Raw genomic sequence first — 904,972 nt, forward strand, 5'->3', positions numbered from 1 at the left:
GATTCAAGTGATATCAGCCTAATCTTTCACTTCAACTGAAAGCACTTAAAACCCAAGCTACATTAGAAGGTGCTCATGATGCAGCAGTTTTGCATATAACAGTAATGGAAATATTACAGCTTAGAAAGAGCGCATCAGTTATTTGTATCCTGTATGGAATAGCACATCCTGAGATTCTTGATTTTGCACATGTTACTGATCTCAATCAAATGAGAGGAACAAAAATCAATGTAAATTATGCACAGAAATTTTAAATTTATCAATTCCTATTTGTCTATTAAAGGGAAGTATATGCAACTGAATTCCCCATTATTCTTGTAATTTTTGATATTTTATGCTTTAGAGCTATTAATTAGAGGCAGAATGGGAGCAGGTATTTTGTGCAGAACTCCCACATATGGGCAGCATGGTGGCTAGTGCTGCTGCCACACAGCTCCAGGAGCCCAGGCTCAATTCCGGCCTTGGGTCACTATCTATGTGGAGTTTGCACAGTCTCCCCGTGTCTATGTTTGTTTCCTCCGGGTGCTCCGGTTTCTTCCCACAGTCTAAGGATGTACGGGTTAGGTGGACTGGCCATGTCAAAGTGGCCATTGTCAGTGGGATTAGCAGGGTAAAGACTTGGGATTATGGGGGATAGGGCTTGGGTGGGATTGTTGTCAGTGCAGGCTCAATGGGTCAAATGGCCTCCTTCTGCGCTGTTGGGATTCTATGAAGTTCCATGCACTGTTAGCACAATTAGGTGGAATGATTGGCCCACACCACATATCAGTAAGGACAGTTTCATGTGTCAGAACATTTAGTTATGGGCCAAGATTGGAATGTACTCCTCACAATATTTGGGCAGACACTTGGTCATGCAATTCCACAGTTAGGTATAACATGTAGCTTTATTGACAGGAGATTCTGATGGCAACAACAGCAAATGTTGATACCTTTGCCATTACTGCACATCAACGGGAAGTCCTGCACACGTGCAATATAACCTGGAAGTTTAAACTTCTGATAGGTTAAATTGCACTGCCCAAGCCACTATGAGAAGGGCTCCAACAATTACCATACTTTAGGAGACAAGAACTTGTTGACCTAGATTTAGGTAGAAATTTACCCAAACCTGATCCTGCTGTTACTCTCAGGTGTAGGACAGTGTTTAAAAAAATGGGAGTTGTATATGAAAACGATATAAAATCCCACACTTCTGACAATGCTCACCCTTCCCCCACACCCCAATGGGGCAGCACACTAGCACAGTGGTTAGCACTGCTGCCTCACAGCGCCAGGGACTTGGATTTGATTCCCGGCGAGGGTCACTGTCTATGTGGAGTTTGCACATTCTTCCCGTGTCTGTGTGGGTTTCCTCTGGATGCTCCGGTTTCCTCCCACAGTCCAAAAACGTGCAAGTTAGGTGGATTGGCCATGTTAAATTGCCTTAGTGTCAGGGTAATTAGCTAGGATAAATGCATGGGGTTATGGGGTAAGACATGGATGGGATTGTGGTTGGTGCAGACTTGATGGGCCAAATGGCCTCCTTCTGCACTGTATGATTCTATGATAATACTCACCCCTGACACCCCCAATTAAACTCTGTGTTCCAGAATTTGAGAACAGTCTGATGTAAATGAGGTCCAGTAGAGGGTGGAGCTTGAGAACAGCAATCTTTCTTTCATCTACAATGAGGAAATTAATGGGTTTAATGACTTGAAATATGCTTAAATGTGTCAGCTGTGACTCAACGATGGCCCTCTCGCCTCTGTCACACTTATGCTCCATGTTCAAATCTCCAGAACTTGAGCACAACAATCAAGGTTGGCATTCCAGTGCAGTACTGAGGGAGCACTACACAGAGGTGCTGTATTACAGCCAGGACATTAACCAAGGCCCCATCTGCCTGCTGTGTTGGGGATAAAAGATCCCATGACTCTACTAAAAGCATGTCCATGGTGTCTGGGCTAATATTTCTTCATTCACCGATCAAGATTACAAAAACAGGTTATCTGATTATCATCACACTTCGGTTGTGGGAGTTTGCTATTTACTAATTTGCTGTCATGTTTCTTGCATTGAAACAGTGCTGACATTTCAAAAGTATTTCATTGACAGTAGAGCACTTTGATACTTTGGCTGTTGTTACAATCCCAGCTGATATTCAGGTCCCCTCCCTGGATAAGTCAGATCCCAGAATGGAACCCGGCTTGATAGATCCTAAATTTTATTTTTTGTTTAGAAACGAGGAGAGCAGTGATTAAATAGAGTTACAGAGACTGCTGATGTACATTTAATGATGGAATGAAACATCTACTAAACAGCGGAAGATGAACTATAATACACAGTAAAACAAATTGGCTTTAGCTTCTGGAATTGAATGTATTAAAATATATTTGTGACATTAAACCCAAATGGACAAGGAGAAGGTTAGGGAGAGCTTCAGTAAGCCTGGAAAACACAGCAGTTAGAAATAGTAATGTCTTTGAAGAAAGACTGCTAAGAAGACAAGTGTTAAGAGTAAATCTTTAAGGTTAAGAAGTCTAATCAGATATAGGTAGACATTTCAAAGTTTGTCATATGTTGTAGAATAATTTAAATTCCCTGAGCACAGGGACTAGCCCTAGTTGAAAGGTATAATGTTGGAGAGACAGACAACCTAGGAGGGGAGTTGATCTAAGGATGCACATTTGTCATACACACATATCCCCAGAAGGAACACACATGATCAAAAGAAGAATCTAGTAGGGAGAAGGTGGCATGAGTCCAGGAGTCATATGGTTATGAGTTTATCAGCATTAATCAGAGCTAAAGTTTAAGTATATTTGGTAAGATAGACAGCTGTACAAGGACTCTATGTGTAAGTTGACGTTGAGAACTTGGACATTGAGTGTAATTCCCCAGCTGATAGTTAAGTTATTGTGATACACTTAAACCACTTCTGTGCCCCCAGGATTACTAATTCTGTGAGTAACATATTCTGAAGTACTTTATGTGCTCTTTTAGAGTTCGGTATTGAGATAGTGTTACTGATATTTTTATAATTGTGCTATTAGGATATTTTTGTTCATAACTTTGCTGTCAGATTTATTTGATCCTTGAGAGTTTAAGTTATTCACTCAGTAGTTAATTGTGTTAAAATGGGTGGTTAGTTTGTGCAACTGTTAACACAAAATGGATCATTTAATGTAAGATGGTTCAAGAAAGCTAAATGTTAGCATCTAATAAAACTCACACATTGAGATGAGTCTCCAGGCTGTTTTTTAGAAAGGAGCTGAATAAAAGTGTTATACATTTACTTGGCGTCCTTTAATTAAAATCCCTTACAGGGATTCTGGTTTTATCAATTATGTAACCTTTGCAACAACAGAAACTGAGTTGCTCCCCCAAATTACATCCTTTTTTTTGGTATGGTAAATGTTATTCATATCCCAAGAATCAATAAAAATTATCCTTAATTCGCTATCTCTGGTTTGATCCTTTTTTAACACTTTTTGGAGGAGAGATACAAGCACCATCCAGATCCCACCATCAATCTTGCACTGGGGTAATTCTGCCTCTCATTGAGCAATAGAATGGGAGATCTACTAGTATATATAAAACAGTTTATTCTCTGCTTTCCAAATTTATGTTCATTCATTGGATTTGAAAGCATTTCCTGATTACACAAATGTAATCTTACTGAATTAAACAGACTACTGAATGTTTCCTGATACTTTGACAATAACCAGTTCCACGATATCCAACTTTATAAAAATGGCTTTTTATATGGGATGAGTATAAGTATTGAAATATCTGTTGTCAGATTAAACCATTAAGTAGGTTTGATCTCCTTCCCTTTCTGTTTTTTGCTTTCTTGACAGATTCTGACTTATCCATGTTAGTCCTATACAAAATATTCCTCCAATCAGGAGGTGACTGTTGTGAGAGAGGCTCACAATCAAACATCTAACTTTACTTTCAGATGATAAACTGTTAATTCCCAGAATCTTTTCATTTTACTTCCAATTTCTAGAATTTATATTTCCTTACTAACTTGTTGATGGCTATGACTTTGATGCACTTATAGTTAAAAAGCACCTATACAACATTCAATTGGGCATTTAGTAGAACTCATTCAAATTCTATTTTTTCCTCTTTTGAGTTAAGTGCTTCAAGTCCGTAATACATATCTAAAGAGTACAGTCTTCTTCAATACCAAATTTATTTTCTGTTCATCTATTTATAACTGTAAGAAGTCATGGCATTTTGTACCAAGGCCAAAAATAAGTGATACGGCAGCTTTTAATAAGAAGGAATAAAAAAATTCCTTGGCAGTTTATATCCTCTTAGGTAACCTGAGGTACAGAAACAGTGCCAATTTTCTGCAGAATGTTTATGAACTTGCTTTCAGTTCCAGTGGTTTAATGTTATGTGATTCAGTCACACTACACAGCTCCTGTTGTGCTCTTAACTGTCAAATTATATTAAATACTCCACAAACTAATATAAGCAAGAGCAGTGCTGATATTATCAAGCATGATCTAAATATATCATTATAGTCATTGTGCAGGAAGGAGGACAGACAACAAAGGAAACTTTTCTTAAAAAAAACAGGAGGTATTACACTCAAAATCCAAACAAAAACTAATTGTGCTGAAAACCACAGACCATCCTACATCAGTCACAAAAATAGGCACTTCATGTCACTGTGACATTAGAAACATGAGTAATTGGACTGGAATGGTAAACTAAATCAAGGTGTGATTATATAGAGCTCCTGTTTTAAGAAAATCAGAATGAGATCAGGAAGGAAAGAAAAATGAAAGATGTATTTGCATTCATATAGTGTTCTTTGTGATCTGAGTGCATCATAAAGCACTTTACAGCTCAGAATTATTTTTGAAGTGTGCATACATTGTTGTCATGTGCAACAGCAAACTTGCATACAGATAGCTCCCACAACCACCAGGAGATAAATGACCAGGTCACCTATTTTAGGCATTGTTTGAGAGATAAATGTTGGCCACAACACCAAGAGAACTCCATGTTCTCCTTTGAATAGTGCCGTGAGATGTCTTACGTCAATCTGAGAGATTAGACAGGGCATCGGTTTAATGTCTCATTCAAAAGATAGTGTTAATATGATCCAAGCTGGTTGGTGAAGTTGAAACCAAGACACTGAGCTTTTCTTTATCAAGAGAGTTTATTGACTTTGTTCAATCTCAACAGTCCTCTCTCCCTAGTGACCCAGATGTCCCCTGTAAAGAATTTAATAGTGTCCTTCACCTTATATCTTAGAACATAGAACACTACAGCACAAACAGGCCCTTCGGCCCACAAGTTGTGCCGATCATATCCATACCTACCAGGCCTATATATAACTCTCAATCCCATTAAATCCCACGTACTCATCCAGAAGTCTCTTAAAAGATCCCAGCGAGTTCGCCTCTACCACCATCGACGCAGCCGATTCCACTCACTCACCACCCTCTGAGTGAAAAACTTACCCCTGACATCTCCTCTGTACCTGCTCCCCAGCACCTTAAACCTGTGTCCTCTCATAGCGACCATTTCAGCCCTGGGAAATAGCTTCCGAGAATCCACCCTCTCTATACTTCTCAACATTTTATAAACCTCTATTAGGTCGCCTCTCAATCTTTGTCTCTCCAGGGACAAGAGACCTAGCTCCCTCGACCTATCCTCATAAGGCATGCCTCCAAATCCAGGCAACATCCTTGTAAATCTCCTCTGCACCCTTTCAATAGCTTCCACATCCTTCTTGTAGTGAGGCGACCAGAGCTGCGCACAGTACTCCAAGTGGGGTCTGACAAGGGTCTTTATAAAGTTGCAGCATTACCTTCCAACTCCTAAACTCAATCCCTCAATTAATGAAGGCTAGCATACCATACGCCTTCTTGACCACATCCTCCACCTGCGAGGCCGATTTAAGAGTCCTGTGGACCTGGACCCTAAGGTCCTTCTGCTCCTCAACACTGCTAAGAGTCCTACCCTTGATATTGTACTGCTTCATCCAATTGGATCTGCCAAAATGGGCCACTACACATTTAACCACATTGAAGTCCATCTGCCACTTCTCCGCCCAGTCTTGCATCCTATCTATGTCTCACTGCAACTTCTGACATCCCGCCAGACTATCCACAACACCACCAACCTTCGTATCATTAGCAAACTTATTATCACATCCCTCCACTTCCTCATCCAGGTCATTTATGAAAATGACAAACAGCAAGGGTCCTAGAACAGATCCCTGGGGCACTCCACTGGTGACCGACCTCCATGCAGAAAAATCTTAGCAATATAATTAAAATAATATTAATAGATAACACCTCCAGTAGTGAAGGACTCTTGTCCTGCATGTAAGTATCAATCTAGACTGTGTGCTCAAGATTTTGGAGTGGAGCTCAAACTCACAACCTTTTGACAAAACCTGCATTCATATAGACTTTAATATCGTAAACACCACAGGGCATTTCACTGGAGGTTTATAAGACAAATGTGATATCAAGTCACATAAAGAAATACTAGGGGTCCAAAAATTTAGTGAAAATAGTTTAGTTTTAAGGAGTGACGCGAGAGATTTAGAGAAAGATTTAGTGGAGGGATTCTAGAGCTCAGAGCTTGAGCTGCTGACAGCATAGCTGCCAATGATGGAATGTTGAAAAACTGGGAATCCAGAATTGGCTGAAGGCAAGGGTGCTAGCAATGAGCCAAGGCAGACACCCTGGTTGAGAAATAAAATTGGCAGTAGCAATTAACAAATATTTAAAACACAATCTAGCAACTGAAGACTTTGATCATAGCAATTCTTACTGGTTAGTCTTTTGTAGCTAAGTTGAACTCATATGCATGAATTGAAATATGACCAAAATGTCAGGAAAATTTTCCCATTTGGATTCAATTTTAGACGCATTGAAGTCCTTGGAAAATTGTTGTGCTGGAGTGTGTCCTACATCACCATGTTTCATCTCATATTTTTCACTTCCTCGTCATCAAACACAACAATAATTCTGACCTTTCTATTCTCCTGCCACCATTACAGACTTGAATCTTTCTGTGTGTCTCTCTTGACATCCTCCAAAGGGCCCATTGAGACCTTCATCACTGCCCCTTTACAAGCAGCACCCATCACTATTCCATCCTACTCTCTTGCTCAGCTTCCTGTGTCATGTGCTCACTGGGGAATAATCTTTGAAAATAAGGATGAGAATTTTAAAATCAAACATTGCTTGGCCAGGAGCCAATGTCAGTCAACGAACATAGAGGTGATAAATGGATGAAACTTGGCACAAGTTAACATACCGGCAACGGAGCTCTGGAGGACCTCCTGTTTATGGAGGATTGTTATTGGTATTGTTTTATATTATCCAACTAGTGGGGCAGAATAGAACATAGAATTTTACAAATGTCTATATTTGTCATCACTTGCTCTCCTAAAGGCAGATTGATAACTTAATAGTGGATTATGAATTGATGTACTTGACATTATACTATACAACTGTCATAAAGAAAAATTAGAATGCCATTTGCATCTGCATCTGCCATCCTTAGGCAGATGACAGATGATTTAAATGCAGAATGGATAGTTGCTTAGCACAGATCCAAAAAAAAGATCAATTCCCAACCAAACTCTGGCCATTCAAGAAAACATTTAATGCTATTTTGTGACAAACATGGGAGAAAGGATGTAAAAAAAAAGAGCACCAGCAAGTCAGTCAGACAGTAATTGTCTGCAATCTGGGAACCTCATGGAAAGTTTGAGGTTTTACTTCAAAGGCCATTGAAGTGGGCTAGCATGCTTGCTCTTTCTTTTTGTAATGGCGTGCAAACAGAAATTGAGCTCATTACGCCAAGTGGCTTTTATCATACTAAGCGCTCAACATTTCTCATCAACTGCGAAACATAGCAACTAACAAATTTAACCAAGTAAATTTAGTCTCCCTTCAGAGAGATTTCAGTATCACACTTGCTTAAGACACAAAAATCTATCCAATTCACAATCCAATTTATTTGCTTTTCTTCCTTCATGGGATGTGGGTGTCGTTGGCTAGGCCAACATTTTATTGCTCATTCCTAATTGCCCGTGAGATGGTGGTGGTGTGCTGAATTCTTGAACCAATGCAGTCCATGTAGCGTAGGTACACCCACTGTGCTGGTAGGAAGGGCGTTCCAGGATTTTGACAAGAATGGCATTATATTTCCAAGTAAGGATAGTGAGTGACTGGGAGGGGAACTTTTAGGTGGTGGTGTTCCAATGCATTTGCTATACTTTTCCCTCAAGGTGGTAGAGGTTGTGGGTTTGGAAGGTGCTGTCAAGAGAGCTTTGGTGAGTCGCTGCAGTGAATCTTGCAGATGATGCACAATTATTATTTTGGTTCTGTCTATCAAATACAAAGTAAGCTACTTCTGTAAAAACAAAAGCAGGCAGCCAGCTCACTTTAGGGAATGAACTCAAATAGATTTTTTTTTAGCAGACTTGAATGTATAGAAGGTATAACTTACTTATTTCACACTTCTGGCAGTGGTTCCATGGAAACTCCGGCATGCGCTTCGCATGTTTTTTTACTTATTTAAAATGCATGACACCAGTAACTGCTTCTGGTGATGAGAAGTTCCCTGCTCAGAGCACAAAATCAGTTAATTCCCCAATTGTGTATTCTTTTGGATAAGGTGAAAAAAGCATTTCTTGGAATTGTTAATGTAGTGTAACACTTAAAAGGGCAATATTATATTGAGCTTAAAAAAGCCCAAAAGTCATGTACAGAGAGAGGTCTTTTGGGGCATTAGAATTCATTTTAACCTAACCCATCAGATGAGAAATGCAAAAGCGTGAGTGGAACTTCAGTTTTACACCATGTATTACTTGCCTTTTGCCTTCGTGAGAGACCAAATCGAGTGCTGTTTAAAAGCAGTGGTACACCCAATTCCTCAGCTTCCCAACAAGTGGGTTAGATTAAAACTGTCTCTCAGTGCATCTGTTATTAATTCATAAACTGGACTTATCTAAACTAATCTGTACATCCTCTGATATTTTTCCTTTCTAAAATAATGTTATAATCTCTGCCTCAGTAAGTGTTCTAATCAGTTCCTGAACAAATTTCTAAACTTCTCCGTCCATTCTTTTTGTGCAGTCTTCACCCTTTGCCATTTTATTTATGAATTAATGGGAATTTGTTTTGCCATTTACTCTCTGCAGAACTTTGAAACCATCTGCTGGATCCTCTAAACTTCTCTTTTCAGAGTAAAACCCTCAACTTTGTGAGCCTTTCTTCATAATTCTAATCTCTTCTGATATTATGATGAATCTTCATCGTAGTTCTCCCAGGGCCTTAGCTATTTTCTAGAATGAGATGCCCCCCTCCTCCCCAAACTGTACAGAGCCAAACCAATGCCTTGGACAGTAAAATCTCAGTAAGTTGAATCCTGGAGATCCGCCCACAAATTCATGTTAAACTGAGCTTTGTTCAGCCGAGGAGGCACCATTCACACCCATCTCTATGTCACTTAATAGGCCCACAAACACCATCTATGTCAAGATCAACAGATTCAAATGCCAAGTGAAAAAAATAAAGCAGTAAATTTGTGAAGAAGTCTTTATTTACTTTATTCACAACTTACAATGTCCTGACCTTGTGAAAGGCTGGAGCTTTGCATAGACAGAGGTCAGGAGTTGGCACCACATCGTCAGTGCAGTCAAACATGTGTGAAATCCCAAGCCTTTCTACAGCCTTTGTGACATTGGCTAGGGAGAAAGGCAGAAAAACGGGTGGACATTCATCAGATTCTTCAGGGTCATTGGCTTCCTTAGGCTCCTTTGTGAAGCACATACCGCATCTGCAATGGCGTCATCTGTCAGTTCCATTGTGTGGCATATGGCTTCTTCCACCTCCACATGGTTGTCTCTGCTGGTCTCTTGCAGATGAGCAAAAAGTGCCTCATCATTGGCTTGGTTGGCCTCACCCTGCTCCTCCTGGTTCTCAATGTCATGTGCATTCATAACCTGTTTGAAACCCGCAAGGTGGAAGTAGTTGGCAATTGTGGCTTTTGCCGCCATCTCCAACACTGCCTTCATCATGAACAAGACCTCTGTAATAGTTGGATTGTACTCTTCCTTCTTGTCAATGGCCTCAACAACCTAGGAAAAGTATTTCAAGATGCTCTCCTTGTGCTTCATAATGGCAGACAAACTCAAAGGTGAGATCTCCCACTCCTTTCCAAATATGGTTTTCCACTTGCTGTATTAATGTCACTTTTTATTGGAGGAGAAGGTATCATGATACCTATCAAAGGAAATCATGTTTAACCAATATACTGGAGTCCTTTGAAGAAGTCAAATGTGTTGTGGATGAAGGGGAACTGGTGGATGTACTGAATTTGGATTTCCAGAAAACATTTAAGAAGGGACCACATCAAAGGTTATTGCAGAAAATAAAAGCACATGGTGTGAGGGGTAACATATTAGCATGGATAGAAGACTGGCTAGCTAATAGGAAGCAGAGAGTTGGCATTAATGGGTCTTTTTCTGGTTGGCATGATGTGACGAGTGGTGTGTCACAGGGATCAGCAGTGGGGGCTCAACTTTTTACAATTTCTATAAATGACTTGGAAGAAGGGACTGAAGGTATGGTTGCTAAATTTTTTGATGATACAAAGACAGGTAGGAAAGTAAATTGTGAAGGGGGTGTAAGTAGGCACAAAGGATCATAGATAGGTTAAATGAGTGGACAAAACTCTGGCAAATTAAGTACAATGTGGATAAATGTGAAGTTGTCCATTTTAGCAAGAAGAATAAGAAAAATATCTATTATCTAAATGGTAAGAGATTACAGAGATCGGAAATGGAACATAGGAATTAGGAGCAGAAGTAGGCAAATTCAATCCTTCGGCTTACTCTGCCATTCAATCAGATCATGACTGATCTCTTTCTTTGGTCTCAAATCCACCTCCCCACCTGTTCCCCAGATGCCACTTTCCCTCTTTTTATCAGAAATATATCTATCTCCTTCTTGAAACTATTCAGAGGGATCTGGGTGTCCTAGTGTATGTATCACAAAAGACTAGTGTACAGCTACAAAAAGCAGTTAGAAAAGCTAATAGAACGTTTTCATTTAGTGTGAGGGCAGCTGATTACAAAAGTAGGGAGGTTATTCTTCAGTTGTACAGGGCATTGGTGAGACCACATCTGGAGTATTGTGTATTGTATTGATCTCTTTATTTAAGGAAGGATGTAAATGTGTTAAAGCAGTTCAGAGAAGGCTTGCTAGCCTAATACCAGGAATGGGTGCATTATCACCGTAACTTCATTGCAAAATTAATGCAAACCTTACTTGTGACTAATAAATAAACTTTTGAATGTTATGAGGAAAGTTGGAGAGGTTAGGTTTGTATCCACTAGAGTGTAGAAGGATAAGAAACAACTTGATCAAAACCTTTATGAGCCTGAGTGATATTGGCAGGGTGTACGTGGAGAGGATATTTCCTCTTGTGGGAAAAACTAGAACTATGGATCACTGTTTAAAAATAAGGGGTCACCCATTTAAGACAGAGATGAGGAAAATGTTTTTTTCTCAGGTGGTAATGAATTTCTGGAACCCTTTTCCTCAAAAGGCAATGAAAACAGAGCCTTTGAATATTTTTAGGGCAGAGCTGGATGGATTCTTGGTGAACAAGGGGTGAAAGGTTATTGGGGTAGGCAGGAATGTGGGTTGACGTTACATTCAGATCAGCCATGATCTGATTGAATGGCAGTGCAGGCTCGAGAGGCTGAGTAGCCTAGTCCAGCTCCAAATTTGTATAGTTCTTCACAATTAAATATGTCCATTAATTTATCATTGGCAATTTCAATATCACTTCTCTTGCACCTCTGATTTCTCTTTTTCAGTCATATTTTAATACCATCCTAATTAGAAAATGGTGACCAATTTTTAAGTCTTCTCTGGTCTTCAGATCAATTTAACATCCTGATTTCTTAGCAAAGTGCTGTTTAATGAAACAATGTGTACGCATTCTAGAAATCTCTACTCATTTAACCAAAAACATTGGTCTTTTTACAATTAAAAAAATCCCCTATTTTACAACTTTGTTATTACTTAAAGCCGATCCATCTTGTCACAATGGTCTATGTTCAGAAGAAAAAAACTGGTGCAAGTCAGAAAGAATCCTTTTAACATTCAGATTTCTTTAAGTCAGGAAAAGTAGATTTCCTGATGCAGAGAGTAACAACATATGTCACTTACTCAGGAGTATTTAAAAAAATCAGCAAAATGTTTCATGCTATTCATAAAATTCCTGAATTATGCTTTAAGTCATGCAGAACCCACAAAGGGCACAGCGAACATACCTCTGAGACTTTTATGGAAATAGAAGCAGCCAAATATACCACGGTTGTATAGTGAGATATTAAAAACATTTCAAACATAATTTAAGCAGGTATTAAGGTTTATTTACTTATATTTGAATGTTTACGTTAATACTATTTAGAGTAGTAACAAAAAGACTTCCAAAAATATATTCCCAGGTACAAAAATAATTCATACTTGTAGAGTGAACAGACTGGTCTCTCTATATTTGAACCTTAGTTTGGTGAGATGGTGAGAGTTCTTATAGAATGCAAAAAAATGTAGAAAGAGGAAAGACCAATAAGAGACTAATTGATCATTCATTTTATTTGGAGTTTGCAGAACCCGCAGACAAAAAAAAAACTAGTTGTTTTGTTTGCCTGTGTGACACAATTTGTGGGGGTGATGGGGGTTTCAAAATGTCTCCCATTTGGAGGAGAAAGACAAGAAAGGCTGGTGTGACTGTGTGCCCCTGCATACATGTAGGTTTTAGCCTGGGATCTGCATTTACTGATCCTTTTGTTGGCATATCAGAGCGGTTCTGGCTCCTCTGCTTAAGGAGATTGTTACACATCCATTACATTTCTTGAAGGGGTGTGATTAGTAGTGAATTTTCACCTAAGGCATCTCTTTTCTCACGAATATGTATTAAAATATTCGTACTATCTGATCCTTTCGAGGTGCCACTGATGATGTACCAAATTAGTCAGTCAGCTGCCCAGAGCTGCATCAAACCAACGATAACAGATTTGTTAGTGTGGAGCAGACTCCAGGATTGGTCTGTCATACTGAGTGCAAGGAGAGTGGAATTGGGCACGTAGACTGAGCACAGATACTAGAAAAAGATTTTTCACGTCTTTGAAGTCTTGCTGCAAGTACAAATAGGCATCATTACAATCCTGAAATTCTTTTTCCTTAATCCCTTATTCGAGTTCCTTGGCCAGATTTTTATGCTCCCTGCTCAGCAGGTTCTGAGGGGGAGAGTGGCAAGGGGGTGGTGGGTGGGCAGGAGGAGCATGAAACTGCATGGCTGGGATTACCTCTGGGATGCCCCCCCAACCCCTCCCTCCCTGAAGTTATCATGATTTTACAGCGGGGTGGGAAGGACCACAGATGGGAAGCCTGGCATTTCCCCAATCGAGGCCCTTAAGCTGCCACGAAAGGGCCTTTCGCATCCAACCTCAAATTTTGGGCTGGCGGATGGATGATGGGGAGAAATCTCAAACTTGGGCAGGAAGGTGGGGTCGGGGGAGGGTGCACATCCAATGGAAGTCCCCTTCTGACTAGGATCCCCTTCCCAAGACCTCTGGACCAACATTCCCCCCACCCCAACCTCTCCACTCGTAACCCCCCAGCTTTCTCTACCCTTCAGTACCCTTTAATCCATGCCACTGATCTTTCTTCCAGTTCCTGCCACATGACTGCTCACTGCAGGTCCTCTTCTGCCCACTGCAGTGCAGTTCCTGCAATGACAAAAGAGCCACCAGCCAATCTGATTGGTCAGCAGCTCTCCAAGGCAGGATTTCCGACTGATAGAGTCTCTGCCTTCTGCCAATTGTGAAGAGGGTTAAACTGTTTTGGATCTGCCATCTTCAGATGGTAGGGGCTTGGCCCCCTCCTTCAGATAGGCACCTCTGGGCTTCCATGCTATCCACTGCAGAATGCCCATTCCACAAGCTGGATATGATCTATTCTGTTGCTGCTTTGTTTCAACTTGATACTCTGTTCCTGCCTCACAAACTTTCCTTTCTGATGGTGATTTTTTTTTAACACAACAGAATATTTATTGTGCTCTGGGTTCTATTCACAATTTTGGTGTTCCCATCAGTTGTTACTCAGTTAAAATCACACTACTCTGCATACAAATTCCATTGGGATCTGATGGTATTGTGAATTTGAAGGATGAGAAATTCAGGAGTAAAGGCAAGTGTTTGGTCGCCAATTGGATTTGGCCACAAACTACATTTTCACATCTTGGCACAGCCACTTGGCTCTACCTGAGAAAATCTGTCTTCACCGTTGCTGTTTTTTGACACAACACATGGTACACTTACTGTCATTGTTGAACTATAAGAAAAAGTCTTGCACAGCCACTGGTTTGCTCATTGCTGCTAAAATTAGACTGTTGACTGTCCAATGCAACATATAGAAGCCTTATTTGATAATTTTGTTAATTATTTCATCAATTTTCCCATGGAAAGTGTGAAGAGGCACAGTACATGGCAGACAAACATGCAATCTCCTGGCAATGGTATCTATCTGCCTCTAGAGTCAGCAGACTATGCAGATGACTCTGGATCTTTCTTCCTCTTGCTGCTGTTCAACTCACTTGTTCCTCTGAAGGGGTGCTAGGTGTCTCGATAGGTGCTCGTGACTTTTGGTATCTGAATGCATAAAGTTGGAGTTCCTGTGCTGGTGTCTATGTGTTGAGAAATGCTTAATTAATTAGTGTTCATGTGTTCAACTACCTCCATGCATGTCTCTAGCGTGACCTATACATAGAGAAAAAGGGAACATATATGTTAGCATAGGACATTTGTCATAGTCACAGACATCTACAGCAAAAAGGCCATTCAGCTCATTGTGTCTGCCATAGTCTAATATCAATCACCCAATTATTTTAATCTATTTTTCCACCACTTGGTCCAGAGCCTTGTATGCCTTGACATTGCAAGTGTACATCTAAATAATTCTTACTGCCTGAAAGGGTAATGGAGGCAGAGACCCTGATAATATTTGAGTTCTAGACTCCCACCACCCTTTGGATGGAAAAGTTTTTCTTCACATCCCCACTAAATCTCCTGTCCCTTATCTTAAACCTTTGCCCCTGATCATTGATCCCTCCAGCAAGAGAAAAAGTTTATTTCTGTCTGCCCTATCAATGCCCCTCATAATATTACACATCTCAATCATGTCCGCCCATCAGCCTCCTCTGCTCTAAGGAAAATAACACCAGTCTATCCAACCTCTCTTCATAACTAAAACTTTCCAGCCCAGGCAACTTGGTAAATCTCCTCTGCATCCTTTCCAGTGCTATCACATCCCTCCTATAATGTGGATTCCAGATAGGTACTTTATCTGTGGCCCAACCAACATTTAGTAGTTGCATAACCTCCCTACTCTTAAACCTTACACCTTGGCTAATAGAGGCAAGTATACCACATGCTTTCTTCACCACTTTAGCCACCTGTCCTGCTATCTTAAGGTGTACATGCACACCAAGGTCCCTTTTGATCTTCGGTTTCATTCATTAAGTATTCCCTTGTCATGTTTGTCCTGCCCAAGTGAATCGCCTTGCACTTATCTGGACCTAATTCCATTTGCCACTGATCAGTCCATCTGACCAGCCCAACTATATCCTCCTGAACTTTAAGGCTATCCTCCTCACTAATTACCTCCCCAGCTATTTTCGTATCATCTGCAAACTTACTGATCAACCCTCTTACATTCAGGTCTGAATCATTTATATAAACCACAAACAGCAAGGGCCCCAACACCAGCCCCTGCAGGTCCCCACTGGTCACAGTCTTCCAGTCTGAAAAACAGCCTTTGACCATCACCATCTGCCTCCTGCCACTCAGCTAATCCTGGATTCAATTTGCCAAATTTCTTTGGATGCCATGGGCTCTTACCTTTGCTATCAACCTTCCAATGTGGGACCTTGTCAAAGCCTTGCTGATGTCCAAGAAGATTACATTAAATGCATTGATCTTATCTACATACACCTGGTCACCGCTTCAAAAAATTCAATCAAATTGGTTAGATATGATCTCCCTTTAACAAAACTATGCTGACTGTTCTTGATTAATCTCTGTCTCTGCAAGTGGCAGGGATTAATTTTGTCACACAGAATTGCTTTCAACAGTTTCTCCAGCACTGAGGACAGGCCGACTGCCCTGAAGTTTCCTGCTTTATCCCTTCCTCCCTTTCTGAATAATGGTACTACATCAGTTATCCTCTAGTCCTCTGGCACCTTCCTGTGGCCAGTGAGGAATTGCTGTATAAGGAATAGCAAAATAAAGATCACAATACATAATTGATGGGCAGGAGTGTCCAAATTTTGCTCACTGAGTAAAACTATGGGGCAAGCAGGAAAATTACGACAAAAACATTGACCTTCTTGGGCTACTATGAAACCACTAAGCTCTTTCTCAGGGCTCAACGGCAAATTGTGCAGAGGGTGTGGAGAGTCTGCAGAAGGATCTAGATAGGCTGGGCGAATGGGCCAGGAACTGGCAAATGGAATTTAATATTGGCAAGTGCGAGGTGGTCCACTTTGGTAGGAATAATGGTAGGAAGGGCTATTATTTACGTGGAGAAAAACTGCAGCAGGCGACGGTGCAGAGGGTCCTCGGGGTCCTTGTGCATGAGTCACAAAAACCCAGCTTGCAGGTGCAGCAGGTGGTCAGGAAGGCGAATGGGATGCTGGCCTTCATAGCGAGGGGGATTGAATATAAAAGTAGGGAGGTCTTGCTGCAGCTGTATAGGGCATTGGTGAGGCCGCAGCTGGAGTAGTGTGTGCAGTTTTGGTCGCCGCACTCACGCAAGGATGTTTTGGCCTTGGAGGGAGTGCAGAGGAGGTTTACTAGGCTGATACCGGAGTTGAGGGGGTTGAGCTATGAGGAGAGGCTGAATAAACTAGGCTTGTACTCAGAGTTTAGAAGAATGAGGGGAGATCTCATTGAGACATATAAGATGATGAATGGGATGGATAGGATAGAGGTGGAGAGACTCTTCCCGCTCAGAAAGGATAGTAGGACTAGGGGGCACAGCCTCAAGATAAAGGGGGGGACGGTTTAGAATGGAGTTGAGGAAGAACTTCTTCACTCAAAGGGTGGTGAATCTCTGGAATTCTCTGCCAGTTGAAGTGGTGGAGGCTACCTCGCTAAATATTTTTAAGACGCGGGTTGATGGGTTTTTGATAAGCGAGGGGATTAAGGGTTATGGGGAGAGGGCGGGAATGTGGAACTGAGCCACGACAGATCAGCCATGATCTTATTGAATGGCGGGGCAGGCTCGAAGGGCTAGATGGCCTACTCCTGCTCCTATTTCTTATGTTCTTATGGCTCCTTTCTGGGTCCCACCCTAATAATTTGAAAGGGATTATCTGAAAGTGAGAATGACAAAGTATAGCTATTGTAAAAGATTACAGATCTGTCCTGTGTTCTCTCAGAGACTCCTCTGGCCAGTCCAAGTTCTTATATACAGGAATCTACCCAATGTATATTGTATGATAATGTAATGTAGGGATGTTATCTTTTATAATCCGAATTAGATATCGTGTTGTTTACACATGCTCTTTGCATTTCTCCGATCTTCTTACGAGAGAGTCAAATCCAACTCAATGAAAATTCCATTTTCATCTTCACTGTTCTGCTCAAAAAGTAGCTATTGATCACTGGTGCTGTTTATGTAACACAAGAATCTTAGTGAATTTCTTTAGCAGTTTCCACTGAATCATTCTGACATTCCTGTCTGATAAAGTGTGCCACAGGAAATACACAGGATCTTCCAAAGAGTGTGCTACTCCTAAATCATGCACACTTCATTCCAGTAGCATAATGTACAGGAAATGGCATTGTTTTACTGGCATTATATTATCCATATATGTCTCACAGACAAACTGCTATGCACAGCCAAGTTTGCCCGATGAAATTAGCTGATAATTGCAAATATTTGCAAAGCACTTCAGTTTATAAACTGGCTGTTCAGGAAGCTCAGACAGATCTCTGAATTATTTTTATTAGTCAGTCATATAGCCAGATTTTTTTTCAGATTGGTTATCATTCATTGCTTTCTACGGTCAGGTCAATTTTAGATTTGGCTAATTAAGTTTCTATCTCTTTACCACTCCCATTGGTAACTGCAAACACAATAGAAATGCCCAGAGACTGAGCAAGTCATGCAAAAGGAGTCATTCAGTAAGCGACTGCATTGCAGTGAGCTGAATGGAAATGGTTGAAACTTGTATCGTGCAATCCAGCATTAGTGACGTGGGGTGGGGGGGGCGGAGGTTGGTGGGGAAGCAGGAGTGGATAGGCACAAGAATGGCAGCTTGATTTTATATTGCTTGTCAACTTAATGCAATACCAGTTAGCTTCTTAATATCTAGCTGGTAAATAGGTCCTTTCTAGTTTTTTTGTTTCTATTACACAAACAGTAGGTGGAAACTATTGGTCTCACCATAAAAGTTGTATTGTGTCCACTCATTATTTTAAGTAATATAAAACAACTATGTTGGAGGGTGATTTTCAGTTTATCTTCTTTTGAAGACACGAGAATGCACTTGGTTAAAATGGAGAGATTACTGGAACCAATTCACGCAACAAGAGTTGCTTGTTTGAATCCCAGAACTAGGCTATAACTAAACATTGCGTCGTACTTTCAATTGCATGGGTCATGGGTTATGCTCTGAATATCGATGTCAATACGAAGAGTGTATCAAGTGCAAAAACTGAACAGTTGCAATTCATACCTTTCTCTACTTTCTCTCCTATTTCTTATGTTCTTATGGAGATGTAGTATTCCTCAGTGTCGGGTGGCAAAATTTGCTGATAACACGAAGATGAGTGGTAAAGCAAATTGCGTGGAGGGTGTAGAAAGTCTGCAGAGGGATCTGGATAGGCTGAGCGAGTGGGCGAGGACCTGGCAGATGGAGTATAACGTTGGCAAATGTGAGGTTATCCACTTTGGCAGAAATAATAGGAGGGATTACTATTTAAAGGGTGAAAAGCTGCAGCATGCTATGGTGCAGAGGGACCTGGGGGTCCTTGTGCATGAGTCGCAAAAACCCAGTCTGCAGGTACAGCAGGTGATCAAGAAGGCGAATGGGATGCTGGCCTTTATAGCGAGGGGGATAGAATATAAAAGCAGGGAGGTCTTGCTGCAACTGTACAGGGCACTGGTGAGGCTGCAGCTGGAGTACTGTGTGCAGTTTTGGTCGCCGCACTTGTGCGCAGATATATTGGCCTTGGAGGGAGTGCAGAGGAGGTTCACTAGGCTGATACCGCAGATGAGGGGGTTGGACTATGAAGAGAGACTAAATAGACTGGGTTTGTACTCATTGGAGTTTAGAAGGATGAGGGGGGATCTTATAGAGACGTATAAGATAACGAAAGGGATGGATAGGGTAGATGTTGAGAGATTTTTCCTGCTTAGAAAGGATAGCAAGACTAGAGGGCACAGCCTCAAGATAAGGGGGCGGGGGGGTGCAGTTTAGAACGGAGTTGAGGAGGAACTTCTTCACTCTAAGGGTGGTGAATCTCTGGAATTCTCTGCCCGTTGAAGTGGTGGAGGCTACCTCGCTAAATATATTTAAGTCACGGGTAGATAGGTTTTTGACAGACAGGGGAATTAAGTGTTATGGGGAGAAAGTGGGAAAGTGGAACTGATCCACTTCAGATCAGCCATGATCTTATTGAATGATGGAGCAGGCTCGAAGGGCTAGATGGCCTACTCCTGCTCCTATTTCTTATGTTCTTACGTTCTACTCTTTCTGAGCTTATTTTGTTTAAAAGACCCACCTCCTGCTCCCTCAGCACTATTCCCACTAAACTGCTGATCAGCTAACTCCCCTTCTGGTTCCCATGTAAGCTGATGTTGGAAATGGTTTTCTTTCTTTAGGTGTTGTTCTGCTCATTTAAATCTGCCGTTATCATCCCTTCTGTCACCAGCAAATTCTTGATTCCATCGTCTGTGTATACTACATCTCCATAAGAATATAAGAAATAGGAGCAGGAGTAGGCCATCTAGCCCTTCGAGCCTGCCCCGCCATTCAATAAGATCATGGCTGATCTGTCGTGGCTCAGTTCCACATTCCCACCCTCTCCCCATAACCCTTAATCCCCTCGCTTATCAAAAACCCATCAACCCTTCCCTTTTCTCTCTAACTTTCTAGAATGCGTTGCTGCCTCCCAAATACATGTGTAGCATTCTTTCTGGAGCTCTATATTTGAATCTCCATTCAGTTTTCTACCCATCGCGGTATCAAAATGACTTTTACCAAATTCACAAAAGATATCCCATTTCACTGTGACAAAGATAAACCATTCTTCCTCATCCTTCTCAGTCTATCTGCTGCCTTTGACATGGTTGATCACACAATCCACCTCCAATGCCTCTGCACCGCAATCCATTTGGGTGGGACTATTGTCATGGAGTTGGCAATCATGCTGGAAAATGGGCTCCAAGCTCTGCACAAAGCCCAAGTTGGTGCCCCACTCCTCTATCTTCCTCGATATTGATCGCAAACCATCTGGCAGGCTTTCCAATGCACCAAGCATTTCATTGTGCTTTTCCACAAGCCTTACGCTGCAGCCCCAATGAAGTGCTCATCTGAGCCCTCTGCAGCAAATTCTATCTGTGATCTTATCCTTCAGCATGCCAGTGACTGCGCACTACCCTTTCCTCCTGCCCTGATACAGTCAATTTGTGTTTGATATCTTACCACAGGCAGATTCTACTTCTAAGATGTGCAGAATATTAATATCTGAACTGTTGACTGTGCGTGAGCTTGCGTGATGATATTTCTTCATCGTGTTTCTCCTTTTCCCAATGCAGCCTGTCCAGATTTCTGTCTTTGGATTCCTCAAAGGAGGATAGCACAAGGTTGGTCCGCATGAGGAAATCAGTGGAATGTGAGCGATGAATTTTATGCTAACTGCAGTTTGTAATTCACAAGAGCATGTAGCTGTGCTGGCCCCTGTCAAATAGGTGTTTCTGTTACTAATTGTGTAATCTTGTTCTACAAAAGAGGGACAAGCACTTAAGTGAGTGCAGTGCAATGTGTTTGTATACATGGTTGAACAACTGTAGTCTGTGCAAGTTGCACAGGGTTTACATAGCTATCATGCAAATTAGCAGGGAGAATGGCTTTGGGTGGCACAATGGTTAGCACTGCTGCCTCATAGTTGCAGGGACCCAGGTTCAATTCCTCCCTTAGGTGACTGTCTTGTGTGAGTTTGCACATTTTCCTCATGTCTGTATGGGTTTCTTCTGGGTTCTCCCACAGTCCAAAGATGTGCAAGTTAGGTTGATTGGCTATGCTAAATTGTCCCTTAGTATCTCAAGATGTGTACGATTGGGATTAGCCAATCCCAATTGGGATTGAGGGGGGGGGGGGAGGGGGAGGCGGTTACCAGGATAGGGTCTGGGTAAGATGCTCTATCGGAGAGTGGGTGCAGACTTGATGGGTTGAATGGCCTGCTTCTGCACTGTAAAGATTTTATGATTCTTCTCTACGATGCTTATGAGACTTAAAACAGTGCTAAACATATGAGGATGAGGTGAAATTATGAATTTGAGGAATGAGTCATGATTGAGATAGATTGTTGCTAAGTTAGTGATGGGGCACTGAGCAATGTGTGAGGCTACTGGTAGAATATGGCATTTGAAGATGCATTCACTAATTTTGACTATTTGTATAAGATCATTGAACTTCTTACAGCACTGCATCAGGTCCTTGGGACTAAATGCCTGGCATTGTTATTCTTGCTCACAATCTCTTCAGCAACCAGTTCCACATCTCCTCTTCCTCTGTCAGGATATACCTCACCTTTAAGAGGTGCAGGCTGGCTTGGAGTGCTGCAGGATAGTTTAAATGGTGGGTGCCACTGTTTCATGAAGTTGGGCTGCCAGCTGAAACATGAAGCCATTCGGCAGTATATTTAATATTGGATTCACATAGCTATCATACAAGTCAGCAGGGAGAATGTTTTTGGGCCATGTCCATTTTATAGTTCCAATGTCCCCCTCCAGAAATTGCATTAGTAGCTCCTTATTCTCAATAATGAAGCAAAGTACATGTCCAACACCTCAATCAAATATTGGCTATGCACACTCCAGTCCCAGAACATCATTTATCAGATGGATATATGATCAAATTAGTCTATAATGTAACTCTGTAACGCTAGGGTCTATAGTCTTACTTATGGTTTGTTCCAATAAAACTGTTTTTGGAAATTTTTGTTTTCCTTAGTGTAGAACACTATATGCACATCAAGTAAATAATCTGGATAAAATTTCAACATGAGCCTTGGGCAAACCCACACACTCTTCCTCTTTTTCCTTCATGCCTAGCAAACCTCAACAATCAATTTATATGGGTGAGAAAAGGCAATGAGCAACACCTGAAAATGTGCTACATTGTATATGCCAGTTTTCTTTCACTTAATTTCAAATGAGACAAAACAGGTGGATGTTTCCAGAACATGCAGACCAATTAGAGAGAAGGCAAAAATTTTGAGTTTTTTGGGAGACTGTTCCCTTAGTGTATGTTACAAAGACTAACCATGTGACACAGTTCATTTAAGACACTGAACACTTAAATAGAACCTCATTAGCGTGAGCAGGGATCCATTACATGTGGGTGAGTTTGGCTTGTCACTGCATCGAAGTGGTAAGGTTTGGCTTGTCACCGCATCATTGCTGGTGTTTTAGTTTAGACTGAATACTTCCCCAAGAAATGTACTTTGCTCCCACAAAAGGATTAAATCAGTAGGTGATGTATTGAAATTACTTAATTTTTGATATATTTGCAGTAGTAGGCTGTTAAATACTGCATTTTCTGCCAGGCCATTTCTAGCACATCATATATACCCAATAAAGTTGAAACTTTACACTCAATGAGTAGCTGAATGGATAGTAGCAGGGGGAAAAAAAAAGCTAACTTTGTTCCCAAGTTGGCGGCGGACTTTAGTTCTAGAAAATGGTTTTTGAATTTCATGTTCATCGATTTCTGGGCAGTCATGCTATGAAATAAAAAGTTTGTTCACTTTAAAATCCACTGCTGGCATTGCAAAATCTCACGTTATGTACATTCTTGATGGAAGAGTGTAAGCTTTCACTATCCTGACCCAACAAAGATTTAGTAATGTGTAACAATTCCACTTGCTGAGACTGTAGAATATTCTCATCCAAAGACAAGAAATCAAATTATTTGTTATTTCTTCATTACTAAAGTTAAAGGTGATATATTGAAGATTATGAGAAGGATTCCTATAGTTGATGCAGGTGGCTATTGGCAAAGGTTGAAATGCTGCAAGTTCTAAGTTAAAAGTTAGCAACGGGAGTAGATCAGACAAAGCATTTTACGAAATGGACCAATGTTCCACACGAGCTTTAATAACATTAAGTAGGTTAAGAACACAACTAACGAGTTTATGGATTGAGGTGACATGAAAGAAGATTTGACATCAGCCAGAAAATGTCTTTTAGGCTAAATAGTCTTTTCCTGGTACTTATTGAAAAAAAAGTATTAAACATAGAACATTACAGCGCAATGCCTATATTCTTCTATAGGCATGCTTGAAATTGCTTTATCTGGAACGATTTTCTCAGGAATGTTTATATACAAGCCTCTTAGTACAAATCTAACAGGAAACCATAGGAAGTTTATGAAATCTCCATATGTTGGTTGCACTGTTTTAGCAGAAACCGTAACATAAACATAAAGCAGTCTCTGAACAATTTATTTTAGTTTCACCTTCAACGTTTCTCCCAGGTTTAATATGGTCGGTAGAACTTTGCCCAAAGACAAACACAACAAAAATTAGGGTGCCCACTGAGAAGCTGCATTGGTAGAATTTATCTTCAAAAATTAGTTGAGTTTGAATATATCAAGCAGCTTCTTAAGCCTGGCAGAAGATCATGATCATGGCTAGTGAAAAATACAAATTTGCAAATACACTGTGCTCTTGAATTGTCTGTTAATTTTTCTTTCCTTTTAGGCACAAATGATTACATACCCTTTTATTCTTCAGTCTTTGTAACAACATGGTCAGATTTGGAGCTTTGTGTTTCCTATGTTTATTATGTATCACTGTAGAGGTCTCCCAGTTTGGTGAAAAGCATCAATCTCTGGTACATTACTAGGGAAGAGGATATTTGGTGTTGTACTGGTTAAGTGAATGCTGAAATGGAAGAATTTGGACTTTAAGAGCTGAGCTTCAATGGCCTTGACTGAATGGCGTTTTCCTATCCTTGACTTCTTTCAAGTATCCACTTGGAATCTATTTGTTCATGCTACATGTTGGAGTGCATATGAAATTAAAAGCTGCAGTTACTGAAAATGGCTTAGCTGGTTTTGATACAGTAACTATGAAGTTAGAAAGATTATAAACAGTTGTTGAAGCTACACTGCAACATAAGTACATTTGGACAGGAAACCCAGTATTAACCTCTGTGATAGAGTGTGGACAATCACTAACAAACTATCGTTTCTTGATGGATTTGTATGGACCACTCAACTTCAACAAGGCTTGGCTGAGAAATACTTAGTAAAAAATGAATAGGACCATGTTTACTTTTGACAAAGATATGGAAATAAGCACCTCAAGTAAAAATCTTTTATTTCTCAAAGGAAATAAACTGTCAGTTTGGCATGTTTAGCAAGATCAACCCTGAACTGTTTTTCTAAAAACTTTTCAAGACAATCTAAATATTCTTCTTGGGATCCTTAACAGAAATGTAATAATTTCCAAAAATTATTATATATTGCTACATAATTTTGTATTCCTTTTCAGTTAAAGCTACTACATCAGCCTGAAATAAAATAAACAAATCAGTTTCTTTAAGGCATATTTTTATTTACCACGTTTGCACACCAGCTTTTAATAATGGATCTTAGAAAAATCATATAGTTGCAAAATTTAAAAAAGCACCGGGTGACAATGAGACATTTAATTTCTCTTCAACACTCTGCCTAGGTGCCTCAATTTCGAGTTAGCATTCCTGACTTTGGCAGTTCTACAATGATACCAATATCTGCCTAGCTGAAATTCACAATAAACATTTTGATGTAAATGATGAAAACGAGACATGTTCAGACCAAAAGTTTTTAAACATCAATGCAAATCTGCCTAACCTTTAACTACCAGATAACGGTCAGATAAATGCTTTCAGCATTTATTGCTAATGCTGTTCAAGAAAGTGAATATATTGTAACTCGATTAAATCAATAAACCACAACATTTACATTTTGTTGCTTATGATGGCACGAGATTAACACTGAAATCATCATTATGGAAAAGTTGTTTCATTACCCCTATAATGTAATTGCTTCAATCATGCCATTTATCGAGGTTTATGACATTTTTTTCCCCTTGCTTATTGGAAATGAAAGAAGGCAGTACCTTATCACGATTCAAACAGTATAATTTTGACTATAACTGTTTCATATTATAATGACCCTGTCGTAACTCAAATTTTGACTATTTGAGTCAGAGTAGAAATGCACTTGCCTGCTTACAAATGTAGTCCAAGAAAAGATTAAAGAAATATGCAGTTTTAAAGCTTTTCTAATACTTTCCAGTTCATTTAAATTACACATTAAGTGATTCTAGGAGTAATTTTCTGACTTCACACCCCTATTGGGGTGCTTCACCTTTTGGTAGCATACTGCTATACTTCAGGAGATCAAATTAGTTAAACGGCATGAAAAATCACATGCGGCGCACATCCAAATTCCCTCCTGCTGGGTGAGGCTTCACACCACAAGCACAGACTCAGAAAATTACCCCTTACACATACTTGGTTAGAAAAAGATTTCACTCTGTTGAAGCACTATGACACAAATAGTCATGGATGTGAGCTGGCAGCTGGTGATCTGCGTTCCTATCCACCTACATGCAGGCCAAACATCCTGCCTTTAATTAACTAAAATATTCCACCAAGTAAACAGGATTGATGGTAGGGTGCAGGTCAGTGACTTGTCACAAATGCTCACCCAACACACACAAACACATGTACACAGTGTACTGACACAGCCTTGTTTTCTTGGAGCAACTTCACCTTTCAGTAACAACAGCCTTCTTGTTCCTTCCGCCCTCAGCAGGCTAGAAACGTCACTCCAGTTCTGCGGTAAGCACTCTATTAAGGAGAAAAAAAATAGCCTGTATTCAATGTAAGTTACATTAGCTTCATGGAGGCTGTGAATACTTTCTAATCTCTGAGGAATATGGGCAAGAACTTACCACTTCGCTTATGCGGTGGATTTCAGGAAAGGTCTAAGTTTATTAATTTATTGTTCCGCAACAGTCATAAACACCATAAAAAAACAGGTTTTTACACGTATAGCTCAGCCATCTCTAATTGCACACAAAACCAAGAAGATACATAAGGTGTAAATAAACTGAGTGCACCAGATCATTTCAGTTCTTACACTTGCTTACCTTTTCATTTCTAGCAATTCACACAATCTAAAACCCAACGCAAACCATGAAGAACAAAAACCTCCAAAATATGCATCTGTTCAGCACAAATTAAAACATACCATATACAATGCTAAGTAAACACTACAACTGGATACCGGTATTTGCTTTGAATCATTTACCATTTGCTGAAGTTTGCAACAGAATCCAAAAAGGCAGGCTTAGTATTTCCATATATCCATCACAATTAACCACTTCAGCCAAGTACAGTGTACCTATTATACCTCAGTGGAACAAACTTGTAATTTTACTTTCAACTGTTATCTGATACTACAGTGCAATCATCAACAATTTTACATTTGCGTCACATGTTTACATGAAAAGCTTATAAAACAAGTGATTAAAAACACATTGAAGTCTAACAGGAATGTGTAATTGAGGAGATCCGTCCAAATGTTATGATGTCACTTCTACTCTTTTTTTCAATTCTGATGTCTAATGGATCAGTTGTTGATTCTTCAAAAGTTTCCTAATCCCATTTATGCAATTTAAACTTGGCCAAATTACATTGGTCTCTTCTTCTTGTATGAGTTATACCACAGAAAGATGTTCCGAGTTGAATCAGATACGTGACTTGGCTGTTAAAGGTGACATTACAGGACTAGTCTATTCAAAACAGGGCGAATCCCAAAAGTTAGGTATACTTTTGGAATTTTAAGGGTTTGATTATATAATTTTAACAAGATGTCTGTTACACACCAAAATTGAAAGAAAAAGACCTGTCAATGGTACTTCAATTGGCGATTTCCTTTTAAATTGACAGCTGATTATTACTGGATTTAGAAGATTTTCAAAGCTGTCCAATTGCAGATTCACATAGATCATAGGGGGTGACACTACTTGGTTGGAGTAAAGGAGTAAACGATGAAAACTGTGGCCAGAATTGTTTGCCAGCTGGATACCCATCACCTCCTGGAATCCTAGCACTGAAAAATACATATACCCATATGAAAATCTTATAGAGAGAGCAGAATATTGCCTCTTGCCTGACGTACAATGAAATCTGGCAATGCAACAACAAATAAAGCCTTCCATTCCAGCTCAAAGGAAGTTAATTTGAACATCCTTAGTACGATATCTGTTGGGAAAATTGCCCAAATATGCAGATTGGCACAGTGCTCAGCTTACTAAACTATTATTCTAATTACACATAGATATATTTTAAATAACAATCTGTCAAAGGCATTTCCAAATGAAACAAAGATATACAACTTGCCCAACTGATTGTGGGTGCTATTTTTCAGATTGCAAGCCAAAATTTGTCTTTTCAACCTACTTTGTAACAACACCCAACATGTAAAGTAAAAAACAGACAGTTTTGACAGGGATAATAGTGTAATGTCCAAATAAAATGAAAAATGTAAATTGATCTGCTTACTCGATATCGTGTTTTATACGATCACCTAAAGTGTGTGGTTGCTATACCCCATTGCAACTGCGATTGTAGGTGACATTATCAGCATAAAACATATAAGTTTTTGTTGTATGATAACCTTCCATGGTCAGGCACCACCGTACCAAAAACATCTAGAAAATACAACAATGGTTGGAATACCAGCAGCAAGTGAACATGGGATTAATACAAATGAAACACCAAAAAAAAAGGAAAACTAAAACGAAACAGAAGTCTGATACCCAACCCGAGTTTGCACTGAACGGCAACTTCTACCCCACTGAACAGTATTTACCCACCCTGTTACAGAGTGGATGTCTTTATCTCTCACCTCCAGTGAACAGAGGTATACCCCTTCTCAGTTCCCAGATACTGAACAAACTTGCTGTGAGTGGTGTCACATTGCTCAACTCACCATATCCACAGGAGCAAAATTAGCCATCATTGCAAAAATCTCAAAACTTTCATCACCATTTCTGCTGCAAACTGACAAACCTGGTACTGGCAAAGTTTATTTTCTGTGGAACAAAAACTTTCCATTGAGTAAACTCCTCAGTGAAGCAAACCACCCTATTTCTCCTTCCACTCCTTTTGTTTCTTCCTCATTCTCCCTATCCAATCCACTCGCCATCCACCCAACTCTTGGTCTACCCTTTTCTTGATTTCCCTTCTTTTCTTCTGCACTGTCCATCCTATGTCCTAACTCTTTTCTCTCTTTTACCCACTTATCCCATCCTTTCACCACATCTCCATTTCCCCTTTCTCTGCTCTTACCCTTTCCTCCTCCCCCTCCATGTGCAATCATTCCTTTCTTTCTCCTCACTCTCTTTGTCCTCCACTTCTCTGGTTCACTGTTCCCCTCTTCCATCTGCCTTCAAACATGCTGCACCTGAAAAGTAATCTTGATTCCCTGTATCCAATGAAGTGGAAGACTGACTGGTATCATAGAAAACTGAAACACATATAATGGATGGCTACAAATTAGTTACAAGTTGGTCAGACAATAAAATTATTCTGTTATCACTGACAATGAGTTATTTTTTCTTTTCATACTCAGGTTTTCAGGTTCTGTAACATTTTTAAAAGGATAAAGAATGGGCTGAAAGTTGCAAGATAGATTATAAATTCAGTTTTGCTCTACCTTCAAACTGTTTCAAAGTTTTGCATCAAAGATATTCCTGTTCTTTTTATGTCAAGATACTCACTAGCAGCACCAGGAAGTTAACATTCAAAATAATTAAAAATGAACTGTGTCACTAATAGAGCACATACAATAATTCTTTACTCTTTACATAGTAACTTCCCAGCCTAAGTGATCTTTGAGGGAGGTACACAACTGAAGTGAGGTATACCAATGCTGAAAAATACTGGATTGCAAGTGCATGTAGAGATGGTTACTATAATTGACTGATGCCTTGTTTCTCTGGTCTTTTCAATGCTTGGAAATAATTCGGTGATTTTTTTAAAACTTAGATTAAGTGACTTTAAGTGCAAGTGCCAAAGGTGATCACAATGTTTAACTACTGGAGTCAGGTAGAGATTGTTGACATTTGGGGTCAATGCATGAAAGCCGATGAGGTATGGAAAAGAAATATACTAAATCAAAGGAAATGTATGTGTGAAAACAATCACAAGTGGCGTAATGACTTGTACAAGAATAACGCTACATTTAATTTGGACTACCATTATTAAAATAAGTTTGTAATTGATAATAAATTACAGGCTGTGAATAACCTTGCTGATTACCTCATTCATTAACTAGTTATTGAGTGAAAAAAAATTAAACAGCATAATACATGTTGAACATCTAATAAAAAGTAGTCAACCAATTTTTAATTAACTTAAAATGTGATTTCAAATACAGCAAATTAGATTCATGATGAAATGAACTTCCGCCTTCCCATGTTCGCTTGTGTGGGTCAAGGTAATAAAGAATATGATTCTGCCAGTGATAGTGCAACTGTTTGTCTATCCATTGTGGCATGTATTGTCATCGACCACCAACGCGATCTATGATTGATGAGGTGAATGGTCAAGTCACCTTCTCCTTCTGGATACGATCAGGTCATCCTATACTTAGCAGAACTTAAACTAACAGAATGCATCCATTAAGAACCCCATGGACAGTTTGTGTATTTAAGCTGTCTATGATGCGACATTTAAGGACATTTTTTTCAATAATGCACAGTATAATATTAACTGAAAAAAGAGCAAAACTAAAACATTGAACTGCCGTTAACATCATAAAATATCTTAAGGCATTTTACAAGAGGCTTCTAAAGCAAGATTTGACACTGAGCCAATTAAAGTAATATTAGAGCAGACTGCCAAAATCAAGTAGGTTTGAAAGAAGTCGGAGAAGAGAGAGATTTGTGACCTAGGCAACTGAAATCTCGGCCACCAGTGGTGGAGCAATCAAAATCAGGACTGTTTAAAAAGCCATAATTAGCCCCTTGGGGTTCAGTATAACATTACAATGGCGAAAAACCTGGCTCGTGTCCAACAGTTGTCAAAGAGGCTGAAGGAGTTGGTCGCTAGTGTCTGGAGTTTGTAATGAAGACTAAAGATGATGGCTTTAGTATACCCAATGTCTAACTGTAGGAAATTTTTGTTAATCCAGTACTGGATGTCAGATAAGCAATCTTATAATTTAGCAACAATGGAGAAGACAGGAGAAGTAGTGGTGAGAAGGGCTGGAAACCATCAGCATTCATGTGAAAGCTAAGATGTTATTTTTGGATGCTGGTGCTGAGAAGCAACATGTAGATGAAAAATGGGAAGGGGAGGGACAGCAGAAGGTACGGGAATGGGAAAAGGACCTATGGCAAGTAATTCTCTGGCTAGTGCATTATGGTAATTATTGGGTCTACATTGATTTTGTTTTAAAACTAAAGGTATAGGTAGCAGAAAGGTTTGGATGGAAATTTTATCTTTTGTTCACTAACTGAAACTAAAACCAATGAAACTAGATGAGTTCTACCTAGCTGATACCAAACGGAGAGGAGTTGGAGGTAGATGGCATGGTCAGCTGTGTCAAACTGTGACAGGCTGAAAAGGATGAAGAGGGACAGTTTGCCGTTTGTCACAGTCACATAAGATGCCATTCGTCTTTGACAAGTAGCAGCACGGTGGCACAATGCGGGACAGCACAGTGGCTAGCACTGCTACCTCACAGCACCAGGGACCCAGATTCAATTCCTGGCTTGGGTCATTGTCTATGTGGAGTTTGCACATTCTCCCCGTGTCTGTGTGGGCTTTGTCCAGGTGCTCCGGTTTCCTCCCACAGTCCAAAGATGTGCAGGTTAGGTTGCTTGGCCATGATAAATTGACTTTAGTGTCAGGGGGATTAGCAGGGTAAATGTATGGGGTTGCAGGAATGGGGTCTGGGTGGGATTGTGGCAGTACAGACATGATGGGCCAAATGGTCTCCTGTACATAGAACATAGAACATTACAGCGCAGAACAGGCCCTTCGGCCCACGATGTTGCACCGACCAGCTTTTAAAAAAAACAACACTAACCCACTAATCTAAACCAATCCCATTTCGTCCATAAACCTATCCACAGATCTCTTAAACGCCCCCAAACTAGGCGCATTTACAACTGCAGCTGGCAGGGCATTCCAGTCCCTCACCACCCTCTGGGTAAAGAACCTACCCCTGACATCAGTCCTATAACTACCCCCCCTTAATTTAAAGCCGTGCCCCCTCGTGCTAGCTTTCTCCATCCTAGGAAAAAGGCTATCACTATCCACCCTGTCTAAACCTCTAATCATCTTATATGTTTCAATAAGGTCCCCTCTTAGCCGCCTTCTTTCCAGCGAAAACAATCCCAAATCTCTCAGTCTCTCCTCATAGGATCTCCCCTCCATACCAGGCAACATCCTGGTAAACCTCCTCTGCACCCTCTCCAAAGCCTCTACATCCTTCCTGTAATGTGGGGACCAGAACTGCACACAATACTCCAAGTGCGGCCGCACCAGAGTTGTGTACAGTTGCATCATGACGCTGCGACTCCTAAATTCAATCCCCCTACCAATAAACGCCAAGACACCGTATGCCTTCTTAACAACCTTATCTACTTGATTCCCAACTTTCAGGGATCTATGTACACATATACCTAGATCCCTCTGCTCCTCCACACTATTCAAAGTCCTCCCGTTAGCCCTATACTCAACACATCTGTTATTCCTACCGAAATGAATTACCTCACACTTCTCCACATTAAACTCCATCTGCCACCTCGCAGCCCAGCTCTGCAACCTTTCTAAGTCACCCTGCAAACTATGACACCCTTCCTCACAATCTACCACACCTCCGACTTTGGTGTCATCAGCAAACTTACTAATCCACCCAACTATACCCTCATCCAGATCATTAATAAAAATTACAAACAGCAGTGGCCCCAAAACAGATCCCTGAGGCACACTACTCGTAACCGAACTCCATGACGAATATTTACCATCAACCACCACCCTCTGTCTCCTATCTGCTAGCCAATTCCTGATCCAATTACCTAGATCACCCCCAATCCCATACATCTGCATTTTCTGCAGAAGCCTACCATGGTGAACCTTATCAAACGCCTTACTAAAATCCATATACACCACGTCAACTGCCTTACCCCTATCCACCTCTTTGGTCACTTTCTCAAAGAACTCGATAAGGTTAGTAAGGCACGACCTACTCGCTACAAAACCATGCTGACTGTCTCTAATCAATTCATTACTCTCCAAATAACTATAAATCCTGTCTCTAATAATCCTTTCCAAAACCTTACCCACCACAGAAGTAAGACTCACCGGTCTATAATTCCCAGGGAAGTCTCTGCTCCCCTTCTTAAACAATGGGACAACATTTGCTGTCCTCCAATCTTCCGGTACTATACCAGAGACCAACGACGACCTGAAGATCAGAGCCAGAGGCTCCGCAATCACCTCTCTTGCCTCCCAGAGAATCCTAGGGTAAATCCCATCCGGACCAGGGGACTTATCTATTTTCAAACCCTCTAGAATATCCAGCACATCCCCCGTATCAATTGCAATACTATCTATTTTACACCCCTGCACCCCAGTGTCCTCCTCAGCTACATTCATGTCCCCTTGCGTGAACACCGAAGAGAAATATTGGTTCAACGCCTCTCCAATCTCCTCCGGTTCCACACACAACTTCCCTCTACTGTCTGTAACTGGCCCTAATCTTGCCCTAACCAACCTTCTGTTCTTGACATACCTGTAAAACGCCTTAGGGTTCTCCTTAATCCTATCAGCCAAAGTCATCTCATGTCCTCTTTTAGCCCTTCTTAACTCCCTCTTCAACTCCCTCCTAGCCAATCTAAAACTTTCTAATGCACTACCTGAGCCCTCAAGCCTCATCCGAACATAAGCCTCCTTTTTCTTCCTAACCAACGAATCAACTTTTTTAGTGCACCACGGTTCCCTGGGCCAACCAAATCCTCCTTGCCTGACAGGGATATACCTATCACAGACCCGCAGTAGCTGCTCCTTGAAAAATCTCCACATCTCGGACGTTCCCAGTCCCTGTAATCTCCTAGTCCAACCAATACTTCCTAATTCTCTCCTAATAGCCTCATAATTACCCTTCCCCCAGCTGAAACTACTGACCCGAGGTTCATGCCTATCCCTTTCCATCACTAAGGTGAACGTAATCGAATTGTGGTCACTATCCCCAAAATGCACACCAACTTCCAAGTCTAGCACCTGGTCTGGCTCATTACCCAGCACCAAATCCAATATAGCCTCACCTCTAGTCGGCCTATCTACATACTGAGTCAAAAAACCTTCCTGCACACTTTGAACAAAAACTGACCCCTCTAACGAGCTAGAGCTATAGCAATTGTACTGTAGGGATTCTATGAAAGTACGTTTCCAGTACTGTTCTGTGCAGCAAAACTGGTAGATTAGATTCAAATATGCTCTGGGAAAGAGGAGTGTGGATTTGGGAAGCAGCAACACGTTCAAGGTCTTTAGACAGGAAAAAGATCGAGAGATGGGGTAGAAGTATACACAGGTCAGAGCGGGGAAGGGGAGGTGTATGAGGAAAGGGATAATGCGATAGATTTATAGTAGAGAGGGACAGACCTTGAAAAATGAGGAACTGTTTACAATATCAGTTGAAAGGGGCCCATGAGAGAAGATGGGAGAGAAACTAGAATAAAATGTGAGTTCAGGATTAAGGCAGGGGGATTTTTAATGGAAGTTTGGCAAAGCAGCCTCAATTCAGAATAGATAAATTATCTAACTTAGCAGGAGTAATAAGGAAAGTATGATTCTTCTGTGGGGAAATTTTTATCCTGCACCGCATGACTTTCCCCCACTAATGCTCTCGAGTAATTATAGGGTCTACCCTGATTTTGTTTTTTGAACTAATAATATAGGTTAATGATGAAGGTTCTGGTGGAATTTTTGCCTTTTGTTCTCGTTTTAAAGCTAAAATCAAATGATTTTTAAAAGGACGTGGGCAACCACTGTGAAATGTCACCAAATGGTTAAAACATATTCACTTTCATTAGAAATATTTGTAGATTTAGTTTCCACTCCCCATTGAGACCTATATTTTGCTTCTCCCTGTCAGTGGGGAGCACTCAGTTGGCTGTAGTGAGCAGCTCCACAAAAACACCCACACACACTGGTGTTCTTTCCAGCCCGGGATGATGATGGGGAGGCATTTGAGATGGGAAAATACATGACCAGCCAAGTACAGAGGAGCAATTGGCGAATACTGAATTTTCCTACTCAGGTCCTTCGGGTTGGCATCCAGAGCCAGTAAGGATGTGAATTAACTTTATTTCCACTGGCGTTGCTCACCGATTGCTCCATACCTGATGCTTGGACAGCAATTCTCACGCTTACTGGAAATACTGAAAATAGTGAGAACAGAATGCTGCAGCAATTTGTACATATGCCTGGTTAGACAGAAGTTTTTATTAAAGTAACGCACCTAGTTTAGGGAAGTACAGACTTTGAAGTTGCACGCACACTCCTACATCTTTTTTCTTCTAAAACAACAAAATTAAAATGAATTATTGAATTTTGTTATTGGTGTAGATTTTGCACTATAACGATGGCGAGGCTATTGACATATTATTACAGGGTAGAAGTGAGAGAGTCATAAAATCATAAAGATTTACAGCACGGAAACAGGCCCTTCAGCCCAACTTGTCCATGCTGCCCATTTTTTTTAAACCCCTAAGCTAGCCCCAATTCCCCACATTTGGCCCATATTTCTCTATATCCATCTTGCCAATTTAACTTTCTAAATGCTTTTTGAAAGACAAAATTGTACCCACCTCTACTACTGCCTCTGGCAGTTTGTTCCAGACACTCACCACCCTCTGTGTGAAAAAATTGCCCCTCTGGACATTTCTGTATCTCTCTCCTCACACCTTAAACCTATACCCTCTAATTTTAGGCTCCCCTACCTTTGGGAAAAGATATTGACTATCTAGCTGATCTATGCCCCTCATTATTTTATAGACCTCTATAAGGTCACCTCTCAGCCTTCTACACTTCAGAGAAAAATAACCCAGTTTATCCAGCCTCAAACCATCAAGTCCCAGTAGCACCCTAGTAAATCTTTTCTGCAGTCTTTCTAGTTTAATAATATCCTTTCTATAATAGGGTGACCAGAATTGTACACAAGAGTGGCCTTACCAATGTCTTGTACAGCTTCAACAAGACGTCCCAACTCCTGTATTCAATGTTCTGACCAATGAAACCAAGCATGCTGAATGCCTTTTTCACCACTCTGTCCACCTGTGACTCCACTTCCAAGCAGCAATGAACCTGTACCCCTTGATCTCTTTGTTCTCTAACTCTCCCCAACGCCTGACCATTAACTGAGTAAGTCCTGCCCTGGTTCAATCTACCAAAATACCTTACATTTATCTAAATTAAACTCCATCTGCTATTCGTTAGTCCAATGGCCCAATTGATCAAGATCCCGTTGCAACCCTCTTCATTGTCCACAATGCCACCAATCTTACTAACCATGCCTCCTATATTCTCATCCAAATCATTAATATAAATAACAAATAACTTTCCCAATACTGACTGGGACAGCCATAATATTAGAGGGTTGGATGGAGAGAAATTTGTTGAGTGTATTCAGGAGGAATTTCTCATTCAGTACGTGGATGGTCCAACTGGAGAGGGGGCAAAACTTGACCTCCCCTTGGGCAATAATATATAAAAAGGAGGCTGGCTAGGGTGAATGTTGGACCCTTAGAGGATGATAGGGGGGATTTAGTGGTGGGGGATGAGGAAATGGCTGAGGCCTTGAATAACTTTTTTGTTTCAGTCTTCATGGAGAAGGACGCGAATAGTTTGCCGGGTGTTAACGATGGAAAGATGGTAGGAGTGGAGGACCTGAATGACATTATTGTTACTAGAGAGGCAGTGCTCGACAGACGAGAGGGACTGATGGTGGACAAGTCCCCAGGACCAGATGGAATGCATCCAAGGGTACTGAAGGAAATGGCAGAGGTGATAGTGGATGCCTTGGTGATTATTTTCCAAACCTCGCTGGATTGTGGGGAAGTGCCGGAAGATTGGAAAACGGCTAATGTTACACCGCTGTTTAAAAAGGGTAGCAGGCAAAAGGCAGGGAATTATAGGCCGGTTAGTTTAATGTCTGTTGTAGGAAAAATGCTTGAATCTGTAATCAAAGAGGAAATAGCGAGGCATCTTGAGGAGAATTGTTTAATAGAGCAGACGCAGCACGGATTCGTTAAGGGGAAGTCGCGTCTGACGAATTTATTGGAATTCTATGAGGATGTGTCTAGTGCAGTGGATAGAGGGGAACCGGTGGATGTGGTGTTTCTCGATTTTCAGAAGGCCTTTGATAAGGTGCCGCACAAAAGGTTGTTACAGAAGGTTAGGGGGCATGGAGTTGGGGGTAAGGTGTTAGCATGGATAGGGGATTGGCTGTCAAATAGGAGGCAGAGAGTGGGTGTCAATGGGTGCTATTCGGATTGGCGGTTGGTGACTAGTGGAGTGCCCCAGGGATCGGTGCTGGGCCTCAGCTATTTACCATTTATATAGATGATCTGGAGGAGGGAGCCGAGTGTAAGATGTCGAAATTTGCTGATGACACAAAGATAAGTAGAACAGCAAATTGTGCGGAGGGTGTGGAAAGTCTGCAGAGGGATCTAGATAGGCTGAGCGAGTGGGCAAGGACCTGGCAGATGGAATACAATGTTGGCAAGTGTGAGGTAATCCACTTTGGTAGGAATAATAGTAGGAAGGACTACTACTCACAGGGTGACAAAGCTGTAGCATGCTACGGTGCAGAGGGACCTCGGGGGTCCTTGTGCACGAGTCGCAAAAACCCAGCCTACAGGTGCAGCAGGTGGTCAGGAAGGCAAATGGGATGCTGGCCGTCATAGCGAGGGGGATTGAATATAAAAGTATGGAGGTCTTGCTGCAACTGTACAGGGCACTGGTGAGGCCACAGCTGGTGTGCAGGTTTGGTCGCCACACTTGCGCAAGAATATTTTGGCCTTGGAGGGAGTGCAGAGGAGGTTCACTAGGCTGATACCGGAGTTGAGGGGGTTGAGCTATGAGGAGAGGCTAAATAGACTGGGCTTGTACTCGTTAGAGTTTAGAAGGATGAGGGGGGATCTTATTGAGACGTATATGATGATGAAAGGGATGGATAGGGTAGAGGTTCTTCCCGCTCAGAAAGGACAGCAGGACTAGAGGACACAGCCTCAAGATAAGTGGGGGGGGCAGTTTAGAACAGTGTTGAGGAGGAACGTCTTCACTCAAAGGGTGGTGAATCTCTGGAATTCTCTGCCCGTTGAAGTGGTGGAGGCTACCTCGCTAAATATATTTAAGACGCGGGTAGATAGGTTTTTGGTAGGCAAGGGGATTAAGGGTTATGGGGAGAAAGTGGGAAAGTGGAACTGAGCCACTTCAGATCAGCCATGATCTGATTGAATGGTGGGGCAGGCTCGAAGGGCTAGATGGCCTACTCCTGCTCCTATTTCTTATGTTCTTATGGCAGGTGACAAAAATATTAGTGAGAGATCACTTTTGGACCAGTGACCATAATTCTGTTAGTTTTAAGACAGCTATGGAGAAACATAGGTCTGGCCCAAAAGTTAAAATTCTAAATTGGGGCAAGGCCAATTTTGATGGTATCAGGCAGGAACTTTCAAAAGTTAATTGGGGGAGGCTGTGGGAAGGCAAAGGGACTTCTGATAAGTGGGAGACTTTCAGAAGTGTGTTAACCAGGGTTCAGGATAAGCACATTCCTCTTAGAGTCAAGAGCAGGGCTGGTAGAAGTAGGGAACCCTGGATGACCCAGGATAGTGAGACCCTGGTCAAGAAGAAGGAGGCACATGACATGCATAGGCAGCTGGGAGCAAGTGAACCCCTTGAAGAGTTTAGGGGGTGTAGGAGTAGGGTTAAAAGAGAAATCAGGAAGGCAAAAAGGGGACACAAGATTGTTTTGGCAGATAAGGCAAGGGAGAATCCAGAGAGCTTCTACAAATACATAAAGGGCAAACAGTAACTAGGAAGACAGTAGGGCCTCTTAAGGATCAACAAGGTCATCTATGTGCAGATCCGCGAGAGATGGGTGAGATTCATCAGAATTTACTGTTGAGGAAAGCATGGACGTTAGGGAACTTGGGGAAATAAATAGTGATGTCCTGAGGAGTGTACGTATTACCGAGGAGGAGGTGCTGGAAATTTAAAGCGCATCAAGGTAGATAAATCCCCGGGACCTGGTGAAGTGTATCCCAGGACACTGTGGGAAGCTAGGGAGGAAATTGTGGGTCCCCTAGCAGAGATATTTGACTCATTGATAGTCACAGGTGAGATGCCTGAAAATTGGAGGATGGCAAATGTTGTGCCTTTGCTTAAAAAGGGCTGCAGGGAAAAGCCTGGGAACTACAGGCCAGCGAACCTCACATTTGTGATGGTTAAGTTGTTGGGAGGTATTTTGAGAGACAGGATCTACAGGCATTTAGAGATGTAAGGACTGATTAGGTATAGTCAGCATGGCTTTAAGAATGGAAAAATCATGTCTCACAAATTTGAGTTTTTTGAAGGGGTAACCAGAAGGTAGACGAGGGCAGTGCAGTCGATGTTGCCTACATGGAATTCAACATGCCTTTGACAAGGTAACACATGGTAGGTTGTTGCGTTAGGTTAAATCTCATGGGATCCAGGGTGAAGTAGCCAACGGGATACAAAATTGGCTTGATGACAGAAGACAGAAGGTGATTATAGAGGATTATTTTTCAAACTGGAGGCTTATGACCAGCAGTGTGCCTCAGGGATCGGTGCTAGGTCCACTGTTATTTGTTATTTATATTAATGATTTTGATGAGAATTTATGGTTAGTAAGTTCTCAGATGATACCATGATTGGTGGCACAGTGGACAGTGAGGAAGGTTATCTAGGATTGCAATGGGATCTTGATCAGTTGAGCCAGTGGCAGATGGAGTTTAGTTTAGATAAATGTTAAGGTGATGCATTCTGGTAGATCGAATTGGGGCAGAACCTACTCAGTTAATGACAGGCTGTTGGGGAGAGTATAGAACAAAGAGATCTAGGAGTACAGGTTTATAGCTCCTTGAAAGTGGAGCCACAGATGGACAGCGTGGTGAAGAAGGCATTCGGTATGCTTCGTTTCATTTGTCAGCGCATTGAATACAGGAATTGGGATGTCTTGTTGAAGTTGTACAAGACATTAATAAGACCACACTTGAAATACTGTGTACAGTTCTGGTCACCCTATAAGAAAAGAATATTATTAAACTAGAAACAGCGCAGAAAAGATTTACTTGGATGCTACCCAGATTTGATGGTTTGAGTTATAGGGAGAGGCTGTACAGACTAGGACTTTTTTCTCTGAAGCATAGGAAGTTTATGGGTGATCTTGTAGCAATCTATAAAATAATGAGGAACATAGATAAGGTAGATAGTCACATCTTTTCCCAAAGGTAGAGGTGTCTAAAACTGCAGGGCGTCAATTTAAGATGAGAGGGGAGAGATACAAAAGGTTCTAGAGGGGCAATTCTTTACACACAGAGGGTGGTGATTGTCTGGGACAAGCTGCCAGAGGCAGTAGGGGTACAATTTTAAAAATCTTTTACAATCTTTTAAAAGCATTTAGACAATTACATGTGTAAGATGGATATATAGGGATATGGGCCAAAGGACTTGTTTCCATGCTGTGAACCTCTGTGACCTCTATGACTTAACAGAAACAATTTAAAAATATGGAAATGTTATTATTTTCTGGTTGGATGAAATTAAGTTGACTTTCCTTTCACAGATTGTGGCTTTGACAGACAAACCACTATCCATCCCATCAGGCAGACCCAAAGAGAATGGAAGGAAATATTGTTAAAAAATGTATTCTTTCATTACCGAAACAGGTGAAGAATGTCAGAGAAATAGATCACTGTTTTTGTTAGAAACCAGTGGAGGGCTAAGGCCCTCAGCCTCAAAAAAGTAAGAAAAGGATAAGCTAAATTTGGAAATTTTGCTTCAATTATGCCAAGTTTAGATTTTAAAATGCATGCATTGTACTTACCTACCAATATCAATCAGATTTGAAGAGGTACGCCCCCCCCCCCACACTATTGAAAAGCTAGCTTTGCTTTCAATTTGACATGAGTCTATTGTCAGAAACATTAAGTTGAATATTAAATATTTTAAAAATTGCAAATCAAATTGATCCAAATTGGGCTATGTATTTACTTTGAGTTGAGATTAATCCAGATTTGTACATCACTGCTGTTTCTGTGCTTCACTCGTTATTCATTTATTCCAGGATTCTGTCTACTCACTTATTTACACAGCTGTGTCAGTATTTGAAGCTTTTGGTGACTAATTTAGTTATTCCGTATCTGTTTATTATTTATATTTGTTAAGTGGTTACCACTTAGGTTGTGTATAATTTCACAATGTCAGTGCCCTAGTCTTCTACTTATACAGTGTGTTTATGTGTGTATATGGTTATGTCCTTTTGATATTTATGCAGTATCAATATCCATCATCATTAGGACTTGATGGTATATGAGAGTCTCTGAGAACAATGTACAAGTGAAAGAAAAATGATGTTTCTCTGATAGTGCCCTTGTATTTTGATTGAGATCAAATTATTTTGTTTTTCAGCTGATTTTGCAAATTAGCTTCAACACTGCCATAAGATTGAGAGAGGTTTACTGTATAAGTTAGGATCAGTCACAATGTCCCAATATTAGTTTTGATCAGTACTGTAGTTATTCACATGCTGCTTAAATTATGAAGGATTATGACGGCCATCTTCATTACCAACTGTGCCTCTTTTTCAAAGCAACATAGTCACAAGGTCATATACAAATTCCACTCTGAACGTTGTAACATCCAAGATAACGTCTTCATTTAGGGAGTTACGGAGTTAGAATCCTAGAATTAATAGCACATAACTAGAGCTGTCTGCTCTAATCAAATTATCAACCGTTTGCCTGTGTGTTTTCAGGTGTACAGGTGAAAAGGGCTCTCTGCTACTTTGTGAAAATCTCTCGTCATTTTTTTTACTTCATTCTTTGTTACAATGCTCAGAGTGGACCAGGCAGACCCAAATTCATCTCCTAGTTTGCTCCAAAAACCAAATTCCAATTGAATCCAATTCATGGTCCCCACTAGAGAGACAAACAAGATCCAAGCTCACAAGATAAGGCATCGCATCCCATCTTAGGCTTGATCTGATGCTTAATCTTAGCCAAAAGGAATCACTCTTATCGGTTTCAATAAAATCCAAATTCTTTGTAAGGTAAATAGTCTTTTGCAAATATATTTATACTTTTTTCTTCAATTCCAGTTTGTCAATTGTGATGACACGATTATTACATCACTCATGAAATGTTAGATATTGTTTGGATGAATGCTTTATAGGTTTCTCTGCTTGAAAAGAAGAGTTTTGAGGCAATTTATCTATTGTCAGTTGAGTGTTATTTAGTGAAAATTCTGAAACACAACAGAACCTAATTCCAGTGGTTGATTTGGTGAACAGTTCAGCTGGCTGATCAGTTTAGGAAATGTGGATAAAATATCAATACTTTTCTCACTGAATTTATCAGCACTTTAATTGCTCTTTTAATTATACAATTTCAAATGCTCAGAAACGTTTTATAGTACTCTGCTCAGGTATCAGTTTGTGCCAACAAACCGAACAAATACTAAAAGTTAAATACCGTGGATGCTGGAAATTTGAAATAAAAACAGAAAGTCCCTGAAATACTCAGCTGAGGGGACATGGCAGCACAGTGGCTAGCACTGCTGTCTCACAGTGCCAGGGACCTGGGTTTGAGTCCTAACTTGGGTCACTGTCTGTTTGGAGTTTGCATATTCTCCCTGTGTCTGTGTGGGTTTCCTCTGGGTGCTCTGGTTTCCTCCCACCATGCTAAATTGACCCTAGTGTTAGGTGGACTAGCTAGGGTAAATGCATGGGGCTATGGGGAAACCATTTGGGTGGAACTGTGCTCTGCGCAGACTAGATGGACTGAATGGCCTCCTTCTGCACCCTAGGATGCTATGATCTGGCAGCATCTGTGGAAAAAGATACAGGGTTAACATTTTGAGTTGAATACAACTTTTCTTCCGAACCGGAGAAGAGTCATATTCGACTCAATAAAATTAACTCCTTATTTCTCTCTTCACAGAAGCTGCCAGATCTATTTCCAACAATTTCTGTTCTTAACCAAAAGAACCCCTGCTATTTTTCAATATTGGGTGCTCACAATCAATCTAAAGATAGAGGCCAAGTACAAATTACTCAGGTATTGAAAAGCCAGTTAAATGTTAAAACACATAGAACTGAGGTAAAATTATACTCACACTTGGATTTCAAACACCAAATTGATGAGTTCAATTTAGGGAAATGTACAAACATTTTACAAACAGGTTTTGACCAGTTCAATTTAAACGTGATGGGCTGAAGAGGTAGCAAAGCTGGATTACAGAGAGGCAAGTCAATGATGCAGCAGGATATGCTAAGTGACAGAAGTCAAGACATGTCTGTGCTACTTTTCTGAATTATGTATCGACCACCATGCCTTGCAGAGGATTGCTACAGCTCCTTTGACAGTGCCTCCCAAATCCGTGATCTCTACCACCTTTAAAGACAAGGGCATCAGGCCAAAGGATGCACCACCACCTGCTAGTATCCCTCCAAGTCACACGCTAATCTAACTTGGAATAGTATCGCCTTCCTACTTCACTGTTGGGCCAAAATGCTCAAACTCCCTTCTTAACAACACTGACAGCATACCTATCCTACACAGGCTCCAGTAGTTTAAGGCAGCAGCTTACCATCATCTTCTTAAGGGCAATTTGGGTCAGGCAATAAATGCTGGTCTTGTCAGTGATGCCGATATCCAGTGAATGAATAGAAAAGGAATGATAAGGGACTCCACATGATATTCCCACACGCCGATCAACTTTTGCTGGGGTGCGACGGTGGCATCGTCATAACTTTCTACCGAAATCAGAAACACCAGCATAGACCAATGACTGAACCTGAAACCTTTCTGCCAGTGAACATCCCCACTTCTAACCCTAGTTATGGAAAAAAGGTTATTAATGAAGATGCCTGAGGGTAAACCTTTCTGTCTATGTGCTTCACTAAATGGTGTGTATTTTTAAAAATAGAAGTATTTAATCAAGATTTACATGTAACCCAATGTCACAACATTTAACTTTAATGTACAATAAAGGTAGTGTTCTGATTGAGGGTTCAGGTAGAGTCTATCTGACACAAAGAAAGATGGTTGTTGTTGCCAGAGGTCAATGATCTCAATTCCAGGACGTCACAGCAGGAGTTCCTCAGGATCGTGTCCTAGGCCCAACTATGGTTGTCTAACCTTTACTTAAGGATGGAACGGTGGCATGATTTCCTCCCACAATCCGAAAGACATGCTGGTTAGGTGCATTGGCCATGCTAAATTCTCCCTCAGGGTGCCTTAAAAGATGCTGGAGTGTGGCGACTAGGGGATTTTCACAGTAACTTCATTGCAGTGTAATTGTAAGCCTACTTGTCATCCTAATACATAAACTTCAAACTTAAACCTTGACAATTCAAGAAATCACCAAGAGTTTCACCTCTACCTAAATGGCAGCCACATCAAACACCCACTTGGTGTCATTTTGAACTGCACTCTGACCTTCAAGCCACACCTCCAGAAAGTCTCAGTTAAACTGAAGACTCTCATCAGCAAACTAGCAGGAACCTCTTGGGAGCAAACACCAGAACTTTAAGAACTTCCTCTTTGCTTTTCTGCTACTCAGTAGCTGAGCACTGCACTTGTGTCTGCAAGAACTCTGCACACTGCCAAACCGGTAGGTGTCCAGCTGAACAAGACCACGAAGGACATCTGAGGAGTAATCAGTCAACGAACACAAATTAGCTACCTGTGCTCTGTAACAATGCACCATCACAAACCCATTATGAAGCTATTTTGTGTGTGCTTTTTAGAGCACGCATACAAAAATCCAGACCTGCCGCAAGTGGAAGACATCCCACCCAACAAATGTCTCATCGCAAGGCAGTCAATCTAGACCAACCTGCCCGCGCTGGACAGTTCTACTGCTGACCTGTGTACAATACCAACAACACAGACACAATCAGCACCTGGCTGATGATCCCAGATTGGAAATCCCAGGTTTTGACTGTCCGCATGGCAAATGGGGCAAACTGAACAGGTTTTGCATTGGAGTCGGACCCTGCCACAACAACCTTTCCATTGGAGGCACTGTGACTCACCCCTGTGCCACTGTAGCGGAGTGCAAATCATGATGCATATAATCAAAAGGTACCTTACCTGAGCTCCAATGGTGGTCTCACTGCCCGACACCAGGCTGATGAGGGGGGCTGCAAATTGGCTGAAGAATTTCAAATTTGACATCTAACTGTTCACCAATGCATATGAGAGTAGTAGTAGTGCTGCCTAACCTGCTGTGGTTCAAGATGGCAGCTCACCACCAAGTTCTCAAGGGCAATAGGGATGGGCAGAAAATACTGGCCTAGCTAGCGACGCCAACATCTCATAAATTGATTTTAAAAAAGTGATGTCAGAAAATGCTCATGTACCAATCAGAACATGTGATCTGAATGATGTTAAATTACAGACTTGTAATCAGTTCTGTTTATCTGTTATTGTTTCTGCTATATGCAAGATATTTTTGCTCAAGTCATTAGCTGGTTTGTTTTCCTGTTTTTGCCCGTGTTCCTTTGCCTGGAAGTTAAGTGAGGCAATGAATCCAGGGGCATGGTTCATGTTGGCAGTTAGTAAACTATTTGTTTAATATTACCAGCATTCTCCTGTTGCTAAATAAAATACATCTCTTTTCTTGCTGGCAGCAGCTAGTTTCATGTTGCATACTTTGAGGTTATTGTCCTCTTTAAAGCTTCCTTATAATTATGTGAGATATAGTATGATGCAATATTATTACTGCAGATATATATCACAATAATCTCCTGTATCTCTGAGAGGATGCAAAACATTTTGAACGGAGAAAGGGAACAACAAGAACTCAGAGTTCATGTGGGGATAAAGAACATTGGAAGGAAAAGGTTTGCGGTCCTGCAATCAGAGTTTCAAGAGTTAGGCAGAAATAAAAACAGAAGCAGGAGTAGGCCATTCAGCCCTTCAAGCCTGCTCCACCATTCATTCTGATCATGCCTAACATTAAATTCAATATTCTGATCCCCCTTCCCCCCCCAATATCCCTTGATCCTTTAGCCTCAAAAAAGAAGGGTCTCATAGCTCAATCTGTGCATTACTTCCAGCGTGTTATACGAGTGAACGTAATAATAGCAGCATCGGCCAGATTAACGCATTACTGGAAGGATGGTACAGGAGGGAGGGCTTCTTGTCGCTGACTAAATCCAGAACAGGAGGGACTTTTCATGATGAACAAACTGCACTGCAACACAGTGCGACGATTTCCCTTTTGGGGAATGTAATTAGTGTAATGGGGAGAATTTCAACCAAACTGGCAGAAGATGGCACCACGTTGAAACATTACAGCAGAGAAACAAAGCTCGCAGAGCAGCAGGACAGACAAACAGCACAGAGTAAAGAATTGCTCAGAAATAGTAGGAATCAGACAACGGGCAAATGGAAGGCAGTCTAGTTATTTTGCATGTAAATAGCATGGCAAATAAGGATGATGAGTGCAGGCACAAGTTTCCATATAGGACTATGAAATAATGGCAATGAAAAGACCTAGCTCAAAGAAGAGTATTGAAATCTTACTATTCTCAGCTACAGGGTGTCCAGGAAAGATAGGGTAAGTAAAGAAATTGATCAAAGAAATTACTTTTGGACTGGGAAGGGATAATGCAGTTGAGCGTTCAAAGGCAAAATTTGTTCGGTTAGAATAGTAGGGGAGCTTCTTTCAAATTCATTCACGGGATGTAGATGTTGCTGCCTATAATTTATTGCCCATTCCTAATTGCCCTTTAGAAGGTGGTGGTGAGCTGTCTTCTCGAACTGCTGTAGTCCATGTGGTGTAGGTACACCCACAGCGCTGATAGGAAGACAGTACAAATAAAACAGGCGCATAAACAGGTCAAAAATAATAGCAAGGAGATAAAGCAGCAAATTTGGAGGCAAATTACAAAAGATACACTAACTATACAGTGATCAAGGGGATCAATTATTCTAGATCAGGTAATAATAAATGTGAAAGGGCAAAGAGGAGACGCATTTCTGAAATGCATACAACAGAACTTCCTTGATTGGCTTGTCTCCAGCTCAACGAGGATGGAAGCAGTGCTAAGTGAAAAGAGCAAGTGGAACAAGTTTCTGTGGAAGAGCACTTGGGAGAGCTGGTCATAATATTATTCCAAAGATGTGTCGGTTAGGTTGATTGGCCATGCTAAGTTGTTCCTTAGTGCCAGGGGGATTAATACATGGGGTTACGGGGATAGTGTTTGAGCCTTTCACTTGCAGTCCATTAAAGGAAATACAAGTCCTGCCTCTTCATAAACTCTCTTTATTTTCTGATTCAATGCCACACACACCTCCCAAAGCCCAGCTCCAACCGTAATCTCTTTATATATCCCAGTGACTTCTATTAAATATTTAACTTCCAATTTAGAATGTAAGTGGCAGGTAACTGTTAACCTATTCCTAACAATAGGGCCTGGGTGGGATGGCTGTTGGTGCAGGTTAGATGGGCTGAATGGCTGCCTTCTGTACTGTAAGGATTCTATGATTCTAGGTTACAATAATTATAGAAATGGATGAAGAATAATCAAGTGTCTGAATATTTTACTGGAGGAAGGCTAAATTCAGTGAGCTAATAAGGTGGATTGGAATCAAAAATTGGCATTGAAAAGAGTAATTGAACAATAAGAAGGCTTCTAAGAGATCATGGTTCATGTTCAGAGTTGACGCAAGGGAGAAAAGGAATAACAACCCAAGCTAGGGTGCCCTAAATGACTACGGATAGAGATTAAAATGTAACAAAATAGGCTAATGACAAATGTAAGTCTCACAATATAGTAGAGAGCTAAGCTGAATACAGAAGTATAGAAAAAAAATGAAAAGGGAGTAAGAAGATAAAGAGAGAGTTTGAGAATAGATTAGTAGCTAACATAAAAGAAAACACAAATGTCTTTTGTGAATTTAAATAGAGTAAAAAGGAAGTTGAAAGAAAGGTCAGCTTAATTAAGGAAATATTCTAGTGGAGGAAGATGCAGAGACATGGCAGAGGTAATAAATGAGAACTTTGTCATCACTAAATAACAGGGTACCGCAATAAAGAAGGAGGTGGCAGCATGGGTATATGCCATGACGAGTAAAGAGGAGGCACTTAAAAGGTTGGCAGTCCTCAGGGAGAAGTTACGCATTCAAACTGGGATTCATCCTTGGTGACTGATAGAAATATGGGTGAAAATTATAACAGCTCTGTCCATAATCTCTCAATCTTTCTTAGATACATGGTTAGTGCCAGAGGGCTGGAAAATTGCAAATGTTACAGTTCTGTTTCAAAAGGGTGAGAGGAATAATCCCAGCAATTACGGGTGAGTCAACCTAATACCTTTGGTGGGGAAACAATAATCTGGGGGAATGTTAATTGGTTTTTTGAGAAGTATAGAACATAGAACTTTACAGCGCAGTACAGGCCCTTCGGCCCTCGGTGTTGCGCCAACCAGTGGAACCAATCTAATGACCCTCTAACCTAAACTATTCCATATGTCTATCCAATGACCATTTGAATGCCCTTAAAGTTGGCGAGTACACCACTGCTGCAGGCAGGGCATTCCATGCCCTTACTACCCAATGAATAAAGAACTTACCTCTGACATCTGTCCTATATTTATCACCCCTCAATTTAAAGCTAGGTCCCCTCGTGTTAGCCATCACCATCCGAGGAAGAAGGCTCTCACTGTCCACCCTATCTAATCCTCTGATGATCCTGTATGCCTCAATTAAGTCACCTCTTAACCTCCTTCTCTCTAATGAAAACAACCTCAAGTCCTACAGCCTTTCCTCGTAAGACCTTCCCACCATACCAGGCAACATCCTGGTAAATCTCCTCTCCACCCTTTCCAATGCTTCCACGTCTTTCTTATAATGCGGCAACCAGAACAGCATGCAATACTCCAAGTGCGGCTGCACCAGAGTTTTGTACAGCTGCAACATGATCTCATGGCTCCGAAACTCAATCCCTCTACCAATAAAAGCTTACACACCATATGCCTTCTTAACAACCCTATCAACCTGGGTGCCAACTTTCAGGGATCTATGCACATGTATACCGAGATCTCTCTGCTCATCCACACTACCAAGAGTCTTTCCATTAGCCCAATACTCTGTAATCCTGTTACTCCTTCCAAAGTGTATCACCTCACACTTTTCCACATTAAAGTCCATTTGCCATCTCAGCCCAGCTCTGCAGCTTATCTATGTCCCTCTGCAAACTGTAACATCCATCTGCACTGTCTACAACTCCTCTGACTTTAGTATCATCCGCAAATTTACTAACCCATCCTTCTACACCCTCATCTAAGTCATTTATAAAAATGACAAACAACAGTGGCCCCAAAACAGATCCCTGCGGTACACCACTAGTAACTGGTTGAATATTTCCCATCAACCACCACCCTCTGTCTTCTATCAGCTAGCCAATTCCTGATCCAAACCGCTAAATCATCCTCAATCCCATGCATCTGTATTTTTTGCAGTAGCTTACCATGGGGAACCTTATCAAGTGCTTTACTGAAATCCATATATGCCACATCAACTGTTTTACCCTTATCCACCTCTTTGGTCACTTTCTCAAAGAACTCAATAAGGTTTGTGAGGCATGATCTACTCTTCACAAAACCATGTCGACTATCCCTAATCAAATTATTTCTCTCTAGATGATTATAAATCCTATCTCTTATAAGTATGGGCTAATAAATAAAAGCCAGCACAATTTGTTGAAAGAAAAAAATGCATAACTAAATTGATTACTTTCTTTGATAAAGTATAGGGGAAGGTCAATGGGGATAGTACATTGGATCTTGTCTGTATGGACTTTCAAAAGGCATTGATAAAGGACTATATAATAAATGTTATAGATATGCAGAAATAGAGCTCTGGAGGGTTTATGTCCACAGATCTCTGAAGGCAGGAGGACAGATTGACATGGTAGTTAAAAAAGCAGCTGGAATCTTTAGCATTATTTATAAAATGCTAATTAGGTACTAGGTGGTTACTGTGGTTTCATTTTGGACATTACACTTTATGAAGGATGTCAAGACTTTAGGGAGGCTGCAGAAACTGGGTTAGTCTTCTCAGGGCAGAAAAGGTTGAGAGGCAATTTGGCGAAAATCATGTAGGGGTTTTGAAAATCATGTAGGGGTTTTGATAGAGTAAATAAGAAACTGCTTCCAGTGACAAAGTTCAACAACTAGAGGACGCAAGTTTAAGGTGATGTGCAGTAAGAAAACAATTTGTAGGGGTTTTGATAGAGTAAATAAGAAACTGCTTCCAGTGACAAAGTTCAACAACTAGAGGACGCAAGTTTAAGGTGATGTGCAGTAAGAAAACAATTTTTGTATGAATGTGCAGCCTGAAAAGGTGGTGCACGCAGATTTAAAGAGAATTCAATAAACTCACTGACAGTAAAAGAATCACTGAACTATATGGGAAGAGCAGGGAAGGAGGGCCAATTGGATAGCTCTGCCGGAAAAGCTTTGATGGACCAAATGGCCACCTTCTGTGGTGTATCATTCTATGATCTATTATAAAATTGAAAAATACTAAAAAGCGCAAAATATAGGTTTTACATGAGTTATTTTAATGCTGTTAAAATGTTCTGTGAAGTTTATTTTACAATTGTTTACTACCACAATATTAAGTAATCATCAATGTATCTTGCTGCAGCTACCCTGAAAACTGTTCGTGTGATATACCACACAACAGCTTTCGTACTATTTGTTCCACTGATCATTCTTTTTTTTTCTCCAACTCTGAGATATCAGCTTAGTTATACATATACGTGCTTACACATCCACCCACTTAAGAAGTTTTTCTAGTCACTTCCTCTTACACTTCCAATTTTTTTCAAATATTTATGACATAAAATGAAGGCACAATATTATGCTGAGACACTCAAAGCCTTTATTTAGGAGCGGTGGAGGGAGCCCTGCCCCTGTGAAGGGAAATTTCTGGCTTGGCTGCTTGCTGGCAGACTACAAAAGGAAAAGCAGGATGTACCATTAGCTTTCATTCTATTCCAAATAACCTGGAACCCATAAACAAGATATTATATGTAAATGTGTATACATTTATATGTATCTATTTATGTTAAAAAGAATCAATCTCCATCTGCACAAGTAGGGTATCACTTGCAGAGAAGTTTTTTTTTAATTTACCAGACAAAGTGCACTGAATTAACTGCCACATCAGTTTAGAGGAAGAAAATTAACGTCTTGTTTTGGTTTGCTCAGCACTGAGTTTATCTTTGATCTTGTAAGTCTAGCACTGAGAGGAAGTTGTATTGAACACTGCAATGCAAATGAAATTGTTTTTAAAGCATTAAGAAATGACTAATATTTCCTATGGCAGTTTGGGAGCAATATATACACAACTGAAATGATACTTTACCTAATTAGAAAAGGGTTGGGAGTCCAAAATCTGTCTCGGTAAGTTTATAATATGCGGATGTTGCAGGGGAAGTAATAGAGGCATATCGCAACAAAAATTTCCTTCCTGGGCAGAAGAAAGAAAGTACTTTGGTTCAGACTATAGTAGCTCCAACAGCTCAGAGACTGTGAGGGCTTTGGGCATTAACACATCAATTTTTCCAGAATTAACTGTTTACTTTTGCAGAATAGAAAAGAAAATAAATTATAAGCAGATGTGGCAACCAGCTATAAAAAAAAGAAACAAATTGCGAGTCATGTTTTTGGAGTTGTCATCTACACTGGGGTTATTTTATGATAGTTTCAATATAATTTCTCTTCTGATTGCATCAGCTGTGCTTGATAACGATTAAAGATGTTTTCCTCATTCTTAGCTGTTAAAAAAAAGCCCAGTAAAATGTATTTTTCAATTTATGTTCTCCTGGCTATTAAGATAAATTAACATTAGCCAAATTTACACAGCTAACATTTACCAGCAAATATTTTATTCTGTTATATGAAATACCTGAAAATAGTGTTTTCAGCAATCACCTGAAGACATATTTGTGTGCTCCATCGCTAACTAAATGGGTCAACAAATATTGTAAGAATAGCTACTTTAATAAAGTTGTATATATTAATAATGTCATGTTAATAGCATATCAGTGAAGAAAAAGTTTAAAGTCTACAGAGCTATGAAATAGATTAAAAAGTTGCCTGAATTCAGACTATGACAATAGTAATGAATATATTGATGAATCCAAATAAAATTCAGTTTCAAGTTACTTTAACACCCATCCTAACACTTTATTTTAAGTGACTCAACACCTTTGTTAAAATAGCACCAGTGGAATGTCAGCTGAATGTGTTAATGCATTCATTAGTAATTCAAGGCTCAATTTCAACCCATAATTGATCTGAAATATATTATTTAAAGGTCACAATGAAAATCAATGGAAGTGATATTACGGTTTTAAACTTTCTTTTTCTATAATTGGAATAAAAATGATAACACAGGACAGTACTTGCTGATTCAATCTAACTTACCTAGGTTGTTACATAATCATTTTCAGCAAGAGTTTTTTTTTCGAATAAATATATGTAAGAATTCAAAGGAAACAATATTCCATTAACTTGACTTAAGAGCAGAACATGGTATATCCCAAAGGAAAGCAATCCAACTATATTAGCTGTTTTATTAGCAAGACAGGAAGTACAAACTCCTTTGACTGCCTTCATAATATTGTCCGAAAGGCCCAGCCATGTCAAAGAAAGTTATTCATGACAGGAAGCCAAGAACTTTTTCCAGATTCGGCAGCAAGGAAGGAAGAAAATTGTTTGCCTCAGCTGTCCTCTGTTTCTTGAGTTCCATTTAGAGCCAACAAAGCAGGAAAGGAGGTGGGGAAAGAATAAATGAAAAGGAACAATGTTTATCTTTAAACAAATTTGTGATGTGCACTGCAAGAGCAATTTTCACTTCATTCAAAAGATAAACAATCTTTTTCAATTATGGATGACAATCCAAATGATGGACTATCTGCCAGTGGATCTTGTAAATGCATTGAAACAAAATGTAGATTACTGTATGGTTTTGACAAATTAAGACCCTGTGGTGAATATAGCCTGCTTTTAAGCTATTACAATCACTTCTTAAAATGGCCAAAATCTCCCAAGTCTTGGAGATTTCACTGGGTTAATTTTACATGTATGGGTTATTTGTGGATCAAGGAGTTTATACCATGTAATAAAATTAAGTCCAGATTATCTCCCACAGCAAAATCACGAGAAAATGTTGGATCAAATGATTCACTTTCAAAAATTTATGCACTCTGCTGTTCACCATATTGCTCACAGAAGTTTCAATTTGTGACAGAACTGCCACTTTGCTGTTTTGCTTATAAGACTTGAGAAATGGACACTATAAGCTAAACTACAATCTGAGGACAGCACAAAGCGTCACGTAACCTCAAGCTGGAAAGGATATCAATGTCATTTTTACTTTAATATGCCTTTAAGTGTCACATCACTAGAAGGGAAATGTGTCAATGTGATGAAGTCTAAGTTTCACCTTTGCTTTGAGCAGAACACATACACACAACTCTGACGTCTTGAAGCATTATATCTTTGTATAACTGTTCTTCCACAACCTGTTTCCAGATACTGTAAGTGTGATTGGTGTCTCATGTCTTGTATAGTAAATATGCCCAAGGTATTCTACTATTATAATGACATGCTAATTTTGTCTAAATGAGAATGCAGCAGATGCTTTGAAAATAATGGTTCGGATTTATTTCTCAGTCTTTGTTAGTTGTTTTCAGCTGGAGTGGTGCTTTACAATTTTGGATATCAATGGTAGACCATAAAGTTTACGTTTACATATTAGTGTCACAAGTAGGCTTACATTAATATTGCAATGAAGGCACGGTGAGAATCCACAGGGATGCAGCATGGCCAATGCGCCTTTCCTGCATGTCTTTCAGACTGTGGAAAGAAACCGCAGCACCCAAGGAAAATCATGCAGACACAGGGAGAACAAGCAGACTCTGCATAGTGATCCAAGCCAGGAATCAAACCGGGGTCCCTGGTGCTGTGAGACAGCAGTGCTAACCACTGTGCCACCATTTTGTGAATATGTGTATGTAAGTGACATTAAAATCGCACTTAGTTGTGACATCCTTCATTGTTGAGCAGCTTAGTATAAGGCTAAGGTCATTATGCTCTGGCCATTCATGCCCCACCATCGCTGAAATGAACAAAGAATTTGGTGCTCAGCCAAATCTCCATTCAATGCAAGGAGTGGGAGAACATCAGCTGCGGGCAAGGTCAGAGAATCCAGACCTAAATGTAAGACTGAAAAAGCAGGAGAAAGTTTTTTTTTATATTTTTAAGGCTTTGGAACATGCTTCAAGAGTTGAAGAAAAGTCCAAGACAACATTTACGAATAGGTCAGATAGTTCATTGAAGAAGAGAGAGATAATGAGAGCATGGGATTAGGATGACTGTTCATAACATAAGAACATAACATAACATAAGAAATAGGAGCAGGAGTAGGCCATCTAGCCCTTCGAGCCTGCCCCGCCATTCAATAAGATCATGGCTGATCTGTCGTGGCTCAGTTCCACATTCCCGCCTTCTCCCCATAACCCTTAATCCCCTCGCTTATCAAAAACCCATCAACCCGCGTCTTAAAATATTTAGTGAGGCAGCCTCCACCACCTCAACGGGCAGAGAATTCCAGAGATTCACCACCCTTTGAGTGAAGAAGTTCCTCCTCAACTCCATTCTAAACCGCCCCCCTTTTATCTTGAGGCTGTGCCCCCTAGTCCTACTGTCCTTTCTGAGCGGGAAGAGTCTCTCCACCTCGATCCTATCCATCCCATTCATCATCTTATACGTCTCAATGAGATCTCCCCTCATTCTTCTAAACTCTAACGAGTACAAGCCTAGTTTATTCAGCCTCTCCTCATAGCTCAACCCCCTCAACTCCGGTATCAGCCTAGTAAACCTCCTCTGCACTCCCTCCAAGGCCAAAATATCCTTGCGTAAGTGCGGCGCCCAAAACTGCACACAGTACTCCAGCTGCGGCCTCACCAATGCCCTATACAGCCGCAGCAAGACCTCCCTACTTTTATATTCAATCCCCCTCGCTATGAAGGCCAGCATCCCATTCGCCTTCCTGACCACCTGCTGCACCTGCAGGCTGGGTTTTTGCGACTCATGCACAAGGACCCCGAGGTCCCTCTGCACCGTCGCCTGCTGCAGTTTTTCGCCACGTAAGTAATAGTCCTTCCTACCATTCTTCCTACCAAAGTGGACCACCTCGCACTTGCCAACATTAAATTCCATTTGCCAGTTCCTGGCCCATTCGCCCAGCCTATCTAGATCCTTCTGCAGACTCTCCACACCCTCCACGCAATTTGCCATTCCCCCAATCTTGGTGTCACCAGCAAATTTCGACACCATGCACTCGGTTCCCTCCTCCAGATCATCTATATAAATGGTAAATAGCTGAGGCCCCAGCACCGACCCCTGGGGCACTCCACTAGTCACCATGTAGAGGATGTTCATATAGAGGACAAACACCAGCATAAATCTGTTGTGCCATATAGCCTGTTTTTGTGTGGTAATTTTTATGCAGAAAGAAAATATGACTTGCATTCATAAAGTGGCTTTTACATTCTTAGTAAACTGCAGAGTATTTTATAGCTAAAAGTAAATTATTACAGATGCTGGAATCCAAAACAAAAACAGGAAGTGCTGGAAAATCTCAGCAGGTCTGACAGCATCTGTGGAGAGAGAACAGAGCCAATGTTTTGAGTTGGATGACCCTTCGTTAGAGCAGAAGACAAAGAAAATAGGATGAGATTTATACTGTTAGGGTGAGAGCGGGTATAATTGACTAAAGGACAAAGGGAATGCAAATGGTAATAGTGATCATGGGTGCTGATAGTCATCCTAATCCCATATTATTAAGAGATTGGAAGTACTTTACAGCCAATGAATTACTTCCCATTTCTGTTATTTGATATCCTGACAAAAAGGCCCCTTCTGTGCCATAAATGACTCTATGACAATGACTTAGTAAGTGAAAAGAAAACCACGCACACTCTATTTTCTTCAGGTGAAATTATGAGCTGGATGGTGTGCTGGATCTCACAATTATACATCCCTGGGACCTCGGCTCAAATCAACTATGGCAGGTTTTGGACAATCTTAGTCTAATTTCTTATTCTTAGGGACTGATTTTTGTCCTCTATTACCAACTCTACATCCCATCAGGCAGGAATGGGGTAGTTGAGTGGTAAAAACAGCTGCAAAGCACTTAACAGCCTGTTCCCGCCAACATCCAGTTTTATCATCATTTTAATTTGCATTCCAGAAGGAAGGTCCAGGCACAAATCTCAATAGTCCATTCAAATTAGTATCTGTGGTGTTAATGATACCTCAAATACAATTTTGAAGCACCAATGAGCATTTTAAAATTACTGTCACTTCACTCATTGGTACCTGGTACAGAATAACCAGCAATCCTTAAAAGGATAGTTCAAAAAGGTAGAAAAATATATTTTTAAATGATTTTTGGTGCAGCATTAATGCACGTCATTTGCAATCATCTCCTTTCCCTTTAAGCTACAGATACGTTCAGTAGAGGAGCAACTGGATTTACAAATCTTGACTGGCAAGCTGCTCTATATGTGAAACCTGCTGGCTGATGGAATTTAAATGTGGGATGATCGTGAAAATCGTTCAAACCTTTGTCTGCTTCTCAACCAATCATAGAATCCCTATAGTGCAGAAAGAGGCCATTTGTTCCATTGAGTCTGCATTGTCTTTTTACATTCCACCCAGGCCCTCAACTTGTAACCCATTCATTTAACCTGCATATCTTTGGATACAATAGAGCAATTTAGCATGGCCAATCCATCTAGCCTGCACATCTTTGGACTGTCGTAGGAAGTGCGCACAGAAATGGAGAGAACACTCAAACTCCACACAAGTAGTCACCAAATGCCAGAATTGAACCTGGATTCCTGGTGCTGTGAAGCAGCTGTGCCACCCCCAATGTAAGTGGTGACTTCAATATTGATTTGCTCAAGCTCACAGTACAAAATTATTCACGAGTTTGATCTAATTGGCCATCTTCTACTTCAGTTGAAACTAAGTACATCATGTAGGCTGACATCAATGAAATATTAAGTGTCATTTACCAGCTTATTTGTGTGGGATGTAAAATGTCCCCTGGCACTATTAAAAGAACAGCAGGGAGTTCTCCCAGAGCCCTATGAAACATTTCTCTATCAACATCACCAAACAGCGTAACTGGCCATCCACCACACTTGCTGTTTGCATGGCCTTTCTGGACACCTCTTGTCTGCCAATATAATGCCTAAATAATGGGATTGCATTTAAAAATGATTTGTGCTGAGATTGGGCTATGGCAACACAAATGCAATTTATTTCTTTTCTTCCACAGATACATCAAATGTCCATGCTGATAACTTCCAAAGTGTTCCACTTTTTCTGGCTCTTAATTTTCCAGCATTTTTATAATGGGAGTCACACCCAGCCAGACAATAAGCCCGCTTTGATCAGTATTTGCCTCTATTTCATGGTATTTTTAGATGGGTTACATTTGACTCAGCCCCCATCTCACCGTATCTTGGCGTTGGGATCCTACAGATGTAGATCCTAATTGTAATGAAATAAAATTGAAATGAAAGCTTTGTCATTGTCTTTCATGAGATTGAATTTGACCAGCCATAGAATCAGAGGAAAAACACCGTCCTGAAAGTACAAGCTTTATCTTGGGCCAGGTGCTGACCACTCTATTCCACAATTAACTCTCTATAGGTGGAAAATTGCACGCTTGGCAGAAGAGCAGGCACTTGCAAATGAGAGTGTTGGTGATGGCCAGCTGAAACAGCAGCATGATATGGTGTACAGCATTTCACAGCAGCAGAAACCTGGGTTTCCAGATAATGATGTTGCTGGCATACTGCAAAGCTCCTCAGTGGGAACCTCTTCAGGACCACATGGGATCCAGTTAGAATTGCACTTCTATGAGCATGAGGACAGTGATACGGATTGGGTGCACAAAGTCTCAGATACATCATCCATAGATCTCATAAGGTTTAAACTTGTGACACCAGGAATGCTATTGAACTTGGAAGCTCTGTAGCCATTGTAAGTTCCCATGCTAATTGTTCTCTTTGATTGGAACCTGCAGCCACATTACTGAGATGCTGTTGACTATCATGAGGCTTTGGAAGGGTCAGTTATGGAGGATCCAGGTATGTATTCCACTTCAATTATGATTTAATCTCAAAACTGAATTGCCCTGGTAGAAGCTTCACACTACTCTGAACGGTTAATATCACCTCTTGGACCAGTTTCCAAGAAAAATAGGAAGACATGATTCTGCAACATATGATAGCCAAAAGCCTTCACTAGAACATGCAGCAACAACTACTTTATTTCCTTCTGTAACCATCAAATGAAATGTTGTTTCAACATATTTTTATTTCGCTTGCAGAATTTGCACAGGACTGCATAGCTGCAGAAAATGAAGTGGCCAGGGACTGTGAAGGGCCGGCAAAGCATTCATTCCACGAATCATTCAATTAACTACCATTTCCAGGAAGTCAGTATACAAAGACAGAAGCAATCCTTCTGATTCTGACATTCACCATGAGACACTGGTTATTATCTGCTACAGTGGTACATCTCAAACTTGTAAATACGTTATGTGGGAGGTTCTTTTTAACTCCACAATGTCAATGCTCAAAACAATCTTCTCCAATAATGCTGTGAATTCAAAATTCCCCTATTATAGTCTTCATTGCTGTAGTTATTTCAGCTCTTTCAGAGATCTTGAAGAAAAGGAGGTTCCATGTCCTAACTGGGAGCAGCCCTACATATCAAGAACCTAGTAAGAAGTCTCATAACATCAGGTTAAAGTCCAACATGTTTATTTGGTAGCAAACACCACTAGCTTTCGGTGCTCTGCCCCTTCATCAGGTGAGTGGGGAGTTCTGATCACAAACAGAGCATATAAAGACACACTGAGATTACAGAATATTGATTAGAATACGAGTCTTTACAGCTAATCAAATCTTAAAAGTGCAGACAATGTGAGTGGAGATAGCATTAAGCATAAGTTAAAGAGTTGTGTATTGTCTCCAGACAGGACAGTAAGTGAGATTTTGCAAGCCCAACCAAGTCATGGGGGTTACACATACTGTGACATGAACCCAAGATCCTGGTTGAGGCCGTCCTCATGTGTATGGAACTTGGCTATCAGTCTCTGCTCAGCAACCCTGCGCTGTCGTGGGGATTGAATATAAAAGTAGGGAGGTCTTGCTGCAGCTGTATAGGGCATTGGTGAGGCCGCAGCTGGAGTACTGTGTGCAGTTTTGGGCGCCGCACCTGCGCAAGGATATTTTGGCCCTGGAGGGAGTGCAGAGGAGGTTTACTAGGCTGATACCGGAGTTGAGGGGGTTGAGCTATGAGGAGAGGCTGAATAAACTAGGCTTGTACTCGTTAGAGTTTAGAAGAATGAGGGGAGATCTCATTGAGATGTATAAGATGATGAATGGGATGGATAGGATAGAGGTGGAAAGACTCTTCCCGCTCAAAAAAGACAGTAGGACTAGGGGGCACAGCCTCAAGATAAAGGGGGGGCGGTTCAGAACGGAGTTGAGGAGGAACTTCTTCACTCAAAGGGTGGTGAATCTCTGGAATTCTCTGCCCGTTGAAGTGGTGGAGGCTGCCTCGCTAAATATTTTTAAGAAGCGGGTTGATGGGTTTTTGATAAGAGAGGGGATTAAGGGTTATGGGGAGAGGGCGGGAAAGTGGAACTGAGCCACGACAGATCAGCCATGATCTTATTGAATGGCGGGGCAGGCTCGAAGGGCCAGATGGCCTACTCCTGCTCCTATTTCTTATGTTCTTATGTTCTTATGAAGGCTGCCTTGGAGAACACTTACCTGAAGATCAGAGGCTGAGTGCCCGTGACCGCTGAAGTGTTCGCCAACAGGTGCCTGATGACTGTCGAGCGGTGCTCATTCATCCGTTGTCGTAGGTCTGCATGGTCTCCCCAGTGTACTATGCCTCGGGACATCCTTTCCTGCAGTGTATCAGGTAGACAACGTTGGCCGAGTTGCAAGAGTATGTGTAACTGGTGGATGGTGTTTTCACGTGAGATGACGGCATCTGTGTCGATGATCTGGCATGTCTTGCAGAGGTTGCTGTGGCAGGGTTGTGTGGTGTCGTGGTCACTGTTCTCCTGAAGGCTGGGTAGTTTGCTGCAGACGTTGGTCTGTTTGAGGTTGTGCAGTTATTTGAAGGCAAGAAGTGGGGGTGTGGGGATGGCCTTGGCGAGGTGTTCATCTTCATCAATGACATGTTGAAGACTCCGGAAAAGATGTCGTACATTCTCCGCTCTGGGGAAGTACTGGACGACAAAGGGTACTCTGTCCACCGTGTCCCGTGTTTGTCTTCAGAGGAGATCGGTGCGGTTTTTCATTGTGGCGTGTTGGAACTGTCAATCGATGAGTCGAGCATCATTTTCTGTTCTTATGAGGGCATCTTTCAGCGTCTGGAGGTGTCTTAGCAGATCCTATGTATACAGAGGGCTTATCTATAGGGGATGGCTTCTTTAACGTGTTTAGGGTGGAAGCTGGAGAAGTGGAGCAACGTGAGGTTATCCATGGGCTTGTGGTACAGTGACGTGCTGAGGTGAGCATTCTTAATGGAGATGCGTGTGTCCAAGAACGCAACTGATTCCAGAGAATAGTCCATGGTGAGTCTGATGGTGGGATGGAACTTGTTGATGTCATAGTTGTTTCAGTGATTATTCACCATGAGTTCAAAGGAAGAAAATGTCATCTATGTATCTAGTATATGGTATTGGTTGAAGGTCCTGTGCAGTGAAGAAGTCTTGTTCGAACCTGCGCATGAAGATGTTGGCATATTGAGGTATGAATTTGGTCCCCATGGCTGTTCTGTGCATCTGAATGAAGAACTGGTTGTTGAAGGTGAAGACGTTGTGATCCAGGATGAAGCGGATGAGTTGCAAAATTGCATCTGGAAACTGGCAGTTGTCGGCGTTGAGTACTGAGGCAGTTGCAACAATGCCATCGTCGTGGGGGATGCTGATGTAGAGTGCCTAGACATCCATTATGACAAGGAGTGCTCCTGGTTCAACTGCTCCATGTGCGCTGAGTTTCTGTAGGAAGTCTGTAGAATTGCAACAAAAGCTGGGGGTTCTTTGTACAATGGGTTTCAGGATGTCCTCGACATAGACAGAGAGGTTCTTGCACAGGGTCCCATTGCCCGATATGATGGGATGGCGGGGTGTGTTTGCCTTGTGTATCTTTGGGAGGCAGTAGAGACCTCCAACGTGGGGAGGGTGCTCTGAAGGTCCAGATCAAAGGTCTTATCAGAGTGTTGAGTTGACGGGTGTGTTCTTTGATCGGATCTGCGGGTAACTGACTGTAGTGTTCCTCATTGTTCAGTTGTCAGGACACTTCTTTGCAGTAATCCGTTCTGTTCAGTATGACAATGGCCCCTTCTTTGTCCGCTGGTTTGATGATAATGTTGCGGTTGGTCTTGAGAGCATGGATGGCATTGTGTTGTGCTCGGGTGATGTTCGGGGCTGTCTTGTGAGTGCGGTCGATGAACCCATTGTAAAAAGAACCCCCAGCTTTTGTTGCAACACTACGGGCTTCCTATAGAAGTTGGTGGTCTTCATCTCACCAAGGCCATCCCCACACCCCCACTTCTTGCCTTCAAACAACCACACAACCTCAAACAGACCACTGTCCGCAGCAAACTACATGCAGACGGTACAACAACGGAGGAATGAACACCACTTGGCAATCACCAGGCAAGACTGTTCTCTTTCTGTTGGCGAACACTTCAGCGGTCACGAGCATTTGGCCTCTGATCTTCAGGTAAGCATTCTCCAAGGCGGCCTTCATGACACACGACAGCGCAGAGTTGCTGAGCAGAGACTGACAGCCAAGTTCCACACACGAGGATGGCCTCAACCGAGATCTTGGGTTCACGTCACACTATTTGTTATCCCCATGACTTGCCTGGGCTTGCAAAATCTCACTTACTGTCCTGTCTGGAGACATACACAACTCTTTAACTTACGCTTAATGCTATCTCCACTCACATTGTCTGCACTTTTAAGACTTGATTAGCTGTAAAGACTCGCATTCTAATCAGTATTCTGTAATCTGAGTGTGTATCTTTGTATGCCCTGTTTGTGATCAGAACTCCCCATTCACCTGACGAAGGGGCAGAGCCCCGAAAGCTAGTGGCGTTTGCTACCAAATAAACATGTTGGACCTTAACCCGGTGTTGTGAGACTTCTTACTGCGTTTACCCCAGTCCAATGCCGGCATCTCCAGATCATGTCAAAAACCTAGACAATGGCAATTTTTTTATCGCTTCAGATCTCAAGTCACAAGTGCAGACGCTGTTCTGGAGAGATGAGATGAAAGAGAATCGGAAGTAGAGAAAACTGGAGAAATTTGATGATGGGAAATATTAAGGACATACATGACGGATCTGTTACAGGAAAATGTCTCAGGAAGGCCAGCCACTTGGTGATAGAAATAACTTCTCATACATCATTGGATTGGCTCCCAGTACTTAAGTCTTCTCACTAGGGCCTGTGTATTTAATCTTACTCTAGCCAGCTTATGGTTTGGAATAATTTCCAACATTCTTTTTGCAACAAAAAAAAATCCAATCAATATACACTTTGACTGGAATTGCATTAAGAAAATATGCCAATGACAAGGCAATATGAAGCTCCTGGTGGGAGCAGTGAGGGTCAAGACCAGGGAGGGATGAGTGAAGAATTGAGAGGGACGGCGCTGGGAGCAGCCGGAGCGAAGGGATAAGCAGGGATGAGTTCCCATGCTACATTTTGAGGGCGGGGGTGCGGGGGTCGGCGGGGAGGTGAAGGGGGATGGCTATGTGGAGAGTTTGGGGTGGTTGGAGCTTTTTGTACACTGGGGAGCAAGGTATTTTCTGCATGCAAATCAAAGGAAATTAAGTCAGCTAGTGGGCACAGTAATAAATCAAAACCTGAAGATTAGTGTAATTAAAATTAATGACAAAGTCAGTGATGGAGATAATTACATAAAGACTGGCAAGGGAGGCATTCTGTACTGTGTTCAGTTCAGTAAAACTGGCAGGAGAATAGGTACTGGTTGAACTCTGGTGACTGTACTGGTGCCCACTTGCTAAAATAAAGTCCCTGCTGGATTTCTGGATACTCCAGTTTATTAGCCATTTCCAAAAGAGTTCAGTGGAGACCGCTAAGGCACCTATTCAGACCAATTGATACCAGTTCAAACTTCAACTGGTCCAAACTGTTTTTAACTTCGAGGAATACAGAACTTCAGTGTAATGTGGTGCATTGTACAGGGAAAAACAGCTGCTGCTGAATGGTTTCATTAATGGAGAAAAGGTCCCCAAGACAGTTCAAATTGATTAAAAAAAGCTACTTTTAGTTTGGCTTTATCTGAGAGAGATCATGTCAAGAAATTAAAGAAAAACAGATGAAATAACAGAACACATCTTTTCATTGTGTGATGTGATATTTAATATTGTGCTGCCACCGGAAAGAATGGAAGATTTTCTTCCTTAGATATCTAGGGCTGGATTTTTGCTAACAAAGTGATTAGCTCCTTTACGTGTTATCTTTGCTCTGGGTGGAATAGTCAGGCTTGCCATTCCTGGGATCAGGTGGCCACAGGGGCAGGTGAGTGATGAGATGGGTTGGTTAAAAAAGCCCATCTATCCACTCTCCATGCCGTCATGCCAATCCATGCTCCACACCCACCCCAGGGCCCCTTATAGCCTTTTGATTTGATTTATTGTCAAATGTAAAAGCATACAGTGAAAGATATTGTTTCTTGTACAGACAAAGTATACCAGAAAAGAAACGAGAGAGTGCAGAATGTAGTGTTACAGTCATACCTAGAGTGTAGAGAAAGAGCAACTTAACGTGAAGTAGGTCCATTCAACAATCTGATGGCAGCAGGGAAGAAGCTATTCTTGAGTCAGTTGGTACATGACCTCAGACTTCTGTATCTTTTTCCCAACGGAAGAAAGTGGAAGAGAGAATGTCTGGGGTGCATGGGATCCTTAATTATGCTGGCTGCTTTGTCGAGTCAGCAGGAAGTGTAGACAGAGTCAAACGAACGGGAGGCTGGTTTGGGTGACGGATTGGGCTACGTTCACCAATCGGGTTGTGGTTTGGAATAATTTCCAATATTCTTTTTGCCAAAAAATGTTTTAAAAAATCCAATCAATATACACCATGGCTGGAACTGCATTAAGAAAATACGCCAGTGACAAGGCAATATAAAGCTCCTGGTGGGAGCAGTAAAGGTCAAGACCTTTTGTCGTTTTTTGCGGTCTTGGGCAGAGTAGGAGCTATACCAAGCTGTGATACAACCAGAAAGAATGCTTTCTATGTAAAAAGTTGATGACAGTCGTAGCTAACATGCCAAATTTCCTTAGACTTCTGAGAAAGCAGAGGTATTGATGGGTTCTCTTAACTATAGTGTCGGCATGGGGGGGAACCAGGACAAGTTGTTGGTGATCTGGACACCTAAACATTTGAAGCTTTCGACCATTTCTACTTCATTGATGTACTTCAAGGCTATGTTCTCCACGATGCTTCCTGAAGTCGATGACAATCTCCTTTCATTTTGTTGACAGTGAGGGAGAGATTATTGTCATCATATCAGTTTACCAGATTCTCTATTTCATTCCTGTTCTCTGTCCCATCATTGGTTGATGGTGGTGTTGTCAGCAAATTTGAAAATTGATTTGGAGGGGAGTTTGGCCACACAGTCAGAGGAGTGTAAGGAATACAGTAAGGGGCTGAGAACACAGCTTTGTGGGGCACCAGTGTTGAGGATGATCGTGGAGGAGATGTTGTTGCCTATCCTCACTGATTGTGGTCTGTGGGTTAGGAAGTTCAGGATTCAATTGCAGTGGGAGGATTCGAGGCCCAGGCCATGGAGTTTGGAAATAAGCTTCATAGAAATAATGGTGTTGAAGGCTGAGCTTCAGTAAATAAATAGGGGTCTGACGTGTCTTTGTTATCTAGGTGTTCCAGGCTTGAGTGCAGGACCAGGGAGATGGCTTCTGCTGTGGGCCTGTTGCCAACTTCCATTCCCATACGCCCAGTGCCACACAACACGATTATAAGTATCCTCAATGTGAACACTGGATTTCATCTCCACAGCGGTCACTCCTACTAATGCTGTCATGGTCAGATGCATCTTTGACAAGTGGATTGGTGAGCATGAAGTCCAGGATGTTTTTCCCTTTTGTTGATTCCCTCACCCCTTGCAGCAGACCCAGTCTAGCAGCTTTGTTCTTTAGGATTGTTCCTTTGTTAGATTTGACTGTCTTGGTCTGTATTGATGCTACCAAGGCACTCTTGATGATGGACATTGAAGTTCCCCAACCATCAGCCTTCTCTAATCATCAGTAAAGTGATGGAAGGGGCATTAAAAGTACTACTGAATGGCACTTCTTTAGCAATAACCTGCTCACTGGCTCTCAGTTTGGGTTTCCTCAGTGTCACACAGCTCCTGACCTTGGTTCAAACATGGACAAAAAGGTCCAGAAGTGAGGTGAGAGTGCCCTTGAAATCAAGACAGCATTTGACCAACTGTGGTATCAAGAAACCCCTGAAAAACTGGAGTTAATGAGAATCAGGGGGAAACTATTTACTGGTTAGAGTCATACTTGATATAAAGGAAGAAGGCTGTGGTAGCTGGAGGTGTATCATTCCCTTAGGAAAGAAAATTGGAGATTCAACAAAAATAAGAAATACATCTTTTAGAAGAGGTTTTCCTGTCTCTTTATCTCTCCCTTATACCCAACTTCATTTCCCTTCTACCTCATGATTTCAACATCATTTGTATCACCTCTTTTAACCTCCTGATTTAGACTAGATGTGGCTCACTGAGGGCTTTAAATCTGATTGGTTGATGAGCCATACTGTTGCTTGCCCTGTTTACAGATGCCAAAGGGTGCTGCATTGAAACAGATGGTGGATGGCTGGAAGGTTGTCCTCTGGGAAATTGTACCAAGCTAAATGCTATAAAATGCTCCTTGTTGCCCACAGGATAATCCAGGCCAACAGATTTATGTTTGCCACTTTCCAATGCTCAGAAGTCTATACCAAAACCATTGGTTTTTAAAGCCATGCTAATTTCTGCATATATTTCTTTTAAAATCTGGGAATGAGGCTTAGAAGAATCTGCACGAGGAACATACACAATGACAGAGAAATAAGTTGGGCCAACTGATCTGTGCTGTAAATTCTACATAATTTTATCTAGATCTGTGTCTCCATGCGTTTTACTGTTGCAAAAGCAATACCCCATTTAAATATTGGAGCATTTCTGGTGAGTATCAAATCCTTTGTTGCCACAACCTCTGACTTGAATTGATGTTATGTCAGAAATGTTAATGCTAAGCCAAATAAACTTCAATTCTGACCTATAAATTTATGAATAACAAAAAAAAACCCAAAAAGGACATTAAGAACTACTTCTTTTAAAAGTGACTTGTCCTGATCAGAAATGCACCATCCAAAGAGGTGATAGAAGCAGTCTGAATAATAACATTCAAAGAGTGTTGATTAAATACTCAGACTAAAATAATTTACAGAGCCACAGAGAAAGAGCAAAGGAATAGGATTAATGAATTATTTGAGGAAGGGCCAATAGGTTTAATGGACTGAGCGATCTCCATCTATGCTGAATCATTCTGGGATTCTCATAGAATAAAATATCATAGAATCCCTACAGTACAGAAGGAGGCCATTCGGTCCATCAAATCTGCACCAACCACAATCCCACCCAGGCCCTACCCCCATAACCCTATATATTTACCCATTAATCCCTCTAACCTATGAATCTCAGGACACTAAGGGGCAATTTTAGCATGGCCAATCAACCTAACCCGCACATCTTTGGACTGTGGGAGGAAACCGGAGCACCCAGAGGAAACCCACGCAGACATGAGGAGAATGTGCAAACTCCACACAGACAGTGACCCAAGCCAGGAATCGAACCCAGGTCCCTGGAGCTGTGAAGCAGCAGAGCTAACCACTGTGCTACCGTACTGCCCACCTATTCTATTAAGACCTCATGTCGATTAAAAAATATATTAACTTTAGGTGAGTGTAGAACTGACCATTTATACACGTTATATAATACCTGCAGGAGTACTGAGCATGTCAGTGGTTAGTTGTTAGATGGGGTAGTTAAAAGTTACCATATAAATTTCTAATTGAATGGTGGTTCCATCAGTTATTCAACAGTAGCTGCTTTGCCTTTCTGCACTCCAATATAACAAGAATCAAACCTAGAGTCCAAGGATAAATGTTGGAAACAATTATTAAGGAAGTAACAGCAGCACATTTGGAAAATCATAATCTAATCAAGCAGAGTCAGCATGGCTTCATGAAAGGGAAAAAGTGCCTAACTAATTTATTGGAGTTTTTAGGTGAAGTCTTAACCAGAGTTGATAGAGAACCAGAAGATGTGTTGTATTTTGAACTTCCAGGGAGGTATTCAACGAAGTCTCTCACAAAAGGTTAGGTCATAAGAGTCAATAATGTTCGAGGTAGCATAATGGCATGGATAGAGAATTGGGTAACGGGCAAGAAACAGTGAGTGGAGATAAGGCATAATTAGGAAGGGTAACGGAGTGTTGGCCCTTATTTCAAGTGGGTTGGAGTATAAGAGTAGGGTGAGACCACATCTGAAGTACTGGGAACACTTTTGTTCCCCTTATTTAAGGAAAAATATTATTTCATTGGAGGCAGTTCCGAGAAGGTTCACTCAGATGATCTCTGGTATGGAAAAATTACCTTATGAGGAAAGCTTAAACAGATTAGGACTTTACTCATTGGAATTTAGAAGAATGAGAGGTGGTCTCATTGAAACATAGGATTCTTAAGGGGACTTGACATGGTAAATGCTAAGAGGTTTTTTCCCCCATGGGAGAATCTAGGACCAGAGGACATAGACTTAGAATAAAGGGGCAGCAATTCAAGACCGAGATGAGGAAGAATTTCCTCTCTCAGAGGGTTGAATGTCTTTGGAACACCTTGCCACAGAGCTATGGCAGCAATGCTCATGGCTGGAGTTTTACCGCCCCACCTGCCAGGGGAATTGGATTGGGCGAGGGGTGGAGCATGGAAAGGTTCGTTGACGTCGAGCGGGATTTCACTGTTTCAGGACAAGTGAGGCCATAAAATCCCTGTCTCTTTTGTCTACTTAAGGCTGAGACAAATAGATTTTTGAATCAAAGGTTATAGGGAAAGGGCTTGAAAGTGGACATGAGGAATGTCGGATCAGCCATGGCACAGCAAACTTGAGAGCTCCTACTCCTGTTCTTATTTTTTATGTCTTAAGTTGGGCCCAAGTGTCAGCAACAAGAGGATTATCTACAATGGTTAGGTGATCTTGGAGGCAAGCCCACTATTAGGAAAGTGCAAATTTAAAGTAGCTGATTAATTCACCTGTGAATTCTAAACCAGCCTCTGCGGGCCTCATTTCCATTGTACAGAAGTGCAGTCCGTGCAGTTTAGCAGCAAATATTGGATATTCATGAAGCAGAAGCATTGGGAAGTCTGAGGGGTGATATCATCATGCTAATTCTATCTTTGTTCAAGGCAAACCTCCAAGGGCAGATCAAATATCACCCATCCCCAAGGCAATTTCCACTTGTACAACTTGACTTGGAGGACTACGTTTTTGAGGACAGCGCCAGCTCTCAAGAAAATTCAGAACCCATATAGTTTGCAGGCGAAGTAGTTCTCCAAATTATGCATATATTCAAAAATGCATACAAACCACTTCATAACTATCAGCATTAGGGAACAGGATGATGTATCTCGAGTCTCTAAAACTTCAATAATTCAATGGGTAACTAATAGCATGATTAAAAGGTAAAAATATTTTTGGTTGCAACATTAGATTAACTTTACAATGAACGTCAATGTTTCAGTATAGCTCACTCTTGCTGAACAAATCAGATTTGGTGCAGTGCCTCGAACAGTAAGTATGTGTACTGAAAATGGGGGGAGGTTTGGGGATAATGATTTTATACAATTTTTTTTCACAGTAGCCAAGGAAACAGTTGGTTTTTAAAACCCTGTGTTAAGAAGCTCAGTGGCTGCTTATATTTTAAAGCAACATACAAAGAATGGGCCAACTTGGTTTCATATTCTCAGGTAGTCCCAAACTGCATCACTGTCCAAGAATTACTTTTGAAATATAGTTATTATCTACCACCAATGCACAGTGGCAGCAGTATGTATTGTAAAAATGATGCACTTCAGCCAAGCCTCCTTTCACAGCACCTTCCAAGCCCATCGTATCTACCACTTAGAAGGATAAAGATTTTGTGTAAGGACAGCAATCTTCATTAGTTCCCTATCTCAGATAGAGGTTTTACTGAACAAGGCTTAAGATGTCTGCCACCACGGTCAGTCACATGACAATGGAATGCCAGATGTGTCAATAGGACTGGTAACATTTCAAAATCCAAACAGCCTCCTTTTCATATTGAAAAGAGATACAAACGTCCCCCTTTTCCTAGCAAACAAAAGACATTTTCTCGGAGGATCCTGTGTGATCGTATACTTTCACAGTTCTCATGTATTAATAACTCTTTGTTCTACTAGTCAGTTATTGCACACGCATTGCACATGTAATCTGGGATCTTCCAGCCTTTTCCGCCAATTGGATTTTCCAATCTTGCTGAATGCACCTCCTCATGGCAAGTTCCCTGACAGCACAGCCAGCGAGCAATGAAAATGGCCATCCACTTCGGTGAGACTATATTCTGGGCTGTGGACTTCAAAATCCATCACTAAGAGCGATCCATTAGCCACTCCTGCTGAACTGGCTGAGTTCTGAAGGACATACCTGCCAAATTGTACTTGCAGCAGACAGTAATAGAATTAGAATGAGGGAACAGCATACCCAACTCCATCCTCACCAAATTATCTGTTGCAAATATATTTGGAACAGCATTGGTAGAAGTTGCCGAGACAGAACTCTTCACAACAAGGACATGCCCTATTTATGTTGTACAGCTGAGGCTGAGGCAGATTCTAGCAGCTCAAAACTGGGAAACTATGAGATGCTGTGGACTATCAGCGGCATCAGATTTGTATTGCATACAATCTGTAACTTCATTACATGAAAAATCCCTTAATTACAATTATCGTCAAACCAGGCAACCACCTTGAACCAATGAGGAGCATATAAGAGCATAGTGGAAGCAGCAACAGGCATGGCAGATGTCAATCTGGTGAAGCTATAACCTAAGGCTACATGCATGTTAAATAGCAGAAGCAGCAAGCTTATGGACAAAGGTAAATGATTCAATAAATTTCAGACTAGATCAAAACTCCAAAGTCCTACTGCATCTCATCTCAAATGGTAACGTACAATCAAACACCTAATGAAAAGAAGAAGCGTCATGAATATCCCCATTCTTAAAAATGACAAGACTCAGCATGTTAAGCATAAAAGACAAGGCTGAAGTGTTCATAATCAATTTTAATCAGAAGGGCTGAGTGGTTGATTCATCATGGTCTTTTCCTCAGGTCTCCAGCATCACAAATACTTGTCTTCAACAATTTGATTCACTCCACACGATATCAAGAAACAGCTGGAGGTACCAGTCGCAGTAGGCCCTGACAATATCCTGGCAGTAGTGTTGAAGACCTGGGCTCCAGAAGTGCAGCTAGATCTCTAGCTTAACAGTTCCCCTGGTCCATCAGACTCCAGACTCCATTGCGTGCTTGGTCCAAATGTTGACACAAGAGCTAAATTATGGATGCATGGTCACTTCAAGGCAATATTTGAACAAATATGGTACCAGACCACCCCAGTAAAAATCAAAAGCAATGGGGATTGGAGGAAAAATCTCCATGGGCTGGTGCGAAAAAAGCTTGTTATGATTTTTGGAGATCAATTGTCTCAGCTTCAGACATCACTACACGTGTTGCCCCAGGTCCATTTTCTACGCTCAGCTATCTTCAGCTGTTCATCAATAACCTTCCTGATTCAGTATTCAGTGCCATTTACTATTCATTAGATAAAGAAGCAATCTATGGTTGCAGGCAACAACACCTGGCAATCATCCACACTTATGTAGAACAATTATCACTTTCCACTTCTCAGCATATAAGAACATAAGAACATAAGAAATAGGAGCAGGAGTAGGCCATCTGGCCCTTCGAGCCTGCCCCGCCATTCGTGCTGGGCAAGAGTATTTTCAAAATCAGAGAACCTAATCACCACTACAAACATTCAATGGCACTACCATCACCAAATTCCCAACATACTCGGGGTCACCAGTGAACAGATCAGTCACATTGTCATGACTACTACAGCACATCAAAGACTGTGTATTCTGTGACAAATCATTCACCTCCTGCCTGTTGACCACTCAAGTCACAAGCCAGGAGTGTGATAAAGTCTTCGTCACTCACCTGGATTGGTGCAGCTGCAACAACACTTCCGAAGCTTAATACCATCCACCGACATACCATCCACATCTTTCAAGTGCTGTACCAAGGCTATATGATATACTATCTTCTCTATAGGACGCACTAAAGCAAGTTATCAAGGTCCCCACATGCATGACTTCCGACACTGAGATGACAAGGGCAGCAAATGTATGGGATCATCATCCTTTTGGGCATACATCACATTCTATCATCTTCAATCTGGAATGATGAAAAAAATTGGGCGTAACTTCCTTGAAGTGGTAATCAGCGTTAGATTGCCGCTCCATGCCCCTTCATGTATGGGATTTTTCTTTCAAACCTACCTTGCGTGATCTTCTGGTCGGGCGATATCCAGGCCACATAGCCCATCCCCGAGGCCGAGCATCAAAGTTCACTGGGCAGTGTAGTGATGAGAGTTGGGCCACGGGAGGAGGAGGTGGGGAGATCCCCTTGCTAGTGGGGTTATCCCATAGAAGATCATGGGATGGGGGATACATTGTAGGGAGTTGGGGGCAATCCCCTGTTGGGGGGGGGAATCCAATCAGATGGAAGGGGGTGAGGGCTTTATAATACTTACTTTAAATAAGCAAGTGACTTCTCCTGATATCAACTTCTTGTTGTGGATATGCCAGCGTTGGACTGGGGTAAACACAGTAAAAGGTTCATGTCGCACTATCTGTAACCCTCGTGACTTGCCTGGGTTTGCAAAACCTCACTTACTGTACTGTCTGGAGATAATACACATCTCTTTAACCTGTCATCAGTGCTCCTTCCACTCATATTATCGGCCACTTTAGGACTTGAACAGCAGGTTAGGTGTAAAGATTCGCATTCTAATCAGTAATCTGTAAGCTGTCTGTGCTTTATATGCTCTGTCTGAGGCCAGAACTCTCCATTCACCTGACGAAGGGACAAACTCCGAAAGCTTGTGAGTTTACTATCAAATAAATCGGTTGGACTTAAACCTGGCGTTGTCAGACTTTTTACTGTATCAACTTCTTGCACGGTGGTGCAATCCCCACTTCCCTTTCCCTTCATTGTGTTGCTACATCCAGGGGGATTTAAAAAAAAACACCAGAACTATAGTGGATCTGCTGCATGTTTTACTGCCAAGCCAAAAAATACTTCTACGTGGATACGTGCTGAGTTTGCGTTGTGGCACCAAAAATGAAATTGCACTCCCAAACCTTCATATAATTAGCTCATGGGGTAACATGTAAAACAAACAGAGACCCTCTAAAAGCAGAAATGTGTACACTTCACACTCTCTCTTTATGTACAATGAAAACATCTTACACAGCTTACATGTATAATTTAGGCATTTGCGAAGCAAAAAATTACCTGCTCTTCATTCACATGAACAACAAGTTTAGGACTTGACCCACTTCTACTTTCCAGTTTATAAAACCTAGATCACGCAATAACCACCTGAAAACAAATGTCTCTGCTGGGACCTGGGTCTTTCAGCTTAAAGCTTCTCTACGTTAACCATTCGGCAGCGCTTCAGATTGAATTTCAAATGCAGCTCGAGACTTTTGTGAACTAGGTCTTTCTTGCTTAGTGTTCAGTAATTGTCCTTAAACAGGTAAGTTAGTCTGCCAATCCACTGGCAACAAACATGAGTTCCGCATAATAGTTTAAAGAGGCCGGATGCTGAAAACATGGGGATAAAAATAGACATAGTAAGAGCTCCAGTGATTTATTTAAATCTTTCCTGGCTCAAAGAAAATTATATTTTCTTTCAACTGTTTTTTAATATTTTCACATAGGATGAAGCAATTCAGACATTGGCTGATTGACAAAGTTTGGCAATGCTTCTTTGTAGTCATGGTTAGTTTGCTTTTATGGCTATGTAACATGGAAGAAAAGAACAGCAGCAAATGTGATTTACATTAAGGATTCTACAGTATTTGAATGTTCAGTGAAATGGGCAAGGGCTGTTAAACAAAAGACCATATTTAGTTCTCCAGTACAACACAGTCAGATGCATTCAATGCTCATCTTGGAATAATTTATAAAGCATGATGATTTAAAGGACAGTCAGTGAGCTGCAGTGGCTCCAGTATGTGGGTGGGGGTGGGGGTGGGAGTGGGAGGTGGGGGGGGGGGGGAAGTGAAACTAAATCATAGATGAATAGCAGGTAAGCAACATAGGCAGCAATCAGTCAAACCATGCACTCATTGGCAAAATTTCAACTGGATATAATTTATAAATTTTAAGGCAAAGAATATACAAAAGGGTATGCTGCTAACAAAATCCACAGATAGATTACATGGCACTGAAATAAACATTTCCAGATGGATTCTGACAAAAAAGCATTCATGTAAGAAAATTTTAGCTTCCATAAATCTGTGACAGAAGAAAGACCATTTTTCCTCTTAATTTGATTTTGCACTGTTTTTATAATATGCTGTTAAATTTCTCTTCCGCAACATACAAATAATTTAAGTAGTTTAATTAGGATAATAATGAGGGCAAAAGTGTAAATGTTAAATCTGAACCAGCAGGATTCATGCTGATGGAGAAGCTGCAAATGTAACATTAATTTTACACAGTAACAAATTTCATACAATAACTAGTGATTTTAAAATGACAGATACGTGTATATTCTCAAGGTGAAGTTTACATGGCAGCAAGGTTATAATCCTCTTTGTGCTCTCATGTTAAAGAGACACAGCAGCTCATTTTATTTTGTTTGCTCTCGAATGGGTGGTTCTTAAAACACTACTTGCTGACATCGATGCAACAGGGAGGTCTAAGAACAACTCTAAATAGTACAATGCAGCTCAAAGAGTTACTTGCACAGGATACAAAAGTTGTACAAAATCTTTAGAAATCACAATTAGCCCTCGGCTAGAGTGTCCTCTGGACCATAACAACTTTAAAGTAGTAAAATGTTCCAAAGCGTATCACAGCAGCATGATCAAATAATGACCCAGAGCCACATAAGGGAATATTAGAGAGAGGATGTTTTCTCTTGTGGAAGAATCTACAACTGTTTAAAAATCAGTGGTTGCTCATTTAAGACAGAGATGAGAATCTTTTTCTCCCAAGAGGGTCATGAGCCTCTAGAACTCTCTTGCTCAAAAGGCAATGCAAGCAATCTTTGAACATTTTTAAGGCAGTTACAGGTAGATTCTTTATAAGCAAGGGGGTGAAAAGTTATGGGGGAATATAGAGTGGAGGTTACTATTAGATTGGCCATGATTGTACTGAATAGCTAAACAGGCTGAATGGCTTGCTCCAGTCTGTATATTTAAATACTTAGCTGGAGTTTCAGGGCAACACGATGCAACAAAAACAATGCTGTTAGTATTAGTTAGGCCACATTTGCAGTATTGCATGCAGTTATGGTTGCCACACTATCAGAACAACGTGGAAGCTTTGAATAGAGTCCAAAGAAGATTCACCAGGATGCTGCCTGGTCTCAAGGGCGTTGGCTATGAAGAGAGGTTGAATAAACTAGGATTGTTTTTAATGGAAAGACGGAGGCTGAAGGGAGGCCTGATAGAGGTCTATGAGATTATGAGAGGCATGAACAGGGTGGATAAATAGTTAGAGGCTTTTTCCCAGGGTGGAAGTATCCATTACGAGGGGGCACAGGTTCAAAGTGAGAGGGGGAAAGTAAGGGAGATGTGCAGGGGATGTTTTTCACACGGAGTGCTGGGTGCCTGGGGCATGCTGCCAGAAGAAGTGGTGGAAACAGGCACCTTAGCAATACTCAAGAGGCATTTGGATTGGTACATGAATAGGGAGGGAATAGTGGGATATGGACTAAGTAAGGGCAGAAGGTTTTTTTAGTTTACTTGGGGCATCACGATCGGTACAGGCTTGGAGGGCTGAAGGATATGTTCCTGTGCTGTACTTGGTTCCAGTTGGCGGTTGGCAGACTGTGCCAATGAGGGATATGCTAAGCATCCAGCCTGCTAGGCACTATGCTAATAATGTATTAGCCGCTTACTATTAAAAAAGCTGATCATGTTAGTAAGTGCAATCTTACACAGCTTTTCAAGAGAAACATGCCCACAATACCCAAAGGCAAGGCTGGATGGTAAGATGTGGTGAATCTAATCGAAGAGGAGACAGGGGCCGCTATTCTCCCATCCATGCCTGCCACTCTTCTGGCGGGTCCGGCCGGGAGACGCACGTCTGCGGCCTTGAACGGGGATTTGCACATGCGTCAGGAATGCATGTGCATCTGCCAGCACTGGCAAACAGTCGCTGGCCAGACTGTGCTGGAAACCGGTGGGAGGGCAGTTAAGTAATTTAAATCTTTTTAAAATCTGTTTTAAATATGTAGATTTGTTTATTATTGGGACCTTTCAGGTCCCGATCAAATCTCCCACCCTGCCAGGGGTACTTCATTCTGGTGAGGTTCAGACTAGCTCCGGATGTTCGCAGAGCCAGCAGAAGACCCTGCCAGAATGAAGGGGGTGCAATTGGGGCCCCTCGAGAGGGGTCAGGCAGCAGGGGAGTGGTGCCCCCAGGCATGGCCATCCTGGCAGTGCCAGCCTATGCTGCCTGGCATAGCTGAAGGGGCAAAATGTCCATGCCCAGGGGGCACCTTAGCACCACCCATCGGGCAGTGCCAAAGGGGCAGGGCCTTTTGTGGGCTGGACTTAGGTGCGATTGGTGAGGATTTGGTAGGGGGGTCTCTCTGCCACTCTGCATTGGGATCGGTCTCGGATGGAGGAAGGGTAGCAATTGGGGTGGGGGTTGCTGACTCCGGGTGGGGGAAGAGGGGTTCTGACCCCAGGGAGTTCAGTGAAGAGGGGAGAAGATCTGCTGGGATATGGGGAGTTGGGGGGGGGGCGGGGGGGGAAGAGAAATCGCCACTGCTCGGGGGTGGGGCCTGGGTATCAAGGCACTCCAGAACTGGGTCGGGGAGGGGGTCAGGGCTAGCCCGGAAATTGCCATGGGGGCCGCGATTGGGCCATGGGGCAGTATTGGAGGGGTAGCAATGTGGGGGGTCCTGAGCTGGTCAGCAGACGGGGAGACTGAGAGATCAGAACCACTGCGCATGCGCAGAGTTCCGGAACTGTCAGACTCTGCCACAAATAGGCCCCGCCCCCCTGGGTTTTTAATGATATTCAAGACTGGGGCCTCTGCAGTGCACAGAGTACAGAGATTCAGATGAGAAGCTGAACTGTTGGGACTGTCGCGACGTAGAACAGTTTTCCCACCAACTCAGCACTTTTGGGAGAATCACTCCTGTGGGCCAGAATTCTACCCAAACAATTCTAAGTGTCGAATTCAGGCTGTTTTGTTTTTCAGTGGGAATTCAGAGAATAATCTCCCACATTCTGTGCACTGCAGAAGTCACTAGTATGAATATCATTAAACTTCAGGGGATGGGGCTTATTCCCACTGCAGAGGCTGAAACCAGTGCACTGAAGTCTCCAGATCTGCTAGAATCTATTAGGAATGGGTTAACTGCAACCTTCCACTTTAGACCTAATTTGTATGTGAATTATTTGATAGAACTCACTGGGATATATAAAGAGGTTACAGGTGGCATTGGGTGTTAGTTGTGTGTATGTGGAATTGTAGAAGATGATAAAGTGAGTTTGTGAAGAATTTGGATTTGCATCATCTTTTATTACTGCACTGCAACCGACAGAACAGTCCCGAGCCCCCGAATCACATTGAAATCCCCCCACCGCATATCTAATGCGGCTCTGCATCTACTTGCAGTGCGAAGCTGACGGTGCCAGAAATCTGGCACTGGGAGAGACTCTCAGGGCTGGACTCCCAGCATGGATCATGCTGATCCATCCCCGCTGAAATCTCCCAGCCCACTGCGCTAACAAATTGGCGCAGCGGGATGGGAAAATCGCCCCCATTGACAGTTATTGACAGAGTCATTCATCTGAGACCACTGGCAGAGGCATGTTTGGAGGAAGGCATGGTCTGGTAAAATGGCAAAAAGAACAATCAGATAGAAAAGGGGAGAAGGCAGATGGGACATGGATGGATGTTTGCCTTGATGCAATGAAACTCATTAATATAATTCTGACACTGAAACCCTGAGAAGCTTCATAATCAGAAGATTCAGATGATAGTACAACTGTGTATTGTGTCTATGTAATTTCATCTCATGTTGAACATGAATAACATTGCAGAGACTTTGCACAGCTGTAGCAAGCTCTGTGGTGACTACCTTTTCTTATGTCTCTTTGTAAAAGGTCAAGTCTCTTCCGTGGATTCTCCTCCTAGTGCCGTGTCATCACTTTCCTCCAAGGAAGAGGAAAAATCATTAGAGAATGTAGCTACTGTCTGTTTTAGGCACCATCACAGATACTGGCCCCTTGACAGGGATTTGAGTATCGGAATGGGGATGTGGACACTCTGGTGAGGGCACTTCAGTCGCATGTGCAGCTGCCAGGGCGTGTGCTGGAACAGGTCACAGGCAGTCGGAGACGTGTCTGGGGTGATCCAGAGATTGATTCTGAGTCAGATGATCAGCCTCTGGAAACATCCGTCAGGCGACAGATGCTGGATATCCAGAATGAGGCCCATGAAAATTAGGCAGGTACATCAGTGGGGTTGTGTACTCTGGCCTGGACTGTGGAAGTGTCTATCCATGTCATGTACATTGTGATCACTCAGTCTTTGGAGTGTGAAGCCTTCTCCATGGATAAGCTGGAGGGGCAAACTAAGCACATTGCAGATGCAATTGTCGATATGCATGGTGACTTGCACATGATCACCTTGGTTCTGAGCTCAGGAGCCCAGAGTCTTAAAGTTTATTTATTATAGTCACAAGTATGCTTACATTAACACTGCAATGAAGTTACTGTGAAAATCTCCAAGAGCTGGGGGGGGCTGAGAACATGTGCACAGACTCAGCTCTGATAATCTCACTGGGTGGCAGGGGGAACCAAATGGTCCTAGTGGCAGAGGATGAGCAGCAGTGCCCTCCATCTGGAAGCATCTCTCAAGATACTTCTGATTGGGGCAGCATCTCCTCCATCCATCCGCTATTGACACAGTCCTTAAGCAGTGCTGTGGTGACAGAGGTCCTCCTGCCTCTGGATAGATAAAGCATCTCCAATTAATATATGATTTAAAATGGAAACTCTGCAACAGGGCGGCACGGTGACATAGTGACTAGCACTACTGTCTCACAGTACCAATGCTCTCAGTTCAATTCTGACCTAGGTTCACGATGGGAAATATAGGAGAGATGTCCGAGGTAGATTCTTTACTCAGAGAGTGGTTGGGGTGTGGAATAGACTGCCTGCTGTGATAGTGGAGTCGGACACTTTAGGAACTTTCAAGCAGTTATTGGATAGGCACGTGGAGCACACCAGAATTATAGGGAGTGAGGCAGCTTGATCTTGGGACTGGACATCGCTCAGCACAACACTGAGAGCCGAAGGGCCTGTACTGTGCTGCAATGTTCTATGTTCTACCTCGGATCACTGTCTGTGTGAAGTTCTCCCCATGTCTGCATGGGTTTCCTCTGGGTGCTCCAATTTCCTCCCACAGTCCAAAGATGTGCAGGTTAGGTGGATTGGCCATGCTAAACTGACCCTAGCGTCAGGAGGATTAGCAGGGTAAATGTGTGGGGTTACGGTAATTGGCCTGGGTGCGACTGTGGTCAGTGCTGACTCGGTGGGCCTACGGCCTCCTTCTCTAGTGTAGGGATTCTATGAAACTACAGAACTCTGAACTGCTAAGATGAGATTTGGGGCTCAGTTGAACCTTTTAAACTGACGCTAACAAGCTTCCTCACAAAAAAATCAAACTCCACATTACATAATGCAGGCTCTGCGAGCATATTATTAGATGCTGAAATAACATAGCTTTAATCAATTATTGGATTGTCAATGACCTTACAAAAGTAATGTGGGCTGGTTCCCAATTTTTAAGTCTGCCCCTCAGTCTATTATATGAAACTGGCATAATAACATTGACAATATTGATGTCATCATGCCCAATTACGTATCAGCGGGGGCATGGAACGCCTCCAAAATTAGAGTCCAGGGAGTAGGAAGGTCATCAACAGATTTGAAAACAAGCATGAGAATTTTAGAATTTAGGCACTGCTGAAAAAAGGAGCCATTGCAAATCAATGAACAACTCGATGCAAGTTAGCCCTTGCCATCAAGGCCATGTTTGATCAGTTGTGGCATCAAGAAACCCCAGCAAAATTGAAGTCAATAGGAATCAGGGGGATATCCCTCCATTAGTTGAGAATCATATATAGCACCAAGAAAGATGGTTCTGGCTGTTTGGACGTCAGTTCCTCAGGGTTTAGTCCTCAGTACAACCATCTGCAGCTACTCCACCTTCCTTGTCTCATGAAGTCAGAAGTGTGGATGTTCGCTGATGATTGCACAATATTCAACATCATTAATAACTGCTCAGATACTGAAGCAGTCCATGTTCAAATGCAGCAAGACCTGGACAATATTCAGACTTAGGCTGACAAGTAACATGTGCAATTCACAAGCACTAGGCAACAACAATCTCTAACAAGAGAGGATCTAACCATCATCCCTTGAGATTCAATGGTATTACTATCACTGAATTCTCCCACTATCAACATCATCACTGTTACCACTGACCAGAAACTGAACTGGATTAGCCATATAAATACAGTGGCTCCCAGAGCAGATCACTGGCTAGGAATCCTGTGATGAGTAAGTCACTTCCTAACTCCCCAAAATCTGTCCACCATCAACAAGGCACAAAGCAGGAGTGTGATGGAATACTCTCAACTCTAACAACACTCAAAAAGCTTGACACCACCCAGGTCAAAGTAGCTCGCTTGATTGGCACACCATCCACAAACATTCACTCTCTTTATCACTGATGCTTTGTGGCGACAATGTGCACCATCAACAAGATACACTGCAGGAAGCTATCAAGGCTCTAGAAGAACAAACTGAGCAGATATATGGAAACACCACCACCTGGAAGTTTCCCTCCAAGCCACTCACCATCTTGACTTGGCAAACATATTGCCATTTCTTCACTGTTGCTGGGTCGCAAATAGAACGGTCTCCCTAAGAACACTGTGGGTGTACCTACGTCAGATGGTTTGCAGTGGCTCAAGGAGGCAGCTCATCACCAGCTTCTGAAGGGCAATTAGGGATGTGCAAAATGCTGACCTAGCCAGCAACAACCATACTCATTCAATAAAAAAAAACTTTGCTGTGGGACCTGATCAAATGCCTTTTGGAAATCCAAGTATACCACATCCAATATTTGTTCTTACATTACGAGCTAGCATTCCCTTACTCTCAACTTTCTCTCTGTTCATTTTTAATTGTACAAGTCTTTGCTGGTTTTTAAAATTTGACCAATCTTCTGACTTATCACTAATCTTTACAGATTTGTGCAGTATTTTTTTCAATTCCATACATTCCTTAACTTTGTTATTCAGCCACAGACATTGCATCCTTCTCAGACATTGCATCCTTCTCAGACAGTCATTCTTTCTTAATAGGTTAAATATTTGCTGAGAGTTGTTAAATATGTTCTTAAATGTCTGACACTGTATCGCTACTATCCTATCTTTTAAATTTGCTTCCCAGTTCACTTTAGCTAGTTCTGCTTTCAAAGGCTTATAGTTAATAACTTTGATGTGAATCATTTTGCCATCTGCTCAATTGAAAAGTTACTGATATATACATAATCCTTTATAAATAAAATAAATAAAATGCTGAAAATACTTAGGTGGTCAGGCAACTTTGTGAAAATCCTTTGTCAGAAAAATAGTCATTGTGAAATTGCAGGCGCACCCTGAAATTTCAGGGGCCCTGGCAGATGTATTTAAAATGTCAGTATCCACGGGTGAGGTGCCGGATGATTGGAGGATAGCTCAAGTTGTTCTGTTGTTTAAAAAAGGCTCAAAAAGTAATCCGGAAATTATAGGCCGGTAAGTCTGATGTCAGTAGTAGGTAAATTATTGGAAGGAGTACTAAGAGATAGGATCTACAAATATTTGAATAGACAGGGACTTATTAGGGAGAGTCAACATGGCTTTATGCGTGGTAGGTCATGTTTAACCAATCTATTAGAGTTTTTCGAGGAGGTTACCAGGAAAGTGGATGAAGGGAAGGCAGTAGATGTTGTCTACATGGACTTCAGTAAGGCCTTAGACAAGGGAGTTAACCTTGGGAGTTAGTTAGGAACGTTCAGTTGCTAGGTGTACATGGGGAGGTTGTAAATTGGATTAGACATTGGCTCAATGGAAGAAAGCGGAGAGTGGAAGTGGAGGATTGCTTCTCTGAGTGGAGGCCTGTGACTAGTGGTGTGCCGCAGGGATCTGTGCTGGGTCCTTTGTTGTTTGTCATCTGTATCAATGATCTGGATGATAATGTGATAAATTGGATCAGCAAATCTGATACAAAGATTGGAGGTGTAGTTATCAGTGAGGAAGGTTTTCAAAGCCTGCAGAGGGATTTGGACCAGTTAGAAAAATGGGCTGAAAAAATGGCAGATGGAGTTTAATGCAGACAAGTGTGAGGTATTACACTTTGGAAGGACAAACAAGGACATACAAGGTAAATGGTAGGACACTGAAGAGGGCTTTTGGAACATTGGCCTTTATAAATCAAAGTATTGAGTATAAGAGTTGGAATGTTATGGTGAGGTTGTATAACACAGTAAGAAGTCTCATAACCCCAGGTTTAAGTCCAACCAATTTATTTGATAGTAATCCCACAAGCTTTTGGAAACGGTGTTCCTTCATCAGGTGAGAGAGACCTGGTAAACCTGGTGTTCTGAGGCTTCTTACTGTGTTTACCCCAGTCCAATGCCAGCATCTCTCCACTGAGGTTGTATAAGACATTGGTAAATCCGAACTTAGTGTGCAGTTTTGGTCACCTAATTACAGGAAGGATATAAGGTTGAAAGAGTGCAGAGAAGGTTTACAAGGATGTTGCCGGGACTTGAGAAACTGAGTTACAGAGAAAGGTTGAATACGTAGGACTTTATTCCCTGGAGCGTAGAAGAATGAGGGAAGATTTGATAGAGGTGTATAAAATTATGATGGGCATAGATAGAGTGAATGCAAGCAGGTTTTTGCCACTGAGGCGAGGGGAGAAAAAAACTAGAGGACATGAGTTAAGGGTGAAGGGGGAAAAGTTTAAAGGGAATAGTGGGTGGGGGGGCTCTTCACACAGAGAGTGGTGGGAGTGTGGAATGAGCTGCCAGGTAAAGTGTGAAAGGGGCTCACTTTTAATATTTAAGAAAAATTTGGATAGGTACATGGATGAGAGGGGTGTGGTCCAGGTGCAGGTCAGTGGGACTAGGCAGAGAAGTGGTTTGGCACAGCCAAGAGGGGCCAAAAGGCCTGTTTCTGTGCTGTAATGTTCTATGGTTAACTGACATTTGGTAAACAGGAGTTAATTGAGACAAAATGGTACTACACTTCAATTAAAACAATCAGAATTCTAAAGTTCATTATTGTCCTCTTTGGGGAACTTACTATGTAAAAGGAAGCATGTTTCAATCCCAAAGAAAGTTATGCAGTCTCAATTTTCAAACTTCCTTGTTTCAAGTTATCTTTTACTCTTTTCCTCCAGCTACAGTACTGAAGAAAGTTAGACATTTGTCTTTGTGTGGAATCTCACAAATCGAGGCTACATGAATCCAACGTCATTCTTCATGAAATATGTAATACATTGCACTCACTGACATCACTTCATACAAAGACAGCATTGATGGAAAGGCTGGGATTTTCAGGAACATTTCCTTTTCTTGAAAATCTAGAAGTTTTTCATTCCAGGACTCTGAGTGGTTACCCAGAATGAAACAGCCCATAATCGAAAAGGATTTTCAGTGTAAAAGGTCTTTTGACCTACAATTGCCTGATCTGGTCTGGACTACCCTTTCCCACTTCAAGAATGATTGTGGGATGAATTGTGTGTCTTGCATACAGCCCTCAAATATCATCTCAACATGGCCTCAAAAGAGTTTGGACATCTGAAATGGGTAGTTTCAATACCTGTTTTTGTAAAACACAAAAATGGTGTAAAACAATGGCTGGCGTCTTCCAACTGTTCACGTTGACGGGATCTTCTGGTCCCGCCAACGGTGCACCATTGCCACAGGTTTCCTGGTGGTGTGGGTGCAATCAATGGGAAATTCCACTGACAGCACTGGGACCAGGAGATTCCGTTGCTGACGAATGGTGAGTTGCCTCCCACTGCGAGAAACACACCGCAGGGAGGACAGAAAATTCCCACTGATATATTGTACATCCCTCTGGCTTCTGTGTAATGCAAAAACCTTTGCATTGCCCAAAAATTGCATCTGCACAATGAAGACAAATTAATTACCTAAGCTCCTTTCTCAAAAATAATCACAGTAATTTAAACTGTACCATTTTGAGAACATCCTGAACTATGCAAGCTTTAAATCTACTCATTCAGAAATGAAGGGGAGTCATCCATTTTGGACCTGATAGGAGAGATCAAGTCAGAAGCAATGGAGATCCAAAGAACCTCTGGGGTCCACATACACCGCTCATGAAAATATCATGATGATAGGTGCTGAAAGAAATCAAAAAGGCTAATGGAATGCTGGCCTTTGTATCTAAAATATTAGATTACATGGTGCAGAAGTCATGCTGCAGCTGTACAAAATCATGGTTAGATCACACTGGAGTAATGTGAAATGTTCTGTACACCACACTTTAGAAAGGATATATTGGCCTTGGAGGGACTGATACATAGATTTACTTGAATGATATCTGTACTCCCAAGAGTTAAGCTAGATGGAGAGATTATATCAATTAGGATTATATTTCTTGGTATTTGGAAGACTAAGAGGTGACATGATTGATGTTTTTAAGAGGGGAATGGAAAGGGTAGATTAGAGAGAAATGTTTTCCTTTGGTGGTGGAATCCAGAACTAAGGAACATAGTTTAAATATTTGAGCCAGAACTTTCAGAAGTGAAATGTTCTACCTGCAAAGGGTGAAATACGTTTGGAGCTTTCTCCCACAAATGACACTTGTTAACTATAAATAAGAGCAATAGATTTATATCGACCAAAGGTATTAAGGGATATGGGCAAAGACAGGTACATAGTGTTAGGTCAGAGATCAGCTTTGATTTAATTGAATGGTGGAACTGCTCAATGGGTTACTGCTATTCCTGTTCCTAGAAATAAGAACTGCAAAGTGTGAACATATAAATCAGATAGGCAGATTATAGTGGGACCAGAAGTTGTAGTCCACAACAGACATTTGGAGTGAAACTGGTGCATAGTGGAAGTTGTAGTTCATAAGAACAATATATCTATAACCTGGGCAGATGTTTACTGCACAAAAGGACTGATACTCAAAAGGCATTGGTTCCCTGTATTACACAGTATTTTGTTCACATTATTTGAAGCCTGCACTGCTTAGGGCCACACCAGCCATCCTTGAATTGTGGTAAACCATCTAGTTGAGCTTTCATGTTAGAAATAAAATCAACATTGGCTTTACGAATGTAACACAACTAAAGCATCAAGCCTCAGGAGTGGAACAGTTCTTAGAAAGGAAGCGTTATTGCATAGATCTCATATAGAGAAACAGAAACTCTACAAATAATTTTGTTGTGAATTAGTTAACTTGTGGCTTTATTATGCTGGAAATGTTACTTATAGTATCATATACATCCTTAGTTAACTGATAAGGCAAGCTGCAGGTTGAAAGCAGTAACAAAAATATTTTACCAGTTTAATTGATTCCCTCTTATTAAATTTTAAACTACTTTTGTTGTCTATGCTGGCAACTTTTTTCCTACTCTGCTTGCTCATCAGTAACTTTATACCTAGTAATATTTGACACTATCAGCATTAGTCAACAAAGAGCCATTTATTGATTTTTATGAATCATATTTGTGCTAATTGGATTCCAGGGACAGACAATTGGAATGTGTGACAATTACAAATTCAGAGTATATTTTGACAATTTTATTTTGAGGTAAAATGGACACCATCTAAACATAAAAACTTTGAAATCTACAGATAGGAATCTTGGTTAATTTTCACATAAGTTTGCTAATTTTTCAGCCAAGTGGCTTTCTGGGAAATAGAAATGTTCTATTATTGTAGTGCTATTCAACAAAAAAATTGGGTTGTTATAGAACACGAAGTGCAACAAAAGTAGTTTGATAGCACAACTTCGCAGTTCTAAAGCACACTTAGCAAAATGCTAAGATGTAAAGGTCAAAAATGAAGGTATTTTTTCTAGCATGTTACCAAACTATTGGCTTTTTTTTGGTTACCATTCATATAAGGTTCAAAAATAGTTCACTTATAGGAAATGCCCAGTTTGTTTCTATACTAAACAAAGTTAGTTAGAAGTTATGGCTGTGACGAGAGAGAAAGCAAATAAGGTGAGAAGAAAAAGGTAGCGCATAAAAGATGTCAGGTTGATAATGTCAGTGAGAACTAGGCTGATACGGAAAGTTCAGAGGAGAGCAAAGAAGGAAGTCAGAGAGTCTAAGAGCGAGTGTGAGAAGAGACTGGCAACTAACATAAGAGGGAATCCAAAAACTTTGCAAGAACACATAAATGGTAAGAGAAAGTTGGGGCTAACTAGGGAGTAAAAAGGGGATTTATGTATGGAGGCAGAGAGGCTGAAGCACTAAATTCGTTCTGTGTATCCGTCTCTGCCATGGAAGAAGACACTGCCCAAGTCTGTTGTGAAAGAGTAGGTAGTTCAGATATTGGATAGCCTCATAATTGATAGAGAGGAAGTATAGGAGGCTGGCTGTGCTTAAAGTTGATAAGGACAAGACAGGATGAGATGCATCCAAAAATGATGAAGGAAGTCAGGGAGGAAACTATGAAGGCTCTGGTCATAACCTTCTAATCTTCCGTTATATCCCTACTCAGAGAAAAGGTGTACAGATAAATCCAGCAACCATATGCTAATCAGTTTAACCTCAATAGTTGAAAATGTTGAGAAGTAATAATCTAGGATCAAATTAACAGCTATTTGGACAAATGCAGATGAATTCAGGAAAGCCAGTAAGGATTTGTTGAGAAAATTGTGTTTTTAACTTGATTGAATTTTTGATGAGGTAATACAGATGGTACACAATGGCAATGTATGTGGATTTCTAAAATACATTTGATAAAATGCTACACAATAGACATGTCACAAAAGTTGAAGTCTATGGAATAACATGACAATGGCAGCAAATGGCCTGGGGGGTACATGTGCAAAAATCATTGAAGGTGGCTGGGCAGGTTTGAAAGTGGTTAAAAAGACAGATGGGACTATTGGCTTTATAAACAGAGGCACAAGGATGGATTTCAGGTAGAAATAGAAAAATACAACCAGAGTGGACAACAATGGACATTTCAGAGCTGCTGGAATTTTCACCAAGGTAACAGCATTTTCGAAATCTTTCACATCATACCTGGTCAGTAGAAATATGAATAATGAATTAGAAGCAGGAAGACTCAAAGGCGAGTAAAAATGGTGTGCCTTCTTTGCAGTTCATCATGAAATGCTTGTAGCTTGTATCTGTGTTTATCAAAATGAGCGATGAGAGTGCTGTGATTGGAAATAATACAGTTGTCAGGTTGTTACTTCTGACAACTGACATGGTTTCAAATCAAAGAACAGCACTGTAAAGGTGAAATCCTTCTGAATTATTATAGATCGTACACTGGTTAAAGAGCTATTCTATATTGTATGTTCTATAATATTGAAAGCAAAGTCCAATGTAAGATCAATTGTAAATGGTTTGAACTTTGGGTTTGGTGGATTGACCATGCTAAATTGCCCCTTAGTGTCCCAAGATATGTAGGTGATGGGGTTTGCCCTAGTAAATGCGTAGGGTTATAGGGATAAGGGGGTGGAGGGAAGAGATGGGCTTGGATAAGATGCTCTGTTGGAGAATCAGTGCAGACTTGATGGGCTGAATGGCGTCCTTGGGGATTTTATGATTTTCCTATGGTTTTCATTAATCAAACAAACAGATGAGCCATTTATCTGTCTGCTTCAAAAATCTGAAAGACATCTGAACTTTTGGCTACCTACAAAGGCACCAGTGGATTTCTATACTGCAGGGTTTGTTTACACAGCTATTATGGGAAAAGTCTGTTTGATGGTTTGGTTGCTTTCAAAACCACTAATGGATTCTTGACTGCATGGTTTGTTTATACAGCATTGCTGGAGAATATGTGCTTGATAGCTTAGATGCCCTCTAAACCACTAATGGATTCTACAATGTACGGTTTGTTTATACACCTGTCCAGTGAAGTGAGCCTTTTGATTTTGACAGGTAAATGAGGTTGGAAGATGATAATATTTATATGACCTTACTGAAGTAACGTTTGGCTATTTCCACAGATTTATGAGCATTCCAATGACTTTCAAGTAAGGCTTGAGAGTCCTCTATGTAAAGTAGATACTGCATAATTGGGTGAGGGTCAGGGTGAAAAGATGTAAGTGGGCAAAGAGAGGGGTGAAGAGGGTAAGGAGGACTTAAGGCAGTAAGGGGATGAAGGGGTGAGAGGAGTTTTTAAACAACACCAGCATTGGGCTGATGTTTCAGTGAATAGAAGTGGGCCTATTAACTGGGTGCTTTGATAACTTTCCCTGTCTCTCCTGGATGAAAATCATGGCAGTTGGCACTGTTGGGGCAGAGGCAGGATTGCAATGTTGGGAAAATTCTCGACTCCCAATTCTCACCTTTGTGATGGAAGTCTGTCCCATTGAGTACAAAAAGTAGTAAGTTACGACTAATCTATATAAAAGTCTGGTTCAGCCTCAACTGGAGTATTGTGTTCAATTCTGGGCACTGTGCTTTATGGAGAGAGTTTGCAGAAGGGATTTACCAGGATGGTTTCAGGGAAGAGGGAGTTTAGTCACTTGGAAACACTGGAGAAGGTGTGTTATTCTCCTTAGAGAAGAGAAGGTTGAGAGAACTTTTGATAGAAGATTCAACAGCATCAGGGTCAACACAGAATAGGTGAGAGAGAAACTTTGGCAAAAGGGTCATGAGTCAGAAGGAGCAGGTTTAAGGTGATTGCCATAAAAACACAAGGAAAATGAGAAAAAACGTTTTTATGCAGCTACTGTTTAGAATTGGAAATGTAGTACTCAAGAGCAATGGAGGCAAATATGATGGAAGGCTTTCAAAGGGCAGTTGAAGGAGTAACTCAAGAGAAAAATGTTGGATGATTACAGACAAATAGGGGCATTGGGTAGTAGGAATAACTGATACGTTTTTGCACAGCATTGCCATGGACAAAAATGGTCAAATTGCCTCCTTCTGTGTTGTAACCATTATATGACAGGAAGCTGTTACATTTAATTTGAATACATGATTACTTTGTAGTTTTGGTTCCATCTGTGTTTGATTGCCAGCTGCATTTACATTTAAGATTCCTTTGTCCCAGTAAAATGTTAAGGTATGTCTTGAGTTTGTCATCTTCAAACTATGAAGCCATCATACAAATATTGGCTTAGTTTTTGTGGACAGGAGGAAGTTTCCCAGAGTTTTTCTTATCAATTTACAATGAGTGAAATAAAGATTGGGTTGTGCACAGGGGATCAAGCTAGAAATTGAAATATCATAAGCATACTTGTAGAAATATTTTAAAAGTGTATGGTTTTCATAATATAAACAAAACTAAAATTCTACAAATATAAAATTAGTTCTTCAGGATCAGGGACCTTGTTCAACAGAACCTATTAATTTAGCATGCAGTTAAAGACCTAGTTACACCTCATTGAACAGCTGCAGCTAACTTAAGAACTTTTACAGCATAACTGAAAATGTGAAAGTGTGAGTTCTCATTTGTTCAGTGATTACCAATTAATCGTATTCTGTGGAGTTGTCAATAACACATTCTACACAAAGCACTGAATCACTGACAGCAACTTTTGGATATCTGACACGTGTAGACTCCAGAAGTTACTGTCAGTTTCAGAGGCAGAGAATGCTGACAGTTTTAATTTCATCATGACTATGAAATTTGAGTCAAGTTGCGCAGATTTTTTGACAGATCTAACTGGAGCAATGCACTAACCTCCAGAAAGCTTTATTGGCTTTGGAAAGGTAACAAAGTTTGACAGTGTTAAAAGCTGCACATTAGCCAAGGGGGATGAAGAGGGATAGTGTACCATTGTCGCAGTTATATAGGATGTCACTTGTAACCCTGTTCAGGGCCAAACCAGTGCTGTAGCTGAGATAAAAAAAAAGGACTGCAATTGTTCAATCATGGAGCTACATAAAAAAAGGCACAGACTTTGGAGTAAATACCACAGTTTTTTTTCAGCTGGGTTTTCAAAATGAATCTTCCACACTCTGTGCATTACAGAAAGCCCTAGCGTGAATTGCGATGGATAGCTGAAGGCAGGGCTATTCCCACTGGAGAGGCTGGCAGCATAGCACTGAGCGGGCTACTGCGCATGCGCCTATCTGTCACACCGAGATTGGCACATGCACAGTAGCCCCGCACTGTCAGCCTCCCAATCCCTGGCCATCCATTAGTTCAAGTGAGATGAGAGATTAAATCAATGTGGGGTCGGGGGGAGCATTTCAAAGGGAACAAGTCCAAAATTCAACCAATTAGCACTTAAATGTTATTTAAACTAGTGCAAATGAGCAATTTTCCAAAAAGCAGGCAATTTAAGAACTATTAACTACATCCGAATGATTCACTTGGGGGGGGCAATTCTCTCAGCCCACATGTTGTGGGCTTCCTGCTGGACACGACAGCCTCCGCACATCTCCGGCATCATCAGCTCCATGCCAGAAATTAGGTGTGTCAGAGAGACCGGGACAGCTGTGGGGGAGGGTGGGGTGGTGAGGGGAGGTCAGGGTGGTGAGGGGAGGTCAAGGTGGACCGGGGGCGCATGTCAGTGCTGGCCCAGACATGTCCAGGAGGCCAGCAATTGGTAGTGCTGGGGGTGGGGGTGTTGTTGTTTGGTGGGTCACATGGTCAGCAATGCGGGGTTGCGTGGATGGCCAGGGATTGGGAGGCTGACAGTGCGGGGCTACTGCGCATGCGCCAATCTCGGTGTGACAGATAGGCGCATGCGCAGTAGCCCACTCAGTGCTATGCTGCCAGCCTCTCCAGTGGGAATAGCCCTGCCTTCAGCTATCCATCACGATTCACGCTAGGGCTTTCTGTAATGCACAGAGTGTGGAAGATTCATTTTGAAAACCCAACTGAAAAAAAAGCTGTGGTATTTACTCTGGTTTTTATGCAAATTTGACCCTTAGAGTCTTTTTTAGGGAGAATCCCAGCCATGGCTTTTAAGCAGTATATGTTGTACAATCATGTCAAAGAGCTACCATGGGAAGTCTAATTAAATCAATTTTATCCTGACAACACAGAATAAATTTGGTTTGTTGAAATAAGGATTTCAATTTCCTTTTTTACAGGTTGCTTATGATTACTTAATTAGAAACATAAGAATCTGGTACCACTTTAAAACATATAACACTGTTTTTTAGGATATCCAATGAGCAATATTGAGAAATAACATCATTCTGTCCTACATTTACGTTTTTCCTCCCCATTATCCCATCCCTCCCCCATTCTAGCTTCCTGTTGTCACCATGGAGCCAGCTGCATCTGAGATAGAAGGATTTTGGCTGACTTGCTAACAATGTGCTAAAAATGATATTCGGTCATTGATTGACAAGAGGCAAAGTTCTGGCAGGTATTTGGACTGCATCAGCAAAGATACAAAATAAATGCACAACAAGCTTGCAATTTGGACGATGATTAACGGTCATCGTGAACATTCTGATGTTGTTTCCCTTACATACTAATAACTCAAGTTACCCTTGCATCAGCATTCTAACCCACATTATAAAATTAATAACCACAGCATTTTGCTTTTAGATTCTCTTCCTTGTTTATCTCAAGCATCACATTCAGTTGCTGACTAGGCTTTTCTACTTCAAGGCTAAAAATGTGTGCAAAGTTTCATTGCATCTTAACCACGACTCTTTGACATGGCCGGCAATGGGAATAAAGCAAAAGAAATCTGCTTTATCTTGTTTTTTTTTAAAAAACTTGTTTGTCATGTTCAAATAATTTCATAAATAAAAGATTGCAATGTTCTCAAAAGCTGGTGGAGTGTTGGATCAGGCAAGAAAACCTGTGTGAACCTCAAGTTTCATTGCTGGCTTTTCATGCCAGATCTAATGGCACTCTGTAGGCTGGGGTCTTTCACACAGCCAGCTGGAGGGGTGGGGCCTAAAAAAGCTAGCAATGCCGGAAATCTTAGAATGGATTAAATGATCAAGACGATGATTAAATCTCCCACATGGCAAATGCAGCTGCTAAATCAATAATTTTTCCCCTGAGTTTCATCACACATGTATTGCAATTTATAATTCTTTTCTCTTTTGAAAATTCCTCAGGGCTTAGTGGAACCCAGGGGTGATAGGATAGAGGGAAAGGAAGTCAGTATGGGACTTGGGTCCAATGGGTCTCTGTCCCTTTTTGCATCCGTTTCAAACAAGAACAACTTAACATTTATTTGATGCTTCTAACCTGGGAAAGATTGGTTTCTCTCAAAGGACATGGAATTCTTTAGGATTATCACTGAAAAGGAAGATGCTATGAAACAGTATTATGGAATCATTCATGGGGCATTCATACAAAATAGGAGTAGCAGTAGACCATTCAGCCACTCTGGTCTGCCCTGCCAGTTATTTTTTAATTCATTCATGGGACGTGGGCATCACTGGCTAGGCCAGCATTCATTGCCCAACACTAATTGCCCTTGACAACGTAGTGGTGAGCTGCCTACTTGAACTGCTGCAGTCCATATGTTGTCTGTGTACCCACAGTGCTGTTAGGGAGGGAGTTCCAGGATTTTGATCCATCAACTGTGAAGGAATGGTGATAAGTCAGGATGGTAAGTGACCTGGAAGGCAACATTCAGGTGGTGGTGTTCCCATGTATCTGTGTACTTGTCCTTCTAGATGATATCGGTCGTGAGTTTGGAAGATGCTATCTAAGATCATAGAATATAATTATGGCTGATCTGTTTACATTTCAGGTTCTATATTCGCATCTATCTCCAATAACCTTTGATTCCCTTGCCTAACAAGAATCTATCACTGCCTTGAAAATATTCAGTGGTCCTACTTCCACTGACTTCTGAGGCAAGGAGTTGCAAAGTCACACAACCCTTACAGAAAATAAATTCTTCCCATTTTTGCCCTGTAACAGCGACCCCCAATTTTAAAACAGTGCCCCTGAGTTCTGGACTTCCCACAAGAGAGAACATCCTTTCCACATACACCTTGTCAATACCGTTCCGAATCTTGTATACTTCAATCAAATCACCCCTTCAGTGGAAACAAGCCCAACCTTTTCACCCTATCCTCATATGACAGTGTGTGAAGAGTGTCCTTGCAGTTAGCATCACCATGAAGCAGTCTGGAAGAATGTTCTTGCAGTTAGCATTACCATGATGCAATCTGGAAGAGTGTCCTTGCAGTCAGCTTCACAGTGGAGCAGGCTGGGAAGAATCTCAGAATTCCTACAGTGCAGAAGGAGGCCACTCAGCCCATCGAGTCTGCACTGACAATGATCCCACTTAGGCCTATACCTGTAACCCCATACATTTACCCTACTAATCCTTCTAACCTACACATTCGAGGGTACTAAGGGGCAATTTGCCATGGCCAATGAACCTAACCTGCATATCTTTGGACTGTGGGAGGAAACCAGAGCACCTGGAAGAAGCCCATGTAGACACTGGGAGAACGTGCAAACTCCACACAGACAGTGGCCCAAGCTGGGAATCAAACCTGGGTCCCTGGTGCTATGAGGCAGCAGTGCTAACCACTGTGCCACCGTGCTGCCCAGTCAGCATCGCAGTGAAGCAGTTTGGGAACAGTGTCCTTGCATTCAGCTTCACAGTGAAGCAGTCTGGAAGAGTATCCTCGCAGTCAATTCTTGTTGAAAAAAAAGTTACATCACAGCAAAATCTGCAAAATTGGATTGAGAAATCTGAGTGCAAACTGGAGTCAAGTCCTGAGGTGACATCAGGATTCAAAAGTAACATGAGGCAAGTGGAAGCAGCTGATTGGGCAAGTACAGTCAGGTAAATATTTTACTACTTTTATGGCTCACAGTATGTAAGATCTTTATTTTGTGGCCTCTAGTTTTTAAGGGCTACATACAGCAGTAACAAGGACCAGAAAAGAAGCCAAATAAAAGAACAACTGATGTTTGATTTTAAGTAATTTAAAGGGGCAAGACATGGCAGGAGAGCTCAAAGCTGTGGTGTACTCTTCTTGCTTTAAATGGGAAGCAAGAACATTTGCAGGCCCGGGAGCCTGCATATGTGCAGGAAGTGTCTCCAGTTACAGCTCATTGAAGCCTGCGTTTCATTGTGGAGCATTATCGAGGCAGAAAGTATCATGGATAGCACGTAGAGAAAAATGGTCACATGCAGGCTAAGACTCCACACGTAGGTAGGGAATGGGTGACCACCAGGCAGAACAAGAGGGCCAAGCAAACAGTGTAGGAATCTCCTGTGACCATTCCTCTGTTGCAGGGAATGGTCTCTCAAGAGGAAGCAGCAGCAGCCCAATTTGTTGCACCATGGTTGGCTCTACCGCACAGGAAAGGAGAAAGTGTGAGAATGTAATAATTATAGGGGGATTCAGTTCTAAGAGGATCAGCATCTTTATGGCCTCAAATGAGGCTCCAGGATGGTATGTTGCCTCCCTGCTACAAGGGTCAACGATATTTTGGAATATTTACAGGACAATCTGAAGTTAGAAGGTTATCAACCAGTGCCTGTCGTACACATTATTAAAAATTGCATAGGTTAAAAAGAAGAGTGAGTTCCTAAAAGCAGAAGATAGGGAGTTAGGAAGTTGAAAAGTAGGTCCACAAAGATAGTGATCTCAGGGTTTCCACAAGTGCCACATGCTAGTCAGGGTAAGATCAGCAACATATATCATATGAATGTGTGGCAGAACAGATGGTGCAAGGGGAAGGGTTTTAGATTCCTGGAACATTGGGATCTGTCCTGGGGGCGGTGGGACTCGTACAAAATGGACAGGTTGTACCTGGGCAGGACCAAAGCTGATGTCCAGGGAGATTGCAGGGTAGCTAATGTAACCATACTATTTAAAAACTAAGGCAGAGAGAAAACAGCCAACTATAAACCAGTCAGCCTGATGTCAGTAGTGGAAAAAATGCTAGAATCCATTATAAAAGATTTAATGGTAAAGCACTTGGAAAACACAAAAGGTTGCTGCAAAATGTTAGGGTGCATGGAGTTGGGAGTAAGGTGTTAGCGTGGATATTGGATTGGTTGTCTAATAGGAAGCAGAGAGTTGTATTCAATGGGTGCTATTCTGGTTGGCAGTTGGTGACTAGTGGAGTGCCGCAGGGATCGGTGCTGGGGCCTCAACTGTTTACCATTTACATTGATGATCTGGAGGAGGGGGCTGAGTGTAGGGTAACGAAATTTGCTGATGACACAAAGATGAGTGGAAAAGCAAATTGCATGGAAGGTGCGGAAAGTCTGCAGAGAGATCTGGATAGGCTGAGCGAGTGGGCGAGGACCTGGCAGATGGAGTATAATGTTAGCAAATGTGAGGTTATCCACTTTGGTAGAAATAATAGTAGGAGGGATTATTATTTAAAAGGCGAAAAGCTGCAGCATGCTATGGTGCAGAGGGACCTGGGGGTGCTTGTGCACGAATCGCAAAACCCAGTCTGCAGGTGCAGCAGGTGATCAAGAAGGCGAATGGGATGCTGGCCTTTATAGTGAGGGGGATAGAATATAAAAGTAGGAGGTCTTGCTGAAACTGTACAGGGTACTGGTGAGGCCGCAACTGGAGTACTGTGTGCAGTTTTGGTCGTCGCATTTGCGGAAGGATATATTGGCCTTGGAGGGAGTGCAGGGAAGGTTCATCAGGCTGATACCGGAGATGAGGGGGTTAGCCTATGAGGAGAGATTGAATAGACTGGGTCTGTACTCGTTGGAGTTCAGAAGGCTGAGGGGGATTTTATAGAGACATATAAGATAATGAAGGGGATAGATAGGGTAGAGATAGAGAGATTCTTCCCGCTTAGAAAGGATAGCAGAACTAGAGGGCACAGCCTCAAAATAAGAGGGGGGGCAGTTTAGATCGGAGTTGAGGAGGAACTTCTTCACTCAAAGGGTGGTGAGTCTCTGGAATTCTCTGCCCATTGAAGTGGTGGAGGCTACCTCGCTGAATATATTTAAGTCACGGGTAGATAGGTTTCTGATAGACAGGGGAATTAAGGGTTATGGGGAGAAAGCGGGTAAGTGGAACTGATCCACTTCAGATCAGCCATGATCTTGTTGAATGGCGGGGCAGGCTCGAAGGGCTAGATGGCCTTCTCCTGCTCCTATTTCTTATGTTCTTATGTAAAACAGCAGCAGAATCAGATTGAGTCAGCGTGGATTTATGAAAGAAAAATCATGCTTGACAAATCTACAGCAACTCTTCGAGGATGTGACTAGTAGAGGTGACGAGAGGGTGCCAGTGCATGTGGTTCATTTGTACTTTCAGAAGGGTTTCGACAAAATACCGCGGGGGGCTGGTGGTGGTGTACTGAGATGGATAGAAAGTGGTAGGCAGACAAGAAAAAAAAGAATAAAAATAAACAGGTCTTTTTCCAAGTGGCAGGCACTGACTAGTGGGGTCATGCAGGGATCATTGCCAGGACTCCAGTTATTCACAATGTATATTAATAATTTAGAATCATAGAAAAACTACAGCACAAACAGGCCCTTCAGCCCACAAGTTGCGCCGATCTTATCTCTGCCTACTAGGCTCACCTATAACCCCCAATCCTATTTGGTCCCATGTACTCATCCAGAAGTCTCTTAAAAGACTATTGAATTTGCCTCCACCACCACCGACAGCAGCTGATTCCACTCACCCACCACCCTCTGAGTGAAAAACTTACCCCTGACATCTCCTCTGTACCTACTCCCCAGCACCTTATACCTGTGTCCTCTTGTGGCAACCATTTCAGCCCTGGGGAAAAGCCTCAGAGTCCATCTGATCAATACCTCTCATCATCTTATACACCTCTATCAGGTCCCCTCTCATCCTTTGTCTCTCCAAGGAGAAAAGATCAAGCTCTCTCAACCTATCCTCATAAGGCATGCCACCCAATCCAGGTAACATCCTTGTAAATCTCCTCTGCACCCTTTCAATGGCTTCCACATCCTTCCTGTAATGAGGTGACCAGAATTGAGCACAGTACTCCAAGTGGGGTCTGACCAGGGTCTTATACAGCTGCAGCATTATCTCCTGACTCCTAAACTCAATTCCTCAACTGATGAAGGCCAGTACACCATACGCCTTCTTAACCACATCTAAGAAGCCGATTTATGAGTCCTATGAACCCGGACTCCAAAATCCTTCTGATCTTCCACACTGCTAAGAATCTTACCCTTAATATTATATTCCTTCATCCCATTTGACCTGCCAAAATGTACCACTACACATTTATCTGGGTTGAAGTCCATCTGCTGCTTCTCCGGCCAGTCTTGCATCCTATCTATGTCACGCTGCAACTTCTGACTTCCCTCCAAACTATCCACAACACCTCTGACCTTTGTGTCATCGGCAAACTTATCAATCCATTCCTCCACTTCCTCATCCAGGTCATTTATAAAAATCACAAACAGCAAGGGTCCCAGAACAGATCCCTGGGGCACTCTACTGGTGACCGAACTCCATGCAGAAAAAGACCCTTCTACAACCACTCTCTGCCTTCTGCAGGCAAGCCAGTTCTGGATCCACAAAGCAACATCCCCATGTATCCCATGCCCTCTCACTTTCTCAATAAGTCTTGCATAGGGGATCTTATTGAACGCCTTGCTGAATCCATATAAACCACATCCACCGCTCTTCCTTTGTCAATGTGTTTAGTCACAATTTAGATGAATGATGTAGACCAATCTTCTGTCCAGGCTAATTTGTTTAAAGTTTAACACTCTATGGGTCAAGAAATTTCTCTTCACCTCAGTGCTAAATGGTTTATCCTATATCCTTATCTGTGACCCCTGGTTCGGGACTCCTCCACCATTGGGAACGTGGGGGGGGCGGGCGGATTGGGTTGGGATGATTGCAGGAAGGGAAGTAGGTTAGCTTTGATGTAAATGAGGACAGGGATCTACTTTGCTCCTTCACTAATTGTGCTAGAAAAGTAATCAATCCATTCATGTAGCAATCCTCACTTCCTTTTAGTTGCTGTGTTTTCTGATGCTGGGTATATCTAGCTCGCCAGCAGTAATACCAGAATAGAGATTAATGAGGCATGTGGCTTTGTTAAAAATATTTAAATTCAATACTTGCTTACTGGAGACCATTGGTCACCCGTGCCCATACCCATATCTATCTGGTTATAGATTTTAAAATCAAAGAACATTCTTTCCTTATTCATTGTATGAAAACCTCAATTTTAAAAATCTCTGTTAAATCTTGTTAGTGACTGTGTTCTCATGCGGATTGTCCTAGTTTCGCACGTTGCTTCTCCATTTATTAGAATTTCCATCTCTAGGATCATTTCAGTTGTCCATGGCTTTACAATGAAACACTAAAGCCAAAAGTTGTTCTCTAGCTGTAGCCGAGCTATTGTTTTGTATAAATTTATCATTACTATACTTCTTCAGCCTTGCATGTCCTATACTGATTTATAAAATCCAAAATGTTGTTGACTTTTTCATAATGCCATCTACTTGCACTGATACTTTCAAGAGATTATGCATTTAATCCCTTGGGCCTCTCTGTTCATCCATATCTTTCCATACCTCTCCATTGAGTATATTCTCCATTCTAAATTTTTCCTTTCAGGGGAGACAGTGGCGTAGTGGTATTTTTGCTGGAATAGTAATCCAGAGACCCAGATAAGGCTCTGGGAACCTGGGTTCAAACCTACCGTAAGAAGTCGCCAATGCCGGCATCTCCACATCATGACTTTGAATCCCACCGCCATGGCAGATGAAGAAATTCGAATTTAATAAAAATTTGGAATTAAAGGTCTAATGATGACTATGAAACCATTATTGATTGTCATAAAAACCTATTTGGTCCACTAATGTTCTTGCCTGTTCTGGCCAACATGTAACTCCAAATCACAGTGATGTGGTTGACTCTTAAATGTTCTCAAGAATAGGCCAGAAATGCAAGGACAATAAATTTGGGCGAGTGATGCACACATTCCATGAACAAGTTAAAAAAAAAGGGGCTGGGCATGCCAAGAAGGAATATTTGATGATGGCAGTTTTGAAATCAAGAGATATAGTACATAAGGAGTAGGAGCCAATTACAACACAGTAGGTTATCTTGAAATAGTGCACTGTTTTGTAAAAGAGACTGATTTGACGGTGCTTGATGTGGTGCAGCCGGATCTCAAGATGGATGGTTAAACTAGTTGTGCATCAGATAGGTTCAAGATGGTGTCACTTATACTGGACTGATCTGAATATCGAGGTCTTATCTGTTGGATTAATCAGGATGGATAAGACTAAAGAATTTGTTGGGAACAAAAGGTCAAAGGTAAATATGAGGGAACGGTTAAGCAAATGGATGGTTGCAGAACATCATGGCAAATGGAGGGTTAAAGGCTAGGCCATTCCACAGCGGGTGTGCATTGCTGCCTGAGTCTTCCTCCCCTTGTGGTGATGTCAACAGAAGAGTTGGGACTGGTGGAACAAGGTGAGCCATCCTAAATCTAGAGTTGCCTCCTTGGAATACAGTATGTCTGACAATGCAGTAGTGTAATACATTAGGAACACATTCTGGGAGAAATGGAGTCTGGTAACGTCTATTTTTTAAAGTTAATTTCCATGTGGCAATCAATCACAAAGCAACTGACTGTCCTGGGAAAGGGAAAAATTAAGTTCTTGGCCTTGAGCCCTACATGGCTGGCTCCATGACACTATGGCAAGGTCAGCTCTCAAACTGGAATTAACACTCGAATCTGCCAATCTGGCATGCACACCTCATTGTAATCAAATTAACTAGAATTTGCACTAGACAAAAATTCTGCCCCTTTGTTCATCCAGGAATTTTGAGATTAAGCTATCTGTCCTAATTTTATTGTTCTTTGTTGTTTAATTAACAAGAACAATCAGGAAATAACTTCAAAGCCCACATTAATATATTTTAAAGCAAGTTCCATTGTTTTTGTGGTTTGCTAAAAGCTATAATTATATGGTCAATTTTTACATGGCAGTTTTGATTTATTTTGACCTACGTAGATCTCAGATCAAGAAAACTTCAATATTTCTTTACAGGAATTACGGTAGCATTACTATTAAAACAATGTTTCCACATTGTTAACACATTTGAGAGCTAAATGCAATAAATTGAATAGGTTATTTGTTGGAACATCCTTCTTACTTACAATATTAACTGAAAAAAGTAGCAGTCAGAAGATAACCATCAATACTTCCTAAATGTTACTGATTAGGAGACAAACTATTTTATTTTAGAATAACTGCAGAGATTGAAAGAAAAATACCTCAGCAATTACAGTTCTTAATAGATCCCATCCACTTATCTTTCTATATGGTTAATTTGAACTTTATTAAGTGTGATAACAAAAGTAAGCAAACACTCCAACTTTTTGACCTAGCCAGCTGGTTGTAGCTTGGCAGACTACGTTGGCAAGTATGAATAGCCTACAACCAAAAGTCAAAAAGCAACAGACACTTCAGAAAGTTAAGATTGTGCCCAATCCAGTCGCTTTGAATTGATATTTCTACTTTTCTTAAAAATTCACAGACTAGCCAATCCAGTTCTAGGATAAAATCATTACTAAGCTTTACATTTTTGACCAAAACTATGTGAAACAAAGTTTCAAGTGACAACAAAGTATAGTGTATACTTGCTAGATAAATACTCTCAGCTAATCAGTAATAAATACTTATGCAATGTGCAAACAAGACACCTCAGAGAATTCGTATCAGTGAATGTACAAGATTCTGAAGTAATATAAAACACATGAACTGTAATGGAAAAGACTGTTTAGTAATGCTTTAGTTGCCAAAAAACGAGTATTTATTCTCCTAAGAGTTTCATAAACCTTTTTTTTCAAGAAAATTACTGCTACCACAAATTGCTCACAACAATTTCAATTCTTCGAACTTTGACCACTTGAAACTAAAAATGCTCTTACATATAAATATAACTTTTTATAGCTCTGTTATTACGTACTGTGAATGGAGAAAGAGGGCCAATTTTGTGGCTGTACCGTCGGATCACCTCTCTGATGTGGCTGGGCTGTATGGCATCACTGTGAGTCTCCAGACCACAAGCTGCAGCACTCTGTAACATAAAATCATAAATTCTCAACTAAATCAAAAACACTTTCAGATAACTCCAGATAAAAGACCTACAGTACAGCAGTCTCAACAAGTTTAGCATTTTCAGTGGAATATATATTCACATTAAATTGATGTAAAGGCTCAGAATAAGAATGGGTTAGGTGAGAAAATTGAAAAATTAATTAAAGCCACCATTGGATATAACAAACATTAATTAAAATGTCAATAGTTAAACTAAAGTCTCATTTCAAAAAGAAAATTGTGGTGTTGAACTAATATCTATCTTCCTGAGTACTATACTATTTTGTAGAAGCGATCAATAATAGATTACATGTATGAAGTTATTTGCACATGCAAAACAACACATAGCCTTTAGCAATAGTCCATGTGAAGACGCATTAAGTATGCCGTCTAGGAAAATCATAAGATGGATCTCCAGCTTATGCTGATGTCAGCCACAGCACGGGAAGCTACAATTAATCTGTGTCACTGGGCTAGGCAGAGGTGAACGTAGCTAAGATTGCTAGTACTGATATAAAGAAAATGCTGGAAATACTCAGCAGGCAACACCTATGGAGGGGAGACAAGAGCCAAGCAGCAGGATTTTGCATTTTGGCTGGGACTCTGACCCTGTACCTTGACAGTGACAGTTATCCAACACTGATTTTGCCTGAATTGACCAATTAGTGGCCAGAGAGCATGGTTGTCATCTAATTAAGGGTAGTAGGGAGGAACTCTCAGCTGGAGGGCTAATAGGTTGCCCTTCAGTATGAAAGGAGCTGCAGTCTGCCTTTGCAGCCAAGGTGGGAGGTGCCCCCTCAGCAACACCAACAGCCTCAAAGACATCCTTGATAAGCTACCTATTGCTTACAGGTGGACAGTCATTCCGTTCCCTGAACTGGCCTTCCAGAAAATGGGATGGGATGATGCCAGCAAATCAGCATAGTTGTCCACTGACATGAAATTTTACACACCAGCCCACCTGCGCTCCTGTCCTCCATCGGCCTGAAAACCCTGCCTTTATTTTAGGTTGATGATCTAGCGCTAATTGCTGACTTTGGAACTGCAAAGTGCATTTAATTTGTTGCTGATATGAAATAATTTAGCTGAGATGTCTTGATTGTAGGGCAGCTAATCAGTATTCATTGAGGTTGCTTGTGTAAGGTACGAGAAGGGACTGTTGGTATCATGCTCAAAATGAGTCAACATCGTCAGGAGCTGTATATATTTTGTTCATTAACATTGTTTAATGAAACATAAAAAAACTTGAGAGCCTGCTCCTTTAAGAGCTTTTTGCTGTTACCACAATTATTCCATATAATTTCTAAGATTAATGTATACTTGCTTAATTTTTTCAATGCAAAAACAAAATTAAGAATGTAATTGGTTGCTTAATCGATATTGTAATTTAGCCATTATTATTTAACATAAATATTGGTTATATTTAAGTAAAATAGTTAAGCTGATTAAGTTAAGAATTTCTCTGATTGCTTTGTACAGTGACAACGCAAAAGCAGTCAGGAGAATTTTCTTTGTTCAATATTTCTAATAAGTTAATAAACATTTTCTTTTCAGATCTGAGGTGGATTTTCCTGGATACGTTTCTGATGTTGATAATATGTATGCATCTGATGCATTCTAAACTTGGTAGTTGGAATTTTGCTCATGAGAAAGTAGTGACTATGCAAATTAAAAGAAACCACACAGAAATTGGCTTCCACTTACTTATCTACATAATTACAAATTAGCACTGCCTACTCATTCTCATTTTAAATATTTAAACTAATAGGAAAATGTGAAGAACCTTTGCCATTAAATATTAACATTCCAAAATGTTTCCTCAAACCACTGTCTAAGTATCACAAATGGTACACATTTAGTCTGATTTTTTTTCCTCTCTTGTAGACACAACAAAAAAGAGCAGAACCATGGACTTCTTCCCATGCTAGCTGACCCACAGAAGCCTAAACGATTGCGCAAGTTGATTACTACTTACAGACTGTTTTCTTACACAGTTCCTTGTCATTATCACTGTTGGATTCTGGTGCCACTCGAGGCATCCAAAAAGTCACACTGATGCTTCCCCAACTAGCTTGGGGTGAGGAATGCACATATAATTACAGCTCCACGACTGCTCAAATTAGGTTGGTTGAATGAGCTTAATTTCCAGCCGACAGAACCAGTGAATGTGGGCCTGGCTTTTTTTGAGTAAACTTTGCATAATCCAAGAATATTGTGGTCAGTCTAGTGCTGATAAGGATCTTCATTATTTCTAAAAATGACGTTGTGGGATCACACTGATAATGTGAAAAGTACATATTCTGTTTAAAATGGCAAAAGCGTACTTGAACTCTCCAGGGTAAATGTTATAATTAAAATCAATTCAAAATAATACATTACATTACAGCAAACAATTTGTGCAATTATTGAGCAAAACACTGGCACAAATGTGAGGAAAAGCTCTAGAGGGGGCATATTCTTTTTCTAAAATAAAATTACAATAAAAATATTTCAAGGACATGTTATCTGTCCTTGCCAATTTTATTTTGCAACTAAATTCACTTAAAAACAAAATCATTGGATTTTGCTTTCTGCAACTGGTTATCATGTTTCCTACATTACAATGACATCTACACTTCAAAGTACTTAATTGGTTGTGATGCAATTTGGAATGGTGTTATGGTTCAGGTCAGAAACTCCAAAGTGTTTTATGGAGCCTGTCTGGATCATAAGTTTTGCACTTTGAACTCAGCTAGGGTAAGCATGATATGTTTCACTTCAGGTATGATTCAACTGACCCACTAGGGATTTAAACATATAGTTAACATGTAAAATAAGAATATTAGCAATAATTATCAAATACAAACAAGACAACCACAATGATGTATAACCCTTAACCAACATATCTAAAGATTTTCCAATCAATCCATAAACAAACCCTTCTACAGGTTTAACACAGCAAAGAGTAATGCTCATGAAAGACTGGAAATAAATCCTTTGGTTGAATGCTTTAGATGAGTTGGTACGTTCAGAACAGTTTGAAGTCAGAACAGCTTTCCAGAATACCGGAGAAGAGACTCAGAACAAGCCAACAACAGCAGATTTTCTACCGCAGGAAGACAAGCACACTGCTTTCAGCTGATCAGCAGAACTTCCAAAACTCAGGGACAGAGAGAAAGAGACAGACAGACACTGATTTCAGTCTGATGTCCACTGTTCTAAAATAAAACAGTGTGGCCAGCCAGAAACAAAAAATGAAACCTTGAATTCCCTAGGCAGGAAATAAAACTGACCAGAACCCATGACTTCCTCCCAATAATGCAGGGCCATAAAACAACCCAGAATAAAAATAAACAAATCCCATTGAGAGATAATGGCATTATGTAAATGATAAACTTTCTTTACATGCTCCTGCAAGAGTATTGATAGTTTATGACTGAGGTCGACAGCCCACCGGCAGGGCTGAAATCAGGAGGTGAATCCACTTTAGTAAAAGTGGGACCAGGAAAGTATTAACCAATGACCAATTAAGTAGCTGCCACTGAGACCAGCCTGGTCACTGCTGGGGCTGCATCAGTAGGATGAGAAGTTACTGACGAACGGGCATTCCTCAAGACAGGTTAGAGGGGTCTGGGGAGTCAGGCTGGCATACTCCCGAAACAGGAGGGCCAAAAAATTGCCAAAAAAGGAGGACCTCTTTGGCAGAGCTCACAAGAAAGCCACCAAGTTTCACAAGGACAGTCTCCTTATGTAATGACCAGCCTATCCCTCCCCACAACTGGCAGTATGCCAGCAGGGGCACAAAAAGCCCCTTAAGTTTAAAAAGTTTATTTATTAGTGTCACAAGTAGGCTTATTTTAACTCTGCAATGAAATTACTGTGAAAATCCCGTAATCACCACACTCCAGTGCCTGTTCTGGTACACTGAGGGAGAAATTAGCATGACCAATGAGGCCAACCAGCACATCTTTTGGACTGTGGGAAGAAACCCACGCAGACACAGGAAGAACACGAAGGCTCCGCACAGTCACCCTAGCCAGGAATTGAACCCGGGTTCCTACTAGGTAGCAGTGCTAAACTGTTCCACCTTGCCATCCCAGTGAATCAACTGGGTAATCTGTCACCACTCCTGCCGTTGGCAAACACCGGCAACTACCCCAGCAATGTGGAAAATTTGCCAAGTGTATACTGTCCATAAAAAGCAGAATAAATTCAATCCGACCAATTACCACTCCATCCGCCTATTCTTAATCATCAACAGAATGACAAAAGGGGTCATCAACAGTGCTGTCAAGCAGCACTTACTCAGTAACAACCTGCTCACTGATGCTCAATTTGGTGTCTACCAGGGCCAGTCAGCTCATGACCTCGTTACAGCTTTAGTGCAAACATGGACAAAAAAGCTGAACCCCTGAGGTGAGGTAAGAGTGACTGTCCTTGACATAATGTGACTGCATCTGGCATCAAGGATTCCTAGCAAATTTGCAGTCAATGGAAATCAGGGGAAAACTCTCGACTGGAGTCATACCTAGCACAAAGAAAGTTGTTAGAGGTCATCTCAGCCTCATGACCACTACAGGAGCTCCTCAGGGTAGTGCCCTGGGCCCAACAATCTTCGGCTGATTCATGAATGACTTTCCCTCCATCATAAGGTCAGAAGTGAAGATGTTCGTTGACAATTGCACAATGTTCAGAACCATTTATGATTCCTCAGATATGGAAGCAGTTCATATCCATATGCTGCCAGATCTGTCCAACATCCAGGCTTGGGTTGACAAGATGGTAAGAGGCATGAATTGGCCATGATGGACTGGAAAACATTACTGAAGGGAAAGACAGTGGACAAACAATGACAGGCATTTAAAGAATGAATAGATGAACTCCAGAAATTGTTTATTCCTGTTTGGCGCAAGAGTTATAAGGGAATTGTGATCAAACCATGGCTTACAATGGAAAGTAGAGATAATATCAGATTCAAGGAAGAAGCATACAAATTGGCAAGAAAAAGCAATAGGCCTGAGGATTGGGAGCAGTTTAAAATTCAGCAAAGGAGGACCAAGAGATTGATTAAGAAGGGAAAAATAGACTTTGAAAGTACATATGCGGGTAACATAAAAACTGACTGTAAAAGTTTGAGAGAAATGTAAAGAGAAAAAGATTGACAAAAACAAATGTAAGCCCCTCACAGTCAGAAACGGGTGAATTCATAATGGGGAATAAAGAAATGGCTGAGGAAGAAAATTTTGTACATTGCTTCTATCTTCACAAAGGAAGACATGAATAATGTACCAGAAGTGCTGAGAGAAACATATTTTAATGAAGAGTTGAAGGAAATCAGCGTTAATTGAGGAAATTGATGGGATTGAAGGTGGATAAATTTCCAGGTCCTGATAATCTTCATCCCAGAGTACTTAGGAAAGTAGATCTGGAAATAGTATATTTGTGGTTATTTTCCAAATTCTGTGGACTCTGGAATTGTTCCTACAGATTGGAGAGTAGCTAATGTAAGTCTGCTTTTCAAAAAGGGAGGGAGAGAGTAAACAGGGAACTGTAGACTAGTGATTCTAACCTCAGTTCTGGGTAAACTGTTTAGAGTCTATTATCAAGGATTTTATAACTCGGCATTTGGAAGGCAGTAGTATAATCAAACAAAGTCAGCATGGATTTACAAAAGGGGAATCATGCTTGACGAATCTATTGGAATTTTTTGAGGATGTAATTTGTAGAGTTGACTGAGGAGAATTAGTGGATGTGGTTTATTCAGACTTTCAGAAGGCTTTCAACAAGGTCTCACACAATAGACTACTTTGGGGTGGCATGTTGGCACAGTGGTTAGCACTGCTGCCTCACACCACCAACCACGGATAACTATTTGTGTGGAGTTTGCATATTCTCCCTGTGTTGGCATGGGTTTCCTTCGGTGTTCCAGTTTCCTCCCATTGTCCAAAGATGTATGGAATTAGGTTGATTGGCCATGCTAAATTAGCTCGTGTCGGAGGATTAGCAGGGTCAATATGAGGGTTTATGGGAGGGATTGTGGCCGGCAGACCCAACGGACCGAATGGCCTCATTCTGCACTGTAGGGATTCTATGTAAAGTTAAAGCATATGGGATTACAGGTAATGTCTTGAGATAGATAGGAAGCAAAGAGTTGGCATAAATGAGTCTTTTCATGATTGGCAGTCAGTGACTAGTGGAGATGTGTGCTAGGGTCTCAACTGTTCACATTATATATTAATGATTTGGAAGAGGAAGTTGAATGCATTATCTCCAAATTTGCAGATGATACAAAGTTAGGTGGGAGGATGAGCTGTGAGAAGGATGCTTCAGCATGATTTGAACACGCTGAGTGTGTGGGTATATGCATGGCAGATGCAGTATAATGTGGATAATGTGAGGTTATCCACTTTGGTAGCAATAATAGGAAGACAGTGTATTGCTTGAATGGGTGTAAATTAAGAGAAGTGGAATAGTCGATGAGATCTTGGAGTCCTCATGCATCAGTCGCTGAAAGTAAGTGCACAGGTACAGCAGGCAGTAAAGAAGTGTTACGATGTCGAGGTTCATCCCCTTTACCTCACTTCTTAATCTGGTAAAAGTATTTGGTCCACATTATCGTTTAGAGGTTCATTAACATAAAGACCTGACACTCGCTTGAATAATTAACAAGTTATTTTGTTTTAACCAACTGGAATTTTAACTAAACAAGTAACATGTTAATTAAATGAAGGTTTGACTGTAATGCTGTTCAAAAAAATACAAGGACCATTCAGTAACCAAAACAGTAATAACAGAATTTAATAAATATATAATGAGGTCTGATGGCTTTCAGAAACTTATGGAGGTTTCCTCATGATTTCTGTCTGTACGGTCTTTCTGACTTGTCATCCTGTTATTAGATAGATGGAGAATTCTCTTTAGAGATAGTTCTTTAGCTGGCAGGATGGAGAGCTGTTCTAGAGATGGCCTTCTGTTCTGGCTGGCTCCCAATTGAACTCAACTGAACTCACTGAACAGAATGCAGTCACTGAAGGCAGGCAGTTGAATTCCTATTTTTATATTCCTACTGACCTATGCATTTCCCTGTAGCATGATTGGTCTGAGGATGTCAACAACAGCAAATTCAAATTTGATAAGGTCCTGATCGCTGAGTTTCTTCTTCAAACTGATGGGTTATTAGCTGATTGTCTAACTCATAGCCTATCAAAATGCAACAGCCTGCAAAGCCTGTTACCGAGGCGATCTGATGTTTATCTCTAAAACAAATGGTGCCATTAATGCACTCAGTAAACCTGCATTTTAAACATTCCAGCATTGAACACAAAAACAGCTTTTAAAGGGACTATGCACTGTTTTTTTCCTCTAACAGTTTTTATAGTTCTTCTACATCTTTACAAACTCAACTTCACAACAGAAGGCAAATGGTATGTTGGCCCTAATAGCGAGAGGATTTGCGTATAGGGATAGGGAATGTTTTGCTGAAATTGTATAGGGCATTGGTGAGGCGACACCTATAGTACTGTGCACAGTTTTGATGTCCTTATCTGAGGAAGAATATCCTTGCTATTGTGGGAGTACAGCAAAGGTTTACTAGGCTGATTCCTGGGATGGCATATGAGGAAAGACAAGTTGTTTAGAATTATATTCATTAGAGTTTAGAAGAGTGAGAGGGGATCTCATAGAAACTTATAAAATTCTAACAGCGTTAAACAGGGTAGATTCAGAAAGAATGTTCCCAATGGTGGAGGAGTCCAGAACAAAGGTCATAGTTTGAGGATAAGATGTAAACCTTTTAGAACTAAGATGAGGAGAGATTTCTTCACCCAGAGGGAATTCACTACTTCAGAACGTTGTTGAGACCAAAGTGTCTGATTTCAAGAAGAAATCAGACATAGCTCTTGGGGCTAAAGTGATCAAAGGATATACAGGGAAAGGGGGGAAATCAGGATTTTGAATTCGATGATCAGCCAAGATCAAAATGAACAGCAGAGCAGGCTCAAAGGGCTGAAAGGCCTATTCCTGCTTATAGTTTCTATGTCTCTAAGTGGCAAGTGACATAGGTGTCACATAAGTGCAATGACCATCTACAATGAGAGGATCTAACCATCGCTCCTGACATTCAATAGGACATCCACTATCTCCCACTATCAACATCCTGCGGGGTTAACATCGACCGGAAACTGAACTGAACCCATCATATAAATACTGTGGCTACGAAAGCAGGTCAGAGATCACGATGATGGAATATTCTCCAATGCAGCTCCCAGAGTATTCAAGAAACCTGACCTGGGCAGGAAAGAAGCAGCATATATAAGAAACAGGAACAGGAGTCGGCCATTCAGTCTTTCAAGACCTCTCTGCCATTCAATGAGATCATGGTTGACCTTCTATTTCAACACCTGTCAAGCCCTGTAAGAATTCTGTATGTTTGAATGGAATCACCTCTCATTTTACTAAAGTCAAGAATAAAGGCACAGTCTATTTAATCTTCCTCAAAGGACAATCTCTCCAATCCCAGGATGCAGTTCAGTGAACCTTTGTTACACTCTCTCTATACTTAGTATATCTTTCCTTGGATAAGGAGACTAAAACTGAACAATGCTTCAGGTGTGGTCTCACCAAGGTTCCATATAATTTGTAAGAGATTTTTTTCCTATAGCGAAATCCTCTTTTGATGAAAGGCAACATAACATCTGTCACTTTAGTTGCTTGCTGTACCTGCATGTTCGTTTTCAGTGACTCATGAGGAAGGACACCCAAGTCCCTGCGAAGTTCAACACTTCCCAGTCTCTCACCATATAAGAAATACTCTGTATATGTTGTTCCTACACAAGTGTAAAACTCATATATATTCACATTGTATTCCATCTCCCAAATGCCTACTCATTCAACCTCTCCAAATCACCTTGAAGCGTCCTTACACCTCCTCACAACTCACACTTCCATCTAGTTTTGTGTAAATTTGCAAAGATCACACATTCAAATTATTGATCTAGATTATGAATAGCTGCAGCCCAAGCACTGATCCTTGTGGTATTCCACTAGTCACAACCTACCAACCCGAAAATGACCTATTTTAACTCTGTTTTCTGTCCTTTAACCAGTTCTCAATCCCTGTCAGTATATTTGCCAGTAAGAAGTCTCACAGCACCAGGTTAAAGTCCAACAGGTTTATTTGGTAGCAAACGCCACTAGTTTTCGGAGTGCTGCTCCTTCGTCAGGTGAGTGGGAGATCTGTTCACAAACAGGGCGTATAAAGACACAAACTCAATTTACTGAATAATGATTGGAATGCAAGTCTTTACAGCTGATCAAGTCTTAAAGGTACAGACAATGTGAGTGGAGAGAGCATTAAGCACAGGTTAGAGAGATGTGTATTGTCTCCAGGCAGGACAGTTAGTGAGGTTTTGCAAGTCCAGGCAAATCAAGGGGGTTACAGATAGTGTGAATGAACCCAGGATCCCGGTTGAGGCCGTCCTCAAGTGTGCGGAACTTGGCTATCAGTCTTTGCTCAGCGACTCTGAGTTGTTGTGTTTCATGAAGGCCACCTTGGAGAACACTCACCCGAAGATCAGAGGCTGAATGCCCGTGACCGCTGAAGTGTTCGCCAACAGGAAGGGAACAGTCTTGTCTGGTGATTATCGAGCGGTGTTCATTCATCTGTTGTTATAGCGTCTGCATGGTCTCCCCAATGTACCATGCCTCGGGACATCCTTTTCTGCAGCGTATCAGGTAGACAACATTGGCCAAGTTGCAAGAGTATGTACCATGTACCTGGTGGATGGTTGTTTCACGAGACATGATGGCATCCGTGTCAATGATCCGGCATGTCTTGCAGAGATTGCTGTAGCAGGATGGTATGGCGCCATGATCACTATCCTCCTAAAGGCTGGGTAGTTTGCTGCGGACAATGGTCTGTTTGAGGTTGTGCAGTTGTTTGAAGGCAAGAAGTGGGGGTGTGGAGATGGCCTTGGCAAGATGTTCGTCTTCATCAATGACATGTTGAAGGCTCCGGAGGAGATGTTGTAGCTGCTCTGCTCCAGGGAAGTACTGGACGACGAAGGGTACTCTGTCCACCATGTCCAATGTTTGTCTTCTGAGGAGGTTGGTGTGGTTTTTCACTGTGGTGCATCATAACTGTCGATCAATGACTCGAGTGCCATATCCTGTTCTTATGAGGGCATCTTTCAGCATCTGGAGGTGTTTGTTGCGATCCTTCTCATCTGAGCAGATCCTGTGTATACGGAGAGCTTGTCCGTAGAGGATGGCTTCTTTAATGTGATTAGGGTGAAAGCTGGAGAAGTGGAGCATCGTGAGATTTTCCGTGACTTGTAGTACAGTGAGGCGCTGAGGTGACTGTCCTTAATGGAGAAGCGTCTGTCCAAGAATGCAACTGATTCTGGAGGTAGTCCATGGTGAGTCTGATGGTGGGATGGAACTTGTTGATGTCATCATATAATTGTTTCGCCATGAGTCCAAAGGAAGAAAATGTCATTGATGTATCTAGTATATAGCATCAGTTGAAGGTCCTATGCGGTGAAGAAATTTTGTTCGAACCTGTGCATGAAGATGTTGGCATATTGAGGTGCAAATTTGGTCCCCACGGCTGTTCCGTGTGTCTGGATGAAGAACTGGTTGTTGAAGGTAAAGACATTGTGGTCTAGGATGAAGTGGATGAGTTGTCCAATGCCGGCATCTCCACACCAGTATATTTCCCCCCCCCCCCAATTCTATGTGCTTGAATTTGGTTTACCAAACTCTTGTGTAGGATCTTATTGAAAGCTTTCTGAAAATCTAAATATGCCACATCCACCGGTTCCTCCTCATCTAATCTGCTGGTTACATGATTCAAAAATTCTTACAGGTTTCATAAATCCAAGTTGACTTTGTCCAATCTGACCATTATTTTCCAAGTGTCCTGTTATGAAATCCTTTATTATAGATTTTAGCATTTTCCCTACGATTGATATCAGGCTAAAATATCTGTAGTCTCCTATTTTTTCTCCCCATCCATACCTGAACAGCAGGATCACCTCCTAATCTGCGGGAACCATTGCAGAGTCCATAGAATTTTGAAAGCTGACCAACAATGCATCTACTCTCTTGACAGCCATTTCTTTCAACATCCTGGACAGACCATCAGGTCCTGAAGATTTACCTACTTGAAGTCCTAATAACTTACCTGGTTCTTCTTTTTAAACGAATAGCAATATCTTAGTTCCTCATTTACATTAGTCCTTGATTCTCCATTATAATTTGGGAGTGTTCTGGTATTGTCCTCAGTTAAGATGGACAGAAAGAGCACAACTTTGCTCCTTGAGACTAAGTGCAGTGGCAGGCGGGTTCACTGGCATGGTTCTTGCTTCTCAGAGTCACCTCTGAGCCAAAAGGCAAAAGCTGCAAACCAAAAGAAAGACAGCAGCCTACTCCAGCCACAAGCTCCTCCAAGCCTTCATCAGAGGAACGTGGGTGCAAAAGAATGTCCTATATCCCAGGAAAGTTGGATTAGAATAGTTGGGTGATTGGTATGTCTTTGAACGGCACAGATATGATAGCCAAAGAGCCTTTCTCCAACTTGTAGAACTAACAGGTTCTGACAGGGGTGGAGAAAATCATACCCTGGCAAGGGGCAGTGTTTGTGGAGGGTTTTTTTTAAGAAAGGTTACTCCAATCTCTCAATAGTCAAGATTGCTGGTGGAGCTGGGTCATTCAGAGGCCACCCTACCAGCTGTGGGTGGGACCTATCCCTTAACTTTTAAAAAATATTTGAAAATAAGGCTGTCCTCTGCTTCTCCACTGTAGATGATACTTGGAAAAAAAATCCGCACAGTTCTCTTATTTTTATTGCGGTCTTGTCCCGTACCCTTTCCCTTCTCTTCTTCCTTTTATTGTATGCATTCAAAAGTGGCAGATGTTGTGTGTGTGCGTGTGTACAATAAAATAAAGCTCAAGTTTGCTGTGGGCTTATTAACTGAGGTTTGAAACACTCCAAATGGAAGGGTTGGAGAAAATGTGGCACCACTTATAAAAAGGAGAATTCAGAAATCAAAATCACCTTTCTATTTATAGATTGGTAAAGAGAGGAGAATCAGGGCTGCTTGAATTAATTCCCATCTATCTGGCACACTCAAGTTTGTAATCACTGTTTCTTCCCACCATACTCTGATTAGCATTACTTTTGTTGCCAGCTTGATCTATTGCCTTGTCATGTCCCCTTAATTTACACAATCTTTCCCTTTGGATCCCTTCCCTTGCTATTTCTCTGGTGGTGGTTGATTAGTTCAGTTGGCTAGATGGCTGGTTTGTGTGAGAAGCGACATTAGCAGTGCTGGTTTAATTCCTGTACTGGTTAAGGTTATTCGTCAAGGACCATGCTTGAGATGTGGTGATCCTCAGGTTAAATCACCATCAGTCAGCTCTTACCCTCAAAGGGGAAAGCAGACTTTGGATATCTGGGACTATGGTGACTTTATCCTTTACTTCTCTAGTTCTGCGATTTGCTGAAACACTGGTCCTAATACGGTTCGGGTGAAGTCTGTCTTAACAGTACGGCATTCATTTTCTACATTGCTAGTGCCAATGCTTCACAAATGAGAACTCATTTCTCCCACAGCAGTCTTTTAGCCACATATTCATGTCTCTATTTACTCTTTGCCAATTTGCACATGGCTCAGATAATAATAAAGATTAACTTTGAGATACTACTTTTTAAATTTAGTACCTAGTGCCTCATACTCACTATGCAGAACCTTCTTCCTAATCTTACCTATGCCACAGGTATCTATATGGACCTCAAGAGTTGGATCCTCCCATTCCCTTGCAAGTTCTTCTCCAGCCCTGAGCAGATATTCTGAACCCTGGCACTGGGCAGGCAACACTGCTGTTTGGATCCTCATGCTCAGCTGCAGAGGGCAGTGTCCATCCCCCTGACTATACAGTCCTTTACTATCAATACATTCCTTTTAAATCCCCCTTCCCCTACTTGAACTGCCTTCAATACAATAGTCAGTTTGCACATCCGCACCATTTTTCTCAAAGTCAGAAGAATATTGAACTTATTGCACATTTGCAAGGGCAATCAGGAATGGGCAATAAATGCTGATTTAGCCAATGATGTTACGTCCAGTGAAAGGTAATAAAACAGTATACTATATTTGCTTATTAAAAAAGAAACTCCGCAAAACACTTTGGGGGGAATTCTCCCATGCTTCCACAGACAGGGTCAATGTTAATAGAGCGAGGGGAAGAATTTGGTGGGAGACCCAAAATACGGTTTCACGCCGGCATGTAGAATCTTCTGATGGTGCACGCCAGGTGGATCGGGAACCCTGCTGGAAGCCAGCATGAAATCAATTTTTATCTGACAGACAAAAGATATGAAACCATTGTGGAGGCCAACACGGTTCCATGGGAACCAATCTTCCCATCATGGGACTTTTGTTGTATGTGCTTATGGGATGTGGGCTTCACTGGCAGGGCCAGCATTTGTTGCCCATCCCTAACTGCCCATGAACTAAGTGGCTTGCTGGACAACTTAAGAGCCACATTGCTGTGAGTCTGGAGTCACATGTTGAGCTGACCTGGTATGGCCAGTAGATTTCCTCCCCATTAGGACATTAATAAACCAGATAGGTTCTTCCATCAATAATGGCTTCATGGTCATCATTAGGCTTTTAATTCCAGGTTTTTATTGAATTCAAATTTCAACATCTGCCATGGTGGGATTCAAACCCAGGAGCCCAAGGCATTATCCTGGGTCTCTTGATTACTGGTCCAGGGACAGTACAACTATGCCTTCCCATAAACTTCCTATCAAATGAGAAAATTCCACCCTTTGAGTGAAAAATGCAGATATAAGCCATTGCCATTTCCATCCAAAGAAACACCTCATAGAATAGAATCATAGAATCTCTACAGTGCAGAAGGAGGCCATTCGGCCCATCAAGTCTGCACCGACTACAATCCCACCCAGGCCCTATCCCCACAATCCCACATATTTACCCTGCTAATCGTCCTGACGCTAGGATCAATTTAGGCCAATCAACCTAAGCCGCACATCTTTGGACAGTGGGAGGAAACTGGAGCACCTGGAAGAAACCTAAGCAGACATGGAGAGAATGTGCAAACGCCACACGGGCAGTGACCCAAGGCCAGAATTGAACCTGGGCCCCTGGCTAACCACTGTGTTACCATGCTTGTTTATGATGAGAATGGATAATATTAAATTAAAATTATATTTGAATTCATTAAACAATTTAAAATTGATTGATTTGAATGAATGGTATAAAATCAGCATTAGAACACGATAGTGAATATTCCACTTTGATTTAAAAGAGGTTCAATCTGCTTCATGAACATGTTTAGCAAAACCTTTATGAATATAGCACATGTAATTCGCATTGTGAAATGATCTGATTCTCACCCTCCATATCTTCCACTAAGGTTTCATTCTAAATTTATTTTTGACTGTGATAATTTGTATTGTGCATGAAAAAGACGTTGTAAAATTTTCAGAACATAAGAATTATGAGCAGGAGTGGGCCATTCAGCTTCTGTACCTGTTTGAATAAGATCATGGCTGATTTTATTGTAGTTCATTCACATTTCTGTCATTAGAACATTTTTACTGAAATATAATGTTTTATAAATTACTTGCCAACATACATTAGGGTCAGTTGCACCACTGAACGAGCAAATTCTTTTAAAATATATATTAAATGTTTCCAGCATTCTGAACATGTTACATTGACTCCGCAAATTCAATGCTGTAAGTAACACAAATTTTCCCTGAACACAATTCAACTAAGGAATAAATTCTTGTTACTGAATGCACTGAACCATGCATCAGATTGAATTTTTCAGGCAGTATAATTAGTTGGGCTGGTTTGATGCAGTCTAGTAACTTTTAGAGGACCGTGAAGCTTAAATAAATGCACAATAGCACTTGTGCCAAACAAAACGATTACACTGCCTAGTTGAGCAAAATAACTGCAGAGGTTAATATACATACACAAGCAGGTTCACTGAGTGATTGAACGTAAAGTCTACTAATCAATTAATCATAGGACAAATGCCAAATAACCAAGCACTAAGCAAATTGGCCTCTATTTGCATTTTTGGCCTCTTGTAAAGCTGATGGAATTTAACATGGATTTAAATTTCCAGTCCAAGGAGCTAATCTACGATACAACTCCTGAGTCAGCATCAGATCTTATAACGAGTAAGGTTATGTATTTCTTGACGGATTGTGGAAAGCGCTAATGTAAAGTAATACATGAATCAGCCCAATGAAACCCACTTGAGAATTGGCTCTAACTTCTAAGTTGTTTTGGGAGATTGAAAATTGGCATTTTTGCTAGGTACCATTCTCCCACCAAGAGATCAAATGCAAAGGTTTGGGTTTTTGCTTAACCAAACATTTTGTGGTCTTGTTTTGACAACTTAATTTTCAAATATCCTTGAAATTACATGTGCCAATATTTGCAAGGAACTGCTTAATATATCTATATCAAATCTCTTTATCTGCTATTTTGAGGGAAACCTGAACCCATTTGAAATAAACTAGTTGAAGTCTCCCTTAAACTTGTGGACAAAGGAATTCATACAAACCTGTTCAGCGTTCACAAGTTACATTCTGCTTTCTAAATGGTAACGGACAAAATGCTTAACCACACTTTTAAGTGAAACATTCAATTGCGTATTATCTAAATTTACTACGTTGTCCTGACTAAAAAGCTAATCTTCACAAAGAGCCAGATGTACTATTGTTTGAATGTGTTTATTTCCTGGCAAAGGGAATGGTACTTCATCTGTTAAACAACAGAACAATAAATTCGCAAACACCAAGTAATCCGCAATAAGGAATTCAAAAACATGCAGTTCGAGTAAAATAAAAGAATCAAACACAGGCATTCTTTTTTAAACTTTCAGTGGCTCCCAACTACTTTTACATCTCCTAACTTGAAAGAAATGAAGCCCGTGTGGTGCAGAACAGGGGCCCATTTCTAGGGGCAAGATTCCACCTATCCCAAAGATGCCTCCCTGTACCATGCCATATATCTGGCCCAGGAGTTACTTGCATCTGACAGAGAATTCTGCAGCTGCTGTGCTCGGATCCCCAATTAACTGAGGCAGGCCTTTAGGAGCCAGTTCCACAGGAAGCAGAAACGGAACATTCTTTAAAAATTGTTAAAACATATCTTCCACTTCAATGAAATAGTGATCACATTTTCCTGTTAAATACAATCTGCTTCAATGTGCAGTGACTGATCATTCTTTTTGCAAACCTTCCGTAAAGTAACTTTTAATTCAGTTTAATGAGCCATCCAGACTTGAAAATGTTAGCTGTGTTCTCGCTCCACAGATGCTGTCAGGCCTGAGATTTTCCAACATTTTCTGCTTTTTGTTTCAGATTCTAGCACCCATAGTAATTTTCTTTTATCTTGATTCATAATATTTGTCTTGGAATCAGCATGTAACATATAGTACATCTATTCCCCAGAATTTAAAAACACCTGCTGTAAGCAAATCATTTTATTTAAAAACCTTTTAGGACCATACAAATATCTAATGTATTGCTTATAATTCACAACTCAAATCAGCACCTCGTAGCCAACTCTAAAGTATCTCAGGAGTACAAGTACAGATAATTTGTTACATTTGTTTTCAAAGCAATCCTTATATCAATTGTTCAATACTTGCTGTTGTAATATGAAATGACCACCGGTTTCTAAATACTTTGAAGCATTCTGTTGCCCATTTGCTTTTGAAGCAACCACGTTAACATTTCCCCTATTATTATAACAAAATAAAATCCCAATCTTTGCACTGAATCATTTACAGACCATCTCAATTTGCAAATACCTGATAACTTCATCCTAACTGCAGCAGTGAAAATAAAGAAAATAATTATTTCAGCAAACACAAAGCTACAGATCTTTTATAATGGAAAATGCTTGAAAGGTTAATGTCATATGTACACTATTCTGTTATCAAAAATTAAGGCTCAAGTAGGATACTTATAATAATCTATAGTTACATTTCTAAGACTCAAAATAAACTTTTACAGGGCTTTCTCCAAACATACATTTTAATTTATATTGCTTTTAAAGTAAAATTAATTGATCCTATTGTCTAAATGTTATATGTGGAAAAAAATTCAGTAACCTTGAACATCATCACAATTTTGATGGTACAAGTGAATGTGGTGCAAGCACAAACATATTTAGTTCCAGAACTGACAGAACATTGAAGCACTGAGAAAATATTACCAACTCTCTTTTCTTAAACTAAAAATAACTGATTACATTTTGTAATGGTGAAAAGATATATACTATTCAGAGAGCAACAGTATATTTTTAAAAAATTCATTTACGATGAATTGCTGGCTAGGCCAGCATTTATTATCCATCCCGAGTTGCCCCTAAGAAGGTGCTGGTGAGCTGCCTTCTTGAAGCACTGTAGTCCCTGAGGTGCAAGTACACCCACAATGCTGTTAGAAAAGGAGTTCCAAGACTTTTGCCCAGCAACATGAAGAACAAGATATATTTCCAAGTCAGGATGGTGAGTGACTTGGAGGGGAATCTCCAGGTGGTGTTCTCAAATATCTGGTGCCCTTGTCCTTCTAGCTGTTTATGGGGTTGGAAGATGTTGCCTAAAGAACCTTGGTGAGCTCCTACAGTACATCTGTAGATGGTACACACAGCTGCCACTGTTCATTGGCGGTGGAAGAATTGAATGTTTGTGGAAGTGGTAACAATCAAGCAGATCGCTGTGTCCTGGAGCTTTTTGAGTATTGTTAGAGCTGCACTCATCCAGGCAATGGGAGAGTATTCCATCACACTCCTGACTTGTGCCTTGTATAAGATCATAGAACCCCTACAGTGCAGATGAAGGTAATTCGTTCCTTCAAGTCTGCACCAACTCTTCCAGAGCACTCTGAGGAAGGGTGAGGTTTGGAAGTTGGGCAAGGAAGGCATTGGAATTGATAATATTTAGGGTGATAGACCAAGGTGATAGATGAAGCATTTTGCAGCAGATGGATGAAAGCAAACAACACTACACTGGTGCACGAGCTTATGTAGAATTAGAAGCACATTACAGAGTCAAATCAAAAGTAGAAGCAGCAAACAATTTCTCTCCACCTGAGATCATGAATGAGAAAAGGCATGAATGAGAAAAGGCATGAATGAGAAAAGGCATGAATGAGATTGGAACCAAGAGTGAGCAAAGCCATTGACCTGGAGAACAAAGGTGAGGAGTTGGAACAGGATTACACTGGTGACTGTATCAAAAGCTACAGAGAGGTCAAGGAGGATGAGGGGGAGTAATAAAATGTCAGCTAGCAAAAATGCCAGAAAGGTGTGGTCAATGCTTTAGTAGGATTGAGGTCAAAGGAACAACAACAGCACATCAGGATAAAATGTGTTTGAAGAGAGCATGAAGTAAAATGAGAGTGAAACTGGAGAGAGATGTTGGTTCAAGGTGAGGATGGGGGCGACTTTGCTTGTTTGGGAAAAGGAAGAGGGGAAATCTGTAGGAACAGCTGAACACATCATATTTACCTTAGTGATAAAGTGTGTCGGGTGAGTGTCAGGGAAGAGGAATTGAAATAGATGGCTAAAGGCAAAATACTGTCGATGCTGGAATCGGAAACAAAAACAGAAATTGCTGGAGAAACTCAGCAGGTCTGATCACATCTGTGGAGAGAGAATAGAGCCAATGTTTCGAGTCAGGATGATGACTTGCTGAGTTTCTCCAGCATTTTCTGTTTAAATAGATGCTTGGTGGGGCAGAAACAAACCATAGATAATCTTTGCTCCCCTGATGATCCTGGAATTCCTGGGTTGCTTTAGCAGAGGAGAGTGGGGCCCAATGACAACTGTTTTGGTCCAGCCAGATCTGGCGACAGATGGCTAAACTAGTTTTGTTCAAGATTGTACTTCTTGGACTTGAGGGATACAGTGGTGGGAACCAGACTACATATCTTGCTAGGGGCAAGAACAATAAGATTCAAGATTTAAATAAATGGGTTAAAGACTTACGACAAAAGAAATTGTTTGGGATTATGGAGCACTGGAACCAGGACTGGTGAAAGGGGGAGCTATGCCATTTGGATGGGCCCCTCTTAAAGGAGGCTGGGATCAGCATCCTGAAAACCAGGCTGGGATCAGCATTCCAATATTCAGGCTTGTGCACTGGGTTTTAAACTAGAATGGGGTGATTAGGGGTGGGGCATCAAAAAAGTCAAGTGAAGGGAGATATAGAAATCTAAATTTAAAATTGAGGAAACAGAATAATGTTTTAATGGTAATAGAGCATCAGTGAATAAGTTTCATGCAAAGGTTAGGTTAGAAAAATAAAATTAAAGGCTTTTTATCTGAATGCATGAAACATTCCCAACAAGAAATACCATGGCATGCAGACTTCAGAATGTTACAAATAGTTAAAAACTGCACTGCATTTTGTTATTAAAAATGGATGTGATTGGGCTTTTAAAAATGGCTGTCAAAGATCATCTGATCTTTGCTCCCCTGATGATTTCCCCGATCAATTTCAAAGAAAATCTGATCTTTGAAATTGCAAGAGCTACAGAAGCTCCTGGAAGCTTAGAATCAAAGAATAAAATCATATAATCCCTACAGTGCAGAAGGAGGCCATTCGGACCATCGACTCTACACTGATCACAATACCGCCCAGGCCCTATTCCCACAATCCCACATATTTACTAATCCCCTGCTAACCCCCCGACACTAAAGTCAATTTAGCATGGCAAATCAACCTGACCCCAACATTTTTGGACTGTGGGAAGGAACTGGAGAACCCGGAGTAAACCCGGAGAATGTGCAAATTCCACATAGACAGTGACCTGAGGCCAGAATTAAACCCGGTCCCTGGCTCTGAGAGGCAGCAGTGCTGACCACTGTGCCACTTCTTAAAGAGAGTTACAATGACCACAGCCTTCTGGAGTGTTGGACCTGCCATTGTTAAGAATTAGCCCAAAATAGCAAGGGCAACAAAGCTTCAAGTGACCCCATCTCCAGAACTTCCAGATAACAAAGGGAGCTACTGAAATTGATCATGCACAGGGAAATACCAAGGACCCCTGGATGGCTCATTTGTATATTAATGGTTTTGACCACAGGTCACAGGTGGTAGCTACTTTGTTAATAATGAGCAAACTGTTAACTGCTTCCCATTGTATATCAGTGGTCAGTCATCATGTGCCCAAAACACACTCACTTCTAAAAGCCTTTTTCATTACAAGTCCCGCTTGCTTGCAAAAACGTAGCACCCCAGAACACAGAACTAACATCACTGCAGAAATGTGGCTATAACATTTAGCCTTTTAAAAAAAACAATGCCAAAGCCTTCTTGAGACTCATTTCTGCGAGATCCATCTGGAAACTTCAGGAGAAGCAAACAAGAACTTAAACCTAGGGAGAGACATCCAGAAACAGTTGATGGTCTGCTGTAAGTCACTGAGCAGTTTGCAGAGTTCCGCACCTGCAGAACCAGAGAAGAAAGGAGCCTTCCCTCTTCCATGTAAACCTGATCACACCTACCAAGCTACCCAATAATGTCTGGGTCATACTGCAGTGACACTGCAGAGCAGAACAAACAAGATAGAAGATTATCCATAAAGTCAATATAAAATAAGTACTTGTATTGCAGTCCTAGAATTAACCTTTAGAAAATACACAAATCAGAATGCTTAAATACCAACACAAAATAATGCGCTTGCTGGGAATTTGAAGTAAAAACAGAAAATGCTGGAAATACTCAGCATCTGTGGAGAGAGAAACCAAATTAATGAACAGGATTGTCCACCCACTACGCGGCCAGAAATTCCTGCCTGAGGCCAACGGACCGCTTAATGATCCATCAAAGTTTCCCTACAACCCACCATAATTCCCGCAGCAGGCGGGACCAGAAAATGTATCCCAATATTTTAGTTTCTGACATTTGTCAGAACTGGGAAGTTAGGAACATAATAGGTTTTAAGCAACTGAAAGGGGGAAAAGGTCAGAAAAAGAACAAAAGGGAGTGTCTGTGATAGGGTGAAAGAGGGAATAAACAGCTAAAGAGTTAGTGATATAAGGCTAAAAGGAGTGGTAATTGTACAAGTAAAGAAATGAAAGAGGTGCCTAGATGACCTGTGAATGGCAAAATGATGAACAGCTACTACCTAAAAGCAAAAACACAAGAAAAATGAGTTCAAACCAAAATGTGAAAAGAAAAAGAAAACTAAATGGGAGCAGAGGTTTGTAACAGTTGAACTCATTGGAAGATTCTAAAGGTGATTTACTTTTCCTCGAGTTTGTATCGAGCTTCATTGGAATACTACCAAAGGCTGAGAACAGAAAGATCAATGTGAGAACAAGCTGCAGAATTAAAATGATAGGCAACTGGAAGCTGTGGTTACAGTTATAGAGTGAGTGGAGCTTTTCTGCAGCTTTACCCTGGAGCTTTACCCAAACTGCCTTTGATCTTTCCAATGTAGAGGAGATCACATTGTGAGTAGTGAAGACAGTATGCTAAATTGAAAAAAAAATAGCTGCTTCGTTTGGAAGGACACTTGCATCAAAAATTATCAAATGGAAATTTCTAAACTCTGTGGCCTGGGCCTTGGCATCTCCCTCTGCAACTGGATCCTGAACTTCCTAACACTCAGACCACAATCAGTAAGGACAGGCAATAACACCTCCTCCACGATCATCCTCAACACCGGTGTCCCATAAGGCTGTGTCCTCAGCCCTCTACTATACCCCTTCTACACTTTTGACTGTGCAGCCAAATTTCTCTCCAACTTGATTTTCAAGTTTGCTCAAGACACCACCATAGTGAGTCGGATCTCAAACAATGACGAGACAGTGTATAAGAATCAGATTGAGAATTTGGTGAACTGGTGTGATAACAATAATCTCTTCCTCAATATCAACAAAACAAAGGAGATTGTCATCGACTTTAGGAAGCGTCGTGGAGAACATGCCCCTGTCTACATCAATGGGGTCGAAGTAGAAATGGTCGAGAGCTTCAAGTTTTCAGGTATCCAGATCACCAGCAACCTGTCTTGGTCCCCCCATGCCGACACCATAGTCAAGAAAGCCCACACACGCTTCTGCTTTCTCAGAAGTTTTTATTTAACTCAGGTAGTAACCCTGTTATTTCCCAAATAGAGCTGTTTTGTTTAGACACAATTTGCTGAGAAAGAAAGATTTTTCCAGTATGCATCACAACTTTTCACACGAGGCAGTATCAGTATACTGTGGTTAACTTGTGCGGAGCAATGGGATGCCACAGAACCACAAAATCAAACCACACAGTCAGTCTTGCTAAAGGACTGTTCTGGAAACTTAAGTGTTGTGTACGTATCTTTGGTTGAACAGAAATAGTACCAGAATTAGCTTTATAGAAAGTAATTGATTTGTGCAAATTTATCCCTTTTTTGATATGCTTCTTATATCCAGTTCTTTTCTATTTTCTCTGGTGCTCATTATCTAATGAGTTTGCAATCAGTTGCACAATTATTCCATCAGGCTTTTTCAAGAATTTGAGATGATTACAATCTGAATATTTAGTTTGGAGCAATCCTACATTAAGGTACACCCTTTATATAAATGTGTCTGGAAGGACAGTCAGTTTTGAAGGACAAATGCTAATATTTACCTTGCTAGTTATAGGCTTAATCACAACTACTGAAACATTCTCCTATCCAAATTTATCCTGCTACTTCCTTCATTTTTGTTTTTATTTAATTCTTGTAACACCACAAACCAATGCCTGAAACAGATTCCATGTTGGCCATACTCTACTCAGGGTAACACTGATGCTACAAGTTTATACAGGTTGGTTGAGGAGCATGTAGTTATGTTCAAATGTTTTGACGAAAGATTTTAATTGGTCATCTATTTCGTTTACATCTGGAGGTTAACACTACAATTTTTGAGGATTTAAAAGAAAATCTTCCTTGATTAGAACACACTACCTAACTATTGATATACTTATAAACCTAAAGGTTAGATGAGCACCTGCATTTCAGAATTATCCTGATGGGATGATAGAAAGGTGAGCAAATGTCAGATGTCTCAGAAGCAAAGAGCATTCACTATCCCAACCTTTGTTGTTGGGGGACCAGAGTTATAGCATTAGTGCCATAGCTAAATCAGAGACAACTTTAAGAAGACTGTCTTTTTGCTTCATCGAATCCCTACAGTAAAGAAGGAGGCCATTCAGCCCATCAAGTCTATACTGACCACAATCCCATCCAGGCCACATTCCCATATCCCCACGCATTTATCTTGCTCATCCCCCCTGACACTAGGGCCAATTTAACATGGTCAATCAACCTAACCCACACATCTTTGGACCGTGGGAGGAAACCGGAGCACCCAGAGGAAACCCTGCAGACATGGGGAGAGAGTGCAAACTTTACATAGACAGCGATCTGAGGCCGGAATTGAACATGGGACCCTGGCACAGTGAGGCAGTGGTGCTAACCACTGTGCTGCCCACCGTGCCTGCTTACTGAAAGCTGAATCATGCACACAAATTATATGCAGATGAGGAATGTCATTCAGCTCATCCATATAGATCAAATCAACACCCATCATAGCACCAAATTAAATGGTAATTTTAGAGTTTTTGCCTTGTCTGTCTGATACAAAAATCGATTTCACATGTTCAGCGCAAATGTGAAGAACAGCTTCCTCGCCTAAGTCCAACATTTGGCTTTCAGCAATTAAATATACTCTCTTCTGAGCCACAGTGAGATACTAATTCGATCATAGTAGTCTAAATGTAGTTTTATTTTATTGTGGGCATCTTTATGAGATTCTCTCTTAGTTTTCAAACCTGAGAAACCCAAGACTCTCCAGCCTTTTTTTTCCACAATTCAATCCTTGGACACTAGGGATCAGCCATGTGGTACTTGTCTGCGCATCTTCAAGGCTTAAATATCTCTCTCGTGCCTGTGACCACAAGTAGATACATTCCTCAAGGTGTTGTCTGATTGGAGGGTTGTTCAGTTTCATTGCAAGATCCTCTAAATTATACCTTACAGATCAGACAATCTAACATTGAAACGTTATAATGATTTACCATAATCTTCTGGGAACTCAGCCCCCTAGGGGCAAAAATGTTTGAACAGGGCGCAAATGAAAGCCAGATTCATTTCAAAGGTCATAATCCTAACAAGTAAGGTTGTGTGTGGTTTGAAAACAATGACCCTGAAATTAAATTGCTGGATGCATGCTAACAGAGGCTCTGATAGGCTGCAAGGCAAATAAATCCTGCAATAAGCAGAAATAAATTTACCATGCAATAGAATCTGAACAAATGCAAAAATAATGATACTGAGAAAAGGACTAATTTAACAGTTGAAACTTGAGCGAGAATTTCTGTTGATCCTGAAATCCAAAGTTGATATCATTGCCTTAAAACCTTAGAATCGTTATTATCTGATTTGCCAAGACCAACACCAGACACAGTAATTTATGGTATGGTAAGCTGGATGAATTTGTTTGGAATACAAACTTTTACTCACATTGTGGGTGTCATGGTGACACAATGGTTAGCACTGCTGCCTCACAGTGGCAGGGACCCAATTTCGATTCCAGGTTTGATTCACTGTCTGTGTGGGTTTCCTCTAGGTGCTCCCTTTTTCTCCCACAGTCCGAAAGACATGCTGATAAGGTACACTGAGGTAGAATTTGGCATGACCAATGTACCTGACAGGCGCCAGAGTGTGGCAACTAGGGGATTTTTATAGTAACTACAATGCGGTGTTAATTAGCCTTGCGAAACTAATAAAAAAAAACTTTAAATGATAATTGTAATACAGCTAATGTTTACCCCTCCATTTTTTCACCTTTTTCAAAACAAAATACAATATTTTTTAGAAAAAATAGCAATTTGATAAAAATAGGAATGTCTCAAGGTTTATTTCTGCCTAGGTTAGCATTTCTTTCTTTTCCCTTTTCTTTTAACTTTTCTGTTCTCCTCACAACTCAGGTGAGAGATGGATAGCTGAGCTACTTCCAGCTCAGTTAATACCATTCCAAAATACCCACAACAGGGTGGATAAAAGCTATCAAACATCTAGGAAAGATGTGCAGAGAACTCTTACATTACACCTTATTAATTAAATCTGAAGATCTTTGTCAAATATTTAAAATAAAATGATTTTCTGATGCCCTGGACTTTAAAAAAAAAGGGCAACAGAGCTCAGATAATTTCCTGAGGGCTGTAAGAAATCAACACAAATAAGAAGTTTTTCATATGGTAGATTTGATTTGAATTAGCAAATGTACCTAGTCAAATATTAATACACATGTTGAAACTGCTTCTGCTGTAGAGCAGGGTCAGGCAAAGAGCGAGTGGTAGCAATAAGGGACTCACTATTTGAGGCACAGACAGACGTTTCTGTGGCCACAATCGAGACTCCAGGATGGTGTGTTGCCTCCCTGGTGCCAGGGTCAAGGACATCTCTGAGCGATTGCAGGACATTCTTAAGGGGGAGGGTGAGCAACCAGAGGTCGTTATCATATTAGTACCAACAACATGTGAGCAAATGTGCCGGGAATCCTCCCATATGGGAGGGCATAGTGGTTAGTACTGCTGCCTCACAGCTCTAGGGACCTAAGTTCGATTCCCAGCTTGGGTCACTGTCTATGTGGAGTCGCACATTCTTCCCGTGTCTGTGCGGGTTTCCTCCAGTTTCCTCCCACACTCCAAAGATGTGCAGGTTAGGTGGATTGGCCATGCTAAATTGCCCCTTAATGTCCTGGGATGTGTAGGTTAGGGGGATTAGCAGGTTAAATGTATGGGGATAGGGCCTGGGGTGGGATTATTGTCAGTGCAGACTTGATGGGCCGAATAGCCTCCTTCTGCACTGTAAGGATTCTATGAATATTCTACTCTATGAAACATAGTAGGAAAAGGGATGAGGTCCTGAAGTGTGAATATTGAGAGTTAGGCAAGAGGCTAAACTGCAGGACCTCGAAGGCAGTAATTTCTAGACTACTATCGGTGCCACATGCTAGTGAAAGTAGGAATAGGGAGATTAGGCAGATGAATGACTGGATTGAGAGCTGGTGCAAGGGGCAGGGATTTAGATTTTTGGATCATTGGGATTTTTTCTGGGAAAGGGGTGACGTGTTCAAGAGGGGGACTAACATCCTGGCAGGGAGATTTGCTAGAACCACTCAGGAGAGTTTAAATGAGTTTGGCAGGGGGGTGGGATCCACAGCAGTAGGGAGACACAAGAGAAAGTTGAGGACAGCACAGAAGTTAAAGAGAGCACATTAAGTAGTAAAGGCAGTGTCAGTAATCCTAATACCAGACAGATCAGGCAAAAGCAAGACAGAGAGCAACGGAAGTCCACTTTAAATGCATTTATTTCAATGCAAGGGGCCTGACGGGCAAAGCAGATGAACTCAGGGCATGGATGGGTACCTGGAACTGGGATATTATAACGATTACTGAAACATGGCTAAGGGAGGGACAGGATTGGCAGCTCAATGTTTCAGGGTACAGATGCTATAGGAAACATAGAACACGAGGGAGAGGAGGGGGAATTGCACTTTTGATTAGGAAAAACATCACGGCAGTACTGAGAGGGAATATGTCCGAGGGTTCAGCCAAAGAGTAGAATTGAGAAATAAGAAGGGGGAAATCACTTTGATAGCGTTGTATTATAGGTCCCCAAATAGTCGGTGGGAAATTGAGGAGCAAATATGTGAGGAGATTACAGATAGCTCCAACAAAATAAGGTGATAATAGTAGGAGATCTTAACTTTCCCAACATTGACTGGGACAGCCATAGTATTAGGGGGTTGGATGGAGAGAAATTTGTTGAGTGTATTCAGGAGGAATTTTTCATTCAGTATGTGGATGGCCCAACTTGAGAGGGGGCAAAACTTGACTCCTCTTTGGAAATAAGGAAGGGCAAGTGACAGAATGTTTGTGAGGGATCACTTTGGGACCAGTGATCAGAATTCCATTAACTTTAAGATAGCTATGGAGAATGATAGGTCTGGCCCAAAAGTTAAAATTCTAAACTGGGGCAAGGCCAATTTTGATGGTATCAAGCAGGAATTTTCAAAAATTAATTGGGGCTGTCTGTGGGAAGGCAAAGGGATGTTTGGTAAGTGGGAGGCTTTCAAAAGTATGTTAACCATGGTTCAGGGTAAGCACATTTCTCTTAGAGTGAAGGGCAAGGCTGGCAGAAGTAGGGAACCCTGGATGACTAGGGATATTGAGGCCCTGGTCAAGAAGCAGGAGGCACATGACATGCATAGGCAGCTGGGTTCAAATGAATCCCTTCAAGAGTATAGAGGGTATAGGAGTAGGGTTATGGGAGAAATCAGGAGGGCAAAAAGGAGACAAGAGATTGTTTTGACAGATAAAGCAAAAGAGAATCCAAAGAGCTTCTACAAATACATAAAGGGCAAAAGAGTAACAAGGGAGAGAGTAGGGCCTCTTATGGATCAACAAGATCATCTATGTGTGGATCCACAAGAGATGAGCGAGATCCTAAATGAATATTTCTCATCAGTATTTACTGTTGAGAAAAGCATGGGTGTTAGGGAACTTGGGAAAATAAATAGTAATGTCTTGAGCAGTGCACATTTTAAAGAGAGGTGCTTGAAGTCTTAAAGCACATCAAGGTAGATAAATCTCTGCGACCTGATGAAGCTTATCCAGGACATTGTTGGGAGGCTAGGAAGGAAACTGTGGATCACCGAGCAGAGACATTTGAATCATCAATGCTCACAGGTGAGGTGCCTGAAGATTGGAGGGTGGCAAACGTTGTGCCTTTGTTTGCAGGAAAAAGCCTGGGAACTACAGGCCAGTGAGCCTTACATCTTTGGTGGATAAGTTGTTGGAAGGTATTTTGAAAGACAGGGCCTTCAGGCATTTAGCGATGCAAGGACCGATTAAGGGCATGGCTTTGTGAGTGGAAAATCATGTTCATAAATTTGATTGAGTTTCTTGAAGGGGTAACCAAGAAGGTAGATGAGGGCAGTGCAGTTGATGTTGTCTGCATGGAGTTTAGTAAGCCCTCTGACAAGGTACCACATGGTAGGTTTTTGCAAAAGATTAAATCTCATGGGATCCAGGATGAGGTATCTAAATGGATACCAAATTGGCTTCTTGACAGAAGCCAGAGGGTGGTTGTAGAGGGTTGCTTTTCAAACTGGAGGCCTGTGACTAGCGGTGTGCCTCAGGGATCAGTGCTGGGTCCACTGTTATTTGTCATTTATATTAATGATTTGGATGAGAATAAGATGGTTAATAAGTTTGCAGATGACACCAAGATTGGTGGCAATAGTGAACAGTGAAGAAAGTTATCTCCGATTGTAATGAGATCTTGATTAATTGGGCCAGTGGAGTTTAATTTAAACAAATGCCAGGTGATGCATTTTGGTAGATTGAACCAGCAGGACTTACTCAGTTAATGGTAGGGCATTGGGGAGAGTTACAGAACAAAGATATCTAGGGGTACAGATTCATAGCTCCTTGAAAGTGGTATCACAGGTGGACAGGGTGGTGAAGATGGCATTCAGCATGCTTGGTTTCATTGGTCAGAACACTGAATACAGGAGTTGGGATGTCTTACTGAAGTTGTGTAAGATATTGCCAAGGCCACACTTGGAATACCATGCACAGTTCTGTTACCATATTATAGAAAGGATAATGTTAAACTAGAAAGACCACAGAAAAGATTCACTAGAATGCTACTGGGGCTTGATGGTTTGAGTTATAAAAAGAAGCTGAATAGATTGGGACTTTTTTCTCTACAGCGTAGAAGGCTGGGGAGTAATTTTATAGAGTTCTATAAAATAATGAGGGGCACAGATCAGCTAGATAGTCAATATCTTTTCTCAAAGGTAGAGGAATCTAAAACTAGAGAGCAAAGGTTTAAGGTGAGAGGGGGGAGATACAAAAGGGTCCAGAAGGGTAATTTTTTTCACACAGAGGATGGTGAGTATCTGGAACAAGCTGCCAGAGGCAGTAGTAGAGGCAGGTACAATTTTGCCTTTTAAAAAGCATTTAGACAGTTACATGGGTAAGATGGATATAAAGGGATATGGGCCAAATGCGGCAATTGGGATTAGCTTATGGGTTTTTAAAAAAAGGGTGGCATGGACAAATTGGGCCTGTTTCCATGCTGTAAACCTCTATGACTCTAACTGGTTGTTTAAAATGGGGTTCAGCACATCGTGTGTAATTATAATTTCAGAGAAACTTGAAACCAAAAGGAATTGCACTAACAAAAATTAAGTGGTATAAACAATTCATAGAAGGGATCTTGTGTCTGATGTTTGTTAAACTCTAATGATTTGAAAAGAGTACTGAGTGGCAGAGTAAAATAGGCACACTACTCTTCTACTTTGGGACCCAAGTGTGCCACATTGAATCAGCTTTTATAGTAGCAGCATTTAGTTCAGCTCCCAAGTGTTAGGTGCCAACGGACCAAATCCCAACATTTCAGCTTAATAAAATTTAGCTGCACAGATATGGAAGCAGCTACAAAATACATTTATTTTTTTCTGAGCAATTGTAAGAATTCTTTCTGAAAGGACCATTGTTCCAATTCTTAGTCAGCATATGTCTGCAATTCATAACTGTGTCAGTCAGTGCAAACTAGTTCTGAAATTGCAATACTCACTCAGGTGGTGTAGGGAAGGCTGAGGTGTGAAATAAAAATAATGTTCACCGTGGCACAGAAAAGGTGTTACTTTGGAGCTGTGAAAATTAGTGCAGAACATGAGGCAAAGCAGGGAGTATATTTGCCTGAATGTCCTTACAAAAAGACTGCACATATCATAATGGTAACATGCAAAAAAACTGAAAAACATTTTCCTTGTCAGCATTAGATAAGATTAGCAGTTTCTTTCCTGACAGCTCAGTTGGTAATGGCTGTGTTAACTAAACAATGTTAAGCAAAAGACTCTGAAGTCTACTTCCCATGAGCTGAATTAACTGATTTCAGAAAGGATGAGGTACCACGATGGATTGGGACTGCTGGGCTAAGAAGGAAATATGAACAGCCTTGGTTCCCACTCCTGAACATTACTCACTTATCTCTGTTGGGTAATGCATGTGTGTACTTCAGGTAAATGCAAAATTCAGCTCTTTGTTTTAATTTTATTCATTTATGGGATAGAGATCACTGGCTAGATCAACATTTATGGTCAATCCCTAGCTGCCCTTGAGAAGGTGATGGTGAGCTGCCTTCTTGAACCACAGCAATCTCTCAGGAGTAGGTCGACCCACAATGCTGCTCAGGAGGGAATTTCGGGATTTTGATCCATTGACAGTGAAGAAATTGCGATATATCTCAAGTAGTCTCAGAACACCAGGTTAAAGTCCAGTAGGTTTATTTGATAGCACAAGCTTTAGGAGCACCACTCTTTCATCAGGTGAGTACCCTAGTGTTAACCCTAGTGTTGTGAGACTACTTACTATGCCTACCCGAGTCCAATGCTGGCGACTCCACATCATGATGTACTTCAAAGCCAGGATGTTGAGTGCCTTGGAGGGGAACATCTAGGTGGTGGTGTTCCCAGGTATGTACTGCTCTTTTCTTCAAGGTGGTAGTGGTTGTGGGTTTGGAAGGTGCTGCACAAGAAACATTGGTGCTTTCCTGCAGTGCATTTTATAGATGCTGCTACATGCGACTGCCACTGATCGTTGTGGTGAAAGGGTTGAATGTTTGTGTAAGAAGTAGCAATCAAGTGAGCTGCTTTGTCTTGGAAAGTGTCAAGCTTCCTGAGTGTTATTGGAGCTGTACTCACCCAGGCAAGTGAACAGTATTCCATTAGATTTCTTGTTTAGTTCAAAGGATACCCTGGACAACTTAGTGCTGTTGGGATTTTTGATTTGAGATTGCCTGGCAGGCAATGAACTTCTTGCAGCATAGAATATCCCATTAGTTCATTTCATCCATCCACAAAGTTGGCACCTTCCATTATCATTCATGGCACAGCTTAGAAGAATTGGACCTCATTAAATTAACATTAATGTTGGGATACTGCACATTAGTTCTGAAATTTGAAACTCCAACATCCTCCAAACAAAAGATACCAAACTATTCATAACTACCTAATTAACCACATTAATATTTGACTTAAACTAGTATTTAATGCTGGACTGGACAAAATTACATTATGTAAAAAAACCCGTTCCTGTTTTATAATGAGATAAATGGCTCAGATCTACTGGAGGTGATGGTGGTAGAGGACAGACAATAGCCAATCAATGGCGCTTTTACACGCAGTTGCTTCTTGCCCTACTGTCCAAGTCCAATTTCAACTCAAAGGGGTGGAATTTAACAGCCTCGCTCAACCCGAAAATGGAAAATCCTGCCCGAGATCAACAGACATTTCCATTGTCTGCCACTCATTTGCTCCGATTCTGTGGGGGCGGGCTGGTAGAATGCCGGCGAATGTCTTCATTTGCAAGAGGAGGCAACTTTTAGAATAAAACAACATCGAACGCAATAAACACAAATACTGAATTATTCAAAATGGGAATAGTGGAATTCCCAATTTGTGACATATTGGAAGCTTGAAATTCTTGTTAAGGGTCAGATAACCGATATGTATTTTTTGAAAAGTCATCGAGCACGTTAAGATTCAGTTCGAATTAGATAAGCCAAAGTTATCCCCAAATTCAACATTTGTTCTTCATTGACTTAATAAATGCACTGTTCTAATAAGTTAATAATATTTCACCAAAGGACTAAATTTAAAACTAAAACAGATTTCTGTACAGTACAGTACAATAGTACAGAGTGCATAAGAGAGCTGCTTCATTGAGTAAACCGTATTTACCAACCTTTTTTCTCTTGCGAGTTTTGGCTTTAGTATTGCTGGAATCTTGCCCCATGCCTCCATTCCCCATATTTCCTGAATGTGTTTTTGATACAAGATGTTGTGCTGCTGATGCAGGGGTTGTTGGCGTCGATGGGGGTGTGTTCTCAGGAGAGTCAGGGTTACTCTTCAAACTTGCAGATTGAGCTTGAAATTGTACCTAAAAGAACAAACTCATTTTGTTGAGAGGCTGAAATACCACACTTATCTTTATAACAAAACATCATTCCAAATCGAAAGAAGCATGCATTTTATGGGAGACATGATTTTGCAACATATGTTGACTTATTATTGTCACATGTATTAAACATACAGTGAAAAGTATTGTTTCTTGCATGCTGTACAGACAAAGCATACCATTCATAGAGAAGGAAATGCGAGAGTGCAGAATGTAGTGTTACAGTCATTGCTAGGATGTAGAGAAAGATCAATTTAATGCAAGGTAAGTCCATTCAGAAATCTGACAGAGCAGGGATGAAGCTGTTCTTGAATCGGTTAGTATGTGACCTCAGAATTCTGTATCTTCTTCCCGACGGAAGAAGGTGGAAGAGAGAATGTCGGGGTGCTTGGTGTCCTTAATTATGCTGGCTGCTTTGGCAAGGCAACGGGATTTGTAGACAGAGTCAATGGATGGCAGGCTGGTTAATTAGATGATTAGCAACCTTAAAAGTATTGTTATTTCTTTCCTGTACAGATATTATAACTATTTTGGGAAACGAGACAGCATTAACCATCATCAATTTAACTACTGATTAAATGTACATAATGAGAAATATACTAACAGAATAGCCAAGTTAATATCATGTTCACATTCAATCATCAGCAGGGCTCCATCATGGACATAGCTAATTTTGCCTACTTTGTTATATTGCTAGGAGATGAGGAAACAGTCCAGGTCATTTTCTCCTTTTGTTATATCCTGAAGGAGAGATTTGTTCTGATGGAGAAGCCTATCTGTAAATGCCAGTTAGAAGTGATATTCAAAACTAGAATTTAAAGTTTGTGCTCATTATTTGACCACATAGCTGATTTCTCATGAAGAAATTACAATCAGGAGTAGAACATTCCGCCCTTTGAGCTTGCTCCACCATTCATTTTGGTCACAGCTAATCATCGAATTAAGGATTCAGATTTCCCTCTCCCCCCCCGATCTCTTGCGTCCCCAGAGCTACACTTAATTTCTTCTTGAAATACCTTTTATCCCTCTAAGGTTTCTGGTAGAACTATACTTTCAGTGGACATCTGAACAGTTTAAGAAGAAAATTCAAGCTACTTTGCTCTGTTAAACCATCCATTGTAACAACAAAAAAGATTTGTTTGGTAGAAAAATTAGACAGTCAAGTATCTAACGATAACCACAATGTTCAGCGTAACTCGTGTATATCTGGTGAAGTTCTGATAAATTTATGTTTCCGCCTGCCATCAGGATAAGGAGAAAAGATAAAGACATGAAATAAACAATTATTCAAGAGATTAAATAAATTTAATTGAATCTGATTGCATAATCTATGGAAAATTAAGGGGTGATTTAACTATTCTTGTTCAGTGGACCTGGAAATTAAAGACCTGCGTGTTAACTCAATTCAAAGCCATTTGGTGAAGTAGGGAACTAAACACCAATCTTTCATTTAATACTTGATTCATTTACAGAATGCAACATTACAAATGTCTGCCTCCTCTTGAACCAACAGCCAGTATCCTGCAATTCTTCAAATTTGTTTGATTAGAACAAAAAAATCAATAAATTCAATAATAATGACAGGGCGACAGTCCTGATGGGACACTAAAACTAAAACAAAGTGTTGGCCTTCCTTTATACATGTTCAAGGTACTTAATCAATCAATAACCATCACTTGTGTATCCTTAAAGCTGATAACACAATTAACATAAAATTAACAATGGATATTGTCATTCAACAGACCAATTAAAGATTGTTCTATCAGGCTATCTAAATGGTTTCAATATTAAAACAGTGACAAGACAAAACTTGAAAGATTGAAGGTATTTCATCAGGCAGTGGAGCTCTTCCACAAGCCCAAATTCAAAGATCATAGGATACTGAAGGTTTCTTCTTTGATTACTAATGTAGTTTGACTCTATACTGCATTAGTGACCGTTATCCTTACTGCTGCACCACCTTCCCTGGCCCAGATACCGAATGGGTAGGCATCAGTTGGAGAAAAGGGTCATCACATTCCGCAATTTATAGCTAGTGAAAATCTTTTGGAACTTAAAGACAGTAGTTTTAATTCACATTTCTCCTTAAACGCATGTCGAAATTAAATTTGGAATATCAAGCCAAATTGTTTACTCCTGCTCCTTTGTGTGTAATCACAGTTGATTTTTTTTCTGTACTATTTTATTTCTTGCAAATAAATTGATTGGCAGTTTAGCCAGAAGTCGATGATCCAATGGTGTGACTTTTTCAGCAAATTCAAAGACATTGCATTCTGCATTATTTCTGGTCGATAACAGCAAAAAGGCTCATTGTCCAGACATTTCACACAAAGTGAATTTCTATTCAAATAAATTAAAACCTTGCCTGTGGAAGCTGTCTTTGCAACAAGAATGAGTATGGAGTATTATGACATTGTCTAAACTGGAAAACATATATTCAACTAAAAAGATAAAAAGAATTAGCATGCAGCTTGTTCTGGGGTGCAGGAGGGGAGATCATGAAATTGGTGCTTTTGTGAGGAATGCAGGAAGTGAATTCCCTTCTTTTAAAAGATTGCATAAGTTTAAAGTACTTACCTCAGGTAATGCAACATTGTGATGTGCAAGTGTCACAGATCTGGCATTATTAAATGGATCTCCTGTTTTTGCAGCCATGTCTTGCTTCACCAAAAGGGCAAGGTCCACTAGCTTAAAAATGAAAATATGGGATTTTAACATAAATGTCACTGTGGAATTAAATGAGTCTTGAATTATTCACAAGTATCACTAAGAAATTTGCTACTCTCATACAAGCTGTGCAATAAAGTTGTCTGCTCTGCAATTACCCAAATTTGATTCAGAATTGTTGTATTTTTGTTGTCAGCAGCACAATGAACTAAAATGACAGAAATGTCCTATCACTAAGAATAGAGACCCATATTCTCCCTGGCGCTTTGCATTAAAGTGACTGATTTTTTTTACTCTCATGTTTGTAAACATGGATTGGCACTCTTCCTTGAAACCCTGCATGTGGCCATTCTGTGAAGAGCTTATAAATTTTTCCAATTTGACTATTCAAAATTCTTATAACACACTGGAAATAACGTACTTGGGGAGGCACGATGGCACAGTCATTAGCGCTACTGCATCTCAGCACCAGGGATCCGGGTTCGATTCCTACTGTGTGGAATTTGCATGTTCTCCCCATGTCTGCATGGGTTTTACTCCGGTTTTGTCCCACGGTCCAAAAGATGTGCGGGTTAGATGCATTGGCTATGATAAATTGCCCCTTAAGTGTCCTGGAGGTTGGAGGGATTAGCAGGATAAATATGTGGGATTATGGGGATAGGGCTTGGGTGGGATTGTTGTTAGTGCAGACTCAGTGGGCCAAATGGCCTCCTTCTGCATTGTAGGGATTCTATGCAATGTCCTCAGACAAAGGTTTGTGAATCTTTAGAATTCTCTAAAGATGTGCAGGTTAGGTTGATTGGCCACAATAAATTGCCCATAGTGTCCCAGGATGTGTAGGTTAGAGGGATCAGTAGGGTAAATGTGTGGAGCTATGTGATAGGGCTTAGGGTGGGTGAGATTGTTGTCAGTGCCGACTCGATGGGCTGAATGGCCTCCTTCTGCACTGTAAAATTTCTATGGTTTCTCTGATTGTAGGAATCAGCGAGAAAGACGACAATCCAGGAGAATTCATTCTAACTGCTGCCAAGCACAACCAAAATATTATACCAAAAATAAACACTTCAATCAACACTTCAGGAGCAGGAGCTCCATTCATGATTTAACTGAACCAGTTGGATTTTTACCAAAAAAAACAGCAGCTTTTCATTGTCATTTGCCAAGTGTCAACTCATAAACTACAAGATTTATGGAATTCATATTCATAAATTACAATAGTGGGACTAAAACAGATTGGCTGTAAAATTCGGCCCAGTCGTGCCTTTTATTCAATGCTCATTGCTGTTTTGCCTCAACAATGTAACACTGGTTTGATGTTCAACACTCCAGCTACAGACATCTCGTAAATATGTACTGCTGAGCATTCATTCAGTAACAGAAGAAACCCTCACCTGCATACGATTAAAAGGGATTATCAATTACTTTCAGGTTAGTTGCTGGTCAATTTCTACAGGTTGATGCGACTGTAGAAATGTTTAGTAGTTTCCAGAATTATTTAAAGTTTTTTAAGGGGTTTCAAGTCAATTGGGAGTGTTCGACATGCATTGACATCAAGGATTCTGTACAAGCCACTTGTTCCCAGGCAGGGTTGTGGTCTTTTGAATTGTCTCTGACCTACAACATGATACAGCAAAATAAATGGAAGTGACATGGTAGAGGACAAACTGCTGATAAAGGAAGGTGGAAGAGAAGGAAGTTGAGAAGAGCTGTCAGCAGGAGACTATAAATGTCTGGGTTATAGAGGGAGCAATTCTCCGAACTGAACCTCAGTATGAAACATTGTCAGATGTTTCCACCTCACCAACATCACCCACCTGTGGCAACCACAACTGCAGCTTCACAGCAATGCCAGAGCAATTAACATGATCACGGAAATGAACCTTTATGAATTTGGTTCCTTCCAGGCTGGAGTGTTTGTGTTCCACGACAGCTGAAAACGTTTCATTTTCTCTTGCCAGAGAGAAGTAGGCACAGTGAGCACACAGCTCCATGAAAACTGCAGGACTTCTCTTGGGCAGGATGCCACTGACTGCATGCCTATCACTTTACGGACACTGATTGTCAACTCTACGTACCATTACTGAAATGGATTCCATTCCTTCAACATCCAGCGAGTGTACATAGTGCATTCATTCTGCTGCAGGCCATTGTGTGATCTAAGTCACCATGCCAAACCAGAGGATGACTGCTGGACAACACAAGCTATCCTTTGACAACATAAATCATGGCTCCAATGCACAACCCGCCTACATGTGGGCAACATGCATATTTTGCTGCCATGCTAAATGTGGCAGGAAGAGGTTGAAAGGATGTTTAAGCAACATGTCTTCTGCCTGGATTGTTCTGGACAAGTGTGCATTAATAGCAGTGTGTATGCCAAGTTTCATAGTGGGCTGCTACATGTGGCACAACCTCACCATCAACTTGGCGCAGTCATTGCCACCAACTACAATGACACACTGAGGAGGAAGAGGAGGCGGAAGATGCTGCATTATGTTTGGGCCTTCAAGCGTGCTTTAGATGTTGACCACCAAACTCTGCACAAAGTCCTATGTCAAGTTGATGCCAATGAGGCCCCAAATTCCTATGAGGCCTCTGTAGCAACTCATTAGCGACCTCACCTTCTCTACTGGCATTTGTGCTACCTGCAACGTCACCTGACTTCGATTTTGCCTCAACTTATCTGCAGCTAAAATCCTCATCCATGCCTTTGTTAGATTTGATTATTCCAAACCATTTCTGGCCAGTTTCCACATTCTACCCTCAGTAAACTTGGGAGGTAATTCAAAACTTTGCAGCCACCCATGTGCTAACTTGTCCTCCAACATTCTAGTCCTCATTGATTTACACTGGCTCTCAGATAAGCAGTCCTTCAATTTTAAAATTATCGTCCATGTTTTCACATCACACCATAGTCTCAACTCTCTCTCAACTCCTTCAGCCCTACAATCCCTCTAGATCTCTGCCTATTCTGGCTCCTTGAGCCTTCCAGATTTTAATCATTAAACTTCAATTGAAATTATCTTCACCAAATTCCCCAGCAGTTAGCACATTCCTAACACTGACCCCACATAAAAAGTTTTTTCTTATGTTGCTTCTTTTGACACTTATGTGGCTTGATGTTAGATTTTATTCTGCCACTCTTTTCTAAAGCACCTTGGGATATTCATTATGTTCAGGGGCTATATACATGGAAGTTGCTGTCTTATCTGAAATGCGAAAGGCAAAGAGTTAGGCTTGTGGTGGGGAGAAAGCAACAGGTGCAAATTTAGACCATCTGTAGCTGTAGGTTAGAAGAGTAGTGAAATGAGGGGCACTGGGGACATGAGAGGGAGAATTAGGCATCAGCATATGGTCATGGTCTATGATTTCAGCCCCACCACTGGCCTGGTCTCAGTCATGACTACTCCAAAGATAGCAAGCACCATCTCCCCCGAAAGGGGCAGGGAAGTATGATAGTAAATATGGCAAAATGTGTTTTGAGTAATGGGGCAGTCCTAGTTGAATAACCAGCAATGTGCGCAAACTCTGAGATTGGGCTTGCATCAGTGCTGGGTATACGAAGGCTATTGATGGAGATTGTTGGTAGCTAGTGGATGTGGCACATTGGGATGGGCTTACCATACCTGTTATAGTCATTGTAACGAAGTTGCAAAATCGCATGTTAACTTTTTTGTAGATTTAAATCAATTTCATATCTTATTAGGACACTCCATTTTATAAAGCTTGCACATTACCTGGGCCACGGTCTCCTGGGCTAGGTATGCCATGATCTCTAATGCAACTGGATTAGGCTTGACCTCCATGCTGCTGCAGTCCAACCAGTCCTTAAACTTTGTCGACTTTTTAGCTGACAAATAGAATAAATGGAACATTCATTTATATGAGGAAAATCACATAGAAACATGATTTTGGCATGTCATTGTGACCTGAAAAACAACTATTTAGTATTGAAGAGCTGGTTTACAAACGTACTACACATTCAAGTCATTAAAAACGTCACTTTTTTCCTTCGTTTACAAAGTACAGCTGTGTTCACCAACCGATATCTTAGCAAATCATTTGTTCCAGTCTTTAGTTGCATGAAATGCTGGCTTTGTATTTTACTAGTATATAAGCTGTAACATTATAAATTACAGGGATGGCCAACCTTTCAGGAAGAAGTAAACTGCATATCATCTAGAAGTTTCCAATGTAACATATATAAGCATTATAATTAGTATTCTCACTGTCACCACGAATATACCGTGCAGAGTATCTGAAATCTAGCCAATCAGTATGTTTCTTGACATGCTTTGTTTCTAACTCAATTGTGCTTTACGCTTTTAGGCCTCGTCTCTAAGCATAATTTTTTCTATTTTATATCTGTGCACATAATCTAACTCTCAGTACCTTAATCATTCTTGCTCACTTTTTCTCCACCTCATTCCTTCTCTCCATTTCTCACACACCTCCTTGTCTTTCTGATTCAATGACTACTTCCTTATCCTCTAGCTCTTTCATCCTTTCTCTTATTGCCATTGTTCCAATTTCATTAATTCCCTTTATCTTTGTATGCATTTTATTTTCTTTTACAACAAAAATTGAGAATTTTGGAAGCATGCAACAGGTCAAGTAGCATCTGTGGTAAGAACTGACAAATTGCCATTTCCGATATAAACCCTTTGTCAGAGGTGAATAATAAGGTAAGTTATGTTAAAAAAAAATAAGTAAATACCCTGTAGATTCATTTGAATTAGTTTCAGGTGCCTGACCAAAAAAAAACTTTGCGAAGAATTTTTTCAGGAGATTAAATGATTTGCACAGTGCCAATATATTGCACATTGACAGTGGAAAGAATGGATTGGAAAGACAAAATAAGTGGCTTAGAAGGAGGGAGAGCAGGAGAGCAATAGTTATTGGGGACCTGGTAGTTAGAGGAACAGATAGGAGGTTCTGTGGCAGTGAAAGAGACTCACGGATAGTATGTTGCCTCCCGGGTGCCAGGGTCTGTGACGTCTCGGACCGTGTTTTCAGAATCCTTAAGGGGAGGGGGGAATAGTCACAAGTCGGGTACACATCGGTATCAACAACATAGATAAGAGAAGGGATGGGGATTTAAAACAGGAATTTAGGGAGTTAGGGTGGAAGCTGAGAGCCAGGGCAAACATGTTGTCATCTCTGGCTTGTTGCCACGTGCTAGTGAGTTGAGGAACTGGGAGATAGTGCAGATAAACACGTGGCTGCAGGGATGGTGTAGGAGGGAGGCTTTCAGTTACATGGATAATTGGAGCACGTTCTGGGGAAGGTGGGACCTGTACAATCAGGACGGTTTGCACTGAACCAGAGGGGCACCAATATCCTGGGAGGGAAATTTGCTATGGCTTTTCGGGTGTGGGGGTGGTTTAAACTAATTTGTCAGGGGGATGGGAAAACGAGCTGTAGTTCAGAACCCAGTGTTAAGTGTAGTGAGGTACTGAGGAGGGTATCAAGGTCACAGGAGTATATTGGCAGACAGGAAGGTGGGTTGATGTGTGTTTACTTCGATGCAAGGAGCATCTGGAATAAGGTAGGTGAATTTGGAGCATGGATTGATACTTGGGACTACGATGTTGTGGCCATTACAGAGACATGGTTAGAGCAGGAACAGGAATGATTGTTGAAAGTTCCGGGGTATATATGTTTCAATAAGAGTAGGGAAGGTGGTGAAAGAGGTGGAGGAGTAGCATTGTTAATCCTTGATTCAAACTGCGCAGAAAGGCAGTTTGAGGGGAATCTGCCTACTGAAGTAATACGGACTGAAGTTAGAAATAGGAAAGGAGTGGTCAGGTTGTTAGGAGTTTTCTATAGGCCCCCAAATGTGGAAGAGGAAATTGTAAAGCAGATTATGGATAAGTGTGGAGATCACAGGGTAGTTATCATGGGTGACTTTAATTTTCCAAATAGGTGACTTTAATTTTCCAAATATTGAGTGGAACCTTTATAGGTTGAATAGTTCAGATGAGACAACTTTTGTACAGTGTGTGCAGGAGGGTTTCCTGACACAATATGTAGATAGGCCGACAAGAGGTGGAGCCACATTGGACTTCGCACTGGGTAATGAACTGGGCCAAGTGTTAGATTTGTTTGTGGGAGAGCACTTTGGGGATAGGGACCACAATTTGGTGTCTTTCATTATTGCAACAGAGAGGGATAGGGCCATACGACAAAGCAAGATTTATAATTGGGGGAGGAGTAATTATGATGCAATTAGGCAAGAATTAGAGAGCATAAGATGGGAACAGAAACAGTTAGGGAAAGGCACAAATGAAAAGTGGAGCTTGTTCAAGGAACAAATACTGCATGTCCTTGATAGGTATGTCCCTGTCAGGCAGGGAGGGAATGGCCAAGTGAGGGAACCATGGTTCACAAAAGGGGTTGAATGTCTTGTCAAGAGGGAAAAGGAAGCATATCTAAGGATGAGAAAACAAGGTTCAGTTGGGTCGCTTGAGGGTTACAAGATAGCAAGGAATGAGCTTAAAAAAAGGCTTAGGGGAGCTAAGCCATGAGAAGTCCTTGGCAGGTCAGATAAAGGAAAACCCCAAGGCTTTTTACTCTTATGTGAGAAATAAAAGAATGACCATGGTGAGGTTAGGGCCAGTCAAGGATAGTAGTGGGAACTTGTGCATGGAGTCAGAAGAGATAGGAGAGGTGACGAATGCTTTTCTTCCGTGATCACCAAGGAGAGGAGCCATGTTTTTGAGGATGACAGTGTGATACAGGCTGATAGGCTGGAGGAGGTAGACATTCTGAGGGAAGATGTATTAGCAATTCTGAAAAACCTGAGGGTCGATTAGTCCCCTGGCCAGATGGGGATATATCCTAGGATTCTTTGGGGGACAAGGGGTGAGATTGCAGAGCCTATTGGCTTTGATCTTTGGGTCCTCACTGTCCACGGGGATAATCGGGGAAATCGGTTGGACTTAAACCTGGTGTTGTCAGACTTCTTACTGTGTTTACCACAGTCCAACGCCGGCATCTCCACATCACGGGCATAATGCCAGAGGACTGGAGAGTGGTGAATATTGTTCCTCTGTTCAAGAAAGGAAATAGGAATGATCTTGGTAATTATAGGCCAGTTAGTCTCACTTTGGTGGTCGGCAAGTTAATGGAAAAGGTCCTGAAGAATGGGATTTATGACCATTTGGAAAGATGCAGCTTAATCCGGCATTGTCAGCACGGATTCGTGAAGGATAAGTCTTGCCTCACAAATCTGATTGAATTCTTTGAGGAGGTAACTAAGTGTGTAGATGAAGGTAGAGCAGTTGATGTCATACACATGGATTTTAGTAAGGCATTTGATAAGGTTCCCCACGGTAGGCTCATGAAGAAAAAAAGGAGATGTGGGATAGTGGGAAATTTGGCTGATTGGATAAGTAACTGGCTATCTCATAGAAGACAGAGGGTGGTGGTGGATGGAAAATTGTCAGGCTAGAGACCAGTTACCAACAATGTACCACAGGGATCAGTGCTGGGTCCTCTGCTTTTGTGATTTTTTTTCAATGACTTGGTCTGAAGGGTGGGTCAGTAAATTTGCTGATGACTGGTGGAGCAGTGGATGAGGTGGAAGGCTCTCGCAGGCTGCAAAGAGACATTGATAGGTTGCAGAGCTGGGCCGAAAAGTGGCAGATGGAGTATAACCCTGATAAGTGCAAGGTGATTCATTTTGGTAGGACAAATTTGAATGCAGATTACAGGGTCAATGGCAGGGTTCTGAGGAATGTGGAGGAGCAGAGAGATCTTGGAGTTCATATCCACAGATCTCTGAAGGTTGCCACTCAAGCGGATAGAGCCATGAAGAAGGCTTATAGTGTGTTAGCATTTATTAACGGGGGTTCGAGATTAAGAGCCGTGGGGTTATGCTGCAATTATACCGGACATTGGTGAGACCACATTTGGAATATTGTGTGCCGTTCTGGTCACCGCATTATAAGAAGGATGTGGAAGCATTGAAGAGAGTGCAGAGGAGATTTACCAGGATACTGCCTGGTTTGGAGGATGGGTCTTATGGGGAAAGACTGAGGGAGCTAGCACTTTTCTCTTTAGAGCAGAGAAGGATGAGAGGCGACTTAATAGAGGTTTATAAGATGATGAGGGGGATAGGTAGAGTGGACATTCAGAGACTATTTCCTCAGGTGGATGTAGCTGTTACTAGGGGGCATAACTATAAGGTTCATGGTGGGAGATATAGGAGGGGTGTCCGAGGTAGGTTCTTTACTCAGAGAGTGGTTAGGGTGTAGAATGGACTGCCTGCAGTGATAGTGAAGTCGGACACTTTAGGAACTTTCAAGCGGTTATTGGATAGGCATATGGGGCACCCCAGAATGATAGGGAGTGGGATAGCTTAATCTTGGTTTCGTACAAAGCTCGGCGCAACATCGAAGGCTGAAGGGCCTGTACTGTGCTGTACTGTTCTATGTTTAAGTTTCTCACATTATACATTTACATTGCTGCTGTAGCTGCCATCGATGGCACGCTGTGGAATTTAGTTGCTTCACTTCACACACTTTTGCTCTCATCCCTTCCAGTCCCTCCCCCAAGCACAGTAGGAATTTCCTTGTTTTTATCTTCCAACTGACCAGCTGCTCTGTCCTCTGCCATTACAGTCACCTCCAGCACGAGACCACCACAAAATACAATTTCCCCTTCCCTCCACTTTCAGCCTTCCAATGGGACCATTTTCTTTGCCACATCCTGGTCCATTCCTCAGTCACTCCCAACATCCCCTCCCCTTTCGGTGGCACCTTTCGATGCAAGTGTAGGAGGTGCAATACTTTCTCTCTCATCTCCTCTCTTCTCACCATTCAGTGAGTCCAGAGCTGCCTTCCAAGTGAGACAGCAGTTCTTTCACTTTAGTATTCTGTATTCACTGCTCACGCTGTAGTGGTCCATTAGGGAGACCAAATGCAGATTAGGTTTGAAATTTTTTAAAGTTTAACATTTATTTATTGGTGTCACAAGTAGGTTTACATAAATACTGAGATGAAGTTACTGTGAAAATCCCCAAGTCGCCACATTCCAGCGCTTGTTCGTGTACACTGAAGGAGAATTTAGCATAGCCAATGCTCCTAACCAGCATGCCCATCAGACTGTGGGAGGAAACTGGAGCACCCAGAGGAAATCCACGCAGACAAGGGGAAAGCATGCAGACTCTGCACAGTGACCCAAGATGGGAATTGAATCTAGGTCCCTGGTGTTGCGAGACCACTGTGCCCCATGTACCGTCCATGGTGACCAGTTTGTGGAGGAACACCTTACAGTCTGCAAAGCATGATCCAAAACATGAATTTCAACTGTTTATAAACTAAGATTGATCTGGATTTTTAGAGTCACAGGCACTTCGCAGGCAGTAAAAAAAAGGCAGATGGGACGTGGATATTTAAATCCCATCCCCACACACCATTTTTTCTGGTATGGGAAAGGAGGCAGGGTGTGACTTACACAAGGGAATCCCCAAATTCAGCAGGGCCATTAATCAAACAGACCCCACTTTCATCGTAGCAAGGGCCTTAATCTGCAGTGTGGGAACTACAAATTTAAGCAGTGGACATAATTGATCTCGAAGATACAGTCTATTGTACTGTCAAGAAGTGAAATTATTTAAGGTCCAATTCTTTAAAAATAACAGGTTGCCTCAGTGATTGTTGAAAAGAAAATGTTCTTGTAATTCCAAAAACTGTTGACATATCATCATTAGTGTCTTTCTGCTTTTCACAACCATTACCTCAGTAAGACAACCTAAAATGTTAGTTTCATTGACATCTTAAAGAGATTATTAAAGGATTAGCTGTCTTTGATGTGGATTTATGAATATAAGTCTGCTTCTTTTTATAAGGGATTAAACAGTTGAGGGGCTTAAAATGCTTTGAATGGACTTTCCTGAATGTGACTTTTACGATTGTAAAGGCAGTTATAAATATTTAATCTTTGTTTTATTTAAACTCAACATCACCCCTGAGGTCTGCCCATGGTGGACAATGGACAAGTTAACATGGAGTGTGAAAGGGCAAAGGATGATGGATTGGTATGAGTTAGCACAGGGCTACAAAGGGTCACTAGAGTGGGTTGGGAGCATGGTTTGGCATGGAGCGTATAGGCAGCCATTGGGGTGAGGAGAAAGTCATGTAGAGTATGAAGTACCATTGGGGGGTGAGTGGGGCGGGGGGGGCATGGGTATTAGTATAAAAATAGTTAATAGCCCACCAGTGATTAAGTTATTAATTAAAAGTTAATGGGTTAATCACATCCTGGATGCATATAAAGGGGAAACAGGTGATGATCTGGAGGAAGTTTTTACACAAGTTGGTTTCTTTTGTATCACCCAACCACTGGAGTTTTACAGACGGGTTGGCATGAAGTAACATGGATGAGGTATGGGGAATGGGTATAAGATGACGGAGTATGGTAAAGAGCTAGAGGGACTAATGTTTATTAAAACAACTCTGACAAAGACCCATAAAACCTAGGGCAAGGCTTTTAAATAGTCCTCCTGTGGCACCTCCAATCTGCATCTGGAGCCTAACTCCATTCTGTATCCACTCACCTGGACTAAAGGTTCCATCATTCAGGTGAGAGCTTGTTAACTTTAAAAATTTGCCCATTCCTGCTACCTGACTCGGAACCGAAAATCCAGGTTCCAATGCAGTGGCCTACCTGCTGGAATAAAGTTTCTTCAGAACTCAAAAGAAGAGTCATTCGGATTTAAAAAGTTAACTCCATTTTCTCCCCACAGATGTTGCAAGGCCTGCTTAGTTTTTTCTAGCATTTTCTGTTTTCATATCAGTATCTGCTGTATTTTGCTTTTATTTTAGCGCCTTTCTAATGGAGTTAGTCAGTTGATCAGGGTATGTGAGAATAGGATTCAAATTCCAACTTGTTCATTGCTACTGATCAAAGTTACAGGATCATTCCAACATTATATGAATAATATGTGTACCCATAACTTCCTGTTTCCCCAGTGCGAATTTGGGGGATATCCCAATAATACTCTGGAGAATCCTTCTAAGGAGTTCCCATATAAGGACTTATTTGGCAATCGTCCAACAATGCTAACTTCCCTTGGACAACTGCACTGGGCTGGGAACCACGAGACAGGAACGATTTAAATTGCTAACTTCGGATGGTTCTAATAATTTTACCCTGATAAATCTTAAAGTGTTGGAAGGAAAAAAAAAATCACTTGTAATTCCAGTACCTACATAATAAACCCAGACTTGCCTCACACAGGCACCCCTCCCACACCACGCCAACCCCTCCCCATGGAACGCCACACCATTACACCCTGGCCCAACATCAATTTTTCCCACTGAATCCCACCCCAGTCCGAACATCCCCTGTCCAACACCAACAACTCCCCATCGCCCTGCATCTCTCTCCCCACTCATCCCACCATGTCTGAATTAGCACCCATCTATCAAACTTGCTTTTTTAATTAATTTTTTCTTTAAACACTCCCTTTGCAGTAGCTAGTGCTCTAAAAAGGGAGCATGTCTTTTCTCTCTGCGCCCCAATTACTTCTCGTCGATGCAGCCTGGGGCATTCTTCACTGCTCCTGTCTCACCCAGCTGAATGAGGAAGGTTAGATAAAACCGGGGCTTTGGAATTTCAACGTGAGTAAATGCCTCCACAGTAGCAATCCGCCAGAGGTTACTACTCTGAGGAAGTTATGGACCATAGATTACAGTGTAGGATGCAAGGAAAAAAGAATTTGGGTAAACAACTTTTAGCAAAGTATTTTATGCTTTGCATAATGACCAGAATACTGTCCAGACAGTAATTTTGATTAAGTAGAAGAAAATCCAATGTGAGCCACAATCCTATACAAAGAATCAGATGAGATTCTCTGCTGAAGAACAAATTACAGTAGATTGTATGCACATTGGAATTGAATATGTCCCCAATGTGATTTATCCCCTCTACACTGTGAATAGTAAACCTAAAAAGCAAAGTAACTAAACTACTTTTGAAAAATAAATTCTCACTGAGCAACCAGAATCTTACCAGGAAGACATCTGCACTTTAACAAGGTGTAGACAGCTGATTTAAATTGCCTGAAGTCCAGACTTTGGTTGAAATCAACAAAGCCTTTTAAATGAGTAATGCAAGTTAAGTATTTACTGAATTCTGAAATTCCAATCACCAACAACCCTCTGTCAAAAGAAATGTATTTTAATCTCTTCTCACTGAACAGTAATTTAATTGATGAGCTCTTATCACTGATTTCCCAACCAGAGGGAACAATTTTTCACTCAGTACATCTAAACTCTTCAATATTTTAAAATACTTAATTAAATCGCCACTTAGCCTTTGCTCCACTGAACATGGTCCCTCCTAACTGTTATTTTCTATCCTTGCCATCACCCTGGTGATTTGTTATCATCAGGGGAGGAGGGATGAAATGGTTCCCCTATTTTACCACTCCTTGTTGTATTTTTAAGAATTGAAAGAGGATTGTTTTGCCAATTCTGAAAGTATCCTACTATTTAAATGTCAAGATTATGGACGGCTTCTGAGATATAGGTCTTTTTAGGTTAAACAAAGACCAAGTTTATTCCAGAGCTTAAAAAAAAGAGAAACATGACACCATTCATGAGGTTACACAAATTTGTCTGGGCCCATATGTACACAAGTGCAGATCACAGAGAGAGAGGATAGACTTATAAGGATTTTATAGATCATGAAATAAGAAAATGGAGTATATAGTTAACTGTTCCTTGCTGTGGTGATTCAGCACTGCGGCCGTTTAGGTTAGCTGTTCTAAATGCTGTCATACAGACCAGATTTCCATATTTTAAAATATCGTGGCTTCAGCAGGTTTCTGCTCAGGGTTATTTTATAAACCAGGTGCATAATACTTTCAGGCGGGAAGACAACACGCAATTCTAACAGGCTGTTTCAGTACAGTCCTTTCCACTGCTTCCTCGCCACTGCATGATTAGGGTTCCCTTGAAATAGTTTGCTGGTTGTATATTCCAGAGGGGCTTGATTAGTTCATGTTTCCTGCAGTTATTGTTTCAGAACAAATAACTGAACAATGACATAATGGGTGATTCACTGACCTCGCTGCGCAGTGAGCAGATTGCGCCAGTCCTGGAGAATAGCACATGGGCCTAAAAATTCATTTCACACCCTGCGGCAAACAGTTTGCAATTCTCCCGGCCTCTGTCTAATGGCGTGAACAGGTTACATCCAGAAAGGACATGAGGCAGATTAGCATATGTAAAGTAGCATTTAAAAATGCATAGCCAATTTGAATCCCAGTGCAAGAAATTCACCTGCCTTTGGGAGTGGCTTGATAATAGCAAGAACCACTATAAGTCTCCACTAGCAAAGACCTGTCACGATAGGGACGGAGGGCTCAAAGGCTACTGAAACCCCCAGGTAGTTGGTGTTATGACCATTAGTGCCCATTGGGCAGTGCCCAGTTAGCACTGCGCACTTGGCACACAGGCAGTGCCTAACTGACACACCAGCGGTGCCCAGCAGTGGCCTCTGGAAAGCCTGTCAGTAAGAAGTCTCACAACAGCAGGTTAAAGTCATTTGGCTATCAAATAAACCTGTTAGACTTTAACCTGGTGTTGTGAGACTTCTTACTGTGTTTAGCCCAGTCCGACGCCGGCACTTCCACATCAGCCGGTCAGTGCCAATTGGGCATCGCCAATGCCGAGGGTGTGGGGCCTCGAGAGGGGGCTACGATGGGGAAGTGGGGTCATATGGGATGCTTTGTGGAGGCGATCTTGGTGGGGCAGCACATCAGGGGTCAGAGGGACCTATCAGGAGAGCCCAATGCTGGTGACCCATATTGGGGAGGGGGTGAGGGAACATGCCGCCGCCAACTGGGTGAGTGGGGGTCCTGATGTCCATAGGGTGAGGGAGGGGGTCTCCCATGCACACTGAGATTGAAGCGCCCTTGCAAAATGGCACCCGAGCACTCCAAAGCCAGGCTCACTGGTATGTTTAGGCTCACGTTCCTCAGTACTGGTGTAAAGCTCCCAACTCTCCAAAATAGTGACTGAGTGTGGGTCAAATGCAGTGTGGAGCGTGCCTGAGAGACTGGAGTGGATCACTCCATTATTCTTGCCATTATGACGCTTGGAAACTTTCTGGGAAAATTCTGCCGCTTATCTCAGAAACATTTACAAAATCTCCATATGGTGAGAACGATCAGAAGGGGGTCTTCCATGCTTTCCATGAGATTGAATGCCTCTTTATTCCAATCTGAAAGCTAAACTGCTGTGGAGCAACTCAGCTTGTTTAAAAAACATAATTATTGAAATAGGGTTCCAGTTTAGAATCCAACCAGAGATAAAACTCAGAAAACATATCTTCAAAAAGCACATCCTCATAACAGAATCAACACTGCATATCCAATGGCTGTAATGTATATTCCTAAAATGAGCATCCCAAATCACCCAGTGTTCTAACTTCAGTTGTGTTGTACAAATTCATCATTACTCTTGCATTCTATGACCTTATTTACAAAACTCTAAATGCTTTTGGCCTTTTTATAACTTCATCTGCCTGCATTAACATTTTCAGGAAATTATTTATTTAAAACCCTAGACATGTATTCATCCACATACTTCAGCAACTTTATTTTGATATGTGCATTTGAATGTAATTTGATAAAATAATGTTAAAATAAAATATTGTACCAACTCCATTCTAAAATCAATTCAACTTCTTTTGCCGGAAATTAAAATGGGGAGAGACACAATTTGATTGACTCTTAGCTGTCAAATTCTTTCGTGAATTATTTAAGGCTCTTTGAAAGGTAATGACATGCCCCAATGAGTATGAGATTTTGCATTTGGCAAATACTATATTTGCATATTTTCATACTTGTTTAGAAGAACTTTGTTGAAGCTTGATATAAATGCACTTCACAATCCCTGGTCTCTGTCAATATTCATATGTGAAAATAGGTAAAACTGGCAGTCTTCGACAATCTGACAGCTGATGATAGAAATAAGTAGTTCAGCAAAGATCTGAACTAGAAAAACATGTTTGATGCAGCTGGTGATTTGAGACTTCACTGGATCACAAATGGAAACTTTTTTCCCGAATTTAAGATGTCACATCGAAAGAGTTAATTATTTAAAAAAAAAATCACCCACTCTTCACGTGTTCATTTTAAAATATCTACTGACAGCCTTATTTACAAAAATTGGGTAATCTCACATGATGTTAACAGGCTTGTTGTCAGCAGTCACCAATTACATTCAACATTGTAACTGATTATCTGTTAGAAAGGGTAAATGTCAGGAACTGGAGATGGATGGATAATGTACTGTTAGCTTGTTGTTCAATATATTTGCACCCGTTCCACAAACCATCCGTCTCTGCTGTATCCTATATATACATTTTGCAGATCACGATCAACACCACACAATGATATTTTCTGCTGAGAATGAATCCCAGACTATGACTGTGTCAGAACAGCTGCACTTCAAAGGCAGGAAGGGATAAAGACATTTTGTGGAGTTTTAGTTCAAAACATAGTCACCAACCATTTCAGATCCCAGCAAAAACCACTTTTTTTTTTGAAACCTCAGTAACTAACCCGGCAATGTAAATTGCTTCTCAGCAATCGTGTAAGAAACAAAACAATACAAAAAAAGCAGCAACAGATTGCTTTGCTCCAGAATGCTTGTGCTGTTGTTCAGTGTAATGTGTTATTTGAAATGCTGTATCTAATGAACCAGATTTCAGATATTCAAAAATAATTATTCTCGTAAGTTACAATGAAAATGAAACGGGGATTTGTTGCAACCTTTAAGTCTATAAAAAGGGAGTCTGTTTAAATAACGATAATTATTCTGTTTTTCTCTGTGCTAAAATCATGTGCAACTTTGTCATGATTTAATTGCTTTCTTCAGCGTTTGTGACCTTTAACCCAACTCTTACTCATCTATTAACAACATCTCGAGGTAATGAGCAAGCTTTCTAATTTACAACCTGTTATTGTACTAGTTCACAAACACTTCCAGTAACTAAGTTATAAATGTCGATAAGCATTAATTACGTGAGCACAGTATTTAGCCTTGGAATGTGGAGCCGTGGCCAAGTTGGCCTGAAATGAATGGACATCACAGCAGGAAGTTTGAAAAGCTAGATGCACTGTTAGTTAAGAAATGATTCCCTTTGTGCTAAAGTTATTTGTGATCAGTCAATGTGCACTAGTTGCTAATGGTCCAGAGCTTGTACAGTTTGCACTGACTGCAACACGTTAACTCCTTCACTTTTGATTTAATGTACAGAACCTACAATTATCTTCCATGAAATTACACTATTCATTTCAAATTACTGTCAAAGATAATTTTACAAAATTAAATATTAGTAGGAAGCCTCACTCATTGAAGGCGCATAAAGGAAATTTAGGCACAAGGTCTTGCCATTAATGTTAATGGTCAGATAATGGCAGGGAGCTTGCAGTTAAATTCTCAGTAATCACTCCTGGCACAATTTCATTGCACGAGACCATAAACGTATAAAGTTTTCTACTTACAAAACAAAAGTTTTCCAGGGTAACATTACAAAATTCTGCTCCCCAAGTAAAATACAAACTAAATTTGTAATCAAAAAAGTTTAAAGTTTATTTATTAGTCACAAGTAGGCTTACATTAACACTGCAATGAAGTTTCTGTGAAAATCTCCTAGTCACCACACTCCAGCACCTATTCGAGTACACTGAGACAGAATTTAGCATGGCCAATGTGCCTAACCAGCATGTCTTTTGTACTGTGGGAGGAAACTGGCACACCCAGAGAAAACCCACGCAGACATGGGGAGAACGTGCAAACTCCACACAGACAAAACTTGAAATATTTAACTTTCTTGACAACCAAACTTTTTGCAAATTTTATCTTTGATGACATGATGAATCTATACTTGACGCATCCAATAACCTAATTTATATATGGATGAAGTATTCAATGTGAATACTTGGTTTTACTGTTGCTCAGGCAGAAGATATTTCTTTTATTTTCCAGTCAAAAAAAGAAATACATTGGATGAAGTGAAACAACAGACTTGGATGGGATAAAATAGAGCAAAAGACCAAGGTTACAGAACATGGATGCTGAGTGCTGCAGTTGCTCACTCTACTTGTGGATAAGATGACTAGTATCTCAACACAATGTCCATTGTACTTACATTGCAATGATGAGTCTCCCACCCCACTGTCCACTGTACTTGCAAAGAAGTGATTCCCACCCAATTGAAATTAACTGTAATCTCTTACTCCATGTTATTAAATCCTGGAATCATGCTCAACGTTGCCATACATCAACAACTTCCTTTTTATAGAATCTTTAATGTAGAGGAATAACACAAGACATTTCACAGAGAAATAATCAGAAATAACTGGATATCAACTCAAAGGACAGGATGTTAGGAGGGATGAGCAAAAGCTTAACTACAAAAAGATCTTAAGAAGTAACCTGAAGGAGGATGTGATGGTAGTGGGGGTAATGGAGAGTTGGAGGAGCTTAGATAGGGAACCAGTCCTTCTTTAACCACGATAATCACATCAATCTTGCGCCTAATATATCAGCATATATGCAGGTCATTTTTGAAAAAAAAGAGCAGTGGTATAATTTTAGATACAATATAGAAATCAGAATAACAGTGAGTTAACGCTATTTACATTTACCAAGGTTTGACTGTACTCACCAAAACTCAGCTGACGGCTCTCAGAATATTCTGCATATTGGGATGAATCCATCATTCGAGTTTGGCGCTCAGCTCTCTGAAAGACAAAAGCAATTGGCTGTATTATTCTGAAGTTGTATGTAAAATGCTTGCTGCAGCCTAAAAGGGTTAATAAATCTGAAGAAATCTGTTTCAAAACAATCATCATAACAAAAATAAAAACAGGCATGTTTCTGAAATGTCTGCGTACAAAAGGCATTTGTATTTTTAAATTTGAGGCAATATCCATAGTTTAATACTGTGGATGAACTGAATTAACATCGTATAAATGTACACGAAAGATAAAAGATAAAAATACTATCTCTATAATTCTTAATTTAAATTTGTGCTGCTTTGCAATATTTCAAAATAGGTTAAAAACTAACTTAATAAGTACATGCTTAGTAAAATGCATGACATGTTGTAGGTGCAAATTATTTATGAAGAACAACAGAATTACAAGATGCAAATGCAAAATACTGTAGTCTGAAGTGACTGTTTACAGGTCCTTCAAGATAGCAGCACAGGCACTCAAGACGGAGTGGATTGGGAAGATTAAAGAGCACAACAAAAAAATGACACTGAGCACGAAGCCAGCAAGATAAAAGGGCACAAGAAAAAGCAAGACTGAGCGCAAAGCCGGGGAGAAAAAAACCTAAAAAAAGTTAGACCAATGAGACAATCGTGGAGAGTGTAGGTGGGAGTCCTCCCATGTCAAATAGTGAAGTAGTATAGCATGTATGGGAGGTGAGTAGCTGCAGATATGTGAGGAACAGATTATCTACTAAAGGGAACCATGTGGGAGTGAGGGGGGGAGGGGCATTTCAACTGTTGATAATCCATGAGGTGGGTGGGTCAGATTACTGTGAAGGTATGAAGGGTTTTTGATGGGGTGCTGGGGGAGACATTAGGAGGCAGACTTACTATGTCTGCACAAAGAAGGTCATTCATCTTCTTATGGCACTATGACCCCACCTTCTTATGGAGTGAACTGGCATTCACTATCCCAACCACTACTCCCAGATGGGGGTTGTGACCTTGCTTGATGGATGTGTGTGCGATTGTGCTCCACATCATCCAGAAGTACAGTGAGACCTACATCTGTGAAACACGGTGCTGTCTTCCTGACAGCCATCCTTTCAATTGGATTTGGGACAAGTGCAAAGGAATTCTGAAGAGATATTTAAAGGAAGCGCTCAGCTGATTATAGAGATTAAGCTTTCCTGGGATGAGTGTATCAGAGGCAAGCAGTCATGTGTGCGGCATGAATCATGTGGAAAAACAAAATTTTGTTAAAGAGGCTTAATAGTCTCCCTGAAACCGACATTTGAAAAATTGTGAAAGTTCCGCCCCTTATTTAAGGGAATATGTAAAGGCATTGAAGGCAGTTTAGAGAAGGTTTACTACATTGATTCCTGGAATGATTGGGTTAACTTATGAGGAAAGGATAGACAGATTTGACTTGATTCTCCTGGAATTAAGGAATGTGAGAGATGACTTTCTTGAATTAAATAAGATCTTGAACAGTCCTGAAATGGTAGACGCATAAAGGATCCTCTTGTAGGTGATTCCAGAACTACAGGACACTGTTTTAAAATTAGAGTCACCTGTTTAGGTCAGAGATGAAGAGAATTTTTTCTTTTGAGGGTTGGGCAACTTTGGAACTCCCTGCCTCAGAAGATGTGGAGGCGGGGTCCTCGAATATTTGTAAGGTGGAGGTAGATAAATTCTGGTTGGACAAGGGAATCAAAGGCAGGTAGATTGGTGGGGGGGGTGGGTAGATGGGAATGTGAAACTCAAAAACAGAAACAAATCAGCCATAATATTACTGAACGGTGGAGCAGGCTCGAGGGGTTAAGTGGCCAATTTCGGTTCCTATTTTCTTTATTTTTATGACTTGTCCTCCACATCAGGAGTGAAAAACCACAAAGTTTTCCCCAATATTAATGCACACATAAACAAAAAAAAATTCAATCAATGTTGCAAGCTGATGCAGAAGATTGCTATTGAAAATTCATGCAGTTATTGTTTGCTTTAGAAAAAACACATTTTGAACTGTCTAGAATTGAATGGCAAGGGTGATTTCCTAGCCTTGGGATGGGATGATCAGTGATTTCTTGGGATCCCTTTAACTGCAGGTAACTCCTCACCATGCTCATGCTAACAAAAATCATTTCTGATGGCTTCCAAAGATGTTCAGTGCTTGAAAATGCTTTTTTTTAAACTGAATTCTTCCCTTCCTCTCTGCCTTGACTCCAAAACGCTGTGATCCTTGCCTTCCATTTGAGCCATGAACCCCATGTCTTTGCAGCCCTTCCCCACCAACCTTCCGCAGCCCTTCTCCACATCTCCCCTTGGACCTCTACAAGTTCACCTTCACTATGATTCTCTTTTGGCTCAACGCCTGGTCTTTCAACTATTTTTGATCACATTTTAGCTGCTCATCAATGGCGCGGACTGTAGCTCACTTCCCATAAAAGCTGCAATTGTCTTGCCATTGTTCACAAAGATCACCATCGACCCTTACACAGTATGGGTTCATGAAAGACAGGTCACGGTTGACTAATTTGGTGGAATTCTTTGAGAACATCACATGCACGGTGGACGATGGAAAGCCTACGAATGTGGCACACTTGGATTTCCAGAAAGCATTTGACAAGGTGCCGCAGCAAAGGCTGCTGCATGAAATAAAGGTGCACAATGTTATGGGTAAATATAATAGCATGGATAGAGTGTTGGTTAACTAACAGAAAGCAAAGAATGGAGACAAGTGAGTGCTTTTCTGGTTTGCGATCGTTGATTAGTGGTGTGCCTCAGGGATCAGTGTTGTGATCACAATTGTTTACAATTTACATTGATGATTTGGCGATCAAGTGTTGTGTGTGAAAATTTGCAGATGACACAAAGATGAGTAGCAGTATAGTGTGTGCAGAGGACACCAAAAGTCAGCAAAGGAATATAGATAGTTTAAGTGAGTGGGCAAGGGTCTGGCAGATGGAGTACAGTGTTGATAAATGTGAGGTCATCCATTTTGGTAGGAATAACAATAAAATGGACTATTATTTAAATGGTAAAAAACTGCAGCACGCTGCTGTGCAGAGGGATTTGGGTGTCCTTATGCATGAATCACAAAAAGTAGGCTAGTAGGTGCAGCAGATAATTAAGAAAGCAAATGGAATTGTGTCCTTCATTGCTAGAGGGATGGAGTTTAAAAACAGTGAGAGTTATGTTGCAGCTGTATAAGGTGCCAGTGAGACCACATCTGGACTACTGTGCATAGTTCTGCTCTCCTTACTTGAGAAAGGATGTAGTGGCACTGGAGGGGATGCAGAAGAGATTCATTAGGTTGATTCTGGAATTGAGAGGGTGGGCTTATGAGAAGAGACTGAGTAGACTGGGACTATATTCATTGGAATTCGGAAGATTGAAGGGAGATCTAATAGAAACATACAAGATAGAAGCAGGGAGGTTGTTTCCACTGGCAGGTGAAACGAGAACTGGGGGTATGATCTCAAAATAAGGGGGAGCAGATTTAGAACTGAGTTGAGGGGGAATTTCTTCACCCAAAGGGTCATGAATCTGTGGAATCCTCTGCCTGGTGAAGTAGTTTTTAAGGCAAGGATAGACATATTGTTGAACAGTAAAGGAACCAACGGTTATTGTGAGCAGGCGGGTAAGTGGAACTGAGTCCACAAAAAGATCAGACATGAACTTATTGAATGATGGAGTAGGCTCAAGGGGCCAGATAGCCTACTCATAGTTCTTATGTTCTTTTCTTGCCAAAACTGTGTCATTAACAACCTTCCCTTCTTCTCCAAGCTCTTTAAACAATTCATCATCTTGAGTTCAGTGTCGATCAAGTCTCCTCTAATTCAGCCCTCTGAACTCCAAATCCAGCACCACAAGTGCAGAGCTGGTCTTGCAGCACAGCTCGAATGGCTTCCGTCAGTGATAAAACCCTACGATGCTTCAATAATTATCAGTTTGAATCTCTCCTGACGTGTTTTTGCTCAAGGCAGTGAAACAGCCAAAGGTATGAGTAAAGATAGAGACCTTTTCATCTTGCTGCAACTTTCCATATACTTGATTATGCTATACTCTTCCAAAACTCTCTCCATAATCCAGCTTTGTGTGATGACGTGGCACACTTTCATTCCTATGTATCCAAATTAAAACAGTCCTCCACTGCAGTGTTACCTCTCAAATGTTCAAAATACAAGCCTGGGCTCCCTAAGCTATTACTCCTTGGTGACATCACTTGCACATAGGTCGGGGTTACTGCCAAATGTAAATGGATAATGGCCATTTCTTCATCTTCATTAAATCTCTTGACTTCCTCATTTCCATCAGATTCCCTTTCTGACATGCAATCTTGGAGCAGGGCAACTCTCTCCAGATCAAAGTTGAGAAGACTGAAGCTTTTGTCTTTAGCTCTAGGTAGAAATTTAGTTCCCTTGTCACCAATTATTTCTCCCTCCACAGCAACTGCTTAGTTCTATGCAAACCTTGGAGTATGTCTGTCTCAGACGCTCACATTTAGTTTGCACTTTTCTATATAGAACTTCATTTGTCATTGATTAATCCAAATGTAAACTCTGTGAACTCTCTTTCTAACATCTTGATTGTCTACTGAGCCCAACAGCTTGGTATCAATTACAAATGTAACAATTTGGCATTGAGGCAGAGATTCCAGAACACTTAGATATACCGGAACAGAGGGGGGAATACCAGAAGAAAATAAGAACATTTCCATGAATAATATGCATCTCTCTCCAAGCAACCCCCCTACTCTCATTTTCAAGAGGTGCAAACTGCCACATTGAAGAACTTTACAAGCAGGTTAAGTTTCTGAAGTCAATAATATCTCTGGATTTACACTAGATACCAAAACCTCTATTTATATTGCCCTTTAACATAATAAGCTACTCATGAAATTTTATAGAGGTGCTAAGCAATAGTAATCCCAGGATATTGCTGCAGGAATTCCTCATAATAATGTTCTCAACCCAAACATCTTCAACTACTGCATCAATGACTTTCACTCCAATTTAAGATTAGGAGTGCAGATGTCTGCCTCTCGTTGTGTAATGTTTTCAGTATCATTTACACCTCCTCAGATACTGAAGCAGTCTGCATCCATATGCAACGAGAACTGGGTAACATAATGGCTTGGACTGACGAGCAACAAGTAATATTTGTGCGACACAAGAGTCAGGCAATGAGTATCTCAGACAAGAGTGAATCTAACCATCTCCCCATGACTTTGAATGGCACTATCATCACTGAACCTCCCACTATCAACATCCTGCGGCTTACTATTGACCAGAAACTGAACTGGACTAGCAATATAAATACTATGGCTACCACAGCAGATCAGAGACTAGAAATCCTGTGGCATGTTACTCACCCCTCACTTCCCAAAACCTGTCCACCATCTAAAGGGCACAACAGTCGGGTCTGGGATGGAATACAGTGCACTTACCTGGATAAGTGCAACACCAACAACGCTCAAGAAGCGCAATATCATCCAGGACAAAACAATCTGCTTGATCGGCACTCTGCCTATTACTGGCTCACACCAGCTGTGAGGTGTACCATCTGCAACTTGCCAAGCCTTGTTGGACAGTACTTCCCAAACACGCAACTTCTACTACCCAGAAGGAAGTGGGCAGCAAGTGCATGGGAACATCACCACCTGCAGGTTCACCTTCAAGCCAGAACTATATCCCCATTTCTTTACTGTCACTCAGTTAAATAAGTGGGTTCCAGGATTTTAACAGCATTCAGTACATGGACTGAAGCACATGGACTGCAGCATTTTGAGAAGGTGACTCACCACCATCTTCTCAAGGGAAATTTGGGTTGGGGAAAAATGCTGACCTTGCCAGTGATGTTCACATCCCATGAATGAATTGAAAAAAAAAGGACCAGATGCATTGTTTGAGGGAATAGATTTTGAAAATTATTTGCAAGGTAAGGAGAGAAAATGCTAGGTCGAGAAGTTTAGCAGCAGTTCAAAAGTCTGGGGTACAAAATGTTCAAGATTTTGCCACCAAACTGAGTTGGGGAGTGGAAGGGAACATACAAAGGAGCACTGGTAGGAAAGAGGGTTGCATTGCCATATAGAGCTGAAGAAACAGAAGCAAACTGGGAGAGGCCAAGGAGAGGCATATGAAATTACAGCAGATCAGAACATAGTTAATAACCCCAGTCATGTGCTGCTCATGCCTATAGATTTCTTGGCTGTGATTCCCAATAATTGCTCATTCTGACATAAACTCCTGAATAAATGTGACGACACTGACATATATGGATTATGGGGTATTGGAATAATTGAAGTTGGGATGTCAGATCCAACTCATAGTCAGGCAACAGACTACATCCCACAATGATTTTCAAATCTAAAGCACTCAAAAGTCCCGGCATACAACAGAGGAGCTTTTGGTGTCCACCACCTGGATAGGTAGTGTAATAATAGCTCACAAAATATCTAGGGCACATTTTCTTCAGGCCTAAACCGAGATGAGGTGTATAATTGGAAGAAAGATATCCTGGATTAACTGCAACTTCCATAGCCACAACCAACATTTTATAAAACAATGATCAGTGGTTGAGTCAGGAAGCTTCTACTTTCAAGGACATTCATATAAAGAATCAAATTTGGATATTTATTTTCCCAACATCCCAAGGTCAAGCAGCAGATTGACCCCAAGATGTCAGGGAAGTAATTTCTTTGGCGAACAAGGTTTCAACTTCTGAAAGTTTTTATTAAGGTGCAGACCTATTGGAAAACTCACAGTAAAATCTTGTGTGGTTTAAAAAATGCAGTGTAAAAGCAAGATGCCAGGGAAAACACATGTTTAGTCCAATTCGCAAATGTAATCATTTTACTCTGATAAAATGTCAAGAAAAAACCTCAAGTTTTCACAACATCAGAATTTATCAATGTGAACAGAATAATTCTGGCACAATGAATTCCTGTGGTCAGCTAAGGCTGCTCCACCCACCTCCAGCCTCTCCTGTTTGACTTCATCAGCATCATCCTCTTCAAGGCAGCCCAGCAGCTCCCCTGTTTGGTCAATGGAGCTGAGGAATTCTTGGTAGAGTTTCTGGCGCTTGTTTATACTGCTGCTGGATTTGTCTATGTGTGGGCGAGAAAAGGAAGGAAGAAAAGTTACTAATGTAAATTCCTGCACATCTGCAGCCCAGATGAGCCTGGGACTTATTTTCACCTGCTACACAGACTTCAGTAAAGCAAAAATATATTTTTAGTGTGTTTCCACCCATCATTTAAACAAAGATCAGAAATGATAGGCAACAATATTTTCAATTACCTCAGAGAGAAGAAACAATTTAAAGCAACAGCACCAATTTTGTTGCATTTTCATCTCATCACAACAGCTGAAAACCTGTTCTTAAACTTCAATGCTAAATAACTTCTATTTTGGTTATGCTTTATGCACAAGATGATGAATGGAAGGCCTGTGGAAAGGAACAGCATTTTACAGTTTTCCACACAATGCTGGTATCTGACAGTCCCATGTCAGCAACATGCAAAATAAAGCCAACATTAATTTGCCGACATAATACTTTCAAAACAAATCTATTAAAGTTAAGGGAAGTATTTTACTTAGAAATACAAAGAAAATATTGACATAGAAATACAATTGCACCACATACAATTTTGCTTGCAAATCAGATACCAAAACATCCACTATAGCGGGCAGTGTGAAATGTGCAAAGTCTGGGCAGGAAGTGTATATCAGTAAAAGCAGGAAAAGAGGCATTTTGGGCCAAGCTTGGCCCTTGTTTATGCAAATATGGGGGGGCATAGCACCTGTATGAGGTCCCTGTTGCAGGCTTGGTCTGCCCTGAATGCAATTGGCACTGGGCCAGCTCCATTCAGTAAAATGTGAGCTATACATCATTTAACCAGCACCCCTTAAAGGGAACACCGGAGCCACCATTTACAGAAGTGCATATATTCACAAATTGCTGATCTAAATGTGGAGAGAAGCTGAACGCTGCAGTATCAGAGTTTGCTCCCCTTCCTAAATCATAACCTTCCCAATTGATCACCTCCCACCATCGCCTCTCCCCACCCTTTCCTTCCACAAATCTTGTCCAGAACATGGACAAAATTTTCCTTGCATGTTGCTGGACTTTGCCTGTCAGGCACAACTGGGGGTCAGAAGGCAGCACTGTTTGGGAATAGACACAGTCATTCAATATGTTTTTCCTCAAAACAAGCAATTCAAGGCCTGAACCTTAAACCTCAGTGCAGGAGTACCAATCAGAGGGCTTCCAATATGCAAGATAGAATTGGCATGGTGCGGAGGAAGGTGCTTCAAAACAGGGGTATCTGGTCTCCAACATTTTCAAACTTTAGGATGGCCTGCTTAGCCACCATTTTATGAGGACGGGGGGGGGAGGCACTCTATGCCTATCTGGAGCGCTGACCCTTCGGTCTGACACCTGGTGGCCGGCTCCAGGAAACTGAATTGTTCCCGGTTGGCTCCAAGAACCCGGAGGCTGACTGGAAAATTCTGGCTGGCCTCCGTTAACAGCTTTTAATGGGCCTTTAATTGGGTCAATTTGCCTTACCAACTGCCATCCTGCATCAAGAAATATGGTGCAGAGGAGGGATGGAGCTGGGAACAGGTAGGCAGATGCAAAATGATGCACCGCCCACATCTACTCCCAGCGTCAATAGGGGGCTAAAAGTCCAGTCCCACATTTAAAATAACAAAATCACTCCTGTTCACCAAAAGTCAAGAGACACATTTTAAATCGGCATCGCTAATTACTAACAACAGGAATGATAAAAAAATTGGAGAAATTTGATCTTTAAAAGTAGGCGTCTGAGAGGTTATCTTAGAGGTTTGGGAGATTGTTCACAGGAATGGAAAAGTTAAGTATTGCTGAAAAGAGAGACATATCGCTGATGCTTTTTATCAGGACAAATGCAAGAATGTTAAATTTCAAACAATCACAACAATTTATACTACAGGAGGAAAGGGCTGCTGATCGGTGGGCAAGTTGACAGAAGTACTATGTTCAAGCCTTGCACCTTTCTGACTTATCCAGAAGCAATGAGGCCTATAGTTCCCCATTGCTTTCTCCAAGGCGATGCCTCAATCAATCCGAGTCAATTTGTCAGGGCTGGGCCATTTCCATATTAGAGATATGCAATGTACTACAGGGATCATCTTCAGACCTGGGGGCTACTGGACTGGCTCCTTGCCACTCTTTCTGCAGGTCAAGCTAAAAAACTGACAGAAGGACACAGAAAGAGTAGGCAATTCAGCCCTTTGAGCCTGTTCTACCATTCAATGAGATCATAGTTGATGTTTATCTGAACACCATCTGCTCACTTTGGTTCCATCTGTCTTCATACCCTTGCCTAACAAAAATCTATCAATCCCACTTTAGAAATTTTCAATTTTCCTACATGTAGTGTGAGAACTCAAAATCTAATCAAAGATTTTGGTTAGATTTCTGCTAGCCTTCTTGTGAAGAAGTGCTTCCTGATGACTAGTTTTTTTTGATGTTTCTGGAATGGTCCAGCTGAATGAATATAGCACTGTGGTCCCTGTGCATGGTCCTATCCTGCACATATGTCTACTTCAACTATTTAATATGCTGTCACTGTGGGAAACCAACTGTTTTATTTTATTTTTTTCTTTATTCTTTTTATTACCGTTTCTACAACGTATTTATATAAACATTTTCCCATGGGATAAAGCCGACTGAGTGTTCAGGTTTCACTTGCAGCTGGGGCATATTACAAGGTTACAACATGCTGAGATGTACTGTGCACATCCCCAGCTCATGATCAGTTAACCTTGGTAGAAACCATTATCTCATGAATAAGGCATGATCAGAGGTCAGAACCATTAGTGTTAGCTGTCTTTGAAAATGTGTTTAATTAACCAATGAATGTGAATGGGTTTTCTCATATATAATGATACTTGTAAGAGAGAGAACAAAACAGCACTCTGCAAACACCTTGTGAGAGACAGAGAAGGAACTGCTAATAAATTTGTACGCCTGTACCAGAGACCGCGAAGTGTTGACAAATTCCTGAATCTAACATCATCCTTAATGGTGGAACATGGCAAGATATTCATGTCTGAAAAGTGAAATCAAGATGTGTTGGGGAGGGAGGGGAAAAAAAAAACGTTTTCTGCCAAAAATCCCTACCCCATCGCTTCTCGTTTGCTCCACAATTCATCAGAACATCTGGGCTCATTTATAGTTAATATACTTCAATTTCTTTTTATGTTTCTTTTCCCTAATTCAATGTTACTATGTGTCTACTTTAGTAAGTTTGCTGTCTCTGATTTTAAACAATAAATTTATTTAATTGCACTGTTATTGTTAAGATATTTGATGTTGGGGCAGCAGAGTGGCACACTGGTTAGCACTGTTACCTCACAGTGCCAGGGACCGGGTTCAATTCCCGGTTTGGGTGACTGTGTGGAGTTTGCACGTTCTCCCCGTGTCTGTGTGGATTTCCACTGGGTGCTCCAGTTTCCTCCCGCACTCCAAAAGACATGCTGTTAAGTGCACTGACTATTCTCCTTCAATGAACCTGAACAGGTGCCGGAATATAGTGACTAGGGAATTTTCACATTAATTTCATTGCACTGTTAATGTAAGCCTACTTGTGACACTAATAAATAAACTTTGATGTTGTGAAGAATGTTGACTCGTAGTCAGATACCAGTTAAAGTTTAAAAGGACATCGATGGAAAGAAAGGAAAGCCAGGACAGGGAAATACCTCTAGGGTAATAAAAGGGAGATAGATAATGAAATCTAAACACATGCAACAAAATAGGACATCACCAGGAAAAATGGGGCATGACAGCAGTCCATCAGAATTAACTACCTGTAAATAGATAAATGAAAGAGTGCAGTTGGGGAGGGAAATTGAGGCACACATATTATTCAAAAATAATTGCAGCAGTGGCACATGAGATTCATAATGCACTGTGTGTGGCACAACTGAGAATGATTCCTTTGTAAATTTTAATAGTCTGTGTCTGAAATGTATGTTTTTAACTCTGGCAATGATTATCTCAGATTAATATCAGGTGTATAAATCTAAGAGTCTGTAAGTGCAAAAACGCACATCAAATTAGATAAATGTTCCAAACCCGCTATTTTTAAAGAATGACTCTAGTAGCCTCAAGCGATGGTGGCGTCCACCTGTGGATCCTTTCTTTCTGTAGCGAGGGGGATTGAATATAAAAGTAGGGAGGTCTTGCTGCAGCTGTATAGGGCATTGGTGAGGCCGCAGCTGGAGTACTGTGTGCAGTTTTGGGCGCCGCACCTGTGCAAGGATATTTTGGCCCTGGAGGGAGTGCAGAGGAGGTTTACTAGGCTGATACCGGAGTTGAGGGGGTTGAGCTATGAGGAGAGGCTGAATAAACTGGGCTTGTACTCGCTAGAGTTTAGAAGAATGAGGGGAGATCTCATTGAGACGTATAAGATGATGAATGGGATGGATAGGATAGAGGTGGAGAGACTCTTCCCGCTCAAAAAAGACAGTAGGACTAGGGGGCACAGCCTCAAGATAAAGGGGAGGCGGTTTAGAACGGAGTTGAGGAGGAACTTCTTCACTCAAAGGGTGGTGAATCTCTGGAATTCTCTGCCCGTTGAAGTGGTGGAGGCTGCCTCGCTAAATATTTTTAAGAAGCGGGTTGATGGGTTTTTGATAAGAGAGGGGATTAAGGGTTATGGGGAGAGGGCGGGAAAGTAGAACTGAGCCACAACAGATCAGCCATGATCTTATTGAATGGCGGGGCAGGCTCGAAGGGCTAGATGGCCTACTCCTGCTCCTATTTCTTATGTTCTTATGTTCTTATAACTCCTTCCATTTTCTTTAAACTTGCTACACTTGTCCATTGCTCTGTCATTATTGCACATTTCAATATTGTAAACATCTAAATTTTAGTGCCTTCAGTAATCTGAAGGAAAGTATAAATGTTCATGACGTCTTTTGCTTAATTTATCCTGATAAGTTCATCTCTTTTTCTAAGTACCTGCTTCAATAATGTCTTCGTCTTCGACACTCTTAACAATTTTGGACTTAAAATCCCGGAAACTCATATATCTTAGCAAACGCCGTAGTTTTGTCTGCAATAAAGATAAATAAATACATTAACAGAAAAGCTCCTTCACATTAAAGTACAATTTTAAGTGCTTATCTATTATGAATTTATCACACACTGAAAACACACAAATTCTGATGTAGGAAACCTGTCAAATCAAGTCTTTCAGAACATGCTACAAGATGTTGTTAAATAACACAAAAATGCTAATTTTCAAATATTAGGATCTTCTCTACAGACAACTCTTTCAGAGATTGTAACAAGCACGTTGCAAGCATTAGAGTTCTATCATCTCTTCTTGATGAATCTCTTACTCTTTTATCCTATCTGGTAGCTTGTTTTCACTGAACGAAGCTATTCTGGATGGGCTTCCAGACTCTTTTGAAGTTGTAACCCTCAGTAAAAAAGACACAGCTGCTCTAAGAGGCAGGCAGCTGCTACCTTGCAGTAATATCAATATCACCAAAAGACACCTGGAAGAAAGAAGACCCTAAACGATAGGTCACAGATGGGCAACCAATTTGAAGATGTCTTTCTCACATTAGCAAGTATACTTTTGACCATACTTTGATCAGCATTGATATTGGGAAGTATTTCGAGAATAAAATACTCACCAATATTTTCCCTCCTGTTTAAGCATGTTTTGCAGCTGAATTAGAAACATACTGAGGACAACAAAGAGCTTAAATTCAAAAACAACTTGTGTATTCAAATTCCTTGGTCCCAAACATGTAAATATATTTATTTCTCTATAAGCTACTGATGTTCCCAAATATGATTAATTTAGAGTCTTAAATCAAGAGAATATGAAATCATAAAAAAATTCATTTTAAGATATAAACAGAAGATATTTAAACATTTACAAGGCTGAATACCACAAAACGCATCAAAGCAAAGCAATATATTTTTAATATGTCTCCTTTACTCCTGAAAATGCTGACACATGGAATGGTACGAATCCACGGAACTGTCAACCTTCCCATATCCCCTTCCCACGATTGACAATTTGCTGTGTACTCATTTAAACAATGAAGATTAGGAAATTGCAGGTCTTATTTTGACTATTAGGAAGGCTTTGTGGACGTTTAGAAATGCCAGTGGCACGTGGCCGTGGTTGTCTTGCCACATTTGAGATAGATCCAAATTTTGCTGGTAAGATAAAGGGGTGAAACATGAACTCAGTAGGTCATTTGAACTTCATGCTGAATTCAAACAGACTCTATTTTGTTTGTCCAACTCGCAGTATGGGAGTCACAAATTGATGTGGTGGACATAATACTCTTAAAGTTGAAAAGGTTCTGCACAATTTTCATGACCTGAAGTGTTTGAATTCCCTTGCTCTTTAAACTTTGAAAGAAACACACTGCAGTTACCACTGAGAGAAAAAAAAACTTTGTTGGACTACTTTGATTGTCAGGCCATCTGTTGCCGCTTAGGAAAAGAAAATCAGTATCTATTTGAGTCGTTTCAATAGAGTTTTTTGTTGTCATTTCCCCAGTGGCTATTATTATGCCATTTTGAATGTTTGGCTGACTTTCAAAAGCTATAATTAACTGAGCACTGTGGTTCTGAGTTCAAAGATTGACTGACCATTTAAAGAGGCTATTAGGCAATTTGTTGTCTTTGATGTGAGCCTGATTAGAAGCTCTTTGTTTTTATAATTGAGTAAACATTTAAAAAGATTTAATAGCATTGAGTGAGTTTCTGGAATGTGAGTTTTTTCACCTTTAGGTGTGTGACAGTAAGAGCTGCATTACATTGTTATAAGTTTATTTTTGTTTAATCTCTCCTGAGGACTGTCTAATGGGGGATGCTGAGTGGTTATAGAAATGGCATGAAGAGTACAAGGGACCATGACTGGGTTGGAGGCATAAGAGTACGAGGGAACATGGGGAATGGGTGGGAGGTGTGGGAGCATGTGATGGGTAGAGGGCTTAATAGTCTCCAAAACAACTGGGATGGAGCACCGAGGTGGAACTTCTAACCCCAGCAAGCAGCCTCCCCTGTGGCCATCTAGGATCTGTTTCTGCAGTTGGTGGTTCCGATTTCATCCTACACCTGAACCCCAGAGTGAATACTAATATGGGTCTATATATTTGTAAACTGGTTTAAAATACTTTATTTACCTTGTCTTTCCGCATTAAGAACAGAATATCTTCTGCTGCTATGACTCGAGCTCCTCTGACTTGTGAGATTTCAGCTGCTTGGTGTAACTGAGAGAAACATATTAAAAACGTTGCTTATAAATTGTCTGCAAATAAAGTTGATGTTCTGTACAATGGTAATCCAACCACATCAGCAATAATATCTAACTAAAACCTAACACAGTTAAAGCATAATATAACCGATACTGCATTCCACAGTATATAGAGTCACAGAGAAATACAGCATGGAAACAGGCCTTTCGGCCCAACTAGTCCATGCCAACCAGGTTTCCTAAACTGAACTAGTCCCAGTTGCCTGCATTAGGCCCATATTTCTCTAAACCTTTCTTATCCATGCACCTGTCCAAAGGTCTTTTAAATGTTGTAATTGTACCCACCTCGACCACACCTCTGGATGGGAGAGAATTGACAAGGAGGTAAAGGGGGAGGGTTATAAAACATCAATGGGAAAGGTTTTGAGGGTCATGCTATACCATGTTTAAAAAGCCACGTGAACTAAGTCACTATCAATTCAGCTGATGAAGGACTTTGATCATGTTTCAGATCAATTTGGCTATTTTATAGCTTTAATGCCAAGCCAAGCTGCAACTTCTTTTTCAGCAAATGTAGACTGAATTTAAATAGACAAAAATCCTTGTGGCATTTTCAGCTGCCTCCACAATCTCAGTGTTACACACACATGGATACTTCATTTGCCACAAAATACAATAAAAACATTTACAACATGAGGTTTCTGGACAGATGAGACAGAGAGGGAAGAAAACTGTTCCTACTGATGGAAGGGACAAGAACCCAAGGACACCAACATGGGTAAATGGTGAAGAACCCATCAAAAGAAAGCTTTTTTTTTACACAGAGAGCACTTAGGACCTGGAATGCACTGACTGAGATCGTGGTGGAGATAGGCTTAATCACGGCTTCCAAAATGAGAATTGGGTAAACATATAAAGAGAAACAATTTGCATATGTGGTGCTGAGCCCAAAGTAAAATTGGGCATTTGAAATTAAAGAATTGGGCACTCTAAACTAAATTACAGTCAGGTCCAGTAAACAGCCTGCAGAAAATCAGACCTGGCCAACGTTCGAATATACAGAACTCAGACAGCTTGTCGGGGCATGTCTGGATCCACCCTATCGATAATCCATAAAACGCTCATCGCTCCTATTGAACATGCACTGGCCTATTGTCAGCAGCCTAGATGGGGCGAGACTCCAAGGCGTGGGCTCAGGTATTCTGTGAACAGGTCTTCAACTAGACCATTGGGCACTGAGGTCCCCCCTCCCGAGACCCCATTAGCAGAAGGCCAAGGGCAGGTGGAAAATGCTGGGCCACAGGGGGATAAAATAGGCATTCCGGACACCTTGGGAGCGAAGACTTGAGACGGGATATGGCCAAGACTGGACCAGAGTAGAGAAAGAAGGAAACAAGCAAGCAAGGAAGAAATGGCCAGCGAGAATCATCTTCATTAAGACAAACCATAGGGATTCATGGACGGGATGTATAGCCTACCAAGCCATCTTTACAGGTAGTATAGTCAAATCCTGGGTGTTTCTTGTACATATAATGGGTAATTTACGGGTTAACTATATTTAATAAAGTTTGTTGCATTATACGTGTCCATACCCTGTTCTTTTCATAAATAAAGGTAGGCATGTATGGGGTGTCAGGGAGGGGTAGTACCTTTTGGTGGGGGAACATGTCGCGTCCTTTCAGGGCTGTTTGTCCACTCTTTGTCCTCACCTGGCACTCAGCTCTCACCTGTGGATCCCCATAGCTGTCTGCGTGCGACAGTGGCCTCATCCTGGGCAACGGCTTCAACAAGCCAGCTAAACCAGGTGAGGGTAGCTGATTGGTCTCAATCCTCGGTGAGATAGGGATTCGTCTAACCCAGCATGTGAAGATGTGGATATGCCGGCGTTGGACTGGGGTAAACACAGTAAAAAGTCTGACAACACCAGGTTTTAGTCCAACCGATTTATTTGATAGTAAACTCACTAGCTTTCGAGGGGATTCCCTCTTCTTCAGGTGAATGGAGAGTTCTGGCCTCAGACAGAGCATATAAAGCACAGACAGTTTAGAGATTACAGATTAGAATGCGAATCTTTACACCTAACCTGCTGTGCAAGTCCCAAAGTGGCCGACAATGTGTGTGGATTTCCACACACACAGGTCAGTTGACAGAAACTGAAGGTGGATACACTTTTTTCTGGAGCGATCGCGGCAACAATGAGCGTCGTGATGCTGGAGTTGGATTCACCGTCAGGAGTCACCTTGTTCGGAAACTTGATAGTCTACCCAAGGGTGTGAATGACCAGCTTATGACATTACAGCTTCCGCTACAGAACAGAAATCAAGCCACCCTGATCAGTGCCTATGCCCCCACAATGAACAACCCGGACGAGATAAAAGACAAATTCTACAAAGATCTAGATGCCCTACTATCAGCAGTGAGCAGTACCGACAAGCTGATCTTGCTTGGCGACTTCAATGCAAGAATAGGGTTGACTCTGCAATCTGGCAGAGAGTCATTGGGAGGCATGGAGTGGGCAAGTGTAACAGTAATGGCCTACTCTTAATGAAGACCTATGCAGCACACGACTTCATCACCAACACAACCTTCCGTCTGCCTACCCGTAACAAGATCTCCTGGATACACCTCCGCTCTAAACATTGGCATTTTATCAACTATGTCAGTCAGGAGAAAAGACGGGCAGGATGTCAGAGTAAGCAAGGCCATGTGAGGTGCTGACTGCTGGACAGATCACAGGCTCATTGTCTCCAAAATGAGGCTCCACATCAGACCCAAGAGGTGACCACAAGGAAGCAAGGTTATGAAAAGAATCAATGCCGTCAAGCTAAAGAGCCCCAGCATAGCTTCAGCACTGGCTGAAGACTTAGAAATCAAGCTTACTGACCTACACCGCAGGCGTACCTGAGGACGACTGGGAACGCTTCCATACATCTGTGCTGAAGATGCTCGGGCCCTCTACCCGCAAGCAGCATGTTTGATTCAATGAAAATGATGAGGAGATACAGGCTTGACTTGTTGAAAAGCATCGTCGTCATTGGGCCTGTCAGAAAAACCCATCATCAACTGCCAAGAAAAATACTTTTACCGGTGCTCGCAGGACAGTCCAGAATAAACTGCGTAAAATGCAGGATGCCTGGCTGAGCGCCAAGGCAGATGAAATACAGGGATACTCTGACAGAAATGACTTGAAATGGTCTATGAAGCCCTAAACACTCTCTACGGACCTCAATCTCTCGCGAGTTCCCCCCTCCTGAGTACAGATGGTACAACTCTCATTACAAAGAAGGCTCAGATCCTGCAGAGATGGGCTGAACAATTTGAAGCCGTCCTCAACCGACTGTCATTTATTAATGATGAGGCAATAGACAGGATTTCCCAGGTTGATATCAACAGCGCCATGGATAACCCACTGGTAGCCGGTCATGAAAGCTGTCAGCCAGCTATCCAGTGGCAAAGCCCTGGCGCAGATGCCATACCTGCAGAGATCTATAAAGCTACTGGTCCTGCACTTATCGAGAAGCTCACCAAGTTGTTCCAGTCCTTTTGGAAGCAAGAATCCATTCCTCAGAAATTTAAAGATGCTTCCATCGTACACCCCTACAAGAGGAAGGGCAATCAGCAAGTATGTGACAAACAGTGAGGAATCTCGCTGCTCTCCATCACAGGAAAAACCCTCACAAGAGTCCTGCTAAATCATCTGGTCACTCATCTGGAGCTGGGCCTGCTTCCAGAGTCACAGTGTGGCTTTCGCAAAGGTCGTGGGACTATTGACATGATTTTTGCTGCACGCCAACTTCAGGAGAAGTGTCAGGAGCAGAATCACAAGCTCTAAACAACTTTTGTTGACCTTACAAAAGCCTTCGACAAGGCCTGTGGAGGATCATGTCAAAGTTCGACTGGCCCCCCAAATTCATTCAGATGGTATGCCAGTTCCATGATGGCACGATGGCCAGAGTACTGGAGAATCCTCTGAGGTGTTCCCAGTCACCAATGGCGCAAACAGGGCTGTGTGCTTGCACCCACACTGTTCAGCATGATGTTTATTGCCATGCTGAATGATGCCTTCCAGGACAGTGTTGCTGGAATCAGCCTCAAATACAGAGTGGATGGGAAGCTCTTCAACCTGAGGAAACTTCAAGCTATTATCAAAGTGAAAGAGACTGTTCTGGGGGATTTCCTCTTTGCTGATGACTGCACCATGTATACAGGCTCAGAAAAAAGTCTGACAACACCAGGTTTTAGTCCAACCGATTTATTTGATAATAGACTCACAAGCTTTCGGGGTTAGTCCCTTCGTCAGGTGAATGGAGAGTTCTGGCCTCAGACAGAGCATATAAAGCACAGACAGTTTAGAGATTACTGATTAGAATGCGAATCCTTACACCTAACCTGCTGTTCAAGACCTGAAGTGGCTGACAATGTGAGTGGAAGGAGCACTGATCACAGGTTAAAGAGATGTGTATTGTCTCCAGACAGTACAGTAAGTGAGGTTTTGCAAACCCAGGCAAGTCACGGGGGTTACAGATAGTGTGACATGAACGCCTTGGCGAACACTTCAGTGGTCACGGGCATTCAGCCTCTGACCTTCGGGTAAGCATTCTCCAAGGCGGCCTTCACGACACACGACAGCGCAGAGTCGCTGAACAGAGACTGATAGCCAAGTTCCGCACACATGAGGACGGTCTCAACAGGGATCTTGGGTTCATGTCGCACTACCTGTAACCCCCGTGACTTGCCTGGGTTTGCAAAACCTCACTTACTGTACTGTCTGGAGACAATACACATCTCTTTAACCTGTGATCAGTGCTCCTTCCACGCACATTGTCAGCCACTTCAGGTCTTGAACAGCAGGTTAGGTGTAAGGATTCGCATTCTAATCAGTAATCTCTAAACTGTCTGTGCTTTATATGCTCTGTCTGAGGCCAGAACTCTCCATTCACCTGACGAAGGGACTAACCCCGAAAGCTTGTGAGTCTATTATCAAATAAATCGGTTGGACTAAAACCTGGTGTTGTCAGACTTTTTACTGTGTTTACGCCAGTCCAACGCCGGCATACCCACATCATACAGGCTCAGAGCCAGAGATGCAAGTCAGTATGGACAAATTTTCCACAGCTTGTGACAACTTTGGACTCACCATCAACATTAAAAAGACCAAAGTCATGCACCAGCTTGCTTCTCATGCACCGTACACAGAACCCATAATCACAATCAAAGGGCAGAAACTACATGCAGTAGACCAGTTCACTTATCTTGGCAGCACCCTCTCCCAAGCAGTGACTATTGATACAGAAGTTAACTGCAGAATAGCAAAGGCAAGTTCTGCTTTCGGTAAACTGCACTCCATTGTATGGGAATGTTGAGGAATCAGCCCAACATCAAAACTGAAAGTCTACAGCACCGTGGTACTCACTACCCTCCTGTATGCCTCTGAAACGTGGAGTGTATATCAAAGGCATACAAAACAGCTCAATCATTTCCACATGACTTGTCTTCACAGAATATTATGCATCCAATGGCAAGACAAAGTATCAGACACTGAAGTTCTCTCTAGAGCAAGTCCATCATCAGTCCACACACTGCTGATGAGAGCACAGACCCGGTGGGAAGGTCATGTCATCCGTATGTCAGGCAAGCGCATACCCAAGCAGCTCCTTTTTGGGGAACTGTCTGCTGGAAGACGCTTGCATGGAGGCCGGAAGAAACATTTCAAAGACACACTCAAGGCCTCCCTGAAGTCACTTGACATAGACATGACCACCTGGGAAACGCTTGCACAAAACCACCCTACCTGGCACTACCTCATCCACAAAGGCTGTCAAGCTCATGAAGCAAGGTGTATTGTTGAAGCACAACTTAAGCGTGAGCTGCACAAGTCCAGAGCCACCAGCGCAATAAATCGCGTCTACACAAGTCTGTCCAATATGTGCCAGGACATTCCGTGCTCGAATTGGCCTGATCAGTCAACATTGGACACACTGCAACCAGCCTCAAAATGACTAATGGTGTCGAGGTCCTCATCGATGACGATGGACAAACAACTCAAATAAAGGCACCTTGGGCAAAACTTTGATGAAGAAGCTGGTTGAACTATCAGAATTGGACAGATACATCATATGTTTACAGGGAAAGAGTGAGGGAATGGAGCTAGCTGTGTTGCTCTTGCCAAGGGCAGACAAGGACACAACAGGCTGTGCTTTAATCATTTTGTGATTTTATACCATGCTTTGTTTCAATTAAAAAAGTAATTTACTCGTCTGAAAATAGTTAAGAAACTTAACGACATGTATTGAAGAGCTACAACTTACATTCAGTGCCCTAGCTGAATAAGAACATTGTCCATTCAATTCCTGTGCGAGCTAACATTGAAATTATGTTTAGTAGTGAAAAACACAATAGCAACAGTAGCTGTTTCTAATAGTCACAGAAATGGGACAGATTTCCTTTCTGGCTGATTCAGTGGACACAAGGTCCAGTCAATAAATCATCATACTACACCTTTTCCTTACAAACAGGCTTTTTAAAAAAACATGTTTCTGGTTATCATATTCTCATAGAAGCATGTTCATTTTAGTTCTATGGCTGAAATGTCCAGCCAAGGTCGAATACCACTTACACTAAATTCATCCATAGTCCCTATGTTCAAACTATGGAAACCATCACTGATTTAAAATAAACAACTATTCACAAAAATGTTTCAACACAGATGTAGATACTATTGAAGCTAACATTACATTTTTTGACACTCTAGAGCTCAAAATAGATGAAACAAATAGTTCTGTTTACTTCTTTTACAGGAAAATATCAAAGCAGATTTCACCTTAATAAGTTGAACCATTATGTACCATTTCAGTGCAATAATAACAGGCTTCATTGAAATATTTCATTCCTCTCTGAGTGGAAACAGGTGTCTCTTTTTAACAGGGTAATCTATTCATCACTCTTTTCAAAGCAGATTTTATTTTCTGAGGCAACTACTTTTACCAGTGCAAACTATTTCTACAGAAGTTTGGAAGGGAACTTTTAAGAATAAGATTTTCTTTCACAGCATACTTAAATCTTTTCTGAGATCTGCACATGTGGAAATGACTCCATGATTTTGCAAGTTTGTTGCCTGATTTTACAAGATCAATCTTATCATAACTCAAGATAACTAGACTAGAATCTAGGGTTGGTGGTCACCTTGAACTTTCTGTGAATTCCTGTTCTTGCCATAGTCACAGGGCAAAATAATAATAAGAACTTTAAAAGGCCAGAAGAAGAAGGGGGCTACCCTGTGCCGATCAAGGTCCTAAGATCAAACACCCCTACTTCCCTACCCACCTGCAGCCTTAAACCTCCTCTCCCTAACCTTGACCTCATCCTGAAAAGAACCTTTGAAAAGTGTAAGGCTGCTCTCGTCTGCTGAATTGCCCTCCACCAAATGTGTTATGCTGTGAACAGCGTATTTTTCAGGATCAACTGGCTCAATAACAAGCTTAATTGACCCCTGACTACTGAATTGAATATGGTGGGTGGACTGCTGATTTTGACAGCTGCCCATCACCACCCATCCCTGTGTTATGGGGGTGAGATGGCATGGTAGGCAGAAAGGTGGTGGGGGCCATCCCAACCCACACTATTTTACCTCAGAATATACCCAGCAGGAGCACATAAAATACACATATAGGGTGCCACCCTTATGGTTGACTGGCAACCATCTGGGCAACTGACATGATAAATTGAGTTTTTTTTTAATTAAAAAGCTTTATTGTCCAGTACAGTGATGTAGTAATCCTTGCTTTAGCGGTGTTGCACAACCTGCTCCGCTCATCCCATTTACTGGCACATCAACTGACATGGCTTGGATTTCTTCCAAGCTTCCTTTTTCCATACTCAGCTGTTCTACATTGTTGGCTCAATTCTGTCAAAGGGAATGCCCATTCAGTCTTCTCTGGCTCACTGAAAATTGTCTTTATATTCTGCAATACTGTGTCCCTCACCCTATTGCATTATGCTACATGCACAAGGTTTCCTCTAAGTTCTGCCTTCCATGGTGACAAATTTAAGCAGCATTAATATGGAAAATTTCAACTGGAATGATGAAGAAATGCAAGTTGTAAAATGTTGGGACACTAGATCTAGAATGGAGCTGAATCACTTGTTACAGGAATATTTGGCAGATCTAAAATGACAAAATAATTTACTTTTAAAATCTAAACATTCCTAATTCAGGGGCAATGTATTTCACAGGTATAGACAGAGATACAGGGATGAAGAGCAGCGCAACTCAGAGGTCAGGGACAAGAAAGAGGAAGGTATGAGAGGCAGCCTGAGCAGTGTTTGACAGCATAAGCATATGATTGACAGTGATGTAGTAAAAGAAAGATAAGCTAAAAATAACAAGACTAGAATCAATCTGAATGAAATGCTTCAGAAAAGAGAAAGCAATAAGAATGAATAATAAAAGAGGTGAGCTTGCTTTATGGCAAAAAAAATTCAGGAAGGTTGATACTTAGTGATTAGATGAACGAGTTGAGATCTCCCCTGGCATCCAGTGCAATTCCCAAAATATTCTAGCTTGAAGTGGAAGAGTAGGTGGAAGTTTGAGTTGGATAACTCTTGGGGGTGTAAATTTGGGAGCCTCCAGAAGCGGGTGCAGGAAGCATGATATGTGACTAACCCACGTGTGTTGATTGAAATGCAGGTCAAGACCAAATCTGTGCTTCTTGCATATTATAATGATTTCTGCCTGCAGCCAGTTCCAACTACACAGTTCATTAGCTGTAGACATCAGCAGTTGTCCTAAAATTCTAACTTGTACCACTTAAAACTAACATGCAACTCTTAAGGGGGTAACCATTGTGACTTGAGCTACATTGCTCCTGACCAGCCTCTTTTTCCAATGATAAGAACATAAGAAATAGGACCAGGAGAAGCCTGGCAGCATACTCCACCATTCAATGTGATCATGACTGATCTTGGGCTTCAGCTCCACTTTCCCCACCTATTCCTTGAGAGATCAATAATCAATATACCTCAGCCTGAACTATATTTAATGATCGACCATCTACAGCTCTGTGGGGTAAGGATTCACAAATCTTTGTGTGAAGACATTTCTCCTCACCTCAGTCCTAAGTGATCAGCCCCTTATCCTGAAACTGTTCTCCCTTGCTCTGGCTTCCCCAGCTAAGGGAAAGAACATTACAACATCTACCCTTCATAATATTAAATGCTTTCATGAGGTCACTGCCATTCTTCTAAACTCCAGAGGATACAGTCCTAATTTAATCAACCTCTCATTGATCATTTCATCCCAGGATCAATCTAGTGAACCTTTGCTGTACTGCTGACAGTATATCCTTCCTTAAATATGGAGATCAGAATTGAACATTGTAGCAAGACTTCTTTATTCTTCTATTTTAATCTCCTTGCAATAAAGGCCAACATGCCAACTTGCTTGCTGTATTGCATGTTAACCTTTTGTGTTCCTTGTACGAATGCACCCAAGCCTTCCTGAACAGCAACATATACAAATTTTTAAAAAACGTTCTACTTTACTATTCTTGCGACGAAGGTGAATAGCCTCGCACTTCCCCATGGTACTCCAATTGTCACCTTGTTGCCCATTCACTTTACCTGTCAATATCGCTTTGCAGCCTCTTTATGTTCTCCTCATAGCCTGCATCCCCACCTAGTTTTGTACTGTCACAACTGTCTTTCTCTGCATCTATTGCAAATAGCTGGGGCCCTACCACTGATTATTGCAGCACTCTACTAGTCACAGCCTGCCAACTTGAAAATGCCCCATTTCCCCGATCTGTTCACCAATATTCTATCGATTCTAATATATCACCCTGAACACCCTCAACCCTCAGTATATATTATACTATATATAGTAAACATATATCATGTATACTATTGTTTTGTATCAAAAATCACCAAATGTCTTTTGGAAATCCAAGTATGCTACATCTGCTGATTCTCTTTTACCTAACCTATCAGTAATAGCCTAAAAAAAACTAATAAATTTGTCAAACAAAATTTTCCTTCTGTAAAACCATGTTGATTGTTCTAATCATGCTGTATGTTTATAAGTATCCTGTGAAGATTTCCTTAAGAATAGATTCTGGCACTTTCCCAATGACTGATGTTGGACTAACTGGCCTGTGGTTCCCAGTTTCTCTCTTCCACATTTCCTGAATAGTACTTTTCCTACCTTCCAATCTGCTGGGACCATTTCAGAATCATGGAAATTTTGGAAAATAATAGAACTGGTTATCTCCTTTAGAACCCTAAAATATGTAAGCCATCAGATCCTGACAATTGGCCGGATTTCATCCCTTGAGTTTCTCTAGTACTTTTTTCTTTGCTGAAATTAATTTCCTCTTACTAATCCCTAAGTTACCTTCGGTTTCTGATACATAAGTTGTATCTCTTCTACTATGAAGGAAGATACAAAATACTTATTCACTGTTTCTGCCATTTCCTCATTTCTCCTGTCTCTGCTTATAGGGACCAATGTTTACTTCAGCTATTCTCTTCCTTTTCATATACTTGTAAAAAACTCTTACAAAATGTTTATATTCCTGATTAGTTTACTCTTCTAAATTCATATGATAGAGGAGCAGAATTAGGCCATTTGGCCCATCGGGTCCATTCTGCCATTTGGTCATGGCTGATATACTCCTCAATTCCATTTTCCTACCTTCTCCCTAGAACCCAATTACTAATTAAAAATTTGTCTAACCCCTTCTTAAATTTATTCACTGTCCCAGCATCCACTGCACTTAGGGGTAATGAATTCCACAGACCCTTTCACAACTCTTTCACAGAAGTAGTTTCTCCTCAACTCTGTTTTAAACTTGGTACCCCTCACCCTAAGACTATGACCTCTCATCCTAGAATGCCCCACAAGAGGAAGCATCTGCTCCACGTCTACGTTATCCATGCCTTTTAACATCTTGTACACCTCAATTTGATCTCCCCTCATTCTTCCAAATTCCAGAAAGTATAGCCCTAAACTGTTCAATCTCTCTTCATATGACAAACCCCTCATCTCTAGAATTAATCTAGTGAACATCCTCTGAACTACCTCCAATGCCACCACATCTTTCCTCAAATAAGGGGACCAAAACTATGCATAATACCACAGGTACTCTCAGCTTCTACGTGTTCATTTTTGGTGGCCCTTTGCTGGTTTCTAAAACTATTTTTTGAAACATTAAAAGACTCTTCTTTCAATCAAATATTATCCTTAACCTTTCTCAACAAGCCATGGATGGATCTTTTTCACTGAGTTCTTGTTTAGCAAGGAGGTGGCATAATGATATTGTCACTGGACTAATAATCCAGAGACTCTGGGAAGCCAATTCAAATCCTGCATTGGCAGATGGTGAAATTTGAATTCAATAAAAATCTGGAATCAAAAGTCTAATGATGACCATGACACCATTGCTGACGGCTGTAAAAATCCATCTGGCTCACTGATGTCCTTTAGAGAAGGAAATCTGTTCTCCTTACCTGGACTGGCCTGCAATGTGACTCCAGACCCACAGCAACGTGGTTGATCGCCAAATACCCTCTGAGTAGTGGAGGGAGATGGATATTATCAGAGATGTACCTATTCATCAGTAGACTTTTGATTCCAACAAAACTTACAGAGAAACATAAGAATGGCAATCTTCTGGGAGGATACACCAATGTCCCTCAGTCCTCATTTCCCAGAGACATTTCTAAGATGCCTCTATGGTCACCTTTGTATAGGAGCTCCATTTATATTTAAAGTCATGTTTCTTTTCATGTGGATCCTATCCAAAATCATAGGCCTGCTCTCATCACTATCAAATGAACAGCAGGTTCCATTATTGACCAAGCATGTAGAAATTCCCAAAGCATGGAGTTCCAGTCACCAGCTACCTTGCTTAGAGCAGATGGAGACTGCACCTCAACAACTCACCTCAGGATCCCATTTGGGACCCTTGCATCCTTCCCTAACAGCACTGTGGGTGTATCTACATGGACTGCAGCAGTTCAAGAAAGCAGCTCTCCACCACCTTCTCAAGGATAATTAGGGTTGGGCAATAAATGCTGGCCTAGCCAGCGATGCCCATATCTCATGAAAGAATAAAAAAAAGTTAACTATTAAGATTGCAGTGTAAATGTATTTAGCATAGTTTAGACTATTGTTCCAACGTGCCCTTTTTTACCACATTATTTGAAAGCAAATGCAAATCAGTGGGGGATGTTTATATTTTACCAGTTTCCCTTCCTGTGTTTTCTGACAATGGCTCCACATCAAAAATAGATTACAGAGAAATTCAGGACATGATTTGAATCCTTAGCAAACAGATGATTGTTTCAATCTTAGCTTGTAGCATATTAAATTTGAATACATGCTTCCTTCAAAAAAAAATCCAAGATGTTTTACAAACTATAATCCAAACATTTGATAATTCCTTAAAACAAAATACTCTAGACACTGAAAATCTGAATTACAATCAGAAAACACTGGGAATATTCAGCGTCTGTAAAGACAGAGTTGACATTTCATCAAAACAGATGTGGATCTTGAGCATTTTGCTCAAGGTGAAGTCCATGAAAATTGTTTGTAATCAGATAAAGGGAAAGAAATCTTGGAAAGTTAGACATTTATACAAAAATAAACAACAAATTTTAATTTACGTCACTATAATGTTGCTCTTAAGCCAAGCTTTTAACATTCAAGGTTCATGCAACCTAATGTTACCTCTTTTACCCTCCTGCTTTTTTACAGATGACCTGCATCGTGGGTCTTGGCCTTTATTCCAGGTTTCTCGCTTTTTAGTAAATGTTTTTGACAAGATACTGTTTAGTCATGAAAAATATCTGTACGATACAGCCTTTATTATCACCACCATCGCTGGTAAAGGAAATGAGGTGCAATTCTATTCTTAATGCACTGATCCTTTGACAGTTCTAAAAAAACATTCAGTATGTATGACAGGATCTTCAGCAGCATTACTTGCCTTTCCAACATCAAGGAATGCATGTGGGAGAAGAAGCTGGAAAAAGATTCATAAAGCAAGGGGCTGAAGCACTCGGGAGTATTTGGAAGGTGGATGATTGGACATGCAGCCAGAGCACTTGGATGATAATGAGGGGAAATGGAGTAAACCTGCAAAACTTGTGAGGTAGCCTCGAAGAAAGCAGTGATCAAGCGATTAGATAAATTACCAGGCATACACATGACTCCAGACTCATAGTAACTCGTCCTCTGAAATGGTCTTGCAAGCCATTCAGTTCAAGGACAATTAGGGATGGGCAGCAAATGTTGGCCTTGCCAGTGATGCCCACATCCCTGGAAATAAAGGAAAGCAAATGATGAAAATAAGCCTTAAAAAAACCATATCTCAGAACCCCAAGTTTGTTCCCATTCCCTTCGATGACTGAACTGTTAAAAGTCAGTTTATCAAAATTGAAACTAAAGCCTTTAAACCCAGTTAATAAGCTGGTTCAGAGTTCAGTTTCATCAATGATCTTAGTTTAGTTTGGCTACAACTCCCTTCTCATCTGCCTGATGGGCTTCTCTTTTTTCTTAATTGATTGCAATTTAGATTAGGAACCCATTTGAAAGTTTCACTTTACATGAAGTCTGTCAAGCAAAGCTTATCTATAAGTAAAGTATTCTAGGACTTGAGTCCTTCTTACTATGTCCATCAGAAGTTCACAAAGCTTCAGGTTCCACAAGGATATGCCCAGTGGGAAGGCAACAAACTTGGTAAGGTTCACCAGGACTTGGGAAAACTGCACTATGAAATCTGAAGCATGATTTGAAAACGAACTGAAGGTAAATTTGGACTTCACCATATAGCTCAAGTAATAACCAGGCTGGATTAGACTGCATGACCTCAGCATCATATTTTTACCTCTACCAGTTGTCATCTGCCTACTATTTGTCCTTGTTCTAAATAGGTCTTCTAACATATAAATAATATTCCCAATAATCTGCTAACATCTTGAGCTGAAGATACTGATCAACATCGAGGCAATAGCACAACAAACAATTATTTTCAAACAAAATTTAAACAGGCCAAGCCAGAGAGAAGAAATTATAAAGTTAACAGTAGAGCTGCTCAGGTTTCATGGGTCTGCTGCCTAGATCTCATATATGGCCTCCAAGTCACAATTTGAAGTATTGCTGGCACATTGCTCTATGGTTAGAGCTTTGAACTTTATACATATAAATATTTTTCCATCTGGGACTCATTCAGTCACCTCTTGTGATTCTGATCTTCATCCACACAGCACAAATATGTCTTGTCCACAATAGTCTTCTTGCCATAATATATTATGTTGTTACATACTCCTTATTTAACTGATATTTACTCAGTCTTCCATAACTTGTATGCGAGCAGCCTCTTCGCATAATGCATTCCAAAGCACATCATTTCTGCCTTTACTGTTTTCAGTGCCAGAGAAAATTTCTGACTAGACACCATTCTCAAACAATTTTCACAACTATTGAGGTATCTCTCCACCATGACAATTTTCATCATTCCTCAAGAGAATCCAAAGTCCAACTACTGCTTCTCTTTTAATAAAAATCCAATTTTTTTTAGGTTTGTAAAGAAATGTATTAGTGTCACAGAGTGGCATTTTAGAGTGCACCCCCCCCCCACCCCCACACCCTCATGGAAAGGCTGGTTTGGGTGGGGTGGGGGAGGCGCGTAAAATTGAGCGTTGTGAAGTGCCTTAGACCACCCATGATTAAATATATCAGTAACTCTTCATTAGGTGCCTAAAGCTTTTCTGCTCTGCTTTTTGTTTGGTTTTGTCTCCTTTAGGTTCAACATCCCTTCAAGTATTAATCTCTTAAACAAACAAATATATTCATAGCCCTGCATCAAAGATAGCTAATCTTCTTATAACCACGTGGAGCTTTCAAGTAAACTGTGAATTTACAGCCTTCTCAAATCCCCGTCCCCTACCCCCGTGTTGATCAGCAGTTAAGCAATAATACTATAATGATAACACACAGGCTTATGTCAGCAAACATCGACTGAAATTGCAAGCACTGATCTTTTTCAAATGCAGGCTTTTTAAAAAATTTAAAGAACAGGGAATTTAAATTACTTGCAGCTTGGCCTTATGCACATTCGTGTCTACTCTTAAAATTCCAAAGGCATACATGAGCTCTCCCAAAACGGTACCTTATTTCTCCAAATAACTTTGATAGGGTTAGATATTTTAACCAAATTTTTATGGCCCAAGGGTCATGTTGGGTGATCAAAATTGCTTCTGGTTGAAGGTCTTTTAAAAGTGCTGCTGTCTCTGTGAGCCACAGGTTTGAAATACGTGCGTCAGCTATAAGGGTGGGACTTCTGGATTTCAGGCTCCAGCATCATTTTGCCCAAGGCCGCGCCAGCAGGTTACAGAGGCAGCAAGGTGGGAGAGCTGTAAAATTCTGCAGGCAAGTTTCCTGCTACCTACCAGCTCTTCCCCCAGCCTGGCAGCAATTTTAAGGATATGCAGGCAAAGCTTAAGGCCTTCCCTTACTCTAACTGAGGCCCTTAAATAATCAACTAATGGCTGCTTAAGGGCTGCTTATACAAACATACAAAATAGGAGCAAGAGTAAGACATTCAGTCCCTTGGGGCTGCTCTGCCATTCATTAAGATCATGGCTGATCTGTGTTTCTAATTCTACATTTCCTCCTTCTTCCAATGAGTCCCATGCCTAGCAAGAATATATCCATCTTTCTTTACAGAACATACAATGACCTTGCCTCCACCACCTTCCAAGGCAGAGAGTTCCAAAATTAGACAATGCTCAGAGAAAATATTTCTCCTCATCTCTGTCCTAAAAGGGTAGCCCCTGATTTTAAAATTAGGGCTGTCAGCATTTTGAGGCAGGACTTCCTATCCAGATAAGTGTGAAAGGCCCACCCCCAGCCAACTAATATTTCACTGAGAGTTCTATGGCTGTGAGGCTGGAGTCAGGATGCAATCCTCACCAAATTTTTCAGTGGTGGGAACAAAACTTGCCATCCAAAATAATTCTGCCCCATAGCAATTAATGAATATTGCATTTCTAAATAAATCCACAATTGGTTCAGGAACTGAGAACAGGAACTTTTCCCACAGGAGAGAACTGACAAAATATACTGTCAATAAAAGAAGAAAAGTAACTTGAGAAGTAGCCTGTGACTACAGTACTACTGTAGTGTGGATAAGGAATAGGATCACAGGCTGCAAACCCTACAAGAGATTCTGAGGCATCCTTCTTAATCTATGTGAAGGATCAATTTCTGTTCAGCCCAAAAAGAAAATGTAAATGTTTACATATTTAAAAAAGGGTGTTGCATATACTGAGCAAGTTACTTGATGATAAAAACAACCAATGAAAAACTGTATATAGGTCATGAAAAACGATTGACAGATTTACTAATGCAGTGGAGGATGTGCCCCTATCTACATCAAATGGGATGAAGGGGCAATGGTCAAGAGCTTCAAGTTTCTAGGTGTTCAGATCACCAACAATCTGTCTTGGCCTCTCAATGCAAATGCTGTAATTAAGAAATCCCACCAACATTTCTACTTTTTCAGAAGGCTGAGGAAATTTGGCATATCCACTACAATTGCCAACAACTTTTACAGGTGCACCATAGAAAACATTCTTTTCAGATGCACCAGAGCTGGTATGTTTCCTGCTTTGACCAAGACCACAAGAAACTGCAAAGAGTTGTGAATGCAGCCCAGACCATCATGCAAACCAGCCTCCCATCCATTGAGGCCATCTACACTTCCTGCTGCCTTCCGAAAGCAGCCAGCATAATCAAGGACCCCATGCACCCTGGACATACTTTCTTCCAGATTCAAAAGTCTACACATACAAACTGACTCAAGGACAGCTTCTTCCCTGCTGCAATCAGACTTTTGAATGAACCTATCATATATTAAGCTGATCTTTCTCCTCACCTCCGTCAGTAGCTACAACACTATATTCTGCATCCTATCCTTTCCTTCTCCCCTATGTACTCTATGAACAGTATGTTTTGTCTGTATGTTCACAAGAAACAGTGTTTTTCACTGTATCCCAATACATGTGATACTAATAAATCGATCAATTTAAACAAAAGTTATAGAGTTTAATTTTGTTTCGTACTCATATGATAGTGCCGATGGGCTAAATCTTAAAACACCGATTGTATGTATTTTACTTAATGGCACAAGACATAACCTAATCCACAGATACTAAAAGCTAGATTTGTAAATTATTCTCGGTATATTTTCATGTCAGTGTGCCAGATGCATAACCAGTCACCGACATTACCTAGAGCACATGTATCCATTTGAGTCACTACTATGGAAATAAAATTACTCTCACTCAAATTTATTGCCAACATAACACGTTCAGAAGAAAATTCATGTTTGCACAAGCTCCCCGTGTCTGTGTGGGTTTCCTCCGGGTGCTCCAGTTTCCTCCCACAGTCCAAAGATGTGTGGGTTAGGTGGATTGGCCATGTTGAATTGCCTGTTAGTGTCAGGGCGACTAGCTAGGAGTTATACATAGAGTTATGGAGATAAAGTCTGGGTGGGATTGTGGTCGGTGCAGACTCGATGGGCTGAATGGCCTCCTTCTGCACTGTAGAATTCTATGATCCTACTCCTTACTGCCAACTTTATTGACCAAGTTAATTTGTGCGACTGACAATCAGGGGTTCAGGAAGCTGAGTTCCTTTTCACAAATAAACTGACAGAAAATAGACAATGCATAGAGAAGTAACAGCAGAGTCTGCTCAATCACTCTGATGGTGACAGAGCATTTCATTGACCACAGCTGGAATCTTCAGTCTTGTCAGAATGACAAAGCAGAAAAAAAAACAAGTGATACCAGTATAAGATCACTAATTATAAACTGACCAAGGAAAAAATACTATTTCTTAAGGATGGAATGCTGGTACAGTGGTTAGCACTACTGCCTCACAGCACCAGGGATCCAGGTTCAATTCCAGCCTTGGGTCACTGTCTGTATGGAGTCGGCACGTGTCCCCATATCTGCATGCTTTTCTCTGGTTTCCTCACAGTCCAAAGATGTGCAGGTTAGACGGATTGGCCATGATAAATTGTCCCTTAATGTCAGAGGGATGAGCAGGATAAATATGGTGATAGGGCCTGGTGGGATTGTTGTTGATGCAGGCCTCTTTCTGCACTGTAGGAATTCTATTTTATGACTATTTCTTGAGTACAACAATGTAATCCCATATATAACAGGCACCATTTTACTGGAAGTTTATATTTTCCATGGACTTGGAAAGGAAAAAGTCAATTCCCAAATCATTTAATGTATGACTCTCATTGTTTGTCAATTCACTTAAGAGCTTTACCCTGTGAAATTGCACTGCAAGTGGATTAAATGCTTAGGAGGATTGCGGGCTTTGTTTATTATTTCATCACAGCAATTTAATTCTTTCTCAATACCTTTCCTGATGTCTGATTATTCTCAGGAACCACAGAGAGTGTAGGAATGAGAAGAAATGTCTCTGTCCATTTGGGGTTCATCATTTTGCAATCCAGATCTTTGAAGCAATGTTTTGACTTGTCATTAAAGCTCTGTCTCTCATGTCTAACTACAACATTGCTACCTAGCTCTCAATTTACAACTTATTATTTTGGCATAAGTCTGCTTCAATTTCCTACCAACTCAAATCAATATTGCTGCTGTTTGACATTTTTAAAAATAAAATTACTGATCTCAAGCCACTGGAGGACCGAGAGTCAATTTAAGTAAGTGAGCACATGGGTGATTGGTGTCAGAGAAAATGAAGTTTACAGCAAGTGGAGAGTGGGAATCCTGCCAGGAGGCAGTTAGAATAGATGAGTCTGGCCAAAGGGTAAGCCCAATGTGTAAAATGGAAATCCTTTGTAAGAACATAAGAACTCGGAGCAAGAGTAGGCCATCTGGCCGCTTGAGCCTGCTCCATTATTCAATAAGACCATAGCTGATTTTTTCATGAACTCAGCTCCACTTCACTGCCACTCACCATAACCCTTAATTCCTTTACTGTTCAAAAATCTATCTTTGCCTTAAAAAACATTGAATGAGGTAGCCTCAACTGCTTCACTGGGCAGGAAGTTCCAGATTCACAATCCTTTGGGTGAAGAAATTCCTTCTCAGTTCAGTCCAAAATCTGCTCCCATTTATTTTGAGGCTATGTCCCCTAGTTCTAGTTTCACTCGCCAGTGGAAACAACCACACTGTTTTTATCTTATCTATTCCCTTCATAATTTTATGCTTCTTTAAGACCCCCCTCATTCTTCTCAATTCCAATCAGTATATTCCAAGTCTACTCAGTCTCTCTTCATAAGCCAACCCTCTCAACTCCAGAATCAACCTAGTGAATCTCCTCTGCACCCCCTTCAATGCCAATTCATCCTTTCTCAAGTAAGGAGACCACAACTATACACAGTACGCCAGGTGTGGCCTCAACAGTGCCATACACAGCTGCAACATAACTTCTCTATTTTTAAACTCCATTCCTCTAGCAATGAAGGAGAAAATTCCATTTTCTGCACCTGCAAACCAACATTTTGTGATTCATGAACAAGGAAGTCCAGGTCCCTTTGAACATGCTGCAATTTTTTACCAATTAAAAAATAGTCCATTTTGCTGTTATTCCTACCAAAATGGATGACCTCACATTTGCCAACATTCTACTCCATCTGTCAGATCCTTGTCCATTCACTTAAACGATCTATATTACTTTGCAGATGTTCAGTGTTCCCTGCACACTTGGCTTTACCACTCATCTTAGTGACATCTGCGAACTTTGACACACTACACTTGGTCCCCAACTCCAAATCATCTATGTAAATTGGAAACAATTGCAATCCCTGAGGCACACTGATCGCCAAACAGAAAAACAGCTGTTTACTCTCACTCTTTGCTTTCTGTTAGTTAACCAATCTTCTATCTATGCCAATACAATACCTATAATGCCGTGCACCTTTAGCTTATGCACTAGCTTTCTGTGCAGCACTCTGCTGAATGACTTCTGGAAATCCAGATACACCACATCGTAATGCATGTACTCTAGAATACATTTAAAATAAGAAAAGGTGTCCTTATGACTTCTAGATATCAGTTGTTATTTTAACCGCTGGTCTACCTATTCAATGTGCTACCTAATTTTGAAATCTAAATAGCCAAATACATAATGGGAGATTTATGCCACTTTCTTTGCCCTTATTTAGTTTTCTTCCACATCCATGCTATTTTCAGGATTTTAACAATGGAACAATATCAGGCAAGTTAGTTTGACTCAACTTTAGGAAAGACAGGGTCATTTTTCTCTGCTTTAGGTTTGACAGAAAAACTAGGCACGTTGAATTAATCCAAATGTTTGAATTAATATAGTACTGTAGTTAACCAGGAGTTGTACATATCAACAGATCTGTCATTTCATTTTGAATGTAGGTGATCAGACCATATAATGCACTTAACATGATAAGAGCAGGGGTTGGAAAAAATATCTGACATTTAATCAGAATAGTCATCATGACAATATCTGGAACAAATTTGACCTCCTTTAATAGTTACTTTTTGCTTCAGTCTTTTAAATTCAAGTTACTGAGCTCTTGCACTCTGAGTAATGCCACGCACTGTGGCATTGGTTCTAATAAAATCTCTGAAAGACAAAGGATTAAGAGGATGCCGTTGAAGTTGTCATGGAACTGCTAGCATTTAGATGATTTAAAACTGTATAATGAGTGCCTCACTGTTTTGAGCTGGATTTAATCATCTGCAAACAATGACATCGTATGAAACGAAAAAATGGCAATATACACAGAGACTATTATTGAAGATTATGTTTTTTCTGTGAAACAGAAAAATCATATTTCTAATGAAATCCCTGTTTTTCCTTCAGTCTTTTGAGGGATGTGTGGGTGTCACAGGCAAGGTCAATAATTTGCTGCCCATTCTTAATTGCCCTTGAACTAAGTGGCTTGCTAAACCATTTTAGATGGCAGTTAAGAGTCAACCATATTGCTGTGGATCTGGACTCTCAAGTACACCAGACAGGCAAGTATGGCATGATTTCCTTTCCTAAAGGGCATTAGTGGACCAGATGAGTTTTCACAATAATTAATGATAGTTTTATGGTCATTATTACTGAAACTAGCTTTTTATTCCAGATTTATTTATTGAATTTAAATTCCAATGGTTACCACAGTGGAATTCAAATTCATATCCCCCTAGAATAAAAATGATCCTGGGCCTCAATTACTAATCCAGTGACATTTCCACTACACCACCATCTCTCCCAAAATTTAAAAACTTTGCATCAGGAAACGATAATGGGACAACAGAACACACTATCTGATTGGCCCAGTTAGCAGCATGCAAATAACGGCCCAAATCTTGCAACTGTACTCATGGTAAAATTGTTAGCATTAACCACAGAAATAAAAAAAATAAATACAGTCACTGATACCCACTCCTCCACAGAGTGTGATGTTTCACTACTCTCAGGTGGAAATCAATAACAATCTACTGAACTGACGTGAACTTTCACATTTTATCACTGCAAAAATGTTCATAAAAGCAGAGTACTGCAAATGCTGGAAATCCGAAAGAAACAGCAAATGCTGGAAATGTTCTGATAGCATCCATACAGAGAGAAACAAAGTTAACATCAAGTCTATCTCAGTCTTCTTCAGAATGAAAGAGAAGGAGAACTGTGATAGATTCTGTACTGTTTAAGAGGGTGTGGAACAGATGGAGAAAAATGGGTCAGGAAAGGTAGGAGCTAAGAGAGATTTGACAGAGATATTATGGGAACTAGGCCAGGTGTGTTAATAGTAGTATTAAAGACTAAAGAATGTGCTGATAGTGGCATAAAGGTTAACCTAGCAGAATGTCTTAATTGCAGAACAAGGGGCAAAACTGTAAAAACAGTATTTAAGAAAAAGTTGGAGATGGCCCCGTGGGGAAAGGGGATTTAAAAAATGGATTAAAAAAGGTTAAGATGATATTAAGAGTTTATGATCGTAAATTGTTGAACGCAGTGTTAAGTCCAGAAAGCTACAAGTGCCTAGAACAAAGAAAATTACAGCACAGAAACAGGCCCTTCGGCCCTCCAAGCCTGCACCGACCATGCTGCCCGACTTAACTAAAACTCCCTAACCTTCTGGCTGCCATATCCCTCTACTCCCATCTTATTCATGCACTTGTCAAGACGCCTCTTAAAAATTACTACCGTATCCATTTCCACTACCTCTGCCAGCAACGAGTTCCAGGCACCCACTAGTCTGCGTAAAAAATCTGCCTTGTACATCTCCTTTAAACCTTGCCCCCTCACACCTTAAACCTTTGCCCCTTAGTAATTGACTCTTCCCCCCTGGGAAAAAGCTTCTGACTATCCACTCTGTCCATGTCTCTCATAATCTTGTAGACTTCTATCAGGTCGTCCCTCAACCTCCATCGCTCCAGCGAGAACAAACCAAGTTTCTCCAACCTCTCCTCATAGCTAATGCTCTCCATACCAGGCAACATCCTGGTAAATCTTTTCTGTACCCTCTCCAAAGTCTCCAACTCCTTCTGGTAGTGTGGCAACTAGAATTGAACACTTTATTCCAAGTACAGCCTAACTAAAGTTCTATAAAGCTGCAACACGGACGATGAAGGCAAGCATGCCGTATGCCTTCTTGACTAACTTCTCCACCTGCATTGCCACTTTCAGTGACCTATATACCTGTACACTCAGGTCCTTTCGCCTATCAATACTCTTAAGGGTTCTACCATTTACTGTGTATTTCCAATCTGTGTTAGACCTTCCGAAATGCATTACCTCACATTTGCCCGGATTAAACTCCATCTGCCATCTCTCAGCCCAAGTCTCCAACTGATCTATATCCTGCTGTATCCTGATAGTCCTCATTGCTATCCGCAAATCCACCGACCTTTGTGTCGTCCCAAACTTACTAATCAATCCAGTTACATTTTCCTCTAAATCATTTATATATTACAAACAGCAAAGATCCCAGCACTCATCCCTGAGGAACACCATTTGTCACAGCCCTCCATTCAGAAACACACCCTTCCACTGCTACCCTCTGTCTTCTATGACTGAGCCAGTGTTGTATCCACCTTGCCAGCTCACCTCTGATCCCATGCAACTTCACCTTCTGCACCAGTCAGCTACGAGGGACCTTGTCAAAGGCCTTACTGAAGTCTATGTAGACAACATCCACTGCCCTACCCTCATCAATCTTCGTCACTTCCTCGAAAAACTCAATCATGCTCGTGAGACATGACCTTCCCTTCACAAAACCATGTTGCCTCTCACTAATATGCCCACTTACTTCCAAATGGGAACAAATCATGTCTCAAGGAATCCTCTCCAATAATTTCCCTACCACTGATGTAAGGCTTACCGGCCTGCATGGATTATTCTTGCTACCCTTCTTAAACAAAGGAACAACGTTGACTATTCTCCAATTCCTGACCTCCCCAGTAGCCAGTGAGGATAAAAAGATTTCTCTCAATGCCCCAGCAATTTCCTCCCTTGCCTCTCTCAATATTCTAGCGTATATCCCATCAGGCCCTGGGGGCTTGTCTACCTTAATGTTTGTCAGGAGCCCCAATATCTCCTTTTTGATCTCAACATGACTCAACCTATGTACACATCCTTTCCCAGACTCATGATCCACCAAGTCCTTGTCTTTGGTGAATATGACGTAATGTACTCATTTAATACTTTGCCCATTTCCTCTGGCTCCACGCATAGATTCCCTTCCTTGTCCTTGACTGGACCAACCCTCTCCCTGGCTACCCTCTTCTTTATATATGTATAAAAAGCCTTGGGATTCTCCTTAATCCTGCTGGCCAATGCTTTTTCATTACCCATTTTAGCCCTTCTTATTCCTTGTTCAAGTTTCTTTCTACTTTCCTTGTATTTCACACTTGCTTCGTGTGTTCCCAGCCTCTTAACTTTGACAAATGCTTCCTTTTTCTCTTTGACGAGGCTCACAATACCTCTCGTTACCCAGGTTCCCAAAACTTGCCATACTTAGTCTTCATCTTTCCAGGAATGTACCGGTCCTGAATCCCTATCAACTTACACTCGAAAGCCTCCCACACACCAGATGTTGATTTGTCCTCAAATATCTGTGCCCAATCTACATTCTTCAGTTCCTGCCTAATATTGTTATAATTAGCATTCCCCAATTTAACACCTTAACTTGAGGGCTACACTAATCTTTATCCATCAGTACCTTAAAGCTTACTGAATTGTGGTCACTATTCCCGAACTGCTCCCCTACTGAAACACTGACCACCTGGCCAGGCTCATTCGCCAATACCAGGTCCAATATCGCCCTTTCCCTAGTTGGACTATTGGACTATCTACATACTGTTTCAGGAAGCCCTTCTGGATGCTCCTTACAAACTCTGCCCCACCCACGCCCCTGGCACTGTCAGTTCCAGTCAATGTAGGGAAAATTAAAATCTCCCACCACAACAACCCTGTTACTTTTACACCTTGATCAAAAGATGAGGTGCTGTTCCAGTTTTAAAAAGTTAAGCCTTTTTGAGCACAGTATAAGGGGGATTTTTTGAAACAGTACACAATGTCACAATTACTGCTGAACAACTAAATGTCCTAAATTTCTCCATCCTGTGATAAAATTCTAGATTTTTAAAATAAAAATAATTTTCAAAATGTTTATGATATTTTAGCTTTTACTCTAGTCCCTTGTGCAAAAACTAATCTTTATTTTGCTTTCTCTGAAATTATAAAAAATGAAGCCTTAAACTTGTTTGTTACTTCAGAAAACATTGAACATATTCAGCAGATCAGGCAACATCTGTGGAGAGAAACAGAGTATTTTTCAGGTTGATGATGACCCTTTATCAGAACCCCGACCTGAAACATTAACTCTGTTCCTCACTCCACAGATGCTGTTTGACCTGTTGACTATGCCCAGCATTTTCAGGTTTTAATACAAATTTCCAGCAGGATTTTGTTTTCATATTCCCTGGCTTTTCCCTGAGTGAGTTATTCAGTGCTATTGGCTTCTTTGCTTGCTTGATGACATTACCGTTATGTCATACCAGACACACCCTACAGCTGGTGCCAAAATGAAAATACATTTGCGAAAGGTGAAGTCTATGCCACAAACCTAATTAGAATCATTTTTGGGCATCTTTCTTTGACGTCAGTGGCAAGTGTCTCCACTCACAACAAAATCCTCACTCCCGTCCTAAATACAAAGATCCATTCCGTCTACTTAAATAACGCTTACTATGTATATCAAATTCTTCAGAAGCATAGATAACATGCAAGCCCACAAGTGAAGAGTCAAAACAAGCTTAAGTTGGAGCTGGCATTAGAATGAATACACGTTGATTTGGAAGAAAAATATCACCATGTTTCATAAATTTGCAAAAACCACACATCATGTTTGCTATTCATGCTATGTGAGCAAGGACGGAATTAGCAGGCACTAAACTTCTTAGTTAACTCAAAACAGAACCAACAGCCCTGTTGTTTTATTGGCTGAAATATTGCACCTGGTTACAAAAATCAAATTGGACAGCTAAACCAACTGCTTCAAAACAGATGCAGGAAATGATGACCAGCTGAGCTTTTGTTTTATTGCTGTGCTTGCATAACATTGGTCAAACTCAGGAAACAAAAATAAATTAGATGCATTATAATAATTGTTTCAAATTATGGGTGAGGCAAGAAAAACCCTCGTTGACAAGTTTTCTTTTGGAAGTCAGGCATTGCAACTGGGTAAGAAGCTAGACCGTCTATTGCTATTTGTATTACATTGCTTAACACAGATGAAAGATTAGGTCTTTTGAAAGAACAGCAAAATGATTTGCTTCTTTTGGGCATTGATACACTAATGCTACACCTCACTGCTGTTTAAGCAAACGGACTTTATGAGGTTATGAACATGTGCTGCACTGTCTATGCAGATTTGAGCATAATTATGTAACTTTGGTCCCTGAAGTACAATCCAACTTAGTACACTGTCTGTGCATTGAAAATGTTTGCAAATGATGAGGTGTTGGCACTATGTTGTAACTGTGTTGGCAGAAATCACAAAGAGTTGACACCTGTCTGTGGTCTTACAATTGATTATGATATACAAGTGATAATGTTATACAGGTGACTGTGAGTGTAGTCTGCATTATATTGGTAATCAGATTGTAGAATTAGCATCTATACTATTTCATTCTGTTGCAGTTTATCCAGCTTCTACCCCAAAGCATCCTTGAATACAAGTTATGAAAAAACTGATTGGTGCTATTTCCCCAATGTGTTAAATTGTAATCATAAAATGATAACTTGTGCAAAAAAATTCTCCCAAATCCTTCCAATTTCAGCTAAGTTGTCAATGGAGGCTCGATAACTCACTGTAGCATTTTGTAAATAGTATATAGATGCATTATCCATCTACATACATTTTGTTAGAAGAATATAAGCCCGTTTATTTCCTCGTGGAGCTGAATTTTCTTGGATGTGTCCGGGTCACTTCAATAAAATTCGACTGGTTTTTGAAAATATTGCGCAGGGATAAGCAGCAGCCATGTCCAATAAATTATTAGCATACATCACTTCAATTTCTTCAGTGGTCAATTTTAATTTGCAAGGGCACAAAGGTTTTGGGGTAGATGGTTATTAGAAGCACGACAATTGACAACGCATCAGAAAGCGGGCGTCATTCTGCCAACTTCTACATTTAACGATTAGCATTAGGCTGCATGCAAGCAACCCTTTCAGAGATGGCAGGGTGGTAATTTCAATATATTAGTCGTTCAATTGCAGCAATATTAATGTGGCTTTTGGAATATAACTGAGTGCAGATTTCCTGGGCGTCTTGGAATGTGGCATTGAAAGTAACGTGATAACACAGCAGCAAGTAGGGGAAGACACGACAGGGAAGGATTGCATGGAACACTGAAACTTCAAGCTGATTTCTTGCCTGATTGGAAGGCTTTACTCACACCACTTAGGCTGTGGTGTTACTGTGTCACCTTTGAATGTTTGGATGTCGGATCTTCACTTTAGAACGGTCATTCCTATCAAGTCAGCATGGTGTCTGGACCTCAAATGTGAATCAACATGACCAGCATCAGTAGGATCAGCAACAGTCTGCTCTTTAGAGAACTGTCTCTCCATAGCAGAGAGGGATTAAGCAGACAAGTGGAGGCCATATTGACAATATAGGACCTACAGGCAGAGGATAAGCTTCCCCAATATGTTGGGCCACCAGTGTCTCAGGAGTCTCATGTTCTCAAGACAGCTGGTGACAAATATTTGCCATCTGCTGAACAAACTCAGCTGCAAAGTGGGCCTGGTGACTACACTTTACCAGCGGCTGTCAAGGTCACTACCACTCTCTGTTTATTTGCTCATGGCTCCAGCAGAGGTCTGACGGAGACAACTGCAGGATCCCAGTTGACAGCTACAAATGGTAACTGATGGCTTGTTTGCCAGGGCATCAATTATACTACCCTTTCCATCAATGATGCCAGTTATAACATGTAGGTGGTTGGGTTTGCATTTCTGTCTGTTTTCCCACAGGTGCACCACATCATCAAATGCATGCATGGTGAAATAAAGGAACCCCAGGTCACCCAAGAGTTCGCTAACTGCAAGAGTTCCATTCTGTCAATTTGTAGCTGGAGTGCAGCCACAAAAAGATGTTTATACAATGGTGCATGAGATTCATAAGCAGCTGCTTTTGACATCTGGCACTTTGCACTCCCTGATCTCTTCAGGTTTCTAAAGAAGTTTACCAAACGACTGCTTGGAGACAGGGAAACCCGGGAAAATGTGCCTTATGATACCTGTGAGGAATCCGAGCAATAAAGCCTGTAAGTAATACAGTAAAAGTCATAAGACAACTGGATGCGTGTTAATGATGTGGTTCAGGTGCCTGGATAGGTCGTGAGACATCCTTCAGTAAGCACCAGTCAGGGTCTCCAGAATGGTTTTGCTCTGCTGCATTCTGCGCAACATTGTACAGCAATGAGGTTTAGACCTGTGGGAAGAAATAGGCACAGAGCACCTTCAAATGATTCTGAGGAAGAGGAATTGGCAACACAGATACAGCCATGACACCAGCAGCAGCAGATGCCACTGTCAGGGATGCCTCTTATTGCAAGCTTCAGTTAGGTTCCACGAGTCCACCCACCTGATAGCAATACGCAAAAGCTAATCCGACCCATTCCCTCAACATTAGTCAGTCTTGCAAACAACGAAGCATCCCTTTCAGTGACCTGCCACCACCATCCCTGTCCCTGTCCACTGTTCAACATCAACTCTTGTCTTATCATTTATTAAAAGTGAAAAAGCCAAGTAGGAATCAAAAATGGGCAAGATGGAAAAATCCTGCAAACAAATAATATTTATGGTTCAAAAATTAACCAATAACTTAATGTATGTAACATATTCATGCAAAAGCACAACTAATTTCTACTCTTTCTATTACTAGCACTTTTTTATTCATTTGTGAGGCAGACATCGCTGACTGGCCAGTATTTATTACCCATCTCTAGTTGTCCTTAACAAGGTGATGGCGAATTGCCTTCTTGAATTGCTGCAGTCCATGTACTGTGGGTTGACTCACAATGCTGTAGGGAAGGAATTTCAGGATTTTGACCTAGCAACAGTGAAGGAACGGCAACATATTGCCAAGTCAGGATGGTGAGTGATGTGGAGGGGAACTTGTAGGTGGTGGTGGTCCCATGCATCTATTGCCCTAGATGTAAGTGGATGTGGTTTTGGAAGGTGCTGTCTAAAGATCATTGGTGAGTTGTTGCAGTGCATCTTGTAGATAGGACACACTGCTACTACTGAGCATCAGTGGTGGACAGAGCGGATGCTTGTAGATATGGTACCATTCAAGCTTGCTGCTTTGTCCTGGATGGTGTCGAGCTTCTTGAGTGTTGTTGGAGCTGCATCCATCTAGGCAAGTATTCCATCACACTCCTGGTTTGTGCCTTGTACATGGTGGACAGGCTTTGGGGAGTCATTTGATGTTCCACTCAGGTAGCTAAAGGCCTGTAGCATCATCCCACTCATGTTCGTGAAGGGCTTTTCCAATCTCTGTGCAATTGTATGGTGTGGCCGAGAAGCTTTACTATATTTCACGCACACTATTTACTCTGGTTTCAATATTCTCTTCATCATTGGCCCTCTAAAACCCAACAGCTGCATCAATCGCAGCAGCACCTAGTATATCTTAAGCCTCTGATATGGGCACTGATTGTTGTTTTTGTCTCCACAACAAGCTCTTGCTCATTTGTGATGTGCGACTTACCAAGTGAAAAAAACAACTATCTTTCTTACCAGTTTTACTGAAATGAAACTATCTGAGGGGGGGCACAGCTTTCATGAGTCCTGATACAGTCCACCCTCAGACAGAGTGACCACATTTGAGGAGTTGTTGTTGTCATCTTCTTACACCACCTGTTAGAAATACCTTGTTCATCGTAATGTTTAGTAGACATCCTGCTCCTACAATATTGCAAAATTAATATCCAGTCCAATATGTCTGACATGGTGCAACAGCAGAATTAATTTCTCCTTTGGATTTAGATGCTTGCAGAATTCTTGGAGCCAAATGCTTTCCACTCTCTCTGGCAACGTTACATCTTGTGAGGTGATGGGCTGTACCTTGCTGTTTAACTCTGATAGCCCGGTGTGGTTCAGGAGCTCTATACTGCATGGCACTCTCTGCTGCAGATGAAGGCAATTAGAGTTTCTACTGCTAGAATGAGAACTATTTTCTGTTGCCATTAAGAAAGTGAAAATACTTGGACCTGAATTTTACTCTTCAGGTGCATCTGAAGTCAGTGCAGGCAGAAGCAGATGTGAAACCCGCCCACCCAGCATACTGAGTATCTGCCCGCTGGGCTCACACAGAGCAGGGGTGGGAATCCCAGGTCAAATGGGGTCCCGGCAATGGGGTTTAAAACATTGGAGGCAATCCCCTGAATGCTGCCAGGAGTTGAGGAGGAGATTGAGAGAGCTACATCCAAACCCTAGAAGAATGTAGCCATTCTCAGGCAAAGGCATCAGTTCCCAGTGGTCATAAGAACATAAGGAATAGGAGCAGGAGTAGGCCATCTAGCCCTTCGAGCCTGCCCCGCCATTCAATAAGATCATGGCTAATCTGCAGTGGATCAGTTCCATTTTCCCACTTTCTCCCCATAACCCTTAATTCCCCTGTCTATCAGAAACCTATCTATCCGTGACTTAAATATATTTAGCGAGGTAGCCTCCACCACTTCAACGGGCAGAGAATTCCAGAGATTCACCACCCTTTGAGTGAAGAAGTTCCTCCTCAACTCTGATCTAAACTGCGCACCCCCCTTATCTTGAGGCTGTGCCCTCTAGTCCTGCTACCCTTTCTGAGCGGGAAGAATCTCTCTACCTCTACCCTATTCATCACCTTCATTATTTTATACGTCTCTATAAGATCCCCCCTCATCCTTCTAAACTCCAAGTACAGACCCAGTCTATTTAGTCTCTCTTCATAGGCCAACCCCCTCATCTCTGGTATCAGCCTAGTGAACCTCCTCTGCACTCCCTCCAAGGCCAATATATCCTTGCGCAAGTGCGGCAACCAAAACTGCACACAGTACTCTAGCTGCGGCCTCACCAGTACCCTGTACAGTTGCAGCAAGACCTCCCTACTTTTATATTCTATCCCCCTCGCTATAGAGGCCAACATTCCATTCACCTTCTTGATCACCTGCTGCACCTGCAGACTGGGTTTTTACGACTCATGCACAAGGACCCCCAGGTCCCTCTGCACCGTAGTATGCTGCAGCTTTTTGCCTTTTAAATAATAATCCTCCTACTATTATTTCTGCCAAAGTGGATAACCTCACACTTGCTAACATTATACTCCATCTGCCAGGTCCTTGCCCACTCGCTCAGCCTATCCAGATCCCTCTGCAGACTTTCCACACCCTCCACGCAATTTGCTTTTCCACTCATCTTCGTGTCATCAGCAAATTTCGTCACCCTACACTCAGCCCCCTCCTCCAGATCATCTATATAAATGGTAAATAGTTGAAGCCCCAGCACCAATCTCTGCGGCACTCCACTAGTCACCAACTGCCAACCACAATAGTACCCATTGATACCAACTCTCTGCTTCCTATTAGACAGCCAATCCTCTATCCACGCTAACACCTTACCCACAATTCCGTGCAACCTAACCTTCTGCAGCAACCTTTTGTGAGGCACCTTATCAAACACCTTTTGGGAATCTAAAAACACCACATCCACCGGTTCCCCTCTGTCTACCGCACTAGTCACATCCTCATAGAAATCCAATAAATTTGTGAAACACGACTTCCCCTTAACGAATCTGTGCTGCATCTGCTCGAACAAACCATTCTTTTCTAGGTGCCTTGCTATTTCTTCTTTGATGACGGATTCAAGCATTTTCCCAACTACAGATGTTAAACTAACCGGCCTATAATTCCCTGCCTTTTGGCTGCTACCTTTTTTAAACAGCAGTGTAACATTAGCTGTTTTTCAATCTTCTGGCACTTCCCCAGAGTCCAGCGAATTTTGATAAATAATTACTAAGGCATCCACTATGATCTCTGCCATTTCTTTCAGAACCCTGGGGTGCGTTCCATCTGGTCCTGGGGACTCGCCCACCTTTAGTGCCAGTAGTCTATCAAGCACTTCCTCTCTAGTGATAGTAATCACATTTAGGCCCTCAACTCCTACCATCCTTCTATCTTTAGTATCCGGCAAACTATTCACGTCCTTCTCCGTGAAGACCGAGGCAAAAAACTTATTTAAAGCCTCAGCCATCTCCTCATCGCCCACTGCTAAATCCCCCCTCTCATCCTCCAAGGGTCCAACATTCACTCTAGCCAGCCTCCTCCTCTTTATATATTTGTAAAAATTTTTACTGTCACTTTTTATATTTAGTGCTAGTTTAGCTTCATACTCTATCTTTCCTTTCTTTATCACCTTCTTTGTCATTCTTTGTTGATTTTTAAATCTTTCCTAATCTTCTAATCGCCCACTATTTTTAGCCACTCTGAACGCATCAGCTTTTAACTTAATACTCTCCTTTATTTCCTTCAATAACCACGGCTGGTTATCCCTTCTCCGACCGTCCTTCTTTACCATCGGAATATATTTCTGCTGAGTACCGAAAAAGATCTCCTTAAAAATCCTCCACTGTTCCTCAGCCGTCCTACCAACCAATCTGCGCCCCCAATCTACATTTGCCAATTCCGCTCTCATCCTATCATACTCCCCCCTGTTCAAACAGAGGACACAGGTTCAGGACCCTACTTTCTCATCCTCCATCTGCATCAGAAATTCAACCATACTATGGTCACTCGTCCCAAGAAGATCCCTAATTCTACCTGTAGTAACACAGTTTAGCATGACAATAAGAATGGAATCCAAGCCCCGAGGTTCATTTCTAAGGGAATATATATTTTATATTATTCTTTTATATTATTCTCATGGAAGGTGAGTCGGGCAAGCCAGGTGGACCATGTGCCCCCACACCCCCTGCCAACAAGTGATTCAGGTGGTCAATGCAAGGCGACACATTCTCATGTCCAGGGCCAGCAAGAGAATGCTACCCCACCTGACCAAAAATGACTGGGCACAATGTGATGTGTCAAATTTTGCTTCAGTGATGCAAAAAGTTCAATGGTCTTCTGTGGATGGCAAGGGTAAGTGCAGAGACGGCATGGACTTGTGCAGAGAAGTGTAGCCAGGTGCCCATTTCCCTGTGTGATGAGGGGTCTAAGTGTGTGTGTTAACTGGCACTGAAGACTCCTCTCCAAGGTGGAAATGTCAGCACAGTAATCGTCATTTGTTTGGGGGGGGGGGGGGGGGGGGGAGGAGGTGGTAGCACCACAGTGAAATGGCCCACTTAATGTCCAAACACAGCAGTAATTGAAAGTGAACATTTTGCCATACTTCGTTTCTCGTTTAGAAAAATAATTATTCAATCTCACTTTAAATGACAGTTCTGCTTTCTCACCACAAGTTATATAGTTTGAATTACAGCTGCAAGTTCTAAATATATAGGACACAACATTATGATGATGCTGCTTTAAAATGCAAATACATTTGTGCCAGTGGCACAGAAGGTTATGGCAACTGTTAGCTTTTATAAAACCCTACAAATGCAGTAGCAGCACAGTTACCAGATAACACTTTACAAACATTCACTGGAGATGAAAACATCCTTTTCTGTAAATAAGAGCAACATTGGGCTCTTCCTGGATTCCCAAACAGTTTGGCTCAGTGGTTGTATACTTAAGTCCCACTCCTGAGTGCATAGTCTAGGTTAACCACTTGGGAAGAAGAACAGGCCATTCAAGCCAAATGAGATATTCAATAATGGATCCACCTGCCTATTTAGGTAGACATCAAACATTCTATAGATATTATGGTACAAAAACAAGGATTCCCTTGATTGACATCCAGACCAACATTCAGCCCTAAAACTACCACCACCGAAGCAGGTTAACTTACATATTTCTTCAAACACAAGTATCATAAATTATAAACAATTAATTTTAAAAGCAATTTCAAGATTGTTGTTGAAATGTGGTAAGTGATGAAGCAATGCGGGTGAGGATTATTTACTTGCAAGGTTATTTTCATTTTTGGAAAAAAGTTAATTTTAGTTGAGTGATTTCATATGTTGTTGTTCCTAGACAGGAACCATACCACGTGGTACAAAGAGCTGACTTCAGCTTTCCCATTTATTCAGTAGACGGAATCAGTTTAAAAACAAAACACTTGTTGTTCTAAGCAGTAATCAGACTAATTATTAGGTTTGGGATACATTGATAGAAATGCCAGATTGCTGAAATAAGTACAGAGAATGCTGTCAATGCTCAACATGGTGTGAAACACAAAGACAAGTAGACATTTTATCTTTCATTAGATGGTACTAGGCCTCATCATTAATTATTGATTCTCCCAAAGGCAGTACGGTGGCATAGTGCCTCACAGCACCAGGGACTTGGGTTCGGATCACTGTGTAAAGTTTGTACGTTCTCCTTGTTTCTGCGTGGGATTCATCCAATTTCCACCCACAGTACGAAAGACATACTGGCTAGATGCATCAGCCATGCTAAATTCTCTCTCAGTGTACACGGGTAGGCACTGGAGTGTGGCGACTAGAGGATTTTCACAGTAACTTCACTGCAATATTAAGCCTACTTGTGACACTAGTAAGTCAACTTTAAAAGTTTCTCTCATATCTGGATGCATTTGGCTCTTTCGGTATTGATATTCCGAGAGAAATTTGCTGTTTTATCCCTTCACCTTACGCTACTATGGACTGGGAGGTATGCAGCTCAATTCACTGGACAGCACAGTGACACAATAGTTAGCACTGCTACCTCACAAGCACCTGGGTTCAATTCCAGCCTCGGATGACTGTGTGGAGTTTGCACATTCTCCCTGTGTCTGTGTAGATTTCCTCCAGGTGCTCCGATTTCCTTCCACTGTCCAAAGATGTGCAGGTTAGGTTTACTGGTCATGCTAATTTTCCCCTTAGTATAAAGGGGTTTAGCAGATTAAATACATGGGCTTACAGGGATACGGCCTGTAGGGGATTGTTGTCAATGCAGGTCCGACATGCCAAATGGCTTCCTTCTGCACTGTAGGGATTCTATGCTTTTATGATTCTATGCGATGAATGTCCTACTAAAGAAAAATATCAAACACCAGTAATTCTCTAAAAGATGAAAAATCAGAGGTTGTTTCACCCAGATTGACCTCGAACACTTTGTCTGTTTCAAGAGTGATACTGTTAAGTATGGCATTTACCCATGCAGCATACATTATATCTTCTGACTCACTGATATGCCATTGTGCTTTCGCATCACTGGGATTATGCTACATTATTATTTTACTTAATAAGGAATAGTCAACATAGATTTCAAAAGAGAAGGTCGTGCTTGACCAACTTTATTGAATTATTTGAAGAACTGGCAAGTAGTGCCGATAAGAGCAGGGTAACAGATGTAACATGGATTTTCAAAGGCCACAGTAGACACACAACTAAGATCAGAGCATGTGGATTCAAGGGTCAAATAACAGATTGTAACAGAATAGGGTAGAAGCAGAAGCAACAGAATGCAAGCTGGCAATCAAGCAAAAAACAACATAGGGAGTTAAAAGTAATTTCTCAGACTGGCGGAAGGCAGGAAGTGCTGTTAAACAGGGATTGTTCCTTGAACCACTGCTGTTCATTATTCACTTAAGCAGTTCGGACTTTGGAATCTGAAGGACAATTTCAGGGAGGATACCAAACCTAGCCACTGGCGCAGGCAAAACAGCATGTATCTTTGTTGTTCTCTAGCCCGAGACAGCCAGTGGCAGGCAGGACATATGATTGTAAAACCACTCACCAAATACAAAAATGATGATTGATGTGAAGTTGATCCCATGTAACATGGGAAAAGCCCCCGCAAGAGGAAGAGAGAGACAGAAGAACAGAGGACACTATGTTAGTGGGTATGGTTAATACTGAGGAAGAGTGTGACAAAACAATAAGTCAATAAATGTGTAAAAATGGGCAGAAAATGGATCATTAATTTTAATACCGATATGTGTGTGGTAGAACAAATAAGGAGGCCGCATAATATTTGGAAAGAGTCTAAATTGATCAAAGGGGTCTGGGGATTCACATTTACAAATCATTAAAAGTAGTAACACAGTTTAGCATGAAATCCAAGCCCTGAGGTTCATTTCTAAGGGAATATATATTTTACATTATTCTTTCATGGGATGTAAGCATTTTGCCAAGTTCAGCATTTGTTCCCTCATCCCAGGACTGAAAAACCAAAAAGTTAAATTAAGCTTGCACAGAACCTTGCTTGGACCACATTTGGAGCAATATGTACAATTCTGCTCATCATATTTCAAATGTACTTACAAACACTGGAAAGGGTGCAAAAATGAGCTACAAATGTGATGTTCTAACTGAGAGGTTACAAATTTAAAGAAAAACTGAAAAGATTGGGGCTGCCACATATAGAGTATGTCTTTCCATTTGTGCGGAAGTCCAGAACTAGAGGACATAAAGATAAGCTAGTTACTAATAACCTTTATATCCACAATGCAGTTATAATGTGGAATTTGCGACCACACAGAGTAGTTGAGACAAATAACACAGGTCATGAGAGAGAAAGGAACAAAAGGCTATGCCAAGAGGAATTAGGGTGGGAGGATACTCATGGAGAATAAGCACAATCCTGTACCAGTTAACCTATTTCTGTTCTGTAAGTGCCTTGAAATGTCAGCAACCTGTATTTATTCAGCCATTATTTGCCAATGCAAATAATCAAACTTTGTGATATTGTTGCTGGGATATTATTGACCTACATCAGAAAGGTAGACAGCAAAGGCTGGTAGAGCTAGAGGTGATGTCAGAATGAAATGATGCGGAGATGCCGGTGTTGGACTGTGGTAAAACAGAAAGAAATCCCACAACTCCAGTTTAAAGTCCAAACAGAAGGGACAGGCTGTCCCAAAAGCTTGTGGCTTTTGCTACAGATAAACCTGTTTGGACTTTAAACTGGTGTTGTGGGATTTCTTTCTGTCAGAATGAAAACCAGTTGTTATCTCGACCCCATAGGGTCTACTTTTAGGCTACTGTTGTTTTTAATTCAATCAATGACTTGCAGGAATGAATATCCTCCACCAAGTTTAAGTTTTCAGATATCAAATTCAGATGGCACCAACGGTGCTAGCTAATCTAAAGGATATGGACAAGCATGGTCATTGACTAAAAAGGCAGATAAACGTCATAAAATTAGATTACACATCTGGCAATGTATTTCATGTGATAAAACAGAGAAGAGCTCGAGGAATTTGGTGGGTACGTCATTAAAGATTTAATATTTGCAGTCAAAACGAAACCAATTGTCAAGATATAAAGGTAGGGTATGATTTATAAATCAAAAGATATAAAATTGTACCTGGCCTTGGTTTGACCACATCTGGAGCACCTGGATTCAACTTTGACCATGCACTATGAAGTAAATAGTTTTTTTGCTGCATGGCAAGGTGCAAATTTGGCTCTGGCCAAACTGATTTACAAGAATAAAAATCTAAATAAATGGAAATATTCATTACTAGAGAAGGGTATTGGTTCTGTTTCTTAAATATAGAACTGGAGTGAACCATCCAGCGCCTCTTGAGCTTATTTTGTCATTCAATTAGATCAAAGCTAATCTGCATCGCAACTTCCATGTACCAATCTTTGCTTTATATCTCAGGATACTTTCACCAATAAAAATGTAACATCTCAGCTTCAAAGATTTCAATTGCTCTCTGGTGTTCTCAGCACTTTGAGAGAGGATTGTTCCAGATTTCTACTATCCTTTGTGTGAGCAAGTACTTCCTGGTTTCATTCCTAAATGGCTTAGCTCTAATTTTTAGATTATGACTTCTAGTTCTGAAATCCTCCAGCAGAGGAAACAGTTTATCCGTATCTACCCGAAAGAGTCCCATTTTGAACATCTCAATTAGGGCACCCCTCAATCTTTCAAATTAATAAAAATTGTAAGGCAACTTTATTCAAACTTTTCTTGCAAACCACTTTAACATTCTGGTTAATCTATGCTGTACACATTTTAAGGCCAATATCTTTCTCATGGGACTGATGCCCACAATTGAGGGTACAGTGAAGATTTACCAGGATGTTGCTTGGTATGGGGGGCATTAGCAATGAGCGAAGGTTGGAGAAATTTAGTTTGTTCTCACTGAATGATGAATGTTGAGGGAACGACCTGATAGAAGTCTACAAGATTACGAGGGGCATGGAGAGAGTGGATAGTCAGAAGCTTTTTCCCCAGGGTGGAAGAGTCAATTACTCGGGACATAAGTTTAAGGTGTGAGGGGCAAGGTTTAAAGGAAATGTGCGAGGCAAGTTTTTTTTTACACAAAGGGTGGTGGGTGCCTGGAACTCGCTGCTGGGGAGGTAGTGGAAGCGGATATGATAGTGACTTTCAAGGGGCATCTGGACAAATGCATGAATAAGATGGGAATAGAGAGATATGGTCCCTGGGAGAGTAGGGGGTTTTAGTTCAGTCAGGCAGTATGGTTGGTGCAGGCTTGGAGAGCCGAAGGGCCTGTTCCTGTGCTGTAATTTTCTTTGTTCTTTGACTGCAGTGTTCCAGGTAGTGTCTGATCAAGACTCTGTACAACTGAAGCATTACTTCCTCATTTTTATAATTCAATCACTTGAGATAAAGACCAGAATTCCATTACTTTTTTTTAACCTTTGCACTAGCTTTTAGTCTTACGTGCAGGGAAACCTAAATTCCTGTTTTTTCACAACTTGCTCCATTACGAAAATATTCCAATTTGTTTGTCTCAGTTCCAACATGAATGACTCATATTTCTAACCGTAACCAAATATTTTAACCAAATATTTATAACCTAACATGATAGAATAGAAAGCTTGCTCTTCCTTATGAGTTTAATTTTCCTCACTAATACGTGTCAAAACTTCCTGAAAAAAGAGATCTGTCAAAATAATAAAAGATCGCAACCATAACTTGAGAAAATAGAAATCTCTCCTAAAAAGTGTGCCTTTTAAAAAAAGAACAAGGACACTTGGTCCGTATGTATGCAAATATTTCCCAGTCTCTCACCATTCAAAAAAAAATTCTGCTTTATTTATTTTTCCTTGGATAACTTGATACTTTGCCAAATTGTTCTTTCCCATTCACTCCTACTGATTTTCTTTCTCTTTGTCTTGGCCTCTCCCCTTGCCTTAGTTCTACTCATTCTTTATCCTTTAATTCTATAGGACCCAAGACGCAGATGCTTGCCCTCACTAACAGCACAACATCAGCAGCCCTAAAGTAAAAGTTTGTTCAAGGAATTGACAGCTAAGTTTGGGGAAACATCTGAAACTGAGGCTGCTGCCTGAGTTCACCAAATACATGGCTAGTCATTCAGGACTGAGATGAAAGAAATTCTCTCAAAATGTTGTGAATCTTTGGGATCCCTAGCTCAGACAGCTATGATTGTTCAACCATTGAGTATATTCAAAAGAGATGTCTTAGGGGATAGAGTCAGAGGATGAAATCAAGGGAGAACATCAGCAATACGAACATACAGAATAGGCGAACTAGGCCATTCGACCGCTTGAGCCGGCTCCATTATTCAATAAGATCATGGCTGATCTGATTATGTTGAGCTCTACATTCCTGATCTACTCCCAATAACCTCTTCCTTTAAAATATTCAGTGATGCTGCTTCCACCGCCTTCTGAGGCAGATCCTTCCGAAGTTGCACCATCCTGCAGAGAACATATCTTTCCACGTCCTCTTAAACAAGGAGACCAAAGCTTCACACAGTATTTGAGACACAGTCTCAACAATGCCCTGTATAACTGAAGCATAGCATCCTTTCACGTTCAATTCTCTTGCTATAAAGATAGAATGATCCTGGCAGACAAAAGACATGTTGGATTTTCTGACCTCAACCATAACACAAGAATGAAGTGCATCAGGATCCGGAGACTTGTCAGGCGCAGCCTTATCAGTTTGCTCAATACCGTATCTCTCATGATTGTAATTTCACAGAGTTCCTCTCTCCCTTCCACCTCCTGATTTCTAGTATTACCAGAATATTTATTCTATCCTCCATAATAAATACAGAAGCAAAATATCTGTACACTTCATCCACCATTTCCTTATTGCCTACTATTAACTCCCCATTCTCACTTTCTAGAGGACTAACAATTATCTACTCTTTTCCTGTTTAAATAAATTTTCGCTATTTACTTTTATAATCCTAGCTAGATTTCTTTCTCCCAATTAAGCTTTTAGTTGTTGTCTGCTGTTCTTTATTTTCTGACCAATGATATGACCTGCCATTTGTGCAGTTATATATTTTTTCTTCAATTTGATGATTTCCTTCTTTGGTTAACCATGGACGGTGGCTCTTCCCTTTAAGAATTTTTGATTACGGTAAGGATATACTTGTTCTGAGTATTCTGAAATATCTCTTAAATATCGACCACTGCTTCTCTATTAATCTATCCTTAGCCTAGTATCGCAGTTTATTTCACCAAGCTCAGCTTTCATGCGTACATAGTAGCTCTTACTTAAGTTTAAAATACCAATTTTAGACCCACTCTTCTTCCTTTCAAATGAGATGGTTTTGTTAAATGGTAGATCAGGCTCGAAGGGCCAAATGGCCTCCTCAAACTCCTATTTCTTAACAGCCCTAATCCAGACAGACTCAGGAGCATTCAAAAACAATATCCAAAAGATCTCTCCACACAAACAGATTTAGTAATCTCCTAGTACGTGTCGACACATATGGAGAACGAAGTTTATTTTGAATTAATATTGCTTCAAATTATCTAATAATTCATTTTCTATGGTGATAAATTCCTACTTTTACTATTTTTGATGTTCAATTCAAATCATTTTACCACAAAAATAATTTTTGTTAGGTGGAAAAGTGGCTCGCACAGCTGTCTCACAGTGCCAGAGACCCAGGTTCGATTCCCAATTTGGATCATTGTTTGTGCAGAGTCTGTTAGTCATTCAAAATTAAATCTTAAGTTTATTTATTACTGTCACAAGTAGGCTTATGTTAACACTGCAATGAAGTTACTGTGAAAATCCCCAAGCTGCCACACCACAGCGCTTGTTCGGATACACTGAGGGAGAATTTAGCATGGCCAATGCACCTAACCAACACGTCTTTCAGACTGTGGGAGGAAACCAGAGCTCCTGGGGAAACCCAAGCATGATGTGGGTATGCCGGCGTTGGATTGGCGTAAACACAGTAAAAAGTCTGACAACACCAGGTTTTAGTCCAACCGATTTATTTGATAATAGACTCACAAGCTTTCGGGGTTAGTCCCTTTGTCAGGTGAATGGAGAGTTCTGGCCTCAGACAGAGCATATAAAGCACAGACAGTTTAGAGATTACTGATTAGAATGTGAATCCTTACACCTAACCTGCTGTTCAAGACCTGAAGTGGCTGACAATGTGAGTGGAAGGAGCACTGATCACAGGTTAAAGAGATGTGTATTGTCTCCAGACAGTACAGTAAAGTGAGGTTTTGCAAACCCAGGCAAGTCACGGGGGTTACAGATAGTGCGACATGAACCCAAGATCCCTGTTGAGACCGTCCTCATGTGTGCGGAACTTGGCTATCAGTCTCTTCGCTATCCCTTCGCCAACAGGAAGGGGTTGGCGAACACTTCAGTGGTCACGGGCATTCAGCCTCTGACCTTCGGGTAAGCATTCTCCAAGGCGGCCTTCACGACACACGACAGCGCAGAGTCGCTGAACAGAGACTGATAGCCAAGTTCCGCACGCACGAGGACGGTCTCAACAGGGATCTTGGGTTCATGTCGCACTACCTGTAACCCCCGTGACTTGCCTGGGTTTGCAAAACCTCACTTACTGTACTGTCTGGAGACAATACACATTTCTTTAACCTGTGATCAGTGCTCCTTCCACTCACATTGTCAGCCACTTCAGGTCTTGAACAGCAGGTTAGGTGTAAGGATTCGCATTCTAATCAGTAATCTCTAAACTGTCTGTGCTTTATATGCTCTGTCTGAGGCCAGAACTCTCCATTCACCTGACAAAGGGACTAACCCAAAAGCTTGTGAGTCTATTATCAAATAAATCGGTTGGACTGAAACCCAAGCAGACAGGGCCAAACATGCAGACTCCACACAGACAGTGACCAAGCCGGAGTTGAACTTGGCTTCCTGGCACTATGAGGCAGCAGTGCTAACTCCTATTCCAACATGCCGCGCAATTAAAAACTACATATCAGACTAACTGCACATCAGAATGCCCATTAATGCTGGATTCACAGAGGAGCTTGAGGATGTACTTGGTACAAATGCAGAAACTCTCAGTGAGTAAAAGACAGTTTACATGGTCATTACATTACAAAACTGACCATCTCCGGCAATGTTTCTAATTGTGGTTATGTTCTCTATTCATAAGGTCGGCACTCCCTAGTTTTTGTTTCTGGCATAAAATGAAGATACGCCACTTCTAAAACTTTACAAAGCTTTTATTCTTTGTATAAGTGAAGAAAAATGGTTGGATCAAACATTAATAATTCACATGAAGGTACGACTGAAGAAAAAAATGATATGTAGGTATCAGTTTGCAACCTTCAGTTTAGGATTAAAGACATTGGGAAGGTAGGCTTGGGGCTAGGTATATTCTGATAAGTCTCCCAGGATGCTTTCTGTAATAGAAGTTTCTGTAAAATATCATTGTGAAATTAATTTCTGATCACAAACTCCCCACTCACCTGACGAAGGAGCAGCGCTCCGAAAGCTAGTGGCATTTACTGCCAAATAAACCTGTTGTACTTTAACCTAGTGTTGTGAGACTTCTTACTGTGTTTACCCCAGTCCAACGCTTGCATCTCCACATCATGTTCATATAGGTGCCAGGGATGGAAAATTTCGACGTTTGAAGTAGCACAGGTGAGGTGATGAAAATATTTCTATACAGGGAGTGAGGGAGATATAGACAGAACTACTTATAGTGTCAGGGGAAACATAGAAACTAGAAGCAGGAATAGGCCATTTGGCCCTTTGAGCCTGCTTTGCCATTCATTTTGATCATGGCTAATCATCAAATTCAATACCCTGATCCCCCCTGCCCCGCTCCCCCGTCCCTTGCTCCATGTCCCTTTAGCCTCATGAGCTATATCCAATTTCTTCTTGAAATCAGACAACATTTTGACCTCAACTACATTCTGTGGTGGTGAATGCCACATTTTCACCATCCTCTGGGTGAAGAAATTTCTCCTCACCTCAGTTCTGAAACGTTTACCCCTTATCCTCAAACTATGACCTCTAATTCTGAACTCCCTCACAATCGGGAGCTTTCTTTCTGAATCCACCCTGTCTAACCCTGTTCAAATTACATAAATTTCTACGAGATCCCCTTTCGTTCTTTTAAACTCCAGTAAATATAAACCTAACCAACTTAGTCTCTCCCCATATGACAGACCCGCCATCCCAGGAATCAGTGTGGTAAATCTTTGCTGTATTCCCTCTATAGCAAGGACATCTTTCCTCAGATAAGGATGCAAAACTGCACACAATACTCCAAGTGTGGCCTCAGCAATGCCCTCTCAAATTGCAGTAAAACATCCCTATCCCTATACTCAAATCCTATCAATACGAAGGCCAACATATCATTTACCTTCTTCACTGCCTGCTGTACCAGCATGCTTACTTTCAGCGACTGATGCACAAGGACTCCAAGGTCTCGTTGAGAATGCCAGCAGAAAGTCGGCAGAGACCAGTAGGACAATTCTGTCCCCAATTTCTTATTAGTTTTGATTAAATTTGAATTCATAATTTGGCCAACAAAGAGCTGGAAATCTAAACTAGTAGACTGAAATTGGAGTCACAAAAATTGTAGCCAGGTATTCTAAAAAGCACCTATTCTCAGTTGACAAAATAATGGAAATAATCTTGGAGGAAACAAGCATGAACATAGGAACAGGAGCAGGCTATTCAGCCAGTTGAGCCTCATCCTTCATCATTCAATTAATCCTAGCTGACCTACCTCAATGCCATTTACCTGCACTATCTCCATATCCTTTGATGTTATTATTCTCCAGATATCTATCAATCTCTATCTTGAATCAATCTCTATCCAATGATAGAGCTTTCACATCCCTCTGGGGAAGAATTCCAAAGATTCACCCCATCTGAATGAAGAAATTCCTCCTCATCTCAGTCTTAAATGGCTTGACCCTTATTTTGAGATTATGTCTCCTGGTTGTAGATTCAGCAGCCAGGGGAAACATCCTATTTATATACATCCGTCATGTAAGAACTTTGTAAGTTTCAATGAGATCACCTCTCAATCTGTGAAACTCTAGGGAACAGAGGCCCAGTTTCCTCAATCCCTTCTCATAAGGCAATCCAGCCATCTCCAGAATTGGTGAACCTCCATTTCTCTACCGTTTTGGCAAGTATATCTTTCCATAGATAAGGAGACCAGAACTGTGCACAATACTCAAGATGCAGTGTCACTAATCGCAGCAAGACACTGCTACTTCTGCACTTAAATCTCCTTGTGATGAAGGCCAATATACCATTTGCCTTCCTTATTGAATGTTGTATCTGCATGCTAGCATTTAGTGACTAATGAATAAGGAAACCCAGGTCCCTTTGGGCACCAACACTTCCCAATCTCTCACCACTGAAGAAATCTTGGTGTTTTTTTCTTCCAAAGCAGATAACTTCACACTTATTCACAGTATTCCATTAACTATGTCCTTGCCCATTCAGTTAACCTATCCTGAGGGCTCTTCTTACCCTCCTCACAATTTAACATTTCCACCTTGCGTTTTTCAATCAGAAATTATGGAAATGATACAATTCATTTGATTTGATTTATTGTCACATGTATTAGTGTACAATGAAAAGCATTGTTTCTTACATGCTATACAAAACGTACTGTTCATAGAGAAGTAAAGGACAGAGTGCAGAATGTAGTGTTACAGTCATAGCTAGGGTGTAAAGATCAACTTAATGTGAGATAGGCCCATTCAAAAGTCTGATGGTGGCAGGGAAGAAGCTGTCTTGAGTTGGTCGGCATGTGACCTCAGACTTGCATTTCTTTCCCCAATGGAAGAAGGTGGAAGAGAGAATGTCCAGAGTGCATGGGGTTCTTAACCATGTTGGCTGCTTTTCCAAGGCAGCAGGGAGTGTCGAAAGAGTCAATGAGTGGGAGGCTGGTTTGCATGAGGGACTGGGCTACATTCAGGACCTTTTGTAGTTTCTTGCAGTCTTGGGCAGTGCAGGAGCTATACCAAGCTGTGATACAACCAGAAAAATGCTTTTTATGGAGGCTATTTGGTCCCCAGATCCAAATCATTTATATAGACTGCAAACAGCAGTGGCCCCAGCAATGATTCTTGTGGTACATGATTAGTAACAGCCTGCCATTCTGAGAATGATCCATTTATTCCTACTCCCTGTATGTTAACCAATTCTTAATCCAAACTAGTACATTATCCTCCAATCCCACATGCTTTAATTTTGTTCACTAACATCCTGTGTGGGATATTATCAAAAGCCTTTTGAAAATCCACAAGTGTCAAATCCATTGGTTCTCCTTTATCTATCCTCAAAAAACTCCCTCAGAATGAACCGGATAACTCTTTCCTCCTCCATGCTGAGTGAGGGGGGGGGGGATGGCAGGAAGGGCTTTTGAGTGAATGGAGAAGGGGAAGTTGGGGAGAGAGGATTCTGAATGAATGTGGGCAAAGCTGACTTGGGAAGAAGGCTGCTAATTGAGCAGGTGAAAAAGGTGTTGGGGAAAGCAGCTGCTAAGTAAATGGGAATTTGAGGAAAGGGGCTTATGAGTATGTCTGTTGGGGGAGGCAATTTCAGCAGAGGTACATATGTGCTTGTTTTTTGGGGAGCTGCGTGGAGTACTTGTGGTGCAACACTGAGCTTTGGCAGAGTGGCATACACAGTGTTAATGGGGTTGAGGTGGCAGGTTGTAAGTATTTTATATGTGGAATGTTGTGAAAGACTTTTTGTTTGAGCAGCTCATTTGGTTCCCTGATCCCCTCAGCCCTCCCCACCTCTCATCTCAGTCCTCCATTCTCAATGTCCTTTCCCCCGTCATGGTGTCCAATCAGCACCTCTCCCCCAGGGTCCTCCTGCCTCATTAGCAAGCAAACCCCACCCTTCCTGCTGAAGAGTCTGTGTTTTTTTTCCAAATTGGTCACTCTGCAAATATCCCACCCACTGTAAAAGAAACACTGTGCAGTGGGGTGATTACAATAAATAATCCGTCTCCAATTTCAAGCTAATCAGTGTACTTTCTGTTTCACTGCCCTGCAAAAGTCTGTAAGGATCTCGAGAAGAGGGTCTTGCTACAGAGATTGTACACACAGATTAACCTTTAACCACGTCAGACTGGATAGTGCTTCTTGATGTTAATTTTGACAGCTTTACTAATCCTTATGTTACAATAATTTCCTAGCTGACAAGCAGGCCCACCAAGCAAATCCTCTGACGTCGCTGCAGCGAGAGAGTACTGTGAGCAGCTGGTAAGGTCTTGTGCCCTTTGTATTTTTAACTAAAGCCTCACTACACAGGAAAACACTCATTCTGCAAATAAATAGTCAAACTTGCACAAAATGATCTATTGCAGATTACCCCCAAGTCTACTTAACACCACACAAAATATTTCTGTCCTTTCTTCATTTGAAATAAGTGCACCGAAACTCTTCCCAATTCAAAAAAGTAGATGAAATAATTAATTCAATTCTAGGAGCTAAAATATGAATAAAGTCCATTAGCAGACCAATGCCTAATTATTACAATACCTAATTATCCCTTCCCTGACAGAAGTGACACAGACAAGCACAAACACTTTGTGCTATCTGTTTATCTCCATGACCACGACATGCAGCTCAGCATTCAACTTGCTGCTGTGTAGCTGCATGCTCAAGAGGGGAACTGGGTTAGTGCAAGGAAAGCATCAATGAAAGCCCGTCTGCATTTCTTAAACCTCTTAAACAGGAGGAGCATTCTCACTGTGTTAAGCGCTGAAATTGGCTGAGCAGACATTCAAAGAACTCAGAGCAATGGAGCAGATTGCAAGAGAAAGAATTCTCAGGTTTTCAGATGCAGCGTTGGAAGCCTTGATGACGAAGGTGGAAAGGAGAAGAAAGCTGAACTTTCCATAGACCCGGCTGATGAGCACTTAGAGGGGAATGGGAGTAAAGAACCACAGAGGTCAATGACAGTCGTCTGGCCCCAAGAATCTGGATACAGTGCCAGCAGAAGTACAGTGACCTCACACTGTTAATACATTCTGAGGCCAGATGCTGAAGTAGGAGGCTAGACAGCAATCTTTTTACTTAGTACTCGATTCATTTACAGAATGCAACATTATATATGTCTGCCTCTTACCTAACCAACACCCAGTGTGCCCTAAGTCTTTCTTTATACTCTTTTTGTGTACATTAATGGAACAAATTAACTAACTGATAGCCCCTTCAGGTGATTAACTAATCCCCGTTTAAAAGCCTTCTTTGAATCTGCCTTCACCAGCCTTTCAGGCAGTGCTCTCTCATATACAACCTCTCTCTGGTAAAGAGGTTTTTCTTCACGTTGCCTTTGGCCTCAAAACTGCGTCCTCTAGTTCTCCACCCTTCCACTGTAGAATCTGCACATCCAGATTACATCTCTTCTCAGTGGCCTGTTCTGTAATAAACACTGGTTTAATTTTAAGAATTCCTGTCCATTACTGGCATTTGGAAGTCAGAGTTCACTTTATGATCTTTTCCTGGTATTCTGAATTATAAATAATGTTAACATTTCAAGTGTGGACTTACCAATAGGTTACACGATTCACATTTTGGCACAACCTAATTCCTTTAAAATTGTACCCCAATTCTTCATTATCTTTATCAATAATGACCTGAATCTAACTGTAAACTAAAACTCTGCTAACAGATCCTCATCCACATACACATTCCAAATTTGTTGCACACCAATATTCTTCACATTCTACTTATCCACATTAAATTCCCTTCATCTCTTTGCTCATTTTAAAATTTTTTTTAGATCCATTTTGAATGCTATCAATTTTCTCTGCACTTCTCTCTACTTTGTCAAAACTCATGTTTTTGAACACCTCCATCAAATCTCCTCTCCACCTTCTTTTCACCAAAGGAAACAACCACAATTTCTTCTATTCACAAAACTAATGTCCTTATCCTTGGAACAAATCTGGTAAACATTTCTGCACCCTCCCTAAAACTGTCATATCAATCTTGTGCTTTCCTTCCTATATATGGAAATATTAGCTTGGCTTATCTTTGGTAACTCAGAAGTAAATTCTTATTTGTAACTCCATGACAAGGACTCTACAACCACCAGCAAGGATAGATTAAAAAAAAGTCAAATAAATAGTCTGACAATTGAAAACTGGGAACACGTTCTCAAATATTAGTTTTATTTTTTTAAAAGATTTAATGGCCCTCTTCTTACACAGATTATTTTCAACAAAATCATAAATTACTTAATTATAAATTCATTCTGTATCCCATCTGAAACATTTCCCTGGGCTGGAACTCTTAAAACGAGTTAAGCAAACAGTTAGGTAGTCTTGCGTTTCTGGATACTGTCTTTTAATTTCAATAGCTATACATCCAAATTCCTAATCACAACCATAGTTTTACTTAATGAAATGTATCCCTTCCCAATCCACACAAGCACATCTGTTGCTTATAATATAAATTATGCGTAAATTTTACCAAAAAGCTTGTATTTTCTCAGTTGCCGTATACTTGAGGATTTTGGAACAAGTGCACTGTGCATTTTTCAGCAGTAACATCTGCTGGTGAAATTTAGAACAGCACATCAAACAAAAAATTAAATACATTTTTAAACATACTTTATTAAGTTACTTCAGGGTTCATCAAGGTGGTAATGAAGTGGATCTTACACTTAGAATTTCAAAGCTGTTACATGGTTAAGAGTACACATGGAACAGAACCTATACCATTTGAGCCCAATGGACACTCCCAAATTTAATTATTCTGCTGAAGCAAATAAATCACCCATCATGCAAGGTACTCTCTAAATTAATATACCATTGACACTTTTCAAACTGATTTAAGACACAGTTCATTCGAAGGACTGTCAGTTCAAATTCACAACAGGATTGTAACCACTGGATTGCATTCAGTAATTAAATATCTGGGTGTCTGTACTCACCCTCACTGATCTCACTCTTAGCTATTTATCTGGCATCTTTCCAAAGCCAAAAAGGTTCATGCAGCATTGATTAGCAAGTGAAAGTATACTGCAAAAACCTGTTCACTGGTTGCAATTGAGTATTTGACCTCTACTTGAGATCGTAAAAACTAACAGCTTTTAACCAAATTATTTTTTTCCTTGCTGCATTGCACATCCAGATTACATCTCTTCTCAGTGGCCTATTCTGTAATAAACACTGGTTTAATTTTAAGAATTCCTGTCCATTACTGGCATTTGGATGTCAGAGTTCACTTTATGAACTTTTCCTGGTATTCTGAATTATAAATAATGTTAATATTGGACTTACCAATATGTTACATGATTCACATTTTGGCACAACCTAATTCCTTTAAAATTGTACCCCAATTCTTCATTATCTTTATCAATAATGACCTGAATCTAACTGTAAACTAAAAACTCTGCTAACAGATCCTCACCCACATATTCATTCCAAATTTGTTGCACACCAATATTCTTCACATTCTACTTATCCACATTAAATTCCCTGTCATCTCTTAGCTCATTTTTAAATTTTTTTTAGATCCATTTTGAATGCTATCAATTTTCTCTGCAGTTTGATCCACAATTCTTGATGTTCTTTGACAACATAAAACCATCATCTTCTTCCATTCGGGCTCAGAACAAATTGGTGTGGAACTCTCTTATCTGTTGCCTCCAAACCATGTTCCATGTATTGTGACTTTCTACATGTTTTGCATTACATATGAATCCTTAAGGACTGAAAATTTACTGATGTTGGTTTCAAATCATCTTAACATGAAAGTGCAACAAAGTAGCCACCAAACTAGACAAAATGAGTTGTCATGCCCAACTACAGGCCTTCCACAGACAATTAGCTCCTTATCTCGCTGACGTGTGATGTAACGTTCCACATATTTTGGACTGACCATTTTGGTGGCAGAAGGAAATGAGAAAGAACTCAGCTTGGCATCAGTGGCCAGCCTGAGAAGTTTTACTTTCTGTGATCCACTGCCAAGACAAACTGACAATAAACAATCAAGCTGCAAAAGTACTGGTGGGATGGAAAACAAACATGAAGGAATAGCAAGGGGATGACTAAGGGCAGAGAAAGCAAACAAATACGATGGGGACAAGAAACAGGCATATCACAGTTTCAGGAAAATTCATGACCAGGATTACGAATTTACACAAATAAATAAAGACTGAAGATGTACTTCAGTATAAAGCCCTATCATAAATGATCTATGATTTCATGGGTGCGCCAAAAAAAAAACGAACTGGCGGCACTTGACAGCAAATCACACACAAAGTCAAAGACAGAAATTATGAACACTGGTGACATCCCAATAGTAAGCAGTCACAGCAAGCATTCAGTCACTAAATTAAATAAGGTCACTTGGAACAATACAGCATCTACAAAGATTTCATAATGCTGCAGACATCATGCAGTGAATGCCAGGGTGTGGTACATGTTCTTTAAATAATACAATTTTAGATGACTTGAGAGGAAAGGAAATAGCGACTGTTGCTTCATTCCACTGCGATGATGCTGAGAGTCTGAATTGTGAAGATGGATGGACCTTTTTACAACCAGTTTACTGATTCTCAGCAGGACAAGCGTGTGAGACAAAGGAGCAAAACACATAGGGGGTTGGAGGGTTTTTTTTTACAAAGAGAGATGTGAGGGACAGTGAACAGTGCTGACAGACAAATAAGCAACAGTGGGAGCCTGAGGAGGGGGGTTGGCGGTATGGGGAAGGGTAGCTGGTGGCGCGGGGGACAGGGGGGGGTTGGCATGGAGGGATCAGCGTGTGGGAGAGGGTGTCAGCACAGGGCATGAGGGGGTCATGCATGGGGGAAGGGGGGGTTGGCGCTGGGGAGGGGGTCGGCGCGGGGGAGAGGGGGTCAGTTTGGGGACAGGCGGTCGGCATGGGGGAAGATGGCGCAATGGAGGCATCAAGAGAGGGTGTCACAAGTGTTAGGGTATGAGAGTGAGACAAGGGAGGAAATTATGAGAAAGACTGCTCGGATGAGTGAGGAGGCCTAGCAAGGGAGTGATGGTGTGGGGGAGGTTGGTGGTGTGGGGGAGGTTGGTGGTGTGGGGGAGGTTGGTGGTGTGGGGGAGGTTGGTGGTGTGGGGGAGGTTGGTGGTGTGGGGGAGGTTGGTGGTGTGGGGGAGGTTGGTGGTGTGGGGGAGGTGGTGGCATGTACAGGTTGATGGTGAGGGAGGTGGTCGCCTGTGGGAGAGGTGCCTCCCAAAGAAGGGAAGCATCAGTTGGATCAGATAAAACTAAAATATAATTTGATAACCTCAGTAAAGCAAACACTTGAAGGGGAATAAAAGGAAAACTTTTATTTGCTAGTTGAAAACCACAAGACAAATGCATGAGTTAGTTAAGGCATTACTTGGGTCACATTTGATTTCTCCCAGGTTAGAATAATGAGTCTTTACAGGCACATTCACATCTTCAATAATAACTGTCTTAAGCCACAAAGTCAAAGGTTATAATGTCAGCTAGTCACCATGCTTTACTCCTCCTCCTAACACTCTCGAGTACATTGACAGATATTAAAAGCATTTTCTTTCAAATCAGTCACCTTAGGACAACAAAAAATACTTAATGCTGCAAGATGTTGAGTGTAGTTATAAAAGTCTTATTAAGATATTCATGGTCTTAAGTAGTTCAACAGCAAGTACTTATTAACTACTCGATGCTATAAACATAGAGTAATGATCTAAGCTGGGAGCTGTCTCCAAGCTTGGACTCAGCTCTGTGTAACATCATACTAGCCCATAGGTGCAGGTCATGTGTTCTTTTACATCACTGTGTGGTTGGTACTGTACTCAGTAACCCCTTATGTGCCAAACCCTTACACTACACTCAAGGCAATGGAGGCAACATTTCAAAATATCAGTGATCTGCTCTATCATATTTCATGGGACAGCATGGCTTTTATTGTATGCACGTTGTCCAGGCATGCACGTGTTGCACATTAGAGTGATTGGCATGGTGTCAGTGTAAAGTCCTCATTACCCAGTGGTCACACTCCACGTTGTCGTGGTTGCTCAAATGCAGGTGACACAGTGGACTGCCAGAGAATAAAGGCATCATGTCTACTTCCATGATACCAGCCATTGGCCTGCATGACCCGCTGCCTAAGGTTGCATACCAGCTGCACACTGCGTGGAAGAGCTCAGAATTGGCATGTGACACTCAGAAACTGACACAATTAAAGTCAATGGCTTCATGGGGATGCCTGCAAGCCTCACAAAGCTTCCTTTTCATTCCACCTGCTGCTCTCAAACAAGACAGCATGAAATATTACCAACTCGCTTTGAATAAAACGCTTCAGCAGCATCTCTCAAGCAATGGCGGATGGCAAACTGCAGCGTGTTAAAATAGCTTCGGACTACAGCAAGCCTAATGCAAAGACATCCGTGCACAGTAGTATTCATAGTCACTGGGATTTCAATCCTTACACATGCTCTGAGGTTGTGATTGTGGCTGCAGCTGGTAACAGATTTCACTCAAATTCCTTTATCAAGTGTAGGTGACAAACTGTTCCTCAGTGACACTGAATGAGGACCGTTGCTCCATGAACACCCTGAGCAGACATGGTCTCCTGCTTAATCCTTTGCCCCATACAGGTATGGTAAACAGTGGCTCCATTACTGAACTAATAGTCTGTCAGCCTGACTTCAAATTCCACCATGACTTTGGGGTATTTAAATTTAATTATTAGTTTATTTGATTTTACTCAGAAGGATATAAAGAGACATTAATTGTCACTGGTGGTGAAGTGTGGAGTTAGAGTTATACATCAAAAAGTGTCATTTTGTGAATAAATCAAAAACTGAGTAAAGCTAAACTTCTGATCTCCTTCTTCACCCACTGGCTATAGGAAGTTCAACAAAGGTCATTTATCATCCTCAAAGAACTATATTACACATCAGAATTGTGTGCAAATAAAATAGAAATTATTAAAATATAATCAACTCAAACAAAAATAATATTGCAAGTCCTTGAAGATAATCACAATTTTTTGCCAAGTATTTAAATTAATAAGACGGTGAGAATCCAGCTTGAGGCATTATCTAATGGCATCTATAGATAAAGCACTTCAGAAAGATGTTGGGAGAGATTTTCCAGCTGTGTGTTTCCGGATGGTGGAAAGCAGCACATCGTTCACTAGTGGTGGGATTCTCTGGTCCCACTGATGTCAATGAGATTTACCACTGATGTCATCCCACACCGTCACAAAACCTGCAGACAGGGATGCGCTGCTGGCAGGACTGGAGAATCCCACTGGCGTGAATAGCCAGAGAATTCTGGTCCTTATCAGCTTACCAACTCAGGCGATGTAGCTCAGCTGTAAAACTAGAGAATTTTGACTCAAAAACAAAACACATTTCACTAAATTTCTTAACAAATGGCTTCATATAAATGCAAAGACTTGCATTTATATAATAAAATTCAGCTCCCTGGAATGTTCCAATGCTGATAAATTATTTTATCAAGGGTAGCCACTGGTGTTATGGATGTTTTATGGATGGCTGCAACAATGTGGCTCAAACAACAATGAGATAAAATTGTCATTAGAACATTGATTGAAGGATAAATGTTGGAAGACCATCCCTGTCTCATTTCAATAAAAAGAAATCCTCCAAACAGGTTTATTTGTAGCAAAAGCTGCAAGCTTTCAGGACAGGCTGTCCCTTCGTCAGGTGGCTGGGAGTTCTTTCAATAGAGCCAGAGAATTATTTTTATTTTACATCTACCATGCTGTTATTTAACACCTTATCTGAAAAATGGTATCTCTGGTGTTCCAGCACTCCTTTTGATTTGATTTGTTGTCACATGTATTAGTATACAGTGAAAAGTATTCTTTATTGTGCGTTATACAGACAAAACATACCGTTCATAGAGAAGGAAACGAGAGTGCAGAATGTTAGTCATAGTCATGAGGGTTACAGTCATAACTAGGATGTAGAGAAAGATCAACTTAATGCGAGATAGGTCCATTCAAAAGTCTGATGGCAGCGCGGAAGAAGCTGTTCTTGAGTCAGTTGAGACTTTTTCTCGACAGAGGAAGGTGACAAAGAGTATGCATGGGGTGCGTGGGGTCCTTGGTTATGCTGGCTGCTTTTCTGAGGTAGCGGGATGTATAGACAGTGTCAATGGGTGTGAGGCTTGTTTGAGTGATGGACTAGCTTAGTTCACGACCTTTTGTAGTATCTTGCAGTCTTGGGTAGATCAGGAGCCATACCAAGCAGTGATACAACCAAAAAGAATGCTTTCTATGGTACATTGGTAAAAGTTAGTGGGCTTTCTTAACTATAGCGTCGGCATGGAGGGGCTAGAACAGATTGTTGGTGATCTGGACACCTAAAACATTGAAGCTCTCGTTCATTTCTACTTTGTCCCTATTGATGCGGACAGGGGCAGGTCCTCCACTACACATCCTGAAGTCGATAACTATCTCCTTTGTTTTGTTGACGTTGAGGGAGAGATTACTGTCATTGCACCAGTTTACCAGATTCTCTATCTCTTTTCTGTACTCTGTCTCGTCATTGTTTGAGATCCGACGCTCTACGATGGTGTCATCAACAAACTTGAAAATTGAGTTGGAGAGGAATTTGGCCACACAGTCATAAGTAGTAAGGGGCTGAGGACACAGTCTTATGTTGAGGATGATCATAGAGGTGGTGTTGTTGCCTATCCTTACTGACTGTGGTCTGTGGATTAGGAAATTGACAATTCCCTTATAATTACATTCAAGTGCTAACCTACATTGTCCGCTTGAGACCTAGTGTGGAGGTCGAATTCACAGCTTTCTGAAAGTGTTACAAAATGAGCCAAGCTGACCAAAAATTCAGACCATATATTTTAGACAAGGAGAGAAGCTATGGTGCACATCTGAGCCTAGTAAATGGAACCACAGCCGCATTTCTGCTGAAAACAGTAACATATTTTATTCTGCATAACTATAGATTGCTACACAGTAAAAATAACATTTTTTATCCCACATACATTGAAGTCTCAAGGTTAAAATTATCCTTTAATATTTTGTTTCCATGCTTTAATAAATGTTTTTTGCGTTCTTAAGGAATGCTCTACATTTTATATCCTGATCTGATATCACTCCTGAATGCTTGAGTTATATATATAATACACAGCAGTGGTCCCAGAACAGGTCCTTGTGGGACACTACACCAATCTGAGAAATTTTGCGTAATTCATACGCTTTTTTCTCGGTTTAGTAGCCATTCTTCAATTCTTACTGCTACTAACAGCCCTTGGCTCCATACTCCTTGACCTCTGTTATGTGTCTTTTCTGTGACACCTTATCAAAGGCCTTGTGAAATTCCTGCATATTGCATTCACTGCACTGACCTCACTTATTTCTTGCGTTGTTTTTCTATAAAATTCACTAAGTGGAGGAAACATGACTCCAACGCAAAGTTGAATGCACCAAAAGGGCTTGCTTCATTGCATCTTTCAAATGAACGGTAAACCAAGTCTCAATGCTGGGTTCTTTAGTAAGCCTTACCATGTTAATCAATTGCGAATGCACAATATCTTCAACCAACACAGCAGTTTCTGGGAGAGTTCGGCGCGCATCCCCGAAAGCATACCTGGAACACAAAGGACAGATTTAAAATTCCATGAATTGTTAGAAATAATTGAATACAGAACATGAGCAGCAGATACCGGAGAAAACCACCTGGACCTTTCCCTCCAAATTGCTCATCATTCTGAAATATATTGCTTTCCTTCATTGTTGGTAGGTCATAAACCTGGAATTCCCTCTGTAACAGCACCACAACTCCAGTGTCTGCAGCAGTTCAAGAACGCAGCTCGCCACCACCTTCTGAATCATAAAATTCCTATTGCGGACGGAGGTGCTTCAGCCCATCGAGTCTGCACCGACTTCAAGGGCTAACCTTGTAACCCTATGTATTCATCCCGCTAATTCCCCGAACCTATATAGCTTGGAACACCAAGATTTAACATGATCAATCCACCCAAACTGCGCATCTTTTGACTGTGGGAGGAAACCAGAGCACCCTGGCGAAACCCATGTAGACACAGGGAGGACGTGGAAATTCCATACACTCACCCAAGGCTGGAACTGAACCCGGGTCCCTGATGTTGTGAGGTAGCAATGCTAACCACTGTTAAGGGCAATTAGGGATGAGCAATAAATGCTGGCCTAGCCAGTGATGCCCATATTGCATAAATGAATAAAAGAAAGTTATATATACACGCAAGACCATAAGAAATAGAAATAGGGGTAAGCATTCAGTCCATCAAGACTCCCTCGCCATTTAAGAAGATCATGGCTGATCATTCCTGCTTTACCTCCCCATAATCCATAGTTCCCCTCCTGATTAAAAACCTATTGATTTCAGACTTGAAAATGTTCAAGGACACCACAGCTTCCTGGGGTAAAGAATTCCAAAGATTCTTTCCTCTTCCTCAAATCCATCTTAAATGGGCATTCCCTTATTCTGCAACTATGCCCTTTGGTCCTACACTCTCCCAGGAATGAAAAATCCTCTCAAAATTTGCCCTGTCTCACCCTCTAAAAATCTTGTATCTCTCAATCATATCATCTCTCTCTTCAGAATTCCAGGGAATACAGGGAGTTCTTTCCTCACATGACAGTTCCTCCATCCCAGGATCATCTTGTAAACCTTTACAGCCTCCAATATCTTTCCTTAAATAAGGAAACCAAAACTGTACACAGTATTCTAAATGTGGTCTCACTAGTACCTTGTTTATTTTTATATTCCTGTCCCCTTGAAATAAAAGCCAGCATTCTATTTGCCTTCCATGTTACCTTTTGCATCAAAATGCTAACTTCCTGGGTTTCATGAACAAGGTCCCCAAATCCCTTCATGCTACAGCTTCCTGCAGTCTCTCCCTATTTAAGTAATAATCTGCCTTCTTATTCTTTCTTCCAAAATGAACAATCTCATTTTCCCATATTGAAATCCATTTGCCAATCTTCTGCCCACTCATTTTAACCTGTCAATATTTCTCTATAGCTAATTATATCCTTCTTACAACCTGCCTTCCCTGCCACTTCTGTATGATCTGAAAATATATTGTTTCTGAAAAAGAATGTCCATTATTGTTTGTGGGGAATCAAAAGCATTACACAATATATTGCTAAGACACTACTTTGTTCATATATTAATTAATGGATGTTGAGTAGCATTGCAGATTGGTGTTTGAATAAACGTGTCCAGCTGGGAAATATATTCAAATTATAAATTTAGGAATAAGGGATTTCAATTAATATTTTTCCATTACAAGATCTCCCATCTTCTACCACATAAATGTGGGACAACCAAAACCATGACCTCCTGCATCACTGATGAGTGTAGTTTCGCAGTTCTTTTGGAAACAAGACGTGCTGTTGCTGTCCAACCATTAGGTTTTCATATGATTGCTACTACTAGTGTGAACAGTTGACAATTATGCTTTGGATTTGAATTCAAATCTTACTGGTTGGAAGTAAATGATTTACTACTACAGTGATCATTCCATCGTCATAATAATACTACAAATAATAACTCTAATTTTATTAATTTGGGGCGGCATGATGGTTAGCTGATGGTCCACTGATTGTGGACAAGTCCCCAGGACCAGATGGAATGCATCCAAGGGTTCTGAAAGAAATGGCGGAGGTGATAGTGGATGCCTTGGTGATTATTTTCCAAACGTCGCTGGATTCCGGAGAAGTGCCGGAAGATTGGAAAACAGCTAATGTTACGCCGTTGAGGGTGGCAGGCAAAAGGCAGGGAATTATAGGCCGGTTAGTTTAACGTCTGTTGTAGGTAAAACGTCAGAATCTGTGATCAAGGAGAAAATAGCGAGGCATCTTGAGGAGAATTGTTTGATACAGCAGACGCAGCACGGTTTCGTTAAGGGGTAGTCGTGTCTGACGAATTTATTGGAGTTCTATGAGGATGTGTCTAGGGCAGTGGATAGAAGAGAGCCGGTAGATGTGGTGTTTCTTGATTTTCAGAAGGCGTTTGATAAGGCGCCTCACAAGAGGTTATTACAGAAGGTCAGGGGGCATGGAGTTGGGGGTAGGGTGTTGGCGTGGATAGGGGATTGGCTGTCAAATAGGAGGCAGAGAGTGGGGGTCAATGGATGCTATTCGGATTGGCGGTTGGTGACTAGTGGAGTGCCCCAGGGGTCGGTACTGGGGCCGCAGCTATTTACCATTTATATAGATGATCTGGAGGAGGGAACCGAGTGTAGGGTGTCGAAATTTGCTGATGACACCAAGATTGGTGGAACGACAAATTGTGCGGAGGGTGTGGAGAGTCTGCAGAAGGATCTAGATAGGCTGGGCAAATGGGCCAGGAACTGGCAAATGGAATTTAATGTTGACAAATGTGAAGTTGTCCACTTTGGTAGGAATAATGGTAGGAAGGACTATTACTTACATGGCGAAAAACTGCAGCATACAACGGTGCAGAGGGACCTCGGGGTCCTTGTGCATGAGTTGCAAAAACCCAGCCTGCAGGTGCAGCAGGTGGTCAGGAAGGCAAATGGGATGCCGGCCTTCATAGCGAGGGGGATTGAATATAAAAGTAGGGAGGTCTTGTTGCAGCTGTATAGGGCACTAGTGAGGCCGCAGCTGGAGTACTGTGTGCAGTTTTGGTCACCGCACTTACGCAAGGATATTTTGGCCTTGGAGGGAGTGCAGAGGAGGTTTACTAGGCTGATACTGGAGTTGAGGGGGTTGAACTATGAGGAGAGGCTGAATAAATCATGCTTGTACTCGTTAGAGTTTAGAAGAATGAGGGGAGATCTCACTGAGACGTATAAGATGATGAATGGGATGGATAGGATAGAGGTGGAGAGGCTCTTCCCGCTCAGGAAGGACAGTAGGACTAGAGGGCACAGCCTCAAGATAAAGGGGGGGCGGTTTAGAATGGAGGTGAGGAGGAACTTCTTCACTCAAAGGGTGGTGAATCTCTGGAATTCTCTGCCTGTTGAAGTGGTGGAGGCTGCCTCGCTAAATATATTTAAGACACGGGTTGATAGGTTTTTGATAGGCAAGGGGATTAAGGGTTATGGGGAGAGGGCGGGAATGTGGAACTGAGACACGACAGATCAGCCATGATCTTATTGAATGGTGGGGCAGGCTCGAGGGGCTAGATGGCCTACTCCTGCTCCTATTTCTTATGTTCTTATTAGCACTGCTGCCACACAGCACCAGGAACCCAAGTTTGATTCTGGCCTTGTATGGTTGTCTGTTTGGAGTTACACATTCTCACCGAATCTGTGATGGTTTCTTCTGGGTGCTCCGGTTTCCTTCTACAGTCCAAAGATGTGCAAGTTAGGTGGATTAGCCATGGTAAAAGCGCAGGGTTATAGAGATAGGGTGGAGGGGAAGGCCTTGGTGGGATGCTCTTTCAAAGAGTTGGTGAAGATCCGATGGGTTGGATAGTCTCTTTCTGCACTGTAGGGCTTCTATGATTCAGTGGTTAAAAGACTCAGTACTGGCACCTGGTTAACAAACAGCTAATATCCAAACGAGCTCAGTACTGTTTGGATAAGCCTTCAAGCAGTTTACACACCTGTTGTAAAACCAACACCTTTAAAACATGTTTTCTGCACTGGATTCAGTTTATTATCCCAGCGATGTTCAAATTTTTTGGTGAATATGAAAATCAGGTACAGCAAGCTGTTTTAATGCAGCAGCTTGTTGGAATACGGAGAACGCCCAAATCGCCACTAAAATAGAACAGCTGATGGCGCACTTCTATCGTGTTGCCGTATCTCCAAAAAAGCTTATGGTCAGTTTCTATCTTAATGTGCTTTTTTCACATCTTTTCCATAGACTGTCTGCTAATTTATTTCTCACACAGTGAGCTCTATATCATCACAGCAGATGCTGAGAAAGAGGAAGGAACCCAACATGTTAATAAGCCACAGCTACTTCCTTTACATCAATGATTATTTTAGGCCACTGGAAACATCAGGCTTAAACTGAAGGTTTGAACAATTCAAGTAATTCAGGTCTGTGATTTCTGGCATTTGCACCCAGCACCAATTTATTTTGTTACAGAAAAACATTTTAATACAGATTGTCACATTCCCAAGCTGTCGCCTGCTTCATTATTTGTATTGGCTAGAATTCAACAACTTTTCAACAATTGCAATCTTCAGAAGATATTTAGTATTTACAATGTTAAAACATAGAATGATGGAATCATACAGGACATAAACCAGCCATCCGGCTCACTGTACCGGTGTTAACTCTAAAAGAGACGTTTGCTTAATTCCATTCTGCAGCTATTTCTCTGCATCTTCCTTTTCAAATATTTATTTAATTTGCTTTAAAACTCTTATGGAATGTACTTTCACCACTGTTTCTGGGGTGTATTAAAAGTAAGTCTTAACCATTCCATTCCTTCTTTTAAATAAATGTACACTATCCACTTACTGACCCACCAGCTGGTGGCAACTGGTTTTCCTGACTTTGTTAAAACAAAGGTTTAAACTACTTCTATTAGGTGACCTGTTAGCATTTCCTGTTCTAATGAATGTCTTCTTGTACTCCAACGCTCCTGGGAATCTATCAGAATCAGAAACAATCTCCCAGTAGCTAAAGAAAACATTCTGGGACATTTAAATAAATCAATCCCATGATTCATCATCATCCAATCACCAAAAAGGGGGGCGGGAAAAAAACAACAGATTCCAGTATTATGTGGAGAGATGGTGGCCTAGTGGCATTTTTGCTGGACTATTAATCCATAAACTCAGCTAATGTTCTGGGGACTCAAGTTCGAATCCCACATGGCAGATGGTGGAATTTGAACTTAATAAAAAAAATCTGGAATTAAGAATCTATTGAGACAATGAAACCATTGTTAATTGCCAGAAAAAAACCATCAGATTCACCAATGTCCTTTATTGAAGGAAATCTGCCATCCTTACCTGGTCTGGCTTATGTCTGACTCCAGAGCCATGGCAACATGGTTGACTCTCAACTGCTCTCTGAGGGCAACTAGGGATGGGTAATAAATGCTGGCCAGCCAGCGATGCCCATGTCCCAAGAATAAATAATAACATTTAAAAAACATGAGACATTGTCACATGATGACATCATATCCAGCGCAATGCTGCCCAATCAAATACAAGCTTTAAATCAAAAGAAAAGCCAGGAGGACTACAACTGGCTGGGATGCTGGAAAAGTGCAATGGGATTGGTGGGGTTGAATTTCATTGACAGTTTGGGGGCAAGCATCAAGCTTAAGTCTGAGTGTGATGGGTGCGAGCAGGCATTCTAATCACTTCATTTCATTCAAAACACAGATGTGGAGAGAGGGAAAAAAAACTTAAGAGTGAATAAAACTTTGTTTCCTTCTAAACTTTAATCATTATTCACCCTTGCTGAAAATTTATGTTGTTTGCCTCAAGGTTGGTTTGCTTTCCTCTCACATGTTCCTTTAGAACCCATTCGTACCACACCACTGAATTTTCATAACGTCACATCTGCCAACATCTCTTGGAATATGTTAAGCCAGAGCTGACAGCATTACTTCAATTCTAATAGGGCAAGGAGTGTAATAATAAAATTTGTCAAAGACCTGGACCAGATCTCTTGCATTATCCTTCAATCTCTCCAAAAGTTAACACTAGGTGAGACGAAGTTTATAGCATGAATTGTAAGTTGCTTTGTTCCACAGTAAGACAAATTGAGCAACGCAAGTAGTATGATCATAGTCAAATAGTTCAAATAAATACAATTTATATTTGTGTAATGATGCAAAACAGAGAAAGTGCAATATTGTTAACATTGGCTCACACAAACATATGCGAAGTGTAACGCTGGTCACTAGTATCCCTAATCATATTTTAAGATGTGGGTACAATTTTCAACAAGACAGTTTGATTTAAGGTAAGGAAAAAGTTCCACTCATCCATAATCTAATGAAATTACATGGCATCTTAGGGCTCATTATCACTGAAGCTCTGTTCTGATTTCCAGGGAATTGATTTAATAGCCATAATGAACACTTTTTCTGGCATTTCTCAAAGGATTTTTTTTGTTTAATTTTAATTATTTCTGAAAAAAATCAACCTTTTAATCTTGACGTTGTGGTAACTGATTACAAGTTGAGATCCATTCCTGTTGCTTATGCAGAAAAGTAAAATATGAAGTACAAACTATCACCAGAAGGCATATTTTGGTTTGGTCTCGGTCAATTCGTAACATCACAGGCTGTTTGCACTTCATAGCAATCAGATATTCCGTGTGAACTTTCTATTAAGCTTCTCTAGTTCAGCTCTGAGTAATTACAACAATGTGGTCTCTGAAAACAAAATCTGTGATCACTGTGAGTTATCATTAATTCCAATAACCTACAACTTATCTGAGGCACATCTGGTCATCCATCTTGTACAGCCTCTTGGAGAAGCTGCAAATCTTTGTCCTTAAAAACCTCCTGCCTAAGTTATTCAAGTATGTGTTCCAGTATCAGTGCCGATGCTAACAAACTGTACATCCACTGTTACCTCATCACTACTGACAATCTTTATTGGGGACATGTGACATGCAATGAATTACATAATATATTCCAAGAATAATTGTCATATGTAGTGCATATTTTTTAAATTGTAGCAATAAACTTTATATTAGCAATGGACAATCATTGCTTGATGCCTTTAGAAGATAAAACATTTGTAGCGCAAAAGGAACCATTTAGCCCAACACATCAATGCTTGCACTTCTGACATTGCAATGGAATCCTTTACATTCCATCATTCCTAAAAAAACATAAGCAGCAATACTGAATTGTCTGTCTAATACTCAAGCCACATCTCTGGTAATAATTACTAGTCTACCCCTTTGTTTTGAATCCTTTGGTCATTTATATATGTTACACACAACCTCTCAGCTCTACTTATTTGAAATCTTTTCCTTGGTTTTCTTATTTAACTTTTGATGTCTTTGCCACTGGTATCACAGCGTTTCCATGTTTCTCAACTTCAACACTTTCCATTTTTTCTCTACTAAATCTTTCTCTATTTGTTTCCATTAGGTTTTCTTTTCTTTACAGCGTAATGCACCCGGCTCTACTTCAACTATTCCAAGCCAAGCCAATCCTTCCCCTGTCACATTAATTTGAATTTTTCCTCAATGCTCTCTTTACCTACTCTGCAAAAATGTGCACCCTCTTTCTGATTCAGGTGAAAGTCATTCTTTCTACATAACCTTCACTTGTTCTAAAGCACACAACAATACATCTTTTGTCTTGCATCAGCTCTACAACTACATGTTGACTGGTCTAATTTTAATCATCAGCTTAAGTTCTACAATGCAAGCTCCCAAGCAAATGTCATAGTTAGCATTTCCTTCCGTACTTGACCTTGGTACGTGGTTGTGTTCACTACTGATTTCCAATTGTATTTATAGAGAAGTACAGCACCTAACCCCCATTAACTCATGTCTGCCCTGTTTGCATTATGTACAAAATTGAATGGTGTTGAAATGCAAAACTCTATCATCATCAAGGAATAATAGTTTGGCTTCCTTATGTTTCACTAAATTTTGAACACAGCTTGCAAACATACACTTTCCAGGCAATCGCATTATTGGTTTCCAATCGACATCCTCACACCATGGTTAGCTTTAGTAGCCAGAATGCATACTTTTCCTCAAGATGAGGCACGTTCATTTGCATGGGAACACTTCTTCTGCCATTTCTTTATCTCAACTTCATTGCTTGAGAAGCTATATTCAAATACGTTACAGGATTCCCAGATTATTAACTAGTCTAGATTTGAAATTGCAGATGACTCCACCTAGATAAATTGGAACATCTTCAACAGGGTTGAACAAGAATCTGGTTAGATCGAATCATCACAGTGCCACTTACTTAATGTGTCAATTTAGATCCTACCCACCCATTCTTTCTGAAGCAACTGTCAAAAGCATAAGGAATTGTAGAAGGCAAGTGCCACTTGACCTTCTCAGTCTTTTGGCCAAGATCAAGCATCAGATCAAGCCCAAGATGGGGAGCAATGCCTTATCTTAGCTTTGACCCTGTTTGTCTCTCTTGTGGGGAACATGAATTGGATTCAATTGGAATTTGCTTTTGGAGCAAGCAAAGAATGGATTTGGGTTTGCCTGGTCTTTTCTGAATACTGGCTCTGTAACTTTACAAATGGAGTACTTTTTTTAAATAAAGGTAAGTACTACTCAATCAACTGCATTCTTCTGCTAGCAACTCCCAAATTAGTAAACATGACCATATTTGAGTTATAGACTGAGACATACTCTATCTTTTCTCCCTTTAGACTTTAAGGAACTACACATCGCTCCACCCTTCTGTTATTCTTGAGGGAAAACAAAATACTTACCTGCCTACATTTATTATGCTTATATGAAATATAGACACAATATGGTAATAGAGGAAATTGGAGCACTATTCAAATTTTCACATTCGTTGAATAGTGTAAACAGCATCCAAATTTGAATATTTCCACTCCATAATTTTATACAAACTTTGTTCACTACAACTTAAATATGACAACATTAATGCTGGAAATTCCACCCATTCTTTCAACATGTAATTCATTATTGAGCAGTGAATAAAAACTACATTTTACAGCACAATGCATCATAAAACTGCAGAATTAAATATTCTATAGATGTGTCGACCAATTTTAAGAACACTCAAGGTTTAGAAAATGTTTGATATTTTTCATATTACTGAAACATGCGACATGGTGTGGAAATGTCAAAGCACTGGAAAGTGTGTCACATAATTTAAAAAATACAGTAGCATCTCCATTGCCATTGCTCACAATAATCCGCAAGTTTTATAAGAACAAGGAGTTATGCCAAGTATCATTACCAGGGATTCTGACTTATCAACAGTACAAAAGAATAATGCTTAACGCACAAGTGAGTTTGCTGACTTGCAGATTTTAATAAAACTAAATACCATAAAAGAAAACAACCTCAAACGGCTCAAAATTTTGTTTATTCGATTTCCAACCTGTTATGTATTTGAAATAAATTTATTTTATCCTTAAAAATGGTTTGGAATGGATTGCTAACTGGATTGTCAACAGCAATAAGTTCCACACCATTCTCTATACAATTTGCATTTCAAATGATCAGAAAAACCCATAATCTGTTAACACATACTGTACCTAGGCATCGGCTGTTAATAGCTTTAAATAAATGACATACTTGTGAAAATTTGATAATTTAATCTTCAATCTTTCAAAGTTTTTTGGAAAAAACAAAGAAACTCTCAAATCCTCACAGGATGAAGTAGACACACTCTTTATCCTTCAACTCCTTTTGCTTTAAGGATAAATATGTAATTGAATTAAGATTGAAATAACATTGCGTTTAGGCAGTCTTCTGTAACATGTGTCTTAAAACTACCATGTTGCTAACCAACTCACAATTTTAGATCCCATTGCAACCTTCGAAAACTATGCCTTTAGTGATGGAGCAATCATTTACCTCGAGTTCTCGAATTTCTAACTGCTTTCTGTTCCAACCTTTCTTCCACCCTTCAACATTGTCCTTCAAGCTCCCCATGCCTTTGCTCACCTTCTGATTTGTCTGTCCTACTTTTGTCTGGTGTCCTATGGGACACCATCCTATGAGGTGTTTTATTGTAGGAAAGTTACTATAAATATTAGGATAACGGCACAGCATTGCAGATGCTGGAATCTGAAACAAAAACAGAAAATGCTGGAAAATCTCAGTCAGTCTGACAGCATCTGTGGAGAGGGAATAGAGCTAACGTTTAGAGTCTGGTCACTATAATAATTCTAGTATTAGGACTAATCAAACATTTATTGATTTTCAGTTAGCATGTCTAATTCTGATATTCAAATTGGTATCATTGCATCTGAAAGTGGTTTGCAGTTTAAAGCACAAATTATTCTGGTTGAGTAAATTATGCTGGCTGGGCAATGAAGAAAGTGTTGATTATACATACCAAACTGCTGATCAATACAGGGTACATTCTAATATATTAAAACGGCCGAACTGATGATTCTTAAACGGTTTTAATGTGTTTAAAATAAACACACCTATTAACAGTAATCAAATAAACTTTCACAACTTTTCATTTCTAATTTACATTTACTGTAAATTACAACAAATTCGTAGCACCACATTAATGAAGCAACACGCTGAGGTTAAAAATTCAGATACAACCCTGAGCTTGATACCCCTCTCAAGTAAGTTTTGAATATTTTCTTAACTGGGCTGTATAAGGATATGTCAAACAGATATGAGACCTATCGCCAAAAAAAAGACAGAAAGAAGGAGGATTGATTAATCCATTAAAATGCACTTACATCAGAGCAGAAAAGCAAATGCACAGGTCAACTTCCACAGGAAAATAGCAGGTGGTATGGTGGATAGGGGAAAGAAAAGGAAATAAAACTATATGTTATTTATACATTTTTTTTGATGCCTCTTCACCTGGTGTATGAATTGTGCCTTGGCTCATAGTTGAGAAAGGAAAATGGTTTAGTAAAGAACTAGTTGAGAAAAGAAAATCTCTATCTGGGTGTGTACAAGTCAGACAAGTAATTTACTGTATACCATTCTGGAACATTTCTGACTGCAAAGCTTTACTTATCAAGCATGGTGCCATGTTGTCTGTTTAATAAATGCAAGAGGCTTTCAGTAAGTGATACTGTTAGTTTGGAAGAAGGCCTGAAATACAATTTCAGCTTGTATATCGCTGATCAGCCCTTTTAAGTTGCATATGCCAAAAATATGTGAAATGACAGAAACACAAATTCCAAAATAAAGCCTATACTCTTTCACATTTCATTCCACGATTTGCGTTTAAACATGGTATTTTCCCTCTTCAAAGATATTAAGAATCTTGATAAACATAGAAGTAAAGATGAAGGAGAACAATATGAAGAAATAAACATTTAGTTAGGAAAACCACTGGTGAAAATCTGATTATTTGGAAAAAAAAGTTAATATTGGAGTATTTCTAGATCACAATCCAAACAGCATATGATTGTACTCGGTTTTTAGTTTTAAGGTCCAGTAAAATAATTTTCCACAAATAAAAATGCAATTAGGTCAATCAACAACCGTATAGATCACCATGTTTGGGGGCAGTTTGAAAAATATGCAAACCGTTTTCCTCTTAAGAAAGAAAACTTGCTCCAGGTTAATTTTTAGCAGAACAACCAGCAGTTTCTAACATTGGTCACTTAGACTTTGCACTGTAAATCACTATCTACCTTCAAAATAATGCATGAAAGAGAGCATGAGAAGACCTATACAACAGATCTCTGAGCATTTTTCTTCAACATCTCTTTCTATTCCAATTCAATTTGTTATTACCTAATTATTTTGAGCTTTAATTTTTTTAATTGTCATCAGAACTTCAATAGATGCTTTCTCCAAAAATCCAAGTGCACTATATTCCGAAGGTGCCCAAGGACCACAAGGCTGCTCTCCCCTTTGATGTAATTTAATCTGAGGATCATCACACCTCGGATGAGGGGCAAAGTTGCGAAGATGGGGCCTTTGTGACTAACCTCAGCTGATACAAGAATTGAACTAGTGCTGTTGGTATCGCTCTGTATTACGAACCAGCTGTCAAGTCGACTGAGCTCTTCTCAAAAGATTGCCACTAGATCTGAGACACACAACCCTTTACCTCCAATATCCACAGTAATTATTCCTCATGATGTCCACATGGAAAGTTATTGGTGTGATGTATAATGCTGTTCAGCATTTTAATCACCATGTAGTTGGTGATTAAAATCCTAAGGTGCTTTAGTTCATGCTTCATTCCTCTTTCATGCATTGAGATTGCATTTATGATCTCGTAATAATCATATGAAACTCACAGAAAATAAACTAGACATTCACAGATTTCCTCTGCTAGTTCCTTTCATTTATATGCCATTTGGTTCAAATACTTCGCAGACATTTAACTGCTTGTATATTTTTTCATAACATCAGATTTAATTATGTTTACTTGTTGTATATTTCTAAGCCAAAACAAATGAATCCAAAACTTAAGACAAAGTCTTTACTTGCAGAGAACCAATTCAAAAATCCTGATCAAATTGTACCTCTGTCCAACTATCTGTCTGGTCTTTGTCCCCTGTATGCTACAAACTAGCTTAAATAAAACTGGATCATCAATATAATTTACAATTCAACTTTCTATTGTGCTCTTACCACATCAGACAACTGAACTTACTAAAATTTATTTCTGATCATTCTACATTCTAGTATGCTAAATTCATAATTATGTGCAATATGCACAATATAAAAACAAGTACATTATAAGCCTGAATATCAACCTCAATCCAAATGTAGCAACCAAGCACAAAAGCACAAATCATGCATCATTTCCAAAGTAAATTTGGCTTATTTTTCTTGTTTGCAGGCAACTATTAGACTATGGTAACTACATTTCAATAAAAATAATCACGGTTGTACTAAAGTGATCACTATATTCTACTGAACTGTATCTTTCCAAGCTTGAATACATTTTAGGAGAAATTATTTTGTATGTTTTTGTTAGAGCAAATACATTACAAATAATATAGTATTAAACAAGGAGGCACCTAGCACTACATTCAACTTAAATTTAGACAGAAATGGCAAGGCTTAGGTTCAGTGCATTAAAGACAAATAGGGTGAAAATTTGTCTTCAGCTCTAAGGATTATCCAGACTTGAAACATTAGGCCCGATTTTACCATCCAGTTGTGCCCGTTTTCGGGAGTGAAAACTTGGTAAAGTTGAGTGTGAGGCGAGTAGCGTGATCCGCACCCACCTCCACGCTGGTTCCCCCCTTTAGCAAGGCCCAAAAATGGCCGCAATTAGGACGACGTCTGAAACGAGCGTGCATTTAAATTGATTTAATGGGCTGCATGCCCAACCTTATCGGCACTGTCCCCTTTACCACCACATTCGCCCATCTAGAATCGGCACAAAACAGACATGCTTCACAAAAGTTTGATTCAGGCGATCCACTTATGAGGAGGTAGGTGCCTAGCATCCGTCGGCTCTCTGCTTGAGATCAGTGAGAGGGGTGTGGTGGTCCTCTGCAACTCTGCCTGAAATCAGTGGCGGGGGGTGGAGGAGGGGGAGCCCGCTGTCACTCTGCCTGAGATCGGTGCAGGGGACCGTGATCAGTCTGGGTGACAGGAGGGGCGTTGGGAGGGATAAGGGGTCCAGTAATATTGTGGAGGTGAGCAATGTCTATGGAAGCCAGGCGGAAGGCAATATCTGGCCCGGGAGGGATGTGGCATGGGAGCAGCATTCTATCATTTTTTTGTCTGTGCATGCGCAGTTGGAGATGCCAATCAGTGCAGCAGGGTTTTGCGTGTTGAGCCCCACCCTGAGGCTTCTGCAGCACGATTCAGACTTGCTGATATTTTTACAGGCAGAGTGCATATGGGGGTGCCCGAGAACAGGTCTAAAAGTCAAATCTGAAGCACTCCCAGTTTCAAGACTTCCCAGCAGACTTGAATCAAAATGGTCAAATAGGGCCCATTTGCTCTGTTCTCTCTCCACAGATACTGTCAGACCTGCAGAGATTTTTTAGCATTTTCTATTTTTGTCGGTTTTGTCATATTTGGTTCCCTCGTCTAAATCACTTATATAGACTGGAAATGGCAGAGCCCCAAGAATTGATCCTTGCAGCATTCTATTAGTTACGCCCTGCCATTCCAAAAATGACCCATTTATTCCAACTCTGTTTTCTGTCCGTTAACATGGATTTAGGACTGATAAAATTAAGCTCAATTCCATAAGTCCTAATCTTGCATATCAACCTTCTGTGTAACATCTTATTTAGGGCCTTCTCAGAATACAATATACTACATCCTCTGCTGTCTCTCATCTGCTGGTTAAACCATCAAAAACGTGAGAGATTTATCAAACATTACTTTCTTGAATAATAGTATTGACAGCTTGTGCATATGGTGATCGCATCACGATAAGAAAGCGTAATGGTTAAAACATTCCTTTGCATATTACAATGTGCTTTGAAAGTTTCTTTCAACTTTTCCCTTTGCTCCAATAATCTTGTACAAATCTACTTCCTGTCAAATGCTTCAATGTAGAGAAAAAAAATCGAACTTGAAGTACAAGAAACCTCAAAAATGCAAAGCATTTTTAATATTGGTTGTTAAATTAAATACAGGACAATGGACAAAGTCAAGTAGTAAACAACATTTTTGTGGGGGTCTATTTTAAGCTGTTTTTAATGGGTTAAACTTATCAAAGTTGTAGAATCCAGCTGCAAAACATTTAAAACCTTTTTAAGAGCCATACTTCACTAAAACCACGAGTGGTAATGGTGATCTTAACAGTTTCAACAAATTCATACACGATGTATCACATATTTGATAGTTGTGTGTGTGTAGGATAATCATCAATAGAAGGAATAATGATGCACCTTAAACAGTTAAGTCTATTTAAAATCAGTGGACTCTTCTCCATGATCTATCGATTGATGACCAGTTTTTAAATTCATTACTAGCATCAGAGCTGCATGTAGTTGATTTCTGTGTTCCAATCCAAATTTAGAATAAAATGCCAATGTGGCAATTCTTCAGGATTAATCATTAGAAGAAATTTAAGCTAGGAGTACACTGCTTGGCATTTCATATCTAAAGTGAATATGAAAAAATAATAATTTCAGATCCTTAATGCCTTTCAAATAAATCTTTCCTGATAAAACAAAATTAAAAACCTCAAGAAACATTACAGGTACACATCTCTGGTTCCACTCAATTCTTGTATCAGTCAGTGTCTTTCTATGTGCTTAAGTAACCATTGAATCAATGCCCTCCACCTGCACATATTTAATGTCAATTGATATAATTAGCAACATGGAGTAATTGAGAAAAAAAACGATGGATTTAAGGGGAACCTAGGTAAGTACATGATGGAGGGAAAAACAGGTACTTAAGCTGACAGGATTAGAAGAGTAGGGTGGGAGGCTGGTCATGTTATGCACCAGCATAGACCTAAGTATTGTAAATTTTGCATAATGTAATTCTATGAAAGTTCAATGTATATATGAAATTTGCAATAATTTCTAACAAGCTAAAATAGAACTCCATTTTCATTATCTCAAGCTTTATCAAGTTTGTCACCCTACAAAGAAATTCAGCAAAAATGAGATCGGCTAATTGAGCATGTGATACTCTTTTTTTCCCAATTAAACTAAAGGTAATGGTAACATTTTTTAGTGTAACAAGCAGCCTTACATTAATACTGCAATGAACTTACTGTGAAAATCCCCTTGTCACCACACTGTTGTGTTAGTTCTGTGTCAGGCCCGCATGATCACTAACATGAAATCTTGTAGTATCTGAATTTACCAAACACCCACAGTAAAGAAGGTCATGCTGGATACAATATTATTCCAGCTCAATGTGATTTTTAAGTTCAATTTTAAGTTCCGTCCAAATGTCCAACCACACATGAATAAAACTTTCTTGCAAAGTCTAATATCAGCTGTATGCAGTAATATAATTTGAGACTGTTGAATAAGTTTTGCATTCTCCAAATATTATTAGACCAGTATCTGTACTAAAACTGCATGCTATAAACAACTCCTGTTGTCATTAACTATGTAAAAATTGTTATTATGGCTCAATATTTACTTGCTCGTGATTTCTGAAGGTGGGGAGAACCCAGAAACACTGTTGTCCTTGCATGCTGTGGAGTTTTAATTTGAGGGAATGTGTGTTTCTTTTTTTTAAAATTGATTTGCTGCCCAACTGCCAACTTGAACGACTGGTTTGGTTATTTGTCAGTAGAAAATGCTCCAAAAAAAAAACAAGGAGTTGGTGATTTTGGGGGGCAGCAATCAAGGGGTGGGGATACAATGTGGTTAGGAAGTGGAGGTCAAAGATTGGTCAAAGATTAGGGGAGAAATGAGAAGTTGAGGGAAGAGTTGGAGGTCACAGGGGTTGGATATTGGGAGAGCTAAATTTTAAGTTTATTTATTAGTGTCATAAGTAGGCTTACATTAACACTGCAATGAAATCACTGTGAAAATGCCCTAGTCACCACACTCCAGCATCTGTAGGAATACACTGAGGGAGAACTTAGCATGGCCAACGCACTTAACCTGCACATCTTTGGACTGTGGGAGGAAACTGGAGCACCCAGAGGAAACCCATGCAGACACGGGGAGAATGTGCAGACGCCACGCTGACATTGACTCAAGCCAGGAATGGAACCCGGATCCCTGGCGCTGTAAGGCAGCATTGCTAACCACTGTGCCACCGTGCCGATTAATTCATGGGGAAAGGAGGAAGGAGAGATCGGGGAGATGAGTGGAATGCATGTATGTTAGCTTACTGTGGAATGACCACATTTTCTAACCCAAGTCCAGGGCTACGTTCCCTCACCCTCACAAACCAACTCAGGTCAAAGGGTGCTCTGATCGAGCTCCAGCTGCTGTTCATTAGTCCAGTTACCAGCAGCTTTGGTTATTTCAATATTTTGATTCCTGGTCTATTTTCTCTTCACTGCATTTCTCAGAAAAACGATGTGTAATCCTAGAGGGGTGGGGTGAGGTGAGGAAGGGCACTTACAGGGTATGTCTTTGATTAAAGTCTCCCAGTTAATCCAATGTTTCTATTGGTTGAAAACATGATATTGCCATCCATCTCACCAATCAGAATCTGCCCCAGAAATGTTATTAACTAGGCACTTCTAATTTGTACCAGCTTGGCCTTTAATAGGACATTCATTTGAGGACGATGCTCAAGGGGCTCTTCCAGAGGCAAAACACCTAATCTGGGACACTGTCCCCTGTAAATGAGAGTGTATAGTCCTAGCTTACTGAGCCTGGAGTAGTCTTCCTGATTCTCCTAGTCAACAAGCAATTCTGTAAAGGCACTTAACTAATAGATCCGCCCCTTCCTGTGTTCTTTTATCTACCCGGTTTTCTAAGGCTCGGGATATATAGCTAACTTGCTTCAAAACTGAAACCCTGTTAACTGAAGGAATTTAACATTTAACAGATTTCAGTGAGCAACTCACCTTCTGGACAGAGATGGGTTGCCCACCCATAGTCCCAGCTTCATTAAAAAGGGAAGTGGAGAGGTTCAAGGTAGGCTTCAGATGTTTTTGAACACCTTAACTTCCCACCAGACCCGAAGCCATCCATTTTTGGGGGCTTAAAATTACCCCCAAATTATCTACCTATAATTCTTTACAATGATTTTGCTTTATTTTCTAAACAGTTTTGTGACCAGTGACTGAATGCGTACTCGGAGCCCTAGACTTATATTTTTTTCTTTCCCAATAATAAAATTATATTTTTCATCTCTACCATTGATCTGGTCATTATTTAGCATTTACTATAGTGAAAAGCCACATTGAAAAGTTTATCTTAATGCATCTTGCTTTTAAATTGATTCAGAAAATACGGCTTATGCGGTTTGATAGAGTATACAAGGATTGGTAGTTTATAGAAAAATAAACCAACTGATGCTTCGTGTCATAATTCTAGCACTTCCAACTATACAAACGTCTTGCGCATGTTTCATACCACATTTGTTTATTTTTTGATTCAAGTCCATCATCTAATGGTTAGTGGAGTCCTTTGGCACATCATTTTTCATGTGCTCTACTAAGTTATGATTAATTATTAATTATCCAATGTAAAAAGTGATCAATTTGGTCATTTACATGGACATGACAATGTAAATCTGGTGCACTAAATATTTTATTCTGCCAGCTTATCCTTTATATGCTGTGCAAAAGACAAATATAAAAAGGTTACAAGAAGGACATATTATTTACTGTTTACCAAAATTTTGTTAAAAATCGACATTATTATAATCACTTTAAGCTGTGCAATATGTTTTTGTGGTTTGCATTGTGTGGTCCTCCCTTACTGCTTCTAGCCAAACCTTACAACAGAACAGTGAATAATTTTGTTTCCATGTAATTTTGCAGAAATTGTAGGAGTAGAATAAACCTCTTCTGTGCTGCACTTAACAACTGGATCCCTACTCTTCTTAACTCCACAAGATGTTTTTGAAACAACTTAATAATAATGTGGAAGAGGATAAATCTTTAATTGGTGCAATTTTTTCACCATTTAAATAATATTACATTTTGCTGTTATTCCTACCAAAATGGATGACTTCACATTTACCAACATTGTACTCCATCTGCCCACTCACTTAGATTATCTATATCCCTTTGAGGAGTTTGTGTCTTCTGCACACTTCGTTCTGCCACTCATCTTAGTGTCATCTGAGAATTTTGACACACTACATTTGGTCCCTAACTCCAAATTATCCATGCAAATAGTAAACAAGTGCAGTCCTTTGTTCTGAACTTTTTAAAAATGCTAATCAACATTACCAATCCAATTTCCAAAACACTCAGTAGAATTTTTTCAGAACATTTATTTGCTTTTGATATGTGATATAATCTATTTTCATTTATTGAGAATTCTGAGAAAAATGTAAAGGCATAGACTTTTACTAGTTGATTTTGTGGTCAGCGTGTTGTGGAGTGTTAGTGCTGGGGTTGATTTTTGCACTTTGCTGAACTGAGTGTTGAGTTGCACGGTGTCCAAATAGAGTAACGTTCTTTCGCCAAGATATTTGTGTATTCATACATCATCTAATCTTAGAGCCTCTAGGATTGAGGTTCCTAACTAGCAACAATTCATGGGCAGTCTGTTTTGCTGTGAACCAATCTCCAATAAAGGCCAGGGCACTCAAATTAAATACAAACATTCAAGCCTTGAAGTAATGGCTTGAGATTCCTATTTCTGATTAAATAATCCACTAAGGAGAATGAAATTTCAGATGAATGCCTCCAGTATTCTTAGATTAGTCATCCATAATATCATTCTAAGGCTTGAGATGAGTACTCAAACTTATTTTACTCGCAACGGCAATAGATCCCTGTGTTTTCAGATGAGCTCCAAAACTTCGCAAATGACTGAAGTGGATATTGTTAATTACATGTACTAAATGCCCTCTTCTCATGTTCTCCACCTCCAAATCACCTGCAACACCTGTCATAGTCTGTGCTCAATTTATGAATTTGTATTGTTAGATAGCATGGAGTAGAATCATACTTTCTGAGGAATACAACTTCATTGTTGGAACATATCATTCATGATGCGCACTAGGTAACATTTGAGGAAACCTAACAAAATGCATCATTTAATAAAGTGGTCAAAGTGGTCAGAACAGAATGCAAACATAAATGTCAACCTAAAAAAAAATCAAAAGCTGCTCCAACAGCTTCAAAAAACCTGACAGAGCTGCAGAAAGACTAATAGGGCATAAACTGTAATGAATATCACCCACTTAATTTCTTCAATCAGATTTCTGCCCCTCTCACAACAATCATTCGAAGCAAAGTCATGAATGTAAAATGCACTGTGACTGTAAGTATGCTGCAATGCAACTTCTGACACATATTGTAGTCTTTGACGAAATAACTACATCACCCTCTAATGCCTCCTCTTCCTCTACTTCTCAACTTGCCTTCAATTGTTATTAAATTTTTAGTGTTACTATTCAATCTGCTTCTAGATGCTTAATGAGCATTCTGAAACACAAAGGAAGTGGAGAAGTTGAAAGAGGAAGCAGTGAAGAAGAGCTGGATGTTATCACCATGTATATATAATCTTGTTTTAGATCTTTGGTCTTTGGATAATTGTCACCAAGGGGAACTTGAAGAGGAAGGGGTAGATATTCTTAGATGAATGTACAGGTAATGAAGAAGGTGGGCAGAAAGCTGTTGCTGGAGATGCTCTGGGTGCTTGAGCTCACAAGTTGTATTCATGCCACGCAACTGCCAGCCAATGGCCATCTCCAACAGTAGAGAATCTGACCATCTCCCCCAATATGCAATGTCATTACAATCCCTCAATTCCCCACTTTCAACATTCTAAATTGACTAGCTATATAAAATACTGTAGCTACAAGAGGTTAGAGGGTAGGAATTCTGTGGTAACTCACCCCCCCCCCTCCCCCCGACTCTCCAAAGCTCATTCACTATCTACAGCGTGTAAGTCAGGAATATGATAGAATACCATCTACTTGACTGGATGAGTACAGCTCCAACAGTACACTAGGCTATCCAGGACAAGGCAGCCTGCTTGACTGGCACCCCATCCAGCATCTTCAATATTCACTCTCTCCATCACCAATACATAGTAGCAAGAGTGCATACGATCTACAAGATGCATTGTAGCAATTCACTAAGGCTCAATCAACAGCATCTTCCAAATCCACAGGCTCTACTACCAAGAAGAACAAGTGCAAAAGATGCATGGGAACACCACCACCTCCAAGTTTCCTTCCAAGCCACACACCATCCCGAGTTGAAACAATACTGTCATTCTCTCACCGTTGCTGGGTCAAAATCTTGAAACTATCTCCCTAACAGCAGTTGGTATACCTACATCACATGGACTGTATTGTTTCAAGAAGGCAGCTCATTACCCTCTTCTCATGGGTAACAAATGCTGGCCTAGCCAGTGACGCCCACATCTTGACAGAGAATATAAAAGAATACAAGGCAAAGTGAAACCAAGTGAGGACAACAACTAAGCTAAATAACAAAGGCATGGTGTTGGATGATGATGGTATGGTTGAACATACCAAAGGCTGCAAAGAGAAAAAAGATGGATAATGCTTAAAAGTCACAGGCACAAAGAATACCTCTTATGACTCCCATTATTGCTGTTTCAATACTGTGGGAGACTTAGAAACTTGATTGATGAGATTCAAATTTGAAGTGCCAATAAAGATGGATATATAAAAGCAAAATACTGCTGATGCTGGAATCTGAAACAAAAACAGAAAATGCTGCAAAATCTCAGCCGATCTGACAGCGTCTGTGGAGAGAGAATAGAGCCAACATTTTGACTCTGGGTGACCCGTCATCAGAGCTATGAGCAAAGAATCATCACGTGGATGTGCCGGCGTTGGACTGGGGTAAACACAGTAAAAAGTCTGACAACGCCAGGTTTTAGTCCAACCGATTTATTTGATCGTAAACTCACAAGCTTTCGAGGGGACTCCCTCTTCGTCAGGTGAATGGAGAGTTCTGGCCTCGGACAAAGCATATAAAGCACAGACAGTTTAGAGATTACTGATTAGAATGCGAATCTTTACACCTAACCTGCTGTTCAAGTCCTAAAGTGGCTGACAATGTGTGTGGAAGGAGCACTGATCACAGGTTAAAGAGATGTGTATTGTCTCCAGACAGCACAGTGAGTGAGGTTTTGCAAACCCAGGCAAGTCACGGGGGTTACAGATAGTGCGACTTGAATCCAAGATCCCTGTTGAGACCGTCCTCTGACTTTTTACAAAGAATCATCAGCAGAGACTTAGGCCACGAGAGTGGGGGCTGCTATAATTGGACAAAGGGAATGTAAATGAGGATGAAAAAGGTTGAGAAAGATGCTGAAAGAGTTAATTAAGTGATCAGAATGTGTGAATGGCAGGATAGAGGGACAGAGTTAAAGGACTGACTAAGAATATGGCAGCTGCCCTGAAGGGTTGGGGATGCAAAAATAAAAGTGAGAAAGAAGGATGATAAAAATAGATGATTGAGATGAAAAGAAATAAAATAAATGGAAATGAGGTGAAAATGGAGAGTTCATGCTCTGAAGTTGTTGAACTCAATGTTCAGTCCGAAATGCTGTAAATCAAGGTGCTGTTCCTTCAGTTTGTGTTGGGGTTCACTGGAACATTGCAAAAGGCCAAGGACGGATATGTGGACAGGGGAGCAGGGTGGTGTGTTGAAGTGGCAAGCAATGGGAAGGTCTGGGTCCTGCTTGTGGACAGACCAAAGGTGTTCAGCAAAGCAGTTAACCAGTCTGCATTTGGTCTCTCCAATGTAGAATAAGCCATATTGGAAGCAACGAATGCATTAGACCAAATTGAAGGAGATGTATGTGAAGCGCTGCTTCACCTGAAAGAGGCGTTTCGGACCTGGGATGGTGAGCAGGTAGGAGGTAAAGGGGCAGGTGTTGCACCTTCTACGATTGCGTGGGAAGGTGTTGTGGGCAGGGAGTGAGGTGTTGAGTGTGATGGAGGAGTGGACCAGAGAGAATGTCCCTGCAGAATGCTGACAGGGGAATGCAGGGAAGATGCGTTGAGTAATGGAATCATGCTGGAGTTGGCAGAAATGGTGGAGGATGATCCTTTGAATATGAAGACTGGTGAGGTGAAAAGTGAGGACAAGGGGAACCCTATCTTGGTTTGGAGGTAAGGGAGTGGGTGAGAGCAGTGGCTTGGGGAATGGGTTGGATGTGGTTGAGAGCCTGATCAACCAAAATGGATAGAAAACCATGATTGAGAAGGAAGACATATCAGTAATGCTATTTTGGAAAGTGGCATCATCAGAATAGATACAGCGGAGGTGAAAGAAATGAGAGAATGGGACAGAGTCTTTACATGATGTAGGGTGTGAAGAACTTAAGTCAAGGCAGCTGTGGGAGTCAGTGGGCTTGTAATAGATGCTGGTGGACAGTTTATTATCAGAAATGGAGACAGAAGTCAGGGAAGAGAAGAGAATTGTCAGAGATGGACCATGTGAAAGTGATAGGGGGGTGGAAATTGGAAGCAAAATTGATAAACTTTTCCAGGCGCGCCACACCTTGGAGGAAGTGAGACGGTTAAAGGATAAAGTGAGAGAAAAAGTTCAGCCAGATTGAAGAGTGGTGGTAGATGAGGATTGTCCAGACCTCTGTTCAAGAAAGTAGTAAAGAACTTCAAAGCCATTTGAGGGGGATGGAGGTGTAGAGGGATTGGATATCCACGGTGAGGAGCCGCCAATTGGGCCAGGGAACTGGAAGTTGTTGATATGGTATATGGCATCAGAAGAATCGTGGATGTAGGTGGGAAGGGACTGGACAAGAGAGAGAATGGAGTCAAGACAGGAGGAAATGTGTTTAGTGGGGCAGTAATAGGCTATGGCTGTTTCTTCTACATTTCTTCTTTTTGTCTCATCCATCCATTTTTATCATCCTTCTTTCTCACCTCCATGTTTCTGCTTCTCCATTCCCACTTTCCATTCTGCTCTCCTCCTCCCTCACTTCAGTGCAGCTGCTATATTCCTAGGCAGTCCCTTTACCATCTTAAAAGTTAATCTACCAGTCACAAATAGGCTTACATTAATACTGCAACAAATTTACTGTGAAAATCTCCTAGTTGCCACAGTCCAGCATCTGTTCGGGTATAGCGGGGGAGAATTTATCATGGCTAATCCACCTAACCAGCATGTCTTTGGACTACGGGAGAAAACCAGAGTATCCGGGAGAAACCCATGCAGAAGTGGGGAGAAAGTGCAAACTCCGCACAGACAGTGGCCCAAGCCAGGAATCGAACCTCAGTCCCTAGCGCTGTGGGGCAGCAGTGCTAACCACTGTGTCACTGTGTTGCCCTCAACACTGTGCCATTGTGCCACCCTCTGTACCTCCATTCTATCATTCACACATTCTTGTCACTTAATGGACACTTTTAGTACCTTTCTCAGCCTTCTTTGTTATTATTTACATTCCCGTTGTCTAATTAAAGACCCGTCCCTCTACCCTCATAGTATAAATCTCTGCTGATTTTCTTTGCTCTTAGCTTTAATGAAGGGTCATCCAGATTCAAAACATTGGCTCTATTCTCTCTACACAGATGCTGTCAGATCTGCAAAGATGGGTGTGTGTTTGGGAAGCAACGCAGCACCAGCAAAGTCCCTCAACGCAGAAGCTTTAATTAAGAAAGCCCTCAATGCCTCCCCTTTCTCAGGAGGGTAAGAAAATTTGGCATTTCTGCTACAACTCTCACCAACTTTTATAGATGTACCATAGAAAACTTTCTTTCTGGTTGTATTACAGCTTGGTATGGCTCCTGCTCTGTCCAAGGCCGCAAAAAACTACAAAGGGTCATGAATGAAGCCCAGTCCATCACGCGAACCAGCCTCCCGTCCATTGACTCTGTCTACACATCCTGCTGCCTTGGAAAAGCAGCCAGCATAATCAAGGACCCCATGCACCTAGGACACACTCTCTTCCATCTTCATCCATCAGGAAAACTTATATAAGTCATGTACCAACCAACTCAAGAATAGCTTCTTCCCAGACTTTTGAGTGGACCTACCTCATATTAAGTTGATCTTTCTCTACACCCTAGCTATGATTGCAAAACTACATTCTGCACTCTCTCCTTTCCTTCTCTATGCACAATATGCATCATCTGTACACAGCGAAAGAAACAATGCTTTCACTGTATACTAATACATGCAACAAAAATAAATTAAATCAAAAATCAAAATAATTCCTTCTTGCAATTATGGCAAAGCTCATGAAAACTGTAATGAATATGAGCCTGTTGCAACAAGCAAGTAACAACTAAACTACAAGTCCAACAGTTTGACTCAGGGAATTACTCCATTCATAATCTTGTGGTGGACTATTATCATAAGCATTGCAATCACTCAATAGTCCAGTTTTTACTGCCAAAATAACTTTGTTAAATGACACTTGTGTAAATAATCCAGCAACTTGAGGTAAGGAAGATATTTAAGTTATGAAAAGCTGTTTGATCATTTGTGCCACTCCAATGCTAGCCTTGCAAAAACATCCCTCCATCAACCTCCAAACATTTCACAAAATTGCTGTATTTGCACATTAATTGAATAAATGTGGTACAGAAAGTTAGAAATACAATTTAATAGCACAAGTACCTTCTTAATAAGTAGATTTATAGTCATGCAATGTTACCAATGTGGGGGATAAACTAGGGATCAGAGGCATGGGAAATTGGGCTCGGGGGTTGGAGGAGCAGCAGGCTCGCAGCCTTGGCTGTTGTGTACAATTGTGGGTGCAGGGAGGATGATTGGTGTTGCACAATTAATCCAGAAAATAATGTGAAAGGCACTTAAGGATCCAGTAATCCTTTGGTTTTCCATGTCCAGAGAAACCCAACTGCCCAAAATTGAATTTGAAACAATGGATTAATTTGGATACCAGTATCATTATAAAACAGAAACTTCCAATCTGTCTCCTGGTGGGGAGGAGAGTTGGATGACCCTCTCCCAAGCAATTTTGTTTCATCCTCTTTCCCTGCCATCCCCTCAAATTTCAGTAGGTTTCTTCCTCTCTCTCCGCCCCCTTTTTTCCCCGTTCCCTTCCATCTCCTGCACAAACACCTCCCCATCTTCAACCCTCCCTCACTCCCAGCCTCTTCTATCTCCCTTTCATCAATTCTCATCATCTTCCGCTCTCCACTACGTTCCCCATTTTTCCACTCTCCGGCCCTCCCAATCTGCACTGAAACTCATTCCAGCTTAGAACATTCGATGTCAAATAATTGCTGATAGTTTTGAGCACATTGAACTCAAAGATGATATCAAAACATTCAGGTAGGTAAAGTGCCCTGTGAAATACTTCCTGCAGATCATCGCTAGAAAATTCAAACAATGTTTTCCATGTAATAAGTATCTACTGAACCCATTCTACATATGGATATTAAATGAGGTATAATTCAAAGTTAATTTACAAATATTTTAACTGAGATTTTTGTTATCGCCTTTTCATTTTCCTCTTCATTCTTTTAGCCCACGGTTACTATCAATGATACTGTGCTGTGCGAACAGACCATGAGCTTGGTGTAAGAGACAAAATATGTTCAGACACATACCTCTCATTTAGGATAAGCTTCCTAAGATCATAATTGGCCAGGTCACTGTTTCAATTTTTCTTTCAAGAAGATAAATTTTCAAAATTGCCCTACTGCTCTCACTTTGAAAATATTGTGGCATGAATTAGGAAAAATGTTAAAATTGCAAAGTAACTATAATTTAATCCTTAATATGTGTACCTTTTTGCACAACTATTGATTTATCTAGCTTAGATGCAGTTTGTTTTTACTATCAGAAGTCATGACCTTCAGTGTTCTTTACATCTATACATGGTTACCCCACCTTTTTTGCTTATACCGAAGCCCTCTAAATTGCAAACAATCAGAATTATCACATCTACATAATGATGTTCAGTCTTGTATTTGGAGTAAAATTACAAAGAAAGATCAAACAACTTAGATGGTCTATAAAGGCCCTTGTTGACTTAAACTTTTTTTTAAAAAGCCTACATTTTCTCAATCAAGGAATAAGTCTTTTTTTGCTCAAGGCAACATTATAATAATCCAATTAATTAATTGCTACGTATAGGAATTGCAGAAGTACTGTCTTCCCAGTATTAGTGCCAACTAACATACTAAGTACGATATAGCCCTCACTATCTCAAGTGTCTGAAAGATATTCCAGTTCTGACACAACAAATAGAGCACAAAAACAGACTTAATTCTGGCCCTATCAGTTACCAATGCTGGCCGTTAATATTGATGATGAGTTAATTTGGGGTTTTACTAAGGCTGGTTATTAATGTTCACTTTTTGGAATAGCTTTCGCATTTGGAATTAGCCCTCATAATAGCAAAACCAGATACACTGAGAGGCAGTTTCACTAGCATGAATGCTACCAAAACTGCAAAAGAACTATGTATTCACTTAGGTCCAATTTGCTATTTGAAATTAGATATTGAGTAGACAATTTTGTTGCAACAAACACATACTTATGTGCTCATGTAGTGATACTTTTAATTTCAGAACCTCTCAAAGATAACGTTCCAGAATAAGAGGCGACCATATAATTACTTCCTTCAGGGGGCGTTCTAGTGTCCAATTATAGATATGTAAGAAGTATTAAATGTGACGGCTTTGATAAGGACAAATGCAAAATACTGTGGAAGGTGTCAATGTGAAATAAAAGCAAGAAATGCTGGAAATACTCGACAGGTTTGGCAGCATCTGTAAAAGAAAAGCAGAGCTTTAAATGTATGAAATTAAGGATCATTAGAATGTGACGTTAGAGTTGGAACAGGTTTTAAACTAATCCCAAGACAAGGAAAGCAGGAGCAGAGGAAAGGACAAAAGGGAAGGTATATCATTTGAAAGTGGTACAAGTAAATTGCTGTTTCATCTAGCGAATATGTGTTGGGCTTTAGACAATGTGAAGGGAGGAGGTAAAAGGGCAGGTGTTTCATCTTCTTTTAATAGGAACAATATTGAAAGATCACTTTTTTTTGCCATTTAGAAATTCAGGTAATGGACCAAAACCCAATGTGCTGAGCAGCACCAAGAATGAGCAACGTGGGGAAGAGGATGAGATGATATCAGTTATGCAATAATAAACCTGCAGTGATCTTCTTTGTCTGCAATCTGCCAGCTCCAAGTGCTTCTTACTGTGATTTTCTTCACCAGAACTTACTTGCTTCTTTTCTGCATTATTATTGGTTATGGATTTATAACATTACTCATTTCACTGCTTAGTTACACTTTTGTAACTAGTCTTAGCTTTTGTCTTGTTGACTAAAAGCCTTTACCAGCTCAATTTCCATTCACTTATTGACAGACCCAAACCCCGGCAGATATATTTAAAATGTCAGTATCCACAGGTGAGATGCCGGATGATTGGAGGATAGCTCATGTTGTTCCATTGTTTAAAAAAGGCTCAAAAAGTAATCCGGGAAATTATAGGCCAGTAAGTTTGATGTCAGTAGTAGGTAAATTATTGGAAGGAGTACTAAGAGATAGGATCTACAAATACTTGATTGGACAGGGAATTTCTTAGGGAGAATCAACATGGCTTTGTGCGTGGTAGGTCATGTTTAACCAATCTATTTGAGTTTTTCAAGGATGTTACCAGGAAAGTGGATGAAGGGAAGGCAGTGGATGTTGTCTACATGGACTTCAGTAAGGCCTTTGACAAGGTCCCGCATGGAAGGTTAGTTAGGAAGGTTCAGTCACTAGGTATACATGGAGAGGTAGTAAACTGAATTAGACATTGGCTCAATGGAAGAAGCCAGCGAATGGTAGTGGAGGATTGTTTCTCTGAGTGGAGGCCTGTGACTAGTGGTGTACCACAGAGATCAGTGCCAGGTCCATTGTTGTTTGTCATCTATATCAATGATCTGGATGATAATGTCATAAATTGGATCAATAAATTTGCTGATGATATAAGGATTGGAGGTGTAGTGGACAGTGAGGAAGGTTTTCAAAGTTTGCAGAGGGATTTGGACCAGCTAGAAAAATGGCGGATGGAGTTTAATGCAGACAAGTGTGAGGTATTGCGCTTTGGAAGGACAAACCATGGTAGAACATACAAAGTAAATGGTAGGACACTGAAGAGTGCAATAGAACAGAGGGATCTGGGAAAACAGATACATAATTCCTAAAAGTGGCATCACAGGTAGATAGGATCGTAAAGTGTGCTTTTGGAACATTAGGCTTTATAAATCAAAGTATTGAGTATAAGAGTTGGAATGTTATGGTGAGGTTGTGTAAGACATTGGTGAGGCGGGATTTAGAGTATTGTGTGCAGTTTTGGTCACCTAATTACAGGAAGGATATTAATACGGTTAAAAGAGTGCAGAGAAGGTTTACAAGGATGCTGCCGGGACTTGAGAAACTGAGTTACAGAGAAAGGTTGAATAGGTTAGGACTTTATTCCCTGGAGCATAGAAGAATGAGGGAAGATTTGATAGAGGTGTATAAAATTATGATGGGTATAGACAGAGTGAATGCAAGCAGGCTTTTTCCACTGAGGCTAGGGGACAAAAAAACTAGAGGACATGGGTTAAGGGTGAAGGGGGAAAAGTTTAAAGGGAATATTAGGGGGGCTTCTTCACACAGAGAGTGGTGGGAGTGTGGAATGAGCTGCCAGATGAACTAGTGAATGTGGGCTCACTTTTCACATTTAAGAAAAACTTGGACAGGTATATGGATGAGAGGGGTGTGGAGGGATATGGTCCTGGTGCAGGTCAGTGGGACTAGGCAGAATAGTTCAGCACAGCCAAGAGAGGCCAAAAGGCCTGTTTCTGTGCTGTAGTGTTCTATGGTTCTATCAGAAAAGGCCATCGATAATTGTGGACTTTGAGACCTTTACTACAATCATTATATCACAAAACAAACGTATTTTCTCATTGTTAAAACTGAATCCTTCCTACTTATGTGGACACAATAATCAGAATTACGAATTCAGGAAGAGATTACCACACAGTGGGAAGTGTTCCTGGTGGAGGAGTGTAGTGTGGTAGAGTGAACTGATGGGCATTGGGGAAAGAATGCAAGCAGGAACCGGTAACAGAAGAGAACCAACAATGTTCAATACCTGGCTGACTAATGTATATGACCAATTAGATTTAGGCACAGAGAAAATTAATATCACAATTTTCCTCGGAAATTAATGAAAGCACATCAAATCTTTTCTAAAATTTTCTGCTATAAAAGGTTGAGTATATTTGAAGGTGAATAATGAGAAGTTGTGCACTACTGCAATTATAGGTCATACACAGAAATAGATAAAATAACTTGATTAACAAAGAGCCTTATAGCTCCTTCTGTACTGTAATGATTCTGTATCCTTTGAATGTTCAAATATGTTTGCAACCAAATTGCATCTTGAAGTGTAGTTGTCTCAGTTTTTGTGTCTTTTACAATAGATATTTTGCTGAGTTCAGATTCATAAACAAAACTCACATTCAAACAATCTGGAGTACGCCTTTTCTCTATGCAATATCTATCCAAACGACTGCATGATTCAGGACATGTAACAGTGAATCTTTATACTATACCAACTGTGCTAAATAAAGGATTGCAAAATTGCTAATATGATACCCTTGTTTAAAAAGGCAAGGAGGCAAAATGCAGGAAACCACAGGCCAGTTATTCTAATTTCAGTTATTGGGAAAATATTAGAATTAATTATTAAGCAGAGAATAGTAATGCATTTGGAAAGTTATAATCTGACCAAGCAGAGCCAGCATGGTTGCACGAAGGGGAAACAACATCTAACAAATTTATTAGAGTTCTTTGAGGAGGTGTCTGACAGCATAGATAGAGGAGAACCAGTCGATGTGTATTTGGATTTTCAAAAGGTATTTGATAAGATGCCATACAAAAGGTTAAGCAAAATAGGAGCTCATGATGATGGAGATAATATTCTGGCATAGGTAGAGGATTGGCAAACTAACAGAAAGCAGCAAGTAGTGATAAGGGGCCTTTCTCAGGTTGGAAGGCAGTAATCAATGGAGCGCCAGAGGGATCAGTGCTAAGAACACAACTCTTCCCAATGTGCAGTAATGATTTGGAGGAAGGAGCAAATTTGCAGATGATACAGAAGTGGGAGGGAAGGCAGGTTGTACGGAGAATACGAATAACTTACTGATAGATACTGACTGGTTAAGTGAATTGGCAGAAAACTGACAAATGTAATTCAATGTTGGAAAATGTGAGACTGTTCATCTTGGAAGAAAGAATGAGAAGGTGGATTATAATCTAAATCTAGAGACCTGCAGGAGTTGTACCAAAAAAAAAGACATGGGGGTCCTTGTACATGAACCCAGAAAGCTAGCACATAGGTAGCACAAGGTAATAGGGGAGGCAAACTGAACCCTGGCTTTAATTTCAAGTGATTTGGAGTATAAAGTAAAGAGGTATTGCTGCACCAGTACAAGGTACTAATGAGGCCACATTTAGAATAGCATGCACCTTTTGGTCCTCTTATTTAAGGGGAGATATATTATCATTGGAGACAGTACAGGTTTACTAGGATGATCCCAGGTATGGAGGGACTGCGATTCAAGGAAAGAATAAACAGGTTGGGTTGGATTCTAGAAGAATGAGGTGATATGATTGAAACATACAAAATTCTTTGGGGGTTAGACAGGGTACATGTAGGGAGGATTTTTCCACTCATTGGAAAGTGTAGCACTAGAGGGCATAGTTGCAGAATAAGGGGATGATTTAAGGTGGATTTGAGGAAGAATTTCTTATCTCATAGCAGTGATTCTTTGGAATGTTTTACAGGAGGCTGTGGAGGCCAAATCCTTGACCATGTTCATGGCTGAAATTGATAGATCAGTTGATGAATTAAGGGTTAGACATAAGGCAGGAAAGTGGATTTGGTGAGTATTACATCAACCATGATCTTATTAAATGGCAAAGCAGGTTCCTATTTTTTATGGTAGACTGATCACTGGAATGTATTACATACCATATGAATCTTTTTTTAAGCAAACAAATAGGATTACTGAATTGAGACATAGATAAGTGGTTTAGTTTACAAAAGATAAATGAATATTGCCACAATGAGTGTATTATTGATACAAAAGTAGGAGGGATGAAAAATGAAAGCAATAAATATACAACTTGCTTTCTTTTGATCAACTTCTGTACTCATTTGTCATATATATTGTTATTAGTTGGTTACTCAAATGATACTTTGGGTTTGGGGTGGGAAGACAAGTGGTAAAATGTTCAGAGAGGATGTGACATTTGAGTGAGTTAGATGGGATGTATAACAAACTACAAATATGGTCTGCAAGATGGATGGTGAGAAATGAGACATTTCTTTCTGGAAACACTATGGGACAACAATAGATGATTCATCCAACACAGCTTAAAGAAAATGCTCAGGGAGGTGAAAACTTTTTAGAATAGCCTAAAATGCAAGGGAGAGTTTGAAATCCCCTTTAACCGTAAACACGTAACCATCTGGGAGAGATGGAAATCCCCTGCTATCTCACCCACATTAGACAATAGCCACAACTTTTCAACCATCTCTCTTCTTTTACTTTCGTCAGTTGTGTTTAAACTGCTGCCACTGTGCAATTCTCTAACTGTAGCTGATCACTGTCATTACTGCATAATGAGAAGACTCTAAGGAAATTTGGAAAGTGAGAGGTGGGGTGGGGTGGGGGACTGAGCACAAACCAGACAATTAGTGTCAACTACCATGACAAGAGAAAAACAAGGTTCTTTGTCATTACAAAACTGTCTGGAACTTCTTCCTTTCGGTTTGTCAAGTCATTTTAGTCAGAAAGGAGCCATTACCTTATTTACTCAATGCATTTCTAACTACTTCCCATTTCAGAAAGTGGACTACATTGGTCCAAAGGATGAAGATATTTTGCTTTAATAATCAAGACACTAGAAAAAAATCTGATTTTCTTTCTAAAAGTCATAAATAAAATCTTCAAAAAGTATTTCTTCCATTTCAAATTTGCTTTAAATTTTAGAGAAATTTTAGAAATTTTTTAAAAGAGCTTTAAAGAAAAATATTTTGTGAGCCACTTAGCAAGAACATACAACATCCTGTCTGCTTGCGGTTAATTAAGCACTAGCATTTGCCAACATCCCAACTGGATTCTCCTGTGAATGGATGGCAAGAGTCTACAGGCAGTGGCAAAATTTAATTTGCCAGCACAACCAGAATATCTCATTCAACAGCAGTAAGTGCATACATAAATTATCTAATTTGTTGCCAAATGTACTCACCATTGCTTAAACACTGAGCAATATTGCAATGGAGAGAGATGTAAGGTATGTTTTACCTCATGCCAAAGTGCAAGTAGAATTCTCAGTATTTCCTGTTTGAAAACTGAGCACCACAGAATCATGTTCTGGGAATTTTGATGGAAAGGGAGGAGATTTTCTCAGTTTATGAGCTGTAATATTTATCATCTGAGCAGTTCTGGCTTTTCTGCACCACATAAACAGAAGAAATATTTCCATCTTGATTATTTAGAAATGAAAGCTTTAATGCCGCTTCACGTAAAAGTCTCAAGATTTTTCATGAAAAATTAGTGGGTACAGTCATATCAGAAACTGACCTTTCTCAGCAGGGATATATGTTTGAATTATTTCCCTCCAGGAGAAAACTCTTTTCTCTATTGAGATCTGTGTGAAATGAGGTTGAGCAGTTTCAATTTATTTTCCAAAAAAGAAAACACATTGACCAAAGATGGGTACCACCAGTCACCTGATGTCTCAAAGTTCTTATATGGATTGCACTGGAAGTATAGAATTTCACATTGGGAGGGTGTCAAGGTCACTTCAAAACCTTGAAAGGAAGGCATTAAAATGCAGAGTGCTGGAATCTTAACAACAGTAATTCATCAACACAATGGGAACTGCTAAATAGCCAGACACTCAAAATTCCCTGAGGAGGATGGAATACCTCCAGCTCCTGTTGGTTTCTATTATCTTCAAAAGTATTTGAGATGAAAAATCAAAAATGTGTTTACTTGTTCTACAACGTTCTTTAACATTCTGTTGTCTGCACCTCAAGAACAAGCAACAGACATAATGGTGTATTCTTTTAACTAATTTTGGACTTTAATTTTTCTTACTTCTGAGAGGTGCGTGTGTTGTTAAATCTCATTACTTTTTTTGTGTGTACACTAATAAACGAACTCATCATTTTTGATGCTAACAACGGCATGGTAGAGATTGTACCTATCTGGCCTATGCTTGCAAAGTTCAAAACATTGTTCAGCATTAGTTCTGATTCTGCAATTGGGAAAAATTTGCTAAATAATCCTCAGTGTACTAAGAATTACACTAACAACCAATTTAAGACTATCAGTTGGGCCTGCAATGTGGTGTATTTGCACGTACTGGATGCTACATATATTAATACATAGGGCCCTGATCTTTGCAGAGAGAAACAACATGTACATACAGTGACAGCCATTCGGTAGTTCATTTCTAATAGCAACGATTTGACCAGAGTCAAACTGCCTGGTTTAAATTTCAAATAATACTTGGCAGCTAATTGTCAGTCACTTTCAACTGATGCATTCTCCATGGCAATGCCTTGATCAACCCATGTCCACTTGCCATCCAATCAAAACTCTCTTCTCTTACAGTATAATGTTGTTGATTTCCCTTACATTTTATTCTTGCAAATGTGATGAGGGCAAGAACAGCTTTCACAAGAAATATCTCTTTTTTTCAACCATAAACTTACTCTTTTACTCAACAAAACCTGGTTCCAATTGCTCCATATTAAAAAGCAAATACTTTTGGATTGGCAAAGGCATTAACGGGGAAGAGAAGTTAATAAAAGCTTTGTTGTGACCAACCGAGGGGGCTGAATAAAGGGGAGTCAGCTCATTCCTCTTCACCTGTTCATAACTAAATCATAGCTACAATTACTTAGTTTAATAAGGGGTATTGGCCTTGGGCATGTGTCAATAATTATAATCCAATGATATGTGCTTCAGAACAGCAAAGCATCCATGATAAAGCTTCATTGCAGAATATAATACTGCAGCAATTCTTCTCAATGGTCAGTTGTTAGATCCCACTCCAGTAGAACTGGTAAACTAATTAGCTGCTCAAAAAGATGGGCCAGCTAAAACCGTTATATTTTCTTGCAGACTCAATGTCAAGTTGAAATTGAATATAAAGTTGTGTTTTTGAATGTTTGTTGTTTAATTGAATATTGAGTTTATCCCATTCTGCATTAGTTACTTGTTTATCTTCACTGTAACGAATGGCTTCGTACCACATTTTTAGTGTGAAGAATCAATCGTTGCTTCAAAATACATTGGTTGGAATTTTACTGGCCCGCGCAGGAATTGGAGTGGGCGAGGAGCAGACCATGGGAAGGTCCGTTGACCTCAGGCAGAATTTTATGGTTTTGGGGCAAACAAGGCTGTCCATTCTGTTTTTCTTAAGATAAAAGGTTGATGAGTCTTCAATCATGAGATTTTGGCAAATTTTACATAGATCGATTTTGTAATTTCTACTTTGTATATCGCAAAACATGATAGTGAACTTTCTCTCATAAAGGATAATGTGAGAATCACAGTTTCTCCACATTCTCTATAGCTAGGGAAACTAATTAATAGGTGCCATGTTCTAGTTGTTTTTTATTTATACTTTCTTTTTAATTTATATGACTTCACTGCAGCACTACAAAGCAGAAGTTGCGACCTGAAGTTTACTTGGGACCCAAAGATCGACTACACATCAGAGCACACAAAGTGTATATTTCGCTTTCAAAGCAAGTGATACCTCTGTTATTAAAAACATTCAGTTCCGCACCCTTCTTTCCGCCCCCCAACCCATTTTTCTTCCTTTTGTCTCTTCTGAAACTATTGATATGATGGTTACAGCACTGAAAGAAGTTATTCAGCCCATTATGTCTATGCCAGCACACTGCAGGATCAACTCAGCTAGTCCCAATCCCTGCCTTTTCCCATATAGTCCAGCAATTTTCTTCCCCTTAGAATTATCTTTTTAAAGTCAGAATTGAATCTGCCTCCACCACATTCTTCGGCAGTGCATTCCAGATCCTAACCTGTGTAAGGAAATTTTTCCACATGAAACCTTTTTTTTTTGCCATTCACTTTAAGTTAGTGCCCTCTGGTCCTCGACCTTTCTGCCATTCAAAACAGTTTCTCCTGATCTACTCTGTCCAGACTCCCTGTGACTTTAAATACTCCTATCCAATTAAGGAGAATAGCTTCAGGTTCTCCAAGCTAATCACAGAACTGAAGTCCCAACCACTCTTATAAAGTTTCCATGCACCCACTCTAATATTCTAGATCCTTCACATTTGGACAGAACACTCCAGCTGAGGCTAAACCAGTGTTTTATAAAGGTTCACCATAGCTTCCTTGCCACTGCATTTTATGCCATTATTTATAATGTCCAATGTGGATTATCAATCGCTTTTATAATCTGTCCTGCCATGTTTGGCAGTTTGCTACAAGTTCCTCTATTCCTGAACCTCCTTTAGCATTGTATCTTTTATTTTAAATTGCCTTTCCTTTTTCATCCTATCAAAACTTATCACTAGTTCACATTTCTCCAGATTGAATTTTAATTGCCACGTGTCCCAACAATCATACCACCAACCAGTCTGTGCTCTTAAAGACTGCAACAACCCTCCTCACAGTTCCCCATACTTCTAAGTTCTAAGCATCTGCAACTTTTGAGATTGTGTCAAGTCATTAATATGGTCCAAGAAAAGCAATGGTCATAATACTAACCCTTATCAACCTCACTATATATTTGCTTTCAGTCTGAAAACATCGGTTCACCATTACTCCCCATTCCTGACAGTCAGTCAATTTAGTAGCTATGCTGCCACTGTCCCTTTTACTTTATGGTCTTAAACATTGCTGACAAGTCAATCATATTGCAATTTATCAAAATAATTTTGGAAGTCCTTGTACACCACATGAATTGCTTTACCCTAATCAACTCTCTGTTAGCTTACCAAAAAACTCAACGAAATTCAACCTAGGCAAAGAGTGTTAACAGATTATTTGACTGCAGGGAGCATTAAAGCTATGCCAGGTCCTGAACTCTTCTCATGTTTAAGCTTACAACAAGAGTACACCACATGAATTGCTTTACCCTAATCAACTCTCTGTTAGCTTACCAAAAAACTCAACGAAATTCAACCTAGGCAAAGAGTGTTAACAGATTATTTGACTGCAGGGAGCATTAAAGCTATGCCAGGTCCTGAACTCTTCTCATGTTTAAGCTTACAACAAGACCACTGGACTGTCATAATGAAAAAGAACACTGACCATTTTTCCAATTTCCTCATCCAGGACAGTGGGGCACTTCTTAACACCTCCATCAGGATCCCTATCTAAATAATCTATGCAGCATTGGTTAGTAATCTGGCGTCTGTTGCTAGCAGCTCAACATCTTAGCCATCTATGCTATTAAGGAGCTCCTCCTCCACTAAGCTTCCAGAGTGAAATAATGATGTTTTCTGCACATGAAGCTTCTTAAAAAAAGTCAGAGAATCAATCCACTTAAAGAAACCACAATTCTCCACGTAATCAGTTTCCAACTTCAATTTTATGACCAGAGGGGAAATAATGAAGGAATACCATTTGTCAAACAGTGAGAGAAGCAGGGGACAACTCAACAGAGACTTTACAAAGCATTTACAGCAGAGAAACAGGCCATCTGGTGCAACAGATCCATGTCAGTGTTTATCTTCCACAAACGGTTCTTTCCATTCTTCTTTGTCTAATCCCTTCATCATTTTTTCTATTCCTTTTATTGTCATTTTTAACTTGATTCTCCTTAAATACATCTACGCTGTTCACCTCAAGTATTCTCTGTGATAGCATCTTCCATGTTCTAATCACTGTCTGACTGCATTAAGAAATTTTTCCTAAATTTCCTTTTGGATTTATTAGGGACCAACTAGGCAAATGTTCTGGCTACTCTTGCAAGCAGAAACATTGGCAGAATTTAATACTCCTCCCAGAGGCAAGCTGGGATATGGGCTAGCCTTCCCGTCTGGAGGCCAACTGCAGCCCTAACAGACACTTAATTCTATTCATATTCTACCAGCAGCAGCCAGGACTGTGTCATGTCAACACCCCACCAGGTAAACCCACTTTCATTGGTCATTGTGTGTGTTGGGATTCCTACAGTTCCGTTCGCTGTACAATTGGCCCTATCGGGACAATTGGTATATGTAAGCTTCTTTTCATGTGTGTGGTAAAATTCATCCACCTCTTTCATTTTACCTCTTCCTGCCCCCTTTCCATGTTATGTGTCTTTGTATACTCTTAAATCTCTTTTAATGTCATGTCCATCAGGATAATCTTCCTGAGAAATACTAAGGTAAATACATTGTTAAATATTTCTGCCATTTGCCTGTATTAGCTAAGAGTATATCAAGTTATCCTTTGGTGTCCTATCCTGATTTTTTATTATTTGTTTGTCTGCAAAATGCTTTGCTATTTATTTTCATATTCTCTATTTAACTATGTAGTTTCTCTTTATTTTTCTAATTTTATTTTGACTTCTTTACCTTTCCGAATTTTTCTTTTTTGCCACTTGCTTCTTTGGTGTCTATGTAATGAATGTTTTTTAGTTTCAAACTTGCCCTTATTTCTTCCTTCATCTATGGCTGGTCATTAAAAAAAGCAACTTAGCCAGTAAAGTTGGACAAATGACTTCTGGATTCTACTGATAACCATTTGAAATGTTTACCAATTTACTGTTTTGTAGTAATTTTTATGGCTAACCTTCCTTAATCCAATATCATTCTAATATAAACAGATTTTTCCAATTTATAGTCTTTGATCAGCCTTCATCTTAATTACATGGCTCTCAATCATTATCTCATCTGTTGAGATTGCTATGGCTTTGATGTTTTTCCCATAGCTTCCCTTGTTCCTGTCCTCATTTCAGTCCTGAAATGCTCTTTACATACTGGATAATAAGAAAGGAGTTCTGCATACATTGCAAAATCTCCATTTCCTGTATCCCTTTCATTACTCTTGCCAGCAAGTCAGTAGAAAGTTTACTCAGGGAAATTTGGGAATGGTAGGGGTTGGGATGGAGTACAAGGAGAGGAGTAAGAGTTAAGATTAATAAATTTAAAATTATTCTGCAATTTGACACTTGAATTCTAACTGTCCATTTGAAATCAGCTTTAGGATAATTTGCAAATTTAAAACCAATCCTTGGTTTCAAGCAAAGTTTCAGCTGAGAAACCTTTACCAGAATCCCTGACGGACTTTCTGTGCATTGTCAACGCTTTAAAGTTTCTTATATTTAACAATTTTTCTAGCATCAAGTAATCAGAATAAATTAAAAAAAGCCAAATTTTCAATTGCTGGAACTCTGATAACAGTAAGGCATTTTATTTCTAATTCTATCCAGTCACCAATTTCATCTCACTGTTGATGTGATGCATTGCACTCGCATACAAACACTCATGCAAGTGAAGCCACACAATGTGAAACAAAAAAGGAAAGTGAATCTTCTGCTTTTTATCCCCCATTTTCTCACGATCGGATCTACACATTTTCTAAAAGTGTCCAGTTTGTCATCAGTGGTAACCTCAACTCCGGAAAAGAACACTAGCTGTCTTGTCACGAAATGGCTAGCCAGAAAGATCATGTGACCAACAGACGTGATCTCAGAACAGAAGTACTGGGGATGCAGAGAATCTCTCGTTTGCATGCGGCGTTTGCTTCCCTATGTCTGGGATTATTGAAGCCAGTGAAACCCACATCCTAAGCCACAAATCTTAGGCACCTGGTATACTCTTAACGCAAGATGAAATTAAATTACTTTTAGTTTACACATGTCATTAGGAGATCTTGTACATTCATATCGTTTTTTTTCACTAACGAAATGCTACATCCTCTTCATATTGTTGAAAGTAATCAACGGCAAATATTTATTTAAAAAGAAATGTGTTCCTGTTGGCTGAATACAGTCCAATCTAACAAACATGTAGTCTTTGTATCAAAATACAAGCTATACATGTCACCTAAACAGAAGTAGATTGAAAAATGCATTGAACAGACAAAGAAAAATAAGGCAGTTAAACAGGTTGAATATGGCAAATCAATTATTCTGATTTGTAAGGATCAGGACACAATTTGATAAAAATGTCTTGTACAAGTACAATGCCATTTATCCAAACATGTAGTACAGGGGCTCTTTGTTGCATATTTGGTATTTTACTCAGAGGAACTGAGTTCCACTTTATGTGCAATACTCAGAATAAAAACACTAATCTCTTGTGAACGTAAATGCGATCTGTTATGATTGTACCCAGTTTATATTGAAGGGGCTGCTGGAAGATGCCCAATGAAGGCCTAAAATAATTAAACCGTTAGAAGGAGAAGAATTCTTCCTGACTCTTCAAAATAACTGCGAATCACGCAGGCTGGATCTTGTCCCTCCCCTGCTTACCCTGCTCCTGTTCAAACGTAGGCATTGGTCTGGTGTGAAACTAGAAAGGCCTCAACAGGTGAACTGCGTGACTGCACATGATTTATTTTGCTGAGGCTCGAGAATAAATCTAATTAATTCCTCAAGTTGTCCATTCTGGCACACTAATAGTACATGCTGCTGGAACATTGTCAACATGAGCACTATGGAACTTAGACATGAAGGTTTGAGAATATTAATTCAAATTTTTAAAAATTGTAAGTAAAAGCTGATGTCAGCAAAAGGGCTGTGAGGTTGGAACTGGTTTGCTCATGTTCGATAGAAAAGAAAACCTGATTTCTCAGTCCAGTTTATGTAGCTCCAAGCCCAGCCCAATACGGCTAATTAAGGAATAACTTAGGAAATGGGAAGGCCATTCAGCTCCTGAGCTCGCTCTGCCATTCAAAAAAATCAGAGCTGAACTTGGATCTGAACTTCATTTTTCTGCTCTATTTCTGTAACCTTTGATTCCTTAGAGTGCCAAGATCCATCAATGTTAGCCTTACAAATTCAATAACTGAACATTCACAGCTCTCTGAATTTTAAAAACTCACAATCCTTTGAGTGAAGAAATTTCTCTTCCTTTCAGTCCAAAATGTCCATCTCACTATCCTGAGACTATGACTGCCTACTTCCAGATTAGCCAAGCAGGGTAACAACCTCTCAGCATCAAACCTGTCAAACCCTTTTGTAATCTTCAATGTTTCAATGTGTTCATGTCTCATTCATCCAAATCCTGGAGGGTATAGGCACATTCTACTCAATCTCTCCTCATAGATCAATGCTATCATCCAAAGAATAATTTTAATAAACCTTGGTTGCATCTTCTCTAAGGCAAGAATAATCCTGCCTAGGGATGGAGCACAAAACTGCACATGGTAATCCAGGTGTGGTCTCATCAAAGTCCCATACAAATGCAGGAAAACTACATTACTCTTGTTCTCCAACCCCTTGCAATAAAGGCCACCATACCGTTTGCCTTCCAAGTTACTTGTAGTAGCTGTTTCTTGTACAGTACACCCAAATTCCTCTGAATAGCAATATTTACCAGTTTCTTAACATTTAAAAAGTTACTTTTCCATTGTTCCTCCTTCCCTCCTCTAGTTACCATGCCCTTGTTGTCTGCCATCAAGTGTGTTGGAAGATTTACAGGTTGATGAACACTAGAATTTGTTCACTGGTCCTCCCACTGCATCTGGAGAATGCGGTAGGAATACTGCTGATGAAATTTAGCTAGTTCTCTTAAGTGAAACACAGTCCAGGTCTCACTGCAGTACAAATGTGGTAAAGGCAATTGTTATGTGCACAAGGACTTTTGTTGACTTGTGGGCGTCTTTGTTGTCAAACACTCGCTGCCGTGGTGTGCAGAAGGCTGGACTGATGCAGCTGATTTGATTAAAGCTCAATATGGTTTGTGTGCGTGTGAAGTATTTGGCTGGCCATCTGTGGGCTCATGTATGAGTTTTATTTTGGCAACATTGAACTGTGCAGAATTGAAGAGATTGAGAGTGGGTTGCAAATTTGGTGGAGTGGGCAACAAAACTGCAGTCGTCCTCAAATGGTAAATCACGGGTGTCTATAGTGCTCAGTTTAGCTTCGACATGGAGGCAACCGAAGTTTGCCAACTAGGTGATATTTAATATCGACACCAGAGGGAAGGTGATCTTTGATGAGGTGAATAGCCACTTGCAGGTAGATTGTAAATCATTTGGTGCCTGTCATACAGCCTAGTTTGATCCCAGTCTGGATTCTAAAGGCATATGTTTTTGATCTCCTATTCAGAATAACTGCAGTCATATCATCATGAACAAGTTGCAGAATTATAATGAAGCTCCTTGGGCATACAATTGAAGTACAAGCCACAGAGTCTTGCAATTTACTAAGTCAAATGTTTTGGTCAGGTCAGTGAATCAACGAATGCAATGAAGAGTCCTTGGATTTTTCTTGCAATAAAGATCATGTCAGATCCTCTGGAATGTTTAAAGCCACACTGCGCCTCTGGGACAATTTCCTCAACCACTGGAAGTAGGCCAATCAGGAGAATGTGTGTCAAGATTTTCCCTGGGAATTATTTTGATATGTTCAGGAATATCAATCATTCAAAATGACAAAAACTTGTCCATCAAGCTGCATCACACTTTAAGTCACTATGTCTTAATGATGAGATGGAGCTGTTTCTGAGAAGGAAAGAAAAGGAGGCAAATTCTGTACTATGGATCGCACAATCTTGTGGGAAATCCTGTCTCAAATGTTCAAAAATCAGCCTATTCAGTTCAGTCACATGAAGATCCAGTGTAATAACTCATGACCCCAAGTAGACATCATCCTCAAATCAAGGGACAGCCGATGACAACCCTCTGAACTTCAGCTGAGCAAAAACAACATCCCATCCATTCAATTATCTGTTATTCAAGTTCTTCTCAAATGATTCAATCAGAAAAACATGGAAGCCCACAAAAGACACCGCCAAACTAATTACACAGGAATAAGAAACATAAGTATGAGCCTGTGAGAGGGACCTCAAGGAAGATCTTTGTGATGAATTGAAATGCATTTGTAAAGTTACATAGAATGAACAGAAAGAGGAAATTAAAATCAACATTTAAAAGGGCAAGGTTTGTACTTAGATAACATTTTATATGCTGAACATCTCAAAGCGCTTTACAGATGTACTTACAGAAGTGTAGTTACTATTGTAATGTAAGAAACGCAGCAGCCAACCTGAGTACAGCAAACTCCCACAGTAATGACCTGGTAATATGCTTTTTGTAATATCGATTAACCAGTAAATATTGGCCTGGACATCAGGGATAAGTCCCCTTTGTTTTGGTATAGTCCTATGAGTTTTTTTAAACATCCATCCCAGTAGGCGGATGTAGACTTGAATTAACGATCCAATCAAAACACGGTGCCTCTGACAATGCTGTATTTCCTCAGTACTGTACTGGAGTGTCAGCCTTGATTTGTGTGCTCAAGTCCAGGAGCATGACTTCAAACTGGAAGCTTGAGAGACAGAAGCTACTAACTAAGCCACAGCTAACTTCAGGGCAAACTACACCTTGCCCAGCTGCACAAATGAAACCCAAAGCCTTGGCAGAATACAGCAGAATCCATGATAGCAAGAGCAAAATCTTAAGGAATATTAAACCAACACAGCACATGATGAATCTTCCACAACCCACCATTGTTGATGTGATATCATTTTCTTGCAACTGGAGTGAGCTACTCCCTCTTGTAACACTTTAATAATACGTAACTGTTGAGCTGTACATTTATTGTAAAATAGTCCCTTTAATATACACGATATGTTAATGAACATAAGAACATAAGAAATAGGAGCAGGAGTAGGCCATCTAGCCCTTCGAGCCTGCCCCGCCATTCAATAAGATCATGGCTGATCTGTTGTGGCTCAGTTCCACTTTCCCGCCCTCTCCCCATAACCCTTAATCCCCTCTCTTATCAAGAACCCATCAACCCGCTTCTTAAAAATATTTAGCGAGGCAGCCTCCACCACTTCAACGGGCAGAGAATTCCAGAGATTCACCACCCTTTGAGTGAAGAAGTTCCTCCTCAACTCCGTTCTAAACCGCCTCCCCTTTATCTTGAGGCTGTGCCCCCTAGTCCTACTGTCTTTTTTGAGCGGGAAGAGTCTCTCCACCTCTATCCTATCCATCCCATTCATCATCTTATACGTCTCAATGAGATCTCCCCTCATTCTTCTAAACTCTAACGAGTACAAGCCTAGTTTATTCAGCCTCTCCTCATAGCTCAATCCCCTCAACTCCGGTATCAGCCTAGTAAACCTCCTCTGCACTCCCTCCAGGGCCAAAATATCCTTGCGCAGGTGCGGCGCCCAAAACTGCACACAGTACTCCAGCTGCGGCCTCACCAATGCCCTATACAGCTGCAGCAAGACCTCCCTACTTTTATATTCAATCCCCCTCGCTATGAAGGCCAGCATCCCATTTGCCTTCCTGACCACCTGCTGCACCTGCAAGCTGGGTTTTTGCGACTCATGCACAAGGACCCCGAGGTCCCTCTGCACCGTCGCCTGCTGCAGTTTTTCGCCACGTAAGTAATAGTCCTTCCTACCATTCTTCCTACCAAAGTGGACCACCTCACACTTGCCAACATTAAATTCCATTTGCCATTTCCTGGCCCATTCGCCCAGCCTATCTAGATCCTTCTGCAGACTCTCCACACCCTCCGCACAATTTGCCTTTCCCCCAATCTTGGTGTCATCAGCAAATTTCGACACCCTGCACTCGGTTCCCTCCTCCAGATCATCTATATAAATGGTAAATAGCTGAGGCCCCAGCACCGACCCCTGGGGCACCCCACTAGTCACCAACCGCCAATCCGAATAGCACCCATTGACCCCCACTCTCTGCCTCCTATTTGACAACCAATCCTCTATCCACGCTAACACCCTACCCCCAACTCCATGTCCCCTGACCTTCTGCAATAACCTCTTGTGAGGTACCTTGTCAAACGCCTTCTGAAAATCCAGAAAGACCACATCCACCGGCTCTCCTCTATCCACTGCCCTAGACACATCCTCATAGAACTCCAGTAAATTTGTCAGACACGACTTCCCTTTAATGAAACCGTGTTGCGTCCGCCCTATCAAGCAATTCCCTTCAAGATGCCTCGCAATTTCCTCCTTAATGACGGATTCTAACATTTTACCTACCACAGATGTTAAACTAACCGGCCTATAATTCCCCGCCTTTTGCCTGGCACCCTTCTTAAACAACGGCGTAACATTAGCCGTTTTCCAATCTTCCGGCACTTCCCCGGAATCCAGCGACGTCTGGAAAATAACCACCAAGGCATCCACTATCACCTCCGCCATTTCTTTCAGAACCCTCGGATGCATTCCATCCGGTCCTGGGGACTTGTCCACAATCAGCCCCTCCAGTCTGTCGAGCACCACCTCTCTAGTAACAGTAATGTCATTAAGACCCTCCATTCCTACCACCTTTCCATCGCTAACACCCGGCAAATTATTCACGTCCTCCTCCGTGAAGACAGAAACAAAAAAATGCTTGATCCAAGTTTTGTGGAAGCAGACCTCGTATCCTTTATTAATCACATATTGCAGAGCTGCAGATTTTTGGTCATAAGCATTTTGCACCAATGCACATTTCCAGATTGAGAGTGCCCACTGCACTTGTTTTACTCCAAGTTACCTTACAGGACAATAATACAAGCACACTGCACAAAAATTGGGAAGAAATTTCAAATTAGTGAATCAGGTTTATTTGTACAAGCTGAGCCACATGCAGCAGAAGTTTTAATGCAACGATGCATAAAAGGCTTGAATCATTGTAACTACAAGAGCAGGTCAAAGGCTGGAATCCTGCAGCAAGTAACTCACCTCCTGACTCCCAAAAGCTTATCTACAAGGCAAAGGTTTGGGGGATAATGTAATATTCCCCACTTGCCTGGATGGGTGCAGCTCCAGCAAAACTCAAAAAGGTTGACACCATCCAAGACAAAACAACCGCTTGATTGGCACACCATTCACTCCAGTGAATAGCAGTGTGTACCACCTACAGGATGCATTGCAGGAACTCAACAAGGTTCCTTCGGTAGCACCATCCAAACTCATGACCACTAGCACCTGGAAGTACAAGGGCAGCACATGCTGTGGAAATAAATCATTGTTTCTTCACTGTCGCTAGGTCAAAATCCTGGAACTCAGTCCCCAACAGCACAGTGGGTGCAGCTGCATTGCACGAACTGCAGCAGTTCAAGAAGGCAGCTCACCACCATCTTCTCAAGGGCAATTATGGATAGGCAATAAATGCTGGCCTAGCCAGCAAAGCCACATCCCTTGAATTAATTTTAAAAAGTGTACCCATGCCTGAAAGCAGTGAATGCGACCAGATCTGCTATCAAAAGTTTAGAACAAATTCAAAGGCTCATTTCCAATTCCATTTCATCCAGGACCACACTCGCTTCCATGCCTTTACATTTGCCAGTCAGTCATCAAATCTCTCACACAGTAGACTGAGATTTAAATGTCCCATATACCTTGCAAAGTGCCAAGTAAACTTAGGAAAAAGGCATACTTATAGTTCAATGCTTCTTTTGGATAGGCTCAATGTCTTGTAGAAGGCTCCAAAAGTTGATGCCATTTTGATCTTTATAAATATACAAAATTGGTTCTACCATCTACATTTACATAGTGACAATACCATTGAATTTTCACAAGCATCTTTAACAAAGCAGAAAGTTCATAAGTGCCTTAGAGAGAAAAATAGAAAGGTATATGGACAACGCTCCATGATGAGAGAGCTAGGAGTGTAGACTAAAAGCTCGGTTGAAAGGATGAGTTTTAAGGAATTCCAACACATTTAACAATGCTGGAAAAAGATAGTATCCTCTTATTGCTGAATGTTGATATCTCACCGCTGCACCATTTGGTCTATAACTGTTCCTCTAACACATTGCTCCACCAAAAAGACTCTTCATTAAATGATTAAGACAAGCATAAAACCAGATGAAATACAGAAATCTAGAACAGATCATGTTAAATTAAATATTTTAAATTTTCATCTTCACTGACCCACAAAATCAATTCATTTGGTACTCAAATGACACAAGTCTGGTCTGCTGACAATCCAAAATAAAAACTGAAAATTCAGGAAATCTGAAATAAAACCAGAAAATGTTGGAAATCTGAAATAAAAACATAAAATTCTGGACATATATCTTACAAAGTTTAGTTTGCAATTCTAAGAATGGGTTACACCCAAAATGTTTTTCTCCAAGCAAATGCTGACTGACCTGTTGCGTATTTCCAACATTGTCTGTTTTCATTACCTCCAAGTATTTTCACGTCAGTAAATATACCACTACACAGCTGTTTGAAATTAAGTTTTCAAGAAGGATGTTTAGCACTATCCAATTTCTAAAACCACAAATTGTGAAAAGTGTATACTGCAAACACAAATAGCAAATGCACGTTTCAGCAGTTTTAAGAATATACAGAAATCGGCAACAAAATGCAACACAAAACATATAAATGAATTTACAACATTAAGATTAAATCAGGTGATACCAAAGTACATCATTTTCAGCTGGTCCTGGCTAGTTACTATACCTTGTGTTTTTCCATTATTCACAGGGCAGAGTTTCATAACATCTGGGGACTCAGCCTCACAGTGACTTTAAAAACCGCAACGAGCTACTTCTAATTCTACTCCTTTAGAAGCTTTCGCGCAAACTGCTCCCACCCAATCTTCCACATCAGGAATCAGATTTACAAGATTAACTCTGCTTATGCACAATTTTATGAACTGAATGTAAAATAAATATAAAATTCTAACAGGACTAGGGAGGGTAAATGCAAGGAGCATGTTCCTAATGGTGGGGTGTCCAGAAACAGGAGTCATAGTCTGAGGATACAGGGTTGACTGTTTAGGAGAAAGATGACAAAAAGTGGTCAGTCTGTGAAATTCGCCACCATGGAAAGTAGTTGCAGCCAAAACATTAAACATTTTCAAGAGGCAGCTAGATGTAGCACTTGAGGTGAAGGGAATCAAAGGAAATGGGGTGACGGGGGCAGGGGGGAGATCAGGAGTTGGATGATCAGCCAAAACAATAATGAATGATGGAGCAGGCTATAAGAGTTAAATGGCCTCCTCCTGCTCCTATCTTCTATGTTTCTATGACAATCATCATTTTGTCAAATCAATTTTTAATTATGTTTTCAGCATTTTTTTTATCCAAAACGAGCACTGCATTATTTTATTCAATAATATTCAATCTTGGGTTAAAGTTCTTTTAAGAATTCATTTATTTTGAGTATGAAGCACATAAAAATGAAGATGCTTGAACCATACTTTCCTAAATTTATTGTATTCATGTAAAGTTTATCATCTTAGGCCAGTTTACCTTTCTCGTTAATCTGCATGAAAACCACCATACATTAGAATGCTGAAACATGGAATCAGGCCCTATAAAGTGACCTCCTAATATCAAATCATGCCACTGTGGCCAGTTTTGAAGTGGAAGTTGGTGCTTCCTAACCACAAAGAAAAATAAATTTTATTTTGATTTAGTAGGGCCTTTTATTTTCTTCATGGAACAAGGAAATGAGAGGCAACACTAGTGGATCCCAGCATGGTCAACAACCAGTAACAGACAAATGGCTGTTGAGTCATATAATGAACGCCAGTGCCACAGACTGTACGTGGGAATGGAGAAAAGGTGACAGAGATTAGTTTACTTGCAATTCTTCTCTTGACTTTCCAAAGGGCAGTAATAAGAACCACCATTTATGTTCCATTAAAGGTTTCATGATTTTCATTGTGAATAGCACAGATAGAGGTTAAGCATTTCAACAGAAACATTGCTGGGTATCATCCTGCAAAAAATGAATTCCAATCCTATTATCAAATATATAATTTCATACCATTTTAAAGAATGTACTTTTGACTGTTTTAACCAGTTGATAAGATCTATGGATTTCATTAAGGGAGGTGGGGGGTGGAACACATTTTCCACTACCCTTTGCAAATTCCAAAATAGTGAAAAATCATGATTTTTATGAAATACACTGGATAAACACAATTTTATACGGAATAATGAACTTTATTTTGAATAGCATTTACAAGGTCGGTAAGCAAGGGAACCAGGAAAGAAATTAGAAACACTTGGAGTGAAGGGAAGAAGGAAGGAAGAGAAGGAGAAAAAGAGGTTCTGTTTGAAACTTCAGTGCCTCAATGGGGAACATACCTCTTGGAATCATGGATAAAGTTCTGTGACAGACTGTTCAGACAAGCTGTATCAAGCAGGTCCGTTCATTCAAATTATTGTTTAATGTTTGATTGGCTGGTTTGACCACATAATGAACACTAGGCTGACCACTCAGGTCTACACAAACCTGCAAATCAAAAGGTAGAATACTCTGAGCTGACCAAATATTGAGAGTTTACCAATGCTCTGTACTACTGAGCTGCATAGTTTCAGTTGATCAATCACTAGTTTCTAGTTTGCAATATTGTTGTACTTTATTTTGTATTACTAGATTAGCCAATGCTGAATTGGAATCTCTGGCTTGGATTTTTCTGTCCTAAGGATGGCAAAGTTGTTTGCTGTCATTATTCTGTGAAATTGACAGCAATTTCTGAAGTTTGCACGTGTGCAGTCAAACGTGGAAATCCAGAGGTTGCTGTCAGTAATTCCCAACTTTCCTGAGAGTACATTGTTTAAGTCCTTGAAGATGCAAATCAATTGGAGATCACTAAATTTACATGAACTTTCACTTTTGTGCTGTTCATTCCTTCTGTAAAAATCCTTGAAAAAGCCAAGGCCTTATTGAAGCAGTATCTGTGAACAAGTGGCCATTCCCAAGCCTTAAGTCTGCAAATCTGGCTCTAAATTTTGGATTTAGTTTAGCGCACTTTGAGGGAAATAATAATTTAACGGATGCAGGTTGCTCAGTAGCTCATTTTCAAAAGTCAAACATGGTGATGGGCATTTGAACATATCAGCTAGCAGATATTAAAAATAAGGGATGAAAACCAGCAAGGAAAGCAATCTGGTCATCATGATCGACATGTTATGGTTAATGGCAATTAGCTATTTTTAAACTGAACACAGCATCCATCTAAAAATTCATCATCCCTGGATGACTGGAAACCTGATGGTGAAATGAGTCAAAGAGGTCTGGCTTTAGCACAAAGGAGAGATATTTCATCTCGAGTTTCCTTGGCACTGAACTCATTGCAAACTTACAAGTTGAATATTTTAAACTGCCCTTTGACAGAAGTAAAATCTCAATGTAAACAACTAGAGGCCTAAACAAGCTTCTTCAGCCACCAGATATAGCAGATTTGAGGTCACAATGCTGCCAAATAAAACAAGGAAAACCTGACATCTGAAAGCCTGCATAGTATGTTGCAGGTTGAAAAATCAGGAAGTCTGCTATAACTAATGTAACTGCACAGTGTTTGTTTGGTGAGTTTGTATTCACCAACACCTGCATCAAATAGAACACAGTAAGAAGTCTCACAACACCAGGTTAAAGTCCAACAAGTTTATTTGAAAGTAAATCCACAAGCGTTCGGAACGCTGTTCCTTCGTCAGGTGAGTGGAATTAAGTTTTTTTTAAAACTTAATTGAAAGCTTTCCACTCATCTGACGAAGGAACAGCGTTCCAAAAGCTTGTGGGTTTACTATCAAATAAACTTGTTGGACTTTAACCTGGTGTGGTGAGACTTCTTACCGTGTTTACCCCAGTCCAACATCATGACTACCATCAAATAGAATACATAGATACTCACCAGATGTACTTGACAGATTCCACAAAGATGATTCTTCAGAGGAACAATCAGTCTTACATGAAGGGGAATTCTACAAGAGAATGTTCTGAAGAATTCTGCTGTGAACAAACAAACTTGCAACTGGATTTTTTTTCCACCTGAAAAGTTGTTCAAATTTGACCTTGAATCCGGACTGTGCCACAAAATATCCAACGCCTGCAGTATTACAGGCCCTTTGGCCCTCGATGTTGTGCTGAGCTTTGTCCGAAACCAAGATCAAGCTCTCCCACTCCCTATCATTCTGGTGTGCTCCGTGTGCCTATCCAATAACCGCTTGAAAGTTCCTAAAGTGTCCGAATCCACTATCACAGCGGGCACTCCATTTCACACTCCAACCACTCTGAGTAAAGAACCTACCTTGGACATCCTTCCTGTATCTCCCACCATGAACCTTATAGTGTTGCCCCCTAGTAACAGCTACATCCACCCGAGGAAATAGTCCCCAAACATCTAATCTATCTATCCCCCTCATCATCTTATAAACCTCTATTAAGTCGCCTCTCATCCTCCTCTGCTCTAAAGAGAAAAGCCCTAGCTCCCTCAAACTTTCCTCATTAGACCTGTCCTCCAAACCCTCTTATCCAATTGGCCAAATTTCCCTTTATCCCACACCTTCTTATCTTCTTCATGAGCCTACCATGGGGAACCTTATCAAATGCCTTACTAAAATCCATGTATATGACATCAACTGTTCTACCTTCACCTACACACTTAGTTACCTCCTCAAAGAATTCAATTAAATTTGTGAGGCAACACTTAACCCTTCACGAATCTGTGCTGACTATCCCTTCGGCCCTTGATGTTGTGCTGAGCTTTGTCCAAAACCAAGATTAAGCTGCATCTTTCCAAATGGTCATAAATCCTGTCTCTCAGGACCTTTTCCTTTAACTTTGATCACCAAAGTAACACTAACTGGCTTATAATTACCAGGGTCATTCCTATTTCCTTTCTTGAACAGAGGAACAACATTTGCCACTCTCTAGACCTCTGGCACTATCCCCGTGGACAGAGAAGACCCAAAAATCAAAGCCAAAGATTCTGCTATCTTATCCCTTGCCTCCCGAAGAATCCTAGGATATACCCCATCTGGCCCAGAGGATTTATTGACCCTCAAGTTTTTCAAAATTGCTAATACATTTTCCCTCAAGAACATCTACCTCCTCCAGCCTACCAGTCCGTATCACACTCTCATCCTCAAAACATGGCCCCTTTCCTTGGTAAACACTTAAGAAAAGTATTCATTTATCGCCTCTCCTATCTCTTCTGGCTCCAGGCACAAGTTCCCACTACTATCCTTGACCAGCCCTAACCTCAGCCTGGTTATTCTTTTATTTCTCACATAAGAGTAAAAAGCCTTGGGTTTTCCTTTATCAGACCCGCCAAGGACTTCTCATGCCCCCTCCTAGCTCTCCTAAGCCCTTTTTTAGCTCATTCCTTGCTACTTGTAACCTTCAGGCGACCCAACTAGATATTGTTTTCTCATCCTCACATACGCTTCTTTTTCCTCTTCACAAGACAATCAACCTCTTTTGTGAACCATGGTTCCCTCACTCGGCCATTCCCTCCCTGCCTGACAGGGACATACCTATCAAGGACACGCAGTATTTGTTCCTTGAACAAGCTCCACTTTTCACTTCTGCCTTTCCCTGACAGTTTCTGTTCCCATCTTATGCTCCCTAATTCTTGCCTAATCGCATCATAATTACCCCTCCCCCAATTATAAACCTTGCCCTGCCATATGGCCCTATCCCTCTCCATTGCAATAATGAAAGACACCGAATTGTGGTCACTATCTCCAAAGTGTTCTCCCACAAACAAATTGAACACTTGGCCTGGTTCATTAACCAGTCCCAAATCCAAAGTGGCCCCACCTCTTGTCGGCCTTTCCACATATTGTGTCAGGAAATCTTCCTGCATACACTGTACAAAAACTGTCCCATCCCAACTCTTCGACCTATAAAGATTCCACAATATTTGGAAAGTTTAAGTCACTTTAAATAACTACCCTGTGACCTCCACAACTATCCATAATCTGCTTTGCAATTTCCTCTTCCACATCTCTATTAGTATTTGGGGGCCTATAGAAAACTCCTAACAACATGACCGCTCCTTTCCTATTTCTAACTTCAGCCCATATTACCTCAGTAGGCAGATTCCCCTTGAACTGCCTTTCAGCAGCTGTTAAACTATCCTCGATTAACAATGCAACTCCTCCACCTCTTTTATCACCTTCCTTACTCTTACTGAAACATCTATAGCCTGGAGCTTTCAACAACTATTCCTGTCCCTTTTCTAACCATGTCTCCCTAATGGCCACAACATCATAGTCCCAAGTATCAATCCACGCTACAAGTTCGCCTACCTTATTCCGGATGCTCCTTGCACTGAAGTAGACACACTTCAACCCACCTTCCTGTCTACCAGTACACTCCTGCGACCTTGATACCCTCCTCAGTACCTCACTACACTTAACACTGGCTTCTGGACGACAGCTCGTTTTCCCATCCCCCTGACAAATTAGTTTAAGGCTCCCTGAAGAGCCGTAGCAAATTTCCCTCTCAGGATATTGGTCCCCCTCTGGTTCAGGTGCAAACCATCCTGTTTGTACAGGTCCCACCTTCCCCAGAATATGCTCCAATTAACCATGTGACTGAACCCCTCCCTCCTGCACCATCCCTGCAGCCACGTGTTTATCTGCACTCTCTCTCTGTTCCTCAACTCGCTAACACCGGCAACAAGCCACAGGTGACAACATGGTTTGTCCTGGCTCTCAGCTTCCATTCCAGCTCCCTAAATTCCTATTTTAAATCCCTGGCCCTTCTCTTACCAATGCCGTTGGTACCGATGCATAGCACGACTTGTGGCTGTTCCCCCCTCCCCCTTAAGGATCCTGAAAACACGGTCCAAGACATCACGGACCCTGGCACCCAAGAGGCAACATACATCCATGAGTCTCTTTCACTGCCACAGAACCTCCTAGGCGTTTCTCTAGCTATCGAGTCACCAATAACTCTCCTTCTCTCCCTCTTTCCCTTCCGAGCCACAGGGACAGACTCAGTGCTGGAGATCAGGTCACCATGGCTTACCATTGGTAGGTCGTCCCCCTTCAACAGTATCCAATGCGGTATATTTGTTGCCGAAGGGAACAACCACAGGGGATCCCTGCACTGACTGCTTCCTCTCAGCCTCTCTCACCATCACCTATCGTTCTTCAGAGTAACTACATTCCTGAAGCTTCTATGACCACCTCAGCCTCCCAGTTCCCTAACACAGTTTTTGAGGAGCTGGAGATGGGTGCACTTCTCACAGGTGGAATCAGCAGGGACACTGATGGCGTCCCTCGCCTCAAACATTCTGCAAGAAGAACATTGCACTGCCTTCCCTGCCATCCCTCTAGATAACTTGCCGATAAAAGAAAAAGAAAGAGCTTGCCTCATATTCACTCACCCCCTTTAGGTTCGAGGAAGAGTGGGAGGCACTATAAGGGTTTAGGAACTGCCGAACTCATACACAGGTAAAAATAAAACACATAACCAGTGTTATTGCGCTAGATACTTATTTCTGCCGTACTGCACATTTTGTACTTGCAGTGGTATTGGCTGTTGGCAGTAGAGTTAGCATACTATTGTACATCATTATCTCCAGACAATATAAATTAAATTGTGTTTGTTAAATATTTCTTTATAAGTTTACAATTCTGTTCTAATGTATTTTGTGAGAGAGTCAGTTGACGTTGAATTTGTCGGTCAGGAATTTTACTGCTCTAAAATGGCAACACTGTCTGCCTTCGCTGTTGTTCATCTAACTTGTTAATGCACTTCGGGCAGACGCAGAATTAAACCTGGAAATTCGGAGCTGCTGTCAGGTGATTTTCTACTCTTCTGCAAGATGTACTGTTGAATATTATATTTTACCGTTATGGTGCAAACTGAATAGATTTAAATAAATAGATGTGTTTAAAATTATATTTTGGCTTCTACCATTATTCCACATCAGTGTCCCAATTATTTCAATTTCTGGAGAATTATAAAAAGTGAATGAAAATAACTGCTTTGTTAGCTGATTTGCTCAGAGAATTCTTCAATGCGATTGGTTGCTTAGACTTGAAGTCATCACTGTTGCTGAAGGCCACAATAATTGTCCTGAATAATTAGGATAGTTATTCTCAGTAATAAACTCAGTCCCTGGAAGGGTTCAGAATTGATCAGGAGGAAGTGTGCTGTGCGCAGTTCTGGTCGCCTCACTACAGGAAGGATGTGGAAGCTATTGAGAGGGTGCAGAGGAGATTTACAAGGATGTTGCCTGGATTGGGAGGCATGCCTTATGAAGATAGGTTGAGGGAGCTAGGTCTCTTCTCCCTGGAGAGACAACCTGATAGAGGTTTATAAAATGTTGAGAGGAATAGATAGGGTGGATTCTCGGAGGCTATTTCCCAGCACTGAAATGGTCGCTACGAGAGGACACAGGATTAAGGTGCTGGGAAGCAAGTACAGAGGAGATGTTGGGGGAAAGGTTTTCACTCAGACGGTGGTGAGTGAGTGGAATCAGTGGTGGTAGAGGCGAACTCACTGGGGTCTTTTAAAAGACTTCTGGATGAGTATATAGGATCTAATGGCATTGGAAGTTACAGATAGTTCTATGGCTTGGTAGGTATAGATGTGATCGGAGCAACTTATGGGCCGAAGGGCCTGTTTGTGCTGTAGTGTTCTATGAAGTGTTAAATAGACTGTTGGTCATGAAAGTTGACAAGGTATTGTGGGACTGGATGAGATGTTTCCAAAGGAAATGAAGGCATTGAGAATGGAAATTGCGGGGGTGCTCTAGACTGACAGGAGATGCCAGAATGCTGAAGAATTGCAAGTGTTATATCCTTGTTCAAAAACATTTGTAAAGATAGCCCCAGCAATTACAGGCCAGCTGGTTTAATATCAGTGGTGGGAAAACTTTTAGAAACAATTATTCAGGATAGAAATAGTCATTACATAGAAAAAATATAGGTTGATTCGGACAGAGGAAATCGTATTTCACTAACTTGCTGGAATTTTTTGAGGAGGTAACAGAAAGAGAATAATGCTGTTGATGTGGCGTTCATGGACTTTTTGAAGGCATTCAATATAGTGACACATAACAGACATGTGAGAAAAGTTATAGCTCATGGCAAAAAAAAGAGACAGTAGCAATGTGGATTGCAAGTAGTTCGGGTCTGGAATGCATTGCTTGGAAGTGTGATGGAGGCATAAGGCAATTACTTGACTAGAAACAATGTGCAGGAGTATGGGGAATAGGCAGGGGAATGTCACTTAGTCATAAAGAGCCAGTGCCAATATGATGGGCCAAATGGCCTCTTTCTGCACTATAACAATTCTGGTTATGGTGCAGACATTCACACAATTCTGTGATCTTCTGGCCTCCAGCATATGTCATCATATCCTGGGTAGCATCTACTGCTGGAAACAGAATGTGACGAACATCGGAAAAAGAGAAATCCACGACATAGAACTTGCTAGATTTTTATAGGCATAATTTCTCAAGATGAATGGAAAATTCCATCATCTTTCAGCTGATACCAAAACCCAAAATCCACCAATGTTTTAAGAATTGTAATTCATAAAATGTTTCAATGTACAAACCACCTGAATGTTGAGCCAGTGGTAGCCCTTTCTATTCCTGGAGCTGTGGATTCTGATCAAGAATCCACAGCTCCTTTAGCAACACGTGCATACTGTAAATCACAGTCAGCGCTCTAGGGTAGCTAACAATCCTGTAGAAACCTAATGCTCAGATTTCGCTCAACTGCTGATATTCCAAATTTTGCCACTGTTCCTACTTCTTAAAAGGGCAGTTACCTGCTACTATAACCAGTTGAGAAGGGGTTAAATGGTTCACTTCTTTGCCCTCTCCTCATTTGACTTCAAGTTTTTTTGTTTGAAAAGGATATACTTGCCAATTCAATGAATACTTAACTGTTCATGCACTGTAATCATAAAAGAACCAATAGGACAGATTTTCTTGAGTTTTACAAAGAAGGAGGTTAACTTGTTTATACTTAAACCCATCTAAGTGAAATAATAAGACATGCTCTGACTTTCACACAAACACAATCAAAGTTCACACATGCTTGAAGTTCACACAGATTACCCACTGGAGAAGAATGGGTTGGCCAAACTAGAGTCCATAAAAGTTAAAAGGAATCCACAGTCTGTAGTTTGATGACTCAGATGGCCTCAGGCTGAATCTGGTGGTCTTGCTGCTTTCACTCAGTAATCTTAAATTTTCAGCATCAAGGCAGTTTAAAACTGCAGATGGATAATCCATCTGCTCTTTGGCACCTTCTAGATCAAGCAACATCCTGGTGGACTTTCTTTGCACTCTCTCCAAAGCTTCCACGTCTTCTGGTAGTGTGGTGAACAGGACTAATATTCCAAATGCAACCTAACCAAGGTTTTATAGAGCTGCAACATGATTTCCCAACTCTTGTACTCAGTGCCTCAGCTGATGAAGGCAAGCATGCCATGTGCCTTCTTAATCACCTTGGGCATCTGTGTTGCCACTTCTAGGAAACTCCAGACCTGCACACCCAGATCCCTCTGTATGTTAATGCTCCTAAGCGTTCTGCCATTTATACCTAAATTTGATCCTCCAAAATGCATCACCTCACAATAAACTCCATCTGCCATTTCTGCGCCCAAGTTTCCAATCTATCTATACATATCCTGTTGTATCCTCTGACAATCCCTGGCACTGTCAGCAACTCCACCAATCTTTGTCTCATCCACAAACTTACTAATCAGACCACCCACATTCTCCTCCGAACATTTACATATACGACAAACAACAGAGGGGCCAGCACTGATCCTTGTGGAGCACCATGAGCTGCAGATTTCTCTTCTGAAAAAAACTCTTCCACCTCTACTCTCTATGACCAAGTCAGTTCCATACCGATCTAGTCAGCCCACCCTGAATTTCATGTGATTTTATCATGCCATCTCGATCTCAATGAGGTTGGAATGTGGATTGTACAATAATGAAAATTAGGTAGCTACCTTGCTTTAGTTCAAGTCACTCTAGTCCAAGGTTTAAAAAATCTGTTTCTTTAAAAAAATGTTAAATTCATGTTTCCAGCCAGTGGATTAAAAGTCATTATTTGGCATAAAGCACATTTTCATGACACAGCTGATGACAAGCTCTTACTGGCCTTTGACAAACCCTGCCTAAGTCCCCCATGTGAGTGATGGGAAGAATCAAGGAATCAAAGTTGAGGACAATGGTCACCTAAGTTTTTACATTTAAGGCTCCACTGCATGTGGATCAAGGCTTTAAGTCATCGGAAGCAATTTGCAATCAAATGATAGATTCCTCCAATCAGCTTCTGGAATGTTAGTCAAGGCCTGTGCAGTTTTCCTACTGGGTACAGTTATGATCCTCTTAGATACCATCACCATTTAAAAAAAAATCAGAATACCCAGCAATTGACCATTTGAATGATGCCACACAATTTTGCTTGAGGGCGCAGACAAAGCCTCGATTTAATATCTCTTCCAAGAGCCAACACTTTTCACATGTACTGTATAAGGAGATGATTTTTCTGTGTGCTTACTATGTTGCTAATGCTTCTCAAATAGATACATTCTTGTTTTCAAATTGGCAATGAATTCATTCGAGAGTATGGCTATTTGTGGGCATTTCTGCCTGGTAAATTCAAAATGAGCACAAGACACTAACTGGATATGTTTTTCACAATTCATATTCATAAAGAATATGTCCATGCATTTCAACATTTTGTATTTTTGTTGATAAAATCATATGATGAAAACAAAGTGCATGGATGGTTGTTGATCTTTGTACAAACTTTACTTCCTTAGTGCTGCTCACTGATCAACTGCTGAAGTGTTGCGCAATATTGGTAAAATTGCCAGACTTCAGTTCCACAGAAACACTAGCAACATGGGAAGAAAGCTGATATTGTGGTCAGCTCAAATCAACCAGAGTAACTGGTCAGCAGACAAGTCCAATCAATATTCAGCAAATCCAACGGTGTATTACATGGAAAAGGAAAACAACATCCTAAAGTATTCTAGATGGAGAAAAAATGTGGCCCTGCGGCACATCTTGTTGTGTGAAGCAACATCCCCATCACTCATAATTCAGCAGCTGGTGTCATAGAAATATACAGCGTGGTAACAGGCCCTTTGACCTAACTTGTCCATGCCAACCAGGTTTCCTAAACTGAACTAGTCCTATTTGCCTGCATTAGGCCCTATCACTCTAAATCTTTCTTATCCAAGTACCAGTCCAAAGGTCTTTTAACTGTTCTAATTGCACCTGCCTCTAGCACCTCCTACGTTTGGGAGAAAATTGACAAGGAGATAAAAGGGGAGGGTTATAAAATATCAATAGGAGAGGTTTTGAGGGGCATACTGTACCATTTTTAAAAAGCCACATGAACTAAGTCACAATCAATTCAGTTGATGAAGGACTTTGATCATATTTCAAATCAAATTGGCTATTTTACAGGTTTACTGCCAAGCCAATCTTTTCAGTAAATATAGATTGAATTTAAATAGACAGAAATCCTTGTGGCATTTTCAGCTGCCTCCACACCGAAGGTGCTATACACATATGGATAATTTATATGCCACAATATACAATAAAAACATTTACAATCTTGAATGGAAGACAAAACATTGCAATACTGCAGTTTAATGCTGTTAAGGTATTTGATTCCAGCTTTTATAAGTGAAATAGGATAAGGTTATAACAATTTTTGGCCCTTTAGGAAGGAGGCATAATTACTGGGAAAGTTGGGAGCAAAGTCAACATTAGTCCACGTATAACTCAGCAGCAGGACCCTGCAGGGTTGTATGACATAATTTCCTGAGAAAAGTGGTATTTTTCCTAAGCCCTAGGAACCACAATTCCGATCATCACTTCATCAGTATTAGCATAAATTGGCATTATACCAATGGTCAGGGTAAAGGTTGGTCATAGAACTGTCCAGTCACATAGCAACCACCTTAATGAAGAGTCTTTGATTTTGATCATCATAATTTGAAAAATCCCCAATAGCGTCTGTTATGTTAATTCTAAATTGGAAGTCAAATAAAAGATTTTTAACAAGCATCAAACTGAAACACTCTCTCCCTTCAATGTTAAGGTTTGAATTTCCTCACAACATTGATCACGAAGTTTAATTCTTGTAGATTGATTTGGTACACTTCTTAGGACTTAACCACAAAATAAATCATATCTTCAGTCTTGCTTAATTTAATCTTTTCTTGTCTACCTTATCAGTTTGGACACCACTTGCAATTTCCAACAGAACTCTCACAAGATGAATTTGAAAGCTGCAGTTTACTGGAAGGGTCATCCTTTGATATTGGTGAATTTAAAACCCATAATTAGCAAAAGGAAAACAGAGTTGCAACAAATTTTCAACACTACACAGTGCCACATTGACAATAGGAAAGATAACAAATTAAATGATTCATGTTTCAGCAATACCAAGCATGAGATTGGGGCATCTAGAAAAAAAATTAAACTGATAAATTACAGTGGCTAGTCTTTAATTGCAAAGGCATTGAGCTCTCCAATTTCCTCCATAAACTTCTCTGCCTCTTTAACTTGCTTCTCTCCTTTAAGACACTCCTTAAAACTTGCCTCTTCAACCAAGCCTTTGATTTTCTGCACTAACATCTACTTAAGTATAAGTGTTTTTCTGTCTCATTATGCCTCTTTCAAATGCTTTGGGACATTTCATTATGTTAAGTTGTTACAGAAATACAAGTTCTTGTAATCATTCCATCAACTCAAATTATGTGGCGCAGATGAAGATCTGAAAACTTGGCACTGCATCAATTAGCCATGGCATATCATAGCTGACAACTTCTGAAAGCTATATATATTGGCTGATACTGAGTATCCAAGCTTCAAGTACTGAGACCATTGCTTGATCTTCTATCAGAAGATAACCAAGTAATTTTTGAACAATGAAAATCTCTTTTAAATGAAGTGTGAGATTATTTTTTCAATGATGGTGAAGAAAGACAAGATCATTTACTGTTCCATTATTTCAAATATTCAAGCTCACTTTTCTTTCTATTGTCTCAAACACGTGACGTATTTGTTCATAACTTTCAACATTAATTCATAGGGAGAGTAGAATGAACAGTAGTAGGAAATCCAGTGTCAAATTTGTATTACTTGACCTGTTCAAGCAGCTACCAGCAAAAACGAGTAATTTGAAATAGTATTGTGTCAAAGGCTGCATAGGAAATGTATATGCACAATAGCTGCATGATTTTGGACAAAATTATGGTTTACAATATATAATAATTCATTTTGAATTAACCTGCAGCATTCTTTGGCAATACAGAAAAAGATTTTGACAGACAATTTTTCATGCAGTGCATTCCACTTGTGCACTTGTTCTTTTCCAAGGCACCATGCATTTGTATGGGAGGCTTAATGTTTGACGATTTGATGCTTCTATAGTCTTAAGATTTTCTGTTGATGAAAACCCAAAGATTGACTGCTACTTGAAACAGATATATTGCACTGTACCTGTGAATAGCTATCAAACAACTATTTAAGTACCTCAAACAGGAGCTAATCACTCAGACAATACATTATGATTAAAGAACCAAAAACATACTGAATATAATTACATACAGGAAGCAATTTGAAAAAATTTATTCTTAAAAGCTGTAAGTTTTGCTTAAAGCTATTGGTCATTGACCACCCAAGTATATTCACAGCCACTGAACTTTGATCCCACAACAATGGCAAGAATTCTTTATCTGACCACACACACACAAAACAGTTCAAAAAGAAAATATACAACAATTTAGTTGGACATGTAAATATAGTTTTGTCTTGGAACATGCTATTTCCTGACCTCCAGCGCAGTTTCAAAAATCTGGAGTCTATGATGTAATTTTTCATGAATGTTCTATCATAAAAAGTTGCATGAAAGTATACAGAAACGCAGATACAAAAAATATTTATCAATTGTCACAATATGACACTGGTACCCTAATCATTGAAACAGGGGGACTTTTGTTTCACTTTGCATATTTGAGTAGGAGGGAGCAGTGCACATATATAGTCTGATGATCTGAATTAAGTACTGGGATTTGTCTGCCTAAGACCTCTCCAATTTGATGGAGTCAAGTGGAATGCTCTTCATTTGCTTGGCTCTGGCACTGCTGTGCTATGTTCTTATGAATTATGGACAGTAAACCTACTTATCAGTCTAATGTACTGAATCCATGTCTGCTCACTTCTTCATAAAATCCACTTTACCTTAATCTTGAGCTCAGAGGTTGGTAATTCCAAGTCCCGACAAACCTCGGACCTCTTGCACATGCACAAGCTGGGAGTGGACTGCGTACTTGCATATTCTTTAGGGCCCTGTGCACTCGTGCCGAGCAAAATGGAGTGAAAGTCCAAGTCAGAAGACTGGGTGCACAGGTCCATGGCCAGTGCATGTCCCGGAGAAAGTAATAAGGGAGAAGGGGCAGGGAATGGTTACACTAAGTGTCCCAGATAAGGTACAAGAGAGGGAACAGTGAAAGGTTCCACTTAATTAAAAAGAAGTTAGAAGCTGGAAAACTAGCTCCAATTAGGGAAAGGGTTACGGGCAGCAGACCTTAAGTGATTTGGTAATCACTTGTAATCAAAGAGGGTTAAGGGAAGCCCTGCAACTCAGATTTCAGCCAAAGACTGGCAACTCAATGCTGCAGGCTATTGGAGCAAAAGTAGCCTGTAGAACAGTAACATTCTTCTTGATACGACAAAAAGGTAAACTGTGCTTGTAAGCTGATGCTTAACTGTGCTCAGGAACTGTTGGGAGCTGAATCTCAGGAGGTGAGATTAAAACCCTGCAGGTTGGACTGCTGTTAAAGTGCGCCAACTTGGAGCAACCATTAGAGAAATTCCAAGGCAAGATCTTCGAAGGTGAAATTGGAAATTCTCATGCGAGAGACAAAGCTTCAATGAGAAAGGTTGACTCACAGTGCTCTGAATGTCTGGGTGGGTTATGAGAGATTCATGGAATCTGTTTTGGTCAAATTTAGCATTTATTCTATTGTGTTGTGTGTTTGCCAACAGGTTGCCTGTTAATTCATGTGTATCTCATACTTATTCTGAATGTTAAGAGTATAAGATTAATATTGTAAATTGTTCTTTCTGAACTTTTATAGTGAATCTTTTGTCTGTTCAAAACACACAGAATCTTGTCACTTTTATTACTTGGTAAGTGTCTTAAATCTCAAACTTTATTTAAAACAAAATGTTATTGGCCTGTAACCGGATCTCACCAACAACTCAGAAATCTAGCCTAGGATCATAACAATTTTAAATGGATAACGAACCAAGCTGACATGGCAAAATACTAAGTCATCTTATTATGATGCAAATATTGCAACTATCAGCAGTAACATTTATTCTATTCAAAAAGAGAAGACATTCGTGGGTGGAAGAATGGTGCAATGGTTAACAGTGCTGCCTCCTAGCACCAGGGACCCAGGTTCAATTCCCTGCTTGGGTCATTGTCTGTGTGGAGCCTGCACGTTCTCTCCTTGTCTGCATGGGTTTCCTCCGGGTGCTCCAGTTCCCTTCCACCCTCAAAAATGTGCAGACAGGTGGATTGACCATGTTAAATTGCCACTTAGATTAGGGAGATTAGCAAGGTCAATACACGGAGTTACAGGAATAGGCAATGTCGAAGAGTTGGTGCAAACTCAATGGGACAAAAGACCTCCTTCTGCACTGTAGGGGTTCTATGGCGATTCCATGATTATGACTCCTGACAAACCTTTTTGTCATCTGTGAAAAAGTTCAGGATGAAGATGTTCAGGTGACAACTGACTTTAAATTTCAATAAACATTTGAATAAATTCTACATGAAATGTTTTCAGGGAAACAAAGAACAGAAAAAAAAACAGAAAAGACAAAAAAAGACTCAAAAACAGCTTCTTCCCTGCTGCCATCAGACTTTTAAGTGGACTCACCTCACATTAAGTTGATCTTTCTCTACACTCTAGCTATGATTGTAACACTACATTCTACATTCACTCTCCTTTGCTTCCCTATGTACGGTATGCTTTGTCTGCATAGCGTACAAGAAACAATATTTTTCACTGTATACTCATACATGTGACAATAATAAATCAAATCAGTAGACAATAACATTAGATAGCCAGTTGGTGTGGAATAAGAGTGTTTGAGAGTTGAAGTTTAAGAAACTTGGAGGGATAGGAGAATAGCCAGGCTAGCATTGAATTAGTGAAGTCTAGAAGGGACAATCATAACGTACAAAGATTTCACCAACAGGTGAGCTGAAATGGAAGGGATACACATGAAGATATCCAGGTAGAGGTAAGTGGTGTTTATGATCAAAAGAATACTAAATTGGAAACCCAGCTCAGGAGTGAACAAAGTGGTCTGTATGTACAAAGTCTGGATCATTAAAAAGTCATGCACAAAATGTAATACCTCATATCCATCTCCAGCCTTCTTCAACCACTTCCTTATCTCCATACATTAAAGCATGCACACCCTATTAAATTCATGCTAGATCCTTTTTTCTATTTTTGATACTTTGCTGGTCTTATTTGTCTAACCTTAAATACCACTGTCTGTCTGGGTTTACTAATGGGAAGTGCTCAAACTACAAAACAAAAAAAAGCTTTGGTTATTGTAAGGCATGCACATACCGATTCCATTATTTAAAATTACACATCTAAGGAAAAACCAAATAGAAAAATAATTAAACGTTTAAATGCAGCATGACACGAGGAAAATTTTCAAATGCATTTCACACTTTTGGACATGAAAGCAAGCTTTATGATTCAGCACAAGTATGAACTCATAAAAATACCATCTACTTCCCCCACAGTTATTTCATAAAAATGGGTTTTGAATAGTTGCCTCCAGCAGTCATTCCATAAAGATTTGTTTTAAATTTGTGGATCAAAATACATTAAATGATTAAATTCATGATATTTATACTAGCTACATATTAAACTGAAATATTAACTCTTTCAGAATTGATATATGATACAAATAATACAGACAAAAATCATAAGCTTAACAATAGGAACAGAAGAAACAGGGCAGGTACCTGCTTTGCCATTCAATACAACCATGACTGATCTTAGAATTCAGTTCCATCTTCCTGCCCATTTCCCATTTCTTTGATTCTCTGATATACCTGTCTTTCTCAGCTGTAAAATATTCAATGCTGGAGCATTCAACAATGGAGCAAGGGTGGCACAGAAGATAGCACTGCTGTCTTACAGTGCGAGGGACTGGAGTTTAATTCCAGCCTGGGCGACTGTTTGGAATTTGCACATTCTTCCTGTGTCTGCGTGGATGTCTTCCGGTTGCTCCGATGTTCTCCCACAGTCCAAGGATGTGCAAGATTATGTGGATTGGCCATGTTAAATTGCCTCTTAATGTGCAGAGATCTGTAGTTTAGGTGGATTAGCCATGGTAAATGCACAGGGTTGCAAGGATAGGACAAAAGGTTATGGGAGAGTGCAAAACTGACTGATTAATTTCAGTTTGCTCTAGCAATTAGCCAACAGATATAATGGGTTAACTACATCTGCACTGTAAACCTCTATGATTCTATTTTGAGATTGGGATTAAAAGGTCCTGTCGGTGTAGAGGAGAGTGCATTTCAAATATGCTTCATCTGATTCAAATCACTACAAGAACATAAGAACATAAGAAATTGAAGCAGGAGTAGGCCACTTAGCCCTTCGAGCCTGCCCCGCCATTCAATAAGATCATGGCTGATCTGAAGTGGATCAGTTCCATTTTCCTACTCTCTCCCCATAACCCTTAATTCCCTTGTCTGTCAAAAACCTATCTACCCGTGGCTTAAATATATTTAGTGAGGTAGCCTCCACCACTTCAACGGGCAGAGAATTCCAGAGATTCACCACCCTTTGAGTGAAGAAGTTCCTCCTCAACTCCGATCTAAACTGCACCCTCCCCACCTTATCTTGAGGCTGTGCCTTCTAGTCCTGCTATCCTTTCTAAGCAGAAAAAAAATCTCTCTACCTGTACCCTAAACATCCCTTTCATTATCTTATACGTCTCTATAAGATCCCCCCTCATCCTTCTAAACTCCAACGAGTACAGACCCAGTCAATTTAGTCTCTCTTCATAGTCCAACCCCCTCATCTCCGGTATCAGCCGAGTGAACCTCCTCTGCACTCCCTCCAAGGCCAAAATATCCTTGCGCAAGTGCAGCGACCAAAACTGCAGACAGTACTCCAGTTGCGGCCTCACCAGTTTCCTGTACAATTGCAGCAAGACCTCCCTGCTTTTATATTCTATCCCCCTCGCTATAAAGGCCAGCATACCATTTGCCTTCTTGATCACCTGCTGCACCTGCAGACTGGGTTTTTGCAACTCATGCACAAGGACCCCTAGGTCCCTCCGCACTGTAGCATGCTGCAGCTTTTCACTCTTTAAATAGTAATCCCTCCTACTATTATTCTGCCAAAGCGGATAACCTCACACTTGCTAACATTGTACTCCATCTGCCAGGTCCTCGCCCACTCGCTCAGCCTATCCAGATCCTTCTGCAGACTTTCCATACCCTCCGCGCAATTTGCTTTTCCACTCATCTTCATATCATCAGCAAATTTCATCACCCTACACTCGACCCCCTCCTCCAGATCATCTATACAAATGGTAAATAGCTGAGGCCCCAGCACAGATCCCTGCGGCACTCCACTAGTCACCAACCGCCAATCAGAATGGCACCCATTGATACCAACTCTCTGCCTATTAGACAACCAATCCTCTATCCACACTAACACCTTACTCCCAACTCCATGCACCCTAACCTTCTGAAGCAACCTTTTGTGAGACACCTTATCAAATGCCTTTTGAAAATCTAGAAACACCACATCCACCAGTTTCCCTCTGTCTACCGCACTAGTCACATCCTCATAGAAATCCAATAAATTTGTCAAACATGACTTCCCCTTAACGAATCCATGCTGCGTCTGCTCTGTCAAACCATTCCTTTCCAGGTGCCTCGCTATTTCTTCTTTGATGACGGATTCAAGCATTTTTCCAACTATAGACGTTAAACTAACCGGCCTATAATTCCCTGCCTTTTGTCTGCTACCTTTTTTAAACAGCGGCGTAACATAAGCCGTTTTCCAATCTTCCGGCACTTTCCCGGAATCTAGCAAATTTTCAATTACAGCAAGTATATATTTACACACATCAGTGATTACAACCCAGCAAACCATCTTGACAGATGGTGTAAAGCAGGTAAGTGTAGTCAATGTGATTCCCTACCAGTTATAGAGTCATAGAGGTTTACAGCATGGAAACAGGCCCTTTGGCCCAACTTGTCCATGCTGCCCTTTTTTTCAAACCCCTAAGCTAGTCCCAGTTGTCTGCATTTGGCCCATATCCCTCTATACCCATCTTACCCATGTAACTGTCTGTTGCGGCTTGCAATTTTTAAAATAGTCATTCAAGGATAGTGGGCTTCACTGGACAGGGAAACACTTATTGCCTATCCCTAATTATCCTTGGCAAGGTGATAGTGAGCTGTCTTCTTGAACTATTGAAGTCCATGTGACATGGATACACCCACCTACTGTGCTGATAGGGAGGGAGTTCCAGGGTTTTTACAGTGAAGAAATGGCTGTATATTTCCATGTCAGAATGCTGAGTGCTTGGAGGGAAACTTGTCGGTGGTACTGTTCCCATATATATGTTGCTCTTGTTCTTCTGGATGGTAGCAGTTATGGGTTTAGGAGGTGTTCTTGTAGCAACCTTGGTAGTTCTTGCAGTACATCTTGTAGATGGTACACGTTGCTGCCACGATGCATCAGTTGCAGAGGGCATGCATGTTTGTGGATGGCATGCCATTCAAGCAGGCTACTTCACCCTGAATGGAGTCAAGCTTCTTGAGTGCTGTTGCAGCTGCATTCATCCAAGCAAGGGGACAATAATCCATCATACTTCTGACTTGTGCCTTACAGATTTTGATAGGCTTTGAGGAATCAGGGGTAGTTACCACAAGATTCCTAGCCTCTGACCTGCTCTTGTAGCCGCAGCGTTTAAATGGCTAGTCCACTTCAGTTTCTGGTCAATGGTTATCCCCAGGAGGTTGATATGAGGGAATTCAGTAATGGTAGTGCCATTGAATGTCGAGAGCAATGGTTAGATTCTCCCTTGTTGGAGACGATCATTGCCTAGCATTCCTGTGGGACTCTGTGTCCTTTTAGTGCTATAACCAGCTTCAGTCTCTCCCAAAGTTTTGTATTCCAACCTCAGCTTCAGTCTTAAGGGTCAGTTTTCTTTCTCAGTTTCCCATTTCAATTAGGATCTGTCTCAAAAAATACAAGCTTTGAAACCAGGGGTTCCTTCATAAATGTCTTTTATGATATTGGAAGCAAACCACTTGCAAAAACTGTACAAACATAGGTGGTAAAGACCAAAACTTGACACATTTTGTATCACACAAGGTACATGTGATTAGTTACTACATTTACAACAGATAAAGGATTCAAAACTTCAAGCTGTTATATTTTCAAGCTACTCACAGAACATAAATTTTCTATTTTCTTTCCATCTAAGCTATGTCCTTTAGGCTGCCTAAATTTGATTTCGCTTAAGAGCTATATTTAGAACATTTTCCAAAGGAAAGAGGATGTCTTTGCTTGACGAATGTATAGATGGAACTTAAACATATTTAAGTAATTTAGGATTTTCTAATTCCATGTTCAAAACCTTACAAAAACTCTTACATTTAGAAGGGACACTAACCAACTAATACTTTAGAAGCGCACATTTTCAAATATGCATGAGTCAGTCAAAAGGAGAATCAGGGCTATAATGTTGCAACCCTATCTTTGACCTCTGCCTATCAGAATCATGCCCCATTGGCAACACACACTTTTTCAGAGATGGCGTTAAAGCTACATAGGAATTTTGGCAATTGACTTGCTTCAGACCCGCAGAGGGAAGGGGGGTGCGCCTCCCTCAGGTGTCCATTTTCCACATTGGGCACCTCTCTTTCAAGATCCCCCACCCATGGGTGCTCCCTGCCCTTTGGCCTCCATCAAAACCTCCACATTCCCAACTCCAGCCTCACTTCCCCTCTCTTCAATGAGATGCCTCAAAGTTACTTGGTTCTGGACTTTGGAGTTTTGAATCTGGGAAGTACTTGCGGTCCCTGTCTTGGCCACTGCTGCTGCTGTGCCTCCAGAGAAGCCAGCCAGACTGGCCAGCAGCTCTTTGAGACAGGACTACCTGCCCAAGTGAAGGGCAAACGTCCTGTCTCCAGCCAATTCACATTTCATGGAGTGTTAAATGTCTGTGGAGCCGCTGTGATTGGCTGGGATGCATTCCCCACCAAAACTTCAGGTGGAGGAAACAGGAAACTCCACCACCCAAAAAATCCTGCGAATAACACATGTATTTCCATAGCACCTTTAATGCAGCAAAAGCCCTTTAACTACTCCCAATCTCTCCGACAGAAAAGAACCACCACGCTAACAGTATCTCAAATTCATTAGAAATATTATACAGAAGCTAAAGCACTTAATCTTTTACAATATCATTTGAAACAATGAGAGTTCCTCACTTGCTTATGACTTGTATAGCTCCATAGCGAAATAGGAAAATCCCCAAACAGCATTGAAAACCCATCTGATTGCATATTACTCTCTTCGTTTTTAATGCTCAGTCTGCCATATGCATCGCCTGCAAATGATTCACGTTATTTTAAAACGATGTGCACTGAAGAATATTTTCGTACAAAAAGCACAAAGAAAAATTGCCAGAACGTATGAAAATCAGTCTGATCCATCTACGTCATTGGTAAAAAATATAAGAACGGATGTGTGTCCAGTAAGCCCTTCAGAAGTATACAACAGACCTTAAGTATAGGTAACAGATTGGTTATATATACATCTGATTGCCTAATCAGGATTAATTCTTATTATCTGGGATGAGTGTTGAAATCTTCCAACACAGCCTAAGCAAGAAACATAAGGAGGAAAGATAGGACAAACAAAACTAAAGCTCCCTAGATAACATAAGTGATAGAGAATAAGATAAAGCAGAAAAGAGGATTCAAATGACAGCTTAATAGTAAATAATAAATTGGGACTATAGGCTGACTATAGAAAGTAGTGAGAAAAGAAATAAGAGAAGCAAAGACAGAGTATGAGAAGAGACCAGCATAAGGAGGAATTAAAAAGTCTTAAACATGTAAATAGGAAAGGAGTGGTAAAAAGAGAAGTGAGGCTGATTAAGAACCAACAATGACATTTCCACATACAGGCATGGTTGAAGTACCATCACAGTATTTTGCATTGATCTTTACCAAGGAAGAATATGCTGCAAAAGTCATAAGACGCTTGAAATATTAGATGGGCTAACTATTGATAAAGAGCTATAAGTTAAGTTGGTTGCATTTGATAAAGAATCACATGCCAGATTTGTCAGCAAGTTACAACTCATAGAATAAAAGAGACAGTGGCAACATGAATTGGCTGAGTGCAAAGAAACTGCGGTGAATGGCTGGTTTTCAGACTGAAGGTATATAGTGATATTACTTCGGGGTAGGTCATAGGGCCACTGTTTTTCTTGGTATATATTGATGACCTAGATTTCAGTGTACAGCAGAATGCACGATTTCAACATTTGTAGATGACTCAAATTTGAAGAACTGTTAAATTTTAAAAGGATGTAAACAGGTTGATGCAGCTGATGTATTGAGCGGTCAAATGGCAGGTAAAATTTAATGCAGAGAAATGTGAATCATTTTGTGAGGAAGATTGAGAAGAAGCAATGTAAAATAAAGGGGGTGGGGACAGAGGGACTTGGAGGCACAAATCATTGACGGTGACATAGCCAATTGAGAAAGTAAGTAATAAAGCACATGGGATCCTGGGCCTCATAAAGGTGGGCATAAAAGTACAAAGCAAACACTGGTCCAGCCTCACCTAGGGCACTATGTCCAGATTTGGGCTTCAGGAAAGAAGTGAAAGCACTAGAGAGCATGCAGAAAAGATTCACACGAATGGTTACAAGGATGAGGAATTTCAGTTATATAGATAGATTGAAAAAGCTGGGGCTATTCTCCAGACCAGAGAAAATTATGAGAAAATTTGATAGAGGTTTTCAAAATTACAAGGGGTCTTAAAGTAGATAGGGAGAAATCACTCCCAACCGCAGAAGGATCGAGAACCAGCAGTAAGGACCTGGAATGCACTGCTTGAGAGTATAATAGAGGAAGATTTAATTGAAGTTTCAAAAATTGAATTGAATTGTTATCTGGAGAACAAAGAAGTGCAGGGCTATGGGGGAAAAGCAGCTGAGTAGTCTAGATTAGTTGTTCCTGCAGAGAACTAGGACAGACATGATAGCGAGACATACCACGCGAACCGCCACATGCGACCCACCATTGGCCGGCTACGGGAGCCTCTGGTCCTGTCGTTGTCAATAGGGTTTCTGGTTGAATGCACGCCTTGTCTTTGAAGATTTGGTCCAATATGTCACAAACCATTTTGGCTTACTATAAAGTCACCTTTATGAAAATACAATTAGTGCAGCATCTCTACTGAGTAACAGATAATGTGCAAATGACAAAAACATACAGGGACACATATTTCTATTGCCAGGTTAACCAACAGCAATGTGCACTTCTATTAAACTACTAGACTTCTGGACGGCAACATGCCAACCCGAAAAGTTTAATTGGTTTTGCAGTCTGTACGAAAATTAGTTTTCAAGCTATCAGAAAGGTAAATATTAGTAGATAAATTATGCTAACACAGATTTATCACTGGATGGCCAGCCAAAAACCACTACCTCAAACACATACCGAATCAGTCCCTATGAGCATTCACAAGGTGTTTTTCCCCACCTCACCCCCATGACCTTCATTTGTTTTTCAGTTGACTGAGGTCTAAGCTTCAGTTTGTTGAAACTGGTATTTAAACAGTTATATTGTTTCCCTCGAATACAAATGTCATCAATAGTCCCACAAATGGTAACCTCAATCAATGACACTCATGAGGCTAATTGTGCTCCAACTGAAGATCAGTGAGCCAACGATTGATAAGGTTACAATTCTGGTTTGGTCTGTAAACCCAAACCCATCCAACCCTTCAGGCAATGGATTTATGTGGTCCCAGCACACCACACTTCATCTGATAATTTGCGAGTTATTTAAATACCTTTTTTAATTTCAAATGCTGCTTTCTGTTAGGTTACATTAAGTCATAACTTGCTTGTTTAATGAAATGACAATTTTTCTGTCCAGAAGCTACAAGCTAGGTTCAAGACATGATAGCACAGTTAAAGCATTCCCTTATAAAATGTACAGGATCTGAATAATATAGCCTGGCAGGCATATCTGGTACAATTTGATACACTCATTCTTTTGTAATCATAGCATGAAGAAATTAGTGATTTTTGTGTGCAGCCAACATTATTGTATGCTGTTCTTTACATACAAATTAGATTCAACATTTTACTACAATAATAAAGATGAGAAATTAATTAAAGAAAGCTCTGAGAAAGTTCAACAATTGGGACGCTGCTACAGTGAGAATTTCTATTCCTTCGCAACTAAGCTTTAGTGTCAAGAGTTTTAACCTTCTTCAGTTAAGACCACCTAGTGTGAATTATCACATTGCAACAGCTCAGAGGAGTGCCAATACTGCATGTTATCCTTTATAACTAAAACAAACTTTAGCCAATTTGTTATGTAGAACTAACATTAGAAACTATGGAATCAACTTTGCTCTGGCAGAGGAGAAAAAAGTGAAGCAGATGTAGGGCCAGGAGGGTTTAAATTCAAACACATAAAAAGAAAACTCTATCTACATAGTTCCTAGAAGTACAGAAAGTAAAGCTGTATTTGTTTTGTTTGTGAAACATTACAATAAGGCACATTTTAAGTGCCAACTTTGCAATTTTGTAATAACTCTTAGCCATAGATTGTTTATATTCAAATGAACAATAGATATATTAACACAGTAAAGGTATCAGAGCAACTGAGTTGGCTTTATAAATTTTACATAATGTTCCAATGGGTGAGAATTTCCAGCAAAGCAGAAAACAGAGTAAATTTATCTGGCATTACATTGTGAATTTTGATTCTTTTTTTCATTTGTCCTACGTTCTGTACCATACTTGGCTTCTTTAAATGCATTTTATGGCATTAATATATTACATGAAAAATTGGAATTTTCCACAATTGCTTTTTCTTAAACAGTACTACTGTGCTGAAATTAAAAAAAAACTGGCGGGTTTTGGTCAGTTGGGATGTTAAAAATTTAAAAATCTCACACTCAAAACACTAACCCATCCATTTCCAGGTTGACCCATCCTGGTTCCAGGAGATGGATTAATCAATTGAATATTTCAATAAGGCTGGCATTCTCTGATTTAACCTGCTTTGTAGGTTTAAATCTGTCTGTGATAGTCCTCAGTATAAGAACATAAGAAATAGGAGCAGGAGTAGGCCATCTAGCCCTTCGAGCCTGCCCTGGCATTCAATAAGATCAGAAGTGGATCAGTTCCACTTTCCCGCCTGCTCCCCAAAACCCTTAATTCCCTAGTCTATCAGAAATCTATCTACCCATGACTTAAACATATTCAACGAGGTAGCCTCCACCACTTCAATGGACAGAGAATTCCAGAGATTCACCAACCTTTGAGTGAAGAAGTTCCTCCTCAACTCTGTTCTAAACTGCAACACCCCCCCCCCTCTTTATTTTGAGGCTGTGCCTTCTAGTTCTGGTTTCCTTTCTAAGCGGGAAAAAATCTCTCTACCTGTACCCTATCTAGCCCCTTCATTATCTTGTAAGTCTCTATAAGATTCCCCCCTCAACCTTCTAAACTCCAACAAGTACAGGCCCAACCTATTTAATCTCTCCTCATAAGCTAACCCCCTCATCTCCGGTATCAGCCTGGTGAACCTTCTCTGCACTCCCTCCAAGGCCAATATATCCTTTGGCAAATAAGGGGACCAAAACTGCACACAGTACTCCAGTTGCGGCCTCACCAGTGCCTTGTACAGTTGCAGGAAGACCTCCCTGCTTTTATATTTTATCCCCCTCGCGATAAAGGCCAACATTCCATTCGCCTTCTTGATCACCTGCTGCACCTGTAGACTGGGTTTTTGCGACTCGTGCACAAGGACCCCCAGGTCCCTCTGCATAGTAGCATGCTGCAACTTTTCACTACTTAAATAATATTCCTTCCTACTATTATTTCTTCCAAAGTGGATAACGTCACATTTGCTAACATTATACTCCATCTGCCAGGTCCTCACCCACTCACTCAGCCTATCCAGATCTCTCTGCAGACTTTCCACATCCTCCACGCAATTCGCTTTTCCACTCATCTTCGCGTCATCAGCAAATTTTGTTACCCTACACTCAGCCCTCTCCTCCAGATCATCTATGTATATGGTAAACAGTTGAGGCCCCAGCACCGATCCCTACGGCACGCCACTAGTCACCAACCGTCAACCAGAAAAGCACCCATTGATTCCAACTGTCAGTTTCTTCTTAGATAGCCTATCCTCAATCCACGCTGACACTTTACCCCCAACTCAGTGTACCCTAACCTTCTGCAGCAGCCTTTTGTGAAGCACCTTATCGAACGCCTTCTGGAAATTTAAAAACATCACATCCACCGGTTCCCCTCTGTCTACCGCACTAGTCACATCTTCATAAAAATCCAGTAAATTCTTCAAACACGACTTCCCCTTCACGAATCTGTGCTGCGTCTGTTTGATCGAACCATTCTTTTCTAGGTGTCCTGGTATTTCTTCTTTAATGATGGATTCTAGCATTTTTCCAACTACGGACGTTAAGCTAATCAGCCTGTAGTTACCCGCCTTTTGTCTGCTACCTTTTTTAGACAGCGGTGTAACAGTAGCTGTTTTCCAATCCGCTGGCACTTCCCCAGAGCCCAGCGAATTTTGATAAATAATTACTAACACATCTGCTATTACTTCTGCCATTTCTTTCAAAACCCTGGGATGCATTCCATCCGGTCCCAGGGACTTGTCTACCTTCAGTCCCATTAGTCTACCAAGCACTACCTCTCTAGTAACAGTAATTGTATTAAGGACCTCATCTCCTACCAACCCTCTACCTTTAATATTAGGTAAGCTATTTGTGTCCTCCTCCGTGAAGACAGACACAAAAAATTTATTTAAAGTCTCAGCCATTTCCTCGTTTCCCACCATTAAATCCCCCCTCTCATCCTCCAAGGGTACAATATTCACTCTAGCCAGTCTCCTCTTCTTCATATATTTGTAAAAACTCTTACTATCATTTTTTATATTTAGAGCTAGATTAGTTTCATACTCTCCTTTCTTTATCGCATTCTTAGTCATTCTTTGTTGTTTTTTAAATCTTTCCCAATCTTCTAATTCCCCACTATTTTTAGCCGCTCTGTACGCATCGGTTTTTAATTTAATACTCTCCTTTATTTCCTTCGATATCCACGGCTGGTTATCCCTTTTCTTACAGTCCTTTATCACCGGAATATATTTCTGCTGAGCACTGAAAAAGATCTCCTTAAAAATCCTCCACTGTTCCTCAGATGGCCTACCAACCAGTCTGCACCCCCAATCTACATTAGCCAATTCTGCCCTCATCTTATCATACTCCTCTCTGTTCAAGCAGAGGACACTGGTTTGGGACCCTACTTTCTCACCCTCCATCAGCATCAGAAATTCAACCATATTGTGATCACTCGTCCCAAGAGGATCCCTAATTCTACCTGCCTCATTACACAGTACCAGATCTAAGATAACTCGCTCTCTCGTAGGTTCCATTACATACTGTTCAAGGAAACTATCCCGACAGCATTCCAAGAACTCTTCCTCAAGCCCACCATGTCCGACTTGAGTCAACCAATCAATATGCAGGTTAAAATCCCCCATAATTATCGCCATTCCATTTTTGCACTCATCAATTATTTTGTTGGCAGCTGAAGGGAGGGAAGGACAGCTTTGGGGAAAAGGGGATGTTTTCCCACTCCTCTGCCAAATCAGACAATAAACCATGCTCTCCATCCTGAGCCAGGGACGTAACCCTCCTCCCTCCCTCGCCATGCCCCTCTCCCACAGACCCACTAGCAGCACTATTCATCTGTGGCTCCTGTCTTCTCTACTGTGCTTTCTGCCTGACTGGAATTGACCAATCGGGTGAGGAACCTGTCAAAGCAAAACTCTGTAGTGTGTGAAGAGACCAATCTTTCAGGTTTCCTGACAAAAATGTTGCTTTGCCCTCTAACACCCCCAAAATCCCCTCCCCCAACTCCCAGCCTCCATAACATCGCCCATAAACATTCAACCCAGTGCTACCCGTGTGCATGAATTGATAGTTTTAAATCATCAAAGTTCCATTTCCATACTTTAATAAATATTAAGTGAGAGTTTGGTATTTTCCATTGGTCCATTTGTTTATGTGATATCAACTTGCTTACACTTATTTTTACTTTACAGGTATGTTCATGTAATAAGCAGGAAAGTTGAGTGTGTTAAGACATTGGCAGATGAGCATAATTTTCCATGCCACCAGAGGAAATTCCAGCACATGAAAAGCATTTCTTCCAATGATCCTTATCCTTATATTGTAACGTATCAAAAACATTCCTCCATTTTGTTGCTCCTTTAAGCATAATCTGACCTTGTCCCTACTAATATAAACAGATTTATTGGCATTCTCGGATGAAATGTTTGATAGTAGCATTGATGGAGAGATGGTAACATTTGGTAACTACAACAGGAGTAGGTGCAAAATCCGAGACAAATGTTGGTGGATAAGAGGCCAATGAGTTGCAATATGTAAGGAAGGTTGGAAAAATTCAGGAGTGGTGCTAGGCAGGTGGAGAAGAAAGGCAGGAAAAGGGGCAAAGGAGGACATTTCGCTGGAGTGAAGGTGGAAAGCATGGTGATAGCGAGGGAAGCTCACAAGGTAGAGAGGGAAAGTCCAATAGCCAAGTGTGTCACAACGTCTGGGTGGAGGGGAGAGGCCGGATCAAAGTCCAACTGAACACTGTGAGGCACAAAGAGTGGCTTTGGTGGTTGGAAGGATGCACAAAATCCTGGGAGCAACAACAGAGCTGAGGTGGAGAGGAGGAAAGGATCAAAGGCCTGGAGGAAAAGACAGCCCCCAGCTCTCCAAGATCAATGCTGGAAAGGTGGATGTTATCAAGTAGCATCAGAAAAGCAAGAGATGAAGGATGTAAGCGTGCACATCTGGGGTATTTTAAAAATTATAGCTTAACGTTGGAAAATGGTTGAATGGACTAAGAGGGCAGAGAATCAAGTGCAATCATAGGAGCTGGAATTTTTTCTAAGAACTGTTGTTGAAGGGGAAAGTGCCTCTCTGAAGTGGGAGGATGTTGGAGGGGAGGAGCAAGGAGGGCTTCTCACCTTCTTTCTCCAACACCTTTCCTCCACCATCAAACTGCATGGGACTGTACTTGCCTCAATCCAATTATATCAGTCCAATCATTGCAAGGAGTCATCAGCAATGGTTTCTCTTCCCACATCCGTTATCTCTGGAGTTCTTCAAGGTTCTATCCTTGGCTATATAGCCTAAAAATAGGCTATACCTGTATCCTGGATACAGGCTATACCTGTATCCTTGACAGCATATAGGTATTGCCACCTATATGCTGCCCCTCAATGACGCCATCCTGAAACACATCAGATTTTATATACACACTAACAACATCCAGCTCTATCGTACCACCACCTCTCTCAGCCTTCCACTGCATCTAATTATCAGACTGCTTATCCAATCCAGTACTGGTTGGACATAGAATCACAGAATAGTTACAGTATACAAAGCTGCCAAACAGCCTGATGAATCCTTGCTAGCTCCCTGCAAGAGCAATTTTATTGGTCTCCCTCCCCCCCACCCCATTCCCACTTCCATGCAATTTTTTTGTCCCCAAGGTGTTTTCTTCAATTCCCTTTGGAAAGCCTGAATTTAATGTGTATGCATTCACACACTCATGCAGTGCATTCTAGACAGCCACTTACTGTGTAAAATATATCCACTTACTGTGTAAAACATATTTTCCTCATGACATTATTGGCTCATTTGCAAATCGCTTTAAATCTATGTCTTATGGCTCTCAACCCTTCCAGCACTGGGAAGTTTTCTCCATCTATTCTGTCTGGACCTTCACAATTATATACATCTCGATCAAGTCTCCTTTCAGCCATCTCTTCTCCAAAGAGTATAATCCCTGTTGTTGTTCCATAATTAATCTGCACTTATTCAAGCATTTCTTAATTTTATCCTGGATTATAGTGTGTTAAAGCTTTCCCACGACCAAGGTTAAACTCACTGGCCTGCAGTTGCTGAATTTATCCTTGCACTCTTTTCCGAACAAGGGTGAAACATTTGCAATTTTCCAGTCTTTGGCCAACATCCCAGAATCTAAGGAGGACCGGAAGATTATGGCCAATTTCCATCCTTCCATCAGAATCCTCAGATGCATTTCACCCAGTCCTGATGACTTTTCAGCTTTTAATGACATACAGCTTTTTCTTACACCTCCTCTTTATTGAATTTCATGCTATCCAGTATTCCAACTACCTCTTGGTGCTGAAGATCATGCAGTATCGCTTGTGACTCCTCAGATACAGAAGCGGACCATGCCCAAATGCAGCAAGACCTGAACAATATCCAGACCCAAGCTGACAAATGGCAAGTAACATTCACGCCACACGTGTTAGGCAGTGACCATCTTCAACAAGAGAGGAGCTAACCATTGCCCTTGACACTTAATGACATTACCATTGACCAGAAACTGGACTAGCCATATAAATACTGTGGCTATCAGCGCAGATCAAAGGCTAGGAACCCTACAGCAAGTAACTCATCTCCTGACACCCCAAAGCCTGTCCACAATCTACAGGGCACGTCAAGAGTGTAATGGAATTCTCTCCACTTGCCTGGATGACAGCAGCTCTCACAACCCTCAATACGAATGGACATAGCAGCCTGCTTGATTCCTAATCCTTCTGTAAACATTCATTCCCTTCACTGTGGGTGAACATTGGCAGCCATGTATACCATCTACAAGATGCACTGCAGGAACTCACCAAGCTTCCTTTGGCAGCACCTTCCAAACCCACAATCACTACTTTCTAGTTAGAAGGACCAGAACAGCAGGTACCTGGGAATACCACCACATTGAAGTTCCCCTGCAATCCGCTCACCATCCTGATTTGGAAATCTTTTACTGTTCCTTTAGTTACTGGGTCAAAACTCTAGAACTGCCCCTCCCTAATAGCATTGTGGGTGATTGCAGCAGTTCAAGAAGGCAGTTCACCATCACTTTCTCAAGGGCAGCTAGGGATGGACAATAAATGCTGGTCCAGCCAGCGACACCTACATCCCATTAATGAATAAAAATCTGTTGCAGCCTCAAAAACTCTCCCCATGTACCCCTCCAATGCTGACCCCTAGCTCACCACCAAATTGCTTCTCCACTGGTAACTGTAGCTTCAACTGCCTAAAGCCCTAAGCTCAGGAATTCTTACCGTGAACCTCTCTCCCATTCTCTTCTTCTTTAAATGTTCCTACAAAACCCTACTTCTCTGACCAAGCTTTTGTAGCTTAATGTCAAATATTTGCTTGACTAAACTCGGAAATGCCACAGGATATTTTCCTATTTCAAAGCAAGTTTTTTTGTTATTCAAATAACAGATCATCTGCCACCTGGTAGAACAACAGAAAACATTAAGCTAAATATGAATGTCCAATTGTAAAAGACTAATCCGTTTTAGTAAAGCTGATGAGATGTTCCTTCATTTTTGGACGTCAAAAATGCAATGCTCACTGCAAAATACAAACAGGAGAAACTTCACCAAACAATGCAGGGAGGAGCATTCCCTCAGACCTTTGCAGAAAATAAAACTTACATCTCCAACGTCAACCCTGCGTCAGGATTTTATATTCAATTTTGTACTGCAATATAAATAATGGTCTTAAGTTAAAGCCCCTTTTTCATATTTGTTCTATTTCATTTAATGACATTCAAGGTCAGTACAAAGTTGTCAGTTTTCTCCAGGTAGGCGTGTATGAACAACAGCCAGTTTGACCAGAATATCTTAGTCCAAACAGTGTCCATCAGGTGAGAAATGCAATCTGTTGCCAGTAACAAGAAGTTCAACAAATAGCCTGCAAGTAAAATCTATTTTACAGGAAACAGAGGGGAATGCTGTAATTTTGAACATGGCTGGTTTGTATCTTTGACAAAGATGATGAGTTTGACCACCATATCCTCACCTGTTCATCAGTGTTATTATCAGTCACTGATTTCAATTATCAATGCAAAATTTCCAGCATGCTGTGGAGAAAAGACAGGAAGTGGCGGACAAGCAATCTTCCCCCAAAGCCATGAATCTGCATACACAGTGAGAATAGACAAAAACTAATACATTGAGTCACCATCAGGATAAATGCAACAGGAAGGGAGAAACAGCAACAAAGTCAGGGCATAGGAGTACAAGTTGGATGCAGTTGTCCTCGATTATGGAATCAAACCGCATCTTAAATAAATTAGCAACTTCTCTGCTACTATCATTGTGGGTCTGAGATCAGGTTGTCCTTTGTCAGGAAATTGCTGGAGACTAGGCCATTGGCAAACTTTACTTTTTATTGAATATTCTACAAACTATGGTTAGTACAAGGCTTAGCAGAGAACCGATCTCCTCAACCTTGTGCTTAGTTCTCAGAGGACGAGGATTCAAGTTCCCCATGATCTCTCTTGAACACTATGTGAACCTTCAGAGCCTAATGGCTCTTTGTTCAGATTGTCTTCCTGATTATCTGGACAGTTGATCTATTCCATTGATGATCTGCTTATAGATGCAAGTGAGATTCTGTTTCTTCTCACTATTCCATTTACAGTCTCTATAAAGCTAAGGTCATAGACGTAGAGTTTCAACCCAGAATTTGGCCTTTGTAATTCTGGTTCTAAATCAGAGTGATTCTCCAAGTTGGAGTTTTGGTAAATCTGGTAGTCTATGGTATTGATTAGTTTCTGGCTTGATTTGCACAATACACATCCTTCTCTCTTACTATTGCTATTTCTTAATTTTGCTTTAAGATATGGCACAAGCGTATGTGGAAGAACAGAAAGCCGAATCCGTGGTTATCTTCCCTTCAGAAGTCCTAACAGAGCCAAACCATTCTGCAGCAGTGTGAAATGGTTGGTCAACATTGATAATTGTGAGTCATTTTCTTCAACAAAGCCTTTATCATTCTTGCTCCTCTTTTGCCCTCTCTATTAGCTTGTGTGTATCTGGATGCAGACAAATCCATAGTCTTCTGTAAACTTTTTATAACAATCAATGACAGTTTCATGATCACCATTGGCATGACTAGCTTTATAGTCCAGTTTTATTAACGGAATTCAAATTCCACCAGCTTTCATGGTGCTCTTACAGATTTACGGAAAATAGTAAACTGTATACAAAAGGTAGAACCAAAACTCAACTATTCAAGTAGAACAAGGGGAAACACTAGTTAAAACTAATGAAAAGCCAATTTAGGGCCTATGTCAAGCATTTCATATTCATACAGATCAACAGATTAAACAACCTCCACGATAGGCAAAATACTGTAGATGCTGGAAATCTGAATATAAACACAAGATGTGAGAAATACTTAACAGTCAGGCAACATTAATGGAGAAACAGAAATAAAATTTCATGTCAACAACCTTTCAAAAGATATAGCAAACTTTCACATAGTGCTGTGGAGGCCAAATCATTAAGCAATGATTCATTTTTCATGAATCATTAAGAAATGGTTGGATGCTATAAACAACGAACTTCAGGAATTTTATAGATGAGTGAACTGAAGATGGCCAAAATGGCGTTCCTATTTGAATTACCCTGATTATTTATGAAGAAAAGCTTTGAATCTTCTACCACACTTTTTTTTATTCATTTATTGTTCGTCCTAATTGCCCTTCAGAAGGGCAATGATCTTTATCCATGTCTTTTAATCATTTTTGGAAATCTTCCCTCTCCAAAGGTAAATGTAAAATGAGAAAAATGAGGTCAAGTAAAACAAAAACGATAGAGGAAAAAACAAATAATCGGAACATTAATTAAACTTAAAACAGGTAACATTAATAAACTAAAGAAAATTGGTAATAGGACATTTGGAAGGAACCGATTTAAAAACAGAAAAGTTTTGGAAGAGACAGGGCCAAAGGAGGAAAAGGGTTCGTAGTAAAACAAAGCAAATATCTGCTCATCCTGTTATCCATTAGCATGGTGAAATCAGCATGGTGCAAAAATGCATCAAACTGTTATGCTTTAGGAAATGTTATCTATTCTAATATTATCAAGTATTAGATGGCTGTTTAAGAGTCCCTTTCAGTGAAGCCTTGGACCAAAACCATGAATATGACTGGTTAAAGAAAAATTCAATTATGTGATTTGAAATGTATAACATTATGCAGCCTTCCAACTCCATGCCAGCAAGTAATCACACTAAGCTTCTTATGTCCTAGAACAAATGAAAACAAGATTTTGGAGTTTTGATGACAATGTAATATGCTATTGTCCATTAATAAATAACTAAGAACTGCTAGTATTTCTTTGTCTGCATTTAGTGCCAGGTGTTGCTCTCAATTAATCATAAAGTATTTAGTCTTGTTATTTGTCCAATCTCTACTATCAATAAATTTAGTCAGTTTATTCCTACTGGACGAAACATCATTGCTGACAACAACAAATCTTATTCACTGTAAGGGAGCCATGTAACACAGCTAACATAACAAAATTGTTTAATAAAATTATATAATTATTAATAATAGTATTTATACTCCAATCCAAAAATTATTGTGTTGCTTTTGGAATAAAGCAAGACCTCTGGAATTCAGTAACTTCTGTGAACTTCTATGTTAACAGTTCTACATTTCTACTCTAGACAGTGCCTGACCACAGACCAGCCGGCTGGTACAATTATTCATACTACTGGTAATAATCACGTCTACATATTTTCAATATAGACCAGCAATTATACAAACAGGATATCCTCAGGCTCTGGGAAATGACAGACAACCGACATCAATTTCACAGTCAGTAATCTGTACACTGACTAAATATTATTTGAAAAGTATATCTGATCAAATTTATTCTACAAGCAACATTTTAGATAGCCAAACAATGTTAAGAAACTGCTGAAGATCAACTATTGTTACAGAAACTCTCAAAATACTGGATTTTTTCTTGTAAAACTTAGTGTTGATAATTAGCTCAATTAGGATGTACATTAAATTTTTCGATAGCAGAAAGAAAGAACACATCCCCATTTATACACAGAAGTTGTTTTCATGTCTCTGTTTGAATTCACGGGCAATTAATTAATGACCTGAACGTAATCACTGTTATGTAGAGAAACTTTGCAGCTGATTTTCACAGACTATAGAGATCAGTAACATAATAGTAATGTGACCGGACTTGTAATGCACTAAATGATCTGGATCCACAAGTTCAAATCCTATCACAGCAGTTGTATTGCCAACGATTCAATTAATCAACAAATTCAGAAGTGAAAAAAGGCAATCTTAGTAATGATGACCATGACACTATTGGATTGTCATAAAACCCCACTTGGTTTAATAATGCCTTTTATGGGAGGAAATCTATCATCCTTACCCTTTCTGACTTACATGTGACTCCAATAGTGGTTAACCCCTAACTGCTTTCTGAAATGACCTAGCAAGCAACTCAGTTGTATCAAAGGTCTATTTAAAAACAAAACTGGATGAGCTAACCAGTCATAAGAGCATTAGGAGCAGAATTAACCAACTTGGCCCATCGAATCTGCTCCACCATTCAATCATGGCTGATATTTTTCTCAGCCCCATTCTCCTGCCTTTTCTCTATAACCCTTGACCCCCTTATTAATCAAGAACCTATCTCTGTCTTAAAGACACTCAATGACCTGGCCTCTACAGCCTTCTGCGGCAAAGAGTTCCACAGACTCACCACTCTCTGGCTGAAGAAATTGTTCCTCATCTGTTTTAAAGGATCGTCCCGAAGCTTGAGGTTGTGCCCTCTGGTTCTAGTTTCTCCTTCTAGTGGAAACTCCTCTCCACGTCAAATCTATCCAGGCCTCGCAGTATCCTGTAAGTTTTAATAATCCCTTCTGAACTCCACTGAATACAGACCCAGAGTCCTCAACCGTTCCTCAGATGATAAGCTTTTCATTCCAGGGATCATTCTTGCGAACCTCTTTTGGACCCTTTCCAACGCCAGTACATCCTTCCTTAGATATGGGGCCCAAAACTGCTCACAATACTCCAAATGGGGTCTGACCAGAGCCTTATACAACCTCAGAATTACATCCCTGCTCTTATATTCTAGCCGTCTCGACATGAATGCCTACCTAACTGCCAACGGAACCTGCACAGCAGCCTTAAGAGAATCTTGAACAAAGATTCCCAAGTCCCTTTGTGTTTCTGATTTTCTAAGCATTTTCCCATTTAGAAAATAGTCTATGCCTCCATTCTTCCTTCCAAAGTGAATAACCTCACACATTCCATCTGCCACTTCCTTGCCCACTCTCCTAACCTGTCCAAGTCCCACTGTAGCCCCTGCTTCCTCTACATGTCTTTGTGTCATCTACAAACTTAGCAACAGTGCCTTCAATTCCTTCTTCCAAATCGTTAATGTATATGCACTGACCCAAGGTACACCACTGGTCACAGGCTGAATTCTGAAAAAGACCCCTTTATCTCCACTCTCTGCCTTCTGCAGCCAACCAATCCTCTATCCATGCCAGCATCTTACCCTTAACAGTCTTCACCTAGGAACATAAAAAGATGAAGGGATAATTCGAGTCTGCATTTGATATCCTCTGCCAAAATCAATCAGCAACATAGTCACGCTCACTGAAAAACAGAAAAGTTTTGAAACCAGTACAACCTATGTCCTCCATCACAGTCTCATGTATGTCATGTCCCAATAATTGAACAAGCCCACCAGAGGTGGGGGTACAATGATAAACAGTCAGACAAGAGTTGTCATCTCGTGGCATTTGGTCAAACAAGGGCAAGGAAATATCCTGCTAAATATCACTTTTCACTATCCCTCAGCTGATGAATCAATTTTACTCCAGTTGAATGCTTGAAAGGGAGGAAAGAATCTCACTGATCTCTCCTTCACTAATCTACCCATTGCAGATGCATCTGGCCCTCGGTATGAATGTTCACCACACAGTCCCTGAGGAGATGAAGTCCTATTTTCACAATAAGGATATCCTCCTTAATGGGTTGAGAGACAATATCAAGTGCTAAATTGGATAGATTCAGAACACATGTGGCAGCTCAAAACTTGGCATCCATCAAGTGTTTTGGGCAGAATTGTATTTAACTACAATTTCATTGCTTAACAGATCCCTCATTGTACCATGAACATCAAACTAGGTCAACAACACTAGTTTAATCAGAATCCCTACAGGGCAGAGGAGACCATTTGGCCCATCAAGTCTGCAGCAACTCTCCAATAGAGTAGCTTATCCAGGCCCTTTACCACAAATTTACCCTGCTAATCCCTCAATCCAAAGATCATGGGCCACTAAGGGACAGTTTATCATGGGCAATCCACCCAACCCACATCTTTGGACTGTGGGAAGAAACCAGAACACCCAGAGAAAACTCATGTAGACATGGGGAAGAACATCTAGGGGAGGATGCCAGAAACAGTACCTGGCATACCCAAGAATGAAGCTACAACACTGGACCACATGTGCACTCAACAGCAGAAGCAGCATGCAATAGACAGAGAAAAGAAACCAACAGAACAAATTAAAGCCCAGCATTCCTGCTACCTCCAGCCAGGAATGGTAGTAGATAATTAAACAACTAAAAGGGGATGGAAGCATCATGAACATTTCCATCCTTCATGATAGGGGAGTCCAGCACATCAGTGCAAAAGAAAAGGCTGAAGCATTTACAAACATTTTTAGCCAGAAGTGCTGAGTAGATGATCCACCTTGACCTCCTCCAAATGTGTCCATCATACAGAAGCCAATTCAATTCACTCCACATGACTTTAACAAACAGCTGAAGGAACTAGATACAGCAAAACTATAGGTCCTGACAACTGTAATACTGAAAACGTATGCTCCAGAAATAACTGTGCCTCTGGCCAAGCCGTTCCCATACAGCCACAATACAGGCTTCTGTCTGACATGTGGAAATTTGCCAAAGTACGTCTTCACCTCAAAAAAAAGGTCAAATCCAATCCAGCCAACTACCGTCTCATCTGTGTTTCCCTCCTAATAAACGCTTGCAGACATGCCGAATTTTTCCAGCATCCTCTGTTCTTGTTACTATCCCGTCTGTCTTCCCTCAGACATTTGCCTGGATGAGGACAGGACAGTGGCACAGTGGTTAGCACTGCTGACTCACAGCGCCAGGGATCCAGGTTCAATTTCAATCTTGGGTGACTGCCCGTGTGGAGTTGGCACATTCTCCCTGTGTCTATGTGGATTTCCTCTGGGTGCTCCAGTTTCCTCCCACATTCCAAAGATGTGCGGGTTAGGTGTGTTGGCCATGGAAAATTGCATCTTAGTGTCAGGGGAATTAGCAGGATGCATATGTGGGGTTACAAGGATAGGGCATTGGTGGGATTGTTGTTAGTGCAAGCTTGATGGCCCGAATGGCCTCCTTCTGTACTATAGGGATTCTATAATTTTAAAATTATTGGTAACTCCAATATCACTGAGAAAGTCCAACACCATCCAGGAAAAAACAGTGGGCTTCATCAACATTTCATCATATTCCCTCCACCACCACTACACAGTGTGTACCATATATAAGATATATTGTTGCAATTTGCCAAGGCTCCTTCATCAGCACTTTCCAACACTTGCTGCCTTCACCTTAGTCCAGGTGAGGGCAGCAGAGCAGTGAAGGTGATTGGCAGTTGGAGGTAGCATTTGCACAGGTGAGGTCACTGCGACTAGAAGGTGAGTTTCCAGGAGACACCTTCCTTCGTCGTGTGAAGGCAAGTGTCCAGGTGAGGGCAGCAGAGCAGCGAAGGTGATTGGCCTTTGGAGATAATATTTGCATAGGTGAAGTCACTGTGACCATAAGGTGGTTTGTGGAGGAGCCGTTGTGAAATGACAGTTAAACCCCAAACACAACTTCAGTGTTTCCCTCCCTATCTCCTCCTTTAACAAAAAAGGCCCCGGCTTCAATTGGCGGCCTTGGGCTCAGTCCTCGGCCTTTTGGCTAAGATCAAGTGTAGTATCGACATGCTGCACTTGGTTGAAGTCATTAGGTTACATTTCAGCTTCATTTGAAGCAATTTTTTAAAGCGGCATCTTGGCCTTTTGGCTAAGATGCAAATAAGATCAAGCCCTGGAGGAGGAGCTACACCTACTCCAATCAGCTTGGATCATGTAGATCAAGCCCAAGACAGGAGGTGAGAGCCCTGTCTTGTCAGCTTGGATCGGGAATGTCCCAACTTGTTGGGACTCTGAATTGGGTTTAATTTGACTTGATTGGATTGGAATAAAGTTTAAAAAAAAGTTGTTGGGAGGACCACAAGTAAGGGAGAGGTGAGTTGCAAATCTTTTATCCTCTTACCTGTATAAGGGCTGTTTGGCAGTTAGGACAGTGATATGCTCCTCCTGCCAGATGTGGGAGATTAGGGAGCAATCTAGTCTCCCTGACAACATTGTCTGCAGGAATTATGTCCAGTTGCAGCTTCTCGTAGATCGCATTGTTTGGTTGGAGCGGCAGGTGGATGTACTGTGGAGCATACAGGAGACAGAATGCGTTATAGATATAAGTTACAGGGAGTTGTCACACCACAGGTTCAGACAGGTAGATGTCAGGAGAGGCAGTGCAGGAGTCTCCTGTGGCTATTCCCCTTTCAAACAGATATACCACTTCAGATACCGTTGAGGGAGAGATACCAGCAGCAACCAGGGCTGTGTTCTGCTGTAGAACAGGGTTGGGCAAAGAGCAAGTTAGTAATAGGGGACTTGCTAGTTAGAGACAAAGATAGGTATTTCTGTGGCCACAATCGAGACTCCAGGATGGTGTGTTGCCTCCCTGGTGCCAGGGTCAAGGATGTCACTGAGCGATTGTAGGACATTCTTAAGAGGGAGGGTGAGCAGCCAGAGGTCATTGTACATCTTGGTTCCAACGACATAAGTAGGAAAAGAGATGAGGTCCTGAAGTGTGAATATAGAGAATTAGGCAGAAGGTTAAAGTGCAGGACCTCGGAGGTAGTAATTTCTGGACTACTATGGTGCCATGTGCTAGTAAGAGTAGGAATAAGAAGATTAAGCAGATGAATGCGTGGCCTGAGAGCTGGTGCAGGAGGCAGGTTTTAGATTTTTGGATCATTGGGATCTTTTCTGGGGAAGAGGTGACCTGTTCAAGAGGGATGAGTTATATCTGAACTGGAGGGGGACTAACATCCTGGCAGGGAAATTTGCTAGAGCCACTCAGAAGGGTTTAAACTAGTTTGGCAGTGGCGGTGGGACCCAAAGCAGTACGGAGACAGAAGAGAAGGTTGAAGACAGCACAGAAGTCAAAGAGAGCACATTAAGTAGTAAAGGCAGTGTCAGTAATCCTAATACAGACAGAACAGGTAAAAACAAGACAGAGAACAAGGGAAGTCCAAATTAAACTGCATTTGTTTCAGTGCAACAGGGCAAGACAGATGAACTCAGGTCATGGATGGGTACGTGGGACTGGGATATTATAGCAATTACTAAAACATGGCTAAGAGAAGGACAGGATTGACAGCTCAATGTTCCAGGGTACAGATGCTATAGAAAAATAAAACAGGAGATAAGACGGGGGGGAAGTTGCACTTTTGATTAGGGAAAACATCATGTCAGTACTGAGAGCGGATATATCTCAGTGTTCAGCCACTGAGTCTATGTGGGTAGAACTGAGAAATAAGAAGGGGGAAATCATTTTGATAGGGTTGTACTATAGGCCCCCAAATAGTCAACAGGAAATTGAGGAGCAAATATGTAAGAAGATTACAGAAAGCTCCAAGAAAAATAGAGTGGTAATAGTAGGGGATTTTGACTTTTCCAACATTGACTGGGGCAGTCATAGTATCAGAGGGTTGGATGGAGAGAAATTTGTTGTGTGTTCAGGAGAAATTTCTCATTCAGCATGTGGATGGTCGACTAAAGAGGGGGCAAAACTTGATCTCCTGTTGGGAAACAAGGAAGGGCAGGTGACAGAAGTGTTAGTGAGGGATCATTTTAGGACCAGGGACTATAATTCCATTAGTTTTAAGATTGCTATGGAGAATGATAGGTCTGGCCCGAAAGTTAAAATTCTGAATTAGGGCAAAGCCAATTTCGATGGTATCCGACTAGAATTTTCAGAAGTTAATTGGGTTAGTCTGTTGGGAAGGCAAAGGGATGTCTAGTAAGTGGGAAGCTTTCAGAAGTGTGTTAACCAGAGTTCAGGGTAAGCACATTCCTCTTAGAGTGAAAGGCAAGGCTGGCAGAAGTAGGGAATCCTGGATGACTCGATATATTGAAGCTCTGGTCAAGCAGAAGGAGGACGCACATGACATGCAAAAGGCAGCTGAGGTCAAGTGAATCCCTTGAAGAGCATAGCGGGTGTAGGAGTAGAGTTAAGAGAGAAATCAGGGGGGTGAAAAGGGGACAAAGATTGCTTTGGCAGATAAGGCAAAGGAGAATCCAAAGAGCTTCCACAAATACATAATGGGCAAAAGACTAAGAAGGGAGACAGTAGAGCCTCTTAAGGATCAACAAGGTCATCTATGTGCGTGCGGATCCACAAGAGATGAGAGAGCTCCTAAATGAATATTTCTCATCAGTATTTACTGTTAAGAAAAGCGTGGATGTTAGGGAACTTGAGGAAATAAATAGTGATGTCTTGAGGAGTGTACATGTTACAGAGAAAGAGGTGCTGCAAATCTTCAAGCGCATGAGGTAAACAAATCCCTGGAACCTCATGAAGTGCATCCCAGGACATTCTGGGAGGCTAGGGAGGAAATTGCGGGTCCCCTAGCAGAGGTATCTGAATCATCGATAGTCACTTGTTAGGTGCCTGAAGATTGCATAAAGTTAAATCTCATAGAATCCAGAGTGAGGTATCTAAATGGATACAAAATTGGCTTCTTGACAGAAATGAGAATGTGGTTGTAGAGGGTTGTTTTTCAAACTGGAAGCCTTGACCAGCGGTGTGCCGGAGGGATCAGTGCTGGCTCCACTGTTTTTTGTCATTTATATTAATGATTTGGATGAGAATATAGGGGGCATGGTTAATGAGTTTGCAGATGACACCAAGATTGGTGGCGTGGTGGATAATGAAGAAAATTATCTCCGATTACAACAGGATCTTGATCAATTGCGCCAGAGGGCTGACAAACGGCAGATGGAGTTTAATTTAAATAAATGCAAGGTGTTGCATTTTGGTAGATTGAACCAGGGCAGGACTTATTCAGTTAATAGTAGGGTGTTGGACAGAATTACAGAACAAAGAGATCTCGGGGTACATTTTCATAGCTCCTTAAAAGTGGAGTCACAGGTGGACAGAGTGATGAAGAAGGCATTCAGCATGCTTGGTTTCATTGGTCAGAACATTGAATATAGGAGCTGGGACGTCTTGTTGAAGTTGTACAAGACATTGGTAACGCCACACTTGGAGTAAAATGTGCAGTTCTGGTCGCCCTATTATAGAAAGGATATTATTAAACTAGAAAGAGTGCAGAAAAGTTGTACTAGGTTGCTACCAGAACTTGATGGTTTGAGTTATGAAGAGAGGCTGGATCGACTGGGACTTTTTTCTCTGAAGCCTGGAAAACTGAAGGGATAATCAGCCATGGTTATCGAAGGAAATAAAGGAGAGTATTAAATTAAAAGCTGATACTTTTAGAGTGGCTAAAAGTAGTGGGCGAGTAGAAGATTGGGAGAGGTTTAAAAATCAACAAAGAATGACCAAGAAGTTGATAAAGAAAGGAAGGATAGACTATGAAGCTAAACTAGCACTAAATATAAAAAAGGACAGTAAGAGTTTTTACAAATATATAAAGAGGAGGAGGCTGGCTAGAGTGAATGTTGGACCCTTAGAGGTTGAGAGAGGGGATTTGGTGGTGGGAGATGAGGAAATGGCTGAGGCCTTAAATAAGTTTTTTGCCTCGGTCTTCATGGAGGAGGACGCGAATAGTTTGCCGGATATTAAAAATAGAAGGATGGTAGGAGTTGAGGGCCTGAATGCGATTACTGTCACTAGAGAGGTAGTGCTTGATCGACTAGCGGGATTGATGGTGGACAAGTCCCCAGGACCGGATGGAATGCATCCCAGGGTTCTGAAGGAAATGGCAGAGGTGATAGTGGATGCCTTAGTGAGTATTTACCAAACTTCGCTGGATTCCGGGGAAGTGCCGGAAGACTGGAAAACGGCTAATGTTACGCCGCTATTTAAAAAAGGTAGCAGGCAAAAGGCAGGGAATTATAGGCTGGTTAGTTTAACGTCTGTTGTTGGAAAAATGCTTGAATCCGTCATCAAAGAAGAAATAGCAAGGCACCTAGAAAAGAATTGTTTGATAGAGCAGATGCAGCACGGATTCGTTAAGGGGAAGTCGTGTTTGACAAATTTATTGGAATTCTATGAGGATGTGACTAGTGCGGTAGACAGAGGGGAACCGGAAGGGAACAGAAGGTTAGGGGGCATGGAGTTGGGGGTAAGGTGTTAGCGTGGATAGAGGATTGGTTGTCTAATAGGAGGCAGAGAGTTGGTATCAATGGGTGCTATTCTGATTGGTGGCTGGTAACTAGTGGAGTGCAGCAGGGATCGGTGCTGGGGCCTCAGCTACTTACCATTTATATAGATGATCTGGACGAGGGGCCTGAGTGTAGGGTGACGAAATTTGCTGATGACACGAAGATGAGTGGAAAAGCAAATTGTGCAGAGGGTGTGGAAAGTCTGCAGAGGGATCTGGATAGGCTGAGCGAGTGGGCGAGGACCTGGCAGATGGAGTACAATGTTAGCAAGTGTGAGGTTATCCACTTTGGCAGAATAATAGTAGGAGGGATTACTATTTAAAGGGCGAAAAGCTGCAGCATGCTACGGTGCAGAGGGACCTGGGGGTCCTTGTGCATGTCGCAAAAACCCAGTCTGCAGGTGCAGCAGGTGATCAAGAAGGCGAATGGGATGCCGGCCTTTATAGTGAGGGGGATAGAATATAAAAGCAGGGAGGTCTTGCTGCAACTGTACAGGGCATTGGTGAGGCCGCAGCTGGAGTACTGTGTGCAGTTTTGGTCGCCGCACTTGCGCAAGGATATTTTGGCCTTGGAGGGAGTGCAGAGGAGGTTCACTGGGCTGATACCGGAGATGAGGGGGTTAGACTATGAAGAGAGACTAAATAGACTGGGTCTGCACTCGTTGGAGTTTGGAAGGATGAGGGGAGGATCTTATAGAGACATATAAGATAATGAAGGGGATGGATAGGGTAGAGGTAGAAAGATTCTTCCTGCTCAGAAAGGACAGCAGGACTAGAGGGCACAGCCTCAAGATAAGGGGGGGCAGTTTAGAATGGAGTTGAGGAGGAACTTCTTCACTCAAAGGGTGGTGAATCTCTGGAATTCTCTGCCCATTGAAATGGTGGAGGCTACCTCGCTAAATATATTTAAGACACGGGTAGATAGGTTTTTGACAGACAAGGGAATTAGGGTTATGGGGAGAAAGCGGGAAAGTGGAACTGAGCCACTTCAGATCAGCCATGATCTTATTGAATGGCGAGGCAGGCTCAAAGGGCTAGATGGCCTACTCCTGCTCCTATTTCTTATGTTCTGAGGGGTGATCTTATAGAGGTCTATAAAATAATGAGAGGCATAAATCAGCAAAAAGTCAATAGCTTTTCTCAAGGCAGGGAAATATAAAACTAGAGGGCATAGGTTTAAGGTGGGAAAGGCGAGATACAAAAGGGTCCAAAGGGGCAATTTTTTCCATACAGAGGGTGGTGAATGTCTTGAACAAGCTGCCAGAGGTAATAGTAGAGGCAGGTACAGTTTTGTCCTTTAAAAAAACATTCAGACATTTAAATGGGTAAGATGGGTATGGGGGATATGGACCAAATGCGGGCAATTGGGATTAGCTTAGGGGTTAAAAAGGGTGGCATGGACAAGTTGGACCGAAGGGTCTGTTTCTATGCTGTAAACTTCTATGACATGAATTAAACCACAAAGGACAAGGGAAGCAGACGCATACAAACACTACCATCTGTAACTTTGCCTCCAAGCCAAATACCACTTGGAACTATGTCACCGGGTCAAAATCCTGGAATTCCCTTCCTAACACCACTATGGTTATACCTACACCACGTGGACTACAATGGATCGAGAGTTGGCTCACCATCACCTTCTTGAGGGCAATTTGATAAGGTTCACCATGGTACGCTTCTGCAGAAAATGCAGATGTATGGGATTGGTGGTAATTTAGGTACTTGGATCAGGAATTGGTTAGCAGATAGGAGACAGAGGGTGGTGGTTGATGGTAATTATTCATCATGGAGTTCGGTTACGAGTGGTGTGCCTCAGGGATCTGTTTTGGGGCCACTGCTGTTTGTAATCTTTATTAATGATCTGGATGAGGGTATAGTTGGGTGGATTAGTAAGTTTGCTGATGACACCAAAGTCGGAGGTGTGGTAGATTGTGAGGAAGGGTGTCGAAGTTTGCAGGGTGACTTGGACAGGTTGCAGAGCTGGGCCGCGAGGTGGCGGATGGAGTTTAATGCGGAGAAGTGTGAGGTAATCCATTTCGGTAGGAATAACAGATGTGTTGAGTATAGGGCTAACGGGAGGACTTTGAATAGAGTGGAGGAGCAGAGGGATCTAGGTGTATGTGTACATAGATCCCTGAAAGTTGGGAATCAAGTGGATAAGGTTGTTAAGAAGGCGTACGGTGTCTTGGCGTTTATTGGTAGGGGGATTGAATTTAGGAGTCGCAGCGTCATGTTGCAACTGTACACAACTCTGGTGCGGCCGCACTTGGAGTACTGTGTGCAGTTCTGGTCCCCACATTACAGGAAGGATGTGGAGGCTTTGGAGAGGGTGCAGAGGAGGTTTACCAGGATGTTGCCTGGTATGCAGGGGAGGTCCTATGAGGAGAGACTGAGGGATTTGGGGTTGTTTTCACTGGAAAGAAGGCGGCTAAGAGGGGATCTTATAGAAACATATAAGATGATTAGAGGTTTAGATAGGGTGGATGGTGATAGCCTGTTTCCTCGGATGGAGAAATCTAGCACGAGGGGGCATGGCTTTAAATTAAGGGGGGGTAGTTATAGGACGGATGTCAGGGGCAGGTTCTTTACCCAGAGGGTGGTGAGGGACTGGAATGCCCTGCCAGCTGCAGTTGTAAATGCGCCTAGTTTGGGGGCGTTTAAGAGATTGGTGGATAGGTTTATGGACGAAAAGGGATTGGTTTAGATTAGTGGCTCAATGTTTTTTTTTAAAAAAAATAAGACTGGTCGGCGCAACATTGTGGGCCGAAGGGCCTGTTCCGCGCTGTAATGTTCTATGTTCTATGTTCTAATTAAAGATGAGCAATAAATCCAGGCCTTGTCAGCAATGTTCACATACCATGAATGCATAAAACAAAGAAGAGTTCCAAACCAGCAAATGAGATGATAAACCAGGTGATTGTAAAATATACTTATGTTTATTCTCATAATTTGTGCTGCATTTTCCCATATATTAAGAATCACATTGAATAATCCACTTGAGATGATAATTACATCTCATACCTGAAAATGGTTTTCCCAACTTTTATTGATGGGTAAACCATGACTTCAGAGCATAATTTCGGTTGACACTTCAATATTGACTGAGTGTTGCATTTTCAGAAGCCATCTTTAAGATAAGGTATTAAACAGTAACACTGATTGACTATTCATGTAAATGTATAATTTCTCATTGCATTTTTTTGTAGCAAAATAGGGTGTCTTTCCAGTCTCATAACCAATGTCGGCCATCAATTGACACTATGAAAAACAGATTAACTGTTCATTAATGTCACATGCTGTTGCAGAAAACTTGCTATGCATAAGGTGGCTGCAAATTCACTTCAAAAGCAAATCATTGGTTGCAAAGTGCTTTGGTACATTCCAAAAATATGAAACATGTTATTCTTTTCTTTTATTCTTAAATAAAACAAATGATGCTGAATGGAGTCTTCATACTTGGTTGACCATTATCTTTGAGATGCAGTAACCAAGTGAAGAAGTGAACGGTTTGTAATTCAGTTTAATACTGCCATGCCTCTATAACAATATAACAAAACATAAGTTCACAAAGCATTCCAGCCAATTGCTCCAATACACAATAAAAGGGCACAGTGGAGTAGGAGTATGTTTTAATATCCTGTCATATAGGTTAAGTGAGGATCAGGATGGAAAAGTACAATGTCATGTTCATATTTCAGTGCGGAACAGAGTTCATTAAGCAGCATGCTAAGTTGATTTTACTAAAAAATTATGCTGTTGTTCACATGCATTCAAGCACTTCAACAAGCTCCAGAAATACACAAAGTCAGCAGCTTGTCAGCTGCAAATCTCTTAAAGATAGAAGCTTTTATCAGCTGAGTTGCTGATCTCTTTCCAGTGATTTCTGGCTTTGATTTTTTGGGCAGTGGCATTTAATCTGGACCATACAGAGATGAACAACTATTTCAGTTTAAAGGTGACTATTACTTCTTTTTCAGGGAATTGAAAACCTTGAGCTGTTAAATGCAACATCTCTTCAAAACATTTCCTGAGCAAAAAAAAAGACACAATCTTGCATATTCAGCTGAAGGGCACAGATTCAGAAACAGCAAATTTCTGAGTCAGTACCAAAATATTACAGCATTTGAAGCGATGTAATTCAAGCACCTGCTACATGGCTACACTGAAACACAGTCGAGTATTTATATTTAAAAACTGGGATTAGTTTGCTAAAACGTATTTTGGCAATCTACATCAACAGTATACAATAGAAAGTATATAAGCAATCTGACTGTTGGTGTATCCAGTATTTCCCCCATCACAACACAGGACATGAGAGCTTGCAACTTAAAGGGTCAGGATTCATCAGCATGATAGATCATTATATTTTGTAACCCTTCTATCCTGGAACAAACTACTGTATGTTTATTTGCTTCAAAACGGTTTCATTTTTTATAAGAAAAGGTTTTCAATTTGAAAGGAACCCATTCCCTGGTTAGACAACAGTCTGTAAATAGTTTTCAAACAGACAACAGTTCAGTATAAAGAAATTAATGGGAAAATTTTCCACTTTGAGGTGCTGTTGCTGCTCTGTTAAACAGCAAAGTCCACATCCCAGCAGTGCAATGCAACATACAAAAATATAACATTACCTAATTTTTCCCCATGTTTCTCAGTGTGGTGAATTCTGATCTCCAAGTGTTTGAAATCACTTGTCCCTTTTCTAGGTGTTCCATGATATGCTGCAGTCAGAATTTTAAGTATTCTGAATGACACTGGCAAACACCACTCAATCATTCAACCTTTTTATTACAAATGGTAAAATCATCAGTGGACTAGTGGACTCGGGGAAGACTAGATATTGGCCATTACAGTCAGTCGGGGGGGAACAAAATACATCAACAGTAGCAGGAAAACTCAAATACAGACATGAGAGCTACTTTTTTTGAGAAGGGAAATGTGAAAAAGCATGGGGGGAGTAGAAGGTAAGAGAGTATATGTCCAAATTCTTCAGTAAGGATAAGGCTGACAGATTGAGCCAACATTATAAATTAGCTAATATAAAACAGTCTTCTGACCACGAACAGAAGGATTTGGAGACATGACACTCGATAAGAAGTGACCAATTCCATATGTCCTGATGTATATAATCCAGCAAAGAATCACTGTAGTGCAATGATAGTAGATATGTACTCCAACTTCAGAATTAAAGGAAATGTTCCAGATGAGAATTTTGTTTTGGACGGAATTCCACAGAAAGGAGAAATAAAAGAAGTTTCATTGCCAATACTGTCTCACGAATTTTGAATTATGCAGAAAGTTGAGATCCAGCTCTAAATGCCTTCCTAATATAATCACAGAGGTCTGATTTAAGAGTTTGAACTCCAGTGTTGTTGCAACCACCAGAATCTGGGAGAGAGTTACTGACTTAGCCACACTTCTCAACGACCAAAGTATGGGCCAACAGGGAATAAATCAGTTTTAACAGTACGTCTATCAACTTTACGAATTTCATGCTTAAGAATAGGTTTCTTCAGTTGTCTACGAAATACTGCTTTGATATTCCACCACTGAGCAGATAAAACTATGATGAGAAACAAGGCTGAACTTCCTTGATCGTTCCCATTCGTCCTTCAGCTTTTCCAGTCTTCCCCACCATGATCATTCCAACATCAGTGAAGAAGCTAAAACTAAGCCAATCTCCTTAATATTGAGTAAAGAGAATTTACAAATGTTAGAGTAATGGATGGGCAACATCACTGTCCTTCTTTCTCAGTGTTACTAATTTGATCTTCTCAACACTGAAAATAACTCTCTATTCTTCCACCCACTATCCCATTTGGCTCATTTAATATTCAGTTGGTCTGTGTCATTCCACAATAAACTACGTTACTGAAAAGCTCTTTATATTGTATAGTATGCTGCAGATGCTATGAGGTTATAATTGAAATTACTCGTTTACTTTAAGCCAAGTTTTAGAAATGATTACAGTTAATTATTGATGTTCAATATTTTCATCTGCATTTCATTAACTGAATGCCACACAGAAAGGAATTGTACTAAATGCACAAAATAAAGATAGCAACAAAAACTCAACACCAGATGTATGCCACCCTGAAGATATTTTAGTGTATAATATTTTTAAGTTTATGTTAAAGAACGTATATTCAGTCAAGATTAATTGAGACTGCTAAGTGAGTTCATCAGTAGCTCCCCTAAAATTGTTATTAAGCATTAGCTTCGACCATCTTTTGGTAAGTTTGTTATACTCATTAATTAAATTGTAAATGAGGATGCATATCAACAAGGGAGCTAATTGGGATGATTCACTGACTTAGCTGCACACTTCTAAAACGGCAAAATCATTGAAGCATACTGCACTGATAATTAACTTTATCTATTAAAGATAATTCAAGGCATTTTACAAAATTTCTCTTTAGACCTCAGGCTCCTAATTGTAACTGCTGCAGCTATCTTCGCTTTTATCAGCATTTACTCTTCAAACATTTTAAACAATTGTTCCCCTCAGAAAACTAGTTAAAAAGATTCCATGCAAGACCAGTAAGAAAGTTTAATGTTCAAGTGTAGTTGAGGAATTACTTGTTGAGGCTGAATATGGGCTCAGTATTTGAGAGAGAAATAGAAAATGTTCTGTTTGGGACATGGTAAATTTCTATCCCAAATTCTAATATCCTTATTTTTTAAATGTTTTAACTTGCTGTAATGCTCAAGTTCATCCTAACATTTGATTGTTGCTGCAAAGAGCAAGGAAACAGACACACTGCTTACATTTCCAGGAGTATATAAGAAGCAGCACATAATGTAATAAATGGTCATCTTGACTTAAACCTGACTCCATATCTCCTCCCCCTCCTTATCATCATTTTTCTTCTTCTCCTCCCTCCCCAGTCTCTAATTTATCATTATTATATAGCCTATATTCTCTGAACAGGTTTACTGTTCATTATCAACACTCCTGAAAGCTTGCATAGATCTCTAGACTGGAAAGAGAGTAGGTGCTAGGGAACTTATCCAAGATACAAGAGCCAAAGTAATTTACTGTAAAAAGGTGGAAATTACACAAAAGTATAACATCCTACAATTTGGATTTTGGCTCTTTGCTTTAGTTCCCCGGTTTGCGAAAAGGTAGTCTTCAAAAGGAAAGTCGGAAAATAAAGTTAGTTTTTTTTCTGTTTCAATAGAAATGCTTCCTAAAGCATTCTAAACCAAGTTGTAGTAGACACATTGGGGTTTTGTAAATACTTACTGCATTAGAAATAACTATCTTCAATGATCTTCTTCTATGAAGTTTTCAATTGTACTTTTATTTGAGAAAGTAAACAATAAGGTGGATCTAATTCAATGTGTTTCAGTGGGGTAAGACTACTTTGTAATGTACACACAATTAACACACTTTGTCTCCATTTTTCTATCTGAAGTTTATATGTAATTATAGGCCAGTTAGTTTAACGTCTGTTGTAGGTAAAATGTTAGAATCCGTGATCAAGGAGAAAATGGCGAGGCATCTTGAGCAGAATTGTTTGGTAGAGCAGACGCAGCATGGTTTCGTTAAGGGGAAGTCATGTCTGACGAATTTATTGGAGTTCTATGAGGATGTGTCTAGGGCGGTGGATAGAGGAGAGCCGGTGGATGTGGTGTTTCTTGATTTTCAGAAGGCGTTTGACAAGGTGCCTCACAAGAGGTTATTACAGAAGCTCAGGGGGCATGGAGTTGGGGGTAGGGTGTTAGCGTGGATAGAGGATTGGCCGTCAAATAGGAGGCAGAGAGTGAGGGGGTCAATGGGTGCTATTCGGATTGGCGGTTGGTGACTAGTGGAGTGCCCCAGGGGTCGGTGCTGGGGCCTCAGCTATTTACCATTTATATAGATGATCTGGAGGAGGAAACCGAGTGTATGGTGTCGAAATTTGCTGATGACACCAAGATTGGTGGAACGGCAAATTGCGCGGAGGGTGTAGAGAGTCTGCAGAAGGATCTAGATAGGCTGGGCGAATGGAATTTAATGTTGGCAAATGTGAGGTTCTCCACTTTGGTAGGAATAATGGTAGGAAGGACTATTACTTACGTGGCAAAAAACTGCAGCATGCGACGGTGCAGAAGGACCTCGGGGTCCTTGTGCATGAGTCGCAAAAACCCAGTCTGCTGGTGCAGCAGGTGGTCAGGAAGGCAAATGGGATGCTGGCCTTCATAGCGAGGGGGATTGAATATAAAAGTAGGGAGTTCTTGCTGCGGCTGCAGCTGGAGTGCTGTGTGCAGTTTTGGTCGCCGCACTTACGCAAGGATATTTTGGCCTTGAAGGGAGTGCAGAGGAGGTTTACTAGGCTGATACCAGAGTTGAGGGGGTTGAACTATGAGGAGAGGCTGAATAAACTAGGCTTGTACTCGTTAGAGTTTAGAAGAATGAAGGGAGATCTCATTGAGACGTATAAGATGTTGAATGGGATGGATAGGATAGAGGTGGAGAGGCTCTTCCTGCTCAGAAAGGACAGTAGGACTAGAGGGCATAGCCTCAAGATAAAGGGGGGGCGGTTTAGAACGGAGCTGAGGAGGAACTTCTTCACTCAAAGGGTGGTGAATCTCTGGAATTCTCTGCCCGTTGAAGTGGTGGGGGCTGCCTCGCTCAATATTTTTAAGACGCGGGTTGATAGGTTTTTGATAGGCAAGGGGATTAAGGGTTATGGGGAGAGGGCGGGAATGTGGAACTGAGCCACGACAGATCAGCCATGATCTTATTGAATGGCGGGACAGGCTCAAGGGGCTAGATGGCCTACTCCTGCTCCCATTTCTTATGTTCTTATGGAAGTTTAGTTAATTTAAATTGAAGTTTAGAGCATCCTGCACTATCCTTTTCATTGTGCTTTAAAAAACCACTGACTGATTGGCATTAATGCTTTTAACACCAATCTTTACAGGCTGAAATTTACCCACTTACTAATGTTCCTACTAAGCTGTGTTATAGCAGGCTGGACAGTCCTGTGCAGGCTTTGTTTCACATGAAATGCTGCACAAAAATATTCAGAGTATCATGCATTCAGAAAATTGGCTGCACACAAGACTGGAATTTTACAGGTAATGCATCCATCAACATTATTTTGCTCACTTTAATTCCAGACACTATTTACAAATAAGTCATTGTGCAAAGTATCTATGCTTCCATGTTTCTAGACTGGTTTTGACAAAGGAAGATTTGGAACACAGAAGTAAGCCATTTGGCCCATCAGTCACAAATCTAATCACAAACATTTCATTCAAATTGCTTTGAGCTCTGTGAAGTAGTGCACAGTGGAGCAATCAGCTTTGTATTGAAGTAACGTATCAGTATTTGTTTTTAAATAAAAAGCCAACCTACTAGAGAGTTGCACACAGAAAGACAAGGCCGAAGTGGCATCAAGGGAACAGGGTATAATGGTCTAACAAACTTCTTTCAGTCCCCAAGCTTTAATAGGACACTCTCTCATTTCAGTATTTTCCTTGTAAGTTCCTACGTTCATATTTATATGCAAACTTGCTATTTGGTAAAACCACTGTCCCACCAGTGGTGACAAAATCAGAGTTTCCACTTGCATGTTGGAATAATTAAACCACCACAATTGTGGACATAGAGGTGCCAACATATTTAAAGATTTTTAATGTATTTGATAAAATGAGCATTAAGAAGTTTTCTTTCCCCACCATACACAAAATCAGACTTTTAAAAAAGACCACAAATATACACTGATTCATTCCTGTAATTTTTGTACTACTGCTGATATTTCATATGTAACTAAAAAACTTATTATCTCCCAAATGAAACTTAGCGTAAACAATTGGCTGATCATATTAACAAGACCAAAGTTAACAAAATCCATTAAAAAAGCTGCAACTTTGCAAATGTCAGGTCAAGAAGGCAAATGGTTAAGGTTGTACACATTGTGTAATTTAGGTTAATAAGCTATTCTTCATTGTTTTACTTGAATTACCTCCGAATGCAAGAAAAGATTCTTTCCAGATTCTTTATTCATGGAACTTAAGAGATTGGATTAAGACCAGGGTAGAGCTAACAGCACATGTCTTTACAAAGAACAGGGTTCAATGAGCAACAATTTTAAAAATAGTATTTAATATTGCAAGAATAGCATGAACATAATGTTCAAAAACTATTCATTTGAATCCATTCTTACTGCATCCACATAAAGGGTGAAGATTAAAAACCACTACTTGTAAAAGGTTCTTTTGGAATCACAACCTTCGATATACAACAGAAAGAACTTATATTTGCACATTATCTTATCATACTAGTTACTTCTGAAATGTGGTCACTTGTTGTGAAGGAAAGCACAGCAGACAAGCGGAAAGCACAGCAGTATTCAAAAAACTCTCACATCAGCAAGAGCGAGGAGTGAGTAGTCAATCTATTTTTGGTCTGAGAGAACATTCCTCAGGGCATAATAGTTTTGACACTGTAAGGGAACTTTGAAATGACGCAGACAATAGATTTAAGAATGCCATCTTCACGATGCAATGCTCCCTCTGCACTAAGATGCCTGCTTGTAGATTCAAATTCTGGAGTGGGAATGAAATATGCTCCTTTTGGACTCAGATAAAAGTGCTACTACTTGAGATAAGTTGATGTTGTGCACACAATTCACCACAACAATGAAGCTTTGGACACAAGTAGTATCTGCTTGTGTCAGAGATGTGGCAAAGACTAGATCAACCACATAGACAGAGAAAGAGCAGACAAAGAGGAATGCCTTCACACCTATATCCCAGTGGATTACATGTATAAAAACAAAATGCAAAACCATTTAAATATTACCAACATCGCAAATGTCGGCAACATTGCCATCTGTGGCACCATTTCAATTTCACAGAATCCCATCAGTGCAGAAAGAAGCCCTTTTGGCCTATCAAGCCTGCAGTATCCCACCCAGGCCTGCTAATCCTCCTGACACTAAGCAGCAATTTACCATGGCCAGTCAACCTAACATGCACATGTTTGGACTATGGGAAGAAACTGGCACACCATAGACTGGGGAGAACATGCAGACTCACAGTCACCCGAGACCAGAATTGAACCTGGGTCCCGGACCTCTAGTAACTCGAGAAAGACAGATTTTGAAAATCGAGGGATATGGGGAGCGGGTGGAAAAGTACAGCTGAAGCCCAAGATCAGCCACGATCATGCTGAATGGCAAAGCAGGCTCATAGCCTTTGCCTGCTCATATTTCCTATGTATTTACTTGGATATTGTATTGGTTACTGTTGCTGGAGGACTGGTCTCAATTTGACCAATGAAGAGATCATCTTATGCCATCTAGTATCATTGAATAAACACATCTATTATTAAAAATCACAGAACTGTAATAGCACAGAAGAAGGCCTTTCAATCCATTGTTTTTGCACTGGCTCTCTGAATGAGTAATTCACCTAGTGTCATTCCTCTGTACATTATTTATTTTGAGATAATAATTCAATTCTCTGTTGAATGCTTTCATTGAATCTGCCTCCACCACACTCTAAAGAAATGCATTCCATATCCAAACCACTTGCTACATGAAAAGGTTTCTCATCACACCTCCATTGCTTCTTTTGCCAGTTACCTTAAATCTGCACCCTCTTGATCCTGATACTTCCACAACTGGACCCTTCACAACTTTGAATATCTCCACCACATTTAGTCTCAAGCTCTCTTTTCCAAGGAAAATAGTTCCAACTTCTCCAATCTATGTAACTGAAGTTCCTCGTCCACAGAACTATTCCGTGAATCCTGTCTGCACTCTTCCTGATGCCTTCACATCTTTTCCAAAGTTTCCTTTCCTAAAGTGTGGTGCCCAGAACTGAACACAGTACTCCAGTTAAGGCTGAACCAGTATTTTATCAGAGTTAAACATAACTTCCTTGCTCTATGCCCAAAAGCTGACAATACTGTATGTTTTTTCAAACACTCTTTCAACCTGTCCGGCCATCTTCAGTGACTAATGCACATGTACACTCAGGTCCCACTGCTCCTGCGCCACCTGCAAAGTTGTACCTTTGATTTGATATTGTTTCTCTATGTGCTTATGTCACAATGAATCACTCGCTTCACACTTCAGTGCACTGCATTTTATCTGTCATTATCCAACCATTCTACCAAAACATCTATATTCTTTTGAAGTTCCACACCGTTCTCTTCAGTTCAAAATGCTGCCAAGTTTTGTATCATCTGCAACTTTTGAATTTGTGCTCTGTACCCAAAGACTAGGTTTAAAAAATATATATATAATATATGGAACTCATTAACAAATATTCCTCCAATTGTAAGCTCCTGGCTGTTGATAGTGGGGAATTTAGTGATGATAATGCCATTGGTAGTACAAGGGGCAATGGTCATTACCTGGCATTTGTGTGATGCAAATGTTACTTGCCACTTGTCAGCCCAAGTTTAAGTATTGTTCAATTCTTGCTGCGTTTAGCCATGGACTGCTCCAGTATCTGACGGGTTCTGAATGGTACTGAGCATTGTGTAGTCATCAGCTAACAGCCCCACTTCTGATCTCACAAAAGAAAGAAGGTCATTGATGAAGCAGCTGAAGATGGTTGGGGCTAGGATACTACCCTAAGGAATTCCTGCAGCGATATCGTGGAGCTATGATTGTCCTCCAACCACCACACCCATTTTCCTTGGTGCCAGGCATGACTGCAGTCAGATTTCCATCGACTTCAGTTTTGCTAGGGCTCCTTGATGCCATTCTCAGTCAAATGCTGCCTTAATGTCAAAGGCAGCATACTCTCACTGAACCTTTGGTGTTCAACTCTGGTGTACATGTTTGAACCAAAGCTGTAATGAAGTCAGGAGCTGAGTAACTTTGGTGTAACCCCAAATAACATTAGTGAGCCAGTTATTACTGAGTAAATGCCGCTTGATAGCGCTGTTGATGACCCCTTCCGTCACTTTAAAGATGATTGCAAGCAGACTGATGGGATGACAATAGGCCAGGCTGGATTTATCCTGTTTCTTGTGTACACGACATATCTGAGCAATTTTCCACATTGCCCAGTAGGTGCCATATTGCAGCTGTACTGGAACAGTTTGACGAGACGTGCAGCAAGTTCTGGGGCACAAGTCTTCAGTCCTATTGTCAGGGCCCATAGCCTTTGCACTTCCCAGTTCCCTTAGTGTTTCCTTAATAATACGTGGTGAATCTAATTGACTAAAGACTGGCAGCTGTGATGTTCGGGACCTCTTGACTTTGACCGACATGGATCATCCACTTGGAACTTCTGGCTTAAGGGTACTGCAAATGCTTCAGCCTTATCTTTTGCAATAATGTGCTGGGCTCCTCCATCAGTGAGGAATGGGATAACTGTGCAGCCTCCCCTCCAGTGACTTGTTTAATTGTCCACTACCATTCACGGATGGATATTACAGGACGGCGGAGCTCTGAACTGATCCATTGGTTGCGTGAACACTTAGCTGTATATTACTTACTGCTCATGTTCTTTGGCAAGCATGCCAGGTGTTGCTCTTGGCATGCCCTCCTGAACTCTTCATTGAACCTGGGTTGATCCCCTGGAACAGTAGTAATGTTAGAATGCTCACAAGTCTGTTGTCCTGCAGTGCATCAAATGCCTTTTGGTAGTCCATATACATGACCACAACAGACCCTCATTAGCCTTCTCTATTACCTTTTCAGAAAACTACAGCAGGTTAGTTAAATATATTATGTCCTTAACAAATCCATACTGACTCTCCTAAATTAACCCTCATTTGCCCAAGTGACAATTAATTTTGTCCGATATTATTGTTTCTAGAAGTTAAATAGAAACAGAAAATGCTGGAAAAATTCAGCAAGTCAGGCAGCTTCTGCAGCAAGAAACAGTTAACATTTCAGCTTGACGAACCCCCAAATTAGAAACAGAGTGTTTTAAACAAGTGAAAGTCAGAAGGGTGGGAAAAAAAACAAAAGGGTAGGTCTGCAATAAGGTGCAAGAAAATAACTAATGACGAAAGAGTTAATGGTGCAAGACCAAAGGATGTGGTAATGCAAAAAATAAAGGTTTGTCCAAAGGAGGTGTAAATAGCAGGATGTGAACTGCTGTCATCTGAAAGCACAAACAAGAAAAAGGAGAAAAAAACTAAAAACTGCAAAGAAAAAAGGAGGCAAAATAAGAACAGTGGTTATAGTCTAAAAATGTTCAACTCAATATTGAACTTGGAACACTGTAACGTTCTGACTTGACAGATGAGATGCTGTTCATCGTGCTTACAGTGAGCTTCACTGGAATACTAGAGGTGGCAGAAGACGAGTCAAGAGGAGAGTATGAATAATTTAATTAACAGGTGATTTTTATTATTTGGAGGATATCACAATTATTTTAATGTGAAAGCAACAATTGGATTTTTAAGAATTTTTGCTATACCCATGTGGTATGTTCATGTTAACTTTGTGGCGTAAATTTTGAGGGTGGCAGGGCTCAACTCTGCCATTAGGAGAGTTGTGGGGCGGGGGGGGGGGGGGGGGGGGGGGTTGCACACAGCCCTACTAACTCTAATGGAGCCCACTGCCATGTTAGTTTCAGTGAATGTTGATTGGCAGCAAGCAGGACTTCTGTCCTCACCTGGGATAAAAGTCCTGCCAATCAGAATGGCTGACAGCTCTCCAGCCCATCCTGGCTGCAGTGGCCACAACAGGCACTGCAGCAACGTGCCTGGGTATGTGTCAGGACATAAAGGCCAGGTTGGCGGCAGGGACTCTAGGAAAGGAGGGAGGGTAGACAAATCCTGGGGGAACCACGAGGAGAGAGATTGGAGTGTCACTGGTTAAGCCGAGGCTTGGGGGGGGGGGGGGGGGGGGGGGGGGGTGAGTGTCTGCGCCCTTAAGGGAGGTGCCTCCAGTCAGGAGGATGGGGTTTCTGATGGAGGTATCCATCCCACCTGAAATTTTTCTGCTCCCCACTCTCGTCAATTTGGTGCCTGCCAGCCTAAAAATTGAGGTTTGAATAAAGAAAGGGAGCCCGTTAATTCCTCCTCATCCAGGAGAATAACAGAATTGGAGTCCCATGCAGAAAGTTAACAAATTATGACTGGAAACTGGTTGTAACACCATGCAGAATTCTAACACAACCATGAAGTCATATTTAAAATAAGATTCAAATGCCACTCTACAATCAAGCCAAGATAGTTAACAACAAATGGAAATGGTCTTCAGTTTATTTTCAGTCTGGCTGACACCAAGACGCTAGTTTTTCATGACAATTTTGAATCACAAAACCGTAGATTCCAAAGGGAGGATGCTTTAGCCTGCACAAAGCCTGATTCCATATTAGGCTGGAGCCAAGAGTTTTGAGCACTAATCTTCCAGGACTGTTTCAAAAATCTGAACACTAACAGATGTTTTCCCGCTCACTACCAAAGCAGAAAAAAATTTAGATACAGCGATGAAATTTGCCATGATGGAACCGATTCAAATCCTTCTGTTCTCTATTCTGTACCAAACATCATCTTTAAAAACATTGTAATTCTTAAGAATTTTCAGGTTGTAATGGAAGACTTTGATGTGCATAGCTATTTCTCCAACAGATAAGATAGTATGGGGATTTTTCAACAAGTTAGTTGAAACAGAATCAAACATTTCCCACAGTTTGCCTTTCGGCTAAGATCAGGTGTAGTCTCTCCACCCTCAACTTTCTCCTCTTACGTTAAAAGATAAAATGATCATTCAAGTTGATTAATTTTCTTTCCTTTCTATAGACACCCAAACTACACTGATAGGCAGGTAACAAAATGCTAGGACTCTGCTACTGACCAGCACTCATATATAGTATGCAAGTAGTCTGGATTCAGATGAAGAAATATTCCATCTTTCCAATGCCTCTTCAATAGCGCAGTCAAAAATCAGAAAGATCTAATTTTCTACTTCCCCCTATTTATTAGTTTCCCATCCCATTCATCATTCTTCATTAAAAACATGAGGAAACCGCTTCCTCTCTGAACTCTGCCAATGCCATTTTGTTAAATGTGAGGTGGTACCATAAAAATTAGTCCCAGTTTAGTCTTTATGATTCATTAGTTTGCCTGTCTTTAGGTAGAATTCTTGTCTATCAAGTGACTTCTGTTGAAGAGTTTCACACAAACAAAACAAAGGGCCAGGTCATCCTGAGCAATTTAGTGGTATCAGGCCATTGATTGGCTCAGGATGAGCGTTACAGTCAGGCATGAAGTAGCTCCTGTCTTTTCCCACTCTGTATTTGTTAGCAGCAGCTTTTTAATCACAGACTGTGCATGCCAATTCAGCGAATGTTCAACTGTTTCAGTGCTGTGATTGTACAAGACAAGCACAGACAGGTTTTCTCGTAAGTTATTAAGAGTAACGAGAATGGTGTTTATTATACTTAACACCCAATCTAAGTAAAAATAAAAAATGCTCCAACTGTCTCACACATGCATTCAAGAGTTCATTCACACACACACACACACACACACACACACACTCGTGATATAAAATGGGAGGGTAGATTGAGCAGTTTTTAGAAGGTCAAAAGTCAGGTCTATATGGATTTGGCAATTAGTGCCTTGGATGGTTTCATATTGGGACCAGTGATCTTTCCAAATTCTGAGATGGGATGATTTAGAAATGTTGGCAAACAGTTTCTAGTTGATCTCCTGGGGTCAGCAGTTGTCAGGTTGGTTTTAGATGCTGCACACAGTGCAAAAATTGGTCAAACAATAGACAGGGCTCAAGTTTGCAGGATGGACGGAGAGAGAGAGAGAGTGCCTCCTAGAGAACTACTTTTTTGATATCTCTTCTTCTGTTCTTTAAACACAGAGGTTTACTTGGTTCACCAACTGACTAGCTACCCGAAGATGCATAGCATACTTGATTCCAGGTCCGCAGTTTAGTCATGATTAGATTGTAAATTCCTTTGTCAGCCAGGTTCCATTGTTCAGTGATTGCATCTAATGGTTTGATTGCTTGCAGTTCTGGTCACCACACTACTGGAAGAACGTGGAAGCTTCGGAGACAGCGCAAAGAAGGTTCACCAGGATGTTACCTGGTCTCTAAGGTGTTGACTATGAGGAGAGATTGAACAACTAGGATTGTTTTCATTGGAGAGGCTGAGGGGAGACCTGATAGAGGTCTACAAAATTGTGACAGACATAGACAGGATGTATGAAGAAGTGTCAATTAGAAGGGGGCACAGGTTCAAGGTGAGAGGGGAAAAGTTAAGGGAGATGTGCAGAGGAGATTTTTCACCCAGAGAATAGTGGGTGCCTGGAGCACGCTGACAAAGGAAGTGGTGGAAGCAGGCACATTGGCAATATTTAAGAGGCATCTGGATAGGGACATAAACAGGGAGGGAATAGGGGGATACAGACCAAATAAGGGCAGAAGGTTTTTTTTGAGTTTTGTTAGGGCATCGTAATTGGCACAGGCTTGGCGGGCCAAAGGGTCTGTTCCTGTGCTGTACCTTTCTTTGTATATGCCGAATTGCATATACAAGTGAAGTATGGATGTATTGTGAATGGGTAAAGAAACAGAGATGATATCTTTGATCGGTTCTTCCAGACAGGCTGACATCATTTTAATAAGTTTGGAATCTGTGAGGTATAGTCGTGCAAATATTTAGTCCTCTTAGAAGCTGCTGTTTTAAGTCACTGAAATGTTGTTGTTTAGTCTTTTAAAACCTAACCGGTGCTTCATCAATAAAGCTATTTCCAATATATAGTGAAACTTCCATCCCACTCCCACCTGCAAGAGCTGTCCGGCAATCAGATAATGGACAGTTCTCCAGTCCCAGTAGCACAACTGGGAGCAACGGCCACTGTTGGGAAGCTGTTAACATGCTCTGTCTGAGGCCAGAACTCTCCATTCACCTGACGAAGGTGCAAACCCCGAAAGGTTGTGAGTTTACTATCAAATAAATCGGTTGGACTTAAACCTGGTGTTGTCAGACTTCTCACTGTTGGGAATGCGGACAGTCCTCAAAAAAGAGAGGCTATGAATCTGAAATTAAAGATAAGTCTGGGGTTTCATTGGAATCAGACTAACCAGTTCTGGCAAAAGGTTTGGGGGCCCAGGTTTGTCAGGGCAGGAAGGGGGCTTCATTTGGGCACAGGGTGTGCCTACTGGAGGCATGCCCACATCGAACAACAAGACTGCCAGGTTTTAAATGGCAGCCTGGACATTTGGCCCCCAGCACTCACCACCACAGGTAAACTTCCAGTGTCAGCAGGAATAAACCCATTAATTGACCACTTCATTGGCCCACAGGTGAGTGGGGCATCCGACACTTCCCACGCTGTGGGTAAAGTCCCCGTGGTGGTAGGATCAGTCGTATCCTATTGAATGGACAAACAGGTTCAAGGTGCCAAACAGCCTATTTCGGTTCCTATTTCTTATGGTCTTATGAGAAGGCATTGCGCATTAAGTCACCATCTTGGTGCCTAATTTTGCTACACCCACACTTGCCTACTCATCTCCAAGAAATGCAGGCCCAAACATCACTATCAATACCTTTATAAAAAAACTGTGACAAGTACCCTGAATTACACTGTTATATTTCTGTTGACCTAAAACAATGGCTTATTTATTTTCAATGTGTGAAGTGGAGTCAAAATCTTCATTTCCCATAATTCACCTTAGAACTGCTATCAATACAAATAATCTCCTTCTACTCACAGCTTGTTGATATGTAGATCATGAAAGCAAACAGGTAAACAAATTAAGATGTGTTAATGTCTCCAATGTGCCTTTCAGCATTTTCACGTTGGTAAGTGCGAGAGCGATTTCTTAAACATAGAAACAATTCAGAGAAGGGTATCATTAACTAAGCTTATATGGATAGTTGATGAGGGTATTCCAATCTCAGCCATTGTGGACTAGTTCATCTGAAATCGAAGGGACCTATTGAACAACAGTTAGTGTTCACCACAAATTTAGCTATCACCAGAGTTTCCATTTGATCCCGAAAAGCAATTGCCACTGACTTCCACGATCACTACACTGCTTTGCACAGTTACTGCAGCTCTTGGCCAAATTCTTGATCCTAAATGAAATGAACGCGAGTTTTGCAAAATAAATTGCAGCATTATTTTTTGTGTGCAGAAGTCATGTACAGATTTCAGAAAATAACACATTTAATAGAAACCTAAATGTTGTCCCAGTTAGAAATAGCTGGCTGTGTCATGAGCTGATAGCTAAGAAGCCAGTGACTCAAAATGAAATGGAAAGCCATCGGCAGGGGAATAAGTGGTCATTTTTAAAATGAGAACAGGAAACGTCAGAGCAGAAAAGGAGAGAAGGAAGCAGGTAGCCAACAAAAAAAACAACTGAGCAGCAAGAACACTGTCTCCTTCACTCTAGGCCAACAGCAATGAAGTCAATTACTGTTCCTTCTCCAAGAATTTCCAACTTTTATTGGTGATTTAATTAACTTTTCATGCACATATATAGTTTTGTTGGTGGTTATTTAATTAGAAAGTATGTAGAAAATTTTCATTCATCAACATTTTCCACAAAAAGTCACTGAATACAGATGCTTATTCTATTTTCCTTCAAACTGGTGGCCTTTTGCTTTAAATGGCCAATTTTTCCTGCTCTTCCTGTCAGAAAAGAATCAATACTATTTTCTGTTCAACATCTGATGATTCACCCGAGAACAGGAACACAGTAGAGAATTATGGATATGCAGCCATTACTATCTATTCTTCATGACAAGCAGAGGGAGGTTGCACTCAGGTACCTGATTGTAACAGGCCAATTGTTGGCAGAAGTCTTGGCATTGCATGTCCTTTTGCTGGCAATTGTGCATTACACAGAAGATCCTAGTCTCAATAACTTGTATCCAATTCCTTACTGGCAAAGCAAAGTAAAATCTATCAAAAATATTAGTGCTTTGACCATTTGTGCATATACTGCTTTTTTGATTTGGCATGATTATAATATTAACCTCATGAGCAAAATAAACCCCTTCTGTCAAAATAGAATTAAACAATATTTGCAGAATTTTTTTGTAAATATTTGCTAATAGAAAAGCTGCATTATTTAAAGATTTTAGTTATTTTAAGCACTAAAGCAGTTAAAGGGAAAACAACCTAACTTTGACCAACTTGGCAATATTTTTACTAAATGTGATGCAAAGGACCCAAGAAGTAAAGCTGCCATTTAAAATGATTACTAATTTGTTGTTTCTTAAAGTTGCATATTGACAAATCATATGCTTATTCTATTTGTGTCCCTGTTTTAAGCTCTTTGTTTTATTTGAGGAGCTACTTTTCCCAGCAGTGAGTAATTGTCAGTTTAGAAATTAAAAGCAACTGCTGTAGCATAATTAGTAGCCTGTGTCTATTTTAAATTCTTTATGTAAAAGGACAATTATGATTTCTTAACTAAGCATCGAAAGCAGGAACCTTATCCTATTTTCCACTCCCTGGTGCATGAGAGCAGTGAGAGGCCAATTGTGGTGTTCCAATGCATCCTGAAATTAGCCTACACTGCACAGGCAAAGGACTGAACCTCAGACATTCTTTATCTGTTGTAATAGTAATTTTGATTACTGCATTTACTCACTGCATCATAGTAAAACATTTAGCAACCTAATTCCCAATAGAATATTTAAATATGGTTGTTTGAACTCTGCCTGATAATCAACAGAGGTCAAAAGAATTTTTTAAAAAATCTTGGGAAATGCCACATTTTAAATTATGTGCCAGCTTTGCACAAATATGCCAGGGCGATCATGGCAAATTTCTCAAACACCTGTTTGATTTGCAGGGATCCTGACAACATGGTTTAAAACACATTTAAAAACAAAGCAAGTTTGCTTCGGCATTTTAAAAACATTAGGATCCAAAAGGAAGAAAAAGGATATTGATTTGCCTGCACAGGCCTGATGTGACGTAATGGTAACTTCATATATGAATTTATTATTTCATCTGTGGTCTTGGGGAGAGAAAGGAAGCAGAATTATCAAAATGCAAGGAACTCAACTTTGACCATTTTGGTTCTTGCACGAGAATACAATTGCAAGACACTTCAGTGAAAGTGAACTTTCACTAGAAAAATTCCAAATGAATCATAAAACTTTGCCTATAAATAATTTTGTCGATTCTGCCTCAGGACTCAGTAAAAAGTCTGACAACACCAGGTTTTAGTCCAACCAATTTATTTGATAGTAAACGCACAAACTATCAAATAAATCGGTTGGACTAAAACCTGGTGTTGTCAGACTTTTTACCGTGTTTACCCCAGTCCAACGCCGGCACATCCACATCAGGACTCATCCATCCAGCTGAACCCCACTTACAAGAATTAATGAATTGCACTGAACAGAAATGAGGAACAACTTGCACTCATCTGAATAAATGTAAACTGGAAAGAATTGTAAATTTAGCATAACACATAAAGTAAGCATAATGTAGTAGCATCTCTCTTCACAGATGCTGTCTGACCCGCTGATTCTTTCCCGCACTTTGTTTTTATTACAAATTTTTCTTGCCTGAAGGATTTTATTTGTGTTAATTTAACAGTTCTGTGGAGCTTAAATGTAGTGCATCAGCTTGGTTTTGAAAAGTTTTAAATGAAACTCCTGGTATGCAAGGAAAAAGAATAGTCCTGAAACCTAGCAACAAATATAATCACTAAATAATTAACTCACACAGCAAATATTATTCTGAATCCTGATTTTTGGATCACGTGTCACCACAAATATCTAACTGAGCTAGCAGTCTGGTTATTATGGGAAGAACACTGACGTTTAAAATTGAGAATTTCTGTAATAGTAGTTTAAACATAGGAAAAAATGATGTGAGTCAGAAATTCTGAAAAGTTTCAATATTCCTTCCTTCCAGATTCTTTTCAGTATGGGCCTTTAAAACAAAATCACACAAGCAAGCCCACTGCACCTAAAAAACTGATTTACCATATTTACAAAACTGAACCTATTTAGCTAGCAATAGTAAGCTGAAGCAAATAAACATCAAAGCTTTCAATAGAGCTTGAAGCAGCAATAAACTCGAATATAGAAAGACTCAATCAGTAAAGAGACATTGGCCCAAATCTTCCAGTCTCTGGATCATCATTGTTTTAAAGGCCATACTGAAGACAGTCTGGATGAATGAATATTGAAACCTTTCAGATTTTCTGACTCACATCATCTTTTCCTATGTTTAAACTGCTATTACAGAAATTTTCAATTTTATGTGTCAGTGTTCTTCCCATAATAGCTCCACTGTTACCTCAGTTAGATATTTGTGGTGATACGTGACCCAAAAATCATCATGGAGACTGGATATGTGACGGAAGATGTGTGTCAGGGCTGTCAGGAGTGCCTGACACCCAGATCTACATGGGAATTGTCTGGGAGGTTTAATTGTCTGGGCAATTCTCCTGGGACGCTGCATGAATGTCTGTGAACTAGAGTTGGTGACATGGGACAGATCCACAGTACTTAACAGGATAAATTAATGCGAAAAAGATAAACAAATGCAGCTGAGGACTGAGTGCAGAGTTTGGGAAGTGAGGGAGTTTAAAGTGATCAATTTCTTCCTGCAAATGTTATCTAGTTTGTAACTGGCTGTAACTGGAAAGTACTGCATAATAAGTTGGTTTCTTTCTTTCTTCCAGCCTTCGATCTCTCTGTAATATGTTTACCTCACTGAGTAGAGTCATAGAGACATGCAGCACGGAAATAGCACCTTCAGCCCAACTCATCCATGCCAACCAGGTTCCCTAAACTGAATTTGTCCCTTTTGCCTGTGTTTGGCCCATATCCTTCTTAATCTTTCCCACCCATGTACTTGCCCAAATGTATTTTAAATGTTGCAATTGTACTCCACCCCACTATCTCCTCTGGCAGTGCATTCCATATATGTACCACTCTCTGTGAAAAAAGTTGCTCCTCAGGTCCCTTTTAAATCTTTCCATGCTCACCTTAAACCTATGCCCTCTAGTTTTGGGGGTCAGAATCACAGTGGGGGGAGGGGGGGGTGCAAATAATTGGTCACTTGCATAGTGAGCAGTTTCTCCAGCGCTATCCAACTGCTGCTTAGAAATTAATTTTCTCCACAGCTTTCAACACTTCTCCAGATCTAATTCTCCTTCCTCACTCAATCAGAAACTGCTCTGGACAACAGACCTGCAAGTTTTTCCAAATGCAATTATTCAATTATATGGTGTTTTAAATGTTTAATTTTGAATTGTGTATTAATATGATTTTTAGTCTAAAAACAAACAGCAAAAAAACATACTGATAATCCTTAGTAATTCTTTAATGTTATTTTAGAAATTTATTACGAACTGCTGGATAATATTGATGTCTTAAAATGGTATTCCAGCACATTAACCCTCATGAAGAACATATCACGAAAGAAAACAATGATAGCACTTGTCTTTTTCAGAAGTTTTCATTCAGCACATACAAGAAGGTGAAGTGCTTACAAAACAAAATCACAAAATAGATTTGTCAGCTGAGAATAGGCTTGAATACTTTTCGCCCTTGATACAGAAATGATCTAAAATTAGACTACGCCAACAAAAATTTACATCCACTTTGTAAAATGAATTCATGTGACCATGTTAAATTTAAGAACTACTGTGCAGAAACACTACTTCTTATGGTGCACTATAACAAAGGCTGAATGTTTAATCTGACCTTTTACATATAGTGGTAAATTATGCAACAGAGTGACAAATCAAACTTCAAACCACAAAATCAGGCTTATAAAGTCATGATTATTATACGGTTGTTGACAACAAATGTTGATTTCTATCTAAATGACTTGTTTTCCTCAATTTGTAAGCGCTCTGCATAGCTTCATATTCTTTGAGGATAAACTACTTTTAGTGAAACACAATGGTAAGTCTGTGCGCAACTGCATTAAAGCTGTAATTATTACATTAAACATCTTCATTGAAGTCTAAGGAAGGGATTATCATGTCAGATACTTTCTTGTGTATTGATACTATATTAACTTTAGGTCAATCTCACTGGCCTGGAGTCAATGCCATTGTCAGTACAAAATGAAGTACAGGGAGTCACCAGAAGAATATTTACAACACAAAAAAAATCATAGATTTTCTGTTCTTTGGCTGGCACATACAAGAACAATAACAAATCCAAAAGACTGGTGCCAGAAACCAAAACCTTTCAACATTTGTTTCTTGCATACAGTGTTCCAAAAGCGACGAGTAATTTTAGTATTCTAGTGCAAGCAAGTCCAAATTCAATGTAAGGATCAGTTGACTTGTAATTTTTGCATTGCTGACAAGTAGCTGCAGAAACTTGATGAATACTTTTGCAAATATAATTTACCCTGTACAAGACGGAAGCATTTTTCAATCGTAGTCTATGCCCAATTGCCCTTGAGAAGGTGGTAGCAATCAGCTTTCTTGTACCACTGTAGTCCATGTGGTATAGGTACACCCATTGTGCTGTTAGGCAGGCAGCTCCAGGATTTTAACCCAGTAGCAGTGAAGAAATAGCAATATGGTTCCAAGTTGGTTCGGAGGGGGACCTGCAGTCTTGGGTCTAATTAATTTCTGTTCCCACAGTAAATAGTCTAAATTCATATAAAATCAAATCGATTTGATTAAATTTTCTCCTGCAAATGACTCACAGGTCAGCTTTCTTACATCAGGCAACCCTAAATGGACTGAGAACTCCTGTTTTCAAACTGATGTGACCTGTGAAGTCCTGCTAAATATCAAAGCATTGTGATTAACATATTGTTTATTAATATTTTGTAACAAAATGTATTTGAACTCATGAAAGAAAAGTAGTGTGCTGCTCACCAAATGTAATTTCTGTGGTCAATCACACTATTAAGAAATGAAAACATACGAATTTCAGAACTTACATCAGAATGTATACAATCACCAAAATATACTACAAAAAATCCAAGGAATTAAGTGTGTGAAATTCATATACTTTCTTTTTTTTATTTAAAAAATGGAAACAAAACTAAAATTAAGAAATAAAACTTTTATTAAAATTGAGGGGAGGATCTTATCATTACATAAAAAGGGCTCTCGGACCTGCTGAGCATTTCTCACTAAACTATGTAAAGAAGCAAATGAGACTTGGTTTTTTTTTAAACCAGAGCCGTAAATACACAAGCTTTGCTTAAGGGCTACAGCTTACTTATTATTAACTTATTAAAAAGGACCACCATGAATCAAGTAATTAGAGGCTAGTTAACCTAACATCAATAGTGCAGAAAATGCTTAACAGCCTTAATGTGATCTATCAATGCTTTTTTTATTTAAAAAGTGCCAAGTCCATAAGGAATGGTTTTAAACAGGTCATGCATTAGAAATCCACTAATTCTTTGAAGTGCATGAGGAGTAACCAGTAACTATTGACAAGGTTTTCCAACGGCACCTGATAAAAGTTCCACAATTTCAACTTAGGGAGTTATAATTCATGAAAATAATACTTTAGCTGCCTGGACTCTAAACTGGTTTAGTAACACAAAGTAAAAATGGAACAGTGAAAGCGGTTGCTCAAGGTCTATTGCAGTTTAAATCATCAAGTTCTATTTTTTCTACTTCCTTGAGTGTGTTTTAACCTTTCCCAAATTTCATAACAAGTGTGCCCAAATCCAGACTCACAAAAATATTGTCCGTTAATTGTGGAGTACAACTGATCAGAGCACGAAGTTGTTCCAAGGTTGAATTGATACTTAAGTGCTTGGCTCAATTAACTCAACAGTGCTTTAGGTTCTTAGAGGTTTGCCTGTGGTTGACCACTCTCTCCAGAGATTAATTGGATTTGGTAGAGTTTGCAACAGGGAGACTAGAGATGGTCTGTCAATGACCAAAATGGTTTTTCTATATTCCACGTTTTATGCTCTTATTATTCCACAATAATGCCAGATAACAGCATCAAAGGAGCAATTTAAAATTTGCAGCAGAAAACATGAACTGAATTGCTCCAATCTAATTCATGTAAGCTATCTAGATCACTACAGAAAATTCAGTGTGCTGCTGTGGGGAAAATTTTACTTATTCAGTTAAGAGGAGCAGCAATGTAAAAGAGCACAATTTGAAGTGTTCCAAAAGTCTACCAGGGAAGGATGCATGATAAAACCTGGGCAATATGCAAAATAGAAACACATTTTTAACACAGCTTTTCAACTACTGTAATTATTTTTCCTTAATTTTTCCTCAACGGACATTTCCTACTGTTCACCGCTGCGCATTATTTCTTCTCATCAAAGCATACACTTTACAGCTTTCTCCGCAGTTTCAAATTATTAATGTGGCTCCATAGGTGGTCTGACAGCGCACGGAATGAGAAATCGATATAGATCTCAATTTGGAAAAAAGTTTTGACCAATTGAAATAAAATGATATAAAGTAACTAAACATTTTTCTTAAATATTCTGCAGACTTAATCCATTAACCACTGAAAAACATCCCATGGGTGAGTATCCCATGACGTCCAAAGATGTGCGGGTTAGAACATAAGAACATCAGAAATAGGAGCAGGAGTAGGCCATTTAGCCCTTCAAGCCTGCTCCGCCATTCAATAAGATCACAGCTGATCTGAAGTGGATCAGTTCCACTTTCCCACTTTCTCCCCATAACCGTTAATTCCCTTGTCTGTCAAAAACCTATCTACCCGTGGCTTAAATATATTTAGCGAGGTAGCCTCCACCACTTCAACGGGCAGAGAATTCCAGAGATTCACCACCCTTTGAGTGAAGAAGTTCCTCCTCAACTCCGATCTAAACTGCACCCTCCCCACCTTATCTTGAGGCTGTGCCCTCTAGTCCTGCTATCCTTTCTAAGCAGAAAAAAATCTCTCTACCTGTACCCTAAACATCCCTTTCATTATCTTATATGTCTCTATAAGATCCCCCCTCATCCTTCTAAACTCCAACGAGTACAGACCCAGTCTATTTAGTCTCTCTTCATAGGCCAACCCCCTCATCTCCGGTATCAGCCGAGTAAACCTCCTCTGCACTCCCTCCAAGGCCAAAATATCCTTAAACAAGTGCGGCGACCAAAACTGCACACAGTATTCCAGTTGCGGCCTCACCAGTACCCTGTATAGTTGCAGCAAGACCTCCCTGCTTTTATATTCTATCCCCCTCGCTATAAAGGCCAGCATCCCATTCGCCTTCTTGATCACCTGCTGCACCTGCAGACTGGGGTTTTGCGACTCATGCACGAGGACCCCCAGTTAGGGTTAGGTTGATTGGCCATGCTAAAAATCACCCCTTAGTGTCCTGAGATGCGTAGATTAGAGGGATTAGCAGGTAAATGTGTAGGGATATGGGGGTAGGGTCTGACTGGGATTGTGGTTGTGCAGACTCAATGGACCAAATGGCCTCTTTCTGCACTGTAGGAATTCTATGGTTCTATGATCCCAAGACCTACAGATTCTGAGATCTGTATTTTTAAGTTTAAACATTTTCAGCAAGCACTAAGTTCAGTGATTTTATTTAAAGTTGTTAAAATATTCAAAAATGACCACAGGTAGAGAAGTTTATTAGTGTATTTTTTACTTTATTCTTTCATGTGGGCATCGCTGCCAAGGCCAGTATTTATTGCCCATACCAAATTGCCCTTAAACTGAGTTGTTGCCACACCATTTCAGGCAGCAGTTAAGAATCAACCACATCTCTGCTGGTTTCCTTTCCTAAAGGACATTAATGAACCAGATGAGCTTTTACAACAATCGACAATGGTTTCATGGTTACTGAGATGGTCTTTTCAATTCCAGATTATTAATTGAATTCAAGTTCTACCAGTGCCTTGCTGGAATTTGAACCCTCGTCACCTGAACATTAGCCCGGGCTCCTGGATTACTGGTCCAGTGACATTACAACTACATCACCATCTCTCTTCTGGCTATTGAATTCCAGCAGCCAGTAATGCTGATATTTATTCAGCACAATCCTTCTGTTTGGATGCAATGCTGAAGATAGAAAATGGCTGAAATTGAGCTTTAAAGCAATGAAAATCAAGTTGTGGAAATGTTGTAACATCTCCAAATGGAGCCAGGTGATAGGCAAAAAAATCTTGTTTTTTCCATGAATGAAATATGGTATAGAAACTGAAGTAGGGAAAAGGTGAATGCAATTTGTACCTGAAGGGAAAGGGTTAATGGATTTTGCATCTAGAATATGTCACAAACATAACCCTTCCTCAAGACTGATCTCCTTTAGATTATACTGCTCCTGGCATTAATATAAGTTATTTGTTCATGTCTTACATGCTTTAACGCTCATTTTTATAAAGACCGATAGTTTAATGTGGCTGTTATTTTGTAGACTTTGCAAACCTTGCCTATTTGAGTTAGTTGGACACTGTTACATAGATGATAGTTTACGATACCGGCTTCTGACAGCTGCTGGTGGCAGCTCATGATACCGACTTTTCACAGGAAGAGTCCTGCTGGGACAGGCACGATCGCACAAGTAACTTCAAAGACAGGGATGCCGGTACTGCTGCAGAAGGATTTTGAATCGTGACCGGATTAAGCCTCTGTCATGACTGCAGCTACCAGCTGGACTGTGAATTGTGATTAAATCTGGGGCTGTTTCACGACCAAGGAAGGAAGACCCAGAGTTCTGGCCAGAATGGGAAATTTAGTATCAATCATGACACAAGTTTCCCATTCTGGCCAGAACTCTGGGTCTTCCTTCCTTGACACAAGACTCAATGTATAATTGCCCACTTGTGTTTATGTTCTATGAAAAGTTTGGTAGTCCCTGCTTCTCCCAAAGCTCTTGAATGAACACCAGAGTTTTGAAATAAAAACCACTGTATTTTGACTCACTAACAGTCTCAGAGGTATTATTTTACCAACAACATTTGGTGCCGAAACCCGGGATCTGTTTGCGGGCTTAGGTTGAATGGCCACAATCTGGGTACTGGAATAGATCACCGAACTTAATAGGGTGAGTCAAACTGCAGTGGGGGATCATCTGTGATGAGAGTCTGTGATGAGAGATTGTGAGAATGTGAAGGAGGTCTGAACTGAACATATACAGACAAGGAGGCATTTGTCTTTAAACGCCCAGCCTTAGACCAGTTGTTAAGAGGGGAAATCCCCCACGTGATGGTCAGGAGTTTTGAAGAGGGTGTAAAAGGCTGGAGAAAGATGCCTGGAGTGTGATGTTCAGACATGAGTGGAAAAGAGACTGTTAGTGATCACCAGAGTTGAAGGAAAAACCAGCTTAAGTTTAAGTTTAATAGTGTAATCTTAATAGTGTAAGTTTACTAATGTGAGCGGTGGTACGGAGGGCACTGATCACCCCTGATAAGTATTACCGGATTCTAAGAGCAGCCTAGGAGTGGGAGAGCGAGATGGGAGAATAGAAGACTCCAGGTGGTGAGTATAAACTTATCTATGTTATGGCAGGGTCACAAGGACAGTGGGGACCCCGGCATCCCTGATATACTGAGAGGGACAGATTCATTAAACAGATGAGAAAAGGGGGTGGAACTCATCTCATCCATTAGACCAACAACGAAAATGGTTGGAAAGGGAAAAGAAAGACAGAATTAAGAAAATTGGAGTTCTCTTAATTCACCAATTGGCTGGATTAATTGAACATGTCTCAGTCTTAGGTAAGAAATGGGCTGATGATAAAGCAAAAATCAAAATGTTGGAATTACGCAATAGAGAGCTAGAAAAGAGAAACCAAATTTTTGAGAAGCATCCGAATTTGGGGAGCGACTCTTTAGAGTTTATCAAGAATGTTTGGGAACGCCTGAACCTGCCGGAACAGATAGCGCCTTTTTACAAGCATTTAAAGACGGGCTGTCACCAGTTCACCAAAAAAATCCTTAAAATGGGAATTCTTAGTATGCAGAACTATGATGAATTAGTAGAATGGGCATCTGGAATTAAAGATGGAACAGATGAGAGACCCTAAGGAGAAATCTTAGGTTTTGTATTTCAGTGTGTTTGTGGGATCTGGTTACTTGTTGAATGTAGGTGGTTGTTGTTGTATTAGATTGAGAGCAGGGGTTGTTTGTTCTTGTGGAGTAGTTATTGCAGGCAATAAATGCAATGCTTTACACTTTGTTTTATCTTCAAAAGGGACTGAGGAAGTGTTATAACTGTTGAAATTTTAAGTACAAGATTTCTTGAATTTACTTCTGTTTTGAGTTTAATTATAGTTTGGAAGAAAGAAGAACGAAGGCAGCTGTCTTAATCTGTTTTCTTAGTTTCTTTCCATGTTTTATTTACATCCCCAGTTCAAAATGTTGGATTTGAATAAAGGATGATGTCAGTTGAATGTTGGAAGCTTCCATGTGTGTCTGTGTGTGTTTAATAAAGTAGTTGGGATATTTATGTTTTTGTTTTTGTTGTTTTAAATGTTTTAATGTTCTTTCCCTAATTGTGATTTTACAACAGTGGATTTGATACAGGGTTTAAGTAAAAATTGGAAAGTAAACTGAACTTTCAAAGTCAAGGTATATAAATTGAAGTTTGAAATAGCCAATTTATAAATGGGAAATTGCCTAAACTTATAAGAGGTAAATAAATTTAATTTTGACAAATAAAAGGTAATGGAAATAAAGTCTGCATGTGTTTTGTGTTTCAAAGAGGGATGTATTGAAACATGTCCTCAGTTTATGATGTAACTATTTGAATGTGAGACAACGTTACAAAGTAATATCTGTTTGTTTTGTGACTTTCCCATACTGAGTAAATGTTATCTGTGGTAATCCTCATGTTCACATGTAAAGTTTGTTGATTCAATGTATAAAAATGCTAATATATTTTTCTGAAAAGTTAAGGGCTCTGGAGAGTGTCAATGACTTTACAACAGATAACAGTATTTTGCCTTGTATTTAGTTATTTGGGTTTACAAGAGTTAAAATGCTTAAAGGGGAACAAATAAACCATTTGTGCAAGTTATGTTATTCATAAATAAATTGGTGATGGAAGAGTTTCCTCTATAATTTGTTAAACTGAAAGGAAAACTTTTGAATTATTTTAACTTGTACCTTAGTTCCATTGTGTTAATTGGGTCATAGACGAACATAGCATGTGTATGCTAGATGATAGATTTTAAGCTGTGACTATGGAAGTTTAAATCTAAAATGGCAACCGTGACAAAAGGTGTTTATTATGCAAATTTGGATCATTTTTAAATAACGAATACTTCAAAGAGTTAAACCTAGCTCTTCAGCACTTTTTGGGTACATGACCCTCCAAAATCCAAATTTGAATGTTATTTCCTTTTGCATTTGTATCAATGATTTATTATTGTCCTGTGCACAATTCTGAACCTAAAATGGGGTTTTAGAATATGTGATTATTTGTATTTGTAGTGTATTGTTGTCTGTAACTTCTGGAATATCAATATGTTGTGGGGATGTATTATTATTGTGCACGCCAATGTTTGGGCCTTGCTTGACTGTTGAGTGGCTGGGGAATTCCTGATAGACACTGGTCCTGAGTTTGTGATCCATCAGGAAGGAAGGTGTGTGATCTGTGTGCCTCCAGTGTCTATACACATCGCCAATACACAGAGGTCGGTGTGGCAGCATCTGACTGGACTCTTATCGATCAGGGGGATCAAGTCCTGATTGATTGATTGGCAATGACCAAAAGGGGCATGAAACCGAACCAGGAACAAGTTACAAAGATGATGACCATCACCACTGACAACCACAGTTGGAGATCCACCACACCGAAGAAGGAAGGAAGGATGACCAAAGCCAGAGTGCCAGACCAAAGAACTATAATACGTAGAGGACGACCAAGACGCACAGATAAAGGCCAGTGTTTGCTTGGGTACTTGCCGGTCACACAAAGTTAAGTCAAGGTCTTGTACTGGACTTGAACTTTGGTGTTTTCCTGTAAGATAACTTATTGTTGGTTGAGTGGATGCTTATTGATTGTGTGGGCACAAAGAACCCCAAGTTTTTTAACTGAGGGTGGGCCCATATGCTGGTAACATTTGGCTTTGGATTGGTCATGGGGCCATGCTTGGGCCTCGCCTGACCAAAAGGGGGGGAGTGAAGTAAGGAAAAGGTGAATGCATTTTGTACCTGAAGGGAAAGGGTTAACGGATTTTGCATCTAGAATATGTCACAAACATAACCCTTCCTCAAGACTGATCTCCTTTAGATTATACTGCTCCTGGCATTAATATAAGTTATTTGTTCATGTCTTACATGCTTTAACTCTCATTTTTAGAAAGACCGATAGTTTAATGTGGCTGTTATTTTGTAGACTTTGCAAATCTTACCTATTTGAGTTAGTTGGACATCGTTACACAGATGGTAGTTTACGATACCAGCTTCTGACAGCTGCTGATGGCAGATCACGATACCGGCTTTTCACAGGAAGAGTCCTGCTGGGGCAGCCACGATCGCACAAGTAACTTCAAAGACAGGGATGCCGGTACTGCTGCAGAAGGGTTTTGAATCGTGACCAGATTAAGCCTCTGTCATGACTGCAGCTACCAGCTGGACTGTGAATCATGATTAAATCTGGGGCTGTATCACCAACAAGGAAGGAAGACCCGGAGTTCTGGCCAGAATGGGAAACTTGTGTCATGATTGATACTAAGACTCGTAATTTATAATTGCCCACTTGTGTTTGTGTTCTATGAGAAGTTTGTAGTCCCTGCTTCTCCCAAAGCCCTTGAAAGAACACCAGAGCTTTGAAATAAAAACCACTCTATTTTGACTCACTAACAGTCTCAGAGGTATTACTTTACTGACAACAAAACAAAAAATAATTTTAACAGATTTTCTACTTAATTTTATTTATTTTTGAGTTCAAATAGTATTTTAGGTGCTTATGTCTATAGATTAAGTTAATTTTTATTTGCACTGGATGCTGGTAGTATTTGAATGTAATTACAATGCTAACATTAGCTGTAGTATCACAATGCATGACCTGAAAATATACACCTTGTGGACCAACAAAACAGATATTTTCGCGGCCTCATCGGAAGTAGAAAAGGGTTAAATGCCAAAAGCGTGTATTAAAAAAAAACTAGTGGACACAAGCCTCAAAGTAAATTCAACAGATCCCACTTATGATCTTGAAGTTGACAAGTCAACCTGAGCAACCATTTGATGAATTGCAGTACATAATTACTACTTCAATCCATTTTGAGCATATATTGCCTGTTGAACACTTACTTAGGGAATATAGTGTTGAGTCCAACTACTTCTGTGGGGTCTATTTTCAAACACGTGGCATAAAAAGTGCAGAAGTTCTCAGCAGCAGCAGCTCCAGGACAAACAGAACTCATGTTGGCAGAGCTTAGGTATATCAGTAAAGATACACTTTCTTCACTACCCATGCTGAAAGTAAGTTCAGGAAGAAACTTGTATACTTAAGTGGTTGAGGTTGGAGTTTGCTTTAGGTTGCAATCATCCAAAATCAGAGAAACCACTGCTTGGATTAGTGCAAATTACATGCAGCACAAATCAAGTTTCTCCAGTCTTTGTGACTGGTTTAAAACAACAAGGGGCTAGAAGTCAAGCTAGCCCACAGAACTTACCATGCCCCCAATAAAATTAATTATCATACCAATAGCCCCATTTCTGGCCCTTTGAAGAGGCTTTTAAAATTGAGCTTTACTTTTTAAACACAAGAATACAGATAGGCAACTTTTAAATGAAAAAAAAGCTCATTTACTAAGAAAGCTACATTATGAGAGGCACAGTGGTTAGCACTGTTGCCTCACAACGCCAGGGACCCGGGTTCAATTCTGGCCTCGGATCACTGTCTGTATGGAGTTTGCACGTTCTCCCTGTGTCTGCATGGGTTTTCTCCAGCTGCTCCGGTTTTCTCCCACACTCCGAAGATGTGTGGGTTAGGTGGATTCGCCATGCTAAACTGTCCCTAGTGCCGGGGATGAATATAAGATGTGGGGTTTTGGGAATGGCATCTGGGTGGGATTGTGGTCGGTGCAGACTTGATGGGCTGGATGACCTCCTTCTACATTGTAGGGATTCTATGATATATACCCAATGAAACTAGCAACTGGATCTACATAAAGTTTTAACGTCATTTTCAGTTCTTTAAAGTATGATTATTCACATGTGACTGACTGGTCTTATTAAAGATGCTTTTTTTTCTGTGATAGGTCCACGTTCAATTGTATTAATAAACCTCATCTCATAAGACCTCATCACAGCCTTGATTCAGACATGCACATGAACTGAATGCCAGAGAAGAGGTAAGATAAGACTAGCTGTCCTCAATACCAAAGACAACATTCATCAAAATATACCAACAAGAAGCTCCAGCAGAACTGAGGTCATTGGGAATCAAAGTGAAAACCTAGTTGTAGTCGCAGACTAACCTCACTTAAAGAAAGATGGTCATGGTTATGGGAGCTTAACAATCTCAGCCCCAAGATATTACTACAGAAAAGAATCCTTGGCCTTTCAGTTGCTTCATCAGTAACTTTCCTTCCATTATGTCAGAAGCAGAGATATTCACTGATGTCCAGTATTCAACTCTTCACAACTATGCCAACAATTAAGCAGCTCTTGGCAGCCTACAGTAGCATCTGGATAACATTCAAACTTAAACTAATGAGTGCAAAGTTATATTTGTGCCACACAAGTTTAAGCAAAACTTTAAGGCCTTAATCTTGACTCTTAAATATACCACAATGGCCAAGTTCCTCATCATCAAACTCTTGAGGTTCACCATGGCCGAAAATCTGAATTGGAACAATCAATTCTGTGGCTATAAGAGCAGTGCAGAGACAGAATTTACTTCAATGAGTGTCTCATCTCCTCATTCCCTCAAAAGTACTATCCATAATGAGGCTTAAGCAAGAGTGCAATGGACACACATCACTTACCTCTACGTTTGCAACTACACAACATCCAGAACAGAGAAGAGTAGCTCGCAAGAAACCTGTTTCTGGAATCAATATCTACCACTACGTATAATCTGCAGGATGTAGTGCACAATCGACTAATTTATTTTGAAAACAGCTTTCTCACAAGCAACTTCCACCACCAAGACAGATCAGAACAGTAGTATGAAAACAGAAATCATCTTCAAGTCTGTCTCCAAGGCCTAAATCATTCTCATTTGGACACACAGTGGTGTTCATTTATTATCACTGGGTTAATAACCAGGAATTTGTACCTAACACAAGTAGTGACACCATCATCACTTTATCAATGAAACAAGGATATTCAACAAACATGCCCTTCCCTGTATTGCCAAAGCATAACAGATGGGAGTTGGTCATTCAGCCCCTCAAGCCTGCTCCACCAATCAATAAGATCAAGATTAATCAGATTGAAGCCTTTAACGCTTATTTGATGTCTACTCCCAGAAACCTTGACACCCTTCTCAATCAAAAATCTGTTTAACTCACCCTTGAACATATTCAATGACCCAACCGCTACTGTTCACTGGGGAGAATTCCAAACATTAACGACTCTCAGAGAAGAAATTCCTCCTCATTGCCGCTTAAATGGGAGACCACTTATTTTTAAAACTGTACCCTATTGTTCTAGATTCCCCTGAGAGGAAACATATCCTCAGAATCTACTCCTCAGAATGTTACATGCTTCAATAAGATCACCTTTCATTCTTCTAAATTCCAATAAGTATAGCCCTACCTGCTCAACCTTTCCTCATAAGATGACTCTCTTACCCGAGGTATCAACCTGGTGAACATTTTTGAATTGCTTCCAATGCAATCCTTCCTTAAATAAGATGACCAGTGCATTGCAAAGTTGTGGTACTTTTACACTTCAACCCCTTTGAAATAAAGGTCAACATTCTATGTGCCTTCTTAATCACTCAAGTACCTGTATGTTGACTTTCTGTGATTTATGTACAAGGACACTCAAATCCCTCTTTGCGCCAGCATTCTGTAGTCTTTCTCCATTTAAATAACATTCAGTTTTTCTATTCGTCCTGCTAAAGTGGACAACCTCATATTTTCTCACATCGTACTACATCTGCAAATTATTGTCTAATTCATTTAACCCATCTACATCCCTTTGCAGATTCTTGTCTGCCTCACAATTTGCTTCCCCCCGTACCTTTGTATCATTAGTAAATGCGGCTACATGACAATCAAAACCTTTATCCAAGTAATTAACACAGATGGTAAATAGAAGAAGCCCCAGTACTAGCACTCTACTAGTTATATTTTGCCATTCTGAAAATGACCAATTTATTCATACTTGTTTCCTGATAGTTAGCCAATCCTCTATCCACTCCAGCACCAGAAACTCTTATCGTATGCAAGAATTTATGTTGCACCTCATCAAATGCCTTTTGGAAATCCATTTACATGACATCTACTGGTTCCCTTATATCCACCCTTCTTATTACATCATCAAAAAGCTCAGATAAATTTGTCAAACACAATTTCCCTTTCACAAAACCATGTAGACTGCCTGATCACTTTATGATATTCTAGACGTTCTGCTACTTCCTTGTTAATAATGGATTTTAACTTCATACCAATCTCAGAAGTTAGGCTAACCGGCCTATATTTCCTGCTTTATGTCTCCCTCTATTCTTGAACAGTGTTTGTGGTTTTCCGATCCACTTTCTAGGAGAGGGTATTTTGAAAGATTAAACCAATGCGTCCACTATCCATGCAAGCTCTTCTTTTAAGACCTAGGATGCAGCCCATCGGGTCCAGGGAACTTGCCAGCCTTAAGTTCCATCGGTTTTCCCATTACATTTTTTCTAGCAATAGTAATTGTTTTAAGCTCCTACCTCCCATTGACCTCTTGATTTTCTACTGTTCTTGGGATGCTTTTTTTTGTCTTCTATTGTGAAGGCAGGTATATGATACTTGTTCAAAGCCTTTTCTCATTATAATTCCCTACTTTCATCCTCTAAGAGACAAATGCTTACATGAACTACTCTTTTCATTTCTATATAATACTATAAGTTTTATGTCTATGTTTATATTTCTTGCTAGGTTTTAGACATCCTTTGCTAGTTTCAAAACTTTGTCAATCTTCTGGCCTACCACTAATCTTCATGGCATTTTATATCTTTTCCTTCAATTTCATATGGCCTCAACTTCTTTAGTTAGCCACAGATAATGCACTAATTTTTTCCCTTTTGAAAGCTTATTGAGAGTTATGAAATATCTCCTTCAATTTCAGCCTATTTGCCACATTACTACCTTCCCTTTCAACTTATTTATCCTGTCCACTTTAGTCACCTGTTTTCATATCCTTATAATTGCCTTGATTTGAATTTAGAACATGAGTTATGAACCCACTCACTTCCAGACTGAATATGAAATTTTATCATGTTATGGTCAGTCTTGCCGAGAGGCATTAATTACTCATGTCTCATTATACATGACCAGGTCCAAAATAGCGTGTTCTCTGGTAAGTATCAGAACATACTGTTTTAAGAAAGCAAGGTTGGACAGAATATATGAGAAGTCCTGCTCAGATTAGATCAAGAAATAATGGAGGCTTGCAAGAATGGTGCTTCATTCATCATGGGTGGCTTTAAGCTCACAGTGACTGGATGAATCAATTGACAACGGTAGCTTGGAGGATGAATTTATGGAGTGTATTCAGAAAAGGTTTTGAACAAGTATCAGATACCTGCCTTCACAATAGAAAGCAGTTGATGTGGTGTATATGGGTTTCAGTAAAGCGTTTGATAAGGCTCCCCACGGTAGGTTATTGCAGAAAATAAGAGGCATGGGGTTGAGGGTGATTTAGCGGTTTGGATCAGAAATTGGCTAGATGCAAGAAGACAAAGGGTGGTGATTGATGGAAAATATTCATCCTGGAGTTCAGTTACTAGTGATGTACCGCAAGATTCTGTTTTGGGGCCACTGCTGTTAATAATATAAATGACCTGGATGAGGGCATAGCAGGATGGGTTCTGGGTTAGCAAATTTGCAGATGACACTAAAGTCAGTGGAGTTGTGGACAGTGTGGAATGATGTTGCAAGTTATAGATGGTCATAGATAAGCTGCAGAGCTGGGCTGACGGGTAGCAAATGAAGTTTAATGCAGAAAAGTGTGAGGTGATTCATTTTGGAAAGAGTAACAGGAATACAGAGTACTGGGCTAATGGTAAAATACTTGATAGAGTGGATGAGCAGAGAGATCTCAGTGTCCACGTGCATAGATCCCTGAAAGTTGGCACCCAGGTTGATAGAGTTGTTAAGAAGGCATACGGTGTGTTAGCTTTTATTGGCAGATGGATTGAGTTTCGGAGCCATGAAGTTAGGTTGCAGCAGTACAAAGCTCCAGGGTGGCCGCATTTGGAGTATTGCGTACAGTTCTGGTCACCGTGTTATAGGAAGGATGTGGAAGCATTGGAAAGGGTGCAGAGGAGATTTACAGGATGTTGCCTGGTATGGTGGGAAGGTCTTATGAGGAAAGGCTGAAGGACTTGAAGCTGTTTCGTTAGAGAGAAGAAGGTTAAGAGGTGACTTACTAGAAAGTGATCAGTGGATTAGATAGGGTGCACAGTGAAAGCCTTTTTCCTCGGATGGTGATGGCTAGCACAGGGGACATAGCTTTAAATTGAGGGGTGATAGATATAGGACACATGTCAGAGGTAGGTCCTTTACTCAGAGTAGTAAGGGCGTGGAATGTCCTGCCTGCAACAGTAGTGGACTCATCAACATTAAGGGCATTTAAATGGTCATTGGATAAACATATGGATGATAGTGTAGGTTAGATGGGCTTTAGAATGGGTTCATAGGTCGGCGCAACATCAAGGGCCGAAGGGCCTTACTGCGCTATAATGTTCTATGTTCTATTGCCACCAGTAGTCTCTTTGCATTACTATTTCTTAGATCTATCCAATTTGATTCTATATCTCGATCTTTTGAACCAAGGTAATTTTACACTACTGTACTGATCTCATCTTCTATTATCACAACTAACCCATCTCCTTTCCTTTCTTCTTCTCTTTTCAAAATGTCAAATACCCTTGAATCTTCTGGGCCCAGTCTTGATCACCTTGCAAACACATCTCTGCAATAGCTATCAAATCATACTCATTTATTTATATTTAGTTTTTTCTTTAGTTTATTTATCATCATCACAAGTAGGCTTACATTAACACTGCAATGAAGTTACTGTGAAAATCCGCCAGTCGCCACACTCCAGCGCCTGTTTGGGTTCACTGAGGGGAGAATTTAACATGGCCAATGTATTTAACCAGCAAGTTATTTGTGCCATCAATTCATCCTTCCTGTTACAATTGTTCTGAACATTCAGCTAGAGTTTTTAATTCTATCTATTCTGATGTAAATTGCAGGGGCATACATGTTTATCCACTCAGAGCAAGGCAACTGTGTAAAGTAATGATAAAGTAGTGTGTGACAGGAAGGTATAAAGTTTCCAAATCTCACTTAATGTGAACCTTTTCCCCCACTATTTAAAATCCTCTCTAGAGCCCTTATTATATGACTCACTAATACTCTGGTCCTTACATAGTTCAGGTAAAGATCGAACCAACAGTAGAGCCCCCACTTCCCTCACTACTGGTGCCAGTGCTCAATGAATTGAAACTCAAACCACACCAATCTTTAGCCACGTATTCAACTCTCTGATCTATTTATCCTATGCCAATTTGCATGTGGCTTAAGCATCAATCCTGAGTTTACCTTTGTGGTTTTCTAATTTATCCCCTAACTGCTCACATGCCCTTTGGGGACCACTTTCTTAGTCCTACTTTGATTATTGATGCCATGGACTACAACAATTGGATTCCTTCCCTCCCACTCCCAAGATTCTCGAGAAGTCGCATCCTCCTGTCCCTGATCATGGACAAAATTCATGTGCCTAAATTGTCTCCTGGAACAAAGTGTCCAGATAATGTTCTCCCTTCCTGATGCATTACAGTTTGTGAAGTTCAGACTTCAGCTAATCAACGCTGAACCAAAGTTTCTTAAGCTCCAGACAATTAATGCAGATATGGCTGTTGTGGGTCATGCAGGTGTCCACTAAACCACATGCTACAGCTGCTACACATTGCCTATGGTGTTTACGGTGTTTATCATATTAGATTTAGAAATATCACTCAACAATTTGATGGGTTCTATCAAATGGTTTAACTTCATGCCACTCAAGTGTCAGGCAATGGCCATCGCCAGTGAGAGAAATTAACCTTTGACGTCCAATGGCATTACTATTAAGGATTTGATTTATTGTCACATGTATTAACATAGTGAAAAGTATTGTTTCTTGCACACTATTACAGACAAAACATATTGTTCATAGAGAAGGGAATGAAAGAGTGCAGAATGTGTTACAGTTATAGCTAGGGAGTAGAAAAAGATAATCTTAATGCAAGCTAAGTCCATTCAAAAGTCTAACAACAGCAGGGAAGAAGTTGTTCTTGAATTGGTTGGTACGTAAGCTCAGACTTTTGTATTTTCTTCCTGATGAAAGAAGGTGGAAGGGAGAATGTCCAAGGTGCATGGGGTCCTTAATTATGCTGACTGCTTTGCCGAGGCAGGTGTAAGTGTAGACAGAGTCAATGGATGGGAGGCTGGTTTGAGTGATGGATTGGGTTACATTCACAACCTTTTGTAGTTCCTTACAGTCTTGGGCAGAGCAGGAGCCATACCAAGCTGTGATACAACTAGAAAGAATGCTTTCTATGGTGCTTCTGTAAAAGTTGGTGAGAGTCATAGTGATGTACCGGATTTCCTCAGTCTTCTGAGAAAGTAGAGGCGTTGGTGGGCTTTCTGAGCTACACTGTCGACATGGGGGGACCAGGACAGGTTGTTGATGTGGACATCTAAAAACTTGAAGCTCTTGACCCTTCTACTTCTTCCCTGCTGATGTAGACAGGGGCATGTTCTCCTTTACGCTTCCTGAAGTCAATGACAACCTCCTTCGTTTTGTTGACATTGAAGGAGAGATTATTGTTGCTGCACCAGTTCATCAGATTCTCTCATTCCGGTACTCTGTCTCATCACTGTTTGAGATCTGACCCACTACGGTGGTGTCGTCAGCAAACTTGAAAATTGAATTGGATTGGAATTTGGCCACATAGTCATAGGTGTATAAGGAGTATAGTAGAAGGCTGAGAACACAGCCTGGTGGGGCACCAGTTTTGAGGATGATTGTGGCGGTGGTGTTGTTGCCTATCCTTATTGATTGTGATCTGAGAGTTAGGAATTTCAGGATCCAGTTGCAGAGGGAGGTGCCAAAGCCTAGGCCATGGAGTTTGGAGGTGAGTTTTGTAGGAATAATAGTGTTGAAGGCTGAGCTATAGTCAATAAATAGGAGCCTGACATAAGTGTTCTTGTTATCTGTGTTCCAGGGGTGAGTGCAGGGCCGAGGAGATGACTTCTGCTTTGGACCTGTTATGGCAATAGGCAAACTGTAGTGGATCCAGGTAGTCCAGGAGGCTGGAACTGATTCATGCCATGACTAGCCTAACAAAGCACTTCATAATGATGGATGTCAGAGCCACCGGCCAATAGTCATTAAGGCACGCTGCTTGGCTTTTCTTTGGTACGGGGTGATGGTCGTCATCTTGAAGCAGATAGGGGCCTCAGATTGTTATAAAGAGAGGTTGAAGATGTCTGTGAATACTCCCGCCAGCTGATCCGAGGAGGTTCTGAGTGTTCGTCTGGGTACCGCATTCAGGCCATTCACTTTCTGTGGGTTTACCTTCAAGAAGGCTGCTCTGACATCTGCAATGGTGACCCTAGATACAGGTTCATCCAGGGCTTCCAGGGTGCCAGGGTGCAGGGCATGCTCTTGCTGACCTTTTGTTCAAAACCGGCGTAGAATGCACTGAGCTCATCAGGGAGGGGTGTATTGGAGCCAGCGATTTTACATTACTTCAACTCATAGCCTGTTATGTCTTGTAGACCTTGCCATAGTCAGTGAGACTACCCCGAGACTCTAGCTTTGTCCGGAACTGTCTTTTGGTATCTTTGATGGATCTTCTATCAACATCCTGGGGGTTACCATTGACCAGAAACTGAACTGGACTTGCCGTATTAAATACAATGGCTACAAGAGGAGGTCAGAGACTAGGAATCCTGCAACAAATAGTCCCCTCCTAACTCCCCAAAGCCTGTCCACCATCTGCAAAACACAAGTCAGGAGTATGATGGAATATTCTCCCCTTGCCTGGATAAGTGCAGTTCCATCAAGCTCAACACTATCCAGGACAAAGCCTTTCATTTGATTGGTACCCCTTCCTCAAACATTCACTACCCCCATCACCAACTCACAGTGGCAGCAATGTATACCATCTAAAAGATGCACTGCAGGAACTCATTATACATCCTTTGACTGCATCTTCCAAACTCATGATCACTACCATCTAAAATACAAGAGCAGCATATACCTCGGAACACCACTTTCTGGAATCTCACTTCCAAATCACTCACTATCCTGACTTTGAACTACATCATCACTCCTTCGCTGTCACTGGGTCAAAATTCTGGAACTCCCTCCCTAACAGCACTACGGCTGTACCTTACCAGACAGAATGCAGCAGTTCAAGAAGGCAGCTCACCACCACCTTCTGAAGGGAAATCAGGTATGGGCAATAAATGTGGCCTAGCCAGTGATGTTTATATCCCATGAATGACATTTTATTAAATAATTAGGTAAGCTATATAGTTAATTCAAAAGCTATATCTGCCCAATATCAATTTTCTCCATTCATTCCTACTGTCCCCATTCATAGGGAGAAAATACACTTAAAATTCATCAACTACTTACCTATCCACTCACCAAATTAATGCTTCTAGGCTTCAGTTCTGCTGTCCCCCTGTTGGTCTCTTCTTTTTAAAAAAAGCCCAGAACCGCACCTGCTCCATCCCTGCACCAAATTCCTAAGCTTACCAAATTCCTAAGTTTACACTCTATCTCGAGCTGCACTTAGTCACGAGCTCCTGCTGTTGTATTTGCATACTTCAAGTGCTTAGCAAGGCCACCTGTAACAATACAAACTGAAATTCTCCAGAGTTGAGTCAGGCATGGCTAGCCATAGAAGCCAGCTTTAACTAACTTCCTAATTAATTAACTGTAGTTGCCTCTCCATCAGGGAGCTTGTTTATCCCTGACTAAAACAGAAATAAACTTCATTTTAACAGTAAATTGAAGTTAAATGCAAACTTGGCAAGATTTTAGAAAAAGAATAACTGTTAAAATTCCCTTACTTACCAAATCCCCAAGTTACATGCTGTATCGAGTAGCATTCAGTCACAAGCTGCTGTCTTTGTATTTGCTCGTATCCAGAGAGTAAAATTAAAAGTTTTAAACTTTCAGAAACGTGCCTTCTTTGAATCTGACACCATAGAGAAAATTAACATTTGAGACATCATATGCATTCATCTGAAGCACAATGTTATATTTCAAAAGAAGGTATGCATTGTAGAGAAGATTTTAATACATTTGGCTTTTACTTTTTGCTAGCAGTACATATCCATGTTGTTGCTGAGTATTGCAGTGATAGAACGAAACTAAAATTCGAGTACTGTTTGTGAAAAACATGGTGGGCAGGATTTTCCAGCTGCATTCACTCCAAAACCAGAAAATCCCGCCCAAGGTCAATGGACCTCTCCATGCTCCATCCCTCACCTGCTATAATTCTCATGGTGGCTGGAACAGGACAATACGTTCCTCACTCACTACGATTCGTATAGCAGGTGGAACACAACAATATGCTCCAAGTTCATTCATGTGTCCTGACAAACATTCCTCCCTCAATCAAAGACCAAGTAACTGGTCACACACCTCTGTTAATTTTAGGGCACTGATTTGTGTGGAAATTGGTTGCTGTATTTGCGTACAGGACAACAGTGACTACACTTCAAAATTATTTAATTCACTGCAGAGTACCTTGGGGTGTCCTGCAGATGTAAACATTTAAGCAGGCATTTATTTAAATGGACCAAATCTGAGTCACCATGTAAAAATGGCAGCTGCATTTACCTGTCAAATAGTGACTGCACTTTAGAAGTTAACCATAGTTTGTGAAAAACTTTGGACGTTTGAAAGGTGTGATAAAGCAAAGTACATGCAATTTTGTAAGAAGCAGATTTTCATTTGCATTTTATAGAATTCTAACTTTGAACAGTCATGTAATGTACTTTTATAAATTTTATGAATAAAGTACGTCTTTGGAAGATAAAGCGCACCATAAATATAAGTTGCTTCTTACACACTCTAAGTGCTGATGACATCAAAACAAGTGTCCATGCTTTCAGATGTAATTGCTAATTAACAGCATATGCTGTAATAACTACATCAGAATTATAATTGTAAGAACATCATGCAAAAATAAAATTTTCACTTTGAAATTAAAGTTCTCTAAACACTGAACTCAAATTTTTAATTACAAGGAAAGCTGAAACCCACAAGTAAATTTAACCAGATATTTAAGACATAGGAAATCAGTACCATTACTGAATAAAAGTGTTTAAAAAGTATGCCTATGGAAATACAAACTTTAACTGTGACTATGAAATCCGAATGGCAATACGGTTTCAATGCACAGGACTCTCTGGAAGAACCAAGCATGAACTCAGGAACTAAATGTTTCTGAGCACACATGGAATCAGTGTTAACATATAGCATTGCACAGACTGTATGAACTTTACTTGTGTTCTCAATAAGATGTTGCAAAAAATGTAAAAAAGTACTTTCACTGTATGTAAAGTTCCATAAGTAAATACATTTACAATTACTTAACTGCTGTTTCTTACATTCAAAAGAAGTTTCGAGATAGTTAAGCAATTCAGCAACAAAGCTGAAGTAATATGTAAGGAATCTCAGTTCCCCACAAGTCCCTGTAAGAATTTGGTTTCTAAAGCTTAGAATAACTTGGGAGAAGGCCTAAAGCATTCAGGCAGGCTGACCTTTTTCCCAATGTCCCACAATGTCATGGCATACTTAATGAATAAGGGAGAACATGATTGCGGCAACCCATTTTTGTTTAAAAAAAGCTATTGGACAGTATTGTTCCCGATTCAGACACAACGAAGAATAAAATTCTCTTTCCTTTCTCAGTGTGGCAACATGCCAAGCAGACACTGCAGACAACTGATTGAAAGCTCTTTGAGAGTGAGAGAAAGTTTGTATCAGAAAACAACTGAAGGCTGGATATTTCACTCCATTCACCCATGGAAAAGAAACAGCAAGATGGAGAGAACAACACATGATGAGAACAATTATTAGAGACCGGTGATAAGTGATTTAAGGTGGAAATAGTGAATGTAAGGAATGAAAACTTTAAAAGGTTAGAAATGGAGAGGTAAGAAAAATGAACAAAGAGGAGAAAGTAAAGACCAGGGGTATGAATGATATTAAAGCAACATGGCATTTTCATGACAAATGAATAGTCTTCATATATGGTGAGTGGATGCATGGAGCCCAGTAAAGCTAGGACAAAGAAAAAGTGGAAAGGTAACAGGAGAAAGTAATTCAAAATCTACAGTCTTTTAAGAATGGTAAATTTAAAAGAAAAAATATAAATCATGGCTATTTAATTCTCATGGTCAGTGCAAACCAAGTTATCATGCTCATTTTCAATGTGTGTGGGAAAACTTAAAATTCAAAATATGCACTTATCAATATTACTTGTGCTTTTACAGATTACAAAATCCTGATAAAACAGCCATTTCATGCACTTTCGTGTTTTGATCTTTCCCAGATATTGAATTATGTGCAAGAGATAACACTTTATGCTGTGGCAATGTAACTGTAAATCTCAAAAACGCTCTTACCCTACGCAATAGCCATATTAACCATGTGTTTTCCTCCTCTTACTGCATGACATATCTCACTTTATCAGAACCTGTTACGTATAAGGTCAATTCGACTTGGGTTCAGTAGCCATAGTGAAGAATATTCGCTTCATCAATTTCAATTATAAATTTACTAATGCAGATTAGTTAGAGCTACAAACAGATAGAACATAGAACATAACAGCGCAGTACAGGCCCTTCAGCCCTCGATGTCGTGCCGACCAGTGGAACGAATCTAATGACCCTCTAACCTAAACGATTCCAATGTTATCCATATGCCTATCCACTGACCATTTGAACGCCCTTAAAGTTGGCGAGTCCACAACTGCTGCAGGCAGGGCATTCCACGCCCTTACTACCCTCTGAGTAAAGAACCTAATTAACAAAGAACCTAGATTAACAAAGACACTGATTGCATATCTTCACAGATGATTACTATGAAAAATATTTGAAACAGTGAAACCATGCTTCTGATTATGTTCGAGGGTGGATTTTAATGTTATTCTAAATGGGAATCCATTGAAGAAGAATTTTCTGCATTCTTCCAAGGATCATGTTGCACATTAGCTTTCTATTCTTCAAAGCAAAGAAAATTCATAAAGGCATTGTTTGAGGTGTTCATGTCTGAGCACAAAATGATCTTCCTATATAAGGGACTTTTCTCAGGAGAACAGTTAGATCTTTTTCCCAGTGAAGACAAAATGACAAATTGTAACAGTAATTACAATATTTAGCAATAAAGGGGCATCAGGACTGATGGTGGATAAAGGTTGCTCCATTTCAAAAAGTAATCCTATCAACTAGATATCCAAGTTTCTTTATTCTGATGTACTCCACATATGACATGAACTTAGTATTGCCTTGATTGAAAGGAATCAGTCCTTTTGGTCTGGCAAACATAGGTACTGTTTAGTTGGCATTTCAGAATGTAGGTCACACTCGTATGGCAGTTTCAACCCCAAACAATGCTAGGATGTCCTCTTGAAGGTGCAAAGATTTTAATCTTAACCAGTGAAGTACACTCTCACTTTTCCCAAATCTCTAATTGCTAGATAATAACTTTGTCAGATGTAAGAAACCAATTATTTCTGAAATAACATATAAACAACTCTCATTTATGTGGCACCTCAATGCAACCTCAGATGCCCCAAAATCCTTTAGTCACAGACTAAGAAATTCCTTAGAGCTGCTCTGACTCAGCTGCTGCATATTCAAAACAAGTTTAAGGGAAACCCCATTTATACATATAAACAGGGGTTCTGCAGAGCAAGAACAGCTCTACGGAAATTCCTAGCCACTGTAAGAGGATGTTCAAAGTTGAATGACGTTTTCTGTCGCCATAATAGATTATACAGTTAGCATCCATAAATTAAAAATGAGGATGAAAAATGTCCTTATCTGGAAAAGGAAAGGCAGTTTTCTGCCATAGATAGAATGCTGAAATTAGCTGCAGTAGAAATGAAGGACTACTTGATCATTGTAGCTTAGTAAGTAGAGCCCACCAACAGATGCTTCCTGGTATTTTGAACTGTATCTTAACGAAATAAATGTTCATATAAGAAACTGAAACAAATGCCTAGAAGGGCACATAAGAATAAGAACCTTCAAGTTTAAGTACCAAGGAGAAATTGAATTAAAGTGAGTTGCGCAAGGACATTCTTTCAATTAAGTTCATGAAAGGAAAGTCTTCTGGGCACATCGAGGCACCTGCAATAAAATTCTGATGCAAAATAGAAGTCAGCACACTTTGAAGATACTTGGCAATATAAGCATATAAACAGTCCAGTTCTCCAAAGAAGCATTTTAATTGTCTCTTGCTAGATATTTACATTTTGCTTGGTTGAACAGAACATGAATACTACTAGAGAGAGATGTGTTATCAAAGCTTTTTGTCATGGGCTCATCAGAACAAATGCAAGAATGTCATTCAAACAATCACAACAACATTTAGATGTGGCGGCAGTGACAGAGACATGGTTAAAGGAAGGACAGGGCTGGCAGCTAAATATTCCTGGGTATAAGTGTTTTAGGCGTGATAGGGGAGGGTTAAAAAGAGGGGGAGCGGCGCTCTTAGTTAGGGAGCAGATCACAGCGGTGCAGAGGGAGGATAACATGGAGGGGTTGGAAATTGAGTGTCTGTGGGTAGAGTTTAGGAAGGGGGCCATTACTATGCTAGGAGTGTACTATACGCCGCCCGACAGCACGCGGGCAGTGGAAGAGGGTATATGTAGACACATTTTGGACAAGTGCAGGAAGAACAGGGTTGTTGTAGTGGGAGATTTTAATCTCCCTGGGGTGGATTGGAAGGTGCCTAGAGCTGGGGGTTCGGACAGGGAGGAATTCATAAGATGTGTATTGGAAGGATCCTTGCAGCAGTATGTAGATAGCCCGACTAGAGAGGCGGCTATACTGGATTTAGTTCTGGGCAATGAGCCGGGTCAGGTGGTTGAGGTTGCGGTAGGTGAACATGTGGCTAATAGTGACCACAACTCTGTCTACTTTAGGATACGAATGGAAAAAGATGACTGCTGTCCTAAGGGGAGGGTGCTAAATTGGCGGAAGGCTAGATACAGCCAGATTAGGCAGGAGCTTAGAGATACAGACTGGGATAGGCTGTTGGAGGGCAAGACCACGTTAGGCACGTGGGAGTCTTTCAAGGGAAAACTGCAATGGGTGCAGGAAAGGCATGTGCCGGTTAGGAGGAAGGATGGGAAAGGGAGGATTAGAGAGCCGTGGATTACTAGATATATAGAAGACCTGGTTAGGAAGAAACGAGAGGCATATGTCAGATCTAAGCAGCTGGGAACAGAGACAGCGTTGGAGGAATACAGACAGAGTAGGAGGGATCTCAAAAGGGGAGTTAGGAGAGCAAAAAGGGGTCATGAGATGGCTTTGGCAGGTAGGGTTAAGGAGAATCCAAAGACGTTTTATTCCCATCTTAGGAGCAAAAGGGTGCCTAGGGGTAAAATCGGTCCTCTCAGGGACAGACGAGGGGAATTGTGCTTAGAGGCTGGGGGAATGGGGGAGATCTTGAATGAATACTTTGCGTCGGTATTCACGAAGGAGAGGGGCTTGATGTCTGGTACGGTCATCGAGGGAGTGGTAGACCAATTGAAAGATCTATCGATTACGAGGGAAGAAGCGTTAGGGCTTTTAGGTAGCATTAAAACCGATAAATCTCCGGGGCCTGATGGCATTTATCCTAAGCTGCTTAGGGAGGCGAGAGATGAGATTGCCAGGCCTCTGACGCAAATCTTTGTCTCTTCTTTGGACACAGGTGAGGTCCCAGAGGACTGGAGGATAGCTAACACGGTACCGTTGTTTAAAAAGGGTAGGAGGGATAACCCGGGCAACAAAGGCTGGTGAGTTTAACGTCAGTGGTAGGCAAGTTGATGGAGAGGATTCTTAGCGATAGGATGTATGAGCTCTTAGAGCATTGCGATCTGATTAAGGATACGCAGCATGGCTTTGTAAAGGAGAAGTCTTGCCTTACGAATCTGGTAGAATTTTTTGAGGAGGTGACAAAAACGGTCAACGAAGGACAAGCTGTTGATGTCATCTATATGGATTTCAGTAAGGCGTTTGACAAAGTCCCTCATGGTAAGTTGGTAGAGGAGATTAAAGCTCATGGGATACGTGGCCAGGTATCTAGATGGGTTGAGAACTGGCTTGCAAAGAGGAGTCAGATAGTAGTAGTGGAGGGGTCCTTTTCTAGCTGGAGGTCTGTCACTAGTGGTGTGCCGCAGGGCTCAGTACTGGGACCTCTTCTCTTTGTAGTGTATATAAATGATTTGGAAGAGGGAGTAAGTGGTGTGATCAGCAAATTTGCTGATGACACCAAGATGGCTGGATTGGCGGGCAGTAAGGAGCACTGTCTGGCAATACAACGGGATATTGATAGGCTGGTATATTGGGCAGATACAAGGCAAATGGAGTTTGATCCGGATAAATGTGAGGTGATGCATTTTGGCCAGAATAATGTAGGGGGGAGTTATATGATAAAAGGGTAACCCCAAAGGAGTATAGAATCGCAGCGAGACCTGGGGGTGCAAGTGCACAAGTCTTTGAAGGTGGCAGTACAAGTGGAGAGTGTGGTGAAGAAAGCCAATGGTATGTTAGCCTATATAGGAAGGGGTATAGAATATAAGAGCTGGAGTCTAATGTTGCAGTTGCACAGAACGTTGGTTAGGCCGCATTTAGAGTACTGGACCAGTTCTGGTCGCCTTACTATCGGAAGGACGTGGAGACTCTGGAGAGAGTGCAGAGGTGGTTTACCAGGATGTTGCCTGGTATGGAAGGACTGGGGTATGAGGAAAGATTGAATAAATTGGGGCTCTTTTCCCTTGAAAGACGGCAACTGAGGGGGGATCTAGTAGTGGTATACAAGATTATGAAGGGTATAGGTAGAGTAAACAGAGGTAAGCTATTTCCTATGATAGGGACACACAGGACAAGGGGACATGGGCTTAAGGTGAGGGGGGAGAGGTATAACACAGATATTAGAGGGAGGTTTTTCACACAGAGGGTAGTGGGGGTATGGAATGCTCTGCCAAGTAAGGTGGTGGAGGCAAGTACGCTAGAGTTGTTTAAGAGTAACTTAGACAGGCACATGAGTGGGTTGGAGATGGGTGGATATAGGAGATTGTTTTAAATAATGGCCATTAGCATTGGGGCATCCCTGGTAAGGTAAATGTATATGGTACAATAATAATGTTCTTTTTCTCTTTTCATTCACAGGTTTTAAGTCGGTCTGCCTTGTTGTCCAACGAGGGGCATACACACGATGGGTCATACTTGGGCTGCTCTTGGTTGTTCAAGACTGGCCTAGTGCTTCATGTCGTTAGTGTGTGCTTAAACTGGACCAGATACTGGGCAAGATGACAGCTCAGTGACTATCACTGATTGCTGTGCAGACACATGGATTTGGGCCAGTGTCTGTGGGAGTTTGCGCATTCTCCCCGTGCTTGCGTGGGTTTTCTCCAGTTTCCTCCCACACCCCAAAGATGTGCTATTCGGCTGATTGGCAGTAATAAATTGTCCCTAAATTAGTTTCCCTCAATGTGGATGGCCATAAAACATTAGATAAGGGTCATGGGTGGAGGGGGGGGGACTGGTGTTAAGATGGCGACGCAGGCTCGTTGGGCCGAAGGGCCTGTTTCCCGGGCTGCTTTTGTTCTTTGTAATTTATATTACAAGAGGAAAGCACGGCTGACTGGTTGGCAAGTCAACTTTGATTGGCCAATAAGTTGCCATGGAGAAGCAACAGGGAACTATGGGTTCTCCAAGCTGCCAGGTAATTCAAAAATAGCACAAAGCTTGAATGCATTCCTTTTGTTTGCAGAGAACAAGGCCCTGCATATGAATGTATGTCACTTCAAGCAAGCACAAATGGGCCATGATACAAGCTCAACTTATTCACTTAAATTGATCATTAGTGTCACCTTTAGAGCACTGATAATTGTTTCACAAGTGCTGCACAATTATGAATCACATCTAACAATACATGTTATTTTGTGTTTTGCAACACTGGGCTATTAAGAATGGTGTGCAGTACTAAAGAAGCAAAGACAGAATATGTTGGAAATACTCAGCAGGTCCAACAGCATCTATGGAGAGAGAAACAGAGTTTAAGCTCAATGACCTTTCACCAGTCCCAAATAAATGCTGCATTTCATAACTGCCATCTCTTAAGTTAAATTCTAATCAATGGCCCTGTATTGTTGCTCAGGTTTACATAAAAGATGCCTAATGCTACTAAAATAAGATTCAGAAAGCTTCTAAATCTTCTAGCCAACGTTCTTCCTCAAATTAAAACAGTGATGCAGTCGGCCAAACCTTTCTGTGCACAATCTGATGCACTCAACTGATGAAAGAACAGCACTCTGAAAACGAGTGGCTTGTGCTACCAAATAAACCTGTTGGACTTTAACCTGGTGTTGTGATACTTCTTACTGTGTTTACTCCAGTCCTACGCCGGCATCTCCACATCTTGGTCACAATTTGGTTGCCAGATTTGCCTACCAAACTAATTAGTTGATCATAAAGTTGTTAGATATATCCTAAAGGCATGACAAAAAGCTACATTGCAAGTTCTTTCCCACTTGTTATGATGAATTTGTCACTACATCTAGTCTAAATTTGCTTTCTTCCAGTGACTAAATGCAGAATGCGTAATTTGTTTTACTTACTGAAGATCTGATCGATGCTATTGGGATGGGGTAGGAAGGGAATTCAATTTTACTCCAGGAACTTCTTCCACCCATCATTCAACTTGTTTGTCTGAAGTAGATACAAATCTCAACTTTCCATTTTTTCGATTCAGTAAAATTTTGTCAATGGAAATTTAAAAACCAAAGGGGGATCCTGAAAACCAAATCTAAATTTTATACACGATTTGAAATAAGGTACTATATGACTGGCACACTGGTAGTAACCGTTTCCTGTCTCCGTCTGTCCACATCCTTTGCAGTAGTTCAAAATGACTTTTCATATTTTTCCATACATAACCTCTCTTTATTGTTTAAGTAAAAAGAAAGGAACAAAGGAAACAGCAGACCTTCATAAGCTACACAGCCTTTTGAGCATAACGTTATATTTTCGAGACGTGGGATACAGCAACTTAGGCACTGAAGTAGGTGTACTGTGAAAAGCATTCCTTATTCTCCTCCCCCATGTTCCACATGCACATATATACAAGCATACAAATCACGAGGATTTTTATATACCCAGAGTCCAAATTATAGTTTTGACGTTCAGTTAAGCTGTAAGTGAGCTGATACACTACTTAAATGGAAAATGTAGTCAGCTCATGTCTATAAACAACCAGTTTTAAAATCTCTGTTCAGGTTGTTATAAAATGGATACAGAAGGAAAGTTGTATTGCTGCTAATGCTATACCCTTATGCATAATGTACTACTGCTTTTTACTGACTGTTTACATCAGGTCAAAAATAAATGTCCGTAGTAGCCCTATCGATGATTAATTACATCACTGATCTGATCAATGGCTTCCCATTGGCAACTGAAAATTTCCTATAGGATTCAAATTCCTTCAATTTTCTTGACTACTTATTGTCTGTAATTTTTATCCTGGAGAAACTGATCCAACCACTCAGTTCTGCATATATTTTTCTGTTGTAATAATAAGGTAAGGTTCAGCAGTGTAATGGGTATGTTGTACTTCATAGAGTATGGAGGGGTTCTGAAGTATGCTCACTTCCTGAAAAACCAAATCTGTGGCCCTTCATATGGTATATTTTCTTGGTATGTGAACATTTTTCCCTGTGGAAGAACATAAGAAATAGAAGAAGCAGGCCATTTGATCCCTCATAGCTGCTCACTATTCAACAGGATCATGGCTGATCTGATTATGACTTTCTGCCCGCACAACCCCCCCTTCCACCCCTACCCCATAGTCTTCGACTCCCTTACCAATCAAAGAAAGTGCTGAAATATTTTATAACCCATTTAACTACTTAAAAAAAAATAAAGATCATAATTAAATCACATTAAACATACTCTCTTATTAAGTTAGGTGATCTTTATCTACTAAGTAGCTGAGTACAAACGAATAGTGCTAGCCTATCCACCGCTTCAGTCATTCATCAGCCTGCACCCAGCCAGCTGCCACCAACAAGCAGGTAAAACCTAGCCAACTACTACCAAAAGCCAACCAGCAAAATAAATTATTCAACTACCCAACTGTAACAGCAGGGATCAGAAACAATTCACTGACAGTTAACCATGTAGCAGCAACAATCCCACTTAGATCACCAGGAGCAAGAAAGCAGCAATGAGTCCCTAACTATCAGCTATGATACTGCTGCAGGCAGAATTCAGGCCCCTGGCCTATGGCAAAAACTGAAAAGCAGAGTGCAAGAAAATTAATTGTTATTTTAATAAAAGCCAGAGATTCAGAACATCCTAGGGTTTTTTTTAATTCTTTCAGTCTGTGGGCATCACTGGCTAGGCCAGCATTTTTAGATGCCATCTAAAATGCAGCCACCGTGAGCTGCATTCTTGGACCACTGCAGTCCATGCAGGAAGGACACTTACAGTGCTGTTAGGAAGGGAGTTCCAGGATTTTAATCCAGCGACAATGAAGGAGTAACGATATAGTTCCAAGTCAGAATGGTGTGTGACTTAGAAAGAAACTTGCAGGTGGTGGTCTTCCCATGCACTGCTGCCCTTGTTCTTTTAGCGAGGCTGTGGTTTTGGAAGGTGCTGTCAAAGGAGCCTTGGTGAAACATTGTCATGCATCTTGAAGATTGTATACACGACTGACACTGTGCATTAGTGCTGGAAGGAACAGATACTGAAGGTGATGGATAGGGTGCCAATCAAATGGGTTGCTATGTCTTGGGTAATGTTGAGCTTCTTGACTGTTTCTGGAGCTGCACTTACCCAGGCAAGTGGAGAATATCCCATCCTTACTAATGCCTTGTAGATGATGGATGGGATCAGGATGAATTACTCTGCAGAATTTGACTGCTCCTGTCACAACAGAGTTTATATGACTGGTCCAGTTCAGTTTCTAGTCAATATTAACGCCCCAGGATTTTGATAGTGGAGAATTCAGCAATGGTAATGCTATTGAATGCCAATTCTCTCTTGTTGGAGATGGTCATTGCCTGGCAATTGTGCAGCACAAATGTTTCTTGCCACTGAAGAAACCTAAGCCTGAATGTTGTGCTGAGATATTAACGGACCATGGCAATGCAAAAAGTACAGACATGAACCAAAAGTTGAAACCAGGCTACAATGCCAGACAGAAGTATTCAAAATGGGTATCAGTTGATGAGCACATGACACCCCTTCTGTGTTTGCCAAATAATTGCATAAACACTAAATATAGCATAACATCACGTCCCCAACATGTTGCTCTTTAAGCCATACAGAAAACAAAAACGTTTAAGAGAAAATAGTCCAAAATACTTTGCAGAGGCATAATCAGTCAAGATGAGTACCAAATTAAAGAAATACAAGAAGTGACCAAAACATTATTTCACAAAAGGGTCTGAAAAGGTGAGAGAGAAATGGAGAAGTGGAAGTGATTCAGGAGGAAATTCCTAGGTATCCAAGTGCACAGCTGGCAGTGATGTCATTCAGAAACATTGGGCAGGGGGAAGAAAACAGAGTCATGTGCAAGAGGCCAAAATCAGAGGAACAGAGAATTCTTAAGGAATTGTACAACTGGACAATGCAGCAGAAAATGAAGAAAACGGCAAGGAAAGCGAGACACAGGTGTTATCACAGAAAGAAACAATTACAGAATACAAAATAGAAGGGGGTCAATCAATCTAGCCAATCTGCTTTACTAAAAAAACAAGAAACTGCAGACACTGGAAATCTGAAATAAAGACAGGAAATCCTAGAAATACTCACCAGGTCAGGCAGTATTTGTGGAAAGAACAGAGTTAACACTTCAGGTTAATGATTGCCTTTCATCAAAATAAGAAATCTTAGTGTTGACACTCCACTTTCATAAAAACATAACATAAGAACATAAGAAATAGGAGCAGGAGTAAGCCATCTAGCCCTTCGAGCCTGCCCCACCATTCAATAAGATCATGGCTGATCTGAAGTGGATCAGTTCCACTTTCCCGCTTTCTTGCCATAACCCTTAATTCCCTTGTCTATCAGAAATCTATCTACCCGTGACTTAAATACATTCAACGAGGTAGCCTCCACCACTTCAATGGGCAGAGAATTCCAGAGATTCACCACCCTTTGAGTGAAGAAGTTCCTCCTCAACTCCGTTCTAAACTGTCCCCCTTATTCTGAGGCTGTGCCCTCTAGTTCTGTTTTCCTTTCCAAGCGGAAAGAATCTCTCTACCTCTACCCTATCTAGCCCCTTCATTATCTTGTAAGTCTCTATAAGATCCCCCCTCAGCCTACTAAACTCCAACGAGTACAGGTCCAAGCCTTTCAAGCACTGATCCACTTTGCTCCAATATCCCAAGACGCCTTTTCCTTATTTCATCTATCCAATCAACTCTCAAATGTTGGCATTGTTTCTGCCTCAGCCACTAACCTTCAAAGTAAATTCCAATCTCACAATTCTCCATATATCTCTCAAATTTAACCATGGCCTCTAGTCTGAGCCCCTGAACTACTGGCATCTGTGATGCCGGGGACCTCAGGAGAAGATTGAGAAGGATCACTCAGCAGATTTGGCTGAAGATAGTTGCAAGTGCTTCAGCCTTGACCTGTGCACTGATTTGCAGGGTTCCACCATAATTCATGGTCGGGATATTTGTGGAATCACCTTTTCCAGTTAACTGTTTAACTGTCCATCATCATTCACAATTGAATGTGGAAGAACTGCAGAGCTTTGTTTTAATCTGTTGGTTGTGAGGTTACATGCTCCTTCCTCTACTTGGCATGCAAGCAGTCCTGTGTTGTAGCTTCACCAGGTTAACAACTCATTTTAACCTACGCCTGGCGTTGTAAAGTTACAGATTGGAGTTGATGTGACTTCACCTGATGGCCCACAATACCTAATGCATGTCTCACCTGTTCTGAATTTATCCCCTACCACAGTGGTAGTGCCATTCAACAAGATAGCAGGAATGCTTAATATGAAGATGGGACCTTGTCTTCACAATTTCTGTGGAGTGGCCATTCCTACACTTATGGTCATAAACATTTTCTATATTGGAAATGTGCTACATAAATGCAAGTTATCAGTCTCATTAAAGGAACAAGAGGTTCAGAACATATTTGTATACGATTCAATAATCCACATCTGCTTCATCTTTAGTAGCATTAATATATCCTCTTCTACTTGCAGTTTGTTTTATAAAGTATTTTCATATTTGGCAATAGTGAAAGTAATAGAGGTATTTGGCTACTTACAATGCAAGGACAGCACAAATTAAATTTACTAGAAAGCTTTACAACTGGACAATTTGACTCAGAACTTGCGATTGTAATGATGGCAAAACAGACAGCACTCACTCTTATCAAACTGGCAGTAACTCTGGCATCTGCACATGTGCAATTAAACACAAAAATACAGAAGCTAATCTTAGTTATATCCTGTACCTCCACAGCTTGTACAGTTGCAGTCTTTACAGATGCAAACACAATCAGCAATTTAGCATGAACTTCAACGGTCTAAGCACTATTTACACTGTAAAAATCACGAAGTGTTAATCCTTGTTGAATGAAGTGTAACTGCTTTTTAAACTGTGTACTAAGTCATAATTATTAGCTTGAAAATGAATTTGCTCAGTGTGAAGTGTAATTTCCTCCTTTCTGTAATTAAGCTAATAATTGTTTTTATTTTTAAAGTTTGCTTATTAAAATTCAGCTTCCATCTTAATCCCAAAAGCAAGTTCTAATCTTTATTTCACTGTTTGTAAAATTATTGTATGCATGTGTATAAAAGTAGATCTCATGTTAAAATCGACCCCATGACTTTTGGCCAAAATAAATGTGGTTTTTCAAATGCCTCATATAAAAGTCGACACTATTTTTTCAAGAATCAAACCCAAAAATTTCTGAACCAAAGCGTAATCTGTACAATCTCATCAAAAACCTCAATTCATGAAAAAGTTACACTTACCATATTGCATCCAGTTCTTAATGGTCAATTAAAACAGGAGAAATGCAGATCAATTTTTGGGACAAAAAACTGACAGAAAAGTAATATGCAGTGCACTTGGAAACTGGATGCAAGGACCAACTTCCAGAATGAACTTTAAATGAATGAATGCCTGGGTCTCTTGTCCTCCAGCGTCACCACTAAGCCTTGCTGGGGAGGGGAGCAGAAGCTCAGGCCTTACCAATTGGGAAAATGTCAACTCAGTGCAATCCCTCTACAGTGAGGCCTCAAGCAGTGGTGGGAGCTGTCATTATGACATCACATCCAATTGCGCAGTTCTTCCCTTTCCTTGAGCAGCAATGAAAGTCCATACCCAACTGACGCTTCCCTCAGGGTGTCAGAAATACTGAAGGCTTCTTAATAAAAACAGAGACAGACAGAGAGAGAAGAGGTGGGTGGGGGCGCTGGGGAGTGAGAATATGTGCATCTGAGGAGCAGAAAAAGAGACAGGCAAGAAGTGGCTGGCGAGGGTGCCATTTCCCCCATTACGTTGGTTCTTTTGAGAGCCATGCTAGTGGGGGGTTAGTTGGAAGTAGGCCCCTCAAATACATTAGCCATGTAAAAGTTGACCCCCTAACGTTTTGCCTAAAAAAATTGGTCTCAAAAATTTGATGTTTACACTTGCAGTTACAGTACAAAATGAATTGCGTGTGCTTTTTACTTCTCAATTTGCTATCTAACAGGAAACTTCAATCTGTTCGGCTACTCAGCCTGCTTGATGGCATTACTGTTTAGACACAACAGATTCTCTATAGATGATGCCAGATTGAATGTCACTGCAAAATACGAGGAAAATCAGGGCCCTGGATTCCTCTAAATCTTTGTGGGCAGCTTTCCTTGAGGTCAGTAGCTGACCATAATATCCGGGCTATGATTTTCAAGGGTTTTCTTGTGGTAACCAAATTTTAATTATTTCATGGTAAGCAATCAGGTTTTTGTGGTGAATGATGAGTTTCAAGGCATAGTATGACTCTAATCCAATAACAAAAATCCTACAAAATGTTCTATTTCATCATCCCAAAATCCCCAAACACTAAATGATTGAGGAAAAGGAGTTTTCTGTCCTCTTATCGCTTAACAGCTCTCATAGCGTTGCAGAACACAAAAGTAAATTAATCAAGAATTCAACAGTTGCATTCAAAGTCAACAGGAGATTAACAATACACTCCAAATGTGAAACTGAAACTAAGTTCCAAATGTTTAAACAAATCACTGCATGCTGATAACCACTTTGAGAAGCCAGAGAATATTTTCTAAGTCAAAAGAGGTCAGAACTGAAAGCTAAAAATATCTCTACCAACTCCAAACATAGGATCATAGGGAATAAGAGCAGCAGTGGGCTTTTTCTACTCCTCAAGTTGGCTCTGATATTCAATTAGATCACGACTGATCTTCTACCTCAATGCCATTTTCCCTTGATTATCATATTCCTTGATTTCTTTACTATCTAGAAACCCATCAATCTCTGTCTTAACTATACACAATGGCTAAACCTCGTAAAAAGTCTGACAACACCAGGTTTAAGTCCAGCCGATTTATTTGATAGTAAACTCACTAGCTTTCGAGGTTTCCCTCTCCTTCAGGTGAATGGAGAGTTCTGGCCTAAGACAGAGCATATAAAGCACAGTTTACAGATTACTGATTAGAATGCGAATCTTTACACCTAACCTGCTGTTCAAGTCCTAAAGTGGCCGACAATGTGAGTGGAAGGAGCACTGATCACAGGTTAAAGAGATGTGTATTGTCTCCAGACAGTACAGTAAGTGAGGTTTTACAAACCCAGGCAAGTCACGGGTGTTACAGATAGTAACCTCACTTACTGTACTGTCTGGAGGCAATACACATCTCTTTAACCTGTGATCAGTGCTCCTTCCACTCACATTGTCAACCACTTTAGGACTTGAACAGCAGGTTAGGTGTAGAGATTCGCATTCTAATCAGTAATCTGTAAACTGTCTGTGCTTTATATGCTCTGTCTGAGGCCAGAACTCTCCATTCACCTGAAGAAGAGGGAAACCTCAAAAGCTAGTGAGTTTACTATCAAATAAATCGGTTGGACTTAAACCTGGTGTTGTCAGACTTTTTACTGTGTTTACCCCAGTCCAACGCCGGCATATCCACATCATGACTAAACCTCCACAGCCCTCTGGGGTTACAGAATCCAAAGTTTCACCATCCTCGGAGTGAAGAAACTCCTCTATTTTTCTGTTTTAAATGGCTGGGGAATCTATCCTTGTAAGAATTTTGCACATTTCGTTGACCTTGTCTCCTCAATTTCAATCTCCTCAATCTCTCTGCAATCCTGCCATCCCTGAAATCAATCTGGTGAACCTTTGTTGCAATCCCTCTTTGGTAGGTAAGGAGATCAAAGCTGTACTCAACACTCCATGTGCAATCTCACCATGGCTCTGTATAATTACAGAAATACATCTTTACTCCTGTATTCAAATCCCCTTATTATAAAGGTAATCACACCATTTATCTTCCTAATTGTTTTCTGCAAGGAGATGGTAGCATAGTGGTAATGTCACCAGATTATCCAGAGGTTCAGGTGAATTATCTAGCAATGTGGGTTCAAATCCCACCACAGCAGCTGATGGAATTTGAATTTAAATTCACAAATAAATCTAGAACTGTGAAATTAGCCTCAGTAAGTGATCATGAAACCGCCATCGACTGTTGTTAAAAACCCATCTGGCTCACAAATGTCCTTTAGGGAAGGAAATCTGCCACCCATCTGCAAGCCACTCAACTTATGGGCAATTGGAAATGGACAACAAATGTTGGCCTTGCCAGTGATACCCACATCCCATGAAAGAATAAAGAAATCTGTATGTTAGCTTTCAGTAACTGATGAACAAGGACACCCAAGGCTCTCTGGACATCAACACTTCACAATCTCTCACCATTTAAGATTTCTGTTTTTCCTACCAAAGTGCATAACTTCATTCTTTTTTTCACATTATATTCCATCTGTCATGTTCCTGCCTATTCACAGCTTGTCTAAATCCACTGCACACCCTTCACAACGCTCATTTCCACCTTAGAAATATTACATTTACACCCCACTTCATTCACATAGATTGTGAACAGCTGGACTCCAAGTACTGATCTTTGCAGTACCTCACCAGTCACAGCCTGCCAACCTACGGATGACTTGTCTATTCCTACTCTTTATTTTCTATTTGTTAACCAATTGTCAATCCATGCCAGTATATCCCAAGCGTACTAATGTTAATTACTAACTTCTTGTGTGGGATCTTATTAATAGTCTTCTGAAATTCAAAACACACATTCACTGGCTCCCCCTTATCTATTCTGCCAGTTACATATTCAAAAGTTATATATTCATGTCAAACATGAAATCGCTTTCATAAATCCATATTGACTCTGCCCAATCTTGCCATTATTTTCTACATAATTGTTGTCACATCCTTCATAATAGATTCTAGCACTTTCCCCAGTACTGATCTAACAAGGTCAGTCAGTAGCTTCCCATTTTCTCTCTTTTTTAAATAGCAGTGTTACATTTGCTACCTTCCAATCCACATGAATCATTCCAGAATCTACTAGCTGTTGAAAGATGGCCACTAATGCATCCATTATCTCTACAGCCACCTCCTTCAACATCCTGGGATGTAAATTATCAGGTCCAGGGAATTTAGCAACTGTCAGTCCAGTTTTATTTCTCCAATACCACTTACTTACTAAATTAGTTTCTTTCAGTTCTTCATTCCCGCGAGTTCCTTGGTTCTCTTGTATTTCTGAGAGGCTTTTTGCATCGTCTTATGTGAAAACAAGTATTTTGTTTCATTTCTCTGCCGTTTGCCTACTCCCTATTGTAAATTCTCTTGTTTGTAATGGACCCACATATGTCTTTGCTAATCTTTTGCTTTTAGCAATCTATGAAAACCTTTACAACCTTGTTTCATGCTTCTCACTAGTTTATTCACATATTCTGTTTTCCATTTCTTTATCGGCTTCCTGGTCCTCTTTCGTTGAATGCTAAAAATTCTCGATCCCCAGGCTTAATATATTTTGGCAATTTTATAAGCTCTTCCTTTCATCTAATAAAATCTTAAAATGTGTCATTTGCCACGATTAGTTCATTTTTCCAGTTGGATTTTTGCATCTTAAAGTAATGTATATTTGTTAAAGCATCATTCTTTTTAACAGTTTCCTAATCTACCACAGTAAGATGAAGGAGCAGTGCTCTGAAAGCTCGTGCTACCAAATAAACATGTTGGACTTTAACCTGGTGTTGTGAGGCTTCTTACTGTGTCCACCCCAGTCCAACACCAGCATCCCCAAACCAATCTCCCACAGTTAACTTGTCCCTCACACCCTTGTAGCTTCCTTTGTTCAGAAACCTTACTTTCAGCTCAACTACATTACTTTTAAACTTAATGCAAAATTCTATCATATGGTCATTCAAGAAGCTCCTTTACAACAAAATTATTAATTATCTCTTTCTCACTGCATAACATGAGATCTAAAATAGTCCCTTCTCTCGCAGGTTCTTCAATAAACTGTTCTAGAAAGGATCTTGTATACATTCCAAGAATTCTTCCTCCACAGCATTAGTGCTAATTTGGTCTACCCAGTCTATTAGTAGATTGAAGTCCTCACGACTACTCTATTACCCTTGTTACATGCACCTTTAATTTCCTGATTTATACGGTGTCCTACATTATTGCTACTGTTTGTTAACCTATAACTAGCTCCCACCATTATTTGCTGCCTTATGTTCTTTCTTAGCTCCAAATTGATTCTACACTTTGATCTTTTTTTGAGAACGATCCTCTCTCACTAATGTACTGATCTCATCCTTAGTTAACATCACAACCCCACCTTCTTTTCCTTTTGCCCATCCTTCCTAAAGGTTAAATACCCAGGGCATTCAGTTCCTGGCTTTGGTCACTGTAAGGAAAACCCTCCGTAGCTGAACTTGCAAATCTCCAGGCAAGAGTATTGGTCCCAGTCTTGCTAAGGTGTAACTTGTCCCACCTGTCCAAGAGGCATTCCCAGTGCTTCAGAAATCTTTCAGAAGTCCTTCCTCCTGAGCCACTTCTCCAGCCCTGCATTAATTTGCTCTATCTTTCCATTTCTATACTCACTGGCATGTAGCATTGGTAAAAATCCTGAGATTTTAGGCCTTTTAAGTCCTAGCAATCTAAAATCTGCTTTCAGGACCTCATCCCTCTTTCCACCTATGCCATTATTACTAATGTGGACCGCGACTCTTCACCCTCCCATAAAAATGTCTTGCAGCCACGCAGCGACATCCTTGACCCTGGCACCTGGGAGGCAATGTACTATACTAGAGTCTCATTACCACCACAGAAACATTTGCCTGTTCCCTAACTATTGAATTCCCTACCACTACTGTTCTCCCACTCTACTTCCTCTTCTCCTGAGTAGCTGAGCCATCTGTGGAGGCACAGAATTAGCTCTGCTGCATTGCTCCGAAAACCATAATCATCTCTAGTAACCAAAGTGGTATCAGGGAACTTCTGCACTTCCTAACTGGTCCTGCTAGACTGTTTGGTGGTCACTCATTCGTCCTCTACCTGTATTCTCATAACCTGCACTGTGACCACCTTCCAAAACATGCTATGCATATAGTTCTCAGCCACTCGTCACAGTGACTGCAGCCATCACTCAAGTCCCAAAATCTGGATCTCAAATTCTGCAGATTATGACACTTCCTGCATGTGCTCACCTCAGCCAAAGCATCCACAACTTTTCACGTTACAGGATGGGCATCCCACATGGCCAAGGTGCCCTCCCAAACAATTTAAACTGTTCAGTTACGTCAATTTGATTCTGCTCCCATTACAGTTCATGTACAACTTTATATTGATGACAATGGTTCAGACAATAAAAACCATTTTCCTTCTTTAATTGACCCAGAGGTTTGATAGAATATGGAGTCATATTCATGTGCTAGTGGTGGGCAATGATAAAAAGAATAAATTTTCATTTGAGAAAGTAGGCTTACTTACATAAAATCTGCTGTAAAACCTGTATGTTTTGTCCTCTTTCCCTAGAAATTAATTATTATAAAATGGTAACATAAAGCAAATTTTATTTACTATAACAAATTTGGTTTATATATCTCCATTTCTGAATCTTTATCATAATCTCACAATCTGGCATCACTCAACAGCTTCTCCAATGACATCTGCAATGATAATTCCATTCCAAACTGAATCAATATCGCTGGTTTAAAACAATTCAAAAATCTCAAAATGCAACATGCGTCAGGAATGGTGAGTTCAGGAAACCACTTATGACACAACCGACATAACTCACACACACCACGGCCCAAACCATTCAACTTACTTCTCATATTCCACCAGTTCCCGTTGTGCATCTATCTTCGCTATGAAAATTGAGGACTTTAATGGAATACAAGCAGAAACTTTTAATACTTACTGTTGTACTACAGGTGGGCAATACTTTTAAATGTATTTAAACTCTTTCTTGTTCAGACAAGTAATACCGTACCCGAAATCAATTTTAAATTAATTTTAAACCTATCTCCATGGAGGATTTCTAAAAAGATTGATTTCAATGTGTTTCTGCTTTAGAGGTCCTCAGTTCAAACTGATTTATCTCAATATGGATTGGTTTAAATTCCCCAGTGTGAACAAAACCTACAATTCTGACATCAGCTACTCTTTGCAAAATTAAGTACATGAAGAAATGTTTTTTGAAAAAAGTATCTTGAGCACCTTAACCTCGCCTATATTTTATTACATGATTCTGTCATTTAAACAAAATATACATCTAAAGACTAAACCAAAATCTAAAGCCAACTACAATTAAACTATTACTGACAATTTAATTTTCAAAATACAGTATTTATAATTACTCAAAAGAACATATTTTAATAAGATGAATGAGTATATATTCACAATCATAAAACGTACCAAAAGTTGAGGAAAAAAATGCACTTTACTCAAGATCGCTAATCCCATGCCCACTGAGGAAATTTACATGTGGATTCTGTGACAAAAGCTGCTCTACTGCTTTAAACAGAAACAGAAAATGTTGTATTTTATTTAACTCTGATTTAATTTTATTTAATTCACTCTGATCAATTCTAATAAATGATGAATGAAAAATTCTGCTGCATTTTACTGAATTATGCAAATGATTTGCTGCACTTAATTTTCATTATTCAAAACAAAGCTTCCAGACAGCAACAGAAAATGTGATTTCCACTCAGTCTTGAATTGGAATCCCAAGGCTTACACAATTCAAGAAAATGCAGCTATAGCTTAGAATGTACAACAAGCAACCTTCTGGAAACTAGACCCAACATAGATGACTTACTTTCAAAAAGGAGCAGCATGATGCTAGCAATATTGGATGGGGCAGTCAAAGATATTAGACACTCAGAAAGCACAAATATAATCGTATTCTCTCAATAACGGACAAATTCACTATTTTATTGTTAGTCATCACCATTCTAAAGAACTTCACATAACATCTGTCAGTAAGTTATGTTCACTTTCCTGCAGATATGACATTGCATTAGTAAGACTAAACTGAGCACTGCGAGTCACTCCTGCTGCCCATATGCTTCATCTGTGGATGAGTTTGTTCTTTTTTCCTTCCCTGCATTTGTAATGCTCTCCAAATCCCCATGAGTCATACAACTTAAAGCTGGTCCTTTATGCCAGGAAGAGTCTACCACGAGTCTTTTGTCAGAAACCCACAGGGATAGGCTGTCCCACTTTGCTTTGTATATCATGATGTCACAAGCCATGTGATACAGCTTCTCCAGTAAGAGCACATGAAGAGTTTAAAGCTTATGCTTTTTGGATTGTGTGAATGCTTCATTCGCCTCACAAACAACCACAGAACCACAAGTGCGGTGCAACTTTCTCTCCAGGACGACAAGAGAACCTCTGGTTCTAAATGGTTAATCTCCGCAGGTCACTACCAGCCACCAAGACCAACTCTGTCAGTAAGTGCCTGCTAACCACAGCCTTTACAGTGAATACTTGTCCATCAAATGTTTATTTGTCTTTTTTGCACGTTGTATGTTATTTTGTGGCCAAACAAGTTAATGACATCAAACAGCTCACCTAAGTACTGCTGGCAAGCTCTTAAACTTCCTCTGTAATGGTTACATTTTCAGTTTAAGACTTCGAAGGACACCAAAACCACAGGCAAAAAGTATATTTGAAAGAAGAAGTATGGCATCTAACAGCCTATTCAGTTCAGTCACACCATGTCAGCAAAACTTTTTCTGGGGTAAGTACAAATCTTATATACATTTCCACGCACTAGAAGTGAAATTTTACTTTAAATATTTCCATTTGGTGTATGTTTACGAAAATTAATTTGCTGACTGGCTAATATAAAAACTTGTCTCCTCAGCTTGTTTATGTAGTAAAACTGAGGCAATGCAAAAGGCAGATGAAACCAAGCTGGATTATTCGTCAATAAAAACAAAGTTAGACCAAAATAGCGTGCTGTTTTTTCAAATTTAGACATATTATGATTTAAAAATTTAAAGTTTGAAAAATATATTGCAGAAATAAGGTCATGCCGATTTGACAATAGAGGACTACAACCTATCTTTTCCAGTCCAACATTCCTGTGGTATACATTTCTTTCACAGAAAAGAAACAAAACAGCAGATTGCAAACAAACTGAAGATGGTCTGTAAAATATGTAACTGATAATGTCTTGGTTTTAACTCTTCTGTATTACACAAAAGACTGATGAAGGAAAAAAAACATGCCATCCTACTTTTAAAACTTTATTCAAATACAGCAACACATTATATTGATTACAGCTTCGTACAGGAAGCACATAGGAGTTTCTTGATATTTTCATTGCGGATTTGCGGGTATGCGGCTAACCTGGTTTTACTGTTAAAAATGCAATATCTCTGCCAACCCCTAACAGCTAGGTCACTGTCTTATCTGACCACTAATATATGTAAAGAACAGAATTTCTTTTTAGAACAAGTGACATGTTTTGCACACATGCAATTCGATTTGGTTTTGACAGAAACTGATCCAATTTAAATAAAACAACCAATGTCTCCAAAACATATGAACTTGTATTTAAATCCTTTGCATTGCTTCCCGCCAGAGCTGCCATTTATAGTAATCCTACTTGGAGTCACACTGATTAAAATGAATGCAAGTAGTTCTAATTTATCTGACCTGAGTCCATTGAGCAAACTTATTGATAAAAATCAACAACAGCAAATTAGTAAGATTAGTGAACCATCAAAGGTTTTACGTTAACAAATGACAGTTACGAATGGAAATATTGAACAAGCTTTTGCGAAAATATGCACTACAGATACATAAAGTATATTCACTTTGAAAAAATTTGTGTTGCTTTTAATTTCATGCAGGTATCATGATATTATTGTCTTCCAAATAACAGACCATAGAGATAACATACTGCACAATTTTTAGAGATCAGCAAGAAAATCATCCAAAATTTCAACAAGTAATTTACTTTTGTAATAAGCTAATGTAAATGGCCATTAGTAATCACTTAATACAGCAGACAAAAAAACTCATTTCATAATCATTTACAAGTGGTCAGCTGAAATTTTAATCCCTTAAGTGTATCTCTGCGTGCATCACAACACATTTAAAAGTGTGTTTAAAAAAATCAAATCTCAAAAACACATTTTACTTTGCACTTGCAAATTTATAGTCTGATTTCAAAGCAGAGTTACCCAGTTAGAAAGACAGGTGGTAAAATGTCACAAGCAAATTGTTGGCTACTTCAAGAAAATCTGAGAGAGTAACCCAAACAATTCATGAATCAACTAAGTTAATAATGATGAACAATGCTTAAGTGATCCTTCTTTTCCTCTATGCATCTCCACTGGCCTCACACTCGTACATCCATTCAAAATATTAGATTTGTGCACAATTAAGGCCTGCAGCAACTTTCACGAATCCTCCCATAATCTATAAAGAATGGACAATGAAAATATTCCTTCTGATTAGTTCGTCAAAATACTTTAAATAATTCTATCACAGAATTACACATGGTATCACTAGCGAAGTAGCAGCTCCAAAAATGATTTTTTTGACTAGTTGTATGCTATTAAAGAAAAATTAAGGAAACCATTCATTGTAAAAACAGGTGCTAAATCTACACCAAATTGTAAGCTGCTTTTTGTAAATCACGAGGAATAACATCCGCTGAGTAGCTGGACCACATCATTTAAATGTTTATAACGGATAATGCAGGTTTACAGCTGTGAATAGTCTATTTAGCTTGAACTTCCGAACAGCAGTTGGAAAGGGTCATGGATTCCTGCATCTAGCCAGATTAACAACGTGCAGTTTTAAAAAAATACAGTTTTACAACAGTTACATGAGAATTTATTCTGTTAAAACTTCAAATACGTTTAATGTGTAGTAGACATCTAGTCATTATTCTATGATTTATTTTTAAAAAACTGTACAAATTACAAGTACATCCAGCAAACCTCAAAGCCAGTAATACCATCATTTCTTCAATGTGAAGAGACCATTCATTACAGTCTACATATTAAAAGATTTAATCTTTATAATTCTTACTCATTTTTTGTTGTGCTAAAAGCTAAATTATTAATCATTTTTACTACCATCAAAAATATCCAATGATATTTACACTTTCATGCCAATGTACAGTACTCATTTGATATGATCTGAAACTTATAGGCCATATTGGATAAAAAAACTGAAATTTTAAACAAATAATTGATTTGAGAGTTAGGCAATGATTATGAAACATTTGGACTTAAAATTCCATTTTTTTTAAATGAAAAACAGGAGAATGTAGTTTATTAATGAACTGCTAGTAAATTCACAGAAACACTTTGTAACATGAGACTTTGTTAAAAACCCACCTTGATTTCTAGGAAGTGCTTGTGTAGGGTTTCAGTAGACTAAATCCATGCAAACCTCTGACTAGTATCCTAAACAACAAAAAAATTACACAAAAACTGCAACTTTTAACTTACTGAATCCAAAGGTTCAGATTAATTTCTATTAATACACCATAACAATGTAAATGCAACATTCCAACTACACCCTTTAGTCGTTAGTGAACTGCGGAGATGATGTGTACAAGTACCATTGTGAAAATAGTACCCAAAACGGTAGACAATTTACACACATGTTGCATTTGGATAATTTTCAAACCTTTGCTTCCTGGCATGGTCATGAAAAGAGCATTTCATTTCAGCAGGCTTGCTAAATCACAGCATTAAAATGTTTCTGAAACGAAGTATTTTTACAAAAATACAGTGAAGGAGAAAATACATAAGAAAATGCAGCCTGTGTGGATCAGTTTTGACTTTCCCATTCTGCGATATAGACAACTAAAAGCACACATATCCATTTTTTTCCAGACTGAACTTCTGAGAAGCAAAGTTTGTCTACTAGTTTCAAATTGAAAATAGCGGGATAGAACAGAATACAAAACCTTCTGTTAAAATTCAAAGGCAGACACAATCCTATAAGTGGAGCCATTCAGGGATTGTTATATATAATTATTTATCCCTTTCATCAACACCAATGTTCAGTAGAGATCATACTGAATATAAATTACTGTAATGCATATTTACAATTCTGAGTTCTTTCATGCATAATTAATAGTTCCTCAAGTTTGTTGATGAAATGTACATAATCTTGATACTAAAATTACAAAAATGCAGGAATACATCTAGCACTCAATGTTGTATATCTTTAAAAATGACCAAGATCCTGGTTGGTCAAAATTATTTTCGCTTCCAAATACTTGTGTAAATTCCAGTCAATTAAATAAAATTCACACAACTGAATCTATCAGTTACTCCACATCAAAAACCATACATTAAAGTACACATCTGCAGTTACCTTGAACATTTTCAATCATTTTGCACAAAAATCTTGAAGTAAAACTGAAACGGGACTTATCCCAAATAAATTGCAGACAATTGAGTACTTAGTGTAGTATATTCATTATTGTATTGTAGGTAAGTGTGGCAGTAAATTTGCCCAAAGCAAGATTTCACAAACAGTAAAGTGATAAATGGCTAGATCTCCTGCTTTATAGATGTTGGTTCAGGTATGAATATTGGCCAGGATGCTCTGAAAACTCCCCTGCTCCTCTTCAAATAGATCACATTTTACTTGCCCAAAACTATAAATACTCTTATAATATGCACTGATGAAAACTTTAGATAAGTCTTGCTTAGATTTCTAATTTCATACACGTTTTCCACACTGTACAGCATTGTAAGATTTAATGCTTAAAAACTGGCTGTGTTTTGTTCAACCACTTTGTGTGGCATTTTGAGCTCTGTTAGGCACAAAATAACGCCATGAAAGGGACATTAATTAGTAATTCTGCTGGACTATTCACCTCGCAAGTAACAATGCTCAACGGTACCTTCTTAAAGAAAAAAAATCTGCCTTCAAAATAACCGCATGAAACTTGAAGTACTATACTTTAAAATGAAATCATGTTTATGCAGTGGGCAAATTAATCATTCCCTCAGATTCTCATTTTCTAGACGTGTATGCTACTGAGATTTTAACATCAGTGTAATCTTAATTCTATTAGCTGAATCATTCATCCTTAAAAGAATTTCATGTTCAGCATAAAACTTGTGATATAAAAGCTAACACATCAACCAATGACCAATCAAATGAAGCGAAAGCTAAATATTTTGTACAGTATCAACAAAACATTATATTTATAGACAGAAAACCCAGCCAACAATAAAGCACCTTTATGGGACAATAATAAATAAAAATGTTTAGAACTTTATTCGGCAGTTACTTGCATTGGAATTAGAAACATTCAAGGAGATGTTATCTTCAGATATTTCTAGTTTGCAAGGTAGAAAGTGACAATATAATTCAATTCAATCAGTTACAGTATTTTAAAGTGTAAATTGAATGATTTCATGCATGTCTCTTTATAAACTAGATCATATCATCTTCAAAAACAGTACAATTGAGAAGAATATAATATTAACAAGTGAATTACTATAATCACGACTGATGAAAAATAGATCTAAGTTCCTGTCAATATTACACAGTTGCTCTGTCTTTAGGACATGATGTTGTCTTTTACAACAGACCAATCAATACACTTCGCAATGATGTTTACCTACATAATAACAATCACTGCACTTCAAAAAAGTGATTGTGAAATGCATATTTTACTTTCTCTGAAATGGTTTGCTGCATTAGGATTTCCACAAGAATTGGGGGGAGAGAAAATGATCATTCAGAAAAGATTGTTAAGTATTTGTACAAGAAAATAATTGCCTCCACAAACCTTTGGTAGCTTTTTAAAAAAATGCATTTCAGTCGCTGCACACAATCACATATTGCTTTTGCAGAGCACCCACTGTGTTCTCATTTTTGCAGCCCCAGAGGCTAAAACACCTCTACGGAATTATGACATTAACGCTGTGGTGCCAGATTTTAGTTACAACGTCTTAGTTCGCACTCTATCAAATTGTCAGAGTGAATTCTTTCACAGCTCGCTGCTAGAATTGATCAGATAAATTAGACAACCATTAAAATAAACAATAACTTACGTTTATCTGGGGCCTTTAACATAATATAGCATCTCAAAGCACTTCACAGGAGCACTATAAAAAAAGTGTCATATAAGGAAATATTACGTTAGATAACCAAAAGCTTGATGAGAGGGGTAGATTTTAAGGAATGCTTTACAGGAGGAAAGTAAAGGAAGAAAGTGAGTTAGAATGGTGTGGGGAGAGAATTCCAGAATTTAAGGTCTAGGCAGTCGAAGACTACCAATGGTGGAATGATTAAATTATGGGTTGCTCATAAGGCTCCAATTAGAGGAATTCAAATAGCTTGGAAAGTTGTAGAGCTAAAGTAGATTACAGAGCCAGAAAGGAGTGAAGCCCATGGAGAGGTTTGGAAGCAAGGATAGTTATTTTAAAATCAAGACATGATTGGACCAGGAACCAATGCAGCAAGCACAGTGCTATAGAAGAGCAGGACTTGGTGCGAGTTAAGATAGACTTCAAGTTTACAGAGGGCAGAATGTGGGAACCAGTTAGGAGTACATCAGAACAGTTGAATCCAGTGATAACAAAAGCATGAATGGAGGTTTCAGCAGATGAGCCAGGACTAAAGTGAAGACGATTTTATGGATGTGGAGATAGTCAATCTTAGCAATGGCATTGGTTTGTGGTTGATAGTGTGAACTAAGATTTTGAACAGGCTGGTTTAGTCTCAGTCTGTTGAAAGAGGAGAGTTGGAATTGAGCGGAGACTGAAATCCATCAATAATAAAGGTTTTTGATCAAGCAGCTGCATATTAGGGTTTTATTTTTTGTACAGGAGCCTCTCATTCTAATCTAGCCCTTAGTATCCATTTGGGTAGACACACAGCAATAGAAATTTAACATTCATCTCGAATAAAAATGTAATTACAATATAATCTTTCACTTAAGAAGGCACTTTTGTTTTCTATCTGATCTTGCATCTTTCGGACAAGACACCCAAGTAAATTAGGCTATGGAATTTAATTTATCACTTATGGTGGCTATTAAAGTTAAAGTTAAGAATCCACTGATGTTACCTGTAAGTGTCTCAAAATCCCGAAGGATAACTTGAAACACTGGTTCTTAGTGGTGTATATTTATTTGGAATGATGTGAGGAACAGTATACAACCCAGTGAGGAACCAGTCCAATCATTGTGAAAGCAATTAATAAAAAGGATTTATTAAAGTAAAAGAAAAGAAAAACGTAACAAGGCTAACATACACTATGATACCTAACTACATTAATAACTACACACACAGTTTTATTTGAAATCACCTCTTGTTCCGAAAAATAAGGTGAGATTCTCCCAATCCAGCCCGGAAACTCAAGCGGAAGCCATGTAGCGAGCTTCCCACTAGGGCCACACCTTTGCACAGCTTTGGCCACTGGACTTCCACTAGTCTCTCCCCCTGCATCATGTAGGCAGTACTGGATACTGTGTATATGCTGATCTCTGCTATGACAGATCGGCACATGCGCAATGGCCTGCTCAGCAGTACCTTGAGATCTATGGTCTCTCCAGCAGGAATAGGCCCCATCCATCGATTTTTAATGAGATTCATACTAGTGCACTCTTCAGTACAGAGTGGAAGATACATTTTGAAAATCCCAGTAAAAAAAAACGCAGTATTTACACAAATTCAGCACTTCAAATTTTGTTTTCTATCTGATCTTGCACCCATACCCACATTTCCTGAACTCAATGACACACCCCCTCCCCAAATAACATCCAATTTAGTAACTCAAAATCAAATCTAGCTAATATTACCACACAACACAGTTTCAGTAACCAAATTTGGGAAAATGTATTTTCCTGGTTCAGCGAAGGCACAAAACCGCATCTTTCAGAGGTGAATATCTACAATCTGGCTAGGCTCTAAGTATTAAATGGAACAGGCCTCTGAGGCTTTGATCATAGATAGAGAAAAGATGGGGATCCAAAAATGCCAAAGATATGGTTAGGTGGATTGGTCACGCTGAATTGCCCCTTAGTTTTCCAAGATAGGGGGGATTGGTGGAGTAAATGCATTGGGTTACGGGGATAGGGCAGGTGGTGGGCCTGGGAAGGTGCTTTGTCAGGGAGTGGGTGCAGGCTCAATGGGCCAAATGGTTGCCTTCTGTTGGGATTCTATATACGGATTCTATGATGAGATGGCCTGCTTCCCCAATAAGGGTGCTTGCAGTTGTATTGTTCAGTCTCTTTATTCCACCCTGCAGATTCGGCTGTCTACATCTCTCAAATTACTTGTCTTTAAAAGTTATCATTTGTATAGCCCCCTGATCTCTGGTAAACAATTTTTCTGATATGGCAATTCACACTTCAGTTTCTCTAGACACCTGCTAATCCTGTAACTCAACAAATCACATCTCATTCAACAAAAACAGAAAATGTTGGAAAATGTCAGCAGGTCTGACAGCATCTGTGGCAAGAGAACAGAGCCAACGTTGAGTCTGGATGACCCTTCGTCGGAGTATTTCATTATTCCTCTAGACTCCGGCTAATCTTGTTGCTTGTCTGTTATTTTGTTTCCATTGCAAGTTAACCTTGTTAACTTCCCAAATTCCTAACAATAAAAGCAAAAAAGAGTTTTGTACCTCCATATAGCTTGCATTAATTCACTGAATATTGTTGTTAATGCCAAGGAGAATAGTGCCGTAGACATACATCTGAATTCAAACAACACTGGAACTTTATAATCATGATTTTGGCTGTCTGTAGGACAAGGTAAGTATAAAGTAGCTACAACTAGTCCTCTGAAAAATGTTTTCCTTGTTGAAACAAAGCAATTGAACTAAATGGACAACTTGTATTCTCCGACTGTTTCAACTTTTTCTGTAGCTTTAAATGAAGCTGCCCTTTCGCTTTAAATGAGTCTATGACTGCAACCTGACCACGGACTTTTGTCCATGACAGAAGGTACCCACAAAGCCAGCCAGACATCCTCCCTTTACCACATAACCCCAACAAGAAACTACTTTAATGACTGGGTTGGTGGTATATAATTAGAAACCAGATGGTGGCAAGTAAGACTACTTGATTATTTGCCCATTCTTTTCATCTACTTACGAACTGTTAAATTTATTTACAGGAGGCATATTAAATCAATTGCAAAAAACTTTTAAGGCTATTTTAGCACACAAAGAACATCTGGACACAAAGCAGCCCAGATGGACTTTCTTCATTAGCCATGAATAAAAACAAAATTCCCCTTCCATTTCTCATGGTCAAAAATACAATCAGCCATTTTGGGGCATCCAATAAATTTTGTATCCTTGGACCTAAAACATGGACCATGTGTTTGTCAACAATGAGGTAGGTTTACACAGTTTCAGCTGGAAGTCAGACATTCCGTAGTTGAGTTATTTAATACTATATGCCTCTGCTCAGACACTTTAACCCAATTAATTTTTATTTATAACAATCCAGGTTAGATTTTTTTCCTTAAAGCTTTCAAAATAGCTCAAATTTATTGCAACACTGTCATAGCTGCTTTAGTGTCTGGCTAGCTACAGAAAAACGTGAGGCTTAAGTAATTTCCATATGATTATTAACTTTACTAACTTATGTTTTCAATCAGAAGTTTGCATTTCCTTTTATATAAAGCCAATGCATTTAAATTTAGGAAAAATGTTTTTCAACAAGTTTTCTACTAAAATGAAAATTTGGAATTGCCTGACAAAAACAGATTTTTCAATTCTTTGTAAGATAATTAATGCAATATATGATTTACCTCATTAAATAAAGTTTATCAAAATCCTAGTTTTTGTAAAGTTTTCTGCATTTGACATTCCAATGACAGCAGGAAAATAGAACTGGCCACGGATGTTAACTCTTAACATTATTTTGAAAAAAATATCTTTACAAAGGTTTAAAAGAAAAATCTACATACTATTTTAAAATAGAACTGACATCTTACAATAAAACAAAATGCAATGAGGCTTGATTTCCCCTCTCCTAAATTGGAGCAACCATATTTCTGCAGAAGCTCACTTCATTTCATTTCAGATTCGTAAAACATTGTGCATTTACTGCCATGTTTTAATCAGTAATAAATCAGGGTTTTAAGTAGAACTCTAAATCTTTGCAAATATAGATTTTAAACTTTAATATATATAGATAATTAACATATTCTGAAAGGTGCTAACATTTATAAGTCAGCCTTGGGAGGTAACATTACAATTAAATTTCAATTTAAAACAGCTGTCTAAAGAAAAACAAAATTAAGAGAAAATTACGTATCTTTCTTTAAATCAACCACAATGCCATTATAATCATTATCTATTCTCTATGCCAACATTTTCACTAAAACATTTTCATGGTACGTTTTCATAGCCATAATTTTATATTGCAAACATTTCTAATCAGTTTCAGCTTGAAATAGTCTATGCTCCTAATCAAACTATAAAAGAGAAACACAAAATTAATCAACACTGAGTCAATAATACATATCCATTGGTCTACTACGCAATACAGGATGCATGGCTAAGGCCTTTAAAGTTATTGCTTGTCATTCTCTTCATGAATTTCTCTAGAATTTAGAAAATGACAATCAGCCAAGTAACCTGCACTCAGAATAATGTTAAATACCAAAGACTTTCTTACTCGCTTCCTCTTCCACAGATCATTCACCAGTCAGAAGAGAACTAGTGAGTGCAACTTTCACCACCATTTTATTTGAAAAGCTAACATTGCACCATTTCCCACATGAACACCATTTTTTGTAAAATGACTACTAAAGAACAAAGATGATGCTTTTGTTGCTTAAAGTCAATCATCTTCAATTTTTCTTCATATCTATGTTAAGCTTGAAATAAATTTGAAGTCAAAGTCACTTGTGCAAGTCACTGTATCTCTCCATATTCTGATTAATCAATCACGAAAGAAAAATTCCATGTTAAAAATTAAAGATAATAGAAGCATAGAATCAAATAAGTACTGTAATGTCAAGGGAGTCCATAGACATTAATTATTAATCAAATAAATGATTTGAGAGAAAGAAGACAATGAAACAAAAAAGTACATGACGCACGCCAGATAATTCTTCAAGTGAAAACTAGGTTAAATACAATAAGTTGAAAAGGAAAATTAAGAGGAAACACAGAGACAATGAGAACAGAATAACCTGAAAGGTAACCCAAAACCTACCAGCATGTCATCCTGATTATTCAAGTTATACTACAAAAAATGATGTTGATTTGGGAAATGTAGCAATCCTGTTGGTTTTTCAAATAGAGTGAAAGTTGCATTTACTAGTAAGCAGGTAGCAAAAGGTGGAGAGAGATTTATGGGGACAATGGTAGTAATATAAGTAGTGCAGGATAAGGCTAGAAAACGTCATGAGTAACTTGCATCAGTTTAAAACAAAGTAGGTGCTGACAAAATATTGATAGAAGCAGAGATGAGCAAGGTATATCAGGTGAAAATTGATTAAGGGTGTATTGGAAAGGTTGGCTATGGTCCAGAATGGATAAGTTGCCTGGTCCAGATGACTTGCTTCTCAAATTGGTAAGGAGAGTGGTCATTGAGATGGCTACAGGCTTACAGTTTCAATATTTCCTAGATAAGAGAGTGGTGCCAGAGAATTGGAAAATGGCAAATGTGACATCCAAGGGGAGGCAATGGCAGTGGTACTATCGCTACACTATTAATCCAGAAACTCAGCTAATCTTCTGGGACGTAAACAGAAAATGTTGGAAAATCTCAGCAGGTTTGACAGCATCTGTGGAGAGAGAATAGAGCCAACGCTTCAAGTCTGGATGACCCTTCATCAGAGCCCTTCTGTGCATGATGATTCCAAAATGTTATGTTACACAAAGTCATCTGCCCATGAATTTATGAGGAGGATGGACATTTTACTTTTAAAAGATAGCACACATCATGGACAATTTACCTTGACAAAATGAATTCCAGGGCAAAAGGGGCTTCTTTTATGTTTCCTGACAGCATCTGCTTCACGTTAAGGCCTACCCCTGGGAATATATTACAGAGTAAACTACGGTCAGTCTATCACGAGAAATCTTCAACATTTTTTTTCAGTTCACTAGATGAGAATCCTCTGACCTGTCATGCTTCCACTATCATCTTGAAGAATTAACTGATTTTTCAGACTGTTCATAGAATCCCTGTAGTGCTATTTAATCCAATGAGTCTGCACCAACTCTTTGGCTGAGTATCTTATCAAGCGCACCACCCTATCCCCATAATCCCACATATTTACCATGGCTAATCCACCTAACCTACACATCTTGGAACACTACAGGACAATTTAGCATGGCCCTACATGTCAATACTAATTGCGCACTCCTTTGGACTTTGGGAGAAAACTGGAGCACCTAGAGGAAACCCATGCAGACACAGGGATAATGTGAAAACTCCACACAGCCAGTGACCCAAGGCTGGAATTGAACTGATTATTGAAAGGAGTTATGACTTTATTACACTTTTATGTGGAAGATAAACTCTCATATACCTTTATATTGAGTCAGCATCAAAAAAGACTGACACTTATACTGCGCTTCAACTAAGTCTTCACCATTTCAAAGCACTTCTATTCCAAAGTACACTGGGTGACTTTATGCAGGTCCTTTTGGAAGCCATTGTATGCCACAACGTCCCACAAGTGAGGAACAACCAGTTAATATGATGTAATTGATGTTGGTTAAGCAAGAAATATTGGCCAAGAGGCACACAAAATCTACAACACGAAAACAGAATCTTCGTACCGAACATGTCCGCATCATTCCCATAAACCTTGTGCCACTCCAGTTACTTCACCCACTCGGCCTCAAAATCATTTCATTCCCTTCTCTTTCACATATACCTCCCCTTAAATTTATCAATATTAATTGTGTCAACAAGTCTGTGTGGCATTGAGTACCACATTCTCAAAAGGAAAATAATCACTCAGAAAACTCTCTGATCTCCTTTGAATAAAGACACCAAATCTTTAACATTTACTTGAACTGCTGCAAAAACAGGTGATTTCAAGACTGAGACAAAATGGCAGATTTTCTAAAAATTAAATATCATAACTTGCTTCAGGTCATATATAATCACAATTTCCATTGCTAATGTTAGTGTACATGAGTTCAAATTTTAATTGTTAAATTTTCACAACCTTGTCACATCACAGTGAAGCAGGTTTTAATGTATTTTTCATGTAATAAAACTATAACAAACACAATCATAGAATCCCTTCAGAACAGAAGGAGGCCATTCAACCCATCGAGTCTGCACCGACCACAGTTCCACCCAGGCCCTATTCTCACAACTCCAAACATTTACCCTGCTAATCCCCCTGACATTAGGGTCAATTTAGCATAGCCAATCAACCTAACCTGCATATCTTTGGAAGCATTTTAATTAGAATTATTGTGCAGAAAGCCTTACTTTCTAAGTGAAATTTGTGTATCTCTGGCACTTCTTGTGACACACTATTTATTATTAGCAATAAAAATGCTACTATGATATCTAAAGCAGCAATGTTCAAAAATAGTATAAACGGGGTGATTCTCAGCCCAACAAATTTAGTTCAGGAGCATAGTTATTCAGTTTCATCAAGACCTACTATTTTCTGGTTATCTCAGTTAATGAATTTTAAATTGGGCTACAAAAAAAGGAACAAATCACATCAGGCTTGCATATCATGTGTCAGGAACTGCATACTAAAACTCATTATTATTAGTTGCATACGCATTAGAGAAAATACACATTCAGTACGTATCAGAGAGCATCAGAAAAGGTGACCACTGCTTTCTGAGTCATGTTACAATCAAAAAATGTGTCGTTTTATGTGAAACGATCAAGGTTATTTTTTCTAAGGTAGTGACTGAAACTTAGTGCAGGAAATTCACTAAGCCAAAACACACCTAGAATTAGAACATAGAAACATTGAAGACAGGAGCAACAGGAGGCCATTTGGCCCTTCACGCCTGCTCCGCCATTCATTATGATCATGGCTAATTCAACTCAATAGCCCAATCCTACTTTCTCCCCATAACCTTTGATCCCATTTGCCCAAAGTGCTATATCCAGCCGCCTCTTGAATGCAGTATGGGGCTTCTCTAAAAACTGTGACGGAATATGCAATGTATCACTAAGCTTAAGTTTAACAGAATGCACAAGTTGGAAATAAATCAGCAATTCATGCCACTGCAACAGTAATAATGTATTTCTAATTTCTACTGTGATGCACATGCAATCAGCAAGTTCTGCTCTAGAGCACAGCTATCACACATCACTGAAGATACTTCTGAAGAGCAAAACAGTAATGGTAGTAATTACTGGCAGTAATGATTATTCTTCACAGATGTTGCTGGTGAAGTACTATTCTGGACATTCAGGAGTGATTAAAAGAAATATTAACTGCAATTGCACCAACCACACTTATCATTCCAAAAATAGTTTAAGCGACCTTTTATTTTATTAATAATTAATCTGGTTTCATACATATCACACCTTTGAACTTGCAACAAAAGTTTTGCACTATTTTTAGTAAAGTAGTATTAACTGATACCTTATAGTAAAACCATTAGATACAGTTTGGTACAAGATTAAACAAAATGACTGACTGATGTTTAGCATCTGGTTCTTCTGATTCTGTATGGGTGATAATTGAGAATTTGTGCCATTTCAAACTTCTATAAAGCATTAGTGTACTGAACATTCTTGATGTGTTGAATACTATCTCCAATAAAATGCTGCAGTGTTGCAAAATAACACATGGCACATCATTTATTCCTGCCCAAATTAAATTACTATGAAGTGACATTTGAGATACCTCTCGTATTCCAATTGGATGAGATGTTCCCAGTGATTTCAGTCCTCTCACAGCATCCTGAATGAAACCAAGATATTTTAAAATTCCATTCGTACAATTTGTGTTAACTATTCCTTGTGATTAAAGTTTTAACGCTTTTCTTGATGTTCCATGGGTTAGTGGAAAAGGTAGAACATAGAATCATAGAACCCTACAGTGCAGAAAGTGGCCCTTCAGCCCATCGAGTCTGCACCCACCACAATCCCATCCAGGCCCTACCCCATATCCCTACATATTATACCCACTAATCTCTCTAACCTACGTATCCCTAGACACTAAGGGGCAATTTCTTAGCATGGCCAATCAACCTAACCCGCACATCTTTGGATGTGGGAAGAAACCCACGCAGACACCAGGAGAATGTGCAAACTCCACACAGTGACCCAAGCCAGGAATCGAACCCAGGACCCTGGAGCTGTGAAGCAGCAGTGCTAACCACTGTGCTACATGTTAATGTCTTCAACATTAATCCATTTATATAGATGATCTGGAGGAGGGAACCGAGTGTAGGGTGTCGAAATTTGCTGATGACACCAAGATTGGGGGAACGGCAAATTGTGCGGAGGGTGTGGAGAGTCTGCAGAAGGATCTAGATAGGCTGGGCAAATAGGCCAGGAAATGGCAAATGGAATTTAATGTTGGCAAGTGTGAGGTGGTCCACTTTGGTAGGAATAATGGTAGGAAGGACTATTACTTACGTGGTGAAAAACTGCAGCAGGCGACGGTGCAGAGGGACCTCGGGGTCCTTGTGCATGAGTCGCAAAAACCCAGCTTGCAGGTGCAGCAGGTGGTCAGGAAGGCGAATGGGATGCTGGCCTTCATAGCGAGGGGGATTGAATATAAAAGTAGGGAGGTCTTGCTGCAGCTGTATAGGGCATTGGTGAGGCCGCAACTGGAGTACTGTGTGCAGTTTTGGGCGCCACACCTGCGCAAAGATATTTTGGCCTTGGAGGGGGTGCAGAGGAGGTTTACTAGGCTGATACCGGAGTTGAGGGGGTTGAGCTATGAGGAGAGGCTGAATAAACTAGGCTTGTACTCATTAGAGTTTAGAAGAATGAGGGGAGATCTCATTGAGACGTATAAGATGATGAATGGGATGGATAGGATAGAGGTGGAGAGACTCTTCCCGCTCAACAAAGACAGTAGGACTAGGGGGCACAGCCTCAGGATAAAGGGGGGGCTGTTTAGAACGGAGTTGAGGAGGAACTTCGTCACTCAAAGGGTGGTGAATCTCTGGAATTCTCTGCCCGTTGAAGTGGTGGAGGCTGCCTCGCTAAATATTTTTAAGACGCGGGTTGATGGGTTTTTGATAAGAGAGGGGATTAAGGGTTATGGGGAGAGGGCGGGAAAGTGGAACTGAGCCACGACAGTACAGCCATGATCTTACTGAATGGCAGGGCAGGCTCGAAGGGCTAGATGGCCTACTCCTGCTCCTATTTCTTATGTTCTTATGTTTCTCCCTCTTAGGTCTTGGCAGAAGAATTAACATTTTATTGCATATTGCTTGTGCACAGTTTATCTAAACAAAATACTTGTGAAGTAAATTAATGCTGTTATTTCATCTGATTGAGGACTGTTTAAAAAATAGATAAGCACACAAGTGTCCAAAGTGCTAGTTGGTTTGTACTTAAGTATCCAACTCAAACTTTCAACTAACATGAACAGTGTACATAACATAAGCTTGCACTCTACTTAATTCTACAAATACATTAGAGACACTATATATGAATATATTGCATGTACATAAGACCTGAACCTATGCTTACTTTGGGAAAATCAGGTAGAAAGAAATGAGTACAAGTAGGAGATGAAAACATTTCAATGATGGATTGGCAAATTTCCCAGAAGGCATAAACCTAATTCTTTGAAGCAGTGTGGATGTCAGCACCTTTCACTGGCCCACTTGCATGTAAATAACTCTATCAAGATGTCAACTTGCAGCTAGACAGCAAGGAAAACGGCATTAAAATTTGGAAGGTACATTGTTTATTTTCTTCAGTGACCCCAAAACTCAACAACATTTTCTTGCTGATCTTGTTGTCATCTCATATATAGACTAGTTTTTTAAGTTTATTTATTGTCATAAGTAGGCTTACATTAACACTTCAATGAAGTTACTGTGAAAATCCCCTAGTCATCACACTCCAGCACCTGTTTGGATACATGGAGGGAGAATTTCGCATGGCCAGTGCACCTTACCAGCATGTCTTTTGGACTGTGGGAGGAAACTGGAGCACCTGAAGGAAACCCACACAAACACGGGGCGAACATGCAGACTCCACAGAGATAGTGACCCAAGCTGGGAATCGAACCCAGGTCCCTAGTGTTGTGAGGCAATAATGCTAACCATTGTTAGCATTATTGCTAACCCTCAAAAAGAATCAGCAAAACTTTCTCCCATAGGCTCAGATCAAAGAGAGATCAAAAAAGCCTTTATGCATTTAGTTAGTTCACTTTTTAAAAAGGACAACAGGAGGACACAGTAGCTGAAGAAACGGGCTGATGTTGTCGCTGAAGCCTGGAAGGTAATCTTCAGAACAGGAGATTTACAAAATGCAAGTTGAATTTAGAGTCTTAGTGTTCCAGTATAGTAATAATTCTGTAATCAGCTGAGGAAAAAAATCCATATTCACTGAATCTGCCACAGAGTATTTTGTATAGCAAATCAGAAATATGTACATAAACATATAAAATTATATATGCCTTATATATATAAAATTTTGGACCACACCAAAATACCAACAGTAACAGAAATTGTAAGCTGTGATTTTTTTTTAAAAGCTCATCTGTAGCAATCCATCATAAAATTAACTAATGGAAGTAAAAAAAATCTGAGTTATTTAGAAATACTTGTGGAACTCTTTTGGCACTGCTTATAGATGATCCCAAATCTGGAGTGTGGTTTCTGATTTTCACCACAGCATTGCTGAGGTCCTAGAAATTCTTGTTCCCACCCAAACAGTACCTCTGCTTGGCTCCATATAAATGTCAATAATGATCCCATTAAGTTCCTAAAGTCAGAACCACTGAAGAAGAACCAACACTTAATCAACAGTAAAGCCAAACATTTACAGATTTACAAAGAATCTAATTAATATTCACACAACTGTGTACTTACAGCTTACAATTTTGCTCCACTTGGAGCAAAGCCCAAATGGAGTGAGGCAGAAGCCCAAAATTGGGACTCTTCTCATACTGCTGGTCCTCAATCAACTCGGAAGTCAAATTAAAGACTGACAAACAACAATGACTTATATTTGTTTCTCACATTTAACTTAATAAAATGGCCCAAGCCACTTCAAAGGAACATCAGGGCAGATTGCCAAAAATTTGGTCAAAGAGGTGGATTTTTAGGATTGTCTTAAGGAAGAAAGGAAAAATAGAGAACAAAGAGCTTTTAGGGAGGGAATTTGAGAGCTCATCACCTTGGCAGTTGTGGACAAAGACATCAGTGGTGCAACACTTAAAATCAGGGGTGCTAAACAACCCGGAATTACGTGCAAATACCGTGACGGATTGAGGGGCTACAGGAGATTACTATGAGGTGAAGTGTTTCACCAGGAACCGGTGTAGATCAGTGAGCAAAGGGGTAATAAGTGAAGGGGACTTCATGCAAGGACACGAGTGGCAGATATGGATGACCTCAAGTTTACGAATGGAAAAATGAGGGAGGCGGTCAAGAATGCATTACAATAGTCAGGCCCAGAGTTTAAAAAAAACATGGTGAATAAGTGTTTCAGCAAATGAACTTAAGGATGGGCAATGTTACAGACAGGCCAAAGACAGTCTAAGTGATGGCATGGATGTGATTGGCAATGCAATCAAACACCACACCAAGGTTGCAAACAGTCTGGTTCAATATTAGACAGTTGCCGGGGTGCAGTCAGTAGCTAGAGAACAAAGTTTGTGGTGGAAACAAAAGACAATGGCGGGCTTCATCTCCCAATACTCAATTGGAGGAAATTTTGCAAATTCAGTACCTAACGTCCAATGAGTAATCAAATAACATTCCAAAAAAATTAATATAATGCTCTATTTCCACATTAATTGTGGGTGTAATCATATAGTTTATAGTAGCTAGCATGCTAATCAAGTTACCCAAGAATTCATTATAATATTTAAAAATGCCATTCTGTCAAAATTCGCAAACATTAAGAACATTTATTATTTGGTTTTATGACCCATTAAATGTGCCAATGCTTCTAGTGGGAACATTGCTCATATAGTATGTAAATCTCCTCATACTTCATCATCGAAATAACAATAAAGAACTTTATAATGATGCTTTTCAACATCAAGAACAATGAAATGTAATAAGCTTTACCTGGAAAGGTATGACAAAATTATAGCAATTTACTTTGTATGACACTGTAGCTGTTTTTGTGTCAATTTTTCCCTCCTCTTGGGGAGGTGCTTCATCGCCATTTTCTGTACGTTGTCATTGTCCATCCCTAATTTCTCAGAGAAGTTGGTGGTGAGCCTTCCCTTTCAACAGTAGGTTTGAAACAACTGAGTGACTTGACATGGAACATCAGTCGCATGTAAGCCAAACCATACAAAGACTACAGGTTTCTGTCCCTAGAAAAGAGATTAGTTCAAGCTTTTGCGGCAATTTGACAGCAACCTGATCCAATTCAAAAATACTAATTTTTATTTTCAGATTTAATTACAAACTGAATTCAAATCAGTGCAGGCTTATCAATTACTTGACCAATAACATTTGATCACTTGTTAAATGACAAGTGACTTCTGTATCTCGACTTCTGTATCTCTCCTACTGTATATTCTTCTTGTGACTCAAGATAGGCTCTGATAACTAGTTATTTGCCTATAAAAGGCAGCATAGCAGAGCCAATCCAATCTTCATGCACACAGAGACATACACTTTCAGCAGGATTGCATGGGTACTGATCAGGATCAGGTACCCTTGCTAAATTTTCCCTTTATGATCATTAGGTGCAGGAATTAATTACAGTCCCCATCCTACCAACCTGGCTAAGAATGAGCACAGGTGAGTGAATCCAGATCTGTTTGGTTCAGCAATTCACTGTCTTAACCAACTGTCATGATGTGGAGATGCCATTGTTGGACTGGGATAAACACAATTTCGTCAGGTAAATGGATGCTCTGTTCACAAACAGGGCAAACACTGAACAGAATTCTCACTTAACTGACAAAGGAGCAGCGTTCTGAAAGCTAGTGGCTTTTGCTACCGAATGTTGGACTTTAACCGGGTGTTAAACCGGGTCAGATCAGCCATGATCTTATTGAATGGTGGGGCAGGCGCGAAGGGCTAGATGGCCTACTCCTGCTCCTATTTCTTATGTTCTTGTGGGTGTTGTGAGACTTCTTACTGTGTTAACCAGTTGTGCTGATGTGAGAGCTTTATGATAATCTGTAAGTCCAATACTTATGCCTGAGTATTGCATTCCATCTAAAATTATTGTAGATCTTAAACTCCTGACTACAAGTGATTCAGTATACTGGTGAAGAAACAGACACGAGAATGGCACAAGTCCAAATATGAATCCACTCACAATGAATAGGGCCTTATTATTGTAAATAATGTCAACAAGAACCTTAAAGAGCACATTATTTAATGACCTGACATGTATCAATAAACATCATAATTATAACTGCTTAGTAATTCCTCAGATGCTATATTTAGTAACCACCAGTTCATAACTGCTTTTTTCTATTAGCATGTAACCTCTATGGCTTGCATTAATTACTCTTCACAAAATGGTGCATGCAGTCCAGTATGACCACACAACGACTACCAGCATTATCAAGGCTATTCTCATGGTCTGAAGCCATACTATATTAAGCTAAATTTACCAAATATGGTGTATGTGTAACAACTATCAGAGACACTACATCATCGCTGTATACAACTTTGAATTGATACAAAAACCATCTTTCATTTTTGATGACTAAAGTTACATTATGTACAGTAATGAAACGATTTTTGTCTCTTGTACTCCATTAATGTTTTCTTCTCTAACATAGCTGAGCATGTTAAAAAGCTGAAGACTATTACACAAATAATAATAATTCCAATGCTTTAGGCTGAATGATAAATTCAATACATTGAAATAACAAGAACGTTGCTTGATTCTTCAGTTTGAAATCCGTAGTGAGCACCCATTACCTAAACGATCTAAAGTATTATGCTGTGTCACATGGCTACATATTGTCTCACCATTTACTTACACTTAAAGAGTTCAAGCAGGGCAAAATCTTCAACAAGGCATCAAGTGAGACTGCACTGCTCAGATGCACTAAGACCCAACTAAGGAAGAATACCAAATCTTTCTTATTATGGTGAGTATCAGGACACTGAAGGATGATCCACATCTACTCTGTAATTTGCACTACTTAGTCTTTATTGTATACAAGATCAAATAACGAAAGCTAAATTTCAGGTTTCCAGCAAAGTATAACTTATTGCCAGAGTGTAGTATAAATTACAAAATTTCATCTCCACCATCCACAGACCCCACCCTCTCTTTCCAAATCAATCTACCTAAGATAGCCAGGAATGCGCAAAATCCCAAGGAATCCACTCACAAATTTATTAAGCAGAAGTTTGTGATAACGGATGAGCCCCCAATCCCACGTGATCGTATCTCTATGTACATGGCCTTGAGAACCGTTTGATTGCATTCCTGCTTCTTATCAATACCTCGATAAACAGAGAACACTGCCATTGATAATGGCGTTTTAAGTTCCCAATCAGCCTCTGATCCACTGGTTCCCTGAATGTCATAGAATCCCTACAGTGCAGAAAGAGGTCATTTGGGCCATCGAGCCTGCACCAACAATTCCATCCAGGCCCTATCCCCATAACCCCATAATTACTAACCCCCTGACACGAAGGGGCAACGTAGCATAGCCAATCAACCTAACCCACACATCTTTGGAGTGTGGGAAGAACTCAGAGCACCAAGAGGAAACCCATGCAAACACGGAATGTGCAAACTCCACAGAATTGAGACTCAGCTTGACACTCTTGCGGCCAGCAATATTGGAGTAACCAGGGCAGTTGTCTGTAATGATGACAACCTTCCTTTTCTTTCACATATGTATTGTCCACTTTCCTAATCCAGGCCTCAAAAATGCTGGAGGTCTTCCAGGTGCTTTTGTTAGACTCATACGGTATGGCTGTCTTTACATTTGCAAAGCATCATGGTTTCTTGGATCTTCCCATCACAAGCAACTTTAATGCCATCCATGTTGGCACAGACTATATCAGTGACACATTCCTTGTTCCATTTTCCATTACATGCTTCACTTTTAAACAAAGAGCAGTTTGGCAAAAGACAGTAAAACAGTCTGATTTTATTCCCACTGAAAAATGCCTTGGTGCATACTTATTCAAGTTGTGGACAAGACCATATTGGAGTCAATCATCTGAGATTGCTGCTGTCACCACTGCAACCTTACCACTTACCGCATGGAAAACAATCCTGTGTCTTGCCTTGGACCAGTTTAGCCATCCATCCCTAGAGGTAAACTCCATATAACCCAACTTCTTTGTCAGGGCAACTCTCCACTCCTGCAGGGAACTCTGTCTTGAACCACATGAGAAGAACTTTTTCAACATGCTTATAGACAGCTGCTATCATCTTCTTTCTTGCTGGAGGGAATGCCTTTGTGTCAAATGACTCTAAAATGGTCACTTTGTGTTTCTTAATGATGGACAAACTTGATGGTGGAATCTTCCACTTGTTGGCACTGGGGTTTTCCACTGGCCTTTTCTCCAATTGACAATACTTTTTAACTTTCTCAGAGGCCACAATCACAGGTTTTGCAAGTCTTATCACAGAATGATCGATCTCTGTCGAACAATGTTTTGCCCCATCCCTCCATGATGTTGCATTCATGTGATCTAACCCTACTCTGATTGGTCAGCACAGTGATTTGACAAGCTGAGGCAATTTCAGCTAATACGGAGAGTGTGGAATGTTAGCTCATTACAGGCATTGTTCTATGGGATTTGCTATCAGCCAGCGGGATTGGTCGAGGATTTCAACACAGCCACAACCTCCTGTCACCTGGGTATGACTGATTGCACTTGCACAGTGAATCCAATATCCTAATCCTGTAAATTTATATGCTCTAAAAACTGGACATAATTACATTGATCCAGTGATAATAAAATGACCAGCTGACCACCATTATTATTTTAAATATTCTAACAGTTGTTTTTGTTATATGATAATAGTAAGCGTAATAAATCTTCTTTAAAAATTAAAGATGTTTAGATGAGGAAAATAAATAATTTAAGCAAACTTTTGACTGCTTCACAGTCACTTTCATCTGGAGCTGAAACTATTTTCAGATAATCACGTCCAAATACTTAAATTTTTTAAATAGTATGCAGTTATTTCTTTAAATCCATAAAAATAAAAACCAACTTGATGACTCCTTGGGTATATGCATTACCTGATGCAATATTAAGCTACACAGTCTAGTAAGGAACCAAACTAGTTCGTGATATATGCTAAGATAGTCAATCTTCTCCAAGCACCTCTGAATTACGAACAGGGAAAAATTAGCCAAGGTTCCTAACCCCGCTTATTATCCAGTAAACTTTGTCAAATGTGCACATACGAATGCCAAACAAGGATCAAATTTGATTGGGATGCCTCTCACAGTTTAATTACCCACTGACGCTCATTGGCAAGCCTCTCACGAAGAAAAATCAATTGCAAGAGACAGCAATTCATCCAAAGGTCTAACACAAGTCACCAGATACAAGACAGAATAACTAAAGAGAAAATAAGTTGGCATTCTAGCATGAAAACTATTTCCGTCTGCCCTCACCTCTCTAAACTCCCCCACTATCCTTTCTAGGGTACAATAAAGACAGTTATCTCACTAGTTTCAATTAATGCATCACTCTGTTCTCACTGAACTTTGTAACTATTCTTTGAATTTAACTCAAAATGCTTTTGTTCTCAAAGCAAATTTGATATGTGGAGGTAATCATCTTGGATTATTGTGATTAACTGACCGTTGTGCAAAATTTGACAGATAAATTTTCCTTAATCTTACAAGTAAATGTTAAGATAAAATTAACATGTGATTGGTTTATAATAATTTACCAGTAATACTATTATTTCAGGAAAGTATAAATCCCCATATTAATTCAAAAATGAATAGCAATATCAGTCAATAATTTTTAAAAATGTGGTTTTCACAAAAAATTTTAATGGATTAAAATAAACTCCATAGTGCAAGTGTACAGTAACAGTGCTGCCAATTGAGCACTTGAACAAAAAAAATTCCTGTCTTGCACTTACAATCACTTTTCCATTAAATCAATCAACAGGACAAATTTCATAACCTTGTTCTTTGGATGATTGAAATGAATTATCCTAATTTCTGTCTGATTTGACCTAACAGGTCAGTGGAATCATATGCACTTACAGCCAATTTATCAAAGTTTTGCTACAATTTGTAACTATTTACAATAGATATTGGGCAAAATGTAATGCTCCTGAGCTGGGCTGGACAGGAAGGTGTGGGATGAGGCAATCTCACCTTTCCAAATCCCCCTTATTAAATTAAGGGTGGAAAGGGTCAAGAGCAGTCTTCTTACCCAAGGGTCAATTCAAAATCCCAAGTTATTCAACCAGTAGTAAACAGGGGCAATGCCACGTGGGCAACCCACCAAATTAAATCCTGCCTGCAGCCCAATTATGAAGTAAGCATCCTGAATCCAATGGAGAGAACCATCAGCAAAAATGGAGGAACCTGTCAGAAGCCCTTGAAAGCAATGCCCCGCACATCTCCCCCACGTGACTGAAGCTTCCATGACTGGCCCAGCAATCCCACCTTAGTCCAGGGATAGTCTTCAGTCTGGTTTCTGATCGTCCAACATCTCATCAGGACGAGATATCCACTCTAACCAGGAAATCTGGCAGGAAATTGCCCCCGGTGGAGCCAGAAACCCCATGAGGCTATCTGATTAGCAAAAATAGAAAGAGAATTATTATTTGAATGGGGCTAAATTGAGAAAGGTGGATGCTCAGTGAGACCTTGGTGTCCTTGTGCAGCAGTCGCTGAAATTAAGCCACGCAGGTACAGCAAGTAGTAAAGAAGAAAAATGCATGTTGGCTTTCATAATGAGAGGATTTAAGTATAGGAATAGAAATGCTTTACTGCAGTTGTAGGGCGTTGGTGAGGCCACACGTGGAGTCTTATGTGCAGTTTTGGTATCCTTATCTAAGGAAGGATGTTCTTGCTGTACAGAGAGCGTACCAAAGGTTTGCCAGGCTGATTCCTGGGATGGCAGGACTGTCATATGAGGAGAGTCCAACTCAGTTAGGGTTCTATTCATTGAAGAAATAGAATTAGACAGGGCAGATTCAGAAAGATGGTGGGGGAGCCTAGAACTAAGGATCATAGTTTGAGGCTAAGGGTTAAAATTTTAGGACTGACGCAAGGAGAAATTTCTTCACCCAGAGAGTGGTGAATACATGGAATTCATTATCACAGAATATGGTTCAGGCCAAAACATTGTGAGATTTCAGAAGGAATTAGATATCGCTCTTGGGGGCTAAAGGGTCTAAGGAACATGGGAGGAAGGTGGGATCAGGGTTCGGAATTTGATGATCAGCCATGATCCTAATGAATGGTGGAGCATGTTCGAGGAGTCGATGGGCCTACTACTACTTCTATTTTCTGGCTATGTTTCCATGTATTGAGACTAAATTCCAATCAGGGCCCTGAAAATAGTCTTGCCACTGGTTCGCCAGCCAGTGGATTGGCTTGCTGCCACAACCATTATATTTCATCCATTATCTCTCAGAAGGATATTGGCATGTCTGTGGAAAACTAGCTAGCTTTTCAAGAAAGGTAATTACAAAGCAATTCACACCGTTATTACACAAATATTCCATGCTGGACCACTTTTCAGTTAAACGTAACAGTTGCCGATTCACAAAATAATTATAAAATTAGTCTGACAGAAATTAAAATACTGTAGTTACATTAATAACTTTCGAAAATCTATTATATTACCTATTAGAAGAGTTTACTGTTCAACCTATTTATAAAAAGATAAAGAAAGTGCTGTTGTTACACAGTTCATTGCATAATTTTTATAGCATATTTTGCATCTTAATTCAAAATTCACTGGTTCCTCTTTCTGTTCTCAGAAAGAAGTTTCTGTGCATACATATTAAAAAGGCATTCAGTACTAAAACACAAAAGTCCTCACTAATTTTGTAACTGAAACTTTTTCAGTTTTTATTACAAAATATGGTTTTTCAATGTGCAAGTAGTTCTGTGGGACAAATTATTGTAGAATGTACAAGGGTTGGAATTCAGACAAGGTGGATTTGGGGTACCAAAGAAAAACCACGCATTCTGGGAAACAAATTATGATTCACTGTTCTTCTTTCCATATTAGCTAAACTCCAATGTGAGTTGACTCTACAAAAAGATCAATGTCAGTGTTAGTGATTTCTACTTTTGGAAAAAGTTGAATTAAAAAAAATCTGATATCTCCAGCTCTTGACATTTTTCCTGCCTCAGATAAAGTTTGCACATCCTAATATATTTTCTTCAATGTTTAAAAAAGTAACTAAAATTAACATCTTTAGCTGATTATATTGCCTTACCAAATCAGGTGCAAGGCTCATAATTACAGCACATGAACCAAGCACATATGAATTCTATCTTAACACCTTTGACAGCTAATGTATCTTCCAGAGATTTATGGATGATTGCAGAAGGGGAGAATTTAACATACTACAGCTCCATAATGAAAGGCTCCAGAAATATAGGAATACTTAAACAACGGACTGCTGCTACTGGGGGTGCCCAGGAATACAGCATTTTTAAAAATTTAATTTTAAAATTAGTTTAGCTTCATCTTAAAGAGATGCAATGTATCTGCAAGTTCAAAAATTTGTTCTATTTTTCTACTCATTTGATGCAGTTCTAAAGTAAAATGAGTTAAGGTGAGGCTTCCTCTGGAATGTATATAACTGTCACATGTATTACTAACTGCAGGAGGGGCAGAATCTTTATTTGCATTAATAAATAAACAAAAACAATAATGCCAATTAGTTACAATCAAATGCCCCAAAATAAACAAATATCAAGCAATAAATTTCACTGAAGTATGCAATTTTTGAATTCAGTTAGTTTGAAACTAACTTTTAAATTATTTGTGGACTTTTAAATTATTTGTATGAAATATACAAGATAAAATGCCTATAGTGAAATCTGAGAACACATTTTCACAGAATCCCTAGAGTATAGGAGGCCACTCAATCCATCGAATCTGCCCTAACAATAATCCCCCATATCTACCCCGCTATTTGACAATTCAGCATGGCCAATCAACCTAACTTGCACGCTTTTGGACTGTGGGAGGGAACCAGAGCACCAGGAAGAAATCCATGCATACACAGGGAGAATGTGCAAACTCCACACGTCGCCTATGGCCAGAATTGAACCTGGATCCCTAGCACTGTGAGACAGCAGTGCTAACCACCGTGCTTCCTTTTTGCTGAGGCTTTTAAAAATAATAATTATGATTTCTTTTGCATTTGAAAACTAACAAAATTATTTTAAAGTTTATTAGTCACAAGTAATTCGCACTGCAATGAAGTTACTATGAAATTCCCCTAGTCGCCACAATCCGGGTCAATGCACCTAACCAGCACGTCTTTCACACTGTGGGAGGAAACCCAGAGCACTGGAGAAAATCCATGCACACATGGGAAGAACATACAAACTCCACACAGACAGCGATCTGAGCCAGGAATTGAACCCGGGACCCAGGTGCTGTGAAGCAGCAGTGCTAACCACTGCACGACTGTGCCACCCAGTTAAAGTGTACTTTAGATTAAATGACCATAAACAAACCAATTTATATTTGAGTACAGGTGCCATGATTCATGCAAACTGATGGTTTTCAATCACTATGTCATCATTTCAGAACATTGCCTTAGGTGGACCCCTTTAATTTACTGGGTTGGCAGATGTCAGTTTCTGTTTCGATGTCACAGTTCTCAGTTATTGACCATCATACCATAGAAAGGATGCTGGTCAGATTGGATTTAGAATGCAGGAACTAAAATTGGTGTCAGCATTTACAGACGCATGGAAATTTGAAAATTGGAACAGGATTAGCCCTTTGAGCCAGCTTTGCCATTCATTATGATCATGGCTGATCATCCAACTCAGTATGCTCGACAGACTGGAGGGACTGATTGTGGACAAGTCCCCAGGACCGGATGGAATGCATCCAAGGGTTCTGAAAGAAATGGTGGAGGTGATAGTGGATGCCTTGGTGGTTATTTTCCAAACGTCGCTAGATTCCGGGGAAGTGCCGGAAGATTGGAAAACGGCTAATGTTACGCCGTTGTTTAAGAAGGGTGGCAGGCAAAAGGCAGGGAATTATAGGCTGGTTAGTTTAACATCTGTTGTGGGTAAAATGTTAGAATCTGTCATCAAGGAGGAAATAGCGAGGCATCTTGAAGGGAATTGCTTGATAGAGCAGATGCAGCACGGTTTCGTTAAGGGGAAGTCATGTCTGACAAATTTATTGGAGTTCTATGAGGATGTGTCTAGGGCGGTGGATAGAGGAGAGCCAGTGGATGTGGTCTTTCTTGATTTTCAGAAGGCGTTTGACAAGGTACCTCACAAGAGGTTATTGCAGAAGGTCAGGGGACATGGAGTTGGGGGTAGGGTGTTAGCGTGGATAGAGGATTGGCTGTCAAATAGGAGGCAGAGAGTGGGGGGGTCAATGAGTGCTATTCGGATTGGTGGTTGGTGACTAGTGGAGTGCCCCAGGGGTCGGTGCTGGGGCCTCAGCTATTTACCATTTATACAGATGATCTGGAGGAGGGAACTGAGTGTATGGTGTCGAAATTTGCTGATGACACCAAGATTGGTGGAACGGCAAATTGCGCGGAGGGTGTGGAGAGTCTGCAGAAGGATCTAGATAGGCTGGGCAAATGGGCCAGGAACTGGCAAATGGAATTTAATGTTGGCAAGTGCGAGGTGGTCCACTTTGGTAGGAATAATGGTAGGAAGGACTAGTACTTACGTGGCGAAAAACTGCAGCAGGCGACGGTGCAGAGGGACCTCGGGGTCCTTGTGCATGAGTCGCAAAACCCAGCCTGCAGGTGCAGCAGGTGGTCAGGAAGGCGAATGGGATGCTGGCCTTCATAGCGAGGGGGATTAAATACAAAAGTAGGGAGGTCTTGCTGCAGCTGTATAGGGCATTGGTGAGGCCGCAGCTGGAGTACTGTGTGCAGTTTTGGTCACCGCACTTACGCAAGGATATTTTGGCCTTGGAGGGAGTGCAGAGGAGGTTTACTAGGCTGATACCGGAGTTGAGGGGGTTGAGCTATGAGGAGAGGCTGAATAAACTAGGCTTGTACTCGTTAGAGTTTAGAAGAATGAGGGGAGATCTCATTGAGACATATAAGATGATGAATGGGATGGATAGGATAGAGATGGAGAGACTCTTCCCGCTCAGAAAGGACAGTAGGACTAGGGGGCACAGCCTCAAGATAAAGGGGGGGCAGTTTAGAACGGAGTTGAGGAGGAACTTCTTCACTCAAAGGGTGGTGAATCTCTGGAATTCTCTGCCCGTTGAAGTGGTGGAGGCTGCCTCGCTAAATATTTTTAAGACGCGGGTTGATGGGTTTTTGATAAGAGAGGGGATTAAGTGTTATGGGGAGAGGGCGGGAAAGTGGAACTGAGCCACGACAGATCAGCCATGATCTTATTGAATGGCGGGGCAGGCTCGAAGGGCTAGATGGCCTACTCCTGCTCCTACTTCTTATGTTCTTATATAACCTTTTCCCATTTTCCCCCATATTCTTTGACTCCTTTAGCCCCAAGAGCTGTATCTAACTCCTTCTTTAAAACATAGGCCTCAACTGTTTTCCGCGGTAATTCCGGAAGTTCACCATTCTCGTCTTCTTATCTCAGTTCTAAATGGTCTACCCCATATTCACAGACTGTCACCCTGGTTCTGGACTTACCCACCATCGGAACATCCTTCTTCCATCTACTCTGTCCAATACTGCCAAAATTTTATAGGCTTCTATGAGATTCCCCCCTCCACATTCTTCTTAATTGCAGCAAATAAAGTCCTAACCAACTCAATCTCTACTCACATGTCAGTTTCACTATCCCAAGAATTAGTTTGGTAAACCCTCGCTGTATTCCCTCTATAGCAAGAACATCCTTATTCAGTATATTGTATGTGAAGCACTTGACATCATAACTCACTGCTGTAATATTCTAAGTACTGTGAAATTAAATCATTTAACAGTAGGGCTCTTGCTTCAACAGCCACCAGTTCACAGAAAAAGAGGCAGGAAAGGTCTGGAAACAAATTCCAAGATCACTTTCATTAACAGCAGACATAAAATAGAGGAACACAGCAACTTTTTTAAGATCTAAAAAATTCCCAAGAACATAAAAACAGGCTGAACAGAAAGGAAACATAAGCATATCTAAACAACCCACATGCCTCATCTTAAATGGGCTCACTGAGCACCACACTGGAACATGAGCACTGAGATGACAAATGACTGTACCTTTGAGCAATGATGAATGTTAAAGACCGCAGGCTTGTATTGCTGCATAGTGTTGGGGGCAGTAGAATTCTATATATGCACACTGAAACGCATAAATGCATTTACATAGATCTATAACTGGCTTCCTAGTGATTCATAAGAAATTATGAAACAACCAATCAAATGGAAGTGCAAGAAGTCAAGTTGCTTTTAAAATAAAAATAATTAAAAAGCAAACGATAAACCAACGGTAGTTATTGCTATAAAGGTATAAAGCAAAGAGGAGGCAAAACCTCTTGGAGATTATCTCATTCTCGTGGATACATGCCCTATCAGTAGTATTAGACCACATTTTTCCATTCAGTGTTCCACTGAATACCTACTGATACTGATTCCAGATGTCTGCTTGCGCCTTTAATGATTTATTATGCTAGCCTGTATTCACAGAGTTACTTGCATATATTTGTGTGTATACACAAACGTCAGTGATTGGTGAATGAGTGACCTGGTTTGATAATATATGTATGTCATGAGGGCATATTTTACAAACAGTAGTGGTTTAAAATGTTCTACATTTTACTACAAGAATAATTATTGAAGGTTACTCATTAGTCACTAAAATGCACAATAGCTGGAGTCAGCATAAAATCACAACTGAATCAATTCAAAAGTAAATCAGTGAAGCATTCAGTGAAATTCAAAATATTTGTTTTGTTTTTGCTTGTGTGGTAAATATGTGCATGCATATATTTTCTTCTTTCCTTACCAGTCTGTAAACGTATAAAGGAAGCAATGAACTACAGTTGAAACCTTAACTCTGAGGTTTACTCATCAGAGTACAAAATTCACATTACAACAGATTATGATGTATTGATATAATTATTACTTTACAATGTTATTAGGAAGAAGATATTTGATCAGAGATACCAAACACTGCAGAGTACTTAAGTTGCTTAGCTGTGGGTACACAGAGGCAATGCTTTACACCAAGGTTCTATTACATCCAGAATGGCAAAAATTGCTTTGTTACTTCTTCCAGTTGAGTCAGAGGACAGCACCCATAAATGCTTGAACAAACATTGTAACTTTACCTTCCAGGGCACAAAAGAACACCCACAAGTTTCAAACAGAAGTGTAAAGCAGCACTATAGTGTGTCTCTAGCTTTCAAGTGGATTAGCACATTTCATCTGTTGTTACTGTATCAGTACAGAGATGGCTAAGAATGTGCCTCACAATGTCCGCAGGCAATAAATTGGCCTTTTAATGAAACAGTGCAACTTTTGTTATTTCTGAATAGGTTGTATTTCTAAATTTATTGCATTCACTACATCAACTCTTTACTGTTATTTAAGTTTGCTGTGGTATAAAAGAGGCTCATTGTAGTTGCTTTGAAATGTATCACAGGGTGAATTTTCTGGACTTGTAAAGTGAAAACAGCTTCTTCAGGGCAGCTACTGGAAGTTTATTTAAAGTATGTTAAACTTTTGAAGAGTACAAGGATGCATCAATAATCCTAGCAATGTTAAATTTTGTTATTTTCTTATAATCAAATCAATATAGTTTATTAAAAGGATTAGTTAGTATTGGAAACTGATTTAAACAAATGGGATCTGCTGACATATTTACAAGGTAACAAAATTGTCTTCTTTGGTGGAGGGGGGGATTCAACTGGACAGGAAGAGAAAAACAGTTTTGCATCATAGCCAAATGGATGATCCCCTGGCGCCATCTTGTTATTTCTAATGCTAGACACTCAACCATGTTATATTGTTGCTGAGTTTCAGTTAATTTCCAGTACTCGATTTCCAGAATCTAAAGCTTAAACATAATTTCAAACACATTGAAGAATTTTGGTAAGATTCCACCCAATGTTCAGGTTCAGATAGAAAATTGGCATGAAGCTCTCCAGCACCACTGACGAGTTTTCTCTCCAGCCTCTGATTTGACTTATTTTTGGCATATGTATTAACACACAGTGAAAAGTATTGTTTCATGCATGCCAAACAGACAAAGCATACCATTCATAGAGAAAGAAACAAGAAGAGTGCAGAATGTAGTGTGAAGTTATAGCTAGGGTGTAGAGAAAGATCAATTTAACGCAAGATAGGTCCATTCTGACGGCAGCAGGGAAGCTGCTGTTCTTGAGTCGTTGGTACGTGACCTCAGGCTTTTGTATCTTTTTCTCGAAAGAAGAAGGTGGAAGAGAGAACGTCCGGGGTGCGTGGTGTCCTTAATTATGCTGGCTGCTTTTCCAAGGCAGCGGGAAGTATAGACAGCCAATGGGTGGGAGGTTGGTTTGCGTGATTGTTTGGGCTACAGTCACAATCTTTTGTAATTCCTTGAGGTCTTGGGCAGATCAGGAGCCATACCATGCGGTAATACAACATACTTTCTATGGTGCATCTGTAAAAGTTGGTGAGAGTCATAGCCAAAATCTTCTGAGAAAATAGAGGCATTGGTAGACTTTCTTAACTATAGCGTCGGCATGGGGGGGGGGGGGGGGGGGGGGCAGTATAGGTTGTTGGTGATCTGGACACCTAAAAACTTGAAGCTTCTGATCCTTTCTAGGACTAAAAGAAATGAGTGGGTGTGGTTTACACTTTCACTCTGATGGGGACTCTCAGGGCCGGCATGACTGGCTGTATAGAGATCAGGGCACCTTGATCTGAAAGAAAAATAACCTCCCCCTTCCCTCGCAGAATTTTCAAGGGTAGCCCACAATCATCAGTGACATCCACCCCCTCCCCCAGTCATCACCAGAATCCACCTCCTCTGCTCCCCATGATCATTACTGGCATCCACGTTTCTCCCCCTACTGCATCACCATCAGCATTTCCATCCATCCCCATCAATGCTCACTCTCCCACCTCCCCTCTCGCCCTAATTACCATAAATAAATGTACACCCCTTTCCCTCACCCATGGGGATCCCACTTGGACCCACCCCAGCACTGCCCCTTTGCTTGCATTTTCATGAAACAAATTTATAAGTTGACTGTTAACTTGTTCAATTTCTAATTGTTCAAACTCCAATTATAATGCTCTATGGCCACTGACTAAATTGTTTGTGAGCAAGCAAAACTTGTTCTCACAAGTTTCTGTGCATTCTTTTGATAGTGGAAGACCAAGGGGGAATTTAATTGTGGTGGTTAAGGTGATTAAAGGATTTGATAAGGCAAATAAAAAGAAACTATTCCCTCTGGTGAGAGATTCAAGAACAAGGGGATATAACCTTCAAATTAGTACTGGTTCATTTATGAATGATAATAGGAAGCAGGTCAACACAAAGGGTAGCTGAAATTGGGGACAATCTGCCCCAAAAACTGTTGAGGCTAGGTCAGTTGAATAGTTCAAAACAGAGATTGATCGGTTTTGTGAGACAAAAGGTGAGTTATTATCACTAGGGGGAAGAGTCTCGAACAAGAGGACATGGATAAAACATTTAGTCATCTAAACAGAATCTATGGCCACTGACTAAATTTTTTGTGAGCAAGCAATTTTATACAAAAATGGTTTTATTAACAACCAAGTTCAAATTAGAAAATTATCCAGTGCTTTCTTTTCTCTCTGCACATTTATATTCTACAACATGGTAAATTATCAGTTGCATTACTTTCAATGCTTTTAGCAATTGAAATTTAATGCCACTTCAATTTATATAAAGAATGGTTTCACAAGCTCAAGTTGACTCATCTTCAATACAAGTTCTCAATAGTTACTTTGGTAATCTACACTCTGTGTAAGTACATGGCCTTCAAACTGAAGTTGATAGGAAGACTGTCAAGTTACAAACTGTTATTTTCAAGTGACTGTGAATCATCATGGTGAGACAACAGACCAACTGTTTGTCACACAGGGGCACACAAGCAAAAAAAGAGCAAGATTATGTATTTCACCCACATAACTGTTCTGTTGTCTCCAGAGACAGTATGGGTTTTTAGAGCTCTTCACTGTTTTATTCACAGCTCTAATGAGGTTTCATTTCGTATTCTGGTTAGATCTCTTGCAAAAAAATAAAGCTTTTGTTTGGAGAAGAATTAAGAGATGATTCACAAACCACAGCAGCTCCAGCTCTACAAATTTGTATAAATCATATTACTTGGAGGAGTGAAAAATAACCTAGACGAAAAACATATCATTGCATAATGCATTCTGGGCCCATGGATTTTATTGTCGTTTAATGACACTGAATTAAAGCCAAACCATTAAAAATCCTTCACGTAAAAATGATTCCATGTTAAAATGGGACAATAGACTCCAAATCTGTGTCTCTACAATGCCATTTTAATAATAAACAATCCCATACCACGGCAACCATTTCTATTAATTTCTTCACAACTTACTTAATTTTCAATTTCATAATGTTGATGAGTTGATATTGGCTATGCTGGCCAATTTAAAATTTACATTGTAAACATGCATTTTCAGTATTTCAAGGTAATTAAATAAAACACTTTTAATTTAATACAGTACTGAAGCCTACAGTTGCCATCAGTACTGAAATTTGCACTACACATTAGTGCCCTTAATAACATCAACTTTAGAGGATTTCTATGACTGTTATTCAAGCTGCAGACCAACCTTCATTGCACTTGGGTTGTTGATGTTATTCCTTAAGGGAAAGATTTTTCATCGAGTTATAAACACACTGAAGGAGGTTACGCTCTGTAGAGCAATCCAATAAAACCCATTCCCCTGCTCTTAACCCTACAAACTTATTTCTCTCAAGTATCCATCTGTTTGCTTTTGGAATTTTCAATGTCCTGGTTTCCACCACCATCAGGATCTTCAGTACCACTCACTGCATAAAAAAGTTCTTCCTCACATTCCCCCAGTATCTCTTGTCCAAAATCATAAATCTGTGTTCACTAGTCCCTGTACAATCAGCTAACAGAAACAGCTTTTTGTCTACCTTATCTAAACCTGAAATAAAATTGTACATCTGTCAAATCTCTCAATTTCCTTTGCTCCAAGGGGAACAAGCCAAGCTTCTCCAACCCAAGGCTTGAAGTGAAATTCCCTCATGCCTAAAACCATTCAGTTAAATCTCTTCTGCACCCTCTCTAGAGTTTCACATCCTTCCTTAAGGATGGTGATCAGAACTGGATGTAGTACTCTAGTTGTGGCCCAACCAGAGCTTTATACAAGTTGAGCATTACTGCACTGCTTTTGTACTCAATACCTCTATTTGTAAAAGCCCAAGATCCCTTGATAGAGTGGTAGGAAGGGTTAATTTACCTTAGCAGAGAGATCAGTGACTAAGGGACATGGAAAGATTATAGGGGAAATGAGGAAGAATCTTTTCACACAGAGAGTAGTAGGGGTCTGGACTCAGTGCCAGAGGGTAGTTGAGGCAGATACCCTGAAATCATTTAAAAGATGTCTGGATATGCTCCTCAATTTCTATAACCTACAGGGGTGCAAACCAAATACTGGAAAGTAGGACTGGGCCAAGGGGTTGTTTTCTGGCTGACATGGACATGGTATGATGGGCAAGTGTCCTTTCTCTCTGTGACTTTATGACAATCCTATATGCTCTGTTAACTGCTCAGTTTGTTCTGCCACTTTGAAAGATCTGTGCACATGGACTCCCCTGGACCCCTCTAAACCTGTGCACTTTTTAAGAATGTGCCATTTAATCTATATTGTCTCTCTCTATTCCTTCTACCTAAGTGTGTCACCTCACACTGCATTAAATTCTGTCTGCTACATGTTTGCTCATTCTGCTAGCCTATAGCACATGGCAGTCATTTGTATCATCTCCACTGTGTGTCACATTTCAAGTTTGGGATCATCAGCAAATTTTGAAATTTTACTTTGTATTCCACTATCCCAGTCATTTATACATCGCACAAAAAGCAGTGATCCTAGCACTGAGCCTTGGGAAACATCATTATCTACTATCTTCCAGTCTGAAAAACAGCCAGAACTCAGTCTTCACAGTGGAAGACACAAATAAAAATTGATGACAGGAAGGCTATGGCAGGTGAGGACCTAGAAACTATTATCACGAAAGAGGTAGTGTTGGGCAAGTTAACAAGGCTGAAGGTAGACAGGTCTCCTGGCCCTGATGAAATGCATCCCGGGGTACTAAAAGTGATGGCGGGGGGAAATAGCAAATGGACTAACGGTAATTCACCAAAATTTGCTGGACTCTGGGATGGTTCCTGCAGATTGGAAAACAGCAAATGTGACAGTACTGTTTAGAAAAGGAGATAGACAAAAGGCAGGTAACTGTAAGCTATTTCTTCCTTGATGATAGATTCAAACATTTTCCCTACTACAGAAGTTAACTTCCTGTCATCAATTTTTATTTGTGTCTTCTACTGTGAAGACTGAGTTCTGGCTGTTTTTCAGACTGGAAGATAGTAGACAATGATGTTTCCCAAGGTTCAGTGCTAGGATCTGGATATAAATTGCCCCATTGGTAATACGCAGCATGGATTCATGAAGGACAGATCATGTTTGACGAATTTGGTGGAATTCTTTGAGGGCATTACACGTGCAATGGACAACGGGGAACCTGTGGATTTGGTTTTACTGAATTTCCGGAAGGCATCTGACAAGGTGCCACATAAGATAATGTGCACGGTGTTACAGGTAATGTATTAGCATGGATAGAGGATTGGTTATTTAAAGAAAGCAAAGAGTGGGGGTAAATGGGTGTTTTTCTGGTCAGCGATCAGTGACTAGTGCCTCAGGGATCAATTGTTTACGATTTACATAGATGATTAGGAGTTGGGGACTAAGTGTAGAGTGTCAAAATTCGCAGATGACATTAAGATGAGTGGCAGAGCAAAGTGTGCAGAGGCCGCTCAAAGTCTGCAAAGAGATATAGATAGTCTAAGTGAGTGGGCGAGAGTCTGGCAGATGGAATACAATGTTGGTAAACGTGAGGTCATCCATTTTGGTAGAAATAACAGCAAAATGGACTATTATTTAAATGATTAAAAAATTGCAGCATGCTGCTGTGCAGGGCGACCTGGGCATCCTTGTGCAAGAATCACAAGGAGTTGGTTTGCAGGTGCAGCAGGTAATTAAGAAGGCAAATGGAATTTTGTCCTTCATTGTTAGAGGGATGGAGTTTAAAAATGAGGAGGTTACATTGCAGCTGTATATGGTGCTGGCAAGGCCACACCTGAAGCACTGTGTATAGTTTTGGCCTCCTTACTTCAGAAAGGATATACCAGCACTGGAGGAGGTGCAGAGGAGATTCACTAGGCTGATTCCAGAGTTGAGAGGGTTGGCTTATGAGTAGAACTGGGACATCATTGGAATTCAGAAGAATGAGGAGAGATTTTATAGAAACATATAAGATTATGAAAGGAATAGATAAGATGGAAGCAGGAAAGTTGTTTCTATTGGCGGGTGAGACTAGAACTTGGCCTCAAAATAAGGGGGAGCAGATTTAGGGCTGAGCTGAGGATGAACTTCTTCACAAAGGATTGTGAATCGGTGGAATTCCCTGCCCGGTGAAGAAGCTGAGGCTACTTCATTGAATGTTTTTAAGGCAAGGATAGTTAAATTTTTGAACAGTAAAGCAATTAAGGGTTGGGATGAGCGGGCAGGTAAGTGAAGCTAAGTCCACAAAAGATCAGCCATGGTGAATGGTGATGCAGGCTTGAGGGGCCAGATGGTCTACTCCTGCTCCTAGTTATTACATTCTTGTGTTCACTATTTTCTGTCCTTAACACAAGTTTTTATCTGAGATGACTCCTATCCTGTGAGCCTCAGTGTCATCGACCGGCATCTTACGTTGCAACTTATCAAATACTTTCTTAAAATTCATATAAGCAACATCCCCTGCATTTCTGTCATGCACCGCATGTTACTTTATTTAAATTTTTCAAAATTGATTTATGAGATGCGGGCATCATGGGTTGGGCCAGCATTTATTCCCCAACCCTAATTTCCCTCAAGAAGATAATGATGAGTTACCTTCTTGAACAATTGCAGTCCATGCCAATTAGATTAAATAAGCATTCTACAAATCTGTGTTTACTCTCTTCAATTAACTCAGACATCTCCAGAGTTCCTGTTGATCTTTATTTCAAAAATCTTACCCACTAATGATCTTAAAATAACTGGGCTGTAGTTAGTCATCTTGTACTCTTTTTTGAATAAAGGTGTCACATTTAGCACTCAGAAATCTTCTGGCAGTTCTCCCGTATCTAGAATGAGAACTAGATTGGAAGACTATAGCAAGCCATTCTGCTATTTCCACTCACACTACCTTTAGCATCGTTGGGTGCAAGCCATCCAGATCAAATTATCTACTCTAACATAACAAACCTTTCCAATGCATCCTTCTTACCAATTTTCACTCCATCCATTACTTCTTCTTTCAATGCTATTCTACCAATATTCTCAATGTCCATTTAGTAAGCACCAATACAAAGTATTCAAACATTGTGCTGTTCTCCTGAACATAGTTCACCCTCTTTGCCCATAATAAGCCCACTCCACCTTTTACTACCTGCTTATCATTTACGCAGTAGAAGATTTTGGATACTCTCGTTGACTGCCATTCTTATCCCATATTTTCTCATCTATTTCCCCCTCAACTATTACATTTGACCTACTTCTCACTTGCATATGTGCGTTCACCCTCTTTTTCATCACTTTCTTGATTTTTGTTGTCAATCTAAGAGCCCAAACTTCAGTTCCCTTAATTTACACCCTTATTGGATTTTATCTAGCCTGTCTTGAAACATTGCTTCCTTAAAGGTCAGCCATTGCTCTTTACAGATTTTCTTGTCAATCTTCAGTCATGTTACCAGGCTCAATTTCTTCACATTCCATGAAGTTAGCCTTCTTTCAATTTAACAGCGACACATTGCATTGTTCCTTGCTCTTCTATTTGGTTAATCTAAACTTTATGATGCAATAATCACTCTTACCCAAGAGTTTGTTGCCTAATCTAGGTTTTAGAAATGTTACTAAATGAACAGTAGATGTTATTAAATGAAATCAGTTCACTGACAAAACCCATCTGGTTCACAGTGCCCCTTAACGGAGGAAACCTGCCTGTTGCTACCCATTATGCTCTTCATGTAACTCAAGGCTCACAGCAATGTGATTGATTTTTAACTGCTCTCCAAAATGGCCAAGCAAGCCACTCAGCTATATTCAAGACAATGCCTCACTACCTTCTTAAGGGCAATTAGGGATAGGCAATAAATGATGGCCTTGTCAGCAACATTCACATCCATAAAGGAATAAGAAGATACATTTCATGCTGTTCTGTGAATGAACATTATGTAGTTAATGAGCACTCTCTGTTCACCACATTTCTTCTTTACATTGCTTCACAAAGCTAGGCAAACAGTCGTTGTTGCCTTCTTAATACATCACCTGATGTTTTAGAATTGCTCAAACTGTCCACTTCTTGGAATGTTGGTTTAAATATATCACAAACAGCGGGTTCTGATACCATTTGAGTATTAATGTCCTTCACCTCCAACTCAAAGTTTACCAATTTTCTCTTCCTCTACTATATCTGCCCTACAAAAACCTCTTTAGACTATGACTCACGACTGTGGTAAGGTTGCCCAGTCAGTATTTAATCTCTGATGCCTCACCCAAGTGACTATTCTTCATGAATCTAGGCAGTGGGTGACAGCAGCTAATGCAATCATGGAAACTATCTTAGCGGAGCTCAAATGTGCTCTGTCTCAAGAAACATTTCTGGTAATAGCGAATGAAAAGTAATTGGAATGCTGATGTAAACTGTACAGCTAACTCAGCAAAGATGAGGGATTGAATACAAGCGCACCCCCTGCCCCCACAACCCCCTGCAAGCTTAATGCGACATGCACTAAATTTATCCAAGCTGGTATCAACAGACGAAATCTGATGTTTTCAATACAAACATTTTATTTTCCCCTACACTATCAACCAACCTATTGTGCCACACTTCATCTCTTCACAAAAGGAGTGAGCATGGGAGGGAGACCTGTTGGAAATCACCTCATCCAAAGTGTTTCTTCCTCTTCCAAAGACGTACTAGCTTGCTACTTGCTTCTAGCACTCAAAGTGCTAATCAGAAAGTCAACAAAAGAGGACCTGTGTCTCCTTATGCTGTTGCTAGTCCTGCAATGTGCAGATAACTTTCTATCACCAATGAAGTGAGAGAAAGACTCAAGATGATAATCTCCAATTATTATTCTTTCCCACGTTACTATTTTTCTGATTCCCTCTTGCAGATGAATGTTTTCGATCAAGCTGTCACTGAAAAATAGAAGGCAATCTCACACATCAGGGATCACCAAACAATATACTAAGATAAGACCTCTTTCTGTACTGTAGAAATTCTAAGTTCACTTTATTCAAATATAAATCTCAGCTTTAAAGATTAAAAGTAAAAGCAACAAAGAGTATTTTCAATTAAATCAAAAGACAAATTAGTTTCACAGGTATTGTAATTAACCACAATTTTTATTTTTATTATACATCAGTTTTAGAAAACTTTCCAAAACATCCTTCAACTATCCTTTCAAACCATAACAATGATTGTTGGTGACTTGAGACTTAATTAATAGCACACTGCATGTTCATCCTGAACATAATCTTTGGTAAACAAACATTGAATGCCTTTTAGAAACGCTTCTCAGCCCCTAAATTGCTGGCTGGTTAACCAACCAACTTATTAGTGCTGTTTATTTCAAATTAGGACTTGTCCTAACGGAACTCTGTATAAACAAGCAGGACCCATTTAGCATTGTTTTTTTAAAGTAACTGAAAAACAATCATCTACTAGGGAGTAGTTATATCTCAAAACAACAGTCAGAGGGAATAGAATTAAGGCGTAAAATCAATTCCAAATTCCACTGCAGTTTGCCCTGAAGAGATTTGTCTGGTGATGTCATGTTGAGCATCTCTCTTTTAGTATCTCATCACAAACGACTGAATGCTGACTATTCACACTGCCTATTTACCAGCCACACTAAACTGCATGTAACTAACTTTTTACTTCAGAATATCAGTTTGATTATTAATTCTTGCTTGACCAGTGGCATACTGACTTCTCCTTCTTGTTGAGATCAAGTGGACTAGGGACAAATAGCTCCAAGTGGCATAAGTTATGTAAAGTATGGAATATATGTTAATAAATTATTTTTCAATTCACACTTGGAACTACTACTTGCACTGGGAAACTGGTCTATCGGGATTCTGTTTGAAAACTACTAAAAATTTAAAAGAACAGAATTTCCTTTTGCCAAATAATGCACCTGCATAATTGGAACAGCAACGCATATAGTAATGGCAAGGAATCAAGTATTCCTATGAGTAAAATTATGCTTGCAGTTAACTGATGAGAAAGCATCTCCCTTGCGTAGTGAAGGGAAATTCGCTGCATGATTCTGTTCAGCAATTCCCATGCTTCTAGATGAGGAGTCAAATGTAAACTGAAGAAGAAGAATGTGCAGGGTTTCAGGGAGAAACAGGGGAATGGTACGAGGTGAATCACTCATTCCGGAAAGCAAGTGCAGACACAATGAGCCACATGGTCTCCCTCTGCACTTTAACAATTCTGACATTGATGTAAGATGCCTTTCGAGCATCATCTCAATACTCAGTTAGTATTTCTGAAAAACAGTAGATGGAAGTTTCATCAAGAAATGTTCAACTGAAAGTTGTAATTTTTTTTAACTCATCAGTCTTTGCAGCAATGGCTGTAATTTAAAATGAACTTCACAAAGCTGGCACTGAAGCAAAATATTGTAGGTGCTGAAAATCTGAAATAAAAATAGAAAATGCTGGAAACACTCTGCAGATCTGGCAGTATCCACGAATAGACGGAGTTAATGTTTCAGATCAGTAATCTTCCAGCATTTTGTTTTTTTATTATAATATAAAGCTGGTCCTGTTCTATTTCTCTGGCCTTCAGTAAATTTGCATTAATGTAATATTTTAGAGGAAAAATAACTATGATCAGTTGCAGAAACAAATTGAAGTACTGCAGATCAAAATACGAGGACAGTCAGTCACAAGATCTCCTATACTTGTTTTCTATGCTGAAATGGAAAGAGATAATTATATTGTTATTGCTATAATTTAATTGTTAAACTGCCTGATTAATAGCAAATAAAATAGCCACACATGTTATGACTGCCCATGGTGCTATGTGAGTCAGAAATTGACTAGGTGTCATATTTAATCCTGTTTTATGGCATAAATGATTTCAAATTCCTGAATGCATGCTTTTATACATAGAAACTCAGATGTCAGAGGGACTTTTTTTGTACGCAGAGGGTGGTGGGGGCCTGGAATGCACTGCCAAGTAGGGTGGTGGAGGCAGACACCTGGCATCGTTTAAGACTTACCTGGATAGTCACATGAGCAGACTGGGAATGGAGGGATACAAACGAATGGTCTAGTTGGACCAATGAGCGGCACAGGCTTGGAGGGCCGAAGGGCCTGTTTCCTGTGCTGTACTGTTCTTTGTTCTTTGAAAAAAAGGCATGTACCAACTGTACCTCAACAGCCAAAGGCTACAAATTTCAAACGTCACATAAATCAACCTTTTTTCAGTAACATTACTACAAATAATGTGGTTGCTTGTGGACATTTGTGAAGAGCTCAAACCTGCGTACTTAAAACTTATATACAAGTATATAACCTCCTAGGTATTTCAATAACAAAGTTTCATCTGGTTATGGAGAATGGTTTGAATTTATTCTACTTACCACAAGCTAAAACTAACAGTTACTGAATATTAATTACTGTGCTATAACAAGATTCTTAAACCAATAAAAGTATTACATTAAATGATAAAAAGAAAACCATCAGTTCATCGTAGAACTCCTGCAGTGTAGAAGAGGCCGTTCAGTATCTGACAGAGCATCTTATCCAGGCCTTCTGTCCCATCCTTTCCTGTAACCCCACACACTGAACCCAGGTCCCCAGAGTGGTGAGGCAGCAGTGCTAACCACTATGCCACCATGCTGCCAGAAATGAAATGAAATTAGCAATGAGCCTTCAAATATGAACGTACAAATTAGGAGCATTAGTAAGCCACTCGGCACTTCGTTCCTGCTGCACTATTAAATAAGATCAAGGCTGATGTGATTTTAACCTCGGTGGCACAGTTGTTAGTACTGCTGCCTCACAGTGCCAGAGATTCAGGTTTGATTCCAGCCTTGGGTTGCTGTCTGTGTGAGTTTCCTCCGGGTGCTCCAGTTTCCTCCCACAGTCCAAAGATATGGAGGTTAGGTGGATTGACCATGGTAAATGCACATGGTTACAGGGATAGGGGGGAGTGAAGAGGCTGGGTGGGATGCTCTCTCGAAGAGTTATGCAGACTCAACGGGCCAAATGGCCTCCCTCTGCACTGTAGGGATTCTGTGGTTCTATGGTAACATGACCTACTCCTGATAACCTTTCACTCCCCTCCCATTAAAAAAAATCTATCTACCTCTGCCTTAAAAGATATTCACAACACCAGATTAAAATCCAACAAGTTTATTTGGAATCACGAGCTTTCAGAGCGTTGCTCATAATTCCAAATAAACCTGTTGGACTTTAACCTGATGTTGAGACTTTTTACTGTGCTCACCCGAGTCCAACGCTAACATCTCCACATTAAAGGTATTCAAGGATTCTGCCTCAACAACCATTTCAGAAAGAGAATTCTAAAGTTCCTCTTCAGTACTTCGATCTTGTCCTCAATCTGTCTTTCTTTAGCACCTTTCCATTAATACACAGGAGATGCAACATTTACTCTTCTACTTCCACGCTGTTCAAGGCCTCAAACACATTTTCCAGCAAAAACAGCAATATACTTGCTCACAATGCGATTTTCTCTGCATTGAGGTGATCAAACACAGATTGAGTGACTGCTTTCAGCCCACAAGCCTGATCATGAGATTCCAGTCAGTCATCACTTTAACTCTCCACTTAGTTCCCTCTCTGGCCTTAATCTGCTGCACTGTTTCAACTAAGCACAAGGAAGTGTACCTTAAATTTTTTTTAAAAATTTGCAGTGTGCTGAACTTGCAAATGACTTCAAAAATTTCAGACCACAACCTCTGCCCTCAGTACCTTCATTATTTCTTTGCTGCTTCTGGTTTCACTCTTGTTTATTTCTTTTCTGTGCTTCCAAGCAGCAGTTACTTAATCTTTCCTGTCCTTCATTCTATCACTGACCTTTCCCTTTTGTTCTTCTCACCCTTCCTCCATCCTTTCACTTGCTCAAAGCTGATCACACTTCTCACCTTTGCCACGACCATAGCAACTTCTTGCCTTTATCATTCCTCCTCTCTACCCAAACCACTTTTATATCCTGGTGTCCTGAACCAGATCATCCCTCTCTACTGTGTGAAAATCTTTAACTAACAAAGCCACCTCTCAATGTATTCTAAATTTCCTATTCTTCCTAAAAGTCACGTACACTTCAATACTTACGTTCAAATCTATGCCAACCTGCAGCCATGGCTCAGTAACGGTTATTAGATCACACTTACATATCTCTATTTGCAATTTCAGTTCATTTGTTTTGAATGCTACATGAATTCAGATAGAAAGTTTTAAGTTTTGTCCTTTTATTACTTTTGTAACATCTAACCTTATATATTGAATTAATCTTAAAATCAGGTCAGGCATTTTATTGCAACAATATTTTTATTCCGTTATCTTAAACCATCAACTTGCAAAGTTCTTCATGCAGATTATGATCTAACAACATTTTACAACTCTTGAAGAAACAAGTTGTTTATATCCTGAACAGATAGTATATGTTTTAGTTAACTGAGCCCTCTTTTGGCCTTTTTTGTGGTCAATGCTGGGGTACTGCTCTGTATCAGATTCATAGTGTCCTGGCTATCTACCTTAATTCCACATACAGATATCTTCCTTTTTTAAATTTTGAACATGTTATATCTCTACTACCTTTCTCAACTCATTTATTGTCTAGCAGTCCTCCAGAGCTTTCCCTCACTGAAATCACCTTCCTCCCTTCCCTTCAGCAGCAAAAAACTTGCTTGCAATTTCATCCTGAATTTAGTTCATCATTCACCTTGTTTCCCTCAACTTCACCATCAGTTAACTTCATCATCATCTTCAAGACATGACAACTCATCAACCTCATCATAACACAAGAATCGCATTTCCAAATGTTTTGACTATCTTGGCTAGGAGTAATTAATTACCAGTAATTAATATTTGTTAGCTCATGAGATTAAATCCACAGAGCATTTTAGAACCGTAACTTAGATTGCATTCAAGTCTCTGTCTAGAATGGTATTTCTTAATCAATACAATCGGTTTCAGACAATGGAGGTTTGATAACACATTCCAGTAACTATTCATATGCATTATGTTGGAAGAGCTTCATTCATTTGCTCGCAGAAAATGAAAGAGATAGGGATCTATTACTAGGACCACACTTAGGATGGCAGTAGCAAATTTAATTGGCAGTTTAATAGTCTTTGAAAAAGGATCGGGGTCAACTATGTCGCTTCTTTTTAGTTGGAGGGCAAACAAGACTACAGAAATCTGAAACAATGGGAGAGAACCCTTTCATTAATCTTAGCACCAACTGCAAGCTCAAAATGAATTTAACCCTCTAATTAAGACTGTATGGGATTTGTTATTTTTATATTACAAATCAACAAAAAAAATCTGAACATTCTGCTTGTCCAAATATCATTTGGAAATATGTTAGCTTATAAGTGATCTTGGTTTATTTATCAGTCAGCCCTCAAAGTGAGAGAGTTGAGCAGTATTTAGTTCATCCAACAAGGCATTTTCTTGCTGGAGATGCTAGCGTTGGACTGGGGTAGGCACAGTAAGACGGTTCACACAATACCATGTTAAAGTCCAACAGGTTTATTTGGAATCACAAGCTTTTGGAGCACTGCTCCTGATGAAGGAGCTGCACTCCAAAAGCTCATGATTCAAAGTAAACCTGTTGAACTTAAACCTGGTGTTCAGAGAGTTTACGCTGTCATATGACAGGATACCAAGCAATCAATGTAAAATGGTCACAAGTGATGTAGGATTTGCTTATAGGAGAGAAAAGTGATACAGTACGAGAGAAGGTGTTATGAAAAGTCAACATTTGTAACAACTATTTATGGTAATGTCCAAGATTTCAATTACCAACAGTGTCCTTTCTCACTTCCTTCCTTTCATTCCCTTTCCAGTTGCACTTTCCACTCCTAGAAACAAATATAGCCTCAAACACACAACCTTTCCCTTTACTGCTCCCTGCAATTAAAGTGATGCCCAACATTAGCAATTCACCTCCATATTTAAACCTAATCTCTGACAGTCTTTCACACCAATGCTACTCCATTATGTCAATTATCTCTGTGGCCTCACATTCATGGGTCAATCCTGACTGCTTTTAAATTAGCTTGGATGTTCATTGCTAGATTTTTGACAATTCTCTTATTAGAAGAAATTCATATTGCTACATTCAACTTCCATAACAGTACACATTTCCATTTCCTCCTTAACTCTTCGGACTGCTTTTCTTAGCAACTTTTACTTAGATGTTGCCTTTCATGTAGCAAAGCATCCAAGATGATTTATAGGACAACAGATTAATACTGTGCAGGAAGTGAAAGAAAAGCTACAGGAGACATGCAGAAGCACAACTGGTGATTTTTTTGAGAAAAAGAAAAACACCAGATAAAAGCAACGCCTTTTCTTTCTTATTCTTGCTCAACAGTTTAGTCTGTTTCTTTTATTAGTCATATGAGAGAATTATAATAATGCCTCCATGGGAGTGGATCTGTTTAATAAGATGTCCCAGAATGCACTGCATTGTAAAGTTGCATGATTAATCAACTGTGTGTTTAATTACAATTATCACATTTCTGGATAATTTACAATATGGACATTGCAAATTACTTAAATGTGTGAAAAGCAAATTTACAGCTATAAAATTTTTTAAAAACTCCTTAAATTCCAATTCTAAACAACCCCAATTTCCACGTCTTTTGCAAAGTGTACCGTCGTCATAAGCATCAAATCTGCTTTTAGATTTTTCATCTATTGCTAATAATCCATGTTATTTTTCTCAACATGTGCAACAAAGAACTTCCACTTATGTAGCATCATATGATATTGATATCTCATTTCTAAAGTGGAATTCTCAGAAAAATAAGAGTACAAAGCCATTGAGGAAGAGATTTGGAGAGATGACAAAAAGTTTGGTCATAAAGATGGGTTTGAAGGAGGGTCTTAAGGTGAAGGTTTAGGGAGGAAACTCCAGATAACCAGCTGAGCATCACATTGATGAGAAAATGTATTGAAAAGCTTCACTTAAATTGTCTATTTGGTGCATACTGTTCTACTATCCAACTGGATTGGTTCTGTTATCTCTAGCACTACCTTCCAGCCGATTAGATTGAATTTGACAGCTTCTTAGCATGCTGTCCAATTATCTGATCAGCCAAGTGTGATAATTTGCATGGGGGGGGGGGGGGGCACTTTCCATATCAAGTAAGTGAAAGTGGACACATGGATTAAAACGCTGTCATCTTAAAACATAAAGCTGTCATGCACGGCTATTACAAATAGTTTGACTTCAGTATAAATGAAAATAAAAATTAAAAGTGGTGGAGGAAAAAGCAAGGGGGAAGAAACAGAATATTCCTTCATATAGGACTTCCTAACTTATTCTAAAATAGAATACTGAACAATGTTTTTTTCAGGAAACATTTAACCTCTGCTCTGTTGCACAATCCAAGATGATTGCTGGTCATAACGCTGAACAATAAAAATACGAAAAGCAATACTGCTTTTTCAATAACCTGGCTGTTCATTTATTTGTGACCATGATTCCAAAAATTCAAACTATGCTTCCAACTATTTAAATTTCAACCTAGTGATTAAGGTCCACTGGAGAGACAGAATGGAAAAAAGTTTTACATTTTTGTGGCAAAGTTTCACCATGTAAATACTTGCATAAAATTTCTTTGAGCATATTCATTCCATCCCATTAACAGCCATCCACAAACACTATGCCAAAACTAATTAGAAATGTAATTAGAGAAATTCCTGCATGTGCAAAGCAGCCAAATTTGGAGGCCTTTTTTACGGAGCACTGACCATCTTCCACTGAACAGCCAATCCATTTGCAAACTATGCTGCCACAAATATGTACTATTATGGCTGCAGTTAACCTAATGCTTCTAATGCATTTAAAAAGGTATCTTTTATTTTAAAGACACATGATTGGTTCAAAATTTTCAGTTTACCTTCCATTTGTGCGTTGTTACTAAATTAGCGTTTTAGGTAAACATTCTTTTATAATGTCATAAAATGTTAAAAATGTTTTAATACAATGACTTATAAGTTGCTGTCTAAATAAGAGGGAGACTAATGGCACTTATTGTTATTCATAAGCACATGCTACAGCAACACAGGGCAAGAACAGATGCAAAAATCCAGAAGTTGCAGTCCAACATGTGCCACCCTACACAAATGGCAACTTGCTGATTGTCTCACAATTGAAATGTATTGAATAACATGAAAATTGGTATTTAATTATGGGTGTGTGGACTCCAGAGGTCATTATCCATTCCATAGGAGTAATGATAGTAAAGTCATTAAATGGACAGCAATTTCTGGAATCCACAATTGCATAGCAAAATGCAAATATCCTGAAGTTGCTGCCAACGATTCTACACTGGCTCACTGGGTGAGCTATTGAAGTTCCCCAAGAAAGCAATCACTCCACTGATGAAAATTTGTTCTTTTGTGCTATTAGTCCCTCTATTAAAATTCTTGAGCAAATAACACCTTGTTGACTGAAATTAAAAAGATCAGCAAAAAAAGCAACAAGAGGATGCGGCAGATAGAGACAGAAAGATGAAGGGGGTGGCTGGCAGGGGGGAGCAAGGGAGCAAAGGGCAGTGGGAGGAACAACAGAAAACTACCTACTTCAGTATAATCATAGTTGTCCAATATAGGCCCATTGAGTCTGCGCCACCAAATCTACACTGAACCTTCACTAATCCCACTTCCCAGCACTTGGCCCACGGACTTGAATGTTATGACATTCCAAGTCCTCATCCACCACTTTTTTAAAATTATGAGGTTTCCTGCCTCGGCCATCCTCCAGGCAGCGCATTCCAGACTCCCACCTTCTAGGTAAAAAGACTTTTTCTCAAATCTCTCTAAACCTCCTGTCTCCTCGTTACTGACTCTTCAACTAAGAGGAACAGCTGCTTCCTAATCATCCTATCCAAATCCCTCAATCAGGTCCATCCTCAGCCTCCTTCTGCTCTGAATAAAACAATCAAGTCTATCCAGCCTCTCTCCATAGCTCAAGTGCTCCATACCAGGCATCATTCCAGTGAATTTCCTCTGCAACCTCTCCAGTGCAATCACATCCTTCCTATGAGGTAACCAGAATGGCACACAGCACTCGAGCTGTGGTCTAATCGAAGTTATAAGTATAATCTATGCCATGACTGATAAAGGCAAGTGTCCATAATGTCTTTTGAAACTACACCACTAACTTGGCCTGCCATCTTCAGGAATCTGTGGACAAGCACCTCAAGATCACACTGTTCCTCTGAGTTTCCTAGTGTCCTGTCGTGTTACTCCTTTCAAAGTGCATCACCTTGTACTTTTCAGTGTTAAATTCCATCTGCCACTGATCTGCTCATCTGACCAACTTGTCTGTATCATCCTGCAACGTAAGACCTTCTTCCTCATCATTAACCACCCTGTCAATCTTCTTAACATTCGCAAACTGATCATCCCCCTGCCACATTCACATCTACATCCTTTTTTTATATATAGATATATATCTCAAAAATATATATAAATGATGTAGATGTGAATGTGGGGGGGAACCCAGCACTTATTCTTATGTACACTTAATTTCAGGAAAAACACAGAACATTAGAGACCACCTCCTACCACTGCTCCAGTAAACATTTATAATATTTTTATAATTTGTTTTTCCTTCTAGAAGAGGGATTCAGTTTACAGTCATGGGCTACCTGAAGTTACCAAGCCTTGCTAATCCAGTCTCTGACATCCAAAGAATTCAGTGCTACTTGCACTTGCATTTTTTAATCACTGGTTGGCCCTGAATGATGCTTGAGGCGTGGTTCTAAAAAAGCTGTCCTTAAAAGCATTGTTGCCTCATTGGCAGCATGATGTTACAGTGGTTAGCGCTGCTACCTCAGGGTCAGGGAACTGGCTTAGGTCACTGTTTGTATGGAGTTTGAACATTCTCCCTATGTGTGTGGCTTTCCTCCACATGCTCCGATTTCCTCCCACAGTCCAAAAGACGTGCAGGTTAGGCAAATTGCTAAATTCTCTCTCGGTGTATCCGAACAGGTGTTGGAGTGTGGCGACTAGGGTATTTTCATAGTAACTTGTGACTAATAAATAAACTTTACTTTCCTTTGATGAATACAGTCTAAAACAATACAGCAAGATCAATTAATATCTGCAAATTAATATAAATGAAAGCAATTTCATATGCTGCTTACATGATTCAATTGGACAAAACTTATAACGACTAAAAATCAGTAAACTTTGGAAACCCCTGTTCTAAGCCATTAAGAGAAACTTAAGTTTATGTTCAAATATAAGTAAACAGACAAGTTTATTACAAATAAATTTTCAGTCAGAATTATAAAAAGGTTAATCATCTTCCCAGGCTTCGGCTAGCATTACCCTCTATCCTGAAGATATGAAATCATAGAATCATAAAATAGTTACAGCAGAGTAGAAGACATTTGACCTGTTGTGTCTGTGTCAGCTTTCTGTAAAAACTCAATAACTCCTACTTCCTCACCCCTTCCTCTTAGCCCAGTAAATTTTGTCTCTAAGTGCTTCTCCAATTTCCTTTTGAAAGCCACTACCAAAGCTACTGTTCACATTCTCTGGTGCATTCCAGATCCTAACCAGTTGCTGTGTAAAGTTTCTCCTCACACATTTTTGCCAATCACCTTAAGTCAGTGTCATCCAGTTCTCAACCCTTCCACCAATTAAAAGTTTCTCTTCATCAACTTTGTTTAGAATCCCTCATGATTTTAAACACCTCTAATCAAATCTCCTCTTAAATCTTCTCTTCCTTAAGGTGAACAACGCCAATTTCTCAATCTATGTAACTGAAGTCCCTCATCCCTGGAATGAAAGCCCAACATCCTGTACGCTTTTAACCATATTCTCAACCTGCCCTGCCACTTTCAATGATTTATGCACATATATCCCCAGCTATTTCTGTTCCTGAATTTCTTATAGAATTGTACCCTTTAAGTTTATATTGCCTTTCCTCATTCATCCTACCAAAATATATCACTTCACACTTTGCTGCATTCTATTTTTCTGCCGGGGGTCTAGCTATTCCATCAGCCTATCATTAATTTCAAGTTTTGTCACGTGTGAATTCAGAAACTGAGCCCTGTACTCCCGAGAGTAGGTCACGAATATGTATCAAGAAAGATAGTGCTCTGGTACAGATCTCTGACGAGTCCCACTATAGTCCTAGTGTCAGAAAAGCAATTGCTCACTATTACTGTTTCCTGCAACCCAGCTAACTTCATATCCATGCTGCCAATGTGCCTTTTGTGTCTTGGGCTTCAATTCTGCTGGCAAGCCTATTATGTGATGCTTCATCAATCACCTTTTTCAAGTCAATGTACACCAACTGGTTTTTATTCTCTTTGGTACCTCAACAAATAACTCAAACTAGCTAAACACAATTTTCCCTCATCAAATCTGTGCAGGTCTTCCTTAATCAACCCACATTTGCCCAAGCAATTTAATTTTCTCTCATTTTTAAAATCTTTCCCACCATCTAGGTTAAACTGATAGGTTTGTACATTGCTCAGGGTATCTTTACTCCTTTTTTTTTAAATAAGGATATAACATTTGCAATTTTCCAGTCCTCTGGTATCACCCCTTGTCCAAGGAGAATTGGAAGATTATGGCTGGTGCACCTGCAATTTCCACCCTTATTTTCTCCAAATTCTCAGGCGCATCCCCCCAATTCTAGTGACTAAACTACTTGGAGTACAGCCAGCCTGATTCTTCCTCTATCAATTTTTAGTCCCCTAGGTGTCACAACTATCATTTCTTCCATGATGACTTTGGCAGCATCTTCTAGTTTGGCAAATACAGATGCAAACAACTCATCTGGTACCTTAGCCATGCTTTTTGTCTCCATGTAGACACTTACTTTTTGCTACCTAATTGGCCTAATGTCTCCTTTTACCATCTAGAACATAGAACATAGAACACTACAGCACAAACAGGCCCTTCGGCCCACGAGTTGTGCCGATCACATCAACACCTATCTATAACCCCCAATCCCATAAAACCCCATATACTCATCCAGAAGTCTTTTAAAAGACCACAGCGAGCTCGCCTCCACCACCACTGATGGCAGCCGATTCCACTCACTCACCACCCTCTGAGTGAAAAACTTACCCCTAACATCACTTCTGTACTTTCCTCCCCGCACCTTAAATCTGTGTCCTCTCGTAGCAACCATTTCAACCCGGGGAAATAGCCTCTGAGAATCCACCCTATCCATTCCTCTCAACATTTTATAAACCTCTATCAGGTCGCCTCTCAACCTTCGTCTCTCCAGGGAAAAGAGACCCAGCTCCCTCAACCTAACTTCATAAGGCATGCCTCCCAGTCCAGGCAACATCTTTGTAAATCTCCTCTGTACCCTTTCAATAGCTTCTACGTCTTTCCTATAGTGAGGCGACCAGAACTGCGCACAGTACTCCAAATGAGGCCTGACAAGGGTCTTATAAAGTTGCAGCATTACCTCCCGACTCCTAAACTCAATCCCTCGATTAATGAAGGCCAGTACACCATACGCCTTCTTGACCACCTCTTCCACCTGCGAGGCCGATTTAAGAGTCCTGTGGACCCGGACCCCAAGATCCTTCTGCTCTTCAACACTACTAAGACTCCTGCCCTTGATAGTGTACTCGTTCATCCCGTTGGTTCTGCCAAAATGGACGACTACGCATTTATCCGCGTTGAAGTCCATCTACCACTTCTCCGCCCAGTCCTGCATCCTATTTATGTCCTGCTGCAACTTTTGACATCCTTCCAGACCATCCACACCACCACCGACCTTCGTGTCATCAGCGAACTTACTTACTCATCCCTCCACTTCCTCATCCAGGTCATTTATGAAAATGACAAACAGCAAGGGTCCTAGAACAGATCCCTGGGGCACTCCACTGGTGACTGACCTCCATTCAGAAAAAGACCCATCCACAACCACTCTCTGCCTTCTGCAGGCAAGCCAGTTCTGGATCCACAAGGCCAAAGGCCCTCGGATCCCATGCCCCCTCACCTTCTCAAGAAGTCTTGCATAGGGGACCTTTACTATTTGTTTGCCTTTTGGATTCCCTTTTATGTTAGCTGTCTCTTGTACTCTCTCCTTGCCTCCAATTTCCTTTCTCACTTCTCCACTGAATATATTTTATTCAGCCTAATTCTCACTTGTATTATCCACCTGACATCTGTAATATAATCCTTTTTTCTGCTTCGTCTCCATGAAAAAAGTGTCCTGGAGTTCTCACGTGAATCAGGATGGATGTCTGATGGGATTGAGATGCCCTACCTGTAATCATATTTATTGGATTACTAACTACATTTATTAGAAATAAAATATAAAACTTTAAAAATAAATAAGATTTAAAACCCAATTTAATTATACTGATTACCTGAAATTTTTACATCATTACCCTCAATGCTGATCTTAGTTCCCTCAGATTCTACTGCTCCATCCTCTTCACACAGATTCTAATCTCACCATTTCTATTTGTGTGTATGTTCCTTCCAGTCAGGCTTATTTTGCTACCATACTTTTTGTCTCACTCAATGCTAACTTATAAAAACACACCATCTATTTACCAACTGCCTTGTGCTCCCTTACCTCTGGGTTCTCCAATTGAAGACTGCTCTAGTGAAAGAAAAATGAGATCATTTGCTGCTTATTCATCCAATATACTTACTCTTACAGCTCCACTTGTTGTGATATCAAGGTTGGCATCATTCTATTAGAGCTCTGAAAATTCTCTGTTGTTTGCTCCCCCCTTAACATTCAATGCTAACTTGGAATTCTCCTTCTCTACCACTTCTTTTTAAACTGGCTGGAATCATTCATCAGTGTACAAGGGAAGTCAAAAGTAGATGGACGTTAAAGTTTCCCCCCATCTTATTTTAGATCCAATAGGTCAGAAGAGATCAGGCCTGGATTTTGCAGCCAGTGACAAAGAAAGCGCATTCACCACTAACTCTGAAGCAAATCACGTTCAGAGATCTAGTGATCTCTGCCAAGAATTTCAGGTCTAGTTTGTGCAATGGCATGATCTATAGGGGCATTTACAGCAGCAATGATGTCATCAAGCATCCATGTAGCCAAACACCTTAAAAATTTTAAAACATCCAACCAGGAAACATAAAGCATTAAATTAAAGTAATTTGCCAAATATGTTTTACTTCAAGTTAAAGGTTGGGACATACAGATGAAACAAAAAGGTAGAAGTCAACTCTTTAAAAAGAGTTATTAAATAATGAAAATGTAGTTGAAAAAAATCACTAAAAGCGCTCCGCAATTATACTATTGTCTTTTCAAGATCAGTTTTGTTGTTCATCAAATTTTATTATTCACATTGCAACTAGTTATATTTGCATCTTCATGAATGAAGCTAACAAAGCTAAGAAACTCAAAAAATGTTACTGCCATGGTAGACCTTTTAGTAATTTTAAATTACAGGCTGTGATAGTCAATTAAATGCAGAATTGTTGCTCCAAGCAACTGTTATCTGAGGAAGCCATAATTTGTTGCAATATAGGAAGGCTTTAGCATGCAAGGCAACATTTTCCCAAAACATTTTTGTTTTTTATTCCAAATTTCCTACAGTTAAGGTTTTCACCCCATTATAGGCACTCTTATTCCATTTCAATTTCCCATGAGCCCTTTTCTTTCCTGTCATGCATGTGCACAAGTGATCTCAATTAAAGACCTCCATGAAGGCAGAAGAAATCAGACATTGTAACCAAATAGAACAGGAAATAATTATTTCTATAAATGCACTGACAAACCTGTCAGCCCAAATACAGTATTGAAATGCCAAAACCTACTTTGATCTTTCATTTCTAGAGAGATTTTGGTGGTTTATGTTTCTATGCTTGTTTCAAAACTCCTTTTGTATGCAGTAAAATATCGACTCCATTATCAACATCAGATGTGCATTCACTGGCACCCATCTGTGCCAGCTTCCAGTGTAAGTTACCTTGGTACATTGAAATTTAGGCACCGTTTATTTAGTGCCTATGATCACGACAAAACACAACCAGAATTACAGAAACGCTCTAAATAAAAGGCTAAATTGCATACCTATGGACTCCTCTAAAAAGAAAGTCCAATTTAGATAGCAAAAGCTGTAACTCTGATTCGCTGAGGCTAGCTGTAACTGACCTGCCAATGTTAAGGCAGACTTAGCTCTGACATCCAGACAAGTAAATCTGTAACAATAGGATGTTAATGAAAAAAATGTTAAAATCCAGACTGATTAATTATTGTGACAATCAATGGAGACTTTGGGCAGCAATAGCCAGTCTAAAAGATAGTTCCAGTCAGTACTCAATAATGAAAATTGAGGGGGAAAAAACAAAATCCTTTAATACCATCACTCTTTTAATTTTCAGCCTATTTTGAATGTTTCTTTTAACTCATTCCCTTTTTTAAACTGCCTGTAAATTTATTCTATGGTGCAGGGAGAGGAAGTGTTTTATTTTTGTCTTTCACAAAACAAATCTCAATTTGCACATACAAATCCAAATTTCCTTTAGTACATTTTTCCCCATTAGCATCCAATACATTCATAAAGTTGAGGATAAAGTTAAAAAGTTAAAGTTTATTATTAATAAGAACATAAGAACATAAGAAATAGGAGCAGGAGTAGGCCATCCAGCCCTTCGAGCCTGCCCCGCCATTCAATAAGATCATGGCTGATCTGTCGCTGCTCAGTTCCACTTTCCCGCCCTCTCCCCATAACCCTTAATCCCCTCTCTTATCAAAAACCCATCAACCCGTGTCTTAAAAATATTTAGCGAGGCAGCCTCCACCACTTCAACGGGCAGAGAATTCCTGAGATTCACCACCCTTTGAGTGAAGAAGTTCCTCCTCAACTCCGTTCTAAACCGCCCCCCTTTTATCTTGAGGCTGTGCCCCCTAGTCCTACTGTCTTTTTTTGAGCGGGAAGAGTCTTTCCACCGCTATCCTATCCATCCCATTCATCATCTTATACGTCTCAATGAGATCTCCCCTCATTCTTCTAAACTCTAATGAGTACAAGCCCAGTTTATTCAGCCTCTCCTCATAGCTCAACCCCCTCAACTCCGGTATCAGCCTAGTAAACCTCCTCTGCACTCTCTCCAAGGCACAAGTATTATTAGTCACAAGTAGACTTACATCAACACTGCAATGAAGTCACTGTGAAAATCCCCTAGTCGCCACGCTCTGGCATCTGTTTGGGTACGTTGCGAGATAATTTATCATGGCCAATTCACCTAACTTATACATTTTTGGACTGTGGGAGGAAACCGGAGCATCCGGAGGAAACCCATGCAGACACGGGGAGAATGTGCAAACTCCACGGTGACCCAAACTGGGAATCGAACTTTATTTTTCAAAATGACCTATTTTGTTTCTATATCATATCCCTGTCTACAGACAGAAATAACCCACACCAGTATTGTTATTTAATGAAAATTCCAGAAACCTACATAAGAGGATAACCTACCTCAGAGCATAATCCAGTCAGCCAACGTGCTTCCCAATTGAAACAAAAGCATATAAAACTGAGGTTGACAATAATGAATAAATCACATTTAAATGGCTATAACTCCACATTTCTAAATAGTATATTATCATACAATTTTCTCTAATATTTTCTTTTGCATTGTTTTGCACTGATTAAATGAGAAAAATATAAATTTAATCCATAAATATTATTTCAGATGTGGTCAAATAAAGTGTACGGAAGGTACATTTGGACAAATTCTCATATATCTTTGTATTTTAATCACAAAAGTTACCTTGCATCTTTAATTATTTTGATTTGTTAATAATGACTCTCAATTAAATGAAAATAATAACTATATTGCATGATTTGTTTACATACATCATGGTCTGAAGCTCCATAACAAAGCTGGTCGACTTTGTGGATCCCCTCCCACTGATTGATGCTGTGCTTCCTGCACCTGACATGGGACTGGCTGCATTACTGCTCATCTAAAATAAACAAATAAGGAATCATATTTACATTAAGAGCCTGTTGTTAAGAGTTCAGGTTTTGGAACTGCATGAGCAGTCATTAAAGCAAACAACAAACTGATTTGGCATCTGACATTTGGATCATATTAATAAGCCAATACAAATTATTGAAATATAAAACATTAAGACATAAAAACAATTCCAATCTACACTGATTAGTGCTTCAATGTTTTTAAATATAGTTTTAAAATTACCAGGAAATTCCCTCCCAACAACTCACTGCACCAGGGGTGAACTCTTAAATTCAGCTTTCACATTCATGATCAATTTTGTACAAGAGACCTGGCAAAGCAAAAAGTGCAAACATGCAAGTTAAGCTTTTCTTTCAGAAAAATATGCATGTTCTTCTTTGATGCCTTGTCCAGGTAATATTATATATTTTAAAATATTTCTAAACAGCTTACCAATTAAACCAATCTTGAGGCCGCAGCTGGAGTACTGTGTGCAGTTTTGGGCGCCGCACCTGCGCAAGGATATTTTGGCCCTGGAGGGAGTGCAGAGGAGGTTTACTAGGCTGATACCGGAGTTGAGGGGATTGAGCTATGAGGAGAGGCTGAATAAACTAGGCTTGTACTCGTTAGAGTTTAGAAGAATGAGGGGAGATCTCATTGAGACGTATAAGATGATGAATGGGATGGATAGGATAGAGGTGGAGAGACTCTTCCCGCTCAAAAAAGACAGTAGGACTAGGGGGCACAGCCTCAAGATAAAGGGGAGGCGGTTTAGAACGGAGTTGAGGAGGAACTTCTTCACTCAAAGGGTGGTGAATCTCTGGAATTCTCTGCCCATTGAAGTGGTGGAGGCTGCCTCGCTAAATATTTTTAAGAAGCGGGTTGATGGGTTCTTGATAAGAGAGGGGATTAAGGGTTATGGGGAGAGGGCGGGAAAGTGGAACTGAGCTACAACAGATCAGCCATGATCTTATTGAATGGCGGGGCAGGCTCGAAGGGCTAGATGGCCTACTCCTGCTCCTATTTCTTATGTTCTTATGTTCTTATGTTATTTTGCCTAATGCAGCTGAGAGATGCAGAACTTTCTGCCATGATGGACAATGGGCTGTCTAGAAAGTTGGAAAGAAAGTATTAAACTTTCAACCAGAAAGAGAACAAGGTGGTTTTGTTCAAATGTTGACATAATTTCAGTTAAAGCTGTTACTTCTCATCAATTCTGATATGACTTTTTTCCTTTAAAATATGATTGTAATTTCTCACGGCATTCTTATTTATAACCAGTTCTAATGGCTTGTAGAAATAATTAAAAATTAATTATTTTAAACCACTGAATCCACTGAAGTAATTCTCATTTCTTACACAAAACTCAAAAGATTCAAATTATAGGAAATTAAAAATACCAGAGAGAAAGCGCTCTATCAAAATAATCACTTGTGTGATATCCAGCTTCAAGAACATGAACTATCAATGGAAACACTGGAGCAGTGGTGGTAGAGTGAACAGAAACCACTGTCCATCGAGTTTTAAGCAAAAGAAATACATGTATTCGACACATCTCATCAGTGCAAAGTTTATTATATTTCATTTGCTTTTTCTTTTAAATTATTTTCTCTCTCCCTATTTTGGAGCAATTTAATGTAGCAAAGGTGTTTAGCCTGTCCCTAAGAGGCCCACTTCAGCAAACTAGGAAGCTATCAACTGATGCAATTTTTAAAATTATTGCATGTGATCATGAATGGTAACACTTGCATTTAAAGAGAAACTTGGAGCAAGATCCAAAGTCAGGCCTTCTTTCAGAAAACGTTCAATACCTTAACAAGACCACCCCCTCTAAGGGTTCCCGATTTCAAGTTAATCTTGTATATCCGCTGTTTAGTCCAATTCTCCATTCCCACTATCAAGTGAGAGAATCTGAATTCTTCATTTATCATCCAAATTAGCACTACACTGTAACACTGCTACGTATAGAAAACAGATAAATAAACTGTTGCATTAACAACCTAGTGCTTTCATTTGTAAATGACAGAAAACTGTTCCTAACAGAACACTGGATGAACGAATGGGATAACGAATGTGTGCCACTTTGTCACTCCTTTAATTGAAAAAAAATGACTTGATGGTTTTAAAATCTAACACATGTACATGTACAAAGGAGTTACTTGTCTCTCAACATGAAAGTAAATCAGAATTTTAGAAACTAAAAATCTGCCTATAATCAGTATGGAATGCCGCAGTGACAAATACATTTTAGATGCATTAGCAAAACAGCACAAGAATTTCAAACCATCAAAGATTCACTGGCAAATCTTCATAAGATTCTTTTATTTATTCCAGCAATTGGGAAAAATAGTCTAGAAATGTGTCTCCAAGTAGACAGACAGCTTCTTTACCATTAAATCCCCTCATCTGTTGTTTATTTGTTAAATTCTGGAAAGCTCTCAACCAAACATTTTCAATACAAAATTAAGGCATGCAAATGGAAAACACTTCTGCATTGCGTCTTTGTCATTATGTACATCTGCAGATTCTTCAATATCTTTTCACTGTTATCTCAAATAAGAAATTTATTTAAGAAACAGGGTCTTATTTGTCAACCTATACAAACAAGATCTGAAATGCATTAACTCTTAAAGAGCCAGTAGCAACATTTATTGTACTAATCATATGTACCTTGTGTACTATGCAGATTACAACAGCAAAGCTGTTTCTCATCTCACCACAATCTTTGTCAAACAATACTGTCCAGTTTCTTTCTAAACTCCTGTTTAATGAGAGACTTTTTAAACTGGAAGGACATTTTCACATCCATAGCACAATTCACCAACAGCATAACGTATGCATGTTTTAACAAATGCTTGCTTGTTGATATGACACTAGTGTTGCCCAAGAGGGCAGCTGCATTTGACATTATGCCTTTCCATCCACTTTGAGATGCTGTTCTGATTTTGATCTGACTTTGACACAGAATCATCCAACTTGAAAAAGAATCTTCAAGATCTCTAAGATAGAAATCAGATGTAGGAGACAGGTTTACAATTTTCAAGCTACACTGGAGATTTACTTTGATTTATTTTCCTTCACCCCAGGAAACATCTTCATTAAGAAAGTTAGAAAGGTTTAAAATTGGGTGCATCAGACCTTTCCCACCCAATTCCCCACCTTAAGCATCATCCAACGCAACTCAGTCTACAGATTGGCAGCACTGAAATTTGTAGTATTCTGATAGTGTCTGCTATTTCAAGTCAGTTGTTTATAAAATCAAGGGAGGAAAGGATATTCATCACATCAAGCACATTTTCACTACAGGCCATGTAATTACCCAATCATGAAAGACACAACCAACAGAAATAAAAATACAAGGAATTAAAGTTCTGTATTTTTTAATGATTGCTTATTAGCACAAACATTTTGCTCAATCGATCTACAACCTACACTACTCAAATGTGATTAGCTTACTTCCATAGATGATACTTCCGTAGAGCTAAATTATCTTTATGACATTCAATACCATTCTTAAATATTTAACCCAGTAAAAAAAAGTTAATGGTAGCAGTTAGCTCATTTGACTAGGTAGCTGGTGTATGATTCTGAATAACAGCAACAGCATATGTTCAATTCCCATTCTGGCTAAAGTAGACTTAGGACCTGCGTGCTGGCCTTACCCTTGAGTGGAAGGCAATGCCAAAGCCCCATGGACAAAAAACCTGTTGATAAAACAGCTCAGGATAAAGCATCAGCAGACATTGAGTCAGTGACCTGCCTTCAGGCAAAGCACACATGACAATGGCAAAAGAAGTTAATCATAATTTTAGTAACATGCAGCAAGCTCAACTCTCATATCCTTTAATTCATAATGTGGAGAAAGAGTCAATATTCCAGATCTGGAATCCTATTTGAAAATTGTCACATTTACAGACATTACCCCACTGAAACTGACAGCAACTTTAGGATTTACAGATATAAGAGCGTAAGAAAGAGAAACAAGAATAGGCCATTTGGCCCTTTGAGTCTGCTCTGTCATTTAATAGGCTCATGGCTGATCCAACGCTCATGTTCACTTTCTTGCCCTTTCTCCGTAACCTTTGATTCCTTGACTGATCTACTTCAGCCTTAAAAATATGCAAAGTCTCTGCCCCCACAGCTCTTGTGGCAAGGAGTTCCAAAGACTCACTCATAACCGTCAGAAAGAAATTGTTCCTGATCTTGACAATAAATTGGTGCCCCTTTATTCTGAAACTATGACCTCTGATCCTAGACTTTCCCATGAAAGGAAGTATCCTCACAGTATTTACCCTGTCAAGCCCTTAAGAATCCTATATGTTTCAATTACCATTCTTCTGATTTCCAACAAGAACTAACCTTTTTAACCTTCGCTCATAAAACAATCCCTCCACAACAGGGATCATTCTAATGAACCTTCCCTGAACTGCCTCCAGTGATAGAATATCTTTCCTTCAATAAAGGAACTGGTCTCACCAGTACCTTGCACAGTTGCAGCAAGATTTCCCTACTCTTATACTTCAATCCCCTGAAATAAGGGCCAACATTCCATTAGCCTTCCTTTTTTTTTGTTTTTATTCCAATTCAATCCAATCAAGTCTAATTCAGAGTCTCAACAAGTTGAGACATTCCCAATCCAAGCTGACAAGACAGGGCTCTCACCTCCTGTCTTGGGCTTGATCTACATGATCCAAGCTGATTGCAGTAGGCATAGCTCCTCCTCCAAGGCTTGATCTCATTTGCATCTTAGCCAAAAGGCCAAGCTGCCGCTTTTAAAAATTGCTTTAAATGAAGCTGAAATGTAACCTAATGACTTCAACCAAGTACAGCATTTCTATGCCACATTTGATCTTAGCCAAAAGGCCAAGAAGCGACTGATTACCTGTTGCACCTATGCGAGCTTTCTGTATTTTGTGTACAAAAACCCCCTAGTCCCTTTGCAGCTTTCTGTGGTTTTTCTCCATTTATATTAGATTGTTGGCCATGCTAAGTTCTCCCTCAGTGTACCTGAACAGGCAGAGTGTGGAAATTAGGCGGTTTTCATAGTAACTTTGTGCATTGTTAATGTAAGCCTACTTGTGACACTAAATAAACATTAAAATTTTAAACTTTCATACTGTTCATTTGTTCTCCCTTCCAAAATGAACTTCACGCATTATATTCCATTTGCCAACATTCTGCCCACTTACTTAACCTATCAATATCTCTTTGTAAACTGTTTGTATCCCTCTCCAATTTGCCTTTCCACCTATTTTTGTGTTGTCTGCAAATGTGGCTATAGCACATTTAGAACATAGAACATAGAACATAACAGTGCAGAACAGGCCCTTCGGCCCACGATGTTGCGCCGACCAGTTACAAAACAATGACCCACTAACCTAAACCAATCCCTTTTCGTCCATAAGCCTATCCACGGATCTCTTAAACGCCCCCAAACTAGGCGCATTTACAACTGCAGCAGGCAGGGCATTCCAATCCCTCACCACCCTCTGGGTAAAGAATTTGTTTCCTTTCTCCTTGTAAATAATTGCGATCTTGGCACTGCTCCCTGTGGAATGCCACTAGTTACAGATCATCAACCTGAAAAATAATCCCTTATCCCCACTTGATGTTTCCTGCCCATTAGCCAATTCTTTATATATTCAAATATAATACCCCCCACATCATGAGCTCTTATCTTGTGAGGTACCTTGTCGACTGACTTCTGGAAGTCCAAATACAACACGTCCACTGGTTCCCCTTTATTAGTTTCAACCAGAGGGGATAAATAAATCAGACACGGTTTCCCTTTCATGAAGCCATGCTGACCCAGCTTGATTAGATTATGGCTTTCCAAACGTGCTGCTATTACTTCCTTAATAATTGATTCCAACATAATTCCAATAATAGGTGTTGTTCTTGCCTCCCTCCCTTTTCAGAAAAGGATTTCATATTGGCAGTTTTCCAATCCTCCAGTACTTCTCCAGAATCCAAAGATTTCTGGAAAATTACAACTAATGCACCCACTATCCCTATAGCTACATATTTTAGAAACCTAGCATGCAAGCCATCAGGGCCAGGGGACTTATCTGCCTTTAGCCCCCCCCCCCCATTAGTTTGCCTAATACTATTTCTCTCGTGATGATGCAATTAATTCCTCCCTATATTCTTCAGTATTAATGGGATATTCAAAGTATATTCCACCCTAAAGACTGATGCTAAATATCCATTTAACTCCTCTGCCATTTCCTTGTTCCCCAAAACTCTCTCCCTAGATTCATTTTCTAAGGGGTCTATGTTCATTTTGACCTCTCTCTTCCTTTTTATATATTGAAAGAAGCTAGTCAGTTTTTATATTCCTCGTTAGTCATGTAAATAGTGCTGAAATTCAGAAGTTGCTGTCAGTGATCCTACACTCTTTAAAGTTCCTCCCTCACAAACCCCCTCCAATTCAATCCTTAAGTAATGCACTTCTACAACTGTTTGTCTCAGTGCAAAAACTCAAGAAAAAGATACACCTTGTTGAATGAGTTGTAAACAGAAACATACCAGTTTTATGATTACTGCTTAATATCCTCATTAATCTTGAAAAGCTCATTTTATTTTTGTGGAATGTCAAATAGTTTCATTATGATAAAATTCCACCTGTTTTTAATTTTGTATGCTTATATTGATATTTTAAATTCTATCAAAATGCAATTATAATAATTTAGTTCGCTATCTGAATTGAAGGAGAAAGTGCTGTTAACTTCCTCATTTTTGACTGGTTATGCTGCTTGCTGACATCTTTGCTTTTGCACATCTGAAGATCCTCTAGACTTGGTTCTAGATGTAAACAGCTGTTGGGAAAGGGGAAATCCATCTCGAGGTGGCTAGATCTTTATGGGCAGTTTTCTTTGAGGTCAGCAGTGAGCATCGTTGCTTCACCGCTAACCACAAATCTTGACAACAAAATATCACAGCACAGAATTAGGGTATTCAGTCAAAAATGCCTATGCCAGTATTTATGCTCCACAAAGGCCATTTCCCAGCTCATCGTATCAACACACTCTTCCGTTCCTTCTCACCATGTGCTTATCTAGTTACCCCTCAAATACATCCAAATACATTTGATTGCTAAATACCTCAAATACACCATTTGACAACAAGTTCCACACTCTTAGCACTCTTAAGTTCCTCCTGAATTCCTTATGGGATTTACTTCTATTATACATTTAAGGACTCTAGTTCTGGATTGTTCAAATCAGTAGTTCTGTTTACATATTACAATGTTCTTGGATTATTGTGTAAAGGGGCTTTATTATCCAGAATTCAGGATCAAAACCCCAAAATTCAATACAGTGACAGTATATTGAGTATAATGCAGAAAAAAAAGCATGTGTCTCTGTGGTCTTAACCCAACTAATTTAGCCATTTTTTTCTCCATTTAAAAGTGGCAATTTTTCTCTGAAACTGATGCAGGTGCATCTTTTGGTTTCAGCAAATACTATTTGAGGTTCTTAATGAATTACTTCCTCATCTCAGTATGTTTGGTAGTTAGATAATTGACTTTTTCACACATCAAAGTCTTGGTTTGTGAAACTGCTTGATTTCCTCTCTTCCGGACATTAAAATATAACCTAAAAGATGAAACACATTAGAAAACTTACTTTAAGCAATAGGCTGAACGTGAAATTGAAGTCACACTGTAATCTTTAGCCATATGGCAATGTATCAGTTGCTCTGAAGTGAAATGCAGCTGTCTGCCATACCAAGTAAAATGAATTCAGATGTAAAAACTCTGTGAAGACCATTTTAACAAGCAACTATGCACTACAACTAACTATATCAACAATACCACAGATAAATCACAGTTCCAAAGCTTATGAGTAAAATAAAATTAATCATTCCTCAGAAGTTGTCTCTTTCTCTATAAATTTGCAAAGCTTTCCAATTGATATTTCTTGAAAAAATTTAACTCTTTGCAAACTTGGACATTTCTGTCAGTCATTAGAAAGTAATCCAAGAATGCGAGACTACACTAAGAGACATGTATAATCTATAAACCATGCGGCATCTGAAATTAAGTACTGTAATTACTGTATGAGTTCTTTTGTATTTTATCTTCAGGAGAAGTGATGAGGGAGGTCTTGGAAAATGTCCCATCTAAACCACAAATTATTCAATTCTCAAATGGTTTATTTCCAAAACCATAGACACTTTACGTTTCCAAAACCTAAAGGACAACTCCGCAATGACCCATCTAGTTTGTCTAGCCATTAGATGAGCCAGACCACAAAATTTCAATGTGTCCAGTTAATCAATCTCATTTGAAACTCTAGATACATATGCACAGCCAAGAGCAAGACCAGAGAGAGTAGCTGGAACCATTGTGTGCTAACTGGATTCGATTCCTGACTTGGGTCACTGTCTGTGCAGAGTCTGCACATTCTCCCCATATCTGTGTGGGTTTCCTCCAGGTGCTCTGGTTTCCTCCCACAGTCCGAAAGACATGCTGGTTAGGTGCATTGGCCATGCTAAATTCTCCCAGTGTACACAAAAAGGTGCCAGAGTGTGGCGACTAGAGGATTTTCACAGTAACTTCACTGCAGTGTTAATGTAAGCCTACTTGTGACACTAATAAACTTTAAACTCTGATGCTGGAAGCAATCTTTCTGTCTGTTACATTGACTACTAAGCTAATCAACAAATCCCACCACTTCCATTGGTAGTATTAAAGAAAAGCTTTTCCAAAATGTATTAGCCAATGAAATGCCATGGAAATGTAGCACAGCCGTTCTTCAAGTTATGCTATTGCAACAAAAAGGATATAGGTTCCACCAATCCGTCCACTGCTGCCCCAATCGCAGCTTCATGGCTGAGGGCAAGGGTTAATCAAAAACTGCCTTACCACAAAACCAAAATGGGAGAAAAAGAAATTGGTAAATATTGTCTTGTATCTCCTAGAAGCTGCCTAATCAGTAACTCTTGTAATTCTCAGAAACAGGTCAGCTGCAAAGGTCTGTGCCTAGTAAAACAGCAGCGGGGTGAAAGTAGGAAAATAAAAACAAAGGGCAACTTTCCTCCAAAAACAAAACACTGTTAAATTACAAGAAGGATGTTTGTTGTCAAGCAGTAGGTAATTTACAGTCTCAATCTGTAGTCCTATCAATCCGCCAAACGCCCCTTATAACTATTTTATTTTCGTCAGTATATTACTTAAGTTTGCAAGAAATTATAGAATGGCCTTATTTATTTATTACTAAACTGTGCTGCTCATTAATGTAGAACTTGAAAAGTCGACAATTTATTGGCTCTTCAGTCTACAAGCCAAGCGGATCCATGTGCAGAACACTGCTACATTAACAAATAAATATTTTAAGGAAGAAGTATGGAGAAGCCTCATCAGAATTGTTAGAAGATTAATTTTAAAACTTTGAACAATGCTGCAAAATATCAATTTATTCACATGCTTACTAAGATTGCAAATGCTTAATACTCCCTTTCAATGTATACATTAAACAAAAGCTAACAGTTAATGGAAATGTGTAAAGCAATTCCTAACATTAGTGGTTCCTACTTTAATTACAAAGCACGTAGTCCTGTGACAAATCAAAGTTCTAAGGTTAAACAGATACTTTATCTCAGGGTGTTGCCTCCTCCACTCACTTCTTAGATTTTTATTTTTAAAAATATATTGTTTACCAGCACACAGCTTTAAAATGTTTATAAAAGCTTTTCTCCAAATTCGATTAGTTTATCATTCCAAATACATAAATATTTATTTTTGTAATAAATTACTTTTGTCCAATAACAAATTTATAATCCAGAGATGTGCAGGTTAGGTGGGTTGGCCATGCTAAAGTGTCAGAGGGACTAGCTAGGGTTACGGGGATAGGGCTGGGTGGGTTCTGGTCAGTGCAGACTTGATGGGCTGAATGGCCTCCTTCCGCACTGTGGGAACTTTATAATTCTATGACAATATGGAATTGCGGCAACTGCAAGAATGGAATAGTGAGAAGAAATATATCAACTAACACATTTTTTTGCTCAATCACAGGAACAAGCAAAACTGATACTAATATAACTCTCAGATATTGAAAAAACTGAAAAAATTTGGAGCTTTTTTGATAAAACTTATTAAATTCTTCAAACTCTTATGATGCTTAATGTGCAGCAGAAAAGGAATACAAACTGCAGACGTGTTGTACAAATACAAATCTTGACATATTTCAAAATTTATCTATAATGTATTTTTAAATTAAAATCCATTACCAATAGACTAACAAAAGCTTCACAACAAACACTATAAGTGAACATGACTAATCTTTGGCATCTTTATTTAAACACAAACATTCTGAATATATGATTTCATCTTTAAGGCCTGTTTTCTTGAGAGGGTGGTCAGAGAAAAGTATACTGAATGCAATCAGTAAAATAACATTGTAAACTGTGGTGAACTACTCAAATGTTACAAAGAAAAACAAAACGTTTGGCTGAATCAAAGTACTGTAGCTGAAAAGTTGCTCTGTCAATCAATGCTACCAGATAAAATTTTAAAGTAAAGAACGTAGAGGATATTACTGTCTGCCCTCACACAACTCAATGCAATTTTTCCATTGTTAGCAGAATTATAACATAGTCCAGGTTGCAGGTGCACACCACAGGTTTTCTCATACAATTCTTGAGTTCGCACATCACCATTTACAAATCTCTCACATTGTTATCAATGTTATCTTAAGGTACTCTCAGGTTTAAACATATGAATGTAAATCTAGCAAACAAGTATTTATTTTTACTAAAGTAGTATTTAAGTATCTGTGTTTTCTGAATAAGTCAGAAATAATTTCAAATTTAGTTACACATTGGTGTCAAAACTCATTACAAGATTTGCAAAACATGCCATCATCAAACATAAACTGTTTTCCTAGACAGAAGTAACTAGACACAAGGCTTTCCTCCCAACCTGCCCTGCTTTAACCTTGCAATTACGAGAAACATTTTCCAAAAGTACATTGATGTGTGGTTATTTAAAAGCATTGGATTGAAAATCCCTCGATCCACCAGTCACTGGAATTCATGCCAATTTTGCTATCAGCAATTTACATCAAAATTTCCAGAGACACACAAATGTAAAAATCTGGCTTGAAACAAGGGGAAATCAGAATAAACAATCAGGGCCCAGACATGACCAAACACATAGCATCTAACTTCCATACATCTCTCTGTGTTGTACAGCATTGATATTAAGATGTTCTATTATAAAAGTTAAAGTCTGAAGCCATCATTTATACATATGAAGTACAGTGCACTTACAAAAATGTGATTGTCAAGTTTTTCTCTTTTTACTGTAATAGATGCTTTTAAAAACAGTCAAAGATTAAAAAACAAGTGCTCGTGTCAGGAAGAAAAATTAAATACCATAAAACATCACAAATAGTGTCAAAGCTACATTATTCAATTAACTGAGCTGACATAATTTCAGCAGATATAACTTTGGGATGAGAAAATTATTCCTTGTCTGCATGGGTTTCTCACGTCCAGTCAAAAGGTGTGTAGATTAGGTGGATTTGCCATGGTAAATGCATGGTGTTACGGGGGATAGGATGGAGGGGAGCATTTTGGGTTTCTATGGTTCTTTGGAATTTATGCACAGCAATATTTCTGTATAAAACTGACGTCAATCGATTATGCATGAGTTTCTTCATAGAAGTACAATTTTACTCGTGCCACAATTATACGGAAACATTCCACAAAATTCCAGACCAAAATTGTTTTATAGTAAAAAGTGCCAGAATGCACATTTTAATATGTTGATGAATTTTTCTCCCAGGACACATTATAGGATGACAATCAAACTCACTGGTGGTATCCACCAATGAGCGTCAGGCTACTTAGGTCTAGGTGGCCTGACAGCATAGATGTCACTGAATCTCATCAGCATACATACAGTCGAGTGTAACACAAATGGCAGTAGTGGAGTTTAGCTAGCCTAAAAATTATCTTGTCAGACAAAAGGAGTTTCAGTCAGCTAATCTCAGCTGGAAAGGCAACTGACCTCTATTAAGTTTATTATTTCTTTCAAGAAAGGGAAGAAAGATAATCCAAAAATTATTGGAAGTGTATGTTGCATGAAAGCTGGGTTAAGAGAAGCTGGGAGTTTCAGGAAGGAGTTGAAAGAGGATAACGTTACAGAGAACAAACTGTACCTTGAAAAAAGTTCCTCCCTAATTGAAATACAAAATTGTTAACACTACTTTTAAAATAATTTCTCAAGTAGTATTTTTTTCATGTAATTAATCCCAGCAGACATCAAACAAATCTTTCAACCCACACACCATAACTCACAGGCTGTGGCTGCAACTCTCCCATCCAGGAGATTCTCACATCGGCTGATTTGTGGGATCCACGCACACATTAGCGCCCGCTTGCATCCTGCAGCACTGGATTTCCGGCAGCATCTGTTCCATGCCAGAAATCGGTGGGTTTAAATATAATTTTAATGGGATTTGCAGACCCAGGACTGAAGTCTCCTGGCCTGCTAGCATCCCCCCCACCCCCTACCCCTCCACAGAGTGGTTCAGAATTAAGGGAAGGGGCAATTAGGGCCTCCCAGAGAGTTAAGCAGCAGGGGGTGCCCCTTGGGCATTGGCACCCTGGCAGTGCCAAGCTGTGCCCACTGGCACTGCCCAAGGGGCAAAGTGCCAATGCTGAGGTACCTTGGCGCTTCCCATTGGGCATGGGGCAGTGCCAATGGGGTAGGGCATATGGGTAGCAGGTCATAGGAAGCAAAGCCTGATTGGGGAGAACGGTGAGTGAGTGGGTCCCTCTGCCACTCTGCAGACAGGATTGGTGGAGGATGCAGGGAGTCCAGCAATCGGGGTGGGCTGGGAGGGGCAACGCTCTGAAAGCTAGTGACTTGTCCTACCAAATAAATTTGTTGGACTTTAACCTGGTATTGTGACACTTCTTATGATGGAATTCAAACAGCTCCACATGCATCTGATTGGGATCAGAGCCCATACAAACACAATCAACAATAAAGTGCTAACCATGTTTCTAATTCCCTTCCAACAAGTTAGGATATTTTGCTACAAGTCAACCACATTCTCACAAATCTGATCCTGATTTTCCAGTTCCACCCAATACTCATTAAACCAATGAATCTATTAAATTAGTACCTGTCTTAAGTCAGCAAACAGCACACGATATAATTTGTCCTAGATGTTAACTATTTCTAAAGTAGTTAAAATGCTCCAATATTTTTACATTTTTGACCCAGCCAATATTGAAACCCCTATTAAAAGTTTTACTCCTAATATTAGAGCACTGCAAAATGTACTTGTCTCCAACATTATAATATTAATCTCAACCATTAATTTAGAACATAAGAACATAAGAAATAGGAGCAGGAGTAGGCCATCTAGCCCTTCGAGCCTGCCCCACCATTCAATAAGATCATGGCTGATCTATCGTGGCTCAGTTCCACTTTCCCGCCCTCTCCCCATAACCCTTAATCCCCTCTCTTTTCAAAAACCCATCAACCCGCGTCTTAAAAATATTTAGCGAGGCAGCCTCCACCACTTCAATGGGCAGAGAATTCCAGAGATTCACCACCCTTTGAGTGAAGAAGTTCCTCCTCAACTCCGTTCTAAACTGCCCCCCCCTTTATCTTGAGGCTGTGCCCCCTAGTCCTACTGTCTTTTTTGAGCGGGAAGAGTCTCTCCGCCTCTATCCTATCCATCCCATTCATCATCTTATACGTCTCAATGAGATCTCCCCTCATTCTTCTAAACTCTAACGAGTACAAGCCTAGTTTATTCAGCCTCTCCTCATAGCTCAACCCCCTCAACTCCGGTATCAGCCTAGTAAACCTCCTCTGCACTCCCTCCAAGGCCAAAACATCCTTGCGTAAGTGCGGCGACCAAAACTGCACACAGTACTCCAGCTGCGGCCTCACCAATGCCCTATACAGCTGCAGCAAGACCTCTCTACTTTTATATTCAATCCCCCTCGCCTTCCTGACCACCTGCTGCACCTGCAAGCTGGGTTTTTGCGACTCATGCACAAGGACCCCGAGGTCCCTCTGCACCGTCGCCTGCTGCAGTTTTTCGCCACGTAAGTAATAGTCCTTCCTACCATTATTCCTACCAAAGTGGACCACCTCACACTTGCCAACATTAAATTCCATTTGCCAGTTCCTGGCCTATTTGCCCAGCCTATCTAGATCCTTCTGCAGACTCTCCACACCCTCCGCACAATTTGCCGTTCCACCAATCTTGGTGTCATCAGCAAATTTCGACACCCTACACTCGGTTCCCTCCTCCAGATCATCTATATAAATGGTAAAAAGCTGAGGCCCCAGCACCGACCCCTGGGGCACTCCACTAGTCACCATCCGCCAATCCGAATAGCACCCGTTGACCCCCACTCTCTGCCTCCTATTTGACAACCAATCCTCTATCCACACTAACACCCTACCCCCAACTCCATGTCCCTCGACCTTCTGCAATAACCTCTTGTGAGGTACTTTGTCAAACGCCTTCTGAAAATCCAGAAAAACCACATCCACCGGCTCTCCTCTATCCACTGCCCTAGACACATCCTCATAGAACTCCAGTAAATTTGTCAGACACGGCTTCCCTTTAATGAAACCGTGCTGCATCTGCTCTATCAAGCCCTTCAAAATGCCTCGCAATTTCCTCCTTAATGACGGATTCTAACATTTTACCTACCACAGACGTTAAACTAACCGGCCTATAATTCCCCGCCTTTTGCCTGGCACCCTTCTTAAACAACGGCGTAACATTGGCCGTTTTCCAATCTTCCGGCACTTCCCCGGAATCCAGCGACATCTGGAAAATAAGCACCAAGGCATCCACTATCACCTCCGCCATTTCTTTCAGAACCCTTGGATGCATTCCATCCGGTCCTGGGGACTTGTCCACAATCAGCCCCTCCAGTCTGTCGAGCACCGCCTCTCTAGTAACAGTAATGTCATTAAGACCCTCCAGTCCTACCACCTTTCCATCGCTAACACCCGGCAAATTATTCACGTCCTCCTCCGTGAAGACAGAAACAAAAAAGTTATTCAATACCTTAGCCATATCCCCATCCCCTACCACTAGGTCCCCTTTCTCATCCTCTAAAGGACCAACGTTCACCCTAGCCAGCCTCTTCCTTTTTATATATTTATAAAAACTCTTGCTATCCTTTTTTATATTAAGCGCTAGCCCAGCTTCATAGTTTCTCCAACCCTTCTTTATCAACTTCTTTGTCAATCTTTGTTGACATTGAGTCCAATATTGAGTACAATTTGAGTACAATATTTATGTTACTTTGAACATTTTTAATCAAAGTAGTTATACATTTCAATTTTGTGAAGTAAAGACCAGGAACAATTTGGGCACTATAATATTTACAAACCTAATGAATCCTATTTACAAGCAAATTATGATCAGATTAAATATTCACAGGTGATGTGAGACTTTCTGCTAAAATTGTTCAGTAAAAAGGCAGGACAGGATCCATAGCTACTGTAGTTTATGTCATTTGAAAGCTTTAATCCATTCTAGATTACTAACAACAAATTGAATTTTACTCATTATCATTTTCTTGGATTAAAAAAATCCAAATGGTGTACTTTAGTTTTGACAGTAAATATTCATTGGGTTGGGAAGGAGTTGTGACAGACGAGGAAGGAGGTCAGCAAATAATGGGAAAATAGGTTTGAAAGGTTAGAAAATACAAAATGCAGCAGTATGTACTATTGTATTTTCAGAAAAACTTTCAAGTTAAAGACGAGTTTCTGGAAAACAGTTCAAAACATGTTAATTAAAAAGATGAAACCTTTATCTGTATTCCGCTTTAGAATATTTATTATGATTGCATTTAATGCCTCAAGATTTTACAGTGATGAGAAGCAAGTTCATATACTTTGAAGTAACAGAGAATTTCATTGCTCTAGACCTGTTGGCCTGGGGTGGATATGAATAATGCAGGACAATGCAGACAACAGAATCGTGCAAATAAAAATGAGCAGTATGTCAACTGAAGTTTCCCGGCTGAAAGTGCGGCAATGGGAAGGACTTATTAAACTCAAATTGTTTACAACTTAAAACAATTTTAAACCTACAAAACAGAGAACTTGACTTAAGAATCTTATGGAAGGTGTGTCAAACCACTGCACTGCACAAAACTTATGTAACTATTGTTTACTTTCAAAACAATAAAGCAGACCTTCAGAATCACTTTTTAATATAATTTTCCCCATTTGCAGACACAAACGTCCAGAGTCTCTTCTCAAAAAAGCCGACACAAAAAGCTTCCTGCATGTTTAACTGGAAGGTGCTCACTGATCCATCAGGTCAGTTATACTCCTAACATTAGTTCACTTCAAAATGTACTTTCTCGGCCATTAATTTGGGTACGATTCTTATTTGTTACTTATAACTTTTTTAATCAAAGCAGTTATATGTTTCAATTTTGTGAAATAAAAGCAATGAACTATTTTTAAAACTGCACATTAAATTAGCCTGAAGCAGCTGTAAAATTATCTCTGTTCAATACTGATAATGGTCTGAAGACAACAATTACCTTGGCAAGCTTCTAGCAGATAGACATGCAACTACCAGGTGTATTTCAATGGGGAGAATATAAAACTAAAATTAAAAGCAAAAAAATGAACAGCAGTTTCTACAGAAATGAATAACAAAACAAGCACCACAGAAGTGAAAGACATTTGAAGGAGAGACTGCAAGCACCTGGGCTAAAGTTCATTCTGCCTGCTTAAATTTTAAATATTGGTCAAAGCATAAGAGCTCAAATACAATTTATAAAGGGAAAAACTAGTTAAGCAGGGCAATAAATTGGAGAATGGCCAGTTCAATTCTCTTCTCAATACTAGCTCTCATCCATCATACTCAGGCAAAACTACACATCCACTCAGACTGGTGTAACAGATACAAGAGTAAAAAGTGACAAGGTTCCTACTGAAATCTGGAATTAGTTGATTGGTCTGTCAACTATAGAAAGTACGTGGCTTACTGCAAAGCCAATAACATTACATAGATGAATAGATGCAGGGGATTTTGCTTTTAAAAAGCTGATATTGCAGTCAAGTAACATTTAACAAACATTTTTGCATCGAAAATAGCCAAATATCATACTTTTGCCAGTGCAAGCTCTAACTACAACTACTACTCAAACCCCATTTCCCTGCTCTAAAATTATTTCTTTTCTGCTCAATGAACCAGATGTTGGACTCTGGAAGTAACGCAAATCTCAGTTCTGCAGCAGGAGGTCAGCATAAGAATATGCCAGCATATTCCAGTCCCACCAACGGTGCACTCCCACCGCAGGGTTCATGGCAGTGGGGGGCATATTCGTGAAAACTCATTAGCAATGGCGGGACCAGATGATCCCATCCACAGTCAATGATGGGCCACATCCTGCCACCATGGGTTACGCAGCAAATCTCACCCACTGTTGGAATTAAGAGTCATAGAGGCTTACAGCATGGAAACAGACCCTTCAGCCCAACCTGTTCATGCTTCCCTTTTCTTTTCTCAAACCCCTAAGCTAATCCCAATTGCCCATATTTGGTCCACATCCCTCTATATCCATTGCACCCATGTAATTATCTGAATGTTTTTTAAAAGACAAAATTGTACCCGACTCTACAATTGCCTCTGGCAGCTTGTTCCAGACAATCACCACCCCGTGTGTGAAGAAATTTCCCCTCTGGACACTTTTGTATTTCTCCCCTCTCACCTTAAACCTATGTGCTCTACTTTTAGACTCCCCTACCTTTGGGAAAAGATATTGACTATCTAGCTAATCCGTGCCCCTCATTATTTTATAGACTTCTGTAAGATCACCCCTCAGCCTTCTCCACTCCAGAGAAAAAAGTCCCAGTTTATCCAGCCTCTCCTTATAACTCAATCCATCAAGTCCCAGTAGCATCCTAATAAATCTTTTCTACATTCTTTCTACTTTAATAATATCCTTTCTATAATAGGGTGACCATAATTGCACACAGTATTCCAAGTGTGGCCTTACCAATGTCTTACCAAGAAGGTCCGTGCAAGGGATAGCTGTTAGACATATGTTTAATTGGCAACACAAACATGCATGCAGGCACCTTCACAGTGAATAATCAGTCCTAAAGCAAAGGAAAATAACTAAAGTGGGAATAAAGTCTGTTCTACATTATATATGCAGACAAATTACTCCTGACTAAACAGTAATGTGATGTGTGTTATGCATGTGTTGGGACACTGACTGCACTGGAATGCGGTTTGTGTGCACATGTGGAGATATACTGGCTGCACTGGAATGCAGTGCAGGGATACTGGTTGCACTAAAGTGAGCCAAGGATTGTGCACTTGCTGGGACACTGGCTGCACTGGAATGAGCCTCAGGTCATGCACCTGCCAGGATACTGGTTGCACTGGAATGAGCTGCACAGTGTGCACCTGTCAGGGCACTGGCTGCACTGGAATGAGCTGTGGGTTATGCAGATGCTACACTGGAAGCAGCACAGGTTATTGGTTGCACTGGAATGTGGTGCAGGTTCTGTGCATATGCCAAGACAATGGCTGCATTCGAATACAGTGCGAGTTGTGAAGTGCTAAAACACTGGCTGCGCTGGAAAGCCGTGCAGGTTGTGGGCGCACATGCTGGGATACTGGCTGCACTGGAATGTGGTGCGGGTTATGTATACATGCCAGGATACTGGCTGCACTGGAATACAACGTGAGTTGCGCACGTGTCAGGACACAGGCTGCACTGGAATACAGTGCGAGTTGTACATATGCCAGGAGCCTGGCTGCTGTGCCAGGATACTGGCTGCATTGAAAAACGGTTCGGGTTGTGCACGTGCCGGAACGCTGGCTGCACTGCAGCGTGCGTGTGTGAAATTTAAACGGCTGGAAGCTAACGCACCGCTCGGTGACAAAGTTTTCAGTCCGCTGCACAGCGAAGAGCTCGTCCCGTCCGGTTCACGTTTAACCTGTAACGTGTTACCTACAACAACAAAAACAAAAGTAACAAAACGGGATTAGGGGAGCCCCAAAATATATCAAATTCAAAATTCAGAATTTAGGCCAGTGGCACTAAACCTATATGAATGTTTTACTCACTTTTGTTTTAATAAGGAAGCCCTCTGTAAACGCGCACTATCCAGTACGACAGGGTTTGAATTGTTATATATATATATATATATGTGTGTGTGTTATTTTGTTGTTTGTTTCTCTCTTCCGGACACTAACAGCCCGCTCGCGCACACACAACAGTTCCGGCCCCCAGCGCGCACACGCAGTGGCGGCGGGCAGCGCCCGCTGGGATATGTAGTCCGCCCGTCAGTGGAGACGGCCTTCTCGATCCGGAGGAGGGGGTGGAAACTGCAACTCCCAGCATGCTGAGCCGTGACGTCTCCCCGTGAGGCGGGATGATAATGAGGTCCAGGCCGCATTCTGTGCCCTGCCCATCGCCAGCGCTGATTGGTTCTACCAGTCGCTTATTTACCCCGGTTGCCAAGACCCGCTTGACTGGCGATTGGATGATCGGCACGTCAATCAGAGCCTGCCTGCGCCCTTCAGGACGCGTGCGCGGAAATCCGATGCAGATGAGAGTTTGCTGGCATTCCAGTCGGAGCCGGCCGGGGAGCAAGGGTGCTGGTGTGGTGGCACCGCTGGCTGCCTCTCAATAAAATGACTGATAAACCATTGCCAATACAGCCCTTCCTTTACGGCGAGTTTCAATCCAGATACCCCCCGCATCACAGGCTAGACTAGGGATTAATACGCGTGAATTATATCACGGGTCATATTTAAATAAACTGCATCCAGGCCTTGACAAGGGGGATAAAGGACTCGAGATTGTAATAGAAATATAATGTTATTAAGCTGCTATCCAATCTATAATAAGCAGAATGGTTTGGCAGTGCCAGGGTGTTGAGTCAGTTACGTTGCTTGTTATTGTGTAAGGAACTTGCAAGATTGGTCCCGCTAAACAGGGTTAACATTACAAATGAATGGTTACTGCATGTATAGTTATCTGGATGGAAGCGGAATGTCCTATTTTTATTAGTCAATCGGCGTAATAAGTGTATCTAATATAATGTTTTGCCATTACGTTGCACGCCATATATCATGTCCCTTTGATGAATACTTCTGAAAAAGCACGTCGTTTGAAGTTGGCTTAACAAGAGCGATGCCAGTGCCAGATTACTGACTGGCTAAATAATTGCTTCCTCACTCAAATTCAAGTAGCATTCGTCCGCTTGAAAGTTATCGTTGGCTTTACCACTAATTTACAGCAATCAGTTAACAGTTTGAGATTCGATTCGTTCCAAAGTCAGCTCGCTTATGCCACCTCCTTCATGTTTTGTAAATAATTTTAATTTAAAAAATAACGGTCAGTTGTCTCATTGCACACGTTTTATACTCGAACAGCATTTAGAAGCAATTTACAGTGTTTTGCAAACATTTGAACAAACATCATCGATCTGAACCTAGCAGCAGGACTTAGCTAAAACCACAACAGAAACTGGAAGTCGGCTGCCTCCTAACACTTTTTGAGGAAATAAGCTGTGAAGAAACCATCTGAGGGCTTTGATAGGCTCAGATCATAACAAGTAGGCGTTTGCACTTTTTTATGATTGGATATGTAAATGATTTTAATAGAGTTTTTTTAGCAAAGCCTTACTCTGGGGGGGGGGGGAGAGACGCTTTATAACTTTCATTCATTCAAGGAAATGTTTTAGTGTGCAATCTACAGCCGTCCGTTGAAAATAATTCCTCTATTCAGCGAGGAGCAGGACATACATTTATGTATATGTTTGGGATAAGAATCGGATCTGGAAAGTACCGTCGTGATCGTCTCGACCTCTCGTTTTACAAGGGAATACGGAGTATTTTTAAGTCGTGTATGACTCCTACAGCTACCACGTGCTCTTTGATGTCTCATCATCTCTCACTTTTTTCATGACCACAAACTTGCTTTATAATCCCAACCTCCGTGAAACCACCAGTTGGAAACTGTGGCTTTTCCCCCTCCTGATCGCCTTGACCACAAGTTGGATTAGAAATTTTCTCCCCAAAGACATACATTTGGAATATATTAATAGTTGCAGGAGGAATACGTGACTTTCCCGAAAAAAGAGCCAGTTATTTAAAAGGAAAGAAAACGAGAGAGAGAAAAAATAAAGAAACTGGACTGGATTGAGTGACAATAACTGGCATTAATTGGACAGATTGACTATTTGTGGCTGCTGTAAGCCCCTAATCAAAGTGTTGTGATGCGTATTCCCGTAGATCCCACTACGAGCCGGCGCTTTACTCCTCCGTCCACCACATTACCAGCATCGGGAAAGATGAGCGATGTGAGCGGGATGGTCCCTCACCAGGAGCCCGGGCCCGGAGTGGGAACAGCCGGCGCGGCAGCGGCACTAGGCAGGTCTCTGATCCGGCCCCATGAGAACCGAACCATGGTGGATATCATTGCCGATCACCCAGCAGAGTTGGTCCGAACTGACAGCCCCAACTTCCTCTGCTCTGTTCTACCGTCCCATTGGAGGTGTAATAAAACCCTGCCTGTGGCATTCAAGGTAAAAGCTTGTCTTTTTCCACCCACCCCCCCCCCCCCAGTGCATACAGAATAAGAACAAAATATTGGGAAAAGAATATACCGAGCAGTAAATACTTTTGTAGAAGTGAAGATTTGTATTGTAGGCATCCTGACATGTATACAAATGTATAATTACCACGTTTAGGTGAGCAGTTGCGGTCATCAAATCACTATATGTGAATTTGTAACATTTCCGTTTGCTAAGATGAACGCATTAGCAACTTTCTGAAGATGTGTTATATTTAAACAGAGTTAGAATGTAAACTAGTGAATACGCATCATTTCTCCGCTGTTACATATGGCACATAACGTGGAACTTGTCATGTCAGAGATATGTTCGGATCAATTGTTGAAATGAATTTTGAGCGTTTAACAATTGTTACATCAATATATTGAACAACAGACATCAAGTAATTTTAAATAAAATAACTTAAGTGACGGTAACTTATTGAGAACTCAGGGTCAATCCGACACTTTCTAAATTAATTGCCTAAATGTGATACTCCTGTACAGTAACTGTGAAAGGCACAGTTGGGGAAATGTCCACACACATTCCTGCAAACCATAACAATACTTATTCTCTTTGCACAATAAAACACATCACAGGGTTAAGTCAAAATATTATTATTATTTTGAAATGTATTCAGGGGAGATGAAACAAATCGACCATCTATAAAGAGAGCGGGACTGGACAGTACCCATCTTCATGGAATTGTTCAGGAACAGTTGAAATTCGGTACTGCCTAAAGCTGCCCACTTCCCCAAGGTGTTTGTAGTGAGCCAGTTCTCCGGTGGCAATAGCTAACCCACTGTATTGATGGTGTGTATTGCTTTCTGACAGGTGGTAGCCTTAGGGGATGTTCCTGATGGCACTGTGGTCACTGTCATGGCCGGCAATGATGAGAATTATTCGGCCGAACTCCGCAACGCCTCGGCAGTAATGAAGAACCAAGTGGCTCGTTTCAATGATTTGCGCTTCGTGGGTCGGAGTGGAAGGGGTAATTTACCTAACTTAAATTCGTGGATACTTTACCACTACATATATATTATATCAAGATACACATATATATGTGTGTGTATGTAAATATATTATATATATAAAGATACATATATATGTATATGTGTGGTCCACGTGCAATATATAGAATGTGACACCATCCCGTATTTATGCTGGTATAAGAATGATTGTTAATAAGAGTTAGCTGCATCTGATGTTAAATAATGGTTGTCGGGTCGATGTGTCTGTCTCGCTGTTCACTTAATACTTTCTACTGAAATGTTCTTTTCTACCTGTTTATCTATCCTGTCAACTTCTCAGTATTTTGGGCACTCGCTCTCCTGCTCTTTTTTCCCCTTCACTCCTGTGTTAGCCGAATAATTTCATTCCTGTCGCCTTTCAACAAGAAAACATTGTTTGGTCAGATGAGCTAAAAACGCTGAACAGAGCTGTAAGAACTTTTTTCCAGAAACCTCTAAGTATTTTGATATTCAGAGACATCAGGGTCTTTGTAAGAACTGGGCTCCCCTTCTGAAACATAGAAATGAGGGAAGTGACAGGTTTTTCTCTCAGTTTAATCCTTTGTGGATCATCTTTCTCTTTTTCTACTTGAAACAGACATACAGTTAATGGCCGGAAGGATTTCTCTTACAAGCCAACAACTTTTCTAAAATTAATCCTTTGCGAAAAGGAAGAAAAAAGGGGATTTTTGAAACTCACGTTGGGTGCCAAGGCTGTGTTTTTTTATATAATAAAAAAGTATTTAATATAAAAAAAACAAAGGACTCTAAGACAATACACAATGCAAACACATAAACCGAATCTACCTGAAAAAGTTGTTTTAAAGTTCAAAGAAATCACAAAGGAGTGGTGTACCCAGTTTTACTGTTTTGCTTTTCTCTTGGCTGGCTTCCCAAAAAGCATTTTTTTCTTTCCAAAAAAAAGACTAACTGCTTGCAGGCTTTTCACGCATGGGAGATGAAGAAAGCTTCTTTTGATGAAGTGTAATTATGTCCAAACAGACTTGACCCTTTTTTTCTTATGATCTTCGTGGAACAAACCCCTGGTTTGCTTTGAAGCAGACGGCTTGTTTCCAGCTCCGAGTGTGCCAAAGGCAGGAAGAGCTGCTGCAAAAGAGTTTTTAAGTCGAGACTTGTCTTGTGCGATTCAGTTCAAGAGGAGAGAGAGAGGAAGAGATAAGATCGTTAATTGATTCCCATTTCTACTGAACACTCATTGAGCCACCACCAACAGATCATAGTCAATGTGAGCACAGGGAAGCAAGCATTCGAGCTATTTAATCACTTAGAACTTGAGTTACCCATTAACTGATTCTGGACAGCAGACTGTCATAGACAGCTCTGTAAAAAAGATCCAACATATAAAGAAAGACAGGCCTAAACAATGGACAAAGGGCATGAGATCATTGGTGGCCAGTTACGTGTAGATATTTGAAAACTGAAAATGTTTAAAGATTTCACTTAGCTTACTCATCAAACCAAAACATTTAAATGACAGAAAGAGCAAGTTGAGCAGAAAATCAAGTTGAGGACTTTCAATAACAGAATGATAGACCTTTAAACAACTCATGGACATTACTGTCTACCAAGTGCACAGTCAATAATAGAGCTTGAAACAGTCTGTTCTGATTCATTCAGTGATTTATGCAAAGTCCTGCATTGATGCAGAGTGATGACTGTTTTATTGACTCACTTTACAACACCCACCTTTTCCTGTCTTGAAGCATTACTGCACTAACTGCTATTGGAAATGACTAACAATTGCATATCTAACTTATTACATATGTGTATTCAAAAAATACAGGAGATTTGTTGAGACAATCCATTCCTTTTTTCTGATACTCCCTCCCCCCAGCACTTTACACATTGTACAGTCACGGTATAATATTAAACAAGGGACATTTTAAATTATTCAGATAATTAACAAATATTCATTTAGCTCTATGCATAAGAAAGTTACACAGAAAAAAAATGATCTTCATAGAAATGTTAATGTTTAAAAGATATATGTGGAGGATTGGTATTAAATGATTTTAATATAGAATAGAATCTTTATATGCAGAATGAGGCCATTTGGCCCATTGAGTCTGCATGACTCTTTGACAAAGTATGTTACCCAGGCCCTCTTCCCCACATTATCCTTGTACTCCCACACATTTCCCATGGCTAATCTATCTAACTACACATCTTACTATAGTAGGAGGCAACCCAAACAAACTTGGGGAGAACATGCAAATTCCATACAGACAATGACCCAATGCCAGAACTGAACTCAGGTCCATGGAGCTATAAAACAGTAGTGCTAACCACTGCGCCACTGTGCTGGCCATGATATTAAGTATTCAACATCTGACTTGTCAAAATAGAAACAGTAGAAACAGGTATGCTGCAAAACTTAGATATTCATTAACTTTCTGAAATGTATTATGATTAATTATTGTTTGCCTCTGAGATGTAATTAATTAAAATTACATCCAAATCTAGGATTTGGACTAGCTAAAAAAATGGGCTGAAAAATGGCAGATGAAGTTTAATGCAGACAAGTGTGAGGTATTGCACTTTGGAAGGACAAACCAAGGTAGAACACACAAGGTAAATGGTAGGACACTGAAGAGTATAGTAGAACAGAAGTATCTGGGAGTACAGATGCATAATTCCTTAAAAGTGGCGTCACAGGTAGATAGCGTCGTAAAGTGCTTTTGGAACATTAGTTTTTATAAATCAAAGTATTGAGTATAAGAGTTAGAATGTTATGGTGAGGTTGTATAAGACATTGGTGAGGCTGAATTTAGAGTATAGTGTGCAGCTTGTGGGTCACCTAATTACAGGAAGGATATTAATAAAGTTGAAAGAGTGCAGAGAAGGTTTACAAGGATGTTGCTGGGACTTGAGAAACTGAGTTATAGAGGAAGGTTGAATAGGTTAGGACTTTATTCCCTGGAACGTAGAAGAATGAGGGGAGATTTGATAGAGGTGTATAAAATTATGATGGGTGTAGATAGAGTGAATGCAAGCAGGCTTTTTCCACTGAGGCTAGGGGAGAAAAAAACTAGAGGACATGGGTTAAGGGTGAAGGGGACAAAGTTTAAAGGGAATATTGCGGGGGGGCTTCTTCACACAGAGAGTGGTGGGAGTGTGGAATGAGCTGCCAGATGAAGCGGTAAATGCGGGCTCACTTTTAACATTTAAGAAAAGCTTGGACAGGTACGTGGATGAGAGGGATGCGGAGGGTGCAGGTCAGTGGGACTAGGCAGAAAAATGGTTCAGCACAGCCAAGAAGGGCCAAAAGGCCTGTTTCTGTGCTCGAATGTTCTATGGTTCTATGGTTCTAAAAGTTTAAATGCACTAATGTCCCATGTGAACTTTGTCAGTTTAGTGCAGAGCTGACTTAATGACCAATATTGCATTTATATAGCCTTTTTCACAACCATTGGATGCCCCAAAATGCTTTACCTTCAGTCTTTACCTTCAATCTTCTTTAGAAGTGTCACCATTTTACAACATAAGAATATATAATACATACATTTTGCCTCAGTTCTTTAGTTTTTGAGCTAAAGAAAGAATTTCCTGTTGGATAGTGATTTATCACTAAAATGCTTTAAAACAAATTAATTGTTGTGCGATTGGATTGCACACAGTAAAGACCCACAAACAGCAAGTGAATGATTAATCAATGAAACTGTTTTGCATTGGTTGTATAGATTGAAAAAGCATGTGACCCATGACTGCCCCCTTGGAGGGTGATGTTGTAATAACATTTCTGGACTAGCTGTCCACTGACCCAGGCTAATGATGTGGATTTAAAATCCCATCATGGGAGATGGTAGAATTTAATTTTAATTAATTAATCTGGGATTTTTAAAATATAAACTAGTCTCAGTAATGATGCCCACGAAACAATTGGATTGTTGCAGAAAATAAATCTGGTCTGCTAATCCCTTTGAGGCAAGAAAATCTGCTATCCATACCTGGTCTGGCCTATGTGTAACTCCAGGTCCACACAATGTGGCTGATTTTCTAGTGGCCTAACAAGCCATTTAATCATACCAAGCCACTGCAGAAATGTCAAAAATTAATAATACCAGAAATCACCCAGTGTCAATCTAGACACCAGAAATGACAATGGTATACTGTGCTCATTCAGCCCTGCAACATCCTCTTTACTCTCATCAAGGGATTAATGTCAAAATTGGAAGAGTTATCCTACAAAATAGTCAAGCAACAGCCTGACAGTCATACTCATGAATCATCCCAAGGTATGTCCCACCTTTACCATTATACATGTCACTGATGCATTGTCCATGGCAGAAGTGGCCACCGCACAGTTCTTATGGAGATAAAATCCTGTCTTTACACTGAGATTATCAGAGGAATTGTTTTCGACCAAAATCCATAGCCTCATGGCCCAGCATATCTCTCACCCTATCATTAGTATCAAGCCAACAGAACAACCCTGGGATGATGAGGAGTGCAGGACAGCACGCGCTAGACATACCTAAAAATGAGGTGCTGACTTGATGAAGCTACAACACAGGATTGCTTGCATGCCAAAGAGCAGCAGTAATGTGCAACAGGCGGAGCTAAATAAATCACACAACAAATGGATCAAATCAAAGCTCTTCAGTCCTACCATAATCATTGGATAAACATATGGATGATATTGGAATGGTGTAGGTTGGATGGGCTTTAGATTGGTTTCACAGGTCAGTGCAACATCGAAGGCCGAAGGGCCTGTACTGCACTGTAATGTCCTATGTTGTTCTAAAGATGTGCAGGTTAGGTGGATTGGCCATATTAAATTGCCCCTTCCCAAGATGCGTTGGTTAGATGGATTAGCCATGGGAAATGTGTGGGGTTACAGGGATTGGATGGGGAGAGAGCCTTGGTAAGATACTCTGTCAGAGAGTCTACACAGAATTGATGGGCTGAATGGCTTTTTCTGCACTGTAGGGATTCTATGATTCTATATGCAGTCTTGAATGGTGATGGAAACTTAAACAACTAACAGGAAGAGGCTCCACAAACATCCCCAATTTTGTCATTTTAGCAGACTTTATTTGCATTTCTCATCAGAGACAACACATTGGCAAATATTTTCTCATGTGCTTCACCATCCACACATCCGAATCTAATTCAAATCCCCTTTTGCATCTGCTTCTGGAAAAAAAATCTCTCCCCAAAGTCACTTGCAGTTGTTCTTCAAGTAGCTAATTATCGAGGTGCTATCCCCATTGTTTGCCACAATATTTATGCAACTGTTAATACGCTTAACCAATTTCTCCCTTTCATCTTTGATGTTCCTGTCCCCAGAAAAACTTCTAATTTCTCCTTCACATGATTCTTTGCTCTTGAATTGGGAACATAGTTGGGAAAATTCCAGACTCTGCAGGAAGGTGGGTAGGGTGGAGTCAGGCCCAGAAACGGTGCAGAGGCAGCCGCAGGGGCTATCGGCTGCACAGGTGGGCTGTGTAAAAGGCCTGCTTTTGTTATCCAGGACTTTGTCTGAGCTATATAAAGAACAGGCCTCCAGTTCTCAACTGTCTCATTCTGTCAGCACACCATACACTTCTCATGTCTTATCTAAGTCATGCCACCTCATGCACCACCACTACCCACCACACCACACCACCCCCCCCCCCCAAAAACCACCCCCATGGTCCCTCAGAATGCCTGATTTTAAAATTCTCATCCTCTTGCTTAAATCCTTTCATTGTCTTGCCTCAACCTATCTCAGTAAGTTCCTCCGGTTCCCTACCTATCGGCTCAGAACATTATATCAACTCTGACCTTGTCCCTCCAGGGAAAGCATGGGCCAGCTGTTTCCCTTATTTTCCCTGTCTCCTCTTTTAGACCCTCCTTAAACTCACATCTTTAACAAAACGTCTAGTCACTGATACTAATATCCCCTTTGGTTGATTTTACATCTATCAAACACGTTGGGACATTTTCCAAAATTAGAAGCTATAAAAATACAAATTGTTGTTGAATTAGAAGCCGGTGTGTGTGCGTGTGGTGTGTAAGCACTGTTAGAACAGTTTCCTGCAGAAAGAATTATTATCAATAAGGGAATAAATCTGTGAATTTGAACGAGCATTATTTAAAACAAATCACTTTCAATTAGTGACAGGTAGAATTTTGGATAAGTGTTATTACAAATAATTAAAATATAATACATTGGTTTGTAATTATCCCAATTTCTTAATTTTATGCCACGTTGATGAGATTGTGAAGGTAGTCTCGGTAATTTAGAAGAAAAATACAAAACAATACACGTGACCGAGCAAAGAGATGTGAAAGAGTTTGTCACGTTCTTAAGATGTCCATGTTAGGACTGATGGGCTTAATTAAAGAACTTTTAACATGTGAAGAAGCACGCCTTTGTTTTCTCAAGCAGCAAAAAAGTTGGCACTTAGTTTCAAGCTCGGAATGACAATCTATAGAACTGTAATATTATTAAACAAGATGATAGGGGAACATGTAGCTAGACATACCGAAAACAGAAATACTTCCTTAGGTACATGAAGATTAATGTTTTCACCTGTGTCCATTTACTTCAGAAGGTGCAAAACAGACAATATGGTCACCACTCTTTGACAAAACCTATTTACATGGTCAACGTCTTAAAAACAATTTGATAAATTTCCAAGTAAACATGCCGTGTGATCAGTGCCATGATATACCACCACATTATTAGATCTCATGTTGATGTACAAATCAGATAGATAAATAAACATAAAAACAATATATGGCACAGGTTTGTGCTACAGGGTATAGAGTAAACATAGAAACATAGAAGATGGGAGCAGGAGAAGGCCAGTTGGCCCTTTCAGCCTGCTCCACCATTCATTACAATCATGGCTAAATCATCCAACTCAATACTTAATCCTGCATTCCCCCATAACCTTTGTTGATCCCATTTGCCCCAAGTGCTATATCCAGCCACCTCTTGAATACATTAAATTTTTGGCACCAACTACTTCTTGTGGTAATGAATTCCACAGGCTCACCAATCTTTGGGTGAAGAAATGTCTCCTCACTTCCCCTCCAATACTACTCTGAATCCTCAGACTGTGACCCCCTGGTCCCCCTACCATTGGGAATATCCTCCCTGCATCTACCCTGTTTAGTCCTGTTAGAATTTTATAAGTCTATATGAGATCCCCCCCTCATTCATCTGAACTCCAGCGAAAACAATCCTAACCTCTCCTCATACATCAGTCCCACCATCCCCGGAATCAGCCTGGTAAACCTTCGCTGCACTCCCTCAAGAGCAAGAACATCCTTCCTCAGAAAAGGAGATCAAAACTGCACACAATACTTTAGGTGTGGCCTCACCAAGGCCCTGTATAATTGCAACAACACATCCCTGCTCCTTTACTTGAAACCCCTCGCAATGAAGGCCAAAATGTCATTTGCCTTCTTTACCACCTTCTGCACTTGCATGCTTACCTTCAGTGACTGGTGCACAAGGACACCCTTGTCCCACTGCATATTCCCCTCTCCTAATTACAGCTATTCAGGTAGTAATCTGCCTTCTTGTTTTCGCTTCCAAAGTGAATTACCTCACATTTGTCCAAATCATACTGCATCAGCTATTGATTTGTCTACTCACCCAGCCTGTCCAAATCATTCTGAACGATTTCTGCATCCTTGTCACAGTTCACCCTCCTATGCAACTTGATATCATCTGCAAACTTTGAGATGTTACATTTTGTTCCCTCATCCAAATCATTAATATATATTGTGAATAGCTGGGGTCCCACCATGATCCCTATGGCACCCTACTAATTACTGCCTGCCAATTTGAAAATCACCCATTATTCCCTACTCTTTGTTTCCTCTTTGCCAACTAGTTTTCTATCCAATAAACTTCCCCCAATCCCACACGCTTTAATCTTGCACAGTAATCTTTTATGTGAGACTTTGTCAAATGCTTACCGAAAGTCCAAATACACCACATCAACTGGCTCCCCCTTGTCAACTCTACTAGTTACATCCTCAAAGAATTCCAGCTGATTTGTCAAGCATGATTTCCCCTTCATAAATCCATGCTGACTCTGTTTGATCCTGCCATTGCTTTCTAAATGTTAGAACATACAACATAGAACACTACAGCACAAACAGGCCCTTCGGTCCACAAGTTGCGCCAATCTCATCTATACCTACCAAGCCATAGAACTATCTGTAACTCCCAATCCCATTAGATCCCATATACTCATCCAGAAGTCTTTTAAAAGACCCCAATGTTCTGCTATAAAATCCTTGATAATGGATTCAAGAATTTTCCCCACTACCAATGTTAAGCTTACTGGTCCATAATTCCTTGTTTTCTCTCTACCTCCCTTTTTGAGCATTGGAGTGAATTACTACCCTCCAATCTGCAGGACTGTTTTAGAGTCTATAGCATCCTGGAAGATGATCATCAATGCATCCACTATTTTGAGAGCCACTTCCTCAAGTATTTTGGGATGTAGATTATCAGGCCCTGTGGATTTATTTGCCTTGAATACCATCAATTTTCCCAGTATCATTTCTCTACTAATATTGATCTCCCTCAGTTCTCCCTCTCACTAAATCTTGCATTCTCCAACATTTCTGGTATCTGATTTGTGTCCTCCTCTGTGAAGACAGAACCAAGGTATGTGTTCAGTTGCTTGGCCATTTTTTGTCCCGTATTATACATTCCCCCCGTTTCTGTTTGTAGGGGATCTACATTTGCCTTCACCAACTTCTTTCTCTTCACATTTCTATGGAAACTCTTAGGACCCAATTTTACTATCGCGTTGCGACCATTTTTGGGCGCAAAAACTTGATAAAGGCGGGCATGAGGCGAGTGGCGTGATCCATGCCCGCTTCCGCACCAGTTCCCCCTTTACCAAGGACCAAAAATGGATGTGATCAGAAATGCACCTGAGATGGGCACAATGGCCATTTAAATGTATTTGCATGCATTTAAATTGACTTAGTGGGCTGCATACCCAACTTTACCAGCATTTCCCCCTTTACCACCATGTTCGCCCATCCAGAATCAGCGTGAAACAGACATGCTCTACAAAAGTTCAATTCAGGCGCTCCAGCTAGTGAGGAGGTAAGTGTTGAGAGTCTGACAGTCCTCTGTTTGAGATCAATGGGTGGGGTGGAGGGGGATCTGCTGCCACTCTGCTTATGATCAGTGAGGGGGAAGGGGGGTCCTGTTGGATGAAGGGGAGGAGGGGCCATGATCGGCCTGGGTGGTGGATGGATGGGGGGATAAGGGGGTCAGTAACGTTGTGGGTGTGGGGCAATATCTGTGGGGGCCAGGGGGGAGCATTATCCGGCCTGGGAATAATGTGGCAGGGGAGCCTCATTCTATCCTTTCTTCTGCACATGCGCAGTTGGATCTACAGGGTACTTGGCACATTAAGCCCTGCACATAGGCTTCTACAGTGCGATTTAGAATCACAGATATTTTTGCAGGCAGAGTGTGTATGGGGGCACCTCAGAACGAGTCTAAAAGTCAGATCTGAAACACTTCCAATTTCAAGTCCGCACAGCAGTTACAGTCAAAATGGTAAAATAGGGCCTTTAGTATCTGTCTCTATGTTCCCTGAAAGCTTATGTTTGTATTATATTTCCCCTTCTTAATCAATCCCTTCATCTTTCTTTGCTGAATTCTAAATTCCCAATGATCCCAATCCTCAGACTTGTTATGTTTCTTGGCCAATCTGTATGCTTCTTCCTTAGATCAGATACTGACTCTAATTTCCTTTGTACACCATGGATTGGCTGTCTTACCCTTTTTTTTCATGTAGTAGCTTTTACTAAATAAACAAAAGGTCATTTATGGCATCCATATTTTAATTTTAAACTTCACTAAATAAATGTTTGTCTCAACAATACTTGATTTATAATATTCCCTGCAAGCAACAAACACAACCAAGACAGAAATTCAAAACATCCATCAACGTTGATGTAAAGATCTTGATGTTAAAATGCCAGTGTTTGAAGGTGGGGGGACATTAAAAATCCCACAGATAAGCCTCCCACTGCTCACCCACCTGTCCCTGACCTGTCTGACATGGAGCAAGGGTGAGAGCGAGAGTGGTAGAAGCATTGTGTGGCCCACGCCTCTTTGATGGCAACTTAAGGGCCTCATCCCACTCTCGCCAGTATTTACCCATGGCAGGTAGATGTCCACACTGTGTGGGATACCTGGCAGGTTTAACTGCACCAGCTGGTGTTAGGAATGTGAGGGAACCTCCTTTGGAGGCACTTCTCCCCCTCAAGGTTAACCCCAACCATTTAACCCATCCATCCCCTAGCCCTTGCCAGAATCCCTGATCCTAGATCTACCTGGGTTCCTCAGTGTGTTGGGACAACCTGTAACCCCTCTCCTGGCTGGTCTACTGGGACTACAGAGTTGCTGGCTATCCAAATGGGTAGCCCTTTAAGATAGGACTCCCTGTCAAAATAAGGACAGAAGTCTCACTGTAAAGCAATTGACTCTGTTCCCTCCCAGACTTTTTAGCTGGGCGAGCTAAGACTATGGAACCGGTAAAATCCAAATCAAAATTTCATGGATCAGACGTTTGTCACTTTTGTAAACATCTCCTTGTTTGCGATGACCAGAATATATGCCCTTAGTTATTTAAGTCCGCACCATTGTAATGCTGCAAAATCACACATTTGTTGTTCGGTGGCTTGGGCATAATGGTCACATAATAAGTCAAAATAAATTTTACTATATTTTACAGGTAAAAGTTTTACATTGACAATCACAGTATTCACAAACCCACCCCAAGTGGCCACCTATCATCGAGCTATAAAGGTTACAGTGGATGGACCTAGAGAACCAAGAAGTAAGTGCCACCATCTTTTGTTCATTACTGATATGATTTATACAGGCATATAATTACTGTATTTTTGTTTGAATAAGTGAGTTGAAATTTGCAAAAGGATTTGTCATGTTAGATTTATAATGAATGGGGCTTCTTATGGTACCTCAGCTATGAAAGAATTTCTGGACTTCTCATTGAGAATGCCAAAAGCCCTTTGGATTAACATTGTTGTTTATCTTTTAAATCAGTTAAGTTAGGCTTTGATTATGTGCAATTGTTTCAGGACTTTAGCCAACTACTTCATTGAACTCCTTTAGGAAGTTATGTTCCTCTTCCATCATAATTTCACTGTTTTCAGGTGGAACATTTAATGAATCAATTCCTCATCTGTAACCATTTTCAGATCAATGATTGTGCTGGATCTCAGTTTAACTGGATATTTTGGTCAAGTTCAATTAAATTTTGTATTCAAGGTGTATGCCAAATAGTATGTCAAAATGACGTGATTAGAAACTGATGAACAATAGTCAGGAAAAACTTGCTTAAATTATGACATTGAAACTTGCAAAGGTTTGTTTGCATATTTGAAGTTTACAGGCCAGGATCCCCAATCTCTTTACAGTTATCTGATCTTAGCCACCACAATATCAGGAGTGGCATGATTTGCTCTATTGCCCTTTGATTAAACAATTAGAAATTGGCTAATATTAATTGTGAATCAGTGTCCATTGCAAGGAGAGTGTGCCAAGAGCACAGGATCAGGATTGCCAGTGATGATCTCCACATTGACTCACTTGCTGGCACTCAAGATTAACAAGTAAATAATGGCAAGTTGAGTAAGACAACTGATTCTTATGCCACCTTGTCACACATATCATAATCAGCTTTTTAAATATGATGTAAATGTTTCTTAGCTCATCACAATGTATCTGAATATACAAAGTAACTAGTTTCGCCATCTTTTGTATAACTACTGAAATGGCAACCAATCTGACACTTTCTGAAACATCCAATTCCTTAGTAAAATCTGAGGAATATTCACTTGAAATATATATGATGGACAAAAAGCATCTCCTAATCATTCTCATTTTAAATTAAGTGGCATTGCACCTCAGAGCAGGTATCGAAGACAAACCAATTTGCGTAATATTTTTGTGTTCATTTTCACAAGACATGCTTCAAAGGAGCTATAAATCTCATTAGGAAAATAGCATTGGAATGTAAACATAGTTTATACTTGTAGCAGTCTGCACCTTAAACATGTTTTGAATGGTATGGTGGCAGCCAACACTTGACTGTTCAATAATCAAAAATATTCTTGCCTTGTTCATTCACATTTCATATTCTAAACTTTAGAAATAAAATGAGTAAAAATCCTTTTATAGAAGCAGAGAATAGTACAGCACAGAAGGAAGCCATTCAGCCCTTGAGCCTGCAATGACTATTTTAAAGGGCAATCCAGACAGTCCAACTTCCCATTGTTTCCCCATATTTCTGCTATTTGACTTTCCCTTCAAGAATTTATTCAATTTCCTTTTGAAAGTTGCTATTAAATCTGTTTCCATTATGCTAATCGGGCAGTGCATTCCAAAATGTTAACCATTCATTGCTACAAATATTTTTTTCATGTCTCCTTAGGTTCTTTAGCCAGTCTCTGCAACTTTGAGCCTTAAATCTAGTTATCAACCCTTCAGTCATTGGAAACTATTTGTCTTTACTTACTCAATCTAAACCTTTCATTATCTTAAATGCCTTTATCCAATCTCTTCTTAGCCTTACCTACACTAAGCAGAACAACCCCATCTATCTGTATAACCATAATCCTTCATCTATGGAATCTCCAAATACATCTGTTCTGTACCGTTTCCAAAGTCCTCATGTCTTTCCTAAAGTGTAGTCCCCCGTATTGACCATGATGCTCCACCTGTGGGCAAACTAGTATTTTATATAAATTAAGTACAACTTCCTGGCTCTATACCTTTATTTATAAAGTCCAAGATTCCATATGCTTTAGTGACTGCCTTGTTAACCTGTCCTGTCATTTTCAAAGATTTGTGTGCAAAGTCTCCCATGTTTCTGCTTTTTCAGTTCTTTGTACCATTTAGGTTTTATTGTCTCTCGTTATTCTTCCTACTAACATGTATCACCTCACACTTTTCTGTGTTGAATTTCATCTGTTATATGTCCACCTATTCCACCAGCCTCACTATGTCCTCTTGAAGTCCATTACAAATATCATATTGATCATTGCAGGATAGCAGTGAGGGAAAGTGAGGAAAACAATTTAGATTAAACAACAGAAGAGGAAAAGAACATGAGAAGCACCTAAGGAAGATGAAATAAAGAAACCACAAAAAGATTAACAAAATCAGGGTGGAAAAACAATAATTAAGAATAATGAGATACAGAATGACAATTAATAAAAAGGTAATAAATATTACTGCCTAATTGTAGAAATAAAACTATATTCTGTGTATAAACAATGAAGAAAGGAAAATCATGGGAGCCTTTTCAAATTCTTCCCTGTGCTTCCTTTTCACATTTTTATTAGATTTTTCTAATCATCACCAAGACAAATATGTTTCCACATTTTTTTTGAGCAAGACAAATTTCCTGTTACACTACATAATTTTATTTATATTCAGCCATGATATGTTGGTATCACTCGTTATGCTAGCATTTATTGCCATTCTCACTTGCCCTTGAGAACGTGGTGGTGAGCTGCCTTCTTGAACTGCTGTAGTCCACGTGTTGTAGGATCACCCACAGTGCTGTTAGGAGGGATTCCAGGATTTTATCCCAGCCGCAGTGAAGGAATGGCAATATATTTCCAAGTGCAGATGGTGCGTGACTTGCAGTGGAATTTGCAGTTGGCAGCATGCCCATGAATCTGCTGAATTTGTCCTTCTTGGAGGTAGAGATTCTGGTTTGGAAGGTGCTGAGGAAGGAGCCTTGGTGAGTGACTGCAGTACATCTTGTCGATAGTACACATTGTTGCCATTGTTTGTCGGGAGTGGATGGAATGAATGTTTATTGTGGTCGATGATGTGCCAGTCAAGTGGGCTGCTTTTGTCTTGGATGGTGTCAAACTGCTTGAGTATTGTTGGAGTTTCACTTGTCCAGGCAAGTGGAGACTATTCCATCATACTCCTGACTTGTACTTTGTAGATGATGGATAGGGTTTGGGCAGCCAGGTGAGTTACTTGTTCTTCAGAATTACTAATGTCTGACCAGCTCTTGTAGCCACTGGCTTCTCCAGTTCAATTTCTGATCAATGATAACCCCCATAGTTGGTAGTGGGTGACTCAGTGATGGTAATGCCATTGAATGTCAAGGGGAGATGGTTAGATTTTCTCTTTTTGGAGGTGTTTATTGCCTGGAACAAATGTTACTTGCCAGTTATAAGCCCAGGCCTGAATATTGTGCAGGTCTTGACATGGAATGCTTCAGAACATGTAATCCTTCAATACCTGAGAGATTGCAAATGGTGCTGAACATTGTGAAATTATCCACGAACGTTCCCCCTTCTGACTGTATGATGAATTGATGAAACAGCTGAAGATGTTTGTGCTTTGGAATCTACCCTGAAGAATTCCTGCAAAGATGTTCCAGCACTGAGATGATTGACTTCCAACAACCACTTTCATTGTACTAGTAGATATCATTCCAACCGATGTAGTGCCTACTCCTGATTCCCATTGACGTCTGTTTTGCTAACGTTTCTTGATACCATGCTCAGTCAAATGCTGTCTTGATGTCAAGGGCAGTCACTGTATTTGAACCAATGCTGCAACAAGATCATGAACTGAGTGTCCTTGACAGAATTCTAACTGTGTGTTCATGAGCAACTTATTGTGGAATAAGTGCCACATGATCACATTTTCATAGAATCATGGAACCGTACAATGCAGAAAGAGGCCCTCCGGCCCATCGAGTCTGCACCGAACACAATCCCACCCAGGCCCTACCCCATATCCCTACACATTGCGCCGCACCTGCGCAAAGATATTTTGGCCTTGGAGGGAGTGCAGAGGAGGTTTACTAGGCTGATACCGGAGTTGAGGGGGTTGAGCTCTGAGGAGAGGCTGAATAAACTAGGCTTGTACTCGTTAGAGTTTAGAAGAATGAGGGGAGATCTCATTGAGACGTATAAGATGATGAATGGGATGGATAGGATAGAGGTGGAGAGACTCTTCCTGCTCAAAAAAGACAGTAGGACTAGGGGGCACAGCCTCAAGATAAAGGGGGGGGTGGTTTAGAACGGAGTTGAGGAGGAACTTCTTCACTCAAAGGGTGGTGAATCTCAGGAATTCTCTGCCCGTTGAAGTGGTGGAGGCTGCCTCGCTAAATATTTTTAAGACGCGGGTTGATGGGTTTTTGATAAGAGAGGGGATTAAGGGTTATGGGGAGAGGGCGGGAAAGTGGAACTGAGCCATGATAGATCAGCCATGATCTTATTGAATGGCGGGGCAGGCTCGAAGGGCTAGATGGCCTACTCCTGCTCCTATTTCTTATGTTCTTATATTATATCCACTAATCCCTCTAACCTACGCATCCCTGGACACTAAGGGTCAATTTCTTGCATGGCCAATCAACCTAACCTGCACATCTTTGGACTGTGGGAGGAAACTGGAGGAAACCCACGCAGACATGAGGAGAATGTGCAAACTCCACATAGACAGCGACCCGAGCTGGGAATCGAACCCAGGACCCTGGAGCTGTGAAGCAGCAGTGCTAACCATTGTGCTACTGTGCCACCCATTCCATTACTTTGCTGATGACTGAGAGTGGGCCGATAGGGTGGTAATTGACCAGTTTGGATTTGTCCTTTTTTTTTGTGGATAGAACATTCCATGGGCAATTTTCCACATTGTCCAATAGTTGCCAGTGTAGTAGCTGTACTGGAACAGCTTAGTTCGGGGTGCAGCATGTTCCGGAGCAGAAGTCTTCAGTCTTATTCCTGGATTGTTGTCAGGGCCCATAACCTTTGCAGTATCCAGGCCCTTCAGCTGTTCCTTGATATCACATGGAGTGAATTGAATTGGTTGAAGACTAACACTTGTGATGCTGACCTCAAGAGAATGTTAAAATAAATCATCCATTCAGCACTTTTTGTGGCCACCATTAGACTCGCTTTTAACTCTAGATTTATTAATTGAATTAATTTTCACCAGCTGCCGCGGTGGGACTTGAACCAGTTCCCCAGATCATAAACCTGGGCCTCTGGATTACTGAGTCAGTGACATTACCATTATACTAGCACCTTCCCAATCATACCTTAAAGTTGTTCTTTACAGAGCAAAACATTACAAAGTATAAACATAAATTTGACTTCCTCAATGTTACTGCTTTGCCCATGAAAACCTCACAATGTTGATGTTTCTTTTCGTTATCCTTTCAGAAATGTTTCAGTCCCTTTTGATGCTTTATCCAAGACTGTGATATTAGACAGTCAAATTATGATACAAGCAGTAATTGTAGAAATTCACAGTCTGCCTTATCATGCCAATCCCTTACCATAGACATGGGTAGATCAATAATCAATATGGGAGAAATAAAATCCAATCTAAATTATTTCAAAAATAGTAATACAGTAATGTGTAAAGAGTTTGTAATGATCACTAAATTACCAATTATGATTTAAATAGGGGAAGTTTTTTTGTATTTATTTATAATCAGCAATGACCTCTCCTTTAGGTTTGTCGTGGATAGAAATCAACTGTGTAGGATGGAGGTCATCATGATTTGTGCAAAGAAAGTGCAGGTCTCCACTGCAGAGAGTACAACCTCTTCAAAACATTTGTGCTTCAAAAGAGATGTTTGCTGCATGTTTTAACATGTAACATGTATTGGAGTAACAGGGCATGATTAGCACAGTACTAGGGTCAATCCACGATCTGGTATTACTAGCAGTGGTGGTGTATGCAAAGTTTATAAGATTGTATTTCCTATCTGTCATATAGATAAAGGAAGTCACGATCAGGCATGCCCACAATTTCCCAAGATGCTTTATCTGCTTGGATCACTTCTTACTAGAATCATTAGACAATGAAATCAGCCATAATGGCTTTACATGGGAGTACTACCAGCAATAGAGGCAAGATCATTTGAGAGCTGCTCCTCTTTTCAAATTTTCTGACTGAAGTCCCCTTATTAGATCCTTGGCTTCTTCTCATGGCAGGCAAGGCTCCAGCAGTGTTATTAAAGGATCAGGAAAATACCTAAAACCAAAGCATGATAGACTTACCATTTGAACAGCACTTGTCAGCCCACAATATACTAAAGACATCTGGGTAGAATGTATGTTATAATAGACACTCAAGGTTTACATGATTGTGTTACTTAACAATGCACATGGGAGCATTAAAATCAGATGTGAATAGAATTTCTACTGGACTGCCAATGGTAAAACCAAATGACAATCATGGTTTAAGCCACTGAGCACTGAATTAGTACTTCTGCATCAAATTAACAATATGTAAATATTTTTCCTTTCTGTAGATCTTGACGTCTGTATGTTATGTGGTGCTTCAGAAATGAAAGGCTCAATATGGTTTTGATTGAGAATTGCTAAATCATAGCGGTGCATTGGTACACCAGATTGGTGCAGTGTCACTGAATAATGGGGCTGAGTTCACACATGCGATTCCATGGGTAGTAAATTGTTGAATGCAGCAATGCTGTTGAGAGGCAGTCAAGGCTGGGTATAGGATCAGAAAAGAAAATCTGATGGAAAATTATTTAAACCATTCTCTCGTACACCTCTCAATGGTCAATGTAAAAAGTAGTTTTGATTAAAATCTGGATTCAGATCATTTTACAGTCTTTCTGCATCAATATAGTGCTTAATGTGGAAGGATGCCTTAAAGAGAACAATTGTGTGTAAAATTATACAATGGGAGAAAAAGAAAAAGTTGAACTAAACCCAAGAAAGGTGTTTCAAATGAGGAACAAGGAAGGTGGCAAATACCTAAAAACAAATCTTCACTAGGAAAATTAGTCAGTTTTGACATGGGAAAAATAATATTAAATTTTACCGAACAACATAATTGTAAATCAGTAGCACTAACTTGCTCACCATATTTTTATGAACTGTATTTTTGTCAGCGTGTTTCATGTGGCTGAGGAAAGCAATGCTGGAGGTCAAGACCTCTAGAGCAATGGAGTACTCAATAGAGATAATGGGCGGGATTTTATGGCCTCACTTGGCCCAAAACCATAAAATCCTGCCCGAGGCCCATTCTCCACCCATGTTCTGCCCCTCACCTGCTCTGACTGTCATTGAGGGTAAAATTCCAGCCAAAATGCCTGGATTTAAGACATGATGGCACAGCACCAGAGAGCTGGGTTCAATTCCAGCATTGGGTGACTGTATAGAGTCTGCACGTTCTCCGCGGTGTCAATGTGCGTTTCCTTCAGATGCTCCTGTTTCCTCCCACAGTCCAAAGGCGTGTGGATTAGGTGGATTAACCATGCTAAGTTACCCCTAAGTGCTCCTAGATGTGTAGATTAGATGGATTAGCCATGTTGAATGTGTGGGTTACAGGGCCTGGGTAAGGTACTCAGTCAGAGAATCAGTGCAGACTCGATGGGCTGAATGGCCTCCTTCTGCATTATAGGGTTTCTATGGTTCTTTGATTCTAAGACCTGTATACTTAGAGGTTTTGGTGCTGGTATCTCCAGAGTTGCTCTACTGTAGACTGTGGTGGAGAGGAAACTTCCTATGTGACTTGACAGGTGTGGATATTGGACTGCTTCATGCCCAGCCAGATTTTGCAAGTATTTTGGACAATTTGAAACTGTAGACCCTCCTGCTCAGACAATCATTTCCTATCATATGGAGGCTTTAAGATATGTTTGCTGGTTTTATGACTGGCACTGATGTACCAGTCATGTTGATTTTCTTCAGGCTATTGGCAGTTTACCTCCTGCCCTGCAAAAACAGAAGAAAATTATATAATATTGACTCTAAATGTGCTGACATGTGATGCAAAGGACTGCCTGTAGTGTTTTCATCGTTCAATGTATCCCCTGTGTGGGAATGAGTAAATAGGAGGTCAAGGGATTAACAAGAATGGAATGGCACTATCCCTGAGTATGGCAGAGATCGCCAGCTTCACATGCGCTGCTTCAATCCCTTCATAGCCAATGTAGCAGTCTCTAAGAGAATTAAGAGATCGTAATTTCTTATGTTCCACGTTGTTCTGCAAGCAGGGAATTTCCCTTGAGCTGTTACAAATTTAAGGACTTTGTGCAATGACAAGATGTGAGACCATTCTGTAACCCGTTCAGTATGTATTTGAAGGATTTGCCGCCTGAGACATTTCTGTATTACAACTGTTTCAGATTTAAACTATAGTTTGTATATATGCTGTGTTGCATTATGACCATATATGGTATTGAAAGATGTTTGCCATTGTATTAACTCATTGGATGGGTGGTTAAAAAAAAGTAATTGAGGTAAAGAAGCACTTTGCGATATGTATACTCAAAGCAGCTACTTGTCATAAAAGGATGCTTTGTAGTTTTACCGTGCAAGTTTCTTCATGCCTGCGATCTTCAGTATTTGGGTTCTGTTAACAGCATTCAGCCTGTCAGCTATCTTCAGCCTGCTTTGTGTAGAATGCTTTTCAGATCTAAAGACTTGCTGCAGCATAGGTTCCAGTGCAACATCAATAGGTTGGCAGTGATAGATTAACTAGAATTTCTGCAGTTCCTTTGTGGAGTAGGCACGAATTCAGTTATGTAAATGGTTGCTGGAGCCATATAAATGATACTTAGCAGCTGATCGCACGCAAATGTTCTATTAGGCAGTCTCCAATCCAAGTGAGAACATTGACCAATTAACCAAAATATATCACTTCTAATATTGGGAGTAACAAAAATGAGTGAGGGAACAGAATATACTCAGAGCAAACAAGTTTAATCTTAGATTTGTGTGTAAACATGTATTTACAGGTCCCTAACTTTCCCACCAGCTTCCCCCCAACCTGAGCTCTCCCATACCATTTGCGCTCAGTATTAGAGTTCAGTGCTGGTCTTGGGTGCGTGGCACTCATCAACATGAACCTTTACCTATTTTAACTCTAGGCACCTTTAGCACAGTACAGGCCTAATTCCCAACAATTATTAGTGTGCATTTCAAATTGTGCACTAAAAACAAGAGTACTGGCTGATCACCGTGTGGGCAATGATATTAATGTGGAGTGTCATTGATGTGGTTACATCTTGTTTTCTTTGCTTTGAAAGTGCATTTTACTTTCCTTTTTGGCCAATCTTTCAATGTAGCATGACAACTGAGGTTTTTATTTATGTCTAACAAACTTGCAGTCTGAAAAAAAAGTGAGTTGGACGTTGCAAGGGGAGTGCCAAAGTTTTGCAAGGTGCTTTCCTCTCTGAATTAGAGCTGCAGTGTGCTGTACTCGTAAAATGTCACAATTTCCAGTGTGTTTTAAGGATCAGCTTTCCAGCTGTTGACAGTTGATCTTTTTATTTCACATGTCAGTAACAGATTTTTTCCATTGCCTGCTTCCAAGCAAGTACTATTACATCACAGGTGTTTTTTTAAAAGTGAAAGCATCTGGCACTCCCTTTTGGAAACACTTCTTAAGAGCATATGACCATCATGCACTAAAAGATTAAAAACTTTTCCATCTTATAATTGCTGTGTTTAACTTTGAACTTTTCTTTCCTCCCCCACCTCCCCAACCCATGCTTTGATTCATCTCCGTTTAAAGAACTTTGCTGCTTTGTTCAGAAAAAAGAACCAACAGATGAATTTCTAGATTGCTGAGCTGCCTGTATTTTCAGTAGTTGAATAGGGAGAAAGTGTCACATCCAGGTTGTGCAACTTTTTGTCTTCCTGATGCCTTGCCTAGAGTGCTGGTAGTGTTGTCAGTGCTTCTGGAAACAATGAGCACTTAAAAAGACATTTAGTCACAATGTGCTCAAGTAATATGTGAAATTCAAAATATACCGTAAAAGGTCACCAGTTACAAAATAAGTATTGCATTAAGTAATGCAGGAGATATATTGTAATTCCATGTTGCAGATTTTTGTGTTTTGCAGTTAAAAGGAAAAGCTATTCTCAAGTTTTTATAGCAATCATCAAGTTGTCATTAAATACAGGAAGAGATGGAGCTTGAATGATACAGGTCTTAACTTTCAAGAGGATCAGCCAGAAAGAGTAACCAACGTGTAAGAAAGCGCAGTGTATAGTAAAGCTTAAAATGCATTCACGAACAAAAAATTAAACATTATTGATTTGCAATGACATTTAGCAACTTTCAAAATTTTAATTTTAATTTATTTTCAACAACTGACATTAGACAAGGACTCCAAAATTGATTTGCCCAGTCAATTAAAACACACAACATGTAAAACACAATGTTATGCTACCAAAATTTTATGCATTAATCTATGTCCTGCTTACAGTTTATAGTTAGCGAAACAGATTTTGGGCCCAATTTGATCCTGTCTCTTCAGCATAAATCATTATGCCAGCTTATCTATATAACCATTAGCACTGGTGGATGCAACTCACATGTAACATTTGCGTACTCTACTGGGACGAATCAAACTTGTTAATTGCATTTGGAAAAAAGCCCTAAATGGCTGAAGGCATGATGTGGAGATGCCGGTGTTGGACTGGGGTAAACACAGTAAAAGGTCTCACAACACCAGGTTAAAGTCCAACCAGTGTATTTGATAGTAAACCCACAAGCTTTCGGAAATGCTGTTCCTTTGTCAGGTGTGTGGAAGGTTCTGTAGTCATCAAAGGACCTTCCACACACCTGACGAAGGAACAGCATTTCCGAAAGCTTGTGGGTTTACTATCAAATACACTGGTTGGACTTTAACCTGGTGTTGTGAGACTTCTTACTGGCTGAAGGCATGCAGCGACAGGCTTGAGAGAGCAGAAGGTAAGTATCAGGTGGTTTAAAGGATTAAGTAGACTGTGAAATATTTAATCACTGATACTGACAGACACTGGGACCAGGTTGGATGTCACTGTCTCTGAGTGCTTTCAGCATCCGGTTAGACAGGCCAGCAGACAAATTAGTGGATATGCAGGTCCAGGGGTCAGACCTGCAGTGGTCAGGCAGCAACATGCATAGGACTGTCATGAAGCATGTAGTATGAAGTGTAGCATGAAGCATGCATCTGATCTTCCCCCTCAGTGCACCATGCAAATGGCATATGGTAGGAGATGATGCAAACTCCAGAGATCTAGCTAGCATTAAGTCACTACCAGAACCAAGATCTAATGGGATGATGGCACTTGTGTCAAAATCCTAAATGTCAAATTTCTAAATCCCCATCTGTGCTGCTGTTCATTTGGTGAAGTAGAAGGTAATAAATCACTGTATACTAGTCATTGACTTATGCATCAGCATTTTTGTCATAGCTACAAAGAGGAGAAGGAATGTTACATGTTTTTATTACAATTTGCTTGTGGACCTTGCATGGATTTGCTGTACATTTTGTTATCCATAAGTAGGATGAAGGGAGAATAAATATGTCATACTCTCAAACTGGGACTAAGAATTTCTACTTCCCAGTTTCTTCAAAATCTTGGCTCAGGATTTGGAGAATCTTCTCATTAGAGGCAGGGGAAGGTTGCAGCTTAATTCTCTTCACCTTTTTAAGAACAGAAGAACATAAGAAATAGGAGCAAGAGTACGACGCAAAGCACTATGAGCCTGCTATATCATTCAATAAGATCACAGCTAATTTGATTGTGGCCTTAATTCCACTTTCCTGCCTGCCACAGTTAACCCTTGATCCCCCGGTCAGTGAAGATCTGTCCAACAGCTTTAAATATATTCAATGACCCAGCCTTCACTGCTCACTGGGGAAGAGAATTCTATACACTAATGACTCTCCGACAGACAAAATTCCTCCTCATCTCTATCTTAAATCACTTTTTTGAACTCTTTTTTCCTATAAAAGCAGAGGCATGAATTGGTCGCATTTCACACACCACAATTGGTGTGACTGGACTTAATCCATGACGACAAGGTGGATAGGAACATATATCATGCAGGTGCTGTGCATTGAAAGAGTTAAATGTGACTATAAAGTGCAGGCTGTGACAAAAGAAGATGTGCTGGGAGAGAGTGCAGAGAAAAGCAAAACCATGAGAAGCTAAATAAGTATCGAAAGAAGCTTAAGTAGGAAGGAACATATATAATGATGGTAACAGTTGCTGCACCACATAATTTAAATTATTAGTGTAGATCCCTGGCAAGGTCATTGAACCTGTCCCTGCAATGAATGTGGGTCCTTTGCACAGTATTTACATACCTTGACCAGTCACTTTTTACTCCCCATCTAACCCAATCTTTCTTGACCCATTGAAGAGAAATTTGGAGATTTTAAGCTGATCTTTTTTTCCAACTGATGTGCCCTGCTGGTGGCAGTACTGCTCCTAGATATTTTCTGAGTTGATTTTATTACATCAGCACCCACCTTGAAAAAGGACAAATTTTCTCGTAAGGGGCTTCAGGGCTCTAAGACCAGCTACAACACACAAATTCACTCCTGGGTGTTGTGCTGAATAGGAAGCAGCAATCACACCTGGTGCTTACCCACATTCTGGAGATAAGCTGAATTTGGAAACGGAGAGTATACATTAATTTAGAAGTGGAATACATTGATTTGGAAGTTATGATTGCATGGCCTACTTCGGGTACATGGATATCAGTATCATGGTCACAGTTTCCAATATGCATATTGGTGAGCAAATCAAAAAATCATTGCCATTTTCTGAAATATGCTATGATTATTTTGTTCCTTCTAAAGATATGTAGCTATTGTTGTGACTTTTCCAAAAAAGTTCCTTTGGCTAAATGCCAACAAACCCATTGCGTAGCGAATACCAAAATATACCAATGGTATAATAGTTAAACGGGTGATGGCAGTAAGTGGAGCTGAGTTTATGGAACACATCCGTGATAAGGAAAGGTAAAGCAGAACACAGGCTTCTAGGCGACAGAATTCCAAAGATTCAGAGACCACTGTATGAAGAAATCTTTCCTCATCTAAGTGCAAAATAATCCTGAGACTATGGCTGGAATTCTCCAACCGTTCCAGCCCCGCCACTGCTGCCAGCGAGGTCGGAGAAGTTGGCGCTCAATCAAATTTCCGCTCACTGCAGCAGGCCCAGAGAATCCCGCTGGTTTGAACAAGCAGAGAATCCCGCCCAGTGTCCTGGATTATCCAAACAGGGGAAACAGCCTCCCAACATTTACTGTTGACATGTTTGATAAGAATTAATCTATGTTTCAATGAAATGATCTTTCATTCTTCTGAACTCAAGAGATATGTATGCCCATTGTACCCAAACACTCTTTTTGGGCAACCGTCTCATCTTAGGAATCAATCTTGTAACAATGTCTAATAGCTAAAATACCAGTAAACCTCAATCTTTATCTTATAAAAGGTTCTTGATAACTATGGTATGTATATTATGTGAAGATGATAGACCTATCTCCTCTTGGCTGGCTCACCCCAAGATGATTTTATGGCTGTAAAATTGGCTCAGGGCTCAAGGTGAGACATTTGGCTCTCCCCATCTCTACAAATCTGGGCGGAAGTCCCTAATCTCAAAAGTCCCTAACTCCAGTCAATCAGCTGGCCAGTATACTCTAGTCTCAGCACCGCCACTGAGGGCAGTTCAGCACATCAACAGAACCATGGAACCAGATGAGAAGGCGAGAGGGCTTTTTTTGTTGGGGTAAGTTTGGTAGGTCCTGGCGAGGAGAGATGGAGGATTGAGTTCAAGAACACAATGGAAGAGAGGAGGACCGAGGCCTAAAATAACAAGTGGGGATAAATTTTGTGAGTTTAGGCGTTTGTTGGAATGCAGGATTGCATCACTTCCCAGTGAAGTCATTATGTTGGAAATTATTCATGCATCTTTTGCTTCTCTTCATCCTCCAAAAATAAAGTTGTTTGGGAAACATTTTTTAATTGAACTAGAGACTTAAAAAAAACATAGCTTTAAAGCTTGTCTAGAATACCAGTGAGGAGTTATTACCCATGAAGGAAGAATTGTGACAGGTTTGGGTAATTATGTAAAAGTTTGCAGAATGTTTTTGTTGCGAGTGTTTCCTGTACTGTAAATAACCTAACAGAACTGTAGCTTTCATGAACCTTCAAAATTATGGCAAGAGGGAAAAAAGAAAAAGGACTGTGGAAAATGACTGCAACAGCTTTCTGTTAACAGGACGTGCTTGCCACAGAAGCTTCCTGCTTTCAGCCACATCATCAAACAATCATCATGACGGTGATAGCTCAGTTTGCAAAATCCTGGATGGCCCGGTAGCAATGGTCAATCAATCAAAAACGGAAAACAACATCAGACATCTTTCGGTTCCTCTACAGTCTGAATTTAGAACATTTGGCTCTTCTCCTCTGCGAGCTCATTGTTGATGATTGCAGCGACATCATGGCTTTGACAGAAACCTTGTTAAGGGATGATATTTTTCATCTAAATGAAGCCTGCTTGCCTGGCTACACTTTCCATCAATTGCCTCACCCAGGCCATTGCAGATGTAGTGTGTCTTTTACCACCGACTCCCATCTTGGTCTGTATCTATCTACTCCAATGATTCTTCCTTCTCCTTTGAGTATCTAAGCTTTGCACTACCCTTTTGATTTAAAGTCTTTATTACCTACCTTCCACCAAGTTTAAACATTTCCTCACTGAGGTATCTTTACTACTCCCTCAGCCCAATCTGCCTCAAGCAGCTCTTCATCCTTGGTGAGTTCAGCTTTCATCCCAACTCATCATGTTCTCTCTGCTCTGAACTCATCCATGCCTTTATTGCATTTAGAGTCGATGATTCCAACGCATACCTGATTGGTCCGTCATCCTCCATCATTCTAAACTTCAGTTTTCCAAAACTGTATTACCTGTTTCTGATCTGACCCCAGCCAGACTGGGACCAATATACATGTGATTTGCTGGTACTGCTGGGGAGGAATTAAACTAGAGTTGCCGGGGGATCTAAGCAGGGAGTCACAAAACATGGAAACAAAGATAGAAATGAAAGATAGAAGAGTAGAAAACACAACTGAAAGGCAGAGGAAACAAGGGCTAACAGTGCCACCAGATAGGCTATGGTACAAAAAATGTGCAAAAATAATAAAAATGCTGAAGGCTAAGAACACTGTATATGAATGAAATTTCTACCATAGAAGACTGGAGAGGTTAAGTCACTGAATTTGTTTAAGTAGGGAATAGGTGGATTTCTAGACTCTAAAGGTGTCAAGAGACATGGAGAAAGCATGGGAGTATGGCATTGAGATAGTGGGTTAGCCATTATCATATTGAATGGCGGAACAAACTTGAAGGGCTGAATGGCCTACGTCAGCTACTATTTTCTATGTTTCCACATGCTTGTTGATCTACATTGGATCCCAGTTAAGCAACGCCTTCATTTTAAAATCCAAGCTGTTGTTGTGTTTTACAGATGGTAATAATCTAATTTTTTAAATATAATAGAAGTTTATTCACAAAATGTTCTGCCAAAGCCTTAAAACCACATCCTTCTTTGTTATGAAGTACAGTACATTGTAGGAAAAATGACATTGCTTTGCCCACCAGCCACACTACCAAAAGGATTTTCCAGAGTATTTTTGCAAGCAGGCAGAAGCAATACAAATTACCAACCATAAGTAAAACTTCTAAACGTAAGTATGACTTTTATTATATGACTAGCCAAAGCTTGCCAAGATGATGTCTTGCTCCCCATACTGCATTGCATAAAACAATGCATTTCCAAGCACTTGAAGGAATTTGTGTAACCTTCTGAAATGCAGTTTTTTTTAAACTATTTTGGAATTTTTTCTTATATACTCTCATCCCATCCCGAAAATCTGGGCCACTTTTTTTTTAAGTTAAGGCAGAACATAATCAAATTTAATAAGAAATGGAAGCAATGATCTCCAATTCCTGCAAAAGTATTATGTTTTCGTTGCCCAATATTTGTTTAAGTGATTAATGGCATTAGAAAACTGTTCCCTGGTATGACGTTTTGTTTTTCCATAGAACCCACAGAACTCCTAGTGCAGAATAAGGTCATTCCGCCCATCAAGTTTCTACTGACTCTTTGACAGAGTATCTTATCCAGGCCCAACCCTGCCCTATCCCCATAATTGTACATATCTACCTCTCTAATCCCCTTAACCTACACACCTTGGGGCACCAAGGGACAATTTACCATGGCCAGTCCACCTAACGTGCATATCTTTGGACTGTGGAGGAATCCGGAACAAACCCATGCAGACAGGGAGAGAGTGTGCAAACTCCACATAAACAGTCAGCCAATGCCAAAATCAGACTTGGGTTCCAGGCAGTATGAAGCAGCAGTACAAACCACTGTGCAACCCTGTTTTGTGAGAACGTGTTTTCTCAACAAGGCTACTTATTGTAGTGTTTTGTTTTAAATGACTTAGGTGCTTCTCTTCAACTTGCACTGTGATCAATCACTGCATTCTCCTTTACAAAGGCCATAAATATATGCCGGAATTCTACTGCCCTGCCCACCACAGAATCAGAGTGGGTGAGGGGTGGACAGCAGAAATGTCCGTTGACCTTGGGCAGAAATTTCCAGTCTCGTTCAAGCGAGGCCATAAAATCCCACCCATAAGACCTTCTTCAGTTTTCAGTCCAAAGGCAGGTCCTTGGCAATTATTTGCTGAAGTGCAGCAAAGTGCCATCATTTTTCTACTACTGGTAGGATTAGGCTGACTTTAACTCATACCTTAGCCAGCACAGGAATTGACCTCTCATCAACATGTTAGCTATCGAATCAACTGAGATAACCAGCCCCAAATATAAGTTAGTCACTAATGCTCAAATAAGGAATTTAGGATTAATCTCTTCACACAAACTGTGGTGAGAATGTGGGGACACTGGTATAAGAAGTATTTGAGGTGAACAACATGTATGCATTTAGGGGATACTACTGTAGTTCATGCGTGAGAAATGAATAGAAGGTTGCACTGATAGAATGAGATGAAGTAAGGTGGGGGTTGAGATTCATGTGGAACATACACACTGGCATTAATCTTTTGAACAGAAAGGCCAGTTTCTGAGCTGCAAGTGTTATTCACTGAATTTTAGCTCCCAAACCCCAGAGGCAGTGCAGAGACAGCCATAGGGATTGCCAAGTGTCAAGGCAGTCTGTTTAAAAGGCCTGTATTGGTGCTCTGAGACTTTGGGCAGGATTTTATGGCCTCGCTGAAGTGAGACTGGAAATTGTCGCCCAAGGCCAATGGACATTTCCGTTGTCTGCCCCTCAGACGCTCTGATTCCATGGCAAACAAGGTGGTATAATTCCAGTGTTTGTCCCAGTTGTTAAAAAAAGCAGTAAAACCAAAAACAACCTTCACTGGCTTCCTTCACCCTCAACACACTCCCCATGCCCCATCCATGCCACCTCATGCTTAACCCATGGCCCCTCATTCCCTCCATGCCAATTTCATGCCAATTTATGCCAACCCATGATCTCGCAATCATCTCCATAACCCTTTATAGCCCCTATGCCAGCTTAATGCCAACTCATTCTAATCCATCTACAAGATGCACTACAACATCGCACAGCAGCTCCTTCAACAGCCCCTTCCAAACCCACAACTCAATCACTAGAAACACAAGGGCAGCAGGTGAATGGGAACATCAGCAGCCATAGGTTTCCCTCCAAGCCCCACATAATCCTGACTTGGAACTATATCACTGATCCTTCGTCATCACTGGGTCAACATCCTGGAACTGCCTAACAGCACTGTGGGTCTATGTAACACATGGACTCCAGTGGTTTGAGAAGGTAGCTTACCACCACCATCTCATGGGCAATTAGGGATGGCCAGTGATACCCACATCCCATGAACAAATAGAAAAAAGACCTTTTCCTCAAATGTCCAAAACCCACGAGTCCTGTTTATGAAACTTCCAGCACCAAAACTGCTTATGTTTAAACACATCTGCACTTTAAATATGTCATCGCCTCCATGAACTGTGGATATGTGGCCCTATTTCACACCTTCCTCCCCATGGCAAAAGTAGCAACTGCAATTTCAGGACAACACTTCCAGGACCATGGTCTGGCACCAGTTTGGTTAACGCATGGAACCCTTCTGACGCAATGAAAATTTAGGTCTATATATCTGAAAAAGAGCAGCAGAGTTCTCCCGGATGTCATGGCCATTTATTTCTCAACCAATATTATTAAAATGGATTATCTGGTCAAGATTGTATTTCTGTTTGTGGGATTTTGCTTTGTGCAAATTTTTCAAAAAAGCTTCATTGCTGTAAAACACTTTAGGAGATTCTGAGTTTGAAAAGGAACTATGTGAATTAAAGTTAGTCCTTCCTTCCTAACGATGTAATTGTACAATTCTAAACTGACAAACTATAATTTACAGAACTGTGCTGAAGTCAGAACTGACCATCTAACAGCAGTGTGGTCCAAACGCAAACAGATAGTCTCTCAATGTTGTCACCATTACTGTTGATGATTGTTTGAAGGTGAGCAGTAAATAGTCAGTGTAAGGCATACAGGCTAAACCACTTTTCATTATATGGCGAATGGTGCAATAGCACAGCAAAAATGAAGATAATCCTGTTTGCAGACTCTGTTACACTCTAATGCTTTGCATAGAGTCAGAAAGGCTGTCTATTGAATTCTCTGAAGACTACATTGTAGTACAAGAACTCTTGAATAATTTATTGGATTGCAGCAATATTGCCATGTGTTATTAAATGCCTGGTATGAGGTTGCTTTTTGTTGTCCTTTGAGAAATTAATGTGCTGGTGCAAAGTGATATACAGGTAATATTATAAACTGCTTACACCAGCATTGGATTAGGGCCAGCAAAATGTGCCAGGTTCAAAGTAGTGCTGGTTTGCATGCAGTAGTTTCACACTCTGTCACAAATGTCAAGTGAGTACCAATTTAGGGGTGGCACAGTGGCACAAGGGGCAGCATGGTAGCACAGTGGTTAGCACTGCCAGGGGCTTTGGTCACTGTCAGCGTGAAGTTTGTACATTCTCTCCTTGTATGCGTGAGTTTCCTCCAGGTGCTCTGCTTTCCTCCCACAGTCCAAGGATATGCATGTTAGGTGGATTGGCCGTGCTAGATTGCTCTTTAGTGTCGGGGGTCTAGCTAGGGTAAATGCATGGGGTCAGGGGATAGGGCCTGGGTGGGATTGTGGTCGGTGCAGACTTGATGGGCCAAATGGCCCATCTGCACTGTAGGATTCTATGAATCTATGATTCAATGGATGTGAATTTAATTTGGATTTGAGCATCATTTTTTATCTCGACAAATTTAGGGTTCCAGTTCTGATACTTGATTGTAAATTGTTCACTAGAGAGGCCAGATTTTGAAAATCAAAACTGGGAGACATTGAAAATCCTTGGGAAGGTGAGTCTTCATGAAGTTGGGCAACCAGTGACAGGAGTCTGAGCGAAGAGTGGTTGAAGGTACGAGGTCATGTAATGACATCTTAATTGGTATAAGCATGAAACAGTTATGTAATAGCAAAAGAATGAAAAGCTTCTGACCATACTGGCATAATGATTCCTGCTTGCATCACGTTTTGCTGATTTTGAATAATATTATTTTAGTGTGCAGTTAGATGGCAAGATTGGTAGTGACATAATTGTTTTAAAGTGAAGGGGTAGGAAGTTGCAAAGAGAGTGGAGGGGATGAAGTGAAGGTTGATGTAGCCTCACCCAGGCCTTTGCTACAACCTGGAACTGGCTGCTCTCTCTGCTCCAGTTCTCTCTCTCTCTCGCTCACTCACCTACTCACTCAGTCACTCACTACCAGATGCTGCAGCTATCTGATGACACTGGCACTCTGCTAGAAGTCACTAAGGATTTCTGTTGAATGGTGGCCTCCTATTTATTCTCTTTCTCCACCAGCTGGATCTGGCTTATAGTGTCGGTTTGTGTGGGTATTTGGACTGGCATCTGTCTATCTGTCTGCAGCCAGCAGTGACTCCTGTCCACTGACTAAAGACAGAGGGTAGGGGTTTCTATAAATATTTTAAAAGAAAGGAGTTGACAAAGTGAGTGTTGGTCCTGTAGAAAGTGTGTCTGTGGAGTTAAGAGTGGAAAATAAAGTGATTGCAGATGAATTAAATAGTTATTTTGCATCAGTTTTCAGTATAGAGGATCCAAGTGAAAACCCAGAAGTAGCTGTTAATCAGAAATTCGAAAGGAGGAACAAACTCAAGAAAGTTACATCCGCCATGGAAATGGTATTTAGCAAATTGTTAGAACTGCAGATTGACAGTTGAGGAAAGGCTGAGGGACTTGAGGTTATTTTCGTTAGAGAGAAGAAGGTGAAGAGGTGACCTAATTGAGGCATACATGATGATCAGAGGGTTAGATAGGGTGGACAGTGAGAGCCTTTTTCCTCAGATGGTGATGACTAACACAAGGGGACATAGCTTTAAATTGAGGGGTGGTAATTATAGGACAGATGTCAGAGGTAGTTTCTTTACTCAGAGGATAGTAAGGGCGTGGAATGCCCTGCCTGCAGCAGTTGTGGACTCGCCAACTTTAAGGGCATTCAAATGGTCAGTGGATAGGCATATGGATACTTTGGAATAGTTTAGGTTAGAGGGTCATTAGGTTGGTTTCACTGGTCGGCGCAACATCGAGGGCCGAAGGACCTGTACTGCGCTGTAATGTTCTATGTTCTATGTTCTAAGTCCAAGTACTGATGGACTTCATCCAGGGTCTTAAAAGAAGCAACTAATGAGACAGTTGATATATTCATTTTAATTTTTCAAAATTTCCCCAATTCAGGAAAGGTTCCATTAGAATGGAAAATAGCAAACGTAAACCCTTTATTCAAAAATTGAGACAGAAAACAGAGAACAATTAGCCAGTTAGCTTAATATCTATCAGAGAAAATGTTAGAAACTATTGTCAAAGACATTATAACAGAACAGTTAGAATCACGAGCCTTCAGAGCACTGCTCCTTCAAGGTAATCAGGCAGAGTCAACATGGTTTTGTAAAAGGGAAATAATGTTTAACCTATTTATTAGTGTTCTTTGAAGAAGTAATAGGTGCTGGATATAGAGTGGATGTACTGTATTTAGATTTTCAGAAGGCATTTGAAAAGTTGTCTCATCAAAGGTTGTTGTAGAAGGTAAAAGCTCATGGTGTAGCATATTGGCACCGGTAGAAGACTGGCTAGTTAACAGGAAACAGAGGCCAAGATTTTCCACTCCCGTTCGCGTCAGGTGAGTTTGGTGACGGGAGCAGAAAATATTAAAGGAAGGATAAAATCGCATTTCACAAAACGTAAAAGTCAGAAACAATTATCCCTGACCCTGACAATGGCAGGGTCATGCCAGGTTTGTCCCAGGCGGTGCCAGGGTAGTGCCAGCTTGATGCAAATTTAATGCAAGTTTGGTGCCTGGGTGCCAGCTTGGTGTTGGGACAGTGCCAATGTAGGGCCAGCTTGATGCAAGCTTGGTGCAAGGGGATACTGCGGGGGGTGGGGGCGGGGGGGGGGGGGGTGCTGGGAAATACAGGTGAAGATTGTTTCCTGGTTTGTTAGTTGTGCACTGGGAAAGCCTCCAATAATGGCACCTAGATCATCAAGTCGCTGATTTGATGGCGGGATGGGCAGATCCAAAGCTGCTCGCCAGTGATATGTCATGAAACCCATGACTGCAATTTGTTTTACTAAATCCCAGACTATATGTCAGAAAATGGCGCCTAAGCCGTGAACAGTCTCATCGCTACTTTTCCCATCTGACATCAACCTTTTCCGATATCAGAGAAAATCGTGCCTTGAGAGTAGGCATAAGTGTCTCATTTTCTGGTTGACAGAATGCGACAAGTGATGTGCCAGAGGGAAGGGTGCTGGACCTCATCTTTTTACATCTTATATAAATAGTTTGGATGAAGGGACCAATGGTGTGTTTGCTAATTTTACTGATGGCGCAAAGATAGGACAGTAAGCTGTGAAGAGGACATAAGGAGGCTACAAAAGGATATAGAAAGTTAGGTGAGTGGGCAAAATCTGGCAAGTAGACTATAATCTGTGAATATGTGAGGTTGTCCATTTTGACAGGATAAATAAAAAAATGTATTGTCTGGATGTGAGAGAGTGTAGAGCTTTAAGATGCAAAAGGATCTGGGTGTCATAGCACATGATTCGTAAATGTTTAGTGTGCAGGTACAGAAAGTAATTACGATACATAATAGAATGATATTGTTTATTGTGGGGTGGATTGAATACAAGAGTAGCAGGGTGAAATAAGGCATTGGTAAAACCATATCCAGAGTACTGTGTGTAATATTGGTTGTCTTATTTGAGGAAAGATGTAAATGCGTTTGAGGCAATTCAGAGAAGGCTTATTGGAATAATACCTGGAATCGGCAGATTGTCTTGTGATGAAAGATTGGACAGGCTAGGCTTGTATCTGCTAGAATTTAGAAGGGTAATTGGCAGCTTGATTGAAACATACAAGATTCTGAAGGGACTTGATAGGGTGGATGCAGAAAAGATGATCCCACTTGTAGGACAATCTAATACTATGGGTCACTGTTTAAGATAAGAGATTGCCCATTTAAGACAGAGATGAGGGGAAAAACAATTCTGTCAGAGGGTTGTGAGACTTTGGAATCATCTTCCTCAAAATGTTTGTTTTTTCATTGGGCGCAGGTGAGGTCCCAGAGGATTGGAGGACAGCAAATGTGGTCCCATTATTTGAGAAGGGTAGCAAGGATAACCCGGGGGTAATTATAGGCTAGTGAGCTTAACGTCCGTGGTAGGGAAATTGTTGGAGAAGGTTCTTAGAGATAGGATCTATACACATTTAGAACTAAATAGTCTCATTAGCGATAGACAACATGGTATGTACGAGGGAGGTCATGCCTCACAAATTTGGTTGAGTTTTTTGAGGAGGTGACTGAGATGATTGGCGAGGGAAGGGCCATGGATGTTGTTTATATGGATTTTAGTAAAATATTTGACAAGGTCCCTCATGGCAGGCTTGTGCACAATGTTAAATCTCACAGGATCAAAGGTAAACTAGCTAGATGGCTACAGAACTGGCTTGGCCATACAAGACAGAGGGTAGCAGTGGACGGGTCTTTTTCAGATTGGAGGTCTGTGACTAGTGGTGTTCCACAGGGATCTGTACTGGGACCTCTGCTGTTTGTGATACATATAAATGATTTGGAAGAAGATGTAGCTGGTCTGATTAGTAAGTTTGCAGACGGCACAAAGATTGCTGAAATTGCAGATGGTGATGAACATTGTCAGAGAATAGATAGGCTGGAAAATTGGGCAGAGAAATGGCAGATGGAATTTAAGAACTCTTCATTCACCTGACAAAGAGAGGAATCTCGAAAGCTTGTGAGTTTACTATCAAATAAATTGGTTGGACTTAAACCTGGTGTTGTCAGACTTCTTACTGTGTTTAACCCAGTCCAACGCCAGCATCTCCACATCAGATGGAATTTAATCCAGATAAATGTGGTGACGCATTTTGGTAGATCTAACGCAGGGGGTGCTAGGTGTGCAGGTCCACAGATCCTTAAAGATGACAGCACATGTGGAAAAGGTGGTGAAGAAGGCATATGGCATGTTTGCCTTTGTTGGACGGGGCATGGAGTATAAAAGTTGGCATATGATGTTGCAGTTATATAGAACGTTGGTTAGGCCACATTTGGAATACTACGTTCAGTTCTGGTCGCCACACTACTAGAAGGACGTGGAGGCTTTGGAGAGAGTGCAAAAAAGGTTTACCAGGATATTGCCTGGTATGGAGGGTATTAGTTATGAGGTGAGATTGGGCTGTAAACTAGGACTATTCTCCCTGGAAAGACAGAGGTTGAGGGGCGATCTTGTAGAAGTTTATAAAATTGTAAAGGGCATAGATAGGGTGAGCATTTCCCAGGTCAGAAATGACAAACACAAGGGGTCACAAGTTCAAAGTAAGGGGGCAAGGTTCAATACAGATATGCAGGGGACGTATTTTACATAGAGGGTGGTGGGGGCCTGGAATGCACTACCAAGCAAGGTGGTTGAGGCAGACATGCTAGGATCATTTAAGATTTATCTAGATAGTCACATGAACAGACAGGGAATAGAGGGATACAAACGGATAGTCTAACAGGCTGAAGGACCTGTGCCTGGGCTGTGTTTTCTTTGTTCTATGTTCTTTGTTGTTGAGGCAGAGTCTTTAAATATCTTCAAGACAGAAATAGATAGACTCTTGATAAACAAAGGGTTTATTGGGGGTTGGCAGGAACATGAAGGGAAGGTTAACATGAGATTGGCCATGATCCTATTGAATGGGGGAGCATGGTCAAGGATCCAAGTGACCTCTTCCTGCTCCTAATTCGTACGTTCATATTTAATTGCACCCAGGTTTGAAACTGTAGCTATAGGCACCAATTCGCACCTGAGTCTCTGATTGGCTGAATCTCCCTCACACAATGAGCCAGCCAAAAGCTTTTGTTACAGGACTGCTGATTGGTCAATTTCAGGACATCAGCCCTGACATTTTACAGAATTACAATTTAAAAGGAATCTACTCTTTCAAAAAGTTATATTTGTTCTCTCCGGTATGCTGCTGACATCCATGGAATTGAAAATGAAGAATTAGTTACAGGTGAGGGGCCTCAGTGAAGCTGAAAACCTTTGAGCAATCTGGTGAAAACTGTCGGGACATCAGGAAGTTTGGTGAAAGGCTTGGACTGTCCCAGAGAAGCAGGGACGTCTGGTCACCCTATCCTTCACAGACGTTCCATGCACAGTTTCAGCTTTTCTGAGTAGCCTCAGTAAATGTGGCTGAAAACAAAATTGCACTGCTGTTATCTAAATTGGCTAAGCCATTGATCCAAATCCAAACCTGTACCGATCTCAATCAAGTGATTTAACATTCTCTGGCTAACCAGCAGCAACAATATGTCATGAACTGAGAGCATATTTACAAGACTTCTGTACCTTCTTGGTTGTCTACAGACCTAAAGCAGAATGATTTGTAATGCAGGGCAAACAGCACGGTTCTTCTTAAGCTTTGCAAACCAAGGTGTTCACAAAAACAAAAAGTTTGCCCCGGCGCACTAAGTAATCCTCTCGAATACTTCTTTCTGAAAGAATTGTGGGCGGCGCAGTGGCACAGTGGGAAGCACTGTTGCCTCACAGCTCCAGGGGCCTGGGTCTAATTCTGGCCTTGGGTCACCGTCTGTCCGGAGTTTGTACTTTCTCCCCGTATCTGCGTGGGTTTCCTCCAGGTGCTCTGGTTTCCTCCCACAGCCCAAAGATGTATGGGTTAGGCAGATTGGCCATGTTAAATTGCCCCTTAGTGTCAGGGGGATTGACAGGGTAACTGTGTGGGTTTTAAGAGGTAGGGCCTGGGTGGGGTTGTTGTCAGTGCAGACTCGATCGGCCAACTGGCCTTAATCTGCACTGTAGGGATTCAGTGAACTACGGAATTATACGGAAGATGACTCATTGTGCAGGGGAGATGCCAACAAAAGGAAGCAATTGGTTCAGTGAAAGCAGTAGGAAGCTAGCATCAATAATGAATGAAACCCTGTCAATCTGCTGATTTCACAATGATGCAATCTAAAACCAAGGGAAATTTCAAGGGCTTTAGTGTGAGGTGGTGGCAGTGAGTGGATATATTATAGAATTGACTCACTTTAATCAGATCTTAATCTTATAGCTTTTCAATAGCTCAACTGCCTTGCTGAAATTCAGAAACTGTGCCAATCCATTGTGTTGAGAGTAAAACTGAACTCAGAAGTGTTGCCGTGAACAAGAAAGCAAAAGCTTAAAACCCATGTCAGGATCCGGTGATGTTATTCAGACTCCAGCTAGCACTTAACCCTGGACTGCAGTGGTCACGTACATAGATTTTTGTAGACACCTGCCAGATGATGGATACAGGGCCACTAGAGGTTCAGTGAGGCAATTTTTTTGAAACAATTTTATTGTTTTTCCTTTCAGGAGCAGGAGTGTACCTGAACCATCACAAGGAAACCACAATTTTTTGGAACAAGGAACAAAACCTTTATTCCTCAATGATAGTAGTCTTCTGTGCCCCTCATTGCACCATCCCCACTCTCCCTCCCTAAATTGATTTATCCTGATGCAGGGAGGCATTGCAGAGCCCTAATAGCAGAATCCTGCAGCACAAAATCCTACTTCCACCCCAGCTCCTGTGTAATGTTCTGGGCCCAACCATCTTAAGCTTCATCAATGACTTTCCTTTCATCATAAGGTCAGATGTTCGCTGATGATTGCACAATGTTCAGCATCATTCGTGACTCCATAGATATGAAGCAGTCCATGTCCAACTGCATCAAAATCTGGACAACATCCAGGCTTGGGCTGATAAGTGGTTAACAATGTTCACACCACAAAAATGACAGGCAATTGCCATCTCCAACAAGAGAGAATCTAACCATCACCCCTTGAATTTCCAAGGCATTACTGTCATTGAATCCCCCCACTATCAAAACCTTGGGTGTTACAATTGACCAGAAACTGAACTGGACTAAAGGACTGCAGCTACTAGAGCAAGCCAGAGGCTAGGAATCCTGTAGTGAGTAACTTACCTCTTGATTCCCCAAAACCTGTCCATCATCTACAAAGTACAAGTCAGGAGTGTGATGAAGTACTTTCCATTTGCTCCAATAACATTCAAGAAGTTCAACACCATCCACGACAAAGTAGCCTGCTTGATTGGCACCCCATCCACAAACATTTACCTCTTCCACTACTGATGCGCAGTGGCAGCAGTGTGAACCATCTATAAGATGCACTATAGGAATTCACCAAGGCTCCGTAAACAGCAGCTTTCAAACTCATGATTGCTTTCACCTAGAAGGGCAAGGGCAGCAGACAGATAGGAACATTATGACCTGCAAATCCCCCTCCAAGTCACTTGACATCGTGACTTGGAATTACATTACCATTCGTCACTGTCACTGGGTCAAAATCTTGGAATTCCCTCTCTAACAGCACTAGGGTAACACCACATGAAATGCAACAGTTCAAGACCACTGCCTTCTTGAGGGAAATTAGGGATGGGCAATAACCTAGCCAGCGATACCCACATCCATGAATGAATTTAAAAAAAAGAATTCCTGCCAAGAATGGACAAGAATCTGCCCTTGAAGATGGTAACAAAGTGTGACACTTAAAATGATACAGGCCTTATGTCAAGATTATTATGCAAGCTTATTGCTCATCCATCCTGAATGTCACCATCTTACTCAATTAAACTACAAGACAGAACAGAATATAATACCTTACAATGCACTTGCTGCTGTCTTCTTCCAAAGTACTATTCCTGTGGAAGCCCATAATAATCTTCAGTTTAGTGTCATACATTTCATTGACCATGAGCAGTTTTGAATTTTAAGACATCTATGTGCTTCATTACAGTAATAGAACACTTTTGTGTTAGTGCCTAGTAAAAACTCACTGCTCATGTTTACATTGTGATTTTCAACTGCACATCAAAGGGCCAGGAGATTATAAATATTAAAAAAGTCATTGTCATTCTGCTCACTGAATGCATTCTAACATTACAACAAACTGGCAGGTGTTTGGTTAGAGAGGGAAAGCAGTGCAGTAGTTTGTGACTATGGTACAGGTGATGACAGGGCACATTGGGAAATGGCTGGCACTATTAATCAGGAACAGCTGTTTTCCCCTTCCATTGCTGGATCCCCACACAACCAGATAGCATTTAACCATTAATAAGTGCAGCTGACATCATTTATCTTCTACTTAATGCGTATTATTAAATACTAACCTTATACTGCCTGCAATAAAACAAACGATTTTTAACAAGATAATATGAAAAATTGTAATATCAATTTCAAGAGAGCTTAGAGTCAAATAACATGGAGGCCAAACTTTAATTTTTCTAAGGAATTGTAAAGAATGATTAACGTAAACGTTCACAAGAGGCTTGGTGAGATGACCTTGTCAATACACAAAAGGCCTGAAATTCAGGTTAAGACCAAGACACTAATGGGATGGATCACTCACCACAGAATCAGAAATAGTGGGATGGTATCAGACTGCATCTAGTGTTTTCCCTATCTTTCTTAACTTCAGCTATTTTCTGAGGGGGGGTGGGGTGGGGAGAGTGGGCAATGAACAAAGGCATGAATGCATCTTCTTTTCATCTGACTGCCCTACGTTAGTGAGCTTGTCCAGAATTCCCAGGCATTCCAACCACTGCATTCTTTAAAGATTTCAACAAGACTCTAACTCATTTAAAGGTATTAGGTCTTGCCAGAAGTAGTGATTGTTCTTGGGGTCAATCCCTTTACATCTCCCATTAAGACTGAATATTCTTTGGAGTTATATTTACTTCAGCCAAGTAAAAAGGTCCAGGAGGAGAGTTTGTACCTTCTCCTTTTTACTGGTTGGATTAGGATATTCACTAAAGATCAGCTTTTACAGATGCAAACATTGGGTGAATTCTCCATCCCATTCATGATGGGTTTGATAGTTGGTGGAAGTAGAGAATCTAGAGGAAACCAAAACATCACAAGTCCACCAGTGCAAAATTGTGTAGCAATTTTCCAATGGCGGGTTAATGGCCAGTCAGTCTTCCCACTGGCTGATGGCATCTCATCAACCATTCAATCGTCACACTAACATAACGTTATATTGGTCTAAAACCTGACTGCTAATGAGTGATGTGCACAAACAGTCCTCAGTCCGCAAGTGGCTTTGGGATGAGTGCAACATTGCCATAGCGTTATGCTGTTCCTGATGCATTGTTCACCAGTCTGCCAGGGCAGACCAGTTCCTACCCTCCATCTCCATGCCGAGCTGGTATTCATGCACATAATCATCCTGCTGGACCCATGGATTCTCCTGTATCACTGTCTCAAATCAATAGTGCACCTGGGTTTGGGGAGTACAGGGATTTCCTTGCCCTTTGGCACCACATACCAGGATGTGGAGAGCACTGAGCTGCGGGATTCATGCTGCCACTGATACCAAAGTCTAAAGTTTAACTGAGGCTGGAGTACAAGATGAGGCTGAGGTGGGGGTTGTGGGAGGTGCATGTGTGTGGAAGACAAGGAGGGAAATGTGGAAAGAAGGCAGTGCAAGGTGTAGGAGAAGGATGAGGGCTCACGATGGCAGGCAGAGGGGCAAGGAAGTGGAAGAGGATGACAAACAGTGGAAGGCAGAGGGAAAACCGAGGGGAGGGAACCTATAACCTGATAAGTCTGCATGTAAAGCCAATAACCAAGGGGACAAAGGGATTACAGCAAAACATATATTGATGGATGAAGACTCCAGATGCAGTGGGTAGAGGTACGAGTGGGGCCAGGGCACCAAACAGGTAATGGGCTCAGCAGGAGGGTGGTTCAATCGAGAAGCAGGTTTTTTCATGAGGCTGCTAGCTTTTTCCCTCTGGATTGCTGACATCTTGTGTGGTCTGGTGGAGACGGGTGAGCTGGAGAGAATGCTGAAGTGGTGTTTAAATATGATGCCAGAACCTTCAAACCTGCTAGCTCATCCAGAGAGCCATGCATGTTATCCCACCCCACATTCGCATCATACAACATGCTACAACATACGTGCTTACAAAAAAAGTTTGATTATTATTCAGCAGCTGAGTAATCCGTAATTACTCTTTTTTATTGCCTCAGATATTCACCATCAAGCAATCTAAGGCCCTGGGAATGCTCCCTGTTTACAGGTTTCTAATGTAGGGAAGGCCAATATATCCAAATCTTTCCATTAGAAGTGAAACCAGAACGTGGGAACCAGAAAACCAGAGTACCTAGTGAAATAGTTTTTACCAATGGAAAGTTCTGCAGATACCTAAAATGTGAACCAATTAAGGAAAAGTTCATGGCAGACTGGTACAGAAGGTAAAGTTGCATGGAATCAGAAGTGACCTGGCAAGGTGGATACAGAACTGGTTTGGTCATAGAAAACAGAGGGTAGCAATGGAAGGATGTGTTTCTGAGTGACATTGTGACAACTGGCATTCCTCAGGGATCAGTGCTGGGACTTTGCTGTTTGTAATATATATAAATATTTGGATGAAAATGTAATTGGTTTGTTTAGTAAGTTTGCGAATGACACGAAGTTTAGTGGATTTGTGAATAGCGATGAGGACCATCAAAGGATATAACTGGGTATAGATCGATTGGAGACTTGGGTGGAGAGATGGCAGATGGAGTTTAATCCAGACAAATGTGAAGTAATACATTTTGGAAGGTCTAATACAGTTAGGAAATATACATTAACGGCAGAACCCTTAAGAGTATTGATAGGCAGAGGGAACTGGGTGTTCAGGTACACAGGTCACTGAAAGTGGCAACACAGGTGGAGAAGGTAGTCAAGAAGCCATACGGCATGCTTGCCTTCATTGGCTGGGGCATTGAGTCTAAAAATTGACAAGTTATGTAGCAGCTTTATCAAACCTTAGTTAGGCCGCACTTGGAATATAATGTTCAATTCTGGTCGCTGCACTACCAGAAGGATGTGTAGGCTTTGGAGAATGTACAGAAAAGACTTAACAGAATGTTGCCTGGTATGGAGAATATTAACTATGAGGAGAGGTTGGAGAAACTTGGTTTGTCCTCATTGGAATGGCGGAGGTTGAGAGGCGACCTAATATAGGTCTACAAGATTATGAGGGCATGGACAAAGTAGATAGTCAGAAGCTCTTTCCCAGGATGTAAGAATTAATTCACTGGGGGCATAGGTTTAAAGTGCAAGGGCAAAGTTTAGAGGAGATGTACGAGGCAAGTTTTCTACACTGAGGATGATGGATGCCTGGTACTCACTGCCAGGAAAGGTAGTGGAAGCAGATACAATAGTGACTTTTAAGCGATGCTTGGACAAATACATACATGAATAGGATGGGGATGGAGGAATATGGTCCCCAGAAAGGTGGGGGTTTTAGTTCAGTCAGGTAGCATGGTTGGTGCTATAATTTTCTTCATTCTTTGCTTTTTGTTCTGAAAATATACAGCAGGTCAGTCAATGGAGAACAGAAAAAAACAATGTTTTGGATGTAAACACCTGAAATGTTGGATTGGCTTTATTTAGCTTTTGTGTTGTTTCCACAAATGCTGACTAATGTGTTATGTGTTTCCAGCATTTTCTGTTTCTGTATCAAATATGTTAATCTTGCCCTCAGCATGATTTGATTTGATTTGTTTCATTATTGTCACATGTATTGGACACAGTGAAAAGTGTTGTTTCTTGCGCGCTATACAGACAAATCAAACCATTCATAAAGTACATAGAGGAGAAGGAAATGAGAGGGTGCAGAATATAGTGTTAAACAGTTAATGTACAGCATTTGAGCAACTTCAGTCATTTGAGAAATAATAATCACATCTCCTGTACTTTGCTACTAATCAAATGTCTCTATCTCCTAGCAATGTACATCATACAAAACTTTTAAATACAACAGCTGTTCTATTTCTCAAATTAGTGATCTTGGTTATTGGAAGATTTAAGGTAGACTTCACCACAAACATTGAGTAAGAAACTTCATGCAAGTCAAACCAAGCCAGTCTTCTGCAACTTTGCGGTCTTAATGACTAGTTTAACAGAAGCATGAGCAGAAGCCTTCGGGTAAATTGTCTCATTATTTTCTTAATACGGATCGGAAGAAATAGTGTAGGAGGTTACATTAAAGGTGTTTAAAATTCCTATGGAAAAAACTTGAACAATGAAATGTTTAAGGGGAGAAATTTGTTTGTTTAGAGCTGTGTGGTGCTGCCTGCCCCCAGGGAATCCAAGATCAGTCTGTGTCTAGAATCAGTGCTCTGTGTAACTTCTTTGTTAAAGCATTGTTTTTCCGTATTGAAATTTTAGTTTCAACAGATTAACACTGTTATCCTCCGTGAAGGTTTTGGTAGTTTAGAGCTATGCCACAAGCTAAAATGCTTTATGAGTACGGAACAAGCCATGTTAAAAATTAGTGTGGAGAGGGGAATTGTCAAGAAAACCTAGATTATTAGACAGGTCTTTGATCTTCAAGGGTGCCATGGATTTAAAGGGGCAGGCAGGAAAATAGAATTAAGGCCACAGACAGATCCTTGATTTTACTGAATGGCAGAACAGGCTGCATGGGCCAAATGACCCATTTCTGCTTCTAATACTTGTGATCTCAGGATCAATCAGCTGTCAAGTACGAGGTGGTCCACTTTGGTAGGAATAATGGTAGGAAGGACTATTACTTACGTGGCGAAAAACTGCAGCAGGCGACGGTGCAGAGGGACCTCGGGGTCCTTGTGCATGAGTTGCAAAAACCCAGCCTGCAGGTGCAGCAGGTGGTCAGGAAGGCTAATGGGATGCTGGCCTTCATAGCGAGGGGGATTAAATACAAAAGTAGGGAGGTCTTGCTGCAGCTGTATAGGGCATTGTTGAGGCCGCAGCTGGAGTACTGTGTGCAGTTTTGGTCGCCGCACTTACGCAAGGATATTTTGACCTTGGAGGGAGTGCAGAGGAGGTTTACTAGGCTGATACCGGAGTTGAGGGGGTTGAGCTATGAGGAGAGGCTGAATAAACTAGGCTTGTACTCATTAGAGTTTAGAAGAATGAGGGGAGATCTCATTGAGACATATAAGATGATGAATGGGATGGATAGGATAGAGGTGGAGAGACTCTTCCCTCTCAGAAAGGACAGTAGGACTATGGGGCACAGCCTCAAGATAAAGGGGGGGGCGGTTTAGAACGGAGTTGAGGAGGAACTTCTTCACTCAAAGGGTGGTGAATCTCTGGAATTCTCTGCCCGTTGAAGTGGTGGAGGCTGCCTCGCTAAATATTTTTAAGATGCGGGTTGATGGGTTTTTGATAAGCGAGGGGATTAAGGGTTATGGGGAGAGGGCGGGAATGTGGAACTGAGCAGCGACAGATCAGCCATGATCTTATTGAATGGCAGGGCAGGCTCGAAGGGCTAGATGGCCTACTGCTGCTCCTATTTCTTATGTTCTTATGTCTATGAACCTTTTGCAAGGTGTCACAGTTGTCCAACAACTTATCCTCCAACAGATTACCAGGACTGCACCACCATGGAGAAGGGCAATGGCTCCATGGACCTTGAACCTGCTGTACTCTCTTAGGAAGGCAATATTTGTTTATCCACCCCTGCCATTTCACACCTATCCTTGCTGTCACATGTCAGCCAGCCAGGCCAGATGTGTGCCACACATGCCGAAATGGTGCATCCATAGACCTGTAAAAATTCAAAACCACAGTCAACTTCACAACCATGGATAATGCTGTCCTTGCCCTACTCTGAAGTTGTGGCTGTAGAAGGTAGAAGATTTCAGTGAGGCTGTCTTCACTGAAGAACAGACATCTCACACTTTGTTCCTTAATGATTCTCAGGGAGAAGAATTGTTCTCTGAGCCTGGGCTGAAATAGCCTCCTGCTGAGAGCATTTCTCCCCCTCTTTCCTCTACCAGCAGGAGCTGATTGAGGTCATTCTCCAAGACCATTTGCAGCCTCCCCCAATGTAAGTCAATGGCCTTCCACCAGCTATGCTGCAGCCACTGACAAACACTCTGTTGGAGTATTAGCATAAAAAGGCACAAGGGGTGACAGATACCAAGGGAATGCACAATGATGATTAGTTACTGTTGTATATAATGTAGCATGATTTAATTTGCAAAGTAGATTTGGAATGTTTTTTTGAGATGGCTTTTATTTTTGTATTGTGACTGAGTCCGTGTCCATGACCATGGACAAAGTAAGGTAAGTTGCGGAAGTGTTGGTCAATGTGGAATTGGGTTGTCATTACTGTTATAACACTCAAATGGGTTCCTCACAGACAATTCAGCCAGAAAGGGATGAATATGTTACATTCTCCCTCTTTTTCCTCCTTCTTCTCCTCTTTATGCTCCTTCTCGTCCTTTTTCCTCCCTCTCCCTGATGCACCTGTTTGTCCACATCCTCACACTGCTGTTGTCAAGGTGTTCAATGTACAAACTGAAGACAACGCCTGTTCCCTCATGCTGGTGAGTTCATGCAGCAAGCAACAATTTACCATGAATCTTGACCTGCACTTTGCCGAGTATTGCAGGGCTTTTCCAGTGTGCTCCAGAGAAAGGAAGCATTGTTTCAGCGAGCTAATGGTCTTTTCTAGCGCATTTCATATGGCAGCATGGTTTTCATTTTATATGTACTGCAGAGTATGTGTGAATTGTGCACTGAAATCATCAACAATCTCTCCAATGGATAGCCCTTGTTGCCCTACGTGGCAGCCTTTCGTTTTCTGAAGATGCTTAAATGCAACTGGAATTGCCAATAGTCACACATCAGTCAGATGTTGAGGGTGATGTGGCTTATGGTTGTGGTATAGGGAAGACTTGACATGCAGCATGCACGAGTGATCTGCCTGCAGTCAATGGCACCCTGTGCAACAGGGAAACTGGCAGCCCTCACAAAATGACATGCTTTATCTGCCTGCTCCTGTCTAGCAAGGGAGAGTGAAATGTGATGAGATTAATCAGATAGAGGGCTTCTGTGACCATCTCCTTTACCCATCAGTGGATGCAAACTGTGAGATGTTGCAAATATCTCCAACTCTGTCCTGGAAGAAACCAAACCCGTAAAAATTCAAAACCACGGTCAACTTCATAACCATGGTTAATGCTATCCTTGCCCTCCTCTGAAGTTGTGGAAGGGAGCAGATTTCAATGAGGCTGTCTTTACTGAAGAACAGACATCTCACACTTTGTTCCTCACTGATTTTCTGGGAGAAGACTTATCCTCTGAGCAGCCTGGGCTGGCATAGCTTTCCGTTGAGAGCATTTCTCCCCCTCCTTCCTCTACCAGCAGCTTCTCCTGCTCTGTCCATTTCCTATGTCATATTCTATTCCAAGGGGAATGGCTATGAATTAACCCATGGCTGGGAGCCACTAGTTTGCGCAGAATCTTTGAAATTAGCAGAAACTCCTTTAACACCTGCCAATCCCTGTAGACTTTTGAAATTTTAAACAACTATACAAAGAACCGAACACTTGCAGCATTGAAGCATCAGCCAGATCAAATCAACCAACAACTCACCTGTAAGAAGCTGATAATCCTTTTATGTAGGAGTGGTGAGAGCATCTGCCCTATTGTTGAGCATGTGTTCAGTAATGTGAGATTAAAAGGAGTGGAGTGTTGAGACCTGCTATCACATCAGGTATTACAGGCTAATTAATACCATGATCTTCCTGCTCTGAATAATTTTAAAGGCCATAAACTACATGCATGTTAACACCCACACCAACATGTTGTCTGATGTGATTTGCCCCATAAGTTTATAATGTAAAAAACATGAAATTATGCACTTTGGTATGAAGAATAAAGGAGGTAAATATCATTTAAGTGGAGAAAGACTGCAGGCAGCAGCAGCACAGAGGGATTTGGGGGTCCTTGTGTATAAATTATAAAAAGCTAGCATGAAGAAATAGGGGAGGCAATGGAATGTTGGCCTTTATTTCAAAGGCAATAGAGTATAAAAATGAGGAACTCTTGCTAAAACTTTACATGGCACTACTAGTTAGACTACACCTGGAAAACTGTGAACAGTTTTGGTCCCCTTATCTGAGGAAAGATATATTGGCACTAGAGACAGTCCAGTGAAGATTCACTATGTTGATCCGGCATATGGAGGATTTTCATAGGTGAGGAGGTTGAGTAATTTGAGCCTGTGCTCATTGGAATTTAGCAGAATGAGAGGTGAAGTTGAGACATATGGAATTTTCAGGGGGCTTGATAGGATAAATGCTGAGAGATTGTTTTCCCTTGTGGGAGAGTCTAGGACCAGAGGGCATAATCTCAGAGTAAGGGGCTGCTCATTTAGGACAGAGATGGGAAGGAATTTCTCCTGTCCAAGGGTGAATCTGTGAAATTCTTCACCGCAGAGAGCTGTAAAGGTTGGATCATTAAGTATGTTCAAGACTGAGAGAGACAGATTTTCAAAGAGTAAGGGAATCAAAGGTGATGGGAATAAGGTGGGAAAGTAGAATTGAGGATTATCATACCAGATCAGCCATGATTTCATTGAATGGTGAAGCAGACAATCGGTCAAATGGCCACATCTGTCCCTATATCTCATGGTCAAAGTTCATGCACGTGCCATCGATGATCATTTAGAGCTTTAGGAGATATGTTAGCACTCAAAGAAACAGACAAAAAAGATCCCAATTACTCACCCAATGGACTTTGGGAGAGTATGATTTCAGAAACCTGGTTTCTTTCCTAAATATAATAAATGAGCTTATTGGCATGTGCATTATTAGGATGGTTAAAACTAACAATAAAACCTGTACTACAGTTTAAAGAGAAATAATCTTCAGTTAGTTTTGAAGAAGTTTTCCAATCCCTACATGCTACTTCCAATATACATGTGAAATACCACATAACAAGATGGCATGTTGTGTTTGACAGTTCTATAAAGAGCACAAGATGTCATTTCTCATTATCTATGTAGTTAACAGAACAGAAATTCTGTGTTTATGATAATAAACTATTCTTAAAAGATGGGAACGGAATGACAAATCAGATGTTAAGTAATATGCTGGGACATCAGCATGTGGTGCATTAGATTCGTGGGATGCAGCTTTGATCTCTGATGGTGCTGAATTTTGATCTGGGGACCAGAACCAAGGATCCTGGAATAACAACACAGGCCAAAAAATTTCACTTTCCTGCATTCTTGTTGCATGTTGGTGGAGAGAAAGTCTGTGGAAAAGCAACTTGAAAAGGTCAGAGTGAAATGGATATTTTCGAAGTAAATGTGTACAGGAGTGCTGTCAGTATCAATAGGTATTGTGAATGGACATCACATGAACGCAATTTTAACATTGTTAGCACCTCTTCAAATGTTTTTGTACCCTTTTTTATTAAAAATGGTGTTGATTTGATCCTAATTTTGTCACATACTGTACAGATTTTCAGTAATCGCTTAGTTGTTTGGGCCTCACCTTTGCTCAAGTGCTCATTTTGTTTGCAAAGCCTCTTTACACCGTAGATGACATCAGGCTGCTTGTTTTGGCCCCTTGCCCACATTTCAGCACCACAAATATCCTCTTGCACTCCCACGAGCATTCTTCAGCATTTGTTTGCTTCAGGCTGCTGAGGCAACTAAAAAGGCATAATTTAAAAAGGCTTTTTTAATGCCAATTGTTATGGGAGCTTTCTTGTTCTCCCTCTTAGTTAGCCGACATTAGGATACAAGTAGCACTTTGTGCTTAAGAGAATTTATCGGGAGAAAATTCTTGCTTGACAGAAAGTCATTAATCATTCTCATTCTCATTTAATGGGAAGCTGTCATTCACAGTTATACTGATCCTTTTCCTAAAGGCAGGTACGTTCACAAGAAGGAGAGACAGGAGGAGGTTACTGACTTTTTTCAGTGTTGTAGTCTTTGCACTACCAGCATCACACTACATTGTGCTCAATTCCAGTTATGTGTGCAGCATGTTTGGCAAATAGTATAACATAGCAAATAATTGAATTTAACTGTAATTCATGTTGAATATCATTGCTCAGTTTGTGATAGATTTCTCATATTCAGTTACTTACAATGTATAAATTATAAATTAATTTGCATTAAGTTTAGTTTGTTCTTCTGGAGTCAAAAATAAAAAACACTGATGAAGAACAATTTAGGGAATAATTCTTGAAGCCAATGACCATGATCTAGTGGCCACGCTAGCCACGGGCGCAAATCTTGTATTGGCAATAACTCTTGTCAGAGACCCAAAATGGGATTTGCACCACTGAGATTTTGGTTTGGAATCTTCCCTGCTCCCCTCCATTGGCATTATCAGGTTCATGCCCGGAAAGGGTTTGGATCTGATTAACATATTTTAAAATAAATTTGAATCTAATTATAGGGTATAATGCCGCTACTTCTGTTCTTCCTCCACATTGTCTCACCTAGTGGTGGGATGTCATGTGGGCGCCAAACACTGCTGGTTTTCAAAAATGAAAACCAGTTGTGATGCACCAATTCTAGCCTGGGAGGGGAGTAGGGAATGCCCCGATCCCTGCATGGGGGTAGATCACCCAAATTTGCAAGCAAATAATACAGAATCTTCCAGAACACAACTATATTATTGTGAAGTACCTGATATGCTTCCTTAACACTGTATCCCAGAAGAGTACTTTTAATAAAATGAACCTTCAAACGCGGCATGTGTTTGATCTGGGCCACAAAAGGACCTGCAACATTTCACACCCTCCCACTGATAAATATGTGTCCTTTTGGGGGTGGGAGGCAGTTTATTTATATTGCAGCTCACAGCATTCTTTAAAGATGGTGCCCTGATCCCATTGTGGAGCCATCCTTGCCAGCTTTAACAGGCCCCACCCCACCAGGGTGTACTGAGTGCCAGAAAGTCTGGAGTGAAAACTTGGCTGTGCATCTGGATTGATACACACTGGTATTCAGTCTGAACCTGACACACTAACAAATGTTAGGAAAATTCAGCCCAATTAAAAAATTTAGTGGGTATTTCTTTCTGTGCTAAATTGTAATGAAAATGTCATGGCAATATTCAGATCATTCAAGGAATCAAAATTACTGTATTATATTCATGTCATAGTCTGGAGTTATAGATAGTAATGATAGAAGCTCCAACTTTCCCTGCAACAAATGGCTACCCAGAAATCTCTCTTCCACTCTTACCGCCAACCCATTAGAGAGGTGGAAGGATTTGAAGGTTGACACTCAATCTGTTTTGTCACATGTTGAATGCACTTTCCTTGACCATTAAGTCTTGGGGTGGGACTTGAACCTAGAGCTTCTGACTCAGATACAGGGACACTACTCACTGTGCCACAAAACCTCCATAAATGAAAAAGGAGAGATAAATTAACAGACAAGCAATATGCCTATGAAGAAAAACACATTTCATCCATTGGCACAGCTACGCTGAATCTCACTCCAATTCAACATTGCGTTAATTATGAGTAGTTGTAAGGTTCTCTTATTAAGAATTGTTAAGACTTTATTAAAGGTGAAATAAATAGAATGTGTTCTGAACTCCAGGTCAGGGAGAGGCAAACATCTTCCCTGAACTGCCAGTATCAATAAATTCCACCAAAGCAGACATCACAATCAAAGAAAGAATATGCATTTATAGAGCATCTTTCATATGCTTATGATGTTCTGAAGTGATTCATAAAGGCTTGCGGCTTGGAATCTCCATTGGCCTCGGGCGGGAGCGAGGCTCGTAAAATCCCGCCCTTTTATTCAGGGTGCTCTCTTCCTTTCCAAGCCTAGCTAATCCCTCAGCACCAAGACAAATCATCTGTCTCTACACTTCATATTTCTTCCGGTACAAACATAGCCATACCAGGAAACCTGAATATCAACGTAAGCACAGGACAATAATGTGCAATGGTTTCATAAAATCTATATATGAATGTACTCTTATGAAAATTCGATTTAAAATAAGTGATCTGGATTACTGCCAACAGGTAGTGATGCCTGTATCTGCTCAATGCTGCCTTAGGCCTTGTATCATTCCACATCTCTCTTGGTCAGTTTGTTGCTATTTCTCTTATTGCACAGAGTAAAAATAAATATGATTCAATTTAAGATTGTCAGTCTGGCTTATAGTGTGGCTCATTTGCGCATGCTAGAAGTCATATTTATTCACACACAGAGCTCTGGCTTTTGCAGACAGAAGGAGCTTGTCCATGCTTTGTGCCTTTCTCAATGTAATAAAAGCTTGGGGAACAACCATTTCCCGTACATTCCCCATGGCAATGCCTTGACCAATCAGAGTTGACCTCCCTAGTTGGGATTAAACTAAACCCTGACAGTCACCTGTTCCCTGCTCTATTCTCCTTGACAACACCTCTACAAATCAGAGTCCACTTGCCAACCAATCAGCGCTCTCTTCTCATACAGTATAAATTGATGTTCTCTTTATTTTTGTTGTTCTGCAAACTGTCCTGATGAGTGTGAGTTGAAAAGTTTCAATACCATGTCTATTTTTTCAGCAATACTCAAGTTCTATATTGCCAAATGACTATAAATAGAGTTTAAGCCTAGAAACAGGCCATTCAGCTCGACTAACTTATGCTGCCATTTATGCTCCACATGACTCTCACCCCAGATCACTCGCCTTATCAAATGTCATTCTATTCCTTTCTCTCTCATTTACTTATTTAGCTTTCCCTTTGATGTCATTTCCTCCTCCACCACCTTCGCCACTCAATGTGATAGTGTGTTTCACGATTTCAGTTCATTCTTATCACACTCTGAACCAAATCAGTCTGTTTCAACCTTGGTGTCATATTTGACCCTGAGGTGATCTTTTGGTCACACCTTCAGTAAGACAGTCCATTTTCCTCTCCATAACATTGCTTAACTTTGTCCCTGTTTCATCTCATCTGCTGATGAAACGTTCATTCATGTTTTTATTACCTTGATTTCAAAGTACTGCTGGTTGGTCTGCCACTTTCTGCCCTCTGGAAACATAAGTCATCCAAAGTTCTGCTATCTTAATTTGCACTAAATCCATTCACTTATTTTCCTGGTGCTTGGTGACTTCCAATGGCTCACAGTCAAGTCATCTTTGTTTTCAAATCCCTCCATTACATTGGTTGCCACACCTTCAGTTGCCTAGGCACCTAGATCCAGAATAGCCTCCCTATGCCTGTCCACCTCTCTAAATTACTTTCCTTTAAGACAATCCTTAGAAACCTACCTCTTTAACCCACATTTTGGTCATCTCACCTAATATTTCCTGATTTGGGCTTGGTGTCATGTTTTGTTTGATAATGCTCCCATGCAGCAACTTGCAATGTTTTATTGCATTAAATAGGGGCTCTTGATATATATATATAAAATTTAATATATATACAAAATATACATAAATATATGTTGGTCCCTAGTTTTGGATATCTTACAAGTAGAAACATCATCTTTATGTCTACCCTATCAAGTATGTTATAATTTAAAGACCTCTATCAGGTTTCCTCTCAGTCTTCTCTTTTGTGGAGTTCATCTTTCCTGATAGTTGTACCTGCTCAGTTCCTGTATCATCCTTGTTATCCTTATAGTGCTTTCTCCAATGGTTTGATATCCTTTTTGTAATACAGAGACCTGAACTGAACACAACAATAGTGCCCTAGGAGCACAGATATTTCTTGTTTCATCTACTTCTGTGCATAAATTCCATAAGAAGCTTTCATTGTCTTTATGTTTCAGGGAGAGCCATTCATATTATGTATAATTATCCATTGAACATGCTGACATAGACCTGTTAACTTAAACATAATTTCAACAGCAGCTGCAGCTGTTCCCATCACTATTACAATCATATTTTTACATCTGCAGAGCTATTTAAGTAGAACTAAAATGTAATTTGAACATGTAACATGAGTTTAGATGTATTACCTGCATTCCAAATCAATTCTGTTTGCCTAATATTTGACACTATTACAGATGTAGTGAAGGAGACATGAATGGGTAGGAACAATTTATTTTGAATCTTTTCAGGTCTCATCTCAGTTTTTTTTATGTGTAATGTGATCATTGCTTGAGTATTGGCTTCTATTCCCAGTAACCAGGAAAAATATTCTGTGCATAGCTGTAGTACAGTAGCTGCCTTTCCATTGTAAGTTTTTAAAATGTTTATTCCTAAAATAAATCCAGAGAACAATTTTTTGTGTTTATTAGTCTAACCAAAGACCTTTTTTTAAACTTCAAAAATATCTTGAAAATCCATCACGACTTCCCTTTCGCTCTTGTATCCATAGAACTGGGTTTGGTAGGTTAAGCTAATTATTTGTGTTCTGCCAATTGGCAATCAGCCAGCTCAAGCATTTTCTTTCTCTACTGTTAGATATTTACTTTTCTTCCATTAAAGGCAACTAGTTCAGGCCTGATGGGCAGGCCCAAACTATACAAAGTGGCTGGCTTTATTTTGCATTCATTCTTTCCATCGTATTTATACAAAAATCAAACAGCGAATGCACCTGTAGGCTGCTGTTTTTATTGCTGGTTTTTGTGTTTCTTCTCGCTTTCATAAGAGTCAGGGTATGTGTACTGTCTGTGATTAGGATGCTGAAAGAAACGATTTGCGTGACTGGTTCTGTTTGCATGCAAAACTACTTCAGAATCTGTGAATAATAATGATAGCCGCAGCTGTTATTGGAAATGCCAGCGGATGATTCCAATTTGCTCAGTCATACAGCCACTTGAACTATCACTGTTCAAAATATAGTTTTGCTGACATAATGAACAGAGATCAGCTTTATAAAATTCCCAGAACACTGAATCAGTGTTGTATTTTATTAAATCTATCCAGTTCAGCCAAAAACGTTCTCGTATGTATTGAAGAGAATCTAGCTTATGTTTCCCCCAATGAAATGTCGAAGTTTTTAGTAAAAGCAGGACAGGACATTTGAGATAGCAGTAATCCTTGCCTAATAGATTGCTTCATTCATTGCAACAATCAAGCATGATTATTCACTATGCTTCAAAGTTTGGCCTACCAATATGTGGTATAATCAGAAAAGAAAACATAAATAAAGTGTTATAAACAAAATATAAATACTTGATTGATATATTAGTTATTAATGCAGCCATTTCAAAGGCTGCATTAATAGCTAATACGTGATGCAAATATGATATAATGAACAACAATTGAACTACTTTGATTTTATTTTGGATATTGTAAAGTATGTATGTCATATATTTTACCACTGCCCTGCCAAGGGAAACCTAAGTCCCCTTCTATCCTTGTGTCATGTTGTTCGGGACTCATTACTTCTGTTTCCCTTTGTTTTCTTCTTAGCGTTTCTTGTTCCATTATCTGCATTGCCTTTTATTCCTGTAGCTTAGTTCAATGACAGGGTCAGTGACAACTAGTCCCTCGACTTTTATCAATGGATCAACAATCACCACTACATCCACCTTCAGAACTTCCATTTATTGAATAACAAGGCTTTTGTTACCCATACCTTATTGTGCATTACGGCACTGATATTCTGGCTTTGATGGAAATTTTGCTCATGGATGGTGACAACTTGCTCCTTACTGGAGCATTCCCTTCTGGCTATATTTTATAAAACCTGCCTTGCCCAAACTATTGGAATGGTGATGTTGCCCATATCATGTCTGTAACTAAACCCACATCTGTTCCTACCTTAGCTAATCTGCTGCGTAAACCCTCATTGTCTTTTTCACCTCCAGACACAATGGCCGTAATTTTACCGCTCCACCTACCACAGGACTCAGAGTGGGAAGGGGTGGGCAATGGGAAGCTCCATTGACCTCAAGCAAGATTTTACAGTTTCGGAATGAGCGAGGCCATAAAATCCTGTCAAAAGCAACAATACATTATGTGTAGCTTCCATTTTCTACATTCTATAAACTTCAATTCATTGAACTTTATTGACTTGACCTCATGTCCCATGAAATTCTGTTTAACAATTACACTTTCTCTGCATTTTTCAATTACGTTCCTTGTCCCTCAATTCTCTCAATTTAAATTCTCATCCTTGTATTTAATCCTAAATAGCCTGCTCCTTCTTGTCTCAATAGGATACAGGATAACAGATCCAGGGTATTTGCTGTTTTCAGTCCCATTAATTTCTCCAATATTATTTCTCAACTGATACTAAGTTTCTTATGTTCCTCATTCTAAATAACCCCTTGGTTCCCCATTATTTCCTGGAATTTTTTTGTATTTGCAATCATGAAAACAGATATTTGTTTCATGTCTCCATTTCCTTTCCTGCTATAAATTCTCCTGCCTTTGCCATGCAAGAAATCTGTGGTTCTTTTTGCTAATATTTTTGCATACCTATAGTTTACTCAATAATCTATTTTCTCTTTCATTTTCAACACAATATTCTAAAATCCTCACAATCATCAGGCTTACCATTCTTTGTGAGAACTTTATAGACTTCTTCCTTTAATTGAATACTAAAAAGTAAAAGTGAAGTTTATTTATTAGTCACAAGTAAGACTTAACACTGCAATGAAGTTACTGGAAATTCCCCTAGTCGCCACACTCCGGCGCTTGTTCGGGTCAATGCATCTAACCAGCACGTCTTTCAGACTGTGGAGGAAAACAGAGCACCCGAAGGAAACCAACGCAGACATGGGGAGAATGTGCAAATTCCACACAGACAGTGACTGAATCTGGGAATCGAATCCAGGTCCCTGGCGCTGTCAGGCAGAGTGCTAACCATCATTCTTTACCTTCCCTTGATATCTGTGGTTGGACTAGTTTTCCCATGAGCTTTTATTCCTCAGGAGAACATACGTTCATGCAAAAACAGAATTTATTTCTGTAAATATTTGCCATTTTTTACTGTCGTAACTTTGAAACTATAGTTTTCCAACTGAGTTCAACTAATTTGCCCTTCATATCTCTGGAGTTTGCTTTTTTCAAATTTATGACTGTAGTTTCTTAACTAAATCACTATCAAACCGAACATGAAATTTTGTTATATTATGATTACTTCCCACCCCCCCACCTCCTGCAGCCTCCATTACTATGTGGTTATTAATTAATCATGAATCATTGGACAAAACAAGATCTAAAGCTGCTTGTTCCTTAGTTCCTCAACTACTGATGTAGAAGACTATCTTATATACATTTTATGAATTCATCCTCCACATTAAGACATCAAATTTGATTTGCTCATTCTATATCAATCTTAAGTCCCTTGTGATTACTGTATTACCCTTGTTACATGAACTTGTAATTTCCTGATTTATACTGTGCCCAACATTACAACCGCTGTTACGGGACCTATAAATTACCCCCACTGATGCTTTCTGCTTCTTGTTTTTGAGCTCCACCCAAAGTGATCTTGTTTTTCTGAGCTAAGATTCTTTCACGCTACTGCCCTACTCTTTAGTATCAGGACCACAAACCACCCCCCCACCCCCACCCCCCACCCCAGCACACACATCCTTCTTTTCCATTTTTCTATTTCAAATCTTGATTTCTCTGCAGCTACATCTAATGGCTAAAAGATCAAATCCGTTTATTTCCATCAGTGCTGTTACTTCATGTATTTTGTTGTGAATACTCAATGCAGTTAGATATAGTACCTCTAGCTTCAACCTTTTTCTACCTTTTGCTGTCACTTCATGCCCTTTGTTAAGCTCTTTGTCCATTCCTGACCCCACCCAACTTATTTTTACCTAAATCACCAACTTGCTCTACAGCTTGATTTATCTCTTATTGCTTTTGAATTTACCTATTCCTCAATTCTTCACACCCTACTTCATTAGTTTAAAGCCTAACCTACCAGCCTAGTTATTTGATTTGCAAGGACAAGTGCAGCCATTTGCAATGGGACAGCTCCCTCTTTCCCCAGAACTGTTGCTCATGCACCATGAAACAAACACCCTGACATGCACACCACTCTTTCAGCTGGGCAATTAACCTTCAAATCCTTTTGCCACTATGCCAATTTGCATTTGGCTTTTGTAACAATCCAGAGATTACCTGGGAGATTCTGCATTTTAATTTTTGAATCCCAGCTCCTCAAATTCCCTCAGCAGAACCTCATTCCTAGTTTATCTATGTCATTGATTCCTATGCTAACCACAAGTGGATGTTCCCCTCCCATCCAGTTTTTCTCAAACCTTGAGGGAATGTACTTAACTTTGGCACTAAGAAGTCAATAAAAACTTTGGAACTACAGAGAATGGTATCTATCCCCCTTACTACACTGTATCTTACCACAACACATCCCTTTTCATTCCCCCCACTTGAATCAGTTCCTGTACTGTGGTGCCGTGATGAGTTTGCTTATCCATTTTGCAGACTTAGCCCACATCCACAGAAGCAACAACCTTGTATTTGTTGGATAATGGCAAAGGCTACCGCTACTCCAACATTGGACCTGGGGCCCTCTTACCTGCTAAAGTCATGGCCATACCAGCTGTCCCTGACCACCAACCAGTTCTATACCACTAACAAAACTTAGGGTTGTAAATATAATCTGGATCAAAATGCCCAGGTAACTCTTTACCTTCCTATTGCTCTTTCTTGTCTGCACCTCAGACTCCAGCTAAGGAACTCCAAGATGAGGTTTCTTAAAAAAAAGAAAGACGTTTATTACAGATGTCTTTGTCCAAGATTGCATTGCTCTCCACAAATTCCCATGTGCTGTAATTAAGGGACACCACCCACATTGCCATCCCTATTTACCCTTGTTTTATTTATTAAATTAAAGTTTACTTCTCCCAGCCCGCTGCGCTATTGTAGCATTGAATAAATTATTTAAATCAGGTTTTACATATTATCAGCGAGCCCGAGACTGAAGTCTCCGGGCCTTCTAGCCTCTATTGCCCCTGCGAGAGTTTACAACAACTCCCCACCACAGGGGAGCTGGTGGCCCGACCACGCTTCAGTGAAGGGGGCAAGGAGGCCCCCGAGGGGGTCAGGGGCAAATGGGGGGGTGTCCCCTGGATTTTGCCAAGTGGCAGTGCCAACCTGGCCCCCCTGGCACAGCCCAGCAGCCAAAATGGCAATACCCAGAGGGCACCTTAGCACTTCACACTGGGTATTAGGCTGTGTTAAGGGGGAGAGGCTGGCGGGGGGTTGGGGGGGCAGGGGCGGAGCAAAATGGGGAGGGGCCAGGGGGGTTGCGGGCAGGATTTACTCCAGCTTTTATGTGAATTCGGCACAGAATTTTTTTGTATATGCTTTATCAATTTAGTTAATTTTCAAACATTTTTACTAATTTATCTGGTTTAACTTGTAGGTAGATTAAACTCAATATTTTCTCATAACCTACCCCATCAGTTCTCATGGTGTTGTGACCTCGCTTTGTGATTTTTCTTCGGTGCCATTCATGAAATACTTTTTATCTACTGCTTTGTTTTTGGCCTTGCCCATTTCTTGGACTCTGTCTTTGGCCTCACCCTCTTCTGCCATTCTGATCTCCATCTCAGTCTTTTATATCCCTCCATTTCCCACCTTTCCCTTTTCTACACTTCCACTCTCAGGCTTGCCCTTTCCTACAGTCCGCGCTCAGCCTTACCTTTCTCTGCCTTTCTGCTCTTTGCCTCACTTTTTCTCTAGATACTTCTTCACTGTTAGAATCTGGCTTGTCTCTTTGGCCTTTTCAATATGAGGAGATTGTCCCTTTCAAGACTAAACCTACAATAAATTCATCTTTCAATAGAAAAAAAGATGTATAATCTAAATATTAACAAATAAGTGGATTTTTGCAGATTGCCATTGTGTTCTCTTCTAACCAGGACACAGACAGAAGCCTGAAGACCAGCCCAAAGTTGGATTATTCTCAGAGCGTCTGAGTGAATTGGAACGTCTTCGGCAAACTGCCATGAGAGTGGGTGCCTCAACACAGAGTCCTCGTCCTTCTCTCAATCCTGCACCAGCTGCTTTCAGTCCACAGGCTACATCTCAGATTGCAGGTATGTAGAAAGATGAGTAGAGTGGACTGCTCCTCAAGTTGTGATATTTGAAACAATCTCTGTTCATCACTGATAGGTTAGTACCTGGATACTTACCTGGAGTGCTTATGAATGAAGATGTGCCATGTGCATCCAATTGTTTATAGCAGAATATCTGATGAGCCTAACACTTAAGATAAATTTCCATTCATACCTCTTGAATTCTGTGTATTTATACTAATTGCAGTTCATTCTAATATAATATAATGGATTATGTTAGGGAGGAGGGGATTTCAGCATTCCCCCACCTTTCCCCTGGGTATAGTTCTCAGTTGTAGGAGGCTGCCCACCATGGGCAATAGGATTTCTCATTGATTCCACCTCCTGCTGCCAGGAAACCTGTGGCCGGGAGTCGCTGTGGCAGGACTAGAAGATCCCGCGGGAAGGAAGAGCTGGAAAACTATCCCTATAGTCATTTTCATTTTGCATCCACCATTCACTATTTGTTTATTTACTTATTTGTCCAGTCAATCTTCCCTCTGCTCCCCTGAAGGGGTTGGTTCATGCTGGTGTGTCATTTCTTCAAGGCAATCCTACATTCAACTTGCCCATCTTCACGCATTAGCCAAGAGATTTTGTTAAGCATGTGGCACTGAGTCTAATTCGAAAAAAGAACTTAACAGCATAGTTTGCTTACAAAGCCTGTGCCAGGACCCTTCTCTACGAATCACCTGGTCTAATCCTTCTCTCATGCTCACTTCTCATGTAACCATTCATTTTCCTCTTTTCCAACAAGCTAATTTCCTGATGTAAGTGCCAGCTTTTTCCATATCCTAACCACTTTCCGTGTAACTTTTTCCTAACCACTCCCCTCAGATCCTGTTCAAGTTCATCTTAAATTTGTGCTCGCTCACATGACATCTTACTCCTATTTCTTTCAAATCCTTAGTGCACTTCAAGAGCAACTTACATTTATAAAGCACCTGCAACACAGAAAAGTACCCATTGTACTGCATAGAATGAATTTTGTTGTGAGGTCATTGATGTTATTTAGACACACAAGGCAGTCACTCAGCAAGATAATATCATCAGAAATTAAATGAATGACCAGTTAATCTGTCCTTGGTTATGATGCAGGATGGAGGGCTCAAAGACAGTGTTTCCAGTTTTCTTTTTAACTAGTGATGCAGGAGTTTTAACATTCAGCTGAATCATTATTGCAGGCGGGCTATTTGATTTAATTTCTCATCCAAAGAACAACAGTTACAGTAATGCTGTTTTTCCTCAGTACTGCACAGCACAGATCTCAGTCCTGGTTACAAGGTCAAGTACGAGATGGGAACTTAAATTGGTAGTCTTTTCAAATCAGAGGCAAAAATAATACTAACTGAGTTTATCCACTGATCACACACCAGTTTACAGTAAATGGTGGAGGATTAACTGGAGGACACCAATAGATGCTTTTCCCTTCTTGCTCAGGGCCAGGTACCCAACGTGGCTACTGGTTCCAAGTCTTGAATGGCATGCGACAGTCATTCCACTTAAGTGGGCTTGCCTCCCAATCAGGGATGGTGAGCACACCCCTGAGGCTGGAGAGCGAATGAGAGGTCTTCCAGCACTCAGAGATTGGCAGACCCCCCCAGCTGAGGTGGGAGCTGCTAACGTGAGGATGAAGGGAAGGAGAAGGCCAAGACTTTTTGATTTTTAAAACTGCTGCTGCTGCCTGGGCATGATCTTGGATGGCACGCCCTCCAGGATCTTGCTCGTAGCCACAGCTGTGGTTTGGTGGCTATTATGGGATGGGTACAGGAGTGTGAAAGTCCTTCACATGAGCAGTTGTGTCTGCACTCCTGAGTCCACCATGTGTCCAAGCATTGTGGGCTGTCCACAGGCTGACTGGAAATCCCAAACAGCAGGAACTGGCCTCTTAATTATTTGATCTAAATGGGCTACTCAGGCAGATAAACCAACCTCAACCTGGCTTCTTTCAAAATGGCTTGGGTTTAGGATCATGGTTAGGAGATGGCATGACAACCATTGGCACTAAGCTGTGGGCCCTCCAGTCTCTGGCTGACAATTCAGTTCACTGTAACTGCTATAAATGGTAGAGCTCTAACTATTGCAAGGCTGAGTTTCATCAAAAGAACTTCATGATATAAAAACAATGAATAAATACCATTGCATTTATACAGAGAGCTAGTCAAACCTTTTTGGATTATATGGAGTATTTGCCCCCGGTTTCTTGGTCAAACTAATGTTTTGTCCAGTGGGCATTGCCAATTTTTAAAATAAAATAATTTTTTACAGTATATGGGTGGCATTTATTGCCCATGCCTAATTGCCTTTTAGAATGTGGTGGTGAGTTGCCTTCTTGAACTGCTGCAGTTCATGTGGTGTAGGCACACACAATTGCTGTTAGGAAGAGAGTCCAAGATTTTGCCCCAGCAACAATGGAGGCATAACAATATATTTCCAAGTGAGGATGGTGAATGGCTTGGAGGGCAACTTCCAAATTGGTGGCTTTCCCATGCATCTGTTGCCCTTGTCCCATTAGATGGTGACAGTCATGGGTTTGTCTTGGTGAGTTCCTGCAGTGCATCCTGCAGATGGTGTATATATCTGCCACTGTTTGTCAGTGGTGGAGGGAGCGATAGGAATGGAAGGGGTGCCAGTCAAGCAGGCTGCTTTGTCCTGGATGGTGTTGAACTTCTTGCATTCATCCAGGCAAATGGAGATTATTCCATTACACTCCTGATGTCTTGTAGATAGCTGTCAGGCTGTGGGGAGTCAGAAAGTGAGATACTTGCTGCAGAATTCCCAGCCTCTGGCCTGCTTTTGTAACCACCATTTTTATATGGGAAGTTCAGTTCTTGGTCAATGGTAACCCCATGATTTTGATAGTAGGGAATTCAGCAATGGTAATGCCATTGAATGTCAAGGCGCCATTGTTAGATTCTCTTTTGTTGGAGTTGGTCATTGCCTGGCATTTGTGTGGATATTGCCCAGGTCTTGCTGCATTTGAACATGCTGCTTCAGTATCTGTGGAGCTTTGAATAGTGCTGAACATTGTGCAGTCATCAATGAATAGCCCCATTTCTGACCTTATGATGGAAGGCAAGTTATTGATGAAGCAGCTAAAGATGGTTGGACCTAGGACACTACCCTAAGGAACTCCTGCAGTGATGTCCTGCAGCTGAGATGATTGACCTCCAAACACCACAACCATCTTCCTTTGTGCTACGTATGACTCCAAACAGCAGAGAGTTTCCCCCTGATTCCCATTGATTCCAGTTTTGCTGATGCTTCTTAATCTAACATGTTTGGAAAAATAGGTGAACGCGCTGACTGCTGAAATCTACACAAGAAATACTCTCTGCCTGCTCAGCAGTATTACACATTTGCAGCTACCACTAATGTGGACATTTACAGGTTATTGGTGCAGATAGTGCCTTTGGACAGAAGCCAATGACATCACTTCGGACACGTAAATTCCTAACTACTGTAATGTCTGCTGTTTCCTTGGAGGCATCTGATTCACACGTGATTTCAGTGACTCTGCATCAGAGAAGGCATGCCAGGGTGATCAGCCAGTATAAACCAATTAATAGAATCAACCACAGTTCCATTATTTTGCTTCTAAAGGCTCAGATATAGCCAACATGCAATGACATATTGGAGATTGTCTTCCGGGAGTCTGGGTCAGCAAAGATGCAAACCTAGTCTACAACATAGGGTCAGCACATCCAACCACAATAGCAATCAGTTTTGACTTGCAACTTGAATCATACTTTTTACAGCCTTGCTGCAATGCAAATCCAGGTGAGTAGAGGGAATGTTACCATGAGTGGCAGTTTGGATATAAGGATTCAGAGAAAAAAAATCAGTGGGGTTGTTTCTGGTATGAGTGAACCTTTCTTTCGGCTGTTTGGGCCTTTGCAAAATTTGCCTTTTGATATCTCATTTGCCTGGGGAAGATTTTTTGAATGGCAGGATTCCAGCTCTGTCACGTTAAGGATCAGCAGGCACATTCTCACCAATCTCAGAAGATTTGCAGCCATTTAATGTTCTGAGAAATATTTTTTGGCTGGAGATGGGACTTCTGCCACAAATTCCAGAGGAAGCCCCTGACAGTTGTCATCCCAGCAGCATCAGGAACAGCAGTGGCCTGAACGAGAGTTACAACAGGTCCAGATTCTAAATTTCAATGTCCAGGACTAGGTAAATATGGATGTCAGGGGTGAGGGCGGAGAAGGAGGAGGGGCTGGTCTCACGGCAAGTGGAGGTGATGTGAAGCCTGGGGGGGGGTCAGGGTATTGATATTGAGGTCAAGTGGAGAGGGAGCACCGGCTGGGTAGACCTTGGCATGAAATGCAGCCTGAAGTCAGACCTCCTGTCCCCAACGACTTTACCACCTGAGCCTGAAAAGGATAACTTGCCATCCTAGCACCTCCATCCCAGATCTCTTGAGTTTTACACAATAACATTGATGGAAATACAAATAAGGAAACCTATGTGTAACTTGTGCTACAGACAGGCACAATATTATTTAAATGGAGCAACACAGCAAAACTGATTTTGAGGAATTTCTCAGCCAGTGTTTTCAGCTTCTGCACCACCCAATTCTCACTAAGTGCAAGTTTTTAAACTAACTGACTTTGTTGATAGTCGATAGGAAATCATGGTGTGGATATTTATTTCATCTTTAAATACCTAAATTTATGTAATTAGATTACTTCTTATAGCACAAACATCAATCTAGATGATTTGTTTGTATGATTTCCACACACACAGCCAAAAATGTCAGAGAGGATCTTGTGAACTGATAGATGTTCTGTTAGTGTAGCCACTTAAATGCTGCAGGTACTGAGTATCATAACAGTTCCCTCCTGTGACTTTTCCAAAGTTGGAACATATTTATGTGAGGTGCTTAACTTGACTGACTTCGGAAAGATGTTGTGTAATACCTAAGTTGTAGAGATGTCTACCCCTCAACATCCTTTCTGCTTCAGGTCAAAAACAAGGTAGGAACAAATGCGTGAGGGAAGAAGCAAATGAAAAGGAATGGAAATCCTAGGAACTTTGCAATGGGAACATGGAAAGAGAGAGAAAGACATTGTGCACAGCAATGACACAAATACCGAATTTTGTTTCGATGCAATCTTTTGCAACCTTTGTGCATTTAAAAGAAATGTGTGTGTGTGTGTGTGTGTGTGTGTGTGTGTGTGTGTGTGTGTGTGATTATTTAGATAATTGACAGTCAAATCAGAGCTGGCAGCCAGTTATTTCTCGCAACATAAGGAGACAGCAACAATGCCACCAAGTCTGTCTCAGACCAGTCAGGATCTGACCTGCCCAATATAAATGAAAATTTGTTTCTTTCTTAACAAGATGCAACAGGAAACACAATGATCAAACAAAACGGAGATTCAACAAATATTGTAATATCCTGTTGCAATACTCGGACCATAGTTAATTCAATTCAAACCAAACTGAGGTTCACTTCTCCCTTCCTACACATACTTATAATGATCATATACTGGGTAAGCTTAGTTTGGGGGAGCTGGCTTAGCTCAGTTGGCTGGATGGCTGGTGAGTGATGCTAACAGTCATCTTTCCCTCTCTCAAAAAGTGGGAGAATGGCTTATGGAACTGTGGCGACTTTAAATTTAGTATTTTGCAAGAGCAGCATATTTTGTTATGCTACTTTTCTGCTGGCCTCTCCATTGGGGGAGTTTTAAGAACATAAGAAATAGGAGCAGGAGTAGGCCATCTAGCCCTTTGAGCCTGCCCCGCTATTCAATAAGATCATGGCTGATTTGAAGTGGATCAGTTCCACTTTCCCGCTTTCCCCCCATAACCCTTAATTCCCTTGTCTATCAGAAACCTATCTACCCGTGACTTAAATATATTCAGCGAGGTAGCCTCCACCACTTCAATGGGCAGAGAGTTCCAGAGACTCACCACCCTTTAAGTGAAGGAGTTCCTCCTCAACTCTGATCTAAACTGCACCTGGCCCCCCCCCCCTTATTTTGAGGCTGTGCCCTCTAGTTCTGCTATCCTTTCTAAGTGGGGAGAATCTCTCTACCTCTACCCTATCTATCTCCTTCATTATCCTATATGTCTCTATAAGATCCCCCTCAGCCTTCTAAACTCCAACGAGTATAGACCCAATCAATTCAATCTCTCCTCATAGGCTATTGATTTGATTTGATTTATTATTATCACATGTATTGGGATACAGTGAAAAAAAACTAAGGTGTAAATAAAGTTAGTGCAATAATGGCTCCCTGTTTTGAGTCCTTTGCCAGGATTTTATCGGCTTGCCTCACCTATTGTTGGGCAATTTCTCAGCTTTCGTGATTTTACGAGAGCCGGATTTCCAGTGCAGTCAGCCTCTCACCAGAAATAGGCAAAAGGCTAAATAATTCAAATTCATTTAAATGAAGACTTGCATCTGGTAAGTGAACCCGGTGCTGAATTGTACTTTGTGGCCTTTCCAGGAGAGGATCCCCCAGTGAGGAAAACAGCTCTTCGCCCTGAATGGGGAATAGTCATATTGGCCTCGTCAACAGAGTGGGAGGCCATTGAGGTGTCAACAGAGTGGGAGGCCATTGAGGCCCACCAGGGAGGTCAAGGGCAAGCAGGTCAGAGTCCGTTGGGAAGTGCCACCCTGGCAATGCCACCCTGGCACAGTGGCACTGCCAGTCTGGCACCTAGGCAATGCCCACAGGTCAACTCCAGGGGTGGGGCCTATGAGGAGTAGGGCCTGTGGGAGTGAGGCCTAAGGGATGGGGCCTGAAGAGGTCAGGGCCAGAGGCAGCAAGGCCTGAAGGGGCAAGATCTGAAAGTGATGGCCCTATTGGGGAGGTAGGGGGGCCCACTGTGCTCTCTGCACATCTAATCAGTTCGGAGAGGGGAGCTCACTGCTGCTTCTCTGTAGATATGATTGGATCGGGAGAGAAGGGTATGTGATTGGTTTGGGGGGGTGTGGCTAGATGTCTGTGCGTTGTGGGGCTCATGATTGGCTGTGGGACCACATGATTGCAGGGAGGGGGTGCTGGGGCTGCCTGCAGCAGCAGGGGCCTGAAGCTGTCTTATTGTCTGTCAGACTCTTGCTGTTATAACTGCGCATGTGCAGCATCAGAGGTCAGCAAATGCACAGTAGCTCCCTCGGCAGGCTGGCTGGTGAATTAAGCCCAGCCCACTGCTTGTAGCAGCTGGAAACAGCCTACCCAATCTTTTCAATGACTAAGTATGTACAATTGGGTGTGAAAACTCACTCAAAAAGCAGACCAGGAACTCTCCCATTTTCATGCTAGTTGGGCACTTAGAATCATTTTCGTACAGTTCCATCCTATGTGTTAATCTTTTCTCATTGCAATGCAGCATGTAGATGAGAAATTGGAGGGGCCCAAGGATGGGTCTCTATGGAACATGAGGTTACAGTGCAGGGGAAGGAAGAGATGCTTCAGTTAGAAGATTAGATAAATAAAAATGGAAAGATTCCCACCCAGCTGGACTACAGTGAAGAAGTGTTACAGGAAGATGGTGTGGTCAGCCATGTCAAAAGCTGCAGACAAATCAAGAAAAATAGAGAACGATAGTTTACTTTTGTCACAGTCATGTTAGGCATGATCCTACTAGCCCTTCACCCAGTTCACCGCAGCAGGCATAAATGGCATTCGGCCATCATTTGTGACTCTTGATAAGAACTGTTTCAGTATTGTGGTAAGGACAGAAATCTGATTGGAGGAATTCAGACAAGCAGTTCTGGGAAAGGCGGACTTGGATTTGGAAAGCAAAAACACATTAAAGGACTTTGGATAGGAAAGTGTTAAATGTTACTTCGAAGAACAGAACCTGAGTGTTCAGAGAGCAGGAAGCGGGTGTGCTTTATGTGAACTGATGCAAGATGTTATTTGCATACAAGGGGGTAACACTACCCTGCTTACTTTTTTCAGGTGATCTACAAAGGAGCTATTTACATATTGTGCAATTGTGCATGGTTATTATAAAAATACTGCTTCTTTGGACTGAATAGTCTCACACCCACATACTGTCTCGCAGAATTTTGTTTAGCAGTTTGCAGATGGGTCATGGATTGCAAGCCTAAACACAACATTTTGTACTAAGTTATCTGGTTTTTTTGCAGACAAGGGGGCAGATATTCTTTTGGGTCTGTTCAACTGTGCAATTTCAATGGTAGTGTAACTTTCGCCTGCCACATGCCTCTGCCCTGATGGCGACCAGTGACTGAAGACAGGGTCACATACATGGTTTTGATGGGTTCACAGCAATGTCTCTATAGCTGCTAGGTTGTCCACCTTTGGTGGTGGAGAGGAATTGTCTCCTGCAGCATAGCACGGCTGATATTCCAGATGGAAGACCCCAGTAAAATATGTGATAAAAATGTTAAAACTCTGGCTTACTTAGTTTATTTGATACGTTTTGAATTGATTTCACAGGCTAAGCTTCTCTTTGAAATTTACTTTTCGTTCATCTTTTTGCTTTGTTCATGCATTGCCACTCCCGAGAACCAACTGTTGCTCTGGTGCAAATGATGGGAAATGTATTATATACTTTGTTTTATGTCATTTGCATGCTGTTGCAAAATGCCTGCACTGTATGTATTGTACACAGCTTCCATGGAAGATTAAGGTAGTTGCATCGGTGATGATTAAAACATCAGGAAAATGTACCCTCCTTTACTTGCTACAGTTAGTTTCGAGAATCAGTGTGATTGCAGAGGAGAATCTGCTCTTTATGATTCTGAGGATAACACAGCTGCAGAGGTGTTTCTTTTTCACTACTTTGCTCTGTGTTTATCTTTTATATTTTGATAGCTATGCACCAAATATCAAGCCCCTGTGTTCAGGCTTATCTTTGAATGAAATCATGATTGAATAACTAACACCCACTCATGATTTTAGACTCTTTAGGAAGTGACTACTGAATTAGAATTTAAAGTGATGCTTCTTAACAGTACAATGTAGTTGTATTATACATATGTCTCCCATTTAACAGTTGGATTCCACTGGCATCCTTTTCAGTATCTCTGTTGTAGCTAAGAGTTTTCTTTATAACAGATGCTTTGAGAAAATTATGCATGGAATTTGCTTCAGTTGAAAGTACTCTGTGGGGTTACTGCATACTTTTCAGTCGCTTTATGTAAAAAGGATTTAAATGAAGTAAGCTTCAAAAAGAGCAAGAAAAGGTTTTGGCCCATAAGGGGCAGGATCCACTGCATCCCGGCGATCAGTTTGGAGGCCAAAGGAGCATTTAATCAGGAGGGACGTGGTGGGATGTCAACCCCATCACCTTCCTGCTGCCACCTGATTAACGCTGTAAGAAGTCTCACAACACAGGTTTATTTGGAATCATGTGCTTTTGGAGCGACTCAGATGAAGGAGCAGTATCCTGAAAGCTCATGATTCCAAATAAACCCAATGGACTTTAACCTGGTGTTGTGAGGCTTCTTACTGTGACCACCTCAGTCCAATGCTGGCATCTCCACATCCTAATTAAGTCTGGGTGGGGAGGCATTTGGCCGACCTTCCTGCTCAGGCACTGATTGTAGATGGGGAATTAAAGCCGACATTAGGGCTTCATCCTGCAGTCTTATCAAGTTTGCTTGCAGGCTTTTGGCGTGACCCCTTATTCAAAAGCACAGAGTGCCTGATCAAGGCATCCAGCAACGGGAAGCAGAGTGCTGCTGAGAGCCACCCTGATACACTTTCTTACGAACCCTTCTACTTGCCCTCCACCAAGAAATCCCCTCCTGTCAACACCCATCCTGCCCTCAGTAACCTATGGTCTGGGTCCACCATCAATCTTAAACCCCTGGTGGATGTATTACTGGCAGCAGCCATTTCTCTGATTGGCCAGCAGCTCTCTGGGTTGTTGGGGAGGGTGGGTGGGGAAGTGGAGATTCTCCTCCTGAGGTCCTAAATCCTGGGAAAGGCTCGATGCTGGTCGCTTAAGTATCTAATGGGCACTTACTTCTGGCAGGCATTCCCCAACAATGACAACATGGGCCACCCACTGGTCCTCCAGCTCGCAGACAAATCTCCCGCCACCAGCATTAAACTGCAATCAGGCTGTCTAATGGCACACTGAACAAAGAGGCTACATATAGTTCATCTTTAACTCTGTTTGTTGTTAGCCAATAAAAGTCATCTGACTTGGGGGCAATAAAAGGACAGCTGACCCCAAGCATAGAGAAGAGTTCATATTTTAGCCGATAATTCTGGTGGGATGTACTCCTAGAAGTTTCATCTCATCATCTCCCACATCCAACCACCCAGTCCTGTTCCACATGTGTTTACTTAATCATTCTCCTATGTTTTAATAACTGATAAACAAAAAATAATTCTGCACGGTTTTTGGTGTTCCTATGATTTTTCTTCTGGGTTGCTTGAAGCCACAGCCTACAGATTAATCTCTAATTTCTGGAAATTCTAGAGCATTTCAGGACAGTTCCCAACACTGTATTTCATTGGTCTTAAGTACTGAGCCTATCAGCAAGTAAGTAGTGCAAAGGACTCAGCAGAAATTCATGTGAAAGACTGATTGCATCATTTGTTGCTGCTTAACTGAATAGGTGAGGACAATGTTGCACAATTGAAGCACCGATTATTCTGCATTCTTGCCAGGATATTTTGGAACCTTTTTCATGTGCTGAGTTCTTATCACTTACCATGTTATCCTTTGTTATAAACGTAGCTGTGATTCATCTGCACGAGTGAACTAAAGGAAATGAGGAAATTGTGGCAGGTTACCACAGTTCAGAATTCAGCTGCTTATTTTGTAACTCTTACTCTTGAACACAAGCAAATCTCTTCTTCATTGAACTGGTTTTCTGAAATGTATGGAATGTATTATGATAAAACTTTGAAATCAACTTGGCCATATAAAACTTAGTTTCTGAACACTACAGATGATGTTTTATGTTGATTTACAAGCTATAGAAACTAATGTACAAATTTTGTTAGTTTATGCCCCCAGGAAGCTCTTTGGGGTGTTTCATAACCTAAAGGCATATTACAAATGCAAGTTGTTGTTGTGTTTAGTGGTTATAATTTGCAATTACAGTGCCTGATATATGCAATATGCTACTGAAAACAATTGGGGCTTCTTTGCAAAAGAATATAGTAGTTGTTTAATATTTTCAAGTAATAGTTTTATCGGTATTAATTACAAAATAAGATACCTTGGAAAGAAATATGCCTGAGCTGTGGCATACTGATAACAAAGGATGATTGATATTTATTCAACTTCTTCCCTTAAACATATTGTAGCTTTTAAAATAAACCAGATTCAATTTTGTAAGCTTTGCAAGACAAGAGAGTGTTGTAAAAGGCTGATTGTTAGTAACTTTGAATGTAAACTAAGGCCTACAAAAGTGATAGAAACTTTTTTTTCTGGCAAAGTAACAGAAGAGAAACAAAAATTGACTGATTCCTCTGTTTACAGACCCCAGGCAGGCCCAGTCATCACCACCGTGGTCATATGATCAGTCCTATCCACCCTATCTGAGTCAGATGACTTCACCTTCCATACATTCCACAACCCCTCTCTCCTCCGCCCGTGCCACAGGGCTTCCTGCAATCACTGCTGATGTGCCAAGACGACTTTCAGGTAGACACAAACTCAGGAGTAAACCTCCTGCTTATTTAAAGTTTTGAAGATGGATGGGGGGAAGGTTGTGGGTGGGGGGAATATGGAGGGGTTGGGTTGATGGAAATTGAGTTAAGCTGGCATACATACAGGAGAAAATCATTATTACTTGAAGGGTATAGGGGTGCAGTAGTAGAATTAAGAGAGAAGTCAGCAGGGCAAAAAGGGGACATGGGATTGTTTTGGCAGATAAAGCAAAGGAGAATCCAAAGAGCTTCTACAAGTACATAAAGGGCAAAAGAGTAACAAGGGAGAGAGTAGGGCCTCTTAAAAATCAACAAGGTCAGCTATGTGTGGATCCACAAGAGGTGGGTGAGATCCTAAATTAATATTTCTCACCAGTATTTACTGTTGAGAAAAGCATGAATGTTAGGAACTCGGGGAAATAAATAGTGATGTCTTGAGGAGTGTACATATTACAGAGAAGGAGGTAGTGGAAATCTTAAAGCGCATCAAGGTAGATAAATCCCCGGGACCTGATGAAGTGTATCCCAGGGTGTTGTGGGAGGCTAGGGAGAAAATTGCAGGTCCCTTAGCCAAGATATTTGAATCATCGATAGTCCCAAGTGAGGTGCCTGAAGATTGGAGAGTGGCAAATGTTATGCCTTTGTTTAAGAGGGGCTGCAAGAAAAAGCCTGGGAACTACAGGCCAGTGAGCCTTACACCTGTGATGGGTAAATTGTTGGAAAGTATTTTGAGACAGGATCTACAGGCATTTAGAGATGTAAGGACTGATTAGTGGACAGTCAGCATGGCTTTGTGAGTGGAAAATCATGTCTCACAAATTTAATAGAGTTTTTTTGAAGGGATAACCAAGAAAGTAGATGAGGGTAGTGCAGTTCATGTTGTCTACATGGTCTTTAGCAAGGCCTTTGACAAGGAACCGCATGGTAGACTGTTGCATAAAGTTAAATCTCACAGGATCCAGGGTGAGGTATCTAAATGAATATAAAATTGGCTTCTTGACAGATGTTTGTAGAAAGTTGCTTTTCAAACTGGAGGCCTGTGACCAGCAGTGTGCCTCAGGGATCAGTGCTGGGTCCCCTGTCATTTGTCATTTATATTAATGATTTGGATGAGAATATAGGAGGCATGGTTAGTAAATTTGCAGATGACACTAAGATTAGTGGCATAGTGGACCATGAAGAAAGCTATCTCCAATTGCAACGGGATCTTGATCAATTGGGCCAGAGGGCTGATGAATGGCAAATGGAGTTTAATTTAGACAAATGCGAGATGATGCATTTTGGTAGATTGAATCAGGGCGGGACTTATTCAGTTAATGGTAGGATGTTGGGGAGAGTTAGAGAACAAAGAGATCTAGGAATAAATGTTCATAGCTCCTTGATCACAGGTGGACAGAGTGGTGAAGAAGGCATTCGGCATGCTTGGTTTCATTGGTCAGAACATTGAATACAGGAGTTGGGACATCTTGTTGTAGTTGTACAAGACATTGGTAAGACTACACTGGGAATATTGTATACAGGTCTGGTCACTAATATAGAAAGGATATTATTAACTTAAAAGAGTGCAGAAAAGATTTACTAGGATGATATCAGGACTAGATGACTTGAGTTATAAAGACAGGCTGGATAGCCTGGAACTTTTTTTCTCTGGAACGTAAGAGGCTGAGGTGTGATCTTATAGAGGTCTATGAAATAATGAGGGGCACAGATCAGCTAGATCTGATCTTTTCCCAAAGGCAGAGGAATCTAAAACTAGAGGGCATAGGTTTAAGGTGAGATGGAAGAAATACAAAAGTGTCCAGAGGGGCAATTTTTTCACACACAAGTTGCCAGAGGTAGTAGTAGAGGCGGGTACAATTTTGTCTTTTAAAAAGTATTTAGATAGTTACATAGGTACCTTGGGTATAGAGGGATATGGGCCAAATGCGGGCAATCGGGCAAAGGGTGGCATGGACAAGTTGGGCCGGGTAAGCCTGTCTCCACGCTGTAAAGCTCTATTATCCTATGACTCTACTTTCTCTTGAAATACTGTGATTATTCTAAACCCAGACAGCTTTTTTATGGTTTCCCTCTTTACTATTGAATAGTGTTTGCTCCTATGTATTGTACATTTTTCACAGAGATTATATCCCTTTACTAACCTATCTCAGTGGCATTAATTAAATTGTATTTTGAAATTCCCTTAGATTTATACACTACTAGATTCTGTGCAATGTGGTGAAAATCCTCAGTGTGTTTTATTTGTTTCCTATTGGATTTGGATCAACATTTCCAATTTGATGCTTGCGAGGATAATCTCTGAATACTAAAAAGCTATTTCCATAAAGCCGTTTTGAAACCTCTTTTATAAACAGCTACTTTGTAATGTGAATATAGCCTCTTCAGAAAGGCTATACCGGGGATGAATTTCTGTAGGTATTCTCCCACTAATCCATTCAAGCATGTTGAACTCCCGTGAAAACAACTAAAAAATGGCATAAACGATGCTTAGGACACTTTCTAGTGTTTCCATGCAATGAATGCATTCAGCACCAATGAGATTAGTATTAAAAGTAGCTCTTCTCGGCCTTTTGCAGTATCGACATGCTGTGCTTGGTTGGAGTCATTAGGTTACATTTTAGCTTCATTTGAAGCAATTTTTAAAAGCGGCATCTTGGCCTTTTTGTTAAGATGCAAATGAAATCCAGCCTTGGAGGAGGAGCTATGCCTACTCCAATCAGCTTGGATCGTGTAGATCAAGCCCAAGACAGAAGGTGAGAGCCCTGTCTTCTCAGCTTGGATCGGGAACGTCCCAACTTGTTGAGACTCTGAATTGGACTTGATTTGATCGAATTGGAATAAAATTAAAAAAAAGTAAATTGTCTCAAAATCACAGAAAAAAACTTGTCTCAAACCATCAATGCTATTTTGCATATTCGGCTTGTATAATATTTCCTTTTTAGGCTACATGATCAAAACATTCATGTTGTTTCAAGTGTGTTCACTGCTCATCCAAGCTTTTCAAATTTCCAGTCACAATTATTCAACTGTTTTCCCAGCTCCACATCTTGTATTCTCTATAAATGTGAGCTCACCCAAAACTGTGCTGCTGCTATCCTAACTTACAGCAAGTCCAGTTCACCCATTGTCCCAGGACTCACTGGTCTGCTTTAGGCTCCCATTATCCACGAACACAACAATTTTAACATTTTCATCTTTATGTTGAAGTCATTTTCTGGTCTTGTCTTCCCCTCTGCTTTCCCCCAACTCTGGTCTTTTGCCCATTACCCACTAAATTCTTCCCACCATAATTAATTATATTTTCAACTATTTATGCCACAAGCTCTGTAATTCTCTCGCTAAACTTCCCCATCTCTCTCTCTCTTTCTCTCCACCTTTAAGCCCCGTTTCAGACAAGTTTATTGACATCTATCCTAATATTCGGTTCTTAACCAAGTGCTGATTTTTGCCTGGTTATACTCCTGTGAGGCACCTTGCCATATGTTTTGAGTCAGAAAACCGATATAAATGCAAATTATTATTGATAGTTATCAAGATCTAAATTTTAAAAATTAAGTAAACTACTTGTAGTCCGCTTTGGTTGTGTCCTGGCGTACAAAGTTGGCCACTCAAAGTTACTGAGGTGGTTCTGATCCCCTGACAACCTCACTGGCTCTGCCATCATTGACTGATAATGCTGCAAAATTAAATGTAGAATGAATTGAGTTAACCAATGTATTATTAGTCATTGCGATATATGCGTGATGTGGAACATAACAGTAACTGAATGTATTTGCTTACAGTTTTATTTTCTTATGAATATGTGCATTTAATGACAGATATAATCAGATTCCATCCTTTGGGATGGACAACTGCTCTGTTAGATTCAGAAAGAATGTTCCCCATGGTGGGGGAGTCCATAACTAGTGGTCATAGTTTGAAGATAAGGGATAAACATTTTAGAACTGGGGCGAGGAGAAATTTCTTCACCCTGAGAGTGGTGAATCTGAGGAATTTACTGCAACAGAAAGTAGTTGAGGGCAAAACATTGTGTGATTTTAAGAAGAAATTAGTTATAGCTCTTGGGGCTCAAGGGATAAGGGGGAAGGTGGGATCAAGACATTGAATTAACTTGATGATCAAGATGAATGGGGGAGCAGGTTCGAAGGGCCACATGGACTAGTCCACCTTCTAGTTTCTATGATATTTCTAGAAAGGTCTCTGTGTTTTGCAGAATTCCTTATAGGAATATGGATGCAGGCAAAATGCTTCCGAGGTTACCAGAGCTACATGATTTCTATTGCACAGAATTATTAAAGTTGCGTATGCGTGTTGAGAATTAAATGTAAAAAGATAATAAATGACATAAATTTCTACGAGAATTGCAGAAAAAGATATGGGTGCACCAGATGTGAGAATATAAGAAATGCCAGGGATATAAAAAGGCTGTTTGATCCATCAAAGTTGTTCCCTCTAGTGTAGTAATTCTTTGGTCATGGCACAAATCATATATTTTTAAAAAATCTGAGTTAAGAAGGGAGAAGTCAAGTAAGGTTCCTCTTCCTGATCCTTATTCAGTAGCCCCTGCAGGAAGTGTCTAAACGAACAGCGAATGAAGATGGTGTTGGATTAAGGTGTAATGTTCAGACAGTTGAATAGCCAGACTCACTTGCAGTTACGGTTCACACATGAATAATAATGGTTCCTAAGGTGTGAATTAAATGAAACTGGTCAGCATCATTTTAAATTATATTTTAAATGTTTGTTTAATAGTTTAACATTAATGATATAATTAAGCACCTCATGACATTTGAATACCTTTATTCCTGTGACATTAAAGTTTCTTTCGCTGCCATGGGGCTGGATTTTCAATCCAGGGAATCTAATGCATGGATCATTCCAGAATACCAACTACCCCTATGTCACAACATTATTTTTTAATGCAAAGCTCCTATCTGGGCATGGGGCCAGCTCAGTGCCCAATTAGAGGTGTCATGTGCTGCCTGGAGGCAGGAATTGACACTGGAGAACAAATCTCAAAGGCAGGCAGCAGCCATGACTGGGCTTTCTGTTGCTTTGCAGAATGGAACAAGCAGGAGAGCAGCCAGCCATTGCAGTGTCCAAGCAACCAGTTAGTCAGAAAGTTCTTCGCCTCCCCTGCTCAAGCAATGGTAACTTTGTGCCACAGCTTGAGCGCCTCAGTTAGAATTTCACTTTTTTTCCTAAGTTTTAAATCAGCAGCGATAATGCATGCTGCTGTGCTTGACAGATGTGTGCCAATGTGCTCCACATCATTCACTCCTCCCCTTCTCGGATTTGAAAATTTCCTGTATCCCTCTCCAACCCATGAATAAGTTTTTGAAGGTGCTTAATTATTTAAGTAGAGGTGAATGTGTTGCCAGTGTCCCCTGCTCTCAGTTTGTAAACTGCAGCACATTCTGGAAGCATTAGGACACTGACAAGCCATTTGGGAGCACCATGGTGGATGTGTGCCTGGACTTCACTTCACCCGCACAGGTGAATGAAAATCAAGCCCATAGGGCAGAATTTTCTCATTATTTTGCAGAGTGGGAGGGAAAAATGGGATCAAAGCCACCAGGCTGAAGGATGGCTTCCTCCATCATATTTTTAAGCACTCAATGGAAGGAAACTACTCTAAGCCCAACCCACCAGCAACCTAGGCTTTTAAAAGATCAGGATGCCCAATTTGGAAAAAAAGAATGGAAACCCCCAGCAAAGAACTCCCACCTTTACAAAGCTCCCGCCACAGACTCAGAACACCCTTTCACCTCACAAATCACCCACCACACAACACTTCCCCCTACCCCAAGGAACAACCCCCAACACAGCCCCCTGCCCCTTTCTGCCAAAGGCCCAAAAAAGGTGACCTGAATATGAGATCTTCCTGCCAACCTCGAAACTGTGGCTACTTAAGGATCTTAATTGGATGAGGGTGAGTGGACCAACCTAGGGAGCAGATGGGAGGGTTACGGGAAGGCCGTCCAGGAAACTTTGCAGGCCACGCTAGCCTGAAAACCTGTTAGCAAGAACAAAATTCAATCCTTGATGTTTTACTTGTTACAGGAATTCAGTTATTTCAGCATAAGAACATAAGAACATAAGAAATAGGAGCAGGAGTAGGCCATCTAGCCCTTCGAGCCTGCCCTGCCATTCAATAAGATCATGGCTGATCTGTCGTGGCTCAGTTCCACTTTCCCGCCCTCTCCCCATAACCCTTAATCCCCTCTCTTATCAAGAACCCATCAACCCGCTTCTTAAAAATATTTAGCGAGGCAGCCTCCACCACTTCAACGGGCAGAGAATTCCAGAGATTCACCACCCTTTGAGTGAAGAAGTTCCTCCTCAACTCCGTTCTAAACCGCCTCCCCTTTATCTTGAGGCTGTGCCCCCTAGTCCTACTGTCTTTTTTGAGCGGGAAGAGTCTCTCCACCTCTACCCTATCCATCCCATTCATCATCTTATACGTCTCAATGAGATCTCCCCTCATTCTTCTAAACTCTAACGAGTACAAGCCTAGTTTATTCAGCCTCTCCTCATAGCTCAATCCCCTCAACTCCGGTATCAGCCTAGTAAACCTCCTCTGCACTCCCTCCAGGGCCAAAATATCCTTGCGCAGGTAACATATAAAACAATAACAAGTAAAGAGGGCATTCAGCAGAGTGCATAGCTCTGCCATACTGTGTTATTCAATGTTATTGTTATTACATAACTATTCTTTGAGGCTTTTTCTTGCCTGGTTGATGCTTTGTAACTGCAAAGCTGTAAAGAAAGTTTTTATCAAGAACTTCCATCTCCTTGAGAAGGCTTCAAGTTAATCCATATCAAACAACCTGGTCTGAAAACTCTGTTCACATTTTCACAGCTATGCCAAATACTGCACAGCAGCTGAGACAATCCACAACTTTTTAAAGCAATCAGCAGCATCCTGAATAAAATGACCACAGCATGCTAAAAGAAAAAGTTAACTTGCCCTAGCTCCCAAAGTTAATGGGATCCATTTGGTGCAATCCACATAGAGACTGATAACAAAAGTTTTAGTAAACGTTTATTTATTTATTAGTCACAAGTAGGCTTACATTGGCACTGCAATGAAGTTACTGTGAGAATCCCCGAGTTGCCACACTTCAGCGCCTGTTTGGGTACACTGAGGGAGAATTTAGCATGGCCAATGCACCCAACCAGCACGTGGGAGGAAACTGAAAGACCCAAAGGAAACCCACACAGACACGGGGAGAACATACAGATTCTGCATGGACAGTGACCCAATATGGGAATTGAACCCCGGTCCCTGGCACTGTGAGACAGCAGTGCTAATCACTGTGCCACCATGTCGTCCCTACCTCAGGGTATTTCAATTTCCAGTGACTGACTGACCACCAATGCATACACTATTTTTAGGGCCACTTCCTTAAGTACTCTGGGGATTTATCAGCCTTCAATCCCATCAGTTTCCCCAACAGCATTGCTCTACTAATACTGATTTCCTTCAGCGACTCCTTCTCATTAAATCCTGTGATCCCCAACATTTCTGGTATAAGAACATAAGAACATAAGAAATAGGAGCAGGAGTAGGCCATCTAGCCCTTCGAGCCTGCCCCGCCATTCAATAAGATCATGGCTGATCTGTCGTGGCTCAGTTCCACTTTCCCGCCCTCTCCCCATAACCCTTAATCCCCTCTCTTATCAAGAACCCATCAACCCGCTTCTTAAAAATATTTAGCGAGGCAGCCTCCACCACTTCAACGGGCAGAGAATTCCAGAGATTCACCACCCTTTGAGTGAAGAAGTTCCTCCTCAACTCCATTCTAAACCGCCTCCCCCTTATCTTGAGGCTGTGCCCCCTAGTCCTACTGTCTTTTTTGAGCGGGAAGAGTCTCTCCACCTCTATCCTATCCATCCCATTCATCATCTTATACGTCTCAATGAGATCTCCCCTCATTCTTCTAAACTCTAACGAGTACAAGCCTAGTTTATTCAGCCTCTCCTCATAGCTCAATCCCCTCAACTCCGGTATCAGCCTAGTAAACCTCCTCTGCACTCCCTCCAGGGCCAAAATATCCTTGCGCAGGTGCGGCGCCCAAAACTGCACACAGTACTCCAGCTGCAGCCTCGCCAATGCCCTATACAGCTGCAGCAAGACCTCCCTACTTTTATATTCAATCCCCCTCGCTATGAAGGCCAGCATCCCATTCGCCTTCCTGACCACCTGCTGCACCTGCAAGCTGGGTTTTTGCGACTCATGCACAAGGACCCCGAGGTCCCTCTGCACCGTCGCATGCTGCAGTTTTTCGCCACGTAAGTAATAGTCCTTCCTACCATTCTTCCTACCAAAGTGGACCACCTCACACTTGCCAACATTAAATTCCATTTGCCATTTCCTGGCCCATTCGCCCAGCCTATCTAGATCCTTCTGCAGACTCTCCACACCCTCCGCACAATTTGCCTTTCCCCCAATCTTGGTGTCATCAGCAAATTTCGACACCCTGCACTCGGTTCCCTCCTCCAGATCATCTATATAAATGGTAAATAGCTGAGGCCCCAGCACCGACCCCTGGGGCACCCCACTAGTCACCAACCGCCAATCCGAATAGCACCCATTGACCCCCACTCTCTGCCTCCTATTTGACAACCAATCCTCTATCCACGCTATGTTATTTGTATCCTCCCGTGTGAAAACTGAACCAAAATATGTATTTAGTTGGTCAGCCATTTCTTTGTTGCCCATTTATAAATTCCTCTGTTGCAAACTAAAGGACCTATGTTTGTTTTCTCCAATCTTTCTCTCTTCATATACCTACAAAAACTTTTACAGTCAGTTTTTATGTTCCTACAAGTTTCCTCTTGTATTCAATTTTTCCCTTCTTGATCCTTGTTTCTTCTTTGCTGAATTCTAAACTGCTCCCAATCCTCAGATCTGTTGTTTTTTTTCTGGCCAACCTGTATGCCTCTTCCTTGGACCTAATATTCTCTCTAAATTCTTTTGTGGCCCATAGTTTGACCACTTTTCCCAATTTACTTGTGTGCCAGACAGGAATGAACAATTGTTGCTATTCACCCATGACCTCTTTGAATGTTTGCCATTGCCTATCCATCGTCACCTCTTTAAGTAACATTTTCTAATCCATTAAAGCCAGCTTGCGTCTCATGCCATTGTAGTTTCCTTTATTAAGATTTAGGACCCTAGCTCGGAATCAACTATGCCACTGTCTATATCTTGATGAAGAATTCTATCAGATTATGATCGTTCATTCCCCTAAACATTTTTAATCAACAGGTCACTTACTCTCTTAACAGAAATTGGCCTTGTTTTATTAATTCCTATACCAGTTCCTTAACAATTGCAAATTTGCATTATGGTGAAGTGCATTCGTATTTTTGAAAGCAAACATTGTTTGAATCATTCTTTTCTAAAAATTCTATGAAACAAGAAAAGCCCAATGAATATGATTAGGAGGATTCTTTCATGCATTCTCCATACTAAACTGTGTGTCCTCAGAAATTTCACACTCTCTAAAAGTACTTTTATTTTATTTGAGAGTTTCACCTCAGAAGCTAAGACCTATTCAACCAACATGATAATTGTTGTTTAGAAGGCAGCCAGTCTTGTGATATGTCCAATCATTGGGAGCAACTCAGAGTTCCAAAACCACCTACCTGATCCATAGATTATAATCTTGCTGCCACAATTCCACATCCGGACTGACCCATCGATCAGTTGTGATGGAGAATGGTTTGTGCCGATACCTAGAAACTGCCCACAGAGAAGAAAGATCAATCAAACTGGAATCTATTTCTGAAGTCCTCTGTCACTGGCAGCTGCAGAATAGAAATGGTAAATCTGAGAAACCAGGTTGTTCATCTGCCATGGCTCAGCTGTCCTGAACAGATCAGGGATAAATAATGGGAAGAAAGAAAGAAAAACGTATCCACATTAGCAACAACTAACACATAACAACAAAACATTCACTGTAGGGCAATCCTGGCATTTACATCAAGAATAGATGTCCACCTCGGCCACCTAGGTTGAGGGGTGGGATGGGAGAACGTATCTATCATATACACCCCACAAGATATCTCAAAAATACCTCCAGAAATTGGCCATCCACCAGGAAAAGGATTATGGAGGATTTCTGGATTGCATCCTTAAGTAAGCTCCACTTGCAACAGTTTTGTTTAGGTAAACCAAAGTTAGATATACCTGCATTCACTGATGCTTCTTTGAGTCCCAACTGAGGCCTGTGGCACAGAACCTACTGCTCCCACAAGGCCATCCCAGAAAATCTACCTTAAAGCGGGAAAGCAAAGCATTTCAGTTCTGGCTGAGATAGCAGCCGTTCTGGTGAACTCCTCCTCAACCTATGGCCGAGGTGCCGCAGAACAGTTCAATAATTTTAGGACCTTTTTCTTTCATGTTATTTGAATTAAATGTAGCTTCTGCTTATAAAATTTTTTTTTTGATAGTTCACTACTGTGCCCAACTTGAATTTTTAAATGAAAATCTATATTTGCTAATTGTATCAGCATTACAAATTGTCAATGTCTCTGCTGGATGGTGGGATGGAATGGGGAAGTGGGCATTGGCAGAGTGGCTCCCACTGGAAAGAATACATGGGGTAGTACGATGACACAGTGGTTAGCACTGCTGTCTCAGCGCCAGGGACCTGGGTTTAATTCCGGCCTTGGATGATTATGTGGAATTTGCATGTTTTCCCCATGTATGTGTGGGTTTCCTCTCATAGTCCAAAGGTATGTAGGTTAGGTTGATTGGCCATGCTAAATTGTCCCTTAGTGTCAGTGGGATTAGCAGGGTAAATATGTGGGGTTACTGGGAAAGGGCCTGGATGGGACTATTGTCGGTGTAGGCTCGATAGAGCAAATGGCTTCCTTCTGCACTGTAGGGATTCTATGATTCTATGATACTCTCCTCCCCTACACAACCAAATAGTTTATTAACACATGGAGAGCACCCAGTAGAATGAAGTGCTAAAGTGCTGCCAACACCAATGGAACTCTATCCCAGCAGCAGGCAGTATATTCAAGGCAGGAAGAGGTAAAAAGGCAAATTGGAAGAGAGAGAAAAAAAAGAAGTACGTCAAACATGCCTCTGCCCTTTGTGAATTTTTGTTAATAGGAGCCTTCTGCTTACAAGTCAAAGAACAGTGCCAATAGACTTCAGTCAACTTCTCCAGCCATCCATTTCCCTTTGGCATTATACAGTTGGGTGATCTCATGATTCATTCGTATGCACAATATATGGAGCACAGCCTATTACTGTCAGACTTGCAGAGACAGCAAAATATGCACAAACTACTTCAGTAAAACAGCATCAATAATGCAGTATGTGTGGCCTCTCAAACATCTGATTTGACTGATTTTTATACAAAACTTTGCAATTCAAGTACTTGGATTTGTTGATAAAGAGATTGTGCAGGATTCATTTATCGATTGATTTGTACTTGATTAGAATAGATTAGTCAATGGGATGTTCTCTGCTAAAACAGGACATAGTTTCAAACTAATGAAAATATCCAACAGATTTTTATCATGTTTTTCTTATCAAAATTACTTTCCATTGCTATGAAATAGGAAGTAAACATTCCTTTAACTCGAGAATACTTTTCAATGGAGCAAAACAATAATCTTTACTTTTACAAAGAGTTTAATTACAAGTCCTTTGAGGACAATTTGTTTTATGGCACCATATAGGACAGCGTAAAAGAATCAGCATTTTCAGTTCATTAAAATAATTCCCTTTTAAAAGAAAAGTTAACTTACAGTGTTAGATGAAAAACATTTTGCATATTATATATTGAAATAAAAGCAGATGAGAGAGAATTGCCGTACAGCAGCTGTTGCATTTGATCTGTATGTTATATTTAGAACACATTTAAGTTGTTTGGTTCAGTGATATTTTTAAAGCATGAAAAAAAACTTTACAAGTAGCACATTGTTAAGCAATTGCTGTTTTGAATCTCCAATAAACCTCCTATTGACTGGCTCAAATCTCTTCCAGGTTCTGTACGGAATAAAATAGTTCCATATGAAGAATGATGGCGGCAAAAGGCACTTTAGGCTCCCTCTAAAGTCACAAGTAATAACTTAATATAATTTCACTCCAGATTAGTTCAGAATCCATGACTGGGTAAACAGAGGCTCACTCAGCACCACTACAGAAACCCCTTTCTTGTTATGTACCACATGTTTGCAGATAGTGGGGCTTGAGTTGTGGTAATGTAACCACAGTAATTCCTCATTTACAAATGATTCAGTCTAGGCTAACAGTGACCTAGGACAATGTAGCAGGCAACAATACAGAAATGAAACAAATAGTTGAATAACCTTGTCACAGAAGCAAATCCTGGGCCAGGATTTGCTGCTGGCATTCACTGCAGGCGAAAATGGTGATTCTGGCAGGAAATCTCACAAAACTTCTGAAATATGAATCTTGGAGGCGAGATCTCGTTTTCTGATCTTTCTCTGCCTGACAACCGATGATGAAACAAGGTTCCCACCTAGAAAGGTTAGGTTGATTGGCCATGGTAAATTGTCCCTTAGGGTCAGGGAGATTGGCAGAGTAAATATGTGGGGTTACGGAGATGGGGGCCTTGGTCGGATTGTTATCAGTGCAGGCTCAATGGGCCAGATGGCCTGTTCTGCACTGTTAAGGTTCTATGGTTCTATAAACCTCATTTCCATAAATCAGCATCTAATTAAAGGGCTTCCGCACTGGATGTTGCCCCATGCCTCCATGAGAACTCCCCCTTGCTGACATGACATCAGGGGCCCCTCTTGGAAGCTCCATTGGCAGGGGGAGTTCCCCTTTACTGTGGGAGGGGGTTTGCCTCTTTTCCAGGGGTGGGACAGGGGACGTGTTTGTTATCTCACAGACTGGGCTGCTCTTCAATCTCTGCAGAGCCATCAGGTCCCATCCCACCAGCATAATGGCATCAGAGGCACTGCAGAATTTCTTTACTCTGAGTGCTGCATCATCTGGCAAGAAAAGCCAATGGTGCAGCCGGAAGCCAATCTGAATCCTCCAGCTGTTTGCTAGTGGCGGATTCTCTGGTCCCCCCAGCAGTGTATTTCCCATTGAATACACAGTGTAATTCTCACCCCAGTGCCGAGAGGTGGCTTCAGTGAGAAAGCTGACAGCAGCAGAAGCAGAAGATCCCACCGCTAGCACCAACTCTCGCTGCCGAGATACTCAGTGACGGGAGACGAGAGGATTCCAGCCTTAGAGTAAATACCAGAAGGTTTGCCCATGGTCTTACTTATGGTGTTTGTCACGTTGAATGATGGGATGTATATGTAAATAATTAATCAAGGACCACCCTCTCACTGGCCATGTTTCAGTTACAGTGTAGGACCTGCCTGCCAACTGAAAAATTCCACTCAGGGTGCTGGAGAGGTGCCTTAATAGGTCCCTTGGTTACCTCAGGTGGTTACCCAACACTTATAGGCAGGCATCTGTTCTGCCACCAACCTAACCTTCTCAAAAATGGCTCAGGGTTGGGATGGTCCAACAAACCCAAAATTGCAGACCTACTTCTGATCCTAGCCCTGTCAATTTTTAAAAATCCTGCCCAATATGTTTTTTGGCAGATTTTATCACAGTAGCAACTGCAACCCTTCAGTTGTTTTTGGGCGATGCTTTCATGTGTGGGTAACTATCAAGGCATCACTGCAGGCTAATTGAGAAATAATCTACAGTCAATTATGGAAAATTCTACATATTACGTTATTAGGTGCAGCATTTGACTTGCCTTGAGGCCGGTTGAATGCTCCTTTCATAGTCCCTGAATATAACCTCTATTTAAAATTGCAATCTCTGTGAAAAGCATCCTGCACCTTGAGCAACTGTGAAAAGATAGTTTCTAACGTGCCGCCAAAACAGGAAGTTTTACTTTGCTTTACCTGGGTCAATGGCACAGTATAATGTCGGGGCCTTAAGAGTCTGATGTGCTAGGTTTTCTTTAGGGTAGCATTGTGCCACACCTAATTATATTAACTGATTAGAATTCCAGATCACTTATTTGAAAGAAGCTTTTCCCAGGTAGCAGCCTTTCCCAGCTGCTGTGTCCTCCAAGGTGACAATGAAAGCGGCATTGATAATTTACCATATGGTGCAATTAAACAATTATTTAGTGGCATTCTGCATTCAATTGTTTTCCCCTAGATTGGGCACAAATTGAATCAAAATGTGCCTGTGTTTGCTTTAATAATGGTGCATAATATAAAGTGTAAATTGTACTAATGTTGCCACCAAATTTCTGTAAGGGTTTGCCCGATTTCATGCTGTAACTTTGGCAGGAGATTGACAAAAATATCATTTATGGTGTTACACTGGCAGTTGTGCTGACATGAAGGAACAACAGGAAATCAGGAATTCTTCTGGGAAATTCAGAGCCAGTATCTCCATGCACAAACTGTGAAAATGAAGCAATCTAAATAAGGCCATGACCAGAAAGTTCATTATGTACATTGATGCATAATTAAACCTTAGGGGAAGGGATTAACTGTCCTTATTATTGTTCATGTTTTTACTCATACTTCTCCTTTGATAAACTTTTAGTCTCAAAAGAATACTATTGACTAACTTGAACTCTGCTTTGCCAAATGCAATTTTCCACATTCAAACCCTATCCTCCAATATGCAATGGACTATTCTGAGCAGATTCAGGGAGATAGTGGGTACATCTCCCTTTCTGCAGGCCATATATTAGGCCTTAGCTTACCACAAGATCTAAAATGAAAATTTTCATTGGATACTTGCATCACCAAAGACTTATGTCCCTCTTCCAGCTCTCTTGCTGGCTGGGATTCAGATTGGTCCAATCTTGAATGCAGAAAAAGTTCTGATGGAGGAAAATGAGTGAAACTCATGACGGAGATGGGCCAAAGGGCAGAAATTGCACTTTGACCCTCTTTCTTCGAAGGAGGTGAATCCATCCCCATAGACTAATAGTTATTTTTGTTTTTTCTTGTCATCAGCAGAGAAAGTTAACATAAAGATTAATGCCAACATTAAATCAGAAATTATCTGTTCACATTCGGATTTGCAAATTTGTGCACTTCCCATGACATCTGTTTGAGATCTCATCAATGTTTCCTATTGCCTGAAACAAATCATGCAGCTTGCATCATTACCCTGAGATTCTAGAGCCACAAATTGAACCAGAGCTTGGGGCTTTCAATATTTCAAACAGACTTTAAATGTTTTGTGGCAGGTGCATTGTTCTGAAGTAGATTAGTGGAGACACATTGGTCTAACTGTCATCCGCGTAAAAGTGCTGAAGTTGAACAAGTTGAAACTTTCTCTGTATTGCTGTAGTTATCTAAAGAAGAGAAAAAGAAACTACTGAGAAAAGACATAATTGGGTGGAATTTTATGGCCTCGCTCAAGCTAGACCAATATTTCCCACCTGAGGTCAACGGAGATTTCCACTGTCTGACCCTCACCCGCTCCAATTCTGTGGTGGGCGAAGTGGGAGAGTTGCAGCTATGCTATCAAAGCCTTTTATCATGCACTCATCAGGACAAACACAAGAATACCAAATTTCAAAGGGAACAACAATTTCTATTGCATGAGAAAAAGATTGTTTGGCAAGTTGACTATGATTGGTCGAGATGTTTCCATGCAAAATGTGCCAGGGGACAGTTATTCCCTAAGCATTTATTTCAAATCACAAAATGGTAAGTCGACTATGATTGGTCAAGATGTTGCCATAGGGAATGCAAGGGCAATGCCTCAATCAAACAGAGTAGATTTGTATTTGCCACCTAAAATGGTCCGCTTGATTTGTACCTCTAATGATAGGTTGGTGGATGATCCTTTATCTCCTAGTCCTCTGCCATTTGGTAGCCTGCTGGAAGGACTGAGGTATGGACTAGCTAGAAGATATTGTCATTACTAATCAAAAACTTCAGGACCAGCATAGCTCAAATCAGGAACTTAGCAAATCGGAGGATTAAGTCTTCCATTAACGCGAGTTGAATGATAATACTTCAAGGTTCAGCACCATCATGAAGCCAGGAAGGAAAATTGTGACTTTTACAAATGCATGCTGCTATTGAGGAACCTTCCAAAGTTCATAAATTGGGCCTTTAGCCTCAATCTCAACTCCTCTGCTGACCACTTTATTCAATGGAACAGAAGACTACAAATAGATTTGACTGGTTCTGAAAGGGGAACATATGTCAGCTACCAGTTGTCAGAGTTTAGCTGCAGTGAAGATATTGAAAACCTTCAATATGTAGACAAAGGGGCAGAAATCCTCTGCACAGTTGTTAACTAGAACAATTTGAGCATAATGATTATTTTCCAAAAGACAAAAGTTTACATATTAGTATAATGAATATTTGACTAGTTGACTTTCAAAAAGTTCCCTTCAAGTGGATTAATGATTTATAATGATTATTAATAGTTTTAGAATGTGAGCTGGTATGACCTATCTCTGTATAGTATAGTCTCTCAACTCCCCTTCATGACATGTATTTTACAATTGATTGCCCTTGCTGTATAGGATAGAAGAAAGCTAAAGGATATATTTTGTACTCAGAAGGGAGTGCCTCCAACTAACAATATAAAGTAATAAGGAAATTAAATCAGCACATTCTCTTTTTCACATTGGCCACATTCTGACTTTGGGACTTCAAAATAATTATAGTAATCAAATAAGGACAACACTGTAAAATTAGCAAGTGTTTTTCATGGAACGCGTGGAAATTTAGCTGCTATTTTACAGTGCCTTTTCTAGAGACAAATATGAGATTTTTATAATATAATTTGTTACGTTGAAGCGGAAAGGGGACGTATTTCATTCCTCCTTGTAATTGATCTCCTCTGCCTTCTATGTGTTGGCTGCATAACCAACAGATTAGATAAGTGGAAAGTAGATTTCTTTACATCTTCCTGTGTGAATTTTACACTACAAATTGACCAAAAAAAGGAAATGAGCTTCAGACAGACTGTCTTGTCCTCCTCAGACCCTTTGGCAAGTTGGAATGTCATACTGTGTAATGCCTAAAAACAGAGGGTGGGAATTTATGACGAGTTCAAGCAGCTTACTTGCTATTTAACAGGACACCTCCACCTGTTTTTAATTCATCTGTTAAACTTGTTGTCTTATTCCAAAATATAAATGCAATTAAATTTGAATGCCCAGATTCAATCAGCAGTGACTGACTCCTGATTATTTTTAATTCTATTACTGTAAGCCAACATATAATAGTTGGTCATGTCCACAAGGCCTTTCAGTTCAGATTCTGGCAAAATGAATCATCAACAGCAGCAATTTTAATCGACCATTCGCCTAGTTAAGTTTTGAACCCTCCCACCTGTTTCAACATGAAAAATTGCATTATGTGCCTCAAGGAGACAATCTGACTGGGAGAAAGACTATTGATTCTGAATAGGAATTTGAAGAGAATTGCTGCTATTTTTAGGAGGAAGGTCCTGTTTTAATGTCTTTCTGTTGTTGAACCACAAGCAATTAGTGGTTTTTAATTTTTTTTAAAGCAGAGTATGGATTGAAAGGGAAAGAGGATTTGTACTTTCTTATTTTGCTAATTTAAGGCATTGAACCACATCTAAGGGCTTTGGCTCATTAAAAATTTCATGGAAACAGTTCAATGAAAGTGTTTCCATATGTCTTTCCGATTCATTCTATTCTCTCTGAAGGGGTCCCTGCGCACGCACTCACTGGAAGCATTTCAGGAACAGATCTGGGCAATAGGTCCTGGGGAGTGATATACTGGTCATGTGAGGCTGTGCCACAACTTGTGTGGGCTTCTTAAATACGCACCATTTTTTTCTTTTAGATTTTGAATACCTCTTTTTCAAATTATTGCAAGAGTTTTATTACGGTATCTCTGTTGAAGCCTGTCACATTATAGTTTAATGTAATAATTCTACAAGTTACCTGCTAAAAGCATTTCTTAGTACACAAACATCACGACAACTCAGTGGATGATAATTGCACCCTGTGGGTTGAAAATGAGCCAAACAGATCAGGAAGTTCTCAGGTTTGACTCCTGATGTGTGAAGTCAGCTGCTTTTCAGGCAGAAGAACAACAACTTGCATCCTTATGACACATAATAGTATTACATCACAAAGCACTTCATATGAGTTTTATCAAACAGAATTTTATACTGCGCCACATAGGGACGTTGAGAAAGGTGACCAAAATCTTGGCCAAAGAGATAGGTTTTAAGAAACATCTTAAAACAGGAGAGAGAGGCAGAGAAGTTTAAGGAGGAGTTTCAGAGCTTGGGGCTGAGGCAGCTGAGAAGTCATGGCTGTCAGTAGAGCTATTAAAATTGGGGATGCTCAAGAAGTTCGAATTGGTTGAAGTCAGGGATCTTGGAGAGATGCTGAGCATGAGGAGATAGGGAGTTGTGAGAGATGGGGAGGTATGAGACTGTTCAGGCTTTGCTAGACCTGGAGTCTTTGTAGGCCAATGACCATTGCTTAACCAGGGCATATAGGCCAGCAAATACAGGGACGATAGGTGAACGAGACTTTGTGCAAAGACACAGGAAACAGAGTTTTAAATTCACTAGATATCCCTGCTTCTGATCACTACATAGACACATTCATGAGGACAGAATTGGCCTTAGCTGTGATGCTGGTGCTGGAGAATAACCTACATACTGGGGTTGATTTTGACTTTGAGCATACCTCAGTTGGGTAGTGTGCCAACCCTTTGATGAGGCCCAAACCACTTGATGTCTGGAAGTTTGCCAATGGGGTAAAGGCTGGTCAGAACGGGAATTCTGATGGCTACTCCATGAGCCAAACAGGAAATTCTATATTGTAAGGAAAACAATTGATAGAATTGCCAGTCATAGTGCCAAAACTATTGATGCAGACAGGAGGATTTCTTTATACTTCTCCTGGTCCTATATAAATCATACATATTTGTATTTACCTAATTTAGAAACAGCCTGGGGCAGTTCCTGTAAGGATTACTAATTAGGCTGCTCAGAGTCTAATGCTAATTATACATGGACCTGAATTTTATGTCCTGGGTACGCCTGAATTCGGTGAAACTGGGTGCAGATATGAAACCTTCTCTCACCCGAGATCACATTGTTAACGTGATATTATGCTGGATGGCCAATTCATACCATTTAGTGTGAAATGTACTATGTGAAAGGCTGGTCACAGTGGGTGAGAGGGAGGAGAGTGAATGCTGAGAAAAGAGAGCTTGTGGGCTGTCACTTTATTTGACCCATGACTTTTGTCCACCTGGATTGAGTTTGTAGTTAAAACGTAAAGGTCGTCTTACCAATCAGCCTGCCTGCCAAACGTAAAGGCAGGTGGGCAACATAAAACATTGCTGTTTAATTCATTTATATTGGCTGCTTGATTGTCAGTGGGAACATTTCTGACTCTCACCCACTGACCAAACAATGTGCGAGGTGGTGATGACATTGGGGCACATGCCCGACCTCTTCTTGTGCCATTTTACACATTTTCTGGGTTGGGTATGCACCTGCCCAAGCAAAGTAAAATTTTGGTCATTGTCTGTATATTTGTATCTCAACATCGCATTTTAATTCGACAACCAGCAGGAACCTTTTTGCATGGGAAAAGCAGCCTTCCAACTCAACCAGGTGGCCCTTTGGCCAGTCAGTTCCACTGGTGGTCAAGAATGATGGCAGCCATACCAGGAGGAGGGAGATAGAAGTCGTACTGCTTTTTTAGGCCTAGTGCAGCCCATTCCTGCCAGGCAGAGGCTAGGGAAATCAGGGCCACTCTAACTTTACATGGAAAGACTGGACATGTGAGGATACTGGTGCTATTTCCCCTTCTCTCCTTCCATGTGAAACTTCACCTCTGCATGAATGCATTCAAAAGAAGAAGTCTGAAAGAGAGGGTTAAATTTGGGAGGGAGCATTAATCCATGCAATTGTAACTTGAATTGTAAAAACAAAATTAAATAGGAAACCATAGCAAAATGGAGCATATTCAAAATGCACAACTGCAAAAGCACAGTAAAACTGCAGGACAGGATAATTGGACAAGTGGCTGACTAAATCACATTCACTTGTACATGTGAACAATGACAAATACTTTAGAGCTATAATGTATTTTTAAAAGGAGTGGGTATTCCTATTAGCAGTAAAATCTTGTGACAGAAACTGCCAGGCCGGAATTGATTAACAATGTTGGTAGTTTTGGCATACCTAGAATCATGGGGTGTAAAAGATTGAATGAGGTAATAATGTGATGGTTTGCTAAACATTAAGGGCTGGAAATTCAACTCTGTAAGCAATGCTGAAGGCTGAGCTATGGAAGCTGGAGGCCCTCGGAATGGTATATTTAACGCTTCTGGCCAAGTCTGGCGTACCTCACACAATGCCTGGTGCTGGGAATGGCACCAGCTTGAGAGTGCTGCACATGCACCAGGAGCATAGCGACTGCCATCCTGTTGATTTGCCTCATGTTCTTGGACCTTAGACTGTGCAGATTCATGAAATGCATGTCCTTTTTTACTCAGCAAAGTATATGCAAGTGGGAACATGCACAAGCATTTTTTGCTATCCAGACATCCAACTGGCAGGCAAGGTGATTTAGACTAACCTCTGCTATGTCAAAGTTTATGAAAGTACCGTGGAGTTGTTTCTGGAGATGTTGTGGTCAGTTGCTGGATTTGGCAGGGTGTATAGATACATCTTCACAGGGAGGGCAGAGGATTGGATGACCTGTCTGTGCAAAGGCTGCTACAGGCATGGAGGCTCTAGCTGTAGTACCTCTTGGTTTACAACATGACAGGGCAGATAGAGCAGGGGCTGTGGAGAGGGGAAGTTCAGCATTGAGGGAGAAGCAGGAATAGGCAGGGAGGAGAAATCCATGACCCTTTCCCTCCAGATGGTTTGGCTGTAACTGTGTCCCTTCATTACCATTGCTCCACTATGCCACACCTTCCCATTCACCTGCGACCTCCAGTCATATCATCTCCTTGACCAAAATCCTGCGATCAAAGACAGCAACAAAATCTTTGCCATAGTGTATGCAATTATAGACAGCAATCCAATAAGCAAAAGTAAACTATTCACTGTTTTGCCTTCTTTAGTGTCCTTTGTTGCAAAGCACATGAAGAAAAAACTTGTGTTAAAAGTCTTGGGAAGATTAGGATAGATTGTGACTGGGGGAGGGGGAGCAGTAGGGTGTCCTCAGTTGTTAAAATAGTTTTCCAGTCCAATCCCCACAAACCACCCATCCTTCCCCAGCACACACCCCTCCTGCACCAAATAGTATATGACGTTAAAAGTTCATTTCAGTTGTTTGTATGACTTATTTCATTTCATATACATTAGAACTGCTGGCACCTACTCCTGGCATTTGTTGGGTTACAGAGACAGGATGTAGGAGGGAAGTCGCTGAGCATAACTGGCCACACCCCATACCCCCTAAGTAAAAGAATGCTGAGAGTGGGCATACCAGACATACTGCAGAAAGGATTGCATTCCTTACCTAAGATATCTGCTTTTGTTTGGGCACAAACTAATAAGTAATAATGCATTCCATTCAGTTTTATGTGCAGACTTCCTTTAAAGTTAGTTCAGGAATGTGTTTCAACAAATCATATATATTAATTACAGTATAAAAACAACTGTACTCCCTCCAGGAAAAATATAGTTGAAAATAGTTCTAAGATGTTTACCCAACTTCTGTTTAACTAGAACTGTGGGGACCGCATACACAACGTGCTTTGTACTTATTTTGTTAGCCTACAGCTAGAGTACAGGAAGCTCTCATTAGAAAATCTTTTGATAAATTGATACTTAATGCATGTTATTTATAGCTCCTGCTCAAATGGAATATACACACAGAGTTCTCTCTATATGTTGCTCATTGTATCAGATTTTTCACTATGGCTCCTCAAATAGCACAACAGAATTTTTCTTTGAGATTTTGTATGTCATTTCGTAGATTCAGAATCAACAAATCCGTGACCTCTGAGTACTTAGAATAATTTATAAAATAAGGGCTGAAATCTTTACAATCGATGTAAAATAGACATAAAAACTAAAATGGAAAGTTGAGATTGGCATGTTGGAGTCATTTTTGACAGGGTACAACATAAAGCAGAGGAGGCTGGTTCTGTTTAAAAAATATATTTTTTTGTTATGAAAGGTCTCAGAATTACATAAAGAACATTCGTGAATGCTCTTGGAATTTATGCAACCATATTCCCTTTGGGTCTCATATTACTGCTCAAGAATTTCAATCTCATTATTGGCCAACGTTATAATCTGCCAGCTATTTGTGTGACAATATTGAAGTAATGCTTAATTTTCTATTGGTGTCAATGGCTCCAGTAGTTTACTTTTAGTGTGGGTCTTTGCTGTATGCCTACTTTTATAGATTAACATTGGTTCCAGAAATGATGGGGAAGCTAACAATCCATTTTCCCCCAGCCTATGATTCCCTTTCCACCATCACTTGCTGTGCCTAGGTCGCCCCTTGATCTGGGGCCCTGGATGAAAGTAGTACTGTATCCATCACCTTCAAAATGGAATTGCTGAGTACAGAAGAGCTGTCACCTTCTGATTGACTGGCCCTTTTGGTTGTCTTTTAAATAATCTTATTATTTTACAGCGTGTGATGATTAGATGCAAATTATAATCTAGCTTAATGTCTAACCATATAATGATGATTTGTGAATGTTTCTTTGAAAGATTTGCAAGTTATTAAATGCTTTTCATTTTTTTCTTTTGTAGGTGCTACAGACCTTGGTCCCTTCTCAGACCCACGACAGTTTGGGCTTTCCTCCCTCACAGAGAGCCGTTTTCCTAATCCCCGAATGCACTACCCAGCTGCCTTCACCTACACACCAACTCCAGTTACAACTGGCATGTCTTTGGGTATGTCTGCAGCTACACACTACCATACCTATCTACCACCGCCCTATCCTGGCTCATCCCCAAACCAAAGTGGACCTTTCCAGACCAGTAGTGCACCCTATCTCTATTATGGCACCTCTTCTGGATCTTACCAATTCTCCATGGTGGCAGGAGGAGAACGCTCCCCCTCCAGAATGCTGCCACCTTGCACTAGTGCATCAACTGGCAGTACACTCCTTAATCCAAACCTGCCAAACCAAAATGATGGTGTAGATGCTGATGGAAGCCACAGCAATTCTCCCACTGTGTTGACTTCCACTGGGAGGATTGATGAGTCTGTCTGGAGACCATACTAACTCTGTGATTCCTTATAACAACAATTTGCAAAGGAAGTCAACGTTTAAATAGTGCCTATTATACAGTTTTTAACTGGAAGAAAATCTTATCATATTAAGACTGTTGAGTGAAAGAACTGGTACAGTATTTGAAGACATTTCTGTACAGATCAAGATATGCACATCACATTGCTTTTTTATAAGTTCTTGAGTGAACTTGTTATCTTGTCCAAATATATGAAGAACTTCTAGCTATTCAGCAAAACTGTTTTGTTTTAGAGAGATGGGCCTTCCCAGAACTGACAGTGTGAAAATTGCAGTAACTTATAAACGCATTATTAGAACAACATTGAAAGTAGCAAGAAAAGTGGCTAAAACAAGAAGAATAAGAGGACTCTAAGCTTAAGAAGAAGAAAAGTCCTACAAGAAATAGTTATCCACTTTATTTTTTTTATAAATTGTCTATGGGAAAAATGGTTCACTTTTAGAATAGTGATATCAGAAACATGTATGCACTCAGTTTTAACTATGCATAGAGGGACAGAACTTTTCTTTATCAATTTCTTGAGAGATCCCCATCAAGTGTAAATAGAAAAAAGTTGTTTTCTAAGTGCCGTTTATCTGAGAATTCCTGTTAATTGAATGTTTACTGCAGATTTCAAAAGGATTGTCTGTTTTTGCATTCTTTAAATGCTTTTGTGTATGTTTCAAAGAAAATTGCTTTCCAGTCTCAAACGAGGTAAATGTCATCTGGCTTGAAGAAATCTCACTTTACTTCAGTGTCATTAATGTTTCTATTGAATATTGTTTACTCATTAATTGTATGCCTCCTTCATGGTGACATAGCAACCTTAAAATAGTAATGTCTATTGTAGCATCATTACAATTTAGTATCTGTAGTTGTCTGCATACTTGAAAAAGGTGGAAGTTATTAATATTGTTATGATATACTCAAATGGGTTACTTTAAGTACATGAATTTTTCCCTGAAATATTTAGAATCCCAGAATGGTTTAATCACTAAATATTTGTGCATGTGTAAGATTAGTAATATAATGGAAATAGTGTACTCTTGGTAGCTCATGCCAGTGGCTGTGGGACACCTACCTTCAAATCATTCAGTCCAATTTACATGTTCTCTGAAAACATACGTTTCTAAAATAAAACCTGTATATTGAATAGTCACGTTTTGAAAAATGTAAATTTCTTTGAGGTATAAATTGGAAGTGTTTTGTTTGACAAATTAGTCTTCTTAAAGATATCAAATCAAAGAAACATCATTATGTGACTCACAGTTGCAGAGCTTTGATAAATAAAGGAATGAGTACATTGCTGCCCAACAGTACATTAACCAATCATATTCTTATATAACTGTTTATCAATATAAGGATGAAAACCCTCCCCTGTGATTTTCCCCATAATAACTCTAATTTTCTGGTATTTGTGGTTATTAATCTATATATTAATAATTAAGATCGGATGGATCCACAAAAGCAATGAAGTGGAGAGCGCAAAATGGCATCTGACTTGTGTTATATTATTACTGCCGCTCAAACCCATTTCTAAAAAGAGATCAAAATTCAAAAACCCTGAAGGAAATTGGAGCCAAATCCTTTTGGGAGAATCCTGACCCAAATCTTTTTGTTTATTGCTGCTGACTAAAGAACATGCTGTTATGGTCACTATTTCCTTTCAATCAATTTAAACAAGGAAAAGTGCTAAATTAATCTAAGTTCTTTTTTCTTTGTTCTCAAATCAAACTGAGCCTTTTAAAGGCCCTCATCCCTTATTAACACAAGTGTAAATATACGTTTAACAGTACATTTCTAAGTGTACATTAATAGAGAACTTACTATGTGTCAAAGTAACCCAGGTCCTTGAGATATTAGCCTTGAAATACCGATAAATCAAATAATTAGCTAAGGTTACATTTGGAAATGTGTATTCAGTCTTTATAATTTAAAAAGCACAAAATAGATGAGAGGTACATTAATGCAATTTTCACTTATCCTAATGCTTCCTTAAATTTCAAATGCTTTGTTCCATTATGAAACTTAGACATTACTATTTTATGTATTAAATAAAGTCAAATATTTTTCAATATTTAGATATAGTTCACTTTTTTTTAACTGCAAAGTGTGGAGCATGCTTTTGTGGACCCAAGGTTCAATATGGCCGATTTACATTAAAGCTGGACAACTTTATTGATATTATTTATTCCAAGTGGTAGCTTGAAGCCAACCACCAGTCTACATTTATATATCTGTACAGGTAATGAGTTCAGGAGTTTTCAGCAGCACTTGAAAAGCAGGTGTCAGGTTACACAACTCAAGGTTGAACTAATCAAATCTTACTGCCAGTGCAGGCTGTTACCTATTTAATAAGAGGTACTCTATTTGTTTAATGTAATTTTTATTGCTTAAGATGGCCTTTCAAAGATTTAAATATGATTTTTTTTATATAAAGTGATTTTTAAAAAGAACATTCTTTGTTAGGATGTGATATTTGTAGAGCTGCAGGCAGCGATTTTGGAACCAAATTTAAGATTTTGTACAGTCAAAAACATTTTGTATCACATCCAGAAAGATCCAGCATCCACCAGGTTAATTCCCTACAGCAAAGGTTTTAATGATCGCCATACATTTTGGACATTAAGCAAAATGTGTTCATCACTTTTCCATTGGGAACAGATTTTCTATTGCAGATGTGAACATCTTTTGGGGTTTTGGATAAAGTTATTTTCTATGGTACTGACTGCTAACTCAAACTATCATTTATGCTGCAGTTATGTGATGCCTCCGACAGTTTGCTGATAAATTTGTTACTAATGGAGATGTGCTTTAATAGACTTTACAGTACACCAAGAATTTTATTTGTTTATAAAGTGATAGTAGGTAATCTGAGGTATTATATATGAGCAAAAAAAAAGGAATTCAGCTTCAATCACTCCAATTGCATTGTGCAATCACAAACAATATTATACACTCATGTTTGAAATGTTACATTTAGATATGAGTCTCATTCTGTTAGCCAAATAATAAATTCCTTCACCGATGAGATGTGATTCTGCAGAAGTTCTTGGGATAGCACTGAATACTGGAGTTGTTGTCTCTCCATTTTCTTTTTTCTGTTAAACTATTGAGAATCATTTTATTATTCTGTGCGACATCCTGTGTTGAGAAGATGTCAATTACTGGAGGTGTGAAATACCATCAGACACAAAACAAACAAAAAAAATGAAGCAGTGCAAATCAGAGCCACAGGGTAAAGCTACCTCTAGTTTTGTGTTTTGGTGAAAGGATTAATCTGCTTTCCTCTAGACCTTGGGTACTGGGATTCTTGCTAAGAGAGCAGAAGCACTGATTCTAGTGATAGATCAAAGTATTTGCCGAACCTAGCAACTCGTATTAATAATTGATGAGCACAATTGTGTCAAGCTGAATTCAGAAAACTTTGAAGTTTTTCTAATCAACTGCTAATTTAACTGGCTGGTACTGGTGGCAAAATAAGCTTTGCTTATTAACCATTTATTACAAAGAACAAAATATTTGTATTTGCTTCCAGTGACTGCCACGTTGAATCATGCACATGATTGTTTAGCATTATGAAAACAATATTCTCAAAATTGTAGTGGAAAGCACCACTTTATCCTATTATTTATTAAGTAGGTTGAAAGGCAAAAGTGATAATTTCAACTTGAAAGATTGAATATGACCTAGGCAAACCTCATCCATCTCTGATTTGGTACTCCCAATTGTCTTCAACCCTGAATTCTCTTTACAGACATTAAAAAGGCTTCTTTTATCATAATTTCAGCAGTTTATGATACAGTTCATATTTTGTATTCTTCTAGTTTGTGATTGTAGGCATGAAATGGAAATCCTAGCTTTCTGATGTAATTATCACATAGATAGTTGAGCTCCATGAAAAGAGCATACATTTTAATCTGTTCATATTTTTGTGTACGTAAAACAGACAACATTCTGCAGTTTTGATTTCAAAGGTATACTTACAGTTCTGCCTTTTTACTTTTTTTTTACTTTTTGTATAAATACAAGCTTTTTATTGCTGTTATTGAATAATTGCTTTGCACTGAATATACTGTACAAATGCATTGTGTTTCCAAGCCATTGCCATCATTGATTATGAATCACTTTGCTATGTCTTAAAAGGGAACAATGCTAAAGTAATGGTTTTTGTGTCACCGAACCGCAAAATTCCTTGTCTGACATATTGTCATGATTGTAACATTGATTTAAGTTTGAATTTCATTCTCAATAAAATGGCTTTTTCTATTAAGTCTGCATCTATGTTCTTTGATCATTTTAAGATACTGCAAAGGATATGCAGCTGTGGAATTCAGATTTGCCCAGGTTCTTATGTATTGTTTACCTCTGGTTGTCAGTGAATAAATCTTCTCGAAATGATATTCAGATTTATGTGTCCAAGTCACCTAGTGGACCATTGTACATGATTCAAGTACTTCAGGAGTTAGTGCATTATTCATATTCTCTATAACCTTTGTTAAAATGGAGGCAGGTTCCAGGGCTGGCTGGCATATGGGGGGGTGATTGTTTTTCCAGCAGATCAGGCATGGGCATAGGGAATATTGGGCAGGGATAGGATTACAACAATAGCAGGTTCAATTCTGACATCCACTGCTCCTATGAATAGCTGTTGGCTTCCAGTGCAGGATTATGGAATCATCACTCTAATTCCATAATTTTACTCATCTGATACAAAACCAGAGAACTGGGGAAGTGCTCAGTCTATAAGGCACTGCAGTTTTGGTGCAGGGTTGTGCAATACAAACTTCCTAATAGGCACCAGCAAGACTATGACAGTACCATCATAGCCACATGCACTAATTTTAGTAGAACACAACTTACCCACAGTACAGATGAATAGAATCAGAGAGAGTGAAGTCCCATCACTGAGGACATCACTGCAGTGTGCAGTGGGATGCTTTTGCCCACAAAAGCCAATTAACAGGTTATTGCCAAGGTAACCATCCAATTGAAGAAATTTCCCCCCCCCCCACAAGAACTGCTGGCAGCTTGCACCCTTCATAATATCAGTTAGCCATGGCCAATGTTGAAGCTGCAGCTCCACAAAGAGATGCCTCGAAGACAGGTGAGTCTTTTGGTGAAGCCAGACCCTGGAAATCTGGGTGGGACCGAGGTCGTCGTTCCGGTCGTGCCCCCTTTGCATGGGCTAAGGATTGCCCATGAAGGAGGACATCCTCAAAAAGTAATCTGCCATTGTCTCCACATGGCAGTTGACCCTTCCAATGCAAGCAAAATATCACCAGTAGGACTCCCCTTAATCTCTTGTGTTCTAAAGAGAAAAATCCCAACTTCTTCCAACTTGCCAATAATTGAGGTCCCTCATATCTAATTTCATATTGATTAATACTTTCAGTATTCTCTCCAGAGCCTTTGATATCCTATCTGCATTTGGATGCAGAGCAGCAACTTGCTAAGCCTTCTTTGAAAGCATCTTCCAAACCCATGACCTCTACTAACTAGGACAAGGGCAGCAAAGGCATGGGAGCCACGTACAAGTTCTCCTCCAAGCCATATACCATCCTGACATGGGACTATGTTGCTGCTCCTTTGCTGTCACTGGGTAAAGCTACTGGAACTCCCTCCCTAACACAACCGTGGGTGTACCTACACCACAAGGACTGCAGCTGTTCCAGAAGGCCACCTTCTGCCACCTTATCAAGACCAATTAAGGATAAGTAGTAAATGCTGACCTTGTCAGTGATACTCATATTCCAAGAATGAGTAAAAAAGTGTGTCCAAAATTTGAAGTAAGTTTCTAACTGAAGACTCACCAAAGATTTGTAAATGTTAGGTTGGCTTCTTTGTTTTGTGCTCAGTGCCCCTATTTTCAAAACGAAGTGTTCCATGTGTTTTCTGAACCCCTTAGCAACTTTGTGTCTCGATTCTAGCACTGGCCTCAGAACAGTACTATCTAGATATAATACTGCGATTCCATGTTGTTTCCTCCTCACCACATCACTTCACACTTACTAAATTGCACTAATCCAACAAAATCGAGAATATTTCCTTGCTCGTGATTTGTGCCTTGTACATGGTGAACAGGCTTTGTGAAGTCCTTTGTCACAAACTATCCATCTTCTAACCTGTTCCGGTAGCCTCTATGTATGTGTCTGGCTCAGTTAGGTTCCTGCTCAGTGGTGATCCCTAGAATGTTAATGGCGAGAGATTTGTTGCTGGTAATGCCATTGACCGTCAAGCCAAGTTGGTGAGATTTTCTCTTGTGGAGATGGCCACTGCCTGACACTTTGGTCACCTTTCAGTCCAAAACTGAAAGCTGCCCAGGTCTTGCTGTTTGCGGACACACACTGCTTCATTTCAGGAATGTGTAATTTGAGATATTACAAATGGAGTTGAACACTGTGCAGTCATCAGTGAGAAACCACTTCTTGAAGGCAAGATCTTAGATGAAACAACTAAAGAATTTTGAGACTCGGACATTGCCCTGAAGAACATCTGTAATATTGTCCTTGAACTGAGATGATTTGTAACCAATCCAGAGGTTACAAGGTATGCACAATAAATTGTAAGATTCTGAGACATGTAGACAAGCAGATTCTGGAAGGTAGATAAGGTAATTAAGAAAGCATTTGGGATACATTCCTGTGTTGGCCAAGGCACAGAGTATGAGGGCAGTTATAACAGAGCAGTGTAAACACCATTTAAACCACAGCTGAGTACTGCATACAAACATATGAGTTAGAAATAGGAGCCTGCTGCACCAGACAATAAGATCATGGCTGATTTAACTGTAAGGTCCCACCTAACTCCAATAACCTTTCACCCCCTTGGTTATCAAGAATCTATCTCTGCTTTGAAAACATCCAAAGACTCTGCTTCCACTGTCCTTTGAGAATTTTTTTTCTAAGAGCGGGAAAATGAGATTAGACTGAAGAGTTCTTTTTCGACCATCATGGAAACAATGGGGTGAATGGGCTCCTTCTGTGCTCTATGTTTATATACACTCAAAAAAGAGAAAATATAGGGCAAACAGCAAGGATGTGCAACTAGGTGGATAGGTCTTTCAAGGAGCTGGCACAGACACAATGGGCTGAATCGTTTCCTGTACTGTATGACTGTAAGTGCCAGCATGTATCCAACAGGAAATTCAATAGGAGCAGTGGGAGGAGGAATCACAATTTAAATACACCTAGTGAGTATTTATACCACTGCGCACATATCTCAGACGGGCCATCGGGGAGGGCATAACATCCTGGCACTGGAAAACTGCTCTGTAGCGACGTTAGAGCCAAATGTGTGAAAAAAAAAGTCTTGGCACAAAAATACTTTCAGGTAAATTGTCAAAGGTATAGGACATGTTGTAGGCTTGGAACTCCTTAGTGGGTATAATCCTACCAGTAAGTGCACCTGGCATACTGTTCACTCAGCAAATTATCCTTCCTCAGATCATGTCTCCTTGGACACAGGAGACTTGGGAGGTTTATTCCCAAACAGGCACTGACAATGTAGAACTGGTGAAGATGTGCCACAATCCCAAGGAAATTCAGGATCCTTGTAATGCACTCCTAAACACAGGTTAGTTAGAGCTTTGTTCAAATCTGCTCTCATCTTCTGCACAAGCTCAATCTCGTGGGTTTCCTGAATTCAATTTCATACAAAGGAAGGCGTAGTAGCAACATTTGGCTACATGTTAACGTCAATGCAAAAGGCTGAATGCTTCAAAGCAAACTTCTGAAGTAGACATATAAAAACTTCTACAACCAAACAATGCCTTGTTCTAGATACAGGTGAAACATATATTTCACTGATGCCATGAGGATTTTGTACAGCTGTGAATTGTTTGCTATGAAGCACAAACCCAATTCCTGAATAATTGACTTGCATCAATATAACTCCATGAAAAGTGGCAACAGCACTCATAAGAACATAAGAACATAAGAAATAGGAGCAGGAGTAGGCCATCTAGCCCTTCGAGCCTGCCCCGCCATTCAATAAGATCATGGCTGATCTGTCGTGGCTCAGTTCCACTTTCCCGCCCTCTCCCCATAACCCTTAATCCCTTCTCTTATCAAAAACCCATCAACCCGCTTCTTAAAAATATTTAGCGAGGCAGCCTCCACCACTTCAACGGGCAGAGAATTCCAGAGATTCACTACCCTTTGAGTGAAGAAGTTCCTCCTCAACTCCGTTCTAAACCGCCTCCCCTTTATCTTGAGGCTGTGCCCCCTAGTCCTACTGTCTTTTTTGAGCGGGAAGAGTCTCTCCACCTCTATCCTATCCATCCCATTCATCATCTTATACGTCTCAATGAGATCTCCCCTCATTCTTCTAAACTCTAACGAGTACAAGCCTAGTTTATTCAGCCTCTCCTCATAGCTCAATCCCCTCAACTCCGGTATCAGCCTAGTAAACCTCCTCTGCACTCCCTCCAGGGCCAAAATATCCTTGCGCAGGTGCGGCGCCCAAAACTGCACACAGTACTCCAGCTGCGGCCTCACCAATGCCCTATACAGCTGCAGCAAGACCTCCCTACTTTTATATTCAATCCCCCTCGCTATGAAGGCCAGCATCCCATTTGCCTTCCTGACCACCTGCTGCACCTGCAAGCTGGGTTTTTGCGATTCATGCACAAGGACCCCGAGGTCCCTCTGCACCGTCGCCTGCTGCAGTTTTTCGCCACGTAAGTAATAGTCCTTCCTACCATTCTTCCTACCAAAGTGGACCACCTCACACTTGCCAACATTAAATTCCATTTGCCATTTCACTCTTTTCACTAAAACTGACATTCTTGTTCATTTGGGTGTCCCGTCCTGATCAGCATTTCATTCATATGTTTTGTGTCTTTTTAAATGAATTTTGAAGATTCCATTATGTCCAACAGTTGTGTGTGTTTAGCTGTTCACATGGATTATGAACATGTTGCCAATCATCACCTGCACACAATAGAGTAGCAAATATTTCAGTAGGATTTTCCGCTCCAATGCAATCCCGGCATAAACTTGGCATGACTGTGCTCCTGACCCTGGCTGATTTTCCAGGGTCAAGCTAATTTGATTTTTTTTTCTCTCTGCCAGACTCCAGCCAGGATTTCTGTCTCCATTGGAAATCTCTGGGGTAATTTTCACCTTCTCTGCTTGGTTGATCAACTGACTACCCTTTACAGAGCCTGTCCTATTTTAATTTTCGCTAGAATTAGTGGGAATCAGTGGTGGGTTATAAGATGGGCGTGCGATGGATTCCACAATTTACTGTTCAAGCAACAAAGTTAAAAATTAGGCTCCCCATTTTTCAGGGGAGGGGCATGGTAGCATCAAGTCTAAAGTTGTCAGCTTTGTGCTGAGGTTGAGTGTATTTCTGGAGATTACAACTGGAATTCTCTAATGTCTAATGCCACCCCCTTCCCACCTCCCCCCCTCCCACCCCCACTGCAGGCAGCGAGAATGGAGAATTTGGTGCTTAGCCAAATTTCTACTCACAGCAGCGGGGCCGGAGAAACCTAGCCACGGGCAACGTCAGAAAATTCCAAGCTTCATTGCGACATGACTTTGTGCCTTCCTTCCAATCTCCCTGCTCAGTCAAATAGCCTTTAGTTTCCCTTCTTCAATATTTTAATAACTAATGAGAGCAAGTTTTCAAAGAAAATGAAAAACACATATTTTTAATACCCCTATGTTTTTTCTCCCTTAGTTTGTTTAGACCAGTATCCAGGAGCTAAATCTTCAGTTCCGGGAGACATCAGAACAACAAAGTTATTGGCATCTCAGGGATTAGCCAAGAAGAATATGTTTTAAATAGCAGTTTTCAAAAAACTCACCATGACCAATGCAATATGTTGTTCTGTGTTCAGTTTTACTGGGCAAGATAAGCAGTTTAAATTCCCTTTTGCCCTGGCGTTTCTAGTGTCCATTATAACCTGATGAGAAAAATGGGCAATAGATTGCATAACTTAGGGCACAATGAACCGGAAGATCGTACGAGAGCCCAGAAATCAGTTTATTTCCCAATTCCTCGCCTCTTGTAACCTTACTGGCACCAGATATCCAGCAAGGTTACCCATTTCTAGTGCGGGGCTGAATAAATTATTTAAATCAGTTTTAAATATCATTTGAATGAAATTAGCAATCTCAGGACATTATCAACTGGAGTCACTTGCCTCTGTGGTCTCAATCATAGTGGTCCCCAGCAATGGGATCAGATGTGATGGCCTTGCCTGTAGAACTGGAGGCTATTAAGGCCCCCTCAGGAAATTGGGGCAAGGGGGTGGTGCCCCTTTCAGGCACTGCAGCCTGCACCCTGTCAATGCCAGCCTGGCATCTTGGCACTACCCAGCTGGCACCCTGACATTGCCCTCTGGGCAACAGGCAGTGCAAAGGGGGCAAGGCTAGAGGGGGACAACTGGGTCTGGGGCCAGATCAGTGTAGTCCACTTGGTGGTGCGGCAGGGGGACGCGCTGCGCACTCTGCAGTGTGATCAGCAGTAGGGAAGGGGGTCCGCTGCGACTCTGCAGATTGGTGATTGGTGGGAGGAAAGGGGGGGTATTGGTCTGCGTGAGGGAGGGAGGGTGTCATGGGGATTGATCAGTCTAGGTGAGCGGGGTCAGTTGGGCGGGGCTTGCGACCAGCCGCAGGGGGTTTGTGACAGGCCGCAGACCCCATGTAGCTGGGAGTTAGGCATGTTTTGGGCTGTGGAGGCTGGCTGAGAGCAGTAGAGGTTGAGTGATAGGTCTCTCTGCTCCTAGAGCAGAGGAACCTGCACATGCGAAATTATAAATAGCTGAAGCTTCATTGGAATTCACCAGTTACAGTTTGCCACCATGAAAATGACTCTCTGGTCACTGTTAGATAACCAGTCCTCTACCCATGCTAATCTATCACCACCATAACAATGAGCTCTTATCTTTGGTATTAACATTTTGTGTGCCACTTTATTAAATGCCTCTTGGAGATTGAAATATACTACACCTGTTGGTTCTTCTTTATGCACCCTGCTTGTTACATCCTCAAAGAACTCTAGTAAATTCATCCAGCATGATTTCATAAATCTATGTTGGTGCTACCTGATAGGATATCCGCCAACTGGCGAAGACAAAATGCAGCCTGACAGCGACCTGGAACAGCTGACCCGTGCAGACCCATCTACCAACACAGGAACTGCAAGCAAGGTAACAAATTCTCCATCCGCACACCGGCCAGAGTGACCTCATTGGACATAACCCCATACCCTTAACACTGCAAACCACTCTCACCGTCTCCTAGGCTCGAAAAGAAGCCAACACTCTAGGAAGAGTGGGAAACATGTAGGCCTGCAAGTGAAAGTGGGCCCAAGGCCTCCCTCCCCAGCTTACTCCTTGCAAATGTCGGTCTTTGGAAAACAAGCTAGACAAACTTAAAGCCAGTCTCACTTTCCAAAGAGAACTGAGGGACTGCTGTATACTCTATTTCACAGAAACGGGGCTCACTCCTGCTTCACCAGACAGTGCCCTACAACCAGAGGGCTACTCAATCCAAAGATTGGACCAGACAGTGGCCTCAGGCAAGGCGAGGGGAGGTTGGGTCTGCTTCCTAATCAATACCTCGTGGTATCTAGATGTAGCAACACTGGCAACTTTCTGCTCCCCAGACCTAGAATACCTGATGCTAAAATGCCGCCCTACTACCTTCCGCGGGAGCTCACCTCCGTTATCCTGATGGCAATTTACATCCCACCCCATGTGGACATGGAAATCACGCTGGACGAAATATACTCCACGACGAATAGCTTTGAGATGAAACATCTCGAGGCCTTGATCATTGCGGCTCAAGAGCGTACTAACAAGTTACTACCAACATGTCTCCTGTTCCACCAGAGACCCAAATATCCTGGACCACTGCTACACAAATATCAAACATGACTACCGCTCTATTGCCTGCCCACACTTTGGCAAATCAGACCACAAGACTGTGCTCCTGTTCCTGGCTTACAAGCAAAAACTGAAGTAGGAGAACCCATCAAAGAAAGTCATATAATGTTGGCCTGAGGAATCAGATGATTGCCTACAGGGCTGCTTGGAGTCAGTGGACTGGTCAGTATGTAAAAACTCTGCAACCAGCCTGAACAAAGACATGTAAAATCGCTGGCTCCAACACAACTCTGTCTTATGAGCTCAATGTATTCTACATCCATTTTGAGCAAGAGATCAGTCAGAGCATGCCCTCCACCCTGGATGCCCTGGATGAACCTGGATCTGGGGTCACCATTGCAGATGTCAGAGCAGCTTTCTTGAAGGTCAACCCAGGGAAAGGGACTGGACTGGTTGGGGTACCTGGATGTGGATCAGCAGGGTGGGGGAGGGTATTCACAGACATCTTTAACATCTCTTTACAACAATCTGATGTCCCTATCTGCTTCAAGAAGATGACCATCATCCCAGTAGTTAAGAAAAGCCTAGCAGTGTGTCTTAATGGCTACCAGCTGGTGGTTCTGACATCCATCATAATGAAGTGCTTTGAAAGGTTTATCATTGCATGAATCAATTTCAGCCTCCTGGACTACCTGGATCCACTTCAGTTTGCCTACCGCCACAACAGGTCCACAGCAGACACCATTTGCCTGGCTCTGCACTCAACCCCAAAACACCTAGATAACAAGGACACCTATGTCAGACTCCTATTTATTGATTACTGTTCAGCCTTCTATTATTTCCACGAAGTTCATCTACAAACTCTGTGGCCTAGGCCTCGGCACCTCCCTCTGCGATTGGACCCTGAACTTCCTAATCAGTAAGGATAGGCAACAACACCTCCTCCATGATCATCCTCAACACCGGTGTCCTACAAGGCTGTGTTCTCAGGCTCCTACTATACTCCTTATACACCTATGACTGTGCAGCCAAATTCCCTTCCAATTCAATGTTCAAGTTTCCTGACGACACCACTGTGGTGGGTCGGATCTCAAACAATGACGAGACAGAGTATAGGAATGCAGTAGAGAATCTGGTGAGCTGATGTGGAAACAATAATCTCTCCCTTAATGTCAACAAAATGAAAGAGATTGTCATTGACTTCAGGAAGTGTAAAGAAGAACATGCCTCTGTCTACATCAATGGGGATGAAGTAGAAAGGGTTGAGAGCTTCAAGTTTTTATGTGTCCACATCACCAACAACCTGTCCTTGTCCCCCTATGCCAACTATAGTTAAGAAAGCCCACCAATGCCTCTACTTTCTCAGAAGACTAAGGAAATTTGGCATGTCAATTACAACTCTCACCAACTTTTACAGATGCACCATAGAAAGCATTCTTTCTGGTTGTATCACAGATGGGATGCCTCCTACTCTGCCCAAGACCACAAGGAACTATAAGAGCTCGTATCCATCGTGCATACCAGCCTCCCATGCATTGACTCTGTCTACACTTCCCGCTGCCTCAGCAAAGCAGCCAACATAATTAATGACCCCATGCACTCTGGACATTCTCTCTTCTACTTTCTTCCTTCGGGAAAAAGATATAAAAATCTGAGGTCATGTACCAACCAACTCAAGAATAGTTTCTTCTCTGCTGCTGTCAGACTTTTGAATGGACTTAACATGCATTAAATTGATCTTTCTCTACACCCTAACAATGACTGCAACACTACATTCTGCACTCGTTTCCTTCTCTATGAATGGTATGTTTTATCTGTATAGCGCACAAGAAACAATACTTTTCATTGTAAGTACATGTGACTTAGATCACATTAAATAATAAATCAAATCAAATCAAATAAAGAAAGTATGTGTTAGCATGACTTGACAGGGGTTAGAGAGAACAGCATGACTCAAACAAAATGAAGGCATGTAAAAAATGAGATTTTCTAGGAAGAAAGCTAAAACTACATTAGTGTCTTAATTATGGGTGTAATTGTATTCTGGTAAAGACCTATTGAGTAAACAAGTTAGGGAATCCATTGTACTGAGGAATGTGATTAGATCTGTACAGAATTGAATACACTTGTATGATTAGAGCTGCATAAAAGATAATTGTAACAGAACAAATGGGAGAAGATCCTTCTGATCACTCCCAAAGGCCATTGTAAGCACAAAAAAAGTAATATTGTGTGGATTTGCCGTGATGTAGATTGTTCTTTAAAATTTTCTTTAACACACTATTGTGAGAAATTTGCTCTCTTGCCCACCATGGGACTAGTAGCGAGTTGGGGGGTGTGGTGGCTGGTGGTTGTGTGGACCATGAAAAGGTACATCGACCTCAAGCAGGATTTTCCAGTTTGGCGCAAATGTGGCTGGAAAATCCCATCCTATGTTTCACGTATGACAACAGTATTCTTCGTCAGTGCCTTTTTTTTTGTGAGGCGTTACTAAATTACCCTTAAGATGTCCAGAGGCTGCCTTAGGGCAAAGTCACTTAGACTGGTTCAAAACACAAAAAGTCCGCTTCTTGGCACTAATATAAAAGCAAAATATTATGGATGCAGGAAATCTGAAATACAAACAGAAAATGCTGGAAATGAACAGTAAGTCTAGTCAGAACTGTGGAGGAAAACAGTGTTAATGTTCCAGGTTGTAACCTTCTCAACCGAAAATTATAATAGAATATCATAGAAACCCTACAATGCAGGAAGAGGCCACTCGACCCATCAAGACTGTAGCGACCACAATCCCACCCAGGTCCTATCCCCATATCCCTACATATTTTACCTGCTAATCCCTCTAACTTACACATCTCAGGACACTAAGGAGCAATTTTAGCATGGCCAATCAACCTAACCCGCACATCTTTGGACTGTGGGAGGAAACTGGAGCACCCAGAGGAAACCCACACAGACACAAGGAGAATGTACAAACTCCACACAGATGGTGACCCAAGCTGGGAATCAAACCCAGGTCCTTGGAGCTGTGAAGCAGCAGTACCACCCACTGTGCTACCATGCTGTATGTAATGGAAGCTACAAACATTTCTAATATAAAATGTGAATTATGTGAACCTAAATGATGTAATTCCCACCATATTGCAACAACATTATAAAACTGTTACCTACTTCTGTTGGAGGCTCCAGTGCAAGATAAACTGAAAATAAGCATTGGCTATGAAATGGTAGAGGTCCATTTTCCTGTTCATTTGTGTCTCTTATGCACCATATATTGCAGGTAGAGAGAAAAGCTAAATTTCATTGCAATGGCATCATTACAAATGACAGTTATGGTCTTGTATCATAATTTCTTTTTTATGTATCAATAACATCACATGATTATATTTACCTTCGTTAACTTTGATCATTATACAAAATACTGCAATAATGCACTTCCAATATGGCCAGTATGTGAGTTTATTTGAAAAGATAATGCACTTTTGAAATAACAGGGTGAACAGACCTTTTGGGAAGGTATTTGATTACTCCGCATTTGTAAAGATTAGATTACTTTTTACAGGCTTCCACAAGACTCATGCCAACCACCAGTTGGTGTGAATTCTTCAGAGGGTGAAAAACCTGATAAATCCAGGTGTTTCCCTAGACATTTCCTCTTTGGTGTAGAGATGATGGTGGAAGATTTTGTCATAGATTCTCCATCATATTAAATTTAAAGGACCTATATAAATGAGATGGAATCCTTATAAATCTCGGTTTTGTCCCAAATTCCATTCTCCTAGAACCAAGCTCCATTCCCCAAGAATCAAGCATCCTGCCTTCTCTGGTCATTTGAATCTTTTGGATGGTATGATCTTGTAACCATAGACAGTAACAACAGAAAATAAAAGCAAATTACTGTGGAGGTTGGAATCTGAAACCAAAAGAGAAAACGCTGGAAAACCTCAGCAGGCCTGGCAGCATCTGTAAGGAGAGAAAAGAGCTGACATTTCGAGTCCAGATGAGCCTTTGTCAAAGCTGTGACTAAGGGTAATCCGGACATGAAACGTCAGCTCTTCTCTCTCATTACAGATGCTGCCAGACCTGCTGAGATTTTCCAATAGTAACAACAAGTTTGACAGGAAAAAGGCATCAAAAACTTTCTGGCAGTGGTTACAAACTGAACCATCTATTCAGATTCAGGATGGGTTAAACAAGGATAACATAGTCCAAATCACGCACCACAGTTATTTTTAGGGCAGAATGTATGAATATTTATAACCTGGGTTCAGTAGCTACTAAGCAGCCAAGATAGAATTCAGTATTACATTTGTACAGTTCACAAAGATTTCACTGTATTTTATTTTCATCCAAAACTGATCCCTTCCTGACAGCATGGTGTAATTTTACTCAGTTAAAAAATTTTGTGGAACTCTGTCTTAAGTTTTTCAAGTTTAAACTTTTTCCCACTAAATCTGTTAGTTTTTAACATCAAAATAGGTACAAAGAAAACATACAAGGTGGGTAGCTAACCTTTTCTCAAGCTTTCAGAGTTTTTAAATATCTTTCAGTATTGCTTACCAAATACTAAGTATTATTAGCTGCATTGCTATTGCCATTCACAAAGATCTATTGATTAAACAGATAAAAAATACTAATCTTCTATTTTTTTTAATTTGGTGCAAAAAATTGTGACTGCAACACAGCCCTGAAAGAGTCAGAAGAATACAGATTCTCCACATTAATCTGCACTGAATACAATCCAAACATTCTGAAATCTAATCGACTACCATGACAGAATCAGATTTTTCTTTGTTGCAAGAATATAACAGCTGATCTGATTAACTGCTTTCTGCTGCACTCTGGGATTTGAATGAATGAAGTGTGAATTGCTGAAGAGAGCTCAGAAGCAGTTGCCAGTCACTAACACTTTCCGCATGTTGGCAGATACAGAGTTGTGGTCTGAAACCTTAACCCTCTGAGGACTATGGTAGGGTGAGGCGCCAAGCTGTCCATGTGTCTAGTATTTTTTCACCATGTCAAAATATTTATTCTCATTCTTCATTTGTCTTTCTGTAACAAGACAGTATCCCTATTGTTGAACAAGAGGCTGCATTTGATAAGAAGCAGAACAGGACAGCCCCTTTACATAGAAAATGTAGCCAACTAATGCTAAGCAGCAATCAGCAGAGCAAATAGAATGTTGAACTACAGAGCCAAAATGGAAGAATGTAAGTCAAAGAAGGTCATGACCAAATTATGTGGTACTTTGGTCAGACTATACCTTGAGGATTGTGTGTAACTATGATCACTGAGACACAGTGGAAACATTCAAGTCCTGGAAGCATAGTCACAAGACTATGAAAAGGAAAGGCTGTATTATATGGACTTTTAAAATCTGGGATGAATGTTATAACATTTTTAAGGGTATGGGGAAGGTTTTGGGGGAGACCAGGATGGCCAAGGACCCTGGCAAGAACAGCAGTGCAGAGCTTTTCCAAAATTTAATGGTAGGACCCCATTCTAATTTTCTTCTTCCATTATTGCCCAGCAGGTCCCTAAGCTGACAGGCTGACTGTCAAGTGGGAAAACCAGCAGCAAGACGTCATAGCCCGACTTCTTTGACAACTGTCTCTGATAACTGGCTTGAGATTGGGGCGGGGGGATGTCAGCTGCAATTGTGACATGGAGAGTGAGGCATTCAGGCTTCCATGGGGTAGGGTAGGCTGTGACTAGATGGGTGGAGAGGCACACCATTATGATTGGGATATTGGGGAAGCTGACAAACAAAGCAGGACTTCCTGGAAGGGTGAAGTGGAGCACTCTTCCTCCTCCTAGCCCACAAAGAGTGCTGAGGAAGGTTGGTCTGGTAGCTTCCACATCCCTTAAACTGCTGAATTTCCAAGCCCCTGGGAAATTACATAGTGGTTGTAAAGTTTAAATTCAATTCCCAGGGGAACTGGAGGAGCCTAATTTAAATGCTTTAATGCAGGATCCTGTCTTTCCACCACAAGAGTCTCAACAGCACTAAAGTTGCCATGCAAAAACAGTAACTTGTTGACAGCTTGGGGATATGTTCTCCATTTTTTCAGCTCTCTACCCTGCTAACTGTCTCCTACCTGTCATGGAGAAGTTAATTTCAAAGCTAAAATGTCAGATATAATCTTGAAAAAGTCTAGAAGTAAAGGAAACAATAAAGGTAAACCTAGAATATAATCTTAAGTTAATAAATAAGTCCAGGACAAGAGGACATAGGTAAGTGTAGGACTGATAAAAGGAAAAAAAGCGATCATTAATTCCTTTCTGTACAAAAAAAGCAATAATTAATTCAAATTCTAACAATTTCTTAGGGCAGTGCACTCTAGATCCAACCAAGGAGCAGGCTATTCTAGACAAGGAATAAGCAGTGAGGCAGTATTAATTAATCACCTCATAGTAAAGGAATCTCAGTGACAGCGATCATGATAGAATTTTGTAGTTAGTTTGAAGGTAAGAAATGTCGGTCAAAGACTGTTGTTTTAAACCCAAATAAAGGTAATTATAAGGATACGAAGACAGAGTTGGCTACAATGAGCTGAAAAACTAGACCCAAAGGTAGGACAGTAGAAACGCCATTGGCAGAATTTTAAGGCAACATTTAATAACACTCAGAAAAGATTTATACTGGTGAGAAAGAAAGGCTCTCTGATAAGGATATATTATCCATGGCTAAACAATTAAATTAAGGATTCTAGCAAATTGAAAGAAACATTTTACACTTTGGGAAAGGATAGCGGTGGGTCAGAAGACTGGACAGATTTTAGAAATGAGCAAAACAAAACAATAATGAGTGAGAAATTAGAGTATGAGAGAAAGTTAGCTAGAAATTAAATAATAACATATAGTAAGAGTTGCTACAGTTACTTAATAAGGAAAGAGTACTAAAGTTAAATTAAAGTCTGGGGATTAATGATAGAAAAATAGGAAATGGAGGATACATTGGATGAGTATTCTGTGTCTGTCTTTGTTGTAGAAGACTTAGAAAACTTTTTAAAGATACTTGAAAATCAAGAAGTGAAAGGGAGAGAGGAACATAACACAATCATCACCACCAGGAAAAAGATACTGGAAAAACTATTAGACCTAAAGACTGACAAGTCTCTAGAATCTAATGGCTTGCATCCAAGGCTCATAAAAAAGTGGCTGCAGGGATAGAAGAGACATTGGTTATAATCTTCCAAAATTCCTCAGATTCTAGATGAATCGCAGTGGATTGGAAAATAACAACTGTAACATAAAAACAGAACATTCTGGAAAACATCAGCAGGTCTGGCACCATCTGTGGCGAGAGAAACAGAGTTAATGTTTCAAACCCAATATGACACTTCTTTGGAACAGCTGCATTTGTCCAAGCATGAGGTAGGGTAGGCTGTGACCAGATGGGTGGAGAGACACACCATTATGATTGGGATATTGGGGAAGTTGACAAACAAAGCAGGACTTCCTGGAAGGGTGAAGTGGAGCACTTGTCCTCTTCCTAGCCCACAAAGAATGCTGAGGAAGGCATTTACCTGGTTGGTCTGGTAGCTCCCATATCCCTTAAACTGCTGGGTTTTCAAGCCCCTGGGAAATTACAAAGTAGTTGTACAGTTTAAATCCAATTCTCAGGGGAACTGGAGGAGCAAGTACATCATCACACTCTTTACTTGTACCTGGTAGACGGTGGACAGGCTTTGGGACATCAGGAAGTGAATTACTCACTGCAGAATTCCTAGCCTCTGGCCTACTTTCTAGCCACAGTATTTATATGGTTAGTCCAGTTTATGGTCAATGGTAACCTCCAGATAGTGATAGTGGCAGATTCAGTGATGCTAATGCCAAGGGGAGATGGTTAAATTTTTCTTGTTGGAGATGGTCTTTATCCAGCACTTGTGTGGTGGATCAGACTCGAAGGGTGAATGGCCTATTTTAAGTCCTATGTTCTTATCAAGTATAGGCCAGATTTCTGTGTAGAGTGCTGGAAGTGGAATCTCTGGGCTTTTTAAAGAAGCAATGGAATGCTGAAATGGGGATCTTTGAGCTGAATTAACTAAGATTAGGCAAATAAATATTTCCATACCTAAAACGCTACCAATTTCGTGAGCATGCATGAATTTGTCATAAACTTGGATTGATTAGCAAAAACAGAGTAACCTCTATTATACTCCGTATGATATGTTGAAACATACTCACTTGGTCATCTTAATAACTGGATTTATTACTTTTCCATAATTAAAAAAGAACATGAATCCATCATTATTATAGCTCTGTATGCATCTTGCCCAAACAATTTTAACAGGTCCGATTTTGGGTGGGCCCAGACCTCCCAGTGGTGGAATAAACGCAAGAGTATCCATAACTCAAAGAAATTTTTAAAAACACAAATTAATATTTTGCACCAATAAAAAAGTAACTTATATTTGCATCACTTCATATTTCTTTTATTTGCCTATAAGACTATCCATTACATCATAGCTGACTTATATTTATTTCCACATCTTTCTCGGATGAAGCCTAAAGCCGATAGATATTTAATGGAAAATTCTTTCCTTTTCACGAGAGTTCTGTTTTATCTGGACTGAAAAATGTTAAAAGACTGCCAAATGTACTTTGTCTTCTGGATAATAACTGAAGTGGTAGATGATAGCCTTGATCACAAGTAATACAGTAACTGAATAACATGGCTGTCTCTCACACGAATCCCAGTAACTAAACAAAGTTGCTGAAAAGTCTCTTCATTGATAATCCAACAGCTCTAACTTTAAAGTTTGTTTATTAGTTAGAAGTAGGCTTACATTAACACTGCAATTAAGTTACAGTGAAAATCCTCTAGTTGCCACATCCTGGCACTTGTTTGGGTACACTGAGGGAAAATTTAGCATGGGCCTTGCACCTTTTGAACTGTGGGAGGAAACCAGAGCACCTAGAGGAAACCCACACTGACATGGGGAGAACATGCAGACTTCGCACAGACAATAACCCAAGCCAGGAATTGAACCTCGGTCCCTGGAGCTGTGAGGCAGCAGTGCTAACCACTGCACCTCTGTGCCATGAGGGAAATGTATAATCCTGAATCTAAAGAGGCAATTTCAACAGTTCTTATTGAGCAGGAATCTGGGTGGACAGGACATTTATACTGGCCGGATCATTTATACACTGAGGTCTTGCACCAAATCTACTGTCTTCAATTTTATTCTTTTCTTTCAAACATGTGGCAAAGATAGACACTGATGGACTGCCACTGCAATTCCAACTGCAGCCTTGCTTTCCCACCAGTGAAGATAGTGAAAAGAGGATCCGGGACCAGAAGAGGACTAAATAAATTGGTTTTTGCTTTCCTTTGGGAAGTAGTTAGAGCCCCACAAGGAAAGAGAGTTCCTTCACTGCAATTTTTAGAAATTCATTTATGGGACTTGGACATCACTGGCTGGCCAGCATTTATCACCCATTCCTAGTTGCCCTTGAAGCTGAATGGCTTGGTAGGCCATTTCAGAAGACAGCTGAGAATCAACCATGTTACTCACATGTCAGCCAGACCAGGGAAGGACGGCAGGTTTCCTTCCCTAAAGGACATTAGTGAACCAAATGGGATTTTCCAATAATCAACAATGGTTTCATGGTCATCAGTGGATTCTCAATTTCAGATACTTTTTATTGAAATCAAATTCCACTATCTGCCATGGCAGGATTCGAACCCTGCTCCCCAGAACAGTAGCTAAGTTTCTAGATTAATAGTCTAGTGATAATACCACTAGGCCATCACCTCCCCTTACTTTCCTGTAGCTGTCTGTTCTGTTGGTGTTAGCCAATACTCTCCTCCCACTCAAATTTCAGCTTTCCATTCTTTTGTTACATCTTTCTAATTTTCTGCCTGTTTCTGTAGGTCTGAAATGTTTAACTCTGCAAGACTGCAAGATTGACTCCGTTACTATCCTTCACTAACTGGCATTTTGGAATATCACATGGTGGCAGAGAATGGTTGCTTAACGGTGAAAGTTGCACCTCATTAAAAAAACTAGTCAGATGAAAAACTACAATCCTGGTAGCCATTGTGAGAAATGATCGAAAGCCAGTATAAATTGTTGGGGTATGATGACCCTTTGATGTTCTTGAGTCTGAACCATTTGGTCATTGGAAGAATGAAGTGAATAATGTAGGTCCTACCAAACAGGAAGTGGGGGGTGGGGGGAGGGGACTGGGGCGCAGAAGTGGGAGAGGATGTGATTCACCCAGCTCACTGTGCCATGATTTCCACATGTCTCCAGACTCTGGATTTCTGGCACTATTGGCACCGCACCAGAAATTGGCATAGAGCTGTATAAATTATTTTAATATCGATTTACATATAATGAACAGACCCGGGAGTGAAGTTTCTGGGCTTGCTAGCCTCTCCCCACCTGCCAGATGTGTTTCACTCCAGCAGGGTTTACAACAGCCCCCCACTAGTGACGTATTCTCCCCCATTGTGGTGTGACATCACACCAGCACAAATCACTACTGGTTTTGAAAAGCAAAAACAGTCGTGATGACCACATTGGGGGCATGGAGGTGCCTGGAGGCCCTCAGGAAGTCTTTTTCAAGATACTGCAAGTCAAATTTGTTAGCGATCAAAGGGCGCCATTGGAACGGAAAGGATTTCATATAATTCAACTTGCTCGGAAGCCTCAGCAACTTCAAGTCAAAACTGTATGCACACATTGGGGCTGAGTGCAAAAATGTGTACATCACCTCCCCCTTACCCAGTGAAATTGACATCTGCTGTCTGTTAGAGGACTTCAAAGGAATCTGTTCACACCTGCAGCTTCTCACAGGGAGAAAGGAAAACCTCTGCTGCAAAATGGAGTGCTCAATGATTTAAAGTCCTGTCAACTGGCTGTGGACCATGGAGGTTAAAGTGACCAGCCACTTCAGAATTTTCACAGCTGACAAGCAGAAATGCAAATGTTGATCACAGGGCAGTCTGAAATCACCATGCCAGGTGTGATCTTCTAGTCTGCCAGGGATAGTCCAGACACAATATCCTCCATCACGGGGGAGACAGGCAATGTCAACCCCTTGCTCCCAGCATGAGCCCATTCAAATCCCAGGACCCCTAGGGACTCTTCCTCTGTAATCTGGCAGCAACAAAAACGCGAATGGCCACTTTAAATTCCCCCTTGGCACCTCTCAGAACCCAAGGTACTTGGCAAGGATGTCAGTGGCAAGGTGCCAGTGGGCAGTGCACTGTGGGCAGTCCCAAGGTGTGTGGCCTGAAGCGGGCCTGAGTGGGGGTGTCTGAGTGGGAAGAGGGGTTGAGGTAGGGCCAGAGATGGAGGTGTCAGGTTGGGGCACCCTCACGTCTGAATGGTGTCTGGGGGAGAGGGGAGTGACCTGAGATTTGAGTGGTGGTGGGGGCAGGGCGCAGTGGATGCCTCTCTGAGAGGTTGGTGGTATTCCCCTGTTCAGGTTGGGGGGAGGGTATTTATGTTTTTGTAGGTGGGCGGTTGGGGGGAGGGGGCTGTCTCCAAATATGGAGATTTGGGCACCCTTTAAAAATGGCAGCCCAATCTTGGAACAGAAGGGCTGGCTGCCAGATTGCTTGAAACGAGTTTAATGGTATCTTTCAGGTGGGTGAAAACTTTCGTTTTCCTGCTGCTGTGGGCACTTAGCATCAAAATGAAAGAATTTGAGTGATAGGTCTTGCTGATTTTCACTCATATTCCAGATTCTCCCTTTTTTTTGATGGTTTCTAAAATGTTCCCAATCTTCTGGATTACCTTTGCAGAATTGTGCATCTTTCGTTTCAATTTGATACCATCCTTAACTTCCTTTGTTTCCTTTTCAACAGAATATATCTTTATTGAGATTTATGAAATTTCTCCTTAGATTTCTGCCACTTTACTATCTTAACATTTTATTCCATTTTCCCATTCCACTTTAGCCAACTTGTCTTTGTTTAGGTTTACAATTCAAACTTCAGATTCGCATTGACAGTGAAATTCTATCATGTTATTAGAATTCTTACCAAGTAAACCCTTGACTATAAGGTCATCAAGTTCATGTAGCTGTTAAAAAAGTACATGGGCCGAAACCCTAACTTCTCGCTCACCCCGGAATCCCAGAACATAAACTTCCATTGGCCTCAGGCAGGATTTTATGACCTTGCCCGAGTGAGGCTGTAAAATCCCGCCCACGGTGTCCTTGGCTTTACTAACAGAAATATGGAGCTGCATTTCTGTGGACACAGCAAGCAACATTCCTCCACTTCTGCGTTAGCCAAAGCGGGGAGTACACTACAGCAATGGATTCATGCGGACAGTGCCATGTCAGTAGTTTCACTTTGGGGTTCACCTGGCTGACTTTTATAATTGATCTTTTCACTTATTGTAGCTCAATGTAATGAGGTGGTCCATAGTAACACTGAATTGCGTGATCCCTTCGTTTTGAGGATGTTAAGGCACCAGCATGATAAAGTAGATGTGCGACGCAGAGGGTATTCGGGGATGTTGTCCAGCCAGCGGCAATGTTCCATCCAGGCATGGTGGAGAAACAGGAGACAGAGTGGCATAACACACATTTTGGATATGTCTGCTTCTTGTGGGAATGGTGCGGTGTTGAACCAATACTGCCGAGAATGAGCTGTCACTTCAATCTTGGTCAATCATTTGATGCCTCATCTTCTGAGTGCTCCACCACTTCTGCTTCCTTCTCTAAAGCTGGGTGATACTGTTTTGTATCTTTCCTCTCCTGGCCTCCTCTGTGGTGGCCCTATTGTCACCTAGCAGCCATCATTGTAGTCTCTCTACTGACATGAACAAGTATTGGGACCAACGATTGCCTCAAGTTGAAGCCTTTATGAAAACTTTAATGGAAATGTTGCACCTATCAACACACCCAAATTAGACATTGGAAAAAGACTTGTACTTATGTTGCACTCTTCAAGACTACCAGTGATATTGAAGGGCAAGACAGCTAATGAAGTACTTTTTGAAGTGCAGTCACTGTTGTAGGAAAGGCAACTGCTAATTTCTTCTCAGCAAACTCCCACAAACAACAATGTCATAGTGATCAAATCATCTGTTTTCATGATGTTGAATGATGGATAAACATTGGCTACGGAATGAATGAAGAACTGGCATGAAGAACAGAAGAGAGATAACAAACAAGATAGTGATTGCTATAACCTCAGATAAAAGGAAACTGTTTTGAAATGCTCCCTGCATCCTATCTTACATCCAATCCCAATAACCCATTACTCTTTCTTTTGCTGACATATATTTCCATACAGTCACCAAACACCAATTTAAAATTAGTGTCCTGTTTTAACCTTTTTGTGGCTTTGTCCCTCTCTGTCTCATTAACTTCCTCAACATCCAGAACATTCCCTTCCGCTGACTCTGGCATTGTGTGAATCCCCTCTTCACCACATGGTCCCCCTTCAAGTAGAACTCCTTTACTCTTTTTCAAAATATTGCCAGGGAATCTTTTACTTCCACATGGGATCTTGGTTTAGCATCTCGTCTGAAAGGTGGAACAACCAACATTGCAATACTCATTCAGCCCTGATATTTTTATGCTCAAGCCCTGAAGTGGGATTTGAACTTGAAACCTTGTAATTCAGAGGCAAGTGTATACCAATTAACCCCAGCTGATACAATCGCTGAGGAAGTAGAATCCCTTCCAATGGATCAAAACTCTGCCAGGAATTTAAAAGCAAAATGTATGTAATCGACAATGTCCTTTCCCTGAGGAAACCCATCCAAGTAGGCAAAGCCCATGGCCCTCGTGTCCTATGTTGCCCCATCAATCTGGAAGTCAATATACCCGGCTGCACTCACATGCACCACATCCATCACCTGCAAAATGCTATGATGGATGGCTGCTAGCGATATGCCACAGAGGTTTCCTGCTATCCTTTGAAATGACTGAGGGGCAAAGAGCCTCAGTGCTACTGTCACTTTCTTCCCACACGTGGTCATCCTTCTACTATTTCTTTCTTTGGCTTGTGATCGTTCTTCTGTCTGACTGATCTACGAAGCACCCTGGGAGGTTGTTCTGCATTAACTGTGCTGTACAAATCAAGCTGTTGTTGAAAATTCCACCCTTTTCTTGATTAGCAATTCTTGAAATTGCAATCAGTAAAAAACTCTCAATCATGAAAATTCAGAAATGTAATGATAAATCTTATGTTTAGCAAAAACTTTAAATTGTTGAAGTAACTCAATATAACTAAATACCATGTCATCCTTTGTTTAGGCCCATTATGGCTTTCTGAACTCAACACTGAGCTCAATAAATTTAGACCATAATCTTCGCTCCCCATTTTGTTTCCTTCTTCTTGCATGTTTAGGTGTTAATTTTGTTTTTCTCTTGTTTTTGGTTTCAAATAGCAGCTGTTCATTACTTTGTCATTCACACCTCCCCAGGACACATCTTCTGCTCCTTTACTTGTCCCACTGTTGCTCCCTTTGGTCTCATCAACTCTTTTGTCATTTAATATCCCCTGCCTTCCACCCTCTCACTGACTTTCCCTTTTGTCCTTTCTCACTACCTCCACACCACCCCCCACAATACACACATAAATAACCTACTTAAAACCGATTACATTTCTAACTTTTCCCAGTTCTGATGAAACATTAACTCTGCTTCTCTGGCCGCAGATACAATTAGACATGCTGAATGTTTGCAGCATTTTCATTTTTTATTTCAAAGCACTGTGGGGTTGCTTTGAAGACTAAATACTATCAACTACATCCAACCAATAAAAATGCTGCAAAGTTCCCCTCATTCCTCATTGCACACTTCACCCTTACCTCCAAACAAATTGACACCAGAGTATATATCATGTAGAAATCAATTTTAACAAATTGAAACTTTGGTCTTGCTCAAATTTTGTGGCAATTCAAAGCCAAATTGTAGCCTAGTTAAAATTGAGTTGGTGTTGAAAATGAAAATCCAGACCAAAAATATTTTTCGCCTGGCTATGAATGTGTTCTTCATTCATGAAGGCTCATACATAGTACTAAAATATAGGATTGTTTTGGACAATAAGAAAAAATTAACAACAAGGAAGTTATCAACTTAAATATGCTTAAAATAAGTAATTCAAAAACATCTTAAAAAGAAAGCACATGCATATTTTCTTTGGAGTTAATTGAACGAGTAGGAGGAGGAAGTAGGCAGAGAATTACAGAGCTTGTAATGAGAGTATATATTATGGTGTCTGGTTGACTGTATCACTTATCAAGTAAAGCTGAATCTCATGCAAAATGTCATGTGCACTAAAACTAAGAATCAATTATCGTTCTATCTTTTCCTTTGAAAGTCTTTGTTCTCCCTGGGAGATGAGAAGGTTGTGGTAAAACAGCCAGGCAGGATAACAAATAGCAAACACATGAGTTCAGGATGTGAAGATGAACAAATCCAACAAACTATTCCTTCCAATTCACTGCCAGGGTAGCACTTAACCGCCCCCACATCAGCACTTCCTGTCAAGCTCAAGGAGTGCCAAGTCACATTACAGTACTGAATGAATCCTCCAGTCAATCACTGAAAATATCACTTGATAAATTATCAAACTTGCCAGCAGTGACAAAAGCTCTTTAATGCTCTCTAATTATCATTTTTCGGGAAGATGTAAGGACTCACATGCTGTTAAACATCTCCCTCTGCTGGTGATTCTTGTTTGGCATTTCTTCATTCTTCCATGGATTTGTTGCTCCTCCCTAATTGCCCTCGAATTGAATAGTTTAGTAGGCCATTTCAGAGGATGCAAGTGTCAATTACATCACATTGTTGCATCTGGAGTCACATCTGGGCCAGACCAGGTAAGGACAGCAGGTTTCCTGCTCGAAAGGGGAAATGGCAGATTTTTACGGCAATTGATGATAGTTGTCGCGGCTACCATTATAGAAACTTAGCTTTATATAAAGATTTTATTAAATGAATTTAAATTCCATCTGCTCCTGTGGTAGAATTTGAACCCCTGCCCCCAGAACATTAGTGTTACTAGTTAAGTAGACTTTACCACAATGGCACCACCTCCCCAACTCGGAGACTGGGAAATAATTAACTTTGGACTGATTACATGAGAAAATCCAACAAGAGAAAGGGACTATTAATAATTATGATGCTGTGTGCTGTCTAGGGCTCTGAACTGTAAATCCGCTCCTGCTGCTCTAGGGAATCTGCCCACACTATTCTGGCTAGACGTCAGTACTCAGTTCTCATCCAAATGTTATTTCTCACTTGTAATGAATGTCCTCCTGCTTGGCTCTTGTATAGACACCCAAATCTACACATCACTAGAGCCCAGATTTAATATTAGCCCTTGTGGTAAAATTATTTATCACTTTTTCAATAAAATAAAAAGTAGCATCAAACTACCGTAAGCAGGTTTTGGACATGCTTAACACTGTAGAATAGGATATCAGAGAAGGTAAAGGGGCAAGTATTTTTCATTGCTAGAACATACATAATATCCTTGCTATTTCTTAGTAATATTAATCATTACCTGGTAAAATTATTTGCATCGGCATGATTAAAGTTTCCAAATGATTTAATAATTCTGATGCAATCCCTCATGCATATCACTGGAGAATAATCAACTCCATGGGGTGGACTTTTCCATTTTGGATACTAAGTGCGGTGGCAGGCAGATTTCATGACATCAGAGGGGACGGGGGCTCACTCCCAATTTCACACTCAGAAGCAAATTATGCGTCAGCGAATGGATGTGCAGAAACTATTTCCTCGGGTGGATGTAGCTGTTACTAGAGGCCATAACTATAAGGTTCATATAAGGAGATTTGGGAGGGATGTCCGAGGTAGATTCTTTACTCAGAGAGTGGTTGGGATGTGAAATAGACTGCCTGCTGTGATAGTGGAGTTGGACACTTTAGGAACTTTCAAGCGGTTATTGGATAGGCACATGGAGCACTCCAGAATTATAGGGAGGGAATAGCTCGATCTCGGGATTGGACATAGCTCGGCACAACATTGAGGGCCGAAGGGCCTGTACTGTGCTGTAATCTTCTATGTTTCTATGAATAGATCTCCGAATCACATGACAGGGCTGGCACTGATTTGTCCATCTGATAGGGTTGAAGGTCTGGGCACCATATTTAAACATTACCCAAACATACATCTCTAACCCAGCCAACTGTGTGCAAGGTATTTCTTCACATGGATGCATCCAAGAGCTGTTCCCAGGTTCAGTAATGATTCCCAAGAGGCCCTCATCCCCGGAGTCCACCAACATCAGGAATTCCTGTACTCGAGGGATGGCTCCAGGAGGCACATCAACCTTGCCTCGCTGGCCTGGGAGATGATTGCAAGGGAGGTTAGCTCACCAAGCGTTTGCCCAAGAAACATTATCCAGTGCAGGAAGAGGATGAATGATACAATCTGCTTCAGCATACTCCAATCTTACACTTTCAGAATGGCATCATGCACTCAAAGTGTTATAATGCTTGGGACCTCAGACCATATTAGTGAGGGGCACATCACCAATGTCTCACAGACACTTTAACATCACCAGCATCATATCTATTGTGCTGCATAAACTCCATCCTCAGCCGTTACTGGGAGGGTTCAGTAGGCATGGATGCTTCCCAACTTCTCTGCCATCCCTTCCCTTCATATTCCATTCCATTTATCTCCATCCAAGCCCAGCTTGCCCACAATAAGAGGGAGAGATCCTGGATTGGAAGAGGGACGGTGACATTCAGGAGTTCTCTAAATTCAAGGAGACAGGGGACGGCAGTAGTCACTCCTGTAGTGAAGGCAAGATCGGTCTCATCCAGCAAACCAGTATAATGAGTTCTCCCTGAGCTGATCACAGTCTGACATTCACAGTGAGTGACATGATATATAATATTCAGCTGGCTACTGAATTAAATCTATCTTCTCTCTCTTACAGGCCCACTAGGTCCTGACAGACCAGCACAGGCAACATAAGCCCCAGTCCTCAGGCCACCTCAGAGGATGATGATAAGGATCCATTTGAAGTCACTGCATTCACCTGCATCCTCCAACAGTGGAGAGGTGCATACCCTGATGGAGGTTCCCTGGGGACATTTTCTGGAGAACACCTCACAGACACAGCTCCACAGCAGTCAGAAGCATTGTAAGCTCAGATCTCCGGAAGTCGGGGGACTACTGGAGATCAGGTGCTTGTTGAGTCCGGTCAAATGATGAGCCTTTGGCAGCGGTCATCTCTAGCATCCTGGAGACCCAACAGCAAGTGGCGGAAAATAGGTAGACTTCCGAAAGGTAGTCAACAGACTAGAGTGAAACATGGAGAAGCCCATCCATGTTCTGTCTAATATTGTGGCTTTGACATATAAACACCATGAGGTCATCATCAGAAGACTGGTTGCTACCTTGGAGATTTTGGTCCAGCAAATCCTGCCTGATTTGTGCTCAGACCTGCACTCCATTGCTGTAGGCATTAGTGGGATCCATCAGTGGCGAGGAAAGAGGGGGCGGGACACCTTGACCTCCCTCCAGGGGCCCCTTCTCCCTAGGATATTAGGCATGAACACACTTAGGGAGGAGGGACAACTGCTGGAGACCCTAAGACCATCCAACCCTTGTGACTCCAAGAATGTCCAGCTGATCCCTATCATGTGACCTCCATCACCTCTCGATGTATAGGCCGAAGTGGGTTGCCCCCCAGTAGGGCACCCAAAACAGGCTCGGCCCTCCAGGTCTTGACTCTCTTGAGGACAATCGCTAAAGTCATCACAGACAGCAAGGTATAGCAGTAAACAGGCTGCCTCCACTTCCACTGCAAATGTCGGAATGCACCAAGTCAAAGTTGTAGGGTTCTAAAAATGAAGAAACTTTGACATCACTTCCGTGTCACAGGTGTTCACTCACTGTATATATTATGCACCTTTATAAATACATTTATTGTTCATGAGAATGGTCCCTTCATTTGAAAGAATGCATCTATTTGCCCTCTTATTGTGTGGCTGATTCATGCTCCCACTTGGTGCTCATGTCCCTTTGTGAGCCTCACTTTCATGTGATGTGTAGCTGACTCGTGCTAGTTACTCTACCCTTGTGTAATGTCAGTGAGATGTGTCAAACTCTTTACTGGAAGTGTTTGCAAAATTGCACTAGTAACCTCTTGCCCTTACAAGACAATATGGAGCTTGGCATCCTCAATAGACTTGGAAGGTTAAATGTACTTGTTTCTCAAAATGCAATGGCTGTCTTTATTGATAGTATCAACACACAAAAGCTGCAGCCGTGATGGTCTTTCTAAACATGCATGCATCTCCCAATGTCTGTGAAACGTTTCTCATTAAAGTGGTGATGAGTACATTAAGTCCTTTGATGCAGTGTTTGCACTGCTGTGATGACTATCATTCCCCAGAGATCACTGATGCAGTGTTCACTGCTGACCTTTCCAAAGATTGGGGCCGGCGGAATCATGAAGTTTGAAGGTGCAAATCCAAATACTGAACTTCCTCTTGATGTTAGTGGTTGTTAAGACCTTTCAAGGCACTGACCTGTCACTGAGGGACAGAAGATATTTGGCTGTGTCCTGTTGCCTGATCTTTACTCCTCCTGGAATGTTGTGGAAAAGTCTTCCATGTTGTGTTTCTTTGAGGACAGCCACAGGTAAAAGCTGACCCTCATTTCCCTCTTCAGTTTCCCACCCTTCCAGTTCTTTATCACCATGTTTCCATTTCCTCCACTTTGAAGCACCACTTTGTGAGAGTGCAATACACCACAATTATGTGGAACACACTCAGGGAAAGTACAGCAGAGACCCACCTGAGCAGTCCAAACATGGGAAGCGTGTCTTTAGGATGTCAATGGTCTGCTCAATGATGGATGGTGACGAGTTACATGTCCTGTGGTATCTCTTCTCCAAGGCACTCTGAGGATGGCGCATGGGTGTTATGAGCCATTTGAGTGGGCACCCTTTATCCCCAAGCAGCCAGTGCTGTAGTCACTGCGACCCTTTGAATATCTAAGGCATTGGGAGATTTCTGAGTCATGGCAACTCCCAGGGTAGCTGGCACAATCACACAAGATGTGCTTCAAATGATTACACACTAGTTAAATGTTCTGGGAATGGAACCTTTTCCCATTAAAAAACACCAGGGGCTGCTGCCCTGGAGCTCTCAAAGCCATATGTGTGTAATTGATTGTACCCTGAACGTTACCAAGGCCTGAGGTAGCTTCAAACCCCTGAAATCTAGCAGCCTGGCTTTGAGGATTGTAAGATCCATATAGGTCCCTTGTAGATCCCTGGAATGATCTGAAGGCTAAAAAATTGAGCAGGGCATTGACTTTCAGGGACTAGCAGAGAACGTCCTCCCAGTCCACTAGATCCTCTGACAGAATTGGCAGACATGATCCATCATATCTTTCGATAAGTACAGTCATGTGTGGCATTGTCTTTTGCTCACCTCCAGACAGGAAATGGCCTTAGGTCATGTGAGGTGCTCCATAGGGTGGGTCTAATATCCTCATCCTCTGGTTCTTGCTGAGCAACCCCCCCCCCCCCCAACCTCCCCCCCCCCCCCCCCCCCCCCCCCCCCGCCCCTCCCCACCCTTAGACCATGGGCCTCAGACTTTGCCTCTTCTGAAGCTGTGTTAGGCAGCGTTAGGCCTTCTTGTTTTCCTCAGTCAGATCACTGCAGTCAAGAAGGAAGCAGTTAGCACAGACTCCATTATTGAATCCTCCTTCTCCCTGCAGGACTGTACCACAAAGCTAAAATCTCACATGGCAGGTGGGATTTGCCAGCTGTTTGTGCCAGCAGGATCTTCCAACATTAGCCACAAACCACCCCCTGCCACCGTTGCAAACCCTTCCCTGCCCCCCTTTCCCCCCCTCCCATTGCAGCAGGTCCCCAGCACTAGAGGATGACAGTGGTGAGACTGGTGAGTCTTTTTAGAATTCATGACATGGTCATGCTATCAGCTCTTGAGAAGCAGTACTCTGAAAGCTAGTGGCTTGTGCTACCAAACAAACCTGTTGAACTTTAATCTGGTGTTGTGAGACTTCTTACTCTGCTATCAGCTCACCATGAAAGCGGCTTCTCTCCCTCCTGTTATGAAACTCACCAAGGAAAAATTATGTCCATATGTCTGTTGAGACACAACCTACTGAAAAGGAGATAGATAAACAGAATTAAGCTACTGTCTCTACAGCACATATTACAAATATGAGTGCATGAGTACAATTTATATGCATGAGATTATTTCCTTGAATTGAAATGTGCTCTGTGTCTTTGTTCAATGCGAGCAGTGCCAGGGGGATATTAAGCAAGAATTGTGTAACTCTGCCAGGAAAGAAAATATTGGTCAGTACTTCTGCAATTCAGAATTGTCCATTTCATGTTAAATTGTTTTTCCCTCAATTGACTGTTCAGGGTTCAGACTACATAGTTCAGGGTTAACCCAACCCCAACAGCAATCTCAGCATTTCTATCAGTGTGAAATTAAGATCACATGAAAAAAGTTCTGATGACAATCTGTAAGAAACCTAGATGGCGATTTTCTCCAAAAAAAACTAAATGCCCAATGGGTGGGAAAATAGGAGATTTTCCCATCCGGATTTTGGGCACACTTAGTCCAATTTCCTGGATTCTGTGCTTCACAGAGTCTGCCAGAGGATACATGCTGGTAATGGGGGGGAGGGGATGGTTCGAATCCTGCCCGAGAGGCTGGCATCAGCGCGTGAGCAAGCCACTGCGCATGTACCGATCTCCCAGCCTGTGATCGGCACATGCATACTAGATCCCCCATCACATGTCTCCTGATTGCCAGTCCCTGGTGGCTTCCCCAAACCCCCCTGGATCACTGGCCTTGATCCTTCTTCAATGACTAGCCCAACCCTCTCCATCGCCAGGTCCAATCGCCAGCCTCCATGGCAGCCTCGATCATCCCCATCTCTCCACCACTGATTGCTATGCAGAGAGTGCAGCAGCTCCCTCCACCACCACCGATCAGCCTGCCCCCAATGTGGCTCCAGCCCTTTCAGATTCTGTCCCTCTCAGGCCCTATCTTCCTCAGGCCCTGTCCCCCTCATACCTTTCTCCGTTGGCATTGTCCAGTGGGCAGTGTTAGGGTGCTATGCTGGCACTGCCAGGGTACAACGCTGGCAATGCCAGGTTGATACTATGCATGGGGTCCCTTTTCCCTCCTGAGAAGGGGGCTCAATGGCCTCTATCCCCACCAGTGAGGCCATCAGATAATGGTTCCCTTTGCTGGGGACAGTTTTAATCCCTGTTAGTGGGAACTACCCCCGGCGGAGCCCAAAACATTAATGAGCCTGGATGATACTGTCCAGGCAGTAGGATTTCCATATGGTAATCAATCTTGCGCTGTTTTCCAGCACAAGCCTGATTACACCACAAAAAGTGGCCCGGGGAAGTGTTCAGCCCTCCTGCTGACATTTCCCACCCACTGCACTGCTCAAGCAGCACAGCAGGCTGAGAAAATCACACCCCAAATTTTTGGTTTCAAGCGAATTCCACAATTAATATGAAACAGCAGTCTGAGGAATATCTCAGCCATACCTTTAACTCCGAGTGGATTTAATATGAAGTAAGATAAAAACAGGAAGTGCTGGAGAAACTTAACAGGGCTGGATCTGTGGAGAGAAGAACATAGTTATGTTTTGGGTCCAATATGACTCTTCTTCCTTTTTGAAAATATATGGCACTGAATTGGGATCACAGAGTGCAGTGAGAACAGCAGTCCGAGGAATGTTGTATGTCTCAGCCATACTTTTAACTCTCAGTAGTTCTAAAACATGAGGGATGGAACTTCTTGGGGCTAAGTCAGAGCCAGAGACAGACATTGAGGAAGGAGATGTGGTTGTGAAAGCAAGTTTTGGTAAGTACCCTATACATAATCAAATACCAGGAGGGAAATGGAAAGCAGGAAAGGTGAACAAGGTAAAAGAAGCAAATGGAAATTCTGTTGCAGAGAAGAGCAGAACTTCATCAGGATAGGTATTCTTGGAAAGGAAGTGGCAGTGAATTAGCAAAAGCAAACACTGCAGATGCAGGAGATTTGAAACACAAACAGAACATGCTGGGAAAACTCAGCAGGTCTGGCAGCATCTGTGAAGAGAAATTAAAGAGTTTCATCAGATGGATAGTCAAACACCAATGACTTCTGCCCTGTTCTTTGGTCTGTTCTTGGATTTTGAAATGTAAAATACCACAGCATCATTGCATTAATAGGAATGAACTGTTTTCCAAAATGTGCCAATGAAAAGCTATCTATAAAATGTAATTGTCCATTTTGCCAATGTGCTGGTATCCAAATTGCAGAAATCAAAGGCTAATAAGGTACTTCAGAAGCTCTTCAATGGCCATATATGATATTACATTGCAAAGTTTAGGCTTTACAATGAATGAACTGGCATAACCAAGAGAAGAGATTAAATGACAGAGTAGTAATTTATATAATCTAAAAACGTGTCAGCCACTTTCAAAGTGTTGCCCGTACCCTACCTTACATAATATCCCACTAACCCATCATTCCTCTTGCTGACTCATGTTACCTTATAGTCCTCAAATTAAAACTCTTGGGGCACAATCTTATCAGCTATTCATGTCACCATCTCACTGTTGTGAGATCAGAGAATTTGGTACCCAGCCAATTCTCCATTCACTGCAGCAGGATGGGAAAATCCCACCAATGTGAATGATGGTGACATTCTGGTCTTAGTCTGCTCTTTATGGCTTTGTCCCTCCCTGCAGGAGATACTTTGGTCCTGCTAGCTCCTAACAAGTATTGCGATGGCTCAGAAAATTGGGCGTCAGGCAAACAATGGGTTTTGCGTTTGGCTCTGCAATTCTCCCAGCTCATCCTGCTGGCCCCGATTTGGTCCCTTCCCATAGTGAGTGGGAACCTGAGAAATATTCAAATTAATTATTTTAAATATAATTAGTGGGCTTAAAGCTTGATTCAAATGCCTCCTGCTATTCACCCACCATCCCTTGGATCTGCAGCAGGCAGCTTTGATACAGTTCCTCACAGGCGAGGACCTGGTGTTCTCTCTGTGTCTTCATGAGTTTCCTTCAGATGCTCCAGTTTCCTATCACAGTCCAGAGATGTGCAGGTTAGGTGGATAAGCCATGCTAAATTGTCTCTTGGGGTCCGATTTTACCATCATGTTGCCATTTTCGGGCACAAAAACTTAGTAAAGTCGGGCGTGAGGCGAATAATGCAATCCATGCCCACTCCAAGCTGGTTCGTCTTTTACTAAGGCTTGAAAATGGTCGCGATCGGGACTATGCCTGAAATGAGCCCAATGGCAATTTTAATGCATTTGCAAGCATTTAAATTGACTTAATGAGCTGCATGCCCAAACTTACTGGCACTTCCCCCTTTACCACTGCGTTCACCCATCCAGAATCTACATGAAGCAGACATGCTCCACAAAAGTCCAATTTGGGCGGTCCATTTAGTGAGAAAGTTAGTGCTGAGCATCCGATGGCTCTCTGCTTGAGATCTATGGGAGGAGGGATGGGTAGGATTGTGGGTCCAACGTTCTCTGCTTGAGATCAGTGGGGGGAAGGGGAATCCGCTGCCACTCTGCCTGAGATGGATGGAGGGGAAGGGGGGGAGGGGCTGTGATTGGTCTGTTTGGTGGAGGGAGTGGGGGGAAAGGGGTCAGGAATGTTGCGGGGGTGGGGCAATGTCTGTGGGGACCAGGGAGCGACCAGGGGAGCTGCTTTCTATCATTTCCTTTTCTGTGCATTTGTGCAGTTGGAGGGCAAATCGGAGCTGTAAGATTTCAGGCATGTTCAGCCCCATCCAAAGGCTTGTGCAGTGCGATTCAGAATCTCTGATATTTTTGCAGGCAGAGTGCATATGGGAGTACCTGAGAACGGGCCTACAAGTTGGATGTGAAACACTCGCAGTTTCATAAGAACATAAGAGCTAGGAGCAGCAGTAGGCCATCTGGCCCCTTGAGTCTACTCCGTCATTCAATAAGATCATGGTTGATCTTTTCGTGGACTTAGCTCCACTTACCCGCCCGGTCACCGTAACCCTTAATTCCTTTACTGTTCAAAAATTTATCTATCCTTGCTTTAAAAACATTCAATGTGACAGCCTCACTGGGCAGGGAATTCCACATATTCATAACCCTTTGTGTGAAGAAGTTCCTCCTCAACTCAGTCCTAAATCTGCTTCCCTTATTTTGAGGCTATGCCTTGTAGTTCTAGTTTCATCCGCCAATGGAAACAATTTCCCTGCTTCTATGTTATCTATTCCCTTCATAATCTTGTATGTTTCTATAAGATCTCTCCTCATTCTTCTGAATTCCAATGAGCATAGCCCTAGCTTACTTAGTCTTTCCTCATAAGCCAACCCTCTCAACTCCAAAATCAACCTAGTGAATCTCCTCTTTCAAGTCTGCCCAGCACTTAGAATCAAAATGGTAAAATTGGGCCCTTAGTGTTCCGGGATGTGTAGGTTAGGGGGATTAGCAGGGAAAAACATGGGACTAGGGCTTCGGGCCTGGGTGGTTCGCTCTGTCGGAGAGTCGGTGTAGAATCAATGGGCCGAGTGGCTTCCTATTGCACAGTAGGTATTCTATGATTCTATGATGTTTATCCTTCAGGACCTTCCCCAAACAGGCCGCCTTCCTTCTCAGAACCCCCCGCACAACCCCCGCTTCTTCATCAAAGCTCCCACTAAGATTCCCTTCAAGCCATGTGCTTTGGCAGCACCAACAATACACTGCCCCTGGCACTTTAGCCCTGCATCCTGGCCTGATGCCTTGGGCCCTGAGGGGGCTTGAGGAGGTAGGTCCAGTGGCCATTTGCCTCTCTGCTGCTGCCAGGATGGGACCCTCAGGCATCCAATTCACTAAAATCCTCTCTTATTAGCATTGTTAGTTGTTTCATAGAGTCATAAAATAAGATGAATCAAAATTCTGGAGCTCCCTCCCTAACAGCATTGTAGGTACACCAACATCACATTGAACCCAATGGGTTAAAAAGATGGCTCACTACCAGCTTCTCAAAGACAATCAGACAACAAATTTTAGTCTTTCCAACAATGTCCTCATCATCTGAAAGAATAATGGCAAACAAATCAAACTGAAAGCATTTGAAGTATCCACAGCACACACCAGAAATGTTCGGAGTACATGACACTGCACACTTCAACTCCTGCTACATTCTCTCAAATGTGCAGTGCACTACACCAGGAGAGCAAAAGAAGATAGTGTTTTTTTCCTAACAACATCACTTTCCAGAGAGCCACAAGAGGCTTACAGCACACAAGATCATTTGGTTTATTTCATCAGGTCAAGTCCACTACTTTGCTCTTTTCCCACATCTTCCCCCACTTCAAATATTTGTGCAATTTTACCATAAAAGTTGAAAAGGTCTCTGACTCAATTACTCTCCATGAAAAAATGCTCCAACCTTTAACAACCCTCTATCTTAGGGAATTTCTCCTCATCTCTCCATTCATTCTTTTAATGACAACTTTAAATTGGCAACCATTTGACATCCCAACTAGAGGAAATAGTCTTTTCTTGAGGGCCCTTCATGATTTAAAAAAAATCACTACTAAATCTCCTTAGCCTTCTCTAAAAATATTCCACACATTCCTATTCTATCTTGTCTTGATCTTTAGCATTTTTTTTTACTCATCCATCAGTTTTAGTGATTTCTATACATCTGTGACCTATCTACTTTTTGATTATAACTTTGCCATTTAAAAGATGTACTGATGTATGCTTCTTCGGCCTCAACTAAGCTCACTCGTCCATACATTGAACACTGTCTTCCATTGTTTCACTCACTCACTTAATTGATCCATGCCTTTTTGAAACTTTCTGTTCCTAACTACATTGCTTGCTGTACTATCAAACTCAATGCCATCAACAAATGTGGAGATAAGTCTCATTTTTTTTCATCTGAATTCAATGGAAATAATCTCCAAATTTCTCATCCTAACTATATAATTCCTAACAAATCAATGTTGCATGATGCTGTTTATGCAGTGGTTTTAATCATAGAATCATACAATCCTACAGTGCAGAAGGAGGCAATCAGCCCATTCTACACCGATCACAATCCCACCAATGCATTTACACTAGCTAGTCCCCTTGATATTAAGGGGCAATTTAACATGGTCAATCAACGTAACACTCACATCTTTGGACTGTGGGAGGAAACCCTGAGCACCTGAAATCCACTCAACTTGGGGAGAACGTGCAAGCTCCACACAGACAGTCACACAAGCCTGGGAACCTGATGCTCTGAGGCAGCAATGCTAACTACTGTGCTACCGTGCCACTCCGTCTCTATAACGGGCATCCAGCTGGAGATACAACTCTATATGCAGCATTCCTGTTATTTGTAAACAAAATGTATATCTCCTTTAGCCTGATACTCTATGTCCTCGTTGATAAAATTCAGCATGTTATTAATTTTCTTTTGGGGAGGGCGGAGGTTGGCATGTCTAAGGCTTGCACTTTCAAGGAATGTTCTTCCTTATCCTATAGATTTCTCTGTCCATCCATGTTATTTTTTCATTGAAAGTACACTGCCACATGTTCCCCCAAAATGTATAACTTCACACATATATTGCAATCTCTTTCTCTCTTCAGCAGAAAGCCAGATTGGGACAAACCTCAGTCCCCAGGTTATGCCAAGGAAGTTCATAAACGAAAAAGCAATAAGCAGCTAAGCTAAAAAGCCAAGTTTGATCATGAGTAATTATTTGGTCCTTTACTTACCTGGTTTAGTCTAACATGAATTCATTGGTGTGAAGTTAAGGTGTAACTAATGGCATACAGTGGATTGTATATTACTAAAGATGTCATCAATCTAGAGATGCCTGAAGTCCCCAGGACCGGATGGAATGCATCCGAGGGTTCTGAAAGAAATGGCGGAGGTGATAGTGGATGCATTGGTGGTTATTTTCCAGACGTCGCTGGATTCCGGGGAAGTGCCGGAAGATTGGAAAACGGCTAATGTTACGCCGTTGTTTAAGAAGGGTGCCAGGCAAAAGGCGGGGAATTATAGGCCGGTTAGTTTAACGTCTGTGGTAGGTAAAATGTTAGAATCCGTCATTAAGGAGGAAATTGCGAGGCATCTTGAAGGGAATTGCTTGATAGGGCGGACGCAACATGGTTTCATTAAAGGGAAGTTGTGTCTGACAAATTTACTGGAGTTCTATGAGGATGTGTCTAGGGCAGTGGATAGAGGAGAGCCGGTGGATGTGGTCTTTCTGGATTTTCAGAAGGCGTTTGACAAGGTACCTCACAAGAGGTTATTGCAGAAGGTCAGGGGACATGGAGTTGGGGGTAGGGTGTTAGCGTGGATAGAGGATTGGTTGTCAAATAGGAGGCAGAGAGTGGGGGTCAATGGGTGCTATTCGGATTGGCGGTTGGTGACTAGTGGGGTGCCCCAGGGGTCGGTGCTGGGGCCTCAGCTATTTACCATTTATATAGATGATCTGGAGGAGGGAACTGAGTGCAGGGTGTCGAAATTTGCTGATGACACCAAGATTGGGGGAAAGGCAAATTGTGCGGAGGGTGTGGAGAGTCTGCAGAAGGATCTAGATAGGCTGGGCGAATGGGCCAGGAAATGGCAAATGGAATTTAATGTTGGCAAGTGTGAGGTGGTCCACTTTGGTAGGAAGAATGGTAGGAAGGACTATTACTTACGTGGCGAAAAACTGCGGCAGGCGACGGTGCAGAGGGACCTCGGGGTCCTTGTGCATGAGTCGCAAAAACCCAGCTTGCAGGTGCAGCAGGTGGTCAGGAAGGCGAATGGGATGCTGGCCTTCATAGCGAGGGGGATTGAATATAAAAGTAGGGAGGTCTTGCTGCAGCTGTATAGGGCATTGGTGAGGCCGCAGCTGGAGTACTGTGTGCAGTTTTGGGCGCCGCACCTGCGCAAGGATATTTTGGCCCTGGAGGGAGTGCAGAGGAGGTTTACTAGGCTGATACCGGAGTTGAGGGGATTGAGCTATGAGGAGAGGCTGAATAAACTAGGCTTGTACTCGTTAGAGTTTAGAAGAATGAGGGGAGATCTCATTGAGACGTATAAGATGATGAATGGGATGGATAGGATAGAGGTGGAGAGACTCTTCCCGCTCAAAAAAGACAGTAGGACTAGGGGGCACAGCCTCAAGATAAAGGGGGGGCGGTTTAGAACGGAGTTGAGGAGGAACTTCTTCACTCAAAGGGTGGTGAATCTCTGGAATTCTCTGCCCGTTGAAGTGGTGGAGGCTGCCTCGCTAAATATTTTTAAGAAGCGGGTTGATGGGTTCTTGATAAGAGAGGGGATTAAGGGTTATGGGGAGAGGGCGGGAAAGTGGAACTGAGCCACAACAGATCAGCCATGATCTTATTGAATGGCGGGGCAGGCTCGAAGGGCTAGATGGCCTACTCCTGCTCCTATTTCTTATGTTCTTATGTTCTTAAATATCAACTGAGGGCAAAAAACTAAACACAAGTTCTTTTTTACCTCACTTACTTCTGAGGTTTTTGGTATATAGCTTCAAGTTATTAAAGTACTCAAGTTTTAAAAACATTTTCACCAGATGGAAATCAAGCATCAAACAACTAAACATGAACCAATTTATTGAACCCCTTTTCTGACCCCTGACTAACATTGGAAAAAGGTAGAAATCTTCTGGATTGTGACAAAATATTTAGTATTGGAAGGCATTTTCTTGTGTGTAAATAAATTACCTATTTGTTTCATATCTTCTGATTCCATCCATGTACTTACTTTGGTCAAATTAAGCTGCATCTTGCCACGCTAGTCAGAGGGTTATCATGTTATTTTTACATTGTTTTCAACTGGTTCCTTTGATTGCAATTTTGTCCAAAAAGATCTACCTTGAGCTATCATAAAAATAGCAGATTTCATAGTAAAGAAAGATATTTTTGCTTATTACCAGCATAGTGGGTGTACCTACACCAAATGAAATCCAGCATGTCAGGAATGTGGTTCACCACCTCTTCTCATGTGCGAGTAGGGATGAGTAGCAAATTCTGGTTTTGCCAGCGATGCTCACATCCCTTGAAAGAATAAAATAAGTGAATTGAATTAATTTCTGCAATCCTGGTGACTGCAAACAAAACAAAACAGAAATACAGCTGTAAAATTCCATATCGCTTCAGGCATGAAGGTTTGGATTTTGTGTTCCTGAAACAGGATGAAACGGAGCTGGATTTTTAAAACAAATGATCGCTGAGATGCAAAACTGAAGTCCTGCCTCTGGGCAGGATCTACCATGCAGTCCACTGAGTGTTTCGCCATGGTGGGAGACAGCCCGCCATTGGCTGGTGGCGAGATCTTCTAGTCCTGCTGTTGCTAACAGGGTTTCCCATTGAATGCTCCCTTTGCCTCTGGGAAACATGCTGTGCACCAGCAGCAGGTGGAAGAACCCACCGGCATGAATGGCCAGAAGTTCCGACCACTGTTTATGCCTATGGCCATTTTCAGTGGTGCAGTAAGGGGGTGGATCAGGAAACCAAGACATTTCTGTTCAGGATTTGCTGGCACCATTGTAGAAGTGAGCATTTCAAAATGCCCAGAATTTTCATGGAAGCAGCTGGAATTTACAAGCCCTCCTAAATTGTACCTAGTAAGGGAAGGTGTGAACCATGGATTATAAAAAATGAGCAGAAGTGGTGTTGCCTCATGTACAGTTCATCATGAAATACAGTAGCCTGAGTTGTATCTGTGTTTACTAAAGTGAGTGATGATAATGCCGTCATTGGAAATTGTAAGTGACTAATAAATGATATGGTTATCAGGTTGTAAAAGTGGAAAAGTCCTCAATTACATAAGACTAGATTATCCTCTAGATAAATTGGTATTCTGCATTGTTCAATTTTGAAAGCTTAGCCTAGTATGAGATCCAAAGCTAAATGCTTAAATAGCCCCCATTCCTTTCATTCAATCTTTGCAGATCAACTCAGCCCTCTGTTTGGCTGCTTGAAAGCTGTGCCAGATGTCTGAGCTTTTTGGCTGCCTTCTAAAGTGCTAATGTATTTTGAAGTGCAGAGTCTGTTTATTCAGCAGTCCATTGGAATTTGAACTTGTTGGTTTTACAATCTTCTGGAAAGGCTTTGGGTTTTTGTATACTTACTCAAGCAATGTTTACTGTGATTATTTATGATCTTTTCAACAATTTCAAAATATTTTAGGGCTTGTGAAGTAGATACCAGGTGAATGGATTGGGATGGAAAGGGATGAAGAGTTAGGAATGTAAAGGAGGAAAATGAGGCAGAAGGAGGATGAAAGCAATGTGGGGGTGAGAGTGAATGGGCTTTACACAAATCTGCAAGTTTAGCTTGATTTGAAAGAGTGACCAGTGGCAATGAAAAAATGGGCAGACAGTTCTGAGCATGGGACCAGCCTTTTAAATTTAGTTGCTTCAGCAGCGGCTCACCTGTGTTTTGTTCCTGTTCTGCCTTCCAAGACATGAAAACCCTGTCTGCTGGCATTGCAGGATAAATCTTAACTCCCACTTTTCTCCTTCAACAGGAAAATCCAAACCCATGTCTCATCACATGGTTAGCTGCTTGGAAAGGTTGCATATTAAAAATAGTCTTTCCTTACTTCACCCAGCAGTGAAACTCTATTTCAAGAGTGTGCAGTTTATGTATAGATATAGTTATACTTTGCACTTTTTCTTGGCTTCTGGCTGTAATTTAGCAGTAATTTACATGTTGAGAGCTGGGACTATGTGTAATGTTAGGAAATAGATACACTGTTAAATAATTTATATTTAGATTTGTGTGTTGGGCATAAGCTATAACTTTATGTTTAGTTTTCAGCCTTAAGTTTAGGCTCAATTTATATGTTTATAGTTGTTTGTTAAGGAAACCTGAGTTTTAGTTTCATGCTAAAAGATGTGATTCTTAAAGTAAAAACAAACTATGCTATTGCCTAGCAACAAAGGGCCCACAGCAACAGAAAAAGCTATTTTAGTTCAATTGGAAAAAAGCCCCAAAAGGAAACATCAGATCACACAAACTTTTGGAACAGACAGGGCATGGACAAGGATAGGCAGCAAGTTTCAAACTAAAGAAGAAAGACCCAAAAATCAGGGAGGGAGAGAAAAAAGTCACAAGACAACAGCTAAGTCAAGGAACAAAGACAGCGATCATGAACAAATCTTGTTCACTGAAGTTCAGAGTGAGGAGCAGAGGAAAAGGGATTCAAGGTAAAAGATAAGTTGCAGGAAGCAGATATAAAGATAAAGAGATGTTAAGAGAAGACAAAGGAGACAGCTGAAGGCCTGTAACTGCTTACTGTGGGCCTGTGATGTTCCATTGGCACCATGCAATCCAAGGGAGAGGAACATCAATAGGAAAGATCGAAACCGTGAAGGTACATCCTTGGTAAAGACACTCAAGAGAAAGCATAATTTGGGAAATGATTCCAAAGTATGATCTTCAAGAGCGGAGATTGGAAACCGTCATGTGAAAGATAGAGTTCCAGTGAGACTGGTTGGCTCGCAGTGTGACAAGCATCTGAGGGGTGGGGGTTGATGAGAAATCCATAGAAGTTGCTTTGGGGTGGTATTGGCCACTTGGTTTCAGAGTGTGGGGTGTCTGACCACAGTTTGCATATTGGTTTACATGGATTGTATAATTACTGTGAACCTTAGAGTATAAGATAAATATAACTTGTGTTATCCTTATGAAAGGTATAGTTGGAGTGAAGGAGCAGTGTAATATAGTTTAATTTCTTGTTTAATAAAAATTTTATTCCTTTGTTAAAAGTACATTAGCAGTGTTTGTGACTCTGTTCAATACTGCCCTCCAAATTTCTAAACAACAAATAAAAGTTAAGATCTGTAAAGCCTGGTTCTACCCTGGGATATGCCTTGTCCAGTTGTTACATCAATAGAGATCATAGTAGCACACAAATTGTATTTACACCTTGACTGACCTCCACTGCTAAGATGTAAATAGCTTTAAAATAGAGGCCACTTTGTGGGTATTCTTTTAAAATTAACTTGATTACCTGTATGTTAGAAATTAATAAATTTTGATGACTATGCAATTTTGAGTGTTAATATTTATCTCCATGCTGTGTACATCAGGAAGTAGAAAGTGTATGTAACATTTGACCTTATACTTGCTAACCCTATTTAAAAAAAAACTGTCATTCTGAATTAGAAACATCGCACATAGATTTACCCAATCTGTGCCAAAATCATCATTGACCACACAAGTGGATAATAATAGAACACAATTTTGGCAATCATATGAGTCACAACATAAACTCACTGGACAAACAAGAATAATAATTTTGATAATATTAATTTAAGCTGCCCAATTTTTATTATTAGAAGCATTACAGCCTCAAATGAATTTTTATTATTAGAAGCATTACAGCCTCAACTGAAGTTTGAACATATTACTGTTGCGCAAAGGAGGAGAGAATTCTGTGTGGTTGTAGTGTGCTTTGTCTGCCATTGATTTATCCAGAGTTGTACAGGCTTGTGAAAATGTAGTCTGGGGTTCAAACCATAGTGTCAACATTTCATTTATACAGGCAGTACATGAATTCATTTCTGATGCGATCTTCAGAGATGTGGGGCAGAATTCTGTACCTTCCCCTAGGGTGAGTTTGATGGCAAGGAGGACATTTAATCAGGTGGATGGAGACTCTGCCACTTTTTGATCTCCACTCTGATTCAGTCTGTGGTGGAAAGGCACATAGACAATCTTCCCAACCTACCACTGAATAAGAGTTGTGCTGGGGGAGTTCCCTCCCTACACCTCTCTGCCTTTGAACCTCACTTTTCTCCTTAAACATTGATTAAAGTTAACCTCTTTGACCAAAGTCATCTGACCTCTTTGTTGCACTGTCTCATATTTTTATTTTATAATACTCCTATGGGTATTTCGTTATGTTGAAGGCATCATATAGATGGAAGTTGTTAGTTTATTTGCTGTAAATTTATTAACTTTATAATGATCAATTTTTGAATAAGGAAGCCGGCTATTTATTGAGTATCCTTTTTATTCCAAATTACTTTACAATGTAAATGGTTATATGGGTTACCAATATAAAACAAGGTAGCAAAGGACAATCTTGGTTGACACAGAAAAAGAGAAACACCAGTGAAAGTAACTAATACATCTTCAAATGAGGCAGGCACAGAAGGTGGAATGAAAGAATTATGACTGCTGCTTGGAAAGATAGCACTAACCTATATTTCTGTTATAGTGGTCACTGTCTGTCTAAATATTGATGGATTCGAACCACTTGCAATTTATGACTGCTGTGATGTTGGGGTGATTTTGAGCCTGAGTTAGCCATCAACAAGAATAGTGGCAGAGTGCAAAATCTAGTGAGATTGTGACTTCTGATTTTCCAGGCCCCTCGTCAGCAGTGTAACAAGAAATCTACCATGGAAGGCTGGGAACCTCATTGTAATATATTAAAATATCATTAGTGAGTCCTCCTCTGGGACTGATCCCTTACTGAATATTCATTGGGTGCTGGCGTGATTTACAATCACTGAGAACTCAGTGACCTCACCTCCGAAGAGGATATCAGAGGTGGGCCATCAGGTCACTATTGCCATTCAAGGTACCAATCACAGAGAGGGCAATGGAGAGGCCTTGCGGGATCCAGACAAATACAATTCAGAGCTAGGGGGCAGATTTCAGCATCTAGGAGTGGTTTCGCTCACAGTCCTTAGGTGACATGGAGGAGCACCACATCTCCTCAGATGACTAAGATGTCAAGGAGGATGGCAAAGGGCAATCTGCAGAGGAAAAGGAAGGACTTTCAGCGATGACATAGGGTCCGTGTATTTTTTAAAAATTTTTTATCCATTTGTGGAGCATGGTCATCACTGGCTGGCTAGCATTTATTGCCCATCCCTAGTTCCCTTGAGCTGAGTGGCTTGCTAGGCCATTCCTGGGGGCAGTTGAAAGTTAGCTGTATTGCTGTGGCTCTGGAGTCACATGTAGGCCAGATCAGGTAATGATAGCAGATTTCCTTCCCTAATGGACATTAGGGAACCAGATGGGTTTTTCCAACAATTGACAATGGTTTCATAGTCATCAGTAGTTTCGAACACAGGACCCCAACACATTATAGTCTCGCGATAATACCACTAGGCCATCACCTCCCCACTGAGCAGCGATCAGTTTTCCCAGGACAAGCGAATCAGAGGCAAGCTACCTTGAGAAAAGCAATTTGTGAAAGAGGCTCAGTATTCGCTTCTCCCACCGGAACCAGCACTTTGAAAACATATGGGAAAATTTCTGCCCATTGAGTTTAGGGATTAAGCGGCTGCACGTATTCCATAAACATCCACCTGGGCATGGTGAGAATGCAATCTAAGAAGGATCACATTTGTCACCCATTAAATGAGATGACCAATATTCAGTGTAAAGAATGGCCAAGGTAATTCTGCATGATTAGTGTCCCTGTCCATGTTCATTTACACACCTTCCCAAATCTAAAAGTAACTGAACAATTGCCATTATTTTCATAGTCATATTGTATTTTCATATTCATTTGCATTGACCAGAAAGCAATTCTGACATAGCAAGCAATTCCAAAATTGTGGAGATCTTGCCCAGTAGCTTCCAATTCGCAAAATCTTTTGCACTTTTTGAAAGTAGCAATTTCATTTCCATTATAGGACTAAACAGAATCCACATGCACTCTAATTTAAAGCAGGGTTAGAACTAAAACCCCAAGCCAAGAGAAGGAAAGTAAAGGAAATGGGCTGACTTTGTCCATCTACCCCAGGCAGTCTTGTGCGTAAAATAATATGAGCTGACCTATAATCCCTCATCTTCGATCACTCAGACTAAAACTAACTGTACACAATGCTTTATTATGGCAGTTCTTCAGGTGTAACTCTGTACTTTATTCTCCTTCAGTTCAAAAACTCTTATAATTCATTCTTATAGGTGGACATTGTCTTCAGTGTCACTGATAGCCTTAACGTTCATTCACATTATATAAATGTATGTAGGACAGAAAGTTATTCAGTACTTTAGTTCCTTTGTATTTTACTTCAGCTTTATTGCAAAGAAAGATGGCATTTCATGTTTAAATTATTTCAAAATATTAACTGCTCTAGCAGCTTGCTTGGTGAAATGTAACAGAAGAATAATATGTTAATAGGCAGCATACTGTAACTTTGACTTTTTTTTTAGACAAGATGAAAGTCCCCAACCTCTTGCATGATCTCCCATGTTGAAACAATTTAGCAACCAAAAATCTTTCTTGAGTGAGATGTCAAATTTTGCAGCTGATAAAATTACCTAACCAACATTACTAACCGGGTCCAATGGGAAATCTTACCTATTGATGTATTCCCCACTTCAAATAAACACTGGGCAGGGATTTTCCGTTCCCTCCAGCAGCAGGCATCATGGTGACGGGACCGGAAAATTGAGAGTGTGGCCAAAAGTTGGTTTTACATTGGTGTAAAAGCAAAATGCAATTTTCCCCTCCTGACGTTCAGGGTGAACCCGGTTACTGCCGTGCCATGCTAGGAAATGTATTTCCATCCCATCAATAGTCATTGAGAGCCTCCATTCACTGGAATCACGTGTCCATGCCAGCAGCTAATTAGACCAGAATGAATCATGACTTGATATAACTGACATGCACCTGGTAAAATGCATTTCATTCGCGACTTCAAGATCTGTATGTGCAGAGGGAACACAAGAACAGCAGAATTAATTTATTTATTTATTAAATAATCTACCTTTCACTGTGTTGCTCTTACGGCTGCTCCACCTCCATGCCAAGACATAAAATCCTTATTGGCCATTTGGCCAATCAAGTCTGCACTGATTCTCCGAATGAGCATATTACCCAGGCCCTCGCTCCTGACTTATCCCTATAGCCCAGGTATTTACCATGGCTAATCCCTCAACCTACGCATCTTTGGACACTAAGGGCAATTTAGCATGGCCAATTCACCTAACCCACACAGCTTTGGACTGTGGGAGGAAACTGGAGCACTCAGAGGAAACTCAGGCAGACACAGGAGAACATACAGAAACTCCACACAGACAGTCACCCAAGGCTGGAATCGAACCTGAGTTCCTGACACTATGAGGCAGCAGCTCTAACCACTGTGCCACGGTGCCACTTATAGGCTGCTCAGATTAGGCTAGTGGGATAGGAAGGAGGATGGTGGAATCCTTATATTTGACTGTGGGTGGTGGGGTGATGGTAGACAATGGTAAGTCAAGGGGTTGCATTGTATATGTTTAACCTGAAGGAGGATGGTCTGTTTCTGGAGTCTGGTAAGGAAACGGCGGTCAGGGACACATGATTGGGATGGGGGTAACTGGAGCACTGGAGGGAAGGGGTGGACAAAGACACATAACTGGGTGGAGTTAGAGGAAGAGGGAAGAAAAGTCTAAGGCAGTGCTGGTATTTTATGACCATATTGTCAGGGCCAGAAATCAAAAGCAGTGTGCACTATGCTGCAAGGCTATGTCTGGTATTCACATCCGGGTCCCAGTCCGGGAAGTGGGGGGGCTTGCCCAAACTGTGTCAGTCATGACAGCATGGTGTGCAGGGAGTGCTCAGTCCCTCACACATCTGGATTCTCAGGACTAGTGTTTTGGTATTGGGCAGCAGATGGCACAGCCACAGTTAGGGAAGGCAGCTGCAGCCTGTAAATAGGGAACTGGTAAGTAAGAGAGATGCGCTCGATGATCTCATGAGGGGGTTCTTGATTGGCCACTGTGCACCAGACCTGAAGATGGGGAGGGGTAAAGTTGACATGGGGCATGGGGGCATTCACAGAAAATGATTTAGGGGGTTGGAGGTGCAGGAATGTCTACAAGAATTATAATGGTCAGAGGGGAGGTAAGAGAGTGATCAGAGGGAGGGAAGCTTGTACTTGATGCTCTTCCAGGATAATAGGAGGGAGTTTAACAGTGATGGGAATTTGGAAGCTGGGTTCATAATAGAAGTGGAGCAGCAGCATTGATGGAATGGTGCAGTTAAAAAATAACTTTGGAGGAAAATTGTTGGGGGAGGGTATGAAGGCTTATGAGGGGAGTCAACTTTTGGGCTGACAGAAGGAGCACCCTAATAATTGTTGCTTCAGGTCATGGAGAAGAACGCTCAACTGAGACATGTTAGGAAGACTCAAACGGCAATTGAAAAATTTGGGTACCTTACCTCATAGTGTACATTCATACGAGAATCCATTGCAGCTTGGCGTGAGGAGAAGGTTGACTTACCTCAGTGGAGCAGGTAAGATCATCCATCCTCTTCCTGCACAGCAGGCTAAAATGGAATATGGAGATGAATTCACTGACCTTGATCATTGACGGAAGATCATTGAATTTTCGCATCCAGTCACTGAGGCCTCAAATCCAGACATTTATTTCCACAGCTGTCTGCTCCCACTGCCTTCCGAGTGTCTGCAGGATACAGGACACTTCTCCTCCTCTACACTTCGTGCACCAAGGCCTCTATCGCTGCATCTAGAAACCTTGGAACCTGCTGTTTCCCATGTTGCGCCATTGTTAAATGTTGGCTGAGTCACTTCCTACATGACTGCCAGCTTCTGCTCCAACTGTAATGTTTCTCCCCTTTAAGTGGTGCAAGCTATCTTTAAGCGGTATTAACTACTTTCAACATTAGTCTCTTGCCGATGTGTTCAGAGTGCTAACTGAATGCTCAGGTTATGGAAATAAGCAGGCAGCATGACATTGGCATACTGCATGAACCACAGCGAATGGGCATGTTAATCACCCACCATGATCACCACGCCTGTTTCTTAGGCTTTTCTTTGGAAGAATTTAGCCCTCGCCTCAAGACCCTCCATGTTTTATGTAAAATAAAAGTGACAGCTTTATGAATGTTAAGCTGTGCAAAAGTCCATAATGCTGGTATACTTGAGGGACTGTCAAGTTATAAATCTCCACTCAAGCATTTTAAAACAAACATAAAGTAGACAGCTAAAAATAATTTCCATAGATGCATTGAATAAAATCAGCCACTAAAACCTTTACAGTGACTGGCTTTATCACACTCAAATATTTCGGATTAGCTTTGCAAAAGGCAAGACATTTCTCTTGAAGCACAATTAACCTTTTTTTGTATGCCTGACCAGCAGTTAACATCTGTTTTATAATGTATAATTTATACATCACACTCTGTCTTACTGTATGTCATGATTGAGAACTGAGGGCAGCTCTCCACGCTACTTTATTGGCTTTATATCACTTTTTAAACAATTGAATTGTCTACATACAAATGCTACATATACACACAAGTGATCCATTCATTTACTGTATTTGTCACATCGAGCAGATAGGGCAATTGCTTCAGGAAAGCAGATATCTGGCTTGCAACATAAGCATCCAGCCCACTTTCACAGTCAAGATTTGTTACGGGAGTCATGAGTCAGAGTTTCAGTCCATGGGCTGTAATCTGAGGAAGTGACACTGGCATTTATTTAAAAATAAACACATGCATTGACATCAGCAGTCTGAAGCCTTACTTTCAAAAGACTGTCAAAAGTGAGAGCTTGCGTGATTTACAGGTCTTTGATACCAATGAAAGATTTATGCGGAGTGGTGGCAACTCTTACATTCAACACTGGTTGAGCCATTAAACAGCGGACAGCATGAGACTCAGCCATAGTATGTTGGTTGATGTGAAAGTATAACCAAGCCAGTGGGTGTTGGATTACCACTGTGTACAAAAGGTACCCCAAGGAGCTTTAAGAAATTGCCTAGTAACGTCAGGAACTAGAAGGGAAGGAGAGATACACATTTTGTATTAAAATGAAAGCTGAGAGGAGACAACACATGGAAAAGGGTTTTGAATGAGGTAATACTAGAGGATAGGCTGGTGCGAAGGTAAACCCTGAAAAAACGTGGCTGGAAAATAGATACCACAAAGCGTAGGTAAACGATTAGAAACTTTTAGAGGGTTACAGTCTATCAGGAAAAAAAGAGGGAGATAAATTGAGTAAAGAATAACAGCAGGAAACTACAAGATCAAATTAAATCAGGTAAACACAAATCTTTAGCTCCATCCTTCCAGAATACCAATCCTCCGACCTTCTCTTTTAACATTGTCTGAAAAGACAGACAAAGCTGGGGTTTACAGCTCATTTGACAAACAATAGCACTGACAGTATATCACTCCTTTAATATTTCACTACAACGGGAGCCCAGATTTTGGACTCAAACCAAGCCTTCTGAGCCAATAGCGTTGCAAACAGAGTGAAGATTATACCCACTAATGAGCAAGTGGTGGAAAGCAAAGACAGAATCCATAATATTCCTACAGTGCAGAAGGAAGCCCTTCAGCCCATCGAGTCTTCACTGACCACAATCCCACCCAAGCCCTAATACCATAACCGTGCATACTTACCTTGCTAATTCCCTGATACTGGGGTCAATTTGTCACGGCCAATCAACCTAACCCACAGACCTTTGAACTGTGGGAGGAAACCAGAGCACCCAGAGGAAAACCCACAATAATAACGTGAAAATTCCACACAGACAGTGACCCAAGGCCGGAATTGAACCCGGGCCCCTGGTGCTGTGAGGCAGCAGTGCTAACCACTGTGCCACCATGCCAATGGAAATTCCATGGCAGGGTGGAGAGGTGACAGGATGGGAAGGTTCACTCTGGCGAGTGGGACTAGCCTCAGAGCATATGGTACTGACTATCTGATTCTATCAGAGCAAAGTTTTTCTTCAGATTTTATGGCAACACTCTACACATATGCTGGCCTCAGCAACTCCTTAAAGCTATGGAAAACTATGATAATACAAATTGTTGTCCCATTAAAGGCAGACGAAGGTGAGGCATATTAACTGAATATATTACATCCATTTTTACAGCAGAAGAAGACAATATCCCAGTGCTACAAGTGAGTTTATAAATAAGTCTAGGAGAAGAACTTTGTTGATTTAATATAAGTGAAAAGAAGTAATAGAGAAAATAATGAGACTTAAGATAAATATCTAGGACTTGACTATTTTCATCTCAAGTTGTTAAATGAAATAGGTGAGGAAATTACAGATGGATTAAGCAATATTTTCCAAAGCTCTCTATATTCAGGAATTGTCTGTCTGTGGATTAGAATATTGAAAATGCCATTGCACTATTTGAAAAGAAACACAGGGAAATCAGGAAAGAGAAGTATGAGATTGGACTTTACATTCCTCCACCAGCAGGTTTGAAGAAGGGATGCATGTAAAATCCATTGGGCAATCTGTTTATGGACAAAGGGACGATAAGGCATCTGGCTGTTAGCCCGCTGCCAGCCCTAGTGAAGCCTTTAAGGGCCTCATTCCACTGCCACTGATATTTTACCTACATCAAGGGGATGCCCATGCTATTTGGGAAGCCCAATAGCTTTAGCTGCACTGGCTGCTGTCAGGCAAGGGAGATTTGCTTGTCAAGGTCCTTGGGCCTATTGAAGGTGCCTGGTCTAAATTCTTCCTTTAACTCTCCTCCTGGATCTCTTGAACCTGAACCCCAATCAAGGCCCCCAGCCCCAGAATTACCTGGGCTCTTCAGAACGGCCTGTAGTCCCAGCAATGATCATCATTCCTGGCTGTCTGCAGAGTTGCCCACCATCCAATGAGTTGGTAGCTCTCTAAAGCAGGACTTCCTCCTGAAATAATGGAAGAATTCTTGCTTTAAAGTAATTAACTTTGCTTCAAGCATTAAATACTGAAGGGCACAACGGGGATTGTGAGTGTGACACCCCCAGTGTGACATTTTGCTGGAGGGTTGAGTCCACAGTGCCTCATAAAATTTAGCCCATGGCAACTACATGTCACTGAAGGATCAGGTACCTAAAAGGTTAATAATACTTCCTACATGGTGCTATAAGTAGGCACATGGCCTAGAGCTAATACTAGTCTAGGGCTAAGTAGCATCATGTAAGGACTTAATATGGGATCTTCTCTATATCTTTACCTTCTACTGTAAATATGTACAAAGTTCAGAACTCTTAATAACTTCAACAGGGCTTCATCATGGTGTCCAAGCAGTATACCCCACGGGTGTCAACAACTGAACAGATCATTGTGGCAGCAAGGGATAAAAGTCCACATCCTTTCTAAAAGACTGAAGAACCCACAATGATTCAGTCCTGAAACAATCTCACTCAAGGAGCAAAATGCTGAGAAAACTCAGCTGAGAAGCTCTAGAGACATGAGAGCCTGGCAACAGAAAAAAAGGCTAAGCTCAAGCAAAAGACTCCGCCGAATCCCTGTGGAAGATAAACTTTAACAAAGCAGAGCAAGATCAAATCCTTTTAAAGTTCCAGGCAAGCCAGTCATGTGAACTATTAACAAATAATCTACTCAGCCAAAAATGCTGTTGTGAATTTTATTGCTTAAAGTCAATGCCCCGAGTCCAGCATATTATGAAATAAAAGCATGAAAAGGGACCGAACACGGAAGAATTTTTTAAAAAATGAAGCAGGTGTCATGTGATTCTTTGGCTTACCAGCCAGTGAGGATTCTTCCCTCCCAATCCATCGTCAACTCCACAGCTCACCATCATGACTAAACAACTCTCAACAATAACACGCCCCACAACCATTTTGAATTTGGTCCCGAAACTGCAAAGCGTACAAAAATCCTGTCTTCATCAATAAGTCATCATTTTGAAATCCCCTTCACTCTTCAAGACACACCCACATATTTAAATATACTAAAGATGGATCGCAATTCTTCACTACCACAACCAATGGACCTCACCCGTGGCCCTAACCAATGTCACAATTGGAGTTATTGGAGGATAAGGTATAGCATTGCTGCAGGATTAAATAAAAAGTCAAAGACAAAACAAGTTAGCATATTATTTCATTCCATTGGGCCAATTGCAAACAATATCATTGACAGGCAAGCCTGGTTAAATTTGAAGATGTTTTAAAATCTTTCCTTCAACCTGAGATTAAAGAAGATCTTGCAGCATGCCAAATTTAACAGGAGAATCCAGCAACCTAGGGAACCGGTTGATTATTTTATCAATGATCTTGACTATATAGCAGAAGGATGCAAATATGACCATCTGATACCTGAATTCAGCCGAGACGGAATTGTGGTGGGTGTTGTGGATTCACTTTCTGGCCTTTGGCGAGTCAAAGATGACCTTATCCTCGACAAGTCTGTCCAGCTAAGTTAAGTAAGTACATTTATTAGTTTCAAGTAGGCACTGCAATGAAGTTACCATTAAAATCTCCTAGTCGCCACACTCCAGTGCCTGTTCGGGTACACTGAAGGAGAATTTAGCATGGCCAATGCACCTAACCAGCACATCTACCAGACTATGGGAGAAAACCAGAGCACCCAGAGGAAATCCACGCAGACACAGGGAGAACATGCAGACTCTGCACAGACAGAGACCCAAGATGGGAAGCGAACCCCAGTCCCTGACGCTGTGAGGCAGCAGTACTAACCACTGTGCCATCTTGCTGCTAGTTAGGTTGTCTGAGCTAGAAGACCAATACAGGACCATTCTCAGAGGGCAAGGTGCTTCATGGGGCAGAGAGCACACCTCAATCCATCACATCAAGCCACAGAAGTGCAGGGGCCATCTGAGCCAGAGTAAGATCTTTTAACCACTTGGCTGAATAACCATGTTAGTGCTCCAGTATGAAGCACACTCACAGGAAGGCCTAATGACCTGTGGATGTTGCCAAATGCTTCCACTGCCAGAGACAGGGACACTTCAGCAAGCTGTTGTGCCAGTTGCGAACTCAGCACCCAACCTGAGGGGAATGGAGTATTCAGGAAAGCAAATTATTTCATAGAATCCCTACAGTGCAGAAAGTGGCCATTCAGCCCATTGAGTCTGCACTGACTCTGACAGATAATCTTATCCAGGACCTATCCCCATAACCCCACATATTTGCCCCATTAATTCCTCTGACCTATCATCTTTGGACACTAAGGGATAATTTATCATGCCCAATCAACTTAACCTGTAATCTTTGTACTGTGGAAGGAAACGGGAGTACCCAGAGGAAAGCCATGCAAACACAAGGAGAACAAGCAAGCTCAACACAAACAGACAACCTGAGAAGCATCCTCAAAGCTGAAGACACAAACCTGGAAGACACACAGCCTTTCCTCCCGGGTGACATCAGACTATGTAGCCCCTCCTTCTGGAATGCAGACATCTCACTGAACTGCTATCAAATCAACTTTAAGTTAGATTCCAGCATCACAGTGACATTTCTATTGACGGGGAACCAAAACTCCATGGTGGCTGGATCTGAATGACGGACACCCAACTCAGTGGAAATGGGAGAATGCAACATATATTGAAATTAGTATCTATAGATATTACCAAATAGGCAGATGATAATTGATAATGTTTGACATAATGATGATAGACTAGGAGCTATGCAAGAATAAAATAACTTATGTATCCATAAACACAGCCATTAATAGCACAAGATAAAATGAATACCAGATGAACTAACTGAATGTTTCCCAACAACTTAAGGGGAATGGAGTATTCAAGAAAGCAAATTATTTCATAGACACCCTACAGTGCAGAAAGTGGCCATTCAGCCCATTGAGTCTGCACCGACTCTCTGACAGATAATCTTACCCAGGCCCTATCCCCATAACCCCACATATTTGCCCCATTAATTCCTCTGACCTATCATCTTGGGACACGAAGTGATAATTTATCACGTGCAATCAACCTAACCTGTAATCTTTGTACTGTGGGAGGAAACAGGAGTACCCAGAGGAAAGCCATGCAAACACAGGGAGAACAATAAAGCTCAACACAGTCAGCCAATGCCAGAATTGAACAAGGGTCCCTGGTGCTGTGAGGCAGCAGGGTTAACCACTGTGCCACTATACCACCCCTGAGTGTTTACTGAGTATTTACTGAGGGTTAGGTTCTAGCAAGCTGAAACAAGTTATTATCTTACTGAGCTGAGGTGATATAATCAAACACTTCGTCACTGATCTTCACCTCAAATATTTTGGACAACTGCTCCTCATCTCACCCAAGAATAACATGTTGCCACCTCAGCTATCAGTGAAAGCATTTTGCCAATGGTTACAGGCACCCACCTCCTATGAAATCAGACTGAAGTGCATTATAACATAATATGAAAGACACCACAATGATCAGTTAACATCCAATTTGACAGCGTGTAAATAATTGCAGAAGTAATACAATGAGGTAGTTTTCTTATATCTTCACAGACATATATTTCCCTTTGGGCAGCATTGGAAAGATGTTGGAAGTATTATCAAACTGTTGAATCACTTCCTGGATGTTTCTTCCATGGCCAACAAGTCCTGGCTTGAGACTAGAATCTGAAGCTTTGTGTTCAGAGGGTAGGGCAGTGTGCATTGACCCATAAGACCAGTGAGTTAGTGAGAAAGCATGTCAGAGCTCTGTGAATGAAAGGAGGATGTGCAACGTCAAGTAACTAATAGGATTAAGAAATGACAGGCTGCAGAGTGTAAGCTGAGTTCCTGCATTGAAACCTTGCTTGTTTTTCCTGAGCACCCATTAGTGTAACCTACTTTAGCACCCGAGAGAACTTCTTTCCCATTTGCTCCCATTAGCAATGCATTGAGAAAGCAGCATTCACATGATTGGATATCTCTTGTATGTACACTGGGGATACTTGGAAGACTTCCTTCTGTATCAGAAATTGACAGAATTACTTCCTCCAATAAAAAAACCTTTTCACTTAAGGCAGCAGTTCTGGGAACTCATCCAGGCAAACTGTCTATTAAGTCAGACTCCAAGATAAAAAGAAGATGCTGCTTCTCTTTACATTTAAAGAACCGCTGGACTTCTGTTTTCCCATTTCTATAGCTGAATGAATTCTCCTTCTCACACATGAAAACCACGCAGGATATTATTTCAATTAAGTATCTATACACAGAATCTTTTAAATTAGAGCTAAATCATCATAATTCCTGCAATTCTGGCATCAAAGTAGCTCAGTGTATAGCTGAAATCCCTGCAAACAGTAGGCAGAAGATGCATATGAAAACATTTGCATTTATTTTGACATTAAAAGTACTGTACCAGAGTATTTTCTCTAGATTTTACACCCAAATTTATGATGAAATGTTCTCCAAACTGAATTTGACATCAGCTACTAAAACAAGGCCAATATAGCAACACTGGTACCTTCAGGGAACTGAAATTGAAAACAGATGTTTGATGAATACCAGGTGATTGTATAGCTCCTCCACATATGTTATTCGTCTAAGAATGACTGGTTGTCATGTAGCACCCTAAAAGAAGAACAACAGCATCACAGACAAGAACTGAACTGGACACCAAAGCAGAGTACTGCACTTCATTTGTGTGGATGCAAGACAATCCTCAGATACACTATGACATCTAGCTGTCACCATTGGCTAAGAGCTGCCGACAACCAGGCTAATTTCAGAGCCAGCCCTATAGACAGTAAATACAGCATAACTGAAAAATGTATTTGTGTGGGCCTGAGATTATGTTTTAAAGCAATATCTATGTCTCTGTTCCCCTTTTCCATCTTTTGGTATCTCAATGAATAATGCAAATTAAATCCCAATGAGATAATTACCTTATCTGCAATTCAGTGAGTTACATCAATGAAGGATGCTGTTTCTTCAGAAGAATATTGATTAGAAAATTACAGAGCATGTCATCCAAATATTCAAACTACCCCTCCCCCCACCACAAGGTTTAAATGATTTTTAGTAAATTAATCTTTTGCTAGAAAAATGCATTGTTTTCACAGCAGGAACCTTCTTCAATTTACAATTGAGAGTATTGTCATAACTTTGAGGAGGAATTTTGAACTCAGGTATATCAAGCACATGCACCTTTCACACTGCACGTCCACAGATGCATTTACCTATACTATTAAAGGTCTTGGCTGGAATTCTCCAACCTTGCCCGCAGTTGGGGTTCTCTGATCCCGTTACAGTGAATGGAGATTTGGCTGAGCGCCATATTTTCCAATCTCACTGATAGTGGTAACAGGGTGTGCGACACCAGAGAATTCTAGCCCTTAGGTGTCAAGATGTCTGGCTCACAATCCTGATGGTTATTTCAGGATTGTGCCCATTGTTGGGGCCCTCCAGTATTGCCTCTTCTTGAGTCCTTGTCGGACATCTAATTAGCATAGAGCAAGTGGTCACAGGTTTCAGCATGATGCATCTCCCACACTGTGCAAGCATCTAGAAACTCTGGCCTTGACAGAAAAGCCAGCTCTCAACTGAATCTCCACAATGGGAAAACCCAGCATCTCTGGCTCTGGCCCTTCTTTTGACATTTTTTGGCTTTTAATGGGTGGAGATTCTGCCTCTACAAAACAAGTTAGAAATTCACAGATCCTATGGAATTCAGCACCCTTGTAACTGTTTGAATGCATCACCATCGGATATAATACAAACCAGTAAAATTGGAGGACAAAACGAAAGACTTACATTTCTATCATGCTTTGCATGACCACCAGGCATCTCAAAGCACTTTTCAGCCAAATAAGCACATTGTCACTAGAGATAAATCCTTTGCTCTTCTTCAAAATAGTGGGATCTTTTACATCCCCCAAACAGACAAATGGGGCCGCAATGAAATGCAGCAATATACCTTCCATCTATGTAACACACCATCAACACTTGCACTGGAGCATTGGTCTGGGTTTGGGTGCTTAATTACCAGAGCGGGACTTGAAGTCAGAACCTTGTGATTCAGAGCTAAGAGTAGTCAATACAAGCCACTCTTCTGCTCAAGAAAAATGTTTTCCCAACCCACAATGCAAGAAAAGCACTTTGCAATGTTGAGATTAAGCTGCCATGACACAACCCTCTCAGACCAGAATAAGATCACATTTTATGAGAATTTCACCCACAGTATCACAGTTAGAAAATCATTGAGTCACAGTTTTACAGCAAGGAAAGAGGCCCTTTGGCCCATCATACCTGTGCTGGCCATCAAACTATCCATCATTTTCCAGCATTTGGCCCTTAGCCCTGTATGCAATGGCAGTTCAAATGTTCATCTTAATACTTCTTAAATGTTGTAAGGGTTCATGCAGTGAGTTCTGGATTCCCACCACCCTCTGGTGGAAAAAGTTTCTCCCCAAATCCCCTCTAAATTACCTCTTCCTTACTTTAAATGTATTGTTATTGGCCCCCTACTAAGGGGAAAGATCTCTTCCCATCCAACTTATCTATATCCCTCATAATTCTATACACCTGATGAGGATCCCCTCAGTTTTCTATGCTCTGAGGAGAACAGCCCCAGCCTAACCAGCCCATCTTCATAGCTGAAGCACTCCAACTCAGGCAACATCCTGGTGAATCTCCTTTGCACCCTGTCTAATGCAGTTGCGCCCTTCCTATAGTGTAGTGAACAGAATAGTGCACAGCACTCCAGCTATGGCCTTACAAGTGTATACAGCATTATAACCTCCCTGCTCTTGTAATATATGCCTTAGCCAATAAAGGCAAGTATCCCGTATGCCTTCCTAACCACCTTATCTATTGTCCTGCTGCCTTCAGGAATCTTTGGACATGCAATGAATGGTCCCCCTGGTTCTTTGTACTTCCTAGCACCCTACCATTTATTGTGTATTCCCTTGTCTTGTTAGTCCTCATAAAATGGATTACCTCATTTTTCAGGGTTAAACTGCCACTGTTCTGCCCATCTGACCAGCCTTTTTATGTCATCCTGTAGTCTGCTTTCCTCCTCATTATTTACAACACCACCAACTTTTGTGTCATCTTCAAACTTGCCTATCGTGCCACACATTCACACTTAGATCATTATTGTACACTACAAAGAACAAGGACCCAGCACCCTGTGGTACACCATTGGACACAGGCTTCCAGTCACAAAAACATCCTTTGACAAACATCCTCTGTTTCCTTCCACTAAGCCAGTCTTGGATCCAATTTGCCAAATTGCCCTGGATCATATGGGCTTTGACCTTTGGGTGGCATGGTGGCACAGAGGTTAACACTGCAGCCTCACAGCACCAGGGATCTGGGTGCAATTCCAACCTCAGGTGACTATCTGTGTGGAGTTTGCATGTTCTCCCTGCGTCTGCATAGGTTTCCTCCAGGTGCTCCAGTTTCCTCCCACAGTCCAAAGATGTGTGGATTAGGTTGATTGGCCATGCTAAATTGCCCCAGTAGTGTCAGGGTAAATACATGAGGTTAGGGGGATCAGGCCTGGGTTGATTGTGGTCGGTGCAGACTCGATGCGCCATGATCTTTGTGATCAGTTTCTCATGTGAGGCCTTATCAAAATCCATTCCGTTCCATCAATTTACAACCGATCTGTAAACACCAGTGACAATTCATCCAGATCCTTGTCTGATGGAGCTCTCAATCTAAATGGTTTTCCATATCAGGTTCTATTTCCAAAATATGAAATATGAAAGTCCAGGCATCCCAACCACTGGCCCAGTGCAAATGCTGGCCAGTGTAATGGAAGTAAAGTATTCACCTCATGTTCTGAAGCACCTTGTCACCACTTGCTAACTTTCAATTAGTGGCATATTCCGATTTATTTGTTTCCGTGAAGAGACTTTGCACTACAATGTAACATCACATGACATTGACCAAAGATCATAATAGAAGTGAAATCCTGTGGAAAAGTTGGGTGAAAGCCTACCTCAGTAAATCAAATTTGCTTCTAAAAATCTAAGATAGTAAAATAATGAACTACTGTGAATTCACTGCAACCTTTTCACTCCAGAATGCTTGGGGCCAAATCATTTCTGGATTTCAGAATTAACCGACTTATATGGAATGATATTAGAATGACTTACTGCAAGTGAGTGAACTGGAAAAACACCGTTGATATAAATATTGAACTGAAACATAAAAAGTGATAAAACAGCAGAAATAAAATACTGTATCTTCCATATTTTGACTTCCAAAGTACTGTACTAAAATGATGCTGATGCCACTGGGATTTTGCTCATGAGATTTCCTGATAATTGATGTTTCTGAGCAATAGATTTCCTGGAGCAGTAGAAAGACTGGAGATGTTAGAGTGTCTTACATGGTTTAAGTTTTAAGTTAATTTTTAGTGTCACAAGTAGGTATACATTAATACTGCAATGAAGTTACTGTAGATATCCCCTAATCGCCTCACTCCGCCGCCTGTTTAGGTACATTGAGGGAGAATTTAGCATGGCCAATGCACCTAAACTGCACACGTTTTGGACACTGGGAGATAACTTAAATACCCAGAGGAAACCTACGCAGAGGCAGGGAGAACACGCAAACTTCACACTGACAGTGGCTCAAGCTGGGAATCGAACCCAGATCCCTGGCACTGAGAGGTAGCAGTACTAACCACTGTGCCACCGAAAGTGAAAGCCATCATAATTAAGTGATGATCTGGTATACGCAGAGTAATACAAGAACAAAATCCATCATGCAAATAAAAGTACCTTGTTAAACTAGTGATATTAATCAAATCCAATGCTTCTAATCAAAACAAATTAACAACAAGAGTAGAACTACTGGTAATCAAGCAATAAGGATTTGTTTCTAGACATGATTAGTGATTTTTCAAGTTAATTTTAATGGGAGATTATTACATTCCTTATTTTCTGTTCGGTAGATTCAGATGAGTACCATATTTAAAGTATCATTTTCTTAAACCAACATTCCATATTTTCAAGCAGCTCATATTAGACCAGATATAGACTGAGACTGAACTTGATTCCATGGCCATTTCATTCATTACTGAAAACCACAGCCCAATAAATTATCCACAGTCAGATTTGGTTTGATAAGAGGAACTACACATATGCTTCCTCAGTGAGAGCCACAAGGAATTACTAATTATATGAACAACTGTTTTTTTAAAATTATCTTAGTTTCCAATTTAATATCAAAGCATCTTTATCAAATTTACTATTTGTTAATTGTATTGACTCAAGTTCAACAAACCACATTGAGGTATTAACTCAGGGTGCTGGCCATGCAGGGAGCCCATGTCTGATGGTCATGAGTTCAAGCCTCACATCCAGCACTTGCTTTAGGGTGGCACGGTGGCATAGTGGTTAGCACTGCTGCCTCACAGCATCAGGGACCCGGGTTTGATTCCCAGCTTGCGTCACTGTCTGTGTGGAGTTTGCCCGTTCTCTCCGTGTCTGCATGGGTTTCCTCCGGGTGCTCTGGTTTCCTCCCTGTCTGAAAGGTATGCTGGTTAGGTGAATTGGTCATGCTAAATACTCCCTCAGTGTGTTTGAATAGGCTCTGGAACGTGGCGACTAGGGGATTTTCACGGTAACTTCACTACAGTGTAAGCCTACTTGTGACATAAATAAATAAATTTTGGGGTTGCTTCTGAGCTCACAGGGTTATCCCTCATTCTAAGGAATTCAATGCATAATTCAGGCATTGGGGAAATGAAGAGCTTGCATTAACTGAAATTTTTGCAGTTTAATTTATTTCCTCTTTCATCCTTGCATTTCAACTTTCAAGCTGGGGAGATTGAAAATTCATATAGGCTTAAATTTTCTGATTTGTGACACTGCCTTCCGATACACCTTTTAATATATTTGCTATCTCTTAGTAACTTAGTAACACATCACCACTGGAACTTCCAGTAGCTCCACAATTTACATTTTCAATGGTTCGTGTGTAAATATACATAGTAGTGCTTGATGTTTCTTTTACTATTCCCTGTTATTCTAATGTCACTTTCAAGTTTATCGCTGTCTACCAGCATCTGAAACCCCTTCGTCTTATTTTTACTTTTATCGCATTTTGCCGTACGACCTTATGGTACCTACATGAGGCCCACTATCAAATAATTAGTCCTGGTCTTTCAAGTAGAGTGAGAGAAAGAGACAATGTGCTGCCTTTTTCCACTCAGCCCAGAAATTCAACAATGAATATTTGCAGCTATTTGAAGTCCTGCATTTGAGAAGTGGGGGGGAAACAGCATTCGATTTTTTTGTCAGTTAAAGAAAAGGTGGGTGCTTCTAATGATGTTATAAAATTAGGTGTATTACTAATTCAGAAGGTGGATAACTTCTGAATACTATTTTCTCTCCTGGTTCCTGTTCTTTTCACTAGAAGCACGGAGTGAACTAATTCAAACAAAACTGAAGGTTACATGAAGTCGAACACCAAAAATATACACATGCCATTTTGTAAGGGCTGATTTTCCATTGAAGCAAGTGGAAACATTTGTGTAATGTACAGCACACCAGCTGTGTGGTCAGCAGCAGTAAGCTTAGTGCTGAAGCACAGCTTGCTTATTTGCTATGAAAGCTTTGAATAGCACCATACTGGTTTATTAAGTGGTGTGGTTATTTACAGAAGAAATATGCTTCTTAGTTCAGAGAGGGTGGTATAACACTTACATTGCCCATTCAGTTTAGTTCAAACCAGGATTTTCTTCCGCCACTGGTATGGTGACTCGTAGAATCCTACAGTGCAGAAGGAGGCCATTTGGCCCATCAAGTCTGCACTGACTACAATCTCACCCAGGCCCTATACCCATAACCCCATGCATTTACCCTTGCTAGTCCCCCTGATACTAATGGGCAATTTAACATGGACAATCCACCAAACCTGCACATCTTTAGACAGTGGGAGGAAGCTGGAGCACTCAGAGGAAACCCACGCAGACATGGGGAGAACAGATCCGGGTCCCTGGCACTATAAGGCAGCAGTGCTAACCATTGTGCCACCATATGCTGTAGGACCAAAGAGCAAAATAATCTGGGTCACAAAATGGAGACTGTCACCAATACCGCAATGGTTTGACAGTGGGAGTTATAATACCAATGGACCAAATAGTACACTGTCAGGATGACTTACCCTTTGGGATGAAACATTTAGCTTCTATGTGGCATACAGGAGACAGCCCTACCTCCTCCTAGTGTGGCCAGAAAACTCAGGAGGAGCTATAAGAAGTGTACAGCTGCAAGTCTGGTAATGCCCATATCAACATTTATTCTGCCAAAGGAGCTCGACAGTGCAAAGGCTCTGTTTTGACTTCAGGATCCTAAGGATCGGGTACCCAACAACCATCCGTCAAGGCGTTGTGGAGCCAAGTACAGGCTTATCACCTGTGAATGTCTCAGTATATAGGCATTGTGGAATCTGGGGTCTGCGGTCACAAGCTATCTGAACCTTCATTGAGTGAAACCCCTTCCTATTGATAAAGGAACCCAGTTGGCATGCTGGCACCTAGATGGCAATATGAATGCAATCAATGGCACCCAGGATGCAGGGGAACCCTACAATTGCAGTGAAGTCTCTTGCCAGTTCAGTCTTGCTGACTCGGTTTGTTCTGAAATGAATGAATGTTCTCACCTGAACAGAGTGTCAGTCACCAGCTTGACGCAGCTGTCTGCAACTGGCAGAGAGACTCCACAAAGATCACCCACTGAACCCGAGAAAGATCTGGAGGTCTAAACGTTTAGCGCGACAGTGACCTTGACAGCATTGGGTGGCCACATATACAATTGGAGGCTACCTCCAGTCCAATTATCTGCTAAATGGACGTGAAATTTTCCCCTGAGATCTGAAGCCTCCTGCAGCACTGGACCTCAGTCACGTCAGGGTAACTGCTGCCTTTACACTCTGACAGCTGGATAGTGATGTTTTCTGCAGGGCCATCCTCCTTGTCCTCCCTGCTGACCCTGAGAGCCCTGTGCTTTGAGGTGATGCCTGTGACCACTAGGCATCCCCTCTCTTTGTTCACTGACCTCCTCCTCAGGGGAGGGGCTCCCTGCTGGGTACATTATACCCAGCTACAGATATGCAAATGGGGCTGAACCGTGTTTGGAGGGTGCAGCAAGGACTCAAATTTCAGATGTCACAAGACTGTGATTCCTGAAAGCTTCTGATTAGATGCTGAAACCTCCTGAGAAAGCTGCGAAAAGGCTCACAATGCTCCAAAGCACACCCTCACCAAACTCCCAATAACTTCTAACAACTCAGCCAGCTTTTGCTCCACGCTCCTTTTTTCCTGCTTTTGGATGAGAAAATGGCAAAAATGACTTGCTGCCTGCTTGTGTTGCCCATGCACCAGCCTAAAAATCACACAGGCAAAGTAATATTCTGGACAACTGGGGATTTAATCCTCTCAACGAGCTCCTTAATTGTCAGCGGGCAGACGGCCAATCTTTGCTTATGTCCATCGACTGAAGTATCACACAAGTGCATGATGACATCGGGGTGTGAGCCGGACAGCTTTACACACAATTTCACATGCTTCTGGGTTGGGTGCACGCCTGTCTGGGCAGTGTAAAATTCAACCCCAAATCTTGTAGTCGGAAGATAAGGTTTAAATCTGGAAATTTCTCTAAGTACCTAATTGGAATTAATCCAATGGGCCAAGCATCACTCCTAGGAAATCAGAAAGCAGTGTTTTCTTGACTTATAAACCCAGGGACCTCAGTATTCAAATGTCATGGAAAGGAGCTCTTGAATTCTCATCAATTTTAAGCACCGATTTTAAGCTGAAAATAGCTTATTCCAATAATTCAATGCTTAAAGAGTTAGTATTGGCCTCCAGCAAATGAAACAAATGCATGAAAACAAAGCTATAGGCACACAGTGATATTGCCTTTTAAAGTAATACTTGTGCGAAGATGACTTATTCATTTTATTGACGCCTGCACTCCCTCTGAGTTTGTAAAATGCACCAAGTGAGCCATGATAAATTTCTGCTGTCATTTTGGCCAGAATTATTGGCTATTTCTTTTTCTACTGATGGGAGCACCAATTGCTTATTGGGAGTGTGTTGCTCAGGAGCCTGTTCACTGTGAAATTCAACATAGCGATGATTTACGCAGACGGAGGTTGAAAAAATGATTGTGATAATATTGACTCGAGAGGTGGAATAAATGAACTGTCAGTGATGAAGAGAGGAACTTGGCAGCTGCCTGCAACTTAAAGTAAAGCTGCAACTGTTCTCTTTCTGTAAAGAATGTGATATTCAGCAATGTTCAAAAATCAATAATCTAGCTTGATGGTTCCAGGAGCAAATTCTTAATGTCTGGAATGCATTCCAAACATGGCCATGACATGCTGGCCATGTCATTATTCCACCAGCTCCCTGGCGCCTCAGAGGCATGTTTCCCATTGGCATAAATAGAAAACTGAGCAGTCAAATCCTAAGCCTAACCTTACAGTTTATATGGAGCTGAAAATATAGGTAAATTATAGTGTGATTATAGAGCAGAAGGTCTGTCAAAGAACCTATTCAACAGTTTGTGACATATTTTAACAATAATATCACAACCTCTTGCGAATCATTTCCATGAGCACAGATCTTCTAACAGCATCAAACTTCACATTTGCAGCTTTCCCTTGAAGTGGATGTGTACAGTTCCCCCTGAACCTTTCAAGACATGTATAAAGTTTCTATGAGAATAATTTCTGTAAATTATCTTCAGTAAATTTCTTTTACTGACCCCTCTAAATAAGAAGTTGGAGAAATTCAGTGAAATTCAAAATATTATACAAAATATAAACTGTTGTAATGGGGCATGATGGTGAAATGGTTAGCGCTGCTGCCTCATGGCTCCAGTGACCCCGATTTGATTACAACCCCTGTCTGTGTGAGTTTGTACATGTTCTCCATGTCTGTGTTAAGTTTTTGTCGGGTGCTCTGGTTTCCTCCCACAGTCTGAAGACATGCAGGTTAGGTGAATTGGCCATGGCAAATTGCCCCTTAGTTCGTCCATGTCAGTGTGTACTCTGCGATGGACTTGTATCCCATGGATATACACTGTCTGATGCTTAGTGTCTGTTGCCCTCTCCTCCCCTCAACAACGATTTGGAGTAAGTGGTTAAGTGAAATGAGGTAAACTGTTGGAGCATAATGCCATCACTAGGAGGGAGGTGAGTCATGTGATCCTGTCCCAGTTTCACTTTGGCCTGTAAGCAGAATACAACACACACAGCTCTGCTGCTGGTGGTGTCTTCAAGCTTTGTGTAGCTGCTATTATGTGTCTAGTCATAATATTTATCTAATCATCTTAGAGTGATTAGTGCCAGTATATCATTAAAAAAAGACTTAAAGTATGCAATCTTTTATAACAGTACATTTCATGAAAGACTGAACACTGTAATAAATTAGATAATTTTGTGATTTCTATATCAAATACGCATCACAATAAATTACCATGTATTCTTTTTGTTATTCATTTTGGTTGCACATTCTCACAGGCAATAAAGGATAAGTATATCTAGATGTGTTATTAAAAGTCTTATCTATATGAGCAGTTCTACTCTATGTAACTTTATGATGGCACATTTTGTCACATTTTCTAATCACAATTTTTCCCAATTCATTCCTTTGTCTATATTTGTATAGGATTTTCTCTATGTTATTTCACCACTCTGTTTTTGCTATTTGATCAAATTGCTTAAAGTGCCCTCTGAAAAATGTTTCCAACAGCCGTATTTTTCTCAGTAGCTAAAATTTCTAGATGGCTAAATTGGAGAGGGTCCAAAAATATTCACGGAGTTGGTGATGTGTGGTTACCCTGTGCTTGTTCAATGTGATACTGGCAGCATGACAACTTTTTGTTGCCTGCTCATTGCCATTATTGCAATGTGCTGTCAGCAACGACTAAGTTGTTGAGTAGCTGTACACTTCAGCAGGAGCCACAAAATCATGAGAGGCAAGCATGAGTCAAAACTAGCCTGCATTACTTAAAACCAACATGCAACTCTTAAAGGGGAGATGCATTGTGACTGGTGCAGGTGGTGAAAATCCTTGTGGAAGTCACTGAGTAAAAGAATTAAATAGATGGGAGACAGCTGGTTGTCATGTTCTCAAACACTGTTCTGGAGGCTTTGGTGGAGGAGGTGAAAAGAACTTCAAAACAATTGCTCGGAAAGTAGTGGGGTCAGATAGCACTGTGTATCAATGCCAGAAGTTAAGCCCTGAGAATCTGGAAAAAATGCATTAAAAAGTTTGATGACCATATTGTTCTCTGCATGTGATTAGTTAAGACTGGGTGTGGTCACTTAGAGAAGAATAACAAAACTGTAGGCAAACAACTGTAAGTGTGGGAACAAACATTTTAAAGTGTTGAATAAAACTTCTGTTGTATATATATATTACATATATATTATAGGTTGGTGTATCATCTCTGCATATCTCTGAGACATAAAGCAAAACACCATCTCACCAACTGCACAACTAATCCAACACAGCTCATTTCGCCACATCTCAATCACCCACCTATCAGCAACTTCTATCAGTCAGGACTCATATTTAACATTTATAGCTTCAGACTTCTAGGACTGCTGCAAGTCTCAAGTCTACCACTCACAGTTCTGCACACATTACCCTAGCACATTTCACCACATTCACTGACACACTCCTGCAAGACAAAGTGGTGTATAACTGCAGACAGAAGTAGCTAACAGATGGTGGCAGACTTGAGCTCACCATCATGAAGGAGAAATAATAGAAATAGAAAATGTCTGAAAAACTCAGCAGTTCAGGCAATATCTGTGGAGAGAAACAGTGTTGTTGACCCCTCATCAGAACTGAGGGATTTTTCCTCACTGCCAATGAAGGATCATTGAAAGCATTTTTCCTTCCCTCTCTGTCAGCTTGTCCTGCTCTGTCACACTCGCCTCTTTCTCTATGTATTCCAAGAGGAATACCTACAACTGCACCCATGCTTGGGAACAATTACTTTGTGCAGAATCCTTCAAGTTAGGAAATATTCTTAAGCACGTGCTACACCACTCCCTGTAGGCTTTAGGAACTTTAAAGAAGTTTAGTAAGCAGCAAACACTTGTGCAAATGTAGAAACAGTTAGTAGAAATAAATCAGCCGTTAATCTGAAAGTAGTTGATGATATTTTGAAATAGTAATGGTGGGCGCCCTTCCTGCTGCTCAATCAATGATCAATTGTGTGTGGTTAAAAGAGAGCATTAGCTGGAGCATTAAGCTCCAAATGGCAGCACTGGCATCAGATCAGCATTATGCACTGATCAACATCATGATATGCTTACTCTGTATACTTCCAGGAGACATTCACTGCACATGTGGTAATACCATCAATTAGCATGATATCACACTAAGAATGTGCGCTCATGTCATGGATGTCATTTTAGATCCCTGAGGGCATTCACGGCACCCATAAAAACAGACACTAAAATCCAAATAGTACATCCTCAATATTCATAATGACATTTAACCAAATTAATCAATAGGTTACATAAATCAGAATAGTGTGTCTATATTTATCCACAGAAATCTCTCTGTGGCTTTGATTGCTTTCCTAAAATAATATTTTAAGGCCTCAGTCATTCTGTGAACTCTGCTGCTCTTCTACAAAAGAGTCCCATGAGATTTTTAGCATCCACCTCAGCAAGATGCTTAATGTCTGATCCATAAGATGTCACCTCTGACAATGCTTGTTTTTTTTTTCTTACTAATAATAGTATTAAAACTCACAAAATATCTGCATGTGCCTTCCAAACAGGCAGGGTGGGACTCCAGTTTTTATTTCAATAATAAAAGCCCACAATTTCTTTCCAAATTAATGTCATGCTTAGGGACATCATTAATTTGTAAATCATACAGAAACTTGTAGTAAGGAGTAGCTATTCTATGAATTACAAATTATTGGAGATGATTGGCATCATTCTGCCTTTAGCCTCACCAAAACACAGCTCATCCTCAACTTGTCTGTGATGGTTTGAAGTTGCTAAGAAGATTGACACCATCTGTGACAAAGCAGCCTGTTTGATTACTACCCCTTCCACAAACATTCAATCCCTCCACTACCAACAAACAGTGGCAACTGTATGAACCATCTACAAGAGGCACTACAGGAACTCATCAGATTCCTTACGCAGCACCTTCCACACTTATCTAGAAGGATGAGAGTAGCAAATACCTGGGAACACCGTCACCTGGAAGTTCCTTCAAAGCCGCTCACCACATTGACTTCAAAATATATTGCAGTTCCTTCACTGTCGCTGGGTTAAATCTTGAGGAACTCACCTTGCTTACAACACTGTGGGTGTACCTATACCTCAGGTACTGCAGCTGTTCAAGAAACATTTCACCACTACCTTTTGATGGGCAACTAGAAACAGGCAATAAATGTTGGTCTAGCCAAAGTGAATTTTTAAAATATCTTTAAATTTCGTTGGTTAAGGAGATAAACTATTAGTTTTAACTAATGTCTCACCAAGGTCCAAGATGTTCTATTGTCCTTACACAACCTTTATCAGCTTGTGAAAGATTTTTTGAACTGACAAGTACAAGGGAAAATCTAATGAGCAAAATGCCGCACTCCAGTAAACTCTGACCAATATCTTGCAGCAGTTCATAACTTCTCCAGGAAACACTAAGAACTTTAACTCCAAGTGAATGCAATGAATTTGAAGTTAGTGCTATCAGTGATAATAACTTCTTAACAATGATGGTGGGCTAGCATCCATCACCAGATGTATAGTTTCATAGTAGTAGAGTCTCATAGCTTCTGGATTAGTAATCGGGAGACGTTGGGCTGTAACTCTTGAATTCCCCAGCACCAGATTGGAAGGAATAACCCAAAGATGCACACTGGGGGACCCTTCACAGAATTTCACAGGTAAGATTTGCTCAGCAATTGCCCAGAAGTGAAAACATCCGGAAACCATCTGAAAATTTGCTTTAAATCACAACCTTTGGATGGATCTGTTAGGGTTGCACCAATAGTTTCCCAGGAAAAGTTAGAATAATTAAAGCCTCTTCTAACTTTTGGATAATGATTGTACAGACCTAGATCAAACTCCCAAGGGACTCTTCCTTACCACCAGCTATTGTGTTTTGGAAGGATTTGCAGGTTGACACACTCAACCAGTTGGGCTACATAATGAATACACCCTTCTTGGCTTTCAATGGCTCAGAGGCTTGGATGCTATCCACTGCATCACAAGACAACCTGATTTATGAATCAGTTCTGGACCACCTGAGCTTATCAGTTTTTCCTATTTTAATGTTAGCAGGAAAGTTAGTATAAAGTCTGCTGTTCTGTTCTTCACTGTCCTGACTGACTTGCTTATAAGGGAAGAGATGGGATGTTAAGACCAGCAAAAAAGAATATTCAGCTCATCGGCCTAGTGCCCTCTACAGATTTGGTGCAATTCATTTTGTCATGGAATTTACCATATCCATTAATTTCTTGAGAAATATAAACACCTGCTGGTAAAATAAACCCCAGTCAAATCTCTCCTGAAACTATGACTAAAAGCTCCGGGATATTAAGGCAACACTGCAACCTATGGCATTTACCTCTGACCAGTTGTATTCCGCGGACAATCCACTCATTATTCCAGCAGCGCAGAAAGTTTTAGTTTTAAGTTCAAATTCTAAGTTTTATTCATTAGTGTCACAAGTAGGCTTGCATTAACGTTGCAATGAGGTTACTGTGAAAATGCCCTAGTTGCCACACTCCGGTGCCTGTTCAGATACACTGAGGGAGAATTTAGCAGATCAACATTCAGTTCTGTTGTCAACCGCAAGTGCATGTTGAAAAATATTTTTTATTTTAACAGCCTTCCACTGGAGGAATCTCATGAAAAAGATCTTACTGCTCCTCTTCACTGCCGTCATTGACTTTTGTATTGTGTAAGAAACAATTTTATCAGAATATTATGGAACTACAAAGCTTCAAATATTATTTGCAAATGTTCTTGCCCTGCAATTATTTGGACTTAGTCCAAAAATCAAAGAGACATTAAAGTTAATACTTTACAGCAGAAAATTAGATTTAGTAACTGATAGAAGACAAGGCAGCTGAGGATGAAAGTATAGGCATTCCACAACAGAAAAAGATCTATATCTGCAATTTCCTTTTACTTTGTACAACTAAAGATGACAAAGTGTATTAGGAAGAATGTTATTATTACTTAGTGCTGCTCATTCAGCTCTGGCACTAAGCTGCAACTCACTGAAAAGGTGCACATGTAAAGTAAACATACTAAAACATTTAGTTAGCCCACAGATAAAACTCGATTATTCCTTCATAGCCCGTGGACATTGATTTACACTCAATAAATCACATAAATAATGCACTTTATACCAACTCAGCTTTATTTGGAAGAGAGACTTGTTTCTCACTGACTCTTATGGAACAATTCCCACCAAGACATTGCACTCAATAAACAACTATTTATCTACTAAAAACAATTGCCGTTAAACGCTTCCCATCCTTATTTTGTAATTAAAGTTTGCAACAAATAAAAGTGAAATCTATTGCTGCCGAATATCAAAGGCACTTTCTCAACACACAAGGTGTAACCTCACCAAGACTCTGTATAACTGCAGCAAGACATCTTTGCTTCTATACTCAAATCCTCTTGCTATGAAGGCCAGCATGCCATTAGCTTTCCTCACGACCTGCTGTGCCAACGTGCCAACCTTCAGTGACTGTTCCACCATGACACCCATGTCACGTTGCATTTCCCCTTTTCCTAAACTGCCACCATTCAGATAATAATCTTCCTTCCTGTTTTTGTCGCCAAAGCGGATAACAGACATGAAAGTGTGTCTGCCAGGCTGAATGACCACCTCCACACTACCCCCATCCACCAACATCAATCCTCTCCCCCTCATCCCATCTCCTCACTGAGGGGAAGAACAGTCCCTATTGATAGACTGTAACCTGTGACAACTTGTATTGGATGTAATATGACCAATGATAACTAGCTGTAAGGGTCAGCTGACCCAGTAAACCATAGAACCAATTACAGAATGATGCTATGGTCAGCTGACCAGCTGACTCACTATACATAAGAACTTGTTGGGAATTGTGAGGAATTTGGATTGGCCCAGAGCAAGGTCCTAAGTTTGGAATAATGAAGTTTCTTTATCAAAACCTTTCTTTGATTTATAAGTTGATGTAAGTTTTGTCATATTTTTATTGTCTGCATTTGAAGAGTTCCTTTCGAAGAAACACCTATCATTTTCCCTGTACAACAAAATGATTCCCCTGGTCTTTGTGAACTCAAGCTGATATATGGATTAAAATGTTTACTGTCAGCAGAAAATGTGACAGCTCACACGTACTTCCTTAATCCCTGCCTCACGGTGAAGCCTTCCATTGTTTGCTGGAGCAGACGAGAAGGAGCAGAGAGCCAGATAAGAAATTACCTGTTAAAAACCTGTTTAAATAAGTTTAAAGCACTTTGTAGTAAGAACTTACCTTGTAGAACTGTTTAAATCATTTAAAAACATTTTTGCGGGCTTTTTGTACTTACCGCTTTAAGAATTCTGAGGGAGTGGTTAGGAGGGAGTTGTGGGCCAGCAGGCTTTAAATCAGCGCCAGGTTTAAAAGGAGGCCTGGTATAGACAGTGGGCAGCGTCGGAGTGGGCAGCAGAGTGAGAGGGCAGCAGAGTGAGCTACTAGGGCTTAAGATCAAAAGGGCTGGGGAGAAAAAGGGCCAGGTAAGTTTGTGTGGAAATTTTCAATACTACTACAGTGAATTTTGGAGGGGCATGTGATGTGTTGTTTCTGTATGATGTGGGAACAGGTGGACCCCAGGGTCCTTCCCAGTGACCATGTCTGCAATAAGTGCAGGTTGCTGGAGGAGCTCCAGCTCAAGGTAGATGAGCTGGCCCCTCAGCTACAGACACTGAGGCTCATCAGGGGGAGAGAGGGTGCCATTGTCAATGGGGTGCAAGTGACATTCATCCCCCCTAGACTGGCTAACTCTAAGGGTCAGCAACAAGAGGGGGCTGCTGAGAGGAGGAAGGGGGGTGGGGAGAGGAGGAAGGGGGGTGGGGAGAGGAGGAAGGGGGGTGGGGAGCAGAGGAAGGGGGGTGGGGAGCGGAGGCCTCAGCCTCTCAATCTGCATAACAGGTTTGAGGTTCTTGCTTCCAGTCTGGACAAGAACGAGGGAGGTGAGGTCGGTGAGCAAACTGCACACGGTACAGTGATGCAGCAGGGCATAGGCATAGAGAAGGTGAAAAGGAACGTAGTAGTAATTGGGGATAGTGGGGTGAAGGGTATTGACACTGTCCTTTGTCACAATGACAAAGTGCACAGAAGGGTGTGTTGTCTGCCTGGTGCTCGGGTCCGGGATGTCGCATCTGGGCTGCAGAGGAACCTGGAATGGGAGGGTGAGAATCCGGTCGTTGTGATACATGTGGGTGCCAATGACATAGGCAAAATGCGAACTGAGGATCTGGGGAGGGAGTATGAGAAGCTGGGAATGGAATTAAAAAGTAGAACTGACAAGGTGGTTATCTCTGGGCTACTGCCTGAACCGAGTGCAGACGGGCGTAGGGTTGATAGGACTAAGGAAGTGAATGGGTGGCTCAGGGATTGGTGTGGTAGGAATGGGTTTGTATTTATGGGGCATTGGCATCAGTATTGGGGTAGGTGGGACCTGTTCAGGTGGGATGGGGTTGGGCTGAACCGTGCTGGGACCAGAGTCCTGGAGAGTCGTGTAAAGAGGACTGTAGACAGGGCTTTAAACTAATTGGGGGGGGGAGGGTGCAAGGTTAGGTGACATTACGGGGTCTAGAGTTAAGGAGAGGGTACAGGTAAGGGTAGAGGCCGAGGATGTCCCAATAACAAAGGGAGTAGGGGGCGTGAGTATGGCTGGTGGCGTTCCGGCAAATAGGGTCCAGGTGAAGGCTGGGATGAAGGCACTTTATCTGAATGCACGAAGCATTCGGAATAAAGTGGATGAGCTGGTGGCGCAGATCAGCACAAATGGATATGATCTGGTGGCCATTACAGAGACGTGGCTGCAAGGTGACAGGGGCTGGGAGCTGAATGTCCAGGGGTATCAAGTGTTTAGGAAGGATAGGTGGGAGGAAAAAGGGGGGGCGTAGCTCTGCTGATTAAGGATAGCATCAGGGTGGTAGCAAGGGATGATATAGGAACCAAAGAACAGAACGTGGAATCATTGTGGGTAGAGATTAGGAACAGCGAAGGGAGGAAGACGCTGGTGGGTGTCGTCTATAGGCCCCCGAATAATGATCTGGAGGTGGGGTGGGCTGTTAACGCGCAAATAAGTGCGGCGTGCAGGACTGGGACGGCCGTAATTATGGGGGATTTCAATGTGCATATTGATTGGTCGACCCGTGTTGGACGCGGTGGGCTCGAGGAGGAGTTCTTGGAATGCTGCCGGGATAGTTTGTGTGTGTTGGAGCTGACGAGGGAGCGAGCTATCTTGGATCTGGTGTTATGTAATGAGGCGGGTAGAATTAGGGACCTTGCGGTGAAAGATCCTCTTGGGGAGAGTGATCATTGTATGGTGGAGTTTCTGGTGCAGATGGAGGAGGAGAAAGTGGGTTCCCGGACAGGCGTCCTTTGTTTGAACAGAGGGGAGTACGGTAGGATGAGAGAAGAATTGGCGAATGTGGACTGGGGGAGCGCGTTGGAAGGTAGGTCTGCTGAGGAGCAGTGGAAGATCTTTAAGGAGATCTTTCTTGGTGCTCAGCAGAAATTTATTCCGATGGTCAAAAAGGACCGTAGGAGGAGAGGTAATAAGCCGTGGATAACGAAGGAGGTGAAGGAAAGTGTTAAATTAAAAGAGGAGGCGTTGACAGTAGCTAAGAGTAGTGGGCGAGAAGAGGATTGGGAGAGGTTTAAATGTCAACAAAGATTGACAAAGAAATTGATAAAGAAGGGTAGGAGAAACTATGAAGCTGGGCTAGCGCTTAATATAAAAAAGGATAGCAAGAGTTTTTATAAATATATAAAAAGGAAGAGGCTGGCTAGGGTGAACGTTGGACCCTTAGAGGATGAGAAGGGGGACTTAGTGGTAGGGGATGGGGATATGGCTGAGGTCTTGAATAACTTTTTTGTTTCGGTCTTCATGGAGGAGGACATGAATAATTTGCCGGGTGTTAGGGATGGAAAGGTGGTAGGACTGGAGGGCCTCAATGACATTACTGTTACTAGAGAGGCGGTGCTCGACAGACTGGAGGGACTGATTGTGGACAAGCCCCCAGGACCGGATGGAATGCATCCGAGGGTTCTGAAAGAAATGGCGGAGGTGATAGTGGATGCCTTGGTGGTTATTTTCCAGACGTCGCTGGATTCTGGGGAAGTGCCGGAAGATTGGAAAACGGCTAATGTTACGCCGTTGTTTAAGAAGGGTGCCAGGCAAAAGGCAGGGAATTATAGGCCGGTTAGTTTAACGTCTGTTGAGGGTAAAATGTTAGAATCTGTCATCAAGGAGGAAGTAGCGAGGCATCTTGAGGGGAATTGCTTGATAGAGCAGACGCAGCACGGTTTCGTTAAAGGGAAGTCGTGTCTGACAAATTTACTGGAGTTCTATGAGGATGTGTCTAGGGCGGTGGATAGAGGAGAGCTGGTGGATGTGGTCTTTCTTGATTTTCAGAAGGCGTTTGACAAGGTACCTCACAAGAGGTTATTGCAGAAGGTCAGGGGACATGGAGTTGGGGGTAGGGTGTTAGCGTGGGTAGAGGATTGGTTGTCAAATAGAAGGCAGAGAGTGGGGGTCAATGGGTGCTATTTGGATTGGCGGATGGTGACTAGTGGAGTGCCCCAGGGGTCGGTGCTGGGGCCTCAGCTATTTACCATTTATATAGGTGATCTGGAGGAGGGAACCGAGTGTATGGTGTCGAAATTTGCTGATGACACCAAGATTGGTGGAACGGCAAATTGTGCGGAGGGTGCGGAGAGTCTACAGAAGGATCTAGATAGGCTGGGCGAATGGGCCAGGAAATGGCAAATGGAATTTAATGTTGGCAAGTGCGAGATGGCCCACTTTGGTAGGACTAATGGTAGGAAGGATTATTACTTACGTGGCGAAAAACTGCAGCAGGCGACAGTGCAGAGGGACCTCAGGGTCCTTGTGCATGAGTGGCAAAAACCCAGCTTGCAGGTGTAGTAGGTGGTCAGGAAGGCGAATGGGATGCTGGCCTTCATAGCGAGGGGGATTGAATGTAAAAGTAGGGAGGTCTTGCTGCGGCTGTATAGGGCATTGGTGAGGCCGCAGCTGGAGTACTGTGTGCAGTTTTGGGCGCCGCACCTGCGCAAGGATATTTTGGCCTTGGAGGGAGTGCAGAGGAGGTTTACTAGGCTGATGCCGGAGTTGAGGGGATTGAGTTATGAGGAGAGGCTGAATAAACTAGGCTTGTACTCGTTAGAGTTTAGAAGAATGAGGGGAGATCTCATTGAGACATATAAGATGATGAATGGGATGGATAGGATAGAGGTGGAGAGACTCTTCCTGCTCAGAAAGGACAGTAGGACTAGGGGGCACAGCCTCAAGATAAAGGGGGGGGCGGTTTAGAATGGAGTTGAGGAAGAATTTCTTCACTGAAAGGGTGGTGAATCTCTGGAATTCTCTGCCCGTTGAAGTGGTGGAGGCTACCTCGCTAAATATTTTTAAGAAGTGGGTTGATGGGTTTTTGATAAGAGAGGGGATTAAGGGTTATGGGGAGAGGGCAGGAATGTGGAACTGAGCCACGACAGATCAGCCATGATCTTATTGAATGGCGGGGCAGGCTCGAAGGGCTAGATGGCCTACTCCTGCTCCTATTTCTTATGCTCTTATATTCTCACCTCCTGAGCTGTGTGTCCCTGTGCACAGTTAATATGTATTCCATATCAAGCAACTGAAATTCAGGTGGATTCTTCAATAGTTTGGCTTGAATACTCTGCGTATGGTGAATGTCAAACAACTTAGCAGGTCAAAGTAAAATTACAGCTTACATTCTACATTGTTACGTTAAGTTAATGATCCGAGCTTTTTGAATCAAGAGCATAACCATACTATTTGAAGATATCTATTGTCGCTGGGGTTAAAAGGAGTCACTGAGTATTGCAATATTCAACAACTCAGCATTTAAAGAACTAAATATTTTCATCATGATAAATGATATCCTACGGGAGATTGCAGGTGGTCCAAAAATTTACAGTTTTTATTGAGTGCTTTTAGCTTTTAATCTCCATAGTAACACTTGTTAAGTACCTTAGATAGAAGCCAGATTCTAGATCTGCGTTCAGGGAAGAATGTAACTGCTGCAGAAAAGGCACAGCAAGCTGACTGAGAGAGTTGCAGCTAACCCATGCAAACTACCTAATTCTGAGTGTTATCTGACAGAAACTGTTACATGATGAATCTGCATGTTTTCTGTTTGTTGGTTATGTATTAATGATAAATTAGATTCTTTAATGTTCCAGTTTTTAGTTTGTTGGGGAAGAGAATGTATGTAGTTGTTACAGTCCCATGACATTGCTCCCTTCAGCTGCTGTTGCAGGCATACATGAGCACAGAGGGATGGATGATCTTAATTCTTGTGCCATTTCAGTGCAATGAAACAAAAAACGCTTGCATAGCACAATAGTGCAAGAGAACGTTTGCTCTGCAGTTGGGATCTTCAGGAAACAAAATGTGGTGGAAATTCTTTGGACCACTGGCAATTTGCTGTTAGAACAAATGGCTGTAAATGGCAAACCAATTGGCCCAGTTGTTAGAGTGTTGTTCTTGCATCCAATTTAACTGAATATGCTGCTTCACTTGTTGTGCCTGCTTTGTTTTGTCATTTTTGGCCTTCTTGGGAGCCTTGGAATTTTTGTTCACTCCTTTTTGATTTGGCGTGGAGCAGCTATCTATTTAGATTTGCTGGGAACTAAACTTTTCTAACCCCAAACATCCAGCTATTTCCTGGTCTAGGCAACATGACTCGATATCATTTAGGGACTCCCTTAGCCCTTATCATGATGGGGAAAATGGGCCAGCAGCTGCAAATGAAAGGAACACAGCAGAACGAGAACAAGAAAGACACCAGCACTTTGAAAGCAGAACATGTTTATGGCTTGAAACAAATATGAATCCAAATGCACTTCAAAGGCAATTTCCCTCCGTAGAACCATTTCTGGATCAATTTCAAGTAGTATGAGAAATAAAATAAGTGAGCTAGAAGTAGAAATCCAGCTTCAAGCTTATAGGTGCTGTTACAAAGAACCAAATGCACCCTGAGAATGACTGGGAGCTGAATATGCCAGGCTATGGGATCTTTAAATAGGACAGAAATTGGGAAAGGAAAGAGAAAAGCAATAGTAATAAAAGATTACCATGATAGAAAGGAAGGATTTCAATTAAAGTTGTCAGGCAGTGAAACGAGCGTGGATACGTTTAATGAAATACAACAAAAGTAAAACTCCGGTGAGCGTTATCTACAGGTAACTCCTGATAGTACTGAAATAGTAGGGGGTATACAAATTCCGAGATCAGGAAAGCAGAAGACTTTAGATATAATGGGAGATTGTCACATAAACTGGGAGAACCAGAATAACTCAGCTAGTTAAGACTATTTTCCATCAATGTAAGATAGTCACCAATAAATCCCATAGGAAATTTACCCAAAGAGTGGGAAAATGTGAAACTTGCCCCCACAGCAAATGGTTGAAATGAATAGTATAAATTAATTTAAGAGGAAGCTAGACAAGCATTTGAGTAAAACTTTGCCCAAAGTGTGCTTTGATTGCAAATTGGCTAAATTCAGATTGACATTGTGAAATACAAGAAAAGTTGAATTTCCTCCATTTCCCTTTTTTGTAAAAGCAGTGACAGACTTAAAATCAGGTTGATCTCCCAAGTTCACTTCTGCTAACAGTCCTGCTTATTCCCTCACTGGCAGTTCTGATTCATCTCCTGGCTATAATCCCTACCTGAGCCCAGTTGCCCCAGTTTCAACCAATGAGACTCAAGTGCCTCTGCCAACTATAAGACTACCTGAACCATTCTGACTGCAACTATATTTTAAGTTCATCCTCTATGTTCGTCTTGTGTCTACTACACTTGCAAGATTAACCAAATAAAGCAAACTTCACAGAGTTGGCTTTATAGTTTGAATTTATGAAGGTGTTTGAATTTCTAGAATATATACATAATACTTATTTTTCAGAAGTACTAAATGTTTACGCTTCCGAATGAAACACTTCACCTTCAGTCAATGAAATATAAACTGTTCCAGCCCAAATTCACCAAAATCCCTTCAACAGCACCTTCCAAACCCACGACCTTTACCAAGAAGGGTAAGAGCAGCAGATGTATGGGATCACCTGCAAGTTCTCCTCCATACCACACCTCACCCTGACTTGGAAATACATCACCCTTCCTTCACAGTTACTGGTCAAAGTCCTGGAATTCCCACACTAACAGCATTGTGAGTGTATCTACTCCACATGGACTGTGGTTCAGTAAGCCAGTTTACTTCCACCGTCCAAAGGGCAATTAGGGATGGACAATAAACACTGGTCTAGCCAGTGACACCCACATCCGACTAAAGAATACATAAAAAAGAAAATGTCAATCTTGCTGTACAAAATTTTAGAAAGTGCCTGGTGACTCCTGGACCACCGGATTCATTCAATTTATTTCATATTTCCAGCGCTTGCAGTATTTTGCATTTTGGATTCAGTCAATTCATTTTTAATCCACACTCATTGCTTGAAAAAGAAATCCACGTAACTTCATTTGTTAATTCTCATTATGATAAGAAAGACCAATTTTTTTAGTCTTTTTCTAGACTTTGTAATCTTTGTAATCCAGGTCTTCAGAACCATGGAGCTCGAAAGTCTCACCATTGATTTTGTGGCAGCATCAGGATTTGAAAATCATGTGTTAAAAGGCTTCAAAAGTCAAATGTCCTTGCTGCTTGCTCAATTGAGCAGGTTCGAATTGCTGCAAGTTAGCACCCAGGGGCTCGGGGGACAGTAAGTGACTTGGCTGATTGTAACTGTTTAGAGTTACAACCACGTGAGGAGTGATTTCTCTATTCTCCCACTTTAGGTTTGATTGTAATGTGGTTTTTGTGAACTTAGAGAGAATCTAATTTGTCAATTCTGAAAGAATCCCGCTATTTATGCTTTGTGGTTGTAAAGAAATAGCCAGACAGATTTTCCATAGTTAAACAAAGAAACAAGATATGCTTCATTAAACAATTTCCTGAATTAAAAGTAGTAGATAAATTGCAGCAACCATTCATAAGTAAAATGCATTCACTGGCCAGAATTTTCAAGATAGTTTGGGGTTGGCCCTCACATCCCCACTGACACTAGCATGTAAGATGCCATTTCATTCACTAATGAGAATTGGTTGGCAGAAAGCAGGACTTCTGCCCATCACCAGGAGGACATCTCACTTTGAAGAGTTTCCAGCCAATCTGATTGACCAGCAATTCTCCTGTCATTCCAGGAAGAGCACTTGCAGAGGCCAGAAGAGGTACTGTATAGCTGGCTACTTTGGTCTAAGTGTCGAGAACCAGAGGAAAGCTAAGTGGCAGAGGTCAAAGTGGGGGTGGGGTAGGGAAGGCCTAGGGGGAAGACTGGCATCTGAGGATAGGCTGGGCTGGCGAGAGGTCCAGAAGTCACCAGGCTGTTTCAAACTCAAGATTTAGCTTCATTCAATTTTGGGTTCCCCCCACTATCTACCATCGCCTGCGAGCCTAGAAGTTGAGGGTGGGAAATGGTTCTTAAATGATCTTAAGTGGCCTTTAAGAGCCTTAACTGAGGTAAGGATGCCTTTCCCCTCCGAGGCCCAGCTAGCTCCAGCATAAAATTGCAACCAGTCCGGGGTGGGCAAGATGCCAGAAGGAGTCCCATCCATGGAATTTCACGATCCCCCACCACCTCAGAACTCACCAAGGGGTGAGAGATGCTAGGGGTACCACGGAAGCTTGGAATTATAGCCATCATTACTTATAGCAGAGAGAAAGAATAGGTTTTTTACAGCTTAAGAAAATTAAAACAGAGTGGTGTACGGTTGGTTGTTTCTTGACGGTCTTGATGTGCTGATTCCACATTGCAACCATCTTGCTCAGTTGTTTTCCTGGGTATAGTTGTGTGGGATGGATTTCCACGCTTCTTTCCCAAAGGGTCTTTGTTCTGATCAAATTTCTTTTCTCAGGTGCGTAATTTTGCACTGAGTACAATACTACTGAGAGAGAGAGAGAGTGAGTGGCAGAAAGCGCACACAGCTTCAGTTGCCTATATTCAGTACAACATTGTCTCTCCTACTTGGTAAAGAGTTCTTTGAGTACCTTTGCGTGTACATTCTAGAGAAATTCTATTTGTTTATGTCTGCTGCAGTTATTGTTTCAGTACAGGTATGCCTTTTGATATCTCATCCCAGAAACATTTGTAAAGTCTCAGGGTAGTATGAACTCAACAGGTGATGGGCTCGTTCATGTTTCTCAGTGGGTTAAGTGTCTGTTTTTTCCATCCCACTTGGTAGAATGCAAATTGTGTGTATTGTAGCAGTCTAAGTATTTTAATCAGTCTCCCAGTTTGTCCATCCCATGGTTTGCCTGCCACAACCTTTATGCCTCTGATTGGTGGAGAATCAGGCAGTGGGAGGATAAGCAGCTTGTCTGTGATTCCACAATGTATGGTCTCCTAATCTTTAGTCATGTTCTCTCTCTCTCACACTCCCATGCAGATGTAGCCCCCTAAAGCATCACAGGGGTCAAGATGGAGAAGTGGGTTGGGAGGGCCACAAGGAGCAGCACTGTTAGAATTGTAGCTAGCTACTTTGGACTAAGTGTCGAGAACCAGAGGAAAGGTAAGTGGCAGGGGTCAAAGTGGGGGTGGGGTAGGGAAGGCCTATGGGGGAGATTGGCATTTTGAAGGATAGGCTGGGCTGGTGAGAGGTCCAGAAGTCACCAGGCTCTTTCACACCTCAGATTCATTCAATTTTGAGTTCCTCCTGCGATCTACCATCTGCCCGCCAGCCTAAAAATTGAGGGTGGGAATTGGTTCTTAAATGATCTTAAGTGGCTTTTAAGAGATTTAATTGAGATAAGGGTGGGTTTCCCCTCCGAGACCCAGCTAGCTCCAGCATGTTCCTCATAATGCCTAGGGCAGCTGGAGTCCCTGACAGTGCTAAGTTTGGACACTTGTCTCTTCACAGAATCCTGAATACCACCTTAGAAGATGTCCAAATTTCCTGGGCCCAGGTGTGGAGAGAGTAAATCTGTGAGTGAGTGAGTCTGACTGAGCCTTCAAGTCAGAATGAATGTGAGACTAAATGAGTGAGACTGTGTGAGTGAGTGAGACTTTGTGAGTGAGTCTGTGTGAATGAGTGCTTGAGTCTATGTGAATGTATGAGTGAGTTTGAGTGATGAGTGAATTAGTCTGAATGAGCAAGTGAGTCTGGGTGAGTGAGTGAGTGAGTGACAGTGAGAGCATTGAGTCTGTAAGTGAACACACACACGCATGCACACATACACGCACACATACATGCACATGCACATACATGCACACACGCACGCACACACAAACACAAATGCACGCATGCATGCATTTGACTTGACACACCATCCTGACTTGGAACTATAATCACAGTTTCCTCACTGTCATTGCGTCAAATTCCTGGACTCCCTCCATAACAGCACAGTGGGTGGAACTATAAGACATTTCTGCAGCAGTTAAAGAAAGTGGCTCACCACTAACTTCTTAAGGGGTGGGCTATAAAAGCTGGCTTTGTGAGGGGCACTCAAATGCAATGAATGGAAAAACAAAGAAACATGAATGATGATGTGTGCATGTTGAAGAGGTATACTTGTAAAAAGGTAGATGCGGAAAGCAATTTCAGTATGAAGTTTGACCATTCACTGTAAATTACATATTAGTGGGGAATTATCAACAAAGGTAATCAAATATGGATGGATCCTCAAAATTTCAAAATTATGATACTTTGAATTCTGAAAAGATTCTCATAGATCTCAACCATCGGATTTGCTTAGTTAATAGAAGTGATTGAGAGGAACTTGACTTCACTCCTTTAATGAACAAGAAGTATAGATGTTTTAAATGTTAACAAATTATTTAATTTGGATTTAAAGCCCCAAATTACAAGCAAAAAATTAACATGACTCAGTTCAGTGGAATAAAAAGGAAAAGCTACAAGTGCTGCTTGAGTGTATTGACAGTGTGGATTGGATACATCTTTGAAATGAACTTGTTTTTCTCATTCCATACTTTCCTATATTCATAGGCTTTTCATTGCTTGATTGGGATCATGTGGTGGGAGGGAAGAAATGATTTGTTTTCAATTTTGGAAAAGTGACCAGTATCATGGTAAGCAACTATAATTTATACAAAGAAGTAGACAGACGTTACTGAAAAAAAATCACTATATACTTAAAAGTAATTAAAGTAAAATAATTGCTTGATTTGAACTCAGGCAGAAGTTATGTAGTAAATGTTATGATTTAATGCTCTGTATGACAGGAATACGTAACAGGAATTCTAATTTTAATGGATTGAGAATTGTGCCTTACACTGACTCCATACTCACAAACCCCCAATATTCCATCACAGGAACTTTGAAATGGATAGCATTAAATCATAAAATTTATTTGAATGTGTATTTATTGTGACTGTGTGGAACTGAAATAGAAAAAGGTGATCTGGCAAAAATTACTGAGGCCCAGCAAAACCTCAAAGCCTGTTTTAACGTACTTGCACCTTCTGATGGATAATGGTTAGCACTGCTGCCTGACACCACCAAGGACCCGGGTTCAATTCCAGTCTCGAGTGACTGTATACAGTTTGCACAATCTCCCAGTGTCTGCATGGGATTCCTACGGGTGTTCCAGTTTCATCCCATAGTCCAAACATATGCAGGTTAGGGGTATTGGTCATGATAAATTGTCCCTTAGGGTCCCAAGATGTGTCAGTTGGGGGGATAAACGGGGTAAATATATGTGAGGTTATGGGCAAGGGCCTGGGTAAGATCCTCTGTTGGAGGGTTGGTGCAGACTTGATGAGCCAAATAATTTCCTTCTGCGCTGTTTTCTTCCAGTGTGAACAGAATTCTGTGTGATCTGAAAATAAAGAACATTTCTTGTTAAACTCTATTCATTATTTTGATAATAATTAAATATTGTTAGGACCAGGTGAGAAGGGGTAAACTGGTTCCCCACTATTCAACCTCCTCAATTGATCACAGCAAAGGTTTAAGTTTCTTTTCATGAGGATATGCCTTTTCAAAATCAGCATTAATTAACTCATTAAGCTGTGAGCAGTAAGGAGCCAACCAACCAATGTTTTCTTGGTCAAAGAAAGGACAAATTTACTAAATACCAAACCCAAGGAAATAATAATAAAAATGTGACATTTCACACACAAGTATCAGAAATAAGGAAAGTCAGAATCCGGTGAAAAAAGGCTAAAACAATATATGGTTAAATATTCTATGATTGTGCTAGAGGTGTAGATTTATAATCTTGTGGCCAATTTGGATGAGATGGTTTCATGGATGTGGTTAGATGAAATAGATGTTGCAATTATTATGAGATCTTGGTTTGCTGGTAGATTTCTAGGAACTTTGACTTCCAAATTAGGTAATATACTTGCTCCGAGAGAGAGGGGGGTCAGAGAGATTTTTCAGCCTATTTCTCTTGCAAAAATGTCTCTGCAGTGGCTGCAGCCCGGCCTGTTATATTTCATCTATTGTGTATTTCCAAGGAGTTTTGGAAATGTCTGTTTCAATATAAAAACTTTGCATTTTAATGTCTCTTCTCTAGATAATGATGAGTTTTGCCAATCCAGTCAAAGACCTGAACAAATTCCAGGGGCTCCAGATAAGCCTCAGTTGGTCACTGCAGCTCTCCAAAGAATGGAAATATTGATGACAATACATTTTGATTGCTCCAAATGCTGACACCACTGTCCACATTTAAGGAACAGGATAGTGAAAGCCTATTGGTGATAGAGAGTGCAGAATGGATAGAAGAGTGAGGCTAGCAAAGGAGCTGGTGAACATTCTCTTCCAGAATTGATTCTTCATGAATCAATGACTCATTTATGAGCATACTTTCAACACTTAAATTTATAGCAACCTTAGATGTTGACCTATGTCTTGATCATTGATGCCTTAAAAAAAATTCCTCCAAAAATGGTAGTTGAATTATACGCCAAGTTGAAAATGAACTGCCTGCATGGCTGTGGGTGATCACTATTTGGAAATGTCATCAGCATCTGATGCAATTAGTAGGCATATCTTAAACTACTGTGCATCTTTGCAACACAGCCCATGTCGCTTGCTTGATCCATTACATCTTTGTTATAGGAACTTATATTCAGCAATAACCTGCTCATGAATGTTCAGTTTGGGTTCCACCAGGCTCACTCAGCTCTTGACCTTATCACAGCCTAGGTCCAAACATGGACAAAAGAGCCGAACTCCAGAGGTGACATGAGAGTGACATCAAGGCAACATTGACCTAGTGTGGCATCAAGGAGCCCAAGCAATGCTGTGTCAGTGGAAATCAGGAGGAAAGTTCCACTGTGTGGAGTCATTCCTGGCACAAAGGAAGTTGGTTGTAATCGAGTCATAAGAACATAAGAACATAAGAAATAGGAGCAGGAGTAGGCCATCTGGCCCTTCGAGCCTGCCCCGCCATTCAGTAAGATCATGGCTGATCTGTCTTGGCTCAGTTCCACATTCCCGCCCTCTCCCCATAACCCTTAATCCCCTCTCTTATCAAAAACCCATCAACCCGCGTCTTAAAAATATTTAGCGAGGTAGCCTCCACCACTTCAACGGGCAGAGAATTCCAGAGATTCACCACCCTTTGAGTGAAGAAGTTCCTCCTCAACTCCGTTCTAAACCGCCCCCCCTTTATCTTGAGGCTGTGCCCCCTAGTCCTACTATCCTTTCTGAGCGGGAAGAGTCTCTCCACCTCTATCCTATCCATCCCATTCATCATCTTATACGTCTCAATGAGATCTCCCCTCATTCTTCTAAACTCTAACGAGTACAAGCCTAATTTATTCAGCCTCTCCTCATAGCTCAACCCCCTCAACTCCAGCATCAGCCTAGTAAACCTCCTCTGCACTCCCTCCAAGGCCAAGATATCCTTGCGTAAGTACGGCGCCCAAAACTGCACACAGTACTCCAGCTGCGGCCTCACCAATGCCCTATACAGCCGCAGCAAGACCTCCCTACTTTTATATTCAATCCCCCTCGCGATGAAGGCCAGCATCCCATTCGCCTTCCTGACCACCTGCTGCACCTGCAAGCTGGGTTTTTGCGACTCATGCACAAGGACCCCGATGTCCCTCTGCACCTTCGCCTGCTGCAGCTTTTCGCCACGTAAGTAATAATCCTTCCTAGCATTATTCCTACCAAAGTGGACCACCTCTCACTTGCCAACATTAAATTCCATTTGCCATTTCCTGGCCCATTCGCCCAGCCTATCTAGATCCTTCTGTAGACTCTCACCACCCTCCGCACAATTTGCCTTTCCACCAATTTTGGTGTCATCAGCAAATTTCGACACCCTAGAGGTTTACAGCGTAGAAACAGGCCTTTCAGCCCAACTTGTCTACACCACCCTTTTTTTTCAAACCCCTAAGGTAATCCCAATTTCCCACATTTGTCCTATAGCCCTCTATACTCATCTTACCCATGTAACTTCTAAATGCTTTTTAAAAGACAAAATCTCTACTACTACCTCTGGCAACTTGTTTCAGACACTCACCATCCTCTGAAAAATTTGCCCCTCTGGACACTTTTGTATTTCTCCCCTCTCACCTTAAACCTATGCCTTCTAGTTTTAGACTCCCCTATCTTTGGGAAAAGATATTAACTATCTAGCTGACCTATGCCCCTCACTATTTTATAGACCTCCATAAGATCATCCCTCAAACTTCTATGCTCCAGAGCAAAAAGTCCCAATCTATCCAGCCTCTCCTTATAACTCAAACCACCAAGCCCCAGTAGCATCCTGGTAAATCTCTTCTGCACACTTTCTAGTTTAATAATAACCTTTCTATAATAGGGTGACCAGAACTGTACATAGTATTCCAAGTCTGGCCTTACCAAAATCTTGTACAAGACATCCCAACTGCTCTATTCAATGTTCTGACCAATGAAACCACGCATGCTGAATGCCTCCTTCACCACTCTGTCCACCTGTGACTCCACTTTCAAGGAGCTATGAACCTGTACCCCTGGGTCTCTTTGTTTTGTAACTGTCCCCAACACCGTACCATTAACTGAGTAAATCCTGCCCTGGTTCAATCTACCAAAATGCATCACCTTGCATTTATGTAAATTAACCTCCATTTGCCATTCATCAGCTCAGTGGCCCAATTGATCAAGATACCATTACAATTCGAGATAACCTTCTTCACTGTCTACTATGCCATCAATCTTGGTGTCATCTGCAAACTTACTAACCATGCCTCCTATATTCTCATCCAAATCATTAATATAAATGACAAATAACAGTGGACCCTGCACCGATCCCTGAGGCACACCACTGGTCACAGGTCTCCAGTTTGAAAAACAACCCTCTACAACCACCTTCTGTCTTCTGTCATCAAGCCAATTTTGTATCCATTTAGCTACCTTACCCTGAGGTTTAACCTTACGTAACAACTTACCATGCGATACCTTGTCAAAGGCCTTATCAAATGGTTGAAGTCAATCATCTCAGCTCCAGGACATCATTGCACGAGTTCCTCAGGTTAGTATACGAGGCCCAACTATCTTCAGTTGCTTCACCAATGATCTTCCTTCTGTCATAAGGTCAGAAGTGAGATGTTTGCATATGACTGCACAATATCCTGTATCCGAAAAGATTCAAAATCGCACAAGTTTAAGAATCACATAAACTGCAATCTGAACCTCAGTCACACAGGGAAAGATATATGCAAATGACAGATTTTGATTGAAGTAAATCCAGATTAAGCCCAGATAATGCTTGAGGACTACCTAACTGAATCTTGTGCAGCCGTAGTTTATATCTGCCAATTAGAACAATGAACAATGGAAAGAGAGGCTGAGATACCATTGGTCAGAGATGTAACTATCATTTCTTGATGATATAACATGTACAAGTTTTAAATGGACATTATACCCTTATGTATGCATGATGTAACTTTAACCATGATTGGATAGAGATAACTACTGTTCTGTTATCAAAAACTGAACTAGACTAGCCATATAAATACTGTGGCTACCAAAGCACGTCAAAGGCAAGGAATCTTGTAGTGAATAACTCAGTTCCTGATCCTCCAAGCCTATCTACTATCAACAAGATACCGTCAGGAGTGTGATGGAATACTTTCCCCTTGCTTGGATGAGTGCAGCTCCAACGACACTCAGGAAGTTTGACCCATCTAGGTCAAAGCAGCCTGCTTGATTGGTACTCCTCCACATTCAATCCCTTCACCAGTGATGAACAGTAGCAGCTGTGTGTACAATCTACAATATGCACGAAGGAATTCACCAAGGTTCCTGAGGCAACACCATCCAAACCCACTACTGCTACCATCTAGTAGAACAGGGGATACCCATAAATACCACACCTGGATGTTCCCCTCCAAGTTATTCACCATCTTGACTTGGAAATATATCACCATTCCTTCGCTGTCGCTGGGTCAAAATCCTGGAACTTCTTCCCTAACAACAATGTGTGTACCTACACCTCAGAAACTGCAGTAGTTCAAGAAGGCAGCTCACCACCCTGAGCAGCGACCAGGAATGGCCAATAAATGCAAGCCTTGCCAGCGATGCCCACATCCCGAAAAATAAATTTAAAAAAATAAAGCAAACATCTGCAGGTATTGTGGCTGACTTTTAAAGTAAGTACAGCATGTCATGGCTATAAAGAGGGGAAGTGGACTTGTATGCCGAGTATATGCAAAACATAATTTTTGGGGCTGGTTAAAAGGGACCATCTTTTATGCTGAGATTAACTCACACACTGCAATTTACAATGTATAAAATTCATCTGCAAAATTCTTTAACAAGAAAATAGTCATAAAGTGTTTTAAAAGTTAATTGGAATGGAAGTCAGAGTAAAATATGTTTAGGTGCCCTCGGATTTGTTTCTCTAATCAAAGAATCAACTTTTTATGAAAAGATCCATCTCTTTTAACCATGATATTGCCGTTTGGGATATTTTAAGCAACATTCCTCAACATGAAGTGTCTGTGATTGAACATTGCAAAGAACCGGAGCAACTCTCAACCATTATAAGCATTTGTCTGTACTTGATGAACATAAGAACATATGAAATGTCTTGTAATTTGTTCCCCGATTACAACAATATTTTTACTGAGCTGGTTATGGAAATGTGTGCAAAATGAAAAATTCATCTGAAAAACCGCAGAGACATCTAATCAAGGAAGGAGAAGGAAGGGGGTGTGGTGGAGGGTGCAAATTGTTAAGAATTCAGGAATGGGTCAACAAATTACTGAGCAAAATTCTGACACAGACTTATCATTTACCTCCAAAATAAATAAGAAAGCAATCATGAAAGATGCTTGAGTGATACTGCCAAATGTTGATGTTAAATAAATGGACATGGGTATGAACGATGCATAGTGTGCAGAGAATTTTCACTAGGGCACAACACAAGAAAATGGAGCCCATAAATGGATTAACTATCTTACATTCACTGTTTAACACATGTAAATAATTATTTTTATTTTATACAATTGCTCACTTGTTTATTTCTCTGAAGTAATTAGCAATCTGCCTTGATCTGGCCTCTGGTAAATAGGACATATGTAACAAACACTGGAAATAGATAAACAGGAAGCACTGCACATGGCAACATTAAACTGAAGACATTTTGGATGTCTGAAGATGAGGAAAGCAAAGACAGCTGGATAGGGATTTTACTTTGCATTTGTCAAACATGACCATGTGTTCACCATAGTAACCCGGGGCCTTGAGCAGGATTTCAAATCCTGGATCAGAACCCTAATGCTGCAGTGACCTCCGTGTCCTGACCCTGAACTGACATGAAAACAAGCAAACACCACTATTTTGATCTGTAAAGCACCTAATTGGCTTGGAGTATCGTTCGCTGCCCAATTAGCAGCAGCGGACACAGGAGGGAGGTGGGGTCACACCAGAAGTGGATACTTAAAGGACCAGAGGCAAGCTCTGCTAATAATCCACAAGAATGGAAGCACAAATGTAGAACTGAGACTTTGAAGTACAGGTTGTTGATGATTGCTTATGTATTTTATCAATATAGCCAAGCATAGTTAGAGTAAATACCTGAAAATCCACAGGAGGCCTTGGCTATAATTCTCTACAATTACATTGTTGGGTCTATCAGTGATCTTGACTAGAAATGACAAAAAGACAGAATGGCAGAGGTGACATGTGTATCTAAGAGAGATGGCTGAGGACCAACAGCACCCATTTAAAGTTTAAAAGTTTAAAGTTTATCTATTAATGTCACAAGTAGGTTTACATTAACACTGCAAAGAAGTTATTGTGAAAATCTCTTAGTCACCACACTCTGGAGAACTGTTCAGGTACACTGAGGGAGAATTTAGCATGGCCAATGCATCTAACCAGCACATCTTCCGGACTGTGGGAGGACCTGGAGAAAACCCATGCAGACATGGGGAGAACTTGCAAACTCCACACAGGCCTGGGACTTAACTAAGACTATTCAGGAAAACTCATTTAAATTGGTCAGATCTGGAAGGCTCCGAGCTGATTCTCAGCCTCTGCTGGGTTACTGACCCTCCAGCCAGAAAAGCAGTAAATAATTTATCATCGGTCTAACTACTATTTTCCCCAAGGCTAGAAAGATAATGTCAGCCCAGTTCTAATTCCTATTCAGTTACTCTAGCCAGAAGTGGTACACATGAGGACAGGGCTGAGAATTGGGTGGGGATCCACGGCAGTGCCTCAACAATTTAATAGCTTGCTGATTCTCATTGTCACAGTTCAAGTGTATAAAGATTAGCCATTTGGGTGTCCAATATTTCAGGAGAGTCAAACAAGAGACAAGGCAGGAAGATAGGAAATGAAAAGTAAAGGTTCATTATATAAAATAATCCTTCATAATAATTCCATTACTCACTTGTCACTCCTGGAGATTAGCATCGGCAATTACTGCAAAACACAGCATTTAAGCCAACTCAATATATAAGTCAACCTCATTTTTCCTACCCAAATGTTTTTCCATGTACTTGGCCTATAAATCAACCTCCTGTTTTCAGCTATGATAAGTGATATTCTCATTAATAATCAGCCTCAATTTTTCACCCGACAAATGCATGTTGTATTTACCAGTAGCTTATAACTGGATGAACAGGATCATGATGTGCAGATGCCGGCGTTGGACTGGGGTAAACACAATAAGAAGTCTGACAACACCAGGTTTAAGTCCGACTGATTTATTTGATAGTAAACATAAGAATATAAGAACGTAAGAAATAGGAGCAGGAGTAGGCCATCTAGCCCTTCAAGCCTGCCCCGCCATTCAATAAGATCATGGCTGATCTGAAGTGGCTCAGTTCCACTTTCCCGCTTTTTCCCCATAACCCTTAATTCCCTTGTCTGTCAAAAACCTATCTACCCGTGACTTAAATATATTTAGCGAAGTAGCCTCCACCACTTCAACGGGCAGAGAATTCCAGAGATTCACCTCCCTTTGAGTGAAGAAGTTCCTCCTCAACTCTGTTCTAAACTGCACCCCCCTTATCTTGAGGCTGTGCCCTCTAGTCCTGCTGTCCTTTCTAAGCAGGAAGAATCTCTCTACCTCTAACCTATCCATCCCTTTCATTATCTTATACGTCTCTATAAGATCCCCCCTCATCCTTCTAAACTCCAATGAGTACAGACCCAGTCTGTTTAGTCTCTCTTCATAGTCCAACCCCCTCATCTCCGGTATCAGCCTAGTGAACCTCCTCTGCACTCACTCTAAGGCCAAAATATCCTTGTGCAAGTGCTGCGACCAAAACTGCACACAGTACTCCAGCTGCGGCCTCACCAGTGCCCTGTACAATTGCAGCAAGACCTCCCTGCTTTTATATTCTATCCCGCTCGCTATAAAGGCCAGCATCCCATTCGCCTTCTTGATCACCTGCTGCACCTATAGACTGGGTTTTTGTGACTTATGCACAAGGACCCCCAGGTCCCTCTGCACCGTAGCATGCTGCAGCTTTTCACCCTTTAAATAGTAATCCCTCCTACTATTATTCCTGCCAAAGTGGATAACCTCACACTTGCTAACATTGTACTCCATCTGCCAGGTCCTCGCCCACTCGCTCAGCCTATCCAGATCCCTCTGCAGACTTTCCACACCCTCTGCACAATTTGCTTTTCCACTCATCTTTCTGTCATCAGCAAATTTCGTCACCCTACACTCAGCCCCCTCCTCCAGATCATCTATACAAATGGTAAATAGCTGAGGCCCCAGCACCGATCCCTGCGGCACTCCACTAGTTACCAACTGCCAATCAGACTAGCACCCATTGATACCAACTCTCTGCCTCCTATTAGGCAATCAATCCTCTATCCACGCTAACACCTTACCCCCAACTCTATGCCCCCTAACCTTCTGAAGCAACCTTTTGTGTGGCACCTTATCAAACGCCTTTTGAAAATCGAGAAACACCACATCCACTTGTTCCCCTCTGTCTACCGCACTGGTCACATCCTCATAGAAATCCAATAAATTCGTCAAACACAACTTCCCCTTAACGAATCCGTGCTGCGTCTGCTCTATCAAACCATTCCTTTCCAGGTGCTTTGCTATTTCTTCTTTGATGATGGATTCAAGCATTTTTCCAACAACACTCGCTAAACTAACCGGCCTATAATTTCCTGCCTTTTGCCTGCTACCTTTTTTAAACAGCAGCGTAACATTAGCCGTTTTCCAATTTTCCGGCACTTCCCCGAAACGCAGCCAAGTTTGGTAAATAATCACTAAGGCATCCACTATCACCTCTGCCATTTCCTTCAGAACCCTGGGATGCATTCCATCTGGTCCTGGGGACTTGTCCACCATCAGTCCCACCAGTCGATCAAGCACTACCTCTCTAGTGACAGTAATCGCATTCAGGCCCTCAACTCCTACCATCCTTCTATCTTTAATATCCGGCAAACTATTCGCGTCCTCCTCCGTGAAGACTGAGGCAAAAACTTATTTAAGGCCTCAGCCATATCTTCATCTCCTTCCACTAAATCCCCCTTCTCATCCCCTAAGGGTCCAACATTCACCCTAGCCAGCCTCCTCCTCTTTATATGTTTGTAAAAACTCTTACTGTTCTTTTTTATATTTAGTGCTCGTTTAGCTTCATAGTCTATCCTTCCTTTCTTTATCAACTTCTTAGTCATTCTTTGCTGATTTTTGAACTTCTCCCAATCTTCTACTCGCCCACTACTTTTAGCCACTCTAAACGCATCAGCTTTTAATTTAATACTCTCCTTTATTTCCTTCGATAACCATGGCTGATTATCCCTTCTCCCACATTCCTTCTTTGCCATTGGAATATATTTCTGCTGAGCACCAAAGAAGATCTCCTTAAAGATCCTCCACTGTTCCTCAGTCATCCTACCAACTAATCTGCGCCCCCAATCTACATTAGCCAATTCCTCTCTCATCCTATCATACTCCCCTCTGTTCAAATAGAGGACACAGGTTCGGGACCCTACTTTCTCATCCTCCATCTGTATCAAAAACTCAACCATACAATGATCGCTCGTCCCAAGAGGATCCCTCACAACAAGATCCCTAATTCTTCCTGCCTTGTTACACAACACCAGATCTAAGATAGCTTGCTCCCTCGTTGGTTCCGTCACACACTGTTCAAGGAGAGTTCTGAGCTCTCCATTCACCTGACGAAGAGTTTAACCTTGAAAGCTTGTGAGTTTACTATCAAATAAATCGGTTGGACTTAAACCTGGTGTTGTCAGACTTCTTACTGTGAAAGGGATCAAGCAGGTGAAATGGACTGTGTCGCAAATGTATGCATGAGATTAAAATGTACTCACTCCCTGCATAGTATGCCGAGGATATTTCAAAGTGGCAATTACCCACACCCATGCACTCATGATATAAATCAAAATTCCACATTTAGAAGGTTTTTTTTGAGGCTTCAGAGGTCAATTTACATGCCAACATCCATGGTAGCCTCTATCTTTTGAAGATTAACCATTTAGCAACCTGACAAAGCTAACTTGATTTAGTAGTTACTGTTGCATTGACAGGTGAGGCTGTTCAAAACACACAAAACAACTTGCTTCTATTTCAGAATGTGTGTTTTTTGAACATCTTCACACATCAGTGCAACTAGAGTATCGATTTTCTTTTTCAAAATGTTAAAATAATTTGCTCCTATTTTCGATTCAAAATTTTGAAAAAGTCAATTTTCTTGCTCCAGAAGCTACCATCACTTTCGCTATAAACTAGTAGTGTTTCACAATGAAGGTTTCACCTTGAAAGTTATTTTTACTTGCACACTAATAAACACAAACTGTCCTTGAATATTGTTGAAAAGAGAAAAAAGTGCTTCCAAAGCTTTTTATCTTACAGGATAAATGCAGTAATGCCAAATCTCAAACAACAATTTATGCTACAAGAGAAAAAGGATTGGTCAGAAGATCAACTCTGATTGGCTGAAGCATAGCCATGGAGAAAGCAACAGGGTCCTCAAGCTTCCAGGTAATCCAAAAAATGCAAGGCTTGACCAAATTCCTTTTGTTTGCAGAGAATGGTTCCCTGTGTATGAATATGTCTCACTCCTGGAAAGCCTATAGGAGAGATGTTTTTGAGCTTGACTGACTATCTAAATTGGTTGCTGGTGTAGTTGTTAGCAAACTCAGTTCAGCCTGGGACCCGGGATCAATTCTGGCCTTGGGTCACTCTCTGTGCAGAGTTTATACTTTCTCCCTGTGTCTGTGTGGATTTCTTCTGGGTGCTCCGGTTTCCTCCCACTGTCCAAAGATGTGTTGTTTAGGTTGGTTGGCCATGCTAAATTAATCCAAGTGTCAGAGAGGCTGGAAGAGTAAATATGGGGGGTTACGGGAATAGAGCTTAGGTGGGATTGTGGTCAGTGCAGACTTGATGGGCTGAACTGGCCTCTCTCCATGCTGTTGGGATCCAATTATTCTAACAGTGAACGTTTTGTTTTGGGTTTTTTAAGCATGGGCTAGTTGAAACTTCTGGAACTTACTTTTAAGTAAACAATATGCACTACAAAGGATGGCCGAAGGTCATCTGACCTGATCTGTGAATTCAAAAACTACCATCCTGCTTCACAAGGTCAAAAAATACATTCTAGATTAAAAGGCATCCACCACCCACATTCTGACATCATCCAAAAGACACTCCTGAATTGAATGGGGCTTTCTGGTATAAAATGGTGATTATCAGCATGAATGTCTTCAAACAATAAACCAGGATGTAACCAATCAACCTGAGACCAACACCAAAAGGAACTATGATAAACTATGTGTTGGTCTCCCATTTAATCTTTAAGTGCTATTTGCAGAAAGATACAACAGTAGCAGAAAGGGCACTAACATCTATACCGCAAGAACCAGAAACAGTAAAATCAGAAGATCTCTAAGTCTTTTCCCTTTTGGTGCATCAATACAGCAAAGCTACCTCCTGGTAATGAGACTGTAAGCAATTAATTTTGTGACCTCCAGGAAGTTCATCTCTTCAAGACAACTCAGTCTGTTGAATTTATCTAAACTATACTGCAGGAGTGAAGACGTCTTCTTTATCGCTTGTTTTCCAGAACAGGAAAATCAGATGTATCATGAATTGTTCCTGAAGCACACTATTCTAATCAATGTCCTGGAGTGTGTGTGTGTGTGTGTGTGTGTGTGTGTGTGTGTCATAGCATTAGATTTCATGGTGCATGAGACCATGAATAAACAATCCTCTTTATTTAAACCCATGAAAAGCTGTTGTTGGCAATGCAAATTGCCCACACACGCAGGGGTTAAGAAACACGCACATTTTCCTTTCACATGCTTACTGATTTCCAACAGTAGGGAAGGAAACAGGGTTTTCAGAAGTTTCCTCTCACCCTATCTCCAACAGCTGGTTATTTTCAGGGTTTAAACTAACGTTCTGGTTGTAGGTCAGAAGAGCTCTGCAGAAATTCCAGGTAAAGACTTTTAATACGTTAGAAATGAACTTAGATTGGGTTGGCTCAGAAACCAAAATCAGCAATGAAAATATTCTAAAACCTTTTTCAACAATTTATTGATAATAAGGAGAAAGCTAACATTCTAATGAATCAAAGACATTTAAATAATACTTCGAGTTCATAGCTCTTTACCAATATATTTGAACCAGATATATTGGTAAAGTTTAATCCTGACAAGTGTGAGGTGATTCATTTTGGCAGGACAAACTTGAATGCAGATTACAGGGTCAACGGCAGGGTTCTAAGGAATGTGAAGGAACAGAGAGAGATCGGGGTTCATATCCACAGATCTCTGAAAGTTGCCCCTCAAGTGGATAGAGCCGTGAAGAAGGCATATAGTGTGTTAGGGTTTATTAACAGGAGGTTTGAATTTAAGAGCCATGGGGTTATGCTACAACTATACTGGACGTTGGTAAGATCACATTTGGAATATTGTGTTCAGTTCTGGTTGCCTCATTATAGGAAGGATGTGGAAGCATTGGAGAGAGTGCAGAGGAGTTTTACCAGGATGCTGCCTGGTTTGGAGGGTAGGTCTTATGAGGAAAGGTTGAGGGAGGTAGGACTTTTCTCTTTGGAGCGGAGGAGGGTGAGAGGCAACTTAATAGAGGTTTATAAGATACAGTGGATGTGCAGAGACTGTTTCCTCGGGTGGATGTAGCTGTTACTAGGGGGCATAACTATAAGGTTCATGGTGGGAGATATAGGAGAGATGTCTGAGGTAGGTTCTTTACTCAGAGAGTGGTTGGGATGTGAAATAGACTGCCTGCTGTGATAATGGAGTCGGACACTTTAGGAATGTTCAAGCGGTTATTGGATAGGCATATGGAGCACTCCAGAATTATAGGGGGGGAATAGCTTGATCTTGGGATTGGACATAGCTCGGCACAACATTGAGGCCAAAGGGCCTATACTGTGCTGTAATATTCTATGTTCAATTTTCTATGTTCAAACACCAACTTTTTTTCCCCAATTAAAAACCTCTGATATTTGACACGTGGTCTGACATTTGAAATTTTGATAAAGAGCAATGGAAGGACAGTACCTGCTACATGTGAAACTTTTCATTATCTTGCTGTATTATTTTTCATTGTGAATTCTTTGTAAGGATAGTTTTCTGTATTTCACTGGTTTAATAGGAAAATGGTTTTACTCGTTTGCAGAATGAAAGTTTGCCCAAATATCCAACAGTGCTTTTATTAAAAATAGATGGGGATTTGGAAGAATTGACCCAGATTTTTTCTGTAAACGTAACAGTGAAACAAATGTTGTTTGTAATTATTTATGAGTAAATGGTTCAGCAACTTCAGGTGAAGGGCAGGGAGGTGGCAAGCTCAATTATTTAGAAGTTGCCCTCTGAGTTCCATGACTTTGCCATTAGATTCGTACGAATGGGATCTTGCTGTCCAGCTCACCACTGAAATGCATTGTGTGGCTTTGAGGCTGTGTGGGAGACATGAACTGATTTTGCCAGAAAATATAATTTTGTCCAGTCTAGTTTAATTCCCCGTTAACAATGTGATGTGTTAATTATTGCTGAACAACTTTACTGACACAGAGAGGGATGGATGTTTATTTTTTCTGGTTTGATTTATTGTGATGGTTTTAAAAATGTTAAATGTTGAAGTTACACATTTTACTTTTACATTTTTTGAACCTTTCCTTTCAATCTTGTCTTTTTTCCTCCTTTCTTAATTCTGTTTTTTTTTTTGCTTTTTTTTCCCTCCTTTCTCTTTCTGAAACTGAATTGACATCAGATTCATTCACTCTCACCCTTCTTTCTCAATCCTGGCATGGTTAAATTTCAGAATCTTTCAGCCTGATTAGAGTCATAGAGCCCAACTCGTCCATGCTGCCCCTTTTTTTAAACCCCTAGGCTAGTTCCAATTGCCTGCATTTGGCCCATATCCCTCTATAGCCATTTCAGCCATGTAACTGTCTAAATGCTTTGTAAAACACAAAATTGTACTCACCTCTACCACTACCTCTGGTCGCTTGTTCCAGACACTCACCACCTTCTGTGAAAATATTGCTCCTCTGGACCCTTTTGTAACTCTCCCCTCTCACCTTAAATCTATGCCCTCTAGTTTTAGACTCCTCTACCTTTGGAAAAAAATATTGACTATCTAGATTGATTAAGGAGATGTAACAGCACTGCTCATTCAGACTCCAGATGCTCTGCTTCCTTCACTGATGTTGTCAGTATGTACTTTCAACAACTTTCCACACAAAGGAATTTAAAAAACCTAAATGAATAAGAACATGTCTAACCAACAGCAGATGTCTTTAAATACCTACTTCAGCAAATTATGGGCTTGTTGATAATGGGCGGGGAGTACTAGTATGACTTTAATTCACTGTCAGTTTTATTTTGAAGTTTTTGAGTGTTCAGGAGTTGGTAGCAATTAATTCCACCCTGCTCCTTTTACTGGATTAGTATAAAGTGATCACATTGTTCACATGGATGTGCTTCAAGAAATACAGTACCATTTGGACGCTGGTCACAAGCATTTGAAAATAGGTGGGAAGCAAACCACACAACTAAAATTAGGCTTTAGGGTTTCAAAAATGTCTTGCAGACCAAGCTGTGATATTCTTATGCTGCAGAGGGCAGTAGAGTACCATTAATTAACATAAAGGTAAGCTTTGAAAGAAAAGGATTCTTGGCACAAGAAATGCGCATTAAAGCTAGCCAAACATGGCCAAACAACTTGACAAAAGGTTAACAAAGGAGCCACCTCAACCTCAACTCAAAAGAAAACTATGAATATAGATTTATGACAGGGAAAAGGTTTTTGTAAGTTTAGGGGGGGATACATTTTTACCAAAGCTCACTACTGCAAGTTTTGCTAAGTATACAACAGCTGGAAATCTCCCATCCTGCCCACAACAGGTTTGGTGGCTGGCAGCAGTAGAGAATCCAGCAGGAGCCAAAAAGTCTGAAACCTGCCAATGTAAAAATCACTTTGTAATTCTCTCAGTGGCCGGTTGGTCTTCTCACAGGCTGATGGCATGAGTGTTATTCATATTCATTTGCGCCTCATGAGTGCTTACTAAAACTTGGACTGTGCAAGTCCAGTAAAAGTCTGTGCTGGTCACTCAGAGCTGAGTATGTGTTCAGCTGCATAGGAAGCCCTCCCCACAACATGCCCCCACATTCCAGCACTACCTACACCCACCACTGTCTACACCTCACAGCACCATTTAAAGGACCAGCCATCCAACTTGCGGATGATGTGGTTTTGACTTTCGTCTGCACTTTGAAAGTTTTTGGAAGTAATGTGGATTCTTTTTTCCCACACTGTTAAGTGATACACCCATGAAGGGAGGCCAGAAGATTGGGTCACTTGGCCGTACCAAATCTGCAGGATATCTGAGGGCTGCGGTTGCACTGTCTCGGGATCTGCAGAGTTGGGGAAGCTCTGTACAGAAGGAGTGGTGTTCGCCATGGACAGCACTACCTACAAAACATCCAGCATCTCAAGAGCAATTAGGGATGAGCAACAAATGCTCACCTAACCAGCAACAGCCACATCCCATGAGAGAATTTTGAAAAACTGTGGAACAGACCACAACCATTGCTATATTCTCCACAAACATCGCTATCTTGAGGAAACAGCCACTGCCATCTTGAGAATGGGTAAGAGAAGGTGGCAGGGAAGAGGCATCATTCCCCCTTCACTCAGGATAGGCTATCTGGAACATCTATTCAGACACCATTTCCCTTATAAGATCCTCCAATCATCACTACTCCCCATCCTCCTACCAATCCACCACGGACCTGACCTTGACAACGTTCTCAGCTCCTGCAATAAAAAATATAAAACAAAGCTTTCAATAACATAATTATCCAACAACACCTCCCATTAAACAAGCATTAATGAAATATTTCCCCTTGTGCCTGCTTTCAGGTGCTCTTGTCTGTCCTGGTGCTTGTATGTAGTATTATCCCTTTGGCCACAGCATGTCTGGTGAAAGGGTGCTGACTTTCAATGGGGGAGACAACAAATGGCCTTATAGGATGCCCTCAAGGAATTCTGGACTTAGCAAGCCAGACATTGGACCAAACCACATAGGCTTTGATGATAGCAGCCTGGGCTGATGGGCTGACAGGCAACAGCAAGGGCACTGACAGCAGTGAGAGAACAAATGCTGTCATCGTGAGAGAGAAGATAGCTAGTTCCTGTTCCATGGAGCCACTCTCTCTTTCTCAGTCAATCCTCAATCTACTGGAGCACAGATTCTGGAGTGTCGTCAGGACCTGTCTGATACTAGTGAGCACTGAGAACCACTGCAATGATGGTAACAGTCTGACCAACAAACATGGATTGCACAACTTTAATTTGAGCTTCTGCCTGTACTGCAACTAAGCAGAAGGAAGCTGGAAACCTACGGGGATTTAAGGATTGATATTACCAAGTTATACCTCTTATTTGCAGTTAGCTATGCCTGGACAGCATATTGCCTCTTGTGGACAGCATGGTGATACAACCGTTACCACTACTGCCTCACAGCACCAGGGACCCAGATTTGATTCCTGCTTGGGTCAATGTCTTGTGTAATTTGTACATTTTCTCTGTGTCTGCATGGGTTTCCTCTGGCTGCCTCCCACAGTCCAAAAGATGTGCTGGTTAGGTGCATTGGCTAAGCTAAATTCTCCCTCAGTGTACGCGAACAGGCGTCCAAGTGTGGCAACTTGGAGATTTTCACAGGAACTGCATTGCAGTATTAATGTAAGCTTACTTGCGACACTAATAAATAACCTCTTAACTCTATTATAAATTCAGACTCAGTGGTCAGGGGATCCCCACTGCCCCAGAATTTTATATTCATTATACTCTGCCAACATCATAACAACCCCCCCATAGGTAAATATCTGAGTTGCAGCCTTAAAACTGTAATACCCATCTTTCAGGGGAAAGAAAGATGCATATTTTAATCCTGCATAGTTATTGTCAAATAAATCCTCACTTAAACAAGATTTTCGTATTTGCACGTGATGCAAAATTTGGAAATTGAATAGCAAAATGTTGTAATTAGTGATTTAGAAGTTAATTGTAATATTTTAATTTTGTTTCTCCAAAACAACTTAGGATGTATTTCTATGTTAAAAATGTGATATAAATGTTATTGTCCTTCCTATCAGGCAAAATGACTGTGTATATGGAACTATCTGCACAGAAGATGGATAGATAACACCCACTTGCAAGCCTGATTGGATTACCCTCTTATTGGTTAGGTTACAGCAAGGTTGAAGAACCTAACCAGCAATGAAAATCAACATTTAGGTTCTGGTGCCATCTTGAGACCTGCAGTAACTGCTTCAATGTGACTAAAATAAAAGTCACTAAACTTGTGATGTAAACAGATTGATTAGCACACAAAATTATGACAAAGGCAAGTGAGGTATTACAAAGAGGAAAATGACAAAAATATCTTCATTTGGAAAATGTTTCACTCTCGAGACAGGCAATACTAGCAAAAGATGGGAGTCATTTCCAGTTCCCATTTTATTTCAGGAGAATACATAAAAGTAACTTTTTTCTTACTCCAGTGTAAAGAGCAAGTTTTCTGGGACCCTAAGAATTTACCGTAATAATTTCAACTTGAAGTAATTTTCCTTTTTACAAACTGAAAATACTATCCCTGCAAAGCAATTATGACCTAATACTTGACTTTCACCCCGCCTTTAGAGGGTTTGATTCGCATCATCTACATCCATAATATATCTGACATTGATGTGGTTCAGGAGCAGAACTGCGCATCCTTAATCTGGCTGCTATAGTTTCAAAGAGCATCAGGAGAGAGGTTGTGCGCTTCAAAGAGCAGCAGAAAAAAAAATCCCTTCAGCTATGCTTTCAACTTGAATCTTGGCCAACCCTCTCCCTATAATTACAGCTTGGGAGAAACACATGCCTCAGGGGTGACCTCCAACTCGTTGGAAAGTTTTTCAGCTGTGTAGAATTCCATAACTGAAGGTGGCAGAAAACACAGAAATCTTGCAAACGTGGTGGAGATGAGATCAGCCGTGATTGTACTGAATGGCAGGGGATTAAGCTCAAAGGGTTGAGTTGTGTAGCCCTGGTCACGTTCCAGGTTAAGGACAGACGAAGTAATTCATGTTTCACTGCTGGTGCACTGTCAGGCTATGTAGAATTTAGCAGTGAGCATCCTTTTCAGTGAAAAGGACCCTATTTATCCAGTGATTTGATTTATTATCACATGCATTGGGATAGAGTGAAAAGTATTGTTTCTTGCATACTATACAGACAAAACATACTATTCATAGAATATATTGGTGAGAAGGCAAAATGTAGTGTTACAGTCACGGCTAGGGTGTAGAGAAAGGTCAACTTAATGCAAGGTAGGTCTGTGGCCAAACGGGCCATCTAAAATGGCATTTTGTAAAGCACTCTGGGACAATTAGGCAAGAAACTAAACTGACAGGCTGCAGTTTAAAAACAGACACAAACAGACTACAACCCTGACGAGTGAATAAACAGGATATGGGTCATCTCCAGGTTGAAAGGGACTTTATAGTCACACTGGCTTGTTTCATCTCCAGGATGAAAGAGACTTTGTGTACCAGACATAAGGGCACTGTGAACCCTTATTTAGGAGGGAAGTATGTGACCTATGTGCCTCCAGCACCTACAGACATGGCCATTGGGGACACATGATGTGGAGATGCCAGCGTTGGACTGGGGTAAACACAGTAAGAAATCTGACAACACCAGGTTTAAGTCCAACCAATTGGTTGGACTTAAACCTGGTGTTGTCAGACTTCTTACTGTGTTGGGAACACACCCAGAGATTGGTGTGGTAGCTCCTGACTGGACTCTTATCGATCAGGGGGATCAAGTCCTGATGAATTGATTGGCAATAGCCAAAAGGGGCGTGAAACCAAATGGGATATAAAGGGTGCTGCACAACCAGGAATCTTTCTCTTTCTGACCCCACGAACGAGCTACAGCAATGGTGAACATCGCCAGCGACAACCAGCACGAGGAGAGCCACCACACCCAAGAAGGAAGGAAGACCAGAGCCAGAGTGACAGACCAGACCAAAGGACCAAACTACGCAGACGACTACCGAGACCAAAGAACAGATAAAGGCCAATATTTGCTTGGGTACTTGCCAGTCACGCAAAGTTAAGTCAAGGTCTTGTATTGAACTTGATCTTTAGTATTTTCCTGGAAGATAACTTATTGTTTGTCGGGTGGGTGATTATTGATTCTGTGGGTTTAAATAAATATTGGTTGTACTAACAAGACATCTACTCGTAGTTATTTGTCCACTGTATAAGGATTAAAACAGACTGTGCCGCAGGCAACAGTTCCATTCAAAAGTCTGATGGCAGCAGGGAAGAAGCTGTTCTTGAGTCAGTTGGTACGTGATGTCAGACTTTTGTATCTTGTTTCTGGCGGCAGAGTGTGTGTCTGGGGTGCAGACAGTGGGTCTTGATGTGCAATAATATTGCCTCATTTAACATTAGTGCTAACTTATATTTACAAAAAGACAAGAGGGTTCAATTTATGCTGTGAAAATATACAATTTTATTTCCTTAGCAGCTGCCAGTGAAGACTGCAGAATAATTATCTAAACAGTGCAAATAATCAGAGCAGAATATTAAATCATTTCAGCAGCTAGCTTCATCCAGTTGGCGTCTGGGTTGTACATTCTGTGATTAGGATTTGCAAACAACCTTGCTATATGATGCCATAACAACATATGTTGGACAACTTACAAGCGGCCAACATTTTAGTATGTGATTTGAGGGAGTTCTTTTTAAAATCAAAATTCCTACTTATGAAAGCCATTTAATAATTATTTGGCCAGTAATGAATAAAAACTTTATGATTTTTAAAATAAACCAAACAAGGAGTTTTGAGAATTTTTTTACACCAAATTACAAATGGTGGCTAAAGTCGCTGAACAAATGGTCGGGTATCACAGGTAACAAAATCAGAAAGGCCTTTCTGACCATAACTCTGCAGCTACTCAATTATTTGTACTTTCAGTTACAATACAGGAGAAAGAAAATCAGTAGTTTGTATGTCATTGATATATTACACAGGACATGTAAACCAATAGCAAACAGTAGCTTTCACAGAACCATAAAAAATTTACAGTACCAAAGGAGGACATTACCACCTGTCATATTTGCGTGGGCTCATGGCAAAAACAGTCCCAAACTATTCCTACTGCCCACTCTCTCCCCACAATCCTGCCATTTTGACAGAATGATCTCTGCTTTATCTACTTCATGACAAAGCACCCATCCCCTGAACAACTCCACTAAAAAGAAACATTTCTACTTTTCTCTCAACTCATTCTTTCATTCAGCATTTTGAGTTAATGACCTGTTCTTTACCGATTCCTCAAGTGAAGACAATCATCTTTTCGTAATCACTTGATCCAGACCTTTCAGAATTTTAGAAATCTCTATTAAATTTTAGTCTTCTCTAATCCAATGAAAAAATCCAAACAATCCAACCACAGATTCTCATCCTCGGTACCAATCTGGTGAATCTACACTAACGTGTGTATAAGGTGGTAGTCAAATGAATAGCGCTTTCCCATCACCAGTGCCATCTGCTTTCTTTATAGTACAATAACTATTCTATTGTACTGGGCTGTTGGTCTCCAGAGGTTAGAGCACACACCTGCAGGGGTTGATACTGTTGAACCTAAACAAGACACCTTGTGTCAAAGAAAAGATATGACCCGCTTTCTGTATTCTTTTCCACCGCTGGGTTACTGTTATGCTTCAGCATCATTAATACAAGATTTGAACTTACATCAATTTTTTGTTAATTTTAATTTAAAAGATTTCACAAATTATGGTGACTTTGTATCCTGACAAAAGGTACTTGGCATATAAAGTGAAAGACTGGAATTTTAGGCTACGTGAAAGCTTTTTGGAATAGCAATGAGGGATTAGCAATGAAGCAAAATACACTTCAGGAGATAAAGTTCTTTGAGAGGCTGCAGAGGAGGTTGACCAGAATTGTTCCAGTGAATGAGAGCTTTATTTACAAGGTTAGGTTGAAAAGGCTGGGGTTTCTCTCCTTGGAGCAAAGGAAATCGATTTCAAGGGTAAACTTGAGAGGGATGGACAAGATTATGACAGGGCTGACATAAAACAAACACTCTTCCCAGACTGTAAAGGAGCAAAGGACACAGGCTTAAGATTTTAGGCAAGAGCTGCAGGAGGTATTTTAAATAACTTTTAATTCTGAATGGCAATGACCTGGAACTCATTGATTCTGCATCAACACATTCATGGATGATGAGTTCAAAAGGAAACCAGGTGGGCAGTTGAAGAAAATAAACTTACAGGTCCACATTGACTGAATAAGGGAGAGGGATTGACTGGATGACTCCATGGGGACCTGACTTGGATTCAATGGGCTGAATCGTCTCATTCTGTTCTGCAAATGAGTGTAAAATATATTATATCTTATGAATCTATGTTATGTTGTTAAAATATGCAAAGGCTATATATACATGGGCAAAGCTGTCTGACTGTGTGTAAGAGGAAGAGTAACAATGGACCGACAGCAGTAGCTGACACGAGGAAGGTGCAATGACAAAACCTGATCATATCTCTGGTTAACTTGATGATGACTGAGCGATAGCAGGACTTTCACTTCACTAACTGTGGAGGGTTCAACAACCCAGGGAATGTGGATTACTTCTACTGGTGTGAACTAATAAGGCTTTGGTATAGCAGTGCTGAGCCGTGGCGAGACTGTGCCATGACACTGCATGTAATTATATTTCCATTCAGGGACCATTAGTTTGAGATGTATGCAGGATTGTTGGATACTGCCAAGTGAAGGTGACATATCTCCTCAATATCTCCCACCTCACCACAGGGAAGGCGGAGGGATACATTGAAAACAATTATCTCTCATTGCCAAACTGCAACAGATGGGTGGTAATAATTGATAAAACATTTGCTGGAGAATTTGAGTAGTGATTGTGAGATATGAGATTTCCGAGGCAAAGTGACTAAACAGATGGACATTAATGGACTGTTCCATTCTTGTACACTGCTAATTGTAGCTGTGGCACTGGCAGAGTCCTGGTCACCAGGAATAGTATGTGGCGTGTAGACAGATAATCAGAAACCTGAGAGGAACATTTTTCAGAAGTCAAACACAATGCAGGATAACATTTCAATTAATAGTTCACTCATCCTGGGACAGGGCAGCAAGGAGCAGAGAGGTCAATTTTATTTCCTTCCAGTTATGATTACTGGCACTAGAGCTGTAGATAGGCACAGTCCTGAATCAGTCAATCATCCTTTTTGAACCAATTTAGAGATGCCGAGGATGGATGACTTAAGATCCAAGTCATCTCCAGTGCACAGCCACCATAGCTCGAGCAGAAAGGCAACAAAATGAGGCCAGGACTCATATGTCAAGTCTTGATCTTCAATCGCATCGATGCTCCAGTTTTCTGAGTCAATCTACCCACTTTAGTGCCAATGCTTTCCTTTCTGGTGTACAGCTGCAATGCCACTGTATCACTCACCAGAAAATCCAGCTGTAATGTGGCTGTGAGTGGAAGGTGGGCTGGAGTTTTTGTGGAGGTGGGTTTGCAGGCAGATGTCCAGGGGAAGTGGAGGTGCTGACTGAGAAATATCCAAAATAATATTTTTATGCCCAACTCCATTCTTTCTTAAATATTCTTCAGTGTATTCAAAGAAGAATACCAATTATTGTAAAAGTGAAAACATCAGTGTCTGAAATTACCAGCCATCAAGGGTATTTGGTGACATAGTTTAACACAATTTACTTCTGAAAGGAAACCAACACCTTAAGAATGGCTAGACATTTCAACATTCAGTGATCAGTAAGCAATTGTGATGAACAATCAATGCAATCAACAAAAAACATGAAGCGAAACAATAGCAAAAATTTCTGTTAAATAGAGAAAACTTAACATTTTATATCAACCACAGCGTGTGGTTACTATAGAACATGTGGATATTTGAAAAACTGAAGAAAGTTTTAGTTTGAGCTGAATGAGTAACAGGCCACACAATGGCCGGTTTTTTTCTCATCTTGCAGCAAAAAAAGAACTTATTAAAAAAACTAAATGGGATACAATATTTGTATCTGCAATGTCTTGTAGTAAAGTAGAATGGAACTCCTCATCTACGTTTCACTCAAGATCGTCCGTGCTTCTGCTATAGTTTGAGCAGAACATTTCAACTGAAATCTGGCAAAATTTGTAAAAAGAATATATAATCCCTTAGATCATGTCTGTTAATCAGCTAACCCACAGTGATTTGTTTTATCCTTATCTGCTGAAGCAACCACTCAGTAGGCCAGAAGGCATCTCTTGGGCTGGCCATCACAAATTACAAACCACGACAAATTCTTGTCCACTCAGCGACCATCAAGGGGATTTTTAAGATACTGTTTCTAAAAAAAACTATTTTCTTTCCTCTCTCTCTGACCATTCTTTCCTTGGATCTCAATATTTCTCTTTCTGCACCTGATGTGACATTGAGTTCACCCATTCTAACTTAGACTTCCTTTCCGGTTCTTACACTGTTAATTCCACAATCGTTCAGTTGGAGTATTAAGTAGCACAAACGTTTGCCCTGTTCATTCGGGTCACAAACACCCTGCTTCTCTCACAATATTTTCAGTTCACACTTTCAGAAACTTGCCATGCAAAAAAAGTCCACCTAATGGCAAACACCGTTAGATGTTCTGCTACAGCAAACTATGTCCATTATCTACAAATCCACCTACAGTTATTTAAATAAACACCAGAGGGTGCAATTTAACCATTTTCATGTTATTTTTCTGATGAAGGAACAAAGATATCTTCTTACTCCTCACTAGCCTTTGTGCTTAATATGAACACTGATTTCTTTTCAGAAAGAGGATTATATATCCAAAGATTTTTGGTTTTGTTTCTACTGATAAATTCCACACATTTAAAGTTATTTTTGATCAAGGAACAACCTTCCCAGACTTGAAACTTTAGTGCCTTGAGATTTGTTTTCTGTGTACTTCTCTCAGTTCCCTAAGAGTTCATGATGGCACCCATTCAGTCTACATCAACGCAATCCATTCTCATGTTGCGAAATGTAGCCATTCTTTTTTCTTGCTCTTCCAGTAAAATAGTAGACAAATAATGTACATACAAGACACATTAACATATTCATTACTAATACATCACAATTTGAACCTATAAATTACAAAAAATTGTTTAATTTTAACTTTTCTGCCTAATTTTATTGCAAAACATTCAATTAATATGTCAGTTTTTAAAAATAAGATTTAGAAATGTATTATGGGATATAGTAGGCTACCCCCTTGACATCAAGTCCTTAAGCATTCTGTGAAGAACATTGGGACTTTTTTTTAAAATGTTGAAAGAGCTACAAAAGGGGATCACTTCCCCCCGCCCCATGTTATTTACCTTTTGTTTCAAGGTAATATTAGCCCTCAAGAGTTGTTTTCATTCAAATGGTTAAAGCTCAGAAGTAAGACTGAAAAGTTAAAACAAACAGGAAGCCTTCACACTGTCTCTTCAATATTTCTGCTGGACGCAAAGATAAAATACAATACTAAAATGCCTTAAAATGAAACAGGAACATCACTCAAAAGCATAACAGGATATTTTGGCTTTTTATGCCTCAGAAGTAGCTGTCATATCTGATTCATTCAAGAGTGATCTGGCTCTTATACACAATCAAGGTACCATTTAAAAGAAGAAATACTAATATTCTGATTGCCTGTGCTAAGGATTTTTTTAAAAAGAAAGTTCCAGTCAGTCATCATAGAGTTTAAAGTCTGCTTGTTTGAAGATGAAGCCTTTGAGGTCAGAGTGGACTGGGCTGGCCTATCCTGATTTAACTCCATACCAGCCTAAACTTACCTCATTATCATAATTACCCAAAAGTTGAGAGTTCTCTGAACTCAAGAGTCAAGCTTTGGAAAAACAAATGCAATCAACACGGCTGTGGGGGATGTTTAGAATCTGGTTCCTTGAACATGCCCCACGCACATGTCGGGTTTCTGATGCAAGATGCACATGTAAAGGCTGGCTGCAATTTTAACATAAGGCAATAAAGCTCCAAACAGTTTCTTTCAAGAATGAATCAGTAGTCATTCATTATTTTAAGGGGGGAAAAGAAACAGATCATACTAGAATCTATGATCAGCGCTCAATTAGAAATTTTGTCATGTTATTTACAAGCTTGAAACCAACTAAAACTGATACAATTGAAATGTTATGATGCCAGTGAAAAGGTTTAGGCCTCGTAACCAAGCCAATCGAAAGCAGTCTTGTCATAGAAGAACCATTTCGTGTCACTAGCATTGATACTTAATGACCCCGTCAGTGATCTAGGATCTTGAAAGCCGTCTCGCCACGTCTGCATACGCGGATTCAATTTCATTGTCTGCCGCACAGGTATTGGTAAACTCATCCCGAGCATAGGCATTCTTCAGGTATCGCCAGACTCCAGTCATTTCTGCTGGGATCTCAAAGCTCCGATACTTCTTTGCCACTACCTGATGAAACAAGAGAAGAAACATCAGCCAAAAGATTCCCCCTCCATTCTGCTTGCGCTGACGTTCACTGCGGCCGCAACATCCCGCCTTGCTGGCTGGTTTACAACAGAGAAACCCATCTAATCTTCCACCCAGCCAAAATTCTGTAACATTCCCCAAGAGAGTGTTTTGTTAGTTGCACCAGTGAACATTGTGGAATTCTACAGGGCTATTTAAACAAAAAATCCTATCCCTCAAATGTTTACCAAAGCGCAGGCGCCATTTGACGCACTTCCTACTTTATGGACCTTACAGTTCCAGTTTATTCCTTAATTAAGGATAAAAAAGATAGAATCATAGAGTCCCTACAGTGCAAGAGGCCACTCAGCCCATCGAGTCTGCGCTGACAACAATCCCTCACAGGTCCTCTCCCCATCACCTCACATATTTACTCAGCTAATTCCTCTAACCTGTGCATCCTGAGACACTAAGCAGCAATTTAGCATGGCCACGCATCTTTGGAATGTGTGAGGAAACTGGAGCATCCGGAGGAAGCCACGCAGACTCAAGAAGAATGTACAAACTCTACATTGAGAGTGACCCAACCTGGGAATCAAACCCAGGTCCCAGGAGCTGTGTGAGGCAGCAGTGTTAACCACTGTGCCACCATGCTGTGTTTGCTACTTCCATGTTCCTAGTGATGGAAATTGCTTGGGTCCTAGCCCAAAAAGATGGGCCCAAACATGTTGAGTGGAATTTTAGCCCACGTCGTGCCTGTTTTTAGGTGCAACACAGTCGTAAAGTGGGAGGTGAAGTGATTAACATCGGTTTTTGCAACCGGTGCGATTTTACAACCCCAGGATTTCTGACATGGTCAGCCTCTTTGGGACTGGGTAAGAGGTTGGTTAATTAATTTAAATGCTCAATGTAGGGTGATCAACAAGCCCAACACTCAAACAACCGGTTTCGTTTGCTTTTATGGCCTCACCGGGAGGTGCTCTCTCCAGCATGGAAAACACCTGCTCTCCGTGAAAGGGGAACAGTCATGTTGGCCTCACTGGTGGAACTGGAGGCCATTAAGGCCCCCTCAGGGAGGCTGAGTGCAAGGTGGAAGTCTCCTTGGGCACTGCCAGATTGGTAGTGCTACAATGGCATCTTACACTGCCAGCCTGGCACCTGGACAATGTCCTGTGAGCACATGGGCAATGCCCACCAGGCAGTATCCAGGGCAGGGACATTGGGGGTGAGGCCAAATGGGGGAGGGGTGGCCCACTGCCACTCAACAGCGAATGGTGGGGAGGCGGGTGTGGGGGGGTGGAGGAACAAAGGCGATTGTGGGGGGGTATTTGAGGCAGCCTGTAATAGCAGGGGCCTTACAGTGCTCTTTGTCTGTCAGACCCCTATAACTGTTAATGCACCTGTGCAGCATCAGAGATCTGCACATGCGTAATACCTCCCTCTATGACCTGCCCACAGGCTTCTGCAGCGAGCATCAGGTTCACTCAATGTTTTGCAGCCAGAGTGTGTAGGGGGGAGGGGGGGCTGAGGACGCACCCAAACAACAGATCTGGAACTGTCCCAGTTCCATACTTTCCTAGCACTTAGACAAAAGGTCATAAAATAACCCCCGTGGTGTTTCGAGGTTTACTTTTCCTGAAGCCCAGGATTTAAGAAATATTTTGGATCAAGTAAAGGAGATTAGAGGGGTGAAATTGGAATATGTCAGCAGCGCAAAATGGGCACGGAATAAACCAGCAGCTACTGTGCCTGAACGGTTTTCCACTGCAATTCACAGAATGATAGTTACAGCTCTTTCTGGATGCTTGTTCCTCTTACATGGTTTGATATTTAAAAAGCTCAGCAAAATTTCTAAGCAAATTCTAAACAAAAACTGGTGTGGTGAAAAATTGTTTCCTGATATGCCACAATCCCATTTTATGCTGCTGGAATACACCAATTTCAGCCTCCAGCTCTTGTGAGCCCTGATCTTCAGTTAAGCGTTACAACAGTTCAGTGCTGTGCATTTATCAGCACAATGCGGTGACTTCTTGGTCAATTGCTATTTTGATGTAGCCCCAGAACTAAACGAAACTGCTTTATTTAGTATTTCATACATACAAACAGACATGAAGCTGTAGAAAGGGAAAAAATGGATAAGACCATTCAGGCAGTCTCCTGCAACCCTTGCATTTCACTATAGACAGCCAAATAGGATAGTAGATAATCTTACCAGAGAAGAGGAGAATCAGAAAAACATAAGCCAATTAAGAGTGGAAAAAATAAATTGGAACATTCGTCCCCAACTCTCAAAAAAAAGAGCAAGTGAAGATTAAAAAAAAGGTACATTGGGTTGATAGTTACCTTCATAATATGAAGCTTGGGCAGAAGGTTACAATCAGCCAACGTTAGCTCATTGCCATCAAGGAATTTGCGATTGGATACGGTGACGTCGTCAACACAGTCAGCATCAATCTCTTCAGGCAGTGGACTGTTCAGGTATTCATCCAGCACTTTCAGGGCTTTGATCAGACTTCTTGCCAAAGCTGAAATTGACAGCAAGTTCTACTTTCAATACATCAGCTAATGTTACCTGGCTCACATGGTAACATTGAATGAGAACACATTGGACATCTCGCCTTGCTTTGGTCAATTTCTTTTGCCTGGGGCAAAACAAGAGCACACAGCCCCGAGTACAGCTTTTATTTTTAACGTCATGTTTTTTGATAACTCTGTGCTCATCAAATGGAAGAATTTCAACTGAAGGTCTTGTTTTTATTACTTATATGACGTGGGCAATGCAGCCAACATTTATTGCCCATCCCTAATTGCCACTGAGAAGATGGTGGTGAAAAGCCAGCTTGCTGAATAAAACAGAATGGCTTGCTAAGATAATTCAGAGGACAGTTAGGGACTCAAACACATTGGGCAAAATTCTTCGGCCTCCCAGCTGTGTGGTTCCCACAGGTGGGAGATGGCACATTGTTTGCGAGTGGCTTGGTCCCACCGCTATCAAATGGGAATTCCCACTGACGTCACCCCGTGCCAGTAGGAAATCCACGGGGGCACGGAATTTGCTGGCCATTCACGCCAGTGGGATTCTCTGGTCCTGCTGCAGTGAATGGAGATTTGGCTGAATTCTCTGTCCTTGCTGGCAGCATTGGTGGGACATAAACGGCCAGAAAATTTCAGTCTGAAGCTTTCCATAAAAAAAAATTATTCTAACAACAGTGGTGCATTCCCATTCTGGATGTTGATGAAATAGCCACATTCAAGATCTGGCATGCACTGGAAATGAAAATTGGACAGTGTACGTATGGCAGTCAATCCATTGCCTTGCATTTTGTGTCCCTGCCTCTCATCTCCAAATTATACTTCTCCCCCCTCACCCTTAGATCGTGACCTCTCGTAATTGTCCCCAATCTAGGGAAAAGCCTACCACTGTTACATAAGAACATAAGAACATAAGAAATAGGAGCAGGAGTAGGCCAACTAGCCCTTCGAGCCTGCCCCGCCATTCAATAAGATCATGGCTGATCTGTTGTGGCTCAGTTCCACATTCCCGCCCTCTCCCCATAACCCTTAATCCCCTCTCTTATCAAAAACCCATCAACCCGCGTCTTAAAAATATTTAGCGAGGCAGCCTCCACCACTTCAACGGGCAGAGAATTCCAGAGATTCACCACCCTTTGAGTGAAGAAGTTCCTCCTCAACTCTTCTAAACCACCCCCCCTTTATCTTGAGGCTGTGCCCCCTAGTCCTGCTATCCTTTCTGAGATGAGACTGAGATGAAAAGAAATTTCTTCACACAGAGCGTTGTGCATCTTTGAAATTTTCAATTTCAGGGAGTTGTGAATGCTCCATCAATAAGTATATTCAAGGCTGACATTGATTATCTCTCAGGGAATCCTGATCATACTGAATGGTGGACCAGGTTTGAGGAGCTGTATCTTCTACTCCTGCTTTTGTTCTTCTATGTTTCATCCATATAGATTTATAAACCATACAATAGTTATTATTAATTATTGTTTGATAGTGCAATATCATCATCAGTGTCAGAAAATGTTCCTAACATACAACCAGCAGTGACACCTAGGCATGATTTTCTGGCCGAGATCAATAGACCCTTCCATGATCTGCCCCTCGCCCACTATGATTCCTGTGGCGCGCAGAACAGGAAAATTCACCCCCTAATGTTATGTGCTTCATTCGATAAAGCAACTGTGAAAGGAAACACAATTTCCACATTCTATTAAGTGACATTAAGAAAATTAATGGCAGGGAATCTGACTTGACTCTAACCATTCCCCATGTCATTCAATGCATTATCATCACTGAATTCCCCACTAACAACATCCTGGGGGTTATCATTGGCTGCTGCAGTTCAGTTTCGCGTCTTAGAAATACTATGGCTACAAGAGCAGATCAGAGGCTTGTAATTTTGCAGTAATGAGTCACTCACTTCCTGACTCCCAAAAGCTTGTCTCCAAGGCTCAAGTCAGGAGTGTAACGAAATACTTTCCACTTGCCTGGATGAGTGCAGCTCCAACAACACTCAAGAAGCTTGACACCATCCAAGATGAAAACAACTTGCCCATTTGGCTCCACAGCCATCACCTTAAACATTCACTGCTTTCACCACCGATGCAGTGTCAGCAGTGGGCATCATCTGCAAGATGCAATGCAGCAACTCACCACGTTTTCTTTGACAGTGCCTTCCAAACCCCCATTCACTATCACCTAGAATGACAAAGGCAGCAGGTGCATGGAAGCATCACCACCTGCAAGATTTCCTCCAAGTCACACACCATCCTGACTTGGAAATATATCGCAGTTCCTTCACTGTCACTGGATCAAGATCTTGGAACTCCCTCCCTAGCACCTACACCACATGGACTGCAGTGGTTTAAAGTGGCAGCTTTACCACCACCTTCTCAAGGGGATGGGCAATAAATGCTAGCTTTGCCAGAGACACTCACATTCTATGTCTAGAAATTCTTTGGAGCTTCTCCTGCTCTGTCAGTTCAACACAGGGACTGCTGGATGCTCTTCAAAACGACACCCGAGCAACAAGATTATTTTTCAATGATATCCAGAGGACCAGAATTGCCCCCCCATCCTCAGTTTATAAAACACTCTGGGTTATTGGAAAACCTGAACCTGCCTCCTATCCTTACTGCCCCTGAACTTACCCACTAGTTCTTCTTTAATACCCTGTCTTATCACGTGATTACTGTTAGGGGGTTTGTACATCACCATCACAAGTAATCTCTTGCCTTTATCATTTCTCATTTTTACCCAAAATGCTTTCATATCCTGGTCTCCTGAACTTACGTTCTCTCTCTCTATTGTGCTAATATTGTCTTTACTCAACAAAACCACCCCAGTACCGTTTCTTAACTTCCTATTCTTCCTGAAAGTTGCATAACGCTCAATATTGAGGGTCCAATCTCAGCCATCCTGCTATTTTTCTGTAATGGTTATCAGTGTACTTATTAAGCTCTATTTGCGCTATCTGTTCATCTGTTTTGTTTTGAATACTACCTGTTTAAAATACAGAGCCTTAATTTTGTCCTTTGGTAATTTTTGTAATTTTTGATTTTATCAGCAGATTTATCCAGTTTTTCAGCTCCCTGTCCCTTCCAATCACATTCTGCTTATCATTTTCCATAATTATACCCTCCTCTCTCCCCTTAATTTAACATATCTGCCCACATTTGATTCCTTGAAACCATCTCTACTTCCCTTGTTATGTAGCTCACCAGAACACTGGGCACAATAGTCCAGGTGTAGATTGTCCCAGTGGTAGAGCTCCCACCTTCCCCAATACTGGGGCCAGTGCCCCACGAACTAGAACCCACTCTTGCACACTACTCTTGGAGCCACATATTTATTGCTCCATTTTTATGTACCCTCTGCCAATTTGCACGTGGTTCAGGTAATAATCCGAAGATTATAACCTTTGAGGTTTTGCTTCTTAATGTAATGCCTAGTTCCTCATTCTTAAAGCAGGACCTCTTTCCTAATTCTATTTACATTGTCGGACCCACATGGACCACAACAACTGCCCTGAGCAGATGTTCCAAATTTGGCACTGGGCAGGCAGCACAGCTGCCTGGACTTTAGGTCCTTGCTGCAGAGTCAATCCCGCTCACTATACTGTCCCCTGCTATCACTACATTTCTCTTTTCTCCACCCATGAAGGGAAATCCATGAAGGCTGTGGGCGATAAGCCACCAAGTTGTATTCCACTGCAATCTGGAAGATCATGGCATTCTCTCCCAGTAGCATTACCATCATTCAAGCCAGTGGAATTTAGTGGTTTCAATGAGAGGTGCTAAAAAGAGTATCCTAGGTAGCACCACTACTGAGTGAACTGGCCAAATCCTAAAAGGCATATCAGCCAATCTGGACTTGAGGCAGATGGTGAGAAAGCCAACAGATGGGGAACACTGACTTAACTTTGTGCTCACCAATCTACCTGTTGGAAATCTAACTATATTTGACAGGATTCTTGCACTGTGTTGTTTGGCAATATCATCATGATAAATGAGATAGAATCATTGCAGATCATAAAAATGTTGGAAAATCTCAGCAGGTCTGACAACACCTGTGGGGAGAGAACAGACCCAACATTAAGTCGTGATGACCTTTTGTCAGAGCTCTTCAGTTAATCAAGCAAATCTAGAATAAAAAGCTAGCATCAGTAATGTTGCCTTGGAACTTCTAGACTGCCTTACAAATCCATCTACTTCACTAAAGTCATTTAGAGGAGGAGATTTGCCGTCTTCATCAGGTTTGGTATACTAGACGGCATGGTGGCACAGTGGTTAGCACTGATACTTCACAATGCCAGGGACTTGGGTTCAATTCTGACCTCAGGTGATTGAGAGGAAACCCATACAAACATGGGAAGAATGTGCAAACCCCAGAGACAGTTCAAAGATGTGCAGGTTAAGTGAATTGGTTTGATTTTGATTTGATTTGATTTGATTATTGTCACATGTTTTAGTATATAGTGAAAAGTATTGTTTTTTTGCATGCTGTACAGGCAAAGCATACCATTCATAGAGAAGGAAAAGAAAGAGCGTGCAGAATGTAGTGTTACAGTCATAGTTAGGGTGCAGAGAAAGATCAACTTAGTGCGAGGTGGATCCATTCACAAGTCTGATAGCAGCAGGGAAGAAGTTGTTCTCGAGTTGGTCTGGCTATGCCAAATTGCCCCTTAATGTCCAAGGGACTAGCAGAACCGGGTCTGGGTGGGATTGTTGTCAGTGCAGCCTCAATGTGCCAAATGATCTCTTCCTGCACTATAGGGATTCCATGATTCTATCATATAATGTGACTTCAGACCTTTAGGAGTGTGGTTGACCCTTAACTGCCACCTGAAATGTCCTAGCAAACTACTAGGAATGAGAACTAAATTCTGGCCTTGCCAATGACACCCATATTCCACAAATATATTCTTTAAAGATTTAAAAATTATGGGAAATCTTGTCAGGTAATCTGCAGGGTACTGTCCTTGGCCCAAACATCTTCAGCTGCTCAATGATCTTTACTCCTTCTTGCTCAGAAGTGGGGATACTCACAGTTAAATGTATGGTGTTCAATTCCATTTGTAATTTTTCAGATAATGAAGCAGTTGTGCCCACATGCAGCAAGACCTGGACAATTTTTAGGCTTGGACTGGTAAGTAGCAAGTCACTCATGCCATTTCAATCCTATTTCAAACAAGGAAGAATCTAACCAGCTCTCTTTGACATTCAACAGCATCGCCAAATTCCCATTAATTGGGGTCACCATTGACCCAAAACTTAATGGGACCAGCTAAAATACTGTGGCTGCAAGATCAGGTCAGAGGTTGAGAGTCCTGTGGTGATTGATTTATCTCCTGAATCCCCAAACCCTTTCTTCCATTGACATGGCAAAAAAGCAGGAATGTGATGCAATACTGTCCACTTGCCTAGAAAGGTATATCTCCAACAACACTCAAGAAGATCCCATCCAGAAAAAAAACTTAATTGATTGACACCCCCCCATTACCTTAAACATTCACCACCCACTCCCCTCACTCCCTGCACCATTTACAAGATATGCTGCAGCAACTCACCAAGCTTCGCTGGCAGCACCTCCCAAATCCTGAATTCTACCATTGTTAAGACTAAGGGCCTCTTCCCCACCAAATCACACACCATCCTTTATTGTTGCTGGGTCAAAGTCCACACAACACTGTGCAAAATACCTCAATTACATGGACTACTGCAATTCAGGAAGGCAACACACTACTACCTCCGAGGGCAATTAAGAATAGGCAATGTATACTGGTCTTGCCAATGAAATCCAAATCCCATGAATGAATTTTAAAAAGCAACATCCTGAGTGTAAAGATGACTCTAGATAAACAATCAATGGGAGGCTTAGCAAACTTGTAAATATATGTCTTTAGGTAGTTATTAATTTTGGTACCGGATACACGTTTGGGCTCTGTTCTAGCAGCGCTTAAATTCAGAGAGATAGGGTACAGGATGTGCCCCTAATGGAGAGTGGGTGCATTTTATATCAGGAAACTCTAAGAGGCAAATTTTAACGTCCCGCCCACCATGGGAATTCGGGCGAGTGAGGCTGGAAAATCCCTCCCTTAATATTGCCTTCTCAGTAGTTGCTTAATTTGGACAAATTGATGGGTTTCTACGCACATCAAACACACAGCTAAAATAAAAACAATGATGCATTAATTTTAGATTTTAGTACTGAACTTATGACAACTACTTACAAATACTTTCAAGAAAAATTTGGCAGTTTCAAAGTCTTTGCTGGAATTGCCTAGGAACAAGAATCTTGTGCCAATGTACGGTTTGTTATTTGAAGTTCTATTGATTTCCTTCCTAGCGGAACTGTTGTTGCAGGTCAATGACAATTAAGCTTTAATTGGTTCAAGTACAGTACAGGGAGTTCGAGACTGTCCCTGCACACAAGGCTACAATTATGAATTGACGCTCTGTCCTTTAAATCAACAAGTTGCAAAAAAAAAATCTGTTGGAGAAAGCTCTGTTCATTCACATGAGGAGATGAAAACTTGAGATCTTAATTCTATCAAATGAAATGATACAGAGAGGACATCATATTTACAGACGTCCTAATGACTGTATGCTATGCAACAATGAGTTTAACATAGTTTAGTGGAGTTATTTATTTAGAAGGGTTATCCAACTTTAAAATCCATTACTCAACCTCTTACACGAAAAATATTCTTACTTTTGTGATAATATGCAGAATTTGTAAAATTCTGCTTCCATCTTCTCTCTACTATAATATACCACAGGAACTAAAGGAGAATCCACACCTTCATGCTAATGCTTGCAAACTGTCTGAACTCAGCACAACACTATTTAGAAAGGGTTTTCAGCCCCTCATCAATGTCCTCATAAATCACACCGTAACTCTCCATCTCTAAAGGGTCTGTTCTGACTGCTGTATTATAATACATTCCCCCATTCATGTGTCCAAAATCCTAGAGCTCCATTTTTTCCAGTTGTCATCCTGAGATTATAAATTAGATTTTCCAGTGTAAAAGTAGCATTACAGATTGACCTGTGAAAGTGAAAATTGGGTATTTCTGTAAAATGCAACCAATCCACAATGTCAGTTTTACTAAGTGACAAGTTATTCCACCCGAATTCCATTATGTCATGTTATATATTGTAACATCGAGAATGGAATTTTGTGAATGGGATCACTTGTGGCATTCTGCTGTAGTGAACTAACAATGTAGAATCATGTGTGAACTGACAATGTGGGAGCCTAAGTGAAGGCCATTCATCCCATCATGCCAGTGCTGACACTTTGGTACTTTTTGGTCACTAATTGTCTCCATTCTGTCTTTTACCACCTTCATACTACTTATATACCAAAAGAAGACTTTGGCATTGTATTTTATGTCGGCCACCAATCACTTCTCACTCATCTGTTTCTCTTATGTGAATTTCCACTTCTTCTCTGAATGTTTATATTCAGTCTGGTTCTCAGTTGTGCTATGCATCTGAAATCTGCCGTAAGCACAATTTTTCTTCTCCATCATAATCTCTATCTCTTTTGCCATCCTTTGAGCTCTGTTTTTGTTTGCCCTACTTTACCCCCTTTGTAGAAACATGGACACAAGTATTTTCTAGTTGCATTCTATGGCACACAAATAGTTTAAGGTTTAACTGAATTCTTGAAAAATACTTCTGTACATCAATATCACAAAACAGAAATGGCCATTTGGTCCACTGCCCTGAGTTGATCTCTATTCTCCATTCAAGCAGTTGTCCTGACTGCTTTGTATCCACTGGATTCTCATTCACTTACCCCCTTTACTTGCACCCCACACTAATCTGCTCTTAAATGCTAACTCAGTCTTTTTTTCAGCCAATAACTTCAGAGTAGTGCATGCCACAGTTCTCAACTCTCCATTTAAAAATAGTTCGCCTGCCATCAATGCTAAATCTCAAAAATCACATTGAATTTCATCTAATAATCTTTTGCCCATTCAAGCATCTTATTAATATCCCATGCTGTTTCCTTTGATCTCCATAATGATTTACAATTTCTATCATTTTTGTATTAGCTGCACATCTTGGCCACCCCTCCATCCACAGTCCCCTTCCAACTTCTTGAACACATTATTCAATTTCACGTGTAGGGAATGAAATAAAACCCTGTGAGTCACCACTATCTGTTTCCAGCCATTCAGAAACTGTCCTCAACTCCCTCTATGTTTCCTCCATGCTTATCAATTTATATTCCAATTTGCTACAATTCACTTAAATCATATACTCTCACCTTCATGGTGGCACAGTGATTAGCACGGATGTCTTACAGCACAGGGACTTGGGTTCGATTCCCAGCTTGGGTCATTGTCTGTGTAGAATTTGCATGTTCTCGTGTCTGCATGGGGTTTTTCTGGGTGCTCCGCTTTCCTTCCACAGTCCAAAAGACATGCTGGTCAGGTGCACTGGGCATGCTAAATTCTCCATCAGTGTACCCGAACCGGCACCGGGAGTGTGGCGACTAGGGGATTTTTACAGTAACTTCATTGCAGTGTTAATGTGAGCCTACTTGTGACATTAATAAATAAACTTTAAAAAACCTTATCCAATAGTCTTTAGTGAAGTACCTAGTCAAAGACTTTCTAAATCTCCATTCATATTGCATCATTCTCCTTATCTGTCACCTCCTCAATGAAGCCTTTTTGTATTGATGACATTGTCGCAGTTGTTTTTCTCATTACATAAATAGTTCCTCCATGCCAAAATTCATGAAACAATGATCACATTTTTTAGCATCTGGAAATTATAACCAAAAGCAGTACTCCAAATATTACAGAAGTATTTTTGATGAATTTCCATTCTTTGCTTCAGCCCTTTAACCCAATACATCTCATTAACTACTAGATCATAATGGCTAGCAGCATCATCAATAGGACCTCCAACCAAACATTCGAAATTTGAAGGGACCTGGTGATGGCCTTCACAACATGAGAATGTTTCTTTAATAAACCTCCTAGGAAAAAGGAGTTGGAAAACAGTGGCACAGTGGTTAGCACTGATGCCTCACAGCTCCAGAGACCCGGATTCAATTCCTGGTTTGGCTCGGCTCACCATCTGTGCGGAGTTTGCACATTCTCCCCATTCCTGCATGGGTTTTCTCCGGGTGCTCTGGTTGCCTCCCACTGTATAAAGATGTGCGGGTTAGGTAGATTGGCCATGCTAAATTGTCCCTTAGTGTCAGTGGGACTAGCTAGGGTAAATACATGGGAATGGGGCCTTGGTGGAATTGTGGTTAGTGCAGACTCGATGGGCTGAATGGCTTCCTTCAGCACTGCACGATTCTGTGATCTATGATCACAAAATTCCCTGAGGAACACCTGGTATAAATTAAATAAAATGAGAATGGGAGACATCCAACCGCCCAGTTCCCATTCCCCTGAATCCTGCTGACGATGTTATCAGTGGGTAAAGAACTCAAGCTTATTTGTCACAAATCATTCATCTCTTTCTTTTAAATCCTGAATATGATTTACAATCTGGATGAATATCTACTGAGTAATGTTTAAAAAATTTAAATGCCATTTTTTAAACATTAACTACTTTAGCTAGAAGCCTATTTTCCATTACTATTGCTAACTGTGATGTGGAGATGCTAGCGCAGTAAGAAATCTCACAACATTAGGTTAAAGTCCAACAGGTTTATTTGGTTTCATAAGCTTTCAGAGCACTGCTCTTTCATCAGATGAGTGGACAGTTGGGTTCACAAACATGGTCTATGTAGACAGAGACATCTTGCCAAGTCCATCCCCACACTCCCACTACATGCTTTCAAACTGCGCAACTTCAAACTGACCATTGTTCATAGCAAACTACCCAGCCTTCAGGTGAACAGTGATCACGACACCACACAACCCTGCCACAACAACCTCTGCAAGACATGCCAGATCGACATGGATGCCACCATCACAAGTGAAAACACCACCCAACAGGTACATGCTCATGCAATTCAGCCAATGTTGTCTACCTCATACTCTATAGGAAAGGATGTCCCAAGGTACATCGGACACTGACGTTACGACAACGGATGAGTGGACGCTGCGTGACAATCACCAGGCAGGGGAACACTTCAGCAGTCAATGGCATTCAGTCTCTGACCTTCAGGTAAGCATTCTCCAAGGTGGCCTTCAAGACACACAACAACGCACTTCTGCCAAGCAGAAACTGATAGCCAAGTTCCACATGCATGAGGCCTCAAACTTGGGATCTTGGGTTCATGTCACACTACATGTTACCCCGACCATTTGGCCTGGGCTTGCAAAATCCTACTAACTGCCCTGGCTTGAGACATTTCACACCTCATTAACCAGTGATTACCCCCCTCTCCACTCGCATTGTCTGTACCTGTAAAGACTTGACTACCTTTTAAGACTCGCATTCTAACTATTATTGTGCAGTTGAGTCTGTGTTTATATATTCCATGTTTGTGAACGCAGCTCTCCACTCACCTGAGAAGGAGCAGCGCTCCAAAACCTGTTGGACTTTAACCTGGTGTTGTGAGACTTCTTAATGCGAACTGGTGAGAAAAGTTACTGAAGTGTATTGATTTTTCTTCCTGTCCTATACAGTCAAAGTGCAATCTGTACTAACACCTTAGGAAAATGGATGAGAAGGGTTTTGATACAGGCCCTAAGGACTATAGATTCAGCTCTTAAGATTTTCCTCATAACTTAGGGCACAATCATCCCTACCTCTTTTCCACCAATCCTCTCCAAAACATAAATAGGGGTCATTTTCAAGCTAATACAAGCAAAAAATACTGTGGATAATAGAAATCTGAAATAAATCTGTATGGATTTGAAACACTGTTTCTCTCTGCACAGATGCTGCCAGGCCTGATGAGTTTATCCAGCATGTTTTGTTTTCACATCACTGCTTACTAGTTACAACCTTTCAAATGATGTTCCTGTCAAAGTTGTTGTAACAGCAAACCTCACGTAATGCACATAAATTAAACCTGTTTTCTCTTTCCCCATTTGTCTTTTTCTCATTGATGAGAGTTTTTTTTATCTTTTCTGTCAACAATTAATAGGTAGCTTCAAAATTCAACTTTTCATTTAGAGCCAGTACATAGAAGACTCACCCTCTGTCTCGCTCTTCAGCTTAATACAGACAGCCGCCAAGTTCTTTATTCTTGGTTAAAACAAAATTAATATCTAAAGAACATTTACGATTTCAGTGATGCTGAAGCTTTATGCTAACTTGTACTAACACTTAAACTCCAGTCTAATAAGTGTGAAGCTCAGCTCTTACCATCATTAGCATTTACCCGTGTGTTTTTAATGTATGCTGAAAACTTTGCAAATATGTCGATTCCAGCAGTATTTGAGTCATAGTGCTTTGCTGCAAGCTTGGGATACCTGAAAAGAGTAAAAATACAAACTAGATCTTCATTTCATTTTAGTACAATAATATCACAAAGACTTCAAGAAACAAGGTGCCTGTGAAGTTGTGCCGTTGCCATACTGTTCACAGAAATGTCCATTCATCCACCCAAAAATTGATGGTTGCAGTCTATTTCTAGCAGTGACAACAAAAAACACACATCACAGAATCATTACGGTGCAAAACAGGGTCATTCATTCCATCATGCCTGCACTGGCTCTCCAAATGAGCGTTATGACTTAGTGCCATTGCCTTGCCACCAAAGATGTGTGGGTTAGGTGGATTCATCATGCTAAATTGCATCTTAGCATCAGGGGGGACTAGCTAGGATAAATGCATTGGCTTGCAGGGATAGGGCCTGGGAGGGTTTGTGGTCAGTGCAGACTTGATGGGCCGATCGGCCTCCTTCTGCACAGTAGGATTCTATGACATTCCCCATACCCCTAATCTCATGCCTTCTTGAAAGCCTTGATTGAACCTGTTTTCATCACACTTCCAGGCAGTTCATTCTAAACTTATTATAAACTTGAACCACTTGTCGCGTGAAAACAATTTCTCTCACATTACATTTGCTTCTTTTGCAAATCATCTTAAATTTGTGCCCTCTTCTTCCTGATTCTTTTATAAGTAGGAACAATTTCTCCCCATCTACCCTATCCATCCCCACAAGATTTTGAGCATCTCTATCAAATCTTCTCTTAGCCGCCTTCTCTCCAAGGAGAAGAGTTCTAACCTCTCCAATCTATGCTCATTACTGAAGTTTCTCATCCCTAGGACTATTCTTCTGCACCTCTTTAATGTGTTCACATCCTTCCTATAGTGTGGTGCCCAGAACTATTCCAGCTGAGTCTAACTAGTGTCTTAAATAGGTTCAGCACAAGCACCTTGCTCCTGTAGTCTATGCCCCTATTAATAAAGCCCAAGATACTAAATGCTTTAATTACTGCTCTCTCTATCCATCCTGCCACCTTCAATGATCTTTGCACACATACATTAGGACCCTCTGCTCCCTTTAAGAATGTTACTGTTTAATTTATATTGTCGCTCCATGTTTTTCCTACCTATCGAAACACATCACCTCACTTCTCCGCACTGAACTTCATCTGCCACCTATCTGCTCACTCCACTAGTTTTCCATGTTAGGTCACAGAACAATGCAGCATATCCTTGCTTTTCTCTTAGGTCACTAACTTATAATTTCTTCATTACATGTAGGATAATTCACTTAATGTTTTTAATAATTAGATCGTTATTCATAAGAAATACATTGAAGTGTTTCTGCTGCTTTTAATTGTCTGCTTTAAGATGTCAGTGGGGAAAAAAATTATCCAGTTTCACTATCAGCAACACACTACACTGCCACCTACACCACCCCATCCCCAGCAACTGTCTGCTATAGTTCATCGTTCCTTCTATTCCGTTCTAATGGGATGGCTTTCTCTGAAGAGACCCTGCTATTGCACCAGGGTAAGCTTCTCTCAAATTTCTTTACCAGCTATTTTTGTGGTCTTTGTGACTATTGCGTGCATTATTGTGTTAGTGCTGTGCTGTGGATCTGCATCTACTCAGAAATGGGTGACTGCTGCCTAATTAACTGGAGAATATGTTGCATCAACTTGAGCTAGATTCAAATTCTGATCCCAATATGAAAAGACACTTATTAACACATTGTATAAACAAGCTGATTTCAAGTTAAAATAAAATGGTCAACCACGTATCATTTTAAACAAAAGCCAAGTTTTACTTAAGATTTAGAAACATTACAGGATTACATTATTTTGCACATGGTAATGAATTGTGAACAGAAGCTTTTTACTCATGCCAGGCTATAGCTAGTATACCCACTGCATCGGAAACTGCTATTAATTACATTACTTCAGTGAGCAAACATGATGGTCCAAGCAGTGCCTTCAGCTGCATGGACTCACAAATTATTCGATTGTATCTCTGAGCTGTACAGCCATGGTTAAGGATGTGTGGTAGGGCAAGGATCATCCTGTGACATCCCAAAGGAAGGGATAGCAATTGTGAATGAGCAGTCAAAAATTCACCAAGTGATAATTTAATACTTCCCCAGAGAGGAGCCGGAAACAGGAAGGAGGTGAATTGACTCCAGGCGGCACACACTGTTGCTGTTAAGCAGCTGCTGCACAATATTGGCAGAGGCCTGGGAGCAGGTGAGGCAACCTGGGGAAAAAAGGGGAGAGAATTGCCTTTGACAGCTCAGTGTTGTGTCCCCACCTCCGGTAATTAGATGATCCATGAGGTCTAGAAAGAAAAAATCTGAAATTCAATTTTTGGTCAGTCTTGAAAGACACTAGCTGACTTTAATGTCCTAGGTCCAGAAAGGGAAAGTGGGGAGATTTCCAAATCCCTATTTAGCAATCCACACTGGAAATGCTCAGGTGAGGAGAAAGAAAAACTAGTGAAGAAAACAGGAAAGAAAATTTTTAAAAAATCTGTGAAGAGCGACCATGAGAGACATCACTTACTGAAATATTCTTATGATAAATTAATAAATCAAACCTACCATTATTTGTTCTTGAATTTAGAAGTTCTTAAAAAAGGGCAGAATTTCCCAGCAGTTTCCCTGATTGTCTTAAAGAAACAGGTTTTTCATATTTTCCTCAAAGTTCTCACAAATCTTCCACTAAAGTTGTGGTGGGAGATTGGAAGAGATTTTACACTCCTGTAATTATTGTAGCAATTACAGGTGGCCTTGATTGCAGTGCTATGGCAACTATAACACTGCACATTCATAATACAGTATGAAATATTCATTTGAAGTGACTCTAATATATTTTAAACGTCTCATGGTCCTGAGCTATTTATATTCAGTCAATCCACAAAAACAGAAGGAATAAAATGTTATCCTTATCAATTTTTTCACTAACTCAAGATGAAGAATGTGACATCCATCTCAGAGAGTATATTGTTCTCTTTAAAACTGATCTCTAGATTCACAGAAGGAGCACTTCATACGTCACACATGTTGCAGCAGCAAGTACAGGCAACACAGCAATGTCACACAGGCCTTAAAGTCCCCAGTTACATTATTCATACATGTATAATCTCACCAGTATTGGTGATGGCAACGGTGATAATCCCCCAAAATAGTTTACAGATGTGTGAAGAAGACAAGAAAATAACTCCCACATATTAAATTGACATTGTGCAATAGATTTCCACAGGACAGTACTTATACACTGCACTGGCAAGAAGCCAGTACTTATCCTTCCACAATGCTGGTGGGTGAATGATCTTTTTGCAAGCAAGGTCTCAAAAGATATATACTTCTTTTACATAAACATAAATTACCCATTTCCTTATCCCACATACTAAAGTAATAACTTTGTATAAGCAAAGCCTTCTCCACCTACGCCAAGTTAATAGATACTGTTATAGAACATAGAACAATGTACAAGGAAAACCATGACTTATGAAGTGTATTTTTTGACCTGCTGTGCTGTCTCTTCTACTGTAGCAATCAGATGACAGCAGCTGTTCACTCCTTTACTATTGTTAAGCAAGCTGTCTAATTATCCAACAAGAGATATTCAAGTATGTAGCATAAAGTGGAATCATATGCCAAACATGGGCTCCCCACACCCCAATATAAATGGCAGAGCCTGCCACCTCTCCTTGGCTGGACCCTTCCCCCTGTTCCCCCTGGGCTATGTTGAACAACCCCCCTTGCCACAGGCCTCTCCAGACAACATCTCAGGCCTACCAGACTTCACACTGCACGCTCAGGCCTGCCGAACATCCCCTATCCCCCAACCCAGGCATGTAGAACCCAGCTTCGGTGTACTGCATCTTCCCTCCATATCCCCCCAGCTCCAGCCCTTGGGTGCAAGTACTTCCACTGCAGGTCTCTACCCCACCATCTGTCAAAGCTCGGAGGAGAGTGATGCTGGCCACTGATGCTGCAACTCTCATGTAGCTGCATTTGAGCATGCATACCAGGCTGCTTCTGGACTGTGCATGCATAGGCACCAATGAACAGGGACCTTAATCAGTCACCTCCCTCGCTACCATGAAAAATTTGTATCATATGGAGTCCCAGGACATCGATGTTCAGGACATCAAGCCATGTTCTGAGACAAATTCAGAAAATGCGGGATGGCTAGGCATGTTGGGCTGCCACAAGGTGAAACCTGCCAGGCTGAATTAGTGGACACAGGCCTCTTGTGTCTTCTGTTAAATCTAAGGAACAGCAGTTTTAACTATGCACTTCAGAACCTCAATTTGACATGAGCGGGTGGCCCACCTGATCTTCCTCTCACAACTCAAAATGGCGGTAGGTGTAGATGCAGGCAGGCAATGGTACAGTGCCAGAGGCCTGCCACCTTATTTGACGGGTCTACCTGGCAGAGGGTGGTCGGTTAAATCCAGCACAGTGTCCATCGTGAACTCATATGCCAGAGAGAAACTGTATTAATTAGGACTGTTCTTAACTTTGGCCTTTATTTTCGATTGTGTGAAGTCATCTACCTGCACTTGAAGCAATCAGATTCTCTTGATATGGTAATGTAAGCACAAAAATGATGGGAATACTCAACAGGGACAATCCAGTGTGAAAGGCAATTATAGCTATTTTGCATTTCCGCCTAGATACAAGACTAATGTGTTTCATGTTATCAAGGGGAAAGTGGGCAAAGGAAGTCCCATTTTGAGGTCAGGTGACAGGTTTCCCTACAAATGAATCATTTCACAGACAACAGAAGCTCTACAGGTCGACAGAGAGAAAAGTATGCTGGACTTCAAGTGTTACCATAACAGGGTGCAGGAGGGAGAAAATCTCTAGTCAAAAGACACATTCTACAGCCTACTACTAATTCCAGGAGATTTGTTCCTGCATGGCCAGAAATAAGAAGAATCATTGGAAGAGACATTACTGCTAGTGGTGGATTTCAGAGACTCTCCAAAAACTGAGAAAAGAACCTGGAGACGATCACTTGAAATTACTAGCTGATGAAATGAGGATATGGGACCCTTTGATAGCTGGAAGCAACCGTGGATTGTTTGCTAAAAGGATTATAATTTTGTAGAGAGTACAATGGGCGATGAATATCCAAGGAGAATGTCACTTTCTATTGTTAAGGTACAAATCGCCCACAAAATCATTAGTGTCATTTAATCATTAGTGATTTCAATTATCTGTTACAGTAAAATTTTAAAAAATATTTTGTATCCAGCGGCATCATTCATTCAGCTATCAAATGGCATGGTGGCACAGTGATGAGCACTGTTGCCTCACAGCGCCAGGGACCTGGGTGTTCTGGTTTCCCTCCACAGTTCAAAGATATGCAGGTTAAGTGGATTGCCCATGGTAAATTGCCCTTGAGTGTCTCAAGATGTGTAGGTTAGATGGATTAGGTTGTTGGAGGCAACCCTGTGAAGCAAATAGGAAATCAGGTTTATTCAAAACAATGGAACTTACTTTGGCGGGCACAGTGTCTCCTCCAAAAATTCTTCAATTTTGTTGACATCTGTCTTGACCTCCCCATTATAGGTCAGGAATGGAGGGTGAGTGCCAGGAGCTAGGTTATGCAGGTCTGCTGGTTTTCTAGGAGTAAATAATGAAATCAACCAATAAATGCTGCTATTGGATAGAAATACATTAAATAAATCAGTAACAGTGCAGGAAATATGGCCCTGGATTGCATTAATAACTGCATACTTAGCTCCCTGAAGTGAACAGACTCAAGCCAATATAAATGTATTTTGGTTTTATCAGAAAGTTAATCAATTCATTAAAATCTACAATATCTGGCTAATAACTGGATAAAGAATGATGAATGTAAGAAATAGAAACAGGAGTAGACCAGATTGTTACTGAATTCAAATTCCACATCTACTATGGTGGGACTTGAACCCGAGTCTATCAAATACTAAGCTAGTGACAATATCACTACGCCACTGATTGCCAAAATTTTAATTCCAGGTTTTTATTGAATTCAAATTGCACAATCTGCCTAGGATTCAAATCAGGTCCCCTTAGTTATTAATCCAGTGACAATACCACCCTGCCATCGACTCACCACAAAATCTGCAAAGCCACCAAGACTGTTTACACAAAAAGACTCTCCATTGTGACTGCAAAAGTGGGTGGAATTAAATCCGTTGGTGTTTAAGGACAGATCGGAGTCATTGGCTTTTACAGGGGTCAAACCCACCTCCCTGGATCATATAGCCTCCAACCTGCACTGTCACTCAATACAATCATGGCTGATCATTTGGCTCAACTCCCGTTTCTCACCTGCTCCCCATATCCACCGATTCCTTGAGACACTTTGGAATGCCCCGCTTATTCCTATTCTCTGTCTCTTGTCCCTTACCAACCTCCCATCCATGCTAATACACTACACCCAATTCCATGAGCCCCCTATGCAGACATGGGGAGAATGTGTAAACTCCACACAGACAGTGACCCAAGCTGAGAATTGAACCTGAGTCCCTGGTGCTGCGAGGCAGCAATGCTAACTACTGTGCTGCCCAGATCCTGGATATTCATCCACTTTTAAGTTTCCCCAAAACTTTTTCTCAGCTGATATCAATCACTTGAGATTTTTCACTCCTATTAACCCCCTTGGCTGTACTCTATTGTTTAACTTCAGAGCAGGAATGGCAAAAACAAAATCACCATAGTATTCAAAAATCTAGCCAAACATGAGCTATCTTTAATCAATTTGACATAAAAGTCATGAGTATTAATTTTATAAACATTCAGATATTCATTAAGATTAACTCTAATAATAAATAAGCTGTCAACTTTTCACTGCATAATTCTTACAATAGCCTCCTTATTTTCCAATTTCCTCTCTACATAATATTGTACAGCTCTGGGTAAGTGAAACGATCTTGCTGCTGAATTTCACAGAGCTCTCATTAAAGCCACCCTATAACGTTCTGACAGAAGGTGTGGTTTTAGCAGCAAGAGCCCACTCATTACCAAGCTCGAATGTATCACTATCATGGAGAATTCCAGTCAGCAGCTCATTGGAGGAGAATTGATGAGGTCGGTCAAAATTGTATACTGCTCTGCCAATCACATACAGGACATCCAAGTTGGCTATTATTTCCAATTCCTTTGCAGGAGGATCTTGAATTATGGCACCAATTAGTCTAACAATAATGCTGAATTTCATGACATTTGAAATCCAATTAAGTAAATGGAAGTTCAATGAGTTGATCACCAGTTTGGTCAATGAGCTTGATAGATGTTGCAGATATAAATGGCAACATAGTTCAGTAGTGGTGAATGCATGAAAATATGAGAAGATAATTTCTTATATAATGAGTAATAAAGTTATTAGTGTACAACCAAAAAAAGTTACTGTCAGTGAAAAGTAATGTTTACATAGTATAGCTTGTAGTGAAAGACATCAACAAAGACAAGTAGCACTCTCTGGGTGATAGGTATTCACTCTGCACATTTGATTGACTGAAAAATAAGCATTGCTATTTAGATCCAACACCAAATTACATTGAATAGGTATTTCTATAGAAAGACATCAAACGAGTTCAAAAAGAGGCAAAAATAAAAAAAGATTCATTGAATGAAAGGATTGCAACCTACCGTAGGTGCAAGATTCAAAATTGGAAACAAAATAAATACACTTTGCTGCAAAGTAGAAATACTAAAGTAGGAGGAAAAAACATGAAACAGATCTGAAACTGCAGGACTGAAAAGTTTCACTCTTCAGTTTCACTGGGTGCAGTGTTCTTCTAATCTTTACATCACTTGGTTGAGTCAGGACCTTTCCCACAAATGGAATAAATTATTAACCAGGATTATTGCATCTCAGAGATTAATTGAGAGTCAGATTTATAGAGAGTGCCAGCCAATAACATCACAGAATAAGTGCATGGAGGAATTTCAAGCTAAAAAAAAAGACTGAGATAGGTGAAAAGGTTCACTGAAAAGATGGCCCGACAACACTTTAACTGAAGAAAAAGAAGTAGTGTTCAAAAATTCCAAAGGGCAGGACATAAACACTTGATAGCCCTGTCATTTCCAGCAAGGTGAAAGTTGGGGGTGAGGGCATGGGGTAAGGTGTAAGTAGCAAAGGGAAAGGCAGACAGAGAAAGGGTGGAGGAGAAAGAATGAGAGACCAGGAGACAACTAGAGGGATAGCTAAAAGTAGGCACTTGAATATCCCCTATATAAATGTTTGCAACTTAATTTTAAGTGCATGTGGTTTGCAAAGTGTATTCTGCATTTCAGTTTCTTTCAAATGTACTTTAGACCCTTACCTCTTCAGGTCAACTGTTGTCACATTAAATACAACACCTTTCAGCCATAGAATCATGAAGAGACGCTGAGAAAAGGGGCAATTACCAATACTCTCTCCATCAATGCCAGCCTGCAGGAGAAACAAAAAGCATTTAGCTATACTGCCTACAAAATATACAACAGGAAAAGCTCAATTTTCACATTTGCAGCATAATTACTTCCCAACATTTGGGAGTGCAGGATCCCTATTCCTAATTATGCCCATGTTAAGTGGGCATTCAGATTTGCTAGATCCTAATAGGTATACAGTAAGTGATAGATTACGGGACACTAAGATAAGTGTACTTCAGGCATTTTAAAATAATTTTCTTTCTTTTAGAATAACTTATTTTTCTGTTGACATTTATGTTTTAATAAGTCTGTGTGATAATCTTTCACATAAGAAAATAAAACTAATTACTTTACGTTCTTAGTCATTTAAAAAGATTCTGCAATATTATTCAAAGAAGATCAGGGAAGTTTTTCCTGGTGTCTTCACCAACATTTCCCCCTCAACCAACTTTACTGAAATGTATTTGTTCAATATTACATTACTGTGGGACCTTCCTGTGAAAAACTGATTGTTTCAATTCCGATATACAAAGAGTGACACATCAAAAAGTATTTAATTGACTGTAGAGCTTTAGAATGTCTTGAGTTTGTGGAAGATGCTGTAAAAATATAAGTTTTTTCTTTTAATGATACTTTTTTTGCCTATAGCACCAGCACAATTACTGACACAAATGCATTTTCCAGTAGAATCTGCCTATCTCAGGAATTTGGAAAAAAGCAGAACAGCAGAATGAAATGACTCCAGGGCTGTCACATTGGGCAAGAGCAGGTGAACCATACTCACTGACACTTCCATATAATAGATATAGGTGAACAGGTGATTATTAGTAAAGGTGTAGACTCCTATTCCCAAAGAAAGAAAATGAACACAACAAACCTGATAACATCACTTACAACACTAAATGCTTCCTTGCACCCAATCACATGTCACTGAAGGCATGACAGGCATTCATTAAAGAAAGTATGGCAGAATAATAGCCAACATGTTGATTGCTCAAACTCCCAAGCTGCCAGTAACCATACCTACAGGAACTGGCATATTTACTGGCAGTGACTGTGGCACACTGCTTTCAGACAGGCAGAATTAGAGACAGTCAGATACAAAGACGCTTGCAGCTAACAAACAGCACAGCACTGACATACCCATGTCTTCAGCCCATCCATTTCAGCTGCTTCATCAATGTCTTTCCTAGGCCAGTTATCTTAACTTCTGTAGTAGGGAAAATGCTTGAAACTATCATCAAGGAAGAAATAGCAAGACTTCTGGATATAAATTGTCCCATTGGTAAGATGCAGCATGGGTTCATGAAGGAAAGGCCATGTTTGACTAATTTGGTGGAATTCTTTGGGAACATTACATTTGCAGTGGACAATGGGAACCTGTGGATGTGACGTATCTGGATTTCCAGAAGTCATTTGACAAGGCACCACACCAAAGACTGCTACATAAAGTAAAGGTGCACAGTGTTATGGGTAATGTATTAGCATGGATAGAGGATTGGTTAACTAACAGAAAGCGAACAGTGGGGGTAAATGGGAGTTTTTCTGGTTGGTGATCAGTGACAAGTGGTGTGCTTCAGGGATCAGTGTTGGGACTGCAATGGTTTACGATTTACATAGATGATTTGGAGTTGGGGACCAAGTGTATTGTGTCAAAATTCGCAGATGACACTAAGATGGTAGAAGAGCAAAGTGTGCAGAGGATGCTGAAAGTCTGCAAAGGGATATAGATAATTTTGGTGTGTGGGTGAGGGTCTGACAGATGGAGTACAATGTTGGTAAATGTGAGGTCATCCATTTTGGTAGAAATAACAGCAAAATGGACTATTATTTAATGGTAAAAAATTGCAACATGCTGCTGTGCAGGGGGACCTGAGTGTCCTTGTACAGGAATCTCAAGGAGTTGGTTTACAGGTGCAGCAGGTAATTAAGCCGGCAAATGGAATTTTGTCCTTCATTGCTAGATGGATGGAGTTTAAAAACAGCAAGATTATGTTGCAGCTGTATAAGGTGCTGGTGAGGCCACAACTGGAGTATTGTGTACAGTTTTGGTCTCCTTGAAGAAGAATATACTGGCACTGGAAGGGGTGCAGAGGAGATTCACTAGGTTGATTCTGGAGTTGAGAGAGTTGACTTATGAGGAGAGACAGAGTCAACTGTGACCACACTCATTGGAATTCAGAAGAATGAGGAGAGATCTTATAGAAACATACAAGATTATGAAGGGAATAGATAAGATAGAAGCAGGAAAGTTGTCCCCATGAGCAGGTGAAACTAGAACTACAGGGCATAGCCTCAAAATAAGGGGAAGCAGATTTAGGACTGAGTTGAGGAGGAACTTCTCGCACAAAGTGTTGTGAATCTGAAGAATTCCCTGCCCAGTGAAGCAGTTGAGGCTACCTCATTGAATGTTTTTAAGGCAAGGACAGATACATTTTTGAACAGTAAAGGAATTAAGGGTTATGGTGAGCGGGTGGGTAAGTGGAGGTGAGTCTGCAAAAAAATCAGCTATGATCTCACTGAGTGAGGCTCAAGGGACCAGATGACGAACTCCTGCTCCTAGTTCTTATGTTTTTACTTCCATCACAAGATCAGGAGTGGGGATGTTTGCTGATGATTGCATAGCGTTCAGCGCATTTGTAACTTCTTCTACAGTCAAGCAATCCATGTCCAATTGTTGCATGACCTGGACAATATCCAGGCCTGGGCTGATACATGGTAAGCAACATTTGTGCCACACAAGTGCCAGGCAATAATCATCTCCAAAATGACAGATTCTATCGAATCATCTCCCCTTGACATTCAATTATACAACCATCCCCATTTCCCCCACTATCAGCATCCTGGGAAGAAATTAAGCTAGACTAGCTGTATAAATACTATGGCTACCAAAACACATCAGAGGCTAGGAATCCTGCAGGAGTAACTCACTTCCTGACTCCCCAAAGCCTGTTCATATTCCACAAGTCAAGAGTGTGATGAAATACTCTCCACTTGCCTGGATGAGTGCAGCATCAACAATGCTCAAGAAGCTCAACACCATTTCAAGACAAAAGCAGCTTGCTTGATTGGCACCCCACCCACCAACTTAAACATTCACTACTTCTGCCAATGCCTAGTGGCAGCTGTGTACCAGCTACAAAATGGACTGCAGCAACCCACCATGCCTTCTGAGACAAAGTCTTCCAAACCCATGACCACTACCATCAAGAGCAGCAAACATGTGGGGATACCACCATCTGGAAGTTTCCCTCCAAATCACTCATCAACCTGACTTGGAAAAATATATCACCAGACTTTCTAACTACCCCTACAACAACATTATGGGTGTACCTGTACTAGGTGGACTGTAGATGAAGGCAGCTCACCATCACCTTCTCAAGGGTAATTAGGGATGGGCAATACATACTGCCCAGCCAGCAATGCCCACATCCCATGAATCAATAATATTGACAATAACCCAGAGAAAGTACCAGTCAGCTGTGGCCTGAAACCAGCACCTGCAGACATACTGACTGACAGGAATGGCACCGTGAATTAGCACAGAAGTGGCAGACTCTTGAAGCCACCTTATGTCATATTTCAGCACTAAAACAGAAGCAAGAGCTGGGATATGCCATCAAATTGCTTTCAAACTCAAGCCTGCACCTTGGGTTTCATTCACTTGATAGTCACCTCCCCCTTCAGCCTCAGCAAAGGTTGCTGATTGGCTAAAATGCCTTCAGCTTACCTGAAGGACTTTCAAACTGTTATTGTGCTGCCCCCGTCCACTTAAAATGCCCCACCACATTGTAATTCACTTGCTTAAAATTTTCCCCTCCCATCATGAAGGTGTATTGCTCGTATTTATTTGCATCTGGGGGGCAGCAAATCATGACAATAATAAACTCACATTGGGAAACTGAGTGCAAAGATATGTTTCCATTTCATGTACAAATGACATTGGCATTAGAATTTTCCCCCCAAAAAACTAAGTGACACGATGGCAAAACTACCAGAGCACTTTGCACCAGTCTGTCAGGCACAGTCTGGACTGCCTTCATCCCACGCTCAGGAAGCAAGCTGCACATCTTTTGGGAAGTTGGGGGTGGGGGGAAACGAGGGGACGTGAAACAGGCCGGTGAGCGCGGCTACAAAATGCTGGAGCATCGTTTTGAAAAAGAGTGCCCCGATCTCACAATGCACTAGGAGATCCCCTCCCTCTCCCTTAGAGATCGTAACCCCATTCCACCCCCCCATCCCCCCACACGACCTCCATCCCATCCTTGCACAGCCCGTTGCAGCTCCCAATCATCGACCCCACCCCCTTGGCGCTGCCAGTTTCTAGTGTGCAAGGTGGGCACTATGAAACCTCCGGGTGGACGGGGACAATGACCTCCAACCACCCCTCCCCCATTTCCCTTCAGCACGACTATCACGCCTGGTCTCCACTGGAGGAGGAGATGAGAAATGATTCTTGCCAGTCTCGTGCCACACCCAAAGGTCGGAAGATCCCGGGTACTGGGAGCCTGGCGTCGAACAGGCTATGCATACTTAAAACGCTACTTTAAATATGCTAACCAGCCTCATGCCCAGAAAGGGTTTATGCCATTAGAACTGGACCAGGAGGATTGCGAACTGTTTGGCGTCAGGTCAGAACCGGCTTTTAGGCCCACATGCTATTTTCTGAGATCAACGCAATCTGAGCCAGGTGCAGCAAGGTAGGAAAATTGTTTCAGTCATCAGTAGGACCAGAATAAAATAAAGAACAAAGAAAAGTACAGCACAGGAACAGGCTCCTCGGCCCTCCAAACCTGCACCAATCATGATGCCCAGCCTAAACAAAACCGTATGCACTTACGGGGTCCGTATCCTTCCATTCCCATCCTATTCATGTATTCGCCCCTTAAGTGCCCCTATCGTTTCTGCTCCCACCATCTCTCCAGACATTCACCACCCTCTCTGTGTTAAAAACTTGCCTCGCACATCTCCTCTAACTTTTCCCCATGCACCTTAAACCTATATCCCCTAGTATTTGACTTTATTACTCTAGTAAAGAGCGTCTGACTATCCACTCTGTCCTTGCTACTCATAATCTTGTGGATCTCGATCAGGTCACCCCTCAACCTCCATCATTCCAGTAAGAACAAACCAAGTTTATCCAACTTCTCCTCACAGCAAATACCCTCCAGACCAAGCAACATCCTGATAAACCTATTCTGTACCCTCTCCAAAGCATCCACATCCTTCTGGTTGTGTGGTGACCAGAATTGTACACAATATTCTAAAAAAGGCCTAACTAAGGTTCTGTACAGCTGCAGCATGACCTGCCAAATTTTATACTCAATGTCCCAACTGATGAAGGCAAGCATGCCACAATACTTCTTGATTACCTTATCCACCTGAGTTGCCACTTCAGTGATTGATGAACATGTATGTCCAGAACACTCTGCCTGTCAATACTCCTAAGGGTTCTACCATTTACTGTACAATTCCTATATGCATTGGATCTTCCAAAATGCATTATCTCACACGTGTCTGGATTAAATTCCATCTGCCATTTCTTCACCCAAGCCTCTAACCAGTCTATATCTTGCTGTGTCCTCTGACCATTCACTATTCACAACTCCACCAATTCTTGTGTCATCTGCGAACTTACTAATCAGACCAGCTACATTTTCGTCCAAATCATATATTATGAACAACAAAAGTTCCAGGATTGATCCCTGTAGAACACTGTGCGTCACAGCCTTCCGTTCAGAAAAGCACCCCTCTACTGCTACCCTCTGTCTTCTATGGCCAAGCCAATTCTATATCAATCTTACCAGTTTTCTTCTGATCCCATGTGACATAACCGTTGCAAGTCATTTAGACAACAATAGCATCATTCAAATCAACTAAAAGTAAAAGGGATCTGCTTGTAGTCCCAAATGAATCAGTTTGTACATGTTTGTTCCCATATTCTCAATGGGATTAAAATTCCACTGATCATTGCTCTCAACCTAGCTGGTTAACACACTAGTGTAAAATTCCTGTGTGAACATCTCAATTAAGTTGTTAATCCTCTTAAACAGGTTCATGTCTTTATTTCTACATTTTATGCAAATAGATTAACTGGTATACTAAAATAACATGTTGCAGAATTCAATTTCAATTCAAAGTTTTGCTGCATTCTAAAAACAAAGTTTTTCAAAAGTCAAACTCATTTGCTTATTTCCAAAAAATGACATTCCTCCATATTTTGTCAGATAGATCATCTAATAACCCTGTTCCTGCACTTTGATCAATCTAACTGTTATAACTTCTTTCTAAAATAGTAGGTCCATGTTGCAATTTTTATGGCCTATTCTTTTACTCCTCGTGATCTATTACAAACACTGGGATATCAAAGTACAGAGGGTGGCTCATTCCCAACTGACAAGGAACCTTTCATATCGGAGCTGCATTTCAACAATGTATGTTCAAATTGCTGGCATAAAACAGAAGGGTAGATTTATCTATGCCTGTCCTTTAACTGTTTTATGAGGCATCCTATCATTTTCATCAGCAGAATGAGAAACTCCTGATATAAACAGAACACAAAGATAGGCTTGCAATTGGCAGCTAAGATATATCCAAAGAGTGACACTAGTCATTCTACCCTAGCTTTAATGGAGCCGAAATCATTTATAGATACAAAGTAAAGGGCAAAGAATTCTGTATTCTTAAAAATACATTATTTTCCAGCAGTCCTGTTAAAAGCAACATAATGATGAGAATAAACCTAGCCAACTAGCTAACTAACATATCACCAGGTTACTCACAATAACCCTGTTTCTGCGCTTTTTCTATCATCTTGCAGGTTTAATATTTCTCAATATTCTCTGTCAATTAAGAGCAGCTGTATCTTTACAGCACCATTCACCAGTTGTCGAGGGACAGATGACACCTTTGCACCCCACAGACAGCACAAGGCAGCAGAGGTCAAAAATAACAAGTGGAAAGCATCAACTGTAAAGGCCTAATTTTATTGGATTTGTAAAGAATTCTGTAATAATGGAATGAAATGCAACCTCAACAAAAAATTAAAAGCAAATAAACTTAATCCGAATATAATTAAAATTGTACTTCACTGTAATGAAAAGTATTTTGGTTGATTGGCATGTGACATTTGGAATTTACAGCTATCCCTCCCATGCTCACCACATCATGTGCTTGTGGTTAATCATTTGCACTCATGTATCAAGCTCCTGCGTTTCCAGCACTGTCGGTTTTCATGAACATTATGATTGGCATAGCAATACTGTGATTGTTTCTAATATACTCATATAAAATATCAATAGATGCTGTGAAAAAATGTTTACAGCTAATAATACAAGTTTTGGGCTTGAATTTATGAACCATGTTTTTAAAATACATAGGGCTGGATTCTCTGACCTTGCCCACAGTCGGGGTTCTCCTGTCCCGCTGCGGTGAGCAGAGATTTGGTTGAGCACCAATTTCTCCGCCATTGCTGGTTGCACTGGAGGAGCATGAATGGCTGGAGGAGAATTCCAGCTGTAGTATTTATGAATTTAATATAAAGTGTTTACAGTGAGAAGTTTCACAACACCAGGTTAAAGTTTATTTGGTAGCACAAGGTTTTGGAGCACTGCTCCTTCATCACTGAGTCATTCACCTGTGCCCAATCCAGTCTAATGCTGGCATCTCCACACACAATACAGCATGGAAACAGGTCCTTCAGCCCAACTTGTCCATGCTGCCCTTTTTTTAAAACCCTTAAACTAATCCCAATTTCCCGCATTTGGCCCATATCCCTCTAAAATCATTGTATAGAAGAATACAATGTAACTATCTAAATGCTTTTTAAAAAGACAAAATTATACCCACCTCTACTACTACCTCTGGCAGCTTGTTCCAGACACTCACCACCCTCTGTGTGAAAAATTGCTCCTCTGCATACTTTTGTATCTCTCCCCTCTCACCTTATATGCCCTCTAGTTTTAGACTCCCCTACCTTTCCTCAAAGGTATTGACTATCTAGCTGTTCTGTGCCCTTCATTATTTTATACACCTCTATAAGGTCACCTCTCAGCCTCCTACGTTCCAGAGAAAAAAGTCCCAGTCTATCCAGCCTCTCCTTATAACTCAATCCATCTAGTCCCAGTAGCATCCTCGTAAATCTTTTCTGCATTCTTTCTAGTTTAATAATGTCCTTTTCAAAATGCAAACAGCATTTCTAGTTTAATAATATCCTTTCTATAATAGGGTGACCAGAATTGCACACAATATTCCAAGTGTGGCCTTCTAACTCCTTTATTCAAAGTTCTGACCAATGAAACCAAGCATGCCGAATGCCTTCTTCACCACTCTGTCCATCTGCGGCTCCACTTTCAAGGAGGTATGAACATGTACCCCTAGCTCTCTTTGTTCTGTAACTCTTCAACACCCTACCATTAACTGAGTAAGTCCTGCCCTGGTTCATTCTCCCAAAATGCATCATCTCGCATTTGTCTAAATTAAACTCCATCTGCCATTCGTCAGCCCATTGGCTGAATTGATCAAGATCCCATTGCAATCGGAGATAACTTTCTTCACTGTCCACCAATCTTACTGACCATATTCTCTATTTTCTCATCCAAATCATTAATATAAATGACAAATAACAGTGGACCCAGCACTGATCCGTGAGGCACACCACTGGTCACAGGCCTCCAGTTTTCAAATACATCATACACAGTATCTATGTTTTTAAAAATCATCCATCTTACACAAGGTTCTCTTTTCACAGAATTGTTACAGTGCAGAAGGGATCAATCAGCCCATTGTCTCTTCAAACAAGCATTTCACCTAGTGCCATGCTCCTGCCTTCTCCCTGCAATCTTGCAGATTGTTTCTTTTCAAATAATCATTTAATTCATTCAAATAGTTCAAATGAAGCTGCTTCCATCATACTCTCAGTCAATATATTCCAGATCCTCTTCATTTGCTGCGTGAAAGCTTTTTCTCACATAACATTTGCTTGTTTTGCCAATTACTTAAACATATGCCCTCTCAATCCTTTTATCCACAGGAACAGTTTCTCCCTATCTACTCCACCCAGACTCCTCATGACTTTGAATATCCTTTTTTTCCCCTTTATTACATCTCCCTGGTTGCATTACGTCTTTCAAAAGCAGAAAAAATGGTCCCAAAGTTATCATGCTTCCAAATTATTTCATATGAAAAGTTAAAAAATTCGCCCTTGTTCTTATTTTGCCCTTGGTTCCCATTCCTAATGTCATTGCCTACTTACCGAGTCTGTCCTTCTCCCACAACTAATAAGCTGTGATTAAGCCAGTCTGTTCACAACATTGACATTATACTCGACTCCAAAATGAGTTTTGGACACATATTCATATCATTAGTAATACTGTCTATTTCTACCTGATTACATTGTCCAACTTCACCCACTTTCACTTGGCTGCTGCTGAAACTCTCTTCCATGCTCTTACTACTTCTAAACATGGACTACTACAATGCACTCCAAAATTCTACATTCCATAAACTTGAAGGCATTCAAATTCTGCTGCCTGTATGTTAACTTGCACCAAGTTCCATTCCTCTATCACTCTGTGCTTGCTGACCTACATTGGCTCTCACTGGCAACATCTTGATTTTAAAATTCTGATCCTTGTTTACAACTCTCTCCATGGGCTTGCCCCTTCCTATCTCTGCAACCTCCTCAAGCTCTATAACTCGCCAAAATCTCTCTCTTACTCTAGTTCTGGGATATCTCAGAATACACAGAATAGATCTGCTGAGATTTTCCAGCATTTTCTGAGATAGCTGATGCATGTGTTTTGATTTTCCAAAATTCCCTGGATTTGGGCAAGGTTCCTTAGGTTGGAAAATAATGAATGTAACTCCTTTATTGAAAAAGGGAGGAGGACAGAAAGCAGGAAACTACAGGCCAATTAGCTTATTGTCTGTCATAGGGAAAAGTTGGAAATTATTATTAAAGATGGTAGGGCACTTTGATTACCTTAAGGTTTTCCCAAGTTTTTTTTGAAGTTTATTTATTACTGACATAAATAGACTTATATTACAGACATGGGGAGAATGTGCAGACTCCACACAGACAGGTGATCCAAGCAGGAATCAAACTAGAGTCTCTGGCACTGTGGGGCAGTAATGCAAATCACTGTGCCACCATGCTGCCATCAGGCAAAGTCAACACAGTTTTGTAAAGGCAATCATTTATCCTGTGGTGAATGTACTGGATTTAGAATTCCAGAAGGCATTTATTAAGGTGCCACATCAAAAGTTATTGCAGAAAATAAAAGCTCATGGTGTAGAGGGTAACATATTGGCATGGACAGAAGATTGGCTAGCTGACAGAAAACAAAGGGTAACCTTAAATGGGTCATTTATTAGTTGGCAGAATTTGACAAGTTGTGTGCCATAAGAATCAGTGCGGGTGTCTCTAAGTTTTACAATTTATACAAATGACTTGGATGGAGGGACTGAAGAAATGGTTGTTAGATTTGCTGATGACACAGATAGATAGGAAAGTAAGTTGTGAAGTGGAAAATAACTTGTGAAGAGGACATAGATAGGTTATGTGAATGGGCAGAGGAATGGCAAATATAGTAGAATGTGGGAAAATATGAAATTGTCCACTTTGGCAGAAAGAAGAAAAAAGAAACAAGGCAGATGTGGATAGATTTTTGATAAACAAGGGAGTGAAAGTTTATGGGGGTCAATGAGAGGTTACAGTCAGATCAACCATAACCTTATTGAATGGAGGAGTAGGCTCAATGCGCCAAATGGTCTGCTTGTAACTTGTATATTCATATGTTCATATTTGAACTGTCCAATATTATGCCAGGCTAGAGCCACTGAGCTGAAGTGATCTGCCTATTTGGCATAATAATGAGGTCCTCTTTCTAGATGTTGGTGGGTCCGCTCAGGCAGTCAGCAACTCAATGGTTAAAATTTACTCCATTACGTTATATCGGTTGAGTGATATATTTCGACCACAACACCAGGACAAGTTTTCTACTCAGCTTTGAAAGACACTGCAAGGTATTTCACATCTACCTGAGACAACAGATAGGTTTTCAGTTTAATGGCACAACTGAAAGGCAATACCTCCAACGTTGCAGGACTTCCACATTACAGTTCCAGAATAGTCAGCCAGAATGTCTACTCAAGGGTCTGAAATGAGCCTTGCAGGAACAATCCTTTGCCTCAGGGGGGTGAGCATTCTCATTCTGAACTGAAACCAAGTCTACACAATCTCACAATAAATACATTTAGCCATGGGGAGAGAATTCAGGCTTTCATCCAATCAATCTGTACTGAATTTCTACTCAAGTTGTTGAGACAAAAAGGCAATCTGCCAATCTGCTGCACCTTCCACATTCTCATTCTCATTGTTTTCAATGGAGAAAGTTTAATCAGTCACATTACTATCTGCCAGAAAATTGATAACGGATATTGCATTTTGGCACATGCTTGGCTGAGTTACTGTCATTTTTAAAATTCAATCTGCTTTCCAACACAATATAGTGAACTACTAATATTGTTTCCAACATAAAGTGAATCTCAGCCAAATTTTCACCCGATTCCTTTTTCCTCAGCATTAAAGAACCTTTAGGAGTTATAATGTGAGACAGGTGATGAAAGCCAAGGCTGAAATTTAAACCTATTACTACAGTTGAAATATTGATGGAAATTCCATTGGCTGATATCTAACTGCCTTGTAACAAGCAGCAGAGTGAATAGCTCTCAATCTAAGCACCTCAGGCAAACAGCAGATGAAAATAGAAGTGAAAAAACAAAATAGTGAAATCTGGAATAAGAAACATAAAAATAAAAAAGGCTGAAACTACAGGACAAGCCAGTCAGCATTTGTGGTGAAAATGGATACATTTATATTTCAGGAGCTGATCCTACTTCTCAGCTGAAATATATAAAGCTTGTGAAATGAAATGAAGAAACAAAGCATTTAACACAAAGAGGGATCAGGGCTGGAACAATGGAATAGATTATTTCAGTAATTAAAGCTGGCACTTTTTTGGTTAATAGGTTGAATATTTCCATCAGTAAAATATTATAACGAACCCTTTGATAAAAGATTTCCGGTGGAAGCGAAGAATTAAGTCAAACTGCTGTGTATATTATACATGGATAAAATACTCACTGGAACAAACAGAGAGGATAGAAAGAGCTCCACCCCTTTGATGCTAAAAATTGACTCATACATACTTAGTAAGCAGTTCATGTAAAGATCCAAGAACTATCAAATAGAAAATTCCTCTTCAATTTTTTTTTAAACCGTGGTACATTTCTTGAGGCTTCTTGTTTCTATTTAACTTCTTTCACCTAAGAAATAACAGAACTGCCCACTTCCATTGAAGATAATGTTAGATTATCAGGGCCTGATAATCTACTTCCCAGGGCACTAAAGGGGGTGGCCATGGAAATAGCGGATGTGTTGGTTATCATCTTCCAAAATTGTACAGATTCTAGAACAGTCCTGGCAGATTGGAAGGTGGCAAATGTAACCCTACTATATTTTAAAAAAAGAGGGAAAAACAAAATTACCAACCGGTCAGCCTAACATCAGTAATAGGGAAATTGCTAAAGTGATAAAGGATGGAATAAAGGACACTTGAAAATTGTTAACAGGATTAAAGGCCGGAGCTCTCCAATCCCGTTTTCGCCAGGCAAGTTTGGCAACGAGAGCGGAAAATCCTGCAAGATGTCCAAATCACATTTCATGGTGGCATAAAAACATGGCGCGATTGTCTCCTACCCGTGACGAACATAACGTAATAATCAATGTCAGGAATCTCATTTCCATACAAAGTGGGCGTCAATGCCCAAATCATACCCCCTCCACGTTAATGTGAGGGCAGATCAGTGTGAAACCCGACTGCTTTCTCCAAGATATGCACTTGGTAAACAGACCTCCCAGAGGAGCTTAATTGAGGGTATTGCAGGAGTGGGAGGAGGTGGGGGTGCGGGAGGGAAAGAGAAGCTAATATTTGGGAAAATTCTGCCTAAAATCAACATGAATTTATGAAAGAGAAATCATGTTTGACAAACTGACTGGAGCTTTGAGAAGATGTAACTAGTAGATTAGATAAGAATGAACCAGTGGACGTGATGTATTTGGATTTTCAAAAAATCTTTGAAGTCCCATGTAAAAGTGTGCAAATTCAAAATGCATGGGATTGGGGGAAATCAACTAATTGAAAATTGGTTAACAGACAGTAGAAATAAATGGGTATTTTACAAAAGGAGCAGACAGTGGCTAGAAAATCCTGAAAGGATTAGGCTTGGGTTCCAGCTATTCACAATATATATCAACGATTTGGATGAAGGAATAAAATGTAATATTTTCAAGTTTGCTCGTGACACAAAACTTGGTGGGAATAGGAGAGGTGAGGAGGATGTCAAGGTAATTTAGACAAATTGAGTGAGCGGACATATGTATTACAAATGCAGTATAATGTGGATAAACGTGAAGTTATTCACATCAGATAGAGAAACAGAATGGCTGAGTCTTAGTTAAATGGTGACAGATTGGAAAATGTTGACATACAAAAGGGACCTGCGTGTCCTAGTACAATAGTCATTAAAATCAATTGTGCAGGTACAGCAAGCAGTTAGGAGGGGAAGTGGTACGTTGGTTTTCATTGCAAGATTATTTGAGTACAGGAGCAAGGATATCTTACTGCAGCTGGATAGGGCAGGATTATGGTATCTGGAGAGATTAGGTCAATTAGGCCTGCATTCACTGGAGTTTAGGTGAATGAGGGGGAATCAGATTGAAACATACACAATTCCATCAGAACTGGACAGACTGGATTCAAGGATGATATTTCCCTTGGCTGGGGGTTGGGGGGGGGGGGAAAGAGGTCACACTCTCATGATATTGGGGTAGAACCATTTAGAACTGATTTTTCACACGAAATTTTACAGACGCATCAACTATTTCAACTAATTCAAATTTTCCAACTTTTCTTGAGATGTTTCTTCACATATTGTGTCATGAAACTATGGAATACTTTACCACAGAATGCTGTGGAGCCCAAGTCACTAAATATATTTAAGGAGAAAATAGATTTCCCGACACTAAAAGGCGTCAAAGGGAATGTGGAGAGGGGACAGAATATGGTGATGAGATGAAGGATCAGTCATGGAGCTGGCTTGAAGGTTGATTGGCTATTTCTGCTCTACTTTCTATGTTTCTGTGTAACAGGAGAGTCAAAATTAATGGTAGGTGGACAGGAAAGTAGATGCGAGGCCACAATCAGATCAGCCATGATATCAATTGACAGAGCAGGCTCAAAGTGCTGAATGGCCTATTACTGCTCCTAATTCCTATGTTTATACATTGGTCTTAAAAACTAAAATGCTATCACCAGTTCCATCCAGGTAATTAAATATTTGAATATCACTGTATTCACTTTATTTAAAGTCAGATTTTTTTTTGTGGACCACAGTGGTAATAAGTGTTTTATTGATTAAAGTGATCACCTGTGTGAAGAAGAACTGAAGAGGAAATGTGATTACACTACACACATACAAGGAGACCTACCGCAGATGTAATTAAATGCACACGATGGTGAAAGATTCACACAATATCAGTCTTTGTAAGACTCAAGAAAAGTTGGAAAATTCAAATTAGTTGAAATAGTTGATGCCTCTGTAAAATTTCACGTGAAAAATCAAAATGGGTAAACTGCTATCTGTAAAACTGCAAGGGTCCAAGGCACCACTAAATACTCTCAAACAGGAAACCTAACTCTCTTCTCAAATGCTCACAACTACAATCTAAACATCAGCTTGGTGATTGCAGTGAAGGCAACACCATGGGGGGAATTTTACGCTGTATGTGTATTCCCACCATGGGAATCGTAATGGGCAGAGGACAGACCATGCAAAGGTCCAATAACCTTGGGCAGGATTTTTTAGTTTTGGGGTGATTGCGGCTGAAAGTCCCACTCCGTGATTATCTTGGCCTATAACTAAAATTATGAAATCAAATGCACTGATGAGTCAGCTTCAATTTGTTCCTGCAGCACAACTAGACAACCAACAAGACTGCCTCTTCACAGCAATAACTCCACATTGCTAACTTGAGGGTTTAAGATCAGGAGAATTTAATTTAGTGCTGCTGTTAATGAAGTACTGTTCATTGCCTTCAAAATTAACAACATCCTGCTGTGAATCTGTGCACATTTCAACTTTCTGCGACAAATTTCTATTCCTAAGTAATAACTGCGAATTTAGTTATTGCACTAACTTCAGCGGCAATGCTTTATTCGCAGGATGGTGAAGAATGTAGAACTCACCATAAAACTTTCCACTGACCTTGCCCAAAACAGGAGCTGCCGAAGCTGCGAGATCCATCTACTCTAATAAAGCAATATTGATTCAGAAAAATATAAACAACATTTCAGCAACAACAAAAAAAAAGCATGATCACTAACCTAACAATAGTCAAATGGAATGCGCCAAGCAACTACTGACATTCAATCTTTGTTACTGTGTTAGGTTTGACGTGAGCTTTTCATCAAGTGAATGAAGCACAAAAAAAACACTGCTGTAATTCAATACAATGTACCCACAATGGAATTCAGATCTAGAAAATTACCGACGACAATACTGAAATTTCAATGCTGTGCATCAATTCTGTTGTAATACTGATTCTATGACTAGTACAAAAAAAAGGGCAGTAGAACACAGGTGCACTTGTGGCAGATGGGAACAATTTGGCCTGCAACTTGAATTGCGAATCATGCCATCCACTTCACGTGTTATGGAATTGCTTCTCATCACAGGATAAGTAACAATGGCACCAAAAACCAAGTTGATCACCAGGCAATCAGTCCAGTTCCCCCAAGGCATCAAATTGCTGCACCCAGTAGTCTATAATCTGCTACTGGAGTTACACAGGTCACAGGCTAGGAAAATAAATAATTTTAAACTAGTTTGGTAGAGGAGCTGTTTGGAGGTTGGAGTCGGGAATGCTGTGGCAGTGTTTTATTTTATAAGTGCTAATAATTGACTTGACATTTATGTCCCTGACATTAATGATTGTCATGTTAATGATTAATAAAAACAGTTCATCTTTCATGGTACTTTCATTAAAGCCAAACAAACGAACATTCTCTGGTTGCTCAAGTTTAGGTTGATTGGCTATAAATTGATCCTTAATGTCAGGGAGATTAATAGGGTCAGGGAGGTTAGTAGGGCAAATACGTGGGGTTATGGGACTGTTGTTAGTGCAGGCTCGCTGGGCCAAAAGGCCTCCTTCTGCTCTCTATGATGAACGCTGAACTTTCAACTGGGGGATGGAAGTTCAAATCCCAGCTTTGACTACTGTTTGAGTTCATCTACACTCACGGATAAGCTCTTGACCCAAATGATTAAGTGGAGTACTGCATGTGTATGAATGGGAGCAGAATGAATGCCATCCTACTATCAAGTGGCTTTGCCCAGATAAGTGTCAAGGGAATGTTAGTTCAATATTCATATTAGTTTCAGTGTTCCTCATATTAATTAGATAGCTTATGCTAAGCAAGCATTTGTTTGTGTTTCCATAGTTAAATCTTTGATGAGGCTTCCAACAATCAAACATGTTTGGACATGCTGATTCTGTTTAGCAGTATATTTATTGGTAGAGGGCCTTTCTGTTACTGAGTTCAGAAAGTAAGCAGAGTTATTTTCTTGCTGAGTACTAAGTTTAAAAAATTCACAATTCTCCCACTTGCTGCTAGTGGAGGAAACGAAAACATCTTAAACATCGAAACTAGAAGCAGGGGTAGGCCATTTGGCCTTGTTCTGTCATTCATTATCATGGCTGATCATTAAATTCAATATCCTGATCCTCCCAGATTGACCAGAATGAGATCTAGATACTCCACTGTGTAACAACTATTTTTCCACAGCCTAATCTTTCAATATGGCAAGCAGGAAATAATCTCATTGAGCCCCAATTGCCTGTCATTTGGGGGAAAAAAAATCAGCATTCAGAGGGCACACCTATAACAGGTATTAGGACTCTTATGGACAGGAGTGAGGGGGCATAATTTAAACAACACTAGTTTCTCCTCTCACTACCTTCCCTTAAACAGAAGAAATCAGCATTAGGAGAGAAATGCTTTTGGGGAAATTGATGGGATTGAAGATGGATAAATCTTCAGGGACTGATAATCTTTATCCCTGAGTGCTTAAGGAAGTGGCCCTGGAAATAGTAGATCTATTGGTGGTCATTTTGCAAAATTCTTTGGACTTTGGAATGGTTCCTGCAGAAGGGTAGCTAATGTAAGTCCGCTATTTAAAAAAGGAAGCGGAGAGAAAACAGGGAATGATAGACTAGTGAGCCTAATGTCGGTAGTGGGAAGTTGCTAGAGTCCATTATCAAGGATTTGGAAAGCAGGGGTGTAATCAGACAAAGTCAGCGCGGATTTATGAAAGGGAAATCATGCTCGAGAAATATACTGGAATTCTTGGTGACTAGTGGAGTGCCCCAGGGGTCGGTGCTGGGGCCTCAGCTATTTACCATTTATATAGATGATCTGGAGGAGGGAACCGAGTGTATGGTGTCGAAATTTGCTGATGACACCAAGATTGGTGGAACGGCAAATTGCACGGAGGGTGTGGAGAGTCTGCAGAAGGATCTAGATAGGCTGGGCGAATGGGCCAGGAACTGGCAAATGGAATTTAATGTTGGCAAGTGCGAGGTGGTCCACTTTGGTAGGAATAATGGTAGGAAGGACTATTACTTACGTGGCGAAAAACTGCAGCAGGTGACGGTGCAGAGGGACCTCGGGGTCCTTGTGCATGAGTCGCAAAAACCCAGCCTGCAGGTGCAGCAGGTGGTCAGGAAGGCGAATGGGATGCTAGCCTTCATAGCGAGGGGGATTGAATATAAAAGTAGGGAGGTCTTGCTGCGGCTGTATAGGGCACTGGTGAGGCCGCAGCTGGAGTACTGTGTGCAGTTTTGGTCGCCGTACTTATGCAAGGATATTTTGGCCTTGGAGGGAGTGCAGAGGAGGTTTACTAGGCTGATAACGGAGTTGAGGGGGTTGCGCTATGATGAGAGGTTGAATAAACTAGGCTTGTACTCGTTGGAGTTTAGAAGAATGAGGGGAGATCTCATTGAGACATATAAGATGATGAATGGGATGGATAGGATAGAGGTGGAGAGACTCTTCCCGCTCAGAAAGGACAGTAGGACTAGGGGGCACAGCCTCAAGATAAAGGCGGGGCGGTTTAGAACAGAGTTGAGGAGGAACTTCTTCACTCAAAGGGTGGTGAATCTCTGGAATTCTCTGCCCGTTGAGGTGGTGGAGGCTGCCTCGCTAAATATTTTAAAGACGCGGGTTGATGGGTTTTTGATAAGCGAGGGGATTAAGGGTTATGGGGAGAGGGCGGGAATGTGGAACTGAGCCACGACAGATCAGCCATGGTCTTATTGAATGGCGGGGCAGGCTCGAAGGGCTAGATGGCCTACTCCTGCTCCTATTTCTTATGTTCTTATGTAACTAGTAGTGATGACCAGGGAGAACCAGTGGATGTGGTCTATGTAGGCTTTCAGGAGGTCTCACATAGCAGATTAGTATGTAAAGTCAAAGTGTATGGGGTTGCAGGTAATGTCTTGAAATGGATAGGGAGCTGGTTAACAGACAAGAAGCAAAGAGAACTTTTCCAATTGGTAGGCAGTGAGTAGTGGGGTATGCAGGGCTCTGTGCTAGAACCCCAACTGTTTGCATCATGTATGAATGATTTGGACGAGGGAACTAAATATATTTTCTCCAAATTTGCAGATGATACAAAGTTGGGTGGGAACTTGAACTGTGAGGAGATTCGCAGAGATGCTTCAGCGTGATTTGGACAGGCCGAGTGAGTCGGCATATGCATGACTGTACAAAAGTAATATAAACAAATTCTTTCCCAGTAGTAGTTAAAAAAGTCACAGTGAATACCAAATATCTCCAGTAGTTTTGATTCGCCCTCAATTATTGTTGCACTTTCAGCTCATCTTCACAGGTGTATTTCAGCGTGTAACATTATGACATGGAACTCACTGCCACAAGGAGTAGCTCAGGTGACACAGCTAACATTGGTGTATTTAAGAAAAGCCAAACACACAAGGGTAAGTGAATAGGATATTTTGATGGAGATAGAGGCTGGCGCAGAGTATAAACACAGGCGTACACCTGCTGGGCCAAAAGACCCATTTCTCTAGTGTAAATATTTTGGAATACTGTGTGAAAGGCTGTTGAAATTTTCCTTCAATTGAGTGATTTGTATCTGTTAATGGGCAACCATCTCTCCTGAGAGGTTTACACACAGCCAGTCTAACATGCTTGAATTATGCATGAGTGTGACTGGAGCAAGTTTCCAACGCTCCAGCAGTTTTTGCAGCTTCTAACCTTCCATCTACCTCCAAACCCACACTCTTTCCTGGACTAACATTTGGCTCATTTTGACCACAATTTATAAACGTTGCTCTCCTTCCCTCTTGAAGATATGAATTACTGGCCCAGGTACAATTCCAGGTCCCACTGTAATTTGGCTAAGTGTTCATTATCCAGGTGTCCATTCTCACAATATAGCCTGCAAGGTATTTGGCTTTACGGGAAATCATGGATAAGTCAATCCGGCATTTGTCTGACTTCCACAAATCTGCATTTTCAACAAGCGTCAATGAATAAATACTGCTGCCAATGATAGTCCTTCATGCACTTTGGGTGCATCAAGTTAATTCATCAACTGCTGCAATTTTGATCACATGCTTTCCTAATTTTAATGACAACAGTTATGGAAGAAATTAACAATTTTGAAGCATTCGTCAAATAGTTTTATGGTTTCGACCCTCCATGACTGAACCAGGCTGATCTCATTGCAGAGCCAAAAAGAGTGAGAAATCCATTCACTTTAAGTGGTAAGCACTTACCTGATGACGGAGCAGTGCTCTGAAAGTTAGTGGCTTTTGCTACTAAGTAAACCTGTTGGACTTTAACCTGGTGTTGTGAGACTTCTTACTGTGTTTACCCCAGTCCAACGCCAGTATCTCCACATCATGACTTTTTTCATCATGTCAGATAGCAGGAGAAGGGTGAACTGGGAGTTGGGAAGACACAAGGCCAAGAACATAAAACATACTAACATCCTCAGTGACCACTGGATGGTACAAGCCCCATCACAGTTGGCCCCATAATGGAGAGAGCCACGTCTTCCATGGGCTCAGGAAGCTGTTCTGCTCTTTTGTCTATTATCGTGCAAAAATGAGGGCAGAAAGTCAGTGGGTATGTTGTACCATATTTGGACGATGTGTCTGCCATATCAGAGTAATGGGGGCGGGGATGGCATAGTGGGTGGCAGCAAAGCTGGCAGCATTGGTAAGTGTGAGAGGATAAAGTGGAGAATCTGGATGTTAGGCCCTTGTTCTGAGTGTCGGGGTGTTGCTAGGTGCACGGTGGAGGTGCGGTGAGTTGAGCAGCATGACGGGTTGATAGTACAAAGGGGAGAAAATGTCCTGCAAAAGGTATATTCACTGACTTTGAGCACCTGTGTGAGGTCTTTAGACTTCTTGTGGCACTGCTGTCATCGGATCCCAGAAACCAGGAGTTGAGCTTCTCAGCCTGCAGCATCCACTCCCTTTTGAGAGTGCCCCATGAAGGTTTCCTAGGCCTCTGCACAAACTGCGCTGTCCCTCCACCTGTATCACTAATGCCTCCTGGACCACAATTATCAAACTGGATCTCTTTGCGCCCACACAATCCAAGAATTTCCATCTAGCGATCTTTCTTTCCACCCTCCCTTTTAAAATTCAAGTTTATTCATTAGTCACAAGTAGGCTTGCATTAACACGGTAATGAAGTTACTCTCCGCCTGTATCATGTGATCAGCAAATAATGCTGTTGGTGCCTCCTACTGAATGCAGAGCTCACCAGTAGCACCTACCAAGAGACTTGCACAGGGCATTACCCTGAATTCATGAAGATGAAAAGAGTAGATAGATCTATTGTCTTACCCATCTCAGTCTGAACAGGTTAAAGCAAATTACTGCAGATGCTGGAATTTGAAACAAAAATTGCTGGAAAATCTCAGCTGGTCTGACAGCATTGGTGGACAGAGAACACAGAGCTAACATTTCAAATTTGGATTACCCTTTGTCAGCCCTGATAATTTGAAACATTGGTTCTATTCTCTCCCCACTGATGCTGTCAGACCTGCTGAGATTTTCTAGCATTTCCTGTTTGTATTTGTCTGAACAGACACTGGCATGACATCAATCATGGACCCAGAATCCAAAGGACAGGGTGAAATAATTTTGTGTCCCAAATAAGACCATAAGATATAGGAGCAGAATTAGACTTCAGCCTATCAAGTGTGCTCCACCATTCAATCATGGCTGATATGATTCTCATCCCTATTCGCCTTCCTTCTCCCCATAGCCCTTAGCCCTCTTAATAAGACCAAAAGATACAAGGGCAGAAATATGATCAATTACATTATCCTCCTCTGAAATTCAGCTCAACAGCACTGTTCTTCCTCGGCTTCACTCTTGCCTATCTGATAATAGCTGCAGCATTTGTACCAAAGGCTTCAGCTCTTGTACAATTACTTTGCATAGCCTGCATAGATTCATCCTTGGTCATGTTTTCTCATCCTCCTCCTAGGTGACATCAATTGAAGACAGAGTGTTGTAAATGTTGAAGTTAGCGCCATCACTCTGCCTCCTCTTTCAGCTCCTTCACTGCCTCTGTACTGGGACTGCCTGTTGAAAAGCAATCAGCTATAATTTTCTCCGCTTGATTAGCAAAACCAAAAAACAAAAAGTTTTTGCTCCCACACAAACTCTGCAATATCATCATTGTTTGAAATCTTGCTGCAAGACTTGACTGCAAGGCGAGCTCCCAACTCCTTATCTCCATCACAGATAGCCATGTTTAAATTTCTATGCCTGCCCATCTCCTCCCATTTGCACTCAAATTCTGTATACTCAATAGTCAGAGATTTGCATATCTCACTTCTCAAAGCCTATTGAGCATCTATAATGCAAAGGATGAAGGAATATTCTCCACTTGCCTGCATAAGTGCAGCTGCAACACTCAAGAAGCTCACCATCATTCAGGACAAAGCAGCCTGCTCGATTGGGACCCCATCCACCACCTTCAACATGCACTCCAAAACTTTCAAATCATCAACAGGGCTCTTACTTTAGCAGAGAACATTGTTACTAACACAGGAAAGGATTGGCCATCACACCATCATATCTTAGAATACTCTGAAGTCACTCTAAATGAATGTTATATTCACATCTTAATCAGGGCAAGTAAAAATATTCCAATGTTTTATTTATAACCACAGCAAATTCAAATTGTCAGGTAGTTTTATGTTTATTCAATTATAAGGTGGGGAACACACAGAGCTTCTAAGTTTTCAGTTTCCCACCTCACACTATTGGTCACATTTGCTGAGTTGCTTCTAGAGACATTACTGGAAAACTACAACGACTGGTGCATTCAGTTCAACTCAACATCATGGTGCCAGTGAATAGTGCTACTGGTTTATTTTAGGACTAAATGTCAACCAATCCTTGTTCTGGAAAGCTCCCTACTATCGGGTGTCAGCTGAGTACTGTATCTAACCATTAGGTCTCTAACTGTCTTGAGCTCTGTCAACACATGGAGGACTTTCAAGAAGGAAAAACTGCAATAAAATGACGTGCTTCAAAAAAAGTTGGGTGCATAGAAAAGAACTCAGTTTCACTCATCATAGTGAGTTCAATTCGCCAAAGAAAGTTGAGAATTGAAGCTGTCCCAAAATGTTTTTTTTTCTTCACTGTTGGTACTTGATACAAACATTCATTGGTGTTTCAGGTTACTGAGCTGGAGTGTTATTCACCCTTGCAGTTCTGTTCTCACTGATAGCAATATGCCAACAGAAGATTGCTATAGTACAAACCCTCCAGACAGTAATGGTAATTCAGTTGTTAATTCAGGCTCGGTTTCACCTTGTACTGGAGGTCAGTAACCCTAAAGGACAGGAGGAACATACTGCTCCATATTTTAGCATGGTTTCCCTCGCAAAGCTGTAGCAATGTTTTGCAGTGAATTATTTTCAGGTTTATTTTGGAGGCAAAATATTGGAAGCAAATGCTTCACTTTGCACAGTCAGGATCAAATAACTTAGTTCAAAGAAAAAATGATATTGACAATTAAGTTTTATGCTTGTCTAAGTCACAATGGGAAATATCATAACTTCAATGGAAATGGGATTTACCAGTACATTTTTTATGCCAGGCAGCAAGAACATGACTGCAAAGTACTGGTAAAAACAACATCATTTTGAGTCAAAGACTATTTTAAGTCAATGCAAATAGAGATTTGGAATACTGGGGCTCCCAATAGTTTTCAAAAGGGAATATCTTCCTTTTAGGTGAGGTTATATAAATGTCTTAGTTACTTTGCTCACAGCACCCAGGCCACCCCGTGATTCACATTAATGACAGGAAAAGGTCACAGTCAACCCATGACCTTAGCTTAGTTGTGAAGCTTATTTATAGCTTTCAAATAAACTATATTTATGTACAGCTGCTGATAGCAACGTCAACTGCAGCAGCTTCTTTATAAGTACACCAGTCAAATCCTACACAGACCAAGCAAGTGGATTAGTTTCTCTTTTATTGAATGTTAGGTACAATTCTTCATTTTATTTTAAGAACTAATTGCTAAGTGCAATGTAGTAAGATTCTCCCCTCCAAAAAGTGGCGTTGTCTATTGAGGTACAGTTTCAAGAGTGGCAGCGGCCTTCCCAACAGAAGAACCAATAAAATGACCATAATACACCATACCATGATGCACACAAGCTGACCATGCTAGGCAAAACACAAAAAATTGTTCAGCTCTGGACAGGTCTCAGGATCCATTGGGAACACGATGGTAATATGCTCAGGAGCCAACAGCCAGTTTATCAGCAGTGGGAGTTAAGATCACAAGGCACATGACAGGACATGCGAATTGTTTCTTGTTCAAATAGGGGTTGTGGGTGGGAGGGGTGCTTTTCCTTTTTGTGCCGGTTCCACTTATCTGCTGAGCAATTGAACTGCTGCTCAGTTATTCTGGCCATACTACACAAAGGCCTTCTCGTTTATATTGATATTGCTGATCTATTAGTGCACAGCTTACAGATATTTGTAGCTCCCTTTCCACATGGGAGCATGCCAAGTGCGTTGGTCACATTGTAATCCTTAGGATTGGCACCCAATTTTCCAGGGTGCATGCTCTGTGTTGGTGTTGCAATCTCATATGTACTTCAAATCTGACTCAATCTATATTCTGAATTCTAGAGCAACTTTTTGATACCTACTCAAGATAACTAAGTGTTTTCTGTTATCCTTTGGCCTGCCACTGCATAATTAAGTGGATGAAACCTGAACCCCGATTTTCAGAGCTGGGACAAATCTGGAGCTTGCACACTTGTGTAGTGCATGCTGGAGGGGTTGTGACCAGGTGAAATGCAAGCCATTTTCACAGTTTAAATATGTACATCAATGCTGTTGATGCACAGCCACACAGTGGCACCCAGAAAGCTTCTCTCCATTTAGACTGCCTGAATAGATAGTCCTTCCATCATTTCTTCCTCTTGTACATCAGAGACAGCAGGATTCCACTAGACTTGCCTGATTTTCTGTCCATTAATTTGAACCAACAATCAGCTATGTGATCCCCTCTGCCTAATTTTCCACCAACTTTTTTTCTGATGCAATCCTATACCCTCAGGTGCAATATCTGGAGAATCTGTCCTGCTATATTCTTAACATTGGTTAAAAATATGATTTGTGTGTTTTGTAAATTTGAAAGTCTGAGCATAGCTAATGTTTTAGTGTACTTGCAGAATCTCACATTCTAGCTAGTTTATATTTATTCACCAACACATGTGAAGAGGGCGTACTCTCCCAACCACTTCATAGAATCTTTACAGTGCAGAAAGAGGCTATTCGAGTCTGCACTGACAACAATCCTATTCAGGTTCTATCCCCATAACCTTACAAATTTAGCCCGCTAATCCCTCTAACCTATGGGACCGTAGGGTTAATTTAGCATGAACCAATTAACCTATCTTTGGGCTGTGGGAGGAAACCGGAGCACCCAGAGGAAACCCATGCAGACACAGGGAGAATACGCAAACTCCACACAGACAGTGACCCAAGCCAGGAATTGAACCTGGGTGCCTGGAGCTGTGAGGCAGCAGTGTTAACCACTGTGCCACCCAAAACCGCAAAATTAAACACCGAGTTGCGCATACCGGATACTGTTAATGCAAGCCAAATCAATACCACTAGAGCTGTTAACATTTTTAGGAGGTGCCACTCAAAGGTTTAAATATCAATGTCATTATATACGGATGTAGTGGTCTAGTTATTGCACTCAGCAGGACGGCTGCTGGGAGAGAGTTTTAAACACGACAGGGGATACATCGCACTTTGTCCAAATTTCCAGTCTGGTCCAAGCAAGCAGAATACTCTCTGAAGAATTTCTTGACGTATTCCATTCAAGTTGGTGCAACTTGATGTTAAATCTAAGCCAACATGTGCAGAGATGTGAAATAGCTTTTGAAGTCCTTTCAATGATTGTTTGTTTATCACAATTTTAGACAATGATGCAGAGCTACATTGTTATTTCACATGCAGTCTGAAGTTGGAGCTTTGAACATGAGGTCTCAAGGAAATGCAGTTATGACAGATTAATAAAAAGTTTTTTGTTCTTTAATGCACAGGATGATTTCTTTTTTTCCCCCCGATGTCTCACTTTTTTCTTCTCTTATCCTGAAGATGCTGATTGCACTGGAGTACCTCATTAGATAACATCACTTTGAGGGGAGAACCATTTCCTGATGCCCGCTACTGACTGACTGCTAATTAATTCCAGAGATTGTACCTCCGTGACTCTACGCAGAAGATCCCTCCTCTCTTTGCCTGAGGAAAAGCTTCCTGGCATCAGCCCTGGATTTGCATTTCATGCATTTTTGATTATTTCCCCCCTTGCCCTGACATCATGATTTATTGTGAAGCAATATTCCAGATTTACTCTTACTATTGTTTGTCATGTTGCAAGGTTCCTTTCGAGGCTTAGCAGCTCAGCTTTCGACAATTATTCTTCAAAACAATGATGCTAACAGTCAGTCACATGACTGTTCTCTAAAGGACGCAAACGTCTCTTGTGACAGGAATCAGACACAGTATATAAGTTGTGTTCAAATGTCATACAGACTTAGGATGACTCACTCTCTGCCTAGTATTCTAATCGATTTTACTGTTGCTGCTCTACAGTGAATTAACATTGAGCAACATTTGCTAAGACTCCTAAGTTTATTCCCAATAAAGTGAAATCGATTCACTCAGCTAAGGTCAGGGAATAGATTTTGGATCTTTCTGCGATTCTGATCCACGAGGCAGTGCTACTTATCAGCTGATCCAACCTATAATAAAATATTCATTCTTAGTTATCCACTGAAAACGTGACAGTTTTATTTCTGAGATAGCAGGGTAACAGACTGATTTTTACCAAATAGATGGTCCAAGGATTTTCCCTCCATTTGGAGATGGCCTTTTGTGCTGTCACATTTTTTATAACAATGTTTGAAGTGTTGTTGATGATTATTTATTATACGACATCATTTTTTTTCCAGTGTTCAGTCATGAGCAGCTCAACCAACGTTTTAATGAACACACCTGCCGTGCAAATATTACTAAACATTTACTGTACCAAACCAGATCATAAAAAGCTTATTCAAAGCATCAGTGTATTACAACTAAAGATGACAGTCCAGCATACAGAGGTATCAGTTTATAAGGTCTTCATACCCATCTCATCCTTTGGACAGGCTTGAAACTCCCAATAAAAAAACCCAATTGCCTCACATATGGAAGGACCTAATTTAAAGGGCATCCTACCTTAACAAACAGTTCTATTTCAGGATCCTTGTCTAACCCGTTGACAGGAACCAAGTCAGCCATGTCAAAGTCCTCTTTCGTTCAGCTCAGAGCTTCAATAATCCATAAGGAACCATTCATGCATTCCTCCACCAGGATAGTTCCAGCAAGATCGGAATACCATTTAGTCAAGCTTAATATCGCTGGAGTATTCCTGCTGTCCAAAGAACTTGCATCAAAGACAGGTGTTTTAAGTCCCAGGCTGCAGCATACGATTAATGTCCTTTAGAGAAAGCAACAAGTACCTCCCGTTTCTTTTTCCTTTATGGTGCACGTCTTCTCTCTGCTGACTTCTATTAATTGTATATGCTCTAAGTGAGATAGGAAGGCAGCCAAAAATAGTCTGTGACAGTAAGAGAGGGGCTGGGTTACTCACAGAGGGAGGAGCCAACCTCTGACAGCAACTGTGATCTCCTTTTATTTATTGTCTTTCAACCAATTAGGCAGATAGTTGCTTTCACCTCACCAGTTAACATCTGATTCATGCTGCCAGACTGGAAAATGCTGTAATTATTCAACACAAACAGACATTTGTCACTCTCATCCATTCGTAGGCAGAAGCTAACATGCAACTTTGAACTGGGTGTTTTCCAGAAACAGTACTGTGTACAATATTTATGTTTAATCATTATGGAAGGGAGGTGAGCAGAATGTGCTAGGTGTAGCAAAATCACAAACACAGATCATCCCTCTAAATTAATCTTATTACAGTTGATAGGGCTCGTAATTGGTATGCCTGTTTAATTAATGAGTTTTTTTTAATAGAAAGGCATCTAGCCCTTAACGTGGGGCCTAAATTCTGTTGAAGGACTCCCCCCCGTCAAAAAAATCTTTTTCCCCAATCAGAAGGGAGCTGCTTGGTAAGTTGCTGCACGATGGCACAGCTCCAGGGACACAGGCTCAATTCTGGCCTTCGGTGACTGTCTATGTTGAGTTTGTACATTCTCCCCAAGTCTGTGTGGGCTTCCTCCAGGTGCTCCAGTTTCTTCCCATACTCCAAAGATGTGCTGGTTAAATGTACTGGCCATGTTAGATTGTCCCTGAGTTTGTAGTTAGGGACATTAGCAGGGTAAATGTATGGTGTTGCAGGATAGGGCAGGAGAGTGGGCTTGGATAAGACGCTCTGTCAGAGAGTTTGTGCCGACTCAATGAGCTAAATGGCCTCCTTCTGCACTGTAGGGATTCTATGATTCATGCACCACCAAGTCCGAGCTCATAAATTGACCCAAACTGATCTCCACCTCTCAATGTTTATTTGATCTATTGAATTGTACAGTCCGTCAAATGTTATCTATTACCCAGGATTCCTTTTAAATAATTCATCAGCAGCTAACATCATATCAACTTGAACCTCAGATAAATGTAGCAGTTATTAACATGTCATTTGCATTACAATAAATGGAAAAAATGCTGATATTTTAATCAATCGTTCTTGATCTATACAAGTCTATGTCGCTGTAAATGAGAAAGCAGCTGGGCAACTACTCCCATGACTCCATGTTGAACAATTTGCCAAAAATCGTGCAATTTCAACATTGGGATGACTTTCCTCTTGAAATTTCCCCTCACACTTGGAGGGATATTTCTGGTCTGCGCTCTGTGGTGACACTCCACAGTAACACAGTGGAGATGGCCAACATTGTACAACAGTATCTTGGTGCTCCAATGATACAAAGGTGATTTCACTCCCCTCAATCATGTTAAATTCTAATAATTAATATAGCAGACCAACACATTGCCAGCTATAAAACATGGAGCTGATTTTATGAGTACTCATTGGTGAAAAGGCCTTGCTAACCACCTAACCATACTGGAAATTTACAGGTGTTGTTTCTTACAATTTTTCATCAGTAATAGCTTGACAATTAGTGGTGGCATACCTGCCATTCCCTGACAGTCACAGTAGTTTGACCGGCGAGGTACTCCACCGCAATACAGAGTCGAAAAGTTAGGCCCACCAATGGAATCACTACATTATTCTGTCAATTAGAGATTTACTTTCAGTTGGTCATTATTTTTTATATTCTAAGTGGTCCACATACCAGAGTGTCAATAAGAAATCTAATAAGCTATTGCCAAATATTTATCCAACTGTCCAACCCTACATTCGTACGAGTGTCATCACCTCTTGTGAATCTGTGAAAAAGCAAGCAAAGGAAGTCTGACATTAATGTGAACATTTGGTAATAAGAAAGTTATAGAGTTTGGGCCAAGGCACAATGACGGCAGCTTAATAATGTAACAAATGGTGTATGGTATATACAGCAGCACAGTGGTTATCACTGCTACCTCACGGTGCCAGGGACCCCGGTCACTGTGTGGAGTTTGCATATTCTCCCTCTGTCTGCGTGGGTTTCCTCCGGGTGCTCAAGTTTCCTCCCAAATTCCAAAGATGCGCGAGTTAGGTTGACTGGCCATTGTAAATTGCCCTTACGGTCAGGGGGACTAGCAGGGTAAATAAGTGGGATTATGGGAATAGGGTCTGGGTGGGATTATTGTCACTAAAGGCACAATGATGTAAACACCCCCCCTAGTCACTGACCGCTAATCAGAAAAAGACCCATATATGCCAACTCTTTGCTTCCTATCTGCTAACCAGTTTTCTATCCATCTCAAAACTTTACCTGCAATCCCGTGTGCTTTAACATTAATTAGTAGTCTGTTACGTGGGACTTTGTTGAAACCCTTTTGAAAGTCTAAATAAACCACATCCACTGGTTCTCCTCAGTTAACTCTACTAGTTACTGTCATAGTCCATTTTTCTTTTCTTAATCAATCCCTTGATCCCCCTTTGTTGAATTTTAAACTGCTCCCAATTCTCAAACCTATTGCTTTTTCTTGTTAATTTGTATGCTTCTTCCTTGAATCTGACACTATCTCTAATTTCCCTTGTAAGCCACGCTTGGCCACAATTCCCATACCACTCTTGCACCAAACAGGAACAAACAACTTCTGAAGTTCACCTATTCGTTCTCTAAATGCCTGCTATTGCCTGTCTGTTGTCTTTCCTTTCAGTAATATTTCCCAGTCCATCATAGCCATAGTTACCTTTACTGAGATTCAGGACCCTGGTCTCAGAATCAACTGCATCACTATCCACTTTGACAAAGAATTCTACCATTTGTCCCCAAGGGTTCTCTCACAACGAGATTGCCAATTAATCCTTTCTCATTGCACAACACCCAGTCCAATATGGCCTGATCCCTTGTTGGTTCCCCAATGTATTGCCCCAGAAAACCACCCCAAATGCACTCCAGAAATCCCTCCTCTATTGTACTGTGACTAATTTGACTCTCCCAATCCATATGCAGATTAAAGTCACCCATAATCACAGATGCTCCTTTAACACATTTCTGATTTCTTGTCTAAATGCTTTTCCCAACATTACCACTGCAGTTTTGTGGTTTGTATACCACCCCCACCAATGCCTTTAGCCCCTTTTGTTTCTTAGCTCGGCCCATACAGATTCTCCATCGTCTAAGCTAATATTTTTCCTCAATATCATCTTTAAATCAACACTGCAACTCCACCAACTTTTCCTTTCCGTCTGCCCTTCCTAAACACTGAATAGCCCTCAATGTTTATTTCCCATCCTTGCTCACCTTGGAGCCACGTCTCCATAATGCCAACTATATCATAGCCCTTTACATGTATCTGTGCAATTAATTCATCCATTTTGTTTCAAATGCTTCAAGCATTCAGATACAAAACCTTAAGGTGGGCATTTTAAATGTTGATTTTCCCTTTCCTACTAATTTTTATTCAGTCCTTATCTAACTCTGGCCCTTGACTTCTTTGCCTATCACTTTCCTTATTCTCCTTACTGTCTTTTCCTCTTGTTCTTAATTCTCCCTGCTCTGAATCCTTGCATAGGTTCCCATCCCCTTGCCATATCACTTTAAACCCCTCCCAACCACTCCAGCAAGTACCACCCTCCTCAAGATCATCAGTCCCGATCCTGCCCAGGTGTAACTTGTCCAGTCTGTACAGTCCCACCTCCCCAAGAACCGGTCCCAATGCCCTAGGAACCAAATCTAAAACATGCTGCTGCTGATTTACATTAAATTGGCCAGTAATTAAATCAGTAAGTCATCTTCCAATGGAAGCACTTCTTGCTGTTTCAGCTAATATCAATGCTCAACAAGTTTGGAAGTATTCCTGGCTCACCTTCAGGAGCCATTTCAGTCAGGTTGATTTCCTCAGTAACAATGAAAACAGGTTAGTAGGGCAGAGATAAGACCAATTTGCCAGCCAGCTCAACTCATTAGGGTAAACAGAGACATAGCTCAACCTCATCATGGAATTGTTTAATTCTGGGATGACAAACACTGCACAGCTATCCTCAAAAATAGCTTTCAATCAACAGTGCTACAACTGTAAGAGTGCTTTGTCACTGCTGGGCTAATACACTCCTTCTGACAGGTGTACCAGTCAAAATGTATTAACTGCCAAAGTCACAGCTGCTCTTTTCAGTTTTTCAACATCAGAAATCACCAAATCTACCACATGCCCTGAGAATACAGATCAAAGCGATACTTCATCCTAACTCTTACGTGAAGGGGCTGGTATCACAGGCTCGATTTTGTCCTGCAGTTTATACACCGGCATTGGATTGAATAATTAAGCTTCTGTGGAAAATATTCAAAATATGTTCCGCAGATTTGGAATACCATTAGTTACATTGTGACCTGCAGAACTCAATTTGTAGACAGGAGCAACTTTCTGACTATTGTGGCTTACATCCTCGATGGGTTGCTACAATGGAAAAAGAAAAATAGTTTGATAGTCCAGAGTTATTACAATTAATTTTCAAAGTCCCAGTACAGCAGATGCAGTACATTTTAATTTAGCCTGTACAAATTTGATGAATACATTTTGTTTCTGATAATTGAGCCAGAGTAAAATTTTGACCTGCTGAGCTACAAACATTTTCCTTAAAAGAGATCTTCTAAAATGACATTAACAAAATTCTTTATAGGAAGATGATAAAGTATTGCTAGGGTTACTCAGCATCATGCCATGTTTTTCCCCCACATTTAATAAGCTCATTGTAATACTGCATTATTAATTGGTAGTTTTGCAAAATGTGGCACAAGCAATTAGTTTGCTTACTCAGTACAGACAGTCTCAGTAAACCCCACTCAAAAGATTCACAACCATCTAGAGTATTAATCTGACCATAAATAATGCAAATACTGTATTAGGTAAAGACTTCTCCTTTTTCCAAGCACAGAAAATTTGTTCAGATAACATTATCCCTTCATCCCATTAAATAATATTTAACATATTATTCCCAATTTGAGTGTGCACAACCAATTAGGCTGATCTGTGCTAAAATGTTGCAATTATTATTAACTGTTTAATGACCTCCCCCTCTTTAAACAGAGCAGGTTTTGAGTTACGCATTCAGCAGAGATTAATTCACGCCTCTCCTCTTTTCAGTGGTCAAACTCATTAACAGAATGATTCCTGAAATACGGAATGAGACAGATCCATTTCAGATGAAAACAATGTCAGAAGTGTCACTCTAAAAGGTTATTTGGTGACAGCATTCCTTCATATTCTAGAGGAATGCACACACCAGTAGCTTTTCCTATTTGCAGCTTCTAAAATACATTACAGGATTCACTGTCAAACCAAGTCAAATTCAGTTCACATAGAAGACAAAATTACAGTTGTGACTTGATCCAATTGATTCAGATACGGGGATCATGTGTGTGAAAATATTGTCTATCAAGAAGAAATACTTCGGTGCGTAGACAACCTTGTTAACAAAATGTAGTACTATTATTTATTCACTCAAGATGTGAACGTTACTGGCAGGACCAATATTTATTGCCCATCCTGAATTGCCTTTGAGGTATATCTACAAGATTTCTAAAAGTGAAACTTAAAGACTGTTTGATGTATTTTTTTATTCCTTCATGGTATGTGGGCTTTGTTGGATTGCCCAACAATTATTACTTATCTGTAATTGCCCTCGAGAAGGTGATGGTGAGGTGCCTTCTTGAACTGCTTTTTACACAGTTTTGTTTTTACACAGCAGATGATGGGTGCCTGGAACTCACTGCCAGGGGAGGTAATGGAAGTGGATACGATAGTGACTTTTAGGGGTGTTTGGACAAATGCATGAATAGGATGGGAATGGAGGGATATGGTCTGCGGAAGGGTAGGCAAAGTTTAGTTCAGTTGGGAAGTACAGTAGGTGCAGGCTTGGAGGGCCCAAGTGCCTGTTCTTGTGTTGTAATTTTCTTTATTCTTGGTTGTAGTCCCTGAAATGCAAATACACCACGGTGCTGTTAGAAGGGAGTTCCAGTCAAATTCTGCTTTAATGTTAAGGGCAGTCATTTGTACCTCACCTCTAAAGGTTAACTCTTTTGTGCATTGTTGAGGGAAATTCACCACTTTGGAGTCAAGACCTGGAGATTCAACAATACAGTTTTATTCGGACAAAGCTTTGGGAGAAGCGCTGGCACTCTGCAGTACAGGCAGCCACCTTCTCAACTACGCAATGGCAGTTGAGCATCTTTTATACTTTTTAGATAATAGACAGTACGGACATTAGCTGTTAGCGCATTGTTACGAGTAGACAGATACGGACATCGACAGTTAACACATCATTGTACCTAGAGAAGATATATTTATGCAGTTGTGTCCTCTATCAATGATTGGTTTTGTTATATACATTTATGCATTTATGTCCCCATCAGTGGCTGATCTCGTTATTAAACTCATTGTTCCAAGTCTGCTCTTATCTCAAGTTTTAAGGTGCTTCAAGGTCTGACCAGTTTCCTGTAGCGATTTAAGCATTATAGGTTTAACCCTTTGTGTAAATGTCTGTGCCCAAAGTCAATGCCTCTTAACGTCCCTTCCCAGAGTCCATTTTGTGTGCCAGGTAACCATTTTTGTCCTTTACTTCGGTTTCACCCTAACATCCTCATTTTAATTAAGGCTGTAATAAAGTCAGGAGCTGAGTGATCCCAAACTTAGGAGCTGATCCAAATGGAGTGTCAGTGAGCAGGCTATAGCTAAGCAAGTGTCACTTGATAGCACTATTGATTACTCCCTTCTATTGCTTTACTGATGATCGAGAGGAAACTGAAGGGGACAGTAATTCACTGGATTGAACTTGTCCTGCTTTGTGTGTACAGGACATACCTGGGCAATTCTCCACATTGCTGGGTAGATGCCCATGTTGTAGCTGTTCTGGAACAGTTTGGCCAGGGGCGTGGCAAGCTCTGGACCATAAACCTTCAGTACCATTGCCAGAAAATTCAGGGTCCATAATCTTTGCAATATCTAGTGCCTTAGTTGTTTTTTTGATATCATTGAAATCCTACAGTGCAGAAGGAGGCCATTCAGCACATCGAGTCTGCACTGACAACAATCCCACTCCAGGCTCTATCCCCACAACCTCTTACATTTACCCCACTAATCCCTCTAACCTACTCATTCCGGGACACTAAGAGGCAATTTTAACAATGACCAATCAACATAACCCGCACATCTTCGGATTGTGGGAGGAAACCAGAGCACCTGGAGGAAACTCAAGCAGACACAGAATGTGCAAACTCCACACAGTGACCCAAGCTAGGGTCACTGTCAAGTGAATTGAATTGGCTGAAGATTAACATCTGCGACGCTGGAAACTTCCTGAAGAGGCCAAGTTGGATCATCCACTCAGCATTTCTGTCTGTAGATTGTTGTTAATGCTTATCTTTTGCACTGATGAGAAAGATGAGTTGTTAGCTAGAGGGGCACCTTCAGATTTTTGGAACACTGCTATTATTTTGGGATTGAGCAGATTTGCACCAAATGTTCATAAAGAATGGCTTGTACCTTTTCAAATACCTGTGCAAATGCAGCTAGGAAGCTACTTAAAAGGGGCGAGTGGGATGTGAACCAGAAGGTAAACAATTACTCAAAGTTGGGGATAGAGAGAAGAAGGAAAGAAGGTAACACTCTGGGAGGGGAATGACGATAAGGGAGCACCAAGCCATGAGTTTTAGTAGTGTTAGATCTGAGAAATATTAGTTTCAACGTCTTACACGCATTGACCCGGTCAGTCTCCCATCCAGAACTTGACAGGAAATGGTAGCTAGATAGCAGGAAGCTACCACAGGGACCTTAATGAATGGTAACCTGCACTCTGCTAGATGATTGGGATCAGGTCAAGAAAGGGAAAGGGAAGCCTGGGACTGGGGTGTCCAAGGTTCCCTTTTAAAGCCTGAGAGAGCACTTGTGCTTCTCCCTGGTTACAGGGAAATAAAATTAAAGGAAACATTGTGAAAACCTGAGGCCTTGGTACTGATCCTGGAGAACACGCTTAGAATCATTGAGACTTACAGCACAAGAGGAGGAGGCCATATGAACCATCATGCCTGTGCTGATTCTTTGAAAGAACATTCCATGTTTAGACCCACATCTCGTCTGAAACTTATAAAAAAAATCATGTTCAATCACATCAGCATTTTGAACATCGCTTAGAAGAAGCACGCAGGGTGGTAAGGACACAGGTCATATCCGAGTGGGGAACTTGGTTCATCATCACTAAATCGTGTTGGTCAAGTTCAAATAGAGATAGCTGCTAAACATTATCTATCCAATACGTTCAAAAATTATTTATGGAATCAGGTTCCACCATCATATTTAGGTAGATAGGCATCCTGACAATTCCAAGTGATTCATTCCCATCTCAATCATTTGCTAACAATTTTGAACTTGTGATGTTTTTTGTTAATAGATTCACTGGAGGAAATACTTTTTTCTCACTCTACCCCATCAAAATTTCTCATCGCTTTAAACTTCCAACCTTCTCTAAGAAGAATGGGCTAACTTTCTGGCCTCTCATGATTCAAGTCCCTCATGTTAGGCAACATCTTGAATTGTAAGCATCCCGTGTACTTTCTGAAACTTTTACATCTTTCTGCAGTGTGGCATTCAGAATTGCTCTCAATACACCAGCTGAGGTCCACCACTGAGTTATAAATCTCTAGTGTAATTTCTTAGTTTTAGATTTTATTCATTGATTTATGACACCCAAGTAACAACTCTACCTTTTGCTTCGGCAAAGTGTAGAGAAGGTAATGGAGAATTGCTGCCTTATTTTTTACCTAACAACTATCATGGCCAAAGCTACTCTGTATCTGACCTTCAGGAATAATTCAGCTACGCTACACAAGATAGGATTATTGGTGAATGGAAATATTCAAGTTTCACTTTTAAAGTTTATTTATTATTGTCACAAGTCGGCTTACATTAATACTGCAATGAAGTTACAGTGAAAATCCCATAGTCGCCACACACCAGCACCTGTTCATGTACACTAGTATGGCCAACGCACTTAACCAGCATGTCTGGGAGGAAACGTGCAGACTCCACACAGACAGTGTCCCAAGCTGGGTACTGCACATGGGTCTCTGGCGCTGTGAGGCAGCAGTGCTAATCACTGTGCCCCCAGAATGCAGGTCAAAAAAATACTGACACTTAAGTTTGAGATAATGCAGGAGAAATTGCATAAACTAAGTGGAACACCAGCATGTTTAAAGATCTTTAGAAGAGGGAACTATTTATTACGTGCATGTTGGTGAAACAATAATCTAAATGTATTAAGAATCAAAGTGGGAGGTGATACAAAGTAAGGATGTAAATATTTACTATAAATCAAATGCTATATCTTCTGTTTAATTGTGAATATGGACAATCAGGAGCTCAGCATCACTATAGTCCCTGTTCTGTAAATATGTAAACTGAAGGCAGTATTCTAAATTTTCATCAGTATCAAATAAAAGATTAACATCACCTCATTATGTTGAGGTCACATATGCTGCCAAAAATCTCGCATATTCTATTAGTTTTATTACACCTTATTTCTACGAATACAAAAACCAATAATTTTAATAGCATATCTACAGTAACATCTTGACTTTTGTGTTACCACAAGCACATGAGCATTTTGAACATCACTTGGGATAGGCACGGAGGGTGATAAGGGCACAGGTAGTACCTGAGTGGGGGGACTTTAAATGGTCATCACCAAGTAGTAGTAACATCACTACCAAATGTGTTGGTTACATTCAGATAGCGATAACTGCTAAATCTCATCTGCAGCTGGGGATGATTATGCTTTCATTCAAGGTGGTATCATTGGCAAGGCCAGCATTTGGTGCCCATCCTTATGGCTTGCTGGGCCACTGTGGAGGGCAGTTAAAAGTCACCACACTACTGTCAGTCTGGAGTTACATACAGACCAAACCAGATCAGGATGGCAGATGTCCTTCCCTAAAAGGGCATTAATGAACCAAGTCCTTTTTTTATGACAATCAATGGTATATTCCAGAATTATTAACTGAAATTAAATTCCACCAGCTGCCAAGAGAGCTCACAGTGAAGGCCATTCTCACCCATCCCTGCACTACTCTACTGTATACTTCAGTGGGTCTGTCCTACTAGTGGGACAGGAATGATATGAAAGAGCCTGGAACTTAGCTGTAAGGCATGATTTAAGCGAGTAAAATGATATCAGACTGTTGATTAGTCTGTGGGACAATGGAGCAAGGCGTAACTTTGTTGTTTCTGATACCAAAGCTCAATGCCATATAATCCACCCGGTTTTGTTCTCATTTGACTTTTTTGTAGCAGGGCAGGCAACAGTCATCCACACTGGTGTGGCTCTGGATAAGGCAGGGACAACAGAATCCCTTCCCTTATGGACAAATGAAGCAGATAGATTACCAAGACCAGTTTCATTAAACTGGTTATAGGGGATGGTCTTACCCTCTTGTCTTGCCAGTCGATGGGCTGAGTGAGTCGATAAGATCGTGAGAGAGTGAGAGAAAGAAAAAAATCAGCTTTGCACCCAAGAAGGCTGACCTCAATGTTTAAAACCAATTTAAATATGGATTTAAATGTGGAGGGGGGAGTGTTGGCGGTCACCCAGGGAGGCCAGCAATATCCGGGGGGGGGGGGTGGAGGCGACTGAGTGATCTCTCTCTTCTGTGCGATTGTACCCTCTAATGTGAGCTGCCAGCTTTCTGGTGAGCTTATGCCCCACACTCCCATCCCCTCCTCCCACTGGCATGAAACAGACTGCACAAAGAATGCACAGAATGGCATAAGATTGGATTTGTGACCACGCTGAAAAAACAGATCTGAAATTCTCCCGTTTTCACACTTGTCAGGGACTTCAAATTTTTTTGGTAATCTTGCTCCATAGAGTCAGTAAGGTTCATTTTCCGGATTTATTTAATTCAAATTTCCCAGCTTCAGTTGTAAACTCACGGACAGAATTTTCCAGCTGGCGGATTTTACTGGCCACTTAGGTGGCCTCATAGGCCCAAGGGCAGGCAAGCCACTTGCCACTTACATTACCCTCTGTAAAATAGGAGACACATCAGGACCATGCAGGTAGGTGGAGAGCAGGCCACATTTTGAGAGTCCTCTGTCTTCAAACCTATCAGTGAGTGACCCTAAAATTCAACCGTGTTTCAGAGAGTATTAGCCCAGACCTCTGGAGCATGTGTCCTTTGACATAAGTACTACGCTGTCATTTCTGAAATATATTGGAAACATTTTACAACAGTTAATTCACTTTTTCGGTTGGCCAAATGGCAACCCTTTGTACTGATTGCAATATCTGTGGTCTGTCAATAATTTCCTATTGCCATTAGTGATATCTTGGAGTACACAAATGCCTACTGATTTCTATCAAATAGATCTGGAAATTAGGTTTCAGTTTAGGTCATCATAAGGAATGGATCCTAAGTGTTAGAGTGCTCAAGAAAGTAAGATATGTATTCTAACTTGGGATCATTATTGACATTTTTTTTTAAATGGTGAGTAGTCCAGCAGTAAAATTTAATTGCGATAACATCATGCTCAAATCATGTGGTCCCTCTTCTAAACTCCCTCAAAGTTTCCTTCGAAAGTAGCACTGAATGTACACTGTCCAAAGTAACTGTTGACCTTATAAACTGCAAGCAAGCAATCCAGCCAAGGTGTGCTGTTAGCCATGTGTAACTCTTAGGGGAGAAAGTCCAACTGCACTGGATTCATCTTTGCCATGGTGGTAAACCATGCACCCACATACGCTACTTGACTAAGGAATATATTGAGCTTTTGAATGACTTGAAATTTCAATCCTACTGCTTTGTATTAAGTCAGGGTGTGTGCTACTGTGAAAGTGAATTAAGAGTTTAGTAAAGGTATCAACAGAGTGGGTGAGCTCACTGATTTTTCTGCTGGTTTTATATACCAGCTCTATTTTTAGTTTCAGTCAAAGTTCAAGTTTGAACTAATCATGGATTGAGGAAGTGCCTATGATCATATTCTGCCTGCCCCAATTCAAATTCCATTTAGTGAAGGCCATCAAGCCAAACATAGGTCTTTATTTGATCACCATATTATCTTTCTGAGCTGCAATTTTTCACTTTGCCAAGTACTTAAAAATAATCTTATGAGTATTTGATCAGTCTCTTCATGTTTAAAAGTAAGCTATTATAATGTGTTCCCATTATTTTAAGTATATTTGATTTGCTACTTTAGCATTGCACATGTAATTCTAAAGAAGAAAGTTCACTTTTGCTGAGGTAAGCCATGCACGTCGTTGATTAATGAAGATATTGAGCTCCTGAATCACCTCATGGATTTGTTAACACGATGATTTGCTGGTGAAAAACAACAAATTACTGAGTTTAAGTTTCATTTTAAAAGAAATAATCAAAATGAGGCATTTCCAAAATCCCCACATGCCGTGAAAATATTCTAAAAATAAAAAAAGGAAAAACTATTTGGAAAAAGTTTATTGAATGTAAACATGGTTTTGGCAGACTTTTATAAGTAACTTATTGCATTATGTAAAACAAACGATAGTGAACATGCACACACGTGTGGCGGGGCAAACAGGATCAGAGAATCCCATTCTGTGTGGGCAAACACATGGCAGATGTAGTATGTGGATAAATGCGAGGTTATCACTTCGTAGCAAAAACAGGAAGGCAAATTATTTTGGTGGTTATAGGTTGAGGGAGGTAAATGTACAATGAGACTGGGTGTCCTTGCATACCCGTCACTGAAAGTAAACATACAGGTGCAGCAGGCGGTGAAGGCGGCAAATGATATGTTGGCCTCCATAACAAGAGGATTCGCATAAAGGATATCCTGCTGCAGCTGGTGAGGCCACACCTGGAATATTATGTGTGGTTTTGCTCTCCTTATAGAACATAGAACATAGAACATAGAACATAGAACATTACAGCGCGGAACAGGCCCTTCGGCCCACAATGTTGCACCGACCAGTCTTATTTTAAAAAAAAAACATTGACCCACTAATCTAAACCAATCCCTTTTCGTCCATAAACCTATCCACCAATCTCTTAAACGCCCCCAAACTAGGCGCATTTACAACTGCAGCAGGCAGGGCATTCCAGTCCCTCACCACCCTCTGGGTAAAGAACCTGCCCCTGACATCCGTCCTATAACTACCCCCCCTTAATTTAAAGCCATGCCCCCTCGTGCTAGATTTCTCCATCCGAGGAAACAGGCTATCACCATCCACCCTATCCGAGGAAGAGAATATTCTTGCTATAAAGGAAGTGCAGCGAAGGTTCACCAGACTGATTCCTGGGATGACAGGATGGATATATGAAGAGAGATCGAGTTGGTTAGGATTATTTTCACTGCAGTTTCGGAAAATGAGGGTGGAATCTCATTGAAAGCTGTAAAATTCTAACAGGACTAGACAGAATAGATGCAAGAGTGATGTTTCCAAAGGCAGGGTGTCAAGAACCAGGGGTGGCAGTCTGAGGATTGTGGCCTTATGGCTAACAGTAGAATTTTGATAAGCATAATGGGAGATTATGCTAACTTGCTGTGAAAGGGAGAAGTAAAAATGGACCGATATCTGAGCACTCTGGTGTTAGAGTTCACTCGACCTTGGTAGCTGCAATGGGCATAAGGCCGATAAGAAAAGCAATGGAAACAGTGTCTCTTGGTTATGTAACCCTCGGACAAATAAGCTCAGAATCGTGAGGGTCTTAAACAAGGGATACGTCATTGAATAGCCAATTAAGAGGAGGCAATGGCCTAGTGCTATTATTGCTCAACTATTAATCGAGAAATCCAGATAATGTTCTGGGGACTTGGGCTCAAATTCCAATGATGGAATTTGAATTCAATTAAAAATATTTGGAATTAAGAGTCTACTGATGACCATAAAACCATTGTCAATTGTTGGAGAAACTCATATAGTTCCCTAACATCCATTAGGGAAGGAAATCTGCCATCCATACCTGATTTGGCCTACATGTGACTCTAGAGCCACAGCAATGTGGTTGACTCAACTGCCCTCAGGCAACTAGGGATGGGCAATAAGTGCTGGCCAGTCAGCGACGCCCATGTCCCACAAATTAAAAAAAAATTATAACAGCATCCTGTGTAACCTGTACTGAAAAATGCAAATCCTTGGATTAGATTTATACAGCTAAGCTTTATCCATGTAAGAATATGTTGTGCACAAACATAGTGCTCAAACAAGTCAAGGAATAATGGCAAAACTACATTGCAGTACCACTATCTACTCACAGCTACCCTCTGGCGGTGAATGTTTGAACAACAAGCAACAAAGTCACAATGCAACAGCACAGCAAATTGTTGCAACCTGGAAAATTGAAATTTTAAATTAACCTGAGTTTCCTTGGAATCAAAGTTTAAGCCAAAGTTAGGTTCCTTTGCCTATTTTTTGCCCTGAAAAAGCAATGTACAAGTTGAAATACTGTACTGCACATGTGCAGCACTGTGTTCCTAGCTGGAACAACTTGCACAATTAAAATTGTAACAGAAATATTACATAAATTCAAGTCAGGTAACACTAAATCCACCCCCCCCCCCCCCCCCACCAGTACGTCCCCACTCCCACCAAAGCCCCTGAGTAGCACAGATTTGGCTTCTCAATCACAGCACTCTTGACGTTCAGCTCAACCTTTTGCTTACTTTCCTTTCCCAGTCTTTCTATTTACCCTTCTGCCTTACATGCCATCCCTCTCCCACTTTATCCTCAACTTCACCCCAGCCTAGTGCAGTGACTCAACAACACAAGGATCTGACCAGCTTGCACCCCATGGTTGCACCTGGGAGCGAAGCCCGGATCTCTTCCTGACACTGTGCCAGGGGCTGTTTCAGGCCCTGCCTGAGCTGCTAAGGTACTACTCTCAGTGGCAGTGACTGTCCCAGCTGACTTCTGGGTCAAGTTCCTTGCCCTGTGTTCCTACTTCCGGGATCTCAGGCCTTGGCCTCTCTTGCTGGTGATGGTGGCTCCTACAACAAAACTTTTCGGTCAACGCCAACTTGAATCCTCATCAGCAGCACAGCATAAAAATAATACAGCAGCAGGTGGAGGTTATGCGGTCCAGATTCAGTATCATTAGTTGGTCATCCATCTAAAACTCCACCTTTCGAACCACCCCCATACATCTTAATCACCTTGTTATCCAAAAACCTACCAATGTCTGTTGTGAATATGTTCAGTGAATGAACATCCACTACTTTGAGGTAAGGATGTACAACCTTTTCAGAGAAGAAATTTCTTCACTCCTCTGTTCTAAAAGATTGACCCCTCATCCTGAAGCTATGACCCATGTAGATTCCACTGTAGGGGAAGCATTTTCTCAGGGTAAGATATCTGGCAGCTCTCTGACTTCTCCAGCAGGGTACGAAGCATGGCATTGTCCGCTACGAGAGGACACAGGTTTAAGGTGCTGAGGAGTAGGTACACAGGAGATGTCAGGGGTAAGTTTTTCACTCAGAGGGTGGTGGGTGAGTGGAATTGGCTGCCGTCGGTGGTGGTGAAGGTGAATTCGTTGGGGTCTTTTAAGAGACTTCTGGATGAGTACATGGGATTTAATAGGATTGAAGGTTATAGGTAGGCCTAGTAGGTAGGGATAGGATCAGCACAACTTGTGGGCCGAAGGCCCTGTTTGTGCTGTAGTTTTTTCTATGCTCTATGTTTTATGTTCTATTAAAAACATTCAATATACACGATGAACATATGGGCAGTGAGTGAGACATAGCTAGAGACAAAGTATGAGAGAGAGAGAGAAAAAAAAGGAGACAGAATGAGATATAGATGGAAAATGGTTAAGAAAATCAATTTTTGGGGGGTTAAAACTGTCATTATTTTGGTTTGCTGTACCTTTTGTTATTAACATATTTACAGCAAATGCCGGTCTCCATTAATTAATCTTGAGATGGTAATTGGGCTTCCAGGTAATTCAGAAGGAAAACACTACATAGTGACGAACTACTGACAATTTCAGCGTCCAACCTATGGCATTATTTTGACCTTTGCTTTGTTCTTCACAACCATCAAGTATATGACAATATTTGCTCTCTAAAGCTTGTCAGAAATGACACCTGGTTTTCCTAGATTTTCATTCTGGTCCATCTGATGAAAGGTCTCAATAATAGCAGATTATATTCTTATTTTCCAAAATTCCAAGTACCTGTGCTATAAATGCAATGCTCTGCAAGGAAATATGGAGAGTGGGGGTGGGGGATAACAGGCTTGTACAGACATGTAGTACTATTGTGTTCAAATATCAAACACATCAGTTATGTTCTGTGATATTATATCAACCAGTGCAGTGAAATGTTTCTGCAGAAAGGGGTAAATTGCCAAAAGTGAGTCATTCTACGAACCAAGGAAACAGGGGAAACATTTCAGTTAGTAACACAGGAACAGAGTAGGGTTGCAACAGTCACCACCCATCATAAATCAAGTGGCACAAAATTAAAGAATTGTCCTGTCAGAAAGCTAAATAGATTAATGCAACACTTTTGTTCAAAAGCACCATGAATCAGGTTATTCTAAATACATTGCCTATGTAACAGCTTGCATGAACTAGGTACAGTTAGGAGATGTCAGGACTTAGCTAGCATAATATTAGCAAGCTGCATTTTAAAGGAGTGTCACCCCCAAGGTGGACAGGAAAAGTTATTTTCAGTCCTTTGTCAAGATAATCATCATTGCTTTTACAGGGGCAAGCTACATTGGTAGAGGGAGGACCAATGGGCCAATGAGGTAGCATTTTTCACTGCTCACATCCTCTAGTTGGCATGGTTTAGTTAGCTTATTGAATATGTAGGAAACTGCAGATGCCCTAACATTCTAATACCACCGCAGAGATATCAGAATGGAATGCAAGTAAAATATGCAAATAATTCAGAAAATTAGAATCAAATATAATTGAGATCTCAGACAATGGAGCTCTATATTTGATGCGAGTAACTTCAAATACTCATTGGATATGAAATCAGAAGTTAATAAATAAACTCAAAACAAGCTTTAGCCATGTATCCAACAAAGGGTTAAAAAAATTGTAATGGAATTATTTTACCATGGTGTTTATGCCATCTCATAGGAAGAATGGTAGTATAAGCACTTGATGACAACAGTTTGTTAAGAAGATTATTCTACTCGATAAGATGGCTTAAGGATTGCAACTCTCTTCATCACTGAAAATGCAACTGAATCCAACCCAGACCTCCAATGAAATTTTTATCTTTGTTATGTGAAAGATATAAATATTTGCAACACAGTTAAAAAATTCCACAACTCGTCACAAGTTAATACTAAATTGAAAAGCTTAAGAGTCGAGAAGGATAGTCACAATAGTAATGAGAAACTTTTATACTGATGTATCAACATTGCTGCATTGTTAGAAAAGTTTTACCTTACGTCTGATCTAGCCTTTCTGCTCCACGAATCTTTAAGACACAGCCCACAAACTGAATACATATTTCCATTTCCCAGCTCTGATATCCCTCACCTAAATGAACATAATATGTTCAAAATAATTGTAAATGTAGTAAAATGTAGAGAATATTATTTTCTTTGCAAATCGGAAATGCAATTAGCCATGTCTGGGTTGCCAATTTGTTACATGTGATCAGCAGACAACAATGCACAACAGTAACAGTGTGGAAATACGGTCCACAACACTATTTACCGAGGCTTGAGTTGGAGGACATGATGTCAGAATTAATCAAAACAGATGACTGTCTGGCAACCAACAAATATTCATTCTCAGCACAATGAGCTCCATGGCTACTAGATAACATTTTTTTCACTTCATTTCCTGTAAAACTCAACTGCATGCTCCCAGTTTCTCTGCCTCTACCACATCTGTTTGAATGATGCAATCTTCCGTACTAGTGTGACCAACGCACCTTCCTTTTACCTTAGCCAAGAATTCTCCCTCACCTTTGTTGATAGAGCCCTCAATTATGTTTGTTCTACTATACTCACTTCTACTCTCACCCCCAGAACTATGGTGGGGGCCTCATCATCACTCTATTTACATGATCACTCTGTTACATGATCACATGTAACAAATTGGCAATTCTGACGTGGCCAATTGCATTTCCAATTTACAAAGAAAATAATATTCTCTACATTTTATTATATCTACAACTATTTTGAACATGTTATGTTCATTTAGGTCAGGGATATCAGGGCTGGGAAATGGAAATATGTATTCAGTTTGGGCTCTCTCTCAAAGATTCGTGGAGCAGAAAGGCTAGATCAGACACAAGATACAACTTTTCCAACAATGCAGCAACGTTGATACATCAATATAAAAGTTTCTCATTATTACTGAGACCATCCTTCTCAACTCTTGCGCTTTTCAATTTAGTAGTAACTTGTGACAAGTTGTGGAATTTTTTTAACTAAGTTGCAAATATTTATATTCTTTCACGTAACAAAGAGATGAAAATTTTAATTGAAGTCTGGATTGGATTCATGCACCATGATGTCTTTTGTCATTTAATCTCTCCTGCCCTCTACCTGTCACAGACATTCCCTTTTGTTCTTCTCATCCTTCCCAATTTAATGTGCTCAAGATTTATCACATTTCTAACTTTCCTCAGTTCTGATGAAACTGCGCCACCATGCAGGTGACACAGTGGTCAGCACTACTGCCTCACAGTGCCAGGGACCTGAGTTCAATTCTTGGCTTGGGTCACTGTCTGTATGGAGTTTGCATGGCTTTCCTCCGGTTTCCTCCCACAGGCTGAAAGATATGCTGGTTGGGTGCATTGGCCATACCAAGTTCTCCCTCAGTGTGCACGAACAGGCACTGGAGCATGGCAACTAAAGGATTTTCACAGCAACTTCAATGCAGTGTTAATGTAAGCCTACTTGTGACACTAATAAATAAACTTAAAAAAATTTGGACATGAAACATTAACTTTGTTTCTCTCTCCACTGATGCTGCCAGACCTCATTTGATGTTTTTAATTTCAGATTCCCAGCGCTTGCAAGTATATTGCTTTCAGCCAATTATGTCAAGAGGAATCTATTGATCACTCCCATTGTATGAATGAGTGGAAATCCAGCTTTCCCAGCAAGAATAAACATTTCCAAGGTGTACTAAAACATGCAGCCAATGCAAAAAGCATGGAAAAACAAGCAATTATGCTACTTATTGATACTGAAGCAAATTAATGGAGTTAATTGGGCAGAATTTTACAGCCACACACCAGTAGGTTTGTTTTGGTGATCTGTAAAATTCCCCCGAGTAGCCTTCCCACTGCCCCAGACTCTCCATCATTTTACTTGGAGTTTTAATGGTTGTGGAGTTGTCCGCATCAGTGGCGATGCATTCCAAACTAACCGTTCTATTGGTGGGTGTTATGTATGTTGGGGCATAACCCCTTTAAGGAGGTGGGTCATGTGATCTCAGGTGTGGGGTGAGCTGTTGGGGGTGGAACGAGTAGATGTAATAAAGAGCTGTGTTCCCTGATGTCTAACTGTGGAGTAGTTATTGAGAAGAAGCCTCAGTACAACAGATTTAAACAACAGGGAATAAAAGCCCAGCATCCAAGACATCACACCAGTTGAACTTCCATCCACCTCAAAGTGGGAAGCAGCCTAACCAAAGGTATTTAAATAGGGGCAGCTGGAGGCCACTCCAACATGTTTGTGGAATCACATACCTTGGTGTGCTCCACGTCTCTCTTTGTACAATTCACAGAGCTGCTGGGTTTAGCTTCCCACTCCAGTTTGGTGAACTAACAACTCGTACTTAATAACAGTTAGGAAGTTTGTTAATTGCGTGCTAATGAAGTGCAATTCTAAAAATTGTGCAGTCCTCCCACCAAGATTTCAGGTGGGCATAGTGCTGACTTTATGCCCATTATTGATGCACTTTTAAAATTGCATTCATTATATTATAACAGTGAAGAGAAGCACCAATGATATTGAATATTTCAAGAGCCACTATAAGTCATCAAGCACAAGGGTAATGGGTGAACAGGATTTTGTGCCAGTTAGTATACAGATACCTGAGTTTTATATTAGCTCAAGTTTTATGTAGGGTGCAATATATGATCTCATCGAGGATTGCATTGCAGTAGTTAAATCTGAGAGTTAACAAAAGCATGGACGAGAATTTCAGAAGCAGACATATTAGAGACAGAGGTAAATGAAGGATGTTGCAGAAGCAAAAATCAAATGTGTTGCAGCTCAGTAGGTAAATTCCTTTCTTCAATACAGGCACCAACTATAACGGTTAATGTTTATTTATGACACTTTCAGTTCAGCAAATGCAAGATGTCAAAACCTCCCGTAAAGTGAATGGGAGCATGGAGGATACAATGACCTAATAAATAAATCTACCAAACAAAGCATATTACACACTGGCAACCGAGTGACAGAATACTGAGCTATGCTTAAATGCTATCCTCCGGTCTTCATCAAGAGGAATTTGACAAAGTGCTTTCCATTTCTTTACAAGCAAAAAGCAAAGAATCCATCACAAATGTAACATGATAATTCAATAAGAGCACAACTTACTCCACATTTTGCAGCTTGGATAGTGGGGTAATAAAGCACTGACGACCAGGAAGTGCTGGGTGAGTATGATGGGGCACAGAAGCCTTGAGTGATTTGGAATATGAAATTACTAGGGTTGATGCAGTGGCAGAGAAGAGAAGACCAAGATTGGCACATGGATAAAATATTACAGAAAGTACTGGCTGCATAGAAACATAAGTAACGAGTTAAAAGATTTAAACATGTATATTGGATTTAAAAAGTTATTTCAGATTTATTTTCTGTACACTTTGACCAAAATGCAAGCTGTCCTGAGGCATAACGGGATGGGAACTAGCTAAGACGAACCACATTCTTTCAGAACAATGCAGTCAGAGTACAATTTTTATTAGTATAGATCAGAGAAAGTACAGATTCCCAGACTCCAAAATAATTAGGATCATTCATTTTTTCTGACAAAAGGTAGCTCAGCAGATTCAGTGAGAAGAGAAAGTTTTGACCCTATGATGTATGTAATAGAGGTTGCTAAGAGACGGGAGGGGTGGCGGACTCTATGATTAGCATTATAGAAGTTGCTAGGAGATTCACAATGCTACGAACTAATGAACTCCCATGTTGTCAGCGGGCAGGATGCAGTTGGCTAAAAAGTGTAGTACATTTATTAATAATGATTGACTTGCACTAATGATGACTGATTCATACCTGGTAAAGATGAACCAGGAGGTGGGAAAAGTGATTTTGGAGACGTACAATTATGTTGGCAAATATAATGCAATTTCAGAGAGGCATTGAACTGCCTGATGTCTCCTCCCATCGTATGTTGGTCAATCAAGAACGTCTTTCTCCGGAATACTGCTGTGTCATGAGTCTTTGTATTAGCTAAGTTTTGGCAATACTTAGTCTCTGAAAAAAAGAGGGGAGTAGTTTCTACATAATCTGTGTGAGTATACTTAATTGTTTTGGTTTACTGTGGACCTGTTCGTGTGTATTTGTCTTTGCTTTAATTTAATGGTCTTTAATAATTGATATATGATGACTGGGCTGATTATTCTCACTAGAGTTTCACGTGACCCCTCACACCATTTCAAAATCAAAACTATATGCTTCCATGGAGTGGTGTTTCAAGTTGGGACAGCCTCGCAGGTAACATCTGTGTCGTTCTTGACACAGTTTGAATTGTTAGCCAATATTTAACACTTTGCAGAAGCAACAAATGTTCCTGCATTTCTCAATGTAGTCACACAACCAGTGCCCATTATTGTCTGAGTATATTTGATAGTAAAGTGGAGCTTAAAGAAAACATGGAGCTTGCTAAGAGCAGCACACCTTCACTGGAAATATGGAGTGAGCACAAAGTTCCACTTCATCATTTGTGAGCAACATATTAAATTGTATTTAATTATGATCAGTTGGCAAGGTGGAATACTTAAATAAGGGTAATCAGACAAAATATGTAACCTACGATTAAAGATTGAGAAGGGTGTATTATTCAATGTTACATAGACATGTATTAAACGTAACATGTGGAGACCTCAGTGTTATTGATCACGTAATTCTCAAGATGGAGCATTTCTTGGATCAATCAATACCTTCTCTAACTTAATATATCCTACAAATAAGATTCCATTTTGAAGTATATGTTTCACTACATCTTGCACTGTTTACAATTCTAGTTTATCACAAGGTCACAATCACTTAATCTTTTAGTAAGAAAAAGTGGAGAGATAAGAGTTGTGGTACAAATCACTATCAAGGTTGAAAGCAGAAGAAAGAAATAAAGTTACTCAAGTTGCAATTAGGAAGGTTATCTGTCCAATAACTGCACTGAATTGACAAGAAATTGTGTTTATAAGCACCTTTAATCTTATAAGTATACAAAAGAGCTTCATACGGGGAAAATAGCAGTAATTATACCAAGAGATGAAGCAGGATTAGAGTGACATGTTTTGGAAGAAAGGTCATGAGAGAATTAGAATGGTGGAGGCTCTTAAGAAATCAGCCCCAGTGTACAACACCAAGTCATTTATAGGCATTCAGGTATTTTCTGTGACTGGTCATACACAATGAAAATAGAAGGTTAGCAGTTAATAAGCCTTGCCAGTGGGCTCGTGAATCGATAACCTTGTCAGCCTTGCCCATTGGCAGATGATCAAATGATCTCAATGCCTATACGTAGCTGCTTCCAAGCTACTGCAATCAACAATAGCAACAACATTCAGTTTGGTGCAGAAATTCAAAGAGGTCAACAACTTCAACACTTCAGAAGGTGAACTACATGGGGCCTTGTTCTTTTTTTTCCCCCCACAATTCCCATGTTCCCCAATACCACAGATACACTAAATTTATTGACCTTGCTGCAGAAGGTTACCGCTGACCAATAGAAGTCCTGACAGGGAAACATAATTATGCCAACTGCTGGCTTTCTTAGCAGTTATTGTAATTTTATCTTCCCATGCTTTTTTTTCAGGAGTTTAATAGGCTCCAAATTGCACTGGTAGCTGATTCAGCCAATCCCCTTCTCATTGGCCTACTACAACGAAGTGATTTCCCATAATTCAGCAAAATATTTTGAAAACAGCAAAATCATGTGTAAATCAGCAGTGGAGATCTCTCCCTTGAAACCTTCAGAAACCCACTGTTAATCTATAATTGGAAATTACTGTTCAATTGCTAAACTACAGCACTTGTACACCATATGAAATGGAATAGAGAGGACAGATCAAATTTAAATGCAGCATGGTTTTAGCCTAAAATGTTTCAGCACAATTAGTATACCATATCATCTTGAATTCATGATGGGCTCAAAACAGGACACACACACACACACACACACACACACACACACACACACACACACACACACACACACACACACACACACACACACACACACTTCTGGCTGTTCACACTAGTGAGATCTTCCAGTCCCAGTAACAGTGCATCCTCTGTGGGTTTCCAAGTGGATAACCCTGTTGACAATAGCCAGATCAGAAGATCCCACCACTAGCCAATGGCAGGTTGCCTCTGCAAAACACATGGCAGGTTGCTAGGAAAGTCCCACCAATAGTGCTTCACGTGGGTGCAGAATCCAGAGTCGAAAGGCAGATTATCTAAATGGAGAGAGACTGCAGATGAGTGAAAGACAGAGGGATCTAAGTGTTCTGGGGCATGAATCACAAAAATCTAGCTGGCAGGTATAACAAGTAGTTAAGAGGCAAATGGCACTTTGGCCTTTATTGCAAAGGGATTGGAGTTTAAAAAGGAGATTTTGTTGCAATCATACAAGTTGGTAGTGAGGCCTCACCTGGAATACTATGTACAGTTTTGGTCCCCTTACCTAAAAATGGATGTAGTAACATTGTCCTTTGGACAACCTCCAATCAGGCTAATTCCTGGGATGGGTGTGTTTTCCTGTCAAGAGAGACCGAGTCTGTATTCCTTGGAATTTAGAAGAGCAAGGGATGGCCTTATTGAAACATACAATACTCTGAGGGGGGTTGACAGGATAGATGGTGAGATATTTCCATTAATGAGAATCCTCAAACAAGGGGACTTGGCTATGAGATAAAGGGCCAGTCAGTTAAAACTGGGGTGTGTAGAAATTTCTTCTCACAGAGGGTGGTGGATCTCTAGAATTCTCTTCCACGAGCAGTGGTGGAGGCTGGATCATTATAAGTATTTAAAGTAGAGATGGATAATTATTTGATGAATTGAAGAATTGAGAGCTATGGGGAAATGTCACAAAAAATAAGTTGAGGCCAACAGAGATCATCCATGATTGTATCGTATTACATGGCAGGGCAGGCTTGGAAGGGCCTGGTGGTCTGCTACTGCTTCTATTTCTTATGTTCTTATGTGTGGTTAAGGGAAGATTTGCTGCAGGTGTTCAAAATCATGAAGCGTTTTGGTAAAGTAAATTTATTGTAACTGACTAAAGAATCAGAGGCACCATGAAGAAAATGAATAATGTTCTGGAATGCACTCCCTGAAAAGATTGATGGAAAAAAAACACAATAACAACTTTCAAAGGGGAATTGGATGAAGGAGTAACATTTGCAAGATTGTAGAAAAAGAGCAGGGAAGAAGGATGAATTGGATATCTCTTTCAAAGAGCAAGCACGTGGTCACCATTGCAGATATCAGAGTAGCTTTCTTAAAGGTCAACCCATGGAAAGCAACGGCCCAGATGAGGTACCCAGACATGCACTCAGATCCTGCATGGATCAGCTGGCAGAGATATTCACAGACAGACATTTTCAACCTCTCTTTACAACAATCTGAGACCCTATCTGCTTCAAGAAGATAGGGATATTATACTACTTATATATCAATGACAGTGTGGCCAAATTCCTCTCCAATTCAATTTTCAAGTTTGCTGATGACACCACTGTAGTGGGTCGGATCTCAACAAAGACGAGACACAGTACAGGAACAAGATGAACTGATGCAGTAACAATAATCTCTCCCTCAATGTCAACAAAACGAAGGAGGTTGTCATTGACTTTCAGGAAGCATAAAGGAGAACATGGGCCTGTCTACATCAATGGAGATGACGTAGAAAGGGTTAAGAGCTTCAAGTTTTTAAAGGTGTCCAGATCACCAACAACCTGTCCTGGTCTCCCCATGCTGACACTATAGTTAAGAAAACCCACCAACACCTCTACTTTCTGAGAAGACTAAGGAAATTTGGCATATCAGCTACGACTCTCACCAACTTTTACAGATGCACCATAGAAAACATTCCTTCTAGTTGTATCACAGCTTGATGTGGCTCCTATTCTGCCCAAGGCCACAAGGAACTACAAAAGGTCATGAATGTAACCCAATCCATCACACAAACCAGCCTCCCATCCATTGACTCTGTCTACACTTCCCGCTGCCTCGGCAAAGCAGCCAGTATAATTAAGGACCTCATGCACCCCAGACATTCTCTCTTCCACCTTCTCCCGTTGGAAAAAGATACAAAAGTCTGAGGTCACATACCAACCAACTCACAAACAGCTTCTTCCCTACCGCTGTCAGACTTCTGAATGGACTTACGTTGCATTAAGCTGATCTTTCTCTACACCCTAGCTATGACTGTAACACTACATTCTGTACTCTCTTGTTTTCTTCTCAATGAATGGTATGTTTTGTCTGTGTAGTGTGCAAGAAACAATACTTCTTACTGTATGTTAATACATGTGACAATACTAAATCAAACAAAATTCTTCTGCGCTGTGTCATTCTATGATTCTTATCAATAACCTGGGAGGACCAATCCATATCAAACAAAGTAAACAATTTAAATTCTATTTTTGCCATCAATACCAAAAGCACATTTAAAAAGTTCAGAGAGTGTATATTACAAGTGGAAAGCAATTCCTTCAATAACTTGACATCTTCAAATCCAATCACACACACACACCTGGCTGCACGTTTTTAAATACAGTAATTTACAGAAAGAAAATGTGTTACATTTTGCCACTGAAGCATTCCAGAAATCAGGGTGATTTAACCTGTGTGGTTTGAAGTACTGGCATTAAATATCACAAAGCTGTTGTTGTAATATCATAGCAACAATGTTCAAAAGGCTGTAAATTAAACCATACATTAGATTATATAATAAATTACAAGGCACAGATCATCACAATATTGAGATTAAAACTCATCAGTTGCACATAACCATTTTTTAAATACTTTGAACACCAAAGATCAATTTTGGTTTGAGGTTAAAGTTCAGAATCTTGTGTAAACTAATTTCTGATGCGAGTTCCTGAATTATGGGGAAAGATCACATTCAGTGGTTCTTAAAAGGGACACTGCAGCCCCGAGAACATAATCAGCTATAGATCCAGAATATTAAACTCCAGCCCAGTTACAGAGATTATTGACATTAGCTGACAACTGTCTGATTAAACATGGTTCAGTCCTGGATAACAGCAGCAATAAGAGCAGAATCCAATCGCTGCAGTCACTTGTGAACTCACTGGTGTGTCAGTAACTGGGATGACTGAGTAAATCACTTCCCACAATGGGAACGGGTGAATGGTCTCTCCCTGGTGTGAACTTGCTGGTGTGCACAGAGGTGAAATGAAGACCAGAATCTTTCCCACAGGAAGTACAGCTGAACTGCCTCTCCTTAGTGCGAATTCGCTGGTGACTTAGCACATCAGAGGACCTTGGGAATCCTTTCCCACATACAGGGCATCTTTTAAATACCATGGCCCCAAAATCTAGAGTGTGGCCATCAATGCTGGCCCAACCAGAATAAAATCAGTGCAAAGACATTTAATTTGCACATGAAAACGCTCATCACTAGGTGCACACCCCATTCAGCCAACAAATTGGTTAATGTATCCTGGATGCCCATCCCCAATATTCCACTGTGCTCCTTACCCTCATGGTGCATGAGAGCTAATTCAACTAATTATTTTTAAAAAGATACAATTTCTTCATGATACTGTTCATCTAAGCGTCCCAAATAGGCCCATTTACATCCACTTGGGTGGTGCACCTCGGTCTAGAACAGCCCCCAGTTCTACAGAAGGCAAGCACGGAAGTGGTAACCAAATAACTGCACTCTCATCAGTCTACCATCAATTTTGGGGAAACTTCTGGATTCTATCAGACACAGAATAGATGAGTACCCCAACTATATGCCAAGGGTATCATAGCTGACTGATATAGTTTTTTTGTTGTTGAGAAAGCCACTAGGATGGGGAATAAGGAAGAGTCTATCAATCTTGTCTACATGGATTTGCAGAGCAAAGAACATTACAGCACAGGAATAGGCCCTTTGCACTGCTCCCTGTCCCCGCCCCCCCAAGCCTGCACCAACCATGCTGCTCGATTGAACTAAAACTCCCTACCCTTCTGGGAACCATATCCCTCTATTGCCATCCTATTCATGTATTTGTCAAGACACCTGTTAAAAGTCACTATCATATCCGCTTCCACTACCTCCCCCGGCAGCGAGTTCCAAGCACCACCACTCTCTATGTAAAAAATCTGCCTCGTACATCTCCCTTAAACCTGTGCCCCCTAGTAATTGATTCTTCCACCCTGAGAAAAAGCTTCTCACTATCCACTCTGTCCATGCCTTTCATAATCTTGTAGACTTCTATCAGGTGTCTCCTCAACCTCCGTTGTTCCAGTGAGAACAAATCAAGCATCTCCAACCTCTCCGCATAGCTAATGCTCTCCATATATCAGACAACATCCTGGTAAATCTTTTCCGTACCCTCTCCAAAGCCTCAACATCCTTCTGGTAGTGTGGCAACCAGAATTGAACACTATATTCCAACTGCGGCCTAACTAAGGTTCTATAAAGCTGCAACAATTTTTAAACCCAGTATCCCAGCCAGTGAAGGCAAGCATGCCGTATGCCTTCTTGACTACCTTCTCCACGTGCATTGCCATTTTCAGTGACCTGTGTACATCCAGATCCCTTTGTCTATCAATATTCTTAAGGGTTCTGCCATTTACCTATATATTAAAGATCTTCACTAAAGTTTACTAGCAAAAATGTGCAACCACAAACTTCAAAGTAACCTTGTGATATAAATTAGTAACTGACTGGCAAAAAGGAGACATAGAATGAATAAAGCGACAAGTGATAGTCCTTAAGGATCCATACTGGGACTTCTGCTTTTCAACAGAAGAAACAGAAGCAGAAGGAATAGGCTATTTGGCCGTAGAGTTTGCTCTGCTATTCAATAAATGAATCGCTGGTCCGATTCCGGTCTTAATTCCATTTTCCCGTCTGTTCCCATCACGCTCGGCTCCTTTATTGATGAAAAATCTAACTCAGCCACTAATATAGTCAATGATTCAGCCTCTACTGCTGTCTGTGGGACACATTTCCAAATGCTAAGTCCCTTTGAGAGAAGAAGGCCCCTGCCTTAAAATAGGAGACACCTTTTTTTTAAAAAAGTTCTCCCACATGTCCTCATAAATGTTAGCCTGCAGATACTGCAAGTAATTTGAAAGGCAAGCCCTCTCAGAATCTCATATGTTTCAATAAGATTACCTCTCATTCTTCTAAACTCAATTAGTACTGGTTCAATATGCTCACCCTTTCCTTCATCTCAGGGATCAGCCTAGCAAACCTTCTCTGAACTGCTTCCAATCGAAGTATGTCCTTTCTTAAATAAGGAGACCAGAACTGTACATGGTATTCCATATGCAATCTCAATGTGCTGGATAGTTGTAACAAGACCTTTAATATATACTCCACCCCCTCTGGCAATAAAGGCCAACATTCAATTTGCCTTTCAAATTACTTGCAGTATCTGCAGGCTAACATTTATGAGGACATGCAAACCCCTCCCTATAGCAGCATTCTGCAGTCTCTCAATTTAAATAATTTTCTGCTTTTCTATTCTTCCTGTTAAAGTGCACAATCTCACATTATAAGCCATCTATCAAGTGTGTATCCACTCACTAATCTGATCTACACTGCTTTGCAGACTCTTTGTATCCTCCTCACAACTTGCTTTCTCACCTATGATTGTGTCATCAGCAAATTTGGCCACAGTACAGGCTGTCCTTTCATCCAAGTAACTAATATAGATCTTAAATAGTTGAAGTCCCAACTCTGATCCATGCAATCCGTAGTTACAGTTTGCAACCTGAAATGACCCAGTTATCCGACTGTTTCCTATTAATTAGCCAGCATTAAGTTCGGAGGCACATGTTTGTGCAGATGGAGGTATTAAGTGGCAAAGAGATAAAATAGCTATGTGAACAGATAAAACTGATAGGTTTTGATGTGGGAAAGTGCAAGGTCATCATATTGGATCCAAGAATTGGAGGCATCAGGGACAAGTCAAATATTGATCAGTAAAGACTGACTGATAAATAGGCATCACTTGTGGAGGTGATGGCCTAATGGTATTATTGCTAGACTATTAATCCAGAAATCTAGCTAATATTCTGGGAACCCAGGTTCGAATCCTGCCACGACAATTTAAAAATCTGGAATTAATGTTGTTGATTGTTAGAAAAACCCATCTGGTTCAGTGAAGGAAATCTGCTGTCCTTACCTGGTCTGCCTTACATGTGACACCAGAGCCACAGCAATGTGGTTGACTCTTAACTGGGTGGACACCCCGCCAATCTCCTGTCAGCCAACAAAGACAGTGTTCACTTGTTCTGAAATCTTTTGGTAGAGGCGGCTGAGGGACTTCTCCCCAAAAGCACCAGTAAAGTCAGACCAGCAACATCTACCAAGAAATGGGAAGCGGAAGTTCTGGTGTCAAGGAATGGAAAGCCCGAAACACTACATTAGTGTTTCCCTCCTTCCTCTGACCAAAAATAAAAGGCCACTGCAAAGGCCCCTTCACCGTCAGGGCAGAGTACCTGAAGGTGCTGGGGATATGGTTTGGAGCGGAAGGGGCATGCGCCAAAAACTGGGACGAGTGCATCACCAAAGCCAGGCAGAAACTGGGCTTGTGGGAGCAACGCTCGCTCTCCATGACAGGGAAAAACCTGGTGATCCGGTGCGAGGTGCTGTCCGTGTTGTTGTACGTGGCACAGGTGTGGCCTATCCCCAAATCCTGTGCTGCAGCAGTGACGTAGGCCATCTTCAAGTTTATCTGGAGATCAAAGATGGATCGCGTCCGGAGGGAAGCGATGCACAAATCTCCAGAGAACGGAGGGAAAAACGTTCCCAACGCCGCCCTCATCCTGATGGCCACCTTTGTGTGCGGCTGCATCAAGCTGTGCGTAGATCCTCAGTACATTAACAGCAAGTGCCACTATTTTTTGAGGTTCTACCTGTCCCGAGTGTTGCGAAGGATGGGTCTGGCCACACTGCCGCGGAATGCTCCGAGTAGTTGGACTGTACCGCAGCACCTGTCCTTCGTGGAGAAATTTTTCCGCAAACACACCTTTGACCACACGGCGATTAAGCAGTGGTCAGCGCGTATCGTCCTTGGGGCCCTGAGAGAAAAGGAGATGGCGGATCCTGTCGGATGGTTCCCTGAGCAGACTGTCAGTGCCATCTGGCAGAACGCCTCATCACCAGAACTGACAAACAAGCACCAAGATCTGGCTTGGCTGGTGGTGAGAAGGGCACTCCCCGTCAGATCCTTTATGCTCGCCCGAGGTCTCAACAGCACCGCACGCTGCCCTCGAAGCGGCTGCGGGGCTGACGAGACGGTCGCACACCTCCTTGTGGAATGTGCCTTTGCAAAGAAGGTCTGGAGTGAGATGCAGTGGTATTTGTCGAGGTTCGTCCCGAGAAGCTCGGTGACGCAGGTCTCTGTGCTCTACGGGCTGTTTCCGGGAACGCACACCGAGACAAATATCAACTGCTGCTGGAAGGACATCAACTCGGTGAAGGACACACTTTGGTCCGCCCGAAACTTGCTGATCTTCCAGCTGAAAGAACTGTCCTCGACCGAGTGTTGCAGACTGGCACATTCCAAGGTCCAGGACTACGTGCTGAGGGACGCGCTGAAGCTTGGGGCAGCCGCCGCAAAGGCACAATGGGGAAAGGCCACACTGTAAGGCCTTTTAATGGAGGCAGACCGAGGGCCCAGGAACTGCAGAATACCCTCGACCTGCGTAGCTGTGTGTCAATCTGAGCACTAACGGCACACAGTAATTTATTGAGGCATGTATATTGCTTTAAGTATTGAAATGTAATCATTGTAATTAGCACAAATCTGTAAATATTGAGGCATGGATATAGTTTTTAAGTATTGAAATGTAGTCACTGTAATTTGTACAGATCTGTAAAAATGTTTTGATTCCACATTGTTTGCTATTCAAAGCCCTGTACATTTGCAATAGATTAATTGAAATTTTTATGAATAAAGTATATTTTTGGAAAAAATAAATAAAAGGCCACTGCAAAGGCACAATGAGGAAAGGCCACACTGTAAGGCCTTTTAACGGAGGCAGACCGAGGGCCCAGGAACTGCAGAATACCCTCAGCCTGCGTAACTGTGTGCCAATCTGAGAAATAACGGCACACAGTACATTTTGAGGCATGTATATAGTTTTAACTTTTGAAATGTAATGACTGTAATTTGTATAGGACCGTAAAAATGTTTTTTATTCTGCACTGTTCGTAATTTATAGACACGTAGGTTTACAATGTTTTAATTGAGATTTTTATGAATAAAGTATATTTTTGAAAATAAAAAAAAGGCCTCTGTGAACTTCTTGGCCTTTTGGCTAAGATCAAGTGTAGTATCAACATGCTGTGCTTGGTTGAAGTCATTAGGTTACATTTCAGCTTCATTTGAAGCAATTTTTAAAAGCAGCATCTAGGCCTTTTGGCTAAGATGCAAACGAGATCAAGCCTTGGAGGGGGAGCTATGCCTACTCCAATCAGCTTGGATCATGTAGATCAAACTCAAGACAGGAGGTGAGAGCCCTGTCTTGTCAGCTTGGATCGGAAATGTCTCAACTTGTTGAGACTCTGAATTGGACTGGATTGGATTGAATTGGAATAAAAACAAAAACAAAGGCCACTGTGAGAAGGCAGAAGTGAAGGTAAGAGTTTTATAAATTTTCTCAAACAATTTAATTGGTGTTTGAAATGTCGGTCAGTGGGGTTAAGTGCTGCACGTGTGAGACATAGGAGATCCATGACAGTTCCAGCATCTCGGACAACTGCGTCTGCAGGAAGTGCACCCAATTGCAGCTCCTTACAGACCGCATGGATAGGTTGGAGCAGCAGTTGGATGCACTTAGCAGCACAAAGGTGGCAGAAAGCGTCATAGCTAGGAGCATGAGAGACATGGTCATACCCAAGGTGCAGTTAGATAGGTGGGTGACTGCTAGAAAGGGCAGGCAGTCAGTGCAGGAATCCCCTGTGGTCATTCCTCTCTCTAACAAGTATACCATTTTGGATACTGGTGGGGGAAATGGCCTATCAGGGGAAACAGCAGCAGCAGCTAAAGCAATGGCACCATGGCTAGCTCTGTTGTTAAGCAGCGAGGGGCAAAGAGGACTAAAGCAATAGTTGTAGGGGACTGTATCGTTAGGGGTGCAGATAGGTCTTCCGTGGACATGAAAGAGACTCCAGGATGGTATGTTGCCTTCCTGTGTGGGTCCAGGATGTCTCTGAATAGGCAGAAAGCATTCTGAAGAGGGTGAACAGCCAGGGGTCATGCTACACATTGGTACTAATAACATAGGTAGGAAGACTGACAAAGTCCTGCAGCAGCAATTTAGAGAGTTAGGTAGAAAGTTAAAAAGCAGGACCCCTCTGTGCCATATGCTAGCGAGGCTAGGAATAGGAAGATAGTGCAGCTCAACACATGGCTAAGCTGGTGTAGGAGGGAGGATTTCAGATATCTGGACCACTGGGGTCTCTTCCAGGGGAGATGGAGCCTGTACAAGAAGGACTAAACTGGAAGGCATAAATATTTTGGCCGGGAGATTTGCTTGTGTCACAAGAGGGAATTTAAACTAGTTTGGCAATGGGGTGGGAACCAAAGCAAAGGTGAATTAGCTGAACTGGAACCAGAGAGTAGATTCAGAGAAACAGCAGGCAGAGTGGGATTGCTAATCAAAGAGGGTCTGGTGGACAGAAGTGCATTTATTTCAATGCGAGAAGTGTAACAGGTAAGGCAGATGAACTTAGAACTTGGGACTAAGTTGTTGTTGTTATAGCAGAGATTTGGTTAAGGGGACAGGATTGGCAGCTTAACATTCCTGGATACAGGTGTTTCAGGTGAGATAGAGGGGGATGTAAAAAAGGTGGGGGAGTTGCACTCCTGGTTAAGGAGAATATCACAGCTGTACTGCAGGAGGACACCTTGGATGGCTCAAGGCAATATTTGTAGAGCTCAGGAATAGGAAGAGTGCAGTCACAATGTTGGGAGTTTACTACAGGCCACCCAACAGCCAGTGGGAGATAGAGGAACAGTTATGTAGGCAGATTTTGGCAAGGTGTAAAAGTGATAGAGTTGTTCTGGTAGGAGATTTTAACTTCCCCTAAATTGACTGGGACTCACTTAGTGCTAAGAGTGTGAATGGGGCAGCGTTTGTAAGGAACATCCAGGAGGGCTTCTTGAAACAGTATGTAGATAGTCCAACTAGGGAAGGGGACATACTGGATTTGGTACTGGGAATGAGCCCGGCCAGGTGGTCGATGTTTCAGTAGGGGAGCAGTTCGGGAACAGTGACCATAATTCAGGAAGCTTTAAAGATACTGATGGATAAAGGCAAGTGTTATCCTCAAGTTAAGTTGCTAAATTGGGGGAAGGCTAATTACAACAATATTAGGCAGGAACTGAAGAATGTAGATTGGGACAGATGTTTGAGGGCAAATCACCATCTAACATGTGGGTGGCTTTCAAGTGGATAGGGCTTCAGGACCGGCACATTCCTGTAAGGATGAAGGATAAGTATGCCAAGTTTTGGAAACCGAGGATAATGGGAGATATCGAGAGCACAGGAAGTGATGAAGATAATTGATGAGGATAGGGCAGTGGATGTTGCTTATGTGGACTTCAGTAAGGCTTTTGTCAAGGTCCCTCATGGCAGATTGGTGCAGAAAGTGAAGTCGCATGGGATTAGAGGTGAGCTGGCAAGAACTGGCTCGCGCATAGAAGACGGAAGGTAGCAATGGGAGTGTGCATTTCTGAATGGAGGGCTGTGACAAGTGGTATTCCTCAGGGATCAGTACTGGGACCTTTGCTGTTTGATATATATAATGATTTGCAGGAAAATGTAACTGGTTTGATTGGTAAGTTTGCGGACAACTCGAAGGTTGGCGGATTTGCGGATAACGATGAGGACTGTCAAAGGATACAGATCGGTTGGAGACTTAGGTGGAGAGATGCCAGATGGAGTCTAATCTGGACAAATGTGAGGTAATGCATTTCGGAAGGTCGAACACAGACAGGGAATATACATTAAATGGCAGAACCCTTGGGAATGTTGATAGGCAAAGGGATCTGGGTGTAAAGGTACATGGGTCATTGAAAGTGGCAATGCAGGTGGAGAAGGGAATCAAGAAGGCATACAGCATGCTTGCCTTCACTGGCTGGGGCACTGAGTTTTAAAATTGTTGCAGCTTTATAGAACCTTAGTTAGGCCACACTTGGAATATAGCGTTCAATTCTGGTCGCCACACTACTAGAAGGATCTGCAGGCTTTGGAGAGGGTACAGAAAAGATTTACTAGGATGTTGCCTGATGGAGGTTATTAGCTATGAGGAGAGGTTGGAGAAATTTGGTTTGTTCTCACTAGAATGACAGAGGTTGAGGGGTGACCTGATAGAAGTCTACAGGATTATGAGAGACATGGACAGAGTGGATAGTCCAAAGCTTTTTCCCAGGGTGGAAAAGTCAATTACTGGGGAGGTACAGGTTTAAGGTGCGAGGGGCAAGGTTTAAGGGAGATGTATAAGGCAGATTTTATTTAAATACACAAAAAGTAGTGGGTGCCTGGAACCCGTTGCCGGGGAAGATAGTAGAAGCGGTTACAATAGTGAATTTTAAGGGGCATCTTGACAAATACATGACTGGGATGGGAATGGAGGCATATGGTCCTTGGAAGGGTAGGGGGTTTTAGTTCAGTCGGGCAGCATGGTTGGTGCAGGCTTGGAAGGTCAAAGGGCCCGTTCTTGTGCTGTAATTTTCTTTGTTCTTTGCATGACTAGGTACACTCGGTAGACTAATGACAGCAGAGCATTGAATGAACTAAAGTATTGAAAGCACACAAGATGGAAGCCAGCTGGGAAAGCAAAAAGAACAGGCAAAAGCTGCAGCAGCAGGTGGGCTGAGGCATGGCTGGAAGGAGATAGATGGAAGCAGCCTTTATCATGGACACAAGGTTCTGAACAGCTTGGTTCCAAGTGAGACATTGGGTAGGGCTGGAATCAGTGGAGCAGGTACAGATTTTATGCTGGGAGTGGAATATATTTGTTCTCGACATTTAACTGTAAGAAATTGCAGCTCATCAAGATTGGATTTTCAGCATGCAGTCTAACAGCTGAGAGATAGTGTAGCTATTGCAAGTGCTGGAGGTGTGTGCTGTCAATGCATTATGTGGAATCTGGCTATATGGAGGGTGTAGAAATTTACCCACCCTGCCAGCCCTCTGAAAGTTGGGGTGAAAGTAAAATCAAATAGCCAAACTGAACTTGATCTGTCCACCTCTGGCTTTAATCTTGGGGGGAAAATTTGCTAAGGCTGTGCAGGGGGGTTTAAACTGATTCAGAGGGGGGGTGGGGCCCTGAGTAGTAGGGGTGTAAGTGAGGGGGACACAGATGGGGACTGCAATACACGGCATCATGGGGGTGAAGTGGTGCAGGGTTTGAAATGTGTATACTTTAATGCGAGGAGTATTCGCAATAAAGTGGATGAACTTGCAGCGTGGATCAGTACCTGGGACTTTGATGTTGTGGCCATTTCAGAGACATGGATAGAGCAGGGTCAGGAATGCATGTTGCAGGTTCCGGGGTTCAAATGCTTTAGTAGGAGTAGAGAAGGAGGTAGAAGGGGGGGAAGGGTAGCATTATTAGTCAAGGATTGTATCACGGTGTCAGAGAGGAAGTTTGATGAGGACTTGTCTGTTGAGATAGTATGGGCTGAGGTTAGAAATAGGAGAGGAGAGGTCACCCTGTTGGGAGTCTTTTATAGACCTCCTAAAAGTTCTAGAGAGGTTGAGGAAAGGATTGCGGAGACGATCCTGGATAGGTGTGAAAGTAATAGGGTAATTGTTATGGGGGACTTTAACTTTACTAATATTGATTGGAATTGCTATAGCTCTAGCTCATTAGAGGGGTCAGTTTTTGTGCAAAGCGTGCAGGGTTTCTTGACTCAGTATGTTGACAGGCCAACTAGAGGTGCAGCTATATTGGATTTGGTGCTGGGAAATGAGCCAGACCAGGTGCTAGACTTGGAAGTTGGTGTGCATTTTGGTGATAGTGACCACAATTCGGTTACATTCACCTTAGTGATGGAAAGGGATAGGCAGGAACCTCGGGTCAGTAGTTTTAGCTGGGGGAAGGGTAATTATGAAGCTATTAGGAGAGAATTAGGAAGCATAGGTTGGACTAGGAGACTACAGGGTCTCGGAACATCCGAAATGTGGAGTTTTTTCCAAGGAGCAGCTACTGCGAGTCCTTGATATGTATGTCCTTTCAGGCAAGGAGGAATTGGTCGAGCTAGGGAACCGTGGTGCACTAGGAAAGTTGATTCGCTGGTTAAAAAGAAAAAGGAGGCTTATGTCCGGATGAGACTTGAGGGCTCAGGTAGTGCACTAGAAAGCTTTAGATTGGCTAGGAGGGAGTTAAAGAGAGAGTTAAGAAGGGCTAAAAGAGGACATGAGAAGACTTTGGCTGATAGGATTAAGGAGAATCCTAAGGCGTTCTATAGATATGTTAAGAACAAAAGGTTGGTTAGGGCAAGATAAGGGCCAGTTAGAGACAGCAATGGGAATTTATGTGTGGAACCGGAAGAGATTGGAGAGGCATTGAACCAATATTTCTCTTCGGTGTTCACGCAGGGGGACATAAATGTAGCTGTGGAGAACACTGGGTTACAGGGTTGTAAACTGGACAGTATTGCAGTTGATAAGGAGGATGTGCTAGTTATTCTTGAGGGTTTAAAAATAGATAAGTCCCCTGGGCCGGACGGGATTTACCCTAGGATTCTCTGGGAGGCAAGGGAGGAGATTGCAGAGCCTCTGGCTCTGATCTTCAGGTCGTCGTTAGTCACTGGTATAGTGCCAAGAAGATTGGAGGTTAGCGAATGTTGTCCCATTGTTTAAGAAGGGGAACAGAGACTTCCCCAGGAATTATAGACCAGTGAGTCTTACTTCTGTTGTGGGCAAGGTTTTAGAAAAAATTATTAGGGATAGGATTTATAGTTATTTGGAGAGTAATGAAATGATTAGAGGTAGTCAGCATGGTTTTGTGGAGGGTAGGTCGTGCCTTACTAACCTTATTGAGTTTTTTGAGAAAGTGACCAAAGAGGTGGATGGGGGTAAGGCAGTTGACGTGGTATATATGGACTTTAGTAAGGCGTTTGATAAGGTTCACCATGGAAGCCTTCTGCAGAAATTGCAGATGTATGGGATTGAGGGTGATTTAGGAAATTGGATTAGGAATTGGCTGGCGGATAGGAGACAGAGGGTGGTGGTTGATGGTAAGTATTCGACATGAAGTTCAGTTACGAGTGGTGTGCCTCAGGGATCTGTTTTGGGGCCACTGCTGTTTGTAATTTTTATAAATGATCTGGATGAGGGTATAGCTGGGTGGATTAGTAAATTTGCTGATGATGCCAAAGACGGAGGTGCGGTAGATAGTGAGGAAAGGGTGTCTTAGTCTACAGGGAGACTTGGTCAAGTTGCAGAGCTGGGCTGAGAGGTGGAGGATGGAGTTTAATGCGGAAAAGTGTGAGGTAATTCACTTTGGCAGGAATAATGGATGTGTAGAGTATACGGCTAACAGTAGGATTCTGAATAGTGTGGATGAACAGAGGGATCTAGGTGTATGTGTTCATAGATCCCTGAAAGTTGGGAATCAAGTAGATAGGGTTGTTAGGAAGGCATACGGTGTCTTGGCGTTTATTGGTAGGAGGATTGAATTTAGGAGCTGCAGCGTCATGTTGCAACTGTACAAAACTCTGGTGCGTCCGCACTTGGAGTATTGTGTGCAGTTCTGGTCCCCACATTATAGGAAGGATGTGGAGGCTTTGGAGAGGGTGCAGAGGAGGTTTACCAGGATGTTGCCTGGTATGGAGGGGAGGTCCTATGAGGAGAGACTGAGGGATTTGGGGTTGTTTTCGTTAGAAAGAAGGCGGCTAAGAGGGGATCTTATTGAAACATATAAGATGATTAGAGGTTTGGATAGGGTGGACAGTGATAGCCTTTTTCCTCGGATGGAGAAAGCTAGCACGAGGGAGCATAGCTTTAAATTAAGGGGTGGTAGTTATAGGACGGATGTCAGGGGTAGGTTCTTTACCCAGAGGGTGGTGAGGGATTGGAATGCCCTGCCTGCTGCAGTTGTAAATGCGCCTAGTTTGGGGGCGTTTAAGAGATCCGTGGATAGGTTTATGGACGAAAAGGGATTGGTTTAGGTTAGTGGGTCATTGTTTTTTAACTGGTCAGCGCAACATCGTGGGCCGAAGGGCCTGTTCTGCGCTGTAATGTTCTATGTTCTATGTCATGGAGGTGACTAACTAACCTGTGATCATTAAAATATCTTGGAGGAGACTCGTGCCTCCATTTTAAGTGTACTTTTTTAAAAAAAAAACCTGCAGGTTGGCTTTACCAAGCCGAGGAAAGTGAGAAGGACCAAAGCCATCCTCCCCCTCCCCACCAGCACACCAAGCAAATTCTTACTCCCCCATGATTGCTCATCACCCACATCTTGGTGCAAGACTCCCATACACCAGGACCAATGTCTGACACTCATGTCTGCTGCCCACAGTTCCCCATCCTCAAATTTTCAGCTCTGCTCTCCAGCCCCACCATGACGTCGGATTTTTATCTTCAGCCCATTCCAGCCCAATGGTCAAGCTGCTAATCACTGTTCAATTGCTGCCAGGAAACTTGCTAAAATATAACTTAAGTCTGGCAACAAGGTTCACCAAGACCTCTGGGAAAGCCAGGATTTTGCCTTACTACCATCCACAAGTCCTCACCACCATTCTCTTCCCACCTCAGGTTTAGGGCTAAGAGGTAGTAAGTAGATGTGCAAGAGGGGTAGGTTAAGGATTGAAGATGACATTTTAATAGCCCGATTTGAGCAACACAAGGTTCTTTTGATGGACCTTTAATCATCAATTCTACTGGCATGGATGCTACAAGGATATTTACACATCATCTAAATGGAAGGGCCTAAATGTTGAATTCTCCCTCAGTGTACCCGAACAGGCACTGGCGACTAGGGGATTTTCACAGTAACTTCATTGCAGTGTTAAAGTTAGTCTATTTGTGACACTAAAAAAAAAATAAACTTTTGGTCAGTGTCTTGGAACAAAGGGGCAAGAGTTCAATTATCATGGACAACTGGGACAATAATTTCTCTAGGTTGTTTGCTTCTCTTCACAGTGTCTGCGGCTACCCAAGGAGAGACAATAATTTCCAGTAATGCTACTGATCACGACGTTTCTCTCGTACTGTTTTCTTGTTTTGTTCTGTTCATAACATAGCTGCTTGTATCTTTGTTAATCTCAGGTGTCAAATGTGGGAATAGTCTGGACAAAAGAGATAAGCGCTTACTGTAGCATTTTACATTGTAAGGGTTTTGGCAGGAAACTAAAAATGACTGATACAACAAGTTTAATTCACCATACATAACTTATCCACTAACAACGACAATGCAGTGATGGGAAATGCAGGGACAATTTTTATTACAGAATGGCTTGTTTTTGACAATGAAACTGCAAATTATTTTACAGTGAACTGCTGTCATTTCCATTTGTCAAAGTCAGATTAAACTTTAATGCATCAGATGTCAGTAAAATTGTGAATATTAATATTTACCTCAGCTCATGTTATCTACCTTTACACTACAGTTCAGGTTCCAGTGATGCAATTTCACAAATAAAACATCAAAAATTGATTCGCCTTGTATAATATCTTGTTGCTTTTACAGAAAATACTTCTCTGGAGCTGAGAAATATTACAATACATGTAATAATAGTGCAGTAGCCTTCCAGCCATAAGTACAAAAAAGCTTTTGATTGTTTTGTCTGACCAGAAATGCTTGCGTTATTGACAGCTGTATTGTATGAACTAAAATAAGCGATGAATCTAAAATCACATTTTTCATTTCACTTTGTAGGAAAAATACAACAGAATCAAGTCAACGTTTACAATCATTGAGCCTTCTGCTGTTCACACTTTCTATAAACTGCAAACAGATTTAATTGGCGTTGCTGACGTTGAGTCAGAGGATACATTTCACAATGGGAGAGCAATCAACACAATCTGACAGAAAGTATTACAAGAACTCAGTGTCACTCTTACAGCTAGATTAAATGCTATATTAGTTGGAAAACATGATCCTTTTAACAGTTATTGTGTTGCTTTCTCCTTTTTCCTTGGCTCTCTCCGACTTTCTTATTACTTTCAATTTGGGAGGCACTTTATTTAGGAAAACAGGAGCAAGTGTCGACCATTTGGCCTATCAAGCCTACTCTATCATTTAATTAGATCATGGCTGATCATCTTCTTCAATATAATTTTCCGCTCACACTATCCCCATTTCTCTTGGCAACTTTAATATCTAGAAATCAATCTGTTTAATATAGTTAATGACTGAGCCTCCACAGCCCTTTGGGGTAGAGAATTTTAAAGATTGACCACCCTTTGAGTAAAGAAATTCCGTCTCGTAAATCACCTAGGACCATTCAGAACCATTTCTTATTCTCAGAATGCAACTTAATAGCTATTGGATAGTTTGGAATGATGTGACAAACCAATAATTATCTATTACCTTTTTACTACAACATCCATCCAAACCGTAATTCAGCACTCTTCCCATGATCTCACGTTTTCCTACCCCTCTATTTGCATACCACTACTCCTCTATCTCCTTCTCTTTGAATCAAGTACCCATCCATTGTATCCACCCCTCCCTCTAATAATAAGTAAAAGATGTCCTCACGTTCACCCCATTTCCCCTTTACCTTCCTCCCCTGTCAATATTAGCAGTCTACAGGGAGCATCCAAAGGATGCCTTTAGAAGGGAGACAGAGAGCAAAAAAAGCATAACATGGAGGCTAAATACCCTAAGGCACAGGATTGGAAGGTACTATTGAAATAGCCTTGGTAAGCTGCTGCAGTGCATCTTGTATATAGCACGTTGCTGTCACTGTGTGTCAGTGAAGTGGAGGGGGGGGGGACATCAAATGATTAAGGTGCTGAATAGATGTTTATCAATTAAGCTGCATTGTTCAGGGTTGTGTCCAACGTCTTGTGTTGTTGGAGGCACTCTCATCCTGGCAAGTGAGATGTATTCCATCACAAACCTGTACAACAATCGTGCCAGGAATCAACATTCTCCAACAAGAGAGAATTGAACATTTCCCTTGACATTAATATGACTGCATTTCCCACTATCCACATTCTGGTGGTTATAACTGACCAGAAACTGAAGTAAGAGAGAATAGAATTAGGTGACATTAGTTTATATAGAAAGTGGCCCCGTGTCTGTTGATGTTGCCAAGGTTAAATGTGTTTTTCTAAATTTAATTTGATTTTTATCCATTGACTCTGTCTACAGTTCCCGCTGCCTCGGCAAGGCTGCCAGCATAATTAAGGTTCACGCACTCCGGATATGCTCTCTTCCGCCTTCTTCCATCAGGAAAATGATACAAAACTCTGGAGGACATGTACCAACCAACTCAAGAACAGCTTCTTCCCTGCTGCCATCAGACTTTTGAATGGACTTATCTTGCACTAAGTTGATCTTTTTCTACATCCTAGCTATGACTGTAATACTACATTCTGCTCACTCTCGTTTCCTTCTCCATGAACAATATGCTTTGACTGTGTAGCGTGTAAGAAACACTACTTCTCACTGTATACTAATACACATGACAATAATAAATCAAATCAAACACAAACAGAATTGCCTCTGTTAACATTGCAACATTCACCATTGTGTTATGTGCACATCTGCTGCTGGCTGTCTCCATTATGTTAACATTTCTCTTTATCAGTGCTATAATGTGAGCTTGAAGGAAAATAGTTATGATCAATGCTTAAACCATTTATTGGATAAAAACACTCCATAGTACCACGTTTCTGATTTTGCATTCCAATACGAGATGTCCCAGACTTTTCACTAAAAATATGAACTTGTGTAGAAAAAGAGTTCTAAGACCATCATTTTGTACATTTTCGAGAACACACTTTGGCTCTGCTATCTCCAGCTACATAGATAAGATAAATGAGTTATTTCTTATTTGGATGGAAATGAGGCAGCATCAGTCTTCACTATCAGTGAAGAAGTTAGACCTGGCATGAGACTTTCAACATTTACTTGGTTTGGAGGAGCATCTACAAAGTGGCTCAGAGAATCCAGAGTTTGCCATTGTAAAATGTGCACGTTGCCTTCAGCTATACACTGGAAGTGAAGTTTTGGTCGTGTGCGAATTCTTACCAATGTGGCTAGAGTCATGGCATGCAACAGCTTATGATCTTATAGTGAACCATTTAAGCTGCAGTCCTTTGTCATCATTCCTACACAACCCAGCAACTCTGTACAGCCATTTTATTTCTAAACAAAGTTAATAGGATTAATTGCAATATATTTTTCAGTTGTTAGATAACATTTTTCTAAATTAAGATGTAACTTGGTTTGTAATTTAGCAATCCTAGTAAGAAATAATTTGGCATTAGTTATAAAGAATATAGTTTTGGGGAAAAAAAGCTACTGGCGGTGCAACTAGCATCTGGATTTGCACAGGTTTATAAGAGACTGAGTTTACCTGTACACAGTTGAACAATCTCTCAATTCTGCTTAGTTTACTTTCTCTATTTTTGTTCATCATTTTTGATACTGTAGCAGGGGCATAAATGTTCTTGAAGGGATTTCAATATGATGCCTGGTAAAGTGAAGCACAGATTTGAAGGTGAAAAGGACACGGGAGAAAAGGGAGATTGGATGCTAGTTTGTGTGGACAATGGGTTGGGTGTTTTTTTTGATGAGAGTAGAATGACAGCAGATTTGAAGGAGAGGGGGACAGTATCTCAAGCAAAGAAAAGCACATCTAGTTTCCAGATTAAACCAAATCTTCTTTGGCCATTTGTTGAATAACTAAAGTTGTAGCTAACTAACTTTCATTACAGTGGATGCCATTTGTTGAAAGGTTATGGCTGTGTCAACGGATACTTGTACTTGCTAAACTATCAATTCACTTTCACTGCTAATTTGTATTTTGTTTTCAGTGTTTAAATGAATTGTATTGTTATGTAATTAATGTTGCTGCGGCTTTAGCTTCTTGGCCAGGTCATTATTGTAAATGAGAATTGGTTCACCGTTGACTTACCTGGCTAAGTAAAGATTAAACAAAATAAATGAAAGATGTTTCTATTCTATAATTATAGAAATGAGTTTGAATTTGAATAGTTTGACCTTTGCCTCTTCCATTTCAAAAGCTTGGAGATCAAAGAACAGGTTGCTGCCCATGTCTGACAGATTCCTATTTCACTGTGCCACACTTGAAATTGGAAGCTTAGAGAGATACCAAATTACATTTTTATGTAAAGCTTTATCACAAACACATGTTTAAAAGTATAAATTACCACTTTCAAACTGGAATAATGTGGTTGACTCCCACTTTCTCTATACATCAGTTTATCCAAAACACTGATGTCTGCACCCCCTCTATACCAAATTCTGTTCATGCTGAATTACAATGGCTCACAGCCTTCAATTCTAAACGTTCTTCTTCAAAGCTACAATCTTTCATATTTTGTACATTTAAGAAAAATGAGGGAAACATTTTTCTCTCAGAGGGCAGAGTCTTTGGAACCCTTTCCCTCAATAGGCAGAGGCAACAGAGTCTTTGAATATTTTTAAGGTAGAGTAAAAAAAAAGGGGTGAAAGCTTATTGAAGGTAGATGGGAATATGGAGTGGAAGTTAAAATCAAATTAGTAATGATCCTATTTAATGGCAGAGCAGCTTTAAGTGAAGCGCTCCTGCTTCTAATTTGTATATTCACATCTCTAACTTTGTCCAGTGCTCTAAATCTGTTGCTCTCATTCGATTTACTTGCACATCACCCACACTTTTTCATCTTCACATTCCTCAATGTCTCTTCCTGCCTCTTTTCCTACAAGATCTTTCTTACGTACAGTCCTCCTAATATCATCTACTTTGATTTCTTCATGCTTATATGAAGCATCAAAAGGTCAAACATAATATACAAGTGAGGATCTCCACCTGTGAAGTCAGAGAATTAAGAGAGCCCAGACAATTGTGTCTCAGTCTCACTAATTGGATTTAAATTAAGTCATAAATATTTAAATCAGTTTTGCACCCTTCTCAGGTATGAGGCTGATTACATCAGAAAAGCTGGCCTGGGAAGATCATGACAGGACTGACACAATTCCCATTTTTAGCCTTCCACTGAAATTTCCCATCCCGCTATGCTACCTGACCAGCATGGCAGGATAGAAAAATCATGCCCCACAAGTGTAAGAGTATGTCTCATGATGCAATAAACACACAGAATGTTTTAGCAGTTCTCCTGTCATGTTTTCAAATGATTCCCCAACTTTGTTGAAGTCAGCTATGATTGGATGCCATAATAATGTAGCAAAATGAGGTGAAATAAATAGAATGTTATTCCAACCATCCCCATGGCCTATAACTCACTGTTATAACTCACTCATGTGCCATTACAAAAACTGCAATGCATCGTCCATAAGTAACTGTGATAAAATGAAAAATAAGAAATCTAATACATTGGATTGCTGTCTGTGAAGTTTGCACATTCTCTCCATGTCTGCGTGGGTTTCCTCTAGGTGCTCCAGTTTCCTCCCACTGTCCAAAGATGTGCAGGTTAGATGGATTGGCCATGCTAAATTACCCCTTAGTATCAGGGGGACTAGCTGGGTAAATGCATGGGGTTATGGAAATAGGGCCTGGGTGGGATTGTCATTGGCGCAGACTTGATGAGCCAAATGGCCTCCTTCTACACTGTAGGATTCAATGATAAATACATGTCTGTGTGGTGTTGGCACATTCTCCCCGTGTCTACGTGGGTTTCTTCTGGATGATGGTGGTTGCATGCTTAAAGAAGAGCAAACAATTTTAAAATGGAAATTGGAGTCAAAGGAAGTGGGTTGGGTTGATGGAACTAAGGTTTTTGAGATAATGATTCACCTAGCAAAAATATAAATAGATGCTTACTTCAGGCAAGCTGGTAGCAATAGGAGAGTGTCAAAAATTAAAGTAAAGATGGTAAAAGTTCAAAAAAAGATGGAGGTGAATTTCATATTTGCATTCTAAAAAAGGTGACTTCACATAATAAAATTAAAAATGATTTCTGAGAATGTTAGTTCAGATAGGGGAAGGTCAAAAAGGAAAAGCAGCATCAAAAAGGAAGTTTAGCCTATGCAAGGGAGTTGTTGTAAGACCACAGTAGCAAGATGTATCCATTTCCAACAAGCTGTGCCTGGAGGAAGCCTATTTGAGAAATCAACTCCCTCTTTCCTAAGTCAGAAGCAGCTCCAAAAGGTATAGGTGCCAAGTATGGTAACTACTGCTGGACTTGGCTTACAGTTTTAAAACTGACGGATATTGTTTTGGGAACAATACATGAAGATAAGGAAAATAGAAGGATTTAAGATTGGAACTAGATAAATTTAAAGAGACTGTGCATTGAAATTAATGCATGTAAATATATTTATCATAGAGTCCTACAGTGCAGAAGGAGGCCATTCGGCCCATCAAGGCTACACCAACCACAATCCCACCCAGATCCTATCCCCATAACCCCATGCATTTCCCCTAGCTAGTCCCTCTGACGCTAAGGGGCAATTTAGCATGACCAATCCACCTAACCCGCACATCTTTAGATTCTGGGAGGAAACCAGAACACCAGGAGGAAACCCACGCAGACACAGGAAGAATGTGCAAATGCCACACAGACAGTGACCCAAGCCAGGAACTCAAGCTAAGGGGCAACAGTGCTAACCACTGTGCCACCCTCATTGACTTTCTTGTGGTTTGTTTTATTATTTAATAAACATTTATTTTAAAATCACAAAAACATTTGGGACACCCATCATTCCTCACATTATAGAAAATTGCAAAATACAGCTGAGGGCAGTCATTCCAAATTTCTCTTCTGGGATTTGGAACACCCTAACATTTGCTGTTGTCTTAACAGAAATACTACATATTTCTACAGGTTTTGGGAATCCCCATACCATCCATAATGTGTTCAACCATCATGTGCATGGGGACATGCCATTGTGGTGATGTCATTAACCTAGTAATCTAAAGTCCCAGGCTAATCCTCTGGAGGCATGGGTTCAAATCCCACCATGGCAGAAGGTGGAATTTGAATTCAGCTAATAAAATCTGAAATTGAAAGTCCTATTAATGGCAGTCATGAAACTGACACTGATCATCACAAAAACTCAGAAGCTTCACTAATGCTCTTAACAAAAGGCGATCTGCTATCCTTACCTGGTCTGGCATATATGTGGCTCCAAATCCACAAATCACTTTCTGAGATGGCCAATAAAAATACTCAGGACAAGGGCAATTAGAGATGGACAACAAATGCTGTCCTTACCAGCAATGCTGATAAAATAATAATTTTAAAAATTAACTTTGCCATAAAGGTGTTCATCAGAAGAGAAGCGCTTTTTTATGAACACCTAAAAGTTCATTTGCCCTCTTCTCAACATAGCATCACTGGTAACATCAGCATCTTTGCTAGTACTTCCTTCAAGTGAGAGTGTTGACAGCTCGTACTTAGTGTGTGCTGCTAATTGAATGTGGCTGATTGCCATAGGATCACAAGAATGTGAGTAGGTCATTCAGCATCATGAGCTTGTTAAATCATTCAGATAGATCATGGTTATTCTTCTGTTTAATTACATCAACTTGTATCCATTCCATAACCCTGCCTAACACAAATAAATCTCAATTTTGCAATATTCAACTGACCTAGCCTGAACATTTTGAGGGAAAGAGTTACAGATTTCCATTACCACTTCCAGGGAGAAACTATTTCTGACATCACACTTGAACAGCCAACTCTAATTTTATTATGACATCTTTGCCCAGGACTATTCCAAGAGGGGAAGTAATTTCTCTCTCTCTCCTCATTAATCATCTTAAACATCTCAATTAGTCCTCTCCTTATTCTTCTATACTCAAGAAAACAACTAGTACTGGTTGCCAAGAAATAAGAGACTATCCAAGTGTTGGAGAGCCAGTACTGTAACATAACCTCCACTCATTGTATTCCAGCCCCTCGAGATAAAGGCCAGCATTCCATTAGCCTTTTAAATTACATTTTTGAACCTGCCCACTAGCCTTCAGCAATTGTTTTATTTGAATCCCTAAATCACTCTGTTCATCCGGGCTTTCTTTCCTACACCTCTCTATCTCAACTTCCTCCTTTAAATTTACCTCTTTGACAAAGCTTTTGGCCATTTCGCCTTCTTTTTCCTCATGTGACTCAGTCTCAGTCCCCAGTGAAATACCTTGGGATGTCTCATGTCAAAGACACAAAATAAATATAGGCTTTTGTTGTTAACACATTTAAATTGAATGCCGCAATATAATGTTAAAATAACATTGATTGGAAAATTTAGGCCAACAGTTCCATTGGATTAGTTAGACTTTATTCCCAAAATATAAATATTTTGTTGTATGCAGATCTGAAACACTACTTCATAACATTTAACAGCAGGGTTTTACAGAAACACTTTCACATTTTAGAAACTGGATTGGTACTAGGCCCTCAAAAAATGTATTTAAACATAGATAAAATGCTTCATATAAACGTAATTAGAAATGAGTTTTGTGCCAAAGAAAATATTAAGAAGGGCAGGTTAAAGAAGTGGGTTTTAATGCAGCAGAGAGGGGTGGGCCAGCAGGGAAATTTAAGGAGAACATTCAAGAATGCAATCTCTAGTTGACAGAAGTCAATGTTTTTATATAGCTAGCCTGGCTTAGGGCAAAATCAAAAGTCTTAAACAATATAGTCAATGAATACTGACCATTACATGTATTGGTACTCACAGTTTTACAAACTATAATCCACATTCACCTTGTGAAATGTATCTTCACCCTTTGGGAATAATCCTAACCAATCTGTATAAACTCAGCAAGTATCTCTATGTAATTAATTAAAGTGAACACTACACTGCTGAGAAATACATACTATTCCCTCAGCAAAATAAATTGTTAACCATTGCATACCGGATTAGTCGTTGCCGTATTGAATTTTTTAAAACTTCTGTCTATACAAACAGTGATGCATTTCAAACTAATGAACCATATCTGAAATGTATTTATTGAGGTGTTTGAGTAAAACAATAAAGCACTATCTATAAATGCAAACCTTGCACTTCCTTCCTTTGCCCTACACAAACCTTGGCATGGATAGGCAGGCGGTTCAAACCCAGTTTTGGTCGATGCAATAATTAGCTAACTGGAATGTTTCACTATCTTGGTGATGAAATATTTTGGCTATTAGAGATTGGAAACTTACCATGTATTGTACAGAGGTTTTACTGAAGTGAGAAAGGAAACGGGGTGCTGTTGAAGAACATCATTACTCAAAGGCCTCCAAGATATTATCCTTACCAGGGATGGTGTGCCATGTAGCATTTTGCAATTACCAGTTATGCCATTAAAAAAGTCATCTTGTAAATTATATCTTAATGAGGATACCAAAGTAATGTATAGTTGACAGGTTAAATGAAGGGCAAGTCCTTTCGCAATTAAACAATCTCAGTATCTTTGAAAGAGTATTTGGATGGGTGGGTATATTCTTATAGCCCGTAATAAATGCACCATTATAATAGTCACATTTCAAGGTAAACAGGCAATTTATGGGCAATAAAATTCATGTTCTGATGGTAATAACATGCTCAGAGTGTGTATTTCACTGTATCAGCACAAGTCCAAACGCAGGATCAAAATCCATGCCAGTCTTAATTTTTTTCTGCAGTTTGCGAACAAAGTTGAGTTTGCAATCTCAAACTGAACTTTGATACCCATTTTTTCTCAAATTCTGATCTAATGGCGAGTTTTGTGGGCAGTTTCCAGCACTGTTCAAAGTGCAAACTAACCAACCCTGCCAGTGTGTGTGGCTGATTGCTGGTTAAGTTTACAGCTTAGAACACAGAAAAGTGAAATTCACATGGGTCTATTTTAGAGGAAAATCATGGCCTACTACAAATCATTACTCTTCTCTGTTTTGGTGTTAATTTGCACCTTAGTTTTCCCCCTTCATTGTTTCCTATCATGGATGTAGCAAATGTGTGTGTCAGCAGTCCTCTGGTGCCTGAGAAAAGAGGACTGTGGAATCACACCGGAACAAAGAGGAGAATCAGTAAACAGTTCTGTTAAACTAACAGACAGAAACAGGTCACCCAAAAGGTATTGCTATTTGTCTGCTGTCAACACTTCCAGCCTTATACAATGGCTCTTTCATTGTGGTCATGGCGATTCAGAGGATGTTCTGTTTTATAATTACAACATTGCATTTTTATAATACAAACCCTTGTTTGCCAACCAAAAATAGAGTAATTTCCAACATTGCCATCTTTGGTTAGTTTTGTGGGGCAGTTTGCCTGTCTACTGTGGAAAATACACTATACTGATCCCATTAATTTCAATTAACCAATCTTTTACAATTGTCAGGTGATCAATTTCCCTGAGCTACTGTCCAGCTGGCAAAGTTACATCGGAAAAGCAGGCATGTAAGATTAACGTTTTTGTCTTTTTATTCCGCAGGTGGAGGTCCACCTCGTGTCAAACGAGGGGCATGCACACGGTGGGTCGTGCGTGGGCTGCTCTTGGAAGTTCCGGGAGTTGCCTAGTACTTCGTGTCGGTGTGTGTGCTTGATCCTGGACCGGTAGACGGGCGCCGCAACAGCTCGGTGACTAGCACTGCTAGCTGTGCAGATACATGGATTTGGGCCTGTGTCTGTGGGAGTTTGCGCATTCTCCCTGTGGTTGCGTGGGTTTCCTCCGGACGCTCCAGTTTCCTCCCACACCCCAAAGATGTGCTCTTAGGCTGATTGGTTTTACCAAATTGACACTATTCTCCCCTGAATCTGGCTAAGTTAGGGGTTCCATTCGTAGATATGCAGGGTAGAATAGGTGTAGGGTGATGCGGCGGCGTGGGCTCGTTGGGCCGAAGGGCCTGTTTCCCATGCTGGGTTGTTCTTTGTTCTTTGTTCAAAGTTAAAAATTATCCCCCAATGTCTCTTCAACTCTTATAACAATCTCTCTGCTTGCTGCACACAAATCGTTCTATGCAATTCTCTATTCCATTTGCGTTATCACTCTTCTCTGACTTATGACACATGTTATAAATAAGGCATTCAAGGATAATATTTATTAAACTGCACTTCTAGTGCAGACTGACACCCATTGGGAACATACCACAGTCAGGCATTTATCCCTCAGGATCTTCTATCCATTCATTTTAATGATAGCAAAGTAGTCCCTGATATGCACTCCTGCCAGGTGAGGCTCCACATCAAGGCAAGCTTTTCAAGATTGCATTATTAATTTCATAGAAAATGGAAAGAAAATGTCTAAATGGTAGAAAGAAAGAGCTCCATGAAGACAAACAGGTAAAGGAAAGGCCTCTCTTCCCACTTGCAGAATTTTTGCCTTCAGGAAATATGATGCAGCTATAAAACTGGTGTTCTGCAAATTGAATAATGAGCATCTAAAGAGTGAAATAACAAATGGAGAAATAATGTACAGCATGTTTCTACTTGGTGCTTCCATGGTACTTGTCTTGCCCAAAATCAATGCCTTTAAACCTTCTGAAAAGATTACCCGCATTACCCATGTCTTCATTAACTACTATCACCACATCTCCAGTTTCCTTTCTTTCTCCAAGACCCTTGAGCACACTTTCACCTCTGAAGTCTGTGTCCATCTTATCTGCAACTCTCTACTTCTTAAGCAGATTTCCTCTTAATCCTACCCACTTTGCCAAGCTTTTATCCTAAGCTCTTCTTTGATCCATTTCCCTTATGCCTTCACATCTTGGGGCATTTTTAATGTAAATTCCTGTTGACTTTATCACTGAAATCTTTTAAAGTGGAGTGTTGGGAGACTATCAGCTTTCCAAAACAAATAAATGCATACAAAAATCCAGTTTCTAGCGAAGATTCAAAATTTCAGTGCAACAAACATTAAAAAGTATTAGCACAAGCTTGTGCTCAAATACTTTGACCACACCTTCACACTCCTTGCTATCCATTGTCTTCTTGCTGGAAAGGAATATAAAATGTCTTCTTGTATGGGAGCTGCCCTACAGAAATGTAAGATGTTGTTGGTTAGGTCTCGGATTAGGTGCCTCAACCTACCTAAACATTTCCTAGTGTAGCAGCTGTACCTTTTAATTAGATTTATATGTCTAAAGAGATTCAATACATTTTAACAGTTAGAGCTTAAAGAATAGATTGACATAAGTTTGATTCCAACACTTTTCACAATCTTTCATATTAGTCTTACTGCCTAAAGAAAACTACCTCTAAGGGAAAATCAGATAGAGCAGAAAGCACCAGTTCTTTGCCCATATGATCTTTTAGGTGCATTATCTAGCAGCTCCATGTATAGCATTTAGCTGTTTGCATTTTGAAAAGGATATTATTAAACTAGAAAGAGTGCAAAAAAGATTTACAAGGATGTTAGCGGGACTTGATAGTTTGAATTATAAGGAGAGGCTGGATAGACTGGGACTTGCTTCCCTGGAGCGTAGGAGGCTTAGGGATGATCTTATAGAGATCTATAAAATAATGAGGAGCATAGATCAGCTAGATAGTCAATATCTTTTCCCAAAGGTAAGGGAGGCTAAAATTGAGGGCATAGTTTAAGGTGAAAGGGCAGAGATACAAAAGGGTCCAGAGGGGCAATTTTTTCGACATACAGGGTAGTAAGTGTCTGGAATGGGCTGCCAGAAATAGTAGTAGAGATGGGTACAATTTTGTGTTTTGAAAAGCATTTAGACAATTACCTGGGTAAGATGGGTATAGAGGGAAATGGGCCCAATGTGGGCAATTGGGACTAGCTTAGCGGTTAAAAAAAGGATTGCATAGACAATTTGGGCCAAACAGCCTATTTCCACACTGTAGCCTCTATGACTTTAACCCTTTCTAAATTTTCATGCACGTTAAATTCAAACAAATTAGCAAACAAAAAACATAAATTGCAAACATTTTTTGGAGTTTCATGAATCCAAGCTCATAGCTTGCATATAATCCAGGGCCAAAATTTGAACACCACAGGAGGTATCGCATTGGTTACAACATATGCCATTCAGCAGCCACCTCGCCAAGAATAGCAATACACAAAAAGGACGAATGTTCTGCCCTACCAAATGTGGAAAATGCACTGCTGAGGCGAGCAGAGGGGAAAAAAAAACATGCTCTCCTTTCAAAATAATACATTTTAATTAATTGTTAACAGCCTCATCAGTCAGCTGGTTAATGAACAGCAAGAGATTTCATAAGTGCATTGCAAGCTCTTCCAAATCACAGTCTTGGAACATTTTTAACTAGACAGGTTTAAAGTTACAAAGCAAAATACTGCAGATGCTGGAAAGTTGAAACAAAAGCAAAGAAATGCTGGAAAAACTGAACAAGTCAAGCATAGCATTGAGAAGTGACGTGTTAACATTTCAGGTAGAACGTTACAGTCACTTGAAAACCTAGCTTGCAAAATAAGTTAACTGGTAAATAAAAATGCCTTTAAAATATATAGATTTTTCCAACTGTCCTTTGGGCTGTTCTTCACATTTGTTAATAAGTGAATTAATTGTCATAAACTATTTAAAGTTCATAAAGTACTAAGAGGAAAACTGAGATTTATCTGTGATTTTTCATAGAAACAGGCATTTGTATTTGGAGCCTGGAAGCACCTTTGAGACAGAGAGAGACATCTGTAAGGGACTGTAGACCCAATAACAAAGGGTTATCAGAAACCGAGGGTGCTTTTCGAACAAGAAAGCTGTGAGGCCTATTGTGAGTTACTTAGGGAGATTTGCATAGCCAAATGCTGGTGGAATGAACCCAAGAAATCTCACACCTTGCAGAATTGCACGAGAAAAATTAAAATGAATTTCTTAAAGCCCTGGCACACCTCAGTATGGTACCAGGAGAAATAAAAGAATTCTCAAGACCTTGTATAGTAGAACTGCTGGGTGGAAATAACAGTAGAACAGGGAGTGTCACGTTGTCATTTCTGATTTTAACACAACATTTAAGTTAGTAGTACTTTCTCTCTGTTAATTCTTATACAGTAAGTGTTTCTATTTAAAACAAGAAACCCTTGTGATATAATTCTTTTAATTAATGACAGGAGTTCAATTTTCTCTTTAAACATGATCTTGTGCTATGATCTCGGTCTCCAGCAAGATCATAGCACAATCAAGACTTTACAGATGACTCGAATGCCCTCAACTAACAAAGGAACACAAAAATAATAGACAGTACAGATCCCTCCTCCTGTATACCTTTCCAGTGAACACTGTTCATAAGCGAACATGTGAATCTGGGACGAGAAAAAGGATTAGGTCAGCGATGCCCTCTGTGTTCAAACAGCTTGTTGCCACTCACTTCCATATGTTAAGATTAGCCACTTTCTCTAACAATTCGACTTATAAAGACACAATCTTTTTCTAACCAAACCATACTAATTATCCCTGCTTAATCCATTTCTTTCTAAGTGACAATTTATCCCATCTCAGAATTGATTCTAATAGTCTGCCAATCAGCGAAGGCTGATTTGTCCAACTATCTCTTGCAACTTCTTTAAACAATGGTACGATATTTGCAGATCTCTTAAATCTCACCTGCACGTAGTGAGGATTAGAAAGTCATTGGAATTGTGTGACAATGATGCCAAAAGATCAAATTTACATTTTTACAACTAATTGTTTCTTCTACATAGTCAGAGGTGCAACAATAGCTATTCTTTACTACAATTTCTTTCAACTTGCATTTATATGGCAGCTTCAAAGTCGAAAACATTCCAAAGCACTTAACAGAGTTCTATAGAAAAATTGATTGGAATATTAGGAGGAGGGACGCAAGGGTTCATAAAAGACAGAGAAACAGCATGGTGGAGGGATTTAAGCATTAGGTTACTTGTGTCTTCATTTTTGATGGCATAAATAAGAGTTTCAATGAAGACCAAAAGAAGGGGACGAGGAAGGTGATTTTACAAACATAGAAGATGATGGCCTTTGAAATAGACAGGATGTGGGGTCAAACACTCAGCCTTAGAATCAAACTTGGCCAGGTCATTGAGTGTCTTTGAGACAGACAGAGATAGGTTCTTGATTAATAAGGAGATCAAGGGTTATGGGAAAAAGGCAGGAGAATGGGGATGAGAAAAATATCATCCATGATTGAATGGCAGAGCAGACCCGATGGACCAAGTGGCCTAATTTCGCTCCTATGTCTTATGATCTAAACATGATGCCACGTTGCAATCAATCTGGAACTATTCCAGGCATCTACAAAGAAAAGATGTAGAGTAGATTCACAAGGGTACAGGAAAACAACAGCTTCAGACTCCCAAGGTTCACCTGAAGGAACTTACAGCTTATCTGAGATTGGATGTTAAACAAGTATTTCGGCAGCACATACAGTTAAAAGAGCTGAGACAGTTGTGGAGGGGTAGGGTGAAGCATCATTAGTGCAGCCTGTAACCTCAGGGCTCCAAGGCAATGTAACCAGGGAATACCCCAAAGAGGCGCTAGGGAGCACCCACATAAGGACTGACTGGCAATTGCTCAAGAAGTTCAAACATTCACTGAGCAATTGTCCTGCAATAGGAGCTGCCTGAAAGTATGATTTAAATTGCAAACTTTAGATGGTTTTGACTGTCTAACAGCAAGTTTACCAGGAAAAGTTATAAGAATTAAAACTATTTCTATCTATAGCACCGACTCCTCCACTCTGACACCCCTTCCCCAACCCCAACCCACAGGGGACCCCCCCCTTAACCACCTGACAGCACACTGAGTAACCCTCCTCCTTAATCTCCTCCATTTAACACCAGTTCAATGACCACACAATCCCCACCATCTATCAACACTCCCACTGACCACCTGATTTCCCCCCCCCACCAAAGCTATTGTTGCACCTCTGACTATGAAGATCTAACTGACCAATAACCACAAGCTCCTCACCCCTGACCAATACCACCACAACACTCCGTCCCCCAACCCTCCTCTGACCACCTGACCAACAGCCCCCCACCTGACCACCCCACCACACCCCGAGCACCCTGACACCCCAACCAACCAACCACCCTATCCCAGACCCAACAACTGACCCCCCCCACCCATGACCAATGCCCCATTAACTACCTGACCCAGTGAGCTACACCACACAGTCCTCGCTCAGCCCAAGTTGGAAGGTTGGGCAAGAAAAGGGCATCTGGATTTCCAGGTGAGAAACTAAGGGTGGAATGGCAGCCTGACTCTGAGCAAGAGTATTCTTTTGGTCACTCAATTAGGAGTAATGACAAATTAATGTATAATGTTTTGTTCTATTGGAGACTGGCAAATTCAAAAATGTACTGCAACTAGATTAAACAGATTGAACTGTGATATTGAGTATTGAGCTGTAGCAGTTGAGCAGTCAGCAATTCAGACCAGAGATACTAATACCTACTTTATCAATTAGATTAATTTAATCTGAAGCATTTAAGTTGTCAAGTAGTATCTTAATAAATTGGTTGCAGGTTACACTTTCTATGCAGGGCAAGATTCTGATATTATATATGATATAATATTTATTATATTAATTAATATCCGAAGGGCCCCTTCCTGCACTGTAGGGTTCTATGATTCTATTTTCTTAAGTTTCAAAGAATGAGGGGTGATGCCATTAAAATCTACAAAATACTTAAAGAGATAGACAGGGTGGATGCAAGTAGGATATTTACCCTAACTGGGGAGTCTGGAACCAGGGGGCACAATTTCAAAATAAGGGGGAAGCCACTTCAGATTAGGAGAATTTGTTTTACTCAGAGGGTTGTGAATCTTTGGAATTCCCTACCCATATTGTATTACATAATATATACTATAATATTATAATTTGCCTCAGTACAGGAAGGATGTGGAAGCTATTGAAAGGGTGCAGAGGAGATTTACAAGGATGTTGCCTGGATTGGGTGGCGTGCCTTTGAGGATAGGTTGAGGGAGCTCGGTCTTTTCTCCTTAGAGACATGAAGGATGAGAGGTGACCTGATAGAGGTGTATAAGATGTTGAGAGGTATAGATAGGGTGGATTCTCAGAGGATTTTTCCAAGGGCTGGAATGGTTGCTTCGAGAGGACACAGGTTTAAGGTGCTGGGGAGTAGGTACAGAGGAAATATCGGGGGTAAGTTTTTCACTCAGAGGGTGGCGGGTGAGTGGAATCGGCTGCCGTCGGTGGTGGTGGAGGCAAATTCGATAGAGTCTTTCAAGAGACTTCTGGATGAGTACATAAGACTTAATAGAATTGAGGGTTATAGGTAAGCCTAGTAGATATGGGTATCATCGGCGTTTTTCTATGTTCTATATTAAAATGATATTACCATGGAGGGAGTACAACACAGGTTCACCAGACCTGTTCCAAGGATGGTGAGACTATCCTATGCAGAGATTGGGGAAACTGAATCTATATGGGTGGCATGGTAGCACAGTGGTTAGCACTGCTGCTTCACAGCTCCAGGGTCCTGGGTTTGATTCCTGGCTCAGGCCACTGTCTGTGTGGAGTTTGCACATCCTCCTTGTATCTGCGTGGGTTTCCTCCAGATGCTCTGGTTTCCTCCCACAGTCCAAAGATGTGAGAGTTAGGTTGATTGGCCATGCTAAGAAATTGTGCCTTAGTGTCCAGGGGTGCGTAGGTTAGAGGGATTAGTGGGCATAATACGTGGGGACAGGGCCTGGGTGGGATTGTGTTCGGTGCAAAGGGAAATCAGAAAGAATGAGGGGTGATGCCATTAAAATCTACAAAATACTTAAAGAGACAGACAGGGTGGATGCAAGTAGGATATTAACCCTAATTGGGGAGTCTGGAACCAGGGGGCACAACTTCAAAATAAGGGGAAAGCCACTTTGGACTAAGATTAGGAGAATTTGATTTACTCAGGGGGTTGTGAATCTTCGGAATTCCCTACCCAAAAGGGCTGTGGAAACTCAGTCAGAATACAGTTATGGCAGAGAGACAGATTTCTAAATACCAATAACATAAATGAATGAGGATAGTGTGGAAAAAGGGCATTAAAGTAAATAATCAGCCATGATTGTGTAACAAATGGCCCATCACCACACCTATGTTCCATTCTCTGGATTTGTCACAAAGGACAAAAAAGTACAAATAAAACAGTACTACAGAACCATTTGTGGAGGCCCTTGGGACATCTCCTGACACACTGTCGACGACACCTTCCAGTTTGCTGATGATCAAGAATGGACTGATGGGGCAGTTAGCGGCGGAATTGGATTTGCCTTGCTTTTTGTGAACAGGACATACCTGGCTAAATATTTCTTTAAGCAGCTCATTGCTTTGTAACTCTCCATGAAGTACCCTATAATGTTTTATCAAACATTAAATGCACTTTACAAATAAATGTTTTCACGTCATTAGTGTACGCTTAAACTGGACCAGATGCTGGGCAACACGACAGCTCAGTGACTATCACTGTTTGCTGTGCAGATACATGGATTTGGGCCAGTGTCTGAGGGAGTTTGCACATTCTCCCCGAGCTTGCATGGGTTTTCTCTGGGTCCTCTGGTTTCCTCTCACACCCCAAAGATGTGCTGTTAGGCTGATTGGTGTAACAAATTGTCCCTAAATTAGACTTCCCTCAATGTGGAATGGCATAAGCATAGACAAGGGTCATGGGTGGAGAGGGGACTCATAATGTTAAAATGGCAGCCTGGGCTCGTTGGGCCGAAGGGCCTGTTTCCCGTGCTGTATTGTTCTTTGTTGTTTATTTGTTCTAAGTGTCCCAAATACATTCAATGATATGATTGGTGTAATTATGTCACTGAACTCTCCATTGGCTGGGTGACAGGCATTCATTTTTAAAAAGAAGAAAGGAAATTTCAACTTAGTCAATTGCACACATGCCAAAAGAAATCTATGTAGAAAAAGGATAGTGGTAGCCTTAAAGAGAGAGATTAACTGTCTTGACATTGAATATTCCATTCTTACTGATGATTTGCATTCAAACTTTATCAGGACTGCTGGTACTTGAAAATAGAGTACAGGAGCAGTATATCTCATTTGTATACAGTGGCATCGAGCTTTATGTACATGCAGTGCGATATAGTTCATATTTACAGTGCCAAGATAATGTAATATGTGAGCTGCGACAGCATAGCCTAGTAAATGCAATGTTACTTGAACTAAGGTGACCTATACTGTCATATTATTCTCACCAAATTTAAGTGCTGACGATCACCTTTTGTAGTTGGCAAAACTCTCCCTATCAAAAGCACAGTCAGCAATTAATCCATTTAACTACAAGTGTACAAATCCTCTCCATCCATTGTAACGTAAGCACAACAGCAAGTGCCTGTACCCACAGAGACACACACATGGATTTTGAGGGTCTATGATATTCAACCCTGCAGTACACCCGATTAGAAAAAGTTGACAATCGGATTTCATTCCAGATCAATGTTTTGAAAACAAAATATCACCGACATGCATTTAAATCCGAAACATAAACGATGTGATTTGAACAAATTATTTACATGGGGCTTAAATAAATTAAAAAAAAACTCATGATATGAACTGCCCTCAGTGTTGAGTTATTTACATTCACGTTTGCATCATTTTGAATTCACAGCGCTGCTGAAGGAGCGAGAACACTAATACTTCCAACTTTGGAAACATGCTGTCATACTGAGACCGATGCAGATTTGAGTGAATGTTTTTGGTGTCTTGGGGTTCGGTTGAGCAGGGACTGAGGGGCTCCTGTTTACTGACCTTGGTAAAAGAAAGGAGGGGTCTCTAACTGCACTCTTCATAAAAACTCTATCTCGGACAAAAAAAAAGCCCTAAACCACAACAGGTGGGAAGCTTATTCCATTTCGTTTCTCAGTGTACGTTTAGGAAAACAATCGAGAATTCTAGTGATTTGATTAGCCTGGAAGTTGCTTTTTCAGGAACAGGAGCTTGAACGTTTGGTAGTTGTGGGGAAAGAGGATGTGGATGCCTTGTGCTGTCCCACAGCACCCCTGAGATTCCTTTACCTTCACATAGAGGGAAATCTCGAATTGCTGCTGGTCATCAGCACTTTGGCTGGGGCTGCCGTTGAATTGACTGAAGCTGTCGGGGCTCTGGCTGTCGCTGTGTGCGTCCTGGTTGTCGCTGTGTGCCTCCTGGTTGTCGCTGTGTGCCTCCGGGCTGTCGAAGACCTCTTGGTAAACGCCGCTGTCCGGCGGCTCACTGTCATCAGAGCCGTCCGGGTGCAGCGCTTCGGGCTGCGGGTCGCTGAGCTCCTCACTGTCTGGGTGGGAAGCCGCCGAGGACGTGGAGGAGGCGGCGGAGGGCGAACGGGCGACATCGTCGTACTCCAGCCCTTCGTTCACCTGCAGGGAGTTGTCGAAAGACACCACCAGCCCCACGTCAGGGGTCTCGTACAGGTTTGCCTCCAGGCCGTTCTCCATGCTGCTGACTCCTTTCAAACAGCGAGAAGCTCAAAGGGCCAGTGAATCCGAGCGGGACCAGCCTGCAGCAACGACTTGTAGCTGAGAGCTCACACTGGATGTTTGCAGAGGTTCAAGTACGAGCAGATAAGGAGAGCACTGGTTGCTATTGGATACGTACCCTTTTTGTTAAAGAAAGCCAGAAGTTAAGTCGTCTGTGCAACTCTCGGAAGTGAAATGGAACTAAAATAAATACCGTGCAACGGTGCACGTTATTGAAATACTTCCAATAAATAAGATGTATTGTGTGCTCTTAAATTTTCAGGGTGAATTATTAACTACCTTGGTGACTTGCAACTCACCAATGGATAAGCTGTTAACTTCCCACAAAGGCATTTATTATCTATGTATTATATATGGATATTAACCGTTCATGCACAAGGCATTTTAAAGGGGGATCTGTCCCCAGTCACAAGTGTCTGATAAAGTTTTTTGGCAGCTGCTAGTCCAATTCCTCTTGAAGCAAATCCCTGGTCACGGCGCCTCCGGAGAAGGAAGAAAATAGCGAATACCCCCCTCCCCCTCAAAACAAAGAGAAATCAGAAGGGGTGATTCTCCCCCCAAAAAACGATAAATGAGAGATGTCAGGTTGAAGTGAGAACCAATCTGATTATGGAAAATTCAGAGAGGAAGTGAAAAGGGAATTAAATGAGGCAAAGAAAGCATGAGACTCTGACAGATGGCATAAAAAGAGAGTAAAGGGCAGGGGAGTGGGTCTAGCTGAATTGCAGAGCCAGCACAAAACTTTTTTTTATTCATTCATGGGACATGGGCATCACAGGCTGGTCAGCACTTATTGCCCATTGCTAGTTGCCCTTGGAGGGCAGTTGAGAGTCAACCATGCTGCTGCGGCTCTGAGAATCACATGTAATAAGAAGTCTCACAACACCAGGTTAAAGTCCAACGGGTTTATTTGGTAGCAAAACCACTAGCTTTTGGAGCACTTGCTACGCCTTCATCGGGTGAGTGGGAGTTCTGTTCATAAAGAAAGCACAAAAAGACACAAACTCAATTTGCAAAATAATGATTGGAATGTAAGTCTTTACAGGTAATCAAGTCTTAAAGGTACAGACAATGTGAATCGAGAAAGCATTAAGCACGGATTAAAGAGACGTGTATTGTCTCCAGACAGAACAGTTAATGAGAATTTGCAAGCCCAGGCAAATATTGTGACATGAACCCAAGATCCTGGTTGAGGTCATCCTCATGTGTGCGGAACTTGGCTATCAGTCTCTGCTCAGCTACTCTGTGCTGTCGTGTGTCATGAAGGCCGCCTGTTTGTGACTTTATATGCCCTGTTTGTGAACAGAACTCCCACTTACCTGACGAAGGAGCAGCAAGCGCTCCGAAAGCTAGTGGCATTTGCTACCAAATAAATCTGTTGGGTCTTTAACCTGATGTTGTGAGACTTCTTACTGTGTTTACCCTAGTCCAATGCTGGCATCTCCACATACTCACATGTAGGCCAGACCAGGTAAGGCCAGAGATTTCCTTCCCTAAATGACATTACAGAACCAGATGGATTTTTCTGACAATCAGCAATGGTTTCATAGTCATCAGTAGATTCTTAATTTCAAATTTTTTAAAGTGAATTCAACTTCCACGATCTGCCATGCCGGTGTTCAATCCAGGGTCCCTAGAATGTTAATTGAATTGCTGGATCTATAGTCTAGCAATAATACCACCATGCCATTGCCTCCTCCATGATGGTCTGAATGATCTACTCCTGTCCTTTAGTCATTCTATGATTCTGTAAGAGCATGAGCAGGGGTGAATTTTAAGGTGTAATTAAAAGGAGAAGGTTGAAGCTGAAAAGGGGGACATGTATCCTGGGTGGGATGCAATAACTCTTATTTCTCTAAATGTATTTAATATAAAACATCAGATTGCCTTTTACATGTTACATGGAACATAATGATGAGTAACATTGAGCCAGAGTGGCAGTGTTGAAGACGGGTGCACAAAAACTAGGTTTTAAAGAGATCTTTGAAAAAAAGGAAGAGGAGAAGAGGCAGAGAGCTTTCAGGAGTTTCAAAGATGAGGATTAAGGTTGATGATAACATCGGGCAGAGAATGGATGTTGCCCAGAGTATGTGAGAGATAGGCTATGTCTCATAGTTCTGTCACTGCACCATCTTCATTAATATTAAACTGGATGATTTTTCAAGTAAATTTTTATTTTATCCCATGTGGAATGGCCTATCCCATGCATCCTAATTATACAAATATGCAAATCAGGAGCAGGGACGGGCTTCATCATTTAATAGGATCATGGTTGATTTGATTGTGTCCTCTGCTTTTCTATTTACTCCTTATATACCCTTTGACTCCCTGGTCAATCAAGAATCTAATTCAGCCTTAAAATATTCTATAGCTGTGCTTCCAATACTCTCTGAAGAAGGGAATTTCACAGACTAATGACTGAGAGAAAAAATGGGGTTTTGGTATGATTAAAAAAGGTATCAAAAGGCTTTAATAATGGAATCAAAATCTGCAGTGGATTCCTTCACATCCTGTCTTAAGAGAATGTTAGCTGTTAATGGATCCATTCCATAAAGAGAGGAACTAACTTGGAGTTTTGCACTTTTTCATGGAGACCTGATGGTACTGGAAAAAGTGCTGTTTCCATTATGTCCACTATTGGCTTCTCTGGCTCTCGCGGCAGTCAAATAAGCAGGGCAAGGGCAGGGACTGCTTACTACCTATTGTCATCATTACCTCTCTCCTTCTACCACTGAAACTTCTCAAACTGCTTTCAAAGGTTTCTTCACTCTGTGGTTCCTTCTGTAGCACATTGATGTCTCCAATGCAGCTGCCATGTTCTGGATTTGAGTCCTCCTGTCTTGTACTCTAGGCATGGGAATCAATTCTTAGACTGTAGATACATTCTAGTGTCTGTTTAACACTTCTTTGTTTGACTTACATCTAAACTGGTTACAATGTAACCATGTAGTTCTTAGGCATGATTCCAACCTCTCTTGGGAGTCTAATGCAAGACTGACTAGTGTCAATGCTACATCTATGTCACACATTAGCTTATCCCATATGTTAACCCTTTATACTACACAATGGAAAAAGGTAGCACTATTTGATTTATTATTGTCACATGTATTAACATACAGTGAAAAGTATTGTTTCTTGCATGCTATACAGACAATACATACTGTTCATAGAGAAGGAAACGAGAGAGTGCAGAATGTACTATTACAGTCATAGCTAGGGTGTAGAGAAAGATCAACTTACTGCAAGGTAGGTCCATTCAAAATTCTGACAGCAGTAGGGAAGAAGCTGTTCTTGAGTCGGTTGGTAGGTGACCTCAAACTTTTGTATCTTTTTCCTGATGGAAGAAGGTGGAAGAGAGAATGTCCGGGGTACACAGTGTGCTTAATTAAGTTGACTGCTTTGTCGAGGCAGCGGGAAGTGTAGACAGAGTCAATGGACGGGAGGCTGGTTTGCATGATGGATTGGGCTACATTCATGACCATTTGTAGTTCCTTGTGGTCTTGAGCACAGCAGGATACAGCCAGAAAGAGTGCTTTCTATGATGCATCTATAAAAGTTGGTGAGAGTCGTAGCTGACATGCCAAATTTCCTTAGTCTTCTGAGAAAGTAGCTGCGTTGATGGGCTTTCTGAACTATAGTGTCGGCATAGGGGGTTGTTGGTGATCTGGACATCTAAAAACTTCAAGCTCTCAACCCTTTCTATTTCATCTCTGTTGACAAGGACATGTCCTATTTTAAGCTTCCTGAAGTCGATGACAATCTTGTTCATTTTGTTGACATTGAGGGAGAGATTATTGTCACCGCACCAGTTCACCAGATTCTCTATCTCATTCCTATACTCTGTCCGGTCATTGTTTGGGATCCAACCCACTATGGTGGTGTCATCAGCAAACTTGAAAATTGAATTGGAGGGGAATTTAGCCACATAGCCATTAGTGTATAAGGAATATAGTAGGGACCTGAGAACACAGCCTTGTGGGGGCACTGGTGTTGAGGATAATCGTGGAGGATGTGTTGTTGCCTATCCTTACTGATTGTGCTCTGTGAGTTAGAAAATTCAGGATCCAGTCGCAGAGGAAGGTGCTGACGCCCAGGCCACAGAATTTGGAGATGAGTTTTGTGGGAATAATAGTGTTGAAGACTGAGCTGTAGTTAATAAATAGGAGTCTGATATAGGCTCCTTGTATTCTAGGTATTCCAGGATTGAGTGCAGGGCCAGGGAAATGGCATCTGCCGTGGAACTATTGCAGCGGTAGGCAAACTGTAGTGGATCCAGGTGGTCCGGGAGGCTGGTATTGACTCATGCCATGACTAACCTTTCAAAGCACTTCATAATGATGGATGTCAGAGCCACCAGCCGATAGTCATTAAGGCATGCTATTTGGTTTTTCTTAGGTACCGAGATGATTGTCATTTTCTTAAAGCAGATAGGGACCTCAGATTGTTGTAAAGAGAGGTTGAAGATGTCTGTGAATACCCCTGCCACCTAATCCGCACAGGATCTGAATGCACGTCCGGGTACACCATCCAGACAGTTGCTTTCCATGGGTTGACCATTAAGAAAGTTGTTCTGACATCTGCAGTGGTGAGCCCAGATACATGTTCATCCAGGGCTTCCGGGGTGGAGAACATGTTCTCGCTGATCTCTTATTCAAAATGGGTGTAGAATGCATTGAGCTCATTAGGAAGGGGTGCGTTGGAGTCGGCAATTTTACATGCCTCATCTTGTAGTCTGTTATACAAAGAACAAAGAACAAAGAACAACCCAGCACGGGAAACAGGCCCTTCGGCCCAACGAGCCCACGCCGCCGCATCACCCTACACCTATTCTACCCTGCGTGTCTATGAATGGAACCCCCAACTTAGCCAGATTCAGGGGAGAATAGTGTCAATTTGGTAAAACCAATCAGCCTAAGAGCACATCTTTGGGGTGTGGGAGGAAACCGGAGCGCCCGGAGGAAACCCACGCAACCACAGGGAGAATGCGCAAACTCCCGCAGACACAGGCCCAAATCCATGTATCTGCACAGCTAGCAGTGCTAGTCACCGAGCTGTTGCGGTGCCCGTCTACTGGTCCAGGATCAAGCACACACACCGACACGAAGTACTAGGCCACTCCCGGAACTTCCAAGAGCAGCCCACGCACGACCCACCGTGTGCATGCCCCTCGTTTGACACGAGGTGGACCTCCACCTGCGGAATAAAAAGACAAAAACGTTAATCTTACAAGCCTGCTTTTCCGGTGTCTCCCGAGGTTCTAACCTTATTTAATAGCCCCTACCATAACCCTCCATCCTCGTTTCACTCATGTGTCTATCTAACTGAACCTTAAACGAGTCCAACGTTCCTGCCTCCACCACCCTACTCGGTAGCGCATTCCATACCCCCACAACTCTCTGCGTAAAGAACCTTCCTCTCACTTCCAAATTATACCTCTCCCCCCTCACCCTTAAATCATGACCTCTCGTGTTTGTACCCAGTCTAGGGAGCAGTCTCTCACTATTAACTCTATCTATTCCCTTCAGTATCTTATGTACCTCTATCATGTCCCCCCTCAATCTCCGTCTTTCCAAGGAGAAAAGTCCCAGTTTCTCTAACCTTTCCTCGTAACCCAGCCCCTCCATGCCAGGCAACATCCTGGTAAACCTCCTCTGCACCCTTTCCAGAGACTCCACGTCCTTCCGGTAGTAAGGTGACCACAACTGGACGCAGTACTCCAAATGTGGTCTAACCAACGTTCTGTACAACTGAAGCATTAGACGGCAGCTTTTATACTCTATACCCCTTCCTATAAAGGCTAACATTCCATACGCCTTCCTAACAACCTTCTCCACTTGTGACGCAACCTTCATGGATTTGTGAACCTGCACTCCCAGGTCCCTCTGTATGTCTATACTCCTAATCTGTCTACCTTTTATCACATAGCTCCTCTCTGCATTATTCCTTCCAAAATGCATCACCTCGCATTTGTCAGGATTAAATGCCATCTGCCACCTATCTGCCCAATGCACCAACCTATCTATATCCTGTTGTATCACCTGACAATCCAGTTCAGTACCCGCCAACCCTGCCATCTTGGTGTCATCAGCAAACTTGCTGATCACACCACCTACACTCTCTTCCAAGTCACGCATGTTATGTCTTGCAGACCTTGCCATAGTCGGCGGGGGTCGGTGTGGCTAGCGTGGGACTCTAGCTTGGTCTGGTATTGTCTTTTGGCATCTTTGAAGGATCTTCTTAGATCGTATCTGGCTTTCTTGTATAGGTCAGGGTTCCTGACTTGAACGCCTCAGACCTTGAGTTCACCAAGCAATGAATATCCCTGTTCATCCATGCTTTGTGGTTGGGGAATACACAGATTTGCTTCTTTGGCACACAGTCTTCTGCACACTTATTAATGAAATCAGTTGCTGTAGTGGCGTACTCGTTTAGGCTGGTCGCAGAATTTTTAAATACTGACCAGTCGACTGACTCCAAGCAGCCCCATAGGAGATCATGTGAATGCTCAGACCAACATTGCACAACTTTCTTTGATGGATTCTCCCGCTTCAGTTTTTGCTTGTAAGTTGGGAGCAGGAGTCAGGCTTGTGCTCTGATTTGCCAAAGTGTGGACAGGCGATAGAGCAGTAGGCATGTTTGATATTTGTGTAGCAGTGATCTAGGATGTGTGGGCCTCTGGTGAAGCAGGATATGTGTTGGCGGTAACTTGGTAGTACGCTCTTGAGCTTGGCCTGATTGAAGTCACCGGCCATGACGAACAAGGCCTCAAGATGTTTCGTCTCAAGGGTGTTCATTGTGGTGTATACTTTGTTCAGTGCGATCTTCACATCCGTATAGGATGGGATGTAAATTGTCACCAGATAACGGAGATGAACTCCCATGGAAGGTAATGGGGGGGTGGTGGGGGAGGCATTTCACGTATTCTAGGTCTGGAGAGCAGAAAGTTTTGCTACATCTAGGCACCACGAGGTGTTGATTAGAAAACAGACACAATCTCCCCTAGCCTTGCCTGAGGCCACTGTTTAGTCCATTTGGTGGATTGAGAAGCCCTCTGGTTGTAGGGCACTGTCCGGTGAAGCAGGAGTGAGCCACGTCTCCGAGTACACAGCACTCCCTCAGTTCTCTTTGGAAAGTGAGTCTGGCTCTAAGTTCGTTTAGCTTGTTTTCGAGAGACCGGACATTTGCAAGGAGTAAGCTGGGGAGTAAGCCTTGGGACTGCATTGTTTCACTCTCAACTGCAGGTCTGCAGATTTTCCATGCTTTCTGGAGTGTCAGCTTCTTTTCAAGCCTAGGAGACGGTGAGAGTGGTTTGCAGTGTTAAGGGTATGGGGTTATGTCCAATGAGGTCACTCTGGTTGGTGTGTGGATGGAAAATTTGTTGCTTTGCTTGCAGTTCTTGTGTCAGTAGATGGGTCTGCGCGGGTCAAGTGTTCCAAGTTGCTGTTGGGCTGTGTTTTATTCTAACAGGGGATCCCTTTAGTTGCAGTGAGTGACAATCTTTTTTAAATAATCCATTTATCATGCTCTTGATTTGGCATCTGCCCTATCCAAATTCCAGGCCTTTTGCTATTGTTTGAAAGGAGCTCAGCACACTAGTATTATTTCTGCATTGGAGACTTATAGGGAACATATTTGCAAACTTTCTCAGTAATTGACAACTAAGTTATATCTAAATGGTCTTTAATGAGCTTCATCCGTACACCCTCTCCCACGTAATCAGCTCACTTTATGTAACAGAGCCAAAGAGCTTGTATTTGGACGTCAGCCTTAATACTCCTGGGCTGAATCTTACCAGTCCATTAAGGATGAACTGGGAGGTGGGAAGGCAGGTAAAATGGTGCAGTAAAGTGGTGGCTGGCATGCCTAGCATCTTCCCAGCACCATGTCAGTGTGCCTGCTGCATGAAAGCCCTCTAATTGGCCGAGCAGCTCTTGGGTGTGGGCTGCTACTCTTAATAGGGATAGCAACCCCAGTGCCAGCCACCTAATGACTGGCACCAATAAATACTGTTGGGATCCTGCTGCCCAATGGAAGAGTCACTCCACCACCCCGCCCCTACCATCCCCAACAACCTCTTTCAGAGGATAATTTCCTTTTAATATTCTGAAAATTCTATCTGAGCTGAAACATTAACTTGGCTTTACTCTTTACAGTGGCTGATTGACTTGCTTCTTATTTTCAGAATTTCTTTATATTTAGTTTGTTTTATTTGTGGTATTTTTTCTTATCTGACATTACAATGAAGCAAGGTCTTTGCACTTTGTTCTTTTAAAAGCAGCTCATTAGAATTATATGGTCATTTCAGGTAATTATTGCTTGTGAACACATATTCCTTGTGAAAGCAATAATCAAGTGGCAAGATGTCATTTTCCAAAATAGATCTGATTTTGCTTTTAATTCATGCAAGCTTAATGACTATTGAATATTTTGAATGTTTTGAATTTGTAATAAGCAAGTTGTCTGGCATGGGACAGGGCAAATATATAGACAATTTTTCAAGATCCTGAAACAGTTCCAAAGCATAAAATTCACCATTTATCAGCATTTGAATTGTTGGTGATGCTCGTGATGACTGTAACAATGATGGTGTCAGCCATGATTCTTGAGTCAATGTCCAAGTCCAGAGACTTGAATATACAACCCCAGTGTAGTACTAAGGGGGTCCATATAGCTCATTTGACTGGACAGTTGGTTAATGATGCAGAGCAACCTCCAACAGCATGGGTTCAACTCCCATACTGGCTGAGGTGTGGTAATCCTTAGGTTAAATCACTACCAGTCACAGCCTATAGTCATCTGGGACAATAACGACTTTACATTTGCTAATGGCATGCTTTGCTATTAGATGTCTATTGAATGAGATGTTAAAGTTTATTTATTAGTGTCACAAACAGGCTTACATGAACACTGCAATGGAGTTACTGTGAAAATCCCCTAATCATCACACTCCTGTTCAGGTACGCTGAGGGAGAATTTAGCACCTAACCAGCACACCTTTCGGACTGTGGGAGGAAACCAGAGCACCCGGAGGAAACCCATGCAGACACAAGGAGAACATGCAAACTCCACACAGAAGGTGACCCAAGACAGGAATCAAACTGGGGCCTGGCGCTGTGAGGCAGCAGTGCTTACCACTGTGCCATCTGTTAAACTGAAATCCCAACTATTCTCTCAGATGGACATAAAAGATCCCATGACATTATTTTGAAGAAGAGCAGGGGAATTATCTTTGGTTCCGGGACAGTATTTATCCTTTAATCAGCAATCACTTAAACCAAATTATCTGGCCATTTTCACATTGTTGTTTGTCAGAGCTTACCATGTACAAATTGGCTGTCACATTTTCTACATTACAATAGCGACTACACTTCAAAAGTACTTCATCGGCTGTGATTTGTTCCTTTGACAGCTCCTTCAACCCATCACCTCAGCCACCTAGACGGACTAGGACAGCAGACACATGGGAACTCCACCACATCCAATTTCCTCTTCAAGTCACACTTGGAACAATATCATTGTTTCTTCATTGTCGCTGGATCAAAATCCTGAACTTTCTTTCTAACAGCACTGTGGACTGCAGTAGTTCAAGAAGGTCATTCACTGCCACCTAGGGCAATTAGGGGAGGGCAACAAATGCTACTGGTCAGTGATGTCCACATTGAGTGAAAGAATTAAAAAAGAAAGCACTTTGAGACATCAAATGGTCACGAAAAGTTCTGTATTTGTGTAAAAGTTTGATATCCATGTAAGTCAGTCTTTCTCAATATTGACTGTGGTAATTGCTAGTAACACAGGAAGATCTTGGATTCTAATTGGAAAGTTGTGGATTTCTCATAACTTAATTGAAAAGCATAACATATCTAATTAGACAAATATTGATTAATTTTACAATTAAACAATTGTGTAAAAATAACAAAATGCTTTAGAAAAATGTGGGACATAGTCCAAACAAAGATATGAAATATACAACTTGTAATTATGTATTTATTTAAATAAAAATAACATCCTCAATGTTAATCAGATATTTGTGCCTAGTTGTATGCAAATATTGGGCACTAACTGGGCATTCACTTGAGTTGCCTGCCGCCCCCCCCCCAAAAAAAAAGTAAACACAGACTGTGACTTTGAGGTTAGGAGGTATTTGCTAAATAAGTAAAGTGTATAAACAATGGCTGTCTTTGTATCCTTCGTCAGCTGGCTTTCTGGCTTAAAAAACGAAAATGTTTTGCAGAGGCATGAGGAAAACAGACATCAAGCTAAAGAAGGAGAGATTATGTAGGGTGACCAGAATCTGGTCAAAGTGGTAGATTTTAAGAAGACATTTGAAGAAAGAGCAGAGACTGAATGATATAGCAAGGCAATTCAAGAGGATGAGACCCAGGTGGCTGAAGGCACTGCTGCCAATGGTGCAGCAAAAGGAGGCCAGAGGTAGAAAAGAGACGAGAGTCAGAGGACAGATGTTCAAAGCGTGGGGAGGAGAGTTGAGCAGCAGTTGGGTGAGAGAGGGGCAGTTGCTGGCAATATTACATATATAGCTGTAGGTCATTCTTGTTTAGGTGATAGTAGGGAGCCTAAAGCTAAGATAAGGTCAATAAGATGTTACAGTTGGACACAGTCAGGTTCAGGTAGAAACAATGGCCTGGGATTGGGGGGCAGTAAGTTGAGTTGAAATGGAGTTTGGGGTGGTGATTGTAGATAATTTACAGGATTTTCTGTGCAACCTGCCATGTGTTTCACATTGGCCAGCTGTGGGATCTTGTGATCCCACTGTTGTCAATGAGGTATTCCATGAAATGCAGCCCTCGCCACTGAGAAAATTCCACTGTAAGAGTGTGCTGTCAGCGAGACCAGAAGATCCATCAGTGTAAATGGCCAGAAAATTCTTCCCCATAGTTTTGATTACCTTAATGTGAAGCTCAAAGAAGTCACAGCTCATTCAAGACTGGATATCACAAACAGCCTGTCGGCTTAAAGACAATAGAAGAGGAATGTGATAAAGAGGCAGAGTTACTTGTCATCCACATAGTAATTGAAAGTTGACCTGATATCTGTAGAAGATGTCACTACAGTGAGGAAGAACAGAAGAACCAGTGACAGTATTTGGGAACTCTGGAGATGACAGTCTGAGAGTTGGCAGAGAAGCCATTGCTAGAGATGCCCTGGTTATGATTAGATAAGCAAGAATGGAACCAAAAAAGACATTCCCATGGAGTTTGACAACTGAACAGAGATATTGGAGTAGGATTGTTTGACTGACAAGAGAAAAGAGATTCAAGAGAAAAAGGACGATCACAGAAGATTATGTTTGCTAATTCAAATTATTTAATTAGAGACAAAACTATTGACATGCTATATCACATTCCTCAGAAAAAATATGCCAAGAAACTTATACTGATCTTGATCAGTTTTAGCAGTAGCTAAATTTTCTCATTGCGTTGCTTTGTTAGCTTGTTTAGAAGGAAAGTATACTCAGTGGTTTCCTCCAGACAAATGTGAAATGTCCATCTGCATAGCAATTCCTCCAGCCCTCTTTTCTACCTCAACTCAATATAATCGGCCTTTGTACCACATCCAATAACATCCTTACAAAATATATCCACCTGAGTTTGAAAAACAATCTAAGATGGAGGGGCAGCACCATCAAATAATGGCTGAAACTTCAGAAAATGCATAAACACATATAACCTTGTATTTTTCTCACTTGCAGAGTGGGCAGATGGCACTTGGACATTATGATCGTGCACAGGACACACATCCCATCCCAAGTTCCTATACAATATAACCTGCCTCAAGTTCCCAATACTACCGGAAAATATTCACAAACACAGAACTTTTCGTGGGTAAGACTCAAATCTCATCAGAAGGCAGAGTACTCTTCCAGAAAATTCCCTGACAGAAATCAAAGGCAGAGAAGGGGAGATTTTATGGCACCACAAAATTCAGGAGTTCCCTCTGTAGAAAGAGTAAATATTCCAGGCAGCAGTAGGAGGTTTGCACTGCTAACTTAGCAATTGTCATTTATCACCAGACCTGACATGCCTCCTACCTCTGCTGCTCTCTATCTCTTCTCAACTAAATCACCAGCTATTCCCCATCAGACCTAATCTATATCACCCCTGTTAGATCTGATCCAAATTTGCAGCAGTAGATCCAACCCAAATTTTCAGCACTGTTAAATATTGGACCTAATACAAATCCTTCTGGAATTTCAGATTGCTTATATATGATGCTATTATACTCACTAACCACCTATTGAAGTGAAGCTCGCAAAATAATCTCTACTTCACAGCTCAGAACACTGGGTTCCTCTGGAGAGAACAATGCACAGCTTAGTTTATTTGATGTGAGACTTTGTGCAGACAAATGAAATGCACCTTTCCATGAGTTACTCAAACCATTGCCACTTGGAATCTTGTTTTGAAAGGAATGCAAATCTCAAGTTGTTTCAATGTCTCTAGATCATGATAATAACAACTGCAACAATGTGATGTATACACATCTTTAATGGAGGAAAATATTCTAATGGACTACACAGAAAAATAATGAATCAAAATTGACAGAGACAAAGAAGAAACTATTAGTGGGGTGCCTCAAAGTTTGGCTGAGGAGGTACGTTATAAAGAGTCTCTTTAAAAAGATTACCTTTCATCTTTCTTCTGGTTCTTTGGCCAATTATCTTAAATCTGTGTCCTCTGGTTACTGAATGTCCTAGTAAGAAGTCTGACGACACCAGGTTTAAGTCCAACCAATTTATTTGATAGTAAACTCACAAGCTTTCGAGGTTTCCCTCTTCATCAGGTGAATGAAGTGAATGAACTCTTCATTCACCTGACGAAGAGGGAAACCTCGAAAACTTATGAGTTAACTATCAAATAAATTGGTTGGACTTAAACCTAGTGTTGTCAGACTTCTTACTGCGTTTACCCCAGTCCAACACTGGCATCTCCACATCATGACTACTGAATGTTCTGCCAGTGGAAGCAATTTCTCCCCATCTATTCCATGAAAACATCCCTTAATTTTGAACATCCATAAACATTCTCTAAGGAAAACACTCTAGTCTCCACATAACTGAAGTTTGCATTTATTGTACATACTAATACATCTCCTCTGAATGATCTCCACAAGGCCTTGACACTCTTGCTAAAATATAGTGCTTAGAATTAGACACGATACTCCAGCTGAAGCCTAACCAGTGATTTATAAATATTCAGCACAACATCCTTGTTTTGTATTTATAAAGCGAAGGACGTTGTATGCTTTTTAGCCACAATTTACTCAACTAAAGAGGTACATTCAGTCTAGGTGAAATGAGTTTTCATCTGCTTCCAATGCAAAACGGGCACAGGGAATAATGCATGTGCCAGAGAGATCAGCCTGAGGCCCTGTCAAAATTGGCACTCAGGCCAACTCTGAGGCAGTTCGCTTATGTGCACAGATCCAATTGGACCATCTGAATTGTCGTTAATAGCTCTCATTTACGTGCTGGGTGTGGGGACGGAGTACAATGAAAGAGGGAAAGATCAGAGGCTAGCTGCAGCTCTCTGTAGTGCTGTGCAGCTATGAGGATCATTCCTGCTCCTTCCATCTCTACATGAAAGACTTTTTTTTAACCTTGGCTGGCAGCAGTTTGTTAGGCTGCATCCATGACAAGAAACCATTCAGGACAGTTGATTTGCCGAGGAACGATTCTAAAACAGATATAATAGGCATATCCATTATACAAGTACAAGTCACATCACACCACATCAAATACAAGTCCCGGGAAAGGGTCAGCACAAAACCATTAGTAAAAGCATCAGCTGCAAGATGAGAATCACAGAAATTAAGTATGCTGCCCCAGTAAAAATTGATCCGCCCATTACAGGCAAAATAGTCTATTTGACATACAATCAAGCAACTGTCTTATGCATTTGGCCACAAATTGACTTATGAAGATCTTGCTGTTCAAACCTTGAGTGTTTTGGTTTGGACTTTCAACTGTCATTTTGGATTTTGGAGTCAGTTTTCAGCCTGAGCTGCTAAAAAGACCAACTAGTCATGCATCCAGACAGAGTAACAAAGGTTATAAAGGAAACAAGTGCAATTGGAGGAAATGCATTTCTTAATTTTGTGTGTCACTGATATTTATAAATGGAAACGGAGAAAATAGGAGCTGGTTCAACATTAAACCACTTCATCTGTACACTGTACTTGATTGATTTCCTTCACTTAAAGTTCAAAACAAATGCATCTAAATATTTGTTCATGGCTGAGCTCAAATGATCCATTTTCCACAGAAGTCAAGCTGTTGGAAACAAACCAGGAAAGGGATTTCTTCATTCAAACAAAAGAATTTGCTGTTTCAAAGCTCGTTTTCATTCCTTCGGCAGATTTGTGAAAGAAAACTCAGCTCAGCCTTCACAGTGGGTATATAAAGATCATGCTGAGAGCAATCACTGTTGTTTTAGAAACATTCTCTGCATGGAGGAGCAGAAGGAAATAGCATAAAGGTGAAACATTAAAAATCTCTTTGATAGACTTATTTTAGAAAAAAATATTTTTCATAAATTCAGATTTAATCAACTAAAACTTCCCTAAGTGAGTTGATGCCACAAATAGACTCAATTGCAATGGTTCCCTAAGATAAGTCTGAAACAAAAACAGAAAATGCTGGAAAAACTCAGCAGGTCTGACAAAATCTGTGGCGAGAGAATAGAGCTAACATTTCAAGTCATCTTTCGTCAGAGCTGAAGACAAAGACAAGATTAATACTATGGGATGGGGTGGGGAGGGGGTAGTGCTGTAATGGGATGAAGGACAAAAACAGGAGGGAATAGGGAAGCAATATAGGTGGACAGGATATAAGAGATGGACAGGAATCCTGTTGGCGAGAAGAGCAGTACTTCTTCAGGGAAGGCACCCCTGGAAGAGAATTGGCAGCTCTATTGAACAAATGAGTGTTTCTGACTGAGGTGAAGGACTGAAAAATCAGATAGACTGAGGAGGCACTACTTCAGCTCATGCTATATTGTAGCCATTCACATTCACAGATCATTTTTGAAGCATATAGATAACATACTCAATGATAACCTCTATTGCATCATGCAACTATTTTCTTAGTCTGATTCGTCCCACGACCATGTCTACTCTTAATTGCTTTGCTCAGCGAGCACTGGATCTTTCTCAAATTTAGCCTATAAATTCCTCGACTTCTCTGAACATCAAGACTGTGCTTCTGAATTCAACTGCACCATAAGATTCAGTCACTGCGTGACTGACCTGCTTTGTTGTTTAAATTTCTAAGTAACTTTGCTCACTTACGGCAGCCCTTCCCCGGCCCCTCCCTGCAGCTTCCTGCTAAGATTGTAATTGGCCTGGCCTACTTGACTCCCAGTTTTGCGGCTTTTATCTGGTCGCTGGCTAATGATTCACTCGCCTGGGCCAAAGTACATTTCTCCATCGCTTCTGGATTCTCAGCATCTCTACATTTCTTTCTTCTCTCCCACAATCAATTCTGTACACCTTCTGGATCTTCATTCCCAAGGGTGTACCATAACAGTTTGACTTCTGATACTCTACTCTTCCAATAGCTTCTGGACTCAGTCACCCTCACCTGTCTGCAAATATGGACAAAAGGTCATTGAGTTCTGTGTCTGCTCCACCTTACCTATATCAATTTTATAACACTGACTTTAACTATGAATTCCCTCCACTCTATTCTCCGCTTATTACCAGTATCCAAAATAAAAAAACAGGAAGTGCTAGAAATACTGAGCAGATCTGGCAGCATCTGTGGAGAGAGAAAGAAGGTGTAAAATCTAAGATTTCAGTATATAAAACCCTTCTAATTAAAACTTCTAAGCTCCAAATTCTTAATATCCAACACTAGGATCCTCAGTTGTACTTGACTATGAGGTATAATAACTAGTATTTATAAATCAAGTAAAATTTATTAAATAAGATTTTACATATACTTAACACAAAGCAGTGAAAATAACATAGAAGTTCCTCTCTCTCAATATCCTAGGAGTTCTTGAGTGTTGCCAGCACAAGCATTACCTTTCTCTTCTCTGTCTTTGAAATGATGTTGAACTGTGTCCAGAAGAGTCATACCTCAGATGCCATGGTAACCATATCCCAACAAGGATTACAATTTTCCAACTTTTATCCCCATGTCTTATTATTCCAGGATTCCTTATTTGGAAATAGTCCAAATTCACCTCTTTCATTGGTTTAGGATGTAAGTCATCTTGTGTCACATCAGATCTGCAAGGGTTGCAGATCTGATGTGACTCAGCTCCTTGGGCCACTCAGAGTTTACATTCTATAGCAAACAAATGTTACATTTCTTTTTAACACAGAGCAGTTACAAATAAAGTCACATTCTCTTGTCAATAGTACTTCATACTAGAATATCAGAAAATAAAGTTTTCTTTCTTATACAGATGCTCTACAGTACAAATATAGTTAATCAATTAAATCAATAAATGGGTTTTGTTTAGAGTATCATTCTAGGAACAAACTACTTTTAGACATTTCTTCAAATAGAGCAACTTAATTCATAAAACAATAACATGTCTGTTTCTCACAAATAACAACCTCTCTGTAAAGAATCCCAACTATCAGAAATTCAAACAGCACCATTTAAAAAGTGGTTAAGGAATAAAATCCATAGATGTTACAGACCTTAAACATTACTCAAATTATCAAAATCTTACAAGTGTTAACAATTTGAATTGAATATAACTTCTTGAGATCTTATGTTAAGGTGAAAATGTGACACGTTTTATGCTGTTGAAAGGGGTAAGGACAAAAGGGAAGCTCAGGGACAGGGTAGAGGGAGGAAACATTAAATGACAAAAGGTGAAGGGAATAGTAATGGTTGTGCTAATAAAGTATTTGTTAGAGTGAATGTGAATCAATGAATAATCAACAGATCTGTTCAAAAGCAGATGTGTAACACAAAAGATTCAACCGACACATAGCAAAAAAACCACCAAAGCAAAATTTTGTTGAATTAATGATCTGAAATTGTTGAACTCACTGCTGACCTTCCAAAATTTCCAACAATATGAAAGGCGCTCATGGACTTCTTTGTCACTGAGATTGAGGCCATTGAATTAGCTGCCCCTGATGCTTTCCTCCCTTCCCCAGTCACAAAGCTTTCTCTAACATTCCCTCCTGCCCTTACATCTTTCTCTAGTTTTTCTCCTATCATTCCTCAGCTGGAATATTATTGCCCGCCCACCACAGAATTGGACCGGGCGAGAGCTTGCAATGGAAACATCCGCGACCTTGGACGGAATTTTACAGTCTCAGGTCAAACAAGGCTGTAAAATCCAGCTACTCATGTCTCCTGTTAGCTCATCTTATCCGTTGACCCTGGATGGGATTTTACATTTTCAGGTCGAGCAATGCTGTAAAATCCAACTATTCATGTCTCCTCCTAACTCATCTTATCCATGACTCCCATCTCCTGCTCCCTTGCTTCTCCATAATGCAGCTGAACAGCCAGCTTCCCTTCCTGGTCTCCATGTTAGCTGATAGCGTTAATTGCTCTTTTCTTTCAGGTACTTTCCCATCCCTTTCAACTCTGCCAAAATCAAACCTCTCCAAACATATCAGCTCTTGGTTTCTTCATCCATACAAACTATTATCCAATCTGCAATCTTCCTTTCCCCTCCAAAACCCTGGAGGATGCTATAACCTCTCAATTCTACGCATATTTTCCCATTAATTCTTCTGTGAATCTGGTTTGACAAGTGAAGCGAATTGTTGACTTTGCTTGATTGATATCTTTAAATGTCTATATTTAGTTGCTGTTTCTGTAATCTCTTTTGCCAATGCCTCAAAGTTCATTTGGTCGGTTTGACAGTTTTATAGGGTTGTAAGAAGAGCAGGTGTTTTTTTCAAATAACATTTTTTTTCTATTGTTCCACAGTTATTCTTATTAGTATTTGCCTCACTGTTATGTACATAGTCCAGACTGGGTGAATGGGCATAAAATGGGCATGAGTTGGTATTGATTCAACCTTGCGAGTATGAGGAGTCATGGGGAGTGAGTGGGGGAATGAACTGGTGTGAGGGCGTTTCGGCTAGGTGGCCTAATTGATTTTATTACAACTGGCACAAAATCCCAGAGAACCAATAAGGGCCATCTAACCTGCCCACCTGTACCCATGGCTGCCTAAAATCTGCTGCCAGAATCAGCAGGTCCAGCGGCACCCCACACCTGCACCTTGCTCCCCATCCCAGAGCAAATGTTGTGTGTTACTAGGTACTGTAAGACAAGGCACGTTTGCTGACTTGGGAAATTTTCCAACTTGAGCTACCACCTCAATAGCAAAAATCAAGCCTTTATACTCCAGTCCTTTAGTGACAAAAGTGAACACACTGTTTTCCTTCCTTAATAGTTACTGTACCTACACTTTCTGTGATTCAAGTAAAAGGAAACCAAGATCCGTCTGAATGCAAACATTTGGCCGCAGGCCGCAGCTGGAGTACTGTGTGCAGTTTTGGTTGCCGCACTTGCGAAAGGATATTTTGGCCTTGGAGGGAGTGCAGAGGAGGCTCACTAGGCTGATACCGGAGATGAGGGGGTTGGACCACGAAGAGAGACTAAATAGACTGGGTCTGTACTCATTGGAGTTTAGAAGGATGAGGAGGGATCTTGTAGAGACATATAAGATAATGAAGGGGATGGATAGGGTAGAGGTAGAGAGATTCTTCCCGCTTAGAAAGGATAGCAGGACTAGAGGACACAGCCTCAAGATAAGGTGGGGGGGGCGCAGTTTAGATCAGAGTTGAGGACGAACTTCTTCACTCAAAGGGTGGTGAATCTCTGGAATTCTCTGCCCGTTGAAGTGGTGGAGGCTACCTCACTAAATATATTTAAGTCACAGATAGATAGATTTTTGATAGACAGGGGAATTAAGGGTTATGGAGAGAAAGTGGGAAAGTGGAACTGATCCACTTCAGATCAGCCATGATCTTATTGAATGGCGGGGCAGGCTCGAAGGGCTAGATGGCCTACTCCTGCTCCTATTTCTTATGTTCTTATTTCCCAGTTTTTCGCAATGAAAAAAAATGTTTTTCATTTTACCTACAGAGTAAATAACTTCACATTTCTCCTAATTGTATTCCACCTACCATGTTCTTACCCATTTACTCAAGCTATCTATATCCCTCTGCAGTCTCTCTGCATCATTCTTATTGCTTATTTCCTATTTATTTTGTATCATCAGCAAACATGGATACATTATACTCAGTCACTTCAGACAAATGGTCATCAACCTGAAATGCTAACTCTGTTTCTTCCCACAGATGCTGCCCGACCTGCTGAGTATTTCCAATATATTTTGTTTTAGTTATACTCAGTCCCCTCCACTTAGTCATTGTAAATAGCTGAAGCCTAAGTAGTGATCCTTCTGGTATCCTTCTAGTTACCGACTGCCTATCTGAAAATGTTCTGTTTATGCCTACTTTGTTTTCTGCCCATTAACCAAGTACATGCAGGCATTTGTTATTCAGCTCAGTAAGGATTTTGATTACTTTCACCAAGAAAAGCAAATGGCAAAACTGCCACCAGTCTACAGTCCCTAACACTCATTGCCCACTGTTAGGTTTTGAACTGTTCCTCACCTGATGATAGTTTTCCAGTATTTTAAGGACATATTCTACAATTCCATTTGTTTATAATTAAGACCAATAGTTCATGGTGACTGAATAAATCAAGTAAGTTTTTTAATTGCATGGAACTGTGGAATTCTTTGGGACATTTCCCATTATTTTGGAGAATGAAATCCATCCACATTTTCACAAAAACTTCCAATTGGAGTCTCCATATACCTACCCTTGGTTGAAATTCAATAATTTACAACCTCATGTTTTGTGTTAGGGAACAGATGTTTTATTTTAAATCTACATCTTATTCCACAAGACAATATGGTTCAAAGATATTCATTGGCTGTCAGTGATTGAGTACACAGTGATAACCATTATTACCAACAACCACACATCTACAATTATAACGATTACTAAAAATAATTACATATATGCTTGATCCCCTTATATTAGCCCCTTACAGAGAACTTACTGAGTTACAAGCTTTGAGTTTGAGGGATCAGCTTGCCAAACCTATTCAATTTCATTTATGCCTGACTTTCACTCCAGCTTTGTGAGAGCCATATATAACAAAATTATAGATGGTGGCACAGTGACACAGTGGTTAGCACTGCTGCCTCACAGTGCCAATGGCCTGGGTTTGATTCCAGTCTTAGGTGACAATCTGTGTAGAGTTTGCATGTTCTCCCCATGTCTGCATAGGTTTCATCTGCATGCACCAGTTTCCTCCTACATCCCAAAGATGTGCAGGTTAGGTGGATTGGTCATGCTAAATTGCCCCTTGGTGTCCCAAGGTATATAGATCAACGGGATTAGTGAGGTAAATATGTGGGGTTACAGGGATAGGGTCTGGATTGGATGCTCTGTTAGAGAATCAGTGCAGACTCGATGAGTTGAACGGCCTCATTCTGCACTGTTGGGATCCTATGATTCTATGAATCTATGAAGTATTACCACATCCAAGTAGCTGGCTTTCAATTTCAGCAAGAATATCTCCCTCACCTATGCACTTATTGTAACATTACCCTGTCAATTAAAACATTGGCTGGCTGGAACTCCTTTTTACTAACTGAATATTGTTAATAGAAATTCACTTAAAAACAAAACTTAATATATTGTAAGGGAAATAATTAGATTCTTTATATGATTTGGTATATCACATGGGATATGTTGTGTAGCTGCTCTGTGATCAGAAAAATATTGAGAATGCACTCACATTTATGTTGAGTTATGGAATGGAACCAGGAGTTCCAATGAGCTATGGTACTGGCCAATTAAATAGAACACTTAGATAGAATTACTGACTTGACAGTTGTCTAATTACCACACAAAGGCTATCCTCCTTGGGAATAGTTGGGGTCAGGACTGACACGACTGCCAGTGGAAGTTTGGAAATCATTTAGCTTTTCTGACAAAATTTGGTAATCTAATGTCTGGTTCAGGCAAGGATCCAAATTATCCAAGGTCAATATTGATTAAATACACAACTGGAATGACTCAGATGAACACTGAAGAGAACAGCCAGTTAATGGAAGGTGTTTTTTTTTATTCATGGGTATGGGAATCACCAGCAAGGCCAGCATTTTTTGCCCATTCCTAATGGCCTTGAATTGAGTAGTTTGATTTGATTTGATTGATTATTGTCACATGTATTAGCATACAGTGAAAAGTATTGTTTCTTGCATGCTATACACTCAGAGCATACTGTTCATGGAGAAGGAAACGAGGACGAGAGTAAAAGATAGAATTAGAAGGAATGTTGGATACAGCTTGCAAGAAGTCGCCTCGCTCCGGCACCATCTCACTCGGCTATTTTAGAGGATAATTCGCAGACAACCATGTTGCTGTGGGTCTGGAGTCATAGGCAGACAAAATCAGATAAGGATAATGGTGAGCCAAACAGGTGGGTTTTTATGACGATCAATCATAATTTCACAATCACCATTACAGAGATAGCTTTAACTTCCAGTTTTTTATGAAGTGAAATTAAATGCTGTAGTAGGTTCTCGTTTGAAATTAAATTTCAGCAGCTGCCATGCTAGGATTTGGACTCATGCCTCCCAGACGATTAACCTGGGGTCTCGGGATTACTATAGTCCAGTGACATTACCACCACTCCCTCTTACCCTTATTACTTTGCTCCAGATAAAAGCAAATTACTGCAGATGCTGGTATCTAAAACCAAAAGAGAAAATGCTGGAAAATCTCAGCAGGTCTGCCAGCACCTGTAAGGGGAGGAAAGAACTGATGTTTTGAGTCCAAATGGACAAAGGGTCATCTGGACTTGAAACCTCAGCTCTTTTTTCTCCATACAGATGCTGCTAGACTGTCTGAGATTTTCCAGCATTTGCTCCAGATAACCTTGCTGGTGAAAACTCTGATAAAAGGTGTAGCTCTACCTGACAAAGAGCAGTAGGCTTGACTGATGAAAGAAATTGTAAAAAGACTATCCTAAAATCATTGTTCAAACGCCATCTAGAGGGCTTAATATGAAATGATGGTTCTTTTTGATCACCAGATACACTGCAGTGGTTCAACAAGATAGTTTGCCAACACCTTCTCAAGGATAATTCAGGATAAGCAACACACGGCTTACATCTCAGAAAAAAATAAAAACTGCAATCCTAGTGCCAATTCTTTCCCTTTACTTGTGTTGAGCTCTAATGAATATGTAAGTTAAAGAATCAGCAAGTTTTATTTGTTGATTTATAAAATAGATCAAATGTACTTTAGTATATGGAGGCTTAGTCTATGTGCCGGAAAGACCTGTTTGTCATATTATTTGAAAAACTAAATTTACATAAATGCTTAATGTCAGTCTTGTTTAGCGAACAGTTTTGAACAAATCACATCAGACAAAGATTTGGAAATAGTGCAACAACGATAACTTGCACTTATATAGTATTGTAAACATGGTAAAACATCATAGGAAAATCATTTGACATCATTAGAAGAGGTGACCAAAATCTTGGTCAAAGAGATAGATTCTACAGAACATCTTAAAGGAGCTGGTGGGCAGAGAGGTTTAGGGAGGAAATTTTGGAATTTAGGCCCTAGACATGACCGCCATTCATAAAAAATTGCAAGTTAAAAATGTGCAGGATCCTAGCAGCATAGGAGCTCAGTTATCCCAGAGGTTTATAGAGCTGAAGGAGGTTAAAGAGATAGAGAGGGGCAAGGACATGTTGGGATTTGTGAATTTTAAAGCTGAGGTGTTGTCAGAGGAGGATCCAATGGAGACTTGGGCCATGATTCAGCTGAATCAGCTCTAAGTGTCCACACCAGCAGAAAACTGGAGTGGAATGCTGCTGTGATTTGGAAGCCTGCCAGGTATACGGGGTCATGGAGATCAAAGTGACCAGTCCAGTTCAAAGTTTTTGCAATCCATAGAACAGAATGAAGACTTTGATAAGGAGATAGAAGTCTACAAGATTATGAGAGGCACGGACAGAGTGGATAGTCAGAAGCTTTTTCCCAGGGTGGAAAAGTCAATTACTGGGTGGCACAGGTTTAAGGCACGAGGGGCAAAGTTTAAAGGAGATGTACAAGGCAGATTTTTCATACAGAAGATGGTGGGTGCCTGAAACTCGTTGCTGGAAAGGCAATGGAAGCAGATGCAATAGTGACTTTTAAGGGGCGTCTTAACAAATACATGAATAGGATAAGAATAGAGGGATATGGTCCCCGGAAGGGTAGGAAGTTTTAGTAAAGTCAGGTAGCACGGTCGATGCAGGCTTGGAGGGCCGAAGGGCCTGTTCCTGCCTGTATTTTTCTTTGTTCTTTGTTCTATAAGAGAGATACCTGAACTTACCATGACAAGAGTGATATTCAGGTTTCCCAGTCTAGACATCTAGAAGTGGCAGTCTAGCCATAGGACCCCCCCAGTCAGGAGGAGAGTGCCCATGTCAATCCTTAGTCAATTATGGGATGCGCAGCGTCAGCTACCCCAGGCCCCACCAACGTCAAGAGTGCAGGTATTTACATTCCTCCTACAGCCGCGGTCAGCAGTCTGGCAGCACCTCAACAGCCCTTGGCCTCATGTTCACTAGACCACGCTGTTACACATGAGAGAGATGATGTTTGAAGGAGCGGGGAGGTGGGTGGGCATTCACTCTTTCATGGATAGGTTTGGGGGATGGGCTCTTGGGAAGGCAGGGAAAGGGACTGCCACCAGCAGCCCCTCCTTACTGCATTGCCAGTGCGGAAGAGACATAACAGTGCCATTATTACATCCCACAGGGATGAGGCAGTGGGTGAGCACAGTGGTTCCCCAAGCTTGGTGGTATCAACAGACAAGGTGGAGCCTCTGTGGATGGACAAAGTGAAATTTATTGCCAAACATTCAAAACAAAATGGTGACCTATCTACGCTAGTGCCTATATTTATCCATCCCCACCAAGTGCCTACGGTTTCTTAATCTTCCTGACCATTATATTCCACTACATTTAGGTGCATCCCCAGGATCCATTCTGAGGTTACGGTGGCTTGTTGACTTCCACGTCCTATTGCCTGAGATGACCTTGGGATCGTGACCTAGAGAGTCCAGGTCTGCTTTCGGGCAGCACGGATGTTTGATTATCACCTTCCTCAATGTCTAGGGCTGGAGATATATTGCTCACAGGGAGGGAGAATTCTGGTGAGTTGGAGATGCCCCAGCCTGTACTCCTGATGATCCTTTACCCTTCAGCTTCCCAGGTGCCCCAGTGCTCCTCCAGGGAATGGAAGAGCAGCTGGAGTGAAATCCAGAAGCCCCATCTTCCTCTGGTGCTGACACACATAGGTTCCCACTAGTACCTGCACCATGCAGTCCGATGCCCCCAGACATAAAAGTCATGAGCTGAGCCATGGTACGGACATCTCCTGCACCAAGGTGTCCACTGTGGATGCCAACCTTGCAATGTTACTGTGCAGTGACCACAGCAACCCTTTGGATAGAAGGCAGTGTGACTCCTCCAACTGACCTTGCAGGCTGAGGAGGGATCCTGTCATCCTTTCCAGATACTTGTGATACTACCTTTTCAGTTCCACCAGCTGTGGGATGATCAGACCAGGGGCCCATCATCAGCAAGGAGCTCAGCAGACTCCTGGGCTCAGGAATCCCTCAGAGTGCTGATTCCCCAGGACATCCCTGCCTCCACTTGCTGTGGGTCTTCAAATGTGAGGTGCTCACCAATGACTGACCCCTGTCTACTTGGTGATCCCATCGAGGTGTGAGTATTTGTTTCACTTCATCCAGTAGTCTAGTCAGGTCCCCCCCGCTGGAAAAGGAGGTGCAGACTTCTTGGCTACCATCCCCTGAAATCATTTTGGAACAAATGCTGGGAAGTCGTTTATATGGAGCTCCCCAATCATTGCAGTGGTTAAGTAGTTGCAGGTGGGTGAATCACAGGGAACACACCGTAGGTGTGGCTTGATTCTCAATGGCATAAAAATTATTACTAATGAGATATAACACTTGGCTCAAAATCACACCAGTGCTGTCAGCAGGAATCATCTGTTTTTCGTACCAGAATCAATATTCTGCCACTTTTTGATAAGATTTTTTCCATAGTCTGCAACAAGAGTTATAAATTCTCCATCATAATCTGTTCACTTCTATTTGCCCAATGACTAGCAGCTTTGATACTGATGTGCTACTGTTTTTCATCAAACCTATTGACAAAACTTAACTGTGGAGTTAAGTTTTTTACAGAAAGTAAATTGTGATGCTGAAATTAAGTGGAAACTATACTAAAGACTTTTCATGTATCGTTAATTGATGACCCTTGGTATTGCTTAGAGTCGGTTGGAGGATATTATTATTTATGTTATTCATATATGTCTTGTTTGTGTTGCCATTTATCATTCCCTCTTCTTATTTGCTCTCTTGTCTCTCCTTGCTATTTCTTTTCCATTGGGTTAGAGATAGTTGGTAACATGGTCTCATGGAGAAAGTAGTCCCAGTTGTTGGAGGCGTCATTTAAATATTCAGTGCAGGGGGAGTGTGGGCTACAGTACTCAGGAGAAACTTTGCCATTTCTGTGACCTCTCTCCTTTACCTTTTGCTTTCTTACAGGATGTTAAATTGTTTGATTTTTGTACTAATTTCCTTTCCCAATTCAGCAATACATGCTGTAATGGCATTAGACAAGCTAAATGTCCTTCTTTATAGCAGCAATGCTTTTAATCAGACACTGACATTCTCATAGAAGCAGTGGGGTGCAGACAGGCCATCTGACTTGCTTTCAGTTGTTAGGGAATGGATGTTTTATATAATCATAGAATCCCTACAATGCAAAAGAAGCTCATTTGGCACATCGAGTCTGCACTGATTCTTACCTAGGATTAGTCCGTAACCCCATGGATTTACCCTAACCTAATCCCCTAACCTATATAACTTGGGACACTAAGGGACAATTTTTCATGTCCAATCAACCAACTAGCAAATCTTTGAACTTTGCAGGGAAACTGGAGCACCTGGAGGAAACACATGCAAACATGGGGAGAGTGTATAAACTCCACACAGTCATCTAAGGCTGTTATTAAACCCAGGTCCCGGGTGCTGTGCAGTAGCAGTGCTAACCACTGCACCACCATGCCACCTGTTATTAATTTATTGTATTCCACATTAGGGTTCAAAGACAGTGGCTTTCACAAGAATTAAACATACAATGATATCTATTATCATCAACAATGAGAAATAATCAAGTATAACCATTACTAACAAAAAATACATATATACTCAGAGTCATTACAGTAAGACAAATTACCAGGGAATTCACTGCATTACAGAATTCAAAGTCAAACAAATCAGCTGGCCAAGTTTTTTATCCCTGTTAATATGTTTTCCTCTGGCACAGATTCATATTTATTAAAGGATAATCTCATTCCATTGTTCACTTAATGATTTTCAGTGTTAACAAGACAGCCTCTCACACTTCTTATCAAACAAAATTTATTTTTCCACTGAACATTCCACTGGAAATAAAGGTGACATTTTCAACCTTCTAACAGAAGCTGACTTAAAAGCCAAAGTTACTATAAAGAAATTAAACCTTTCTCCACGTCTCCAATTCACCTTACAACAGTCAGTATAAATATGCATATCACTAATATATAAATAACCATTACGAAACATTATTTTATCAGTATCATGTATCTACTGTACAGGCTGTTTACTCTATTGGATGTTAAGATAGGTTGTCCATCTTCCCGTGCAAATAGCCGATGATGTTATCAATGCATCATGTGATTGGACTCTTAAAGTGACTTTGTTCCAACTGGGAAAAACCTGAATACACACACATGACATAGCATAATGTGATAAATGACAAGTAAAGTCTATTTCTCCCTCCAAGTGCTCCTACTATTAATAAGTAATTTTCTTCTCTTAAAAGATTTTATAGTACTCCTCTGCTAACTATGCTGTGAAAAATTTTAATTTCAATTTTGAATTCACTTAAAATTGGATTTTTCAATGTGACATCTCTCTCTACTTGGATTTCTATCCTTCTGATTGGTATCAGTGTGTTATCCCTTGGCTGACCATTTCATTAAAAAAGTCAGTTTCTCTGAGGAACAGTTGTCAGTGTTTTGATTAAAATGTTTCCTCACTCTCCTAAACCATTGTAACCATTTCATGTAATGATATTGTTGGTGTGACTACACATGTCTGAGAACCATTCTTCAATCACTTTCACACTATACATTTTGCACTGTGGAAAGATAGAGTGAAGTTCAGCCATGATGCTGAAACAGTCTCAAACGACCAAATGACCTACTTCTGTTCCTATTTCTTAAGTTCTTTGTATCGCATTTGCACAAATACCACATCTGAAGATACTGCCACATATGACACAAGATACAAGTCATTCCTATGCTTTGACGCTATCTTATTAAAAGATCAGAGAGCTGTCTAGGGTCTTCACTCATCACCCTGCATAATCCCAATGTTTTAATTAGTGGCCAGTTTATCAAACACATTTTATTCTTCATAGTACTGTATGACCATCTCGTGGAGAAAGCAATTTATTTTTTTAACTACAGCTTTCTGACTTTCACTATATTGCTCATTGTTAACAGGTTGATATCTTTTGGTGAATCATGGCCAGACGAGGCATGTTATTTGTAGATATATACACATATTTTGCTAAATCCTGAAATTTACCAATAGTCACTAAGGGCAATGACCTTGGACACTAATTGGCGATGTAATTTTACTGTTTTTGTATCCTCAATCACTTCTTATCCAATATTGCACAATTCATTGTAACACCATTTAATCTCATTTATTAATTCCTGGAGGAAATTTCCATTATTACAACATATATTAAAATTTCACAAATTTGTCCAAGTTATCAATGCATTTATTTTATTTAATCTTGGACCTCTTTCTAACTCTCAAATTATCCCACTATATTATGTCAGAGTTCATTATATCTTTTCAAAATTATCCAAATTCCAGACAACTGTCTAATAATCCAATCTGTAAAACAGGGATTGTTTCTTTTTACACAATATCTTAAACTTACAAAACAGAAGATATCCAGTAAATCACATCATCTTTCTTCTTGCTCTTTCTTCAGATTCCTTTCTAAATTAATATAAAAATATTGAATACAACTGAAGAAATAGGTAGCCTTGATAGCTAAACAAATTTTTGCAACACTCTTACACAGAAGGGGTTAATATCTGTATATGAACAGGTTGGTGGAGCTTCCTGTAGTTTGAGCTGTGAAAACCAAACAAATTTTTAATTTTTTTGAAAGAAATAATCCATGGAACATAAAAGAGAGGCTGGTTAGGCTAAGACTTTTTTCTCTGAGTGTAGGAGGCTCAGGGGGATCTTATAGATGTCTGTAAAATATTGAGGGGCACAGATCAGCTGGACAGTCAATATATTTTCCCAAAGGCGTAGGGGAGTCTAAACCTAGAGGGAAGAGGTTTAAGGTGAGAGGGGAGATACAAAAGGGTCCAGAGGGGCAATTCTTTCGTATAGAGAGTGGTGAGTGTCTGGAACAAGCTATCAGAGGTAGTAGTAGAGGCAGGTACAATTTTGTATTTTAAAAAGCGTTTAGACAGTTACATGAGTAAGATGGCTATTGCGGGATATAGAGCAAACACGGGCAATTGGGACTAGCTTAGTTATTTATAAAGGGCGGCCTGGACAAGTTGGGCCGAATGGCCAGTTTCCATGCTATAAACCTCTATGACTCTAAATCTGTATGCACCTCTAGAGCAGTTAGGGAGGGTTTAAACTAATATATCGGGGTGCGGGGGGGGAACTCTATGTAAGGAGTCAGAGAAGAAAGGAGCAAGGATAAAAACAAAAGGTAGAAAAGGGAATAAGGAAAGTGATAGGCAGAGAAATCAAGGACAAGGTTCAGACAGGGCTATAGAGAAAAATATTGGGATCAAGACAAACAAAGTTAAAAAGGCAAGCTTAAAGACTCTGTACCTTAATGCACGGAGCATTTGCAATAAAGTGAATGAACTAATTGTGCAGATAAATATAAATGGGTGCGATATCATTGGAATTATGGAGACATAGAACATAGAACCCTGCAGTGCAGAAACAGGCCTCTCGACCCATTGAGTCTGCACCAACCACAATCCCACCCAGGCCCTATCACCATATCGCTACACATTTCCCTGCTAATCCCTCTAACCTACATATCCCAGGACACTAAGGGGCAATTTTAGCATGGTCAATCAACCTAACCCGCACGTTTTTGGACTGTGGGAGGGAACCGGACCATCTGGAGGAAACCCACACAGACACGAGGAGAATGTGCAAACTCCACACAGACAGTGACCTGAGCCGGGAATCAAACCCAGGTCCCTGGAGCTGTGAAGCAGCAGTGCTAACCACTGTGCAACCGTGCCGCCCTAACATGGCTGCATGGTGACCAGAGATGGGAATTCAATGTCCCAGGGTATTCAATATTTAGGAAGGATAGGCATAAATGAAAAGGTGGTGGAGTGGCACTGCTGCTTAAAGAGGAAATTAACACAATAGTGAGAAAGGATATTCGCTCTGACAATATGGGTAGAATTGAGAAATACCAAGGGGCAAAAAACATTAGTTGATGTCATGTATAGACACCCAAACTGCAGTGGTGATGTTGGGAATGGCATTAAACACAAAATTAGAGATGCATGTGATAAGGGAATATTGGTGATCATGGCTGATTTTAATCTGCACATAGATTGGGCAAATTAAATTAGCCCCAATGCCGTGGAGGAGAAATTCCTGGAGTGTATATGGGATGGTTTTCTTGACCAATATGTGGAGGAACCAACTAGAGAGCAGGCCATCTTAGACTGGGTACTGTGTAATGAGAAGGGAATCATTGCCAATCTATCTGTACGAGACCCCTTGGGAATGAATGACCATGACATGATAGAATAGTTTATCAAGATGGAGAGTGAAGTAGTTGATTCGGAGACTAAGGTGCTGAATCTTAATAAATGAAACTATGAGGATATGAGGCATGAATTGCTCTTCATAGATTTGGGAGAGTTACTTAAAGGGATGACAGTGGATAGGCAATGGCAATGGCAAACATTCAAGGAATGCATGGGGGAAATGCAGCAACTGTTTATTCCTGTCTGGCACAAAAGCAAAATGGGTAAGAAGGCCAATCTATGCCTTACAAAGAAAATTAGAGAGAGTATCTGATCTAAGGAAGAAGCATACAGATTGGCCAAGAAAAATAATAGGTATGAGGATTGGGAGTAGTTTAGAATTCAGCAAATGAGGACCAATGGATTGATTAAGAAGGGCAAAATGCAGTATGAAAATAAGCTTGCAGGGATCATAAAGACTGATACTAAGAGTTTCTATAGATATGTGAAGAGAAAGAGGTTGGTGAAGACAAATGTAGGTCCCTTACAGATAGAAATAGGGGAACGTGTAAGAGGGGACAAAGAAATGGCCGAGCAATTGTATACATACCTTTGTTCTGTCTTCACAAAAAAAGGACACAAATCAGATGCCAGAAATGTTGGAGAATGCAAAATTTAGTGAGAGGGAAGAACCGAGATCAGTATTAGTAGGGAAATGGTATTGGGAAATGGGGTGGGTTTGAAGGCGGATAAATCCCCAGAGCCTGATAATCTACATCTGAGAGAATTTAAGGAAGTGGCTCTCGAAATAGTGGATGCATTGCTGATCATCTCCTAGGATTCTAAAGACTCTGGAACAGTCCCTGAAGATTGGAGGGTAGCAAATGTCATTCCAATATTGAAAAAGAGAGGTAGAGAGAAAATAGGGAATTTAGACCAGTAAGCTTAACTGGATTCTTGAATCCATTATCAAGGACTTTATGTCAGAGCATTTAGAAAGCAATGGCAGGATCAGATAGAGTCACCATGGATTTACGAAGGGGAAATCATGCTTGACAAATCTTTCAGAATTTTTTTGAAGGTGTAACTAATAATGTTGATAAGGGGGAACCACTAGATGTGATATATTTGGACTTTCAGAAAGCTTTTGACAAAGTCCCGCATGAGAGATTATCATGCAAAATTAAAGCGCATGGGATTGGAGGACATGTATTGAAATGGATAGAAAACTGATTGGCAGAGAGGAAACAAAGAGTAGAAATTAATGGGTGTTTTTCAAATTGGCAGGCAGTAACTAGTGGGGTGCCACAGGGATCAGTGCTGGGACCCCAGCTATTCATAATATATATTAATGATTTGGATAAGGGAACAAAATGTAACATCTCAAAGTTTGCAGATGATACCAAGTTGGGTGGGAGGGTGAACTGTGACGAGGATGCAGAGATCCTTCAGAATGATCTGGACAGGTTGGATGAGTGGGCTAATCAATAGCTGATGCAGTATGATTTGGACAAGTGTGAAGTTATTCACTTTGGAAACAAAAACAAGAAGGCAGGCTACTACCTGAATGGCTGTAAATTGGAAAGGGAAGTGTGCAGCAGGAATTGGGTGTCCTTGTGCATCAGTCACTGAAGTTAAGCATGCAGATGCAGCAGGTGGTAAAAAGGCAAATGGCATGTTGGCCTCCACTTCGAGAGGTTTAGAGTACAGGAGGAGGGATGTGTTGTTGCAACTATACAGGGCCTTGGTGAGGCCGTACCTAGAATATTGCGTGCAGTTTTGGTCTCCTTTTCTGAGGAAGAATACTCTTGCTCTTGAGGGAGTGCAGCAAAGTTTCACCAGGCTGATTCCAGGGATGGCAGGACTGATGTATGAGGAGAGATTGACTAGATTAGGATTGTTTTCGCTGAATTCATAAGTGGGGGGATCTCATAGAGACTTATAAAATTCCAACAGGTCTAGACAGGACAGATGCAGGGGGGATGTTCCTGATGGTGGGGGAGTCCAGAACCAGGGGTCACAGTCTGAGGATTCAGAGTAGACCATTTAGGAAGGAGGTAAGGAGACATTTCTTCACCCAAAAAATGGTGAGCCTGTGGAATTCATTATCACAAGAAAACGTTTAATGCATTCAATAGGCGGCTGGATATAGCATTTGGGGCAAATGGGATCAAAGGTTATGGGGAAAAAGCAGGATTAAGCTATTGAGTTGGAAGATCAGCCATGATCTTAATAAATGGTGAAGCTGGCTCAAAAGGCCAAATGGCCTCCTCCTGCTCCAATCTTCTATGTTTCTATTTACCACATAATAACTTTACTGCCTGATGCATATTATGAAGTTTTAACATTTTTTGTTGCATGTTGGACAATGGGAGATGTTTACTAACATACAGGATGTAGATGGATAGTGATATTGGAGACCAGGCAACTCAACCGTTCCAGATTATTTCAATTTTCAATGTTGGCTCCAATTCAAAAATCATCCCATATTCCAAGCTCTGTCTGCACAGCTCTGAATTTATTACACAGTGTCGTACACTGTATCAATACCTAGCAGGTTATAAATAACCACAGACCATGAACCTGTTTTGTGTTTGAATACTCATCAAAAGGTACTATTAACCATTTAAATATATGTTCATGTCTGACGACATCCAATCAAAATTATAATCCTTGAATTTCTCTGAACCCTATTCCAGTTTGATAATGGCAATGCAAAATAACTTACCGTAATAAGTTGGCATTAAAAATCACAGTTAAGATCCTAAAATTTCTATCCTCTGAATATGCTAACACCTTTGCTCCCTTCATCTGAATGAGCTTTGGGGAAAAGATGTTCTTAATTATAAATTTATAAGTTACTCCACAAGATAATAGGATTTGAAACTTACAGTGATTTCTATTGGAATTAACTGTACAATTATAACTATTATTATCAACAGTTACATATGATAAGCATTACTGACCATATTTACAGTTATGCATAGTACACTAGGAATACAATATACCACAGAATTCACTGCAGCAGGGATTTAAGCTTGAGGCAGTTAACTGTTCAAGCCTTTTCAACTTCTGAAGTACCTGGTCTAACATATCCTCTTTATATTGTTTAAAAGCAAATTACGGCAGATGCTGGAATCTGAAACAAAAAAAAGAAAATGCTGGTATTTCAAGTCCAGATGACCTTTTGTCAAAGCTCTTTCAGCTTTGACTAAGGGTCATCTGGACTCGAAATGCAGCTCTTTTCTCTCCTTACCGATGCTGCGAGACCTGCTGAGAATTTCCAGCATTTTCTCTTTTGGTCTCTTCATATTGTTTCCTCTTGTTCAGATTCATACTGTGTCAAAGAATTGTTACTCAATGAGTTTCAGTTTTAACAGCAGCTCACTTGATATGACCTTATCAAGTGAATTACTGAGCAAGTATTGAACTGGATTATTTACCTTGTGTCCTGCGCCCATATGTCCTTGGAGATGTTAATACCTTGAACAACAGCTACTGAAAGAAAAAACTTGTAGCTGAATGCTTATCTGCTAAACTCTCTGGGCAATTTATTTCCCCCCCTTTTGGGACATTGCAAGTGCCCTTATACTTCCAAAATGTTGTCTGTGGCATGAGTGCAACCCTCTGGGACAAATTGCATCATTTGCCACATTGGTAATGGAATAATGAATGGACTCTGGATATATGCAGATCAGGCAAGTCATGACATACAACACTGATTTAATGCCAGGGGTGGCATTTTATAGCTCAACACTCCAGCTAAAGGTGTCTCTCGAACGTACGAAACTGAGCAAGTATTCAGTAGCAGGAAGGAGCCCCCACCAGCAATATTTAAAGGGATCATCAACTTTCTACAGGTTAATTGCTGATTGATTTCTTTTTCTGGCTGTTCAATTCTACTCCACTTTCACGACAGCCCATTTGCTGCTAAAATCATCGTTCCTGCCTCTATCAATTCCAGACCTGATTATTCCAATTTCTCTTGGCAAATGTCTGCTCTCTAATTTACCTCTTTAAATCTCAGCTCAAAAAAAACTCCACATCCTTTCCAATGCCTCTTTATCTATTACTCAACCATGATACCCACCTTTGCTGACCAATCTTGGCTTCCAGTCTTCTAGCAGCTTGCATTTTAAATTCTGATTCTTGGGGATTATTTGGATAAAGGGTGAAAGCAGTCATTAAGTGGATTTTGTCCTTATAAAATATGTCTGTTTAAAATCTTGAATTAACTCAAAATCTTGGGTAATTGCTGATTAGCTGGATTTAAATGTGCCCAGAGACTCTAAAACAATGGCCTGTAGGTTTAACTCTGATTTGTAGCTATTTTCCTGGAGTTGTATTCAACAACTCGAGTACACACTTCTTGCACATAAAAGGCAGCCCTTGACCAGGGGTAAGGAAAAAACATGACTCCATAAGCTCATAGTGGGGGCAACTGCTAGTGATAGTTTTGAGCAGAGTGGCAGGCAGGCAGAGCAGGTAATGTATTGCCTAATAGTATCTGATCACTCCATTCTTTGCACCCACAACTATTCCTGATCCTTAGTTCCCTAAATCAATTCCCATTTACAAGCTTCTCAGACACTTAGCTCTCTATATGATCACAGGAAGCTCCGGTCCCCAGATTCAGTGACATATTTCTGGAAGGCTTGCTCAAACGATGGAAGGAAGCAAGCCGAACTGTCAGATCAACATATCATGGGAGGAAGTCTCCAGGGAGGTCAGTGCTCACAACCTCCACCAGAGACCTACCCTGCAATGCAGGACATGAATGAATGACCCCATCCACTTTGCCACGGTAAGTGAACCCTCACCTGCTCATACTCACCTCATTGCATGGAAGAGGGATATGGGCCTCAGTCGCAAGGGCCCATGTGTGACTGAAGTTGGGGACTGGAGCTCCCTGTGATTAGCAGACCATCTCTCTTTCAACAGTGGTTGATATCTGGCTGCCTTTTAAATATGGCACCCATATATGAAAGCACAAAATGTCAGGAAACCCCTGAGTGCATAATTAATTAGGCTGACATTGCGTGATATGGCATTAATTGCCATCAGTGTCTGCAGTAGGAAATACTCCCGCTTTCTACCCCACCATCGGACTTAGTCCTGGAATGGAAAATTCCATCCAGAGTCATCCAAATGCTGAAATAAAAATTGGGAAAAGTTTGCATTCCCTTTCTCGTGATATTTGCCAGAATCCACTTTTAGCATCTATTTTATAGACTATTGGGTTCCTCCCAAATTTTGCTAAACTCTCAACCACTGATATTATTGGATAGATTTCTCGTTTCATAGTTTTATTGAATTGTGCGGGGTCAACAATAATTCTAATTGAACCATTTGGCTTCAGAACTGATACCACCCCTGAGCAATAACTTATTGACTCTTTTATGGGTGAAATACTGCTTGTCTTACTATTGAATCAATGTCTTTCTTTACCTTTGGAAGTAAAGTGTGTGGAATCTTCCTCAGTGTACAAGCAGTATACCCTTGGTGTTATATGATACAATGTTTTTAGCCGTCTCAATCTTGGAAATAATTTTGGGAATTCTGCTCTGAAGTTCTGATTGACCCTCACCATTCCATCTTTCTTGTATTCTGCAGACTAGATCCATTTCCTTACGAGTCTTTCTCCCTAAAAGTGAGCAATTCTGATTTTGAATTAAGTACAATACTTCAGTAATTATTTTCTCCCTCTGCTGTAAAATAGATGTTAGCTTCTTCCAGAAACTTCGGTTCTTTTCTTCCTGGTCCATGTAGCTTTTTGCAGGTTGATTGTTGAACTCTCTTATTTAACCATGGTTCAGTATCTCAAAGAACTGAAACTGCTGCTCCAATGTAATTGAATCACTCCACAGATGCTGCCAGACTTGTTGAGTTTTCCTGCATTTTCTGGTTCTGCCTCTGCTGTGGAAGTTGGAGGAGCATCAAGAAGAAGTGGCAGAGAATGCAAGATTAACAAGTTTTGATTTCACATGTGGTTGTAGAGGTGCACTATGATTGCTAACAAAGTGATACTTTGGTAAATAAATTATACTTTAATGAGGTCTGATACGATTTATTTGGGATTCATAGTTCTTAAGCCTGTCTGCCACCTCCATCCTCACCATCTTCAGAAGGACACCCCCACCTTGTTCTATGTCCCTGGAATCCTATATGTGGAGGGCAGCAAAGATACTTGCCAGAATCCTTGAGAGCCACGTGCAAGAAGTCTCTAAAGTATGCTGAGCCTTTCCACTTCACGGCGCAATTTGTGGGCCAAAGGGCCTGTTTGTGCTGTAGTGTTCTAAGTTCACATGCTATTTTGTCCTGAAGCCCGAACATTGTAAATAGTATATGCTGTGGATCTGCTTTCAGTTTTCCAGTTAAACTGATCTGCATTTCTAACCCCCTCTGCCAATCCATGCAACATCTTGAGATCTCCATTATGAGACACTTCGTTGTTGCAGGTGGCCATGGTCCATGTGACCTTTGATGTCCAATCCCTTTTCCCCAATCCCTGTAACCTATACTATCTCCCCCATAACTATCAACATCCCAGGTGTAACATTTGAACCTCGGTTACCAGTCCCCAGCACCCTGCATCCCATTCAGATGAATGTCTATGCCCTACATCTTCCTGAGGAGTCCACACCCGTGATGGTAGGTCTGTCCCTCTCACATTCTGCCGACCCCTTGAATTTGCTTTTCCTTCTGTATCTACTCCAACAACTATCAGCATCTCTTCACCCATCATTGTTGAACCCTCATCATCACATCCTATCAGCTACCACTGCTCTCTTTAACCCTCACCACACCTTCCTATCATCAATTTCCTCAGTACATCCCCCACAACTCATTAATTGATACCACAGACTCTTCCTTTCAACCCCCATTTCCTCTTCACCCTCATGACCACTCATATCTGCAGAGCCCCACTTCCACACCCAGACCTCACCAAGGCCCTTCCCACCCTCCTGCTTCATATGACCTCACCCTTTCCACAAACTCTGCAGCATCTCTCCCCTACCTCCCTCTAGGCTTTCACACCCACCCCACCTCTTCATTCCTCTCCTCCCCATCTAATTCCACCACCCCCCCACCCCCCCACTCCCCGCAACTGAGCATGGATATCACTGCCCAACTGTACCATTCAACTACAGTGAGAAGATCCACATGGTTGATGCTTCATGCATCCAGTGTTGCATGTGGTGCTTAGGGTGCATGGATACTGACCTCCATCCTCTTCTCAACAAGCTTCCCCAGGCCTTCTTCCGGAAAGTCCCAACACATGCATGCCATGTTGGTCCAGACATATTCTGGACCAGCATGATATCCCACTGATGGTGCAGAAAATCAGATGGGAGGCTCAGTTCTCGATGGGCCTGTATCTGCATCCCATTAACGAGATGCAAAATAGGTTCATGGCAGCCTCTAGTGGGAATGACGACTTGCCATAACAGGTGGCAGCACACATTCCCGCTGTCATTTCACACTGGCGGGAAATTGATTTTTCTGCTCCCACTGCCATTAAACTCACTGCGACGGGGACTGGAAAATTTCACCCTTTTGGAATAACATCAGCACCAAAGATCTTGCAGAGGATAATATTGAATCTTTTAGAATGCTTACATGGAAAGATTTGCCACATGGGTGACTTGTTGACACATGGTTCCACTCAAGTTGAGAATGACAGGAGTGGTGGCACAGTGGTTAGCATTGCTGCCTCACGGCGACAGGAACACGGGTTTGATTCTCAGCTTGGGTCACTCTCTATGCAGTGTCTGTACATTCTCCCTATCTCTGCATGAGTTTCCTTTGAGTGTTCCAGTTCCCTCTCACAATCTGAAAGCCATGCTAATTAGATCAATTGGCCATGCTAAATTCTGCCTCATTGTATCCAAATAGGTGTGGCGACTCAGAGATTTTCACAGTAATTTCATTGCAGTGTTAATCTATGCCTACTTGTGACACTAATAAATAAACTATAAAACATGAAACATTAGGAGCAGTGCTGAGAAGACTATAAGGGACAGGATTGACACTGAACTGTAAGTGTAAGTTTTCAGAGTCAACAATCCAGTTTCTTGGTCACGTTGTGAGTACATCAGGAATAAAAGTTGAACCAGTGAATACCTAAAAAATTTCTAGCTCCAAGAACCATCTCTGAGTTACAGAGGTTCATGGGAATGGTAAATCAAGCAACAAAATTTTTACAAAAAAAAACAAGCCACTCCATCTGTAATTACACCAAGACAATGAATAGTGCTGGGAAGAAGCACATCAGAAGTCATTCAACAAAACCAAAGAGGCGTTGATGCCTTCAGAGATATTAGCATCAACAGTAATGGTAGCAGAAGCATCCTCTACAGGATTGTGCACAGTAATTATTCAAGTACAAAGAAGTGGAAAATGCAAACCAGTCTATTGAGATAATACTGAAAAAGAATAAGAATTTTCAACAGTTGCATTATAAGTCCTTACCCTTGCAGACTGGATTGGCTCCAAGGGAATTACTCATGGGAAGAATGTTGCTGGTCATATATTGCCATAGGTCAAAAAGACAGGCTAGAATTTTATTGCCCCTCCTGCCACTGGAATCAGAGCAGGCAAGCGATGGACAATGGGTAGGTCCATTGATCTTAGGTGGGATTTTACAGGTTCAGAACTAGCAAGGCCATAAAATCCCACCCGCAATGTAAGATTTTGATCATTCTACTAATTTTTATAGTCTATGGGTTTTATTCTGTAACCATAGTTAAAAATTACATGGTTCAGATTTGACTTCTTGTTGGGAATTGGATAGTCAAGATAGTTGGAGGGCAAGAAAGCAGTTGGTTGTGAGAAGCCTTGCTTTAATTAATGACTCCAAAGGTGCCACAATGTCTGAATTCAAGGGGTCTTCTGCTTTGAAGGAACAGCTAAAGCAGCCTGAACTTAAGATAACACTATGTTTAAACAAACTGTGCATTGCTTTAATTAACCTGTAATAAGAGGGAAATTTTTATTCTCTCATATTATGATAATCAATTATTAATAATCAAAGAGGAAATGATCATTTAAGGAAAACTGAATATAATCAAAGGGGGCATCATCTGTGCTGACAACATTAAGAGTTCCTGGGATCTTGAAAGATGAAAAACTTCTATGTTGCCTTCTCTGCTCCTTGTTAAGTATATGCAAAATCGTGCTTCATAAATTCCACTTGATTCATACATGCTAGTTATTCATAACCTGTAGGTCAAGCACAATTGAGCATCCTAGTGTTAGAAATTAAAAATTTGGACCATAGCGTTTTTTTAATTGGAAAGGTTTTAGACCTTTAACCCTTACCACAGACTTAGAGAAAATATGAGAAAGAGGAAAGTAAACACTATGATAGTCATCACAGAGCAAAGACAGAGAGAACACATTTGAATCAGAGATCACTCAAAACTTGGAGATAGCACCACGCCTGAGATCTTATATTGTTCAGATGGAAGAGGGCACAGTAAGAAGAAACAGGAAAGCTTTCACTTCAATTGAGCAGAATGAAAATCAGAGACCGTAGAATCCCTACAGAAAGAAGCCATTCAGCCCATCGGGTCTGCACTGACTCTTTGAAAGAACATCTTACCCAGGCGCTCACTTTTGCCCTATACCTGTAATCCTGTGGATTTACCATGGTTAATCCACCTAACCTAACCACCTCTTGGCAGATTGTGACAGAGAGGTCACAATCATCAGGAATGAAAGAAGACGTTGAAGTAGGAATCCCAAATCATCTACTAATTTGAATTCAGTTCAGTTCAACAGCATCTGATAGAGCAACAGCAGTATGAGATTGCCTTATTCATAGAATCATAGAACCCCTACAATACAGAAGGAAGCTATTTGGCCTATCAAGACTGCACCAACAACAATCCAACGCAGGTACTACCCCACAACCCCCTGTATTTACCCTGCTCATTCCCCTGACACTAAGGGGCAATTTAGCATGGCCAATCAATCTAACCCGCACATCTTTGGAGTGCAGGAGGAAACTGCAGCACCCAGAGGGAACCCACTCAGACACAGAGGGAACATGTAAACCCCACACAGACAGTGACCCAAGGTTGGGATTGAACCTGGGTCCCTGACACTGTGAGGCAGTAGTGCTAACCATTCTGCCACTGTGCCACCCCAAACAAACAAGAGAAGAATGAGGTACAGTAGATTAGTGAAGAGCCCACAGTACTTATTGATATAAGAGGAGATGCGAATCTTAAAAAAAAGCAGAGGAAGGAGAGAGATGAGAGAATAAGAACCCAAGGAGAGAAAGAAACATTTACCAAAAAGAGGAAAAACAAGCTACATTTTCCACGAGACTTCAAAACCCTTAAATATTCAGAATGACTAGGAAACTGAAACATTGAATTTCCAGGGATGTCAACAGAATGTTGGAGTCTGAATAGAGGCTTGAGCTGAGTTGTAGTTGAATGGAGTATGTTAGAGGCCTATGTCCCATAAAGGGTTAACTGTCATAGTCTGTGATGTCACAGGGAGCGACATAACGCCAGACTCTGGCAGGACTGAAGTGAAACTAAAGAGAGTAAATTGGGTCAGAAGTTTGTAAGCGTGTTCTCCGTGACCCGTAAACATGTTTAAATAAATGTTAGATGTCTACAGCTAGCAGTCTTTTGAAATCATTGAAACTACTCCAACAGCACGGTAATATTCTGGCAACATCACATCGCGTCCTGATTTGGAAAGTTTGTTTACAATTCTGGGGCTGGAATTGGGTTGGCGATCTAGGCGTGTTATTCCATAAATGTTGCTGGGGCCAGCTCTGATCGAATTTGACTGGGGGTCTTGGAGAACTGTTTGAGGAGATGATTTACCCCCTTCCCCTGACAAGCCACCATAATATAGGGGGCTCAGGTGGCTCGCCAACATATTAGGAAAGTGCATTAAGGAGAAACAATTCTGTAACAAACGCTAAATCCAACCGAAATGCTGGCACCTGGTTTTTTGTTTACTTCCGGAATAAACAAAACAAGCAAGTCACTACTTTAGGGTTGACTGCATGTATCAATTTCCTTTTGTTAACATTTTAACTTGAAAAAAATGATCCTTGTGTTGGTCAAACAAAGTTAAATGCGAGTGAATTAGAGAGGGTGATACAAGCAGCATCAACAGAGTGACAAGAGGGGGAGGTCAGCCCCCTTTGTGCGTCTGTCAATAGTCAGGACGCGGAAGTCAGAGGCAGCCTGCAGTTTCCTCGCCTTATTTCTGTTTGTCATGTTCACCATTTGTTTTCCGCCTGTGTTAGAAATCGGGGCTTCTTGTTTTTGTCTGTGTGGGAATTCTTAGCCGAATGCAGTGACAGCGGAGGTAAGCAGCAGGAGTAGGTTTGCTGGAAGTTGCAAAGCGCCGTGACACTGGAGACCGCGGAGCGAACCGCGTATAAACAGCTCAGCCGGCGACATTCTGGCAGTGTTAGCGAGCCATTCCCCATCCCCACGCCGGCTTTCAGAGTGTGCCCCGTAGGCCTGAACAATATAGTTAACACCAGCAGCTAGGCAAGCTTTCGCGCTGCCTTCTGGCTTATTTAACGTCGCAAATCTGAAAGGCCGACTTTCTTTTGGAAACCACCTGAACAAAGCTGTTTACAAATTGTTTCATTTTTCAGGATGTATGGGAATATATCAGAATTTGTAGTTTAATAATGTTTCAAGTTAAAACTGTTTTGGTTAGTGATTATTTACAGTTTGTTTTTGCATTATCATGGTGGACATCAACTCGTTGTCAACCATATGACCTGATCGTACTAATTATATCATAACACATCATAAAGCTGCCCTCACATGGGTGAATGCCTGGCTTCTCTTCGTGCTGTCGTAACGTTTCCTCTGCCCCCTCTTCCTCTTTCACATCCAAGTGCAGTGTTTTCATTATCCAGAGGTAAAACGTCAGGTTTCCAATGTACATGAAGGCAGCCAGCACCTCACGGCTCCACTATTTCTGACCTGTCACACTGCTGTTCCCTCTTGGGCATCCTGTAGATGGTACACTACTGCTCGTCCTACCTTATATCTATCTATTCCTTCCATTCCTCAGAGTCACCTTCAGATACGGTCTGCTTCCTGCGCTGATCATACCTCATACCTCCTACCTCCTGAACCAAGAACAAGCCAGGTCTCTGCCTCACAGAATTATGGAATGGTAAAATTAAATGGAAGTGGCCATACTCCCAAGCAGGCTGCTCTCCCCGTTTTAGAGCCGGGGGTGGTGGGTGCTGCTGACTGATGGTTTAACCTGAGAATCACCACACGTCAGGTGAATTGAGAAGGTGGGGCCTTCATGAATAACCAGTGCTGTCGGTATCGCTCTGCATTACAAACTAGCTATTCAGCCAACTGAGCTAAATCAATCCCCATGACACAGCTCAAGGGAAGGCTGTTTGGCAATCAACCTTGTGCTGGCTCTTTGCCCATAGCCCTACATTTTCTTTCAGTTCAAGTTTTTATCCAATTCTGTTTTGAACATTACTATGAGTCTGCTTCCACTACCCTTACAGCAGTGCTGAATGAGTCACAACAGTTTGTGTTTTTGAAAAAAAACCTCTATCTCTGCTTCTTTTGTTAATCAGTGTCCTGTGGTTATCAATCTTATTGTCACTGGGAAGATATCATTAGAATCCCTACAGTACAGAAAGAGGCCATTCGAATTTGCACCAACCCACCCTGACATCCCTACATATTTACCCATTAATCTCTCTAACCTATGCATCTCAGGCCTCTAACGGGCAATTTTTAGCATAGCCAATCAATCTAACCCGTGCATCTTTGGACGAGTTACTCTACCATTGTTTACAACACCTCCATCAAATCTTTTCTTCTCTAATTCTCACTATTTTCCATTATCCTGCTGTAAACATGGCAGGAGCTGTTAACCATTAAAGTGAGATTTTATTTACATTCTGTACTTGGAGCTGCTATGAAATTGGTGGTTGGCTGGACATAAAAATTAAACTCAGATGATCTGTGAATTTAATGGAATAGCAGTTAATTTGGTTAGTTAATTAGTTAATTTGGTTTTGAAATAGCCCTAACACAAGTTCTTTTTTAAAAGAGAATTTCCAACCATTCCACTGCATGATGTGAAACGCTAGTTAAATAATCAAACCATACAGATCATATTATACTATTTCTAGACAATAAACAATTTGTGTTCACAAAGAAGAAAGCAGTCTTGAAAGCTTACTATGGTAAATATGCAGTGTGATAGCTCACATCTGGTTTCTGTGAATAAATTGAAAAAGGTTAAATTTAATCTCAAAGTGGAATGTTCAGTTTTGACGCTGCCTAATGCGAAAATAGGATATCTGTGAATGCTAAGTTTATAATGAAATATGAATAAGAGCAAGTTTGTAATCTTAGTTGGAAATGTTATACCAGACTTTCTTGATTCATTTGTACTTTGTGCCCTGGCAGAAAACCTAATTTTTAACAAATTGCATTTCTGTAAAGTCCAAGGATCCTCATAAAAAGAATAGCTGAGTGCTAAGTAATTAATACTGTGCAGCTTTTATTTTTCAATTGTTCCACTGCAAATAGGTAGAAATTCCAGAGGTGATTCTGTGACCTAACACTCAAAATTGTGCCCAACAGCTTGGAAAATTTCCGGTTATTTTCTAGACCCTGCTTCTTGTTAGGAGTGATGTTTTGCAGAATCCCTTAAGTGTCAAACAAAGAAAGTCGCAATATGTATGTATTAAAGTATTGGTAAATTCAGGTCATCCCAAAGTGCTCAAAGCTAATGAAGTTGTTTAAGGAATATGGAGATGTTGTAATGTCCAAAAGCACAGCGGCCAGTTGTGCACAAATAAAGTTCCACAAAGATGAATGTGACAAAATAACCATTAATCTATTTTTATGTGATGTCCGTTGAGGGTTATATGTTGGTCAGGACACTCGGAGCACTGTCCTGACTTCTCTTATATCCTCCTGAGAGCAGAGACAAGAAATGAAAAACATCACTTCTGGCAAAACTATACAGAACTCCTCAGTACTGCATCAAAATGTCAGTCTAGATTACAAACAGTTGCATTTACCTTGATGTCTCATTGGGACATTGTGCTGTAATGATGTCCTTTTGGCCTTCAGTGTGTCACCCACCAGTTTACTTATTATTTTTGTGGAATCTGGGCAGTATTTATGGCCCATCCCCAGTTTCCCTGAGAACTTTAAGGGCCAACAAAAAGTGGGGATTAGAATCCAATTATAGACCAGGTAGGGTAGATCCTTTACAGAAGGTACCAGTTGGATTTTTAAATTATATTTCTCTGGTGCCAGTCCACAACTTGAGATTAATTGAATTACTTTTCACAACCTGTCTTGGTTGTGAACTCTCGACCTCTAGATAGTTCATCACTACCATAATCTTGTAGCTATCAGACCCTGCATACTATAATATTCACTATAATTACCATCCCCATCTTCTTTCTGAATGGGGACAAATCTAGCTCTGCCCCAGCATCTTTTTTAAATTCTTGAATAGGCTGATAAGTCAGCATTTATTGCTCATCCCTAATTATCCTTGAACAGAATGGTTTGTTAGGCCATTTCGGAGGACAGTTAAGAGTCAACCCATTCCTGTGGGTTTGGAGTCACGGGTAGAGCAGACCAGGAACAAAGAAAAGTACAGCACAGGAACAGGCCCTCCAAGTCTGTGCCGATCATGATGCTAGCCTGACATAAAACCATTTGCACTTACAGAATGCTTATCCTTCCACTCCATCGTATTCATGTATTTGTCCAGTTGCCCCTTAATTGCCAGTCCGGTACCTGCTCTCACCAACTCCCCAGGCAGTGCGTTCCAGACATTCACCACCCTCTGTGTTTTTAAAGAAACTTGCCTTGCACACCTCCTCTAAACTTTTCCCCATGCACCTGAAACCTATGTCCCTTAGTATTGACTTTTCTATCCTAGGAAAGAGCATCTGACTACCCACTCTGACCATGCCTCTCATAATCTTGCAAATGTCTATCAGGTCACTCCTCAACCTTCATCATTCCAGTGAGAACAAAATGAGTTTACCCAACCTCTCCTCAAAGCTATTAGATTTGGTAAGATTTGCTTCCGTAAAGGATGTAAGTGAATCATATGGATTTTACAATGATGGGTGGTGGTTTCATGGCTAGTATTACTGAGACTAGTTTCATATTCCAGCTTTGTTAATGGAATTTTAAATTCCACCAACTGGTGTGTGGGTATAAGCACATGTCCCTAAAGCCCGGGCCTCTGGATTACTAGTCCAGTGACATTACATCTTTCCTAGTTCATAAGCAAAATTCTGCAAATGTTGGAAATCTGAGGTAGAAACAGAAAATGCAGGAGAGGTCAGACAGAATCGTTGGAGAGAGAAACTGAATTAGTTTTCACTGTGATTTAAGTTGCTATTACTCTAGTTGACCAGTTTACAACTTGTGCAGTGCCTTTGTCCTTTGGGAGTATGATTGAAGCCAATAATTCGCATGAGCACAAGAGAACAAATTTTAACTGATTTCTGAACAAACATTTTCTGGAACAGACCATTGTCCAGCACGAGATCAACGTATGACTGTGAGACCAACCTTTTCTCTGTCCCAAAATTCAATTTCATGTACTTGTTCTATGTAATCTATATGATATATTCAGGTATGTGAGAGAGACAGAAATAATATGGCTGGGATTCTCCCCAAAAAGAAACTCCTCAATGAGCAGGAAAATGGGAAATTTTCCCACCCGTTTCTTGGATGTGCTTGCTTGAACAAATCTGACACTGTGCATCACCGCGTGCCTCATAGGGCCACTGTGCATGGGCTGATCTGTTGGTGTGGAGATTGGCACGTGCACTGATGCCCTGTCGCCAGCCTCCTGGTCACTGGCCATCCAATATCTTCCCAGGCCCCCTTCTCCTGGATTGCTGATCTCACTAGCCTTCCCAACAATTCTTCTGGCCCACCTACCAAACCCCACCCCAACCCCGATGGCAGGCTTACCAGCCGGCCCTGATTGCCATCTCACTGCCTCCTGCACCAATCCCACTGCAGAGTGGCAATGGGTTCCCCCCCGCCATCACAATTGATCATTCCTCCCCCACCCCCCTGTAGGCTCTGCCCCCCTTGGCACTGCCAGTGCCTGGTGGGCAGTACCATGGTGCCCCAGGGCAGTACCCAAGGTGCAACCCCCCTCCCTTGCTACTGACTTCCTTGGGAGTGGGGTCTCAATGGCCCTGGCCCCACCAATGGGATGAGCATGCTTGTTCGCCGTTGCTGGGAAAAGTTGTAAATCCTGCTGAAAGGGAACTATCCTCGCCTGGGGGTTGGAGGGGAGATGCTAGCAGGCATGGAGACTACCATCTCGAACCTGCTAGTCATATGGAAAATGAAATTTCAATAAGCTAATCAGCTCCTCATCAATTTCTGGCATGAAGCTGATTACGTGGAAAAAAGGGGCGTGGAAGACTTGCAATCAAGTCCCAATAAAGGCAGCTAGCACTGCCGAAGATGCAACCCCCTCCCTGATGTTGATGTTTCCCGGCCTGCTGTCCTGCTTGATTCACCTGAGGATCTCTCCCCTAATCTAGCAAAAGAATAATGGCACTTTGCAGTGGTTCAACAAATAATCGCCAAGGACTGACCTTCGGGTGAAGAATTTGAAGTTTCTGTAAAAGGGACTTTCCACCACTTAACAGATAAGATCAGAAATCACACTGTATTTTATAGTTTGACACAATTCCACTGCATGTCAGCAGCTGATCTGGTTTGCCAGGTTTAAATGACTACAAAGAGCAAGTTAGGAATACAAGTAAGTTATGTCTTTTGACTTGAGATAATATTATCTCATTTGGCTATATTTGCATAAATGTTAAGCAAACGCCTTGATGTACCTTGGTATGGACTTTTACCTACTGGGACCACAATTTTGGAAAATCACTGTGTCTAAAGACTGCTTTCCTCCAATTTTTGAAAACTTCAGCAATTGCTGCCAAGTTACACTAGATGCTGATATGTAGTGGCATCATGTTATCTTTGCAGGTGAAAAAGCTACTTATCTGAATATAGTGAATATAGAAAGACAGAGGATGAGGGGAGATCTAATAGAGGTGTATAAGATTATGAAGGGTATATATAGAGTAAACAGTGGTAAGCTTTCTCCTAGATTGGAAACAAATATTACGAGGGGCCACGGGCTTAGGGTGAGGGGGGCAAGGTATAATTCGGATGTTAGAGGGAGGTTTTTCACACAGAGGGTTGTGGGGGTATGGAATGCACTGCCAAGTAAGGTGGTGGAGGCAGGCACGCTGGAGTTGCTTAAGGGATACTTAGATAGGCACATGAGCGGAATAGAGATGGAGGGATTATAGGAGACTATTTTAAATAAGGATCAAGAGCCTTATTCCTGGGAATCAATTGATTCCTATGGACCTTCCAACATATTTTCTGGCTCACTTGTTTTACTTTTGAGCTTCTGGGGATTCCCTTGAATGTTTGCATAAGATGTGCATGTTATTGATGTTTTTCTCTTTTAATCCACAGTCCGCCTTGTTGCCCAACAAGGGGCATACACGCAGTAGGGTCGTGCGAGGGCTGCTCTTGGATGTTTCGAGAGTAGCCTAGTACTTCACGTCGTTAGTGTACGCTTAAACTGGACCAGCTGATGGGCAACACGACAGCTCAGTGACTATCACTATTTGCTGTGCAGATACATGAATTTGGGCCAGTATCTGTGGGAGTTTGCGCATTCTCCCCGTGCTTGCATGGGTTTTCTCCGGGTGCTCCGGTTTCCTCCCACACCCCAAAGATGTGCTCTTAGGCTGATTGATGTAACAAATTGTCCCTAAATTAGTCTCCCCTCAATCTGGTTTCCAATGTGGAGTGCCATAGGCGTAGACAAAGGTCATGGGTGGAAGAGGGAACTCACAATGTTAAAATGGTGGTGTGGGCTCATTGGGCTGAAGGGCCTGTTTCCCATGCTGTGCTGTTCTTTGTTCTTTGTATAGTGTCAACTGCATTGGAAAACTGAGCTGTGAAGTCAATTGATATCCTTGTGATTCTACTTTTTATAATTTCTGTTCTCAGTTTTTACTGCTTTTCTCTCTTTCTGTTTCATTTACTCCCAGTTTGTGGTTTGCTACTTTGAAATTGTAGTTCCTGTTTCACAAATGTTCAGTGGTCAACTGTTTGTCTCTTCAAACGCTCATGGAGCCCTTGCGTGTTTCTATCTATTTCTGTTTCCAGAGTGTTAGCAATCTAAAGCATGCACACACATAAAGAAGCATAATGGCATCTTATTTTACAGACAGCAGGGATATGATTTTCACTCTGATAGTGAGCTGTGAATGGAGGTGGGTGAGTCCAGTATTTTCACTGGCTGCTACTGAGCCATTTTTCTGGATGGTGAGATGAACATTTACCCAATGCAGGGACAATTGAGCTAATAGGGCCATTAATGAGAAGCTGCCTGGAATATCCAGTGGACCTGCCACAATGTCAGGAACATGGGAGCTGCCTGGAGGCTATCCATTGGTGGTAGACTAGGGGTCAGTGCTTTTGAGCACTACTTCCTCCTCTCACCTCTCCACAATGATGACTAGTATCCTGGCTTTTTTTTGTATTAGAAGTTTTTAACAGCACTGAGAGGATGCCTCAAGGTGGATGCATTGTCTGCCTCTTTTTCTCTCCCCATCTGCAATAACAGGCTGCAGCTTTTTACACATATCCCCATCCTCAATGATGGAGGAGCCCAGCAAAAGATAAGGCTGAAGCATCCACAACGATCTTCAGCCAGAATTGCCAACTGAGTGATCAATCTCTGCCTCCTCTGGAAGTCCCCAGCATGATGTGGAGATGCTGGTGTTGGACTGGGGTAAACACAGTAAGAAGCCTCACGACACTAGGTTAAAGACCAACCGGTTTGTTTGGTAGCAAATGCCACTAGCTTTTGGGCCTCTGACTCTTCGTCAGGTGATCACAAACAGGGGATATAAAGACACACATTCAGTTTACAGAATACTGATTAGAATGTGAGTTTTTACAGCTAATCAGATCAACAGGGATCTTGGGTTCATGTCACAATATTTATAACCCCCATGATTTGGCTGGGCTTGCAAAATCTCACTTACTGTCCTGTCTGGAGACAATACACATCTCTTTAACCTATGCTTAATGCTATCTCCACTCACATTTAAGACTTGATTAGCTGTAAAAATTCACATTCTAATTAGTATTCTGTAAACTGAGTGTGTGTCTTTACATTCCCTGTTTGTGATCAGAACTCTCTACTCACTTGACAAAGGTTGGAAAGCCCGAAAGCTAGTACCCAGCATCACAGGTGTCAGTCTTCAGCCAATTCAATTCTGTCCACATGATGTAAAACGACAGCTGAAAACACTGAATATTGCAAAGGCTATGGGCCTGACAATATTCTGGCAATAGTACTGAAGACTCATGCTCCAGAACATGTCGTGCCCCTAGCCAAGTTGTTCCAGTACAGCTCCAAGACTGACATCTACCAGGCAATGTAGAAAATTGCCCAGGTTTGTCCTGCATACAAAGAGGAGGAAAAATCCAACCTGGCCAATTGCCGCCCAATCAGTTTATTTTCAATGGTCAGTGAAAAGATGGAAGAGATCACCAATAGTGCTATCAAGCAGCACTTGCTGAGCAACAATCTTCTGATGCTCAGTTTGGGTTCTGCCCAGAGTCACTTGGTTCCTGACCTCTGTATAGCATTGGTTTAAACATGGACAAAGGAGCTAAATTCTAGATGTGAGGAGAGAATAACTGCCTTTCACGTTAGGGTAGCATTTAATTGTGTGGTATTAAGGAGCCCTTGCAAAACTGGCGTCAGTACGAATCAGGGAGAAAATGCTCCACTGGTTGGAGTCATACTTGGCACAAAGGTGTGGTGTTTGGAGGTCAATTATCTCAGTTTCAGGACATTACTACAGTAGTTCCTCAGTGTAGTATCCTGGGCCCAACCATCTTCAGCTGCTTCATCAAATACCATCAGAGTCAGAAGTGGGATGTTCACTGCACAATTTTCAGAATCATTCACAATCCTCAGTTACTGAAGCAGTCCTTCTCTAAATGCAGCAAGACCTGGACAATATCCAGGCTTGGACTGACAAGTGGCAAGTAACATGCATGTCACATAAATATCAGACAATGATTGACTCTCAAAGAATCTAACCATCGTCCCTTGACATTTAATGACATTACCATCCTCAAATCTCCTACTATTGACATCTAAAAACTGAACAGCTATAGACTCATATTGTGGATACAAGTCTGCAAAGGGATATAGATAGTTTAAGTGTGTGTGCAAGGGTCTGGCAGATGGAGTACAATGTTGGTAAATGTGAGGTCATTCATTTTGATAGAAAGGAAAGCAAAATGGACTATTATTTAAATGATGTAAAATTGCAGCATGCTGCTGTACAGAGGGACCTGGGTGTCATTGTGCATGAATCACAAAGTTGATTTGCAGGTGCAGCAGGAATTAGAAAGGCAAATGGAATTTTGCTCTTCATTGCTAGACAGATGGAGTTTTAAAAACAGGGTGGTTATGTTGCAGCTGTATAAGGTGCTGGTGAGGCCACACCTGGAGTACTGTGTCCCTTGCTTGAGAAAGGATATACTGGCTGTGGAAGGGGTGCAGAGGAGATTCACTAGGTTGATTCTGGAGTTGAGAGGGTTGGCTTGTGAGGAGAGACTGAGTAGACTGGGACTATATTCACTAGAATTTAGAAGCGAAGGGGGAATCTTATAGAAACGTATACAATTATGAAGGGAATAAATAAAATAGAAGCAGGGAGGTTGTTTCCACTGGCAGATGAAACTAGAATTAAGGGTCATTGCCTCAAAATAAGAGGGAGTGGATTTAGGACTGACTTGAGAAGCTTCTTCACAGAGTTGTGAATCTGTGGAATTCCCTGCCCAGTGAAGCAGTTGAGGCTACTTTGTTGAATTTTTTAAGGCAAAGATAGATTTTTGATCAGCAAAGGAATTAAGGGTTATGGTGAACAGGTGGTTAAGTGGAGCTGAGTCCATGAAAAGATCAGCCATGCTTTATTGAGTGACAGAGCAGGCTCGGAGGGCCAGATGGCCTACTTTTGTTCCTATTTCTTTGTTATTTTATGTTGACATCCCAGAAATGAATTAAAAAAACATGGTGGTGGCGTTCTTTTTGGTCCTGCAACTTTCGGAGCTTAATTGCACAACAAGTATTTCCCTCTGGCACTAATTGATCAATCCAGCAAAAATTGACTGCTCTCAAAACAATGCAAAGCCGGGACCTCCGTTTGATGCTGACATCAGAACAGGACTGCCAACTGTGACTAAGTGTATTCTTAGAGGTTTCAGCACATGGCTTGCCCTGACAATCCAGCTATTCATCATTCAATGCATTCATCCTTCTGATGCACGACCTTCTTGCGTCAGTTGGATGATGCTGGACTGTCAGCAAACAGCCTTTTTCCCCCTCCATTTAAAATATTTTTATCTGTAAAGAGAAATATTTTTTAAAAACTGGAGCTGCAACTTCCTAACCATCCATGCCGGTGGGATCTTCCAGTCCCGCTAACACACACCCTGCTGTAGCTTTTCCAGCAGTGTGAGGTGGATTTAATGAAAAATCCCATTGACAGCGGTGGGACCAGAACATCCTGCTGCAGGTGAATGGTGAGAATCACATAGTGAGGAGGCCAGAGAATCTTACCCTTTTCATACCCAGACAATTTTTCTCCAGGGTTGCACAGAATAATGTCTTGTTGGCAACCTTAGATTAGGGTCCTCCAGTCAAAATGGAAAATCTTGCTCAGGGTATTCATATTTGAAATCAATGTGCAGTGTCTATCCTTGCTGGCCCAAAAAAGAGAATTAAATTTGTTGAAGTTCTAATGCTGCCATTTTTTTTAAAAAAAAAGCTTCTGCAGTGGTTGGAAAAGAGGGCAGGTCAGTCCAATCGGAAGCATGTTTATGGTACCAATGATACATGACCCAGTTTGCGTATTGCAGGGCATTGTAACAATTAGAGACAAGCTTCTTTACTTTCATTTGAATATCCAGCATGATTTGGTTGCTTCACCAGAATAGGAATCCAAATATTTGCCCTCTTGGGGAAATGGAGAATTTTTATTGTAAAGAAAAATCAAGTCATGGGAAGGGCTTGTGTTTTCAGTTTTTGAAATGACACATTTTTCTTCAGAAAATTAATTTTTTTAGTTTTTTGGGAATATTGTAAATTGCTGCCCAGAATAAATGTGCTCTTAGCAACTTTGAGGAAATTGTATTTAAACTATCCTAAAACCTTCCAGATGACCTGTCAGAAGTGTCCCTCCCAAGTACAATGCACACTCAAGGTCTTTTTGAAGTACGTTTTCTCACCAGTATTAATGAGGAATCAGGAATGCACAATATTGCGGGTAATAGCTGCTTATATTGTTGTAGCATTCAAAAAGAGTTAGGAAATATATCATCATGTGTGTATACGCAAGTATATCGTTCTGCAGCACATGGTGAGATGTGAGAAATGCATTTGATGTTAGCTCCAGCATTTGTGTTTAAAAGTATGATTATTTCAAATTGCTGGGAATGTTGAGATGATCTTGACAGTAATGCCTCATTTAAATAACAACCTGCCCTGCGGCAGGAGCATGAATGAGTGGCAGGAGGCCATAGGAAACAGTGGGGAGATGGATTCCAGCAGTTAGCAGGAGGTATTGCTGTGATTGAGGAGAAGGAGCAAAGGAGGTGCAAAACTTCTTTTTGAGGCTAAGGGAAGAACTCCTGGCATTTGTACCTCAAAGTCAATCTCCCGGCTGTTTTGTTTGACACGGAGCTGGCACAGCCCTTGGTTCCCAGCCATGGAAACAATTACAGTTTGGGAATGAGTTCCTTTGATTTGTATGAATTCACCATTTTGGTTGTAAATCTGAATTGTACATTCTTGATTGCTGCACAATAGCAGTGAGTGGACATATTGAGTAACTGCAGAAAACACATCAGTCCAAGCCCTGGTCTTCAGTTAATGCTTTAATGAGGGCATTAGAAAGCAACATGGGGATAAAGTTAACTCTTTAGTGAAATGTTACTTTTTATCTAAACTCCTATTTTGGGTGTTGAAAATTTTAATGAAAAGAAATAGTAAATTTCTGTTTCAGAAAGTAGGCTGTTGTGAAGTTATTGGGGCAGCAAGTAATATATACAATCAGAATTAGGACTGCATGGGCTATTAAAACATGAATCCCCTAATAGCTCTTCCTCGCAGACTCCCTCTGCTGGTACATCTGTGTATACTAGCCTCAAGTGCATAAAATCTAATTTTCAAAATGCTACAACTGAAGTGGCCTTATTTTTGTCTCAAGTAGCAAATTATCATTTTATTAAAAATGTACACTCTTAAGACTTGATGCACACATTTCAGATATAAGAACATAAGAACATAAGAACATAAGAAATAGGAGCAGGAGTAGGCCATCTAGCCCTTCGAGCCTGCCCCGCCATTCAATAAGATCATGGCTGATCTGTCGTGGCTCAGTTCCACTTTCCCGCCCTCTCCCCATAACCCTTAATCCCTTCTCTTATCAAAAACCCATCAACCCGCTTCTTAAAAATATTTAGCGAGGCAGCCTCCACCACTTCAACGGGCAGAGAATTCCAGAGATTCACCACCCTTTGAGTGAAGAAGTTCCTCCTCAACTCCGTTCTAAACCGCCTCCCCTTTATCTTGAGGCTGTGCCCCCTAGTCCTACTGTCTTTTTTGAGCGGGAAGAGTCTCTCCACCTCTATCCTATCCATCCCATTCATCATCTTATACGTCTCAATGAGATCTCCCCTCATTCTTCTAAACTGAGCCACCGCCACCCTCTGAAATGTTTCTCAACGTGAGAATTAAACTGGTTTTGTGCAGGGGTTGAACATTCTTAAGCATCAATTCATACTTCAGCATCCCCAGATATGCAGGAAACTTAATCTGAGAATTTTTGATTCTGCCTTAGATATTCTCTTGAATGCAGAACCAGTCGCATACACAAACAGCCTCGGTATCTTGAATTCTATTCAATTATGCAATACCATAACCTGAAGGTTATGATCTAAATTGTGTTGGGGTGATTCCTCCCCAATTTTTCTCAGCCCTTCACAAAATTATGCACCACACTGAGGAGTATTAATTTTAATTATATTGCAAATTTGGCTTATTATCTCCATCAATCTTTCAGAGTACAAGTGACCTGGATTTTACAGTGGTAATATTAGCGAACTATCAATGTTTGTTGTCATTACTCCACTGAAGCTGACAGCAACTTAGGAATTTAGGAAAATTTAGGAAATTGGATTAGGAATTGGCTGGCGGATAGGAGACAGAGGGTAGTGGTTGATGGTAAGTATTCGACATGGAGTTCAGTTACGAGTGGTGTGCCTCAGGGATCTGTTTTGGGGCCACTGCTGTTTGTAATTTTTATAAATGATCTGGATGAGGGTATAGCTGGGTGGATTAGTAAATTTGCTGATGACACAAAAGTCGGAGGTGTGGTAGATAACGAGGAAGGGTGTCTTAGTCTACAGGGAGACTTGGTCAAGTTGCAGAGCTGGGCCGAGAGGTGGAGGATGGAGTTTAATGCGGAAAAGTGTGAGGTAATTCACTTTGGCAGGAATAACGGATGTGTAGAGTATAGGGCTAACGGTAGGACTCTGAATAGTGTGGATGAACAGAGGGATCTAGGTGTATGTGTACGTAGATCCTTGAAAGTTGGGAATCAAGTAGATAGGGTTGTTAGGAAGGCATACGGTGTCTTGGTGTTTATTGGTAGGGGGATTGAATTTAGGAGCCGCAGCGTCATGTTGCAACTGTACAAAACTCTGGTGCGTCCGCACTTGGAGTATTGTGTGCAGTTCTGGTCCCCACATTATAGGAAGGATGTGGAGGCTTTGGAGAGGGTGCAGAGGAGGTTTACCAGGATGTTGCCAGGTATGGAGGGGAGGTCCTATGAGGAGAGACTGAGGGATTTGAGGTTGTTTTCATTAGAAAGAAGGTGGCTGCGAGGGGACCTTATTGAAACATGTAAGATGATTAGAGGTTTGGATAGGGTGGACAGTGATAGCCTTTTTCCTCGGATGGAGAAAGCTAGCACGAGGGAGCATAGCTTTAAATTAAGGGGTGGTAGTTATAGGACGGATGTCAGGGGTAGGTTCTTTACCCAGAGGGTGGTGAGGGATTGGAATGCCCTGCCTGCTGCAGTTGTGGATGCGCCTAGTTTGGGGGCGTTTAAGAGATCCGTGGATAGGTTTATGGATGGAAAGGGTTTGGTTTAGGTTAGAGGGTCATTGTTTTTTAACTGGTCGGCGCAACATCGTGGGCCAAAAGGCCTGTTCTGCGCTGTTATGTTCTATGTTCTAACTTCAGAGTCTGCCCATGTGCAGGCTCAACTTAGAAACCCATTCACTTGCATGGAGTTAAAAATCAGGCTCAGTTTGTCCAGTGGTCTGCTGTTGAGTTCCCCAGCCCCACCCTTGCTATCCATTAGCCTGACTGCAATTAATGGAAAATCAATTGAATTGACAAGGACTCCATTTGTATGTTAGTTTCGTTGTAAATATCACACTTGTTGTCTATATCAATATTTTATATTTACATCTAAATCCAATTGCAATCATTTAATTTTCTGATCATGAAATAAATTTTAAAAAGTGCTTTTGCCTTCATGAATTGCTGTCTGTGAGAATACTTTAACGTGTTTTGCTCTTTAGTTTTGATGTAGAGTTGTTGGCATTGGACTAGGGAAGGCACAGTAAGTAATCTCTCAAAACCAGGTTAAAATCCAATAGGTTTATTTGGTAGCATGATGAAGGAGCAGCACTCTGAAAGCTCATGCACCAAATAAACCTGTTGGATTTTAACCTGGTGTTGTGAGACTACTTGCTATGCTCTTTAGTTTGCTTACTGGCATCACTGCTACTGTAATATTGACAGGTATCATAATATTGGTACTGTGTTCATCACTTACAAAGGAGATCTGCCAGATGCTTGTAGAAACAATAATGTGAAACCCTTTTGTTAATCCTTGTTTAAAGACACAGTTTAAGGTATAATAATGTTTAGCGGTCATGTTTTTACATTGCTATTGCCATTTAATAACTGTCTTGTATCTTTCAGTGTACCAAGTAAGTCTCCCAGAAGATCAATAAGACTGTGACATCTTGTGAAAAAAAACTATCCAACAATGTATAGCTTATGGGTTTATATCCTGGTATTCACATCTGGATTCCTTGAGTGTCATTGTAATAATTCAACAAGCAACTCGGAGGTTAGATTACTTCTTGTGTCCTTTGATGGATTCAGGGCCGATTATCTTGAGCAATACGACTTTCCTAACCTTCAGAAAATGATTGCTGATGGAGTCCATGTGAAGCACTTAACAAATGTGTTTGTTACCAAAACCTTCCCAAATCATTACTCCATTGTCACCGGCCGTTATGCAGAAAGCCATGGTATTGTGGCCAATACGATGTATGATGCAGCCACCAAAAAGAATTTTTCCGTCTTTGCAGATAAAGATCAATTTTGGTGGAATGAGGCCACTCCAATTTGGATAACTAATCAGCAACAAGGGCACAAGAGCGGAGGAGTAATGTGGCCGGGTACTGATGTCTCAATACACAATATAACCCCTTCCTATTTTCTGAAATATGACCGCAATGTTACATTCAATCAAAGAGCTGACCGCATTATAGAATGGTTCTCCAATTTAACAGAACCCATCAATTTTGGCACACTGTACTGGGAGGAACCTGATTCCACTGGACACCATTATGGACCTGACAGCAAAGAATTGAACAATATGTTGAAGGAAGTGGATAATCACATTGGTTATTTAATTGATAAACTTCAAAAGGCTGGACTTTGGAACACGGTTAATGTAATTATCACCAGTGATCATGGCATGGCACAGTGTTCAAAGAATAAAGTTATAAAACTGGATAATTGCATTGGACGTGGCAACTATACTGAGGTGACTTCCTCTCCTGTAACAGCTATCCTGCCCATTTCAAGTAAGTAGTGGTAACTATACAGTATTGGCTGTATGTTATTTTTTTAAAAAAGTTATAAATGTATTTGAGCTTGATATTCTCAAATATAGCTTTTCAAGCTCTTCTGTTCCTCAATATGTATGTAACTATTCAGACTAAAATAGCAGAAAATCCATTTTATGACCATGCAGTAATCAAATCTTAATAAATTAATACAAGAATATATTAGGTGAAACCAACTTCATGGACATCCAGTAATTCCCCATAAACTTCAGTTTGAAGACCTCTGTTCCAAAACAAATTGAAATTGTGTAATCATCTTCCAATACCTTAATTTTAGATACTGCTAATATTTATTTCAACTATTAATTGTTCAGTGTAAATACAGTGCTTATAAACTATGCACAAGCAGCACATAGGCACCACCTATGTCCCTATGGGCTCAAGTATAAAAAAGAATGACTTGCGCTCGTATATAGTAGTTTCATAACGTCAGGTCATCCAAAGTGCTGTGCAGCCAGTGAATTATTTTTGAAGTACAGCCATCATTGTAATGCAAGAAGCACAACAGCCAATTTGTACACTGCAACTCTCACAAACAGGAATGTGATGGCCAGATAATTTCTTTGTAATATTGACTAAAGAGTAAATATTGGCCAGGACACCAGGGATAAGTCAAAAGCAAAATACTATGGATGCTGGAAAACTGCAATAATAACCAGAAAATGCTGAAAATGTTCAGCAGGTCAGGTAGTATACATGGAAAGAGAAACAGAGTTAACATTTCACATCTCCCTCCTGACCTAAAGTCATTCCAGCGCATAAGAAGGCCATTTAGCTTATCGAATTCATTCTGGATCTCTATAAAGCAATCCAATTAGTTCCAATCTGCCTGACTTGCTGAACATCTCTGGCAGGAATTTTTCTGTTTCTGTTTCAAATTTGCAACACCTGCAGTATTTTTCGATTATTGACTGTGCCCTAACACCCAATGGCTGGCTGCACAGAAGAATCATTGCAACTAGCAGGTTACGTGGATACGTGTTCTGCCTATAATGGTAGTCTGTACTGCATGCTTGTTTTTGGCAAAAATCTGACTAAGCCAATCCGCAGTGTTTTAATTAGAAAAATAACTTGTTATAATGTTCCCCATTTATATTGGTTCAATTCCTGTAGACAGTCAATTGTCTGCATTCACTAGGATAAAAGCACAGTACTGCAGATGTTGCAATCTGAAACAAAAACAGAAAATGCTGGAAAATATACCTATGTGGCACCTATTCAAGTTGGTATAAAGACCAGATGGAAGACATAAGTGGTAAATTCCTGTATCAACATAAAATCATTGAGACAAGGTCATTGTGCCTGTACTAACTCTTTTAAAGTGCTTTCCAGTTAGACCCACCCCTACTTTTGCCCCATAACTCTATGGTTTTTCTCCTTTAATTACTTATAAACTTCTCCTTTTGAAAGCTACCATTGAATGTCTTTCAACCAAACTTTCAGGCAGTGCATTCTGGTACATAACAGCTAAATGCATTAAAAATTCTCCCATTCTCTCTGCTTCTTTTGCCAGTTGTCTTAAATCTGTATCCTCTGGTTTCCGACCTTTCTACCAGTGGAAATCAATTTCCCCTTACTTAGTCTATCCAAACTCATCATAACCTTCCATATAAGAGGAAAGTGTCAACTGAACAAATGTTCCAATTCTGCTACAATTTTCATACTATTCCTTCAGTTCAATGTACTTGACTACTGAGGTCAGGATGGAGGGGAGGAATGTGATGGTGTTGGGCTGCAATGTAATTTGAACCTAGTCTGTCTCTTGGCAGGACGATTGCAATGCTGGCTTTACATCCCAGCAAATTTTGCTCTCCAATGACAGCTATGTGCATGGTGTGAAGTAGGTGTTGCATCCAATCTCAGGGCTCTCCTGCCAATGATGGCTTAGAATTCCAACCCAGTATCGGTCTGCATGGGCTTCATTAACATGATTGTTGTAATACCTCTTCCATTTAACAAACTAAAAATGGAGGTACCAGCAGTAACAATTATTTTGTTGAAGGTTATTAATGCATACTTACAGGTAAGAGCAAGATTATGTTCAGATGAATAATGGAACATGAGATGTCAGCCCAGCACTCTTAGAATTGAAAACTCAATGTTGACCAGTCAATTGTCACTGTTTAATTTTTGGGGACTGGTGAGCCTCCAAAATGTTCTCATTTTATGTACAATAGAATGTAAACCACCATTTTGAAGGAATTTTACATTACTCCTTGCCTTTTGCAATATCCACATTTAACTGTTTCTGCAAGAAAAGACTAATTCGTTTTGTTTCAAATGTTTGTTTTAATAACTAAAAGCTGACATTTCAGCTTTCAGATTATTATTACCCTGAACATAATTACAAGAATTAAATTATGACCCTTATCATGTTTTTGATTTTTCATTCTTTCATGGGACATGTGTGTCACTGGCAAGGTCAGTGTTTGTTGGGTATCCCTATTGCCTTTGAACTGAGTGACTTGCTAGGCCATTTCAGAGGTCAGTTAAGAGTCAACCATAATGCTGTAAATCTGGATGTAGACCAGATTACTGAATGTTTTAGGACAATCACTATAGTTTCTTGGAAACCATTACTGAGACTAGCTTTATGTTTCAGATTTATTAATTGAATTTAAATTGCAGCAGCAGCCATAGTGGGATTTGAACTAGTATTCTCAAAGCATTAGCCATGCCTCTGAATTACTGGTCCAATGACACTGCTGTAATTCTATGATATATGCAAAGAACTACTGATTTTCTTTTGACTGTTTGGAAACGTATTCTGTAAATTGCGACTTTGTGTTCTTGCAAATATTATTGTGAGTGATTCTGCAGCGAGTAGTTGTAGTTGTATTGTTGGGGATTTGACGTCATTTCAAAATGTACAGCCACAGTTTTATAGTTGGTATCAGATGCATGCATGTGACTATTTAATATCCAATGAATATTTAAACATCTTGTAACTTAAAAGACAATGCAAAAGTAGAAAGCTTGATTAATCCAAGTTCTACTTTGTCAGAATCTTACGTAACTATTGAGGTGTAACATGTAATGGATGAATTAAAAGTATTAAATTTCTTTGGATTTTGGCAATAATGATCTGTAAAGTATATCCGTATCCTATATTGCAGTCCTATTTTAGACGTGGCTGCTCATATTTCTGCAATTGAAAGAATGAAGATCATTGTGATAATTGTCCTGCCCTTTCATGGGTGGACTCAAGTCAGCATTACAATAAAGTTCACAATTTTTTTTGCATTCTTTAGCTTGTTTCGAACATCAGGTTCAACATGTGATCTTTTTTTTTTGTTTTTAACAGACATAAGTTATGTATATGAATTGCTGTCAAACTGTGATAGTCACATGAAGGTATATTTGAAAGAAGATATCCCAGACCGTTTTCACTACAAACACAATGAAAGGATTCAACCAATTCTGCTTGTTGCTGATGAAGGGTGGACAATTGTTCAGAATGGATCAATCCACCAGTGTAAGTTTCGAATGCAAAATACTTTTTTGTTCTTGTGTCTGAGCATTATATCCAGCTCAGTTCTTTCCTGGCGAGGCTTCCACATGTATGCCTATGATTCCAATAATCAATGAGTAATTTTTGTGGTAGGACTTTACAACAATCTGATTGCAATTTGAGATGTAAGGTTCCAGGTGTTTTATTTTCTAATTGCTTCGGAATTATCACCCAAAATGGCAGGATTACTCATGCCCAAACAGGAGGATGTTTGCTTTCTACAGGAAATTATGACAGAATTATCAAGTATGAGGGGAGGCAATAGCCTAGTGGTATTAGTACTAGACTGTTATTCCAGAAAATCAGCTAATGTTCGGGGGACCAAATTTGAATCCCACCACTGCATTTGGTGGAATTTGAATTCAAAAAAAGTCTCTAGAATTAAGAATCTATTGATGACCAGGAAACCATTGTTGTTTGTCAGGGAAAAACCCATCTGATTCACTAATGTTCTTTAGTGAAGGAAATCTGCTGGCCTTACCTGATCTGGCCAATATGACACTTCAGATCCACAACAATGTGGTCGACTCTCAATTGCCCTTAGGGCCAGTAGAATGGATACATTTAAGGGGAAGCTAAATCAGTAAATGAAGGAAAAATGATGGGTGTGAGGGAGTAAAGTTGGAGGGGCTCATGTGAAACATAAACCTGGTACAGACATGTAGGGCTGAATGTACTGCAAGTTCTCTGTAATGCATGCTTCCATTAGGCAATGATCATGGCAGAGTGCAAACATGGAGAAAGATTTCATTTCAAAAATTTGTTCTTCTCAGCTGTAGTAATTGTTAGCTTAAAGACTTGAGGAGTAGTGTCAGGCAATACAGCAGGATATAGATAGGCTGGTATATTGGGCAGATAAATGCAGATGGAATTTAATCCTGATAAATGTGAGGTGATGTGTTTTGGAAGAAATAATGTAGGGGGGAGTTGTATGATAAAGGCTAGACCTATTAAGAGTATAGAAGTGCAGAGGGACCTGGGAGTGCAAGTGCACAAGTCTTTGAAGGTGGCAGTACAGGTGGAGAAGGTTGCAAAGAAAGCTTATGGTATGCTAGCCCTTTTTAGGAAGGGGTATAGAGTACATGCATCTAATGTTGCAGTTGTATAGAACGTTAGTTAGACCGCATTTGGAGTACTGCGTCCAGTTCTGGTCGCCTTACTACTAGAAGGATGTGGAGACCCTAAAGAGAGTGCAGAGGAGGTTTACCAGGATGCTGCCTGGTATGGAAGGACTGGGTTATGAGGAAAGATTGGGCAAATTGGGGCTGTTTTCTTTAGAAAGACAGAGAATGCGGGGAGACCTAATAGAGGTGTATAAGATTATGAAGGGTATAGGTAGAGTAAACAGTGGTAAGCTTTTTCCTAGATTGGAAACAAATATTACAAGGGGCCATGGGCTTAGGGTGAGGGGGGAAAGGTATAATTTGGATGTTAGAGGGAGATTTTTCACACGGAGGGTTGTGGGGGTATGGAATGCACTGCCAAGTAAGGTGGTGAAGGCAGGCACGCTGGAGTTGCTTAAGGGATACTTAGGCACATGAGTGGAATAGAGGTGGAGGGATATAGGACATTATTTTAAATAAGGATCAAGAGCCTTGGGACGTTCCTGGGAATCAAATGATTCCTATGGACCTTCCAACATATTTTCTGGCTCACTTGTTTTACTTTTGAGCTTCTGGGGATTCCCTTGAATGTTTGCACAAGATGTGCATGTTATTGATGTTTTTCTCTTTTAATCCACAGGTGCTTTGGTCCGCCTTGTTACCCAACAAAGGGCATACACGCAGTGGGTCGTGCGAGGGCTGCTCTTGGATGTTTCGAGAGTAGCCTAGTGCTTCACGTCGTTAGTGTATGCTTAAACTGGACCAGCTGATGGGCAACATGACAGCTCAGTGACTATCACTGTTTGCTGAGCAGATACAAGGATTTGGGCCAGTATCTGTGGGAGTTTGCGCATTCTCCCTGTGCTTGCATGGGTTTTCTCTGGTTTCCTCCCACACTCCAAAGATGTGCTCTTAGGCTGATTGGTGTAATCAAATTGTCCCTAAATTAGTCTCCCCTCAATCTGTTTCCAATGTGGAGTGCCATATGCATAGACAAAGGTCATGGGTGGAAGAGGGAACTCAGTGTTAAAATGGTGGCACGGGCTCGTTGGGCTGAAGGGCCGGTTTCCCGTGCTGTGATGTTCTTTGATAATCATATTTTATAAATTATTTTTGCTTTTTTTTTTCAGTGGGTGACCATGGTTATGATAACGCATTACCAAGCATGCATCCCCTTCTGGTAGCTCACGGGCCAGCATTTCGAAAGGCTTACAAAACCAACACCATCAACAGTATCGATATCTATCCGCTGATGTGCCACATCCTGGGACTGAAGGAGGAATCTAACAATGGAACTTTTACAAATGTGAGATGTTTGCTGGTTAATGAGCACTGTGTGAGCCTACCAGACGTGGTTGGAATTGTGATTGGCTCCTTAATGGTATTGGTCACATTGTCCTGCCTTATAATACTAATGAAAAAGCGAGTGGCACCTCAGCATGCGTTTGCTCGTCTCCAGTTGCAGGATGATGATGACGATGATCCTTTAATAGGGTAGTTTAAGACAAATCAGCAGTGAAATAGACTTATAATTTTTATGTGGCAGAAAGCAAAGTGATTAATGTTTAAAGACATTAGAAATGGAATTACATTTTTCTTTCTATTATCGAAATACCTTTCAATACTGCAGACCCAACTTGCAAATTCTAGTGGTGAAATTGCTCAATCTGCTGTAATGACTTATCAAACATCAATTAATGAGTTTCAGAATTCGGTTCTTCACTGCCACATTCAAAAACATTCATTTTTTTTCTGTATGCCCCATTTGTGCTGTCATTATTAATTGCAGTTAATAAATTTTTCATGCAGTTTGGTTTGCAAATGACAATATACAACTCAAACTCTTGAAATTGGTATTCTAGTAGATTAGAAGTGATGTGTTAAAAAGCAAATCAAATGAAATGGAAAAAAACCCCAAATCTACAACATTATCTATATCTTTGCTGGAATTTTACTGCCTTGCCTACAGTGGGAATTGGGGTGGGCAGTGGAAAGGTCCTTTTGACCTCGGGCAAGACTTCATGGTTTTGGGGTGAGCGAGGCTGTAAAATTCCACCCCTCCTGGAGTCAATACAAACATAGTTGTCATGAAGTGAGATGGAGCTAATTACAAAGTAGAGCAGATCTACTATAAATACTTAACCCTGCTGAGAATTAAATTGTTGCCAATGTTTGGGATGATATGAAATCAAGATTCAGGGTTCTGTATTTCGGAGCTTGCACAAATTTGAGAAACTGTAGATACTGAAATCCCCAAAAAAAACTAACCAAATCAGACTGCACTGATGATATAGTGTTTAAATTTGGATAACTTTTTCATGCTGCAATAGAGGTTAATATAATTTGGTTTTGTGACAAAGTTAATTTGTCCATCTATAGTGCTGAAGTATTTGCGAGAAGAATATATGAATTAGATCTGATCACACTCTAGCCTTGGCAGAAACAATATCAGAATCCTAGGTCCAGGTTTTTGAAAAATGGAGCCTGGCAACCAGGTGAGATAGTAGATAACAAATTTTTTTTAAGAAAGTAAGGAATAGAACCAAAATAAAGGAAAAATTAATGTAAATAGATGAGCAAGAGAATGGGAAAAGGAGGAAAATCTATGGGCTCAAAGTATTAACATTTTTAATTAGAATGTTTTAGGTATTTTGCAGAATAGTTAGCTTTGAAATTTGAGGTAATACAGTAATGTCATTGTTTGCTTCAGTGTGACAGTGTTTCAGGTCTATTGTTTTAAAGTTAGCTTTCAACCTGCTGGCAGTCAAAAGGTTAATAGATTGAAATCTATAAATGGTGTGGGCATTTTCAAAAAAATTATTGAAGTAGTTTATCTGGCAATATGGAAGAAAATATAGGACTAAATGATGGTTAAAGCAGATTATTTTTTTTTGGAGGTAAGAGTTTCTAGGATTTATATGGGAGGGGGAAATTGCCTTTACCAAACACTTTAGCTGAAAAAGTAGTAAATGTTTATTTTGGCAAGTTTCATTTTAAACATAGATTTAATTTAAATTAGTAGTTTTGAAGTTGTCCCGTTTTAAAAAGAGCATTGTGCATATTCACCACTTGTATCGCAAACTCAGTTAACAGCTCTGACATTAAGGATTAATACTTAGTTTGTAATTTAAATGGTCAAGAATATCCGTATCTTCAAAGTTATGACCATGCTGTCTCATGGCAATTTGAGTAATTCATACCCTTAGTTCTCCAGTACTTACAGAACTAGAGTTGTGAATATGAGTAAAACTAGCAAGGAGGCACTTTAATTATGTGATTGGCTGATACAAGGATGTGCCTTTATGTAGGTCAACACAAGAGGCAACATGTAACATTTATTTAGTTTATTGGTGCAGTCTGGTTTCAGGACAAAGTTAATCTGTCCAGCCATAGTGCAGAAGTATTTATGAGAAAATATGGAATGGATCTGGTCCTGCAGTAGTCTTGGCAGTGGGAATATCAGAGTCCCAGGCCGTGATTTTTTTTTCAAAAATGGAACCTGATAGCCACCTGAAATGTAGTGAGAATGGCTGGAACCTTGTGAAGGTGACGGGGGTCTCAACCACCAAACGAAGAACCAGGAAAGCCTGTCAACATTTCGCAGGAAGGTCTCCCGTATCTCATTTCCACTCGGGCCTTTGGTAGGCCAGCAGCAGGTTTTCCCCTGGGATCAAGGGCCCCGGGCCAGAAGTCAGGTCCACTGACAGCTGCCAACCAATTAGAGGCTGGCAGCTTTACTGAACAGCAATACCATCCGGGTGAAGGTGACTGCTGCTGGTGCAACACCCACACGAGGCAGGCGGGGAGCCATGGCGGGGGGGGGGGCAGTGTCCACAACAAAGGCAGGGGAATGGCTCTCAGTGGACCTCCCTCCCCATTCCCAATGCCTCAATCAAATAATGTGGGGATTTCACTGGGAGTCCAGAAACACATGGCAAGAGCCCTATACATTCCAGGGTTAATACCAAGAACAGGCAGCTAAGACCTTTAGATGGGCAATTAACGCTCGTTTAAGGACCTTAACTGGCAGCAGGGTGCAAACGTCATCCACAGGCCTTGCTGCCACAGATACAATTAGGCTGGAGGCATAAAAGTGGTGAGGTTCCCACCTGCCACTTTCCCAGCTGATCATATGCCCCCTCACCACCTCTCCCAAAACCCACTACAGATTTCTCCCCTATGTGACATATGCCTTATTCCTGAATTAGTCGTATGGGAAAAAGTCCCAACGCATTCTCAACTAACCAGATTTTTTTTTTAAAAAAGAGCCTGTGTGGACAACATTAAGTTGAAAATCTGGAAGATTTTTGATACAGAACTGAGGGTATCAACATGATGCAAATAATATTTATTACTTATAGCTTATTTGTATATATTTGAGCTGTTAAAAGCAATATGATACAAATTTGAGATGTTGAGAATATATTTTACTGCTTGGTTTAGATTAATCTTCAATATACTGAGTATTTAATAGTTTCTCTGTGCTGATTTTCTTTAATGCAAAGTATGAACATCTATTTAATACTAACTAATCAAATGTGAGAATTCTTGTTAAGTTTCACATAAAAAGTGAATGTTTGGAAAGTTATCCAAACAGTAAAGTCAGCTAATGATTGACCTCAACCTGCCAATAACATCATTATAAATATCCACCTATCCATCCATTACATCACTTTTACAGTATGGAAAAAGGCCCTATGGCCCAACTTGTCCATGCTGCCCTGGATCAAGCACTCCCATTGTCTATTTGATTGACAGCTTTGAGATGGATGTTTCTACAATTTCTTGTGCTCAACAGAGTTAGAGGTTCAATTGTGCTAGGTGTGTGACTCCAGGTAAAGAATATGATCATTTGTTTTGTGTAACTTTTATTCTTCTTCTTTACTTGAAAACAATTATAAACTCCATACAGAAGTAGTGTATTTTTCTTATAGTATAGCGATAAGCTATCTACGAGCACTGGTCCTCCAACCCTAAAGATTCATTTGATAAATTTTGGTGCCCTATGTAATCCCTACAGTGCAGAAAGAGGCCAATCCAGCCTATCAAACCGACAACAATCCCAGTCAGGCCCTATCCCATAACCCCATTTATTTACTCTGCTAGTCTCTCTGACGCAAAGGTGCAACTTAGCATGGCCAATCAACCTAATAAAGTAAAAAGTCTGACAACACCAGGTTAACTTTTTACTGTGTTTACGCCAGTCCAACGCCGGCATACCCACATCAATCAACCTAACCCATGCATCTTTTGGAGTGTGGGAGGAAACCAGAGAACCCGGAGGAAGTATGCATAGGGAGAATGTGCAAACTCCACACTGACCTGACACCGGAAGTGAACCTGGGTCCCTGGTGCTGAGGCAGCAGTGCTAACCACTGTGCTGCCTTTTGCCAATTTCTCCTGTTTTAACATGTTTCTACCCTAGGGATTGATTTCCAGATGCCAGTGAGTTAGCAAGCTTAATCTTGAGTCTTTCAGCTTTTGATTGAAGCCTATTTTCCTTCAGCTTAGAAAATAGACAATATTAATGATGATTTACATGTCAGCAAACAAATGAAAATATAGAAAGGGAATAATGAAGAAACTAGAATGGAAATGAAGCATACAAATGCATAGTAGTAGTAAAATTTACAGTTGGAGGTTTTGTGCAGTCTCCCAATATCTACTCCTCAACCAAAGATTAAAACATAATCTGGTCACTTAAAAGCAAAATATTGTATAGGCTGGAAATCTGAAACTAAACCAGAAAATCTTGGAAAAACCCAGCCAGCCTGGCATCATTTTTGGAGAGTAGTAGAGTTAACATTTCGAGTCCAACATGACTCTTTCAGAGCTCAAATGATCTGATAATTGCTGTTTGTGGGAGTGTGTTATGCAGAAATAGTCTGCCACACAATTCCTATATTAGAACAGTGACTAACTTCAGAGTATCTAATTGGCTACAAGCACTTTAGAGTGTTGTGAGGTTGTGAATGATGCTATGTAAATACAATTAAAAAATAAATTGATACTTTAGCTTTTCATACAAAATCAGAAATATCAAACCATATATAAATTTAAAGTGCAGCGTGTTTATGTCCTAGAATTAAATCCTCATCCAGGCTTCACTTGTTGTTCCAATCTTTTTCTTCCCTGTTATACAAATGGATGAACCCGATATGACCATGTTCCACCTGTGGTTAGCTAATGACGTTTGTCATTGTACAACACAAACATAACCTCCTAATACTTGTATTATGCAGCAATCACATTATACTTGGAGACGTTTGGTTCAACCTGTGTAAATATAACACTGAACTTAATAAGTTACTGCTGCCTCCAATTAACTTCAGTGCTTGTCGAAATGACAAAGAAAAATTAGCACCTCCTAAACCACCTGTAAATATGAACTTGTGTACAATTCTTTTATATTGACTTACTTTGGGTCAGTGATTCTTTTGTTTTCTTTAATTCAAAGCACAACTTTCCATAGAGTGGGTTCTAAACAACTGTGGTAAAGATGTTTATATATAAACTAATGTATGTAATTCTTAAACCTGTGTTTATCTTTTGATCATCATTTATAAAACTGAAAATACATGTATCTAATTTCAATTTAATCTTTTAGTAACAACACTCAACCTTACTTAAGGTGACATTCGATCATAATGGACTACTCCAACAGCTATATGGTGATTTTAATATTGAGGTGTTTTATTTTGAACCATTTGAGAACTGAAATAGCATTTCTGCACCCCTCCCTCTGCTTAAGATTAAAATCAATGTATTATGTTCCAAAATTCCAGAATGATAAATATTAGTATTCACAAACTAAAAACCTGCTCCAGTACTCAAAAGGTGAAAAAAATATTTTTCGTACATGACTGTAAAATGGTAAGCACTCTTAGAAACTGGTACTATTGTCATTTATTTGGAGTCTGAAATATGAATAAATATTTTTTCATTTATAAATAATAATTTACTCTTTTTTGCCTTGTTATTGAAGTAATGTGACCATTTCAATCACCTGAGATTAGGAAAAGCAGCACTGCTTTCACTGCTGCTAACAACTGTTGGACCATTGGATTGCTGGTTCCATATCTATTTCCTGATGGATCAAAAACCATATGGCCCAAGAATATTTCCACTCAATACTTGTAAGAACAATGCTTGTCATAGCCACCTTCAGAGTCATTTAGAACTATTTGACCCTTCAAGTCTATGCTAGATTTCAGCAGAGCAATCCAGTTTGTTGCATTCCTGCTACTTTTCTGATATCATCAAAATTCATAAATCCATAAACCAACAAACCCCAGCATCCTCAGTCGGTTAGCTCAGTTGACTGGATGGTTTGCTCATAATGCAGAGCAATGCCAACAGTGTGGGTTCTCAACGTTGAGTTGAATCAGCACCAGTCAGCCTACATTCATTTGAGATTATGGCAACTTTATCTTTACAAACTCAGTGTTATCATTCTGATGTTCTCACTTCATAATACAAGCATAAGGAATACCTGTTGTAAATAGAACTACATACAAAAAACTACTGTCACTGCACTGAAATATAAACCTTGGTCAGATTTATGGAATGCTTTACACCACAGGAAGAGACCCCTCAGCCCATCATGTCTGTGTTGACCATCAAGCACCTGTCTATTCTAATCCTATTTTCCAGCACTTGTAAGCCATGGCATTTAAGTGCTCATCTAAATGTTAAGGGTTGCTGCCTTTTACCATTATTTCAATACTTAGATGTTGCCTTTCCTTTTCCAAATACAAAGTTAGGGAAATGTTGGGGGCAATTCTCCCATCGCAACTTTTCTGGCAGGTCAGGGTGGGAAATGCACATCGCCAGCCTTGTTCCAGGATTTGCGCATGCGCCAGGAATGCATATGCATCTCCCAGAGCCGGAGAACAGTCAGAGACCAGATCGTGCTGGAAACCGGTGGGAAGACAGGTAGGTGATTTGAATTTTTTAAATGTATTTTAAATATGTTTTACATTTCACTATCGGGAACTTTGCTGTCCTGATGGAATCTGCCACCCTGCCAGGAGTACTTCATTCCAGTGGGTTTAGAGTAGCTCCCCACATCCAGAGAAGTAGCAGGAGACCCTACAATTGGGGAAACTGACAGATCAGGACCACTGTGCAGGGTTCCAGAACTGTCAAACTCCAGCACGAATAGGCCCCTGGGCTACTAATGATAATCATGATTGGGACCTCTGCAGTGCACAGAGTGGGGAGATTCGAGTGTGAAATTGAACTGACCAAACAGTTGTAATCTAGAACAGTTTTCCCACCAATTGAACAATTTTGGGAGAGTCGCCCCTGTTACTTCTGCTGTTGAGAGAGATTTCAATCTAATAGATTTGAAAATGCAAGTATTTAAATTTTAAAGGTTTATTTTGAAATTTGAATGTTTTGGTGCATTCCATACATGTTTTCCCTTGCATCAGATTGCAGTCAAAAAATCCACTTAATTTTATCCACCAGTCAGATGAATAACACTTGAATCTTGCTGCAACTATTTTGCAGTACAGCAAAAAAAAATTTTGTTAATGCTGTGCCAAAAGGTCACTAAGATGCTACTGGGACTTGATGGATTGAGTTATAAGGAGAGGCTAAATAGACTGGGACTTTTTTCTTTGGAGTGTAGGAGGCTGAGGGGTGACCTTATAGAGATCTATAAAATAATGAGGGGCATAGACAAGGTAGATAATCAATATCTTTTCCCAAAGGTAGGGAAGTCTAAAACTAGAGGGCATAGGTTTAAGGTGAGAGGGGAGAGATACAAAAGTGTCCAGAGGGGTAGTTTTCTCTCACACAGGAATGTCTGGAACAAGCTGCCAGAGGTGGTAGTAGAGGCGAGTACAATTTTCTTTTAAAAAGCATTTAGATAGTTACATGGGTATGATGGGTATAGAGGGATATGGGCCAAATGTGGGCAATTGGGATTAGTTTAGGGGCTTTTAAAAAAGGCAGCATGGATGAGTTGGGCTGAAGGGCCTGTTTCCATGCTGTAAACCTCTATGACTCTATGAATTGCATTGAAGACCATATTGCATTTCAGACATTGAGTCCGATTTTACTATCACTTTGCGCCCATTTTCAGATGCAAAAACTTGGTAAATCAGGGCTGAGACAAGAAGCATAATTCACGCCTGTCTTCACATTGGTTCCCCCTTTACCAAGGTCTGAAAATGGCTGTGGTCAGGCGTGCGCCCGAAAGAGGAGCGACGGCCATTTAAATGCATTTGCATTAATTTAAATTGACTCAACCCACCTTTACCAGCACTTCTCCCTTTATCACCACGTTCGCCAATCTGGAATCAAAAACAGACATGCTCCATACAAGTCCGATTTGGATGCTCCATTAGCGAGAATTAGGGGGGTAAGTGTCCAGCATCTGACAGTTCTCAGCTTGAGATCGGTGGAGGGGATGGCCTGAGATCAGTGGGGGGAAGGGAGGAATCTCTCTGCCTGAGATTGGTGGAATGGAAGGGAAGCAGGGAGGGTGGTTTCTGCCACTCTGCCTGAGATCAATGGGGTGGGAAGGGAAGTCCACTGTCACTCTGCCTGAGATCAGGAGGGACAAGGGGAATCTGCTGCCACTCTGCTTGAGATCAGTGGGGGGCAAGGGGGGTCTGTTGCCACTCTACTTGAGATCAGTGGGGGGGAGGGGCCACGATTGGCCTGGGTAGTGGAGGTTGGGGGAATAAAGGGGTCAGTAATGTTAGTGGGGGGTGGGACAATGTCTGTGGGGGCCAGGGGAGGCATTTATCTGGCCCCAGGAGGGATGTGGCAGGGGAGCAGCGTATTATCAATTTTTTTTCTGTGCATGTGCATTTCGAGGTACCAATTGGAGCTGCAGGATTTCAGGAGTCTTAAACCCCACCCACAGGCTTGTGCAGCACAATTCAGACTGCTGTTTTTTTTTCAGGCAGAGTGCGTATGGGGGCACCTGAGTACAGGTCTAAAAGTCAGCTCTGAAATACTTCCAGTTTCAAGTCTGCCCAGCACTTAGAATCACAATGGTAAAATAGGGATCTCATTGTCTGAAATATCTCAAAGAAGCGATAGGCCTCTCCCTCATACTGAGCTGCTTTAGGACCACTCTAAAATTTGTCAGGACTAAGTGATGCATGCTTCCCCCCCCCACCCCCAAACCCAGGATTTTGGGTTCTTTGGTAGCTTATCCATCAGTCCTTACAGAACTCCTGGCAGTTGCCATCAAAGAGGTGGAAACAGAGTGGTGGGCATCACTATAAGCCACTGACATTCCTTCTTCCCCCCCCCCCCCCACCCCCCCCAACCCCAAAAAAAAGTTTTAAAGATGGGCACTTGGACACTGTAGGGGTGACAGATATCCCACATTGGTTCTTTTCAAACCAGTGAAGTGCCTCGGGATATCCAATTGAGATATTTAATTTAACATAGATACACTCTATGTAGATAGGCTCAATGAGCAGCAAAATTAGACATTCAGGATAATGACTTCTGGCACACATTTCTAATATGGTGTGTTCTGCATCCAAAGATAATTACAAGCAGTTTGTTTCAGGAAATCTCATCTTATGATAATATTCACCTTAGTTTATCAACATTACATTTTACATCATTCTACAGCTCTCCCTCTCTACCACTTGCCAAGATTCATTTCATCTGTTACATCTCTTGAAGTACCATCTTGCAGATGGCTTATGATTAATGACAACTGCAAGGCACCAGTATTAATTACTGCCATTAATCATTGAATGGCACAGTAGCACTGCTGCCTCAGTGCCAGAGACCTGGGTTCGATTTTGGCCTTGGGTGACTGCAAATTCCACACGGACATTCTCCATGTTTTCTCCCAGTCCCAAGATGTAAGGTTAGGTTGGTCATGGGGGGTTATGGAGATAAGGTGAGTTTAGGTAGATGAGTCAGTGCAGACTCAATGGGCCAAATGGCCTCCTGCACTATAGGGGTTCTAAGAAATTATAATAGCCTGAACAAATTCAATGTTTTTTCTTTCTGTGCTCTTAAATCTTCAAGAAAACATAGTAAAATATTATCCTAACCAATTTTATTACAGCACAACAGTATTAAAGTTTATAAACAATGTAAAAAATGCTTAATTCTTGTCTTTTAGACTTTCATTTTGTGGGTGGCATAGTGGTTAGCACTGCTGCCTCACAGTGCCAGGGACCCAGGTTCAATTCTGGCCTCGGGTCACCTGTCTGTGTGGAGTTTACACATTCTTGCCATATCTGCATGGGTTTCCTTCAGGTGGTCTGGTTTCCTCACATCTCTGGTCCAAAGATGTGCAGGTTAGATTGATTGGTCATGCTAAATTGCCTCAGTGTCAGGTGGACTAGCAGAGTAAATACATGGGGTTACGGGGATAGGGCCTGGGTGAGATTGTTGTCGGTGCAGACTCAATTGGCTGCCTTCTGCACTGTAGGGATGCTATGATTTGCTGCATGAAAGACTGTTGATCTGCAGTGTGCATCATCCCCTGTCCTTCCCCCACTACCCAACTGCTCAATTTGAGTAAACTCAAAAAAAGCAATGGAGAAATTATTTAAATCATAGTTGAGGTTTCAAATTGAACACAGACTCAATTTAGATCAACTGCTCTTAATTACAAAAAAAGCCCAGTAAATTGGATGTTTCAGTGTTTATTTTTAATTGAGGGGTGAAGCATACACCATAAACAGCAAGCATACCAAATGAACAAGTTGCAACTTCTTTTAAAATTATAAATCCCCAGGAGAGAAACTTTTAAGTTACAATAAACCCAGTAATGATAGTCTGCTTCATTTCTTTGTTCTCAGTACATTCCCCTTGAGTATTACAAGTTATTGTATAATTTCTTGAACAGAAAGAATGAATTGTGACATTGTACAGATAAAGCTCTTATCTGCGGCATATTGCACCACTAATAGTTACGAAAGTCACAACAACTTGCATTTCTATGTCAACTTTAATATACCAAAATGCCAAAAGTGCTTCACAAACAAAAATTGATGCTGGGTCTAAAAAGGAACGATTAGGAGGGGAAGCAAAATACATTTTCAGGAGGGTAGATGGAAAGGTTAAAGGGAAGTATTTCAAAGTGTTGGGTCTGGATTCTTGAAGACATTTATCAAGGGGGGGAGGTGTTAGCGCGAGTGGGCGAACACGACCACTGTGGACTCAGTCAGGTTCAACAGCAGTACAGCTTTATTTTAACATCGACGGAGGTGCAGTCAGGACATACAAACAGAACTGTCCCGAAAGCACTTTAAAGGCCCACCACAATGGGCTACAGTTATACCTGAACTTCGATACATTGTACAATTCAAATGCTAATGTTTTGTTTACAGTATTTGACCCTGACCATCCTGTTTTGATGTTTTTAAGCGTGTGTTAATTGTTTCTGTCTGATGGGTTTATCAATGGTCGAGAATCTCCAGGGTTTGAACAATGGGTGTTTGACTGACTTTAGGAAGTCTGTGAAGCCAGGCATGCTTCCTTAGTTATGTTAATTCTTAGGCCTCTCCATAGAGGTTTACTTGATTAGCTTTGTGGTGCTGATTAGATGGGGGTGTACTTTAATTTAGTTCCTGTAGGTGCCATCCTGTCCGGTTCCCTTTGTGTGCTAGCCCTCGTTTGCATTCTAAAAGCATGTCCTTGCCTGCTAGTCTGTGTCTGTTCCCTTGTGACCTTTAGTGGGGAGGCTCTGAGTGCAACTTCAGTCTGCTTTCATATTGTGTACCCAATTTCATAAAATTTGTTGTCCGATAACAAAGGTCATTCAACACTTCTACAAACATGGGAAATAGAAGCAGAAGGTGGTCATTCTGCCCCACCAGCCTGTTCTGTCATTCAATGAGATCATGGGTGATCTGTTTGTGTTTTGAGATCTACATTTCATCTACCCCTTGAAATCTTTGATTTCCTTGTCTGACTAGAAAATCTACCTACCTCTGCCTTAAAAATATTTAGTAACCTTGTTTCAACTGCCTTGAGGCAGAGAGTTCCAAAATCGCACAACTTTCAGAAAAAAAATCCTCATCTGTCCTCAAAGGGTGACCACTAATTTTAAAACCGTGTCCCCTAAGTTCTGAACTCACCCACAAGAGACAGCATCCTTTCCATGTATACCTTGTCAAGATCATTCAGGATCTTGTATACTTCAAGTCACTTAGGTGGAAACGAGCCCAGTCTATTCAATCTATCCTTACAAGACAACTCAGTCATTCCAGGTCTCAATCTAGTAATGTCCTTTGAACTGCCTCCAAAGTATTTACATCCTTATCTGAATAATGAGACCGAAACTGTACACAGAATTTGAGATGCAGTCTCACCAGTGCCCTGTAGAATTGAAGCATAACATCCTTACTTACGTTCAGTTACTCTCATAATACAGAATAGAGGAAGTGGAGGATGGGTTGGTAAGTTTGCTGATGACACAAAGGTTGGAGGTGTTGTGGATAGTATGGAGGGATGTCAGAAGTTGCAGCAAGACATTGATAGGATGCAAGACCGGGCAGAGAAGTGGCAGATCAGTGTGAAGTGGTTCATTTTAGCAGGTCAAATAGGATGGCAGAATATAATACTAAATGGTAGGACTCTTGGCAGCGTGGAAGGTCAGAAGGATCTTGGGGTCTGAGTTCATACGATGCTCAAAGCAGCTGCGCAGGTTGAAGCTGTGGTTAAGAAGGCATATACGGTGTACTGGCCTTCGTCAATCGAGGAATTGAGTTTAGGAGTTGAGAGATAATGTTGCAGCTGTATCAGACCCTGGTCAGGCCCCACCTGGAGTACTGTGCTCAGTTCTGGTTGCCTCATTATAGGAAGGGTGTGGAAGCCATAGAAAGGGTGCAGAGGAGATTTACAAGGATGTTGCCTGGATTGGGCAGCATGCCTTATGAGGATAAGTTGTGGGAGCTCAGCCTTTTCTCCTTGGAAGATGAAGGGTGACCTGATAAGAGGTGTATAAGATGTTGAGAGGTATTGACGAGTGGATAGTCAGAGGCTTTTTCCCAGGGCTGAAACGGTTGCCACAAAAGGACACAGGTTTAAGGTGCTGGGGAGTAGGTACAGAGATCACTCAGTGGTGGGTACGTAGAAGGGGCTGCTGGCAACGGTGGTGGATTCAATAGGATCTTTTAAGAGACTTTTAAATAAGTAGATGGAACTTAGAGGGTTATAGGTAAGCCTAGAAATCTCTAAGGTAGGGACACGTTTGGCACAACTTTGTGGGCTAAAGAGCCTGTGTTGTGCTGTAGTTTTTCTATATTTCTAATAGAATTCCACTGTCTTGATTACATGCTGTACCTGCATACTAATCTTCAGTGACTTATGCAAGAGAACACCTAAATCCCTTTGCACCTCAGCATTCTGCAGTCATTCTCTGTTTGAGTAATACTCAGCTTTTATTTTTCTTCCTGCCAAAATGAACAACTTTATATTTTCCTAAATTATACCCTATCTGCTAGATTTTTCCCCACTCACTCACCAATCCAATCCAAATCTGTTTGCAAACTGTTCATCTGTAGGAAGAAAGAAGAGCTAACTTTGAGTCCAGACGACCCTTTGTCAAAGCTTTGACAAAAAGTCTTCTGGACTCAAACATCAGTTTTTTTCTCCTTACAGATGCTGGCAGACCACATCTGCTGAGATTTTCCAGCATTCTCTCTTTTGGTTTCAGATTCCAGCATCTGCAGTAATTTGCTTTTATGCAAACTTCAAGTCTTCACAATATACTTTCCTACCTTTCTTTGTTCATGTATAAATTCAGCTACAATGTCTTTGCTTCCCTCACTGAAATCATTGATGTAAGTAAAAAACGTTGAGGTCCCAGCAGACTCCTTTTAGATCTCCACTCATCACATCCTGTTAACTAGACCAAAATCCGTGTATGCATACTCTCTTCTTTCCAGCCAACCAATCTTCTATCCATACCAAAGGTTCCCTCTACACCAAGACCTTTCATTTTCCACAATAACCTTTGATATGGCACCTTATGAAATGCCTTCTAGAAATTTCAGTACAGTATGTCTATAAGCTCCCCTTTATCCACAGCATGTTCCTTCAAGTGGTTAAACATGTTCCTTTCACAAAATCATACGACTTTTTCCGATTACCTTGGGGTTTTTAAAGTGAGCAGCTATAAGTTCTTTAATGATCAAATCTAACATATTTCCCACAAATGCCAAGCCAACTGGCCTGCAGTTTCTTGCCTTCCCCTCTTAATGGAGGGCTTCTATTTGTTACTTTCCAGTCTAATGGAACTTCTCCAGAATCTAGGCAATTTTGGAAAATTAACACCAATGCACATATGACTTCATTCACCACCTGTTTTAAGGCCCAATGATGAAGTTCATCTGGGTCAGGAAACTGGTTAACCTGCAGCTCCATCAGTTTGCTCAGCACCGTTTATCTAGTGATTGTAAATTCACCAAATTCCTCTCCTGTCCAGCTGCTGATTGACAGCTACTACTGGAATGTTTTTAGTACCCTCTATAGTGAAGGCAGAAGCATAACATTTGTTCATTTCATCTGCCATTTCCTTATTAGCTACTTTTAACTCCCCAGTCTCACTCCAGAGAATCAACACTCACATTATGTATTCTTTTCCTGCAGTTACTCTTGATATTCGTTTTTACATTTCTAGCTAGTTTCTTGATTACATGTTGTATCTGCAAACTAATCTTCAGTTTCTTTCTCCTGATTAACATTCTAATCTATTTCTGACCAATCAGCTGACCTGATTTTTCCAAGTGTTATCATGAAAGTAGTACAGCTTCATTGAGCTTCAACATTTCCTTCCTTTCCTCCCCCACTCCTTGCACTGCTCAGTGTTAGTAAGGAAATGTGTTGCATTAAAACCAATATTTGGGTACAATTTAGTTTAGAACAAGAAAGATCTTGCAAATAGCCACATTACACGACCTACTGGTATAACTATATCCGGCCAAGACAAAGGATAAGTTTTTTGAATGGTAAGATTTCCCACCTGCCATCTGAAGGTTTGCTGGGGAATGCTCTCACAACAGCCCCATAGACATCTGACACTCAGAAGCATTAATTGGCAGGAGGAGGCACTTGCAACCCTCACTTGGGGAGAGGTTCTGCCTCAGAGAGTTGCTGGCTATCTATAAACTCAGCAGTAGCAGGGGCCAGGCCTGAGACTAAAAGCATCTTCAGATTCAGAATATTTGAGTGGTGGAGAACAGTATAGTGAGGTGATAGTGATCTCACAACAATGTTGATGAAATGGCCAGGGGAGAATGAAAGCATCCTTGTGGGGGCTGGGATGCTCAAATGTGGAAGGGGAATTCATGCCCAAGCAGGTTCTCCTGTTGGGACAATGCAGCCTCATCACCTGCCCTAACTGCACTAGGTCTCTTCTACACACCTCCCACCCCCCCACAACTGCCAGTAAAATTGCAGACAGGCCAGAGATGAGCAGAAGGGCCAGCTGGTGAATTTTATGCCACGCTCTGGCTTACAATTCCATCAGCGGCACACAGCAAATTTCTGCCCTTGATGTTTTCACTTGTGATTCCAACTCATTGCTAAGATGGTTATGTGCTGTTTATAATTGTAATATCATGTAAAATTTATGAATAAATATTTATTGGCATATTCCTGATTAAGGTCTTCTAACACTTAACTTTTAGTTACTTATCACTAAATGGAACCCCACTACCAGCAATACTTAGTATATTTGTTAGATGTGACTCATCGTAGTTCAGTTCCATCCAAAGGTGCTATTGGGCAAAGTGACAAGATAGATTTCCAAAGATCTGCAAAACTATAACCTTGAAGTCACATTAGTGTGTCTGCAGTCTCTCTGCTAGTTAATACTATTTTGAGATGAAAAAGGACTACTGATAGATTACATTTTGAAGCATAAAGTTCCACATCTGAGAACAGTTCAATACATACAAATTTAAGTTGACAGCAGGGGTTGAGCCATCTCACCACGGTGAATATTTAATCCAGACATCTGGTTTTTTGTTACCCGCTGTACAAATACTAGAAGAAATCCAACAACCAGTATGCTTCCAAGAAGAATACCCAGCCATGCATATGAACTACTGGTGTTTATTACAACCTGGGGCATAATATCCACAGGTGAAGACTTCATAGTTGTGATCACTTTTGCAGTAACTAATAATTCTTGTACATTTGTTAAGGTACCATTATTAGGCATTGGGTCAATTCCCAAAAGATGGCAAAGTAGTGGATAGATGTCAACAATAGTCATGTTTTCCTTGGTGAAATTCTTCTTGAAAGCAGGACCATGGGCGACAAATATTGGTTTCATGCTCTTAATGGTGTTATCATAGCCATGATTACCCACTAGGAAAGGAAAGAGAACCTCAGTAGCAAATAATCACAATTTCACATGAGCATTTAATTACATAGAAACGCTGTTCCAAGGATATTAAGTTGAAACAATGCGATGTCATATACGTGAACAGTTTTTAAAAATCAATTACATATTTGGAATAGCTTTGTAATTGAAGGGATGCAGTGGCATAAGAGATAGTTATTGGACTAATAATCCAGAAACCCAGATTAAAGCTTTGGATTCCCAGGTTCAAATCCTGCCACTATGGATTTGAATTCTATAAAACTCTGGAATTAAAAGATAATGCAAACAAAATGGTCTTCCTTTCTTTGGCACTGCCTTCCCCAATAGAAGATCTGAAAATTATCCTTAGCACTACCTTTAAAAGCATTATTATTGAAAGTTGTAAAGTATTAAAATACATACAAGTAAATTTTCCAGACGTTTTATTCTGAGTGATTGTCCAGCCTTCATCTGCCACAACTATTATTGGTTGAATCCGTTCATTATGTTTATAGTGAAAATGGTCTGGAATATCCTCCTTCTTGTACACTGTCATATTGGGATGAGCATTCACTAAAGCATTATATATCTCATCACATTTGCCTGCAACAAAACAAAACTGTGGTCACATCAGCACCTTGTGCAGAATAATGCTGAAATATAGTTGGGAACTAAAATGAAAATCTTGCACCTATTCATAATTATTACTTCTCTGGTTAGCTAGGTTTCTGACACAAAAGAAAGACTCACCACTATAATTAGTGGATGCCCTACATCAACAAAACTCTGAACAGCAGCCAGACAATTTTGAATGAGAAGAATATCAGTTTCTAGTGAATGGTCTACCCTCCAAATCCCTTAGATAGGTTGGCTAGTCAAATACCAATGTTCTTAAGTATTCTGGAACTAATTGGGTTGAATATCAGATTACCCATCCAGTCACAATGATTTTAATACAATTTTCTATCAGGCTTTCCATCTTGGGCCCAATTCAAAGTGAATCCACTTACTGCCCCCAAGGAAAACAGCCACTAGTTGTTTATAACAAGCAAGCCTTGTTATAAGTCAAGTAGCAGATATGAGAATCTCTTTGTAAATGGAATAGTGGGCAGCATAGCACCATAAAAATGTGAGTGCACTGGCCCAGTCCTGAAATCAGACATCATTATCCTATTAAATGATAGGTACAGTATTTGAAAATGGGAAATTTCAGCAGAATTGCTAGTCTCTTTGCAAACTAATCATGCCAACAGTGTCTTCTCACAGCCCCTTTGCCAGGTAACACTCAGATGTCCTTCTAAATTTCAAAATTCTATTACGAGCAAGGTCACAGTATTAGTCTTCAAGGATAAAATGGACAGCATCATTTTTTAACCACTAGAACATGAGTAAAATATTCCAAAATCCAACGTTACGAAAACAGTGTTTGCTTTATTCAATTATAAGCCAATGGATTTAAACTTTTAACAGCCCAGTGATCTGGAGGTTATGCTGATTGGCTATGCTAAATTGCCCTTACTGTCTAAAGGTGTGTATGTTAGATGGCTTAGCCATGGTAAATGTATGGGATAGGGCAGAGGGGATAGTAATAGGTGGGATGATCTTTCGGAGGGTCAGTGCAGACTCGATGAGTCAGATGGCCTCTTTCTGCACTATAGGGATCCTATGGTTCTAACTGCATAATTCATTCCCAAAAGTCTGGTAAAAATCTTGGAATCTTGTAATAAAAACTGATATCTCACTGATTTGGTCAGATATATTTGCTTTAAATAAGATTATGGCCTTGCCTCATTACAGCATGCAAGCACAAATCATTTCATGCTTCAGACCACCAAGTTAAATGGAATGTGAGTATTATGTACTACCAATACTGCATTCCCAAAATTCACCTCTCAAATCACACACATAGAAAAGTCCAATCGACGTCAGAATTTGATAGATAAGTTACAGTTTATTTCCAAATGGGCTAGTTCTAATGTTTAGGTTTTCCCTCCGTTTGCAAAGAGTTTCCTTGTCTGACACGTTGAATCCTCTCATCATTTTAAATGCCAATTATACCACTCTTCAGCTTTCCAAACTCAAGGAAAGACAAGTAATTCTCAAGCCCCAACATTCCGTGAAACTGTGACTATTCCAAGGCCAAAATGTTTCCTGAAGTGTGATGCCCAAGACTGAAACCCAGTATTCCAGATAGCTCAATAGTTCTATATAACTTAAGTAACTCTTCCTCATTTTAAAATTCCAATTCACTTGAGATAAAGACCAATATTCCTTTAGAGTTAAGATTATTTTTGGTAGCTGTGCATCAGTTTTTAGTGGCTTGTATTAAGGGATGCTTAAGCCCCTATGCTCTTCCACAACTCCTAATATATCAACATTAAGAAAATATTTTAATTTGCTTTTGTCAGGTCCAAAATAGATCTTACACTTCTGTTCCAGGAACACACACAAACATTTATCCAAAAAAAACTGCAGTAAATCTTACCTTTTTTGGGTAAAATTGCAGAAACTGGTGTGAAGTCAACCCATGTGTATAGCTCATGATCAACGTATAGATCCAATTCAATGATCCTGTCCATAGAACACTGAGTCATCCCATGGTCACTTGTGACTATTAAGTTTATTGTGTCCCACAGTTCTGCTTTCTGAAGTTGTTCTATGAGATAACCAAGCTTTAGATCAACATCTGCAATTACCTTATCCATGAGGGGATTCTCAGGCCCTAACTCATGGCCTGAGCGATCAGGTTCTTCCCAGTATAACAGGCCAAAATTAACTGGTTCTTTCTCTCTGAACCAGTTAATCAATTGAGCCACTCGTTCCTCAAAAGAAACAGAGTTGTTATAGATCATGTAGTGAGTTGGATACATACCATGTATTTGAACATCAGTCCCTGGCCACATTACAGCTCCAGTCTTATGGCCTTGAATCTGATTTGTAACCCAAAGTGGTTCGGCCTCGTCCCACCAAGCAGAATCAAATATATCCATTTCATCCATAGAGAAGGTTTTGTTTAAGGCCTGATCATACATCTCATTGGCCACAATCCCACTGTTCTCTGCATATAACCCAGTAACAAGCGTATAGTGGTTTGGAAAGGTTTTAGTGATGAAAATATTTGTAACCTGATTTATGTGAATACCATTTTCCATGATATACTTGAAGTGTGGCGTTGGAACTCTCTGGATGTAATCCCAACGAAATCCATCAAAAGATACCAGCAGCACCTTTGGTTGGTCTAGATGGAGAGATACAGCTTCAGTGAGAGTGAGGGTAATTATAACCTTCCAAAGGTACATGTGCCAAATGTAAGGTGCCATGATGGAAAGTTATTTGTTGTCAGATACTTTGACACCAGCTGCAACATAGAAATAGCATCAATCAATTTTGACTAAAATTGCTTACATCTTCATACAAGAGATCAGAATATCAAAAACTCTCTTTGATCAAAATGTTTCCCACCCAAGCTTGGAAAAGCTTACTTGTATTGGGGTAAAGCTCTTGAAGCACCTTTATCTTTTTGATCCCCCAATGGCACAGATCAACTATTATCTCCTTGTTGATATCAACTAACATGTTGCAAATAAAGCCAGAAGTAGCAAGTATCCAAGAAATATTTCTAAATGAAATGGTCACACACAATATATAGATGTAAATAGCTGGGTTAAATTTCCTGAGACCCTTCACCACCAGTGAACTTTGTACACAGCAGGCAAAACATTTCAGGTGCATTTCTCACAATTTTGCCTGGATTACAAAGAACAAAGAACAACACAGCACGGGAAACAGGCCCTTCGGCCCAACGAGCCCGCGCCGCCGTCCCATTGTCTCAGTGACCTATTCATGATTTTAATCTACGCCTAATGTGCGAGGATCAGGGAGGTCCAATATAGGGACAATTTGTTACCCAATCAATCAGCCTAAAAGCGCATCTTTGGGATGTGGGAGGAAACCAGAGCACCCGGAGGAAACCCACGCAACCACGGGGAGAACGCGCAAACTCCCACAGACACAGGCCCAAATCCATGTGTCCGCACAGCAACAGAGATAGTCTCTGAGCTGTCATGTTGCCCTCGAGATGGTCCAGTTTAAGCACACTAACGACATGAAGCAATAGACAACTCCCGAAGCAACATCCAAGAGCAGCCCACTACAACCTGCCGCATGCATGCCCCTTGCTGGTCAACAAGGTGGACTTAAATGCCTGTGGAGACAAAAAATTCATTATTAAACAGGCAAAGACTGTAACATCCCTGAGGCAAAAACGGAATCCCAAGCCTACAATGTTTAGTAAGGCCTGCTATATCCCCCTATATGTAGACCGCTCATGTGGCTGTCTAAGTGACTCTTAAACAACCCTAGCGTGCCTGCTTCCACCACCTTACTCAGCAGTGCATTCCACACCCCCACTACCCTTTGCGTGAAAAACTGCCCTCTAATATTTGTCTTATACCTAGACCCCCTCACCCTAAGCCCACATTATTCCACATATAATTTTTCAATAATCTATCCGCTGCTTGCAAAACTCTTCCCTGCCCAGTATTGGGAGTCTAGGGAGATTTTACCCATAGTTTATTACTATTCTCAACATAGCATAGAGAAATATTAAATCACGTTGATGAGCAGTGCTTTAAGATATGGGATTCTATATCATAGAATCATTAGGTGCAGAAGAGGCCCTTCAAATCCACACAGACACGTTAGAAACACTTGAACTCCTACCTAATGCCACCTGTCAGCACTTGGTCCATAGCCCTGAATATCATGACATGCCAAGTGCTCATCCAAGTACTTTTTAAAGGGTATGAGGCAACCCACCTCGACCACCCTCCAGGTAGTGCATTCAAGACCATGACCACCCTCTGAGTAAAAAAGTTTTTCCTCACATCCCCCTTAATCCTCCTGCTCCTCAACTTGAACTTATGTTCCCTCGTGCCTGACCCTTCAACTAAGGGGAACAGCTGCTCCTTATCCACTCAGTCCACATCCCTCAATCAGGTCACCCCTCAGTATTCTCTGCTCCAATGAAAACAAACCAAGCCTATGAAACTCTTCATAGCTTAAATGTTTCATCCCAGACAGCATTCTGGTGAATCTCCTCTTCACCCACTCCAACGCAATCAAATCCTTCCAATAATGTGGCGAATAGAACTGCACAGTACTCTACTATACTTCTTAGTGTTTTATTTTCAAGGCAACTCGGGGAGGCCTCTGACTGAAATCAACAGAACTATAAAAATGTGACAGAAATGAGACAGAAAATAGAACAGAAAAAAATAGCTTGCAGTGTCATAATGTTTTACACATCCTCAGGATGCCCTAAAGTACTTCACAACTAACAAATTATTTACGTGAAGTGCGGACACTGTTGTTATTCGTAAATTGACTGTGTTCATTCAAATATGGCGAAATGCTTACAAACAGCTATACAACAGATGACCATTGAATCAGTTTTAGTGATACAATGTTGATTGAAAGAGGTGTGGCAGCACAGCCGAGCATCTCTAAAAGATGGCACTTTTCCCTCAATACTACACTACATTCACCCTACATAATTTGATCCCAGTCCTGCAGAGGGGGCCTGGACCCACAAACCTACTGACTCAGAGGCAAGGGTACAAACCAATAGCCAAACTGGCACTTGGTTTTACCATTTCCTATTGCTTTTCTTGAGTTTCCAATTGGCAGAGGCCCAGAATGTCCATTGAAAGAAAAAGGTGTTAAGAAGCTGTGCCCTGCACAATTCCTTCAAATTGAATGATCTAATGGGCTGGATTTTGTAGTTAGTGACAAACAAACAGTGGCAACTTTTCATTACACTTCCACTTGCCCAAGACTGTCTAAGATTTTCCATTGTAACTTGCTGTGATTAGAAAGCCACTTCAGCTCAACACATGGCAGAAGGCTTGGAATCTTGTGAACAGAGAAAGCAACTTTGTATCCCCTTAATTAATCAGACTGAAGAATCATTTATGAGCAGCACAGAATCTAAAGCAGGAAATGTAAATTAGAATAATTGATTCAGAGCCAAATTACATGCAGAAACTAAATGAAGAGAGAGAAGGAAAGACAATATTAAGAATGAAAGATAAAAGAAACAAAGAACTTTTTAAAAAAAATCTTTAAAATGCTTAAGTTCTGAAGAAATGTGACTCCACAGTTATAAAAGTTAATCTCAATGCAGAGAGGTTGTTTGGCAGTAATTAAGACCGAGCACACACAGTAAGGATAGAAAGGACAAGCATGAACCTTTTCTGGAAAGGTTTATGAGCATATATCACACAAGTTCAGCATCTTCAGGTAGTTCCATGTGTTCCAATATAGAATTTCTCACTGAGATACTCGTACAATGCGACTTCTGGAAGAGCTAGGAAACTTGGATAGAAACTTCAATGCAGGGATATTATTAGGCAATTTTTAAAAGCTACTTTTTAAACAAATTATAAACAGATTACTATAACCCACTATAACTAGCAACTAGTTCCATATAATCTTAAAGTAATTTTCAGTTATTTAAAAATCTGATTACTCAGAAGTCGTGGCCTAGACACTAATTAAAGGTTTTTATGATAAACCTATTTTTGTATCAATCAAACATCACTGGGTTATCAGTACATCAAGGAATATATTTTAGAGCAATGCTTTTCTTAATTTACATTGTAAAACATCGCTCAATTGCACTAGTTAATGGTAGATTTTAAGTTCGATAGCATACAAATTAGTTTTGAGCAAAATAAATGCTTCTTGAAGCTAGCATCATTTTGGGAACAGTTCAAGCCCCCTTCATTGATTGAAACTCTACCTTTGGATAATATGAAGCTGGATTAAGAGGCTGCATACAAACTGACTTCAGTTTTTTATTGCCGCTTTGTTTTGGATTTTCTTTTAAAGTACAAAACAGAAACTGGACTGACAAAATAGCAAATAGACAGGAAACAGAGGGCCAACAGCATGCACACTCAGGCAAAGCTATGCCTTAGTTCATTTGTACAGCATTTCAACTAATAGTATTCAGAATTTTATCCAGCTATTTTGCAAGAAATTAGACAGCCAATTTTCCAAGTATATGTTGCCTCACTAACTGGCAGCACATATTCAAAAAAATCATTGGCATGTTTCCGACAATTCTCTCTACAAATGTATAATTAATCAGCTGACCTGTTACTCCACAACAAATAAACTTTTCAGGTCTCAAAGAAAGCTACAGCGCAGAAATGGGACATTTAGTCCACTGTGTCTGTAAACTTCAATTAATTTCCCTTTGAAACAATAGATTGACTTTGCTTTAATGATAGTTTGTGGGACTGAATTCCCCATTCTAACCTGTCTGACTTGAAAACCTGTTTTCTAACAGCCTATTTGTGATCACCTTAAATTTTTGCCCAATAGATGTTTACGAGGTCTGCAGAGTGCTATATATGTTATCATAATCTTTTAAATCATTTTTTAAATTTCTACCAGGTCACTGTTCAGTATTTCACTTAGTGAAAGAAAGCATAGCCTCTCAAATTTCTTTGTGTAATTATTTATTCATGGAATTCCCTGGCAAGTCTTTTACTGCATCTTTCCCATTGTTTTATACCTTTCCTCTAACGGATATTCAAATGTGTACACTATAATCTCACCATGACCTAATCAAGTCCAGGTTAAATTCAACATTACCAACTCTGACGAAGGGTCATCCGGACTCAAAACTTTGGTTCTATTCTCTCTTCATAGATGCTGTCAGACTGCTGAGATTTTCCAGCATTTTGTTTACCTCCTTGCTTTTGTACTTTACCACCAGATATAAAACCAAAGGCTCTATTTGTCATTCCTAACAGCCTTAAGTATGTGAATTAAAAAGGGGTTACACCAAAGAAATAGGTAATCCAATCCATCCGGTGTCCACTGGTGTATATCCACAAGCTTTTTTGTAAACATTCTTTTTAGTTATTCCCACACTTGCATATTTTTGTTTAGAGTCACAAGCGACTTTCACAACAACAGATAATACAAGAGCTTGTCCACGACTGGAACCAGGGCTTTGCATGTGCCAGTTCAATGAAAACCCCTAAATAGCAAATACAGCCCAAAGCTAATGAGGTGATGCACATCCTTCTATATCTATTGCCTAGTCCTTCACAGATAGCACGGTGCTGTCACAGTGGATTTGATTCCAGCTTTGGATGACTTGCACATTCTCCCCATGTTTGTGTGGATTTCCTCTGGGTACTCTGGTTTCCTCCAACAGTCCAAAGATGTGCAGCTTGGGTGAATTGGCCATGCTAAATTGCCCTCGAGTGTCTGAAGGTATGCAAATTAGGTGGATTAGACATGGTAAATGCATGTTCTTTCAGAGAGTCAGTACAGACTTGATGGCTTCTTTCCACACTGTAGGGATTCTATGGTTCTCTATATCAAGCCTTTCTTTTAATGCCCGATACTCCTTCCTTCTGATGCCTGAATACTACGTGCTTTAATTATTTGTCTCCATTCTATCTAGAAATAATCCTCCAAAATATTCTGTTTGATTTGTTAGTGGTAATAAAAACATAAGAACATAAGAAATAGGAGCAGGAGTAGGCCAGCTAGCCCTTCAACAAGATCATGGCTGATCTGAAGTGGATCAGTTCCACTTTCCCGCTTTCTCCCCATAACCCTTAATTCCCTTGTCTATCAGAAACCTATCTACCCATGACTTAAATATATTCAGCGAGGTAGCCTCCACCACTTCAATGTGGTGGAGACCAGAGACTCACCACCCTTTAAGTTAAGAAGTTCCTCCTCAACTCCGATCTAAACTGCCTCCCCCCCCCACCCCCACCCCCACCCCTTATTTTGAGGCTGTGCCCTCTAGTTCTGCTATCCTTTCTAAGTGGGAAGAATCTCTCTACCTCTACCCTATCTACATTATCTTATATGTCTCTATAAGATCCCCCCTCAGCCTTCTAAACTCCAACGAATACAGACCCAGTCTATTCAATCTCTCCTCATAGGCTAACCCCCTCATCTCCGGTATCAGCCTAGTGAACCTTCTCTGCACTCCCTCCAAGGTCAATACATCCTTCCGAAAATGCGGTGACCAAAACTGCACACAGTACTCCAGTTGTGGCCTCACCAGTGCCCTGTACAGTTGCAGCAAGACCTCCCTGTTTTTATATTCTATCCCCCTCGCTATAAAAGGTCAACATCCCATTCGCCTTCTTGATCACCTGCTGCACCTGCAGACTGGGTTTTTGTGATTCGTGCACAAGGACCCCCAGGACCCTCTGCACCGGAGCATGCTGCAGCTTTTCGCCTTTTAAGTAATAATCCTTCCTACTCTTATTTCCACCAAAGTGGATAACCTCACATTTGCAATGTAATGTTATATTCATGCCTCTTACTCTGAATTAAAACCCAAGTCAAATTGTTTTGCCGCATTCCCTGCCACCAAACCATCATAATTTGAGTGACCTCCATCATATCCCTTCTTTTCCAGAGAAAACATCATGAGCTGACCACTGAATCCTCAGTCCCGTTAACATATAACCATGCTGACACCATTAATGATTTGCATAGCTGTGCATTAAAAGCCCTGTCTGTATTCCATTAAAGAGCTTACCATTTAAGGTGGATTTCTTTGCTCACTTTAACGAGATATTGCTTTGATCTACAATAAACTGCATCAATCACCAACTCTACTCATCCCATCAATATCCTCCTACAGTCATTTGTTACCTTCAAATTTGTAAGTCTCCTCAATCTGGGGTCATCAGGAACATTCTAATTTTCTCATAATTTATATATAAATGACATGGGAATTAAGTATCAGTGATTCCATGTTCCTCTATGGAACATCATTCAAAATGCTTTGCCACCCTGTGAAACTTCCCTTACCTTTAGCTTTCTGTCTCTTTAATAATCTGTCCTCCCTTCACTGAATTCATCTTTGTCACAAATTTCTTGTGCAATAACTGCTTTTTCCACCACACACACTCTCCCCTTCTGTAGATAAGAGGCAAATTCAACAATCTTCAGTCTTCTGGTACATGGGCTGTATTTAATGGAGGTCACAGCAGTCTTGCCACGAGCTAGAGCTGGCAAGAGCAACAAAGTCCTTGATTCTGGGGAAGACCAGCCACTACCTAGTTAAGTGTCTGTTTAGCTCTTAATTTGGTGCACCTTCCAAAAAAAATTAATGCACTGCTTTTCCCAATGTACATCAATGATTTAGACCTTAGTGTACAAGGCACAATTTGAAAAATTGTGGATGATACAAAATGTGAAGAAACATAGAAAATTGATGAAGGAGTAGGCCATTCAGTCCTTTGAGCCTGCACCACCATTCAATATAGATCATGGCTGAATATTCACTTTCAGTATCCTACTCCTGCTTTTTCACCATACCCCTTGATCCCTTTAGCCACAAGGGCCGTGTCCAGCTCCATCATGAACATATCTAACGACTGGCCCCAACAGCTTTCTGTGGTAGAAAATTCCACCAGTTCACAAATCTGAGTGAAGAAGTTCTTCCTCATCTCAGTCCTGAATGGCTTACTCCTTATCCTTATCTGTGACCCTCTAGTTCTGGACTTCTCCAACATCAGGAACATTCTTCCCACATCTACCCTGTCCCATCCCATCAGGATTTTATATGTTTCTATGAGATTGCCTCTCATTCTTCTAAATTCCAGTGACTACAAGCCCAAGTAGTTAGTTAGTGTAGAATTACAAAAGGACTTAGACAAGTTGATAGAATGGATAGAGAAGTGGTAGATGAAGTTCAATGCAAGGAAATGTGAAGTGATTCATTTTAGTAGGGAGAACATGGATATATGAGATAAGAAGGGTACAACTCCAAAGTAGATGCAAGAACAGAGCGATCTGGGTGTATATGGGAAGGTGGCAGGACAGGTTGAGTGCGCAATTAATAAAGCATACAATTGTTTTCCTCATCAAAACGTTACCACAAAAAAAAGCAGAACTAGGGAGACGGTGAGTTGTGGCAGTGTCTCAGTGTCTGATCAAGGGGATTCAATGTAGGTGGGGAGGGGGTAATGCACTGAGAAGCATTTTGGAAAGAATCGTGAACAAGAAGGCATAGATTTAAAGTAACTGACAAAAGAAGCAAAAGCAACAAGAGGGAAAACTTCTTCACTTAGAAAGTGGTTACAGTCTGGAATGAACTGCCCGAGTGTGGGGTGAAGGCAGGTTTAATCAAGGCTGATCAAATGGAACTATGGCTATTATCTGAACAGGAGGAATGTGCATTGTTGCAGGGAATGACACTAAGCAAACTGCTGAAGAGAGATGGCGCAGATGCAAAGGGCTTAATGGCCTCATTCTGTGCTGCAACAATTCTGAGAGATGCTCAAAATCATGAAGGGCTTTGATCAAAGATACATGAAAAAATTATTTCAACAGCAGTCAGTTATAAGCAGACATTGATTTAGAATAATCAGCAAGAACCAGAGGTGACATCAGGAAAATAGAAATAATTACACAGCAAGTTGTGATCTGGAATGCACTGCCTGAATAGTGGTGGGAGTAGGTAATACCTTTCAAAAGAGAATAGGATGAATACTTGAAAAGGAATGATTTGCTGGACTATGTTGAACCAGCAGGGGAGTGGCAATAATTGGGAAATTATTTAAAGAGCTGGTACCAGCTCTTCTTCCTTTGCTATATTATTTAACCTACGCATGATCTTGTTTTGATCATTTTATACTTAATCTATGTAAGTTAATACTATGTCACCGCAAATTGTTCCTGGTATTAGGAAGAGACCGGAAGACCCTGGAATAAGTTTTGCCCTCCAGCTCAGACAGCAAAAATAAATAAATAAAGTTATTTACAATATTTCATTTGATCCTGCGGCGCTATCATTTATCAGGGTCATGCGAGAATGAAGATGTGTAAGAGCGAGACCCTCCCTATCTGTACTGATCTGCAATCCAGACAGGCTGGCAGCTTCAAGGACAGACACAGGGCTCAAACTAAAGGGTCGCGAATAAGACCCGTTCTAAGAGGCAAGTCTACAGACATACAGAAAGAATAAAAACCGCACCGTCTCCGAAAGCGGCCCCGAGGGTGGTGGTGGTGGTGGGACCTGCTGGGGATGAACTTGAGCAGGCTGCGGCTCCCAGCCGGTCTCCCCCCGGCCCGGCGGTTATGCACTGTCACGCGGCGGACTGACCCCTCCACCAGCAGCTGACCTCCTCCTCGTGCCTCTGACAGCAACTGCCGCGCCGCACGCCCCGACTCCGCTGTGATGACACCTCCGCCCCGCCTCCCCCCTCCCCTCCCCCCTCCCCTCCCCCCTCCCCCCTCCCCTCCCCCCTCCCCGGGAGAGGGAGCCCGGGAACCCCGCTACCATTGGGCCGGGCCGCGCACTATGATGTCACTGGGACCCGCCGCCGGAGAGTTCCGAGCCGCGCCTGCACAAGCTGTTGAGCAATTCCTCCCCCCACCCCTCCAGCGGGAGAAGCCAAAGCAGAAAACGCTGGAAAATCTCAGCTGGTCTGGCAGCATCTGTCAGGAGTGAAAAGATCTGATGTTTCCAGGCCAGAAGACCCTTTGTCAAAGCTAAAAGGCATAGAAAGTGGGAGATATTTATACTGCGGGGGAGGGACTGAAAGATGTCATATCCATAGAAATCAGGGGAAAAGACTGCTCATGACTGTCCACAGAGAGAATAAAAGATGTGAATGGCCAAAGGGCAGAGAAGCTGTAAGCTGTGATAGATGGAGATGTTGGGGCAGGGGGAGAAAGATGGGACAGAAAATGCAATTTTCATCAGCTCCAGCTTGATGCCACCACCAAACTCATCTTCCCTTCTTCTGTTAACATTCAGCAGAGCTCACTCCCTCAGAGATAACCTAGTCCACTCTTCCACTATACCCAACACCCCTCCTGTAACTCAAAGCACCTTCTGATGCAATCGCAGAAGGCGTAACACCTGTTCCTTTACCTGTGTTCATTATCCAAGGTCCAAAACACTCACTCCAGGTTAAGTAGCGTTTCACTTGCATCTATTTCAATTTGGTGTATTGCATTCATTGCTCTCAATGTGGTCTTCTCTATATCGGAGAAACCAAGTGTAGACTGGGTGATTGCTTTGCTGAGCACCTTCGGTCATGTGCAGTCAGGACCTTGACCTTCCGGTTGCTTGCTGTTTTAATACATGATCTTGCTCCCATGCCCAGATGTCTGTCCTTGGCTTACTGCAATGTTCCAGTGAAGCTCAATGCAAACTGGAGGAAAAGCATCTCATCTTCCAGCTAGGCACTTTACAGTCTTTCGGTCTCAACATCGAATTCAACAATTTAAGATAATTTGCTTTACCGCACCTTGGCCATCTTTGTTTTCAAAGGCCTATTGAGTCTGCGTCAACCACAATCCCACCCTGACCCAAACCCCATATCCCTTCACATTTACCCACTAATCCCTATAACCTACACATCTCAGGACACTAAGGGGCAACTTTTAGAATGGCCAATCAATCTAACCTGCACAGCTTTGAACTGTGGGAGGAAACCCATGCACAAATGAGGAGAATGTGCAAACTCCACACAGACAGTGACCCAAGCCAGGAATTGAACCCAGATCCCTGGAGCTGTGAAGCAGCAGCAACTGCCCTCGGAACAAGGGCAACTAGATGCCCATGTCCAACAAATGAATGAAAAAAATCACACCAACAGCAAACCGTGGATGTTCCTTCACTTAGGATTTAAATTTAAATCGTGAAGTAATCGAATGGCTGCATTAAGATTGAAGTTAAAATAAGGATAAGCACTCAGTTCCCAGTGGAGGAGGTGGATGGGCATTGTTGTTTGCCGACTGGGTGCCTGTCTCTTGAAGGACCACCTGCGCTACCCTCATTCCGGCCTTTGCCTGTCTCCAAGTTTTTGCCTTTTACCAAGTTTTGCGTTGTTCTGCAAGGCAAGAATGCAGGAAAGTATGAGTATTCATAATAACTTGTGTGGATAGGAGGTTGGCTTTACAGCACAGAAAATGACTCAGTGTGTCTGAGCCAGCTACCAAGCACCTATCCCAATCCGATTTTCCAATACTTGGCCTTGTATGACGTTTCAGATCTAAATGCTTAAATCTGAGGATTCCCACATTCATCACCCTTTCAGACAGTGAGATCCAGATTTCCACCAGTTGTGCAGGGTCACTGGCGCATAGATGTGAGAGGGCAGCAAGCACTCAACTTGAAAACATAGCAGCGATTTTGAATCATGCTGCACAAACCTGTGGGCAGGGCTTATTGTACCTGAAACGCTGCTGCTCCGATCAGAGCCTTCAACTGCGCATGCGCAGTAAAAACAAATTTGAAAAGTGCTCCCCTGCCACATTGCTCCTGGGCTGGATAATGCCCCCCCCCCCGCCGGTCTCCACAGACATTGGCGCACCCTCACAACAATACCTTATCCACCCACCGCCCCCGTTACCCAGACCAATCGTGACCACCTGTCCCACTGTCCTCCCCCCCGCCCCCGCAGAGTGGCAGCAGACCTCCCCCTATTGCTTGTCATCATTTAAAAACTAATCTGTTCCAAAATAAATTTATTTGATAGATGGATTCCCTCTTGTCGAACATGACACTTGTGTGGTGTGAATGTTACTTGCCATTTGTAAGCCCAAGCCTGGTTAGTATCCAGGTCTTGTTACATACGAACATGGACTACTTCAGCATCTGGGGAGTCACAAGTGGTGTTGAATATTATGCACTTATCAGTGAACATTCTCATTCTGACCTTATGATGAACGAAGGCCATTGATGAAGCAGCTGAATGTGGTTGAGCCAAGGATGCTACTGTAAGGAAGTCTTCGAGAGGTTGTCCTAGAACTGAGATATTTACTGCCAAGAACCACTTTGAGCTAGGTATGGCCCCAAGCATGAAGAGTTTTCTCCTGATTCCCACTGACATCAGTTTTGCTGGGGCTTCTTGATGCTGCACTCAATAAAATGTTGCCTGGATGTCAAGGGCAGTCACTCTCATTTCATGTTTTTAGCTTTTTTGTCCATGTTTGGATGAAGGTAATAATATGGTCAGTGGATGAGTGACTCTGCAATTGAAGATCAATGAGCAGGTTATTGCTGAGGAAGTGCTGCTTGATGGTACAGTCGATGACAGACACCTTCTATCACTTTGCTACTAATTGAGAGTAGTGATGAGGTGGTAATTGGCCAGTTTGGATTTGCCTTGCTTTCTGTGGATTGCAGTATCTGCAAATTCGTGCGCAGAGTGATTGTTTAGAGGACACATCTACAGCAGATGTCACTGTTTCAAATCTTCCAGCCCAGAGTCATTGAGTTGGAGTGCAAGTTGGAGCAGTTGTGACCAAAACTGCACACAATTAGGGGAACCCAATTAAAATGCTGTCTGTCTCGATATTAGTGGATTTCTCTTGTGATTACTGTTGCAAGGGAGGATTATTATCTGGCCACAATCGCTCTGCTTACAATTCATGCATGAGTAGGTTTAATAATGACAAGCTTATTACATTGACTGTTAATGGTCTTTTGTTTATACTAAGTGACAAGATGATATGCAAATGAACAACCTAGTTCCCAGGCTCTGACTACCTCAAGAGCATGCTCCAAACTAGGAAAAGAACACAATTAAATCTTAAGCCCTGACTCCTAACCTGAGAGACTTTGAGCCCAATAGGAGCTTGTAACAGGTGGCATTATTTGCATTCATTATCTTGAAGCTTGTGTTAGGGATGGCAACTTTGTATGTTCTTTTTCTGTTCATGTGGAGTAACATTATCCTTTTTTTAACTTAAATGGGCTGAGTTGGGTTAAATAGGTGCCAAATGCTGCACAGGTTTGCAACTGTATGGTATTGTGTGTGGTGGTGGCATTCTTGGTTGGGCTCTTATTTAATGATTGTTTGCAAAGAAGACAGTGTCATTGATGCAAGGAAGCATCAATACCTTGGATGCCCAGTTGAAGATTTGTAGGATCAAAGAATCCTTGGTGTCCCTGTCACCTGAATGTTCCAATTGTCCTTACCCCAAGCATCCATAGGTTCATCCTCTGACCCATCACTGAGGTCATCCTCCCTGGCCTGCAGAATTGCCTCGCTTTCTTCAGCCTCCTGGTTCCTCCCTTTGCCAGAGTCAGGTTGTGCAGGCAGCAGCATAAAATGACTATGAGAGAGACACACTCTAGAGGATACTGCAATGCTTACCTGGGTTGACCCAGGCGTCTGAAGTGCAATTAATCAGCCTGATGATCCTCTCAACCATTTCTTTTGTGGATTCATGAATTTTGTAACTCTTCTCAACCGCAGTTTTTGGGTGATGGAGGGGTCATCAGCCACCTCTTCAAGGAGCCATCCATCCAAACATGCAAAATCCATAAACAGCCCTGGTATCTGGGAGTGCCATAAGATGTAAATATAATGTGAGCTCCCAGGTTAATAGCACAAATTTGAAGAACCTGTGTCTGGTGGTCACAGATAATCTGAACATTCAGGGGTGGCATGGTGGCACAATGGTTCACACTGCTGCCTCACAGTGCCAGGTTAGATTGACCCGGATTCAATTCCAGCCTCAGGTTATGTTTGTGTGGAGTTTGCACATTCTCCCCGTGTCTACCTGAGTTTCCTCCGATTTCCTCCCACAGTCAAGATGTGCGAGTTAGATTGATTGGCTGTGCTAAATTGACCCTCGTGTTAGGGGATTAGCAAGGTAAATATTTGGAGTTATGAGGATAGGGCCTGGGTGGGATTTTGGTTGGTGCAGATTCGACAGGCCAAATGACTTCCTTTTGCACTATAGAGATTCTATGATTGGAGCCCTTTCTGCTTAGAATACCTTCTGGTTCACCAGCTGGTGCTTTGATGGCCACATCAGCACAATCTATTACATTTTGGACGTGGAGAAACCCAGCCATTGCAGTGAAGTCTTGTGGTCTCTCGGCCTGATTGACCTCATCTGTCTGGAAGTGACTGAATGTGTGGATGTGTTTAAAGATGGCATCAGTCACCAGCTTGACACAACTGCGTGCAGCTGATTGAAAAACCTTGCACAAATCCCTTACTAAGCCCTGAAAAACACCAGATGCATAGAAAGCCAGCAGTATGGGGTGTCTGCCCATAAAGTTTGATTTGATTTGGTTTGATTTATTACTGTCACCTGTATTAGTATACAGTGAAAAGTATTGTTTCTTGCACGCTATACAGACAAAGCATACTGTTCATAGAGAAGAAAACAAGAGATATAGAATGTAGTGTTACAGATTTAGCTAGGATGTAGAGGAATATCAACTTAGTGTGAGGCAGATCCATTCAGAAGTTTGATGGCAGCAGGGAAGAAGCTGATCTTGAGTCAATTGGTACATGACCTCAGACTTCTGTATCTTTTTCCCGATAGAAGAAGGTGGAAGAGAGAACGTCTAGGGTGTGTGGGGCCCTTAATTATGCTGACTTTTGCCAAGACAGCAGGAAGTATAGCTAGTGTCAATGGATGGGAGGCTGGTTTGCATGATGGATTGGGCTACATTCATGACCATTTTGTCGTTTCTTGCAGTCTTGGGCAGAGCAGGAGTCATATCAAGCCCTGATACAACCAGAAATAATGCTTTCTATGATGCATCTGTAAAAGTTGCTGAGAGTCATAGCTGACATGCCAAATTTCCTTAGCCTGGAGGCAATTTCAGGACCTATCCCATAGTTGCATATTGCTGTCACTGTGTTCCTGGAAAGGCATAGCCTCCTGCAGCATTGGACCTTAGATATTTGGAGATTGTTGGAATGCTATCTATATATTCTAGCCACTGGGTAATGGTATCTCTGGCTTACCCTCCCATCTTAGCCTCCCTGCTGGCCCTTCACCAACTGAGCCTGTACCTTTCCCCTTAAAGGTGGACGTGTTTAAAGATGGCATCCTTCCTGGGACATTGCTCATGCTCACTTGCCTTCCTCTCCTCCCTGTCCCTCGGCCTCTCTTCCTTTCAGAGGAGGTCGCACCAGCAGAATACACTATCCCCATTGGATCAGATGCAGAGAACCAGTGCATTGCAAATGAAGAATCACTGTGCTCTAATCCTCAGGGAAATCTTCCAGGCATCCTGAAATGTTGAAAGATAGGCTTGAAAAACTAAAGAATTGCTAAGAAAAGTTAAGACACAACTATAGTGTTCATAGAGCAATGAACTCACAATGATAGAGAAAATGCTGCTACTCTGGGAGCCTTTTATCCACCCTTGGATGAAAAATGCAGGAAACGTGATTAGAGCCCATCAGAACTAGAAATTGCATGGGCAGTGTAAAGTTGCTGTCCAGTGGCTTGTTACTGCCCTTAATTGGCCTATTAGTTGCTCAGTGGGTTTGCCAATCTCAAAATTGCGCACATGCACTATTATGTTGGGAAGCATACCCAATATTGTTTGACAAAATTTCAAATTTAATCAGGCCAATCTTGTGCCCAATCTCCCAAAGTAAAATCCTGATCCTCATGTACTTCATTCCATTCATTCTACTTTCAACTCTTTAACACATTGGGTAGGATTTTAAGGCCTTTCTTGTCCCAAAACCATAAAATCTTGCCCGAGATCAACATTGTTCACCTCTTGCTTGCTCCGATTCCATTGCAGGCAGGGCAGTACAATTCTGGCCATTATGTTTCTGTCCCTATTTCTGTAAGAAAACTAGGTAAATGTTCCTGTTATATTGCTGGTGTTTACTCAAATGCTCCCCTGGCCTATTAATTGCTTCTCAGTCAATGATAGGAAAAATTGAATAATGTCTTTGAAATAACCTTGTGCATATTAAATCACAAATGATCTGCCTGGGATTAGTAACCTGGCAGTAACCAGAGTCAAAGTGACATATCCTACCTCTTGATTAAAATATTAAAAATACATGACTTTCTTTTGATTGAATTTGTCCATGTTAAAGCCAGTGGTCTACACATTTCCCTCAACCTTTATCAGCACCACAAGTTATAAAGCGTGTAATTTTGGTGAAAGGACTGTTACAGATAGGAGAAAGGGGGATGTAATTTAAATAGCACTAATTTCTCCTCTGACCACCCGTCTGTAAACACAGAGGTATTTTTGGTTTCCTTCCTCCTTTATAAGTGATGCTGTACTTCCCAACCCCTCAGTTACAGTGTGATCCAATTTCCTTTTAATTATGCGAGAGCAAACTCGAGATAGAATGGATTCAAAGAAGTTTATTTGCACTCATTCAAAATGTGGAAAAAGGGTTGCAACATAGTAGGATAGTGAAAAGAAAATGTACTACAGTGACCACTGAGACTTTCAGTCCCCACTGCCGCTGTCAGAGAGGATGAAGAATTTGGTGCTCAGTCAAATCTGTCCACTGTAGCGGGTTGGAGAATCTGCTGGTGTGAATGGCCGGAGAATCCCTTTTCACGTGGGTTCCAAGTTCCAGAATCAAAGTCCAATGTCATTCACGAAGGTTGGTGAGCTAAAAACTGATGCTGGATAATTCATTTTTCTGGTGTTGTTGACTTCACACAATGAGATAGACATGCAGAGATGAATCAATCCTGTAGATGATGGTACAGCATTTCCAACAGAAGCAGTGTAGATGGGAGAAGGTGTCCAACACCAAGGTTGGACACCTTGTCCCAGAGCTCCTTCCCTGTGAGGCCACTAGTTAGATGGCAAAAAGGCAGATTGAGATTTTGTAGTTCACAAGGCAATATTACTTGTTCCACAAGCCAGAGATCCATGCCAAATGACTCCCACCTCTCCGCACAAGATATGCATATCTCTCATCTGGGTCCTCAAGATTGTTGAATGTCTCAACCATTAAGAGTTGAAAGAGAGGTTGCAGGATCCTTTGCCTGAGCAGATGAGCAGACTCCTGTTGACCAGCCTGGCTTATAAATTCCAGATGGTCTTTGGAAAGCTCTCTATGAATTTGGTCTGTGGAATCCACAGTTGTTAGTGGCTCTACAAGGATAACAGGATGTTAATTTCACCCTCACAGGGTGAAAAAGTGGAGCCAAATGGGTGCTTTGCTAATAAAACATACTTTGGAAATCAAGATTTAGGACACCATTTTGATCATAATTGCTGATTATCATAGTTTGAACTCACCAGGAGTGCAAAACCAGGCATCAACAGGTTTAGCTCTTGAGTGTTGATTTGACACAATTTTTGTGGACCAATAAATGTGGGGTCCTTGGAATGTGCTGAACATTGCATAATTTGATTTATTTTTGTCACATGTATTAGTATACAGTGAAAAGTATTATTTCTTGCTCACTACACAGACAAAGCATATCATTCATAGAGAAGGAAACAAGAGAGTGCAGAATGTAGTGTTGCAGTTATAAATAGGGTGTAGAGAAAGATCAACTTAATGCAAGGTAGGTCCAATCAAAAGTCTGATGGCAGCAGGGAAGAAGCTGTTCTTGAGTCGCTTGGTACATAACCTCAGACTTTTGTATCTTTTTCCCAATGGAAGAAGGTGGAGGAGAGAATTCTGGGGTGCGTGGGGTCCTTAATTATGCTGGCTGTTTTGCTGAGGCAGTGGGAAGTATAGACAGAGTCAATAGATGGGAGGTTGGTTTGCGTGATGGATTGGGCTACATTTACGACCTTTTGTAGTTTCTTGCGATTTGGGCACAGCAGGAGCCATACCAAGCTATGATACAGCTAGAAAGAATGCTTTCTATGGTGCATCTGTAAAAGTTGGTGACATTCATAGCTGACATGCCAAATTTCCTTAGTCTTCTGAGAAAGTAGAGGTGTTGGTGGGTTTTCTTAACTATAGTGTTAGCATGGGGGGACCAGGACAGGTTGTTGGTGATCTGCACACCTAAAAACTTGAAGTTCTTGACCTTTCAGTTCGTGCCCTTTGATGTAGACAGGGGCATGTTCTTCACTACACTTCCTGATGTTGATGACAATCTCCTTCATTTTGTTGATATTGAGGGATATTGAGGGAGAGATTATTGTCCCTGCATCAGTTCACCAGATTCTCTATCTCATTCCTCTACTCTGTCTCATCATTGTTTGAGATCCGACCCATTACAATGGTGTCGTCAGCAAACTTGAAAATCGAGTTGGAGAGGAATTTGATCACACAGTTATAAGTATAGAAGGAATACAGGAAGGGGCTGAGAACACAGCCTTGTGGGACACCGGTGTTGAGTCTGATCATGGAGGAGATGTTGTTGCCTATCCTTACTGATTGTTGTCTGTGGGTTAGGAAGTTCAAGGTCCAGTCGCAGAGGGAGGAGCTGAGGCCCAGGTCATGAAGGTTGGAGATTTTTTTCGTAGGAATAATGGTAATACATTTTGGAAGGTCTAATACAGGTAGGAAATGTATAATAAATGGCAGAACCCTTAAGAGTATTGAAAAGCAAAGAGATCTGGGTGTACAGGTACACAGGTCACTGAAAGTGGCAATGCAGGTGGAGAAGGTAGTCAGGAAGGCCTATGGCATACTTGCCTTCATTGGCCAAGTTTAAAAATTGGCAAGTCATTTTGCAGCTTTCTCGAACGTTAGTTAGGCTGCACTTGGAATATGGTGTTCAATTCTGGTCGCCACACTACCACAAGGATGTGGAGGCTTTGGAGAGGGTACGGAAAATATTTACCAGGACATTGCCTGGTATGGAGGGCATTAGCTATGAGGAAAGGTTGGAGAAACTTGGTTTGTTCTCACTGGAGCAACGGAAGTTGAGGGGAGACCTGATAGAAGTCTACAAGCTTATGAGAGGCATGGACAGACTGGATAGTCAGAAGCTTTTTCCACGGGTGGAAGAGTCAGTTACTAGGGAACATAAGTTTAAGGTATGAGGGTCAAGGTTTGTAGGAGATGTATGAGGCAGATTTTTTACACAAACCGTAGTGGGTGCCTGGAACTCTAGCCGGGGGAAGTAGTGGAAGCGGATACGGTGTTGACTTTACAGGGGCATCTTGACAAGTACATGAATAGGATGGGAATAGAGGTAGGGGGTTTTAATTAAGTCGGGCAGCATGGCCGGTGCAGGGTTGGAGAGTCGAAGGGCCTGTTCATGTGCTGTAATTTTCTTTGTCCTCTGTTCTTTTGGCGTTAAAGGCTGAGCTGTGTTCAATAAATAGGAGTCTGACATAGGTGTCTTTGTTATCTAGGTGTTCTAGGGTAGAGTGCAGGACTGGGGAGATGGCATCTGTTGTGTACCAGTTGCAGTGATAAGCGAACTGTAGTGGATCCAGGTAGTCTAGGAAGCTGGAATTGATTTGTGCCATGACTAGTCTTTCGAAGCACTGCATAATGATGGATGTCAGAGCTACCGGGTATAGTCATTAAGGCACGCTACTTGCCTTTTCTTTGGTAATGGTACATAGTGATACATTGCAAAATGGCTCAGGGACCAAGAAAACCCAGATTCTCAGCCACAGCATTGCAGGTCTTACATTGAAATGTAGAACCTGGAAGCAAGAGTAGTCCATTCGGTCCTTCAAACCTGCTCCGTCATTCATTTTGATCATGACTGATCATCAAATTCAATATCCTGATCCCACCTTCCCCCGTATCCCTTGATTCATCTACCCCTGGAGCTATATTTAATTTCTTCTTGAAATCACACAACGGTTTGCTATCAACTACTTTCTGTGGTAATGAATTCCAAAGATTCTCCATTCTCTGGGTGAAGAAATTTCTCCTCACCTCAGTCCGAAAAGGTTTACTCCCTTATCCTCAAATTATGACCCCTAGTTCTGGTCTCCCCCACCATCAGGAACATTATAGAACATAGAACACTACAGCACAAACAGGCCCTTCGGCCCACAAGTTGTGCCGATCATATCCCAACCTACCAGGCCTATCTATAACCCTCAATCCCATTAAATCCTATGTACTCATCCAGAAGTCTCTTAAAAGACCCCAACAAGTTCGCCTCCACCACCACTGACAGCAGCCGATTCCACTCACTCACCACCTTCTGAGTGAAAAACTTACCCCTGACATCTCTATTATGGGGGCAGTCTTTGTCATGGAGATATAATTTAATTGCATTGTGCCTGTTTCTGGTTGTTGACCAACTTGCAAGATATGGTCCGGTACTGGCCTTGGCCTTTCGAAATAGCATCCATTTTGACTGTTACTCTATCTTTGCCTTAGTTGTGGTCTTCTGCAACAATTGCAATAGTCCACCGCCTGGCATCTACAACCTTCTGGAATATGTTCCCTCGGAGTCTGAAGGCTGTCCCTGCCCTTCTTTGACTGCCTGGTGATGTGACTCGGGCTCCACCGCTGTACGGGATTCTGAGATATATACCGATACTATCACTCTCAGTTGAGGGATGAAAGTTACACAAGGCCCCTCACCCCAATTACGACACTGCTACTTGACATCGCTTGTAGTTCCTGAGCTCCTTTCCCTGTATTCTTCAGTGATGGAGCTATCTAATTGGCCTTTTTTTAGATCCAAATTGTGTTATGCCAATTTTTTTTGGACTGTCACATTGTTAATTCCATAGACCAGATTATCTCGCAACATGTTCTTCAGGAGTGGCCCAAATTCACATGGAATCTGCCCATTTTCGCAACTTGGTCAGAAATTTGGTGATGCATTCCCCAAGGGTTCGCCCTGCTGTGTTAAAGTGGTATCGCTGGAATATTATGGAAAGTTTTGTGTCATTATAGCCCACAAATTCATTAAAGGTTTTGGAGTCAGGGGCATCCAAATTGGTCAGATTTTTTGTTACGCTGAAGATCGGGAACCCACATGCCATCTCTACTTAAATGAGAACTGACCATGAAAATAGATTGGGCCAAGGTGCACTGGGATTGTAAGGTTAAAACGCACTCAAAAGATAGGCAAACACACAACTGAAAGACAATCTTTCATGATGGTGTGGGGTGTTAAAGGGGGCTTTCTATTCCCAGTATGGATAAGAAAAATGAAATGGTTCCTTGGCAGTGAAGATTGCAAAAGATAAAGACATCAAAATCATATACAACGAAGAGTACATAGACTAGGGAGGTAGTGATTACATCTGAGCCACACATTAAATTTATAAGAATACAATTCTTCAATCTATTCTGAGGCTAAATTTACAGCAGAGATGAGGGGATAAAAATTGAATCCAGCCTAATGTATGAGTGTCCAACTTCTGATGGGAAATAATGCCAGCAGCTTGGGAAGCTGATGCTGCTTGCTCATCTCCATGATTGAGGCGTGTAATCCAGCACCAAACAAACTGTTCCGTGACTGTACAATCCCCAGGGAACTGAAGTTTGTGCAAGGCCAGCATGAAGCAGCAGGCCAAAGAGAGAAATCTTAGCTTCTCAGAAATGATGCCGGAGTGCAAAAATATCTCTCACTTCCTTTTCTCTAATGAAAATTGTCTCTTAAAACCCACCTCCCCTGTCCCCTTCATTTTCACCTTGAACAATAGGAGCTGATGAGGAGCTCGTGGGCTTCATTGTCGTTAGAATGAAGTTAATCTGATCAGCTGCCTCTGCTCTGTTGATCCCTTTCACTAATCCATTAAGCCAAACTTCCTCCCGCTGCCACCGCTCCCCCCCCCCACCCCTAGCCCTGAATTTGCATCCATCTTTAGTTTCTCTCCTGTCTTCTTTGTGTCTTATCTGAGCTCATCTTGCCTTTGAGACCCACGTTCTATTCCCCCCAGTCCTACTCCCACTAAACTCCTGATCACCTGAATTTCCCTCCTGGCCTCCATATTAGCTGATATTGCAAAAGGTGCTCTTTCTTCATGCCTTTCATCTCTAAATCTGTCATCATTACTCGTCTCCTCAAAAAAAACCAACCCTTGTCCCCACCAGTAAATGACCATCTAAGCTGCAACCCCCCCTTTCCTCTCCAAATTCCTTCAGCGTGTTGTCATCTCCCGAATCTGTTCCCAAGCTTTTTCCCAGAACTCTATATTTGAATCCCTCCAATCAGATTTCATTCTCTGCTACAGTACCAAAACATCTCTCATTAAAGTCACAAATGACATCCAACATGACCGCCCCTCCTTGCCCTTTTTCACTTATCTGCAGCCTTTGAGATGGTTGACCACACCATTTTCCTCCGACACCTCTTCACTGTCTTCCAACTGAGACTACTTTCCAGTGGGCCTAGCACTTGATTCCATTCTTATTTATGTAATGATAGCTACAAAAGTACTTGCCATGGCTTTTCTTTCCATTTCCACATTACACCCTGTGGTGTCCCTCAAGGAGCTTTCATTGTCCCCACACCGACTTCCCGGCTACATGCTGCCCTCAATAACATTATCCAAAAGCAACCGTTAATTTTCATGAGTATGCTGTTGATACCCTGCCACTTTTCTCATCTCCTCCACTGTTTATCAGACTGTCACTAGTGCCTTAAATGAGGAGTGAATGGTGATCCCTATAAATAGTGCTGGTGGTGATGGAGGACAGCCCCTCAAGCTGCTGCGTGTGTTTAACAGAAGGTGTTAACAAGACATTGATGTGCAAAATGGCAACTGATGTGCTAAATCAGACTGACAGATGTCACAGTCTACTGACTGCATACTTCCAGGACACGCACAAAATGTCATAGACAGCACAGGCTACATCTGAAACCACTGGAAGCAGACACCTGCCATTTGTTGTCACCTACTTCCTGTAGTGGCAATACCCGCACTGTTATGGGACTGGATTTTGCAGCTGAAGTCCTTTGGGTTGTTTGAAATTTCCACCCGATTTCAATGAACAGTTAAATGGGCTATAGAATTTTCTCTCCTGTCCGCTGTGATTCCCATGCCAGGCAGGGTGGGAAATTTTTGTCCAAAATATCATTTCTCAGTAAAAAATGAAATTTCAGTCAATAATTTGAAAAATTGAACATACAGAATCTGTTAAAATGGCTATGGAAAGTCATGTCAACCATTGGCATTTTGAGCTTTGGATAGTTCTGAATCTCAAATAAATCCCTGATTAAAATTAACATCCACAACCATTTACAATGCTTTAAAATACCTCAGCAATCAAAGGATTTCTACACATGTTCACAGCTGTAGCTTCTCAGGTTTATCTGGGAGCTTCTATTTACTTTAGCTTTCAAAGACAACCCAGACTTAATCAATCACAGTGAACATTGATAATGCATACACTAACATGATCAAACACAGATCTATTAAACCATTGAACACTATACCTGACACTTGTGTGCCCCAGCAAAGATACTTCAGCACTCAATGAAATGGCTTTATTAGCAATTGAGGCTGATTCAAAATGTCAATTTGCTTTAGCCTGGAAGGCAGAATCAAAGGTGGCTGTTCCATCTCACAAAGTAAAAAGTCTGACAACACCAGATGTTGACAACACCAATGAGAACCTCACTCACTGTGCTGTCTGAAGACAGTACACATCTCTTTAACCTGTGATCAGTGCTCCTTCCACACACATTGTCAGCCACTTTAGGTTGAACAGCAGGTTAGGTGTAAAGATTCACATTCTAATCAGTAATCTCTAAACTGTCTGTGCTTTATATGCCCTGTCCGAGGCCAGAACTCTCCATTCACCTGACGAAGAGGAAGTCCCCTCGAAAGCTTGTGAGTTTACTATCAAATAAATCGGTTGGACTAAAACCTGGTGTTGTCAGACTTTTTACTGTGTTTACCCCAGTCCAACGCCGGCACATCCACACCATCACACAAAGGCAGATCTAGACAAGTGCTGGTGAAGGATTCTTGAAGAGATCATTAGCCATATCAACCAAGGAGTTGACTCCCATCCTGTAACACCCCACTGCAATTTGGAATTGTGTCTATGGCCTAGGGCTTGGATGATCGGTTATTTTGCATGACTACTCTTGAATTGGTGGAACAGAACCCACAGGGAACTTGAGGCCCTTGGAATTTGTCCACTATGGGTAACTTCTCTGTCGTAAGTACTGGTGCAATGTACTAAACACACTGACAGAACTCAAGAGGCACACTTAAGACAATTAAAGTTGTGATTTAATGATTTCAGCAAATCAGCTTGCAAAACAGTGATAAATATGTGTGGTTTCTACCTAGGTGCGAGGGAGGATAGCCAAATACTACTGACATCTTGAGCGGAAATGACTACCAGCCAAAATCAGCAACCACAAGTCCTTTAGCATCTGTGTTGCACTTGAGAGAATACAACTTTTGGGCTTGTGCTTGTAGGATCAGAATCCCCTCCAACTGGACTTTTATTAAATATTAAACCCCAAAAACTTTATGGACATAAATACTGCAAACAAACAAGTCAAATCTCAACTGTACTGTGAAGGGTTAATATTCAAAACATATCCATTTCAAACCATCTCAAAGACCAAACAGTGGCCATCAGGCAATCCAATTAAAGAAACCGGGAGACCATCAGAGTTGATGGCCTCAGACAAAAGTCATTCTACAAATAAACATCGACAATAATTAAAGTTGATTACATATCAACTTGGGAACCACACCTGAATGAGGTCTATTGTTTCAGTTGTGGAAACAACATCATGATGAATGGTTTGTCTGGACTAAGGCAGAAACCAGGCTAAAAGAGATTAAAGAATGCCAAGCACTGGTTATCCAAACAAAATGTCTCCAAGAAATATGTTTTGATATTGTTGATAAAGTTTTGCAATAAACAGACCAAGAGAGTTGAGTCTTATCCTTCAGTCACCATGGAGAGTCAGGAATGCTCAACCTGAGTCATGGACCTATAGCTTGCAACAGAAAGCCCAACTCTGTAGGGAGTTGTAAATAGCAGCAGGGATCTTGGGGCTGAGGTTTAAAGATAGTTCAAGGATAGCAACTAAATCCTGAGTGGGTTTGAGTTGAGGCTTAGGCAGAAACATAGGGTTTTGCCTATAGTTTTTAATAGAGGTTTTGTATCAATAAATCATGGTTTTGAATGTTGTGTGGTGTCATTACACTGATTTAGAGGTCCTGTAATAGGGTATAAGGAGTGTTTCTTTGTTAATAAACACATTTGTCGTTGAGCCAAAAAGCCTGTGTCTGTTTATAAAATCATAAATTCAAGAACTGACAGTAAGGATAAATAGGAGCATGCACATCTTACATGCTGACTGCCTGCAGATCCTTTAAATCTGAGGGTGACATTGTGAGTGGATTCCTATCTTACATTTAATTTCAATGCCTGTTCTAGATTCAAGATACTGTTTCTCCTGATCCACCCACCCCACCTCTCATTTCAAGAATTCACCCAGCATTAGGAAGGCAGAATGAATATAATCTGCCTCTATTTTCTTTGCTTTGCATATAGAGATGATTTTTTTCCCCTGGTTGCAATAAGCATTGAAATGTCAACCCTTATAGGGTTATATAGAATCATGTTTTTTGGTGCTCCAGTCAGTGCGAGCAGCTGGATTCATTATGTGTGCATCTTGCAAAGATTACCTCCAGTGACCAATAACAGAACTATTTGTCTTTTTTTCTGACACTGTGCAGTTTCCAAAATCTAATTGCCTCTGGTATGAAGCAGAGATCTTTGTGAATCATTGCTATAAGATGAGATGGTTTCATTCAAAACATTATGTCAAGAATCCTTGGAGTGCATCTTGTTTAAGGAAAACAAATGACAGATAAAATGAATCTAGTACAGGTCAGTTCACTCCCAGGAACATTCCTAAAGGAAACCAAAGACCAAACCACATTCTGCATCACCAAAGAAATGTGAGCCAAGTTTCCCCTTGCTCCTCTGCTAAACTGCATTTGAGTAGGCTCAAATGGTTTGTGCAAAGTGAATGTGTATTTTGTGATCGGTGTGGTGCCCATAATGATGAGGAAGTTGCTAAAAGGCATGGTGGCTCTGTGAATACCTCATTTGGCAAGTTGCATTTGAAGCTCACTTCCCAGCTCCCAGTGTCAGACAGGTAAAGGTTGAGGGGGTTGGGGCTGTACCCCAAAGGTGCACTTGTAAAACCCATACAGAACTTCGTAGGTAAGGTTTGCAAACCTTCCCCGGGCAATTACACAGGGAAACACCCAGAAATGTGATTTAAATCAGGACTTTTGGATGTTTCCGACGGGGTTAACCAATAGTTACTCAGAAAAACTTATTGTTTTCTTCTCATTGTTGGTAACTATTATAAAGGCATAGGCCAATTTCCACCATCCCCGCCCCCCACTTTCAGCCTTGGGGCTCTCCTACACCCTCAACCTTCCCTAGAGTACTCCCCCCCCACCATATACCCTGTCTAACCAAGCATTCATGGTATTCTCCATCCACGTGGGACTCCTTCCCTCCCATGGACATGAATCTCACCCCATATCTCCCAATGCCTCAACCCCAGGACCTAAGGCCACATCCTGACCTGGCTGCCCCTGACCCCACACCACCAGAGGCCCAATCTGACACATTCCCCCTTGCTTAACCCCAAATTGTGCTAAGCTGACCCAACTTGATCTCCCCTCCATTCCCAACCCACCCAACAGTTTGGCCCAAGATCTGATTTCCCTTACATAAGCAAGGTCAGGTCCCTCATGATTTTCAACCCCCCCCCCCTCCACCACCCCCCCCAGCATCATAAACTCACCATACCCCCCCTCAAGATCTAAACTCCCCCCCCAATTCCTCCAAACCCCGCCCCCCCCACAACCTCCACTCTCCAAATTCTGTCCACTTACCTTCAACACTTTCCTTCTCCCTGGCCTGTCAAACATCTTTAAACTTCAATGGGACCTTTCACTTACCTGGTTTATGGCAGTCAGTGCTGTTAAAAAAGAGACATGTTCTCCTGCACATTGATAGAGTTGGACCTCATGCTGGGCCTCAAGGATGAGCTGTGAAGCTTGGATCTCACCCAGCTTGAGTCAGAAGGTCAGGCAGGACAGGATCAGAAGGAAAGTTGTGTAAGTAGTTGAGCGCAGAGTGGCAATCCAATGCTCATTGCCACGCCAAGTAAGTTCTGGCCCAGGTATAGCTGCTTGTCTTCTGTCCATATTTATATAGAGGAAATTGCCTGTCAATTTGAATGCTCAGATGGAAGTTAATGCTCCTTATTTGACACTAACTATGTATATATATGCATAGATCATGTTGCAGAAAGTGGAGCAAAGGAGTGATGTTTTCCACTTTTCCAGGACAAAGCACTGACAACGTCTCCTAATATTAACCTGGCACACTATAGACATCTATCTCAACAACTGATACTGGCAGGGTTTGTGGGCTGGGTTGGGGGGCAGAAGGAGGGAGAGGTGGAGTGGCAGGGTTGGGGCAGCACGGGGGTGGAGATGATGTTGGTGAGAAGAGGTAGATACCATGCACATTTTGCAATAGAATGTATTCCTTCTGCATTTGAGGGAGTGTGTAGCACACAACAGAAAGCAACTGTTCACAACTGGAGAGGGCAATTGGAGTGCAAGACATGTTTCCATTCGAGAAACAGGTTCTGCGGATTAACACTTGGAACCTGGATGAGAATTTAGGTAATGAGGAAACATGCAGTAAAGTTGAACTATCTTCAAATAATAATTGATTTAATACAAGGTAAGGGTTTGACAGAGGAATATCCTCCTTGACTCCAACTGAGGCTCCACCCCATCCTAGGGTGCATTCCCTTGCTCCCAATTGGTTTGGCTTCCCACACAGCCTCTCCAAATAGTTTGGCCCAATCACATAGCCCTCAAAGGATCACCCACTTAAAAGAGCCAAGTTACCACTAAACAAATGGCATAGACCGTGCTTAGATCCCATAGAGCAATTGTACTTGTTATACATTTCACACAAGCACAATAATCACATGAATCAGAACTTCATGGCAACTATTTGGGGATGGCTATTTTATAATAAATTGCTCTGGTAATGGCTTTGTCTCTTGCGGTCATCCAAGATCACTTCTGAAATTCATCAATGCATTTCACTCTGAAAAGCATTTGGTCAAAAGCAGTGGATTCAGATAGGATTAAGGCAAAATATTGTGGATTCTGTCAGTCATAAATAATTTTCACCAATATTCACTGCCTCCCACATCCATCCTGACCATACTTTATTTCAGTTCTCTTCCTGTGGCAACTGTGTTCCCTACATTTTTCCATTCCCATTCATCCATTCTGACAATGCAACAATCTCCAGCACTACTTCTGGTAACCTAGGACTCCCCTCCACCCTGTCAGTTCCATTTCCACACCTCTGCTCGCACTCCTTCCCCTCCAGCACAGAACCTGACAGGGTTCCCCTCATCCTCACCTTCCACTTTACCAATCTTCAATTTCAATGCTTCATCCTTCACTGTTTTTGCAACATGACCTGTTACCAGGCTCTGCACCTTTCATTTTAAAAGTATACTTTTTTAATTTTCAACTGACTGGAAATTTTGCAATTTGAGATGAGGCATACAAGGTGACGAAGATTAGTGGGAACCTAGAGGATTGGGAAATCTTTAGAGATCAGCAGAAGGCCATGAAAAAAGCTATAAAGAAAGGTAAGATGGATTATGAGAGTAAACTAGCTCAGAATATAAAAATAGATAGTAAAAGTTTCTACAAATATATAAAATGAAAAAGAGTGATGAAAGTAAACACTGGTCCTTTAGAGGACGAGAAGAGGGATGTAATAACTGGAAATGAGGAAGTGGCTGAGGCAGTGAACAGGTATTTTGTGTCAGTCTGCATAGTGGAAGACACAAATAACATGCCAAAAATTGATGACAGGAAGGCTATAGCAGGTGAAAACCTCAAAAGTATCATTATCACAAAAGAGGTAGTAATGGGCAAGTTAGTGGGGCTAAAGTTAAACAAGTCTTCTGGTCCTGATGGAATGCATCCCAGGGTACTAAAAGAGATGGTGGGAGAAATAGTAAATGCACAAGTGGTAATTTACCAAAATTCTCTGGGCTCTGGGGTGGTTCCTACAGATTGGAAATGTGACACCACTGTTTAAAAAAGGAGGTAGACAAAAGGCAGGTAACTATAGACCGGTTAGCTTAACTTCTGTAGTTGGGAAAATGCTTGAATCTATCATCAAGGAAGATATAGCGAGACACCTGAATATATATTGTCCCATTGGTAAGATGCAGCATGGGTTCATGAAGGGCAGGTCATGTTTGACTAATTTGGTGGAATTCTTTGAGAACATTACACGTGCAGTGGACAATGAGGAACCTGGGAATGTGGTGTGCCTGGATTTCCGGAAGGCATTTGACAAGGTGCTGCACCAAAGACTGCTACATAAGATAAAGGTGCACAGTGTTATGGATAATGTATTAGTATGGATAGAGGATTGGCTAACTAACAGAAAGCAAAGAATGGGGGGGGTAAATGGGTGTTTTTCTGATTGGCGACTAGTGACTAGCGGTGTGCCTCAGGGATCAGTGTTGGGACCGCAATTGTTTACGATTTACAAATATGATTTGGAGTTGGGGACCCAGTGTAGTGTGTCAAAATTCACAGATGACACTAAGATGGGTGGAAGAACAAAGTGTGCAGAGGACGCTGAAAGTCTGCAAAGGGATACAGATAGTCTAAGTGAGTGGGCGAGGGTCTGGCAGATGGAGTACAATGTTGATAAATGTGAGGTCATCCATTTTGGTAGGAATAGCAGCAAAATGGAGTATTATTTAAATGGTAAAACATTGCAGCATGCTGCTGTGCAGAGGGACCTGGGTGTCCTTGTTTAGGAATCTCAAGGTGTTGGTTTGCAGGTGCAGTGAGTAATTAAGAAGACAAATGGAATTTTGTCCTTCATTGCTAGAGGGATGGAGTTTAAAACAGCTAGATTATGTTGCTGCAGTATAAGGTGCTGTTGAGGCCACACAAAACCGTGTACAGTTTTGGTCCCCTTACTTGAGAAAGAATATACTGGTACTGGAGGGGGTACAGAGGAAATTCACTAGGTTGATTCCAGAGTTGAGAGGGCTGGCTTATGAGGAGAGACTGAGTAGACTAGGGTTATACTCATTGGAATTCAGAAGAATGAGGGGAGATCTTATCATAACCAATAAGATTATGAAGGAAATAGATAAGATAGAAGCAGAGAAGTTATTTCCACTGGTGGGTGAAACTAGAACTAGGGGGCATAGCCTCAAAATAAGGGGAAGCAGATTTAGGACTGAGTTGAGGCTATCTCATTGAACGTTTTTAAGGCAAGGATAGATAAATTTTTGAACAGTAAAGGAATTAAGGGTTATAGTGAGCGGGTGGGTAAGTGGAGTTGAGTCCACCAAAAGATCAGCCAGGATCTTATTGAATGGCGGAGCAGGCTCGTGGGGCCAGATGGCCTACTCCTGCTCCTAGTTCTTATGTTCTTATGAGGCAGAACAAACAACTTAAAAATGCAAGGTCACCTCCCAGGGTGAAGGTAAAAAACAAATATCAGCAGAGGAAATAGACTATCTCTCTCTTTTGGAACTAGTGTATTATCTGATTCAGAAGTCAACGTTACTGGAAATCTACCAGCAAACTGACATCTCTTCATAATTGCACCATCGTCGATATCTGACTGCTTCCTCAAAACTAATTAATCTAAGTCAGCCACAACATTTAAAAATCTAAACCTCAAGAATAATCAAAGGACACTTAACCCTATATTGTTTAAACTTTTTTGTATTGAACTCAAATTTTTCTCATCTCTGATATGCATGTTTATGTTGTATTAGTGCGTGTATGTAGCAATAATTCAGGTGTTTATATTTGCATGTGTCTGTGTATGGCAATAGGATGTCAATTAGATTCATTAATGAACTTATTGATAACCATTGTCCTGATTTTCATCTCCCTCCCTTTTTGAATTTCGTTTATTCATTTTACAGGACGTACTTGTCGCTGGCTAGGCCAGCACTTATTGCCCACCACTAACTGCCTTCCATTTGAGGGTCAACCACATTGCTGTGGATCTGGAGTCACAAGTAGGCCAGACCTGGTAAGGTTGGAAGATTTCCTTCCCTAAAAGACATTAGTGAACCGGATGGGTTTTCATGACAATCGACAATGGTTTCATAGTCATCAGGAGATTTTTAATTCCAGACTTTTACTGAATTCAATCTGCCATAGTGAGATTCAAACCTGGGTCTCTAGAAAATAATCCTGGGTCTCTGGATTACTCGTCCAGCGACAATAATGGAATGATATTTGCTATCTTCCAATCTAATGGGACATTCCCAAAATCTAGGGAGTTTTGGAAAAGTAAAACCAATGCATCAAACTCACTTGACTCTTCTTTTAAGACGAAGGATCAAGTTCATCAGGACTCGAGCTCTTGTCAGCCCACAAAAGCAATCATTTACTCAGTGCCACTTCTATCCTGACTGTAACTTTCCTGTGTTCCTCCCTCCCTTCTATTTCCTGGTTTATAGCTGCTTCTGGGTTTTTACTTGTATCCTCAATAGTGAAGACTAATGTAAAATACCCATTCGATTAAACTGCTATCTCCTTGTTTTCCATTATCAATTTTCCAGACTCACTTTCTACAGGACCAATGCTCACTTTGTTGACTCCTTTCTTTCTTAAATATTTGACAAAGACTCTTACAATTTGTTTTTATATTTCTGGCTTTCTTTCTCCGATACTCTCTTTTTTTCCTCCTTATTAATCTTTTAGCCACCCTTCACTGTGCCCTATATTCTTAATATGTGCCTGGTAAAGTTTATTTCACCATATCATTGTACGCCATGTCACTGATGAGTATAATAATACCTATTAGTGTGAAATTATATGGGCAGTGAGCATTTTGTTATCATATTTAGATACATGTAATAATTGTAAAAGCCATCAGGAAAATTGTATTTTAGTACTTCCATTCAAATCAAAATGAAGAATATTATAATTAATTTCATTGTTTTTATTAAGGAATATTCCACCCTGTCCCATTTTATATAAATTTAAGGAATAGCTTGCTTCATATTTTTGGTGAGGAAAATGGCAGATAATAGGAATATATCCTTATAATCTTTTTCTCGCTCATATTTGGGGTGTGATCTATAAAAAGATACTTTTGCAACAATAATTCAGGTTTTCAATAGCCATAAGCTGACAATGCAAATCTGTCATAACAGTTGAACTAAAAATTGACTGAAGGTTTCTAAAAATATGTTAAAATATGCACATTGATCTGACTAATCTTTGAACAGCACTTTAGTCTTAAACCAAAATTAATTTCGTAAAGTTTTAAATTTTAAGTTTATTTGTTTAAAATATAAATACATGGAAATGCCAACTAATTATTTAATTGCTGTTCCAAATACATCAGCTAATTGTATTTTGCATGCTGGCAGTGAAAAATATATCACTTGAAGCAATTTGAAGTTAGAATATAGAACATAGAACATTACAGCGCAGAACGGGCCCTTTGGCCCACGATGTTGCGCCGACCAGTTAAAAAACAATGACCCTCTAACCTAAACCAATCCCTTTCCATCCATAAACCTATCCACGGATCTCTTAAACGCCCCCAAACTAGGCGCATTTACAACTGCAGCAGGCAGGGCATTCCAATCCCTCACCACCCTCTGGGTAAAGAACCTACCCCTGACATCCGTCCTATAACTACCACCCCTTAATTTAAAGCCATGCCCCCTCATGCTAGCTTTCTCCATCCGAGGAAAAAGGCTATCACTGTCCACCCTATCTAAACCTCTAATCATCTTATACGTTTCAATGAGATCCCCTCTTAGCCGCCTTCTTTCTAACGAAAACAACCCCAAATCCCTCAGTCTCTCCTCATAGGACCTCCCCTCCATACCAGGCAACATCCTGGTAAACCTCCTCTGCACCCTCTCCAAAGCCTCCACATCGTTCCTATAATGTGGGGACCAGAACTGCACACAATACTCCAAGTGCGGCCGCACCAGAGTTGTGTACAGTTGCAACATGACGCTGCGACTCCTAAATTCAATCCCCCTACCAATAAACGCCAAGACACCGTATGCCTTCTTAACAACCTTATCTACTTGATTCCCAACTTTCAGGGATCTATGTACACATACACCTAGATCCCTCTGTTCATCCACACTTTTCAGAGTCCTCCCATTAGCCCTATACTCGACACATCTGTTATTCCTGCCAAAGTGAATTACCTCACACTTCTTCATATTAAACTCCATCCGCCACCTCTCGGCCCAGCTCTGCAACCTGTCCAAGTCTCCCTGCAAACTATGACATCCTTCCTCACTATCTACCACACCTCCGACTTTGGTGTCATCAGCAAATTTACTAATCCACCCAACTATACCCTCATCCAGATCATTAATAAAAATTACAAACAGCAGTGGCCCCAAAACAGATCCCTGAGGCACACCACTCATAACTGAACTCCATGACGAATAATTACCATCAACCACCACCCTCTGTCTCCTATCTGCTAGCCAATTCCTGATCCAATTACCTAGATTACCCCCAATCCCATACATCTGCATTTTCTGCAGAAGCCTTCCATGGTGAACCTTATCAAACGCCTTACTAAAATCCATATATACCACGTCAACTGCCTTACCCCCATCCACCTCTTTGGTCACTTTCTCAAAAAACTCAATAAGGTTAGTAAGGCACGACCTACCCGCTACAAAACCATGCTGACTATCTCCAATCAATTCATTACTCTCCAAATAACTATAAATCCTATCCCTAATAATTTTTTCTAAAACCTTGCCCGCAACAGAAGTAAGACTCACCGGTCTATAATTCCCAGGGAAGTCTCTGTTCCCCTTCTTAAACAATGGGACAACATTCGCTATCCTCCAATCTTCCAGCACTATACCTGAGACCAACGACGACCTGAAGATCAGAGCCAGAGGCTCTGCAATTGCCTTTCTTGCCTCCCAGAGAATCCTAGGATAAATCCCGTCCGGCCCAGGGGACTTATCTATTTTCAAACCCTCAAGAATATCCAGCACATCCCCCCTATCAACTGCAATACTGTCTAGTTTACACCCCTGTAACCCAGTGTTCTCCTCAGCTACATTTATGTCCCCCTGCGTGAACACTGAAGAGAAATATTGGTTCAATGCCTCTCCAACCTCTTCTGGTTCCACACACAACTTCCCTCTGCTGTCTGTAACTGGCCCTAATCTTGCCCTAACCAACCTTCTGTTCTTAACATATCTATAGAACGCCTTAGGATTCTCCTTAATCCTATCAGCCAAAGTCTTCTCATGTCCTCTTTTAGCCCTTCTTAACTCACTCTTCAACTCCCTCCTAGCCAATCTAAAGCTTTCTAGTGCACTACCTGAGCCCTCAAGTCTCATCCGAACATAAGCCTCCTTTTTCTTTTTAACCAGCGAATCAACTTTCCTAGTGCACCACGGTTCCCTAGCTCGACCAATTCCTCCTTGCCTGACAGGGACATACCTATCAAGGACTCGCAGTAGCTGCTCCTTGAAAAAACTCCACATTTCGGACGTTCCCAGTCCCTGTAGTCTCCTAGTCCAACCTATGCTTCCTAATTCTCTCCTAATAGCCTCATAATTACCCTTCCCCCAGCTAAAACTACTGACCCGAGGTTCATGCCTATCCCTTTCCATCACTAAGGTGAACGTAACCGAATTGTGGTCACTATCACCAAAATGCACACCAACTTCCAAGTCTAGCACCTGGTCTGGCTCATTTCCCAGCACCAAATCCAATATAGCCTCACCTCTAGTTGGCCTATCTACATACTGAGTCAAAAAACCTCCCTGCATGCTTTGTACAAAAACTGACCCCTCTAACGAGCTAGAGCTATAGCAATTCCAATCAATATTAGTAAAGTTAAAGTCCCCCATAACAATTACCCTATTACTTTCACTCCTAACCAGGATCGTCTCCGCAATCCTTTCCTCAACCTCTCTAGAATTTTTAGGAGGTCTATAAAAGACTCCCCACAGGGTGACCTCTCCTCTCCTATTTCTAATCTCCGCCCATACTACCTCAACAGACAAGTCCTCATCAAACTTCCTCTCTGACACTGTGATACAATCCTTGACTAATAATGCTACCCCTCCCCCCTTCTACCTCCTTCTCTGCTCCGACTGAAGCATTTGAACCCCGGAACCTGCAACAACCATTCCTGACCCTGCTCTATCCGTGTCTCTGAAGATGTTATACAATTGGTATCCACAAGAGGTCAGTCATTCTACAGCAGAAGTCAAAGTTGTTCATAGTTGACCCAATCCTCACGGAAAATCTTTGTTTTGGAACTTTCTCATACTTTGTCCTGACAACAGCGACAATCTTGATAATGGTTCCACTGGCACTAACAACCCTTCAAGACATTACCCAACTAGTGTTTCTTCATACATAAAATAAACAGAAAATATTCAGTTAATGTTTGAGGCCCATGATCTTTTCAGAAGTTTTGTCTGCCATTCTTCATGTCTGACTGTTAGAGTCAGAGAGCTATGCAATTATAGGAACATATTACATGGCTGGGGTCTTTCCTATGCTTCTTATTCTGGATTTTTGACTCCTGCCTTTTAGCTTACTCTTAAAGGTGAGTTCATCTCACTATGACTTTGAGAAAATATTAATGAGGTAAACTTTTGATAAGAAATACTGCAGTGTTTCTACTCCTTTGATTGGATGTTTGTCCATTGTAAGGCAACAAAACAACAGAGCTTGTTTTAGGTTTAACCTATTCGGCAAATTTATTTGAGAAAAGATAAATAAGTCAATAAATAGCAATAAAAATTGTATATAATTTATTTTACATAAACACACTGTGCTTGAATCTCTTTTGAAAGCTGGCTCAATAATATCATATAATGTAAATGCATGTGTATATATATAATCTTCTATTTAGCTCAAAAGGAAAACAAAATTACAAATTAAAAAGCTCTTCTCAAGATAGTTTAAACATATAGAGATTCAAATTGGTGCTAAAGCTTCAAACAGCTGCAATTCTTTAAAGGAGACTCTGAAAACAGTTAAAGGGATTTCCTAGCTTTGAATAACTTCTGGCCATAACTCAATGAATCACAATCTTTGTCATAACCCACACCCAAGTCTCATTCTCCAACACCCCTGTGCTTTCTGACCCTACATTGGCTCTCAGTCTAATTGATTTTAAAATTCTCATTTTCATTTACAAAGCTCCTCCCTATCTTTGCAATTTCCTTCAGCCCCACTACGCTTCCAATTATCTGGACTGATTCTTTAATTCTGGCCTCCTGCGCATCCCCATTTTAATCACTCCACTAGTGATGTCCGTACCTTTAGTTGCCAAGACCAAAGCTCTGGTACGTCTCCCCTGTACTTCCCATCTCTTTATCTCGCTTTCTTCCTTTAAGGCACCTATTGAACTTTTTGTACCTAAAACTTAATTTCTCCTTTTATAATTCAGTGTCACATTATGTTTTATATTACTTCATACTGTGCTTTACATTGCTCCTGCCAAGTGCCTTGGGACGTTTCATTACTTCAAATGTACTGTATAAATATAAGTTGTTGTAATTGTTTAGAAGTTCATTGAATTCTTCATTCAATCTTTGCAGGCAGTGGGCAACACTTGCAATAATGGTGCTAGGTTAAGTCTGGACTCAATTCTGACAGTAGTGAGATTGATTTAAACATCAATCACCTAGAAATCAGATTGCCCTGTGTCCACTTTACGAATGTGAAACCAGTCTATGTACACAGTTTATTCCTGTTCATTTCTCATCAGGAGAGCAAAATTGCAATCCCTTGCTGTAAAATGAAAACTCATTTTGGAATAAAACAGTTAATGTCAAGCCTAAATTCTTTTCTGCAGACCTTTGGAAGAACATCCTCTGCATCTGGTCCCTAAGAAGAGTCAGGATGACGGGTAAGTTGGAAGGTTCTGGGCAAGGCCAGAATAGGAGATTAGGGTGAGGGGAAGGTGGGGATCAGATTGCACAAGCTAGGGAAGGAGGAGAAACCCAGGGAAGAGGGACAGATCCTAGGGGTGGCCATCCAATCAGAATGGGAGTCCTTTGGTGGCACGGTGGCACAGTGGTTAGCACTGCTGCCTCACAATGCCAGGGACCAGGATTCGAGTTCAGGCTTGGGTCACTGTCTGTGCGGAGTCTGCATGTTCTCCCCGTGTCTATGTGGGTTTCCTCTGGGTGTTCTGGTTTCCTCCCACAGTCCAAAAGACGTGCTGGTTAGGTGCATTTGCCATGCTAAATTCTCCCTCAGTGTACCCAAACAGGTGCAAGAGTGTGGCGATTAGGGGATTTTCACTGCAGTGTTAATATAAGCCTATTTGTGACACTAATAAATAAATTTAATGAAGGAGACACCCAGCAACTTTTACTCCACCAAGCTCAAGTAGGCTGATCTGCCTGTCACTGACCTTCTCCCATCAACCAAACAATGGTGGCAAGGTAGGAGGAAGCATTTAAGTGGCCACTTAAAAGTCTCAATTGCTGCAAGGATGGGCACACTGCCCAAGGTCTTGCCCTTCACCTGATAAATCACAGCCAGGTCGGTGGCAGGAAAGACACTCAATGATTTTACATGCCTTCCCACCCAAAAACATACCTGCGAGAAAATTCTATCCTAAATGTTTTTCCTCTGTCTTGTAGGATTGTATTTCTCATTTACGTAAAAACACTATTTACATTAAATAGATTCGTGGCACACAGACAATATTGCCAATGTTTTTTAAAAATCACTATATATGTATTTAATAAATCATTCTCCCTTTGAAGAGGGCAAGAATGCAGAAAAGCCTGAGCTGTTAATAGAGAAGTGAAGCTTTTGGGGATGATACTGTTTTGGTTTACTAAAGGATAGCTCTTTTTTCAACTGACTATTTTATTAGTAGTCACTGCTGATGGAGTTGAATACATGAACAAGGCATTGGGTTAGTCAGAGAATGGGGTCTTGTGGCACAATGTGTAGTGCCTCTGATCCAAAAGTTTGTGGTTCAAGTCCACTTCAGTACTAGATGACCTGCATGTGTTGCTAATGTGGCCAAACAGGCTGAGTATCAGCTTGTAAACCCTTCCAAAGTGGTGGATAAGAGTGGGAGAGATTCCTGATCGGCTGTGTGATGGAAAGAAATTGAAGCCCCTACCATCTAGAAGCTCTAGGTGATAATGTGCATGTAAAAATGTATGTTGCCACTGCAACTTTGACTTCTTGCAGTTGGACTGATCAGATTGGTACCTGTTCCAGGTGGTGAATTTGGGACCAGCCTCCTTATCCTACTTGTAGTGGAGGTTGTGGCACTTTGGGTTGGACCTGACTTTGAGCAGAAAAGACAGAGGGTAAAATTTGAAGCACACACAAACGTTGCTGTGCAGCATGTTTTGTCATTGCATGAGCTCAGCATTTATAAATTAAGAATCCCATTAACATCAGCAAGGGAGCAGGGCATCTTGGACTGGTGTTGTGCAATGAGAAAAGATTAGTTGGCAATCTATTGTGAGAGAGAACCTTTGGGGATGAGTGACCATAATATGATAGAATTCTTTGTCAAGTGGATAGTGATGTCATTGATTCTGAGACCAGTGCCCTGAATCTCAATAAAGATAACTATGATTATATGAGGCAAGAATTGGGCCATGATGGACTGGGAAACATTACTGAAAGGAAAGACAGCGGACAGGCAATGGCAGGCATTTAAAGAAAGGAAATGTGAACTCCAGAAGCTGCTTATTCCTGTTTAGTGCAAGAGTAGTAAGGGAGTTGTGGCCAAACCATGGCTTACAAGAGAATTTCGAGATAGTCTCAGATTCAAGGAAGAAGCTTATAAATTGGCAAGAAAAAGCAATATTTTCAAGGATTGGGAGCAGTTTAAATTTAGCAAAAGGGATCCAAGGGATTGATTAAGAGGGGAAAAATAGATATGAAAGTAAACTAGAGGGAATAGAAAAACTGATTGTAAAAGTTTCTACACATATGTAAATGTGTGTATGTCAATGTTGGCCTCTTACAGTCAGAAACGGGATAATTCGTAACTGGGAATAAAGAAATGGCTAGGAATTAAATTTATACTGTGCTTCAGTCTTCACAAATGAAGGCATGAATAATGTACCAGAAATGCTGAGAGAAACATGTTTTAGTGAGGAGCTGAAGGAAATCAACGTTAGTAGAGAAATGTTTTTGGGGAAATTGATGGGATTGAAAGTGGATGACTCTCCAGGTCCTGATAATTTTCATCCTAGAGTACTTAAAGTGGCCCTGGAAGTAATAGATCCATTGGTGGTTATTTTCCAAAATTCTTTGCACTCTTGAATAGTTCCTGCAAACTGGAGACTGGCTAATGTAAGCCTGCTTTCAAAAAAGGAGGTAAGAGAGAAAACAGGGAACTATAGACCAGTGAGCCTAATGTTGATACTGAGAAAGTTGCTACTGTCCATTATCAAGGATTTCATAACTCAGCATTTGGAAGGCAGTGATATAATCAGACAAAATCAGCATGGATCTACAAAAGGAAAATCATGCTTGACAAATCTATTGGCATTCTTTGAGGACGTAACCATTAGATGTGACTGAGGAGAACCAGTAGGTGTGGTTTATTTAGACAATCAGAAGGCTTTCGCCAAGGTCTTATATAACAGACTACTATATAAAGTTAAAGCACATGTGATTACAGGCAATGTCTTGAAATAGATAGAAAATTATTTAGCAGATAAGAAGCAAAGAGTTGGCATAAATCGGTCTTTGTCTGATTGGCAGTCATTCTGCAGGGATCTGTGCTAGGACCCTAACTGTTCACATTATATATTAATGATTTGAAAGAGGGAATTGAATGTATTATCTCCAAATTTGCAGATGATGTAAAGTTGGGTCGGAGGGTGAGCTGTGAGGAGGATGCAGAGATGCTTCAGTGTGATTTGGACAGGCTGAGTGTGTGGACAGATGCAGTATAATGTGGACAAGCGTGATGTTATCCATTATGGTAGCAATAATAGGAAGACAGATTATTACTTGAATGGGTATAAATTAAGAAAGGTGGATACTCAACAAGACCTTGGAGTCCTCTTGCATCAGTCGTTGAAAGTAAGCAAGCAGGTACAGCAGGCAGTAAAGAAGGCAAATGGTATGTTGGCCTTCATAGCAAGAGAATTTGTGTATAGTGAAAGAGATGTTTTACTGCAATTGTATAGCACGTTGGTAAGGCAACACCTGGAGTATTGTGTGCAGTTTTGTTGCCCTTGTCTGAGGAAGGATGTCCTTGCTATAGAGAGAGTACAGTGAAGGGTTGCCAGGCTGATTTCTGGCATGGCAGGTCTATCATATAAGGGGGGACTAAGTTGGTTAGAATTGCAGTCATTGGAGTTTAGAAGAGTGAGAGGAGTTCCCATAGAAACTTATAAAATTCTAACAGGGTTAGCCAGAATAGATTCAGAAAGAATGTTCCCAATGCTGGGGGAGTCCAGAAAAGGGTCAGAGTTTGAGGATAAGGGGTAAACATTTTAGAATTGAGGTGAGGAGTAATTTCTTCACCCAGTGGGTGGTGAATGTGTGACATTCACTGCCACAGAATGTAGTTGAGGCCAAAACGTTGTCTGATTTCAAGAAGAAATTAGATATCGCTCTTGGGGCTAAAGGGATCAAAAGATATGGGAGGAAGGGGGGACCAGGATATTGAATTTGATGATCAGCCATGATCAAAATGAATGGTTGAGCAGGCTTGAAGGGCCAAATGGCCTCCTCCTGCTTATGGTTTCTATATTTCTGTGTAACAATGTGAACTGCAGATGTCTGTCTGTAGAAAACCAATGATACAAAATGAACTAAAAGTATACATGACAGAATGGTGTTACAGGGTCGAGGAAATGGTCATAATGATTCTACTTCTGTGTTTTCTAACCCATGGGGCGTCAAGATAAAACGATAAGGAAACTAATGAGGATTAAAGCATTTGTTTTTCACAAGTAAATCTGGGAGACTGCACAATTCGGAAGATTCCTTTCTTTGAAAACTGAAGTAATGCAGAGGCTGCTTAGATATTGCAGCCCAGGTCTCAGGAGAATGATAACTGAGCAACTGTTCTGCATTTATCTGCAGTTATGGACAATTTTCTCTTAACTTTGCAGAGATCTAAATTATCTTCAGCCACCATCACAACCTCTAAAGTTCAACCACAGACTCGATCCTCCTTCCTGCCTTGTGTCATATGCTGTACTTAACAATTCAACGTTGATCTGAATTATAGTGCCTTCATATCCTCTTAGTCTTAGCAATTCCTTAAGATCTCTGTTTCTACCTCAACCCACCTAGTTAATTTATACCTTTGTCACATTCAGATTTCCAATGTTTTACAAAATATTTACAGCATTGAAAGAGGATATTCAGCCTAACAGATCCATGCTGTATATATATGCTCCACTCAAACTTCCTACCACACTTCTTCAACTCACTTGATCAAGTTATCCTGCTATTTATTTCTCCATCATGTATTTGCTGAGTTTCTCCTAATGCATGATTACTGTTAGGGCGTCTGTCCACCATTACCACAAGTGATTTCTTGCCTTTATCATGTCTCATCTCTACCCAAACTCTTTCTACATCCTGGTTTTCTAAACTTAGGTCATCCCTTTCTAAAGTGCCAATACTATCATTAATTAAGAGCCATGCCTCCACATTTTCCTAGCTTCCTGTGCCTCCTAAAGGTTACAATACCCATCAATATTCAATTTTATGTTATCCTGTAGCCCTGTCTCTGTAATTGCTATCAGGTCATAATTATTTATTTCTATTTGCATTCAATTCATCTGTTTCATTTTGAATGCCACATGCATTATGATACTGAGCCGTTAGTTATGTCCTTTTATTATTTTTGTAATCTCTCGTCTTTGCTGAATTAATTTTAGATTTATACTCTCTCTGTTCCCTCCTGTTACAATCTGTTTGTTTTCCACATTTATATTTTTCTCTCTTGTGTTCTCTCTGCTCTTTGATTTATCACATCTGCTCAAATTTGATCCCTTGCTCCCACTATTTAGTTTTGAACTCTCTCTACATTACTAGTTATGTGGCTCACTAGAACACTGCTTTCAGCACAGTTCAGTAATAAACCATCCCAATGGTACAGCCCCACTTTCCCCACTACTGGTGTCAGTATCTTGTGAACAAGAACCCATTTCTCCCACATTGGGCTTAGAGCCACATATTCATCCCTCTGATTTTAAGTATCCCATGCCAATTTACATGTGCTTCAGGTAATAATCCAGAGAATATTATCTTGGAGGCTCTGTTTCTTAATTTAATGTCTGGTCCTTCATACATCCTATACAGAACCTATCTCCTCGTACTACCCGTGTCACTGGCACCTAAAACTGGATCCTCTGCCTCCCTTTGCAAGTTCCTCTCAAGCCCTGAGCAGATGCCCTTATACTGGACAGGCAACGCAGCCTCTGGACTCTCACTCCTTGCATACGTCCGTCCCCCTCACTATACAGGAATGGTGTCTGATCAGGAGAGGACATGGGTGACCAAATCTGTAATCAAGTGGGTGCCATAAATTCAAGAAAGTAATTAATAAATAGAATAGGGAATTCATGAAAAATTTCTTATCAAGAGAGTGGTTAGAATGTAAAACACTACCACAAAGAGTAATTGAAGCAACTACATTAAGGCAGGGTATAGAGGAAGAAATAATGGGAGCTTATCAGAAAGGTACCATAATAATCTAAATACATTCCAATGAGAAAGAAAAATTCCAAGGGGAGGACCCACCATCTGTGATCAACTAAAAAAGTTAAAGTTAGTGTCAAACTTAAAGTAAAAGCACTTAATTGTGCAAAGATGGATAACAGAATATAAAAAACAAGAATACAAAAAAACAGTAAAGAATGACCAAAAGGTTAATAGGGAAGGAAAAATTAGAGTTGAAGAGAACTCCCACAGCTGGTTTCCCGGGAGAGGAATTTAGATGGTACGAGAGAATGAATCGCAAAAGAATAGAATGCAGATATAGCAAGTAATTAGGAAAGAGAGTAGAATTTTATTGTTTATTGTGAGGGGAACTGAATACAAAAGTAGAGAGGTTATTCTTTGGTTATAAAGGGCAACACATATGGAGCACTGGGTATAATATTAGTCTCCTTATTTAAGGAAGGATGGAAACATGTTTGAATTGGATGAGCTGGTGGCGCAGATCGACACAAATGGATACGATCTGGTGGCCATTACAGAGACGTGGCTGCAGGGTGACAGGGACTGGGAGCTGAATGTACAGGACTATCAAGTGTTTAGGAAGGATAGGCAGGAGGGAAAAGGGGGGGGCGTAGCTCTGCTGATTAAGGATAGCATCACGGTGGTAGCAAGGGATGATATTGGAGCCAAGGAGCAGAGGGTGGAATCGTTGTGGGTGGAGATTAGGAACAGCAAAGGGAGGAAGACGCTGGTGGGTGTCGTCTATAGGCCCCCGAATAATGATCTGGAGGTGGGGCAGGCTGTTAACGCGCAAATAAGTGCGGCGTGCAGGAATGGGATGGCCGTAGTTATGGGGGATTTCAATCTGCATATTGATTGATCGACCCATGTTGGACACGGGGGGCTCGAGGAAGAGTTCTTGGAATGCTGCCGGGATAGTTTCCTCGAACAGTGTGTGTTGGAGCCGACGAGGGAGCGAGCTATCTTGGATCTGGTGCTATGTAATGAGGCGGGTAGAATTAGGGACCTTGTGGTGAAGGATCCTCTTGGGGAGAGTGATCATTGTACGGTGGAGTTTCTGGTGCAGATGGAGGAGGAGAAAGTGGGTTCCCGGACACGCGTCCTTTGTTTGAATAGAGGGGAGTACGGTAGGATGAGAGAAGAATTGGCGAATGTGGACTGGGGGAGCGCGTTGGAGGGAGGGTCTGCTGAGGAGCAGTGGAGGATCTTTAAGGAGATCTTTCTTGGTGCTAGGCGGAGATTTATTCCGATGGTCAAAAAGGATAGTAGGAAGAGAGGTAATAAGCCGTGGATAACGAAGGAGGTGAAGGAAAGTGTTAAATTAAAAGCGGAGGAATTTAGAGTAGCTAAGAGTAGTGGGCGAGAAGAGGATTGGGAGAGGTTTAAATGTCAACAAAGATTGACAAAGAAGTTGATAAAGAAGGGTAGGAGAAACTATGAAGCTGGGCTAGCGCTTAATATAAAAAAGGATAGCAAGAGTTATTATAAATATATAAAAAGGAAGAGGCTGGCTAGGGTGAATGTTGGTCCTTTAGAGGATGAGAAAGGGAACCTAGTGGTAGGGGATGAGGATATGGCTAAGGTATTGAATAACTTTTTTGTTTCTGTCTTCACAGAGGAGGACGTGAATAATTTGCTGGGTGTTAGCGATGGAAAGGTGGTAGGACTGGAGGGTCTTAATGACATTACTGTTACTAGAGAGGCGGTGCTCGACAGACTGGAGGGGGCTGATTGCGGACAAGTCCCCAGGACCGGATGGAATGCATCCGAGGGTTCTGAAAGAAATGGCGGAGGTGATAGTGGATGCCTTGGTGGTTATTTTCCAGACGTCGCTGGATTCCGGGGAAGTGCCGGATGATTGGAAAACGGCTAATGTTACGCCGTTGTTTAAGAAGGGTGCCAGGCAAAAGGCGGGGAATTATAGGCCGGTTAGTTTAACGTCTGTGGTGGGTAAAATGTTAGAATCTGTCATTAAGGAGGAAATTGCGAGACATCTTGAAGGGAATTGCTTGATAGAGCAGACGCAGCACGGTTTCATTAAAGGGAAGTCGTGTCTGACAAATTTACTGGAGTTCTGTGAGGATGTGTCCAGGGCGGTGGATAGAGGAGAGCCGGTAGATGTGGTCTTTCTAGATTTTCAGAAGGCGTTTGACAAAGTACCTCACAAGAGGTTATTGCAGAAGGTCGAGGGACATGGAGTTGGGGGTAGGGTGTTAGCGTGGATAGAGGATTGGTTGTCAAATAGGAGGCAGAGAGTGGGGGTCAACGGGTGCTATTCGGATTGGCGGATGGTGACTAGTGGAGTGCCCCAGGGGTCGGTGCTGGGGCCTCAGCTATTTACCATTTATATAGATGATCTGGAGGAGGGAACCGAGTGTAGAGTGTCGAAATTTGCTGATGACACCAAGATTGGGGGAACGGCAAATTGTGCGGAGGGTGTGGAGAGTCTGCAGAAGGATCTAGATAGGCTGGGCGAGTGGGCCAGGAAATGGCAAATGGAATTTAATGTTGGCAAGTGTGAGGTGGTCCATTTTGGTAGGAAGAATGATAGGAAGGACTATTACTTATGGGGCGAAAAACTGCAGCAGGCGATGGTGCAGAGGGACCTCGGAGTCCTTGTGCATGAGTCGCAAAAACCCAGCTTGCAGGTGCAGCAGGTGGTCAGGAAGGCAAATGGGATGCTGGCCTTCATAGCGAGGGGGATTGAATATAAAAGTAGGGAGGTCTTGCTGCGGCTGTATAGGGCATTGGTGAGGCCGCAGCTGGAGTACTGTGTGCAGTTTTGGGCACCGCACCTGCGCAAAGATATTTTGGCCTTGGAGGGAGTGCAGAGGAGGTTTACTAGGCTGATTCCGGAGTTGAGGGGGTTGAGCTATGAGGAGAGGCTGAATAAACTGGGCTTGTACTCGTTAGAGTTTAGAAGAATGAGAGGAGATCTCATTGAGACTTATAAGATGATGAATGGGATGGATAGGATAGAGGTGGAGAGACTCTTCCCGCTCAAAAAAGACAGTAGGACTAGGGGGCACAGCCTCAAGATAAAAGGTAGAACGGAGTTGAGGAGGAACTTCTTCACTCAAAGGGTGGTGAATCTCTGGAATTCTCTGCCCGTTGAAGTGGTGGAGGCTGCCTCGCTAAATATTTTTAAGACGTGGGTTGATGGGTTTTTGATAAGAGAGGGGATTAAGGGTTATGGGGAGAAAGCGGGAAAGTGGAACTGAGTAGCGACAGATCAGCCATGATCTTATTGAATGGCGGGGCAGGCTCGAAGAGCTAGATGGCCTACTCCTGCTCCTATTTCTTATGTTCTTATGAAGCAGTTCCGAGAAGGTTTATTAAACTAATACTTGGATTGAGTGGGTTGTCTTCTGAGGAAAGGTTGCATAGGTTAGGCTTGTGTACATGGGAGTTTAGAAGAATAAGAAGCAACTTGGTCAAAATATATAAAATCTTGAAGGTTCTTGACAGGGTGGATATTGGAGAAGATGTTTCCTCTAGTGGGAGAAACTGTTTAAAAATGAGGGGGTCATCCATTTAGGACAGAGTTGAGGAGAATTTTTCTTTTTCTTTGGAACTCTCTTCCACAAATGGCATGGAACCAGAGTCTTTGAATATTTTTAAGACTCAGAGCTAGATAGTTTCTTTCTAAGCAAGTAGGTAAAATATTATTGGAGATATGCAGGAATGTGGAATTGAGGTTACAACTGGATCAGCCATGATCTTATTCAATGGTGGATCAGGCTTGAAGGGCCGTGTGAACGGATCCTGCTCTTAATTCCTAGGTTCATTTGTTTGTATTGATGTTGAAAAGTTACATCTTGTTGAATGTGATGAAATTGGGTTTTTAAAGTAACATACTAAGTTCATAATTATTGCTGAACAGACTCATTTGCCCGAGGCTGAATGTTAAATTTCAGCACCAGGCTGAGAAATAAGTGGGAGAGATGTAGTGTTAATATCACTAAATTAGTAATTTCGAGACCTAGGCTAATAATCAGGGGACATGGGTTCAAATCCCACCATGACAGCTAGTGGGATTTGAATCTTTTTAATAAAAATTTGCATTTGAAACCTAGTCTCAGTAATGGTGCCCGTGGAATAATCATTGATATTATAAAAAGCAATCTGGTTAATTAATGTCCTTCAGAGAAGGAAACTGCTGTCTTTACTTGGTCTAACCTATCATCATAGAATCATCATAAAATCCCTCCAGTGCAGAAGGAGGCCATTCGGCCCATCGAGTCTGCACCGACAACAATCCCACGCCAAGTCCTATCCCCACAACCCCACACATTTACCCTGCTAATCCCTCTAACTTACATATCCCAGGACACTAAGGGTCAATTTAGCATGGCCAATCAACCTAATCTGCACATCTTTGGACCATGGGAAGAAACCAGAGCACCTGGAGGAAACCCACATAGACATGGGGAGAATATGCAAACTCCACATAGACAGTGGTCCAAGCCAGTAATCAAATCTGGGTCCTTGGAGCTGTGAGGCAGCAGTGCTAACCACTATGCCACCCACATGTGAGACTTACCATTCTTAACTGCCCTCTGAAATGGCCTCGTGAACCACTCAGTTTGGGCAATTAGGGATAGGCAACAAATACCCACAGCCCATCAAGAAAATCAACATATTTTTAAAATAATATATTTTTTAAACTTCTTTATATTTTAGCAAACACCTTAACCTATGTGCATGTCCCAATCGCTTATAAATATCGATAAAATGTAAAAATGAAAAATGATGTGATTCAGTACTTCTATCTTCCCAATTTGTGGAGAATGCCTCAACTAGCTTATTTGGTTACCTTGCTTTTTTAAAAAAAATTAATTAATGGGATAGAAATCTCATTGGCTAAAGCAATATTTGTTGTTCATCCATTATTACCCTTGAGAAGTGGTGATAATCTGCTTTTTGAACCATTGCAGTTCTTGTGTATGCAGTGCTGTTAGGAAGGATGTTCCAGGATTTTTACCCAGTGACATAGAAGGAATGGCAATAAAGTTCCAAGTGAGGCTGCAGTGTGACTGAGAAGGGAACTTGCATGTACTTGGGTTTGATGGGCTCATTTCTCTTGTTTTTATTAGGTGATAGAGATTACAAATTTGGAGGTTGATATTGAAGGAGCCTTGATGAGTTGCTACGCTACACCTTGGCAGAGAGTACGCACGGCTGCCATTATGCATTGGTGGTGGATGGGTTGCTGATCCAATGTTGTTGAGCTTCTTGAGTGTTGTTGGAGTTGCACTCATCCAGGCAGTGGAGAGTCCATTACACTTCTTACTTGTGCTTTGTAGACAGTGGACAAGTTCTGGGGAGTCAGAAGGTGAGTTGCTCACTGCAGAATTCCCACAATATTTATACAGTTGCTGCAGTTAATTTCTCGTCAATGTTGACCCCAGGATATTGATGGTGGGGTTTCAGCGAAATAATGCCATTGAATGTCAAGGGGATACAGTTAAATTCTCTCTTGCTGAAGGTGGTTATTACCTAGTGATGCAAATGTAATCTGCCAGTCATTAGCCCAAGATTAATGTCCAGATCTTTCTCCATATGATCATGGACTGCTTCAGTATCTGAGGAGTTGCAAAAGGTACTGAACACTTTTTAATTATCATTCGATAACCCCACTTCTGAAATAATATTGGAGATGGGATTATTGATGAAGGTGGTTAGACCTAGGATATTAACCTAAGGAATCCCTGTAGCCATGAGCTGGGAACACAATTATTGGCCTCCAGCAACCACAATCAACTTCCTTTGTGCTAAGTATGTTTCCAACTGGTGAAGAGATTTTCTCAATTCCCATTGACTTCAGTATTGCTAGGGGCCCCCTGGTATCGGACTCAGTCAAATGCTGCCTTGATCTCAAGTGCAGTCACTGTTATCTTACCTATTGAATTCAGCTCTTTTGTCCATGTTCGCACAAAGGCTGTAATGAGCGCTGGAGTCAAGTAGTGCTTTAACAACCCAAACTGAGCTTTGGTGAGTAGGTTATTGCTGAGTGAGTGCTACTTAATAGCATAATCAACAACACATTGGTAATTGAGAGTAAATTGTTAGGCTGGTAATTGGCTGGATTATACTTGTCTTTTTTTTATGGAGGGCAAAGCTTATGTAGTAATTTGTTGACATCACTTTTATCAGGATGCCTGGATATTTCCTTGATTTTGGTACAATAGATGAATTATGTTGGAAAAAGAGAAGTTTGCACCCAGGATCTTTTGGACAACTTTCTTTGAAGTCAATAGAGAGTGCCATTGCTTTGTGACTGATTACAAATCCAGCTCAACACATTAATGTTGTGGCTGAGTTTAAAAATTCACTTACAAACATGTACACTTAATTATAGTCTTCCTATATCCCTGCTCCTGTCATGTCAGGAACTCACAATCCAAGTTTTCCTGTCCATTTAGGTTACAAACTTCAGAACGTTTATTTTGATGTGTCCACTAGTCAGAAACAATCCATATTCTAGGGAACAGTATCAAAAAACCCAACATTACAGCAGTGTTAGAATTGTTCCCATATGTTATGTTGATTTGTGATTACTCTGACATGGATGTTGTGATCAAATTTTTGTTTATAACCTGAATTGATAAGTCTACACGGTATTTCCCATCATTGTTTTCCAAAAGACCTAAATTTCATTAAGGAACATTAAATCCCTTCTCTCCCATCTCCAAATGTCTTGGATGGGATATTATAAGAATGTAAAATAGAGACAAATGTCCTCTTGTTCTACTGCCTTGCGCCTATATTTATGCTTCAATTTTTTTAAAATGAGAGAGAAAATAATGGCCCTTGTTTTGTTTTTCAATTTTTAAGAGCAGAATACTCCCACGTTGAGGCTAAGAGCAACCACATGGACTGTTTCCCACTGCAGAGGCTGGGAATTCAGAGAAAGTTTACCAGACTAATACCTAGAATGGACGAGTTGTATTATGAGGAAAGTTTGGAAAGGTAGGTTTGTATCCAAAGTTTAAAGTTAACGTTTATTTATTAATGTCAAAAGTAGGCTTACGTTAACACTGCAATGAAGTTACTGTGAAAATCCTCTAGTCACCACACCCCAGTGAGAGTTTAGAGGAGGACGAGATGACTAGATCAAAATCTTTTAAGATCCTGATGAGTTGACAGGGTGGATGTGGAGACGATATTTCCTCTTATCAGAGAATCTAGAACTAGAGGTCACTTTTTTAAAAATAAGGTGTCGCTCATTTTTTTGAGTCGTGAGTCTCCGGAACACTCTTCCTTGAAAAGCAGTGGAATCAGGGTCTTTGAACATTTTCAAGGCAGTGCTGGATAGATTCTTGATTAATAAGGGGGTGAAATGTTATCAGGGGTAGGCAGGAACATGGGGTTGAGGTTACAAGCAGATCAGACTCGATCCTGTTCAATGGTGGAGCAGGCCCGAGGGCCAGGTGGATTATTCCTCCTTCAAATTGCCATGTTTGTATGAATCGTCTAAAACATGTCAAATCTTCCAGTCCCAAATTCATTAATTATGAACCTGGGTGTTCTATGCCAAATTGAGTAGCAGGGCTTGCCTGAAGGGTATTTAGTGCACTGTCATATCTGGGTGTTATACTGAAAAAGTACCCAACATCACTGACCCACTCTTGAGAAAAAGGTGGACTATTGAAAATAAGGATGGATCTCTGGGAGCATTCTGAGACCAGGAGAAAGACTTTTTGAAAATGAAGATGGATCTCCAGGAACATTGAGGCTGGAAGATGAAAATTCTCCAGGACATTAAATCGGAAAGATTTGCCTGCAGGCATACCCTTGACCCACTGCTGTGGTGTTCCAGGGCCACGATTGTGAGCAGCCTCCATAGCGAACTCCATAGGTAGCCCCAGGCATTGTTCAAATCAATCCCAATATTCGCATGCCACGGGATGCAAATGAGGTTTGACCCAGCCTCTGGGAGGTTTTCTGACCCATCATTGCAGGTACCTGTGGAGGATCCTGCTGTAAATTCACATTGGTGTGAAATTGATTTCTGGCCCACCCATCATATTCTGACCCTACGCCTGCCATCAAGCCCACC

At 40.9% G+C, this 904,972-nt stretch overlaps 5 protein-coding genes, 1 long non-coding RNA gene and 1 other non-coding gene across 21 annotated transcripts; 4 read left to right on the forward strand and 3 right to left on the reverse strand.

Annotated features, from left to right (window-relative positions):
* Positions 1-24,880: 24,880 nt before the first annotated feature.
* supt3h (SPT3 homolog, SAGA and STAGA complex component) lies at positions 24,881-455,425 on the reverse strand. 6 transcript variants are annotated; one of them, XM_080192373.1, is made up of 13 exons: positions 455,282-455,425; positions 455,085-455,165; positions 436,079-436,188; positions 222,523-222,607; positions 167,102-167,188; positions 164,907-165,000; positions 159,866-159,999; positions 152,841-152,916; positions 138,887-138,999; positions 135,060-135,170; positions 132,270-132,464; positions 100,315-100,425; positions 24,881-26,183 (listed from the first exon to the last, which is right to left on the reverse strand). In XM_080192373.1, the coding sequence occupies exons 3-13, from the start codon at positions 436,186-436,188 to the stop codon at positions 26,142-26,144; spliced, it is 1,158 nt and encodes a 385-aa protein (XP_080048499.1). In that variant the 5' UTR covers positions 455,085-455,165; positions 455,282-455,425; the 3' UTR covers positions 24,881-26,141. The 6 variants fall into 6 exon arrangements, with proteins under 6 accessions (XP_080048499.1, XP_080048503.1, XP_080048500.1 ...); XM_080192377.1 differs by lacking the exons at positions 436,079-436,188; positions 455,085-455,165; positions 455,282-455,425 and adding an exon at positions 435,698-435,716; XM_080192374.1 differs by lacking the exons at positions 436,079-436,188; positions 455,085-455,165; positions 455,282-455,425 and adding an exon at positions 400,835-400,909.
* Positions 452,428-556,123, forward strand: runx2a (RUNX family transcription factor 2a). Of its 2 annotated transcripts, XM_080192371.1 has the most exons (7): positions 452,428-452,505; positions 457,457-457,749; positions 458,611-458,767; positions 469,520-469,624; positions 516,856-517,032; positions 528,484-528,648; positions 551,386-556,123. In XM_080192371.1, exons 1-7 carry the CDS (start codon positions 452,472-452,474, stop codon positions 551,862-551,864), a joined length of 1,410 nt encoding a protein of 469 aa, XP_080048497.1. In that variant the 5' UTR covers positions 452,428-452,471; the 3' UTR covers positions 551,865-556,123. The 2 variants fall into 2 exon arrangements, with proteins under 2 accessions (XP_080048497.1, XP_080048498.1); XM_080192372.1 differs by lacking the exon at positions 516,856-517,032.
* Positions 556,124-625,454: 69,331 nt separating this feature from the next.
* Positions 625,455-712,327, forward strand: LOC145344972 (uncharacterized). Of its 3 annotated transcripts, XR_013887014.1 has the most exons (5): positions 625,455-625,540; positions 636,627-636,709; positions 647,938-648,066; positions 670,715-670,773; positions 711,212-712,327. It is a non-coding gene; the product is annotated as an uncharacterized LOC145344972 (long non-coding RNA). The 3 variants fall into 3 exon arrangements; XR_013887012.1 differs by lacking the exons at positions 625,455-625,540; positions 711,212-712,327 and adding an exon at positions 692,225-692,467 and having other exon boundaries at positions 629,747-636,709; XR_013887013.1 differs by lacking the exons at positions 625,455-625,540; positions 711,212-712,327 and adding an exon at positions 681,772-682,465 and having other exon boundaries at positions 629,753-636,709.
* LOC145344971 (chloride intracellular channel protein 5-like) lies at positions 657,094-772,757 on the reverse strand. Of its 2 annotated transcripts, none has more exons than XM_080192380.1 (6): positions 772,095-772,757; positions 685,314-685,423; positions 682,498-682,623; positions 676,923-677,029; positions 665,449-665,630; positions 657,094-663,108 (listed from the first exon to the last, which is right to left on the reverse strand). In XM_080192380.1, exons 1-6 carry the CDS (start codon positions 772,509-772,511, stop codon positions 662,941-662,943), a joined length of 1,110 nt encoding a protein of 369 aa, XP_080048506.1. In that variant the 5' UTR covers positions 772,512-772,757; the 3' UTR covers positions 657,094-662,940. The 2 variants fall into 2 exon arrangements, with proteins under 2 accessions (XP_080048506.1, XP_080048507.1); XM_080192381.1 differs by lacking the exon at positions 772,095-772,757 and adding an exon at positions 712,334-713,747.
* LOC145345781 (U2 spliceosomal RNA) lies at positions 744,349-744,547 on the forward strand. Its single transcript, XR_013887165.1, has one exon. It is a non-coding gene; the product is annotated as a U2 spliceosomal RNA (small nuclear RNA).
* Positions 772,758-813,047: 40,290 nt separating the features above from the next.
* Positions 813,048-838,000, forward strand: enpp4 (ectonucleotide pyrophosphatase/phosphodiesterase 4). 3 transcript variants are annotated; one of them, XM_080192383.1, is made up of 4 exons: positions 813,048-813,161; positions 828,636-829,531; positions 832,878-833,048; positions 835,318-838,000. In XM_080192383.1, the coding sequence occupies exons 2-4, from the start codon at positions 828,703-828,705 to the stop codon at positions 835,683-835,685; spliced, it is 1,368 nt and encodes a 455-aa protein (XP_080048509.1). In that variant the 5' UTR covers positions 813,048-813,161; positions 828,636-828,702; the 3' UTR covers positions 835,686-838,000. The 3 variants fall into 3 exon arrangements, with proteins under 3 accessions (XP_080048509.1, XP_080048508.1, XP_080048510.1); XM_080192382.1 differs by lacking the exon at positions 813,048-813,161 and adding an exon at positions 813,674-813,824; XM_080192384.1 differs by lacking the exon at positions 813,048-813,161 and adding an exon at positions 814,616-814,782.
* Positions 838,001-846,347: 8,347 nt separating this feature from the next.
* enpp5 (ectonucleotide pyrophosphatase/phosphodiesterase 5) lies at positions 846,348-863,712 on the reverse strand. Of its 4 annotated transcripts, XM_080192387.1 has the most exons (5): positions 863,530-863,712; positions 854,371-854,856; positions 853,984-854,154; positions 851,922-852,101; positions 846,348-851,503 (listed from the first exon to the last, which is right to left on the reverse strand). In XM_080192387.1, the coding sequence occupies exons 2-5, from the start codon at positions 854,816-854,818 to the stop codon at positions 851,091-851,093; spliced, it is 1,212 nt and encodes a 403-aa protein (XP_080048513.1). In that variant the 5' UTR covers positions 854,819-854,856; positions 863,530-863,712; the 3' UTR covers positions 846,348-851,090. The 4 variants fall into 4 exon arrangements, with proteins under 4 accessions (XP_080048513.1, XP_080048512.1, XP_080048511.1 ...); XM_080192386.1 differs by having other exon boundaries at positions 853,984-854,856; positions 863,572-863,712; XM_080192385.1 differs by having other exon boundaries at positions 853,984-854,856.
* Between the last annotated feature and the right edge of the window lie 41,260 nt (positions 863,713-904,972).

Source organism: Carcharhinus amblyrhynchos, chromosome 7 (assembly GCF_965287045.1).
Source record: "Carcharhinus amblyrhynchos chromosome 7, sCarAmb.v2.hapA, whole genome shotgun sequence".
Classification (NCBI taxonomy): domain Eukaryota; kingdom Metazoa; phylum Chordata; class Chondrichthyes; order Carcharhiniformes; family Carcharhinidae; genus Carcharhinus; species Carcharhinus amblyrhynchos.

Bases quoted from the DNA above. Each gene is read 5' to 3' on its own strand.
- supt3h (XM_080192373.1), bottom strand. From the start codon at position 436,188: ATGAGCAGTAATGCAGCCAGTCCCATGTCAGGTGCAGGAAGCACAGCA. The intron at 165,001-167,101 runs GTAAATAAAGTA...TCTTTATTGCAG, and splicing joins TCTTAATGCGGAAAGACAAG to ACAAAACTACGGCGTTTGCT. The intron at 139,000-152,840 runs GTGAGTACAGTC...TCTATTTGTCAG, and splicing joins GAGCCGTCAGCTGAGTTTTG to CTAAAAAGTCGACAAAGTTT.
- enpp5 (XM_080192386.1), bottom strand. From the start codon at position 854,818: ATGGCACCTTACATTTGGCACATGTACCTTTGGAAGGTTATAATTACC. The intron at 852,102-853,983 runs GTAAGATTTACT...GTTTTGTTGCAG, and splicing joins TGCAATTTTACCCAAAAAAG to GCAAATGTGATGAGATATAT. The intron at 851,504-851,921 runs GTATGTATTTTA...TTCCTTTCCTAG, and splicing joins AACGTCTGGAAAATTTACTT to TGGGTAATCATGGCTATGAT.
- runx2a (XM_080192371.1), top strand. From the start codon at position 452,472: ATGTTTAACTGGAAGGTGCTCACTGATCCATCAG. The intron at 452,506-457,456 runs GTCAGTTATACT...GTATTCCCGTAG, and splicing joins GGTGCTCACTGATCCATCAG to ATCCCACTACGAGCCGGCGC. The intron at 457,750-458,610 runs GTAAAAGCTTGT...GCTTTCTGACAG, and splicing joins CCCTGCCTGTGGCATTCAAG to GTGGTAGCCTTAGGGGATGT.
- LOC145344971 (XM_080192380.1), bottom strand. From the start codon at position 772,511: ATGGAGAACGGCCTGGAGGCAAACCTGTACGAGACCCCTGACGTGGGG. The intron at 685,424-772,094 runs GTAAAGGAATCT...TTTCTCCTGCAG, and splicing joins AGATTTCCCTCTATGTGAAG to GCTGGCATTGATGGAGAGAG. The intron at 677,030-682,497 runs GTAAGTTCCATT...TACTCTTTTCAG, and splicing joins GAGACACTGTGCCCGCCAAA to GTATCCCAAGCTTGCAGCAA.
- enpp4 (XM_080192383.1), top strand. From the start codon at position 828,703: ATGTATAGCTTATGGGTTTATATCCTGGTATTCACATCTGGATTCCTT. The intron at 829,532-832,877 runs GTAAGTAGTGGT...TGTTTTTAACAG, and splicing joins AGCTATCCTGCCCATTTCAA to ACATAAGTTATGTATATGAA. The intron at 833,049-835,317 runs GTAAGTTTCGAA...TTTTTTTTTCAG, and splicing joins GAATGGATCAATCCACCAGT to TGGGTGACCATGGTTATGAT.